This window comes from Apus apus, chromosome 2, assembly GCF_020740795.1.
Source record: "Apus apus isolate bApuApu2 chromosome 2, bApuApu2.pri.cur, whole genome shotgun sequence".
NCBI lineage: Eukaryota > Metazoa > Chordata > Aves > Apodiformes > Apodidae > Apus > Apus apus.
In genome coordinates this window covers 9,444,959-10,598,391 of record NC_067283.1, presented here as the reverse complement: position 1 = coordinate 10,598,391, position 1,153,433 = coordinate 9,444,959, and the positions used below count along the sequence as shown (strand labels likewise).

Genomic DNA, 1,153,433 nt, shown 5'->3' with positions numbered 1-1,153,433 from the left:
ACATAAACCTCAACCCCACCTTATTTAGACAAGCCTACAGCAAATAGGTTAATGAAGAACTGCAGACTCTGTGGCTGGGAAAACAACTCTGAATAAATGTACAAATATAGCATGAGTTTCCAAACTAGACCGATGCATAAATGTCTGAATTGTTTCTGGCACGGGAGCTCATGAATTATATTTCCACATGAAGAAATCTATGAAATAATTTGGAATTCTCCCAATAGAGCTGTCAGGTACCATATATGTATTGGAAAAAACCTACAGGAATATCTGGATACGCCACCATCCTAATCCTCAGAACCAAAGATAACAAATGATATGTGATAAGAAAGCAGATAAAACATAAGAAAGCAAACCTCTGAAAAATAAAAGCCAAAGCTGACCACAATGTACTAAGAGTAGTGTTATTTACTGCAGAATTTCAAACTGAAGTAAATATTTCAATTTAAGCAATGCTTGACTCGTCACAGCACATCAACACTGACAACCTGAAGCCCTTTCTGTGTGACAGTTCCATAAATTCTGGATAGAATACAGTTTCCAGGGAAGCAGTCCTTTAATATGAGTAAATGAGAAAATCAACAAAAGGAAGTCAGCCAAAATAAATGTTTTCAAAATTTTTTTTCAAAACTCCAAGTCCACAGCTCTTCCATGTGAAGCAAAATAATTAAAAATCACGTCAATACAAGCAATATAGAAAAATTCAAGAGGATTTACATTAATATTAAGGAAATCAATACAAATGTTGAAAGGGGTGGTAGTTAATCAAAAGGCCTATTTCATTCATTTATAGTATTTTTAAGCTATAAGGGCTAAATAAATTGTGAAGCTCAACCTGAGAAAAGTTCAGTAACAGAACTAGTAAGTCAAAATGCTACAAAAGCATCTTCATAAAGACAAAGCTTAGCAAGAGCAGAGTAACCAGTATTCAGTCTCATTTTCAGCCATAGAAGACTATCTCAAAGATGCATCAAACAACACAAATACTTAAAATATGCCTCCTCCTTCGAATGCTGCATAAACAACATGAAAATAAATACAATATGATGGTTTTATATCAGGGTAGAGCTTGCACAGATGAAGTAGAGACAGAATGACAGACAATATCAGCATTGATGTCAGAGAGGAACATGATGTTTGGCACTGAATTTACAGGCTTTTAAGATGGAGTGTGACAGATAAAGTGAGAACAGAGTGATCAGACAAGAACATCACTTGAGTTTTGCCAATGACACAGCTCTTAACTATGACACTCAGCTAACAGGCAATTAAACAGAACACTGTAAAAGAATATGGGTTAAGAAGCTGTCATAAAAACAATATGGAGCACCAAATATTTTCCAATTCTGGCATTGTATTAGGAGGCAATGAGTAGCAAGACAATTTGCTTTCATATAAATATGAGATAAAATCAGCTGGAAACTCTGTTATAAATTGGGGAGTCAGTTGTATCATTCATTAAATCAAATTAAATATGGTCACTGCAAATTTAGGAACTCAAATGAAACTAATCTTTGTTCCAAATATCATTTGCAAATTTACATCTGGATGTCTCCAAAATTGTAAAAGCTAGTGCTTTTACAACAAATAGTAAAAATAATAAAAAACAGAAAATATTGAGCAGACATTAATTTATAACAAGTTCGTAGATTTATTCTAAAATTTAATAATTCCAGTATGTGCTAAGAATTAATGTACAGGGTGTATCACTGCCTGACAGGAAAATGTGGAAAAGGGGCTATGAAAGTAACTTGTAGTGTAGCAAGGTTTGGGGAAACTGAGATAATATAAATGGGATAAAGAAATAGGAATAGAAAAGTTTTGGCTTTCCCCCTGACCTCTTTTTAACTGTATCAGAGAATCCAGATTCAGACATAAAATGAACTACTGACACTCAGATCCATGTGCTGTTGACACTTTTCATGCCTTGGGGAAAACTCAGTTTTGGAAGAAGGTGTTACCTCTTGCAGGATCCCTCATCACAGCTCTGAAGTTGCTGCTGAGTTTCAATAATTCAGTTTCCTTTTACTTTTGTAACTGAAAAATATTGACCTTGGGTACCTGCATTTATAAAGCTGATGTTGCTGATGGAATGAATCACACAGGCTTGCATTTCCATTCCTTTCATATGTCTTTTGAATCAGGTCTTTTTTATACATCCTATCCTGAATGTAGACCTTGGAAAAATGCATTGCTAGTTGAATTATAGTGTTAAGTGGCACTTTGGAATACCTAGAGAAAGCTCTTAGTTTTTCTATGTGCCATATGCAGTACTAATATTTGAAAGACATCAGGGTTAGATTATCCTTCTGAAGAACTATTTTTGGAAATTAAGAACTCATCCTCCCTCCCGTCTCCCTGTGTACAGCCCAGAAGAGTTCTTTTCACTGGGGAAGTGATAGATGCTGAGCACAGGAGTGCCTGAGCCCCACAGTGACCCTCAGCTGGTGGACGGGATCAGTTAGGGAACACAGACCAGTTCATTGCAGCACTGGCCTTGCAGGTAACCTACCAGGCAGGGTAATTTTTAGGCACAGGTGAAGCAAGCAGCTCTCTAAACCCTGTGTGGGCCCACAATTTATTTCTTTCACCTCTGAGCCCTGAAAAGCTCCAATCATTGCTGCATTAACAGGAGACTGCAGGGTACATGGCAGGAGGAGGGGGTGCTGGTACCCCGTTCTCCTTCCAGCAGAAGCACCTTCTTCTGCTGTCAGGCAACTCTTTGTGGCTGTTCTTTAGCTCATCTGTGAGCTCTGGCTTGGATTTTATCAGGCTTCCTTCCATTTTTTTTATTTATTTTTTTTTTCTCAGCAGGAATGAGCAGATCTCAGTCCTGGTTCCTCAAACTCAGAGCTGGAAAATGAAAATGAAATTGTGCCTACACTGCTGAGTGACTGTGGGCTGAAAGTATGTCCATGCATGCAATGCAGACAAACCCAGAGCTGGCTTTGGTCAATGTGGGCAAGCCATGTTAAAGGCCTGCTGGAGGATGCTGTCCTAAAGTGATTTCCAGCCTGGAGGAAGTTTATGTCCAGTGAGGCCAGAGCAGCAATAGGGGAGCTCTAGAGACTCCATTTTGTCCATACCAGCAGGCTGCTGTATGATGAAACAGTCACATTGCATTTCTCCCAGAGTAAAATGGATGAGCACAAGCCTGCTTTTAATTACGCTGGAGTTAAATCAAGGTGGTACCACAGCCTCTTCTGAAGCCACTCAAGTGTTATGCCTGGGTTCAGCTGGGACTGAATTACCTGAGCATGCTGACTAGAAAGCTGGAGAGCTTGCTCTCAGTTTTGAGGGTTTTTCTATCTCTATATTACAGCTGCCAGCCCTAAGTGCATCAGTTCTTGCTTTGCTAGTAAAGCAGTCTAATGTTTCACTTAGTACTGAAAGAGTGCATGGAGTATCTATAAATACATATATCCTGTTCCAGGGCTAAGTCCCTTCTGAATGTGATTAGCCCTGAAAAATGTAGAAATTCTCAGTGCTTTTAGACAATAAATCTGTCAGGATATATATATATATAGATATTATTATTTTTTTCCACTTTGTGCTATATATCTTAAAAATGAAAGGATTCTTTTTTTCATTCTGCCTTTTTCCAATCTGGAAAGACATATCTATTTGCTTATTTATTTGAATGAAAATTAATTTTCCCAGTCTTCTTTTATGAATGAGGTCATCATAAAGAACACCTTTGAAAGGCTTTTCTTTCTTGCTGATACCTTTTTTTACTTTTTATCATGTGAAAATATTGCTTTTTACTTGAATTAATTCTGTTATTTCTATTGCCTCTTCTGTTAGTAAGGGAGAAGGAATTGGAAAGAAGAAATGGCAGTTCAGCTGGCACAAGAATTTTCAGCAGCATTGTTGAGCTACCATAACTGTATGTACCATATTCCTATTGTAATCTGTTTATAATTACCTTAATGGCCTGTAAGGTTCTAATGTCCATCATATGGAACTTCCTTTTCAGAAAAAAATCTGCAAAAGGATTTTATTATACAAATTATCATCTGAGGCTTTCTGAAAGTAAAAATAAAATAATTCTAAATCAACTTCAAACAAAAGAAAGTATGTGTGTGCAGATTATTATTTGAACAATATTTTTTTAACATAGACTTCAGCGCACAGGACAAAGGAATCTTGAAGAGATTCTGAACCAATTATTTAGCTCAGGAAATTGTTGAGGTTCCAGCCAACAGAGCAAACCATGCTGGTGGGATCTCCTGAGTTGGTAATAGAGCCTCCCTCTGCAGCTCTCTGAAGGAATGCGATCATATCAATTATATGATGAAGTTCAGGGTAGTTCTCACATCCAAACAAATAACAAACATTCAGGACAATGAAGATCAGTGTATCAAGTCTCTGCTTCCCAAATTGCTGACTCTTCATGCATATCCTCTTATCAGTCTTGTACTTTGATGGGGAAACTAGCCCATCTCCTGTGATTTTTACAATAATAGATGAGACTAAAAAAATGAATAAAGAAACAGGGAAGTCAATATTTTCAATAGTGCCAGCTCTGGAGCCAGCATAGAGCATTTGTTGTGATGAATTAAAGAGGCACAAAAAAGCAACTAAACAAGCTAAAGTTACTAATAGGCAGCTGCAGGCTGAAAGCTTGACCAATTTCTGAAGAGTGGAAAGATCAAAGATAGTCGAAAATTTATTCATGTTCTGTATGTTTGTGTTTCCCTCAAAGAGGGTTATGAAGAGTGTTAAGTGGAAGAATTATATTCATGCATCCTATATTGTCTACAATTCTCTTGGCAGTCTGGACAGCTGGCAGAATTCAAAAGTTTTATGAGTTTCTTCAGTCTATTATGTGTCCCAGGACTCTGACTTTCTGCATTTGCATCAATATGACAAAATATCTTTACTAAAACTTCTTCAAACAAAATTTTGGCTATGTATCTCAAAAAATAGCATCCAAATGATGTTTATTCACTGTTAAGTGCAAGAAAGCTGTGTATATGTTCTCTTTTGTTTATATCAGGGTAATTCAGAGCAAATTTCAACTGGTGTTTTAGATACTTATTTTGCTTATTTTTCCTGCCAGGTACATCACAGTCAGTTTAATTAGTTAAGTCTTCGTAATAGATCTTGCTTCAACCATTTGCTACAGAAGGCTGGTGGTGTTCAGGGATTTGAATATTGCTGGATTTACTAGGAAGCATTAATGGCTTTGTAAATCCAAATGCAAAATGGTTATCCTTCTTCTCCAGTAATGATTGCCAAGAGTTTTAACAGCCTCTTGAAAAGTAATGAAAATCTACTGTAGTAGTCCTTCCCTAATCCCAAAGATCTGAATTGTACCATTGCTTGCCTGGTCAGAGATTTTGTGAGTCCCAGCAGGCTGCTTCTTCTTCTCAAAACAGAGCATAATTAGAAGTATAGTTGTGGTTTGGTGCATGGGCAACAGAGCACTTTGTATTTATGCCATTGTTGGAGGTAATGATTGGAATCCCTTTGCTTCTTTGTCTTTTGTAGATGGTAAATCGTCTTCCTTAAATGCAACAGAATGAGAAAACTAAAACATCCTCTTCCATGCAACTAAGAGTGAAGTCCCAGAATGTCAGTGCTGAGGTCTATGCTAATGGAGAGTTCAGTCCTCGTGCCACTGCAGAAATGCTCAGCTTTACATTAGCATTGTCACTGCAGAAGATTTTGGGGTGGTTAGAAAATCTCTGACTTCTTTTTAACTGCACCAAAATCTTCTCCAGTGAATTGGAGAATGGAATTCTGCTTCATTTACTGAATTTATTTGTCTGCTCCTTCTTGCTGTGTTTTACATTGGTGCTAATCATCCTATGCAGACAAAATACTGCCATGCAGACAAAAAAATTGTTGTTATTCAAAACATCCAGATTTCTGCATAGGCATTTTCACATTTAAAAACAGAGGAACAGAGCACACTATTCTGACAGCTCTGTGAATGGGGATTAAGTGAAATTAATGCCAGAACCAAAACCTAGATAACGACTGCATAGACACTTGTAATTCTTATTATATGTTTGTCTGACTAAATTAAAGTCACTGCATGAAACCATTATTTTCATTAGCTCTGGAGGTAACTGGCTTTTTTCCTTATGTTAAAAGAGTTTTGTTATGAAACTTGAGTTCTCAGATTCAAGATTTATAAAAAAGGGGTGGAATCTTTGTAATCAGAAGCTATATGTGATTGGTCAGAATACTACCTAGAATGTGAAGTATTTTTATGAATTCGTCTCACTTAATAATCATGATTTATGAGGTAGGCATGACATCTAAGCACACTTCACCTCAATGATGGGACAAAGTCACCTTCTGAAGAGTAACAGATATCCCAGACAGCGGGGATGAATCACTTTCTTCCCAACAGCCTATCTCTAGAAGTTGTTGGTAGAAGGTGATCAGTAGTTTTGCTCAAATACTTTCCTCTTAGGTGAAGTGAATCCCACCTAAGATTAATAAATTCAGAGATATATTGGAGGGGGAAAAACCCAAAACAACAAGCCAGACATTCTGCAATACAGGGCACTTGTGTGCCTTCCCACAAGTAAAATTACACTTTGGATAATACATGTGCCTATAAATATCAGGTAGCTATGGGAATTTGTAAAGATTGTGTGTTGCTGGAACGATAAATAGAGACTGGCTGCCAGTGTAAGCAGGATCATAATCTTTCCTTCAGCAAAAAAACTTGCAAGTTGCTATTCACACATGCAATACTGTAGAGGACAACATTTAAGAATCAATGGAAGCTGAATTGCAGTGATATGCTTAACTTTTCACGGGACTGTACAGAGGCACTGCCCTCTACTCAGGTTCTATAGTTCGTAACAGCTCTTTGAAGAGGTAAGCATAGTCTCTTTTCGTGTTTTCAGCCTGAGTAAAACTTTTTCCATCTCAAAACATAAGTACTTCCCCTACTTCTACATCTTTGTACTATAGAGCACATTGCCCTAAGGGAAAGAAATTAAAGTATGTCTTCAGTTTAACAGCTCTGCACCCACCTTCTAGGGAAATGCTCTCACCACAAAGCTACGAGCTGCTCAGGAGCAGGCAAGTGCTGCAAACTGCTCCAGCTGAACCTGTTCCAATGTGCAGAAAGATTATTAGGAAATATGCACTTTTATTTGCTCAAATTATGTACCTGGAAAAAATCACAAACTTTGGGACTCAAGATGGCCTCCTCAAGGATACCAAGACAGGAAAAAAAAAGTGATTGTAGTAAGATTAAATTAAGCACACTTACGTTTCATAGAATGTGTGGGGTTGGAAGGACCCTTTAAAGGTCATCTAGTCCAGCCCCCCTGCAGTGGACAGGGACTTTTTAACTAGATCAGGTTGCTCAGAGCCTGGTTAAGCCTGACCTACAGTGTTTCCAGGGATGTGGCCTCCATCACCTCTCTGGGCAACCTGCTCCAGTGCTTCACCACCCAATATTTCACTTGCTTTGATAGATTTCGATCATCTTGGAATATCTTGCCTTTTTTTGCTACAAGTAAACCTTTTCCCCAAACTTCTCTGTTTTCCCAAATATATTAATGTCTCAAGGAAGACACCTACTTCTACTTCCAAACATAGTCATCGATATATTGAATAGATTCACCAAAAAAAGGAAGGCAAAGGTATTTGAGCTACAAATTGCACAGAAGCAGCTCTGTACCACAGGAGTGATGTGTGTGGTCTGGCCCTCCCTGCCAGGACTGTGTATGCATTAAAAGATAAAGGTAGATAAGATACAGATATATAAGATATTTTACATCAAAAGATATAGGTAAAAGATATTTACATTGACACCTAAATTTATATGTTGTGCTACTATTCTGGAGCCCTGGTGAACTTTGGATCCCATTAAATCAACCTTGCATAAATAATTTGTTACCAGAAGACTGAGAAAATACAATCAAATGTTAAGGAATTTCCTCAACAATTATCTGTTGATATTACTGTTACTGTCCTAACTTTGTCCAGTGTGACTCAGAAGTCCCAGTGCCAAGTGATCTTCTCTTTCCTTACGAGAAAAATTCCATATTTTTGCAGAAGAAAGTAAAGATAAATAGCATTTTCCCTCCCTTTCCTTTGTGAGCCTGAAGCTTATTAAGGGATGAGAGAAACATTAAGAGAAGACTATTGTCCCAGCATTCGCTGTGTGTCATTGGCACTTAAAGGAGGGGAAGAGGAATGAGCAATAAACTTGGGGAAAAAACAACTGTCTGACACTTTGCTCTCTCAAGGAATATGTACAAGAGGATTGCTTCTCTGCAAGGTATATTACAATTTTTCCATTCACATTCCCTGATTCCTAAGAGTTGCTCATGCTAAGGCAACGCTGAGACATCTCTGCCCCTGGAGGCAAGTTCTATGTTTAGTGAGATTTCTTTTCCCCCCTCACTCTGATCTATGACATGAAAGTGCAATACCAAATATATTATTCTAAATTTTCAGTTACATAAAATCAGTCTGCATACCTGCAGCCAAGAATCATCCAATCAGCTCCATGAATGCACCAGGGAGTTTTGGTAGCCAAGATTTAATAGTTTTCCACCATAAGAATATAGTCTTTACTGAGAGGTTAATAAAAGAAAAAAAATATATACCAAATGTAAAACTCAAGTTGTTTTGGAGCAAAGTATCATTTTTTTCCCCCAAATAAATCCTTGTCAAGCACAAATGAAGGATGGACAGTGGCAGAGAAAACCAGGAAACCTTTCCCTAAAAAGTCTGGGAAAACAAAGGTCTCTAATGTTACCTTAAATATAATTAATACCAATAGGTACCCGCTAAAATAAGCTTCTAGTATAATCTGATCAATCACACCAATGATTTGTGCAAATGGCAAATGACATCTGATTAAGGAAAATTTATGTTTCATTTTCTTGAATGAAAATGTGCTCAACTTCAGCTGATATTCACTTGGCTTCTGCCACTCCCTTATCAACATATTATTCCACAGAGTCATGAATGTCAGTATGGTAATGACTATGAAGAACTTACAGTAAAGAAGACTAGTTATATTTCTAGATAGTTATCATATATGCTTTGAACAGATGTTATTGGTGATCTTTGTTTTAGCTTAGAGATTGAGGCTTTGGAGGTCTACTCTCAAATGCCTGCATAAATTAATTTGTGTAGTAGCATTCCGGAGCCCCCAACAAAAAAAGGACATGTAGCTCCTGGAGAAAGTCCAGAGGAGGGTCACGAAGATGATCCAAGGGCTGGAGCACCTCTCCTATGAAGACAGGCTGGGAGAGTTCACCCTGAAGAAGAGAAGGCTCCAGAGAGATCTTAGAAGGGCCTTCCAGTACCTGGGCTACAGGAAAGCTGGGGGGGGGACTTTTTACACAGGCAAGTAGTAAAAGGACAAGGGGTAATGGATCAAATTTGAAAGAGGGGAGATTTAGGTTAGACATTAGAAAGAAATTCTTTAGTGTGAGGGTGGTGAGACACTGGCACAGGTTGCTGAGGAAGTTGTGGAAGCCCCATCCCTGGAAGTGTTCAAGGCCAGGCTGGATGAGGCCCTCAGCAACCTGGTCTAGTGGGAGGTGTCCCTGCCCGTGCAGGGGAGTTGGAACGAGATGATCTTTAAGGTCCCTTCCAACCCAAACCGTTCTATGAGTCTATGATTCGAGTCCGCAACAAACACTGTTGGTTCATGGATTATGAGATGATGAGATCAGATATCTGAATGGAGAAATTTTGTTTCCATATTGTCCCCTTTAAGATGTTCCTTATCCTAGAAATGAGTCCACTGCTTTCTCTGTGGCCTTCTGTGTCACGATTACTTCTGAGCCTGTCATTCCTCTCTGGAGGAACTCTCTGAATGCAGAGCTGGGCCCTGCTCATGTAGCACATAAAAAAAAAGAGAATATCCATTACACCCAGAAAGGAGTGGAATAAATGCAGCCAAAGATCAAAAGGTAGGGTGTTCTTTTTTTATTACAAATTACTAAAATGAGCTGTTGTGCACAAGAAGTGGAAGGATGTCAGACACCACCTGTTTTTCAAAATCCTGGAGCTGGTGACGAGTTTATTTCCCAATCTTTTGCTAGTTGTACACCCACAGTGACAATAGGTGTGACTACTATCCTGAGCTCTTCAGACTCAGACTTTATTGCAGTGTAAACCCATGTATTTGAATATGAATCACTACATTTGGGCAGAATGAGCATGGAAATCAGTTAATTTACATTTTCCAGCCTACACAAAAATCGTCAGACAAGAACACTATTTGTGTAGAGATTCTTGAATTAAATGAATTTGTTAGTCAGCATGTTCCTTAATATGGCATTCGGAATTTATTTCTTAGACTGTCTTCCAGCAGTTGTATAATATTCTGATTTCATTTATTACATGTGCAGTCACACAAATTCTGTTGACATCACTTGTAGCTCACTCCTTATAATTACTGCATAATACTCTTCTTGTGTTTAACACAGGGAAGTGGAGGAACTATTAATTTTTCTAAAATAATTAAACTGTCATAAAAATATAATGAAGATAAGAAAAGTAAACAAACCCTCTTATGAGCCTGAATGAAATTTAAACTGGAAAAAATAGACAGCTATATCTGCATCTGGATTTTTTTTCCAAAAGAAAATAACCTAATTTAAAAAAAGAAAAAAGAAAAAACAAAAAAGAAGCTGGTGCCTTGACAAGTGTGAGCAACCCTCAAGCACTTAAATATATGAATAATTAAGGATATCATCAATCTTTTGCCACCCACATAATTACATCACTTTAGTAATGTATCAGTGCATAAAACAATAGACTTGGAAGAGATTCCTCTGGTGCAGACACTCAGCTTAAAGCTACCTTGGTGGGCATTCTCCTGAGCCCAAAATGAGGAAATCCACACTGAAATAAATGGAAAAACTCTCACTGACACTAAAATGCCTCAAAATAGTGCATATCTCTTCACAGACGAAAGGCAGCCTATTATTCTTATTCATGCCTGTACTAAGCATAAAGTAGTAATTTTAATGTCTTGATTGAAATCGAAAGAAGGATCTAGTGTGCCAAATTGCTATTACAGTAAAACATGAAATTAAGCCTGAAAAAATATGGTATGAAGGGAGTTAATTAGCTAATTCTCAAGAAGGCCAGAAACAGCACAGTCAAGGCATCCCACATCATGCAAAAGCTTCCACTAGTCATTCATTTAAACTTTTTGCTAAACTGCTTTGATTAAACTGTGCTTTAGGAAGAAACTTAAGTGTTAATGCCAAGAATAAACTACAGTTGCTTCTTTTTATTCAAGCCTATTGGAGGGCTGAAAATTACCTGTTTTGCAGATGAGAATCTGAAAAAGTTTTCTTCAAAAAATATTTTTTCCCTGCAATTAAGAAATAAAAAAGACTACTTTTCTTTGTTGTAGAAGACCAAATTTGTATTTTTTGGCATGGCCACAGGGATGGTTACAACTTGCAGATAACATCTCTGAGAGCTGCCAAACCTTGTAAGGACCAATCACTAGAAGTATTATTTGTTTGATTGACTTTGCAGAACTCAATGATCCGTGAGCAGGCAGAAAAAAACCCTCATTTGCAAGGTACAGTCGGGTATTTGGGGCTTCTCTGTGCACGTAGTTTCAGGTCCAGTTAGCCCAGAACATACAGCTGAGAAACTGCAGCCTATTTTCCAGCTTCTAAATAGGGAAAGACATGGGACCTGATCCAAATCTCAGTGAAGTCAATGGGCATCTTTCCACAGAGTCCAATGGACTTTGAACCAGCCTCTTTGTTCCCAACACTGCTAGTAAGCAAAGCTGTGAGAAAGTATTAGGAGTGGTTGCTCTGCTGAGCCTCTTTAGGGAAAAATCTTGTCTGAGAGATGTGCTCAGGCACATGTGAGTCTGTGGGTGTGTATACAAATCACATACAAACAGGAAAAAGACATTTTCATAAGCAAACTGCTTTCCTTACATGACTCCCTCTTATCCCAGCTATTTTTGCCTTAAAGTACTATAAACAGAGCAGGACAGTTATTTGTATCGTTCAGACAAGTATTTCTCTTAGGTCAGCGTAAGAGCAAACAGAATTAAGTCTCCTCTTGAGTGAGGCATGGGGTATGGCTTGGTCTCCTCATACGTGCATGCAATCTAAGCTTTCCATGACCTTCTTGCCCTTGTTGCCATCTTTTTACAACTACTTGACATCACCTACACTGGCCTCACATTCCCTCCCCACCTGCAAATGGCTTGTGACTCCTCGCTGTTCCTCTCTTCTACACCACTGCACCCAACTTGTGCAAACCCTTTGGAAAATCCTGTCTGTATCATGAATAAACTGTTTCTGTCTCTCCAGGGCAGTTCTTAATGACTGGAAAGGAGAAAGAAAGGGGAAGAAAAAAAAAAAGAGAAGTAAAAAGCAAACCAAAAAAGTGCCAATGGGATTTTTCCATTAATTTTCAATGAATTTCCATTGAGTCTGCCCCTGTCTCACCTCTAGGTTCCAATTCACTCTTTTTTAGCTTTGCAAATGAAGACTGAACCTTGCCCAGCCTATTTACTCCTTCTTTAATTACCAGTTTCCCATGATTCTCATCCAGTCTAATTAATATTTGCTCAACATATTCATACCGTGCAAAGGGACAGTTTGAGGACTTCGCATTAACTTAACTCACAAAATAGTTTTGCTATGCCATAAACAAAAAAGAAACACTATCTACACAGGCAACATCAGAAGAGAGCAGATTTGCTGCTGACAAAAGCAGTGCTTAACTCTGCGTGTTACTTTCTGAGCTCATTGGTAGCAACAGAGTTAGCTGCAAAAACTTAAGTTCTGAGTTCCTACTGTCTCAGCTTGGGCAGTAGGAAAAAATGTATCTCCCAAGTATCTTGTGATTCATCCTGAAATCCCCCAAATTCCCCAGCTTCACTGCTGTTTCCCATTCTATCCTTTTGCTGTAGAGCTACAGACTTCTTCCATACTGTTAACTGTCCATTCAGTTCTTCCTCATCACTTGTACATACGTGACTGAGAGCGATGGGTATGACTGCAATGCAGGCTGCTTCTCAGTATGATAAATCTGTCTTTGTGAGGGTCTTCCAAGCCAGATTTAATTCATTGAAGAGTGCCACAACTTTATTGATGCAGCAACCGCCCTACTCAAAACTCAGGAGCAAAAGCTCATTTTTATACAGGATTCAAGGACTTGGGGTTGATTGTCTAGTTGGTGAGGGAGTTTGGACTCTTTATAAACACATCACTGCTCCAAATTTCTGTAATGTAAGTTTTGTTTGTTCTTTAAGGGCAAGTCAGGGAAAAATATCTTTCTTGACAAAATTATCTGAGCGAAACCTGGAACCAGCTGAAGTCAGTGGGAGTTTTGCCACCAAGTTTACTGAGACCAACGCTGCACTGTAGATACCTTAGAACCTTGTTGATTCAGTTCTTGTGACATCTTAACAGAAATTTCTTGATGTGAAAACACAGGAGCTAAAGCACTTACCTGTACTGGATCCCCTCCAGTATCAATTCCCTTTTAGCTTCCAAGCAAGGCATGAAATATTAAAATGAGCACTCTTCTCACCTTCTGGACAGACTCTCAAGCACCTGTCTGAAAAGCCACTATTACAAGCTTGAAAAATGTCTTTCCCCCCTCCTCCATGAGTAGCTTTGCTCACAGCCTGAAAAGCAACTTCCACTTGTTGAGTGGAATCACAGTATTGAGACTTTCCATGGTGTCTTCTCCTGTTTTGGGGCAAGACTTAGGTTACATTGAGATCAAAGGGAATATTCAATACTAAATCTTAGGTATGCTGCAAGTGCCTAAATCAGTGGCCCAAGAACAATGTGATTGCTGATGGCTCTAGAAGAGGTCACAATCTGCACAAGTGAGGCCCCTACCTTCAGTGACTGTAAAATTCACTGTGTTCAAAGAGAAGGATAAAACTTCCTTCCATGCAGTTGATCCAAGCAAGAAACAAATCTTGATCTCCTAACAGTGATATTAAATATAGATAGTGATCAGTGAACTATAAACTGTTGAAAAGGTCAGGACTGAGAATCACTCAAAGGTCTGACTAGTTCTTGAAGCTATTCAGATCCCTTTTATCTGCTAAATTGGGTTGGATGGTCTTGTGAGAACTGGTTTTTTTATGAGTTTTTTTTAGTCCTTTCTGCTTCTGGATAAGCTGTAAATAGCCTGAGAAATGGCCTTCTCATAGTATTTTGACTATTCTGATTCTAGTCCCAAGAGACCTCGGGCAGTGTGAAAACAAAGATGGAAAATCATTTTGAAGGTTGTCTAAAAGCTTGGAGTTGACAGAGGTGAATGATAAGAGGGTTGAGGAGAGCAGACTAAGGTAGATGATGAGGCCAGTTTTTTGATCTGAGATGACTGCCCTGATACGAGAAGTTAGAATGCCAGTTGACAAGACCACAAAAATGTGCTAATGGATCTATTCAGATGAGAGGTTTGTCTGGTTTGGTACTTGACCAGTAGCAGATTTCAAAATAAAAGTACGAGAAAAGGACAAATGTTTATTCATACCTCCCTGGGGCTGCTCCCAGTGGTGTGTGTTTTATGGCCTTCTTGAGCTGGTGGCAGCACCCCAGTGCTCAGCACTGCTTATTCAGGGGACAGGCTATGCAGTCCCTTCCCACAGGGTACAGGAAGATTTGAGTTCCTGCACATCTTCCTTCTACCTGAGAATTCACCAGCAGCACCTTCCCACCTACCAGCAGCTTTCCTCCTAAGGTACAACCAACCCCTGCTGCTCTGAGCTGGTCTTTCCCTGCACAGCAGACAGGTCACAGGGTGTAAGCAATACCAGCCTAGAAAACAATTCAAAACCACTGGGGGACATGAGGGAAGGGTATATGGAAAGATGGGAGATGAACCTTCCTCCCATTAACTGCCACACTCAACAACAGCTAATTTCTCCCTGTATTCAGGTGTGAACAAAAGCAGAGGGAGAGCTCTGTCTCCTGGGAGACAAGCATCAACATGGAGAGGGGAAGCTATGGCAATCAGGAGGCAGAATTGCCTGTCAGGGAAGTATTCATTCTGTCAGGCATGTCTGTGTGCTGTCCCTGCAAACATGCTGGCCCTGTTCCATCCACCAGAGCAGCAGCTCACTCCTGCCCTGCAGCCATCCCTTGCTGCTCCCTGGGTGTGAAGGAACCAGCCTAGGAACAGCAGAGCACCTGTGCCAAGGGCTGAAGGAGACATGGGAAGTGGAAAATGGCACGGAACGTCGTGTTAACAGCGAATCCCAATGTCAGAAGAAGCAATTACAGTCTTTTAAATCAGGATTAAGCTTAATGAGGCAAAGAAGGGAGGAGAGGAGTTGATCTTAATCCAAGTTTTTATTATGGAAATGTTTATTACTATGTAATAGATCTTTATGTTAGAACAGATTATCTTAGTACTATAATAGAAATCACAAAAAGTCATGTCAGTAAAAGGAGGCAACATTTAACTCACTTGTGCTACACATGTACTTTTTATCCTGATATGTCAATTGGTCCTCTCATAAAGAATGGGGTGGGAAAGGAATCCTGTAGTTGCTGTAAGTGTTAAAGTAGATGAAAGAGGACATCCAACCATAAGAGGTACAACTTCCATCCTTGTATTGCTGACTCCAGAAGGTAAGGCTAGCAGTATTAGGAAACAGAAAAAAACCCATGGCATTTATAAAATCCTGCTCAGCAACTCAATGGGGTGTAGGAATAGTCTCCTTACAGACAAATTGTCCTTCCTTTAATGGCTAGGCAGCTGGCCAGCAGGGATTACTAACCTCATTAATATCTCATGCTTAGTTCTAGCTTATAAATAGAGTCACAATTATGCATGTAAAAGGTCTATGCAACTAAATGTTCTTATTGCTGTTTCTCTCCTGTCTTCTGCAGTCTCTCCATTTATTTTATTTATTGTGTCTGAATTTAGACAGTTAGCTCTACAAATCAGAAACAGTTCTTTGTACAGTTAGCATGATAAGATCTTGTTCTGATGGGAGCAGTTGTAATACAAACATACTACAAATGCTGCTAATTTGTTGATGTTCTTAATCTGTGTGCTAAAAATATTTTGAAGGTGTATTCCTAAAAAAGGAATAAGCACTCTGGTGAGCAGTATCTAGATTAGATTACTGCAGACTCAGGACAGGAGCTACAGCATGCCCGCACCTTTTTCACCTTACCTTCCTTAGGTGATTTAAGCTGCAATCTTAGCTGTCCTTGTGACTGTCTCTCAGTTCCTTGTGACCTCAGACCAAATGGAACTGCTTGTTCCCAAAACTAGCTCTCTTAATGATCATGTCCCTGCTGCTGTCTGTTAGGGAACACAACTATATAAATGCTTACTGTGAACATAATCCTTATTTGGTAGATCTGCCAAAACTTAACAATCACTTGGAGAAAAATAATGCAGAAAGTTGTATTTCTTCCTTCTTTAATATGAAAAATGTAAACTAAATGTTTTCAGGTTTCCATCAACAAACGGTTTCATTTGAATATTGTGCATCACCCTCAACCATGAAGAGTGACTTTAACCTCTGTAAAACTGGAGGTGGGTCATTGCACTTGGTTAGAGCTCTTAGGTTAACTTCTCTGCTCTTTTTGAAAGGTTCCCACATTCCCCACAATCTTCATGTTCTGCTCTGTACGAAGTGCAAAATACCAATATTGTCGAAGAAGGACTTTACAGGATGGCTGTTGCCCCCTGTGTGCAGGCATTCTTCAGTGTCTTCATTTCTGTGGTTAGTATTTTATAATTAGTGTTAGACTATCAACAGAGGAGTGAGATGCCTGGGAAGTAGGAGTGGTGGATATAGACCTCTTAAGGATATAAGGGAATTCAATGTATGTTTGCTATTCCTTGGGTAAAAGTCTAACTGCTATATCAAAGATACAATCTCTTCCAGGATTTTGTGAATCTTTCACTTATTTTATTAGTTTAGCTGTAAAATAAATAGAAGATATTAATAGCTTTTCATAATATGTAATAAGTGGGTAATTACTGATAATTTTCACTGAAAACTTTTCTTTGAATTCAACATGTCATTACAGGTTTGGGGTTGTTCAAAAGCATCTTTTCTAGTTAATAAATGGCTCATGTCCAAAAAATCATCCAAAGACAACATTAGCTACAGACAAACATGTTTCTCCCTTGGATAAGATGTTTTCAGATTGTTTATTGGACTCTGTGATTGCTGCAGATGAAACATGATTATGACTGTGCTGCAGAAAAGTAGTTAAACAAATATCTTGTAGCTCTCAATTTACACAGGAGGGTGAAGCTCAGCTGCATTGACTCCTTTGATGGTGCCACAATGCAACCCTGAGATTTTGCAGAAGTTTCTTGATATAGTCCACATTAATATTTCAGAGCATCTGAAAATGTTTTTTACTCTATACAAAATGACAGTCAAGACATTTTATGCAACTAATGCAGCCAATAACCTCTAGCAGTCAGTCTCTTTTTGCTTGCTTGTTTGTTTGTTTTTGAGAAGGATTACTATAGCCTGAAGTTGCAAAAATTACTCTTCCAACAAAACTTTCTTGTATTACTTCAGGATATCTATTTAATTCCCCTTTTGTCAGCTTGTCTTCTTTCTACATACCTTGTTTGGATTTCAGACAGGCTGTGTCAGCTGTATCTTCATATAAACCTTTACTTAGAGAGAAAAAAAAAAGCAAAACATATTGACTGTGTCCATACAAATACTTCAGCTCATTCTTGAACTCCAGAAAGTGCTTTAAAATTACTTGAAGTCACAAAAGTTATCAGTTCACTCAAAACTTGAGTCCACCACTTGACCTCTGCATTTTGGTATTACTGGGCCAGTGATGAAGACTGAAGCCTTGGCTTGCCACCTTGACGTAACAAGCAGGCAGGATGCTGGTTTTCACAGGAAGAATCCACTTCTCACTGACCCTGTATACACTTAGTCCTGCTCCTCTGCATCCTCCTCCTCTCGCACTCTCACACCAGGATGCAGGACTAGGATGAGTAGCAAGAGAAAATGCTTTGAGTCCTGCTGGTTTGCACCTGGAGCCAGAGAAAGTGCTGCTCTGTTGTGCTTATAAATAGCACCATTTCTTATTTGTTACACCTGTGTCCTACCACGACACTGCAACACAGTTTTTTCTTCTGCATATATTTACAAATATCCCATCAGCTTAAAACAAATAATCAGACTCAGGCATATGCATGTACTTGGGGTTAATGGAGAGGTGGAAAGGGGAAAAAACTGGATTACTAACTGTAAAATAGCACTGGCCAGACTTATAGTGACTGATAGGTCAGATATGTATGGCTCCTCCATAGGAATGTGCCTGAAGTCACTCATTCAAGGCCACAGTGTTTTAGGCTTAACTACAGGCTAAAAAGCATTTTTACTTCCCCAAAGTAAAATTTTTAGGAATTTGCACAACAACCTTTCAGAAAAAATTCCATGGACTTTAATTACATTTTTGGAAATGGGAGCAGAAGTCAAATGAATTAAACAGGTTCATAAAATAAATTTCATATTATATAATTTCCAAAGAATTAAATAACTGTGCATAATTTCAAGCTTTTATGAAATTAATTCGATAATCACACCTCTAGAGTTCTTAGGGAAGCTTTAAATAAATATAGGAAGATCATAATTCTCTGTTCACAAAGGATAGAAATATTCAGTATGGATTTTTTACTAACTAAAAATGTTGTCTGTCCAGCAACCTCATTAAGTTCATTGGCCCTGCACCGGTTTGATGACAATGGTTTGAAACCCAGAAATATCAGCTAGAGATTAAAACAGAACAAAGTGATAACAAAGGAGAGCTCTGTGGAATTGAAACAGCACAATGCCTGCTTTCTTGAAAGTTTTAGTGATGTTTGTTTCCCAGGTTCAATACAGAAAACCTTATTTTAATCCTGTTTAGAGCTGTCAGCTAATCTGGATTCACCACTGCAATGTTCCAAAGTTGTTGAACATATTTAATATTTTATGGAATAAAGTTATGCATAACTGTAAAGCTCTTAACATCTGGAGTGCAATGTTTCTGTTTTCCTCAAAAAGGTACTTAACTGTTTCCAGTTGTCTGTAACTCACCAATTTCAAATAAAACAGGAGTACACATTAAATCGATAAAATCCACTTGGTTTGTAAGAAACTCTAAAAAGCAGTTCCAACACTTTCTGTGTCATGCACATCAGCAATTAATTGTTTAATAAAAAGTGGTAGTATATTACAACTGAACTGGTTTGCTTGCTAAAAGCCCATCAGTGTCATGATGAGAAGAAGCATTACTAAACCTTTTTTTCTATATAGCTATTCTGGCAGAACTGAATGTAATCGGTGTTGATTAATGTTGATCAGCATTTTCCATTTAAGACTGAGGTTGGTTACAGTGTTTTTAGAATCAAATTGAATCAAATTGAATCTTTACAGTTAGAAGGGATCTAATCCCAAAAACCTGACCACTTCAGGGCTGCCCAAACGTTAAAGCACTTTGTCATGGAAATTGTCCAGATGCCTCTGAAACACTGGCAGGCATGACAGGGGCAAGGGAGGGTGGCTGGGGGTGTTGCTTGTAGCAACTGCACATTTAAAACAATCATTCCACTGAGAAATTAAGGGAGTCTGTAGTTTGGAGGATTGTCCTGGCTTCATTCCTAAATAAATCTTCCTAAATTTGGGTATGTTGCAATGTTCTGAAAAATCAGTCATCAACAGAAACTTGCTATTATTTAATAGCTAGATAATTCTGAGATTTTATTTGTACTCAGCACACTGCTCTCCACACCTGCCCAGTGTGAGCTGATCTTCCCTTGCAATTGCTCTTTTCTCTCAACAGTGCTGAAAACACTAAGAATGTTTTGCTGTGCTCTCAATTACCTATTGTATGGAAGAACAAGGAATGGCATGGGAGACAGGGGGAGAGATAGCCTGTGTAAAGCACAGAAGATGGAAACAGAAGAAACTGAGCAAAAAATATTCAGGGTACAATATAAAAATAGTGCATAGTTAGCAAATCCTGGAATCCTGAACACATGCCAGAAGAGCAGGCTGAAATCCATGACAAACACTTCAATGATACTAAAAGGATATAAAACTATAGGATATATAGTGAAGCTATTTTAGTGTTTTTGCAAATTGAAATGACATTCAAAATTAACTTCAGTAATAGTTGAAAAATCAAACTTTCCAAAGATAAGAAATACATCAGAAGGTGAATAGCTATCATAGAATCACAGAATTGTTTTTGTTGGAGACGACCTTTAAGTCCATCAAGTCTAACTGTTAAAGTAACACTGGCAAGTCCACCACTAAACCATGTCCCTCAGCCCACATCTGCATGTCTTTTAAATTCCTCAGCGATGGTGACTCAACCGTTTCCCTGGGCAGCCTGTTCCAGTGCCTGACAACCTTTTGGGTGAAGAATTTTTCACTAATATCCAACCTAAACCTCCCGTGGCACAACCCACATGCTTCTGTCATTCTGATCACTTTCTGAAGCTCGCACTTCCCAGACCCTTACATCAGCAGCAAAGGAGCACAGCAAAGCGTGGCCTTCACTGCCCACCCAGACCATCACCCTGCCATGCTGGTCTGGGAGCACTCGCCCGCATGCCTGTGGTGGCTGCAGAGAGACAGGGACACACCAGACAGAGTGAGGATCTCTGCCTTTTCTTTGGCTCTTGTCTCATCAGCCCTTTTCAAACTCTCCACCCACAAACCTCTCTTCTCTTGCTCCTCTTTAAATTATCACCGACAGCTCTGTCTTGGGGTTTCTTGAGCTCACCCTGTTAAAGAGGGAAAGACTCTCTTTACACCAAGATTATGCTGGTTTCTGCTCCATTTCATGACTTACATTCTGATTACAAAACAAGGTCTGCAGATTGCTAAGGGACCCGTTGTTACACTTATCAAAGGAACATTTAGGCCACAGGACCTTTCTAGACCTTCCTTATGCCATCTCTGAAACCAGATCCATATAGGCTGAATGATGAGGACAAAAAAGAGTTCGTGTGGGCAAAGGAAGCCAGCAGTGAAAATGCTGCTGCATGCTGGAGGTGTGGGTATGCTGTAGTTAATTTGGTATTTTCCTATCTGAAGGTGACTTGTCTTGCCTATTTCTACCTGGTTCAGTCTCACAGGAGGAAACAAGGCATTGTTTTCAGCTGAAAGCTGAACTACAAGGAAAGAGAGACTTGAGCTAGAACTTGGTGGTTGTCTGTTTTGTTGTCTTAGCTAACTGAGGAAAGTACCTTCATGGTAGCAGCAAAGCGTCAATAAATATTTAAAGACAGTTATGAGGCCTTATTTTTTTCTACGGTCACCTGTGATTGAGGAGATCAGAAGTGTTCTGCTCTGGCTAGTGTAATAACAGCTCATGTCCTAGATATACCCCTCAAATACACAAAAAAAACTCAAGGAAGGTTGCCTCTGTCACCAAAGGACCATGTGAGGTGCTGCTGTACTTTTTGTTGGCTTTAGCCAGGAATGGAGGCTTCCTGCAGGAGGTGACATCCAGTCCCTAAGGGATGGTTGTACACAGCTCATGTTAGTAGACCTGGCCTGAAGACCTAGGATGTCAGAGAAGTTCTACATATGCTGTCCTTCAAAAGAGCTGAGATCATGAAGGAAAAGACTTGTCTCCCTCTTACTGGTAGTCTGCAGTGTCAGGCAGGCCCTTGGAGGTACAGTGGAAATAGGCAGCATCACAGAGGCTGAAGTTCAGTCTGGCTTCCCTCTCTCTCCCTCCTACAAAAGTCTGGTTGATCAGGCCAAAGGCAGGAGGCTGCCCCTGCTATGCCAGGCTGCATGGCAGGTCACAATGTGGAGATAAGGGGGCAAGCACTGGAAAGGCCTTGCAAGTTGATAGAAAGGTAGTGGGTTAGACACTTTTCTGGAAGCATCCATCTGGTATTTGATGTTGATTTCACTGGGACTGTCTGAAGCACTCTCACCAAAGTTTCTTAAAATTGCAGTTTTCAGGTTGCTAGAAAGTACTGTCAGAAGTCCTAAGCAATTAGACTCCAGGCATTTCAGCTTGGAACACAAAATTAGGTAGTTAGCTTCTGACCTTCATCTCCAGGTCCCTACAAAGGGCTAATAATAATGTAGCACCTCAGCTGGGTGCCGTGAAAATTAATCCATTACATTTGTGAAGTACCCAAATATTCTGAAATTGAGCATATCAGAACAGCTGTTGAGAAAATTGATAAATCTCAGTTCTGAGGAGGGTTTGGACAGCATGAATTGAGATCTCTGAGGTTACATACTGAATACAAATAAAAGGAAATATTATATATCCATGGACTGAACGAGTCAGATACTGGGGGAAAAATACGATCATGAATGAAGGTCTGAATTTCAAGGCACATGCCAGAAGGCCAAAAGAAAGTTACAGGCAACCTTAAGTCTTCTGTTCTGAAACCACCTTTGTGGTTTTGGTGCACAAATTCTATTTACCTCCTCTCCTCTCCTCTCCTCTCCTCTCCTCTCCTCTCCTCTCCTCTCCTCTCCTCTCCTCTCCTCTCCTCTCCTCTCCTCTCCTCTCCTCTCCTCTCCTCTCCTCTCCTCTCCTCTCCTCTTTTTTCCTTCCATTGTGGTTTTACCCCTGCAGGCAGCTCAGCCCCACACAGCCACTCACTCTTCCTCCTCTTCTGCTTTTTAGAGCTTGAAAACAACTAGAAAAAAATCAGAATACTCAGATATTTTTGAACTAACATGCACTGAGCATGTGACTCATATTTACCCTACACGGATCCAGCAGAACTTGTATCCAGGACTGGTTAGCGAAGAACAGACCAAAGTGATAGTTCAAAGTGATAGTTGGTTTATGTTTCTAAAACAAAGTTCCTAAAACAATGAGAGATTTTGGTCTGCAGATCCTTATAGCTATACTAAGTGGCCTCACACAGAGAGCTGGTGAGACCTCAACAGTTCTGAGAATAAGTTCTTTTATTTAAATGATTACATAGCTCTTCTTGTCCTGTCTTCTTCCCATGTGTATTTGTGGGCACTTTAAGAATATTAAAGGTAGGACAATGATACCTAAAAATCAGATTCCTGTTTTAAAACAAAAATAGACAGTTATTTCTATATAGCCTGGCTTCCTATAGAGGTGACTAAAATTCTCTGTGCAATTCTTCACTAAGTCTCAGTTTGTCTGTATAATTTATTAAAAAAACCCCACATCTGATCAGATCAATACCTGTCTTTTTTTGAAGATATCTAACCCATTCTATAAGCTATGTAGTGGATGGTTATTAGCAATGCTCAGAAAATACTTCTGCCTCTGACAAAGGAATTTGAGGATGGGGGTAGGATTCCACTTGGAAAAGTCAACAGAGTTCCTGGGGAAATGGAATTCAAGTAAATTTTGCTTTAATTCTTTTCCATAGGTGAGGTTGCCTGGTTGAATTATAAATCCCAGGTTTCACTGTGATCTTTATCCTTCTTAAAAGAAGCATGTTGTATCATTGGAGAAAAAAAAAGGAAATACTAGTTGCAATGGAATTCCCTTTTCTGGGTAGCAACATGATGACAATTTGAAAGCAAAAATATTTTCCATGTGAATATTTGTATTCAGAATTACGTGAAAAACAGAAACATGGTGAAAAATATAAAAACTAGAGAAAATAGATTATTTTTTACTAATACTATTTTTTTGCAGTTAAAAACCCCAAACAAATATACTCTGTTCAAGGTGATGGAAGACAGTGCTATGACCAACAGCCACAAGGCTTCCAGTTCTGCTCGAATATCAGAGAAATATGTGGTGTTATGGGGAGTTTTTCTGTCTCTGAACAGGTTATCAAGAAAAAGGAGAATGCTTCATGTTGATGCAGATTTTGGGGCATAGATGTTCAATTTCTGTCTTCAGCACAGACTTCCTATATAATTTTGAACATGTCACTGGGGTCTTGGTTGCAGGAGCAGCACTGATAGCCTGATGCTGAGCCTTTCAATGCCTAACTCGGAAGTTGCTGGTAGGAGTCAATAACCCAAAGATAGGTTTGAGATCTCTCTGATGCACAAAGAACACCCAAGCAGGATTATAACTGGCTGCACATGAAGCAGCTGGATGCCTGGAATAGCTAGAGGGAGCCTAGTTTGGATTTTTCCTCATGCTAGGTCCTTGCTTATGGCTGCATAGATGTGCCTTTCTTAAGACAGAAACAGTCTGGCTAGCTCTGACACCCAGTGTGCTGAAACTCTTTAAAAATTGTTTGGGCAAAGCAAATTATTTTTACAGTGGATATCATGGTTATTGCTATTGTTACCTCTGAGATCCAGATTTAGTTCCTTCCTCTGCTGTACCTCTTGCATCTTTGGAAGTTGCCTTAATTAGCAACTAGCAGCTATTTTATGGCCTGGGAAATCAGTGTTGCCCTAGTGAAGCCCTATTGCTTGGCATAAAGCAGGGGTTCATGTGGCAAAAGATGAAGGTCCTAAGTTTTAAATCTGAAATGGCATTTGGAACAACCTTTCCCCTGAGGTGCTTTACCCTCATAAGTTCTGAGATGCTACAGGACATTTGCAAAACCGATTACAAGAAAACATCTTCATTTTCTCAAAATAATGATCCAATGAAACAAGAAGAGAGTTGATATTTATGTTGTTTTTTAAGCTACAGGGGAAGAAAACAACAGAGAAACAACCCCCCCCCAACAAATTTCAATGCAAATCCCCATTTTTTATTTTTTATAAATGGTAGATAGCAGATACATCCCAGCAGTGTGACCACAAAGGGCTCACAGACTTAGGAAACTATATACAATTTTTTGCTGTCTGCCTTTAAAAAATGGCTTCAAATTTGCAGCCAAGTATCTCCAGTAAACCCTTCATCTTCAGTCTTGGTATGGGAGTTCATGAGACATGAGAAGTTTTCTTACATAAAAGGCTGAGACCTCAATTGATATGTGCTTTACAGGCTATAACTGAAGAGATATTTCTCTCCATGTTCAGCAAATGAAAATATTATAAAGCAATGTGTATACAAATACTCGTCTAAAATGAAAATTTCAGAGTAATACTCTAGAAATGGTAACTATGAACTTTTATTACTATTTTGAGGTCAGCTGATGTGAAACTGAAATAACCTTAATAAAAATTATGTTGACACAGTATTTCAACAAATCTATGGCATCTTTTTCATCAAGTTATTTTAATACAGTTTGTTTTCATATCTGTATGCATTTTGGGACAGGAAGTGGTGGAAGGAGGGGCTGGTCACTTGGGAGGAATATAGGAATGTTGTCAGAGAATGTAGGGAGGCAACTAGGAAAGCTAAGGCCTCCTTGGAACTTAACCTTGCAAGTCGAGTTAAGGACAATAGAAAGGGCTTTTTCAAATACATAGCCAACAAAACTAATACCAGAGGCAATATAGGCCCACTGCTGAATGAGGTGGGTGCCCTGGTGACAGAGGATATAAAGAAGGCAGAGGTGCTGAACGCCTTCTTTGCCTCTGTCTTTACTCCTGCAGGCTGTCCCCATGAGCCCCAGATTCATATAGCCCCAGAAGAAGTCAAGATAAAGGAGGAGTTTGCCCAGGTAGATGAGGATTGGGTTAGGGATCAGTTGAGTAATCTGGACATCCATAAATCTATGGGTCCGGATGAAATGCATCCAAGGGTGCTGAGGGAGCTGGCGGAGGTCATTGCTAGTCCACTCTCCATCATCTTCGGTAAGTCATGGGTAACAGGAGAGGTGCCTGAGGACTGGAGGATAGCAAATGTCACTCCAGTCTACAAGAAGGGCAAGAAGGAGGACCTGGGTAACTATAGACCGGTCAGCCTCACCTCCATCCCTGGAAAGGTGATGGAACAACTTGTCCTTGGCACTATCTCTAGACATATCAAGGACATGGGGGTCATCAAGAGCAGTCAACATGGTTTTACCAAGGGTAAGTCATGTTTGACTAACCTCATAGCCTTCTATGAGGAAATTACTAGGTGGATAGATGATGGTAGAACGGTGGATGTGGTTTATCTTGATTTCAGTAAAGCATTTGACACTGTCTCCCACAGCATCCTTGTAGATAAGTTGATTAAGTATGGGTTTGATGATCAGGCAGTGAGGTGGATCAAGAACTGGTTGAAAGGAAGAAGTCAGAGAGTTGTGGTCAATGGGGAAGAATCTAGTTGGAGGCCTGTGACTAGTGGAGTCCCTCAGGGGTCGGTACTGGGACCGGTGTTGTTCAACATCTTCATCAACGACCTGGATGAGGGTACAGAATGTACCCTCAGCAAGTTGCTGATGACACCAAGCTGGGAGAAGTGGCTGACACACCAGAAGGCTGTGCTGCCATTCAGAGAGACCTAGACAGGCTGGAGAGTTGGGCGGGGAGAAACCTGATGAACTTCAACAAGGGCAAGTGTAGAGTTCTGCATTTGGGGAAGAAAAATGTCATGTACCAGTACAGGTTGGGGGCTGACGTGCTGGAGAGCAGTGTAGGAGAGAGGGACCTGGGGGTCCTGGTGGACAGGAGGATGACCATGAGCCAGCAATGTGCCCTTGTGGCTAAGAAGGCCAATGGCATCCTGGGGAGCATTAGAAAGGGTGTGGTTAGTAGGTCAAGAGAGGTTCTCCTCCCCCTCTATTCTGCATTGGTGAGGCCACATCTGGAATATTGTGTCCAGTTCTGGGCCCCTCAGTTCAAGAAGGACAGGGAACTGCTGGAAAGAGTCCAGCACAGAGCCACAAAGATGATTAAGGGAGTGGAACATCTCCCTTATGAGGAAAGGCTGAGAGAGCTGGGTCTCTTTAGTTTGGAGAAAAGGAGACTGAGGGGTGACCTCATCAATGTTTACAAATACGTAAAGGGTGAGTGTCAAGAAAATGGAGTTAAGCTTTTTTCAGTGATGACCAGTGATAGGACAAGGAGTAATGGATACAAATTGGAGCATAGGAGGTTTAAGGTGAATATCAGAAAAAATTTTTTACTGTGAGAGTGACAGAGCACTGGAACAGGCTGCCCAGAGAGGTTGTGGAGTCTTCTTCACTGGAGACATTCAAAACCTGCCTGGACACCTTCCTGTGTGATGTACTCTAGGTGACCCTGCTCTGGCAGGGGGGTTGGACTAGATGATCTTTCGAGGTCCCTTCCAACCTCTATGATTCTATGATTCTAAGGTATTTTACTAGCTGGGGTGGGAAGGGGAGGATAGCTTACACACCAAGTTCACTCATGTGCTGATGCATATGCAATGAAGGAAAGAAACAAAAGGCAGTAAATGAGAGATACTACAATTACATTTTGGAAACTGCTAAAAGAAATTTTACTTTTTGCTTAATTAACAATGGCATATACACAAAAGAGAAGACTGGCACATTTCCTGCCCCAGTAGTTTATTTGGGAATGCAGTTGCAGTTGCTGTTCTTCTGAGATGTGACAATTCCCCATGTTCACTACAGAGAGACTGTTATTACTTCATAATACTACTGATTAATGGACAGGGGCAGGAAAATGCAATACACAAGTGTCTGAGAAACCACCAGAGATATTTGTAATTGTGGACTACGAGAACTGGTGCAACATGTTTTGACCCTGGATGAGGTATTGACTCATTGGAGGTATTTAGAAATAATTACTTGACCAAAACTTTTGGTATGGCATAAGTCTATGCATAGGTACATAGTCTGGAGATATGCCAAGAAGAAAATCAAACAGCTAAAGAGGAGGATCAGAGATCGAAGTGAAAAATGAATTCTCCTGGGACTGCTATCTTCTCTGGTATGCACGCCCTACAGAGTGCTCAGCGTGCTCAGTATCCATTTGAAGGCACTTTTTAAACTGTCTTATGAGACGTATTGCACATGAAAGCACAAAAGAGAACCTGAATTCTGTCACTTTCTAGTCAGACTTACTTTTAGACAAATATTTTAAAGTAGTACCTTTTAATTCGAATTAAATAGTTGGAGCACTATAGAACAAATTGTTAAAATGAAAATTTTGCAATAGCTATTTTGTTGTAACTTTATATGAAGTAGGTGGGTGTAGATCAGGTAAAAATGCCTTAAAGCTATTCAGTGGCCAATATTTGGTCCCAAAATCATGCATTGGTGTCAAAGCCTGCAAATATCTGGGCTATTTCACTTGGTCTGGAATGATGAATTGGAAGCAAATACCTGTGCTAGTATTCAGGAATGTATTTCATTTTCTTTGACCTGACACCCAATTATATGTTTTAAAACCTGAGGGATAAATTCTGCATCTTCATTTTGTGGATGGAACCAGTTTACGGCTGTTTATCTGGTTTGTTTATAATTCAGTAGGAAAGATTTGGAAATTAGATTTATCTTTCAGAGAAAGTTATAGAGGAATGAAGCCATTTGGAACAGAAATAATAAACAAGGATATGTATTCATCTTAGTAATACTGACCTTGAGGAAATGAATTTGTATTTCAGTTTCTGGATAATTCCAGAGAAAACTTTACTAAGTAATCCACAGCTTGTAATTGAAATACATTTTCTAAGTATAAATATTTGGAATTAAGTAAACAGTTTGAGCATTTGTATTGGGACTCAATCCAGCCCTGTGGTGTTAAGGCTGCTTAGTCTTCACCTTGAAGCACGTTTTTAGGATGACATCCTAAAATCTTAGCCAAAGTCTAAAAACACATTGCCTCATGCTTTTAGAGATCATACTCTTCCAGGAACACGAACAGGGGCTGGCAAATCTTCTCATTGGGGTAGTCGGCAAGTACCAGGATTGAGCTCAGAATATTCTGAAATGCAATTTTCTTTTGTCCACCAGCAATTGTTGTTGGGGTTTATCATTCAGTTTGCTTTTAAAACTTTCCTCTTAGATATTCTTTGGCCAATATTTTTTAAACATAGCCCCTGCCAGATTTTTCTTGATTGAAAAAATAAAATTAAGTGTGAGAGAGGTCTGGATAGTCTTTAGAAATAATGCAATCAAAGCCAGTCATCCTGTCATAAAGAAAATTTTTAAATTACCAACATTCTATAACGTGTCTTAAGATGGTCCTGAAACACTTTTTCTAGAGGAATTAGCACCACACTGATACATGCCTAATAAGATTCAAGGAAGTAAATAGCCCTTTCTGTGCGCAGAGGTTTTTTTTCCAAAACCCCATACCTATTTTACTGCAGTGGCCACACCAGCTCAAACTTGTGAGCAACCTAAAGTCTGTGAAGAATCACCCCACTTTCCCACAGCAATACAAAATCAACTGGTTCTTTCTGTCAAGTTCCTGATCACTAGAGAAAACTGTATGTTCCCAAATAATTAATTGGTGTTGCTTATGTTAGTTACTGTTCATTTATTGGTAACAGCAATAAGAAGAAGCTTTCTGAGGATGATGTTCACAGACTATCCATATGAGGGTAGCTCCCCTTCAGGAGACAATCTTTGTGGATGTGTACATATACACACCCATGCTTCACCCACATTTCTCAGTCCTAACAGCATCAGCAAAAGACTTTTCTCCTTTGTGTGCTCTATACTTGAGCTGGGAGGAAGTATGTTTCTCCTGCGTGTTTTTGCCTGTAGCGTTGCACCTTAAGAGTATCATTCTTTTCTTCCTCATATCCCTTTGCAAAGCAATACACTGGTTTTCCTTTAGAGAATTACATTGTCTTTATTCTTTACATTCTGCCTACTTTTTGATCCGTCACTTTGTAATGTTCAGCCCCTGCAAGGGGTTGTGTTAAATGGATGTTCCTCACATTTATTTGGTTTAAGAGAAGATGATATACCACAGAAATATCGTATTTATGGTGCCAAGAGCTAATAGAGAGCACCTTGGAAGATCCTTCAGTTTGACCTCTGATATGGGCGAGCCATGCTGCAGTAACTGACAGCTAATGCAAATTTTGTTTTGGGAGTAGTGAAATACTGTGGGTCATTCCTGATACATAGCAAGTATTTAGAGCTCCTGTTTGGAATATTATTTAAATCTTCAAGGACAAGAGGACTCCTAGACTGTATGAGGTTTGTTGTACCTGATTAATTTATAGAATAAATGGTATAAGAATCAATTTATTTGTCAAATAAAATATCAATCTAAATGGATCTTTCTGTGCTCACTAATGTGGGAACACAGTGTCCCATGGACTTGGGTAGGACTTGAGAGGACAGACGGGGTGATGGGTTGAAGCTGGAAGAGGGGAGATTTGGATTGGACATTTGGAGGGAGTTCTTCACTGTGAGGGCTGCAGGACATTGGGGCAGGTTGCTGAGGGGGGTTGTGGGTGTCCTGTCCCTGGGGGTGTTCAGGGCAGGGTTGGATGGGTCTCTGGGCAGTCTGGTCCGGTGGGAGGTGTCCCTGGTGGTGTGGAGATGTTGAATCTGGATTATCTTTGGGGTCCCTTCCAACTCAAACTATCATATGATTCTTTGCTTCTTCATTACTAGTGGCTGTTTCTGCCCTTTAATAAAATGTTTGAGGTTGTTATGATTTCAGTTTTCTATTTTCTTCTTACAATTTTTAGGTAAAACTGTAGAGGAGTTAAATAAACAGGAGTTATTTCACTCATTTTGTCCATCTCACAGGGAATCACTTCTAATCCCAGATCCTGCACATCTGCACATTACAGAGGATGATTCTGTAGAAGGAATTTGCACTCTTCTGTTAATTACTTGCAGAAGAACCAGCAAAGATACATTTGCTTATTGAAAATGCAGAGGCATCCAAGCTAACATCATCAGGACTTCCACACTATACCAACCCCCTGCCTCTGACAACAGCCAACAGCAGGTATGTAGAGAAGAGTGTAAAATCAAGATGAAGACATTTATTCTTTTCGTAAGTATTTTCCCAGAACCCAGTGATTTGCATTCAAAGTGTTTCCTCAGCCAGTGGTACTATCATTGTCTTTAAACCTCTGTGGGTTTTTCTTCTATTTATCTGTGCAGTGTCTAACTTGTATAAACTTCTAGGAATCTGAGCATCCTCTGGGAAGGTCTATGTACTGTCTGTGCATTGTGTGAAAGAAGTAGCTTGGTAGTTTAATTTCATGTCCTAACTGGTCTTTGTATTGAGAGACGGCACCAGCTATCCTATCTTATTCCTCCTCATGCCACCCACACATGTCCCCTGGAACAACCATTTAAAAATTTGTACCATATTAACTCACTGTTATTCTTCTCCACCAAAGATTTAAGTGAGAAATTGCACATTATTGTTAGCAGTCCAGTTCTTTCACTTATGAATTCCTTTAGGAACCATGGTTTATAAGCAAGTCTCTGCCAAGGTGAGCACTCCAGACTCCTTCACTGTGACCACAGGTGCAAAGAATCTGTTTCTTTTTTTTTTTTTTTCCTATGACTTACCTTTAAAAACTGTTGATGTGCCTTGATCCTCTATTGGTTGTACTGACACTCCAGCAGACCTGTTGCTTCTGATGTGTTTGAGAAAGACTTTACTTTCAGTAGTGGTGCCATTTGGAAGCTCCTCTCCTGTCCTGTTCTGTATTTCATGGGCAAATTAGAGATTCATAATTTTTCTGGTCATCCTCGTTTGGGCACATTTTCAGCTTTTGAAAGGTTCTTCCTTTCTTCTGTTAACCTCCTTTACTCTTCTGTTCAGCCATGCAGCATTTCTTTTCATCCTTCTAAGCCAGGATGCACTTGCCCTGAATTTCTATATGTTGTCTTTGAACAGCCTCTTTGCTGCTTGCTGGAGCTTTGCCCTTTCACTATGCCTTTTACTGAGTTTCCTCCTCTGTATGTAATGCTTCTTTTTGAAAATAAGAATAAGGGAGCTGCATTCTCGCTTCTGTATCTCCTACCACAATTGAAAATGAAAACAATATCTAGGCCTTAACCCAAGACACCACTTATCCTTTAACCCAAGAGACTCAGAGGCATCGCATTGCATAGAAAGTGACAGATGGTTGTGTATCAACCTATAGACTTTTCCATACTTTATCATTCCATGAACACTTACTGTATTTTATCATTCAATGAGCAACCATCCATTTCTTCAACTTTGTGCCACCTCCTTGAATTTGCTTCCTTCCTTATGGATCCTTTCTGCAGCATCATCCCTGTATCATTCTTCCCATCAGCATTAACATAATGAATGCACTCAGCCCTTGGCAGAAAGGCAAGCCCTTTGCATTTCAGAATAGCTACAAGAAAACAGAAAAACACACCATTCATTTTCAGAAACCCATAATTCTTTTTAGAAATAACAGAAAGGCTCTTAGTTTCAGATTCAGTTAGGTAAGTGACCTCTATGAGCAACAAAGTGAAAATGAAATAGTAATGAAGTTGCTGTGGCTACCGCGGTCAAAACCATAGCTGCTGGGTATTTGAAATCCAGATATTGACTAAACATTGCACTCCTCAGGTAAGCCAGCATCATGGTGGCCTGACAACTAGGAGTTGGAAAATGACCTTAAGAAGCTGTTGACGGAAAAATGACTGAAATTACTACTATATGCTATCTAGTGTGCAGCCAGTATGAGGTGGATAGACAGCAGGTCTATCAAAACATCAAAGAGTGGGAACACAAGTAGCTGATACTTTGAATCTGAGCCCTGTAATTCATCATCATACTATGATCAAAATACAAACCAGCAGCAGAAAGTGATGACTACCAGTTCAGGGGCAGAACTACAGTAAAGACTTGTAGATGAGTAGCCTCAACATATAAGTTTAGTATTGCATAAAAGGTGGTGCTAGCATTTGATCTTAGGAACTTTCATGTCTTTCTGTGCCACTATGCCCTGAGATATTTCTAGTGAGTAAATGCAGTTAGTTCAAGTAAAATGTAATTTGGAGCTCATTTACTTTAGAGCAGTACATGCAATCAAAGCTCTGGGATGAAAGCTCTTCTTAAAAAAAAAACCAAAACCAAACAGCATTAAAGGTTTGTTACCAATTGGCACATGCAAATGTATTAGGGGGGAAAAAGGGGACTGACTAGGAAAGGAAAGTGTGTACTGTGTGTACTCTTTAAAGGTCTATTTGGACAGAACTTCAACATTTCAGTCCAGCCTAAAAATAAAATAAACCTTAAAATCTCAGCAGACAATTGTTCATCATCTTCTAGGACATTCTGAGCTTGTTCCTTTGTCTTGTTTTAACTGCTTTATGTCCTGTGTCACTGCTAAGAACTGTGGAAGAAATATGCAAAATACCATCAAATTTAGAAAAATAGGACATTACATCCACTACACTCATTTTGCTCTAAAGTAAAGCACTGCATAAGCTGCAAGGCAATAAAGACTGAGCACCACTGCTATTTCCATAGCCTGACCTTAATATTAAATCCTGTGACTTGTGAGTCAGTTTCTGTCTGGTATTTTGACATTTGCCTTTCACTAATAATTCTGCACAATTCCATTAAAAACAGTATATATTAAAGCAGGGAAATTACATCTCTTAGGATTAATTTCTAAGTTTCCAACTCAAAATAACACTGTAACTGGGGAAAAGTTGAACTGGCATTTCAGTTCAGGACACTTGGTTAACTAACTGCTGGCTTACTTCGTTTGTGCACATCATTCCTCAATATATGAGGTACCCACACTATAGCTCCTATTTTAAAAAGGAGAAGACAGTGCCATCATTTCCCTGATGATCATCAGACCAGACAGCTCTGTGCTCACCTCAAAAAGAGCATTGTGATTTATAGAAATTTTAGGTTAGATTAGTATTTACCTGGTTTCACAGCCAAGCGCTTGTTTGTGTTCCCAGCTCAAGTTGTTATTGATCTCAAGGTGAGCAAGTCTGGGCCAGAAACACAGGATTAAGGCTAACAAGGTGATACTCAGTTTCACTTGAGGGTTCAGTTATTCCAGTTTGAGCTTCCTCAATATCCACTGCAGTTACACAAACCCAAGGACAGTCAACACCTCCCTAGAATCAAAGCACGAGCTTTTGGAGTTAGATTCTCAGGCCTTAGTACTTGTTAGAGAATGATTCAGGAAATATGGGGCAACAACTGACCCACAGACATGCATTCTTCCAGCAAAATGTAAGTATCTAAGGCCTAGAAGCAGTTTATTACAGCTATTCAAAGCCATAGTTGATAACACTCATCTTCTGTGTAATACCACAACAATAAATGCACTTTCCCAGGAAGTGGAAAATGTGGGTTTTCAGGGCCATGGAAGCCTGAGAGGGCTTGAACATATAGCTTCTAGCTGTCTACCAGGATCTCTGCTCAAAGACATCCTCTTGAAGCCTGGCCATTATGCAGCCATTAATCAGGCTGTCATTTTCTATCTGTCTATTTCTAACAACTTTCAAACCACTCAGCACATCTAAACCAAAGAGAATGTAACAAAGGTGTAATTTTCTTCCATATTTCATGAACATGGATTACTGAGCAGACAAGGCTTGTCTGTAACCACAACCAAGAGACAAAGAACAAACTCTATCCTCCTCTGGTCCCAGTGTGGCTCTGGGTTGCTACCTGGGGCACACTCCTGTGCATTCACAACAATGGCCTTGATTCAGGTTGAACTACGGAAGACATGGAAATTAAGTCCTCAACAACCTTGTTGCTACTCTGCCACAAGGGTTCAGGGCTACTTTCTCCTACTTTAATGTAGCTTTTTGGGTTTGGGGTGTTTTTTTTTAAAGGAATTAATTCTACTCCACTGGGCTTTTGTTTTACACAAGGCTTTCTGGATCCTAAATGGACAAAGGTATCTAATCTCTAGAGAAGGACAGAGACACATCTGCTCCAATATTTAATTTTGCAGACAGATGCCTGCTCACCCAAATGCTCATCTTTCTTCACCCCCTAACACTAGTAGCCTGCGTCACCATTGCCCTGCCTTTTCCTGCTCTTCAGACATTTTCTGTTTAACTTGGGCACCTGAAGTGAGTGCTATTGATTTTGTCTATGGAACATTCCTGTGGATTACAAGGGCTTGTTTTGTCAGCATGTGTTTCTTTTACCCTCCTGTTATGTGGGAAAATCCTTCATACAACCTTCAGTAATCCATTCTTGATAAGAGTGTCATTCAGATCATATTAAATACACCGGATATTAGGCTTGATTTTTTTCTCTTAACAGAGACAGTTATTTTAGCATGTTTAAAAATTTTATTACACTAAAGATGAAGTTTCTCCTTTCATATCTCCTGGGTAGATTTAAACTAAGCAATAGAAATTTAATTATTGTTAAGGCCCCTTCCAACCTTAACCGTTTAAATCAAGCCCCATATCAATAACTACACTGAAATCTCATCTCCTTTCTTTCTGAAGATCTTGCTTTATGTACATCACATTAGGTTGACAGTTGCTCAGAGTTTTTGACAGAATGATGTTCTGAATTTCTAAAGTATGCCAAGCTTCAGTCCTCTTCTGGAAGCATCAGAAAAAAACCTCATGGTGTAAAAAATATTCTATTCCAAACGTAGGAAAATTTAAGAATCAAAACAACCTTGAGCTGTAACTTACTCTGACTAAAATTTCAGTATATACTTACTTGGCTCTATTCCAGGACTGAAAATAATGCAAAATTGGCATTCAATCTTTTAATTATAGCAACCAGATTTCTACCCCTCTCTCTTTACCAAGACTACTGGTGGCCTGGATTTTTCATCTCCTTTTTAATCAGCCTTTAGTACAAGTCTTAATGTTTTGTTTTCCTTTGTTTCTGAAGAAGACCCCAGTACGTACTTCTGATACAAATACTCCCCAGATTATCAAAAAATTAAGATCCAGATCCATCTTTTGTAAATTAGCCTAAAATCTGCTTTGTACCAAGAAAAAGTTCCACTGAACAACAAAATCTTCACAAAGTAGAGCCAGGCAGAGACTTTTTTTCCCCTCTAGCAAGATTTATGGTTACTCTGAAAAGCCTCAAATGGAAAAAAAAATATCCAAAAGTTAAATCTCTGTATTTCAGCCAAAAATTATAATATTTTTGATGGAAACCAGAAATTTTCCACAAAGGTGGGCACTTTGTGTAGAAAACTACTTTTTCTGTGTAAAAAGACAAAAAATACAGCAAACTATTTCCTGTAGAAGAGTGATTTTGATGGAAAAGTTTTGAGAGGCACTATTTTACCATGAAGTGGAATAGGGGCTTGGAAAAGACCTTTAGAAAAGCCTGGTCTAATAGCTGCACACAGCTACATTATAGAATCATAGAATGCATTGGGTTGGAAGGGACCTTAAAGATCACCAAGTTCCAACCCCCCTGCATGGGCAGGGGCACCTCCCACTAGACGAGCTTGCTCCAAGCCCCATCCAGCCTGGCCTCAAAAACTTCCACAAATGGGGTCTCCACAACTTCCCCAGGCGACCTGTTCCAGTGCCTCAACACCCTCACAGGAAAGAATTTCTACCTAATATCTAATCTAATCAGCCCTCTCCCAGTTTGAAACTATTCCCCCTTGTCCTATCACTCCATGCCCTTGTAAAAAGTCCCTCCCCAACTATCCTGTAGCCCCTTGAGGTACTGGAAAGCTGCTATAAGGACTTCCCTGAGCCTTCTCTTCTCCATGCTGAACAACCCCAAATTTCCTAGCCTGTTCCCATACGGGAGGTGCTCCAATCTCCTGATCATCTTCGTGGCCCTCCCCTGGACACACGAGAGCTATGTCTTTCTTACGCTGGGGTCCCAAGAGGTGAACAAAGTACTCCAGATAGAGTCTCTTGGGAGAAGTGTAGAAGGGGAGAATCCCCTCCCTCGACCTACTAGCCACACTTCTTTTAAGTCAGGATGTGATTGGCTTTTTAGGCTTTCAGCTCATAGTCAGTTTTTTCATCCACCAATATTGCCCAGTCTTTTTCCACAGGGCTGCTGTCCATGTCTTTATTGCCTTGCCTGTATCTGTGGATTGCCTCAACCCAGTTGCAGGACTATAAAACCCTTTTCACTGGCTGATCAAGTTCTATCTTGAAAAGCAATTTCTTTCTTTGCCCTTACTGTTAAAATATTTGTGCAGAACCACTAACTGGGTATCAATCTATGCATTTAATCTCATCTAGGTTTATTTACCTGTTATTCTGCCAAATTTCCTTTAGTCTACAAAGTTTCTTTCCTGGTGACACATTTAATCTCAGTTTATATTTTATCAGGCTACTGAACTACGCATTCTCTAAAAATCCTTAGGTCTTCATTTATTTTGCTATGCACCTGCTGAATTCATCTTTCTTGACTGTGGAATGCTAATTTTATATGCAACACTCCAGACAAGATTCTACAGCAAGTATCTCTCCCATATGTCCTAAGATCACATTCATTTTTCACAGTTATGTCACATTAATTCTCCTATTTGCCACACACTGACTCTGACTTGTATACACAGGACATCCTGCTGTTGCCCTTTAGTTTCTGGTGTAAACACTTCTTCATTGTGCTTTAGCACATGATCTTCTATTTTGCTCTATTAAATTTCCAGCTTTTTTCTAGTGCTTAGTTTTCAGTTCATCCAGCTCTGTAAGATGCCAAGATGCTGCTTGCTGTTGAAAATACATTAAAACTTAGCAAATTTTGTTTTGCCAAAAATGAAAACAAATACTAAAATTAATAAAATAGGAGTCCAGTCTGATCTCTCAGGAACTTTGTTGTAATTTCATTATTTGTAAGGTTCTTTAAACCACATTTTGGCCAAATGAATTTTTCATTAAGCTCCATCATCGCAATTTCAATTAATACATTCTGTGGCACTGTATCAAATGCTTTGCTGACAGCTATCTAGAATAAACCTAATGTCTTTTCATTGTGTAGAAAATATGTCTTACTAAAGAAAAGTATTGGATTTAGCCAGTACTGACTTCTCTGGATAAATACTACTTTTATTTCATTCTGTTTTTAATGTCTTTCCTTCTGCACTTAGTCCTCTACTTTTCTAAAGCCTTGCCTGCCACTCTATGAGTTCATATTTTTCTGCAGTTTTTGAGTTTTGCCTTGAGAGTTTTGTGGCACGGTATTTACTTTAAATGGCACAAAAAATTATAATAACTAACCGTCACAAAACCCCTAAGACTAATGGGGACTATTTTCCTCTCATTGTATCAGAAAAAAAATACTTCACATTTCCAGAATAAAAAGATTTTATTTCATTGTGTACAGTAGAAGCCTTAAAAATCACTGATCTAACCTGGAGCTTTGTAGTAAATCACAGCTGAATGACATTAGCCAACTGTTTTCCATTATGCCAGATACCCAAATGATTTCTATTTTATGTATACATTTAAAAGATCAGATTCTACTTCATCTATACATGTAAATGTAACAGAATACCTATTAATTTCATGTGTTCAAGAAGTATTAATAAAAGGACCTGAGGACCTGCCTATAATGGAAAGATGAATAATTGAATGCCCTGGCCAAGAAACTGTTCATTATACTGAGGGGACTTCTCTCACTCTTTTGAAACTACAAAAGACCTGGGACCTTTATAAATTCAAGGGAGAGAGAACAAAATTGCACACATTACACTAAGTATTAGAGACTACACTCTGTGTATTTGGTGAACGATGCTCCTGTGGCATATCCTGAAGGAAGACTTCACAGTTACAGACATTTCCTTAATCAGGCCCTTTAAAAATGGGCTTGAGTCCTGAGTCCTGAGTTTAACAAACCAAAAAGAAGTGTCTTTGTTTTCTTAAAATTTCTTCGTGTTTCTAATCTGCAGAAACATATTTTTAAGTAGCCAAGCTATGTGTGCATTGTGGAAAGGACACTCTGAAGACCTCTTCACATCCCCATGGTTAGGAAGATGTGCTGTTGGGAGGCATTTGGCATGCAGGGGACTGCAACACAACAGTTTTTGAGGCAGTTTGAGCATCATCACTAGAAGAGCCTCTCAGCTATAGCATGAAGTTACTCTTCATGCCTAGAGACAGCAGGGCACGGTTGGGGCTGCTGAAAGGGAAGAGAATGAGGTGACACTTAAGGACAGTCTTTCCTTAGAAAACCGCCTCTGCATGGTATTGCTGCTTTGTCTAACAAACAAGCATAGGGTTCAAGAGATGGTGTAGACATAAGATGATCAGTAACAACAGTAAAAGTTCAAAATATTACTGCAGCTACTACCATATTTGGAGCAGAAGGGTCAACTGTTGGGCCATAGCAACACTGTGCTGCTTCCCACAGGATGATGTGATAGACATACATCCTCTGTCCAAGTCCGAATTCCCATTGTCATGAGGACACATATTTTTTGCCCTGCTCAGGCCTGGCACCTTCGCTGTGCTTCCATCTGATCACTAAAAGAGGCTCAATAAGATCACCTATGTTAATATTTACCAATGTTAAATTTTTTGAGAACTTTAATAGTCTCCAATATAAAAGGTCCAAAGAGCACCTACAGTAAAGTCATAATTCTTTTTTCTTGGAAACCCACTCTAATGTCTATTTCCATGGCTGAAAAAATCTTCCCTTTAGTATGCAGAAAAACCCCCAAAAAACTAACTAAATGCAGGATGACAGCAGAGAGTGCCTTTGGGAGATTTAAGAATAAGTGCTGCAGATCTAGTATCTTCGCTAAGTGTGAAGACTTAGGAGGAGCATCTCATTTGCAATGACACTTAATACAGTGCTCTGCACAAAGGAAAAGCAAAAAATTTCTCTGTCTTGAAGGAAGGACTCAAAACGTGAAATGGCTTGAGCAGCTCAAGAGAGAGACACCCTTGAAAAAAACACGTTGTCCAAAATGGCTTGTACACATGCTTTGAGGTAAATCCTTCTAAGTTTTTTATGAACTTGAACAGGTATTTCTGGCAACTGTACGTTATGCATCGTGTAAACAGTAATTGTTAGATGACTGGACAACAGAAAACCTCCTTTTAAAAACTGAAAGCGGTGGGGTTTTAGTCTTTATACAGGATAAGAATGAGATTTGTGGGTAGAATACAAGTTGACAAAACATCTTGAACTTCACAAATAATTTAAAAAAGGATTCAGCTCCAAGGGGACTGATGTCATTGCTTCAGTATGGAAAGCTGTCAGCTTCTTCTCCACGGGCCTGACAAAAATCATATCAGATACTTATTGCCAACACTGTGTATCAGAGGACTGAAGACAGATGCTCAGTCAGAAGGTAATTTTACTTTTAACTCTACTGGCATGTACCTTTGTTTGTTAGGCAGACATTTCCAGCAGTTGGAATTGGAGGAAACCTTTCAGCTCCTGCATGTGTCACAGGAGCTGAGAGCATGCAGTACCTTGGCATTGCTTGCTTCTGTGTCCATTACCTGTGGCTGAACTTTTCATTTCCACTTTTATTGCCTTCTCTGTAACACCCAGGCTCTGCTGATTCCAAATACTACCTATTTCAGTCAAAATGCATTTACTTTTCTATCACCTCTATTGTGAAGAGGGGATGAATTTCTCCCTGTGTTTGTCCTCCACCCTTTTCCTCCATATCTGTACAGTCCTTCTGTGCCACGTGGACACCTTTACAAAATATCTCTCCTTGTTCTCTCCTTTAAATTTGACAGGCTGTTCTTGGAAATAGCATCAAATCTCCACCAACTGTCCACATTTATATGACTCCTTAGTTCCTTCACAATCCTATCTGTTCTTTGCTACATAAGAGCACCGGTCTAATTAGTACATATCTCTACGTATGTATTAACAGCTGTTTTAGTTCCATTCTTGTTCCTTTATTCCCCTCTACATCTGCTATAACAGGGCACTGAACTATGCTATGTTTAAGTGAAAAGAAATTTAATCCCATTTTCCAAGCTCCATGCATCAATATTTTGTATTCTTTTCTAGAAAAAAACAAACAAAACAAAAAACTAACAAACAAATAAAAAAATACCAGACCAAAACAAACAAAAAACCAACCAATAACAACAACCAAACAACACAACCCCCCCATACACCTAGCTGTATAGCTATATCTAAAAAAATATATTCATTTTTTTTGCATCACTTTCATCTGGTGTCTTTTCCATGTCAAACAGTCAGCTGGGAACAGCAACAGAAGAAATAGTTGAGAAATAACTGATTTTTTTTAATTATAACTTTTTTTTTTTTTGTCTTAAAATGCTTATTCATTGAAAAAAAAAATATCACAAAAATCTGATTCTGGACAATCAGAAAAACAGACCAGATACAAGACTTAAAATGCCTTTGCCACTTCTGGGATGGGTGGATTGCCTACTCCCCAAGATACTAGTTTCTGTCGTTCCACAGAAGGAGTAATGATGAGAGTTCCCAAGACTGTTTCTACACAGAATGTTAACAGTAATTTGTTAATTGGTTTTCCGGGCTACTCAGCTTCAACAGCTTAATGAATCATGTGCTCAAAGTATCAAATGCTGGGTTTTGGTGCCTGAAAACTCTGGTGTCCTCAGCTGCTGGGGCAGTCCAGCTGGTGAACAGTCTGCCTGGCAGCTCCTCTGTAAAGAGCCCACTGTTGGACACCTGAAGACCCTTGACACGTATAAATTTCACTCATGAGAGTAACTGGATTTTAAAAGTGTTTTCTTAGTGGGAAGACAATCATCACAAAGTGCAAAAAATAACTTCTAAGGAGAGAGAGGACAGAAAAGATTATTCCACAGCCTTGTGTAATGATAAGACATCAAATTCCTGTAAATCATAGGATTAGAGAAATGGTTTTGAGACTTTTTATTTTTGAAAGGCCTATAGCTCTTAAAAAATTGCCAAGAGCACCTCCAGACTGTATGTGGCAATAACCAGGAGCCTGAAAAGCAACCCTGGGCAGTGGTCTGAGGAGTCAGGGTGCTTGCACTGTGTAATTCTCCATTTCCAAGAGGTTTGACCTAAGAGTCTACCCAGGAATGTCAGAGCTAGCAGAATAACCAGCTTCTCCTCCAAGCCAGCTGTGTTAGAAGTAGGTGCAATTTGGCCTTTTGGTTCACCACACAGAGATCAAAGTCAACCCAAAGGGGTAATATTTTCTGTCACAATGAAAATATTTTCATTACTTGATCATATGCCATCCTACAAGAAAGTTTTTGCTTCACATTAATGTTTCCTCCTGCTCTCAGCATGCAGGTTGTAACACTGCTCATTAGAGTTTGTGCTATTTCTTTGTAATATTATCATGGATTACTGTAATCACATCTTCCTTCTCAATATATGAAAATAATGTGTGTAAATGCATTCAAAATATGAAAATCTCCTCAGCTTTTCCCTATAAGTGTCCTTGGTTTGCTTATAGATGGTTATTTTGGGTGGCAAAAGGCTGCTTAGATGAGTCTTAGGGTTTCCACTCAGTCCCTTTTAATACTTATATTACAGCACATATAAGTCAGTGGAAAGACACTTCTCATTTATTCTCATTCTTACCTAAAAAGCCAGCATATAAACAATGCTTTTTCTATAACAAAAGGGATGTGCTAACGTAAACGTTACTTAATTATACATTTTACATGCCTTGTGAGGCAAACCCAAGACCCACGACTGGTACACACCGCCAGGCAATGATCTGGAGTTGCCTTAAACTGTTGGTCCTCCATGGAGAACCCGAAAACAAAACAGCTTGGGGTGAAGAAAGATTTCGTAATTCACTTGCTGATCTGCCCGGTGATAAGGCTGACCCTGCCAGGGATCATCACTTCATTTACCCCACATCTCTGTGGGGTTTTTTTTTGTGTGTGTCTGGCTTGCAGGGGGTTGATCTTAATGGTTTCAGGGAAGCGGGCCCCCCGGTGCTGGCAGGGGTGCGCTGAGGGGACGGGCACCCCGAGGCAGAGCGGGGTAGATGCCGTTCAGAAGACGGCAGCATCCCGAGATGGCGAGGGAGCACCTGCGGGGCGCCGGGATGGGCGGGGAGCGTCCCGGCTGAGAGGAACGACTCGCACCTCTTATGGGGGGAGCAACGGCGGGGAGAGGGAGGAGGAGAAAAGGCAGCCGAGGAGAGGGGCTGAGGAGAAGCGGGAGGGAAGGGAGCCGGGGTCTAGAGGAGGAGCTGAGCGCAGAGAGGCGGCGGCGGCTGGCAGGGACTCAGTCGGGCCGGGAGCTGAGGCCCCGCCGGAGCGGCGGGCGGGAGGCGGCCGGGGCAGGTGCGGGAGCCGCCGGCAGCCGCAGCGCCCGCGGGCTGGGGGGCTGGGCTCGGCGCCCCGGCAGCGGGGCCCCCGGGCCCTATGGTGCCGCGGCGGGACCCGCCTGCCGCTCGCCGCCTTCCGCAGGGGCCCGCGGAGCGGCGCGGGGCAGCGGAGCCTGCCGGCCCCGGCTCTCGGCTGGCATGAGGAACCTGCCGATCCTTCTCCTCTCCCTCTGCTGCAGCCTGGGGCGGGTAAGTCACTCTGCGTTCTCCCGGGAGAAGGGTCAGTCTCGCCCCTCCAGACCGCAGATGGGGTGACCCTTACGGCTGGGGTGCCTGTGCAGAACCCGCCGGACTGGCGGTTCTCTCAGAGCATCCCCCCCGTTCACCGGAGCTGGGGGCTCGGCGGTACCTGTAGCAGGTGTGGAGACCGGCCCCGCCGCACTCACTTCGGGAGACAAGTGCCTCCCGCCGATCGCGCTTACCGGGTGTCCCCGGGAGGGCATCGATCAGGGGAGGCGGCTCCTGTCCCCGCCGGGACCCGCAGCGCATCTCCCCTCCAGCGCTCCCGGGAACAGGTTCCCTGGCCGCAGAGGCAGCGGCGAGCCGGGCCGGAGGCACCGCGGGTACCGCCCCGCATCCCCGGCAGATCCGCGGGGGCCGGGCCGGCTCCGCCCCGGCAGGGCAGCCGGGTCCCGTCCCCGGCGGAGCGGGGCTGGAGCGGGACGGCGCCGGGCCCTTCGTCCCCGGGACGCTTGATCCCTGCTCTATTCCCGGGCAGCCGGTGGCCTCCGCTAGTTCGTGAAGAGTTTCCACAGGCCACTGCCCGGGTACGGTCCGCAGGGCTGTGAGCAATCATATGATGGGGAAAACAGGCTGCCTGGGGAATACATGCAGCTGGATAACAATGCACAAGGCGTTCAGAGTATCGAAGTCTTTGAATTTAGGGCACGCGTTTAACACCTTTATATTTTTAAGTGTTTCTTCAGTTGTTTGTCAAAGTCTGTAAAGTTGCTGGAAACATAATTTAAGAAAAATAATCTGCCCTCTGTATCCTTCCCTTTTTTTGGTACTGTAAATTTAAAATAACAGATGATTTCCACCAAAAGTCAGGAAACCATGCTGAAGGTAAATGTAAGCTGCTTGTCGGAAGAAACGTTTTTCCAGTCAAACTGCTGTTCTGGCTGCCTTAAAAATTGTTAAGCCACTAAAAATGCAGAGGTTCCCCAGCTGGGTTTCCAGCTCCCTGAGTACCTGCACAGTGTGCAACACAACACACAGAATCCTGTCTTCAGTGGGTACAAAGCATAACCTACCCTAGGTAAAGCAGAGGGAAAGAGGGATGAGCACCAGCCCTGAAAGGTGGTGAGTGCCCTCAAAATCCATCTTGGGGTTCTTGAACAGTTCTGGGATGCGATCAGTGCCACATAGTCTTGGACTCTAAATGTCTTTAGCTTGGTGAAGTACATCTGAATGAAACTGGTCTGTGGATTAGAATAAAGTATATTACAGTTTGGGTTTGAAAAGTAGTGTTTTACCTTTGGGTACTAACAAATTTATGTTCTCAAAGTAACCTTCACTGTTAAATCCCTGATTCTGAAAGACTTGCAGTTCTTTACTAAGTATGAGAGAGAGAAGTCGCTTATTTGTAAGGTTTCTTAACTGCAGTAGCTGCTTTGTTTTACCCCTCATCTGGCTAACCTTTCCATTTACTGGAACCTACCTTTCCAAGATCCAGTAACTATAATACTTTATGATGAATTACCAAATGTTTTCAACTGGAAAAAAAATATTAAAAATCTGTTATGTGAAAGGAAAATGCTGTTAAAAACGTGTATACATGGGATTGATTTAATAAGAGCTATCTGGAAAGCAGATAATACATAATGAAACACAGGTATTTTCAGTGTAACGTTGAACTTCCTGTTATATGTGCTAGAATTTGTGTTAAGGATCTGTACAAATTCACTTCAAACAGAAAAGAAATCTGCCCTGAAAACGTATAATTTCAACAGTTGATATAGATGGGGAAAAGGAAGTAAGGTTCTGTTGAAGGCAGTGAAATGAGGCATTTGGAGAAGAGAGATTTTTGTGAGTTTTCTAACAGTTCCTGCTGTTTGCTTGTGGCTGTTACACTGTCTTTTAAAAAGCTGAGCAAGCGGCTTGCCCACAAGACTATAGAATAGTCAGATTCTCAGTCCTAAATCTGGGTCCTATGTTCTGGGTCCATAATCACAGCTTAATTAATTAAGAATTGCCATAAAAATAAAATAAAATAAAATAGTGTCTCATGAATCAGATAGTATGGCCAGATTCTGCTCTTGAATGTCTTCTGGAAAAAATAAGAGAAAGGGGAGAGAGAAGCTTGGAAAGAGACCACCCTTCTCTTGGTGCTACAAATGTGAGCGTGCCTGAAGCACAGCAGAGTCACGTTTTACTTCATTATGATGCTGTTTCATTTGAGCTCATCTCATGATCCTTTAGTTCCAGTAGTGTTTCCTAATTTCCCATTGTCACCTACCACAGTCATTTCTCCCATGCAGTCTCTTAGGGACTCTGCATGTTTCTCTGGTAGGCTCTCTCTGCCCCTGTGAATCCACCTGACTTCGGTACAACCACCCAGTGTCTTCTTTCTTTCCCCAATACTGCTACATCCCCATCTCTTCCCATGAGCATAAATAACCCTTTCTGAAAACCAAAGAACTGGGGCAGGGCTATGAACAAGTAAAGGCAATAGTGCTTTCATTCCTAAAGGAGTGGATGGGTTTTTCTTCCTGTGTAGCACCTGCGTGAAACAACTAATTATTCTCTGAGGCCTTCAGGAAGTAAAATATGCATGATGGAAAATGGAAGAAATCAAAACTGATGATGTCAAAGAGTATGCACTTCGGTTTTCATGTTCTGTGATTTGTATTAAACTTTCAGCTTCTTGACTTAACCCCAAATGTGCTTACTTTCCTGCTTCAGTTTAACTCACCATTTTTCTGGAGGAAAAAGTTTTATGAAACAATATTGGTGAAGGATTTGAAAGTTAAATATTTTCTTGTAAATGACATTTGGCCATGAAATGCTACAGAAAGGAGCAGTGAATACTCTAGTAGATAATTTAACATGCATATATTTTTTTGTCAGTGCGTGAGAAGCTAAAATGGGCAGTGACTGTGTTTATAATGTGCCTAGTACATACTTGGGCAAAATCAGTGCCAGTCAAAGTTGTGGGTTTCGTTATTGGTAGCTGCATCCTTCATAAAGCATTTTAATTCATGTTTCAAGACCCTGACCTGTTTGTTAATTTGACACAGGTGAACGGTGTCCATCCAGAATGCAGATTTCAGCTGGAGATTCACAAGGAGGAAACAAGGTGCATGGAACTTCTAAAGAATGCGGAGCCAGTGGACTACAAAGGTAAGAAAAGATAAGCTGTAACCTAGAGGCAACTGAAGTATTAAAGATTTTCTCCCTTTGCCTTCTTTGCTGTTGTGGTTGTAGTTGCTTTATTTGTCTGTACTGTGCTTATAATTTTATTAATTTTAGAATTTCTGCAGATTTTATGTTAAAGGTACAGCTGGAACAAGTCTGTTGTGAGAGGTGTGCCAGGCAGAAGGCACACAATGGATGGGACACTAGATGGGAGCAAATGCATTCTCATGTTTTAAGCTGTTGCTGATAGTATTTTCTGACTAGCAGAGAAGCTGCAGGCTGGTGGTGACAGTATCAGCAGAAAGAATAAGTCTGAGGAAAAGCTGAAAGCCTGGGATCCAAGCATCTCCCTCTAGCTATGGTTGAAAGTAAAGCACCAGTGGCAGGAATGGTCTCTGGGTTTCCGAAGCAAAAGATGTTTCAGACAGATCAGAATCACACCTGGAGTACTATGGAGTCATGCAAAGGAAAAACTGGACAGTAGTTTTACATTCAAAAACAAATTTTCACTGTTTTTTATTGGTTTTATTTTCTCTCTACATAGAAAGATGAATACATAGATACAGATGTGGGTAATTGTAACTTAGAAGAAAGAAGGAAGAGATGCAGTTTATTATTGTTTAATTTTAGATTTTACTAGATTTACTTGCTGAATTTCCATGTGAGTAGAACATAAGATTATGAAAAAAATGATATTTCTCTTGTAAGCTGGAGCTTCTGATACAGCCATTTGTTCACAAGCAAAATACGAAGGTGACAGATCAATCCAGACAGCCAAATCAAAAGCAAATCTGTAACACTAAGGTAGCTAGGGTAGAACTTGGTTAAAAGGTTTTGGCTTTTTAGGAAAGTTGGAAGTGTGTATTTTTTAAATTATGTTATGGCAAACATTAATATTTTAAGGTTTCTTATCTTTTGTAAACCATGTGCCGTAGCTGTGAGTAGAAAGCAGTCTCTATGCACCTACTGGTGAAAAGGTAACAGTGCCTCTTGGAGTGCTTCGTTTGCATGCATTACCTGCCCAGCACTCCTCTGGTGACATGAGAAATATTTGGTTTCCAGTGAGACATTGAAAAAGGAGGAAGAAATTTTAGATCTAAAGGACGCTAAATATTTTTCAGTTCAAAACGCAATTTTGATTTTTAAAAAGTAAAGTCACATTTAAAACTAATCACTAAATCTTTGTTGTTAAGTGATCTCTAAGTGTTTCTAAGTATTTAATTTCAAATTTTGAATTAAATTCATATTTTGGATTTAACTTCAATCTTTGATATTTTAGTCCAGGTATGTATAATCTCTAAATAACTGGGCTCCTTGGAATTCTACAGCTCTTGCAGTGCAGGCATTTTCCTTCAGCTGATCTAGGTGATAATAGTGTATTTGTTTTTTTCATATTCAGTCCTTCTTGACTGCACTGTGAAGATGATTATGATCCCTCAGGGTCCTGCCATCTGCAGGATGCCCTTTGAGCATAAACATGTGTCCCAACCCAGTGATGATTTTTCCGCCTCTCTTTTTGATTTAAATGTGTAAATTCCTCAGTGCATTCTGTGTATATATATTGATACTAATATATATACAATAAAATAATTGAGAGTATCACCAACAGTCTGTATTTTACTGTAATTTTCCTTTTGATTAATCCAGATCAGTAATTAGAAAAATTGTAAGAGTGAACAGTTTACATGGATATCTCTTCCAAGCGGAATCTTACTGGAATTAATTGATCTACATCTAGGGTTTTTTTATTTATATGAGTGGTGAAGAGAGTTGACTGTTACATAAACAATATTAGTGTGAAGCCAGATGGAGAAATAATTACTGGTACAGCTTAATGAATTAAATCTTGAATTAATAATTTTGGTGTTAGCTGTTACACAGTTATGAAAGGCTTTCTTCAAGAGCCACTTTTGTGGTCCAGATGCTGGGCTGCTCCAGTGATACACACCAGTTTTATTTTCAGTTCCCTGGGGGAAGAAAGTTTTCTATCAGTATTTTCTTCACAGCTTCTTTTTAGCTGGGCAAGGGGTGCCGCCTGAAGGCAAACTACTGTGTAAGAGCTTCATGTCTTGGAAGGAGACAGTATGTCTGCTGGTGTTGATTCAGCCCTGCAGGCAGTGATAAAACAGCAGTGGAAGGATTTATACATTTCATTGAATGCCTGGCTGAAACTAAGGGAATATTCCAATCTGTACAACACTGGAATAAAGCCCTTGTGGTATTGAACCCTTAAAAACTATGTGTTTAATGTTATAGGAGAATTTATTCTGTGCTTCATGTTACAGATATGTTTACCAAGAACCTGTTCAGATGACCCTGTTAAATATATGCACTGCATTCCAAAAATATCCATTCTCTATCTGTCCTTATTTTCCTAATAAACTCTCCATATTCATCCAGAGATATAAGGAGTACTTTGAACAGAGACTTGCAGATTGTCACAGTGATGCTCTGACTGCTGATAAAGAAGAATTACTAATGAAAATTGGCAAGCTGGAACTAGTCCAAGTCCTAGCTCCACACCTAAAGCTTGTAGTACACTTGAAACGTAAGTCATTACAATAAATTCACAGAACCTGTTTCACTGTTTCCTGAATGGGAAAGATGGTTATATAGCCCTTACCGTGCTTTTCTGACTTTAGTATATGCTGCCCCAAAAAAAGCTTTAATGAAACCTAGTGGAAGGTCCTGTCTAGAATTTGGAAATAATGGTTCACTGGGGCTTTCCACAGGAGGCTTGGGTCTCTGTTATCAGAATCACTGAGATTTTTTTTATTAACATCTTGGACACCTGAGAAGCCTTCACACCTCTGTGTAGTATGCTCCAGAATTCAGCTGGCATACACAGCTACCCAACTTTGAAGGATCCAAATTTTATAGGACAAGAAAGTTTCTCCTTTGTCTAGATGACAACGATACATGGAAAACCTTATCTAGTACTTCTCAGCTCCCAGTTAGGGAGACACTAAGGAAAGATTTAAAGGCATTTGTGGTTGTTTGGGGTTTTTGTGTTGTTTGTTTTTTGATTAATAATGTTATAGTCACCTTAACTGAGCTGCCTCATAATGTGAGCTGAGGAATTTAACTGAGTAATTTTTGTAGTGCACCTAAAGTCATTGACTATGAAGTCCAGGAAGGACTTGTTTACTTCATGGCTTAGTAAAGCACTGCTGTGTTTTGCAAGGAAAAAAAACGTATGTGTAAATATCCACTGAACAATGCTAAGGATATATTAAAATCATAGGACCCAGTTTCTCTAAATTCTGCTCATTTGCCAGCATCAAACTGTTAGACATCCAGACCTTCTGCTTTGCACCCTTTGGGGGATTTTCAGACATTAGCACGTCCTCTTCCATTAGTGGAGAGCATTACACTCCATTTAGGGAAGAAAGTCACTCTTCAAAGGTCTGTGGCAGTGCCTTCCTCTCAGCAAACCTAGTTGTTTATTTTATGAAGACTGCATTAGCTTCCATTTGCGTTTGTTTTCTTCTTCCCTTCTATAATTTGACACCTAAGGTATGGATGCTCCTTAGCTGGAAGCCTAGAAGAGGGTTGTTTTTGTTTGGAGAGCAGATTAATTTCATTCTAAATGGCTCATAATAGCTACAGGTTTTGAGGGCCATATGAGAAAACTCTAATGTAGATTTTACCTACTACCTGTGACTTGTCTTCTTAAAGAAACAGAGAGCTCCCAGTGAAACTGATTGAGAACACATAAAAAATGGCCAACTGCAACTTTCTGTCTTTAATCAGTGTTTAAAATTTTACCTAAAAAGTAATTGATTCATTTCTGTTCACTTTTAAATGAAAATTGCAGTCTTATGGTCAAAAATCGTAAAAATCAGTAGACTTTATAACAGGGTTCTACAACAGAAAGATTAGATTAGATACTAGGAAGAAATTCTTTCCTGTGAGGGTGATGAGACACTAACACAGGTTGTCCAGAGAAGCTGTAGACGCCATCTCCCTGGAAGCGTTCAAGGCCAGGTTGGACGGGGCTTGGAGCAACCTGGTCTGGTGGGAGGTGTCCCTGCCCATGGCAGGGGGTTTTGAACTATAAAGATGATCTCTAGGGTCCCTTCCACCCAAGCTGTTCTATGATTCTGTAAAATATGAGACTTACACAAAGCCGGACAAGGCTTTTCTTTTGCCATGTGAAAAGGAATCTTCTCAAGGTTCCCCTGTTTTTAATCCACCCAATCTTGTCAAGGTCTTTAGTCAGCTTTTGTTTGGTTTTTTTTGTAGCTATTTTCCCTGTAAAATGAGTCAGCAGACTGCAGAGTTGCTTACAGTTATCCAAGGCAACATTAAAGGTAAAATTAAATGAGATAGTGGGATCATGGAAATTCCTTTCATGCAGCACCAGTAGCTCTCTTGAACCTCAGCTATTCTAGCTGTAGTACAGACACGCTGCTACTTTTTGTATGAGGGGATCTGAAGGTTCTGCTTTGAATGTTTGTCTATTTTGTTTTCCATTAATTGAAGTGTGATTGTTAATGATACCACATAAAACTGATCATCCTTAGGTTGTTGACACTGTCTGGGCTTTGTGAAAGCTATGCTTAACTATTTGAGAGCAGAAGGGAGGCAGAACTGTCTCATCTTTTGATGAATCTGGGTGATAGGCAAGAAAGAACCTTGAATTAAAGGGGTTGCCTATTGAAAAATAACCAAGAGGAAATAAATGGTGAAGAGCAAGAACATCCTAATCAGCCTCATTAAAAAATCTCACATAATAAACGTTACTAAGAGTGACAATAACAAACTTTTTTGGGACACAAGAGAGGCAACAAGTAGCTACAGATGCGTTCTACAATTTTGTAAGTCTGAAAGTTTTACCTCCCCAAAATGTAAATAGAGATTCATCAGCAGACATTAATAAATGTCATTTGAAAACCATAAGTGAACTGAATTTTGCACTTGAATCCTGATAAAGACAGCCATGGCCATGGCAGTCTACTCTTCATGACATCCAAAGTTCAAACACCAAAAGGATGCAACCTTGAATACCAAAGGGGTAAAAAAGGTCCAACTAATTAAAAAAATAGCATGTGGGTTAGATGTAATAACAGAAATATATGGTCCCAAGACTTTACAGAGGCTTTAATATTTTGTGCAGGGGGCTATGTGAAAAAGAGACTGAGATTTGATTATATTTTTTAGTAATATACAGCGTGTCTAAAGTGGGACAACAAGAAGATGAAAGTACATATTACAGCTCTGACCATACATCCATTAATATCTTTCCAGTATAAGAGCAAATGGTGTTCTTACGGTAAGACTAGAGTGCTGTCCAGTTATTAAAAAATAAATGCTGTTGTCTGCAAAGAACATGTTGAGCAATTTGAGAAAATTTGGATGGAAATGTGTTTTCTTTTACAGAGGTTTTTTTTAAAGTTTTTAGCTGGCAACTTCTGTATTTCCTTACAGTATCCTAAAAATATGTAAGTTACATTAAAAAGTAAAACGGGCTTATAGATTTTTTATTCTCCGATGGGAAACTCTCCTTCAGAAAGGAAACAGGACATTTCTTCTGAAATGTTTCATTTAGTGAAAAGCCAGTAATCCCCTAGAAATCTAATAACAATATTTTTGCCATTCCTGGTGATAGTACTTGCATTTGAAAACCATTAAACTGCAAACATTTTAGGTAATTATGAGATAAACTCTACTGGTTTCATTATTCTGTCCCACATTACATCCTGGTCTCTAATCATAAAGATACAGATTTTATGGATGGAACACTCAGTGGATATGGAATTGCTTGGAAGGCCACACTCAGAGAGTTGTGGTCAATGGCTTGATGTCCAAATGGAGTCCAGTGACAAGTGGTGTTCCTCAAGGGTCAGTACTGGGACTTGCGCTGTTTAACATCTTTCTGCATCATTGACAGTGGCACTGAGTGCACCCTCAGCAAGTTTGCTGACAACACCAAGCTGTGTGGTGTGATTGACACACTAGAAGGAAAGGATGCCATCCAGAGGGACCTTGACAGGCTTGAGAGGTGGGCCCATGCCAACCTCATGAAGTTCACTAAGGCCAAGTGCAAAGTCCTGCACTTGGGTCAAGACAATCACAATAACATTTACGGGTTTGGAAGAGAATGGATTGAGAGAAGTCCTGAGGAAAAGGACTTAAGATGTTGGTTGATGAGAAGCTCAACATGAGCTGGCAGTGTGTGCTTGCAGCCCAGAAAGCCAACCATGTCCTGGGCTGCATCAAAAGGAGTGTGGCCAGCAGGTCAAAGGTGATTCTATCCCCCTACTCTACTCTCATGAGACCCCACCTGGAGTACTTTGTCCAGTTCTGGAGTCCCCAGCACAGAAAGGACATGAAGCTGTTGGAGTTAGTCCAGAGGAGGACCACAAATATGATCAGAGGTCTTGAGCACCTCTCCTGTCTCCTGTCTCCTGTTGTTCAGCCTTGGGAAGAGAAGGCTCCAGGAAGACTTCATAGCGTTCTTCCATTACCTGAAGGACCTACAGGAAAGCTGCAGAGGGTCTTCTTACAAGGGAGTGTAGTGATAGGACAAGGGAGAATGGTTTTAAACTGGAAGAGGGTAAATTTAGGTTAGAGTTTAGGAAGAAATTATTCATGGTGAGAGTGGTGAGACACTGGAAAAGATCAGGGCCCTGACAGCAGTAGATGGAGAATAACTTCAGTGAAGTTGCTCAGAGCAACAGCATTTTTGCCACTCTCTTCTTCCTGTTACTGCTCTGAGCAGTGCTGTTGTGTGTATTCTGTGCTTCCAGTTTGCTGGAACCACTCGCTGTTTCTCTAGCCCCTCATTTTCCTTTCTTTCTTGTTGTGTGAAAATGCAGAAATAATTTCAGTCTGTGTATGTTCATAAATTCTCATGCTGCCTAAATTACACGCTGGGGCATTCAGACCTATAGTCTAGAAAACATTGCCCGTAAGAGGTGAGATTGCTTCTGCTTTGTCAAGTTAAGAACAGAAATCAAAACACTGCCCTGATGGAAAAATAAACCCTGAACTACCTGACAACTCTCTGGCTCTTTTTCAAAGAACTTTCTCTGTTTCATGTATCATGTACGGCCTAGACAGTTAAAAAAAATTCTAAACCTCTCCTTGAATTGGCAACTTTTAAACTCCAAATGCAAAGTGCCACCTGGTGGTTAATATATGGATAAAATATATGTATAAACATAAATTCTGAATACAAATGCAGTGTTACATGTTTTTATAGATGAAGAAGATCATGTAGGTAAGCAAACTTGTTGCTTAAAGACTGATTCTCAGCAGGATGAGGAATGTGGTGGCAATGCTTATGTAAGCTGAAAGAAAAGAGAAAATTTAGTTTACAGTGTTACGTTTCCTGTCATTATGAAGTATCTGCAAATATATCACAAGCATTAAAACATTCAAATAAAGTGAGTGATCTCATTGAAACTAAGAATAGCATCTGCAATATCATTATGAGTGAAAGGACAAAGCATGTAAGGCTTGAAAATTTATTGAAGCTGAAAGCAAACAGACTCAATCAATGAATGAAAACAAAAGGATACACATGTACATTAAAATATTTTTGGTTACTTAGAATACTTTAAGAATATGATAAAGAAAACTGCAGACGTGTAAATGAATATTGGAGCAATTTAAGTTGTATATAAAATGTGAGATATTTTCTATTATTGGGAGAATTGTTACTGGAACTAATAATTACATAATTTATTATTATCCTTTGAAAATAGTAGGAAACAGGCTTATATATTCAGGAGATGAGTAAAAGTTCTAGAGAATGGGAGCATACATAATGTTTTTATGAAATGCAGCAGTGATGGATGACAGTGCAGAAATCTTGACACTGAATGACTTGATGGACAGACAGTAGTAGAGAGCGAGTAGAAGGTAGAGTATCAAGTTTGATCAAGCTAGATATTCTACATGCAGAAAGAGATATTAACACATCATTTATCACAGTTTTGTTTTCCAACAGCATAGGTGTTTATAGCACTGCAGGCTGCTCTGTAGTCACGGGGGAGAAACAGGCAATTGTTGGGAGCAATTCATCTGCCTATTTTAATGTGTTTCAGCATGAAGTGAATCATGCTCTGTCACCTTCTGACAATATTGCATAAGTTATTGAAAAACTATACTATGGTGGGTAAAGAGCAATATCTACTTGGAGACCTGTGAAACCCACCAAAGTCTCCAGTTGTGCCACATCTTGGATTTCCAAGATCAGCGGGAAATTAATTGCTAGTTTTAGTTGTGCACAGTTAAGTTTGTGCTGTACAACAGAGATATGTTGTTGGGATGGAAGAGACAAATTGATGGAAGTGTAGTAAGAATGGGCTTGCTGACTGTATCCCACCTCTGTGTAAGGGTGTGTTTTGCTAAGAGAAGAAAAAGATGTATGACTGCAACATATCAAAATCTGTGTAGTAATAGGAGGAGGGGGAAATGAGGAACTCTGTGTGTTGAAAGCCCAGAAAAATGTGAATTGTTTAGCAGTTGTACTTCTGACAGCCCCTAGCAGTGCCCCAGTAACACCATCATTTCAGCATTCAGCCTTAGACCAGTGTTCAGAAGCACATTATAATTATTCAGTGACTATAAACGCCTCCAGGACATTGCAGCAGTTTTTTCAGATTTCCTCTGCCATAATAAATCAGCCTGTAAATATACATAAATTAATGCTCAATATTTTTTTGGAATTCTGATGAAAGCCACTGAAGTTTCACTCTCATATTTGCTGATGTGTCTGAATGTAAGAAATACATCTTTCCTGCTATTTCATCTAATTGATTTAAAGGAGTCTGAAAACGTATCATTCTCCACTGTGCCATAGATGCCTGTAAAGTCCTAAAATGCTGAGGAAAAACTGAGATTAAAAAATACATTCCTCAGAAAACAATAGCGAGTTGGAATGTTTTGAATGTCAAAACCTTGAATACTGGTTTCCTCCCCGCAAGCTAGCTTTGAGATCTGATATGAATTGTGTTGATTAATTTTGGTGAGAATAGGACTTGGATCTCTGTTTTTCTGGGTAATATGTCATGTAAATGAGGCTTGAATAACAGTTTTGTGGTTTGGTTTGGTTTGGTTTTTTTTGTGGAAATGGTACTAATGCAGCTTTGAAGTTCACGTCGTTTAGCTGCCTTTTTAGCAAAACCGTAGCCCAATCCATACAGCAGTGTAGCAAAAATTTATAAAGGACTCTGAACTGTTTGCAGATTACTGCAGCAAATCCACCATTTTACAGAGGGTATGCTGAACAAAAGGGGAAAATTGTGAAAGTCATCAGCTTTTAAGGGTGTGCATGAACACTTTCATGACTCATCTGAGCTCTCACTTGTTAGTGGAAATGGGGAGGAACTAAAAAGGTCTGAAGTCGCACAAGATGCTAATTATTCTTGTGTACTCTGGGGCTTGTTTATGCTGGCTCAGGCAGCAAGCCCATCAAAGCCAAAACAGTTGCATTTTGTCACTATAGTTCTGAGTGCTGGCAGATAAAGAAAATAGCTTCTTTGTCTTTCTTGGATGTCACGTTGTTGATGTTGTTTCTGGCTTAAAATCAGTTGGGAAGGAAGCATGACCTGAATTGGCTGAAGTAAATATTCTTTTTGCATAATCCCTGGTGTTACATCATAGGCATGTAGGACTTCATTTTCATCCAGTACTGCAACTCAGGAAGCACCTAAGCATATTTACGTTCCATTGACTTTAAGGGATACAGGATGACTTGCTCAGATGTAAACCTCGTAAATTATACACACATGGGCAAATCAGCAACACCTCAGAGATACTACTAATGTTAAAAGAAAAACCACAAGTGCTGTAGAGTAGAATGTAGTCAGGTGAAGCAGAGCACAGATAAAATTCTTTATTTAATTCTTAAAGAAATGTGTGAATCAGCTGTAGGGGTAGATACACTGCATGATCATCAGGGAAAAGAAGAATTATTGTGGAGTTCAAAGACTATTACATTCCAAGTCAGGTGCTGAAAACACTCATTCTGGATTTAAGGACCAGAAACTTCTAAAGGGTGAAATGTTAATAGGAAGAGGAACTTCTCACAAAACTGTGAAATACAGACAAAAAGAATGCCACTTTCACAGTCCCTCGTCCTAAAATAATCTCCCTTACACTAAGGTAAAGCTAAAAGAGGGAATCCAATATATTTGTCCAGGATTCAAAGTTTCTAAAGGAAATAAAGCAATTCATTCTCTTCAGGTAACTGGAGAACTTGACAAGCTGAGTTAAGTCACACAGTATTAAGCAAATAAGAGTGGGTTAAAGACAGGTACCTACAACCTAGATTCTGCAGCTGAATTAACAACTTCAGGTTCTCGGGAAGATTAAGTTCTTCTGACCCATTTTAGATGTTTGCCTTAGAATTATATTAATTTAAACATGAATCAGCAGTGCACCCTTATGGAGATGAGCTTAAGCCATATACCATGCTACATTAGCAAAGTGGTAGATCAAGAGAAGCAACTGTCTATGTCTTTTTGGCTCTTGTGAGACTGCATCTCACCAGAGTACTGTGTCCCAAAAGGGCTCCTGTGTACAAGAAAGCCATCATTTGGCTCAGCAGAGGGCATGGAGATGACACTAGAATATGCAGCGTATAATGATTGTCTGAAAGCTGTGTTTGTTCAGCTTGGAGAAGACTGGTCTGATTGCTGTCTTCATCTACTTAATGAGCTTATAGAGAAGATGAAGCCAGACTCTTCTCAGATGCAAACAGAAACAAAACACAACACAACAGAACAAAAAAACCCTAACCTTAAAAGACAACAAGAAGCAAGGGAAGCAACCTGCAGCAAGAAAATCCTAATTAGTTATATACCCCCAGGGGTGAATCCAACTGCCAGTTCTGTAACACACTCTTGGGTTCCTTAGTTTGTATGTACTTTGAAAGTAACTTACATTTTGACAGTAAAAACTAGACACTTCAACACTAGCTGTCTAAGTTTAATTGCATTAACATGGTTTAACACAAATATAGAACTTTTAAATGCTCCTTTTCTAGCTTAATTTCAATTGGGTGGCTTGATTTTGGGCATCATAAATGAGTAATGAATTGCTGATACTCTAAATGTTCTGAAGAATAGTATGATACGTGTATGTGAGTAGTTCCTAATGCAAATTTAATCTTCTCTACTTAAGGAAACAAACTATCTCTTATACTTTCTCATAATCTTATGGATATAATAGTGGTAGGATAAAGTTTTGTTTCCCTCTTCAGCATTGATCACAAATTTAAATTTTTTATTGTCAGTTTCCTCATTTGAAGACGTAAATGCACAGAATTTTGCACATGATCTTTTTTTTGAGAGAACTTGAACTGAGATAATGAGTAAGATTTCCTTACTTCTTTGTACTCAAAATTCTTCATAAGGCTTATACTCAGAAACCTTCATAACTTGTCATGTAGCTTAGAAGGCATGCATCATATGTAGTCACCTTTACAAAAATAGAGTATTCTTGATCCAAATGCCCACAGCACTTCATAAGATACTGCTTCTGAGCCTCATTTGTAAAGACAGCAGCATGGACAAAAATACAACAAGTAGTTACTATCTACTAGTAACAAGTTGCCTATAACATTTTATGACCCACCCTTCCTGAAATAAATATACAGAAGCATTCTTTGTTCAAATCTCTGTTACTTAGTTTAGGAGAGATGATTTTGTTAGTCCATGCCCATTGTTCCACAAATTCTCCAGTCATGATGCTCTCCCATTGTATTTGTGATGCAGAGTCCAATGAACGACTTCTAATTTTTTTTAACATGTTCTTATCTTTTCTTAGCATGATCCTTTCAAAATGAAATAGTTTTAATGAGACATTTTGCAAACAATGTATTAACTGACCTAAAACCAAGCTGGTTAATCAACAGGCTTTTACGATTCCCTTAACATTTTCATACAAAATACCATCTTTGCAACCTTCTTGAAAGAGTCTCATCTTTCTTGAACTACTCATCCAAAGTTTGCATCAAGACTTTAAAAGGTAAATACAGCAGGGTGATTCAGACTAGACTGAGCTTTCATGTCTGTTACTGCTGGTTTTGTTTCAGGATGTGCTGGAGTTTGGGATAACATCACCTGTTGGCGTCCTGCGAAGATAGGAGAGACTGTCACTGTCCCTTGTCCAAAAGTATTTAGTCTTTTTTCTGGCAAACCAGGTATTTCATTTTAAGGTGTATTTTTGCTGGTTTCTCTTTGGTATTTTATAGCATAATATACTAAAAATAGGGTCTTTTTTTTTAATTTTAAGGTTTTTATTTTATTTTTAAAGAGTTAAAATAATAGAGTCTTAACAGAGCTGTTCATGATACACCATGACAAGATCAAAGAATTATCTCTATGGTCCATATGGTGTTCTTTGAGTTAGACACATAATGTATATTCTGATATAGTGACACTCATCAAGCCTGAAGGCACTGCTTGCTCTTTTTGACCTATTTATGTTAATTAATAAGACAGCTGGGCCTAACTGACATCTTTAACAGTTGCCAGCAGGTCACATGCAGGTTGCTTCTTTGGTGCTTAGGAGGAGACCTGTGCCTTCCCTTCATGATATTAATGTGCCAACATAAACACACCTAAAAGTTATCAGTGTTGCAATTTATGGTAGTTATTAGGAAACCTTTTATTCTGCTTTTTAATTCAACTTGAAAAGAGCTCATCAGTGTCTCAGCCTGCTGAAACATTTAATTGCTTCAAGTCTACCATCTTCTGCTCCATCTTGTCAATGTATCATACTGTGGTTTAATTTTACACTTTGGCTTATTAATGGGGTTCTAGATAATGCACATATAGAATTTCACATATCTGTCTCAAAATGCAGCAGGAAAAACCCTATCCCCATTACTCAGGTGAGAAACTTCTGTCATAAAGAGCTGGTGAAAGATGCAAAACTTAGCTCAGTGATTTAATTCTGCTTTTGATGTCTCTCTGGAAAGCTTTTTGAGTTTTAAAGTAGAGGCTAACTTGGGATATGACTAAGATACCTTTATTCTCCAAATTGTTGATTAATTCTTGTTCCAGTAAAAAAAAGATAACTACAACAATCCACAGATGAGCAAAGGTTTTCATTCCTGGAGCTGGTGAATCTTGTTTAGTTTATCATGGGTAGTCTAAACAGTTTATGAAGGGGAAAGTATGTGTAATCTTCACTAAATCTTGTGAAATCTATAAAACTATTAAAATTACTCAAACAAAGATATTAAGGTGTTGTCACGAGACAAGGCAAACTAATAAATACCAAAAATTCAGTATCTTAATTAAATCACACTCCTGTCTGTGTGCCAAAAGCTAGAGCATGCACACTGTCTCTGGAGTCTGGATGTCTGATATTTACAACTGTTAGTTTCTCATATTACAATAACATTTTAATTTTCCTGTAAAACAACTGCAATAAATATTTAAGTCTGAAACCTTCACAATGCATTACAACTCTATCTCACTTGGGCCTGGTGTCCTCAAGACTGAAAGATCACTTCCTTTTTATAGCTTGCTCTGATTTTCCCATATACAGCTTTTTTCATAGCTACCTGTTTACTTCTTGCTTGTGGAACTAACGGGGTGGGTTTTTTAGATGTGACAGTTCAGTGAAGAAGATTTTTTAAATCTTTTCTTTCTATAATTTCAGAGAAGGAAACAGCAAATACCTTGCATGGTTGATTCAATTAAGATCTAAGTATCTCAGCCCCTTTATAATTTGATTATGCTCAGGAATATATGATTTATGCACACATATTTCAAATTCACTTGCTTCTTATGGCAGGAAATTATAAAAATATCTTCAAACAAGAAATGTAACAATTTTTATTTCACATTTGTGAGAAGTATGTTTTGTTTTTTCAGGGCTTAAGATCAATTAAAATCCTACTACAAGATGATCTATACTACCTCATTTTTTATGGAGAATTCCAAACAATGAGTAGTCTTTTAAATACCATCAATTGTTTAAATGATTTCTTAAGTTCAATTGTGATTAGAAAGATTAGTTATCATCTTTACAACTTTTGGACAACTGGCTCTTAATTAATTCTGTGATGATCCATAATATAGTTTAAGCATACCACATAATTCTTTATTGAATATTAGTAACTTTATATTAAATGACTTTTACTGTACAAGCAATCATACTATCCTATAATGTTTTGTTTCTGTGTTGTATATAAAGATGTAATATGTGAATATCACAAAGTTATTCTGTTAATTTTTATTCAAATGTATGTGTCAAGTTATAGGTTTTAAATGAGGTTTCCATCTGAAATATTTAATTGCATGGAATGATGGTGTAGAAATAAACAATGTCTTCCACAGACCATTGCCTAACTGACTAGGTTAGAAGGTCTTACAGTACTTATAGTAGAAAATACCTCAGCATCTTAAGTACATGGAGTCTTTTTCTTGCAAAACTAGCTTTGACGTAATTTGTGGTTCTATTAACACATTCCTCTGCTCTGCCTAGCTGAAGAATCTTGATGTGCTTTTAAAGTGAAGACTCTTAAGAGTGTATAAATAGGTTACATTTTCTTTAAAAAATGCCATGTCTATGCCAAATGGCAGAAGTGGTCCTGTTGTTTGTGGAGACACTGTGGTGTTAGGTCAAGCTTGTTACAAGCTCGGAGGATTTGGTTGTTGGTTGGTCAACAATTTGTAAGATATTTACAGCTTTCCACTGAAGATTTTATACAAAGAAGAAATTCCAGTAACCAATGAGCAAGATAAAAATCACAAAGGCTTTCGTTTGGAGTGTATGTAAACACATTTGGTTATTCTGGGCCAAAGCTGATCTGTGACACAGAAGGTTGTTCTTGTGTGGTAAAAACCAGGCATCTTTAAGGGAGCTAAAGGCCACTGCTAAACTCCCAACGAAACCAGCAATTTATTATATATTTGCAGTGTCATGGATACAAAAATCGCTTTAAGAAAGGTGAGGGGAAGTTGATTTAACATTGTAAGAGTGAGTTATAGTAATTTTAATGTCTAGGCTTTATTCTGACATCAGATTCTTCAGTTTTCTCCTGTTGAAGTTGTTCCATATTGTATGAACATTAGTTCATAATAATTAGATTGAAGAGTAGAATCATGGGTCACCCCCATCTTATCTGCATTAATTCATCTGGGAAAAGAGTAAATTTCTCCTCTCAAGACCAAGCAGAAGTCTTGTCTGAAGTTAATAGATGTTAAAAATTTCTTTCCTACCATCCTAGCACATCTCCTGTACGTTCCTTGGACTACATTGTTTCAGGGATTGGTTCAAAGAGGGACAATCAGCATTCACATTTATTTCCTCATTCTTTAACCTGTCACATAACTTGGCCTTTAAAGTGTATGACCAAATCCACCAACATTAGCTATAGCAGTAATTTGCCACCATAATGTCTAAGAGCTTTTATAACTCTTTAGTAAATCCTTTGGTGTTACCTTCCCTGAAAAGCTTAAATAGGAGGTTAGAACAATTCTCACTGTAATTGCTTTTCTATCAAATTACTTTACCTACAAATTAGGCCCTTTACAGAGTGAGCTGAAAGACTCCCTCCAGAATACTTTAGATAAAACAGCAAGGTGTACCAGAAATAGCTGTTAGAGCAAAGTAGAAGCTTGCCATCACAGCTTGGAGTTACTTGAATTTATTCTTTAGTGCAAAAGGGCAACTCAGAACAACAGTAAAAGCCAAACTAAGGTGAATGAAAAGCTCATGAAAGGCAATAGCTGGCTTGCTTTGACAGGGGTGCTAGGAAATACAGCAAGTTAACAGAGAATGGCAAAGTTAGGTTGTCTAAAGATTTATTGATGAGAAGACTTTTGAAACTTTCTGATTTAAACTCTCAAATTTTGCTTTACAGGAAATATTAGTAAAAATTGTACGAGTAATGGATGGTCAGATATTTTCCCTGACATCTTAAGTACTTGTGGATATAATGACTATGAGGATGATTATAAGGTAGGAAAAATATTTTTTCTCTTCATCTAGATGCCAAGGTTCAATACAGCTGCCTGACATGTTCTGTGTCTAAACAATTCATGTTTTAGCTATCAGAATTAATGAAAATAATGAAGTAATTTTTTGGTAGCATTGATTGCCAAATGCTTGGGCTGCAAATGCCATATAAGATAAAATTAGATATACAGAATTCAGCCACTGTTTGAATCTCAAAGCTCTAAACAGTTGGAAATGCAGGAATGCATCTGTGTTTCTAATACTGCAGTGTTGCTGGGCTTATACACAGTATGTTTTTCATTGTGTTGATTCTAGAAGTTTCTATCACGAGAAATCTTAATATTGTAATAATCTGGTAATAATATGTGCACAGCTTGATTGCTGGTATGTGTTTAAGTTATAAGTAAAATAGCATGAATTTAGGTTGTTGGAATTATTCCTCTATTTGACCAGTTCCCTGAAGCATTCACTCTTAGGCGGCTGCCAGAGACACACCCTGGGTGTGCTGCCCACTACCCAGTACACACACACTGCCCAAGACAAGTGGAGTAGGGGCAGTGAGGTCAGGACTGACACCAGCAAGCATTGTCTTGGGTGTCTGTAGCTTCCTTGAGAAAGCAGGTGCTTTAGTACTGTCTGTGAAGTGGATCATTGCATTGGGCTAATGGATCATTTGTATTGAGTCTAAATCCTTCCCTCTCAACAAAATGTAATGCAGGGCAGTCATCTACCTGTGCTTTTTCTCTGTGCCTGGGTCACACTGTATTTATTTACATTACAGTCTGCATTTTTCATTACTGAATTATGTTGCTGTTACTAAGAGATACTTAAGGCAATACTGGTCTCATCCTTTTTGGGCCATGTTTAGACTTCCGATGAATGGAATAAACATGTCAGAAAAAGGCATATCATTATATAATTAATTACTTGCATAAAAATGATTAGATACCATTAGGAATTTCAATTTTTCTGCATATATTTTTAGTAAATTCTATTTTGCTCTGCGCCATTAAGAAAAATGTAGAAGTAGCTGATGAGAAAAATGAAACTGTCCACACCATGCAATTAATCTCTATCTCAGTTTATGTTTATTCTCTTATAAGTAAACCTGACAAGATTTTAGAAAGGGCTACTGTGTTGTTGAAGTTCATTTTGCAAAGGGAAAGAGCACAGGTTCTTGATTCCATTTCTATTTGCATTTGCTTGTTTCACAGTGTTTCTAAAGCACTGAACTCAATTGCCATACCCAGTTCTGATCTTACAGGATTTGTACAGCTTAAGGTTTTCTGATGTGTTCTTCCAGTATGAATATTTGCATATTATAGGAAGCATTCTTACACATGATCATGAATTTGCAAGACCACAAGTTTTAATATACTTGCATGTAACTATATCTGTGGATACTGGGCTCTCTTACAATATTACAGGAACACACTAGCCCAAAGAATTAAAAAAATATTATTTTTTTTTAAAGTAATTTGGGTTTATAATGATTGTAAATACTTTATTAGAGATCAATTATATTTTTGGTTAAATGAATAAAGAGGTGTGGGGGTTTTTTTTACGTTCAAGGTGACACCTGATCAATAGTAAAACTACTTTGGGCAAAGAATCAAGCCTTAAACTTTCTTCAGTTTTTTGACCTTCAGCACTGAATTACCCTGTCACCCCTAGAGGTCCTTCCAAACCAAGGTCGAGGATGAAAGATCCACTTGGTAACCATCAGCTTTGCCTAGGAGGCTTCTGTGCTGTGTCTGTTCTGTAAATAAACAGACTTTTGTCTCCTGAACTAAGTAAAAATAACATGAAACTAAAGGAAACATTAGCTGAAGAAGGTAACTCTTCTAAGAAAGCAGAACACAGGTTCATGCACGAATAGATTTTACCAAGAAGTTTACGGAAGATAACACTAATTACACAAACTCATACTAATTCATTTTATTTTTATAAGGGTGGTTCTTCATACCCTTTTAAAACCTATTAACATTAGGTAGCCACAGAAAAAAAAAAAAAGAAGCATTTTAGGATTAGATCTCTGTTGTCTAGAAAGCAGTTACAGGTTCTCTAAACATTTCCATAAATTTGTTCTGAAAATCACAAGCCACTGATTTTGGTTGTGCCTAAACACCTCTTGAGTTTAGTTTAGTGGTTGTAATTTGAATATTTTTCTCAAGACTTGAAAATTAATTTTTGGATTTCAGTTTTGGAATCAGTATTTCTCAGATAATCCTGTGAATATTTTGCAGAGGCCAGCTCCAGCTGTTCTTACTACCTTTGAAAAAGTACTATTTTTGTTAGACTTGCAGAAAATTTAATGTAATTTCAATTTCATAATGGCATTGCATTTTCTTATGCATTATTCAAATCAGTTTACAGTTACAAAAGCTAAAGGGCTTTTTGATATTTATTTTGTGTAAAAATATTTTTAAAATATTATTATAATTTAAAGTTCTCTTTTGGTCAGCCCATACCTTCTTTGGACTTATTTTACTTCTGCCAATCTTGCAATTTTTTTATTAAGTTCGGAGGTTAAAGCTACAGTTTAATTGAGAACTCACTAATGATGGTTCACAGAGAATAGTAAATAAGAAATAAGATATGACCATCTTACATAAAAGACATTTATTTTTATGTGCTGTGAGACTTGTTATTGCTCTGTTTTTTACAGCAATACAATGTGAAGAGTTTCTTTCTAAGTGGTACTATGTAAAATCTAGAGTAGTGACAAATATTTAATAGCTATAACTAAGTCAATATTAATCTAAAGTAATCTCCTGGTTTTCAACTACCATAGCACAATGCAGAATTCAGTTCTTTGTCTTTATGGGGGTCGTGTGAAATTAATAAACATACAATTTGCCAGTGTTTTTCTTGAGTCACTAGGAGCTATAGAGATCTTATAGGCAAATTAAGACACATCTATTTAGTCTCATGTAGGAAATTTAAGTAGCACTATGATTTCATCCTCAGTGCTGAGTTTGATAAAGTGCTGCATGCTCATCATGAAAAAATTTTGCTTTTTAAAAAATATAATATTGTAACACTTGAATTTTACTTAGCTTTGCAATAGCTTGAGAAGCAGGGTTAACTTTTGATCAACATAAAATTTTAAAACATGTAAGATTTCTGACCATGATAATATTAGACTATTAAAAAAATGGTCTGAAAGAAGGATATGTGCTCATCAGCCACAATTTCAAGTGTAGACTAAAGAAAACATGAACAAATGTTGCATGATAAAATAATTGTAATTATGTAATTATTTATTATTTGCTTGTACTCAGTTTGAAAAAAATTACCATATTCTATATTAAGGTAATATTGAAGTACTCTTGGCTTAGTAGCTTGGATCCTGACTTAAACCTCCATGTAGCTACTTCCTATCCAGCTGTTTGGCAGCTGCATGGCCAGCAGATGGATTCAGGCCTGCTGACACTGACTGCTGTTGTGCTGGCCTTAAACTACACAGGGTTATTGTTCTAATTTTTGTCATACTGTTCACTGTAGGGGTCGTGCATGTGTGCAGGATGCCAGAAACATTATTTTAAATAACATAGTTGGTTTTCTTTTTCTGGAGGAAGACAATCTCTTCTGTTCTCCCCAGTGGGTAGGACTTACTGTCAAGCTGAGAGTATGTAGCTAGAGGCTAAATTAGAGGCACAGTTACATCAGTGTGGCTGATGCTTTGTTAGAAACTTCATGCAGGGTTTCACTTTTTGTCTCCTTCATTTAACCATTCTGAAATCAGATACAGGTAAGACACATCCAAAAGATGCAAAAGATTCTTGCAAAAGATTCAGTCAGTGGAGTTTTACTGTAATCAAATCTAGACAGATTTTTCAGGAAGGTAGGGGATGATAAAAAGAATTAAACAAGTCCAACTTTTTCTTTGGACGTGCTCCAACCAACCCAGTGCTCTTTGAACCACGGTTACAATTTTCATGCCAAAGTACAAAACACTCTCTTCTCTCTACTTCACTATCTTTCTAAATTATTTTAGATGCCTGTCTTAGGATGACATGAGTAGTCCTCTGCTGTTTGAATTCAAACAGAGAATCTCAATACCTAGCTCAGTGGTCTTTACCCTGCAAAATTCAGTGGATTTTAGTACATGTGTTTCTTTACTGTTCTGTCCTGCACTTTATTCTAGCTTGTTTTGAGGAAGCAAACAGGAACTCTGCATTCCTGGGTATGGAAAACATTTACAGGAAGGCAGTTTCTTATAATAAAATCTACTTTATAGAGATCTCAAAAACCTTTTCCACAAAAAAAATGAAAAAAAATCTTTGAATTATGTAAACCAGATAAATTTCAGTGTTGTTACTCTGTGTAAGAGAAGAGGAAGTAATCTAGAGTTGAAATTGTTCCTGACATGAAGCATTACAGAACATATACACAGAATCAAGGCTTTCCCATGGGAACATTGGTCTGACTGCAATTTCCCAATAGTGACTTCTGGTCCAGATTCATCCCTATAAACATCTCAGTGCATGCTATCTAAAGAGTATAGGAACCATAGATCATATGAGTCTGTGGATCAGTTGAATCTGTGTTCTTCATTTATGAAAGTATAGTAGGTGCTGTGCCTAGGACAAGAACTAGGGAAGGAGAAGAATGTAGGAGCAGTACAGTTCATTCTGAAATGATGGGCAAAAATATGGAAAAAGTGAGCAAAGGCAATGCAGACTAAACATGGATATAAATTTGATATACTTGGAACCAAACAATTTACATATTTCCTAAACAAAAACTTCGAAGGCAAGACAAAAATAAAGGAGAATGTACAGTCTCTCTCCAGATCTGGTATGCTTGGGCCTTTCAAAGGATTATTAACATCATAAAAATACAATACATAGTTGAGAGGATTGTTTGATAACACAGTGATGACTGTTTTATAAGCACCAAACTTGTTGAATTGCAAGTAATTGCATCAGAAGTGATCAGAAGACAAAGAGATTTGTTCTTACCCACATGTCAGGATTTGTTAAGCTACTTTGTAGTTCCCAGGATAAGAAAGAGTAGTGTAATGTTGTCCCTGTGTCCACTCTTCCCAGGTGTGTGTGCATGGCTTTAGGATACCTAGAGAGACTCTTATCTCTGCTCTGCAGTAATGCAATGTTGAAAATCACTGTTATTATTAAAAGTGTATCTCTACCAATCAATTTTTTCCATTAAAGTGAACAAGAAGTCTTCCACTCAGTATTTAAACAGCACAGATTTATTGTCATTGCAACTTCTTTTGCAAATGATATTTATCTCTCTCAAATTTACAGTATTTACATGGTGGATGTTAAGAATTTTTGATTTAGAGACCATTCAGGCTTCTGTTTGTTCACTCTGTAGAAATGAGGTCTGCAAATGTCAAAAAGATGATAACAAATAGAACACATTGTGGAACTGCTGTGCATGATTTCTAAGCTCTACACTATATTTACAACTCCTGATGTGCACAAGGTCAGGAAATAAAATTCCTTTTCTTCCAGAGTACTGTTGACTGGGACATGAGGCTGCCAAATTGTTGTCATTTCTCGGACCATCATTTTTCCATAATTTTGCAGAGCAGGTCAGGTTGAATAAATGAAGGAGAGTGCCCAAAGTATTTGCAGTGTTCTTGGTGCCACAGGCTGTTGTAATTGCTGCTGGGAAGCTGTTTATCACTCTATTCCCATAAAATTTCCTGTAGACTGGCTGTTGTTCCTTGTGTTATGACAATAGCCAAATTAAAGAAGCATAGGGGTGCTCTGCAGGGCTCGTCTGTAGGCATAGGGTTAAGGGCTTCCAAAAATGAGCCAAACTGGAGAGTATAATTGTGCCATTCTAGTAGGAAATTGAAGGAACATTCTTCAGAACTGATTTTGTGTGAAATTACATTATTGTTTAAGAAAAAAATTTAGAACTCTATTGGAAAATAATTTTAGAAACCTTGCTCAAGAAACGTTGGACTTAGAGTCCTATTTAGCAAACATAGGATTTGAGTGGAAAAATAGGATCTTTTGAGGGCATTTGTCTAAATGCAAGCACTTGTACACTCTGGATAGCTACACTTGAATTTCAGAATCACAGAATTGTCATGGTTGGAAAGGACCTCTGAGATCACTGAGTCCAGCCACCAACACAATGCAAAACAAAAACACACTTCACCAAAAACACCCATAAAAAACCTCACTCCCTCGGCTCTAGAGCATGCCCTGAAGTGCCACATTTACATGTTTCTTGAGTACTTGCAAGGATGATGACTCAACCACCTCCCTGAGCAGGCTGTTCCAGTGCCTGACCAGTCTTTCAGTATAGAAATTCTTCCTAATATCCAACTGGCCATTTCCTCTGGTCCTGTCATTACCACAGAATCACAGAATATTAGGGGTTGGAAGGGATCTCCGAAGAGCATTGAGTCCAACCTCCCTGCCAGAGCAGGACCAAAAAAATAAAAACAAATCCACCAACCAACCAACCAAACAAACCCCCCCCACACACACACAAAAACAAAACCAAAAAAAAAAATAACAAACAAACAAAAAACACAACAACAACAACAACAACAAAAACACAACAAAAACCAAACAGCAACCAAAAAAAACCACAACAAAACCAAACCAAAACAAAAAACCCAACACACACGGCTAGGGCAGATTACTCAGAAAGGCATCCAGACAGGTCTTGAAAGACTCCAGAGAAGGAGACTCCACAACCTCTCTGGGGAGCCTGTTCCAGTGCTCTGTAACCCTCACAGTAAAGTTCTTCCTCATGTTGACGTGGAACTTCCTGTGCTCGAGTTTGAGTCCTTTGCCCCTCATTCTATCACAGGACACAAGTGAAAGGAGGTTCTCCCTGCCTTCTTGATGCCCAGCCCTCATGTATTTATAGACATTAATTAGGTCCTCCCTCAGTCTTCTCTTCTCTAGACTGAAAAGCCCCAGGTCTCTCAGCCTTTCCTCGTAAGGCAGGTGTTCCAGTCCCTTAATCATCCTTATAGCCTCCATTGGACTCTCAAGTAAATCCCTGTCCCTCTTGAACTGGGCAGCCCAGAACTGGACACAATACTCCAAGTGAGGTCTCACCAGGGCCAAGTAGAACGTCTCTCAATCTGCTGGAGACACTGTTCTTAATTCACCCCAAGATACCATTGGCCTTCTTGGCCACAAGAGCACATTGTTGTCCCATGGATAACTTGTCTACCAGGACTCCGAGGTCCTTCTCCACAGAGCTGTTCTCTAGCAGATCACCTCCTAGCCTGTACTGGTGTGTTCTGTTGTTCTTCTCAGGTGCAGGACTCTGCACTTGCTCTTGTTGAAACTCATTAGGTTCCTCTTTGCCCAGCTTTCCAGCCTGTCCAACACCCACTTCCCTACAACCTCTTTTAAGGTAGCTGTAGAGGGTGATGAGATCTCCCCTCAGCCTCCTTTTCTTCAGACTAAGCCCCCCAGTTTCCTCAGCCACTCCTGGTATGACCTGTTCTCTAGACCCTTCACCAGCCTGGCAGCTTTCCTCTTCCCATGCTTCACCACTTCAATGTCCTTCTTATAGTGAGGAGTCTAGAACTGAACACAGCACTCGAGGTGCTTCCTCACCAGCATGAGTACAGGGGCATGGTCACTTCCCTACTGTGGGTCCTTTTCTTTGTCTGTAGATATAGTCCATGTTGACTGCTTACATAGATACAGGAAGTGCTTCCTAGAAGGCCCAATGAAGAGACTTTCCATTGCCTTAGGTGTTTGTATTTGCAGTGTAGACACCAAATGCTAGGTGAAATGGAGCCTACACTTTATGCCCACAGAGAGTCCCTAGGAACATAGTGGGGCTCTGCAAATATACAGCAGGCTATAGAGAGTGACAAATACTTAGGAAGTCCATATTTTCCTCATCTTTGCAGTAAATTACTGTTATGTAAAGAAAGCAAAACATTAAAATGTCAGGACTGTTGTTGAAAAGGCCATTGCAGTTTACTTCTCTAATTAAAAAAAGAGATTTCTGTTTCCTGTGGCACCTTCTGTGCCACTTTCAGCTCCTGACAAGCATGGCAGTTGCTATGAATACACTTAAGAACTATGGCAGTTGTTTCCTTTTATTTTTCCCCTTTAACCATATGTATGATAGTGCACTTCCAAGAGTCTTCATTTCATGTAGTCATTTCCATATTTATATAATATTTGCTATGTGATGTCCAGCTAATTTCATCGTGAATCAGGATTGCTAAAGTCGCCTTTTTACTTGAACTTTTAAACACTATAAAAATGTGATTTACTTTTCCTTCTGCCTTCTCTGTTGATTTAAAAGTATCACTTCCTTGCTACTTTCAATAAACATTGTTCAAGAAGGTGTGATGTAACCATGTGCACTAAATGCTGAAATTCTGCCTGTTACACATATCACATACTACACTGCTATTAAAAACTTTAATTTCGTGACACAGTAAAAAACTTTACAACTTTAATATTTTATCTAGCTTCATTGGAAAATGTCAGTCAAATGACTTTGTTGGAGACCTAAATGAAGAAGAAGCTTAATTCTGAGAGTATCTAGCATTCTCTTTCTTGAAGTTGTCACTCAGAATAGGAATTAATGTAATATGTGGCTGGTAAATTTACAGACAACTGCAGTTAATCAGCAGACTGTGCACTTCAGTCTGCTTTTCTTCTGTTGAAAAATTTCCTTTCCAAGTTTTGGCAAATAACTTAGCAAAGAAAGGAAGCGTTGTTTGGGTTACAATTTAAACAGTATTTTAACATTTAAATTGGGAAATTAATGAGACTTAAACATGTCTTTAAAATTAAACTCAAATATAAGTGCATTACGAAGTACACTGGAGCAGGACTGAGAGAGATTCTCTCTCTCAGAGATAATCCATTCTTTGAAACTGTGGCTTATTCTTCCCAGTTTGACTGTGTTTATGGAAGTTAATGAATCTGGTACTTTCTTTGACCTCATTGACATGGGATAATCAACTGAAATTGTACCAGCTTGTGTGTCTAAGTTTTCAGTTCCAGAGGCTGAGTTTTCTACTGAGGTCAATTGGCTTGAGATGTTGCATTGCAAAAACATGTTGGAATAAAAATACTGCGTTCTCATCATGTACTGTAGAGCAAAGAGTGAAAATAATGGTATTTATTTAGACTTCAGAGCCATTACATGGAAAATTATATAATTTCATGGTCAATTTTACTTATCAGTAAATGGTTTCTGCACATATATGTTTCTGTGCAGGTCAACTTCTACGTAAGGGTGAAGGCAATTTATACCCTTGGACACAGCGTGTCTCTGATTGCTCTTACAACAGGAAGTATAATTCTTTGCCTTTTCAGGTATGTATTTTTCATCAGTAAATACCAACAATGACAAGACTAATTTAGCTATTGTCTGATTGCTTAGATATTTAGAAAATGCATTTGGTTTAAACTTTTCTCCATTAAACAGCTGAAAATAATGTATTGCTAACTTGATTTTGGCTAGCATTGGTCATATTAAAAAAATCCAAAGCACTTTGAAAATTTATGTACGTTACAGCCCATGTAAGAAAGAATGGTCACTTAGGAACGGATTATATAAAGCATTTTCTATTTGATTATTAAAATCAACACTTTGAATTGCTCTTGATAATTAGTAGGATGTTGATCTCAACACTTTACAAGTGAGCAGCCATATTTTGCAGAAGCTTCTGAGTGGTCTCTGGGGGTACTTTTGTCAAAGGTGATCTTTAAGATGTGCAATTGGAATTTTATAGGTCTGGATAATTGTGCTGTAGCATAGTGCTGAGTGTGCATTGTTTTTGTTAAGTAGCATTAGGGAAGGCTCTGTTGTTTTTGCCTAATTTCTGGGAGTTATCTGAGACTGAAGGCCATCTCCAACTGATACAAGAATTGGCAAAATGATATCAATATCACAGCCTTTCTCAATTGCTGCACCTTCATGCCTTTATGTACCACTTCTAGCTGTCTAATAGAATAGCCTTGATATTCTCCATCCTAAGCTTCGCCCAACTTCTCTGTTCCACTCCACACCAAGAAAAATAAGAAAATGCATCTCTCGGATTTGATAGAAAAGAAGTACACGTAATTTGTAGAGGACAGGATGTTGTTTGTCAGAGTCTCATTCCTCTCATGAACTATTCCTGTGGCAAGTTCTGTAAGCCTTTCATTCCGCCATCAAAATATCTCAGTATTTAAATATTCAGAGACTATTCAGAGCAGATAGATAACCCATAATTAGATTTTGGAATATCTTTGAAAAAATGAATGGAGGCACTCATGCTTATCTTCTCTTTACAAAAAACACTACAGGCAGATCATGCATTTTCAAAATGGCTTAAACCTAATAACAAGTTTAAGACTGTGTTACAGACATCTGAATGTTGTCCATCACTAGAAGTCAGTTATAACAAATAGATCAAGAATTTCAGAGGTGTAATCAAAACCTTAAACTTGGGATTAAATATCCAAGTTGAGAACTCTCCAGTCTCTCTACTGAGTCAGTAGAAATACCCAGGCTGCTTTTTTTTTAAGTCTCCCCCTAAAGAAGCCTGTTTCTCTGTTACTTACAGGGAGTGTAGAGGCCTCCTAAATTAGTCAGTTGAATTAGGAACCCAAAGTAGTTGTAAAAATACCCTGTTCAGTATCTAGTTCCCCAAGCACGTAAGAAGCAGCTTTTTTTGAAAGGTGCAGATGAAGGAATTGTAAATTCTAACATAATAGAAGTGAATCAAATAGCTAGATGTGTATGTTGGTTTGTCTCTCAGACGTGTTGTAGGGCATCCTATACATTTTGATCATTTTTAAGGAATGAGTCTGAAAAATATGAATGTTTCTGTAAGTTTTAACTTTTTGCTGCTCAGGTGGTAACACCTTCTATCCAATAAACATCTTTTGCCCTGAAAGATCCGAGGGTTCTGTACAGACAATGTCAATGTACTGTTTATAAAGATCAGTCACCCCTGAAACACATTTGCCTTTGATTGTAACCAGTAAACTTTTACCTTGCTGTGTTTAAAAAAGGAGAGCAAAGAGCAACTGTCCTAAGGGAAACTATCTAAGGGAGATTCAGTAGCTTAGTGGTGTGTTAAAAATCAGAAGTTGTTGTCAAGGTTCAGATTTCATTCAGCAGGATTAGGATTTGAACTCTGGGGAGTAGTAAAACAAGAGGTTGTTAACATTTGGCATTGCTGGATTTGTATGCATATGCGTCCAGTAACACTGCATTTAATCCTGAATATGTGCAATATTTTTAATGCAAGAAAACACGGAATAATGTGGAGCTTAATTTAACTATAGGTAAATGTGTTCATGACAAGGAAGTGGAAATTCTTTCTAAAGTATTATGACTTGACTTCTGCAGTCCATTACATACTGTTACGTACTGTCTGGCTGAACAGATACAGCCTGAGGGCTTTGCTGTTGTTCACAATATCAGCTGTAAACACATGAAAGGCAGAACTGTTGGATGGGGAGAGGGGATTTATATCTGACAGTTTCAATGTAGTTGTTATATTCTGTTTTGCATTTCTTCCAAAGAACTGGACTTGAATTTAGTCTTTACAGAAGCGTTATATGGGTGTCCATTATTAATACTTGTAAAGGACAGATTTAGAAGCATTGTAAAGGGAAATGATCTTCTAGCTGGCTAATCTTTTAATCTCAAAACAAACACATAAACATGAACGTCTGTAAATACCTTGCCAGACTAAGCTGACAGCATTTTTCAAGTTTTTGTGGTGCCACTCCCCACGTAATACTTGATGTACTTACTGCAATTAAAGCTAATAGGTAGCTTTCCAGCACAATATTTTCCTGTTGGAGGTTGCCAGTTTGTCAGGCACATTCTTTTGCCTGCAATCTTATTTTAGAAACTGCAAAGATAATAATTTTGATTATTCAAAAGAAGTTGCTTTCCCCTTCTTACAATGCAAGTTTCTATTTCTTAATTTTGAATGTCTAAGTTTTAATATATCATAAAGTTTTAAAAAAGTGAAAATCAAAATGACTGAAAATAAATAGTATTTTTCAGATGTTTTTAAAAAGGTTGGTTTGCTCCAACTCAGACTGAAAGTATATTGTAGAACAGCTTATTTCTACATAACATTGACATTCTAGATCTTAACCATAGATCTTATCTATTCTTTCTTCAGGGTTACTCCTGTATAACAGAAAGTTTTAAAAAAAAAAAAATGCAGTTTCTCTGATAGGTATTTCTTACCAAGGAGAAAAATATTATTATAAAAATATGAAATATGGAAAATATTAATAATATAATTTCTATAGGATGTGCTCTCACTTGTATCACTGTCTGCAAATGTTCTTCATATGGTAGTTTTGTACCATGAGGCAGTCCCATCAAAGGTGTGAGAGCTTTTGTTTCATTGCTAAAGAACAGCATTTCTGTGTTACTCCGAATCATCATACACATCCCAAATAAAAATACTGTTTTGCCCACTGCCTCCAAAATATTGGTTTGACAGCCATGTATAAATGCAACTTCTATTTTTTCAGCTACTGAATGGGATGAAGAGCTAATCAACTAAATTAGTTACTGAAGAAAAATATTTTCCTCCAAATTTGCAGCTATTGTGTATTTCTGAATTCCATAGGAACATAACAATGCAGTCCAATGTAATGGTGGTATTTCAGTTTTTCTCAGCAGCTGTTTCAGCAAAGGCCATGCATAGCCACAGAAATCACTGCATTTTTGACAACTGCTGTAAGTTGGTATAATGTCCTCTGCCAAACTAGGGGCTAGCAAGACGGCTCTGTTATTTATTTCCCCACACTCACTCTAACTATCCTTGTTGTCATAGTCACAGAATAGATTCTTTAGTATTCTTTAAAAATAGTGAAGACTATTTGGAAGCTGCCACTGCATACTGCCATAACATCCTATTGCATCTTCGTTCTTTCATTTCTCATACTTGCTAAAATGCCCTGGCTTCTGGCTTATGTCCAGGTGCAGTTCAAGGTGCTGGTTTTGACCAAAAAAAACCTCTTAGCAGCTTGGTTTCTGGGGTTTTGCTTTGAAAAAAGTTCTGATAAGTTGGAAGATCTTGAAGGGAACGTCTTTCAAGTGAAAAGCCCTCAATTTATAACTTTGTTCCCCTGAGCACTCATTCACTTAGATTATTTAATTTGTCAAGGTTTCACATGGCTGCTGGACTGGAGAAGTTTTACATCTCACTGAATAGATAGGCCATCATAGTATTTTGAATGCATTTGTAAATTGTTCCTGCATATGCTCACATCATGGGATGAACAGCCATTATCTAACATATTTCAGGAGTTAAAAAAATAAACCAGAAAATAATAGGTGAGAGCATGTCTGAAATACATCCACAATAATAATTTTTATTTGCAAGAAAAGCACTCGGATGAATGCACACACAGAGGAAATAATTATCTGTGTTTAGTGTCAGCTTATGTTAAAGTGTGGGAGAAATACCACTGGGATCTTTTGGTCTGTGATACTGAAAAGCAGTAAGAGATACTTTATAATTGTATATTTTGGACATCCTCTAATGATGATGAGGAGGAGGATGATAATGATAATAACAGCAAGGCAGCACTTGCAATAAGAGGAGGAAATGTGAGGCTCTTACTCAAAGTTTGTATTACTAAGAAATGACCAGAGAGCAGCAGAAGTCTGTTGAAGAGCTTTCTGTCTTGAAATCTAAAATGCCTTTTTTTAAATCTCTTCTTAGAAAACTGCATTGTACTCGGAATTACATCCACCTGAACCTGTTCCTCTCTTTCATTCTAAGAGCAATCTCTGTTCTAGTCAAGGATGATATTCTCTATTCAAGCTCCAACACAGCTCATTGTCCAGAGGATCAAACCTCATGGGTAATAAACTTCATTTGCTACCTGGTATAATACTCTTGTGTCACTAAATTTTCCTTCCTGATCCTTTAAAAATATTTAGGAATACCAAGCTGTCACTGTAGACAATTCTGTAGAGAATATAATGACTAGCAAAATGGTGTATTAGAAGTCATTGGAAAAAGTAGGTTGCAGCACAAGTAAGAGAAGTTAAATGTGGTTTTGCATCTCCATGAAGGGACAACATGTCATCTACCAAAAACAGTCATAAGTAGCCATGGCTCAGAATATATATGGTCACTGCATTAATGAGCTGGGAGGGTTTAGGACAAGCAGGAGTACCATCAGTTGGTAACATTTAAAGGCAGCTCATCTCAAAATGTTCCAGCAGCTTTGTCAGGGGTCCAGGAATTGGATAGGTATCAATGGAGGAAAAGAAATCAGTCAGGAAATTAAATATTTGCAGGATTTGTCTTTATTAACTCCTCTGTACATTCTGACTATGACAGAAGTGTTTCATTTGCATTCTTGGCAAGCTAATATGTTTGCTGCATTTTCATTCACAAGGGTTAAAAAAATCTCAAGTATTGCTTTTAAAAGATTCACTGCTATATGATATTCTCTGCCTCTGTTGTTTCAATCAAAACTGCTGCAGAAGAACCATAAAAATACTGATGAATGCCTTCTGAATTTAATTTACTACAATTTAAGCTTGTGAGAAAAAAATAGAAGGACAATATTTATATTAATGAAATCATATTGTCCTAAAGCATAAAGTTCTTAGCAGTGAATATCAAGCTATATTCATGTCTGAATTCATAATCTGGAATATTTCTAATGAAGACAAATGGGCTCTGAGTTAGTAGACACAAAGTAGGAAAAACAGTTAGTAGGCAGACTGCCAGGGGTCATCCAAAGTCCTTGAAAGACTAGTCAATGGACTCTCAAAATACTACTTGATTTCTGCAAATTTCTTCTATTCTCTAGTTACTCTTGGCTGCAAAGCCTCATACTTTCCTGTTTGAATATGTTCAGCTTTGTGAACTGTTGGATAGTTTCTGTTGCATTATATGTGGGATGCTCTGACACCAGCTTGGCAAGGCTGCTTGCTCTTGCATTGGCTGGGTGCCACCTCTAGCTCAGAGCATGTGGGCTTTGCCCCTTTTGTCATGTGTGTGATGTTCCACAGTTCTGCTGCACACTCAGATGTCTAAAAGTACACGATTCAAAATGCAACATGAGTAGGTCCTGGAACTGAATGACACAGAGCCATCATTTTGGCTAACTCTTTACTGACAGATACCTTCGCTGTTCAGCATCTGGAAATACACTTGATACAGGATTAGGGAAGGGAAAACATTTTCATGCAGGGTTCTGCTATGTAAATAGAGACTGTAATAGAGGCAAGTATTGGAATCTAAAAGAGATTACAAAAATTTAGACTTTTGCTAATCTGGTTGTAAGTAGTAATAAGTATAACAGCAAATTTCAACTTGGATTTATTTTCTCCATGTTAAGTTTTCTGGCCCATTGCCAACCTGCGATGGATACAAAGCTTCATCCAATACAAAGGCCAGAGGTGACTGAACTAGATTTTTCTCTGGGCTTCTGTCTTTCACACGAGACAGTTTATCTCATCTGCTTTAAGACTTTTCTGTACGTGCCTATCTCTCTTCATGAGCTGTATAAGGAGCTAGTTGGCTAGGAGGTGGCAGCCTACACCAGAAACCTTGCTTATGGGCAGGTCAAATGAGGTGAAGTTAATTCAAGCCTTTGGGGTCTTAATTAGTTGTCCATATAGGCATAAATATAGGCCTGGATGTTACTTGGGATGCACTGAGATATCTGAGACACCACAAGAGGCTGATGGATGCAAAGAAGTATCTCTATGAAGACAGGCTGAGGGAGTTGGGGCTGTTCAGCCTGGAGAAGGCTCCCGCAGACCTTATGGCTGCCTTCCAGTACCTGAAGGGGCTACAGTAAAGCTGGGGAGGGGCTTTTTACAAGGGCTTGTAGTGAGAGGACAAAGGGTAATGGATCAAAGCTGGAAGAGAGGAGAGTTAAGTTAGACGTTAGGAGGAAATTCTTCACCATGAGGTTAGTAAGGCACTGGAACAGGTTGCCTAGGGAGGTTGTGGAAGCCCCCTCCCTGGAGGTGTTCAAGGCCAGGTTGGATGAGGCTTGTGCAGCCTGGTCTGGTGTGAGGTGTCCCTGCTCACAGCAGGGAGGCTGGAACCTGATGATCTTTAAGGTCCCTTCCAACCTTAACCATTCTATGATCTTATGATTCTATACCCTATGCTATATGGCTTAGCAGCTGGTGACTGGGGTCCCTGAGAACATCTCACTTCATGTTAGACACCTATGTTTAGACAGAGGAATCAATTACTAAACGAGTAGGTTACCTACTTGGATTTTTAACAGAAACAGTGGAGGTATGAAGGGTATTTAAAATGGGGAAGGCAGTAAAGCAGGCAGAACCTAGAAGTTTTATTTTGTCCATTTGTTTTGTCTGTTACAATCACCATATCATCACATTTCTCAGCTCAGTCTCAGCAGAAACATTTTCATATTCAATGCTTATATCCCAAATTCCTGCTGTGAAGAACCTAAGTAGCAGCAGCCAGCACTGTGGAATATCAGCAGCACAGACATATGAAAATGAATTCTGAAGAGCAGCACTCAGACTGTATCTTGGGACTTCATTTTATGATACATGCTTATATGTTTTGTTTATTAACACTAAAGCATTTTCTAAAGGAAAAACACAGTTTTTAAAAGTCTATTCAGTTTTATCTTCTATTTCTATTTGAGTATTTGTCATGTAAAGTTATATATTTCACTCAGTTTCTTAGTCAGCCTTGAAAAATTCATAAAGCAGTTTCTCTGTTAAATTTTACTATGATAGGAAACAGGAATTTTAGCTGGGATTTTGATATGTTTATTACTCACCCAGTAGATGAGAATTTATTCTAATAGCCATTCATTGACTATTGCAAATGTGTGCATTTATTGATAGCTACCACCTTTTACAGTATTTGTTACAGAGTTTTCAGATTTTCTGACCAAATTTGCTATGAGATCCATCTAAATACATTTTACAATTAATTTTCTTGATGTATACACAGTAACATTTACAATGTCCCTATTTGCTTAACTGTAGAAAATTGATTTTCTCTGGACCTATGTTACTAGTATTACGTGGGTCGTTACGATCTATTGGATATATTAAAACCAGACTAATACAGCATCTTTCCTGCAACAACTTTGATCCCTATTCTCATATTTCAGGTGGGCTGCAAGGCTATTTTGGTCTTTTTTCAGTATGGTGTTATGGCAAACTTTTACTGGCTCTTAGTTGAAGGACTTTACCTCCACATCCTGCTTGTGCTAATATTCTCCCCCAACAGACACTTCACAATCTACCTGCTGATTGGATGGGGTAAGAACTTAAACATCCTCCAATATTATTTTTTTTTTTCTGTGTGTGTGTTAGGTTAAATATTTCATACCAAGGTAGTCATGCCATTTCTGTGGGATGATTCCACAAACTCACTAGTTCCTCAGTTGAGCACAGGTTACAGCTGCTGTACCATGGGAGAGAGAGGGCAAAGTGCTCAAGCATAACTGCTGACTTGCTCCTTGTTGTGGCTCTGACCTGTGCCAGTCTGCACAATGCCCAGGGGTTCTTCAGGAGATAGAAGGGTACAAGGACTCCCACCACAAAACATCTGATGCAGGCTGTCCTAACTTGGGAGGAAAAAGAAAGTTTAGCTGCACAACCACAGGCTATGCTATTTGCCCTTTTGAAAAGCCCAATAATATTCTTCATATGGTTTTAAATACATGTATTCTTTTCATTTCCAGAAAGTGCAATGATATTTACACAGAGCACGTTAAAGCTTCCAGTTATAGGTGCTCATAAAACATTTAGCTATTGCTGGGAAATGGGAATAAACCAGTGTGTAGGAATGATTCCTTAGAAAGTGATTTACACTTTGGTTTTTTATTGTAGTCCTTGGAAGTGTATCGGGAATGCATAACTTGTATCTGTCTCCTTGTAGGTGATTCTGACAGCTTGAAAGAAACCTAAGAAAGGCATGTTCTTTGACTATTAGTTATTATGGCTGCATTTTTATAAGAAATACACCCACTTCCCTGCAGTCTTTCTTTGTAATACATTGCTTACATCACACAGCTCATCAGATGGGTATCTCCCTCCATTCACTAAACTGTTTACTACATGCTGTATATTTGGGGAATAATTGGTTACTAGCGGGATGAAATTTGTCTCTGTGTGTGGACTTTTTGTGATAATCCTCTAAAATTCTTTGGGATTTTTCAGGAATTCCTACTATATTCATTATTACATGGACAGTGACACGGATCATTTTAGAGGACACTGGGTAAGTGTTCAGAGGAGAGAAAGCTTAAAGATTGTGCCGGTACAGTCCTGGCCTTGGATATAGTGGTGTTCACACAGAGCTAGTTTGGTGTTCTGAAAGGGACGAGCACAGAACTGAAATTTCAGATATGGCAATCAAGGGACAGGTGTTTAGGAGCTCTTCAGCATGCTCTTTATGCTTGATGTTTATTTGAAAAGCTCAAGGGCAGGATTGGGCAGAGTCCTTACACCAAGTGGAACTAAGCTTGGTTTCCCTAAGCACCAACATTCTCCATGATGTCTAATGGTACAGTCTAGTGTGCCTGCTGCTTTAGATGATCTGAATATGCATATTAAAGCCAGGGAACTAAAATTAAAAGCGGAAAAAGATTGAATGCCAAATTCTAAGCTAGAACAAGTGTATTTTTTTGTGTGCCTTGACTTGTATGAAAGAAATACTTCTCTTTATAGGTCTTGCTTGTCAGATGATATTAATGTCAACATCATTTTCCCTCTTTTTTTTTATAGTTGCTGGGATACAAATGAGCATGGTGGTCCCTGGTGGGTTATACGAATACCAATTTTAATTTCTATTATAGTAAGTAAACTCTGAAGCATGAATTATAGATCAGTTCAGCACTGTGCAGTACATACAGCCATTATTCTTTACTGCTGGTTACAGATAGGCGAGAATTCTGTTTTAATGAAAAGAAATTGCACTGTAGCAAAAATGTTAAACAGATGCCAGGGGCATAAAAATTTGTTGCCTTCAAAATTTATCTGCCTCCTATTAAATGAGCAGTGGCTTCTATTTGTATGTTGTTCTTTCTTCACCATCTCTTCTGTTTATGAGCCTGGGGGAAGTAAAAATCTAATTATACTTTTCAATGAATTGCAGATTTGATTTTGCTTGTAAATACATAGCCCTACAATTGAGAACCTGATATTATTGCAGCCATAAAAAACTATGGCTGTGCATATCTTTCTTTAATTGGTAGCCTAGTGAAATATATATTGAACATGGAGTATTTGAAAAAGAATACCATTTAAGAATGTGCACGGGGCTTTTCCTGCATGGAACTCATTAGAATTGCTGGAGTAGAATAATAAAATTTGTTACTGTGATGATTGTGTAATTAACTTTGGGCATGATATACTATGGTCCTGTGTCTGTTTCTGAAAACAATCACGGTGCAAAATAATACATTTTAGGTACACTTGCTTTATTTTTAATATTTTAGTCAGGAAAACGAGGGCAGCATTAGGTTACAGGAGATTTCAAGAGTCCACATTATACATAGGCTTTCAGTCTGTGCCTGCTGAAAATCATTTTGAGAGAACTTCCTATTACCTTCATTGGAGTGAATTCTACAGTGCTTAAAGAGAAAACAGAGTAGGCATTTGTGTGAAATGACATAAGGTAAGGACTGAGAGGAAAAATGTTTCATGATATGAAGAAATGGGCATGCAACAGAATGGCAGCGTTGAAGAGAGTATGTGTACCTCAAAGGAGCTGGAGAATGGGGGATGGTCCACAATGAGGAAGGATAAAACAAACCACCTGCTGTTTACAGAAGGATGAAAGTCTATACTCTGGATGTTCAATTTAAACAGCTATCTGGTAGACAGCTGAGACTTCATGTGCCAGAAAGCAGTTCTTCTCCAAATAAGTCCTAGACCTGGAAACAGAAGTTACCCAATTGCTCATTAGCAGACTTGAATTGCAGCTGGATCTTAACAAAGACTGGAAAATTATTTCTGACTTAAGGAAATTTGATATTAGTCAGTCAGCAAAAGTCCATGATACCAGAAAATAAAAAAATCAGAATCACTGTTTAAGGCAAAGAAATGGTTGTTCTCTTTTTTTTTTTTTTTTTTTCTTCAATGGTTCTGTTACTGATTTGATACAACAGGATTGTAAGACATAGGGAAACATTTTGCAAATGACCTTTTCTGGCTTGCTGGGTGCACATCATTAGGATCTGCTGTTTTCTTCCAGATATGTTTCTTCTCTTAAACAGCATGTTTTAGGGATGAGAGCGACTAAACACAGCCGAGTCACACTGCGGTGTGTGCTGTGTGAAGCCTCTTACTCCTCTGATTAGGTGATTCTTCAGCTGTTTGAACAACTACAGTTTGCATTTAGGAAGTTAAGCTGTGAAAGGGAATTGTAAAAGCAGTGATACTCACCCTTTCCTTCTGAATAAGTAACATATCTTGTTATACAACCAGCATGTTCATTGTGGCAGCTGGGATGCCATGTAATATAACTGCTGTGCAAAGCAGAGGGTTTGTTCATGGAGCAGGATTTTCTAATGAAATGTCACATAAAATTGGTCATTGATTGGTGAAAAACACTACATTCATGGCAACATAATTTTCAATATACATACACCATTATAAGCCTCAGCATTTCCTGTTACCCTCTAGAAAAAAATACATGTTGATGATACAAAACTGGGAGTAAAGGGATCATGCTGCCTGCTGTTCAACACTGAAAAAATTAACTGGAAGTTCTTTGGATAGGTGATGTGAGAGAGTCATGATGTTTCTCAATAAATGTATGATGTATTTTCATCATACTCACCCACACAGTGCCTTCAGTCTGCTCAAGAATGTGGGAAGACTGGAAGACTCACAAAGAATGGTGACAAGGATAACCAGCAGTAACAATGGTTTCAGTAGTAGGGAGGACATCTGTGTAATTAGTCAATGACATGAACACAGAAAAACTCTGAAAGTAGCTGAGTTACAGGAAAATAAAGGAGAGCAGAACACATAAGGTGAGAACTCTCATCAACTGCCTATATAATGCCATGAAAGGAAGCCCAGAGTATGGCTGATATTGAAGTCTTTAAGAGGTGGAAGAAGAGTGAAGCAAAGAATAGAAGAGAGCCTGATTGTGAGGATGGTGCCATGAATAGATTTTCAAAAGATGAAGGAAATCAAGAAAAGGTTGCAAGAATCAATGTTTTAACTGCGTTAGATTTAAAAGGAAGTTTGCTCAGTCTTCATGCCGTATTCACTCTCTTCCATTGATTTCTGTGTTAAGTCCAAACATTTTCATTGCTCACAGGATTGTACTTGCTATAAGGTTATTATCCATCAGTAAACGGTATTGTGAGAGCAAGTTCTGAAGTCACTCCTCATTGTAGGAGTGGCTTCAGTTAATTCAGCATGTCAGGAACCTTTTCTGGCATCTCCTTCTGACAGTTTTGGCTTGAGAAGAGTTATTTGGCAGGCTTCCATGCTTCATGCTGTACACATTTCAGAGTTATTTAATTGGGGGTGACAGTTCCAAACAGTTAATGTGGTGTTACCCATATTCTCCATTTAGAAAATGCCTTCCCAGCTGTCTTCTCCATACTTCCACTTACATAAACTGCTGTCATTTGGGAAGGAGTGGTGTTCAGGAGGAAACAGGACTTCCATCACATTAAAGTAACTGGGAAATGTTTATCTTGTTATGTCACATTGCAGGTAGTATAAGGGACTAAACAGCAAGAAATTATACATGCTCAAGCAATATACTGAGACACAAAAAGTTATTTTCAGAGGTCAACCAGCAGGAAAGGGTACCAGCAGCATCACATTATTTTCTCATTTTCCTGTTCTTAGATTTTCAGTGATGATAATCTTTGAACTTGAAAAGCCTACAAATTGTTAAGACTGGATAAAGAAGAGTTTCAGGAACACACCAAGGCAGAGACTGAAGGTTTCAAACAGTGAGGCAGGCACTGTCTGCTTGGGTATCCAGTCTCCCGATTTGAGGCTTTGGAATTTTTCTCTAAGTTGATTCTTCTAAACTGTGCACTTGGTGCAGCTGTTTATGTAGCTATAGCTGTAGTTTTTAGCTGATGTTGTTGCTGTGAAGGTGTGGATTCCAAGCGTTCCCTCACTTCAGTACAAGGATGCTATAATTAGTGTGCAGTTTTCTAGACCACACCAAATAATCCAGCACTAGAAAAGCTGGTGAACACAAGATGGCAAAAGCCAAGGATAAAGAAATAATGGGAGTGAGACTTAGGATCTACTGAGTTTTACACTTCAATTTTCTAGATTGATCAGGGTCTGATGACAGGTTTTTTTTTATGCAAGTGCCTTTCTATGAAATAAAATATGAAATAAAACAATACTAATGTTCTATCTCAGAGGGCTGTCACGAGAACTAGACTGCAAGGATTTAGTTCCTTCAGTGATAATGTCTTTGTCAGTACCCAAGACAGGGAGATACTTGTGAGGTGCTCTTTTCATGCTTGATTGGAGTGGATAGATCACCTGAGCAGCAATCTTCTCTTCCCCTAATTCACACAGAAAATATTACAAGTCAAGGCAAGCGGCAAGAGAGGGTCAAAACTGCATATGGAACTCACATTTTCCTTTGGGCTTCCAGACATGGATCCACATGACAATTTAGGACAGTGCTTGATTGCACCAAATCACATCCAATGTCCCATCCTGCTAGGAAACCTGTCTTCAGCTGAGATTTTTGGAAGGAGGGCATTTCTGTCAACTAAAGGGTTCAAAGGCTTTTGCCAGCCAGACTAGAACTGGTGGCCATGCAGAGGTGTGCTGGACCTAACAGACCTAGTGAGGCAGAAAATAGACAATAGGTTTGACAAAGTAGGGCTTGATGTGTTCTGGCAGGAGGTGCACAGCCCCCACTGCTGTGTTGATTTGTCTGACTTCCTAAGCATTTTTTTTGTGCTGTATATTGAGTGGGGAGGTCAGAAATCACCTTTTTTTTTTTTTTTCTTTGCAGGTGAATTTTATACTTTTTATTAGTATTATAAGAATCTTACTGCAGAAGTTAAGATCTCCAGATGTTGGAGGAAATGACCAGTCACAATACAAGTGAGTCATATTTTTAGATATTATACACAGAACCAGAACAATCTCTGTAAGATTTCATCTGCTGAAACCTGCTGCCAACAATGCTCTGATACTATAGTTGCTTTTAATTTAGAACTATTTTAAATGTGGTTTAATAAAGTTTTTATCTCTATGCTGAAATATGAAACATTATTTTTTTTGTCAAAACAATAAATGCAATACAAAATACACAATTTCATCAAGACCAATAAGTTATTCTTGAATTTGAGTTTAATCCATGAACTAATATGCTGCTACAAAAATATGAAGTGTTATGTTTTTTTTAATGCATAAATATTTCATTTCAACATAACAAAAGTTTAAAGATCAAAATGTTTCTCTTTAACCTCCTTAAAAGCTTTAAAAAAATTTTCTAAAATACTTTTTGTTGTAATATTTAAATATATTTTAAGAGCTGGAAAGGAATTATGTTGTTCTCAAAAAAGCAAAAAAAAGAAATATAATGGTTTACATTTATGAATACACTATCTTTATTTTTCTAGAGGAAAATAAGTGTTTCTGATTTAAAGCAACTTAATTTCTCTTTAGGCTTTCTTCTTCTGCATTTGGTTTTGAACACAAAATCCATTCTTTCCACAGCTTTAGAATTAAGTGATGTTGGAACGTTGTTGCTTTGCATTTGTTCTTTATTATATTACTATACCAGTTGTTGCTCTTTATCATAAATAGTTGCTGGATACTGTAATCCAGAATCAAGTCTGTTGTAGTAGGTCTTATTTTAAAGCTCAGATATAGTCACTGAGTTTGTCACTTCAGGATGTCACTGTCTTATTTCAATGACAAAACCTAACATGAACACTGAAAATTCAAAACCATTCAAGTGGCCTTTGAAAATGATCTCCTGGATAACATCTTTAATTAATTTTATTAAATCCTCAATTCCTGTCCTAAAAGCAGATGAAACATGGCACGCTGAAGTGAAACATACCTTTAAAGCCAAGAGATCTAGGATCTTATGTGTTTTGTAAACAATATGACACATTGAATGCAAAAAGTGAAGAATCCTGATGTACCACAGAAAAGGTGACAGGACTAGATTGACATAAGGCTTTTTATCACAGAGCTACAAAGGTCTTTTTTTGTTGTTGTTCTGCTCCTTGAATTAACCAAATATGGGAGAACCAAGTCAACCTAGATGAAATGATGCAGTTGCCACAGTATTATTTAGGACAATAACTGACCTGTGGGCAGGAAATCCCTTCAATTTTATTTCTTGTGGCAGGAACTTCTCTTTGTTTCCATGTGGTATTTATGTAATTTATGAAAACGAGGCATTCCCATCCTACCAGTCCCATCTTTTTCCACAATTTACTGTAGCAGTTCATAGTATAAAATGTTCATTAATAGCAACCCTATCTTTTATTATTCAGCCCTCTGAATTCTTTGCTTTTAGCATTTGATTGCCTGATTAATTTTGGATTGGATGGTCTTTAGCCAATACATCTGGGAACAGTAGATTGATCTCCTCAAGAAATACTGCATCTACAGAACAAATTACAGGTCTGGAAGGCTTGTTTTTCAATATGCAAATGCATTTTCTAAAACACCAGTAAAAATAAGGCTATTTTGTCTGTCCCTTTCCTTCAATAATATTTAAGTATAGTATAGAGAATGTAGCATCAGTTAGACAAAAATTACTAAAACAGGAATCAAGGGAAAGTCAAATATGAGTCTAAAATTAATACAACTCAGCCAAGTAGTAGTTTTTTCCCCTCTTCTGTCCCATTTGCTTGCAGCTTCCAACCTTTTTGTTGCTCTTTTTACTTTTGCAGTTGGTAAGGTTAAGTTGAAATAAAATCAGTTTTCCATTTCACTTGAAAAACCACAAAATTTGCTGCCATCATCATTTCTTCCAGTTGTAAATTAATTTCTTCTACCAAGGAAATCCTATTTGTCCCACTTACTGGTATCACCTTTAGATGTGAGGCTTTTACTATTCTTGAGAAACTTTGCTGTCAGTCTTGATTATTTCTACATAAATAGATGCAGGCTCTGGGACATTATGAACAAAGGAAGGCCATGAAGACTGGCACAGAAAATATAAAACTGCTTGAAAAATCTTGACTTTTCTGTTAAAATACGTGAATTCACAGCAGCATCCTTTCATCATTGTATCAAGTGATATTCATCATGACAGTGATGAATTAAGGGACTCAACACTATAACTTCTGAATTTTATCTGATACCAGACATCCATAATCATGCACGACTGGCCTTGTATAATATATGAAACTGATGTTATTGGAGTGAAAGAAGTGATGGGTAAGGGATAATTAGCAATTCATCATTTCAGTGGTTTCATAGGCAGTTTGTCAAAGCTGCTCTGCTTAATAATTCAATGTTCTTCTTTCTTCAGTAGTGTTGTCTTCTAAAGTGTATTATGTAATTGACAACATTAAAAATTAGTTAATTGTATATGCTTAATACCATCAGCATAGTTATGTTAGTATCTTGGGGTCAATCTGAAATTGCTTATGAAAATGTAACAGTTGAGATTTTTCTGGATTACATTTCCCAGGTACTGTTTGCATACTGTGTTTGTGCAATGTACAGGCTAATCATACAGCTGCACATTTAAAGGAAATTAACATTAGTTAATTTCAAGAGAGATTTTGCCTTCCATACAAAAGGATCTGTCAGTATGACTTTGCAAGAAGGCATTAGTCCTTTCCACTCTTAACCCTTTATGCCAGGTTGGAAAAATACCTTGAGAGACCTTGTGATGCTTTGTCAGATGTGATCCTGTGGAATAACGCAGTAAAACCTCACGTCCAAAAATGGTGCCATGACAGCAGGCTGGGAACTGGATTTGTGTCAAAGAGCCAAAGTGGAAGGCAGATGTTACACCCTGCTGCTGTCCAGAGGGCAACTGAAAAGGGACTTTTGGTTTAGAGATGCCCTGTAGCCTTTTGCCAGCTTTTGGAAGAATACAAGATCAGCAAGACCAAGTGTAACATGGAATTGCACACGTTAATGTATAAGGTCACTATGTGGCTAAGCTCAGAGCAAGCCTGAAAGGAAAACAATGTGCAATAAATGACTCTTCCTAAGACTGCTTATAAATCTGAAGTCATACGAGGTTTATGCAAATGATACTGCGTTAGGTTCTTAGTAAAACAAAAGCTTGTCATTAAACTTCAGCTTTTTATCTTTTATTTACCCAGGAGACTAGCAAAATCCACATTGTTGCTTATTCCATTATTTGGAGTCCACTACACAGTGTTTGCTCTGTTTCCTGACCGCAGTTCCAATAACTATAAAATCATCTTTGAGTTGTGTTTGGGATCTTTTCAGGTAAATTTTGAAGTTTTTATTCAAAAGAAGTTTTATTGCCCTAGGTTGGTGCTGCTCACTAACTGAGGGATATTGTCTCTTTCCAGGGGCTGATTGTTGCAGTCCTGTATTGTTTTTTGAACAGTGAAGTAAGTCTCACCTTTCCTACCCAGGTTGTTAAACATTGTTTTCAGTAAATATAAAAGTGCTCCTATAATTCCAATCTTATACAAGAAGCTGTTTTAGAAAATGTTTGCATTCCTATTTGTAGTATATATATGTAGCAGTTTCTATGCAACAGGAGAAGTCATTGCATTTGGGTGAAGAGTGAAGAGCTGTTTGAAATCCAGTTTCTTGCAAACTGAAGTGTTAGTATGTGCATCTACTGTTAGTTAACGCAATGTAGCTCTAGCTCTGTTATAAGCAATGTGGATTGTCCAAATGCAAGAAGTCTAGAACTTTATCCAAAACTTGAAACACCATTTGGTAAGTAGCTAGAGATGATCTTCTGGCAGAAACTGACCCTCAGAACAGCTACAGATTTTCAGAAGTGCTCAGCATGTGGCAGCTTTCCTAATCTCCGCTGAGGAAGATGCAAGGAGCTCCTTTTGATATTAGCTGCTTTTTAAGGTAGATTTACAATAATCGGCATGCAGTGTCTGACTGGAGGAGTCTGTTGGAAGAACACACCTGTTTGCACAGGGAATTGACATTCAGGTCTCCTGAGTGCAAGTCTGATCTTTGATATTTTCAAGATACCTGATTTCAATCTAATCATTTGAGTCTGTGCATGTGATTAATAAGCTAGATACCAAAACCTGGTGTTGGAGCACAGTTGATACAAAAGTGTCCTCCTTACAGACAGTGCAGACAGTCTTCACCTCAGTTTTGTAATCTTTGTAAGATCTGATTTGAAGGGAAACTAGAGGGAAGGGAGGTCATCAAGTGGGGCTTTGAGAGGCTTGTGGAGCAGACCTTTGCAAACCTCATGAATCTTAACAAGGCCAAGTGCAAGGTGCTGTGCATTGGGTTGTGACAATCCCCAGTATCAATACAGACTATGGGATGAATGAACTGAGAGCATTCCTGAAGAGAAGGACTTGGAGATACTGGGGGATGAAAAACTGGACATGAGCTGGCAATGTGCATTTGTAGCTGAGAAAGCCGATAGTATCCTGTATTAAAAGAAGCTTGGCCAGCAGGTTAAGAAGGGTGATTGTCCTCAGTACAAGAATGACGTGGACCTGTTAAAGTGAGTCCAGAGGAGTGCCACAAAAATTATCAGAAGGCTGCAACACCCCTCCTATACAGACAGGCTGAGAGAGTTGGGATTGTTAAGCCTGGAGGCGAGAAGGCTTTGGGGAAACCTTATGGCAGCCTTTCAGTATAAAATGGATAGAATATAAAGAAGATGTAGAAAAACTTTTTAGCAGGGTCTGTAGTGACAGGACAAGACGTAAGAGTTTTAAGATGAAAGAGGGTCTAGTTAGATTGCATCTAAGGAAGGAATTTTTTCTATGAGGGTGGTGGAGACACTGGCACAGATTGCCCAGTGAGGTGGTGGATGTCACATCACTGAACTTGTTCAAGGTCGTACTGGATGGGGCTTTGAGCAACTTGATCTAGTGAAAGATGTCCCTATCCGTGGCAAGGGGTTGGACTAGATGATTTGTAAATGTCCCCACCAACACAAACTGTTCTGTGATTCTATTACTAGAGATCCCCATTTGACAGCAACAAATATGGAAAAGTTCCTAATGTAAAGAACACTTTCAGCTCATTTTGTCTTTTTAACACAGGTGCAAGGGGAGCTGAAAAGAAAGTGGAGGAGTCTGTGTTGGAAGCAGACAGCAGGCAGGGATTACAGACTCCACAGCTCTTCGATTTCTCGAAACGGATCAGAAAGTGTTTCTCAGCTCCACCGAAATTCAAGGGCTCAGTCGTTTATGCAGACAGAGACCACCATGATATAAATCATCTAAGTCCCCCAAAAGATGAAAAACTGTGGGATATATCATTCATTATGCAGCTTAATGTGATATTTTATAAAATGTACAGTTTAGTGCTTTGCTTTTCTACATGTTGGTATTTTGGAAATTGGTTTGTGCAGCCAACCAGGTAATAACAGAGACACCTGTCCCATGGATGCTTTATTTTTTTTTTTTTTTTAGTGGTATTCATACTAATTCTGATGTTTCCTTGCTGCTTACTAGCTGTAACTATTAAAAAATTCATTTACTCTAATGGTACCTTTACCCTTCAACATGTCTTCAAGATAGATGTGTAGTATCCTGCTCAATGCAGACCTCTGTGGTACATGTTGAAAAGGTTAAGATGGGAAGCAAGATGATGTCTTATACTTTATTTATACTTAAGGAAACATTTATTTCCTCAAGGATTAGAAAATTCATTCCTAATGAATGTTTATGGAAAACAACACAAAAATAGAGAAATGTAAGACTATAATTAACTGCACCAGGAATTCAGTGTGCTAATCCAGGAAAACATTAACATTATTTGTACAGAGGGACAAAATGTAGAACTTCTTGACTAGCAGAGTAAATTTCAGAGATTACTTTCTACAGAGTTTGATTCCAATCCTGTTATTCTTTCAAAAGTGCCTGGTTTTATGTTTAGGTGCAGAAAGTGGGGCTACCTTTGCAGTACATACAGAAAAGGCTACTGTGAATAGCTTAGATTAAAACATGAGCATTTTCCAATAGTGCTATTGCAATGACCAGTTGTTCTCTTCTGTTTAAATCAGAGAGATTTCTGTTGATCTTTTATTAAACAATTTTCTGAAGAGGTGCTTTATTGCTAGAGGAATCTGGCATAGAATTAACAGCTTTGGATAGCATATTACCCATTCAAAATATATATTTTTATATAGTTTAATTTAAATAAGCCTCTAGAACTACAGTACTTGGCAGCTAAAACAAGTAATATTGCAATAAATTTAAAACTGCCATTTAAAGAATAAGGTGAATTATTTTAGCTTAATTCTATGCTATGTCTTATCTGAACTAATTGTAGTTTAGTTCTGAACATGACTCCAGAAAAAAAAATTAAACAGAATCCCTAAAAAATACCTTAAGTGGCATAAACAGAAAGAATTCTCAACAACACCAAGCTTCCTATGTAGACACTCCATAAAGAAATAACACAGAACTGACAGATTCTTATACACATGCACAGAACATTCTTTCTTTAAAAGAAATCCAGTGATGTTTACTTCTCATGTCACGTTCAACCATGTCCACTCGAAATAGCAAGTGGGAATAATAAATATTTGCATGAGTACCACTGATCCATAAAAGAAATTGCCCTGATATTTCAGAAAACAGATTGGATGGAGCTAGCAGAATCCAAGGTCCATAATATTTCCAGGGAAAGGGAAGAACAGCATCTAGGGCGTGTCTTGACAGACATACATAAAAATTCTTGAAAATATTAACAGAACTGGGAATATTGTTGGCAGCCATCAAAGGGTCCATACCCTTTCAGTCTGATTTAATGTAGCTATTTATCAGTCAAACACAATTTATTTTAACAGGACTACCCTGGAGTGACACAAAGTTGTGTCAAAGACAGAAAATGCCCCATGGTTCACATGGGTACTGCAAAACAGGTAACTGTGAATGTTACATGACACCAACCTTTACACAAGAGGTATCACTTGGTGAAGTTAACTATGAGAATCTGAAGTGAGGTAGGCTGGCTGCCCGCTGATAGTCCCATGGGGTCTAAAGATGTGCCCCATCACCCGTATTTAAACTATATATTCCCAAAGGCTTTAGACACATAAACCGATGTTAAAGTGTATCTCTGAACAGTCCTATCAACAGACTCTTAACTGCAAATGTATGCAGACACATTGGAGCTTTGGGAGCAGCTCCTCTACCGAAATTAAATATGCCTGTGTGCTTGTGGCTTCTTTGTCTGAAGTGGCTTCAGGACTGCGTAGCTCTCTGAGATTTGACATGTGGAATGTACTTTTTCCCCAGAATTTCTAGGGTAGAAAGGCACACTGACAAGCATTCAAACATTCTCATCTTTCTTTTCAAAGGAGGCTTTTTGAGCTGGTGCAGGGATAGAATGATGGTATAGAAATAGAGATTTCAAGCAGTCAGTTCCATCCGGCTGTTCTGCCTGCTGCATCTCCAATTGTATGTGTTTGCAACTCATTGTATTCTAGAGAAAACTGTATTTGTTCCATTAGGTGAGGATGGAGAAAGTCTGCCTTTTAATGATGATACTTACTTTCTGGATTACAAAACAGTAAAGCTTAAATAAGAAAATACATTTTAAATTGCAGCCAAACAACATGGTTTCCTTTAACAGGATGCAGATGTGTTTGGATTTGATTCTACTTTTAATGTATGGAGTAATGCCATATGAGACAATGAAGTTGCACCACTGGGAGAACATAGATCACTGAGTTTGTAAAGGACTATGTGGCCATGCAAAGAATGACACATGAGAGAGAGGTGCTGCATATAGTTTTCTTTGAAACCAGTGAAAAGTTCAGCACTATGTGGAACCTTATCCCTCTATTAAAAATCATGGAATCTAAAGAAAACATTTTATCTGTAAGACAGTTTAACTTCATAATGCTTTGTGCAAGTATTTTCATGTCAGTAAAGTCCCACAGGGTGCTGTGCTCACTTGTTTTCACTCCCAGAAAATTCTAATTTCTCAATAATTTTATGCAATGTTACAGCATCAAATGTTTGACACTCATCTGCCTTTTCACACAGGGATGCATGTCATATTAAAATGGATGTAAAAGCTGCAAAAAATCTGCACCATTCTCTTACATCCACTTCATGTCCTGATGGACCCCAGACATACTTCCCTCTGCTTTTCAGATGGTGATGAGGAAATTGACAGGCACAGACTCAGCAAACCAGAGTCTATCTGGGGCAGCATTATGAAATAAGGCATTGCCAAATGCAGTCTCTCCATACAGAATGTCTAAGATGAGTCATATGCATTATTTGTCTCCTGTTGTGAGTTCTATGGGTTCTAAAAAACAGCTGTTGACTTTGAATTTATCCATTTCAGCAAAGAGATTGTGAATAAAGTCCAGGTTTGCTTTATACAGAATTTTTTCAGACATCTCTAATGAAAAATCAAGCATTAAGTATGTCTGATAAAAAAGAACTGGCAAGTAATCTGCAGAGGAAGCTGCTACCTATATAAGGGTTATTGTCCAAGCAATTCCTGTCTGTGCATAAGAATGCAGGTTACTAACAAAAGTACCTTCACCTTGCCATGAGTGCCTCTATAAGCTGTGGGCTGTCAGTGCTAGTCTGACATAACCAAATAGCAGAAGTTATTATGCAGTGGTATTCTGCTGATGAAAAACAATATTAAAACAATGTGTTCTAGCATATATGCTACGGGTGTACAACAGGGTAGCATTCTGTGGCACAGTTTAACCACTCTGTGTTGGGCCTGGTTCTGTCCAGTGGTAACAGCATGTAGTTAAATCTAAGTCAGTGACATTTCCATTGTCAGCTAAACCAGTGGCTGGAATGTCCCCAAATCTTTTATTTCCCAAAGCACTGTAATAAATGCATAATAACCTGCAGCTTTTTTTTTTTTTTTTTGCCTTTTTTTTTTTTCCTGGCACATGAGTATTTTTTTGAAATTATCTTCTGTTGTCTTTATCAATAACTTTTTATCTGTCAAGTATGGTAAAAATTAAAGATGATGTAAATGAATGTCATTATTTTTTACAAAATGTACAGAGTACGATGTTGTATAGATTAATGTGTGTAAATAGATTTCCCTTTCATACTGAAATTCCCTATCTGTTCTGGTTCCACTCATTTGTTCTTTTCTGTTTTCAGTTTTTATTGTCACATACCTAAAAGCCTTCTCTGAGATGTGTTATATATAAAGCTGTGAACAAATAAGTGTTTACATCTTTATGCTATTAGAGATAACAGTAGTTAATAACACCATAATGGACTGAAGAGGAATCAAAGAATAAAATTTTAAAGGTTTTGCACAGAACTTATTTATGTGATGTATATATTTACGAGATGCACACACAAACCATATTTTCAAAACTGAAAAGGGTCATCCTGCCCTGGCAGCTTAGGATTCCTCAGCAATGCAATTAAAATTTAATTGTATTGCATGGAAAACAAAAGGCTGGGAATAGGAATGAGCACAGGGAAGAGACACACCAGGGCACAACTGGCAGGGGCACATGACTGGTGGAGCCAGTGAGGGAGGTGAGCACATGGAGGAGGAGGTGGCACCTTTGGGACAGTGTACTTCCCCTGGCAGGAACACCCAGCAGGGACAAAGGGCAGAGTGCCATTTTGCTGTCCCTCACAGACTAGGAAATCTATCCCCTTCTGTGTGTATCTCTAGTTACCACTAAAGCTGCATCACCAGGTGAGGTCTGCTGACCCTTTGAGAGACCTGAGCTCTCATCCTCTCCCACCTTATGTGTGCACCTCTGAGCTGCTGGTCAGTCTGAACCCTTTTACATTCAATTACAGGACTGCAAAGGAATTCTGTGTCCTCACCCACACGTGTGTCCCCTCTCCCTCATTGCTCACTGGGTGGCTTCACAACCAGATCACCCTAACATATGCAATGAGTTGCTTTAGGCCTTATGAGCTTGAACATTCAATGGTAGAGGTGGGTAGGGCAGCTGTCAACTGGATTGATTCCCCTAAGTGCTGGCAACAGCACCTGCAGGTTTTCATGGTGAGTCTGAGTCCTGTCCCATGTAAAGAGTGGATCCCTTTAAACAATTCTGAATTATTTTAACACTTCAATGCTGACAGTCTCCTGTAGCTAGAGAAATGTATGTCTCCAGCATAAAAGCAAAAGCTCATGTACTGGGGAGGAGTGACGGAGCCTGCACTCAAGCAGTAGCTTCAGGAAGCAAACATTTCAGTTACAAGCTGTGACGGTTCTGTGACGTACTACCAGCTGTGGCAGTCCCTGAGCTCTGAACCTGTAACCACTGGTCCTCAGGCAGCCTTGACTAGAGCACAGAGCTCCAGTTTTCTCTGATTGTACCAAGGAACTTATTGGGACTTTTCGAAAGGTGAAGGAAATCAGTGCCTGGGATAGTGAAGCAGTCAGAAAGCCTGGCTGCATTCCCGTCTCCCTCTCCCCATAAGAGAGCTGAGCTAGAGAACTAGAGCAAACAGCAAAAGAAGAGGTATTTAGTCTTATGTGTGGGGAGAAGATGGGCCATTCTCCACAGTTGCAAACTGGACTGTAGATGAGGTTCCTTTTATAGGACATGTTGTTTTCCCTTGGCAGCACATAAGACAAATCCCAATCTAGTTCCCAGCTCCAGTTCTGTTTGCTTGTACCAGAGCAGAGGTTGGCCTTGGGAGGCAGGGTCACAGTCTAAAAGGAGATTTACACAGACCACGAGGAGGAACTGGGTGCTCCATGAGAGGCCTCTGTTCAGGAAAAGCAGCGATCTACAAAGTTCCAAATCATCAGACTCTATGTATTCAACTGGATAAAATAAATAAAATAAAAAATAAAATAAAATAAAATAAAATAAAATAAAATAAAACAAAACAAAACAAAATAAAATGCTTTCTATTAATTTAGTCCTGTTATTTAGAATTTTCTGTATTTGAATTCATCTTCCCTTAACAGCGTAGGCTGGGACATATTGTGAGCTAGCTGCTGTGTACTTTAGGTAGAAGTTTTGTATCAAACCATTTAATATGTAAGGATATGTTGTATTAAATCAGCAATCGATTTTTCACAGAGGAAAAACAAGTCTTTTTCTAGTAATAGCCTACGGAATATAGTCAGTGCTCTAGGATCTTCAATTAAATATGAATATTGGATTTGGAAGACATCAGAAATCAAAATGAAGAGCTGTGTTGAAGCCCTTCTGTATTTCTGAGCTGGTGTTTTTGTAACTGAGACTGCTTCTCAACACAATCCTGTTAAGCTGTGAAATTCTCTGTTCAGAAAGGCTTTATTTAGCAATAGCCCTCAGCCACTGCTTATCCCTGGTTTCCTGCTTACATTCTTTACCTGCTCTTAATTATTGCATTGGGCTTTGCCTGCCTGTCTCTGTAGGATATGAAAAAATACTCTGCAAATAATGAGGGAATCAGTAAGCGACTTTGTAATATAATTAATAATGAATTCTCACTACTAGGAGACATTTTGTTATACAGAGCTGTATTCATGAGAAGAAATTGGAAAATTAAAACATAATCTCAGTAATACAGAAAATTATGCTGTTGAGTATGATTGTGTCTTAGCCAGGTGATGAATCGGACAATTTAATAATTCCTGCAGATTCTAGCTGCTGTTGTTCGGATAAGTACCCAAACCATATGGCTTGTTTTAAAAAACACTGAACTTGACCTTATTACTCAACAATAAAAAAATGAAGAAAAATACTATTTCCCTCTAATACACAACATCTTTAAAGAATCATTTTCCTTTTGCCTACAAAGACCGTAACATTCTGTTTCTTGGATTAGGACAGTACTTGATCAATTTAGACACTTGGAAGTACCATTTTGTCTTGTAACACATGGAATTAATATTGTTAATAAGGTTTTTCCAAAAAAATCCTTTAAAAGCCCAGCATGTATGTTGCTTAGGGTATAGCTCTGGTTACTGATGCCCCAGATATGAGCTGACTCCAGCTTGGAAGATGCTGGCAATATTGGGTTTTTGTCTTGTCTATCTAGCTTTAAACATCTCAGTTAGTGTTAAGATTTATAAATCTGCTTTTTGCCTGAATGTAAAGCCAAAAATTGAGCCTGAGCACTGATCCTGCCTCTGGAAAATCTCATATCCTGCCCCAAGGGAGGACTGCACTGAGGACCTGCCTGAGGCCTGCCAGAGTCTGCAGCAGGGAGACCTGTGTCCCAGCTCTGGGTTCAGCAACCCCTAATAGTGCTGCTGCCCCTCACACATGCATCTCCTTCCCCCTGGCAGTCTGGCAGGGGTGTGCTATACATATGTTGAGGTTTTCCCGTTCTTTCAACTGCTTATGAAAGCTGAAACTGAATTTAAACCAGATCATCACTAGTTCTGTTCTCCCACACCCATGATATTCAGTAAGAAGATACTTTACAACCCTCCCTATCTTCATTGCAGTGAAATACTGAATTTACAGCAATGCTTTGAAACAGGCTGAGGAGGAGGAGGGTTTTGTTTAAAAGGACTAATGTTGAGTAACAGCTGTGTTCGCATGCACAAATGTTAGCAGGAGGTTTTCTTTATGGTTTTGCTACCTATGCAAATTTCCCTACAAAAGTCAAATATTGAGTGGCATCATATAAAATGAGCTTGGAAGATAGAAAGTTATTTGTAATCATCAGAGGAGTGAGGTTTAAAAAAAACATCTTGGCATCTAAAGAAAATTCCACGTTTAGTTTCCTCTTTACACAGCTTAGAGGGAGTAATATGATATGAGTCTAAAACAACAGGGGATTAGACCTCACGACCCGTGCACTTACACTTCCTACATTCCCATAAGGCTATGGGATCTTAACTGTATTAATATGTCCAAAGTTTTGGAAAGAAATAGGAAAAGTTAGAAAAAAATACATAAACTTCTCCAAATCTGGGAGTTTAATGCTTAAATTAATCACAAAGTCATTAGGTTTTGATCTTTTGCCAATTGCTATCATAAAACTCTCTATTAATGCTATTTCAGTCACTTGTTTCAGCTGTAGATTCAGTCTAATATGGCTCCTTTGTTGCTGGATAAACACAAACTGCTGCTGACGTAGATATTTTGGAAGAAAATGTGAGTACTATAAAGACATTTTTAGGCTAAGTTCATCTTCTCCCTCTATTGTGCTCTGCATTCACCCTTAGCCTAGAAAATTTCTTTCAATTACCTATTCATATACTGATCCATGAATAGTACAACTCTACGTCTATATATGTTCTCCAAACGTCTGGGCTGAATAGTTTATTTCCTCTGAGTTGTAATTATTCATCTCAGCAATTAGCAATGTTTTTGAGTGATTTTAACTTTCCTCATGAAATGTGTCAGCAGGTTTAAAAAATAGTTGTTTCTTTGGACAATCTGGATACTGAAGCATTTTGGTGGCTTAGAGGGTGGAAAGTGGCTTCTGACCTGTACAACTAACTTGTAGTCTGCTTTAGTATGTTTTCAAAATTTAGATTAAGTAAAAATGGTAAGTCACAAGAAAAGCATTCAGAAAAAGCATGTGAAGTCAGGGAATAAAATGGGGTCAAAGTTAGAATCTTTCTTTGAGGAAATAAGGTTATACTATGAGAAGATGGTAGAGTGAAGGGAAACTTGGTTTGGGTTTGTTTTGTCTTCCAAAAAACTTTTCATTGTTTATGTATGAAGCTAAACTAGAAACTAAATTTTCAGGAATGTGCACTGTAGCACAAACCTGAGCAGGTTTTCTCCAAGCTTTCATATAGCTTAAAGTATTTCCATGGTATCAGATTTTTTTTCTGAAACCAGCAAGTCTTTCTTCTTCCATTGTCCCAAATAAAAGCACAATGATTTTGGCTTTCAGTAGTGTCCAGCTTGTACCTGTTTAATTACAAATGATTCATCAGTGGTACAATTCCAGCAGCCAGCAGTCTGCTAATCATCAAAGTATAGATCAAAACCAGCCAAGCAGAATGCTAGTTTTTTATAATAACTCATTAATTTGCCTTTCTGTTGACATTTTGTTTCTTTATTAATGCAACAGAAAGTTTGCCATCTACCTTTATAAAGCCATAGATTTCACACCTGCAGAGTCAAATTCCTGCAAGGTAACCTGTTGCCTAGCCCAACCTCAACTATATCTCTGTTATTCCTGACATATTCATTTAATTTGTTCTTCACATCCCTCAGCATCAGGGACTAAACAGCCTTCCCACGGCAGAAATCACAGAATCATGGGAGACCTGGAAGACAAAAGCATGTTAACATGTGACCTAGTTTTCAATCCAGCCAAGTCTCTCTCTTTTTCTCTCTCTCCTTCCCTACCTGGGTGGGGGGGGGAGGGGATCGAGAGCATTGTTGTCGGATCTGAGTCAAACGGTGACAACATGCTGCAGGGAAGAGCCTTGAGCACCAGCACTGCCGTGGGCAGAGGCAAGGAGATGCAACCAGAGTGTCCCACAAAGGGGTCTGAAACCCTTCCTCATTGTCTTAGTGTTGTCATAAATTGACACTCCACTAGAAAAGCATAAGAGAGGGGCTTGGATCAGCTGTGCCAGTGCTAAGGGAGCTCATTAAAGGCTTTACTTGACTTACTCTAGTGACTGATTGTAAGGGACAGCAACCTCATCTGGGGCCATTGGACAGCAGTGCAGACAGCTCCAAACTTGTAGGATGATCTCCTTGTTCTGGATTCTAGTGAGATCTCTGGCTCATACATCAAAAAGTCTCTCTATCATTGCTCAAGATTTCTGTTTGTTATTTCAGATAACTTCTTGTAAATGTTTGTTTGAACTCCTTACATGCTGTTGCAAGTACTGAGGTGGCTGCTAATTATGGATGTGATGTATGGCCTGACAATATGTTGGGAGTTACTTAGATCAAAATGGCTTTTATTACAGCTAATTACTAAAAATTTGAGGTATGTGATGTAGCACTACTTGGAATAGATTCTACCAGGCCTATAACTATGATACAATGGAAGAAGAGAGCTTGAGTATATAAAAAGCAGTTTCAGAGGCACTGTGCTGTACATCAGACATAAAAATGACCAGCCAATATGCAGAGGGTCAGTAAGCCAGATTTTATTTCTCTTTACTTGGTGAATAATAATATGAAGGTAGCTTCTAAATGGATTTCAACTGACATTAAACGAGGAAACACTCATGCAAGTCTATCTAGGTCCCACTAGCATCTACTATTCAGCCATTGCAATGTAGATGAGGAGGAACTCAAACAAGTGCAGAGATGAACCCACTATATTTTCCTTCTAACCTCCAAAGCAATCCTATTTTTGAAACGGTCTGCTTGGATCATAAGAATAGTTGCCTGTATCACTACTTGTAGAGCTGATTAATTCTGAACCACATTTACAGTAATTCCTGCTTCTTCCTACAGCTTTGCTTCTCATACCTAGTTTCTTTCACCTTTTCTCCCCCACACAGCAACACTGTTTGTGATTTATCATATGCTGTATTAGTACCGAATTAACAAACCCCAGAGGTGATGACTGAACACTGGAAAAAATAGGATGCAAATCACTGACACAGGACACTGAATTAGTGCAGAAGTTTCTGTGTAATTAATGATTGTACTTGAGAATGGTACAGCATATTTAAAGCACGTAAGGATCTCCACTAAATCTCACACCACAAAAATGAGTTAATTGTAGTTAAAGTCATGCCTTTAATGGGGAAAAAGTAAAAAGCTAGAACTTGAGACATCTTCCAAGTCAACAGCAGTATCAGTGATTGAAAAACAGAGGTTAGCCTACAGATAAAGCTGGTGTTCCAGGAACAGACAACTACATGGACTTGTAAGTGAGGGCTGACTTTCTATTAGTCTACATAGTGTCAGTGTCTCATAAATTTGACTGGATTCTATGAGATGTCCCTGCAAAGGAAATAATTTAAAAGCAGCTTAAAAGCCTGGGAGACTGCCATTTTGGAGAAGCCACTGAGGCGAGGAACACCAGAGGGAGGGATCCTGCCGGTGGGCCCCTTCTGCAGCTGCTGAACCGCAAGGAAACCCCTGGCAAAACCAAGGAAGAGAAGGCGAGAGAAACAGAGAGAGTGGGAGGGAGTCATTCCCAGTCCCTGTCCCTGAGCAGGGAGTGAGAGCTTCTGGGGAGCCTGACCCCCTCAGGTAGAAGAGCAGCCCCTGGGGATTGCAGCGACCAGGAGCCTCAAACAGGGCCTTGGCACAGGCAGGGCACAGAGCAGGGCAAGGACCCCCCCTTGGCTCAAGGCAAGAACTTGGCTAATGATCATCCCCCCCCGAAAAGGACCTAGCCATGGTATCCACTCGGGCAAGAACCGTTGCCAGGAGGACAGTGGCAACCCAGACAGAGGTGCCTCTCAAGAATGCAGCTGTCCAGGTCTCTGGCTGCACAGAATGTCTCTGCCTGTCAGTCGTACCAGAGGAGAGCAGAGAGAACACCTGCATACGCTGTGACCAGGTAAATGAGACCTGAGAGAGGAGAACTGGAAGAGGGTCCTTGCTCAAGGCAACAGGTGAATCTGCTCCCAGCTTCCCTCACCTTCACGTGTGCCCTTACAGAACAGGAATATGGCCCTGGATCAGGAAAATCAGGTAACTGAGGTTACTGACAAAGGTCTGTCCAAGGAGTTGCCAAGGGGCAACCCTCCCTGAGGGTTGGGTCTGGCCGGCATATTGGGCCCTCGGTTCCCCTCACAAGTGAATCTCCTACAACAGTTACCTTCCTTTTGTTCTTGGCAGAGGCAGTCCTAATGCATGGGGCAGACTGTAATTCTGTAATTGATGTACAATAATGACAAACACTGCATCTGTTCCAAACTCAGTATGGTGTATAGGTCTGCTAGTTTTCAAGAGGGGTTTGCTTGTTTGTTTACCTATTTACAAACATTTCTGAATGCATTGCTATATCATCGATAATGCAGCATGGTATACCAGATCAAATCAATGATCTTACAACCACCTATACCACCTGCTTTAGGAAAAACATTGTAAAAAAACATTTTAACTGTTCTGGAACACCTCCCCAGGACTTGATTTTTGTGCAGTGCCACCCCGCTGTAGACAGTGCCACACTGTAGACTGCCCTCTCTAAAGAGTAACTTTCTTTTCAGCTGTGGTTGTTGAGCTGACCAGTGCATTTTCTAAGTACAATATTTCCATGGTATATAATACAACACTTCCAGTATTCTAAAGTTTCCAAACTAAGACATTGCATTTCCTTATATGTTGCCCAGGGAGGCTGCGGAAGCCCCCTCCCTGGAGGTGTTTAAGACCAGATTGGATGAGGCTTTGTGCAGCCTGGTCTAGTGTGAGGTGTCCCTGCTCATAGCAGGGGTGTTGGAAACTCATGATCTTTAAGGTCCCTTCCAACCTTAACCATTCTATGATTCTGTGATTCTATTGGCTTCTAGCCTCTGAGCTCAAGCATTGCTCCATTGTCTCTGTGCTGCTTTGCTGCACATCAAGAGATTTTCTTGCTACTGCTGGCCACTGGGAGATGTTCCTGCCTCATCCCTTAAGATAGCAAATTCCAGGCTGTTTGCACAGATAAAAAACCTGTGATGTACCAATGTTCTTTTTTCAGGATTTTCGCTCCCAGAGGAATGGAAATCTTAATCACACATCAAATTCCCCAGTCTTCACTGTTTCAGAAGCCTTACAGATTTGCAGGAACAGATAAAATTGCAAAATACCAGTAGACTGTATTTAATAATGAAAACCTGCCTTGGCTGCTTTCATTTCAGTTTCAATGAAGGTGGAATTGACTCTGTGATGTTAAGATGAAGTTTAAAATTGTCAAAGCAGCAGCTTCTTCCTGCCTTCCCTTGATTTTCTCCCTCTATAAGGAGAGGATCCAAACACCAGAATTATGATGTGCTCCTGCGAGCTAAAAAAGCCTTCTTGTGCCTATTTGTCTGTTAGAGAACTTTGCTGCTTTGTTTTTTGCTGTTGGGAACACCTTATGATTCTTCTTTTTCCAATAAGCAAAATTTTCTCCCTGAAATTGTGTAATATTGCCCATTTTCTACTTTTATTCACATATTTCTGCTTTCATCTGTCATGTCCTTTTGAAAATGCATCACCATATGAATAATATTTAAAGCACGTTTTTGCCAGATTCAAAGCTGTTTTGTCCCTGTGAAGTTGTAAAAGTATCTAAAGGTGATATCACAGGTGGTGAAACTGTGCAAAGGTACTGAATCTGAGTAACATCCCTTTTCCTGACACATAGTGTTTAGGACCCTATTCCATTCATATGCTATTCCATTCATTAATAAATCATGGGTATATTGGCAGTATTTGTGGGTTTCAGCTGGCAGTATTTATTTCTGAGGGTGACATCCAGAATTTAAATAATAGAACATATACATATCCCATGTATTGCCAGCTCTGAGGCATTATATGTAAGGAAGTGCAGCTTACTTCTATATGAAGCTGGAAAGAGCAATTGAACTGGTTTTGTTGGAAAGGAGCAAGACTGTGACCAGGCAATTAATTAAGCAATCAAATTGTTTTGTTTCTGATACCGCAGGGGCTGTCAATTCACATTATTTGTTAGATCAGTTTCACTGGAGTGGAGTTGAGAGCTAATGGGTTGGTTTTTCTCTCTCCTGGAAACCAACAGCAATAGCTGGTGCAAAGCAATCTTCAGCTTCCTGGGCCAGCAGGCAAGGGAAGTGAACGATAGTATTTTAGCACAAACACTAGGTGTGCTGCTAATCAATCTGGCCTCTCTCTGATACCTTGGCAAAGGTAGGATTTTGTCTCTGTGCATATGTATCACCCTGCAAAATAGTTATTTTTAGCTTAGAGCAGTTCCTAGCTCTGTTTCACTACACTGTCCAGCAAATGGTTGATTTGGCACATTGAGAGCTCCTGTAGGCAAAGGGATGGGGGTGTGAAAAGGGGGTCAGGGGCTGCTTAAATCAGGAAGAAAGACTTGTCACACTGTGCCCATGTGTGGGGATAGTATAAGATCCTATCTGTGGACTTTCAGAGGATCTGCAAGTTGAGTTTTTTAAAGTAGGAACAATTGTTTAAGTATGAATGTAAGGAAATTTTAGTAGCTCGAAGAGAAGGAACTGAATGAATGATGAAGAGAGGTATCAATGAAAATTAATTTTACCAAGTGAAAAGATAAGATTATACCAATATTTCATGCTTAAAATCTGCAGTGCATAAATAACTTAGACTCCTACTAGGAAACAGAATAAGTTTCAGGTGTGGACACCCTGTAATGCACAGTGATGAAATATAATTTATATTAATCTTTTGCAGCTCTATACTGTCTCAAACAAGTCTGTCAAAGTGCTTGAAGAATATCAGCTAATAAATTCTCCCAGATTATTAACTTGATAGAACTAATCCCTTTTTTTTTTTTTTTTTTTTCTAGGAGGGAAAACGAATAGTTCAGATATGCTTAGTTCATACAGGAAGTATGTGACAGTCTAGGATATAGTCCAGACCTTCTGAATCCTAGCCCTGCTCTTTAGCTATGAAATCAGCTTTCCTTAAACTTGACTTGTTCAGAGTCACATCTTGTGCTCTGAATTAGCCTCCTTTCCCATCAAAGTTTTAATTCAAAACGGATTAAAGATACAATTTTGGGGTGGATTTAGGAACTTCTGGTGAAAATACGCATAGATACAAGCCTCAAATTTATGAGCAGACAGGTTGGTTTGACACTGATAAGGAAGAGAGAACACAGAAACTTCAAGAATATACATTTTTTTAAAGTTTTAAATTGCTATGTTGCAAGGTTGTGTGTAAAGTGTACTAAGATGGAGCACACTGTCATTAACACCATCGACCCTTTGCTGGATGACACGGTCAAACCAGCTATTTATGTGCCAGTTTTCTCTTTTTCAAGAACTATGTACAAGTTTACTAAAACTACTGTAGGCTGCCCTGGGCTATTCTTGTGAAATCATTCTGGAGGCGCGAGAGAGTCTGTGCAATGGGATTTTCTTGAGATCTGAAAATTCTTACTCTCCATTCCCTCCTTACTTCTATCAACTCTATGGAGTTTCAAATCCTACATTATTCAGAACTTTGGAAAACAAGTAAGGCCGTAACATTGCAATGAATCCTACAGTCCAGACTGCAGCCACCCTAGAAACCTTTCTGTATTATGTTTCTTGATCTTTTACTCCTAATTCCATGTTACTTATTTTTTCAGATGTGAATCGAACTAGATTATTTTCCACTAAAGTTTGATTTGTCTTTTTAAAAGCCCACAAATATTTTGTGTTTTATGACACACTTCTTAGGATTAAAAGGTCTAGGCAGATGCATCCCAAATCATGGCTGATTCATAGTCCTATCCTATTCTTTTTGCATCTTTTTAAGTTAAAATTAATTTTTCCTGAGCACGTGTTTCTACAGATGTATTAAGCATTCCACTTGGAAACCTGCATTTTCCCAAGCCACTTATTTCTACAGGAAAAAGCTTAACAAACTCCTTGTGGGACTGCAAGTTCTGCCTCAGAGTAGCAATGAGAGTTCATACTCAATGTGACTAACACACCAGCCTTTCATTCATCTCGTTCTTTCTCACAGAAACATAGAAATGTGGTTGTAAAAGATCACTGTATCTCCCCAGGTCCAGTCCTCCTTTCCAAGGGAAAATGTTGCCACTCTGTATGATGACAGCTTTAGCTTTGCCAAGCTAAGCCTTGGAACCTGCAGGGATGGCACTTTGGTTCACAGCCAAGGTTTATAGCAGCAGCAATTGCTCAGTGGGCTTCCATCTCACATTATGTTTAATCCCATTTCTAACATTTTGATCCTCAAGTGCCACAAAACTCTATTTAGCACAAAAAATCCCTCTAAAATAATGGTTTTTTCTGAACTGTGTCATCAGCAGGTTTCACTAGTAAATTTCCACATTTCTCAACCCAGTCATGAATTTAATTCATGATTACTCTTAAATAAGATTAGTCTCAAGACTGATTCCTGAGGAGTTCCTGTTATTTTAGCTGTTTTTCTACACTGATGATACTAACCCCCATCTTCTCTGCCTAACTCACATTTTTAGACAGTCACATGCCAAAAGTTTTGCAGTAATTCAAGTACATATATCACTCTCTTTGCCAAAGGGATCAGCTGTTATCCAACAAGATGACTGGATTTCCCAGCACAATTAACTATGGCAAACGCCTATTTGATTTCTTCCTATTTCCTGCTTATTGCATTGCATAAGTTGCTTTTTCCTTAAAAGGGAAAAAGTGTTTTAAAGCTTTGCATCTCATTCAAGGCACACTACTCTTTTAGCTCTCTGTCTGATGTCCCTTCCTTCCGTATCTGCAGTTACAACGCCTGCTATTCTCTAGACATATGATACAAGTTTGGTCCTTTGGATAAAGAGCTAGAGGATTTCCAGTTTTTGTGTGCCAGTCAGTGATCTGAATTTGTAGCTAGCATTTTTAATAGCAAGTAACACTCTGACCATGGGCTGACTCCTGTGCTGATGAATTAATTTAATCAATTTATTGCAGATATTCAAATCTGTTTCTCAGAAACATGTACAGCTACATGCTGGTAACTATTTAAATTACTAGAAATGCATTTGTGTTCCTTTCCTTGCAAGAAACGGGCCATTTTTATTTTTATTTTTTTATAGCTCCAAGTTCTTTTTTATAGAAACCAGTGAGGATCTCCCTGAAATGTGTACTATTGTAAATCACTTGGTTTATCTGTTCCCATGCAGCTATGGCAGTGGGAACATTTTGCTGGAATACCTGAAGTGTGGCAAAGCTTCTGACCTTGTGAGCTGCACACCAGATATTTCATGTGGTCAAGAGCCATGAGTAACATTCCACAGGTGCTATATAGCTAAAAAGAAGGGGATATCAAAAATTATGTGAATGAATGAGACACAGGCTGCCCAGGGAGGTAGTGGACTTACCATCCCTGGAAGTGTTTAAAAGAGATATAGATGTAATGCTTAGGAACACAATTTAAGCACTGAATGGGTAGATTAGGTTATGGTTGGTGGATTTAGGTTATGGTTGGACTTGATGATCTCTAAGGTCCTTTCCAACCAGGATGATTCTGTGATTCTGTGATAATAACATCTTCCATGCCTTCCCCTGTTTCCAGTTTGAGGTTTTTCAGGGTCCTATGACAACATCATAATTAGTACCACTGGTTGTCTCTAGATCCCAAAAGCCACTTGGTTTATCTACCAGCCCTCCTGGCAGTCCCATGGGGCTGTCCTGGCACACAACCATGCTTACATGATTTGCTGTCTGAACGCAGCTTGAGAACAGTTATCACCATTTTTGAAAGTCCAGGTTATAATATTAAAAGTTACCTGAAATAATATTTGAATGTCAGCTTGTCCTCCTTTTCTGCTTGCTTCATCTGGAAAATACACAGAGCTCTACCTGCTCCAGAAGGTAGTATACTTGGAAGCAGGCACCTAGCACAATTCTCCATGGCACTACAGCCTTGCGAGGCAGAGTGAGAGAAACTGCAGAACAGCACAACATCAGCTAGTGGCTGAGCTCCTCAGGGACCCTTTGTGCATCTCCCAGAACCTCCTTTGCTTTTCTGGTCTCGGTGCCTTTTCTGTGGTCATCGTAGCTGACCTTCCCAGTTGTGCTGGGCTGGAAACACGGTGCAAAGGTCTTTGCAAGCTGTGTGTGAAAGCAGCTTTCCAGCCTGAGGAAAGCAGGAGGTCATCATTAAAGTCTTGGTTAATAATGACCTGCTCATAAAGAACAAAAATTAAAGTAGAAGAGCTTGGAAACTCACAAGTCTTTTAAAATGGCAGGAGCCATGTTAGCCAGCATCTGAAATACATTGACATTACTATAAATGTTGTGGATCAGTGATCACTAAACTGCATACTGGAAGGAAACTGGTGATATAAAAAGTAATGAGAAAAGCCAGAACTGAACATTAGCAATTTTCTTTGTAAAAAGCAAGTTTCCATGACTCATTCATATACTATCAATTACATGTGTTTAGAAGCTGAATTTTAAGACTGAAATAGTCAACTAAATTTAACTGTGCCATTATCTTTATGTTCTTGCAGAAATGTTTTTTCCTCTGTCAATTGCAGAGAAGAGCAAGTGATTGTGAACATAGCTAATGGTAACATCCACCCATAAACTGCATTTACTGCTTACATAAATGTGTGGATAATGTTACAGGGTTTTTTTCCATTCTTCTAAATATTCGCTTGCCAAGATGACATTGTTTGATTCAGATTTGCAAAGACCTTTCTCTTTTACAGATGCATTTTTAGTCTTTTCCTAAAGGTGTTATTTATGTGCAATGTGAACTGAACTTCCTAATGTCCTGGACCTTGATGTTCAGAGATTGCTGCAGCCATACTGGCTCACATTAGGCATGATGATTTTTAATTCCTCACTCTTTGTGTTCACCTGTGAATAACTTCTTTGAGCATAAGAACACAAATTAAGTACTATATCAATCCAGAGATAAGCCAAGGTAATTAGTCTGTTTCTGACAGGAATTTGTGGTGGATGCAAGGGGAGAAAGTGATGGGAAGAAAACTATAGATAAAATTATTATTTCCTGCATGTGTTCTACCAGTTTGCACCTTATAGTAGCATAGGAAAATCTTGAGTCAAAATAGCATTCAGCAACTGCCTACTACTAAATATTCACTGTTAGCTTTGTCCATGAGCTGGACTGAAAATAATTACATACTTTTGACTGGCACAGCATCCTCAAAGTCTCAATACTACAATTTCACTATGCATTGTCTGAAAAAGTAATTATTTTTATTTTAACACTGTAGCCTAATAATTTAATTGGATGTCCCTTAAGTTTTATATTGTGAGAAGTTTTGAGTAAACCTTCCCTTGTTGCCCCATTTGTGAGCTGATAGGGTACCTCTCTGAGGTCTTCACTCTTCTAAAGCAGGAAGTGCTAGGATATTGTCCTGATTTTGGCTGGGACAGAGTTAATTTTCTTCATAGCAGCCCATAGGGTGCTGTTTTGGAATTGTGACCAAAATAGTCTTGATAACACACTGATGTTTTAGCTATTATTGAGCAGTTCTTGCACAGTGTCAAGGCCCTCTCTGCTTCTTACTGCCCCACCAGAGAGGAAACTGGGGGAGCACATGAGGTTGGGAGCCAAGGCAGTTGACCCCAACTGACAAAAGGGGTATTTCATTCCATATGATGTTATGCAGAGCAATAATAAAAGCTGAGGGAAGAAGGAGGAATGTGATGGCATTTGTCTTCTGAAGTCACCATTACTCATGATGGAGCCCTGCTTTCCTGGAGATCACCAAACACTTTCCTGCTGGTGGGAAGTAGTGAATGAATTGCTTGTTTTGTTTTGCATTTGTTCACAGCTTCGGCTTTACCTGTTTAGCTGTATTTACCTGAACCCATGAGTTTTCTCACTTTTACCTTTCTGTTCCTCTCTTCCTTCCCACTGGCGGACAGTGGGAGAGCAGCTGTGTGGGGCTGAGCTGCCTCTCAGGGTAAAGCCACAACGGCCATTTAATCTGGAATCTGGTGCTGGAATACGTTGCTCAGGGAGGTTGTGAAATCCCCCTCCCTGGAGGTGTTTAAGGCCAGGTTGAATGAGGTCTTGTGCAGCCCTGTCTAGTGTGAGGTGTCCCTGCTCATAGCGCGGAGGTTGGTGATGATCTTTAACGTCTCTTCCAACATTAACCATTCTATGATTCTATGATTCCCTCTTTGTATCATGTTTTATCTTTGCTGAATCCCTTTTCCATTAGAAATCAGAGCTGCAAGCAGTGATAAAGAAGGGGCTGAATCATTGATTTCTACAACTTAGTGATGTTTTCTGTTTGTTAAGAAATAAATATTAAATATCCTAATTCTTAATTAAAGATCCTTACTTAATATCTCTGTGACTTTTGACTACCACTGAGCACCAAGAGACCATTTTCATGAAATTATCTTAAGTCACGTTTCTGAGGGGCTATGGCTCGTGTATATGTGGTTATAGACATCTACAGATGCAGCTAACAATTTTATCTCTCATCTGCAGTCTTTTGTCAGGAGTAGCTTCCAGAATAAAACTGACTTAAAGCAAAATGAACTTCAGAAAAGAATACATCAGAAATTTCTAAACCCTATCCATAATGTATTCAATTTCTTCTTTTCAGAACTACCTACCTTGGAAGCCTTACAGCACTGATGTCCTATGAATTTACATGACATATTTGGGCAAAAAAGAATTGCTGAACACGAATCTGAATCCTTCTATCAGCAGAATATACTTTTATGTAACATTTGGTCTCTCCTTTCATTATATGGCATAGTAGCATATTTTGAGTTGATTGAAAAGGAATTTATAATCAGTGGAAAACAGAACAAAAAAATAATCTGAATTTATTATCCAATTCTTTTCACATCCACCTCCTGATGAGCCTCTCACTTCTTTTCTCACGTGGTTTTGCCCTATCTTAAGTACTGCAATTACAGTCCAGTAAAATCAATGTCCTTAATTAAAATAATTTGATTCCTAAGAAAATGAGGGGGAAGGGAAAAGAAACTTAGTAAGTAAAACCGGTTACTTCAGCTATGGAATTTTGGTATGGTTATATTTGGAGATCTTGTAAACTCTTCCTTAGATAGAAATGGTTTTATCTACAAGAATTAAAAAAAAAAAAAAGAAAAAAAGAAAAAAAAAAGAAGACATTCTAATTCTCAAATAGTAGCAATGAATTTTTTTCACTTACTGTCATGATAGGAAATGATTGAGATGGTGAGAAGAATTTCAGTAAAAGGCAAGTCATTCTTATTAGTTTATCATGGACTATCAGAACAGCTTATGATATAGGAAAATACGAACAGGTGAATTATCTCATGGAATTTGTAATTAAATCAGATTAATAAAAATAATCTAATGAAGGTCTTTTCTAGAAAGACACAGATTAAATGGCTGTTAGGTGTTTTAGACCTAAAAGAAGTCCTGTTATTTTTCTCTTTACAAATATATAGTTATTAATAATAGATTATGAGCTAAGGCTATGTCTTATCTTGAGGAACATCTGAGAGCCTAAACAAGACTCAAAGCCCAAACTAAGTTTAACTGAATGACATGATCAGTCTCAAAAATATTACGGTATATGTGCATCTGTGCTTGCTTACCCTCTCTGCCAAGTCCTGATGTGTCTTGACCAACAGCTTCTTTTGGAGCCACTAGACTGCAAGAGCCAGCACTGATGTGTGTGAGCAGATACCTCTTTAATCACTGTTATTTTGACTAGCCAGGATCCATCTTGCCAAATCCTCCCAAAGTCTGGTTTAATAATGAAAATAGCGGTTCTTTCCATTCTTTTTCTGTCTTTACCCTTTATTCCATGTTCCAGATTCTTTCCTAGCTCTTTGGTTTTCCTCTACTTAATACTGTATTGATGGTCATTCCAAGAGACACTTCTTAGCTGCTCTTAATTTTTGGCATTTTCATTGCAGTGCATGTATGATCATGATACTTAGTAATTTCAAATCTTGTGAAAATAAACCTACAGTGATGGAAAGGCCACTTTTCTGCAGGACCACAGAGGAATACAGATTTTAATTTCACCTTTTTCTGTAGCTGGCATAACAGTTCATACTATTTTCTTTGGGGACACTTCAGCAATATGCTGCTGTTATTTAACTGTTGTCCATTTTGCCATTGCACCTACAATGAGATTTTAATGCCATACACTCAAGTGACTTTAAATTCTCTGACACAAAACATTCTATTCCTTCATCAGTGCTTTTGCAAAAAATATTTCTTTCAAAATCCACATTTTACAGAGGTGATTTTACAGAGGTTCTTTTTCTCTGGAGTATTTCCCAGTTCAGGGCTAAGAAGCGTGGCATTCAGATCAGCATTTCTCAGTGGTAGTGTGTCTTCCCTGCAGCCCCTGAAGGACCTAACTTCATACCACATTATTGCCATAGAAGGGTTTTGCCATTGGGTTCATCTCAGACATAAATGATTTGCTGCTATTGATGAGGTAGGGTTGTGATTTTCCCCACACCAGATGGTATATAATGTCTTTGCCAGTGTGATGAAAATCCTCAAAGCAACTTAAAACTGGCAGTTTTAATTTATTGTTTAGTCACTTGACTCTCTGAGGTACTTATTTTATTTCTGTGGGGTTTAGCAGCAGTTGAGTTATTTATGAAACAAACCTGAAAGCTATGTTGATTTCTTAAATAAAATTCAATTATTTGGAATTTCTCTGGTGCTCTTGGTCTTTTTCATGTTTAGTTCTTCAATAAATTCTTTAAACCTCGAAAACTATCACCAAAAGCCAGTTTCTTTGTACCTGCCCCAGCAGGCCTGATCTGTCGGTCTTTCTGTTTCCTGTGGAGGGTGTTTGGGGGACACAGGGGCCTCTGGGCAGGCAGGACAGGCAGGCAGGAAAGCTGGGGGACAGTGGGGACAGCCCCAGCCGTGGGCATCAGGCACATCCCTGGGAACAGACACAACCAGAAGCTACTCCCCACAGCCCAGAAACAGGGAAACCCACAGTCTCTGGCAGCAACAACAAAACACCTGACAGGGGACCCCTCTCAGAGCTATGACAGCCTGATTTTTGCTGGATTTAGTAAGGATTATTCTTGAATAATATCAGATAATAAATTTCCCTCTTTATAAAAATAACTTGTAGCATTCTTCATTAAGAACCACGCACAGTGTTCAAGTCCCATTCTCAGTTGTCCATTAATCATGTATTATGCACAGAGATAGAGTTCCTTGGTGTGGGTTTGCTTGATGAAGGTTTCCATCAAAATGCAACGTATTTGTGAACCTATTCTCAGCAGACGTTTATCTATGAATATTTGCATGTGGTTACTCCAAAAGAAATCTATGAAATGCCTCATTTGCTAAGTACTTCACTCATCTGAGTCAAGGCATAAACTGTCAAAGTAAATAAATCCATTCAGATAAATCCAAATCTGCCTGCTCTGATAATTTTTAAACAAAGCCTGTGTTTGTGCAGTGCCTTGCAGTCTGCAGTTGTGATTGTGGTGTGCCATTTGTAGAGTAGGTAGTTAAACTGCCTCATGAATAATCTCAAAATTCAGTCAATGAGTTTAAAACCAAGCTTAGTTTTATGATTGTTTCATATTTCAGCATTAATAAGATTATTGTGAGATCAAACATCCAGGGAAGAAAAAGAATATTTTTTCTTTTTATTATTTCATTAGCTGCCCAAGGAAAACAAGTGGAATATATGGATTGTTAATCTGAAATTCAGTAGTTTATACTTAAACTGATGCATTCTCAGCAGTAAAAATCCTAGTAAAACACATCAGTTTGTAAGGACATCAGGCACAAGCAATGATGAAGATCTATGCAACAACAGCTGAGTTGCTGCTGGGTTGATACAAAGCTATTTAAGTTAATTTATTGACACAATATCCCTGTTTATTCAGTGTATTCTGTGAATTAATATTGAATTAGTTCAAGTTACAAGGAAGTACCTCAGAAGCCAAGCAGCATTAGATAATTACCATCATGCGCTGACAGGATAATCTGAGTTTTCTCATAGACCTTGACGTGCCTGCATCCCTGGCAAAACATTTCTACTTGATTAACAATTCGATACACAAGAAGCATGTGCCCAAGGTACAGCATGACCAGGCATCACCTGTTTTTCAAGAGATTTAAATAGACTTTGGATCAAGTCCCAGACTGCAGTGGCCTAGTTCCTTACAGCACTCTTAACTGATAAGAACCTGAAAAGATCCTGACATTTTATTTTATAAGAGCTACATAACTCCACAGAGTGAAGAGAGGGCATAAGACACTCCATAAAGTGAAGTATTAGTGTGCTACATCTTGGTCCTGCAAAATATGTAATAACATATTTCTGAAAATTTCTTCCGTTGCTTCTGTTTTCCAATTCTTTGTGCTCATGGTTTGGGACTAAAAGCAAAATTCAAGGACTGGCTGAAGTGTTCTTTGGGCACAGATGTTCAGTGTACACATCACTCAACCTGGGATTTTTGCAAGCAGACTGGAGAAGTCAGATCATTGTTGTGATGCACACTTCCACGTCTGCTAGTGCACGGTTTACATATGCAAATAGCCACTTGCATAGCTTACATGAGTTAAGGTTGAAGGCCTTTGAAAATGTCACCTTCTTAGAACCTAAAATGAAGAAGAATTAGAGAGTTGCAGAATGACATCCAGAACTTTTCAATAATATTACTGTGGTACTGTATTTCTACCAGAGTCAAATAACAAATACCAGAACTATTTCCTTTGTTATACTTCATATGAGGTACATTGCTAACACAATACTGAGTGTATGTGGGAAACAAATCAAGCCATTTCACACCCAGCAGTCATTTAAGTCCATTTATTTCATCTTGCTAAGAAGTACAACCCACATCCTTATGCTGCTGAATTCAGTTGATTGAATTTGTGTGTTCATCTTGCTGGTTTTATGTGGGAGAATTCTGACATCCACCCAGACAGATGTGTTTAGGCAAGATGCACCCTTTAGTGTTCTGCAATGAAATAGCACTGACCTATATATATGCCAGCAATAGCATAAGGAACACTGTGCAAAGAATGTCAGAAATTCATATCCTCCAAATTTTGTTCAGTGAGTTATTTGGAAATGTTGATATGTATGTGAAATACTCCTTTACTCTGTTCTGGCCTTTTTAATGCACCTTGTGAGGCTGTCTGTCAGCTTTCTTTTGTATGTCTTGGTTTGAAGTTTTAGAATTCACAAGGAAAATGGACCTTTGATGTTTGTTTTCTGTAGAATGGACTATAACTAGACAAGATGGGCAGCATAATTTAATGCAATACAGCTATGCCCAGTATTAAATGCCTTCTAGTTAATATGCTAACAAGCACTCAATGCAGTCTTAGAACAGTGACAGAGATAAGAAACTTGTATCCATAGCAGCAATTCACAGTAACCAGTCCCTATTTCTACTTAATGTCTATTGTAAGAAAACTGCTTAAAATGTTCTGCTCAGCAGGGAGGATAGAAACTGGTATTCCACTTGCTGCTTTTGTTAATAGGGAAGTGAAGTGATTAATCATTAAGGAACAAAATGTAATATATTTTGTGAGAATAAGATGCTATCAGTAAGAGCAACAAAAAAAGGCACCTACAGAAGCATCAAATCCAGGTTGGGGATTATGGTATTTTGGATAAAAACCAAGACTGAATTCCTAACAGTTTTCAAATCTGTGAATTTTTCAATTTTTTCAACTTCTATATGTCTTGATGCACAAAACTCCATCTTCTACCACCTCTGAAACCAAACCATCAAACAGTTTCAGTGATATTTATGCCCTCTTTAAAAGAGTGGGTTTACCCTGCAAAGTGACAATGTTCTAACAATCTTATTCAGCTTGGCACTTTACTCAGCTGTTCAGTCCTAGAAGCATATTCCAATGCCATACTGGTAATGTGTCTTTTGGGGTTGTCTTTTCATTATTTCTTTCAATTAATGAGAGTGTTTTGTGATTATTTCTCCAAAGGCAGACCAAACAGACAAAAACCACAGGCACTTAGAGAACAAGCAGAAGTGTCAACACAGCAGCTTTCACTGCAAGAGCCCTGGTGGTTGAAAGGCTGAGGGAGCTGGGCCTCTTTAGCTTGGAGGAGACTGAGGGGCGACCTCATCAAAGTTTACAAACATGTATGATGGAGCCAGGTGTCAGTGACGTTCCAGTGATAGGACAAGGGGCAATGGGTGCAAACTGGAACACAGGAGGTTCCATGTAAACATCAGAAAAAACTTCTTTACTGTGAGAGTGACAGAGCACTGGAACAGGCTGCACAGAGAGGTTGTGGAGTCTCCTTCACTGCAGACATTCAAAACCTGCCTGGACGCCTTCCTGTGTGATGTAGACTCGGTGACCCTGCCTGGCAGGGAGGTTGGACTAGATCATCTTTTGAGGTCCCTTCCAACCCCTAAGATTCTGTGATTCTGTGGTTAATCTAGTTTTTCAGGTTGGAATAATGAAGATAGCCCAATGCTCCCTTATTCCTTAATTTAAGCTGGAGACTGGGATGTGAATCACCTTCTGAAAAGCTGCTTTCAGTCACCTAGACAGAGGAAGCAGCTTCCTTTCTCATTCTCTGGAAGACAATTTTGTTACTACCATTTGCAAGGCACAAAGGCTAACAGAGAAAATAAGATGGAGACTGATGTTTAAAAGTTATTGGGGCTCCAGTCCTGACTCCCACTGCTGCTCATGTTTTTTGTGCTAAAGATTAAAACTCAGGTGACTGGATGTCACCAATACCCCAAGCCCCTTCTTCCAGAATCATCAACAAGCAGCACTTGGGTTCCCATTTCATGACTCTCCCTTTCCACTTCAGTCTAATGAATTAGCTTCATTAGGAGGTATAAAGGGCTTCCAAATTTTATAATCTATTCTTTCTGTGAGAAAGAATTATAGCACTTACGTATGGGACTAAATTGTCTACATAATTATTTAATTAAAATCAAGCCAGTGCTGTGCAAAATAGGTCCCCAGTGTTAGATTTTCCTCTGTAGTTGGCCAGAGACAGGTTTGATACAAACACTGTGACTGTAGGACTGTCTCCTTTCTGTTGTCCTCATGAAAACAGGAACATCTGGACCATCTTTTCCATCATGGGACATTATAGATCTTCAAAGAAAGACTGGGTTTATAAATATGCATTGGACTCATTTCCACCCTCCAATTTTACTGGGTTCTTTTACACTCAGGACCACTATGACCTTGAGCAATGATATTTGCAGTTGGATAGACTGAGTCACAGGGTCTGCAGCAGGTGCTAGCTTGACATGTTTTCTTTCCAAGAAACCTTTGGCTTTGGAGTCTTCAAAGCACGGGAAGACACTGGGGATACCTCTTCACTGTAATGATCTGGTGCATGCTTAAGGCTTGTTTAAATTCTAGCAGTCTGGGAACTGGCTGTGTTATCTGAAAAGATAGAGTGGTTCCACTAAGTTTACAATGAAACAGACATATCTTAATTGTAATATTCTCTGGGAAAGCACTTCAAAGAGCTGATTCCTGGAAGAAGAGCCTGAAGTAAGAGGCAATAAATCCAGCTAATGTTTATAAAATACACGGAGTTTTGAAACTACTGAATAAAATATACTTAGACAGAAAGAAGACCTTTTGTTCTTGGCATTATAATTTGTTTGGCAGTCCATATGAAATGTGAGGTGAGGGATACTCGAACTGTACCAAGGGAGTCCTGAAGCAGGATATCCCATCCTTTAGCAAGGATGTTGTAGCATATACCCTAAAGTGATCGGACAAAGTCTGTTTCCATCAAGACCATGCAAATTTCTGTGCATTGAAACAAAGTATCAATATATCAAATGTAATTTCAATAAACTGCTACAGAAACACCAGCCTTTAGGATACTAATGCAGAATTCTTTTCTACTTTTACTTATATATACATATATAACTGTACATTCACAATATACAAACATACACTCCCTTTAACAATGGAGAAACATGACATGCATGCAGCAGATGGTTTCTTAATGCTTTTTGTTCTCATCTATTTAAATAAATAGTAAAGCCTCTTGAGTAAGAATTTATTCAAGATAAAAAAATAGTTTGCAATACAGTCTCTATTAATTAATGAAAATATTAATAACATAATTCAGCATCTTTAGTAGCAGAAAAAACACTGAATCTAATAATCAGTTTTAATTAAGTGAAGGGTCATGTAGGAGATTTTGTCTTGGAAATAATTTTTCATAGAAAACAGAATAAGTCAGGAAATCAAAAGAAAGAGAAACTCAGTACAGAGCTCACAATTCAAGAATATTTTCAGCAGTAATCAGTGATATATGTTTCTTCAGAGATATCTATCTCTGCAGGAGGCAAAAACTTCCAATGAAAGGTATGCCGCTGTACAGAAAATTTATGAATGAGTGACTTCATTGGGTAGACAACATGCCACATAAAAAAATGAATCAGAGTACAGATACATCAACACCATGGTATTGGCATTAGCATGCACAAGCAAGAGAAAAAAGATAATTTCTCAGTGATATCCACACTGAGCTTTAAAAAATCCCAGAAAGATTATTAGAAAATTTGCTCAAGTTCTAGAGAATTCTGTCTTGTCATTTCTTTATCTTAATTTGTGATACTTAACATGACCGGTTTTGTAAATAAATCCTAGAACCATGGAACTCCAAACTGTCTGTAAGAAAACTCAAGAAACCATCTGACTTGCAACCTCTGTTCTCAAGGATCAGCTGAATCTAAACCATTACTTCAGCATTGTTGTGACTGAAGGATCTCTCCTGATAAACCTTGCTAGACTGGCCAGGGTGCTCTCAATCCCTTATCACCAGTCCTGGCTGACTGGGGAGGTCCCAGATGCCTGGAGTTTGGCCAGTGTGATGCCCATCCACAAGAAGGGCTGGAAGAAGGATCCGGGAAACTATAGGCCTGTCAGCCTGACCTCAGTGCCTGGCAAGATTATAGAGCAGATCATCCTGAGTGCCATCAAGCAGCATGTAGAAGACAACCAGGGGATCAGGTCCAGCCAACATGGATTTAGGAAAGGAAGGTCCTGCCCGACCAATCTCATCTCCTTCTATGACTGGGTGACCCACCTAGTGGATGAGGGGAAGGCAGTGGACGTGGTCTACCTTGACTTCAGCAAGGCCTTTGACAGTCTCCCACAGCATCCTCCTGGAGAAGCTAGCAATCCTGGGCTTGGACAGGTGCAACCTTCACTGGGTTTAAAACTGGTTGGACGATTGGTCCCAGAGAGTGATGCTGAATGGAGCTGCATCCAGCTGGCATCCGGTGACCAGCAGTGTCCCCCAGGGATCAGTACTGGGCCCAGTCCTATTCAGCATCTTTACTGACAACCTAGATATGGGGATTGAGTCCACCCTCAGTAAGTTTGCAGGTGACACCAAGCTGGAGGGAGTGACGATCTGCCAGAGAGTAGGAAGAAGCTGCAGGAGGACCTGGACAGGCTGGGTCAATGGGCTGAGGCCAATGGCATGAAATTCAACAAGGCCAAGTGCAGGATCCTGCACTTTGGTTATAATAAACTGAGGCAGGGCTACAGGCTGGTGGAAGAGTGGCTGGAGAGCAGCCTGGCAGAGAGGGACCTGGGAGTACCGGTTGGCAACTGGCTGAACACGAGCCAGCAGTGTGCCCAGGTGGCCAGGAAGACCAATGGCATCCTGGCTTGTGTCAGGAATAGTGTGGCCAGCAGGAGCAGGGATGTGATTCTCCCACTGTACACAGCACTGGTGAGGCCTCAACTCGAGTACTGTGTACAATTCTGGGCCTCTCACTTCAAGAAGGATACTGAGGTGCTGGAGCAGGTCCAGAGAAGAGCAACGAGGCTGGTGAAGGGACTAGAGGGAAAGTCCTATGGGGATAGGCTGAAGGAGCTGGGGTTGTTTAGCCTGGAGAAGAGGAGACTCAGGGAGGACCTTCTCCCTCTCTTCAACTACCTGAAGGGAGGTTGTAGCCAGGTGGGGGCTGGGCTCTTTTTCTAGGCAACCAACAACATGACAAGAGGGCATGGCCTCAAGCTTTTTCAAGGGAGGTTTAGGCTGGATATTAGGAAGCACTTCCTCATGGAGAGGGTGATCAGACATTGGAAGGGACTTTCCAGGGAAGTGGTAGAGGAAGCCTCATCTGTACTAAAAAACTTCGATTAACAGAAATTCATAGAGTCACTGGGCAACATGCTTAGCAGCCATTTTATTCTGAAGTGTTCAATATCCTTCAGACTATTAGTCTCCTGATAAACTATTTTCTGCTATAATGGAGGTAGGAGTTTACACTCAGAAATGACTGTTTGCCATTAGATTACATTTAGGGAGTCCAGTGCACAGTTCATTTATACTTCATTCTGATTTTTTTATAGAAATACTGTGTGGCAACTGCAATACAGGAGACGGAAACCCTTTCTTAAATCATGCCATCTTGTCATCCCGTAATATTTCCCAGGACATCATAGTTTAAAATCTCTATAGAAGAGGGGGAAAGGGGACACATTATATAATCTTAAAATTCTCACTGCTTAATTACTTTAACTGACATTTACATGACAATATTTTTCATATATCTCAGTTTCCTAAACACAGAACTGTTTGAGAAAGTCACTTAAATAATAATTAGATCATTATTGCCATTCAAAGAGAAAGCATTAAAAATGTCATTGCACTGCTTATCCCATAAATAAAGCACTCAAATCTGAGTACAGTTTTATGAGGGGCCGAGCAGTATTTTGCAGTTAGTATGCTTTTCTGACAATGAAATATAAAAGGTCAGCACTATTACAGGCAAAGACAGGCTCATGTTTTAGAGGAATATGTTCTGTATCACTGCCATAGCTTGACTGTTCTCCAATTTAAACGAAAGTAGCTGGTGCCTTCTTAAAGACAACTCTTGATTTGTCACACTTTACAGCTTGCGCTTGGATGTAACAAACAGGCCATATATTTCCCAGAGCACATGAAGAAATGCTACACTTCACATGCAGAAGGCAGCTCTGTAGCCACACTCTGTAGCTGAGGACATGTTTTGTCTCTTTGCTTGCTTTGCTTAGTTTTGAGGGTTTCCCTTCAGAGTCAGAGTTCAGCTCCTTGGTACCGCCAAAACACCCACTGGCTTCTCCTCTGCACCAAAGATGCTCCATGTATTTGCTGTCTCATGCCTATGTAGAGATTGTGTTTGCACTTCACACTGATTATCAAGGCAACAGATTATGCTATGAAAAATTGCTCCATTGGGTAGCATTTACTATCATTTCAAGTGATATTAAATGCTAATTTCTGCATTGTGTTCTTCCTCTGTTTTTCTGTCATGTACTTATTTAAAGAGATGGTGCAAGAAATAATGATAATTTGGGGAGATGAAAGCTTCCAACATTTTTCACAGCTGATGGTAGAAAGCAAAGTGAAATTTACATTTGTGTGTTTTGGCTACCAGAGAGAGCACAAAGAAGCATCTGATTTCAGCTGTCCCTGTGTCCGGCCACCGACTGCCCACACTGCTGCTCCCTCTGACACAGGGTCTGGGGTTGGGGTTACCATGCTCCACATTCAGGTTTGCTCTCTGTGGGTGTGGTAAACTCAGCTGAGAGCAGCTCATCTCAGTCTGAGTGCAAATGCCCAAGCTCAACCTGCCAAGTTTAGCACATGTAGAGGTATCCTATGAGTGTCTTGGGGCTCAGACTAAATCTGAACCTGAGTGCATTTGCATGCTCATGGTCTAAATGGTAAATGAGGCTGGGCTTTAAACCAGGTCTGGTCATACATTTAACCCATGGTGCAAGTATACGGGAGAGGAAGAGGAGAAGAAATTCTGGTCTCTGTGAGTTCGAAAATAATGTCCACAAGGTTAGTTCAGTTTGTAATAAGAAAGCATGAAAGAAATCTTTTCCAGGCATGGAGTTACCTTCATTTCCATCATAAGCTTAAAATTTCATTTCCCCTTCATATACAGAAGTGTTAATTACCCGGGCAGGCTACCAGAAGTTGAGCACTGACTTTTTTTTAGGTAGTTCTCCTTTCTCTGGAATGCATCTGCTTCTATCCTAACAGCACACTCCAGTATCATTAAGGACAACCGGCTCAGTGAGAAAGCACCGCTCTGCCTATTAGCAAATCTTCCATTTCCTTTGTTATCCAGACAGCTTCTTTCCACTGTGGCCAAGGACTGTGTGTTCAGCCATGAACACACAGGGCAGGCCTGCAGGAAGGGGAAGATGCATAATTTATGCTGCAAACCAGCCTCACACACGTTAAAACAAACACTTCCTATTTCATAATTCAGCCAACTCTGCAGCTGGAGAGGGCTTCTGTCCCATTCCACATTAGCCTCCTTTGCATATTTCAAACTCTTAGTTCCACAGCAGAATTTCTTTACTTAAAGGGAAATGAAAATTTTCTTCACGCTATCAGCAATCTGAAGCTAAATGTCCTTCTTGACGTGCAGCTGCAGAGAGTAACTGTTAGTCCAGAAAGGGAAGGATATACATCTTGTTCCAGGTACAAATCATCAGAGAAACTATGCCCTCATCTTCAACAGCCATTAATCTTTGGGAGGACATAAACATTTTATTTTCTTTGTTGCTTTGTAATACCAGGTGTCACTTCAGCCCCAGCTGTGCTACATGTAACCCTTTGCTACCCCATGAAGCCAGTACTGATGTGAGCCTGATGACCCCATGGAGACATTCAAATATTAAAAGCAGACTCATTGCATTTCAGTCTGTCTTTGCAATGCTGTGATACCTGAAAGATGCTGACAGTACTTAGGACAGAAAATAAATCAGGATTAAATGGTAGCTAGAATAACTGAAAGACTGGTCCTTTTTCCTGAGCAGGAGCCAAATAGTACCACCCAAACTATGAAAGTTTCTTGCTGGATGGGAACAGTAAGAATACAGACAAAAATCAGGATAATCATTTTATGAATTGTCTTCTAAATAATAATATATTAAGTGGTGCTGTATTACTGGCAGTAGGTCAGTGCATGACAGATTTGCTTTGCTCTATACTGAGTGAGCTTGGTGATAGGAATAGTTAATGGCATTTTGAAATACTTTTATTTTCAGTGCAAGTCGTTCTACATTTTTATTCCCTTTATGCCACTTGATTTATCTAAGGGACATTTGCTGCTGTAGTACAGAATTCTGCTCTGGACGTTGCACTTAAATTTCTAGAAAAATGAGAAACTGTTTAGAAGAGAAATAAAATAAAAACTCTAAAAACTGTCAGCCTCATAGAAAAAATTAAAAGCATTATCTCTACTCATTCTAGAACAGAGAAGTGTCACAGAAACATGATAATCATCCCCATATTCATGCAAGGGTTATTACAGGGTAAAATGATCCATGTCTTTCCATTTCCACCAATGTAGAATCCTAGAACCATAGAATGTCTTGGGTTGGAAGGCACCTTTAAAGGTCATCTAGTCCAACCCCTCTACAATGAGCAGGAACATCTCCAACTACAGCAGATTGCTCAGAGCTCTGTCAAGCCGCATCTTAAATGTCTCCAAGGACAGGGCCTCCACCAGCTTTCTAGGCAACCCATTCCAGTGATCCACCACCCTCATATTAAAGAAAAACAGGATGGAATCAACTTAATTTACAGTCAGAGGAGTCTGGGTTAGGAAAGCATGTGTGCTATAGGAACTGATAAATCCTGCAGTGGATCACCAAGGGAGATGAAAGAATCTCCAACACATTAAAAGATTTATGTATTGGATTATACACTGTGTGTTCATGCCTTCTACATCTGCTAAAGACGGGCTGGTTTTACAGATGCAGAATGGGGTAATTAAATGGCAGGCCTTTTCCAGGCCTCTTTTCCATAATTTATTTGCATTTATAAAATGCAACCTCAGGACAGATTCCAGCCCACTCAGCAGTTAGCAAGGCACATAAATAATAGTCAGTCTTCTAGACAATATTTCTAACTTTCACTCTCCTAAAAGTATCAATGTCTAGACTGAGGCTGAGGGACCAAGAAATCAGCCTGCTGGTTTTTTCAAGCAATATAAAGACATGAAAAGTTGTCTGTGCTGCACCTCCCATAACATTGGCTTTAATCTAATTACTCTAATTAGCACTGATGAAAAAGTTGAGAAGGGCAGGTTGCTTTTCCTAAGCTGAAGGGACAGGCTTCCCAGGTACCAATTGTGACAGCAATGGGCATGTTGTAGAGTAGAAAACCAGCCCTTGAGTAACACCTTCTTTCCAAATTGTACCAGGTTATCTCAGGAAAATTCAAAATGATATTTCACAATCATTGAACCTGATGGGAATTTTTCCACCAGTTTCAGCAGAACCAAGGTTTTCCTCTCATGTCTGGGTTGGATACCTTCCAGAACAGAGGATGTTTAGCTGGGAACTCTCTGAACTAACTGCATCAGTTTTAGCTGTGGGAACACAACATTGCTTTAAACTAAATGAATCTCTGGAGTCTGTAAAAGCTCATCTGACCAGACATGCCAGCTGTGAAGGACTTTCACTGCTTGAGATAGGGAATACTGGGCCTGTACACTGTACCATCAGGTTCTTGTTTTTTAATGTAGCCAAGCTGCCAACTTTTGTAGGCAGTGGCTGCATTTGGAATAACTTCAGAAAGTCAGTGGGAGCTAAACAGCCCTGGAGATCCTCCTTAGCTCCCTTACTGGCCCCTAACACACTCATTAAAATTACACAGCAACTCCATGCAGATTTATATACTTCCTGTTTCTTAGTACCTGCAGCTCTCCACAGTGGGATCACCCATGCCAAATGACCCAGCCTGGATCTCATCCACCCCTGTAAGTGGAAGATGCATCCTCTAAAATAGTAATGTGTTGTACACCTACCACCACCACACACCTCTCTTCCTTGTGTATGTGAACTAGTGATTCATGCAGGAGGCAAAGGTAGTTTCTTTCATCGAATATACATTTGTTTGATGGATCCTCAATGCAAAACATGCTGCCTGGCACTAAGTATGTCACTGGGCTTTAATTCTTTGCCAGGCAGTCTCTTCAAGATTTCATCCAGCATTTTCCTTTCTTCCCTATTCCAAATGTCCTAAGCTTGGAAACAAGTGTGATTTAATCATACTGCTTTTGAGACTGGATAAATCCCATGGTATTCACCTCACTCACTTTCTGACTTTCTTAAACCTTCCAAAGGATCTGACACCAGCAGACATGTATTCCCTTCAGCTGCATTCAGGCAGTCAGCAATCTCTCTCAGATCCAGTAAGTACCTTTCTTCTACAATCCTCCTCAGCGTGGTATAAAAGTGAATATTTGAAAAGATTACTCCTTACTCTAAGACTCCCTAAGATGCTGTGAGGTGCTCAGAACACAGACTAACATTGTAATTTGCTTCCAACATACTCAGAAATATTTTACTGAGTCATTTTCATATTTAAGCTTTCTATGGTCTCTACGTATCATAACCATTATCTCTTGTATGCTGTTTGAGCTTTTGCCTTCTGCATGAACTGGTATGTCTGCATGCAAGTGATGTAAACTGTAATCAGTCTAACCCTCATTTTCCATTGTTTACCATGTAGTAAGATTTTCATAGCCATTGGGTTATTGTTTTGAATAGTTCTCCTTAAAGTCTGCCCCCACTATTATTATTACAGACAATTTAACAATTGTTATATAGATGGAGTTGACGTAAGTTATTTATAAATTGCAGTAATAATAATTTGAGCTACAGACATTGTTTATGAAGCCTGAGATGCTATTTTAATAATTAAATATAATAAATCTTCAAAGGTCAGCTTGGCAAAACAGCATCTTGATGATGAAAATCACTAAAGAGGAATACATTCAACCAAGCGAAGTAAGTTAAGATAAAATTATGAACAGCAGTTTGAGGGATAAAAATAACCATCCAGAGCTCTAGTAGTTATGCCAAAGGTAGAACAAAGTGGGAGGAGCAGAAACTGCTCCAAGTTAATAGGAAAGCATTGCTGCTGATGCTGGTTAGCAACAATAGAGGTAAGAAACCTTGAAAACCTTGATAAGTATTCTGAAAATAGCCAGACACAACAGAACACTATAGAATAGACTTTTCATTTTAAAGGTGGTTAGTGAACTTTTGAATTATTAAAGAATGAAGAAAAGTCCTAAATAAAGGTCTTGCAGGATACATGAGTTATGAGGCTACCTAGCTTTTAATAAAAAAAAGAGAAGCCCAGAAAAAATGCACTCACAAAACAAAATATAAGCTAACTTTCCCATCCCTTTGCTGTAACAATAAAAAATAATTGAACCACCAAGAGGAAAAGTTTTAAAATTTGCACACACTCTGTTTCATATTTCTGTGCCTGACCTTACTGCATTTTCCTCTGGGATGTCCTGTAACCATCAGAAACTGAGCTACTGCTGCTTGGTGCTGCTCCATCTCCACAGAGCTGCTAAGCCAGCACTTGCTTTTTGCTTACCTTTACTGCACAGTGAAATGAGCTCACTTAAGCCACCTGACTTGTCTCAGCACCTTCAAGACAGTTCAAAAGTCAGTGAACAATCGGTTACAGAAGCTGAAATTTGTTTTGCTGCTTGCAGCTGAGGATGTAATATGAAAAGCTCCTCTGATGCAAGGACTGTCCACATGCTCAGCATTTATGACTTCTCATACTTGTTTGAGAAGAGACATATGCTTAGACTATTTTTCATATGTGAACTCCTTTATTTTTAACCCATCTATGAGAGCTGACTGATACTGTTTCTCCTGGGAACAGGTCACACAAACTGCTCATGTTGAGCTTTTTCAGTTCTCCTTTCTCCTTTAGTATCACCATCCTCCAAAGGCAGCTGACGAGATTATGAACTTTGCGTGTGTATTTGGGCTATTTCTGCTGTGCCACAGGAGCACGCAGCATCATGTGCCAGTTACCCACTCCTGGGAGTCTGTGGGCTGGAGGAATAAGATGGACAGGAGCCCAAATGTGCTCTTCAGAGCAAATGTCAAAAGATATTTAAAAGCCTGCTTCATTCCAGTTTGTGCTGCTGGCTGCTGAAAACCACTGAGCTGCAAAGGAAGGGGCTGCAGAGGGAAGAATTTCAGCACTCAGGAGCATACCATGCAGCTGTTCTGAGTGACAGATGGGTGCAGCACAGCTGTGGCCAAGAGGGATGGTGATGACATGAGCAAAATCCTTTCACTTATGACTTCAGACTAACAGCAGGTACTGCGCCCAGACTGAAGAGGTGACATGCTCGGTGGCAGCAAATCATGTACATGCAAGCAGGAGTTACTCACACCACTGACCTCCACTTGCCCAAAGGAAAAATATTTCTGAGTTTCAATAGACCTGAATTCAGAGCCACATGAATAACCTAGGTGACAAGAATTTGGATGTGAGAAGTGGGATTAACTGAGTTAAGCCATCCCATTCTAAAAGTGACCTCCTTTTCAGTGCTGAGCTCTAGAGTTGCACCACCATGACCAGTCACCAAGCTAGGTCCTGCCTCTCACTATCCTCTGTCCCTTGAGCAGAACTTTCAGAGAAATATATCAAATCGCAGTCTCACTGATGCTGATGGAAATCTCTGGAATGGATTTCAAATTGTACCTATGGATTTCAGGTTTCTTTCCAACACTATTTGCCATCACCTGGTTTCCTGCATTTGTAGCAAAACTGAAAAAACCAACCAACCTTTTTTGCTATCTCTCAGAAATATTGTGCCCACATTGGTCTGAATTTGGGGTGGCTCCCACTTATTGGGAACTTTGTGAAATGGAGTGCATGTTAACACCAGTGCAGCAACCATATGCTAGTCCTAATCTTTAATTTCTCTCCATGTTGATGTTCACTCAGTGAGACTATTATCAACCCCATTTTCCAGCCTGTCCAAAACTGTTAAGAACATTCTGGGAATTTAGGACCACATACTCATTCTTCTTTGTGTGAACTTGGCATTTTGATTTTCATGAAAGTATTGGAAAATTAAATAAATATGATTTGTTATTAAAAGGTTGGGATACTTTCTAGACCTTCACAAATGCAATCTGGCCTCTGGAATGAGGACTCTAACTTTAGTCATCTGAAACAGAAGTTAAGCTAGCTTTTCATAGTCAGTAGGGAGACAAAGAATTACAGAATCAGAGAATCACAGGGGTTGGAAAAGACCTCTGAAGATCATGGAGTCCAATGCCCTGCTGCAGAAAGAAATGACAGGACATAAGAGGATGTGAGAGGACATGAGAGGACAGTTTGTTCTGTCTTAAAAGAGGTGTTGAGGATTTATCTTCCTTGCTCCACGTAATAAGATCAGCATTTGTTTGCCAAAGGTCTTTTTTTGCAGTGTTTTGCTCCACCTGAGAGTGAAGCTGCTCCAAGTGGCATGGTTCCACCTACGAGCAAGGAAGAGAAACCAAGGAAATGGTGTGACGTGACTCTAATATTACCAAGAAAAGAGGCTGTCTGCTGACAGATGAGGTTAGATGACAGCAGTTGTCTTTTCTGTAGCTGTATTTTTTAAAGGAGAGATTTATAGAACTTAGAACAATAAATACAATAAATTTTACTGTGTATACATAAATTTACTTCAGTCTTTTGCAAAACTTAGGAAAGCTGAGAGCTGATTTTAGCCTTGCAAGTAGCTAAGGTGGAAGAACAGCAGAATAGCCTACTCCTGTGTGCACCAAGATGAGCTGCAGCATCAGCACATTGCCATGCCCTGGGGACCAGGAGCCTCAGGCTGCTCTCCTGATGACTTACCTTGAAATGAGTTCTTCACCTCCCAAATCCAATAGAGACACCAGACATTTTACAAGGATCAGAAGCTAAAATAGGACTAATTTAGACAATGCAAGTAGAACTGCTACTGGCTTTCACCCTCCAGACCCACCTGGAAATCTGTATGTAGCTGTAAGTAATGCCTCTGCTGCAGGAAAAAGCCAGTGCTGGAGGAGCCACCATGACTCAGGCACAATATGTGGTAGCTCAGCAGCAGTTCAGAGCCTTCATCTGGAACTCATGTGTCACATGAACTGAGAGCAAAACAGTCGTCCAGCTTACACCTGGCAGCATTTGGGTGAACACATTTCTCTTTAGAAACAGCCATTAAGAGACTGGCAGGTTATTGTAAATAAATAAATAAGTAAATAAATTAATTATAGCTAGAGCATTTAATTTTCAAGAAAATTTGAAGTAGCATTTTTCAGACAACTGAAGTTCTCCTCCTATGTCCTGACCCCTTCCTTTTCTACCCTAGATGGCAGAAAATGGTATTTAGTTTGCTTTGTTTGATATTTGAAGGAGCAGTGCATTAGAAAGTGCATTCATTATGAAGTGAACAGAATTTTTTCACTTATTTCAGTATCAGTAACATATATTTTAGAATATTACAATTTTAAAAAATATTACCATTTATGAATTAAGTTTTCCTCTTCTTTATAGTAATGTCTTCAGACACAGATCATATAATAGGCATTAGTCTCTGGGATTGGGCTCACCTTGCCATACAATCTCTCACTTCTAGTTACAATGCTCAGAGGAAGGTCCCGTACACCTCAGTCTTTGACATGTATGTACAAAATGCTGGTGCAGGAATGATGTGGGTAAAGAAAAGAAGATCTCAGAAGTCAGCCTTCCTAGATGATACCATAAATCAAACAGGAGAAGACTGAGGGGGGATCTAATTAATGTCTATAAATACATGAGGGCTGGGCATCAAGAAGGCAGGGACAACCTCTTTTCACTTGTGTCCTGTGATAGGGCCAAAGTGCCTGCAGTCGCTGAGGTTGAGCTGGTACCAGTGGACATCACAATTGCTTCTCTTCACAAACCTACAGCTATGAACTCCTTGTTTCAAATGCTGGAAGGTTTCACTATGAGATAGGTGCAGCCAAGCCATGACACAGCACACTTTAGGTGTAAAAGTTGGTTTAATTAAAAGCTTTGAAAGTGATATTTGAAGAGAAACCAAAGGAAAGGAGTTGCTTAGGTCCAGTAGAAAATATTCTTAGGTGCCTATTGGTACCTTGACAGGTCTGCATACCTGTTGTGATCTTCTAAGCACTGGTGGTACTTTTGAAATGGCACAAGACTCACTGAAATGCTTTTGAAACTCCTACCTGTTTCACCCACCCACTTCTTGTGCTCACCCATGCTCAAAGAAAATGCTTTGTCTGCTCCTTTTCAATTTATCACAATTTTTTTCAGCCCCAAGGTCATTAAATGAAAGCTATTTGTCCTGAATATTGAATTATAAACCTGTTCTGATAGCTCTGCTGTCAGCTGCACTCTCCACTCTTGCTAAAACAGAAACAGATGGCAATAATCCAACCAAAGTAACTGCAGGAGCACCACAGGAGCTGGCATCCATCCACTCCCAGAGTGTGGCTCCTCTGCCAGCAAGCATCACGGTGGCCTCTAGTGCCTCCCTCCCTTCAAAACACCTCCATTCTTGAGCAGTTGAAAGGCATGAAAGAAACACTAATGTGTAAGTACTGCCAACCAGCTCCTCTCTGCCTGAAGACCAGCTTGCATAGTATTGAAAATATTTTGAGGTAGCTTCATCATAACAATGTAGTTAATCAGTTCAGCCACGTTGGTGTGTTCGTTTCAGCAGAATTAATTGCTCTCCATGATTCCAGTTATTCATGACAGTGAGACAATTTTTGGACATAAAAGAGGCTCAATCCATTTATTAGGTAGGTAGGTGCAGTCAAAGAGCAGCTGTCATCAGGAAAAATGAAGCACAAAAGCTGCCTGGCTGGTAATGCAAAAGAAGCAAAAGACACATGTGAAATACTTGCATCATCATATCAGACCATGAAATGGCCCCTTTCCAGCCTGCCTGTTGCTTCTCCCACAGTGCTCAACCCGCAGAGCCTGGGAGGAAGGCACCATTGCAAAGTTTTAATAATGAGAATGATGCAGCAGATGCAAATTCACAGGTGTTAGGCAGGACTTTTTTTATCTGCACTCTTTTATAGAACTAGCCCTTTATCCATGATATCCATGTGATACCCAAAACCTTTATGTGTCCTAAGGCTGTAAGACTCAGCTGGCAACAGCCAGTCTTTTGCATGAGGTACCTACTGCTTCCTACTGCCATTCAACCTCCAAGTGTCACAGCAGGGGCTCTCTTGTGGTAGAGCAGCAGCACATGCCAGCCTTCTCTCAGTGTTGCTAGGCATTATCTAGGAGAAAATGAACTGCAGTATGCTGTGAACTTCAAATAGAAGTCATGTTCAAGCTTTGTCCAATGCCCAGATGCAAAAGGTTACTACATTGCTAGCCCATAGTTAAAGTTGCAGGCATAAGCCACAGCTAAATCATAGCAGATCTGAGGTGGGATGTAGCTCTTGCTTCAGAGCCAAGTGCTTGTGTAAGTGCCTAAAAGTTACATATCTGTAGCCCCAGGGCAAAGCAAAAAGGTACTTAGGGCACTAAGCAGTCAGCAGAAACTATGTGAAATAATCAAACCCCAGGTGTGATGAAAGTGGGACTCACATTCCAAATCTATTTTCCCCCTAACATTTTGTAGGACTGGCTCTGTCTCTGGTTCCCAGTTCACTGCAGAGTAGATCAGTGTCACAGCTAAAACTCAGAGAAATGAAACATGATGTGTGCTCTGCACGGCAAAAAAGCTCCCAGCTTCTGCTCCAACCCGCCTGCCTTCCACTCCAGCTTGTTTCACAAGGATTGCACCTCGTCATTCATCCCTCTGTCAGCACTTACATTGAGATAAACAAGTGTCACTTTGGTGAATGGCACAATCCTTATCTTCATTACTTTTCTAACCATGGCCAACTGACAGTACCAGACTGTTACAGTGCTGTCATTTATGGTACTATTATTCTTCTCTTAAGCTTTTTTTTCAGTGCTTTCAGCGTAAATCTTTGTAGCCAATGCTTTTAGTCAGAGCTCTGATAAAATGCTGGAGACCTCAAGGTTTTGCAAACACTGACTCTGCCAGAGGGTTGGTTTTGTGGTTCTTTTTTTAGGAACTGACTCTCTTTTGAAGTAAAAATGTATTTTATCACCTAATTTCAGGCAGATGTGAGCATCCACCAACCTCTTCTTAGGGGAATAAAGGGCGTTGCATCATAGTGTGCCTTGTAGTAACTCCTAGTGTCTCCATGGCTGGCACGTATTATTAGTTACATTTATCAGTGCTAAGAAGATGGTGAGATAATGTGTTTGGGGATGAGAAAGTGGCAGAAAACTGAAAATCTAAAAAAATTATTAGGTGCCAGCACTCTAATAGCTATATAGTTCTGGGTTTGGTAGTGATTCATAGTTAGACATGGATGTGGTATCTTTATAGTGGGTTACTAAAAAATATTGATCTCCTGTTATGGAATTAAGCAGAAAGCCAAGTCCTCAGCTTTTGATCTGGGTGAAAGAAACCCAGAAATTGTCCATGTAGTCCTTGCAAAGCAGAATGGCAAATTCTGAGAGGGATTGCTTTAATTCTACTTTCTCATATTGTCAAAAAGTATTTAACTCACAAGTGTGGCATCATGCAGATTCTCAGGAACACTTCTACCTCTTCTTGGACAATTGAATTTATTAACCTATTTTTAATTTTTTAAATTTTTTTTTTTAATTGAGGTCAAAGTAATGGGCATTGAAATAACCAAGATCCAAAATAGTGACGGAATAGATAATTGTCACTGTAGATGTACAGAAGAAGAGGACAGGCTATATCCTAGTGAGTTGTTGGCCCCACTTAGGCAGCCTGATGATGAGGATCCTGCAGAAAGGCGACTGCCGGGTTTGGGGCCAGCCTGGCAGTGGGAGGGCAGTACACAGTGTGCTGGTGTGAGGAGGTGGCCAGGAGAGTGAGAGGTGAGGGGAAGCCAAAAAGGAGGCGTAACTATCAGTGTGAACAAAGAAAACCACTGTCCAGTTGAGAGAATAACAGATACCAGCCCATAATGCTACGCTGAAGAATCAGAAGAGCTGAATCCTGCCAAGCCCAGAGCCCAGCTCCTTTCAGAGGTTGTGTCCTTTCAAGGCCACCAACAATAATAGGTCCTGGTCTGCCAGTGCCTCATACCTTGTCTTGTCCGTGGTATTCAGGCAGAACTAGAAGAGAGACTGGTAGGATTTTATGCTTATTTTCTACTGATTTGTCAGTATTCTATGTGTGTTTTCCACAGGTGCAGTACGTACACCTCTGGTGTACATCACTGCAGCAGTACTGCTGTAACTCTTGTAACAAATTGTTTTCACAGGCTGACAACTGGATGGTCATTGTGGAAAACTGCATTTGGTCAGTGGGGTGACTATGGTGTTTATATAAAGTGTTTTAGGGCAGCTCTTTCCATGGTGTTTAAGCATTAAACACAGTAAGAGAGATTCCAACAGCTACTTGCAAGTCTGCTGGGCAATCACTGCAGTTAGGGGTTGAAAACATGAGGTCTTTCATTCAGAGGATGCTCAAAAGTTTATAAGGCAAATGGAAAATAAATGCTAGTAAATCCATGGCATTTTTATGCATGATCCAGCTCTACATTCTGTTTAGTCAATGCGTATGACAAGACACATTTCACTGAACTCCAAAACCTTTCTATAGGCAACTGTTTACATTTGGATATATCTGCCTATCCTTTAAGCAACCTGCATAAAATATTTCTCCTTTCTTTCCTGCCTTCTGCTGATGATTCTATTCTATGTTAGAAGCATTTTATAAACAAAATGTTGTGATATTATTGCAACTACTTCAAATTGATACATGTGCTACAATGCAAACAGCCCGTGGGACAACCACTGATTTTGGCTACTTTTTACAATCACAGTGATTGTTCAGTAGACCATTATGGATGTTAAAGTTTTAAAAATACATTTATTTAAATTATGTATGTTAATGCACCTATTAATATTACAAATGTAGTTTGCAGCAAACTGCTTATAATATATGAATGATAAGCCATAAATAATAACGATGGCTGTAAACTAAATTACTTGATTATGCCACAAAGACAGACTCTAATTTGGGGGGGAAAAATAACTGAAGTGATTTCAGCAGCTTATAAGGCTTTTAGAGTAGCAGAGCCTTATGAGCCATAGTCTTAAGTCAAGCATCAAACGTTCTAATGGATTTTGCCCACTAACATGGTTTGTTGGGAAAGTACTGGAGAGTTTGTGTTTAAGGAGCAGTGACCTTTTCTGTATATCCCAAGTGAAGCATTACTCCTGCCTTAAAATTAGAGAGTAAAAACCCAAGATTATTAAGGCACATGGTACCTGCACAGGGCTTACCCGGAGCTCAGGACAGTGGTGGCACTGCTGTGTGTCCATAAGAAGAGTCCTTCTCGGACCTTCTTGGCCCTAAAGACTTCTAGATACTTGCTGGGGCATCTAGATCCCTTGGGGATTGTTACACAGTGTGACAGTGTTTTCTGTAATTTGTCAGCTTCTCCTTCTGAGTCACCATTAACACACAGTAGGTAAGGGCAAAGCAGCAATGGTTCATTTAAGCTGGATGAGCAATCAGATTTCTAGTTACAAATTGACAAGACAGACACTAATGAACAAAACAGAACCAGTGGCACTTCACAACTAAAACCTGTGGGCATTTCTAGCTGTTTGGTGCATTTATTTTTTTTCTAATCCAGTCTCGTGAAATGTCCCAGCTTCTACAAATGGGGTTCAGGGCCCACCTCTTCCTGCCACTAGATCTAAAATTGTTCATTTGATGCTCTGAAGCCAACTACTAGGCACTTTGGGTGTGGGTTGTTTTTTTTAATCCCCCTCTACTCTAGTAAATGCAAATGTTGGAAGATGGTATGATCGTGCATCACAAGATGTTGAGGCATTCACCAGTGTCTCCAGTAAATGGGACTTGTTTGATCTCTCAGCCTGATATTCTAAGTTATCCAAAAGCAAGATTTGCTTTTTTAATTATACTTCGATTTCTTCCCTACAGGATCTGGTTGGGCAACATTGGTTCTACAAAGGAATGAATGAGAAATTTGGAAAGGTTCATCAGGTTATAAATTGTGGGTTCTAGTTTGGGCAGTTGAGAGCATGTGGGCAAGATGCTGAAATGTCTGGTATGAAAGAGAACATGTATCATGAACATAATCTTTCCATTTAGCACTTACTTGTCTTCCTGCTCCTCACCAGCTTATGGGTGAGCTCCCCAGCTGAAGTGTTTTCCAGAGTGATTCTAATTCAAATGCCCCAAATCTGTACTTATTTTTTATTCTGCTCCTGAGACACAGCAGCACCACTTCCCTTCACTGGCACACCCTGCAGAATCCACCTGTGGGGAATGTTTCTTTTCTTCCCCACAGGTGGAGTCTGTCAGACTAGTGATGGGAGTGAAGAAAAACAAAGATTCCAAATCCCCATTCACACAAAGGAAGACATTTATGAAATGTATGTATCGACTGATCTTGCCTCACCATTTCATAGAATCATGGAACAGTTTGGCTGGAAGGGACCTTACAGATCACCTAGTTCCAATGCCTCTGCATGGGCAAGGACACCCTCCTCTAGACCAGGTAGCTCTAAATCCCATCCAATCTGGCCATGAACACTTCCAGGGACGGGACATCCACAACTTCCCTGTGGAACCTGTTCCAGTGTCTCACCACCCTCACACTAAAAAATTTCCTCCTGATGTCTAATCTAGAAACTACTAAAACAATGTTTCCGAAGCTTGAGCTTCAGCAGCTTTCTGTAATTAATTTTTTTATCATGGAACTGTGGCCTTACCTCTGTTTTCTGAGAGCTGGAAGTAAATGATATTGTTGTAATGAAACTTCTGGTCTGTCAGACTAATGGTGGGTTGAAGAGAGTAAATTTCAGATCAGCATTGACAAAGATTAAGACATTAATGAGATTTACAGTGACTAATATTGCCTCAGTCTTTCTTCATTTCATTTGAATCATGTCAATTGTACAGTGCCACAAAAAGCTCCAAGAAATGTCACAGGGGAACATTTTTCTCCATCTTTCAAACAGATCACCCTAAAGTTGATTATCTTGGCCCATTAGAGGAACCTGCAAGAATTGCTGAGTCCTAAATCTGGCTTGTTTTACTGTTATGCATAAGTGACACCTCTTGCCTGGCAGAAACACAAGCAGTGCCTGTCCCTGGCCCAAGAGTGAGGGCAAGCTTGGCTGTGAGAGGAAGTAATGGCCACACAGTTGGTGGTGCCTACATTTACAAAGCATCATTTTAATCTAAATCTAAGCAGCTTTGTAATCTAAATTAGATCTCTACATTACCTAAATCTACATATTTGGTATCTAAGTTTTAGATTCAGAGAAATGCTTATATATACACATTTATCTTATTTAATTAGCATTTCTATTTAAAACTTCCATTGATTAATTTTTCTCATATTCCCTTTTCATGTCAATATTTTACTAGTGTATTTGAAAGTGTGTTTTAAAACAAAGATTACTATACTTTGTCTTTTGTTCATTCTTAGGGATTGAATGATGTCATTATTCTCCATGACTTTTGAATCCAAAGATCACTGTTGATCAATACTGATCAACAAATTGTGTTTTTTCCTGCTTTCCTACAAACTGGTTAAGAGCCAGTTTAATCCAATAGCTGTCAGCTGCTAATGTGTTACACTTTGATTCATCTTGATAGTCTAATTTCCACCTGAAAAGATTCAAAATGCTAATATTATGGATCAAGTATTATTTACATTAAAAATGCCTACTGAGACATGATTAAGAAAATGAGAATTACTGTGTTCAACAAAGACAAAGATAAACTGTTCCCTTCTAAATAATTACAGCTTTTCCATGGCTTTATGCAGAGGACTCGCCCTTCAAGTACTCTACCAAGCTTCCTATACCTAACAAGCTCAGTCTTTGATATCCAACTGATTTTATCATCTCTCTGGAGACACTGGAAACCAAAACACTCAAAAGACACACACTTACTGTTCTCAAAATGATAAATCTGTGTATGCTCAGTCAAGCAGTCAGCACCTAAGACAAAGACAGTCCATCCTTTCTTAGACGGCACTTATGGGAGACAGCTGCGCCAAAGGAGCGTTAGGAGTCACAGTTCCTGGAGTCTGTCTGTCCCTGAGGTGTGTGCAGTTTAGATTCCGTAACTTAAGAGTTCGCAAGTCCGAAGTCTCTGCTGGATCACAGGGCATTTGTTCTTTGCCAGATTCTTTGCCTAAGGATGGTAACTCCTCCACCCCCATCAGTGGTTACTTGTCCTGCCCCAGCTGCAACATTCCTTCTTTTGTGCTCTGCTCTGAAAATCTTCCATCTCTGAAGAAAACCATTTTTCTAATTTCTTTGGAGGGATCAAAACCAGTTGACCTACCACATCAGTAGCTTTATTGTATGTCAAAATATGAATTCCTTATTATTCCTCACACTTTAAGAGTAATGATGCATTCCATTACTGATCGTTGGCAGAGTCAAACAGGCTACATCTACATTGCTCAAGGCCTGAAGCTCATTTCAACAAGCATCTACTTTCCTTATCTAAATAAGTGTCCTTGGAGTGGGGTTTGACACGATTTACTGATATTCCCAGGTGTGACTATTACAGAAAGCACCTTTGTAGTTGAAAGTGAGACATTTGAGCCTAAAAGATGCTTTAAATGCAACTCACCTCAGAGTAGAGGTGAATGATGAACATTCGGAAGAGCTTCCCTATAAAGAGTCATTAATCATAGAATCACAGAATCATAGAATCATAGAACGACTTGGTTTGGAAAGAACCTCTAGAAGTCATCTAGTCCAACCCCCAAAAATAACAGAGATAGTATGGGAAATAATAATTTCCCTATTTATTTCTCAGCTATATTTTCCCTTTGCAGATAATACAAGATCTAGGACATAGTTAATGAACCTATGAGCCAGTAGGCTTAAGACAGAAGTCTTTATTTACACAGTGTAATGATTAGGTGGAGTAAGCTGCCACAGAATGTTTGGACGCCAACATAAAAATAGCTTTTAAGAGCTATTGCATGAATTAATGGGCAAAAATGTGTCTCTTTCTTTTGAACATCTGCTGCTAGCTGAGTCAGAAAATTCCTGTGCCACAGATTGCCAGAAGCTTGGAAGTATGTCTTCCATACTTGGAAGAAAACTCAGTGCATACTTCCTATTATTCCATAATCTTTTCTTCAGCGTTTGCTGTTGATCCATGTGAATGGGATAAGATTGTCCTGTTGTCTGAATATAGCTATTTTCATGTATGGATAGAGTTTTTAGAAAGACCCTAAACTTCAGGGATCAGTAAAGACATGGTCTTTGTTTTTGAAGATATGGATGCAATGATATGAAATGTAGCATGTTGTGAAGTCCTTCCCCATCTGAAATATGAGAAGAATGCAAATTGAGCTTAAACAAATGTAAACTACTATTAGTATCTTTGAAGATTATGGATAGGTAGTTTTCAGTTTTATCTGTACAGGATGGACCCCATGCAGGCACAACACAATGAACAATGTATTGCTTAATGAATTGACCTTGCTGAACTGCCAAAAGCCTAAACATTGAGTAAGTAAACTAAAAGCCTAAGGAAACTTAGAGAATCTACAGTAATGCACTGTCTTTCTGTAACCTAGGTCCTGCATTCCAATCCCAACAACCCCAGTGAAGGGATTTCATTATACTTATTGTGAATTTCAGCATTTTTTATTAATTAATATTTAAATGAGGCCCTTTGACACTGTCTTATAATGAGAAAAACAGTTGGATATATAAAGTAATCTCAGTAATCATGAATTTTCCAAATTAAGGTTAGAAGAGCAGTTTCAGATCAATTTTTTTATTTATCCCACTTTTCTGGTATTAATCAGTCTGTCCTTTGGCTCAACTGCATGGGCATTAAAAGTATCATGTTACCATTGCAAATAAATGCAGCAATAAAAAAAAAAAAATCTTTTCCACCTACATCATATAAACTCTGTGAGACAAAGACTGTTTTTTTGGTTATTATTTCAACAGTGCAATAGAACTCGACACCCAGCTGGCTGTGAGAGATTATTCTAGATAAGGAAAGTTTATTCAATTTTTCTCTTAATTCCTTGCCCTTAGGTTTCAGCCTTTGAAACCTGCAGTACCAAGTGCTGTCACAGTAATTCAAATCTTTAAGTAATTCATTGTAAGGGTTCACTGTTTGGCTCTGCTATTTAAAAATGATAGCAAATATCTGATTATGGATTATCCATTCTCTAAGCCTCTGAAAGAGTTTCTCCATGTCTCTGAACAATACAGGTACTTTACCCAGCTCCCTCTTCGTCTGTCTTCAAGAAGAACCAAGTGGATTAAAAAATGTGGCTTTTAAAATATGTCTAACCAGCTGCTGTGCTGTGTGTTTTTTCTATAACAGAGATAAAAAACATTGCAGTTGGAGTCAAAGGCAAGTTATGAAATCCCTGATGTGCAACAACTGTGGTGTAGGCGAGTTGAATGGTTTTGCCTGGTCACAGGACAGACAACATAAAAGAGGAATAGCAGTGAAATTATCAGCTAGTGGAGCAGAACTCTTGGCTAAGAGGAAAGACCTCTTAAAGAACACTGTAGCCACATCGAGGCTTGACTAAAATGAGTAATAATATATTCTAATGCTTTTTATTTATTGTATTAAACATATTCAGCAGGAACAGATTGTCTGACCTGTGCACGGGATTGGTTTCTAATGGAGCTGCTATATTTCAGACTCGTAAAAGCAAAAAACCACTTGACATCCAAGAGAAAAGGGCAACAAATATATTACAAGACTTAATGAATTCAATAGACATAAGGGTTCAACTAAAGGTGAAAAATAATCATGCTATAAATGTCAATGGGTAGTATGGGCTATTAAAACACTACTTTACTCCTGCTTTTACTAAGGTATAGCTGCTGTTTTCAATTGGGTTGCACCAGTGTAAAATTGGAAGACAGAGCCCTTAGGCTGCTTTAATTTATAATAAGATATAAATTATTTAGAGCTGAAATTCCATCAGTTTAATGGCACCGTATCAAAAAGACTAAGCTACATCCATGCAAAATTTAGGTTTTTCTATGTACAAGTGTTAGTGATTTTATTCATGTCTGTATTTGACACTATGTCAGTAACTGATAGGAGGAAAAATGTCCAGATACCCTTGTGCTCAAAATCAGTCCCACCAATGCTACCAATCGGACTCTACCTCTGTAAATCTGGTCTGATGCCCTCATGCCAGTCTAACACCAGTTTACCTCAGGACCACATTGCACCAAGCCACTGAGTTTGATAAAGCATATTTTGTGAAGAAAATGTGTTTCTGATTACAAATGGAGAATGTGTACGTGACATAGTTCCTGGCGTGTGCAAACCAGCATTGTCTCAGAGGACAAGAAGGCACAATTAAACCTGTACTTCACATGTTCCCTTCTTGTCCCAAAAGCAGAGTTGATGGAAAGCAGGACCCCCTGAGTGAGCTGGCCTTGTCTTGCTGCCAGCGCTCAGGTGCACCAAGGTCACACGAAATGGCGGCACGCGGTGAGGGAGAGCCAGCCTCCCCCCAGAACATGTGAAACTTTGAGGGATGGAAAATGAATCCAGATCTCATAGACCACTAGACTTCCTCATGCCTCATACTCATCTAAGCATCCTAACAGTACAGGTATGTGACAATTTTCAGGATTTAGCATAATCCATCACTGCATCCCGAAGAGAGACAGATCTCCAAAGGGCAGAGCTGGCACCTCAGCAGGAGGCAGGCGGCCTGGTCTGGTCACTGTTAGCAGCTGGAAATTGATCTCACACACACCTGAATTCTCCTCATTTTGTGCCATTCAGTTCATTCTGAGCATTTTACTGGATTTATAAATTACTCTCTTCAACATTTACCCTGAGAATTTTTTCCACCTGAAGCACCTTAAACTATTGAAAATAGATTGACTGCTTTTACCTCTCTTAAGTCACAGTTGTTGGCATCAATATTAATGTTGATCACCCAAGAGAAAACAAGACAGTTTCTGAAAGAAACTGAGAGAAAAGAGTGTGTGTGGGGTGGGAAGAAACACAGGGGACAGATGGGGGACAATCAGTGCCTGGAAATACCTGTATATAAATATAGGAAAAATAAAGACCTGCAGCAAGAATTTACTTTCTGTTACTTTTCACAACCTGTATAAGATACACATGGAAACATTTCCACTGATTTTGGTCAGCTTCAATTCAGTCTATGAGGTATAAGGAAGTTACTTCATTATGGACTGGTTCACTATTGCACATTGTCAGACAGAGAGAGAGTCTGTGTCACTACTGCCAGTACAGAATCTTCTGTGGAGGTAAAAATCTCCAGCTTCCAGTGCCAGTTATCAAAACACTTTAAAATGTTCAAGATCTCAAGTGATCTAATTAAGGGACATGTTTTGATTCCCAGTATAGTGGGTCTGGTACAAGTGGCTGCAGAACATAGAAAGGAAAAGCTGAATATTTAATGGTGTTTGTAGGGAATGGCTGTGGAAAATACCACAGGGAGGGAAGGAAGCACCTCCTTCCTCCCAGCCACAGTTAACAGCTATTCACGTAATTGCATTTGCTGAGCTCTTTAAAAATAGCTATTGCTGGGTATGGCTGATCTAAATAAAAATTATTTGTTTTACCACTGAGATAATATGTAAACAGTTCTACCTTCATGCTAAGCTTCTGCAAAACATTATCAGAAGTGTAGTTTCAATAATTGATATGTTCGTGTTTTGCTTGGAGTTTGCACTCTATTTCCACCTTTGGGATGTAACCGTTACTGTGTCAAGTGCACTTTGATTTTGTTTTAACAGCTTAAAGAAGGGCAAATGTTGTCAATTACACTGCAATTGCTAAAGCATCAGACACTGACAATGTATTTTTCTTTCCCTTCATACAGAGGACATGGTTGGAAACGCAAGGCTTGAGTGAGGATATCTTTCATATCTCCCCACAGCAGCAAGCAGGTATCCAGTGTATTCAATTTCAGTACAGTCTGGATAACATCCAGTTTGCAGGACTGGGCAGCCCACAACTCTTCTCCACCGTTCATGCCAATGATTAACACATGAGAGGTAAGCAAGAAAACTCTGCAGTGATGCTAAGAAGCTCTGAGTAAAAAAACACTTTGGAATATAATCTCTACTCAAAGAGCTCCCGTGCTCCATGTAGCACTAAAAAAAGAAAAGGATAAATAATTCCACATGCTATTCAGTTTTCACAGAGCAGCACCTAAATCACCACTTCCTGTGTTGCAACATCCAAGACTCAGGCCTTCTTATAGCCATTTGAACAATACATGAAAATTCAGCCTACATCAGGAATTAGGGTAAGAGATTTTCTGTTTATATACTTTCTGAAACCTTTAAGAACTGTGAGTAAAAGAGAAGTTGGCTGATTCTTCTAACGGCAGCTGTAAGTGGAATTGCCACCTTCCTTCTGGCAGCCAAGCAGACTCAGAAATGAGTACTTGTCTATTTGTCTATTTGATTTGAATATTAGTAAGTCTGCCTGGAAATCAAGCTAGCAATTAAAGTGTGGTTCATTAGCCATTTTTCTGTCCCAGCATCTTCATAATTTTTCCCAACTTGCATGCCATTGGTGGCCAAATTCTGGTCACTTCCTAAGTAAATGTTACATAGGCCTGTTCCAACAGGCTGTGTAGTTCAACATCACTTCAGTATTTGCTTGAGTTCAGCCAATTTCTACACCTAGAACAGACCTAGATGGATTTTCCAAATCCTCAGGAAAAATAAAAACTGCCTTTAAAAAGAATAACTATTTTTGTGATTTCATTGTGTTCTGCTAAAAATATTCCAGCTAGTAAAATGTTCCCGCATTGCTATGGAAGCTAAAATGCTTTTGTATCCTTCAACATGTCTTAACTAAATGACAGCTATTGTTAATTAAGGCAGAATTGCACTGGGTAGGATGGTCACCTTCAGTAAAATTACAAAGAAATGTTCTGGTACAAAAGAAGAGTCATGCTATTCCTGTTTTCCCAAGCTGTACTACAAATACAGGCTGACAGGTTAATAAAAGCATTTCTAAACAGTGGCAAGAGATCAGCCATCTGATTCAAGAATTCTGTTCCTCAGTTAACTTATTATTCAGCTACTGAAAACTTCATTTTCCCATCTGTGAGATGACAAAATCAAACAAAAACAGTATTAATATTTATGTTCTAAATGGAAAAGGCTTTCAAAGCATGTTCATAAAGTGGAAAATAAAAGCATAAGCTTTGGAATAACTTTCTGGCATTTTGCATATTCAAAATTTTTCAGCCTTGCTGGCAGGATTTGTTGGCTTAAGAGCAAGAGGTTATATTTTATAGAAGTTATTAATATGGGTGGACAGTGATTTTACTTTTATATAATTTGAATGGTCTCTATTATAAGGGTCAGCTAATTTTAAATACAGTTCATACCATTAAGAATACATACTCCAAAATTCGCCACAGCTCAGAAAAAATATATTTATTTGGGCTATTTAAATGTTTCATGATGGTAGTGTTTACACTGTATATAAAGATCATTCAATAGAATGTGTGTGCATATGTTTGCATATCAAACCTACTGGTAAAACTGATTTGTATATGAAAATATTTTGGAATTAACAGTGAACTTTTTTTGTTCATATACAGGGTCTCATTTTTAAGTAATCATGTTGTTGCTTTCTTATGAAACGTGTAGAATCCAATACCTTACGTTAGCAGTATAAACTTGACCATCATTAGAAGTAGCTAATGGAAAATTAAATACTTCGAAACAATTTTGTGAGTCCTTATGCATGGAATGCTTTCCTTGTATTGATGCTACCAATACTTCCTGCTTTTCTGACCAGATACATGCTAAAAAATGGTTACATCAATACGTGAATCTGCTAAGGTGACATCAAGCATCACTCTAATGGCCTGCATTTACCCAGTGAGAAAACATGCAGAAGAGCTGAGGCTTCTTACACATTGTTTCCTCACATCCTCATAAGAACAATGGTCAGTACAGGATATTTATATTATTGCATTAGTTTGCAGTTCAAGTGAGAACACTGATCTTTTAGGCAAGAAACAGGCCCAGCATAGGAGCTGCCTCACACTCGGCTCTCCTGGCAGTATTTGGATTTTTGAATTCAAGCATAACTATCAACAGCAGCTCACAAGTAGCAACAGGTACTTCTGTGTGAAGGTTGGCACAATGTTTTCTTTTTTGCATATTGTAAAAAACCCCATCATCACTGCATACAGCACAAGGCAGAAAAAACCCAGTTGTTTACAGTTTCCATGTACAGCAGTGGGTGCAGTAAAAAAGTTCAGGATGCTAAGTCCTGAAAGGGATGAAATTTTAAAAAGAAAGATTTCTATTTATTTTCAGAAAAAAAATATAATTTCAAAGGTTAATTTTGATCTTACATTATAAAAATAGAATAACAGAATATGCTGAGTTAGAAGGGACCCATCAGGATCCTCAAGTCCAACTCCTGTCCCTGTGTAGGGCACCCCAAGAATCACACCATGTGCCTGAGAGCATCATCCAAATGCTTCTTGAATTCAGGCAGGCTGGGAGCTGTTACCACTTCCCTGGGGAGCTTGTTCCAGCACTTGACCACCCTCTGGGTGAAAAACCTTTCCCTGATATCCAACCTAAACCTCCCCTGATTCAGTTTCCTGAACATTATGGGGAGGATTATCTCTCTCTTTGAGAGAGAAAGTGTGCAAGACTTGGGTTTGGTTTTTAACTGGATCTCAGTAGTGATGCTCTACTACCTTCCTGTACCTGCCCTTTCTTCTTTACCTGGACTACTAAAGCTATTACTATTGCTGATGACACTAAGCTGGGAGGAGTGGCTGACACACCAGAAGGCTGTGCTGCCATTCAGAGGGACTTAGACAGGCTGGAGAGTTGGGCGGGGAGAAACATGATGAAGTTCAACAAGGGCAAGTGTAGAGTTCTGCATTTGGGGAAGAAAAACACCATGCACCAGTACAGGTTGGGGGCTGACCTGCTGGAGAGCAGTGTAGGAGAAAGGGACCTGGGAATCCTGGTAGACAGGAGGATGACCATGAGCCAGCAATGTGCCCTTGTGGCCAAGAAGGCCAACGGCATCCTGGGGTGCATTAGAAAGGGTGTGGTTAGTAGGTCAAGAGAGGTTCTCCTACCTCTTTATTCTGCATTGGTGAGGCCGCATCTGGAGAATTGTGTCCAGTTCTGGGCCCCTCAGTTCAAGAAGGACAGGGAACTGCTTGAGAGAGTCCAGCGCAGAGCTACAAAGATGATTAAGGGAGTAGAACATCTCCCTTATGAGGAGAGGCTGAGGGAGCTGGGTCTCTTTAGCTTGGAGAAAAGGAGACTGAGGGGTGACCTCATTAATGTTTACAAATACGTAAGGGGTGAGTGTCAGGGAGATGGAGTTAGGCTTTTCTCAGTGATGACCAGTGATAGGACAAGGGATAATGGGTGGAAATTGGAGCATAGGAGGTTCAAGGTGAATATACGAAAAAATGTTTTTACTGTGAGAGTGACAGAGCACTGGAACAGGCTGCCCAGGGAGGTTGTGGAGTCTCCTTCACTGGAGACATTCAAAACCCACCTGGATGCGTTCTTGTGTGATGTGCTCTAGGTGACCCTGCTCTAGCAGGGGGGGTTGGACTAGATGATCTTTCGAGGTCCCTTCCAACCCCTAAGATTCTATGATTCTATGATTCTATGATTCTATTCTAATTTAACTTGTAGTGTATATTATTACTGTATAAACCCAACAATGAAAATGAGCAGAATCACTTGTGTTTACACACATATGGCTGACCAGGGAACTAGGAATGGTCCCCGAAATACACATCTCTCCGACAGTTCATCGGGTTCTCTGGGTTGCAGCCGCTGCTTTTGAGGAAAGGGGAACGCGCAGTGGACAAGAGATTCACTCCTGAAGTGCTGTATGCTGTTAAAACAGGCACTCAGTTTTTACTGCTGTGACTTGGCACCATCATGTGGCCACTTTGAGTTTGCTCAATTTAAGTAATAATTTACACAGAAAAACATGGGCAATGAATTAGTGACAGTTTAAAAATTATTTCAGTCTATTTTAGAAGGAGACGGTATATGTCTTAAAGATACACATTCAGAAACTTCCGAAAACGTTGTCTTCCAATTGTCCTTTTTTCCCTGAGCCTGTGCTTATTTAATCATGGTTTTCATCATGATCTTTAAATCAGAAGTTGTCAGGCTACAAAAGTTAAAGGTATTTTCAGCACTTGGTCTTGGTCCAAACTTTACCAATGATGTACAAAATCCGTATAAAACTGTAGACAGCTACCCTCTTCCTCACTACGAGAGCTTTGGAAATAGTTTGCTGGAATTAATACTGGGTCAGTATTTTCTGTTGTACCTAAAAAATCCCAAAAGATTAAGAATTTCAGTAAGCATATTGTTTACATAGCTTGATCCAAACAGGTAGTGTACATATCAGGACATAGTGAGCTGACCAGCAAAGAAAGATCTCAGGGTGCTGGTTGACAGCAGGATGAACACGAGCCAGCAGCGTGCTCAGGTGGCCAAGGCCAACAGCATCCTGGCCTGCATCAGGAATAATGTGGCCAGCAGGAGCAGGGAAGTGATCCTGCCCGGTTCTCACATTGGTGAGGTGACACCTTGAGTATTGTGTTCAGTTCTGGGCCCCTCACTACCAGAAGGACATTGAGGTGCTGCAGCACGTCCAGAGAGCTACCAAGCTGGTGAAGGGTCTAGAGAACAAGTCATACTAGGAGCGGCTGAGGGAACTGGGGTGGTTTAGTCCAGAGAAGAGAAGGCTGAGGGGAGACCTCATTGCCCTCTACAACTGCCTGAAAGAAGGCTGTAGCAAGGTAGGGGTGGTCTGTTCTCCCACATAACCAGTGATAGGATGAGAGGAAATGGCCTCAAGTTGTGCAAGGGGAGGTTCAGATTTCATATTAGGAAAAATGTCTTTACTGAAGGAGTGGTCAGGCATTGACACTGGTGGTCCAGGGAAGTGGTGAAGTCACCATCCCTGGAGGTGTTCAGAAAATGTGTGGATGTTGCACTTCAGGACATGATTTAGTTGGCATGGTGGTGCTGGGCTGAAAGTTGGACTTGATGATCTTCGAGGTCTTTTCAAACCTTAATGATTGTATGATTTCTGTATGTAACCTGAGTTAGTCAGGTATTCCTTTTGCAGTGTTTCAGGGTCAAAATCAAAAGTAAGGTATCATACGATGAGTATTTATATTCTGATATGTTTGTATATGTTTTCAGGTCGATATAAGAAAGTTTTACTAAGTGTTAGTTTGTAAAAGGTCCAGAGGGAGAAATCCCCATGCATTCAGGTTGCTTATACAGAGGCACAACTATGTGCTTATCAAAGAATTGCTATCATTCACTTCAGAGTAGAATAATAAGAAACAGCAGTGTAATTTATAGGAATATATTTTCAATATTTAAAAAAAAATATATCCATCTAGAGTACTTTCAATAATGAAATACAGTTCATCATCTTCTTGAGTACAATAATGCTAAATTTGGTTCTGCCATTTTAAATACTAAAATACATTGTTTCAGCTGAAATATTGTATTGATGTTCTTTAAAATATTCACAAGTTATATACAAATAAAAAAAAATTACATTACAAATCTTTTAATCGCAGTCAAAAATAATCTAAAGATTTTGCAATAATTTGTACACCCAGATAGGTAATACTGTTTCTAAAAAGACTGCATTAAAATTGAATGTAGTTTTTTACATTCCTCAGGCTGATGTAAGGCCCACTTCTTTTTTACATACTGAATGTCTATCTGTCCAGATCCTTTGGCCAGTGCAATGCCTAATAATCCATTTGGTTTTTCTGGTTCTCCCAGCAGAGCCATAGTTACAACACTGAAATCAAAAGAAGAGAGGACTGGTTTTTAATTTAGACAAAAATAATATAAATTGGTGTCTTCAGACATTTTTTAGCAGGTTTCTTAGAGTTAGCTACATGATTCCTTTTTCTCTGTTCATCACAGTGTACTATTGCTCACTATGCCAAGTCCCAGCATGTTCCTTAGCTTTTCACCAGTTGCAATCATTTAATGTAAATATAAGAGGCAATTATTCCTGTTTTCACAGATTCCATCATCAATTTCCAATCATGACTTAAAAATTATTTCAAGCTTGTAAAAATGAATTTCATTTTATAGTATTTTCCAGTACCTTGTAATAACTTTAAAAATTATATTATTTTCTCCCCAAACTAGCAGCACTTTGCTATACTTTAAAAGATTACACGGAAAACTTCTAGTTAGAGGGATATTCACCAAGACTAACTTAAGTCTAGGGAAGAGAGAGTCTCCCAGTAGGATTCCCATCAGGGAGGAAAGAGAATCCTCAAGATGATAATTCAGAAAGGCTTAATTAAACTGCTTTTCTGCATCAGTCTACAGGATACCCAGGTCTCTACACTGACAACAGAAACAGTACTGTGAGATCACCCTGATTTTAGTCTTCCTGAATAGGTGGTAGCCAAAAATATTCTTGTTTATTTGTGACAATGAGCACAATGTATTTTTTTTTGTATTGGTAACCATACTATATAGAGGCATTTTAAAATGTCAAATATATTGCCTATTTTAGGGGTTGATTCTGATCCAGCAAAGCTATATTTGAGCTTAGAATAGTCCAGTGGGAACACAACTTTTTTCAGCTTCATGTACAGACATATGCCCCAACTGATAACACTACACTTGATTTTGATTTATTCTAACATTATTTCTCCTTTATCAGACTGTATGAAACAATAATAAGGATAAATGAAAACTAAAATTTAACTCGTTACAGTCTTTTTCCACACCTCTAACAGTTTAAAAAATATAGAAAAGCATATTCTAAAAAACCCCATCCAATATTTAAGCAAAATGTAGATGATAATATTGCTATTTTGTTAAAAAGATAGTAATGTGATGTACTTACGTCTCTGATGGAATAGCCTGCTTTGCCACAGGCAACAAATCATTTTCCAGAAGATCCCAAATGTAAATATTAGATGATGCATCCAGGACAAAAAAGACAGAGGGTCTTGTTAAAGCCCACTGTAGGGCAATAACTGGCTGCCCATTTGTGCTGTCATTCCACTGCATGAGGGGATACTCTGATGTCATTTGGTGTAATCTAATGCTTCCATCTGAACAGCCAACCTATATTGTAGTCAAAAAGAAAATACTTCCTGGGAACAAAACAAACTAAGCAAGATAAAAACTGCAGTTCAGTTCTCAAAAATACAGAGCATATAAATAAAAGTAGTTATCTGACTCAAGTGGCACATCTCTCTCATATCTCACTGTATGGACTACCTGGATTTTATCTTTTAATGCCATTTTGAGTTCAAAAGGAGTAGAACTATACTAAGCATACTAGAGTAATCTAATCCATTAATCCTGGGTTGAAGTTCTAATTTTCTACTTAAAAAAAAAGATCTCCATCTCTCAACTTCACTTTTACTGTGAAGCAGCACAACTTGAAGGTAGTCTGAAACAAGGTGAGCCTAGAGAGAAATTCAGGGGGCTACTTAGTGACACACATAATCTGTAAAACCAGTAATAGCTTTCAGTAGGACAGACTGTGGTTAACAACATAATGATATTAAATTGATTAATATTGAAAAACTAAAGCTAAAGTCAAGAAGATTTCACTGCTTACAGATATTTTCTTATAACGTGTATCTTGCCTAGTAAAAGCAACATATACAAATTTGTGCTAATCCATCTACAAAAGAAACTATTCTATGAAAACCAAAGTAACTTATTCCCTGGGCCACCTCTAAATCTGGAAGACTTCCTCCAATTTTCAAATTATGATGATTTTTTAGTGACTCTTCAAATTGTGCTTACTTTTAAAAGGACTCTGCAAACTTGGAGAAGCCATTCCAAACAAACGCAATTGCGTAAAAGGTAAGAACATCTGGTAAGAGAAAGTTCTGGCTGCACAGAGGTGCCACAAAATACATACACTGTAGCTAAACATATGAATTTGATACCTTAGGCAATCCCAATGAAGCCATGCAAATCATGGCAAATTTAGAAAGAAAGCATTTTTAAAGGAGAATCAAGTACAAACAGATGCAAAGATAAGCAGCTAGAAAACCCTACTAAAATTAGATTTAACTTTCATTGAATGAACTTTCACAGGGGAGCCAAATAAAAACAGTGGTGTGTCAATATGAACTGCTGAGGGCAGATTTGAACATGTCTGACCACTCAGTACATGCGAAGGGTATGCCTGCTCTGGAGAGGAACAGAAAGCAGGGAATGAATGTCCAAAGCTGCTCCACAGACCTTTATTTCAGAGCAATACAAATGTTTTGTCTCCAAAATTATTACATCATTAGAGTGAGAAACAGCTGAGGCTTCTTTTAGAGCAGAAGACCTGCTTGCAATGCTGAGTTTCATAAAAACAAAGAAAAAATTATAAGGCTGAAGTGAGACTGCTATTTGTTCCTGTGAGCCAGGTGGTCCACCTTTCACATAAACAAATTTCAAACACCAGGACACAAGATTTGTTGTCACCCTCCATGGCAGATTGGAATTAGTGAGGTAAGTCGCCTATCGGTCCTACTTAAATATAACAACTTAGAAATCCTCCCTCAGCAAGTAATTAAAAAAGGAAACATATATTATATTAAAATGTTTTCATACCAAAAATAGTGGCTTTCCAAAAGGGAAGAAATCAATTGCATTGATGCTTATTGATCTGAGCCCACTCTCCTGGGGTCTGAATAGCTTTGGAAAAACTTTTAAATCATGCCTTGTACCATGGCCTACCAGCCCCTGTGGACAATGCAAAGTAAAATTCAACAAGACAAAATAAAATTTGCTTTATCATTATTACAAGACAAAGTTAAAAATTCACAGAGCTGCTACCTTAAAAGATACTTAATAGCTAATAAATTTTAATAGCTAGCAGGTTTTAATCATAGTCTCATAATAATATATATAATATAAATAATAAATGCATCAGTCTACTGGTAAAATTTCAAGAAAATGGCAGCTTCCAAACCAAAAAAAAAACAAATAATGAAATGAATTTCAGCACATTACTCACAATGTTTGTTCCAACAATGAAATGATTAGGATTAGAAGACAGAAATTTAATAGTCAGTGTCTGGGGCATTCTCTGGCGCACATCCTTTGGGAAAAAGCTAGGAAAAACATAAGGGTAAAATATGATATAAATGTAGGAATTTCTCTGCTAAAGCTAGGCAACTACATACAGAAACTCTTGATCTGAAATGTCTATGACTAGCTCTAGGAAGAAATGTGTATTAAAAAAAAAACAAATACTAATGAAGATATTGTTAACGGCAAATTAATAAAGTATAGCAAAAGAATAGCTCCGTGAGATACACGTCAAATCTAAATGCTCCGATTCTCTTACCTGTTATTTAATTCCATAGTAGAGCTATGTACTAACTTCACTTTCCCTCCAGGTATTAAACCTAAAATGATATGAAATAATTATTTAAACTGATCTAAGCACCTTGCATTAAGAATGTGCTAACATCAAATTAAAACCTGGACTAATTAGCAAAAGGGTATTTCATAAATAAATGGTTTATTGTAGATACAGCTTTTGGTATGTCAAATCTGAACAGTTGTAATCTATCACAGAAAACAAAGAGGACAGAGAAAGGGAAACATGATTATATGCTTATTTTAGTTTGCAGTATGCATGTAACATCCTTGTAATATCACCCTATAAAACCCAGTTCTATCAATGGTGAAAATGCACTTGGATCTCTGACAATGAACTATGGTAATGAGAGACTGTAATCATGCTTCTGTAAGGTTGGTCTAGGTTACTTGTCAGTAGAGAATAACATCAATAATTCTAATGCTTCTAACATCAGAATTTTTTGAAAGGAAAAAAGCTGAATGCTGGTGGTAGTAAAACTGTGTCAACATGCAACCATGGCTTTAAAATGCACTTTTCTACAGACGTAATACCCAGCTTTAGCAGCTTAATATAGCCAGACATTGCAAGTAAGCTTATACATTAGAAAATTGATCCAAAAAAAGTTTGTTAGCAGTACTTAATTATTTATATATACATTTGAAAATGTATCAGGATTGTAATCACAGCCTTCTCCAATAAGGTAAGTATTCAAATCTAATTTTGTTCAAAGAACAAAACATGTAATTTTCTTAATTTACACAACTCAAAAAGGGCTGAATGAATTTTGTTCTTTACTCTTACCATGGAAACTTTTCTTTCACACTAAATAAGTACCTTACCCAAAAGAGAAGTTTCAAGACAATTAGCAAAATGGAGATATAGGCAAGAACAAAAGTATTGTAATAGGTTTTTTTATAAGTAAAGAAAGAACAGGAGGATTGAAAATAACATAAAATGTCATATTCTTTGGAAAAAAAACCCAGCCTGGTCAGAACACAGAAATCTGCTTCGACATCATAAAAAAAAATGTTGGTTGCTGTTGGCAATTACCAATATAGAATTAGCAGACGGGGTTCAGATAGCAGCAAAAAAACCTCTCATGATACCTGACCAATAACCCCAAATATCAAATACATGCCCTATTCAGAATGAATCTTTTCCTCAGTAATTCTGCCTTCTTCTAAAGTACTTTTTGTCAACTTCACAATCTCAAAACTCAAGCGTTTTATGGTATTTCTAATGTGCAGTACTCACCTAAATCAGCTTGTGAACCAGCTAAATCCACTTTTTGTAATTCAACAACCACCTGAAAAGTCAGTATTTAACATTAACAAGCAATAATTATTTACCAGACCTTAAAGTTTTTTAACCAGTTGTCATAATGTATGGCAGAATTTAGATAGGCAGGTCTAACATTACAATGATTTCAGGTAGACTCTCTATCCCCTATCAATGTCTGCAATGCTAAAAATAGCTGCACATGGCTGCTGGATGTTCCCTGCTGGAAAGCAGAACATGAGACGTTCCAATCTACACTTAATCACTAGTTGTCATCTTGTTGGTCAGTCACAAAAAAACGCACTCTAAACCCCAATATAAGGAATTGCAACACATCTCCTGTACTACTATTCATTAATAGAAAGGGTAGATCATTTGGCCTATGTGTGTTGCTACAAAAGTTACCTAGAGCTTTAAGGGACTTAACTAGTGACAGAGAGGGAAATACGTTCATCCCTTATTATTCACTGAGCCATTCTCAAGCAAGATCAATTCAGATGCAAACACCAGGTTCAGCAGCTGGTCCAAAGCTGCATCAGAAAAAGACTGAAAACATCCAATAGAAAGAAGAGTTGTCAGAACAGTAAATAAGAGCAACATACCTGGTGCTTACCCATCTGTTATGTTTTAGGCAGGATAATCTTACCTACAGATCTTCACATTTTGCCTCTTGAACATTTATTTTATATAAATGACGAATATTATTTCTAACATACATTCAATACAGTCTCTGACACCACTGTGATTCAAAAAGAATAAAGCAGGAGGGTGCAAGAGGACCAAGGTATCCTAGTCAGTTAATAGAAATACCTTAACATATTCCTATGAAGCAGAACTACCTGTTTTGCCTGTTTTCATGAATCCATGTGCCTGTTAACAGTTTTGCCTAAGGATAACATTATGGCATTAGAGAGTCAGGTCAAAAACTTTGCAGAGAATTCCAACAGAAGGGCTAGTGTTGCTGTACTTTTCAGGAAGGATAATTCTCATCAGAAATCCTGGGTTTGAGTTGCTATATTTGAAGAAGTATTTTATTATTCCAACTTGCAAAACTCTCTCGTTTCATACATATATTACTCACCCACATATTGAGGATTCCATTTTCATCCATTGAAGCTATCTGAAATGGATGACCTGATATTTCTATGAAAAGAACAGGAATAATTTGTATTCATACATTGACCTTCATCTTGAACAATACAAAAGGCTTCAAAACATTTCCTAGGTTAATATATTATCTGAAACTTTTATGATCATGTCAGCTGTATAAAAAGGGAAAGTGCTGGAATTTTACCAAAGAAAAAGACATGAAACTAGTATGTTCAGTTTGTCCTACGAGGCAGGCAATTACTCTTTGTTATCTTAAAAACGTTGGGATTCTTCAAGGACTTTGGAACAGAACATAAAGTACAACAGAAGAAATCTTGTAAAATTTGCAATATGCCACACATGTATTTGGACTACTATGGATTTCAAAGTGAAAATCTGCAATAGAAGTAATGAAGTCTCCTCTAGCATACTGCCTGAGAATTTGGGGGCATGTGGATTAAAGTTTGTTCACAAAAGCTAGTCATAAAAAAATTAGACAAAAGGCACAGAAAGAACCACCAAGTACAGTCACATATTTTAAGTGTTTTCAGATACAAGCAAGGTGCTCCCCTTTTTTAGACAGGGTTTTTTTTGACATTTTAGGAGCACTAAGACTTCTCTAAAGGCAACTTTTGAGTGGTAACTTGTTTTATAATTTGTTTCATTAGATGCTTAATGAACACGTTGATGCTTTGAACCACAGCTTACATACCCTCCTGGTTGGAGAGGCTTGAAAGTCCATAATTCGGATCAGTGTAGAGAGAGGCTGAGACAGGTTCCACTGCTAGTATAGGAGAGGTGTGGCTTACTGAGTTGAGAATGCCATCTGTAATTAAGGATAATGAAAGGTATAGACTATATTCTTTTCAACACAACCAACAATAAAACCCTCACCACTTCTCAGCTTATTGGAGAATGATGATTGCAAAGAAAAAATAGCAAATAATTACTTTGTAAAGAATTACTTTGTAAAAGTCTCAAAGATAATCTTGCAAAATTAAGAAAATACTACTAGATAAATCAATGTTTCACCACCTCGTGTTTACTTCTCATTTTCCAAATGACTGCTGCACCACTTTTGCCACTGCAACAGACATTTCATTAAAATCTGCTATTTTAGGGTTTCCATTAGAAGAACTACACAAATTTCAAGCTCCACAAATAACAGGGGCAGAAATAAATCACTGCTTACTACAGAAAAGACAAAACTGTAGTAAAATTACTCTGACAGAGCATTATTTAATAGAAGTAACTATGCTGAAACAAACAATTCACCACAAGAAAATATGTATTTACCCTTTAATAACATTTTGAAAGTGCATTTAGAGCAATCTCAACATGCAATCTTTCTCAGATACTGTTAACTTCTGGACTTGCTCTGTGCACTGAACTTAATCTCATTAAAGACCAAAGACATAAATCTTCCTAAGTATGCAGCATTAAAAATGTTTGCTTATATAAGCAACTACATGAACCTGTACATACACATTGTGTAACACAAGACCAAGTATCTTTGATCTACTAAAAAGAAAATAATTCAAGTCTATCAGCAACCAAGTTAACTGTCTTCTGGCTTCCCAATATATATGCAACAGCAATTTAGGTCATATCTAAACAATGCAACAAATGAATTACACCTTTCTTTTTTGTAGCTGTGCTTGTTTGACATTAGGAACCTGGAAAGAGCATGCTGTAGCTCCCAATGGGCCCCAGTGCTAGAAATGTTGCTCATGTGACAATCTGGATGGCAGAAAAATGTTGTATATGTAATGAAAATATGAGAAACTCCTAGATCTTACATTGCTACAACAACTGATAAATTGGCAACAAAAACCCACAATCCTGACTTAACTTTTAGTGTATCTAGATAGAATCCAGAAGTGATACAAGTTATGTGTCATTTTAGAAATGCATAAGGGTGAGATTTAGACACTCAGTAGGGTATCTACATATAAGACAGCTATATAATACCTGTAAGTGACCTAAATCTAATCAGTACTATCAGTCCAGCTAACCATATACAGGCATCCACAACAGCATGAGACAGATCCCACAGAGTGGAGCTGTAATGATTCTAACAGAGGTGATGCATGAATACTCTTGGACACGTACCTTGCATACAAGCTTATAGAAACATCAAGACTTAACATGACAATTTGTACAGATTGTGACCTTTAATTGACATTTGAAAAACTGTGTTTTACAGTCTTAAATTAATTATCTCTTCAGAAAAATACATCTTAATGCGTGTTTAGATGTAGATGTGTTTACATGTAGATAAAAAAGAAATATATTAAGAGAGATAATAGCATGAAAACTGATTAGGCTAATGATTTCAGATGAAACAGTAGTTGAAAAGTAGTCCATCTTAATATTACAATACTCCTTAGGTTTTACATCTGGTCCATCTCTCTCTTCTCACTGCTTGATGCATATTGAGCTGCTTATAACTCTTCACAGCTATCACCGATTGGCGATTTTTACCAGACTAAATATCATCTCTGAACTGTCTAAACTAGGCTAGCAAGAAGAAGTGTTCTGAGAAGAATTACTAGTGGAATGTTTCACTGCCCACAAAATGACTAATCAGAAGGCATAGATACTAACCAGTGGAAAACGTTGGCACTCTAAATGTCCAGCCAGTTTCACTGATCATCATATGAGGGTGCATTCTCGACTCTTCTCGAAGATCCCACACCAACAATGAACCATCTATTGTTCCAGCAAAAACCAAGGTTGCTTTACTGGGACTAAAGCAGCAACATATCACCTGTTAGGCAGCAAAAATACACATGGTTGATATTATGATAAAGGCCAATAATTTGATAAGCCTGAAGTATGTTTTTTCTTCCTATGCATGCAAATCCAGGAAAGACAGATTACAGGTGCTTGCAGCAGGACAATTTATTTAAAAGGGAAGTAAGATACAGGACTTTCAGTAGGCCTTGCCTTTTCAAGACAATTGTTGTGTAATCTGCATCTACTGCCACAAAGCTGAAGAGGGTGATTTGACTGTGTGATAGCAATGGGTACAGGGAAGTCTTGACAACATCTGAACCAGCTATTTTACTTCCTTTCACTCTTCAACCATGAAATGAAGTCAAAATTACAAAAAAAACCCAACAACCCAAACCCCATGACCATCACTACATTCTAGTACTGCAACACAAAACGGAATGAGAATAGTGTTTTGCTCACTAGGCTCAAATGTGTTTCTTAAAAGATGAAATACCTTGCAGCAAGACAAGAAAACAAAATACACATAATATTCAGTATTCAATAAAACATACCTCTGAGTCACATATTAAAACCTTCTGAGGACTGGAGGGCTGCCAGATGTTCCAAACACATATGATGCTCTTTCTGTTCAGTAAACCAACACTTGCCTTTTTAGGTAATCCATGAACAGAAAGTAGTGTCTGCCTCTGAACTTGAGACACATAAAGGCAGGATATTTTTCGGTCTAAACCATAAAAAAAATGGGGAAAAAAGCAATAAATAAAAAGCTCACTGCAGACGAAAAAGCGTATTTAGCTGCTATAGCAACAACCAAACAAGCTAAGATGTAATTATGAATAATATTTCTATTAAAAGTGGTTTGCTTTTCACACTACACAAGAAAACAGGAGGGAACTGGAGAAAGAATCTAAATATCAGAAGTAAGTAGAAATCAAAAAGGCAGAGAGACAGAAAGATAATAGACTAATTATTCTGGGCAAAAGCAAGCCAATCTGATCTGATGTCAGTATATATACTAAAATGCAGCTAAGTCTCAAACAGGGAACAGCACAGGCCAGGCTTTTTCTGGTTCATCTTGTGTTCATGTTAGAATACATATGGTTTTGTGTTATAATAGGTCTTCCTAACATAATTACAGATACTTTATTTTTCATTTTTCTTTTCATCTGAACATCTCCTACTTACATGGGGAAGACATAACTGCAGTTCAAATATATCAGGCTATAATCTCCCCATTTAATAATCTTGCTTTGTTTGCAACTTTGGCCCTACTGTCAGAATAAAGAGCCTAAATGAAATTACATCCCTTGGGATGGCCCTTCAACAAGAAGAACAAGAAATTACATCCAGGCCACCCCTATACCATGCTAATCACTGGCTATATTTCTGGTTTCACAGCAGCTAGGATGCTCTGATGTTTCCTATGTGAAACCAAGCTGCACAGAGTTACAAGCAGCTAGATAAACAGTTGTAAAAAAAGTGGGATTTTCATTATTTCTATATCCTGATATGTGCTGTTTGCACTTCAGTTATGACAAAGAGCATGGTATTTTGCATAAGGAAGAAGAGGTCAGACTGTATACTAAAAAGTATAGAATGAAGTTCCCTTACCATGGAGGAATGGCTGGTTAGTATTTAACTGGAAACAGCTATCACTAATAGACAGACTGGTTTGTCCAGATCTTAGTTTCCACCTGGGTTGTGTTGCAACTTGATCTTCCTCTAGCAAAACAGCAATCACCTTTCAAACATAATTACATTTATAGAAATAAAAGGGTCGTCTTATCTTTCAGCTTTGCTATCTGTAACTTTAATGTATGTGGATTAATTTAATAAACCTTTATGAAATCTCTTGTTAAGTTTGTATCTTTGCAAATACAACTTTACAGACATAAAAGTTGCACACCTCTGGTTCCAATCCTTTGCAGAGAGATGAATGTCACTGATAACAAGCATTATTTAAGTAATTTATTTAAATTAGTCAGAATAAGTGCTCTAAGTGATCTATCACACTGTATACTTAAGCACACAACTCATAAGGGATTTTAAGTACTTATGTGTACCTGACAAGCAGACCGAAGGAAATCTGTTAGCCTCTGTGAATCAATCTGAGGTGTCAGTGCTCCATTCACTGACACATCCTGGCTGCTTATGGGACCTAAGAAAAAAACCAAAGTCAAAACCACACTCGAAGCTTCAAAAGGCAATCAGTTAAGAAAACTGTAAGAACCATGTAATTTTTCAGCAAGAGGAGAGTGTCAGGAATCAAATTCTCTTCAGCAGAAATAGCAGTACTGAAGAACAACATCTGCTGGGGAATCCTATCAGCTGGCAAGAGCAACAGCAATCCAGAAGAAATAGACTATTTCTGCCACTTACTCTCCACACCCCTCCACAAAGGGACTCAAGAGTGCCTATAGTAGTTTGCTATTGATGCAGACTGTCACATTATAAATTCTGACAATTAATGGGTACAAAAGATAAAACTTTACATGCACACATACATAAATGAGTGAGATAAAAATGTTCTTCACCTCCAGATACAAGGGCACTTTCTCCTGGATGCTGCGTCCATTTCTCCAACATCTCAACTTCCTCAGTCTGAATGTCTCTCTCGAGATTGTCCTCATTACATTGAACATATGCCTAAAGTAGAAAACTAAAGGGATCAATATATAGGTGGCACAGCTAAGAAAGACAGCAAATAACTGAATAGAATTTAAACAGCAATTTTAAAGCTGATGTACTCAACCTTTTATGTTTGTAAACTCAGACCTAAGCATACTGACACAGAGTCATTATTTTGTGCAAGCATGTTTTACCACATTTCACAGAAGAGTGCCAGCCCTGCTGCAAAAATACAGAATGGCTTACATTATGTGTAAACACTAAGCCAAACATACTTGGGATAGTGAGGCACAGACATATAGAAGGTTCTTTAGAAAACAGATAAGGAACATGAGAGAGTTCTCTTGTAACACAGAAATTGAAATGTTCTGTTCAGCCAAAAACTTTTAATACCATTGCTTTGTAGTCATTAAGGCTTAGAGATTAAAACTATTAATTTATTACCTTACTATTCTATTAGTTTTAGTAACTTTCTTTTGTAAGGAAAATCCTTTTCCAGAACAAGAATCAGCACTTTCAGAATTTAAATATTACTACACATTTGTTACCCACCTGCTTAGTGTTCATTTTACCAAAGTTCCTGATATACATGTCGTACTCATTTACAGGAGGCAAATCCAATAAAGAAAAACTAACTGAGAAGTCCAGATCAATGAGTGGGAGAAGTTCTGAACTCCGTTTTCTTCAGAATGAATTACAAGAGACAAACACAAAAACGGTTAAGACCAAGCATTTGGTATGCCAAAAGAAAAACAACACCAGAGATCTAACAACCCACTGATCTATGCAATTTGAAGCTGTACCAAGATAAAAATCTATGAATAGAAGTAAATATATTGTTATGAGTTCTCCTTTATTGTTATTCTAAGGTAATTACCATATTTGAAAATGCAATACTGATTGCAAAAGGCAAACTTACGGAATTTATTATTAAACCCAAACTGCCAAAGCCCAGCACTATAAACTTACCACAGTATTAAAAAGCTTTTCTGGGAGGTAACAGATGAATGTCTTTTTCTTCCTATACTTTGGACGGTGGCTAATTCTCCTAAACTCATTCTATTAACTTACATCACCTATATGTGTACAGCTTTATACAGATCATCTATAATATTCTGGTTTTGTTAGACATGCAATTGTATTTTGCATGATCTCCATCGGCAACAGATTGCTGAATTTGTATCCACTAGAGAAACAAATAACAACAGCAGTAATACGAAAACATATTTTAAATATATACATTAAATAAGTGTATTTCTAATCAGTAAGATAGTGTTTGAAAAGGGAAAAGACTAGAGCAACATAAGCTGGAATTTCTCTTCCAATATTTTAGACTGGATTTTTCTTTATAGATGAGAACAATTTTCACATCTTTTCCCTACCTGATGACATCTATTGCATTTTTCTTACCCACATTTTATTTTTATTTCTACTTCCTAACACACCACCTCTTCTCAAACATTATGGGCACAGACTGCTGAAATCTAATGCAACCGGATGAAAGTTGCTTCCTAGTTACAAATCTTAATGATACATTAAGACAAATGCTTAAAATAAACTAATAAGCCTAATGATACTTAAAACTTCGAAGTGCTACAGCTCATTTATGGTATGTTTTCAGTCTGCTTACTGGTAGTGATGTATTATCACAGCATTAAATTCCACAAAACCTTTCTCTTTCCCTGAAAATGCTAGTTATCTTCACAGGCTACAAATGCTGCTTGTACAGTTATATATGTAGTATAATCAGTCAGAGAACATAATGAGCAGAGGCTGACAAACACTTCAGAAGGCAATTCTTCAGAGAGATGCCTTCCTGAATTTCCTTATCAGTCTCCACTGTCTAGAGAGGAAGCCTAAAAAATGAACTTGCATAAAATCTGGGCATATAAATTTAGGCAAGGTGAATTAGCCTAAACAATAAAATCTCCCTTTTGTGAAGATTAGCCACTGATGTGCAGCCATGAAGCAGTACAACCTAGTACTATCAATTAAATGTAATATTCTTGCTTTATACATCCAACAGAAAATGAGAGATAAACACAGTGCTTTAGATAAATCTGGAGCTCCTGGTGAGTTCCACAAGAAACAGGTATCAATTTTTTTCTTTAGTACACAGCTTTATTAGATGTCTCAAATCTAGAGCAATTTTAGATCAGTAATAATATGTTTTTACACCAACTAGTGTAAACTGACTGAACAGGAACGTACTGTTTTGGCAACACTTTGTACCATATAGAATGTTAATTATTTCAAGATATTGCAGAGCCTTGAGAGCAGCTAAAAGGCTTGTGCTTTAGAGCTCTAAATCAATATCAAATTAAGCAACTGAAGAATCACAAAAAGAAATTTAAATCCTGGCAACTTATTCTGTAATAAAATGATACCCATAAATCTGATATATAGGTGAATTTCTGTTCTAAAATCACATTTGCGATGCCTGTAAATTTTATTTACTGAAGAACTAACTACTGTTAGCTTACAAAATAATATTTTACTCTAAAAGCCTCAAGGTTATGAACTTCATGTATTTCAAATATAATAAAAAAATTACATCTCACATAGGGAGCTGCCATTTTGTGAGGTTATTTCAAATACACTTACTTCAGCTTACTAGCAATATTTCGGCTACTTTGTCGTTGGTTTGCCATTTTAAAATCCATGAATATTCCACAATAAGAGTTTCTGACAGCAGGGCATTTCCTTTCTGTGACATTATAAAACATTGTTAGTGTTACAATTCACACTTCACAGTGCATTAAAATGTAAAGCAGTAAGTCTAAAAAGCAGCAGATTACAACACAGCTACTAAAAGTTACTAGTTTGCACATTACACAACATGCTCTAGCACAGTTATCTCTACAATAATCTTCTTCTGTTATGGATCAGAGTTTTTCCCTTATTAAGCTCCTTTACTGATGAATTAAAAATGACTGGCCTTTGCAGTTTTTATTTTAGAAGACAATGATGCAGAAAATACCTCTTTCTCCTGCCATTAGCAGATCCCTTGTTTCTCTGTGTACAGTATAACGAACTCTAAAAACCGTATCAAATTCACACAGACTCCACCATGTACATATGGAAAAAAGATTTCATCACTACAGCTAGTGGAGAACCTCATCAGCAGAAGCTTAATGGATGCCTTTGGATGAAGAAGCAAAACACTGAAAACTGATGCTTTAAAAGTCACAGTTAATGGAACAACTACAATATCTGATGTCATGTTACTCCCTTTTCTGGCTAGGTGGTAGCTAATTGACCTTAATATCCAACTTGCAGTCAGGACCAAAGGTGTTTCACTCCCTCAGAGAAAGACTGCTGTTTCAGATAATATTATAAAATGCTTTTAAACTTCTAAAAATCATTACCAGAATGATCAGCAGCCATTTTAATCAAACCAGATAAAAAAATTAATCAAAAAAGTGTGTTGCATCATTTACAATAAAGCATTAAGAGCTACAATTCAGAGTTTAAAAATCTGATTCTGTATTAGAATTGCATCCTGTTCATGAGATCTATAGCAATAATGGAATTCCTGTATTGAGTCCATATTGTTAGAAAAATAATAAATGAATCAATCTTCTGCAAGAAATTCATATTACAGTATGATGTTTCTGACTTGCAGTGACCGCTTAACTGAAAATCTATTGATACTGTAAAGACTTACAGGAATTCTCTGCTGTTCTTCCATGACTGTATTAACTTTGCACAAACTAGAAAAAAACCTGTTTCAGATTCTTTTGCACACTGATTCTGTACTGCTGTTCACCAGAGTGGAGAGTGCCAAGGGGAACCAGAGTTATACTTAGTTAACTAAGTAGATTTGGCACAGATACCAGATCAACTAACAATTCCTTAGTCACATTTCGGAAAAAAAAATGGCATTTTAAAAGTGATACAGAGCTGTATATTTAAGTAGTATCTGTATTTCTCCTGCCTTCCCACCCAGAGCAGTAGCTTTTTGCTACAAGAAAAAGCCAAATTAATGTCACAAGAAGCCCCAAACTGTTCTAGCTCTCCTCCAGTTTTCAAAATCCAGACTCTCATATCCTCTTCTTACCCAAAATAATGTATATTAAATGTCAGTCTGTACATTTTTATACTTCACATTTTAAATTATTAGTAATGTCTCTGACTCATTCTTTAGCAATATGCAAGCTACAGTTCTTACCCAAAAAAACTAAGTGACTCATCCAGAGCACCAGATTTTTGCCTCTAGGCAGACTTCTAGAAAAAGTGGCCTGTTTACTACTAAGTTGTATGTGTTACTCATACATTTAATAAAAAAGACTGGCATACAGTCACATACCCATAATTGGTTCCTTTTTTTCATTTTCTGTTTCATTTGGCAGTGAAGTGAAAATTCTATCATTTTCTGCACTAATTGCTCTTTGAATTTCTTCAATTTCAGATGTTCTGGAAAATTTAGTCTCTCTAAGGTTTTCTTCTGCATCTCTCTCTTCACCACTTCTGTCTTCATCATCATCATCATCAAAATCATCTTCATAATCCTTTAGAAGTAACAGGACTTTCAATAACTAATAAAAACGGATTCTAAACTTATTTTTCATTATCTTTCTAAAGAAATTTTAAAATGCGGTCAAAATACAATGTAACAATAAAATTTTCATACAGATGGTTATAAATCCTCTGAATGAAAGCCATTTTACACAGAATCACAGAATTGTCATGGTTGAAAAGGACCTCTGAGATTGCAGAGTCCAACCATCAATACAAAAAAACCCCAAACAAACACAACCAACCACATACACTCCACCAAAAAACACCCACAAAAAACCACCCTACAATCTCAGCTACTAGAGTATGCCCTTAAGTGCCACATCTACACGTTTCTTAATACTTCCAAGTGACTCAACCACCTCCCTGTGCGGGCTGTTCCAGGGCCTGACCACTCTTTCAGTAAAGAAATCCTTCCTAATATCAAACCGAAAGCTCCCGTGATGCAACTTTGGGCCATTTCCTTTAGTCCTGTCATTTTTTACTTGGGAGAAGAGGCCAACACTCACCTCTCTACAACCTCATTTCAGGCAGTTGTAGAGGGCAATGAGGTCCCCCCTCAGCCTCCTCTTCTCCAAACTAAACACCTCCAATTCCCTCAGCCATTCCTGGTATGATTTGTTCTCTAGATCCTTCACCAGCTTGGTAGCTCTTCTCTGGACATGCTCCAGAAACTCAGTGTCCTTCCTGAACACAGTACACCAGGCGTGGCCTCACCAGTGCAGAGTACAGGGTCACGATCACTTCCCCACTCCTGCTGGCCAGGATGCTATTGGCCTTCTTGGCCACCTGGAAATGCAGGACCCGACACTTGGCCTTACTGAACCTCATACAATTTGCCTACAACAGCATGTCTTGACTGTGCAGTAATTTTAATCGAGAGAAGACAATCCCACAGTACTGTTTCTATAGTGCCAAAAAGATTTTTTCCCCAAAAATATCCTAAAGTAGGAATTATATGTTCAGGTGAATTATGGGCTCTTTAAAGAAATCATGTGTTCTTTAAAGAAATAAAATTACAGTGTTTGGTGGTTTAAATGCTTCATAGATATACAGAGTTATTTATTTGATAGATTAAATTCAAGCTGCCCTTGGCAGGCTCAAATGTACTAAACTACTATATTATCTGTTTGCAAGTCTATGAATAAGGCTTATGTTTTAATAACTCTCTTAATTAAGACAATTCATCTCATGTTAAAACAATCACCTAATAAATGTGCTCATTTCTCTCCACTGAACAGTAAAGGGCCACTATAGTGGACAGCTCAACAGTGGACATCACGGAGACGAACAACAAAGATGTAGTTGGTTCAGCTAGCAATGAAAGCACATTCAACACACTCTTCTATCTTAATAACTTTAAAATGAACAAAAATAAAGCTAAAAATAAGAGCATTCAATTAAACAAATTAGTGGGCTGCTGTGGGTCAATACTTTTTTCTATAATTATTCTTGCAATGAAAAACAAACAGGCTTTTTTCCTCCTGAAATGGATTATTTGCTCCCATTCCTGTAAAAAAAAAAAAAATCAGCATTTTTCATTCAAAACTATTAAATAATTGAAATCCAGGAAGACAGGAAGAGCATCTTGTGAAGACTTCAACTCAAAAGCAGAAGTTGTTTCCCAATCCCTGATGAAAACTAAGTAAATATTTAGCAGAGAGTTCCTACATAGTATTTTAGATACTTATTATCTACTGTTAGCCAAGCTAGGGTCACTATCACCAAGAAAAGAGTAAGTAAAAACCATGTAACATCCTGTAGTTTTTATTTCTGTGAATAAAGTTAATCATTATTTTGATACTTCAGAGTTGTTTCAAAAGGATAACTGTATGCCTTTACTTACTTCAAAGTCATCTTCATAATTTTCTGAAAAGTTATCAAATCCCTTGTCTGAATTAGAGATGTGTGTATCTTTTATCTCCTAAACAAGAAAAGTAAATCAAACTGTTAGATAATCTTACAAAAAATTAAATATTTTCTGCTAAATCTTAGCATAAAGATAGATAAACAGTTGTTCTTCTCATATATTTCTATATTTCTGAGCCTTAAAGATTAGCATCAGTGCCAGCTGCTACATGGAACCTCAGCTGTCAGAAGCAAGAGAGGAAGAGGACAGTTTGGATATAGTAATTGATCCAGGATGACTGTTGGCCACAGTGATAAGAGCTGTGCAGACTAAATCTAAGAATATGTCAGAAAGGTATTTATTTCAAGAACACAAAGTATTTCTGTCATGTACAGTACTAAAAAAGGCACTGATGAAAATTCACATTCACTACTGTGTTCAACTCTGGTCACCCATACTCAAGAAAAATTAGTGGAAATTGAAACAAAGAGACAGCTGCTAGATTATGAGAGGAATGAAGAATTTGGCTTGTATAGGTCAGCAAAATTAACTCAGAGAAGAAACAAACATGCTTTCTATAAGCTCATTAGGGGAAGAAAACCCTAACAAAGTATTTGACCTAAGTGCTAGCACTAATGTATTGGAAATTAGAAGAATAGAATAACAGAGGTCTTGGAATACCCTTGAAAGAAAACTATTTCTGCTGTGACAACAGCCAGGTTTTAATACAAGTTAGTATGGTTGAAAGATACATTAAAGATACATGGCTGTCCATAACATGAGAATATGGAAAAGGATGTCTTCATTATTGCACTATCTATCACTCTTTCCTACAACATTCCAAAAAAGAATTTAGATTCTGGGGGGATGGTTATGAATGGTTAAGAATATGGCAAAATATTTTAAAAACTTTTTGTGGCAAAGTTAGGCTGTATCAGCACAGACTGGCCCAAATAAACCCAAATCTATACAGTTTGCACTTCAGACTTGCTGAAAACTTGCACCTGTCCCATTGAACATATAAAAATACTTCCCTCTTTCTCATGGCAAGCGTTTTATGAGACTTACATGAAGTGCACTGCTAGCTGTATTTTACTTGGCATACATTACATATTACTTGCCTATGTCAGCTATTTATAGAAAGAAACAATATACTTTAGGTACATGTAGATGATTTGTAGATGGTATGTATTACACATCTAAACTCTTCTCACTTACTGAGAATTATTTTTTCAAGTATGGAAGATACTGAAATACAGTTGAATTGCCTTCAATGCTTAGCAAATTTATACAGAATAAATCAATTTTCTAATTGATTGATCTAATCAGTTCTCTAAACTTTAAAGTTAAGAGATTCCTGAACACAAATATACATAAATCTTATCTTAAAATGTCATTATATTGACAAGGATTTTGTAATTGTTATTAATCCCATGAAAAATGCAGCATTCTAGGTTACAAAGCCTAATAGTCTTACCTCTTGCCTTGTATTCTTGTCCTCTTCTTCAATAAGTTTTCCTCTGTCTTTTACAGTTCTGTTGAAAAAGATAACATCAAATTTCTTTGTTAACTCAGAAGAAAACACTAGTTTTGTTTTGTTTTTGTTTTCTGGATTTAAAAAATTTTCTTAGAAACAGTATGTTGAAAATTTCCAATAAACTGAAATATTCCTACAAATACGTTTCTAGATCTCTATGATATGAAATTATAATGAAACAGCCAAGTGATTAATCAGCTAAGAACTGCAAAAACCCTGTCCAAATTTAATGTCTGTAATTGCATCAAAATGGAAAAAGTAAGGAGGAAAAAACCTATTAAACCCACACACCTATTAGTTGTATTAATATCTGCAACAAAGTGGAAAACAGTCTCAGGTTGGTGTAATGTGTTCTAAAGCTATAAATCATTCGAGTCTAGTCTTTCATTCAGGGACTTTATTTATGAGTAAAATAAAGTCAGGGTAAGAGAGCAGGAGAAAATCGACAACCAGCTCTGCTCCTTAACAATATTTGAGTATTTTATAAGTAGAGTATAAGAGTTCAAGAGGAGAACGTTCTGACTTCTTAAGTAAAAGGTCATTCATACATACTGCTCTTGGGACTGATAAACGTAAGTAAAGGGAACAATAAAAATAAAAATTTGGCTGGATCCTCTCCTAACAAATATGAATGATTCAACGTTGACAGAGCCTGAGGCTGAACCAGGGTTGTGGGACATCCCAGTAAACCATATTGCCTTCCTTACCACATAGAAATGGCTAACTCCGTTTTCCCAGCTACACACAAGCAATGACCCTCCCCCACAAACAACAGCTTCAAAATACAACCTGTGTATTTGGCACTGCTTGACACAGTTGAGTGATGCTGCTAGGAAGCATCCCAACATATGTATTCTGAAAGAATTATTTTTTTTTGTTTTATATAGGAATACACTTCCATAATGGCAAATTCAAAAAGACTAAATTAATCTGTCCCATACATAAAAAATAACAGTAGTATTTAGCGAACAGTGGTAGTTACTTCCTTATCTCTGTCAGTGTTCCCAGAAGCAAGCAGGGCAGTTTTCTCTTGAGAAAGGAAGCTGAACTGGGATTTCAGAATAAGAACAGTGCCTGACAACAATACCTGGAGAGTTATAATTCAGAACGTGGTACAGGAATTTCACGTGGCTGAATTATTAAAGAATGCAAAAAGAACTAGAATATAGAGAGAACTTCTGTAAGATTTTACATTTATTAGTAATAAAATTTAGAAATATTATCCTGAAATTTTACTGATCCTACTGAGGATAACCTGGACCTTTTCCTTTCACGTACAACAGTCAACATACTACACATATATAATGTTTTAGACACCATCCAGAGTAGAAACTAAGTGAAGATATTAAAATTAAAATAAACAACCTAAGACAGTCCTATGTAATCCATCACGAACCTTACATGAGTCCATGGAACTGCCCAGTGAATTTTCAGGTGGTAAAATACAGCATTTCTGCCTCCCAAACTATGTGCCTAGATAAATATATCTGCAATTTGCAAGGACTGTAAAGTAACTCTTGCTATCCTGGGATAGAAAAAAAATTTGAATACAAACACATACATTTTTATACAAATCCTCTCAGAGGCAAAACAGATTTTTAACCTTTCTTTTTAATTGCTATAGTATTGGTCAAAGGGCCTATGAAAAAAAAGATATATATTTGCCCTAGACATCTCAGATCAAGAATTTATTATTTTGTTTTGAAGGTGACCGAATCTTAAGAGACAGCATACAGTATATACTTATTTTAAGTCTCTGAATTTACCTTACAACCTGATGGCTCATTTCTTCTTGAATCCTCTCCTCTCTTTTGTCTTCACTGTTCTGTAAAATAAATCACAATATTCATGTGTCAGAAATGCTGGGAGGAAATATGTATATGAACCTGCATTAGTAGGAGCAATATTACACAGTAAGGAAGGTTTCTAATGAATTATTCCAATGACCCATACTATTTTTTCATCAGTCATTGCTTGTAAGAAGTTCTGTGTCTGAACATCAGAATTTCTGTATCTCCTCCTTACACATTGGGTAAGCAAAGAAAAGAAACACTCATAAAAGATTTGTGATACACCTAGTATGAGCTTCTCCTGAAAATATTAAATACATAAGAGTGAAGCTTGACTACATCCCTTCCTACAATGCATTTCAGAAAGGAAACAAGGCAGGATCTTGAATCTCCTTTGCTTAAAAAACCCTTATAATAATTTATCAGAGTAAAGTCTGACTTTTTATAGGTACCTTTCCATTAGAATATTAGTAACTATGCTTAAAAAATTCTCAAGGCCCACTGCATACTGCTTAAATTCTGAGCCCAGAGCACCTTCCTAAATAACCCCTAGGGGTGGCTGAAAACCTGCTAGGGATGAAGGGCTGACCTCAATAAGGCCTGTGGCCAGTTTGCTTCAAAGAATGAGATTTTAACAGTATGGACTGCAGCAATTCACACCAGCTGGACCCAGATACAGAGAACAGCCTCAGCCTTTTTTTATCCCCAGTATAGGGACTCAGGTTTGCCTAAAGAGGTTGTTTAATACAAAGGTGCTTTTCTCTGTCTGTGAACATCAGAAAAAGAAATCTGAGACAGAAGCATCAGCATCAGTGAGTACATTCTGTTAATAGCTACTTGAGTAAATTTCCAAGGAAGTCAAACCTTGGACAAGCTTCAGACAGACTTGAATTCTACTGCAGAAAGTCAGTTACAGGAATGACTAGTGGTGATGGGTCCCTACTCTGAAGATGCCCAGTACCTTCACTAGAACATGTATTTCTGAATTCTTATTTAAGAAGCTCGTACATCTTCAGTCTTCAGGCAGCAGAAGCAACTACCCTAGACCATCTGAATGGTTCCATGTTCCATAAAACTCACCTGTTTTTTAAAGTTACAAATTACTATATATTTCTTCTCCCATTCCTGTAGAATGAACACTTGTATTATCTCTAGGAGATAACAACCTGCTCTGTATTACAACCGTAGAAGATACCCTATGGCTTCAGAAGTAGAGGCAAAAAACCAAATATAAATGATGCACACTCACATGCCTACTTGTGAGACAGACATCCATGCTCTCTTTATAGGCAACATCAAAAGTAAGTTTCTATTAATTTTTTTTTTTTTTTCCTATAAAGGCAGCCAATATATTTCAATGAATCTCTGGCCTAATATCATCTCTACTTCAAAGCGTTAATAAAAATTTCAGAAGTCATAGCAACACAGAATTTATGAATAAAAGACTTTTCTAGCAAACAGACAAGTTCTAGTTTTAAATTTCATGGAAGGAATCGGCTCTGGGTTAGGATACTTAAATGCAGACGTAGAATTTTAATCTACCACTTTAGCTTCAAATTTCAGAAAATGTTGACTTACAATCCAAATACTTGTATTATTCACCTTACCAATGATGAAATATCAACAATTAAAGTGAGTTATAAGGTAATGTTTTAAAATCTTGCAAAACTAACCCTTCGATCACTCTTCTTTCTTTCATTTTCTCTACTTTTCAGTCTCTCAGTAGCTTCTTCTGGTTGCCCTTCTCTGTGTCCATGGGAAGATCTCTCTTTAGATCTCTTTGATTTATGCCTTTCTTCCTCTTCCTTTTCATAACGTTTATGACTTCTCTCTTTGGAAAGCCTGTCTTTTCCTGGCCTCACAGAATGCTCTTTTTTTTCTCTATGTCTTCTTTCTCTCTCTTTATCTGACTCTTGATCTTTTTGTAACCTGTGTACCCGTCCACCTTCTTGAACTTTGTAGGCTAAAATTTTGTCAATGCTTCTTTTAGTATCATAATCCTGCAAAGAGAGAAAAAAATAAACAACATGAAAGAGTTAGAAAACTCTCAAAAAATTTTATCTTCACAAATCTATCAATTTTTGACCACTAAAATGATGGATTTGTAAGTAACCTAGTATTTTCTGCCATGCGGGTCTTCCAGCTTTTTTATTTTTTTAAATCTCCTATGATGGCAAGTTTCAAAATATTGTATCACTTGAGATTCCCAGATATAAAATATCGCATCACTTGAGATTCCCAGACAATTCTTCTGGGACATTGCATACTTTGCTACAGAAAATTCTATGGATTATGTATTCTTCACAGAAAAAATTAATTCTTTGTTTACTAAGTGGTCTAATATAAAATAGAATAGATATTTACCAATACCCTTGTAAAGAAGGCATAAAGGCATAAATAGCAGATGGAAAATTTTTATGTAACTATAAAATACTATTTGCTATGCAAATTTTATTTTATTTTTACTTAAAAAAAAAAAAAATGAAGAATGGCTCAGAAACATGTTATTGTTTTGTGTTTTGTACAGTTGTGAGGACCTTACTATCTCTGCATCTCCTGGATTTCTTGGGAACTGGACTCTGATCCAGTTTCTTCATTATTCTACACTCTATCTACATTCTATCTCACTCCATTATGAAACACTTAATTCCTTTCCTTCCTTTACCTTCTTTTCTGTATCTCTTCTTTCTCGCTCTTCACTTCTTGTTTTCTCCTCCTCTAGAAAATATATATAAATTAATGAACAAATGTTATTATATCCAAAATCTGTATATAATTAACTCTAGCAGCTAGAAAACAGTATTTCAGTTACATAGGCTTTCTAGAATGCAGTAACTTTCTAAAAATTCCATTAAAATTTTCTATCCAAAGCTGGTTACTCTTTTTTTTTTTTCCTAATGAATCCTTCTGTTCTCAATTGTCTTGTGTAATGCTAAGAGTAATGGCACATATCACTAACTTCAACCATCAGCCTGCAACTTGAGGATTCAAAAGGATCCCTCAGTAGAGAATGTCTAGGCAGGGAGGTATTTACCCTCTTCAAGTCAACCAATCAACAAAACCAGTGACATTCACTCCCCTCTTCAGAGGAAGGGAAACGAGCATCAATATTTTTAAAAGCATCAAAATAAAATGAGGTTACTTCAAGATTCAATAAAGATCTACATTTCAGTAGGTACTCAAACCTGTCCACTTTTATAATCCATGTACAGATAGGGTATGGTTTCAGAGTACTTCCATCTAAATATCAAATATTTCAAAGTACAATAGCAACCCAAAGCAACTTACCCAAACAATGCCTGCTTTCTCTTCTTCTGTGATGTTCTTTATCTCTTCCTTCATATGATTTCAGATTGTTTTGTGTATCTATTTGCTTTACCTCATGTCTCTTATGCTTTTTGTCTCCTTCTCTATCACTCTCCCTGTCTTTATCTTTTGGTACACTGTATTTTTCCTTCTTCAAATTTGACTCTTGAAGCTTATATTTGTATCTTTCTTGGTCTCCTTCTCCTGAGTGCTCTTTCCCCCTCTCTCTCTCTCTCATTTTATCCCTCTCTCTTTCACCAGATTTAAATCTCTCTCTCTCTCTTGTTCTTTCCCTGCTCTTCCCTCTGTCTTTGTGTTCATGTTTATGAGCATCTGTGTCATGAACAGACTTATCTTTTGGCAGTTTCTTTTCTCGGTGCTTTTGGTCTTCATTTTGACTACCTGGTTGTGATGCCTGAAAGAAAAAAAAAAAAAGTCTATTCTTACAATCCAGCAATCAATTTTTATATAGTATATTCATGTGGGAAAAAACAACAACAACAACAACAACAAAACTGTATTAAAATTTCTAACCTTACTTAGTAAAAATACCAAGATTATGTCTGTATTATTGTAAAAAGAAGTAACAGGGGAAATAAATAATAAAATGCATTTTCAACGTATTTGAAAAGAACTTGGTAAAAAAAGAAAATTTACTGTGGAACTGTGCATTGTGTTTACAGGGAGGTTGAAAAATTAACTACACATCTTAAAGCTGCTAGCTCATGCAGACAGATATTAGTTATCCACTGTGGGCTGGAGCATTGGGCTCCAGCAGGGTTTTGAGGCTGGGAGAGATCAGTGACACCCTTCCACAGGGGGGAACTTCCTTCTCTGTTCTTTCAGGATGACCTCTGTGAATCCTGGACACCCAAACGGGGCATTTCTTTATTCCAGTTCTGGACAGAAAGGGGTGCTAGGCGGTAAAGCCACAAAACCAGCCCCCATAACACGGGGTTTTTTATACACAAGAATATGCAAAATTACCTTATCTCTAATTATACCAATATAATTTGTCTACATGATGGGTTAACTAGTTCTTTGCTGCCAATTTAAGTGGTAGCACTTCTACTTTTTACTACATGTGGTCAGAAGGTGGGGGCTTTTGTGAGTAGGGGGTCCTTCCAGCCTGAGGGTATTTTAGTATGTTAATATGGTGAGTTCACCGTAGGTTTAATTAGTCATTGCTTTCTGCTGCCTGTTTGGCTTAGAATTTAAGAATACAGATATCAACAGTTTCTATCTTTCCAGGGAGGCTGTGAATGCCTCATCCCTGGGAGCGTTCAAGACCAGGTTGGATGGGCTTGGAGCAATTTGGTCTAGTTGGGGGATTGGAACTAGGTCATCTTGAAGGTTCCTTCCAAGCCAAACCATCCTGTGACTCCGTGATCCTGTGATTTATCTGAAGTCATAAGAGATATTTTAACCTTTCTGAAGCAAGTAGCACAGCTCTCACTAATTTAACTACATCCATGATTTCAGCTATTTATTCAATGCAGACCAAACAGAAATTGCTTTGATTATAGTCAATGAGTAAAGTAAATTAAACTTCACCCATCTGTTTCACAGAAATTAAAGTCCAACCATACCACTTCTGTTGGAACTACAGCATTTCAACTCAAATTTGTTTGCTTTAGCCCACATGGAAGTAGTGGAAATGTTACCAAATGTCTAAAAAATAAAAAGTACTTATACTGTAGCACTGGCATTGAAATAACGGGAAGCTTTGAAATGCAATTGATAGAAAACTAGGTAATAGATTAATAAGTAGGATGCTATAGTTTATCATAGGACTAATAAAGATCTGCATAGAAAAGAATCACATATCAGAAAAGAGCTTTAAAAAATATATCATAATGCTAATATGAATATCAATGGTGGAACTGACTGAAGCCTGAATGCCTATTTGACCAGCAAATAAAGTAATTAACCAGTTTCAAAGTGCATGGCAAAAATTACAGATTAAGATAACGAATACACTACATAACATACACGTAGGAAAGTGAAAAAGTACACATAAAGCAGAGCTGTAACCCGGATTTGATTGGCCAACAAATCAGACTCTATTGCGTGCTGTGTGAATTCTGTAACTATGGTATTTTTTTCCATTTACCAAACTAAGAAATCTGTACAGTGATTCCATACTACTTCTGTAGCTAGCAACAGCTAAGCGGGCCAGCCTTTGGACACACTTGAACAGATTCCGTAAGTCAGCTGTGTCAAGGAAGTTAGCAGCTATACATTGAAGATCTTCACTGTTTGTATTCAGTGATGCAGATTTAAAGTGTCTGGTGTACCAAAAAGTCTTAGAGAGCTATTAAAGATCCACAAGGCACCATGGCTAATAGAACAGCCAGTCAACCCTTCTATATCCCCAAAGCGGGTGGGTTGGAACTAGATGATCTTTAAGGTCACTTCCAATCCAAACCATTCTATGGTTCTATGATTCTATTAGTTTAGACTTTCAATAAATTCTGCTGCTCTATGGTAACATCAAAACTAGTAGAAATAAAATCACCCTAAGATGTTTCCTCAGTTCTTCTGATTTCCAAGTATCTTCTTTGGTTCTTCTCTAGAATGAAAAAGATAGCAAAGGACTGAGTAATCAATTTGCAGAGAGAAGTAAATAATTTCACAATGAATAGTTTTTCAAATAAAAGGATCAAGGTCTAGATGTCAAGTACTACTGAATTTTGTAATGTAAACATTACAGTGATTTATCCCTCGTGTATACTTGCAGCATACCTGATCTGACTGGACATGAAAGACCTGAGACTCAGACTTTTACTGGGTTATCCAGCTCTGTACACACATGGTAACCCAGTTTTGAAGTCTGTACCTATGGCGGAAAACAGGGCAGCCCCTTCAAGAAAGACTTAAAATTGGTTTTCCAATGATAGACCAAATGGGTCCACATAGTCAGGCCACTTTGGAAAGTTCAACCACTTCCTCCATTACATCTAACTTCAAAGTCCGGGTCACGGATTTATTTAGGTGAGGTTTTAATATTCCTGAGGTTGGAGTTTTTCTGAGCAACCTTAGTTTTGGGTTTGAGCACTCCCAACTAAAAATGTTTTCCTTGTACTGAGTCATAATTTCCCTTGCTGGCAGTTAGGGCCACTACCTTCTGTCCTCTCACTCACTACATATCTCAGAGAAGAATTTGGCTCCACCTTTTCCACAGATTCTCTTCAGGTATTTGAAGACAGCAGCTAGATCCACTCTCACTTTTCTCTAGTCTGAACAGCTCCTTAGCCTCCTTCCCACATCCATCAGGGTTCCAGATCCATAAGCAGCTCAGTGCCTCGCTCTACAATCTCTTTAGTACCAGAGACCTTAAAACCAGACACTGTAGTGCAGGCAGGGCCTCACAAGTACTGAGCAGAGGAGAATAGTTCCCTACACCTGCTAGCTATGGATTTCAGGACAAACGTAACCAGTATGTGAATAACCCTAAGTACCTGAAGAGCACCTTGATGACCTATGTTCAATATGAAATATTTCTGTGTAGCCTTGAAGAAAAAAGTAAAAAGGAAAGTAATTAAAGTATACATGGATATTGTTTCACTAGATTTCTCTCCCCAGTTGAATAGATGGTGTTTCTTCTATCCTCATTTGCAGAGCTGCTGCCCTTACCTGCTTGGCTTCTGCTGAACAAACTAAGAAAAATATTGTTTGGTATTACCAAATGAGGAATTTTGTCATCTAGTGAATATTTTTAAGTACTTAATTGAGATATTACTATATTCAAAGTGACAAGACCAGGCTACACTAATTCTCAAATTCAGACTTGGTAAAAGCTACTAAAAAATAACAATTGCTCACAAATAATTGAATGATGAGCTGTACTGGTGGAAGAAAATAAACACATGGTGCCCATTTTTTGCTAATTTATTATATTAAAATAGCACTTTATCAACGTATTTTTTTAAACCATTCTACAGGAAAAAATTCTAGCCTTTTCAAACTTAGAGTTTATAAAATATTGTAGTGGACTGGTAAGCTTCCTCTGAAGTCAATAAGAAGTATCAAGCAGGCAGCCTTTGAGACAAAAGTGCCCTTTATTTTCTTCTGATCATCAAGAGTACAAATATTTACTACTGTGGAAAGTCAGATGAGAAAGCAAAACCAAAGCTGATAATTTTTTTGAGTGAAGTTTTAACAAAGCCCAAGAAACTCAACAGAACTTGCGTAAGGGAAAGCTGGAAGGAAAAACATACGGGAAGAGAACAGTGAGGTTATGTTACAGTCCCAAATAGTAACCTATTTTAAATCCCTGGTGTATACGATTATGTTTCGGTTTTAGACAACATTTAAGTAGATATCAGCAAGCAAAAAAAAGAATGCCTAATAGTCTAACACCAGTACAACTAATAGACTATATCAGATAATGTAGTTTGAGCTTTATTTCAAAGTTGAGGCAAAAAGCATGCAGCCAACATTCAGAGATGATTCTCTGGTGCTCAGAAAGGTGCATTAACCACTTTTCTGGGGTCTGCAGTTTTCCTCTCACCACCACCACTAGCATCTGTTGCTTATATATGATTTTCCACTTAATTCTCTGCTTGTGCAAGCTTAAGGGAACTTAATACCTTTGAGACCACTGTCCCTCTGTAAGTAGAGCAATCACTGTATAGACAAAAATATTGTTTAAAATAAACTTTAAAAGGAATTACTGAAGTTTCTCACCTGTCTGCTAATTTAGAAGTCCTTATATGCTTGCTTAAATCCAGATTAAGATTAGTTATTTAAACCACACTAGGGTTTAACTTCAGTTATCCACCTCAGAGCATGGGGAGCTCATCAGCTGACATAAAATGACACAGATATACTCACAAAGTGCTATGAAAATTTTTAATATTTACAAATCTGTCCTTTAAACTAAACAAGTATGTTGCCTTATGAAATCAGCAGGACAAGAGAACTTGCTACTTTAGATAAACTATTTAAGAGAGATCAAGGATTTCTTCACTCACAACCTAGAAAGACTGGGTCTTCAGAACTTAATTTTAAGTTAAGAACTCAGCTAACTCTGATTCTAAAGAAAAAAACACAGAACAGTAAAATGTCTGTTGCTTTTAAGCCAAAGTACTTTATTTTTTACATACATTTATTTCTTATTTCCAATAGGAGCTGCGTATTTGAGAGCCCTCACATGGGTAAGCACTGGGTGATAAACTTGATTTGATAGAACAGAAACAGGAAAAGAACACTTTCTCACTCCGTATGGCTGTCAGGAAAACTGTCTCCAGGTCTTTGGCAGACTCATACCAACACGCCTGAAAAATTTCACATGGAAGTTTTAACTTCCCATCACAATTTACTAGCTGACCTCTTCAGTAAGGTACCAGTTACTGAAATGGTACCTGAATTAAAGTGTTTATAGAGTGGTCCTAACATACTACTTCACATATCCGGCTCAGTCACTCTATTTCCTACTCAATTTTCTATTCAGCATAACCCCAAATTAATTAGGTATAAAATCAAGATTCACATTTGACACTTATTCACTTTATAGTGCGTATGTAACACAGTAACTGATGTTAGCCTGTCCATGCGGTTTTGCTTCCTTTTATTTTGGAGCTCTACACATTTTTTATAATTTAATACCATCATGCAAAAGTTACGTGCATTCCTAAAGAACTACAACCCGACAATTAGCAGTCACAGAAGAATCAGTTACTAATTACACTTTTATCTACAATCTGACACACTAACAGCCTTGGGTATTTTCACAAGCCACCCATCGTCTTCACAGAGAGAACTGCGGCTGATGCAGTCTCGTCCTTCCCCTGGGAGAGCAAGGCCTTCCTCACTGCCGCTGCTTGGCCGGGAATGCCGCAAGCGCGCCGGCAACACATGGAATTGTCCCGGGACAGCCATGGGGGGGTCTCAGGGCGGGTCAAACAAACCCTAGGGCTGTTCCCTCCCTTTTCCCCCAGAGACGCCCTGGCTCGCCCAGGGACAGCAGCGGCGCCGGGCAGGCGCCAGGACCCCACAGGGCTCAAAGGGCGCCGAGCAGAACGCGCTGGGCCGGGGGGCGGCCGCGCCGCTGCCCCTGCTCCCGGCACCTCCGGGGAAGGGGAGAACGGGCAAGGCAGCTCGGCCCCTCGCGCAGTACCGGCAGGAGCCGGGCCTGGGCAGCGCCGGCAGCCCGAGCGGCTCCCCGGAGCCCCGACCGCTTCCCAGCGGCCCCTCACCTTGTTCCCCTCCATGCCCGGGGCGAGCGGGGCGAGCGGGGCGCCGCGTCCCGCCGCCACCGGCCCCCTCCGAGCGGGTAGGAAACGGCGGCGGCTGCGCCCGGGCCTGCCTAGCAACGGGCGGCGAGGGGAGAGCAGCCGATGGGCCGAGCGATGGAGGAGCGGCGAGGGGAGAGCAGCCGATGGGCCGAGCGAAGGAGGAGCGGCGCGGCGGGGCCCGCCGGGAGCACCGGAGGCCGCTGCCGCCGCGCGGCCTTGTGGGAGCGGGGAGGCCGCCGGGCGCTGCCGGGCGCGGCTCCAGCGCGGAGCGGCGGCTCCTGGTCGTGCCCAGCCCTGTTCCAGCCACGAGCGGCGGTCGGGGATGCCTCGGCGGCCGCAGGAAGGTTTTCCTCCGCCAGCCCGGCTGCGTTGCCTCAGGTGGCGGGGCGGCCTGCTCGGACGCGGCGGGCACCCTCCCGTGCGGTGCTTCCAGGCACCGCTTTTCTCTTCAGGGCTGAGCTTCCCCGGCCACCGTGAAACCGCGCCGGGCAGCACCCGACTCACCTGATTCGCTTCTTGTGGTTACTGGGGGGGGGAAAGGGGGTGATAAGCTTAACTTCATCTGCCGTTTGCCCCGATGCCAGGTAGAGGCAGGCGTGAAGAACACCTCCAGAAATAAAAACGTTAATAATATGTCCACAGTAACAGCTTGGAGCAAGCTGCAGCTTACCCAACAGACGTGAAACAAATGACTTAAATAATGGTTGCCCGCAGGAAAGGTGTGTGTGCTATTTTCACAGCAAGTATTTGCAACCTATTAAGCGTGGTGTGCGATTTAAAAAAACACCCGGTGAATGTTCCTCAAGGCGCTTTGCATTTCGTTCCCAGATTTCTCTTTTTACCAGTAAAAAAAGTAACTTGTTGCTAATATTATTATTAATGTTTGTAGAAAACTGAATGTTGATGGGAGCAAAAGGAAAAAGCGCAGAGGAAGAACCTTTTTTGCATTTGAGAAACATTCTTGCTGTAGTTTGTCAGGCTGACTTCAAAGAGACAACATTTAACCCTTTATGTAAGTCTTTGTCTTCAATAGTCCATTTACAAATTACTGATACAGTTGATACTGCTGCTTCCTAGTCACGCTTCCGGAATAAACTAAAAAAAGCTGCTAAAGATAGCTCCCTGTCTGCACAATGAAATATTTTCCTTTATCATATAACAGAAAAACAAAGGCAAATTAGGCAAGCAATTAGAAGGGGAAAAAAACCCCTCAATATATCATTTAAAAAAGCAAACAACACACCACCATTAACTATGTGACCTTTAAGGGCTAAATCACATCCACTAAATATAAGCAGCTATGGATACTAAGTTATTTATAAACACTTATTAATTATTTAGCTGTCTTTGGCAGAGGAATAATACTCTATAAGCATTTTATATTATCTGAACAAATAAAAATGCACTTACAAGCCATCTTGGATTAACTCGAAGAGCTCTTCAGCCACGCTGGTGACAGTGTTACAGTAACATAAAAAAAGGCATCTCGTAGTGTGGGGTACCTGACAGAAATACCATCCTTTGTATAGAGGCTGAAGGAGAAAAGCTGCCTTCAAGTACTCTAAATTAATTTTATTTTAACAACGATATAGCAAAGAAATGTAACTAGCAAATGTGTCATTGATACCAAACACTGGTCGAAAAAAAAAAAAATTTTGTTTAAGTTCTGGTCCTACCATCTACTCTTTTCAATATGTATATGTATTTGTAAAAAAAAAACAACAACAAAACAACAAAACAAAACACCAAAAAAAATCCACAACCAAAACAATAATTTTTTTTAAAGTCACCAGTTTCGGTTACCAAAAGCTTGTTCTTGGAGTACAGTAATCAGGCAAGTTTATGGCAAGAGAAAAATAACAGTTGTGGGAAAGCACCACTAGAGGGTTTGGAAAGAACTTTTCAAACCTAAAAGACAAGGATCAAACTAAAGTTTAACTCCTGCAGGAGAACACAAGCTAGAATAACAGAACTAAAATCTGTGCATGTTTAAGTCCCACTTTGTATTAAAATAAACTACAGTTTCTCACTAATGTAGTGGAAAAATCAATACATCAGTAGTTGTACTAGGTTTTGTAAAAATGGGTATTAGAATCATGTGAATATAGGCAATAAAATGGCCCATATCTGTTGTAGTAATAGCATAAAAAGATGCTCTGGGTTTTCTTGGAAAGATGAGTGTGCTGTAAAGAAGGCTTCTGGTAGCCCTGAGGATTCTAATATGATTTGAGCTTCTACATGCTTTTCTCTTGTCTGGCTTGGCACACGTATCTTATTCTTCACCTGCACTAGTATCTGAAAAAGAGGAATATAAAATAAATTAGCTTTTTACATTCCATAGTAATAAGATATTTTTTGTCTTTGGATGTTCCTCTACTCCTAGGATGTGATACTGCTTTTTTCTCCACCTCTGTATGGCATGACACATCACAGCAATACACCAACAATTTACTGGAAGTATCAACCCTCATAGGGACAACATGACAACCCTTCACCATGCTTAAAAATTATTATTCTTTTATTATACAAAAAATAAAATAATGGGGGGTTTGGGTGAAGGAAGAGACATGTTAGGATCTAAACTTTATAGCTATATTTTTCCTTTTTTTTAAAACCAATTTCTGCTGAGGCCTTATGAAGATGAGAAGAAAACTCAAATATTGCTATGAACAAGGTGTATGAATGACCTCTTGCAAAGAGTTTAAAATGCTGTTAGTCAGCTTCATAAACAGAAAGAGCAAAATCTAATGATCTCTGAAGTAAACTATGTGCCTTTAGTTTTGAACTTTAACTTGTAAGAATCCCCTGAGGAGAAAAATATTACTATTATTGTGAAAACTTACTAAAAAACACATTTTAGTGGAAAGTATTTCTGTCTTCAGGAACAACAGATATTTAAGGATCTTATCCTGAGAGTACATTTTATACATATGGTGAAACTGAAGCCAGATTGTTATTCCAGAGATCAGACATGTTTGGTTTTGTTTAAACAACAGAAGCTCTATGCACTGAACAGGTATGGTAGAGTCTCCTGACTCTTCCTTGTGCTCTATAGATTAGATAATTTGAAACAGGCAGAAAATATTTGTGCTACATACTAGATAGTCTGAACCAGGTTGAGACAGCTGGGTAAAATCAAACACAGAAGTAGTGAGTCTCATAATGAGAATTTACTAGGATGAAACTTCATGTTATCTATGTTTCCATCAATAATTCCGATTATTTTTTTTTTTTCAGAAAAAACTCCTGAGTTAACATTCTTAGATTTCTATTCAGTAAAGATTCCTATTCAATAGTTAGAAACCTGTAGAGAGAAGCATCAGATTGAAATAATGCTGTTGGGTGAGATAAGGTATAATATCAAATACTGTTCTTCAGGAGGGTTAACTGTTTCTGATAATGATCAAGAAGCAACAATTAAAATTGTTTCCAAAACATGTTTTCTTGTGCCAAATCCAAAGAATTCAGGGAAACTTAAGATTTTCTTTTTCACCATATAAATCGATTTTTCCTAGTTTCTCTCATCCTCAAAACCCTACATGTATAAATAAGGTCTTTTGGGAAGTTATTCTGAAAGCTAGTGTTGGTATCTACTGGCAAAAAAGCACCATAATAAGGATCAGCATAGGCCAACATTGCTTTGACTCCAATGGAAACTAATGAGCTTAAAAAGCAAAAAAGAAATCCAGTAAAAAGGAGGAACAAACAGATATGGCTAGGAATGGCTATAAAGGAATACTGCAAATAAAAATTATTAATTACAATTCTAAGAAAGCAACAGATCTACACAGTATGGTATGAAAACGACAAATATTATCTAAATTAGACAGATATAATCAGCTCTGTAGCTGATACAATTCACTGCAGGATACTTAAGGAAAGAGTAATCTCTGTAACATAACTGAGTATCTTCAAGAGTTCCTGATGCATTGAAGGCTATTGTAAATATTAAAATTTAGGATCAGGAAATAAGTGAATTACCAAATCAAATGATCTTGAGCAAGTAGAATAAACAAGTAACTTGTGATGCAGAACGTTTAATGAAAAACTTTGTAACAGAGTAACTGACCCTGATTCGTTCCCTGGCAGCAGAGTTTATATGTTGATTTTAATAAGAGTCTTTTGTCCCTATTATAATAGTGGCATGCTAATGTCATACCACTCAGTTTCTTCATTAAAATACCATGAGGGACCAAGTTAGTTATCTATGGAAGTTCTAAAAAGTCAGTTATTATCAGAACTTTCTATTGATGCTACAGATAAATGCTGTTAAATTAATGCTACAAGGTCTTGCTTCTGATTTCCTATTTGATTGGCACAGTAACACCCATCTTCAGTTTTGATTAATCAGACTTCCATATCAACTAATTAATTACTCTGCCCAGGATCAATGATAACCTGTCAGGCCTACAATTATGTGTTTGTCATTCTAAATGCTTCCACAAGACTACTTTTTTTTCTCTGTTGTACTTCACCAGTATGTTAACAATGACTGTACAGGGTACTCCTCTGCAAATTCTATACCCAGCTCATTTGCAGAGTACACACTGAGACATGAAGGAGAGCAGAGTAAGACGCAGCATATGGTAAAGTGTTAGTTGGCAAACGTCACGTCAATTCAATCACTTTTTTTTGGTTTGTTTGGATTTTTCATTTTGGTTCATGGTACAGCTGTATTCTTCTTCAGCTACTCTGAAGCCAGACAGGGAAGAAAAATGGAGCAATGGAGTCTAAGACTGAGAACAAAAGGCTTGAGAAAATATTAATAGTATTGGTTGTAATGGAGGGTGCCAACATACAATATGGCCATTCATACACTAGGTGCTACTGAAGCTCAGGATCAGGCATTCACAAGAAAGTCTATGTAAGCAAACTAAGAAATTAGAAGAGGAATACAATAAATGAAACAAACAAACAACTAAACAAAACAAACCAACAAACACACACATTTATTGTAGCTTGGGATTATTGGCTTCCATAGTGGTCACAGAGTCATGTTTGCTACCCCTAGTTTAAGGTAGCAGGCTTTTATAGGATCTCATGCTGACCTTCACTACCCTCACTGTTATGGACTAGGCGTTTTGAGTTCTCTAGAAGACCCTAAGTAAGTAAGTTTTGGTTCCAAAGCTTGGTTTACCATATAGTTTTAAATCCTTGCTTTTGTTACTCCATTTTTATATCACTTGTTCTGAATTTTCATTCTGATGAACCTCATTAAACAGATGGAGAAAACACACCACCAGTGGTAGAGAGCAACATCGAAACCAGTTTTGCTTAGAGTGGTTGCTTGTGTCCCATTGCAGGCACAGAGGGAATCTGGAAAAATGATACAACGGAACAGCACTCAGTTGTCAAGATACAGATTATTTTTCCAATTCTGCTGTGCAGCACTGAGCAAATAACTTTACCTTCAGTGCCATCAGCTTTCTGAATTTCCATTTCTCTGGATAATTGGGATGATGTTGCTTTCACTTCTTAAAAAATTAAGCTTATGCAGTTTCCCTATTTGTCCATTTTTATGTGTGCTCGTAACTTCTCAGCATATTAGCTAAATTCATTCTTCCCTGTCAGCAAACAGTAGTCTCTTAATATCCTACAAATTTTGTGAAAGTTAGCAGCTGAAGAAAAAGGACCCTCTTTCCCACTGAGTGAAAGGTTGGCTATTTTGAAGCCAAAAGAAAAAACCTCCTGGTAAATGCTGAATTTAACCAGCAAGTGCATACCAGCAAACTGAGCAGCACACAGCTAAGGACAAGGAACAGCTGCCCCATATGAAACTGCTGGATACATTAAAATTACTGAAAATACAAAGGAATGGTAGGAAGAATTACATGGGAATCAGGTGATACTGTGAAAAAGGGATACAGGACATAAACGTGTGAAGAATCAGTTTTTTAGTTTCATAGATCAGAGTTTGTGTCATCCCAAGAGTGTAGGTGCCACCCTGTGTGCTCAGATGACAGAGGAGCAGCTTTATCTGAGGGCGTGTGAGCAAAAGTTCAGGCAACACCTGTTGTCATAAGGGAGGGGAGTGACCGGCCTCCGGTTCCTCTGAGCCACTGAGCAGTCGGTCCTTTAATAATAACCCTCAATAGAGAGCAAAGACAAATACGAAGCTTGTTACTGGGGGGTGTAACAGGCAGAAGCCACACAACCTCACACATGACTGAACAGACTGGGCAGACACTGCGGCTTCCCCGGCCGGGCAGCGCACACCGGCACATTCGCCGTCCGCCAACACCGCGGCAAACTGGCCCTGCTCCGTGCCACCCGGCAGGAGCCCGCTTCCTCGTCAGGGGCCCGTTCCCGCGGCACCCTGCCCACCTCGCTGCTTCCAGGCCAAGCGGCGGCGGCCCTGACGGGCGGGCGGCCGCGCCGGCTTCCCCCCAAGCCGGAGGGTCCGAAGCGACGGGGGCTCCCGGCGGCCGCGAGGGGAGCCCGGCGAGAGGCGGCGAGGATCTCCTCCTGGCCCGGATCCCTTCTCGGGCAGGCCTGGAGAGGACGGAGGAAAGAGAGTGAGACCGGAGCGGGCCCGCCGGGCTCCCGGGCTGCCCGGGGCGGCGGAGGCAGCAGAGCAGCGCGGGCGCTCGCGTGCCGCGCCGAGAGCGGCGGCCGCGGGGCTGGGGCTCCCCCTGGCGGCGGCACCGCCCGCCCCGCCGCGGCGGCACTTTGGGACGGGCCGCCCCGCACCCGGAAGCGGGCGGCGGCTGGTGTCGGTGCGCGGCGAGCGGGGCCGGGCGCAGGATGCGAGACGCCGCCGCCGCCCTGCCCCCCTGCCCGCTCGCAGCCAGCGTCCGAGGAGGAGGAGCAGCAGCGGTCGCGGGAGGAGCGGCAGCAGGAGTAGGAACTGCCGCTGCCGTAGCATGAGCGGGGCCGCGGCTAAGCAGTCCCCCGGCGCGGGGTCCGCCACGGATCCCGCAGCCGCGGATAAAGCGGCTGCAGCGGCTGGGGACTCGGTACCGGAGCCGCCGCCGCCGCTGCTGAGTGTGGACGTGACAGGTTTGGTGTCGCAGTTTGCGAGGAGCTTCGTGCTGATCTTCCCTGTGTATGTGCTGGGCTACCTGGGGCTGAGCTTCAGCTGGGTCCTCATCGCCCTGTGCGGGCTCTTCTGGATCCGCAGGCACCGCGGCGGCAAAACCTCCCGCCTGGGCCGGGCGCTCGCCTTCTTGGAGGACGAGGAGGAGGCGGTGCGGCTCAGCGTCTCCTCCGCAGATCTGCCGGCGTGGGTGAGTGGCCAACACCCTTCGGCGCTTCCGAGGAAGCCCCCGCGGGCAGCGCGGCCGCTGGGCGGGCTGGGGTCTGTCACCTCCCCGGCAGCCCCGTGACGCCCACCCCTCGGGCCGGCCCCCTCCGGCCGCGGGGGAAGAGGGTTGGTACAGGCCGGAGGCCGAAGCCCCAGAACCGGCCTGGTGGGAGGGCGAGGGTGAGGAGACGGCATCTCCCGCGCCCCTGGGCTACTCCTCCCGGTTTGTCAGCCTCTCTGGAGACTTGGCGTCCAGCGGCGGGAGTGGCGGTGCCGGACGTGGGCAGGCAGAGGGACCCTCCCTCTCCCGGGGTGGGCTGTCCCCGCCACGGCGCGGCCACCTGGTCCTTCGGTGCCCGCGGCAGCTCGGGCGGCCCCGCCGCCCCTGCCGTGCGGTGACAGCCCCGCGGCGCTGCCGTGCGGCGCCGGACCGCTCGTGGCCGGGGTTTCCCTCCGAGGAATAAACTTTCCCTCAGGGTTTGGGGTTTCCCCCCCCCCCCCCCCTCCAACTCAGATGCCCGTGATGCTACATCTTGGATGTGGCGAGGGCTCTGCGGCGCACAGAGCTCGCGACTCGGGCAAAAACCTTTCCTCAAAAAGTTGAGATTAGGGGCCGGCAAAATCGGTCTCTTAACGGTTTTCCTGTTTTGTGTAAGACGTTACTTAATAAGGAGCGACAGAAAAATGAGGTGGTGTTTCTTGCCGGTTTCAAGGTTGTGACGCGGGGACCAAGGCAGAGGGATGTTGGTGGCCTTAATTGTGCATCGCTGTGGTTGGTTTTAAAAGGCTTTCTGCGGAAGTGGAGGCTTCCTTTGAAATGTTCAGGCTTTCTAATAAGTCTTTAGAACTAGCGTTATTTATTTCACCTGAGATCTGAAGACTGCTTCTTAAGAATTTTGACTTTGGAGGATTAGCATTTTTTTTAATACGTCTCGACAGCCAGCGCCCAGCAGCCTCGGTGCCCATCCAGGCCCCTCTGTGTCCTGGACAGCCCTGGTGATCTGCTGGGCAGAGCTTGCTGCTCTCTTAGTCTCTATACCTGAAGTTTTGAGGGTTTATGCTAAATCTTTCCATGTGATTTCTTTGCTGACTACTCTCTGCTCCTCAGTAATAGCCATCCCCGTCTCTGCTGGGTACTCTGCAGGGACCGTGCATCGAACGTTGTGATGATAAATAACCAAGTAGCTGTTTACATGTGATCAAATTGCTCTACATGATGTGACCTCTCCCAGCTCTGTTAAGGAAGTTATAGGACTTCTGGACACCTGGAGAGAATATACTGTGTAGGTGTGAGATGGGAGTCTTTTTTTACTCCTGTTTCTTAATGTCTTTTACCCCAGTTTTCTAGTGGAAGCTTATGGTAAAAATGGGGACCGAGTTTAAAAGGGATGAGGGAATTTTACTGCTTGGAGCTGAGATGCGAGTCTTAAATTATGTGGTTAATAGCTCTTACATTAGCTGTGTTGCTTGGTTTTGCTTTTTTTAATCCCTATTGGCATTCAGCCATATAATGGAAGTGTTCTGATTTGGTGCATTTAACATGAATTAATTAAAGCTAGATTTGTTGTGGAGGGTTGTATATAGTAACTATCTGCTGGTAACTAAGCAGTAGATACTCAAGCTTAGTGCTGTGTGTAAATTTTATTTTAAGTCATGATTTGTCACCTTTGATAAAATGGCAGTTAATTCCTGTGTGGAGTTGTCCAAATAACTGAAGCTTTAGAAAGGAGCCTCTTGGCTGAAGTCAGAAGCAAAAAATCAGAGAGGAATGAGTGCTGGCTGCAAACACCTGCATATCCTGTAGCAGTATGAGAAAGCAACTGGTCAATATGCATGTTTTCCCCAAAAGTGTCACCTTCTGATACACCAGTTGGCAGACATATGGTAAATCACTGTTGGGTTTTGGTAGGGTTTTGGTTATTTGTTTTTTTCTCACTCTTTAATAAGGTTCTTAAATTTTAAAGGTCTTGGTTGTTTTTTTTTTCTTTCAACTGACATATCTATTATCTATATTCTGGAAGTACCATGCTTCCAAATAAATGTACCTTCCAGATGAACTGCAATCTGGAAAAGAGAAGTCTTCTGTGAACTGAAGGCCCACTTAAATCAAAAGTAGTCTTCAATGACTGCTGTCATAGTAATTAAGATTTACATGAGTCTTTTTGCTGCCTGTGTAATGTGTCTTGGAAAACTGCTATTTTAAATCCTTCTGCTTTATGTGTGTTGTCTTGGAGATTCATGTACTGCAATAATATTTAAATAAGAGCTACTGGATGGAGCCTGACATCTCTTTAATAGGTATCAAGTTTGTGTGAACTCTGAACTGGAGTATGTTCCCTTGGTTTCTGGTCAGAGGAAAAAAAAATTGAAATTACTTGAGTAGGACAATGCTGTGTTTTAAATATAGGAAACACTTTACTCTTCGGGGACTGAACCTGAGATGCAAGAATTTTTCAACTAAAATTATGTAAAATCCCAGGCATTTTTTTGACATGTGGTATCTTCTTGAGCTCTTGATTAGGAAAGAACTTGAGCAGAGTAGCAAGGTGGGTATTTGCCTCCCTCCCACCTTGGGATTGATTGCTGCTGCTAAGTATCCAGTAATACTGCATTATTACTTTTTAATGAAGTGGTTATTGCAGGAGAAACGAAGTAAGATTTTTCTGCTGTCAATATGCTCAGTTATGATTTGAAAGTGATACTGTTGTGCGATCACACTAGAGTTCGTAATGTTAATTATTAGTTTCCTAAACTAGATTTACTTCTTCCATAAGCAGGTGGTTATACAGTAGGAATATTCTCTACTTTGCATGTAAAATGAGATAATTCAACATGAATACAAGTTACGTTATTTAAAATGTCAACACTGAATTATTTAAAATAAATATGTATGTGCTAAATAATATTTCTTTCACTGTCTTAGAAGAATAAAATCTGTAGTCCCAGTCTTGCTAACATGTAGTTACAACTCTGCTGTGTTTGGAAGATGTCACTGATTATATGGGGTGGGAAGGAGCAGAAGTGGGTGCTTTTCCAAGTCGTTTAAAGCTAGGCAGCAGAATTCACAATCAGAAAGAACTGGAGATCAAAATAGTCTTCAAGTAAAGTAGACATTTCCTCTTTCTTAGCAACATTTTTATACACTAGATGTATTTTAAACTGGAATGAGTGTCATTATGATACAAACATATACAAGGAAGGTCGCAATTTAAGTATCACTACTTAGAGGGCAGCAGGTAGGAAACTAGGACTCTCAGTTTTAAAAGGCCAGGTATCATGTAGCCTTTTATTTTTAAAACAATAATGGAATTTTATGATCTTAAGTGGCATAACAAATTTACTTGTTTTTTTTTCTCAGAGGAAGCAAAAAAAAGTTAATCTAAGTTTGCTTTTGTCAGGGTTTTAGGTGTCTTAATGTGACATTTATAACAAGCCAGCCTATCATGTTCAGCATCTTTCTGGATAAATTAAACTTTGACTCCTGTTTTCTTCAACATAGAGATAAAAAGCCATGTTGATTTTTATTCCCCCCCCGGCCCCGAGATGTAAGTTTGGCTAGGTACCAAGAGCTGTATCACTGTGCAGTCTGTCAGCAGTCAGCAGGGGACCAATATAGGAATAAATCTTGGCATTTTTAAACAATTCATTCTGAAAACAGACCATTATTTTTTTTTTATCCCTAACTGTGTATTACACAGAAACTGAAACACTATACATGACTGCAGTAAAAGTAATGTCATATTAAAATGTTAATTAACAGTCTGCTGTAGTATTTTGGGTCTTACAGCCTCGCTTGAGTTTTTGCTCTAGGTTGGAGTGTTGTTGTTTTTTTAATTGTTTGGGTTTTTTGTTTGTTTGTTTTTTGTTGGTTTGTTTTCTTATCTACTGAAAAGAAAAAACCTGCCTAAAATTAAATAGGTGCCTAGTCACCTATTTAACTAAACTGATTTACAGTTCTGTTGTAAAGAAACCTGGTAGATTTTCTTTCTCTTGGAAAGCTGTATGAAACTATTGCAGACTATGAGTATTGGGAATTACCATATATCACTGCTACACCTGTGGGCAAGAGAGAATGTCAGCATGTAGCCTTTTTACTAGATGCTGATGTATGCTATAATAATCAATAAAATAATTATCAGTCCATGTTTTGTTGAGTGTTTTTGGAATGGTGAAGCATGACTTCAATAGTATTTGCATATTTCTTAATTGAATGTTGTGTTGAATGTTGAACAAGTGTTTAAGGGATGAGGAGCCTTCTGAGTAAACGCAGACTTCGGAACATGTTTGAAAAAGGAAATTGTAATGTATAACTATGAAGTTATTTGTATTCAGTCACATGCTAGAACAAATATACATACACACTTCCATCACCAGCCCCCTGTCCCAAGCCCTTCCCTGAGCTTCTTGTCAAATACTCCAGTTGTGTGGTCAGAGCAACACTTTGGTGCTTACTGATATTAGGAAGGTAGACCCAGTATGTTTGTGGAAGAAAAAACGTCAGGTCACTGCAGGGTCATATCCTGTACCGAGTGACATCTGCAGAGAAGGTTAAAGTGGTTATTGCCTTACGTGTATCTGATTTGGAGACTTCTTAATGAATGTACAATCAAATTTGCTAACTGAATCTTAGATTAATAGTTCAGTACGGGAATCTCCAAATGAGCCCTGCTGATGGGTGCCATGTATGTGCTCAGTAGGCCTGATCACCAAGTGGATTTCTGATACCCAATATTTGGTTTTAATTGCCATAGAACAAAATTATCTTTCTCTTAATGTCTTTGGTTAATGCTGTTATTACTGTAGCTGTAGGAATTGTAGGTGAGTTTTTATACAACATACTAAAACATGAAAAGGAAGGTTGTGAGGCATTGTGTCACATTCTTCTGATCCTTTTTCCAAATATTAGTTGAGCATGTTATAAGAAAAATTGCTTCCATGTACAGCCACTTAATGCTAAGCTGGATCTAATCAGTTTATATGGTTAGTACTGCAGATGGCCATTTACTCTCTGCTGCCAACCTGTGTCTGGGAAGTATGAAAGGGAGTGTGAGTAACAATAGAGTAATGACTTGTGAGTACTTAACAACTGAAGTCTACATCCTACTTCTGCCTGATTATCTTTTCTTAAAGCTGCCTTTGGTTCTAGGTGCCTCATAGTGTATGTATACATACATTTGTGTGTTGTGGGTTGTATTGTTTTCTTGTGGCTATGTTTTCTCTGTGTGTTTTGGGTTTTGTTAGTTTTTGTTTGTTGTTGTTGGTTTTTTTTAAGAAGTTTTGTTTGATTCATTATTACTTCTTGTAGTTAAGAGGGTAACATGGGTGACTTCCTAATGGTACCCTATAGTTCAGAGATGTGAATTTTAGGAATGGAGAACCAGTAGGGAAGAAAAGCATTTATATTGGAAAATAGATCACATCTTACTGTTTCTCAAATTAAGTTTTCAAATTTAGTGTGGTAAAACTGTGCTGAGATGATAAATTGCCATGTGAACACATTCACGCATGTAGTAGTGTGGTAAGCATTGCTATGTGATTCATAAATAAAGATACTTTTTCAGAATGTTTATGGTAGAAAGCCACGTGATGAACTGATGTTTTTGAACACAATATCAAACTACTAAAGAAAAATGTAAACCTGAAAGTACTCGTATGCTTTTTGAACAGTTATTAGGTGCCACAAGCCTTCTAAATACATATGCATAGTAGAATCTTTTTTTTCAAATAGCAAATTGTTATTATGTAAGTTATTACTGATTTTCAGGACTACTGCAATGTGTCCTTTAAATGTGTTGTTTCTCTGAATAGCTAAGGAAGATGTGTTCAAGTCTTCAGGTTTTGGTGTGGGCTTTTTTGGGGTTTTTTGTTTGGTTGTTGTTTTTTTTTAAATTTGCATTTATTTTAGTTTGCTAGTGTTTCCATGCCTAAATAGTTTTGCATATAGCGGCTGGCCCAGCTCTAGCCATATTTGAAAATGTGAGAGTCATAAAGATCTTGTCAGTAAAGACTAAGGTTTTATGGAATAAAAAATGTCTAGAGTAGCAGTCGACCTTTCCCACCTCTTCTACAAGATCCTTCTCACTTTAAATTGGTACTGCTTTTTGAGATTGTTGGCACATCACAGAGTACAGCTGGATATGCATTCTAGGCTTTTTATTATTATTTTATTTTTAGCATATGAGAGCCTGCTGGGAAATAGGAAGATGAATCAGGGTTATTGTCAAAACATTTTCATTGTAGTTTATGGTAATGAGAGCCTGTTCTAGAAATTTTTAAATATTCAAAACAATTCATTGGTGTCCTGTTCTTGTTTTTTAAAATGAAAGGAGAGGCAGCATTTTGTTTCTGGTAAGATAAAAGTCTTTTACTTAAATAATTTGATTTATATTGCAATTTATCTCCCATTTATCAAATCATCACTAATTAAAGCACTGAAAAGGTTCTCGCATTGCTGAAATTGCCTCTAGCGTAACTTCTTTCCAGCTTTGCAGTGATTTTGTGCTGACCATGTGACTGTACTGCCTTTGAGGTGTTGGATTTGTGGAAGCTGTTTTTAAAATATATTTTTAAGTATGAAGTTTTAACTGAATGCTAACTTTAAAATAACCTCTATAGTGTCTGAAAGCCTCTTTGTCAGAGCCTCATAGTAGAATATCAGATTTTGAAAGCAGCAGTTAATGATTATAAATTAATCAATGCCGGTGATTTGGTATGTTTCAATGTGTAGATAAAAGGGAGTCAATAAAATAGTATGATACTTTTGGAAGGATTACAGTAATAAGAAATATTGTATGAGACACTTGCAGTTTAGATACAGAGTTTTTTGACCTGTGAAGTCTCATCTTTCTCTTTGTTTTCCCTTATTGTTGGATAATACAAATTAAATCTGATACTTCCCTTTCCTAAGCAAGTTTAATATGGATGCCCCACCAGCAGCTTTGGAGCTCTCCTGTGGCCTGGCAAGGACTAGCTTTTAAGTTTTATGTACCAAACTTAACAGGCCAGCAGCATTTCAAATGTAGTATGTGAACAACTGCTGTTGTGTGTTCAGGGGAAACACTGAACAACTTCAAATAAATAAATTAAATCCTTATCTTTGGCTGGTGTTTATGTACACTTAATGAAAATAAAAGATGTACAGAGATGGAGTAGTCAACATAGAATCAAATGTGGGGAAACAGTATTTTGATAAGAAGAGGAGAGAGTTTTTATTTTAAACAACTGTTTAAATTAAGTAAATTATGAAACTGAACTATTTAGGGAGGTCTGGCATTTTGTCATTTGTATAACTTTTGGATCATATGACACTTCAATATTTCTGGCTAAGATTTGTTTCAATTGAATGAGGAGAGAGTTCTGTGAAGTTCAGAAATAAAATATTAGATGCAGAATAAGAGGGAAGAATCAAATAAAAGCTGTGCTGGAAGTTGACCGTGTGTGAAATGGTGGAAGGCAGTTTCCAGCTTGATGTGTTTGACAGAATTTGTAGTTGTTCAGGATTGCATGAACTGCAGGCTCCTTCTACAATCCTATCTGCCATGCACTAAATGCTTTTCTCATTTTGCAGCAAGAGAAAGAGGATCTGGACAGCAGTTGTGTTTCTTACACAGTCCTAATACTTTTTTTTGAGGAAGCCTTGACTTCTCTCTGGATAAGACCAGTTTTTGGGGGGCAAGTAGGGGAAGATGATGGTGTAAATAAAGGTGTGTGTGTATTTTTTGAAAATAGAGTCAACTTAAATTTGTTTTCTCTCTGGCTCTTGCCACCTTTTCTGTGTTTTGATTTCACAGATGTTGTTCCTTTTATTATGTTTTTAATGTGAGGTTCAGATTCTATTTCTGTCTTTGGGGACACATTCAAGAAGAATGCTAGCTTTGCTAAGTCTGTTCCATTTACCTCAGCTTCTTAGGGTACTTTGTTTTGATCCTTTGTTCTGTGACATAGTCCTGTATTTCTCTTGAGTCTTTGTCTATATCTCAGGGTTCAGGTGAGGACCTTTGCCCCATGTCCTCTTGAATCACATTATTATGGTGTCTGGGAGGATGAGAGGAGCCCCTCAGTCTTGCAGTCATGCCATCCCCATTCCCAGCCTACTTCTAGTTTTTATTCCAAATAGCTCCTACCAAGCTTCATGTACCAGTCTTTGTTAAACTGGTGGCGGTTGTATTTTCATTGCTGTTTAAATGATGCAGCCTTTTTTGTTTTGTTGTCTCTATGTGCTTCCTGTGATGCTGTTAAAAGAGGAGCAGGGAGAATTTTAAAGCTTCTTCCTTCCAACAGTTCCTTATTAATGAAAGTATGTATAAGCAGTATAGCTAATTTTTATTTGTAGGCTTTGTATCTTTTTCTTTGCATTTAGATACATGTATTGCAGAGAGAAAACAGGAGTTTAGTAGTTAAAGGGATTGATTCTGCAGTTTCAAAACAAAATAAATGTGCACTCCTGATAAAAGTGGTTTGTGCATGCATTTGTATTTTCCCACTGCCCTCTTGTGCCAGCATTAGAATTTACTTGGCCACCGAATTCTAAGTTTTTTGCCAGGTTTCATGTTCGGTTGGATCAGTTCCTTGAGTTACTTTTCTGTGCAGCCACACAAGTGCTAGTGCTTATGAAAAGGAGGTTACGGAAGTCTGTGGTCAGGTTTAAAGTGAAATGGAACAATAGCCAGCATGGAGAGAGAAGTGGCAGATACCACTGCTGAGGTGTCTTTGTCAGGAAGCAAAGTTTGAACATGAACAGTTTATAATGTCACGTTGCACATCCAAGTTGTTTTATAACATTTCAACAAACCTGGTAACATACTTAATAATCAAACATAAACTCTGATTACTTCAGTCCAGCTTAAAAGTTGGCCCAGGTTTTAGTGCGTGGTTGGAAGAGGTTCCTTCCAGCCTCAATTATTCTATGGTTTTTGTTTTAAGCAGTCATTTAAGTTAACGTTCAGTCTCCAGTTGTGGCTTACAAATAGTCAGAAACCTTTTCTATATAAAATAGAGTATTTGCTAAACTGTAAAGTGTACTAGGAAAAAAAAAAGGCTATTTTTAGAGAGGTGTTTTGTGGGAGTTAGTGAGACTTTTAAAGTTGCTTAGATGCTTGTCATCTAGATAGCTGGTATTAAAATTCTGTGCAGCAAATTGCTAAAACATACAATTTTTTCAAATGGAACTCCTGTTATATAAATAGCCCTTGGAAGATGTGTCTTCCCATATAATGAGTCATTGCACAAAGTTTTGTCTGCTACACCCTGATGTGATTGCAGAATTTTCATTAGGAGTTGAAAATCTGAAACAGGGCTAATGGTTTTCAGCTGCAGCAGGCTGGAATATGTACCATAAAGTTGTTACTAGAAATACGAAGCTAGTTTTCCTTGGCTGAAAATAACTGTCATATGACAGACAAGCATTACGTTGTCATTTGGCTGTCCTTATCGTACAGCAGCATGGGTCAAGTTTACGTTAGTTCAATTGGAAGCACTTTCACCAAGATATTTATACTGGTGATATAAATTGCATACCTTTTTTGCACCTGTTTTGATGAAAACTTTGAGAGAGAGTCTAGTACAGACTGTAGCACTGTTGTTTTCATAACCTTTGTTTGCATTCCTTTGGTTAGATACTGACTCACACGAATTATTTAGACTGACTGAAATAGTTTCCTTTGGGAAAATTTTGAAAGATGAGACACAGAATACGGAATTAAATTTATTGGCAATCCATATTCTTTTATTCAGTTGTTGTCTACCTTAAAAGCAGGGTGGGAAGGAAACAGGTGAATCTCTAAAAATGTGTGTGTCTTTCTGTTTAATTTTTAAAAGTAATCAGAAGATATGTTGAAGCATAAGGGTAATTATAAAACCTTAATTATTCTGATTTTAATTAATTGTGCAGTATTATGATCCACATATCTGCTCTCTGAAAAAATGGATTTTGGAGAGGAAAGCATTGGGGGGGAACTCAAGTGGAACTGATTAGCTGAGGAAGTTTGTTTTATATTTAAGCATTATTACTGCTTCTTTGTAATACATGGTTCTTCATGCCTGATTTTAGATCTGCATAGCTTGATGTAGAAGAAATGTGTGTTTTATCAGGTGCCCTTCTTCACATAGCATATTCTGTAGACTGTTAACTTGATCAGCTTTGAAAAACAATAGTGAATAAGTTTACGACTTTATATATCCACAAACTCTTGTGGTGTTCTTCTGCAGGGCAGAGTATTACAAGACATGCTCTGAGGTGTGATTTTTTGTGCAGCCTTATAGAGCAAACTCCCAAGACTTGTTGGCAGTTAGCAAGTTTGATCTGGCTGCATGTTTTAAACAGATTGTTAATGTAGTAAATATATGATGCTTCAAATGTGGAAATGTCTGTTCTTAATTTGTTGATATTTCCTAGTACAGTAAGGTTGCTGGTCCACAAATTTGACAAATTGTGATTTGTGTTGTGGCAAATATCTTCCCTCCTCCCCCCGTATATTGATTCATCTTGTTAATTGTTGAAGTAGAATTCTAAATGCTCTCGTATGTGTGGCTAGGAAGTTGTCTTAGTCTAGTAATCAATGTTATGATGCAGCCTATATTTTAAAATGGTGTGTTCCTCACCAAATGACTTTCTCCTGAAATACCTGAAATAGAAAAAGAACATTTTTCCACCCACCCACCCTCTGCCAGTTAAATGTCATACAGCAGCCAGGAAATGATAAGTGAGTGTTTCATCAGGGAAGAAAAAACACAGTGTTCAGTCATTTGACTTGTATGTGTTACAAGAATATTCAATAGTGTTTGATATATTAGTTCAAATTGTAGTCATTTTTTGTTCCCTATTTGTTCATCATAATCTTTATTTTGGTTTATATTTTAGGAAAAATATTTGGGCTTTTAAAAGTGTGGGGTTTTGTTTTGTTTTTTAGGATATGCTAGGTATGAATACAGTGTTGATGTGAATGTTGCTGAACTATCAATTTTCCTTTAATAAAATCAGTTTTCTTATTTCTGTCTTGTTCATGTAAGTCTTCATAATGAGAATTAATTTTTTACATTTGGCTATGTATAAAGCTTTTTAAAAAGTTGGAAATATGTGCTTGCGTTGTTTTCAGTTCTTAATATAGATATATGGTAACAGAAAACTCATTTTCCAACAATTGTTTTTTTCAATTCCTTTGTGTTTTTTAAAATTTTGCAATTATATTTTCTTCTCTCAAGTTTCTTTCCAGTATGTGTCTTCTCTTTCAGGAATTCTCTAAAGGGAGTAACATAAATGTTACCTCTCTGTTCACTTTGTTATTTTGATTTATGAGAAAAACCCCAGTGAAGTTTGAGGCTTTTTTCTCCCTTTTAGCTCATTAAAATAATCCATTAAACACAGAGCCATAGTAACAGCCTGAAACCAGTTTTGCTTTGGAAAGAACTATTTTTTACAGGTCGGTTTCTCATGTAAGAGTACAAACTTTAATTTTACTATAAGAGAGATGAGGAACTGCAAACATGTTCTTTTAAAACAGTAATTCAGGGCTAAGTGATTTACTTCCAGTACACAGGCTGTTATTAATGTATCTGCTTCCTTTACACTGAATTTTTTGGTTTTCTGACACAGCTAGGAAGGGAGTCTGTTGTACTGGTAACACCGTAACAATACTTCTGACAGAGCTGTCAATGGAAGTATGATTGTATATGCCTGAAATCAGGTATCTTTCCTCTTTTCTATTTTTTTTTTAAAACGTTTTTTTTGCTAGTGCTTAAACCTCTGTTAGTTTTGAGGTGAGTGTCTTCTCAGTGTTGTTATGGTTATTATGAAGGAGTGGTAGGTAATTATAGTTGCTTGTTCTTGTTTGGGAATAAGTGTAGATAGAACCATTAAGACCTAATGGACAATTTTTGAGGTTGTTCAGACACTTACCTGGGAAATGGCTAATAGGAAAACTATAGGATACTGGGGTGTATAGTCTGTGTTGGTTCTGGATGAAGACATCCAAACTTTCATCTACACTTGAAGTGAGTTTGGTATTTGGGATGTGGAATATTTGGTAGATATTTTCTAAAACTTTATATTTAGAGTAAGATGTGGAGACATTCGTGCTTGAAGGGTGTTAGAAATGAAATGTAGTGTTGATTTTGCATTCTAGTGTTAGAAACGTAGTGTTGGGTTTGGTTCACATATATATATTCTAGTGTTAGGAATATATAGTTTGTTTGAGATATATATTTTGGTGTTAGGAATATAATTGTTTGTTTGAGATAAGTGAGATATCTACACATTCCAATGACACCTGGAGTGGTTTACGGGCCAAGAAACTGAGGGACTTAATTGGGCTCCATCTGGGGGATCTGAACATGGAGAAGGATTTATGGCCCAAGATAAGGCCGAACAAAGCTACTTCTATGTTGCTCCTCAGGGCAGGATGACACCAGTAGATTGTTAATTGGGAAGACAGCCAAGGGGGCAAGAAAGGTCAAAATTTTACCTTAAAAGGTAAAAAGTAAACTGCTAGAATGGAATGTGTAAACAGGGGCGGGAAACTTATAGGATAATTTGAAGCGTCGGATAGGCTGTAAACCCTGGAGTAACTCAGCCAGTGGGGAAACAGGGGAGGGAATTTTGCGTCGGGAATAGGGAATATAAACCGTTATTCACCTTGCTATAGGTGTGCCTACTTGCTTAGGTCACCCATTCTTGCAAGGATGTAAGTAAACTGTGCTTCGCTGAAGGATCTGTGTGGGCCTGCTCATTGGCGCGACAGACGTTTCTCACAAAGGGAAACTCTGCTAAAGGGATGGAGGTGATTGTAGCTATTAATTAGAGTTGCATTAAAGCATTTATCCGTGACTTAATAACATTGATTCACATCTGTGGCAAGCTGAAAAACTGTAGAATATAATTTAAGCTTCAGTTTAGTGAAAAGCAGTAGAAATGTAGCTACTTGTCAGAGAGAGGAGATTAATTCATCAGTGTTCCTAAAATTAATGAGTTTTAATCTCTGACAAACCACTTTGGAATTTCCTCTACTGTCATGTTCTGATTGTTGATTCCCATGTAACACATGAGCTTCTAGTTTAGATGTGACATGTAAGACTTTACAAGGTCATTTGCTTTCTTGCAGGAGACTTGCAATGCTTGGAGAAATGTTTTTTCTATTTGTCAGCCTCAGTTGTCTTACGACTTTTCAATTGTTCTACTTTCTTCTTCCCGCAAAGTGATGAACTCCAGCACTCCTTTCTGCTGCAGTGACTGTTTGCATTGCCAGGCACAGGGAAATAACATTCCTGTCTGTCATATTCTAACGAAGAACACAGTGAGTAAGTAAAGCTGTTACATGGTGATCTCCCACCGTGTCAGTAAAATGGAAGAAAACCTCTTGATTTGGAGCAGCTCAGATTAGTCAATGACTTGGGATTTGAGATGTCAGTTTTAACAGAAAATTACTGCATGAGTTCCCACGGATAAAAGAGAACATTGAACATGAGACATTGAAATCCATCTCCCAAAGACTGTTATAATTTTTTCCAACATATTTTACAAGTTACTTTTAATTGCAGACGTTCCCATTGGCAAATAGATCTTTGACTATATAGTTAAAACAAGTCTTCAACTTATTTACTTGTAAATGATTGTTATTCTTGCTGACTATTTGATGTCCTGACAGTTTTTCAAATACATTGAGCAGAGTCAGGACTGTTCCACATTCAGCAGATCATAAATGGCAACAAGAGTGGTGGATTTGATTTCAACATCCCTTTAAAACTGAAAAGAAGTAAAATACTTGCTTTTTTTCTCAGAGGTAGTTGTACAAGGAAAAGCCTTTATCAAATTCTTGAAAAGACTTTTTTTCAGCTGAAATAGTATAGTTGCAAATTAACTGCTCTTTATGCAGATCACTGAAAATAGCTGTGGCATTTTACTCAGGGGGTTTTATTTCATTTTAGCTGTCATCACTGCATTCTTCTAAACTCAAGTTATGTCTTTTGCAAGAAAGCTATTATATGTGATTAAGAGTTGCATACAGATCTTAGACTGCAGAGAATATCTTTCAGTTGTTTTAGACCTGAATCCCAGCCCATTACAACACAATCTCCAGTAAAAGTTATTAAAAAAATAATTCATCACCAATTAGCACACACAATTAAGTTCACTGTAACAAACTGAAATGTAGAATCATCCTGAGGAACCTGAGCACCTCATTTCAGACATGTCTCTTTCTGCCATCTGTCTTTAGTCAGTCCTGATTTTTTTGCAGGATGTCCCTTTTCTCTGTATAAGAAGAACCTGGAGTAATGAGGCCACAACTTCCCTGCTACTTTTTGCGTGCCTAAAATTAGCAAGGAATAATGTGGGGCACAGCTGTTAGATTTTAATTAATACATGTAGTAAATATTCTGTTGTAGAACTTCTAAAAAAATACTAGCCCTGTGAAGCAGCATCTGTTGTAAAACCAGCTGAGAGTTTAGGAGCTAACAGTGACTTGACTGTATGTGTATTACTCCTGCATGTGCACAAACATTAACCTCTCCTTCGAAAGAAGTGTAAGCTTAGGAAGGTTCTGCTCAGGAGCAGTCAAATAAAGTGACATAGTTACTCTGGCATTGCCATGGGCAAGACTTCTTGAAGCTAACTTTTAGGGAACTGATCAACTAGGTGGTTGATTATTCACAGTTTAGTCAGTTATCTTTATTTGACAGGAATTTCTTTTCATTTGTAGCATTAATATTCGGTTTATTTCTAGGCACATGGTGTTGGATTCCCACTTAGACCAAGAATTTGCTGAACCTAAATTTAGACATGCAAATCTGAATGCATTTGATATTTTCTTTATGATCAATACAGCATCTCTGGAGGACTCTATGTGACCACAGGAGAAGTGTTTCAATATGTCAGATTATCTTTCCGAGGTCCTGATTTCTCTCTATTAATGATGCAGAAGATGCAGGGTGACTAGATTATTCTTGGACATGTAATATATAGAATTTTGAAAATCAGAAAATAATTATTTAAAAATTGAAATTATGTACTGATCACTAGTATTTGAATCTTTAAAATTGAAATCTTTGAAATTGCTGTGAAGCCATATATAGTTGAAAAGGTTTGCTGAGATTGCTAAAGAGTCTTCCTGTTGTAAACTGCAACCAGGATCTAGTGAGTATGAGCTCATTACCTTTGTTGCAACTATTCACTGTGAAAATGTCCAAAGTGGGAGAGCAGGTGTGGATTAAAACACAGATACAGTGAGCTTATGTACCAGTTATAAGCAGCTCAGTCTTTAAAGAGTGTCGTGTGCTTGATGTTATGATTCAATTGTAGACAGTATGTTTATAAAGTGACTTACTACTACTGTCATTAATTAAAGTAGTATTGATTTATAATGGTTATTTTTACTGGTAAATTGACAGATGAAAGTATATGAACTGTTCATAGTGGTTGAGTTTGGGGTAAAGAATATTCAAGACATCCCTGAATGCTTGAGTTATCTTCAACATTGATAATGATCAGTAATATGAGAGAAGAGGTGACATCTCGGTGCTGTGTTTATAAAAGGAAAAATTTATACAACTCTTTACTGTGTTGCTACCTCTCCATCCTGTCTATCATATACCCAACAATTCCAGCAGTCTAATGCTGTAACATTCCTCCTCTGTGTCTAAGAAAATACAGAATCTTAATCACTCAGCTGCTTGCTACCCATCCTTTGTTTGAACGGCAGTAACAGCCTTTATACAAGGGTTAGTTTCAGTTGTGGGTAAACATCTTCATGCAAGCACTTGCTGAGCATAAAGCAATGACTGTGTGTATAGAAAGAAGTTTTTGTTGTTCAGGTCAGCAACTGTGCACACTTGATTGGGCATGCTACCTGGAAGTACATTGGTGATATTATTGAAAATCTTTGGTGTATACTCAACATGGTAATTTTTCCACAGTTTACTTTCCACTTACAAGGTGATTTTATAACTGCTTATGTAAAAACTACAGTATATTATTTCAAAAAAATGTAGGAACTCCTTTCTAAACATACCCAAAAAGTGAATTTATGTTAGAAGCAGAGAAATGAAAATGGGCTATCATTTAAGACCTATGTGGCCAAACGTTAAATTTCCCAAACAATGGGGGAAGGCAGATTCATTAGCTTCCAGGATTGTTTTTTTTTAAAAAAAGCTCAGCTTAGAAAGAGGATGTGTGTTTTTTAGAGTTTATGATAACTTTCTTTCCCTGTTTTTTATGATGGAAAAACTCTTTAACTAAAGCTAGGTAATGTTTTGGTGCCAAGCATTGTGTGACAACTGTTTTGCTATCGGTGATAGTTTGCAATCCATAACATGAACAAAAGTGTCTGTGTCTTCAGGAAGCTGGAATCTCAGGGGATGTTTCCTGGAACCAGGCGCCTGCAGGAATTTTGGTAGGGCGAAGGGGAGCATTGCAAGCTGATGACTGGGTTTTTTATTTTATTTAGTCTTTGATTTTTGTATTTAATACTGATCTCTTAAAATATGCCACCTCCTTGAAACCTGATCAGTAATTTAAGGAAAACAAAACCAAAAGTAAAATGTTTGTTTTAAACTCCAGGTCCACTTAGAGTCTACTTAGAGTATTTTTTTTTTGTTGTTCCCTTGGCTTTGTTGATTTGTGAAGACTTGCATGAGAAGGACAAATAACTGAACAAATGTTCTGTGTACACAAATCAAAGGATCCACAGGACTGTCAAATATGTAGGTGTGTTTTATCTAAAATACTGCAATATGTAGTAGTGTTTTGCTCAGTGTGGACTTTTTTATGTTGCAAACTCAGAGGTGCCTGCCAGGCAGTATTCATCTGTTTGCAGGTATTCATAAATCTTGTAGTGCTATCGATGGTATAATCTGGTATTTAATTCACTTTCTGATGAAAGTTACTGTACAGTTCTGGAGAGACATTGCAAGCATACTTTGTCCTCCTACTTGTTCTGTGTGTAGTCTAGAACAGCAGCTTTTCTAAGTGTGAAATCCTGTGTATTTCCATTTTTTACTATAATGAAAATTGAGTTAATCAGTGTCAATGTTAAGTCTCAGGGCTGGGCTCTCAGTCTGTTTTAATGTATTTTTCTGGGGCTCTGTGTCCACATCGCAGGGCAAAACTGTGTATGTTTTGTTCAGCTGCAGAATTCATAGGAGTCTGGCAGGTGACTTTACTTGAACCAAGATTTTACCAACTGTTCTAATTCCAGAATAAAAAAAATAAAGCTTTGCATTTATATGTGAAAATCCACTTCTTCTGACCTTCACACAATGTTTTTGTACTGGTGACTCTGTGGTTGACAAAAAGCATGAGTCTTGTGGGAGATTCACACCTGGCTGGATGTTCTACTGTCCAGGTGCCATATGTTTCAATCCAGTGGCATAAGCATGCATGTTTTCCTCAGAGGATGCAGTTTCAGAAGTATCCTTTCTTCCTGCAGGTTTGATTTAAGTACACTTACTCTGCATTTTCTAAAGTAGCTTCTTGGATAAGAGGTGGTAAGCTTACTCATGGGACAGCTATTCCAGCTGAAAGATAGCCTATTGAAACAGGTCCACAATTTGTACAAGTACAGGAATTACAAGCTGTGTGGGTGTGGACGGAAGACATGCTTGTAAAACCTTTTCAGTAAGTAATGTAAATACCTTTTCTGCTTCAAAACCAAGTGATATTACTGGGTGGGGATTTTTGTGTTGAGCATTATTTCCCGTCAGTTTATGGAGATTTTTTCCTCTAAAGCATCTTTTGATGCTAACACATAGCATCAAAATAGTAAGACTGTTATTTAAGAATGAGGATAACAGTTATTTAGTTGGGTGGCCGTCTGGGTTTTGCTTCCACCGTGTTACTGAAGCACACGATGCAGCATACCTAAGTTTAGAAAGTTGGTTTAACGGGGAGTGCTTCAGTGTCTTTCCTTAGCAACCCAGCCTACCAGAAACACATTAGAGCAGCCCTTCCTGGTTTGTACTGAGGAATGGTAGCAAACTCCATGGTTTTAAGGTGGAGTTTATAAACAGAAATAGGATAATGATGCCTGCAATTGCAGGGGATTGGAATTCAGTGGTCAGAGTGTTTCTGTTATTTATTTCACTGGTCTCTTATTTTTAGAGTGATCCTGCATGGGGATAAGTACTGCCCTAAAAATATAGAGCATCAGTTTTGCTTTAAGGAAACTTACCTGATACAAGGGAATTAGTAAAATAGAATTTTTAACTTTTGCAAGGTGCGGAGTATTTTTGGGGTAGAAGGAGGATGACAACAGCTGTTAAGGGTTATAGGCACCCCTTGCAGAAGCTGAGAGGGTGTTCAGGGAAGGGTAACTCCATAGTACTACTTGGTTTTCTCTTTTTCCTTAGACATCACTTCTGGTTGCTGCGTTAGCTGGACCTTTGATCTCTAGTGCAGAAGTTCTTGTGTTATATTTTGCCAATGAGCTATGTGATACAGTTTGAGTATATTTTTCTATCAAAACCCATTGTATTCTGTGCTGAAATACAGTCCATTAGGGGGGTAAAAATTATTTTAAAGAGGATGGAGAATGAATGTCATACGTCTTAAAAATTTTTGTGTGCACCTGATTATTAGAAATACTGAGCTCTCTATAAAAATCTTAAATGCCTTAATGGAAGAACCAGAAAGAGTTACATAAGCTGTTTGTCAGGATGCTGTCAGGTTAACTAGGACTTTCCTCCCCACGATTTGTTATCACTATGTTAAGTTAAACATTACCACTCTTTTTTTGTTCACATTGTTAGAAGGTTCTGCTTTCTATTACTTTCTCAGCAGAGTTTTATGGTTTCAGAGAGTTTGTCACTGAATATTTACAGGTTCAGCAAAACTCCCAGACATTCTGTCTGGCCTCTTTATACTTCCTTGATTTTATGTAGTAAGTTTCTAGTGTTTCAGCTAGAAATGACATGGGAGGCTTAAAAAACCTGATTCTGATTATGTTTAAAAAAGGTTTTAAAACTAAGAATAATCTTTAGTTGGATAGTACTGGATGCAGTACAGTACATAGAAGTTTACAGACTTTTGCTGATGTTAGGAGTCAGACTCAGTCATGAAGTGTGCATGTATTTCCTTTCCTAGTAATCATGTAAGAGCTAAATAATTAGCATATTCTGCAGACTTGTTTGACTTCTTAGGATGCAGGTGACAGCCTGAATTTGCATTCTCTCATCCTGTATTTTAGCTTGAATACCGTGAAAGAATCAAGTTCTCTCTTTTGCTCTTCCGTATTTTCAAATGCTAATTTGGAGTTTGCTCAACCCCTAACCAATAAAAAAATAAGTGGATGATACTTGTCTTGTTGGTGTTCACATAGATTTGTTTCATGCATATTGTCACATATAGGCTACATTTAAAAAAAAAAAAAAGTTAGCCTATAAAAATCTGTGATTCAGTATATGGAGACGTTTCATGCTATGTTGTGCACGTTGAGTCATAGGAGATCATTTTACTCTCCAGTAATTAGCTATTGGTAAGCCAGTTAAAGACAGGAAAGGACATCTAATCTGCCTGAGGAAAAGGACAGGCAGTCCTGCAGAAGATGGTCAGTAGTTTGTGAACACTTGCCTTTCTTGAAAATTGGTGTCTCGCATGGTTCCTTTGGAGAGGTTACCTATGTCATTTAGCAAGTGTTAACAGGAATAAGATCTCCTTGGAGCCTTAGTCTTAGTGAATCAGAGCTCCTGACTACAGGCATTAGTAAAGGGGGTAGTGGGTCAGTGGAGTGAAAGGAGAAGAAATCTTCAATGTTTTCGTCTAGACAGCAACAAAAAGGGTGGCTGACAATTTGGTGCAGAGCCCAGCACTTCTTTTCATAGCTGTAGACAATTCAAACGATAGTAAGTTGTTCTGAGACACTGGTTGTATAAACTATTTTAAAACCTAATATATAACAGTCCAGAGAGGAAAGTATTTCTTCTGTTGACCATCAAGACAGCAAGAGACCCTGGCATGCGGTGAAGTGGGAACATGCCTGGATTCTCAAGGGAACTGAAAGAGAATTTGCAATACAGGCTTAAAAGTACAAAATATGTTTGAAATGTAGTGAATTAAAAATAAGGTGCTAATGCCTTTATAATTTTTTGAAACCGGAAAGCTCAAATTTCAAGGTATTACAATAATATTTAGGAAAAGAAATGAAATAAAAAGGTAATGTTGGTAACGTCAAAAAGTAGTAGTGTGCATGATTTTTCAAGTGGTAGAAGTCAGTGCATCCTTAGAGCTATGGTTCATGCTATGCTTTTCAGTAGTTTATACATTTAAAATCTGCGTCTATGCTTTCAGTAATGATTGCAGTGCTTGTGGGAAATGAGATATGCTAGTGTGGACTATCATGAAATGTCTTATTTTGTAGAGTGGTCACACTAGGTGTACATAACTTGGTGAGACAGCAAGACTTTAATAGTATAAATCCAGCTCTTAGTATTTTGCTTTTGTAGATAGTTATGCTATTCAGTTTTTAATCTTTTAACTCTCCTTGTCCTGGCCTTTCATTGGACATCAGAATTTAAAATAACGTTGTTCTTGCTTTAAATGCCCACTGAAAATGAGACTGGAAAAGGGCATCTGCTGTCATAAGAGCTGATAATAGAATTCTGGTCTTCTGAGTAAGTAAGTAGTCTAGATAACAGCACTGTTGTAAATCTGGGTAGTAAGTGATCAGAACATTAAACCTAGTTCTTATGTCACCTCACTTTAAGAAGTTCTCAACATCACTTCTGTTCCATCTGACAATTTAGAAAACTGTTAAATGAGTAATGTTTTTGTTCATCATCTTGAAATGTTTTTGTTAAAGTCTTCCACTCTCTGTAAACTTGAAGACTGCTCTTTCAGTGAGCCTTTATTTTTAATGGGTTCAGAATGGTGGATAGGAACTTCAGTTGTGTAATTGAAGGACTGGCTTTTGGTAGGTCTCACAGGCAGCAGGTGCCACTTAGGTGTCAGGAAAATATATATGCGGTTGATTTGTTATGTCTCAGTGAGTCTGCATGCTGAACATAACAATGGTTTCAGTCTACTTTGCTAGTATATCCAGTTATTAAATGACTGCTTTTAGATTTAAATTGCTTTGTATGAAATAGGCTTTTTTTTTAATTAAAGAGATTTTTTAAAATAGAAAGCCTAGACATCAAATTGTGAGAAGTGTAACTTGATTTTCTCAGTCTCTGTATTTGTCATGATGAATTTTTCCTTTATATGAAGATTAAGAGAAGATTATTAATTTTATGTAGTGAAATTCTAAAGGCTCTACTTCTTGTTTGCAATAACTCATTTTGAGTCTTAACATAAACACTCCCTGACAAATTTGACATATGGTGGCACTGCTGCAGTTATTTGTTGGAAATCTCCCACACTGGGAAGCAGGGATTTTGTTTCAGACATGATTGAGCAACCCTCATTACATTCTTGAGAAAAATGCTAGCTAGGTGTAAAAAATTTATTTCTTTCTGTGTCAGGATATCAATGTTATGTCAGAGGTTCTGCATGTGGGTTCTTCAGCAAGTTGAAAGTATTAAAGTTCCTGCAACTTTTTTACTGTCTTAACCCCGTCCAAACTGATCACCAAAAATTTACAATCCTTTTCCAGCTGGAAAGTGGAAAAGAAGTATGAAATGATTCAGGAAAAATTACAAGATCTTGAAGTGCATTGAGAGTAAAGCGGTTTTGTTACAGAATAGACTTCATATCTGTATCCAAGCTACATATACTACCAGTACACTAGTATTTTAAGGTAATGCTGAAAGGCTGCACTGGATGATAAATCTGTTGTAGAGAGCTGAAGGCTTAAAGGTTTCTGTTTAGAGAGAGGTAACAGATGAGCAAAGAAAAGCTGTTTGTCACTCTAGCAGACCTCGTATGCCATGTTTAGGGTAGATTCATGCTTCCAGATATGACAGAAACCCATGCCAATGTATTTCCAGATATTTGGAAGGAAATTGTGTGACCCACCAGTGGTAAAGCAAAGGATTTTTGTTGTATGCGTTACTCTTCAGGCAATTAAGCAAGGCTGCTTCTGGAAGTTAATGATGCTTAGTTTTAATTTCTAGGCTGAATAGCTTTCCTCCAGTTGGGTTGCAGAGGCTGAGTGTCAGTCTAGAAGAAGGATTTCCCAGTTCCCTTACTAGCAGACTACTGTTCTGTCATTCTTCCAGAGCAGCTGCTTCCAATGCCTATCCCAGAGGGTTTTGTTACAGCAAGCTGCTGCGAAGTAGGAGGTGTCTCGGTAACTTTGTCTTGTAGCATGCTTTCTCCATCTCTGCAAAAATAGCAGCACTTAGGCAAATTTCATCTAGCTTTTGTACTGGTGAGTTAAAGTGCTGAAAAGTTATGCAGTTCTTGACAAGCCTCACTGCCAGTAGGAGCGAAGCATATTTATTAGATGTTGAAGTGAAAGATGTGCATGCAGAAGATGAAACTGTTGTGCCTTGTGATGTCTCAGCATGCTTCAGTTCTGAATTTCCTGACTAGCTTCAGGGCTGCCATTTCAGTCCCATCCGATCTCTGGAGTATCTTTTTGACAGGGCTTTTCTTTTGCAAACAGAGCATAGTTTTGCATTGCCAAAGACATTGTTTGTTGTAGAAGTCGGCAATGTCCAGGTGAGAATATGGTGGTGTTATTGCAGGGCTGCAGAGGGATGGATTCTGAATCCACAGTTGCCGCAACTTTAAGCTGATGACAATTTTGCTAGGCTGCTAGCAAAAACAGCAGGCTTGTTAATTTTCTAAATGCCATGCCAGTGAATTCTGTAATGAGGAGGAAAACAGAGGGACAACTTTCTCAATGACAATCTTTTCTATGTATTTTATATATAATATGTATATATTTTAAAATCTGACCAATGGAGCATTTTTATGTTATTTAAATGAGAAACGTAGGTACCTTTATGGTCATTGGTACATTTAAAAAAACAAACAAAACAAAAACAAAAAAAACACAACAAAACAAAAACAAAAAAAAAAAACAACAAAACAATAACATGAAATTTTTAGAATCTAATGTTAATATTTTAATTCTAGCTACTGTTTTTTCCAGGTTTGATCCAGTCAATAAATGAGGCTTTTCTTTAGATCTTAAGAAGAAGGAGAGAGGAACAGAAGTAGCAGAAGGCTGCAGTGAAATAAAACTTTCTATACCATATAAAGAACCTCAGTTTAATTACTTAAGGTATATTAATTTTTAAATAGTAGCTTTCCTGTGTTAGTATTGACACCCGGAGGGGTTGAAAAGCCATTTGTTTCAGACTTTCTACAAGTGCCAACATGTTTTGTGTTTGATTGCTGTGTTATTGAAAGAATTATTTTTCATCTTGGTGCTCATGCTGACTTCGAAGCAAATACCTGGTGAGGCAGTGGAGAATACAGTAGAGATCACACTGGAAAACTTACGCTAAATAGCTATCTGTAATTTGTTGTGGCAGCTCTTGGGACATGCTGAACTGATAGTGGCAGTTCACGTGGGATGACAGGGTTTATGCTGGTAGAATGTTTTAGGAATATTTGGTAGGATACCAAGCATGTGTTTCTAATACCACTCTTGTCTCATAGGTGTAAATCTGAAAAGGCATGTCATTCCTTTTTTTAAAAAGGTTTATTTTGGTTTCTGGTGTGTTGTCCAAGCACTTAAATGGCTTATTTTCCAGTTTATAAATAAATAGAGTCATTAACCTTGCTTGGCATTATAATTGTTTCTTTCATTTGTATGTGTTTCCACTTTTTTCTCTATTTCCATCTTACTTTCAGGTTCTGTAGTGATCAGAGAGCCATGGCAATGACTCCAAGGCCGTTCCCCACCTCTTTTATCTGTGTATCTAAGTTACTCTGTTTGTGTGGTTTTGTTTTTGTTTCTGCCTTCCCCTCATCTTTAATTTTCTGGGGCTTGATTTATTATTTTTTTCAGTGTAAGATTTTCTGTTGGTTTGTTTATGAGCAGTTGCTATCAAGACCTGTACTGCTTATTTTATGAGTTTAATTTTAGGTTAGTCGTACTGATATACACAGGCCCTTCAAGCTACCATTTGATGAAGTAACCCCTGGACTTTAATACTATTTTTATACTATTTCTATATTTAGCCTGCTTCCAGGTCTTCCAGATGTTTCTGTTGAAAGATATTGCATAGGTAACATACCCCTAATGATTCTCAGTGAAGCTGTTTCAAGAATCCCTGCTTAATCCCCATACTGAAAACATACAGCATTTGTATTACTAAGATTTTTGCTGTGCAAAGGTTAATAGTTTTAATATATTTAATACTGTAAACACAAAAATGTCAAAGCTTGCTATACAGAATCAGCTTAGAAAAAAACCTCACAACAAAACAAAACAGCAGTTGTTTGTTAATTTAGTAGTGCCTGTGGTTAATTGCAGCTTTTTTGAGGAACCCTAATTATTAAGAATTTAACCTTCTCGTTTAGGGATACTGACTCCTGCAGTTCTGCAACTGCAAATAATTAGTGTGTTTTTTATTTGTAATTCAGAAGACATGTGAGGCATAGGATTTCTGGGGTTGAAGACATTAGGAGAATTGCTAGGATAACCCTGGAGGTGGATTGTTGGAGTGAAAGGAGACAGTCTGCTGTGCTTTCACTTCCAGCTTCTTTTTTACCTTCTGTTAGAAAGAAACATTTGTCCCCTCAGTCTGTGTTTGAGGATAAACCTCTCCAAGTTGTGTTGAGAAGCAGATTCCTCACTTCATCTACTGCTATTGCTTGTTTGTCTGTAGAGACAGAGAGGATTGCTGTCTGAAATACATAGGATTAGCCCTGCTGATCTCTGTTTTACCTAAAATGTCCTTAGGCTAACCTGCTTTACCGGCTGGAAGACACTGGAGTGAGTAACTGCTAAATTGAGCTTGACTTCCACTGTGTGACACTCATTAATCTGTTCATGCTGGGATTCTTCTTAATTGTTTTACTAAATTTCTCTGGCTGTTTTGAGTTACAACTGCAGTAAATTTACACAAATTATTCTGGCAGTTGTAATTCAGAGGATAATTTAATTTTAGTGTGTTTCTTTTCCACCACACCACCCAGTTTTGGGTTTAGTAGTTAAGTAACTGCTAATGCTGTGAGTTCAGAAGGTGACTTAAAGCACCAAAGCTGGGCTCCTTTTCTGAATTTCCTTCTGTGGGATGCTTTCTCCACTGATGATTCATGAAGAGATTGAAGAGTAATTGTTATACCCTTTTGTATTTTTACATTTAAGCTAGACAAATTTGTTTTTGATAAAGATTTTTGTATGTAATTTTAGCTTTCCAAAGTGAGCAGAAGAGATTGGTATCTACTCTGAGAGATATTTGTCAAATAACTGCAAGACTGTTCTAGTTACATTGCAGCTTTCTCAAGAAACTTGGTTATATTGTGTGACCTTATAATTATTCAAAAAGTTACTGGTATAGTTTCTTCAAGATTTTCATCTGGAGCAACAAGTAATAAAAAAGTGGAAATGGAAGGAAATAGACATAACCTAGGTAATGCTGACTCAAGTATCTGTTAAACATAGCTATTATAGCACATAATTTTTAATGCTAAGAAAGGCTGTGGATATTGGACCTCCAAAAAGCATTTGACACGGTTCCCTCTAGAACTCATAAAAAAACTGGCTGCTCATGGCCTGGATGAGCACACGATCTGTTGGATCAAGCACTGGCTGGACAGTTGGGCCCAAAGAGTGGTGGTCAATGGAGTCAAATCCAGCTGGGGCCAGTCACAAGTGGTGTTCCTCAGGGCTCAGTGTTGGGACCATTTTTGTTTAACATCTTTATTGATGTTCTTGATAAGGACAAGTGTATTATCAGTAAGTTTGCAGATGACACCAAGCTAAGTGAGAGTGTTGATCTGCATGAGGATAGGGAGGCTCTACAGAGACACTTGGATAGATTGGATCATTGGACTAATGTTAATGGTCTGGGCTTCAACAAGGCCAAGTGCCGGGTCCTGCACTTGGGCCACAACAACCCCAGGCAACACTCCAGGCTTGGGGAAGTGTGGCTGGAAAGTGTCTGGCAGAAAAGGACCTGGGGGTTCTAATTGACAAGCGGCAGAATATGAGCCAGCAGTGTGCCCAGGTGGCCAAGAAAGCCAATGGCATCCTGGCTTGTATTAGAAATAGTGTGACCAGCAGAAGTAGAGAGGTGATTGTCCCCCTGTCCTCAGCCCTGGTGAGGCCACACCTGGAGTATTGTGTCCAGTTTTGGGCACCTCAATTCAAGAGAGATATCGAGGTGCTGGAGCGAGTACAGAGGAGGGCAACAAAGCTGGTGAAGGGCCTAGAGAATAAACCTTATGAAGAATGTCTGAAGGAGCTGGGAATGTTTAGTCTGAGGAAGAGGAGGCTGAGGGGAGACCTCATCAGTCTCTACAACTACCTGAAAGGTCATTGTAGAGAGGTTGGTGCTGGTCTCTTCTTCCAGGTAATCAGCAATAGAACAAGAGGGAATGGCTTCAAGCTGCAACAGGGCAGGTTTGGACTGGACATTAGGAACTTTTTTTTCACAGAAAGAGTGGTTAGACACTGGAATAGGCTGCCCAGGGCAGTGGTTGAGTCACCATCCCTGGATGTGTTTAAGGATTGTTAGGATGTGATGTTGGTGGATCTGGTTTAGGGGAGAACTTTGTAGAGTAGGGGTGATGGTTGGACTCGGTGATCCCAAGCGTCTTTTCTAACCTGAATAGTTCTGTGATTCTATGAAAATGGAATTCTTACTTTTAATCCTTGGTGGGTAATAAAAGTGTAAAAAAGCCAATATACGGGGGGCGGGACGACAGGGACGGACTGCAGGGTTTGTTTGGGTCTTTTTGGTTTTTTTTGTTTGCTGTTTTGTTGTTTATTTTTTAAATCTGAACTATGTTTATTGCTTCCTTTTCTTTGCTGTAACACAAAATGAATGACAAAGTGGTTTGTAAACAATTTTCACTTTGTGGAATACCCTGGTCAACAGCAGTAGTTTTTTACTTTCAGTGTATCATCTTGTTTAAGTTCATGTCATTAACACTTAGGTCCTATGTGCTTTATTAATCATAATCATTAAATATAAATTAAATGCAAGAAGCATTGGCTGATAAATAGCTTTAAGGATGGAGAAGGCTACCAAGATAATTGTTAGAAGTGTTTTACAGTGAGTGGATCAGTGAATAATAACAACTACTGTGCCATTTGTATTTTAAAGTAGAGTATTAATACCTCTAATTTGTGCTGAGAATTCACCATTACTTCCAGAAGCGTGTTGTAACTTCATTCTTTCTGATTTTCTTGTCAGTGCTTGCTTGTAGTGACCTTTATGTAGATATGTGAAGGATGATTAAGGGAGTGGAACATCTCCCTTATGAGGAAAGGCTGAGGGAGCTGGGTCTCTTTAGTTTGGAGAAAAGGAGACTGAGGGGTGACCTCATCAATGTTTACAAATATGTAAAGGGTGAGTGTCAAGATGATGGAGTTAAGCTTTTTTCAGTGAAGACCAGTGATAGGACAAGGGGTAATGGATACAAGTTGGAGCATAGGAGGTTTAAGATGAATATCAGGAAAAATTTTTTTACTGTAAGAGTGACAGAGCACTGGAACAGGCTGCCCAGAGAGGTTGTGGAGTCTCCTTCGCTGGAGACATTCAAAACCCGCCTGGACGCCTTCCTGTGTGATGTGCTCTAGGTGACCCTGCTCTGGCAGGGGGGTTGGACTAGATGATCTTTCGAGGTCCCTTCCAACCCCTAGGATTCTATGATTCTATGATTCTATGATATGTGAAACCTCCCTTGTGTGAATGAAGAATTATATTTAAGGCAGCAACATTATTATTTGCACTTTGAAGCTCACTTGCTATAATTTACTGATTACTCTTTGACTTTTTAAAATTCCCCACCAGTCCTTAGTCTCTGGGATTTGAGCCAGTGGTTATTGTTCTTTGTCTAGCCTTGTTGGCTTTCAAAGATGTAGAGGATCATCTGAGCTGAAAACTTGAGTTAGTTTAGCCAATATGAAGAGTGTGTGTAGACACTTTGAATAGTAAAATAATTGTGGGTAAGAAATGTTTCTGCTGTTAAAATGGAAATAAGAGCTTGTTAGTGGTTTTCTTTTGTCCCTGTTTTGTTTCATTATCTTCCAGGACAGAACAAGAAACTGCATTCCTTGAGCTCTTTCTGGTATTTTATTGATTCTTGCAAAAACAATGTGTTCTGAATTGAGTTTTTGACAGCACAGGGTATGTGCACATCAGAAACAGGTAGTAAGCATGAAAGATCCTTAGAGCTGAGCATATGCAAGTGTGTGAGAAAGCTAAATAATGTATTTTTAATGTGTAGAAACACATCTTTTGAGCACTCTCAAGAGTTTTGCAATATAACTTTTACTATTAGAACATTCCTAGAACATGTAATATTGTAATGTTTTCAGTGTTTAACATGGTTGTTGGCGTATTTCTTGCAATAATTCCCTCTAGTTATGCTTTCCTTTGAATAATAAATAACTCTGCCAAGTGGTGAAAATGAGACAGTACTTATCAAACCTGCATGAGCAATTTAGTAACAGAAACCAAGTGGAAAATGCTTTCAGTCTTTGACTGTCTTTGCTGAAATCTTGACTTCTGTCCCTTTCTGTCATGCTTGTCTAATAGATTTTATACAGGAGTTAACAAATTTTGCACATCACTTAGTCTGTTTCCTGCTTCTGTTTCTGGCCATAAAATGTTTGTGCAGTTGTCTTAATGCTCTTGTGTCAGTCCTGACTGCTCTGGAATACCAACTTCCATCCCTCAGGCTTTCCCCAGTTGTCTTTGCATAAGATTGTCTTTGACATCCAGGACTGTTACAGCAAAATATAATGTTGCCATTAATATTGCAGTCTCACATAGCAGGCTAAAAGTATATGGAATTAGTAGATTGATAAACATTTATATCTTGTTTTCACCCTGCATGGTTGTGGAGCATCTAGAGATCAAATAAAGCTCAACTTTTGATTCAGGGTTGGCTGGATTAAAAAGTTCAGAGTCTTGAAGATGGAAGATTGCATTCTCTTATCTCTGCTTTTGATGTCAGAATACAGACTGAATACAACTGAATTATATTAAAAGTGGAGTGAGTAAAAAAGCAAAGGTGGAAAAGGGATGAATAACAGGAATGGGAGATAAAATTAATTATATTACTTGTTGCCTATTGATGCATACAAATTTAAAAACTAGGTTTATATAATTAAGGAGTTAACCTAGTACTAACTCGGATAACGGTAGGAGTGGGATAGGTTTGATAGGCTAAAGGACAAGTAATTAATAGTCTGTGGGAAAACTTGAGAACCATGTCTTGTGAAGCAAGGTCTTAATAAAGACTGTACAGTAGATTCAGTAAATTCAGTAGATACAGTAAATTCAAATTAAATAAACATATCTGTCTAAATATTGGTGTATGTGGCTTCTTACTTGTTTCCCAACCTACCTCAACTAAGTTTGCATAGTTCAGGACTGAATGTGGAGAGTTCTTGATGGGTTCGAGAGAGGCATGCTACCCATTTTATTCCAGTCAGCTGTATTGAATGTCAGCTGTGTGCACAGCACAGGAAATGTGGTCTATGCCTTGGGGAGTTCATACTCTAAATCTGGGAAGCTGGGTCCCCCTATGAAGGAAGATGAATTTCATTTGGGTTGAGGTTATTTTTAGGACAATAAGTCTCTCTCTGTCTAGTGTGACTCTCCTGTTGATGTCAACAGGATACTTGTACAAAAGACTAAAAATGAATTGTGAATGTAACTCTAACTTGCATTACTTAAAGCAGACAGGTTTGCTTTTGCTATTTCCATGAATTTTCCTTTCCTCATCTCTGCATTTCATTTGTTGTTTCTTTTGTTGCTGTTCATTGCAATGGCTGTAGTTCATGTTCTCCCCTATGTGGAACAGCTGTTGAGTTCCCACCTTGTAAATCACTCTCCTAAGCAAATCTAAATGAAATATTCATGTTGATCTAACATCATGCTTAAGATATAAGTAGTTATTGAGAATTGGCATGTTTTCTGTCTGCAGATTCAGAAGGCAAATAAAAAAATCAAAATGTTACTTATCAGCATCAGAGTTAACATAATATTTGTTCTTTTTGTTCCTTTAACTTTTTGATCACTGGAAGCAACTTGAGAACACTGCAAGACAAAAACTGAGTGTAAGCTCTGTTCATCTCTAAATGTACATAAAGTAACTCAATAACTGCTTGTGTTGCAAAAGCAAAAAATATTTTTTAAGAAAGCAAAAAAATCCCACCAAGCCCTCTAACAAACTATTTCTGACGTTCTACTGACCACAATTGTATAGGAAATCAAATCTAAATAAACAAAATACAGTAATATGGTCCCAAAACTGCTATATCCATTATTAATAATTCTGTTCTTTGAACTCACTAAGTAAAATTAATCCTATTAATTTTTTGTTGTTACAGCCAAACAGATAATCAGTCAATCTTGTGTCACTTGTAACAGTTTTGATAGCTATGTGATATACTTGAAAAGACATAATTTGAAAAAGATGCCAAGAGCCTGTCTTTTAACAGTGGAAGTCAGCAGTATTTGAAATTGTGTAAGAGTCTGTAAAACCATATGGCTTACCTTCATTATGGATCTGGGAATACTAAGAAACAGACTGGAGAAATAACTGACAATATTGATTATGCTGTAGAGCCCAATTCTCCAGCATAGCTAAAACATGTATGCTTAGATGACGTTAAGGCCTGCTCTAAGGGTAACCTGAGTATATTCAAAATCGCCACTGATCCCCAAGCACCACATCTAGATGACTTTTAAACACATCCAGGGATGGTGACTCAACCACCTCTCTGGGCAGCATGTTCCAATGTCTGACAACCCTTTCAGAGAAAAAAAAATTATTCATGTCCAGCCTAAACCTCCCCTGGTGTAGGTTTAGGCCGTTCCTTCTTATCCTATCACTATTGCCTTGTGAGAAGAGACCAACACCTACTTCTCTACAGTGTCTTTTCTAATACAAGCCAGGATGCTATTGGCCTTCTTGGCCACCCCGAGCAAACTGCTGGCTCACATTCAGCCATGCATCAATCAGAACCCTGAGGTCTCTTTCTGCCAGGCAGCTTTCCAGCCACTCTTCCCCCAGCCTGTAGCATTGCATGGGGTTGTTGTGACCCAAGTGCAGCACCTGACACTTGGCATTGTTGAAGCTCATAAAATTTACCTCAGTCCATCAATCCAATCTAAGTCCCTCTGTAGAGCCTCCTTACCCTCAAGCAGATCAATGTTCTCACCAAATTTGATGTTGTCTACAAACTTACTGAGGGTACATTCTATCTGAATATGTTAGTCCCGATTGTTAGTGGAAGAATTTATTGAAAAATGAACACAGAAATAATGAATGGTGCTTGCTTTCAAATCCAACTTGTTGAAAATAGAGTTTAATAAGTATGTATTTAATTGACTGTTCACATTTTGGATATATATGTAACAAAAATAACAAGTAGGCACTGCTGTTAAAACCACTGTTACAATCTGCTACGATATGAAGAGATTAAGACTTTGCAATTCAGTTAAGTACAGACATCGCTTCATGAAAGTCAGTATATGTAGGTCACAGTTTTTTAGCGTGTTCAAAGGCTCTTTGTGTTTCAGAAGTGTGATCTGCATCTCATTGTAGAAGCTATTAGTATCTAAAGAAATGTTTAACTCTGCTTCTACTGAACTGCTTCAAGTTTTTATGTTTTTGTGTGTGTAAGATGTAAAGCTACTAACCATGCGCTCCTTCTGCATCCAGAAAATTCTGTTCTTCCAGTGTTCAACTGATGGTTTTCCTGTTGTGATGGGTACTTTCCATCCCAGCTGTGTGTGTGTGTATGTCTTTCATTAATTTCTGCAGTTGTTTAAGAAAATAAATTGTTAAAAATGTCTTTTGGAGGACTTTTGGTGGAGCTTAAATCCCTATTCCTGAGCTTCAGCTTTGCTGATTAAATATTTCTAGCCATGATTTATTGATACTGCAGAAGCTCTGGCATGAATTAAAGGAAGCAGAAGTGCAGCCAGGACTCTGGCTGACTCATGTGTGTCACGTTAAAAACCCTTGAAACATAAGAGGTAGATTTGGTGGACAGTAGCTATGTCAGCTGTGCTTATTTATTTTGTTTGTTTGTTTGTTTATGGTGTTAAAGCAATACTTTATTTCAGATGCCACACTTTAATCTATGTTAGGACTTGTATCTGTGTAGTTCAGAAGAGTTCATATTTTATCTGCTTGAATTCTAGTATTCTTGTCAAGAATGTTATCTGCTTAATACATGGCTTACTGTATACATCGCTCAGAGGGAGGTCCCTAGGCTTTCCTGTATTATACATGACTGGACATGATTAAATAAAAAGTGTTTTGTATTTATATTAATTTTTAAATTTTTTTCTTTTAGGTACATTTTCCAGACACAGAGAGGGCAGAATGGCTCAACAAGGTAAGGGTAGTCATTAGCATTGCTTCCAAATGGGAAGGGGAAGGAAGGAAATCTCAGAGAACAGTGAGGTGGAAATATGAGAACAGGGTAGTTGTAGTTTTCTCTGCTCTTTATACACTTGAAGCTTCTGGTCATTGATCCAATTAGTCATGAGAAAGATTAAATCTATTTTCGTGCTCTTGAAATTGTGAGTTTTGGCGAATGACTTTTAAGTGGCATTAAAATAATGATGGTTATAATTATGTGGAAGTCACAGCAGATGTAAACAGTCTTTTATATTCTCCTTGTCTGGGATACTTTCCAGTAACTGTTGGTTCCTGACCTACAGTCTAAAAATAAATCAGTTTTGTAGTTTTGGTTTGTGTGTGTGATAATCTAAGATACAGATTCGTGGAGCTTGGGTTTTTAAAAAGTATCTTTCATTAGAGAGCATAGAAGAATATAAACTAACTAGAAAATAGTGAAAAAATATAATTTGTATTTTATAATATAAATCTATAAATATAAGTTTTTGGATATGACAGTAAATACTGTATTTTTTACATTTATAAAACCTATGTATGCATTTAAAAAATGCACTCGACCCATTTTTTTTCTTATTCCTCTCTTTACATGCAAATAAACTTAACCCTCTTTACCCTTCTTCCCAACATTCAGCCTCAATGCCAAATGCATGTGTATTTGTGGGATAAAAGAAGAAAAAATTTAGTTCTGTTTTTCTCCTCCAGTGCTTCAGATCTGTGCAAACATATAAAACACACAAATTAAGAATCCCAGAAAGTTTCCCTGTGTGTAAAAAAGGAACTAGTTCTTATGTCTGTAATGACCTGTTTAGGAAATGTATACATTTAAAATTTTGTAAAGAAAATACTTACGTTTGCCTCAATGAGTATTTTTTAGTTATTTGTGATGTTGTGTTCCATTGAGTATTTTACTTTTCTTTCTCCTTAGACTGTAAAACAGATGTGGCCTTTTATTTGCCAATTTATAGAGAAACTCTTCCGGGAGACCATAGAACCAGCAGTAAGAGGAGCAAACAACCACCTCAGTACCTTCAGTTTTACAAAGATTGATATTGGAAATCAGGTCAGTGTCTGAAGTTTTTCTTACATGCTGTTTTCATGTAGCCTGTTTAAATCTACAGAAAGTATTTCTCAGTGATGCTTGATGGTAAGTCTGATTCCAGTTCCTGTTGTAACAGTAAGATAAAAGCCTATATGGCTTTTTTTACAGAGGCTTCATTTTTATTTTTTATTTTCCTGGGATCTCTGCTTCAGAAATTTGCTTGAGAATTAAGAGAAGACTCAAAGTATAGCAACTCCTAGTCATGAGAAGAACTCATAGCAACATGATTTCAATACTGTTCGTGTAATGCTTTACGTTATGTGAGCAGGGACCATTATCCTTGTCTTGCCAGGTAATCCAAGTGCTATTACCTTTCTTGTAACGGATGAACTTTCAATCATTTTCTGTATGGAGTCCAGGCTGCTGGCTCAGCTTTCCAAAGTACTGCATATTACATAGAATCAAGGAGCAGGTAAATGTTTACCTTCTGTTCAGTCCCGTGAAAGTAAGGGTCATAGTATGTAGCTCTTAGCTGCCTGAAGAAGACCCTGTTTGACCAGCACAAGTTAAGAATAAGTTACCTCTGCTTGCAGTAAGTTTGGCACTACTTACTCTTACCTATATCAACCAGAACTTTAGTTCTGTTGAGATGTAGCTTAACAGTGTTTTTGTGCAGTTGTCTTTTGTGTTCTTCTTGCTTGTTATCAATGGGATTTTAAGTAAGGATTTTAATTTATTTTTTTCCCCCCCATCCTCTGAATGTTAGGAAAACTGAAGAGTTTCTGCCGTGATGGATGGGAATTGTTTTTCTCTCTTTGTGACTCTAGTTCATGTATACTACAGTTCATTATACTTTACTGTACCTTTTGTGTAGGTATTTTTGCTTTGTTTTTTAAAAGTTGTAAATCCTTTTACAGGGAGGCTCTATATTACAGGATGTAGAATAGCACTCCTTTTAAGCCATAGTAATTTTAAGTAGGGTTTAAATTAGCTTCCGCACTTCCATATGCTCTTGCAGCTGGAGTGAGTTCTGGACATGAGAAGCATCCTGTGATCTGCACAGTCCTAAACACAGTGGGAATCTGACAGCCATGAGATTTCCATTTTAGTTAAATGACTGAAAAGGTGTAAATAGAAATATGGCAGTTTTTTCGGAGAGGAAGAACTCAAAATGTGACATGAGATGGTCCTAAGTAAGGTCATTGTTCATCCTTTTCCACCTAGCATTTGATAAACGTTTGAGTCTTTGAATGTTTGATTGGTATGTGTTGTTTGTGTAAGAGAGAGAGAGGGAGTTTAGAACCACACAGTGGTTTAGAAAGCACAGAGTGCTTTCTAAGCACACAACTGCTTGTGGAGATTATGGCTAATTTCCATCCATTCTGTCTAATTTCATGTAAGGCAAATAAATTTTTTAAATTAAATTTATCTTGTTGTTTTAGTTGCACAGAAAGGAATGCTTTGTCTGGGAGTGTTAGACATTTACTGGTATAAAGAAATGAGAAGTTTATTGGGGGGAGAGGGGAAGCTTGATCTTAGGTTTTTGGTATATCTTGAAATCTAGTGGTCTAAACCGAGGGTAATTGCCAGAAGGGTTGTGCTGGAGTGGATCCTAGCAAGGTGATTTTTAGCCTTGAAAAAACATCTAGACCTAAAGTGATAGTTTTGCTTCATACCTTTTGATAATTCTTATAGTGAATTCTTAACTTGGATGTGCATATATTCACCTTTATTTTGAAGTTAAGGGTTTAATCTGGTATAGTTCAGTAGAAGGATCCAACTTTTACTTGCTTCATTATTCCAGCCTCTGCGGATAAATGGTGTGAAAGTGTACACTGAAAATGTGGACAAAAGGCAGATCATTCTGGATCTTCAAATCAGGTAAACTTTATGACCATATTACAATGGTGCCCATGCTTTATAATATGTGTTTTATTTGATTTGGCAGTTATGTTGGCCTGAAAGGAGAAGAATTGCTTCATTAGGCAAATGTAGTTATTTCTAGTTATACATTAGTGGAGGAAGGAACTGCATCCTGTAAATAGCATTTATCTGAGGGCAGTAGTATATCAACTCAGTGTGCATCATTAAAGTAATGTAGGTCAATAAAAAATCTACAAAGCTAAAGCACTATCTTAGAAATGTCTTTCTAAAGTATTAAAACTTTGTAATGAAGTTTAGTGTAGTCTAAATTTAGGATGTAAGTTATTTGAGGGTATTTTTACTTTTCTCAGTTACTTAGTTTTTTGTATAAACATGGTATTAGAAAAACAGAATGATAGCTACTGAGGTACTTGTGCCCATACCACTAACTGAAGTAAATCTGTGTATTATGCAATACCAGAATGAACTGTGCTCTGCTGCTTTGGGTTTCTTTGCCCTTTCATCATGACCCCTTTGATATAGGTTTATAAATAGATACCCCAAACATTTGCCAGACTCTTTCTCAACAGAGGCTGAAGTTACAGAGTTTTTTGAAAGTTCAGTCAGTCAACCCAGCAGTGTTTGCATATTTGACCATCATAGATATGTGTTACATTGACTACTTTTACTTGTCTGTAGCTTGTGGAAGGTTTTGTCAGTCACTTATGATCCAGCAAAGAGCAGCCTTCTGGGTTCCTTGCTGTTTCCTGGCAGTAACTAGAAGGGTAATCAGACCTCTCACCTTTTCTTTTTCTGAATCACTTCCAAAGTTTGAACTTGGTTGTTAGTTTTGCATATTTACCTAAATCTCAGCTATGTTGAAGACTTTGCTGCTTTGTCAGAGCTGGGCCTCAGAGTGTTTAGAGATGTTGCTGCATACTTTTCTGGGTTTCAGAGCAGGGTGAGGGCTACATCTATGAGCAGGGCCCAGTCTGTACTGAACTGAATCACTTTATTTCTGTAGGAAAAAAAGACAGCTACCCAAATCAGGGATTGGTCTTGCTGGACAAAATGCATCAAGTTTGACTCTTGAGAGTTTGTTTCACTGAATGGATGCTGTTTGGCCTAATGGATATATTTCCTTCAGTTTTCTCATTGTGACGTCTGATTGCAGCTGCGAGAACAGTCTTACCTTTTCAGACTTAAGTCCTCAGGAGAAGAGACTTGTCTGGCCACTATGGACACAGTGCAAATAAATGAGTTTTGAGAAGCTAATTTTGAGACATTTGAGTGGCCAAGTCTGCCAAGATAATTTTTCCCTTTAAATCAGAATTATTTTCAAAGGAGAAGATGGTAAATCTAGGGGTTTTTTTGTGGGTTTTTTGTTTGTTTGTTTGTTTTTGTTTTCTCTTGCTGATCTTTATTAAGTAGGTTGGGACAGATAAACATGAAAATAACAAGAGGTTTGTACACAGATTTCAGGGATAATGTCCTATTACTTAGACTTGAAGGAAAAAAAAAAGTCCTTTAATATGAGGGTGGTGGATCACTGGAACGGGTTGTCTAGAGAGGTGGTGGAGGCCCCATCCCTGGAGACATTTATGGTCAGGCTTGATGGGGCTCTGAGCTATTTGTTCTAGTTGGAGATGTCCCTGCTTACTGTAGGGGCGTTGGACTAGATGACTTTTAGACGTCCCTTCCAACCCGAGATATTCAATGATTCTATGAAATTTTTACCCGTATGTCTCATTGCATTACATTGCAGCCTAGTTAGGGAAGTGATAACAACTGGAGTATAATGTAGTCTAAAAGGCTAAAATAGATTCCTTCAAGTGGTTTAAATAATAGTGCTGAGTCAGCTAGGTGCCCATGTACCCAAACAGCCTGTCTCTACTGCCAATGGCATAGGCTTCCAGGAAGAAAATGGAAACAGGAGATCTCTGAAGTGCCTATCATAGCTTCTAGCAATTAAGGCTTAGACAGAACGGCCATCAAAGGAAGTCCTGTTTCATATTTAAGACTTGTCCTTGACGCTTTCTCATTGGGAAAGGGCTCTTTTTTCAAAGGCTTTATATTATCCAAGTTTAAGGCAAATGGCACCCTAGTATCAATTGATACCGTTTGAGGGTGTGGCAGGGGGGAGAGAAGGAAATATTTATATTTTTATTTATGTCCATTCATTATTTTAATAATATTCTTTTATCCTGCTGTTTCACCATTGTGGCTTCCTTTAGCCCTTCCTAGTGTCACTTGTTTGTGATGGAAAAGATGCATTTGCTTTGGACATTCCATACAGTACATTTACATTGTTTCAGTGTGTCTCCAACACACTTATTTAGGTTTTGGTTTTTTGTGTTTTGTTTGTTGTGGGTTTTTTGTTTTGGTTTTGGTTTTTTGTTCTTGGGGTTTTTTGCATCTTCTTTTAATTTTTGGGGGGTTTTTGCTTTTAAGTTTAATTGCAGGAGTGTGTTTTGGTTTAGATTTTATTACTTCTGCAAGGGTATCAAGTGCATTATGATTATGACTTCAGACTGTTTTTCAGAACTTTTTGAAACAGGTCCTATTCATCACCCAGGATCCAATTAAGAACTTTACTCTTGTAAGCAGCTTTACTAGCTAATCCACAAAACAATCATTGGAAAATGTATTTAAACACTCAGTTTCAGGACCACAACTGCAAAGGGAACACTTTTCCTTTATCTTACTTACTGTGAGCTTTGTGTTAAAAAAAAAATTGTCAAAACTCAAGTTATGATTTAAAAGTCTAGTTACTGGTAACAAAGATGAGTGAGGAAAAATTTTATTTACTTGAGCAGATGAAGATAAAGTCAAAATAAACTATTAATAGATATAAATCTTATATTTGCTAAACTCTGTGAATGTAGTAAACTCTTGGGGAAAATTAAAGGTTATGGATCAACAGAAAAGATAAACTCTTAAATGAAATGTGAACTGTCATAAAGTTTAAAAAGCTTGAGAGATTGAGGAAATACTTGTTAATACTGTACACTTGAGTTTCCTCTGCTTCTCATGATGCCTAAAAATAGAGGCAATAAAAGTTTTAGGCTGAAAATTTAAACACATGGAATTAGGTTTTTTTTCATGTGCTATTATTGAATGGAGAAACTGACAGTCATTGTACTGGCAGAAGATAGATGTAAAAATGAGGTCTAGAGACCTTCTAAAAAATAATGAAGATAGTACAAAGTACAGAATCACAGATCATTGTAAGCTGGGAAGGATGTTTGTCCTGTCTTTGTTTTTTTGTTATTCTTTTAGTTACCTTCTGTGGGCTACAGTGACCACATACAGCATACTGTGCTTCTCATCTGGTTCAGTACAGCTGCTGTCATACTCTTACAAGATGGTCCTCATTAAACTGTAATTTATCTTAGTGATCTGCACATTACATAGGTCATAAAGATTTCTGGGTATTATGATCTGAATGTATAGAATTTGCTTAATAAATGAGCCTTCAAGTTGTATGTTATGTTACAGTGGTATTCTGTACGGCATCAGCTGCTAATGGACCCAGCCAAATATCCTAGGGGATAAAACCATGTTTAACCTTATAATAAGGTTAAAAGTTGTTGACTTATTACCCTCAAATGCAGTTTGTTACTATTTTTACTTCTTTGTCATCACGTTGTTATGGATTTTCAAAGTAGCATATTGCTTCCCAGCCTTCATAACACAAATAGTTCTGATGCTACAGATAGCCAAGATTGAGGTTTCAGTTGCAGGTTTTAATTGACCTTACTTCTCTGTGTCATGTTGTTATGCAATTATATATGTGTGTGTGAGTGTATTTTTATATATATGTCTGCTACATCTATTTATAGTTAGGTAAGTAAAAATAGAAATTGCATAGTTTCAAATTGTATATTAAGAATAATATACCTATTTTTAAACTGTCCGGTCACACTGCATTCTTTCCAGGGAAAGCTACAGTCACCTTCCATTAACACAGACCCCTGTCATATTGTGGTCTTCCAGATCCCCAAACTGGTCATTGTACCAAAATGATTCTGTGTAGTGTTACCTACTCCAAAATAAATTCCAAAGTTGGATATTTACAAAAATGTCTTGGTACTATTTATTTCTGTTTAAGGGATGATAAAGTTTGCATTTGCTTGAAATCCCTTAGACAGCACCATCACATACAGAGCACAGGAGGTTACAGATGATTCAGATAATAGATATCCTGAATGCAGTAGCCCTCACCTTTATTTTCTTTTGATAGTACCTTGTGACCATCAGCTGTCAGGGGGGACAGGGCAGGATTCCTGCTCTTACCATGAGAGTAATTTATTTTATTTTGTCTTGATCTTAAAATGATCCCACAAGTAGAGCAACTCCATTCATGATTTCCCAGTCGTTTCTATAATAAATTTCCATCAGACTCCTAAACATGACTTAACAGTTTTTAACTGTACAGGCTAGGTCTGGGCAACATAGTGTGGGAAGCCTGGGCTCTACTGCAGAATCTGGAACAAGATGTCCTGTGGAGAAAAAAAATTCCTGTCAACCATCCCACCCCTAGAAATATCTGGATTAAGCTGCCTTACCTCCTCCCCATTTAGTTCCTTTTTCCGTTTTCTTTAACTGGGCAGTCGGCTCAGAAAGCTCTTTAGATTATTTTATTGTCCTTTCATTGTAAGCCAGATCTTCTTAGCCACTTGCCTTGTCCAACCAGTCTCCTCCTAGCTGAGCCTGGGGTTCAATCTGTTGGTTTTTGGTTTTAGCTCATTCTCCAGAATCATTGACCAATTCCCTTGCTAAATTAGTGTCTCAAGCTTTCTTCCTAAATTCCTTGTTGAGTCTCAGAATTAGTTTGTTTTCAGATTCAATACAGTTTACAGCAGCAGCAGTTCTTGGGAAATACCTGCTCAACTCTGGGACATGCTTGACCTGCGTGGAGCTTCAAGAGAAGTAGCTGCTAAAATCTGAGTCAGAGTTGTGTGCAAATGATCTTCTAGCCTTGTGGTGTAGACAAAATAGATGGGACTTTTTTACCATCTTCTACATAACTGTCTCTGAGATACAGAGCAGCATCTGCAAAATTTTAAACCCTTGACTTTGCAACCCCAAAAATGTGATGCAAGAATGTTCAGGGAAAAACTTGCATAATTCTTAGTATATTATTTTCTAATTTGCTTCCTGCCTCCTCTCTCCCTTCAGAAAGGGCTCAGCTGTTTTTGGCTTATACCTTGCTTAGTGGATCATGCAAGGTCAGCATGCCCAGCTCATTGAATTTCTAAATATGACTGTTTGCAAGTCTCATAATATTTCAGACAACTTTTGATTTTTAGCAAAACAACCACCTATATCTAGTGTTTTTCCTGATTATATTTGATGAGTGTGGATTTGGGTACATTTACTATTCATGACACCTATGTAAAACATTCCTGGAATGGAGTGTGAATTCGGTGTCTGGTATTTTCCAAAAGTAAGGTTACTTGCATGTTTTCTCTTAAAGTGTCATCTCCAGAAGCACACATACCTCTGCATTAATTTGAGTGATTTTGATGACAGTGGTGATGTTTTGAAGAGGATGTAATTATTGTAACAATCTTGGCTTTGTTATAAGTTGTAATGATTTAACATGCTTTTTTGTGTATAGACTGATATACAAAAGTATATTGTCATGGTGGTACAAAGCAGAACTGACAGTGTATTGCATTCTAGTCCATAGAAGTGAATTGTGTACTTTCTCTGTTTTAGCTTTGTTGGAAACTGTGAAATTGATTTGGAGATCAAGAGATACTTCTGCAGAGCTGGCGTGAAGAGTATCCAGGTGAAATTTATTTTTTTTTTCTTTTTATTTTGATATTGAGTCATCACTGAATTGTTACTTTCTGATTAAATAGTTTAGAAGAAAGAACCAGTAATTGTGTAGTTTTGTTGCTTAGTATTTTTTCTCAGTAAGAGATAATTTCAGTAAGATAACTAAAGGGTAGATTCCTTTCAGATGTAGAACTGTGTTAAATTTGTAACATTTTCTACTGGACTAAAGGGAGATAATTTCACATCAAGCCAATGTTTATGTGATATGTAAGTTTGTAAAGGGAATGTGGCACTTAACATTTTGCTTTATTTAATATTTCAATGTTAGATGCCATTGCTAGTTTAGAATTATTATTAGTAGCCTTGCCTTCTGATACTACCTGTAAGTATCTTCCTACTTTTGTTTTAGTATCTGTGGATGCCATGATATGGATTTGTGCCACATGTGTTTACACTAACCTGTATAAATAATCTACTTCATATTTTTAGCAAAAAAGACTTATCACTAATGTGACACAGCATCATGTGGATGAATGCAATTCACTTGTAAACCCAACTATTTAGTGCCCGTGTTAATTTTTTTCTATTTGGATGACATGTAAAGTTGTATATTTAAAATTCTTCCATAATCAAACATATAGTGAATTAGAAGTGTGAGCATTGCCAGTTGATAAATCTTATTTAAAACTTCACTAGACTAAATTTCACTGCCTTTTTTTCCTCCTTTTCCACAGATTCATGGCACTATGAGGGTTATCCTGGAACCACTAATTGGAGACATGCCCCTAATTGGAGCATTATCCCTTTTTTTCCTTAGGAAACCTGTAAGTACTTCTGTCTCTGTTTCTAGTCTTTCTAGAGTGCTGCTGACAGTGGTCAGAAAACAATGGTGCAAAAATTAGAGCAGCAAAAAGGAAGAATTTGGGAAATTGCTACCATGTGATTGAACTTTTCCAGAAAAGTAGTGGACAAATTTTATTAATAGTAGATGAAACCCAGATGAAAAATAATTACCTTGAACTTCTGAAGTGTGCCTTGTCAAAGCTGTCATTTTTTTCTTACAAGTCTTCTGGATAAGGGAAGATGAATAGATAAAGTCGAAGTTGTTTGTAAAAAAGCTATCCTATCTGCCATGGATATGCAGAACAGATTTGTGCATTTTTTTTCTGTAAAAGCCTTTCAGATTTTTGAAGAATATCTTCTCCTTTTTCATCTCTAAACTAAACATTTCCCATTCTTTTGGTGTTACCAGAAATTAAGGTCAGAACAGGTGTATTGAAATTACCCACTCCAATCAATGACCGAAGTTTTTATCCTAGATAGCAGGTGAGCAATTTTCATTACACTTGTCAATGACCCAAGTATGAGAATGGGTAAAGCAGAATAAGATGGAATTGGAATTCAAAATGATCAGTAGCAGAGCTTGGAGACAGTGTCATGTATTTCACCTGGAATATGTCCTAGGCCAAGGTGCACATGTGGGCAGGAATCATAGAATCATAGAATCATAGAATCCTAGGGGTTGGAAGGGACCTCGAAAGATCATCTAGTCCAACCCCCCTGCCAGAGCAGGGTCACCTAGAGTACATCACACAGGAAGGCATCCAGGCGGGTTTTGAATGTCTCCAGCGAAGGAGACTCCACAACCTCTCTGGGCAGCCTGTTCCAGTGCTCTGTCACTCTTACAGTAAAAAAATTTTTCCTGATATTCCTCTTAAACCTCCTATGCTCCAACTTGTATCCATTACTCCTTGTCCTATCACTGGTCTTCACTGAAAAAAGCTTAACTCCATCGTCTTGACACTCACCCTTTACATATTTGTAAACATTGATGAGGTCCCCCCTCAGTCTCCTTTTCTCCAAACTAAAGAGACCCAGCTCCCTCAGCCTTTCCTCATAAGGGAGATGTTCCACTCCCTTAATCATCTTTGTGGCTCTGCGCTGGACTCTTTCAAGCACTTCCCTGTCCTTCTTGAACTGAGGGGCCCAGAACTGGACACAATATTCCAGATGTGGCCTCACCAATGCAGAATAGAGGGGGAGGAGAACCTCTCTTGACCTACTAACTAAGGAGTAATACTGAAACACAGATAAGCCAAGAAGGTCTTGCTGGTATGAAAATGATACAGCTAGCCTGACTTGTGTGGACAAGAGTGCAATCCTCAAGATGCTTTCAGTTTTAGGCACAGCACTTCAACAAAGATAGTGACCAGTAGAGAGATAAGAATAAACTTGACGTTTGAGGTCACACCAAAAGAATGGGAAATGTTTAGTTTGGAGAAGAAAAAGGAGAATATATTCTTCAAAAATCTGAAAGGCTTTTACAGAAAAAAAATGCACAAATCTGTTCTGCATATCCATGGCAGATAGGATAACAGATAAAAACAGCAAGGAAATTCAGGCTGGCCAAAGGGGATGAGGGAAGGCTGGAATGATGGTGATGAAGCACTGCAATAGGCTGCCTGGAGACACTGAATATCTATCCCTGATGTCTCTTAAGAGAAGATTGGACCTGCATCTGTAAGGATTGACATGAAGTACAGCTTTTCCAGAGCCAGTCACACAGACAGGCTCTTTAGGTTGTATCCAGCCTAGGGAATCTTGCAGAAGGTGAGGTCCTGGGCATTATAACTGGCATTACTTAGAAAGGTTGACTATGACTTAGTCCTGGTCATTACTTACTAAGAAGTAATCAATTCTTAGTAATTTATTTATCTAAATGAAACTGTGATATACTTTAGAAATGTTTCCTAGGATGCCCTGTTCTGTTTGCTACTCCAACAACAGTGAAAGGATCTGAGGACTTTTTGGCTCAGTGAATATGATTTTGCATCATGGAGTCTGGCACCAAAATGATGAGAGTTCTTGCAGAATTCAATAATGTTGTAGTCATTCCAGATGTATTTAAATGCTCTTGAATTAAGAGAATTAAAGAGAATTATTCTTAGGTCACTGAGAAAGAAGAAAACCTCTGGATCTGAGTCATTCGAAGAAAATAAGGAAAGTTTTTTGAGGCTACCAGCTTCTCTGAATTCTGGCCTGTTCAATATGCTCTTTTTAAAATACAATGAGTGTTAAGTTTGAAACTAACAGTTTTTGAACGCTGGGAATCTGGGTGGTGTAGTCATATAATTTCAGTGCAACAGTTTCTAGTATGTTAAAGGGGTAGATGTATGTCATTGAAGTTCATAGCTGTTTCAAAGTCCATGCAGCAATCTTACTATAGAAAAATATAAAGGAGAATGTAATACATATTGCAGACTTGCTGGTAGAAAATTCTTTGATGTTGGATATGTGTGTGTAACAAATGCAGTTTCAGTGATTTGAAGTTTGATACTGTTTTTAGTAAGTATCAGTAAGACAGCTTAAACAAAAATGTGGACTTGATGGAAATTCTTCTGCTAACATGCTTCTTTAAAGGATTTAATTGTTTTCATCTCTTACTTGGAAGTATGTATTTACATTGGAAGCTTTTGTTTCTTGGGTATGGTCTAATTAAACAGTAAAACTTGTGATGTCAAGATGTAACAATTTCACACTGCTGGGTCATCAATTACCAGGATGTGGGTTTAGGCCCTTTGCAACAGTGTCAGATTGATCATCTTGATTTCACTCTGCAACTCTTAAATAGTTGATCTAATTTTCAAAGCTTGAGGGGTGGGAGTGAATTGTTTACTTCAACAACTGTAGAAGGTATGTTGTTGCTTTCTTAAATGAAATAATATTCCTGTAACAGTTCTTTTGAGCAAATGCTGTATGATAATTTTTTCTAACTTACTGAAAAGTTAGATTTTTATGGGTGTTTATGTATGGCCTAGGAAAAACTTCTGGTGTCACTTGTGTCATTTAAGTGGCTTGTTTCATCTGTCTAGAGAGACCCTGTGTGTTTGCAAAGATGGAACATAGATTCTAGTAAAACATGTAAGAGCTTGGAGGTATTTTGTGGATAATTTAGTGAGCTTTTTTGTAAATGTGAAATAGTTCACACAAAACTGGTAAAACACCATTGGTCTTACTTGGAAAGGGTTGGGGAAGTACACTGGGATGAACCAAATTTAGATTTCCACATGTTTCTTTGAAGTGAGTCTAAACATGAGGAGAGGTCTGCTTAAGTTTTGTCTCATTTTTACTCTCTGGCTGAGCTGTATGAGTGTGAGGCATCTGTTAATGTACATGTTTATACTAACAAACTAAGCATGGCCATGACAAGGATTGAACACTGCCTTATGGTAGTCTGCACTGTGTAATTGTTAGCATACTCTCTGATAGTATTTTGCTATTTACTGCTCTCCCAAACAATATCCAGACAGTACAGTGCCCAGCTCATTACAGGAACCATCTAATAAGCAAGTTAATCGCAAACACTCTTATTTTAGAGGAACAGGGAGAAGAGTTCAGCTGTGTTCATGTTGTAGACGTGGTTTGTGTTGTTTTATATTCACTGAGAAAGAAACTAGTGTACAGCAGAAGCTGTTCTGACACACTGGGTGCCAGAGCCATGACCCAATGCAGTATGTCTGGACTGCTTTCCTGGGCTACCTCCTGCAGCTACTGCTGCTTTGCCCTTTCCTAGGGGAGAGGCAGGAAAGCTGGCAGGGGATACGGGAGGGACAGATCAGCAGGCGGGGTGCTCCTAAGCCATTCCTGACACTTCCTCTGTGTCCCAGCATTGTGCTCTGTTAGCGTTTGTCTGGGTCTTTCATTTCTGGTACTCCTAGATACCTCCCTGGTCAGCTTTCAGCTCCCGTACCTGTGGCCAGTCCTTTCTGTCCCTGATCCACTCTAAGTGCTATGTGTTTGCAAAGGACTTAATTCAGATAACTTGCAACTGAAAAGAAATCAAACGAAGCACCTCTCATTTGTGGTCAGTAGCTTTCTGAACTTTGGGAAATACTTTGTCCACAGTAATTTTGTCTTTACTCCTACCCCCATGCCACTTTATTAGAGATCTGGTTGACTCAGCGCAACAAAAAAGCATGGGAAGTAGACTGGAATAGGAAAAATAAAAAGTCAACCCCTCCCCCAAAATAATTCTGCTTCAAAAACATTCGAAGTGTTTTTCAACATTCTTTCAAGCTAGTGGTCAAGGTCTGAGAAAACTTAAGAGTGGATTGTTCAAAAAAACGTATCTTTGAATCAAATTATGACATAATTTTGATAAACATGGGTGGTTAGTTTTTTCTAAGCAGACTTCTCTCCCTGCTGCTGCCTGTCTTCTGGGTGTTCATTTTTCTAATTTCTGTAGAAAAATCTAAAATGCTTATTGTAGCAGTAACAAAATTCTGTCCTCGTACTAGAGAACAAGTGGCTGCAGCCAAGGAAAGCTTTTCATCAATATTTTTGTTAGAAGAGAAGAGGAATTAGTTGGCAGCTAGCATTAGATTTTGTTCTCATATTTTCCAGCATAAAGTAACTGGCAACAATTCCTCTTGCTCTGTATCATCTGTTTGCTGGCCTTAATGACTATATAAGGCAACGCAGACTAAATTAATAGTTCCAAACATACTTGTTTAATGAGTTTACCAGTCTTGTATTTCTGAGTAATGCATGACATTTGTGATGCTACAAGATTTCTTACTTTAAATGAAACGTTTAAAATACTTTATTTTGCTGTTATTATTGTGAAGAAAGTACTAAAAGTTTAATCAGTTTATAAAATATGTCCAAATATGTAAGAGATTTCGAGAGAAGTATGTGCATTCTAATGTTTTGAGGAATCTGAGCTGAAATGCTAGAGAGAAGTTACAACTGTGTAAATTGTCAAGATTTGTAAGATTTTTCACATTACTTCTCATTATGCTAACATTACATGTATTTGGCCGGTATTCTGCTTCTGTAAGTGTAGTTATCTTTTAAAACAAGACATCACATTGTCAATTATTTATTTTTGGTTCAGTTACAGAAGTGTGTGTGGCTTATAGCTGTACTGCAAACCAGTAATTTTCAAAAGCTTGTTTAGTGACGCACTTAATACTGAAGGCATGTAGTAACCCAGCCCTTTTCTCTTTTTCAAAAAAACCCACAACAAGGCAAACATGAAAATACTAATACTACTGTTTTAAAAAAACAATGGCTGGAAAACAGGATGCCTTCCAGCAAAGTGGGCAACTCTTCTAAAGCTCTCATATTTTTATTTACAGTTTTGCCCTTTGCTTGCCAACTTGATCACTACTCTCCCTCTACTCACTTTACAGATTGGTTCTGTCCTGTAGTTTAGATTCGTTTAATATTGGTTTCGTTTAATGTTGGCTGCCTTTGGAAACTTCTGTGCTGGATGTCACTTTCAAAATTACCAGTCCAGATGAAAATTAGACTCAAAAGGAGTGCTTGCACCAAGAATGACTCTACTGTGGTTCTGGATGACCATTCACAAGTAGCAGAAGATAAATTTCTGAATCACAGAGTGGTTAAGGTTGGAAGGGACTTTAGAGATCATCAGGTTCCAACCTCCCTGCTGTGCGCAGGGATGCCTCACACTAGACCAGGCTGCACAAGCCTCATCCAACCTGAGTGTAAACACCTCCAGGGAGAGGGCTTCCACGACCTCCCTAGGCAACCTATTTCAGCCCCTTACTACCCTCATGGGGTAGAATTTCTTCCTGATGTATAACCTAAATCTTTCTGAGAAGAAACACAACTTATCCTGTGGAATTCTATTCTTGTGCCCTGTAGCAGAGCTTCAATATGTCCTGCAGAAATCTTATTTTTCTGTAACTTGATTACAGGAAGTAGTTCATCAGCATTTTAAAATACTTTGTGGCTTCTCTTCCAACAACTACTAGTGCTTATGGCAGCCAAATCAAGCCACAGGGCTGGCAGTATTCAGAGGCTGTTTGTTTTGCTGCAGTGAACTTAAGTTATGGCCCTGTACATTCTACATTCCAGTACTTTATTCTCCCTTTTGTAAAGGCATCTAGGATATTGAGAACACCAAATACGTAAGAAATAGCCATCAGCTTTTAGCCTGTGTTTACTTATGGGCTGCAACAGAGTTTTGAAACTCTCTCAGTGTATGTGTTGCATTAGTTCTCAGTACAGAGCCTTGGTAAGACAAAAATTTCTTTATTTTCAGGAAGGATACATTCTTTGTTTTCACTGCTCTGAGCAGAGGAGGAATTGAAAGAGCTTTTAGTAACATGACACATGTACTACTTCATTGGAAAGTGTAACTAGTGTCTGAATCCTGCTCCAGGCCAGTGAGCTGGCTGGTAAGAGTCTCTGCAAGGCACATCATCTCTCTCAGTTGCAATGTGTTGTGGAAAGGCACCACATCGTTTCTGGTTCCTGGCAGGGTTTCACTTAGTGACAAATCCTGAACACAATCTTTCCAGTGCCCTGCTAGTTCTGTCTCAGAGAACCAGCTGGCACTCCCTGAGTTTAGCTAAACTAAAAGAATAATGCGTTGCTCAAAAAAGGAAGAAGGAAATTAAATTGTTAAACTATTTGGAAATGTATAGGACAAAACTTTTTTTAAAATCTTTTGCTTTGTTTTTGTTTGTTTTTTTGGTGGTGGGTTTTTTGTTTGTTTGTTTGTTTTAATATTCAGTGCTTCATAACATGATTCATCAGCTGGCAGTCTTTTTCTTGCTCCCTTTTCCTCCACAGGGCTTTCCAGTTAGGGTGGTGATGTTGCTTTAACTTCATGTCAGGATCACAAGTTAGCGGGTTTTCTTCCCCAGCAAGCCATGGTATGGTAATGCCCAAAACATAGAATGAAAATCCTTATTATTTGGCTGCAGTATGGCTGGAAGAGCCTCCCTCTTGCATATCAAGCAATACTGCAGATTTGACTACTGTCTTCCCTCTCTGCTGTGAGTTTGTCTGCTGTCAATGCTATTTCTGTACTACTGCAGGTATAAGCTTTTTTTTTGCCTGAACTTGGTGTTGCTTTTTGCAAAACTCTTCTAACATCACAAAAGGTGTATCTTATGCTGAAGTCTGATTATGTTTGGAAGCCACAAGTGCAGACTTGAAAAAACTTCATTGAGAGAAATGGGGAGGGTGGAGGAGAAGAATACCAAACCCCCAAAAAACATGAAAAGAGCATCAGTCACTAATATATGTAGACTAAGATTAGAGATTGTATGTTACTGCGGTGGTATCAGTGTGCTTCATTACTGCTAGACTCTTCTGGCAGAACTGGAAATAAAGCACTCATGGTGGCAAACATAGCAAATCTTGCCTGCAAGGAGAACTTGCCTTCAAAGCCTGAAGAGTTAAAGATGATTTATGTCAGGAGTTTGAAGGCTCATATTCCTTCCAAAATATTTAATGGCTTAAGATTTATTTGCAAAGCTTTCTAATAATCCTGTAAAGTGCTTAGCCTTAGTAATGTGTTTTAATTTATTAGCTCCAGCTTTGAATGGAAAAGGATTTGTCTGACATTTCTGAAATTGACCTCTGTCTTTGTATTTATTCTGGTACAATAAGTGGAAGAATAGATGTTTCTGATATTATATTTACTAAAATGAAAATCTTTCAGTTCTTAGTGGTATCCCACAGGTTGTTTTTTGGGTTTTTTTGGGGTTGTGGCAGTTAATACAGAAATTATTATGATACTTGTTTCTCAATGCTGAATTTCAACATGTATTGGGATTGCTCAGTTGTTTTAATTCAGTTAAGTCTATTTAGGAAACAGCACAGAACTTTGTGGAAGGAACTGCTGTGTGCAATAAACAAAACAAAGCAGGAAAAAATCAAAAGGAAATGCAATTTTTTTTCTCATTTTCTATTCTGAAAATTGTATGTAAAATATAGTACATGTATGTAACTGCATGTAAAACATAAATATGGGATGCAGATATGAACACATTAGGATAGTTGCTACTTTTTTAGCTATTAGTAGTGTGTGTTTGCCTTCCAATTTGCCTATGAATAATGTAAAAGGGAATAAGTAATGTAATAAACTGGGTTCTTTGTCTTAAAACGGTATAAAATTACATTTTCCAGAGCCTTGGTAGCTTACATAGATTTTTTTGAAGTATGACATAATGTAATGTCAAAACTTGTGTTTAGAACATTATTAGAATATTCTGTTATTCTATTATAACATGAGAACCAGCTTAGAAATATAAGATGTTGTTGTTTTTATCAGCTACTACCAAGCTACTTGTATGTTATGTTACTTAAACAGTTGTGGCTTTGCAGAATTGAGGAAGTAATACAAAGCCAAAGTTATTCATGCTAAGTTGAACTTTTCATCCTGGTTCAGTTCTTTATTTCTTAACTTATTTCACAGTTAAGATGAGCATGAGACTTGAGAATTTGTTCTAATAACTGGCACCATTAATTTTCAAAGAAGAATACATTGACATTACCTTCAGTTTATGTAAATATAAATGTCCTGTGTGTTCCAGCTCATAGTTCATTGTAGAAGTGTACAAGTAAATCTTGCATACCAATGTGAAATAACTTGTTTTACAACAAATTATTTCAAACAGTTTTTCTTTGCATTGGAAAATTAAAAAACTGATAGCTATAAATTGATATTAATGTAGAAAAAAAACCGTAAGACCTTAAAAAAAAGAGGAAGAAGAAGAAAAAGAGTGTTCATTGTGCTGCATGAGTTTTAGTTAAGGTCTCATCCACTTCTGGAAGGTATTGCAGCCACTTAGCCTCGCTAGCATTTAATAGAAGTACCTTAGCAAACTGAGCTTTCTACCTACCTGAAAAGTATCTTTTCCAGTCCAGTTCTTAATTGTGCATTCCCTTGCTGAAAATGTTAATTACAAAACTGTTTTCCTAACATGTTCATCTCTCATGTACAGCTTTGTGTTAAGTGCTTGGCTGACAGCCTGATCTATAGTTGAGAGGCACTGTATGCTAATGAAACATAAATTTGAAGGAAGAAAGCCAGAATGTTTGTGTAAAGACTGGCTCGTTAGCAAACTGGGTGAGTGGTTTGAACCTTCTTGTCTGTTTGAAAATGAGCCTGATAACAGAAGTCTCTCAAAAGCATTTTCTAAAAATCAGTGTTAGATACCTGTATTAGAGGAGTCTATGTTTCTGTTTCTCTCCTGCCTATGCAGAGGCGCAGGAATGTAATACGATAAAAGAAGGAGACTAAGAAAAGTCTTGGATCAACTTTCTTCATGGATATCTGCAGGAAAAGTGCTAAATTTAAAGCTTTTTATTGAAGTTTGTAGGTTTATTTACCCTTCTGAGTGGCACAGTTAGGAAAACACTAATGTGGTTGGGACCTAATGTTTTGCTGTTCCAATATCTTCACAGACTCATAGAACAGTTGAGGTTGGTAGGGACCTCTGGAAGTCACCTACTCCAACCTCCTTGCTCAAGCAGGGCTACCTTGGAACAGGTTGGCCAAGACCGTGTCCAGGCTTTTGAATATCTCCAAAGGTGGAGACTACATATCCTCTCTGGGCAACCAGCACTCAGTCACCCTCACAGTAAAAAAGAGGGAACCTTCTCTGTTTTGGTTTGTGTCCATTGCCTCTGGTCCTGTCACTGGGCACCACTGTCTTCTTTGCACCCTCCCCCTAGGTATTTATGGACATAAATAAGATCTCTCCTGAGCTTTCTCTTCTCTGGGCCAAGCAGCTCAAGTTCTCTCAGCCTTTCCTCATAGGAGAGATGCTCCAGTCCCTTAATCATCCTCATGTCCCTTTGTTGGACTCTCTCCAGTATGTCTGTGTGCTGAGGAGCTCAGAACTGGGCACAGCACTCCAGGTGTGGCCTCACCAGTGCAGAATAGAGGGGAAGGATCTCCCCCCCTCCTCAGCCTGCTGGCCATGCTTTGACTAGCACAGCCTAGGGTAGTGTTAGCCACCTTTGTGACAAGGGCACGTTGCTGGCTTGTGTAGTGAGCACTGCACATTCTTGCAGAGCATCCCGTGATATAACTTCCTTTTGTTTTGGAATATTCAGTTGTTAAATCTTACTGCCTTTTCCATTGAAAGGATGATGATTTTTTCTGCTTAACTGTTTTTTATGGGCAGGCTAGGTGTGTCACAGTTAACTGTGTTGAAATATTTTGCCACCATTACAAGACCATATTAAGTAACCGTGCTCCTTATGTAAGTAAAAGTATTATGTGTTATCTTCAGTCGAAGTATTCACAAAGGAAATAACTAATTAAACTATTAATAGATCACTCATAAAAGAATCATATGTGCTGGGTTTTTTAATAGCAAATGAAATAGGGTGATTATTCTTGCCTGTTTGTAGAAAGATGCAATGTACCTTCTTGTAGAGATTTGTTTTGTTTCAGCATTTAGCTGAAAAATTAGTTTCCTTGCTAAGGAATCTCAAAGTGTTTAACTTTTTTCATGCAGTTATTCTTAGATTGAGTTACTTGGGTTTGGTAGCATGGTGGTAGTTGGGTGGGTTTGGAATTTTTTGTTTCTGTGCACTTAATAGAAAGATTTCAGTGAGGAATAAGGAATAAGGAAACTCAGTTCTATTTTGTTATCTAGAATTAGGAGATTATAGGATTGAAAAGGACATTAGAAATTACTTGTTAATTCCAGCAGGCCTGAGGAAGAGTAAGTACATTTGCAACATTCGTATATCTAATATTCTGTAAAGATTTTCAGTGAAGGAAGACTATGTGATCTGGTAGTGAGTTATCTCAATTTTGAGGATTTTTCTCACTTAGATACTTAATCCCATTCATATATTTCTTCCTTATTATATCAGTGATAGAATGAATTTGTCTCTTTGTCATTGAAAATAGCCTCCTCTGTGTTTGCAGTCAGTTGAGACATACTCCTTCCACCTTCTTGATCCAAATCCTTTATTCTTGGTGTTGGTCATGTCTTCTAGATCTTTTATTTTCATGATCTCAAATGGGATTCTTCATCAGTTTATTATACTTTGCAAATGGATGTTGATTGACTGTTCATCTATAACAGATCCATGGTGAATGTATCTCCAGAAGATAGGACCACATTTCATTATTTGAAATTAGTTGTGTGTAGTAGGTACTGTGTTCATATGGATAGGGAGGTGCACATATATGTATTCATATGTATGCGTGGAAGAGTGGATAAGAGGTTGGTGAGTTGTTTTTATAACTCTGTTTTTAAAACTGTGTCTAAAGTCATTTGGAATGAAAGAGGTTTTGGTTGTCTAAGAAAATCCTGGAAACTGGTTATGGACCTTCCACTCTTCAGAATCTATAGTGAACACGTTTATTTCTTCAGTGTTATGAATTCTAAGATGCTTTTCTTTTTTTTTTTTCTTCTTCTCCCTCCACGCTTTACTCTCCCCTTCCACTCCTCCCTCCTTTCTCTGTATTTCACAGCTTTTGGAAATTAACTGGACTGGGCTGACCAATCTTCTGGATGTTCCGGGACTGAAGTGAGTATATATAAAGCAATGTTTGATATTCTTCCAGCCCAATAAACCCCAGAAGATCTGAACACCGCAAGCTAAGTAATTTTAGGTTAAAAGACTCTGAGCAGTTCTTTCATAATTTAGAATTATATGAGATAGCTCAATATGCAGAAGGTAGTGATTTCACCGCAAGTACATCAAAAGTATATCTAGTAGGCCTTGTTAAAAATATTTTTAATTTGTTTTTTAGTGTTTTCAGCCTTTCCAGATTTCCAGAATTTTGTGAATTTCCTGCCATTTCCTAGAAAATGTCCAGGAAGACAAGAGCCTTATTTTTCACGCCAGTAGGTTTCCAGCATCTTGGTTCATGGCTTTGTATGCTTATATATCTCTGGTTGCTTGTGTAAAGCAACCTAAGTTAGTTAGAAATACCTTCAGACAGTAATAGAATTACATAAGATATCTAGTATTTTCAAGTACTTATTTTTACAGCTTTCAGTTCATTACATGAAGATGAAATGGAGTAGCAAAAATATGGACCATACATAGCTAAAAAAAATGTTGGCTTATTCAGAGCTTTTCAAAATAGTACACCCCAAATTAAAAAGCAGAAGTAGAGGTGGAAGCCAAGCTGCTTTGAGTCTCTGCAATCCTGATAATGTTAAATTAATATATTTATAATTATCAAGTTTTAATAGTTACCCAGGGGCTTCTTATATTGAGACAATGGCTAAGGAGATAATGGTAGGTCTGATACATGCTTGGATTTTGTGCCTAGTATTTTTATTGGATCCCATGCTCACAAGAGTTGGCTGATCCCAAAATTGTTTTTTATTGTTTAAAAACAAGAGTTTTAATTTTAACATTAAATTAATCCTTTAGTGCTCAATTGTATGATTGAAATGATTTTTGCTTTACATAGACATGTGAAGTGGTTGCATGGAATCCCACTTGAACAGTCTGAAATTGGAACTTGCATTAAGTAGGTTAATGGCTGCAAGAATTGTGTGTGTTTCAAGCCTGCTTAGGGCTGCCTCTGAAGAAAGAGATTTTCTTGATGAGTGAGAAAATGGCTTCCGAAATAGAGCTCCTGAGTAACAATTTGCTCTTTTGACATACCCAAGCTTACTAGGCTCCTGAGATTCATATCATACTACATATTTGTCTGACTGCAAACACAAAACCTCAGATGTAAACAAAGTCTCACTAAGTGTATCTCAAGTTTATGGTTTCCAGAGCAACCAAGCTTGGCCACATATGCATATCATGGTGCCATCTAGATGTGGTATAGTTTCTATAGTAACTGTCACTGAGGTGACTCATGCTCTGCTTGCCGAGAGATTTCTTCAGTGCTGTATTTGTTTTTCTTATCTGTATAGATAGATTGTATTTTTTGGTAGGAAGGCTTGACATATTGTAGTTATTATAAACAATGATGAACAAGAGATTTGCTGCCACCAGTTACCTTTTCATCCTACGGCTGTTGGCTGCACACTAAAGTACTTATTCACACTCTGTTTGCAAATGTCTTCTGGTAAATGAATGTCTGCATTTCCTGCTGGAAGCTTCCCTGTTACCTGTTAACTTAAATTGCTCTTTGTATATGACTCCACAAAGAGAAGAAAACAAAATTAATTAATATTCCATCATTAGTATAGCTTACAGAGGAGTGGAATTAAAATCTCTATGTGAGGAGGAGCCAGGCTGTGAGAATATTCAGGTGCTGTCAGGAGGGGATGTGGATGATGGGAAGATGGATTCTGTTACAGTTGCTTGAGATACAGTAAAATGACTCTTTGCAGGCAGAGGTGTGCTGCCTCTGCAGTAGGAAAGATGATGCAGGAAAACTATATAGCTGCTTATTCTGTCACTAAAAGCTAGGTAGAACTAAATAGAGATCCATCCAACAAAGTAAGTGCTGATTATTTTTCTGTAGTGAAATTGAGCTTTTGAAGACATTTACTATAATAAATTGAAGCATTTCACACTTCTCTCAATTGTTTGAACTCAAGAAATAATTGTACTTCAAATCAATGACTTAGACTTTTACATTCTTAAGAAGCTGTTTATTGATGATGCATCAACGTAGGAGTTTAAATTGATACATCTTTCGTGTTGTTTTATCAGCGATTTGTCTCTGTTTTCCATAGATCAGACCTCTTGGCTTAAGTAATAAAAGAATAAAAAAATATTATCATTTTTGCCTTGTATTAATGAAGAATTCTTAGTATCTCAGATCGCTAATATTTGTTTAGGTAAAACTTAAACAGTTTGAAAATGTCACAGTTTTAGAATTCATTTAAATTATTAATTAGTTATAACTTTTGGTATTATTTTGCAGCTCTGTGCTTTTAAAGATGGAATATCTGCTACCTCCTATAAGTCAAATTTCTCTGTGTAAATTTCTGTGAAATTTAATGCTGTTTCATTTTTCATATTAATTAATGAAATGTTTAAGATAAAATTAGACAAAAAAGACTGACCTTTGGAGTCACAGTTGGGATTTGGTCCTATTATAGAGGATTGTGAATCCTCCAAGTGATTGGGCTCTGTTGTGCTTCAGGCTGTTTCTTTTTTTAAGGAGATCTACTGTAGCTCCATTTGAACATTAATCACTCATGCCTAGGATAGGTTTATTTAAGTCTATAGCTTATTCCATAATGTATGTGATCTTAACTAAATACTAGAGAAGAGTATGATAACCTTTCTTCCAAGGCAGCTCTGGTAGCATTACCTCTCTTGCACTGCTCATTTGCTGTCTCTGACCTAGGTCACTTAGTTTTATTTACTAATTGTCTGTTTTTAAGGCATGTGCTTTACTGAGCATAAAGGCAGAGCTTTCTCTTCTAGCCAGGTTAGAGACACTAACGAAAGTATCAACAGAACAAACTTACCTTATCTCTCTACTGGAGATGTATCATCAGAATTGTAGTTTGACATTTTTTTGCATTTTGAAATGTTGATTGTTGCTAATTTGCCGTCACCTCAGCTGTTTGGTGTTTTTTTTTTTTTCTCCTTTTAATGTTAAGACTGTTTGAGATGTTTATGCTAAATTTTTACACAAAAAAACCCAAAACAATGGGTTCCATTTTCTTGGCTCATTTTAGAGGAGGTGTAGTATATGTAAGTTAAGAACTTGATATTTAGCAAAACCGAAATGAAAGTTTGAAAAGCAACATGTTAAAATGATGACTAAAGGGAAGTACTTATTTTCAAGCAACATAATTACCTTCTTGTAGTAGTTGTCTAAGAATTACTGAAACTCGATTTGTAGGGTTTAGTGTTTATGTAGAATGAAAATCTTTCTAAATCTGATTGGATAAACTCTGCAAGAAAGGAAGAAGAGTGAAGACTCTGCTTCAGGACAGAACAGAAGCTAAGAAGAAACTTTTCCTCTGAGCAGTATCTTTATATTGTCCACTGGTGCTTTTTTCAGGAAATAAATGAGGTCTGCACAGACCTGTCCATTCATCTTGATGCAGCCTTGAGTTTCTTCTGTACCTGTTGTACTGCATGCCATTAAAACGTAGCCATGTTCTGTCATGTGTCATAGTTCATCTGGATTTCCAGTGGAAGGGGGCAGCCAAGGGGATGCAGGCTGTACAGGTTTCATGACATGAAGGATCAGTGCGAATTTGAAATGGGCCAGATTGTATTTAATGGCTTAATTCTGTTACCCATCTCTATATATCTCTAATATATTTGCTGTGTGAAATTTTTCATCCCAAATGAAAAAGTAATATATATTACCTTTCAGCGCAGCTTTTGTGCTTTTATAAACATGGTAACTGCTGAGTCAGAGCTACTCCCAGCTGCAGATTCAGTCTTAGAGAAAATGCACAAGGTGAACATAGAAGTGCTTCATCTGAAAAGTGCCCTAAGTAGTGAAACACTGCATGCATCTTAGCTTCACAAATATTGTTAAAGGAGAATCATAAAGTGTATTGAGGAAGAGAAAACATTTTTGCCTGAAGCAGCTCCACAAGCCCTAGTGAGACTGCATGTATTCTTAAAATTGTGTCACTGAATCTTTGTGCATATCCCTGACCTCTTCCTGGATACTTGCTTTCTGTGGTCAACTCAACCACTCCAGTTCTGCAATTTTGCCAGTGTAGGGAATGTGGGTCACCAGTGGTGGTGGTCTGGAAACCCACTCATTTGTTGTATGTTCAGACCCAAACTGGGTGAACTCGTAGCTTAGGAAAACTTTTACTTTTCTGTGTTCGTGGAAGGGGTGTGGAGTTGGGGTTTTTTAAATGATTCATAACCAGTGTGATTATACTGCCACTCCCTTTTTGCCAGAACAAAACCTGTTTTGCTTCCCTAGGCTATATTTTACTCAGCCACAAGCATGTTTTTCTTTGTGTTTCTGTTTTAAATGACGCTCTTCCCAGCACAAGAGGACAACTCCTTCCATAACAATACAGGAATGGTTAGCCAAACTTTCGGAGACAGTTAAATCATTATTGAAATACAAAAGTAGATTAACACTTAACATCTGCTTGATTATATGGAATGCAGGCAAGAAAACTTATGCAATAGCCTTTTACCCTGGGTGGGTTGAAAAGGCGGGGGAGAGGGGGAAGCTTGGCAGGGAAATGAGAGCTTTTTAGTCATCGCTGTGGTTGCTGCTATTCGGTGTCAGATGCTTCCACCTGGTGGCCATTTTGGCAAGAATCTTTCAATTTTTAAGAGTATTTTAAAAACATATATCTCTTCTACCCCTCCACCCCCCAAGGGCAAATATTTTCTCCATTTAGGTTGTTAAGCAGCAAAAGGAGGATATAAGTCCGACATAACGTGTTTAACTGTCATGAAGTAACTGAGGACTATTTTCTCCAACAGTGGCTTATCAGACACAATAATATTGGATATAATATCCAACTACCTGGTCCTTCCAAATAGAATTACAGTCCCCCTTGTCAGTGAAGTGCAGATTGCTCAGCTGCGGTTTCCTATACCAAAGGTAAGCTTGTTTCTATTAATACTAATAATTTGGCATTCTGTTTTTTCTGTGGTAGTAACTATTAACATCTGTGTGAATTTCTAAATACAGTTGCTGCAGTAGTACAAATTACCATGAATCCAGTAATTTAAAATAATGTATTTAGTTTATAAATAATTTCTGTGGAGTCAATGTTTCATAATAATGCTAAGAAGGGGCTTTTTTGTTTTTCTTGCTAGAATCTTAAACATAATACTTGCTAAAATATAGCTCAGGTGTGTAGGCTAAAAATGAAGTATCATGTGTTATATCATCACTATAAATCATTGTTAGTGCTCTCCACTTGAAAGTTGTTACAATTTATTGCTTCTCATTTCTGCTCACATTGCATTTCTTGATATAACTGGTACATTTCTGATGATGACAGCTTTTCTTTTCAGGAATCTCTGGAGTGCTAAGTCTTAGGTGTATATGGATCATCATTGACATCCCTTCATTTACAGGTCCATGTTAAGGAAATTACAATGGAAATTATAAAACCTATTTTGCAAAATTGTGATGACATGGAAGCTTTCAGATTACTACAGGAACTCATATTTTCCTTTTTCAGGGTGTTCTAAGGATACACTTTATTGAAGCTCAGGACCTGGAGGGGAAAGATACTTACCTAAAAGGGATCGTCAAAGGAAAATCAGATCCTTATGGAATCATCCGTGTTGGCAACCAGATTTTCCAAAGCAAGGTTATCAAAGAAAATCTCAATCCAAAATGGAATGAAGTTTATGAGGTATAGCCAATAAAAATGCCTTGTTATGTGTTCTGTAAAGTTTTCTTCTAAAGTTTCTTTTGTTAAAAAAAGTCTGGGAACTTCCTAGAGGAGCTTCTTGATATCTCCCTCTAAAAGTCCAAAGTTCTGTAACAAAACAGAAATTCTCCATTGATGTATATACTTTTTTAATCTAGAGTAAGCATCAGTAATTCTGAAAAAGTCTTGTCTCTTAAAGCCAACATTAGCAAATTGCATCTGTTAAGCTCTACTCATTAAACTACACATTTTTTAAAGCATTTTCTTATTGGGGTGTTTTAATACAGAAAGACACTGCAGTTCAATGTTTTGCTGTTACTATGCCATTTTACAAAGCTGGTTAGTTTTACCATTAACATTACAATCTTACTTTACTTCCAGGCCTTAGTATATGAACACCCAGGGCAGGAGCTAGAGATTGAGCTCTTTGATGAAGATCCAGATAAAGATGACTTCCTGGGAAGGTAAATGTTATAGAGAGTATGTTTGCAAGTACTGAAAAGAGATGAAATATTTTTTTTAGGGCTGTTTTGTTTTTTTTTTTCCTTTAATTGCAGTTGCAGTTCTGCTATATTTCTGCATAATAATATAAACTAATTTTCTTTTCAAAATGTTACTAGTAATTAATTTCCTAATTATTTCATATATGTAAATATATGTATATTAAAATCTATATACACACACCTGTATTTTTTTATTTTTTTTTAATCAAGGGAAGTATTGTGAGTGCCTAGAAAAAAAAAAGGGGTGTTTGTTGGGATTTTTTTTTAAGGAAGTGTACCCTACCTGCTTTAATGCTTATAAGCTAGCACTGAGTCATAATTATTTCTTCAGGCAAAGTTAATATAGCTTTATAACTGTGTATCTGCTTCATCTTCATAGTTTATGAATGGCCAGCTCACAGTTTGTTTTTCTCTAATAGCTGATCTTAACTATTAAATAAAAATTGCTGTAATGCTTTCTCAAACATTACTCACTCTTAGATTCCATAGGTCTACCTTTAGTGTTTACCCATAAACATTTCAGGGTTTTAGTCAGCTTCTTTCTCCAGTAATTTGTCACCTTTATTTCTTGCAGAGTTTTGGAGCTTCCCGTTGTTGCTTTCCATACAGAGTAGAACTCCCTTATCTTTCCAGCTCCTTCTCTCTTAACAGGAGCAACAGTACCTACTTCTCTTCCCATTAAAATAAAGAAGTAGGTAGTATGAAGGCTTCTTTTTTTTTGCACTTCCCTAGTCTTACACTGAAGTGGTGGAGGGGGAAGTGGCATAATGTGTACATCAGTACTAATAAAGTAAATAGCCACGACAGATGTTCATGCACTGGCATGCATTTGTCAGCCCTGTTTAATTTTTAGCAGATTCCCTGGTACATTTTTAGCTTCTGTGAAATAGCACTCCATCAGACAATGCCAAAGCATGAATTCAGTCATAGCCTATGTCCAGGGGCTATTTCCAGTGGGTAGTTTGGATATAGTCACTGTTTTGAGAGTCTGGTCATATGTATGTGAGCCATATTGTACCAGTTGCCCTTGTAGCTATAAAATGGGTGGTTGTATAGGCATATTGTCTGTTATCCTGCATTCATCTTTGTTCGGCCATTTCATTCCCTACTTCTTTCCCTCTTAGGGGCTAAAAGAATAGTATTCTGCTCTTTTGTTCTCAGTGGAAGCCTGGATACTCAGCAATCCAGGGTGGGATTTGAGTTCTGTATTAGAGTTTTTGCTTCTTGGCTATAATACTGATTTTTGTATTCTTTTCTTTTTTCTAGTTTGATGATAGATTTAATTGAAGTTGAAAAGGAGCGTCTTCTAGATGAGGTAAATGTTCAGTAAGCTTTGGTTTTAAAAAACCTGTTTGTTGTATATGTTGTTGTGCTTATATTATTTTTTCCTGGTGGTATTTCCTGTATGTGCACGCATAAACTTAATGGTGCAGAAATAGATTACAGCATAGGGGATTAAGGGAGACCTGAATTGGTGAAATATGAAAAATATTGCTATTCTTTTTCTGCTTTGGGGTTTTAAGATTACCAGTATGTAAATGCAAAACACCAGTAACTTAGGTATTTGGTGAGAGGTTTTTCTTGCTGGAGAATAGTTAATTGCCCTGTTTAAATACTGTTAGACTTGGCAGACTAATATTTGTCCTATATGTATAAGAGGTTTTTTAGTAACTTTATACAGGGGTTGTTTTTCCAGAACATCTTTACAGACATTAAAGAATTCTCTATTTTAAAAATGCTTTTACTATATAACATAGACGTTTGTGTGACTGTTTTTGTTGCTCAGGGCTGTAATATTTAGGATTAAATAGGACATTTTAAACAGTGAATCTGATGTTTTCTGATTATGCAGGCTTCAAGTCTACAAGATTTCTAGTAAAGTTTATAATTTCCTAAATGTCCCAGTTGCAATCATGTCTTTGTTTGGTGTCAGATGATTTCACATTACTTTGCTTAACTTTTAGTGGTTTACTTTGGATGAAGTGTCCAAAGGAAAATTGCATTTAAAACTGGAATGGCTCACATTGATGCCAACTGCTGAAAATCTAGACAAGGTATTAAAGAAACACATCACTTTTATCCTAATATTAATTGTTATGGATTGGTTGTTTGGGTTTTCTTGTTTTTATTTTTAAATATGGAAGTAATTGAATTCTCTAGCTGTTGTGAATTTGGATAAACCTGTAGCTTTATTCCGAACTCTCTTTAGAAATTGTAAACTAGTTATAACAGTCAGTGTACTCTGGTGACAGTGGATTATAAAATGCTTTTGTTGTCCTGTTTTTTTCTGTTACTGATATGGTTTGAGTATATTAGCAACAATTCTTTAGCCTGGGAGATAAAGCTGGATATGATATTATAATCTGTCTAGTCTAAAAAAAAAATCAGGAAATGGAGTGGAAATTTCCACTAAAATTATTTTTAAATATCTATATTAAGTCTTAAGAACTTCTTATGCTTCATAGTGCCTTTGTGAACGTTTGCATTTTGGGAGAGGTTTTTAAAATATATGTTAGGAATAGGACAGAAATAATAATATTGCTTGATTTTTCAGAAAGGCTAACGATGTTTTTGATTTAGGTGCTAACAAGCATTAAAGCTGATAAAGACCAAGCCAATGATGGGCTTTCTTCTGCATTGCTCATTCTCTATTTGGACTCAGCAAGAAACCTGCCCGTAAGTCGTATTCTGAGGGATGCCCTCTTGTCATGGGTATCTCCTGGGTACTTCCAGCATGGCTTGCTTGGTAGTATGGCACACTGCTTTACTAACACACATGATGCCATGTTTTCTGTACTTTCTCTCGTTTCAAAATGTGTAATGTAAGGTCCACATTTCTAGTGGTATAGTATTATAGATATATAGTTAATAAAACATAACTCTTTAATCAGTGTGATTTATCTTTAAAGAATGCTCCTTTCCTGAAAGGCTGCACATTTTTATTACACAGTGTTTTCCATAAATAGTATGGGATTAGCATGAGGAATTTTAAGGAACTAACTGGGAAAAGGCCTGCTTCCTTGAGTTCAGGTAAACTTGCTTGCTTGGGTTTAAGGTATCTGTGGTAGGTTTGAAGATATTGAAGTTCTCATCACCAAGTTAACACTGTGCAGTTGATGTTACAGTGGCAAATTTTCTGTCAGGTTGTTATGTAGAGTCTTGTGTATTTGCTTGCACAAAATGTAAAAACAAAAAAAAATGTGTTTCTCTCGTATGGATTATACTGCAGGACTGTGAAGTTGCTTGCTCATGACAAGCACAGACTGGTTTGTGCTTTGTTTCAGGTTACTCAAATACTGTTCCTGGTTGTAAATGATAGCAGTAATAAAGAAAAACCTACCTTAAATAGATATGTGAAGCAAAATACTGAGTTTTGAAGTTTTTCAGCATTGCTATTAGATGAAAAATTCTGGAAGTGATCTGGAAGTGATGACTAAAATGCTAATCAGAGAATAAGGTTTTCAAGCCTTAGATTTTTTTGCCTGCATTTTGCAAATTTGTCCACTCATCTTAAATTTAAGTTAAAATACTGCATCAGAGTGGTAACAAATGAAACCTTAGTAGCCAAAACAATTTACCTCACTGACTAGTGATTTCATGTCTGTTCGCTTGGAAGTATAGTTATAGTTTATTTGAAAAGCTAAAAAGATGTAGCTCAAATGGAATAGAGTCCTGCATTAACCTCACTATATTGAATTCAGGGGAACTCTGTAACTTAGCAGAAAAAGTGTAGAATTACTCTTGTACAGAGTAAGCAGAAATAGAATAAAATTGAATTCTGGTGTGCTTTAACACCAGTTTCAGAATACTGTAACACAGAAGAAGTCCATCTACCATATGTTTTGTGCACTACATTAAATTGAAGCCATTTATGTATTTTCTTGTTTGACTGCTGGATTTTACTCAAACTGTTATGAGTTTAATATATTTGTTAAAATACGCTAAAGCCTCATACTTAAAATAAATATTTAAAAGTTCTCTCATCCACAATTTCCAATTTGTTTCCATGCAGCTCTGCTTCTCTGTATTAGATTAGCTTCTCCAGCAAATACTCAGAGGCTTTGTCATAAGTTTTTTGGGTTTTTTCCCTTCTGGTTTTAAACAGACATTCTGTAATACTATCTCCCTCCTTCAGAAGGGCTAGTCTACACATCTTGAGTTCTGTCTCCTGTTGGAGACAGTACATTCATTTCAATGTCTTAATCAGTACTTCTAATCAGTAGATTTCTTAACTCCAGGGCACAGATAGGGGAAGTTCCTTTCACAAAACTGACCAGTTAGGAAATCTGGGAACAGGATCCCAAATTTCTTATTTGCTGTGTCTGATGATCTGTCTACAGTACAAGATTGCCTGGGTGGACTGAGGATAAGGATGGTCATAGTGTGGGACGGGTTTAACCCACTTTTTCTTGCTCTACCAGCCCCAAAAAGAAGTTGCTATAAATGGCTCAGTATTTAACTTCAAGTAATTTTCTTTTCAGAAATGTGTTACAAAGACTATGATAGAAAGTAACATTGAACACTTGAAAATTCCATTTACAAGTTTACAACAATAAAATAATAAAATACTGTGTTAAATTCAAGTTGTCCAAAACCAAATACAAACAGGCTTCACAGTTAGGTGGGAGGAGAAACCTCCTGGAAAGATGTATTTATGTGGAAGAGCTGAAGGGATTCCTATAGATTCTATAAAGACAGTGCTTAGATAATGTCATAATGCTGCTAGACAGACTGCAGTGATTGATAGCAAATACAGCTTTTTGTATGTCCATTTTATTTTAACATGGAACAACAGTTACAGGACTAAACATGGAAGTAAGTCTCCTGGCTCCTCATGTTGTTTTCGTGTTCACTGGTAGGGGCCATGCAGTTAATATCAAAATGAATCACTCTTTTGGATTGCTTGTATTCTTGAGAAACAAAAAGTGCAAAGAGAATGTAGTGTGTTAAAATAACACAAACTCTTTATTAGTAGTTTTGAAGACTCTTGTCCCCAGCTATAATGTTACAGCTAAAGTATTTTCTAGATGACTAAGTCCTTTTTATTACCTCCCACATGCGTTTCTTAAGTTAATGCTTATCACTGGTATATTTTAGATGTTTGCATCAGCCTTGTTTAGTTTGAGTTCTAGTGGATGATCCCCAGGAAAGGCATTCCTTTTGCACAGTGTATAATACCTATGGATTTCTGAGACACTGGGATGATTTGTCTGAATATGTTTCCTGCGAAATAGAAACAGTGTGAAAGGCTGGTACCTTAGTTGGATAGAGTTTACTTAGTTGCATCTTCCATATAAATCTGAACCACAAGAAGTAAACTTGGAAAGTGGGTTAATATATTTGAATTATTAATAAAAAACCAAAAAGCTTTTTAGCTTGCTGTGCTACAGAAAGTCATGTAACAGATGGAACTGTTTGTTATGATGAATATTTGCCTTTTGTTACCTGCTGTTTTCTCTGGAATCCTTTGACTGTTTTCCTTAACTTTTTTGTGTAGTAAAGCTGCTTATGCATTCATTCTGCCACAATCCCATCACTCTGCTTTCTCCTTCCATTTCCATCTTCCTAAGAGTATCTACGAGGGAAACTTTGGGTGTGGATACTTAAAAGAGAGGAGAGCATCGGGACTAGTCTTTTGTGAAAACACTACCTCACTCTATAGAGCACTATTTGTGAGTTCTCTGGTATTATTTGTATTGTACCTTTTATCTGCCAGAGTGTGGATTAGTGCTACTAAAGCCACTCACTCTAGTGGAATGAGAGCATGCAATTTGTTTTGCTGCATGATTTCAACAAGTGTGCATTGTTTTTGTCCTATTTTTACTGCATTTTAAAGGCTACTTAAATTTCATTGATCAGCATATCATTGGGTAAGTAATTAACTTTTTAAGATAAAAACCCAAGATAAGTTTGTTGTAAAAGCTCTTACATTTAACTTCAATTGCTGATTCACTGAGAAATAAAATGCATACTGTACTAGCACACTGTGTGCTAGTGAATTGTTTGCTTTATTGCAAAGAAATTAAACTAGAAAACGTTACAACCGACATCCCTGTAATTTCTTTAAAAGGTGATGCACTCAATGTTTGTAAGAACTTGCAGCCTCTCCACACTGGTTCAAGTATTGCTTTAAAAATGGATGTGATTCTTTGTGTTCCCCATACTATAAATTCCCTTGTAAATTCTATTTCACTCCATGATGCTCCTTGTTTTGCAAATCCCTAAGTTCTTTTTCTTTTTTCTTTTTTCTTTTTTTTTTTTCCTATTTAGTCTGTAGTCAGGAAAATCCAGGCTAGAGAGAGCCACCAATTGATATTTTTTGCTTTAATGTTACAAGATGAATACAAATTAATGAGCCTCTGAATATCTTTCACTTAATTCTGTAAACACAACCCTGGTATCTTCAATAAGAATGAGAATATATTCATAATAAGAACTGTTTTGCTAGTGAGAGGTGGGTATGCCATTATAGATTGTGTAGATAAACTTGTTGCTGGCTGGCTATTTTTGGCTTGTATCATACATCTTGATTTAAAAATACCTTCCTCTCTACCCCTACACCAATCCCAACAAAGCCTTTTCTGTGGTTCTTTCAGTTAGTTTCTCTGTAGAATTTAATGTTAAAATTTCAAAAAGTTACATCCATGAGCAAATATTGTTAAAAGAAATCAGTTCATCAGCTATGGTAGTTATCTTGGAATTTAAACTGATAAATAGTTGCTGTCTCTAGTATTTTTACAACTATAAGATACATCCTAATAATAATAACAACAATAATTTAAAAAATATCAAAATGTTTGATAAAGAGCACAGTCCTGATGTTTCTGTTGGCCTTAGGGTCTTTGCATTAGGATGGGTTATCTGCACCTAACAGCTTCTGTTTAGACTTTGGGCAAAAACTTCCCAAATCTCCAAAGCCATTTGTGAGTCCAAGTGCAGCAGCAACCATTTTCAGATAGCCAGCTCTGGATTTCTTTCAACAACACTGTCAACTGTCTTGTTCTGCAGTTGCACAGGGTGCTTAGTCTTGCAGCAACCAAGAGAATGAGATTTATGGCTGCAGGCCAGGAGAGGGGAGAGCATTGTAGTAGGCCTTCAGCTGTCAAAAAAATGCACTTTGTTTTCAGGGCATCTTTAAACATGAGGTGTTATGTGGCCATTCATACCTGCAAGTTCACCTATCTAATTGGCATGCAACATGAGTTACTTGGCAGGGTGTGGGAAGAAGTGTTAAATAGGTAGCCAACTTTATAGAGGGAGGGAAAAACTCAATGCCCTGAGTGCCCTTTGTTCCTTTCTAGACAGTTTTAGTAAGTGCTGGCAACCTAGATTCATTATTAGATTTTACTGCAAATGTCACTGGCTGTTACAGAATGCTAGCCTGAAATTTGATTTATTCCAGAGTGTCAGTTATCAGTATAGCTTTTGGATACCCATCTCCTTCCACAACTGCAGAGACATTCAGAACCATATCAAGACAATTTTCTCACACAAGACAAGACCTTTTATTGGCTATTTATATTGAATACTCCCTCTTCTTCTAGTGTCCTCCCACCCAGCCCTTCAGCCACCATCCTCATGATCTGCAGCTCCTTCCCTTGAAACCTGTGGCTTAAACATATTTGCCCCAGCTAATGTCCCTCTTGGCCTCTCCTTGCTATGATTCCAGAGGAACTCAGACATGTTCAATATGCAGGAAGCATTGGTTGCCTGCCTTTATAATTGATCATATAGGTTTGGTTTTGACATTTAAAATTCTTTGAAATAATATAGGGGGGAAAAAAGATGTTTGCTGAATGTGCAGGTATAAACATGAAGGAAAGCTGAGGTGCAGTTTAGAATCAAAATTACCTTAATGAATTGCAGGTACGCTCTGAAAACAAGGCCCTTTTCCATAGAGGACAGTTACTGTGCCCATATAAATATTGGATGGATATAGTTGTCTGATGGTGAGCCCTGCAGAAATAGATCTGTGGTTGTGCTGTATCATATTGCTATGAAAGACAAACAACATACTGTATATAGAAAAGTGGAATGTGGCTTGTAGGACGTATGGATGAATCCTTCTGTTCTACTTGGCTGTTACTAAGGCCCTGATTCTGACTGCAGCCATTTCAGATTTGGAGGATGGTAATGGTGATAATCAAAAACCCAGGAATCATGACTAATAGAGGAAGGGAGTTCAGAGTTGGAAAGTAAAGATGGGGATGGAAATGATACAAGGTTGCTGCAAAGTAAGTGAGCTCTTTGTGTTTGAAAGAAAACAAGAAACAGTGCTCAAATTCCAGCAAGGAATGTACCTGTTGGGCATTAAAAATTTTCTAATGAAAAGGATAGTTAAACATTAGGATTGATATGTCTAGGGATACGGTGCAGTCTCCATCTTTGAAGGTCTTTAAGTACAATAAATAGTACATCCCTAACATACAAGATAAATAGCTGTAGAAGATTCCTTAATTTTAAGAAAAATAATTATTAAAAAAAATCTAACCAAACCTTATTTCTAGTTTTCTCCAGTTTCACTATAATGTATGTTCATTCTGAAATAGAAATTTTAAAGCTGAGTGACAGGGAACTTGTTGTATATATACTGGATATGACATAAAAAAAAAAAAAAAAAATAGTATTTCTGCAAAAACATTGAATTTCCCTTCAAATTTTAGTCACTTTGGCATTTGAATTTTAGGAAGGCATTTGAATTTTAGGAAGTCATTTCTTTTGGCAGAGCATCAATAATATTGATTCTTTTTCATAAACCAGCACGTTCTGAAAGGCCATTCTGCAGTGTTTTTCTTGCACCACATTACAGATTTAAAGCAGAATTCTTCTTTGAAATAAGAATTTGTGCTTAAAGAAAAAGCCAGCCATAAGTATACTTACTTGAAGTCTGTTTTATTTCCAAATTTCCTGAAATTACTTCTTATGAGTTGAATGCAATTTTTCTGTAACATTTTTGTACTTTACCTGTGTCACTTGAAGAACAGTATATTATTCTTAAAATATTTTAAAATGTTCTTAATTAATGGAAAGTAATCAGAGGTTATGTCCTGTTAAATCAGTTCATATTCCTATTTTAAGTGCATTTGCATGTCTTCATTTAACTCAATGAAGTAGCTATAGTTCATTCTAGTTATTATACAGTGTTTCTATAGTTCATCTGCTGAAGAGGCTCAAGTGACCTGGATTTTTATAATGAATCCTATCAATAATTTTTAATATAGTAATTTATCCCATAAAAGAAGTTCTTCACATAATTACTTGACTTGTCATCAGAGGAGCTTCTGTGTTGTGAAAATGAACTTACTTAACCAAAAGGGTAATTCAGAAGGCAGTCCATAGGCCATCAAGCATTCAATAAAAAATATTTTATGAAGTCTATTTAGTATAATAAAAAAAACTGGTACAGGAAATAAGTGGTCTGAAAGCTAGTATATTGCATTTAAAGCAAAATACAAACATTCAGAAAGGACAAGGGAAAAAAAAGTTGTCAGACTTTTTTTTGTTGTTGTTCTATCATTTGTATGTTTGAAAGATTTTGGTTTTTTTTCTAGGTTGATTTATTTTTCCCCTGCTTTGTCCTATGTGGTTGTGTCATAACTAATTAACCTTGTGAAATTGCTTCATTGCATGACTTATTAACCCTTCCTATGTTCATTCTCTCCTGACTTAAAAGCATAATCCATTAGAATTTAACCCTGATGGCATGAAGAAGGCTGCCGTTCAGAAAGCCCTCAAGGTAAAACTAATACAGTTGTCAATTTAAGGTCACAGAAGTCATTGGGAATGCAGAAATGCCTGCCTCACTTCTCTTCCAACAGTGGATGGAATTTCTGTTACCAAATATATGTTTAGTGCAATTCCGTTTTGCTTTAAATTTGGTTTCAAGAAGTGGTCGAGACATTGATAAAATGCTACAGTCTGTGGTCATTTCAGTTTCAGATCAGTTGAGTAGAGTACAGACTGCTTTAGTAGAAGGGGGAAAAATAGTCATGAGAAGGAGTAGTAACTAAAGAGCAAAGCTGACATGAAAGCTAAGACATCTTTTACATGCTGAGTGAAACTTTATTGGTCAACTCTGAATAACTAACCAATAAAAATCAATCTCTGATGTGTTTTGAAATAACCTTGTTTCTGCTTGACATTTTTAGAAGGCTTTGTATATTATGTAAATACTACATAAATTTAGCCCAGCTTTTTGATATGAAAGTTGAGATACGAGTTGAGAGGCAAACTCGGAAGCTGAGTTCTCAGCTGGAGAAACTTGGACAAGAGGCAGTTTCTAATAGACTGTCAACATCAGATCTGTCAGGGCCAGGTGTTAGATGTGTATTGTGTGTGTGTGTACAGACTGCTGCCTTTTTGCCTGAGTTAAAATTATTTCTTTGAACATATCAGCACAAGCAACAGGGTCTTTTTGTCAACTTCTATAGTTTCATCATTTTATGAAGAAAAGGAAGTTTCAGGCACCTTTTTATGGACAAAGAAAAAATAAAACATATTTAATTTAGCACTTTTAAACACTGTCAGTTGAAGTATAATCTGACTTTTTTTGTTCCTTAAACCTTTGTATTCTGTTGTCTTTGAGAGCTAAATATTTTTTATTAGAAGTCATGAAGAAAGGAAATGTGGCTTTTATCCAAGAAAGGAGTGCTTTCCTAACAGCTTTTTTTCTAAAGGAAAGTAGGGTTATAAACACTGTGTTACATTAAAGTCAAATAGTGTTAGTGGAAGTATGACATCCAAAATGTAAGTTCATATGCAAAAATATATAAAATATGCACATTCTTAATTCAAAATAAAAAATACCTGAATTACTTGCTTGTAATTGTGACCTTACATGCATTAAGTAGATTCAACTAACTTTATGTTTACCTACATGATCTGTACAATTTCCTACATGGTTGAATTCAAAGTATATTATTAACCATGTATACTATATTTTTAAGGCCTTGGAAACTGTGTTAACATCTGTTTGAGATGGTTAACTTTCATGTCTAACTTTTCTTTCTGACTTAAATTTTCATTAGATTAATTTCAAATCTGTGAAAGAAACATGTAGTTGGGAATGTTCTTGTGTGTATACCATTTGTTTCTAAACTGATGTTTATTTTCGCAGTTTGATGTAATGCTATACAGCTGGTGAGCAAGGCTCAGATAAAGCAGATGGTTGAATCTCTAATAAAGAGTATTTGATAAACTGTAGAAATATACATCAGGTACATTACAGTGCATTTTCTTTCTCCCCAGACTGAAAAGTGGAGAATATCATTGTGCTGATATTATATCCAATTTAATAATACTACTGCAATGTAAATAAAGTTATGTTCTGAGTTTGTGCTTTTTCCATATCTCCCATCTGTGTGCAATAGTTGGATGCCTTAATGTTAATCTGTTCACCAGTTACTAGCCAGTCTGCCATTCAAGCCTGTTGAATAAATTACTGAGAATAATAGATAAGCATCTGATTTGTATTTTTAAGATGAAAACATTGAAGTTTCAGTGGAGAGAGGTTTTGCTTTATTCTGAAGGCAAAGTTTTTGCTTTTTCTTTACCAGTCAGGAAAGAAAATAAACAGCAATCCCAACCCACTTGTTTTGCTGTCAGTTGGACACAAGGCACAGGAAAGTAAGGTAAGTTCCTACTCTTTATACTTGGCTCTGTCTACTAACATTTGGTGGCTGTGTACTTGGCATTGGCTATTAAGCCACTGAGCACATCCACTGCACTAGAAGTTACCACAAGAACTGAAATTGCTTACAAGAAGCTAAGGTTGAATGGGTGCTTACTCAGTTTTAACTGCCTGTGAGTAGAGACCAGATTTTTAACTATTTGTAGATGTCCTTCCACACTAGGTTCTTATCTGTAACTGGAATTCCTGCAGTAGTGATTATATAAATAATAGTGTGGGCAAACAGCAGGCTTCAAAATGCTGATGAATATTTGAAAGCTTACAGAATCAGAGTTATAGAAATGCCCAGGTCAAAAGGGACCACTGAAGATCATCTGCTTAAACCTTCTATTTTAAGTAGGGCCTTAGATTAGCCAAAGGCTGTGTAGCTCTCAGGAGCTCGTAATTTAGCCAGGCTACTTTTTCATTATATCTGCTGCTTTTTCTGCTTTGAGGTGTGGACCTCTTCTGTGCATTGAGGAGGCTGTCCTCTAGCACTCCTGAGCTACTTTGCCCTCCAGGGTAGACACTCTTGGAATCTCTTCTGACAGTTCCTAGAGCAAATTGAAATCTGCTATTCTGAAGTCCAAGGCTTTTATTCTGCTATTTGTTTTCCTCATGCCCCTGAGAATTTTAAGCTCTGTGATCTTACAGTCAGCATAGCCAAGGCTGCTGTTGATAGTCACATCTGCAAGCCAATATTCCTCTTTTATATGTAGTAGATTCATAAGAACACCACTCCTAGACTCCACGTCCAATGACTGAGAACAACCATAAAAGGGTGTATGTTTTCCTAGCCAAAACTGTTAAATTGCTTAAGAATCTCTGTGTTGCTTTCCTAGGAAACATTAGAGTAGTTGAAGCTCTCAGTGAGAACCTGGTTCTGTAGCCTGAGACAGCTTTGAGTCATTTGAAGAAAGTGTAATCCATCTATTTTTCCTAGTTGGGTGGTCTGTGACAGATGCCTGTCGTGAGGTTGATCTTGGTGGTGGTCCCTCTGATTTTGACCCAAGGCATTCAACATGCCTGTCATCATGTCTGTAACTAACCCCTGTTTAAAATAAAACAGCAAGGGTGAAGTGATACTAGATAGGTAGATATATGCAATATGACTGAGGGGATTTTTAAAGTATAAGTGTCAGTGAACCAAATGGAGAGGACATATATTTCTGCTGCTCCATATCATGTCAAAAATTGTCCCAAAGCCTTAACCAGATCTTAAATAGTCTTAATTTTTATACTTATTAGAGAATGGAGATAGACATTCAAGTCCAGTTTTCCTGGTGATAGATTTTATGTGCTTTTTATTCTCTTTCCCTCCCTCTCCCCCAATTAATGGGTTGCTGAAAGTAGTGAGATTTGGCACTGAAATCTTCCACGTGGCTACTTGGAAATTAGAAGGAAAAATACTAGTTTCTTGGAGTTTCATTGAGTTACTTCAGTCCTTATAAGAAAGAATGAGAAGAGAGAGAATGTGTCAGTCTGAAGACATCGCAGTTGTTCGTAGACTGGTGTGAAGTAAAGGTTTTATAGCAAGAGTTTTACTTTGCATACAGCAGCTTTAATACAAAACATATTCTATTGCATGTCCTGTTCATAGTTATATGTGATACTATATCTGCCTTGGGTAGATACCACTTGGCCTTTGTTTAAATATGTCAGGTTTCAGACATAAATTCTGCAAAGCCAAAATAAAAAATTGTACTCGGTGATGGACTCTGGCTTTATTAGACAAAAATGTTTTATAATTTGTATGCTTCATGTTCTCTAGATTCGATACAAGACGAATGAACCAGTATGGGAGGAAAATTTCACTTTCTTTGTGCACAATCCCAAAAGACAAGATCTTGAAGTTGAGGTATGTTGTCTCACTCTCTTCAGATACTTTTCTAAGACATTTCAGTAGTAACCTTTAGGCATTACAAGCTGCTGTGAAATGAGACCGAATATAGTGTGAATGCTGTTGTAACTAAAGTGGTTTCTAAGAACAGGCTATGAAATGTCTATTTGCATTTACTACTAAAAGGAAGAAAAACTATAACCAGTCTCTCATCAGACGAACATAGCTGATGGTTGTCTTACTTAAAAAAAAGAAAAGAAAAAAAGGAAAAAAAAAAAAAGGGAAAAAAGTAAGTTTTGATACCTGTTTTGAACCTTAAAAGTCTTTAACTTCTAGCAGAAATTGCTGTTACCTATTACTAATTTGTTTCCTCTCTCATCCCACAGAAGCCTGTGAGAGATTGAAGTATAAATTAGGATTGTTGTAGTTACTGTTCCTTTTACAGTTTTTGGAATTAATTTTCAACACATTGTTTGGAAACTGTGTAGTTGTTTTGATCAAGGGTCAGGCAGATGTAGATATGATGGTTGGTTTTCTGTATTACCTATTCTGTAGAATATAAGGATTAAGAAACTAGGCACAGAGTATTTGCTGCTTCTGTCTTTAATGTGAAGTGACCTTATGATCAGGGAAATTTAGTTTAAGAACAAACTACATTTGATATTGTTTGAATTTTTTGTTTTTTAAATAAAACTGTAATTTCCTTTCCTCTCTCCGCTTTCTTACAAGATTACTTAGCTTCTGTGTTCCTTCAGGTGCGGGACGAGCAGCACCAGTGTTCTTTGGGAAACTTCAAACTGCCTCTAAGCCAGTTACTGGAGAGTGAAGATTTAACTATGCATCAGCGGTTCCACCTGAGCAACTCTGGTCCAAACAGCACTATAAACATGAAGATTGCACTCAGGGTACTCTAAAACTTTTCCCATTATAAATATCTGAAAGCATATTTAGGACTATAGTGACTTCTAGCTTCTATTGTGATCTTCTAGCTTTATGAAGAGGATGGTGCATTTCCTTGGGTGTCACAATGCCAGATGTCCTTAGCTGTCTAAGTGCTATCAAGTACACAAACATAACCTCTAATTTAAATATCTTCTATTTCAAAAACGGAAAACTCTCTGAACAAAAGAGTAATCAGCTGTATTAATTAAGACTGAGGTTTCCCATGGGTTTTAGGTTTGGAAAGAATGTTTGGAATCTGAATTTCTTAAAGTCTATTATGACTCTGCAGGTTACAGATCAATTAAATCAGCTTTATCTTATAGAAATGAAATTAAGGTAATGATGGCTTAAAAGAATAAAGTTTATAGGGAAATAAAGGGCCTTCATAGTACTAGAAAAATTCAGTGCGACTTTCAAGAATGTTAGAGTTTTGAAGATGAAACTTGCATACCTGAAAGTTGGTTTGGCTTTTGCCAAAGCTAAATTATTTGGTTTAATAAAAGCTGTATCTTCTTGCAGGCAGTGTCAAACTTGTCAAACTTCTGTTAACTTCTGTTATCTGTTCTTTATTGCTTACTCTTCATTAATAAATGAAAATCTATCAAAGATAAAGTAAGGACAATAAGTGAGAAGAACTTGTGATGTAGGATGAAATTTCAAAAGATGAGAAGAAAAAAAATAATAGAATAGATTTCCAGGTGGCTGGAGCTGCAAAGTAAATATCACTTGCAACAGAAGTGTGGAGAGTGTGGGAAGGGAATAATTCCAAATGAGTGGAGAATTTCACATGATCTTACAGTTACTGCAGTTGCCACAAAGGAGATAAATCTGTGCTTTGCTGTGCAATTGATTTGTTATTGTAGAGTGAAGGAGTGTAAGTGTGAATATTTTTGGTCCTGCATTAGTATCTGAACTGAACTTGTCACCAACTAGAAACTTCTGTACAAACAAATTTGTTGCTGTTTTCTATGCTGGAAGATAGTAATATTATATGCATTTTTACTGTACCTAGGTCCTTTCTCTTGAAAAGCAAGCAAGATCTCCAGATCATCAACACTCAGCCCAAGTAAAAAGGCCATCTCTTTCCAAAGATGCAAGAAAATCATCTTTTAAGCCTCAGGTTCCTGTCTCACCACCATCTGATTCAAACAAACCTGCTCCAGCTTCCCCGGTGACTGACAGTGATAAAATGAATGATACAGCTGAAAAAAGTCAGCCTCCTAATGCCAGCCCCCAGTGGGCAACAGATCTCAGCCGAAGTTCCTCCAGTCTTCATGCCTCTAACTTCTCTTACTCTCCCAGCCACCTCTCAGTCAAGGAGCCCACTCCTAGCATTGCCTCAGACATCTCTCTGCCCATCGCCACGCAGGAGCTACGGCAAAGACTCCGGCAGCTTGAAAAGTACGGTCTTAATGACGGGGGGTTCCAATACGTCTGAGCTGATGCATTAAAAATGTTGTCACTGCAGCCAAAGAGTGCTTAGTTTGCATTTCAGTAATATTTTTTCCTATTGCAGTTTGAGCCTGGCATTTGAAAACCAGTCCGTGATTTTCTGCTTCCTCCCACTACCTCGGCTAGACAGATTCTGCAGAAAGTTACCTTAGCATGGCAAACATCTGCAAGAGAAAGTTCACCTTGTTCTCATAGCTACAGTGTGTAGTGCTAGGAAGAGTGGGATGGCAAGAAGGAAGGATATCTTTCAATACAACGTTGATCACTGTCATGGCAATAGTTGTCTGTTGCACCACTGAACCCTATTAGCATTACTATTAAGCCAATTAAGCTGAATATAGCTGGTCTTTTTTAATTACTCAGAGAAATAGTTGACTGTAAAGAATTTTAAATGAATAAACAGCTACTATTCAATTAATGAGGATTGCTGCAGCCATGCTTTCCTAAATTCTCTTTTTTTTTTTTTTTTTAACTTGCCTCAGTGGGCAGCTGTACTTGCCAGTAAAGATGTCTGAGCAGCCAGCCTGCTCTGAGTAGGAGAATGGAAGCCATTGATTCCCTGTTCGTGTAGCTTCTCTGTGAATCTAAGTAGGAAGATTTTTATGTTTTAGTTATAAGGAATTGAACCTATTTCTCTTCTTCTCTGTTGGAGTTCATAGAATCAATATAGTAATATAGGTTTTAAGAAGTCTCTGGAGGTGTTCAGCCCTCTGCTCAAAACAAATTCCACTTCCCAGTTAGATCTGGTGTCCAGCGAAGTTTTTAGTATCTTCAGAGATGGGGATTCTTTAAACTTTCTCAGTAATTCTGGTGGTTAACCACTGTGAAACCATTTTTTCTTATTTCTAATTGGAATTTTTGTTACTGCAGCTTGACTGTGGCCTCTTGTTCTTTCACTGTTCACAGCCACATTACTGCTCTAATCCTCATTTTAGAGTAAGCAAATTCTTTACTGATAGTAGTTTTCAAAGCACTAAAGAGCAGTTGATCTCTAAACTGACAAGAACAGCTCATTCCTTTGGGGAGCAGAGCTGTTGGACAAGGAATGAAAGTACAAGAAAGTGATGAAGATGTGCTCATGTGCTAACTTGTGTGTGCTCTTTTTCACATTCATCTAGGGAAAAGTTAAATGGGTAATACATGACTTCTGGAAATACTACTCAGCATGTATTTCAGCCAGTTTTTACTGTCAGTATGCATTTAAAAAAAAAAATAAGTGTAATGTTCTGTTTTTCCCTGCAGTGGAACAACTCTGGGGCAGTCTCCATTAGGACAGATTCAGCTGACAATTCGTCATAGTTCACAAAGAAACAAACTGATTGTGGTTGTGCATTCCTGCAGGTGAGCATCAAATACCAAATCCTAGTTCTGTGCATCTTTCTTCATAAACTTTGTCATAGCTTGACTTCTCCTCTTAAATGGTTTCCTTCTCTGGATGACCCTCATTATTTTTGCAATGCCATACTGATCAGTTATAATTGTGTGGAAATACCAAAACATGCAGAGCTGTCCTCAGAATCAGTAAAAACTTTGTTGAAGTTTTTGCTGTGATTTTGTATTTGCATATTGTGTCTCTGTCAGATTTGAAAGGAAAATGGCATGTAGACTTTAATGAACAGTGTCTGAAAGCTATCTCTAACAGACTGAATTTTTCATGGAATGACAAAAATGTGTGGTTTTTGGGAAGTCATGCCTAAACTTTGAATTGGAATGTAAGAAGCACTGTATTCCCACCTCTGCTGGCTGCTTACCATCTGATCTTGTACAAGTCACTGCTTGGCATTTTTCAGTTTTCTTTTCCACTGCTTTATCTGCACAGCATACTTTGTGCAGGATATCCCTGCAGCTGATTATCGTTATTAAACGATAGTGGTGTAGACATCTATGTTCAGCAATATCTCATTTTGCTTTTCCTTCTTTTTCACTGGTCACAGAAATCTAATAGCATTTTCAGAAGAAGGATCCGATCCATATGTGCGAATGTATTTATTGCCCGATAAGAGACGATCAGGAAGAAGAAAAACACATGTATCAAAGAAGACATTAAACCCAGTGTTTGATCAAATGTATGTTTGAAAGGATGTATAGCAGTTTGTATTGTGTAATTACAAAGCTGTCAAATCAAGGTTTCTCAGCTTACTTGAATTGATATGCTGCTGAAACTCCTATTTGTCACCACTTTTCTCTTCTGCTACATTAGCCCTTCCCATCCTCCTGTTCTCTGTTATCAGTATAGCCCTTCTTACTCTGTTACCAGCCCCCTCTGTTGTCTTCTCTGCCTTCTATGTCAGTTACATCCCCTTTGTGCTGGTCACTAAGAAGCAGTGTGCAGTCTTTGGGTAGATAATCAGAACATGAGTGCCTTTTAGCTGGGCAATGCTCTTGGGGGCCCTTCCTGCCAGGAAACACATAGATGTCCAGTTGCCTGGCTGATAGATGCTGCCTGCTTGGTAGGACTGGCCAGCAAGTGTCTATGAACAAACAAATTGCTCAGTCCATCCACTTGGTGATACTTCTCAGCATTCAAGGAGTCTGGAAGTGTCCTTGTAGGCTGTATCCTGGCCTGTAGGTTGGAAGTTTTGCAAGTTTGTGCTGCCTTTTGTTGCATAAATACCCTTATCTTTGTATACCCTTATCAGGTATTTTATGGTAGTTTCTCTCAAACATGTACCCTTTCCTCCCCCACCCATCACTTTTCAATGAAGACGACCTTTCTATACAGAAAGTTTATTTGGGCAAAATAACACTTGTCCGTTCTGTCCAAGAGAAATCTGTAAATCATTAGAGGCTCTGGTAGGGTTGCCTGGGAGTGCAGCTCTCTCCTGTTTATTCCAGGTAATAGATTTATTTTACTGTGCCTTTCCAAGTAAAATGCAAAAGCAATAAAGCCGTTTAAGAACGGTAGTAACAAATAGATGTAGGTTATGGTATAAACTTCCTCTCACTTCCTGTAAGTTTCAGAACTAGCAAACAAACAGTGTTCTCCCCCAAGGGCTGATAGATTCCCTTGGTTTACCAAGAAAGAAAAAGAGCTCTGATACTAGAGGACTGAGGATCAGCCAGACTGACCATGGTGTCTTACCCTTTTGGATAGTGATACTGAGCTGTCAAGACAGTAGGATTCCTCATTCTCTTCTCTTTAGAGTCAGTGGCTGACATTTTCCTCCTCTGATTTGGTTTTTGTTTGTTTTACCAGTGGCTTTGAGAGACCAAAGGTAACAGAAGTCTCAAGAAATGGATGTTAGTATTGATGAAAAATGTTACGCAAAAGATTGGGATTTTTTTCTTCATTTATGTCAGACCTTATTTTTTGTTTGGGGAGAGGGGTGGTTTGGTGAATTGTTGTTTAGCGTAGAAACTGATCTTGCACTAGAGGTACAAATTTTCTCTAAAGCATCACTTTTCCTCTCAGATTTGATTTCAGTGTTTCCTTGCCTGAAGTACAGAGAAGAACACTAGATGTAGCAGTGAAGAACAGTGGGGGTTTCTTATCCAAAGATAAAGGGCTACTTGGCAAAGTAAGTTGAAAACAAGTAAATTCTGTTAAAACAGCATGCTATTATATAAGGCTAAAATCTTCTTGTGATATGATGATTGTTAGTGTTGACTGAAGCACCTGGTTCAGGTACAAAGTTTTTAAAAATCAGAGATGGCTTAGATATCAAGCTCCAGTAAGGGAAGAAACAAACTGCAGAGACACACATCAAAAGATGAGGCAGTAATCTTTTCTAGGGAATGGTAAATTCTGAAGCTTGCAGTAACAAAAGAAACCTGCATGTCAGACCTCTTAATCATACAATCAGAGAAAAAAATAGCCAGTAGAAAACAGATTGTTATCTCAGAAGATGTTCAGAGAAAACTGGAAAGACAAGCAAGAGAACTCAGAGAAGCACACCAAAAAAAGTGTGCTTAGTAATTACCATTTCAGATTGTAAAATCCATAAGAACTGATACTGGTGATGTTCCCAATGCCAAAACCAGCCACTGTGTTCACAGCTTCACTGTTCTATAGCCACTCATTAAATCACTCTCTCTTTCCTACACATGTGATTTGGAGCCTGCAAAAAGGAACATTAAGTTTTTACACCCTTGCAAATTGCTATGTTTGAGTTCTGTAAAGAGGATGAGAGTTACCAGAATTGGGGCCAGCTCACAGTGAACAGTGTTCTTAGTTTTCCTGTGTACCAGGAAGGCTGTTGGCATCAACACATCAGCTGGCTGCCATTGCCAAGATATGCCATGTTCAGAATTTTAGCCTGTTGGGTGCTCTGGGACTATTATCACTAAAGGACATAGACATGTAAGTCAAAAACAGCAACTTGAAATTTCACTACCAGTTGGGACAGATAGCTGTGATGACAAGGATGTAAAATACATCGTTTATTAGTGGCATTATCTATACTGTAGTTTACAGGATTGTCAAATTTGTTTTTTAAAAGACATAGAATGACAGGCACACATTATGCATTGATTGATTGCTAATTTAACTTTCCACAGTTATTAATACCTCTGGCATCTGAAGAACTTGCTAAAGGCTGGACTCAGTGGTAAGTATATTTCCTTTATTAATAATCGCACTACATACTAATAATTGGTGTGTTAACAATTGTGGTTTGGGCCCAACATGACAACAAAGGAACAGTCCCATGGCCACTCACTCAACTCCACACACACACACTGGGATGCGAAGGACAAAGCCCCTGGGTCAAGACAAAGGACAAGGAGGGTTCTTCACTGATTAAGGTCCTGGGCAAAACAGACTCAACTTGCGGAAAAAATAATAATTTAATTTCACACTAATCAAACACACACAGGACACAGACAACACAAAGAGCAGGGCTTGCATATGTTACCCCACCCCTCCCTTCTTCCTGGGCCCAAATCCCTTTGTTCCTGGTTTCTTTCCCTCCTTTTACCCCCAGCAGCAGAGGGGACAGGGGATGAGGTTTAGAGTCAGTTCACAGGCTGGTGGTTCTTGCCACGCCATCCTCCTCAGGAAGAAGGACTCCTTACAGTCCTTTCCTGCTTCCCCATTGGGTCCCTCCCATGGGAGAGAGTCCTCCAAGAACCCTCCTTTGTGAGTCCTTCCCACGAGGTCTGTAGCTGCTCCAGCCTGGGCTTCCCACAGAGTCACGGGCTGCCTCGGGAACAACTCTCCTGGCACCGGGGTCTTTGAAATCTGTGCAATCAGAGTTCACTGGCAGCAAATCCACTGGCCACAAAATCCAAGTCCACTGGCCAAGCTCACCTCTCCTGGCACCTTCAGGGAATGTTCCACCACATTCCTCCATGAGTGCAGAGGGACAACCTGCCATCTTGCCATGGGTTGCAGGGAGACTTCTGCTTGGGCACCTTCTTCCATTTCTTCCTCACCAACCACCAGCACAGCTCTCCTCCTCCAACACAGCTTTTCTTCCCCTAAGTGCTTCTCTGCTCAGGTGTTACAGCTGTGTTTCCTGTGTTAATCGCTGAGGCGCATTTATTGTCTCTCTAATGGCTCCTTGGCTGGTTTGGGGGCAGGGGGAGCTTCTCAGCTTCTTACCGGAGCCACTCCTGGGGCCCTTCCCCCGCTACCCCATAATACATGCTAAATGTAAAAAACTTTGTTTTTTTCATTTTCAGGTATGATTTAACAGAAGATGGTACAAGGCCACAAGGTGCAAGTTAGGCCCATGGATGCTGGGAATTTCCCACACATAATTTTGCCAACCTTTATATATTTTTAAAGCGCTGTTCTCACAGATGTACCAATATTATTTTTATAGCTTTACTGATTTAGTTCTTAAGACACATCCCCAGTAATTTTATAACACTTTGTCATTTTGTGTAGACATAGCCTTTCTCCGTGTTAAACTTTGTATTTTAATTTGCTCTACAATTTTATGTGTTACTGTAATGTGCAATAGTACAGTAAAGTAACCTTTTGTGTTTAAATTGATCTTTATGATGCCTGTACCTGTTAGAAAGTGAAAATATTATGTTCTGCTGTTTTCCTGCCTTGTTTTATATCCCACCAAGGTATGCTGTACCATGTAAATATATACTATTTTTTAATAATTCTTCCATGCTGGTTTGAATTCAGAAGAAAATTAGATAAAGGATATAGATATTTTCTTCTAAATGCATGGTAATTTCTTCAGATGAATCTCTTTGGTCTTTGCAGCACAATGGTCTTAATGATTTTTGTGATATTCTTCAAAAGCAAACTGCAGAAAAACATTTTTACTTTATTGTGTTTCTGGCCCAGTGTGGCTAGCATAAAATGTACAAAATATTAACATTTTAGTATTTATATATAAATGTATAATTGGAAAATCATTCTATAGAATATTATAAACAAAAATGGTAATTCTATAAATATTGTATAAATAGAAGATGAGGTCCATGAATCACTGTTTCTAAATGTGAGTTTTCATTGAATGGAGTAAACATAAAAACCAGTACAGTTTTATTCTACAGGTTCACTTGGATTTTGTTATTTATTCCTGTACTAGATACGAAACCTTAGAAGGGTATGAGGACATGGATTTTTCTGTATTATAAACAAAATCTCTAAATGCTTAGAACTGTCCTTAATGCCATGTTTCACTGATTGATAAGGTATACAAATCAGCTTGCAATATAAGTTCATGTAGTAGGCATAACCACGAGACACATGTTAATGTTATTCTACAATACTGTGCTAAATAGTGTATTATGCTGTACCTTCTGTAATACTAAAATGGAACACCAGGAGGTAAGAAAGTGTGAAACTGGGTTTCAACTGGCTGTGTTTCCAGTTGCTTCATGGCTACTTAGTATGTTTGGTGCATGAAAAAAAATGCACTTCAGTGGTTCACCCAGGTTTTTTGAGATAAAATGGCATTCTACTGAAGCATTGCCATAGACTGCTGCACGACCAGAGCACTGATAAAATTAGCACAGACTGAAAATGTAGACAGTGAGAGTTGAAGTGAGAGTATCAGCCTAAACAGCTGAGCTCATAACTCTAATTTTATGAATTACGTGGTTTTTCTTTTTCTGTTAAGTTTTCTCAGACTGTTATAAAAATGTGCATTAAGAATCCAAGAGAACAGTTCAGCTCTTTCAGAGCCAATGCCCTCATTCTTGGATAAGTATGCAATTAGACAAAGTATATTATTTAGCTAAGATTCTAGAATGATCTCTCAGCCACGAAAGAATTTTAAAGCAGAATAATAAACTCCTGAAATTAGCTTTATTGTAAGACAGAATCTTAATTCTGGATGTAGAATATGCCTACATTACTAGATGTACCAAAGTGCCTACCATAGATGTAGCTTTTTGTCTTTATGAATTGACCCATTTCAGTTTGTCTAAATTCAGTTTAACATGAACATTTCCCATGGATGTGTGTGACATGCACACATACACCTCTATGCAGTGATGCTCTTCTTATTGCCACATTTTATACAGGACAGTTTTAGCAAAATTTTGCTGCTGTTACTTTCTGATGGACTGGGCAATAGGGGAGACTCTCTGTAAGAAAACATTTCCATTTTAAGTCTTTACTCTATATTGGAATGTATGAGTATCTATCTATATATACACACATGCACTCATCTGTTCATATAAACTGTAATATATCATGAAATACATCTTCTTCTTGCTACTTCTCCATTAAAATGTTAAGAATGGAAAGATAGAGGATTATTGTTAATGCAGTGAAAAATGCAGAAAGTGGAAGCTGATCTAAATAAGGATGATCTAAGTGGAGCAGTAGAGCATAATTATCTTTTGCCTTGGTTCAGTCTGAGGTAGAAGGACTTTTGCTGTACAGCTTGGCCATTGACTCCCCAGAGTTTGATCCATAGCCAACAAATGGGCTGTTAGACTGATTCAGCGTTTCAAATCTTAAGTGGAGCCTGGGGACAGATGTTAGAAGACTGCACTTAAACAAAAAAAGTGCACATTTTGTCTTCTAAAGTCTCAAGGGGGGAAAAATGCTGTGTTTGAGTAAATGTGAGATGATAGCACAAAATGAATACCTGAATAAAGCATATAGGACAGGTTTACAAAACAGCTCACAATCTAAAATTAGGGGTAGATGATTAAGAGAGCCCAGTTCTCACTGAGGAATCTAAAATAAAGGTATTTAATTGTAATTACCTAGCAGTAATTCCCATTGACTAAAATAAATCCTGGATGCCAAACTCTTTAAAAATGTTCTGCTGAGTAAATTTGGATCAGAATATGACTGCCTAGATGAGATTCATTCTTTGATAGTAGTAGCAAACCTCTGAATCATAGTAGATTCTGATTGTTCTGTTTATATGGAAGTAGGAAGGACAAACATAACTTTTTCTCTGGGCAAAAGTTCCACTTCATTATCAAGTCAATGTATTAATATCAACTGATAGCTTTTCATGTACTTGTTTATCCTGTGCCTTAAAATACGAACATATGAAGATGTTTAAGAAATGGCTAAAACTAAGATTTGTTACCTGTATGTACCAACACATGTTCTCTACTCTTGAAACTGTTTTTAGAATTACTCTGCTTCACTGACAAGAAAACCAGCTTTCTTAATTATAGCAGTGGTATAACCCGAACTCAAATCAGCATGCATATCACTTGGATTTCTACTAAAAGACTTTTCATTTTCTGTCGCGAATTCTTTATCGGAGCTGCAGCAAATGGTGAGAGTTGAAATGAGAACAAAGGGTAATCAATTTTGTACAGATTGCCTTTTCTGCTCATGTAATTCTACATTATGATGCATGTATTTATTCAATAAATGGTTCATAAGGAAGTTGGTGTGTTGCTTCCCTCTAAACACACTCCCTTTTCCCCTCTTTTGCATATCCCTGTTCTAACTAGGAATATGATTAGGTGAATTTTAAAATACTAATGTATGCTGACTACTCTAACCTAGGTAGTCTTGCTGTAAGGTGTGTGGGCAGATTTTTTTCTCTAGGCATATCAAGGATGAGGGGGTCATTAAGAGCAATCAACATGGTTTTACCAAGGGGACGTCGTGTTTGACCAACCTTATAGCCTTCTATGAGGAAGTAACTAGGTGGATAGATGATGGCAGGGCGGTAGATGTGGTTTATCTTGATTTCAGTAAAGCATTTGACACTGTCTCCTCGTAGATAAGCTGAGGAAGTGTGGTCTTGATGATCAAGTGGTGAGGTGGATCATGAACTGCTTGAAAGGAAGAAGTCAGAGAGTTGTGGTCAATGGGAAAGAATCTAGTTGGAGGTCTGTGACTAGTGGAGTCCCTCAGGGGTCGGTACTGGGACCGGTGCTGTTCAATGTTTTCATAGACGACCTGGATGAGGGAACAGAGTGTGCCCTCAGCAAGTTTGCTGATGACACCAAACTGGGAGGAGTGGCTGACACACCAGGAGGCTGTGCTGCTATCCAGTGTGACCTGGACAGGCTGGAGAGTTGGGCAGGGAGAAATTTGATGAAATTCAACAAGGGCAAGTGTAGAGTCTTGCATCTGGGGAAGAACAACCCCATGTACTAGTACAGGTTGGGGGTTGACCTGCTGGAGAGCAGTGTAGGTGAAAGGGATCTGGGGGTCCTGGTGGACAGGAGGATGACCATGAGCCAGCAATGTGCCCTTGTGGCCAAGAAGGCCAATGGCTTCCTGGGGTGCATTAGAAAGGGTGTGGTTAGTAGGTCAAGAGAGGTTCTCCTCCCCCTCTATTCTGCCTTGGTGAGGCCGCATCTGGAATATTGTGTCCAGTTCTGGGCCCCACAGCTCAAGAAGGACAGGGAACTGCTTGAAAGAGTCCAGCACAGAGCCACAAAGATAACTGGGGGAGTGGAACATCTCCCTTATGAGGAAAGGCTGAGGGAGCTGGGTCTCTTTAGCTTGGAGGAGACTGAGGGGCGACCTCATCAGTGTTTACAAATATGTTAAGGGCAAGTGTCAGGAGGATGGAGCCAGGCTTTTTTCAGTGATGTCCAGTGATAGGACAAGCGGCAATGGGTGCAAACTGGAGCATAGGAGGTTTCATGTAAATATCAGAAAAAAGTTATTTACTGTGAGAGTGACAGACACTGGAACAGGCTGCCCAGAGAGGTTGTGGAGTCTCCTTCACTTGAGACATTCAAAACCCGCCTGGACACGTTCCTGTGTGATGTGCTCTGGGTGATCCTGCTCTGGCAGGGGGGTTGGACTAGATGATCTTTCAAGGTCCCTTCCAACCCCTAGGATTCTGTGATTCTGTGATTTTGGGGTTTGACATGAGAACAAGTGGAGTACAGGATATTTCACAGGGGAATTCCCTGATTCCCTGTCTGCACTGATTCACACGTAAGAATTAGAAAGTCCTTTGTTCTTTGTGTCTAAATTTTTTTCTCTTCAAATGATCAGTTGAATAAATTGTCACAATTCTAGCACTTTCTCATCGGTTGTCATTATGTTTTCAAAAGGATGTAGAACTGCATGTAATTGTCTTAGATTTAGAACCAGCAGATTGCTGCATGTGGCAGTCTTTCCTGGGCTTCCACCTGTTTCCTAAGGCAGATATTGATAGAAAATACAGTTACGTGCTGCATAAATAAGAAAAGCAGTAGTGGATCCTTTATCTGTTACGGGAAAACAGTCATAGAATTTATGCTGTTTGCATTAAAAGATTAATCATAATACCATAATTAACTATGATACCTCATCCCTCACACAGCTACAACTGGGCTGAATTTCTAATGTCAGTTTTCATCAGCCATAAATACAAGCTGCACAAGTTCATCACCCAACCACTATCACATTTAGAAGGGATTCCACTGCATAATCTTTTTTGATACTACCTACACAATTATGTTTGGGTTTGTTTGTTGTTTGGTTTTTTTTTCCTAGGGGAGATACCTTGCTTATTTAGCTACTCAACAGGAAGGCAGCTAAAGCCAAGTAGCAACATGCCCATCTTCATAGCTCCCTGATGGCAAGGTGTTTCTGGATGGCACACTTCCTGGCACTGCCAGTATTGATCAGGTGTCTGCACTTGCCAGACTTGGATCAAAATCAAACCTTCCATTCCATCCCACAAGACAGGTGGTAACTGGATCAGCAACTGCAAAAAGAATGCTGCCTGGGTATTTGCAAAATCTTATTAGAGAGCAGAAATAATTGTTCAAGACAATCCTCCAGATGGATTTGGTATTAATTTGATGGGCTCAGCCAAGCTTAATGTTCCTCTTAATTCTTCTTAATATTTGCTGTACTGTTTAAACTGTTTTGGGCCATCATTTAGTTAATCCAGTCTCCATCTAAGGGCAGTGTTTGCCAAGGCAGTTACCAATATGGTTATTTCAGGTAATTTGTCAGCAAAGACCTGAATACAACATGTTTCCTATCAAGTTTATGTTTTAATTGGTTAAATTATTTAGACTCTCCCTCAAACAAACTCTGAATGTTGGGTGGGACCTTTGATATTTGGTAGAAAGACCAATACTTGAGATGGTCCCAGACCTTTTTGTGGTTTCTGAAGGAGTCAGGCTATTTAATCACAAGTGGTGTTTTTATAAATCTTAATGAAGTGTCTGACTTTATTATTGTATGCTCTCCTACTGATTTCCAAGGTGAACTGTCAGGCTCTCAAGAATGTTTTCAGCTACCTTCTGAAATACATTATTTGAAAAATACAAAGCAGCTAAAGTAAAAAAAAACACTTGTAATTCTTTCAGGGTGCGTAGAGAATTTAGCTGCCAGATTAGAGAGCAGCTCTGGGAGAGAAGCTCTCTAATCTGTATTCATGTGATAGAGATGATGCTCTGTTCTTACTGTCTGCAAGGAATATTGCTTGCCAGTCACCCACAGTGAAATCCAATTTGAGCAGACTACTGCATAGCTATTTCTGTTGTTTCTTTGAGTCTTCAGCAGCTGTAAACTTCATTGCAAAGGAATTAAGGGCTAATGGTGACCATTCTTTCCTTTAAGATCCATATAGAAACAGGTTCAAGGACAGATTAAGCTAGTCAAGGCTCCAGGCTTTCACACTTGGGCTGTGAAAGGAGTGGCTCTTGGCTTGGGGACAGTGGGGTTGATTCCTGACAGAATTTGATAATCCACCTGCCCTCAGAGATGGGTGTGCAGCACCTCAGCCTGAGTACAAGAAATGACAAATGGAAGAAAGTTGGTAAGTCCCAGCACCCTGGTTGTTCTGAGATTTCATCCATCAGGTGCCTAGTAAGAGTGTGTTGCGTAACTGACAATTTTATCTACTAATTTTTTAAGCATACTAGGTCCTTTTAGCACTAGGTTGGAGTAGATGACCTACTTAGGTCCTTTCCAACACAGATTCTTCTATGACTGGAGTACTTTTTTTTTTTTTTTTTTTTTTTTTAATGTTAAAATAAGATCAGTAAATGTACTGAAGCTCTTCTGCAGTCTTGGGCCTGTGCATTCCTGGGCATTTTGCTGCCCGACCCCAAGCTCTTGGAGATGGGCATGTAGCAACTCTGGTGGAGAAAAAAAAAAAGTGGATACATAGCAAGAAGTCTCAAACTTTCAAGTCAGGATGCAAATATTGTTTAGTAATTAAAAATACAACTTGAGTTGAACATCATTAATTTTACTGGATAACTGGGATGAGATCCCTAAAAACAAAAAATGGTGCACACATTTAATGGTGGTTGTTTCCAGCATGGAATTTCAAATAAGGTTTTTTTTATTCTTCAGCTGGATTTGCAAGCTAATGTGTTATTCTACAAGCTCTCAGAGACTGACAACTGGAGCTTACCAAGCATCTCACAAAGATTAATAGTAAAAAAATGTTCTGCAAGACAGTTCCATGCAGACTTCAACATGGGAGAAAAACTTGAACTGATAGGCTGAAATCCCTGACATATTTTGCATGGGTTTGGGTTTTTTTTTTTTTGGTATCTGGAAGTTTAGCTGAGGTTACCGTGTTGCAGATAAGACCCTTTAAATGTTTTTCCGTGAATTATGAAATGTTTTCTGAAATAAAGTAAGTATGACAACCACTGAATAGGAGCTCCATTGCAATTTCAGCTCAGAGCTCAGGTGGATAAATGCAGCAAACTGTGACAACAGCATCCAAAGATCTCAGGATGTCTCTAGATCTGTCATTCATACAGGTGTTGAAAATGAAATTAAAGGTAATGAAAGTGAGTTAATGGACATGCCTGTTCATGACTTGCAGAATGGTATTTGTATCAGTGCTGGTTCTTTCTTTTTTGTTCAGTAAATCTTTCATCAATTTGCACATAAACTAAGTTGGAGTGGAAGGTTTAAAACACTAAGATGAGCTTCCTGAAAATAAGTATAAATCTTAAGAGTATCAGGCAACTTTGTTCTAGGTCATATTTTTCATTGTATTTAGTATGTTTTTTTCAAGTTCAGATTATTGAAAAAAAAAAAAGGTTGTAAACATTTTTATAAAGTCTCTGAATTTATACTCATTATTGCACAATTTTTGTTGTCTGAAAACGCTGATATTTTCCACTAGATGGTAGTGCAGACCTATTCTGAAAAGCCTTTTTGGCTGCCTGTGGACTTTGTTTCTTGTACAGTAACAAAGTGGTCAGGACCCCAGGCATCTCTGGGAGTTGAGCCTGAAGTCATCAGACCTTAGCAGTGAAAAGCAGCTGTGGTCCCCACTGCACTCTGCTGCCTTTGCTCCGAGGCACAGGTGATACTAAAAGAATTAAGTTTCGTAAGGGGGTTTAATAATATCTGGGATCGATTTGCCAAAATGTTTTAATAAAAGCATTTAGTCATGAGGCACTGGGAAATAAACAACTGGTTTGAGGAAACTCATGAAACTTCTCCAGGAAGATTAGGGCTCTATAAACTGAGCATGGCTCTGCCAGCAGTTGACATAGGTGTGTCGTGCCTTGGACACCCAGCCTAGACAATTAGAGTTGATTATGGAACTCCCTCGAGGAGCTGACACAACCTTAATAAGATGAAGTGCAAAAACTTGAAATTAATCGGAGGCAGGCAGAAGGGAAATTACAGGTTAAGACATGGAAATGGGCCTTGACCCACATATCTGAAACAATCATGCTTTTAAGTATTTATTTATGATGTTGGTTCAAGGATGGCACTAGAAACTCAGGATACCTAACAACAGTGAAAACCATTATGGAGCAGGATAATAAATGCAGAGGGAAGAATGGGGCAAGGACCAAAGTCCACTAGAAAAAAAATATCTTATTAAATATTTTTCCTTTGTTAAAAGATTTAATCAGAAATTACTTGCCACATCCCATTGTCACAAGGTCTTGTGATACTAGAACTGTTGAATGGATGGAACAGGAGCAGGAATACTGACAGGTATGTCTGAACTAGTTCACGTGCGAGCATTTCCAAGTGCCTGACTCCAAATGGAACCCCCAGCCTGATACTGCACTGGGCAAGTATCACACTCAGTTCCATACTTGTTAGTTTTGCATGAAGAAAGCTGGACCTCCAGGCTGTAGGGGAAGCACAGTGGGCTTTGGTTAAGTTCCTGGTCTGGGCCAGGAACATGGGGAACACTCAAATCTCAGCCTTGACAAAGCCAGGGTTGATGTGAGAGACAAATAAATGCTGGTATTTTCATGTTTCATTCTAGATGGAGCAGAAATGGTACCAGATTAGATCATGCATGTCTATCACAATGTAACCTATAAAAGCACTTTTAATGTTAATAGCAGTAGTTTTGTACATCAGAAACAATTTTTGCCTTTATCCATAGAGACTAAAATAGAATGAGAGCTGAAAAGAGACAGAATGCCTGGAAATCTCTCATAATTCAGAATGTTTCATTTAATAGTGTTTAAGTAATCTGGATGTGGCAGATGTAACTGGAGTGTTTTGCATCTGAAACAAATTAACTGACAAACCAGTATTGTACTTTTACTCATTGATCCATAATACTCTGAAAGATGTTAATGACTTTATACTAGAAAATGTTTGCTGTAATTATCAGGAAGAGTGATACTCCCGTATATTTACAGTGGGATGGATTTAGCTATGCAAATATTGTTACTGTAATTTCTTTTTGTGAACACTGCACAGCATTTCAGAAACACTTCCATTTTCATCATCCTAATAGTGAGGAGAGTAAAATTACTGTGATTTATAACACTGCCTGTAAGGAAAGAGCGATAACAGCAAGACCATAATAATAAAGCAAGTAATAAATATTTTATAATCAAGAATAATAATAAAGAAAAATAAATGAAGTTGTACCGTTTTCACGTCTGAAATTCCCCTTTGGTGTGAATAACCCTCAAGACACCCAGCAGTACCGGCCGACCCCTCGGGGCGGCAGCTCAGCACTTCAGTAGCATCCACGGCTGCTCCAGGGAGTGGCTCCTCTTCTCCAGCTCCTGCATTCCCTCTCCGCGTTTATTTCCTAATTTTTGTTCAAGATAACAAAGATATTTTTTTTTTTCTTCTGTAGTGAAAGGTTGGTGGGGTTTTTTGGTTGTTGTTTTTTGTTTGTTTGTTTGTTTTCCCCACTTAAACTCTAAATTAGTTTCGTGCTAATATTAATAACATAAGGGAAATGAGCAGTGTAATTGCACCGCCGTTGAGAGCTGACAGTTGCCCCTGCAGAAAGGATGGCATGATTGGCAGTATGATCCTCAGGCAAGGGGAGATCTGGGAAGGTGGAATAGTGTGAAACTTCATCCCTCTGCCACGCTGTTCAGATTATTTATCAAAGTGTGTGAAGATAAAAATAAATAAATAAATAAATAAAGTGAAATGAACGCACGTAAATTATTACCAGCCTGTCTCAGAGGATGAGCCGATTTTGTGGCTACAGTGTTAACCATAACGAGTTTATTACACATGAAAATAAATAGCAGTAACAATTCTAACATGTTAGCAGATAATGTCTACGATGCTATCATCAGAAAATATTAGCTAGAAAATAACATTGTAAATAAAATAAAAGTATCAAGAAAGCATTTGATGTTCAGGGAATTACTCATTAATTTTTTACAAGGGTTTACATAATGCTGAATCATACAGGTGAAAATAAAACACTTGCTGTAGTCCAAATATTCCTGTGAGAGACATCTGTAATGGAGATATCTTATCCAGGCCACCAACAAGAATAAAGAGTAGTTTATGAAGCAGCAGCACAAAAGCAGATCTTTATTTGCCGTTGCTCAGCAACCATGTGTGGAAGGTCCATTTTTCATTTTTGCCTTAACTTGGCTTGACAGGAAAATGATAATAAATATGAGATTATTATCACAGGGTATAGATTATTTTGAACAGATATGTCACAAGGAAGGATGTAATTTGGTACTCTTGAAAGGGAGAACATTAGAGAAACTGAGAATAGAGCTGTAGCTTCATTACTAGCTTGCAGTTCATGCACAATTCTTGAAAAAACATACAAAACACTATTCTGCCTCTCTGGTTTCTCTTTGTGGTCCTGTAAAAGGAACCATTTGGTGTTACTCAGTCTGTTGTTATCTGTGTCAACTTTCAGTTTCAATACTGTGAAAAAATCGTTCTGTGGTTGCTGCATTCTGTTGCTATGCAACACAAATGATAAGCTGAAATGTTTTAGTTCACTTGCTAAATGGATATGTGCCTGAATAAATAAACAGTAACCAGGTGACTAATGTAGCATCTAATTAAAATACTAATCAAGGTATTAATGACATAGTCCACACGAGACATGATAAATAAATCCATCAGCCTGGATCTAAAATGGCAAAGATTTTTAATAGATACAGAAAGGGAAAACACAATGTATAAAGCCCAGGTTTAATGTATTTTTATTTCTTTTTAATATTTACCAGTATGATGATTGCTCACACTATTTCAAGCAAGCTGTTTCACGAGTTTCTTGCACTTAGCCAAATACCCAACAAGAAATAAAGTCAGGTCTATAGGATCTCAAACAACTATAATTCCTCATCCTTCTTTACTGCAGAGTAGCAAAAGGTTCCCTTCTTTTGGTAGTCTGCTTCTGGAAGTCAGTGCCTGCTGACTGCACAGCATGGGGATTAGAGCTGGAGGACAGATGCTATTTCAAGTGCCTGTCCAGGGATCCATCTCTCCTGGGACCTGTCTCTGTGGTCGCTGGTAGCTGGGTGTTGGCAATTTGCTGGATTGCCCTTTCAACACTTCAAAGGAGAAATGGCCTGTGTAGAGAAGGAAACGTGGTGTGGGGAAGGATATGTTTGGCTTCAGGTAGAGACAAGGAGTGGCAATGAGCCACCAGTGTGCAGTTGTGTTGCTCATTAAGGTGAGACTTGGGCTGCTAATTCCCTCTGCTGTATTGTCCCTGCTTAGGGCACAGGACCATCTGAACTACAACTTCTAAGTAATGATAAAATCATAGAATGGTTTGGGTTGGAAGGGACCTTAAAGATCATCTAGTTCCAACACCCCTGCATGGACAGGGACACCTCCCACTAGATCAGGTTGCTCAGGGCCCCATGCAACCTGGGATGGACACCTCCAGGGATGGGGCAGCCACAACCTCCCTGGGCAACCTGTTTCTGTGTCACATCACCTTCACACTGAAGAATTTCCTCCTAATGCCTAATATGAATCAACCTTCTTCCAGTTTTAAGCCATTACTCCTTGTCCTATCACTACATGCCCCTCAGTTCAAGAAGGACAGGCAACTGCTGGAAAGAGTCCAGCGCAGAGCTACTAAGATGATGAAGGGAGTGGAACATCTCCCTTATGAGGAAAGGTTGAGGGAGCTGGGTCTCTTTAGCTTGGAGAAAAGGAGGCTGAGGGGTGACCTCATCAATGTTTACAAATATGTAAGGGGTGAGTGTCAGGGAGATGGAGTTAGGCTCTTCTCAGTGATGACCAGTGATAGGACAAGGGGTAATGGGTGTAAATTGGAGCATAGGAGGCTCAAGGTGAAGATCCGAAAAAAAAATTTTACTGTAAGAGTGACAGAGCACTGGAACAGGCTGCCCAGGGAGGTTGTGGAGTCTCCTTCACTGGAGACATTCAAAACCCACCTGGATGCGTTCCTATGTGATGTACTCTAGGTGACCCTGCTCTGGCAGGGGGGGTTGGACTAGATGATCTTTCGAGGTCCCTTCCAACCCCTAGGATTCTATGATTCTATGTAAAAAGTTCCTTCCCAGCTTTCCTGTAGACTCTTCAGGTACTGGAAGGCCATCATAAGGTCTCCCTGGAGCCTTCTCTTCTCCTGACTCAACAGCCCCAACCGTCTCAGCCTATCTCCAAAGCAGAGCTGCTCCAGCCCTCAGATCACCTTCATGGCCCTCCTCTGGACTCACTCTAAGAGCTCTATGTCCTTCCTGTGTTCAGGGCACCAAAACAGGACACAGCACTCCAGGTGGGGACTCACAAGAGTGGAGCAGAGGAAGAGAATCCCCTCCCCTCTATCTGCTGGCCACACTTCTTTTGATGCAGCCCAGGATACGGTTGCTTTCTGAGCTGCAAGCACACATTGCCTATTCATGTTGAGCTTTTCATCGACCAGCATCCCCAGGTCTTTGTCCTCAAGGCTGTTCTTAATCCATTCTCAATCCATCCTCCTACACTGCCAACAGTACTTTGTCTGGCATGTATTTATTTTAAAATCCACTTGTTTCAGAAGTTTCACATGCATTCCATTGATGATTCAGGAATTGGAACAGTTTTTATTTTTGTTACTGATAACACTAATTATCATAACATTAGTTTTCTGTTATGTACATTTTTAAGCAATACACAACAGCATTAATTATATGGGATAAGCATACAAAACTATTTTTCATCCTATAGTCTTCAAGCCATAAAAAAACCAGGTAAGTTGTTTACTCAAGAAGTTAAAAAAATAAACCAGGTAAAGCCTGTAAATCAAATATAGATGGCAGAAAATGCTGTAGTCTTAGTTGTGAATATAAATTAATAATGTGAGATGTAGAATGATTAAATAAGATACTGTGTTAAAAATGAAAATATTAAAAGACTTAAATGCTGCTTTTAAAATAGTGAACTTTTGCATATAAAATAAAACCTGAATTACATGTTTTTAAAAATTACACTCCAGAAAATCTAATGTGAGAATTTCTACAGAAATTATTGTTGATGTTCTGATTGTTTGCACAGTAAAGCAGCATCTCCACCTGTAGTAAAGGACTGCTGCAACCACAGACTGAAAGTAAATTATTTCAGTCAAGCATCCACCCTTTTCTGAACAGCCACCAACTCAGAAATGCTGAGAAATACTATGCTACTGCAAATGTAAAATTCAAAGAAATAAATTAAGCCCTTAACAAGAGATAGTGACTGGTTTTGGTTTGTAGAGGAGCTCAGACAAGTGGAACAGAGAATGTTACAGAATTTGAAAGCTGATTATTCAAGGAATTGAGTCCAACTATTTCCGAGCACTCCAAATTATATTTGAGAAGAAACAGAAAGCAGCATTTCCAGATATATTAAAAAACTCCTTAGTTATCACAGTGTAAATATCATCTGGCCTACCTAGTCTCCTAGGAGTTCTGGTGAGTAGCCTGTTTGGCTCTTCATCCTTTTGGATGAAGACTGCATAATGCAGGTACCGTTCAGCATGGCTGAGATTAACTGCTCAGCCATCAACACTAGCAACAAAACCATTCTTAGAGAAAAAAAGTCACCAGTGTAATCAAATGGATGATGCAGGCTTTGTGAGCTAGCAGAGTGTTTTTGTAAGAACAGCATGTTCCTGTTAGCAAAGACCCACAGAAGGCATGCTGTTTCTTAAGCCTATACATGAGTTTAACTAAACACCTCTTACCCTGTTTGAAGGCCTTGAGACTTAACAGAGAGCTACAGGAAGGCACCATTGAGCTGGGATGTAGATTTACTCTCTCAGCCACGCCTGAATAATGGATCAGATGCTCCTCCTTTATTATATGATGGAATCAATTACGAGAATCATTCCAGTGTAGCCAAGTTTGACACCTTTAAGAAGAGCAGCCTGCACCGAGCTCCTTCCTAAGGCCTGGGCCGCCGCGGTCCAGCCGCGCCCCGTCCCGGGCCTGTCCTCTCGGGGGAGACCGGCTGCCCAGCGCCGCTCCTCGGCCCCACCTGCTCGGGTCTTACTCGGAACAAGCAGCAGCCTGTTCTCCGGCTCCCTCCTCCACAGAAGGCGGCCTGGGGCGGGTGGGGACAGCGCTGGCCTCGGCTGGCGGAGGCAGGGAAGCACCAGCGGCCACCCGGCCGTGCAGCCGCCCGCAAACAACTCGCCCCTTCCCTCCCGGACGAGCTCCCCGCGCAGGCAAAGCGCGGGACCGGCAGGAACGGCGGGTTCGGGGCGCGGCGCTGGCCCGGGGGGGGGGGGCGGCCCCGCTCCCGCCGGGGGGGGGGGGGGGGGGGGAGGCAGGGGCCTGGCTCTCGCGAGACGGGAGCGCGGCGGCGCGCGCCCGCGCTCAACGGCCGCCGCGGGAGAATTCGAAAGCGCCGGGAGGGCGCGCGGCGGCCGGGCCGGGCCGGGCCGGGCGGGGCGGGACGGGACGGGACCGGGAGCGGGCCGGGCTGGGCCGGGCCTCAGCGCTGCGTGACCGAGTGCGTGCGTGCGGAGAGCGGGAGCCGCGGGAAGGGCCGCTGGGCGCGCTGCCCCGCCTCTGAGCGGCAGCCGGGGCTCGTTCCGGCGGGGCTGCCGGGGGGGCAGGGCGGGGGAAAGGCGCCGGCCCTGCTGGGTCTCAGTCCCGGCCGTCGCCGGTTTGGTTTCCCTCCTGTGCAGGCAGCTCCGCGTGGCTGGGAACGTAACCCGTAGATGCAGGAAGATTTCTCGCCGAGGCAGCGCCAGGTGAGCGGCCCGTCCGTCATCCCGCTGCCTCTTGGCTCCGTGGGGGCCTGTGGGGCCGTGCCGGGGACCCCCGGGCCGGTCCGGAGCGGTGCCCTGTGTCGGCCTCTCTCCCTCCCTGGTGTGTCTCCAGGCAGCGGGAGGCTGTGCAGGGCAGCCTCCCAGCTGGTAGGGGTGGGAAAAGTAGGCACCTGGGATGGAAGGAATGCTTAGGTGCATAAATTAAGCTCTTGATGTCAAAAAGTGGCCTTTCCCGTTTCCCATGGGCTTCGCTTGACAAGGGAGAAAAGGAAATAATGTTTTTCTGCCCATCAGCACTTTTCATACAAGCAAATGCTATTGTTGGGAAGGATGGGTAGCTAAGTACGGGGTGTCTGCTTGATACGCTGCTCTTTTTAAAAATAAAAGTGCCCATTAAAAAGTCCTGTTTTAAGACTTATTTAATAAAAAAATACTAAAAAGAATGCAGGTGATAGTATTAATCTAAATGCTGATTCAGATAACTGCAAAGTATTTTGGAGGGGGAAATGTCTTTTATTTATAACTGTGTAAAGGAACAACTTAAGTGCGTATATTCTTCATTTGAGACCAAAACTTGTCATCTTTTGAGCTACTGTACTTTCTCTAACATTTTGCGTTGTTTATACAGCAAGCAAAAACAAGACCACAATGAAACGTGAAGCATTTTTACAAGTTGTGTCCAAAGAGTCAATTGATGACTTCTTGCATTACACACAGAAACCTGTAAGTAAGCCACGATACACGTGCACTACTAATGAAGTTTTTTCTGTTATTAGTGCAGAAATTTTGTGACATAGGCACAGAAACTATTTCTTTGGTACCTGTAAGATATGCTAATAGAATTACTGTAGAAAATAAATTCAAATGGCACTCGATGGAACATAGCTGAAAAAGTTACAGAATCTGGATTTTTGATATTTAGAAACCAACTAATTTTTTATTTGTGGGAAACAGTGCCAATGCAGTTTACATTTAAAAAAAAAAACGTTCTGAGTATTGTGATGACAAAAAAGTACTTGGTTTGGTGTTGATCAAGTATTGCTTTTTAAAATTTCTACCTACGAAAGAGTTTATTGCTGTGTAATAAATATGACCTAATATACAAACATAGCAGAGGCACGTTTCACTAATATTTGTCATTCATTTGGTAGTTTAGGCTGTCCACCTATTCCATAGTCTGTGTGTAATTGTACTTGATAGTTATTTTTGTCACTGAGTGTTTTAGATGTGATACGGTGCTGTCCCTAAATGCAGTATGGAGACAAGCTGGAGGAACATCAGAACAAATATACTGAATTCTGCTAAATAAAAGTTCCTGCTCACATTGTGTGTATGGTATTGCATAATAATCAGAAATCATAATTTGCATTGTGGGGTTTGCCACTAAGCTTCAGTTTGTCTGGTCTTAAGATGTACACAATTGGCTTCAAACCAGAACACTCCTAAACATCTTCTAATAAGTGGTATTGTGAGGTTAGTTTCTTGAGCTTTCTAATCAGTATTTTCCTAATGTTACCTGTATCAGGTTAAACTAAGTAGATAAGTTGGCCTCTATGTCCACAGAGGCACGAACTAATTTACTAATATAGTGGATGTATTAGACCTATGATTTCTATAACAGGGATCGTATTCTATGTAATAAGCTTAGAAATGTTTGTCTCCCAAACATCACTGAATCTCTTTATAAAAAAAAATTGCTAATTTTTTTCATCTGCACTCCTGAATGTGTGATTATAGATGGTAACTACTACATAATCCCTTTGCTTCCTATTTTCCCCCAAATCTAAACAATTTAACAAGAAACTATTCTATTTAGAATGAAACACAGTACACGTTTAGAATGAAACACAGTACACGTGTTTAGAATGAAACACAGAAATGTTTAGAATGAAACACGGAAGTTAATTTGGTCGTGTTGTTTCTGCTGTCTTCATCCAGTAATCTCTCTTAACATCTTGGTCTATTAAAAATTGTTTTTTGTTCTTGATTTTTCATCACCAATTCACAAGAGTTGTCTTGCAACAGTTTCTATTTATTGTAAATATCTCTGGAAACTGTATCACCAGATATAGTGGGTATATTGATTAAAACCATCTTTATACCTTCAGAGCATAAGGGAACATGAATATACTTTTTTATAATACTTTTTGATTGTCTAAGAGACCTGAGTTATTTTATTCATTTCCTTTTGAAAGCTTCAGTGATGAAGGGTGTTTGACCATGTCTTAGGATGAGGATTCTTATGTTAGGATCTCCCTTGAATAATTCTTGACTGCTTTTCTGGAGGAGGATGTGGTAGTGTGTTTTGTCCTTTAGAAGTGGATGTAGAAATGTAGAAAGAAGAGGGAAGTGTTAGGGCCCTATTGCTTTCCTTATTTTTGATATTATATTTATGCCCTGCTTTTCATACCTATTTTGTACTCTAGTCTCAGATTTTGCCTTTTTAAAGTTTTTTTAAGGTTCTGTTCTTAGCATCACTACTTCTTTCAATGTTCCTCATTTCTACACCCCTCTCCTTTATTTTTCCTTTTCTCTCCTCTCAATATTTTGTTTCATTCACATTTTCTAACATTTTAGGGGTTTGCTAATTTTCCTTCAATGATTGCCTTAGCTTTTTGACTTGCTTTGTAATCTCTTTAAAATATTACCATATTGTGGTGCTGTTCATTGAAGTCTTTATCAGGTACTCTTTAATTTTTCCTCTAAATCCTGTTCCAGTTCAAGGAAGTGCATTGTATCTTAGACAGGAAAATAGGAATCACAGATATGGCTATCATTCAGTTACATCCTTTTCACTCATAGGTTTTGGAATAATTCTATCTCATATCATCCCAAAGAAAGATCAGAGAACACCCATCTTATTAGAATTTAGTTATTTTATTGTTCAAAGTAGCACCATCTTAGTATCCTGTTTTTTTTGTTTGTTTCAAGTAGAGGGATGCAGAACTCACCACGTGGCCTTTGGTTTGTTGGGTTTTTTTCCAGCTGTAGAATAGGATAGAAACTCTGGTATAAATGTATAACAGTATCTACCTTCACATACCCTTCTGGGAACCTTCTAATACTGCTGCTTCTTTCATTATTTTCTATTTCTTTCTCCTTCAACTTTTTGGTTCCTGATTTTTAGTATATCTGCAAACTCAAAATATTACATTTCAAGATAATGGTCGTTCTTCCTCTTTCCTTCAAAATATTTGTGATCCAATAAACCTTCAGTATTGCAAATTACATCTCAAAAAACTTTCTGTACTTCCTCTTGGCTGTGTCTGCTTTTTCTTCTCATCTTTTGCTCTGCATATTCAATTTCCTAGCAGGTTGTCTACACTTCTTTGATGCTAACAGGCTGTTTCTGTCTCTAAGGTAAATTCTTCTTGCAAGGTTCTTCTGAGTAGCTAGTCCACATCAGTCTCTCAGTGAAGTCTCTTACAGGGACTAATAATGAGCTTCCCACTCAGTTGAGTTTAAGAGGGAAGTGTGGGGTTAATGTGCTCACAAGTGAGGTTTAATGAGGAGGGTGGTGTTTAAAATAGTGCAGTATAAAGAGCACAGTTCTATGCAGGTTGTACTCCAACATCTGTAGTTCTGTCCCTATGGCTGTACTGACTGTTACACTTTTAGTTCTTGCATAAGGATTTTCTTTCAACTGCCATCAACAATCTGTATTTCAGATTAAAAAGATATGATAAGGGACTTCAGTTCTGCACAGTTGTGAGATTCTTAGCTGAGGATATGGAATTGCCTCCATTGGGAATGAAGTACATAGAACCCTGTGAGAGACAGAAACTAATGTTACAGGGAAATTATTTATGTTTAGTAATGTTGCTGTCAAGGGCTAAAGACTTTAGTCTTAAAAAGAAGCACTCATTTCACAATAAGGAGCTAAGCAGCAGGAATTTCTTGTGCTTTTTTTTTTTTTTTTTAAGAAATTCAACTTCTTTAAGGTATTTTATCTCTACAACTGGAATGGAAATTAATCCTTAATATTAAAAAAAAAGCTAATTTTAGGAAATTAAAGCATGATGAAATATAGGCCACTTCACTGATGTGAAATGGTGTGGTATCTTCTGGCCATTCACAGAAAAATACGTTTGATCCTTTTGACTTGAATGAACTACTTCAAGAATTACCAAGGAAGCAAAAAGAAGTACTATGGGAAAGACTGACACAACTATTGACAGAGACTTTGATGGAGAATCCTGTGGAAACATGGCAGAGGGCTGAAGATCATGAATGTAATGATGACATGGAAGTTGAGATAGCTCCAGAAATGGTAAAAATATTGCAAAATATAAATCTGATGTGTATTATTTTCTGTGAAATGAAATGGGATATTTTCATAGCATCTGAGAACATGCAAGGGTTATCAAACAAGGTCAGTTCCAAACATCTCTTTGCTCCATTCTGAACTAACTTCTTGACTATCATGCTCAGGTTGAGCTCAACTGTGATTGGTCTATGCTTTAAAAGATGAAATATGCTGTTAATTTTAGTTAGGAAAGATGGAACTTAATTTTTCACTGGAGTTGAGTGTGCTTTTTGTATGTCTTATTTCAGTAAATAAATGTTCTTTCAGATGTTCCTTAAGTATTTGGCATGCACTAAAAGAAATTCCTTATCTGTTTTATTGTTTTATTTTATTGAATGAAGATGATGAAATCTAGGTTTGAACACCCCTCCCACAAATTTAGCTTATACAGAATTTCTTCAACTCAGACCCTCGCATACTGCCTTCTGCACTGCTGTCCACATAGTCTTGAGAGTATCAGGGAAAAAGTTATTTCATTTTGGAAGAAAAAAAGAAATGCAGTTGGGAAATCATTAGGGAGTGCTAGAGGCTTGTAGAAAATCCATCATACCTACAGAGGCCTGTAGAATCGTGTACCTCCATCTAAATTCACCAGATGTACACATCTGAGTTGCATGAAACCCTGCTCATTATGGTCTTTTTAGCTCTGAAATGGATGTATTTGAGTGGTGTTGTTGCAAGTGAAGTTTTTAGTGGCAGAACTAGATAGACATGAACAGTCACCGAGTTATTTACTAGCTGGAGCTGAAAGCCCTTTTCAAACTTTTAGAATCAGCTGTACTTTAGAAACCATTATTTTGTCTCTTCTTATCTCATAGGTACTTCCATGCTCTTTGTTCAAAATGGAAGCTAAATAACAATTCAGCTTTGCTCTCTGTTCCTAAGCTTTGTTTCTTGTCATAAGTATCTTCTGAGTAAAAAGTTAACTGCAGAATTGTTTCCTCGACATTGCTTTCTTTCAGAAACAAACTGTGGCTGTGATCCAGGGAGTGACAGCTGTAGTTACTGCCTCCATACATGTCATGGAGGAAACTGCAAACTACAAAGCTCTTCTAGAATGTGTTTTTATATTAAATGGTACGTACTTCTCTGTTACAGAATACAGCTTTATACTGTTTTGTGTACTAACAGATTAATGTTTTACAGGAATAACTTGTTTTATTGCAGTAAATAATTACTTTATTACCATTGTAGGTATTCTTCCTGCATTGCCTGAACCTGAAAAAATCCTACAGGGTGCTATCCAACATGTATGTGAAATCTGGTGGGAGAAAGGACTGGAAGGAAAGGAGCAGCTAGGGAAGACCTTATTTGTCATTTTACTAAGAAAAAGCCTGAATAAAGCTGCTATGGTATGCTAAAGCTGTATTGACTCTAGATTACTACTGGATATTCCAAGAAAGATTACCCCTCCAAAACACCTTTTAATCCAAATTAACCTTGTTTTCCGTGTCCTAGTGCTTCTCAATTAGTGAAAGTGTGATACGTATTGGTTACAAAGTGTGGTTTTGGTGTTGCTTATGTCAGCAACATCTTAAAATGATGCCTTCTTTAGAACAAAATTTTTTGCATCAGTTTCACAAGTGGGGTTTTTACATCCTTTTTACATTTCTTCACTAATTTTTAGTCTCCCATGACTAAAGCTAAAATAACAATCAACTCTTTTATTTAATTAATGTTTTAAGCACTGTGTTCAGCATCTCATTTTTCTATTACTCTTATCTCATTACAAACCTATTTTTTTTAGTGTTACTTAGGGTATTGTGGCATGCATGTTTTGTGCTAATCCATTAAATATATCCTTTCCTTTATTTTTGCCTGATCAAAAGTGGGATAATAGAGTTTTCATCTATTTTGTGTGAAATAGTGGCTTTCTTTCTGTATTGAGCATATCTTTATTTGTTGGAAGTCAATATGTCTGCAGTTACACTTATTTTTGTAATTTTTCCCAGTGATGTGGTTAAAGTCAATGTCCATAATTTTGCAACCTGAAAACCTTCTGTCTGTAACAATACACTTCAAATTCATTATTTAAAATCCTTTAAATACTTCATGTTAAAGCTATAGCTATTTCACTATGATGGGTTTTTTTTCCTGTCAGGGTGCAGATATAGTTCGTCTATGGAATCTGCATCAGACATTACTTTGTTTTGATTATGATTCAGAGGAGAGTAATGAAGTCAAGGACTTGCTGCTCCAGTGTTTTATGAGTGTAAAACACATTAAAAAAGAAGAGGTAAGCAAACTTTTCTCTTACTGTGATTTTATGTGAGTGGGTTTTGGTTATTTGGTTACTTTTAGTGGTTTTGCATTAAGTCTTTTTTTACACTACAGTAGGTAGCAATATAAGACAAATCAGTTCTGACACCATGCTACAAACAGCTGAAATTTCTGTTTCATTTTGGAAATCCTTTATTACTATTTCTGACTTAAATGTAGAAGTATATGTCCAAATCATCACTCCAGTTCTTCTATCCTGAGGTAATAACCAAATGCTTTGCTTCCAACGCATGTCCATCAATACTTAAAACCATTCCCTAGGGTAATTCTCTTCTTTTATAGCAGGTTGTTGTTTGTTGTGGGGTTTTTTTGGAGACAGATAACTGTAGCAAAATAATTTCCCTTCAAAATTACACCATTTAGAAGACTGCATTGCAACCTTAGAGCAAAATGAGAAATATTTCATTTAACTACTTCTATTTCTCTAGCAAATAGTTGCTGTATTGTAGTTTTTAGTGTGCACCAAGATAGTAGGATGCAAGCATTTTTTCTGGTTAGGTGATAAAACAACCTGACATAGGCTCCATAGTTCTAACTTGTCCTTGCCTGTCTAAAATAGATAATGTTCCCTTGTATGGAATATATGAACTTCTGCTATAAAATGAGCTCTGAGGTTGCATGTGGCACTATGGGCAAATAGGATTTTAAAAATAGTGGTAGGGGGTGAATTAGGTGAAATGTTTGATAGACTGAGTTTTGGATCCCTGACACTTAAGATTTATATTTTTACTTATACATTGCATTGTTGTAGATCTCTGCCTACTGGAATACCATCTGACTGTGTACAACTGACAGTCACATGTACTATGTCCACAGTCACAGCAGTTATGAGATTCTTGATACTCTCTTATTGCATTAACCCCAAAGATGACATGTTCACAGTCTTTAATCACCAATTACCTATTTACCTCATCATACTGAAATTGCTGATAACAGTAATCATTTAGCATTCACTGATCACAAGTAGCAGATTAAATCAGAGACACTATCATTTTCAGGATAAGGGTCAATCTGTTGAGTCTAAGGCAAAAAATAATTAGTTGAGCTGCTGGAAGCTGTTTTGTGACTTCATCTGTCTTTCTGCCAGGATTGTGTAAGATGAATTTGAGTTTGGCTTCATTTGTGTTGTTGAGGCAGGAGCTATAGGTGAAGACTCCCTTCACCTTTTGGTTTGTCAGGAATGTTGATGGAAGAATACACCACTGGGATTCCAGTATAAGCATTACACCATCAATGTTAGAGATAAGTGATATTTTCCATTCAATTTTTTTTCTTTCTTGGTAGAAGAAACTCTCACTGACAACAGGAAGGATTTGATCAGATCTGTAGACAAGGATCTTGACATTATTTTTAGCCTGTAGGTCTTGCTTTTATGATCTTCTGAATTACTTCTTGGTCTGAAGGTATTTAAGCTATCAGTTCCACTAAAGAGCAGCTTCTGCCTACATGCTTCCTTCCCTCTATTCCTTCTCTATGGTATCCCAGCTCAAATTGTGCCTGGCATTATAAGCCTTATTTTATTTATTTTGTCCTAGGTCTGAACATAACTATTGGTCCTGCATTCGAGGCACATGCTTTTGAATCTCCACTGATTGTTCGTGCGCTTTCTGAACTTCCACCAGTGTGTTCTTTACTATTGTATCTCATTATTTTCCTGATTTACTTTTGGCGAGAAAATCTGACAGGTGCAAAAGACTCTTACAAATGGCTGACTCTCCCTTATGTATAGTCAAACTTTTCAAAGTCTCAGAAGCTGGATGCCTTCACTTCATCTGTATTATGAGCCAGAGTGAGGCTGCCTTTACAGATACTGTGCAAGGCTCATGGGCAGATCTTTCTGATTGTGTAAGAAAAAAGGCTTATTTCCTTAATCCACAGCCTTCCATTGCCTTTTCTAGCAAAAATTCTGTTGCTCATCAGATTTGTCATCACCATTTCTAACTTGCTAAAATAGAAGAAAACTAATTCTGTTTTCATGAATTAAGAAAGCTCCAGGAGGTTTGCAATATTATGTTTCATGAGGTAATAGGAAAGGATTTGTCCTTGGTGATCAGATAATTTTTTGTCCTCAGGGGTCCTGCTGTTCTCTGTGGCTTTGTCCAAAAATGTTTCCATTTCCAGTGCTGGCAGAATTGTCATGCTATTTCATTTGTACTTTCATATTCATTGCAGTGTCATCCTGGAATGACATTGCACTTGACAGAGCTGTGATGTTGAGGGTGGCCTTGATGAGGGTCCTGAGTTGCACAGTCCCTTATCATTAAGGGATACCACTTGAAGTCGCACCAAACCAAAATGGACATTGAAAAAAATGCAGGCAGATGCATAATCCACATGATAATTTGTTTTGTATTTTCCGTACTGTATAAATAACCGTAATGCTTGAATTCTGTTTAAAAATTAAGGCCTTTTTTTTTTCTCTGCAACAATCTGAGCTGTACTTTTTTAAATTAAAGGTGTAATTTCTTTTGATCTTTAGGCTCTATATTTACTGATTTTGTAGGTGGCTCTTAAATTGGGTATTCCTCTGGGGTTTGACTTCCCCTTGTTTTTTGTCCTCTTTTGCCTTCCCAACAGGGAAGAAGATTCTTGAGCTTTCTGTTCAGCTGGAATGTAAACTTCATTAAAATGATTCATGGAACTGTTAAAAACCAATTACAGTTCTTTCCAAGGTAAGCATCACAGAGTTCTTAATGATCATTAAGAGATTGGCTAAAATCCTGTCTCACACTCTAAAATATCTTAGTATAATGATAAAATATATCAGAATCCAGAGACCTGAAAATCTGCTGAATATAACCACTGTGTTGTTTCAGCAACTCCATTTGATAGTTGCTCTGCACATGCCTATGAGTACAATTATAGGTGTAGTAAAATGCTTATTTAGCATTAGCTAAGGAAATGACTTTCATATAAACTGCTGCATTGCTTGCATTGTTTCTGTGAGAACTGCAAGTCTATTTCTGCTTCTGTAAGGTGTTTATTTCCTATGAGCATTATCTTAATTTAATTTGGTAAGATTCTATATACAGACATTCCAATAAGAATTGCCTTGCAGGATCATAGCCTGAGAACTCAACTGATGGAGAAAAGCACATTTTGGTTTTTTTTATTTGATTATTCAGTGATATATTATAGAAGTAATTATTCGTGTTAAAATCAGAGAGACTTTCTAATGCTTTCAGTTGGAATGATGTATCGCTGTACATCTTTATGAAGAATTCAAGGCATTCATTGTGAGATAAGTGATGATATCTGTGCTAAAGTTTTTACTTTCCTACCATAAGAAATATTTCCTGTGTTTTTAAATAGTTTGGGGCTTCATTATTGACAATTAACTTTTTCTGTAGTTATTAGTGTAGACTTTGAAGATATTTGCTTTTTCTAAAAATGTTGCTACACAGAAGAACAATGTTGGTACTTATCAAAAACTTCACCTTTATGAATTGTACATAAATATGGTTAGGATGCTTCCTTGAAAATTTTTCCTATATGTTAATACAGATCCTTAATGGAGTACATTTCAGAAGTTTACTTCAGGGCCTGGAAGAAGGTGTCAGGAGAATTCTTAGAGGTAACAGTATGCTTGAAGTTTTATTTTGGTGGTTTTGAATTTCAAGGTGGAGAAAACACATGACTTTTAAAGCACGAAAAGATTCCTGAGAAAGCCTTGAGGAATTATTTTGCAAAGGAAGGGGCCTCTTCAGCATTGTCAAAGGAAAAGCATGTCATGCTTTGAATGTTTTCCCATTGTCAGCTTGGTTGCATTTAAGCACCTTTATTTCTGCTGCTGAAATACCAGTTCATGCAGCTATGCATATACACAATGGTTTCTGTAAGCACACTAATTATCTGAGTTATTGAAGCTTGTATTCAGTATGTGTAAGCCTGTATATATGATAGCTTAAATATTTGTCTAGTTTTTGTGGATTTCCATGGAGATCATTGAAAGCATAATTACAGCATTTCAACAATGCTACAGCCCAATTTTTGATACCAAAGAATCTTTATTTAGCATGTTGTCCTGGTTTGGCAACTTTTATCCTGGTGTTCTCAAGCTCGGATGCATGTGGAGGTGTTTTTGATTTCCAGACTTAGTTCTGAGAATCGGATTAGTTGTATATTCTGAAATTTTGAAAATCAGTTGAAGCAGAGACCCCCAGCTTTTAAATCCTGGGCCAACCAGTAGTCATGTAAGAAATAATATCAAAGACTATTTGCTTATTTTAGAGAAAAATAGCAGGTGCTGCACAGCCTACAGTACTTATTCTTGTTTTATTGTGTGTTAACAGTAGCATGAATGTGTTTTTACTGTAGATACTTGAATATAACTGCATTCAGGATTTCATGCATCATGGAATTCATCTTCCCAAAAGTTCTTCTGTTCATTCCAAAGTTAGAGAGGTAAGTTCCTGGAAAGCATAACATGAACTAGTAGCATCAAAATCAGATCAGTTTCTATAAAGTGGAAAATTTCCACTTCATACTAAAATAGCATACTAGGTTTGGCTGTAACAGCATTACTTTTCTTCATAGCAGCCTCTATGGTGCCATGATTTTGATTTCTTGACTAAGACAGGACTGGTACCACACCTGTGTTTGAGCTGTTGCTGAGCAGTACTTGTATAGTGTCAAGGCCTTCTCTTCCCCATTTTGTTTCTGTAGCAAGTAGGCTGGGGTTGTGCAAGACGTCAGAAGGGGGTGCAGCTGGGGTGACCCAAACTGACCACAGGGTTATTACATGCAATATAACATGATGCTCAGGAATTAAGAGTGAAGGGAAGTGGATTTTGCAGAGGTAGTCATTGTCTGGACACTGACTGGGCATTGGTCTGGTTGTGGAAGGACCATGGTGAGTGATTGCATTTGCATCACTTGTTTTTGTTTATTTTTGTCCTCTTTTCTTCACTTATTAAACTGTTCTTGTCTTGAACCTGCTTGTAGTTTTGCACCAGATTTGTCTTTGATGCTCAAAAGTAAAATTATAAGGTGATTTTTCAGAGTGCCAGAAATAGTTGGGTTTTTTTCTGGCTGTTGTCTGAATTTTTCTTTACCTAGAAAATTGACCTTTTCATAGCTGATCACAGGGATGAAAAGTCTAAGTTCCTTGAGGCAAATTTAGAAGATGGGTCGGACCTAATTTGTTTTTTGTTTTGGGAGTTTTATGTATGTTTATAGTGACATGCCATGCTTCAGTTACAGACTCTAGTTGTCTTTCTTGCTTTTATTCATGAGCAAAACTCTGGAAGCAGAATGTGCAGTGCACAAAGCTTTTTAAGACAAAGTATTTGTATTTGATCTAGGCCCTATCACCTCCCCCCACAATTATATAGACACTGGCCTGTATAGTATGTGCAAGATTTAACTTGTGTATAACAGTACAGAATCCTATACTGGTTTTCTGTTTGGTTTGGTTTGGGGGGGGGTATTTTTTTTTTTTAATCACATGTAAATAGATTCTTCTATCTATAGTGAATTCCCTTGAAAGAGCTGGGGTGGAGGACGAAGCAATAGGTACAACTCTCCCTTCTGAATTCAGAGTTCTGATTTCAAAACCTATGTCCATTTTGCAAATATCTTGATACTCACTGTTCTAATGAAATCTATTACAAAACAGTACTGATCTGTCATTAATTCTGAGTTAGATCCGTCCTTCTCATGTAGAAATGAGTTACATAGTCTCTTGTAAACGTATGTCTTTGCTTCAATGTATTTATAAGCCAGAGAAAAGGGATTCTTCCACTGTAGCATGTTTGTGTAGATGGTATTCACAAGCTTGAGCTGTAGCTGTGAATGCCTGATGTTGCCAGTAGATGATCAACTTCTTTTCAAACTGTCCATTTTTCTGAGTAGAGGAATTACTTCATATTAAGTTGCATGATGCCTTTTCTCATATTTTGCTCTAATCTTCTACTTTCCTTTTTTGTCTGCATAATTCAGATTAAAAGCTAAAAGGGACTTCAGCTAACAAAGCACAGTTCTGAGTCAAAAGGAGTACTGATACTTGATTTTCATCAATGCATTAAAAAGGTGTTATAGATTTGTATTTGGATAACTCCAGTTACCAAATAATGTTTCTTTGTTCTTAAAGAGAAATGGGTTGTTTATCTGTAGTTGATAATTACGAAGTTTCAAAGTGTTTCTGCTAGTTACTTTAAAAATAATACTTTTTACTGTAATAAAAAATTGTTTGCTGTGAAACTGAGTCTCTAGCCATGACTTTTTCTCAGTTGCAGATCTTTATATAGATATGTTGAATCTGTAAATTTATAAAATGTGACATTTATTAGCTCTATTTTTAAAGACTTTTCAGACTTTACAATATAGTGTCAATTAATATGTCTAGTTTTATTATTTTCTATAGTATGGAAAACTCTTTGGTCTTATATAAATGATGACATGAGACAACTCCTGCACACTTCTTGAATGTAGAAAGTACTATTAAAAATGATGTGTGGGATTTGTTTTTCTCAGATGCTGAGTTATTTTCATAAACAAAGTAAAGTTCGTCAAGGAGTTGAAGAAATGCTCTATAGATTGTATCAACCTATCCTTTGGAGAGCACTGAAGGTAATTATCCTTTTCAGAATACAGGACTATCTTTCTCCAATTACTAAATTTTAAGTCCCTCCCTCATGTTCTGTTTTTTAATAATTGCTTTTAAATAAAATGGCTATGGAAAAAAAGAATCAGTGTCTGTAGCATTGTAACTTTGCAAGCTTGTAATTAGGTTTACACAATGCTGTTCTAATTTGTTAATATAATTTACTTCTATAAAACAGCTTACAGGGACACAGAGTGCTTTCCAGGATTGCAGTAGGCAGTGGGACTAAGTTTGGTCTTCTCATCTTCTCAATTTGGGAATTTTGCGTGATCTTGTGTTCTGTTTACCAAGTTCTTTATGGAATGGTCAGGGGTATATTGCTCAAAGTCAGAAATGTTCAGACGATGATTTAGTCTCATCTTCTGAATAATTACTTCCTTAGAACACATCTCAATTAACTTATTAGAGTATTATTTTAGAAAACCTTTTATTCTAATTTGATTGTATGTACAGACATTTGTTCTATGGAATGACAATTCAGAATGACATGTCTGATTCTAGTACTTTTAAGGTAAGTGTATGTCTTCCTGTGGATTGCATGCACAAGGTGAAGGCTACCCTACTTAGTTACACTCTAAGATTAAGATGACCCAAGCTTCCTTCTTAGTGAACAACTTTTATTTTGTCTGAGGCTATGATATTCTTTCCGTGGGAGCATACACATTCCATTTGTTACAGCTGTTTTTACAGCATTTGTTAAATGCTGTTAAACACTGGGGGTTGGACTAGATGACCTTTAGAGCTCCCTTCCAACCCAAGACGTTCTGTGATTCACTGAAGTTTCATTTACTGATTGGTCATGTAGCATCTTCTCTAGCCATGAGAGAAGTATTTAAAAACTCTTAAAAGTTGAAAGTATTTAAAAACAACTTTTTAGTTTTTGAAAATGGATTTTATGAGTTACAGGAGGGAATTTAAAGGTCTTTGGTTTCAACAGAAGCCTGTGGTAGAAATAGTAAGATGGACAGACTCATCTGTTAATAAAAGGTTAATTATGGATTTGCAGCAAGAAAGAGGGAGAGATTCCTGATTGCAGAAGTGGTTCAACATTTTAATAGCTGCTGTTCATAGTTTTCACATTGCTAAGGGTTCCATTGCTAGAACAAATTGGAATTCTAGGAAGTTTTTTGGGCTGTTTGGTAGTTACTTGGTTGGAGTTTTTTGTTGGTTTGGGGGTTTTTGAGTTTCATTTTTATCTTGACAGTTTCTACATATGTAGTTAAGCAGTTTAAGCTTGGATGTTAATGAGCATATCAAGTAGGTCAAGGAGAATTTTTTTTGAGTAGTCCAACTACTGCAAACATGGATTTCAGAATTGTAAAGAGAGGATTTTGTAAAAAATCAAATGCAGCAATTGTATTAATCATATAATGATTCAGTGCAAGGAAAGATTCTGAAATCTAAATGATTCAGTACCATAGTTGTGATTGGTGAAAGGAAATACATGACTAAAGGTCAAAATCTGGCAGTTTGATATTAGATAGGCAACTCTTGCTGGGTGTCTTCTGTATAGTTAATTTTAATTTTTCATGTAGTACTGCTGAAGCAATTGGCATTTTTACAGTGACTTTAGGTTACTGTGACTTTTTTTTTTAAGGTTGAAGTGACTCAGAATCGCCAGTTGTTTAAGATACGTAACTACAAAGGGAAGCTTGTAATTATCCTTACTGGTATGGATTCTGGTCCAAAGCTTGAAATGTCAGTTTAACTTTATAACCAGTTTGATGCTCCTATTTTAGCCAGTGTAGAAATCTCTAATATCTTACTCACTTGTTTTCATGTCTGTATTATGAAAAGCAAGTCTCATGCAAACATGCATGAGCATGGAACAGTTCAGTGATTCGTTATTAGTGTAAGAAGCTTGTAAATATAAAAATATTATTTTGAGATAAGTAGTGATTAAGCTATTTCAAAAAAGTCAAGAATCACTCCTCCAGAAATTCAAGCTGTTGAGGGAAATAATCCCTTTAAAGTAGTGTGTTTGTTTGTTTGTTTGTTTTTTATCATCCCACACTAACTAAACTAACTTTTACTAGGTAAAACCAGTATTTTCATTGATTGTAAGTGAGTTCCAAGACCTGTAAGATCAGATGAAACTTAAAGCACTGAAAAATAACTGAAGAAAAAGAAATAAAATTTGTTCATGAAGATTCTGAAAGCTCCTCAGGGTAATACAAGGATAAAAGTAAAGAAATGTTATTCATTTAAATAACTGCAGGCTCTTCTTCCATGGAAAAGTCAGTGTGGAATAAAATATATATGAATTTAGTCTTAGATTCTACCTCTGCAAAAGACATTGACTCTACTACAAGCTTGAATATGCAAATACATTTGGCAGAAATTTCAAATAATTAAGGGCAGGAATTTAAACTGTGGATAGTCAGCTCAGAATTAAAGTGAGCTTAGTGGAATTCAATGTACTGCACTTCAGAAGTTATGAAAACTAACTTTCTGGGATGGCCATGGTAGAAAAGGTCTAAATTGTTGCACCAAAACATACCTGAATTAATTTTCACACAGAATATTAGTGCAGAAGAGCTATTCCACCCTGAATTCACATATTAGCTTGTAGGCATTAATTCTTCAGTTTAGACAAGCTTAAAGGATTTGCTAGAGCTTTATAGGATTGAATTAAGAAATACAATGTTTTCACTTTTAGACTGTATTGTCCATGATGAATAAAGTTAAACACAAGTCCATAAATAAAGAATGTATATATGGGCTTTATTTGCTACGTAGTATTAAATTTTGGTTTGCTTGAAGATTTTGGGGTTTTTTGTTCTACTCAGAGATGTGACCTACCATCTGAAGATCTGTCCAGAAGGGAAATACAAAATAAGTTGTAATGTTTCTAATATTTTCTGTGTTTTCCTGTTTTTATTTGCCATTAGCTTATTTAGTTCTAAATATTATATGATTACCCTTGTTTTCTTTTTCCTGCCTTTGATCTGAATGTTTCTTATGACAAGGGAAGAAGAAAACTGGATTATTAGAATAGTGAGGAGGTTCCCTGAACTGTCTCTTACTTTCTGTTAAAATTAAGCTTACTTTCCTTTTTTTTAACTTGGACTCAAAATCTGAACCAAATTCTTCCTTTTCTCTCCAAGGTAAGTGAGCACAGGCTTTAATCACTACACTGGTGTCTTTGATAAAGACATTGTAGTCCTATGGTTAGAGTTCATGTTTTTCCCTGAGATACCTTGAATTTCATCTTCATTTAATTGCCAGCTCTCTTGTTCTAGCCTTTTAGAGTCCACAGGGGCAATAATTTTTCACTAACTATCTAAATACACACTTTTTTTCATTTTTCTTTAGATTTGGGGTTCTACAACCAGCAAAATATATAGTGTAACACACTGGAAACTTTTTACAAGTGGCAAAATATCTGAGGGTTATGAGGCTTCCTTAAATTTCTGATAAGCTGCCTGGAGCTCAGGACATGATCTGACTACTTACATGCATAGATGCTGAGCTGAATATATATTTCTGTTGGATAAGTCACTCTTCAGACTTGGTGATACTTAGTTTCTAAATACTGTGGGTTTTTTTTAAGAAATACACGTGAGCTTTTCAATTAAATTGCCTGCCTATTGACAGACAGTTTAATTAATTCAATCTGCTTGAAATCCAGAGTCTTGTATTCTGAAGGGGAGCTTTAAGGCTTTACAGAGGTGACCAAGAGAAATCCCAAATGCTTTTAATTTATTTGGCATTATAGAAAGCAGAAGAGCTCTGCCTGTAACTTTTCAGGGACATTGAAGCTGACATGCCTTGAAAGCTGTAGTACTAATAATTGAGGTTTTACTGAACAGATAGAAATATAAGCTATAAAAACTTGTAATTATTTTTTTTTACATTTAAAAGTAATTTTTACATTTTTACATTTAAAAGTAATATCTTCCATCTATTTAATTAGAAATACTAATTTTCCAGAAGTGTTTACAGAGCAGTATTTGTCAGGATATGCTTTTTGATATTGCAAGTCTGTACTTACTGAAAAAAAATGTTTTTTCTTTCACTGAAATAGGCCAGAAACTCAGAAGTTCGATCAAATGCAGCATTTTTGTTTATTGATGCTTTTCCTGTTCGTGATCCCAGTTTTAGTACTGAAGAGATGGACAATGAAATTCAGAAACAATTTGAAGAACTTTTTGTAAGTTTTAATGAAACTAAAATGTAAAAAGTTAAACTTTAATGAAAACTAATTAAAAAATAAGCTGTTGGAAAAAATTACAATTTATGAAATTTCAGGATTTCAGATCTGTGTTTTAGAAAATACAAAATAAACTAATATTTTAAACTGAATTTTTACCTTGACAACAGATGACATGCATTTTCATCTCTGAAAACAAAATGCCTGAGATTGCTATTCATTAATTTGTGAATTAAAGATGCTTTTGAAAGACTAGATGCATCCTTACTTAGCCTAGTATTGGTAAAGACAGCTTTACATTTAATATATAAGCATTCAATAGAAGTTTAGTGCTGTATTACTTCTGAAATGAATTACAATGGAGATAAGAACTTAAAATCTCTTTACCAGCCTACACGGATGAGAATACACATAGCATTTTCATCAAGAAAATGTCTGGGAAATCCTTATTATGGTCTTTACAGATGTAAATACCAGATAATTGAATGAATTTTATGGGTTTTATATTGTTGCTTAGGAACACTGGCCAGTGTAAACTTGTATGTAAATGTAAGTCTAAATATTCTTAATTAAATCACAGATGTAAGCCTTAATGTGAGCTTTTTTTTAAAAAAAAAAAACCTATTTCAAAAGTCCAATTAAAAAATTGGCCAATATTTGTCTTAATTTTGCTTCTGATTTAAATTTCCTAGTTTGCTTCATAATAAAATGTCTTTAGGAAATGTTAATATTTTACATTTCTTTCATAGTGTGGCAATTTGCATAATGACTAAGAGATAATGGAATACTATATGATAGGTTAATGTTAAACAGCACTAGAGTCATAATAATGCATATACTCACATTATTATTGTTATGTTTGTTTTAGAGTCTCTTAGAAGATCCTCATCCAGTTGTCCGCTCTACAGGGATACTTGGAGTTACTCAGATAACCTCCAAGTACTGGGAGATGATTCCTCCAACGCTTCTTGCTGATCTTTTGAAAAAGCTAACTGGAGAGCTAGCATGTGATATAACATCTGCTGATGTTCGATGCTCTGTTTTTAAAGTAAGTCTGTTTTTCTAAATTTTAAATCATTACTGTCATTTTTATATTTTACTTGATGCACACGTGTCTAGTAGAGGCTACTTGAAGTCAAGCAAATAACTTATTCTACAAAACAACTTCTACAATGAAGTCCCTAATACATGCAAATTGTGCAGGGGTTTTCTAAAAGCCACATATTTGGAATGAACAAATGCCTTTTAAAGTAGTGTAGTGACTGTTTGGTCTTGTGACTCTTTGCATTTATAGTCTTATATACATTGTCTGGACCTGATAATTCACTTATTTTAGCTATTAGAAGTTATGCTTACCCTTGGAAATGTATGCAGGCAGGTTCCAATGGTTCTTTGTCTCTGGTTTTAACACATCTCTAGACATGCAGAATGATATTTTGGTTTTGTACACCACTTTGTGTTTCTGAGGTTTGGATTAATATAATCACACACTGTTTCTCTGGGAATGCTGGCCTCCCATGTTCGCTTTGTTAGGATTAGTTCTTCTACATCTTTCTGGCATCTGGTAAATAACTACTAGCTTGGACAGTGTAATGAACTCTAACCAATATTTTATTTTAAAAGTTTTGTGTGTGTGTCAATTCAGCCTTAATTTGGAGCTATCTTTATGTTAATCCTCATTTGCTCCATTACAGCTGCATGGGGATCCATGCTGGACAAGAAGAAAGTGCTGATTAAAATTAACTTGGCAAAAAAAGATGTATTTCTAATCTGAAGTCAGGAGAGTTCAGGGAGCTTGTATTGCTGCCACAGAAAGCACTTGACACTGTGCCTTCAGGTAGAAGGCAAGACCAGTGTAGAGCTGAGGCTGCTTCATCTGAATTGAGCTCACTGTTCACTGAAAAATTGAAATAACCATAGCAATTTTTACTAAAGAATATTACAAGAAAAAACACACACAGTGATTGTCCCAAATTATTTAACCATAGAAGTGTCATGGTCCAGTAAAAAAATTTTTGGCTACAACTTTTGGCAAACCTGCTCTTCAAATCTGTTTTTCTTGCAGTGCCTACCAATAATTTTGGACAACAAACTAAGCCATCCATTGCTGGAACAGCTCCTGCCAGCAGTCACACTCAGTCTTCATGACAATTCAGAGAAAGTGCGAGTGGCTTTTGTTGATATGCTGCTGAAAGTTAAAGCTACCAAGGCTGCTAAGGTAGGATAAGCAACGCTTGATAAGTAGCATGAAGGAGATAAAATAAAGGTATTATAATAAAAAATATTCCTAAAAGGAATAAAAAACATGTTTAATGTAGTAATACTCTTAATTTCAGTTTTTCCTCTCTTCATATATTTAAGCATCTAACTGAGTCTGTTTCTAAGACTTGCAGATTCTGTTAGTCACTTCTGTCCATTTTAATGGTGTTGTTCCAAATCTAGGTAGTAGCATACAGAAGTATGTATTTCCAGAGATTTTGTGAGTCTATTAGTAATCATTACTAATGGCATAGATTATATAGACATTCTAGAAGGTCTGGTTTTTAGTTGAGCCAGTATATTCTTGTCCTTTTCCTCTCCCTCACATTTTTTACTACCTTGGGGTGACTGGAAGGTCAGTGGCGTTTGTGCTTGCCTGCCTTTTTTCCAGAGGGTGTTGGCATCACAAGCAGCCAGCAGGCCTTTTCTGCAGGATGTTTGTGTCTTCCCTGCCCTCTGCTGGCCATGCCCGGCCAGAGCAGTGAGTACCACCACACGTCCAGCGCGTTAGCTCAAGCCGGGACTTTTTCACCTTCTAAACGCTTAACGACTACCGAGTTTCCTCTTTACTTTTATTTACCTGTTTTTATAATTTCAATTTGTCTTTTGGGGACGTGTCCTTCGGGATTATGGTATCTTTTTATAGTGATTTTGAACAAAATTTGTTTTCTGCTGTGGACTATTATTTAGGGTGATACTGTCCAGCCTTAAGCATTATGGCATCTTTGGGCTCTTTCTTCATTCTCTGCTGTTAACGGTTTCCTAATTTTAGTTTTATGTTTTATTTTAATAATGGATTTGTCTCTTGCTAAGCCTAATTATTAGGACACGCATATCTTATTCTAGGCACATATGCTCTGTGAAGTCAGAGGTATGTATCTTTGTTGTTCAGGAGAGAACTAGATTTGATCCTTAGTTTGTTAGATTTTTAAGGCATCAAGGAGCACATCTATCCTTAACATGAGAATTATCTACTTGCCAAATGTGTGCATTCTGACTTTGGTGACAGGACCTCAAAGACATTATATTGAGATTAGAACACCTCAGTAGCTTCCAAATTCCCTAAGTATGCTCAGAAGACAAGATAAATGGGAGGCAGTTTTGCAATTGAGGGCTTTTGGCTTCTTGCTCACAGGCTCAGGATAAGGATTACAAAAATGCAACAGTAGGTTTGTTACTTCCAAATTACTCGCCTCAATACATTGATTAGGCAAGGCCACAGAAAATGTGAAATGGAGATAAATGCTACAAGTAAAAGGTATTGTCATTCAGACTGTCAGCACAAGAAGTTTCCAGCAGGGTCCTAGTAATGTCTGCAGATCTCCTGTGATTAACTATGTGCAGCTGTACCTTTACTTAGACAATTGGCTCTGGTTGTTAAGATTATTTGAGATAACTGGAGGAGGCAATTCAGAGTTATAAATAAATGACAGTACTGAAAAGAAAGCATTTTCCCTGAAGTTTCCACTTCAGCAGGTTCTAAAGCCAGACTTTACCAGGTAAATCTGAAGAAGAGTGGCAGAAGTATCAGTGACAGTGGAACTCGCTGATGGTGCCTCCATGTTAGGGGATCTGTCACTTGCTTCACAGCATCAGCAGATCACAGAACTGTTGTTCTGAAACTGTTGGACTCTGAAATCTTAATAATTATTTCTATCATATTCTTCTGTAGTTGTTTATTTCAAAAATACTCAACAAGCATATTTCTGTAATAATTTATTACATGTAATTTTTATAATCTTATATTTTTTAATATTACTTTCTACATTACTCTGTAACCTGAGAGGCACTCATAGCTTCTTGCGCTGCATTTTAACTCCATGACATACAAGTATGATTTGAAGGACTGACACCTTCAGTCATGATTTAATCTGTAAATGCCAGTTATCTGTATAGTAAAATACAAACAAGCTTTTTTTTAAACTTGTATTCAATATCACCAAGGATGCAAAATCAATTTTTAATGCTGTTACTTTGTGTATAGTCTTTTAAAAATAAAGTATTGATACTGGTCTTAAATGTGTAAAAAATTATTATTTGAAAGTTTTTTGTCATTCAGTATGAAAGTTGAAGAAAACAGTCTTTTGTTTTCCTGAATTATTCTGAATTTCCTGCCATTAAAGACAAGGGAAAAGGATAATTCTCAAATTCAGTGAAGTTTTCCTTTTTTTTTTTTTTTTTTTTTTTTTTTTTTTTTGGTGTTAGTTCATTCTTTAAGCATAATGGGTATCTTGCATCAAGTCTGTGTTTTATTTTTTCTGTAGTAAAAGATTCACATTTTCTAACAGAAGGATGAAGTTTGTGTAAGAGAAAAGCAATCTTCTATTGTTAGGTATTCTGTCAGTAACTTCCTGTTTATTTAAAAACTGTATCATGTATCTCTGGTAAGTCCTGGGATCACACCAAGGACCTTTTTTTGGGACTAATTTAGTAGAGATGCCCATAGTTTGAAATCGCAGGGAAATTAGCTGCTGCAAATATTTCTACTCAAAAACAAAACAACATTTTTCAGTGCCAAGAAACCCTATTTTTTGGGTGTTACCTGAAAGCACACAGTAGAATTAAATATCTTCTCACAAAAGTTACAAATGTGAGTAGTATTACTGCTGGCATAACAAGCTATTTATTCTTTCTGCATTTCATAGCCTTTGATTACTGTGTTACAGATAAGCTAGAGCTCTGCTCATGATGGGATGCAGTTGATGGTTTGGGATAGTTTTAGAAATGGTCTTGTTCTGTACAGGATTTTAGGACGTGTACCACACATGTAGGTGGTTTGGTCCTACTTTGTCCTGTGATGAGAGTATGAAACACGGCACATAGTGACAGATCATTTTATTTTGAAGTGATATCCTTGTAGAGTAAATAACTCTTCCTGGTTAGTTCCTGGAATTGCTTAAACCAGAATTTTACTGGTCTATCAGAGATACCAGGAGTTTTAGAGGAATGTCAAAAGTAGGATTTTTGCAGCAATACGTGCCCTCAAGCAAATGCTGGTATTTTGATAAAAAATAAAAATGCTCAGACTTCTCTGGTAAAAGCTGTTTGCATTTGTTGAGACTTGATGTGGACAACACTGCATAAGGTGATTGGTTTTTCCTCTTAACTTTTTTTTTTAACTCTTTTAATATCTTTTTCTCGCTTCAAAAAGTTCTGGAAAATCTGTCCTATGGAGCATCTTCTGAGTCGTCTGGAAGTTGACTCACGGCCTGTGTCACGACGCATAGTGAATCTCTTATTCAACTCTTTCTTTCCCATTAACCAACCTGAGGACGTGTGGTGTGAGCGCTGTGTTACTCTAATCCAGATGAATCCAGCAGCAGCCAGGAAGTTCTATCAATATGCTTATGAATATACTGCCCCCACCAATATAGGTAAAGTGCAAAACATTATGAGTCTTTGGAACTACTAATATCACACCACGTCATTGTTTTTAATTTTTTTCTTTAACAGTGTTGCTAGATCTTTTGGTTTTAGTATAACATGAGTTTGTTGTTTTCTACATTCTTGACACCAGAAATGAACCCTGCTGACAACAATCGTAAGCTGTTTCAGTGATGAAGTGTTCAAAGTTTGTGTTACCTGGTCTCTCTCTTCCCTTAAAACCATCCAAATTGATATGTATTTGTTATGAGGAGATAGTGAAATAAAATACGTTGGTGTCTCAACTACTTTGACATTTTTATGTGGGAGATTCTATAGAAGGTGAAAAATATTTTTCTTATAATCTGGGATTTGTGGATCAGTAGTATTTTCAAATTGCTCAGACAAAATCTAAAATGTCCTGCTTCCTGTTAAAAGCTTCAAAGACTTTCAGTGAAAAGAATATATACTGCCCAGAGGATAGTGCTATTGAACCAAGTAAAACTGGGAGAGTTTTGATTCAGAGGAGTTCTGATACTATAAAAACAAAGTAGTCAGCATGGAGAGACTTGGGTGAAATGCCTAAGCTATTGCCCCTTAACTGATCATATGACCTTGGTAAGGTAGTTTTGAAATAACACATGGTAGTGTATTTCATCTAGTCATTCTTTCCCCAGACTGGACATAACCTTTTTAGTTTTATCTAGAGATGAGCTCCTTATTAAGGAGTGCAATGGTTATGCTACTACATCTTTTTATAAATACTTGGAATTGACATTGGAGGGCATGTATTAGTGGAAATAGTCATTAAATTAATAGCTGTGCCAGATGAATGTAGCTGTGAGAGCATCTTCTGATCCTGATTTGGTAAGGTGGTGGTTGATTGGTTTTATTTGAGTAGACTTTTATTAACAATGAAAGTATAGAACCTGGTGATAATGTTGCCATTTCTTCATACTTGAGAATATAAAACATTTTTGCATTTTTTCGATTTCCTTTTACCAAGAAATGTAATTATTTTTTCTTAGAAATTTCTGATTATGTTGCATGCTTTTCAGACTGACTTTCCAGCATTATACTTGAAAGCATTTACTAGCAACATTCTTAACAAACAGTAAATGTCTAATTAATTCTCGTTATGTTTAAATGTAGCTAAATTGATGCTTACTATTCGACGCTGCTTGAATGCCTGCATCCAGAAAGCAATGAAAGAGAGTCTTCATGATAGTGATGAAAATGAAGATGAAAGTGGAAAGGAGAATACAAGTGTAAGAATGTACACTTAATAATACATTCTGGTAACTCTTTTCCTGTTTAATTTTACAATTAGGCAGTTAGTGATGTGACAGAAATCTGAAGGAAAGCATTTGGGAATCTGTGGAATTGGGAAAGAAGTGCCATGATGGTGTTCTCGTTCCCTGCAATAGATAGAAAGGATATGATGTGTATTTAAAATTAATACTTCCATAATTCCAGTACTAATTATAAATTGCTTTGATTCTGCAATTAAATTATTCAGAAAATTAACATTGCAAGATGACTCAAGTTATATATAGCAAGTCAGAGTGAATCATGGAGTTCATGTTCTTCAACTAACACAGGGCTTTTGTGAAACTAGTAGGATTTTCAGGGTTCTTTAAAACCTTTTTTTAAACAAAATTCATGTTTGAGACTATAATAGGTAATATCATCTGTTTGTATTCCAGGTGTTGGATAATGTGTTGTCAGTAGCTGATGTGGCCAGCATGGCAAGTTTATTGGAGATTACTGTAATTCTGTGGAAAAGTATTCACAAAGCACTAGATCACAATGAAGATGCCAAAGATTATGCCATCAGAAAATTTGCTTCTGTACTTCCTGAATATTTTAAAGTATTTAAGGTAAAGAAAACCTAGGTTTTCCTGTAAGAACATAGAATCATAGAATCATAGGGGTTGGAAGGGACCTCGAAAGATCATCTAACTTAGTATTTTCTTAAGATGCTTTTATGGGTTAAGTCTTATATCTGTTTTCAAGTCATTAACTATTCTTTTTCATTGTTGCTATAAACCAATAATGATAGCAACTTTCTTGCAATTCCACAAATGTGTAGAAGCTCTTCTCCAATTGCAATATCTGGTGAATGAACCAATAGTGACTAACACAGAAATAGTTCTGCAATAAATTGCTCTTCTTATGTTTTTATAGGATTCCATTCTTTTGAATGTTTTCAGAACTTTTGGAAATTGGTAGCTAAAATATGCCATTGCAAAAAAAATACTCAGTGTAGATGAGTCCACATGTATTTCTATCCACTCCCTCCCAAACTCTTAAACCACCACCACTTCTTATGATCCAGCTGCTGGAACAGACAGCTGAAGCAGCTGAGGGTCCTTTTTCACTTTCTTGTGTTTGGTTTCTGCTAATTTGATTCTACTCTCTAATGATCTTTTGATGGACTTATTCATTGTTTGGGTTTGATATAAGCAATTAATTAAAATCAGTCATTCTCATATTTTTAGTCTCCTTGATCTGTTTAATTGTTCTTCTGTTATTCTTCAGGATGCTGTCTTTTGATAGTTATTAATAGTATCTGCTGTGCCCTGCAGTGCATTTGGAAGGATTATCTACTGGATGTCTTTTTTTTGGTTTATGGCTTTTATGTTGAGGTGTACTGACTTATGCTGGCTGTTACACTTACATTCAAGTTTGCTTTAGATAACCAGAGAGTGTAACTCGCTTCATTGCTACATGATATTCTGCAGCACAGATACACCAAATGCTCTCTCTGCCCTGAAAGCATTTGGAAGCTGTCAAAGACATTCCAAATCTTTTTTTGGTAGAGGATGTAACATCCCTCCTGAAAGGTTCTTGTAAGCAGAGAAGATACCCATCTTTAGCAAGCAATCTCTTTGACTTGGATATTCTTAGAGTGATTAAGCTGCTTGGATCTAAAAAAGACCTGTCATCAGAGGCTTGGTTTCTAAAAGACTGCATATCGAAGCAGCATGTCTCTTTCCTGAAAAGCTAGGAATGTATTTTTAAATGTTCTTTTAAAAACCATCTTTAAAAGAGTTTATCTCTTCAGATGTCTAAGTAGCTAATAATTTCATTTGTTTCACATAGATTGGTTTTTATTTAATCCAAGTGAGACTATGTCATGATCTAGACCTTGTACTATGATGTGTTTTAACAACTTCTGGTGCACTACCAGTGTTATATATAGGTTCCCTTCCCTTTAGAGTCCTTTTTATAAATTTCTGATATTAATGAATATTCATTTAAGGCACCACATACTTCAGTGTTACACTTAGATGGTGTCATAGTTGTGCAATTAAATATTAGCCTCTTACTAAAACCAAAAACTGTTACCTAGAGCTGTTACTTCTTTTGCAATGGGTATTAATCTAATGGGGCCATAATTATGGTAGTTCTGACAGTTTGTTAGAAAGCTGAATAAGGTAATTGATAATTGACCTCTGAAAATAGAAATCAGAAATTTCAGATTTGAAGCCACATGTTGTTACAAGCTTCTTTCAGTTCAATTTCTAGTAAAAAAATGGAAAAAATTATTTGATAGAATTTAATCATCCTTTTTCAGTACTCTCTGTAGTTTTGTGTGCATGTGTGTATCTGAACACATACATAATACCATGTACTTTTTTATCCTAGGATGACCGTTGCACGACTCCATTGGTTATTCTGGCATCCTTTATGCCCCCTACTGCTATTCCTACCTTCAGGTACTGAATTTTAAATCCGAAATATGAATGACAAGAAATCTTTTGTTGACTGTATTTGTTAATTTTTCACAACTTGATGTATTAAGTGCCCATGTGGACAAAGTAATCCACTAAACTCAGTAAGTTAGTAAATTCTGAGGTGCAAATATGCCTTTGAGCCATTGGTGAATATTTTTTGATATTATACTGGTTGATTTCCTTAGAATTATTTCTGCACTAATGGATGTAAAGCTAATTAATCTCTTTTGTTGTTTTTTTTTCTTTTCAGCTGTGGTGTGATCTCCAGACTCAGAAATATTGACAGTGGAGCTAACCAAAACAAATACTCTACTCTCATAGACTGCATGTGTCGCTGGGGTCAAGTGGGACATATTCTGGAATTAGCCTGTGATTGGTTGTCTGACACTCTTGCCTCAAAGAAGGTGTGCATATGCATACATCAAAGAATTAAAGAATTGCTAGATTACATAAAGGCATTGGCCTTTTTTTTTTTTTTTTTTTCCCCCCTAATGAAAGAAGCCTCAAAAGGCCATAGTATTCTGATATTCTGCCTTGGAATTAGTTGTAAAGTAAGAGTCTAACAGTATTGTACTGGTTTCATCCTTTCTTCTCATCTAGAGTATTAAAGCATCTAAACGACGAGTTCAAATCCATGTAACACATGAGTCGAAGCCAGAATTAGCACTTGACTACATTGAATATTTATTGACTCATCCAGTTAATCGTGGTTACCTACTGTCAGTTCCTAAAAAGAAACTGAAGAAGCTTTTGAAAATTCTCAGTGCTGCAAAGGTAGGATTCTCTGTACCATAAACAGGGCTTATAAAGAGTGCTTAACAACATATATTGCCTGACTCAAATTAAAGGCCTGCAAGATAAATAAATAAGATTAATTATTTTTTCTTCCCTCCCATAAAAATGTTTTCCTATTCTAAACCACTTATATTCTAAACTAGACTTATAATAATTCAGAGTTGTTTATAGATGGTATATTTAAACTAGCTTGTCAGTTTTTAGGTGTCTCCAAATTTTTGTGATCTAGTGTAGAGCATTTTTAAGGACTTTTGGAATGTACAAGTAAGGCATAGTCTGAAAATCAGCTATTGCAAAATGGAAGTATTTGAAAGTACACCTGTTAAATTTTGGGGTTTTATGTTTGGTTGATTTGTTGGTGGTGGTTCATTCTGTAGGGGTTTTTTTGGGGTGTAGGTTTTCTGTTTCTTAAATCTTTTGTTTAAATATGTTGAAAAAACCCAAAACACTTAAGGATTTTCTGTAAAATATAAATTTAAACCTTGATATTTCAGGATGTTCTTGGCTCATTTCTCAAGGCAACTGATGCAGGCTCTGGTAGCTGCAGTCAAGCAACTGGCCTAAGAGCCTTCAGCCTCTTTTGCAGGTTGAGTATTCATCTTCAGAACAAGGTATGGTTAGGCCTTATTGGAATAGGCTGGCGTTAGAGCTGACATCTTAAAGAAATTCCAGGAGAATTAGAAAGACAATTGGTAAACTTCTATTTATTTATTTTTTTCTAGTTTTCTGAAGAAGGAGAAGATTACCTTTCACTTCTGAAGGAGACAGGCAATTGGATAGAAAGTCAAGTTGTACCTTTTGTACTAGCAAGTGATCAAGAGGACGGCATTTCAAAACACAATAATGTTTCTGAATTAATTATCCAGGTTAGAGGTCTCTTACAACATAAACTGCTGCCAATCTGAAAAGCCATATATGTAGCAATTGTATACTGATAAATATAGTGCACTGCAGTTAATGGAGCCCACCAAGTGAATGAAATATAGTCTTGAGTGCTCTGAGGTTGCAGTTTTGTGCTTTTCCTTTGATTGCTTGAAATCACATGCTTTTTTAATTGGTTTGAAATTGGTTATAACCATTATATATTATAAATATAAAAAATATAATCACGCATACCTTATCAGTTAAATCATGTAATTGGAGTGAATAATGCCTTGTACTCATCTAAATTTCTTTCACCTGCTAGTGCATAATATATATTTTAATCATATTTGTTGAAGTGAGGATGGGAACATGTTTTGTTTCACACTTGTGAAAATGCTCACTCAAGAAATTTATGGCATAGCAGATGATGTAACCTGGGTCTCCCAAACTTTAGGTTTCTAGCAAGTAGTTCTTGTCCTCAATCTCTCGTCTCCCTCATATTAAATAAAGGTAGTGTTTATGCTGTTTTATGTAAAGTGCATTAACTTAAAGTTTGTCACTGAACCTCAGTTCTGAAAAGGAGAGGAAAATGAGTTGATGAAAACAAGTGTCTAGTTACCTGTTATATTATCACCTAATAACCTGTTCTTCTTTAGCCTAGAAGGTCTTGGAAATGACAGAATCATTGCAGCTGGATAGGTTCTGTTGAATAGCATAATAGATGACTTAGAGGACCAGGAAGTTGGTGTGATTATGAGAGAGGATTTAGACCTAATGATGTTTGCTTGCTTGCTTCCTTCCTTTTCTTCCTGCTTCCTCAGAAGAAATAGGTGAAATTATACCATGAGGAACTCATTATGCTTCATTCTCATGCTGAGTCCCATAGAACCTATCTTTGGAACTTCAGCAGAGAGATAGGATGTGAATTACCTGGGAATTTAATAATGAGGTGGTCTCTCTTGTACTAAATCCTGCTGCTGCAGCCAAATGGGTTTTTGAAAAGTATAAAGAGATAGTAAACTCAAACGTAGTTTTTTTTCTGGTACAGGTTTCTTGTGTGTTTTATATGCCGTTGTCTCTTCTCTCTGAATGAAAAATTAAATATGCATATTGTAACTCTTTTGTGGCTTTTTCAAAAGTTTGGAGGCACAGAACTTGGCCTTATAGAAAGACAAGACACAAAATAAGGAATCTACCAGCATTACCACAATGTTTGCAATCAATTTCTGAGGTTTGAATACAAAATGAGAATTAGATGTTATTGATAAGCAGTAAGATAGGCAGTTACCACCTTTAAAACATACCTGACATATTACTTGACTAGCCAGTAATGAAGCACAATGATCTTTACTAGCAGATCTTAAAGTCTATTTGTATCATTATTTCCAGAGAAGAAATTGAGGTTAAAAACTGGTGTGACTTGTCTGGAAGTCAAGAAGAGAATCCACATGCTTGTTAAGCAGCTCCTGTTTGCCTCTCACCTTGTATACTCTCTTTTTTATTAGAATGATGTATTGATTGTTCTTTTTAATTGTTTGGAGTGTATATTTGGTAACAATACTGGCATTAAAATCAGACCTAGTTTGTCTCAAAATAACCATATATTATACAATATTTACAGTTCCTTCTATACAGACGTATATGAAAGGGGCTAGGGTGGCTCCTCTTACTACACTTACATTTCTCCGTCACTGTCCCTGTGACATGTCAGTTTCTCCTTTCCTTCTCTGCTTGGTCTGTTACTCAGTTTTGCACTTGCAGTTCCAGACAGGGATTCACTGGGAGGCTGGTCTCTCTAAGCCACTGATTTGTTGAGTGAGGCTGATAGGCCCTCTTGAGACAAACCCCAACATCGCCACTGGCAGTGTCCCTTACCCCTTACCTTCATCTGTCCTTTTAAAGAAAGTATTTTATTCTATAATGTGGAGGTGATTTTAGCTAGTTTAAAATTATTTTCTGTTACATTGCCATGACATACCACTTAGCACAAGGTGGATTTTACATTTAGGTGTGGGTCCTTTTGGAGTTGGGTCAAGGTAAAGATGGACTAATTCTAGTCACAGTCAGTGTCCTTGAAGAACCCAGCTCACATGTACATAGACTGATTAAAAATTCTGTACTTCACTCTGTCTATACATTAGTATTACAATCTGTTCAGTATGTAACGTGTCTCTAGGGAAGAGCTCTTGTATTCTGTTTTTAATTTTGCTGTTCAAGATAGAGATATCATATTCTGCCTCAGTAAATGTTAAGTATCAGTGCCTCTGATCTGAGCCTGAGTAAAAAAGAGGATGTACTGCCTTTTGTGAAACTATTTGCTGGAGGAAAGGACAATGGAAGCATCTGGAGAACTGTTTGGAACTCCTGCTTTTCAGAGGTTGTGAACTGAGTAACTCCAAGTAAATGCACCAGCTTTCAGGGCAGCTTGGCTAAGATTTACTGAAGTGTTACTTTATATAGATTTTGTTTCTCGTATACTTTTCCATCTCTTTTCTAGGCCTACCTGACGGTATGTAAAGATGTCATTATGGTTGGCCTTGGCAATCTCACATTTCAAGCTCATCTTTTAGAGATGGCTCTTTCAGTTATACAAACAGGTACAGTATTTTGTATTAATATCAACATCTCCATGTATACTTAGCTGACTTTTCTTATATTAGCAGAGCTGTTGCTTTTAGAATTTCAGAGTCTGTTTCTCAGAAACCAGTGTATACAGCTTATGCTAGCTAGTAGCAATAATATAGTCAGAAGTTACAGCAGCTTTTCAGAAAGCTGGAAAAAAGCAGAGCACCAACCCAGAACCATATAGTTATGGCTGTATAGTTCAGGGTTTATAAATAAAGTGCTTTTAATGCATATAAAAAGTGACTTATGTATGCTGAAAAGATATTTATCAGTCTGCCATAGGAGACATTATTGTAGTACTATTTAAATTTGGCTCAGGTTTGGAAAGTTATGTCTATAGTACAGACAGAATTGGAGCTCAGTTCCTGAAGAATCTACAATTTTGATCCTTATACTTCAAGAATTGGAAGGAGAACTGGATTTATACTTACAATATTGATTTAATTGTATGAAAATTTCAGCTAAGTATGCTCAGAAACTAAATATATTGTTTACACTTGTAAACTGAGTTACATTCCAAGCTTGTACCTGAAGAATATCTCATGACAGTTTTTATATAGTGATATTTATCTCTTTCTCTAGACAGAGGTGGCTTTTGTGCTCCGATGTTACTGAATGCTCTAAAAGAAATTATTGAAGTGTCTATAACTCAGAATACTGAGACGGATGAAGTGGCAAATCTTTTCCATGCTGTACAGACTGTCTTCCAGAAAGTTTTAGAATGTGTGGCATGTAGACTCAAGAAACAGCAGGAAGAAGGGATTCAGGTATTATAGGACACTTAAAATTGCTACTTAATGTGTAGATGAATCTGTATTTTTTACGCAAATGTGTTAACATGCTTTGAGGTTATTATTTGAGTCAACAGCTGATTAAATATTCAGTTAAATTTTCTAAATTTCCTTGTTACCATTTTTTTTATCCATTGTTGATCTCATCATGACAGAAAAAGGAGTAAATTAGAGAATAATGCATTCTGTTACCAATGAGCCTGAACTACCCCAGTGCTTATATGTTATTAATTTCAGCTGTAATTATATAAACTTTCTCAACCCAGAGCAAATGTTCAGATTATGTATATAATGATCTTGTGAGGGAGAAGTTGTAGTTAATTTATTTAATTCTTTTCAGCCTGAATTATATCAGCTTCAAAATATGTATGATTTCCTAAAGTTCTTCAAAACCTCCTATCTTCACAGAAAAGTTAGCTTTCTGTATTTTATAGCAGAAACTAGACAGTTGGTCACTCTGGAAAAGGTGCTGGTCTTCTTTTCAGGACTTCTGAAAAATATTCCAGTCCTTCTTTGTTACAAGCATTGATTTGTTTGTTTCTCTCAAATTGATAGCTTCCAAACATGTTGCTGATTCCCTCACTGATCCCAGGTGACTAGAATCCCTCAGTAGCTTTCAAAGTGTGACCTGCACTTCTTCGACTGAGAAGCTTGCTGAAATCTTTCAATTATACTCAAGCAGTCTGAAAAAAAAAAAATTATCTGTTTTCCTTTGTTTTTAGTTGATTCGGTCTATAGAGATGCCTCTTGGAGAATTCATACATGCAGTCCAGTGCTTGAATTCAACTTGCCCAGCAGTTCACCAAGGTGTTCTCTCTACTCTCCTGGCTGCAATAATAGCAGAGATAAATTCCGTGCTACAGAAGGTAAAGTTAGTGCTGACTTTTTTTCTTTTTACACCTACTGCCTTTTCAACATTATGTTGGAACAATACAACTATGCTCAGAAAGTGTGATCTTTGTACTGCAGTTCAAGATTTTGTGGGTACTGGCATGAAACAAACAGGTAATTTTTTATGTCATCATTTCGTCTTACAGTGCATCTCAGATTGATGAATACAGCTGTGTAAGAACAGAGTTGTCCTGATAGCTAGTTCACTGTCTGCCTCTGACAGAAGACTTTAGAGAATAGGCAGTGTTAGAGATTAACAACCTGGTTTTTGAGATGTTCTCTCTGTATTTGTACTGGCTCTGGCTGGGAAGGAGTTAACTTTCCCCACAGTGGTCCCCAGGGTGCTGTGGTTTAAATTTGTGGCTAAAACACAGTTGAGGGCACACCAGTGAGTTTTGGCTGTTGCTGAACAGTGCTTGCACAGTGTCAAGGCTTTCTTCCCTTCACTCTTGCCCTAAAAAAAAAGTAAGCAGACTACAGTTAGGCAAGAGATTGAGAGAATATACTGATACAAAATTTTTTTGTGTTTAGGCTTTCTAATTTAAATGTGTTTATTTGGGCATAATACAATAGCATTAAGGCTACTGAAAGAGCACACAGGAACTTCTATTTAAGAATAGGTCTTGGTTAGTGTGATTATTGAAATATAGATATGTTTTGATGTCTTCTGCATGCATATATTTTTTTATTTACTGTAATTGTTGACTTTTTTCCTTTTTAGGCTTCCAATGAAAAAGACTTAACTCTGCCAAAGACTTTTTCAGATCTTCCTCCTCTTTCAAGCACTTTAATGGCCATAACTATGAAATCAGTTAACGTTGTCAGGTAAATGTTTCAACTTTCATTTGTCCAAGGTTGTTGCTAGGGTAGAACAGTTTATAAGCTATCAATAAAGTTTTAACTTCTAAATTCAAATAAATTGAGGAACTTGCAAAACTTACCTGCACTACTTCATAATTCCTTTCACTTGGCATATTACTTGTAGCTATTGATTGCAGGGGTTGGTTCAATTTACAGCACTGTCCATCTAATTGAGGTCTTTAATCATACATCTTGGCTTCCTTCTTTCATATGATACTTATAAACATTAGTGCCCTCGGTATAGAGGTATTTAGATGAGATAATTTTTAAAATAGAAATAGCATTCTGAAACATGACGATAACTGTACTACAGCTGTATTAAAGTCACAACATTCAAAATAAAGTATCTGAGTCCTAAAAAGCCCCCAAAAGCAGGGTTAGGTAATTTTTTTTTTAAGACTAAACTTAAACTGTTGGGTTTTTTTAATTCACTCTATTTAGCGGGTACGGTGAATATTTTCTAAAATCTTGTTCGTTCTTGACAAATGAAACTGCTACTTTGGACCGGATTGTTTCTATGATCATTTTGATACACATGTATCTCCCTTCAAATATTTATCTTTTTGGTGTAAAGAAAATCTAAGTGAGGAGATAATTTACATTTGGTGCCACTGATGCATTTGGACTGAGACTACTTTTAAGGTTGTTTCCAATTATTAATCTATATCGATAGGCCATAATCAGAGACCAGTAGTAAATCATTCAATATATCAGAAATTACCATCTTTCCACAGCAAAGCAAAAGCTTTCAACATTACAGAATCTGATGTGAACTTCTGTTCTGTAAACACACAAAAATCATCTTGCACCAGGTTCTGCAGCATCTGTTATCAGCTACTAATTAGTCTCTAGCACTGAATTTCAGTCCTTGTTCCAGTGATAACATTGAGTGACTTGGCATTTTTTGACCAATTCTGTATCCTTTCCTTCAGTAGGAAACCAATTACCTGTCTCTTTTATTTATATGTATTTGTAAATAGCTTATTGTTCTGTTCTATTTTGTCTTTGCCTGTAGGCTTGTGAGACCCTTGAGAGGGAGGTGGGGAAAGTCACCTGCATTGTGTCTTACACAGGTCAATAAATTAGTGTTCCTTCATGGAACTAAAGAGTGTGCTTACTGACCTAAACAGTGATAACAACAATATCAAACTCTGATTGGAACACTATTGATTAGCAATTTAAGAGCAGTAAGAAATGGAATTGATAGTTGGTCAGATTAGTCCACATAGAATAAATATACGTAATAAATTATGTAATAAAACTAAGGTAATGAATCAGTGACATCGTAGTACTTATTTTAGAACTTAAGAGGTTTCACCTTGCTCAGCTCTTTGAAGCAATATTTGAGCTTTTACAAAGCTTATTTACTGAATTACTAGTGGAGGCTGGTTCTTTCCTGAGCTTCATACTTCATTTTGATATTCTAGCACAATAAAAGCCTGAAAGGTATTTATGAGGTTCATTTTTGGTAACAGATAATAACACTACTCAAGGTATTTTGAAGTATTTTAGGAATGTTATTGTAACATATACTGCTCTCCATTTCCCCTTTACTTTTTCACAGAGCATTTAGTTTTGTGCTCTAAGGGTAATGGGCACAAGTTGCTCCTGGGGAGATTCTGATTGGACACCAGGTAAATTTTTCACCATGAGGACAGTCAAACATGGGAATAGTTTCCCAAGGGAAGCGGTAGATTCCCCCACATTGGACAGTTTTAAGTCTCAGCTTGACAGGGTGCTGAGCCTCCTCATATAAACTGTAGTAGTACCTAGAAAGATTGCACCAGATGATCTTTGAGGTCCCTTCCATCATGGCTTTCTATGATTCTGTGATTCTATAAGGATTATAGATCTTCTCCACCCCTCTTGTTCTTTTGTCTTCTCCCTTGCTTTTGAGAATTGCTTCCCATTTAAATTTGTTGTTTTTATCATAAACACTATAATGAACCATTAGTGGATTCATTCTGTAGCATAGCCTTATTCCATAGTGCAGCTCAGCTTGATTGCTAGAACTCTTCCTTGACTCCCTTGCCTTGTTTTTAACTTAATACATGTCCCAAAACACCTGTGAAGTCTGCTGGTAATAGTGTCATCTCTTGTTAAAAGTGAGTCTCTTAAGATACATAGAGAGTTAGTATTTATCTCAGAATTTGCAATGAACAGTTGTTTTGATTCTGTTAGTCTGTCCATACTTTCAATATCTAAAATGTAGTTTGGAAGTGTTTGGGAGCTATATTTAGTTATAAACGTTCTTCACTGTTTTGTAATTGGAAACCCATTTATTTTAATTTTTATGAGATCTGCATTTTTAGACCACAGAGTAACTTAAACTCTGATTTTTGATTAGGCTACAAGTAGTAATGGTTTTCTGGGTATGAGCAGTTACTGACAATCCATTGGAGTCACAGAATGTATTTTTTTTAAACCCTGGTAGAAACTGAAGTTAGACATTTCAATGCAAATTACACAAATTCCAGTAGAACCATTCCTTTTTTTTCACAGATTGAATTTCCCAAAATAGTCCACAAGCTCTTCGTTTCTCTTAACAGCTACTTATTCTGTGTACAAACTTTTTTTTATTTTCTTCCCAAGCAATTTACCATTCTTCCAGCTCAGATATCCCCAGTTCCAGAAGCAGCATGTTGTCTTCAGTCATCCAGTAATCACCACTTTGTCCTGCAAGGTATCTCTGAAGCTGTGGTGGCAGAACAGCATAATCACAGACTTGTTGGCTTTAGTTCTGTTTTGAAAGAAACATGTTTTCTAACATATTTTTGCTTGATTTTTTCCTTAGGTCATTTTTAAATGAATTAATGGAATGCATTCTCTCTGAAGAAATCGAAGGGATTTTTAGTCTAACAGCTACTGTCTGCATTCTGATTATAATTAAAGGTCAGTCAAACCATTTTTCTGGTGTTTTTTTCTGTGTCCTCCATTTTGAAAGCTGAGTTCTTACACAATTCAGCAGGTACTTTCCCTCATCCTGTTAAGTTTTCATTTTTCTACAGTATTTAAGGTTATATCTCTTGTAAATTATGTTGTTAAGCTTTGGACTTTCAATCTTTTTGTAGTGAGTTTAAAAATACAACTCCCTGTAACTTGTAGGGTCCATCTATATTCTGATTTGCTGAAATACAATCCAGGACCATGACAATCTAATTTAATATCTAATCCTTCATTAAGCAATCTTTTATATTAAAAAAAAAATCATAATAAAAGCATGCAGGGTTTTTTAATTGAAAAGTCATTATTTTTGTCCAACTTCTCAACATAATCATATTTCAAATAGGCAAGCATAAGGCTTCACTTCTAAAGGATATTGCACCTGCCATTCAAAGGAAGCTGATGACTTGCAAGGATGCTGCCATGGAAGAATCCAGCACCACTGAAAGGTAAATGTGCTGTGGGAAATTAACTCTCTTTGATACCCTCTCTGCAGTAATTGGCTGTGTTTTGTACTTTTGTAAGGCAGAGCATTCTGAATGACTGCAAGGTTTAAAATAGTAGTTAAAACACTGTGAGATATTGAGCCCAGCACAGTATAAAATTTCCTGCCCATATATTTACTGTGATTGCAATCTTTAGATATTTAGATTGGGTTTTTGCATTTAATTTGAACGTGTTACGACTTCATCTTGTACATTGCAGGATCCTGTTCTGTTAGGAGCTGGTGTGGAACAAAGCAATAGTCTATTAACTGTTCCTTATTGCTAGATTTTTCTCCCACATTTTTGGTATTTGGCATTTGAACCGGCACCTCTGCAGGCAGATGGTAAAAATTTAACTGAATGTAATGATGACTTTAAGACCTTTCCACAGGGGAATTTATTTTGCTCTTTTTTGGGATTTTGGTGTCATATATGATTGACTTTTAGATTTTTGGGGGATAAATTTCCTCCACGTGATTAGCTATGTTGTATTTGCAGTCATTTACTTTGGACCTGCCTAAGGCAGGCAATCATGATGAATGCTTTAGCCTTAAGTGTCTCAAACTTGCTTAAATCTAAAAAATTTGTTAACACGTAGACTTCTGCCTAGTTATCGAACTGCCTGTGGAATTAGAAAATATGCAAAGTAGACATTAAAAAGCACAAGTGTAAAATATGAGGGGAAAAAAATGACAGTTATGGACATTCATCCAAAAATACTGAGAAAGTTATTAACGAACCACAGTGGCCTGAGCATGTGGAGGCCCTTGCAGTCTTTTAATTCTTCAAGTTGATGATCCTCACTGTTAAGTCAAATAGTGGATGTAGAGTAGACAGACTTAAAATTAAAATCAAACCCACTTAATTTTACTCAACAGTCTCTTACGTGGCCCTCAGACATAAGCACTCTTCCACAGTATGCTCTTCTGGTGGATCTGTGGCCTGAGGCTTGTTCTCTGGCATTGTAATGACGAGACATGGACCTTTGGTGGCTGTGCTGTCACTGAATTGGTGTCACTGATTTAAAGCCAACACTGAAGTTAAGAGATGCTACTGTATGAAAAGTAAGATAGTTTATCAAAGAGGCTACATGGACTATATCTCTTTCCTGTAATGGTACTTCAAATCCTTAGAGTTTGCACTTGAGTTGTATCAAGAAGCTCAACAGCTACACTGAGTAAGTGTTCTGGCAGTGGTAGAACTTTTAGAGGGCTATGGAATTGGAATTGGTTCAGAAGTGCAGAAGGTATACCAGGACATAACCATAGAGTAGCTCTGTTGTTGCTAAAAATAAAATAAAATACATTCACTCATTCAAGTCTGCTATTTTATCAGAGCCAAAAAAAGTATTAAGTAACTCTCTGTAGAGATGTATAATCTTAAGAACTAGACCAGAAAGTTTTATGGTATATATGAACCACTTCAGTTATGTCCCACCAAAAATAAGATTTACTTTTTAAAAAATAAGATAAAAAGTAATCAAAGCCAGTGCACCCTTTGCTTCAATATCTTGTCTGGCATAAATAAACAGAAAACAGAAACTTTGCTGTCAAGAGTTTGAGAGCTTTCCACATAGGACATTGTGCTGATGTAGCAGAAAATTGATAAAGAAAAAATAAATTAAAAATCACTGCATAATGTGACTTCTAAAACTCTAAAGGACTTTGCTTCCTAGGTAGATTGTTTTAAGTAGTTGCTTGGCTGTGAACAAAATTTATTTTGGTTCAGGAGTAGCTGAAAAACAACATCAAACAAAAATAAACAAAACACACTTTTTTTTTTCCCCATGAATTCATTTTGCTTTGGGTTGCCAAAGGTTCTTTTAGGGTATTTTTAAAAATAATAGTAATTATCTGGAAAATAAAGATGAGCAGCAAAGTATCATGATTCAGTTTGTACTTCCTTTAATCAAGACAGTAGAAAAGGCTGAGAAATTAAAGCAAATCTTAACATGATTAAATAAATAGACACATTAAAATGAATGATTGCTGCCACTTGAGTGCACTACTTACTATAAATTTCAGTAAGAACACAGATAATTGCTTTATGAAACTATATGATCATCCTCTGCCCGGTGAACAGGGACAGATCAACCTAGAAGTTGGGGCAGATGAAGAGAATAAGATGCTAGAGTGTTTTGTTTTTGTGATATCTGAATGGCTACCTTTGTATAGTACAAAACCAAGAGATAGTTGCAGATACAAGGAATATGAATGTAATGGTGGCAAGTATTTTTCACAAGAATAAGATTTGCAATATGAGAACAGAATTTAGAAGCTATCACACAGTTTTGCAGAATTTGGGAGGATTCCTGTTTTTAAGGTATGTTGGGAATTTTTTCTTTTCACAAGGGTAAAAGAATTAATACAGAAAAAAGGCTAGGAGGAGGTTCTTCAATGATTAGGTTTTGCTTGACTAAAGCATGTTTACACTTCTTCAGATAGACGTAGAGTTGGACCAAGCTGGGCCTCTAGTGTCTTCTAACATGCCACTTGTAGTGCTGTGGTTCTAGTGTGCTGATGTGTCATTAAAATGTGGTTATATATAGTGTGAAATGTGCCCCGTTGTTTGTAAACTATTTCATCATCTATTTGTTCATCATCTCTGTTTATCAAGCCCAACAATATTAGTTATGGTGTGCTGCAAGCTAGATCTCTGCTCATTACTTTGAGCACAATCTTATAACCCACAGTGCTGCACTGGTGTGTGCTAAAATATATTACTGTTTATTTTTAACTCATATTTAATAGTATTGTTACCTTTTGCTTTTGAATGTATTATCTTCATAATAACTCCTTCAGGGATTATTTTATTTAATACCCAGGTACACCAGGAAATAGTGACATTCCTTAATTTCCCAAGAGACTTGGCATTCTATGCCAGCATCTTAAATTTAGTCTTAGAAGTAATCTATTACATATTAGCAAAGAAAGAAAAAAGTAAAAATGCTGTCTGGTGTAGTGATTAACGTGCTGTCCTTAAACAAGGAAATGTTGCAGTAATTCAGAAGCAAAACTTTTCATTGTTATTTAGTCATCCTCCTTCAGTTGAGTTAGCAGTTTAAGATGGCCCTGTGGGTATATAATTGTAACATCATATTTTATTATATTTAAATATTTATACAATTCATTACGTATTTGTTATGTTTAAAATAAGTGCTGTTCAGTGCACTTAAAAATACTGGACAACATATTGTATATTGAGAGGATTCCCTCAAGTAATGGCAGACACATTAGTTTAGCTTAAAAAAATGCAAATATTTGTCTATTTAAAAATTGGGAATAAAGTTGTCAGTGCAGTGATTTGGAAGCTAGAGAAAAATGTTTTTTAGATAGAAAACTAGGTTTAATAATTTAAATGCTAATGGCTGTGCTGAAAGGTATTTCTTTAGTATTTTCATTCAGCTAGCTTCCCAAACTCTTATTTGCATTCTTGTTGCATCTGTAAATATTGATTCTTGACTTGTTTTCTAATACAACTTTGTGTGTATGATTTGTCTGCCACTTATCTAAAAGATCACTAGACAGAAGCCTGGTAAAACTGACTAGAATTTGTCTGTCTGGGGAGGCACACAGCTCATGGTGGCTCCTTGTCCTCTGTGCTGCTGGTACGTGGTCCAGCATTACAGATCTATTGTTTTATTAACCTTAAATTCTAACAAACTAAAATCTATTCAAAGTAGCCTTGTGTCTAAAACTACAGTGCTTCTTATACTAATTTCATAGTACATTATACTAGTAACTTATTTGGACAGTTGAGTTTTATCATGGAGTATAGGATATAGCACAAAGAAGAGGAACATGTGAGATACCCATGGCAGTCTGCATTCAGGGAGCACCAAAATCCAATGTGCTGCTGTGAAAATGCAGAGCTGCCTCTTGTACTTCAGGTCTTGGTGTCTCACACTGAATGCTCTAACTCATCATGATTAATGACCTTGCTTATTTGGGCACCAGTCTAGGACTCTAATAAAAATATGAAGAAAACAAAACAAAAACCCACGAGTGAGAAATACAGGTGACATAATCTTTTACAAAAAAAACATGAAGGTAAAGTTGATGGTGGTGAACAGTGAAATAATGTTTTGACAGAAGACTAAAGTGCCCATTTTTGGGTTTTGAGGATACTTAGGGCAGTGTTAGAAGAAGTTGAGAATGCAACTACAAAGGCTAGGTGAGTGACTGTCAGGGAATGCACAAAAAGAGAAAAGGGCTGCCAAATGGGAATGTCAGAGCTGACCTTTGAGATTGGTTAGGGAGTAATGTGAGACAACAGTGAGCCAGAGAAGGACTAAATTGGGTGTATTTACAGCTGAAGGAGGCAGCTGCTAATAAGGTTAAGGTAGAAAGCTCAGGCTTGGAAAAAAATTGCCACAAGTGAGGAGAAAATTTATGAAGACTGGAGAATGAGGGAGAAAGGAAAGAAATAAAAGACTGAAGCGTGGTCTTAGTATGAATTATCAGTAAAGGATTTGACTATTTATATTTGGAAAAAAAAAAAAAAAAGAGTAAAAATGCTGTTAAGAAAATGAATGAGTTCTTTAAATAGGTGATGAAATATTAGAAAATGTGCCTGAACTGACATAGTCATTTAAACTGGCGTGCTGTAGATTACACTATAGCAAGAGATGATCAGCAGAAAAATAGAAAAGTTGAAAGAAAAAACCCCCAAATATTTCAAGAGCAATTTGTAAAGGCATATTTAATACTTAAACTAATACGGAATAACTTGTCAAAGATCATAGGGTAGCTATGCTCTGAGAATCAAATAGTCCAGGATTGATTTAGCACTTAGCATTTCTAATCCTGTTATGCATTGTTTTATGCCATTTCAGAATCCTGTATCAATCATCTCTGAAAGTTTTGGATGAATTTTTGAATCCTTGACCAGGCAGAAGCTTTTGTCATGAAAACTGAAGGAAGGAAGACGTTTTTAAAAATCTATTATTTTGTAAGCTTATAGCTAAAGCTTGTTTTATTTTTCTGTACATTCAAACAGGCAAAATGTATAAAAATGTGTATAGAAATCATGTAACAGTAAAGATTTTTTTCAAACAGTTGTAAAGAGTTTATTCTGTATTAAAGTGTCTTATCTGAGGGGGATGTAAAATCACTAATTTTTATAAAACAAATAATAATTGTATCTTATATATTTTGAGATCGAGGTAGAATTTCTTCAGTCCCTGGAAAACCTGTAGAGCTTATTCCTAGAGGTTATAGAAAATAATTTCATCTTTTGAGACACATGAAGGAGAAAAAAGGAATTGAGAATAGCCATTATGAATTCACCAGGGGCAACCTGATTTCCCTTCCTTTTGAGGAAGAAGAGAGAGCAGAGAATGTCATCTTTCCTGTCCTTAGCAAAGATTTTTACAGGCTTACATAGATTCCTTACAGCCAAATCGGAAAGAGATGGATTGTATGGGTGGGCTTAGAAGGGGATGGGACACTAGTGGCATTCCTTAGGGCAGCTACTGTTGCCAATACTCTGATATTTTTATTAAAAGGCTGGGTGATGGGATGAAGTACAACGTCACTCTATTGTCATATGACAACAATTTAGGAGCAGCGGTTGATACGCTGAGGAGTAGGATTGTCTCATTCAATGGGATCCTGACAAGCTGGACTTAAGTATCAACAAATCTCATGATGTTCAACAAAGGCACATGCTCTTCTACCCATAACAGAGTAATCCTGTGTAACCAGCATAGGCAAGTGCAGAGGGATCATCTTGCTGCTGTCTTCACTGCCTGGATGAGGATTAAGAGAAGACTTTTCTCAGAGGTACAAATGAAGAGAATATGAGGCAACAGGAACCATTTGCAGCAAGAGATTCTTGTTGGGCATAAGAAAAACAAAATCAGTTACGAGACTGAATTGAACATGGAATGGGAACAGGTTGCTCAGAAAGGCTGTGGAACATCCATCCTTGGAGATGTGCAGAACTTGACTGACACGGCCCTGGGCATTGTGTCATAATTTTGAAGTTGGCTCTGCTTAAACTGAGGGTTGCACCAGGTTATCTCTTGAGCCTCCTCCCACCTTGAAGATTTTTCTGGTTCAGTGACAAGTGTACTGGAAGGGAAATTCCTTAGCTATTAAACAAATACTTAATACATAAGTTAAATTGTTCTATATGTAGCTATTTTAATAAATTAATAGTAGTGATGTTGATAATGCAGACGCATAAGCCACTTACTTAATTTTGTTCCTGCAACCAGATGCTCTCCTAACACTAGTAATAGAATGTTGATTGCAGAATGTTAATTTGCCTTAACTGAGATATCTGTAAATTGGATGTTCAAGCTCAGGGTGTGGTTTCACACCATCCAGCAACTCAGCATCACTGAGCTTCTCACTCACTCATTCCCAGCGGCCTGGGGAAAGAATTGTAAGGGTAAAAGTTAGAATGACACTTGTGGGTTGAGATAAGAACAGATGAAGGTGTTTTTTGTTTTGTTTTGTGTTTTGTTTTGTTTTTAATGTAAGGAAAAGAGGAAAAAAAAAATAATAGGAAAGTAAAACCTAAGACTGCCAGTGATGCAAATGAAAACAACTGCTCTCCACCACCTGCCTGCTACCCTGCCAGTCCCTGAGTAGCAACCACCCCCCACGTCCCCCTGCCAACCTCCACCCCACTTGTTCTTGCTGAGTATGATTTCATATGGTGTGGAATAGCCCTTGGTCAGTAGGGGTCAGCTGTCCAGCTGTGTCCCTTCCTAGCTTCTGCACCCCCAGCCTCCTCACTAGTGGGGTAGGGTGAGAGGCAGAGGAGGCCCTGGCTCTGTGTAAGCCCTGCTCAACAGTAACAAAACTATCCCTCTTATCAGCACTGTTTCCAGCGCAAATCCAAAACACAGCCCCATATTAGCTACTCTGAAGAAAATGAACCATCCCAGCCAAACCCAGCACAGCTCATATTGCTGTATTTCTGTCTACTTTAGAAGGAGCTCTAACAGAAATCCTCAGAGATTCAGCCACAGACAAAAGCATTATACAGTGACCAGCTTAGACTTGGGTATCCAGCAGTTCTCTCCAGTCAAGTGAGGTGACGCTCAGTGTCTCTGCAGATGGCCTGTTGAGGCCTCCAGTGCTACTGAGTGTCACTGAAACAGAAATTAACAAATATACTTGACCTTGGTGCATAAAACTTCCTTACTGCATAAAACCTTCTTTAGCTGGAATGTTGATATTTAATAGTGACCATATTCTGAATAAACAACTGCCAGGCTTTGCAATAGGAAAATCAGTATGTGTGGATTCATGAATTCCAGATTTACCTTATCCACAACAGTAGCCTGAGCCAAAAAGACTAGTGCTGCCACAGCAGGTATCCATAGATCTGCCAACTGTTTACCTATCAACATCTTTATAAAAACTATATTCTTTGGCCTTCATTCTTCTACATCTGTTAACAGGCAGGTGTTCCAGTAATGACCTTTTAAATCTTCTGATTATACAAATTACTTAATGAATATGTAAATCACTGGGTGTTTTTCCCTGCTTCTCAGGCTTTCAGTATTTGCTCATATGTTTAGATGAGAAGAGAATCCAAATGTACTGCTTTGTATTTCCTCAGGGTATTTTTCAGTTTTCACTTTTCGTGGAATACCTCTTACAGATCAAATATCCCTGAGCCCAAAGGAAATAAAGCTAATCCCAACATGAGAAGTATGCAGATTTCTTCTTGCTGGGAAGGGTAAGAAAATCTAAAGATAAACCTTTGTCCTCCTGGTGGAGTTCTCACAACTTTTGAAATGGTTTTGCCTTAGTTTTGCAGCTGGCATATAGATTTCAGCTCAGTTTCTAGTCCAGCTCTATGATAAGTGCTCTGACAGGTGTAAAAACATTGGCTTTTTGCAGCACAAGCAAAAATGTTCTCAGGGTTCCTTAAGCCAAGGTCTGTCAGTGCTTTTTCCTTGGGTCTTTGTGGCAAATTTCACAAAAATATGAGTTCTAGGTTTTAGTTGCTGTTCTCATTGCATACCAAGTGTTGCCAAAATGTTAGATCCTTACATTTTCCTTCTGTTTCAAAGATATAAATAAACAGTATGTTCCTTACGCTGAGTTATCTTTTGCAAACCTGTAAAACAGATTTGTTTTCTCTTTTTAATTGAAAGTGCTGTTGAAGTGCTATTAGGGGAGAGGGGTTGGTCTTTGGTTTTTATTATGGAATAGTTTTGATGTTCAGCCAGCTGCACTATCAGAGCAATGTCTGAAAACTTGCCATAATTTAAAGACAGATCCACTGGGATCAATTCAGCTTTTTCAAGAACTTGAATAAAATTACTTGAAATATGAACAAGATCACACCATTCTAAGATATTCCTTTGAGCAATTTGCATTGGCAGCAACTGTTAATGTACAACTGCCTGAATAATAAATTTTCTGGTCGCAGCTGTACCTGTAAGTGACATGCCTGTAGGTCTCCCCTTCATGCATATATATTCAGTATACATATTAATGAAGAAAGCAATAGCTTTGAACTATTTGCAGAAGTCTTCTTCTTTGTTTTATTTTTATTTGTAGGGACTTGGTCCCTTGTTAGATAACTATGTTAATTTGCTCTGTTGTCTGACTAGGAAACTAGCAATCTTCCATCTCTCACATCCATCAGGAATCTTCCTTAGCACATAAATGTCTTCAGGTATGGATCCAAGCACACAGACTTTCAGCCTTGACAGGGAAATGAAAGAATTTGCCTTGCACCTGCTGTTTACTCCCATGATGGCTGCAACAAACTTTGCATTTAAACTCGGATGTGTTGCTGCTGTCAAGTGCTTTGAGGCCTTCTGGCTTACAGAGGGAAATCAGAGAGACTAATTTTGATAAAGCCTTTCACCTCACTTGATAAATGCTTAGTGAAGAATACTCGTGATAATGACTGCAATGTGAAATCACAGGACACACCAGCTACCTTGTAGCATTATTTCCCAGTCTGTCCCAGTGTCTTCTGAACCAAGACCACTGCACAGAGTCCTGCCATGTCTGTGCTGGGAGCTCCTGCAGTGGCAGCTGTCCATTTCAGACAGAAGAGCGTGGCTTAGCACTTAGGTCTGGGTTGTTAGCCCTGTTCAAGGACAGCTTTCAGGAACAGCTGCAAAACTTTACACAGGCAGCCAGCAGTTCTTGACTTTCATTAAGCCATTGCAAATAGGCACAAATCTTGCCTAATCTACTTCAGATAAGACTTCTTAGTCCTGGGCTCTATGTAACTATTGCTGCTTGTCTGAGCATGACCCTAGGCACAGCCCCAAACTCCAAAATGTTATGTAAATTTTAACTTTAATTTACTCAGCAATCTTTGTGATATTTTCACTGGGTTAGGTGGCTCAGCGTAGATGTGTCCTTGGTCTTCTCTAGTAACAGTGGGTCATTTGTTTTTGTTCAGTTCCATGTTATGGTTCTAGAAAAGCTGCAGAAATTATATACATTAGTACTGAGGAACTTTAGCAGTGGAAATTCACTTTCTGTTATGTCTTAGCATTTTTTAAAAACACTATGATGGTAGGAGATCTGTTACCATATTTTCTTACTGCTTATGGCTCTAGGAAATAGGAGCTGTTACCAGCCTTTTTCTCCAGTGTCATTTATTTTTTAACAAAAGCACCAGCTTGTTTTCAGCAAAATAACTTGGTTTTCAAACACATGACTTACACTTTCTTATTTTGTGGTGCTTAAATTACTTCAGACTTCAGGTCACTAAATTCTTCCTACATAAAATTCTAGTTCTTTGATTCATATTGCTGCCAACTTTGTCCCAGTTTCAAATGTATGTTCAAATTTGATTAGTTTATGCTTATTTTTTGTACTGTCATTAATGAAAATATTAAATAAGGTGCCGTTCCAAAACTTCATTAGTAATTTCTTCTCAGCCTAATCTATTTTCCTCTTCCATTCAATTATTTCCTTACCCATCTTACTATTCCTATAATAATCCTTGTCTTGAGTTAATAACTTTTTTATGTGCTGCAGTAACAGATGCTTTGCTGTAAAGCTTTACATTTTAAGTAGGTACATTTTAGCAGTTCTTGCTGGAAAGGTACATGAATCCTGTGCAGCCATATGCCTGCACCAAAGGACATGAAGGATAGAGCCAGCCCAGCCCCCTTTTGGGTGCCTGGCAACGTGTAATGACACATGCTTCCTGCCTTTTGGGGTAATTATTAAACACTTATATAAACTTTTTCCTAGCTCAGCTTTCACATGAAGAAAGAATACTGATTTGACTTTTTTTCCCCCCTGTTGTTTCTTAATATAACAATCCTCAACAATGGTCTAAAGTGGCACCTGAATACCAACTTACTAAGAAGAAATGTAGACTTCATGCACTGACCTTTCTGAAATCTTGCCCTGATTATTAAATAAGGCAAGTATTAGTAAGGATTTTCTCAGCATAGTATCTAAAGGGAAAAATACAGCAGTATTTTCTCAGTTCCACACAAAGAGAAGTTCTAAGGCTTGCCTTTTATTTAAAAGTAGTCTTTTATTAAAAGTGACCATCCTTCATGACAAAACAGTTTCCTTTCTCTCATCTTCTGTCCCAAGATTCCCTCTCCTGGACCACTTCTCTCAATCTGCAGGGTGGCAGTTTCCATGTGGCTGTCCACCCACTGTGTGTAAAACACTTATTTTACAGTGAAAGCTGTTTCTGTCAAGTGCCTTAGTCAGTCACCAGGCTGAGCAGATGAATGTGCCCAAGAGCTGGTAGGGGAATGTGAAGTTTGATGACCACAACAGCCTTTCTTCTTCAGATGTCTCAGTCCACACCAGATTCCTGCAACAATATTCAGACTTGAGGGCAGTAGCAAAAATGTCTGAGGCACTGCCTGGTGTACTATACATCTGTGAGCCAAGAATCTGGTTTTTAAATAAGAAAATTAAAGGTGGGCTTGCTAACTTTTGGTGCTTATCAGGTTTCTTTTAACTTTTTAAGATGTCCACTAGTGTCAGGATTTAAAAAGTTGAGATTATGTTAAGACTGAAAAAAGAAGAAATATAAAGCTAGTCAATCTGCAGTGAAATTAAGAACTGTTTGATTCAAGAAAATGAGATAACTTATCAAGGGATCTGCAGACAGCCTCCTGGTTCCCTGATTTGATGTGCATTGGAATTGACAGCAATATCTGGCTCCTGAGCCATCCATCATGGGTCAGCCAGCCTCTGGGGAATCCTTATCTTCCCAGTTAAGACCACAGAGCCTTAAACTGCCTGAGCAGCACATAGAGATCAGGGAATCTAGATTGCAGTTTTTAATTTATCCATGTATCCAGTGATTGAATGCTCAAAAGCAGACTTGTTTCAATGGGATCTAATATTAGAAAGTGCTCTGTGATACCTCGTGAAAGACTCTCCTATTCAATTAGCACATCTGAACAGGTGTGATGCTTTTGGCTCTGGAAATATGTGGCAAAATTTGTATATGGAAACAGCTTTATTTCTTTGAAATTATGTTGAGGGGAAAGAGGAGAATTCTTTTCTCACTGGAACTTCAGCTCCTTTTGGTGGATTTATTTCAAGCACAGTGGGGTACAGGCTCTAGATACTTACTACTGAAGCACAAAAGGGCTTGTGAGGGAAGGAACTCACCTTGAGAATCCCAGGTCTGATTGCCCTCCCTAGTCCTCACTAGGCTGCTCCTGTGTGGCTGCTATTGCTCAGCCATCCTCATCCCTTTATCCAATGGGTGGAATCCTGGCATATTATTTTTTTGCCTTCCCTCTGTTTCCTTTTTAAAATGTTTTACAGGCTTCCAATCTCACCACAATGTTCTCAGACTAAAAGAGACTAACTGTGGGTTAGGATGGCAGAAGGAGACATAGATTTTTAAATAGTAAGATTTTTGTGACAGTGGCCTGCTTTTTCAAAGTTGGTAGTTGCTCCTTGGCTTCACCACGAGCACCACATCCACACTTAACACTATTGCATAAGAAAAGAATTCTGTGTGAGTCAACTCACTTAGTCATATATAGCAGAAGCTCTATTATATAGAGGAGAAAAGTTCATGGAAAACACTTAGCCTAGGAAGAAGATTCCCTTGAGAAGTCAAGTAAGTGTTTTTGTTTGGTCTTTGATGCTCAGTTGGAACACTCTGAACTGCAAGAGAGCAAAGGGAAGGCTTTTTAAAGGAGTGATTCAGAGCAGAAAAAGAGCATCCTGTCTCTTCTATTATTCAACTTTTAATAGTTTAACCAAATCCTATGACTGTTCTTAACATAATCTTGTACTTTAAAAGACACATAATGCGATTTCATTGTAGTCCAAACAATGTTCCTTTCCCCAACTGTCATTACCATGAACTTTCCCTATTTACTTATTTTTTTCTGGTCACAGTGTACCCTCAGTAACCTTCCTTTAAAAGAAACACATCATAGTAATGGTCCAAGCAGTCTTGTATTCCAAGATATCAGAATGCCTTTAGCAAGATTTTATCATCTTTTACACTAGAAACTATGTATTTAATTTCTTTTGTGTGGTTATTCAAATAACCTCTGTCAATAAGCATTAAGCTATACAATTGAAGTGAAAATGATCAGAACTCAGTTGTTGCTCCATTCTGAGTTGCTATCCAACATGTTGCTCAATTCTAGATTTTCTCCCAGTACATTTGTCAACAATACCCCAAGTTTGCAGTCATACATCAGCTGTAGCAACTATTCTAGCCTCTAGGTCAAAACCAGGTTTGTTCCTGTCTATTACAGAAAACAGGACAACAATGGTTCCTGAATAGAACATAGAGAGATGATGAGCTTAACCCAAAAACATATTATGTCTTTAGCAATAAGCAGCCTAAGTGAGAAAGACGTGCTGGAGAAGAAAATGGAGAGGAGCACAAGGGGCTCCTTGGCTGTGTTCTGTCCCTCACTTCCTCACCACCACAGCAATGAGCTGCAAAACACAAGTATCTGCCCTTTGTCCTTCCTCATGTGTAACACATGAAAGCACAGCTTAAGAATGCTACTAGAACTGAAAAATCAGGCACTCAGAAGTCAGGAGGTATCAAAATGAAGATGTGAACAGCTTTAACCTCAACTTTGATTATGCATCAAATGACATGATATCTTCAAGTACATCAAAACAAGTTGCTTATTCCATAAACTGTTCCTTGCTCAGTGCTAGTCTCTATCTGCTCTAGGGATGATTCAAAAACCTTTGCTGTTGACAACATAGCAAATATTCTTTCTCCACTCCTTGTTGACCATACAGCTCTACATGTAACCTGCTCCACACTATTCAAACACAGCTCTGAGGACAAACCCACTGACTTCCACAATGGCGTTACTATGGCACTATTCACTGCAGCCCCAGGATGTCACACTGATTCATGTATCTTTCCAACTCCCTCTGGGTTTTCTTACTGCCATTTTACAAATGTACAGTGAGACTAAGTTAAAAAAAATCTATGAATGTTGGGAACTCCGTGTGAGATGTCATTTAGCAGTTGCAACTTTAAAGCACTTGTCTCCAGCTGCAGTTGTGGGTGTTTAGCAGCACCCTCAATTAGAATTCAGGTTCCCAAGTCAGACACAGAAAGTGAAGGACATGTAACCAGAGCTCCCCAGTGGCTTTAATCAACTACAGATCTATTCTTTCAGAATGACAAAGTGCAGTAATCTCATTCATCCTTTAATTTAGCACAAGAGGAGGGGATATCTCAGGGGATTAATTATCAGCTGTAAAATCCATTCACCAAGTATCAAATATTACAGATTAGCAAAAATGGATAAAAATATATTTTTTAACTGTTTCTGAACTCTCCCCCATTAAAAGCACTTAATTAATTAAAAAAAATAGTTCCCTATTGACATTTCAAATCAATTTTGATCAATGGCAACCAAGTCTAATTCTTCATTGCACATCTGGGGGTTTCAACCTGGTTTTCAATGAACAAGAACTCATTTGCAAAAAGCATTTACTAATGTCTAATCATTTAAACTGTACATGCCATCTTGGTATGCTCAGATGGTAATTAATTCAGCTTTGCTGAGCACTCTAAACACCCATGAAAATCAGTCGGAATTCAGGTGGGTTTGATTTTGAAATCTCTCTCCAGTGACTTCAAGAGAGGTAAGCCACAGTTTAGCCTCTATATCGATCTGAGCTGATGGTGAGAATCAGCAATAAATCAGTTTGTCAGCTGACAGGGCCAGTCCCTCAGAGTTCAGCTTCATCAGTTATTGTATCTGCACCTTGAGACACTGGAGGTCTGTTCTTCACAGGTTCTGAACATCCATACATTGCTACTCACAGGTTTGCTTCATGCCACATTTTCCTTCTCTTCAGTTTTATATCAAACACAACTTCAGCACCCTACTTAATGTAGGTAACATCACAAGCAGTATTTGAACAAGTCAGCTAGAATTTTAAATGAATGTCAGATGAATTTGGGCTCAATCCAAATCTACAAATGCCTACATTTACAGAAGCTGCTCTCTTCAGCATCCCTAGCAAACCAGCAGAAGTGATTATGGAAATGTTCCTCACAAGCCCAAACTACCATGCACACTGAAGTGGCTGATCTGATACTAAGGGTTCCTACAGCCTCAGAAGTCAGCTGAAAACACACTTCCCTAAGCACTTATATACACAAATGTTTGGGTCTTCAGTTAATGTAAGTCACATTTACAGTTTTCAGTTAATGTAAGTCACAACTCCTGCTATTCTCACAGGTAATTTTCTCTAGCTGCATTTCATCTCTTAGGCCCTGAACACTCTGTTTTAGGCTCCTTTCCAACTGCTTTTTCCAGCAACACATAAAAGCCATTATCATTCAGTTATAGCACAGGGAATAAAAGACCAGTTTACAGCTTACCAATCATAACTAAAATCAACCTACTTTTTTCCTTTCCTTTTTTAAACTCTATCAGTTGCACAGTTCTTAGGGATGTTTCCTTCTGGCTCTGTGTTGAACTTCTGGTCTTCAATGCTGCAGAAATATCTAGAGTAAAACTTTTAGCACACTCCAGAACAAAGACATTCTCTAATGCAACTTCGGAAACTACAAAGCGAAGCTCTAAAATAGCTGAAATCAAAAGTACATTAAAACATTATTCCTAGACACAACTGATCTGCTGTGATATTCATGAAATGAGTCCTACCACACTCTTTCATCAAGCAATCTGATGTCTTCTAGACCCTATAAATATTTATTTTTACGCTAAACTGAATTCAGTATGAATTAATTTGAAAATCTCCAGTTTTATAGATATGAAATAACTAATACTGAATGCTAAAATCCTTTCAAGGACTTTTTGTTGTACTATGAAACATTCAATAATTGAGAAAGAAAGCCCACAATCACTGCTGATACGACCTGGGCCTACAATTTTTCACATCAGTTAAATATTTATCCCTTTAGGAATTCCTTATTCCTTTAAAAAACTTAGTCCCTGAATGTAGAACACCACCACCAAATAGAAATTTTAGTGACTATTTGTACTGCTATGGAGAGAGTTACATGACTTCAACTCTCAGTAATCCAGGCTTCTGTACAGTTCCTCATCCTTCAAATATGCTCAGTGTCTAAGGCTCTGGATGACTTTTTAGATATACTGCCTATCATTACTGTAGGGCAAGTCCTTATTTTTAACTGCTTTAAAATATTAACTATTTTAATTTTTTGTTTTAAAAAATGTGTACATGGAATAAACGATAGTTCTAAGTACATAGTGCAAAAATTCTGGTAACTTTTTGGATAGTTTTTAATCATAAGAGCTACTACAGCCTCCACAATTCAGTTGCAATAACCTCCCCCTGCCAATTTAAAAAAAAAAAATTGTCACTTTAAATTTTTCATCAATAATAATGAATAAAAAAACCAAAACTATTCCAGGATATGAATGTGTGAACAGCTCTGCAGTCACTGTTTGAAGCCTGTCTTTGCCTCCTGAGGAAGGTCCAGTGCTCATCAGCCACCTAAAGCAGAGTTTCTGATTGCTCACACCAGCAACATGCAAAGAGGCAACTGGTTTTGTTCCTCTTGTAACCATAGCACTAAGAGATGGGGCTCTAGAGATGGTTTTTCTAGCCTTATTTTTCACAGCCTTCTGAAATAAGCCCTCAGATCATAAACAAGGTGCAGGAGGATTACTGCTGCTCAACCAGCTCTTTCTGCCCTCAAAAAAAGCATGGCAAAGGCTACATGTGTAGCACTGAGGCTCCAAAAGACTCCTTTTGTGTCTGGATATCAATCTACAGGCTTTGAATATTTTACCTATGTCCTCTAGAGCACATATTATATTTGAATAATAAAATAGCCTAAATTCTGTCTTGTTTGAGCATGGATGGATATAGCACAAACCTCTCTATCTCTTTCTCTCCTCTTTCAACCCTACCCCCCTTTCAATACATCTTAAAGCTCTACCAAGATATCTAGGTTATGAATCTTAGATAAACTACCTGATAGATATTGTTGTTCCCGGTGGATTTTGTACCCATTAACAAGACAAGTTATCTGCAATTAATGTGCTCAGAAGCCTTGATCTGGGGAGGGGGAGGCAGGGGGAACAGGAGAATGAAAGAAAGACAGAAAATTAAGAAGGCAATTTAAGGGCATGTTTGCCTATTCAGGTAGACTGTATTTAGCACAGCTGGAACTGACCTTTTGTTTAGGCTCTTCTTTATACTTGGATCAACTGACAAATAGCCCTGTGATCCTTAGATGAAACATGCAGTTCCATCCTGTACAAATATACCTGTAAAATTTCTACAGCCAAGCAGGTGTTATCTATGCTTGTATATATAATTACCATTTTCAATTAAAAATCAGACCTGCAAAGGCTTAAAACCATGACCTCAGTAACTAATTACACAATAAAACTCAGATGCTACCTTTGGGTTTTATAGTCCTTACACTTAGCCTTTAGCTTTCATGTCTTATTTTAATCCTGTTTACAATATTTTACTCCTATCACTTAATTACTTGTAAGTATTAAGAATATTTTCCCTTTGTGTATTTTTATGCCTAAATTATTGTCTGTTCTGCTTTAAATGAATCCTGTATTTATCTTCTTTTCTACACCCACCCAGTTTTTTGATTAATGTAATTTTGAGCATCTTTTCTTCTTACATATTTAAAAATTCTATCATTAACTCAGTTCCCAGATTATTAATTCATTACTGCTACTATTTCATTCTAAGCAGTAGAAATCAACAAAACAAATCCTGTACTCATCTTCTTCCCTCTTCCATGCTAAACTACCTCTGCCTGCCAATGTCTTTTCTGGCTGGGCTATTTGCTTTTAATATTATCTTGAATGGCTCAATGCAACTGAGAGAGAGAGCAAAGGTGACCTTACTGTGCAATGGTTAGACCATATATTTGAGTAAACCAGAGCAAAAATTTGAACCTTTAAAATCGGGGGCCATGCAGGTGTCCTGGCCACTGGAAATTACCCAGTCTGGGATAATTTCTGAACTTTTGTTCATGTTTTTCTGGCCCTTACTAATGGATTTTTGGTTAAAACATTGATCTTTATAATGAAAAACCTTAGTCAAACAAAACAGCATTTTCAAATGGAAAATGTTTCCTTGGAAAGCTCTTGTTTAGCTGTGGTTACCATGGATAAGAACGTAAATCTTTCATACATAGAAAATGACATAGATTACCCAGCTCTTCTTTCACTTTGCCTAGCATGTTTTTCAGACCTTTAAGGGTATCACATAAAGACTCAGCTCCAGCAGTTAATGACATGCTAAACCTCAATATGTTATTCACTGAAATTTTCAGATCTATTATTTCCAATGTCATTCTTCCATATAGCCTCTCAGTCACCTCCAGACACATTAGCCATGGACAGCTGATACTCTACCCTTTCAGCCACTGCTCACTATCTTTAATAGTTGAGATTTAAATATGCCCTTACAGAAATTAAATTACTGATACCCTCTTCTATTCGTTTTTCAAAACTGTAAAGTCCTAAAGTCAAGAACAGTTTCATTTGTCTAGTCTTTCTAGTAATGTTCACAAATTACTTAAAACATTAGGTTTTCTTTTCCCACAATTCAGAAACTTATTGAAAACAGAATAGAAGCCATAATCAAAACAATGTGACAAAGTTGGTAGACCCAAACATGGAGGCTTAATTTATTACACAAACTATTAAAAACCTTGGCACTGAGAAATGTCTTGAGAAAACAACTGTGAACCAGCAAGTAACCTGCATGTATTGTACCACATTTTTTACACTGTGATTCTGTTATTCATCTAATTTACACACAGACTCAAGTCTTGCAGGTTTTACACATCATTAACAAAACCCATTATACCTAGCATCACTCGCTTCAATCTGCCTGTTCCTGGGACTTTAAGATAAATCTGTGCATCTTCGCTAGGTGCAGCCTACTTTAAAACTGTAAAATACAACCAAGTAGGGAATGCTTTACACTTCCCAGTCCTGAGAACTGCTACTCGAGTTATTTCCCAATGCCCGGTTCACCTACCAATTGACTCCTCACTCTTTCCTTGAAACCTTACTCCTGCTTTTACCAACCTTGTGTATTCAAGGATTTCTTCCTGTCTTTGATTAATGCCCTTTTTCTTTTGATTCTTCATATTGCTGCTCACACATCTGAACAAATGTCAATATTTTGCTAATCCTCTGCATGAAGTGTCTATGAGAGTTTTCATTTCCTTTTAAAATCTGCATAGTATTTGATCATAAATTTGCAGGAGCTATGCAAATCATTCACTGCAGAGCTGCAATGACTTCCAGTAATATCACTGCTAGTTTGTGTTTTGATGAACAACTTGTTCCCTTACTGTGCCTGCCATTTGCTCCTTCCTCACCTTCAGTTGTTTTGCAGTTCTCTGCTAATTCAGATGACCTTTTTCCTTGTTCCTACTACTAGCTTTGAAAGCCAGATGGTTTGCATAACCCATGAGACTATACTAATTTATGTTTCAGCACTTTCATTTCTCATCTTGTCCTTTCCATAGAATGCTTTTCCCTCCTTTTTTATTTCTCCCCTTTCAGTGCTCAGATTTCTTTCAGCATCGTCAAAATTGATTTTCTGAGGTAAAAGGACCTTTTGGGTTAGTGAAACCACTCCCCTGCAAGACGTAAGCAACCATGTAACAGACTTCAAGGACAGAAGTGCTTGAAAAGACTTTTGCAAATTCTGGGCCAGCAAACACCATTCATTATCAAAATAGAGATTTTTAAAATTTCTGTTTTTTTAATTAAATATTGCCTTTTTTTTTTTTCTTTTTTTTTTTTTTTGCATCTGACTCACCAGCCTTAACCATAAAGGAGGTGATTTTGCTCCAGCTCTGGAAGCTGTGACTTTTCGTGTAGCCCAGAGGCTCACACTTTTCCTACAGAGAAAAACAGAGAGGATTAAAGAAGTTTGCAGATGCCTGTCAGGGCACCAGGAGCTGTAAGTGCCTTGTGTGGCCCCCCCAAGCCCTCCTTGGCCCCCCTGCCTGGAGCCTGTGGCAAAGTTCTGACCTGGGCCCCCAGGCTTGGCTGGCCACCCCATGGTGGCCACCCCAGATCCCAGCTGGTCCCAGAGCGGTGGCTGAGCCCCTTGTATCCACCCTGGTCTGGAGTTGCTGGCACTGTATTCTCTGTCACTGGTGAGCAAGGTAAGGGGGGATGAGGAAGGAAGAAGCGCTGTGCTCTGCCAGGATCAGTTTGTTCTGTGGGCTTTTGTGATTTTAGTTTGCTGGTCTATGGTGAAGCCACTTGATGGATTAAAATGTTTAGTCCTTTTAAATACCTTGTATCTGTCATGATTGTACCTGGTTAAAGCCAGGGACGAAACATGTCAGAGGGTAGAGCGAGGGCTGTCTAGCTCAAATATGAAGAAGATCAGGAGAATCTGAAACTTAAGGGAGGAATAGAGCAGATGTTGGGGTGATAGGGGTCTGGGACCAGCCATCCCTTGCCATAGCACGGAGCTGGCTGTCCCAGGAAAAAACACATGCCCTGCCAGCAGGCATGGCAGTGGCACTGTCTCACCTTGGGGACTGTGACTGCTGCCTTAAGGGTTAAACATTATTACACCGAGTTTGTGAGGAAATGAGAGCCTGTGAACACGGTGGGAGTCAACGGGTTTGTGCCTGGGAGCTGAGCACTCCCCTCGGATGGAGCGAACTGGGACAGGAGGTGGATAAACACATCACACAGGCGGATCTCTTCCAGGCAAACATGCACACCTCAGCTGCTGGCAGTGCTTATCTGAGGGCTTATAAAATCCTTCAGGATGGCAAGTGATTTTATATGGAAAAAACGGCAGTAAAGAAACCCCTACTGAGGAGGCCGCAGGGAGAACCCACTCGGCGCGTTCTTCAGGACAAACTTGGACAGGGCCTGAACCGGGTTTGCATACAGGTGTGTGGAACCAGCACATTTAATAGCTCCCTTTCCATTCTCAGCCACCGTTATGGGGGATTCAAGCGAACAGCCTCTCTGGCGGAAAGGATCCCCCCTGCCCCTCAGCCGGGGCCGGGCAGTGCCCAGAGACTCAGGGCCCGCCTGAGGAGCAGCCTCGGTCACGGCCAGCGACGGTTTGGGGCCCGGGGGGGCCATCCCCTGCGCTCACCCCGCCGGAGAGGGGCCCTCCCCGGGGACGCGCGGGCGAGGAGCGCGCAGGGGGGGTCTGGAAGCGGGGCCGCGGGCTGGCGGGGCCGGGGCGAGCTGCCCGCCCCCGGGGCTGCCGGGCGGGCCGGGGCGGGGCGGGGCGGGGCGGGGCCGGCGCGGGGGCGGGCGGTGCTGGTCGCTGTCCTGGGTGTTGAAGGCGCTGCGGCTGCCGCTCGGCGGAAGCGGGGAGCGGCTGCGGGAGGCAAGGAGCGAGCGGGCGGCATGGAGTGAGGGCTGGCGGCGGCGGGCAGGGGAGCGGGCGAGCCGCCTGCGATGGGCCAGGCATGATGGGGGCGCTCGGCTCCGTGCTCCCGCTGCTGCTGCTGCTGCCGCCGCTGCTGCTGCCGCCGCCGCTGCTGCTGCTGCAGGTCTTCGCCGCCGCCCCGCGGGGCCGGCTGCCCCCCGCCGGAGCTGCCGCCCAGGCGCGGATCGGTGAGTGGGGCGAGGGGCGGGAGGCGTGGGGCTGACGGGGAGCGGGGCCGCGCCGTCCCCTCGCTCCTTCAGCTGCTGCCCGAGACCTCTCTCGGAGGCAGCTCGACAGGCCCCCGGCGGCCGCGCCCGCACGGCTGCCGCTGAGGGGCCCGTCCTCCGGCCCCTCGCAGCCGGCCGCCGCTGTGGAGCCCTGTTCTCTGGGTTATTATCACAATCGGCTCCCGCTGAGGGGCTCCATCCGCCGGCCCCTCACGGCCGGCTCACGCTTTGGGGATCCGTCTTCTGGCTCCTTACGGCGCGGCTGCCCGCGGCGGGTCCCGGTCCTCCGGCCCCTCACACCTCCCGGGTCCCACGTCTCCCCGCCGGTCCCCGGTCACCCCGAGGATGTCTCCGGGCCCCGGCTGCCCGAGCGGCGTGTCCCGCGGGGCGCTCTGGGGACACCTGCCAGGAGTCGATCTCGCCAAGTCTCCCCACACGCTGAAAACTTCCGCAGAGACGATCACGAGGCCCCCTGGAGTCGAGGTCCACCCGCGAGGACTCGCCCAAAATGCATCCAGCTCTCACGTATTTAACCCTTCTCCCAGCTAAGTGGATTCAACCCGCTAAATTTGGAAGCCACAAGGAATCCCCAGGTCACAAACCCCCCAGGTGCTGCCCAGCCCTCGCGGGTATCCACCCCTAACTAATTCTGCTGGAGGTGGAAGACAGCACAGGGTCCTGGTTAAGGCTCTTTTAGCAGTGTCTAAAAATACCCAGTGGTGCCCAGTGAAGACCATTAAACACCCTCCTTCTGTTAAGACATTGTCCAACCAGTCCTCTCCTCTTTTAGAAGATACTATCTGCAGTAAACATCCCACCTGCTAAAATTGCCCACATGAAGGGATCCTGAAAACAAACAGTGTTTAAGCTTAATGCTGTTCTCCTGTGCCACTGTCCCTGGCAATCCTCCTAAATGTCCTGAGACATTCCTGGCTGTAGGCTCACCAGAATTTTCTCCAATTATATCTACTGATACAGTTAAGTCTTATTTTATCTTTCCAAAACTCTTCAGAAGGTCATAGCTTGGCGAATTTAATATTTTTCCCAGTTTAATACCTACCTAGAGTGGTTATGGAGATCAGAGAGTGAGAGCTAAACTAGCTGTCCCTAAGAAATATTTTTCTAAGGCAAAAAATAATATTTCTTTAGGAAACAAAAGAAAGCCTTCTGCAGAAGTATCAGTGTAGTCTTCCTCATGTACATTCTGTTTATTAAGAAGGGATTAAAATCAGCTGACCATGTTTTTAATGAGGCTTCAGTCAAGTGCCAAGAAAAATGAGCTATTAAATGCTTGCTATAGAGAAGGTAGTGATGCAAGGTTTTAAGGAGAAATGGTTTGGGCTGGATATATCACTTCCTCCTCTCTCCTGGTTGCTATAGATATAAACTGTTTCTCCTAATCTGCTGAGGAGAAAGCTTGCATAAAAATATTGAATTTTTTACCTTTAATAATGCAGTAGGCAATAGATTGTGCTTTCAAACTAGTCAGATTTTGATTTTCTCTCACTAAACATAAACTGCAAATCAGTCTGGGTCACAACATAATTTTCAGCATGTTGTAGCTACAAAACAATGTGTGTTTGTCACTTCCCTGTAGAGTGCCTCTCCTTTTGCCTTGGCAAGGATGCCTGTCTGACTCTGAAGTCTGTCCTTGTGGGCAAAGGGATGGGGGAAGAGTGGGCTTCCTTCTACACAGTGAATCCAGTGGTCTGGGAGGATAATTCAGAGATATTTCAAGAGCAGTTTAGCAAGTTGAGCCTTCTACTTCTTGCTGGGATAGGGAACGAAATGATGTCTCACGGATCATTATGAAACACGGGCAAGGATTTATTGTGTTTGGCAAGAGGAAGGAAAATATTTGCATTGCTGGAAGTCAAACAGTTTTAGCTGTCTCCTCCTCCTTTAGAGTTTCGTTATTTTTTTAATTGACCAGTGTTTCAGATCTCATTGATTGCATTCAAACTATTTATTATAATAGATTCTGTTCAATTTTAGACTACAATTTTTAGACACAATCAGGAGGTGCAGCTGTAATTTTGAAAGGTATTGGAGTTTTGGGATTATTTGTGGTTATGTGTGGAAAATACTGATTCGATTTCTTCTTGTGAGAAGTCCCATCTTCTTTAATTGAAAATTGAACATGGATGCATTATGAAAACTATAAAATACAATATGAAACCTCTATAATATGTGCTGGAAACTGCCTTAACAGTCATGTAATTATAGAAAGAGTATTTCATTAAGTTTTTCATATTAAATGTTTCAGAAAGTCTTCCTGAAAGCTGGATCAGATGCAGAAGTTCATGGCCTTTGCCATTTCATAGGATGTTTTCACCCTCTTTTTTTTGGTCAACTTCTGTCTATGCTTTCCAATATAGTAATAATCTCCAAATGATGATGTGTTTATTTTTTAATATAGTTAAAAACTTGCTTAAGAAATTGCAAGTTTTAAAGTTACAGTTAAAGAAGATAAAACGTTAAGGTCTGTGTTTCTTCTCCCTATAGAATTAATGAGGCTTTGTAGACTATTACTGTGGGAAGGGTCCTTTTTATAAGGTGCTATTCTCAACAAGAGCATGTATTTTTCCATTTCTTGACATTTATAGTGGCATGAGGAAAAGTGTAGCCTTTCCCCTCTCTCTGTTTATTGCCCGGGTTATACCCAGGAGAAAGATTATTTTCTGCAGAAAAAAAAGTCAGCTGAGTAAATGGTAGTATTCTTTAGTCTTTGATGAAACACTGGGGCTCAGAGTTTAATATTCTAAATAAATTCTTACTTGTTTATAAGATACAGTCCATTTAAGATTATGGAACTTAAGTGTTTTACAAAGTAATCTTTGTGAACAATATATCCTGATAATGTTTGCTAAATTCCACAGATTTGGGTTATTCTGTTCCTGTAGTGATGGTTGTATGTTTTGGTGGGGGTTTTTTTATTATTGTCAAGCAATTATGCTGACAATACATTTAAAATTAAAATGCCTCCCAGTAAACGTGGAACAGTTGCTTCAGTAAAAACTGCAGCTCCAATAATGAAAGTAATTTCGTGCAGTTGTACAGCTTTTTAAGTAGACTCATCTGTTCAGAAAGTTGCAGTGGTATTTTATTTTCATACTAGATAGGATGGGTAAGGAAGAGAACTTGGGAACAAAGTAAACTGTGAACTTTCTTAATCACATTATTTCGTTAGTCCTAAAACACTGATACTTTACAGCAGAAGTAATCTTCATGTGTATTAAAAGAGTATGTGTGCTTGCAATGCCTTCATATTGACCTCTAATGTGTAAAATGAAGCATATAACCTTCAGTGAATACAAGTATAATTTTGCAATATAATTTGGTCTTCTGTGCTGCATGCAAACCCATTTATTGGTCTGCATTTTCTTCTTAAATGACTTCATCAATATACTGTGGAAATTTCTGGAAACAGCTGTTCCATAAACCATGTAGAAGCTCCTTCAAAGTTGTATTCAAATCATCCTGTGCAAAATTTTTGCAAGTCAAATGCCTGTGAATTTAGTTTTTAGCAAACTAACAAGAAGTCGGTCACATTTCAGCTTATAAACATGAAATAATCTTCTAAACCTGTAGCTGTGCATTCCCAACACATGCAGTGAGCAAAGACAGTGTCTTACATTTCACCAGGGTTTAAATATAATTGAGAATAGAAATTTTACCCAAAGACTTTTTCAAAATGTTGCATGTTCATTGTAGGAATTTCACAAAGAACTGTGTGCATGTTTAACAGCTGAAAAAAATATTTCAGATGTGGGCTATGAGTTTCAAGTGATTGAAGTTGAACAGAACTAAGAAATTACAAGAGCAAGGATTTAATTTACCATTGGTGGAAAGCATCTCTCCAGTGTTAATTCTTAAATTACGAGAGCATGAAATACAGAATAGGACAGATGAAAAAATACACAATTTTTGGCATTTCAGCCAGTGCTTCAAATCCAATCCAAATGAAGTAGGGTCAGAGAGTCTTTGTCTATGTTTTTTTTTCCTGGGGAATAGTATAAAAGTGAGTCTTGGTTTAGTCCTCATTGCACAGATGTTACCCTAACAAAATGATCACAAACGTCATTCCCAGCCATCATTGTCAACTATCTTGGTGATCCATGAGGACTGAAATTGTGCTTCTTGCAGCAATTCTAAGCTAAACTTAAGCTCATTGAAATCAATGTCAACCTTCCCATTGACCTCAGTAGCCTTTGGATCAAAATCCTGGTTGAGGCTTGTAGCAGGCTGGCTGAGAAAGTCGGGGAATGACAGTGTTGCCATCTGTTCAGTAGATTCAATTGCCTGACTTTCCAGTTATATTGACTTGGAACTTCTCATAGGCAGTCAGGTATTTTGAGATCATGTTGATTGGATGTAATTATTGATAATGGAATGTAATGTATGATATAATGCTAACAAATAAAAACATCAACAAAATAATTTAATTAAGAAAATGCTATGTGTTCAGAACATGAAGGATTCAGTGTAGGAAGCTGTGTGCTTCCCATCATCATAAGTGTTTTTCTATATTCTAGAAATGTTTCTTAAGTAATCAGTTATTTTAGAAAGGAACTGGAAAGTAACTTGATATCAAGGCATGTCTGTCTGTTTCATTGAACTGAAGGTAAGAATATGCATTAATGTTTTTGGCATCATGCCATGACTGTTCTGTGAGATCTTTTTGCTGTCTAACTTGCTTTTGTTGAAAGTTTTGAAAGGACGGGAAGTGAATTATTTCTCCACCAGTCAAAGATGTCATTGCAGGGTGCTCTAAAGGTTTTTCATAGATGGGATTTCTAGGGAGATTTTTTTCCTTCTTGTTTGATTTACTGATTGAGAGAAAACAGGCAAGATTTTTAAAATACAAGCTCTTTTCTGCTTCCTGCCTGAGTGTACTCCAACATTTCTCTGTATTTGTTGAAATGAAAGAGTATATTTCTACTTGTCTTCCTTCTTTTTTTTGCTACCAGCAAATAATACCAGTCCCAAAAACTTCATCATACCACACCATCATCATACCATGCCATCAGTCAGCCAACTGAGAGGAAATTAGGTTACTCCTAGTCATTAGATCCTGGAATATTTGGGCAGTGTAGCAAAGGGTATTTGATGTTGACACGGTAGTGATAAATAAGCAGTTGCCTGTGCATTTTGTTAGAGTGAACAGCAATACTTACAGACATCAGTGTGGAGAGCCTGCCATTAGTGAGAAAAGGGCAACTTCCTGAAGGAGGTGGAGCCCACTGAGGAGCAGGGGGTTGAGGTCTCCTGCATTGACCAGATTTCTGTTGCTTGGAAAGAGAGCACAGGAACACAAGCTCAGATGTAGGTGTTTACCATCGATTTTATGTATCCAAATCCATAAGAAGACCTGTGGAAGCCAAAAGGCAGAGTATATTCCAACTTCCTGAAAAGGGTACATGTTTTGGCCTCATTCCACTTACACTGTAGTCTGTACTTTATATAAAACCTCTGAAGTTATTCTTACAAATTCAGTCTATATGTGTTGTTATTTAGGACAACCTTCTATAAAGATTGGAGGAAAAATCAATTTGGTTTTGCTGATAAAGTTGGAAAAGGAGGGAGGGTACCCAAAAGGCAAAGTCCACTGCTAGTGTCCATCAAAGACAGGCTGCTGAGCTGGATGTATATTTGATTAGGCTCAGCATGGTCATTATTAATAAAGCTAGGAAGGTAGTAAGTAATATTGTTACTGGTCAAACAGTTTTGTGTTTGCAAATGAAAAATAAGCAGGTGAAGATGCAGATGAACATGTTTGCAGAGAAACAAGCAGAACAGGTGCCAAGGAATAGAGGCATGTTGGGAATGTGAATGTTTTAAAGAGGGACTGAGAAATGAAATATTTAGTAGAAGTAAAATTACTGGAATTGGAGATCTGTAATGGTGATTAGTGAGTGGTATGTGATATATAAAGATGTAAACTTTAGGTGGAGATACTTGTTCTCATGGAAGAGACAGAGCAGCAGAACTGAGATGTTCAATATGCCAGTCTGAGGTAAGAGAAGATGAGGCAAGGTGACAAGAAGGAAAATGGATTCACAAAACAGAAATTCATTTAGACCAAAGCAGTGGCAAAAAAATGAAAATGCATCTAGATTAGGGGAAAATGCCCTGGGAATAGAAAGGATTCCTTTCACTTAATATAGGGAGTTAGGATTCATTAAACTAAATGTAATTATTTGAGCTAATCACTCTAGGTTCCTTTTAACCTATATGTAAGTTATAAATTTCAGTCAGTTTTGCCCAACTCTACGTATCTAGCATAGGTCAGATGAATGTCTTCCTGAATGCAGCTGTTGCTTTCCACTTAATATTATCTTGACATGTTTTCCAGCCTAGGGTAAATGGCTGTAAATACATGGTAGGTGCTGCACTTTAGCTGTTAAAAAATCAGATGCTCAGTTTAAATTCGGGGGAAAGAAAGCACATTTGGAGAGTGATTCACCTGTCTTTCCCCGCTGAGGTGAGACTAATGAAGTAGCTTAAACTAAAGTTAGGTTGGTTGAGGACCTCCTGCTACATTACTTCAAAACCACAGGCATGACTTTGAGATACGTAGGTCTTGCAGGTAAACTGATTAGGAAGGTCTTGTGAGTAGTCAGACTGGTTTGTCACATAAAGGACTGAAAAAAGTAAGTGGCTGAAGGATATTTGGAGTACTGGAAAAAAAAATTGTCTGCAAAAAATGACCCTCTGGTAAATGCAAACAAATGAAAGTGACCTCTGAATAAGACAGTGAAGCAGTGAGCATAATGAAATGAGCGAGCGAAGGTAAAAAAGCAGGTGAATGAACAGGAGTTCTGCAGGTAAGATAGACAAATGGAACAGGAATCTGGTATTGGAGAGCTGAAAGAGAGGGACCACAAAGGCTTAGTCGTGTTGGACGGTCAAGAGAAAGCATGAAGGGCAGGGAGGTTGATGTGTACATAGGATAACTGGGTTTTCTTCTGTGAGTTTTAGGGACTCTATTTGTGAGGGGGGTGAAAGGGCTCTATCTTAAGCATGTCATAGTGTCAATACACTATAGCATTCCCAGTAACAGTATGCCATGTGGGTCAGCTGTGCTCACCAAAAATGTAGGGAACTTTGTTTCTGAACAGATTAGAGGAGCTTAGCTTTATCAAATTTATTCCTTTTGAGAAGGAATTTTTGATAATTAAAGTAGCTTAGTAAATTACTGCACCTTACTGCATTTTTTTTTCCTATAGTTTCTTTCAGTCAAACATATTTAAATACTAAACAGTTTGTTGATGTACAGTCTCCCTAAAGGAGATTTAGCACTTAACATTGCATATCTAAATTGCTTCGAACTAATATGTTGATAAAACAAGCTGTTTAAAGGTGCAAAAATCAGTAACTAGGAGTTTTATGGGAAGTAGAGCTGGTTGTAGTGGGTGTAAAGTCTTCTTTCAGTCATAGCTTAACAGCATGTTACATAAGCTTGAAATCATAGCCAGTGAGTATAAGGTAATGCATGGAGATGTACATGCATCCCAAAATCTAATATGCTTCCAGGTGTTCTCATAGAAAACAATGCAGCTGAGACCAGTCACACACTACATATTAAAATAAACTTATGAAGTTCAAAAAAGTCAGGAAATATCCGGATACATGTAAAACCCCATTTTCACCTCTTCCCCCCAATTAATCTTTGATCTCTCAGGTTCGAACCTCAACAAATTCTACAAAATAGCTTACACAGATCAATCTTGGATGCTGAAAAACTGACAGGTATTTTGGATTTCTGGCACACAGACATCTTCTGCTCTTATTATTCTGTAGGAGATAATTAACTGTCTGTCTGTTGCTGTCCTAAAACCATTCAATATATTACAGCCTCTTCTATTGTTTATAGTCTGCTCTGCACCAAGAAGGCTGTCTTTACAACTTTTTTAGTTGGTTAGTACAATTCAGTTAACCTCAGAGCAGTTGTTTCAGACAGCTGCTTTGCTTCACCTGGAAAGTCATGCCTCCTCTATAGGCCTGAGGAAGAGTTCATGTATTAAGAAATTGTCTGGGTTTCTTCAACGATTATCAGGCTACAGATTTGCACTACAGAATGTTTGGCAATAATGAAAGTTTATGGTATTCCTGCCAGTGACTGCTTGATCTTTCCTTTCTAATTGGTATCAGTTTGGCTGAAACAAACAAACAAAATTGATCTAAATCACAGCCTTGCTCAACAAGCAGTGAGAAGAGTGCAGGTATTAGTGCTGGTATCCATGAAATGGCAAGAGGGAGATGAATGTAGGGAGAGGATTAGTTTATGCCGCTGTTGCCCGTGAACTCTCCATGGCATGTAACTTTGACTTATGTTCTTATAAAAGGTAGTCTCGTATTAACCTGATCTCTCTTACATAATTGATTGGTAAATTAGATATTAAATTCTGTTTACTCTTCAGTGCTGAATTATAAATGTGGCATTGAAGATTATAACCCTTGATTAATCCAGATAAATCACCATCAAAGAATGTGAATGTCTATTCTGTTTCTTAAATAATTTAATTTACATATTATGGTGTATTTCTCTTGTCAAAATTATTTCTTCTAATTTTAGTTTAGATTGTGGAATGCTTTACATATTTGGTGTTTATATTTCAGCTTTACTTGATATCAGATATGATTGATGTTTGGCTATCAAATACCTTCAGTGAGCTATATTTAAAAAATCTTCTTTCCTTTTCTAGATTTTAGCACAGCTCAGTATGCTCAGTATGCAATGCCTTACTTACACCAGCAAAATATTATACCCAGCTTCTTATGTGACCTGGTCTCACCTCTCATCCTAGCTTCTCAGCTAAATGCAGTTTCTTACTTTCATTATATGACCCTATGGATTGTAGCAACTTCTACCATTTGCTGGAGAAGGCTGTAGTCACCAATGACTATCCCACTTCTTACTTACATCCTAAAGGGAGAGAAAAAGGAGGGGAAAAGGGAAATCTGGGGATTACACATCTGTTATGACTTTCTGGAAATAGCTGGATATTAATTAAGATACCAAGGTAAATATCATGAAGCATTTATGTAGGTGAACACATCTTGGAGTTAACAAAACAATTGGCAAAGATAAACCCCCCACCCCCCAAATTCTTCACCACAGAGTATTCCTTTTAGATTTTTGAATTTTGTTCAATGTATTTTTAAGAATTGTCTGGGTGGGTTTTTTCACCCTTGAAATCTGAGATCAGATTCTGCAATTTTCCTTTTCCTCAATTATGAAGTGAAATTGTAGTTGTTAAAATATTTTTGTTAGTACTACCTATCTGGAGTTTTATTTTTATTAAATAGATCAGCTCATAATTACGATTTATCAATATACTTACATGCAGGGGTTCATTTCAAAGGATAAAGGGCATCTATAAAAAATGCACACTCAAAATAAATGCAACAATAATGAAAACAGAAATTTTGAAGGAAAAAACAAAGTTATTAGATGCTATCTGGTGAATTTCCATCCTAAGAGCTGCAGAAAAATAAAACAATCATGTTGTTTGGAAGCAATCACTCACAATTTAAGATAGTATAAAATTTATAATGCTATAATCAAATAGCATGTAAAAAGCAGAATGGGAAGGCTGTTTAGTCCTATATCTGGTTGGTTTTATGCTGCCCAACAAGACAAAGGTCTACAGTTGAGGGCTTTTTTTTTTTTCCTTTCTGTCCATTTGCTTTTGCTGCTCTGAGAAACACCTGCTCTAATGAGTTTATAATCTGAAAGCAAATAACTGAGAAGGGAGGAGGAAATGGACACAGTACACAGGCTTGAGAATAAACAGCTGTCAAATGGCTGACATTTTAGAAAGTAGAATGCACAGCTTTTATGAAGGATCCAATTCAGCTCGAATGAAGGAACCGATCACACCCAGTTGTCAAACTTTCCTTGTTAAAGAAAATTATTTGAGAGAATTTTAGAACAATACTTGATCATATTCAGATTATGGGGCTATTTTCATAGTTTCACAGATAAGCAAGAGCTCTGACCTGATCATGACATGACCCAGTGATGGGTGGCTATGCAAGTTGATAAAAGAAGCACAGTTGTACTTCTGTCTCTTCACTTGCAGTTTAGGAAGGTTCATGCCAGAGAGACTAAATTAAATGATGGTTCATATAAAGGGGGGGATGAGCCTTACCGAAGACAAGAGTATTAGCAAATAAATATTCTAACATTTTCTTTTCAGTCAAATTTCCATTGTCTCTGTTGCAGTCTGGGAGATAACCTTGGCTTGGGAGCTGCCATGTTTTCCTGCTACTTGACAAAGAAACTCTGCTTAACTCTTCTGAGTTGAATGAATTCTTCCTGATGAAGGATGGGCTTTGGTGATTTGGTATTGTTTCATCTTGCGACCCTATTCCTGCAGAACGGGGTGGGAAGGTTACTTTATTTGGGATTGTCACTCTCTGGAAAACAGAGGGTGTAGTGTTCTGTAGTTTGCCGGCCACACCCCAGTCACTCCTCAATGTTAGACAATGTCTGCAATCACATAACGTTCTTATACCTGTAATCCTGGCGTGGCTTCAACAGACTGTCTGATTAACCTAATTATCAGAATGCTTAATGAAGTTTCCCAGAGAGAAACAGATTATTTTTGGTCAGCTTTCATCCTCCAAAATGGGTACTGACTTGAGGAGAAGAATCTACCTTTCTGCTGTGTTTTTTTGTTGAGTGAAGACTCATTTATACCTGGGATCTTTTTCAGCTCCCCGGTCCCTTCAGCTCTTGTCAGCTGTGCTAACAGAACTCTGTTTGACCAGTTTCAGCATTGCCATGCAACCTTTGGAAAGTCCTTCCCAGTTGTGCAGATGTCAAATATATACCAGTTTGTAAAAAAACCAACAAACCCAAACCGTTTACGCACTGCAGATATGACACGTCCTGAATACACATTAGATAAAATACATAGCTTTGTTATAAAGTAAAGCTTCAGAAATTAATTATATGAATTATATGAATGAATACTGAAAAAAAAGGACAGAGATAGTGTTAGGAAGAAATAGATTTTACAGAATCACAGAATAATAGAATGATGGGGGTTGGAAGGGACCTCTAGAGATCCTCTAGTGCAACCCACCTGCTAAAGCAGGATCACCTAAAGCAGGTTGTATAGTATCCCATCCACACAGGTTTTGGATATCTCCAGAGAAGGAGACTCCACAACCTTTCTGGCCAGCCTGTTCCAGTACTCTGACACCCTCAAAGTGAAGAAGGATGATGTGGTAAACTGGAAGTTAGCATACTATAATAATTTCTGTTGTGTTTGAGTTAGGATTAAATATCTGTTTTTCTTTTTCTAAGTAAAAAAATCAGCAAACTGGCAGGTTTGTTGGAAACAGATTAATTTCATTACGTGGTTTCTTAACACTAGTTAATTCCACAGTATTATATGTTGTATTTATTCATAATCTATTTTTAGTCACATTTAATTTGTGAATAACGAATGTCAGATATTATGATTGTTTTTTCATGTCATAAATCACAGGAGAGCTGTTTCTGTAATAGTTTATTACCTGAGAGCTATGATTAAGTCTGTCTGTTTAATTGTGGTTCTGATTACCAATGCAAATACTTAAGCATGTGCCTAACTATAGGTGAGTGGTATTGTCACTTAATAAAGGAGACTGTTCATGCCTTTCAGCATGGGAAAAAATAGGTCACAGCAGCTCTGATTATACCTTGAATTTATGTAGAATCAGGACTTTTATTTCACTAATTTATTTGGTAATTGAGCACTTTAACGACACCAAAAATTCACACACAGAAACACACACACAGAAATCATCAATAAAAAAATAATGATACTGTCACCTGTGTACATTTTTAGGGTTACTTAAAGAATCTGTGGCATTTCCAAATAAGATAATTAGGACAGGGTTTTTAAAATGAAACTTGAGAAGAATTCGTGAAATTGATTTGAATTTGCTATTTGGAGAGCCTTCTGCAATAACAATACTTCATGTGCTTCATGTACTTTTAAAAAACTGATATGGCAAACCACTTCAGGATGAGCTAGAAGCATTGATTTCATTCTCCTCCAATGAGTAGGTATCTGGTGACATCTGGGAAGGACTGTAAAAACATTTGACAAGATGCAAATTAGCTGAACATTTCTATGAAACTGGATTGGTGCCAAAAATCCACTAACTGGTGCTTTATAACTGCATGAAAACTGAAAGAGGTTGTTCCTCCTTTTCCAAAGATGATCCCCAGTATGCATATTGCCAACTATCCCCCAGAAGAATTATTTTAACTTTGGACCTTAAAGATCAGTGAGACAACACCAGGTATCATGTAGTTATTGAGCAAATAAATATAAATTCCTGTTATAATCCCCAGGTGCCTCATGAATGAATTTTGTATTCGCTCTGCAGTTTCTCAGTTCTTATATTATCTGCGTGTAGTTATTCTCCATATGTGACAAATTGGAAATAGATTTTTATTCTTGCTCTTGTTTCAGGAGGTGCAAACATATCTGCACATATATCTTTTTGCAAATCTATCTATCTATCTATCTATCTATCTATCTATCTATCTATCTATCTATCTATCTATCTGTCTGTCTGTCTGTCTGTCTGTCTATCTATCTATCTATCTATTTATTTAAAATGAAGATGGTACAGTGCTACAGGATAAAAAGTTATCAGGAATTTCCCCTTAGAGGCAACTGAGAATTCTTGTCTCAGAAGAGAGACTACTGGCTGGCTACAGGGAAAGAAAGTAGGACAGACCCCAGCAAGTGAGAAATCCTTATGGAAATAGCTTAAAACTTTAGTTCACCTTTTCCATTGCATTCTTACCTATGCTGAATATAAACTTGATTCCTCTGAAGAGCTTGTCTGAGCTTTTTAACTTGACCTAGAACTCTCTTAAGCCAGTGTTTCAATTTAAAGGGCTTATTAGCAAGATGTTACTGTAGCAACAATACTGTAATATTTTTCAGATTTGATTAAAAGCTTTATTGTTCTTCTTGACTGAATTTTTTCCAGATTTTACATGAAGAACCTTTTTGAATGTCATATATGGTATTTGAGGAATCAGTTATCAAAAACAAATCAAACGGTGCAAAGAGGAAAAGAATGATTTCAGTCAGTGACTTTTGTTTCTAAGAAGCTCGCCTACAGTAATATTTTGCCATTCCATTATATAAGGCTTTAAAATATTAATAGATCAAAGATTCCTTTTTTCTATATGTCTGCTGAGGAAAACATCTCTGTTGGTGGACTGGCTCTCCAGGCTGGTGTGAGGACTGGCAGATCTGAGGGTTATCTGACAGTAGTGGATGGTTGGCAAATGGGAAGGTCATACCAAGGTGAGTGTCATGGTTTATTGCCCCATTCTTACCGTCTTTCCCCCAGCAACTGCTACTGATCACTGTCAGGGACGGATTTTATTCTAATCTGATATGGCATTTTGTATGGTTTGCTCTTAAGAAACTTTTGACTGGAGCAAACTGAGTAACCACAAATAGCATCCCCCCTAAATAATGCTTGTGTTCCCTTACAGACCGATGGGGGCAAGAGACTCACAGTCCTGAGGATATTCTGGTTAATGATAGAACAATTCTGAAGCAGACAAATATTCTAGTTGCAGATACATATTTTCCTCAAAAGAAGTGTATAGTCACAGTAATTGTAAAAAATAATGCTAGTCTTTGCTCATTGGGGCCTGAAACCCCAATATTTTATAAGAAACAAAATGAAGTGGGGTTTTGCTAGTAAACTGCCAATACAGTGCTGTTTCTTGCAGCTGTTGGCAGAAAATACTTTAGGCTAAATGTTTTTATTTTAGACTTCTGTTCCAGCCAGAAGTCACTAGTCTATATTAAAGTGCTCCCACTGGGTTCCCATAGCCATGGACAGTCTATAACTAACTTTGGTAGCAGGAAGAAACCATGCCTTTGCATTATACTTAGGATTTCAGTACAGATGAGAAAGTGTGAATAGAAAAATATTACAACAAGACACAAAGCCCATCTCAAGTGTTATGGGCTTTTGAGCTGGATCATTCTACCCGTCTAAGCAATGCCATCAGTTCAGCCTTCTTTCTGCCAGTTGAAGGCAGAAGGCAGCAGTTATTCTTTCTTCTTCTTTCTTTCTTCTTCTTTCTTTCTTCTTCTTTCTGCCAGTGGGCAGCAGTTAAAAGCTGCAAGGCAGCTTTGTATGGTAGCTTGTGAAAGCTGTTGAAATCAAGTTGCATGGACTTTTGGGTAAGCAAATATAAGTGGGATTTGAGTATGTTCTTCAGCTAATTTTTGCTCTAGCATTAGAAAGGAATAGGAGAAGGATTTGATTTACTTCTTGTTTTAAAGACTTGCTTTTCAATAATCAGTTGTCCTTGTCTTATTTTGGAACAATGGGCCAGTACTGTTCTAGAAGGGGTGTGTGCCAATTCACAGATTGATGGTTTCTGCAACACTTGTGTAATGTGGAGGTTTTACATGAGCACTGGTGATAGCTATCCCTAGTCAGTTTATAGGAATTTGTGAGCCACTAATCTTGAGTACTGTATTTTGCACATAGAGAAATAGGTATATATAATTAAGAAAGTGAATTTAATTTTCCTGAAATGGGTGTGAAGAACTAAAAGGGTGCCATCGTTCATGATATCTGTGTGAGATGAAGACTGAACTGCAAGCAAGCTGAATTTAAAGAGCAAATAGATATATAGTGCACTCAGAAAAAAATGTAACTGAATAAAATAGAAAGGGGTGTAGCGGGTGTATGTTTTATGGAATTATCATGATCTTTTACCAGATTGGTGAATATTGTAACCTTAGCTGAACCCATTTTTTCATTGTCTTGGTTTACTTTGACAAATGAACAAAGTCCTTCAAAATAGTCAGGTGTGGAGACAAACAAACAAACAAAAGATGATGATGCTGACAAGAAAGAAAATACAGCTGTAGGAAGGTCTGTTAATATGTTGTGACCTTGCAGTCACTCAGTTTGAAGTAGCTTAAGTTTTGAAGGATTCCTTAGAGGAAGAAAGAGAGACACTTCAACTAAAGTCAAGTGTCTTTGTTTTTTAGTGGTACTTCTAATTATTGGAACATGCAGTGTAAAACAGAACAGTTCCTTGAATCTTCCAGCTATCAAAACAGATTTGTTCCTCTGAAATAAGCCTATAAATATATATTTGTCACTCCCTTTAACAAAAATAATGCAGGAGAGTAAATATATTAAACTCTTAATCAAAAAGTACTACAGTGACAGAAAGTCAGTGTTGTTTTTCTCATCTTTGGCTGTTGAATATAGCTTATTGGAGCAGTGATTGTGAGTTTTTGCTTGGAAAGCAAGAGATCTCAAATTGCTCCTGAGTGCCATGTGGCTATTAAATACCATATAGCTGCTATTTTTAACTTCTTGAACCATTAGTTTTGTGTGATCATTGGATTAAAGCTCTAGATACAGTACAGATACTAAAGTTATGTTTGGTTTTGGTTTGGTTTTTTTGTCATTTTTTTTTTGTTTGGTATTTCTGTTTGTTTGTTCTTTGGCAAGAAAAATCAGCATTATTTTATTGAGAAAACATTTGCAGGATAGTTAGTTGTGGGGTGTGGGATTCATCACACTTCATGGGCTGCAGTTGAGTCAGTCTCTCTGTGGCCCATTTATAGTCATTGAAGAGAAAGAGGCACTTACGGGACATAATTGATCTGACCTATTTTACGTGTCTGCTCCAGGATGAGACAAATGGTACTCCAGGAACATTTGGCTAAACTGGCTAAATTTTCATCTACTGCAGAAGCATCACAGTGGGAACAGAAGGTGCATTACAGGCAGAGAAGTGTAGAAGAGTATACATCCCATCTAAACTTTCTTATGTGTCTACTTGAGATGTGCATCTTACCTTCAAATGGCATGGTTTCCAAATCCTCTCTCTTAAGAGGACTTCTTACTACTGAAGTTTATTTTCTTTGGCAGTGCCTTTGTTGTACCCAGAAAACATATCACATGCAAGTCAAGTATATTCTGTTGCAAAGTTTTTAAACTTAGAAAACCTTTGTAATGGGAACTCTATAGAATGATAACCTGGTCTTCCTTCCTTTGGAAGAACATTTTAACTCTACACCAATGGAATATTATAATATTTGGGATTTTCTGGGGATGTTTGGGATTAAAATATACTTTTGAAAAATCAGTTGTTTTGAATTTTTAAAGTAAACTTCTTGATTTGTTTATAGATTTGTTTGTTTGTTTGAAATGAGCAATTAAAATATAAGAATTTCCCAAGTAAATTCTAGGTAATCATTAGCTCTAAACTGAAAAGATGCTGTTAAATACCAGTTTGTTTATAATCTCAAAAAATTGTCTGCTGTGAAAAATAATCATGTGAATGTACCAGCACAAACACCCTTGACTGAAAATACATTCCTTCCCTCTAGTTCTACAGTGTAACAGACTTTATGATTTTTGATGATTATTTACTTCATGATGCTTTCTTTGCTCATATTCACTGTATTATTGTCTTTTCTCAAAGTACTAAACTTGTTTTAATACTGTGATAAGTGCAGAGATACTTTTTAGGGATTTTTCTTTTACCTGTGTTCATTAGAAGACAAACCTTGTCTTTATATCTAATTTAGACTGCTTTCTATAGAATCATAGAAGCAAAGAATGGTTAGGGTTGGAAAGGACCTCAGAGATCGTCTAGAAATACTGCTGATTTTTTTTAAATGTCTATAATGAAGTATATAGTGCTTATTTATTTTATGTTGCCACCAAGTATGTTGAGATTTTAAAGCCTTTTGAAAAGATGCACTTCCAGCCTGAAGGCATTGATGAATTAGGTAGACAATATAATAAATGCAAGGATTTAACAGTTGCACAAATGAATAGTAATATGAAGATGTTAAACGATAGGCTGTTTACATTAACTGATTTTGGAGTTCTGACATGCTTTTCTGTGATGAGAAAGGTTTTTTATCTCCTTGGAGTAAGAGCAATATGTAGTTATTGTGTGCTGACACCCCAGCTTCACTAGGCTAGAGGGACTGAAAAATCATCTGGAGATACAGGTAAGGACCAAGAGTTGGTTACCGACACATGATGGGCTGTGACAGTCATAAAGGACTGTGTTTTAAGCTGAGCATTACAAAATAAAGAGAATCTGAATCTTGACTCAGAAAGGAAACTCCAAATGTATTAGCAGCACAAAAGTTGACAGTGAACAAGAACACAAGAAGTTGGAGGACTTGGGTTGTTTGAGTGTTGAAAGAGGAGGGGGTGACAGAAGAGGAGAGGAATATTAGGAAGCAGCTTATGAAGGGCTTTGAATGTCAAGTGGTCATAGAACAGGATTGGTTTTGGTTTCCTGCTATGTGACATTACGCAAATGAGGACTGTTCTCTGTATTTTTATGAGCACAAAATGTGGATAATGCTTGCATGCCAAGTAGAGAGCTGTGGTGACGGCTCTGGTCTTGGTGCAATGTAAAGGAGATGTTTGTACAAAGTTTAAAAATCCTCGGATGAACATGGTGATGTAAAAACATTGGATTTACAGCTTCCTTGACCTTACACTTTTTAATCATATTTTATCATATTTTGCTGCAATTAAGATTTCCACAGAGCTTGAATTCTGTATACAAAGCTTTTTATTTATGGAAAACAAGTTTCTGCAAGGTGATTTTCTTTATAATCTGTAGCTGTACTGAGTAGTTAGTGAGGAAGAGTACTTTTTGGACTTCATCATCATAGAGTCACATAATGTGTGGGGTTGGAAGAGACCTTTAAAGATCATCTAGTCCGGCCCCCCTGCAATGCACAGGGACCTTTTTAACTAGATCAGGTTGCTCAGAGCCTGGTCAAGCTTGACCTTGAATATTTCTAGAGATGGAGCCTCCACCACCTCTCTGGGCAACCTGTTTCAGTGCTTTACCATCCTCATTGTAAAGAACTTGTTCCTAATGTCTAATCTAAAGCTCTAGTTTAAGACCATTCTCCTTCATACTGTCACCACAAGCCCTTGTAAAAAGCCTATTCCCAGCTTTCCTGAAGGCTCCCTGTCAGGTACTGGAAGGCTGCTGTGAGGCTCCCCCGAGCCTTCTCCTCTCCAGGCTGAACAATCCCAGCTGTCTCAGCCTGTCTTTGTAGGAGAGGTGCTCCAGCCTTCTGATGATTTTTGTGGCCCTTCTCTGGACTTGTTCCAACAGGTCCATGTCCCTCCTGTGTTGAGGGCTCCAGAGCTAGACACAATACTCCAGGTGGGGTCTTACAAGGGTGGAGTAGAGGGGCAGAATCAGCTCCCTTGACCTGCTGCCCACACTTAGCCCTCTGGGCTGTGTGTACACATTGTTTGCTCAGGTCCAACTTTTCATCCACTAGAACCCCCAAGTCCCTTTCTGCAGGGCTGCTATCACATCATCCACTAGCTTAATTTTAAGCTATTTCTTGAAATGCATAGATAGGAGTTTATACTGTATCACTGTTAAATTTAGTGTCCCTATTCATTACTTAGGAGAAACATGTAAAATAATATTGTCAGCTGTGGAAGCAATCCTTACATCAATTGATGTATTGATTTTATTTTCCAAATAAGATCTTGTCACATAGGATATGCTTATAGTGGTACATTTTGTAAAAGCAAATTACAGCAGAGGAACCACATTGTTTCGTCATTTTTATGTTAAATGAGGAATTTTTAATGAAGCAGGAGAAAATCAACTGCTTTCTTGATAAATTGCATAAAAACAATAGTTTATGTATAGCTGGTCAGCCTCCAGAATACATCATTGAAAGAGGAAAATATTGAAACAGTTTAGAAAAATAGTGAATTCTACTAATGCTCTTCTCTGTTTTCATGTGCCATTTTGCAGTGCACTTAGGTACACTTTTTAAATTTGTCTGGAAGATGTGCTCACAGTTACATGAAATTCCAATTTGCATAACAGACAGCATCCATAAATTGAAGGTGCATTTAGAAGTTTCATCAAGAGATTGATGTTCCTTATGTTGAATGTGAGAAATATAAAAAAATTAAACTTTTTGAGGTTCAGGAATGGTTGTTCGGTCCCTGATGATTTCACACAGTTATATCTCTAAGCATTCCTGTTTATCATGTCCAGCTGGCTGTATCTCATTCTGGTAGGTGATGACCCAGCCTGGATTTTACACACTTTTTCTGCCTCTCATCTTGGACTTCAGTAGGGTAATAAAATGTGGTTCAAAGTGATAGTTTCTTAATAAACATAGGTAATACAGAACATTGCACTGTATGTATTGAGCAACACAGTCAGAGGTAGGTAAGTACCTTTGAGTTGTTTTCTGCTCTGAACTCCAGTTTTCTACAGATCAAGCCCAAAGCCTATGCCCGTGTTTACGAGACACTCACTAGCCAGATTCCTTATCCTCTTATAGTCCAAGATACCTAATGGTTCCACCAGAGATGTAGGTTGAGGACTGCAAATAAAAAAACTCTGCTTCAGAAAGGCAAATTCTGATTGGACAGATAAGGTAAATTTTCACCATGAGGGCAGTCAAACACTGGAATAGTCTCCCAAGGGAAGTGCTAGATTCCCCCGCACTGGACAGATTCAAGTGTCAGCTTGACAGAGTCCTGAGCCTCCTCATATAAACTATAGTATTACTTAAAAAGGTTGTATCAAATTATCCTTGAAGTCCCTTCCAACCTGGTGCTCTGTGACTCTATGATTCTATATCTGAGTGTGTCAATTTGTGAGACTGAAAATATTTTTTCTTCCTGTTCTTATTTTGTTATTCTTGTTTTGTTCTCTCATACATAGTAAAGTACTTGCTGATAACATTCCTAGTATTTTAATGAAAATTATAATTACTATTGATTATGAACTGAACTCTATTTATAAGATCCAATGCAGTAAAAATCCTCTGTGCAAAAAGCAGACTTTGAAACATGGTGGTTTGGACTGAGAATCTGAAGCATTTCCTGGACAGAAGCTTTGGAGTTCTGGGTAAAGAAGAAATTTTGTTAAAATTGTCAACAAAAAAGTCATAATGAGTGGTGGAAAATGAAAGCTGAAGCTGAATAAATTGATGCCAAAAGTTGAGTATATTTTAATCACAGGGATGATAAACCATTAAACTTATTCAAATGGGGCATATGGTGCAATACTGTTACTCAAACACGACTTGTGGATTGTGACCACCTGAGGATACTTGATGACATTCTCTGATGGCTTTAATGTAGATGCCCTCACAGTGGTCTGTGCTGAATTGGAAACTGTCAGTCACACTTCAGTTTACCTGATACGTTAAGAGAGCATTACACTACTGGGAAATGCTTATCAGCTGCAGTTAAATATCTTACTTGATTGCAAAATGTTTTCTTTTAATGTATTTTGTAATGGGTTGACTTGTAGAAAGTTGATATGGATAATTATTTTGTATTAATATTTTTACATTGACTGCTTGTAGTCATATAATTAAGTGTATCTAAATGTCACTTAGTATTTATGTACAAATTGAAGAAGAGAAGGTTGCCCGTGCTCATTCTGTAATAATGAGTGCTAAACAGAAAATAATTTTTCTTTTTTTTTCCCCTTCCTACTATTTTGAAATTGATGTTTCAGGACTTGCTCCTGAAACACTGGAGTCAACAGGAACAAGATCAAATCCTGAAGTAGTACAGTAGAGAAATAATGTCTTAATTGCGCTGCCATCAGACTTCATCCTAGTTCTTGCTTTTTGTCTCGGCAAACTTGGAGAAGAGTGGGTTCTTCCATGGACAGCTTTTCCCTTGAGGACAGTGTTTTTCATCTCCACCAGAACTTTATGTAGTTTGCTAAAATTTTTCATTATTTTTCTGTCTTCGTAAGCTACCAGCATTTCAAGCAGAGTTTCAACAGAACAAATTCAGTGTGAGTTATTTACTGTCAAGATAGTACTAAGATGAAAGCATCTAGTTGTTTTATGTTGAAAAACAGGAAAAATGAGCATTACTCTATAGCGCTGTCCTACATGCCACTCCTAGTTCTCAGTATAAGTTTTGGGATAGGAAGTGGAATTCTCAACGTGTAAGAATTTTCCATGTATGCGTGTGTGTGTATAAATGTGTATCTTATTAACACTGAAATCAAGTGCGGGATTCTCATGCATTCAGGTACTGGTTCAGTAGTGAACACCACCAATATTAGAAAGCATTAAAGCCACTGCTGGATTCTTCTGCACTTGTCTGTTGAGTTCCTTCTGCAGTGATTGTGGTTAGATAATCCAAATACGGCTGCATTATTTTAACTGGGAGTGAAGTTACATGTAGAAAAACCCAACTAATCTGAATTTAAAATATAACAGTAATAGCTTTTGACCCCAGAGCACTGAATGAATTTTTATTTGATGGAAAAGGAATCATTTTTCTTTTGGGCCTGTTATTTTGCTGCACTGCAGCTTTCTAAGCCTTCTTCTGCCTCTTTTTATGGCGTGTTTCTCAGTGAAGAAATAGAGTAAGTCCTGTGACTTCAGGTCAGTACAGAACCATGCCCCAGTGGGCACTGTGTCACTGGCTCATACAGATTTAGTCTTCTTATTCATTGCCAAAATCTACATTAAAGAAAAGGAAGCCAGCAGGTATTCCACATATAGTATGGAGAGAAATCTATTTAAGCTTCTTTTAGCGTTGTGCAACTGCTTCAGAGTTTTTTAGGGATCAAGCAGAGGCTGACATATGGCCATCTTTCAAAAATGAATGGGACGAATATTCAGACACTACTTTGTCCATTATCCCTTTGCTATTATTTATTATTAGACAACAGAATGTTTTTTGTTTTGTTTTGTTTTTAGAAAAGACTCCTAGTGGCTTATCTCCTGCTCTTATGTTTTAAGTTTCATACAAATCATAGGCAAAATAAGTGGTAGACAACACAGTAATAATAAAAAAAAATAATAGCTGTGATCACAGAAACATGAAAGGATTCCATCCACACTTAGTTTGTTTGAATTAAAATCCTATTTGTAACAACAAAAGTATACCTAGAAAAAAGAAAGAAGTGTTTTTTAAGACATTTTTCTTTAAAATATCTGCGCTGTCAAGACCAATGCAAGTCAGTAGGAGGCGTGGTCTAATTTACATGCAACTCATGTCATGTTTTGCAAACATAGATGAAGTGCTTTTCAGTAGCACTAAACTTTTCTTGTTGACAGCAGGAGAAATTGTGGTTTACATAATAAAATTGGCAATATAAAGTAATTTCACCATATTTTGCTTCCATTTTACAATGCAGGATTTTGTGTAACTGAAAATGTCAATAAGGAGATAAATCATCAGCTTTCTCAGTGAAAAAATGATAGTATGGTTTTCTTATGGCAAAAGATGCAGCATGCATCTGGGAAAAAAGGAAGATAGGAACAGCTATTTTTTAAGCAACAGAGGTTTCTTTTGTTCCATATTCTTGCACTTTTTTTTCCTGGCTATTGAAATGTTATAATTTTTTTTTTTCTAGCCGTTGAAGTGATGAAGCTACACAAATATTTCTGTCCTTTTAAAATTATTAAGACAAAGCTGTGATAAAGGTACTTTAAAATAGTGTGCTGTTCTAGCATTTGTTCTAAAGAAAAGCAGGTCCTTATGGACTGAGAGTGTCTTAATGTATGGCCGCCTTCAGCTTGTTTGAGATAATGGTACCTAAGGGTCATGGCTGTTTTGCTTAAATGACAAGAAACATTGCAAGCAAGCCAGAAAATAGACAGTGCAAGCATCAAAGAAATAATATATTCAGTGACCACTCAAGAAGGCTGCTAGCTGGTATCTCTAACTACATGACTGAAGCTACAGAGAATGCTATTAGGTGTCTGGGCACATATATTGTAGCTGTTGGTGATGACCCTCTTCGTAACTGTCATGCAACTGCTGACCTACCTCTATTACTCTTGGTCAGACAACTTGCTTATTGGTTTCTGGGAAGGATTTTTTATTTCAGCTAGTAAGACTGATTCTTTCTTTCCTTTTAAAATATTTATTTTGTTAAATTTTACCAGCAACAAAAGTAATGTCAATATTTAGAAATAGTTACATGCCTTTTAGAAGGTCTTCTGTTTTAAAAAACAGATGGACACACCTCAGTGTGTCACACATCTCAAGGGTACTTTGTGCATACAGACTTATGAAACCAGCTTCACTCACAACAATGTGTTAATTCTGGATTGAGAATTACTCAAATAGTGAGGGAATTGTCTTGCTAGGAGTGAGATGATTCGAGAGTTGGGAGGTTTCCCCTGAGAATCATGAGGGGAAATTTTACTGAAATTTTATCTGACATAGTGTACTGTCACAGCTTGGCAACTGAAGGCTAGAAACATGATGTAGGTAAGTGTAGGAAAAAAAGAGAAAACACAAATGTTGTAAAAACTTGAATTATGGAAAACCTAAATTTTGGAGGATATCTGTATGGTTCTATTGATATAATTATAGACATTTGAAAACTTTCTGTATCTAGTGGTTCTAGTTAACAGCAGTGAATTAAATCCAAATTCTTACAAGGTGTGCTTACCTGTATTCAGAACAGATTTAATCCTGGCCATGCACCTACCTGTGAGGGAAAGCCCATGTTCTTAGCAGGAGTGCCACTTTTTTCTAGAGGAGAGGTTTCTGGTTCTAGTAGTCAAGAATTCAAGTAACTTTACATCGTTCAAGATGAACACAGGTAGAGCACAAGATTAGTGGAGATGTAAAACAAAGATTTAAAGATGGAACATTGTTAGACTAGAATCCTTTACATAAATTGGAGATGGAAAAGGACTCTAACTTAAGCATAATAAAAGGCAGTATGGCCAGAGCAACATAAATTATTCGTGACTGAACTGTGACAAATTTATGTTGGCCTGAAATTAAATTGTTTCATATTTAAAGATGCTTTGTTGGATTCATTTTTAAGAAAAAATGCAACCATTTCATAAATAAGAACAAAAGACAGATGGAAATGAAAAGCTTGATTACCAAGGGGCTTTGGGCATAATTTCCAAACTGGTAGAAGTGGTGCCTTAATCCTCTCTCACGAGGCTACTCATCTGGTCCATCTAAAGTGGCTCTAAAGATACTCAAAGGTGAGTTGATCCTGTTAAAGCTGTTCCATTCTGTATAAAAATAATAAGGTATTAATCAGGCCATAGGAACAGTTGTTGGTTTTGGTTGTCCACAGAAACTGGGGTGCAGGTCTTTTGTCTCAATGAGGCTGCAAGGACGTTTTTTGCTCAAATTTCTCTCATTGTCATTGCTAAGGTGCAGCATAGCAGAAAAGACCAACCACATTTTGCTTTCTCCAACAGGGCCGTTAGCAAAATTCAGCTTAAATTACTGAACTAGAGTGGATTTATGAAGCTGAGATTGCCTTGAAGTTGTATCTTTGGCGGATTATCTTCAGTGAAAGAATTCACTAGACCTAGTGCTTATTAACAAGTTGATTCTGGTTTTGGGTTTTTTTCACTTTTAAATCGAGTAAGAAATCTTTGCTTTTGTGCAGACATTTCTGCCAGGGAACACTAGGATGACATTCTAGGAGTACTGCCTAGGAGTACTACTCACATGGGACAGTAACAGTTCATTTTGTCCAGGAAGGAGAATTACAAGCAGCTATCATTACCAGAGGCAGATATTTCCATTTGTCACAGTAGTAGTAACTATTTTTAATTGCTGACTGTTAACAATTCCCTGGAAAATGGAAATGTCTATAGCCAGTAATTACAGCCTCTTCTCACCCTTCAGCCCTTGAGGATTCTAGCCTCTGCTAACAATTACAAAATCTGGCACTCCTGGACCATGCTGCATATTAGGTTAAACCTAAGTAGCTGTCAGGAAGGGGAGATATCATGCCCAAGACAGATGACCAAAGTAGGTTTACATTTCCAAAAAGTTTGAGAATCGTGGCTGTACATAGTCCTGGAGGCATAGATTGGAATGAGCTGTCAAATACAATTTTTCAAAGACTATTGTTGAGTTTATATAATGAGGTGGAACCTACCTGCAAAACAGGATGAAGAAAGAGAAGATTAAAAGAGACATGGAGTTCCACTGGCTGAACTCTAGGATAGCAGGAAAAAACTTGACTGAGATTTTTCATAAACTTATCTGAAAACTCTGTACCTATTTAATATACAGGCTGGAATAGTAGATGTCTTAGTTTGGGTTTTTTTATTTCCCTTTTTCCAAAGCTTTATATGATAAAGTCAGAAACCTAATAATGGGTTATTTGAGGTGGCCCTTAAAGAAAAAAATCTGCAGGTGCTCACAGTTCACTGATGAGCTGGTAGCATGGACATGTAAATTTGAGTGTGACATCCAAGCTGGATGTTTGAGTAGATTTGGTTTATATTAAAGACCAGGAATTTAAATGTATGAAAGTAGCATATGCATTTTATATCCCAGCAAGTATGGCTCTTTTAGCTTCAGAGAAATACTTTGCTACTGTTACAGATCTACACTTGTCCTTAGTTGCAATGCTAATCGTGGTTTACCGTCCCTGGAAAACAGATGTCAGTTTTCCAAGTGTGAAAAGCACATAAAGAGATACAAATGAATATACAGTGCCTACCTGGATGAATTATATCAGGTTGACTGATCCAAAAACATATACTGAAATTTTTAATATGTGGCAGTCTGAATCTGTGATTTTAAGAGATGACAGATGTAGCCAAAAACACCTTGCTAGCTGAGGACTGAACATAGTGTTTCTGACCATCTGAAAGTGTAGTTAGAAATGTCAACTACAGAGTATGTTTTCCTTCTGTTGCATATCTTTGTTCAGACAGTATGTACTTGTCAATTACTCAGATTTGGGTGAAATTGCAAGTATCCATGTGCAATGTGGTTTACTCTGCCTTCCTCCTCTGACAGTGAACATGCTTTCAATTAAAATATTTCCTGCATTCTTGGAATGAGGAACAGTGATAAGATGGAGAAAACCAAAATAGCAGTTCTGTCTGTTCTCTTTGTTTTACTGCAGGACTTTTTTAGATGGATTTTGATGCACATTATTTTTATTAATAGGAAAAAATGCAAAATACAGTCTGTTGAGGTGTGAGACCTGACACAAAAGCAATATGACACAAACTGTTTTGCATAGATTTTAGGTTCTTACTTGACTGGCTAAAATCCCAAAAAAGTCTCCTGTGATTTAGTTTTAACTAGTTGGCAGATGCTGAATGATCTCTGCAAGTGTCTTTGTTGCTGTTCCATAGTAAATATGTAGCAGACTGACTGTTTATAATCTCTACAATAGGGGATTTGTCAGTCTTTCTTTATTACCTGTAAAATGGATTAGGAGAATAGTAAGATTGCACTGGTTCTCTTAGGAACCTAAGAGAGTTAGATGCTCATCCTTATGGGGTATTTTAATGAAAAATGTCTTCAGTGATTATATTAAAAATATCAAGACTACTGGCTCTGCTTCAGCCTTCTCTATTTTTCTGCATGCAACCAGGTCATGGTACTCTCATAGTTTCCACCCTTTCTAAAATTACTGGGAAATTACGTTCGTCTTTGGACAGAAAATGCTGAGCATCTTACTAGAGCAAATTTATGATTTAGTCTCATGTCAATGATGCAGTAGTAATGAAGATGTGTATCTTTCTGGGCAGATACAGATGTTTGGTTTGTTGTGGGTTTTTTTGTTTTGTTTTTCCCCACAGACGTGTGTTTTTCAAGCTCTTATCTCTACATCTCTTTTCTTTTCAGGCTTTATTAGAAATGAGTTGAAAAGATCAACACTGACACATGTGATGTGTCTGTGATTCCAAACTGGAAACCATTTCTGGCTTCCTTGCTGTGGAAACATATTCAGCTGCAAATACCCTCAAATAAGTCCAGTCAAATATAAAGCAGTTGCATGAGAAAATGTACATTTTAATTAATTGATTTTAAAGCTTCACATGACAGCTGGGGAAAAACACACAACTGAAGAAGGAAAACTGAACAACAAAGCACCATTAGGCATGACTGGTCAGTTAATATGTACATGTTGTGTTGGACCTAATGTGTACACATGCAGAAAAAGTGTATACAGTAAAAATAAAGAACCTTATAGACCAGCCTGCATAAATCACATAGTTAACAGTAAAAGAGATACTCGAGATTCAAGTTTTTATTTAATCAATGTGAACGAATCATCCTGTGGTTCTCCTTTAGAATCCAAACCAGTTTGTCTTCCTTACCTGCTGCTGCAAATAGGAAAAAAAAATGTGTGTATGATTTCATTTATATGGTATATTCAGAGAACAGAAGATAGATAAAATGATTAGAATGAATCTAGTTTATTTTACACAGGAAATTGATAGCTCACAGTGAAACATCAGAGTAAAAATAGTGCTAAAACTGTCGAGCAAGTAACAACACCCTGAATAACTGTTTACCTGAAGAGATATTTGCAGTTTCAGCTCTTCCAAACTAGCAGCTAAATATTATGCCTGATACCTTGGTTCAATGTTGTCTGGGAACATAGAAGATGGCTGACAGCCAATATGAAGTAGAAGGTAAAACTGTTTTATTTACTGAGGTGTTCAGCAAACTTCAGCAATCATTGTTAATGCTTTGGATGACATCCAGAGTAGAAGACAGGAGTCCTGTTGGCTCAGGAGTATAAGGAAGCTGGAAAATAGGAAGGTTAATGAAAAGACTACTTATTGTACATGCTAGTACTAGAGCAAAAAGCTAAAGAATGGATGTTCAGGTGGAAGTTCAAGAGCTTTTTTTCTGAGAAGTTCTGACTTATTTTGGAACAGGACAGCATAGGATCAGGCCCATACTTATATATTTATACTTTAAAAATAGATGAGAACTTTTAAGTATGTTTGAATGGTTGTATAAAAATAAATTCAAAATATACCTGAAAGACAGTTATATCCCCAACCTGGTCAACATTTTAATTATAGTTCAAGGTACATAAGACTTGAGGGAAGGCAGGTAAAGGTTGAATCTCTAATAAAATGTGAGTAACTGGAGGGTTTTTATCAGTAATTTTCCACTTAAAAAGAGCCTTGCAAAAGTAATCAAATTAGTGACCAAAACTCTTGTAAAAATCTTGGAAAACTTATACCTTTTCTGGACAGCCTGGTATGCTTAGAGACTATGATGGAAAATGAAAGATTTGTAGCTTCTATATGTCCTTAAGTTGTATAGGTCATTTAAATGATCTGTGCAAAACATTTATCTGTGAGTGCTGGATGGAATTCATCTCATTAAAACAGTTTTGTTGCTAATTCTCATGATGTACACCTTTCTGAAGTGAAAGGGAGGTCTTATACCACTAATGTAACTTTTAGATGGTTTGAGATGGATGAAATGAGCCCCAGTCCTCTATTAAAAATTAGACTGGTTTAAGGTTTTGTTTGGTTTTACATAGCTGCCACAGGAATCTCTGAAATATATTTAGCTTCTATTTAAATGAGTTGCCATACACTTCAGTAAACAGAGCTCTACAGAGTTCATTTAGCTTACCAATAAAAAAAGCCCCAACCTGACATCAATAAATAGTACATTGTAAATTCTGAGATATTGACAAAATAAATGTATTTGAAGATTCTGCTTGTAAGAATCCTGTAATCCCTAAACTATAAATTTCTAAAGGAACTTTCATCATACTCCTCTATCAGTTTTAAGAACATTTTTGCTTGCTTTCCAGATGTTGTAATTTTGTCGCTTCTATTATATTACATTTGTTTTTCTGTTCAGGATTTTGGCAATGCTGTCAGGTACAGATTTACTTGAAGGGATGAAGGAGTCTACACTCTTTACTAAATCAAACCACTTCCATGTGATACCCTTACACAGATATGCAGCTTTCTCATTCAGATGGGCTGCATTTTTTTCTGAAGCTGAAAGGACTATTATTCTCATATGTTGCTCTATTTCCTTTAAAAAGTTTACACTAAAGGAAAAAGGAAGTTTCTACCTGCATTTTCTTTACTGTGGATATTAACTGTGATTTAGAGTATTCTCCATTTTTGAGATGTTATAAGGTTAACTGGCAACTTTCTGCCACGTTACATGCTATAGTTGCATACTACTGGCAGTTGGACATTGAAAGGTCATTGTTGAACCTTTTCAACTGAAAATTCTATTCTATTCTATTCTATTCTATTCTATTCTATTCTATTCTATTCTATTCTATTCTATTCTATTCTATTCTATCCTATCCTATCCTATCCTATCGTTACCGACTGCTGAATGGCTATTTCCAGACTACTGTAATCAACTAAGTAATGCAAGATATGGAAGGACTGTTCAGAAGATGATGGGACAGGGCAATCTCAGAACAGCAACAGTACAATGAGGAGTGTGAAGGTAGAGGGATAATAGTAGGATTGAGAAAAATCCAGTAAAAGATTGTAACAATATTGAAAACCGAACAGAGTTATTTACAAGTAATGAAGAAGAAAAAGATTTATGCACATCTGATTGAAATGGATAAGGAATATTTTTGCCTATGTGTCACTTCCTGAAAAAAACTTTCCATTCTCTTTTTTAACAGTAACAATATTACTGACACAGCTACATGAGATGCCATTTATTCTCAGCTGGAAGGCATAGTAATTTATTTTCTTTGAGCATACTGCGCTATATGCAAGCTATCTCCTGAGCAAAATGGGCTATTCTCAATCCACTGAAAATTAGCAAGATATTTAATATTAGATATTTAATAGTAAAACAGTTGTGGAGGTGCAGTGGGCATCAAAGGAAGTGCCTTTCTATGACTGCAGTGAGAACAGAGGAGCAGAAAATAATGGGTTAGTGGTAATTATCTGCTAATGAGGAAATCCTGTGCAAAACCTGCCAGCAAATGGAGTTACAGAATCATCAATACCTACAAAAGGTCTTCTATAGCTCATTAAATAAAACACTGAAAAGGAGCCGAGAAAGTGGTTCTAAAATATATGGCAAAACACAGTGATTACAGTCTGCACTAATAAACCAATTGTCTGCCCCATCGTCTGCCCCACGGTGACAGACTATAGACAATTACAACAGAATTTATCAACTGCTGTAATTCACAAAAAACTGCCATTCTCATTTTTACAAGTATCACAGATTGATCACTGCGTTGTGGAACAAATCCAATATAAAATCAAAATCTGAATAATTTATGACAGTGCTTGTAAGCCTATATTAAAAAGCTCCACAAATATGTAAGTCCTCCAAAAGCCAGAGAAAAGTAATGAGTTTATATTTGTCATGTTTCTGCAGCGTAGACAGGTTCTACAGTGTATAGGGAGAGATTACGCATTACTTAAAGTCACAGAAATTACTTTCTAAAATCTGTAGTTGCTAAATCTCTCTGTTTTACAACATTTTTGTGATTTTTTCCCTGATTTTATCATAACAATTGATTAAGAGTGATGGTGTTCCAGGTGGGTACCTATTGTTAAAAAATATTGTTTAAATGGAAACCTTACCAAATCCTCAAAAAAACCCCAAGATAAGCAGAAATACCTCCTCCTACCACTAAATCTAGGGAATTTAGATCTCATTCTAGAGTATAGCTGTATGATAACTTTCTGGTTATCTTGCTGCCCAAATGCAAACAGCATAATGAGAAAAGGACACAATACTAATTGTTCTGATGAGATTAGCAGTACAGTTCTGATTCAGAGTAAATTTCACCAGTCATGCTGCCAGAAATGCACATCTGCCATTATGCTAATGAAATAAAACGATGTGTAGATGGCAGCAGGAGCCATGATTCTCTACATGATTCTCGCCATATGGTTTGCAGGTGACATCCATTGCTATTTAATTAAGACTTATGGAAAATATGAACATTTTAGCAATAGGTTTTGTATTTTTTGCTGCCTTTGGAACAAAATTACTTATGGTTCTTTCTTTGTTTTGTCCCCCACCCTCACCCAGAGTCAGTGTAATTCTCTCATATTTAAAAGCTGGAGAAGCTAATTCATTATAGTGATAAGGCCACTCATTCTCATGATGAACTTGCCTCTGTGCTTTGCAGTGAATTACTGACATTAGGGCAATTTGGGAATGATGCCTAGTTCTGCTCTGCTGGATTCTGAAAAACACAAAAAGCAGTAAGAATTTTAATGGTAACCCTGTTCCACTCCCCCAGGCCTGCTCCTGTTCATGAGACCCTCAACATTTTGCTGTTGGTCTATCAAAATTTCCCTAAGATCTTCCTCCCCTTACAGTATTCAGAGAACAATATATAATTTCTGCTTGAAGCTGAGAAAGATGAGGAAATGCTTTGGGTGGGGCTATTAAGGGTTGCCCTCCCTTGCTTTCCTTTGTTCTGTGTTTAATATGCAGAACCTGGTAGAAAGTTGAAATATGAGAAGAAGGAGGAAGAAGAAGGGTAGAAGATGAAGAGAAGATTTTGCATCCTCTGTTACTTTGGCTCATCAAGAAAACCTCTAATTTATCACCAGGTTTATTCATTGCTCTGAAAAATACATTGAGGCTTTCAATTAACATTCCCTTTGAATGTAATAATAAATCTGGTGTTAAAGATTAGATTTCAATGATTCTAAGACAATTTTTTTCTAAACTGCATCCCAACTGACTTTGGAAACTTGAGAAAACCTTACTTTTCTCATGTGATGTGTCACCTTATTGTTGAGTTGTTTGCTGCACTGCGCACATATATTTAATGTCTGTTTTATGGTAATACATCTTATGAGCTTAAATGTAATCTAGGCTCCTTAAATCTATTATTCAAAACTCACATTTCTGTCACTGCAGTAGATTTGTGGTGAGTAATTCCAGTATTTTGGAAAGTAGCCATCAGCTGAATGACTCAGAGCAAAGGGTTTTACACAAATGCAGATCACGACAATATAAATTCTTTCACAAAAAGATAGAATAATTGACAGTAAATGTTCTCAATAAAGACATATTCCAAGGGACCAATTAACAGGGTGTTTTATTTTTTTTTAATGCAACCTTTGTGTTGTGAAAGAGAGAACTTGTATTAAAAATAAAGTTACATGTACTTTCTAATTTAATCTCATTTTTGCATAAGTATTCTGCTTTCTCCACAATAAAATTATGGAGGAGAATAACATATTACTGTACATGAAAGGACAGGATGGGATTTAGAGAACCACTGGAACTTTCATGGGGACAAAATAATTAGAAGCTTCTATCTAATATTTCTATTTTGATTTGTAATGATTTAAATTTAAAAAATTAGATATCTAAGAGCAACAGAAGGGGATGGCATGGAAATAGCTTTTGCAAAAAAACACATTGGTGACTGTGCAGTCTTTTGAAGTGGTGTTAAAAGGAAACAGGAGATGTTGAAATAGACCTGAAATGGTGAAAATACGGAAAATGTAAAAAGAGATAAAATAATATTTCAGAAAAGCATTAAGACTGAACAGTTCATACCAAGTACTGGTCTGACAGTCCATCTTCATTTGAATCATAAGAGGTGGATAGAAAGTAGCTTTTAATTAGTAGTAAATAAAGACAACTGAAGAAGACTAGGATTTTTCTACTTCATCTTACTGTTAAGTTATTTGTCTGCACAGTCAATTGAACTAAACCAAGAAGTAGCAGTAAAGATACTGGAGAAAAACTGGAAAGATGTTTTCAATTTAAGAACAGAAACTGTAGCTTTGAAAAAGAAAGCCTCTTTAGAAAAGGGATGTGAAAGAAGGAAAGCACTAGGAAGTCCTAAAAAGGAAATTGCTAGACTCTGGGGAGATGCCTGTTAATAAAGTAAGCAATTATAGTATTTCCTAAAGGTGGCTAAGAGAGAGAGAAAAAAAAAATTGATGGTGTGATTACAAAACCCAATCGTAAAACCCCAACTTCTATCGTAAAAGTTAAGATTGGTACACACCATCTAAATATAGTAGTTCAGCCCAGAATAAAAAAAGAGAGAACTTTTTTAATGCATTTGTCTCTCAGATGATAAAAGCCAAATGCTATTTCAGCAGAAGTAAAAGTCTGAATGAAAAATGGCCCAGAAAGAATGTGCCAGGGAACAGCAAAGGCAGGCTGCTCCCTAAAGGAAAGTGAGCCAGAAGCTGAGGATGGTAACGGGGCTGGCAGAGCCAGTAGCCTCAGTGACACAGACCCAGTCTCACTGCACCTGAGGAAGGCAAGCAGGGCAGATCTGGTGGCCTTAGCCAGGTTTAGCTTAGCCTCCAGGTCACTGAGCAAATCCATAGTGTTGAGAAGGACCTGAGGTCAGGCTGGGATATGAGGTCTAAAGGTCTGAGTCAGGGTCTGGATCAATAGGGTTCATGCCCAGGCATTGATAGAAGGGCAACACAGCTGCAGTATGGTTCAGGGTAGGGCCCAGGATCTCAGCTTAACAGCAGCTCCCAAGAGACAGGGTGGGGAGCCCCCACTTCCAGATATTTTTTCATAAGAGCTGTTATCAGTGAGCTGGCCTTGAGCAGCCTTGCTTTTGGGAGGAAGGGAGGGAGCTCAGAGCCCTGAGAGCATTGTAGTAAAATGTTGGTTTGCATAAGGAAAAACTCAAATATAAAATAAGAGATTTGGTTATCTAGAAGAGGATTGGGAGATAAAATCAGAATATAATAAGGCAAGAGGTGATTTTTTAAATGTGTAGCTGAAGAGGAAGATAACAGACCTAAGACAAGGAAAATCTTTTACCCAGAAAAGTTACAGACGAAACAAAAGGGAGGACATGAGATAAGGAAGCATGTTGTTTAAGGAACAACTGCTGTTTTCAAAATAAGAGAGCTGAAACCAGAGTAATATGATGGAACTGAGAATGAGAATTGCATAGGAAAAGTGGAAATGTTATCTGAATTAAGCAAGAAAAAGCAGTCAAAATATTGAGGACAAGATCCGAAGAAGAACTTGGGCACTGTTAGGAATACATGTGCTAGCAATGCATATAAATGTCATTATGTCTTCAGTCTAAGAAAAGATGGAGAATGCTACATCCCCAGGGAAGAGTATGATTGCATTGGGAAAGAAAATCTTCAGTGAAATATAGCCATCAAGAGGTCTCCTCCTCCTTACAGTTTCAGAATAAAAAAATCCAACTGTCACCCAAACTGCACTTTAGGAGCATGAGGTTCTGTCTTTGTTCATAAAGTAATCATGGACAGAATCTGGGCCTGAGCACAGGTATATATGGTCATCCATATTGCTGAATTGCTAGTATGGTCATATCTATGGCAGAGTTTGGAGTGTTAAATAGGGAATTTTCTAGACAATAGCCAGGCAAGGAGTGGGGATATATTATGGGCCACTGCAAAGAGGCAGGTAGGTTGCAGCTGTTCTCTTTTGGAGGGCAAGGGGTTAGGAGTAGAGTGAGAGAAGTCAGCCAAATGGATGTGAGCCACACTGTGCTAATCAATACCAGGGTCAAAGAGCTGTTGCTGGCCCATTTAGTCTATTTTTAGAAGCAGCCTGAAAGAACAAGTACCAGCATCCCAGAGTTATCTTGACATTTGAAGTTATGTGTTAAGGAATCATAAGACTGGCTAGAAAACTTGTAACGGTACAGACATCCACTTTGGTTTTGGTCAGGTAAGTAACTCCTCAATTTAAAAACAGTCCTTTAAACCATGCTTTGTGTCAGTGATTACCTGCTGTCTGTATTGAGTCAGAGTTGCAGAATGTGAAAGCTTACAGGAGTAAGATAAGGAGCTTCAAAGAGTTAAAAGCCCAGTTCCCAGTGACTGCTAATGAGAGCTGAGAAGTCTAATCCTTTAGGTCTCTTTGAAAATGCTATCTGAAAATAAAAATTGGATGAAGTGTGGGATTTACTGGTTCTGACTAAAAGAATAAATAGCAAGTAGCAGCAAGTTTTCAGACAAGCTGCTGACTGAAATAACAGATACGAATTTTCTAACAAGGCTTGTCAGTTTTGCTGTCCTTATTAAGAAGAACAGAACATCTGCAAATGGAGCAGACATGATCTTGAAAATAAACCCTGAATCAATCAATTCAGCAAAGAACAATCTGTACACATGGTTTTGGTTTTGGCAATCATCAAACAGCTATGAACTGGAAAGCTAAATGGGGACAACAGTCAAAGCCTGGCTGGAAGATAATACAATCATTAAAGCATTATATGTGATACTTAAATATGAGTAGCCAAGGCACATTTGAATTATGCCTGGCAGGATTCAGCTATAGTTGTAAGACACCTGTGTTTAGATGTCTCCATGTAGGTGTCTATACATCAATTACTTATCTAAACTCTCATTATAGTCAATATAATCTGTCAAGTCTAGAGATGTTTTCGGTTGCTAAAATGTGGGCAGTTAAGTTGGGGTGCACAGATTAGCTATTGGGTTTTGTGTCTACTGGTTACCTGTCACAGCTACTTCATTCTCTGTGAAGAATATGCCTTTAGTTAGATTCATCACAGGAAACTTCTGCAATGTTTGCACTATAAACAAAGAGTGTAGGATTATTTACAAAACAGCCTGATCACCCTATTGACTGTTTCTTCAAATTAAAATATCTATCCCTTCACTGTCTGTATCCAGCTGAACATCCATAACCATACGCTGCAGAGAAGTATTACCTGGAACTGAGCATCACATGGAACTTCTCTGTCTTTTTGGCTTCTATTTACTTCTGTGTAAGCTTGGTCTTATTTTTAACTGTGGAACATTGCTACCTGCCAGTGAACCTGCTAAGAGCTGTTCTAGGCCACACTCAGGATCCCATCCAGTCTCTTTGACCTATGGCATTTACCTAGAGGAGCACAAAAGAGCAGGGCTAGCATATGCTCACGTTCCCCTATATACTTTGCCAGCCTTCAGAAAGTTTAGGTTCATGAAGCCCTAAATCAAAGATTATGTCACATTCTTTGGCACTAATTTCTAGAGGTTTGTAAGAGGAATTTTTTTAAAAAGTGTGCTTTCCTGTGTTTGAAGGATGGTGAACTTACCTCTTTCTATTTACCATGCTTCTCATGAATTTTTAAGTCTTCTGTCTTACCTACTGCCCTTACTGGGGAAGAAGCTGAAACCTTTCACTGTTTTTTTTCTGAATTTATTTATTTGACTGTAATTGATGCCAGAGATGATGTTTTAATGGAATCTTGTATCATAAGTCTAAGATCTTGTTCCCTAGCCATAACAGTTATTTAGAAGGAGAAATTAGTTCCTATTCATCTAACCTCTACATTGGCAAATACCATTTACATCCTAAGTGTTGTTAATCTAATTATAGTTTGCACTAGTGTCAAACTTAATAGGAAGCAGGTTAATAAAAGCAATTTTCACAATAATTATAGTTCTACCTTTTGTTAGAAATTGAGAAATATTTTGCAATCATGCCTTTTCAAAGGGGAAGAAAATTAAGGATAACATCTTCTGCATCAATAGGAAACAGATGTGGTTCCCTAGAAAACTATTGCATTCAAGCTTCCTTTTTATTTTGTTCATAATGTTAAAGTAAATTGGCTCTAAAATAAAGGAGAGAATAACAGTGAAGTGCCTGACTTTGGAGGGCAGTTCATCCCACATACCACTTTACAGGCATCAAGAGGAGTGGAAAATTTCAACTTGTTTCAATAGTAGCAAGAAACCTGCACTTACTTGTCCTATAGCAATATATACTCCACTATATAGTTTTCTTTTTAAGACTATTTATACAAATTGAGAATGTTACTGTATGGTTTAGTTTTATTTTTTGCTTAATTTCTGTATTAGAGTAAGAACAAAAAAGCAGTTTTTAATGAGATTGAACATAGATACTCATCTTAAACAAAAAGCTATGAATGGGATATACTTTGAAAAATTAAATTAGAAATTAGTGAAATGAGGAGATGCTGTTGCCTGAACTAGTGTGGTTCTAAATCTCCAAATTATGCTGATAATTGGAAAAATTAGGAAACAGTAAGTGGGTGCTATTTGAATAGAATTATGTTAATTGGTGTAGCTTGGAAAAGCCTGACAGACAGAATGGTAAAAGGCAAAAAAGACCATATAACTTGTGAGGATTTTGGATGGAAGCAAATGGGAATATAGCTCTGGCAAAATTTTCATTATAATTAAGCTAACTCTTTAAGTTTAAAGAAACAATATCAGCATGAAAATTATATTTTGCTTTGGACATGCTAATTCTATTTGTTTCATTATTCTTATGATTATACTTATTAATATGAATAATTGTCAATAATAGTAGTTGAAATAATTTTAATTTATAATTTATATTTTAAAATGTGACAAAATCTAAAAATGTTTTAGGCTAAAAATGTCAGACCTTTCCTTTTTTACTTTTCTTTCCCCTGCATGTTAGGCTTAATTAATATCATTTTTTCTTCTTTTTGCCCAAATACCAAATTTGCATATAACCTGGAGCAGGGATGGCAGCTTTGAAAATAAAGGTTTTAGCTGTGATGATAAATTCCAGCTGCTTCTGAAGTGAAGTCATCTGGGATTTTTTACCTCTTATTTTGGGCCCTAGATGAAGCTTGATTACTCCAGAGAGGATCTCTATGGCAGGATACCAGATGCTCTGTGTCCTCCTTACCTGTCCCATCCCAAAGGATTCAGCTTTCTGCCTCTGCACAGTTACTTTTCAGCGTGGCAGGGCCTGAGTGACTACTTCGATTTTCGTTCTGCATAAAGTACATTGTAATAAATTTTGACCAATAATACTTGTTTCCATTGAGCTACAGTAGTAATTCTGCATTAGAGCTTAAGGAAAATACTGTGTAAATATATACATGAATCTTTTTTTTATATATACATTCATAATATAAAAATAAATAAATAAGAAGTATGATAAAATATACATTTAGATATTTTTTTCAAACTGGAGGTATGTCCCAGTGACAAGTAAGAACATCTGAGATGTAGTAGTCTGGAATAACTGTTAATGTGTTGGCAGACAGAGCTGTGATCTACTGGTGAGAAAAATCCCTCCTCTGTTCCTCTGACCATCACCAGTAAATTATTGTGTCTTTTCCCTAACTTTAAATATTTACAAGCCCTCCAGGAGAAAAATGTCTTCTTTATTCTCTCTACATATCTTCTCTGTCTTGTACTATCACTTGCTAAAGGTTTTATATGACACAGGGCTGTTTAGCATCTCTGAATCCACAACTTTAAGACATCTCTGTCTTCTGTTCATCTTTACCACAAATAAGGTGACATGTTTGTGTTTCCTTTTAAATATGTCCCATGGAAGTGTTAAATGTAGTTGCTGAGCTGCTGCCAAAGCAAAGTGCTCCAAACTCCTCACTGATATGAATCAGAATGGACAAAAAGCAATTTCTCTACACCCTGGAATTTTAGAGGTTTATAAATGTGCTAATACTACCAACTGTAACGTGATTACTCAGGTTTCTAGATGTGGACTAATGTTTAATTTTGACAGAAACTATGTGACTGTTTTAAAATTTAGTATAAAATTTCAGTCAAATTCGAGGCCTAGTTTGTAATTAATTCTCCCATTCAATTTCATACAATACTTGTTCCTCTAATCTAAAATTATTTTTATGTTGCTGTAGTTTTTCCATGTCTGGTTGCTTTTCCTGTCAGTCATACATGTTTTAAACTTTTCATTTTAGAATGCCATTCAAATACAGGTTTTAAAGCATTATCTTTTTTTCTTTGAAATAATTTTAAATGTTTTTCTAAATAGAAACAGGGATAGACACAAACCATAATATCCTAGAAAATTAGAAATTTCATTCTAAGAAATACAGAAGTAGAAATGATGTGTTGTTTTAAAATATTTGAATAGTCATACTATAGTTAATAGTGCTGAGGTATTGCAGAACTTGAAAGAATTATTGGATGCTTCCTAAAATCACGATTAATTTTTTATGTACTCAAGATTGTTTCACAGGTTTCTTCCATAATCTTGAGTAGTAGAAGCCTGTTGTCTATTGACAATATTTCCTTTCCTTTTTCCTTTCCGTTTTCCTTTCCTTTTTTTTTTTCATTGCTGGCAATAGGATATGATGGGTTGGTTGCACTTGTAATATTTTTTTTTGTCCTAATTCAACCTGAACCCCTTGGATAGCAATGATTTTTTTTGCTGATTTCTGTGTTTCCAGAAACTGAAAGAAGGCATAGATCACATTCCACAACTTCAGAAAAACAATCAGTCAAACAAACAAACCAAATACCAAAAAATAGGGAGAAACCTTTTCATATTTTGGAATAGATGTCTGGTTTACATCAAATCTGTGCATTCACACAGGAGGCTACCAGTTAGAGTAACTGAGATGATTTTTATCTCTCAAAATGTTTCCAGTTGTGAAACTTTTGACGAGTTACTTTTTGAGCCAGCGAGTGTGCAAAGAGTTCTGGACAATCTTTTTAAGAAACTAGAAGGCAGGTTTGTCCTCAGTTATTTGAACTGTCCCATCCTTTGGGACTGTCACTATCTTGAAAGAGTAGCAATGGCACCCAAATTTATACTAGACAAATATATCTGTTACAAAGAATGACCTTGATTTGGAAACGATATTTCTTTCTTCATTGCTAGCAATAGTTAAGCAAAAGAACTGGCTTGGAATTATGGATCTTTTCATAGGAGCTAAAATCAGCCTGTGGCAAGCAGCAGGAAGGCACAGGACTTTCTGTAGAGGTAATGTGATTTGGACAGGACACAGGTGCTGAGTTGGGTTTCAGTTTAGGTTTGGCCACAAGCTCCAGTCAAGAACTTGGAATGGTACATCTGAGTACTTGGCCTGCAGAATTCCAGGGTTTTCGTAGAGGGTGGACTACAGAACAAAACAGTACTTTTTAGTGCTGGCAGCAATACAATAAGTATCAACAGCATAGTTCCATGCACATTTTAAGCTAGCACAAAGTTATCCTGCTGCCAAACAAGCTGTTCTGCTCATCTGCCTTCCCCTGAGCTGGCAATCATTTCCTGCTCTCACTGCACTGCCCTCCTACTGCCCCTTTCCTCTGCAGGTTAGGAGAACTAATCCCAGCTAGAACTAGCTGGAAGGGAAGGAGGCAGGAATGAAAATCAGGGCTGTGATCATGCCATTCTGTGCTGGTATTAAGTGCTCATGGAATTGTTATTTTTCAGAGTTTCTTTCCTTCTCTCTATCTCTGCTGATAATTATGTCCTCTTCTGCCCGAGACAGAGCCACAGTAAAATCTCCTCAAGGCTACTTGTCATCAATGAGCTACTGTATTCTAGTGTCATAGAAAGATTTGTTCCAGGACAGGTATTTTCTCTTAGAAACTGAAAGTAGCTGGAGCTGGTAATCGGTTGCAAATGACTCAATTAACTTGTCAGGTGTCAGAAGTTCAAGATGGTTGTCAGATCTTGTCACAATGACATTTCTATCAGCTAGGAGGATTTTCTGCTAACAGTGTTTTTGAAATCCTTAATTACATATTCTTATTGTCTAAAACTATCAGTTTTATTTTTATTTTGCCCTCTATCCTTTGATCTCTTTGAGTGCTTTATTCTGGTTAGGTTCCTGTTTCTCACATCTACAAGGCCATTTTCAGTTATTTGTCAGATCAACACATTGTCAAGATTTAAAAAAATTAACTCGTAAAACTAATTCCAATACTGTTTTTGACTACAAGAAGGCAGAATGAAGAAAACAATCTAGCATGCAGTACTAAGATTTTAGCAGAGGCTTATTTTACTTTAGCCCAGTGCCTGTACCTAAGGAGCTGTAAACATGTTACTTGACTTCAGAAGCAGGGATGCAGGGAAAATGACAAGGCTACTCTGGCAAGAGAAACCTAAGAAAACCACTGTTGCAACAACCTCCTAGAGGGAAACATTGAGTCAACAAACTTGGATATCTCCTAAAAGCATTTTTGTGTTGAAAGTGGAGCCATATACTCCTGATGAATGCTGCATCTGTAGTATGTCCATATCCCAATGTGTCACATCAATAGGGGAATCAAAGAGAGCGACAAGTAAAAGCAAGGAGTAACAGTGTGATGGGATGTAAGTAACATTAGAGTGTCTCTTTTTTTTCCACATGCTATTTCAGAGGTCTGTGCTTTGATGTATAATACAAAAGGGCACTAGTGGAGTGAAATGTGAAGGATAGGTAGGCGTCAGTGATGTGCAAAATCATAAGCTTGCTTTTAAATGGGTTGGCAACACTTGGAATCCCCCTTCTCCTTGAGCAGTTGTAAAATGGAAATAGTGATATGCTTTTAGTTATGTGCATTTGCCTTATTATTGAAAATAAGTTAGGAGATTTTTCACAAACTTCTGTAAGGAAAAGGTGAAGGCATGCTTTCAACTTGGAAACTTTTCAAATTTGAATTTAGCTTTAAAATTTCCATTTTTCAGATAGGGAGTATTTACTATGACTTTGTTTTATTCTTGTTGCAACATTTTGTGACAAACCAGGTTATTGTCTTTGCTGATGATCTCTTGCACTTCCAGATGGATGCCTTTCATGCTGCTTTAGCTTAAATTCTTGGATGTAGTTTATAACGTTAGGTAGCAAATATTTTTAAGAAATACGTATGATTGTGTGCTACTTGGTATTTTTAAAATGGAAGCACTCAACTGCTCTGCCACCCCAAGTTGTGAAAGAAAGATTCTGATGTAGTTAGAAATCTAATTAAACTTTTAGACAGAAGGAAATTTTTTGTTATGTTTTGATCTGAAAGTGTTCTTTGCACTTTTATTTCCAAAACGGAATAACACAATGAACCGCCCAAGTGTAACTGCACACCAACTTTGCAGGAATTATAGTCCTTGCAGAGGGAAAGCCTGAAATCTGTTACAGTAGCATGAGGGGAAAGAATGGACTCCTGGAAATGAATTCCCAGCTCAAGGTCAGCTTGATGCAGTGCCAGTCTTGCAATCTACTGCTTTTAGCAAAGGGTATAATCCTGTATGTTATGTGGTAAAGGCAGACAGCTGCTGATGCACAGAATTTGCTACAGTTGCAGATAATTTGATTATTTTTTCCTTTGAAAAAAAAAGAGTAAAAAAAACACATCCCCTAAATAAAAAAATACTGCTTCTTACAGTTTTTCTGCATGTGCACACATAAACAAGACAACCTGTGTTATTAAAAGTGTGAATTTAAAGGAGATTTGTTGTGCCACATTTGTTACACACCCACTCTGTGTGGGCACTTAGAAGTAAAGTGATTTTCTTTGAATTCAGCTTAATTGGTGAGTTAGCTCTTTTCACAGAATCACAGAGTGATTGGGGTTGACAGAGACTTCTGGAGGTGATAATTTCCAACCCACCTACTCAAGCAGGACCACCTGTATCTCAGGACCATGTCCAGACAGCTTTTGAGTACCTCTAAGAGGACAAGATGCCACAGCCTCTCTGGGTAACCTGTCCCAGTGCTGTCGTCCTCACAGTAAAAAAAGTGTTTCCTGAACTTCAGAGGAAACCTTTTGGGTTTGAGTTCAGTTTGTGCCCATTGCCTCTGGTCCCATCACTGGGCACTGCTGAGAAGAGCCTGGATCCATCTTCTTTGCACCTTCCTTCAGATGTTTGTACAGATTAATGAGATCTCCTCTGTGCCTTCTCCTCCAGCCTAAACAGCCCCAGCTCTCTCAGCATTCCTTGTAGTAGAGATGTTCCAGTCCCTGGATCATCCTCAACTCTCTCCAATGTATCCATATGCTGAGGAGCCTGGAACTGGACCCAGCACCCCATGTATGTGGCCAAGTCTTTTTCTGTAGCATTTGACACTTAAAGCTGGAGAATACTTGCTTTAAATTGCTCTCTTTGCACACCTACACTGATATTTTTAAAATTATGTACTTGGAAACCATTTTCCCACAGATTTCTCACAATCCATTTTAATTCAGTGAATGAATCTTTATTTAAGGTTACATGGTCACATCTACCACTCTAGCTTTCAGGAGTTTGATTTAATGAATACCTGGAACTTAAATTTACAGAAATACTAATGTATAATGAAGGTATGTACTCTCGGAGGCATGCTTGGAAGGGGCTTGCTGTTATTGAGTTCTTCTCTCCTACATGTTAGTTTAATGGAAATGATGACATGTTCTTCAAAAAGCTTCCTCATTGTTTTCTGGCTTTGGGATTAGCCATCTGGTCTTCAGACAAGTGCTGACTTCAGCCAGACTGTGAGAACAATAGGGTAACAATATGCCATTCATATCTGAGCTGAAACAATTGCGGTTACCTGCATTGCTGAGAATTCAGTGCAATTTATCTCTCTGCCTTTCCCAGATGGGCATTCAGTAATGTAATGCTGAGGGCTGAGACCTGTGGGCTCCACAGGGCCCACAATAGTCCTTTGGGTTTTTTCTGAGTGGAAGCATAATTTCAGGTACTTCTGTATATGCCTGTAACCGCAAATGTCTGAGGATACCCTTTCTTGTACTGCCCAATGGGATGAGCCTGGGTGCATTTTCCTTGTTAGTGGAGCAGAGGAGGTTTTTTGTCTCAAAACTGCCCTGGCCTAAAGCCACACAATTGTGGCAGCTGGCTAGCAGACAGCACTTTTTTTGTTCATGTCTTAATTACTCTTCTTTTGTAAAAGCATCACTAAAAACTGAGCTGTTGTTCATGAAGTCTTTAATCAATTTTGAAGAAAATTGTCCTTACTACTGACTTGGACATGTTTATAAAACTGTAGATATTAGCTCTCCTAACAGAGGAATGGGTATTCTTTGCAGAAGACATCGGTATACAGTCTAACATCAAGTTGTTGTCAAAGAAATGCAAGTGTAGGAGTTGCAGGTGACTGTTCTGGTTATTTTGAATGGTGCCATGACAACCCTGGGCCTTGCTGGTAAACAACATTTCCTCCCTAAGGCAGCCAGACTGTCTTACAATGTATTCAGTCCATACCTACTCCATTTCTCTTGTGCTCTGTCTTTTGGGGACTTAACCTCCTGTAGTAACTTAAATATTTTGAATATTGTACTCTACTCTTTGCAGTGAGCAGAGTGGGAACGGGAAATTCAGTTCAAGCGTCTGAGGACTCAACAGGCCTCTCAAACTGTTGGGTGCCCTGTGAACTCTTTCAGATGACATGTTGACCCTCCTCTTTATGCATATTGAATGCTATCATTAAGTGCAGATATTGTTGACCAGCTTGGGATCTGGAAGCAGTACACCTACATGCTAACAAAGTGCACTGGCTGGGGTAATTTATTGGAGTTCCAGTATACAATCTAGTACCAAAGAACCTGTAAAGGCATTCCTAGCAAATTAAGATGGTGGTGTTAAATGTACAGACAGATGCACTTGACACTTGCCAATGTCAGCATTTGCTGGGGTGACTAGTGAAGATTTATTTAGGGTGTAAATATTTTAAATAGCCCTGGATCTATTAAGCATTTCTTTCCCTAGCAGAGCAGAGAATTTATCTCTTTATTTAGATATTATTTTTTGCTCTTAGTGTGGAAAAGTAGTTGAATCTATGGTATCTAACTTTTTGGATGCTAAAGAGCTATACACATTAATTAAATCAAGGTGAGTGTTAAACATTTAGCTTACAAAACATTAGTAACATTTTCTTTCAAAAGTCTCCTTTCATGTCAAGATGACTAGAAAATGTATAGTGTAAATTCAATTTAAACATAAAAGCCTATGATAAGATACTCTCTGACTTGTGCTCTATGTATGTGTATAATTTATCATCCTGAGTGTTTTGTTTCTGCTATTCCTACCATGTGGCTATTCAAGTAGTATATTGTCTGGGATGACTATTTAGGAGCAAACTATACAATGTAATGAAAATGTATCCGAATTTTTATTTTAGAAATCAACCGTTGCATGAGAAAATGCATAAGGTACAAGGAATGCTTGCATTATGGATATGTAGGTATGAAGAAAATAATTAATAGAAATATGAGTTCAGGTCGTGTGTTTATGTCTGTATAGATAATGTGTGCCATGAAATGTAGGCTGTATGCAGGTAAGTCTGAAGGTAATATAGCTATAGAATGGAGACAAGATCTTCAATGCAGGTTTTAAACTGATAGTAAACTGAGTTTTGTCTCTATTTTTGAATTTCACTAAGAAGTAAAAGCAAATTCATTTTGTAGGCATTTCTTAAAAGTAATAAAATAATCTTCTGTAGCACTTGGGCTTCTTACACATTGACAGTTTGATCCTTGGTTTCAACTGAGTGCTTGTGCTTTCTTCCAAAGCACTGGATATTACACTTTCTTTAATTTAACACTCCTCCCAGCTCCTTTACTCTAATACAACCTTTTCTACTTTGGCCTCTGATCACTTGTAGGCATTTATTACAGGAAGTTTAATACTAAAAGTTTGTGTTCTGCTCTTTCTGTAAAGCAAGGTTCTCTGACAGTCTGTTTTGTTTTCTGTATTCTGGCTGTCACCTTTAGTTTGCTCACGCTGTGTTTTCTGTTCCATTTTTTGTTTGTCGAGTGTCAGGAACTTGGTCTTGTTACCCTAGTGGGGATCTGTGCTACTGATTAATAGAACAAGTGGCTAAAAATAGATGGAGTTCAAGTAGGCTGCATTTGCTGATAACATATTCTTATGCCTTCTATCCAGTGTTCTCAAACATAATTCTAATGAGGTGACCAAACGATCGCTAATACTCAGAAAATGAATGAACTCTTATATCATTTTCTTACAGCCTTCCTCTGCAGAATGGAAATTTCTTGTGTGTGTAATGGGGAAGGCACAAATACTTTAATCAGTTTAAATGTTATCAACTTTTTTTTCCTGCCATCAGTGAGAGGCTCCTGCTAAGGGAGGCTGTTGTGAGTTTTGTGAAGATCACCAGTTGTGAACATAGAATCATAGAATGGTTAAGGTTGGAAGGGACCTTAAAAATCACCAGGTTCCAACCTCCCTGCTATGAGCAGGGACACCTCACGCTAGACCAGGCTGCACAAAACCTCATCCAACCTGACCTTAAACACCTCCAGGGAGGGGACTTCCACAACCTCCCTGGGCAACCTATTCCGGCACCTTACTACCCTCGTGGGGTAGAATTTCTTCCCAATATCTAAGCTAAATCTCCCCTCTTTCAGTTTTAAACAATTACCCCTCATCCTATCACTGCCCTCTCTGGTGAAAAGCTCCTCCCCAGCTTTCCTGTAGCCCCCTCAGGTACTAGAAGGCCACTATATGATCTCCCTGGACCGTTCTCTTCTCCAAGCTTCTCAGAACATCTTTTATTTCTTCTGAAGTGGGAAACTTGCTTGCTTGTCTAATAAAGTATAATGAGTTTTGGCTTAATTTGCAATTCTGAATTGTATTGAGTGAATATATGAGTAATGAAGACACCAGTCATCATTTTGTTGCTTAGCTGGAAATATACATTCTGATACTTGCTTATGTTTTTTTCTAACTCCATATGTAAGTTGTAATTATTCTTTCAATGCAGTTTACAGTTATGGTTGTCATTAACTATCATGTGGAGAGCCAAATAGAAGCAAATGCAGGCAACTATCATATCCCTTGGTGTTTTTCTTCAGTACTACTACAGTTAGGTGCACTGAGCTGTATTGTGGGATAAATTGTCTTTGCAAGAAGTGATAAACCTCCAGTGCACAATTATAAATATTACATGTTATATTTTAGGTGTAAACTGGCAGTATCAATCCTCAGACGTATTGAAAAGATTCTGCTCGCATAAAACTTGTGAAGCAATGCAGAAGAAAACAGCCTTTTTATAGGAGAGCAGGTGGCACAGATTACATAGTGAGTGTTAAAAAAAGTTTCTGGTTTTGCCCCTTTTTATCACATGCTAATACATTTGGGGGTGTTGGCTGATGAGAAGATCAACATGGGCCGGCAATGTGGGCTTGCAGCCCAGAAAGCCAACCATGTCCTGGGCTTCAACAAAAGAAGTGTGACAAGCAGAGTGAGGGAGGGGTTTCTCCCCTTCTACTCCACTCTCATGAGACTCCTACCTGGAGTGCTGTGTCCAGCTGCGAAGCCCCCAATACAGAAAATTTGCGGAGCTCCTGGAAACAGTTCAGAGGAGGGCCATGAAGATGCTCAGAGGGCTGGAGCACCTCTCCTATGAAGACAGGATGAGAAAGTTGGGGTTGTTCAGCCTGGAAAAGAGAAGAAACTGTGGAGACCTTACAGTGGCCTTCCAGTACTTGAAGAGAGCTACAGGAGAGATTTAAAACTGGAAGAGGGTAGATTTAGGTAAAATATTAGGAAGAAAATCTTCACAGTGAGAGTGGTGAGACACTGGCACAGGTTGTGCAGGGAAGCTGTGGATGCCCCCTCCCTGGAAGTGTTCAAGGCCAGGTCGAATAGGGCTTTGAGCAGCCTGATCTAGTCGGGGTTGGAACTAGATGATCTTTAAGGTCCCTTCCAACCCAAACCATTTGTCGCAAGCCGGTACTGGGAGGAAGAAAAGGACAGTTTCCCACACCATTCTGTGATCTCTAGAGCCTAAACTTTTCCCGGAAGATTCATGTACTTGGGAAAACTGCAGCTAGTCCTTTGAAATGTTTTAATTAGATGTATATGTTCATGTATTTGCCCAGTGGAAATTTTACAGTAGCTCAAAGAGCTGTAAAACTCTGATGGATGGACCATAGATTGTGTTTTCCTTTGGATACACTGCTTACATAAATGAAATAATGAAATTCTTTTTTTTTTTTTTTTTTTAATGCTCAAGTTGAAAATATTGTTTGGTGCATAAAGGAAGAAAATTTCATTAGCATGAAAAATGTTCTTAGTTAAATATAATCTGTGCATGTTTGCAGAACTTTCCTCATGTGAACACAAAATACCTTACCCTACCTAGATCTCCTTGGCATTTAGATCCTAGATGTCTATCTTTGAATTTATTGAAAGTAAAAAATGCTATTCAAAGGTAGAAAGTTTAAATACATTGGGACCCAATTTCCAGCCTAGTCTAAATTCTTGTATTTGCATCTTTTACACCTTGGAACTGATTTTATCAAAACAATACTATCTTCAATTTACTGATTATCTAATTGGACTTTAATGAAGATGGTAATATTTTCTGACCTGTATAGTAGTTTATCTTCTGCTAGTGGCTAAAGAAATGCAATTGTTCAACTCCTGTATTTGGGAAAGGTAATGTCCTGAGAAAAAAAGAGAAAAACAAGGAAGTGTTTTGGCCTAATAGTGTTTTGTAAAATACTAGGAACCAGAAGGTCTAATGTGTTAAAATAGAAGAAGAAAAAAATAATCACCTACTCCTAGAGTTAAAAAAAACAAAACCAACCAACCAGCTTTACCAAGCATCAGGCTAGACACTTACTCTGTTCTGCAGGACTATTTTAAGCCATCTGTCTACACTGTAAGATCTCTAAGGCAAAAAGAGATCCACAAGTGGCACATAAACCACTGCTAGGACTGTTGCTACTTTTCACAACATCTGGCACACGTTGTATAACACATTTTCTTCTGCTTCTTAAAAGTGGATAATATTTACTTGCCTGCCTGTCACTAGGGCTTTGAGGAGTCTCACGGAAGCCAAAAGAATAAATGACTTCTGAAGGGGAAACTGGTATTTCTCAGACACCACAGTCCAGACACAGCCTCTAACTCTAGGTTTTTAACAGTGTATTATTGCCTCTCACTGTAAAGGTTTTCTGATACTCTGTCCCTGAACATCTGCTGATGGCCAATTCCAGAACCGGAATCCAAGTCTGGACAAAGCTCCCTTGGTGCAAATGGCCAACCTAATGTTCTTAAAATTTGCACACTATTGTGGGATGCATTAAGTTTCATGCTGGTGATTTTATTGTGCTATCAGTGCCACTTCAGTTCACCAAATGGCAGCTGTCATAAAAGGGGAAGAAAAACATTCCATCTCTGCTGCTGGTGTTTCCTTCTGCTGAGCTGAGGTGATAAAAGAGCCCTTGAAGTATGGAAATTGAAAAGGTCTCAGCTGGAGATGGTCAACAGTGCTGCTTTCTACAGAGCAGAACAGAAAACAAAAGAGCAAAGAGTTCACAGGACAGGAATAGCATATACAGAGTTAAGCTTGAACTGGGTCACATAACAGAAAATTATTCATTTTTTTCTTTCTCATTATTTCTCTTGGCTTTGAATAATTTCCATTAAAAATGAAATTTCTTCAGTTAGTCATCATAAATTAGTCATCCACCACTGTTTGAGGTATTGGCCCCAAATGAACTAGCCTACTACAATCAAGTAAAATTCAGATCCTGTGTAGCCTTTCTTTGTGAACTGGGCAAATGAGCTTGGATGTGGTCTCTGTTTCTTTGAATTTGGATAAGTTAGTTACTGTATCTAGTTATGGTGGGCTCATTTGTTGCTGTTCTGAATAAGGACCTTGCTGTGGAAAGTAACCTGCTAATGCTGTTCCTTACATCTTTCTGACTGCACGAAACATCCAGATCCTATCTAGCCATATTTATCTGCATGAAGCTACAGAAACTATAAAGTCATCCCATGGTGTTTTAGCATATATTGAAAAATTAAACACTGTCAGACTCCTACAGTGCTTGAAACAGACTTGAAATAGCCTTACATTTTTGCTCCTTCACACTTTTTTTTTTTTTTTTTTTTTTCCAGAGATCATTTGGGGATTCAGATGCAGTGGGGCACAGAAAGAGAATTAATCTCTCATTTGTCAAACTAAAACTTAATCTTCTGAACTAAAATAGTTTTAAATAAGTAGAATCTCTACTTTCATACCTACTTTCTGTGTTGCACGGGGTTGGAGCTTCTCATTATTCTGTACAGAATGTGTAATTCAATAAATGATACTCAAGTTTATGTTCTGAAGAGAAATGTCTAGAAATTTTGTATGAATTAAATATAATAATTTTTAAGCTTGATTACTACCAGCATAGATGATGGTCTAAAAATATGCTATTTGTTATTCTATCATACCTATTTGATGCCTCTAGTGATGAAATTTGATGTTCTTATCAGTAGTATAAATCTTCAAAATAACATCCCTGCAGCCTCTTGCAACAAGTGGGAGTTTGCCATTAATTTTAAGGTGGCAAAATTTCACAGCTATGAGTTCAGTTAGGATAACATTCGAGATGGGAGTATTACTGAATGTTAATGCCTTATAATAAAATATTATTAAGCCAGCCATTCATTTTGTAGTTTAATGATTTTATCTTTTGTGTGTATATTTGTGTGTGTGTGCGTGATGACAGTCTTCTCTACAGGCTGGTTTACTACCACATGATTTTACAGTGATTAAAACAAGCTAAAGTTTCTAAATCATTGCCTTACTTCCACAGATGACATTCATGATAGTTTCTAGAATAAAAAAATGTTCTTCCAGAGGTGCTTGATTCTTAGTTTTCTAAACTGCCTTTTTAATACTGTTCAGGTATACATAACACACACAACAAAAAATATAAACCCAAATACATAGGCTAGAGGGAGACCTGTGAGGAATGTTCTGGATTTTTTCATGTATGCAGTAATTATTTGAAACCATTTCTGGCTGTCTCCAGTGGATGATTTTTGGGCTGCAGCTGTCTTGCTGAATATTCATTACTAAATACTTGTATTTAAAAATAAACCCATTAGATTTGTTTTCCTCACACAAACTTGTCTTTCAAAATGTGCCAGTGACCTGGCATGGTGACTGCATCTCTGAGCCTTATGTCTCCATGGAAAATCTTCATGTTTTAAACTTCTTTTTCTAGGAATATTCAACAATATTTAGATAATTCAGAATGCATCTTAAAAACACAATGCGAAGTTATTTAGCTGTTTGCTGACTTCTCCTTTGAAAGCCAAGGTGGGTCTACTCTCTCTTGTGCCAGGCCTCCATTTCTACCATAATGCTTCTAGGCAAAACTGTGGGCTTTTCAGTGTGGAGATGTTTCTGATGCACAAAGTTGTTTATTAATAACAGAAGATATTCCGTGCTACTAAAGCAAAATATAAGGAAGGAAAAACATTTCTTGTTTCCCAAGTAGAAAGAAAGGTTAATAGTTTTTCTGTTCCTAGTTTAGATGGGCAACAGTATCTCTTATGTAATGCTCAAGAGCACTTTTCCAGTCAGGTTAACAAGAAGACCTCACAGATCAATGCCAGGCTCCAAAACTGGTACTACCAACAGAACTTCAGGTTTTTTGATCATGGTTTGGTTTACAGGACACTGGGCCTGCTGACATTGGATGGGAAGACCCTGTCCCACAGGGGAAAAAGGGTACTAGGGCAGGAATTAGTGGGACTCACTGATAAGGCTTTAAACTAGGTTGGAAGGAGGTGAGAGATAAAGCCAGGCTTACTAGAGATGAGCTTGGGGGTGGTGTGGTGGACAGGTCAGCTAGTCAGGCAACCTTACTGGAGGCCCATCTTAAATGCCTTTATACAAATGCATGCAGCATGGGGAATAAGCAGGAAGAATTAGAGATGAGGGTGAGCCTGCAGGGCTATGATCTCATCACTGAGACCTGGTGAGATGGCTCCTATGACTGGAGCATCAGAATGGAGGGTTATAAACTCTTTAGGAAGGACAGACAGGGGAGATGGGGTGGGGGTGTTGCCCTCTATGTCAAAGACCAGCTGGAGTGCATGGAGCTCTCCCTGGGGACAAATGAGGAGCCAACAGAGAGCGTATGGGTTAAAGTTAAGGGGAAGAAAGGCCAAGGTGACATCACAGTGGGGGTTTGCTACAGGTCACCTGAGCAGGAGGATAATATAGATGAGGCACTATATAGACAGATAGGAGCAGCTTCACATTCACATGCCATGGTCCTCATGGGAGACTTCAGCCACCCTGTCATCTGTTGGAAGAACACCTCTGCAAAACACAAACAATCCAGGAGGTTCCTAGAGTGCAAGGATGATAACTTCCTTTTCCAAGTAATTGAGGAACCAACAAGGAGAGGTGCTATGCTGGATCTTGTCCTCACCAATGAGGAAGGGCTGGTGAGGGCAGCTTAGGTTGTAGTGACCATGAAATGGTGAAGTTCAAGATCCTTAGGGCAGCAAGGAGGGCTCACAGCAAGCTTACTACCCTTGACTTCAGAAGCACAGATTTCAGCCTCTTCAGGGATCTACTCAAGAAAGTGTCTTGGGATAACGTCCTGGAGGGTAGAGGGGCCCATGAAAGCTGGCTGATATTTAAGGATCACATTCTCGAGGCCCAAGAGTGTTGCATCTCAACTAAGAGGAAGTCAAGAAACTCTAAGAGGCTAGCATGTATGAGTAAGCAGCTCCTAGAAAAGCTCAAGCTGAAGAAGGACACATACAGGGGGTGGAAGCTAGGGCAGGTATCCTGGGAGGATTAGAGAGTTTGTCCGAGCAGCCAGGGATCAGGTTAGGAGAGCCAAATCCCAGATGGAATTAAATCTTGCCAGAGATGTTTTTCAACAGCAGAATAAAAATGCAGCCCTCATTCAGTGAACTCCAATTTCTTTTCTATGTGCCCCTCAGTGAAACGTTCCAGGAAATTATATAAAAGGAAGAGAATTGTAGATACAGCGATTGTTGTTCTGGTCCTTGACCTGATATCTTCAACTGTCTGCAGGCAACTGAAGCTGCCTTCTCAAAAAGGCTAGTACTTGATGTGACTTTGCCAGATAAGCTTTGTTCTCAGCAAAGCTGAGTGAAGTAGCTGTGTATTTTTTCCTTGTACAGACTAGTGTGTGGTAACACATCATTCTTCCATGCTTTGCATTTTTTTACATATCTTTAATGAGCTTTCAGATAGTCTTGTTGCAATTCATGTTTATTTGAAAGAACAATTCAAATGAAGTTGCAGTGTAAAAACAAATTCATTTACTCATTTGGGCATAATTTTAATATTCTTGTTCCTGTACTGCTGCATGATTTATAGTTGTAGAACAGAGGATAAAGGTCATAAAGCTTTGTTTTGTTTGGGTGATTTATTTGCTCTTTGTTTGCAGGTTTCTGTAACAGTCTTATAATTAGGATTTTTTGTAAACAGTAAATTGATGTACAAAACATTGTATACACATTATTCTTTGCTGTCTGCAGAGTACTAAATTCAGAAACAACAGAAGATTATATTTTTAAGATACTCATAAAATGGATGTCTCCAAGTAGGCTTTTAAAGATTATGGTTTAGTGCTTTGGCTGAAGTTCAAATCCTGGAGAGACAAAAAATATTTTTTGAATAATACTGGTTCATTAAATAATGTAAGAATTCTTAAGAAGGCTCCCATATGAGGTGCCAGACTGATTCTAAACCTCATTGAATATCATGTCTCACAGAATTATGCAAATGCCAGTCAATTTACAGCCAACTGTAGACTGAAGACATGTCTGGAACTTCATGAAATATTATCATCAAGCATTTTGTAGGGAAAAAAACACAAACCACTCTTGTATTAATGAAACTTTGGACTAGGCTTGCAAACTATCAATGGGATTATTTTAAAACAAATTATGTTCTCAGGATGCCTGCAAGAAATGAGAGAGCTCCCATTCTCTAAACTCCCTGAAATCCCAAGGCAGCACTCCTGTAAAGTCAGTGGAACATGCTATCAGGAAAACTCAGGTCTGTTCTTAGCTCTGCCACTGGCTTATCTCTGTACTTTGGAGTTTTATTACTTTTAGCTCATCATACATCACAGACATTTCTGTAAAGGTTATTCTCCTTCATTTCCTCAGACTCTGTTATTTTCTACTATTTCCTCTTCTACATTCTTTCTCTTCACTTACTGCAGAGTGTTCACTGTTTCCTCTGTTCCTCTGTAAAACCATGGCTCTCTCTCCAATGTTTTATTCTAATTTTTTTTTTTTTTACCTTACTGTTTCTAAGTTTCTGAGTTTCCTCATCCATTATCATTCTCTGTATTTCCCCCACCCCCCCAAAAAAAAAGAAACCTCTGAAGTAAATATTGGTAATCCCTCCATGAAGTTGCCCCATTCTTTTTTCTTAGCTTAGTCTATGTGATAATTATCAGTACTAGCAAGGGGCTGGGTTCAGCAGGCACAGCCAGCTCAGGAGTTCAAAGCAACTTTGTGGGACAGTGGAGGAAGCTGGGAGATACTTTCCATTTGATGAATAGAGACACAAAAATTGACATTCCCTTCTCTTTTCAATGATGTGCCTTCTACCTGGAAACTTTGAGGAGCATAGAACATCCACAATGGGATAGGGAATGAGCAAAGAGGATGCTATCATGATGAGAACAGAGATTGCTGCATAAATTCAGGCAGCAAAAGGTATTTGGCTTTTTTATAAAACATACTGTTATGTTCAGTTGTGTAGAAATTCAGTGAAGTACCTGCATATTTCTGTGGGATGTGCTGTCTTCTGTATGGAATTTATTTTCAGGAAATGTGACTTGAAATGACTCTAAAGAAATGCAAATGTCCTTGACTTCAGCTTTCAGCAAAGTTTAGATGGGTTTTTAAATTATAACGCAACACGAACCTTCAGTTCTCAGAAGTGGATTGTTATCCTCAGGTGGATCACGACACTGTAAACTCCAGTGTGCTACACATAATGTCTGTAGGTTTTATCAATTGTAACTGCAGTGTAATCGTGCTGACTGCAGTTCCTGTTCATCCAAACGGAATATGATAGAAGATGGACGGAAGATTCAGACTTGTTTTTGCCTTATCTTCCCTCTTACTAAAATCAAACTGTTTGATAAGTCAAACTCACAGTAGAAAGAAGCAATCTGACCTGAAACTTGAAGAACAATCCATCAATTCATTAGAAGTAGCTCTGTAATAAGTCAAGAAAGAATGACAGAGTGCTTCTGAAGCCATACAGAAATTTGTACAATGTGTCACCTGAGGCTTGGAGGTCTCCTTGCCTGTCTGATCCTTGGCCACTTCAGGGCGCTAACTAGAATTCTTGTCCCCTGCCATACTTTTCAGTCCTCTGCCACCATCCCACCCCACTTCTTAAAAGCTCGGGCATTGTAGAGTTCGGTGGCAGGCAAGGGGCTGTTTCACAATCTCTGTTGAAATCCCTCCACTTTTTCAGAAGGGAGAGGGCTTGGCATTACTTAAACCACCATTAAAAACATATTCTTCAGGAAATGCTTGTTTGCATTGTACTGAATACTTTCCAGCACCAATCTTTACCAGATCTCTGTTTTGCTGAGCACTTATGAACACATGATAACTATCATAAATTTTAGAATTAACTAGACAAGACACTCAAAATACAGAGGGAAAGTGTTGGTGAAATTATTTGCCCAGGCCGCATAAAAATCTGGACCAAGAGTAGAATTCCAGTCTGCTGGATTGTAGTCTGGTGATCTTGCGAGTAGGTCTGGCTTATAAGCAGCTTGGTATCTCCTATTTAGTATATTGAGATATTCAGGGGACCTGCAACATCAACTGTTTGTTAATATCTTTTTCTTATCTGTTCAATAAAAGTTCTAATTTTTTTCCCCCTATTGCACCTTTCACACAGATGTTGCAGGTTATTATTTACAGAGGAAAAGTAAGATCCAAGATAAAAATGAACAAGGCATTTGGGCCCTAATTCACAAAGCTGCTCAGACACTTCAGTTCCATCAAAATTAATAGGCATTAGGTGCTAAGCTAATGAGAGCTGGTGACTATATGGCTATAATATTTTGTAATGACTTTTGGCTACTCTTAATGATGAAAGGCAACTATATAAACCCCTGAAGGCATCTGGGCTTTGGATTTTTTTTTTCCTAAATACAATAATTTTCTCAAGGGCACATTTTCCTTATTCTTTAAAGGAGTTTAACACATAGATGAACTTCTAGAAAATGGGAGGTTTAGTTTTCTGATGTTTTTCTTTTTCATGAGAGAAAAATTATCTTTTGTCTACTTTTTAAGAAGGAACCAGAATATGAATTCTGGTGCTACTCTGCCTGCATCGTATTTCTCATGTTTCAGAATTATCTCTAATTTTCTTAGCTTCCTCCCTAAATTGCTTTAATCATTAGTCTTTTTCTTAACCACTTCTCTGATATGTGTCATTATGGTGCCTGCTTCTCAACAGCTAGTCTGGGGAAAAAACATCTCACTGGTATCACAGGGTAGGCAGAGCTACTTCACAGAGACAACAACATAATGTATGCTGGGACAGCTGGCTCTAGTGCCAGCCTCAGATACATCAGGGTGAGTCAGGAGTAATTAGAGCACAATTACTGGTCAAAATCAGGACCATTCACTCTCAGTTCCAGATTTTCTTTGAAATCTGTGTAATTTCACAAAGTAAGTAGATAATTTCACTTTGTAATGAATTCAAACTACCGTCTGGAATGAGTTTTGAATCAATACAGGATAGATTTAGTTCTTTATCAGCATAACGAAATATTGTCCTAATCTGCCCCTCAACATCAATCCCAGACCAGAAAGTGGAGCGATGCCCATGTAGGCTGTTTGCTGGAAGTCCAACAGGACTTGAGCAAAGGCACGTGGTGCTGCATATTGATATGTCAAGAGATAATTTGTATTGATTGAGACAGCTGAGTTCTTGTAAGCTTGACAAAAATTTCTAGTACATAAACATTTATAAGATTATTTCATTTTTCTGTGGAAAGGGAAGTGTTTTAGGCATATTCACAAAGTACAGTCCACTTCAATGTACTACCAATATTCTTGCATGACCTATTTCTCATACCTCTGTCCTATACTAGAGGATGCTGCAGCTTCATTGACAGAATCACAGAATTGTCACGGTTGGAAAAGACCTCTTAGATCACCATGTGCAACTGCCAACATCCCCCCTGCAAAAAAAGAAAAAAAAAAAAAAAGGCACCCACTAGAGCATTTAATTTTACCTAATACTGTTCTTTCTCCTTCAAGAACTTTGAGAGTTCAAACATGACAGGTACTAGTCATAATGCTGCTGTTTGTACAAGCACCATCTGTTAAAAGATGCTGCACTGTTTTCTAAATAAAACAAAAAGGTAAATAATTCCAAAGAGATCTGCAAAAACTTGTTCTTACCTCTGAAGTCTGCTTGGGAGAGGCACAAATACCTAAATACTGGGAAATGACTTTTAGGGGCAATATAACTGGATGACAATTGCTGTGAATTCTGTTTGTGTTTTTTTTAAGCACCAAGGAGATACTCATTAAGATTTTCTGACAAATAATGACAAGAAAATTTTGGTGCTCATTAGAGGAAAATGATAAACATACCTCTTTCCTTCCTTTGATTATGTGAATAATGGGAATTTTCCCAAAACATGAGGTACAACTTTAAAGTAATGTTTTTTTAAAAAAACCTTGTAACTGAATGTGGCTTTTGGAGACTGATTAGGTTCAGATGATGGGACATAACCTTCTTTGCCACATAAGCATTTTGGAAAATTGTATCGGAAAGAATTATCTTCCATAGCACACAACACCCAGACATGGTGCCTACTTCCTCTAGCTGATGGTTCATTGCATCTTTGACCCAGGTTGTCTTAACCCTGGCTGGAGGAAGGTTAGAATTATGTTATAATTAGGATTTAGAATTCATTCCCATTCTGTAATTTTGTAAAACAAACATATGGGAATAGGCAGTTACTGATGAGTAAAATGAAGTTGACAGATACCATGATGACAGTGGTTCTTTCACAGAATAAATATGACAGAGGCTGCTGAACTGCACTGCTTGCTGGCCTGTGTGCTATAATATTGAGGAAGGCTTTGCTGGTAACATCATACTCTGCTGTATGTAAACCTTAATGTTACCTTTTTCATATCTTATGGCTGTAGTAACTAGAAGGCTTTGCTGCCCACAGATTTTGTGGGGAAGGATATCCCACAGGCAGGTAAAAACATCAGGCTGCTTGTTGATGTATTTCAACAGCAAAGGGGAATTATTTATCAGAACCAATGGTATTCAGTTCTCAAATTCTCTACTAAGTGCATAAAAAGTTTTGTTCAGTTACAGTTGTGATTTCTGTGTCTGCTGGGTGGCTTCAGTTTACAGTCCAGTAAGGAAATTCATTGTAGCAAATGGTGACCACTTGGAGGTACTGAATTGCAGTTATTGAAAGCCTGGTTTGGATCTTTATGACATTTTGCATACAACTTGTGGGCACTTCAATTAACATTTCCTAATTTTGAAAAAAACAGATTGTCTATTTTATATCAAGAGATGTTAATTTCATCCTCATGTAGGCTACCAACATGACAAAGACATTTTATTTAGGGCTGCATTACTTGAGCAAAATCACATTGGATCCCTCCTGCCACAGTTGACTGGGGTGGGTGAAAGATTTTGGTTTTGATCATATGAAGTAATAATTTTAATGCAAGTTTTTAAATTATGCTCCCTTTGTTCTCCAATAATGGGTTTGTCTGCAAATTTTTTATTTAAATGGAGACTGTGGTGGTGTTCAAAGTAATTAAGTATTAGTGGAGCTACTTATTTGCCAGAAGTATCATTTCTGTGCTCCCAATTTGCTGAAATTAAGCTAGCTGTGGGCTCTGCTAAAGAAACAGAGTTAGGAAATGTGGCATTGAGAGAACTGTAATTTTTCAGGGGAGACAGTGCAAGTAATTTGAATATATACTGTGAAAAAATGACAAAAAGGTACACCAAAACACACATTGCCTGCGTCAGCCACATTCTTTCTGAGCCCTGGGCAAATGCAAATACTGTTCTGGAGCTTTCCCAGTGATCTGTTTCTTCACCTCATGAACTGCATTACTGCTCACATCTTCAATTATTCTTAATAATGAACTTTCCTCAGTGCTCCACAGTAGAAGAGCCCTACGTCATTGCTCCCATGGCATTAGTAATCAGATCAGTTAATTTGTATTTTCTCCACAAGGCAATTCCTTTCTTTATTGATGGACAGACCCCAGACTAATTACATGCAATAGAAAAGATGTAATTTTTTTATTCCTAAAATCAGAAAAGACAAAGTATCCCCCATACATACTGAGAAATAGTATCATACATCACACCATTTATGTACTATTTTACTTATTTAGTGCTTCAATCATACATGTTGAAGGGCAAGTGATATATTGAAGTAACTGGAGCACTAATATAACCTTTCACTGAGGCTTCAGGGGCAAATCTTGGCTATAAGTTTAGTGTTGGCATTTTCCCTTTCTGAATGAAAACTCCATTCCATGGTGAATTATTCTAGGGTCGTATTTCAATATACAAAATCAATGTGTATGAAAAATGATTGAAAGAAGGAGGAATTCTGAGATGAGGAAGTGTTAACACCATATGGTCAAACTTATGGGAAACCTTTCCTTGCTTTACTTTGGAAACTTTTCATGTAAGAGATTGCACAGTCCTTCAGTTAACCACTGCAGGGATTTCTTTTGTTGGCTTTATGGCTGTTAATTTGGATTATAGTAAGGCCTGGATTCCTCACCAGGGATCAGTGCTTGACTGTACTAGGCTTTGTACATGCACACAATTAAAAAAAAAAAAAAAAAGAGAAACTCCTCTCAAGAGTTTACAGCATTACAAAAATGGGCATCTATTAGATTCAAAACACATAAAAAGTGGAGTAGAGGAAGATCAAATCTCAGTAGTTCTTATGCTGCAATATATTTTTCTCATTTTCTCTCTTGGGAGAAAGAGCTCCTTTAGTATTATGTACTCCTTTAATATAATTTTTGACCAAATATATTTACTTTTCTGTTATATTTATACTACTATGCCAGGCAGTTGTTGATAAACCATCAGAGGCTCGTGCTTAGGAGGGGTAGAGAGAGAAAGGGGTGACTGCATTCTCTTGGTGGAACAACTGTTTCTTGGAGAGTAGAAGAGAATGGGTAGGATTTAGAAAAAAATACTTTTTGGAAAAAGAATGAGGGAATTTGGGACAGAAGTTAAAGAGGAACAGGAAAAAAAAGCAAATGAAAAAGGAGTTAAAGAAAATATAACTAGGGCCAGGAAATATAAAAATGTATTATCAAAGTGAATGCCCAAATCAAATTAAAGAAACAGTAGTTGCTTTTTAAATACAATTGAAAATATTTGAGTAATGAATAATACTTAGATTACACATGCATGTACACATTTAGCACCTAGGTTATCACAGGGTAGGGAAAACTGAGAGGAACTTTGCTTAAAACCCGTGATTAGCTTAAAGTACATTTTTCCCCTGTCATGCTTGCAATTCTGTGTAATTCTAGTCTTGGTTAGGCATACATGTATGGCAGACAGATCAGGATGTGTTGAATAGAGCACAGCTTTGGTAGACAGAACAAAATTTTCTGTCACCTTTGTTAATGAGAAGAATGTGACCTTCTCTATTCAGTTTTCTGCATGAAAACTACATTTGACTCTTCCTACCAGTCAGTTTTATTATTGCTCATTGTTGTTATGCTCCATCTTGATTTTTTTCAGTTAGAACTAAACCAGTTATGTGAGCTGAGCATTTAAAAAACTCCATTCTAGGACCATGTTTCTTAATTTTGCTGTAGGAAAATAAACATGTGCTCTCTATTTGGAGTCATCCACAGCTGGTATTAAAGACCCAATTAGGCCCAGCAGGCACTCCCAGTGCTGGCATAACCAGGTGTTTCTGTTTTTTGTTTAGTAGCAAAGTTTAGCAGCACTTACCATCAAGGTCTTCTTAGGGGAAGCAACTAAATCTGAAAGAAGCCAATACATATAGAATGATTAAAAATAATCACAGCTGTATTTTGATTATAGAAATCCATACTGGCTGAAACCTTATGATGAGGTGGGGTTGTTATGGTCTGCAGTTGTGAAGAGGTATTAGTTGGTTGGATGGTAGTTGAATGAAGAGCATGAAAGGAAGAGGCAGAGAACTCCAAAGAACAGAAAGGATTTAGAGGTTTGTGTTTTCTCGATTTCTGATTGATAAATGTAAGCAAGGCTTATCTGTTCCTGCCTATTGTTTGTTCTCTTTTTGAGGATTGTAAAACAATTTTTGATAAACAAGGGCTGTGGCCTGGTTTTTCTTAGCCAATAAAATTTTTTACTGTTTTTGGATGTTCATAGAAGACATGTTTAATGTAAAATGCTTAGGGGTTGGCTAACTGGAGGAAAGGGAAAAGAAATAAACACAAGACAATCTGTCTAACTAGTTGCTTTTTAAAAATTATATTCCTGATAAGTGAATTGCTACAACTTTTTTTTAGATGAAATTCAGGTAGTTTCACCTGGTGCCTGACTATTGTAACCTGCAGAGGCACCTTTTAGAAGTCTAGACAAAACAGTATATTCCAGGGTGGTTTAAAACTTCTTATTCTGTCTTTAGGAAAGCAGGACTGCTGTATACCTGATGAAGGAGGAAGGGAACAGTGTTAGTATCTCATGCAAAGAATATATTGACAAAGAGATTAAAACTTTTAGCTCCTCTAGTGGCAAAAGTATTTTGTGATTATGTTGTGCTGATTGCCTGAGAAACAGTATTGGAGATGTAGGGTAGGGGGGAGGAGAGAGAGGCAGATGATTTTTGCAAAGCCCTGTGTAATCTACTTTCTGGCTAGTTAACGAAAAATACACCATGTAAATGTATAAATGCTACAAAATATAGCATAGATGTCTGCACTCAGTTTAAGCAGTTTTAAATTAAAAAAACCCAAACCAACAAAAACCCAACATATATGTATGAGTGGGTTCAATACAAATGGTCCTTGTACCTGGCACAGAAGAATTGCAGGCTACTGAAGTCTGTGTTTAACTTGAAGGATAAAGTTAGGTTTTTTTAATTTATTGTCCCCTCTCTGAGTGACCTACCTACTTTGTTGCATGGAGGTTCACTGTTTTGGTTTATATTATGCAGTCAGCCTGGGCTTTTCTGACCTGTAGTGAGCTGTACTCATGCAAGTGCTTCTGAAATTCACTGTGGTAAATTATTGAGAAGATAATTTATAAGCACATGGTTTATGTCAGTAGAAGCTGGTGGACACATATCACACCTTTGCAAACCTCACATTTAAGTATGTGAAAAAAAAAATAATTGTGTTTAACCATGTATATGGGATAACCCATGCTGCTCTACTAACTGGATTTAAAATAGCTCCAATATGTGTCAGGGAACTACTCGCCCTAAATTACAAATGCATATATACAGTTGTGTGCCTTGGTTACATGGGGAGAGGGTGATCAGCTGAGCTTTCTGTTGGTGCTGGTGCTCCTGTGCACAACTAACTCATTGCTCAAGCCTTCTTTGTAATCTTTGTAACTACCCGGATGTGGGGTAGTGAAGAGATTAATCCTTAATGCAAGTATAATAAGAAACCTGTGTTTAAATTCTAGATGAAACTGAGTAATATATGTGTAGCTGTTTTATTTTAGTCTCTGCCATCTGGTTGAATGGTTATATGGAGAATCTGTTATCTCGGGGCTGTTGTATGAGTTAAGATTGGGGGTTTGGGTTTTGGGTGTGTTGGGTGTTTTTGTGGGGTTTGAAGGTGTTGCATTTTGTTTTTTGAGAGATGATCTTTGGTAGAGGAATTTTTTATAGAAAGTGAAATGTAATTTTGTTCCCATAAGGCATGAACTAATTGCTTTTGTGGGACAATCCTACTTCACTCATCATTGGTGACTTATTGCTGTTCAGCATTACTGTTAGTAGGTAGATGATATTTAAAATGCAATATGATGTCTCTTAATGTCACAGCAAATAACAAAAGAGAAATTAGTAGTTAAGTTAGCATATTGACCAGTTGGGTGAAATATGCATAAAAATCTACTCTGGCAATAAATAGCTTGAAATAAAATGTTTGAAGGTGTTTTGGAGGTCCTTTTCTATTTTAGAGTAATCATAGATAGGTGTGGTTTGCCATGCATTGATTTGTATTAATTTGGCCTCTAAAACATAACTTTCAAGACTAATTGATTGCCTTGATGCAATAAGCATCAAATAACCAACTATTATTAAAGAAAAACTAGAACATGATAAAATCGCAGTTTTTCTGTTTCTGAGAATATCTGTATATTATAGGATGGCCCACCTCTAGCAGGTGGCTGTGATCCCTGCTCCCAGGTGTTTCAAAATCAGCAGGGTCTGGATAAACGAGTTGCTGTTTTAAGGTGTGTCTCCACTAGAAACATTCCTGGTTAAAGCATCTCATCTGATAACTTTTGGATCTACAGGATGGGAAATCAACTACAAAACTGCTTGTCTTCCCTCTATCATAGTTTCCAGTGACAGAACATGGGGCAGTGGGCACAAGCTGGAACATAGGAGAAAATATGAGGAAAAAAAACTTGTTTACTATGAGGGTGACAAAGCTCTAGAACAGGCCACCCAGGGAGGTTGTGGAGTCCCCTTCTCTGGAGATACTCAAAACCTGCCTGAATGCAGTCCTGAGTAGTGTGCTCTAGGTGGTCATACCTTAGTGGGTGAGTTGGACTAGATGATCTCTAGAGGTCCCCTCCAACTCTGACAATTCTGTGACACCTTCTGCAGCTCTTGATTGGACATACATAGATCAGGCTTCTGACTTTAGCTCTTCTGTGATCTCTCAGGAAAACAAGGCAGAGGGATTTCAGTGGGCATTTTTTTCTAATTGTAAATTATTTTTTTTTTTGAGAAGATTACTCCTGTTTTCAGAAAATTGAAGTTTTGAACTATAATTTGTTTAGCTTGTATTATTACTTGAAGTCTTTTTTTTTACCTTCCCCCCCCCCCCCCCCCCAATAATTCTTTTTTAAGTGATCATTACTATGCTTCTTATTAGAGCTCTCTTTGTGCTGTATATCCTGTGCTGATGGGTTTTGGTCACTGCCTGTCCCCATTCTTGCCTTCTGTTCTTTATGCGTCACTGCACAGTTAAGGAGTCCTGCCTTGCTGGGTCAGTACCAAGGCTGAGATCAGTTCTTCAGTGAGTTTCAGATACTGTTTCAGGTCAATGGTTGTTACAGTACACTTGTCTAGAAAAAAAAATTGTAGTAATTTCAAAAATACATCACAAACCAAATGTTATGGATTGTGTAGATGTGCTGTTCTGCCATACTCTGCTTGAAGAAGTCTTTCCTACTTTGGAACTTCTAAAGCTGCCACATGTGTATCCACAGTTATTGGTGCATAGGAAAAAGGATGAGAGAAGACTTCTATTGTGTTCAGGTTGTAGGTTTTCATTATCTGCTTGTGGTTATGCATAGGTGGCTGTTGCAGCGGGTGTAGGATAGATATAAGAGGCTCTGCTGGTGCTCCAAATGACTTGAATTCATGCAGATGTGCTTGCCTAGCTCAGAGCTAGCTAGCACTGTGCTAATAACTCCTGCTGAGAGACACAGTATATTAGATCAGGATTAATAGTGTGCTTAACAGAGTTACCTGCTGAAAGGCTGTGCAGGCATACATAAGTTGCATTTTTTCTCTGAACTTTTATCAGAGTTGGGATTCAGGTAACTCACAGGCAGAGACTCGAGCTTTTCAGTTTTGGTGTTTTGTTTTTTCTTTGTGTGTTGTTTGTTGGTTGGTTGGGTTGGTTTTTTTTTTTTAATAAAATTTGGCTACTTAATCCATTTGACTTTCTGATTAATAGAGATGCTTGTACTCTGTGCTTCTGAGGAGACAGACAAGGCTGGGGAGAGATAATTTGTTCCTGTGTTTAGTGTGGTGAAGTTCCTGGTGGTTTTTTGGTGCATAGTGTGAAATCCTGCCCACTTCTCTGCTGCCATTGTTAATAGCAGCAGCAGTTAATTTTATTCAAAGGTAAATGGGATAATAACTAGTGTCTTATTACCTGGTTAGGCATTAAGAGCAACAGGAGAAAAGAATACTTCATCCATGAAGATGTGTATAAGTGGATGAGCTGGGATTACCAGCCTGGTTGCAGTTTCTAGGGTGAGATGCAGGGCTTGGCATAGCAGGGGACAATAAAGAAACATGCTTTGGAAAAAATATCTTGCTTTAAATGGAAAAAAAGCCCTAGGATATTTTTCATAGAGCTGTACTGATATATGAGCTGTCTGTGGAGGTATCACAGTGTTGGTATGGATGGCTTCATTTTTAAGTCTTTCTCCAAAAAGTTAGTGCTTCTGAGGATCTAGGCATGATCAATGGATGTAGTTACTAAAGCCAAGCTTAATTTGAGCAATTCATACCTGACTTCTAGGCTTGCCTCTTCAGAGTAGAAACTTCTGGAGGAAACTCCTGATTTCTTGGTGGATATTTTTGTAGTGTATTGTGGTATAATAACATATTTCTCAGTAGAGGAATGAAAGGGAAGAAAAACATCAGAGGTTATTCTGGACACTAGCAGTCAGTAAGATGTGCTGTCTAACCAGTCCTGTTTCCCTGCTCTTCACTCTCTCTACTGCCCAATTTAGACTCCTAAGGCCAACTAAATGTCTAACCCTTGCTGAGCAGTTAATAGTCTCGGAGGTCTCTAGTCTGCAGTAATTATCCACAGTTTGAAACCTGTATTAATTTTTACCTTTCTTTTGTGTTTTTAGGTTGCCTGTTTGAGGATGACCTTTGCAAATCTTTTGAAATCTGTGTAAACGGTAAGTCTTGAATATTTAGTGTGCTGGCTTCTCTGTTCTCTGCTGTGCAATTGCTATTTGGTTGATTCAATAAGCCAAATCTATATATGAATGAACAGGAGAGGAAAGAAAAAAAAGTACCAGATCATAATCTCCTTTTATAAGAAAAGTATTGTGATTAAATTTAACAGACTGAAGTATTCTAACATTTAATTTGTCTTAATACAGAATGAAAATAACTGGTTTATCTTCAGGGTGTTCAGCTTTTTAGAGTATGATGTTGAGCAATTATCAGTCTCCTTTTCTTCAAAAGGTTGTTATTTGGAAGGAAGACTACCTTTATTCTTGACTATATTGCTTCCTTTTTCTGTGACTTTATTTGAACTATGCAGAGGCAGCTTTATTCTGCTCTCCTTCAGAATTTCTTTTCAGTAAATCAAAAAAGCCAACACAAATGTATGAATGAGTAATGGGAGCAGTAGAAAAGACCTTTTCTGACAATAGTTGAAGATTGTTCATGTGTTATATGAAATAATGTAAGTTCTGGTGAAGGATGGACCATGTTTAGAGAGAGACCTCATGAGGCAATTACTGTTATAAAATATGAAGATCAGTAATTAGGTTCAGGGTTTTTAAAATTAAGTATTATATATCAAATTTCTTGTCATGAATGTATGGCATAAAGAAGTAGTGTTGTTTTCCATCAAACATTGGAGCCAATAATATGGGTCTTTAATAGATGAACTTTATTAATATCCTAATTTAGCAAATATGTAAGATGAAATGAGGTTAAATTTCCAGTATTATTGAGTATCAGACAAATGCATGTGGGAGAGGAAAAAAGACACAAATATGGTTGAGAAGATGGGAGGAATTAAAATAGATGGTTAGAAACAGTGCTTCTATTAACATAACTTGTGTAAATGTGTCATTTGAATAATTTGCAAAAATTCTATGTTTATACTTCCTGTGATTGACTTCAGGAAGTGTAGTGGCAGTTTTCTGTAGTGGTGCATTTTGCTGACTACCAATGATCTTCAGTGCCCAGCTGGAGTCTTCCCCAAAGCAAGTATATTTAATTAGGTTTGATGATCGGCCCCCATTTTATCTAGCAGAAAGTGTATATTGGGAATTTATGTAACAGGTAATAGTAAAAAAAAAAAAATGTATATGCTCTTAACTGACATCAAAGAGTCTTCAATAAAGATGTTTCTATAAAGGTTCCTTCATAGCTCCTTGTTTTCTTAATTGAACATGCAGTTTTAAGAAATTCAACATGACTTTCATTAGAATGCAAAATTAAGCTATGGAAATGGTATATTTTAATTCAGAAAGGACCTGTTCTGTAGATCTACTCTTACTTTGGCATAACTTGAAAGGTCAATAATGAATAAACCAGTTGATGAATGATCTTTCCTAATGGCTGATCTTAAGTAAAAAAAACAAAACAAAACATGCAGGGATTCTGTCAATATGTTAAAGGTCATTGCAAAGTATTTTGTGTTCCCCCAACCCCCAACTGGACACATGTTGTCTAGAGTGGATTTTAAACGCTGTCCTTCGTGCAAGTAGAAATATACTATTCTTGAAAATTAACTGACTCTTTGAAAGATCATGCTTTGAGGTACTAAAATACTATCAGAGTTTACTTTTATTTTTACCTGAAAAGAAGAGGGCCACTTGCTTCTGATATGTCCTTCCCATTTCTGATTCAACTTTATCACTGAAGTTCTTCAGAAATTCTGATACAGTAAAATGAAAATGCTTTGCTGGAATGAAAGCTCAGGAACTTAAGTTTGTGGAGGTCACTATGCTCAGGAGCAGAGCTTACTATGTGTATTGCAAGGTCATGGAAAGGTTTATCTCCTTTGTTGTCATACAAGTTTGTATTTCTGAAGCACAGTGTGAATGTGGGTAAGAAACAGCAGCTACTTCTGGGTAACATCTTTGAAGCATGTGTGATCTGCAGATCTGAGTCTGACTCCTGCAGGAAGGCTGAGAATTTTGATCTTTCTCTCAGCCTCCAACAAAGGCAACTGAACTGACCACATTTTCAAATGAAACTGGGTTTGCCTGTTTGAGACTGAAGTCACTCTGTTTGCTGTCTTGTGTCATCAGCTCAAGAATTCAAGTCCTTGTCTTGCATCAGACTTGTAAAGGATAACCAGACCACCAATAGCTGAGCTGTTTTGTAACTTAAAAAAAATATAATTCTTTCCTTCTCATTTATTTTGAAAAAGAGATTAAGTGCCTAGAGATTTGATGAATGTTCATTTGTGTGGCTATAAAAGACATGTTAGAAGAAATATTTTAATTGTTAAAAGCAATATAATCCAGTTATAGGATCTGGTATAAATAGCATAACTGTATCAGTTACAGCACTTAAATCTGTTTAGGTCAGATGCCATTTTTGCAGGGCAAAGAAGCTGCTGTAATAATGATTGTTGACTTTTCTGATGCTTTCCCTCATCGTAGAAAGGTCTCTCTTGGCTTCAGTGATGGGTTCTCACTTATGTTTGTTTAATAGCTCCAGCAGCATTCATGCAATATTAATTTATTTCCACAAGCCTTTTATCAGTTTCCTGAGCTACACTGACTCATCAAGTGGTTAAAAAGTAACATAATGTTTCATGTTTATTTTAATGGCATAGGATAAACCAGGCAAGAAGACCCAGCTAGTTTTCCTGGACTTTTGCTTTGCAAAGCTAGTACTTTGCAGGGTAGAGTGTCTAAGGTGTAATTTATTTCACTTCTGAGACATCATTGCCTCTATTTTACAGTTGAAGGAACTGATCTTTTAACCAGTCTAAAATGCTTGAAGCTTGAAAGCTTGCAGTTAAAAACTGACATGAAAGGTGGTTATGCTTATGAGCTGCAGACCCTAATAGAAAGTAATCTGGCATTCTCTAATCTTGGAAATGCTTGCTTTCCAGAGCAAATGAGTTTTCCTGTGTATGTGTAATTTTATTTTCTTTACTGTGATGGCTAGAATGCATTTGTAGGAAAAGGAAAGAAAAAGAAACATCAAAAGAGTTTTGGATGATCTCAGCAACAGAGATGCTTCACATATCCTTGAACACTTCTTGTATTTATACATTAAGCCTAGTACAGTTGGATAAGGGGGAAAATGTCATGTTCTGTTTTGCATTTTAAGTGATAAGTACAGCAGTTTATGTAAAACATCAGCTCATACAGCTTCCTTGTTGGAAGGTTTAAACAAACTGGCTCCTGAAAGCAGCCAAGCAAAGACTAGTTCTTATCCTTTCTTATGAAATCATGCTATTGAATTCTGGTAGTGCCAGTGGGAAAAATGCCATGTGGTACAGATAAAAATATTAGTTTCAAAATAACCATCCCTTATTTTCCTCATTTCTCCCTTTATTAAACTGTTTGAACTGCTCATTTAGAAGGATGACATTCCTTCCGTTAGGTTTAATTTCCAGATATTTTGCTTCAGAAAGAAGCTTTGTGCTGTGCTTTATCCATGCATGGAGACCATGATATCTTTGCTTCTTATCAACAGAGCCTTTATAAATCAGGGCAGTTTTATTTATGAAAGATGTGGCTGCAAGCCTCCTTCCTGCATGAAATCATAAGTGTTCATGCAGACAAGATCAGATTGTAGAAAACAGCTCTGTGAGGCCAACCAAAAAAATTAATTAAATACGGTCATTGGTGCAGTGTGCATCATTAAGCCAAGCCTCACTGACAACCACTAAACCCCTCCTAGGAAGACACAGTCCAGTGTCTGCAGTGGTGTTTGAAGACGCTGTGCTTCTGAAAGGCTGTGCAAACAGCTCTGCACAGCTGAATCAATATTGCTTTTTGTATGCAAGCTGCACTTGCTAGGAAGGACTTAGGTTAGCATGGTGTGTCAAAAGAGGTGTCCAAGTGTTGCACTATGAAGTTGTGAGCTTTTCCAAGTGTGGATGTCTCCAGATAGTTCAGAATATTAATGTAGTTTCTTCCTCAGCTACAGATTTCCTTGAACATTTGGAATATAAGTGATTGCATGTGCTGGTGATGAGCCATAAATGGTAAACGTGCTACAGATGATAAGGGAGAGCAGTCAGAATCCCTGAAATGGTTTCTGGAACTTAATGTGTTATGCTTTTAGATTTTCCAGATCATTGCATAGTAGGATGGAATTAGAGGGAGATGCACCTCAGCATTGTTTAGCTGACAGATGTCTGCAGCTACATCTGCATTGCAAGGCACTGCTCTTAGAAAAGCTATTAAAATTTTGTCAAATTACACTATAAATCCATGCCTAAGCTTTCTAAACCTTTTTAGTAAGAATCAGTGCTTGTTATAATTAAATTCAGACTTCTGAGGAGCAATGCGAAGTGGAACCTCTGTATACTGTTGCTTTACTGTATGTACAGAAAATTTCTGTGCTCCTCAAGGGTGTGGGAATTCTTCACAAGGAAATAATGTCCTAATATCACCCCATGAGGTAAACCTGCTGTTGTAATGATGTTTCTAACCTGAATTCTGAGGTAAAAGGTAATATATATATGTTTGGAGTAAGAACCTGGCCAATTATTTAAATACAAGTTTTTACTTTCAGTGGTTCTTCCATAACAGTTCAAGAGAAAAACTGTTTTTTTCAGAGACTTAATTTTTCAAAAATATGCTTTGAATAAGTCTGTCAGAATCTGGTATGATACTCAAGAAGGAGGAAATTTTAAAATATTGTTGTAGCATGTTATTCTATAACCCCATATCTTCGAAAGTATTTGCACAGTTTGTTCAAATTAAATCAAGAGAGTTACAACCTAAATATTTTTGAGAATCTGTGGCTGTGAGGATGGGTGCCTTAGCTAATAAGAGTTCATAAAAACCTTTTGAAATAATTCTGTCTTTGCACCTGTGGAAATAAACACCAAGGCTGAAAGTTGCTCACTCTTTTCCCCTCACTTGATGCCCATTAGGTTATGTGACAGTCATGTCATAGGAGCAAATCAGTAATGCAGAGTTTGTTTTTTTGGGAGTCTCTGGTTTCCCATCAGCCTGTATTCTCCCTCTCCCTTAACTTCAGCTCTTGCTTCCCCTTATCTTATGAAACTCTAAAAAAGCTATGGACAGTGTCAGACCTCTTCAGGATTAGTGACTGGAAGAGAATTTGCATTACATAACAAGGAGTAGCAATGGTGGTAAGACAGTGAAAGGGAGTAGGAGATGGTGGCTGTAGGTATTTCAGGGCTCCTCAGCTCTGCTCCACCCAGCCATCCCACTGCTTTGCAAATGAATCATTCTATCTCCATTTATAAACAAGGGGGATCTGATATACTAGTGAGTATACACAGCCCGGTGTTCTCCAGCAGGGACATTTTCATCATTGAGGCTGAATGGTCCTGAACTATTTGAGGTAAAAAACACTGTGGAAAAAATAAGATTCTAGTTTTACAACGAGGTTAAAAATGCCAGGGCAATGATAACTTAATCTGCTTTACCTTGCAATAGTGTGGTGGTTTTCTCATTGAAGAAAAGGCCCACTTATCTTCTAAACTGCCTATTTGTGACTTGTTTTTTGTCTCAGTGTGGTGTTAAAGTAGCTACCTGTCTGATAGTGGTGTAGAAGCATCTAGCACAGCTGGCATTAGAGCTGGAGCAGTGATCAAAGGTGATTTTAAAATCTTTCCCTTAGGAAAAGTCACTTAGTGTGATACCACACCTATAGTTATCCTCCACTCTAGCTGTCACTAAAAGCTTTACTGTGGGGATTTTTGTGTGGAGAACCTCAAGTTGCAGAGCACAAAACCATAATTCAGGCTTCACCGACAGCCTGTTGTTCAGCACCAAGTGAGAGGCAAATATGTGCAGCAATAAATCTACCACCCGTCATAGGTAATCCTTTATATTCCTTTGTCCTGTGCTAGTAAATAAGCCTTGGAGCTGCTGAGTGTTACACAGTGTTTTTGATGTGGACAGACCTTTTCTCTTCCAGCTTGGGCAGGAATGCTGCTGTGCTGTCAAGTGGAAACTTGGATTTGTGTCTTCATGTAGTGACTTACAGTAGTGTATTTCCTTGCCTCAAATATCAGCATTGAGTTTCACAGAACCAGGGCAAACATAGCAAGTAAAATTGTTTAATCAGTGTATGCCCAAGTGATTTTCCAGGTGACTTTAATGTGTGATTCAAGATGTTTGGTTAAAAGTCTCAGCCTCCTCACCCATAGATTGGTGAGGTCAGGGGGTGGGAGGGCTAGGTCATTAAAGAATCAAGTTTATCTAGTATCTTTTTCTCTCATCTAAGTTATGTATTTGTAATGATAATGTGGATGAGTGTCTAAAGTCTAATGTAATCTGATTTTAAGCAGGATTGAAGTTCTAGAATTCCTGGATTTGCTGGATTTTTTTGAAAATGGTGTTTCTCTACTGAATATTTGAATTGATATGAAATCTTCACTCTTACAATATGTGTGTGTATGTTATAAAAAGAACAGGCAAATCCTATTTGCTGCATTTTGAAACTTGTACTAGGTAGGAGACATACATTTTCAGTTACCCAAAATTTTATGTTACACTAAAATATTAAAATTGTACTGAAAATATACTTGGGTATTTGAGAGATTGTCTCTATCATGTATATCATTAGTGTGTGGTGGACCTCTGTTAACTGTTGTTGGGTAAGCTATGTAGCTGCTGTTGGCAAATTTTTGGATGTGTTCAGAGATGTTCCCTATTTCAGTGTTTTAGTACACACACAAAAGTAATTTTAACATTTGGGGGAACATGGAAAAATACAGTCTACTTGAAAAAAGGCATTAGGGAGTCTCAGTAAAATTTGTGCCTGATGAATCATGAAAAACAAGAGCCTGAAAAGGACAGCATGGTCTGTAGAGAAGAAGAGAACACCAAGGGATAATGTTCTGGTAATGAGGTGGAAAGTATCTGAATCCTGGTTTGGAGTGACACTGCAGCAGTGTGGCTCTGCTGAAACTCCTCTTCTGTTGAGGGGCACTTGGAGTTGTTACAGTTTACTTTGTGATTAAGATGTTTGGTTTGTGACTTTTGAAAAAAATACAATAAAAGGCTGGTTTTGTTGTTTTTGTTTTTTTTAATTGTTCACCTCCAGTAAAATCAGAAAAATGAGCAAAACCACAGATACATTTATGAACAAAGAATGGTAAGAAAAATTGTCAAAACAAAGGAGGTGTGAAACTGATGAGTTGGCAGTGACAGCCACACAACCATTCTGCGGTTACTGGGGAACTCCAGATTTGGAGGAGATATTGTTTTCCTGGTGTTAGAAGGATATCTTCTACTTAGCATGGTGATTACTTTAAGAATGTGTAATTCCAAAAATGAGGTCTATACTTTTGGATCTACTTGCTTATTTTTGGTCTTCATCTAATCTCTACTAAATGTGAAACTGTTATATTTGCCTTTGTTCCCCTGAATATCAATAACTGAATACTGCTTCAGTGCAGCAGAGGTCAGCTGGTTCAATCAAATTATTAATTATTAAGGTACTTTGGTACTCTGTAGGGACATTGAGAGGATAGATTATTAGAAAATTGAGCATATTTCCTGCCTGAGAAAGCTGTATGCTTTTTTTACTAATCATGCCACTTGTATATTCTTGAAAACTTCAGTAATCCTATCTGAAAATACATATGCTTAAAATAGGGGATCATTTATCAGACTATATGTTTTCAAAATGTACCACTTTTACAAGGCCATTAATAAATGACACTGACTACTCTCTGCATTTCCTTGTGTGTAGAAAGCAGAGCTATAGAATTCTTAAATGTCTCCTGAATAAGATCCTTTTGGATTTTTCTTTACAGTTACAAGTTTTTCTGTGCTTACATTACCATAAGTGGTGGTGTGTTTTTTTTTTTTTCTGATCAAAACTTAAAAAAACCCTCTCCTTTGCCAACCAGACTGTGCAGTGGTTGACTGCTGTTGCATTACAATAATCATTCAATGAACAACTTTTTGTTGCTGACTTCATAGCATGTGACAAACACTGTCTGCCTTTAGACAGTGAACATAATAGAAAAAAAATTGCCCTGCAAACTATAAATAAAATGTTGTGGTTCTGGCTAAGTAACTTCTCAAAGAATATTAGAGAACTGAGTAACAAAACTGTGACTTGGATCACCTGAAAGAGTATCTGCCTCAGTAGAGCAGAACTCTGATTACAGTTTCTGTAAGATGTAGTGACTCTTTTGTCTGAAGATAGCTTGGTTGTGAAAACATATTAAATGATAAACAATAACCATGATGTTATGTAAGAAGCTAAGGAGGGGGGAATTACTTTAATCTATAATCTAAATGTGAGGTGCAAGTTCATATGCATGTGGAAAACAAAGATATAATATCTATGAAAGTAACTTTCAATGGCTATGGCTGTTTTGAACAGCTAAACTAAACATGTGTTTGCTTTTATTCATTTTTAAATAAAGAATGTAGAAGCTTTATCCCAAGTTGTGTGCCTATTACTCGAAGTCCTTATTTTGGACTGAACTGGGTGCAAAGGGCAGCATTTATGCAAAGAGAGCTAGAAAATATATATCTTTTATTCTAATGCTTAGAATAAATGCTCTATAATAAAGTAGTGACAGGCTTTTTTGTTCTATGTCCTCATTTAATGAATAAGAACAATCTGAAAGTGAACTAATCACAGTACTGTTGATTAACAGGTAGAGACCTGTTAATGAAAAGTCTTTCTCCATTATAAGTGATTCAAAGCCTTTAATTTAAACTGAGTTTGCTTTCATGCCCTACAACCTCCATGGCAACAGCAACAAAAGTGGCTCTAGAGGTAGACAGGACAATAAATATATTTTATGGTCTCAAACTATTTATTGTAATTTAGTCCTTTACTTAAGTTACTTTGGCTGTTTCTCTGCATAAGAAGAGAAATATTTGGTAGCTTTTGCTGCTGTGTCAGCATTTTCATCTATTGGCTCTAGAACAGGAGCAGCACGATTTAAGAAGGTTGGTGACAGCAGTGGATGTTAAGGGACAGTAAGGGAATAGAATATTGAAAGTTTGGACTCTAAACTCTTCAGGGGAAGATGCCAGTTGAAAGGAAAATGGTTTGGTATTTAATGCGATGCATCAACATTTGTGTGAATATCGAATTTGCAATGTTATAAGGTTGAAAGTGTGTACCTAATTTGTTCTATTTACTATTAGTCCTTTTAAGATTGTACTTAGTCCATCTTTAGTGTTATATTACTGAATCTTTCAGAGATTAGGCTATACCACATTGGAAGTAACAGGTCAGGCATAATTGTGAATGGTTGCACATTATGCAATTTTTCTGTGGCAATAATATCTTTTGTTTGCTTTCTCTTATCTTTTATTGAACTGTAATTGATTCTTTCTCTATGGCAAGGTCTATAAGAGATGAGAGTATTATCAAACCAGAAAATACAAAATGTGCTGGTGGGGGGCAGGGGGGGAATAAATTGAGGTTAGAATTGAGAACTAAGGAAGTCTTCCTTCATATGTGTTTGGTGGGGTTTTTTATTTGTTTGTTTGTTGTCCTGCAGTCTTCTCTTGACTCTGTCATACTGCTGTATTTCTATACCTATGAAGTTCAAATAAAATGAGTACCGGAGTAGGTTGACAGTTAGATGGATGGACCTTTGATTGGTATGATTGCCAATAGTTTAACAGTATATTGGACTCTTACAGAAGACCACCTGCAATACCCCATCACAGTGGAAACGTCTTAAATAGTTTGTGGAAATCCTGATTTAATCTTTCTTTTAGGATTTTGTTTCAATTTTTAACTTCCAAGTTTGAGATGTAAAGATTTACTAGACTTCCACAGTAAGTAAGAGTTCCTGTTTCTCTTTACTGACATTTTACAGCCTGCCTTAACTTTTAATGGAATTTTGCTCATAGCTTATGCCAGGTAATTTAATAAAGCAAACTGTTTTTCTGACGGTAGCTATTGGAAAGTTTCCTCTTGAGTTTGTGCTTCTAATTTTGATTGCTTACATATATTTGGTAAGTGATTGTTTTCTAAATATTTGATTCTCTCAAATGAGGTAATTTTTTTAAACCCTTCTACCCCTTATTTTTTCCTTAGTTGGATAAAAATGGGTCCATATTTTCAAGAAAAGATAAGGTGATGCAATGCTGATATACAGGCATAGAATAAGGATTAGAATTTCCTAATTTTTAAAAATTTGCTTCAATTTTGTTCTGGTGAACTTAATTTTAGATGTCAAAATTCCACTCTATGTTTTTGTTAAAAAATAAGTCTAATACTGAAATTTGCTTTAGTTTTAGTAGGTCAGTCACTGTTTTAAATAGTGAATTAACACTGCCTTTGTCTGGAAAGTCCAAGGTAGTCTTTCTGGTTCTCCAGTTAGAGCTCACCCATACAAATGCTTGAAACAGAAATCATTGCAGCTGAAGAAATGAGAACCTCTGAAGGAAGTTTAGGCTGAAGAGAATCCCTTTTGCAGCACTGGTGCACTGGAGAGTGGAGTACTTAGAGGCAAGGGGTTGAGGGGCATGTTTAACATTGAGATACAAATTATAAATCCATTTTCACTGAACAGGTAATCAGCTGGTTAGTGCCCATTTCATGTCCCTAGATCTAATGCATTGCCACTTGGAGTTGCTCCTTGGTGGGTTTCATCTCATATTATCTAAAAGAGGTATTTATAATATCCCCCAAAAGTGTTGTTTTTTTCATAAGGAATTAGGTCATTGGGTAAAATTATTTTATTTCATGAAATATTACCCTCCACAAATGATGTCAAAAAAAGAATTGATGGGCTTCAATGTATTTTGTTGGCATAGCAATTGAAAATGTTACCACAGGCATAGAAGTTAATAGCATATTTCAGAATGGAAGAGATCTGCAGCTTCAAAAAGTTTTTGACCTCAGAAATCTGCAGAAAGAATCAGTCTACCACGAAGAATCCTTTTTCTATCACCAGACATCTCTTGGCCAACACACATTAGCTAAAGCTCAGTTCTGGCCATGCCATGCTTTCTCAGGGCTGCCTTGTGAAGTTAATGAAATGGTTCCTTCCTGCTTTGTTTAATCAAGTAACCCACAAATGCAAATCTTTTTGCTCAAATAATACCTTATGATTTCTCTCCAGTTATGGAGATAATGACTACATTATTTAATCATAGATGGAAGGAAATGATAGTTCAGAATTCTAGGGCAAAAGGTTTTTCATTATACCTTTCATTTACATAGAGTAGTACATGGATAAATATTTCCCTTTATTAATCTGAAAGTGTCTATATTGGAGATAAATGCAAAATAGGTGTTTGTTAATCTGCAGTAAGTGCAAATTTCAGTGCTATTAGAAGCTGCCTTTTTAGAAACCATCACAATGGCATTAAGCATTTGTTAAACAAAATCTGCTCCTGTATGTCATGCAGTTTGCATCCTGTTTACTATTAAGAAGTTGTTGGCACAGGCAGAAGACATTTTGTTGAAAACAATACATAAACAGAATTTTCTTGGTCTGAAATCAGGAGGAGACAGAAATAGATATTTTTTTTTTGCCTACCTGTTCTTGCCTAATTTTTTTTTTTAATGAGCTAGTGTTCTTGTATATCAGCAGTTACTGTTTTATGAAGCTGCAGCTCTATTTGTTATGTGAACCTGCATTTTCAGACAGAGAAATACTTTGTAACACAGAAAAATAGAAATCTGTTCCATCCTCCCCAGGGTGGTTTACAAGGAGCCATTTATAAAGGTCATATGCAGGACCTGGGTGACTATGGTTTTGGGTCTCTGTCTGCCTCATGGAGGAGGAAATGTTAGTTGTTGCTCACAGAAGAGGAACCTGGGATAATCTCTGCCCTCCCCATGGCATCTGGTCACCTTGCAGTAATGTGGGGAGGAATCATGCAGCCAGAAGAGCCAGGAGAGGGTTTAATCCTGTTGCATGGAGTTCGGGATGCACACTTGGGCATCAGTGCATACACTGCAGAGAAAGCTTTTGGATTTAAAAGAAATAAAATCCATGGATTTACCCAATTCCCTGAGACTGCAAAACCATATCTAAGTAAATGGCTATGAACTGCCTCTTGTTTTCAAAGCAATGCAAAACATATCCCCTAGACTGTTCTGTATGTGGTTTCAACTATGCAGGAATTGTTCTGCAGTCTGTCAACCCCAAGCTGAGGTGTTTTTTTTTCTGGAAAAGATCACAAATTATGTCTATATAATCAATGACATAGTCTAAAACCATTCCATTAAAGGAAAAAAAATGCTAACAATGTGAGAAAATTCATCTATCTGGTGCATAGAAAGATGATTATGATGATATGTGAGGTTTTATTGGTGGTAAATACAAATTAATACAGGTCATTGATCTTAAAAAGCATTATCCTTTGCCAGACAAGGAGATTTTGTAGGCAGTCTAACATACTTGCAGAGGAGCAGAGCCATATGTCACTGCAGCAGGTTTGTCCTTTGGCTTGTATGAAATGAGAACGTGAAAGATTTTATTGCTTTGGGTGTTAATACTGGCTGTAATCAAGACGAAACAGGATTATCTACAACATCATTGTGGAAGATTCTGCAGTTCAAGTGGCAACAATTTTATGGGGGAATAGATTGATTTATTTCTCCTTGTTTACTGTCTGTGCCCGTGAGCTGTGCTGGCTGCACGGCTGGATCTGTGCTCTGCAGAGGTCTGTGAGCACTGTGTGCTGAGCAGCTGACTCCCCCCGTGAGCAGCATCTCGGAAATATCTCACAAAATTGCACTTGAAGAAGCTGTGAATAGTATTGATTAGTGGCCATCATTATGGAAGGTGGAAGAGAATCTGATGGGGGCTTTAACAACTCATAATTTTTTCTTTTGATGTTAACAATACCTGAATCAATTTCAAACTTGGCTGAAGAATGCAGTTCTTTCTGGCAAGGCTGAGATGATGATGATGAGATGCTACTCAGCTACTCCTTACAGCAACTTTGGTGTAGGGCACAGGGTCAGCAAACTGGTCACTTCTTGTTCTTTCAGCTGGGCCACAGTAGGCTCTCTTCTCTGGAGCTCCTCAGCTCACAGTTGTTATTCCATGTCCAGTCAAGATGTCCTCACTGTATCAGAGCAGAGTCTGATGGTGACCTGACACCTTTTCTCCTAGCTATAGTCTGGGATGCCCTGTGTGAGCAACATTTGCTGCTTGAGGGAAGGGAAGCTGATATTTTTGCAAATCAAGGGTGGAGATGCTGAAAGGAAGCTGCTTGAAGGGGGGAGAGATGCTTCAGGACTGGGGAGGGAACCTGGAGGCATGTAAGAGAGGGAGGAAGAAGTGAGGGAAACCCAAAGGTGGTCAAAGGCTGGGGACCCCTTGAGTCCCCTCAGCTCTCCTTCCTATACGCACCCTTAATCCTCCTTTCCCAGGATGTCCCCTAAAGTGAAATTCATTTTTTCCTCCATAGATGAGGGGTTTTCTAGGTAATGAAAGGAGCCTCAGTTGGTTGAGAAGACGTGACTTGGGGTTCTCTTCTGAAAAGGACACCTATGGAGAAAGATTGAGGGTGAAAAGATGTGGAGTCAGTGCAAATAACTTTTGGTTTTGCTTTATCGAAATGTATAATTTTGGGAAAAGTAATTTATAGGGTTCCTAATTTTATTCCATGAGTCACTGTTTGCTTATTTGCATAAAGTGTACATGTGTGAGAAAAGGGCTACAAGCCTTGGTTTACTTGAGGAGTGAGTTTGCTTCAGTGCCAGAGATCTGGAAGATCATATCCAAGAGGGAGACAAAGAGAAGAAAGTTTCTTTTCTTGAATCTTCCATATCCTTTTGAGGCTTGGTGACCTTATTCTCAGAGAATATTACACATGAAAAAATTAGGAAATTAAATGCTGTTTGTCTAAAGTGAGAGTTTATTAAAGAATGTGTCAGAAACAGCCCCACAGCACTTGCATGGACATCCTTCTTCTGTAGGTGTTGTGAGATTTTTTTTTGTTGTTGATGATTTTTTTTGGGGGGAAGCAAAAATTATGTAATGGGTTGATGTGCTTGTTTATATTTTTATAACTTTCCCGTATTTTTGTGCGGTTGCGGCTCTATTTGTCAACAGGGCTGAATAAAGCCAGTAGGCAGACATAGGGGGTTGATATGTCTGGCTACCTCTATTAATCACTATGTCTGTTTTAACAGGCTTAGTCTGTTATTGTTGTCTTGCCCTTCCCAGCAGTGGTTCAACAGTAGCTGGATGAATTAACTAATCTCTAAATCCCATTACTGTTTGTTTTGCCTGATACATTTGCTAGGTTGCTAAAGTAGGATGAAAGGTGCTTAGCAGCACAGAGCTGGAAACTGCACAGGTTTGTTTGACAGCCCCACAATGTCAGGGTCATGATTGAAGCTACACCAAAGAGAAGCATAACTGGAGCAGCATAATCTGTGATTCTGCAAAAAATACCATTAATGAAGTACTAATGTGTTCTGTGAGGGGTTGGTGCCAATGGGGTATGTGAAGGTGTGGATGTGTGCTGTAATGGCAGCTCCATCAATGTTACAGGAAATAATGAATGGATAAAGCCAGATGCCAAGTTCTACTCCAGAATAACCTAATAGCCTTCTTTGTGTATCCATCATCCTTTCAGTGGCAGGCAACATGAAGCTGGTAAACAAGAACCGTGCAGAGGTAAATTCACTACTCTGACCAGTTTTAGTCACTTAAAAATACTTTATTATTCTGAGGTGAAGTTGAGTAACAATAACGTGGGTTATAAAGTAGCTTTTAGTACTCAATTCCAAATACTTGTTTTATGTTCTCTTTTTGTTTCAGTGAGAATTTAATTATCAGATGTACTGGCATTATGTATGATAGAAAAGAAATGCAAAGAAATTCTTGCCTGAGTGTAGTCTGGGAGAGCTAGTTAATTTGCTGTATAATTCAGCCAGGTACCTTTTCCTCTTAAAATCCAGATGTCAGTGAGTGTAGGAGAATCAGTGAAACTGGTGTGCAATAACAAGTAGCAATAACATAATGGTGTGGAAAGCTGATGGATTCAGGACAGGTTTTGGTACTAGGCAACAGAGTTAGCAAAGAATTTCATAGCTGCAGAAGATTCAGAGAATTTGATAGAGCTGGCAGATACCAAAGACAAGAAAGAACAAAAATATCATGACTTAGGAAGGGTATTAAAGATGGCAAAGTTTTGCATTATTTCTGTGAACACTTGGAACTTCATAAATCTCTGCTGTTTAGAATAATCTGCCAGAGGCTATGTTGTAGTATCTTACACAGCTGCTGACCTCAAATATGCTAACCTCAAATAGCTGTGAGCACAGTGCAAAGGTTATAATGGAATTTAACCCCAATTTAAGGAGTGTGTCCAGTCCTTGACTCAGCTCCATACCCCACTAGGGATCTCTTCTCCAACAATGAGAAAATCCATAAGCAGAAGCACAATCTTTTTTTTCTTTTTTTTTTTTTTTTTGCTTAAGCTGCAGGGAAGGTCCTGCTCTCTGACCTGGCAGAGGCCCAGGCAGATGTGGCAGACCAGTGCTGGGTAGGGTACTCTGCTTGCTGGGTGGGTCAGATTTTGTTGAGGGTCTTGTGGCTGGAGGCACGAAGCTGGGTGGTGAAGTTCCTCTGGGTTGTTGCTGTGGCTGAGCTGCTGGTGGGAAGCATCTCCCAGCTGTGGATGATCCTTGCCAGGCTGATGATGGGGCTTTGTGAAATCCTCCTGTTGCTGGAGCTGTGCCCACAGCATGAGGCCATTGTAGATACATACATTTCTCTAGGGTTTTTCAGTTAAGAACAGGGTAAGACCGGTGTTTTTCATTTTATTTTATTAAAACCCCAAAATGAAAACCTCCAAAAAAGACTTCTGCTGAATGTGCTTTGGGAACATAATTTGGACCAAAACTCTGCTAAATTACTGTTAGTCGGTCTATCATTCTATGTCTTTGGGACAGTATTGTTCCTTATTCCCTTCTCCGAAACACCCAGGTTTGTTTTGCTGTAATTATCACAGATGCAGAAATAAGGAAAGTTCCATTTTTAGACAGTCCAAGGGGTATGCAGTGATCACATCCAAGAGTATGGATTTAGCTAATTTATTCTTAAAGGAGAAATTACAGCAGTACATGCTATCTGGAAAATGTACAGGTAAAATTACTTATTCTGAAATATATAGCATAACTTTTATCTTGTATGTGATGATAATATTGTCTAGGGAGCAGTTGCAGCAGCAGAGCTACCCTGTTTGCTTTGCAGTTCTCTGCTGACCTGCTTATTAGATGACATTCGTATTAAATGAATTTATGAAAGAGATGTTTAGGGTGGCTGTTGTCGTTAAAGGTCTGTTAGCACTTTATTTTAAATGTTTCAATGAATATATGCAAACTGTATTTTAAACAGCTGCTCATCCTTGGTCAGTAATAGTTAGAACACATCCTTAAATGATCAAAATGTTAATTTCTCCTTGGCATTTTATGTGATCAATAGTTGCAAATGAAAGTAGGGGGAACCTAAAAGTGCTAAACTAGATCAATTTTATTCACAATTAAAAGACTGTACTTTTCAATCATGTAGTTTTACAGTTAGTAATAATTTTCTGAGTAGTAGTAGAGGAGAGATGCAATGTTTCAGCAGAATGCAATGTTATTACAATTATTTAGAGGGTTTTTATTCCATATATTTTTATTATAATAGGACTAATTTTGTTGTAAGGCAATTGGTGTAGTAGTACTGTTGTATTGGAAAAAAAAAGTTTAATTTTGGGAGAAAATTTTTTAAATTAGTGGACAGTCTGTTCTCCCCCAGAATGAATTGCTCTCTCCTCCCGTTTCCTTTCATTAGTCCCTCCTTGAGTTCTGACCTTCTGTTTTCCTGCATTAATGCAGCTCTGTCTCCTGACTCCTCATCAACCTCCAGCTCCTGTGCCCTGCTGAGGCAGGTACCCTTCTGAATCAAGCACAAGAGTGGATCAAACAGAAGCCACAGCTCATTGTCCACGTATGCCCTGTGAATGTCACTGAAGGGGGACAGCAGGCGGGGCTGGTCAGAACGCAGAATTCATGGCCTGGGCCCTTGTGCTAAATCCTGAAATCTCACAAGGAAAGGGGATTTTGAAACTCGGTGAACTAGCCCCATCTCTCCAAAACTAATAGAGAATCTTGGCTCACTTATTCAAGAGAAGACTGACAGCTTTATTTTTTTTTTAATAGCAAAGCAAAGTGTTAGAAGGCCATGGAGCTGAGTTCTTAAAACTAGTATTACTACAGCAAAACAGCAGCTTAACTAGTGTTAGGTGCTACGGTACCTGGAGCAAATGGTAGCTGGTAAATTCTCTCATCATATGATGTACTGGCAGTTACACATGCAGTATAGCTAGGGAAGCCTCTCAGTAATGCTTGTACACCTTAGGAAATCTGTAGATAGTTTCATTTTAGTACTGATGTGTTATTTATTGGCAGGTCAGCGTGAACAGGTGTAAATTACTTTGATGTAACATTGTGCTGATCCTGCCTGTATCACAGATGAGCAGATGGTATGGAAAACATTTTGTACTAATGCCAGAGAAAGGCTACAAGACTGAAAAGTAAACCTTAGGCTGAAAGTCTTGGGTATGATGAGCTCACTGTTGACATCTCTGGAGGAGCTGGCTGGAGAACAGCCCAGGTATTGCTACTCTGCAGCACTTTCCCTCAGGAACAGCAAACCCTGCAGAAGGCATGGGCTTATGGGCATGCAGTGCCTTGGAAAAAGATTTGGAAAAAAGGATGGTGAGCTGTGACTGGTGTGTAGGAGTGCAAGGAGGCTATTAATTACTTCCTCATTGCAGACACAAGTGCAAGAAGAGTGGATTCAGGATGGTTACAGGTCATTTTGAGCTTGCTCTTGTCACCACTAATTTTATGTTTTTTCTGCATACAGTTGGAGTTGGGAAAGTCCGAGAAGGGGCTACTGAGTGAGGAAGATTTGTTATTCTTGATGCTCTCATGTGGTAACTGTGATTTCAGGTTTTGGGGTAAGGGTTCCAGTTGATGCTTTTTCTCAGCAGTGTGCAGTGCTAGACATTAAAACATGATCCTCTGACTTGCAGTCAGCTGCTAGGAGAGCACAGATATAACACAGAAATGTGTAATTCATGCTAGTGCAACTGTGTACTGGGATGTATTTCTGGAGGGCCCATATATGTTTATCAACAAATTGTTCAGGTGTATGTCAGCACAAAGTCACACCAGGCATATGTCATACACATCAGCAGAAATACAGTGTGTATCAAAATCAATAGAGGCCAAACTCAATTGCACAAAGAACTGCAGGAGAATATTTACTGCTGGGACTATGTGAATTGTAACCCTTCCTCATAAATGCTCTTCTCTGACTGTATCTCGGTCTTTCTCACACAAATCCACAAGGAAGTATTTTTTAATTCACCAAAGTTTTTATTGAGCAAGAAAAAGTAGTTCATTCTCTCTACAGCCACAGATTGAGATGTCCAGTGTTGGGCCTTCCACTCTACTATGAATGAACAAAGAGTTCTATGGGGATAAAATATTGTGTCCTCGCATGTAGGTACAAAGGACTGGGTTAAGGAATGTAACCTATGTAAGTTTTATTTTTTTAGGTTTTTGACCTCGCACATAGAATTTTTTTAGCACAATGCTGTGTTTCTGAGAGGTGCTTTGAAAATCAATAGCAGGCATATTTCCACCTATCTAGTAAATGCTTTAATTGCCAAGCTTTCTCTTTTAGCAGAATAGCACTTTTAAACTAACTGTAAATGTCTCACAGGTGCTTCCATCTTAGTTCCTGACTTGCTTCATAAATGACCATACCTCTGAGGATTATAATCAGTTAATCACCTAAGAATGTGGTTTGTGTTTATTGCAGAAGATGGCAAGGGGTGCATTACTAAATGAAAACAGTGCTGTGCAAATCTCAAAATTCCTTCAATTGCTGCTGAAAACACCTGTTGGAAAGGCAGTTGTCACAGCTGCAGTGTGTCTGAAATTGGAGATGTTTTTTAATATTAGCTTTGTAGCTGTTACTGGTTTACAATTGAAAAAGTAACACAGTAGCTTTTGAAGTAAGGCTTTTATGTGTATTATGTTCTATATTTGTGCTATCCAATGCTATTGATTATCTAGTTGAAAAGACTTCTATGTACATATGGGTTCATATGCACAACATGATTTGTTGGATGTGGCACAGACTCCAGCAAATGAACACAGAGTTCTCTATATTAAATGCTTTTGCTTTCATTTGGATCTCTTGGTATTCAGCTAGAGGTGCAATTTCCTTTCTGAAACTTGAATCTCCTTGGCAGTATAATGGCTGTTTTGATTAAGAACAAATCTGCAGTAGCAATTGTAAAAATTAGTCCTCTTCTGTGGTGATTTGGCAATGTTTTTCTTCTAACTGTTCTACCTGTGTGGTAATAAAGATTGCTGAATGTTTCTCTGAATGTTCAGAGAGGCTCACAGTGTGAAGCAAAAACAACTTCCAAAGAGTATCTTGTAAATCTTTTTAAAAGACTGTACATTGTTAGAAGTTGATGTGGCATGGGATTACTGTGGTGCATATGGAGAAGAAAACTGTAGAGCAGAAGTGAATAGGTGGGTTGCACTGCTAGCATGAATAATATACTTCTATGAAGTTTGGTAAGTACCTTAACTGAAGTAATATCTTAAATCAATCAATCTGAATCCATTAATCTTTATTGAAGAAATTAATTGTGCTAAGGATACAGCTACTTCTATGACAAATTTAGATGTTTTTTTTCTTAACAAAACTTAGAGTAATGATTTCCCTAGAAGCATTTAAATTATTAATTCCCAGTCAATTTTTTTATAAGTGGTACAAAAACAGTGAGGAAATTACACACAGTGCACATGTAAGGGGGAAAGTCTATTGTGAAAGAAATTTCAGCAAAGACTCCTATGAAGCACTGTAACAAAACTCTGGGAATAATGTGCTATATCCACTCATTTCAGGCTTTCCTTTAAATTTACTTACTACCTTTGCAATGTAAGCACAACAAATTATGTCTACAGGACACAAACATTTTTATTTTAAGTTGCTTTATAGCAGAATGAAGGTGACCATACAGGTCTTGCATCTGGAACCTTTGCAGCTGTCAGGGTTGTATTTGACCCAAGCAAGTCTTCTCAGAGGTGAATTTTAGGGTGTAGTTTCCTATGGTTAAGCCAATGGGATTACCACTAGGGTGATTCCCTGTCTCTCCTTCCATCCCAGCCACAAGTACCTGCTGCTTTTGTTGTGCCAGATCTGGGGGGTTTATCTGTTTTCCTAGACCTTGTTTCAGATCTGCTTTATTATCTGCTTTTTAAAAAATATTTTATCTGCTTTATTAAAACATATAATAAATCTTCCTGGTGGATAAGAACCATGCCTGCATAAATATGTGAGGAAGGGAGACACATCCACCGCAGACTTGCGGGAGAGGGAACTGCTGTGTTTGTTGTCAGCGATTTTGTCTTACCTACGATGCAAAGCAGCTTCCTTATCAGCTCAGTTCCAGAACTAAATTATTTTTCCACACTTTGTGGGCTCTACAGCTTGTCTGGCCCTCACTATAGGATCTCTGTACTGTAGTCTCTGTTCTTACAATTCTGCAACCTAATTAAAAAATAAAGGACTTCAATGAACTTCCTTGTCACCTGCATCGTGGTTCATGTGTTGCCAGGGGAAAGGTGGTTTTTGAAGTGGGTCTTTTTTTTTCCCCTTTGGAAATGAAATAGTATGAATAGAGGGTCAAAATAAAATTAACTTAATTATGGCTTTTTCAGTGTATGTAATTGAGAGACTTGAGCAACACATGAAATTTTTACTGTTTTTTATTAAATGGGTTTGAGTCAGTAACCTGAGAGACAGTTGTGAATCTGTGGAAGACCACACCCTTTTCTGTACCAATCATGTTTTAATTGGGTCGCCGATTCTTCAGAGTATTCTTGTCCTTTCAATTGTAGCATCAATAATAGTTGTAGTATTAAAACGTAAATCTAGCTATTTCTAATAAAAGATACATTTTTTCTAAAACTGATTTTATAAAGAGAAAAGTAAGCTCTGTTATGCAACAGTTTTACTTTTTGTTTATAAACAAGTTATTGGGTTAAATGTTCTCAGTTTTGAGAGAATATGGGCATTTAATATTTGCTAAAAATAGAGTATTTTAAAAAATGTTTGACTTTATGTACCGAGAGTGAAAGATTCTTGACAGTGTTTTGAAACTCTTTGCCTCTACAGTCTTTTCAGTCCTAGAAGATATCAAAACAATGTGTGCTATTCTATTTTTCCATGTAACAAGTGTTGAATTCATTACACTTATTTATAGGCTTTTTGGGGCTTCCAATCCCTAAAAGCACAACCATGATTTTAAAGAGATTATCCAAAGTTATAATGAAATTACATAATAAGTTTGGTGTGGTTGAATCAGTGTAAGCTGTGCTGTGTAAGAGGTTTGTAGCTACTTAGCTAAATGCTTTCATCTTGCAGTGAATTGCCTTGTGAAGGTGCAAGTTCAAGTTCAGAACTGACCTTGCAGGGAATGCATCTTGTCTGGAGTTTGGGCAAAGAAATGGCCCTGAATCTTTGGCCAAATTTCAAGTGAAACTTCAGTAGTTGGAATAGGTAAATAAATATTTTTAAACTGAATTTCAGCTTTTCGTTTGGATGCATAAAAAAGCTTCTGGGGCAACTCCTCAAAAGAGATTCTGGCTACTTTGTAGACTTGGATTCAACGTAGTGCCTTACATGGGGAATGAAAAGATAAACCTGTCTCCGTCCAGATCTTCATTGATCTCGCTGCTACCCACAACTCTATTCTAGCTGGGATTTTCACATGACATGGGGGTGTGATTGTATCTGTTGGACAGGGCTCATCAGATAATCTTAACACTTCTGGTTTATGGCCAAAGCCCTTAAGGCCTGATACAGTGATATGGTGAAGTTCAGGTGCCCCAGTATGAAAAGTGCCCAACTGTGTAATGTTGTAAACTCTTGATGCCTTCAGTTGACTCTGAATCTCTTCATAAAGTATAGGACACCACTGCCAAAAAAAAAATGTGAAATCTTGGCAAGTATTTACAGTTTTGTAGTTAGGCTTCTTTGGAATTACCTCTGCTTTTCTGAGATGAACTTTACCACAATTTAATAAATAAATCACCATATAAACATATATGTATATAGAAAAAAGTAGAAGTTTTGATTAAGGTATAGAAGATCAAATTAGAAAAAAAACTCCTTAACTTCTTGATTTGTCCTTCCTTTTCCAATTAATTAATCTCCCATATTGTAGCTTTTTTTTCTTCCCGCACATCTGCAGGAATCTGAGCTTTCTGCTATAACTAAAGAGGGCAGGGGGGACACTGAGCCAGAGCTGAGTTCTGCATTATTGATAGTACAGCTGATAGTTAAGAGCAAATCTACAGAATGTAAATTGCAAATCCTTTAACCGAGCAGTGTGCTGAATATCTGCAATGGAATTGGCACCTAAATGAAAGCTAAGAATTAGTTTAATTTCTCAGAAAGCAAATTAGGAAGCTAACTAGATCTGTAATTGCAACAGAGATGTAATGAACACAAAACTGGACTTGGGAATTAATTTAAAAAAAAATAATTAAATAGCAAGCAATTGTAAACATGCTAATTTGCAGGTATGGTATGCATTTATGTAAATGACTAATCAACACATTTTGCATATCTTGTGCACTTGCATATTTCCACTATTTATATAGGTAAAGTAACCAGGAGCCCCAGTAATTTAGTAGGTGCAATACAAGCAGAGGAGAAATCAGCTTCCTTGCTCACTTCCAATGGATGTAGAAAACAAAGGAGACAGAGACTGTGAGGGTGTGGGAAGTATGCACTAAACTAAGCCATAACAATCTAATATCCAGAATACTGAATATACTGGTATGACTATACAGTTATTAAAAACAATGCAGGTCTATAACTGTCAACTGTGATTTTTCTTAATTTCTTCTTCTTTGTTATGTTTAACTTAAAATACTAATTATAATATTTGAATAAATCAATTAATTAATTAAATGTATTTTTCTAGTTGTGAGAATGTAATTATCGTCATGTTCTGTGCTCTCTCTTGCCTTCCAAGATCTCTTGTGAAGCACAAAAAAAAAAGACATCTGTAATGTCACTATTACTATTAAGGGAATAATAAATCCTTAAGAGATTTAAGGGCATAAATCCAGTATAACTATTGGAAAAAATTCTACTCATGATATAAGTTAAATTAACAGATGGATATGTACATCTGTTTTAAAAATAACTGCATGAAGACTTTGAAGTAGACCTAGCAAAGAAGGCAGAAATATGACTTGGTTGATTTGGTCTTGTTCTCAGCCAGACCTGACCGATGTCAGACCAGTTGTGAACTGGATTTTAAAGTAGGGTTCAGCTTTACAAATGATTAGAGAAAAAATATATAATTGCTGTCCTGAAAAAGAATTAATTGGAAATGACAGAAGGTGGGCAGAATGGCTTTTGGTGAGAGCATGGCTACTTTTCTGTGTTTCAGCACAAATAGTTTAGGTGTGCTTCTACATGAGGGAGGGATGCACGCTGTGCAAAATGGGAGGGCTGCCTCCAAGACAGCTCCTCAGTACCACATATAGGTGAAAAACAACCTAACTTGGGTTTTTACTCTGGCATCATGGCAAAAAATGTTAATATAATTCATGATGTGAGAACAAAGAGTAACTTAGGGACATGGAGGTTGACTTTGATTTAACTTTCATCAAGTCTAATGGTAAGGCCACTATGAGACTATTGCATAAAACTGTCATGTTTAAAATAATTGTCAAAAATTGGAACATAGCAGAGAGCAGCTGAAATTATTTTAGGTTTGAGAAAATGTTAAGGCACGTAAGGATCCATTTGTTCAATTTTTAAAAGAATATCATGAGGTTGCATGACTCCAGTGTAATAGTATTTTAATGCTCAGCAAATGCCATGCACTAGGACCTCTTCAAATCAAGAAAACAATCTTAATATGAGCTAGTGGGAAAAACCTGAAGTAGGTAAACAGATGATTTGTCACTTGTCTTCAAAGAAGCCTGATTGTCTTTTAAATGTATTTTTATTTGAATGTGCTTGTTGTATTTTTTTAGCATTGAGTAGTTGATATGAAGAGAAGAATGAAACTGAAGGCTGAGAAGCATGAGCAGTTTGGTTGAATAGCCAGATCTCTTCTGGCCTGAACTCTGGCAGTTCAATTTTTGTAAAGCAATGGAGCAGTTTGGGTCATTTGCTGTATCAGTGCATAGGAGCACACAGACTGCAGTTCAGGAATAAAGGTTTCTGTAAATGCACTAAAGGACATTTGGAGCATAATTCGGGAACTAGACACTTCATGCTTTGCACTGTTGCTGGCCTGTTTCTGGCCTGCATGCTACTTTTGGGTTACAGCTTGTCATGATGGAGTTCAAGCCATCACTAACGTTTTTTACATGGCCTTAATCAGGTCTGACTTCCTCAAGTCTGAACAACCCAATTTCTAGGGCAGGAACTGTTCTATTAATAATAACTTTGCCGTTACTTGCAGAGCTGCACCTTATAGTAATGGGGCTGGAAAGGGTGGTGGTGATATTTTCATTAAAATGTCCTGCCCAGAGAAGATTTGAGAAAAAGCAAATTTGATCCTGGATAGCTTTCTAAATTAATCTTTAGTTCACTGCTTGCTTTGCAGGGATCATTTACTTCGTGGCTAACAGTCTCGTGCCTCATTTTTGATGGTATTCCAGTCAGGTTACTTGAATTAGTCTCTTCTGCCTTAATTTTGTCTCAGAAAAAATTATGGGTTTATTTCAGCTTTCTTAAGCCTTTTGCCATGTATGTTATCTGTGATACCCATTCCTAGCCTAGTCCATCCAATGACACTTCTTGAAAATAAGATGGCCCTGAAGAGCATGTTCTTCCAGAACATCAATGGTATCAGCAAGGTACAATCTGACATTCAAATGTTAAAAACAACTGCTCTGACAGTTAACAAAGTAGGTGTCTATGTGTTTTATTTTCTCTGCAAAACTGGCTTTTAAAATTTTTCATTAATCTGGTAGGTGAGCTGTGCTCCCTCTTTTTTTTTTTTTTTACCTCTCCACCTTCTCTTTGGGTACTATACATGGATTTTAGCTTATGGTTGTACTATAAGTTTGTGAAAAGTTCTAGACTGTTCTGATGATGACAATTGTCTCAATTACCTTAGATACTTGCAGTATGGATGTTGGTCTCTGAGCTGGTTGCCCAAAGTTTTACTTGAGAGTAAAACAGGTGCTTTTAGGTGACTGCTGATCTAACGTGCTTTAGATCTTTTCTGTAAGAGGAGAAAAATTGTTCCCTTGACTTACATCTCTGCAAAAGAAGTGGGTATGATGACTAGGTCTGCTCTGTACTTGAGACCTACATTTAGCCATGTGAATCCCCCCTCCATGCTGTCTTGGATAATGGCCAGTTTCTGGCAAAACAAAAAGAACTGGCAGGTACAAAGGACTGAGTGCAGGCAGCACTCTCCAGGATAACTGCTCTCCCCTTCCTTTGATTGTCTAAAAAGTGAAATTGAAAATCTACCCACTGTGAAGGAAACTTGCTCTAATAAGGTAAAGTAAGTACCATTCATGTTGGGCAGGTCAACAACAAAACACAGTATAGCCTCTTTCAAGGAATCTAACACTACAAGAAGCCAGGTAAGGTAGATCTTTGCTGGCACTGTTAGTTGTCACCTTGCACCCTTCTCAAACTATGGTTGAGTTTAAAAAGTGTCAGCAGAAACACCCAGAAAGTGCAGTCTAAAATCTTATTAACATCTAGGGGCAGCACAGTAATTACTTAGCTACAGACTGCACAGAGTGAAGACAGACTTCCCTTTTTTTGCTAAAGCCATTGTATAGAGAAGACAGGATTTGCAGAGCTGGAAAAAGGGGACAAGAAGGAACAGGATTGTACTCTCATGGTTATGCTGTGATTGAGTTCTGTTCCCAAGATTATGTCAAATTTTCACTAAATAGCTACTTAATGTACAAGGCATTAATGCTCGTGGGAGCAGAAACTGGAAATTATAATTGCACTCTCTCCAGTCAAATATCCTATTAGGGTGCAGAGTCATGTTTTTCCTTTTGCTCTCATTCTCCTTTCACACAGCTTCTCTGTTCACTGGCATGGCTTCAGCAAAAAGATGTGTCCCAGCCCCTCTTAAAGCCTAATAGCTGAGGACTATCCTGTGATACAGCAGATACATGAGAGAACCCTCTTCAGATGGAAGAATTTGGATTTCTCATTTTCTGAGAAGTGCTAGTCAGTAGGCTATATCCACATGTGTATTTTTATATATATATATGCATAAGTTTAACTCTCTCATTGTTCTTACTAGCCAAGGGCTGCTTTTTAGAAAGATACTGAATATACCCTCACTTTGAGTATTTGGATCTGGTCCGTGCTTTCAACACATTGAGTATATTGGACTCAATTGATTATCTTGTTATTCTTATTGAGGTGCACCCTGCCAAGATACAGAAAATAAGTTTTGTGCCTTTTTATGAGCATGTGTGTGGGATGTGACTAGTTTGAGGGTTGCTGGTGCACTGAAAGTACACTGTCATTTGGGGATCTTAAGAATTCTGCAGCCTTTTGAAGGGTTTGGTTTATATCCCAGATTTGGACTGGGGTGATCATTTCAGATCTATAGTGAGATGATTGTAAATAGAGTGAAGGTCTGATGTGTAATGCTGATTTTTATTTTTATTTTGTTGTACCAAATACAAGTTAAGAACAGTTAAAATAGTCCACCCTAAGAAGGCAGGGCTAAGGCTATGTTGTGGTATGCTTTTTTTTTATCCTGAGGTAGTCAATATCTTTTGCAATGGATTTTACTCCTTAACGTAAACTTACCTTTTTTCTCCTCCTACTCTGTCCTGCCTCACACACTAATACACAGTGCACCAGGTGATACTCTTTGAATGAATTATGTAAAGCCAGAAAAAAGAATTTATTTTCCTTTTAGTGACAACACACAATGTGTCTATGATGGAGTTTTATAATTGTTCCTAGGTTACTGTTAATGATCTCAAGTAAGTGAGGGACATCCAGCAGCTGTGCCCAGTGCATGGCCACCAAGGGTGGGGACAGGCCCCTGGGCACAGGGACCAGGGCCAGCACCCCAAAGGCTGTTCTCCAAAGGATGCCAGGCTAAGGGGTGGTGGGCAGGGCTGTGCATGGGTGCCCTGTCACCATGTCACAGTGCCACCACCTGATAGCACAGCAGTTAATGCCCTGGGGCAGTATAAAGGGGGCATTCTCCCATGTCCCCCTGCCAGAGGCAGCCCAAAGACATCCGAGAGGAAGTGCCTGAGGAGCTAGTGGAATTACTTGGAGGGGACTGAGGGAAGAAGACTGGAGGCTGGATGAGGCTTCTGGAGATAAGAACCACCAAATCCTGGAGGTTCCTGAGGCTATCAGGCTTTTTCAGCTGGATAGCAGCTGAAGACCAAGGGAATGCCTTCATGAGTTCTGCTGAGCTCACTGTCCTCTTCTATGGAGTCAGGGTCAGCAGCCGTAAGAAGTGGGATGCAGAGATATTGCAAGGGGTCCCTGTGCTTTGGAGCACCCATTGGTGTCCCGTTAGGTACAAGAAGGGTTCTTGGGGACAAGGTTGGTCAGGCCAGGAACATCTAGTATTCCCAGAAACATCTGAAATGGCTCCAGATTGAGGGAGAATATGGCTTGTGTATCTCCTGGGGGTTGTGACCAGCCTGTGGGATAAGGAGGCGGGTCTTGCTCACATGCTCAGGGAAGAGTTGATTGTGGTGACGAAAGAATTTTTTCCTGGGTAGGTTGGCACTGGTCCCCAGGGTTTTTCTGCCTTTTTCTGCAGCATTGAGCATGAACACTTGTCAGGGTTTCTCTGGTCCATTTTGGCTAGGTGCCTGCTCTCATGTTCCATGAAGGTGGCCCTTGTGCCCCACATCCAGGGAGTGGAAGTTTTCTAGACTTCCAGAGCAGGCCTTGAGCGTTGCTTCTTGTCCTCCAGCATTGAGCACAGCCCCTTGTCAGGGGCTCTTCTGGGCCCTTTCAGCTCAGTTCTTTCCTGCTGCTCTTGCATGTCCAAAGTACTACTTGTTCTGTTGGTCTCTCTTGCTTATCACAAGTTTCAGTCCTGATTCTCATGCTTCATGTTCTCCCTCTTCAGGGAACAGGGACTGCTGGGCCTGTGTTCCTGCTGTTCTGCAGCTCCATGGCTTGCCTTTGCCAGACTGCATCAGCCTGCTCCCAGCTGTGCATGTGCATTGTGTTAGAGCTTGTCAGCATAGGCTGGATCTAATGCTAAGTAATGCAACAATTATCTGTAGAACTTGCTTTAATAACCCTCCATAGGTTTTACCACAGCATTAACCAAAGTTTCTGTTTGTTTTTTATATTTTCCTTCCCTCAGCTACAATCTCCCACCTTTTTCAAAGACTAAATAGTGCTATTTCTAGTACTGTTGCAGTTAATAAAATGCTACTTTCTATAAAGTTGCCTTTGCCTTACCAGCAGTAATTAATAGAATGTCAGACTCCATTAAGTTCTGGGTTTATTGCTTGAAATGAATGAGATCTACTTTGTTTTTTAAGGTGTGACTTTAGTTTCTGTTTGAATTTTTTTTCACAATACTTTGTACATTAGTAGTGCTCTTCCATTAGTGGTCTGAAAACACCTAAGAAACTGTATTACATGAAGTTTCAAATCCTTGCTGGCCACTCTTCTTGAAGTTCAACCAGCTTTCTGAGCTAAGTCCAAGCAGTACAAAATTGAGCTCTGCCACTTGTCTTCTACCAAGAATCTGCTTTTCTGCCACATAAACACAAGAATTTTCTTGCCTATGAAATAGAAAAGTAAAGCAAAAATAGCTTTTACAGAGAGAAAAATATTAACTCTGTTACTGGAACAGCTCTGTTAAAAGTTATTTGGCACTGTCCTGGAATCTGCTCAGGAACCTCTGCCAGGTCACAGGGTTTTTTTGTTTTGTTTTTTTAAATCACTTCCAGTGGGACTTGAGGCATTGTATTTCCTGCTTCATTTGCTCTGGTTGATAATGCTTTGGCTTGTAAATCACATAAGAGTGTGTTTGCTTTGAAGCCGCTGAACACAAAACCACGATCTTGAACTTGGGACTTGAGGTCAAAACCAGGTGAAGCCACCAAAATGGAATTGGACCAGGCCAAGATAGGGCCAGCTCTTGCCTCAGGGATCATAGGTGACCATATCCATACACTCCTTAGGAGTTATATTAATATAACCCATGGGTTATGTTAAACTCGTGATAAAAGATAAATGGCAGCTCAACCACTTGAGGTTCAAGGACAGTTGCCCTCTTAGCCAACACTAGAACTGGGAGCCCCTTGTGTGCCATCCTACAGCTGGGATTGATGGGACAGATGTGTGGCTGGCTGTAATAAGCAAACAAGATTTTGGAGATATTTTACACAAGAAATGAGGGAAATCTTTTAGCTTACTTAAATTACAGTGGGGAATTGAATTATGTGCTTGATGGTAGGTAGTACATAGGGCTCTGTTTCTACATACCATGGGATGTCTCTCAGATCTTGAGCTATATTTATGTATTAATTCTATTTACCTTTAAATTTTACATGAGCTTAATGTACTTACAAATTACTTGAAAATGTATTGCCAAGTCATATGAAGTTACACTGGGGACAGTTAAATTACAAACTGATTGGAGCATCTTTTCTGACACCCTCTCCCCCCAGTATTTTAAAGTAGTGTAGTTATATTCAAATAATCTGTTTTCCATAGAAGGGTGCTCCATTCAAAAAACAACTGGATATGTTGTCAGACAACTGAATAGGTTTAAGTTAAAATGCAGAACTGGGATTTTAATTTAGGCTGCTGCTATTGATTGATATGCTTGTATTCTAAATTTCTGTGTATCATATTTGGTTCTTCTGGTAGAAAAAATATAGTTAGAAGGTGATTCAGTATGGTCTGTTTATGAGAACTTTTATGCAGCTAGTTGAAAAAAAATGAAGAACCAGAAGGAAGAATTAAAACCTTTTAAGCCAACTGATGTATTCTCTCAGACGTGGGGCATTTCTAGAAAAGTTTTAAATTAGCATAATTTGAATTTAGCATCTTGCAGCCAGACTTTGCTTAATCTGGTTGTCATCAGAACAGTAATGGACCACTGCAATTTGGATGCTTCCTGGTTTGAACAGCAGGAGCTTTGCTAAGAGCATTTTTTGCTATCCTTCTTGGCAAGATGAGCTTTTCTGTTTCTGTTTTCATTTATCATGCTCAGCATATTCAGCATTTCACGTGAGGTAGCCCTTTTTGTCAGGAATGGACATCATGGGCACTACCATTCAGGTTCAAAGTAACAGTAATTTGAACATAAGTTGGTGTTTCATTAAGGTATCTTCGAAATTCTGGGTTTTCTTACATATTTAATCTTAAGAATGAGTGGTCTTAAATGTAGTTACGTAAACATTGCTGACCAAGTTACTTCCCTGAGAAAAGGGCTGGTTCCATAGCAGAGTGTGTGATGTACGCTTTATCTAAAGAGCTTTAAGAAACTCCATATGCTTGTTCATAGTGAGCCAAAAACCTGATAATTAACCAGCAACTAACTTGGCTTGAAAAACCTAAACAAGAAATACTAATTGTTTTTCAGATACAAAATTTTTGCACAAAAATTATTTCGTTCATTACTCCTGTTCTGTTGTATGTTTTATTTTATCTTCTATATCAATCTTTCATTTTATGTTCAAGTTCTTATTAAAACTTTTTTGTTCTAATTTTTTTTTTTGCCATAGCTAGAACATCAATAAATGCACAAATGAGTTATTACTTGTTTTACACTTAATATCCCGGAAAGCATTAATTTATCTTTTATGATATTATCAACTTGTCAATTGTGCAGAGACTGCCTGATATAATTACTGTTATTAATAAAGACTGCCATTGCATGGATGTGCATGGTGTTAGCATGGACAATCACACACAGTTTCCAAATGGAAACCATTTAAATTGATGCTGAACATCCAGTGCTTCAGTTACATGACACATCTGGTGATAGGCAGCTTTTATGTATTGATGTACATTTTTATTTAAATTTACCTGGAAATATCAGGAGGAGAGTTCAGGGAAAACAGAAGAGAGATTTTAATTAGTATTGCTCATGGTGGGGCACAAGCATTGTTTCAGTTTCAAATTAGAGGATTGCTCAGTTGGGCATGCACTCTTAATATATTATAATTAAGGACTTGTAGAGCAAGGAAAAATTAATGGACAGCATCTCTAATAATGATGCTGCACTTCACTCCTGAGTTGTGTTACAGCAGAGAGAATCAATAATGCCTCATGGTTCATCTATCATTTGCCTTTGCTTCAGACTGCTCTCCCTGTGTGCCTGGAGGGTTAATATATATATGCGTGTGTATGATTGAAAGTCACCAAAGGTCAAAAGTTATAAAAGATATGGAGATTTCCTGTATATGTATGGTCTTTAAATAATTAAAAGCTGCTTTAAGAAGTCTAGATCTATGCTTGCATTTGATATTTAGCTGTAGTAGAAAATTTAGCACATTTATAAAGCTTTTGTCATCTTATATCCCTAGGCTTAATAACTGACTAAAATATTCCCCACAAAAGCCTTACGCTCGTAAAGAATCCGGTGCAGTATAATTTTATAGGTAGATAGCTGGAAGGAATACTGGTTGTGGAAACTACTGATATGAAGAGGACTAGGTTTATCCTTTTTGCCACTTGCCTTAGAATCATAGAATCACAGAATCACTTGAGTTGGAAAAGACATGCAAGATTATCAAGTCCAACCATTAACCCTGCCCTAGCAAGTCCAGCACTAAGCCATATTCCCAGGCACCACATCTACACAACTTATAAACACATCCAGGGATGGTGACTCAACCACCTCCCTGGGCAGCATGTTCCAATGTCTGACAACCCTTTCAGTGAAAAAGTTCCTCCTAATGTCTAGTCTAAACCTTCCCTGGTGCAGCATGAGGCCATTTCCTCTTCTTCTGTCATCAGTTTCTTGTTCTATCATAAGTAAAAATTAAACGGTTACTTCACAGCTATATGCCTAAAATTGTGGTTGTTAGCTACTTGATAGAAATAATTAAAATATACTCTACAAAAAAGCATTAATGGAAGGGACATTTAATGGAAGTCATGAAAATGTATTTATAAGCATGATAATTGTAACAGCAAGAGGAGTTCCACTTTGACTTGCTTGTCATATAGAAGGTTATTTAATTCTTTGATCTCTTGGGTTTTCCTGAGATGTTAAAAATAGCAGCCAACTGACCAGAAGCATTGCATGTTTAGAAGCTAGATTGTTAAAAAGCAAGAAATATGCTCATGTTGTTTTTGTATGATGGATTTGAGGACAATGGTGCTGCTATGAAGACAGGAAACTAAGTTTTGCATTTGGTTTGAGTTATCAACTGAGTATTTGAAATGGCTGTATCCAGATGGCTGGTAGCTCCTTCTTAATCTACTTGTGAAAGGAGATTGTCATTGTTTCATTCCCGACTGATAGTTTAACATAATTATATAATTCTCTGCCTGACATGAACCTGATATGTTTGTGTTGTGGAATAAACGTGTTTTTAATGAAAAAAAAGTTATAAACTTAGTTTAATTCTCATCCAACATTTTTCAAATTGAAATACATTAAGGCTCATAACAGTATCTCAAAGTAAAAAAACCAAACATATATATATATTGGATAAGATATCTAAAGCTAGGAAGAATCTGATTCAGCCATGCAGACTGAATTTTGAAAACCTGAGTACTTTACAGAAAACATAGCATTAAAAAATCCAACCAAAACACAAAGAAAAAACACTAGAAAACCAATGGGCAAAAACCCCTTGCTATGAAGTGAATTAATAGAACTTTCACTTTTAATTATCTGTTTTATGTATATCCAGAAAAAGTGTGAAAAAGTTGTTTGCCTGGCATCAGAGAGGGAAGATTCCTTCCCGTGCTTATATAGTCTTAATTTTTGTAAATTAAACTAGCTGAGTTCCAAAGACTAGATTGAACTGGCATGTTAGGCCTAAAAGCTGTGATTTGATAGCTCTGTTGAAATAATCTGAGATCCCCATTTAAGCAATGTCAAAGCAGAATGAGTTTCTCACTGCTTGGTGTGTCTTACCCATCGTGTATGGTGGTGACAGAGTCATAGAATGATTTGGGTTGGAAGGGACTGTAAAGATCATCTAGTTCCAACCCCCTGCATGAGCAGGGACACCTTCCACTAGACCAGGTTTTTGTTTGTGTTTTGGTGGTGGTTTTTTTCTTAATATTTTTTTGGGGGCGGAGGCAGTTTTCTAGAAATTGCATAAAGTTATTTCCATTGTAAGGTATGAAGCTCTAAGCTTTTCTGCCATAGTGCAAGCACAATACTGGCACCTGTTGACATATCCTGTTTCTCATCCACTCCACCCTCTAAGAAGGGCACACCATGATATAGCTGCCTCTTCAGAATGTGTGTTATACAGAACTAGTGTTTTGGCAGTAGCTACCAAATCTTAAATGTAGCACAGCTGTGAATCTAGAGTGAAATCCTCAATTTGCTCAATTCCAAACAAGCAGCCTTTACTAAGTATTGGACAACTGGCATCCCTGTTGTGGAAACTCAGTAGTCACCTACAGTTTGAGGCTTCACTTCAAATGTTTAATCTTGCCTTGTAATTGGAGCAAACTTTTAATCTTACTCATTTTGGCTTTCATATTTGCTCAGTTTATTGGTTGTTTTCATTGCTTGCATAAATGTGATGGCATGGGGCTTATAGGAGACATTTCTTCTAAGGATCTTGAGACAATGTAGTGCACCAGAATTCCCTTATGCACCTTGTTTCTCCACATACAGCCTAATTTATGTATTTTTAAATTATCATTTTGTGGTAAGATAACTCAAAGCTGTTTGTATGACTTAATTTTTATAATGCCTATTATATTTTCACTAAAGACAAGGCCTGCTTTTGATGCAAAACTTGAAATCACCCAAGTTTGTTGACAGTTATCTGTAAACATATTCAAAAGCCTACTATGTTATTAAAATTGCTTACCTTGCTGTTAATGTATTCTTCCACGTCATAACTCTAGATGGAATTAAAGTTGCTGTCTTCACTTACTTGACCTGCCCCAGTGGTGTGGCTAGCTTCAAGCTAGTTAGAAAGGATATAGTTGTTCCCTTCACCAGATGAGAAGAGCTGCTACTCTAAGTCCTCTATTATTTTCCTCAGAGAGTCTCTCCAGTGTGCCCTAAGTCTGAGAGCTGTCTCCCAGTTTAGTAACATGTGACTGAGGTGCTTCAGGAATTTGATGCTAGGACCAGCAGAGAGGAAAACTCAGTAAGATTTCCACTCTGCTGTTGAACTGAAATGTGAACTTGCTTTTAGACTCTGTGGAGCCTTAGAAACTGTATATATTATTTTTAGTAAAACTCATATTGTAAGGATATGGTAATGCTGATTCATGTAGCTAACCCATTACAGTTCCAAAATTTCTCATCAGGATGTGTCATCCAAGCCAACTATTCTATATCTTGTACTGCACAGCTATTATTTCTACCTGGGTACAGGTATAGTATCTCACATTTCTCCCTAATGTCCTTTTTTTGATGCCAGTTTCCAATTTGTCAAGATTATTTTTATTCTAAACTTGTTCTCTAGGGGACTGAAAGAAGCTGCAGGCTCTGTGCTATGTGCAGACAAACAAATGCCACATTTAATAAGTATTCACTCTGTTTCATCATCTAAATGATGAATTAAATTACTGAATAAACACTACTAGACCCAGAACAGATCCTCTGCAGAATCCTACTTGATATGTCCTTTTCTGTCATCCTGTTTTGACAGTTATCCATTGATAGGTCTAAATATGGTTTTCAAAACAGTTTTATCCAGTTTAAAGAGGGTTCGTCTAGACTTGCTAATGAAAATGTTATGTGGGACAGTACCAAAAGCCCTGTTTAGGTGGATGTAAGGCATCTCCTGACTTTTCCCTTCGCATAGGGCTTTTATCCTGTCATGGAGAAAATAAACTTGATTCAGTAGTCTGTTCTTTAAAAATCCATGTTGACAGTACTTATGTCATCTGTCTTCTAGGTGCTTCTTATCTGCTCAAATGTTGTTCTGGTACTTCAGTTTAAACCAAGTAGTCCACATGTCTCAAACTTTTCAATTTTCCTCATTCTGTAGATAACCAGTTTTGGTTAACTTTTTCCGCTTTCTTGAGCCACACATCTTTCCCTTGAGTCCTCTTAAATAAGTATTAAGTGCTCTCAATTTCCTCTAGTGTGCTTTCTAAGAGTGAGTTTGAAATTTGAAAAATGTAAAATTTGGTCAAATGCTTGCTTAGCTCATTCTAGCTTCCATTGTCTTTATTTTTCTGGTGCATTGTGATTAATTGCCTGATCACTGTTCTCATTCTAATGAAAAATGAAGTAATTTGAATATTTTTCTCATTATCATCTATTGGTATTTCTCCTGAGTTACATGCAGTTGTTATTTGTACTATGCTTACTTTTGTGGGGGGGGGAAACCCTAGAAAAAACAGAAAAAATACATGCATTGCTTAATTTTAAAACAATCCATGTATTTTTTTAAAAAAGTAAATTCAATGGCTTTTGTTTTTGTGAATGAACTGCATCATTTTTACCTTTTCTTTCCTCATTTTTTTCCCTGCTAAATCCTGCAGAAAAAAATCCAAATATTTTCAAAGTGTATGTTGGTCTTTATTTTTTTGTTACTTTTCTCTACTATTTTATATGAACCACCTTCTGAGGGACCACAGGTGACCTACCAACCATTAACAGAGAAACTGTAGAAGACTGAACCATCTACTTTGTTTTCATGCTATTTTTGGGTCTCTAGGCTCTTCTTACCTGTTCCTTTATGCTGCATGCTATATTTTAATCTTTCTCACTTTTGTCCTACTGTGTTCTTGCTATTTTTAAATTTCTACTTACTAATTTGACTTCCAAAGTGATTTAAGAGCTTGCAATTTATCTACCTACCAGATCTCTAGGCACAGTGAAATTGGTCTTCTCAGTGTCCAGTCTTCACTTCATCCTTCTTCTCTTATGAAGAATGAATGACCTTTGCCATTGCACCATATTTTGCACCTGTAGTTCTTTTGACAGGTCTTGAAAAGCCCTTTTCTGCTGGAATGAGCTGCTGAATGTCTTTCTCTATTGTGTTCACATGCTTTCTTGTAAATAGCCCAGAGTTCTACTGCTTTCTGCTTACAGTGAGCATTTTATAGTTCTACTTTACTTTGTATTTAGTGTTCTTATCTTTTTTTTTTTTGGTGTAGTTGGTAAAATGTATTTTGAAACCTATAAACTGCAGTCTAAGCTAAATGATCTTTAGGAAAGATTTGATTTTGCAGAAATTGTGTGACCTTTCACTTGTACAGTTATTTAAATTTTTTTGTGCCTCAAAGTGCACACCCCAGCAATGCTATCAGCAGTGGGAAAATCACCTGTAGGCACAGGGGCTTTTTGTTAACAGAGGAATTAGCATTTACCATCTAGCAGTGATGAAAAGCTTGTCCTTAAGTAATTTGCTCTTTCAGACAGATTTCTGCCAGGAGATCCTATGTCTCCACAGCAAACACAGCTCAGTGCTTCCTCCCCCCGCCATGTGTCCTTCAGGTGGCAAAAAAAGAGGGATTAAGAGATGTTCCGAGGTTTTCTGGAAGAACTAAAAGGCCTTCTCCAATTTGCTTTCTTCCGGTGACAGGATGACCACCTTTCTCTAGAGACACACCCATTTATCTGCACCTCTTTTAAGGTCTTTCTTCAAAGTAGAATGACTCCCTGTCTCTTCTGTACTGCAGTCATGTAGTGTGATAATGAGAAACCCCACCTATCTGTGTTTCTCCCAAGATATGCAGCAAACGTTGAGGATGCTGAAGCTGCTGAACATTACTGCATTTCTTGTTTTTTCTTCTTTAGGTGAAGAGAAATGCCTTAAGAATTCAGTTTTCTTCCCATCTTCTAGTGATAGAAGAGAAAATGTGAAGGAAAAAAAAAAGTCATTTGAATAAGGATGTCAAGGACAGAGGCTTTCTTTTTCTTTCCATAGATACTGCTTACCTATGGTATTTCTATTCATATAATCCCTGTGTATTAGCATTTGGATTTATGTGTATATCCTCTGCATCAGCTGCCAATTACCCTGTTTGTACAGAATAAATGCATTTTTGCTGCAGCCAAGTCTCTTTTGGCTCCTTCATTTTATTTTCTTGCTGTTTTGAAGTTGAACACGTTTCTGAGGTACCAGATGGCCAGGTATTAAATGCATAAAGTGCATTATTTCCACCTTCCCTCCCCTGCAGCAGTCTGTTTCTGTTTAGCTATGCAAATAGATGTGGTAGAGATTAAAAGCAGGATTTTGCAGCTGATGTAAACCCCAATAAAATCAGGTGGCACTGAGTATGTTTGAAAGTAACCAACTTTTAACGTTCTTAAGCTGCTTAAAATAGTCTTAAAATTTTTGGCCGCAGAGACTATTCATTGTGTGCTTCATGCTGACTACAGGGAGAGAAGAGTTTGGAGGAAGAGCTGCTCTTTAATTGGTAAGAACATCCATTATGAACGAGCTGGGGTGGTTCAAAGTCAGTGTGATAGATTGTGTGATCCAAGCCACTCTCAACTGTTAATGACTTGAGAGGATTTTCAGCACAACAGTGAAGAATGATGTAGGGAGTTCATAGTTAAATGTGCTGTTTTGGGCTTGACGTGGTAAGGCTACAGAAAGAAACTTTTATTCCCTCATGCTGATTTTAAATCCTTGTGAATACTAGATAAAGCTACTAACTCCTCACTGCTCATCTTAACTAATATCCAGAGTTAAGCATTATGTAAATAGGATGTGCTTAAATGGCCAGGGGTAACATAGGTTTCTGGTGTTTTATAACTTAGTTTTCAGAAGTAGTAGAGCTTTTCTTGCAGACATACTTTAAGCTTGTCTCAGGAGGCAAAGTCATATTTCAGCTTTGCCACATAGTCTGTATCCTCAGACCCTTTTGCTTCACTGTATTAAAGTTGTAGATTGCCTTTTAGCTGTTAAGATTTTGCAAGTAAGACCATGTGCTACAGAGAAAAATGAATATATCAACTTTAATTTTTAAGATATCTTGATCTTTCATAAGAAAATATGAAGTATATATTTTATTACTTTATTGGCATATCTGATGCAATTTTCACAGTTATATATAAATTATTACTGTTTCCAGAATATTTTAGTTCATCTCAGAGAACTATTCCTGTAAAATATGAGGATTTCTGTATACAGCTATGGAGGCTGTGATACAGAGGACTACTGAAATTACTTGTGGCCTTGTCTGTCATTAGTTAGTGAATGCAGCAGCAACATTAATCAAAGTGTACTCATTGGAGAATTTTCATCTGTAGCATACTGCTCTCATAACTCTTTCTGTGTTTTTCCTAGTGTCAGCAAGATCTGACATTTTTAGAGCAGATGTGTAATTTCTGTAAATATTTGTAATTCAATCTACAGGACACATATCACATAAGAGATGCTATGATATCATAGAATCTTAGGGGTTGGAAGGGACCTCGAAAGATCATCTAGTCCAACCCCCCCCCCCGCTAGAGCAGGGTCACCTAGAGCACATCACACAAGAACGCATCCAGGTGGGTTTTGAATGTCTCCAGTGAAGGAGACTCCACAACCTCCCTGGGCAGCCTGTTCCAGTGCTCTGTCACTCTCACAGTAAAAAAATTTTTTCGTATATTCACCTTGAACCTCCTATGCTTCAATTTCCACCCATTACCCCTTGTCCTATCACTGGTCATCACTGAGAAAAGCCTAACTCCATCTCCCTGACACTCACCCCTTACATATTTGTAAACATTAATGAGGTCACCCCTCAGTCTCCTTTTCTCCAAGCTAAAGAGACCCAGCTCCCTCAGCCTCTCCTCATAAGGGAGATGTTCTACTCCCTTAATCGTCTTTGTAGCTCTGCGCTGGACTCTCTCAAGCAGATCCCTGTCCTTCTTGAACTGAGGGGCCCAGAAGTGGACACAATACTCCAATTGTGGCCTCACCAAGGCAGAATAGAGGGGGAGGAGAACCTCTCTTGACCTACTAACCACACCCTTTCTAATGCACCCCAGGATGCCGTTGGCCTTCTTGGCCACAAGGGCACATTGCTGGCTCATGGTCATCCTCCTGTCTACCAGGACGCCCAGATCCCTTTCACCTACACTGCTCTCCAGCAGGTCAGCCCCCAACCTTTACTGGTGCATGGTGTTTTTCTTCCCCAAATGCAGAACTCTACACTTGCCCTTGTTGAACTTCATGTTTCTCCCCGCCCAAGTCTCCAGCCTATCTAAGTCCCTCTGAATGGCAGCACAGCCTTCTGGTGTGTCAGCCACTCCTCCCAGCTTAGTGTCATCAGCAAACTTGCTGAGGATACATTCTGTACCCTCATCCAGGTCGTTGATGAAGATGTTGAACAACACCGGTCCCAGTACCGACCCCTGAGGGACTCCACTGGTCACACACCTCCAACCAGATTCTGCCCCATTGACTACAACTCTCTGACTTCTTCCTTTCAACCAGTTCTTGATCCATCTCACTACCTGATCTCCAAACCCATACCTGATCAACTTATATTCAGACATATTCAGACTTATGTACAACTTTTTTATGGTTCTCATGGGCTTGACCTCAATTTATTTGCAAAATAATTTTGTATACCAGCACAGAAGCTTTATAATATAAAGTATTTAAAAGTCTCCCATACAAAGTTAAGTTGGTCATAAAATAGCAAACAATACATTTCAATCAATGAGAATTTCTCTGTCAAATGCTGGACACAACATCTGGAAGCAAATGGACACATAAATGCCACTGATTTGAACACAGTACAAATTTCACCTGTTGTCTCTCTTGCCTTAGTGCCTTTCATGCTTGGCTGTGAGACCTCAAGCATCATTGTCTTTTTGAACCCCAGTTCTGATGATAATGTGACCAGGCTGATAGCTTATTGCATCTGATCCAAGGTGTTTATTCCAGCACCTCTTCTCTGTACACTAAAGTACATGACAGAATTTCATTCTTAATTTCTGATGAAAGTAGATCAAGAGTATCTGTCATCCACAGTTCACACTGATGGAAAGAAATCTCTTAGCATCTCTCTAATACCTTGTTATTCTCACTTTCACCTCTTGCTCTTTGTTTCTTTGCAAAGAATGAAATCTTACATTTCTAATGTAGGGCTGTGTTTAGCTGGAACGTTGACATTTGTTTTTTGGGGAGTTTATTCAGGAAAATGTGTTTGTTACTCCACAAAAAATTCTTGTGAGGATAGCCTTGTAATGAGAACGGTAGGAAATACGAATGGAAAGCCATCTGGTCTGTGCCATTACCCCTGGGGATGTGTCTGTGCACACTGGAACAACTGTAGTGGAAACAGCATTCCTAACAGTCCTGCTGGATTGTTCCTCCACATAGCCTACCTGTTTCTTGACCATAAGCCTGGAGGGGCCTGGTGAGAAAATGTCCTGGGTACATTACATTTTAGTGGTTATACTGCCAGTCAGTTCCTTAGACATGTGAACAAACCAAAGAATAAGTATAATGCTTAGTTTGTTTTCTGAGTTGGGTATCTATGTATTGCACATGACTTGAATCATACATTGTAGAAAGGGGTATTAGATTCAAATATCTTTCACTCTCTTTTATAATCCCAGGCCTCTTCCCACAAGAGGGAGACAAAAAATATGATCAAATCAAAGGAGGAAAGCATCTGGTATGAGGAGACCCTAATTAGCAAGCAACTTTAGCATTCCTGAGGCAATGAAACTCGCAGAACGAGCAAATATCAGTAGTGTGGGAACATTTGGTATGACAGAATGTTTTCTTGTAAAGGAGAGAGAAAGAGACTGTGTAAATGTGATTATAGGTTTTGAAGGAAGGCAAAATGTTTCTCAGCTAGATTCTGGCTGTGTTTATGTTCGCACATAATTTGGAGCAGACCTACTAAGCAAAACACTTGATTTGTAAACCTGACATCCAGGCTTGTGCAGATTTCAGGAGATGCTTTCCCTTGGAAGACCTCTAGTCTGGTCCTGAACTGTGCACCAAAAGTGCTCACTTCTTTCAGAAGGGTGAATGTGCCTGCTCCACTGTGGCAACCCAAGTGTATTCAGTGAGGATCTGCAGAGATTTGCTGCAAAAACATATGACTTGTGAAATTAAACACTACTGTAAATAGACCTTAATCCTTCAATTTTTGTAAGTCTTTATGCCAAAGATTGTGTTTGACGTGAAATTTCATATGGAAACCCTGTCCAAACTCGGGTTTTGTGCGACATGTGTTTTTTGCTATGAAATAAAAGGATTAATTTTTTTCCTAAATAGAAAAGCAGTGCTATGCCAGCACCATCTTCCTTTACTGAGATGCTTACCAAAGTCTGAAATAAATTAATGTAAGACCATTCTGTAGAAAAGGAGATCAGAAGAGACGAAGTCTGGTTTACTTCTTGGTTTGATGTTTGGTTTTGTTTTGGAGTTTTTGTTTGTTTGTTTGTTTTTTTCATGATGCCTGCATAGGGAGCCACATTGACCATCTCCCCTAAAACAGAGCAGCTCTGTCTATCCATTCACCTGCAGAGGGGCTCTCAAAACCAAGTTGTTGTTGATGGGCACTGCTATATTCCTCTGTTTCTGGCTGGTTTGGGTTTTTTGTTGTTACTGATACATTTTTCAAGAGTAGTCTTCCTTCTCAGAATTATTGATTGGTGCCTGCAATCAGAGCTGCACTGCCTTCCACAACACTATCTTCAGCTTCTGATTCTGCCTGCTTTTTTTTTTTTCTTCAGGTTTGTACAGGAACAGCCTGATTTCACTTAAAACTTTATCTTTTGTGGATAGCCTGTGCAGGCACTGCAACAGCAAAGACCTGGGATTCTGGTAGATAATCCAGAGCTTCCCCCCCCCCGCCCCGAGTTTCTCATTCCTCATTAGGACTAAAAGAAAACTAAAGCAAAAAACCCCTTCCAGTGCAATAAAACTGTGAATTATCTGAGAAAGATGAAATTAAAGGAGAATATTTACTTCCTTTACTTATTCCATCCATTGCTGCATGGACTAGTGAGAAAGTTGTTGTGCTACCCATTGGAAGGATTACAAGGGAGATTACTGGAAAGATGAAAGTGTCCTGTGTGCTGTTCTTTCTCCTTCAGTACTATGTCTGCAAGAAAGATTAGCTCTGTGTAGTTGACACAAGCAGCAGAGGAGTAACAACTGCTGGAAAAGGAAAGAAGCAAAAGTCAAACTGTTTGAGAGGATTTGAGATCACCCTGTACCCAGTGAAATGTATTCAATCCAGTCTCAGAGCAGCAATCTTAGAGAAGTGATAGAGTGATCTAGTGTTCCAGGAAAAATAAAAGCTAACTTGGAGAAGGAGGGTGCAAGGCAAGGAGGGGATGCATTCTCAGCTTAACCTAGATTTCAGGGAACAGGCAGGAGTAGGTATACTTGACCTGCCTGTTTATAAACCTCTATCCTATTAAAAAAATAATTTGTAAGTTAGAAGCATAGAACATGGATTTGTCTTAAGAGACAAACCCCAAATGACTTTTGTATCATCTGATTTCATCTTTTGACAGAGCAACAAAACACAGGGCTAAGCATACACAGCAAATGTGATTAAATCGGGACTTTAAGAAGGTTTTTGGCACCTAAATTCTTACAAGCAAGACGCTGTTTGTATGCAAGTTCCTAAGTTGTTGGCTAGGAACCATCACTAATGGAGCAAAACTTACTCTAGGATGGGGCCTGGTGCTAGTGGAGACCCCATGGGCAGCAGCATCAGCTGGTTTTGCCTGGCCTGAGTCCTTTCACCCTGTGACTCCAGTAAATGCCACCATAGGGTCAGTAAGTGACCAGCCACGTCCAGTTGTTTGCAGATGCTTATCTGATGCTTTTCAGTGTTTTCATAATGATTTACATGATACAGCTGAGAGGGTGCTTATGAAATATGCTGGTGATAAATAAGCCAGGAGGGCCTGTCAGTGTTTTCAAGGATAGGCTTGAAACCCATCCTGACTTAGAAAAAAGTGGGAGAAAAGTCTTGAAATAAATGCAGTGCAGTCCAGTAAAGTACTGCACTTGTAGATTACCACACATGGAAGGAGAAGGCTAGCTGAGAAGCAGAAAATGCTCTGGGATATGAAGTGCATTGCAAACTGTTCTTGAGTCAGTCCCATGATATAGCAAAAATATCAAGCATCCTACTGGTAAGCTTAAGGGGGAATGTTAAGTCAAATGTATGGGAGACAATTCTACTCTGGTTAATGTTTTGTGAGGGTTGTTCTGGAGAAATGCACAGGTTTGGTGCTGGAAGGGGTCTGCTCAGAGCAATGTAAGAATGATATGAAGAAAGACCAATGAAAGAATGGGTCTTCTGAAAAAGAAGAGCCTGAGAGGGAGAAAGTCTCCCTGTGTTGAGAATAAAACCTTGTGATTTAAGCTATGTTGTGGTGTAACATGAGAAGGTATCAGGAGAAACGTCCAAACCCTACTGGCAATTCATATGGAAATAGATTCCTAGTGAGATACAGCCTATCAAAATAGGGATTTTTTTGTCCTTTCTGGAGGTGGGTGATGCGTTGCCTGATCTCACGAGGTCTGAATGTACATTCCATTTTTCTTGTAATGCCAGCTTGCCTGGGTGGAGACCTTGGAGAAGTGAGAGCCAAACTGTGTGGAAGAGAGAAAAAAATGGAAGCAAAATATGTTCAGCTTCCCAGGATTGTAATCGAGTAGAGACAGACACAGGTGCAACCAAATGATAGGCAGTAACAAAAATGTGCCAGAATATAAGGATATGCTGTGCTCTGCCATCTGTTATATTAGTTACAATTCTTATTGCAGCATCCTTCAGGCCTTGCTCTTGCGAAGGTTTTTTCCTGCCTACACACTCGTATGCCAGCCTCAAGCTTTAAGTTGTCTTTAAACTTTGAGATATGAAAGTTTTTTGTGCTTTGGTCTTCTATATTGCAAATAATTTTGAGGTATCATATGGCTTGTGGGGAGGTAATTGGATGATGTAATTGGATGATACAGATACCTTTCAGATAAAGTGGTTCTTGTAGGATGTCTGTTCTTGTGCCATGTCTTGTCCATTCTGAACTGAGGTCCCAGGTAAGTACTGTCAATCTGAATTTTTACTCACTGCTGTTTCTATTCACTACTGTTACCACAGGATGCTCCTTCTTTGTGTATGGGATTAATTTTGCCTGATTTTAGCAACTTGGCAGTTAGATACTGAGACTAAATTGCTCTGTTTCTCTTCTGAGCAGTGGAGATCAGTAGGTGTGTTTAGACATGGAGTTTAGTGGTTAATGCTGAAGGAAAGGATTTTGCGTCTGGAAAGAAAGGAAAGTAAAAGCTTTGATTACCAAAGAAGGGGAAAGTATGATTTGTCTTTGATGTGGAAAGTTTTTTTTGTTTGTTTGTTTTTTTACAACTAGCTGTTAGGGTAATAGATTTTTGTGGTGTATTGGTTTGTTAGTTTTGGAATATGTTTTGTTTAAAAGGATGAAGAACAACTGAGGAGCTTTTTAAAATATAATCTGCTTTTGACTTAGTCATAGATATATCTTGAAGTTGTTAGGAATTATTAAGACACAATTAACTAATTATTATTACTGTGATATAAATGCAAATGGAACTGCCTTGAATGGAGGAGTTGGGTGTCTTTTATTGTGGGATCATGTACACAAGTATACCACATATTATTGAGTCATTGCTGTGTAAATAAGCTGGATGGAGGTTAAAGCAGTGTCACAAAATAGCGTTTTAGACTCTCTTTGCCCCAAGCTTATGTATGACATCTGGAGTTTAATCTTTTTCTCTGCTACATGGATGTCTGGAAAAGCTTGTCTGACTTTTGTAGGTAGAAGATAAAACCCATCCATACTATTGTTTTTATTTGCTTGGAAATGGTTTGCATATTGAGGTGAGTAAACTGTACTAGACCTTTGTGAAGTATACAGCACACTTAGAGTAGTCTTGGGTAGTCAGCAATGTTGATGAAGTTTACTAGGAATGTAGTGTGGTCCACCTTTATAATGGAAATCTGGCTTTTAGCTGCTCCTGGACATCACAGTATAGCCATACATGTAAAAAATGTGACAGTTTATGGGAAGAAGCCTTCATTTAATTTCTGTATTCTGCGAATAGTTCTTGGAAAATCCGACATATATGTATTAGTAGTTTTATTTGGTTGTAGAATCCTAATTTGCATTTCTGCCTTTGGAAGTAAAGCCTGTTGAGAAGTCATAGATGGAAATATGCAAAATATTTCCCATACACCACTTTTCATATGGTTTTCTCTTAATGAAATACATCTTATCTAAATGTTTAATTTTTTTGGTTTTGTTTATTATTTCTGTAATATTTTTTTTTAAATCTGTATGAAAAGGATGGTAAAGTTTGAACTCTTGCAGTCCAAGATCCAGTGTCAGTATTGAAAGGTCCATAACTGTTGGAAGTAATTTTGGACAATTTCCTATTCCCTTTTGGAGGCTGCCATCTTGTGTTCTGAAGTCAAAATTTCCATTACCATTATCTCTCACCTGCACTGTAATTGTGAAAATGGCTGGAAGAATGAAGCTGGAGTTGGACTTGTGAAAGTTGATGTGAACAGGTTGTTTTTGGTTTTTTTGCAGACAGCAGAATTGATGTGCATTGTGCTTCTTAATTATAGTAGTATATTTTTGCAATCTCTTTATAGAGTGAGTTAAGCAGAACTTTGCTGAAATATATACTGCCTATCTTTCTGAAATGAATTTCAAAGTGACATTTGGAAATTCAGTGATGTTTTTCCCATGCTCACAATACAGTTATAATTTTAATGTAGCTGCTCCAGTGTATGATGTACTCTTATAAAGCTTTGCTTATTATGTAAAGCCTTTCATGTTTATTTTTGGCACAGATTTACACTAGGCTGACCATGAAAACGTATTTGATATTATAGTCTGTATTCTCAGTCATTAAATAAATCTGCTTGAAGGAATCTATGGCAGGTAACAGAAAAACAAGGCATTTTGATTGTGAAACCAGTAGGAAAGATGTGAGGCTGCTCGAATGCAAATTTAAACAGATTGCTGAATTAGGAATAAAACATAACTAAAAGCAGATAGAAAAGATACTGTTAGTAGGGCTAGTATATAGCCCCTGCAGATGCTTTTGGGGTAATTTGTGCAATTGCTGAGGTTCACTGAAGGAAAGAAAGAGAAAACAGTTCGCAGTGCCCATTTGAGTGCATCTGTAATCCAGAGAAGCAAAGCAGATTATTTTTCTTGAGAAAGTCAAGTAAAATGCACTATGATTTATTAGCAACAACACAAAATAATGATAATAATAAAAAAAAATTCCAAACATGAGAATTAACATCCCACATGGCATGTGTTCTAGAAATTATTCCACCATTGAAGGTCTGTCTGTTCCTGTGCAGCTGCAGATCCCAAAGAGCCAGACAAAATTCAGATTGCATTTGTTTATCCAAACGTAGCAACTTTCAGGCCTAGTTAGATAAGAAAACTAGGTTTTACAGTGCTGAAAAATCAGTAGCTTGTCAATGGTGCTGTGTAAAAGGAAGATGCAATTGTAGACAGAAACATAGAACAGGTTGAAATCTGGTACTTTCCCATCACACCACCAAATATTGCTGTATGCTTTAAAGGTGAAAATCTGTTAGCCTCACAAGTACCAGTAACAACATGTCCCCAGGCTTGCTTTAATGCTGGCAGTCCTAGCAGATAGAAGAAAATTGCAATTGTGTGTCACTCTTAAAGACAATGCCAAAGGAGAAGATGCCACAAAGTGCCACCTTCAGATGTCAGGGAAAGGGACAGATGACATTGTAATTAAAGACTATATTTTGGCTGTTTCAAATGAGTTGAGCTGGTGGCTTATTAAAGCAGAGAGTAACGTGTGGTGGTTTCCCAGGAATGAACAAGAGGAAACAAATAGCAGTTTGGAAAAACAAGAGGCTGTTTGCTTCCTTTAATACTGTTTGGATAAACCCAGAAATGGATTTTTTTCTGGGAAACAGATTCTTATTACAAGCTGAACATATCTAGCAAGTCTGTCACTAAATGACTCAAAATAGGTTATATTACAAACACTACCAAATGGACCAGACCCAGGGGTATTGTCCTGGTTTGAGCCAGGATGAAGAACATTTTCTTTTTACAGATATATTTTTTTCTTCTTTTTCAGTAAGCTCTTTTTTAAGCAGCAACTTTTCCAGCTAGTGGACAGGTAACACTGGAGTGTTTGTTATTGCCAAGAGAGCAAGCACACTTTGCTCTGCTGCCGTTTTGAATGCTAAAGGAGCAGAAGAGTTGTATCTGCAACCCCTCTGTAGGGAGGAGTGGACTAGAGGGAAAGCAGGTTTGGCCAGAGATATTTCATACACGTATGTACATGTAAGATTGTATAAAGTCAGGGATGACAGAAGTCAAGCCCCTTCCTGCTTCTTCTTCCCTTCTGTTCCATTCATGGCTGGCACCTGAGTAGGACTCTGTCTATCCATCTCCTTTGATCCCCAGGCCCATGTGTTCCTGACCCTCATCACTATCTCCTCAGCTCCTGTCTGCCACTCTCTGGCAGCTCTGGCACATTTTGGGACTGCTCACAGCTCAGGAGATGCTCAGGATGGGGGAAGGCAATAAGTTTTTGCACATTCCTGAATATAATTGTATATATTTGTACATATTTTCTGGTTTATTATTCAATCCAGAAAGTGTCTCTCCTTATTCTCTCTCCTTTCTCTACCTGAGTGGGAGGGAGAGAGGATTGAGAACATTATTTATGCTGGGTTAATTGTTGATCCTGAGTCAAATTGTGACAGGTATGGTTAACATTTTTCTCAAGCTCAGTAGTGAAACAGCACTTTCATTTCTTTGAATTAACTTAAATACAAGAATTGTTACATCTCTGAACTTGCTGAATCTTTATCCTCATCCAAAACCTAAAAAAAGCTATTCTTTGTTCTACTTATTGTCCTGAAACTAATGTAAATTCTTTCAGTGAGTAGCAGATTTTTTTTCTCAGCCAAAGCAAAGAGATCTTGTCTGCAGTATCAGTTACTTCTTTGTCTTTTTTCTTTCAGCATGATAGTGATATAGCAATTTTAATGTGAAAAGTCTTCAGTTCTGTAGGTAGAGAACAAGGAACAATGTAGAAATTAAACCTAATTCAGTCTATTACTTGATGCAGCATAAAAGAGAGGAGTTTTTCAACTGACATGCTAAAAATACCTGGCCTAATAAAAAAAACAAGTAGACTGCATGGTTTCAGTTAGGATCAAAAGCATCAAGATGAAATATTTTATCCATACAAGAGCAAATGTGCTATAGGGTCTGTGATGAAGATTTTGTCTCCTCAGCTTGCTACACCAAGAAGATTTAAGTAGGATCCAGTAATCTTTGGTTAAAGAAACAAAGTTGTGGTTACTTTTTCTAAACTGAAAAAGTTCAGAAATTTCCTTCAAGCTTCCTTCCCAAATTTACCCCCTGTAGAGCACTAGGTTGCTGTGGCAGGAGCAAAAGGGATGGTGATACCAGCCACAGTGTCCGGGAGTGCTGTGAACAGAAGTGTGCTATAAGCAGCTGGGGAAACTGGTGAGCAGCTGTTTCTGCTGATCCTGTGACTGCAGGAATAACATCCACACACAAGGTTATGGGATCAAAGAAGGCCCATCCCATGTAACCAAGCTCTTCTTTTAGTACTATGTTGCCTTAGTTCAATGGTTTACCAAGTGACTGTCTCCAGTGACTGCACCTCTTGAATACCTGTTAGTGGTACTGAACAGCTTGAAAAGAAAAATAAAGGACCTCCTGAGATGGCTTTCTGCCTGAAGGCAAGAAGGGTTTTTTGATGTCAGTGCCCTGCTGGCTCATTCTCAGTTGGATCCTGGTCTTGCTTTGCCTTGTGTGCAGACACCTTACTTGAACAAGAGGCCTGAAGATGGGTCTGATGGAGCTTTCCATCAGTGGGATTGCATGCTCAGAGGTGCCGCGCACTTTAATTTTGCCATAAGACTTGCACAAGAGGGTGTGCAAACTTTCTGATTATACAGTTTAAAAACTCAACTGTTGTTTGTTTTTTTTCTTTCAACAAGGTGTAAACTGCAACTATTTTTTGTAGCTCTTAAGAAGTTATAATTGTGTAAATAAGTAGCCCTAAAACTACTTATAATTTTTATAGCGTTTAAGGCTCTTGACAATGCTGTGCAAGCTTCTGCTGATGAGACCCTGCCTGTAATTGGCAGTTGTTCTGCAACTGCAACAGAATGCAGGGAGCAGAGGGTCCGACTGGTTATGGGGCTTTCACCAGCATCTTGGGAATTTGCAAAACCAGTGAAATTATCAGGTGTTCTCTCTGCCATCCTGTGGCAGTACTGACATACTGCAAAGGCCCGATTTCCCCAGGCTTTGCTTAATCATGGACTACAGTGTGATGCTGAGGCTGTTATAAATCATGCCCTGATTCTTGTTTTGAATGGAATTGTTGTTATTCCTGGTGTATATCCTTATGGCACATGTACTCCAAGGCGTGATACGAACAATATGGGCTCTTCTTCCATCTATACAATTTAGCATGCACTGCAACTGTCTGCAATTGTTATTTGTTAGGAAGCAAACAGTGATGTTCATTGTGCTTCCTACGAGAAAATTGCAAGAATTTCTTCTGAATACTTCCCTTGACATGTCTTGATGTGTTTTCAGATAAAAAGGAGTTATAGCAACTATTAATATTAAAATATTAATATTAAAAATTAAAAAAACCCTCACCTGGTTACTACTTAATACTCTTAGGAGTAATTAATATTTAACTTTAAAAAGAATAATTTTAATTGAATTTCTGAAAAGAAATTCTCCTTGGTTTAGTATTCCCAGATAAGACAGCATTAATATTATTAGTGTTTTCATCTTTCTGCCCTGAAATGCCTAATTTCTGTAAATGAACTTCATGATAACTAGATAAAATTTGAATTTTAAATTAATTTTAGTGCATAATGACAATGTGCCTTAAATTAAAACTTAGATTTTTTTAACATCTCTGTGGAATAAACCCAAAACACATAAGGAAAATGAGATGCAGATGATTTTGTTCCTCAATTACTGTTTTCTTAAACACATTTCTTTGCGGATATTGTATGAGTGAAGAGTCTGGGGCTGGGAGAAAATACTACTAATATAAATTAAAGTAGATTAGTTAACTATCTGAATACAAAAAATAAAATAAAAAAAAAATTCTCCACCCTTGAAAACTCTTCCAAACTTTTTAAAAGCCGAAAATTATACCTCTGTTTATGCATAACAGTGTTTTATTCTGTGCCTATGTGTGTACTTTAGTGGTCTCTTAGGAGAAGTGTTCAGCTTTCTTGGGGAGAGGTTGAGCACGCTAAATATTAAAACAGATTTATGATGTAAACTTGGAGAGGTCATGCCATGTTCTTTGGCACAGAGACTCTGTGACATATATGGCATGTGAATAGATGGCCACTCCAGGATTGCAAAAATATGCTATCATTAAGAAGCACATGGATGCCACTCCAGGAGTTCACATACTGCAGGTTTTCACATGGGATGGATGGGTCTTCTTTCTGGTGTTCTTGGCACAACCATTTCAGGTTGTTCCAGTTGTGGTTTCCTGAACACCTTTAGTTTTCTAAATCTTTTTTTATTTGGTTTGCATAATTTATAAATGGAGATTTTATATGGAAATATTTTTCCAGCCCATCAGAAAGGTTAAGGTTTTCAGTCTTGTTAACCACCTTACTATTTACTATAGAGGCTTGATGAAATTGCAGACAGAGCAATTTTGAATGAAGGCAAATTCTGGGATGTGATAGAAGCAGTAAAACACAAAACGAAACTATGGCTGAATTAATTCCTTCATTCTGTATTCCTTATATTTAGATATTTGTATTTTGACATGTTTATGTCTTAACTGGGCATTTGAGCCTTTGTTTTCTAGCATTCACTGTAAATAAAACTAAATAATTAAGGAATGTTACATCTTTGAGGCTTAGGCACCTATATTGCTTTGTACCTTAGTATACAAATCCCGTTTATTAGAACTAAGTCACAAGGAACTTTATATTTGGTGGATACAAATGGTATTTCTATTTTCAGCAAAGTCATTCAGAAAAAAAAATCTGAAAAAGCGAATTGCCTGGTTTATGAAACCTGTGAACTTTCCATAGCTTAAATATGTATATATGTGCATTGGGATTTATGTAACAGTGTCTGTTGTACAGCAGAGGGAGTATTTTGTCAGGAATCGAGGAGGCTATTTGTCACTGCGCCACTGAGTACTTGGCACATCACCAGCTGTAGCAAGATATAGTATATCTTTGTATCAGAAACAAACAGGCACTAGCATGTTAAACAGTATAGAAGGGCAGAGGTTCCATGGGATAAGCTTTGTGTTACTAAAACCTTTCAATTTGTCAGCTTGCGCAGAATATCAGTATTTCTGAAAATGGAGCGGAAAAGGGATATGCATATTAAAGATGAACTGTTTGATTGTTATCAGTATTTCTCTTTTCTACAGACTGGGATTTAAAAATTTTATTTATGAATTTATTAGTTTTTAACAAGATTTCTCCTCCTCATGTTCCCAAAATCTAAGGATTTTCCCATCTAAGGATTTATGCTCTTTATGACTTATATATCTATGTGTAAATTTGCAATAGTGCAATACATAGTGGGCTTCATGCTGTATTTTGGACATTGGCACGGGTCTCAACTGTGCAAGGAGAGAAGATGTGAGCAACTGTGTGAATGTTCTTCCATTCATGGTTTAAAAAAAAGGTTTAAAGTGTACAGGTTGAGTAGCAAGAGGGAGTGGGAGCAAATTAATCCCAATATTCTTATGAGTAATTTTTCTTATGATGTTGCCCAGGATTTCATGTTCTGGGCCTGTATATTTTGTACAAGGCAGGTATTAAGTAAAGCCTTGAAATAACTCCTTTGCTTATGCTATTACAAAAGAAGTGTTAATTTACTGCCTAGTAACCACAAAGGTAAATTGACTTTAAATTGATGTTATCTTTCTGCCTTGTTCCTGTACTCCCCTCATCAAAACTGATTGTTTAATTCTATTGGAATTCCAGGGAATAAGCTGTCATCACACCTTTGTTTTTGTTGTGTTTGTGTTTTGTTTGTTTTGGGTTTTTTGTTTGTTTGCTGTTTTGTTGGGGTTTTTTTGTTGTTTTGTTTTCATTGTTTTTTTACTTCACTGGAAGCTATTATTTATATTTTCAAACCTTTACACTGGTAACAACTACCAGTTAGGAAAAAAAAAAATACAGTATGCTGATGGCTTAAAATGTTAGCTCATATTTCTGTTATTTCACATTACCTATTAGAGTTTTATTTGAAAACTAAATGTATTCTTACCTGGCATCACAACAATAACTGGACAAAAACACTGTCCTTCAGGGAAGGCTCTTGGCAATTAATTCTTATCACAGAAGTGCGTGTGAGCCACATAGGGCTGAAAGCCTAGCCGAGTGTATTAAATCTTTGTTCTTGTACATTAGGCTGTTTGTTAGAGATGTGTTGAAAGAAGATGCATTTGGCTCTGTGGTGATGTGAGGGATCTCAATTTGCCTTTGTATTTCAAGGATTTTTCCATGAGAAGGTGGCTGAGTTAGATAGACACAAAACTTCTCCACTCAGTAAATGGGAAGCTGCCTTGGCTGCCTCACACGTGACAATTTTCTTTCCTCTTCTATGTATATTTTATGTAAAAGCACTAGTTTTCCCTTTTTACTGAATGTCAGCCACTACCTTCTTCCCTGTCTGATGCAGTTGATTCTGCTGCCTGGTTGAATCCTGCTGGTGCACAAGTCGCATCTGCAACTGCATTCAGCCTTGGGACTGAGTGTGCTTCCAAGGGCAGCTGGCTTCAGTCCCAGCTCGCTTGTTTCTAGTTTGGGCTCTGAAAGGTCTGTTGTAGACACAGATCTGCTCTGGTCTTTTGCATCTGCAACAACAAAACAAATTCTCCTAAGCCCTGAAGCTTCTGGTAAGGCATCCTGAGGTTTCTCAGTTCGCTATGCTCAATGGTCCATCACAGTACAGGAGCTCTGATTTACAATTTTGAGACCTGCCTTGCAAACAGGAGAACTTTTATTCAAAGCTGGTCTTTGAAGAAAACCAGCAGAAGTCTGGACCTTCTCCCTAGCTTGTACTTACCTTTTATTGTTTCTTAGGGCCTCCGAAATGTGGCGTGTATCTAGTGAGGTGATTGTCATCACCTTGGACTCCAGTCCTGGCGTATTTATTCCCTTCAGTCAACTTTTCCCGGTAGCCCAGCCGTTGGTATAGTGGTGGAATTTCCCATTTAAATTATGATCTCGGTACATAGACATCTTAATGCCTCATTTTGATGTCCTTAATAGATGGAGACAGTGCAGTGCATCATGCTGCTTTCTCAAAATAATAGTTCAATTTGGTTTACAATTTTGAACGCAGTGTGGGGCGGAGATCCCCAAGCTACTGCTGAATAATCTAGCTCCAGAACCCAGAAGCAGCAGAGCCATATCATTATGGTGCTGTTCTGAGAGTAATTGGCCCATGTGCAATGTTGCTCTAATGAGGTTATATTCTCTGAGACCCCAGCTAATATCCCCACATGGTGCTGTATGAATGTGCTGGTTTGGCTGGCTCTGACATGGTGTTGCATTGCACTGGGTAGATATGCGCTTGAAAGAGTAAATTGGAGTCCAGAAAGAACTTTTTCCTTTTTTTAAAAAATTTGTTTGTTTAGCATTTGCAAGGGTATTGCATGTGTATCTGAGGGGTACTATTCTGTTTTCCTTGCTCACTAGGAGCATCCCCCTGAAATACGTGGAGCTGCTTGCATATAATTTACTCCGAAAAGCTCTGTCATTTAAGATCCTAGAGTTTTAGAATTAGGAAAATGTTACTTCTCAAAGAAATATTTATTAAAATTACTGGCTTTTATGATCATGTAAGTTATCAGATCTGTATTAACAAGTCTCTGTGGTATCAACAGACTTTACTTCTCTTTGTTGATTCTGTCAAAATATTAGACAGATGTGGTTTAGCCAATTAAGAAACTTCCATTAATTTTTCTTCTGCCAAGTTGAGAAGTAGTGCTGATGACCTAGTCTCAGTGCAGTCTGTCTTTCATCATCGTTCTCAGTTTTTAGTCCTGTTCTCCATAACTTTCTGGCAGAGACTTACAGAAAACATGTCTGCTGAAGCCCCTGTTGATTATGGGATTAATTTGTGCTTCTTTTTCAGCACTATCGAGGCCAATTTGGTTTCAACTTTGGTTTTGTAATTTTTTTCCTGCTGTTGCTTATACATGTGTCTAAAATACTGAAAACCAGACCCAAAGCATATGAAATTATGTCCCCTGAAAGATATGATAACCCAAGTAATCCCCAGATATTTACCTTGTGAATTTTTAAAGCTTTATTGGGCAAAGTGAGACACTTGTTTCTGGAGCAGTGCTATGCCCTAAGGCTGAAAGCTTTCCACAGCAAAACAGCAGACGCACAGCACCAGCCTGAGCACTGGGCACCATCCAGGCTGTGGTGGACCAAACTGTCCAGCCATTCTCACTCAGATAACAGAGAATAATGCCAACAAAATTATTTCACAAGGGTAGGGTGGAAGATAATACTTTTGCATACATTTGCCAAGCTCTGGATCCACTTTGTGGACAGTATCATAAAACTTGAGACTTCCACAGTGATGCTGATTGCCTTGGGCCAGTCCAGTCATCTTTCACCAGCACGGAAGTGATACTGCTGCTGGTCCCAGGAGAACCAGGGGTCTCTTTAGACCCCCATAAAAGATGTCTACTGGCCCACATACAAAAAGTAGTTCTATCCATACAAAAGTTCATCTTGTGGAAATAATGAACCTGGGTTTTATGTGAGAAGGGCAGCTAAGCCCATTAAGAAGAGCATGTGCTAGTGCCTTAACATGGCAGTGGATGAGATGTGGGGGCTGATTCTTTGTTGTGTTTGGCACTTCAAGTGCAATTAAGAAGTGTTTGCAATGAAGAATTGAGGAACTATGGGAAAGTAAAGCATAAAGTAGAAGTGGTCATGAAATAAGCCTTGCCCTGACTTTGTGTCTCAGCTGAGGAATTCAGCTTGCTGTCAAATTGAATATTTTTTTCCCCTAATAATTTTTTTTAAGGTCATCTGAGAAGAATTTTATAAACTGAAGTTTTAGACCATAAAATGGAAACTCACTGTTACTGCATATTCCATGAGCAATTACAGATACGGAAGGGAGATGTAATGCTGTGAGAATGTTTCTAAAGAATATATTTCTCCAAAATACAGTCCTATGTATGCGGAAAGATACGATCTCTTGTGGTTTATGAAAATGTTTACCTACTATTATACTACTAGTAAGAAAAATTGATTCCATGTTTTTTACTGTTAATTCTTGCTTTTATGTTGAAGGAATTTCATTTTTTAAGTAGTAAAATCCATTGTGTGTAGATATAATAGGAAGGTATGAAAAAACATCACGTAGTGAGCATAGTTACAGTTTCAGGGTTTCTGTTTTTACATTTATTGCGTATTTTGTGGTTGCTCTTCCAGTGCATTGTTGTATAAATTCTTACTGGTTTCACTGGGGATTGCTGAAGGAAGAACTATGGGTTGCAAAGCACAAAAATACTGCTTCTTTTCATGTTCTGGTTTGGTTTGGTGGGGTTTTTGGTTGCGGGTGAAGAGCCCTAGGATTGGCTCCGGTAAGAAGCTGAGAAGCTCCTTCTGCTCCAAAACCAGCCAAGGAGTCATTAGAGGGGGACAATAGATGCGCCTCAGCGATTAACATACTAAAGAACTGCTATAACACCTCGTCAGAGAAGCACTTGGGGGAGAAGTGTTGTGCTAGGGAGAAGAGCTGTTCTGGATGATTAGAGCGGTGCTGATGGTTGGTGAGGAAGAAATGGAAGAAGGTGCCTGAGCAGAAGTTTCCCTGCAACCCATGGCGAGATGGCAGCTGTCCCCCTGCACTCATGGAGGAACATGGTGGAACATTCCCTGAAGGCGCCAGGAGGGGTGAACTTGGCCAGTGGACTTGGATTTTGTGGCCAGTGGATTTGCTGCCAGTGAACTCTGCACAGATTTGGAAGACTCTGATGCCAGGGGAGTTGACTGTTCCTGAAGGAGCCCATGACTCTGTGAGACGCACTCACTGGAGCAGCTCTGGACCTCATGGGAAGGATTCCTGAAGGAGAGGTTCCTGGAGGACTCTCTTCCATGGGAGGGACCCCGTGGGGAAGCAGGGAAGGACTGTAAGGAGTCCTTCTTCCTGAGGAGGATGGCATGGCAAGAACCACCAGCCTGTAAACTGACTCTAAACCCCATCCCCTGTCACCTCTGCTGCTGGAGGGAAGGAGGGAGAGAAACCAGGAACAAAGTGATCTGGGCCCAGGAAGAAGGGAGGGGTGGGGTAACATATGCAAGCCCTGCTCCTTGTGTTGTCTGTGTCCTGTGTGTGTTTGATTAGTGTGAAATTACTATTTTTTCCTCAAGTTGAGTCTGTTTTGCCCAGGATCTTAATTGGTGAAGAACCCTTCTTGTTCTTTGTCTCAATCCAGGAGCTTTGTCCTTTGCATCCCAGTGTGTGTGTGGGGAGTTGAGTGAGTGGCCATGGGGCTGCTCCTTTGTTGTTGGGTTGGGCCCAAATCACAACAGTTCTATATTTCTCTATTCTTATTCAAGTGTGTTTTTCCCTTCATCCAAAGTAGTTTTATATGTCTGTTATCTGAAATACTTAAACCTTTTTGAGATTTTCTTTCATTCTTTTCTAGGTCTATTTGGTTATGGTTTATGTCAGTTTTCAAGGATAATTTTCATCTAAAAAAAGCCATGATGTCTTAGTATGAAACATGATTTATTTGTTTTATTGCTGATACTATTGTTTGTGAATTCACACACTGAGTGCACTGTGCCAGAATATTAACTTCCTACAAACATGAGAGCAAATTTTGATCACGAGGTTAAGTGAATTCCTTTCACTGCAGAAGGGAATATTTGCTCTACCATTGTAATTTTGTTTCTTCCTGTTGACTGCAATATTTAGATCTAGAAGTAAGCATATTACAGGAAAAAACCTGGAGAAGGTATCTGAGAGAGATTTCAGGGGTGGGGAAAATGGGAATTGCACAGTAGCTTTCTTATGTGGGAACTAAGTGTGTTAAATATTTCAATATTCACTTAAAAAAATTAGATCAAACAAATCACTGTACTTTTGATCTGTTTCAAAGTCCTCAGACTTTTTAATAATAATGTTCTTGGTTGTTTCTGGTGGTGTTGATGCCTCAACTTTCAACACAACAAAACAACCCCAAAACACTTATATTTCTAGGCAGAGTAGAATACATAACTGAAGACTATGGCTGTACTGACACCTGTCTTGTGGAAGAAACACAATTTCAGTTGAAATAAAAGCAACCTTATTGTTCCACAGTATCAATGCATCTGCAGTGTTAAGGTTAATGTGGACTCTCATTCACTGAGTGTCCTGATGTGTATTAATTGTCCAGGTACTAAAGCCTCTAAACTGAGTTTTAAGGTTTTTAAATTTTGAAGTTTAGCCTTGCTGAGGGGGATACAGGCTAGTTTCACACAGAAGGTAAATGAATTATCTTGCTGTGTACAATATGTAGTGAGTCTGCACATAACCACATTCCCACTGTACCTCCCAGCACTTGAAAAGAAGTGTTACATTGCAAATTGTTTTGATGATCTACCAGGTGATGAAAAGGTTGATGCTGGCTTTTTGTGAGAGCTCAGTGAGAACAGTAACTGAGAATGACATAAGTGTGTATCAGTGAACTGGGAGAAGAAATTTACCCAGCAGAGCCCAGTACAATGAGCTGTATTTACTGAGCTGTCAAAATCTGAGGTAGATAAGTTCTAGATAAAAATATAATAACAAACTGCAGATGACCTGATTGTGCTCGTGCATAATTCTGTCACTGAGAAGCAGGAATGGACTCATACAAATCCTTGTAGTTCACTTTGCTCACACAGAAGTTCTTAAGCCACTGCAGGCATTTGTGGTCACACTCCAAAAATTCCAGGCTGTGCGGGGCATTATTCTACAGATCCACTCACCAGGGTACCATGGGTTATTCTTAGCAGAACTGTCCCATTACCAGAGAGGAAAGGAAGGTGTGCTGTTGCCACGTGCTACTTGTGTTTCTAGCCCTAGAGCAGCCTCCTCTTGAAGGAACATTTGTGTTAACTTAGTCTTCCACAAAATATAATAACTTTTGCTAGGGTGCTGAAATTCAGCTGAAAGAAATGTGGGTTACTATGTTTCAAGAGGCTATTTATAGACTATTTTCAGGTAGAACCTGTTAACTGAATTGGTGGCAAAAAATTTTTGAATAGTCATGAAGAAGATGAAACAAGATTTCCAGTAGTCGACTGAGTAATGGAGCTGGTACCAGTAGACTCAAGATAATTCATAGAATCATAGAATACTTGGATTGGAAGGGACCTCTAAAGGTCATCTAGTCCAGCTCCCTATAATAATCAGGGACATTGCTCAGAGCCCCATCAAGCCTGACCTTGAATGTCTCCAGGGATGGGCCCTCCACTACCTCTCTAGCAACCTGTTCCAGTGATCCACCACCCTCATATTAAAGAACATTTTCCTAATGTCCAACCTAAATGTACCCTTTTCTCACTTTAAACCATTAATCAATGGGAATTAATTAGTAGGCTTCCTTGAATTCAGAGAAGCCTTTGCACACTGGACAGGTGGCTGTAGATGTGGAGTGAATATAAGCTGAGTGTAGATGTACATTGCGTGTGCTTTCACCAAGCTCAGATTAAACTGGATGTAGCTCTAAGTTTAGCCCTACACCAAAAGTTCTACTTAGAAAATCATGTAAGAGCTTGGCAAGTAGAAGAGGAAAGGGGAATCGGTCTAGAAAGTGAGCATCATGGAACTAGATTAAGAACTAAGCAATCGACTTTGAAACTCAATTGCATAAGTATAGTTTGATCTCCTCTGCTTTCTCCTTTGTCTTTTCTCATTTTGCTTGTGCTTTTTGCTTTTGGAGCAAACTCAAAGGAACTGTGTCAAACTCATGGCAACAACAATATTTCATCCAGCTGAAGGGAAGCAGTTTGCCAGAAGCTGCACCTTGCTAAACATTTTAAATTTCTTTTGTTCTGGACATAGTAGCAAAACAGCTAGAAGAAAAATACCAACCACATCTTTTGAGTCTTGCCCAGTTGTTACCCTTTGAATTTTGAATTGTGTTAATGACTTCTCCACTGTATGTCACTCTTCTTTTTTGCAAAGAAAACTTTTGGAAATAAGTAGTAAACACAGAAGAATAATTGTATGGAGAAGGTCTGTTGTTCATGTTAGTGTGTGTTGCAATTTTATTTAATAATAAAATTATAGATAGTAATCTTTGGGATCTTCAGTAGTTTTGGTACTAGTCTTAAAGCTCACCAAGAGAAATTGAAAAAAAGCTAGCATAGGTTCTCTCCACAACACTTTTAGCTTTGTATATTCTTGTTTTGATCTTTGGGATTATATTTATAAATCATGAATTACACATATATAAAAATAGACAACTTTTTAAAATATATAGCCAGAAGGGTGGTCTTCTGGTGGGATGAGGGAATGTCTCATAATTCAGCTCAATTTTGTGACCTGTCACATTCCTTAATATCTGAAAAATTTAAAAAATTCCACAGTCTGGTGTTCTTCATTTTTCAACCAGAGAATTAATTGAACTGACAAGGTATGAGGAAAGCATTATAAATCTTTTTTCTAATGAACCTACATGTCTGAAGCTTAGACCAAAAGCTATAGGCAGTTCTAATACAAGATAGGTTTTATTTGATCTTGGCAGTGAAGTCACCAGTATTCTGCTGCAGCCACTTCTTTTAAAGTTGAGATTTTGCATATGTATCTATAGATCACGAGGATAACTTTGCCATGCCAATTTTGGTGCTATATACAAGAGTACATGAACATGCAAGGCAGTAGAGCAAAGCTTTGGCAGAATAGTTAGCTAGTAGAATTAAAAAAAAAAAAAAAAAATTGGTTTCCTATCTTCTTCTAATGGTACACTCAGCAAATATTCAATAGTCAAGACATGTTTTGGAATAAAGGATCCCAGGCAGACATGATTAGTGAGGTTTGTTTGTTTGTTTTCTGTGAATAGCAGGTGCCATAAATTACTGGCCATACTTGAGTCAGCTACTAGCAGTTTAACTAACACTACGTAGTTACAGGAAAATGCTTGCAGCTTCTGAATCAAACCAGCTTACTTTTCTTCCATAAGTATTTTGAGGAAAAATAGAGAAAGATAACTCTAGTGCTAGTGAGCTGTTGGCTTTGCATGGAATTAACTACTGTTTTTTAATTGTAAAATATTGCAGTTTATGCCAAAGCCCTCTGAATGCCAACAGTCAAAAAATTCCACTTATGATTCAAAAACTGTGTTGTCTCACTGCTGATGCCTTCAAATCTACTGGATGATATATCCCCACTTGAATTCAAGTAGCGAAATGGCAAATTTAATTTGTGCAAGAAGGTAGACTCATTAGATTTTAAACCTGTGCTTGCAAAGTTTTTTATGGCAGTATGTGAAACGAATAAAATTAGGCTGAATGTAGTATTTAATGGGGGATAGAGGAGGATGAAAGAAAAGTGATGGAAACCTATTAAATATTAATCAGTCTTATTTAGGTGTATGCTTGATTCCTGGTGGAATCTTTATAGTGGAAGTCTGTAGCTGTACAGCTATATTTGGTTTCAGAAAGTTAGGATTTTTCCTGAACATTTTATCAAGTGTCTACAGAGGAATGAGTTATAACATCCTGATTTCTATCCTGAATCTTAATACAGATTTAGAAATATGAGAGCATATCCTGCTCAGTCCTGCCCATGACCCCCCTGTTTTCCCTCTGTGGAAATACTCTGCAAGTAAAGACTGCATGGGGTTGTCTTCATTAAGTTGTCTGCTCTGAACGGCTGAAGAAATGCAGCTGTGTTATCCTGTATGCTCCACGAAGCCATGAACAGCCAGGAAGCCCCTGATCTACATATATTTTCTAACTAGCAGCTTAAAGAATAGACAGAGGGAGCAGGAGGATTAATTCAAGTGAACACTCATTAATGCAACTGAACACTTGAGACTGCAGAAAATATGGGACTATTTTCAGGAGAAGAAAGTAAATTGCAGTAGTGCTACACCAGTTTACTATCAATAAAGTCAAAAGGAAGCTGCAAGTTTATAGGCAAGAAAAATCAAGGGCAGAAATAGTCAAAATATAAAACTTACGCTCAACTCTCCTCTTTTATTTATCTATCTTTCATACCTCAGAAAAGTTTTCAGATCACAAGTGTGATTTCTTCTTTTCTGTGATTCCTGAGCTGGCTTTTCACAAGGTAGTTTGGCTGATGTGATGATATGTCCTGTTTCTGGTTGGAAATACTTCTTTTGGGAAGGTCTGTGCATATAATTCCTTACTCTTTTTTGTTCTGTTTTTCTTCCCATTCCTTTTTCTCACTCTTACTGCTCAATGGGTAAAAATTGCCATTATGGTATGCTGTGCATTGTTTATTTTCTAGTTTATGGAATTATTTAATCATTGGAAATTCACAGTTGCCCAACATTGCCTATTGGAAAGCAAAGTAATTTAATCACTGACAATGTAGTAAACCCTTCCTGAGCGAGATGAAGAATATACAGGAAAAACAGGGCTTCAGTAGTGTTTGGATTAATTTCCCATGAGTTACAGTACTGACACTTTTCTCCTAATGCCTTTAAGAGCAGTTCAAATTTGCAAAAATGATTCTGATTGTCAGAGAGGTCTCCTAAATACCAGAGCTTAACTCTGATAATTAAGGTCAAACTCATTAAAAAAAAAAAAAGGCGGGGGGGGGGGAGGGGGGGGGGGCGGGGCAGAGAGAGAGAAAAAAAAAAAATGCAACTGAATACTCTGCTGCTTAAAATACAAAATTTAGAATTTCCAAAAGTCTTCTATGTCATACCCATATGCAAAGTCATGGAAGTTGATCGCACTTCCTCTGCGCTTTCTCCCTGATGGTACTGTTCTGTGAACAGAACAATCTCTTTCTTAAACTAACCAAAAAGCAGTCTCTATCAAAGTGACTTTTGTATGCTGTGCTACCATGGCTGAATAGTGTCAAGACCAAAACCCAGAAGCATTTCAGCACTGAGTCATGTTAGACTCTCACTCAGATGCCACAGTCATATCAAATGTGAACACTACTCTGTTGTGAGTTTGGTTTGAGGGCTGGTGCTCTAGCTTCTAGTTGTCAGGGTCTAAAATTCTCGGGAGAGGAAATTGCAGTAAACAATGTGAAGTCAAATAGATGCCCTGGGTGCTTTGCTGTAATGGATATTGAGAGGAAACATAGTTAAGCAGGTCTCAAATCCACTTTATTCGTGGTGACCGGCTTTTTTCCTTGGAGATGTTTACTTACTAGGCATACAACATGGTCTGAATCCATTTCCATGCCAACAAATCTGCAAGGTCTATTTAAATTAAATAGATAACAGTAATGGTAGTTCTTTATTTCAAAACCACAAAGAGTTTTAGAAATGTTTTTCTAATACTGCTGTCTTCCAAACTGGCTTAGTAGATCTATAATCTTAAATTTAAAAACTACTTTTTTTCCTTTCAAGTATTCATATATTGTTGATGAAACCATGGCATTTGCCCTTTTGAAATATGATTAGGTGTGTAACTGTAACTAGCCAACAGAAATGCTAGCAGATATGTATGCTGATACTGGTTGGGCTGCAAAAATTACCTTTCAGAGAGATAATTTTTCTGTTAATATTAGGGTTCTGGTTTTCACATGAAGATGTTTAGTGTATTCTCATAGGTCATATTTGTCCTCCATGTCTATTCACATTCAATATAAATTGCTTCTTACCCTTTAGGATTATGTCACAAGTGATACTTATCTAACATTGAGAAGTGACTTATTTTGGGCATGAGTGGGAGAGAGAACTGCAGTTTTCTGCCATGTGGTTTCATGCCTGAAAGAGGTTGAGAATCAGTAGTCCAGATCCCCAAAAGATCTTATGCATGTGACCAAACCTGTGTTTATGCATGTTCACACTGGAGCAGCTATTTGAATGTCAGCATCTCAAGGTGTCTGTGCTCAAAGAATAGTATTTTTAGTTTCATCAGTCTGTGGATAGTGTGCACCACACTGCTGAATGCATAATTATTCATTTACTCTTTAATGTTTCAAAGTCAATCACTTTGGTACAAACTACATTTTCGACAAGATTAATGAGTTTGGTAAATGGAGAAAAGTGATGTTTCACCAGTTGGGAAATTGGAAACCAGGGAGAATAAGGCTGAAACTATCAACACTGTGAATGTACAAACAGATATTTTTCTTCAGTCCCTGAGGTTTATAGATACGTGTGAGTAGTTTTCCACAAAAAACACTCTTGGAGTTGAGAATGATCATTTACCATATTTTAATCTCTCCCCAAAGTGAGGAATTATTTTATTTGGGTTATTTTTTTTTTAAAGTATTTACATGTTGATGCACAGCTGCTTGTGTGACAGTTTCCCTGGAAGTTACTGTAAATGGACCCAGTAGTACTGTGGAAGATATTGGATTGCACGGTGATGACAGTGATGTGCCCCAGGGCCTGTGCAGCATGTGCTGGACCAGCCACCCTGGCACAATAGAAGGCAGCTCCCTCTTTGTGTGTAACTTGGACCTCTCTTATACCAGATCTTGAAAACAAATTCCACATTTCCTTACTTGTAAACTTTTCAGTTTGAACTATGTGCACTTCCGACACAAAACATGTAACAGAACATTTGAAATGCACGTAACTAACCTCATGACTGAGCTTTGTGTTGAGGTCCTTTCTTTGCCCTGTTGATTGCTTTTTGAGCTATCTTTGAAATATCAAGTGTGTGTTTATCCATTTGCACTGGTGTGCATCATTGTTCTCATCTTTCTTATCTTACTATTGGTGCTTATCTGAAATGCTTTCAGGCAAAATAACAGTTCCAATGCCCTTTATCCTGAAGAATAGGCAATATTTTCTCCAAAGGTTGCATGTATTCACAAAGAATTAGTAACATTGCAGGATCAAGGGGCATCCTCTTAGAAAGTCGTCTGTGGCATGTGACTATTTAATTTTAATTACACATGTGCGCTATCTCAATTTCTTGAAGCTTTGATAATTCCTAGATCCTGAAAACATTGTTTTTCCTTCTGCTTTGTCTTATACATCTGTGTTTTAGCAGTTCTTCTGACATCAATGTTAACTGCAAGCTTGTTTTTCTTTTTTTTTTTTTGTTGAATAAAATGTCTCTGGGTGGTGAATCCATGCTTAATTCATCCTGTATTATAACTTAACAACATTATTATGAACTAGTGTACAGCTCTAAAAGCTTTCTTATTGTGATATTAATCCTTAATTATTTGTTTTTGAGGGCAAACAGTTATACATCTAACCATAAAAACTGCTGCAGTCTGATTGAACTTAACCATTAAACTTTATCTCATTTATTGTATGTCCTGTGTCCAGCAAAATCAGTTTTATTTTGTATAATCACCTGTTGGTAATACTTCAGCATGGCTTCTACTCTTAGTGATATTACCTAGATAACCACAGAGAGGAATGCAAGAGTAAACAGTGTGTGTGAAGAGAAATCCCAAAACTAGTAATGCTAAAGCAGAAATTAAAAATAGTAAAGTTTGCTTAACAAGACTATCAGCTGGTTTAAACGGTAACCAGGGAGTTACCCAGAGACTTAGGGAAGCTTAAAAAATGGAAAGGGAAAAAAAAGATAGCTTTAAAAGAAGTGTGAAAACTTGCTACAGTGGGAAAAGACAAATGGGAACAGAGCAGCATGAAAACAGGGTTTGCCAGTGCTCACCAGCATCATAGCTTGTGTCGAGGAAGGTGCAACCTCCCTGGTGGAGGCTGTGGCATCCAACACTACTGGCACCCACCTTGGGTATTCATACCTGGGTCTGGGAAATCTTGTTGCCTGCTTGCAAATTATTCAACTGAAGAAAGCAGGACAGGTATGTGCAGTGTTGGAGCTCTCACGTCTCCCAAAGGAGGTGCTTGTAAATGGGAGCCTGCACCCCAGAAGAGGTCCTTATATGCTGCCTGAAGAGTAGGTTGTGCTTGTGCAGGCAACTGTGTGAATGTGGACAGGGGGAATAGAAATTTTGAGGGCTAGAATCAGAAGGGTGTTTGGAAAACTGTAAGCATTTGCTATAATTTTCTGAGTGCCTGGTATCGTGGTTTCTCTATTCTTGTGCTGATATTGATCCTGAATGTATAGCTCCCTGATTGCCAGTTAATTATGTACCATTAATAAATCAATAAACCATTTCAACCCTGATTTCATTTAAACCATGTGACTTAGCCAATTTTTTTCCTGGGACAACACCATATGTAAAATTGAGGTAGGGGAAGATGATACCTCCAGAAAAAAAAACAACATAGTGAATGCCTACTTCATTTAGCACATCAGTTTTGGTCACATGTTTTTTTTAGGAGGGTAGCTCAGGCTAGCATGTTGTGAGAAGACTGTGAGCTTTATTCCTCAACTGATCCTGTTGTTTTGGTATATGTAGCTGGCTTCAATAACTACTTCATTGTAGCTGTTTTCATAAAACCAATATAAAAGAGCCATAATTTTTCTTTCCTTCCATTTAGAAGTTTTGCTCTTTAATCACAAGTATAATTTTTCATAGCTTTTTAGCCTTTTTTGCCTCCTTCTTTAACCAAATTTCCATTAAAACTTCAAGTGCCTCTTTGAATCAGAAAGCATACCTGTGAACATGCTAGTCTCATCACTGTTGATAGCCATAATCACTTTCTGCAACATCTCAGTCTAAGCCATAGCCCTGACAATCACTGCCTATGTTTTGCCTGAAAGTCACCTATTAAAAAAAAATAATTAAATCCTATTGGTATTTTTATAGTACTTGGTGATAGACCTTGCCCTTTTACCAGGTGAATTACAGTGCTCCAGACCCATCATGTCTGTCTCTGTATCTTTTTTGCATATCATATGTTCATGAAATCAAGAGATGTTTTGTCAAAGTTGTATCTAAAGGCCAAAGAAACGGGAAGGCATTCAAAAAGTAGTTACTTTCTGCTCATGAATGCCTTTTTCAAATACCCAGGCTTAGAATTACAGAATTGATGGCTATTTTTAATTTTACTGCAGTTAGTGGCTGTATGTTTCAGCTACGTAACTCTAATTACTGCTGGGAACTATTTTTTGTGGTGAGGTGTTGTTCAGAGATCCCTCTGAGACAGAGCTGTGTAGAGAACTGCATTACATTTTTCAGTGCTAGCTCTAAATGAGTGTCTTGAAAATGAGTTTTGCTCTAGGATAAGAAAATGCTTTTAGATACATCGTCCATAAAGACTATTTCTGCAGGTGAGCAAAGCTTAAAGGCATTGACATAAGCATGTTTTGCTGTCTCTAGCTAATAACTTGGAAAGGATGAAAATATGGAAATTCTAAGAGTTTTTGCTAGTCTTAAATTAAACCCATTAAATAATGTCAATGAAATGTCTGAACTTACGTGAAACCTCTCTCAGAAAATACTGCAATGAGCTCTGTTTGATAAAAGACTCTTGTTGGTCATCTGCTGGCTGTGACCTCAAACTAAACTAAAAAGTTAGAGGGACAAGATCTAGAAGGAGAAGCAGAGTTTGCTGTTTTTAGAAATATCTCTGAAAAAAAAAAAAAAATATATACACAGACCTCAGAATGGTTGTTGAAATAGTTTTATAGAACAAAATATTTAGAGTTAAAATATCATTAGGATGTAAGCTGAAATTGTACCAACATAGATGTTGTCATTATGCTTAACATTTGCATTTTAACTAGTGGAAGCTATCTTTTTATCTGTTCAACATCTGTGTTGGAGACATGGACAGTGGGATTGAGTGTATCCTCAGCAAGTTTGCTGATGATACCAAGCTGTGTGGTGTGGTTGACACCCTAGAGAGAAGGGATGCCATCCAGAGGGACCTTGACAGGCTGGAGAGGTGGGCCAGTGCCAACCTCATGAAGTTCAACAAGGCCAAGTGCAGGGTGCTGCACCTGGGTTGGCACAAATACAGGCTGGGGGAAGAATGGCTAGAGAGAAGTCCTGAGGAGAAGGACTTGGGGGTGGCAGTAGGTCAGAAGCCTGACATGAGCTGCCAGTGTGTGCTGGAGCCCAGAGAGCAACTGTGTCCTGGGCTGCATCAAAAGAAGTGTGGCCAGCAGGGCCGGGGAGGTGATTCTGCCCCTCTCCTCTGAGGGGCAGTGATAGAACAAGGGGTAATGGTTTTAAAATGAAAGAGGGGAGGTTTAGGTTAGATATTGGGAAGAAATTCTTCACCATGAGGGCAGTAAGGCACTGGAATAGGTTGCCTAGGGAGGTTGTGGAAGCCCTCTCCCTGGAGGTGTGTAAGGCCAGGTTGGATGAGGCTTGTGCAGCCTGGTCTAGTGTGACATGTCCCTGCTTATAGCAGGGATGATCTTTAAGGTCTTCAACAATTCTATGATCTTCCTAGAAATGCTGCAAGTTGTTTTGAAAATTGAGAACAATATGTGCAGGTGAAAATTTTCTCAGCAGGGTGCTTTTGCCACTGCAAACATTCAGACTTGATTTAATAGCAATCTGCCCAGAAAATCAGTTTCAGTCTGGACAGTGTAGCATTGATGTGTATGAAGATAAAGTCTGTCATGTTTAGTTTTATGACCTCAGCAGGCTATTGCTTGTGCATCAGCAGATTAATCTATAATCAGGAGCACTGAAAAGTTCTTTCCATTATTGGGTGTTTTGTGCCCTTCAGTGACACAGAGAATAAATTCCAGCTCAGGCCAGACTGGTGGATAGTTGTACAAAGAGGGCTTTCTTCAGCTCTGGAGAAAGCTGGAAGTTTGTGTTCAGGTCTGCCCAGTAATTTCTGAAACACTTCAGAGAGTTGCATCTTGTGCACACATAAGACCTTGGAAGACAGTTTCTGGGGACTGCACAGAAAAGTCTGTGCTGATACATGTTGTATTCATCTTGGCAGGAGCTATTCAAACTTAGTTATTGGTATAAACTATGAGCGTTTTCTATCAAGTTAATAAACGGTTGTTATGGCTCGATGCAGATGGCATCAGTACCTGGTTTTGGACTTATGAAATGCATATATGAATTTCCATAGATAAAATTTCTCAGAGTTTAACAAACTATTAGAGCATTATGGAGGATTTGTATGCTGTGTACATATTTCTGAGACCTGAATTCTGCCCTTGGGGAATTGACACTGCTGCAGCTCAAAGGAGAAGCTATCAAGGGGAAAAAAATATTGAAAATCCAAATATGAGCAAATAAGAGATGTTTTATTTTCCCTTCCCCCTTTTCTGTTTGCAAAAGATTGGAAAATAACTGATATTGCAACTGTAGTGGCAGAAGCCACTGAGAAGAAAAAAGGATCTGAGAAAAAGCAAATAATATTAGTGCTTTGCTGCTTTGTATTATATCTTCATCCCAACCTGCCGGAATTACAGCTGTATTGTGGCTCTGACAATGGCAGGGTTGGTTTTGTGGGGTTTTTTTTTGCTAGATCAACACTGTTTTTCTTTCAGTTGTTACAGGCTATAAATGGCATATCTTTGCAAATTTTCTACATGTTACTGCCAGAGCACCTGGGAGTGTATTTTTTATATTGCATTTAATTGCTGTTATTTTTTATTTCCTCACCCTATAACCTGAGTAATTTCTAGGTCCCATATATGAATTTCTCATATTGGAGATTAATTCTTGTCATGTCCCTAGAAGACAGACAAAGAACATACAATAGGAGAATCATTTACTCCACATTCAATTAGGTGAGAACTTTGAATTTGCATGAGAATATTTCTCCCCATTTCTAATATTATATCAGAAGTCCTCAGTTCTGTACAGTTGTCATTTGGTCAATACAGATTATTTCTCATTCTGAATCTTTGCTGAGATCTCATACCTTTGTGTAGTAAAAATGCACTGGCTGTTTCCAATCATAATTACGTGGTCGTTTGCGGTACTAGAGCAGTGTGGTCAGGGTATATGTTTTCCTGAGGTACAGCTCTTGCCGCAAGAGGTGTACAATAAATGGATTTTGTGGCAGGACCTGGGTGTTTGTTGCTGTGTGTAGCAGTATTCCATATTGTCAGCCCTTAGTTACGGTTTGCTGCTCACCAATTCTGAATTAGTCAGCGCCTCGTCAAAAGCCTTGATTCAGCAACTGCAAGTGGGAAACTGGATGATGTTTTCTTGGTTTTAAATGCAAGAGTTTATCAGCACAATCTGAATAGAAGATTTCGGGCATAAGAAAAGTCAGGTGTCTGACACAGAAAGGAAATACCCCAGAAAAGGAGCTATGATTGGGGTAATTTTAAGCACACTTCTTGGAGATTACTTACTTTTTGATGGCAGACTTGTCAGCTTCCCCATTAAACAACCCTCCACTACTCTGTTCCTACTGCACCCTGTAGATTGAAACCCAGTGTGAATAAATAAATGGCACATCAGATGGTATCTGTTTTAATCCAGGGTGCTAGAAATAGAGACATGACTTTTAATGCAGGTGCAGGCACAGCCCTTGGCCATAAAGACTGTATCAGCTCGTGCTGCTTTTTTTCTCCCCATGACTCTCTTTCCCATGAATAGAGCATGATGGAAATTGTGCCACAGCTACATCTTCACTTGGGTGATTTGGCATGTTTTGGCTGCTACTGAGTAATTCTGGGATCCAGACAGAAAGCTCATCCCAAGTGAATGTTGCTAACCTATGTTTTACAGTATAAACTCAGAAAGCGTGTGCTGCCAAGTGTTACTAAAGAATTCACTATTGTTATGGGCCTTAAATTTATTAGAAATATAATGCTAAATATTTAGTTACTGTGTATTTACAATGATGGGCTCAGAATAATTAAAATCTTTAAAAGCAATTCAAATCTATGTTTAAAATTATACAGTGTAAAGATCTAACAACTTTAATCTGTATAGGTCAGTATCTCTTCTCAGTGGTGGATATCTGTAGTATCTAGTTTAGCGGGCCCTCCAAGAAGGTTATTTGAAAGCTTTTAATTTTTATATGTAGATAGTAGTTGCTGATGCTGAACTGGCATTCCCAAAACTGCTGTCATTTGGTAAGGGTGCACAGTATTTGTAGCTGTGCTATTCTCTGTATACGAGATACATAATGAATGCTTGTATACATAGCATCCCATCTCATTGATACATAAAATATTGTATGTGAACAGGACTGTGGCACATTTGTTGGAGAGGTTAAGCCTGCTTATGAGGCTCACATATGAATATTTTGATCCTGAGTATATCCCAGTGTTACAGGGAGAGCATACAGGGATCCAATGAGTGCATGGAGCAAGGTATACAATTGCTTCTTGAGATTTCTGGAACTGAAATAACCAGCCAGTGTTTCTGAATGCCAGACAGCTACACCAGAAACATCCAGAAGGCCAGACATTAAAAAATCCTTTTTATCTGAAAAAGCAACCTTTGCTTCTTATACATCTTAGCTCCCTGGTGTTACTGCTAGTGGAAGCAGATGGAGCTGGACTGCTGTTGAAAAACAGATTCAAAGGTCTCTAACAAGAAGAAAATAAAATGCTCATCTTCCAGGGAGGTGATGTGATTTTTTTTTCTTTTTCTATTGCCCCTTTCCATTTTGTTTGTAGGTATGGAAATTTTTTGGGAATAGGTGGTTTCTGAGGTAAGTGTGTGTGTTACTGTGCAAAACACTATGTCTTTTGCTTGGCCATACTTGCAATCTGGCCTTGAGTCACAGCTGGTTTTCCAAGACTTTTCCTTTCCAAGGGCATCCAAGTCTGAATTCTTCAGAGTGCTGTCTTTCCACTTTCACCAGGCCCTTGGCAACAAAGCTGTGCACACAATGAATTTGGGGTAAAATTGCAAACTCCTTATTAAACTAGACTACGCTGGTTGCATAGCATTGTGAGTAGCTGGCTAGAGAAAAAAGTTTTTATGAGCTCATGCTGTAATATTTTCCTGTCTTGGTATGAGGTCCCAGTCCTCACCCTGAATGCCAGTTTTCAGGTCCGTCTTTCTCTGCATTTTGGGATCTAAGCTGAGGAGCAGATAGAGTGTATTCACATATCTGATGAAAATACATTTTTAACTTAATTAGCAGATGGCTTTTCAGTTCCTCTGGAGTGCCTGATTTAGCAACTTTGCATTCACGTGAGTGATCCCATTGACTTCAGTGGGAGTCGGTATGAAAGGCTGTGTATGCTCAGGAGCTTTTAGCCAGCAGCTGGCAGAACTTCGAAGGGTATTTCCTCCAGTCTTTTCTGTAGATTGGAGAATAAAAAGATATCTGTATCCAAGAGGCAATGTGCTCTATGCTTTCCTAAGCCCGGTGTCTCTGACAGCCTATTGACTGCTGTTAAGAATGAGGCTGCTGGCATTAGAGAAGCACAAAAAAGCAGCCTAACACTTCTGGGCTCTGCCAGCAGCAGACCTGTGAATTAGGGCAGGATGTTGACTCTGCTGTCATCTTTTTCCTCTTCAGAAGCCTCAGACCCCCTTTGGAAGTGCTGCCTATATGCTATTAAGCAGTAAAAGCATATGGTAATGGCATTTACTTTTTGATCCTCTGAGAGATTGACAGGTTCCATCTGGCATAGACAGAAGTGCTATAGCGTGGGAGAAATTTGAAACAGAAAGGTAGGGGGTAGAGAATGACTGGTGTAGAGTTGAAGTCCCTGCCTCCCAGACCTTCCAAAATGGCCATCTTGTTCTTCATGGGCTCTAACTGGAGAAGCATCTGCCTGAACTTACAGAATCACTCCTCTCTTTCAACATCACAGGCACAATGCTGCCTGTGTCAGAGCCAGAGGCAAACTTAACTGTAGATATATAAAGGAACAAAGTGAAGGAGTCTTTTGAAGCCCAGAAACCACTTCAAATAATTTAGGGATCTTCCTTATCATCCTAATGTTTTCTTTGGCAGTTTAGATATACAGATTCAGTGGCTTAGTTTGTCAGAAAGAAGGCAGAGGTTAGTCTAGCTTTTTCTGAGGATTTTAGCTATTTTTGAATTATGAAGAACTCTTAACATAAAGGTTTTTGTTCCCTGAATGTGTTTATTGTAATGATGCTGAGCTCTCAGCAAGTAAGTTTATGACTACAGATTTGCATTTTGCAGTTTCATGCAAATGTATTACTTCTTGCAAAATACCTTTACTTAGAGGGTGTATTTTGTACTTAAAATTAATAATCTGTCTTTTACCAAACAAAGTGAGAAAGCGCTTGGATAAAAGGTGCACAGAGGTTTGAAATATTCATGAAGGTCTAAAAATGACTGACTTTTGTTTACTATAGATTGCATTGGCTTTCTTGGAGATGAGAATTGGCTTTTAAAAGAGAAATCCAAATCCCTCCAAACGCTTCATTTTGGGAAGGAGGGGGAGAACAGACACTGTCTGATGATTTGTTTTCATGAGATGTCTGCATTAGCTCTCAAATTACAGAGCTGATTTGATGGAAAATTGCAAGAGGCTGCTCATTTGTGACTGACCCTGCCATCTAACAAGAAGATAGACCTTAGGCATAATTGGGTTGATGCTGATTTGATCGCACATACACGCAAAAAAAAAAAAAAAGTCTTAGATCTGCAGAAGCAAGGCAAGGCTCCATCCTTAAATTGCCCCTTTTGTTGGTTGTCACAGGATTTTGCTACACTGGATGATTGCTTATTAGAAATCATATGTCTAGCTCAGTTGATTGAGGAAAAAGTTATTTTTGTTCATGCTTTGTATAACTATATTTTGTCTATATTTTTTTGGAAATGATTTGCCAAACATCCTACTGCAGGAAATGCCATGCATCTTACACTGCATAACTTGAGTGGAAGCCATAACTGTAGTGAGATTAGACTCCCTGAGAACTTGTCACTGACACATTTTAAGTTGCCTTGTATTAACAACAGGTAAAATATGAGATTTGGCTAATGATGGTAACATGAATCTTCAATAGTTTATGGGGAACTGATATTATGGGTTTGTTTTCCTTTTCACTGGAAATTCAAGAATGCATAACACCACAAAGAGAGTTTGTCTGAGTAGGAAATACAGTGCTTATTTCACTGTGTATCTGTGTACATCTTGGAAGATAGATCTGGATATTCTGTGCTACCACACATATATGAAGACAATAGAATAATCTAGGGTGCCTGGGAGACTTGTGGGGGCAGAGCTGGTTTTATAAAGCAGAGAATGAGTGAAGCCTGGGAAAGCTGTGAGATGTGTTAATTCGGCACCTCTCCAAGCTGGTCTTCACTGCTCCTGTGGAGTCTGGCCAGCCAATTAAACTGCCTCCACTCAGCCACCAGGTCATGCTCAGACACCCACGTAGATGCAGAGGATTGTAATTTGCAACTGCCTATACAGGTGAAAATTTTATCCAAACACCCTGCTGCTTAAGGGCCTAGATTTCAGGCTTCCGAAAAGGTTCTTAATTATTTGAGAGGCTCACTGCTTGTGCTAATAATGGGCTTGCAGAAAGACATTTTGCATGAGATTGAGAGTATTTTGCTCAGAGATCTGATTAGAAATGTATACAAACAAAACATTCCTGTAAACAGAAGTCAATATTTCAAACAGCTGTTATTCTGGGCATATATTGCAATGGAGATTTTTTTAGGCTCATTCTAGCAATATCCCCAATGATGCTGGAAGAAAGTTTCAACTATATATTAGCACAGTTGCAGCAAGCATTGCAGTGTTGGTAACAGACTCTTCCCTTTGATAAGGGAGCAAATTTGCATGGCTGAGTTGAGCCCTCTGAAAATAAGGGCTTACAATGAATAAAACACCAATCTACTGTACCCCATTAATTACTACAGTTCTAAGACTGCACAGTTTATAACATGTAATTAAATTTCATTGTATAAATGTAACAGGGACTGTGGTAGGCACATCTTTCATCTTTTGATGTGTAATGACATTCAGAATATTCTCTAGTACTCAGTTGATAAACAACTTGAAGAGTCAGGGTCTACAGAGTAGCTTGTTTGATTTTAAATTTGTAAGATTGGCACGTGGTCTCTTGACTATACGGCATTCTGATGTGATCCATTTATCTAATGTCATTAACAGTACATGCTGAATGTACAATTAAGCTTGAAACTGTCAGTGTCAGTGGCTGTTAAAAAAGGGTTGATAAAAATGAGAAGAGGAGCCGCTGTTTTGTAATAAGCATCTGTGTTGCTTTTAAGTCAAGAAAAAAAAAATCAATGAATTTCAATATATTGCTGTCTTCATTGCCAATGTAATTCAATAAATATGTTAATTCACTTTTCTGAACACTGAAGAGAATTGAGAGATTTTTGTGTCATTTATTTTTGTCAGTTCTGTTTTTCATGTTTTAGTTGTGGTTTTTTGGTTGGGTTTTTTATTTTGTTGTGTTTTTTTTTTTTTTACTAGCATAAGTCTAATAATAAAAATGCTATTAAATTGAAGTAGGGAAGAAATATACCTGAGATTTTTTAACAAACTGTGGGGTTTTTTTTCTGTATTTGTTTGTTATCTTTGAAATAGCATGCCAAAAAACCTGAATGTATGCTTTTATAGTTAACAATTTTCTGCCTGCTAGATCAAAAAAGACACCCTTTGAGGTTCAACATACAGTGCAATTTTCAGCCTAGGTGCAAATTTCAGTGCAGAAATTTCTTCCCGACCAGGTTGCTGGTCTTGACCATGAAACATGATAGACTTCACATATTTTAAACCCATTTTGGAATTTACAAGTTCAGTACTTGCATTAATCAAATCTGAAACATGTATTTAAGAACTCTTTTACATAATACAAATTATATAAACTGATGTGATAAATAACAGTATTTACATTTCTCTACAAGTGTTGTCTTGTTTTGTAATAGTTACATCAGTTTTCTAAAGAAAGTATTAAAATAACGTTAAATGCAACCATATAGGAGAGGCACAGAAATCATGCTCATTGCTCTAATAACCTTTGCCCTTGTGTTTTCCACAAAAACTAGGTGTGCAAGTACTGGAAAGGTGATGTCTGCTTGTGGGTGTGCAGAGCTGCAAGCTTCTGTGTGTCTTGCCAACAGCTCAGCTGCTGTACTTTGGAAAAGACCAAGGGGTGATTGCTGAGTGTATAAGTGCAAAATATTTGTAGGAGCATCTACATAATGGACTTTTAGCCTGTGAAATATGTTGTGAGATGCTTTCATTATTGCATCAGACCACTTCTGATTCTTCTCCCTTAATACTTTCCTGATTAATCTTCTAAACAAGAGCAAATAAAACTGAATGTAATTATCAGAATAAAAATATAGATGTATTTATAAATTTGTTTTCCTTTCCCTAGTAACTGCTGTGGCTGCTTAAACCACATGTAACTGAAATATCTGTCTGGAAGTTGTTATTCAAAGCATGGTCTAGTAAATGGACGGGACTTATTCAAACAAAGCTTTAGTTAATAAAATTATTCCTCCAGAGTTAATATTCCAGGTAATAAAGTAACAACAGATTTGCGAGGTGAACTACTTTTGTGCCTATGAAAGTTTTCGAAAGAGACTGTCGTGTGGCTTTACTAATATTTTTCCTCAATTTTTATAAGATTGATGTTAACTGAGATGAGTTATCATTACCAAAACCAGAAATTACTGTAACTAAAGTAAAACTCATTTAAGGAACTTGGTGCTGAATAATCTCCATGGCAGTTTCCTGAAAGAACTGGCACAGCAACTGCTGGGTCTGGCAGCAAGTGTTGTAGATGTAGCAACAGAGAGTGGAGAAACTATAGTACTGCTGGTGTTTGAAAGGCAGAGTGTGAGGAAGGAAAACACAAGCCTGCAAATCTGATCTGAATTAAATGGGAAGACAACAGTATAAATCTACTCAAGATGCATCATGAAAAGGTGTTCTTTGTTTTGTCTTGTTTTCGTTTTGAAGAAGAATTTGCTTTATAGACAAAAAGTTAAGGCAGTGGAGTCAAATGGACTTTCAGTAAAGCACTTGGTCTGCCTAACAAACTTTTCTTTAAATTACAGAGTACAGTGGCTATGAAAGGAATTGTAAAGTGAATACAATGTCTTAACGTAACATTACAAGGGGTAGTATTGATGAGAAAAGTACTTGGACTAAGCTTAGTAAAAGAATTTCTGAAGAACTGATTTCATAAAAGGTCTTGCTTTATATTTTTATTAGTGACTTCAAGAGAAATATTAAGACAGTGCTGACAGAAAGCTGAGCTACTTTTTGATAAAAATAGAAGAGGAATGTTACACTGAAAACCTGTAGCTCGGAGAAATAGAATGATACAGAGTCATGAATATGAATAGGTATATGAATAGTACAAAGTAAAGGATCACACATTCAACGGCTAAGGACTTGACTATTAGAACATTTTCAGTTGGGAATGACAGAGGGAGAGAAGGGTCTGAACGCATTTTTCAGCTGTGGGATGATTGCACATTCTTACCATGGTGTTACCATGAAAGACCATGGACAATTCTAGTATGCATCTATGTAGGCACATGAAGGCAGGGATAAAGAAGTAGCAGGATAAATAGCCTTAATAAATGTATTAACATTTTCTTTCAAGTGTGTTGAAGAAGATTTAGTTGAAATGGGAACATGTGCAGAAAGACAACTGGTAATAAGGTTAGAGAATGAAGTCTCTCATCAGCAAGGAAGCTAGAGGACGACATCCTACTTAGACTTGCATATTGAGCCTGAGAGATTATACTGATGATGCAGCTGATATCTGTGTGTTATTGATAACAGGAAGAGAAAAGGCCTCTTTAAGCTAAAGGCCATTATTAGCATGAGAACAGATAGGTGCCAAAGACTCATGGTTACATTCAGAATTGGACTTAGAGTATCCTTCTAAGGCTTTGGGCTCTGGAGCTGCCTTGCAGGTAGGAACTTTGAAGGAAAAAGTGAGAAATATCTTGAAGGTGAAGTCTGACATATTTTCATCAAAGAAATTGTGTGAGGTACGACACATGTTAGAAATTCCTTTAATTCCTCTTATCCTATACTTGGCTTTAAACTCAGTTGCTATGCTGTCTTTTACACAAAATTGCACTTTTTAAAATGGTTTCGGTCTTGTGAGATGCATAGATTTTGCAAGAAAAAATCTTCAGGGAATCAATATTTACTGCTGTTTATGCTGTGTACTTAAAAATATGTGGCTTCTGTGGGCTACAAAAATGACTAGGGCCTGCTGTCCAGCCCTGCACCTGATCATACAGGGTGGTCCATGTCTGGTCGACAAATGGCCAGATGGGCACTGCTTCCTGCAGGTGTGTCTTGGAATGTCGTAGCTCATGAACTATCCACATGGTTATTGTGGAAGAGAATTAGTTGGGACAAAATCATGCCAAGGACCTCTCTAACATGTTACCAGTGTGGGGCAAATGCCAGCGTCCAGGAGAGTTCTCTAGTTCACCAGTGCATGTGGGCTCTCTCTGACTGGGACTGTGCTTTGATGAGCACATGAAGTATAAGCAATATTACCTTATGTTCTCTCTGATGTAATGCAATAGATCAAATATCAATCTAATGTAGAGTGAAAGAAGAAAAATATTTTAAAAACCCGCAAACTTGGTAAGCTGCTGCTAAGTAATATTTTCTTAGATATCATGGGTTTCTGTAAGGTTTTCACTGTTTGTGCTTGATTACACTGTATTAAATGAAAGCAAATCAATAACATACTGCACAGTAACACTTTGTAACAGGCTGCTAATTTGAAAACTGATTTTTTTTTTTAATTATTATTTGAAATTTGGTAAAATACATAACTAATTTAGAATCTCTGTGTTTAGACACGTAATGTGAGAATTTTTATCATCTTGAATACAGGCTCAGAATGCATGAGTCTCATTTCTTATAAATACTACAGGTTTTAATTCCTTTTTCTGTTTTACTAGTTACCTTAGGCATTATCTTCTTTGTATTCATTTTCAAATAAGCACCTTTGCTCTTCTCCCTTCTATCCTCCATGTTTGACAGAAGCTGTTTGTAACCGTTCATAAGCCAATGTAAAGCTCTTCTTCAGATTCCTTCTTGAAATTCCCCTTTGTGAAGCATACAAAACATGTTCAGGGAATTGGACTGTTTAGTATTGCTTGTCATTCTGGCTGGTATTGCCCAGCTCTTACTTTGGTATCCATATTGGAATACCATAAATACTCATTTATTAATGCAATTTCTGTGGTAGAAAGTTTTAAAGTTATTATGTTATATGTGTGAATAATGTTATATATGCACATATAAAATATAGCTATAAGTAAGTATATACATATACATATTTTTTGTATGTTTCCATTTCTTGAACAATTATTGAGGATACTAGGCACTACTAAAGTATAGAAAATTAATTAAAACTATTGGTATAAAAGAAATCCTGGAACACTTGTGGATCTTATAGCACATGTTCCTTTTCTTTGTTTTTTTGGTGCTATTTAACATATGCCTGTTACGTGCAAGAACAGTACTGTATGCAAATTTTTTACTTTGTTTATGTTATGATCCATCTGTGACATCATCTTTGTTTTTATTTATTTCAATTCTGACTTCAACCACCGTATTATGACATTTGCCCATTCCCTGAAGTGGATGGGCTGATGGCTTTTTATCAAATAAATCTCATGTTAGCAAAACTATGAAGATCATGTTTTTAGCTGTTATTTTTTTTCTATAACAGGTACATAATTTTGTTACAATTTTGTAAAAGTGATATGTTTATTTGAAGGAATGTCCCCGTGTTCAGCATTTCATGTTCACTTATAGTATCAAATGCTCAGACCAATGGACCCTGTTAAATCAAGTATAAACACTTGATACAGAACTATAGTGCATCCAACTGATTCAGCTGTAGCAGGTACTTCTCTCTGAAGTGATTTAGAAATTAATTGTTAGGAATTGACTGTGACAGAAATCACAAAACCAGTTCCAGTTTTCTACGAATAACAATAAGATTTGAAAATGTATTTGAATACACTTAACTATATTTAAGAACATCCCGCTTAATGCTAGGAAATTAACAGTCATTTTATTCATTTGGAATAGAAATGCCGTCAACCTTTTAGGGAAAGCAAGAGCAAATTACAGCCAAATTTTCATTTCACAAGTCATCTTCATCCAGGATAAGCCAGGGCCCCAAGGTCAATTCTTCAATTTGGTATCCTATTTCCATAATGTTATTCTGCAGTGTACTTTCATTATTACTAGAGCAGTGCTCGCTTTCCTATTAGTTTTATAAATGGCTATGTTAATGCCTTTTTGCAGACAAAACCACCTTTTGTTAATATCCCAGTGGATTTCTTAAAGATTAAAATATATTTTTAAGCAGCCATTGGTTCTATTTATATTTTTTCCTTGATGATTACCCCTAGTTACCTATCCAAAAGTGGCATTGTTCAAACAGAGATCAAAGCAGTTTTTAAGATGTGTTGAGTGATTGGTTTGACTGACAAAAGAAATATCTAGAAGCTGAAAATTCTAAGATTCTTTAGTAATAGCAAAAGCAATATAATAGTAGGGGGTGAAGGGTGGGGGAAAAACATCTTCTGGACAGGGGAGTAGCCTTTTGTTAAGACATGCAGTTCTACAGATAAGAATATTTTCTTCATCTTTCCTGTGCTTTTAGTTGTGGTAAGGTACCAGTTCAGCTCAGGTAGGGTACAGCTGTTACCCCTAAAAACTTAGCAGTTTTATTTTAGGTAATTAGATACTGACTTCTACAGTTGTAGTATACACATAATTTATTATATGTAATATCTTGTCCAAGACAAATGTGGATGGAAGATGTCTGCAGTTTTCAACAGTGTATATCCGTGCTAGGAGGATTTGTGTAGCCAAGTATTGAGTAAGAAGTTCTCAGACCTTAGATACAGGGGAAAATACTGATTCTTGGGAGCCATATTTATGAAATTTGTTTTTCAGGAGTGTCTTTTGATGGCAGTATAAGTCATTAATATAAGTAAAATATAAATTTATTCAAGGAATTAGGGTGAAAAACTATTTATCAATATTATTGATTTTTTTCCTTAGTCTACATTGCTTATAAATAAAAACTACACAGACATTTTAGTAAATATAGAACAAAATCCTGCTCATAGTAGCATAACATTATATTGGATTGTGAAGTTGAACCACAGAATAAAATGGTTCAAAGGGACCTACAACGATCATCCAGTCCAACTGCATGATCACTTCAGTGCTGACCATGTTAAAACATGTTAAGAGTATTGTCCAAAAGCCTCTTAACCACTGACAGGCTTGGGGTGTCAACCACTTCTCTATGAAGCCTGTTCCAGTGTTTGACCACCCTCTCGGTAAAGAAATCCTTCCTAATGTCCAGACTAAACCTCCAGTGGTGCAGCTTTGAACCATTCCCACATGTTCCGTCGCTGGATCCCAGAGAGCAGAGTTCAGCACTCTCCATGTCCCCTGCTCAGGAAGCCGTAGAGGGCAATGAGGTCACCCCTCAGCTGCCTTTTCTCCAAACTAGACAAACCCAAAGTCCACAGCCACTCCTCACAGGCCATTCCTTCCAGGCCTTCCACCAGATTTGTTGCCCTCCTCTGGATGCATTCAAGGATCTTCACTTCCTTCTTAAATGTTGGGGCCTGGAACTGCACAAAGTGTTGAAGGTGAGGCTGCACCAACACCAAATATAGTGGGATAATCGCCTCTCTTGGCTGGCTGGTTATGCTGTGTTAGGTCCAAATTAATACGTTTACAAAATTGATTTTTGTAACAGAACATTTGTCTTAACAGGAACTTTATCTCCCTGAGAACAGCTATTCAAAAGACTGTATAATTTCTAAAATCCAACTGATAAATGTTTGATACCTGACCCTGACCTGCTGCAGCTGAACCAGAACAAATGGGCTTAGTACCACCAGGACAGCAAAGCCACCTTTGGCTTTGCTCAGCATCACTCCCTCTCGTGTTTTAATCAGACTTTTAAAAAAGCAAAACCTTTCTCAATGAATTTTTAATATATCCTGGCGTATTTTTACCTCTTGGAGATGTATGGTCTAGTAATTTCTCTTGGAGCCCAAGCACCTCTGACGTATTGTCTCTGACAAAATTTAAGTTGAAATTTTCAAGTACAAATGCTTAAATAGGAGTGTATATGACAACTTCTGCTGAGCATGGTTTGCCGTTGTGTCAATGGCAACTCAGGATACGCAGCCACTTTGAAAAAAAAACACAAGGGCAACATTTTATTTTAGTACCTAATATTAAGTCAGGTTTTCAAGCTTTGCGGTGTTCTGATTTGGACCAAAGGCCAGAGGCTCTTGAAGTGATGGAGACTTGAACTAGCAGCCCACACTGTACAGATGGAGCCAGTTTGGTTCCAAAAAATATTTGCATAGTCTCAGAAAGCCTTATTAAAACAGATGAAAAAGAACGGTATTGTAGTTTAATTGCATCTAGACCTCCTTTTCATGCTCTTAGCAAACTGCAGTGCACCTGCTTTTCTGGCTTTCCCTGAGTGCCTTGTTCTTGACTAGATGCTGGTGTGATTACCTGCTGTTGGGGGTATGCTCTAGGTTCACCTAACCTTGGTTTAGGAACTCTGTGGAGACAAAGTTACAAGCTGACAGTCTGTCCAGATTCAATGTGGAGAGGCACTTCTGCAGAGTGCAATTAATCCTAAATTAAATTTGAAATACCTGCTAAATATACTCCTCTCTCTCTTTTTCTCTTGCAGAGTCTACTCTTAGAGACTCACCCTGTAGTGTTCTTTATTTCTTCTAAAACTCTCTGTGGATCTTATGGCTTCCAGTGTATACATGCTGCCTATTAGTAAAGATACTTTATATTAAAAACTGTCAAAGAAAGGAAAGCAATTTCATACAGTTCCCAAATTAATGACAGTCTGCTTGCACATTGATTGCTTTCTGTGGCATCTGGGTCCTAGTACAGACTGCCATTCTTAATAATATTTTAATTTTTAAATAAATTGCTTTCATTATCCTTTCATTTACAATACCACGTGTGCATTACTGCTCATTAATGTTTGTCATCTACTTTGCTGAGACTGGGTTTTTAAATAGCCATGGTTGCAATGCAGTAATTAAAAATGATCCATGTTGGTTTTGTAGAAATTATTCTGAAGCTTTCTTACAAAAAAAAAATAGAAAAAGAAAAAAAGAACCCCAAACCCAGAGTGCTGTTGAAACCAATTCCTTTAATGTGTGGAAGCAGCTTAGCATAAGTGCTTTGCCTCTAGGTAAAAGGAACACATTTCTAATGGTTCTACTAGAATGATGCCTAATGATGGATCTGTGTGGAAACTGTATTTCTCAGTAATTACTGCCAGGCTTGTTGTTTCTGAGTATAAGATTTTATACTCAATATGAAGTGAGATTTTTTTTTTTTTAATGGCTTTGCAAAATTTTTATTCCAATGTCTGTTTAGCATTGTTGGCTTCTGTTTAGCTGATTCCTTCCCCCTTTTTTCCACTCCAGATAGCAAGTACACAAGGGGACTGAAACACGACAGGAACTTTAAAATTATGGTTTTTGGGAACAAAATCCCTGTGGGACGTAAGTCAAAACAGTAGCATCAAGTTTTGCCCCAATTTTGGCCTAGCCACCTTCCCTAGGTTGTATATCATAATATGCAAATACTTCTTGTATCTGCACTTGCAGTTAGCGTTTGCTTGCCAATTACACAGGCTGTGTGACTGATTTTATGCACACACAAATTTCTGGATCACCATACCTGTGCCTATCTGGTACTTTTATTCCATTGCTCCTCCAGTGTATGTGCTCAGCTTGGAAAATCCAGCCCTTAGGGATCCTGATGTAAATGTTGAAAAGTAATGTCCCTACTGATATGGCACAGGAACAATTATACATTTTTCAAAGAGACTTTTAAATGTATTTTCAAAACATGATACTCTTTCTGAACTGCCACAGAATTAATTTTTCCCTTGAACTAATATTTTAAGAAGCAACTTCAGGTGATGGACGTGTCCTAACATAGCAGTGCTTAGTCCCAAGGGCTGGTGCAATTTTCTTGGTGGGACTGAAACTTGAGTCTTACAATCATCTGCAGCACTTCCATGTCCCACTGTGTGGTCATGGCTGAAGAGGCCTCTTGTTTGTATCAGGCTGCACTTGCTTGTGTGATGAGATGAAATACATTGTGCTCCTTTCAGTCTATGTCATTATTTGCTTTTAATGAACCTTACTACCTCTCCATGAATAATGTCTTAATACTCTCTTCCTGACTCAGAGCAAAAAAGCAGAAGTCTTAAGAAACTAAATTACTTATGTTCCCAGGTTGTTGTTTTGTGGTTTGTTTTTTTTTTGCCCTACAGTTTATGTATTGTTATGGAAATACAGTGAAGGGAAAATATTTGGAAATACCAAAGTGAAAGGAAGGGAATGCATTTGGAATTAAATGAATGATAAATCAAATGATTCAATTTTTACTAAAGTTATAAATTTATTTATTTGGGTGATAGATGAATACATAACACCTCTCTTTAAATCTTCTTTTACGTCAGTATTTTGCTGAAGCAAGTTGGTGTAGATGCAATATCTCCCCCGAGTTGTTTGGTGGCTAAAATGTAAAGCTGGGTGAAAACTGATAGTGGCAACTCAGCTATGGTTGAATCCACAGATTTTTTTACCGTTTGTTCTTTTGTTATGGATAATCCATTCATCAAGACATTGTGACTTTATTCCTATCAAGGCACATTACTGTTCAATTTAACAGTTTAGATTTTTGTGTTGCCAAATCACCCTTCACTGTGTGCCCTTTACTCTTTGTTAGTTCTGGAGGAAACCTGTAGCAACTACACTTCTAATTTACCTGTCCAATCTCTTATGCAAATTTTGCTGGGCTCAATCAGATTTAAAAGCACTTTTTTCTGAAGTTCAGGCCATTTAGTGTGAGAAGAAATATTGCCTTTATTTGCTATTAGAAATAGTTCTTTCTCTTATTTGAAATTTCTCGGTTCTAATAAATGGTGAAAAATAGAAGGAGATAAACAGGTGGAGAAGTCGATAACCCTGCTCTAGGTTATCTAAATACATTGTCTAGATAAAACTGTGGTTTACTAGTGAGAGTGTGGTGAGCCTCGGGAGTGTATTTCAAGGCTTTTTTTCACTGAAAGAGGACTGGAAATTATGCCTTGGTGAAATGAATTCATCAATTCTATTCTAAATGTAAGAGAGCCTGTGGCCACATCACACTGTATCATGATCACATAAGACATTTCAGCCTGAGCCAAATTAGTACTTTGAAATCGTATCTGCATAGGCGACTTCAGTGCCAAAGCATGTTTCTGCTTCAGTAGCTGATATTCATCCTAGGGGCACCGTATCACAGCAAAGCTTTAAGATTTCCTGAAGGGTATGATATGAAACTTGCAGCGTTTTTCAACTGCTTTTAATTTTTTTCAGGTTTTTCTAAATTTTGGAAAAGCAAGACAGCCATGGAACACTGAGACTGCAGTAGAAACAATTGCTTAAGCAAACAGTTGTTTTTTAAGCATTAAAATATTCCCAGTGGCACCTGGGAGAGTTGCATAAATATAAATATAGGCATGTGCTTAACAGTAGCTGAATGCACTGAACTTTGTGCAGACAGGCACTGAGTAACATGATATCCTTCAGAAGTACTTGCAACATTAAATGCTTATAAATATTTACCTTAAATCCAAACCTGAACTTTGTGTGAAAGACAGAATTCCATGAGTGAAAAAATTACTGCAGGATATTCCTTCTGTTTTCTGGGCATGGGTAAATATATTAGAGACAAAATTTTGAGGGGTCATAGCTCTCTGGATATGAAGACTTTCAGATGGTAGTCATTCTTTAGAGAGGGACAAAAGTAAAAGAAAATATTTTCTAATTTGGGAAGTGTATAATTATCTGATACAGTGTATGTGACTAAGCATATTCTCTTTCTTATTTACCACTTTTTCCTGTGGTGAGTAATGATATAATTCTGTATATGCTGATTATAACGTGCAAAAACACTGGCAGCTACAATTCATTGTAATTCTGGAAGGCCCCAGATTTAAATTTGAGTAACTAGATAACCAGAAAAGATGATTATACTAAAAAGTCACAACTGGGGGAGGTGCAATAAAGCTTTTCCACTAGTGATCCAGTACATGAAGAATATCAATATTCAAACAGAAAATCAGAACCTGTCCAGAGTTTATGACAGAGAGAAGCAGTAATCCTGTTAAAGAAATGTAGTGTTGTCCGTTTTGCATAGGTTGTCTTATTCTGGCCATGGTTATCAAGGTTTGAGGGATATCCCACCTACTGTGAGAAGACATCCCTCAATGTATTGAAGCTGCTGCAATAGTTTTAGAATAAGCAGCAAACACTTGCTTTTCCCTAATGTAACAGGGATCTGGGCAACCCCTGTCTCTCTGTTTAAGAGGTATCAGTAATAACAGTGAACTGCTGAGGACCTGCCAACAATGTTTTAAAAAAAAAATAATAATCCTGTTTATGTAGATATATTTTTCTGTTTGTTTTGTGATACTAAAATAAGCAGAGCAGAAAATTATAGATGATTTTAAAATTTTTTTTTGGAGTAACAGTCACTGGCCAGATAAGGTGAGGGCTAAAAGATTTCTCTTCTTCATACCACATAATATGCCATTTTCATTTTGTGCTGCTTATAACCCTGAGTGTCACAGCTTTCTATTCTAGTCTGAATAGTCAATGAAACATTATGAAGCCGATAAGAAAAGCTGGTCCCCGTTACTTGGCAACGGCTGTTAAGCAGAGCTGAGTGCTGTTGATTGAGGAGATTAGCTGCCATAGATAAACCGCTGCTTTTTGCTGCCCTGCTGCTTATCTTTCCACCCATAACAAGTTGCACCAAATATGACAGCAGCCAGTGGTTTAGGCAGAATCTGAACTTTGTGGCAAATTTGTGCAAAAGACTTAGGGTGCTGACTTAAAAATACTGAATTTAAAATTTGCAGGTTGTTTTCTAGACTGTGCTTTCTTAACTTCAGGGCGAACGTTTTTATTTGAAAGGGTGATGCTCCAGATGTGAGAGAAACGGGATGTCTTCTTCCAACATTGTCCATTCATGCATGCTGAAAATATCAGTAAATGTTTTTAACAGTTAACTCTAGCACCTGTTCTTAGTGACAGTGAAGAAATAAACACACTAAAATTACTGCAGTTACTAGGTATGCAGAAGTTGGATTAAAAGAGAAAAAACTGACTATTTTCAAAGGTTGATGCCTTTGGGAGAATGCTATTGTAGATTAAACAAAAACATCTATAGTTTTCAAAAACTGTTTATATCTGTAAATGGCTTGGAAATCTTTCTAGTTTTTGTATATCCAAATTACATTTCACCACAAAATCATTTTATTGACTGGAAAATCGGTGCTGAAATATGACTAGGGATAGAAGGTGGTTGCTTTTTCCTTCCTCAGGATTCGTGTTTCTTTCTCCTGTCAGATTTTTAAAATGTTGGTGTATCCCTTTTCATTTTTGAGTATGCAGTTCTGTTTATGGTTTTGCCTTTGGAAAGGTCTTTGGTGATGTTCATACCACTACCATGGAGCAAAGCTTTCTGCTGGCTGGACTGGTTGAATAATTAGGGAATGGCAAAGCACTGGCTGAAGAGTGAAAGTCTGAGCAGACATGCTTAAGAAATTAGTGGTTGTTCAGAGATCCAGGTGAATAGTCATCCATGTAACAAGAGTAATAAATTCAGCAATATTATTTAAATGTTATTTCTTCTGTAATCCAGCAGAAGCTTCAGAAGAAGTGATTCTGGGAGAGGCATTTTCCTTCACTTAAGATGGCAATCCTTTTTTTCCTTTTTTCATCAAAGCATACTAAAGAAAAGCTATGGTTTCTGCCTGGAAAGGCGTTCAACTGGAGTATAAGAAGAGAAAACAAATAGCTATACTAATTTCTGTGTCATTTTGTTTTCCCAAGCAAGAATCTGGCACTTCATAAGCAACACAGGATGAGGGAGAAATTCAGAAAGATACACTGTGGCACTCCTTAGTAAAATATTATTTCATTGGGATTTTCTACTGATCCTATAGTCCTGGCTTTCAAGTTTGTTTGTTTGTTCATTTTTTTGAACTGTTATTTCCTCCTTTTGAGGCAAGAATATTTTGTTTAAAAATATTATTTATTCTGTCTTCTTTTAAGAAATGTACATGCTGAGTATACAACTTCTGTATTTGACCACTCAAATGGCAGGAGAATCTAAAGCAGCTTAAATGCTGCCCTCAAAACTCCAGTTAAATAATGGCTTTTAATTGTATACAGAATTTTTAAAAGCACATTTAAACTTAGAAGTATGCTCAAATGTTAAGTATTTCCTGTAAGCTGTATCTATGCTGTGAATAAAATAGGAAGTAATTTGAGGTTGCACATTTCATGTGCCTTCTGAAACTTCTCCCAGTCCTGCTCCACATCTGTGTTCCCATATAATTTAATCTGTCTGTGGGTTTGCTTATGGAGACAAAAGATCATACTCTATTCTGAAGGCAACTGCACTGCATAAGGCATCTCACTGCAGGCCTTTTTGCAGCCTGTAGATATTCTCTTATACTTTTCTCAGTATCCTTTCCAAAATTTATCACTGGTTTTAAAACTGGAACACCAGAACTCTGTATTCCCACACTGATCTCATCAATGCAACATACTGAATGATGTCACCTCCTTCTTCCAAATTGTATATCCACAAATCCTATTAATGCTTTTGCCCTAGTATTGTGTCAGACTGAACACTAGGGTCTGAACCAATGAAGAGGACTGTAGTGTCTGTCTCATGCCCTTCACCTCTTGCCATTATCTAAGCTAAGGGAGGTGCTCAGGCTCTGTCAAACAGCAAGGGGACGACTGTGTCCAGACCTCTAATTCATTGCGATAGAGATAAGTTTTCCAAATGCAGCTTCTGATAGGTGCTTCTAGGTATGTAACATCATTTAGCTATTTTAAAGCACAGCTTGCTTGAAAACTGTCAGATTTTTCACACTCTCCAGACTCTTCAGCAGGAACTGTTAGCATCCCTCTGTCAAAGTTTGAGGTGAGGTTCTTGGCTGTCCTAGTGCCCATGCGTGAGCTGCCAGATGCAGCTTGATGTACCATGGCTTCTACAGGTGTGATGAGATTTCACACTTGAGCAAGGTGCAGAGATTTCTGAGATAGCTCAAAACAGTTTTATTCAGTCCACAGGGTGAAGCACTCTCTGAAGCTACCCTAGTTTATCAGGGTTTCCCCTCCATTTCATGAAATAATGCATTTAAATTTTTTTGCTGTCATGTTCTGGTTGGCGTCTCATAATTTTCCATACTTTGCAGCTAAGGAAAAAAGATGGAGAACTTTATTATTACAGTTTCATGCATGTCTGAAATAAATTACATTTAGAAATAAATTCAGTAGCTTAGATTACAAAAGTAATCTGCTGTGTCAATAAATTTTTTTTCCTGCAAAGATCTAGAAAGCTTCAAGTTTGGCAAAGGTCAGAAATAAAGCAAGCTTGTTCTAACTGTAAAATACTGCATCTGATGAGTGAGAATGGAATGGTCAGTAGTCATGTTTTCACAAGAACACTGTCTCCTGCAAACCTGTAAGAACTATTAAAATATAAGCTTTTGGAACTTAGACATCACAAATTAAAACTCTAACTACTGTGTTTTTATTACAATCCATTTTGCTAAACATGTTTCCTTGCAGAGTTATTTTTGCCTTGGGAATACAGATGTAAGAGCGACTACAGTCTGATCACACAGTAAAGACATTGCCAGCACCAAAGTGGTTCTTGGCAGCAACCAAAAATGTAATGGAGATCCTTGAAGTAACTGAAGTACATCTCAGTGATACTTGGAAAATTAGGGTGCATAAATAAGCATTAGTATATTTGCATCTCATTGCTTTCATAAATAAATTCTTAGTCCCTCCAGTAGCCTCTGTTCGTACATGCATATTGAGTAAAACAAAAATAATTGTTGATGTTTCACCATTCCTCATTGCTCTGGCTTAATTTTTAAAAGCGCAAGCAATAGGAGCTCCATTACTTTTCCAGGAGGGTGTTGAACAACTTCAGAATAGTTTCTCCCTGCTTGAAACTTGTTCTGATTCAGGGTATTAATTTTTGTCTTTTCACTCCATTTCTCCCAATAATGTGGTAAATAATTAATCAATCAGGTTGCTTAACCTTTAGTCTTTTCCCATAAAGAATCACATGTTCAGTGCTTAAGGATCTATGTAGCTATCTCCTTTCTTTCCTTTTCCTCTGAACTTCTGTTGTTTATTCATATCTTTCCAGTAATGATGTGGTCAGAATTTGGTGCAGTATTCTGTCTTTCTTCTGGAAAAAAATACCTTTTCCTAGGTGGTGATTCATGGCTCAGATTTCTTACTAATGAGACAGCAATGTAAACCATAAACTCACATATTAATCTTGTAGTCCAATGACTAAATATGCTAAAGAGATAGCTTTATTTTAAACCTACTAATAACTTGATTTATTCTTGAATGTATTTTTTCTCTTGGAGGATGATTTCTATGTTGCTGTTCAGATTATTTGGATTGCAAGCTCTTTTTTTCTTAGAGGTATCAAAGCTGATACTGAATATATAGCTTTGCTTTGGAAAGTCCTCTTAATATATTACAGGTAGATCAACTTGGGTCTTTTCTCAAAGGTTTTCTCAAGTCTGTGTGATCAAAAGTCAGCAGCAGATGGTTTCTGTGGTGTACAGAGTAGTGCTCATCTGGATGTGGAAGGTGTTGATTCAGTTACTGCTTTTTCATTCTTTCTTGTTGTCATCATGGAGCCAAAACCATGGCTTTCATTCCACATAGTTACCTAGGCTGTGGAAAATTCAAATTTGGTTCTCTAAAAAGTACCAAGTTATTCAAGCATTATTCAACGGGAACATTAGCAGCAAAAACTGAAGACTTGCTTTCTTTTCATCTCTACTTTTTCCTTTCCTTATACTCCCTCTTGCCCTTTCCTCTCAAGGCACAGCCATTATTTCTGTGTTTGGGAGGCCTGCATACGACCTGTTAAGACTGAGGTTCATTTCTGTGCTCTGAATCACAGAAAGTAGGCATTGAAATCTGGTCCTCTCATTTTCTTAGCTGAATAACTTAGGGGCTTTTTGGAAGCAGGCAGCACTTCTTTTCACAGTGAGCCTACTCTCCTCTTGCTTTGTTAAACTGTAGCTACCGTTTTACGCCGTCGTCTCCTTCTCTCTTTTTCCTGTAGTTGAGTGAGAGCAGGATTTTTTAGTTACTTTCTCTACAATTTACATATTTCTTTTGTAACTTAAACTTCTTGAATGAAAGTGTCCATAATATTTTGGGACTATACAGTCCCCACTACTTAATTTAGCAGGTTAACACAGAAACATTTCCCGGGCTGATATTTCCCCTCTGATGAAGGTTATGTATAATATTTTTATTATTATTTTGGTGAAGGAAGAATGGAGTGCAACAGACCTTGCTCTCAGAATTACTCCTTGAGACAAGGGGAGTGTAAACCCCTGAGGAGCTACTTGCTCTTAGACGTGCCTTGGGATGATTTGTAGCTATACAAATCCCAGCCCTATCACAATGTGTGCACAACAGCTAACTAATGCTGCTGCTAATGTGAACTTTTATCTTTTAATATGAGCACTTTCCTAATCACCAACATGCCATCTAGTTCTTTCAATCAGCAGAAATATTGTGGGATTTTAGGTTTTTCTGGTTGAGAGCAGGCTGACCATCCTTTTTTTTTTTCTCCTTAAATATCTGTGTCCAAAAAGGTGATGAAAGGCATTAAATCTTGTTAGAGGCCTTTTATAGGACTGTTAGGTGGTCTGGCTTTCAGCAGAATTTACAAAGTTACCTTTGCCTTCTAGGCAGCAGTTTATTTAGTAGCTGAGGAAGAGTTTATTTACTGGGCTGTTAAGAGTTCCCACTGCACTGTATTTTCTTGATGGATAAAAACAATTTTTAAGTTTAGAACACCTTACATTGTTGTTTTCTTCTTCTTATGGTGTTTCTATAAAATCTACAACATAAATCCATGGAAAAATATGCTTGTATTTTATTTACATCTGAAGGTTTACTTTTATTGCATAATATTTTGTGCCTCACACAACATAGAACAGTCTGTGTGCACTTTGCCTGCTGTTCTTAATGATAATGCATGGCTCCTAAAATCAAATATCTTAGGTTGTTGTTTATCTGTTTGGTTGGGTTTTGTTGTGTTTTTTTGTGGGTTTTGTTTTGGGTTTTTCTTTTTTTTTTTTGTATTGTATTCTTAATTTTAAGTTAAACTTCCACATGCCTTTTAGCCTTTAGGATAGGGAGGACTGAGTGAGGCTGTCACTGCATCCATTCTGGATGAAGTCAAATGGGTCTGAAAGTAATACATTTAGGTGGGGAATAGCGTGTGCTCCAGGACTGAGCCCTGATCAGGAAAGTGTCCACTAGATGCCACTGTTACTGCTCCGAAAGGGAAATCACCGAGGGCTGCACAGGGATAGGCAAAACACAATGGTAAAAAGCTTTAAAAAGTTAAACAGGGGAAGAGTGCCTGCCAGGGAGGCTGCATCCTCCGTGGAGCGCTGCGGGTTTGCAGTGCGGTTACCTGGGGTGGCAAGAAGCAGCAGCAGCAGACTTGGAAGTGTTTGCTGTTTGAAAGCATTGGAGTAGTATTTTCAGAAGATTGTGGGAGAAATGACACTGTAGAAGCCACCGTTGCTCTGTCTGTATGATCTCTGCCTCGCTTGTAAAGATAATTTAAAATTAGAGGTGTAAAATCTGGACAAATCTTTTTTTAAATAAATGGAATTTTTAAAATATGCTGTTTGCTGAAGAGATTACTTGTAGATGTTGAATGTGGGTTTGTGGACTATTTCTTCTCAAATAAGCCTCCTGGTATGCAACTTACTGTCCTCCTCAAGGAACGGTAACATTTAATGTTTTATTTGATTTATTTTTTTAAAAGGGTTTTGAAGACAACTTACTGGAGAGAAATAGCAGGGAGAGAAGAGTAAAATAACCATCTCCTCCAGATTCCCTAAAACATTAAGCATCTGTGACCTTGAAGCTGAATATCATGAGACTTTGAGATGCAGATGTTATGATTCCCACTGGAAAATCATTTAATCTTTCCAGTAGGCAACCCATGCTTTAACCTTGAGTTGTAAGACATCAAGCATTGATGTTTTCATTAGTCTTGGACTACTCTTGGACCTTCCAGCTCCCTAAACCAATAGCTGGGGGAAGGAGTGTGAAGCAAGGTCCATATTCAGTAGGAAGAAGGAATACTTTTCCTACAGAAGGTTCAGTTGCTGAAGAGCAATGCTCACTGAAAACTCTGCAGAGACATTGGAGGAAGTTCTCTGTATAACTGTAAGAACATAAAGTCAAGGGTGGCAGCAGATGCTGTTTGACACACCTCTGCTGAAAGTCTGTGGACTGTTGTTTATGTTATGGCTCAGGAACAAAGCACGACACTTATAATATGGTGAAAAAAATACACTTTATGCAAAGCTCTTTATAGTTTTGTAACAGCTGTCAAGTAATTAGGATAAGGAAGCTGAGGCATTGGTTGACCCAGGTACGTGAATACTGTGACTTTCTGGAGAGCTGCCTCTTTTCTGGCTGCTGTAGGAAGTCTGAAGAGCAGAAGAACTGGGTGCTTCAACGCCTCTGCTTGAAGGCTCCTTTGTAAAGGTCACTCGTCAGCACCATGTGAAAATTTCACTGCATGTAGATCTAAATAATTTGCAGAATGCCAGGTTGGAAGGCATCTCAAGGATCATCTGGTCCAACCTTTCTAGGTAGGAACACAGTTTAGATGAGAAAGATAATTAGTTACTGCAGAACACTATCTTTTAATTTGCATCTATCAAGCTTTCATCAGCCTGCAGACAAACTCCAGTGTCTCTACCAGTCCTCATAGCTCTGCTTAATAGCAAAATACACTCAACAAGAACTCATTCTTTTTTTTTTGCTGGTATTATTCAAAACTGTGCCAAGTCTTGTATACATCTTAGTTTCAATTATCAGATTAGCCATACTTGATGCTTCCTGGATGGGTTAAGTTTCTCTCGCCAAGGACAGCTTATCATACACTGTGTTTGGCTGTTGTTTCTCTTTTGTTTATTTCTTTAGTTCGTTGATTTTTTTTGGTAGTTTTTTTTAAAAAAATTTATTTATTTTTTAATGAAACACTAATTGAAATAACTGGGACCACCAGCTGCCCACAAACAGCCTTGCCTTCAATGTCCCTCAGTGCAAGTTTCCAAAGACTTTTTAGTACTTATTAAGCACATGATGCCTGTCTATCTTACCAACTGTTGGCATAATCAGCTTAAAAAGTGTTTCAAGCCTGTTATGTAATTCAGTACCTGGATATCAGTAATTAGTGTAAAGCAGTGCTTCTTTGCCCAGTAGGTAATAGAGGTCATAAATAGCCACTAATTCATCACGATTGAGCAATAATAATGAATTAAGATGGAAGTTTTCCATTTGCTTCTCAAAAATCATCCTTCCAGAGCCTGTGTTTTGTCTTGTTCACTGTTTAATCTATCAGTTGTATTTTTCTCACTACAAGTTGATAACTATTCACTATAAATACATCTCTCATGCGCCAGGGTTTTGTATCTAATGAAAGAGGTTCATCTGCCACTATTTGACATCTTATCGGGCACCTGGTTTATGCTAAATTTGTGTCTTTTCATCTTAGCATCTAACTTTGTGATACATACTTGTCAAAATTCAAGATTTTAAATAGCGGTTTGTAAAAGCTGATGCTTACACTTATTAGGAAAATAGCCAAATCCATAAAGAAGCATCTCACTGTCTCCTTGGGTATATTATTCTTCTGTTTGAGTCTTTTCTTTGGAAACAAATGTAGAAGCTTTCTAAAAGTCAACATTACCATATTGTTAACGCAGATGTTTTCAGGTCTAAGTATAACTTATATTACATTACTATGGAAATTTCAAATACTACTTTTTGCTAACGGTTAGCAAATGATAACACTTTAACAGCAACCATATGTGCATATTGATTGGTTGTCTCAACCTTCCCTCATTCTGGGCACGTGTAAAGAGCAGATGTCTTTTGCGTATTACGTCTCTTCTCGGAACACAATTTTGATCGTAGTTCAGTATGAAGACACTCTCAACAGCTATAGGCAGACAGTGGATGGCAGTTATTAAAGCATCACTCATGCTTTGAACTACTTCTGCCATCTGAGATTTACTGTAATATCTGGGAGCTTTTCCTTTTTGCTTCAGGATGACTTTGGGCAATTTGCTCCTTGGAGGCTTTTAGAGGTCAAATGGGTGCATGATAGGATGCTTGGACACCAGCACACTGCAATAGCCCTACATTGCCCTGTGCCAGAGGGGAGTGCAGCTGGACTGGAAAGATGCTCCAAATACTTACTCATTGTAAAGATCACAGTGGTTTTGGGATATTTCATAGCAGAGCAAGGTGGACATTTTTAAAATATTAGCTGTAATTTAAGTGAAAATTAAGTTTGTGCTGGGTGAAAGCCATTTCTGAATTGAGGCCACACCTGCCAAATAGATTTCTTGGAAGGAAAAAGAGGGGGGAACTTTTACAAGATTTTTTTCCTCACAGTCTGTGTAATTTTAAGAAGGCTTAATTAGAAGGTACCCTGAAAACTGAATGCTCAATATTAATTTTTCAGCTTTTAAGTCTTGCCACAAAAACCTTGCAATGAAATAAATTTAAAAAGAAACCAAAAAAACCCACAACAAACAAATCAATCTGAAAAAACAAAACAAAACAAAAACAAAAAACAAACTCCCAAAGAAATAGAAAAGCCTAGGAAAATTCCTACTTAAAAAAAACCCAAAACAACAACAAACAAAAAACCCAATTATATGAACTATGAAATCTACTATTTGCACAACTCCAGTCCAACTGTAATCCCCCCTGTAAGGACCCTCTGTATGTTAGAGATGGTATTTGCCAACTGCTCCTTGGGGCAAACTGCACCTCCTCCACTCTCCAACTGCTGCATTGAGCAGAGCAGAGCTCCATTTGTGATTGCAGCCTCTTCAAAGCTTATTATGCCCATATTTCAAGTACAAAAGCCAAAGTAACTTGCAGTTTCTCCCCAAGCACTCCCTGTGTTTTTTGGGTAGATTGTATAATGCAGCTCAGAATCGTGTGCTAGTTGTTAATCTTAGAATTTAAATAGGTTTTGTTCTATTGAAAGGCAGTGGGCTACACGAAAACTCGGGTTTTAGAAAAAAGGCTAGGTCTTTCTTTAGAGTTTGTGAGTGAATTAGCTTTTGCATTCATGGAGATATCTTGAAATGATACTTATTTCAAAAAAACATAAAATTAATGCTGAATGTGTGTGCCTGTCTGGATTCTAAAATAAAGTAATGATTATTTTTAGGCTACATTATCTTTTCAAAAGTCATGGAATATTAATGGTTTATGTACAGGTAGAATTTATCTTTATTATTTGTAGCCAGTAATGGTGGTAATCCAAAATAGAGCTGGCTATTTCCCATTGTTTCATATTAAAACTTTTTGTTCCTAAACACTGAAATATCATTCTATTCCTTTCTGAATCAGAACCTTATTTATTCCCATTATCCATCCATTTAGAAGTGACTGGTATTATATACTTTGCTTATTTCCAGCTGCAACAGGTTTTTTAACTGGAGATGAATATTTTAATTTGCTGTTAGGCTGCTTGTATACATTATATGACAGACTAACAAACCAGATCTGTGTACGCAGTTTCTAAATTACAACTAGTTTCCAATAACATAATTAGACTCAGCCGTGGGGTTTTAATTTGGATTAACTTAATTTGGCAGTTGTAAGTGACAGGGTTGGAAAGGCAAAGAAAGCAAAAGTTGGCTAATTTCAATGAGGTATTTGTGTTTAATGCCAAAGGCAAATAATGTCCTTTTTCTGCATCCTAGATTGGTTTATTTTCTTTTATGCCATTATTTGTGTTTAGTGAACAGCTGGGCCAGTAGTTCCCATTTGTAGCCTTTTAGCTCTGTGAAGTAGCAGAGAAAGTAATGGGCATTTACAAATTAATGCTTACTGTTATTTTCTGCTAATCTGATGTAGCTATCCTATTGGAGCATAGATGTAATATCAGAGCTGAAGTAATTACTGTGGTGAAACTAGTACTGGAGTAGAATATTTTGCTAATTAAACTTGTTGCATTTAGATTGCTTCCTTTGGATCACTATATAGAACAGACCCGTTTTGAACAATAAATGAAACCACTTTCTTTCTCAGAGGCCTAGAAATGCAGATGGTCAGATTGCATGTGAAGCACCTAGGCTCTGAATTAATCTTTTGTATGAAAGGGAGAAAGGTAATTTGAATGTTTGAACTCCCTGTTCCTCCCACACATACACAGGAAGCTTGTCTCAAAATGAACAATTCTCTAAATAAAGACTAATAAGAAGCTAAATTAATTAGAAGGTGTGATTTGAAAAGACATTGATGAGAAGAGTCTGTCATTTTAGACAAATGGAATGGAGCTAAATAAATTAGGCCACATTAATATCTCATTGTTCTGTGAGCAGCTTTCTTTTATTGCATTCATTAGAGGGTACTTCTTGAAATGAGCCTTTGCTAGCCATTATGGATTCAGCTCTCATTTACCAATGCCTAACACACAGCTCCTGCATTAAAAATGTTTCAGCAAATCCTTATAGTTTTTGCAAATTAATATTTATATTTCTGGTTGCTGCACTTTTCAGCTACAACATAGTAGGCACCGAACATTAATGGTTTTTTTACTACCAAATTGTCAGTAAAGAAGTCTTACATCAAAAGATTTGGGAGGCAGAAGTCTGAAATTACTTTATAAAATAAACTGTGTGAATAACTTGTACAATAGAATTTTTTTCCAACTGATTTTATTTCCAGTATTTATTTATTTTGATAGAAAAGACCCTGTCTCATGACTTCAATAGTCCTTTGATAGCTTTTTAAAGTGTCTTTTAAAAGGTTTCTTCAGTATATAATAAGGATACATTGGAAATGTGGATGTCATCATGCATTTCTTCCTCTCAGAAAATGAAATGTGTATTTTTTTTATTTGTTTATTTTTTCTCTCTCCTGCAGATGGAATATTTGGGACATGTCAGCGAGTGCCAGTAATAGACATCTATAAATATGACATTTCACCCCCAATTCTTCAGCGCCTAAGGATCATCCTGGAGAAGCTCTCACAGAGAGGTATAGTAAAAACTCTGGAGTAGGGTTAGTGCACTGGGGATTACAATTATGTTGTACTCTCTCTGAGGTGACATCTTCAGAAGTTTTGGAATGCAGTGTGTTCTGGCCTGGTAGTGCAGACTTTATAAAAGTAAAAAGCCTTCTGACTCCTGAATCTTAAAGATCAGTGAAGCAATTTCAGGAGAGGTGTTTCCTCCACACCCTTTGTGGTACGTCTGTGACTGATCCCCTATATAATAAAATTTTAGCATCTATGAATGTTTCTGTCAGCTAAATTAATCAGCAGGGAAGAAAGCTAACTTGCCGTATATCCTTTTGCACCACAGCGTCTATCATGGTGCATGGGCAGAAAACACACAAGTTCTAGGGAGTTAGAAACAATTTTCTTAAATGTCTCATGAATTCAAATGAGTAGAGCTGCTCTGATTTTGTTACAAGCCGCATCTACTGTGTTCCTTTTAATTTTTATTCAGCTTTCTGAAGTTAATCTCTGTGTTCCTTCCAAAGCTGGAAAGACTATTCTAGCTTCTGCGTGGCATAACTTGAACTAGCAAATCAAAACTCAGATAAAGTGAAAGCAAATAGACTGAACAAACTTTTTAGTTACTAATACATGAAATATACCTCTGTTGTAGACAGCCACAGGATGGAGAAATTAATGTAAACTAAGTTGTTCTAAGATGATAGTTGGGATGGCTAATTTTGCATTTGCATCATCTATGTGTGTGTTTTTCCTAAACATTTTCCAGTTACAATCTCAAACTACAAGCCAGTAATATTGCCTTAACATGGTGCTAGTTTAATTGTGAGAAAAAAAATATTTCTTGGAAGTTTATGACTATGTTTAGAGGTTGGGCTTAGAGTTTAGAAACTACTGATTTAGAGGACTCAAAACATTCCCAGTGATTTATTTCCTGTCCAGCAGCCCATCCAAATGGAGCAAACTAGGTAAAACTTGATTGTAGCAACTTCTGGCTGACTAACAGTGACATGTGGTTAGTACTTGTGCCACTTTGTCTTAGCATTTTCTAAAGGCTGCATTGTGCAAGCAAATTTATGAAAATACTATTTAATCAAGGCAACCTTTTATGAGTGAAAAAGCTAGGATTTGCTTAATCTCACCTAAACTAATATCTAAAATGGTCATGCCTGCATGGACAACCAGCAGTAATTTACATTGCCTAAATGTTGGTGATGAGACTTATGTAAAAGCTTTCTCCACAGGAATGTTAGAGATGGGAGTGCTGCAGGAGATCCACACTTCATTTTTTTCAAGTGTTTTGTTAGTTTTGTTTCCTTTATCTATATGATGCCAATTGTTCTTGTTCTTTACACAAGAGTACTGGCTAGCTCCACTTGGTGATGCCCAACTTCCTTGGCAGGGATATGATACAGCATCTGTTCTCTCAATCTTATAAAGAGCAGTACAAATTTCTCTTGAAAGTCTATATATTAGGTCCCACAATAAGGAAAAACTTCTAATAATGTCTATATTGAACACTTTCTATTTTTATTAGATATATATACACACACACAGTTAAGGATTAACTATTTGGGGAGTTATTCACCTGAGTGGTTTTCTAGATTTTTCTAATGTGACTTGGTTTTTCTTCTTTGTTTGGTTCCTGAAGTCTTGCAGCATTTCTCATCCATTTTTCTAGCAATAGTCTCTTCATATCTGGTTACACAGAATTTTAAAAAAACAAATCTATATAAAGCCTTGTAAAATTTGCATCTTTCTTTCCTATTTGCTTGTCACTTCTAAGTTTTGCCTATATTTGAATCAAGGTCCAAATGGAAAACTGTATGATCAGGTGTTATAGAACAAAGAATGGCATGATACAAGTAGCAAATATGATTTGTGGTTCTGCCAGCCCGAACTGTTTGCTACAGTAAGGAAGCATATGACAGAGGCTTAGATGAGTGACACATGTGGCAATAATCCGTTTAATAAAGGACTTTGACTAAAATTGAATTCAGGTTCCATAATGGTAAAGTTTTTGTGTCTTCTTTATCCATTAAGTCTGTCTTTGGCTACGCTATCTCTTAGTAGATTGATGATAGAAATTAATGCCTTGGAATATTAGATCGTTCCCTACAAATAAATGATCTGTTAGCATTTGAATACCTTTGTTCATGGGATTTCCACTCACACTGACCTTGAGTCAGCCAAATCTTTCAAAATACCCGTCATGAATATTTTCTGTAGAATCAGTTTTTGTGACTATCTATATAGGAAAAGCCCTTCTCATAGCTGCAAAAACATGATGAATCGCTTTCTGAAATTGGTAGTGCTATCATTTATAATTTATGAGGAGCTGAAACATTTTTCATTGTCTGATAAACAGAACAATCAAAAAGATGCTGTTTAGATAGGACTAAATCTTTGGAAAAGGGAAATGAAGGAAGTATCAACATAGCGGGGTGAATGAGTAATGCCTGAAGGAAATGGAAATACTTATTGGTTATGGTTGATCTGCATCCTGTTGTCCAACTTGGGAGAAGATGCTTATTGGAATATACCAAGAATGATAAATCTTCCATACACTTACCCTTTTGAGCTAAAATGTACAAAAGAGTTTTTTACTTAAGTGGATTAAATAGACTATAAAATATTTTGTTTTCTCCTTGTCCCAAAAATATTGTGATGAGGGCAAAGTGATTGCATCACTGATGTTCTTAGCAAGATTGTGGAAACATAGCTTCATGCTGATGGGTGACCTATAAGACTAGAAACATGGAAAATGAGATAGGAGGACTAATCACGGTACATTATAACTGAAGCGTGAATGCATAAATAGTACTTGAAATATCATCATAATCAATAATAAAAGACAAAAGTGGTATTTCTCAAGCTGCTTACTCCAAGAGGGATTTACATTTGTTTTATAAAATAGTTTCTAAGCAGTGATTCAGACTAGCTGTTAACATGGTGCTAATTCTGTGCAAGTGCAGCTGCTGTAGCAATGAGCATTACTAGAAGAAAGAGGTCAGAGACGGAGCCTGGAGGACATGCTTTCTTAAAGGAATCAGAACAAGGATATTTGCCCAGGGTCACAGCAAGTGTCCGTAGAGTTCTGCCTCTGGCTGTGGCGACTGTGTGTGTTTAGGGAAAAAAATGTAAGGAAAGCTCAAGCATACAGAAGCATTACACAGTGCTTGTACCTTCTCAGTGTTGTGTGTCTGGTGGTGTGTGGTTCTTCTGAACTACAAGTCAGTCATATTTTTGTTTTTGCTGTGTGCCCAGTGGACATTGCTTTTAGCACAGTTCAAGAGGACACTGTGTATTAGAAATAAATGTGTTGAATGTTAGTAGTTTAGCTTCTGTCTTCCATTTTCCTTTGATTTCAACTAAATTACAGCTGTTGGCCCTTTTCTTCAGTAACCATGCAGCATGCCTATTTGGAAAACAAACCAAATATATGGGGTTTTGCACATGTTTTTTTAATGTAAGTTGGAGTAATTACTAAATTATTCCTGAGTATGTGTTGCTACTTATATTTTTTGTCTAACACCTTCTTGTTCTAAACTCAAGGAAGGCAAATTCTTTTACATTACTATGAAAAAAGTCCTCCTTAATATATGATGTGTCAATTATGTTATTAGGAGAACTAAAAAGAGTAGGATACATTTTTAAATTTGTTTAGCTCAAGTCAGCAAAATATTGTTGAGAGACTCATGCGTTTTGGAAATAGGCAACAGATTTGCAGAGTATTTGAAAAAAAGTAGTACTTTTTTCCTCATTTGTCTTCTTTGCCACCTGGGAAGCTCTTGACAGGGAGAAAAAAATATTTTGTCTAAGTTAATTTTAACCAGTTAAGAGTAAGTTGATTAATATAAGTTTTCTAGAAATTACTTTATACTCTTACAGCAGATTTGTTTTAAAAACTAAAATGATTTACAGTCAGTTAACTTGAAATGAATGTGGCTTGTCACATGCAGCTTGTGAATTACAGAAGGGTTGCTAAATATTTCAGTCAGGGCTATTTTTCAAGGCAAAGTATCATTTGTTACTGCAATGAAGGTAACAGACTTGAAAGCAAACCTTTGTGAGCTCAGTTTTGAAATAAACTTAAAAGGAAGAATGCACTTCTTGCACATATTTGCAAGGTGATTATCACATCATTATGGAGACATATGGAAAGCTGAAAAGGAGAGGTAGGAGGAAGCAGGTTTTTCTTTCAATTCAAGGATTGATATAAAGGAAGGCAAACTCTTCTTTTGGCCTTCAGGAAAGAAAGAAATATAGAGTTTTACTTGAATAGAGCAGTTCTTTTGCATCAAGTTTTCCTGGAATCAGCTTGCTCCAGACATCTGTATACTTACCAAATTCTTCTCCTAGATGGCTGCTTAAGCCAGGAATTGAAGCATAAACCCCATGACATGCTACACTGGAGGAACTCAGCCAGGGCTGGACATATTTACCTTCTCCTGGTATCACTGTCACGCTGCCTTAACTTTTTCCCTCAGTGGACAATAACACCCTGAAAGGCTGCAAAAGATTCCTGCTTTTGTTAAGTGCTAAAGCACCACTTGTTGTTTTTTTTTTTTTGGTCTTCAAAACCTAAATTGAACTTCAGTTTCAATGAATGAGTTTCAGAAAAAGCAAGAAGTTTTATTTTATAAAGCAGCAGGAAGAATACATTTTTTAAATCCCTTTTTGAACACCTGGATTATTTAATGTATGTTGAACAGAACAGATAAAAAATGATATTATTTTTTTATTTTATTTTTTTCTGTTTGGTTCCTTGTATGGCTGTTCTGCTGACCAGACATCACCTGATACAGCATTGACTTACATTTTCCCCTGTGAGATGTTTATGAAAAATGTTCTTTCCAGGAAATTGGTATTTATGAAGAATGTGTGTGCATTACAAACATTGATTACAGGGGCAAAGTAGATTCTATATATTGTAAGAAAGATATTAGAAAGTGCAATAAGAAAATTTCTTAATATACATTTAGTTTAATCTGTGTTCATAACACTGTTGTATAAAGCTTTTTGATTTTGCATAATTTGAATATTGCTTTTTTGGAAGCTATGTATGTCAACCCGAAAACATCATATTCCTTTTGTTTAAAAAGAGTGATCAATTGGAGCTTTTACTTGTGTTTTTGATAACAGATTAACTAACATATTTGACAGACAGGAGAAAAGGTTTGCATGTCTCTGTCGTGTCATGTTTCTGTCAACCACCAGTGACAACTGTCAACTGGGATCAAGATGTATCAAATTCTTTGTGGGCCACGTAACACTACAGCTCTTCTTCTTTAAGAAACATAGGAATTAGTGGTAATATAATGCAAATAACAAAGACTGTCCACACTTTCCTGCGTTCCCTCCTTTGTTTTGAACATCTCTTCAGCACCTCATGGATTTTAATTTCTGCATTAATACTTAGTCTTTTCCATGAAGCTCTCTTTGTTGGCTCTTCCACAGTTTGTTGTCTTTATTTTTCTCTTTGAAACGTGGAGACTGTCTTTGTTTCCTTCTTTTGTGGAAGAAACGAAAGATGTCTCCTCTTCTTCCCACTGAAGTTCACTGGACAAGCTCACCAGGTGTGCTGTGGATGGACTTGTTCTCAGCATTAGGCTAAGCAACATCTGAACAGCAGAAAGTCTTTGATTTATAGAATCATAGAATCACTTAGGTTGCAAAAGACCTTTAGGATCATCTAGTCCAACCATAAACCCTACTCTACCAAATCCAGCACTAAGCCATATTCCCAAGCACCACATCTACACGACTTTTAAACACATCCAGGAATGGTAACTCAACCACTTCCCTGGGCAGCATGTTTCAATGTCTGACAACCCTTTCAGTGAAAAAGTTCTTCCTAATGTCTACTCTAAACCTCCCCTGGTGCAGCTTGAGGCCATTTCCTCTTGTTCTATCACCAGTTACTTGTGAGAAGAGACCAGTGCCTACCTCTTTACAAGGTCCTTTCAGATAGTTGTAGAAGGTGATGAGGTCTCTCCTCAGCTTCCTTTTCTTCAGACTAAATAGCTCCAGTTCCCTCAGCCACTCCTCATAAGATTTGTTCTCAAGGCCCTCACCAGCTTGCCCTTTTTTTGACAAGCACCTCAATGTCCTTCCTGTATTGAGGTGCCCAAAACTGGACACAATATTTGAGGTGTTGCCTCACCAATGCTCAGTATGGGGGGAACAATCACATCCCTGGTCTGGCTGGTCTCACTATTTCTAATACAAGCCAGGATGCTATTGGCCTTCTTTGCCACCTGGGCACACTATTGGCTCATATTCAGCTGCCTATCAGTCAGAACCCCCAGGCTCTCTTTCTGCTTAGTATCTTTCCAGCCACTCTTCCCCAAGCTTGTGGCATTGCATGGGGTTGTTGTTTTAGGTTATTCATTAACATGCTGCCCTGTTAATGATGTCACATGTGTCTTTAAACTTCATTCTTACTCTCTTAGATCATTCTTTAAAAAAATTTACAGCATCCACAGGACCATTGGCCTGGGCATACATGGGCTTGAAGTGATATAGGTAAACAATATGATTTTAAAACCCATTTGTAGTACAGCAATGAAAATGCAATTCATTATCAGTGCTTCCCACACTTGGAATGTCAGCAAATACCAATTCAAGCATGAGATTACTTGTTTAGCTGCTGTATTCTCTAATAACACTACTTCTAGAAACTGTAACAATATAGCAGATCCAAACTAATTATGCCATTTTGTACCATTAATCTAAAATTATAGCACATTTACATATTCAACATAAAACTGTCTTTTATCATGACACTACCAGTGTTTTCTTCCTTATTTGTTTATTACTAGGGAATTAATTTTTCTTCTCAATGTCTATATTCATTGCTTTTCCTGATCCACAGCTTTTATCTCTATATGGCCTCACATTCTTTAGAGGTATAAACTCTTAATGACACCTTTTGGTTGACATATTTTTAGCTTTATAATAGGTACTTTAAATTTTTAAACATTTCGGCTTACTTTTTAAAAATCATGTTTTTAATCTTTTTCATACGAAACTTCAATAGGTAGGCTGAGTCCCCCACAGTACATGATAGTATGATTGAAGTTTTACCTTGGTTTAGTAATCAGGATAAATTCCCACAAAAGTTCTTTTTTTATTTTGCGGTACAGAAATTCTATGTATATATAGACACACATACTTTTTTTCACATAGGATATTTTAATGCTTTATCTTACAGCTTTGGCAGAAAGCTTCTGACAAAGTTAGCAGTTTCCTGCAAAGGCTGGGTGGTATTAAATCTCTTTTTTATTCCACTTGTTTTCTTTCATGCCAATTCTTACCTATACTCACTGTACCTCACAAGCTTCTCCTGTTTTCTTTTGCCTGTACATACATGTCTGGTCATGGATAGACAGTGCAGTTCCCTTCAATACTTCTCCATTGCTCAGTTTCTCTTTTGCAGCTTCTCACAGTCTTACAATTGCAAAAAGGGCTTTCCTCCCATTTTGAGTCTTTTGTCCCTATTGCTCTCTGGTTCCTAATTAAGATTGCACAGACCTGCACTGCATGTTTAACTGAGGTGTCTCCAGTCTTTCAGGAAAGCTTTGAAAGTTGTTTCTCTCTTTGACTTAGCATTTGTCAAACATTTAGCTAATAAATGACTTTATTTTTTATTGTTAACTTATTTTGGGGTTTGTGTGGCATTTTTTTGACTGTAGTATTTTCACATTTTTTTAGCATGGTCAGATGATTGATTTCCCCATCCCCCTTATTTTACCTGCAAACTACCTAGCAATGCAAAATCTCTGCCTTGTAAAGAAAGTGTATGGCTGCTGAGTCTGCAATACTTTAGAATCTCATCTTTTTGATCCTTTTAGGTTTTTTTGAAGCTCCAGTAGCTTTTGTGAAGAGGCAAAAATTCTGCCTGAGCATCCTCTAGTTGTTTGATACATTTCTAGAAATCTGTGTTGAGTCTTTAGATGCTCCTTCAAATTCATTATTCTTATTACTTTCTTTTCCTGATAAAGAAGTGCTGTTAGAGATGGAAGAAGTTTCTGTCCATATATCACTCTCCCTTCTAGGAATTCTTCATCTGTTCCCAATTTAAACTCTATTTGACCAGACTTGAGCTTTCTGTGTGTAATAAATATCATTAAAAGCTTTTCTGGAAAATCACTAGGTATGTAGAGGAGCAAAATGGTGTCAGTGTCACTGCTAGAGTAAAATCAGCTGTTACCCATTTGTTTAGAAGCAGCTGGCTCTCACATACGTATGTTACAGCCAATAAATTATTTGTATCTTTTGGAGATGTTCATACCCAGCCCATGTTTCACCCAGCTGAAAGGCCAAAAAAGCTATCTGGGACAGATGGAGAGGAGCCATAGATGCTGTAGAAAAGTGCAGGGGGTGCAATGTCAGGCACAGGAGAGAGTGTGGGACATGAGAACAGCACAGGACTGAGCTGAGACAATTATACTAGACACATGGGCTCAGGGTGCTTACAAATTTATTTTTATTATTTTTTTTTTTTAACTGAAAAGTTTCTTGGGTGGAGGGAGAGGGACTGTAGATTTTTTCTCTTTCAGGTTCCAGCCAGCTGTCAAGCTGCAAATGAGTCAGAGCATCCTAGTTCTGACCCTTGAGAGGGCTGTTTACCCCATCTAGATAGCATCCATCTTAATTGATGGCACGATTAAAATGCTAATAAAATAAAATGACCTAAAAATGTTAAAGATATGTTAGCCTCAGACAAGAATTGAATTCCATAATCAGTGAGTTTTATTTGATCATGTTTTCTGTTATTTTTTTCTCATAGTGTTGTAAGTACCTGGTTGGTAACATGCTGGAATACCTTTGCTGTACTTGAATGTTAGGACATAACCAATAAAAGTCTGTTTTAATTATGGGAGTAAAGGAACTGTGGGAAGGTCACACAGTTACAGAGGAGAACAGTGCCTTGTTCTGTACAAGCCCACTTGTGCAACATGGTGTCTTGGCTACTCAGGTTTCTGAGTTTTGAGGCATTTTGGGTTTTCTGAGCAATTCAAGCCAATGCAGACTTTGCAAAATAGTATTTTTCCTCTGTCTTCAAGTAGCTGATATGTGGCCATTTACTGCTATAGTAGCAAGGTGAAATCCTTCTGCAGGGTGGTTTTTGCATTAGTTTTCACTGAGAGTTGTTATTTTCTGTCCTTCATATAAATGACCAATATGCAAAAAAAAAAAAAAAGACTGTGTGAGAAATAACTTGGGTATGTTACAGTATAATTTCCTTTGGTGTTGTCCTTATATGAAAGGTTTAACAACTACAAGTCAAATAATTAATGTTAAGTAAATGGAAGTGCTTAGAGGAATCACAGAAGTGCTGGTTAGGAGGACCTCTGGAGGTCCTCCAGGCTGCTTGCACTCCTACAAGCTCTTTTTCCATACAGCATGTTCAATGAGTGCCAGCAACCTCTTGTCTAGGAGAAGGGTTAGTGCAATGTCCTGTGCTAAGTGTGCCCTTGGGCCTCTTCCCCTCCATCTCCTCCCAGTATCTCCTGTAGGTTTCCTTCTAAAAAAGGCAAAATTTTAAAGGTTTGGACTTTTCCTTTTTAAGGAAATAATACTTTGCCTCTGACTTTTCAAACAATACTTTGTATTCATCATCCATACATTTCTAACCTGATAGGCTTCTATGTTTACCCTCATCTCAGAAAAAAACTCTACAGATAGTAACTTTAATGAAAGTCCACCATGCACTGGAAGTATTTGGTAAGGTCAGTTTTATGTGACTTGGGCTGGTCACTCTTACTGTAAAAAGAAACAGCTTTAAAAATTCATTAAATGTAAGATTGTTTACCTAAACACTTCATAAAATATTTATGAATAATGAATAACTCTTACAGAAGTTGGAAATGAATTGGAAACAATTTATATATAGAAGAAGGGTTAAACTCTTCACGTAATGAAATCATAATGAATAAGTCAATCAGCCCTTCATAGGAAGAAAAATGCATTTTCTTATGTTTTGAGTTATTGCTCTGACATTACCACCAATCTTCATTTGAAAATCTCTGCAAGATTGGCCATTAGCATGTGTTTGCATATATGTGGGAGAGATGGTGATAAAATATTCTTCCCTTTCTTTTCCTAGAGGTGAACTTTGTTTGGACACTGTATGCAGTGTATGCACTTGAGCAGACAGCAGTGAACACTTGGAGAGGAATACATGGATTTAAAATTAAAATGTTCATCTACATTGAAAAATTCTTTTTATCGTCTCATTAATGTGTGAGGTAGTTCCACTAGTTAATAAATAAAAATGGAATGTAGCCCTCAGTGTGATTTGCTTAAAATGGGAGTATTTTCTTTAAGCTGAGAATAACATTGGAAAGACTGGATAGCAACTTCAATTCAGAAATGAGAAAAATACACTTGAACCCATCTCAGCTAAACTCAGCTTTGTCTCCCTTGAGGGCAGTGCAAATCCTGTCTGCTTTTAAATTTTAATTAAAACTTAGATTAGTTATGATCATCTAATCTTTCCTTTGCACTGCAGTGTCTGATCACTATGTATAAGTATCCAAAATTTAATCTACTTCAGGTCCTCCTAGATTTGACAGTCTAATTAAGTGCTCAACTTTAGCACTTAGTATATAGGAAATCCCACCTTATATTTTGGTAAGATTTTAGATAAAATTGGTCACTTACCTGTTCTGCTTAAATCTTGCTGAATAATTTGATTGTTTCATCTTTGCTACTTGGCTAATTTGCTACTCCATCAGAGAAGACAGTGGTGGGACAAGGGGTAATGGCTTTAAACTGAGAGAGGGGAGATTTAGGTTAGATATTAGGAAGAAATTCTTCACTATAAGGGTGGTGAGGAACTGGAAGGGGTTGCCCAGGGAGGTTGTTGATGCCCCATCCCTGGAGGTTTTTAAGGCCAGGTTGGATGAGGTTTTGTGCAACCTGGTCTAGTGGCAGGGTTCCCTGCTCGTGGCAGGGGGGTTGGAACTTGATGATCTTGAAGGTCCCTTCCAACCGTAATGATTCTATGATTCTATGATCTGCTTTAGGAACCAACAGATTTCCTTGCTGCATTATGCCAGAAAAATTATTTGAAGGCTCAGCCAAATAGTAATAGTAAAGCATTACTAGCATTGTATTTGGTTGTCTTCAGGACATACTTTCAGTATCTAAATGTGTATATTAAAATATGTGAAAGTAAAAACGTTGGTTCTAAAATTAGTGGCTCATTTATCAAATCTGCTCTGTTTTTCTCCCTAGGGAGAGGTGACCTAACCACATGTGCAAATATCTCTGTTGATTCTCCCCGTTCTCCCTGTTTGCTCTTCAGTTTTCTTCTGTCTAGGATTCTGGTCTTTACCTCATCCCAGGTTCCCTGTGACTAATTTTTCTCCTTTGAACTTTGGAAGGAGGTGGCATTCATCTCTTATTCTTATGCTAGCAGTTTATCATCATAGAAAGCTCTAGCAGAAGTTTACTGTCCCCTCTTAAAGAAGTAGATATTTTGCCACTAGCTAGATATTTGGGTATAGAGGTGGGATGGGGGAGGAAAGGGTATCAGAATCAGAAGGGTAAAAATAAGAAAACTCTTGGGTTGAGATAGGCAGTTTAATAAGTAAAGCAAAAGCTGCTCACGTAAGGAAATCAAAGTGGAATTTATCCACTGCTTCCCATTGGCAGGCAGATGTCCAGCCATCTCCAGGAAAGCTGAGCTCCATTACGTGTGGCAGTTACTTGTAAAGACAAACACTATCACTCCTAATTCCCCTTCCCTCTTTCCCCAGCTTTATATGCTAAGAATGATGTCGTATGGTATGGGATATCCCTTTGGTCAGTTGGGGTCAACTGTCCCAGCTGTTCTTCTCCCGGCTTCTTGTGCACCCCCAGCCTTCTCACTGGTGGGGTAGGATGAGAAGTAGGGAAGGCCTTGACACTATGAACACCCGTGTATTATCAACACGGTTTCCAGCACAAATCCTAAACATAGCCCCATACTGTCTTCTATGAGGAAAACTAACTCTATCCCAGCCAAACCCAGCACACCTTGTACCTCTGTCCCATCCCATTCTTAATGACAGTGAGTCCCAAGATGGTGCTTCAAAGACTCTGCCGCCTGGGTTGACTCTGCTGTTGCTGAACTGAAAATGTGTGCTCCATTTGTGTGGATGGCACCCATCTCACATAGCCATGAGTCTGCTGTCTCTGTCTACTCTGGCTCTTCATAATTAGTGGAGGAACACACACTTCTAGGGTGTGATTAATTTGTGTAATTTCAGACAAGTACAGGATGAAGTGAATCATATCCAAGATCTCACTGCCCGTAGCGCTTAGCTCTGCATTGACTAGGGAGTCCACAGCTGATTACCTGTGACCTTTTGTTTAGCCACATGAATTTTGTCCTTTGTGCCTCACTGAATGCAATATTTAAGTTCAGCCATGGTCCAGGCTGTGTGGAGAGGTGTTTAGAGGAATTGACTTGTACTTTAAGGATAAGTAGCTTCTGGTTCAGCTTTAATAGTCTTATACAGACAGAACAGAATCTGAGAAACAATTTCAAATTCCCAGTGCCAGGGCCACTGAGAAAAAAAAACAAAACAAACTTTGCTGCAGTTTGTCCTGGCCTACGCTCTTGCAGCGCTTTAATTACTTTTCTGAAGTTTTCTGAGTACTCATCAGTTATCCATGTATCAGCATAAATTAATCAGTGCTCAAATTGTGACCTTTGTTGAATAGCAGGTGCTCAGGCAATTTGTAATCCTACTGTGGTTTTTGGCATAAACTTTTTTGTGCAAGTCATGCGAGAATAGATCCTAGTTTTATCTTGAACTTTGGTTACAGGCTCTTTCCTGACAGCTGATGGTATGAATCTTCATTGGGAGGTAGCTGAGCTTTTAGCCTTGATATGGTTCTCATGGTCTTAAAATTTGTTATTTTTTTAATTCACCATTTTTCTTTAAACTAGGGACAAAACAAACCTGTTTACAAGTCTTTTATTTTCTACTCACTCCATCGCACATGGAATTATTGTCCATTTTCCCTAAAACAATGCTATAAAGCTATGCAGCAGATCAGCTTACACCTTTCAGAATATTTAATGTGTGGGGTTTTTTGTGTGTGATAAAAATGAGCTATTGTATCTGTGTAAATTTCACAAATGCTGTAGTAGCACATCTGTTGGAATAGTCAAGCTACAATATTCTCCCTCTTACAGAGAAAGCAAGTCTGAAATATTTTATTTTATACTATTATTTTATTTTTATTTATTTTATTTTTATTTTATTATTTTATACTATTATTTTATTTATTTTATACTATTTCTTTAATTTCAATATATAGCACCTGTCTCTATGTTAGTCACTTTTTGCTGAAGCTACAGGGAACTTAACTTTTTGTAATAAAATCTGCCACTTTAGAGGCTTTCACCTCCCTGCTGTTTTACTGAGCAAGTTGCAGCTGAGGGTGGGTGATACTGAAAGGAAGTGTCATTGATTTTCTACATTTTGTCATGCAGGAGTATTTTGGGATGTTTCTCTTTATTTTCTTTTTTTTTTCCTTTCTTCCTCTCCCCCCCCCCCCCCAAGAATTTGAAAACTTTAGAACAAAAATACTCAGAAATACAAGTCTAGAACTGTGAAATCAAAACATACCTGAAAAAGTCCAAATGTATTTTCTGAAGGATTTGTGCTGATGTATTGAATGGCTGGGTTAACTAGTTTTTCAGCTAGTTCACAGTTTTGCAATGGTACAACCATCTAGGGCTTGACAGATCAAAGGGCAAGAATTAAGAGTTTCTTGGTTTCACATGTGGATGACTGAGCAACAGGCCAACAGTCTCTTCCCTTAAAATGAAACTTCTTGCAGTAGTGTAGCAATATTCGTTCTTGGAAGCAGCATATTATTAAATCATTGTAATAATTTTATATTCACTGATACTATTTTATCTATTTAAAAAGATTTTTAAAAAAACATGACCTCTTTTTTAAATACTTTTGCATATGTACCTAAATAAGGGTCTGATTAGCTGACTGTATGTCCTCTGACAGTATTTTTAGGTGAGTTAGTGAGCTGCTTTTACAGATAATTCTAGATACGAAAATCAGGCATGATGTCAGAAACCAGATGAAACCTTTTAAAAGAGTTAGAGCATTTAAAACCTTTTATAAGAGTTTCCAAAGCATCCATCATCACCCTGCATAGATGCTGCAACTTTATCAGTGCAATAAAGAGTAAGCAGCAGGTGGAACATACATATTGATTTTTGCACTGTGGGACATTGAATCCCACAAAGCAGAATTTAAACAAAATAAAGAACCCTGAGAGTAGTGTCACGAGCCCTGAGATAGGAGAAAATTTCCTGAGGCTATTATGCTCATCATAAATGTGGTATAAGTATGAACTTATAATTTTTGTCCTGGTGGTGCTTACTGTATAACTCAATACTTTGAATAATTAATCTTTTGTTTCCCATGTGCTCTTTCAACTTTTGGAGGATTCATCAGATGTCTGTGTCTACTTTTGAAAGAAAAATTATTAATCTGGGGCTCAATCACAGATATATAGAGAATAATCAACAATCACCTTACCTGCTGTGCTAGGACTCCAATGAACGGGTATTTCCAGTATTTCCAGGTTTAGCTCTCGTGTTAAGCACAGTCCATTGTTGCACAAGTGATAGTTATGTTCTTTGAGATTTTTGAAATGCATACTACATCTCCTATAAATAAGATATTTAAGGAACTAGATAAAATTAAAGTGGATGCTACATCTCCAGGTTGCTGGATTCTCAGCTTTCTTTCACTAAGTGAGTTAGGCAATAAAATGTCAATCATTGTGGAATGTGTGTATGATTACAGACTGCAGTGTTGGAAGGAAGCTAATTTTTATCAGTGGGTTTGCTGTAGTTGAACCACATACAGAGTGAGTTATATGTATTCATTCCATCAGAATAAGTTTTATGCATTATCAGTCAAAGTCACATGGCTCTGTGTGCCAGTAATTTTTTAGTAACTCATCACTTTAGAATTGTGAAAATGACATTATCAACCTCAATAATAATTTTTATTTACCTCTGTATCTGTTTGCTTTATATGCAAGTTAAAGATGAAAGGCCATTGGGACTTTGTTATTTGTTTCAATTGTCCACCACTTATCCGGTGTTTCCAACACTGAGCACTGCAAACTTGTCCTGCAGTAGGAGTATTCGAAGTGAGTCTTTGAATTGCTCGCATGGCTAATTTCTATTTTGCTTCCCTACTTTACACAGGGTGCAGAACAGAACCCAACTTGTTTTCATGTACTGGCAAAGCAAGGTGAAAACTTTGTCAGAAGATACCTAGAAGATGCAAAAAGCACAGTCCCATCATGTAGCTGACATTTTTTGTTACAGTTGAGCTTTGTCTGAAATAAGCTTCTATTTTTATTTTCCTGTGGCAGCAATATTCTGTTTTGAACTTTTACGTTTGTTCCTGCCCTCCCGTTTAAGCAATTATTAGGTCTGCTAAGACATTTCTGCAAACTGAAAGAACAAATCCAGAAGCAGTTGTCTGTTTTAACCACCTAGCAAATCTGGGTAGGTAAAAAACCCCATTGCTCTAGGCTGGTAAATGATAAAGTGCAGTATTAGCTCACTCAGATGATTCAACTAGCTGAACATCCTCCTCTGACAGTGATCAGTAGCAGAAATTTTGGGAAAGAGTGTAAGATACAGAGTACGTATAGAATAAGCCTTTCCCTTGGATGTCTTCTGACACTCAGTGGTTTAGGGCTTTCACAATTCTTATATGTTACTAAGGAAAAACTATTTGTAATACGTAGAAGCAATTAAAATATTAATGTTACAGCAAAGAAGCCATGACCTATGATGAAATGGGAGGAAAGATGAGCACAGACAGTGTCCTTTTGTAAGTCCTTTGTAGATCAGTGAGATTCAGTCTCTCTCTCAAATTCAGTCTATGAATATTAGAAACATTTTTTTGGAATATTGTCTTTCCACAAGATAAAAATCCTTATTATTCATAATGACCCTTGAGTTCTCTCAAGAAAATGATACAGCACATTCCTGGCATAGCTGTTCTGTTTTTCATTAAAATAACTTCTACAGTAGCGAATAGTTTCTTCTTTCATCCAGGGCTTCCAAAGTTCTTTATGAACAACCCTTGGCATCCCTCAGAGGAGCCTGAGATATTCTGAAGCAGAGCCATAGCTGGAAAAGGTTCTGCATTTCCAAGAACAAGCAATGCACCAATGCCAGAGCCCAGGGAGAGCATGCTATGTCCCTGCCCACTCCACCAGAGGACACTTTCTCCTTAATTATAGTTACTGCAGTACAGTGTAAAGAAAACCTGGATCTAGTATTTTATTCTAATCGGGTTTTGCCTATCAGGAGTAGAGTCATAGAATGGTTAAGGTTGGAAGGGTCCTTGAAGGTCATCAGGATTCTTGCTGTCCCATTTGTAACTGATGAGATGCACACTAGTGCTGTGTTTCAGAGGAGGGTTGGTTTAGGTTTTCAGAATAACTGGCACTGGGCCGCTGTCCTACCCTCGCTTTTCGTGGCATCACATAGGCACAGTATCTTCTGTTTTCTTTCTTTGGCTGTATCACCACTGACTCTCATTATGAATTTTTCATACATCACGTTTGGGCTTTTAATGGAAAAGGAAAACATCAGCACCTTCTGGTTTGGGTAGCGAAACAGATGGACTGATTGCACTGAAATGATGACATTGTGGAAAAGTACAAGGAAGTTTAAGAGCAAAAACGAATCTGCCATGGATCCATTTCAAATCCTGTTTTGGCACTCCAAGATTAACTGTGATCCAGCTGTGGAAAGGACCCAATTATTTGCCCCCTAAACTTTTGCAAACTGAGCTCCTGGGAGCTGTGTTCCATCTGCCTTGAAATCTCTGTTTTGGCTTATTTTTCACTAAGAAATGCTGCAGCCCCTGAAGCTGGACAGCTTTGGGACACAGAGTCACTATGCCAGATGATACATCATTTGACTGTTAGATAAGCTGTTTCTATATGGATAGTATACTTAGTAGATAATCTAATAGGCTCATTTCCCCTTTAATTTCTTACATTGCTGCTAATTAGTATCAAATTCTGGCTGCATTGAAACACTGCTGTTGGCCCCATCTCCCATTGCTGCTTCTGGGATCAAGTTTCACTTTTAATGTTCTACAGTGATTTTTTCATTACTATAGAAAAAAAAAAAAAAGATTTTTTTCTCATTAAAAAAAATGGATATTTTTTATTTTCCTACATTTTTTTTTCTTTCTGTATATAGAAGCAGTGTCAAGGCTGGCACTTAGGGAGAAATTTTTTGAAAGTTTAATGTTAGCAGAAAAATGGTGTTGGGGTCTTGCCAGAAAAAAAGCATGCCAGTGTATTCTAGATGCTGCCCCCAAACAGTTTAACAGGATTTGGGCTTGCTAGGTCTTCTTTACCTATATTCTGTTTGTGATCATTGCCATGGACTGTTATTGTGGATAAGATGCCTTTTTAAGACACTTTTGGGTTATCTACCTACCTCCTAGAAAACTGGCTACCTGTTTTATGCTTGAAGTGTAACGGGTGCTTTTCTAAAATTATTTTTATCAGATTTTTTTTCCCCATGAATTTTTGATGAAGCTGAGTCATAGAATAACAGGAGTCACTGCTGGTATGCTCTGCCTCAACTCTGCTAAGCAAAATGATAGAAAGAAAGTGACATCAATTCACTTGATGCTGTCTGCAGAAGAACATATACATCTTGGTGGGAGGCACCTGGATATCTCTTTGGACTAAGAAGAAGTGTTTGGGGTCTCTCTCCTTTATTCACAGAGACCTCAAAAAAACACTCTAGAATCACGTAAAACCAGGTTGCCAGAAAAATAATGCAAAGCTGAATTAGTTTGACTGTTTTGCTTCTGTGTTCCCGTTGAAGAAGCACGTTCATCTAAATGAGGCAGCATAAACATGAAACAGTGGTTGGGCTTAATGTTACAATTTATGTAAAAAATCATAACTGTCAAAGACTTAAAAGGTTCAGCATCTGCTGTATAATATACTGCCTGCCACTGCAGGGGGATTGAGGACAGAGAAGCAGCAATAAAATAAAGGCACTATTGAAGTTAGAATCCTTTGTATTTAGAGAAGGTTTACACCTGCAACTAACTAGCACATCACTGTTTCTATCTATGTTTCTCTCTCCAAGACCCCTGCCCTCCAATTTTAAGCCTTTCTCCCATTTAACATGTTTGGGGATTTTTTTCAGTTTTTCTATTACAGTGGAATCTGAACACGTTTTAATTTTAAGTATTTGTGTTCTTTATCTCTGGCAGATAAAGAATTAATGTTATCCTCATTTTACAGATGGGAAATGGAAGGACTAAAGGGTCAGGTTCACAGAGATATGTAAATGTTTATATTTCCATTGATTTCAGTAGCAATTCTCCTACCTGTATAAGATGCTTAAATATGTTTTTGGTCATGGACGGTAGTGATTAGCTGAGGTTTTACAGGAAATCAGTAGTAGCACAATGATCTGAACCCTTTAGTGTTCTTTGAGTTCATCTTTTTTGTTGTGGGCTTGCTAGGATTATGTGAAGTCTAAGCCTTCCATTCTCACCAGGCTGGTTTTAGCATAATGGGACAGAGGTGGAGAAAGCTGCTTTGATAACTGTTTGCCTTGGGCATTATAAAGTAGAATTGACTTTAAAAAGGCATTTACAAGTGACCTAGTGCTTGCTGGGAGATGGCCACTGCTGTTGAATCAGAAACTAAAGGAGATACAGCTTCAGGACAGAAGTAAAATCTCTCTGTACTGTTAAAAGAGTCAGTATCAGGACTGGAGTGGGGGTGAGGGGAAAGCACAGAGTAGGTAAAAGTGATAGTTTCTGAATATTTATAACCTCTTTTGTGCTATTGCACAATTGAAAACAAAGTGTGTGGAGCCTGTGTTCATAATTAAACTCTAATTCTCCAGGTCAGAGGGTAGGGTGACCTGTCTGCACTATCTGCTTTTCAGGACAACATATGGTGTGATTGATACTGGCTCTAAAGTGTGGTCCTCATGCAGCTGTGATGATGTGAATATAATATCAGTCCTCTTGGGAAAACTATACATTTAACATCAAGGATAAAGTGAATACAGTACCGATAAAAAGATATTGCTGCTATTTTTGTCACTTGTGTGGTGACACTCACAGTATTGGCAATAAAAGACAGGTCAAAACTCCTTCCAAAATGTGATGAAGAACTGTTACTCTCTTCCTCAGTTTCACCAACTGGGAACACAGATCTGATTTTTAAAATACATAAATATGGTCTCTTGCTTCCACTTTGTTGTAAGGGCTGCTGATACGGACACAAAGGTTACTGAAATTAATTCTGGAGAGGAATGTAAATACCAAAATGTAGGATAATTTTACTGATTTTTAAAGCAGGGTATTTTCCTCCCCTGCATGAAAGAAAATAGTATTTTTTCTTTTAAGTATAAAAAGAAAGAATAAAGGAAAGGCTATTTAAAAAATAATATAGAAAAAATAGTGGGGGAAAAAACATATTAAAAGCCACTTACCATCAAATATATGGTCTCTGAGATCAAGAAGGTAACACGATGCAGAGCTACTGATTTAGACTGAGATTGGTTTGCTCCTCAGCATTTTCTTTAGTCTTTTATCTTGAAAGGTAAAGTTAAAGATAATTATTTCTTCAGTAGCTAAAGCTTTATAATACTTCAATTTCTGTGGGGAACACAATTATGAAAAGTGAAGCAGACTTCTTGTGTACATGCAGATTAGATAGATTCTTCTTTTCTTTTAAACTATGAGTGCAAAATAAAATAAATAAATTCCAAAACAGAATTGTGATTCCTTTAACCAAACTCTGCAGTAGTATTATAGTGCTTAGAAGCTCTACTTATGCCCTTTGTTTTTATAACTACAGTAATGAATCAGTACAAACAGCTTCTGGAGAACCTGCAAGTTAAAAGAAAGTAGAAAGACCCTTAAAGACTAACAGATATGGTCAGTATATAGACAGTAACTTTGCTGTGGCAGGAGCCCTACAGAGATGAGGGAAGTGTGATATTTCTTTGCAGGAGTACTATGGATATGAGGAAAAGGTGATATGTCTTTGCATGAGAAATTCACTGTCAAGACTTGAACATACAGCTTTAGGCAAGAATATTAGATGCCTCAAGTCTGATACATACAAAGGCATTTTTCCCAGTTCAATTACTTCTGTGCTTTCCAAATGATTGGTGAAAGGAAATCAGTAGGTTATACCTGGGGTTTCTGACTGATTTTTCTTTCCACTGAAAGTCCAGGAGAAAACTGAGAACTTACCTGGGGATTTTAATGGTGAAAATTCAATACTTCAGCCTCATTACCGTTCTTTTATGGATTCCCTTCATCCAATACCTTGGTATTACCACTTAGAGCAGTAAAATTGTTTCAGTTTATTAAACTAAGTGTTTAATAATGTTTAGTTGGAGAAAATCAAAAGTGCATGCTAATGTCACTGTATTGACAACCCTTCTTCCTCAGTGCTGAACTGCCTGTATTTATGTTACCATTCAAAGGAAGGTTCTTTACACGTTGGAGGCAGAAGCAGTAGCGAAGACATTTCTGTCAGGTTGCTGCTGCTTAATTAGACAGTGTTGCTTTCAACAGTGCTGCCCAATAGTTGTACTCTTTGAATAACAGGCTTTACTGGTGACTTGTGTGCATTATGACTTGCAGAACATGGTATCCAGTCTGAGTTTTTCTAAAAATTCAGCCCAGAGAGTCCTTTGCAGTTAAAAAACTGGCAGCGTGTCACGACTCGACTCAGGATCAGCAAATAAACCAATGACAACAATGCTCTCAATCCCCTCCCCCTTCCACCCTGATAGGGAAAGGAGAGAGAGAATAAGGAGAGAGGCTTTCTGGATTAAAAACTAAAAATTAAAAACTAAACTAGACAGCTTTAATTAAACACTAATGATAAAATAAAGTATGTACAAATATGTACAAATGTACAAGATTGTGCAATACTCCTATAATCTCCCCCCACTTCCAGCAACTCCCCTGGCATCTCCTGAGCTGTGAGCAGTCCCGAAATGTGCTGGAGCTGCTGGAGAGAGCAGCAGAGCAGACAGGAGCTGAGGGGAGAGTGATGAGGGTCAGGAACACACAGGCCTGGGGATCAATGGTGATGGTAGAGGGAGTCATCCCCAGATGCTGGCCATGGATGGAAGAGAAGGGAAGAAGAAGAAGGAGATGACTTCCCTGATTCCTGAATTTATATATGGGATGGAATAATCTTTTTTGGTAAATTTTGCCATCTGTCCAGTCTGTTCCTCCCTACAGGAGGGTTGTAGATATGAGTCTGCTGCTCTTTACTGTCCAAAGCAGCAGATTCAACAAACAGAGCAAAGTGTTCTTGGTTTCTCAGCAGTAACTATAAACATTCCGGTGTTATCAGTCCACTAGCTGGAAAACTTGCTGTTACATTCAGCAAGTGTGCTGCTTAAAAGAGAGTTCACTGAAGAAAATAAAAGCAGTAAAAAGAAAATTGGCTTCATCCTGGCTCAAGTGAGGACACAGTATAAATAAGAGTTTTGGTTTGCCTAATTTTGTAACATGTTTGCACATTTTTTAGAAATAGACCTCTATGTTGCTAACTAATTGGCTGGGGCTTGATTGACAGACAGAAATATTTTTAACTGCAAATTCTAAATCTAATTTAAATCTAATTTCATCTGTTCTAAGGCAGCTTGCCTGATTAAAAGCATTTCATTTCATTGCCACGCAATGGATGTGATCATAGCATCACATTTTTTTATCTGGCTTTTCAAGGCTAGGAGTGGAAATGAAGCCAAAGTCCTGAAGGGAGACAGAACATTACACGGTCTTCAAAGTATGAAACTAGTGTCTTACCCACAAATAGCAATGACAAAATAGGAAGAATAAGACAGCTTATTGCCTGATGTCCTTTAAAAGTACCCCTTGAAACCACCTAAATAAAAGTTATCATCATCCTAAGGGTGTGTCAAGATAACATCTATCAGCAGAACAAATCTTTTAAAACGAGGATGGTAAGAATGCAACTCTTCCACCTCTGGACTAACCAAAGTCACTTACTATCATAGGATTTGGGGAGTGTGAAAGAAGTAAAGTTATTATCAGTTTGAGTGGTGTATGCTTTGGAGGAGGTGGTTATATGATTTTTGTAGTACCTGATATACTTGGAAAAAACCAGACATGACAGCCTTTCCTCTAAAGTACAAAGGGGTACAAAGTACAGGGGTTGAACGGGCATAGGAGCTGAACTGATGTGGCTCTAGATGGAACCATATTGTTAAGGTATTTAAGGAATTATGTTTTGCTGTTTCCCCTGCATTAACTGTGTTTTGGGTGAGATAGCCTCTAATGTTGTAAGTCACATGGGTCTTACTGGGGTAGGAGGAATGGATCTGTGTGTAAAGGCTGGAGAAAAACAAATCTGTATGTGGAATAATAATGGAAATTGCAAATGGATCAAATAATTGACTTGTCTATAAAAATCTGCATACTTTGATAATCCCAGAAAGTAAGAAAATTCCTATTCCTTATTGGGTCATCTAAGTCAGTATCTTATTTCCAGAAGCTCCAGGACAAGATGCATGAAGGAGATTTTGGAGGTACCATAGATTCTGTAATTTGGACATTTTCCCCCTCCTGAATTAACTAGCAGCAGAACAGGGGTGCAGGGTAGCTTTCTCCCACACTACAAAGGAATTTTGTTGCTCTTGACTGATATAACTTTGGATATCTTTGTATTTACTCAAATGTTACTCTCTACTGTGACCTCTGTGTCAGTGAGTTGTGCTCATTTATTTCCCTGATGTGATTTTGTTGGGTTTTTTAAAGACAGTATTGTAAGGATAGGCACTGCCTGCCCATTGCATTAGTTTAGCTCAGTCCTTCAATAATTTTTGAACTTTTATTTGACAGAAAGGCAAGGTCTCAAACACTCAGCATCTGTGAGCTTTGTGGAAGCTGATGGATGGGTCAAAGAGAGACTCCTAAGTGAATAATCCTAATGAGGGAGAGACTAGTCAGTGGTTTGGGTGATGTGTTTGGCTGGGCGACACACAGGTATTTTAAAATCACCCACAAGATTCAGGGAGGCACCTGAAAGAGAATGAACATTTTTAGAAGAATGACAAGAGTAAGTAAAGATGGGAAATGTGTGTTTTATAACATTCCATCTTACCCTCTCCTCTGCCCCAGAATGAGAAGAGTTATTCCAGTCCTTCTCCATAAAGATGCTGTTTCTTTCATCATCGTACTTGGTTGGTCTTGAGCCTGTTCTGCCTTTGTCTTTAGATAAGCAGGGCAAAACTGCTCAGAGTGTTTAGTGGGGGCATTCAGACATTTTAGTGTTCTGGGACTAGTCACAGCCTTCCTGTGCTCCTCAGCATTTTTTTGCTGTCCATAGTTGGAAATGTAGAAGTTTTCCATTTATTGTACAGACACACCTCTCCCCCCAAAAAAGAACAGAATTAGAGTGGTTCACAGCAAAGTATAGACCTAAATTATTCTAATCAATGTATAAAAAATTGTGGTTTTCAGCAGTTAACTGTTTTCTCACATTCCCACACATTGTCAAGAACCTGATTGTTCACAATGTTCTCTGATTTTGCTTACTCTGAGTATATATTTTAAGTTGTGAATATATCCATATCACATGTCAGACGATTGCTAAATAATACAAAGATCATGAGGGACTTTATAGCTAAGCAAGAACACTGAAATAGAGTAATTATTTATATCATTGCAATTGCAGGGAAAAAGGGAAATCTCACTGCTGTTTTTAACTTAAATAACAATTTAAATATTGCAAATGTTTATTGGCAGTAAGTAAAACATTTATTGATGGAAATGCTTACGATAGCAGGCTAGAAATTCTTGCATGTGATTAAATGTTATTAAAATGTTTTGGTCAATCTTTTCTTGAATTTACTTTCTCAAAAATCAGTCATAACTTCCTACAGTCTAAGGACATGTAGCAAGCATATGGCAGTGGTACTCGAGTGCTTGTGAGAGGTGGTTGGTGCTCCTCCCTCTGCCCAAGATACCCAGGTCACTTTTTATTGCCTTTGCTTAAAATGTCCTACATGTGGAAACCTCCCAGAAAAGGATATTGGTAGGAGTTTCCTGACCAGTATGACTGCAGTTGAGATCCACTGTGCCAGAAGGAGAGAAGGATTCAACCCCTATTCATATAGCTCCTTTCTTACTAAATGAAGATGTGCTTTAAGAAATAGAATGCATTTGACACTGTATTTACCATTCATGTCTACTATGAACAGAATTATCTTATAGACAGGCACATTGTTCTCTCACGTATTAATTTTTTAAAATGCATTTCACTTCTGCTGACAAGCCATTAAAATTCAACATTTAAATGTCACACTTTGGCATGTAATTTGCTGTCATGAAAACAACTATGGATTTATTTTCTGGTGAGATTCTTGTTAAGTATTGAGCAATATGTCAAAACCGAAAAGTGTTGTAATTTCTTAAAGGGGGAAAAGGGAGAAATCCCAAATGGGTATGGAATATTAAAAATTGCCTGCACTGATAGGAAGATAATCAAAAGCATTACTTTTTTGTTGTTTTCAACATGGAAAAGGCAATGTAATTTTTCTGCTGGGCTGGAGTTTTGATATAATTCTGAATGGGTCAGACCAGTAAAAATGTAAAAGTTAATTATTGAACCTGAGTTTTGTCATTTCTTGAACGGGAGACCACCAGTGATAGACTGAAGATGCTATAAAAAGCAGTTGTTTCGTTGCTATTCCTTTTATCTTTTTTTTTTTTCCTTCTTTTTGAGTCTGTTTAAACATTAAACCAATAATGCAGCATGGCTTTAAAGAGAAGCATGCTGTGTCAGGCACAGATGCTGCTGTGGAGTATAATGCCTTGATCCCCTCTGGACTTTAAAGATGATAGACATCTTTTGCAAGAAGAAGAACATATATTTCAGTGACTGACACAAACTTAATTTGGACAATTTTCTTTCCTAAATTCCTCCCACACCCGTATAAAATCCATTATACTTATGTAATCGTTGTCTTTATCAGCTGTTCAGTTTTGCTTTATTCTATCAGACAGGCACTGCATTCCAGCCCACACAGGGCAACATACTCACCTCAGCTGAAAAAAATAATAAAAATAAAAAGCTATAATTTTCCAGTACTTTCATATTAAAAGTAGTTGGTAAGAGTCATAAAAATTATTTTATACTTAATACTTTTCGATTTAGTAGTATTTTGAAAATCCAGCCAACAGCTTGTTTTTCATTCCCATGTTATCAATAGAAATTGCTTTATTCCTTTCATTTTATTAACACTATGAAGTGAAACCAAATAGCATCTTTGTAATTATTAAATATTTGTACTGTAAACAATGACAGACAATAACATATTTAATAACAGAGAATATAATTACTTTCTTAGATAAATGTTATATTATCTTCCAGGCCTCTGTAAACTTCCCCCTCAAGTGGTTTCTCATTTTTTCTCTTTTCTCTTTTTTCTTTTTCTTTTTCTCTTTTCATTGTCACTGCAAGCTATTAAGAATGCGTAGATTCGCTGTGACCACGCAACAGATTTTCACATGATAATACTTTGAAAGATTTTTTGCAACATTTTCTTTCTGTCAGGTTACCCTTTCTTTCAAGCAGCCCTTTTAGAAAAATCTCTTAAAATGTGTGTGTCTAGTGTCAAGAGCACCAGATACAGGCAGGGATGGGCAAGCATTCAAAATGACCTGTCATTGCAAGGGGGAAGCGGTGAAGAACAGAATGCTGCTTTGAAAGAAGCTCCTCTAGCTCCTCTATGGAAAAGTGGTGGTGGTGGGGAAATGCACATCTGTAAAATGCTGAAGTGCAGTTGGGATTTTAATTTTTAGGAAAGAATAATTTTTAGAATAATAAAATTAATACTATGGCAATAGCTGTTACAGAAAACTCCCAACCTGGATTTTGTTTTAAAAAGTACTTCCACACTGTGTTACAGGAATTGAATATAAAGCTGAGAACAAAACCTGTCTTGTGTAAGGAAAGATGCCTGCATTAAACAGGCACATCAGCTCTCTGTTGAGATAGGGCCCTGGGATTCAGCACCCAGGGCACTAACTTCGTTGCTGCAGGCAAATCATGTAGTTCTACAAAGAAGCTATAATTGCTGAAGGAGTTGATGAACAAGGCTTCTTCCCAAAGCCTCATTGGCATCCTGGTTGCTTTTACCGCAAAATCGAGTTGCATTTCTAGCAAAGTGTATATTGTTTGAGAGCCAAGACTGGTGCTGGCTGAACACAGACAGATACAGAAACAATAGAAAGTGTCATGCTCTGCTTTTAAGAAGGGAAGGGAAGTATGAACTGAAAATGAGATCTGGAAAGAACCTGATTCCTCTTAATTAAACCTCAGGTTGAGACAGGCTCACCTGGACAGGATGCCCTGCCTGGAGCAGTGACTGGGAAGAGCCTGGTGAGAAGCAGCAGGGGCTCTATGGCACCTCACTGTGACTGTGATAGGCAATTGGGCCATAAGGTTTATGGGATGAATTCTGCTGTTACACTTACTTCTTGTTACCCTGCTCAAAGCAGATTAGGGTGCTGGCTTAGACCTGGGGTACATGATGGAAAACTGACCTGCATGATGGCCTCCATTTAGAGCCTGTCAGAGATCAAACCATGCTATGGCAAGTAGAAACAGCATAGTTAGAAACTACCTAATAGCACAAATAGCAAATAAAACAGCACAATAAAGTAAATAGCTGTCATTAAGAGTATTCCAATTTACCTCCCCTTTTTCATTGAACCTAGTTAAAAGTTTATTTATTTTCCTATTTGCTATTTGTCTGGATTTTGGAAAAGGTGATATTAGTGCAGGAAACAGAAAATTCAGTGCCTTATTGTACTGGTTGAAAACTGTAAATACCATTTAAGCAAGAACATTGTTCAGAACACTCTAAATCAAGTCGCTGTTCTCCAACATCCAGTTCCTGACTTTCCTTCCCCATACTGCCTCAGAAATGAATACACAAATATTTTTATTAACAGCTCACCTGGTTCCACTTTCAGAGTGCTCAGACACTTCAAGTGAATGAATCTGGGTAGAAATTATAATGTTTAAAATAAATGTTAGAAATTCCAAGATGTCTTTGTCTTTCTTGGAGAAATAGAGTATACTTTATGTCTTTGCATACTGGTTAGCACTGAACAAAGTATCTTGAATAAGATTTAATATAACTATTTTGGCATATTTATCTTCCTGAGTTAATGAATCTCACTACGCTCTGCAGTGTTTAGTTTTGTACACATCATGGCTTTGCTAGTGCCAGTTGAAGTGTCTCTTCCTGTTGGTCTGTTTGCTGCTTAGATAACCTATTGGTGAATTTTAGAATCTCACTTTTTTTGGGTTTTTTTTTGAACATCAAAAATGCTAAACCTCAACCTTAAACTTCTTTCAGATTTTTCAGGTATCAGCTTTGTGCTTATCCCCTTTATTATATTTACATAAGTTTTGCTTAATTTTAGTGATTTCATCATATAATGAGAAGTCAGGTGGGTTGTGTATTATTGCTTAAATAGATTTCTGAACAAGTCCTATGTGTACAGACTTCCTGCTATAAACTAGCTTACCACACGAAAGGCTTAGCGAGTTTGCTGTTTTTCTTCCCTTTTCACAGAGGAAGTATTTTGAGTTTATTGATAATTTACCATGGGTATTTAACAACTTAGGGTAAAATTTAGTCCGTATTGCAGAGAACTCTTTCTAGGCCAGTATCTTCAAATTCACCATAAACATCAGTTGTCTGGAACTTCTCCCTGAGGAATTTTTTTGTTTGGTGTGATAGTGAGTTTACATGCTAGACCTTTATTTGATTTTTATTTACTAGCAGTTTTTAAGGCTTAAGATTTGTGATCTAGCTCCGTATGGGCTGTCCAGTTTCCAAAAACCTGCCTACCAAAATCTCTACCTTTGCAGATGGTTTCAGCCAGTGTGTTGAACAGGCGTGAGACTGAATGATTAATTCAGTGTTTTCCAAATTAGTGAATCAATGGGTTTTTTTTATTATTTTGGCTGAACTACATAATCCTCCTTCTCCATCTCCGGTGAGTAGATAATCCAAGGTTTAGATGCCCTTCAAAAAATACCTATTTTGGCCACTCCCAGCTATAAATGAATGGGGCAGCATCAGGTGTTTCCCCATAAATGCCCTTTAAATGAGAAATGAGGGGTAAATTAGCATTATATCACCCTGTGCACAAGAATGAATTTTACCTAGTAGATTTGGGAGAAATTAGACTGAGAGGAAAAGATATAGGTGTTGGGTTTTTTTAGAAGAGTGATGAAAAAGAAGTTTTGCCACTGATAAGTGTTTTTCTGTCCATATCTCCAAGGATTTTAAAGTTATTGCTAGATAATTGATCCAAGTCTTTGCACTGCTCATAGCGGATCTGAAGTGCTCACTGGGGAGGTGCTCTGATTAGAGGCATAACCCTTTTACTTTTCACAGAACGTTCTGCATCCCAAAACACAACCTCTTTCCTCCCATTTACATGGCATAGACTGATAGTGAGTGCCGTCTAAATGCTGCAAATGAGCTTCTTGCTACACTAACAGTTTCTAGGAGTCATAGTTTATATTCCCAGGCCTAAAGCTGTTTACTGCATCCATCATCAATACCATTAAATGGTAGTTCATCTAATCTGCCTTAAGGGACACAAGTGAATTTTTTCAAGGTACTCTCAGACAAATGATTGTACAACATATGATATTTCTCCACAGCTATTTATAAATACATTTTAAAGAAAAAATAGTACTGTGGGAAAACCGATTGGCTTCACAAGAAATGACAAATGCACATCACATTAGCTGCAAAACGTTGCATTAATTCAAGAGCTGTACAAGCAATCAGGCACAGCCAGCAATCAGGCACAGCCAACATGGATATAATGTTCAAATTGTACTTCTACACCCATGTGTGTCTAAATGCATCCATGATCATGTTTCTAACCACATGAACACATATAAAATGTTAGTATTTTACAGTCTTAATTCAGAACTAGACATTTATTTCCTCAGCTGAGAAGTTAATGGCTGATTCAGCTGACTGTGACTGAGCAAGACCTTGTTTCTGAAAGGCACGAGGTAACTCCAGTAATCAGAGCTAAGAACACCAGCTCCCTTCAGAAGCAGGTTGTCATTTTGCAGGAGAGAGCCTCGATGCCTCAGACTGAGTTACAGAATTCTGTGTCAGGAAAAAAGGCTCACTTCTCCCATGTGCATGGCAATAAAGTACGTACATCTAAGCAAGTTATTTGAAACATTCCACAGACTTTTCTTCAAGCTCCTACATTGTTAGATGAAAGAACTGCTCAATGGCAGGTGTTTTTTTTTTTTCAAAGCTTTCCTAGTAAGATCAAATCCAAAACCAAATTGCTTTCAGTACAAGATACTGTGATGGATCATTTTCTGGCTTATTTTCTATTTTCAGACCTTACTTTTTGGCTTTAGTACTGTTCCAAAGGGTGAATCATGCATATAAAAGGAAAGGTGGGATTTTGACTTCCTCTTGAAATGCCAATTAGGGTACTGAAATTGTTTTCAAGAACGAAAAAGGGAATAATCTTAGAATTCCAAACCTAGAAAACATTACTCCAAATGGAATTGGTATCCTGTGAAATGTGGATAGGGTAAAAGTCCAGAAAAAAAAATAAATTACATAAAAGTAATGAGTGTCTGCTGTTCTTTTTCCTACTGACCTTTTTAAATTGAAGCAAATTTTTGAGGGCTAAGCACATGGGAGGGAAGGGAAGAAATCCAGAGAAACATCAGACTCTGATATGGATTTAAGCTTCACATTGGTCGTTGCAGAAGATTGTCTTTGAGAGTATTTTCCCTGAAATGGATTGTGTGACTGTCACATTTAAGTACCCTGTGCATTTACATTGTGACACACTAGAAAGGTAGTTATAATTCCATTAATATGTTTGGCTGTTTTCTTAAATTTTGAGTAATGTAGCAAAATGTGCCACTTTTTTATATTAACTTGGAATAAATGAATTAACAACTGTCATAACAGCAGTACTGAGCCAGAGCAAATGGCAGGACAAAAGTAGAACTAGTCAAATATCAGAATTTCTCATCTGTGATAAATTCTAACATTTGAAAGAAGTTGTCCTGGAGGATGGATTGTTGTATGGAGGGAAATTTTGATCATTCCTAAATAGCTTGTATAGAACTCATTATTTTAGAACTCCCAGAGGCTTGAGAAGCACCATCTACTAGAAGTTCTCAGAGTTTCAGCTCCCATGGTTTGAAGAACTGCCAGGATTGCCTGGCTGTCTGCTGTCAGGCAGGGCTCTCAGGGCTTCTCATATAGCTTTTCTTCTTAGGCGAATGGGTAGAAAAGCAGGATGCTGTGAAATATTTGCAGGAACATTTTCTAAATAGAGCCTCTGTCTCTGAAAAGTCCTAAACTAATGCAAGATTCAAATCACGCTTCCTTTTGAGTAGTCACTGTTGTCTACTCAAAGCTGACAGCAGTACAATAAAGCTATGGGCTTTACTTTTCCAACTTTTTTTTTTCTCCTCAGTATGTGGAATTGCCTTATTAAGCATCTTACAGACCTAAAGCTGAAATATTCTCCAATAGAACTGAGGAATTACCCCAGGTATGTTACACCTCCCTGATAGAAAATCACTGCTTCAAATGAGATGGAAAGAAGAGATTGTTGATTGTTCGAGTGGGGAAAGAAAGCATTCCTGTGAGGGAGCATTAAAGTCTAAATTGCCTTGATATTGGTTAAACTATTTTGTCTGGAAATTGAGCAAAACAGATAATGTCCTATATGGCTTGGGGATGTAATTAAAAAGAATGATCATACTCCAGTATGGCCAGTGATCATCTGGTGATTGCTTTTGTGATTTTCTGGTAAATTTGATGCAGTGCAATTAGATTTTCAGTGACCTGGGTGTGGGTCATGTCTCTCTGGTTATTTGCATAGTCAGAGTTACTCTTAAATGACAGTATTTGATAACAGTTACCCTAGTGCTCTGAACCACTGTGATTACTCTCTGCCTTTGATTAGCAGGAAGAATGTCTTCCTGTGACAATTTTCACATATCTACCTGAAAATTAGCATCTAATGGTGATATTTTTCACCATTAAAAAATTTCACTGAAACAATATTGATTCCAAAGTTTTGTTTCAGAATCTAAGATATTTAAAATGAAAAAATGAAAAATCAGTTGTCATTGTTCATTATGTAAAGTTGTTATGCTGGGACATCAATGGAAAGTATGTGTTTATGAATTTATTATTTTTTGGAAGTCAAGAGAACAACAAGGCTAAATAATATTAAAACCCTCCATTAATTTACAGTGATTCTTACCATTCCTACCTGTTTTCCTGTTGAGATGAATAAAGTTCATAACTTTTCAGAGTAAGATAAAATAAGCTTACTATGTGATAAAGGAAGTGGTAGCTTCTTTTTCATCAGTGGTTTAGCACCTACTGTAAATAATGTTAATTTTTGAATGAAGACAGGACCTCAATGTGTTAAATGTAAAAACTTGTAATGAGAGATTATTCCTCCCTCATTGACTGAGTCTAAGAAAACTATGTTAAAAATAATGGTAGAAGTCATAACAGTGATGTTCTTAAAGTCCCCAGATACTCAGTGGTGCTATTAGATACACTGCACAGGTCACTGTTCACTGAACAGCTGCCTGATGACAATTGTGATTTTTTTTGTAGTTTGTGCAAGGTTATGTTCCCAGTTAATAATAGGATATTGTTTTGATTCACCAAAGAATAATTGTCATGAAGTTCAAGTTGTCAAAACATATTACTAGGAGTCTTGGAGGAAGAACATAAAGCTTTGAATAGTTATTAGATGAAGCTGGCAAAAATATGTACACAGAGACATCTTTTCTAGTGCAGAAGGTGAGAGATGGTGAAGAACAGTAAGGCAGGACAGGAGTAAGGCTGTTGGCTATGAGCCCCTTTCTAATAAGGATGCTGTGAATCATTTTAGCACATGCTGTCCTCAGTTGCTGCTCTGTGCTATTGGTCACTTCAGTGCAATGGAGAGTTAGGCTGGATTACTGTGAGCAACTGAGGTACAAAGGATTTGGGTTAAGAATAGTAAAAACATGGAAGAAAAAAGCTTCTTTACTTGCAAATGGGATGTGGGGAGAAGCACTCTTTTTGAATTTTTCAATGAAAAGAATTAGAATTGTGGTAGGTTGAACTGCTGAGAGTTTACCATTTCATTGGATGAGGTGGGTTGCTTTGTACTGTCAATGTGCAGAAGTTGCTGCTGAACCTGGGGCTGGTCAGGTGGTGTTGGCCAGTTTGCCTCCTTACAGTCACTGGAATCAATGGATGCTTCAGGCACCACTACAGACTTAAGTTTTAGTAAAAATGCTGGTAATTATTACAGCTCTTCTGATTATCAGCAGTTTCCTTCTGTTGTCTGTTTCCTTTTCGAATGAACTGCTTTGTAGCCATTGTACCAATCAATAGTGTGAAGACTTTAAAGAAGGAAAGCAGAACTGAACATAATGCCAGTAATCAGAGGGTTGTTATATACAAAGGGGGTGAAAAATGGGTCTTTCTCCATGATCTGTGTGATAGAATCCTCCTTTGTGTTCCTCTACTTCGATCTTACTATGAACTGGAGAGTTGGAGGTGAGAAGTTAGTGACAAGCATGCTGAGCTACCACCAACGGCCCTTGCCTCAGTGAAGGAAAAGAAAGCCAGAATGGCTTTGACCCCAAAGTAAGATACATTTTAAGACCTACCAGGCTTTTCTATTCTGTATTGTTGGGATAATTTCCCACTGAGACAGATACAGCCAGAGAAAGGAAAATATTTTCAACTATGTTACTGTTGTGGTTTAACCCCAGCCAGCAACTAAGCCCCACACGCCTGCTTGCTCAGTCCTCCTTGGTGGGATGTGGGAGAGAATCAGAAGGGTACAAATGAGGAAACTCATTAGTTGAGATAAAGACAGGTTAATAGGTAAAGCAAAAGCTATGCACACAAACAGGGCAAAATGAGGAAAATGGCAGGAGTTCAGCCATCTCCAGGGAAGCAAGAGGGGCTATGTGTAAGGGTTACTTGGGAAGACAAACACCATGACTCCTAATGTCCCCATTCCTTCTTCTTCCCCCACCTTTATATGCTGATGTATGATGTTGTATGATATGGAATATCCCTTTGGTCAGTTGGGGTCAGTTGTCCTGCCTCTGTTCCCTCCCAGCTTCTTATGCATCCCCAGCCTCCTTGCTGGTGGGGTGAGAGGCAGAAAAGTTCTTGACTGTGTAACCCCTGCTCAGTGGTAATGAAAACATTCCTGTATTATCTACATGGTTTCCAGTGTAAAACCCAAACATAGCCCCACACTGGCTGCTATGAGGAAAATTAACTCTATCCTAGCCCAAACTCACCCAGTTACACTTCCTTTATTGCTTCTTCTATGCATTGAGGTGACCAATTGGAGAAAATTGCTGATAACTTGAGAAATTTTTTTCTGGTCTCTTGCTGGGACACTTAAGGTTCAGTTTCCCTTATCTCTCTACTTCAAGGCAGCCAGGATAATAATACAAATTAATATAGGATGGTGCCAAGACATAGAGGGATAACAACTTCAGAAAAGTAGTGAAAGTGAACAGGACTGTAGCCTACATGTCATAGTATAGACAGTTTAGCATGTTCATATTAGGCAGTTAAATAAAGGCCGTAAGATTTACTTTGCAGGGTAAGCACTGTTCCTCTAGAGAAAATCGGAGCTACTTTGCACAGAAAAGTCATTGAGAATCAGGGAAATGGAGAAACAAAATGGGATCTAAAAGTTGTAACACTGTGATTTGGAGCTGTAGAGTTCTTTTGTACAGTCACACCGTGAGCAGAGAAAAAAGCAGGGTATGAGAACAGCAATCTCTTGCACATCTGTGGGAAGGAACGTGAGAGAGTGAGGGGAATGCAATGAAATTTCCTTTGACATAGGAACTGTGGTGGGCACTTTGGGCTGAAGGTGTTGGGCAAGGGAGGGTAGAGGACTAAAGGTTCTTTCTTGGGAAATGCTGGTAGTTTAGCTGGTAGTTAGATGAGTGCCTTATACAGAACCAGCATCCCTGCCGACCAAATTAAAGGCGATCTGTACCTTAAAGAAGTCAAGAACTCAAGCAGGGGGTAGAGAGAGATAAGATATTTGAAACAGTTTGACAATTACCCAAAAACTAGATTAGAGCAGAATCCAGAGAGAAAGCATTTCTCCTCTGTGGAGCAGTATCAGTAATTCTTGTTTTCATTAAAAGTTTTCATTTTTAAAAATTATGTTACATTTGCTTTTTTGTTCCCCATAAAAGATGAGAGTTGATTAACAGTGCAGTGAGTTTCACTTCCTTCTCCATACCAAAGATTGTTCTGGAAGTTTTATGGTCTTGCCTCCTCTCCAGTCACTTTTGGCTAGTTCAAAGGCCAAGTTACGTGTTTAGATTGAAGGGGAAAATGCTGAAGGTAATTTTGCATCCTTATACTTGTGCTGGCTGAGTATTTAACATCTTTGTTTGCCTGTGGTGTAGTTTAGAGAAGCTTCAGGTCTGCCCCTATTTGTGTTTAGATGACATTTCCCCAAGGGACTGGGTGTGAGCTGAGTACCATCAGGACGCTCCATAAATTGGCTTTGTATGTGTTTTCCTTATTGTGTGCTATCTGAGAAATTTCTGCCAGCTGAAAGGAGTCATAATCAGGAGAGAATTTGTCAGAGAGTCTTACACAGTTTTGCGTCAGATTGGATGAACCATCCAGGCTGTGCTTATGTTGTCTTGTTAGCCCACCATTAATTTACTATCTAGAACATTAAAAGCTAATGCAAGCTGGTAAATAAGAAGGAACCAAGAAGTTTTGATCTCTAGCTTGTTTTCTTTCAACATTTTTGACCCAATAGCAACCATTTGGAGCTTGAGAGCAGTCTGGATAACCTTGCTTGCAGCATTAGCAAAGATATCTGCAAGTTGTTGTGACATTATGTACTTTACTGTCCCTTCAGAAATGAAGTTCAAGTGAAACAAATGTTGGAAAAAGACATATGGCTTATGGGGACAGGTTTACTCTCTAGTGAAAAGTGAAGTTATTAAATGAGCAGTGGCTGTCAGTTGCAGAAGAGTTGCCAGGGATATGTTGGCACTGTATTTTTTTATGTATTATTTAAAAAGTGTCATGCAGAACTTCTGAATATGACCTTAAAATTCTGAGCAGTGTATGAACATACAGAGTCAATGCCCAAATTATGTATTGTGTTATGAGCAGGAAGAATATGATACTAGAAAAAAGTATTGGAAAAATCAATATAAATAGTAATGAAAAGATCTCACATTAATATATTAGAAAACCCTTTTCTAAAGATTAAAACTGTGTACAGGTAAAGAAGTATTTGCCTAAACTTCTCTGAAGTCAAAGTAGATAGCATTCCTTATTTTTCATGGTAGTTGCTGTATAAAGTTTTTGATTAGCAGGAAAAAAAAAAATCAAACACGCAACTTAATTTTTTTATTTTCTTAGGTATAGTAGTAGTCCTAAAAATCGAGAGTAATAAAGTTAATTTTAGAATGGTTTTAAGAATTTTAGATTGGTAAGGAAATTAATTGCAATTCCAAGGTATGATCTAGCTGGTAGTGCAAAGGAATACCCACATACACAGTAGCAGGCACTTCAAATAAGAATACAATGTTCATGATATAATATGTTTAATATTTTTAACATAATGCTTCTCTGCAACTACCGTGTCTTCCTGGAAAGCAATTTTCAAGCAGGCAATAAAAGCATGTGGAGGCAGCTTTGTCTAAGAAAGTAGCAGCTGGTATCCCATGCAGAAACTTCAGGGGTTTGGATCTGCAAAACTACAGTGGATGGTCAGTACCACTGAATGGTCAAAAGCTGTAGTCACCTGCTGGTACATCCAGAATCATTCTGTCTGCATCAGGCCATGGGAGCTGAGGTGGTTAAGTACACTAATCTGAATATGGCTCTTACGCTCAGGAAATGTTGCACTTGGTCTTTTATTTCAATTTGCTCCAAATACTAAAACTTGTATTTTTTCTTCATATTAATTTGACCATATTTTAAACTCTGATAAACTATTCCCTGATATTTTTGTACTTTGTTAAATATTTATTTTATTTATAATATTCTTATGCTGAAATTTTTCCAGGGAAAAAAACCCCAAAACTCTAGTGCTGAGCTTCTGTGTAAAAATAACACAATCTTATGGTTTGTAGTTTACTTTTAAATATGTTGGAAAGGGTTGCCTTTGTACAGGGGGAGCTTCAGCTCTTTTGCAAAGCCAGAGCCTTCACTTTCAGTGGAACAAAATGTATCAACATTGGAAGAAACTGAGTCCTATTTAAAGCTGAAAGCCTACTAGAAGGGACAAAAACCCTGCATTTTTAAAGGGGGAAAAAGGGGGGTGAAAGCCATTCATGAGAAGTATAAAATGTAATTTTGTTTTAAAGCTCACTAAAAGCTATATAGGTCATGAAGACAATCAGTCTTTTATTCTTTGAAATAATTCACATTACAGCCCTATGTATTACCACCCTTATCACAGAAAAGCCTTTAGATTTGTGTTGGCAGATAATTACAAATTGATTTCTGGACCCTCATTTTGACAATGGTTTTGAAAACCTTTTCTTTTTTTTCCCTTTTAAAAGCCTCTTATGATTTCTCCTGCATCATACTGAAGAAGTATTGTCATGATGAGCTGGCCAGGTGTACTAAACCATTTATACAAGAGCACCATAGAGTACAAGACCCAAAATATTCTGGAAGTGAACTGTAAAATGCTGCAGGTAACTGCAGTATTCTTAATTTAAGTCTATCTTAATCTTTCATATCATTCAAACTTGAAATAATTTTATAAATAGATGGTAATTTAACAAATGGGTAACCTAAAATTCTACAGCCTGCGGCTTGCTGTTTTCACTAGCCTACCAAATGCTGGTTTCCTTACATTTTTTTCAGCATTTAACACTGTTAAAGAATCTTCAGGAACCAAAAATCTCAACTGTTTATTGCTCATATCTACCCTTATTGGATCAAGTGTATCTCTGAAGATGTCATTGAGTGATTACCAAAGTCCTAGAATCATAGAATTACTTAGGTTGGAAAAGACCCTTAAGATCATCTAGTCCAACCATTAACCCTCCTCTATCAAATCCAAGCCATATTCCCGAGCACCACATCTAGATGACTTTTAAACACATCCAGGGATGGTGACTCAACCACCTCCCTGGGCAGCATGTTCCAATGTCTGACATCCTTTCAGTGAAAAAGTTCCTCCTAACGTCTACTGTAAACCTCCCCTGGTGCAGCTTGAGGCCATTTCCTCTTGTTCTATCACCATTTACTTGTGAGAAGAGACCAGTGCCTACCTCTTTACAAGGTCCTTTCAGATAGTTGTAGCGAGCGATGAGATCTCTCCTCAGCTTCCTTTTCTTCAGACTAAACAGCCCCAGTTGCCTCAGCTGCGCCTCATAAGACTTGTTCTCAAGGCCCTTCACCATCTTGGTTGCCCGTCTCTGGATACACTCCAGCACCTCAACGTCCTTCCTGTATTGAGGTGCCCAAAACTAGACACAGTACTCAAAGTGCGGCCTCACCAATGCTGAGTACAGAGGAACGATCCCCTCCCTGGTCCTGCTTGCCTCACTTATGGCAAGTCTCTGGCTGAAAATTCAGTTTGCAGTCTAAGACCCATTCTACAAGTGGTAACCAAGTTTAGAGTGGTAATCCCCGCCTTTATGACTCTACAGGTTAACACTCAGCATGTTATAGCTGAAAAACATACTTAGGTAAAGTTGATGAGTAGAAAGGGCGAAGATGAGTAACAAAAATAACTAGATATCTTGGCAGAGATTTGCTGCCTGCACAATCTGCAGTCAGTCGGTGACAGCAAGCCCAGTAATCACTACTCACCATCTGCTTAGCTTTGCTATTTTTAAAGCGTAACTGAATGACAGCAGTAGTGGGTTTTTTCTAATTGTTTATTATTTCAGAGAATTAAAGAGTGTTATCTCAGCATTTGGGATTCATCTAAAGGATCCACAGCACTAAGAATATCCTAGGCACGCAGGTATGTGAAGTAGCCTGTACGACACGCAGCAAACACTGACAGAGTTACTGGAGTCTGAATTGAGAATATTTAGTATTACAGACTTTATCAATTTCGTTTTCAGTTGTTTTCCTTCCTAACTCAGACTTCACATACTATTAAAATGTTTGCAGAACATCAGGTACGATACCATTTTTCTTAGGTTTATTTTTCTTTTTGGGGAAAAAAAAAAATCTTTCAGATATATGGGAATGGTGACTGTTAGCTTTACCTAATTACCCATGTGCATGCCTTTTAAGTAATTTTTTTTCCTACAGCTTCCAGGAGGGTATAATTTGTAAACAGTGTTAAGAAAAGCATATCAGGTGCCACTGTCTTCAGTAATCTGTAGCTCTCAAGGGAAGATATATATTTTGATCATGCTTCTTGTTGAGCTTGAACCTGAATCTGAGTACTACAGCATTTTATTTTCCTGTTCTTTTTTTTTTTTTTTTTGTCATTCCTGAGTATTTATAGGTAATTTCTTCCATTAACTATTTCACCTTCCTTTTACATTTCAGTATTCTATTTCTCTAGTCTCATTTGGTTACAGAAAATGTTCCACTTAAAAAAAAAAATATTTAAAAAAATTATTTAAAATTGCCAATGAAATACGTAAAAATTATATTAAATAAAAATAATAACCCACCTAACTTTTTGTGTAACTAAAATAATTTAGGAAAGCAGGATGTGTTGAAAGGCACTTTACATTTCTCAGGGGCCAATCCTTAGCTGGAATTATCAGAGTTCCATTTATTTCAATGGACAATAATTCACACAGCTTGGAATCAACCTCTTGATTTCCTCCCTTTTTTAAGAGTATCTGTCACTTTTTTCCATCCTCTGTTCTTTCCTGTGCTGGCACATGTGTGTTTCTATGTATGTTTATGTTTATGTATGAATGATACTTGCTATAAACAGTCTTTATTTTTTCTAGACAAGACAGTTGAGGATTCTTCTGGAGTATCACTAATTTGTCTCCATGCAGATGTTGCTGTCCTGTTGCTGACATGAACTGCTGTTAGAGACACTCCAGCAAAAGGCAGGAATTTATACCTGAGTCAAAGTACTTAAAACTAGAGAAAGAAATAGAAGAGAATGATTGAGGAATGGGGGAAAAGGCAATTAGGAATAAGTTATTCCCTTAACCTTCAATGAGATCAGAAAAAAAGATGTCTTAAGTGATATGGCTTTCTTTTAAATGAAAGAATAGCATTTGAAGTGACCAGGATTCGTGTTTTCTGAATTGGTTGTGTGTGTTCTACTGTGGATGTGTATCAATAGAGGAGGGATTGTGTATACTGTCTAATCCTGCTCAAGTCTCACTGTCTCTCAGTCAGAGGGAAGAGAGCAGTATAGCTTGGGCTGTGCAGACTGATAATTCTTTTGGACTAGTTTCTGTGCTCTGGTGATGCAAATGCAAAGAGTCATTTCTTCCCTGTAAAGCCAATGTTCAGACAATATTGCAGAATAAACCTTTCCTTACACAAAGGTTATTTTCTCTCTGGAGCATTCCCTTTTTTACTGAAACGCATTGTGGACTAGAAATTCTCCGAGAGTTCATGACACCCTGAGAGCCTTCCTTTCAGAGACAAGCTGTATAATAATAATGCGGTGACAGAAAAATCGAGGAGAGGTGGCTTTCTCTGATAGAGAATTTGCCTTTAATTCTACCCTGAAGAGATTGCAATGGAGCACCAATCTTTGTTCTTCCTGTAGTGCTTCGCTGCTATACCAACCATTTGTTAAATAGGAAGTAATTGAGGTTGAAAAAGAATTGAATGAATAAAGCTTTTGGCAGGGAAGGGGAGGAGGCAAAGTATGGGTTAAAGGTTATTCCTTGCAGAAATTTCATAAAATGAGAGGTAATGTGGCTTTTGAGCTAGAATTGTTGGGGCCTCTGGAGGGGGCTTGCAGAAGAGAGGGAGGAGAGCAGGGTGGGAGAGGGAGACCAAACCTGCCAAAAACACAATGAGAATAAAAACTAGCATCAAATTTTCTGCTTTGTGGCATCTTATTGATCATGTTACAAATTTCAGCCTGAGATGTACAGGCCTGGGTGTCTCTCTTGGTAAGCAGAGAGCAAAGGAGAAGAAACTGAGGAGGAGTCAGGACTAGTAATGGAGATGCCCCTTAGGAGCTTTCCTGTCCCTGAAATATTTTAGCATTGCTGTAAGTTGCATTTGCTGATTCCAGAGAAAGGAATGGGCTGCAGTTCGGTGCTTTCCTGAATTCTGGTGTTCTGGTTATTTGAAAAATAATGAAGGTGATTTTTTTTCTGTTGTGAATTTAAATCTCTTTTCAGGCTTCCTCCTTCACACTGACCAAACATTTTTTCCTCAACCTTTCTCCTCTCCCCAAAGAAAACAGGTCTGTCATGAAAGCTAATCTTATTTTATTTTGGGTCTGGGGATGGGTAGTAAGGATTTATATCCTTGACAGATAGCTCTGGGGTTTTCTATGAGGACTGGCACAAAGAAGGCTAATGTGGATCTCGGATATATGGAGTAGGATAGTGACTTTGGGAGATGGAAGTGATTTTCTTTATATATATTGCATTATTCAGGGAACTACTGGAATATCTGGATTAGTTTTGTGCAAATATTTGGTTAAATTGTGTTGGCAATTTGAAGAAGGTAAAAGAATGGGGTGGAAAAATGATTTTAATAGAATGCCTTGTAGTTCTACTTTTGTCAAAGAAAGAGACAATTTCTTGCAGTGAAGAAGGGCCTTCATGTGTCAAACACATTGGTCACCAGAAGCTTTTATAACCTAGCAGAGAAAGTCAAGATTTGGCTGAAGCAGGGTGGAAGCTGAATCCAGATGAATTAAAATGGGGAAATAGAAATAAATAAAAAATAATAAAAGAAGCAACCTTACTAACAGAGTAATACTTCATGAAGGATGAAAGTCAAGATACTGATTTTTTCCAGCTGGAGCAAGGTGGCCCTCCACGTAGTATCACTATTGCCAAACTTGCTGAATAGATAAAGAACAGTGCAAAGTATTGTTCTGTGTTGACAGAATATAATCACCAGTAAATTTGGAGATCTGGACTGATATTTTGAATCTCACAGTAATCAGTCATAATACCAGACTAGCAACTGCCACCACTGATAAACATGGTGCTGTATTGTCTTGTACAAGCAGCACTATAACAACCAGAGTGAACAGTTTACTCCACACTATTGGAGCTTTGCTGTTCTCTTAAGCAGGATATGGCCTTTGGGTTTAACTTGGGAAGTTTGGGAAGGCTTATATTCTCCAGGAAAGGCGTGTGTATTTTGGCAATGGGGCTAGTGCTCAGGTTTGTGTCCAGCACTAGAGCTTCATCCAGGTAAACAGGAAAGTAATGGTTACTGAACTGAATATTACCTTAGTGTAACTTGGACAATTTAATAGAGACATTTTCTTAAAGTGTATTGTTCGGGAGTCCTACATCATGTCACAGCCATTAGGTCTGAATGTGAACCTTTGCACGGGTCCAGAAAGCCAGGTATGTTCCTGCTTGAAAAAGCTCTGTGTGGGGGCTTGGGCAGTCAAAGCCTGTCATTGCTTCCTGCTGCTTCTAAGAAGGCTGAACACAGAGGAAACAGTCAGGAATCATTAAAAAAAGTCAGGAATCATTCACAGCTGAAGTAACTCTTAGAACTGGGGTTAGCAGATAGATATAAAAAGTGTTAATTCTATAATTTATGTGTTACAATTAGAAATCCTCATTAATTAAGCACACTCATTTACAGAATGAGGTATTTTCTTTGTGGCATGCCTGGGTGTTCTCTTATATTTATATTAACTGCAATTACAATTTATTATTTTCCATAAAAATGGTAATTTTCAGACATCCTAAGTTAAATGAATGATTCAATAATTTAAAACTGAGTATTTGTTATCTTTGAGGGTTGTGGAAATGGATTGCACATTGTTGAATTTAAAATGCCAGTCTTGTGGATAAATCAGTCCCTGGGGAAGCTGTGAGCAGCACTCTTACAAAGAAAGAAGGGGAGAGGTTGCAAGGTACAGATATTTGCTTCTCTCATATTTATGGCCTGATAGTCAGAGAGGCTGAGCGTTTGAAGATTCGACTGAAGTGAATCGAGTTGAAGATGCTTCCCAAAAATCAAATCTTCATATATATGTTCTCAGTTGACTGGAGGGAAAGAAAAGTTAAAGCAGAGAAATATGGGCAGGGAAAAGACTCAGGCATGAGAGGAGTCTGAATTGTGTGAAGTTAAACATGAGCTGCTCTTTCATATTTTGAGACATCAGAGATTCTTTTTTTGTCCAAGTAAATAATTTTATCTGGGTTTTGGAAAAAATCTGCTGTCCTGGACAAAAATCAGTGCCAGGGACGCTGTGTGACTGGGATGCTTTGAAGAGGACCTCATTCTCTTTGTTTGACTTCCACTCCTTAGGCAGGAGGTTTAGAGGGTTTATCCCCCTCATGGGTGGCAGGCACTATATAAATGTAGGGTACTGTCTTGTTAGCAGCAGTGTCACTTCAGTTACTCAATTGCAGGGATTGCCCTGCCATTCCTGACCACTTAGCTGATAATTTTAGGTTGTGGGTGAAAAGTAGTGCATATGACACATGGAGCATTTTCATTGAATTCAATGGAAACAGGACAGGTTCCCAATTTCTGCAGATTCTTTTTTTTTATCTTAAACATTTGAACTAACCCAAAACATTACAAATCAGATTATTTATCAATATGCTTCATGTAAAAATCAGCAATCATGTATCATATAAGAAATCATGAAGATGTTTTAGTATGGTGATACAAGCTATTAATTTCTAGTGATCCAAACACGTGTGCACACATATGTATTTAATCTCTCATTAGTTCTCAGATCAGAATTGCATATTCAGGATTTTTACTTTGATCTTTAAGAAAAAAGGAAAGCTGAGGATTTTGGCAAGGACTGGGAAGGTAGGGAAACTAATAATCGAGGTGCCTGGATATGAAAAGTAGCTTCATGTCACCACCTTTCTCTAGAAGAGGAAGTGAGAAGATTTTTATCATGTGTAGATACTGTCTTCTCCTTTGTTGAAAACAGAATAAATATCCTGCCTAAATTCTTTTAAAAAAAAGCTCAAACCAGACAAAACCAAACCAAAAACCCAAACAACAAAACTTCAGCTTTATCTGAAATATGTACTTTATCCCCTTTTTAAATTAGTAATTTCTGCTACACATGGCATCTCCTGCCATTCAGTACTTTAACTGAACCTGTAATAATTGATACCACCCTTACATATTTATTTCCTGTAGAAATAGTTTACACAGAGTCACTGATTCAGTAGATGAAAATCGCCCTCTGGTCCTGGGCTTCTCTTCTCGACTCAGTACCATGATAAAAGTGATTTCCTGTTAAACAGGCAGCCCAGGACTACAATCACACGTGCATGAAGCTCCTGATTTACAGGGGTTCTTAGTACCCTGATCTCCAGATTAATTCAGTTGGAGCTTTAGCACCAATAAATTAGAGTCAAGTATGTGTTTGAAAGTATTTTATATACTGTGTGACAGGTTCTGACTGCTTTCATTGTTGAATAAACTGAAACCTGCATTTTTTTCCTCTTCCTACATACTTTTACTTCTGAAGTATTTTCCTCTTTCCAAGTCTAGTGTTTCTTATGTTTATACAAAGTATTTTACAAACCCACAAAAATATTCCCCTTCCCCCAAAGTTTCTGCCCTTCTTATTCTGCACATGGTTTAGCTTTTGATTTAAGACAAACAGTAGCATAAGGTACAAGATACTGTTGAAACTGGTTCAGCAGTGTTTATCGATGATGCAACAGCCTTTGTGAAGTGGCACAGGTTTACTGTGCAGTGACCAACCTCAGAAATTGCTCAGAGAGTTATGCCTATTTTCAACAGTGCAGATCTGGGAGTCACAGCAAATTCTTGAGACATCAGTGTGTATGATGATTAGGTTAAACACTGTATGTGAGGCAATCAAGTGGTCATATGCATGAGTGAGCTGATATAGAGAAGATATAATATCATTAACCACTGGGATTCTGTGTTCAAGTAAGAAAAATACTGGGACAATTAACAAGCAGGAGCTGCACACAAGAGGTCTTATTATTACACAGTACTGTATCATATTCTCTGTGTGCGTTATACACAATAGTTAAGATTAATAATAATAAAAACCCTTCTGAGGACTACAGATCAAGTGCTCAGAAGGTAGACAAATGTAATTCTGGCATTTCCTGCACTGCCTTAATTCAGCATCTTTGTGCTTCTGTGTTACAGTGCAGTGTCTGATTATATGATCATGGGCTATTTTTTTTCCTACATAATCCTTGCATCGTTTAGTGCATGAGGAGAACCTATTCTTTGGATCACCTGGGATCTGAAATAGCTCCATTTGCAAGCTGATAGTTTAAACTCCTAGCAACCCAGACATGCCTACATAACCACCAAGCTTATCTAAGGTCTTCAGTCTCAGGAAATGAATTAACCCATTCAATCCCAGTAGCTAACCATGAAAAAGAAATCCAGTCACACGTTATTTTTATTTAAAAGCATTACAGTTATTTACTGGTTTACTACAATTTGAAGTCTCGTTGATCTCTGAAATATTTAATGGCAGTAAGGTGTGAGCATGAATGAGTGAGATGTTGTCGTTAAGTGGATTGCTTGTCTGTTTTGTTGCCTTTGGAAACTGTAGATTTTTATTTTTTTTGTTATGTCAGACGTCGATTGCTGCATGAAATACAGGAGCACGACTGCCTTTTTAGGGACGTGTTAAATCAAAGCAGGCTATATTCCTGAATTGAGATTTTTAATTGGAAATTTAAGTGCTTTTGAAACCCTAGTTACTGCCAATGCTGGAGGGGAGGAATGTGTTACTGTATCTACTTCTGAGCTACATTTTGAGAGTCTGCCTGTGTCGACAAAGGTGCCTGTGTGAGATGTGACCTTTTCAGTTCGTATTTATTATGTCTTCCCAAATACACACCGTAGCTGTACAGTACCTGTCAACATTAGATTTGGTGAAACTGGTTCTCTGAAGGGAAGAGTTCTCTTTTAATCTTTAAATATTCCCCTTCTGAAGCTGATCCTGAAGAAAGAGAAAAATGCTGTGAAGAAAATTGTAAGAAGGAAAGGAAGAACTATGTTTAAACCTTCTTTCTCCCCTTTATTTTCCAAAATCCTTCCTCCTGTTATCTCATACTTTCACTTTGTTAAAATGTGGACTATTTTAATAAATGGAGTGCAAGTATCCCATCTCAAATGAAACACAGTGCAGTTATACTCTGTTATATCTACAGTGTGTAGTGCATGTCCTTCCCCAGAACTGACTCAGCCCTAGCACCTGGTCATTGTTGCCTCTGCTGATCATGGAAGAAGGTATCAAAATGTTTTCAGCCTTTCCAACGCTTTTGGTGTCTTCTCCTGACTTGTAAGGCTCTAATTATAGCCCTTGAGCTCTTGTTGTGGTTGGGTGTCTACGGCAGGGTGAACAGAGGGGGATCAGAGCCATGAACAAGAAATAATGAAATGTATATTAAACCCATTGAAAACACAGAAAATATTATTTAGTACAACCCTAGCTATCTGATTGGTATGCCACCCTGTGTCAATATTATGGATGAAAACCCTTGTGATATACACTGGTTTGGTAAACACTTGTCACAAAGCTGAATTCAGCAGCTTTGTCTCTTCTGAAATAAATGTTGCGTTCCCCACTCTTTCTGCAACTAAAAAAACCAACAAAAACCAAACAACATAAAGTCTAAATACAGGATATGACGTTCTGTGAAGTACGTAGTTAGGACTGGATTGATTTAGATTCTGAATAAGAATATTTTGGAAACCGACTTTTAACAAATGCTGGTCAGTAGTGTGAAAATGTATTACATTTAACTGAATGCCTGAAAGGGAATGATACCAGATGGTCTGATTTGTGTCATTGCAGTTTCTCAAATCTTTCCATTATATCAGCCTATCAAAGTCCTCAACAACTGTGCAGTTGGTCTTTATAGTTGTATGCCCTTCCTAAATCCCCACTTGAAAACAGTTGTCCTCGGGTGGGCTGGATCTCATCTTGTCTAGAGCAGCCTCATCTATCTTACTGCTTTGCACTGCTGCAGACAGGGTGGGACAGCTCTGAGCACAACTGGACTCTGATCAAGGCCTTTGGGCAATCCCATAATGTTTCCAATAAATCAAAATAAACTGCCCAGCTGCTCTTTTATGTCTTCTTATTGTGCTGTATGTCTTGTTTGAAATGGGAAAAAGTCTTTTATGGATTGAGTATTTTGGCAGGGAAACAAAAATAGTCTCCAGACCCCTCAGGTAGCAAGGCTGGGTGATAGGAAAGCATCTGTCAAGTTTGAAGCTTGTGGTTAGCTGTGGGAGCTACACAAGTGCTGGGGGAAGAAGGAATTGTAGAACACAAGTTCTTGGTCTTATGACTTCACAACGCATCCACTGCTGTGTGGTGCCAGCAGGAGGGCCAGACCTACCTCTTTTTTTTAAGGAACCCTTTTTGCTCTACACAGACATCACCAGAGAATAGTAAAACCAATTTATTGGCTAAGATTTACAACGTGTATGACTTTGGTCTTTATTTATCTTTTATTTGTCCATGAAAGAGGGACGACTGACCATCTGAAACATCCTTCACAGTCCTAGTGGGTGTGCTCCAAATGAGATTTTGGTGCAGATAAGTAATTGGCAACATCTGTACACTAAATGCTCTGTCAGCCTCATTGTTCTTTGCTTTCCATTGTCTTCAAACCATTGTGGCTATATGGAATGGACATCAGACTGCTTGTATCTGCTTACGTATGAATCAGCAGATAGTCCTTATTTTTGTCCATCATTGATCAACTGGGAAAAAAAGAGTAAGGTCAAAAGTAAAAATTCCCAAACTTCTCTTTTGCGTTCTGACTTTCTGCAAAAATTTCTGCAGGTCTAACAGCTGTATAATGTATAAATCATTATAAACAAGGCTTGAAAGGAACTTCACTGTTTATACTACAGCTTCCCTGCCCTTTAGCAGTGATGAAAACTGAAAATACCAGTGCATCTTGAATTCAAAGGAGAAAAAAATAGATGAAAGATCATAAAGGGGTAACACAGTTCAGCTAGACTCAGCGTTTGGAATATTAAGCAGATTTGACCCATGCTGAGAAGAGTCTGAAGAGCAAATTCTTCTCAGCAGCATCTCTTATGTCAGGACCCTGATTAACAAAGACATTTAAATAATGTCACTGCACTTCATACAATTTGAGCCTATTTTCTCTTTTGTATAGCTTATGAATGTAATTTTTTTTTTTTTCTTGCCATATTTGACCTCTGTCTCCTAATAGTGGCAGGCAACGATACTTTGAATTATTATGCTGAATATAAATGTAAGCTTCAAAACTAACAAAGCTTTTGTTCCTTTCCTGATGAAAGCACAATTTTTGGAGTTACTTTGAATATTATAACTCTAAGTCTGCCATTGCTACTTCTACTAAGGATTTCTCAGTGAGTTCATTAGAAGTGTCTGTTTTCATAGCCTGGCTTGTACAAATAAGAAGCAGAGATTTGAAAGTTCAGGGTGTATCTTGCTGTGCTTAAGCTGCAGCAGTGTTACACATACTGAACCTGGTTTTATGTCACTAATGAGGAATAAGGCCAACTGAACTCTGAATTCCCTCATTAGATGTTTAAGTCCCTAAAGCTAAAACTAAGGCTAGGTTTTGATATTTATTAATAGAATCCTATGTGGATTAATATTTTCCAGGGGACACACAAAATTTTGAAAGAACAATTCTAGAAAGATAAAGGTAAGGAGAAGCCACATGTGTTATCCAGGCATGTGAAAATAATTTCAAGGGTCAGTGGCTTCACAGTTGGAATTAACAATGTGATAACAGGATGAGGAAGAGGAGAAGGTGATTGCAGTTCCATTTTTTTGTGTGTGATGCAAAGAACAGTGATGTTTGGACAATGTCCCTAATGAAATAATGATGTTTCTGGCTTTTTCTCTCCATTACTTGGATTTTTTAGTTATTTTTTTAGAAAAAAACCTTCTTAATTGGATCTGTTATTAGATGACGAAGGGATAGAGGAGAAATGAATGGACTAAACCTGTCAGCTGTGTTCCAAGCTATATCTAGAAATTCAAGGGGCAACCAATGATGATAATTTCAGCTTTAAAGTGGTTTTCTACCTTTCTGGCTTTGGAAGAATAAAAAATTGAACTACTGTTAAATTCATTGATATATTTGAAAGGTGATTTTAGTGAGAACCTGTTCTTCACCTGCCAAGTATCTAAATCAGAGTTCACCCAAAGCCTCTGTGCTATGTTTAAAGGTAGTCTGAACTGTAGTGAGTGACTTCCAACTGTCCATATTGAAACTCTAAAACAGGCAGCAGTTGAGTGTGGGGTTGCCTCTGCAAAAAATGGCATTTTTCAATTCTTTTTCAGATTAGGAACCAGTCATACTTCATCTCTGTTTTAGAATCCTAAATATTTTGTAGTGAAATACAGGTAAGGGAGTGAAAAATATGAGATAACCAAACACATTCTTATGTAAGAAGAAATGGTATCAAAGTTAGATTTCGTTGCAATACATAGCAAAACCAGGTTGTTTTTCTTCCCTCAAGCCTTATGCTAACCCCCTAATTCATTGCACTTAGGGATCATTAAAATTTCCCCCCATTTATTCCAAATTCACACTATTAGTTATAGTTGTATGGGATTAGAGCCACAATGATGGGGAAGATACAGAGAATAATTTCTTCCTTCCAGCAGGTTCTCACTTCATTGTCATGTAGCCAAATTGAGTTGGTGAAAAGGCAGCTTTTCAACATTTTTTCATCTGGTTTTGAGTGGTTTTTGAACAGTGGGGCTGGAATTTTTCCTTTTATGAATTGAGATATCTTTGGGCTTAGTATTTGCAATGAAAGATTCTTTGCATTACAAGTTTGGAAATTTTGTGGAACATGTGATACATTTACTGATATTTAGTGGCTGCCATGTAATCCATCTCTCCCACAAAGATCCAAAATATCCTGCTGGTGTTACATTAAAACAACAATTTAACAAAGCATACAGGAATTAGAAAAAAAAAAAAAAAAGTGGTATGTGCTTCAGCATCTTTTATAATTTTAACAAATCACTGCATGTTGGCCTCAAACCCAAATTTAAATTGTAAGAGCAATGGTTTAATCTTTTATTTAGAGTAAAACAATGCAGTAATAGTGTAATAATCACATTTTCTAAAGTCTCATGGAACACAGTAAACCTCTTCATACCAAGTACAACATGCTGTCCCCAGGGATGTTACTAAGTAGAGTAAATTGCTGACTTGGAGTATTCATCCTATTTGTGTGTCTATCAAATATTAGGATAAAGAATGGAAAAGGATTAGAATGACTTTTTTTTTTTTTTTAATTTGGAATTAAACAATAATCAAGCATCTCATAATCTTGTCCTCTGTTTTCATGGGTGTCTCCTTGAGAAGTAATTTTTTGTTCATCATCACCATCTAGGCTGTGTTTTTTTGTTCACTTTTGAACTATTCCCATTTCAAAGCCAGTTTTCTGTTCTGAGGCAATTAGCAGCCTGGCAGCCATCAATAGATGGAGTCTGGTTTGCTGGTCTTTTTCACTGTGATGACTTCTCCTAGCAATAAGCAGGTCTTGATTTGAATCAATTTTTTTTCCACTTCACTTTATATTTTATCAATGAATATCACCCCAAGATTTCATCTACCATTAAAATGTCATTTCTATTACAAGCTCTGACAGTTATTTTTTGTTTAATTAACAAGTTCAACACCATTTGGGAGTGAAAAAAGTGTAGGTTTTGCTAAAAATAAAAGAAATGCTGGCTGTGGTTACCGAGGGAGATACACTGAAGACAGGCAAGCATCAAGGAAGGAGTCCCACACTTCCACTTTCTCCCCTAAAGCAAAGATCCTAATGAAAGGATTGAGCCAGGGCTTCTATGTCTCTTGACTGTCTGGGGCTGGGAGGGTATAAGGTGCTGTGGGGATTATAACTCTGAAAGAGAGGGACTCTGTAGCTCAATCTGCATGGATTCTCTTTATCTGGTGTCTTTCCTTGCCTTGTGCTAACAGCATTTACCCTCGAGGAAATTCCCCTAATTCTGAGAAATCCACCATGGGCAAAAAGATGACAGAGCTGCTGCTCTGCCATAGAAACGTCATTATACTAACCCAGTTGACATGCTCTGAAGGAATACTATTTGCTGTGTAATTCAGAGCCCTGAATAGGCTAACCCACTGTTTTTTAAACCATGGCTGTTACAGAACCAGCTGGAAAATGAGGACATTGCAATGCTTCCCTTGGAAAAGCATTTTGTTTGCACCACATCAGGCATGACCGAAAATCTGGACTGTGCTGCTTAGCTGAGCAGCTCTGCTTGTTGGAGCTGAGCATCCCACTGACACCTTGCTGGCTGTTCCACAGTGGAGAATCCACTGGTGCTATTCAAGAAGTTAGAGGAGATATGAAATAATCAACTGTCCTGCTCAGTTTTTGCAATTCATTTCTCTTTGAACTTGAAGATATAATAAAATTCAGAAGTGTGTTCAGTAAATGAAAGATACATTCATAGGAAAACCAAATAGATATTGCCTGATGTTATGCCAGAATAGTTTCAAAAATTTGTTAGAATTAGGTATCATAACTCTGCTTTTATTTTATATTGATATTTATTTCAAGAGGTGCTTAATGCAATACTGAAGACATATCAAAAGCAACTGATTGCTTTCAGGTGGCAGTTGGAAGACCATTGTAAAAGATTTCATAGCAGAATGGAAGTAAGGTAATGGGCTTTGTAGTGGTAAATTTGATACAGCTTACAGTTTAAGCCTAGGAAAACAATAGGGCAGCTTTCCTGTTTTATTTAACTTTTGCCTTTAGAGTAACTTTTCCTTTCTTTCCTCAGTCCTTCTGGTACATTGCCTGTGTGTTTAAATGGCATATCTTTCTGAACAGGTTTTTAGAATTTGGACTCAGATCCAAACACATGAGTTCTTCAAGGGCAAAGGCAGCATCACTTGTCATTGATTCTGCTGAGCATTTAAGAAGTGACATTTACCAGGGCTTGTTTTGAAGATTTATAAATGCAATAATAGATTTGGCAAGAATAGCTGCTTCAATAAATGTTGTGCTGTAGCATGTAAGCATGGGTTTTACCACCAGTAGATTCACTAGCACTTTGTCATCCAACTAAAAATAAATATTCAATAAACAATTTATTAGGGATGTGAGTTCACTTCTGCTTCATTCCACTTGGAAAGATTTGACATCTGTTGCCTACATAGTGTTATTAAGGACACAATGAAATGAAGACAAATTAATTGTGGAATAGCCAAAACTCTGTCAGGGAAACTTTCCCTGGCTAACAGAAATAGTGCAAAGAATCAGAGGAGAAGGGATTTATCTAGGCTATATGCATGAGGGTGTTTGGTAACATAGCTGAATCATAATATCTGACTAGAAGCTATTTTTCATGGGCCTGACTTTTGTTTTAAGAAAAGTATTCTGCATTCCTCAGGTGGCATTTGAAGGACTTACTCTAGAAGTACATAGGATTGACAAACATTAGGGTCCTCGTTTGGACTACCAGATTTGTGTGACGTGGCATTAATGTGAATGATAACAGGAATAATAATAAAAAAATTATGTACTGCTTCCTGTTCCTGTCAAGGCCAAGTAGTGTGAGGAGAGTGAGAAAGGGAGTATTTTAGCTTTGTCATAGGGTGTTTGTCCACACAGAATAGCACCCACGAAATAACCTGCTCAGTCTCTAGGAGAAAATAAGTGGTCCTGCTTATGTGTGAGCTAGTGCTGGGGGAATCCTTGCTGGCATTCAAGCCCCCGACAGCAGCGTGGGAGGTGCTCAGGCAGTGGGGTTGCCTGGAGAACCTTGCAGCACCAGTGCTCAAGCAGCACCAGTGCTCAAGCAGCTGAAAGCTGGTGTGTTGACACAATCTCATTTAGCCTTGGTTGTAATGTGCGACCACAGATAAATACAAATCATCACACACACACAAAGTATATAAACATCACAGTCAAAGTGACAGATTTTGTTCTAAATGCAGTATGGATGAGGAAAGAGAGACTTAATTGTTTTTGACAGCATATCTATGTGGCATAGGAGTATCTTTGCTGTAACCTTGGAAATCTTGGCCAATTTTAATGTACTTTCAAGCAAACAGGATGATTAAAAGTTATCTTTCTGAGAAACACTGAATATGTTTAGCTTTTAAAAATGGCAGATTCAAGGGAGTACCTTGGTACTGCATATGGAGAGATGAATCAAACCTGACTAACTGCTAAAAATATAGTACAAAAGCTACAGCCTTACATGGCTGTCAGGACAAACTTCTTTAGTTTATAGGTTTGAACCTTTGGCATTTAGTTAAGAAGTAATTGATAGAATGAAAAATTTTCTTTCATACTTCATAGAATGTAATGAAAGTAAAATCTATACCTATAAACATAGGTTATCTTATATACATATATAGAAGTTAGCAGTGATTAAGAATAGCAAGGTAACAGTAAATCTCTGAATTTGCAGTTCCCCATGTTTCTGTTTTATTTGTTGTAATAAATAAAACAAGTTACTCTTGGGTTCTAGTTTACTCCTTGCAAAAGTAGTCCTAGAATGTAAAATAGAAATATTGTTTCTCTCAAAAAACAGAGTATTTTTTTCTGTTTGAAAGTGTTAACACTATGTAAAGTACCATGAATAGGGAATACTAGATGAAGGCCAGATTTATAGCATGCAAATGAGTGAACCAGGACGTTTTTGATAGTTTATTCACTCCTTGCTCTTTCCCTTCCAAGAATTGTGCCATTTGGGGCCATAATAACAAACTTTTTCTAGGTAAATTGCCTTGCTGAGCAACAGATTTAGGAAGCTGAACCATGAATATTCTGGAGTGAGAAAAGGGCAATTCTTTGTTTTCATTCTGATATGAGGAGCAACTGAGAAGGAGTGTGTAGAAGTCTCGGATTCCTTACCTCTCAGATACATTTACAGGGAATTTGCTCATAATTTCATTACTAAGGAGCAGGAATCTGGTTAATGAAACAAATCTTATATTAAATAACAACGTGCTTGTCTGGCCATTTAACTTTGTGTCTTTCGTTGTGAATTAGCTTAAACTACTGTCAAAGCAATCAGATTGATTGCTGTAGGTTTCATCCATCATGACTGTTATAAACAGAGGGGTAATGCTGCTCATAATTATGTTTCCAAGTATTATATATATGTCTGTTGGAGTAGTTTATAGATGACTAGAATAATCAATGTTCCCTTCTTACATTTATGCCTCTCTTAAAAATAATTAATATGCAGGTTTTGTTTTCCTAACATGGGAGAAAAATACATGTGACATTTAACTAGGATACCCTGAGGAAGTGGAAAATAAGGCACATGAATGTTCCACCACATCAAAAGTATGGTAATAAGTACCAGTTGATTATCTAGAAATATATCTCTATTTCTTAAAGCTGCCAACCACTGATCAGAAAACTTATCTTCTTTAACAATACTAAGTGCAAGAGAGAAACATGAGCTATGCTACCAACAATTTTGAACTTATGCTTTAACATTATTGCTGGTTCACCTCAGTGTTTGCTCTAAAGAAGGTTTACTGCTTTGTATGCCATTCAAAGCTGCTGATGGACAAATTTCTGGAGTTAATGGTATTTTTGAAAATATATTCACTTCATTGATTTTAGTTGCTAGTCCTTAATTTATGGAAATACACTGAAGAAAAAAGCACCTACCAGCCACTTAGTGAATGGCATGCTGCAATAGGTCCTGGTGGACTCTATTACTGTTTCTTGTTTATACCAGCCCAGTTCTACAATATTTTAATGCCTTTTAAAATGCAGTACTGCTTTTACTTCTGAAATTGTGTTTTATTATATCACGGAGTTTGTGTCATGTTACAAGTGGAAGGGCAGATTCAAAAGAAGGCAAACGGGCTTTTGGTTCCCCCTCCTGGTGCTGGCTCTCCTGCAGCTCAGCCTGCAGGTCCAGGCTACGTCGCAAACAATGGTCTTTGCCTAGATAAAGTTCTCAGTAGTTCATGTTGAGCACAATGGGTATAGCAGGGCTGTACAGTCACGGTTAGCCCTTGGTGGCATGAAGTTAGTGTGGCTATTTCAGAATATTCAGATTTTAGCTGAGCATAGAAAACAAAGGTAAAATTGCTCCCAAGAATTATAGGAATTTTATGTTCCCTCTGCATGCTTTTTTTCAGTGTTATGTCATCATTGCGTGTTTTGAGGCATTTTGTTAATGTCAGAGTTTTTAGTAAATGGCATTTAAACCTAGCAACTCTAGATGGTTATGATAAAAACTGATGAAGCTTTTTGAATGATGTGTTGAATAGATACCAGCTGCAACTGTGCTCACAAACACTCAGATCTTAGGGGCTTTAAGTTTGTATCTGATTGTTTCAGCTCTTCCAGTATAAATACTTTAATTCATCAACAGTCTTGCTCAAAAACTAATTCAGATATTAAAAAAATAATCATCTGCTTTTTAGTAGCATTGTGATACATTGTGGTAAAACTAAATCACAGCTCATAAAATGGCATATTTTAAGTATTCGGAGGGATCAACCCCAAAAGGCAGTAAAGAAGCTAGAAAGAACTAGAAATCAGACTATGTGCAGCAGACAAGATATCAGTGTGAACCTGTGACTCAGCATTACATGAACAGTCCAGAAATATTAAAGCTTACTGAGGTATTAAGTCCCTGAAACAAGGGCAGGAAAACGAACACTAGGTAGGAAATAATGTCAATCAGAGATTCTCTCTTTAAATCATTTTCATTGTTGGCTAATATAAATAAAATCTAATTTTTGGCAGTGAACACCAGTTAAGTACACAGATAGACACTACACCTTAGCTGACAAGTGGCACAGTAATTTGTTATTTGTAACCAGTTTGTAAATCAGAGTCCAGAGATGAAAAGACTAAAAATGCTTAAATGAAAGAGTTATCTGCCATGCAGTATATGTAAAGTGCTTTGTATCCTCCATTGCAACTGTTGGAAGGTCAAAACTCAAAAAAGTTTATGCACTCAAGAGAATAGAAATAATATAATTCAAGTACTCCTCCAGCTGAAAATGCTACATTGCCTTTCAGGGTTGCACAAATTCACAATGTGTATTTTCTGCACATGGCTTGAATTCAAAATGAAACCAAAGGAGCACTAATCAGGTTTTTGGGGGAGCAGTGAGACCTGCAGATTATTCATGGTTGCTTCAGGCAAACTGACTTGGCTAATGTGCTTACCTGGAAAGTTCCCAGCTTTCAGCCACCAAGATCTTTACAAGGTTCCTAAGGGAACCCTCACTTCTGCAACTGCTGTGTTTTTATTAATAATAATAGCAACAGTAACAGTTATTGTTGTTATTATTGTTGTAGAAAGATGATGTATAAACGCATGCAATATATGGCTTCTTCCTGGAGGAATTTACTGCCCAAGAGAAGTGGCTTAAAAGTGGAAAATGAAGGATATGGTTCCACACAAACTGTACTTATATCTTCTGCCTATCATTTAACATAAAAACAAAATGCTTTAATTCTTCTGCTTTAATTTGGTGTTGATGCAGGACAGAGCATGCGGAGTAGGAGCTGAAAGGCCTTTGCTAGAGAAAGTGTTTACAGTGCATTGGATTTCCCTGTGTGATACACTGTGAATATCCCATGGAAGACTTTGCTTTGACTCTTTCTATCCTTCCCTCCATGCTGTTGGTACACTGGTCTGCTTGTCAGTCTTAAAGACTTCTCTTCGGAATCAAATGTGGAGACATGTTTGCATCTGCAGCCTTTGCTGTATGGCCCAGATTGGCACTCCTGGATGTTGATGTTGCTATCCACAGACTGCCAAAAATCCATTTTCCACAAACATCAGTGAGAGTCCAGCAGCTACATAACGTGGGGGTGAGAACTTTGTGGAGCTGAAAGAGCACTTCTGCTTATAGGCATTTAAAAATACATGAAGAACTGTAGACCTGAGATAAATTTGCTTCAATAAGTGTAACCTGTATATTAATTTAATTTTTGGTACTTATTTAAGTGCCAGAATATTTTTGACTGATTCTGCCTTGTTGTAGGTGATGTTTTAACTCCCAGACAGAAGGCACTTCAAAAGTCCTTTCCCAGGAACTGTATTTTTCATGACAGTAAGGTTGTCATCCTTCTGTTAGCATGAAATGAATGGGATAAAATAAATTGAGAAGGAAGACCTGCTTATTTTATATGCATTGTTAACTACTATTTGGACAATATCTCAAGTGTTAGTATTATGCAGTCTAACATTACAACCAATTTCTACATACTAAAGAGATCCTGCATTATGAGATGCGTGAATGAAAGTTCAGAGTTGTGTAAGACATCTAGAAAAGGAAGAATAAGATAGAAAAGGAAGAAGGGAACAAAAAAATGAAAGATATTTTGACAGAAAAAGAAAGATTTCCACTTCTCATTCTAAAAGGAGATTGCAGAGGATTAATGTAGTAAAGAGAGCTGGTTTGCAGTGTAGAAGTAATGTCAGGCTTTTTGGGTTAAATCTGAAATAGTCACATGCACTTTGATGTGATTGTCAGCTAAGAGAGCTGGGTTCAAAGCTCAGTGAAACAAGAAAAGCAGTCTCATCTTTATTTTAGTGTCAGTATTTTGGGTGCATGTTAATATTTCCTCATGTTCATGAAAACTCCTTGGGCTGACAGCACTGAGGAAATGTCTGTGTATAGTCCAGGGTCAGAAGGAAATGGAGGGATAGAAGCTATACTTTTACTCAACAGGTATTGGATTTGATTGCTTTTTTATAAATATGTTACGGCCTAGACACTGCAGCCAGCCATTCAAGCTAAAGATGTAACTGACCATGAATTAAGTTGATGTTGAACAGTAATATAAAATTTGAACCACACAAGAAGTCCCCTTTTGCATATCTTCCTTTCTAAAAACATTTCTGTGAATGGAACTATCTGATTTTAGGCTGAAGGTCATTGATTTGTGAAAAGGGTTATTTGACATAGTGAATAGCAAAGGATTTATGTAATGAACTCTTTTTCATGTATCCATTCTGTTCTAGTCTTCATAAAGTAGCCTATCCTATTTGGAAGTTAGATGACATATTTTGTATTATCTTTATTTTTTTTTTTAATGACTGTCAGCTCTAGTGGCAGAAAAATCTTATGTAACCCTTAGAAACTTCCTCTTGTATAAACCAGTTACTTGGAACTGTCTACAAGAGCTGAAATAAAGGTAAGGAAACATTGCGTACTAAGTCCTTTGAGAGCTTTTTATAATCTCCTTGGCAAATGAAGCACTAATTTGGCCTTTTTGAATAACAGAATTCCAAAAAACTGAAGAGAAAAGCCTTCCCTCCACCTCCTGAGATAGTCACTTAGAGTAAATTAAAATCAGGGCTGTAAGAAGATCATGATGGTAATTTAATTCTATGGATATTATAACTTTCATGTATAATAAAACAATATATGAAAATTTGAAACTGTAATCCTTAGCCAACCCTTCTATCTGTCCATTCCAATGGAAGCTCTTTGCTTGTGAGTATGAGTGAGTCATTGCTGGATGCAGTGACTGAAATACTTGCATATTATAGAGAAGATCCCACTAAAATCTACAAAAGAGGGCAAAAAACTCACCAATGCCAATCTGGTACTTGGTACTGCTGCTGGGGAATGCAGTGGAAAAAGGAAGGAAACAAAAAACGCTCCTGAGGACTTTAAGGAGAGGATGACAACAGTTTCTGTTGAAATTGATTGAACAAGAGTGGTGATGACTGCTTATATGATGACTGCTTATAACTCCCAGTAGTTTCTTCAAATACAGTCTGTAGCAGATTTGCTTTTCACCTAGAAGATAGTAGAGTGTTTGACCACAGCAAACCAATTTAACTAGAGTAAGCTTTCATGGAAGAGTAGTGCAAAACTGTCTTGGTAGATTTTCTCCTGGTTTTGTAGAAAGCATCTTTAGTCACAACTTTCAGAGTAGTCAAATGTTCTAAACCAAAAATATAGGGGAATTAACATGTTCTGGTGTGCCAGTTCATTAGGAAAAGCTGGTAGTGAGCTTAACTGTGCAGAGGTGGGTTGAACTTCTCTGTTACTTTTTTGTTTTTTTGCCATTAACCTGCCATTGTGAATGGTATTACAAAGCTGCTTTCAGAAGAAGTTGTTTTCTTTGGTTGTAAGAGGAAACATTGGGATTTTATCTTTTGGCTGCATTCCTAGGTAGAAAATATAGCAATTGAAAGAATGAATTTTCTTATACACAGAGCAGTCTCAGGATTAGAGCTGCAGTTTCGCTTTAGCAACTACTGAAACGTGAACGTTACTGGCTGTGTCCTTGAGCTCTGAAAAAGGAGGTCTGGGATGAGGGCAAGCTTAGCTCCTCTAGTGGATGTGGAAAGGCAGCCTGCAGAAAGGCACGTCTATACGTTGACCTGTTTGTTGTGAAAATAGGGAACGGACCAAATTGTTCTCAGTTCTGCAGACATTCTGACAGCTGAAATAGGCATTAACAATTTGCAAGACATGGCATGGGGGATGGAAGTCTCTGAGCGCTACAACTGAGAGTTTTCTGGCTGAAATAAGTAGCAGCTGAAGGTAACTCAGAGAAGATCCTATTTTATCAAACACCGTGGAGGAACAAAATGGATAGCATTACCAAAAACTGGGCAAAAAATAATGACACAACTCAAAAATAGTAACGTGTTCTGGCTTCAAATCTGAATACTTCTGAGGAGTTTGGGCCTTTATACAGGGATTTTCCTGACAAAGAAGGATCAGGTTTTAGTATATAGGTTTCCAACAGTATAGAATAATTTCCTGTTGCTCTAATGGTCTTGGTAGGTAAAAATGATTTTGTTGCCAATATATCAATGCAGACTGGCCCAAGATCTGAAAGAGTCTCAGGGCATTACCCTGTCAGACAGAAGTTTTGCTGGAGTTGCCTGCTGCCTCAGCCTCAGCCAGGCTGGTCAGAAAAAGGGTTGGGAGCATGAACGGGAAGATTGGCACAGCCAAACACTGGGCAGTGTGAACTGTTCTTACTTTAAAAGACTTAAATTGGAAGCTACTGATTTACACTGGAATGCCTTTGCAGAGTTAAAAGGATATATTTCTTGCCAGGGCCTTGAGAGGGGGTGAAGATTATTTTTATGAATAATTCTCAATTACAGTAAGTTGAGACAGAGAAGTAGCACATTATTTTTTTTCAACAGTTGCTAATGTAATTTACATGTATTAAAGATGTGGTCAGGTGTATTTGGAGAGGCATTGAGTTTCTCTAAGATGACAGAGTCAGAAACACAGGAAAGGATGCCATGACTTAGAAAAATTGAACAGCCAAGAGGAGAAAAGATGTTTGAATTTTGATTGTTCTTCAATAATTCTGTGTGACTAGTATAGCAACAAAGCCAATTAAGCAGATTAAAAGTGAAATTATATGGTAAATGTGAAAACAACTTCAGCTTTACTTTGGGACAGAAGCTAATCTTATCTTCACCAACGCAGATCTGTGAAAACTGTTTTCTTCACTGTTTACATTCTTTGCCTCTTTATTTAATTTCCATTAATAAATAATTCTTAGACGTATACTCTCTGTTGACATAGTAATTGCTAAGTGTTGAACATAATGGAGACCTGTACAATAATAATTTCATTATTAATTTTGTAGTTGTGTGTAATAATATTAATTAATAATCCTGTGGAAAGAAAAGATCCAGGGAGATACCTGATCAGAATAAGAAATACCAATTTTATCTGGAGAAACTGCATTGGTTTTGATGTGCAGTCTGGGTTTATTGAAGGTAGTAATGTCTTGTTTCACTGTCTCTACACTAGCATTCACTTTTCATATGCATTTAGATTATGGAGTTTCAATTAAAAAATAAAATTAAAAATTCAACCTTGGCCTATTACAGCAGCGCAAAGTACTCCTTTTTGTGGGGAAAATTTGCACCAACTGCTATTTTTCATAGGGTCTTGCTACAATCAGTGCTCTTCAACTGAGAACAATTTTATATCTTCTGCTGCTGCTGTTGTCGTAGCATTTGCATCACGCCGGTGCCTGCCAGACTCCTTTCTCTCTTTCATTGCCATTGTCCATCTGTGGGAATTCACGGTTGGGATAGACAGGTCCTGGGCAGACCTGCAGCAGGGGGGATGGTTAATCAGGGGTTGGGCGTCCCCCAGTACCGTTCCCCGCTAGTGACATGGAAGTAATGTGTGTACAAGAGCACAACTGTGATCCCGCTCAGCCAGTGGAGATAAATTGTAATAATTGGGTGGTGAGGCAGGAGCTGGCACTAGGTGTGACGGCAGAGACAAAGGGACAGGAAATCACCATACGGCGTCATATGCTCCTACTCAACCTTAAAATTGATTGCAGCTGTCAGCATGGCATTATGGTTCTTGAATTGACCTCAGGGTGTGGGAGAGATTTTTTTTGGAAAGTGAAGCAATGCTGGAAAATGACTGGCATAAGGTTAGCTTTAGACATGTTGCAGTTCCTGAGATGGCTGCATAAGAAACAGCAATATTAACTTATTGATGAGGGTATTTTTGAATTAGTTAAAATTTGCATTTTTCATCCATGTCTTGTTTTAACTCTTCTGTGAGTTGGAAAGACTAGGAGATACAGCTGAGAAGGCACATTCCCTTAGTTCTAGTTTCTTAAGCTCTATAACAAGTATTCTGGTTTTATTTCATCTATGTACTCTCCTTTAATGCCACAATTGTGTTCTTTTACAGTATAATGTTGGTATATTTGTACTGGTTTGGAGTACTTTACAAGCAAATGTTAAAATAGTGCTCCAAGAGAGAGAAAATATACTAAAGTTAACATTAGATTTACGGTTATTATGAACAGTAAGATCCGCAACTGCAATGGTTTCTTGTATTCTTTTACCAAAACCATTGTTTTATGGAGGCATAAAAACATGCCAAATGTTGACACCTCTGTCAGCAGCCACATATACTCCTCGGGACTGAGAGAGATGAATTTCTTGTCTGCGTGCAGCTTCCACAGATGAACTCTTCATGGTTTAATTTGAAAAAACCCCTGAGAGTAATTTGGTGTGTTTTTCATCAAAGTTTATGTTGTGTAATCCTTGGCCCTTTACTAGGGCTAGTATTGGCTAAAAGTGAAAAAGTGAAACTGTAGTGATTTTGAACACATAGTTAAAAAATTAGCAGGTAAATAAGTAGGCTAAAGATTTTAATATATATGTACTTTAACTGAACTTTTTTGTTGCACATTCTTCTAAACTTAAATGTTATCTTAGCGTCTTTTTTTCTCACTCATGAATTTATAAAACAAATAAAATTGTGTAGTGCTAGGCAACAGAAAAGTAAACTAGAACATGCACATATATATATGTATAAACTTTCCAGTAAAAATCATTGTAATATCACTGCACCAAAATAATCACAGGTGCATGGTGACTCGTGTTTGTGTATTCACATAAGAACATGTTCTGAGCAGCCTTAGGTTGAGGTTTAATGACTGATTTGAATTAATCTTCTAACATGCCACATTTGAAAAGAGGAGGTTTGCATTTGAAAAGGATGAATCAGATCTAAAATTATCTTACAGATTCTTTCCCCTCCCAAAGGTCTGGAGTAATTTGCTGTAGCCATTAACATGTCATGTGATTTCAGGTGAAGTGTTGCTTTCATAAACTTGAGAAACATTTTTATTTAAGAAAAGAAAGAAGCAAAAGTAGAGTGGAACCAAGAGTTATCAAACAGATTTTATTTGTTAAAGCCTTTGTGCATAATCATATTGGTTCTAGATTGTTTATTATTACTTTCATCAATGAAAGAAAATGAAGTTTTGGATGCAGTCCACCTAAATCTTGCCTAAACAGGAACTTTATTTCCTAAAGCTTGTCTAAATCCCAGAAAACAGAACAGTTTAAGTACTTCCTAGGCCTGTCTAATCTTATATGAGACTTCATTAAGTATTTCCTGCTTAGGCTGAAAATTTGATAAATATTAACTTTTACTTCATGCTCAGAGCTGTCTGCTTTGGCAGAATTGACAAATCTTTTAGACTTTCTTTTAATTCTGGCTTTAAGTAAAAAGACAATTAGTACCACCTCAATAGAGTGGCCAAATCTGAAGGAGTCAGCCTTTTTTTAAATACCCCACTGGATAAAGCCCTCATCCAAAGAGTGAGGTGTAAAAGTTCAGGGTTTTGCTAAGACTGATGATGCCTTAGCTGCATCCTAAGAGACAGCCTATACCAACGAATCTGGTGTTGACTACAGATAGTGATAAAGTTTATAACATGAGTATGAAATAGGGAGTGAACCAGAAATCCCCATTCCAAGGCTGAGTCTAACAACCAGATGTGTCCCCTTCCATCAGGTGCTAGGGAGGATTTTTCTTTAAGTGGTTTCTTAGAGGCAAAATAAACAAATAGCAAAATAAACATATCTGGAACTTTTTGCCATGTTCCTTCGAGGGTTTTGTGGTGTCTTATTGTGCATGGCGTAAAAGCAGAAATTCTCTTCAATTATGTGATATTTAGTTATTAGATAATTACAGATAATTGCATGGGCAAGTTCTATGATCTAAAGTGTTACCATAACATCTAAAATCTACAAATTGGGTAACAATTATGTTTGGAGTTATATCATTATTTCAAGTATAATTACCATGAGATTGGCAGTGCATGTAATTAATGTGTAATCACTGGAATTGCCTTCATGTTTGCACTTGTCCCTTGTTGTAAAGTTCTTTGTCACAACATTTAAATATAAAGATAAGATAAATTGACCTCCACATGTGTTATAACAAAAACTTAAAATACTTATTTCCAATGCAGTGTTATCTCCATGTTCTAAACCCATAATTTCATGAAGAAAGCAGAGAAAGGACATTGTGCTGGGAATGGGGAAGAAGTGAAGCAACCTATCAATAGATACCAGTTACTGAGATAATACTTTTCCATAGCTGTCCAAAGTAACCCTTTTATGATGTATTAAAGCTAGTTTGTAACTAGCTAAAATTCTGCTACAAGTGATGTCTTTCAAAATGACCTCACATCATCTACTGTCTTCTTTCCCTTGTAAGGTCAGTTTGATTAACAAAATTTCATACAGAAGAGAAGAATTTCTAGTTCAGTCTTGGGTTCCTATTGAACAAAGATTTTTTAATTTATTTTTTTAAATGTTGTTTATATAGAACACATTTAAGTTATTAAATAGTGATTTTGCTTCTTTTTTGTTTGTTTGTTTCATTTTTATCAGGTTTTACCTGGCAAGATGATTATACGCAGCATGTTATTGGTCAGGAACTCTCAACCATTCATAAAATCCACAGCAGGCACCCTGATACATTTGCATCTGAAGGATTTGACACAAAAAGGTAAGTCTTCAATGGTTTTGCCTGGTAGGTTTTTTGGAAGGGTTTGCAAATGATGAGAAATAGGTTAGCACTGAAACTGAATTAAACATCAGCTAGACTACTGTAATTTTTGATAAAGGGAAACCAGTCATAAAAAAGCAAAGAAAACACCAGTAGGAAAGCAGCAGACAAAATTAATTATACCCTCAACACTGTTTTTTCATATTATCATAAAGTTAAGAAAATATGCCTTCTTTTGTTAATTTAGGTGTCAGAATACAAAAAATCAAGTCTTCTATCCAGTTTATGCAGGGTCTACTCTCAGTTCAGCCAGATTACTTGTGACTAGATTAAAAAGGCTGACTTATACAGTAGCTCATCTACAGGAGATGTTTTATTCTGGAATAAGGAAACAATCCCCCAAAACAGGCATTGAATTACATTCCGACCAACTAATTATATTTTCAAACTCATATTCTTCCAAAACATACATGTAATTGATTGAAAGTCCCTTGATTCTCAGCTTTAATTGTGAAATTGCCTGGTCTAGTCTCACCTAAAGGCTTTTAAGCACAACGCAACCACATAAACCTCAGGAAAAATTTTAAAAGGCATAAAATTTTGGAATGTACAAAATGGTAAATTTTTGCTTTCTCCTACATGAGTTTAAGAAATGCAGTCTCAAAAGGGGTGCAATTGAAAGGAAGTGCTTTTTGTTAGAAAACTTACTTCATAGTGGGACAAAGCTTGAACTTCTAACCTTGATGGGCAAGATATTGAATGTTGGGCTTTATATTTTCATATACTGCAGTATGGTTTTGGGTATACTGCAAAACCATTTCTTTTCTAGAAAGCTCTTTTATGGAAATAAAAATGCTGTGTAATTGATACTGCCCAGTGGCTTCAGATGTATTTGCCTCAGTTTGTTTTAATTTAATTCATAACATGTGACCCTATATTTCAGATATTTGCTGATTTGAAAGCATTTCTTACAATCACAGCACCATACATTTCAGGACTGAAGGTAGCAACATAATTTCTAAAGAAGATACTGATCTATAGATTTTTTATAAAGGTGATAACAACACATGTTTGAATCCATAAACATGTTTTCACTGCTGTGATAATCAAAATGCCTTTACTGTATGGATTATTCTCTGTACATGGTATCAGAAATTATTTTGAGTATCTTCTGGGGAATTTTTTTTTTTTAGAATGAACGTAGCTAAAACATTTATTCATGACAGTTGGATAAAATAGGCCAGATTTCCATGTGATCAAGACTATAGTCTGCAGTGTTCCAGACTGATAGTTATATAAAAATAACATGTGTAAGAAGATATAAAAAATAATTTATTTTTTAGACTGAGAACAGATGATCCCTTTTAGGAGTCCCTGTTGTGATCAGGTTTGAGCTGTTTTGCATTTTTAACTAGAAATATGCTTCAAAAAAATAAGCCAGTTTTGTATATTGACACTTCAGGAACATCAGAATTTCAAATGTGTTCCACTTATAGCAGTTCCTATTGTGGATAGATTTTCTGAAGTTACCAAGCTGTGCTTCTGAAAGCGTTGTCTTATATGCCAACAGTTTAAAACATTGATTGATTTTTCTGGTTGTCCATTTGCAACATATTCTGTAGGTCAGAGAACAGTAGGAACTTTTTCTCTTGCTTCTTGTAGCTTGTAATAAAGTTTGCTATATGCTCAGTGTGCTCAGTGCATTTGCTAAAAACTTAACAGGTAATATTAAGTAATTTAAAAAAAACAACTTAGTGTAGGTATCTAATTATCAAAGAAACATTATGGCAAGAAGACCTTTTATTAAGGCTAAAGTCTGTAATAAGACAATATGAAGTCATACTAATGAGTCATTAATCCCCACAGAGCAAGAGAGAGCCAGAAAATAGACTCAGACACTTGAAAGGTAAATTGACTTAGGTTAAATTAGTGCATATGAAATCTGATGGAACAGAAGACATGGATTTCATCTTTAAAAAAAATGCTGATACTGTGAGCTTGGTTTCAAGATGAAAGTTCTTTCTTTGGTGGCTAACTGGAGTGTACATGGTATTTCCTGGGCCCTTATTAAATTTCAAAAAAACCACCACTCTTGAAAGAGGATCCAAGATAAAGGAAAAAAATCCATTCTGCACACAGGGAATAAATGTCAGTTGTGTTCATTGGTGCAATTAGGCAAAACCACAAACGTTTCCAGCAAACTTCAATGTATGAAATGGGGTATAGCATTATTTCTATAATAAAACCATCATTAAGACAGTAATAAGATACAGCATTTAAAAGGGAGAAAATTTGTTCTAAAAATGTGATATTTATTAATTGAGAACATTCTAGAAAGTGTAGTATCTGAGGTGCAGTGATTTAGATATTTCCACACAAAAGCCCCTAAAGGGCTGTTTTTTAGAAATTATTAAATGTTTTCTGTGGATAAATAATTACATATGTTATTGTCTTTATACCCTGAAGTTCATTGTATGCAAAGTGCTTTTTCAGAACAAATTAAATATGAAAATATTTAAAAATAAATAAAAAATAACTGAGCAATAAGTAGCCATTTCTCCTCCTCACCAGATGCTTTTGAATGGATTTTTAATCCATTTTCCGATAACACTTTGTTCAATTTAAAACAAATATTTTAATACTGTTACAATAATAGCTGATGGAATGCATTTTACATTCTCTGTCAACAAGATGAACAACAGTGTTATACTGGTGGTTATACAAAAGGTTTAAAAAATCTTTCAGGTGTAATAATAAGTTTTCATTAAAGTTGTCATCAAATGAAATGTAAAGCTTAGTTAGACTCGCATTTTAATTGTTTAGAAGTTTATATCATAAAATATTACATCTAATGTGGAATTTAAACACAACTGGAGCACAGTTACTCTCTCCATAAGAAATATGATTAATCTTAGACTCCAGATTTTGCTTCTACCACCAGTGCAAGTGATTATATACTGTAAATAATGCCTTGGCAAGCTAACCTAAATACTGTCTTTTATCTGTGCATTCAGTTCCCATTAGCTCCAATGGAAATCCTTTGGGCAGAATTTGGTTTGGTATTTCCATTTTCCCTTTCTTTTCAAAGTTAGTGAAGAAAGGAGAAAGATAGGTGTTGGAATTAATTGATGAATGAAAGATGAGTGTTTGAAAGTGGGATACCTTCTATGATGAGAGCCTCTTTGGATTAGTTCATCTCTATTGAAGCAGAAAGCTTACTGCCCAGCTCTTTCTAAAACTGCAGAGCAGTTGAAAAGTTGACTGCTTTAAGTTCAAAAGTAGATGGATAACGTTACCTGCCCATCCATCCTCCATCATAAGATGGAATTTAGAACTCTGGAACAAGAGGAAAAATAGGAACAGCATGAGAAGGAAGCAAAACTTATGGTGAATTCTATCAGGATTCCTGTCATGCTCTGTGCAGTAAAGCTTTGTTTAGTTTAATAATCTTTCTGGGCAGTAAAACTTCATGGAGGGTTTTTCTGGTACTTCAGAGTGAGCAACCCTGTGAACACTATTGGTTTCAACACCACCACAGCAAATTAGGTTATTAATTACATTTATTGGCATTAAATTAGTCAGGACATGCATTTGATACAACTGTGAATATGGAAGGAAGTCTGTTACTTTGTGCATGAGGTAATGTAATTAAAGACAAGATTTGGAAAATGAGATAATGGTATTCTCTCAAGCAGTGCCGACAAACAAGCACCATGACAAGGGCTGGTAGGATAAAATTTTGCTTACAGTGACACAGAGGTGTTGAAAAATCAAATGATGCCTCATCTCCCTGAGTTGCAGAGCTCTTCCACCTGGAGTTGTTATTCACTGAAGAAGTGTGTGGGCAAGTGGGTAGGAAATGGTGACACCAAAAATGATGATTTCCCTTGAAACAATGTGTCACTCACAGGGAAGGAGGCAGACTGGGAACCCATTCTCTGCTTTCTTACATGAAGAATGAAATAGTTACTGGTGCTGGCATTTAAATTATCATCATCATGGACATGTTGTTGACATAGATGAGGAGAACCTGTAACGCTTCAGATAGATTGCATGCAGCAATCTGAATCCCATATAAACACCTCTACACCACTATTGTTTAATCACATTTTTTGTTTTTCTTTCAAATGTCACCAAGATCTGTCTAAACCAGTCCAGTCAGCAAACACCTCTATTCTGTGAATCCCAGGCACCTGGGAAAATCAGAAGAGAAACTTTTTCCATTTTATTATTCCCTTTTTAAGCCTTTTGCTGGAGCTGACTTGCTCAGTTTTGTCTGTGCATCCAGCAGTCTCACTCTGTTCTGCAGATTGGTGCAGGGCCAAATTGATGTTGAATCTCATAATCATCCAGCAATTTTTTTAAATCGTAGATCCCTCTCATATTTCTTTGGGGTGCAATTTAATCATGCATATTTTCTTTTTACAAACATTTTCTTTTCTTCTGAAGATGACTTTACCTTCATGTAGGCATTTTATTTGATTTACCGTTGGATCGTTAACTTTGATTCATGCCATAAATTGTTAATAGTGCAGGATTTTTTCGCTGCTTTTGCTGAAACACTGAATTTTCTATACTTATGTGGTTGCTAAGCTTTTGAGTGACTTTTTGTTATATGTGGAACTAACTTCAGTGGTTTGCAGTATAAAACAGTGCCTTTTTAGTTGACCACTTTGTACATTGTACAGGCTGGAAACTTTCTTTTCCTTGCTTTTGCTGTGCAGGACTTTGGGACAGAATGCAGATAATGAAAGAAATTATGATCTGGAAAATGATGTGAACTTGGCCAAGTCTCTTCAGCAATATCTTGAATATCTCAGTATTCTCTCACAGTCTGCAGCTACAAATTTGTATCCAAGGAAGACAAATGAAAAAGCTTCTGTCAAGGTAGTGTTTTTAATCTGGTTCTTACATTTTGTGATTTTGGCTTCCTTCTTCTCTGAAATCTTATTTTGCAATTTTCCCTCCCAAGACCAAACATTGTTTCTTACTGCCTCCTTCACTTGATTGTCATAACTGCACTAAGTAAGTTCTCTCCAGAAGAGTTGGGTCAGTGTCAGCACTGTAAATGACAGAGCTCTTCTAATCTGGAGCCTTTTACCTTAATTAGGGATGGATTGTATGTGAAGGAGGAAGAAGAGTGGGATAAAGGTGGTAACATCTGCACTGTGAATTCTTGCGGGTGTTTATGGTGCTCAGAGTACAATTAATACATGCTTTGAGCAGATTTTGATAATGGAGCTGGTTAATTATGCCTCAAAATTTCCTACATCTTTTTTATCAGAATGGGAGCCTATAATGGTCAATTAAGGTTCATATATATATATAATTATGTAGATCACACCCATTAAATTTTGGGTATTGGCTATGTTAAAAAAAAAACCAAAACATAGAAATGTCTGAGAACTAAAACCTTTTTTTCTTTCCAAGAGAAATTGCTTTAAGATGGAGCTTGATACATTTATAAAAATGATTGGATTAAGGGGTTGCATATGCCATGCCCTTACAGCCCTACATTTTTCACTTGGAAAAGATGTCTATCCAAAGTAATCTATTCTTTTAAAGAAATAGGCTGCTATTATAGTGATCCTTTAAAATAATTTTATGTGCAGTTTGCATGAATACAGTGTAAGTTTTTACAATGTAAATGCAACAAGCTTAGTTAAAAATATACTGAAGCTTTAGGAATAAAACAGGTGAAGAAAATACAGTGTCAGAGCCAAACTGATGTTTTTCTTTCTAGGAACAAATTCAGTGTATCTGCAACAGCAGCTCCCAACAACAGTATCAGTTGTATCAACAGTTTTGTCATGGTGTAACTGAAATGTTATTATTCTTGTCAGCAGCCACAAGTTTCCAGTTTCACTCATTGGCATATATAACATTCATGATTTATGGTGTGTGTCATTAGGAGTTCATCAGGGGTAAGAGAAATTTTCAGGCAGTGGCAAGGCAGCTTTGGGGATGGGTGAGTGACCACCTTCATGGTACTTTTCCTCCACTCTGTGCTCATGAGCACTGACTGCAGTGAAGATGCCCTGCTTTGAATCACTGGCTTTCAGAGACAAGAAAACTTGCTCAAGAAGTATTTCAGTGGGTCTGGTGCTGTCATGCAAGTTCATAAATAATCCATATGGCTGAGAACTTCTGTGGGGAAGCCTGCTGTGATAACACCACTCACCAACCTTATCGAGTGTTGCCATGGAGATGGGTACTCTGAAGCCTGGGGGAGTGGGATAAAGAGGAAAAAATCTGGAAATGAAGCATGTATAGGAGAAAACTGTACACTTGTATTTACTAAGGAGCATTTTAAACCCACAGACATTGAGTCAGACGTGCTACCTGTAATTTATTATTTTTTTAAAGGAAAATTGTGTTAAAAATTAGTAATCAGTAATGAGTTTTAAATTATCCTGAATCCTTATATCCTCTGCAAATCAAATGTAACTGCAATCTTTAAAAAGAAAGAGGTACACTGTGTTTGTACCTTGATTCATTGGGTCATTAATTTAAACAAACAACAAACGTAATTTAAACAAAAAAGAAACGGATTTTTCCTACTCCAGGAAGCAGAAAAAAAGTGACATTTAATGATTTGAAAACAGTAGGAAGGAAAGTAACTTCAGGAGCTGCATTTGATATGGTCATACCACTTGACATTGAAAAGCTATCTTATGCACTTTAATTGTATGCTTTAACAAAATCTTAGTGCCTTTTTAAATTTATTTCATGTATGGATAAATTATGAACCTGCATGAATAATTGTAGCAAGATCTTATGTTTTTAACTTTTTTTGCACTTTTCTGATTAAAAATGAGGGTAAGACAGAGCTTCTGTATGCAACTTAAACTTAGAATTGCAGATTTTGGGTCTTTGACCTCCTGAAAAATAAATTTATTTCAAGTATACATTTAACTTCATCACTTCATTCTTGCTGTTGGGGAATAGGAGATGTAACACTACTCTGGTTGCTTTGATACCTTACCTGCTATGAAGTACAGCTGAATCTTGCAGAAATTTAGTGCTTCTAGGCAGACTTCCTGAGTGAGTTCTGATTTGTTCCAAAACTGTCATCAGTAAAAAAAAACTGGCAAAGACTAAAAGAAAGGAAGAAAAAAGACAAAGATTATTTAAAATATTTGTTATACTCCTCAAGTCTTATTTAGTATCTTAAATATTTTAATCAAAGAGCTTTTTGGTGTTTGGTTTTCCTACTGTCTTCCATGTATATTACCAGAATAAAACTACAGAGCTTCCACATTAGAAAGTAGAATGCATAGATACACTTATGGATAAAGTTGTAAAATAAGATACAGCAAAACCTAAAAGAGGTAACTCTTTTCCTATTTCCCTTGTTCAAACAACTGTTAGCTTGAGGCTTGATCCAACAGTGACAGAAATAACACTGTTAAATCATGTGATTGACCAAAATTCATATAACATCTACCATTTATTGCAAGAGCTTCTTTTAGTGATTTTTGAAGCACTTGAAGTTCATCACTAACTTAGAATTTTTTCTCACTATTTAGACAGTATCTGCTGCAGGCTATAATCTAGCCAGCTGATAATGACTCTGCCAGCAGATAAAGAGCAGTAAATTAGAAGATTTGGTAGGTCTGTTTCCTGAGCATTGCAGTTGAAAAGAACATTTCACTGTAGTTCAGCGGAAAAGAGTTGTTCAGAAAATGAGCACTTGGTGGCATTTGTTACCTAAGCATTAGCTAGTGTTTTTTTAAATTTTGTTTCACACACACATTTGGGCTTAAGAAAGGTTTTACCATTCACAAAATGCTTTATTATCAATATTTGTGATTCCTCTCTGCCAAACCTGGATTTAGTTTGGAAATAAAATATAGCCAGACACAGACACAAAATGAGAAACCTTTGTTTATCTTACCTACTGAGGGAAGAAATGCAGAGGCTGCGAATCATTTGTGAATCACAGAATATTAGGGGTTGGAAGGGACCTCCGAAGATCATCAAGTCCAACCCCCCTGCCAGAGCAGGACCAAAAAAACACACACAACTAGGGCAGATCACTCAGAAAGGCATCCAGACGGGTCTTGAAAGTCTCCAGAGAAGGAGACACCACAACCTCTCTGGGGAGCCTGTTCCAGTGCTCTGTAACCCTCACAGTAAAGAAGTTCTTTCTCCCTTGCTCTTCTCCAGTTAGAGCGAACCCCTTTCTTCCAGAAAAAAAATCAAACCTAGAAACTTTGAAAAAACCACTGTTGACAGTCCTACAGACACTGAGAGGGTGAGTTTTGTTGGGTTCGAAGGGACAGCACATATCTGGCCATAGTCAAGCTTGTCAGCTGGAAAAGGAGAGCTTGCTTTGCTGCTGACAGCAGTCCTGTGTGACTGTTTGCATTTGGGAAGCCTGGAGGAAATCTATAAAAAAGGGAGGTGGGGAAAAAAACAAACCAAACCAAAACAAAAAGCTATGTCCACAGCTGCTGTTAAAGCAAAAAAGAGAGGCAGCAAAAACTACCTAGTATGGAAGCACATACTCCTGTTGTCTACTTTTCACCTTAACCAAGGCAGAAATGAATGACTTCACATTATAGCTTTTTTAAAATTCCACATGCCTGTAGCTGAATAGTTACTTGAGATTTCAATTATACTCCTTTCACATGACCAAGAATATTTTTTTTGTTATTACTGAAAGAGAAAAGATACAAAAAGTGATCCACATTACTTATAAGTCTCAAGATAAGAAAACAAAAATGACTCACCTGGAATGACTTGTTTTTTCCTTGAACTAGTGATCATTTTTAGCTTGAACTGCTTGCTTTTTTTCTTGAACTAGCTATCATTTTTATATATTCTTTTGCCCTCTGGCAGCCCAACTCGTGAATTTTTTAATTCCTCAGGCTGGGAAAAGTGCTCTGCTTTGGTAACACAGCACTACACTGAGCTCATTTCAGGCACAGTGACTGCAGCACACAGTAATTGTGGCCACCACATAGCTGGACACCCCCTTCCTCATTCTTCTGATCCCTCAGCTTCATTCTGAGGCTGAACAGTCCATCAGCTCCTCTGGGAAACCTTCCAGGCTGTAGGAATAAGGAAGGTGCCTGCTACACTTATGTTAGTGCTGCATATCTTGTTACAGTGCTCTCTGGTTTATGATTTAGGGTTTTAGGGCTAGCAGATGCATGCTATTGCTCTTATTCTAACCTGATTTGGCCTCTGAGGTCTTCAGGCATGGGTCCTACTTGCTGCTAAGGTGTTCTTCAGACTGGTGTGCCATTCAAGCCTTAGTATGTAGTGTAGGCAGGAAGAGAGAAAATGTATTATCTCAGAGTTTTCAGGGAGTTTCATCCATTTTATGCCTTTTCTGTTTCTTTGGTTTTTATTTACTTCCATTCATTTTCAAGGTAGACTTTAAGTATGAATATTGTTATTGCAGAAATCTCAGCATCTCAGGTATTCTTAGAAGTTTTAAAGCAAAAGAGTTTGGAAAAAAAACCCAGAATCTTTAAAGTCAAAGAAGTCACTAATAAAGTTAAAGGTCTTTGCAGAATCATGAAGGGAAAAAGAAACAGATAAAGTGAAAGGTTAGTGGCAGAGGGGTATGGCTGGTTGTTACATCAGCAGTAAAATGGTGCTGAGAGGTGAAAAGATGCGGATAAATCTTGCAGCAGAGTCAGTTTGCTGGAATCTAGAAGGGTATGAAGTTTAGGCAGGGGATTTGGTAAAGCTTGTACTAGAGTCCTTGATACTAGAGGGAGCCTTCCACCTATTTTCCCCCTTCACTTTCAGGGAAGAGTACAAATAGCTTTGCTGGGTTGAAAATCAGTTGCTTGGTGCCTTGTAATTGATCTGCTGAACAAACTGGGATGTGTGGTAATTGTTAGAAAAGATTATTATTTATTCTAGAAAATCTGAGTACACAAGTGCTGAAAGATGTGCTCTGACTTTATCTGCAAATAATAATTGCTGTGATTAACTAGTAAGAAATTATGCAGTCATTGCTCATTTTAATACGGAACTTTAATTCAAAAAAGCAGGACCCTTGTTTATCTAACACTGATTAAAATACAGAACTGAATGAAGATCATCAGAAATTGTTTTGATGCCTGACTGCTGAGAAGTCAATAAACATTCTGCGATGCATACATTTAAACTCTACTTATACTAATGTAAAATTTAATATTTTATATATATAGAATTATGTACAAGTAAGAAAAAAATAAATTCGCTCTCTGCATAAACACTTTTATAAAAATATCAGGAATAATTGATATAGGAATGTCTCCCAGAAACTGCAGAACTGACCATTTGTTGGCATATCTATGCAAAGCCCATTAGAGTGGATGTCTCACAAGCACTGATGTATTTATTTACCTTATGATGTTACAATGTAGGGAAGGACCAAGACCCCTGTTTCACAGTCAGATTAGATAGCTTTTCTGAGGTTGTGCAAGAAGTTTTTGGTAGAGTGTAGACTGGAAGTTAAGCCTCAAATCCCAGGTAAGTATTTAATCTTTTGGATAATTTTCCCTTCTATGGCTCTTTTCAGTAAAATAGAAACATTAAAGACCTCTTAAAAATGGCTCCAAAAACCAAAACCAACAAACCAAAAAACAACCCCAAAACCCAACGAGGAAACAAAATCCCATAAGCACTGGAGCAGAATTAATTTGAGCAAATGCAGATGTTTCTATTGGTACAAGTCAGTCTCAACTAATTTTATGATCAGTGGAGGGGAAGAAAGAATCTCCAAAGTGTGATCTGTCCCTTCTATTTTAAATATTTAAAAGTAAACTTGGTAAATTCTGTCCTGTTGGCCATTCCACATGAATGTGGATGGCTTTTTTTGTTTGTTTGTTTGTTTATTTGTGTTTTTTTTTTTTTCTGGGAGAACTGGTGCTCATACATTTGACCATCTAACAGAATCATGGCTACAAAGCCCTACAGAATTACAGTGAGGTTGTCTGTAGCATAAATACACAGTTTGGCAGTCTAATGTAAATAGTGGTTTAACTTTTTATTTTAATACACTGGCAAGTGAAGATCCTAGTGGCAGCATCATGCTCTTCAAGCCTGAGAACTGACACCTACTTTTATCCACAACCTATCAGTCTATGTATGATGTAGTGACAGAAGTTCCACATCTTAACGTAGAAATCATAATTTCCTTTATCACACAGCTTGTAAAGTTTTGCAATCTTGTAAAGATTAATTATTTGTATAATGACTTGAATATACAAGTGCTGTAAAAATTGTATTATAAATGATCTGTGTAGGCCTGGAGGCTTATTTGAAAGACCAATTAATTAATTTCTAGTAATTTCCAGATGAAACATTGTTGATAGTTTTGAAACCTCAAATGCTGACTGGGCAATGAGATTCGCTTCTTTTTCAGATCCCTCCCCGCCCCTTCAAAACCAGCTCTTTTTTGTCAAATACCATGTGTTTGGAGTTTTTGTTTCTGTCTTTTCTCCTACAAGCTTGCTATTTGTCTTGCAAATATTTAGTCACTGCATTTCAGTACACATTTCAGGAAACAGAAGGTGGTGGGGCTGGTACAAATTTTAGAGTGTATTCTATAGGGTTTTTTTAGATCTTAATTATCAAATGAGAGGGTAGAGTTCACAAAAAAAAAAAATTCTTAACTTAAGCCTCTGGGTGAGTGTAAAAGTTTATATATTTAAGGACAGTACAAGAACAATTTTTTTTTTTAATTTTTTTTTTTTTTTGGTGAAGAGCAAAAACCCCTCACCACACGTCTAGTAGTTGTCCAAGTAGTGGTTGGTTGCTTTCATTGGGGTTGTAAAGTAATGTTTCAGACGTGGATCCTGCAGATCTCTATCCTTCTCCATTTCTTTGGGTAAAAGTAGTCTCTAGATTCATATGTTAGAGTTATAAATATATTGAATTGGTGCTAATGTGTTCAAGTTTTGGCAGATGAAGATCTTCATGTTTTTATGTAAATCATCTTCAGATAATGAGTTAGCTCAATATACCAGCATATGCCTACAGAAAATGTGTTTAAACATCATTCACTGAAGCCTGAAGTAACAGACTTATTGACATATGAACAAACTGTTCTCAGACAAGGGGAGCTGAGAAATCCTCATGTATCTATCCGCACTGATGGCCATGCTGCACAATTTCTACCATCCACTGTGGGTTAACTGTTACTTTTTTGTTCCTATCTGTAATGTTAGGGAGCTGCTGAACCCAGTAGCCTGATGGAGGTGGAGCTGCTTGAATTCCATGTCCTCACATGTAGCCAGTAGCCAAGTGGAGCAGGTACTGCCAGGACACCTGGTCTGACTCAGGTCACTGGCACTCAGACCACCACACACACACACATGTGCACAGAACACAGAGCTGCTCACCCAGAAGAACACAAATGGAGTTTCTTGAGAAGATAGGACAGACTGTTGTGATCAGATGCAAAGCATGGTTAGAAAACTATGCTGGCCAGCCTGCTTACATGCTACAGACCTCTTTTGCTCCCTTTTCCTGCTGTTTACTGCAGCTGTTTCCTAATCCACCTTGATCCATCCCTTCCTCTAAACATCCCATCATATACCTTGTACAATGATAAGATACTCATCTTGGTATCCCAAAAGAAGGCCCACACACCTGCGGGGTGATCCAGAGAGCTTCTTCCATTGACCCATCTGGTGGGTGGCACTTCTGGACATCATGGCTGATGGCTCACTGTGATGGCCTGGGTAGGAGCTGGGGCAGGGCCTCCTTGGCTTTGTTCAGGTTATTGGATTTCATCCACCTGTCATCTTTCTCTCCATGCGTTTCATCCTTTATGTGTGGAGACAAGCCACGTTACCATGTAACACAATGTGAAAAACTGACTTTTTTTGTATATGATGACCTAAGGTTGAATGCAAGGAAAGACAATGTAGCACTCCTTCTGCACCAAAGGAAACTTTGTTTTAACCTGTAGGATGAAGATTTGTCAGAAACAGAAAGCACAACCAGCAGTTACTAATGAAGACTAAAGCTAGCAAGTTCCTCAGCAGAAAAAGAAATGGCAACTAATGAGAAAATCTATTCATGCAGGAGGGTCTGTTGGAGGAGGCTGAAGCACAGGCAGGCAGCTAAGAACATCCCAAAGGAGACCAAGTACAGCTGGGAAAATTTGAGACTTAGAAGCTAATTTCTTAAATAATAACTTACACATAAAAAACCACAACTAATGTGTTTATCTGCTCCCTCTTTTGTTTTGGAGGGTTGTTTTGTTGAAAAGTGGTAGAATATGCTGTGCACAACCAAATCGTTGTCAGCTGAAATGAGAGCAGTGTGAATTATCGAATGGTACACGGTCAGATACGCTGCACTTTCAGAACCAGAATTAGGAAGCAAAGTCATTGCTAGTTTTGATCAAAAGAGACTCTGAGGACCCCTTTTGCTTGATCAGGCTTTTGACACTGCAAACTACAGGGTGTTAATTAACAGTCTTTGCCATCTTTACTTTCCGGATGTAGTTCTTAAATGGTTTCAAAGCTTTCGTAATTCTCAGAAAGAAAATAGGAGATAGTTACAGAAAATTATTAGTGAAATAATAGGTCAAATGAGATGACTGTAATGGTGCCTGTTGCCTTGAGCCTGGGAATCTGTCAAAAGATGATGACCTGATGCCATCCCACTGCTGCAGGAGGCATTAGTTTCTTTACCAACTTCTGTGTTCTGAATTTGTTTTCTAAGTTGTTTTTTATGGAGTGATTTCTCACCTGGCTTAATATTGTTACCTACAGTATATGAAAAGGTCATTACAAGTTGGTAGAAAAGGCTTTTGCTCCACCATTGCTCAGAAAATGGAATTTTTTTCATTGGCTTTACCTGTTATTTTTAGACACACCAAACACTGGTTTTGGTGCAGTGTGTTAAGATCATGTCTACAGCACAGAGAGGCTTGTAAAGCAGGGTTCCTCCCTTTCTGCTAGCTTGAAGCTAGCTGGAAGCCTGCTTAGATGTCCTCCTGACAGTGCAGCACTGTAGGGGACCAATAGCTTACCAGCTGAAAGAATCACAGAATCTTAGGGGTTGGAAGGGACCTCGAAAGATCATCCAGTCCAACCCCCCTGCCAGAGCAGGATCACCCAGAGCACATCACACAGGAACATGTCCAGGTGGGTTTTGAATGTCTACAGTGAAGAAGACTCCACAACCTCTCTGGGCAGCCTGTTCCAGTGCTCTGTTGCTCTCACAGTAAAGAAGTTTTTTCTCCTATGCTCCAGTTTGCACCCATTGCCCCTTGTCCTATCACTGGACATCACTGAAAAATGAATGAAGGCTTTGTTAGTATGAGTCTTGCTGCTTTAGCTGAGATGCTCTAAGGGCACAGCATTACTGCTTACTCAGCTCCATCCCAGGGACTTTTGCATTGAAATCCACTCCACAACACCCATTTGACCCTCAGGTTTCATTGTTGGCTGGATTTCTCTCCTGAGTAAATCGAGGTGTACAAATTCACATCCCACATTCCCATCTAGCAGTCAGGCAGTGCCACTTGTTCTCCTCTTTAGACAGGACTTCACACGAGCACATGTATTTCCCATGTAGTTAGTTTACATAAAGCAAGTGTGTGTGATTTGCAAAGGATCTAGACTGCTTCTGGTAATAAAAAGTAAATTTCTTTCACTCCACACAGTAAATGTGGGATAATTTAATTTTTGGTAGCCTTTGGAAACTTTTGTTTTATCCCACCGTTGGCAAGGGAGGGCCTGGTTCCAGGGTTTGTTTTGTTTTTCTTTTCTAATTTTAGAGACATTACTGCTACTATCTCAAATGGGCACAGTAAATTAAGTGTTGTAGGTGAAATCATGGTCTAACCATGTTTAGGTGGTAGCAAACATGAATTAATGTCTGAAAATGCATCCAATAGAGCTAAATAAAATTGAGGAAGAAAGATTTCTTCTTTATGCATTCCTAAGGGATTTTTTTGTTAGCTCTAAATGCCTTCAAGATTTAGCAAATGCCTATTCAAGAAAGGAAGTATTTTGTCATGAATTTAATTCCATTGTTTCTGCACTTTGGTGAAATATTCAAATCAATCTAATCCTTGGTGGTTACGTTGATCAGCCGTGGGTTGCATGTATCTCATCCTGCCCCCTTTTTTATTATTATTTTTTTTAATTTATTTTTTTGTTTAGAGAAAATGTGTAGTCTATAGACTGTTGCACAGTGCATCTGCAGGGTGTAATTTAATGTGCCCTTCTGTGAACTTTCATGCAGAAAATGTCAGTTACTTACATACCTTAACCATACACTGCCCTAACAATTCCGTCTTCAGAAAGGTTAGTGTGTGGGGATTTTTGATAATGTGTGAATTATTGAGAAGGCTTATTTGAAAGGTGGTGAAGAAGAGGAAAATCTTGTGCAGACAGAGAAATAAGATTTATTTTTTTTTTAATCTCAGGTTTTTAGCAATTCAGAGTACTTTTTAAAGATGCTGTATAAATGACAGAAGATAATCACTATCTTATTTGTTAAAAAAAATTATTCCTGGTAGTAATAGAGTTCTGCATTCTAACATTATTCGGTATAACACAGTTATATAGTAACTAGAATATTCTTTATTAGTTTTGCATGTTTCATTTAATATTGGTTTGTTGTTTGTTTTTTTCCTTCCTTTTCCTTTTTTTTTTTTTTTTTTTTTTTTTTTTTTGCTATTGCTGGAAGTACTTAATGTAAATCTAGTTTAATAATTTTATAATAATTTTTTAATTTTTTTTTAATGTTACCTGCTCTGTGTTTACCTCTGTGTGTCCATACTGTTGGTGGCTTCTCCAAAGGCAACTACAAAGGAATTTACAGGTTCTTCTTTTCACTGGTCATAAAATATGCCATTTAGCTTTGAAGTATGGCTAACTAGTAATGTCTATGTTTGAGAGATCATATTGCAAAAACACTTCAAAGAAGGTTAGCACAGTGCTCTGCGATTGTTATTAATAACCTAAGATATAAATTGTCACTGGATTCTAAGCTATGCGTAACAGATGCTTTTCTCCTCTCTTTTTCTGTTAAAAACGTGGTTTTCCCATAGGACTTAGCACAAACTTATAATCTAAGGTTGTGTTTATCTGTGCTGCAATTTTACTTGGATTTCATCTTGCATATTTCAGTTGGCATGTATGTTTTTGGTTGTTTGAGGTGGGGCTGGGGGTCAAGGAAGGGGCCCCAGGTCTGTAGCTGTGAGACCCCTTTAATTAAGTCAGACTAAGCCACATCAGATGGGCTGGTATCTGAGTGCACTGTGAAGACTGCTGAGCTGTCAGTGCTGCACTTTAATTAGAACTTTTCATATTTCATCCCTCACTACCTGAAGTGTGACCTGTCAAGCTGCTGAGAGGCTGCCCCTTCTTGATAGAGGTGCAGCTCTGAGCCCAGGACTGGCACTTACTTCTATCCAATTTGTGTACAATCACTTGGTGGTTTTGTGTTTTCTTTCCTGATGTGCTTGTTGTATGCAAGAGCAGGAAGTCACAGATCTGTTAATGTTAAAAGATTTTTGGACTTGTTAAACAGCTCATCAAAAGCCAGCCCACGTCTCCTGACCCTAATCTTTCACAAGTGGATTGAGAGTGTCTAGCAGTTTTGTTCCCCATAAGACTTGATTTATTAGCAAACCTTTAGAGGCACAAGAGACAGATGGGTGTGGGACAGAGGTTTGAATCAGGGTATAGTTGCACAAGCTGGACTGATGAGCTGATATAATGTCTTTCCATGGCTGAACAGGGAATATCCTCTTCCCCCCATCATGTTTCTCCCTTTCTCAGCTCCCAGTTCTTCCTATGTTTGCCCTCAGAAGGTCCTTCAAAAGGTGACAAGGTAGGGAGTACAGGGGCTGGAAAGGGAGATGGCAGTTTATGTGAATTCTCTGTAAACTACTTGCTGTGTCTGGGACTGCTGTGTGTCATCCTCTGCAGTTCCTTCTGGGGAGTGAGTATCGTTATGTGTTAATTACCCCATGCGAAGACCCGTTGAAATGGAGAGATAAATAGATATGACTAGTAGTTTTTCACATCTAGGATTTGCTATTAAGTAAGTAAACAGCCTTCAACTTGTATTTTGACAACTGGCTCCCCTCTTGGTGTTGATCAAAGCAGTGCATACCCTGCAGCTGGTGCACTGAACCAGAGCTATGTTGCTGTTGTTTGATACAGTTCTCAGGGGACATAAAAATATTTCATACACAAAGCTGCTCGATCTATATTCTATATATCTCTGTCTTACTCTAGCCCGATTTCTTGGCATTGACAAGACATGTTTCTAGGTTAAAGACCACCTGCAGAAGTCAGAAAGCCTTCTGCTGGTGGATCACAAGCCACAGAAAGCAAAACGACTTTTTTTTTTTTTCTGTAATAAAGTTGCATAAGCCATAAATCTACAAATTGAGATATGGAATCATGGATTGAAGCTCTTCAGTCATTCCTCAGGGGGAGGATAACCATCTTGGAAAGTGAGGGTTATGAATGTGTGTTATAAAATCAAGTGACTTACCAGATGATATCAAATTGTTCAGATGGAGAGCAAAAATATTGTCCATAAATTAAGATTTAGATAAAATCTAAAAGGTGGGATTTTTTACATATCTGGAATAGCTTATCAGCCTTACTTATTTTGTCTTTACAAAGTCTATTAGGAAGTATATAAATAATGATTTTTCTGGCCAATTCAACTGCTCTGGGGAGTATGTCTCTGCACTCTATGTGTATTTTGCAGCTCTTTCTGTCATAACCCATTATGCTATCAGTGCAAAAGGACACCAGTGGCCCACTATAATTTATAGTGTGAAAGTCGAAATTAACCATGTCCTAAGTTTTCCACCTTGTAAAGCAGTTTGTGTGACAGTTCAACTCAGAAACCCCAGCTGAGAAACAAGACCCATTCTTCATCATACAGCATGGGATGCAACTTCAGCAAAGTGTCCTGGAGGAATGATAAACAAATAATCCAATTGGAATAATTCTAAATATAAGCAAACCTCTCCATTTTAATTCATATTTAGCTGGGGGTGAAGGAAAAGACCTTTTTGAAATTATGTGGGAGGATGTAACTGCTGTGTTAAAAACAAAAAATCCTGCCTTAGGGTTGTGATCCTAACAAAAAATGTTCCTGGGATTGAATTATAATAAATGTAATGCTAATGAATTAGTTTACTTTTTAATATGGTGGATAGAGGTTTAAAGTACTTAAGGGAACGTAGAATTTTTCCTCAAAACTAAATTTCATGATAAAAAAAAAAAAATCAATGAAAACAGATGTTGTTTTGCAATGCAAGATTCTCAATTGATGCATCCTTGAAAATCTGAAACTACAATGAGAAATACATACTCCTAGCCCAAGTTTTCCAGTTGTTTTTTTCCCAGCAGTTTTTCAATGAAAGCATGGGTTTAGCATGATTTATACATTTTATACATTCTTGTCTAATTAGCTGAGCTGTTTTACTTAAAAAGTAATTGAGGAATTCAAAACCAATCTAGTGTTTATTTTTGTATTTCTTTACACAGTTGAAGGAAATATTAATTAGGGATTTACTATAGTGAAGAAATCAAAGATTAAGGAAATAATTAATTTTTTTAAAAATTAAAATAAGTATTTTATATATACAAAATAATTGCTTAGTTTTCTCAGTGTTCTTTAAAAAAATCACATTTTTGTTTTGACTTTCTATCTTATGGAACATAATGTGAAAAAAAACCTGAATGTTTTTTTTAAGAAGTCTAGTAAAAAACAAAGGGAAAGTGGCTTTACTAAGTTTTCTGTATCCAGCTGAATACAAATAGTGCATACATAGTTAACATCAACTTTGGATTTTATCATTCTCTCTCTAATCTCTTTCTGTTTAATATTCTAATAAGCTGTTTCACAAAGTTATTAAAAAGCAAACTTAGCAGTTTGAGGTTTGCAATGTACCTACACATTACAGATAGTAATTAGTGTTTTCCTGATTGATAAAACCCTGAGGGTTCTGCCTGTGCTTCCTGCTTAACAAAAACTACAAAGCAGTAATGACCCAGTAATTTTTTCCTCCTTCTCCTCTCTCTAGAGCTACATCTATAATGACCCTATCAGGTACTATTTGATGCAGAAACCTAAAGAAGGAGCACCTCCTGTGGCCCGTGCGATGAAATCCCACCAAGAGCATGCTGAAAATCTCCGTGGGAGGACCTTCAGCCAGCCTCAGCTAGACAAGTTTTCACCAGAGTCAGAACTGGGACTTGACCAAAAAACTCTGATGGCAGCACTGCATACGTACATCACTCAGAACCTGTCAGCACAAAGCAATGATAAAAGCTCTCACAGCAGGACTAAAGAGTCTCACAGTTATGCTGATAGATTCCACTCTTCACCAGTCAGTCCTTTTGATGGAACTTTTGCCAAAGGCAAAGCTGAAGATTTTAAAATGAAGAAGCTGTTCCAGCCAAGACCTGCATCTGCAGTGCTGGGGCCAACCCCTGAGATGCTGAATCATAAATCACCTTCCCAGGATGATGCAAAGGACCCGCTGAGTGTAGTGGATGGTAAAGTTTATATTTACTTATTTTAACTTAGCTGAAGTTTCCCTCATGTTCACTGAGCATTTTTGAGAAAAAACAAAAATAAGATGTATCTCCTATTATTGGCATATTTATATCTTTCTACCATAATGCTCACAGTAATGTTCACCATTCTACCTACTCTTTCCCTGCAAACATCTACCCACATCCTTCAACCCACCTTCCATATGCATGCAGAAATATATGGCACTCAGTAAGATTTAGCATTTATGTAGCTTGTTATATTTTCAAAGGATTTTGCAAACAACATGTAATTATGGGTGTATCTTTGCTGTCAAATCTGTTTTTATGCATGCATCCATGCTATATATAGGTAACACAGAAATGCCAGGTTTTGTTCCATTTCTCTTTGTATTTAACTGGAATTTCAAAGTCCGTGGGTAAAATTAAAAGTTAGACACAGAACTTACCCCTGAGGTAAATCCTGGCACAAAAGACAGAGAGAAGAGGAGTCTGACAATGATGTGGATAGATGGACAGAGTAATACAAGAACTTTGTGTTACAGCTACTTTTGGCTTGACATTCAATAACAAGCAACCCATTTGCTGGGTTTTCATCTTATGCTAATATGGCTTAACTAGGAGACCAGATCCTGTGTTTTTTTTGAACATGACAGTTTGACAATATTTAAATGAAGATGTAATGTAACATCTCAGGATATACTGTGATAGATTTTAGGTGCTGCTTAGTAAAACAAGGTGAGTCTTCATGTCATGGCTGGGGATCAGGTAGAGTTTAGAAAATAACTCTCATTCACTCGATTTTTTCTATAAACTAATCTATTGATGTTATTCCAGTGGTCCAGAATGCCTCAAAAATGAAATAATTGATCCTCAGCCATTGCCAAGCAGTTACATCTGTTAAATCTGATAGTCACCTCTATCCCAGTGGATTCTGGTGATATGTAAGAGGGTTCCTTTGAGTTCTTTCTGTAGTTATTGTCATCCATACAGCTTAACATTCTTTGATTTGTTTTGTGGTTTTATTTGGTTTTGTTTTTGTTGTGTTGTTGTTGTTTTAAAAAACAAAATACACAGAAATGTCAAAGTTGCAGCAGAGGAAAGATAATACTTACAATCTAAAGGGTGCTCAGAAGTGAAAGCATTCTTGGTATTGTGCCCAGAGATAATAGGTTTTGAGGAACAAACTATCATGTAAAATCAAATCCAGGTGGCACTGTAAGGCTCTTGCACAGGTTAGACAATTTTGTTGCTAGACTCAAAACAAACTAGGCACATGCTGGTTTCATTATCCTCCAGCTGTTCTACTTCACCTTTCCTGGTAGGAGCCAACAGGGAAAAAAATGCTTAACACTTGGAAGGAATAACATATTTCACAATTCATTGGGTTGTACTGCTTTTGACTTCACATACATAATGTGCTCTGTAGGATCTTCTTCCATTGCATTAGCTTTTAAATGTTGCATAGACATAAAATTATAAATAATTTGAGTAGGAAATAATATATTTCCTTTGCATTTTTAATCCACTTAATAGTCTTATAAGGAACACTAGCATATTCATTGTTTAAAATGCTGTCCACTGGAGTGATGATGGTTTGGATTCAGATTTCCCAGGCTGACTGTGCCATCTCTTGATGATTTCAACCTTTCTCCATTCTCTCTGGTGCTTCAAGATTTTTGTGTGCTTGTGAGTCATTTCTCTCTCAAACTCTCTAAAACACAGAACTGTTCAAGAACTGGAAAGCATGAGGTGCAGTCAAGTGAGCTCCATTCTCTGCTGCATCTGATACAGGTTTAGACAGTGGAACTTGACTGGGAGAGCAATCCAGAAGGTACTGGGCAGATTAGCACTGAGAATTGCTGCAAAACAGTGGCAGGTATATTAGCTAACGAGGCACCCTGAGGGAGAAATACAGGAGAAGGAAATGAGGAGCTACTTTTCTATCAGATTTGGAAACTATTACCTCTAGGAGTAGCATGATGTGCATGGGTACTGCCTTTGTAGTCACTGTGCAATAGTGGAATCATTAATCTGTCTTCTGCACCAGCTGTATTTAGGATTTGGCTCATTTTTAAGTGATTTGTTCCAGTCTACCTATTTTTGGTGCATTAAATATTACAGAATACATCCCGAAATTGCTTTAGAAAGGTTACAACATCAGTAATTCAGATGTCTTTTTTTTAAAAAAAATAGCAAACTTCCACATTTTTACACCAAAGATATTTTGGTATGTTTTCTGATTTGCAAAGCTGTGGCCATCAATTTGCATGGTAAACAGAACTGAGTCCAGCTAATATGTGGTCACTGGGGTGATGGGGTAGAAGAAGACAGACCACTCTGTGGAACTGTCAGCCAAGTTACTGCTGCCATACCGTTTGGTTGTCAGGTAAACTGTGTTTGGCAGTTGTGTCAATGGAGCATGGAACATGATTTATATGCTATACCATAAAAAGCTGTTTCCCCTTGGTAAAATGCTATTGTTACCTTCTAGGGAAATTCTGCTGGTGAAGCAGATATTAAAAATTACATCACGTAAGATGTATTTGCCTTTACTGTCTCCATACCATACACTAGTAGCTATGAAAGGCAACTTGAGTTCAGAAGCTGGAGCTAAGGGAGAAATCAGGTTTCAAAAATGTTGTGGGAAAGTGAGCAAGTGTTCCTAAATAAATCAATATGATTTAATAGTTAGGAAACTAAACTGGATTGCAGGAAACTATTTTTTATGACAGTTGGGCATGCTCTCTTTGCCTAAAGTTGAATTTTGATGAATTATGTTTGTGTGACTTAGAAACCTTTCTTCGTTAGCATAGATGTTTTCTAAGACCACTCCACATAAGAATTTCAGAAATACAAAGGTGGATTATTTATCTGTACTAAAAAATATTATGGACGTTTGTAAATATTATTCAAGATCATTGCAAAAACATTTAAAATCTCATTCATAGAATGTTATCTGCTGCACATCATGGTTATTCATGTCAGTGGATGAATGGCAAAAACTTAAAAAAGAAGGTCAGACAATTCATCACAGTTTTAATTCTTTTATAGTTTCACTAATGTCAGGTAATCAAACAGTGTTCCAAGAACACTTTTTTTCCTACTGTGGTGTGCCTTGCAATGTGTCTTCATACATTTAGTTGAAAAATTTTAGTTTTGATTTACGACTGACCTGTATTCTGTCTTGTCTTTGCTGACTTTATTAGCTCTGCTGCAATAACTTAGGTCTTTCTGCCAGGTTATTGTCCAGTAGTTCTATAAAAGACAAGAGTAGAAATTATACCTAAGCAGACACAAGGCTTCTCTGCTAATCTGGAATGCGGGTATTTCCTACAGCTTAATTTCCTGCATTGATGCTGTGTGTATCATACTCTTCTAACAACCATCTTCCAGGCAGCTGTTCTGTTTCTTGAAAAAGTTTCTTGAATTCCATGTGATTGAGTCTACTAAAAACTTATATTGCAGTTTGCATCAATTTGCTTTTGTAGATTACCTTCCTGAACAAAAGCATTTAGTCATTATGTTTTCCCTATATTATCAAATTCATAACATAGGATGGTTACAATGCAATGAAATGGGGAAAGGAAAGCATTCAACATTTTCTGTGAGGTGTTACTCAGCTTCCATCAAACTTCAGCCCTAATTTTACTACCTTGAAATATCTTGGCCCAAAACGTTTGCCACAGGTACTGTCATTAAGTCTTTGACTCTTGTTGCTGAACACTTGCTTTCCTGGACAAAGAATTCTGCTATTTCAGTATGATTCCGTAATCTTTGTTGGCTGCCATAGCTTAAAACAGCATCATAGATTTAACCTTTTTTATTGATAGTTGCACCTAAGTATGTTTAAAACTATGCTTATTTAGTAAATTTCAAAAGTTCACACCATGAAACCTCAGCTGAATTTTATAAATAAGCAAGTAGAATTTGTTATTATCGTAGCGGTGGATTATTGGAAATACGTATCCTTTTACCCTGGAAAAGAAACTACATCAATGAGCCACTTTCCCCACGTCCTCCTCTTTGGCTCACAGTACTACTATTTAAACTGCTTAATTTATCTTGGTTTATATTGACTAATTAGTTTAGGGAAAATGGCAACCCTGGCATTTAGTAGGTGAATTATGGGCAGGTTGGAGGAAATTAGTCTCTGCCTTGAGATGACACTGAGAAGCTGATGGTCAGCTGCAGGCTCTAACTTGTTCAGCTAACACTGCAGCTGCAAAAAATGACAGTCGTCTAAGGTTTTGGCCTCTTTTTCCAGTGACAAATCATCCTTAATTCTTGTCTCCCTGCAAAGTCACAGATGTTCTGCTGCCCCTTTGCTGGAGCAGAAGAGTCTCTACCTAATTTTTCTTCCTTTGCTGTGAGAAAAAAAAACCCCAACACTTCCCTTTAGTCCTTTTTTCTGGTAGTGTTTTACCCTTTGCACAACTACTTTTTAATTCACCTTTATATAAGCCTGCAAGCTGACAGTGTTGTCGCAAAGTCTTGTTTACAGATGATGATGAACATGTCCAGTCACAGGGCTTCACATGGAGAATGTTACTATAACTAAAAAGGTTGGATGCTGCATTCAAACTTCTTAAATATAAATTCATACTTTCAACAGATTTTAAAGCAATTCAGACCTTTCTCTTTTTACACAATGCTACCTATGTGAAAGAGTTTTCTTGCCTGCATGCATATGCATATTTATGCTGAATTCCTGATCAGCCTGAATACACAGAACAGAGACATGGCTGAAAATAGTTTTGGTACTCTGGAGTAAGCCCTGCATTGAGTATCTCACGCTCCAGGGGACATCAGGCTGAGTTTTGCAGAAAGGCACTGAAGGAAAGTGTCTTCCCAGTGGAGCTGTTATGCTACATCTTCTAACTCACCTTTAGTATCCATTGTCCTTGAGTTTTCTCATCTTCAATACTTTTTTTCACATCAAGGTTGTTTTTGTTGTTTGTTTATTTGTTTTTTTGTTTGTGTTTTTTTGGGGTTTCCCCCCCAAAAAAAATATAAGCCCTTTTGCTTTTCCTGGCCTGGAATGTCATCTTTACATTTCTTTCCTCAGTGTGACTCATAAAACATCCATGGCTGACAAACCAAAGCAGTAAAGTTCATTTCTGAAAAAAATATATGTTTTCCAAGGTAAATATAGTTTAGAAGGTTTGTCCATTAGATATCTATGTATGTAATGAACATATATCCATATCTGCTGTAACTGAAGAGGAGCTTTTTGTTTGAAAAACAAAATATTTGACTCTTCCCGCCAGAATTCTATAAAGCTATTTACCTTGTAAAACACAAATCACCAAAGAAACCTGATCTCTGATAAACAGTATTATTGTTTATTTTATCTTAGTGCAGCTAAAAGAAGTTAAACTACCTTAATACTTGTCTTCTGTATTTTGAGTTGGTTTAAACTAGGAAACAATGCTCTTGTGATGAAAAAGTGACAGTTTTGTACCCCAAGGACAACTTGCTGGATTGTAGGGGGCATGCAACCCTCAGTGCCTGGCACAGATTCACCTTGTCATAAACTCTAACATCCATTTATGATACTTTGTTTTCTGTAAAGCTGGCAGCACGAATGTGTGTGCACTTTTTGGGAAAGCAGATGCTCTCCATGAAGGAAAAGCTATTTTTAGGGAACAAGAGAGATACTAGCTGAATAAAAGCACACATGCTTCATATATGCACCTGAATCTTGTGCTTATGTTGTTTTGTGATCCAGAGACACTTATTAAAGATGTATTGAAGGACCTAGAGAAACACCAGGTGAATGTGGAGAATCTCAGCTCAAGAGAACTGGATGAGATTGCTGATACTATCGCCAATGCAATTCAGACAGTTGGCATTCCGGAAGAAATGGAGAAGGATGCTGGAAAAACTGGAGAAGAAAAAACAGAAGCACAAAGGAAAAGTGAAGGTTCTCAAGGCAGGGCAGAGATTCAGACTGGATTGGTGGAAACCAGTGTTAACATACCAGGTATTAATCCAAAGAGTTAAGTACAAGAGAAGATAGCCACCCTAGTTTAGCTTTATTGCTTCACAATAATGCTAGACTTTTAAAAATCAGTTTTTAAGAGGGCAGGAGGGAAAGTTTATTTATTTTTCCCTGAAAGCTGAGCAATTTTAGCTTTGTTGTTTTCTTTTTACAGCAGGTACTTTATTTATTGAAAATGCATCTTTTTGTGAACCCTTTGTCTTCAAACTTTACAACCAAGATAAACCTACACACCCACTTATATTGAAATACAAATGGTTTTATGCTGTGTTGTCTAGTTTCCCTTTCTTGAAAATGAGATGTTTAAGCAAAATGGTAATGAAAAATTATTATGTTCAAAGAATGTATTTCAAAATATGTGGGGAAAAATGTGTTCTACAGACAATAATTCTTTAATGTACCACAATTACTTGCAGAAGAAATTCTTCAACAGGTACAAGTAGAAAGCTACTCATTCCCTTTACTTCTTAGGAAAAGAAAAGTGTTTTCATTGCTATTTGCTTCTTACTGGACACATTTTTCTCATGATACAGATTCAGGAGTTATTGTAATTGCCATTAGTGAGTTGATAACACAGTGGGAAATAGGTTACCACTTAGCAATTCTCTGTTTTGTGAATGTTGCTATATCAAGGATACCAAGAACATGCTATAAGTGATAAGCAGTGATTTTAACCTACTGTCTTTTTTCCTGGTGATTTACTGGAATCCTTACTAGTTGGGGATATTCTGGTTATTTTAATTGCCAGTTCTTTTTGTAGATTAAAATAAATCGGACTTGAGGGTTTGCCTGGAATCATACTGGGAGAGATTAATATAACTCGGTTCATAAACCAGAAAGCCATGTTTCCTTTTTCTTAAATGTAGTTTTCTATTCAGCTAGCTATTGCCATTTTATTGTTTTTTGGTTTTTTGGGGGGGTTTTGTGGGTTTTTTCTTAGATATTGATAAACTGATATGAAGATTGGACACTTAATTAGCAAAATAACACTATTATATTGGCTCTTGAAGTACTCTGTCTATTGATCTTGCATTAATTTACTATTGACGTGGGGTTAGAATAACAATAATGAATTATACAGTGCTCTTTACTCTGCCCTTTTAGCTTTGATGTCTTAATGTTTACATAGCATGAAAAGGCCAGCACTAAGAAGCAGCTTATAAGTGGTGTTTGTTTCATATATGAAGTTTTCCCTTCATAACTATGAATTTGTGTTTTTTATATTCTACAGACAATGGAGAGCCTGAAGCCAGTGTGAGAAATGAAAAAGAGGTAGAGTACCAGTATTCTAACAAAACAAGTATTCCATCTCAGAATATCAGGTTTATACGCAGTGAAGGTCAAAAACACACTTCTGAAACATAAGACTTGTTGTGTATCTTGTATGGATATATTTAAGTATCACAGCATAGGCATATTGTTGCTCTGCATTAAAATATTAATGAAAATTTATTTAAACCTTAACCAAAGAGAATTTTGCAGTTCAGAAAACCAAAATCAAGTCCTCTTTTGCCTTTCCTTCATTTATATATGTAGATAGAATTCTTAACAGGTCACAAAGTTCAGACAAATTCAGACTTTTCCTCAGATTATTTTAAATATAGAGATGTTGTTCAAAACACCCTTCTTTCACTCGTCTTTGGCTCTTAGTTCACGGGAATGTAAACATCCTTGTTCAGATAACCTCTCTAGTTTTCAGAAGCAGATGAATAAACATATTCCCTCTCAGGGTATGTGTTTGTGGGAGGGTTCAAAATTCCCTCTCCTTTTAAGGGATTGACCAGTTTTTTCCAGTTTACCACTAATTCTTCCAAATCATTGAATATCAGGGATATTTGAAAAGCTCTAGGCATTTCATCTCGTACCCTAGGTGGTAACATCAATTTTTGGATTTTAATCCAGATCACTTTTACAATATTCCTCAGGAGTGTTGAATCACAACCTACAGACTTATGTCCAATATTCAACCATTTTTAGATAGATTCATCTTCCTTTTTCTGAGTTGCATGGAGCAGAAAAATCTCAAAGAAATGTTTTTTAAAACTGCTGTGAAACTTCTCATACTGTATACTCTACCAAAAGCTAACACTGCAAGACTCATAAATGGGCAAAGTCTCTTGTGTCCACAGTTAAATCTCTTCAGTAGCTGGCCTTCTGCCAAGCAAGGAAAGCCCATTAAGGGGACAATGTGGCAGGAGCTTTAACCATCCACATAAAGTTCTTCAGGAAATGAGGTGCTGCATTCACAGTAGACTTAAAGAAGGTCTAATGTATAGATTTTTTAGTGACACTTTAAATAGAGATCATGATAGAAAAAGAACCTCTGAGTTCCTGCCTTGCCTTTTTTTTTTTTTTTTTTTTTTTTCCCCCTGGGATCGTATGTTTAGCTTAGTGGATCACTCACAGTTTGCCACAATTTCTAGAGCTGAGTAAGTGAAATTATAATTCGTCACATAATATCTTTTCCCTTTCCTGTGTTATGACTTGTGAGACCCAAGAAATATGAACATTTCCAGTCCCAACACTTAGGCATATTGATGGATATTTCTATTGTTTCTCTTTTTTTATTAACTTATTGATAACAAAGTTTTTATTTAATTAAACACACAGACATAAGAAAATAAACAGTGAAAATGCCATCCACATTTTCTTTTAGCTGTTTAAGACAGCTAGAAAACCTAGATTTTGTGATATTTGTAGAAGAAATTAACTGTAGAATTTGCCTTTATTAAAACTACTGAAAAATAAAGTGGCATAGTTTAGTAGTCTTTTATTATTACTGAATAATCATGATGTTCTTACCTAGTCTGTCAGCATATAGAAATTAAAAAAATTACCATGTGACATTTGTACAAACAGACTCTACCATATCAATAAGAGTTTGAAAGGTTATATCCAGGTTTGGTTCAGCATAACATTCCTGTGGTTACATTTAAAAATAATAATATTCTTTTAATACAGGAGAACACTGCAAAACTAGTTAAATTCTTGAATGAGAATACGTTACCTGAAAATACACCTAAAGACCTTATACCTGAAGAATCGCTTAAGACGGAAAGCAAGAAATCTGAAGACACTGACTCTTCCTCCTCAGAAGAAAGAAATGCTGGTGTGGAAAATGTAAAAAGTGAGACTTTCTCAAGGGAACTGACAGCTGCAAAAAACAGTGAATCTGACTCCAAAGACACGAGTGAGACCCGCTACTGGATTAAGAACGCTTTAATGCAGGATGGAAGCTCCTATGAAGAGCCTCAGAAAAACATGGGACAAGGCTTACAGCTTGAAGTGAAATCTTCTGAGGAGAAAGAATATGGCTATATTGTGACAGTGAAAGAGTAAGTACAGCAGCCAATTTGAATGGCATTTTTAAATGGAGAAAAGATAAAGTCATTGCTCCTAATGAAATATTAATGTACAAGAGGAAAATGCCACAGGCCTGAGTTTTAATACATCTGAAACTGTTTGGAACCTGTTCAGTGCTTTGATGAAAATAATAAAAAAAACCAGTTCTATTTTCTCATAGTTGCTATTCCTCCAGTGTGGAAGATATTTAGATTGTAGGTCTTTTACTTAGACCTCTCTCTATCTTATGTTCCATTGACCTTCGGATATGTCAGTAACTGTGCTTATGGTTTGGATGTGGGCTTTAAATATTTGACTTGAAAGTAGCCTAAATACCAATGCCTAAGTCATTCTTTCAAAAAAAAAAAAAAAAAAAAAGACACACAAAAATAAAACACAGTATTTTCTCAGTGGTTTCATTTTGATCTGAAAATATCACAAATAGGAATCCAGACACCACATATGCAGCTAGTTTAGAAAGAAAGACCTAATGATTTCAGGTCATGTCACTAATGAATTTGACATTTAATACTATATTTTCAAAAGACAGTTGTCCCCCAGTGATACACAGTTTATTATAGGAACACTTCTGAGTTTAGAACCATATCGACAATTTCACATCCTTTCCCCCCTATGAGAACAATCTTACATTTGATTAGCAATCCCGACTCATCTTCTGTGAGAAAGTAGGAGTTTCTATGATGGGCTTAGAAACCCCTGCATAGCATTACAGAGAAACTGAGACTGAAATTTATGTGGCACGGATTAGTGCTTTTGACTGTCTCAACCTTATTAATGGCATCAAAGGCAATTAGGATTGTGGAGGATTCTTGGTTTTAGCACACTGTGTTGCTTTGAAATGCATGTGGCTGGGTATCAGAGGACAGCTGCTTGTTTGCCTTCTCCCAGGGGCTACTCTTGAGAAAGATGGGATCATGAAGAAAGGATGCCATCTGGGGGAAGAGATTTTATATGGTGCATAGAGGGACAGGCAGAAGAGAGGAGAGTGAAAGCTGAGGCTTGGCAGCCTGCAAACATCAGAGACAGAGGCTTCTCGAAAAGCAGGGAACAAACACCACTTCTCAGAGATAATGGAAGGAATCTATTTCATAAGGACTCAGAGGTTACCCTGAAGAAAATAAAAATAAGTTAGTTACTGCAAAGGGAGATGTTGAAGGAAAGACCTTGCCTTGTGAGGACGTAGTGGGCTGAGAGCTGTGTTCACAGATCCTTGCATTGCTGTCTTCTCTCATTCTGAGTTTTCATTTTACCATTTTAATGTTAAATTTTATTCACTTTCTAAAGAAACTCAGCTCTGGACTTTAAAAAAAGATGTTTTGGGAGTTTTGGAGTACTTCCTTTAAGGAAAGTCCCAAATTATTTGAGATCCTCATGTGTCAGTGTGTCAATAATCACTGTTGATCATTATCTAATGATCAAATGTTTTGGATTTAATTAACCAGTTTTAAAATGCTTTTGCGATTACATTTTTCAGCTGATTTCCTAGAATGTTTATATTCATTGACTGGTTCCTGTAGCAGGCTCACTATTCTCAAGAACCTACTCCAGGAGAAAGCTAGTTAGAGTATTCTTCCAGTTTTTTGTCTTGGTAGTGCCTTTGTCCTTCAGGGAGGTGACATTTATGTTTACTTTTTTGCCAAGGAGCACTCAATAGTCTTCTGGGCTTTTGAAACCAGTCTACCATAAATCGATGGCATACCCTAGTTTAACCACACCTCTTGGTTCCTGCCTGTGAATGCAATGTATAGCAGTAGAACCTATTTTTTCCCCAGCTCAGTACTACTCCCCCCCGGGCCTTTTTACTAACATCAGTCTGCAAGGCACCTTTATATCCAACATGAACTTAGTGACACCATCTCCCTTGACCATCCAGAATTATTTGGCTCATAAGTTATTCAAAAGCTTTGAGCTTTCACAGCTGTATGTAATGGGAGACTTTCTGACTTCCAGTCTTCACAACACATAGATTCTTCACTGTGTCATCTTATCTGGTTTTCTTCCTAGCTAGTCTCCTGCTACTGAGCTTTCCCTGAATTATGTCTATTATTATTCAATGCAACTTGCTGAAGAGTTTCACTTGTCCAAAGGTTATTGATACCAGAAAGACAAAAAGTACTTTTCTTTAATACTAGATTATTGCAAGGTGCTTTAGAAAAACACTGAAATATTGTTAAAAGTGGTCAGAAACCATGAGAAAACAATTTACAATGAGTTAGAAGAAACTACTTCAATGTTTATTAAAAAAACCCTTAGGTTTTAATGTTAACCAGCTCAATACACAAAGCACATAATATCTGTGTTCAGGAAACTTAACTAATAACTCCTCACTACATTCTTAGTACTTTGAGTATAACTAGATGACTTCTCCAAAGTCACTGTAGAGAAAAAGAGAATTAGCTTCCATGGTTGTTTTTTTTGCCAGTTCCTAATCTAGAATGAGTTAACTGTTAAACAGAATCAGCTGATTGAGTGAAACTAAAGAAAATTTCATTTTGTACCAGCACTGTGTTGTATTCAATCCGTAGCAAACTGATTTTGGTTCAGGGTTTTTTGCCACTGACTTATAACTTTTCAGTGGTTTGACCCTCCTCTGCATTTGAACTCCATAATATGCTGGTTTACTTTTTTTTGTTGTTATTGTTAAACTTGTTTGTTTTGAATAGGTCTATCTGAAATGTAACTTTAACATGAAAACACCATATTTTGCAAAACAAAAATTATATATTCTGAAAGTTGTAAGAATAACAAGTCCTAACATTGGACTTGTTCACTCTGCAGGAATACTTTCTGCAGTAGTTGAGGGATCTATTACATACTAGCATGTCCCAAAACCATTTCTTTAATACATAAAGTAGCCCTAGAGAGCAATTGGATTGGTGTAGGCGAGAGTTTCAATAAGAACTTGTTTTCCTGAATGTTGCTGTAATTGTATTTTTTCTTAGGGGAGAGAGAGGATAGAGAAAGAGAAGTTTTGTTAACTATAAATACACAGAAGAAAAGTTTTAATGTCTATTTAAGGAACACTTCTTTAGTAAGATTCCCATGTAATTAAGTTTTTGTACCAAAAATCTCACTGGGTCTTTGCAACAAATAAACAGTATTAATAAATGTCCTAGGTGTAGGACACCTATGCTTCACATCTACATATGACTATATACATGTTATATTCTTACAATGAAATAAAGGGCAGGAAGTATTCCTAGTCAGTTATTTAATGCATGTCAGCCTAAAGTCACCCACTTGTGAGGTGCTTGTAGTCTGTAATTATTCAGGAAATTGATTTCACAACTGATCTTTGATATTTAACAGTTGGACTTAATGATCTTGAAGATCTTTTCCAACCTAAATGATTCTATGATTCTCTGTTCTTATGTTTAGATCTTTCTGTTTTTTTTAAAAGTTCTCTATTTTAAATAGAGAAGAAGCTAGAGCTAAAGGTATGTATGAAATACATCATTCTAGCAGCCTGAGTGTTAGACAAACTTGTATGTGAAGTATCTTTCAGCAATTAACACATTTAAGATTATAAAACTAAAATTATGATGGGTTTTTTCAATCTACTCTCAACTTGGGCACACAAAATGAAATGCCAAAGTACAACATGAGAGGTACTTACTTATTTTCCAATACTACTACCTTTGTATGTTTTTCTTCTTCCTCCATATATCAATACATCATAATTTCAATCCATCAGTTTTTATTGGCCACGATTTTTTGGAGCAGCAAAGCTTCATTTTTTACAGCTGAAACCATGGTCTTTTGCTGAGAAAGTGAATTAGTCCAGAATATTTGTACTCTGAGGATAATAGCTTGAGTTCTTTTCACCTTCTGATCTGAAAATGGAACTGAAAAGATTATTCTCAGTGGTATAGTTGACAGATGTCAGGGGTGATCCATTCACTATTAGATTCTCAGGCTTCCATGGCTTTGCAAGTGTGACCCACAGAGATATTAAGACTGCTTCAGTGAACTCCTAAGATGCCAGCTTTTAATTGTACCACAAAGTGAAGATAAACATTTCCATGTAATACTTGAAGAAAAGATTTGTGATAGTTTAAAGACTTGTCAAAACGGCAGTCTGATTGTCAGTGGCAAGAACAATAGGTCACTCCTGCTGTGTTTGTTGAGTGACCTTTCAGATGGTTGGAGCAGTGCAATCCATACCAATCCATAATATCCATCAGTGCTAAGCTTCAGAATGAATTGACAGTTTCAGTGTAGAAAATTGTCCACCAAATCCTCTACTGTGCTGCTTCAGCACTTTATTATGCGGAGAAACCAATCAAATTGGGTGATTTATTTTGTTTACTCTTTTCTCTTTCAAAAAATTTGTATTCTACCACTGTAGGATTTATGTGAAAGAGGTTTGTTTCTTAGTGTAACTGCTTTGACCTGTTTCTACTAATTTTAACTCTGAAATGCTAATCTATAAGATGTTATTTTCATTTGTATGCTACTTTGGCCGTAGTTATAAAATACCGTTACAGTGGTGATACATCAATGTGAGCTCTCAAATCGGAGAAGTCTTTGCTTTTGGACCAAAGAACTATTCCCATTTTCTGAGCTTGTAGTTCTGCAGTGTGAAAATGTTTTTGTTGTTGGAAATATTGCCAACACTCTCATTTGTCTGGCAGGGTATGTTCTCCGCTGAGGGCCAAGATCCCACAATCAAAAGATTTAAACAATATTTAGCCTCCTGAGGCCCTCATGAGGAAACCCAAAGCCTGACTTTTCAGAACAGGTAGTTCTTACCACCTCCAATAAAACTAAATGCAAGCTGCTGCATTTCAGCAGCTTACATAGTCAAGCTGGTGTGCAATTTCTTAAAGATGAAATTTAGTAGTTAGGCTTAAATGCACTAAGAAGAACCCTCGTTTGAGAGTATGAAGGTCCCCCCCCCTTTTCAGTGCTTATCGTAGTCTTTTGAGCATCAGAGCCAAGTCATGTTTTTTCTGAAGCCATGCTTGGACACCCGGTGCTTAGAGAGGCACCTGACCTGTTCTGTGATTTATCAGAACCCATGTTGTTGCAGTTTGTCATACAAATACAAGATCATAGACAGTTAGCTCATGGCAGCTCTGTTAGCTTGTGAGCCAACTTCTGGCATTGTTGTATTAGTAGTTCCTGGATATTTAGTGTTTTGTCATATGTTAACTCTCAATTCCAGACTGTCTATGTAAAATTATACAGGCTGCAAATCTGTTCACAACATGTTAATTGGATCCTGTGTACATTTCTAGGCATTTCCTTTAAGGTAGCTGGTATTCTGCTCAGATGCTGTGAAAAAAGCTGAAAATGGATCTTGTGTTCATAGTATAAAATCGCTGTGGAATATGATTAGCCTGACCCATTTAACGTGCTGAAGGATTAGGTTCATTCCATATGCTTGATATTCTTTCTCCACTTTTACAAAGGTGATAAATGGTGATGCTGCATATCATGATTACTTTCCACAGGATGGTGTTTGGGTTAGGACCCTGAAGCTGGGTTGTACAGAACTCTTGGTTTATTCCTCAAGTTTTCTATTTTCCTGGGCAAGCCATTGAATAATTGTATTTTTATGATCTTCATTATTTGTTTCCCCTATCAGGTTAAAATATTTAGCACATTTTAATAGCATTTAAAATGAAATTTAAAATAAATAAGAGAAAATTAATCACAATATCTACAGCAACAAAACAGACCTTATAGGTTTTATTGTTGTCTTGATGTTTCTTGGAAGGTGAGCTTTTCTATTGCATGAGGCTTTTCAGCTATTATTTGGAAAATAATAACAAAATGTTGTTGCCCTTTAATACTTATATACAAATAGAAAGACTGACTTGACCTTCTCTGCACATCTCAATGTCCTCTTTGAAATTGTTTTTCTACCTGCAAGTGCACTTATCGAGGGAAAAATATTTGTGCATATTCTTCACTTAACTTCTACAACTAGCTTTAAAATTGAAAATAAATTATAAACATACATAAAACAGAAAAGCTCCTTGCTGTTAATGTCTGTTCAAATCCGCAAGGGTCAGCATTGCTTACATAACAAAAAAAAAGTCAAATGTAAAATTTGTATCCCTCACTTTGTGTATTTCCCTAGCAGTTCCTACCCATGTATAAATAAATTCCATGAATGTCCATCATGGATTTTAAAACACAAAGTTTTGCTTCTGATAGCATAGTTTGACCCCCTGCCTAAATGATATAGATGGAAAACAGTTGCCTATAAATTTATCCATTAGAGACAATTCTGCACAATAACTGGTGAAGAGACATAAATCTAGAAATGTCCTTGGATGATTCTTCACATGTAATTATTCACACTCCCTAGAGTTTTTCCCTCTTTAATCCTCTAGTTTCCTTGTGAATCTTGGCAAGTGACAGAGATCATATCTCCCACATTACTGCTTCAATGCCTCACTTCTGGTATTATATATTCCCATAGGAAAATAATGCTTCATGCTACTTATTCATGCACAAAAACATAATCACAAACAGTGGTTACTGTAGCTTTGCCACAGACAGCAATAAATAAAGGCAGGGGTTTTTCATACTAGAGTTCTACTTTTGTTGCCCATAGCTTTTGTGCTTCCACAATCCGTTGAAATATATTATCCCTGAACATGATTCTCACCTGCTGATGTAGATAATTTTACAAGAGAAGTCTTTCCAAAGTTCCATCTTATCTTCCTCTTAAGGCTTCATTTCCCCAGATGTTTTCTTCTGCTTTCTATAGGGACCAGCTCTGCATTTTTGCCTTTAGAGGAAAATCCAGAGCAAAAATTTTACTTGATATATCTGATGTCCAGCCAGTCTGTCGCACTAGCAACAGTAATGGCAAGGAATCACTCTGGTCACTTGAGTCAATGAAAGGCAACAGATAATCTTAGGAGTGCTCCTGGAGTCCCACAAGTACTCGCTCACATTTGTGTTTTTCCACTTAGCTAAAGAGATACAGCTGTTGGCCTGGTTTCCCAGAACAGACATTCCCAGACATTGCCATTTCTATCTTTCCAGGCCTCTGTGCCATATTAGCACATCCCTCGTTTGGGTATCACACACTAGCTCTTTTGGGAGAGCAGCTGGTGCAGGTACTCCACAACCTGTCTGTGTGCAGGTACTCCACAACCTGTCTGTGTGCAGGTTCAGGTTACTCTGCTGTCTCCAGTCTATAGACCTCCAGGCTGCTCAGGCTGCATGTTACTTATCTATGTAACATAGTTGGCATGGGGCTGTGAGCTGGGCTGTTTTTATAAACAGTAGTAGTCATTAAAACCCTGAGATGCTGCAAAATCTCACAATACCATATGGTCAATACTTTTAGTGTATCACAGTGTTTTGGGGGTAATTACCATGGAGTTCATTATAAAAGAGTGATGACTTTCAAGCTTTTGAAATTAGTGAGAAGGAGAAAGCCAAAGATCAGGATTCCTGGGAATGCAGCAAACTGAATCATAATGCAGTCTATTATCTACCAGGGCTTTCTCATCAGTGAGGTTCTGCCAATCCTCAGAAGCTCAGATATAAAAACTGCTATAATTTAATTTTCATGCCTGGATATTCTTTGGACTTTCTTACTTCAGATAATGTGTACACAATGTAAACACCTGCCACAAAAAATGAGAATTAAGTAATTTTATTCTCAGTCTAAATCATTCGGGTTTCACACAAAATAAATTTTGTAAGTAGAAAATCAGTGAGAACTAATTCAGAACACAGAGAATAAACCAGGACAGAGAAAATATTTTGAATTTTCTTTCAAGCAGATATGCTGGCATTCAGTTTCTGTACTTGTTTCAAGAAAGTGCACAGCCACAACCTAAATACTAGGTATATCTGCTACAGAAATATATTTAGTTTCTTAAAACTGTGGAAAATTATTTTTCTAAAATGTCAGTTTTAAAATCTTTTATTTTTTTATCTCTTACAGACTTTCTGTGTGTTTCTTTAACTTCCTTTAACACAGGATTGTTTGATATTCTTTGTGATTTTTAATTTAAACCATTTGCATTATAAATTTTTCTGGGCTTTAAGCTGCCTTGAAGGAAGAGGGAAGATATGAAAGAGGGGAAAGAATAAAAATTGAGAAGTGCATCCGTTCTTCTCATTCTGATTTATTAATTTTTTGTATGAAGGAATAATTTGATACAGAAGAATAATTTTGCGTTTTCAAGGCTTTTTTGCATCAGAAGTTCAAGGTTCATGAGAACTGCTCTAGCATACAGCTTAAAATGCATTAGGGAGTACTTTGATGGGCTCCATTTCAGCCTCAGAAAGGAGGATATCACAATCATGGCACAGATTATTCCCATTATTTCCATGCTTCTGCTAGCAGCAGAGCATCTGTATGAATTTGTTGCTGTTAACACAGCTGGAGGTAGTTCATGTTTGAAGTGATGCAAGTACAGGCTGGCACGGTGTCACACTTCCATTATAACTCTAGAGAGTTGATCCTTCTCAACTTCTCTGTCATTCTCATGTTTCTATGATGCCGTTATCTCCTCTGACCTTCATAGCCTGACCACTGCCATTGATTTTTACCAGGTGTCATCTGTGCTACAAATTGGTCTGAATTTGAATCTCTCTGTATTAAGAGGTTTAAATTCACACTTACTCGTGGTGGGAAAAGAGGGAAAAAAATTTGGAAAGTGGGAATTTGCTGAGGTTTCAAAACAGTTGTAAGCTTAAAAAGGTTTTATGGCTAATAAAGCCTTTGATGAAACAAGCATAGAAAAATGAAACTGCAGCCTGATGCAAGGAAATGGCAGTGTCCTTAAAATGATTACGATAACAATGCTGTGAAGTCAGACAGCTCTCAAACAATCCACAAGTAGCTCTGTGCTCAGAAGTTATTTGGTTGCTTTTGTGAATCCTGAAAAAAATGTGAACTATTTACAAAATTAATAATTTTTAAACTAAATTTAAGGCACAAACCGCTTTCAAACCAAATTAAATCCATTCAGTGCTGAAATGCACACGCCTTTACTGGGGCGTACGAAACCCCACTGAAACATGGACAAAAGTCTCAAGCTCAGCCAGACAAGACTGTTGTGATGCCATGGATGTGAAGCATCAGTGCCCAGGACTTTCATTTTAGATTACCGGATGAGTTACTCTGAGGGGCACTTCCAGAAAATAGAAATAAATACAATTTTGGTGTCTAAATGTTTTTTCAGGCTTGGTAGTCTCAGAAGGAATTTAATGGCAACACTATGAATTTGATGTTAAAATGTTCCCAATAGTCCTTCCTATGCCACTTACCTCCTCTGTGACCTTGAGCAAACCATTTCATGTCTCCATTTCTTCTCCATTGTGTGGATAATATGCATTTCTTCAGTGATGAGTGAGACTTTGTGTCTAAAAAAAGAGAAGCAGGAGTTGAAGGGGCTGGATTCAATAGCTATCTACTGGTAGTTGCCAACCTGATGAGAATGGGAGAGTCATGCAGCTGTGTTGCCATGTCTTCCCTGATATGCCATGTGCTGCCTAAGGTGGAAGGAGCATCCTTCCATGAGGGGTGTGTAGTTGACTGCATACAACTTGTATTCCCTCCTAAGGGAAATACAACATCTTTCCTCTGGATTGCAGGGTGCATGGCTCAAATGTTTGTAGCTAGCAACTAAATCAGCCAGGTTTAGTAAGTTACCTTTCAGGTCAGAGAATAGTCATGTTGGTGTGCTACAAAGTGCCATGAACCAACTCCAAGGAGGCAGGAGTCAGTGGGAAGAGGGGGGTGAAAATCTCTTGAGGAACCTTGGTAAAATTGTTGTGACATCAGCAGCTCTTCCATAATTCAGTTACTATTGAAATTTGCACACAAAGAGATTGATATCCATTTCATACTTCAGTAATTGAGTTTCCCATTATGTTGCTTGTTAAAATATGTACTAATCTTAGCAGGAAAACAAAACAAAACAGGTGAAAAGGAAAAAAATTAAATTGTGTCCTTAAAATGAACCTTTCTTAGTATTGTTTTCAGCTTTTCTGAGACTGACTCAGAGACCTGATTAATGATAAGCTACTATTGACATTTGAAACCTTGGATATTTACATCTGAAGGCCACTAAGCCTTGGCCTCCAGGATGCAGTGCCAGGGATCCTCTCTTCTCCTTCGTGGCAGCACTGCACCTGGAAGACCCTCAGGAGTGAAGCACCTTTTGATGAGATACATCAGACTCTCCCAGGAGAAAAGCTGCTGTTGGAGCAAAACCATGAATTGTACCTCCCCTTCAAATCAACAGGAGATAAATGGGATGCTCTTCATACTGACTTTAAGGAGAGTGAGTCACAGAGCGAGGGCCAGGGTGTCACTGTGGATTAAGAACTGGTTATGAGACAGGAGAGGAAGATTCATCATGAGCTGCTGCTTCTCAGCATGTAGAGAGATTAGTGGTACCCCATGGGCAAATTGTCTCTGTTAGGAAGAGCTGTGGAGGATTTAGCAAAATTCCAGGTGGATTTAAATACATAGAAGGATTAAGGAGCATAATGGTAGATGAAATTCAGCTGGAATAAGTGTGGCAAAACAATAGACATTAAGAAAAATAGACCTCTGAAAAAATAAATGGAAAAAGAAGTATTCTTAAAACTCCTGATAATCTGGGCTCAGAGGCTGCCGAAGTTCTTGAAGAAGAGATTTGCTGTGTTTAGACAGATGAATCCTACCCTTGGTATAGTGGCAAATGTTTTCAGACTTAAAAATTTAAAAGAAGACATGCAAATCCTGAAGTATGTGACCCATTTCCCTGCTAATGCATTTTTAAAACTCGAACTAGTCACTCATCAGACAAACATATCACTGAGGTCAAGAGTTCAGCAGATTATTTTTTTTACACATATTTTTGTGAGCAATGAGCATATACATAATCACATTAACTCATTTTTTAAATTTTATTATTTTTTTTTTTTAGAATTATACCATAAGCTTACATGTTTATTTTTAGAAGGAATACTCTTGATGCAGGGTATATGGCAAGAGAGACTGATTTCTGATCTCTGTTCTTTGCCTGGGCTGCAGTTCACTGGGTGTGCATGGAAATAGAGTGCTTGGCTGACGTTATCATCCCAGTCTGGAAACATGAGGTTCACGTGTTTCTTGAGGTTCGTGTAAGGATGAAATGGCAATATTCTTGTATCTGGCCACTGGAATCAGACAGTGAATCAGTCAGAATTATGTTTTTTGTGTCTCAAACTCTCATTTATCTGGTGAGGTGTCCCTAGTATTCCTGGAATAGAATATAGATTTTTGCTACTTTTCAACTGGGCTTTGGGCAACTGCCTGAATACTAGCAATTTCATAGCAACCCTCACATCATTTAAGTTTTTCCTCAGGGAATTGAGGCCAATTTTGAATACTGTTACTGGATAACTTTTTAAATGTCTTTCTTTTGTGATTTTTAGCTGTATGAATACACAGTACCCAAGATAAATACATGTAAAAAAGTAGTGGTTTATGTCTGTCATTGTTGTGTGCTTCTTAGGTAGACCTTACAGAGATATATCACAGCTGACTGCTTCTCTCACCCTCCTTCAGAACTTTCCCAGAATTACCTTGAATTTTATTTTATTTCTTGGGTCTTGTTTTTGGACTCGCCTGTATTTACTGCTCATTTAAGAAAATCAAGCAGCAGCATTTCTGAGGTGGTTTAAAATAACCTCCAGGTAGCTGCTACTGAGAACTGACTCAAGGTCTGGGGTTAGTAGGTACTGTCCGGGCTGGGCTCCCTTCAGCAATTGCTCTTCTCACTCTTTCTTGATCCCAGCAGCAGGACCTGGAAATTGGGGAACCCCTCTTAACTCTTTTTTCTTGCATGCTTTTAGCCAACAGAGCAGTCACAGCTGGTATCAACAACCCCTTGCCCATCGAGAGATGGAGCTCAAGTCCTGGCATTCTGTCTCCTATGCTTCTCCTTGCCAAGCAATGCGCTGAGAGTGGAGATGCAGTGTGGAATGCATGGGGCCTGATACTGGTCCGTGAAGGCAGGTAGCTAAAAGTGCTGAAGCATTTTTTAAACCAAATAATAAGCAGACATTTCCTAATGTATCTGCACGAGTTAGAAAGTGAAACAGAAGATGGAAGAGATCTTACTGAAGTTAGTCCCAGCAATTTTAACTCCCATATCCAAGGAGAGTGCTCTGTGTACCAGCCCTGAGCGACAGCAATGTCCATTACCTGCTTGATGGCCCAAAGATGCATAAAAGCAACAGAGGAAGATAGCCAACATGCAAGAGGGAACATGGCTCAGCTTGCAGGGCTTAGGAGGAAGGAAAACTGCTGGTTCAAAATTATTTTTTTAGCACGTCTGCGTTTTACATAAGTAAACATTGAAAGCATTTTTAAAGTTAATATTAGACTGAATAAAAAATGTCTCCCACCCAGAAGTCCTAGGATTAGAGAGAGGCTGTGTGTGACAGTGGCACTTACTTCCCAACCAAATCCACTTTCTGATACTACAAGGAGAACTGTAGTTAAGCACTCAGGCAATTTTCAGGATATAGAGAAATGCCTTGTAATTTTAATGCAGTACTCAGCACTCTTAAAAATGGGCAAACAAGCTTTCATTGCCTGTGTCCCGATTTAAGCAAATTTTCCATAGATTGAACCCTACCTTACTTAAGATTTCACTGGGGATTAGACTGACATTTGGGTCTAAGGAGTGCAATTCTCAGTGTCAGGCCTATTTCTGTACAGTAGATTATTCTTCATTTTTGCAGAAAATGATTCAATTGAACTAATCTGACAGGGCTGACTGGATGTCCATTATAGTGCTGCATTACAATTGCTAAACAGAGTATTGGAAGGGCACTAGGTACAGTCTGGCAAAGACAATACATAATTTGAATGATGGCACTAAGGGAGCATTTCAGAACTCAGTAAGTGGGTTTCCGAGTTTAGTAAGTGGGTTTCTGAGAACACTTGGCAATTGAGAGGAGGAAAAGCAAATGAGAGTAACCAATTGTGAGAATGACACAACCTCAGTGTAACACTGAGCTACATGTTGCTCCCCTTGGGCTGGGAGCAGGCTTGGCAAATGCTAGCAGTCAAGCCATCTGTATAACTGGATCAGACTTTTCACAGCCAAAATGGATCCATTTATGGAATTCTTTTGATGGGCATATTGGAAAATACAGAATATATAGTTTTCATTATTGTTTTCTTCTGTTTTGCCTCTTGTTCCCTTTGACGTTGCCCACTGACTTCCATTAGAGTTTGAGCTCCATTTAGCTAAGCATGCAGACCTGGCCTTGTTGCCAGTGTTGCTCCCTGCAGTTCTCCTCCTGTTCCTTCATTTACATGTTTCCTTGTTTTTGTTTAAGCAGAAGGGGAAGCTTCAAGCCTTGAATGCATTAATCATTAGCTTCCAGTCAAAAACAGACAATCCCTTATTCAAAGTGGATGTTCTCATCAAATTTGTAGTATGTCTTGGGAATTTCTAGGAAATGTAGCATTAATTTGTAGCATTGTTTGGATAATTGCAGCAGAAAGCTGATCTGGTCTTTTAGGTCAGAATCCAATACTCAGCTCCAGTCTTTTCCTGGAGTTGTCTAACTGGCCATTCGTGATGCCTGTCTGGTGCACAAGACTCTTACCTCTTACACCATTTGCCTGCAGCAGGCATTTAGTAAAGCTACTGACTCACCAGTGAGTGAGAAGTTTTCTTCACCTGGATTCAGGTGCTCTAAAGATGCTCTAAAATGAGTCAGATGTGCTCTAAAACCAGACAGATCTCCTGAACTGAAAAAGTTTGGAACTAAATTTTAGTAGGGGAATGAGGGAGGTTTTTATTATAATAATGAAAAGTTAATTTTCAGTTCATTTGGTCTTTACTGCTACATCTTTTTCTCCATATTTGGTACGGGAAAGATACATATCAGCTTTAGGGACTGCCAATAGTGTTGCTCTTTGTATTCTTAGATCCAGAAGGAATGCAAGTCAAATAGTAGTGGTCTTTTATAGAGAAATGGTAGGCATCTGATGAAGAAAGTTGGTATTGTCTTCATTTAATGGATGGTAAAAATTAAGGTCATGATAAGACTCTTCCAGATGAAAACCTATGCTGTTTCTTATTCATAATTCGTTCAGCAACAAATATTCTATCACTTATGCATAAAACCACTGAATACAGTTGGATTGTTTAGACAGATTTGAAAAAAATGATGAGTAAATTTGATACATTTTGTAGCAGTGACTGAGAAGAAAATTACTTCATGTGGTTGTTCTAAGTTGTGCCAACTTTCTCGAACAAGATTTTAGAAATGACTTTTCATTGCTGTATTTTTCTTTTCAATTGAGCAAATGAAAATGGAAGTCTTTAATAGACAGTACCAGAGGAATATTATAATCTAGTCTTCTATTATTTACTTTACCTTTGTAAGTGGATTGTTTTTAAAAATATTTCTGTTTCCAGCTCCCTCACTGGGAGGGATGTAGATATTGGAAGATACAGAATAATATTTTCACCAGGCAATCTAATTTTCCTATATTCAATGCCCACTACACTCTGTGAAGACATTTTAACAAACAATTATGTAAAGCTGGGCTCACAAATTGGCTCCTGAGCATTTAAATGGATTACACTAATTTTCAGAAATGCTCAGCAGCTCACATTAAATTTAAGAGGTATTTATTCCTGTACATTCTTTTAAAATTTATGGATAAATAAAATAGCTTTATAGCCTAGATCTGCATTTATTTATTTATTTATTGGTAGACAAAACTCTTGAAGAAGTTACAGGGAGCTGATTGCTTGTGATTATTTTAGTTCAGAGAAGGAGGTATGGATTGGAGTATTTATTTTTCACATTGTTAAAATGGGGAAGGAATTTTTCATGGTTATATCATGATGTTGAATCATGACAGAGTCTTGCACTGAACTGGGGAGTAATTTTATCTAAAGGGATAATGTAGTACTACCATGTAACACAGGCTATTTTTAGCAGAGATATAAGCCATATACTTCAGCAGATAAAACTACTTTAGTCAAAGACCCCTGAAAAGAGAGATTAAACAAAAGCAGCAGTGAAATATTTTGCAGATGACACTCTGCCTACATAAAACCCAAAGGAAATGTTTATACTTTATTCCCCATTTATTTTGTCATTGTCATTAACCTGTTAAACAAAGAGTATTCTAAAGATAACAGAAGATTGAGACTGGCATCTGGTTGAACCAGCATACTGGCCACTGGCTCAGTAAAGTCTGAATCTGTCAACTGAAAAATAATATTGAGGCTAGCACTCACAGATAGAGATGACATTAGAAGATAAAGCAATGGAAGAAAGTTATATATGGATTTTCTGTACTTTCTGACTTTTTAATCTTCCAAGCTGTAGGGAAGTGTAGCTGGAAACCTAAAAAGAACTCAAAATTATTATCATAAACTGTGAGATGTATCACATTTTGGTTTAGCTGCTTTTATCATATCTTAGCACAATTAACTTGATGGGAGATGCTAAAAGAAATCTACAGCAAGATAAATGAGAGCAAATATAGGAAAACCAAAGTAAGCACTATTTCAATATCTCAGCTGGCCAGAGATAGGACATCTGCAAAAATGTGCTATGCCATCCAGCAGTTATTCTTCCTAAGACCAAATTCTAGATCAAAGGTGATCAGAAACACTCAAAGAAATCATAAAACAGAGTGGTAAAAACGAGAAGGACTGGTAGAGGCACTGCAGGAGCCGTTGGTTCTCTTTGACAGGAAAAGGGTTAGTCCCTCAAGAGAGCCTTGCAAAGTGTAAATAGCATCCGGGGTACGTCTTTGGTTGCTTTTGGTTTTTTTTTCAGTACATGCTTTGTATAGCTGAGGCCTATGTAATTGTGATTTCTCTTTTAAGGGTTCACCACTACTGATGTACTGAAATGTCTTATCACAGGCTTCTGAAAAAACAGGTATATGGGTTGGACCTGTGTTGTAGCATGTCTGAAAACTGAGGGACCATAGCCCAGACACTCACTCTGTGCTGTGCTGCTCCAAGTGAATCAGAGCCAGCAAGAATGGTCACCAAAAAGGGGGGGGCCCTCTCTCTTCCTCCACTGTAAGGAGCTGAAATTACTATTTCACCAGTTCAAATAAAGCAGTGAGAACCCTATCCCCACCTTTAGCTTTTCTCCAAATCTTTGGCCTCAATAAAATAGTTTCATCATTAGGGTTGAGTCTAAAGTGTTTTCTTTGTACTGTTCCATTTTCTGCTTGGAGTATCTCACTATTTGTTCCTAATCTGAACAACTGTTTTTTGTCTTTCCTTCTTGTTTTTTGTAAATCTTCCCTTGGGATTAATTTCATAGGATTTGAACCCCCCAAAACAACAAAACAAACAAACAAACAAACACCCCATAAAAAACTACTCCATAATACAGCAACTTCTTCCCGTATAGGACTGAATCAGGCAAGCAGAAAACCAAGCATAGCACATAGAAGTTCACAAATAGCAGCTCTTCCACGAGTGCTGTGTGCTTGCCCTGGGGACATATGGGAGGACCATGGGCAGGAGGATGGGTGATGTGGGGGCACAGTGCTGTTGCATGCCTTGCTTAACGCTGTGCTGGTGGGAATAACATGTTCTCTCTGTGTAAACAAAGCTAAAGGCAGTCACTGTGCAAACCATGCAAGACTGAGCAAAATGCAACACTAAACAAAAGCAAAGCAGAAACAGAGTGTGGAGAATGATGTTCTGACACTTTTAGCAAAAGCTTTTGAATATTCAGCCCTCCTACAGTACAACTGTCCCAGAACTGTAATAAACAGTACCAGTATCTACCAGGGTTAAGAATTTGGAAAAATTGTACTGGAAAATATCGTTCTAGAAACTAATAATTCTTAATGTAAATCCTCAAATGTGATAGAGTGATCATTAATATTACTGCTACCAAAGAGGAAAATAGACAGCACTGTACCTTTGTACACAGGCAGTAGTTCTGCAGATTTCCTGCGCTGTTAGGAACAGCAATTTCTTACCCTAACAAACTGTAGGTGAGTTTGTGAAGATGTGTGCTTTAGTTTGGTATTCGATAAGGGTTACTAAGACTACTTCTGGATGCTCAGGCTTGTAAAAGAATATTCTTCAAGCACATTTTCTCTCCAGCATTCTTACTGGACTGTAGAATTGAAATGCTCTGATTACTTCCTCATTACTGGCATGTAGAAGCACACCTTGGTTTTGACGTCAGAGGTTGCTTTTTCAGGGGAGGAGGGGTAAGGAGGCAGTAGAAAGCTGTGCTTTTACAGATGGGATTCTTGGTAAGAAAATTACACCAGTGTATGGCAGCAGACTCTGCCTGCACTGCTGCCCAGACTTGATGTTTCAGTAAAAGCCCATTGGCTGTCACCAATCATTTCCATAAAATTTAAGCCAGCATCTTTGGGACAAAAGATTTAATTAACACATAAGCCCCTGAGTCACTATGACAACTTGCTTTCATAGTAATGGGAATAATCACATTTCTACCCACTATCAATGCTTGAAATATGGGGGGGTTTATGAATAATCTATAATACATTCTTTTCCTTACAGAAACAATCAGATTCTTTTGTTGCTTTCACACAAGAACATTTCTGTCTTGGACATCTAGAAAAACTCTAAATTTATCTGGTGCCTTGAGGGGCTACCTCTGCTTGTGTGACAGGAGGTCTCTTGAGCATTTTGGGTTTGCAGCATGAAGGGAGGCTGAGCAATTCCATCCTAACTGAGATCCACATGAGAAGTCACATTATTTAAATAGATGTGCCCTTAGGGCAGTGCATGCAGAACCCAGTGCAATAAATAAATAAATAAACAGTGCTCATAGCAGACAATAAATAAAATTGTGGCAATGATTACTGTGACATAAAATTAGATTAAAAAACTTTCAACTTGAAGCAGAAATAATAACCTAGGTACAGAGCTCTGAAAAATCTTTTTTTTTTTTTTTTCCCCTTAGTCCAGTTGAAAGACCATGTCTAACAATACACACTCTTTTGACACTTCCTTCTGCTACTTGTTATAAATCCTTGAAGGAGAAAATACAGAACCTTTTTTCCCTAGGTTAGTCTCATCAACATTGTTTCTGATTTAGCATGGTATAAGTTAGATAACCACCAAGCTCCTAAGGCTTAATTTTATGATCTTTGGGGCTTTAGTAATGTTGAGAATAATTCTATAATCACAATTTATACAAAAAATGTATCTGTTATTCTCACTGGATATTGCTGTATAATTTTCTTTTTACTTTCTTAATGCTTTTGTATTTGGTTTCCCAGCACTGAACAACTAAACAAAGTATGATCTATATATGAGGGACAGAATGATCTTAATGCATCTTTAGAGGTGTAACAACTCTAATAACCTGAATTTTTTGCAATAATAAGTTTTGCATCTGGATAAGTGCATTTTTAAATTATAGCAGTCCTTTGTGTTAGGCTTGATTGCAACCTGTTTTCTAAATTAAAAAAGATAAATATGGTATTGACAAAGGTTGAAAAGATTTAAAGTGGGTTCTGTCAGGAGTGCACACAGATACCAAACTAAATCCAATGTATGTAATCAGTGTCCTCTGGACTGTGTGCCTTGCTTCATTGTTTACTCTCAAATCCATAATAATTTTGAATCCTTTCACTTGGTGAAGATTCATTTTAAAAAGTAATGAATTTAAAAATATGCTTTTCCCTTTTCCATTTGATACTGAGCCTGCAATTTGACTTTCATTGTTTGTTTCCCTCCTTTTTCTCGTCAATCCTTTTCTTTCTTTCTGTCCTTTTACTTTATTACATTTTTTATTGAGGACTGAGATGAACTGGTTGCTGCATCATGGGCCCATTACACTTCCTAACAATTCCATTTACACCTTATTGTTTGTCTTATTGCTGGAAAATTCAGGTGATTCATCATGCCTGAAGAAGCACCTGATCCCAATTCCCTTGATATCACAACCACTATGTGACAGGAATACGGTTAGTGGTGGCTTTCAGACTCTAAGAGGCCAAGGTGATAACTCTTTTGGGACTTTTAGCCTCTCAAGTATTGATGGGTTCCATTTTCGTAATGCCCTGTTTTCTTGCTCCCTTTCAACAGCCCCCTGAGTGTGGAGAAGGGCTTGGAGTTAATAAAGGACGTGGCAGATCTCCTGAAACTGCAGATGAGTGCCTTCGATGATGTCAAGTACGTACATGGAATTAGTCCCTTTTTATTTTATTGGATATCTCATTATTTTTGAATAGTTTGTCTTACAAGGAAATGTCTGTTCTTTAATGCAAAAATTAATGAGACCATGTGGAAGAGAAAAAAAGAGTACTTCATAACATCCCTTACACACAGAAACAAATTGTTTCAAACAGTTACAAAGACTGAAAAAATTTGCAAAAAATTGTAAAGACTCCTGTGCCTCCATAGAGCAAAAAGTAGTCTGTTCAAAGTGCTGTAAAAATATTACCAATCTGATTTAACAGTTTCTGGGTAAGGAAGGTCTTGTGAAGGGTCGTTATACCCAGTATGGCTGAGGGGGAAAGTGGCATCAGAGATGGATAAGAACTGCAGTGCCCGAATTAGGTCTGGCACATGGCACACTAGGTCGTGCCACTTGATCAGCTACTCATCAAACAAGTCACAGGGAGTGCAGCTATGTTGAGCTACTGTTTTTCTTCATAAGATTCATACTGATGCGTGCTAACCTCCTAGCTCAGGAGATCATAGCATCATAAAATCATAGAATGGCTGGGGTTGGAAGGGACCTTAAAGATCGTCTAGTTCCAACCCCCCTGCATGGGCAGGGACACCTCCCACTAGACCAGGTTGCTCAAAGCCCCGTCCAACTCCCAGGGAGGTGGCATCCACAACCTCCCTGGTCCTGTAAGAATTTTTAGATTGGAGATTTTCTGAAATCTTTTTGATAGGGACATTTACTTTGACAAACCTAATTCTTCCTTTGTAAAACAGAAACCAAAAATAGTTTCATAGAGAAGTAATGAAAAAGAAGGGTCAGCTGTGGGAGGTTTTTGACAGCTTGCTGGAAAGACGTCACATCCTGATGCAGAGAAAATAGCTGTTGTCTGGGTAGCATCCAGTTCCTGCCTGTGTTTCAGAGGAGTTGGGACTGCTTGTTTTGGCCCATGAGTCAGATTGCTGAAGTGCAGGATCTTTTTCAGCCTTCCTTGTGCTGCCATCAGTTTTTGTTTAATCTCCAATTCCAGTGAATGTAATTCATTGTTTAGTGCTGTGTTTTAAGCCACTGTCTGAAGATGTTTCATCTTTAGTGGAAGTGTTCATAATTCTATTCCTTCCATTACTGTATATGTAGGGAGAAATGGACTGCTGCTGAGAAAATGTTTTTAGAAAATAAAACAGGAATATTTGCTTTTGTTGTTTAGAAGGAAAATATTCCTATATTTTATTAGCTAGAACAATTCTTTGTATTGCTGAAAGTCTTTTTGCTGGAATTTTATGAAATATATTTTTATTAAAACTGATTTTTAAAGTTACAAAAAAATACTATATTATACAGTCTTCCTTGTAAAGAGAATTTCCAACCTTGATTTTGAATACTAGCAGATAAAGTCTGCTGGACTTCTAAAGGGGAAATCCCATGGAACATTTTCTGTGCTGGAATCAACGGGTTCTGCTTAATTAACTTCATTCATTTACAGTACAGGAGCACTTTCACCTACCTTTCTAATTGTTAGCATAAAGCCTTTTGGTTATTTTTTAACATTCATAAATCACAACAACATTGCAATTGGCAGGTTTTAGCTTCATTCTCTAATGAAAAATATTCCCTCCAGTCAAATAGCTAGCTATGAACAACCTTTTTTTTTTTTTTCAGTGTGTGACATTAGGGAAACTGGTTACTTGGTGTCCATTATTATGCAGTTGCATTGCTATGCTGAAAGTATTTGTATTGTATGGTCATTATTTTAAAGTGTTTTTTTGAATCATAGTAACTCTAAACAGGACCAAGTATTCTATCATTACAAACAGTCTTTACCTGTGAATGGTTATCTCAAATCTAAAGTTAGTGAGAAATTCACCCATAATAAATTTTCTTTACTCAAGAAAATTAGATGCTTTGACTCAGGTTAAACCCATGAAGTGCTCAAGAACTTTGGAGCTAGCCAGGAGATACAGCAGTGGTAGAGGCTTCAGAAAAAGGCCTCAGCAAGCAATGAACTAATGTTTTTTGGATTGTTGGAAAACTATATGAGTTTAAAGGCTCTAGTTAGATTCTGAGTGGCATAATGGAGAGGGATTTCAGGATAGACTTAATGTCATGCTCATTCCTAATCTACCTTTGGCTTATCAATGTATGAGAATGAAGCCTCTCAGGAAATACCCTTTTTACTTGGGCCTAAGGCATCATGGGCAATTTAAATTATTTGATTTTACTGGCATCTAGAAGTACTCTTTTTCTTAGGGATTCAGTTTTTCATAGATTCAGTTTTGGAGCTCTGACCTGAGTATTAGCTTGGTGTAAAGTTCTCAGTTCTCTTTTTTCCCAGCAAGGTTTCTGAATGGTGAGAAAGTAACAGTATAGGCCTGAATTTTTTAGACCATTGCAAAGATTTTGGAGTAAGGAAATATTAATGTGAATCACAGGGGTAATTTGAGAGTATAGACAATTAATTTAATAGGAATAGTGGAAGAAGAACTGTGGGGCTGGACTAGATGATCTTCAGAGGTTCCTTGCAATGCTGACAACAACTCTCTAGCTGAGGTGAGAGGGTGAGTGATGAGTTATTCTGAAGTTCTTTAAATTCTCAGTTAAGGGACTGCTTCACAAACATATTACAACCATTAGTCAGTTTCATCTGCAAATATATTTTGTTCTTCCCTATATTTTCAGCTTTTTCCTGTGCTTTGGAGTTTGGTAAGTGAACAGTTGCTTTTGCTAGGGATTCCTACTGATTTCCGAGTTAGTTCTTGATTAGCTGATGCATGGTAGTAATCAGCCTGTCTTATCTTCTCTCCTTCACAATCCTGCCAGCTTTAACCAATGGCCTGTAATTCCCAGAGTAGCCCCAGGCTTGGCTCCCAGAGCACTCCGCTTCTGCAGTTGGTTTGTTGTCAAGTCTGCGTTGACATAAACTTTGCTCACCCTGTGAAGCAGATGAGTGGGAATAGATTTGGGGAATTAATAATTAGAAATACTTCAGTGTTGAAGAAACGATCCAACATGTTAGCTGTCACTTTTGGATTCAGTTTGAATCTTTATGGAAGTAATAGTTATGCTTAATATGTTTTGTTAATGGTTATGTAACTGTCAAATAAATTCCATTATTTCTTATTACATCATTAGAGACCATTAAAAGGATATTAGCATGCTGATGTAATTATGCAAGCAGACGTAAAATTACTACAGTTATGATTTTATAATCTAATTATGGGTGTCCAATGTCCTTGGTGATTGATTGTTGGACTGGTATGCATTGAAGTCAAGTGGGCAGTAGTGCTAGTGGGGTTTGTATTTATTAAAAAAAAAAAAAACACACACAAAAAAACCAAACCAGAAAAACCCAACACTCTGCAATCTGCAACAATGACCTTCTTCCTTCTGCTATAATTACAGTTCTTCTCACATTCTAGACTAAACTTATAAATATAAGAAATTATAAAGAAGCATCCAAATATAATAAAAATATTAAAATCTGTACGTTAAATTCTGAGGGTAGTAGAAAGTACACACAGAATCTATAGTTGAATCCACTGAATTATAACATGGACAACTTGGTTTCTGATGAGAAAAGTAATTATTTCTGTATTTTTTAATTAATGTACTCATACTTGGGGTATTTACTGAGAATATTGCTAAGGCAGGTTCTCTGAGCTTAGCTGAATACCTTTGTATGGAAGGAAAACAGACGATTTTGATTTCATATTATTCAGACCCCATATCCTACCATTCTCAGCCTCCAGTTAAGGGTGACATTTTCAGCTGAATATTGCATTTGCTGATGGATGCTGCAGTCGCACTGATTTTTTTTTTCTTGTCCTTCTTATTTCTCTCTTTAGCCTTATAAGATTTTCCTTATTGCAGCTGAAGATCTCTCACTCTGGGTGTCTGTTTTTTTCCCATTGCTTTCTACTGCTTTGGCTTCCTCCATCCGTTCATCTTGATAGACATCTTTGTCATTTTTGCCTTCTGCTATACCTAAACGAAGTACTCAACTGTTATTTCAGGAGATGTGATAACTGGACCAAAAAGCATGACCATTTCCATATCTAATGTTTCAGTGGAAAACCTGGACCAAAAGCACTATATTCATTCCATAAAATGACATTAATCTCTATCTGCTGCTTTTGTTTTGAAGTATAACTGTAATTGCCTATATAAACATATAATAGGTATAAATTGTTGGGAATTAATTAACGGGATACTTATGCTAAGTTTCAAATGCTGGTAAAATAGATTTTTCAAGTTGAAAAAGTTGATTCTGAATTCAGTGTTTTACTTGGATAGTTTGCTACATGAAAATGAAAATTCAGGTTAGCTGAAGGTGTGTATGGAAACTGTACAGAGACTTGAGCTGAAAAATAGCTTTCAAAATGTGTAACAGCCACAGTAGTGTGGGTTGGCATTTTAAAAATAAAATACTCTAATTTTTAAAACCAAAGTAATGGCTAGTTTAAAAATTTATATAAGTTTTACTTATAAGGAAGATGCTTTTATTTTGGTGATAAGAATAAACATAAAATTGATTCTGGACTGAATTAAAGTAATTATGTCCATATGTATTTTTGTTTGTTCAGCTGACCAAAAATATCAGTATTTTGTTAAAGACTAATTATGATATAGTTTTGAATATTTTATCATACTGTGTATTTTTCTACAGCCCTCTCTCTTATTCCATATGCAGGAAACAAAATTATCAGTTAACGAGCAGCTCTTGATGTTTCATTTTATTCTTCTTGTTCAATGTGTGGCTTCAGGCTTTATTTATTGCACATTATTCAAATCTTGCTTTGAGGTCAGAAAACCCATTTCCTCTTGGGTTTTTTTGGTTTGGTGTTGGTTTGTTGTTTTTTTTTCCTGTGGTGCTTTTCACTACACTATCAAAATGCTTGACAAACGTGAATTGATATACTTAACTCGCATGAGATATGAGATATTATTAGGACCATTCAGAGTTGGAGTTATTCACAAAGAGATTAACATCAAAGCATTTGCTGGTATGTTCACCAGTCCGATGTCTCAGAGTACAGCTTATTCAGCCTCTTCTGTAAAGAGTTTCACATATTGAGACAGAGATCACATTGGCTTCAATTGCCACTCTGAGTGTGTGGCAGTCCCAGAAATCAGCTCTTAGTTTAGACAGACCAACCTGCTTCTTAAATAAAATTAAAATAATAAAAAAATAATTACCTGCAATGACTTGGCTTCAAATAAATTGAGTCTGAATCTGAATCTGGGGTGAAACTGAATGGTACCACCAGAATTCAACAGCAGGACCTTTACATCCTTATTGTTCCATACCTTATTTACAACGTACTTCCTGAAGTCTGATAAAAATGAAGTTGAAGCCCCCCCAAATATTTGTCTTCTCTACTACTTGACCACCTTTCATCCTTGTATGTCAGGGATCCTGTTGGAAAAACAGTTTGAAAAGAAAGTCTGCATAGATACAAAGTAAGTCAAGATTGTTTTTTCCTATTATACTGTAGTATGTCCTTAGTGTCAACCATGATTTTTGCATACTTTGTGTAAATGGTGGTCTGAAATAGCTTGAATTTGGAAGGCTTATCATGAGGAAGGCTCAAGCACATTCTTGCCGTGCTTCAAATCTCAGTTTTCAAGCAGCTGGGTTAGAGACACTTTCCATCTTGTTTTCAAAGGAAAAACATCACACAACCAAACAATACCTATCATTATCCTTGTTCTTAGGAAGGGCTGAAATGGTTGGGCTGGAATAAATACAATTTGAGTGCCCAGCCAACCAACCTAGTGAAAAGAACTTGAACTGAGGAAGATATCTGAAAATCAAGCCAAGTGGTAAAAGTTTGGAGAAGCTTTACAGGTGTTCACATCGGAAGTGCTGGGCAGACAGACTGATGAGTGGGGCTCCCAGCCTCACCTATTATGAACATGTGCATTGGCTGTAGTGTCCTAATCATGCTCTATAGGTTTTGTTCACTGTTTGTCTAGTTCTTTTTCTAACACCTGAAACACTCAATCAGCCAGTTAATCATATTCAGTCATCCAGAACCTAAACACTGGAATGGTACTTGGTATTTTCACTTCATCATGCTGATGGATTATGACATGTGGTATATGTATGCTCTAAATGTGAACATCTCAGGAAATTATTGGTAACTTGAGAGGCAGGATAGTGAGAGGGAGAATTATTTAACCACTGAGCAGCTGTGGGACAGGTAGCACAGTGTCTTTTTAGATTTGTATCTGCAAGCTTCCCTCTACTGTATGAATTCCTCCATTATTATGTTTTTCTCCTTGGTTTGGTGTGATTAATCTTTTCCTGTGCTGCATGTTGAGCACATTGGTGGATTAATATTCTTGTAAAGTTTTTCTAGATTGGCAGATTCTGGATTCTGCCATTTATGCCATTTAGATTTACTGAGAGCAATGTTCTAATATCATACTTATGAAAAAACATTGTTCATCTTGCTCTTCTTAAAATGCTGTAATATAAATAAGCAATAGATGGAACTTTTTTTTTTTTTCCATTTACTATCCAGAAATGAAGCAACTTGGTCTCAATAAAAAGCTATACCTTTTGAAACAGTTGAGCACTATTTGTCATCTGTTCTTTGGTTTTAAATAGCAAACCAACAGACTGAGGCTATTTGGCATAATCTTGTTACAAAAGCATAGCTCAGGAATAATGAAGCCACTTTTACTCAAACTTGACTTCTTCCACAGATTTCATGAGTCTGGAAAACAAATTATCTGAAAACTGTACTGCTGTAACTTACTGCATGCAGGGCTTTATAGGAAATTCTAAGAAATTACAGTGTTTCCTGATACATATTGTCATGTATGACAACTAATTTATAATATCAAGATATGTCAGTTTTTAAAGGAATGAGGATAAACATACAAAAATAATTTGGAAGTTGCAACTATGGATTCCTTTACTTAAAAATGAGTGATTTCTCAACCTTAGTGATACTTGAGTCTTGTGGCTTTTTCCCCTGAGGTATGGTATATTTTGTGTGCTTTTCTTTAATAAATGTGCATATAACCAAGATCTTTTTGCCCTCTCCACTGTAACTCTCCTGCTAGAAAAATATAAAAATATATTAAAATAACAAGAAGGATTTTGGCCTACAGCGTTTTATGAATTCTAGGTGACAAAACAGAAAGACCAGAAAAATCTAAGGAGACAAAATCCAAAGGTATGAAGTTGAGCTTTCCATTGCAGTTTATCTCAGTAAGTCACAGGATTTGCATCTTTGTAATCAGAAGCTGAATGAAATCCAGTGTTATAGATACATTTCCATGTACTCACAGAGTATTACTCAGGAGGAGGTTTTTACAGATAAGTGAGCTTCTGAAGTTTATCTGTTTTTAATTTCATATTTATCTACTACTTATCCCCCTGTGTGACTAAGAATGCCCTCATATTCCTTTTTAAATAAAATTAAAGTTCATAACATTATAGATAGGCAAGATAGATTCCTTTGTTTCAAGCATTTACCTGAATATGTGCCATGACATTTAATTAATATAGCATTTCACATAATAACAGGTAATCATTCCCATTCTACAGATGGGTAAACTGAAACTCGGGACAGTTTGTTTGATTTTCCCTAAGATGGTAGAGAACTTGGTGACAGATCTGAGTAGAAACAGAGAACTGTGATTCTTACTCTTGAACTAAAGCTTGGTCCACAAATAGATTATTAGAGATAGAAATTTGTTTAAAATAATAGTCCCTTATAAGGAATATAAAAAATTAATCTTGTGTCTCTGTCTTTCTTGATCCTCCTGCCCTTGTCTACCTGATTTTCCTTATATACGCAAACACGTTTTTTCTCTCTGTCACCTGGATGGATTGCATGAATATTACAGATCTAAAAAATCAAATTCTTCTGTACATTTTTTTTTTACACCTTAGCCACAAAATATGGATATCCAAGCCTGTGAGTTGCATTGTGACCTGTCTGTGGAAGTGTTCATATTCCTTAGGAGACATAAAGACAGTTGGAGCAGTTGTGTAGGTTGCACTGTAGGTGCAATCAAAAGAGCCCAATAAATTCTGCTTGCAGTGCCTCCTTTGCAAAGCAAAAATCTCTCCCTCGCAACTGGCAGGTCAAGCACAAGAACAAATCTTTTAGTCGGTCTCCTTAGAGCTGAAGGAGAACCCAACAAGTTCTTAGTAGGGCAAACAGGAGGGCTCTGGTTGTAGCACTCATAGTTTTGTAGCTTTTTGAATTGAGGCTGTAGCAAAGTTTGGTTTATTTGGTTTTTGGTTGTCTTCAGCTCCTCATCAAAGAAATTTGTGTCCTGTCTGGCTCCTGTCAAAGTTACGAACATGCTGAACCTTTATCTCTGCAAAAGTCCTAACGCACAAGTCATGCTCCCATTAATTATTTAAAGTCACTTGTGCAAACTGAGCAAAAGGTGACAGTCATCCCAACAGAAAAGTGTTGCATGTGATTGCAACAGACTGCATGAACTGGAATAAAAGATATAAAGAAAAATAATGGAAATATGAATAGAATACAATTATTTCTATTTATTTATTTATTTATTTAATGACATAACTTTTATATCCTTTAGCCTGATCTTTGGGGAGTGAAAGAAAAATCAGTGCAGAGTTAAGCAGCATTTTGAGACCATTTTCCATTCTCTGAGGGTCCAATCACTCTTTTGCTGTAAAAAATTATGGTACTTGTATCGCTGTTTCTTTTCGATACTGTAATTCAGAACCTTATCTGCATGGCAGGCAAAGCTGGCAACTTTCATGTACTCAGCATGGTGGAAATGTCAAGTTTCATGGCTTGTGACAGATTAATAGAAAAATTATTTTAGAGCTGCAAATTATTCACGGGTATTGAATAATCATCAGAAGTTGCATTTTGTGAAGAATAAAAATAGGACAAACTGAGGGTAGCATCAATCTCTAAATTGAATGTTGTCCAATTTAAAAAATAATTTAAATTGTAGGCTTAGCAAAATAATCTTCACCTGAGATGAAGTGAGTTGTAAAATCTTTAAAATATTCTTTCAATGTCTTTTGCATTGTAAATTAGTATCAGTGTACTTAGCACAAATTTTATGCACCTAGATTAAATTATTAATAGAAAATTAATGATTAATGCCAGATAATTAAAAGTCCATCATTTAATAGTGGTTGGTATCAGCAACCACCAAACATGGACTGCTACTGTTGGAAGCATCCCTCTATAGACCAGTCATCCCTTTTCTGTGACTTTACTCTTGTAATTATTTTGAAAACACCAGTGTGTCCGTCAGGATACATTTAATTATTTGGACACCTCGTACTGCCCTCTTCTCTCACCCTGAAATGGTGCTCCATGAAGTCATTCCACAGCACTGATAGTTTCAGGGATAGAGAAGAGGGCAGTACAAAGTGTCCAAATAATTGACTGATTTATGGAGGTTGTAGGTATAGCTTGCAAAGGTGAATCTGAGCTGCAGCCATGACATCCAGGCTTAAGTTTTCTTTCCATGTAGTTACATTTGTGAGATGTGATTGCTCTGAAACTTCCAATCTATCTAATCTTTGTGGTGCACCTCACCCAGCTACATGGTCTAAACCATGCTAATGAAATGCAAGTGGTGCTGGAAAATCAACCACTAACTGCTGAGCACTGCAGTTAGTATCTTTCCCTTAGCAGGGATTTTGCTTTTTCATCTTTAGTACTTGGTCATTTTCAGACATAAAGCATGATATTAGAACAACAAATATTTCTCTCTCTGTGCTGGCTGTATGTTTCATACAGGACCAGTTTTCTGTAGACAGTGTTTCAAACAAACATTTCATCTTAGGGTATATAAAGGATATGAATAGATAATATGTTTTCATTGGTATTGCAGCATATTGTGGAACACTGTGTGTCATACTGCAGGTTAAGGAGCATGTTAAGAGTTCCCAGAGAAGGGCTCAAGAAGCATAATTTTCTAAAACAGAAAAAGATTTTTTAATTGATCACTTGCTGTAAGCACATACATGTCAATAGAAATGTGAGAACACATACAGCTGGACATTGACATTTGTTCTGTTCAGGTGCAAAATGAAGCAAATCTTTGAACAGAGAAGATATTAAAGGGTGAAAGATGTGTGCCTTTTCAGTATTAAGTCTGGGTGATGATCAATATTCTCTGCTCAACAGTTCAGGGAATATATTTTTAGTAGGTTATCACAATACGTCCTTCACAGATTGCCTGAATCTTTGAAGTTTAGTCAGGTATCTGTTTTTGTAATATAAATAGTGTATGATGCAATGCTTCACAAAGTCAATATTGGTCAACATTTCTGGTAAAAAATGCTGGTGAAACCTGAATCAAGTGTTCACTGGATTTACAGCTGGACAACAAAATAGCCACTGTACACACTTCTCAATCCATTTATGCATTATATGACAATGACCAGCTGCAATTTCCTGCCTTTCTTTGCTCTGTAAATAGTTCTATAAACTGACCGTGTTACAAAAATGCCAGTGTTGATCACATGCTATTTCCCGTTAGTTTTATTTGACATGAAAATGTTTATATACATATATATGTATAAAAATAGATGACACATTTACAGCACTATGAGCATTTAATTTTTGCGAAGGTGAAAAGGAGGCTTCAGTGAAATATAAACAATGGATGTAAGCTTCAAATTCCTAAACACAGTAAAACCAGAAATGTGTACACATTGTGAGTCATTAGTTCAAGCCCACCAAACAATTCCTGAGACAATTACCTTCACTGCTATAAAATTTACTTTTCACAATCCTCTAGAGCGTTACTAATTGCTTTTCTTAACCTCCAGAGATTAAAGGATTTTGAATGAACATATAGACAAGTAGCGACTCTAATTTCAAATCTAAGCTTTATTAAGGCAAGCCCTATTTTACAAAATAGGGTCATTAAGAGAGTGTTTAATGTTGAAAATATCCAATCCTAATCTCCTCATCTTCCTCCAATCTTAAGAAATTGCACTCTGCCTGTATTTTTTAAACAAGTGCAGTGCAACCTCAACTCATTTCCGTCTGGCGTCAGCTCTATGTCTGATCTTCAAGAATACACACAACCATGTTGGCACTTGTTTCTCAAATCCTTTTCCACTAGGGGGTATGATAGACTGTGACTGTATTTCACAGTAAACCTTCTGTATGATATTGTAATACTGAAGTATACACACATGAGGGAGAAGAACAGACATGCAAAGCTTAGTAATTTATGGATATTTAAATTCTGTCATTCATAAATATAATTATAACCTACGGCTTGGAAGTGATATGGACCTTACCATATTGATCATGCTCCAGCTTTGTTTATTCAGATCATTCATTTGTTGTCAGGCAAAATATAATAAGAATGTTGTTAGTAAAACAATTAATGAAAGGAAATACTCTATTTTATACGAAGCGTATTGTTTGGTTCTGTACATGTTGTGCACCCTCCCACCTTCAGATGGGAAATATAAACCCAAGGGAAGGGGATATGATTAAATCAGCAATCAACCTTCAAGTCATTTTCTTATAAATGCTGTAATTATTTCATCTCTAGTAAACAGAATATAAGACAACAGCACATAAGGGTGACAGTTTGCAATATGTTTTGAATGTCTTTGTTAAAAAAAACTGTTATGGCTGAAGGCAACATTATTGAAATTAAAAAAAAACACAGAAGTTTTGACAGCCAACAGAGGGGGTAATTAGTCAGTAAATTTCAAGTAATAAATTTGGCAGGGTATTGCAACAGACATTACATTTTGCATGGGGAGAAGTCACTGTTTATTGGCCTTGAAGCCAGACCTGCTTACCTTTATTCAAAAACCTATCATAACAAAGTGTTGGGGAAAAATGTTAAGTGATTAGAATAGCATAATACAGGCGCCTTCTAAAACTCTCAATATTCTCTTATTTAGGTGAGTGTAAATTCACTTAGAAGAGTCAACTATATATGTACAGAGGTGTAATTTTAGTAGCATACAACGGGGGGAGGGGAAGAATAGACAAAAGATGTGACGTAAAATATTGTCTTTCCAGATTAAAAGTGCTACTATATAACATTTTTAATCTCAGTCCCAACAGATGCCTGCCTTAGGTGTAGGTTATGTTTCAGCCTGAGCATTGTGGTTTGCATTTCTGAGTGCTTTCCCCTTGGCAGCAGGGGTAGGTGCTGGCTGGGGGATCCTGCCAGGCAGGAGGGGATGCCTCTGCTCACTGCCAGCACCCTCCACAGCTGTGGGAATGGTTTGTTTGCAATTCATCAGGTCATAAACAATCATGTGCACTTCAGTGAGTCTCCATATTTAAAGTGATGTAAAGACAATTGCCATTAATATTACCCAGACTTCAGAGGACTTGACAGCCACACAACAAAGCCGCCTCCTCTATCTAATTTCAAGTTTCTGGTTAGAAAGTACTAGGGGTGCATTTTATACATGTTAGAACCTTTTCTCAGGCTGGTTGCCCTCTTGTTAAAAAGTCTTTTAAAAGATATTTTGCAGTCAAATAATTACTGCTTTTGTTTAAGTGTTCTCTCCAACACATAATGAACAGCAAGGAATTCCCCAAAGGGCATCTATTGTTATAGAAATGCTTATTTATGGAGTGCTTTTGCCAGAAGCCCCCCATGAGAAAAATCTCATTTTATGAGCTCCTGAAGCAGTCAGTTCTCAAAATATTGACCAGAAATGCAATTTTGACCAAGTAATCTCAAGGTCTTTTGTTTGTTTTTAAATAAACAGCAGAATACTGGTGTACAAAAAGTTGTGACAAGAGCTGTTATATATTCTGTATTTTGTAAATATTCCTAGGGAAGCTGCACTCATGTGCTGTTCAGGTAATTCCTTACATTTGAGCAGTCAGTTGGTACAGTAGAGAAAAACAGTATCCCACATGGCAATATACGAGTGAGTAATTTAAATGATTCTGAGATTACTTCTTTTCTGCAAAAGAATGGTGTTAACCCAACATCATCCCACTTGCATAAGGAATTTTTTCCCCACCCTGTTTTTTCCTCTCTATTTCCTTACATTTTCTCATCTATAGCAAGGAGAAATGACAGTGCTCATGGCAATGAATTCATGGTCACAACTGGGATCCTGTCATGTACCAGGATTATCCAGGTGGAGTCACTAGAGAATAGAGGCTTCCCTCCCCTGAAATCCCCAACTCCCACCGCTGAGGCTGGATTACTGAAATGATCCAGTTTTAATGTAAATTATTTTAATGATGCCCTGAAGTGCATAGCTGCAGTGAGTGGGGCAGGAGTACAACTGAAGGTGGAGTGAGCTCTGGGCTGGAGACAGAAGCCAGAAACTCAGGCACGGGGAGGAAACTTTTAATGTCTTTGCTGATAAAGCCAAAGTGTAACTACGCTGTGCTTGAAAGTTTGCCTTGGTCCCAGGTTCTCAGCTGTAATGGACCATGCAGTGTAGACTTGGAGAGAATATCTAAAGTCATTTTTTTTCACTTTATCTTTGTCATGGGACATCTATGTACCAGGCTGGTGCCTGCTTTTTTTAAAGCAGACTGCTAATTACACTGTAAATGTCTAAGCAGCCACATCATTTCTCTGAGACTGTCAATGAAGAAGGAAGGACTGTGCAACATAAGTTTTAGTCAGTGCATTGTATCATGAAACTCCCAGGTGCCTTTTATGCCTGATTATCTTAGAGTTAGTGACAGATTTGGGGAATGGCTGGAATTTTGGTAAAGCAGTTATCTCAGATAGAATATCCTTTGCAATTGTTGAGTATTGTAACATAAAATATTATTTAAACTATGCTGATAAATGTTTTAGAATTATCTAACATTATTAAAATACATTTATTGTTCATTAATGACTTTGCATCTGGAGTTTCCTTTAGGTATAAAATCTCTGTTTACTTTTTCTCCCCACTCCTCCTCTGAAGAGTAGGTAGAGAAAAATAATTGATTAATGACAGTTTCTGTTAACTCCAGAGTAAAATGTGCACAATGCATGCTTTGCTAGTAAAAAGTTGAAAGGATGCTTTTTAGTCATATTCTGATTCCCTTTGTGACCTCAAAGCAAAGTCTTATGGCTAGTAATAGGGATTTTTTTCTTCCTGAAATGGAAAAAATTGTATTTCTGCCTAGGATATATGTGACGCAATTAAACATACTTCATTAAGTGCTGTCCGTTATACGAATGCAAAATACTAACATGTTAGTAAAGGAGTAATTTAATACTTCATTTCAAGCCCAGCATCACAAATATTTTTCAAGTTATTTCTTTTATGGAGGAATTTTTCAGACTTCATTTTGTTGTAAGTCATAGCTATAGGAGATCAAAGCATTTTACATGTGTGGTTCCAGCCAATGTACTTCTTATTTACTTATTCATAGTGTAAATGTAATTCTCAGTGTTTGTATGAATAATAAAAACTTGGGAACTCACATGCTACATGGTATGTAAGTTAACTTTTATAATAATGCCAATTTTAATCTTTGTTGAGACCATTTGCTCTTCTCCTCTGTAAATTATTATGTTACAGTTTCTGCAGTCTCCTTTTACCTGGACATTTTCTTAAAAAGTACTTTTTCTATATTTGTGTGTGTGTTTTTCTTACATTTTTTGCAATAGTTTTGAGGATATTAGAACGGAAATGTCTTTGTTCCTTTCATTAGATACACATGTCAGTTGGGTATTACTGGGTTAGGTGAAGAATGGATGCAGTGTTATATACATGGATTTATTTTGCTTTAAAAACACACAGTGATAATTTTTTTGTGAAACCCTGAACACTTTTCTTCATCTGTCTAATCAGTACCTTCCTCTGTAAATGTTTCATACATTTTAATGCCATAAAGGACCACCAGGCTATGCCCAAAATGATCACCACAGAGTCAATAATTTCCCTCCGTAAGATTTTTGAAGAGATGATTACTTCTGTTGTTAAAAGATAGATGCATTCTGGTCAAAATCAGTCATTGCATCAGATATGCTCAAATTCTTTTCCTCACAAGTGTTCTTGCAGAGTTATGATCAAGATAAATATTCTTAATGTCTGTATCATCCCTTTGACTTACACTCCTGGCATCAGGACTAAGCTTGTATCATTAGACATATAACATTTGGAACTACATATAATCTTCTTTGGATGCTGGTTTCCAGTGATGGTTTATGCTGTACTTGGGAAAATAACAATCTCAGTGCCTCCATTTTGCCATTTTCATAATAGGAATATTATTTACAGGAGTGTTCTGAAGTTTAGTTAATGTCATTGAAATTCTTTCAGATCGGCACAAGATACAAGAAACCACAAGAGGTATAAAAATGTATGCAAATGTAGCTAATGAAGCAAAAGCAAGAGGGCTAAATGGTGTCTTAATAGTTTCTCCTTAAAAACCTATTTTGATAAGCAATATTATGCCATGTCTCTTGATTATGAATCTTAAGTTTTTTAATAATATCTTTCAGCGTGCTGGGACCAGCTGTGACCTTCAGAGTGCACTCAAACCTCCAAAACATTTCAACTGAAGATGTTGCCAAAGCAGCAGGTAAGAGTCCTTGTCCTCCATTCCCAAACTGTGACCTTCCAAGTGTCTGTTTAGCGGGCAGGCACACGACAAACAGCACAGAGACATCCCATTCTCCCAGGAAGACTGACGTTTAAAGAGGGAGACCATCAAGAGGTGAGTGGCACACATGGGAAATTGAAGTGTAACATTTCTGAGTCAATTAAAACTGCCTCAGAATTCCTTGTTTGTCGAGGAAATGGGTTAAATAGAGACTTGTGGTCAAGGTATAGCACGGTGAAAAAATCTTCAGTGTTTGCAGGAACTCCTAAGGACAGATTGGTTATTTGTAAAAGAGGATGTAATCCCTTTGCTTTTCCAATCCTTTTTTGCAGGAAACAAACATTTTGTTAGGAGCCTTAATTTCTGGATCAAAGGTGGTCGAAATATACCTTTGTTAGTGTGCTGTATAGACTATTTCAATGACAAGTTAATCTTGGGAATCAACATTGTATTTCTGGAGCTAAGCTGCTTCTGAATGAGTACCACTGTTCCAAGGACTCCTGTTAGTTTTGCATTGACGTGGCTACTAACTGTAGTATGGAGTTGTTGACTACTAGAAATAATTTTGGTAAAGTGAATGAGTTGCTAATTGTTTTGCTTCCCAGTTCATAGGTTTTAAAAATTATGAATGGACAAGTCACAATTTTGCTTGAAAACAGAAACAAAAGTAAATTTAGATAAATGTTGATAGCCCAAACCTCTCCATTCTTCTTTGCTTCACCATGTATGAAGCAAAGCTTCATAGCTATAGAGGCAACTGGGGTAGTTCATATGCCAGAACTTTGCAGGACTTATTGGAGGATTTATCTCAAAGTGTCTGTAAAAGAGATTACGAAAATCGTCATATGAACACTTAGCAGTCACCAACACCACATTGGATCTACTCTGAGTTTTAAGGAGCTTAAGAAGAAAAAGGTTAAGCACTACCAGTGGTGTGAAAGCTTTCAAAGTAATTATTGAATTATGGGACACTTGAAAATTAATGATTTACTCTGGAAACATTAATAAGGTTTTAGAGCAATGCCTTGGCTTGTAAACCTGTTAAATATCTCTGAAGGGATCAACAAACATGATGCAGCTGGTAGACCCTGCCTGGGTTGCCAAAGATTTTTAACAAGTTATTTCACTAGAAGTTTCAAAGGTAACTGTTTATTAGAATGCTGAATACAGAATGTAAAAAAGATGGACCTGCAAGAAGCAAGAAAAATATATTAGGATAAAATTATTAGTTTTTCAAAGGCTAAAGATAGCAGAAAAGTGCAAGGATCTCTGCTGGGACTGTGGCATTCAACATACTTATAAATGAGCTGGAAAAGAGGGCGAGCAGTGTGATGAGAAAGCCTGTTAATAGTACTACATCATTGACAGTATTAAAGGTGAGATTTGATCTTAGAAATGTATAAAAACCTTATCAAACTGAGTGACTGGACTCAATATGGCAGAGGAAATTCACTGTAGATTAGTGTAAAAATGCAAATAGAGAAAAATAGCTTTACATATGAAGTTGTAGATCTAAATAGACCATTACTGGTCTGGACTGAGAACTTAGTGTAGTAGTAGGTAATTTAATGAAAATAACAATTCAGTTTCCATTGTCAATTGAACAAGGAAAGTGTTTTTAAGAATTATTTGCAAAGGAATAGAAAACAGAACAATATCATTTGTTCTTACATAAATCTGTTTCTTGGCTATATTTAAATTTCTGCTTCTCATACTTCAAAGAGGCCAGAAACTACAGGTGAAATGGAAAGATCTTGTTTACAGAAAATGAATAGAGCAAACTGACAGATGAATTTCACTGTCCATCACATCCTTAGAAATTATTTTAGAAACTGAGGTAATCAGCTGCCATAGTAATTATGGGAATGTAAATTTTCCAGATTTGCAAAAGGCATCTACTTCTACAGCTGTTATGTACATGCACATCTCACTGATATCCACAGGTACAGTTTCTGTGCAAAAGTTTGATCTCATTATTCTTGTATATATTTTTGTAACCAAAATGGATAAACTTTCCATACATTATTTAGTTTTAAATATAGGTAACAATATTTAAAGTTTTCCATCCTTGCCTGTGGAGTCTGACAAATGTGTGGGTTAAAGAAGGCATGGGACTCTAGCAGCTATGCAAACAGATAAATGACTTAGAAGATCTACTAAAAAATGGAGATACAGGAGTATGATAATAAAAATTGTTCCCTACATTTTACTGGAGTTTGAGATCCATTAATCCATTCTTCTCGGTGTGCATGAGACCCAGCTTGAGGAGAGATAAAGCTCTCTAAAATCCTTCAGCCACATTCTTGCTGATAAAACTCGTTTTCTGGTAATCCAGTTATGATTCTGTGTAAATGTTTTGATTACCTTTTTTTTAATTATTTTTATTTCAGTTTCTAGGGCTACATAATCAGATTGGAAATCTGACAACAAAGTAATTTAAAATTGTCTATAGCTTGCTTTCTCACATTAACGATACCTTTATTTGCTCTTTGACTACAGAGCAGAACGACAGCCAATGTTTTGCCAGCATTGCATACTTTGACATTTATAATATAGAACATATCTTGCATCAAGTAGCTGTCCTCTGGCCTATTTCTGTTTAATAAGTCAGGCTCAATGGTGCAGTGTAATTTCATCTCAACCTTTTGAAGAAATAAACTTTCTCTAGACATAGATGACCTGTTCTAGAAGTAATTACATTTGGCACATGACATCGTTTAGACTAATGAATGTGGATTTCATTTCTCTTCAGTTTAAAGGTTAGGATAAATCTAACAGAGAACAATTATCAGTACTATAACTCTATTTATATAAAATTTCAATATAGTCAGTATAGTAATGAACAATGGGTTGCATTTCATACAGCTTTATAGGTAGTCTAGAATTCTACAATTTATACAAAGACGAAGTAACAGTGATGGTTAGAAGAGAGGAATCTTTATGATGTTCCCAAACATAGAATTTTAGCATTAGGTGGCTGTAATGATCATATACAACCCACACACATGAAAATGATGTAGAAGAGACTTGTGCACAGACAGTCAGCATTGCTGAAATTAAATAAGAGCATTTGCTTATATGTAGCTGCAGCCTTTCACTGGTTAGAATCATGCTTGTATTTTGGGAGTATTGTATTAAAACACAGGAGTTTAGGTGTTTTAAAATATGGAGACAGAAGAGCAAAGAGATATACACTGAATGTAGGCATGTTAGTGATGGGAGACTGATAGCACAGCAAAGAGCAATCCATAAACACATACAAGAATTCATAGGTCCTGTGTGCAGATTCTTGTAACTAAGTTGTAATGGGGTAGATACCACTATGGCAAGTTAGAAATCTTTATTTCATTTTTTTTTAATATTAATTTTAAAGATATGTTAGAATATAAATAAAATATTGGGTTTTGTGTAGGGAGGGTTGTTTTGTTTTGGTTTTTTTGTTTGTTTATTTTGTTTTGTGGTTTGTTTTGGTTTGGTGGGTTTTGGTTGGTATTTTTGGGGGGGACTTTTAAAAAATATTAATTGCCCTAACTTTTAACTATGCTATTTGTTTGGTTTGGGTTTTTTGCTTGTTTGTTTTGTTTTACTTTTCTGTTGCCTTGTTAGTGCAACCTGCATTTTCACAATATGTGTGGTTTGATAGGGGCCATTAATCATGACTTAGAGAGTAGGGTGTTGAATCCTGTAGCCTTCCTCTCTAAAAAATATTTCTCTGCCAGCAATCTAATTCTGCAAGAAATGCATTGCAAAATTAATTCTGCTCAAAACAAAAACCAGAAGTGCACAATTGTTGTCAATAAAATGTACCTGCATAACAAACTAGTAAAGATACTGCCTCAAAAGTATTTGAATAGCTAAAAAAATGCCTATAGTGTTCCTTAGCAGTTTTAAACAACCACAAGTGATTACATTTGCAAATTAGAGATCTTGAGATTCAATACCTACATATTTTGGGCATGTCTAAACTATCCATGGCAGCAAATATTGCAACAGAACTTTTAAACGTGGAAACTGAATACTTTTGCTAAGATGGGCAACTCTAAACAAATAAAACACAATCCTTAGCTTTTGGAATTAAACAGGCCCTTTGAGATGAAAAGGGTGTTTCAAAACCCTTAGAATTAAGTTATCCCTGTCTAGTGATTTAAGGTGATGGTGTCATTGGTTTGGAGTGATCCAAGTTCTAATCTAAATAAAGACAACTGAATGGCTGGCCACATTAGTGATCCTGGATTCAGTTGGTGAAGAAGGTATTTATGCCTTATTTTGCCTCAGATAGGTTTCATTTGCTCAGCAGTTCTGAGCTGTATTTATAGGCGTTAAAGCTTACTCTACTAATTATAAAAGCTTAGGCATCTAAATCAGTGGCCCAATACCAAAGGTTTCTAGTTCCCAACACACCCTACCAGTCTGTAGTGAACTTGGATAGTTAGCAGGCTTGAAATACAGAATTTTCTGAAGAATGACCAAGAAACATTTTAAAGCTGTGTCAGACAGTGAAACACCCCACCTGCATTAGAAAAAAATTATTCCAGGTTCTTCTTCAGTTTTGGATATTCTGGTGAGGAACCTGCCTTACACAGTCACTGTGGAAATCTGTTTGTCTCCCTTGTTTCTTAAGCACCTTTGGTACAATTACAGTTTTGTCAGACATCCAATCTTGGCCCTGATAAAAAGGGCTGAGACTTTGACACAGGTATATTTTGATTTCTTTATAAATTCAGTGCTAAAAATATCATAGCACTGAATATTGTATGAATATGATTTAAAAGACCTAACTATGAAAGTAGAAATGATTGGTTAAAGCTATGATGCTTAGATGCAAATTTTAGCTGTTAGCAACAATTGTTTCTATTAGCCTTCAGTATAACTGAAATACACCTTTCAACTTTAATAAATCAGATGTGAGTCTAAAATATTGCAGATTATATATATGACTATTCTCTTGTATTTGTTTTGGTCATTAAATGTAGTCCTCTATTTATTGGTCACAGAGGGTTATCTTTCCAGCTTACTGCGTAATTGAAATACATATAATAAAACCCACATTTATGGAATACCTCTATAAAGCTTGCACACCTCTTAATTTAATGGTTTTAAATTTGGCAAAATGAGGCACAGAAGGAAGATAGTTTACTCAACATTAGAGAATCAGTTGATGAGGATCTGGTACACAAACTGACTCTTCATTCCTAGGAACACTGCAGAAGCTCACCCTGCTCTCTAGCCAATAAGTATTGACCACACCAACAGTGTTGACAGAAACATGGGAACTCTATATTATTGCCCTGTATTAGCAAGAAAAGCTTTCTATGAGGTTCTCAGGAGAAAAAAAAAAAGTAGTAAACTGTATTATCTTGATATAATATAACTCTATCTTCATGTAATAAAGCTACATGTTATGTGTATATGTTAAGAATGTAATAATGCAGAGAAGGGAGACTAGGAGAAAGAAGAACAGAACAATGACAAATAAATCATCAACTGCAAGAATAAGATTATGCAAAGTTTTATTTAGCTATCCATTTATTTAGTTAAAAGCATATTTAGAACAATTTATGTTACCGACTCATGTCGTAGGAGCATTATGGTCTTGAGGAGGAATTTGAACAAAACCTGGGAAAAGTTATTTTATGTAGTGAGTTTGGAATAGTGTTCTTTTCCCTCTGGTTGTTTCAGCTTGTGAACAAACACTGTCTGGCCTTTGTTGCTTATTAGACCATTGTTACAACTTTGCATAATATATTTCACTGAACTAAATGTAATCTAGGAATTTATTATTCCTTGTGCTGCTTCTCCTGCTGATACACTGAAATTGACAATCTATGTTTTGTTCTTTTGTTAATGGCAGGAGGCATCTTCTTTTTCAAGATGACTGTCAGTGCAGGAGATGTGAGTTCTATATAATAAGAAGCAGGAAACTTCGATTTCTGGATACAGTGTCATCTTGTCTAAGAAGTTCTTGTTCTTTCTAAATGGCTATAACTGGCCTTGATTGTCTTGTTGATTTTTAGTATAAGCTTTGCATGTCTTGTGGGAAGTCTCAGAAAGGTGAATTCTGTTGCTTTAGTTCCAAGCACATCCAAGGCATCCTCTCTTAATTTCCTTTTTCTACCCCAAAATCACAAGCAAAAATGGTTGTTTTGAAAGCATTCATTGGCCAGTCAATGTCAGAATCATAATTCAGCTGTGATGAAGCGAACAGAACAAGATGAAAGTCTACGGCTGAGTTCCTGCTCTCTCTCTAGACTTTAGTAGACCATGCAATTAGACGTCTTTCTCTCTGAGATGATAACAGAATGTGTCTGTGAATAAGTTGAAGTTCATCTTTGAAGTGAACTGACAGCTTCTGTGTCAGAAACTTTGAACAACGTAGCCAGGAGGCTGTGAGGTCCATCTGATTTCACTTGCTGTTGCCCTGGTTTAAGGAGAATTACAATTTTTTAGTCTATACTGTGAAATGTACAAGTTTGACAGCTCTTTTTTTTTGTCGCTAGTTCTCTTATGTCTTTTGGTGCAAATCCTGATTTCTTCTACTCAAGCCTCCTTAGTTCACATTGTCCTTTTTCACCTCTTCATCCCTCTGTAGTACATCAATTCCCTTTCACCTACTGTATCATCAAATCTGTCAGAAGTATTTTCCTCAATTCCTTCCAATCCTGAATAAACAATGTCATTATATTTTTGAAGTATTATTCTAAATCTGAACTGTCTCTTGCACTACCGCATGTCTGATAAAGTAATTAATGAATTTTTGAGATGGCATTTCCTTCCTACCTTGTTCTTCTGTTGAAAAATTAAATGAGTTAGCAGTTGTGATGGGTGCTGCCTGTCAGTAAATTTGCCTCAATCATGAAGAATCGCAAGGATCTTTGGTTATCTTCCGTGACTTCTTCTCATTATGATATTCATTACTGTAATTAGTAAGGATGGATTTTTTTTTTTTTAACATTCACCTCTGTCCTCTAAGAATAACTGTGTGGTATCTAGTTTTAGAAAGAAATCTTTTTACTTTAAAACCACTTTCTGTTGAAACACGAAACTTCAGAACTTCCTTCTGTTCACCTCATAAAGTGATGAAATCTATTCCAGCATAAACACCTAAATAAATGTCAACTGTTGGGAATTCTAAAGCTATTTAATAAAATTATTGAACTGAGGACAAAACCAAGAGCTAACTAGTTGATATGTAGCCAGTGTTATTTAATTAAAGCAATGATGGTTCACATAATTGCATTCTGGTGTCTCTTATTAAACACCTATTAATAGAAAACCATCAGGTTGATATTAAACTAAAATAAAGCTAAGCATACCATTGGGGTACTACGTATTTTAGAATACAGTAGTTGATACCTGAACCAGACAGTTCTATGAAAGGGTCAATAGAAAGACCAGAACTGATGCTTGGAAATATATATAGCTTCAAAGATTAATTTGTAGCTACTCATATTTTCTGTTAGTTGCTTTTTCTGAAATCCATAGAGAAGCCTATGAAGACAGGTAAAAATAAGACCTCTATTAAAGTAATTTATGTCATGGTTTAAAGGTTAATAGTGATTTTAAAGTTGACTTTTTTTAAGAGCCCTCTGGTAATATAACTAAATGCCTTGTAATAGTGAGGGTAGAATTCCTTGAACCCTGTTGTAGCTGTCTAAAGGTTACACATTTATTCAAAACTAGTTGTGTAGGTTGCCTCTGCATTCAAAGAAATAAGATAGATTTTTTGAATTTACTCTTAGGTGGCTAAAGGTAGGTGAGAGAAAGCCATCACTAATATCCATAGAAATGTATAGATACTGTTGATGATAAGACCACCATACATATAAACTGCAAATAAATGTAGGGAGATTGAATTAAGTCAGATTTTTAGAATTTAGTGCAGTGGAAATCTTTCAGGATCTTCCTGTAGTCCCTGCTTGGTAACATATTCAAAAGTATCTTTTCTGTTACTAGTTCTCTTAAAATCTTTGGTGTAGATCCAGATTTGTTCTACTTAGGCCTCTTTCATTCACGTTAACCTTTGGTAACATATTCAAAGCTCTTTGAGAATTCAAAACATTTCAAGTTTGATAAATACTGCTATGTGTGATAATATTAAACAACCAAATTCCTGCAGTCAGCTAGTTCACATGTACAGCCATACAAGATGAAACTGTCTTGTAGTTGAAGTGCAAAGTGGTTTTCTTTTGAGTCCAAGAAATTTCCCAAATCCTTTATGACTATGGAAGTGAAATCTTTTTCTGTATTAAACTTGCTACTTTTTTCCTTTTGTAGATATTGCAAACTGACCTGCACAGTTTAGGCCTGTTTTCATCTCACGTAAATCAACAAATAGCTTCACCAAAGTCCATAGCACTGAGAATGTGTGAATGGAGCACAACAGTATTATTTTTTGCATAGCAGCAGTGCTGTGGATCCCACTGTGAACACAGTATCAAAAAGTTTCTATACTAAAATATTTGAGAACTAAATTTCATTTTAATTTAAAGCAAAGCAAGCAGAAATCCCAAACTCAAGAGAAGCTTTTATTATTTAGCAGATTTGCCATTATTTAGCATTTTTATGCTAAGGAACAGATTTTGCAGGAAAATGGATATGTATATGCAAAATGGCATATACAATCAGAATACTTACAATTCCAGATTACTTTAAATGTTATAGTCCTTTAATAAAGTTTTATATATTTTTGTGCAGTGCACTTCAGAGGCTGTTTCTGTTCACAGCAGATTTTAAGCATATTAAAACAAATTATTTAGGAATGCTACAGTAAGAAGAAATGTGGTGAGTCAGGTACAAAATAGGCTGTATTTATGTAAAGGGTAAGTAAGCTGATCTAATATTTTTTGGTGAATATGTACCTTTTTAGGTAAGCATAAGTAGAGGAATTTAAGAAACCCTAATATAGGTCAGACAAGTCCTTTACCTGGAAAAGAACATTGAGTACATTTTTTTCCTCCCATTAGACAGATTCATTCTAACTTGGAACAACAAGATAAACCTCAAAATTTTAAACTGTGCATGCAAATAAACACTAGGCACCTTGTAGAACAGGGGGTAATGTTCTGCTTTAGTTGATCCAAACAGGAAAATGTTCTTTATCTGATATAACTAAATATCCTATTCTGAATATATGAAATTGGATTATTAGCAGTCTTGTGACTGTAAGTGATAGCTTTCATGTCAGCCAAATAATAACAAATTGTGCAGGACAGTGGAGATATGAGAAATAGCTGTTATTTGATATTTATCCCTTTTTGCTGGAGAAAAGTAATAATATAAAAAGGCACTTCTCTACGAGCACAGTAGTTTGGTAACAGCATGTAGGGGCCACTGACCCAATCCTGGTAGCAATATGTTCTCTCAGGAGAACAGGATTTATGGAATGACATCTTGGGAAGGAGGCACAAACATGAGCTGAGATGAAAGGGCAGGTGTGGAGGAGTTCTGGCTGACAAAAGCTCAGTTAGGAGATCCAGAGGATTCACATATCATCCATCTTGAAAATAGCCACTTGCTTGACCTTCTGTTGCTGATAGCTCATGGAGGCATGTATCTGAGAGGGGAAATAATGAGCTCTTGACAGTGGGACAAGGAGTTGGCCGTACTCACGAGAGCACACTTGTCAGCAGTATTCAGTAATGTATTTTAACATTATCTTCATTTTGAGCAGTCTTTCTCCTGTGGATTGAGAGTTCAGCAGCTGCTGCTGCTCCCTAATAGTCTGCACAATTGTTAGGGAATGTTGTGACTACAAGGCAAGTGATTTGATATTACTGAATTTTGTTTTCTGGGATATCTATGGCCATAGAAAGGGTTTTTTTCCTGAGCTTTTCTGAACTTCAGATACCAATTCTGACATGTAAGGTAAGATGTAGTTGGGTTTATAGACGTTTGATCTTGTTTTTATTTGGAGATTATGTTTTCCATTGTCTCACAAAAATTGTATGCAGGATTTAAAGATTAATGAGATTGTAATAATCTGCAACACTTAATCTTCCAGAATTATCTAGTCTCCAGGAAAACATATTAAATCCCTTTGTTCTCTTTGGAAAATATTTTCTATGAATATGAACATTCCTGATTAAGACAGATTGTGTGGCTTTCTGCTGGCTGAAGTCAAAAGATGTGCTAGATTGAATCTAGCCATAGATTTTCAAGAAGTACCTGTAAATGCCATGTGCCTCTGTTTCCTTAATTGTTAATCTGACATATTAGTAGGAAAAAGAGGTTTTTTGAAAATAAGAAAAAGCTATAACATAGGGATTTCTAAAGATAATTCAGAGGATAGAGAGTATGGTCTTCTGCAGCATAATAATGACAATGTGTTCCTGTGTTGCTCCTGCTGCTTTTTTAATATTTTTTTTTCCTGGTTGCATCAGTGCAACAAAATCAGGATGACAGCAGTAGTCAAATATTTTTGGTTGAAAGATCCATCTAGTGGGTTATTTAGGCTGTCCCCCAGAATTGTGATGGGATTGGCTTGCAGGAAATCATATAGCTTATATTTGATAGTTTATTAAAAAAAAGAAAGACAGATGAGAAAAAAAAGTGTATGCCAAAATCCAGAGGAGGCCTTTTGGCAAAGTTTTATAGACATTTTAGATCAGTAACAAGAAAAGGTGGGTAGCTACACCCCATTACTCCTTCCTAAACAGCCAGGTAATTACTTTTGGCATTTTGACAAGTGTTTGCTGGAATGAAGGTCAGAGCTGTCAGCAGAGAAGATCTATGCTAATCTGCTCAGCTGGAGAAGACTCAGGTAGCTAATGTTTTGTAATTAGAAGTTGTGGAAACCAGTCTTCACTCTAGATTTGTGCTGAGCATAAGTGAACTAATAATACAGAATAATTTCATTTATAATTTACAAAATTGGCTCAATGGATGCTTAGGATTAAGCGTATAATGTGAAACTAGAGAAATATGTGAAAACTGACACTGTGCTACAAATGAACTATGTATTTATATGCACACATATGTATGTGTGGTATTATCTATACACAGATACACATTATATGTGTATATTATCTCTGTGTATTTGGCTATACACATCACAGGAAGAATAATGCTAATAATTTTAATTTACATTGGAAAAATATTGATCATAAAAATAATATCAAGGGAAAAGAGAAGAAGAAATGTATTTATTTTACTCATTGATGCTGTAAAATTTTGCTGGAGATTTCACTTGCGAAAATTCAGTGGAACCCACTTTTCTTGTGGAAATGATCAATACCAGTTCATCCAGCAACACTCTGTGAATAGATATCTATAATGGATTTTAAACTTATAAAGTAATTTAACAAAATATAAGAAAATGAGTAACACCTCCCAAAGAAATATATTAAACCAATTAATAATATGTTAGTAATTATATATTAATTTATTTAATTTATTAATAAATATATTAAACCAGAGCTTTACTGAAGTCAAGATAAACCACGTGTATTGCTCTACCATCACCTATCCACCTGGTTATGTCCTCATAAAATGCTATGAGGTTGGTTAAACGTGACTTCCTCTTGATAAAAACATATTGACTGCTCCTAGTGACCCTCTTATCCTTGATATTCCTAGAGACAGTGCTGGAGATAAGTTGTTCCATCACTTTTCCAGGGATGGAGGTGAGGCTGATTGGTCTGTAGTTAACTGGGGCCTCCTTCTTCATTATAGACCTAAACCTAATAAGATGAAGTTGCAGAGTTTCAGTGGTTGCAGTTGGAGATGACTGGAACCTGAGATTAGCAACAGCTAAAAAAGGACCATTTTTTTGTTTGGTTGTTTTTAACCTTGACCAGCTCTGCCAGATAAACTGTTGCATTGTCACCAATAAAGACCAAAGTGATGCAGCAGGGATAAAAATATTCCTCCAATTATTTTTTGATTTACAGGTAATCCAGAGCATGTAGATATATAAATAAAATAAAATAAAATCTTTCAATCTAGGTCTGCAGTTGTATTGGGTCTATCTGAAACATAGACTTTAATGGAGAAAAAGATGTATTTTTCATCTGGATTTCTTGACTGTGCTCTTATAGGAGGCTGTTAAGTCTTTTTCAGTTATTTCCTTGCAAGAACCCAGAACACAACTGATTTTGGAAAGAGACCAGAAGGTGCTTGCTTTTCCTCTTTCCTTGCTTTTCCATCCTTCCCTAAATGGATTTTGTGTATTATATTATTCTTTCTGACATTTCTTTCCTTGCCATTTTTGCTCTTCAGGGGTATCTCTACATATTCATTCTCTTTTTTCATTGCCATTTAGCAACTTGTGCAGCAATATAGCTGTGAAACTCACATTAACATTAATGGGAAATGTGCAGCTTAAATCAGCCACACTGGGTGTAGTTAGTACCCTTGGCTGTAAAATGAATTGGCGTGTTCAAACAAGAATTATTTCCACTTAAGAACTGAGAATTCAACCGAGTTAATTACATTATTTTATGCTAAATTAAAAGTATTTAACATTAATTTTTTAATGTGTTTCAAATTGTGAAATCTGTTATTTTATGTTACAACGTAATGTTTTCAAAGTTAGGTGAGGTTTTCAGCAAGTAAGCTTTCATTTGGCAGCTCCCAGTACTCTGATTTCTGTAAGCCTTAGGAAAAGATGTTTTTAGCAACTTCTTTAGCAACTATTATTTGATGGTAAGTTAATATTTTGTTCACTGTAAAGAATCAGATGCCCCTTTTAGGTTTTCTGATTCTACTTTTCCATTCTGGTCCCTTTTCCTCTCATATTCTGTCCACAGCTCTTTTTTCAATTGGCAGCAGAGCTCTCACAGTATAACTAAATATCTGAAATCAGCAGAGTGGACAAAAATGAGCTGAAAGCTGGGAGATGTGGAAAGCTGAGAATATCAAAGGTAACAGTAGCTGTTTTCAGAAGTGACATGGATAAGTATGGATAAGAAATCTGTTCCTCTTCTGTTTTTATTAAACAAGCAATAAAGCAGAGTTTGCATATTTATCACTTTTTTTTTTTTTTCTTTTAATGTATTGCTTCAGTTTTTCCAACTCTTTCCCAGAGTGAAGGATTGCATCCTTTTTTACCTTGTATTGGTTTCTTGGTGTGTTGCTTGTAGGTAGAGTAACAGAGAGTTTAAGAACTCTAATTTTGTGTCTATTGTTGTACTGTTATCTGTTATATACTGATATCTGTTACATGCTGATATCTGTTACACTGCAAGCAATCATAACTGTTTGAATTGGCATATTTTTATATGTAAAGGCAAATGTATCAAAATGAATTATAACTTGCCCTTCAGAGTTAGTGGAATATTACCATAGAGTTAAATAAATCTTTGCTTTAGACAGAAGGCAGTAAGTATCTAAGACTCCTCATTCTGAAAGATGTTTATATCTCAGATTTCTTCACTAAGAAAAAGGAAAAAAATGTGAATGGAAGCTATCAAGACAGAATGATTGGTAACAGAGCAGACAGTCCACAGCATGTTTTCACTATCACTTCTATACTTTCAAATTCAAATTAAGGTACCAATAGAATTAAGTTCAATTTGTTTCTTTTATCTATATTGGTTATCACATTTTCACAGAATGTTCTGTTACTGCTTCATCCCCCTAGCTCCTCTTTCATATAAGAAAAAAAATCCACACATGTTCATTAAACCACTGTTAGTGGTTGGTATCACAAGAGGTAAAACTGAGTTTGAGGTAGATCCCTGTAGACATGTGAGTGACATTGCTGGGGAAGCCTTACCCTCATGTGGGCAGTTACATGGGAGAGTTTGTCTGTGTTGATAGGTACACACATTTAAGTGAGATAGCACATTTATACCTTTTGTATTTAAAGATACTCTGCACTCTTTCAACACTTTTATCTCATTAAAGAGGTAGTACCTCGAAGGCAATGTATATATTAAAAAAAAGAAAAATAAAACCAGTTATATCTGCTTTCTGTAGTCTTTTCCTCTTGAAGACTGTTGGAGATACATACATTGCTGAAGGAAACAGATGCAGTCCTTCATAGAGAAACCAACTGCAGCAATACCTAACTTTTTACAGATTTTGAATGTACTATGTCTTTCCTGTATAGTTCTCACATCCTTTTTTTCATATCTGAACTTCAGTCATACAAAAGTACAAAAAAGGCCATCAGGTTTCCATTCTTCACTCTTTCATTCAGAAGCAGTTACTGTATCTGATAGAAATGCAAAAAAGGCACTTTGAAATTATATGATCTTGAATGTTTTTGTAGCAACTTTGTGCATTCTGCACTTTTAATGCATCATCTATTCATGGATCTTAGAGAGTTCTTGAACGTCTTCCCAAAGGCCCAGACAGATTCTGTCCTTATGCTAAGGGAGGTGAGAGCCTGAGGTCTCCACTGGTGTGCCACTGAGCCTAAGCTATTGTAGTGTTTCTTTCAGCATCACTTTTTAGAGTCAGACATTTATCATGATAAATCAAAGCATCTGACAATTCTGAAAATTGTCCAAATTGCCTAAAATATTGGCATACAGAAACTCTATCTACAAATATGGTAGCATGCAGAGGTAGATCATACCTGCTTAAAATACCTTCCATGTTTTATTTCTAAGAATGTTCAGACTCAAAACGCTATGTATCTATGGGGCTGAGAGTTATCTTTTCTCTAGGTAGATTTTTGGAAAAGATTTTATGAACAAAAAGTCACTTTAATGCTTTAGGTTTCTGATGTATCCTGAGTGGGGATTGCCATATTTAGGTATGACATTTATTTTGATTGTTAGCTTAATTGCTATGACTGGATTTTTGCGTATAGAAATGAAGGAGTTTCTCTGCACTTAGCATGTCATAAACCAATCAAACATTTCATAAGTATGGTTGGCTACTTCATCTTTTATCCTAAACCTGAAATATTTATTTTGAAAACATTTCAAGTGAAAACGTGACATTCTAATTTCCTTTTCTATTAATTTTATTATTTTACTTTATGAACATTCTTTGCTGCTTTCCAACATCTGCTCAATTTTTAATTTTTTAGGGCATAATTTCCCACATTATAATAGAAGACATTTCTTTTTATCTGTAATTAAATCTGTAACTTGTTATTCTCAGAAGGTTATTATGGATTGTGACTTGACTGCTACGAAAAATTAACGACTTAAAGAGGCTCCTAATATCAATTTAGTATAAGGATTTAATTTATTATTCATTAATTTTGTATTCATTGTAATAGCAGTAATCATTATGAACTCATTGGTTAGGTATGAGAATGTCATGCACACTATATTTCCGTAGGAATTCAGTTTGTTAGTCATCTTTAGCAAAATATAAAATGTCATTTATACATTAATGCTGTCACTTGTTTCTTTTTATAGTTCTATGCCTGTTATTTTACATAAACAACTTCATATGTATAAGCTGTACTGGAATTTAAAAGTTTCTATACATGTGTAAACTCCCTTGTCTGTCCTTATGGTGACAGAAATTTTGCTGGTTTAGATCAAGGTAGCTTCTTTTAACTTATGACAGTATACAGCCTAATTTCACATTTTATTTTAAAGAAAAACCTTTCAAATATTGTTGGTTTACAGTGCCAAAATGTGTCAATTCATGCAGTCCCACTAAACATTCAATTTACCAATGCAGAATTCTAATTTTTATTTCAACACTAATCAATGTGTTAATGAGAACATATGCAATTCCCTTTTTAAAATGGAAAATAATATTTTCTATTTATAAAAATTGTATCTTCTAGAGTGTCCAGAATAGAACTACTTTTTTTTTTCCCCCATAAATTCTTCAGATACAAAATTCTTAACCGTCCCATATTTCTGAGACTTCAGATCTTGCCTGGGAATCATTTCCACTCCTGTTAAAAATGAGTTGACTGAATGCCTTAGAAAAAAGCAAGTTGTGTTTAGCATCATGTTGACTAATTATAGCAGCTGCCTTGCAGCTCAGTGTTGAATTGGAGTTGTCCTTCTGTGCATGAATGCAATCAGTCATGGTCAGTATTATGTCAGCTAACTCAATTCTTTGTAATCAAATTTAAACCTAAGAGTGGATTTAATCTCCTCTAACTCAGGTGTGTGCCTTCTAGTTACTTTAAGTGTAAGCTAGTCAACCTTGGCTCCTGTTACAATCAGTTGAACGTAATAAGTGCTTCCAGAGGGTAATTAATTTTCCCCCATGAGAGGTGTCTGCCTCATCTGTATCTCCTGTATCTCATCTATCTCATACATGTCTATCGCACTTATGATTGGTGTCTAAGATAGGTCGAGTATATATCAGGATCCTGTTATTCTCCATTAACTGCAACAGAAGTCTTGCTTAGACTTATGGCCAACCAAGATCTCCCAATGAAAACAAATCCCTTAGATGTCTCTCAAGCATGTTTAGAGCGCATTTCAGAGTTACTATGGGCAGAGAAATCTGTTGCTGAGGGACAGGCAGCATTTTTTTGAGCATTTTTTAAGGCATTTTTTGCCTTCCCTTGTGCAAAGAAGATGGGATGCAGATCCCTACACAACGTGGTGTGGTAGCAGTTCAGGCACAGAGCAGTGCCCTGTGTGGCTTCCAAATGCTGCTCCAGAAAAGTCCTGGTTTCTCATGGCCAGCCCCTTGCTGATACCTCAGGTGCTTGAGTCACCTGAAAGGACATGTGCTGATGTATTTAGTCAACAGAACAAATAAGGGCTGGAAGGAGGAAAGGATAACATTTTGTGGGCCATGGCTTTTTCATTTATACCTGCTTTACCTGTACTTCTGTCTCTGCACAGGATATAAAGTTGAGGATGACTATGAGGCAGTGAAAAAAGTTCTTCAGTAGCTGTGTAGCCCTATTTATGATGTTACATATGAAAGAGCTTGATCTCAGCTCGCTTGAATCTCAAGAGACTTCTAGCCTTACATAGCTGAACTGTGGCTCTTTCCTTTCAACTATGATGTTATTGAATTCTTAAAGCTCATAATTGCAAATTTCTTGGAAGACATGGACCTTCTGAGTCCCACAATTGTGACATATCTTTTTATTTTTAATCTTAGGTTTTATTTATGGAAGTCCATACTCTTTATTAAGGAAATGTGAGATTATTTCGGTCCTTAAAAAAATTAAAGAAAACATTCTGAGGGTAGAAATTACAAACATAAGTACATACCTGGAGATGACTGTTGGTGGTTAAGGTAGGTCCTGGTGTTCACCTGCATACATTTGCTTTTATGTTACCTCATTACAGTATTTCTCTGTTTCAATGGATCTTTAAATCCTGAGCACCCTGGACATTCAACAGGTGATGCAAGTAATTTTGTAATGGTTTATTCTACTTCAGGGCACATCTAGCTTCTGCTAAGATCAAACTCCATTCACTTAAAAGGGTAGTACCCTTAATAACATTCTTCCTTTCAAATTCTAAGAAAAACCCAAACAAAAACTGATCTCTCCTTACAGAAATTACTGTTGCAGTTTCAATGCTTCTGTAGCAGTCATTGGCTTTCACTCTACTCCAAGGAGGCTGTCGTTTTTGGCAGGAAGTGACAGTATGTGATGGAAATTGAGTCACCAGTTTGCACATCAATGCATGAGAGGAGAGCAGCAGCCCTTTTTGAAAGATGTTTTCTGGTAGGTTGCAATTGACATTGAAATAAATTTCATCTAAAGGCTAGCGTGGTTCTAATATAAACTGTCTTCACTTTTCTTCCTCACCCTGTCTTCCTCTCCACCTCTGTAGCAACTCTTTGCATTATTGTTGCCTGGAGCATTTCTGAGTGTTCTTCCAGAAGCCACTAGTTTTATAAAATTGTCTAATACGGATAAATAATGCTATTTCCTGCACAAACTGCTCATGTATAACTAAGTCTCTGTCTAACTTGCTGACAAGAACAGGAAAACAAGACAAGTCCTATAAGGAGAGTCTAAGAGAACTGGGCTTCTTTAGTTTGGAGAACAGGAAGCTGAGGGGAGACCTTATTGCTCTCTATACCAAGAAGGAATTTGTACTGAGGTGGGTGCTGGCTTCTTCTCCCAAGTGAATAATGAATAAAACTAGAGGAAGTGGCCTGAAGTTGTGCCAGGGGAGGTTTAGACTAGATATTAAGAAGAATTTCTTTACTGAAAGAGTAGTCAGGCACTGAAAAAGCCTGCCCAGGGAAGTGCTGGAGTCACTGGAGGTATTAAAAAAACATGTAGATATGGCATTCAAGGCATGTTCTCGTGGGCATAGTGGGTTTTTTCTCCATTGATGCTTGAACTCGATGATCTTAGAGGCCTTTTCCAGCCATGATGATTCTGTGAAAAAACAGCAGTAAAACTTGAAATCCAAAATACTCCTAAAATTCTTCTCTCAACCTGCTCCTTATTGCTGGTAAAGGATCTTGTGGTTTTTAAACAGAAACAATATTAATTTTGTCCTTTTCTGACAATATCTGTAACAATAAAGCAAGGATATTCTTTCTGGGATTAACTAGACTGTAGTATGAGACTCTGCTTGTCATCACACTGTAGCCTTCCCATCATGTTTATTTGTCCTTTTAGGAGAAACTTTGCTTTGCCTATCTCCTTTCCGGGATGTTGAAGACAAGTTGGGCACAAGGGATGCTGTTGAAGAAAACTTTTCTTGCTTCATTATGAACTTGCTGGAGGAGTGTGTCTAGGCCAGCCTGTGTTAGGGAGACCTTCTGTAGGCACATGAGGCACATGAGGGCTGAAAAAACTTTGGAGGTATAATCTTGCACACAACCCTGTCCATTTCACCTTTTGTTATTAGATATATGGTCAAATGTGTTTTGGCATAAACTGAGGTGACTCATTTGTTTAGATACAGTGGAAAATTCCCGCATGTGTATTAATGGATTTCTCGTCTTGCTATTGCAAGATACAGTCAGGATGCGTAGCAGTGGTGCCGCTTGAAACAGTCAGCACTACTACTTTCTAATTAATTAATTATTCCTTGTGAGGTCTATATCCCTCATATGTTCATCTCTGCTAGAGGACTACCTACCTGTTTCCACCTTCCCCTGCCTTTTGTTGAAACCATTACTTCACTGCAATTGGACTGCAAAAAAATTAAATCATTAAATTTGGGGAGTGAGGGAAAGTGATGCTCCACTTGGAAGAGAATATTTCAGCATGCATAATTCTCTCAGCCATTACTGCTATCCTCCTCAAGCATGAATCAATGTCTTCTCATTTTTACTTGTGCCACTTCCTAATAAAATAATCTTCTATGTTTTTAAACAATCTTTTTTCATTATCTTGAGAATAATTTCTATTTTAGTTACATTATGAAAAAGAACTTCAAGAAGTCCCAGTTTGGACATATCTTTAAATGAATAAGGAAAAAGCCATATGCTCTAAAATCACAGATGTGGTTTTTGTCACTTTTAATCACCATGATTTTTTAATTTTCAGTATTTTCTTGTATTTTTTCTCAGCCTTATTAGGGAGACTATTACGTTCATTGTTGCTTGAATTGTGACTGAATCATTTCCCTTTAACAGACAAACAGAGTCTAAAAATCATTGGCTGAAAAACTTATATATTTTTTGAAATGTGAACAGTATGAATTTTATGGCTCTGCTTGTTAAATGAAAATAAACATACAGCTTTATTAACAAGTAAAAGATTTTTTTCTCCAATGAAGGTTTGTTTGTTTTATTACTTTCTCTTTTATATACAGTGAGCTAAATCTTGACTGTAGATAAAATGAAATATTTTTAAGCCACAGGATAAGCAATTTCCCAGTGCTTTCAAAAAAAAAAATTCCCTCTAGAAAATTGTCTATGTCAGTTTCTTTTTCACATCATATGTTTGTATTCTTTTATTCAGTATAATAGTGGATTTTTTATCTCAACACACCAAAGCAAAATATTTTTTTCATAAAGAGTAATTGCTGATAAATTCCACCATTTTTACAATACCTGATGATACAGTCTAAAAGAAGATTAAAAACCTACTTTCTCTCAAACAACTTGCATGGGACAAGTTACTTCATGTTCTCAGAATTTTCCATGTAATCACATCTTCTCTAGTTGATAATGTATGTGAATGGTCTCTGGAGCACTGTTTAGCTATCATTAGATGAAGGAAGTATTTAGATCTTACAAATGTTTTTTGTTGTGTGATATATATTCTGAATAATTAGTTGTACTCAAAGCAACTTTCAACCAAAATGCTAATGATTTGAGAATGTTATCCTGTCTTTAGACTTCTCTGTCTTCTTTTCATGGGCTTGGTCCTAAAGTGTCTCATGGGAAGAGAGAAGGAAGCATTTCGTTCTGTATGCATATAAGTGTCTACATTTGATCCAGGTGTCTAAGCACTCATTCTAGTGATGGTGGGATTCATTTGCTTGATGGTGACATCTGGGGCCACTGGAAGTGCTGTAGCTGTCTAAGATACATACTAGGACTTCACTTATGGGGGGGCCACACCTTTCTGGAAGCCAGATGGGGTAACCAACAGCACTGACAAGGGCACTGGACATTGAGGTATCTAAATCTTGCTCTGGGTTTTCCCATTAGTCTGCAGTCAGCAGAGCCAAGATTGCTATTCAGCTGGATGAGAGTAGGTGGCTGATTCAGGGAGATCTGAATAGCTCTCCTAACGTTATTAGCTTCGGCCTTTATTAACTACATTGGGAGCTTAGGCAACCAACTGATGTGTAGGTATGTCTGTGCAGGCATTTAGGTTTAAATGTCTTCATTTAAGAGCTGAATTCTGCCCATAGCTTCCACTTAATTTGATGGCCTGGCACTCTCAATACTTCTCTTTTCTAAGCACCAAAAGAGCTGACAATGTTTATTAAGTGCAGGTCTCACTAGATTTCTGTGCAGAAACCGTGTGAGACGCCCTTCAGATTGCAAGTTAGCCTTGAGCAAAACTTGGAGAAATAAAGTGATTATTTTTGTTAAAATATGGACTTCTCTATAGCGTTCAGTTAATAATTAAAGCATCTGTAGTTGCTTGGGAACTAGTGATAAATTTTCATAAAGGGATGTGCTTCATTTCTAGGGAGTAAAAAATAAGTAAAAATTTTGCTACAGTTCATTTTTTTCTGTGATTGTCCAGTCAATTTTTTTTTGTACTTTTAGTAAGAATCTGTACCTGGAGTCCAGCAAAGATAGAGTAAATGGGTAGGCAGTCAGTTTGAATTAACTAAAATAACATTTTTCTCCGTGCTGTAGCATTTGATAATTTTACATCACTTATCAATGTCAGTATTATAACATCATGCCTTTGACAGCAGTTACAGCTATAACAATCAATTTCTGTTTTCAATTTCTTTTAGAACATTCACTATTCAGATTGCTATTAAAATAGAACGAAGGTTGTGATGTAGATTCGAACTTGTTAAAAACATTTCTTCACTTTGGGGATAAAAATTAAACTGCATTTAATTCTGCCAATATTAAATCTGGCAAAGAAGTATTCTAAATTGCTGATTTTAAATACTGGAAAATGCATAAATCTGTTCTGCGTTTTTAATATATTAAATGAAGTAATAGAAGCACTATATGGATTTAATAACAGCCACTGATACATATAAATTATTTTAGGTTAAATGAGACCTGTGCTTTTTGTAATATCAATAACAAGATGTCATTTCATTACCCTGATATTTCTATTATTTCACTATTTCAATATCTTAAATTTATTCTGAATTGCCCCTCAATCAAATTTCTTATCTCAGACTCCTGCTCGAGTTACGTAATTTATCTTTCTATACTAGAATATATAGAAGATTGAGGCACTGCAATGGTAATAAGCATATGCAATTTCATAGATTATCTCACCTTTAGGAGACCCACCATTGCTCTGCAGAAAATATCTCAATGTTACATATGATTTTCCCAATGCTCTTCTGTTTTGTATTAAATCAGAAGCAGATGATATGGACCACATTAACCGCGGGTTTATTTACCAGTGGCCCATTTTTTTCTGCCATGCTCAGTGGTAACCTTTCCATTTTTCCATTGAAGTCATCAAAGAGTCTTGACCAAACCTGGAATTGTTTGTAAATGTTAAATATATCTAGTCATATGCATGGGGGGTTTGTCTTTTGCCCTACAACAACTTGTTACTTTCCTGATGTGTTCATTCCCTCTACTTTGTACTACAAACCACAATGCAAATCCATATAACCAGTCTTCCTGACTGATTTCTGTAGATGAAATTTCAGTCTTCTCTCAGAAGTGCACTTGGTCAGGATGAAGGCACAAATTCACTGCTTTCCTCTGCCTTGGAGAGTTTGAACCCCTCTCCTTCATCACAATGCTAGTATAGTATTTGGAGGAGATTCTCAGCTTTTCCTCTATACACTGTTAGACTTCGCATGGGATAATTGAATGTTCACTGCTCTGATGTGCAGAGGGGAACACTGCACAGCAGCCTGGCATGCGGGCACTTCCCAGGAGTTTGGTGACTTGTCTCCAGGTCCTTCCTTCATTGCATATTTAATGTAAATTAGTGAGCTATTCATTGCAGAAAGAACTGAAACTGGGGTCTTCCCTTTGCTGGTTAAGAACAGTAACTACAATATCCACTTTGTGTATTCTGTCCCTTATCATTGACCTCAATAATTTTTCCACTCTTGGGGGATTAACTTGATATATCTGATCAGTCTTTCATAACATGTACTAGCAAGGATGTGTCTTTAGAGGTTTTGGTTGGAACTGTCTCATCCATGCTTCTTGGGGGGTGCACTTCACTTGTTTGTTTTTCACTTGCAAGGAAGGTCAAAAAGTAATGAATAAATGTCAAGAAAGATCACTTATGAGAAGTGGATGCTCTGCATAATAAACATTAGCACATGTTTAAAGAAAAATTTCCTCCAGTAGAAGTCATTCCCATATTAATTTAATCCTGCTGTCTAAGATAATACAATCTCTTTGAAACAGTCTTGATTCTTAGTGCATAGGGACCTTTTCTGGATCAGAGGCCAAATTTCCATTACCTGATGAGCTAATCTGACGTGACAGCCTCATATGCAGATGGGGAATCTCTTGTCAATAGTTTTCTTCAGAGACAAAGAGAGACAAATGTCTATATTCATTCTCTCACTTCATGCATGAGTAACATTACCTTTCTGTCTCCCTTTCACTCTCTCTTTATTCAGGTAGTCATTGAGAATTGAAATATAAGCTTTTGTGTTTCTGACTTAGCTTATGCATGCAAAGCTGTTTACAGAAGACTGGCATCCTTGTCTGTTTGTTTAAGTACAGTATGTATTTTGACATGTAAATTTACGTGAGGCATATTTAATCAGTCACAATGATATGCTAATTGGATTCCTGTATGAACTGCATAAAAACAGCACTTGAAAAAAAAAATTATGAAGGGAACTTATTACCAGCTGAGACACTTTCTAAGCAGTATTATGTGTCATCAAACTGCACAAAGATAAAAGTGATAGATTTTTCAAGACTTTTTTAACCACTAAAGAAAGTATGAGCTAAAGAAAATGTGAACTAAAAAAAAATATCTCCAAAGGAGCAGCCTGAAAGTTAGAAAACAGCAACTGAAATCCATAAATTGGAATGCCAAAAATCTCTTAAATGTCTCTGCAGGTTTTGGATGTTGTTCACTGACATAATTTGTGTTCTGATAAGGTTATAGGTTGATCTTGTCTCCAAAAGAGCAGTGACATTTAGGCTTCAGCTCTATCCACCCTGGGGATTTGCTCAAGTATTTTGAATATAGTTGTTGTTTGGTTTTTTTAAATATGTATTTTTATAAGCAAATTGCTCACTTGCTCAGGTGAAAGTGTTTCACTCCCAAGCAATAGCAAACCATGCCAGGGTAAACCAGCTACTATAAATGTATATGTGTAAACCTGCAACACTCTCCCGTTCCTGTTCGGTTCATATACCACTGATACCTGAATTTCCTTGGTAATGAAAGCTTTAAAAATGATAGTCTTATCCATTTTTTTTTCACAATGTACTTGAGGATCTGTTCTCTGGTGATCACATTGAACTACTTCTTGTTCTAATTTCTCTTCTGTGGATGGGTATACTTATGTATTTTCTGGCATACCACAATATATGAGTAACTTTAGCACACTTAGGTTCCTTGACTGGTTCACTACTCTGTTTGGGCTTTCTTGAAAATAGTTTTAGTTTCTAATATTTTACTAAGAGTCAGACAATGGATGGATGATCTCTAGAGGTCCCTTCCAACTCTGACAGTTCTGTGATTCTGTCATTCTATAAGCCTTTTCTCTGAATATATTCAAAGCAGGGAGTGAGGCAGCAGTGAAAGTGATGGTGAACCTCTGAATGACAAGCTGGAAGCTGCCTGTAGTTAGCCAATGTGAAAAAAGACTACCAATAGAGTAGCTCAGACTCAATAGAATTTAGCTAACTGGATTGAGTTGAAAATAAGGTTTACTGAAGGTCCAGGGAAGAGAGCTCTTTCTGAGGGTAAACAGAAATAACAGAAAACCTGAAACAGAAAGGAAGTTCCCTGAGGGTAAACAGAAATAACAGAAAACCTGAAACAGAAAGGAAGTTTCCTGAGCTTTGCTGAAGTTTGCAAAGAGCTTTGCAATCCTCAGGGGATTAGAGTTCTGAAACAGAAACTGTGTAGCATGTGGGGTGATGGAAATACATCTCTGGTTGCACAGCTGCTTAACATCCAGCAGTAATTGGCTTTTATTTCATATTCCTCACTGCATGTGAGCAATGCTAGTAAATAGTTACATTTCTTTACTCACAGTAGTCTGTATGGTGCTCCTGTACACTGTGTACCAGCCTTCTTAGGAGGCAGGAAAGTACACACTTGTGCATGTCACAGAGTGTGGGGAAGGTTGACTGCATAATGTAATATTTTTGGGTTGAATATTCTGGATCTCCTTCAGCATAGGCAAAAGCAGAACATGTGTGCATTTTTTCCTTTGAAGTGTGAGGATGCTTAAGGTATAGAAAATTGCACATCATATGTGCATGCATAATGTGTGGAAAATATATTTTACCATTTTGATCGTACTGAGATTTCCACAGCTTGATAATAGCACCAAATTGTTCAGTCTTCTACGTATTCAACACCCACAGTTCAGCTTCTGCATATTAATTACCTGCCTGCAATCTCATTAAAATCTCTGTATGTCGCATGCTTAAAGTTTTCTGAACTGTAAGCAGTATTTTAAATGTTTCCATTGGTGGATTTTGTCTAGATAAATGGCACTGATAGGCAATGTAATCTTTTAATGATGTTTGATGTTCTTATTATTCCGTAAATCAATTACTATGTTTTCCATAAATGTTTCTCTGTAGAGTCTGCACTGTTCTTGCACCAAAGATAATGATTCCCAATAGTTATACCTCCATGCTAAATCATGGAGTGCACATCAAATGCTTTGAATTGCTGGCTGCTCCAAAAATACATCACCAGTTCCCTTCCCTGTGCCTGTAGAAGGTCTGTAGTTGGCTTGTGTCCAGACTCCTTGCACTTTGTGTTTGACCAAATGAGAAGCTGGCCTTAGCAGGAAAGCTTTGGGTTATGTAGTCTGGGCTATCTGCAAGAGCAGTGGAGGCAGATGGAATCCCAAGGTTCATCCACAATTCAAGTGCAAGCCAGAATACCTGACTATTGACATAAAGTATATGCATTCCAAATTTGGAAGAGAAGCTGTATCAGGTGCAAAATGTGCAAAGGACAGTGTGAGTCTTACAGTTTTAATTTTTTTTTTTTTTTTTAAGAAAAATTAAAAAAAGCTGACCATCAAGTCAGATTAGCACATCAGGCAAAGCCATGTCAGTGAATTCTCATAGAAATTCCAGTTCTACTTAGGAAAAGCAATACAGAATACAGAATAAAAACAAAAAAAAATTATATTTACAATTTATAAAATATGCAGTACTGTGGGGAAAATATGATAGACTTAGAGACAAAAAAGTCTGTGTCCTGTCTGGATAAATTGCTACATCTATGCTTTTTTTATGCTATTAACAGATGTTTGGTGGAACCAGGTTGTCAGGGAACCTCTGAGAAGTAGTAGCTTTGTCCTGAGAACTGGTTAAAGACTTGATGGAAAATGTTTCTCTCAGTGAACTGCTCTGTAACAGAAATCATTTTTTTACTGAGATTCAATGTGCCAGCAAATGCACAGAAATCTACTGTTCCTGAGCTTAGTATTAAAACCAGAAAATACATTAAGTGGTAAGAAGTAGAGTAAGATATACTTAAGGGGCAGTGAAAAATGTTATATATGTTCAGGTTCTGTGGAGATTATTCAAAGACATCATAACAGGAAATCAAGCCAAATTCATGCCACATAGTAAAAAAAATCTTGAGAAAGACCAAAATGAAGCCAACATGGTAAAACAGAATGAGGAAGTGGGAAAGATATGTCAGGAAACCAGAAATGAGCTTAGGAGATGTCTATATTAAATTAGTATAAATTATTCTAAGTAGTAAATCCGTGGACACATTGGTGTGTTTGGCATATTAGGAATGGCTCAGCTTTTGAAAAGGAAAGTCCTGCTTTCCAGCTCCAGGCCCTTGAATTGAGTCACGAGTGTGCATAGGAGTGAGATAGCATTGATATGGTTCCCATGGAATTTCCAAAGACTTTACACAATATCATTCAACAAAGCAGTTCAGTTGCTCTGGGATAGCAGGGAGGTCTTCACATGGATAAATAACCAGTAAAAAGAGAGGCAGAAGAGGGTAAGAATAAATGTTCCATTTTCACAATGCAGAGATGTCACCAGCTGAATTCCACAGAGGTTTGTGCTCTTTGACAGATTCATAAATGATCTGTAAAAAGACAGAATAGCTTGCTGAGGATTTTGAGATATTCAAGATATTCAAGACAAGGACTGACTGTGTAACATTGAAGAAGGACGTATGAGTGACTGAGCAATAAATTAGCAGATGAAATTCCATTTTTATAAATGTTATGTGATACTTAAGGTTGAAAAAAAAATTCAGTCCTAATGTTACATACACAGTGATGGACACTGAGCTAGCTGTAAGTACTCAGGAATGTCATTATATATATAGTTATATATAGTTCTGTGGAAATCCCAGTTGAGTGTTCAATAGCAGCAATGAAAGCAAATTAGATGTTAGGGAAGCAAAGAGAAAAAAACAGAAAACCTCATTATGTCATTGTTCCAAAACCATCTTGTTCCTGCATCCCTAAACACATGAAGCTCTGCTCCCTTCCTCTCCAAAAGGTATATTATTATGGGCAAAGACAGAGAGTCGTGACAAGGAAGATCAAAGGTATGGGACATCTGGTATACAGGGGAAGATTAAATAGAATAGGAATCTGTTTAAAGTGCTATGACTGACAGTAAGACATGATAGAGGTCTGAAAAATCATGACTGGCAGGGAGAAGTTGTGTAGGATTTGACTGTTTCTTCTGTCTTCAGAACAGAATGTAGGGGCCATCAATTTTGTTACATTTTGTATAACAAACAATCCTTCTAACACTGTGTGTACCATGTCCTGCGTGCTGACTACTGGGAAACAAGCTGACAACAAGCAGAAAGAAGGGGCATTGGAAACAATGCAGAATCCAGCCTTGCCAAAGTTTGTTGTGAATACTAAAATTTATATGGATTAAAAAAATCTGATGCACAAATCAATGCAAGAAGGAAGCATTATTTGCTAAAACACAAACCACCCCCTCTGGCTCAGAAATGCCTGGACTGATTTTGCAGTGCTGTTCTGGAAAATATTTCTACCAGCCTTTTTTTCTGTATAGGCTTCCCTAAGTATTCAGGATTAGTAATTGTTGGAGACAGGGTTTTATAGGCATATTATTTGTGCCATAAATTGTGTCATCAACTGTCAGACTTACTGTATCTGCCTTTTTTTAGCTTTTTACTGCTTTATTAATGCATTAGGGGCTCTGTATTTAAGAGGTGTTTGCGTTTGCAGCTTGGTATCATAATAAAAATTTGGACAAATAAGTAAGTTCTTAAGTGCTTCTAACAGAATAATGTTATCTTGAATATTATTGGTCCAGATTTATTTCTATTTGAATTTGTCTGAAATCAATGATGTAACGCTAATAATAAAGTCTGCTTTAGGACTTTTTTTTTCCTTCATGGGTTTCAAAGACTAAGATGTTTCAGAGAGGTGAAAGTCAAAGCTACATCAAACAGAGTAGCCACAAGGCAGTTATATATTTCCAAATCATCTGACAAGCATATGTGGCAGAGAAAGAGGATGTGCAGATAACACATTGGAGGATAAACACCAGTGAGAATTGGAAAGGAAGGAATTTTGGAACCTTTCAGTTTATGCTGGCAGATGGGGCAGAACATTTGTCTTAGGAGATTTAATTCAAAAATAGACATTAAAATTATGCTGCTTTTCCTACTTTAAGACAAATCATATGCTACCTTTTTTGCAGGGAAAGATTCATGTTTTGAAGGAAAAATAGAACAAGTTAGTATTTGGATATATGTTCTTTCCGTGTTTCCTGGGTGTGAAAATTTCATTTATTCTTCTTTAAAAGCCTGATAAAGCTTCCTGAGTGCACCAGCCCCAGCCTTCTTAAGTCAAAACTTCTTTTGGGCCATATGAAGTGTTCTCTCTAATTGGATCATCAACCAAGATAGTCAGAGAGAAGTGAGACAACAACTGAAAGCAATTGCATACTAGTAAAAGGGAGTAATAAAAATCCCAAGGTCTGGGGTTCTGTGACTCAAAACTGTGAGTATTAATTGCTGTGATCTTATTTACAAATAATATTTAGATTTATAAAATATTTATAATTTTTTGAGGTAGATATTATAGTTTTGTAGAGTATAATACTTGATCTAGTCTGTTATAAAAGTGTCAGAATTCTTGTTTGGTGCATATAGCTACTACAAATGAGAGAGTATGTGTTAAAAGCATTTTTTCTAAGATCTTTCCTAATTTAAAAACTATAGAATGACCACTGAAGGTCCTTTTACACTGGAAATGAGAGGTTTATCCTGAAATCATTGTCAGAGCACTCACTTCTTCCGGACTGTGCTCTCTTGTCTGAGTGGTGGACAAAGAGATCACATCTCTCTTTGACATTAAAAAGTACAACCTAAAAAAAAAAATCTGTTCCTTGGCACTGGCATAAGGGTGCAGAACACAGTTGTCACAGGCAGTGGAGGGGTTACCCTAAAGCTGCTGAAGAAAAGCCACAAGTGGCTTCAAGGTAATGTGAAGTTACATGCTATTTAAACTTCACTAAGTCACAAATACACAGAAAATCTTCCATAAAATCAGGAGTGCCAGAGCTCGTGTCTTGGGACTTTTCCTAATGAAAACTGACTACTTTAGACTCTAGAGATATGTGACTTGTGTTGGCATAAATCAGTGTACCTGCCATAATTATTATTATTTAGTATTCAGGCTTGAAGTGGGGTATACATGGATGTAAGACAGAGTTTAATTAAGTATGATAAATATTCATTTTGTGGAGAGAAGATAACAGTGAGCATTCTTGTATAGTAAATACTTTTAATCTGTTAAGTTTCTGTTTTTAAATGCAGAACATTTGGGTTTTATTAAGCTACAGCTGGCTGATTTTATTTTTTCTTATCTTGGTGAAATACGAACAAAATACCCAAGTTAGGTGTTTTAGTCACACACCTGTGGAAAATGTCGCTCTGGGAGAGACAGGAGGAGCAAAGCATCATCCCTCCATGGTCACATCCATACAAGAAGGAACAGCTCCTGGGTGCTAACTAATGCAGAAGACCATGTCCTGACTCCCTTATTCTCAGAAGGGTCAAGCTAAGTCTTTCAGGTTTCATTTTTCAGGTTTACCACAAGCAGAATTGTCCTTTCTAACCTGGCCTTCATGATTATTTCCTCTGTTCATTTTGTAAGTTAGTTCCTGTCTGGACATGGATTACTGGGCTCTTGGGAAGGTGTTCAAGGCACCAGAATTCAGGTCACCTAGTTCAAAGGGCTAAACTAGGAGCTCAGTGTCCCTATGTAGATCTTGGACTGAGGGAAGATTCCCTAGAGGACAAGTCGGAGCATCTAAGATACAACTCTGAATCACCCTGTGTAGGAGATTCTTTCTTTCCATCTCTTATACAGGTCTTTGGAAAATTAACCTCTTCATATAGGCAATGTAAGTTAGATACCTGAAATTAATGTTTTCCAGTGGTGAAATGCAGGTTGGTGAGACACTGAATAGCAGTTACATACTTCTTTTAAACCTGTTTTTTTCTCATACACACTCAAAGCTGTTAGCATCTGCTGACTAATATTATACAAGAAAATTTGAGGTCTTCCTATTCTTTCAAAGAGATGTGACCATATCCCTGCAATCCTCAATACAATGCTGGCTCTACCAGCCAAGTCAGAGCAGTTAACCTGAGTGTGCTCTTTCTAGTCCATGCAGGAGGTTTACAGACACATTTTCACAAGGCAACACAGAACTTTGTACAGCTCCTGCCTGGACTTCACCTCTTCTGTGGTATTTAATCCCTAAGTTTTTGTAAAAGCAGTCAATGAATAGACTTGTAAAGCTTTTTTTAAAAAAAAAATCTTTTTTTTTTCTTTCTTAACATAAAACTACTCTGACCCCATTAATGCAGTATTTCCTGAGTGCTAAAACTGCACATTCCCAGTGGTATTGTGTTGTGGCTGGGAACCTGATGTTCCTTCCTTTCATTTAGTTCTAAATGAGAGGCAATGTGAGCCAGTTTATGTAAAAATGTTTTAATTAACAGGACCCAGATGCAGCATCAAATTCTAGAAGAATAAAAAAAACCCCACAAAACCCTAGGATTTAGTCCTCTACATAGTAGATGGTTTAGAGCTCTCTAAATTCCTTTAGTGAAATGCAGGCTAGTCCTGTAGCTGCTGCCTTGCTGCCTTCATTTATTTATTTATTTATTATTTTATATTAAGTTATGCTGGGCCATGATAATAGGATGCCAGAGTTTCAATTTGAAACCATGGCAACTAGAAGTAGTGATTTGCATGTTTGCATGACAATGCGATCGTGTTATCTCTGGATGCACATAATGCACATAAAATACATAGTGGAACTGCTCTACCTAAAGTGGAATGGAGGAAGGAGAGGGTGATCACCTCTGTTGCTGCAGGGATTATGTGTATGAAAGGAAGTTGTTTTTTCCCCTTGGGTGAATTTGAAGGTCAAGAAACCTATACATGTCTGTGTGTTCACCTTTTGATTCAATATATTCAGATACTGAACTCAACAATGGCTTCCAGAGACATCATCAGGAAGTAAAAAACTCCTCAAACTCTTCCTTTTCTCTGGCTACCTCTGTCCTCCTATATGAAGAAGGCACCGCTAGAAAATGTTTCCTTCTGTTGATATAGCTTTCTGCTAAAATGATTACCAGAGAGAAAATCAAGTGATCAAATGTGAAACTGAAATGCTTATTTTCAGTTTTAAGAGCAAGTTTGTAACCAGCCCTGGCTCTAGCATTGATAACTTTGCCTCAATAGTATAACAGAAGCTGTACTAAGAGCCTGCTTTGATTAATTTATGCTCAAGTCTGACATATATTTGGCAAAACTGACTGCAGAGTAACCTTCAGTAGATTAAATCAGCCTTCCCGAATAGGAACCAGAAACTCACAGCAACAGTGAATCTCTCTGCCGTGAATTCTAAAGACAAATAGCAAGAGCAGGGTGTATATATTTTTTTTTCCCATTAATGGCGGAACAAACAGAAAAAGGTCCCTTGAAAGTTAAAGCTTAGCTACTGCAGAATGTCCTCATGTATTATGAGTGAGAAACAAAGGAAACTGAGAAACTTCAAAGCTTCCTGTGGCATTCAGAGCTTTCCATCTTCAAAGCACCTCTCTCTTTTGTAGTTCTGCTCTGGGTTTAATTAATACATTTTAAATATTGTTACTGTAAACAGCGTCATCTTTGTTTTCTACCCAGTTCTTTTCAGAGTAATTTAAATTATTTCATGAAGCTATCTGTCATCTTTATTTAGTGCCTCTTAACCTCTTTTCTTTTACAAATGAGTAGTCACCTCCAGTTGAGATTAAAACAACACTCGAAAGGGGTTTATGTGCATATGAAGCAGTCCAGAAAAAAAAAATTAAAAAAAATTGCTTTGCCTTCCTTTTATCCACATTCTCTAAAGTAAAAATAGACATAACCCTCTCAGTTCATGTGTTAGCAATTTTTAATATTTTAAGATGGAAAAGAGAGATTTAGAAGTTATAATGTATTTTTTTTTTCTTTAGAAAGCTAATTTTAGACAACTGCATGAGAAAAAAAAATGTGTCAAAATTACACATCTGAATAGTTCGAGTGTTACTTTTTTATTAATTCTGCCATTAAAATTTTTCACATGCATTTTGGGAATTTGGAGATGGGGGACTAGAGAAAGATTTTGCATTTTATTAAGATTTTTTTCAGTGAAAACTTGAGACATCTTATCTGTTAAAATTATGTATTTCTTCCCTTGCAATGTCTTTTTAGTTCTTTATTTAAAATATTCATTTATGAGAAAAGGTAGAATGTAACATTGAGGAAATGTCATCTTGCCAATTAGTTGAAATACCACCTTGTAGTTAACATTACTTAGTTATGAGTCTAAACGGAGTGATTGTTTTATAGAAATATCACAATACTAGGCATTTTAATATTTTTTTCTGTGCTTAGTTCACTAACAGTAGAAAGAAGAGGGGAAAATAGCTAGCAAGGTAACTTGAAGAAAAACAAAAATATCACTGTTATCATGCTCTCATGACCAGGAGTCTCAGTTTCCAGTCTTATTCCTGCCCCCAGCCACAGGATTGAGATCCTGCCACACTTGAGGCAGAAAATTGGCATTTTTAATGCCTGTGTAGCATGATTTCAATCTCTCAGCTTTCCAAAACATAATCCTTCCTGCCCTCCAGAATGTTAAAGAACTCGAGTCAGAGAGCACTGAAGCTAATGAAAGCTTTCCTTTTGACATCCCTGGGCCTCAGTTCAGGCTTAAAGCACACAATGATTGCTGCTACCTTTAATTCCTTTTAAAAGTCCTCTTTTTTTTTTCTAATCATGACTCATCTCTTCCTTCTTCTATGTGAATATTCACCATTATGGTTTAATCCTGCCCCAGTGCATGTAAATGGCAGGTTCTTCAGTTCCTGGAAAGAAGCAGAATCAAATTTTAAATGCAGTTGAAGGGTCAGTAGCAATTCTATTGCTGACACAGTCTTGTTGTCTTCCCATGGCAATAATTTATATAATATTAATATTTGTAAAGGTTTTTTATGTGTTGTTAAAAAAGAAAGCAAACATTTTTTGCATCGTGACTGTCTGTGTTTGTCTGTAGACAGTGAATTTTAAGTTTCTGTCAACATTACTGCAAAGAATGAAAGAAACACATACTGAAAATGTAATGTATAAGTATACAAAAATCAATCATTGTTTACCAGACTTGTGTCAGGCAAGTTCTTATTAGTCCTACCTCCTTCTGCAATGTTTCAGGGAAGATATAAATGGATACTGCAAACTCAACACATGCTTCTATTACAGTGGAAAATAAAATAACAAATGTATTCTAAGCTGAGCTTGCTTTGTGAATGTCATTTATTTACAATTTGATTATTCTGTCTTTCTAGTTACACAACATCTGTTTTGTATTCAACTCTTGCATCTTACTGCAAGTTTCATGCAGGCCTTATTCAGCCCGTCCATGTTAATTCTTCTTCTAAGATGTGTTTTGGTTTTCATTTTTTGTGGGTTTGTTTTGGGTTTTTTTTATGTATTTCACATTTGTGATGGATATTCTGTTTTTATTTTTCCTTTCTCTTATCTTAGAAACTTCTTTCCTGTAAATGTTTTCCACCTCATTTCTATTTTTGTCTAATTTTCTGGTTCCCTAGCTCCCTTTCTTTGCAGGTGTTTTCTGATCCTTCCTTTTTTGTAATCCATTTTTCCTTATTTTTATTCCTACTTGCTTATCTCTTTACATCCACTATCCCACTCTTTCCTCTCTTTGGATCTTGTTCTTGTTGTTTTTGCTGGCTGACTGTCATTCAAAATACTGCAGTAACATAACAAGGGGATCCCCTGAGACTATGAAAATTCCTGTGAAAGCATCTGTTCTTGTGATGTTTTCAGCAGGAAAAGTGCACAGAAAAGACCAGCTTGATGTATGCCCCACATTATGATGCTGGTGATGTGTCCCTTGCCATTGTTAATCCAAGGTCTAAGGATAGGAATGGATGGTCTTCCAGTCCTGACTTGCCCATCTCCCTAACTATTATCTATAGCAAAATATTCAGGAATTTGGCTTGCTATCAGAAATTTTCTCCCAGTAAATTTTTTGGGGTTATTTGTTTGTGTGGTTTGTTTGGTATCTTTTTAGCAAAAAAGTGATTTAAATAATATTTAAATAATAAAATAGAGCTTCTTACATATGTTACATACCATTTTGAAGTTTTGCTTGATATCAAGTCATTCATTTACCTAAGGCCTTCAAGCATTTTCTAAATTAAAAAATGGATAATAAAAAATAAACCACTGTAGAAACACTTTTTGCGTGCAATTCCACAGCAAAATATGTGCTTTCTATCTTTTTCACTTCTGTGTTAGGTTATAAATAAAAACATCTATAATAAAGAGAGAATCCTAACTTTAAAGGAACAAATTTAAACGTGCCCAGAGGGATGTCATTTTTCTAAGGAATCAACTAAATTATAGAATGTAATGGTTAGTATTAATTATAACTGGAATCTTTGGGGTTTTTATTTAGATGATGCTTATGTCATATATAACTGGGGTACTGTATCCAGTAGAAAGTAATAATAATTCATATTGCTATCGAATTTACAAATAAATAAGTATCAGTGAACAAACACCTGCATTATATACATTTTTGGGGCAATTAGTATTGGGCTGTGCTTTTTTAACATTCTGCTAAACACATATAATCTTTACGGTTTTATACAAATGTATGTTATACAGTTGGTGATGATGCTTGTGATAGGTATAGTTCACTTATTTCTTCTTAAAAAATGATTTTACATGTCAGGTCAATCATAACCTCATTTCTTGTCTACTGAATCCTTACCTAATGTTTTGGTAAAAAGATACAAGGGGAAGCATTTAATTTTCTTTATTTGAAAATGGCTTATCATGATTATTGGTAGAAAGTTTCAGCACTCATAGGCTAGTGTGTTAGAATCACTTGCTCATGCGCGTTTGACTGGAAGACAGAGTTGCTGTGCTACCAAGTCAAAGAAATGACTGTTTCCATATGAATATATATATTTGTCATCTTGTTATTGGAGATTGTGCAGCCTTTCAGTTTGGTCTGCAAGCTCTTGTTCACACAATAATCCTTTTGATACTAATAGTGTTAATTAAGAACGTTTCTGAACAAACAGTTAGTAGATCAGGATCACAGTGAACAGATGAAAACAAGGATAATGGCCATCATCTGAAACTGGCATTTGTCAGTCATTTCCACATGACCCTGTCATAGTGCACAAGTTTTGTAAGAATTGCAAAATATGGTACTCTAAACTTAAAACTGTATTCAAAATATTTTTCAGTGGCATCTGAGGGTCTCAGCTTTTTCTCATGTTCATTTCTGCACATGTAAAGTCACATATAAAATATTGCATAAATTACTGTTATTTCTTTTTCACGTACAAGACCTGGCCCAAAAAAGAGCATTATCTTCATGATTTATGTTAGTTTTCCAAGGAAGCAGCACATACAGAACAAATACATCAAATACATTAATTTCAGTTGTTAAGTTTTGAGTCTAAGAACTACCCTTCGTATATCTCAGTTAAAGAAATGTTAGGAAAAGAAAGATGGAAAAAAAAAAAAAAAAAAAAAAGCAAAAGCTTGGGACTTTAGTCCAAGCTACTAATGAAAATGTTATGCTCTTTTGTGACCTTTCCATTCTTTCCTACTTTTGTTAGTGAATACATCTTTGCATTCTTCCTTTGTCTTTGCAACCCTTCCTCAGTATGTTTCAGTATTGGAGAAATTCACAATCAGGTGTCTCAAATCAATGATATGACATTCCTTGGTATTAGGATCAGTGGAATTTGCATGATAGATTTCTTCTGTGTACCTGATTGGGAATCAAGCAGGAAAGGCTAATTTTCAATATTTTATTCACACCATATTTTTTCACAATATGGCACTTTTTCTAGGTCTATTTTTCAAGCAGGAAAAAAGTAGATCATCACTAAAAGCCATTTTCTTGGTAGCTTCAAGAACAAATAAGTCTCATTGTCTATATCTCTTTGGCTCAGAAGTGATTTGATGTACCTGTATTGAAAGCAGTGATACGGATTCTATAGTTTTTATCTAAATAGGCACTAACTTCAGATGAAACTATGGAAGCTAAATAATGCATACACATCAGAAAGCACACCGTGCCCTTTCTATCTTCCCCAGCTCTCTGGTTTCTATCTAAATCAATATCTGTGTACTGCTGTGATGGCTCACAGCACGACGTGCATTTGACATACTGAAACTGTTACATGCTTTAAAGCAACATAGGAGCTTTTGGAAAGGCACTTTTCCGCTCAAAATGCTACTGCCAATGAAGCCCCATATGAATGGTCAATAACGACCAATTGCCTCCATTACAGAAGCCACTGAAATGGAAAAGTAACCAATACAACAGAAAATAAACTGAAAGGAAATTTTTCTTTTGGTCTATAAGAGGTTTTCTGTTTCACTAATCCAGAAAGTTTAACTTCGGTAATATATGCTTCTCTCTCTTTATTTGCATTTCTTTCTGGTCTTTATCTCTGGTATAATGTTTTATTTTTATTTTTTTTTCACAACATCCTGCATCCCTTCTAGAAATAACTGGATTTGGTCTGCTGAATTATTTTAGTCCTTGGCTTTTGCTTTTTTTTTTTTTTTGGCTGTGTTTGTTGGGTTTTTTGTTAGGTTGGTTGTTTTTTTGGTAGTTTGTTTTTCTTTTATTCCTTTTTTTTTTTTTTTGGTGGGGGTGATACATTGCAGAAATATCCATATCCACAGTGGCAGTTTAATTTTGAGCCATCATTTTTAAAGGTACAGTTACAGATTCATTCTTTTACCCAGCAGCACTTCTGGAAATATAAGGAAGAAAAATTTGAATTAGTATATTCCTTACCAGAAATGAAAATAGGGAAACAAAATGTAATGACTGGTGACATGTCTTATGAGATGCTGCAATAGAAACACTAGCCAGTGCCTGAAATTCAGGGATTGATGAGGGCTTCCTAATTGATATGTCATTATGTTTATTTCTGTCAGGGCTGAAAATGTATAGGACACAGAACAAGCCTGAAAATGGCTCCTCTGGCAAAATATGATGGTTATATCACCAGGAGATGAAATGCCCCCCAGGTAGCATCTTTTTAAAAGGTGAAATAGGTTTGTTTCCTTCTTTTTAAGTCTTTCTGGGGTGGGTTGGCAGGTAGTTATTAAATCTCAGTATTTCTAAAATAATGACTCAATAGTTACAATATTTCTTTACTTTTATGGGACATGTTTTTTGTATATAACTTCAGGTTCCAGGCACAATCTTGTGAATTAAAAGAACCAGTTTTCTGTGATTCCAATTTTGAATAGCCTGTCCTGGCTATTTACAAAGTACCCTTCTCTGACTGTGTCTCAAAGAGGACAAGTTTCATCTTTCAACCTTGGCCACAGCTGATGTGCAGCTCCAGCCCTCTGGGAATTTTCTTCTGCTTTAATTTCCCTGGGGAGGTCTGTGATCCCCACTTCTACCCGAGCTGGGATATAGTGGAACATGTGCGAGGTGATAACGCTTCTGTCAGTCTGTGCTTCTTCCCAAATTCTGGGAAGCCCTAGGAAACATCCAACTTCAGACAATTTGTGCTTACACTAGGGTGGTGGAACTGTAGGTTACTCTTTATTATAGTCTTGAAAAGAAAATTGAGGTGTGTGAGTCCAAGGGTAGAAATGTTGCCTTAAACTTTCTTCTTGTAATTTGTGCTCACAAAGTGGAGGTATATTTTTGTCCTATAGAAAGGTCAATCAATACACTAAATGTACCGTACATCTCTTTTGTTTCTCTTTCCAAAATCTCAGGACCATTGTTAGAAAATACATTTGCAACTCTTGAGCAACCACTCTAGTAATCATGACTGAACACGGTGCTGTTATTTCAGAAGGTATCTTTAAAAAGAATGAGAAAAAAAGGAAAGAAAATGGTCAAAGGGAATTATTCGTCCTTTGGCTTTCTTTTTAGTTTCTACATCTATTTCTAGAATGTTATTTAGGCATTATGTATTTTCATTCTTTAATTCCAATGACATTATTAATCTTTCATTCATAACTTTGAGGAGACTAGAATGTGTGTATAAATATCATTACAGATTGCTAACTAGAGTAGCTCTGAATCTACACTAAGAATTCCCAGTTTATACACATACATTTTATTTTTCTAAGTCCAAAAGATGTTACGTGATGTTACAGAAGATATGTGCAGATTCAATAGCTACTATTATATGTAACTAATGTAGTTTAACTGAATCTGTTATAAATTAGATTAAAATATCTAAAGATACCTTCTTAAATTAGGTCAAAGCTTTTCAGTGCAAATGTAAACTTTCAATAGTAGCACCTGAACAAATATCTTTCCAACTTAATTATTGAATTTATTTATGGCCCTTGTTACAAAAGCCTGGTTTATTTTGCCTTTGTTGTCTAATTGTTTTGGCCAAGTGAATTAATGTCTGCCATAAATCTACCCAACCAAATCATCAAGCTTGTCACCTGCTGGCAGACCCCTGGAATAACCCTCAGGTTGGGCTTGGTGTGTCCTCTGCTGCTAACAGTTGGTTTGCTTCTAAATCTTCATGTTGGCTGGGATGTCTGAACTGACTGCCCCTCTCCCCTCAGTCATCTCATAACTGCAGGTCAGAGCTGGATCACTTTGCATAGCCTTATGCAGTAGGATGGGAAACTAATGCCACACTCTAAAATATTTCTGCATTTTGGTATCTTGGTAAATGACATGATCTTCATCTATCCTGTTTATCAGCATACTTTTGACCTGATAACCTTACTATTTGGAGTATTTAAAGGCACAGTAGTAATTCAGGTCTAGGAACACAGATTAAGGAATGTTTTTGCATCCCCTCTTTTCACAAGTGAAAATGTTCCTCTTTCCTCTAATTTCTGAGAGAAACAAAGCTTTTCTAGCCAGTGGGTGGATGTTACAAACTCTACTTGTGGAAGCCTTGAAGCAATAACCAGGACTTAATTTTCCTGTATTACCTTACATCAGTATAGAAGATTATTTTGGAAAGCTAAGGAATACTTTAATGCTTTGTATTGTAAATGATATTACTCAGACTGATCCTGGACTTACTTTCTGTGGAGGTCTCAAAGACCTGTATTGGAAGAACTGTTCTTATTTATAGGAGGATTATAAGAACTTTTTAGAGATGCAAGTAGTACACACATATATGCAATAACATGGCTCAGATTAAAAATCCAAATACTTCCTGATTCAAAAGGTATAAAGTCTTCAGCTCTTCTTTACAATTTTGTGTCCAGTAGCTTTTTGAAGGAGTGACATAAGTATCAAATTAATTTCTCTGACCTATATTGGACATAATTTTATCATTCAGGAAACACAAATTTTACTCTGTGTAATTCAGAATTTGGGAAAAACAGAGGCAGCACAGCAATGGGAACCATCTTGGGCCAGCAGAGCGACAAGGTATTTTACCTGCCAGGTTTATCATTATTATATTGGGCTAAATTTTGTAACCGTAACAGACTACAAACCCTAGAGTTACCATAGCATCTGGACTTGGAGTCAAGAGCAATTATGTCAACTGTGTATAGAAGTCTTCTGGAACTGTTTTGGTTAGTAGAAGGGCAGGTAGGATACTACTGACTCATGCTGATGTGGCTCCAGCTCTCTGATACTTGCATTTCAAATGCTTGTTGGCAAAACGACAGTGAGTTTTCTTCCCATATTATTTCCATCCAAATTTCAGTGATATTATTGGCTGTGGCTTCCAGAATGCCACATTCATATCTTCATTCATCTCTTCTGTAGACAGTGGTTATTTTTAGCGCTGCAGTCGCCATGGTGCCTGGGAGGGAGAAAACATTTCTGTATAATAATAACTTGGAGAAGTTCCCTGTTAACATTGTAAAGATAGTCATCTGTGAGACCATATCTTAAAAGTAGCAACATTGAGTAGAAAATAATAAAAAATCAACAATCCAGATTTCTATTATACTCAGAATGCATTTCTACTACCAGTTGTGTATATGTTGGGATTGCAAGCTGTGGAACAAGATGAATCATCAATCACGGTTCCAGGAATATAAAACAATAGTGTTATTTGATTTTTCAATGTCCTAGATATTATTGCAGCTACACCTTTATCAGACTTCTTTAGGAGAATGAGATGTCGCTTCCTAAATTCAGTCATTAAGCTGAATTATTTTCTGGGTTTGAACCCTTTCTATGAAACCTGGAAAAGCCTGGGTAACTCATACAAAGAAATAGGAGTGGTCTATCCCCAGGCAGGTGGAAAAGCCAAGCGTGTTCAAGGATAATCAGTAGCATCAAAAAAACCTAGCCTAGTTATCATTGTAATTATTTTCATGTTTTCATTCTCACCCTCTTCCTTGTTTCTTGTGTTTTTACTACCAGTCTTCAAGGAAGAGATCATCATCCTTCTGTGTGTCAATAAACACAAGTATATACTAAATGTGGCAGAAACGGTTTATTTCTACATTATGATATTTAATGGCTGGATTTCTGTGGGTCTTGTGTGGTGTGCAAAGCAGTAGTTTCATATTTGAAAAACAAAATAACAAAAAGCAAAAAGCAAAAAAAGCCCCATGTCTGGAAAAAGGATCTTTTTGAAATATTTCAGTTTTAATCTCAGTGATCTTCTGGACTAAATTTTCCCCTTGAATTTATTAGCCTGAGTATACCAGTTCTTCCCAGCTGGTCAATTAAAATTTCCTGCATCTCACTTACAGCTGTAAAGTGATACTTTGTAATACTTGCTTTATGTTCTGAACCTCACAGTTGCCTTCTCTTGCCAGGTAGTCATATTCCAAAGTGGTGAGTTTCTTTATGCCATGCTCCTGGACTGCTGTTCATGAAATAATTTTAAAATGCTGTTTCTTTCTCAAGAACCAGAAGATTTGTTGCTCATTTGTCTACAACTTCAGAGATACAAGGCAGATTATGATTTTGTCATTCATTGCAAAGCTTTTTTCTAATTGACTTCACACTTCGAGCAATTTCTAGCAGTCTGATAGCTTGTTTGCAGAGATAATCAGTTGGATTTTTCAGTGCTTTGTAATCTTCAGTAACAGTTGTATTTTGTTATCCTTTGATCATTATCCCAATTACTTCAATTTTTCTCTTTCTCTTTAAGCCCAAAATCCAAGGTCGTAAATTTCTACATTGCAACAATTGAAATAAAAAATGAACTGTGGCCACTTCTGAATAGCTGCTAAGTACTTGAGAAAACAACAACAACAACAACAACCAACCAAACAAACCAACAACAAAACCCCCCCAAAACAACAAACATATCTGTATCTTTTAATATTATGGAGAGCAGAAGTCAACAGACCTGCAGTAAATTCCTTATTAGAAGAAAAGTGAAGAGAATTAAAATCTTTAGCTATCAGAAATGCATATGCCAGTGGTAGTGGATGTCTTCAGCATCCTATGAATCAACCCAGGAATATGAAAAGCTCAAGTAAATAAATACACAAAAGAACAGAGAGAATCATGTCGATTAGATGCAGTTCATTTCTGACATGACCCATCTGTCTTCCAAAGCACATAAAAACTCATCCCTTCTATAACCATTTTATCAAGTCTGACAGAGTTTCTCTTGCTGTCTTAATGCTGTACCGATCTGGGCTAAGCACACTCTGGCAGCAGTTGTGACTCAAATTTGTATTTTGTCTTTTGCTGGAAAATAGATGATTGATTGCCAGTGCAGTTCAGAAACACATGGGCCATTCATTCCTGGCTAGTTTTCTTCATGCACTTTCTACAATTGTCACTGTTTCTCTCAGTTCTTATTATAGAGCAAATCATCCCCTTGCCCCTCATCCTGCTGTGCATTCAAGGTTCCCAGCTGTCCTCATTTTCTCTATTCTTTTAGGAAAATCTCTTCAAGAATCTGCTCTTCTATGCCTTTTCCTAATTTTCTGTGATTTTAGGGTCTCTTGTAGTGCAAACCCACATGGGATATGGTCATTTGCATTATTCAGCCCTATTATCTTGTTACTTTGAGCCATGCCACTTCCAATTGAAGTTGTCTAGTGTATTACTCTAGTTGTGGTTATTCTTTGATCCTCTTCTCTGAATGTAAAGGTTGAAAACCCTCTCTGCCTGTTGTTTTTTTTTTCTTTTTCTAAGTGTCATGTACATCTGATTGCTGACCACAAAATACATTAGTTTAACAAATATTTGGGCTCTACAAATGTTTGTTGTGCTTGCATGCTTTGTGTTCTAAAAGGCAAAGTTACAGGCACAGAGATAATTTCATGACAGGCTAATTGATGACAGGAGATTTTGTATCTGTTTCTAATTCTACGTGACTGACACAATTAAGGAAAGAGAGACACAGAAATTATCTACGGAGTGGGAAAATCATATTTCTTTTTCTCATTTAGATTCAGTGAATAAATTATTAAAGTTTCTAGAGCATTCTAGGACTCTGGGTCCCAAAAGTACTTTGGGCCTTTATGGCACCTGAAGACAACTGAACCTGCTTACTGAAATGTCCTTAGGACTTTGTTTTATTTGTCATCACTGTTTAATTTAATTTGTCGTAGGAAACAACTAGCTAAGTATACTCAAAGTACTTTGTACTTCCAAGTGGATGAGACAGTGGTACTGTTAGTGGCGGTGTCTGTGGTTTAGTGTAGTTAGTGGCAACATTTTTCATGTTCTTTCTATTTAAATACTCATGAGGTGCATATCAGAAAAATAATCTTGAAGTTTTAGCTAATGATGAAACTTCAGTGTCTCATTTACAGGAGAAGAGGTAGAAATTTAATTTATTTTGTCTTTTTCCATACCAAAACATCTTTGAGGAAAAAATAAAATTCAAATAAAATTTGAGTGTTTGTAGGTGGGACCATGTCATCAAAAATGTTATTGAAGTATTTAACTAATTTTTCTAAATATTTCTCATCAAAGGCTCCCCTAAAGGAGGTGACTTTTACCCTTGGAGAAATAGGGTTAACTTACAGGGTGATCTAGATACAAAATCCATTTGCCTGTATAAGGAATTATAGTACTTGAAAATAAATAATATTTAAATTATTTAAAAAAAAAAATACTACACACTTGGACTGGTTTGACATAAGGTCCTCTTCATAAGCTTCTCTTCAGGCTAGGGTATTCCCAAATCCTCTCAGCAATCTCAGGTCATATATATTGGCCTCTTCTGTTTGCAAAGTATGTAGTAAACCTCTCCATAAATATACATTATTCAGGACTTTTGGTCCAAACATTTTCCATCCTTGTATCCAATTTTCCTTTGGTCTGATTCACACAGAAAACTTCCTACTCATTGACATCTTTACCAGTCTCTTTTCCCAGCAGGATTTTCATTTGAGTTGAATAGATTAAACTTCTCTTTGTTTTGTAACAAACCTATATTTTCTAAAAAAAAAAAAAAAGAAAAAAGAAAAAGGAAAAAAGTCACTGTTTGCTTTCATTATTACCCGTATCTAATTTCCCTGATTCCTTATGTCCCCCCAAATTCAGAAGGGTGTACTAAGGTCTGCATTTTCTTTCATTGTAAAAATTTATGGGGTATTTTAATACAGATTAGTGAAAGTGCAATACCAAAGCACTGTAGGTGGTAAAACCCAGTTATCATTTGTATGATTAGTTTCACCTTGTAGCCGTGTCTCTGAAAAATGCAATTAACAGTTTCATATTCAGCATAGCTGGCTTTTATTCCTGCTGCATGGTGTGCAACATTTGCATCATAAAAAAAATCCTAATTGGTAAACACAGCCTTGCCAGATTCTCTGCAATTCACCCAATTCTCGTAACGTTAATTGGCTCAGCTTCAACACACATTGGATGGGTTTTCAAAGGCAGCCGCAGATTAGAGAGCTTGCAAGCACTTGTGTTTCACAGTCCTGACTCCAAGGAGACTGAGGGAGGAAAAAAAAATATTTTAAATTAATGCTGAATGCAGGCAAGCTCTCTTGTCCAATGGTTGCTATGGAAACTGTTTTGTCTGCTAATCTGATAGCAGAGTGTATGTTTATTGGTACACATCTCTAATGACCTTCAGAGACTAAACTCAGCTGGAAAGTAGTATTCTAGCACTGTGGTCAGAGACAGCAGCTAAGTGATTACATCCTAAACTCTATTATTGTAGCTTATACTGTGGTGGGTTTTCTTTCCCTTCGTTATTGTTGTTCCCTGCTATGCATTGCCCCAAAAATGACAATTTGCAGTGCTTAGATGCCTATCTTTGGTAACAGATACACTGTGTCAGATATAGTATGTAAAGTTTTTAAGGTGAGGTCTTTAAACTGCAAATTCTTGTATTGCTGATCTGAGGGAATTTGTCACTTTTCTGTCTCTAATAATAGGTTGATTCAAAATAGCGGTGATTAAAAAAAAAAATAAAAAAAAACCAGAGATATTTAATATCATGTGTTACCCTGGAAAAATACAAGGAAACCTGATATTCCAGGGCGAAACCTAATATTCCAGGGGGAAACCCAATATTCTGCTTCCTGATTAACAAACCCACTTAAATGCAGTCTTTTAAGCCCGAACCATGTTGGTTCTCATACCATTAAAAAAGGTAATTATCAAAATTCAAGTATTATGCCTTTAAGTCAGAAACATTAATTATAGCTGCTTTGCTGACAGTTTTTAATTTTGTAATAATAGTACACAAACTTATTATAAGAACAATTTATAGAAGCATACAAAAACCAAATTGTATCCTAATTAACCAAGCAATCTTTCTTTAAATCTGGGGGTGTATGAGTGTTGACTCTGCCTTAATTACCAGCCCTGCATGCATGGATGCTGTATGATAGCCAATTAATACAGTCACTGTCAGACTCATACAGAGAAGGATTGTGGGTTTGTCTGCAAATCCTACAGACCAAATGGCACCTCAGCCTGGTGCAGAGTGTTTGTATCAACCTCCACTAGGTATAATTCTGGCCTCAATGAATTAAGTGTTAACTGGTGAAAATCCTTGGCTTTGAGGTCTGGTCAACAGGAAGATGCTGCGGGGGTATTGCCAAGGCACAGGGCAGAGCATGAGTGGCAGGAGAGGGGCTGGCTGCTGCCTCCAGCCATTGCCAGTCCCTGAGCTTTACTGCCTTTTTGCCTAGAGGAGATGTGGGGAAGCTGCTGCTGGACTTGTCTTCCTGTCCTGCAAGCAGTCCATAGGCAGCAGCTGCTCTGAGCAGCTGGGCTTTCCTGCTCCTGGTGTTCCCATGGTGGGAAATGGAGAGTCCAAAGTAGAGAGACCCACCAGAGAAACACTTGAGGAGAAAAGAGAAAATAAAGTGGAAGAGTTAGGGGGCAGTAGAGAAGTTAAAAAGCAAGGAAGGAAAAGAAGCTGAGCTTGGAAATAAAAAAAATGACTCTATGATAAAACAAGGATTTAACTACCTCTGCCATTTGAGTGAGTGTGAACGGTGAAGGCCACTAAAAATAATGAAGGATAGGTCTTGAAAAAGAGGAAAGCATATAGGTGAGACTAAAATGGAGCTGTTATAAAATAAGAAAGTATCTGAATTATTTAGCCAATTGGGACGCTCAAACTATGATTTCCTCACTTAAAAATATTTTATGTGAAAGTTTTGATCCTTCTCGTTCTTGAGAAATCAGATCATTATTATGCTGGATCAGTGTCCCTGCTGTTGTGAATCCATCTGTTCTTTTATTATTATTGTCAGAGCTTAAGACCCATTGGAAACACCACAGATCTGAAAACCTTCCTAGAGGTCAAATCTTAAAATCTTCTGCAAATTCTACCAAGAGGCACCAGCCTAACCCTGTGGTCCTGTGGGCACTCATCTCCTGCTCTACCTCTCCCTGGGGCTTCCTGCTGAAAAGGCATGAAACCTGCCTCTGTTATATCAAGTGTTTCATTAGCTGAGCTGCAGACATGTTTATGTCAGATCTTCAAACTGATTTAGTGCAGAGAATTTATTTTTAAACCTTTCTGGGAAGGAGCTTTCAATCCCTCCTTGTCATTCCCCTACTATTCTCCCCTTGCCAAATTTGGTCGTTCAGTTTGGGATCAAATCACCTTGTCCTCAAAGTGTGTAATTTCCGGGCTTGACCCTCTCCTAATTTCAAGTTTCATTCTTTAAAATGAAATAAATTGGAGATTAATATAAACCCTTTTTAATTTTATTTTTTCATCTATATTAGCTGTTACTTTCTTTTGAAAATAACAATCCCTGCATTTTATTAATTTGGTTTGAACTGTTGGCGCAGCTGCCTCAGCCTAACAGAGAGGTGTGCTAACTTAGCAGTGGATGCAATTCAAAGCTGTTTATTTGTGCAAGAGCTTCAGAAGAGACCCTGCTATGTGCTACTGGAACAAAACAGGTATTTTCATGCAGGAGTTTGATTCTTCTCTCAATGAGATAGAAAAATGCATAAAGTGAAGGCTAGGCTGATTCTCTTTTTTTATCCTTTTGAAGTTCTCCTGACCTCCTTTACAAGAGTTGACTTACATTCTCAAAAACGAAAATCTCGCATTCACTGTTGGGTACTTCTCTTTCACCAATTATGGTATTTCTTTTCATATATGTATTTCAAAAATAATAACAATATTTTCTGTTCTCCTGTGTGAAGCATATCTGAGACCCTCAGTCTATTCAAAAATTGATTTTTTACTTTATTTTTTTTATGTGAAGAAAGGCAGTTGCAATTTTCTTCTTTCCTTTCTGTCATTATTCCTCCAGTCTGGTTCTGAAAGGTGCTTGAGAATCCTGATTTTTTCCCCTAAATTACCAGCTTATTAATGATCAGCTTTGTATCGAAGTAAGGAGTGCAGATAGGGCTACTTACTTAGTAGGCTCTTCAAACGTTAATTTCTACATCTACTTTAGGGTCCCAATGGAAGCAACATCAATTGAAAAACTTCAGTGTGGAAGGACAAAGCTCTAAATTATCTCATTTCTCTTTGTTATGGTTTGTTCTGAAAAGACTCCTTTTTAGAAATACAATCCATTGGCTGTTTTCTGTGTGAAAAGCATGGTTATAGGAAGTGTATTATTTGCACTTTAAAAGAGATAAGGGAGCAGAGATGGAAAAGCTGAGTTTTGTCCCCTGCATTAGGAAAGGATATATGTATACTGCTATTTACATTTTGCAGAACTGTAGATTATGTCTATGTAACAAAGTCTTTTCTAAGTAACTCTAAAATATGTGTGTGTACTGTGTCTGTATTGTTGTACATATTTATACTGACGCTAATTGAACAAGCAACAGTTGAACCATTTTTTTAAGTGTAAAGATGCTTGCATCAAGATATACTGAAAACATACTAAGTTCCATCCTGATACTTTTATAGGAGAGAAATAAAGTAGATCACCATGGACACATAATTAACTCTTTCATTTGATACAAAACATTTAATTAGAGTAGCTTTTTCAGAGCATTCCAAACATTTTCAGGTTTCAGGCTGATTAGAAAAACAAAACAAAAACAAGCACTATTTTAAAGTTCAGATTTATTTTTTTTTCCTTTCTCGTGTCTGATATACAAATATGAACAAACACTTCTGTCAAATTTGTTATTTATTCTTACTCTTGTGCTAGTATGTGTTGACACACTTGGTTTCCCTCTTCCAGCAGCTGTTTCTTTATAGATTCTATATTATCTGGGAAGGGAAAGAAAAAAAATCTCATGAGACCTCACCTGGTCTCATGGGATGCCACTTGATCTTGTGAGACCCCACCTTGAGTACTGTGTCCAGTTCTGGAGCCCCCAGCACAAAAAGGGCATAGAGATCTTGGAACAAGTCCAGAGGAGGACCACAAAAATGATCCGAGGGCTGGAGCACCTCTCATATGTAAACAGGCTGAGAGAGTTGGGGCTGTTCAGCATGGACATGAGAAGGATCCAGAGTGACCTTATAGCAGCCTTCCAGTACCTGAAGGGGCTACAGAAAAGCTGGGGAGGGACTTTTTACCAGGTTGTGTAGTGACAGGTCAAGGCATAATGGTTTTAAACTGGAAGAGGGTAGATTTAGGTTAGACGTTAGAAAGAAATTCTATAGAGCGAAGATGGTGAGACACCAGACGTTGCCTAGGGAGGTTGTGGATGCCTCATCGTTGGAATTGTTCAAAGCCAGGTAGGACAGGGCTTTGAGCAATCTGATCTAATGGGAGGTGTCCTTGGCCATGGCAGAGGGTTGGTACTAGATGATCTTTAAGCTCCCTTCCAACTCCTGATCATAGAATCATAGAATCATAGAATCCTAGGGGTTGGAAGGGACCTCGAAAGATCATCTAGTCCAACCCCCCTGCCAGAGCAGGGTCACCTAGAGTACATCACACAGGAAGGCGTCCAGGCGGGTTTTGAATGTCTCCAGCGAAGGAGACTCCACAACCTCTCTGGGCAGCCTGTTCCAGTGCTCTGTCACTCTTACAGTAAAAAAATTTTTCCTGATATTCATCTTAAACCTCCTATGCTCCAACTTGTATCCATTACTCCTTGTCCTATCACTGGTCTTCACTGAAAAAAGCTTAACTCCATCGTCTTGACACTCACCCTTTACATATTTGTAAAAATTGATGAGGTCCCCCCTCAGTCTCCTTTTCTCCAAACTAAAGAGACCCAGCTCCCTCAGCCTTTCCTCATAAGGGAGATGCTCAACTCCCTTAATCATCCTTGTGGCTCTGCGCTGGACTCTTTCAAACCATTCTATGATTCTAGGGAATAATCTGGTTTTCACTTATGTTTGATAGATTGATAGTGGTCAGTGAAACTGAGTCACCTGTTTGATTTGTCATTTACTTGTGTTAGTGATGGTAACTATTTCTAATTATTGTAAAATTTCTGTATCTATCTTTCAACACAGTTTATATAGACACAAAAAAAAATCTGTAAAAGGGCATTAGGTCTTATTTATATATATATATATACACACACACACATATATATATAATATATATATAATGTGTTGTTGTTTTTTCCACACATAAGACCAAAATTAACATCCCTTTTTATTTTACCCATATTGAGTGAAAAGACAGAGTGACAGTCTACTTCCATGAGGGCTTGAGTAGATTTTTGTTCCTCAATTCCTAATAACTCTGTGGTACTGAATCACTGTTGAGTCATTATCATCAGTTATAGAATGATTTACTGATTTTTTTCCAACTAATGCATGGGTTTTCTGCTGCCTCTTTGTGCAAGGGTGAGTTAGCTAATCATCACAGCACCCTCAGAGGAGGTAAATACCACAGGTACCAACCTCATAACTGTTTCCAGGAAAAGAGAAATATCTTTTAATAATTTGAGAGAAATGCAGAAGTTAAACTGAAGAAAATCTGTCTTAAGAATGTGTCTGACCTTCAGCTGGGTTCTAATATGTCTGTTTAGTCTTCTACTTAGGCAAATGTTTGCAAATGCCTCGCAAAAAAAGAAAAAGGCTTGTGAAATAATATATGAATAAATAATGCGTAATGGACTCCAGTGTTTTAGGCTACTTTTTAATAGTATGGAGGGCTGAATTTCTCCAAGATCTTATTTTAAAGCATGTGACTAATTTTAGACCGTTGAAGTAAATCTTGCATATCCACTGCTAAGTACACACGGACTTTTGGGTGATCCCATTACATAGAAAACAGACAAATACTTCTCGTTTCACTTTTCTCATGCAGTGCTGCTGCGCTCATTGCCTTCTCCATTGCTCTGTAACAGTTTGTGTCAACTGTGTCATGTTCTCCAGTTCGTGCTGATTCATCTGTGCAATAGAAAGGAGTAGTTAAAGTTATATCAGTGGAGGACACATCTCCCAACTATTAAACTGTATTTTCAGGACTTGAATTGGCTTCTTTAGTTAATTTCAAAAATAGCTCATCATCAAATCATTCCATCTACATTTTCCTTGCTTTAAAAAAACTCTTCAGCAGAAAATTTTTGTGTTTTCTTGACCTTTATCTAAGCCAGGCAGTGCTTTTGACATGTACAATGACAAGAAATTGCAGATGAAACCTGAAATTCTTTTCTTGTCTCTACAGTCCATCTGGACATAACGTCATGTGTGGTTTCAACATAAAATTTTCTTGAGAAGGAAATTCAGACTCCAACCTTTGCCTATATATACATACATACACAAAAGAATAAGCTCAGCATGATAAAATGATCCTACCGTTTAAAAATTCTATTTAAATTTTGTCTTGTTAAAGATGTCATTCTCTGTAAGAGAAAATGGATAAATTAGTGGTGCTTATTTTCAGCGCAACATGGGTAATTATGTCCCTTAATTCTTTAATCTCTATGTTTAAACTTGGAACAAATGATCACATAAGTCCAGCAGCACCAGCCATTACATAGAAAACTTCCTTTGATTTATGAGTTCAAAATTTCTAAAATAGATTAACCTATCCCCCAACAGTGAAAGGGCTGGTTCATGAAAATACTTACATGTTCTCCTTCATTCAAACTTACTTTACCAAACGGCTCAATTCAACGATGTCACTGTTCGCACAGTTATCTTCAAAGCTGATCCTTCACTCAAACAAGAAACCTATTTTGAATTTAAAGTATAAAATATTCCCATTAAAATTCATGGAATTTGGCTTATCTATATTGTTCTGAACATTTGGCATTTTAAATAATACAGTAACCTCCACAAAAGGCAAGATAGATGAAGAGTAATGCCAAAATGTCAAGATTATACTGCTTCTTCCACTCTGTCATCATACTGCACAAATACTATAGACAAGTTACTGCAAAGCTAAAGGGGCCACAGAACGTAAGTACAAATACATGCAATAATTCAGAGTCTATGACATGCATATTCTGCTGACATGTATATGAAAATATCCATGTAGAAACACAATTAGCTTCTTACTGATTTTTCTTAGTAAAATTTCAGCTTTTATTCATGCTGTTCAGACAGCCCTGGAAGTGTACCTAGCATGGATTTCTGGTTCTCTATCCCCAGCTCTGTGTATTGCATTGAAAATATAATTTTCTCCTCTCAGATCATTTCCTTACCTTACAGCTCCTAGATGTCACCAGGCATTTCCACAGGAGACCTGATTTGCTTGCAACCCCTCTAATTGGAGACACTGGTAACACCCAATGATTTGAAAGCCATTTATCATTTTTTTGGGCAACAGCATGTCAGAGGTAGGAGTTTTAAACTTAGACTGCATCTAAGTTTTCCCCAACCTGGACCCAAGAATAAGCAGTGACTTTTGACATGCTTGGCAGCATCCAAGCTGTCTCTTTGCCAACCTGCCACTCCAGACTGCCAGCAATAAGGCTTCTCCACTCATCTCCAAGTTTCTCTAATTGAAATGCTTCACTATCGAAGCTTGGGAGTGCAGGTTGCTTGGTGTGTAGAATCTCTCAGTTGGTAATTTAGCACGTCCCCTCTTGCCACTGCACTGTCACCCACCTTGCTTTTTCCGTCACTTCCAGTGTAAGCTTGATCTACAAAGCTCAATATGCAGTAACTTCTGTCACTGATCTGGACAAGTACCATTTTGCCCAAAATTGTTGCATCTTGCATTCATTATGGCGCTGGATGTCAGCTCCACTGTCACAGATGTATTCCTCCGTGACGTGCTCCAGCCTTGTAGGTTAAAAAGCTTTATTCGGTTTGTAAATATTTATTTAGTGATCAAAGTCTGAAACTAGCTTTCCTTTCTGATTTTGGGGTTATTTTTTCTCTGGCTAAAGGAGGTTTCACAGTGAAATGCCACCTCTAATCTGATTTTCTGTGTCTAGAGTATATTTTATTAACCCTTTTTTTTTATTTTCTTCAGTGATAGATTAGTAAATTCCAAAGTAGCTTAGAAACATTGCTTAGTGACCTTTTTGTTCTTTGCATTTTTTGAGGAGAAATCAACAAAAGACAACAATAGTAACCTTTCCATATTCATTACCATAAGCTGCACTGACCTTAAGAAACAGTCTTATGATTCCACACTTGTATACAGGGTACGGCTGCTGTGCTGATTTCAAGAACCTGACAATTTTTCTCTTCTTAGGGCTGTGAGGGACAAATAAATTAGATACATTATAATACCTGTAGGTTTGCACAGGAGGAATAAATCTCCCAAACCTTGTATTGTAAGAGTAACCTTTTGTGAATATTTCTCCAAAAATCAACTTCTTTGTGATATTAAGCATAAAGATTTAAAGGTATCTTAGAAATCTGGTAAGAACCATGTCATTTTCATTATTGGTTTGATATTTGTTTAAAAATAGGCTTATTGTTGTTTGCATTTAATTTTTTAAGAGAATGAAAATTAATTTCAAAAATTTTTTTTTTTCTCTTTTCTGGAGAGGAGATTAGGCCAGATAGGGAGTATTAGTGTTAAAAGGGCAAAGTAAAAAATAGAAACTCTGTGTAAGCTCAGCACTGGTAAACATGCATTATTGGACTAAAGTTATTTTTAGAGTTTCTTGGTGTTTGATCTTGATAATTTAATTAGTGTTGCTGCTAAACTCTGCATTGTTTTTGGGGAGATTTTCTGAAAGAAAAAAATAAAACAGAAAATGAAAAATGAAATTAATATTAATAACTTGCAAGCTTACCTGGTGAAATCAAAATGATTTCTAATTCATAAATAGTGAAGAGATTATAAAACTATTGTATTCTATATTGATCCATCCTGTGGTTTTAAGCATATTTTAGCTGGTGAAAACTTAAGACAAAATTGTCAAGATATAGACAAACCTATATCCTGGAAAAACTCTGAACTTGCTGTCCCCTCTGTCCTGAATAAACTGAAAAATTACTGCATGCCTGTTTTGCTCTCCACATACATGCCATCCCCTTCTAGATTATTAATGAATCTATTAACTAGCCAGGGACCTAGAGATTAACCATGAGATGCCCTGTCATTACCCTTTCACCACAAGAAAAGCACACCATTTAATCATATTCTTTGGTTTTTTTCTCTTCTGGCCATTTGATGGTCTGGGACAATCTTTTCCTCTTTATAGCTCCTTACCTATCTTCGTCTCTTGTAAGGAACCTTGAAAAATTGTTTTTGCAATCTGAATAAAGTAGGTCAGAAGGTTCTTCTTTATTCACTATTTTATCAACGTATCACAAGGTTTCTGAGATGGTAGCTCCACGCCATCTTTTCTTCAGCACTAAACCAAACTTAAAGAACATCTTACTTGTTTTTTTTCTGTTATGCCCCTATTGCTGCCTCTTCTGTAGTAAGCACAACTGTTTGTGGAGCTGGGTTATATGCTCTGATTTTAAATATATCATGTAGTAGAATTGTTATGGATTTTATCTTATGTGCAATCTATTATCGAACAATTAGAGTGACAGTTTTTGTAAAGACATTTCAAAATATGTGAGAGGAGTGGAAAGCAGGGGCAGGGGGCATTGAAAGTGGCTTTTCTAGAAAATAAAACGTATAAGAGACAAGACACGTTTTTTCTTCACAGAAGCAGGACTGATTAACCCCTTTATTATCATCATCTTCCAAGTGTTTTGTTTTTCTGATTTGAACTGTCATTTACATCCACAGGTTAGTAATTCCCTGGAGTGATTCTATAGCTTTGGATTGATTTTGAAGACATCTGCAGTGTGCTGCATGCCTCAGAAGCAGCAGAGTGTATTTTATAAACAGTTCACTTTACTTGTAGATTAGATTTTCCAGAATCTTTGGATGCTTGCTATTTGTTCCAGAATGCCTAGCACCTCCATTTTTATTATATTTCATCTTAATTACTGGAAAGGAGCAAGGGTCTTCTGTTCCACTGAAGCAAAGGATTGTTTGGCTTCACAGATGGACCTTTCTCTTCCCAACTGCTCCAATAATCTTTCCAGGTCTTGATATCCTCCTTCTGATATCCTCAACGTATCTCTTGTTTGGTTTTCATTTCAAAATAATGTTAGACTTGAATTTCCCTCTTTCAAAGTGCTGGCTGTGGCTTATAATTCCGTTGTGGCTCTACCAAACACTTCTGTTCAAATTTTAATCAATTTCTCTCTAACTTAACTGGCCTCATGGATCTTGACATTTAGAATTTATTCTTGTCTACCTGCTTTCTTCATCATGCATTTGGATACTCTTAGTTTTTCTCTGAGAAGCACTAATCCTTCCTCGGGATTTTATTTAATTTCTGCTATTCAAATTCTTATTAGCCATTGGACTACCATTTCTTCTTTAAAAGTTTAGTAACACTTTTGACACTTTTTTGGGAAAAACATCCTGTAGACTATATTCAGAATGGGATTGTCTCTGGTAGGACAGTAGGAGCAGCACCAAACTATCAATAGCAGTGCTACATCTTTAATTCCTCAGACTTTGTGAAATGAATTCTCACTTGCTTTTGTATATTTTATAATGGGAGAAAACAAAAAACTGTCAAAGAAGTAATTCCAGTTTTACAAGTTTATTTCCCATTAAGAAGCAAAAGTGCAGAAAATAATGCTAAGCCTTGGGTTCTGTTTGATGCATCCTACACCAATTCCACTAAAATGTGATCTCTCCTGTGTACTGGAGCAGTATAAACAGCCCCCTGTCACCAGAGGCTGTAATAATAGTGTCATCCCTTGAGGTACAGTTCATCTGAGTGAACTCCAGTTAGAAATTAGTAGTCCCTTGGTAGTCAAAGCAATGGAAGCGCCTCTGAAAACAATTCATATATTCCATTTTACAATTCATATATTCTGCCTTAGACATTTATATTAAACTCCACTTCTGGAGCTGCCTGCCTGCCTCCAGCAACTATAGAGAGAGCTTAAATAACAGACAAGTAGGTGGCAAAGTTAGGTGTAATCAATCCCACAGTTACTGTCATTTTTAGGATTCAGTAAAAGCTGCACCTCTCGGTTCCACCACCAGCCCCTCAGGCAGTTCCTGCTGTGTCTGTGGCTTCTGTGGCAGACAGGAAGAGGGGCAAGATTTTCCCTTCAGATGTTTTATGCTGTGTATCTAAAAAGGTCATGATGTTGTATCTGTTTCTTAAATGGTTTTTTTGCTAGCGATCTATAAAGGTCACGTTTCACCACGGCCTGAGGTGTCTGTCCTAACCAGGGAACTGTGTTAACCTGTTTCTACTCCCAGTCTGTCATAAAATACATGCTAAAGCATAAGTTGTGTACTTAGTTGTTTAAATGCAAATTCCGCTGTTCTGAAAACTGAATTACGTCCAATCGTGTCCAAAATGTTGATGGATGTTCTGCTTTCATAAAGCATGGTTGGTGGCTTTCACTTTTTTGGATTTTCTCAAACTCTTGTGACTATGTGATATTTTCAGGTTTTGTTGTAGTCTGTGTTGTGTTTGTTTATTTCCAGAAAAATGTCTCCAGTTATTGAGGCTCCTTTCAAAAAAACACTTGAACCATTTTGCATCACATGAATTTTAGATGCTGAGCCACCAGCTATGCCAAGATTTTTTCTGGTGTTAGAATGGATAAACCCAAAATCTCTATCTTGGGACTGGTTTCATTTTTCTGCCCTTGAAAAAACCTTTAATGAATTCCTGTTAGTGGCACTTTTGGAAAGTAATCTGTAAGGCCTCATGACTGATCACGTTCTGGTTCTTGAGAGGTCGCCTCTTGGTACATCTGCAGGAGATGTGAGAAAACTGCTGTTTTCTTGTTATCATTGCCATCACGGAGAATGTTAGCTTTTGCCACATTGAATTTCAAACTCCACTTTTGTTTGGGTTTGTATGCATGGTGGGAATGGGAATGTAACCATAATATCTCAGTTACAAAACTTAGCTTCAACGTGAGAGGAAAAAAAATATTCTAATTACCTCCTATTAACAATTCTATCATATTTTGTGGCATCGACAAGGTACTTTAAATGCCCAATGAATTCTCACTATAAAAAGTCAGTTCTGTAGTTGCACTAGCTGAATTTTCTCCAATGCAAGGAGGAGCAGCAGCAAGATCTGAGAGAGTAATTGCAAACAGGAGATCTTTCCCTTGATTTCATAGTATGGATTGGATAATTTTCCAAGTCACTAATTCCTCAGTGCAGCATACAGCACAGGTGGCTGCTGATAACTTAAGCCTGCAAAGAGTCACAAAGATGACTAGTTGGTGGCATTGCTGCTGCTGCATATGTTGGTATAAAGAACACAACAATGCTCCTAAGGAGGAGAAAGAATGAGAAATGATAACATTAAATCAATAATCTTTACTTGACTCCTTTTATCTTTGTTCAGCTCAGTAGCACAAAAAAATGAAAGCAATGGTTTTTTGTGAGAAATCTGGATAGCAGAGAGAGCTCAGCCACCATGAAAGTAATTTCATATCTGGAGATGAGCTGTGAAAGCAGCTTTTCTGTTTATTTGAAGGATACAGCAGAAAGGCCCAATATGACCAGGAGCAGTTTGAAAACACCATAAAGAAGTAGCTACAGGTTTCTCTCTAAGTATCCTAAATCTCTTTCAGATTAGGAAACTGATCTCACGAGGAGGCATTAAATATGGCACACATCTTCAACCTGCTAAATGTTGGTAGTGCTGCCATCATTAGCTACAAGTTTATTTTGGTTGCATGCAGAGATCAGATTGTCTAATTATTGCACTAGCTCTTGCAATATGTTATTCGCTCAAACCTTGGCAGAAACAGTAGCTGAGCAGACTGATCAGGTTCAGCCCCACATAGTCTGATTTTTCAGGATATGTAAGCCATATGAAGCATAAAAACCAAGGATTTTAAAACTTCTGGCAAATATGGGATAAAAAAGAAAGATACAGACCTGTTGGAGAGGGTCCTGAGAAGGGCCATGAAGATGATCAAAGGGCTGGAGCACCCCTTCTGCAAAGGCTGAGACAGTTGGGGCTGTTCAGCCTGGAGAAGGGAAGGCTCCAGGGAGACCTTATAGTGGCCTACAGGAAAGCTGCGGAGGGGCTTTTTACCAGAGAGGGCAGTGATAGGGCAAAGGGTAATGGTTTTAAACTGAAAGAGGCGAGATTTACGTTAGACATTAGGAAGAAATTCTTCACCATGAGCCTAGTAAGGCACTGGAACATATTGCCCAGGGAGGTTGTGGAAGCCCCCACTTTGGAGGTGTTCAAGGGCAGTTTGGATGAGGCTTTGTGCAGCCTGGTCTAGTATGAGTTGTCCCTGGTCATAGCAGAGAGGTTGGAACCTGATGATCTTTAAGGTCCTTTCCAACCTTAACCATTCTATGAATGTATGATTCTACAAAAGGAAACATCTTTCTTTTTTGCTCTCTCTCCTCCCACAGCACACGTCTCTTCTTGTTCATTGTAGACCAAATACTACTCCCAGAGCAAGCATTTTTTTTAAACAGAACTTGAAGCTCACTGTCCAGCTGCATTGTTATTGGTACCAAAACGGTGGATGAGAGCAGTTTATGGACTGGATGAGGAAATATTTGTATGTGGATAAGAAATATCTGTTGTACTCTTTGACCGCTACTTAAAATCTTCCCATCACAATGTGGGCGTGTATTAATCTAAAGAGAAGCAGAAAAAGCCAAAGCAAAAACTCCTACCAGCTGGGGCTATTTAACCTACCATCTGTTTCTGAACTGCTGACTAGCCTCTAGTTACTGAGGAGGCTGCCACCCAGTTAACCTTACTGATGGTTATGGAGCAGTGTGTTTCTGGACTTAGACTAATCGTGGCAGAGCTGGAAGAAAAGCTCAGATTTTAACTTCTCTGCTTCTTTTAAATGAGAGCTTGTATTTCTGAGGTTTTCTCCTGTTGCAGCGTCTTGTGGATTCTGTGCAGGTATAAATGTGCTGTTTGACAATGTCAAGCACATGGGAAGACTGTACATCCAAAGAAGGCTTGTTCTAAGACAGTAAGATTATTTCTTTTGGCTGTAGTGTTAGCAATTTTTTCAAACATCTCTTTTGTTTAGCAGCTTTACTCTTAGGTTACATTGCTTTCCAGTTAGTTTATTGGTTCTGGGAGCAGAGTAGCTTGGATTTGATCTCATCAGACTGTGCTAACCAAACATCATCATAGATGGTCTGCAAACAGTAAGGGGACCTAAAGATTTGAAGAACATGTTCCTAGTAGTTCTGTAGGTGGCACTCTTGGATTTGCATCAGTCTTCAATCCAAGCCTTGATACGCTGCTGGTTGTTTTCTATACAAGATGCCAGGACCTGTCTCTTTGTTTGCATCCAATTTCAGTAGGCAGAGTCTCTGCAAATGATACTTTGAGAGTCAGCTATATCATCTCTACTTGCTGTCCTAGATTATCACATTGTATTGCTGTGTGCTTCTAAACTCATGTGGTGGTGATATTCATTACTGCATTATTTCTTTGTGCTAATGGGTACACACACAGTTTAACTGAACATGAAAATTGGTGGGTTAATTATTACTGTTATGATTATTAACAGGAGCTCTTGGTTGAGTTCTGCTATTTGGCTCACACTGACTGGTACCTGCAACTGAAATAATCTTGTTGATTTTAGTGAGGTAAATAAGACAGTTCAGACTGGTGGGGCGCTAGGATGCCTGACTCTGCTCCAGTGCTGGGAGCCTGTCAGCTTTGAGAAGTTAAATCGAACTGTTTTCACAGACTTGAGCACTTTCCCAGACTAAGTGGGGAGTGGGGTGTCTGCCCTCTCAACTGAGTATTGTCAGACCAAACCTGACACAGTAACAACTGCATTGTGCTTTCCAAGAAAGAATAATCTGAAAAAGTATTTTCTTTTTCTCATCTTCTTGCTCAGATTATGGGTAGAAAGATGCTGGAGGTGGCATTTCCTTTATTAAGAATAATAATAATAATAATAAAAGCAAGTTGAGAATGAGACAATTTCCCCCCCTCTAATGGTTCAGTCCTCTTTGCAACACAAAAGACATGTTTGTGAAGTTCCTCAGGACTGAATTCTGACATGTCAGCCCACTTACCACATCTGAAATACAGGTCCTTGACTATCTTAGTTGAAGGGAGTGCCTGAAAGGAGAAACAATGGGTGCATGCCTTCTTGGACTAGTAACAATTTGTCAACTCACAGATGTGGAGAGATGTGAGAAGCTGATGCCACCTCAAAGGCTTCCACCTTATTAGCCTTTTCCAGTCCTATTAGGATGCTCCTAGTCTAGCTCATTGGATAAATTCAGTAATTGTCTATGAGATGTATAAAAATCTCAAAGGTGGCTGTCATCAGAACCTTAGAAGCTGCAGGCTTCCAAGAGCAGGAGCAGACGGAAGCTGAACAAAGTGAAACCTTTATCTGCAACCACAAACTGCAGTTAAACTCCTTCCCTGCTTTGGGCAGCTTTTAAAGTATTTACTGTCATAAGTATGTATACTGTCATAAGTATGTATACATACTAATGTAAAAGAGCTTTCAGAATAGCTATTTCAACCATAGATGCAACAGACATCTTTAGGTAAAAATGTGGTAACTACAATTAGATTTTATATTTCTGGAAACAGATGGGAAGACATTAAGGGCACAAAACACTGGTCCAAGTTATACCTCTGTAGAACTGTGTTGTGGAGAGAAATAGTCTTATCAAGGGCCTCTGACTCCTGAGGTCAATCAGACTGAGAAGAAAGTAAAGGGCGAAAAAAACCTTTGTTTAAAATTACCATGAACAAATCTAGAAATTCAGAATGGAGGTGTAGAAGATACTGGGAGAATACACAGATCTGCTTGGGGAAAATGTGACTTTTTGGAAGACTTCAGAAGATAGAAATTCCCTTTTTATCTTAAGTTTTCTGCAAAGGTGAAAATTAATGTATTGAAGACTCTTCTTCATGTTATATCTTATAGTTTACTGCTTTGGAACTTTCCTGCAATTTTTACAGTCTTTTATTATATTTAAAATATAATAAAAGCAGAAAGCTCAGATTAAATTTTACATAATTGATTTTCTCTTTCTCAAAGAAAGATAATCATAATAGGCATAATGATCCAAAAGGAAACACCTGTTATTTTGGGGGTTTTGCCTAATACTGCCTACTGTCCTGATTCAGCTGGTTCCTTCCTCCCTTGTTGATATTATGTAGTATTTTCCTCCTTAAAAAACTGTACTGAAATAACTTCTTCTTACAGAACTGTTCCTGGAGAGGCAAGTTTTGGCTCAAAGTATTCTCAGCTAACCAAGGGCACAGACATTAATTACTGTCTATATAACATCATTTGTTTGATCGTCAATCATAGGTTGAATAAGACAAATTCAAATTCAATGAGCCTGAATAAGAAGGATGAAATGCAAGCTCCTGAATATATGCACTGAGATCATTGACTCTCCTACTCGTCACAAATGTGCATCCACTTTTTGCATGGTTTCGTCCTGCCTTTAATGTATCATGAGGTATCTGTATTTGCAGTGCCGAGAAAACAATACATGGGTATAATGCTGGGTGCCTCTGCTGAGCCTAGAGGTAATTTAAGAAAATTCCTCCTAGGGGCCTGTAGTGTCTAGCCTATCTTTTAATCACAGGATTGCAGAACAACAAGATTAGAGTTAAATAAGAACTAATGCAGAAGGTTTGGCTTGATATTGCTGGGTGATCTCCTTGCCTTCTGGTCCCTCTGGATGCCTGCAGGAAAAGTGGAATGTGTGTGATCTTGTCCTCATCTGTCACCACCCTCCTTTATGCCAGACTTTGGAGGAAAAGTGGTCAGGATGTTTTTCTTCCAGGAGATGATGCATCCACATAGCACCTGGGGAGTTACTGTCAGCTTTGCAGCTATGTGAGCCACAGGCAACTTTTTTTCTTGGAGTGGCTTTCATTTTCCCTCCTCAGTGCTTGGGAGCCAAGCTGCATGCCAGCCAAGATCCATCTGTCTGGGGTTTTGACTCCCCTGTTTGCCACTCAGCTAAACTGGTTGAAGTTCAAGCTCATGGCAAAAATTCATGCAATCCTCTTCATGCTGACTTCATACCATGACTAGGCATAAAACCTGGTCCCTTGAGGCTGTCAGCTGATACTGGGTATTACACCAGCGTCAGTCATTCTGTTTCCTCAATAAATCACAATGTGATTACTAGAAGTATTTTGGCATGGGTGGAGAGGCAGAAGTTTGCTGGTCTGTTCTACTTTGGTCAAACATGGAAATGATCTAACACATGCATCTTGTTTACAGGAGGAGTTTACAAAACACTTTTGAGCCTAAAGAAAGACTTATTAAAGCTTGGCTGTCAACAATCAGACCCTTAGTGTACTCAAATTAATTTGCTCATCTGGAAAAAGACATCTGCTAGAACTTGTGCACTGAGAACATGTGAGTTTATCAAGCATCAAAAATAATATATAGTTGGAAGGAGGACCAGACCTGTGAAGCTGATAGGTTTTGTTTACCAAACTACTGTGCGATGTACAAAGAATTTTTTTTAACTTGGTTCTGTATGCTGTGTAATATAATCTGACATTTCTGCATATGACAGCAGAAGATTCAGCATTCAGAATTCTCACAGCATGACTCAACACCTTCTGACAACTCAGCAAATAACAACAAGAACAACAACAGCAACAACCAAATCTTTAATCCATTCCTTTACTCAACAATCTCAGTTGCGATCATATGAAATTACCCATTAGTCTCAACTGGGATCATACAAAATCACTCTGAGTCTTTCATGATTTCATATCCAGCCTTTTCCACCAGAAGAAAAACACATGCAGCTAATGGAAAGATAAACTCCCTGTGTACACACTGACATAAATGTCAAATTTTAATGATTGCCCCCTTTGAACTTCAGGCAACTCATACATATGTGGGATCCTGCATAGGAAACAGTAAATGTCATCAAGACAGTTACTGGGATGTAATATATTATAATAAAAGGCCAAATGACTTGAAAGTCAGGTATTCTTGCATTTTTTATGAAAGCAAAATTGACCTATTTTTGTGAAAGATGTCACTAAGTCATAGTATAATTTTTGTTGCAAAATTGAAGTCAATGACCAAGAGACTTGTGTTCCAAGAGACAACTAGACACTTGTGGAAATGCTTCTCCTAATTAAAGATAATGGCCAATTCAACCAAAAATGCTTTCATCTTTCATCCTGTAGAAACTGGTACATGGCCATGAAAATGGATCTTTTTTTTCCCTCTTTCTCTCTGAGCTTTTGCAGATTTCAGCTGCAGAGGAAACAGACTGTATTTTTGGCTTAGCAGAGACCCTTCTGTTGAAAATAGCTCTGATGTCTAGGAAAGGATAGTGGATGCATCTCTGTATTTGACATGTTTCTTGAAATTAAATCAAAGGAAATCTTTATTTTACTCACTGTAATTTTTACATATATATGTGTGTTTATGTATTTGGCAAATGATTAAGAACTAAAAGACAAAGAGATTCCTTTTAATTTTAACTTTCGTGATTATCATTAAGGCTCCCTTCCAAAGTAGCTCTCTCTGAGAAAATACGTGGTAATACTTAGGGTACCAAGCAGCTAATCTAACATCTCAATAATTTTACATTGCCAAAAAGATTCAAAAGTAAAAATGGGAACTAAACATAAATAAATCTAAATTCTGTGTTAGATCAATCCCTGGACATGGCTAAATACATAAATTGGTGTTTCTGCTGTAGTAGCATCATTTATCCTCCTAAAATTGTGTTTTATTTTTTTATCCTTGAAGTCAGCATTACAGTAGGATTAATTTAGTTCATGTAAAAATGCATTAGCAGTAAGATTTTGGAATTTAAAGACACCACCCTCTTCCCCACCCCCTTTTTTTCTACATACTGTGAGTAAAAAAACATCTGTGGGTACAGGGGAAAAAGGAGGAGGGATCAAATGCAATATTAATACTTTCTGAGTTCCTTGTCATGACATTCACAGCAGAATGCAGCAAATTGGCCGTGAACATTGGAAAATTGTGTGCAGGATGCTCATTTTTGGAGTTTGCCCTCTGTTTTAGAATGTAATATATATGAAATTGCTGGAAAGAATGTGACACAGAACAGCAGGGAGCCTGTTTACAAACACAGTTCAAGCTTCCTACAGTGGTACAGTTTAGTTGTGCAGGGAGAGGAAGCAGTCCTAGAGCCTTTCCTCGTGAATCCAAGCAACAGAAAGGGCACGACAGAAGCACAGGCTTGATTGCAGTGCCGAGGGCTCAGCAGGGGCAGATCTCTTGGCTTGGCACCCTTCTCCTTGACAGGAGCAAATCGAGTTATCCTGACTTCCCTGCGGGGGAGACAAGTGCCAGAACTCTACAGGCTGGTCTTGCAGCAGCAGCTGAGCACTTGGAGCAAATTAGGATGTCGAGTCATACCAGTGACTTCCCATCACTCCGCCAGCCCTGCTGGGAGAGAGCCCAAAGGCAGGATGCTGGAAGAGGGATGTTGGGGATGGAGCTTTTGAGGATCGAGCGGGCGTGAAAGCAAAGTAGGCAAGCCAAGATCTCCACAAGGATATCTTGATGTGTTATGATTTTCTTCCATCTATTGCCCCATTCCTTAAACGTAATTATTCTTCATCTGCCACTCTTTGATGGTTATTTGCTGCTCTTGGTAGCATATGTGGAACTTGCAGCATGTGTGGGACTGGACATGCAGGCACACCAGAGATAGCTGTGCAGTGTATACAATTCTCATAGGTATACACTGATACCTGGTATCGTAGGCTCTGCTAATGCACAAGCCAAACTTCACACTAAATAATGTCAAATGATTTTGACAGGAGTGGGAAAACAGATGCTGGATTCAGAACCAACCCCTACAACTTGTTTCTTTATCACTTCATATTGCTGAAAACTTTGCCAGCGAATGAACACCTGTGGAAAGTAATTTTTGCAAACTTAAGAGAATTCTTCTTAATTATTGTTCATAATATTTTTCTGGTAATAATTTTCTGTCCATGCTATCTGGAAGTAAATTAGCTACCACGAGGCTTAACAAAGTGCTGTGGAATATCTGTGGGTTCATTCTGTTCATGTTGCTGTTCAGGGTCAGTTCAGTTCAGATATTGTATACAGATGGTACTGTTTATTTTTTAAGAAACAGCCAACACAAAAGGAGAATGTTAAACAGATTCCAGAATTAAAATAATCGCACACATATTGTCATATGAGACTACACTGTTCATATTTGGTTTGATGGTCTCACAGTTCTATAACTGAATTTATAAGCTTACATTTTTAATACTTTTGTTTCAAAATAGCCCTTCCTTCCCAAAATGCAGGAAATATAATTAATCAAACACAGGTTTTGTAGGCAGAGAATTTCAAAAGTTCCTATGGTGGAGGTTGATAGGTGTTTGGGAAGACACAGTTAGCACAGCAGAATAGTTTAGTATCTTAGGGGAGGAATTAGCTGTGCATAATGCAATTGAACCAGATTGGTTCAGCAGGAATTCAGGGGCCAAGGTCTCTAGTATTAGCAAAAAATAGCCAGGGTCACTCATGACTACACAGCAGTTAGGAGCTCTCATATGTTGTAGGAAAGATGGCACTTACACTGTGCACATTAGCATCTTCCTGAGACATTGACTTCAGGGACAGTTACCTGTTATTTTTGGCAACATTTTATGTTTGTCTTCAAGTTACACCCTTCAAGTCCCACTTCAGCACTTCCTTATCTGAAGAAATCCATTTTCAGTCTTTTATAGGGAAGTAAAATACTCACCAAGGTCTTAATTTCATAGTTCTAATAGTTACTGTACATTTAAGATAAATGGCAAATTAAATCATTCTGCAGTTATATTAAAGTTCCATGGTAGGAACTGCTATTTTTTCTTAATATTTTACCACTTTAATTGCAGGTAAGTGGCTTGGCCTAATGTATCTTGGTAAAGTATAGCCCTGTTTTCAAACAATTTGGTTAATTATTAATGACTACAAAATCTAGTACACAAAATCTATTACAAAACAGTGAATTAAAAATTCTTCCTTCAACTCCACTTTGTAATACTGAGCTTTAAAAATATTTCAATACCTTCACACCGTCCTCCTCATTGAGAACTGCTGCTTGATGGTCCTATGTAGACTCCACACAAGAAAGGAAATCTGCTGTAATTTTGTACTGAGTATCAGCTTTAGTATTAAAAAATGTGAAGGGCTGAACTTTCTGATTGTCATGAAGGCTTAATTCATGCATGAAATGACTGCGCTTGCTCATATTGTAGGACCATATGCATATTGAGATCCTCCTAATGTTGTCCACACGTGCACTGCTTTTTGTACTCCAGAGGACCAGGGCTGCAGGCATGATGGAGCCAAGAGGTGCAGGTATATGGGATGATGGTAGTACTTGAATTCAGGAGCTTTTGTATTTAACTAGAAAAGAAAAACAAGTGTGCAAACACCAGAAACATGTCCTCGCTGTGCTGCTGGAAAGCAGAATTATGTAGAGGTTGTGTCCAGACTTCAAAGTAGTGCAGGCTGCTCCTGTCCTCCAGTTTTCCAGTTTTGAGTCATAACCTGAATATGCAATAGCTATTTCCTGCTCCAGATTTGTGGGTTTCCTTTGTGGGTTGTAAGGCATTCCTTATGGACTGATGAATGCCCATGGCTTATTTTATCAAATGAAGTCAGATGCCCCTACTGCAGTGTTTTCTCTTCACATGTATCTAAAATAATGTGATGGCTTGTGTCAAGGAGCTTGGACATTTGCACATCAGGACTTTCTGAATCTCACTCCAAACATTTATCAGATTGTGGCACTAATCTTGGAAACATATCTTAAGAAATTGCTTTAGTGAAAACAAAAATTAATTTCTTTACTGAGATGGGTTGATGATTTGCTGTGTCTGTGAGAACCTCTGCCTGGTTTCACAAGAAGTTGCCTGAAGGAATGGTTCACAGTTTGTCTAATTTAAGACTGATGTCTGTATACTGGAATTTCGTATTTGCTTATTGCACATACTACCTCATTCTTTGTTGACTGAAATGGAAGTTTTCCAAAATCTCTCCATCCAGCTGGTGATGAGACTAAAGTCAGAGACAAGTGTGAAAGCCAGCTCACCATTGTAAACCACAATTTCTCCTCTTTAGTCCTCAAGAATAAGAGGCTCCCATTGAAAGCACTGGTAAAGGAGCAGGAAGAGGACCTCTGGCTCTTCCTGTGTTATCTACTTGTGTTACTTTATCTGTGATAGACCCATACAAAACTATTCATCTGCATTAAAGATGCTCTTACTGTATATTTACTACCACAAGTGATTGTATAGTTTCTCAGATTATCCTCTGCTTTTTCCTTTTCTTCCTTGCATTTTATTAAAATGTTTTTGCTGTGTCATGTGTTTTGTAAGGTGCTTACCAAATCATCATCACTGTTCCTCTTCTGCTTTATCAAGAGCATCAGGAAGAATATTGACAGTATTGTGCAAAGAAATCTTGTGGTTTTCTGTATTCCTACAATAATTCCGGTTCACTGGGGACTGTAGTCATTAAAATAATACAAGTAGGTAACAGAAAACAAACAAAAATATTTAAATAAGTGAGTCTTTTTGGTCTAGTGAAAGAAAAAAACCCAACAAACAGGTATTAGAATTTTTGTATCTAAATATATTTATAGTCTGTCCATGAGTTTAAAATTATTGTGTTCTATTTCCAGACAAAAAGTTTTGGAGGAAAGAAACTTCCTGGTGCTTAGATCAAAAATCTGTTTATCTGGATCTGACTCTGCCAGTTAAGTGGCTAGTTCAGCTCCTCCAAGGAATTATATCTCTTGTTCATGGATCATTAATTGCTTGCAAGGTGATTGGCCAAATTAAAAATAGCCCATGTACTTCTGATTTGCTGTCACTCAAATGGAATTGGGTAAGCAGGCTCTTTTATATGTTTCATCTGTGATCAAAAATTTGGAATGAGCAGTTTGCACCCCTGCTTGGTCCTAAGGTCCAGGTTGCAATTTTTATTCTACAATTATCAGGGAAACTTAGAATGGAGGAGTGAAAGATTGGGAATGTTTCATTTATTCAGATGTAGATTTAGTGGTAGTAATTTTTATGAATAAATTCTTAAATATTGTTTCCTCTTCTTTAGGCCAAACACTGGAATTCATCAAGAGAGGATACTTTTAATCTCTTGTTTGCTTTTCTTTTCTTCTCATGCTTTAAGTAAAAGTTACTTTTATTTCCCTTAGTGATTGAAATAATTTTCTTTGCTGTACTAAATTGGTTTTGTATTTCATAATTTGCATGCAAATCTGGTGGAAATACTTTGACAAATTATAAGCCTCGAGAATGAAACTGCTTTAAGCTTTAGAAAGCAGGCATGTTGTCCTGAAATTTTGAAGTTACATATTTGCATTCTTGCAGGCAATGAAATTTAAAACACACCTTAAAGCCTATCTTCTCTTCCACTGTAAGGCCTGAACTTGATACTGAAATGAGCTGCCTCAGTTCATTATAGGAAACTTGCATTTTAACTTGATTCCATTATTTGCTGATACATGATCTTCTGTGTGCCCTCTACTATATTTTGGCAAAGTGACTGTCAGCTCTAGCAAGTATCAGAAAACAGAAGGCTGCTAACCAGGATGAACAGTAAAACAAGACATTCAAAAGCAAAAAATATGCAGGTTTTATAAGCAAAGTTATGACCCCATCACCATATTAATTTCTTCCATGGCTTTTAAATAATAGGAAAGTTAGTAGCAAGATAAGACTTCCCTGCACTGTGGTTTCCTTATCCTAACTTTCTTCCTCCAGCTAATTCCGTTGGTAGTTCTCCCCCTGTTTTTCAATGCATGTGAATACAGGTATGTGGCCTCAATGCAGGTACAACAGTCAGCCAGATCATACCTCAAGTTTACGTGGTCACACATCCTGTCCTGGATTGGGTAGACACAGTGATGGAGCTGCCCATCTCAGATAAGCAGTGAGTTAAAAGCCAAGCTCCATTGTAGACTCAGACTGCCCAGCCCATCTGATGGACCAGCTAATGTTTAACACCCTCTGGGCTCATGAACTGAGAGGTGGATGTCTTTTGGTGACCTTGGGCATTGGCTGCTCAGCCATCCTCTTCCTCAGTGAATGAGTGAGACAATGAGGTCCTGTCCAGTTACTAAGGGGGTATCTTCTCCCTGCAGGAACACCTAGTTTTTATCAAGTGAGGTGAGACAGGTGGGGCAGACCCGTTTCTGAGAACAAGCTTGGGTACAGCCTTTCAGACAGTGGAGCCACATTCAAGTGGATGTGCATTCCAAGCCACATCAATATGGATGTTCCTTCTCAAATCCAGGACATTAACCTTTATCAGATTTCATCTCTTCTACAACTGTATGAAACATGGATTTACATTCAAACTCCCTTTCTTCTGTGGTCTAGGTTAGAAATGGGAGAAGTGGCATGCACCTGGATCTTCTTTCTTCACATAAATCCTCAAATACACATTTGAATGCTTCTTAGAAGCAGACAAGACATCTCAAAATCTACATGAAAAGGACAAAATCAAGCTCACACAGAAACTATATAATGCCAGGACTAGGGTTGCTTCTGTAAAGCTTAATTTGGCCTCTTTGGGTGTAGGCACTCTGAGGTTATTTTAAAAATGAATACTGTTTTTTTCACATGGCACAGCTCCATCAACAGTTGGCTTGTGTTTCTTTCCATCCTCTTTATGTCCTATGTGGCTCCAGGGCTTTCCTTACAACAAATCATTCAAAACCTGCATTGAATATAAAATTGGTTGCTTCATTGTTCTCACAGCTATCATACCTGAATGCTTCACACACAGAAATTACCTGCATAATACTCTGGCCATTCATGGGTTTGTTATCCTTACTTTACAGGTGATGGACAGAGGCATGGAGAGAAGAACAAAATAGCTGATGATGTATCAGCTAATTTCCAAATAATATTTTTTATAGACTCAATAATTTTAATCAGTCTTTATGTATATATACAGTTTTAATCTACATCAATTGCAGCTATAAGTGTTCAATAGCTCAGCTCAATTGTCTTGTATAGACGCCAGAAAATGAGGAACATCAAATAAATGGTCATCTCTGGGAAATGGGAAGTGATTTGTCCAACATCACATAGGAGCTCTGTGGCAGATCCAGAAATGGAATTTAGTTCTTCAGTCGCAGCTGCATTGACCATTAAATCTTATTTTCCCATTCTGTAGTCCCTTGCTGGTTCATTATATACCTTCCAGTTCCTGAAACAAATGAGGCAGAGAGAAATGAAAGCCTCATTCACTACATAAACCTGATTCATTCCCAGAATACCATTTCTCAGAATACCATCCACAGTGCACACAAAAAGAGCCGCAGCTATACCATGGAAAAATAGTCTGTGATCATATAATGGAAGATGGTTTCATAGCAGATATGTTCAAGAGGTCCAAATTGAGTTGCATAAGCAATTTTAATCTGGCATTTCCTACCTTTTGAATACTTGAATTTGAATGGAGTCCTTAATAATTCTTTCCAATACTTTGAAAAGAAATAGTAGAACAGAATTTCTGCTCGGTTGAACAATACTTACCTTAAGCTTAGATGATCAGAATTTGTATCTTAATCTTGACAGTAGAGACAACTAGTGCCTGAGCTCTTACAGTAAATGTTATTCATAGATGGCTACTTAACTCTTATGAAGTGCACCTTTTCTCTCAAAAAAAAGTATTAAGTACTAAGTCTCTACCTTCACATAGACCTCTAGGTAGGACTTTGGTGTATACAGTGAAGATCTATCAATTGCTGTTTGTCTTGGCTCTCTTCCTCTTCTTGTGTACCTGTTTGTCCTTGCGCATATTCACATATTCTGCACCTTCTCCATTGATCTCTTGCCATCACATACTTTGGAACCAGGTATTTCTCTGTGGTGTATTTATTGGGTAGCAGGTAGAAAGGCCTCATAAACAGAGAGAAGGTTAAAGGAGCATCGGCACCAAAAATCAGGAAGTCATCATCCCACTCTACTCAGTGTTTATCAGTCCATACCTGGAATACTGTGTTCAGTTCTGGTCCTTGCTATACAAAAAAAGACATGCACAGGCTGGAGAAGGTCCAGAGAAGATGGTCAAAGGACTGGGAAGGCTGAGAGAGCTAGGTTTGTTCAGCCTGGAGAAAAGAAGGCTTAGAGGAGACCTTATTGCTATGTTCCTGTACCTAAAGGGTTGCTTCCAGGGAGATAGAGATTCCTTTTTTACAAGGAGTCACATGGAAAAGATGAGGGGTATCGGGTGCAAGTTACCCCTGGGGAAATGCTGACTGGATATCAGAAGAAAATTTTTCACTATGAGAACACTCAGTGATTGAAATACTCTCTCCAGGGAAGTGGTGGATTCCCCAATGTTTTTAAGACTTAGCTTGACAAGGCGCTGGGCCATCTCATCTAAACCATATTCCTACCTAGAAAGGCTGGACCAGATGATCCTTGAGGTCCCTTCCAGCCTTGCATTCTATGATTCTATTATTCTGTTATCTGAACACTACAAATGATAACCATGTTTGGAGAATGGGAAGAACACTGAATAGAGCTGAAGTGGTTTTAGGTTGTTGAGGACCTTCTGAAAGCTGGAATGGAGCTGAGAGCAGAGAGAATTGGGCAAACAGGTGTTGGTTCTTACTATTATTCTTGCCAAAGGGATCCAGGTTCTCTATTTCTTGACCAGAAAATCAGAGATACTCACTGGGCAAATGTCCCACGCTACGTATTTTGAAGTTCAACTCAAGGCAGTAACTCCAGGTGATGTATGCAGCAGCCCACTGAGAGCTTGTACTCCCAGCAGCACAGTGCTTCCTTCCATGCTTTGAGTCTTGGGGTTTTGGGGTCAGACAACGTTTACATTGGCAATTTTTTACTAGTGGGACAGAGTATACTGGTGGGTAAAATTTCTCTGTGATTTTGTTGTTAAAGCCAATCTTGGCTGGGTGACAAAGCAGAGCAGATCCAGATTTGCCTGCCACTTTCCACAGTGCTATGTGAGTGGTTCTAATGCTGCCATGTGGAGGCTAAAAGTCAATGAGGAGACAGGCTTGGGCATGGATAAATCTATTACCCTCCTGCAGAATTTTGGCTTAGCTTTCTCACTTTGTTTGTTGGTACATTTTTCAGTTTCTGTTTTCTTGTTGGGCAGCCAAAATTTCCCCTCCTGTTAAATGCTGCTATAGGGGAAGGGTAATCCCTGTGGCTTTGGCAGGTGCCGATAACTTCTGAAGGGAAGTAGCTCCTACGAAGGCATATTGTGACAGGGAGCATTGCTCCATCATTCATTCCTATCCCATTTGCCTATCATAATTCAGCTGTGCAGGACCAGCTCCTTGGAAATAGCCTCTCATTTGTGAGCTATTAGTGCATGTCAGATCACAAAAGAAGCTGTAGCTTGTTTGCATATTGTATATTTTTCCTCAAATATAACCAGATTCCTCAGTTTGACTACTGCAGCTGTAGCTCACATGCAGTGAGGATTTCTTTTACATTTTCTGGTAACTCCTAATGATCTTATTGGCTTATTTAAATAGAGTTTCTCCCAATTTATACTCAAGGATTAAAACCACATTGATCTTGATTTCCGCTCTGCTTTTGGCACCTGTTTGTTTCATTGTAATCCACCCCCATAAATTTTTAGAATGGAAAATAAAATTAGGGAAAATTTATTTTAAAGTTCACTTTTCAAATATACCATAGCTTCAAGCATCTTTTAGAGCTTTGTTCTGGTCTGATTTGAATATTTTAATTTTTTTATTTTTTTTTTACTTTAGGATATATACTATAAATTGTTTATAAATCACAAGGAAAATGAATGGTTTTCATAGGAATTAATTCTGTCTCCAGGGAAGAGGTAACACAGAAATGAGAATAAGCCCCTGGCACAGCCCCCAATGTTTGTGTCCACTCAAATCTTGTTTTGAGGATGCTGTGCAAAGAAGATGATGCAGTTGACTTTTCAGGAATAAAATCAACCATAGGTTAGTAGGGTTTATTGATCTGAGATTACAAAAAAATAAGGAAAAGAAAGCACACTTTTTCTCATTTGTAAGTAAATTAAAAGTAAGGATAACTACAGTCAAAGTTTAGCCTAATTTTTTATTTGTTTGTAAATGAAAACCACTGTAATGATTCTGTACAGGGTGAAACAAGATTCTTTTTTTAGAGATTCTTTGAATTATTTCTAAAGATATTTAATTACATTTTAATTTCAAAAGATTATGAAATACAAGACTAGGGACAGCAGTTGGCCAGGCAGGCCATGCAGGCATGTTATCATTAGATCTGCATGAGCCCATGCCACTGACAAAAGAAGCTTGTTCCCTTGAGATCAGAATCTGGCCCTGAAAGGTCAAAAACAAAAATTGCATTCATCAGCTCCAAAATAATGAGTTTTCTCCTGCTTTTATTATTCTACCTTTGTCTGGCTGGTATCCATGGTAAAACCTTTACAGTATCGGTCACCTCAGAGCCTCGTTCTTCCAGAAACTTTGTGCTAGTTTACCATACTATATTTATAAATCCTTTAATCCTTCCTGTTGGATTATTGCAGGTTCTAGTCATTGGTTCTCTGGAGATTTGGTTGGTTTAGTCTGGCAGCATGTTCAAAACTGTGGGGAGCACACTGTTGTGCAGAAGGTATATTGCTCAAGGCCAAATGCAAATATTCTGGTTTGCATACACTCCCAACGGTTTTAATTGCTGGAGCAAGGCCTCACACTTAATAAACAAGTTTTGGCAAAGCTCACATCTGGAATAACTAGTTACATTACTCTTTGTGAAGAAAAAAAATCCAACACAAACAAACAACAAAACACACTGTCATTTTGGTTTTATTTTCAAACTTTGTAAGAATTCCTTTGGTTGTATGGAGCTATATTCCTATTTATTCAGTCCCAAAAGCAATCATAGCTGTTCTCTGTTGTATGTCACACATCTTGAAAGATTTTACAAATGTTTTATCTACCATTTAAAAACTGTGGGAAACATCTCTCATGCACTGTTTCTGAAATAATTCAATATTCATAATGCGGAAGAGAGTAAGAAATGGTTTAGTTAAATTAGCAGAATTCTAGGCTTTTCAAGGCTCTATGCAAATCCAGGCTTGATGCCATCGCCACTTTTCTTGAGCTTGTGGTCTCAAGAGACTAAAGATGGGAATTATTATTATTCAACATCGCAAGCAGAGATACTGAGCTGTTAGCTCAAGGTTATGTGGTTCAATCTGGGGCAGAGAAGGGAATGAGACTCCTGAGAGCTTCTGAATCCAGGTCCACATTTTAACCACCACAGCTCCTCAATATGCAACCACGATTGTCTGATATATTTTGTCTTGCAATCAAAATTAACTAATAATTACACATTTAAAGTCTGTTTTCTATAGCGATGAACTGAACGAAATCAAAGAGGTGACATGCAAAAATCCTTAATCCAGGTCTTGGGTTTGAGCAACTCCTTACTCAAGCAACCATGAGTTATGAAAATTAATTGGAAAGCTAATGATAATTATTATTTTTATTTGAAAAGGCCAGAAGTAGATTTTGAATGTAACTTAGATGTGGTATCCTGTTTATAGCCCTGGAAATTTCTTACCAATTAAAGGTGAGCCCAGAAGTGCACAGAGAAGCAAGACCTTCATTCTCAGCGTTCCATTAGGTTGTTAATTAGCCATAATGTTTATGACTTTCTAAAGCAAGTGTCTGGAGCAGGCATAGGGTAACATTCAAATTCTTTTGTGCCCTGGCAGTTTATAAATTGCAGCTTGCTGTAAAGTATATCAAACTGTAAGATTTCACAGAAGAATGTAATAGATATAATTTGTTAAGGAAAAAATCAGATTATAGCCTATGTCTTTCTCTGTTAAATATACATGTGCCAAATACATTTTTCTGCTTGCAGTTGAGTGGGAAAGGACAGGTTTCTGGTTAAATCTATTCAGAGATAAATTCAGTTTGTTACTGCTGTTTATGAAATGGGGTGTTTTTTTGTCTCAGCTAATGCAGCATGTTGGGGTATATTTTTTTAATTTCTCTTATTTCCATATTTCTTAAATAACCCATTTTTCTAGTTCAAGAAACACATGTAAGGAGTGGGGAGAGTGTGTGACTTTTTTATGAAGAGCAGATGTTTGAAAGTAATTTAAAAAATAAATAAATATACATTTATTTATTTTTACATAGGTTGCTGAAAAATCTAACTTCTAAACATTGTTAGAAGTATCTGGTTTAGTTTTTTGCAATGTAAGACTTGGAAAAAAAACTCTATAGCACTAATTTTATTTAATAAATAAAGCAGGAGCTCCCAGGACAGCTGTGTGGCTATTTTTGGTGATGTTTAGTGAAAAGGTGACAGCACTGACCTTTAGAGTGTTTGTCGAGTACGAGCGAAGTGCTTGAACCATTCACTCTAGTGATGTAAAGCTGCCAAGAATATAACCTATGAGAATAGGTGCAAGTACAGTAATAATTCTTTATAAACCTAAGGTTTTGTTCTAGCATTTTTAATAGTGTGTGTTTATCCTTTTCCTGTCACATGTCTACTGATGGTAGAGTTCATGTGTGAGCTGCATTGTAGTATTTCAAAATAAAAGCTGAACTGCATGGCACTACACTCATCTACAGCATAGAGTTGGGCTCATGTAATTTAAATTATGGCCAGAGGTAATAAAAATTCCTATTTCTAGTTTATAAGGGAACAACATGAACCCTAACAGCTGTAGAACAGTTCACAAGAGACAATTTACCCACAGTTGTGCTGAGGCTGGTTTATAATGTATGATGAGCTGTCACAGACTGGACTTCTCATTTTTAGATTGTCCTATATTTTATTGGTAAAGTTAATAGTAGAATAGAACTGTCACTTTTCCAGATAGGACTAATAAATGTATAAGGTAAAAATCTTAAGATATATGGATAAAAAGTATACATCTTGAGTAAAAAATAACCTATCAATATTATAGTTGAATGGAATATATATTTTTTACATTCTGCAGTACTGTTAGCACTGAAAGAAATGTTACAGAAAGTGGAAATTTCTGAAATATGAGACGCTTAATAGAGGGGTTTTTTTATATTTGACTGAAAATTAAATAGTGGACCTTCTGAATGCAGTGATCAAAGCTGTTATTTTTGGTTTCAGAGAGAAGGAGTTAACCATAAATACATATTTTTTTTTCAAGAAAACATGCAGCTGGGACAGATGTCTGAGTGGCAAAAAGGAGAATAAAAATACTTTCAAGAGAGGATGAATAGGCTGGGTTGAAAAAATCATTTATATTGATCTTAGTTAAGTCAAGCATTTTAACTACTATAAGGAGATAGGTAACTCAAACTCATATGGACCTGCTTCAGCATAGAGCAAGCAATATGCATTGGAAAGAAACTAAGAATTCAAAAAGACATGAATGGGCAGCATAATAGAAAATAATTAAATATAGATTTGGGATATAAAAGATCAAACTTTTTAAAGTGACTCTTATATTTGAGTAATTGAGAAGAAAGGTTTTTTGTTTGTTTGTTTCCTGGTTGGTCTCATCTATATTTTAAACATTCCACAAAATGCTTTTAAGATCCCCTCTTCCCCCTTGCAAATCTAGGTCAGTTTAAACAGGAAGAATTTTCAGCAGCAAACCAGCTGCAACAGTTTGTAAAGAAAAAAGGAACAATAACTTCTTGTTTTCATGTAACACCTTTAATCCCGTAGACTCTCCAAGTCTTTTTATATTAAGATAAACCATTCTGTGATTCTATGATTCTGAGATGTCCTTTGACTCATCAGTTCTCAGGTGGAAAGTTACTGTGTTAAAGTGCATGGTAACAACTGTCCAAAAGTTCAGGCCAAAGCCAGAAAGCAAATCCCCCTCCTTTTGCTTAACAATGGGAATTTTAGTAAGCAGAAAGTAATCAGTCAAACTGGAATTTGGCCATAACATTTGGGATGATGCCCAGTAATTCTGCCCTTATTCTGGGACACAGTTGAAAAAGCATCTTGAGGTCTTTGATAATAAATGTTGAGCACCTGGCTTTAAGGACCTTTTCTTCAGTCAAGGTAAATAAGCTAAACCTTAGCATCTGGCACTAAATCTCATTGAAATTATTGTAGTTCAGGAGGTGTATCCTAAAACTACCAGGGGACTTTGTGGAGACTCACAGCAGGTGGATATTTATCAGGGATGGAAGTGCATACTTTGGACAGGAAGTCCTAAAGGCTGGATTGACCCAGAGCTTTGATTACTAAGGTGGGAAAAGCTGGAAGTGGGAACTTATATTTGGCTGGGCAGTTTAATTCCTTTCGCTAGCCATGCTTTGCTTCTGGCTAGAAAGGTGCCATCTTGTGAATTGTTGCCATCATTCCTTGTGGCCAAAACTTGGCCTGATCTAACCATAACTTATAATTGTGAAGAATGAAACCATGTTTACAGTTAGGCAGTTATAAGAGTCTGCACTAATAAAAACACAAAGAAGCAATTGTCCAAGTTGGCCTGCTGCAACTGCAGTAAATATCTTTACACAACATGTGGGAGTCACTACCAAAAATTCAGCAATCTTTTATGCAAGGTGGCTGGGCAGTGAGTATTGTCCTCTGAAATAGTCTTCAAGAAAAGGTGTTGTCCCTTGTGAAGGAGAATTAACAAGTAGAAAAAGAATAAAGCCATAAAGGCAGTAGTGACAGATCAGGGGGGTGAATGAATCTTAACACTATGTACACTATCTACATATTTCTTTTCCACCGTGGGATTCTTATGGTGTAACAGTATTTTTCATCTCTAATCACTGGTGCTGCATGTCAGTATCTCTTATTCCTTTCCCGATTTGAGTGACACAGTGTGATATGTCTAATGACAACTAGAACAAATTTCAGTAATGAGGTCACCTTGGGCCTGTATTACTGTCTGACTGCTGTTTTCCACAGAAATTATTTGTGAAAGCAGACCACATGCTCTGCATAACTTCCTCTGCTTTGCTGAGGGTGACGACAGGGAGATATGTTAAAACTTGCAAGGTGCAGATGGTTTGCATTGATCTATTCCTGATTTTGAGCTGTAAATTGATATGTAATGAGAAAGCTGCCACTTTGGTCTCTAGAAGAAAAGTTTATGGGTTTGGTTGAATTGCTTAACTTTTCTTTATAAATGTAAAATCATGCAGATTCTAACTGATGATGGGCAAACATATGCCAGCAAGGAAAATAATAAGTGTTTGAAAGATGAGCTGAAATGAAAATCTAAAGTCAAAAACCTGACTTTGCCTCCAGCTTAAGTTGAACTGAGGTTTTGGAAAATAGGGCAGAAAAGTAATGATCCTGAGAGACTCAGAAGAAGCAAGAATCAAGTAAGAACTTCTCTAATTACAGCAAAGTTCTGCAGTTTGCTACTATACAATATGAAGCTTATTTTTGAAAGGAAGTGTTTCTGCTTCTAGTATGTCACAGGAAAGAGAAAAGTGGTTGTTTAGAAATATTGCTGAGTTCCCAACAGAGAGGAAAGAACTGCTGTCAAATCTGCAGAGACTGGTGGTCTCAGGACATCTTTCTCTTGTACACCATGCAGAAGTAAATATCATATAATCTAATTTAGACTGGATTAATTCCAAAGACTACAAAGGATTTGAATTACAGTGATGTAAGGAAGATCAGAATACATGTGCTGGGTATGCACTAGGCTCATCCTAGAAATATCAGCTGAGTAACTTAATTCAGCCTAAGAACAGGATTTCTATGGGACTACTAAAAAATACTCTCCTGTGCACAAGGTCAGGATTTAATTAGATTCACAAGAATGTAAGGAATCATGAGTGGATAGGAATACGGATTCAGTGCTTCAAAATACCACTTTATTTAGGAAATATATTTGAAAATATTTTTCTACTAGTATAATATTTTGGTACCTTGAGTTCAGTACAAAAGTGCAATTTCAGCTCTCCTTTTGCCTTTGACAGGAATCTCCTGCACTGTATTTTCATGGAGAGGTAATGATAAATAGCAAAATCCTGACCTTTACAAAGCCACTGTTCTCTCATTATTAAGTACGAGGGTGCTGAAGGAACAGCCTGTGTAATGTTTGTGCAAAAATCCCCTCCAGAAAACTAGCCATTCATCTTGAAAATCTGCACAATTTCTCATGAATTGACTGATCATTGTTTTATTAGTGAATGGATTTCTTTACATATTTGTGTGCATTTTGGATTCACAATACACTTACAGAGCTACATAAAGATGATCACCAGGCCAGGAATCAAATTATAACTAAATCAATAGATCGATCCGAAAGAACATCTCTAAATTAGTTCAGTTAAGGTGTTTTTTTCTAATACATGGGATTATAAAAATCCATGCAAAGCTTACAAAGACTGCTCAGTGCCTACCACAGAGAGGCATAAAATATTCCCTGGGTTGAAAGCTTTTTCCTGACAAGTAATACTGAGAGTTTTGCTGACTCCTTGCAACCCACATGCTCAGTGAGGCTAATTGGTCCTGATTCTGTTCTCTGATTTATAGTTAGTCAGAAGTTAAATCAATTGAAATCAATAGAGCTATACCAGTATGAGATGTTCTGGTCTCATATTAAATGATATGAAGTTAAAATCGAGTCCAGTGTTATCTGTAATTTCATTGATTTAGAAAATCAGTGTTCTTTGAAATTTGTAACTGTTTTTACGAACAATAAGATATTGAAGGGAAAAGAACTGCTTTTTTTTACATTCCATGCATTGTCACTGACCTCTTTCATTTTCTGTTTTCGGATTTTTGTATTTTAATGTCAATTGCTGCTTCAGTTTGGAAATATCATCTGTCAGATCTATTAATTCAGAGCCTCACCTGGTGTAAACAGACAGCGTCCTGCTGGCAGTTGGTATGGCCTTATACTTCACTTGAGGTATTTTACTCACTTTTTCCAATATATGACCCCTTGGACCCAAATATTTGCTGGAAAACTTCTGACTCAATCATCATATTTAATGTACACAAACTGTATCCCAGAGTTGAGTTAAAAATTGAACAGCAAAATTGAATATATTGAACAACTTATCTTGAATGTTGGCCTGTGACTTCTAGAGAGCAGATACATGTAGCTAAGGCATACAGCTGGTGACAACATCTTCCCCATCTACTTTGATTTATTTTTCAGTTCTTTTCCCTTGTTCTTTCTTCATCTATGGGCTGTGCATAAATTTTGCTGACTCTCCAACAATTTCTCCTTGAATCTACTCTCAGTTCTGGCCAACTCAAACTTAACTGTGACACGTACCAAGTGTAGCTGTTAGTTTTATTATTGTAGCTTGTGATTTGACCATTTCACTCCTCACTTTAAGTATCTCTACAAGTTTCCTTTATTCCAGTACAGATTTATAATTCTTGGTCATGTCTTCCCTATTTACTTGATTGTATTATTTTTTGTCTCATGTGGTAATGCTATGTTGTATTCCTTACAATGTTCCTGATCTGGCTTTCTCTGGACTGTAACCAGTCATGCTTCTTACTTCTTTAGTAATCTTCCAAGTAAGATTTCTAGCATTTTAAGTGTAAAGTTAAATGCCTATAATTAAGCTTCCAAATCCACATTTAGATCCACAACTAAAAAAACCCTCTTTTTCTTCTGGAGAGCTGTCTGTAGCTCTCAAGGAAATGAGGACTACAGAAGGCAGGTGAACAATTTGCTCCTGGTTCTTGCTAATTAGAAATAAAATATTTCATTGTGGTAAAATTTACTTTCTTGAGAGTTGTGTAGCATAATGCTAGATTAAGGATTGTTGGCAATATGTAAACAGTGATTTGACTGCAGCATTCTCAAAATCCCAAACATTTTATGCTGTATAATCTACATTATGATGGTGTAATCGTTCTTTCCAGGGTCTAGTTTGTGGGAGAGGGAATTGGTGCCAACTAAGACATTTCAGTTAAAACTCTTAGGCTGTTGAAATCATCATGTATCAATATCTTTAACTTCAGTGGCATTAAACTGGATTTCAGATTGCAGGAGTGATTGAATTGCTCTCCGAAAGAGTCAGTCTTCCCCACTGACAGAGTCCAAACAGCTCAGACTTCATTTCTCTGCCCACCCGTAGCTGTCTGATACCTTTTGAAATGGTGCTTGATACTTGAACATGAATTGTCAGGTATGACACAGGACATACAGCAGATCTGTGCTTTTCTGCAGTGCCTGCAGGAGGCCAGACAGAGTACCCAAAGGCGTCTCAGATAGCACTAGAGATCAGTGAGTAAGCAGTCTAAACTGTAGTTTAGATGGGGTTCAGCCTAGGTGTATTAGAAAGGGTGTGGTTAGTAGGTCAAGAGAGGTTCTCCTCCCCCTCTATTCTGCATTGGTGAGGCCACATCTGGAATATTGTGTCCAGTTCTGGGCCCCTCAGTTCAAGAAGGACAGGGAAGTGCTTGAAAGAGTCCAGCGCAGAGCCACAAGGATGATTAAGGGAGTGGAACATCTCCCTTATGAGGAAAGGCTGAGGGAGCTGGGTCTCTTTAGTTTGGAGAAAAGGAGACTGAGGGGGGACCTCATCAATGTTTACAAATATGTAAAGGGTGAGTGTCAAGAAGATGGAGTTAAGCTTTTTTCAGTGAAGACCAGTGATAGGACAAGGGGTAATGGATACAAGTTGGAGCATAGGAGGTTTAAGATGAATATCAGGAAAAATTTTTTTACTGTGAGAGTGACAGAGCACTGGAACAGGCTGCCCAGAAAGGTTGTGGAGTCTCCTTCGCTGGAGACATTCAAAACCCGCCTGGACGCCTTCCTGTGTGATGTACTCTAGGTGACCCTGCTCTGGCAGGGGGGTTGGACTAGATGATCTTTCGAGGTCCCTTCCAACCCCTATGATTCTATGATTCTATGATTCTATGATTCTATGATATGCCTACATGTGCGATTGTTATTTGCATTCCTGCTACAGTCAGTACGGTCAATTGTATCAGCTGAACTTGGTGTAGGCATCTGCTTTCTATAAATGGAATAGCTCTTTTGACTTCCTTGGTCTTGTTTGCTGAGTCAGAAAACAAGTCAGATACGCAGGTCCCAGACAAACACTTATTTTTGGTTGTCTTACTCCGATAATTGTCTACCATATTGGAAGTAAACTTTTAGGTTCCATCCTTGATGTTAAGTTACTTGAATAATTAAATATTTTATTATGAGTTTAAATCCTCTATAGATTATCTAATTTTCTAGTTGCCTTTCCCACACATGAAACAAATATTTGTCTGGTGCACATTTTTTATACTTCTACATAAGACATGGACAGAGAGCAGACTTGACCAATGGATCACTGGCTGTTGGGATCATTTGCTTATCTGCTAACAAGTAGCAAGCAATAAGACCTTGAGACCAGTAAATGGCTTCAAGTTGCATCAGGGAAGGTTTAGATTAGATATTAGGAGAAATTTCTTCACTGAGAGGATTATCAAGCACTGGAATTAGCTGCCCAGGGAATTGGTTGAGTCACCATCCCTGGAGATATTTAGAACACACATAGATGTGGTGCCTGGGGATATGGTTTAGTGGTGGACTTGGCAGCGTGCTGGGTTATTGGTTGGACTTGATTAACCTAAAGGTCTTTTGACTCTAGAACGATTCTATGATCCGATGATCCAGAGCATAGTTCTGGCTTGTCCCAACTAGGAATTTTCCCCAATCTCTGAGTACGGCTCAAGGAACAGCACACTCCAAGGTCTATTACTTGTAGATAATAAGACTGCACCAGATTCTGGTTTCTTTACAACCCTCCAGCACTTCCCATGAAGGCTTTATGGCATCAAATACCCTGTATATGCACTCATAGTGTAGTCCAGGGAAATCAGCATGCTCTTTTTTCATGTGGAGGAATATTTCTCTGGTGAGCTTCAACACAGCCGTTACTTCAGACATCTTGAACCCCTCCCTGCAAACGTTAAATGATTATGCCTTATGGTCACAGAGTAGTGTGAGGGCCCAGAGGAGGCCCATGGCCAAGTGTGGAGTAGAACAGAAGGGGCCTCAAGACCAGAGATCCATCACTGGTCATGTTTTATTTAGCACTATCGGAGTAGCCATAGTTACGAGAAGTGAAGGCATTCCTAAGATATGTAAGAGTATCCTTGTTTGAAAAGAGATTTGATGGACAAGAGGTGGTAAAGAATAACTGAGTTGTAAATAGAACATAGCTGTTAAAATGCTGGATGATACTGGGTGGAGAGCTGGTAAAGTGAGCCACTTAATGTAAAAATTGGATGATGTATTGACTGCAGAATAAAAGAAAAACAGGCAAGGGAGATTTTGTTGACAGTAGAGGATTGGAATAGAAAGCTTTACTTTGTGAAGAAAAGGTTGGGAAGTTATTCACTGTTTCCTGATATGGTGAGGCAGGTTGGAACAGTGGCAAGTATTGGCTGTTTTTACATTGTAGTCTTGATGGAAGTGGAAGAGTTGGGGTCTCAGGAGGTCCATGTTAATTCTGAATAGTCCCCGTAAAAATCAGAAGACTAAAGATTCATTAAAACCCCAAAGTTGACTTCCCTTGGAAATGTCTCAACTACCAAATGATTCTTAAGCTTTCCCCTGATCAGTGAATACAAGCAAGGAGCATATGTGGGGCAGTATCTTTGAATTTTGTTCTAAAGCACTAAAAATAAAACTTTTTGTCCTGTATGTGAAGAAAGCAAGCAGACAAGCATAGGTCTCTCTATTGGAATACAGTTCCTATTTTGAAAAGCTTATGAAAATTCAGTGTCATTAAGCTATTCCTAGACCATTAAAGAAAATAATATTATACATTTGTAGAGGAATTTGCTGACAGACACCAAAACCATGAATAATTAAACCCTGAGTAAAAGTAATGTTATGGACAGTTTGAATGGCCATGAATATTAATAATTTATTTTAATATTAAGGGGAATTACAAACACTAACATATAATACTATACTGTATTCCCAATGATCCTGAAATATACTGCTCTTAGGCTCAGCAGGAGCAGGACTTTGAGCTGCTCTGCTCACAAGGGCTTGTATTTTTATGAAACGATTAAGTAATCTTTGCTTGAAATTCAGGGTTGGTTTGAACTTATTTTTTTCCAGTGTGGTTCAAAATATTTCTTGAGTTTCTGACTGTTCCTGCACACAGGGAATAACGGAGGCCACAATATCAGAACCAGCAGCACCCATACTATATTTTGTCCTTTGTTTTACAATTCACTAATCAACAGTGAAAGTCTAAGCTCCTTAGCACACTGATCAGGAGCAGGGGCTGCATGACATGTCCACATCTCATATCTTTCAAACCTAAAAAGGAATGGTCAGGGAGATCTAATTATAAATGTGTCATTCTGTATTTACTTTAAAAGAAAAGCTCATTGAAGGACTCTTAATGTAGATGACAAGTGAACAAACTGAAGTGTACCCCAAGCTGGTTACTACCAGAGAGATTACAGGATTAAAGGAGCTGTGTTGCATTTCTCATTGTCTCATAAGAAAAAATTCTTTTAGAAAATCCACCACATAATATTTCTTTAGCCTTTCACATTGTATTTCTAATGATAGAAAGGCATTTAATATTTAAGATAAGCATTATAGTTTGGGTTAATGAAGACAGATAATGCAAATTCCTCCTTTATTATCTCACTATTGTTACAGTGTTAGCGTTAGTCATTTTGAGGCAAGTAGGATACGTGTTCCCAAATGCAGAGCTTCTCCCCTGAATAGTTCAGTCTGGTGTGAGGAAGTCATTTTCATCCAGTTACTCTGCAATGCAGCTCTCCTTTTATTTTCTTAACGTAGGTCCTGGCTTTCTCGCAGGGGGAGAATTCTGAATTTTGCACAAAAAACGATAAGGTTTCATGAAAGACACCATCTTCTTTTTAGGTCCTGGCACTGGCTTGGATTCTGACTGGAGCCAGGATAAACTATTTCTGAGCTGTCTGAAAGAAGCGCTGCGGATGAACGGGTGGCAATTGCCCGCTGCTCCAGGGCTTTGCTGCTATTTGTACATCACCTCCCTTCTGCAGGTTAAACACTCTGGAGGGCCTGGGTTCCTTCGCCATGGTTTCCTTCTTTCCATACTGCCCCTCAGCTGCACGGTGTCCCTGTGGGAATACTCCAGCTCTATTTATTTGCATTTTCATGTCCTTGAATACCGGTCAGCAATGCAGTGTATCGCGTGTTGATTCTGCCTTTCATCTTCTCGAGTGTGGGTATTATTTGTTATATTTCAGGTGCCAGTATGAGTGATTGTCATCCACAGACAGATGTGCTTTTGAGCTAGCAAAAAAAAAAAAAAAAAGATTGACGTGACTTTTGACGTGATTTTTGTCAAGACTTTAGCATGCCATTTGCTGGAATACCTAATCTAATGAATACCTTTTACTCCTCTGAGATGTGCAATCTAATGTTATGCTATCTTTTTTCCTCTTTGATATCTAAATGTCAATCATCGGTGGGAAAATTATGTTAGTGAATAGGTAGCATGCAATTTATCCCATAGAAATTAAATATCTATCTGGGTTAGTGAAAAGAGTCTTTTCCATGTTCGACTGTAGTTTCTGCATAGAATTTTGTGCTTGCCAAAATCTCATTTGAACATGTGGAACATTGTTTTCATAAGTCATCTTGGAGTGTTTAATACATGTGGTGTTATTTTAAAAATAATTTTGTACATGTGCTGCTGACAAAAGGAAAGTTACTGCCAGCAGTACAATTAAGGCTTCTTGTTTCCCCAGGGAGTACTCTGACCATTGAGTTAAACTAGTAGCTATTGCAGCCTGAGGCAAGAAAAGCCTTGTTTCACAATAGACTTTATTACAACAATGCAATACTTCTTTTTTTTTTTTTTTTTTTAATTCATTTGGGGGTTGTGTCTTAATGCAGATGTGAAATGTTCTGTCTCTCAGCTGATGCTAAAAATTCTGATGCTTCACAGTCACTTAATGCTGAATTATAGGGGAAATACTATGGAGGTATTAATAAGGAACTCATCATTTACCATAAATTATTTCATCATGACCAGTGCTATCATAAGAAATTCCAGAAAGCTCATAACGATTTTCATAAATTCAAAGTGCTATAAATAAAATAAATCTTTATTCCTTACTATATATGCTTGGAATTATCAAAACAAATGTTTGTTCTACGTTCTGCAGTATTTTGTCTGTTGTGCAAAAGAATTAGTGAAGCTTTACAAATTAAATTTCTGCTCGGTTTGGAGAGTGCGAATAGTCACTGCTTTATCTGGTGTCAGAAGTGTCAGAAAGATAAACTTTTTAAATTCATGGCTAGAGAAATGTTTGGGCTGACTGATTTTTTATTATTTTTTTTAATTTAATTCCTCTTAATTTAAATCTCTTCTCCCTGATACCTAGTGATAGATTGTGTGTTCAAAGCTGCCTCAGTGAAGATTTAGTCTGGATCTTAGAAAGCATTTATTTACTGAGAGAGTGGTCAAACACTGGAACAGGTTTCCTAGAGAGGTGGCCAATGGCCCAGGCCACTCAGCAGTTAAGAGGCATTTGGACAATGCCCTTAATAACAGGTTTTAACATGGTCAGCCCTGAATTGGTCTGGCAGCTGGACTAGATGATCCTTGTAGGTCCCTTCCAATTGAAATAGTCGATTCTATTCTAATTCCTAAGGATAAGCAACATGAATTTTTGGTGAATAAAGGCAGAAGAAAAATTGCCCTTCTGAAGGAGAGGAGGGTTTGGCTTTACATCTGTGGATTTTTATGTTTCAAAGGCCAAGTAAAGGAGGTGACAGTGCTGTCTCTGTTTATGTTGTACAAACTGAGCAAGGAATCTGGACAACAACATGGTCAGTGGGTGTCTCAACTTTGGCAAAATCATGTGTGAAATGCATAGCTGTCTCCAAACATTATTGTTGTTTGCTTCCTAAGATAAAAAAACCAATCTGCTTAGGGATTTAGTATTTCCAGGCAAATAGTGAGGTCTCATCCATTCATCATCTTGCTTACTCGACAACTTTTCACCTCTTCTGACCAGGGAATCAATCATGTTATAATTAGGCTATTTGACACTGTTATTGCAATATAAGCAGTGCCTGAGACTACCATAAAATTGCATATTAATGCAGAAATCACAAGAGACAAACTGCCCTTGTGATTCAGTAAGTGCAGCTGCTTTGGCTATAGCAGATCGATAACACTGGAAGAAATTTGGCTTCAGCTTCTAAAATATCACTTAGAGAGTCAAAGTAGGAGGCTTTCTAACAAGGCATTTCCCTCATGTTCTCTTAAGTCATTGCAGTTCACAACTCATTATATGAGGTATAAAACTGGGACGGAAACATTTACTCTAGCAAGTAAATGTATAGTGAAAACCTCTTTTAACACTGGTGCTTGGGAAAAGTGTGAATACATATACAGAGATGTACACACAAATGAAAATAATACTACAATCAGATAAAAATAATTTTGTTTAAAATTACTTCTTTAAGCAAGAAAACCAATAATGTGTATAGACTGCAGGTAATTAATCTCTGAACATCTACATGAACTTGCCTACTTATTAGAGGCATTATTAGACATTTGATTTAAAAAAAAAAAAAAATCAGTGAAATACCAGTATTTTAACTGCCTTTCAATCTGCATTGAATTTAAAATTCGCAACTTAAAAAAATTCAAGAAGAAATTTTGAAGTAAATATATTTCTAAACATCTAAACCACTGTTACTGAAAATTTCATTTCAGTAAAGTCAAAATAGTTCAGCCTGACAATCTCGGTGCATTAGGATAGAATATTGAGTTAAAGGAAACAATATTGAATTATTTAGAAATTAATTTTTAAGACAAGCAGAAATAGAAATAGAACAAGGTTGTACCATCAAGGCAAAATCAAGTAAGAAAGACCAATGTCCCATTTGTATCTGAAGCATTTGAATTTTCTGTCAAATACTATAAAAACATGTTCACTTAGAACTTTCCATTTCAATAAAACAGCATTTCCTGATGGAGGATGGTTCTTTGGAAAAATGTTACCAGCTCTGTCAGATAAATGCTTTGAGATAGGCACTCTTCTCTGAAAAGGACCATTAATTTTAAAGGTGACAATTTCTGCAGTAAAGGAATAAGGTAGACAAGGATTGACATTACTTCATCAAGAGGGAATCCAGATAACTTCTTCCTTTTAAAAGAGAAAGAGACCATACATTTGTTTGCTTCAATAAGTTGGCTGCAGCTTCATTTTGGGCTGGAGAGAAGAGAAAATTGGTTGGAGTGAATGCATGTGAGGGATGGTGGGTATGTTTGTGTGCCTCGGCGTGTGTGTCTCTCAGCGGCCACAATATTTTAAGGGCAAGTGGGGGCCGGTTTGTTTTTCCACTGCTGTGCTATTGTGGTAGTATTGTAGCAAAACAGGGCAGAAGGTTTTGAATAACTCATTCTCAGAGATGCACCTGCCTGGCAAACCCAAAAACCTGGTGTTTCTGTACGCAGTTCCTCTCGGAAGGAAAGTGATCTTCTGCATATAAATTTTCCATTTCCTATCCCATCCTGATGATATAATTTCCATAAATTTTTCCTGAACCTATGAAAGAGAAATGCTCAGCATCTTTGTCATTTTCCCCAGTGACAAGAGGCAAAAATTGCACTGTTTCTCCATTCATAAAAACCTGTACCCCTGTAGGTGGACAAATCTTTTCATCCATGGACACGTGGAACAGGGAAAGTACTTTGAAGAGAAGAGCTAATATACACAAAAGGGATCTCCAGAGTATATTTCTGAACAAGTGCTGAAATTCACACACAACTTCGGTTAATGGAATTTCTGCACCTATCCCCCCGGAGGGCTTTCAAAATGTCGGCTGATTATGAGTAGCTAATTAAATGTGCTTTCTGACATGCAGGTAATTAGTTGTTTTTAACAATTATTCAGGTGTTGTAAGTAAAAGGTAACGAAGAATTTTAATTTTCAAATGTTGATTTTTGCCCACACTGAAATGCACATGCTGTGTACTAAAAGGCAGCTGCCACCAACTTTCAAGTTTGGCAGTCAAATGATCAAAAAAAGAAAAATGCAATGCTATTTTTTGGAAGTGTCAACCTTTAGGCTGTAATCTATAACCCAGTGGTTTCAGCAGACCTAGGTTTTGGATCAGAACTCGAATTATTATTGTAGCTCATCTATTTTTAAAATATACATCTTTACATGTAGGCATGTGCACACACGTGCACACTCTCTCAGCTTGGACTTAATCAAGAAAAATGTTCTTTGGTTTATGAGGTCAGATTAGATGATCATAGTGGTCCCATCTGGCTTTACAATCCATGAGGTTAATTTATTGATACAACTGAAAAATAATGTATAACTGTGCAAAATTAAATTTGATATATGAAGACTGATAGCTGCTAAATAGAAAAGGTAAATGAAATTTCATTAATAGTGACAGGAAGTCAGAGTTATTTGTTTTCTTAAATTTTATTTTCCTTATCACCAGAAAGGGTACATTCTCATGGTGGTAATATGAGGGGGTTTTTAAAACCTTGTATTTGCTTCATTTTCATAATGTTGTAGCTCTTGTTACATCAGCAAAGCAATCCTTCATATTTTTCAGTCTTTACAAAGTCAGCATGTGCTCCAATAATTGTGAAGAATCTTGACAAATATAGAAAAAAAATCGTTTTAATTTTTGTTTTCAACTCATATATCTCTGAAAAAGACTGAGTACTATCTAAGCTGTGTAAATTAACATTTATGTAAAATAAATATTTGTCTTTCTATCAGGGTTGCTGCATCATACTGTTCTGCAGAAGGCAAAGGCAAACTCATTTTACCTTGTGGCTTAAATGGCACCGATGGATGTTTTGCTTCACCCTCACAGTGCAAAGTAATCAGAATTTCTTGGTGATTCTATCCTATTACTAGTTCTTTTTGTCCTATAATCACTCTCTATTTAAAATAATATTATTTAAGCCTATCTGGTATGAAATGCTGTTCTAATTCTCAGAGAGCACTATAGTATCTTCCAATTCTGTTTCAGACCTAGTAAATCAAAATAGTCGAGCCTAGAGGTGGCTGACACAAATGGCTCATACTTGTGACTAATGCCTTGTCTTGGATGAAGTGACAATCCTTGAAAGCTATAAATGATTTCAAAAGATATGTTTAATGCAGTACAAAATTGTGCTTTGGAGACAGATGAGGTAACACGCAAAGTTTCGCACAGCCCGGGGAAATGGAAGGTCTGCCTTCAAGGGAGTGGAGCCAAACACATCCGTAGCTCTTCAGAGCTGCCCTCAAATCCAAAACCTGATTTTTCTTACTGATTCTTGTTGATTTTATGGTATTATTATGTTGATAGTCAGTGAAGAACAAAATTAGGAATTGGTACCAATTGCAGCTAGTTATTGTATGTACCTTTTTCCTATGGTGGGGGTAGAAAAAAACAAAAGAATTACTTCAAACAGATGAGGACTTTTGGTGAAGGAAAAGCAGTCCTGGAAAGCTCTTTCACTTCTGGTGGAAAGGAAAGATTGGAGCCACTGCAGCTTTGAGCCACTAACAGTTATATTGGGAAGTATTTTGAATCTAACCTCATAAAAGACTTTATTAGGAGCATTGCTGTTTAACTTGACATATTGTCAGAGTTCTCCAATACTAGTACTCATGAAAGGAAAAAGAGAAATAGGATTTTGTTTCAGAATGAAATGTAATTTTGTGCAATAACATCGTACCGCTGACTTCTATATATGTGGGTTTGGTTTGGGGTTTTTTTGTTGTTGTTTTGTTTTGTTTTTCTACACTCATGCACTGAAGCAAGACTTCTTCCTACAGCGTCTCACAGATGCTGAAAGCTGAAGGTATATCATGACTAATGATTTGAAAATTACTATAATTTCTGAGCATGTTGTCTTTTCTGGTAATACTGCATTTAAAAGGAAGAAATAAATTTTTTGCACATCCACAGACCTATTTATTTCATTGTAGAAGGCAGTAAGGTTGGTCAGGCATGTTTTAGCTTTGGTGAATTAATCCTGACTGTTCCTGGTTACCTTCTTCTCCATCATATGCTTACAAATCTGTTCCAAGAATACTTTTAAAATTACAGTGCAATACTTGTCATACTTGAAGACTAAATCCTCTTTAGTTAATAGAAATGTTTGGAGTATTTTTAGCTTCAGAAGACAATATAAACATTTTTACATTGTACTTACAAGTGAGAAATAATGTCCTCAACCGTAGAACTTTTCACTCTGACATTGCTGAGTCTGAACCTTTCTTTCCTATTCTCTCCATCTTTCCTTACCTCAATCTATTAGATCACAAATATATTTTTAATTGTTCTCATTACATAAAACCAAAACCAAACCAAAACAAAAAATGACAAAAAACCCAAACATATTTCCCAGTTTAGGTTTTCAGATTTGTTTATTTTCTTTGTGTTGATGGCTGTTACTATAATGTCTGTAACTTCTGTTTTTGTGGCATAGTTTGCATAACGACTGAGTCCTCTGATGATCAAATATTTTATATAGCCATTTGCAAACAGCCAGAAGCTCCTATGCACTGTTGGTTAACCAAGCCAAAGATTTATGGGGAGGAGAGCATCCCTGTGAAGGTTTTGCAAGTTATTGTAGAAATGACATATCATGTTTAATCTGGGAGGTCAGCTGAGCCTTGATGCCTCACACATTTTCAAATGGATCCTAAGTAGGTGTAAGTAGATCTGTAAACCTATTCCTTTGAAGTATATTGCCATGAGAAAGAGCTGTCTTACTGTGACTTTGGGAGTGCCTTTACTCCCACTGCAGTGCAAAGGATATCCACATGAATACTTAAGTGGGAGGTTGAAATTGGAATTGTATGGTTCACAGCATTTCACTTTAGAGGGACTAAAAACCATCCTTCTCTCTGTACAGATTTTTTTTTTTATTTATTTTCTTCTGCTGAGTATCACTTGGCCTCTTGTTAACTGAAGGCTTTTTAGGCTGCTGGAAATAAAATATCAAATTAGGTTCAAATAGCTGCCTTTTTATCCTGGCAGCTGCAGCTTTCTTTCTCTCACCTGGAACCTCTTTTAACTTGACACTAGTGGTTGAAAACTCTTCCCCCAAACCTTCTATAATAACAACTTTTTCCACATTTGTCTGCTTTTGTGTTCTGTGAGGGATGTCATGCCTAGGATGTGAGGTCAGGGGATGAAGCATGAAAATTTACAACCCACTGGAGGGCACACAAAGTGCTGCTCCTCAGCATTACTCAGTGCAAGCTGCTGAAAAAGAGGTAGGTGGCAGCCAGGTGTTGGTGATAGGGGAAGCAATTCCCATACCATTCCTGATGACTGCTCTGCCAGGTTGCTGACAGAGGAAATGCTGAGGAACCTCTTTGTTGTCCTTTCCATTTTCCACAAACATCTTTCTGTTCTCAAGCAGATGAAATTATCTTCTGTATTTTCTTCAGTTTCCACTGGGAGCCAAAAAACCTCACAACCCAGTATCTTCCATTTAAAGCAGGTTCAGAGACTTTGCTCTGAATGTCACTATTTTTAGTTCTATGCTCCTGTTTTCCTTACATATTAGATTTCTCACCAAAGTCCCAGCTGTTTTCCCTTATCCTTTCTCAATGGTTTTACAATAAAGAAGCTGAAGCACGATCCTATCAGACATGTGGCAATCAGCTCCCAAGAACAGAAGTGCTGGTTCTCCAGTGTGCTTTACTGGCAAAGCCATTTCTTTCACTTTAATCAGCATTTTTATTGGCTTTTTCATCTGCACCGAAGCTTATTGGACTCTGCAGTTCTAAGAAATGCAGGTTGTTACAAGGGCACAAAGAAGTGCATTGTTTTACAGGTCCCATAGGAAGAAATACTGAAGGGATTGCTCGGTTGATTGCACAGATAGGAAAGTGGTGCATGACTATTCAGAGTGGATGTTATGATTTGTCGGGTTAACTCTGATGCCAGTTGAGATTGCCATGATGACTAGAGATGCAGCTCCCAGAAAGTCAACCTTCACTTGAGCCATTCCTGTAATGGACTTACAATATATTTTTGTGTTAAGACTTGGTTCGGTTTGAACTCTGCACTGATTCAATTACTTGATGAGAACCAGCAAACACAATGATTCCTCACAGGAATTTGAGTTTGACAGCACCCCAATCTCTAAGTTACTGTGTACATGTGCTAGGATGCAGACTATTCTCACAGGGTTGTATAATCAGAGTTTATCCTGACCTGTTAATTGAATAATTATGCTATGTAATGACTCTGATTTTATAATTTTCTATTTTTTTATGAAAATAGTAACTCTTTTCCTTAGCTAAAATGAGAGTTGGGGCTCCTAAAACTGCTTTGATAGCCAGTATTTTCTTCTTCACATGACTTTTTAAAACCTATCTTTGCCATCACACTTCTCTGTGTGGTAATATTCTTATAGTTCTGATCCTTAAGGATGTGAGAGAAGGAAGGACTCTAATGATGAGAAAACCTCTTTGTGGCTCAGTCAAAGCTGGAAAAAGCAAGTAAACTCTGTAATGCATTGAATAAAATGCTGTTGCTTTCTTTTACAAATTTTTTCTCATAGTATATGCCAACATAAATCACTTACCAGTGGGCAGGTTGGGGACAGATGAATATAGATGGTGTTTACAATTCTTCTTTTATAATAATAAAAAATGATGTGTATATTTGATTGTACTCCGCTCCATCCTTCTAAGTCACTTTTTTCTTTCACACTATACAGCACAGTTATCTGCCATACTCTAAATATCAAAAGTTAGACATGTAAGCCTGGGTTAGTCACTTGTTATTGCCTTGTAGTCATTAAAGAGACATAGATACGTCTGCTTGCCTTATTTTCAGATAGGTATCCAGGTTCTGTCAGAGCATTTCCATCTAGCTCTACCTGTGTCTTTACGCAGAGGATAAAGTGTGGACTTGAACCTCTAACTTTTGAAAAATGGTTTATCATGAATCCATGATGCAGTTTTTCTACTTAGGGATTTATTTCTTTTTTTTCTGTCTATCGCTGAGCACAACAGGACATTACATTTGCATGCAATTAAATATAGATGGTGATGGCAATATCTTTTCTGTAAGAAAGAAGTGAAACAGTCACTAGAAATCATGCAAGTCTAAAATGTTAGCCAGGTAATTGTTAGCTAGGGCCAGGCTTCATGTGTGGTCTCTTTACCTCCTGCTCCTTGGCATGAAACTTGCAATGCAAATAAACATGCTTGCCTTGATCACTGCTAGCTTTCTCCCTCTGCCAGTCCTTACATCCTCTGTTCCATGCCAGGGTAGTGCCAAACATAACTCATGCAAGAGCTTGGATTAAAGGTGGTCCATGGAAAGCAGAGAGAAAGAGTCCTAAGCTCTGACAATTCAGTTTTCTTTGCATCTTTTTCTGAGCTTGGAAAACACAATACATTGGTATTAAAGTGTGCATGCATGCTAATGCAACTTTATCCTTTGAGATGTAAAGCCTGGTCTTTGGGGAAGCATTGAGAAATCCATAGCATTTATGTTTTGATACTGGAATGTTCTTTGAAGCAAAGAATTAAATACTCTGACAGATAGGGGATTAAATACTGCTCCAAGCAATGTTGCATTTGGAGTTGAAGTAGCAGCAGCAAAATTACGGAAGCATTTAGGAAGTGTTACATGACCTGTGAAAGATATGTTCCATCCACACAACTGGACAAGGAAGCAGAATAGTGGGATTTCTGAAATCATTAACAGATACCAGTAATAACCAATAAGAAATAAGTCCAAAATGTGTCATGGAGTAAGGCAACTTGTTCTGACGAAGTGCTCAGCAACCTATGGGTTTGAGTTGGTGATCTGTTACTGTGGAAGTAGTTAACATTGATTTAATTCATAGACTCTTACTATCTCCAACATTTTGTTAAAGGAATTCATAGTGATTATAGCAAATGCAGAAGGAAAGAATAGAAGTTCTGGGCTAATGTAACATAAGATCAGAACAAGACAACTTGACTTTTCACAGGTATCTCCAGTACCTTGCATTTCTCTCCCAGCAGTGTTGGACAGGATGCTCACATTTTGCAAGACTGAAGTTGTGTCCTAGAAACATAATTTTAGTGTCCCTTATTTTCTTCTGCATTTTTAGAATTAGAATTTACTTTATTAACTGTATTTTTTAGATTTAAAGTGGAATTATTGAGAGTGATATACTATTGCTTATGTATGTTTATAATTTACTGTGACTTCAAAATCATTTATGTCCAGCCTCTTCTCTTATGACGTAATTAAATCACACAGCAAGAGGTGAATTAACTAAAATATATTTGAGATTTTTATTGTGTTTCTACAATATTTTTCTCCATTTGTTGGCCAGCTTTCTCTGTAAATTTGGTAAATCATAAACAAAAAAACCTATCAGTGGTGCTAAGGCCAGAATGATGTACCTGTACCATGAAAATACAGGGCCTATGAATATTTTTAGAATAGATCTAGAGATTTTCTGGGATAAATACTTTACATGAAATGTATTCATGGAACTTCTTGCACTACTTTGCCTTCATATAACCCCAAGATGCGAAAACAGGTTTGTCGTATCAAGTTCATCCCAGTTATATATTTTGAAGATAATTATGTTTTAGAGAGACTAAACACAACAGAAAAATAGTTTTTACTTCTTTCTGCACATTCCCATTTGCTCACTTCCTGTTCTTCTGGTCTGTATGCTGATTACTTGTGATACATTATTAATAATTACCCACAACTGCAGCACCCTGAACAGATACCTAAGAGAGCATTTAGTGAGCCAGCTCAGGTTCAAGAAGCAGGTTGGTTACATTATGGTGTTTTAGCTATTTACTCATCATCTCTGTAGGGCTAATTAACCCAGGAGACGTGCCAGATTAAATGGTTCTGCTGTATCCTGTTTTAAAAGCTACCTGACGTATTTCTGCTTGCTGCCAAATTTCCTATGAGAAGTCATCTGGGCTACCAGCTACCAACAAAGTCCTGTGGGGGCCCTTGAGCAGCCATGGAGATCCAGGCTTGCAGAGCAAGCTGAGCTACCCTGAGATGCTCAGCTATAGCATACTTATGGTTGATCAAAAGCTTCTCAACTGCATCAGGGCTGCATCCTGCGTAATGTTACATTCCCTGTTCAAACACATACATGTTTTAAAACACCTGCTGATTTTCAGCCAAATTTTGTATGAAGTATCCTTTTGTTTATTCATGTCAACTTTTTTCCCCTTTGAAGTTGTGCTACTGAAGTGCATAACTGGAGTGCATATTATGCAACAAAGATAAATATCCGTGTTTCTATATTTGGATATTTTTGTTGAATAAAAATTGTGTGTATGGAATATCCTTCTGGTTAGTAAAGGATATAAAGTGTTTGAAAAACTAGTGTAGCAAAATGGCCATATCAAGGCTAGACATGGCAGATTCTTGTGGCAAATGTGTAATTTCTGTTGTCATTAGTGGCAGTACATATCTGCCATAAGAGGAGAATAGCTCCCTGAGAAATATATTCCCTGCAATGTAACGTTGCATATTCTGCCCAAATTACACCTCAATGCTTCAGGTGTTCTTCCATTAAGGAAAAATAAAACATTCAAATTGCTGAAGACAATTTCATTCTGATCTTTGCTCTCTGAAGGAATAAAAAAAACCAAAACAACTCCAAACCTCTATAACATTATAAACACTGTGCATTTTCCAATTCTTCTCTTTGCCACTGGTACAACAACAACAACAACAACAAAAGCAATAAAACTGTTCCCACTGGTAAGCAAAATAAGAGGAAACACAGGATGAGTGATAAAGAGATTATTATCTTTTGCTTTTCTAAACCTAGACTGCTTGACATGTGTATATAACAGCAATTTTTTTTAATGGAAATGCTTGCTGTTGACTGTGAATATAGTTCCATGTGAAGCATTTGTATGATATAACCCAAACCATTCTGCTTTCACCATTTCCATCAGGAGACAGTTCCACAATCTAATAGGTCTCACCTTCAGGATTTTTTTTTTTTTTCTTGAACTTATCTTAATGTTTCTTATCTGAATTCTGCCCCAGGACTGTGTAGAAATCTCTATAGACTTCCTCAGATAATTCCTCTTCTTAGTTATTTATATCCTTCAAATCAACAGCAAAGGTTCTCCTTTCCCAAGCCTGCCTCATGTTACCTACATGTGCTGCCTGAGATAGAACCTTTTGCTTCTTTCCCCCTGGCTTACCCATTCAGGCACAGATTCAGCAGTCAGGAGGACTATGGCATGTAAGCAAGATCTGAAGGGGACTGGAGTTTAGAAAGTAAAGGCAAAGCAGAAAATCAGCATGGAACAAATTCCTGCTTGATCCACAAGAAGGGCTCCATATTGTTTCCCCTAGAACCAGCAATGCTTTGAATTTTGAAGAGATACAGAATTCCCAACTCTTTATTTTCCAGGCTTGTTTTGTTTTGTTTTGATTTTTAATAATAAATAAATAAGCAACAAAAAAAAAAGGAAGAAAAAAAGGAAGTTATCTTTTCTTACAGGTCACTTACCTCTCCTCTTTAAGCAGCTCCTTATACAACCGTTCTCATTCTTTAGTCTTGACTGTGTAATGAAAAGGCTGTGAAAACCACTAGAGCATCAAGGGTCTAACTTTAATGATACATTCATTTCTCAGAAATGCTTTCATGACCTCTTGGAAAACTTCAAGTAGAGAAAGACCAAAGGATTAATACTTTTGCAGTTACTTGATGTCCTTAGAAGAAAAAAATTAGTAGTTGTAATAAATAAATAAACAGAGTTTTTTGAAATGAGAAACAGTCATCTCAGTCTGACCCTGCATGTTCTCATCATAAGGTCTATCAGCAGAGAAGGAGTTATGAAATCTAAAGCCTTTAAGATTAAGGAAAGACTTAAAGAGTTGAGATAAAAAACCCTGGAGTTTTGGTTCCTGAGGACTGAAAGATTTTTTAGATGGACAGGATACTTGTTTGAAAGCTTTGAAATGTTAGGAGATGAGATAATGCTGTAAGACCATAAGAGCTCTGAGGCCTCAGACATCATGCCTTTGCATTTTGGGGTCACTTTTCTGGACTAATGTAAAGTGTAAGCTGTACTTAAAAAAAATATCAAAATCCTCCCAATAAGTACTTTTAGTTAGGAAGACTAAAGTTGATGATGCTTAAAAGATGGTGAACTGCAAAAAATTATTTAGAGCTCCTTGGAAATGCAAGATGGGAAAATGCTGTGATGCAGTGAAATTTAGGGTGCAATTCTAAGTGCACCCAGACTCACCAGAATGAAACAGGTTTCCCAAAATTCAAACAGCAGTCATGATAGCATGGCATTTCATTGATTTGATGCTCACCTGCCTCACATCTAACTTACAGCTGTGCAGTGGGTGTGATTTAGAAACAAATACCTTGCAGAAAATGTAAATTACATCATATGATGCCCAGGTGTGGAATATTGCAATTTATGAGACAGAACATTGAACCAAAGAGGGACTGCAGTCAGAATTAAGGAATATGTTCACAAGGAAACTGGCTTTAAAGAAACTGGCTTTTAAGAAATCTTGACACAGGGAAGTCTATGGGTCAAGGTGGATGCCTACGAAGATGCTTGGAAAGGTAGCTGATAGCACAGAAAGGCCAGTATATCTTCTTGGAAAGTTGCGAAGATCGTGGGTCAAGGCTGGAGAGAAGCCAGTGTAGCACTCATCTTCAGAAAGAACAAGGAGTGTTCCAGGAAACTTCTCTTGGATACCTGAGAAAATTAAGAAGTGTGTTCTCTTGGTAGATGATGACTGGGACTAGCCAAAGTAGATTAATCAAAGTCTAATAATACCTGACCAACCTTACTGCCTTCTACAATGACATGACAAGCTCTGTGGATAAGTGGAGAACAGTGGTGGTTATCTACTTTGACCTAAACAAGGCTTTTGACATGGTCTCCTGCAGCATCCATGAATTCAAGTTCAGACATTTCAGTCTCAAATGAGTGGGTTAGTACAAGGGTTAAGAACTGCCTAAATTCTTGTAATCTAAAGGAACTGATTAATGGTTTGTACTCTGCCTGGAAGCCTGTTATGAGTGGAGTAACATGGAAGTGGCAACATTTGCTAGAACAGCAGAAAATATGACAGCCAGACAGTGCTGGAATTCCTGACCAAGATGTACCCCTGTGCCAGCACATTGCCTGGCTCTCCAGATGCTTGCTCATGTTTTAGATGACAAATCTGCTTCCTTTAAGAAAGAAATAGGAAATGAAGGTGGGAGACTTCCTGCTACATTCAATTATTTGCATCATGCAGAGAGAGAAGAAGGGAGGTCTTAAACCTGCAGGTGCCCAGAGACTCTTGGCATAGTGGCTCTGACAGGAGACTTCAAGACTGTCCTGTGAGGGTTCCTTAGGGAGCATATTAGGTAAGGATGACAAGGGAGATACATTTCATGGATAGGAGCAAAGTAGGAGGTGATGTGAGGACTCTAGGTAGTGCTCCAAGAAATAGGCATCCTGGAGGAGGCTGAGGCATAGGAAAGCCCTCAGATCACTGTAGAGTTTCCTAATATTTCATGGTTCCTAGAGGACTTTAAAAGGAAAAGACACAAATCTGATGCAGCAGCATCCTATGTTTTTCCTTTTAGTAATGCACTAAGACTCACTTTAAGATAAATCTTTTAAATATACATGAATTTCCTGTAAGAAATCTAAGCATTTTCTCTCCCAACACTCAACTCCCCATAATGTCCTGTGGTATATTGGCTTTCATTATACTATTATCACCTTTCTTTTTCCACCAGTGCCCAATTTGGAGTTTGTTGTAATAGGTTGTATTTCAGACAGCAAATGGTTCACAACATTCATCCAAAACCTGTCATTATTTAAAGGAAAGATGTATCTCAGTGTGATGTTCCTACTGACATTTCTGACCTCAGACCTAATAATAATAATAATTTTTAAATAATAATAATAATAATTAATAATAATAATAATAAATGCTCAAGTTTTGATCTCTGTGAAGTCCATGGAAAAAATTCTGCTTAGTGTAATGATGGATATAATTTCATATCTAGAAAAAGAAGGAAAAAAAAAAAAGGATCATGAGGATGTCAATGTTTGTAAGGGTTTAAACTACTGGGGGTGCTGCTACGTTTCGCTGTGGCACCTGGGGCCAGTGCCTGACATTGGCCTTCACACTGTTGTGGTGACACAGCAGAGCTGCCTGACTGCACAGGTCACACCTGGCTTGGCTGGGTTTACTCCACACTCCAGTTTTTACACTGTCTCTGAAGTCACCATGCCCACAAAGGAATATAAATATTGCATATATAATAGAGTTTTGCTTTTGCAAAGGAGTGTTACTGACAATCTATAAAGAAAATAAAAAGAATGAAGAAAATAGGCAGAAAAGATACTGGTGAGATATTAGTATGAAGCTATTTCCCTTGCTACAAGGGTCTTCCTTCTGCCTGCTGTGGCAGGGCAAGTTGAGAACCTGTAATTGTGCTTACTGACAGGCTGTCTTGAGAAACAAGCATTTGATTGTGATCATCCTTGACAAAGATATAGGGCACAAGCACCCATGGCCGCCTAATTTATGGATTTTTATCTTGTTTTATAAACTGTCTGTGAGGTTAAATTGCCGAATAGGACATGCAAAGTGAGCTAGAGACAAGACATTTGAAAAGCAGAACTCAAGGAAGACTAATAACAATAGACTGAGAAGATCAGAGAGGTAAAAGACTACTGCAGCTAAATAAAAAAGGAAGCCTTTGACCTCTCTGAAATTCAGTAAGCTGGTGATCAGTCTAAGAAATAATGTTGCTTTATCAGCTCATTTTTAAATGGGCCTGAAGTACCAAGTACAATGAATTGTTAGATGTATTTATAATAAAGAACCTTTCAGTTAATCTGTGATTTTATTGTTGTGTACTGATTGCTGCTGGTTTCTCAAACTTCTCCTTTTCCCTGGAGAATATCCTTTACCTTTTTTCAGAAAAAGGAAGTTAGCTGAGAGTAAAAAAAGAAAAGAGGGTATTTGGTTCAGCTGATTTCTTTAGCTCTATAATTTGATTTTACTTTTCCTTTTTTTATTTTTATCCTGAACACCTATCCCCAACCTCCCCTCATGATAGTGTTTGATTACAAATTCCAGGCTGGGGTGAACACATTAAACTATCAGTATTTATAGAGATATCATATTTTTCACTGCTGAACCATGGGATGAAATGTAGTGCCACTGAGTTTGGCTTCAGGACAGTGAGGGATTTCCATTTCTGGCAGTAAGCTGGTGGGTGATTCGCAGCAAATCACTTTTATCTCTCTGTTTCACAACTTTCCCATCTTTTATGGAAGACAAAGACTTCTACTGACTCAGGTATTGCTGCATAAAGGGGATGTGACATTATGCAGTCTCTTTCCAATCACGAAACAGAAGCAGCTCAGTGTGACTTTTATGTCTAACTTAAATTGATGCACAGCAGTTATATTTTGAGTGAATTGAATTGAATGCCTATGAAAATGTGACCCTATAAAATCAACAGGGTAAGGTTCCCATTTGACAGTGTCCATATGGAGCACAACAGTGAAATCAGTGAGGCACAAAACAATTATGACCTCACACCAAGATCCAGCCCTGAATCAAATTTTGAATTATGACCTAAGATTTATGTACAGAAAACCATTCTTCAAATTAGATCTAACAAAGCCACAACACCAAGCTGTTTGGAGACAACTTACAATCATGTAAAATAATTTAATATTAATTAATTTTTATATTTGTATACTATTATTATATCTACAAATTATTCAGACACCTTTATTCTCATCAGCCAGGTAGCCAACACTGTGCCTAGTTAGTAAATGCTCAAACAAAACAGCAAAACAGGAAAAATTGCAAGCTCAGTAGGGAAAATAGCCTTTTTTCAGACTTGAATTCTTCATAAAGTGAGATTAATTGGGCTGTATTTAAATGCAGGGATGGCTTCAGCTATGGGACTCAGGCAGACATGCTCTGATAGCTTTAACTGCAAAATGTAAAATGTTATGTATGGTTCCTACTCATTCATTCTGCCAGGGGGTATCATTGCCATGGCAGATGAACAGACTGGGGCATGTGTCCAGCCATCCCCTGTCACTGCCAGGCCCAGGGAGGGCAGAGCGTGCCAAGATGCAGCATTTCACCTTGGCAGCTCAGACACAAGCACATATTTTGCTCTACAGCAGTGATTTCTGTGAAAGCAGTACCAGCTGAACTATTACGAGCAACATCTTAGTTTCCTCCAAGTATGTACTCGAGAATTTGCCGGGGAGCTTGCCTGCTACTTACATGAACAATGGCAAGAGTTGTATCAATTAGAAAAAGATGTTTTAAAACATATTTGAAGCAAAAGCTAATAAGGGAAGCAAAAGGTAGTTGTGTATTTGTTTTGTTCTTACTTTTCATGAAAACCCTTTCTCTGATTCTCCAAAAAAAATATGTTGAACACATGTGCAGTGTTTCCTCCCATACTGGGACATCTTTAGTTCATGTGACAGAATACAGTTTTTTATGGTGTCTCAATTCCAGATAAAGACTACTTGAAACAGATCCAGTGCAATCACCAAATCACATTGTATTCCATTATTAGGATCTTAAATATACTTTGGAGTTTTGGAAAGACTCCTGTAAAGAATTGAGCGGCTGTTGTGTTTTGAGGGTTTTTTTGCTAACCAAAACAAAACAGGCCTATTTCATTTGGTTTGGGTAAATACCTAAAGAACAATTTCCTGTTTTCCTACATCTCCTTGAATTATTTCTACTTAAACTAATTGTTTGGTTTCAATTGTGCTTTAAGCCCTGTTCCGGCCTTTTCAGCAATTATTTCTCAAAAATGATAGTTGAAGTAAAAACAGAAAAAAATAGACACATTTTTTTGTGTGTGGTGTTTTTGGGGTTTTTTTGTTTGGTTGGTTGGTTGGTTTTTTGGGGTGCTGGTGTTTTTTTCACTGTAACCAAAATTGCTAGGTGGACTCAATCTGAAGCACTTAACCCAACTGTACTCTGGAACCAGAAGGCTCAGTGATATAGCTGCTACTTGGCTTGTGTAGAAGTGTAGGTCACTGCAGAATTGTAGTTTAGTAACTATCCCAGATGATCGGCTGTCCCTCTTCTTTGGATCTGTTATGGAGAGTGTTTATCACTGGAAAACTGTTAATGGAAAACGTTTTTAAACTGTGCATGTTGACAAATATGTCTAGCCCCACTTAATTTCCTCAGGGTTCATGGTTTTAGCTTTGTTGAGTCTTGCTTCGTTTTGCCTTAACTAGATAGAACATTGGAAATATAAATTTTCATGAAAAGTACTGGCTTAATTGCCACACATCCAAAGGTGATTTGGAGGAAGAAATCCAAATACCTCCTAGCACATAGTGAATATTCTTGTTTTTTCTTTTCATCATCTTCACGTATATTATTATCTAGCACCTAGGTTTAAAATGGGATAAGCATCTTGAATGTGACAAGAAACCCTGGATTTTACTACAAGTAAAGACCATGGCCTTTCTGAAAGTCAATATTAATTATTAATTAAACCAAAATATGAAAAAAATTAAAACCTTCAAGTGTGAAAGCAAGACCTGATGCTAAAGTTAAATCCAATAGTCAATTGAATTGCTTTGTGACTTGTCTAAGGCTGCAAATATGTTGTATAATATTAACCAGTAGAAGAAAATAGGTTAAGTATTTGAAGTTAAATGATGTTTAAAAAGCAACCTCTACTTACTCTATATAAGGTATTTCAAAGTAATTTCTTTTTCATAGTTTCTTGAGGATTGTAAACACAATATTTGTATTATTTATAATCTCTCTGATCCAAAAGCCCAGTGTGTCATATATCTGCTGAATTGCTACCTTGTTTGCTGATAATCAGCATAATGGTAGAATAACTTGCATGTCCTTCTCAAATATTACCTTTTAGTTAAAGTAGGATTTAAAGTCACAGGGGTCAGCTCAGACTTTCATTGGATCTGCTAAATATTCAATATAAAGGAAGCCTTTCAAAATAAGAAATCAATACATGCATTTTGTGGCATCAGATGGTTGGTCGTCCTTTGATGCTGCTCTGCTCTTCTATCCCAAGTGCTTCATCTTCCACACCAAAGGCGACACTTCACTTTGAACAACTGGAGTTCAAACTGTGCATAGAAAACATATCTCAATACTCTGAGTGCTTTTCCCTTCAGATGTATTAGGCTTTCTAAAAACACTGTTTTCCTTTAACTCTAAAGCTACTGCTGCTGAAACGATCATTTTAAATGTGGCACAGTGTGTTTTATGCACATAGTAAAATTGCACAAGTAACAATATGGCAGCTTAAAAGAATGAGTTAGATGCAACACTGATTGATGTGATAATGGAAATGTATTTATAAGTTGCAATTACCAAATAAGTGGTATATTTTTATTCCTTTTAATGAATTGCCAACAGTGCCTGCAGCTTGATTTAGAAAGGCTTATGTCCTTAAAGTATTCTAACTGCTAATATAATTTCCACAAATTATTACAGTGCTATATTTGAAAGTTAATTTTATATTAATCATTATTTACTTATTAATATATTTTGATTTAATTTAAAGATTGTAATTGAATGTGAGGCTATAATGCATTATTAATTCCTATTATTTAATTTTATTTATAGTATCAGGCATCTTGTTGATATTTTTAAATAAGAAAATAGATGGGTAGATCACTATACACTGTGAAATTAGGAAAATGAGAGAGATGCATCTTCTCCCTGTTATCTCTGTTTCTATTCCTTCCTTTATTGCATTTTGTTTCACAAGATATTGAAGGTCTAATGAATATTCAAATATATGCAAATCCTGTTCCAGCACCATACATCATACACACAAACACATACACTTTACATATAATTACATACCACATAAATCTCTATTTTACAAGACCCTGACGCTTTTATCCATTATAGATGAGTTTTTGTAGGAATTGCATTGACCCAAGGAATTGTCCAGATACAAAATTACAGAACATCTAATTAAATTGGCTATCAAAAAAAAGAGATGCAGCAACCTGTTAATTATCTTACATTAATCTCCTCACCCATCCTACACATGAAAAAACAAGCCTCCTTTCTCCTTCATAACCTCACTTTCCAGACAACAGGACATTCAGATTCCCATTCAACCTTTGGTGAAACTAATTGCTCAAAATTGCTCATTTTTTATATGTGGCACAATGTTACCTGAAGGAGCATCAACTCTTCCTGCTAGGTGACAGTGTAATATAGAGAACTGTGCTCTTTTTGCTGGTGCCTCCATTTTTATGAATTCCCACAACAACCAAATCCTTTCAGGATAACCCTGGAGGCACTTGTTCCTCCTGATAATTTGTCAGCTTTGTCTGTTCAGTACATTTTTTTGGGGAAGGAATTTTTTTGTAGTCCTTATCAGAAATTAATCAAAATTTATCCTTACAGTAGACAAAATTCTGCTATTTTTTTTCCCCCCAATGACAATATAAAACCCGTAACATTCCATCATTCTGACAACAGGCTGCTGAGTACTGAATGAAACAATTCATCAGAGTATTTAATATAATATAATTGCAGCACAAAAAAAGCAATTTAATGATTCAGGGAAAAAATGCTATGGTCTGTACCTAGTGAAAAAATGCCCTTGATGTTTTAAAATTTATGAACTATTTTACAACTATTGGTCAAACTCGTGTATTCTCATGCTAGATTGAGTCAATTTTATCACTCTGTCAGTATTACTCACTACTGCATTATGTCCTAGATTATATAAAATAACACAAATATATGGATGGAGAAATAATACTGTTATTACTTTTTTTTAGGAGAAAGCCAAAATTAATTTTGAGTTTCAAGCTACAGTCTCAGGATTATGGGGAAACACCACTGTAGAATTTTGCTCATTGTGTTAATCTCTGGGTGACTAAGACTGTAGTCAGCAGAGACATCCCCTTCTTTCCATCTTGATTTTCCACTCATTAATTTGGTATCCCCCTTCCTCATGACATCACCTACTTATTTCCACATCACGCAAATCAGCTCCTTGAACCTTTGCTGCAAAACCCCAGCTCCTTTTGGCGTATCGTGGCTGCACATCAAATGGATGGTGACATTCTATATACATGTGATTGATGTCTTCTGAGAGAGGTTGAAGTGATCTCTGGAAGTGCCTTTTTCTGCATTAGCTAGAGGGAAAGTGGGCAAGAAGCTTTTCACAGAATCACAGAATGTTAGAGGTTGGAAGGGACCTCATCATTGAGTCCAATGCCCCTGCCAGACCAGGACCACCTAGGGCAGGTCACACAGGAATCCATCTACATGGGTCTTGAAAGTCTCCAACCTCTCTGGGCAGCCTGGTCCAGCGCTCTGTAAATCTTACGGTACACTAGGGCTAAATGCCTAATTTTCCGTCTAAAACTGCATTATGAAACCACCTTTGGAAAACAGATTGTAAAATACAGGGAGTAGGCAAACCTAATATGAGGTCCTGAGTAATTTTTACTTTACCCTCATCCCTCTTTGTTTCCATGGGTCCATCTCTCTTCCTCCTCTACCTGTGTGTCTATCTGCCTCGTGCTTTGGCAGCAATAAAACTCACTTGTGTCCTTTTGTGTGCCATTTATGCACTGACATTATGCTGCTTCAGGAAGAGGCATTTCTTCATACTTGAACAACATTGCTATTATTCCTTTTCTTCTGTTTATTTTCTGCCAGTTCTAATACTATTGTTTTCCCCCCCAAAAAAAATACTATTTTTTTTATTAGTCACATAGTGTTCAATTTTTTCATCTTTTCAATCTCTCCAGTTTCACTGTCATAACCTGGTTCAGTTCTCTTGTGATGACTGTGCAGATTTGGGTGCCACAAAAACTAAGCAATAAAGCCCAAATGTTAGTTTGTTTTGAATTTCCCAAATTTCTGTTTCTCTTCTTCACTCCACTCCAGTGCTTTTGGGCCATGATTCATCAACTGAGTATGTCTTAAAGTGCTTTGCTGCAAAAGAACAAACTGAACCAGAAATAAAAATGCTTTTCTGAACACAGGTCTTAAAGATGATGGTACTCTTGAGGACAGCAGCCTTTACTCATGAAAACATGGAGTACCTATTCAATGAAAGTTTTATCACTATTTCAGAAATGTAAGATGGAATTATACTGCCTCTCGTGAAGAATCACTGCCTTTAAAGTTGTTATGTATACATATTTATAATCATAGAAAACTTATATTGGAAGGGACCTCTGGAGGTCATTTGGTCCGGCAACCTGTGTAATGCAGTGGCAAATCTGCACTTTGGCTTCTTGAGGCCTTGCTCCACCTGAATTACGTAAATCTCAAGGAATGAAGATTCTACAGTCTCGCAGAGCAGCCTGTTCCAATGCTCAACCAACACTTACTAAGTAAAGTTTTCTCCTTCTGTCCAACCAGAATTTCCTTTGTAGCAGTTTGTGATGTGACCACTGCCTTGAGCCCTGTTGCTCTGAGTCTCTGCAAAAGTCTGGCACCATCTTTTTCATAATCTTGCCCAAGTAGCAGGCAGCAGCAGTTAAATTGCCATTTAGATTTTTCTTCCCCAGGCTGAGCAAACCCCATCAGTTTCAGACTCTCTTTGAATTCGTGCTCCTCTGGTCCTTCTCTGATTTCTCTCCAGTTTGCTGATGTTGTTGTTGTGCTGGAGAGTCAAAACCAGACATGAAGAGCCCGAAACTATTACATGAGTCAGTCACCAAGTAAATCAGGAGCTGTAAAACACTGCAAATGGCTAAATAAAGCAAAATGCTGACAAAGTTCTGCAAAGAGGAAGCAGAACAAGACAGAAATGCCCTCCATCCCTGCAATGTACAGCAAAGCAACTGAAGGGCACCAGGGAAATTCAAATTATGAAACATTCTTGATGAAATATTAATAAAACCATACTATGGTCTTAATTGCTATAATTTAACACCCTGTATGGTATAAATATTTTAGAAACATGGTAAAATGGAACATTAAGAAGGGGTCAAGGGATAATAATATACATTAATCTTGATTGGTGGAGATGTATACCTCATACTTAATTTATGTTTATACTACTGTTCTATATTCATTTTTGAAGAGCAGTGGGTGGAATAAGCTATATGTATATATCCTATATGGAGACATACTATTACGTATGTGTGTGTAGGTTATTATCAGTATTTATAAAGCAAAGGGCTCTGGTGTACTTTTATATACACACATATATAAATATAAAGGAATTTTAAAATGCTTTCACAAGTGCATCCTCTCCTTTAGAAATCAGTCACGGATCCAGCAATCTACAAAAGCAAAGGAGTTAGGAAATATGCAAACCACTTTCTCACAAAATTCTTCCCTGAGGAAGTGATCTGTACTGCCCTTGTAATAGCCACCTTTCTTTTTCAGTAGCAAATACTTCTTTTTAAGTCTGGTTTCCCTGTATTTGCATCAAGGGGAAGCTCTGGAAACAAGCCTGCACTGAGGCCACCCTGGCAGGGAGGGGAGAGGGCTGCAAGGACAGCTCCGTGCACAGCCCTGGGTGTACTCTACTGCCTGCCTTGGTAGAAGAAAGTCAGCTGCCAAATGGAGCAGAGAGAAGTCAGAAAACATTTTACTGAGCTTTTAACTCTCCTATAGATTTTCACCCCATAAGGAAGCTATTGTGCTATTTTTTGCAGAAAATAGCATGCAGAAATTGCTTGAAATTGCTGGCACTCTAATAGTGACCTCTGCCCATGTATGCATAAAGCAGATAGGCATTTCATTTACATTTATCATAAATTGTATGCAGTAATGATTTCTATGTGTTAAATTGCATAATCCATACAAGTCTGACAGTCTCATAAAGGCTGTGGGCCAATGTCCTCTTTTGAATGCATCAGTGCCAATGAAAGAGGTTGTCATACCCTTGACAGAGGTTACCGCCGTCTTGTATCTGCTGGTGGAGCTGCTTCTTTGATCACACTCTAAACTATGCTAGTCAAAATTTACCAGGTAAACTCAAATAGTTCATATAGCAGATTTTTTTTGCTAATGGTGCACATTTTGCCAAAAAAGGATGCTACTCATAAGAATGGCTGGCATTTTGAGGGACAGTAAACTCTGTTACCAGGAGGGCTAGCTCCTGATGGGCAGTATTAGTCCACAGCCTCACACTCTGTCAGTTCATGTCTTCTTCAGTTCTAATATTTCTATATTTGCTTATGTTTTCTTTCAAAAAAAAACCCAGCAGGGCAGAAATCCTTCTCATTCTGAATGTAGGATTCTCCCACAAAATGCACACAGATCTGAGATACAGAGCAACAGTTTGTCCAATGACAGTTTTCTATTCTGATTTATAATCCAGAACTGAAACCACAGGGAGTGGGACAGTCCGGGTATCCTTTTTCACACTTTGTAGGGATTTCCTAAAAAAAAAAAAGTTTTCATAGCATTGTTAGAGGAGAGGTGGTGTTAGCAGAAACTTATGCCAATAAGTACTGGGTTAAGCCACTGGAAAAGAGAGAGCTCCCTGTCGTGCCAATTACAGAAAGGGAAAGCTTTGCCTTTGCTTCCAGCAGTTCTGGGAGAGCTGATCACATTCCTGCAGTTTCTCCTTATTTTAAACCCTGCCAATAAGTCTCTTCTGCTTCTCTAAGCAGTGAAATGCTGGAAGTGCTGCAGCTTTTAAAGGATTCATAAGGCTTAGCTGATCACATCCCTTCCTGCACCTAAAAATAAAGTGAGGTTGTGTGGATGGAAGTTGCTTTGTTATGCTGCTATCTTGTTGCCTAATACCACTTCCTCATTCATAATATCAGCTCCACTCTCTGTAACCACTTGCTGTCTCCAGTTGTTCAGTAGATATAAGCTCTTATGCACAGGAGCCATCTTTCAGTTATATGTTGGTACAATGCCTTACCCATGAGGATCCTGGCCACTAGAAGTATTTGTAGGTGTTGTAGTAATGATAAGAATAATAATATTTTGAGTATGACTTCAGCAGTCCTGGCTGCCTAAAGTAAGGGTGACTCTGGGGAGGGGAGAAAAAACATGTGGAAGCACTTGTTGGGGTTTGGAATTTCTGGTCCCTACTGAAAAGCTCTGAAGAAAGGTGTTTAGAGACTGACTATAAGGAAATTAACCTTTCCCTGTAAAGCTGTCCCCAGGATCTGTAAAGTAGCCATTCTTCACACATAGACCTTTTCTGTCACATTCTTCTTCTCTTCTTTCCCATCAAGTGTGCACACCTGCACACACACATGCACATGCAAATCTTGTCAATGCATTTAGGACCCAGACATCATTGCAGGACAAGCACTTATCTCCTTATTTTGCACTGCATCCATCTGAGGATAAATGTAAGTTATTTTTAATGTTATGATGAAAATTTATATTGTTTGAAAAGTATTTGGGCTATATTTTTTAACTGTAAGCAGGCTTCACTAAATCTTCCTCTTTTTGTTGATTTAAAAATATTATTTTAAAGGTAGCAAAATAGCCTTCAGTTTTCATTAAGGCAGAATTATAAAAAATTTTTGTGAGTAATGGTGGGCAAGTTAACATTGTCCCTATTCACTGTCTGCTGAAAGCTTTATTGTGGCTCCTGTTACTAGTGACATCCTTGGTAATAAATATTTTCATTTTATTCTGAGGGCACAGCAAATAGATTTTGTTAGTGAATGACCTTGTGCATTAGCTGTGTTATTCATGATTTAGTGAGCCAGTCCATTGAAATATTACTAATATTTTCGCAACTCAGTCTTGTTACATTTGTGCCATGAGGATGACATTAAGTGTAGTTGTAGATGAATAAAAAATAACATGGCTTGTAGTTGTGTTTTAGATCATTAAGGAAATGAACCTGCAGGGTACTGTTTTATTAACTGAGGAAATGACGGGGGGAAAAAATGACAGTTCTTGAATGTGTATTTATTAAAAATAACAACAGTTTGGCATGCTGAGAATTAGCAATAGTGCCTTTTAAATTTTTCATACACCAGAGCAAACACACCTCAGTGTCCATCCAGAGATCGTCATGGATTTCAAATAAGAGTAAGAATAATTCATACATTTCAGGTTGTTTAAATGAGAAGACCCAAAGTGGTGCAAGCAGGAGAATGCTAAAAAAACACAGCATAGCAAAGATGAGGATTAATAATTAGAGGTCAATATGTATATTTTTAAACATTATATATTATAATAACAAGGACGTTCCGTGTACTTCCCAGGGAGACCCTCAGGAGGGGTGGAACACTTCTTTAAAAGAGCAACAACTGTTCTTGGGTTTGTGTTAAAAAATAGAAGTTACAGGAAAAGTAGCTGGTAGGCTCCTAGAGAGATGGTCTAGTCCTTTCCCTTGCCTCAGTTACACATCATCTATTCTAAAGAAGTCACACAGGGCCAGTTAAATTCCAAATGACTGGATTTCTTGAATTTCTACAAAGCTACAACCATAAGTAGCAACTTCTGGATCACTTCACTCTTTCTGGATGTTTATGAACCACCCCAGTTAATATTGCTAGAAAAGTGAGTAAAATCTGTATTTTAGATACTACCACTCCATCAGATGGAGGTGGCCATAGAAGCTTATATTTTTCAACATTTTCTAAAGCATTAAAAAGACAAGGAAGTTATCTTTCTTAGACGTTTTTAAAGAGGACAGCCCGTTCTTATTTTAAAATAATGAAACACAAAAAAGCATATCCTAAGCAGATATCCTAAGGGATTTAAATTCATTATATGGAAGAAGAGAATATTCAAATAGAAGCAAAAAGCAAATGCAAATCTCTAGAACATGTAGCTACCCTTGAAAATCTGAGTAACTGCTATTATCTGTTTGATTTTTTTGGTAGTATTTTTATCACAAGAAAATTAAAGCAATCTGTTGAATTCTTGACTATAAATAAAAGAAAGCAGCAAAACTGTTTTTTTATAAGCTATTCCAAACCCCTGTATATTTAAAAGGAAAGAAAAGAAGCTATGGCCTTAAGCTCCTTCTGTGGAGTGTTACTTTCCACAGTGTTTTAAAGGTGAGAAGGCAAAGACTTCCTTGCACTAAGAGCTGAGAGAGATCCAGATGGTTCTTCTTACCTGCCCATCCCCTGGGACCATGAATCTTGCCTTCTAATTTGTAAATGTTAAGATTGAACATATGACAGTGAACTCTAATGTTAAGCTGAGTGGAACTTTAAAAACTACAATTAAAATTTGATCTAGATGTTAGCAATCAGCCCAGAAAGAAGCTTGCTGAGGAAAATTGCACTTGCACTGGTAGTCATGCCACTTTGATGTACTTGAATGTATTCTGCTCTAGCCTCAGCTCAACATACTGCAGGTTGTTTCATCTGAGTTTTCTGTACAGAGATGAAACTTGTCAAAGAATATTTATGTGAACAAATTTTGATGTGAAACGTGGAATGACACTCCTTTTTTCCTTTTCTGCTAACACTGGCTGAATCAGTACACCTTTAGCTATAAATAATGGAGTAACTGCTTTAAGTATGCAAGCAAATTGTTACACATACATGCACTGCACTCCATCAAGTAATGTGCAGCACTGTCACTGTTAAAATGGTCAATAGTATTAAATATTGGCAATTTATTCTGTATTGTTAAAACATACCTAGCCAAAGCATGGTTATTTTTGTTATCAGTACTCAAAACTCCTCTATTGATGGACATCAACTTCCTTATATTATTTAGGAGAATATTTTTAATAATGAGTTTCTCAACCTCTGGAAGAAAGCATTTAGAATACCTATACATTTTTCATTTCTACAGTTCTAATTCATATGAGCTCATTTTGATCATAGTTCAAAAGCAGAATCATCACATTGACACCACACCTTGAAAATTCCTCTCTGTAACCATAGGATTGTCTGTAGGACTGTTTTACTGCTGAAGTATTTTTGAGCTTGTATTTGTGTGCTTTTTACAAGGGTTTGCCTGTGGAAAAGAAAAAAAAATGCAATTGGTTGATCCAACAGGCCTTTTGAGGCCTGTATTTATATGTGATGAATAAATTATACCTGTCTCCAGATGGGATAAGTCAATCTCTAGCAATACCTATTTACTTCTCTTGACTAGTGAAGGAACCTTGACTGATTTCTTAGTTGAGGCAATGAAGTTAGTGGAGATGGATCCCACCATTAACTTAAAAGCTCCAAAGAAATTTAAAACATATTCTGTCATATATGTCAAACTACAATTTAAATATCACATTATAGAGTAGCAGTGTGGTCATTTTAAAGGACAGTTAAGTAAAAACATACAATTGAACGGCCAAATATTGTGTAAGTAAAAATAAACTAATCTATGCAAACAGCCAGCTACATGAGGTCCTGGTGTATCAGGTTTTTGCTGCTCTGTCCTGTTATCCAACCATGGGACTTCAGGGATGAGGAAGGCAGATAGTTTAGAGAGGGGAAACTGACACTGTTTCAGGGAATGAGTTTAAAATATATACAGCTTTTGTCATCTACTCAAGTATGGGCCAGTTTTTCTCCTATGATAACATGCAGTGCTGCTCTTTACCTGACATAGATTTTGTGTGTCATTTTTTGAATAGAATTAAAGACAGAGATGTAAAATTCCTTGATTGTGTGCATGGAGATTTGTCTGTCTTGTAACAAAAGTTGTGAGAATGCAGAGGTGTTCTGGGAGTGGTAAACATGGCCTGAACTTCCATCTGCTGCTTTTATTGGCTAGAGCAGGTTGTAAAGGGTGTGTACCCTCAAAATTGCTGGAGATGCAAATGATATTTTAAATTACTCCAGACAGCAAGGTACTGCATCTGAATAGATTGAAAGCTGGAATGTTGATAACGGAAATTAAATTAATGCATGGGAGACTGAAACAATATCTAATTAAAATAATTTGAAAAATGACTCAAAAATTGAATATGACATAATATTTAGCAGCCTGTCTCTAGTACAACTATCAGGCTTTGACTTTTCTGCAACCATTTTCATTCCAGTCTTGTCTGTCAGTTAACTAGAAATTACACATGAAACAACTATCTCACACGATCACCCTGTAAAGATTGGAAGACAAAATACCTTTTTCCCACAGCCTGTGTGCTTGCCTTTCACTAATTGAATTGTAAAATTTAGTCAATTGTAGAACGGTTTGGGTTGGAGAGGACCTTAAATATCATCTAGTTCTAACTCCCCTGCATGGGCAGGGACACCTCCCACTAGACCAGGTTTCTCAGAAACCGAGTTACTCATTATTGTTTCAAGATTTTTGAAGCATTTTGAGCATTTTGAATGCTCATGTGTGTTTTTTACTTACTCACTTGCAGGCTGATTCTACTCCTGCCCAGGGAGGGGATTTATAGGTTCCCAGGCTGTAGCTCCTGGCAGGAATGCCCAGGCTGTGGGCAGCCTCACACAGGGTCTCCACTCACCACCCTGCAGACATACACCAAAGTCAGGGAGAGTTTATCTTGTTTTCCAGGAAGTCCATTCTTCTGAATATGGTGGTACCTAAGCATCTAATTCAAAGTTCATTACAGTACTTTTTAATTACTTCCAGCAAAGGAAAGTGAATGAGGTTGTTTGTACCTCTGTAACATCAGGTTTTCTGAAGGGACAGGACTTGGTGCTGAACACCAGTGTGGTTTTCATCTATCCCATTCTCACTTAGTGGTGTGAGTGCCTCAGCATTTTCAGGAGGTGCATTGACTGCACAGAGGCTGATTGACTCTGGATTGTGTTCTTCTCAAGATGTAGAGAGCCCAAATAGTATGGGAGTCCATTTTCACTGAATTGCAAGGGACAAAGGTTTTAGTATCTGCTGTGTTGTCACAGTATGTATCACAGTGTATGTCACAGTGCCTGCCAAACCTAAGGGCAGCCTTTTGAGTCCATCCTGGGTAGAAGTTTTCCATATAATCAGGGGATTATATGGAATCCCCTGGATCAATGGAATTATGTGGAATTTATAGGGGAGGAGAAAGCAAACGATAACTTGATTTAAGGAAATACAATCATTGCTTCTCTTAGATTTGGGAAACTTGTTAAAAAGTTAAAGCCTGTAATAATCACTATCTCTCTGGATTTCCTTCACTCCTTTTACCTTTCCTTTCCTCAAAGAATAAAAGAAATTCTTCAGAATGTGACTCTACGAAAGGAGCTTTGCAACAAGCTGATGGGAAGAGGACAGTTTTTGTAGAATTCATCTGACAGCCTACAGTAAATCTGAATTAATTGCCCTCCATCACTTTATTGACTGGAGGTTCCAGTCAATATAGTTAGTGAGTCTAGGGCATGAATTGACTCATTCTAAAATGGGCATGTAATAGAGGTCAGGTGAATCATATGTCTGTAAGTACTTTTCCCCCTACGTTTAATTAAATACAGCACACCCTCAAAGTTAGATTCACAGCAGAAAAATAAGGTTTCCTTGTAAGTGACACCATCATCCCGCAAATGCTTTTCATATTTAAGGATGGTTTCTTCCCTGGAGCAAGTAAATCCTGCAGCAGCACAGAAGAGAGACCAAAGAGGGCTCCTGGAGAAACCCTGCCCTCATCCTGCTTGTGCCAGCGTGCACTCCCACGAGTAAGCCAGGGGGTGTGGTTGTGCACGGCAACCTGCTTTGTAGCAAACCTTTGTAAACTGCTGCTTTTTCCAGGCTTCCTTCTTCCAGAAGTGCTATAATGAGACTGGAGGTCTGCTTGAAGACCCGTGAAACTTGCTTCTCATAATAACTGATGGACTCTAAGGTTAAACCTGCCTACTGCAAAACTAGGCACTCCAGTTCCTAATTATGCCACTGACAGACAACTTTGCTAACAGAAATAAACTTTAGTCCTCAGAAAACACATCAGACCTCCCTCAGGTTAGTGAAGACTAAGAACAGTGACAATCCCTGCCCTTAAACACTCAGCAACACCCTCATCGTGCTCTCTAATAGAGCAAAGACATTAAGTTGTCCCCATTGTAATTTAGATCAGAGAAGAGACTTCCACAGATTCTTTCAGGTTAAAATAACTGGTATACAGAGAGTAGACAAAATTATTCCACTGTAGCTACGTGCTTAATTATATGGAATACTGCATAAATTGTCAAGTGCAAAGAATTATTCTGATAAATTAAAATACTAATTAAATAGGGTATTGCAGAATTTTGAGAACATTATAGGGCTCCGCTTCTTCAGGTAATTTGCATATCCTTCATCTAGTGAATTTAATTTAAAGGCCTCCTTTTTTGTGTGTTTGGAAGACCTTTTTGTTTCAGAGGAAGATTAAAAAAGGGATTTATATGTTGCTAACTGGGCTGGGTGATTTGGGTTTCTTTTTTGCATTTTTTTGAATAGCTGTTTTTATTATGCCTCTTTGCTGATGAGTTTGTCAGTTCTCCATTAGTATTTCATGATGTTAAACTGTGGCCATAAAAAATCAACTCTGATTGAATATGCAATATACCATGTTACCCAGAATCACCATTTCCAGTTCATTAAATTTGCAACAGAAACATCATCTGCTGTATTTTTTTATTGGAATAAAAGCTAGCAGGTATTAAGCTAAAATCCTTTTTAAAAATTTAGGCCAGTTTTTAAGGGATTAATAGCTCATTCCTGATACCTGAATTTATTTTCCTACCACTTCTTCCTCATCTATCTGTAGGCTATGGGCTATGTTTTATTGTCTTAAATTCTCAATTATGTTTATGCATAGAAAAAGTTAAGTAGTTATATTCACCCTTCAGCACCTTCAAGCAGCTACTTGATAAGTGGTTGCTGCTTCAGCTTCAGCACCTCTGTTTTTGACAGAATTTCTTGACCTTCCTGAACTGCTTATGGAGTTCAAGGTTAGCTGAAATATGCTCACATATACACCTGGAGTGAACATGCTGGAGACTGTCTGCTGTGTCTCTGACAATGCCTGACAATGCCTGAGCTTGACCATCTTCAGGTTATGATTTAATTAGTAACACATCGTGCCTTTATGCATCCAAAATTTGTCAGGGTTTATGTTAGCATGGCTGTCAGAGCTGTCCTTTGTGTTTTAGCCAATACCGAAATGGAAAGGGGGGTTTTAAGTAAACTTTTTTGTTTGCTTTTTAATAGCAAAGCCTCAATAATAAAAGTCTGCAGGAAACCTGTAAAAAGGAGGTCAAATATGTCGTAAATATAAAATTCAGCAATTCATCAGACCAAATATTTTCTGTTAACTGTTCATGTGGTAGAAAATTACACACTAGGATTTCACAGAATCACAGAATTACTTAGGTTGGAAAAGACCTTCAAGATCATCAAGTCCAATGATTAACCCTACTCTACCAAGTCCAGCATTAAACCATATTCCCAAGCACCACATCTAGACAACTTTTAAACACATCTAGGGATGGTGACTCAACCACCTCCCTGGGCAGCATGTTCCAATGTCTGACAACCCTTTCAGTGAAAAAGTTCTTTTTAATCATAGAATCATAGAATGGTTAAGGTTGGAAGGGACCTTAAATTTCATAAGCTTCCAATCTTCCTGCTATGAGCAGGGACACCTCACACTAGACCAGGCTGTACAAGCCTCATCCAACCTGGCCTTAAACTCCTCCAGGGAGGGGACTTCCACAACCCCTGTGGGCAACCTATTCCAGCACCTTACTACCCTCATGGTGAAGAATTTCTTCCTGATGTCTAACCTAAATCTACCCTCTTTCAGTTTAAAAACATTTCCCCTTGTCCTATCGCTATGTCCTTGGTTGAAAAGTCCCTCCCCAGCTTTCCTGTAGCCCTTTCAGATACTCAAAGGCCGCTATGAGGTCTCCCCGGAGCCTTCTCTTCTCCAGGCTAACAGCCCCAACTCTCTCAGCCTGTCTTCATAGCAGAGGTGCTCCAGCCCTTTGATCATTTTCATGGCCCTTCTCTGGACCCTCTCCAATAGCTCCATATGTTTCCTGTGCTGAGGGCACCAGAACTGTACACAGTATTCCAGGTGGGGTCTCACCAGAGCAGAGCAGAGGGGCAGAATCCCCTCCCTGGCCCTGCTGGCCACACTTCTTTTGATGCAGCCCAGGTTGCAGTTGCTCTCTGGGCTCCAGCGCACACTGGCAGCTCATATCGAGCTTCTCATCATCTACCACCCCAAGTCCTTCTCCTCAGGACTGCTCTCCAGCCGTTCTTCCCCCAGCCTGTATTTGTGCCTGGGATTGTGTCAACTTAGGTGCAGGATCTTGCACTTGGCCTTGCTGAACTTCATGAGGTTGGTATTGAGGGGAGGCACCTCTCTTGGAAAAAAAAACAAAACTTTTTTGCCAATTTTCTACCCCAATGTAGAATGTGGACGTGTCTGCACCGGAGCTGTTCACGTCTGCGACTGACATTTAACCCATGATGTTACTTATGCCCATTTTTCTTGCAGCCTCTCTGCTGTCCAGTTTTCTTTATCCTATGCTACAAAAGAATCATTTGTTTAACCATTCCACTTCTTTGAAGGAGGTCATGGAACTTTCTGGTTTTATAAATCTTCTAAATTTTTGCATTAGGTACAAATCTACCTTTACGTGTATGCTGGGTGTGATTCAGTCAGTGCGATAGCATGGCACACCTTTGCAGCAAAATGGCACATCCAAAAGGGAGAAGGTTGTTATGAGACATGGCAGGTCATCAGCCACCAGTGAAGTCCATCTCAAGGCTGAAAATCAGCTTGCTGGCAAAGTTTTGCTTTTTGGAAATTCATACTGCAGAACATATACAACACAGTGAAAATGAAGCCTCAAATCTCCTGGGCTAGGCAACTGTCCTTGTGATGTCCCTGTGACTCTGTGTGGAATAAATATCACATGGATGGTTTAGGTTGGAAATAACCTTAAAGATCTTCTAGTTCCAACACCCCTGCAGGGGCAGGGACATCTTTCACTGGACCGGTTTGCTCCAAGCCCCATCCAACCTTGCCTTGAACACTTCCAGCAAGGGAGCATCTATAACTTCTCTGGACAACCTGTTCCTGCATCTTACCACCCTCAGTGTAAAGATTTTCTTCCTAATATGTATTATAAATCTACCCTTTTTCAGCTTCAAACCATTACCCCTTGTCCTATCACTCCATGCCTATGTAAAAAGTCCCTCTCCAGCTTTTCTGTAGCTCCTGGGGGTACTGGAAGGCTGCTCTAAGGTCTCCCAGAGCCTTCTCTTCTCCAGGCTGAACAACTCCAACTTTCTCAGCCTGTCTTTGTAGGAGAGTTGCTCCAGCCCTCTGACCATCTTTGTGGCCCTTCGCTGGACTTGCTCCAACATCTCCATGTCCTTCTTGTGTTTGGACTCCAGAACTGGACATGCTACTCTAGGTGTGGTCTCATAAGATCAGAGTAGACAGGGGGAGAATCACCTCCCTCTCCCTGCTGGCCACACTTCTTTTGATGCAGCGCAGGATATGGCTGGTTTTTTGAGCTGAGGGTGTGCATTGCCAGCTCATGTTGAGCTTTTCATTGACCAACACCCCCATGTCCTCCTCTCAGGAGAGAGGTTCCTAACTATGTGAGTATTATATGTGGGTTTAGGCTGTCATCCAGCAAAACATGCATTTAAGCTTTTTTAGCTTGGGCCCCCATGTTCTACCTGCTTATCCAGTAGTATATTAAGAAGAAGGAAGAACAAAGCTGTGTGAGTATAAGAGGTGGACAGAGCTTTCCTCTCCATTTATATTATGGGCATTATCCAGCCCTTGCTGAAGGTAGTCAGAAAAGCTTCTCTGTATTAGAATTATTCTAGTTTTTACTTCTTGAGTCTTTGCACATACAAAATCTCACAAAATCTTTCCACATTTTGGAGATACGATGTGAGATTGAGCCCTAATAATACAACTCGCCTCTGGAGTGTGAGTCATTTGTGTTGCACTTTGAACAAACTAAATAAAGTATCAGTTCACAATAATACTGCTGAGAACTGTCTGCTGCAATGTGAACTGTTTTGAATGTCTCAAACAGCAGCAATTAAAGGGTATTTTTCACAAATGAAAGAAAAACATATGAAATCCTGTCAGTATTTTTATGTAAATTCACTGTGTACACTATGTTCCATCACATTTCTTGTCCTTTCTGCTAGGAATATTTCCTTTAGGCAACTTAAACAGAGAAGCTGAGTCTATCTAAATTGTCTCTGTAATCAAAGGAAAAAGATAGGTGCCCTGCAGATGTGTGTGAGATATGTGGGATGACTCATCGTCTGAAATGTCCTTCCCTTTGCATTGACTGCAGAGGGAACCTAGATGACTCACTTGGATTAGATAGTCAATGACGAGACAGCTAAAGGCAGGAGAGTTTAATAAGGCTGCAAGGCTTCATTTCTACTCATAAATAAATCAAACCAGGTGCCTGTTTTTGGCTGAGTTCAGCTGACACAGTCTGCATCTAGAAGGTTAAATTCTTCCCATCCAAACCTAGATCACAGAATCTCAGAATCACAGAATCTTAGGGCTTCGAAGGGACCTCAAAAGATCATCTAGTCCAACCCCCCTGCCAGAACAGGATCACCCAGAGCACATCACACAGGCGGGTTTTGAATGTCTCCAGCAAAGGAGATTCCACAACCTCTCTGGGCAGCCTGTTCCAGGGCTCTGTCACTCTCACAGTAAAGAAGTTTTTTCTAATGTTTACATGGAACCCCCTATGTTCCAATTTGCACCCATTGCCCCTTGTCCTATCAGTGAACATCACTGAAAAAAGCCTGGCTCCATCCTCCTGACACTGCCCTTAACGTATTTGTAGACATTGATGAGGTCGCCCCTCAGTCTCCTCCAAGCTAAAGAGACCCAGCTCCCTCAGCCTTTCCTCATAAGGGAGATGTCCCACTCCCTTAATCATCTTTGTGGCTCTGTGCTGGACTCTTTCAAGCAGTTCCCTGTCCTTCTTGGCAGAATAGAGGGGAGGAGAACCTCCCTTGACCTTCTAACCACACCCTTTCTAATACACCCCAAGATGCCATTGGCCTTCTTGGCCACAAGGGCAGATTGCTGGCTCATGGTCATCCTCCTGTCCACCAGGACTCCCAGGTCCCTTTCTCTTACACTGCTCTCCAGCAGCTCAGCCCCCAACCTGTACATGGGGTACCTGGGGTTGTTCTTCCCCAGATGCAAGACTCTACACTTGCCCCTGTTGAATTTCATCAAGTTTCTCCCCACCCAATTCTCCAGCCTGTTTAGGTATTGCTGAATGGCAGCACAGCACAGATGATCTTACCCATATCCCCAGCTGGGAATAATCTGATCTTTGTGCTGCATCCAGAACTGTGGTTGGGCATTGTTTTGTGAGAATACTAGTGGGCAAAGGTCCAGATCATGTGAAGACCATAGTAATGATTTAAAATGATAAGACAGTGCTCAGGTTCATACCCTGGACATGCGTGGGTTGCAAGTATAGATGAAGTCTTAGTTATTGCTACCTCTGTTTTGCATTTAGCTGTTTTATGCTGTAGATTACTTTTTTTTTTTAATGGTGTAGATGCTGATAAATATGAAAAGCCCTAAATTTTAAAAACTAAACCATTATGCGTTTCAGTCCAATGCTGTGAAAGAAACTATTTATCTTAATTGCTAGGTAAGAGTCTGTATTTGTTGTGAAGTGTCCTAGGCAGTGACAGTGCTGTGGTAATTGCTAAGCTCTGCTGTGCTGTTCCCTGCAAGGGAGACAGGGGGAAGGTGCCACTGAAGAGAGTTTTCCAAACATACTGTTTATATGTGTTAAATGTTTGTGATACTGTATGTACAAGGAAACTAGAATTAATTTGACTTTCTTTTTCACATAATAAACAATTAATGATGTGCCTGTATATTCAACAAACAGACTAAGAGAGTTGGTATTAGGGAAAGCTATTCACAAATCATAGATTCATAGAATCATTGGATTTTTGGGTTTTGGTTGGAAAGGACCTTCAAGATCATCTGTCCATAGATGGCATAGGTAGGAGCTGTCATGAATTTACTGATGGAGGGAAGAAGATTGGTTATATTGTAAATGCTGCAAAATCATGCCTGTTCCAGCTTTCCTGTAACTTTCAATCTTAATTTTCCTTACAGCCACAAACAAAGAGAAGATTGAAAAAACAACTGGACTGAAAATTCTGCAGACAGGTGTGGGGGAGGTAAGTGGCTTGAGGGCATTTTACACTCCCAAAAACATTTTAATTGTTCTTTTTTGTTTAAGAAATGATAGAGCTCATGAATGTTTGTGAGCTACCAGTCTGATAGTGCTAAGGGCCTTTTTATGATACAGTTGCATCTGTCAAAATACAATCTGCTGCACTGTATCCCACTGAGAAAAAAATACCATCCTTATGAGAAAAATGCAGCAGGCTTTGAGGAATGCAGTTTTTGCTTTGTTGTATCACAGGAACAAAATCCACAAAGATGAGCACAGCAACTGAAGTCGGCATATTATTCCCCTTGGTTTTGATGGAATGCTATCTCGTGTAGATCAATGGAAGTTTAAATTTAGGGTAAAGAGTATTCAGATGTGAGAGAGAATCTGACAGTGAATGACTTATTTTGGATGTAACTTGAAACATAAATAAAACCTGTGTCTGTTATTAAGGTGATAATCACTAAGCAAAAACTCCACTAAGCAGTTCATCATTTATTAATAAAGATGATGCTATCTGCTAAGAATCTTGGATGAACTACAGTTGATTGCTAATTCTTGTGCTAATTTTGTGTGCACAGTTATCTTCTTATTTTCGTTTTCATTTAAGTAGTGTTGCTGGTGGTGAGTGCTCACAGGGCTAGACAAATGCCTTTTTCTTGTGATTACATTATTCTCAGTATTAAGATAAATGAATTACTAACTTGTGATATATTGAAGGATATTTTTCTTTTTTTCTTTTTTTACTGATTTTCATTTTTTACATTGCTACTTTTTATCAGTTCACACCTAAGAACTTACCTTGCCAGGATTTCTGAGGTGCTTTGTTTAACTTTAATCATGCTATTGAAAGACTTGGTCCTGAGGAGGCCAACACTTAGACATGCCCCTATGCTTAGTGTCAAACCTGTAAAAAGTAGAACTTGAAGCGAACATAGGTGAAATAATCAGAAAAGGAAACACAGCATCTCTCCTTATCTGGAGCTGGTTTAACTAGTTGGGGTTCTCAAAGGTGCGTAGCCTCAAAAGCTTGGAAGTGCATTATGGATTGTGGCTGTTCCCCTCAGACCATGTCTTGGCTTCAAGCCAGAGTCAAGTTGTGTATGTGTTATCGCCAATCCCTGGTTTCCGCTAATTAACAGGAGAATCAGGACTGTGGCACCAACTATGGAAGCCACATTTGGTAAAATTTTTCCTCCATGGGAATCCTTATGCTAATTATGTATCTCATGTATTTTGTCTGATTCGTCATTGAATGAATTTCAGTTAGCTTCAAAGTCAGCTGGAAAATGAAAGCCCACTTCATTTCAGATGCTTACTATTAAGTTAATTGTTATTTTACATGTGGCCAATGAAGAAAGAAAGCATTTTTGGATATTTGACATGCAAGAAGTTGTAATCTGTTAAATGCATCATTGATCCCCGTTGTAGTAACAGTGGTTTTGTAACCATGGTAGCCTAAGGATATACTGGAGATATAGCCTCAAGGATTTCCTAGATTTTTAAAGCCAGCTAAAACAACTGGAAAAAATTAACAAGTTATTAGGCTAGAGATCTCTGCAGTCTGTTTCTTGTTTAGTAAAGGTCACTGCTGAACTCACCTCCCATATATTTAGACTATCATAGCAATTTAAAAAACTGATGATACTATTTGGGTTAGTAAAGACTTTGATAGAGGTTGTGTTATACACTGTGTCAAATACCTATTTTTAGAAGGCAAAATGTGAAAATTAATTTACTAAAGGGAAGCAAATGTAGTGGCCTAAATAAATTCCAGGCTACATCTGAGCTATGATGATCAGCAGTGAAAGAACTAAGTGGTTTGGAATACTAAGGTGATGGAAGATCATTTATTCAGCTGCTTATATGTTTTGTTGAATGTGAATTCTCCCAGCTGTGTACGTTCCTCTTTCTAAGTCTTATCAAATAAGATTGTGTACATAATGAATACATTTCTGAAGTCTCACCTCCCTGAAAAAGAATGGAGTGCTGTAACAAAGCTGTTTCTTTGTCAATAGGGTATCAGATTCAGGCTATTTCAGGTTAAATCTAACTATGTAAATCCAGTTTTCCAGTTTGTGTTTTATTCACTCTGGTGTTTAACATTGTTACAATAATAGAAAGTACATATTTTAACATAACGAAGGAGCCTTTCTTTGAATAAGGATTTCTTTTCCTTCACACTGTAGGAATGTAATTATATATCATGGTAATTGTAAATTAAAGTCAAGATGCTCAAATCAAAAGTACTTAGGAAAAACTCTTCAGTTTCAGAATGAGAAATAGCCTTTTTGTTTGGACAGTAGGTCAGATTCATGACAAAGCTAGTGAATATATAATTTTCACTTGCAGGACTGTAAAATAAAAAGGATTGATTTTGTATGGCAAGTTTTGTATCTGAAAGAGCTCAAGAAAAAATAGTTGAGATGCTAGAGGCAAATGGAGCAGCTGTATAAACAAATGCAGGAAGTGTTCTCAGCTCAGCAGTGATTCATGTGTGGTTCTAGACAGTGGAATCTGTTTTTGGTGCTGATCTGTGATAACCAGATTTGTGCCTCAGTGAGAAATGTGTAGGCACCAATGACTACCCAGACCTTGGGTGCTGTAGAAGGAAACTGTCTCTAAAAGGAGAAGTACTCAAGCTGTCTCTCTCTCTCAAGAAAAACATTTCAAAAGCAACAACAGATTATAAAATTCACACCAAGCTTACTGAGCCATTCAGTCAAGTCCAGGGAGGGCTGATGAATTCTTTTTATGTCACTGAATAAACATGTGCTACGTAGTCATTAACAACATGGATCTGGAGTTTACCACAGCTACAATACAGTTCATCGTCTTTATGTCATGTAAAAGATTTCCACAGCTTCATTGAGTTTTTTGGATACAGACGATGTCAGCTTCGTTGTGTCAACTTAGGTAAGGGTCTACTTTAGCATGATTGAGAATTAGCTGCAATGTCATAGGCTGTTTATGTGTCAGGATGTGAACTTAAAAATTCTATACATTTAATGGGAAGTTTTGGATGATAAAGTGCAAAGCATTGTCTGGACTGTGAGTAAGCAGAACTTCTTGCAAGTTATTGTGGAACAGCAGACCCTTATCGGTACTTTCACAGTGAATTGTCTTCAGCAACTAAAATTTTCCAGCAGAATATTCAGTGGTTTGGGGAGCTAGAGAGCAGGATTAGAGTTCAACGTGCTGAGTATCATCCATGAAGTACTCATTTTTTGACACCTATCTTGTTTGTAAGAACGCTGTAATACCAGAAAACCAATGCTGACATTGAAATCTTGAGGATGTGCTAATTGTTGTAGTACTGACTCCCTCTGGAATTATATTTCCTAAGATGTTTATTTTCTATTTGGAGTTCTCCAAACCCTATAATGGCTCTAAAATTCCTGTATGGTTGGAGCAGCCCTCCAAGATGTGAGTTTTCATCATGCATCATGATCTGTACCACGCAAATTCATCATGAGCTTTTCAGACCTTGGTTATTCAGATACAATGAAGCTACTGTTATCTTTGAGGTATTTTCTTTTGACCTTCCACTCATGAAATAAATCTCTGAAGCCCTAAGGTCAACTTCAGAAGTTTAGAAACTCCCTTTAGTTGAGTGTATGTGACGGTATGAATGTAAATGTTGTGATATCTTTGTGTATACTTGCTTAATACCATGAGAGGCATAGTACTGGTAAAAAGCTAAAGAGCATTTAAGCAAGACCTGTATCTCCATTCTTCTGTCTCCAACTTGCTATGGACCATTGCATTTTGCAGAAATAGGAGTTTAACTTGTTCCTCTGTATGGCTGAGCTTTGCTGCAAGACCTTGAAAGCAGCTTTTGGTCCCACATGAAGGGCAAGCCTCCTAAGCAGCAGGGCCGCATCTAACTCCTGCGTAGTTCAGGATCCAGTCCCACCCAAATGTTAGTCCAACTAACATGTGCCCAGGAGCCACTTTCCAGCCCAAGGGAGCTCAGTAGGCACCAGGAACTACGCCCCCACACAGAGGTCACCTGGAATTCCTTCCACATCCTTTACCACTTATTTCTCTTGATGTAGGCACTTTTGAATTATTATAAAAGTGCAGTATTTTCCAGTTCAATTCCACCCTGAGCTTGGCTGTGACTGGAAATTGTTTCAAGTCCAACTCAGGTTTGAGAAAACTTCAGATAATTGGTCAAATGCAGTTACTATGGCATGGAAAAATAACTGTTTATCCAGCTTTTGGCTGAAATTTGTTTTCAACAACAATTTCTGTATAACACAACAGGCTCTCCAGTGGCTTAACAAAATATAATTATATAAATCACATTTTTGAGGGTAAGAGTCTGTGATTGCAATAAGAAATTCTATTAATCAAGTCCTGAAACAAATGGAGGGAATGTGATGGTTTCTTTCTCCAACTGGTGAAAAAGCACCCACCCTGGAATACACTATTTTAAATTAACTCTTCTAATTTACTAGTGGGGCTGCACAAAATATACTCATCACTGGAACTTTGACTTTATTTGTAGGATTTGAATCATGGTTCTCATATGGCAGACACAAGCATTAGAACAGTTTTCTAAACCAAATGGAAATAACCCAAAATGTATGTGAAACAAACACTTTGCTGTACCTCTAGATGTTCTAAAATAAAGCAGCGATATTTTGACATGTTTCAGGATATTCTCATTTAGAGATGTTTTGATAGGTGTAGAATTATGTTGATGTTGCATGAAGTTACTATAATAAAGAAAAGAAATCTACATTTAAAATTTCTAGTGAAGCTAGAGCACATGATACGACAGATTTCCCAGTGATGTGCAAGCCTCTGCACAGGAGTCAGATTTCTAGCTCGTCTTCCTTAATGTTGCCAAATTTTGTTCTTAATGTCTGTGCATCCAGATTTAACCCAGAATACTATAAATCCATAAAGAATTGGAGTGCAAAACTTGACAAACCATTTGCTGTTGTTGAACAATAATGTGTCGGCTTTATTCTCATATTCTCTGAATACTGGGTAGAATGGTAAGGGTTGGCTTTTGGCTTGTAATGACCAAATTAGCCTGAGGTCTACTCCTGCTGCATTTCTTGCAGTGACACCTGGGCAATCAGCAAATGCTCCTGATTGAAGGCAGCTATTGCACTCAGAAGTACACTGAGACAGAAAGGGATGCTGTACCTAAGGTCACTTATCTAAGAGAGCTCTCATACTGACCATGGTGTAGGAACCATGTGCATGCATAAATAATCAAGTTTTAGCCCAAATAACAGGTAAGTTTTCCAGCTTCCATTGAAACCCACCCTCCTCTTCCTAGAACTAATTTGACTGAAGCCAAGCACTGGTGCAGCTGAGGGAAGACACCTCTCCATTACAGTGTAAGCATTCTGAGGTGTAAGCCTGCTTTCAGCATCTTTTCCTACAAACCCCATGGCTTAGAGATCAACAGTTTTTCCTGTTACTTGAGATCTGGGATTAGAGATCCTGCAGACAGCTCTCACTGTTGGCTGTTCCTGATCACTGTGGCTGTGTTGCTTAACAGCTGAACTCCTCCTGGAGATTTCCAGGAGGACAGTGTGTTGGAACAACATACATTGCCACGGGCTAGTCAGGTAACAGATGGGCTCTTTGCTTTAAGACATGTGACTTTAAGTCTATATATACAAATAAGAAAAACAATACTCAGATGAAGAACTTTAAGGAATACAATCCTAGAAATATTCTTGGTGAAAGCACAATGAGGAAGATTTACTTTATCCCACAGACAAAAAAGTATAGATTCTAAAGCTGTATATTCCTTAAAAATTCCAATACTATATTTCACTTAGAATGCTACTAGTGATATACTACTTTTATAGAGTTTTACTGACAGTGAATAGTATCTGACTATTACATTTTTGTGAGCATACAAGTATAATAAATAGTGATGCTAATCAGAAGTTAGTCATGGAGTAGCATTTAGAAGTAATGCTTCAAGAGCTTTAAGGAATAAAGCTAAACAGAACATTAAATTTCTCCACAGAGAATGATGGAGCTCTATGGTTCATTTATTTAAGATCTTGTATGTTTTTTTCAAGCTGCATTTTAGCTAATATTTAGAGATAATGTTAATGCTATTTATTAGCTATTCATTATGGTACATAGCCCACTAGAGGGCTGCTATTCAAATAAATTGCATTCAGAGTGTTAATAAACGGCAAAATAAAAACCAAAAAATATGCAACATGAATATGTATTTTATTTTGCTACATATACCTTCTGTGACTTTGTTTTATATACAGAACATACTAAAATAGTACAAACCACAGCCCCAACTCTGCAAACATTTAGAATATGCTTAGCTTTAAGCATATAGTTAGACTTCCCTTTTTAAGCTACTGGTAAGTTTAAAGAGATGCCTGGATGCTACCAAGACTATCTTCTGTCACGTATCACACCATCTCTGGTTGTGGAGGGGCAAAGTTGCAACGTGTATCCCCTGTATTTGATATGAATATTGCATAGCAGAGGTATTTTGACATCTGAATGACAGGTCACAGCTTCAGTTTGGAAATCAGGTGTCAGTAGTAATTTCTTGTCTTGTGCTCTGATTGTAACAACACCCTCCATCTTCTTTACAAATTTGTAAAAAACATGACAAGAAAATTAGGAAATTATGTTAAGAAAAATAACAACAAACCTGATTTTCAGAGACAACTATCAGTGTATATTGATTTATGTTTTCCTCCTGAAATAGTGTAAAAAGCACAAGTATTCAAGTGTCATGTTGGTTCATGAATTCCTTTACAGTAGCACTGCATGATTTAAAGGAGCAGAAGTGCCAAGTGATGTAGCAGTTGCCATGGCAACCACAGCAATTCAATTTTTATTCAGTATCATGTAAAATGAAACAAGATACGGTTTGCCTTGTGGCTTCAGGAGCTTATGCATCCTACCAGTGTTTTTCCTTTTTGTCTTTTTTTAACATTGTTCCATTGCAAAAGTAGCATATGTTTGTTTTAAGAGTTTGTTTTGGTTTTGGGCCATGTCACACCATTGCTATTGAAGCAGAGCTTCCCTTACAAACCATTATAGATGTGTAAAGAAAAGAGATTTGGATACTAGCACCCACTAAATGAAGCAAACTACAGGGTAGGTCTGCTTTAAAATCAATGTTGTTATCTACCATATGATTTAGCAGCCTGCTTTTGATATATTCATGAAGAAGATATGTAGGAACTTTACATAGGAGAACAGGATTGTTTGTACTAGGTATCTCACTGGTTCATGAAATTCAGCATCCTGTTCATTGTGACTCAAAGGAAAACAAAATCTTCAGTGGTGTAATTATTTGGGTAAGGAATCTGTAGATAAAATTTTAATCCTGTTTTACAGTTTGAAGTTTGGGGGATAGAGCTAGTCAGAAATTTTGAGGAGGGAGATTCTCCCACCTGCAGAGGCAAGAACTTGATCCTGGCAGGAACATCTGGATTTCAAACAATATTGAATACAGATTTAATTTAGAAGAGGCAGCAGATTCCAGACCCTCAGCCCTCTCCCTAGCAGTCCCTGGGCAGCTAATGTTCTCCTCCAGGTCAACATTGAAAGCCACTCTCCTGGACCTCTGTTCTGTAGGCTTAGAGAGTAAGTGTCTTGGGCTAAGATTCAAGCTACAAGACATCCAGCCTCTCTATATGAATCCCGGGCATCAGGGGCCTTACAGCTACACCACTGTTAGTAGGATAAACACGACCAGGCCACAGAGCCTGTCACGGTCCCACATTTTTCCATGCTGTTAAATTGTTGGCATGATCACTTACATTGTGTCCTGTGCTAACTAATGCTCTTCTAGGCTGTTTTTCTTCTAAGTCTAGGCAAGGTCCAGGCCTGGGACCATTTGTAGCAGGCAGTTTCTGTGTGACCTGAGCATTAGGCACAAGCATTGAGAAGGTAACTGAGCCTTTAGAGCTGCATACTGAAGCTCCAGCAAAATACCCATTTCAGTGAAGAATTAAGTGTATCTATGTGCTGCAAAGCAGGACCTGGTTAGGGCATGAGCCCAGCACTTCAGCAGGCATGAAAACAACTCCTGGGTTACTGTGACTGCTTTTAGTGCTATGGATAGATCTATCATAGGGCAATTTTCAATGCGAGCTGAAGATACCAAGTGTTCTGAAGTATCACAGCCTGGAACAAGGAAAAGGGATGCAATTTTGTGACCTACTCCATTAATGCCCGAGGACCATTTTGGCTGACAACAGTTCACTGTGCACTTTGCTCTTGCAAAAGGATGTTATTTTGCAAACTATTTACCTCTCTGGCTCTTTACCTTTAACAGGTTGAGTAAAGACTTCATTTTACAAATATCAGTGCTGGTTTTATGATATGGATTTCACTTGATTGTTAAACTGTTAATTTACAGATCTTTACTAAGTGAATGCAAAGAAATTCTGATCCTCAAAGCTCTGCTAATACACAATGTTCGAATTTTAATTTCCAGTCCATCTTAGATTACGGTGATGAAAAACAATATTTAATCCCTCGTTAACACATGAATAAGTGGAAACTGTCATTTCCCACCAAACAATAACGGGATTATCTCAAGAACTGTCAGTTTATGTGAAAACATTATGTTGCCCAAATTTTCATAAAAATTAGCAGTGGGTAATATTCGAGATCAGAGCAATGGAAAGAGGGAAATCTACATTCATGGTAATAAATATTCATATTTGTCTGCTCAGGAGATGAAAATCTAATCAAGGGGCTATTGATGCGCTGGCTTTTTTTTTTTGGCTTTTTTTTTTTTTTTTTAAACCAAGATGTTTCATCTAAATTGGGTTTGATATGGAAATTAGTCTCACTCCAAGTCCTCCAGGCCATGAGCATGCTGGGATAACACTGGAGGTGTCCGGTACGTCAGATGTTGCTGCTGGCATCTGCTTCTACAGACAACAAACACAATAAAATAAAATAAAATAAAAAATTGATAACATCTCAAGGGTCAACCTCCCAGTGGCTTAGGGTGTTGGAGTTTTTTTCCCCCCTCCAAACATTTTAATTTTATCCCAGTTAAATCCTCAGTACTGCAGTGTTAAAATTGTCGGCATTTTTTGCTTTTGTTGACAATTACCATAAATCAGAAGACACCCTGTGTGAAGCTTAATGAAATATGTATGATCTAAAAATGGGAAGAAGATAAGTGCACTATGTTGCTTTAGGGTTTTGTGTGTGTATCTATGTATCTGTGCACGCATATGCACAACCTGAAGAGCTAATTTCTTTTTTGTGTGCTGTGCACTAGATGGAAGTCTTAGGCAGTCACCAACTGGAGTAAAAATAGTTCTTTACAATTCAAAATGTATCACATTAAGAAAATGTATCACCGTTTCTCCTGAAAGTGAGAGCAGTCTGTTTTCAAAATCAGTGAGTCTGTTCAATCAATATACTTGTCTGTTAAAATAGTCTTGATACTGATTTCTCTACACTCGTAGGAAAATCTGGTCCTCTAGCATTGCCTCCAAAAAGAAGTGTTTGCCTTGGCATGCTTTTTTAATTTGTTTTACTGTTATTGACCTAATTACTTGTACATTATCTCTTGCTCATCCTTGTACTTCTTGGGAGTTTCATGACCTTTTTTTAATGGAATACATCACAAAGATTCTAATCTTGCAAAAAAAGTATGTGTATATGGGCCCATATTTTTGCAGGAGAGTGCTGTGTTTTCAGAGATATACCAAGCAGAGCTTTGGGTGCTGCTGGACTCTAGACAGTTTCATTTAGTTACTGATCACTGCAAACACAAGCAATGGGCATCTCAGTCCTTTTAAAACTAAAAGAAACCATCAGTGAGTTTATTTAATTCCTGGAGAAATTGTGGTACAAAAGGTATCATTTTTTAGATTTGGGACTGGATGAAAGTCATATCAGCAGCATTCAGCTATATTGCCTGTAGCAAGAGAGAAAGATAAGCACAGACTGCTCTGAAAGAAAGGACCAAGAAAAGAGAATAGCTAGAATAGAAATATTGCTTGTTGAGGAGGTTGCACCCTTTCATTATTAAATCTATACCAAATAGACATATTGGAGATATGGCTTGTACTATTTCAGAATTCCAGTAATTTGTGCAATAAATCATCGAGAGGCAATTATAAGCAGCCTGCAGAGTGTGGTGTGCATCTATTGGCAGACCTGATATCTTTTACTGTACAATCTGTGCTGGCATCTCTGTCCAAAATGTTTTTCAGAGACTTTTTCTTCCTAATCAACCCTTTTACTAAGCTTAAAAAAAAAAAAAAAAAAGAAAAAAAATAAAGAAAGAAATGCATGTGGCGTATATAGCAGATGGTTGTTCAGCAATGTACAGGTGACTGGCACACAAGTGCCAGATAATCTAAGGTAGGTAGATATTTTCTGGGAAATCCCACTATTGATTCCATTCTTCTAGCCCTACCTGCACTAGCAAGATATATACCTGAGAGTATTAATGGTTCTTCTTAACTGTTACCCATTGGACCAGAGACATCCTTAGACCAGAGCTGCCTTTTTTCTCTTTTCCTTCTCCAAGAGACTAAATTGACTCCGTGAAATTCATCTTGTTCTGCAGTAGAACAGCAGCAGTTTGTGCTGAGGTTAGCCAGTACTACTTGATCCTAGTTCTTCTTTATTCACTTCACATTCTTACATGTTTCGCTGTTAGTTTTAGTCTAAATAATAATGGTTTCATCATGGAGAGAATTGAGAATTCTTCATATATAACAAGAAACTTTAGCTGCAATAGATGAATATTTAGGAAAAAAGATGAGAACAGTTATAGTTGCTCCACTGAAATGCTGATTTGATTATTATGATGATGATGATCTATTGATTAGAGAAGCATTAAGGCATAATTCATCTCAAGGCAGTATCTGGAGAAAAGCAGTGCAGTGCTACTTGTAGGCAATACACCGAGTACGGTGTGAGCACTCACACCACCAACTCTGCAAACCATTCTAGCTACTTAAGATACTCGGTATTAAGTAATGTCCTTGGGTTGTCACTACAAGTAAAGAAGATACTTCAGGTGCTTCATGGCTGTGAGCTGAGGTCTTGGGTCCCTTTTCCAGTCACCTTCTTGCAGGCTGACTTCACAGTCTTGAAGTATCACAGGCAGCTTCAGGTTGTGTGCTCTGATTTTGACCATGAAAGTACCATGTGTACACCTAGCAGTGCACAACAGGATGCAATTCGCTGTCCTGCAGAATTTCTTGGCACAGTGAAGCATTCCTGGTTTCCCGTTTGGATGAAATAAAGTCTTTCCTTAATTTTTCATTATAGAAACACAGTAACAGAGAGCCAGGTCCTCATGCAGGAGGGAGACCTTGATTTTATGCACTGCTCTTCTATGTGGGCTGAAACTCACCAGCTACACTGGGTAGTAGGCTGCTGGAATTGTTCCATTTTATATAAATATGTTTATATTCCAGATGTTTTATAACAACCTGGAAAAGTGAGGTGTTCAATGTAGTTCATAGTTCATACCAAGATCCTTGTTTGAAGGCTTTTACTTCAGTTTCCCATAAGAGTGCTTTGGCACTGAACTGCAAATGGCCATAAAGCTTTCTGTCACCTGAACCAAAAATCATGTCTTCGACATGAAAAAAATCCCTGTTCAAAGTTTCCCTAAAACTTATGTGGATCTATGAAAAAAATCATTCTGTAGCAAATTGATATTTCTTTGCATTAGTCATTTAATTGAAAAAAAAAGGCTGAGTAGTTTTGATTAACAGGGGCATTACAGTAATGCTTTCTAGACAGGACTGGGATCTCACCGAGTATCTGCCCACACACAGAGTGAAAGGAAAACAGTGCCTTTGAGTGATTACAGATAATCACTCAAAAAGACAAGATCACAAAAGAAAGGGAATAAAAATTATCATCTTTCTTATTTTATAAATAAGGACATGAATTATAAATATATTAAGTTAAATCGCCCAAATTTGAAAACAAGCCTGTGAGAAATTTGGGACTGGAGGCAAAGCCCAGTCTGGTGTCTGAACCAGACACTCACCTTTCCTGCACATTAGTATGCAATTCCAGGAGCATCAGGATGAAAGCTTATCTTCAGACTTGACTTAACAAAATGTTTTAATAATCCTAGCTATGAAATGCTTGAAGCTGATCTTGGATTTTACAATAAGAGACAAAGTGGTTGTGATACTGTATGTATGTAAATTATATGCAAAGCATATTGGCATGCAAATTTAAATACTAAAAATAAAATAATTCTTTTCTAAAGAAGAGAATGGTGTTTTTCAGCCATAGAAGCCAGAATCTGCCAATAAATTTTTTTAAACAAATTGACAGGATTTCAGAACATTTTAAAACAGATTTGTCTTTTCATGCAAATTGATTTTGTCTCTTTTTTAACAAGTTCAATTTCTTTACTTTGGTGATACCAAGTAGGCAAAAATGCTAACTAAGGTCTTATGAGAATGCCATAATAGAAACAAACAATTATTAGTGCGTGACATTCTGAATTGTCATTTTAAGACTTTGGTTCTTTGGTTTCAGCAGTAGAAGCTTGGAGCAGATCCAGGTGTTGTCTGTGACCTTGTTGGTCAGTAACATCCACAGTGGCTAATACTATGTTGTTATTGCTGTTTTGTATCCATTAGACATGGAAATATTCCTCTGTCTATTGCCATGGTGAACTTTGGAAACACTAATGGGCGGATATAGCATATTTCAGGAATAGATAATATTCATAGGGCATGACAAGATATACCTGCTTGTCTCTCGGGCTTACCAAGAACACAATGGTGCTATTAAGCATATTTTGTTAGCGGTGACAAGAGAAAGCAGTGCAATAGTAGCTGTGTCTGCTGTCTTTTCTCTGGTTTATCTTTTTCATTTTGAGCTTGGGTTTTGTGCCAGACTAATAGCCAGTGGCAATGGGTTGGGGAAATGAAACTTGCACTAAGATTAGGGAATGTGCAGAAAACAGTGCGTGAAATCCTGATTTCACAAGGATGAACAGACTGGTGAGGGCACAGAGATATTTTGTGAAGTGAAACTGTATGGGTACTCAACGTGTCTAGACAAAACCTGTAACAACTGAGGTGGCAGAAGTTCCCACCAGGAGACAATAGAATGACATCCTCATTATACCCGTTAGAGAATAAGGGAGGTGTGGAGTTTATTCAGCCCTTTTTAGTTACTGGCAGCTTATATTAATTTATGGTAGTAGAGGAATATGTGTTGTTGTGCTATGGGGTGATTATCCTTGTGAGACTGTAGGTTCTACAGTTGCCATGCAATTTGGAGTTGCAGACTGGCAATTTTCATAATTAAATCTCAGGAAATAAACAAAATATGGCAACTTGATACATTTCAAGCAATTACATTTCTGCTGAAAATTCAACTTCATCTTGAGGACACCCAGATTTGCTCAGTCAGGTTCTGTCTCTGATTAGAAATGCAAATAATATCCAAGAAATGGAACTAGGCAGTCACCTTTATTATATACAGTGGCACAACTATATATTGTATTGGCACGTGCCCTTAATTTAAAAGATGGTCTTAGAAACCTGCCATCATGCCACAAGGCGGGATGAAAAATCATATCAGCTGTGGTTTTCTGGCTCAGTAGAGGTGGAACCACAGAATTTCTGTGTTGTAAAACTTACTTGCAGAATATTATTTCAGTACTCCTACCCAGCCCATTCAGGCTTTAAAGTTTGCAAAGCAACATCTCTTTCTTGCTGTGTTCCCAATGTCCAATACCTTTACTATTAATTACCGTGAGGTAGCAGGTAGAGGGAACCACCAGGCTGGATTCCCTCACCCTAAATACCTGACAGGTTTGCTGGGTCATTTTCCTGAGAAGATGAATAATTAATGAAGTTATTTCCATTTGTGCAGTCCTGTTCATTTGCAGAAATTGTATTCCAGCTCTGTTTCATGGGATGCTGTGCCAGCAGGCAATTGCAGACCCGCAGTTTCCAGGCTCCCAGTTCACAAGACCAGCACTGGGTTTATTCCAGAGCCTTGAAAGACTGGCTCAGTTTCCACATCTTGCCTGTACCTTTACCTGCTCCAGTGAGATGTGTGCCCACTGATTAGAAAAGTCTATTAGTAGGTAATATTATCCACCCCTAACTTACTTGTACAGACACTTCACTGAAATAATCTATGATAGCAGTGTAGTCAACTGAGTTCTATAATCAGCAGGGTCCAGCTACAATTGGAGCTGTCTTCTATTTCCTGCTGCTGATCACAGGGAAAGCCAAGGGCTAAGGCTGCATAGCTAAATGGGATTCAGTTTAAAATCTGAGACTGAATAGGTTGGATCTCCACTAGAGGTGTCAAGAAGATTCTGTCATATAAATATGACAATGTATCACAATGTATAGTGTTGCATGAAGATGCAAATGGTGCAATTAACCTTCACTGAAGTCCATGTTGGTCTGATAAGTCTGTTGTAGGGATTTCCAAATGTGATCTTCAACCATTTGTGGCCATCCTTGACTGTCTGATCACTGAGGCTGTATTCATGGAGTGTGTGAGCACACTAACCCTGAGCAGTCAGATAATCATGGCCCAGCAGGTCCCCCTGCCCTTGTACACTTCTAAGAGGCCATGGAAGGCCATTATTAGGCCTGTCCTACACTCTGTATCTCTGACTAGGTTGAGGTAATTTCTTGAAATGGGGATACAAAGGCTCCTGCTGTTGTAACAATTTCCTTGGAAAGCAGAGGGAGACTGAGTATGAGTGGAGAGGAAAGCTCGTATCAGGCTGAAAAATTATTTTCTGGGCCAGGCTCCATCTTGTTGGCCCAGTGGTTATCTTACCTTCCAGGACAACTCTTTAAGACCTGCTGATCTATGCAGCAAATAGTCTGAAGTCTACATTAGTTTCATAGCTTATCCCACTGGAGAAAGAGTCTCTTCTACAAGCCTAAAGCCATATCTTTACAGACAATGAATTTCCTAATATTCTGAGCACAATGAGACAATAAAGATTTCATTCTTCTTCAGCTGATGTTGAAAAGTAGCATGAGAGTGGCCATGCTGACAGGGAACTTTGCAAGGAAAGAGGAGCATGTCTGCTGTAACTAAAGGTTGTTTCCTTCTTTTGGTTTTTACTTTGTGTTAAAGATGCATGACTTCCCACTCAGCGCAGCTTGCAGCATGCCTTTGTTTTCCAAATTAGAAAAACAAAACAAGCTGCTTCTCAATATAGTTGTTGGGCAGTTTGTTGCATCAAGCTGTGAACAATGTATGCCATGGAAAGAGCCCTGGCTGATGCCAGCAGAGGAGATGTGTGATTTGGGTACAAAAAGAGTCATGCCACTTGGAGTGTGTGCAAACAATTGTGTTTCTCTTCTGGTAGTGTAGAAACCCCCGGTGTGTCCCCTAACCTCAAAACTAACTCAGAAGAAAACTATAATGATGTTGTCATCTCTTATTTGGTTCTTTCTTTCTTTCTTTGCATGCCCCCCTTCCTAGGGGATGATAGGTACCCTCAAGGTAGAGGACAGTGTGCTTACCACGTAGGAAACATCCAGCTGCAAATCTGCATCTGTAGGTAGATGCTACAGTCTCCATATAAACTCACACACAGGAGAGGAGCTGTCTGGGCCATGGCCACACCAAGCATGGAGCCTCAGATTTTGGAACAGGAAGAACTGCAGGTCCCTTGGTTTGTGTGGATCAGCCAGAAGAGGGAGACAATTCACACACACTGTAAAAATCTAAGTTTAGAAGGGTGAAATAACTTTGAATTTATCCTAATTCCTTTTAAATAATTTGCTTGAGAGTGCCTGATTTTTCAGGACAAGGAATAATATTAAGACTCACTATTAGATACATAGCAAGTATTTTGATAAAATAATTTACAGAGTATAAATACTATACTGAATGCTAGGCAGTTGGGAAAAAAATATATCAAACCTATTATTTTCTGCCATCAGTTTCCATGTGACTCTTCATGTTGGGGAAGTGTTTTTCTTCTCTGATTTTTTTTTTTTTACTTGTTCTTGTTTTAATTTTATTCAGAATAAATGAGCCAGTATAATGTTTCCTCAAGAACTGTTTACTGAATTGGCTTAGTATTCATTTTTATTTAATATTAACTTGGTGAACCAAAATGAAGAAAAAGAATGCTCAAATAGAATTGATTTTCAGGTTTCTATCAGGCACATAACAGTGATAGGGTGAAATAGACAGTAAAAATTATTTTTAAAATTGTAAAAGCACAACAGTGCTCATATATGCCAGTATGTATCTCTTCCACATTGATTTTCAGAGTCAGTTTCCAGTCATCTGACTCCTCACATCTTATGAAATATAATGCAGTATATAAAAATAAATCAGTTGGATAACTCAGGATTCCAGCATGCAGCATCATGATGTCAAGGGTAAATGAACCCATTGAAAAAGCAGCAAATGCACTTCAATGATTGCATTTTTTTAGGTTTTATCAACTAGTGTGACGATTTCAACTGTCTAAATGCAATGTAGTCAGCATTTATCTTGAATAAAATCAGTCAAAACAGAAACTCCTATGTAATCAGTTTGAATCATAGATGGTTTCACTGCTGGTGGTGGCAGCGAAGGGAATCACTTTTCTCTAGTAATTCCCAAGCAGCCAATGCACACATCTTATCAGGGGTTACCTAGCAACTGTATGCTGCCATTAGTTGAAGTATAGTGATTAGTTAATAGCCCATGACTTCACAGGTTGCTTTTTTTTTTACAATTATATACAAGTATTTAGCATTTGATTTCTTCTGAAAACCACTTCTCATGCAGAAATTTGTATCAAGTCAGATCATGACTGAGCTTATCTCTCCACTATATAGTTAGCAGTAGGTACTTCTTTTCCCCACATCACCTATCACATGTTATATATTCCAGGCAATTGCTCCAACTTAAACATGTTACCAAGAGAAAATTATGAAGTGTCAAAAAGAGATCAATGCAATTCTCTGGAGCTTTGTTTATATTTTCAGTTTTACCTGGGAATTGCAAAAAAACTGACTGTTCACATCTTCCATGTAATACTAAGACCAGGCAAAAGGACAGACCTTCCAGATGGCAGTGGTGTCATTGGGGCATTTTTTGAGATTTTACAACATAGTATAAATGGGAGACTATTGCCAGACAGTTAGCTTAAGTATTCAGCAGCACTGGACTGTTTTCATGCAAGCCTTCATGTATTTTTCCTGAGGCTTTTTTAAAAACTTTTTTCTTACCCTTGTAACTTTGTGCTAAAACATTACTTTCTTTTTTTCCTGACCATAAGTACTCTTGTTTGCAAAGGTCTGCTACCTTTGAGCACAAGGTTTCCATCTAATACATAACAAGTCCTTCCTCTCTGCTGTATGATGGCTTTCTGAAATTTAAAGGTGTACATTCCCTAGCCCAGCAGGAAAAGCAGGTGGTTGTACTGCTAAGGTGAACCAGACATCCATCAGATGAACAGCATTTGGTTCTGTATGAGGCCAGTAGCCCAAAAGGAACAAACTGTCACTTATGTCTTATTCTCTGTGCAGCCCAAATAACCATGACTGTAATGCCCATTCCTGGTGCCCAGCAAGGTTTGTTTCTGAGAAGTATGTTCAGATTTCCACATATTGCTTTCATATTTCAAAGCCTCTTGGCTCCTGGAAGCATCTGGAGAATCAACCACAAAATCACGAAAATGTTGGCTGAAGGGACCTGGGAGTCACCTGGTGCAGTGTCCAGCTCAAAGCAGTGTAGTTGCCAACACTGTGTCAGACAAATTTCTTTTCTGTACTGGCCGTTCCAGCTCCAGTGTTGGAAAATAAGGACTAATTTTTGAAGGCAGAAGGAAAAGGGTAGAACCTTATCTGTAAGAAAATTTCATCCTTTGGATGCTCCCAGTACTGTCTTGTTTGTGCAATCCAACATCATGCCTTTTCCAAGTATTTGTTTTCAATGCTCTTGATCTTTTTGCTGACTGCTGGTGATCTTGATGTGTCCCTAAGACAACCATCCTGAGCCTGGCACTGCTACCATCTATCACATGGTAAATAATAATGAGTTATCTTTGTCTTTCTTCACCTGCTTAAAGCCCATGCTCAAAGCCATACAATCAAAGACTCTGCATGTAATAAATCTATCTGCTGCAGATCTCTTTGGGGTGATGACCACCAATGATCATATAGAGTATTTTCCATTTCTACCAAGTCAGGGTGGTGGCATTCCCATACCCTCACACAAGGTGAGGAATACAGCCATTTTTATGGCTATCTCTAGATCTTGGGTACTTGTGAGCTAGCCTTGACAAACTTGAAGTTCCTTGCCAGTATTTTCCTCCTATGAATTAACAGACACTTTGGATGAGTGTGCTGCAGTCATATTTGGCCCAAGATAAACTTTTATAATTTACTGGAATTGTTCTGGGCATAATAAGCTGGAGAACTTATTCTCCTGTGCCTGCTTCCAGTTCTGAAGAAGCTCAGAACTTCTGCCTACAATGCAGTGAAGTCAATTGAAGGATTGTCTTCAATTAGAATCATAGAATCATAGAATGTATGGGGTTGGAAGGGACCTCTAGAGATCATCTAGTCAAACCCCCCTGCCAGAGCAGGACCACCTAGGGCAAGCCACACAGGAACGCATCCAGGTGGGTTTTGAAAGTCTCCAGAGAAGGAAACTTCACAACCTCTCTGGGCAGCCTGTTCCAGTGTTCCTTCACTCTCACAGTAAAGAAGTCTCTCTTCATGTTGAAGTGGAACTTCCTATGTTCCAACATATACCCATTGTTCCTTGTTCTATTACTGGGCACCACTGAAAAGAGACTGGCCCCTTCCTCTTGACACCCACCCCTCAGATATTTATAGACATTTGTAAGATCCCCTCTCAGTCTTCCCTTCTTAAGAGTAAACAGCCCCAGTTCTTTCAGTCTTTCTTCCTAGGAGAGATGGTCAAGTCCCTTAATCATCCTAGTAGCTCTCCTCTGGACTCCCTCCAGTAGATCCCTTCCACTCTTGAACTGGGGAGCCCAAAACTGGATACAGTATTCCAGTCAGAATAGAAGGGGGGGAGAATCTCCCTTAACCTGCTTGGCATACTTTTCTTAATGCACCCCAGGATACCATTGACCCTCTTGGCCACAAAGGCACATTGCTGTCCTGTAAATAACTTACTGTCCACTAGGACTCCAAGGTCTTTCTCCATGGAGCAAAGGCCCCAGACAAATGCGTTAGGATCGTTAGGATACAAGATAAAGCATAGATACTAGAAAGTCTACTACACCCAACTGTCCCTGTACAAGGGAAAGACAAGAAAAATAAGGATATTTTCCAGAGTGTCCCAGTCTCTTGGGTTTACTTTCCTGTCCTAGTTCCAAGCCATAAACACCACCAGGCAAATTTCCCTAAAGGAGTAGCCCAGCCTTGCTCAAGCTGGCACAGCTGGCGTCTGTGGAAGGTGGTGGTATTACTCTCCATTGTATTGCCATGATCTCTCCAGGGATTCCTCCTGGCATTTTTCTACTGTGGACTCATTGAATACAACCTTTGTCTGACTTGGAAATACCCACCACATAGCCTTTGCTAATCTTAAAAACATGGATTATGTTTCCTATAACTTGCTTCAGATTCAGGATTTCTGGAAACTAGAAGTGGTAGGTAGTATCTGCAGACCTTTGCAAGCTGTTCTTACAGGCACAGGGAAGATAAGGCAGACCTTTGTTCTTTTTGTCTCTTTTAGTGGGACTTGCTCTGCTACCGAGGGTGATGAGGACAATGCAAATTCATATGAACACACAAAAAATATTTCTACTTTGAACTCAGGATAAAAATAAAAGTTTTATATAAACTTTATGTTCCTACTGTAATTCCTGTTCCATGCACTAGTCACATCTATGCACCATGTAAGCCCAATCGACACATATAAGTTAGTTAAAGAAAATCCATTTATAGTTTAGTAAAATTTGAAGTGCTTCATGGGTGCAAGGGTTGAATTTTGGTAATTGTAACAAAACGATAATTACCATTGACTAGAATCTAGTCATTTGAAGCTTTGATCTCATTAATAGGGTCAGATTTTGTTACTGTTGGGAAGGACACTTTAAAAGACAGCTGCTGTGATTTCTGAATAGAGATCATAGAGGTTGGATTAGAATGTCACAATGATTTATGTGACTTCTGAGATATTTTATTGTACTGTATTAAATATAAACTGCAGGTACAACAGATGAATTTTGCCATACAATCCATTTATGCTTCATTCTGTAATGTGTATTTATCACTGCACGTGTACAAGTTGTTTTGTCTTGCAGAAAAAAAGTTTTTATAAAAGATTGCAGCAGGGTTTGTGCTGTTATTTATTAAACAGCAACCCCAGACAGAGCAGTGCTACACCATGGCAGCTGCTGTTCTTCACAAAAAGAGCATTTTTCATGTGGCTGACTCTTTCTCTCAGTCAGCTCCACAGCAGCTTTAAATCATTCATCTCTTTCTTTGTGTTTTGAGAAGGAAATGTAGCTGGAGATTGACTTGAAGACCATTTTAGCATGCTTGGGTCTCTCTTAAAGAAGTACCATGTTCATTTGTAAAGGGGTTGATCAGTCTAGTGAAAGGAGCTGTTGCTACATCCCTGCCTCATTAGCTTTTTAACTGACTGTATTGGATGTGAGCCCTGCTTGAAAGTACAGGGAGGTGGTTTGCTTCTGGTCTCATCCGAAGCAGCTTTGAAGCAGCAGCATGAAGTTATGGGAATTTATTTGTTAAATCAAGCTGATAAGAAGGAGACCAAAAATGGGATGGAAGACTCCTGTCCCTCATTCCCATGTTCAGATATCCTTTTTTATTCTTTCCTAATATATGGTATTGAAATGCTAACAAGCAGATTTAGATTTACTAATGACATTTTTAATTGAGCCCTCCTGTTGTCCTTAGGGGAATGCACACAACCCTGGGCCATGTGCTGGAGAAGCCCTGCCTTGTTACTTAAGTGACAACTTCACAGGCATGACTTTTTTGGCATTGGTCATATTATTTTTTAATTTGATACGAGTACATTATTTAACACTGACTGTACTAAGGTTTTTCAGCTCCCAGAAGGGTATTTTACTGCATGTTTGATTCTCTTTTATTGCCACACTTCACAGTCAACAAAAGCTTTGAACTGAGTCTCCGTATCCATCGGCACAGCAGCAGGTTTCACACCTTTCTTTTTGACACCTGTTTTACCAACCGGTGTGTCTAAGTGGATAATTTTGAGAACAGAGCCTACATATCCAAATCCCTCCAAAACCCAAGCCTTCCTAGATACAAATGACCGATACATAATGAGTAGTTTATCTGAAGTCTGTGTCATGCACTCTGACTCGGATGCTTTTCTAGCCGATGTGAGCAGCATCTGCCCCTGACAAGTACATCTTGCATCCACTGGTGAGATCTCTGTGGTCTCCCATTTGAAAACTGTATTCCCTGTGAAAGGACTTGTCTGATATTAAATTAACTGTGAGATCACCAACTCTTTCTCCATCCTAGTGTAAATTCCTAACCATTTCTGTCAACCCTCAATATGCTTAATGAACTGCATCATCTTGGCATGGGTGATGATGAGTCAGAAGACAGCCCTGGATCATACCATTAATGTATGAAGTACAAAATTCCTACTGGAGACATCCCAAGTTATAGTTTTTACTTATGCTTTCTCTTTATTTTTAATCCAAAGGAGAAAACTTTGGGATTTGTCCAAATGGTATTCCTGATGAAGTGAAAGATAAATGAGTTTGCATCCAAGTTTGGAGCTAATTTCTTACAGAGTTCTTACAGGCATCTTAAGGCATTTTAAATTAGGCTTACATCAATAATTAGTCTTATTTTGCGCTTCACAGTGCAAAGATTTTTCCTCCTGTGGCATTTATTCTCACTGATAGTTTCATTCTGTTCTTGTGTAATAAATCCATCATTTACACATGCCCAACATGAAAAAGACAACTAGCTGCAACCAGTGTATTACAAAATATTTTGTTTGACTACAGGGAAAGTGAACGAACCTTCAAAAGTTCAAAATATACACCAGGAAATCAGGAAACAGCATCCCACAGCATCCTTGTAGATAAGTTGATCATGTATGGGTTTGGTGATCAGGTAGTGAGATGGATCAGGAACTGGTTGAAAGGAAGGAGTCAGAGAGTTGTAGTCAATGGGGCAGAATCTGGTTGGAGGCCTGTGACCAGTGGAGTCCCTCAGGGGTCGGTACTGGGACCGGTGTTGTTCAACATCTTCATCAACGACCTGGATGAGGGTATAGAATGTACCATCAGCAAGTTTGCTGATGACACCAAGCTGGGAGGAGTGGCTGACACACCAGAAGGCTGTGCTGCCATTCAGAGGGACTTAGACAGGCTGGAGAGTTGGGCGGGGAGAAACATGATGAAGTTTAATAAGGGCAAGTGTAGAGTTTTGCATTTGGGGAAGAAAAACACCATGCACCAGTACAGGTTGGGGGCTGACCTGCTGGAGAGCAGTGTAGGAGAAAGGGACCTGGGAATCCTGGTAGACAGGAGGATGACCATGAGCCAGCAATGTGCCCTTGTGGCCAAGAAGGCCAACGGCATCCTGGGGTGCATTAGAAAGGGTGTGATTAGTAGGTCAAGAGAGGTTCTCCTACCTCTTTATTCTGCATTGGTGAGGCCGCATCTGGAGTATTGTGTCCAGTTCTGGGCCCCTCAGTTCAAGAAGGACAGGGATCTGCTTGAGAGAGTCCAGCGCAGAGCTACAAAGATGATTAAGGGAGTAGAACATCTCCCTTATGAGGAGAGGCTGAGGGAGCTGGGTCTCTTTAGCTTGGAGAAAAGGAGACTGAGGGGTGACCTCATTAATGTTTACAAATACGTAAGGGGTGAGTGTCAGGGAGATGGAGTTAGGCTTTTCTCAGTGATGACCAGTGATAGGACAAGGGGTAATGGGTGGAAATTGGAGCATAGGAGGTTCAAGGTGAATATACGAAAAAATTTTTTTACTGTGAGAGTGACAGAGCACTGGAACAGGCTGCCCAGGGAGGTTGTGGAGTCTCCTTCACTGGAGACATTCAAAACCCACCTGGATGCGTTCTTGTGTGATGTGCTCTAGGTGACCCTGCTCTAGCAGGGGGGGTTGGACTAGATGATCTTTCGAGGTCCCTTCCAACCCCTAAGATTCTATGATTCTATGATTCTATGAAACAAACTTTTATGAGTAAATGGCCTTTGTTATAAATTTAATAATTTATGAAGACATGACAGGTTATTCTATGTGCTGTCTTTTAGGTATGTTTTCAGCCTTGCTCCGCAGTGTGTATTTAAATATTACATTTTCACCATCAAAGTGCAAAAAAACAGTGCAAAACTGTACATAGCCCAGCAAAAGAGAGAGCATCTCTATTATCTACTCCATGAATGTAATAGAATGGAAGCTACTGGCTTATGACAAAGTTACTCCCCAGAAACTATTATTGGATTCTGTTCTGTGGTGCAGGTCAGGTCTCAGTGTTTCTGCCTTGAAGGGTGATGAGCAGCTGGCAAGCTATGCACAAGGGCTTCATGGTGCAGGTCTGTGAGCACAAAAGAGCAAAATAAAAACTGTAAATGACCATTGCAAAATAGAGTTAAACAAAACTGCTTGTGGTCTCTGCAGTGAGCCTCTGATGATGAGGCACTTCAGTGTGCATTGACTCAGCCTCTGTTTCACCCAAGCTGCTCATGGACAGAGCCTGACTGGAGAATTAGATATTTGCCCTGCTTCCTGCAGTTTGGTAGTTAATGTTTAAAAACACACCATTTTAAAAATAAAAAAAATATTTTTCTTAAAAAAAAAAAAAAAAGGTATGCACTGAGAATAAACATTATCCCTTAATTTCTAAAAATAATTATAATATGCATCTTAAAATTCAGAAGAGTGTGGCTCATGAATAAGAATGTAATTTCATTATTTAAATGCTGTTGGTACAGCTAGAAAGCAACTGAAGTACATTATACACAGCCCTAAGATTCTCATCTTTTCTGCAATATCAATTCAGCATTAGCAATGCTAAGCCACCTGCTCTTTCCTTAATAGAGCATGAGTTATTAAGACCAATGTTTTAAATTATGTTTATGCTCTAATAGAAAGGATCTAGTTCCTTAATTTAAGAATTGATTTAGTTTACCAGCTTTACTTGGCATGTTAATTATTAAGTCACTGTCTGAGTGTCATTTAAGATTAAATCAAGCTGAATTGCTTTGAAAAATACAAACAATCAGGAAAGATGGATTTAAAGATGAAAGAAATTAGCATAAACTAAAGGAGATCATGACTTCACAGGTTAAGAATAGTTTGAGCATTTGTAGTTTGGAGACTCAGAGGGTCTTCTGCACTGTGCTGAAAACCTTTTTTTCATCTCTTATGAAGTTTCTTACAACTAGAGTTTCAAAAGTACTTTTTCATTTTGAATTGTTTAGTTTGAGGGCTTCGACTTTATCGTGCGTCACTGTGATTGGATTTTCAAAGCTAGTGAACACTTAAAGCTACAATTTGAATCAAGTGAGACCGACCCAGAATATCAAGCATTTTTTAAAATGAGCCTTTATTTTTGAAAGTTTACAGCCTAAGTTACTGGCTCTGATTTTCGATATTTCTTTATACAGTAAGCTGTGTGTTTAGGGTGGAAAACTGAGCATTTTATTTTTCTATCTCATGCAGTACCTCGTCATATTAATCAACACATTAATCTCCATGTTTGCCATTTAAGAATGAATTCACTGAAGTTAATTTGAACTTTGTTTTGAGAAATTACATCAAGCTGGAATGGTACATTTTCTGATTATAAAATATAAAATTGGAAATTTTGATCGTGTAATAAATTTTCTTAAAAGGAAAATTAAGTGACCTGACTATTTCTGAATGTTGTCAATGGCTCTGATGCCTAGAAAGGACTTGTGCTGAGAAATTTTTTGTTAGTTCTAGAAGTAGAATCTTCTTGATGTTTCATGTTTGCCAAGGCAAATTCATCAAGATTCCCAGAGACATCTCCATGAAAACCAACTTACACTATCTTTACCAAGTTATTTATCATAGCCAGCAATACAGATACCACAGCAGGAGTAACCTTAGTTTTGATAGTCCTGGTGCACTACTGAGTCATCCTCTATTCCTGGATTACTTCAGTTTACAAGCAAATCTAAACATTTTAATATTTCTTTATAAAAGTTACCTGTGAAAGATACAAGGATGGTATTTTGTTCTGAGCCTTTCCAACCAGCCCTCTCCTCCAAAATGAGGCAACCCCCAGCATCTGCAGAACAGTGCCACTCTTTTGAACTGCTGATTTAATCCTTTTTTTTCGGCATAAAACTCAGACATGCTTTCTTCCAACAGCTAATCACGCCAGTGCTGTGTTTCATAGGTATTCGCTTAAACTTATGCAAAGTAGGACTAGACAGAGGGAATATCCCAATTGTGGATTGTGATACTGAACATCTGTTTTTCATAACTACTAACAGTAGCAAATGGTGCAAGAAATCATGTATCTGTGCATGGTCCATTGCATCAGTTTTTCATTTTTAAGTCATCTGATTTAGACCTGTCCAGTCAAGTAAGTTTGTATCTTTTGTTCAACTGCATTCTTTTTTGCAATGTTGCAGCTGGTTTTGATAGAAATTGGAATGTCATCTTTGCTTATCCCACTTGCTTGTACAACATAAAGCTATTCCTCTTTTCAAACTATGGAAAAACATTTCTATATTGATACAATGAATTAAGGAAACTTTCCATCTATACCTTATGCCAATTTGATGCAGATGCTGCTGGAAAAAATCCTCTATGTCTGAGCTGATTTTATATCCTATGTCTTTCTTGTCTCCAAGTATCAGTTCTGTCTGTGTCCAGCAGAGACAGCAACAATAAATCTTATTTACCTGAGCCAAAGGACTGCAGAAGTTCAACTCTATGCAAAATCAGACAAGGTCACACATTTGCTGTCAGTGGTGAAGTTGAATCAAGCTGTTACTGTGCCAAATCAAAGTATGATCCTGTCCAGCCTTCCCAGCAGCATTGTGCCACTGACTTTGCTGGGATGACAGGGCAGTTGCTGCTTCACACAGTGGGTCACAGACCTCCAGCAACATCAAAATAGAAAATAAGTGATCTAGAAATATCCAAATTACTGTAAGACTCTCCACCTTCCGCCAAAACCAGTCCCAAACAACAGGAAGAAAGTGCCCTGCAAAAAATCACAGTCCTTCCTCTTCTGAAAATATTTTGGATTCTCTCTGGGGCAAGTGGCAGCCTTTGGGCCTCAAACCCTGGGTGTGATGATCCTGTGCGGGCTGGTGCCACCCTGTCAATACATGAGAATGAGGCAGCAGCAATCAGCTGCTGAATCAGGCTGGATTTAAGGACTTCAGAACTTATCAGATCTAAGGAGCTATTTGATACAAAGTGGCTCTTGTTACCCTGCCTTGCTCCAGTCCATAACATGCAGCTATCTGCAAACACCATTTTCACGTGTGATACTAATTCTGCCTGTCTTATAGCCACCATCACAGCCACGGTGTGAGTGCTCCCAGCCATTAATGAAGGGATGCTGGGTGCACCTCAGAGGTGCAGCCAAGTATTATAATCACTCTTAAAGCTGGGAGCTGGAGCGTAGAAATGAACTGTGAGCATCTCAGCCCACAAGGAGAGTAAGAAACAGACTTGAGAATTGGTGTCACTTCTTCTCTGTCTCTTTTCTGTACCTTCTTTTCTTTGTTCTATCTTGTTCTTTTTCCTGACTTTTCCTCAACTGCGACCATGATCTGGGGGCTAAGGGAGGAGTTGCACTGAGAGCTAAACTACCTGTGAGCAGCTCGAGTCCCAGAACACCATAGCTCATAGACCTTGAGGAATCACAGCCTCTGTCAGACCTCTCATAGAAAGGACCTACGTTTCTAACAGTGGCACATTTTACAAGGAGTCATTCATTTTTTTAGTTTGAAAATCTCTGATTTGTTAGCCCTACAATTTTTAGAGCTTCTACTTGTACTACTCACCTGTCTGCTCTTACTATAGACCTGATAATCTCGAACGCATTTGCTTTCCTGGGCATCCATCAAAGTAGGGAAGTAATATGTATTCTTCAATTACAAATGGAGAATTGAGTCATGGAGAGGCTGTGTTAGCTCTGAGGATGCATTTGGTAGCCCAGGTCTACCCAGTCCTAAATCAGCTCCCTCACCACTGGGCCATCCTCTCAGCCCTTCCTTGAAGGTTGTTGAATTACAGGACTCTGCTGTCACAAGCAGAGCCAATGCTTTCATCCAGCCTTCCACCCACCATGCATTGCTATCACATCCAGCAGCAGATGCACACATTTGAACCATATGAGAAAAAAAAAAAAAAAAAAAAGGAACAAAGACCAATGTTTGCCATAGGATGGTTTGAAATATTTGTAGCTGGCAACTAAATCAAAGGAATGCTTATGTTTTGATGTAGAGCAGTCTTAAATCACTTGTAATTTTCTATCACCTCCTTTTATGAACAAATTAACATCTTGATATATAAGATCATCAGTAAATTAGTAATCAGCACCAGAGCACAAATTTATTTTCGAATGTGTGTACAAAACAAAGGACAATTCATAATATGAGTTGTACCACTTTACATTTTAAAGATAAAACAAAAATATTTATGCATGTTAATGCATTTATTAATTTATTCTTGCACCTGCAATTGGAAAATTTCTCTAGGCTTTGTTTCATTTTGAGCTGTCCAAACTCTTTCCTTTGCAATGAGCTCTGCTTTCATGAGCAAGAGAGAGGAAGGGGAGCTGTATGAACAAAAAAGGATCTGTGTCTCTCTCAAGGAAAACATTTTAAACTTAATATTAAAAAGTCACTCATTTCAAAGATAAATTCTATGTGCAAGGTGAGGGCATGTCCTGTAAACAAAGCAAATAGTTTAGCATGGATTTAAAGCTAACATATAAAATTGCAGATCAAATCATCCTCCCCCCAACAATCATTAATTCATTAATCCTTGAAACCGTCACTGCATTGTTTTCTGGTAATTATATACACCTCATATGCTGTCTTTTTAAGACATTAATTGCATGATTAGTTTTATTATTTCTTCTGATTACCAATTAAGTTACCTTTTTCTCCCTTTTTTGTATTTCATACATACCATTAGACTTTATAGTGCTTCTTTTTTAATTTCTCACCTAGCAGGGGTTCTCACACATTCGAAGACTGCATTATCCACTCAATAAACAGAGAGAGAGTTTAATTTTCTGTGTAAAGTATTGGTGTGGATTTGGAAGGATGATGTTTCAGATATTATGCTATCAAGAGTGACATTTAATTTTACAGGGGAAAAAAAATCTTGTTTTTCCCTGTCATAACAATGTTCACAGAGCATGATTTTAAAGATGTGCAGAGACGAAATCAAGTGATTCTGTCTGTTGGCTTAGCTGAAGTTGTCACATCTCCCTTTTTTGCCCAACATGTATTGCCAGCTGGTCTTCTATTCTATTAGTGTAATTTCTTTTATAGAATTCTCTGGGTCTATGCATACATCTAAAAGTACCATCCCATAGATCATAAATCAGATACATATGCACAATGCTCTCAAAGACTTAGAAAAAAAAAATTGATCGGTGGGACTACAAGTTTGAATAGAGCTGAATTTACAGCTCCCCAGTATAACTGCATCTCAATTATCTTGTAGCCTGTATCCTCCACATGCTGAGAAATCTCAACTTTTTAATACACATTTGAATTTCAGCAAATGAGACTCCTGTCAACTGCAATGGCAATATGCTAATGCCTGTACACATTAGGTGAAGCTTGTGTGGTTGTTTTTAGAGATTTACAGAGGAGAATATTGTACAAAACACAGAAACAAAACTAGATGCAAAAAACATTTTTTACCCTCTATTGCTCATACTTGGACAAAGGCTGTTTTTTTCAGTATGCATTTCTTTTTGTGTATGTCTTTGTACGCTTGGTACATCAAATATTTACATAGGATTCATAGACATATTCTTCATCATCTTTATAGTGTAAGAGCAGTTACATTTGATAATCAACACCAAACAAGATGTTTAAATGGAAATTAATTGAGAAAGGCCTTTATGTAAAGGAAATATGGAACCGACTCATAGACCTCTTGAAGAGAATAATGCAGTCTATAGTATATTGTGTGTGTGTTTTGAGACAATCTGGTATGAATTTACATGAGTATGCCCTTCCAATTTCTGACTGCGGTCAGTTCAAAGAACAGAAAGACTTAGGGAGTTGCTCTCATTGGACCACCATAGAAAATAAACTCCCAACTTTTCTGTTGATCCTTAAAATGCTTGCATGCCAAAGCTGTACTGTGGTTCTCTAGTAGGGAAAAAATGCCCAGGGTGTGCCATATGCTGTTCTACAAGCACCCCATTGACAGCAAGTCAGCATGGAGAAATGTGCAAAATTGAAAGTGTTCCTGTAATAATAAGTAAGAACACCTCCAGCTCTTTGAAAGCTGCACAATTTTTTATATATATTGTAGGACAAAAATACTAGGTTCTCCAATAAACTTTTATTTTTCTGTTGTAGTTTTCTTTTTTAAGAGATCTTTAAAATATATTTCATTTGATCTTGCTTTATATTGAATGATACATGAGGCAGCAGCAAAGATGGTCAGTACAGGAAAGAAGGAGACTCCAGGAGTTTGGGTACTGGTTGTCACTGGCCTGAGAAAGTCAGGAATGATTAGGAGTGCCCAGAACTTGCCACTGCCTTTAGTTACAACTAATAGTAATTTAAACATTTCACTCACCAGCTGCATTTATCTTTGATCACTTTAGAAGTATTTCTAGGCATGATCTGCATATTTTACTCATCTTTTATATTGAATAACCAGTGTGAATTATCTGAAAGATTTTTCCAGCCCCTCCCCCTCACCCCCCAAAGGTGAATGTGTTTTTTAGGCTCTGTCAAACTAAATATTCTCATCAAAGCAGAAATATTTCCTTTTAATACCTGCATTTCCTTCCTTCCTTCCTTCCTTCCTTCCTTCCTTCCTTCCTTCCTTCCTTCCTTCCTTCCTTCCTTCCTTCCTTCCTTCCTTCCTTCCTTCCTTCCTTCCTTCCTTCCTTCCTTCCTTCCTTCCTTCCTTCCTTCCTTCCTTCCTTCCTTCCTTCCTTCCTTCCTTCCTTCCTTCCTTCCTTCCTTCCTTCCTTCCTTCCTTCCTTCCTTCCTTCCTTCCTTCCTCCCTCTTCCTTCCTTCCTTCCTTCCTTCCTTCCTTCCTTCCTTCCTTCCTTCCTTCCTTCCTTCCTTCCTTCCTTCCTTCCTTCCTTCCTTCCTTCCTTCCTTCCTTCCTTCCTTCCTTCCTTCCTTCCTTCCTTCCTTCCTTCCTTCCTTCCTTCCTTCCTTCCTTCCTTCCTTCCTTCCTTCCTTCCTTCCTTCCTTCCTTCCTTCCTTCCTTTTCTGCTTTTGGCCATTCATAAGAAGTTATATATACAGGAAGTAATGAGGTAAGACCAAATGTTGTGGCTAACTTGAAAAGGAAAAGAAGAAATGAAGTAGCAGAGATTTTCCTTTTTCTTTCTCTTTCACAAAAATTGCTCAGTAGCTGTTTTTGAAGAAGGAAAATTTTTGAGAGATTTGCAGGAAAGGCAGTGTGGTGGGGGAAAGATATAATTATTGCTTCCTCTTATGTAAGGCTTTTATTAGCAACAAGGTAAACAGAATTCTGTTGAAGACACAAAGTTTTTCCCAAAAGATATTTCAGAATTATTTTTTTAAATTCTGTTTCTTCTTTCCAAAAGTGTCCAAATCATCCTTTGTCTTTCAGAAGGCTGAGGCCATAACAAATACAATTTTACTGTATGGAGATAGTGCCTGCAGGCTATCCCTCCTTCTCGTCTGGCACTGAGAGAAACTTATGCCTTCATTCCTAATTTAAGGTGTTTAGAAGTCAACAGATTCACATTATTTATAGCATCTCATGGCTTAAGGCACATAATATTATAAAATCAAATGAGAATTCCTCTTACATCTTTACAGTGCCATGGGCAAATATATTGCTAGACATCAAGGATCATCTCCAAAAAAAACCCCAAACAACAAAAAGAACCAATAAATACATCAATAAAATAAATAAAATAAATAGCCAGTTCAATTAATATAAAAACAGATATATTCTACATCCTTCCTTTGACAACCACTATCCGCAGTGGTTTAGAAACTAGACGAATAGTCCATTTCAGAAAGAACAATAATTAAAAAGCAAATTATTGTGCATGGTACCTAATGCCAAGTAGGTGATGCTGGGAGTTGAGGACTGCTCAAAAACCTGTAACCCATGAAACATCTTTGTCTGCAGCCACATATTTCCAGTTTTTGCAGCAAAGAAACCTCAGAGGAGATGTAACACAAAGTGCTGCCCCACGGTGTGGCTGGACCACTGTGGCAGCACAGGAGTTTACACTGCGCTTCTCTTCTTCAGAGCTGCTACAACCCCACCAGTCTCTGCTTTCTCCCTCCCTGACTCTGTTTCCCAGTTCACATGTGCCTGCCAGCCTCCTGAGCAAATTCCTGTCTGCTACTGACCTGATGTTTACTCTTGGGTAGGTTGCTTAGTACCTCTTCCTCAGTAAACCCACTGTATATGTGGACATTATCAGGAGGATGATATAGACTAGGCAATAATAATAGTACTGTGCTGAATGTGTTTAGTGCTGAGAAAACCAGTTACCAACTTTGGAGAATACTATAAGTTTTAGAAGTTTCATTTGTATATCAGAGAAAGTGCTTTCAGAAAGGTATGGCAGATCCTTGACACTAGAAGGTACAGACAAGCAGCATAGGAATAATGTCAACATAGTCTCCGATAGACTCCAGCCTTATTTTAATAGAAGTATGAACAAATGCACCAGTATCAATTGCAGATGTTCCTTCATGTTGCAGACCAACTTAACCCAAACTTTAGCAGAAGTTTAATAATATTCCAACAGTCATGTGCACAATGTGTTTTCATCCTCTTGCACTTCCTGCATCTGTAGATTTAGTTTTTACTGGACACATGAAGTGCTGAAAGTGTCATGAGAGGCTTTTGTTTTCCAAAGATGATTTGCAATTGCGTGTTCTGTAAGCAGAGGTTTGGATAATCAAATGTTTGTGTGGGTCCTTTTCAAACTGAACTGCACCTCTTGAATTTAATTTTGCCCATCACTAATGTTCATTCAAATCCATGTTTGAACTGGGAACAAAACTATCTCCAGTTTACAGAAATGTAGCCATCCACTACAGCCCAGATGGATAAGGATCACTGCATCAGAGAAGTCTTCTAGTGTAGGGTGAAGTGCAGCTACAGTATAAGCCATTTCAAAAAGTACAGCTGCCTCTGATCAACCTAAAAAAAAATCCTGTGACTTCTGAAAACACAACATAAAAATGTACATCCGGCTACAGGACAGATATGTCAAGTAATCTTTTAAAAGTGTAGTTTAACCCATAAGAGTCATCATTCACTATGAAATTTCTGTCATTCTGCTATTCTTGATAGCAGCAAAATTTAAATGGGTGCTGTAGGCCACAATGGATGGCTCATCTTCTCTTCATTGAAGCTTCCAGGGAACTTGATGCATTTTGCTGGCCTCATGTATCTTGTCCCTATCTCCTGTCAGTGAATCACACAGAAGCATGTCATGCAGCAGGCATCAAATGACAGGAACCAAAAACGATACAATCCTGGAGTATATTAAACAATAGTGATAGTGGAGGACATCAGAATTAGAATACCAGTATGAAATTTCTCAGTTGATCACCAAAAGGGGCAAACTAGCAAGCCTGCAAAAAGCTAATTTCTTTTTTAGGTGCAACATACTTACTTTTGTGGCAAGGTACAAGACCGTGAGGAAGCCACCCCAGCCTGAGTCACATGGGTTTGCCAAGAAGGGCTCATTTTCTCCAATGTTTTTTCTCCATTTTTTGCAATCACCAGATCCTAAGCAGTGCTGAGGAGTAGAGGGGTTGATGGGCAGGATCTAAGGCAGATAAGCAGTAGCACCTGCTTTCCTTCTGCATCAGCATCCAAACCTAAAACCCATGGTCCATGCCTGATTGTTCAAGCATAAATAAAGATGGTTTTGTTGGTGTCAGTCAGAATGGAAGGATATAATTGAATTACGTAAACCAGTGTATCCTACAGTGTCCTAGAAAGTTGTGAACCCAAGTACATTTCCCATCATGTACTCTGAAGCTGAAAGCAAAGTGGTTCACTTTTGAAAAATAAAGGGTCAGCTTTCAAAGTGACAGGACAGAAATGCCACATTAAGCTGCTCTAGTTGGGCATCTCATTTGAAATCCTTTGTCTCCTACCTGAGTTTTTAATAAAGTCATCTTGAAAACTTCTTTGTCAAGAAAGGATGTCTATTTATGGGGAAAGTTGTTGTTTTTTACATTTTGCAGGAGCAATCTTTCCTATAAACATTTGTTTGATATGGAAATATTGTATACTTGCTGCTTTTAAGCCCACCTACATGCACACCAAGTTTCTGAAATACCAGTAAAAATCTATAGGCTTTTCTGCACAAACTCAGCTTTTTAGCATTCACCTGTGTAAGAAATTTCTTTGAAAACAGCATACTTGGATTTTTTTGGTTTTTGCCTATAAATAGCCTTGCTTTGTGGAATTCAGTTTATTACAGGCTCCTTTAAATACATTTCTAAGGGGAAATATGTAGTTGTCCTTATTAAAAACAAATTATATACATAAAAATTAAAGTTTTTTGCAATAACACAACTTTCTTCTGCATCAGCACAATCAGGGGAAAACATAAAAGGAGATATCCCATATACATTTGAAATTACAATTACCATGTTAGAGGAGGGGATCATTTAAGTTCAAGGGTTTTTTTCTGATAACAAGGCTGATTTTCTTAAAGATTGGTGTTTCCCACAGACATGTGGCTCCAGCACATACCTCCGAATCAGCTTTGGTGCAGAAGACAGCAGGAGGAATTCCTGCCCTATTGGGAGATAGCATGGGGCTGCCTAAAATTGGAAGACACACTACAAAGTATAACCAACAGCAAAAAAATCTGTTAAATAATAATTATATCATTATCTTTGTATCACTTTTGAGACACAAAATACCTTTTCCTACTGGCATTACCTTTTGTAGCTTTTTTTCAAGTGTTTTGCCTTTAGAACTGACTCCTGGGGCTATTAAAATAACTCTTTGTGAATATGGTTCATGTTTTGCTGCAGTCAAACAGGAATACATGTTCCAGGAGACTTTGATAAACACATGGAACTTTTTTAATTTATCACAAAAATAGTTTAGTTGTTTGTTGCTTGGATAAGATCTGAAAGAGTTTAGCTATGTGATAATTAGGTTGTGTCTTCATAATCTAGCAATTGTCTAGTACTCTGCTGATCTTGTAGCAAAGATTCAGAATTTTGGACTATTAGTCATTCAATCCATGTTGTGTTCATGATACAAATAGTAGGCAATAGCTGACAGAATACTTAGCAGCACTGATGTTTAAGGTTCATCTCTGTCTTTGAATGGGTATTTGAGGTGTACACCGGCATCTCAGAAGAAGGCTTTTATGTAATGTTATCTTATTGGGACCTTGGTAATTTTTTTTTCCTTTAATGTTTTTCTCATTTCTAGACTGTCATTGAAATATTTCAGCTTCCCAGCAGTACTGGATAAGTAAGCCTATGATCTGGTGTTGATAGACACATCAAAGTTAATCACAGCAGTAATTTAAAAGAGATAACCCAGAAAGCAAAACCAGTAAATAGAAAGGAAGGTTTGTACCTCTTTTGAATCAAAAATCATAAATCCTTTATGATATTCATAGTAAAGACCTGCCTGATGACAGAGCCCCACAAAACTCACGAAGTTTCCTTTTTTATTTTGGGACTGGTATAAGTACTTACACACAGTCTCATCTTCCTTTAAGCTAATGGTCTCTGCCAGCCCTGAGAGCTGAGGAGAAAATTATGAAAACTGTACTCCCTAAATGAATTCACTTGAATAGGAAACAATGCAGCATATGAGCTCAAAACTTAAGCCTATTCATTTAGATTGAGTATTTGCTCATTTTTTGAAGTTGGTTTTTTAGTTTTTTCTGCTTTTGGAAGTAGAACAGAAAATACATTTGTATGCTGTGTGCTTTCTCTTTGAAAGATAAAAGGCACTTTTGATCGAGGTACAAACTGTTTTCATTCATGGTAACATCCAAGGTATGGTAAAAAGATGGCACATATAGGCATATTGAAATTTTTTTCTTGGGTATTTTGTTTATAGCTTATACCTAGAGTCAGGTTGGACAGCATTACCAACCATTAAATTATCCTTGGCAATTGATGTTATAAATTTCAGCTGCAAACTTTAATAATTTGAAAATTTCTAGCATCTGCTTTCTGCCTCTGGCTGAATTTTCTTAGGAAAATTACAAGACACACAACTCAGTCATTTCTGACACTGCACTGAAGAAAACAAACCTTAAACCAATGTCAAAGAGTTATGGTTCTTTTTTCTTGCAGCTCTCTCACTGATCCATCCCTGATATCTTTGCTTGGTGCTAATGGGCCACGTGACAAGGATTTGCCTCTTGCTCTTTTTTTTATAGAAATCCAGGAAATCTTTTCAAAAGTAGTTATAAATCTGTGTATATGTGTCATTTGCACCTGCCCTGAAGAAACTTGCAGAATTCACTGGAGAATCCATCTCCATAGGTAGTCAGATGGGACAGTACAGGATGGACAAAGAGCTGGTTAAGAGCTTGTGGATCATGATATGGGGAGTTTGGTACAGACTGCACAATCAGGGTGAGAAGGAAAAGAGATCTTTTCTAAATGTTCTAAGGAAACATCTGTAACACAGACCTGGTTCATAGAGTGGGCTTTAACCTCCCTGGCATTTGCTGCATAAGCAATGTCACTGGACACAAGCAGTCAAGAATATTTTGAGAGACTGTCAGGGATGACTTCTTGGTACAAATACTGTCCCCTCTAGGGCCAACCAGAGGTAATACTCACCTGGATCTGCAGAAGAAATGGCTGGGTAAGCTACAGTCAAGATAACTATGAAGAGAAACTTCCTAGCAGAGATTTCTAGGAGGGAGTAGGCAAAAAACAAGGGGCCGTGAAAAAAATGTGTTCAAATTTGGAAGACACTAGTCACAAAAGCTTTGTGCAGAGTACCTTCCTTCCCAGTGTGGTCTGGGGACACTCTTTTTGTCTCAGCATTCCCCTACATCAGCACAGGGATCTGAAAGCAATGGGAGCACTTCCTCTCTCTTTCACTATTCTTTATTCCAGTAACTCAAATGGTAGAGGTCTGGAAGATGGATATGAATTATATTGGCGTCAATATGAAAACAAACCAAAATTACACTGGGGAAGGCTATTTCTTTTTTTTAATCAAAATCTTGTGCATGCCATTTTTTGTTCTGAAAAAAATTATTTCTTTGCAAAAAATTGCAAAGTCCTCAAAATTTAACACCTGATTTATATTGTTTATGCATCCTTAATTTGCCTCACTTTTCCACAGCATTAAGGGAGAATCTTTAATTAGAGAATCCTGCTTCATTCATATGCAAAAAGGATCAGGTCTGGCAATGAACTAGGACTTTGAAATAAAGCAAATAATTAAGAGGCCCCTACCTTATTTGTTAAGTCAGAAAGTATGGAGTGAATGAGACAGAATAGTCTCTTGGTTAAAATAGCACTATTTATTTATTTATTTATTATCTAAGAGTCTTTATATATAGTTGGGTAATTTTCTTACAGCAGTTCTGTCAGTTACTTTTATTTCTTTTTCTAGATATACAAGACTCTCTGTGTAGGGCTTGGCCCATAGGTTTGGTGAGCTCTTATGCAACGAATGTTTGGAGAGAGTAAATATATTAAATACTACAAAATACAGGGATAGCTCAGAATGGGTACCCAAAATTAAGGAGTTCCTTTTGACATAAACCTCTCTCTGCCTCAAATCCACTTTTTTGAGAAAGAACAATACCCACTCATGTCCTAGGCAGGATATGAAATTCATTAAAATTTTGGAGTGTTTGCATACTGGAGTAATGAGTACCAAAGAAGGAAATGAAAATGTTGAAAATTACTAATCTACCCTTGCACCTGACATCTGTCATCACAAAAGGCTTTGTGTAATGTGAGGTAAATAGAGCCAGTGGCCAAATGTGAGAAGGGACAGAAAAAACACTGGCCACTCCGTGCCCTGAGTGAGGGAGAGTCTTCTAGGAAAGCATAAATTCAAAATACATGTACAGGGCAAGACTGAGTTCAGTATGCAACCTTAATCCTGTCTTTTTCTGACTTCTGAGTGCTTGGTTTTACAGCCTCAGTCCAGTAGTTAAAAAAGGCTTCCCAGGAACACTTTGCTCCAACAGAGAGCATCAGTTAAATCCCATGAGACACTAAAAAGACTCTTTCATTGGGGCACCAAGTTGATTTACCCTGCACCCCAGACACAGGATGCAAAGTCAAGTCCCTCCTCCCCATTGCAGCATTTGACCCACCTGTTTGGCCCCCCTGAGCTGTGTGCAGAACTGCACACTGTCATGTCTTTGTTCCAGTAAATACTTCATAGAAGATACCTCAGCATTCCTCAGAGCAGAGATGGGAATCTCTCCCTGGGGACTGGCTCACTCTCTGGCCCAATGAATATTTAATTGGGCCATGCAAAGAGGAAGAGTTTCAACAGAATGGAGTGAGAGGGGCCTCAGTGGGACATCTCCAGCACTGGTGGCTTCAACTGTCCAGCAGGAGGGATGAGTTCTGATCCCTTTGGTGGAAGAGCTGTTTGATCAAGGTAGGGGCCCACATCATACAGACAGCTGCTCTAATTACTGAGCTACTTGATGAAAAGGGGCACTATCATCCAACCCTCATCCTTTGAAAAGACCAGATCTCCTTTGCTTATCTAAGGAAAGGGTTTAGGTATGTGAAACCTAAAGGCAAATAACTGCATCTGTGCAAATGAGTCCCCGAATGAGGCAGAGCTGAAGTCGTATCCAAGTACTTGACATCATCTGCTTACTAGGCTGGGCAGATCCAGTGAGGTGGTTGCTGTGATCCCTTCAGTCTGGCCTTTTTTGTACCCCAAAATGCCTAATTCAGATTTGGGAAAAGTCCTCAGCAGCTGCATGTTTAAGAGATAGTTGTTGCAGTGACACTATCAAACTCCTTAGGATACTCTAGCCTCAGGAAAAAAAAAAAAAAAAAAAAAAAAATGAAGAGGGAGTGGCAAGATGTAGTCCACATGTTGTTAGGTAGCATCTGCAGGGAAATCTGCACAATCTCAGAGGAGAGCTTTTCGTTAATGTGAAATACAAGGTTGTTCCTGAGAAACCTTTTCTGTAGTGTGTTTAAACTCTGCACTTCAAAGCATGCTGGTTCTTCTGTAAGCCCCAGCTTCACAAGAAACTTTCCCATAAATACAAAGGAGGAGAAAAATCTCCAAAGTAATATATGGAAGTAAGAGAAAAGGCTGTTTGCTCCTGTTGCATGAATGCACCTGACTTTGAGACTAGAAAGGAAACACTAGATATAAGAAGCTCAAAGCTGTCAGTTGCAGCACTTTTATAGCAGTAATAAGATATGGGTTTTAGCCAAAATTAGTTTCCCCATCAATTCAGTCAGCTATTTTCTTGCTCACAACCTGTCCAACTTGTATCCCAGAGCATCACGTGTCAGTGCTTTAAAATGCCATCAATGTACCCTTCTCAAGATAACTGAGTGCTAACGGTAGGTGGAGATACAATCCAATTGTTCTGTGGTGTTTCCAAACAATCTAAAGCCAGTCTGACTTGCTATTAATTTTAATTAAGCCCTGCAATAAAAACCAACAGAATAGTGAAAAGCATGAGTAAAAATAAATGTATAAGTCATGCTTTTAGTTCCCTTTATGCAGTAATTTGATAGCTTGTTTTGGCATCAGAGGTGGAATACACAGACCTAAGTTTAATCTCTGTTTGTTTTTCTCTCAAAAATCATGCCTTCTGCTTTTTGTTTGACTCAGTGGAAGAAGATTGTAATAAAATGAAGATGGTTCTGAGACCTGTTCAAGCACTAGAGTACAAGCTGATGTAAAAACTGTGTCAGCTTATTCAAGGTTCCTAGTTTGTGAGTCTTACTTTTTAAGGGAAATAGGAAATGCTGAAATTCTTTTAATTAAACATTTACCACAGCTGGATTTGAAAGGGTTTATCTGATCTGTGCTTCATCAAAGTTGAAACGCAATGGTGACTGTCTTTCTTTGTGGGCCTAAGTTTTAGAAAATGATGGGCACAACCAGTTTCTTGCTCATGCAGCTGCACGAGCAGTAGGCAGTGAGTGTTGATGGGCACTAGCAAGAACTTTAAATCATGTTTTTAACATGCTCCCATACGTGTGAATCTGTGGATAGAGCAAAATGCCACCCTTGGGAATGGCACCCCTAAAGACTTTATGTCTCTCCCTTTTGATTGCACCTGCTGCCCAGGTTTTCAGATCTTTGCAAGCTTAGTTTTAAAAATCACTTTCAGTTTACATGCTCTTCACTCACAATCAGTCTAATCCAGCTGGGTATCAGGGAACAATAGTTGTTTCTTTTCTTTTAAAATCATAACAATAGCCTATTTGTGCTATGGAACTGCCTCTCCTTCTGAAAGCCTCCAGAAAACAGAAATACAAGACCAGGAAATCCAGCCAACACCAGAGTGAGGGGTGGCAGAAAGATTGATGTGGATTAAGGTGCAGGGAAGCCCTTCTCTAGCAGCAATTCTGTTTTCTGAAGGTTGCAGCCATTTTGTGTTGTGCTTTTATGCAGTTTGTTGTAAATAACATTTATCCTGTCGTCTTTTTCATGCTTACCATTAAATTCATCATCAAATATTTGATGATAAGTACAGCTTGATTTATCCCCAGATCTCCATCAGTTTCATAAAGAATCTGTAATTAGAAGCAAAGAGATGACTTTACCAGGCACACAGGGGACCGGGGAATATCATGGGACAGTACCTTTATGTCCGGCCAATTTTTTGCTTCTCTCAGTAGCCTTTCCCAATTCACAATTTCTTATAACCATGGCAAAATGATCAGATACATTGCAAAAGATTATACTAAGATGACAAAAATTATAGTTAATGGGAAAAAGGGTCTGTCTTTCATAGTGTTACTTTGATGAACTTGCTTTTCAGAAGAAAACACCAGAACACCATAAATTCACAGTGAACTTTAGGGAAGATGCTATTACCTCCCATATAAAAAGTAAGTCACATATATTTCACTGGTATTTTTAAAATCTCACGTCAGATAATTGCTACTACTGGAAAATATCAGCCTTTAAGTGCTGCATATCATGTTCCTCTTACCAATAGGACTTTTTACATTCATAATTGCATTAAAATAACACCCCACTCATGTTCTGAAGCAGCACTCGAAACTTAGCAAATACAGAATTTTTAATTATGTGATTTTGCTGTTTCTTCACTCTCTTTAGGTTCTTTGCTTATGCCCATTAAAACTAAGGGAAAAAGAGCTGAACAGTAAATGAGAGCTCATGGAGCCTGTGTGTAGGTATTCGGTGTGTCTGCCTTTCATATGAGAAATTTAATCCTAAATTAACAAAAAGGAAAATGTGATTACACAGCCACACCTTGTCCAGAGCAGGCTTCTAGAAATTTAATGGTATGGTTGCTGTAACCCAAAATGCTCATAATAAGATATATTACTTACAGCAACTGAGTATTTTGCATTGCATGATGTGGTAGCACATTTTGATAGCAGAACCTCACACTTACACAAACTGCCAGAGGCCCTTATTGCCCCCACAAAGCAAAAGGAACCTGTTTTCAAGTGAAATCAATTGATCCTTGCTGTCTTACATCATTACTCATTTTCTAGTCTTGTGTATATTACTGCAATTTAACAAATAATAATAATTCATAGTACTTCTCTCACATCAGTGAAAGCTCAGCTTACCTCAGGCTTTATCTCCATAGGAAAGTACCTTTACAGTCACATCGATCTTTTATATCCGTATGTTCAAAACAGCATGAGCCATTTCAGGATACTTGAGTTCAATTTTACAGGTTCTCAATTTGCACAGAGGCAAATTTAGCTAAACCAGGAGACATTTAGAAGAGCAAAAGTGTGTTAAATACGCAGATTTTGTTAGCTTAAGTTCCTCAGTCTAGGCCTATGCATTAGGCCACAGAGGTTCAACTTTCATTTGTAGACAATGCCTTACAAAACAGTCGGTGACTCTGCCGGGGGGGTCTGAGCCCATGGTCTGGTGCAGAGAGTAGTGAGCACCCAACCTATGTTTGCCACTTTGAAAAGTTGTTTTCAGGCCTTAGTTTATTTTTCTGATAACCATCAAAAAGAGCTTCGGTATACTCTGCCACTGTATAATCTACCTGTGCCCTGAGCTGCAGGTGTGTCTATAAAGTGAAAGATTTCTGTCATGATAGATGGTATTTTAACAGTAATTAGAGCACATGGTGACATTGAAACTTAATGGAAACAACTCTATTGCAAAGATTTCAGGCTGCCAGCAATGGAAATCTGACATTTATGCAGTCTTTGTGTTGTTGGAAGCTACTGGCCATTATAGCTGAATTGCTTTGCTGCTCTGCTCAGTCATTCTGTTTCCCAGAGGTGTTTCAAGAGCATGAAGCCATTTCTTTTCCTCTTTTTGTTTGTTTGTAAAGGGCCTAGTGAGTTATGTAGCTTTCCCTGGGAAATAAAAAGACTTGAAAACATAACACTTTTATTCCTCCCTGACATTTCAAATCTATGTGTTGGTGGTTAAACATTTAGTTACATGGCTATTTTTCTAATGAACTACCTTGTGTGAAAATGAACTCTAAAATGCCAGTCTGCCTTAACAGCTATATTATAGTCAAATTCCCTGGTGAAGTATGTGTAACTTGCTGACTTCAGTGGGAGCAACATACATCTGAGAGCAAAATTTGCCTCTAACGGATTGACTGTCAGATGTTTGGTACTATGTGCCAGATATTCAAAGGCATTTAGCTCCCAGCAACTCCTGTAATGAGACCTCTGGCTGAATTTTCATGGTCATCTTATGAATCTCACATAAAATGTGTAAATAAAAATGGGTCTGAGTCCTTCTATTCAATGGGAAGTAATTTATTCTCAGGAACAGTCCCAAAGTGTATCTAGAGCCTATTGAGATGATTAAGTACTTATTAACATGAGTAAGGGTTACAGATTACAGCATTCTGGTGGACTGTGTAAAAAAATCACAAGGCATGATTTATACTGAAGTCAATGGGCAGAGACAGGAGGAGCAGGCACGTCCGTTAGAGATGTGGACTGTACGAGGTCCCCAGGAGCCTGTGTTTGTCAAGCTTGAGGTGTGATTTGTCAATTGTGTCTTTGGTTTTGTAGGTCACACTTCACATTTGCAATAAATTGTGCCCACCATTTTGAACTGACAAGGTTTCCCTCTTTCTCTGAGCTTTTTCTTGTGGGCGGTAAATCTCACCCATAGAATCAGAATGCAATTTAAGAGTAAATTTAAGAGAGAATATTGTTTTCCAAGCAGATTATATTGTCAAAACTGATTTTCTCTCTGGACTTGCCCATCATATTTGAAAAGTCATAGCAGTCTGGTGAAATTCCCACTGACTGGAAAAGGGGAAACATAACTCCTGATTTAAAAAATGGAAGGAAAGAAGACCCAGGGAACTACAGGCAAATCAGTCTCACCTCTGTGCTCAGCAAGTTCGTGGAGCAGATTCTCCTGAAGGCTCTGCTAAGGCACATGAAAAACATGGAGGTGGTTGGTAGCAACCAACATGGCTTCACCAAGGGCAAATCATGCCTGACAAATTTGATGGCCTTTTATGGTGGGGTCACAGCATCAATGGACACGGGAAGAGCAGCTGATGTAATCTACCTGGACTTGTGCAAAGCCTTTGACTCTGTCCCGCATGACAAAATTGGAAGGATATGCATTTGATGGATGGACTACTCAGTGGATAAGGAATTGGCCGGATGGTCGCACTCAGAGAGTAGTGATCAATGGCTCGAAGTCCAGATGGAGACTAGTGGTGAGTGGTGTTCCTCAGGGGTCAGTACTGGGACTGGTGCATTTTAATATCTTTGTCAGTGACTCGGACAGTGGGATTGAATGCACCCTCAGCGTGTTTGGTGACGACACCAAGCTGCGTGGTGTGGTTGACATACTGAAGGGAAGGGATGCCATCCAGAGGGACCTTGACAGGCTTGAGAGGTGGGCCCATGCCAGAGGTAAATCTCGTGAAGTTCAGCAAGCCAAGAGCAAGGTCCTGCACCTAGGCTGGGACAACCCCAAGCACAAATGCAGGTTGGGCAGAGAATGAATTGACAACAGCCTTGAGGAGAAGGACCTGGGGGTGCTGGTCGATGAGAAACTCAACATGAGTTGGCAATGTGCACTTGCAGCCCAGAAAGCCAACCATGTCCTGGACTGCATCAAAAGAAGTGCTGCCGGCAGGTTAAGGGAGGTGATTCTGGCGCTCTATTCTGCACTCCTGAGACCCCACCTGGAGTACTGTGTCCAGTTCTGGAACCCTCAACACAGGAAGGACATAGATCTCTTGGAACGAGACCAGAGGCAGGCCACGAAGATGATGAGAGGCACCTCTGCTTTGGAGATGGGCTGAGAGAGTTGGGGCTGTTCAGCCTGGAGAAGAGAAGGCTCTGGGGAAATCTTATAGCAGCCTTCCAGTACCCAAAGGGGCTACAGGAAATCAGGGGGGAACTTTTTACCAGAGTGTGTAGTGATAGGACAAGGGGTAATGGTTTTAGGCTGGAAGAGGGGATATTTAGGTTAGACATTAGGAAGAAATTCTTTAGAGTGAGGGTGGTGAGACACTGGCACAGATTGCCCAGGGTGGTTGTGGATGCCCCTCTCTGGAAGTGTTCAAGGTCAGGCTGGATGGGACTTTGAGTAACCTGGTCTAGTAGGAGGTTCCAACACCCCATGCAGGGAGTTTGGAAGTAGATGATCTTTAAGGTCACTTCCAACTCAAACCATTCTGTGATTCTGTGATTACCTGCAAGATACTTACATTTCCCTTCTTCAGGTTTAGTTTGGGGGATGAACCCCAGGATACATAGTACTGCTTTTCAGCTGCTTTTTGGAGGCACAGTTTCTGCCACATTTCATGAGGGATCTGAGGAGTGAGAAAACCCATGGCAGGAAAGCAGGGTTGTGATCTACCACCAAGTGCTGGTGATGCTCTACAAGGATGAGCCCCAAGTCTAAGCTGTATGCTTCAGATTTAGCCTAAGAAGACTACTCAGGGTCTGAGGTGTGAGCTGCATTTTGAAAATGTTATGGTATATATTGAACACGTTTAACAGTTTCTTTAAAATTACCTATTAGACCTACCACCGAAACTGAATAGCAAGGCATTTTTGACATTTTTGGCTTGTAAATTAACTTTCTTGCTTGATGGTGAACATTTATTATTTTTGTTGATGGAAAACCAGCACACATTGATCGTTAGTTTCATTTTGAGTCTAGTCATCACCCATTTATCAAATGAGGTGTCACTTGTCTGTTGGTTGATGGAATTGTGCAGATTTGTGAGCCAGACAGTCTTACACTGGAAGTAACTTACACAGGAGGGAGGTTTTTTCCCACAGTAGACATCATTCACACACTGTTATGAACAATCTCATAGATCATCTAAGAAAAAACATATGGTTCCTTATCTTGAACTATCTAGTGATAATGTAATCCAAGCTTGCTGAACATAAGATTTTGGAGCTCAAAAAGTTTGGTTTTCTGTTAAGAATGTGTTTATGCACACATAATTATACAAGAGTACATTACATGCCATGAATTTAAGCTAAATACTTTGAATTGAGAAGACATCTGACAGTTGTGTATGTTTTTATCATGGCATATGTGTATATATATATGTTGTGAGGAAATTCATAGAGCGACAAATCTCATGTCACACCATCACAGATCATATTGTATCAGTCTCTTGTGAGTATGACTCAGTTTATACTGGACAAAAAGGCTAGGTCTTTTGAAAACCAAGAGAGTATCATGGGGTTGTTAAAGTCTTAAATTAGCCCGTTCTAGACATATGGTCAGAGAGAAGAATGCCTAGATCTAGGCAACAGCTGAGCATATTCAGAGTTTAAGCATAACAAAAGAGACCATCATGAAACCTTAGAGACCTAACTTCAAAACAGAATTATTAATAGCTAAGAGGGTAAAAGCTTTAGTGAAATTTGGAATCCAGTTCTAAATAGGATCTCCACTTCAAGAATGAATAATAGATGGAGTCCAACTGTTCTATGGTTGAGCACAAATTAGTGATTCATTGATTGTAATCAAAAGCAGCTGCTTGTAATCAAAGCATAGGTTTTGATAGGTCATTATCAAATGATATGCTAATTTTCTATATATAAAGAGTAGAGATGGAGCTTGTCAAAAAAGGTCTTGATGATGCAAAACACTGATTTTGTGAGTTTACCTTGATGCTTTCTTTCTCATCTGTCCTTTTTCCCAGTTAGTATTTTCTTCATAATTAGTTTGAGTTTTGTGGCAGTTTATTGGAAATGTCATCATCATCTGGGTTGGTGCACACAGGAAAATAATGCATTAGTAGAAGAAAAGCAGGTCTTAGCCCTTAATTTGAGAGTTATCACTACTAACAATGAATACCCCTTTCTATGGGTATAAATTTGTGAGTCTCAATTTTGGTAAATGCATAGCAAGTATCTTCAAATTCATCTGTTTTAACTTAAAGATCTAAGTAAATGGAAATAGTTATCCAGTAAAAGCTAGTGAATGAGAACTACAGCTATTCAGAAACTAAAAATCACATCTCTGTTTAAGTGCTTAAACTTATACGCATTTGGAAATACCTTGTCCTTAAGTCTTATAGTCTTGAAGTTATCAGGGACAAAGCTCTATGCAAAATTAGTTCCTCTATTGGTATGAAAGATCCCATATTTAAGCACAAAACATTTTTAAAATCCAAAATCTTCATTATGTATTTCCACTCTTTGGGGAAAGAGGTATTATTTTGCCTGTTCATCACTGGGAAGCAGCTGTTAGTGTCATTCCATGGTAGGGCATATCTCGCTATCTCCTTGCTAACTCACATCAGCCCTATGAGCCAGAAGGTCATTCTCTGGGTTTGAGCCTAGGCAGTGAAACTGAAGCACAGAAGGTTGGAAGGCCAAAAAGGACAGCTCTGATCACCTAGTCTGACTTCATAACACAGTAGCCAATTCAGTGGAAATTAGGCCAAGCTGAGCGTATTTCAAAAGGAGACTCTATCTCTTTTCCACCACACGTTTCTTTTGCCATTGATGCTGGTGTTTGAAATCTGTCATTACTGTTCACTACCTAGTTGCTTTTAGGTGCTCAAGAAGAGCTTTTTGTACCAATACAACAAGGTTTTTCCAGTTCAATATAGATAGGAAAGGAACTTTTAACTTCAAAGCTTGCTTCTCTAAACCATTCCCTGTGTCATTGTTAGACAGTCTTGGTATTTAAACTGATTTGGAAACTGATTTGGAAACTAAAACTGCTACACCTCTGAAACAAAACTGTCAAGTTGAGCTAGTGACCCCTGGATAAATATTAGAATAATATGAATATGGTGGTAAATAGGCAGCTCTCAAACATGCTGTTGCCTCTCAATCCAGCTCATAAGTGTGTTGTTCGTAGAAGCACTGGCAACTTGGCCTATTAGGTTTGGCTTCTACCTCTGTACCATGATTTTTTGTAACTGTCTTGATTTTTCTTTGGGAAAGCTTTCATTTAAGTGTTTCTTAAGACATGACTGCAGTGTGGTGCCTGCTGTGAAGAGGAAATCCCAGCACCTTTGTTCTTACACATGGTTACATGATGCACACATCTGGACTCTGAGAAAAAAAATTGGTTGAAAGGCTTAAGAGGGAAGTTCTGTCCTTCCAGTTTGCCACCAGGTTGGCGAAAGACCTGTCCCATAGGTCCCCCAAAGGGTCTCAGGCATTGGTACTGTCATATGAGGACTGTGCCAGCATTCCCCCCTTACCTACAGTAACTACTGCTCCTTTCCAGCCCCTCTGTCACAGACCATGATCACAGCTGGTCTTCAGCATCTTCCTAGTAGGTAAACACTTATCTATTTCTGTAATTAGCCCAAATAGTGTCATGAGCTCTTCTAGCTTATCCTGAGCTTTTCCCCTGAAAACATCCCAGATCTTGCAACCATTCTCACCCATCAACACATGCTTACAAAGCAAGCACAGTCCAGAATACGCCAGTTTCTGAATGTAAAAACACAGGAAAACAGAAGATTCTTTGCTCATTAATCATGGGTATTGTCAAAAACAAAACAAAATAAACAAAAAAAAAAGGAAAAAAAAAAACACGAAAACAGCAAAAGTGGACAGAAACATTGAAAGCTGTTGCCACAGGCTAGGTGGGATTCTTCCATTTTCTCTTTTGGGGAACAGAGAATAGTTTTATGGAGTGAGGCAATTTTAGGGCACTCTGTTGCTAAATTGTGAAAGTATTAAAATAATCCCTTCACTTATATCAAGTTTGAATTTGGCCCACTATTTATAAACTTAGATCAACAAACAATATGGATATCACAAAAATAAGTGAAATCTCAAAGAGCTACTTGTCTGCTCTTTGCTCAGTGTACTGCCTGACTTCATCAGAAATATGGCATGATCTACAGGCCAGCTAACTATTTGCATTGTTTCTGTGAGCCTAGAATATCAATATACAATTAATATTGCATTTTTAGAATGGCTGTTGTTTGAGGTTTTCCTCTTTAAAAGTATGACTGTGGATAGTCTTGGGTTAATTCAATATTTTATTTCCAAAATGAACCAATAAATTAACTTCTTTTTTTTTCATTAAAATGTTTCAAAGTAGAAAAATAAGGTTGCTGTAGGTATTCACTTCTCTCACATTCAGCTCTCCACTAAGTATTTCTGGGTTTATACTCTTACAGAAAGTTAGGAGGCTGATTGTCTAATTCTGTGAAAATTAGAGTCACATCCTAAATATGTCCCTTTGGACAGCCAGCCTGGATGTTCAGTGCTTTTGTATGGGCAAAGTGGGCAAAGAAACTAAAAGACTTCTGTTACCTCTAGCAGTGTTTGACTTTGCCATCTTTGCCTACATGTAAGACAAAATTGAATACTCCCATAAAGAATAATTAAGAATCATTAAAAAAATTTAAAAATACATTACCTTTCTTTCTTACAAAGGTTTTCTTTGAAAAAAAGAATAGATAAATGATGCCATCTCTATTTTTTTTCCAGTCTCAGCCTTAAGCCATTATAATTGCTTGAGCAAAGGTGAACAGCGAGCCAAACCAATCCATGCATTTTGGCTTCATGTTCTGCTGACTGATGTATTATTATTTGAAGTGGTGAATACCTCATTATGTGCAGTTAATAAAGTAGCATTGTGGGCAGATGTGCAGTGCCCTCAGATCTATGGAGTAGGTTAAAAAGTGAACCAGCACTTAAAGGTTGTGAAGCAGAGAACATTATCCACAAAATTCACAGTGAGTAACAATGCGTGCCTTCCATCACTATGTTGCCACCCTGTTTTCTGCTCTTAACCACAGCCAAAACAGCCCATTCTCAATTTTTTTCTCCATACATATTCACCTTGGTGCATTTCTTCATCTATTTGTGGACTTGTATTAAAATATTCGCACTGGGACCACATAGCTAAAATGTCATTTTCATTCTCTATGGGAAAATGTCTTGATAATAAACAAGGAAATTTAAAATGTATGCCTAACTTCAAAGAGGGAGCAAAATATTTTCTATCAAACTGGAATTTGATAAAAAGTATGCTACATTTCTAGAACACAGCATTCCTTTAGTTGTTAGAGAGGTTGTGAGTGGAAAAAGAAATAGAAACTTTAACAATTTTCACACAAGACTTCAAATAGAGTGATGTCATGTAAAAGTTGCAACAGAAAAATCCAAGCTTTCTACATTCTAAAAAGAAATGCTATAAGAAAGTAGAATAAACAAATAAGTCCAAGACAATTGTAGCTGATAGGACCCCATGTCTCATGCTGTTGTGGACACGCAGGTTATCGGAAGATAAGCAGCATGGACAGGGTGTGCTGGAAGATGGTGATTTTGCCTCCTTGGCCTTTCATCTCTGTGTGTAACATGCTTTTACACCTTCTGCATATGCAACAAGGTGCAGAAGGGGACAGGAACACTTGCAGGTGATCTCAGAAGCACTCAGATGCTCACAACCTCTCTGTCCCCACATGCCACAGTGACCCTAACTGTAGGCTTTGGCATCCTCTGCCAGTGGGAACCACAAGCTCTCAACAGTTCTAATTAGTATGGCAAACAACCTGGAGCTTTGCCTCTGTTTTTCCTGCTGTCCAAATGTGTATATTTGCCCTTCCTACACATACTGCACACTAACTAAGCAGCAAAGTTGGTTCAGCAGATGCAGACATTTTCAGGCTTGGGACCACCAAACAAGTCTGAAAGGACCAAGTTCATGCAAGCTGTGAGCAATCCAAGTCTTTGAAACTTCAAAGGGTTTGTAGTTCACTGAAAATGTTTTAGAGATCCAGGTTGAAAAGTTTGAAGCTACCAGTTGTATCCAGAAACCAAAAATGGGAAAAGTGATACTGAAAGAAAAAAGGAGGAGTTGTGAAACATGTATGTAAAAAAGGTCTCAGCCACTGCTTTACAGGAAAATGAGCCTTACCTACTGACTTTTCTTCTTATTTGTCCTACAGGCCTCCTTTATAGAGGAAAAAATGGGTAACGCATAGGCAATCAGCTTAACAGAACTAAATTAAAGTTGTTGACAAATAATCATAATGTGCATTTGATTATTCAGCTTCAATGAAACAAATAGTTTGGCCATCATTCCAGGTTTCATTGTTTTTATGACCAGTATATTTGCTGCCATTAATTCAATTACAGCACAACAGGAGGTGAGACTAAATGATTTGACACATAAGAAGTAATCATGATAAAAGAATTGACACTCTAAGCAGTGCAGGGCCTGTTACGTTTTTAGATACAAAATTAATTTCAAGATTGATTGAAGTCTTCTCCATTTCTTCTAGCAATGGACTCAGCATATTATTGTGGGCCATCTGCAGCTCTATGTCTAGTGTATGGCATCTGCAGAGTTCAGCGGTGTTTGAAAATGCATTTAGATTTGAGCTTTAGAATAACCTTTACAAGTACTTTTCCCCCTTGAAACTTTGCAATGAATTTGATACAGGAGATGGAGGAGGAAAAGGAGGAGTTGGCATTAGAGCTGCAGAGATGCTGAAGGATTCTGTTTATCCAGAGCACAGGTAAATTGCTGGTGATTTAGCACACAGCTCATGCCATTAGTCTGCACCTGACCTTGAGAGGACACCTCCTTTCTCGTTTGAGGGGGGTAATTTTGTTTCAACCGCTTGTCAGTCTTGTGCCTGCTTCTCCCAAAGCAAGCAAATACGCTGAAGGCAAGGTGTGACAGGGCTGAGAGGTGGCCTGCAAAAGTGCAAGGCTTGATTATTAATTAAGCTGAGGCTGCATCCAAAACTGCAGTGCTATGGTGCAAAATTGTTTCTGGGTTTGTGGTGGTTTTTTGGGGGGGAGGTCTGTTTGCTGGGCTAGCACAGACAGGATCTTACACACAAACAAAATCAATCATCTATACATGGCAGTACACACTTTTTTTGCAAATCTTCTTGGTAAAGGCTCTGATGAATCCACACTTGCTGGAGGCCTGTGTTAGAACAGATCTGTGTTAAACAAGATGATATTTTGGCTCATGGATATTCCTGTGGTCTGAACTAAATAAGAGTTGTGGGGCACTCCTAATTGCTTCACTGGCTTCAATATGCAGCCCCAAAGGAAAATGGTCTGCCCTAATTCCTAGTTTGAGTTATCAACAAGTTGTGAAGTGTTTGCATGTGAGAGAGGGAGCTGGCATTATCTGGATGGTCAGTGCTGGCAGATTAGCTTCAGGCTGCAGGCATGTGGAAAAAACACAGAAAAAATACATTTCCTCAGTGTTATCTTTGGTGTGCTAATGCTCTCATTCGTTACATTAACTCAGAAGAAAGAGAATAGCAGTAAATAGTGCAGTGTTTAAAATACTGAGATCTAATACATTCTAACTCTGCTAAAACATAGCAGTGAAAGCTCAGATTAGCCAAAATATGCTAACGTTTACTCATGCTGGAGAACAGTGTCTCTGAATTTCAATTATTTTCCCAAATTGGATATATTTCTTTTTACTTCAGTTGGACTGTAACAGGGCTAGATGGAGAAGAATTTACCACTTCAATTATACAATATATAGAAGTTACTCTTTAAGATCTGTCTAGTTTAGTTTTACCACAAGTCCCAAGAAATGAGCCCTGGGAATATGAGAAATGTAGGAAACACCAGGTCCCTCTCACCTCCTTCTAACACAGGGTGCAACCCCCCGAGTTACTGGCAGGAGACATGCACTGACATCTCCCCAGTGCAAAGCCAGAGGGTTAACATGAACCACTGCTCCTGGGCCATTAAAGCTTTGGATTTAGCACTGATGCAGCTGAGTGCAGACTTACTTCTTTTTGCCACTTGTGTCATAGTCGGGTAATCTCAGCAGGAGGCCAGAAGAGAGCCCTGGGGACAGTTACATCTTCACCCCTGGAACCAAATTTCCCCTCACTTTTCATATCACACAGTTTAGAAGTGAGAAACATGACTGCCAGGAGCAATACCCTTATTGCAAGGAGTACTTCTTTTTGGTCGTTTCGATTCCTGTATGGGTGATGCACAGACAGGTGTGACTTCTTCTGGTGATTTCCCATTTACCAGAAGACAGGACATGGATACAGAGGTGCTTACTGCAGAGCCAGTGTGTGGCAACTTGGCACACTGGGAAGTGAGCAGAGGTCCAAGCCAGGCACTTCTGGATGTTTTACCCAAAATACATAATAATAAAAATAACATTAAATAAATCTGGTTATAAAACAGTCAAATATTTCCCCCTGAACAGGTCAGGCGTTTGGACTAGATGAACATTGTAGGTCCCTTTGAACTATTCTATTCTATTCTATTCTATTCTATTCTATTCTATTCTATTCTATTCTGCTTTGTTCTGTTCTATTTCTATTCTTATTCTTATTCTTACGCTTACTCTTACTCTTACGCTTACTCTTACTCTTATTCTTACTCTTACTCTTATTCTTATTCTAAATTTATTTTTAAGTTCAGTAGAAACCTAGAATTAATACCTATGTTTAAGCACCATATGTGGTATACTTTATGGGTTTAGTAAAAAAATTTCCTTTTAGATTGCAATACAAATACTATGCTGCTTTTAAAAGTTTTGTAATGGCAAACAGTCAGCTTCAAATAATTGTTTGACTTCAAGTTTAAAAAAAATCAGCTATGAAATGTTGAGATACATACTGGGGCATGTTTTCATGACAGCATTAACTTTTTTTCTGAAATTTTTGTGTCTGTTTTAGAACTTAAAATTTGTCAAAAGGCAATAAATCATTGTAAAATATTCAAATTATTTAAATAAAGTGTTTTCATTGTTTTAAATAATTTCTTATTAACATTTGCTGTGTGGCAAAATTCAACTTGTTGTGTTTGATCCAAGAAGTACAATTCAATTTTTGAAACCTCTTAATTTTTCACAAGGCCAAAAAGACTGTTTCCAGCTCAGTTCTGCTGTTTTGTGTTTAATATAGCAAAGAATCAAGTACTGAAAAGATTTAAAGCCATTTAGGACATTTTCTGCTTTCTTGCTAATGGGATCTTCGCTGCCAATCATGTCTGAACTCCGTGCTAGACCCCGTACTCAGAAATTTTCTTTAGCAATCCAGTAATGCTGAAGTGAAATCTATACCTTTCTAACCACTTGAATGGGAGCAGTATTTTACCTCAATTAATTGGGCCAATGAGGCACTGACATAATCGGTAGCTTATGCTTAGTTCAGCAATAATAATTTCAATTAAATATGGATAATTCTTTAGTATTCATAAAGACAGCCCTAAGCCTTCAAAATCAGACAATCTGTATTTCTTAGTTTGAAGCTATTTCAATATTATCTCTTACTTTTGCATTATTTTTGTACAATTATCTCTCCCTGTGAACATTCTTTTGTGTTCATTGAACATTGAGGAGCAATATGTTTCCATTTTAAAAGTCTTAGTGTTCCAGATGAAAATAAATCCATTAGTAACTAGGGTTTTTTCCCAAATTAATTTCATCTAACTGTGTGTATATGTCTCTGCCTGTATTGTACCACTTTGATTTAATTGTAGGGAATAAATAAAAACAAAAGGTGCAAGGCAAATGCATTTTCATGCACAGGGAGAAATGGCAGCACCATCTAATACTGTGGTCTCTTAAAACTCTCAAAATAAGATCATCTTTGCAGTTTTCTATAAATAAACAATCATTAATTCTTCAACCTGAACTCTTTCCTACAAAGAATTTTTCAGATTGAATTTAATCGATAGTTAGTGAATCTATTTGGGTGAAAATAGAATCATAGAGCAGCCCAGGCTGGAAGTGACCTCAAAAGGTCACCTGGTCTAACCTTTCATGAGAAGGGGAGCCTAGGTGAGATTATCTGGCACCCTGTCCAATCACATATTGAAAACCTCCAGTGGTGGGGACTCGACCACATCCCTGTGAAGGTTGCTCCAGTAAATGTTTGTTCTTACTATAAAAAGTTTCTTTCATAGATAAAGATGAAACTTCTCCTGCTGCAACATGTACCCATTGCCACATACCTTCTCCATGTGGCCCCTTATGAAGAGAGAGCCTCTGTCCTCTTTGTAACCACCCTGTAAGTTCTGGAATACCTTGATGAGCCTTCTTTTCCTCAGGGAGAAAAGACCCATCATCTCCTTCAGTCTTTCTTCATGAGGCAGGTTCTCCAGCTCTTTGATCCTATTTGTGGCCCTTCTTTGGACACACTACGGTCTGTCCACATCTTTCTTGTATTGTGGGAACTACAACTGGACACTGTACTCCAGCTCCAGCCTGACAATGCTGAGTAGAGTGAGACGATTATGTCTCAAGCTCTGTTAAAAATGTATCTGCAGATGCAGCCCAGGATCCAATTGGGCTTTGTTGCTGCAGTGGTGCACTGCTAACTCATCTTTAGCTTGTTGTCCACCAGGACTTCCAGGTCCCCTTCAGAAGGATACTTCCCTAGTCACGCAAATCCTGGTCTGTGCTGAGCTCCTAGGTTAGTTTTTGTCCCAAGAGCAGGATTTTACACTTGGCCGTGTTAAACTTCATATTGGTCATGCTTGCCCACTCTTCCAGCCTGCCCAGGTCTCTTTATAAGATGGCTCCCCCTTCTGATGTGTTCTTCTCAGCACCTGGTTTGGTTGTCCTTCAGAAACTGTCTGTGCAGCCTCTAATTTCTAGGGCAAAGGTTTGATGTCTGATGCTTGAAGTGAAGTTTGAAACTGAAGCAAAACCTGGCTCCTGTGGAGAAGAAAATGTGTTGAGAAAGTTTGTCCTTTTAAATCAGAACACCTAAGAAAATGTGTTAGACCTAAACTGCATTAGTTTTGTCATAACAAGCTTCTACAAAAATCCAAGTCAAATAAATGGGTCTGTGCTTTTTTTAGTAATATTTATATTGGAAAATAAGATTTTAGAGGACTGTTTTTCAGTGCTACCAGCTGAGACAGAACAGTAAAGGAACCAGGAAGCCAAGATGGCTTAGGTTTGACTAAGTAAAAAACATGATAGATTAACTTTTTAGCTGAGGATGAGAAAAACATAAAGACAATATGTACCAAAATAATTATTTTTAAAGTATTCTTATAAAAATATTTTATTAAACAGTTTCATTACATTTTACTTAGAGACAGAGCCTGCCCTAGTTTGTGTGATTGTTTGCCTCACTGTTTTTGACATCTCCATCTCTCTATAGGAAGAAAAATTTCCAGAAAAAAATTCAGTAATTCCTAGAGGCAAATCTCCAAACAGAGCACCCACCATGAAGCTGTTGTTGTATCATTGGCTTGTTATCTTGAAATAGACATTTCAAGGGCTTTTTCATTGGATTAAATGTTCTGAAGAAATTAGTATTTCAAGGTCTTCAGTATCTTCTAATGTATATTAGGGCCTTCCCATATGTGTGTTTGCGTGTAAATACATATCTAAAATCTTCTAAGAAGACAGCATTTCATTAATGCTCTTAAATCCTAGAGAGATGAGCACATGCCAGTACTACAGATGGATCTAAAAGAAGAGAATTTACAGTATTGTACCAAACTCTGCAGAAAAAAGGCTTACAATCGGGGTGGCAGACGTGGAAGTAAAGGTGAACCTTTCAATCAGATTCACTAAATGTCAGCTATGGCTGTTCTGAAGAAAGTATTATGTATTGATTGTATCATTTGAAAAAAATTTGGTACAGGGTGACATCATAGAGAAACATAAAAAAAAGGAAATCATTCTTACCTGTATATGAAATTTCTCTCTAAGTCTGTGAGCTTCCTTGAACTCATGGCTGCTGAGAGTTAGTAATTTTGTCAGCAGTTTCTTTATTTGATGCTTAAGGTTGGCAATTACATTTTGTATTTGAGTTTAAAATATAGTCTAAAAATCAAGTTATTTCTTTAAGTGCTTTGTTGTGAACTCAGCCCAATTTCTGTTACTCATGCTGGAATACATTGGCTAGCATTCTTAAAAAGTTTGTCACTGAATTTTTAGACATATGCAAACATATATTTTGATGTGCTCAGGTTTTGTGTTCCTGCTTCTTCTAATAGGTACTCAAACATCACATACAACCTTTTGTCCATCTCCCTCTCCGCAGGACAATATTTATAAACGGCTTTATCTTTAATATGACCCTGCTTTCCTATTTTAGAGAACAGAAATGACTTATCAGCCTGGTAGCAGATCCTTATTTTGTCTGCCTCCCACAATCCATCAGGAGAGGGTTAAGAAAAGGACCAGTTATCTCATAGCAGTCAAATTCTTTGTACATCATTGAGTTTTACATTGAACATCTCTGTGTGCTGTCAGCTGCAGAGAAAGAAGATTACACTGTGTGTCTGCTACATGAATACCCTGTAAATACCGTTTCAGTGCAAAAGGCAGATTTCTAATCAGCTATGAAGTAAACAGAAACTGCTAGTTATTTTAGCAGTCAAGTAGTCCAATTCAGTTGCTTTAATGCACAACAACAATTTACTTAATATATTGAGACATCTAATAGCACAACAGCCAAAATACCCAAAGGCGTAAAACAAATCCCACAAACGAGAGAAGTTTTGAAAATATTTAACACGAGTAATACTACAGATTGGGCTGCTCACCAGCATTTATAGTGGAAACTGTTATTTTTCAAGCTATACATTATTTTAAATCACTGATGCCTGAGTTGGTGAAGGAGGGGGATAGTAGGGATAGGGAGATGCAAGGCTGTTTGAGTTTTTATGTTTGTTTTCCCCCAAGACAGTCTGAAACACCATCTTCCCAGACACCATGGAATACAGCTGAAACAAAAGCTTTTACCTAGTTTGCTGTGAAAGAGCAGCATAAAGGGGAAAGTGCAGATACAATTTAGATTTTATATTTTTTAAACATCAGGCTGCATCTTTGTAAGCAGACACATGTTGTAAGTCAGCTGTTTATGGAAAAGGGAGTGCGGGGTGCAACCAGTAACCAGTCTTGAACTTATCATGTTGTCTAAAACATGTTGGTATACAAGAATTCATAAGGTTCTAGTAAATTCTAGAGGAGAAAAAACTGAGCTCTGAATTAGAGCAGTAAGGGTTTCTTGTTGGATGCTCTTTTATCTTTTGAGAAATGCAAGGATCTTTATGAAGTGATGCAACACTTGTGAAATCCCAGCAAATGTGCAGATTGCTCATTTTGCTGCTGGTGGGGATCATAATAGTATAGCCTGCATGGGGCTTTGTTTTCACAGTTAGACACAGAAACAAATCTAAACTTTATAATTAGGGCATAACCCAAATCCCAGGCTTTTAAAAACCTCTATTTAACTGCTGTTCATGATGTTTCCCTAAGGACTCAATACTGACCAAGAGCTGAAATTTGACTGCTGGCCATAGGGGGCTTTTCCAAATAATGGCCCTTGTAATGTCCATAGCACAATGAGCAGCCTTGCTGCTACAGATTTACTGCTTTGGAGATTCCTGTTTCTAGAAGCCCCTTTCTAGGGGCTCATGTAAACATTATTGTTTAAAAATAAGTGTAGACCCTTAATAAGGTTCTGTAAATAGATTGTTTTAAACTTCGCAGAGAAAATACCAGCTTCTATATAAACTGATCAGGTTTTGCAAGTGATATGGCACAGCAGAGAGATACAGCCATCATGATGGTTTTATGTCACTTTGGTTGAATAAAAAGAAAATTCTGCACATCAGCAGCTATTTCTTGATAGGGGCGCTTTTTTGTTGTTGTTTCTTCAATTTTTCATGTCAATACAGGGGGAGTCTTTAAACATTTTAGATATTTTCGTTGCCCCCATTTTATGTGTAACACTGGAAGCATTAAAAGGGTCTGCCTGCAAACAGGAGTGTTGTCCTGCCTATGGAATGCGATGTTCTTTTGGGGCATAGGAATTTTCTTTCACGTCCCACCTCTGTTACTGGCCTGCTCATGACCAGAGGTGAGCTGCACAGTGGCTGCATCCTTGGTGCAAACGCTAGGTCCAGGTCAGTGTCTTTAAATTAAATGGATGGGAAATGCAACTTAGTTATAGTAGTTCAATTTTTGATCCACATTCTTTAAAAAATGCAAACTTGAAAATGCCAAGGACCCTGAAAAAAAAAAATGCTATTTTTCTTACGTATCCACTTCCTCCTACTGTCGCCAATTTGAATTTTACATGTACTCTAAAAATTGTACTTCAAATCTTGGGCATGACATTTTATTCCAGCCTAGCCTATAAGGAAAAAAAGTGCTTTGAACTCTTAACCGGGACATTCTAAGAAGGAAAGAGGGAAAAAAATTATTTTATTCTTGAAATCTGGCATCCTTTCTTTTTTGTCTGAGCTTTGAATTACTGTTGGGGTTTGGGGTTTTTTTTATTTCTCTTTTGATGAAAGTGTTGGGGGGGGTGAGGGGAGAAAAAGAGAGTCCTTTCTAGTATGTGACATAAAAACTAATAAGTGAAACTGAAAATAGCTGGAAGAAATAAAAACTCTTTTGGTCTTAGCTTTCTTTTGCTTCAGATTTCCATCAGTGTGACTCTCTAGCCTAGCCTGGGCAATGGCACTCGCATTGGAATTAGCTTTAGCTAAATCAGTTTGTGAAAGCACTTGTTTCCTCAACTAGTATAGAATTCAACTACACAATTTTCTTCTACACCTATTCGTTCATTTTCTTCTAGACCCATTTGTTAGAGTGTGAGCTCCTAGATTTTCTAATCAACCCTTCTCTCAGTTGCAGGTATAGACTGACTGGTCAGGGTTTACATGTGAAATGAATTTACAATTTGGAAATATTTACTTTTTTTTTTTTAATATCAGGGTAATAAAACTATATATTTTAAATAATAGATAACTTCTGACCATGCAACTGAATTTGCAACATATACTGGCTTGAGGCTTGGTGACATCTGCACATCTGGAGCCTTGTTTTGTATTTTCAAAACACTAAGCATCCCATTTCCCACAGTAGCATATAGGAACACTGAGTCCTCTGCTTTGGTCTGTTAAGGTACAGATAAGCAAGTCATTCCAACTTTAAACTAATGAAAACTGGAATTGTTGCCAAAAGATGTGTTAAAAGTACAATAGCAAGTCTAAAAATCAAAATATACCCTCTGGAATGGATTCCTGATGCTCAAAGGCTTCATTTCAATCGCAAAGTAAATGTGAGCTACTTTGAATAGCTGTGTACCATCTTTTGAAGTTATTTTCACTAAAAAAAAAAAAAAAAGGGAAGAAAACTTTTCTTACTATGCTGTATCCTCAAATCTTATTAATCAATAAAGCCTTCAAGTGGCAAGTCAGTCACATCCTCCTGCTAGGGTAAATGATGGTTTAAACCCTTTCTAAAAATTGCTTCCTTTTTTCCTCTCTTCTCCATCATAGCGTTTGTTTTGTTACAGGCTGAAAATGTGCTTTTCTGACTGCACTTTGTCACCCACAGATTCCGCTGCACAGTGGGTGGAGAGCTGGGGATTTGTGTTCTGTTTTCATGCAGAGCTCTGCATTAAAAAATGTGCTTCTGCTGTTGTATTGTGAGTGAAATATCTTACCAAAACAGATTAATGATAGTCTTTCCAATCTAAATAAAGCTAAATAACCAACTTGATTATTTTCTATTCAGAAAATAAGAACACAAAGGAGAGGGAGGGGGGGGAAGCAAAGAGCTTAAATCTCTGATGATTCCTATGCATGTATATTTAGTTGTGGTTCCATTTATAATAAACTAAAGTCTAGTCCTTTAATGAGGAGACAAGAGGCATCAATGCTGTGCCTTGTTATTAGTTCAACTTTTCATTATGAGTAATTCTGACCTGTATAAGGAAATCAGATTATGTGTGAAAAATGAAGCATTGCTATACTGAAATGCACTGTGAAGGTCAAACGTGGATTTTGTAGCTGTGGGAGAGTAAGAGACGACTCATTTTTTAATAGATCAAGCAAAACATTTCTGGTTCAGGAGGGAAATGAAAGGAGCAAGAGAAGAGAGGTATGGCTCAAACACCTGAAAAGAAAACAAGGAACTGGAAAATAAAATTTCCTAGGACAAACCCTGACACAGAGCTTGATTCCAGTCACTGACTCTGCTTCTGTTTTGTTTTGTGTAGACAGGGAATTACGATACTCATCAAGGGTCTGGGTCAGGCCCCTGGAGTTGTGAATGAAAACATATCCACTGCCTCTAGTAGTAGCTCAACATTCAGTGCTTCCAGAGATTCATGCTTATTTATAAGTGCGTTGCTCCTGGATTAATTTTTATTATTTAGAGGTGAAAAATGTCATACTGATGCTCAGGAAGTGAAATTATATGACAACATTGGCCCTGCATTTAAAGGTTTAAATTCTCTGCAGCACACTTTAAGTGAAACATAGATATTCTGAGAATTATTATGGCATTAATCACATCCATCGGTGTGATTAGTATGGATTTAATAAATTCAAATCACAGTTTTTTGCGTTTCTTTCTTTCTTTTTTTGCAAAACTTGAATTTTGCAAAAGTGAAAGAAACTTTGAAAACCTCTGACTTTAATATTGTTGAATGTAGTTGAAAAAAAACAAAGCTGCTAAAGTATAAAACATATTTCTTAATAAATATTTCAGGATGGAAATGGTTAAAATATGCAAATGTTGCCATGAATTATCTAGCTTTCTGTAGCAAATATTCACCCTCTGTGAAGTTGATGCTTCTACCAAAACAAACAAACAAAAAAACCCCAAAACCACACAATCCAAAAGCACTTACAATAAAGGCTGTAGATCTGTTTAAATTTAGATAAAATAATTAGGCAGTTCAGAAATATTTCCAAAGGATAACACAAGCTAAAATGCAAACTGGAAACTCTGGGTCTGGGAACCTGCAAGCTCTGGGCTGCGAGGAGCAAGCTTTCTAATACAAACCTGTGTTCTGGACTGTCCATTGTTCCTAAACCCCAGGAAAGGCCGATCCCCATTTTGATTTCTGAAAGATGAAAATAAGCCATATTCCTCTGCCAGCCCAGGCTTTGCTTCTGTTCCCCCTCTGGCCACAGCTCTCTTCGCGTTAGAAAGGTTGGTAGGGCTAAAATTCTTCTTCAAAGTCCTCACCCTGACAGGCATGTTGGGATATTGCACTCTCAGTGGGAGAATCCAGCCTCCACATGCAGTCCACAAAAAGTTGAAATTTCATCTATTTTCCATCTAAGTCAGAATAATATGACTTTTATGAAGGGATGTAAATTCTGGTAAGGCATCGATGACTGGATTATTTACTTTTTGCTGGTATTGATGTCTCAATTTATTTCATATTTTTCAACAGACTTCCTTAAATGCTTGCCTTGTGCTCCAACAAGCTCATCTTCTTTTCATTAGTACTTTATTACCTTTTGTAGAAGTAGGTAGGAGAGAACAAGATGATTTCATATTTAATATTGTATGTAGTTAAAACAACACTGTCTTTCAGTGAGGAATTAGTGTTTGTCTCTCTAGTTTACATATTAGTTTAAGTTTGAGTGGGACTTTGAGATCTTTTAGGTGACAGGGGATATATAAAAGTGAGTTTTATTATGCAGATAAGTAGAATAGATCCTAAAAATGCTTTCACACAATCTCACACTATTTCATGTGTTAATATGAAGAACTTGCAAGTTGTCAGCACTAACAAAACAATTTGCTGAGCTACCTTTAGGAGAGCTATGTATTACTGGGAGACTCATTTTTACTTTATAAATGTCTATGTAAAGAAACATCTATTTCACTAGGTATCACTGCCGAACTGACATTTCTCTGTTGAAGTTCTCAGTTTAAGAATGTGTTCCAGTTTTTAATCTTAAATAAGATCAAAATAAATTAAAAAAAAAAACCACAATAGAGAAATTACTACTACTGTTGATTGTATTTCAATCCCCAAAGTAAACCAAAATGTAGTGGTATTGGGAGCTTTGCCAACTGTTAATCAAAGAATGGGGTGTCACATGCAAAGATTCAGGAAAAAGTGGGAGAAGAGGGGTGTAGGCTGCTCCATCTCACACAGTTTACACTTCTCTGTGGGGGAACACTTCATCTATGCAAAAGCTTATCTTTCCTTGGCCTGAGCTGGTCATCTTGGTCTGAAATGGAAGACTCTGTCAGAATGTCTGCTTAATTGTATGTCATTATGTCTGATGCAGATGTTGGCTTTAGTTAAATGTCACTTATCCAAGTTTCTCCAAAACTGAGTAGCAACTTCTCCAGCATTTAATCCTTTAATATATTAGCTCAAAATGAAACACTGCTAAAGACAAGAGTCTCACTCTGGCAAAGGTATAATTAGCTAGGTAACTTGTTTGCAGGCTTTATGTGTTGTGTTGTGTACTTTATTAAACAGAGCCAAATTGCAAGCCAGAGCACTTTCTCTTGGCTCTAATCTCTCCAAGGAATAAGGCAATTTCCCTTTCCCTTGGCAAAACTGAGGACACTGAGCCTCGGAAAACCTTTGATTGAATTATGCAGAGGTCAGGGACTGCAAATAGAAGCCCACACAGGAAGGGCAGAGAAGGAGAGAAGCTTGGGAAGAGCAGGGAAACTGCCCGTCATGGGTTCTGTCAGCTTACAGTAACTTTTCCATATGACCAGAGATGAGAGTCAAGGTTTGTTTGACCCAGTAGGGGATTGAAATCATCTATTCCAAAAAGCCTCCTTTCAATATTGCAGGGTTTTCACTACATAATGAGTAGTTATTACGTTCAGGTTTAGTATTTTGTGCCGTCATAGAAATTAGTCTTGAAAAATGAGAACCTTTTGGTCTGCTCATCTCAAAGAAATGATGATTCTTTTCCTCAGAAGGTTGTTGCTGCCTGGGGGCCCCATCACACTTAGTTTCAGTGTAAAGTTGTGATTCATAGAATCACTTAGGTTGGAAAAAATCTTTAAGATCAAGTCCAACTGCAAACCTAATGCTGCCAAGTCCACCAATAAACCATGTCCCTGAGTGCCACATCTATGCATCTTTTAAATATCTCCAGGGATGGTGACTCAACCGCTTCCCTGGGCAGCCTGTTCCAATGCTTTATAACCTTTTTAGTGAAGAAATTTTTCCTAATATCCACTCTAAACCTCTCCTGGTGGAATTTCAAGCAATTTCCAAAGCCTACCTAGCTCAGAGACACAAAAGTCTTCCTTTTGCAGCAAAGGTAACAAGTGAGCTCTAGGCAGCCTCATTCACATATTGTCTTGTTGACCTTACTTCTGCTTCCATGTACCAGGTTGGGCTGGTTGTGTGAATGGTTACGTGAGGGAGGTTCCAAGCCTCAATGGGCACAGGGATGTCACTGGGCTTTGAAGTCCTAGACACTAGTTTAGGAACAGCAGATACAGCATGTTAGAGGTTGATGCCTTGTCATGGAGTACGAGGCGGTCCACAGTGAAGGTAACTCTGGACTTAATATCATTACACTAGGCTTCCTCAAGTGTAGTGGAATGTAAATATATTTAGCACTGGGAATATTTATTTTACAACAAATTCAGAACCCATGAAGACGGGTCCAGTTTCTCTAGAAAGTAGCGCAGATGTCTCAATTTTCTTGATTCATACTCTAAAGTGCAAAACCAACAGTTGTCAAGTTGGCAGCACTTGAAAAGACTGGCCCATACTGGCATTTCCATAGCCCTGGCTATCCTAATGGGCAAGGTTTGTATGGTCCATCTAATCCTGCATTTTTGCGATTACTGAACTTCAGAACCACAGCTTTCTGAAGGCTTCTGTGACTGAAAATTGCTAATCTTGCATGACACACTAGAGGATAATAGCTCTTTGTGAAGTCCTAATCTAGTGCTTCTTGTACAATGATCATGATAGAGCAGTGTTGGAGGGGGAAGAGGGCTGTAGATTGAAGGGGCTCTGTTCTAGCAAACGCAGAATCCTTATCTCTCAGAATTGATCCATTTCCCGAAGACAGAAACCAGCAAAACGTTTCTCTGAGTTTTTTGTCAGGCATCAGTTGGTGTTTAAATGATTATAAGCATGTTATGAAAATTGATCTGTGCTCAACTTGCTTTATAGTTGGAACTAAATTTTTATTGATTTTATATTTTTGTATTAAATTATATATCACAGGTTTAAAGTGCCAAATGCATGAATAAATAGAACCTGTTTTTAAAGCAGGTTGTTACAAGTATTCTCCCAGAAGGTGGCAGTTGGGGAGCTCACATTACTACATAGTATACTCAGGCTGCTACACTATGAATACTTTGTGGAGGGGAAACAAGATTATGGCAGAGCAGAAAGGTGGAACTACACTTCCACACAAGACCATTCACAACATTTAGCTGGAGCTGGGAGTTGCATCAGAATGTTGTCCTGAACATTTTTAATGGTATTAACATCTTTTTCCACAAGAAAGAGATAAAATCACAATTTTTAATATATCGATATATGTACATATACATGGATACAACTATGCATGTACACGTGTATAATTAATATCTATGAAGGATGCAAAAGTTATCTGAAGAGGGGAGAGATGGGAAGCCAAGGCAAAGTACATTGGGGTGGCTCCAGGTGGCAGAAATCTACAGAGGACTCTACTGTGGCTATTGGCTCAGGGTTGAAGGCTCAATGTCATCGACCTGTGTTACTGGGCAGAAGGGCACTTGGGGATCCAAAATGATGCAAACAAACTGAGAAATAGATGTGGGGAAGGTAGGAGCCTGTGATGGTTGGAGATGCAAATTTCTGCAGAATTTTTACAATGAGAGGGTTTTTTGGACAGGCTCTCAAAACTAAAGGAAAGGTTGCTGGAAGTGGTACATGTGAGAAAATGGGAGGCAGCACCCAAAGTCTAAAAAGCTGAGGTCAGAAAGAAGAATTTTGCAACTGTTGATACTGCAGGCAGCTTAGTGATTATACAGCAGGGTAGTCTGGCTTTTCCTTCTTCTGTGTATACTTTGAGTCAGCCACGAAATGCCTGCAGCTTTATAGGAGTGGCTGACCTTTCCTGAAGTAACACCTGGTCACATTTTCTTAGTAATGCCTTCTAAAAAATTGAAAATACAGTTTTCAATGTTTGTGGAAAAAAGTATTTATACATAATAAGGTTATTTTTTAATTAAAAATAAAAATGAAAAGGTGGTTTCTTTTTTATAAAAATGTTAGCTACGTATTTAGCAAATTAGGTTAAACTTTATGTTAGATGATTTACTGAAACATTTGTAACTGTGAGCAATAGAAAGTGTACCTGTTTCAGAAATAATTACAAAAGGTCCAGCAGAACAGTCTTTACTTTGCATCAAAATAAGAAAAATACATTTCAGTGGCCATTTCTAGCCCTTGCATATATTAGCTGGAGATATGAAATACCAAGTTTTGACAGGAATTTTGTAGCTTAATAAAAATAATGAGGTTTTGTGCACTGAAAATAATAATAATAAAAAAATCCTTGTTTGTGAAGAGCACTTTTGGTGTTGCTGGAATATTACAGTGAGTTTTGAGACCCGTTTTTTATAAACAAATCTTTATTAAAAGATTTACCAAATCAGCAACAACAGTTTCAAATTCTGGTTTCATTTGTGCTCCCTCTTTATTAAGAACCATTATAATTAACGTTTTCTGTTGGAGACTTTCAATTTTAGCTTTAAATCTTCACAGGAATCTCCAGAAGAGCACAACTGTTCCCTGTTCTATGAAATTTAATTGGCTTTAACACAGTTCCTGCTAATAAAATAGAAAAGTAATGTATCAGTAGGCGTCCTCCCTTGTTGCTTTCTCCTATTACAGCAATCCCACCTTGGACTGTGAGTGCAATTTGATTCACAAGTAAATGAGGAACAGTTTCTTAAAGGGCCATTTGTGAGGCATACCCCTGCTGCAGAAAGTAGCTTTGATTAGTGAGTGGTTGACATCCTTTCCTGGAAAACTTCATGTTACAGGGAGCATTTTGCAGTGCTTCAGGTAGAGAAATTAAAAGGCTATTGATCTCTTGTTCATTAACAATCTTATTACACTTTTGCTAGACTGGCTGCCTAATGCACTGTCAAAATTCACACTTAGCTGCCTGTCATACATCTGTATATTTTCCAGCATCAGCCCTGTAGGATAATATGACATTTTTTACTTTCTGTCTCAAACTGTTGTGCAATCTTGTCCTGTGATATCTACACTTACCTAGAAGCAGTTGCATATCAGCACTTAGTGAGAGACTCCCTAGACACACTTGAGTTGTACAAATGTTAAGGCCCCACACTTACAATAAATATTCTAACACTCATACAGTATTAATAATACAAATTCATAATATTTATAATACATCCCAGGGGAGAGGAAGGAGGGTTCGCTGAGTGTATTATGCATCATTTCAAAAAGATTTAGAAACAGCTGCTTTCTTTCCTAGCTCATGGCAGCTGACGGATGCTGCTGCCATTGGAGACGGTGCTGTCTGACATCAGGTAATATATGTGCTGCAGAGTAGCTACAGAATCCCTTGGGATGCAGGGAGCCTCATAGCATGGTCGTTCAGTGTGATCCAAGGCAAGTGCAAGTCATTAGTGCTGTAAGAATAGCAGTTGTAGGAAAGCCAGTACACCCGTTGCCAAATCTGATTATAATTACACTTCTAAAGTTCATTGGAATAAAACAGTTAGTGAGTCACACCTGTTGAAAAATACTGTGTCATTCTTATTTCCCCAAGGAAATAAGAATACAAATACAACTGAATACAAATAAGAAACATCCGTCACTTCTGAGAGCAAAATCTTTGTGACCAGATGCCATATTTTTTCCAAGTTCTATTAGATGAACCCAAACCTTGGATCTGCTGCCTTTATATTTTAAAAAATAGTAAAGATACAGTAACCAGTGAAATGTCCCATTGAGTAATTAGGATTATGGTTTATGCAAAGATCCTAAATGGAGTTAGGCTTCCATTCTTTGAAAATCCTAAGTCATGAGGTTTCAGCTTCTAAAGGATGATATGATTCCTAAGCATTCAGAGCATCTTCTAGGTGATCCAGGAGAAGGTAGTGATCTGTATAAGCACAAGTAGTGAAAAAAAATTATTTCCATTAATTTTTCATTTCACCATTTCAAAATACCTGCCCTTTCAGTTTATAGTCAGGATAGCAATATTTATTCTGGCCTTCCCTAATTTAGGACTAAACAACCTAATTAAAATTGCTTTCTCAGGTTCAAAAAGTATTTTAAAATAAAAGATGTTCTGCTAACTCCACTCAGATTGACTGCATGTTCTTGTCCCCAAGTCAGGCTATAGCTCAAGGATGTCTTATTAAGTCCACCTGCAGGTAGTTTTAGACCTTTTAGATTTTTTTTTTCGTGTTGACCACCTGATGGTCCTCCTAATGCCCCCATTATGCATTACTGTGTGCTTTTTAAGTAGGAAAGGTTGGTGCTGCCTTAGCTTTAGCTAAACTAGCAGGGTCCAGGTTAGGATTTTATTTCACAATGGTTAGGATGCAGCAGCTGAGTGACTTTCAGGGTCAAAATTCAGTCTGTGATATTTAATTACTTGTAAAAATTTCTTAACTATAGGGGACACAGCAAAAATAGCTATAGCTCCTGGGATATCAATGAAATTGCAATCTAATTAATAGATTGTTGTGTAAAATCATGGCAGGTAAGAATTAAAACAGTGCCTTTATAGTGTCTTGTGAACGACCTCATGTGAGTTGCTCACATAGGTTTCATCACAGAGTTGCAATGGCTCAGTCTTCTGTGTTGAAACTGTGGTTGCATTTTGGTGGGGCTTTAACATGTATAAAATGAATTTCTATATAACTCAACTATGTGTAGCTATTTGTCTGTAAGCAGCAGCTAACTCTGAAGCAGAGTAGATTAATTTAACTGTTGCAGTCATGGAGGGGCTGGATTTTTTAGAAGCCATGATATGCAGCAGTCTTCCCAAAATACTGATGAATTTGCAGCTGACCAACTGAATTGAGTCTGGTGCAAAGGTTCTGCAAAGCTCTGTTTGCCCTCCCTCCTCAATGGGTATAAGCATATATAAATGTTTATAAAGTGTGCATAAATACTTAAAAGAAGATAAAGCATATAAATGTGGTCATTTTCCATTTTGTTGTGAAGAGGTGAGGGCTGAGTCACTCATCCAGGTAGTTTTTCAGAGACACTTTGGACAGGGAGAAAATAGCTTCCATTGTTGAAGAAGGGGAAGTTGATTCTTCTTTTGCTGTTTTTACTGTATTGTGGGAATTACTTAGCTAGGAACAATCAAAACACCGAGATAATGATGTCTTAATGCAAAATGCATTAAAAATAATCCCCATTCTGCTGTGTTTTAAGGGCAGGTTCCAGAGAAAGTGTCTGAGCATTCTTTTCACCCAGACACAGTGCTCCACCACTGTGGGGGCTGGAAGCCTCCCATGCAATTCCACTGCCCAAATCCCAGAAGCAAGAGTGCAGCAGATGCTCCCCCTGCAATCATCAACTTGAATGTTCTCTTCTGTGCTGGCAGAGGATGAGAGGATAAAGGTGATGAGTTCATTAAAAAATATATGTGGTTTATTGGTTTTGTTTTGTTTTTTTTACCAAACTGAATAAGTGCAGAAAGGTGATATTTGTGGCACCTGTTGTAACTGTATGTGTATGAGTTGTCATCTCAGTGATGCAGTGTAGGTGAAAGAGATCTGGGGGTCCTGGTAGACAGGAGGATGACCATGAGCCAGCAATGTGCCCTTGTGGCTAAGAAGGCCAATGGCATCCTGGGGTGTATTAGAAAGGGTGTGGTTAGTAGGTCAAGAGAGGTTCTCCTCCCCCTCTATTCTGCATTGGTGAGGTCGCATCTGGAGTATTGTGTCCAGTTCTGGGCCCCTCAGTTCAAGAAGGACAGGGAACTGCTTGAAAGAGTCCAGCGCAGAGCCACAAAGATGATTAAGGGAGTGGAACATCTCCCTTATGAGGAAAGGCTGAGGGAGCTGGGTCTCTTTAGTTTGGAGAAAAGGAGACTGAGGGGTGACCTCATCAGTGTTTACAAATACGTAAGGGGTGAGTGTCAAGAAGATGGAGTTAAGCTTTTTTTCAGTGATGACCAGTGATAGGACAAGGAGTAATGGATACAAATTGGAGCATAGGAGGTTTAAGGTGAATATCAGAAAAAATTTTTTTACTGTGAGAGTGACAGAGCACTGGAACAGGCTGCCCAGAGAGGTTGTGGAGTGTCCTTCTCTGGAGACATTCAAAACCCACCTGGATGCCTTCCTGTGTGATGTACTCTAGGTGACCCTGCTCTGGCGGGGGGGTTGGGCTAGATGATCTTTCGAGGTCCCTTCCAACCCCTATGATTCTATGATTCTATGATCATAAGTCACCTAAAAGATTACTTAATCAGACAGGGGAAAAGGGAATTCCCATACCTGGCTTTCAGCATAATGATGGTCCTGGAAATGCCTTTGTATCTCCTCAGATTTATCACTGGGAAAGTCCTCTTTCTCTCATTTTGTGCTCCTCTCAGCGCTCAGTTCTTAATGCAGCCCTATAAAAACACCAACCTGTAATACGTGCCTGATTTCAGCTGTAAAAGGCTTTTGTTCCTGTAGTGGCCTTCCTTTGCTGAAAATCTGCTCTGTGTGAGGTTTCTAAGTGTGCAATTACTTGAGGATCTATGGGTAAGACTTTTCAGGATTTAAATAACTAGTATATGAAAACTCCATGGTGAGGCCTTTCATAAATCAGAGGAAACTGGTGCAATTGATTTGATGATGCAGTTCCTTCCAGGGGCTGTGGATGGTGGAGTCTAATGAAGAATATTGAAAAGGTTACAGAACTTTCTCTTGCTCTATATGCTTTCTTGCCTTCAGGCTGACACCTGAATGGTAGAAACAGTCATCTTTTCAAAACCCACATATTTCAATCCTATTTAAAAACAAATCTCTCTAATTTTATTTCAAACCACACATTTGTCCACTTTTCTGTTGGCAGCGCATAAATGATTACTTCTGGCTAACCATTACTGGTTTCTGTTTCTCAGACTAGCTAATGGTTTTTCTCATGCACTTACTGCAAAAATAGGCACAAATTCAATTTAGACCTGCACTGTAATGAAGGTGTACATTAAATATGATGATGGAGTCCAAAGTTTTCCAGCAAATACTGGGGTCCAAGGGGTCATATCTTGGAAAAACTGAATAAAATAGCTCAAGTGAAATATAAGGCCACACCAACTGCCAGCAGGACTCTCTCTGTTTATACCAGGTGAGGCTCTGAATTAATAGATCTGACAGATGATATTTCCAAACTGAAGCAACAATTGACATGGACATACAAAAATCTGAAAACAGAAAATGAAAGAGGTCGGTGACAATGTATGGAATGTTTTCCTCCCATCTTCCCTCCCTTGCAAGGAGTTACCATAGCTTGCCTGGGCTCTGCATTGCATTGTAAGGGAAACATTTAAGCCCTGGCAAGGGTGCATTGCAGCTACATGGGTAACAATAAACCATTTTCAAGATGGCATTTGAGTATGCGGTTCTCTGAAGGTCTCTGTTCTTTCTCTGCTGAGAGAGCAAGCACAGTGTTATTCTAGACCAGGCCAGTGTTCCCACAAAATATCAGTGGAGCCCTTTCTGTGAAGGACAGGGCATGTAACTCGTCAGCCTGGAAGCAGCAAAGCTTTCCTCTAGTGCATGCATGCCTGTTGTTTTTTCCTGTGTGTTAGTCTTCCTGGAATTCTCTGTTTGGAATTCAGTAAAGTATACAGTAATACTACTTTTCATTTCTCATTTTGGTAAAAAAGGTTCATTTTTCCTTCAGTCCTTCCTTTGTTGTTGGGGTGGGGTTTTTTTTGGTTGGTTTTTTGTTCAAGATAGCAGGAAAAACTGAGGTTGTCGTATTCTTATCTGGTTAAAGAAATCTTTAAATAGCAGTGTTAGGCTTATGGCACGAAGGCAAATGCCATTGCACTCCTACTGCTTTTATGTAGCAATCACATTGTACCAGAAATAATAACCTCTTGGTAAGCTAATTTCAAAATTATGATAATGACATTGATCTCCTTTCTAAAGTGCTTTGAGATTTACTGATGAATGTCTCGATGCAAGAAATGGATAGACATTATCATCAGAATCATTCATGTACGGAAATTAAAAGAAAATTTAGGTTCCAAAGTTTAGCACTGCTATGGAAGTTCTGTGCTCTGCCATTACCATCGGTAAAGAGTGAAAATTAACATGAAAACATGCAAGGCCGTTAAAGCAACCCTGTGTGTGAGCCCCCTCTGCTGCCTCTGACTGCCAGTGCCTGGCGAGCCTTTTCCCAAGATCACTGCAGAGCCTATTTATGAGGTTCCAGGAGAAGCAAAGAAGTTGTGAGAAACGTAGTGGTTGGGATGAGGATTAAATTTGCACAAGGGAGTTTTAAAACTGGGAAGAGATAATTTATTTTTTTTTCATTTTCATCCCAAACTTTCAAATATGTTTCTAAGAAAGGAAGTATTTGACAAACTTTATTAAAGCTAATAATATTGGTTGCTTTCAAAGTTGTAACTATTATTTGCAGAATTTCATGAAACAATATTCAAAATATATAGGGCTCTTTGCATTTATGTGATCTTAACAGAAATTTTTAATTTCACTGTCTTTAAAAATAATATCTTCTCTGCTAAGATTTTAAATGCTACATTTCCAATAGCAAAGATTTTTGTAATGAAAGTGCAAGTGTAAGGATTTGTACTCTGCAGCATTGCAGCTTTTTTGCTCATTTTCACCTGCTCAGCAGGAGAGGAGAGTGGGAGTTAGTGCTACAACAAGAACTATAGCACATTATACCTTTTGTGCAAAAGTATTGATATCTAGGTAAGGCAGTGAAGGATCAAGTCCCTGGGGAGGCTTCCAGGAACACAGACATGTGCCAAAATCTGTGCTCCTTCAGCTAAAATGGGAGGAGGATTGCTCATGAAAATTATATTTCAGACTAGATATAAAATTTAGTACCTATGGCTAGAAATAAGACTGTGACACATTTTGCAGCTCTTGGACATGCTGTTTTACAACTGAGGTCAATATGAGCTACGGTACAAGCACAAAGTCTCTGGTTTGATAATTCTGCAGAATTACTATTTGTTTGTATTTTTGCTTTCCTTTTCTTAATTCCTAACACATGCTGAAAAAAATAATTTGTCATTTTGATGAAGATATAAATGAGATTGGAAGGAAGCCCATATATTAGTAAACCTGTGTGTGTGTCTGTCTGCTCTGATATTTAACAACTCTTCTCTCATTTGGTATGGATGAACTACTGCAGAAGAGCTACAAATTAGTAGACATAGTGGTTTATAATTTCTTCGCCCATCTTTCTTTATTTAAACAATGGAAAGAGGAAAATACAGAGCCAGGTTGTCCCCTACTGCAAATAATGAGCTGTGGTGCTAACAACGTAGGGATAATGATGCCAGATTTAGGGTAGGAAGATGAAGCTGGGGAGGCCATAGGAACTGGAGCAGTGTTGTTGCATGTCAGCTGACTGAAAGTGCTCTTCCTGGGAAGCCTGTCCTGAATTGCTGCGTCATTCCCTCAAGACTAGAGACCTTACTTGGAGTTTAGAGACTTTGGGATTCATGGAGAGCATTGTGGAAGAACACAGTAAAGCTTGTTCAGGGATGAGCTTTACAATACTTAAAAAAATAGGGCACATAAGTTTATGTACTCAGGGGGACTATATAGACACTCAGAGCAAAGCATACACTGTTGAGTTGTGAAAGTGATTACGTTGTACCTACCTGGGACTAACCTACCTGAATAATCCTGGAAATGCTGGTTTAGACTTCACATTTTCTTCCAAATAATTATGTAGGTTTAATCTAAATTGTTAAATAGTTGTTCTATATCATTTTGAAGGCTGCTGAACTTTGACAATGCATTAATATAATGGATGCTTATGTAGCTTTCAAGACGAAGAGGACACTTTGGGTTTTATCTGAAAGCCGATGGTAACAGTCACCAAGACTTCTTTTGGCTTTGGCTTAGTCTAAGCTGTTGTTTATAAATAGTCAAAATAAGGAAATTAGTGCCAATGCATGGCAAAATGTTGCAGTCCTGTATGTCTTGGGAACCCCTTCATGACATAACAAACATAAGTAGCAAAAATGAGGTCAAGATTCCTTTATTTCCTTTGGATGTGTCTGCTGTTAGCTGCAAGCCTTGACAATTTTATGCTGTGAAACTTGTGGCAATGAAGTGTCAAGCTGTTTTACTTAAAACTTTCAGCAAATTGGGAATCTATCACAACTGCTTAAGAAAACTCTTTGAGAGCTACTGTTGACCTTGGATTTATAACTGTCATGTTTTTGACATTCCCTTTCTTATTTAAGGTGTATATTCACTTTGCACTGTCTTCATCACAAATACAAGCTGAGATTGATGAGACCCATCTAATTATTCCAGCTTTTTTTTCGTGACATGTCTTAGGCATCTCCTGTCCCAACTCCAGCCTGTGCTTTTCATACTAAGTAATAGCCTGAACTTGTAAAAAAGCACTTGATTTGCAGAGTTACAAGAGGAACTGAACTTGGTCTTTTTAAATAATACAGCTTAACCTCTTGATTTTTAAATGTTATTTCTTTCAGGGATTTCTATTTACTTGCTATAAGTGACTGGAACTTGTGCTAAATTTAAGGAGTACCTAAACCCTTTGAAGGGTTGGGATCAAGGTCCTCATTATCTTGCCAATGACTTGACTCCCACTCTGGTTTGCATCTAGATAATAGTATTGAGTTCAGAATTGCTATTCCTCTTCTAAACTCTTGTCTGGGCATCTATCCTGAAGCCTTAGTAATTAGATAAGGTAACTGAACTGAAGCAGGGGTCCTGCTTTCGTTATACCTGCTGCAGGATGCACTGTGGTGTGTGCCCATAAGGAAAATCTGGTTACTCCTGAATCTGGAAACAACAAAAACAGGGGACACAATGCAAAAATCATAAAGAAAATAAGATAGCAGTCAAAAGGGAAAGGTATCAATTTTTTATTTTAGCCAGATCCTGACATAAAAGCCATAATTTTCTGACACCCTCACTTTAATCACACTGCAGAATCTGAAGAACACTTCTGAGATATGTTTAGTAAAGGATTATGGGTGCAGTTGCCCTAGTACAGTGAATCTGCCATTTTTACTTTCTGACCTGTCAATAAATACTTTTTTGTAAAAGCTGATGGGAAGCAAGCATTGTGCTCTTCATGAGATAGACGTGCTAATAGTGGCACAACCTGCCAGGCTGATGGACATATAAAGTGCTGGTCTTAGGAATGCCTTCTTCACCTTTAAGTGAAAGAAGGAGACCCTGGCTGACCAGAGCACAAAGAAGGTGAGTGTAGCAGAATTGCTTTTGTGTCACCTCAGCTCACCTATTTGATATTTTTCTGACAAAAAAAAAAAAAAAAAAAAAAAAAAAAAAAAAAAAAGTTAAACAAGGCCTTTAGAGGAGGGAAAGGGGAAATAGAACAAGGGAAATCAAGCACAGCCTGGAAAGGGTCGCTGATGATAACAACAGGGTTGCTATTAATCGGGAAAGCCCTCTGGCCTGGCTCTGTCTAGGCTGGCAAATTGTACCCTTTCCAGTGTGAACCTATAATTGCATAAAGACTAAACCACATAAATGTTTGGGTAATGGCATGAGGCTGGAGGAGCTGCCAGAAGTGGCCAGTCCTTAGTGAAAGAGACTGAAAGCATATTGCAGCTTCGCATCTTGCAGATAGAAAACTCTGGAGAAACACGGTTGTGAGAAACATGCATATACACTTTTATTGTATTTATCCCCTTGACGTGTTGTGCACTGTGGATAAGTAAATATTGCTTTTTTTACTCATCAAAGAGGTTTTTACAATGCCATGTAGAGTGGTGAGCCATACTAACGTAACATGGAGAGCTGGTAGCTGCTGCTCTGATACGCAGACTCGCCACTTACTGTTTAAACCAGGCTGGTAAATGAGGACAAGCAGAAGAGGAGATAACTATGAAATAGGACAGTTTAGGTGGCTTTTTTTTTCCTAGGCATGGTCTTATGGTCACTTAAATTATATTTACTTTTACAGAACTTGGCAACAATTTATATTTTTTGTTCTAAAAATGGGAATTGTCCTCCCTCTGCCTCAGTTGCTAAGTAAACAAAACAAAAGATGCTTTACTTGTCAAAGGAGTGCTTTTATAGATGCAATTAATTTTGGTTCTTAAAGTACGTTTTCCAGAGGCTTTTGGCATCCTTAGGTAGTTTAAAAGGAAGGAAAGGAGAGATGTGTGGTTCAGTAAAAGGGAGAATTAAAAGGGAAGTGTATATTTGTTAAGCATGGAATACCTTGGTGCTACTTCTGCCTCTGGATATTTGTGCAGGACCCAGGGTTTGTGCCTGTTCAGAACCACAGGATAATAGTCAAAAGGTATTGTGTTTTGTTGTGTTTGTAGACTGCACCTGAGAGATACTTTTTTTTTCTCTCCCCCTGATGTGGACTCTTTGTCTCAGGGCTATTGGCTTTGGTGAGCCAGCCAAGCTCTGCCTGAGCTGAATGCTGGGTGTTGCATGTGTGCATAAGCACGCAGCAAAAGCTTAGTTATTGTCTATATTATCTCTGTGCACTGGGCTGTGATTTTTCATTTCGTAGCTCTGTCACAAATTGGTGTGCTTGAACAGGTGACACAAAGGAAAGGATTTGGACACATATTGGAGTGGGTTTCATTAGCCACTGCACTGCCCTAGTCTGAGCTGCTTTTGCAGATAAATCTTGTATTCTTACCCCAGAAGTAAGCAACAGGATAATTATTTAGGGGTGTATTTTGTGCAATTTCCATATGGGAACAGTCACATCTTATTTTGTTTTACAACAGATTATTTGTTCTGCTAAATGCTTTCCTTTCCAGGCAGGTGGGAAGGGGAAAATAGCTCTTTTTTTTGGTTTTTAACCTGTGCTACATGTCTATGTCAAGATACAGAATCACTAAATAGATTTTTAACCCACAAACACTGCTTTGGTTTCACTTCAACTTCACTGGGTGTTGTTTTGATGCCTTTCAACATCCATAATTTTAGTGAAAGAGGAGGACTCCTCATACCTTGTACAATTTTGGAGGATGGGCCAAGAGAAAGGTTGACGTCACAAAAGGAGTTTGTCACAAAAGGTTTTCCAGTGTGAGGCAGGTCAGGGAAGTTGAACGTCCTGATAGGAGAACAACACAGAAAAGGCATCATGAAATTGTTGAGCTGCCTGCCCAGAATCTGAAGTGCTTTGGATGTTCGTCACATCCCATCCCTCAGCTATTTTTATTCTCTCTGGTCATTATAATTTTTTTTAGCACCAAGGCCATATTTACTGTGTTGGTGCGGATATTAACACACTTCCAGAGACAGCACAAACTGGGAACTCTAAGGCTGTGTTTCTGCAGTCACTCTTGGCATCAAAGGCAGTGTGAGCTCTTCCCGCTCTTCTCCTCTTCAACTCCATCTGTTTATTCCATTTATCTCCTACTGTTCCCTCCAGGGGTGGCTCCTCAGTTGTGCCGTTGCCACTTTTTGCAGAGCTATAGATGAACTGGTTGACCTCAGCTGAATTAAAAATACACTCAGTCCTTTTTATTTGATTCTTTGAGAGGATCAGTTGTGAGTTGAGTTTCTAACTCTAGTTCACCACAAGGCCTCACAGACAAATGGACAAGCGGGACTGAGGGAGAAAAGCAGGAAGAAAGAACCAAGTGGGCCCATTTTGCCTCCCAGAAATGTGTCCTGAGACTGTGACCTGAAGCACAGCCAAGTGTCAGGACCAAGACAGTCATTATGAGCCTTGTGCCCAAGCCCTTCACTTCACCTATCAGGATAATCAGAGATAAATATGGGACCAAACTGTTCTTTCCAATGCATCCTTACACCTTGCCAGAACTGCCAAGAAGGTGAATAGGTATTTAAGGATGGAGCTTGGCTTATTGTTAAGTTCAGCTTTTAAACTTCCTTCTACCCTTCTGTGCAATATATTCTAATTTCTCTTTATTTATATCCAGTAGTTTGTGAGGTTGTCTTTATCACCTGATTGTTATCCCTTTCCCAGCCATGCAGGAACCAATTTTTGGCTTTCTTTGCTGGCTCACCTTTTAACTTCTCTTGTTCCTGTGATGTTTGTCTTTTTCACACTGAATGCTGATGAGGGACTATTTGGTCTGTCTTCAGCAGTCATTTTCTGGGTAATTTCTTTAAGCAGCAAACACTAATTCCTCCCACTCTTTAAAATGCCATATGGGATCAGATTACCAGATTAAACATGAATCCATTTTTGGACAGCATTTCTGTCCCATGCTACTTCTATTAAAATCATTGACTATCTGGCTGAAAAGTCTGTCTTCTAAAGACTGACATGCAACTATATTCAGGCCAGAACAAGAGAGGCAAAGGCAAATTTTCAAATGTTGTTTCTAACATCTTTATGGCAAAGTTTGCACTTAGGCAAACATATTGCCAACTGGATTGCATTTGTTCATGTTAGCAGGCACTGCTAGAAATGCAGGAAAAAATAAAAGAAAACTGTTTTTAGCAGTGTTCCTCCTAGAAAGTATTTCTGATCCCAGCTGACACATGCAATAATTTTGAAAGATCTTGTGGGGGTTCTTAGCAAGGGAATATGGCCCTAGAGGTTATTGTCATCATTCAGACAGTAAAGTTGCATGCATTTTAGGAGCAGATGATAGTCCACAGGCTGGCATTTCTTTATAGCCTTAACAGAGCTGGATGTTTCTTAAAATAACTGCTATGATGAACATGTTTAAAGGAATAACTCTGTTCTCCTGGTTGAATATTTATGTTAAATTAGTACACAGTGGGTAGACTGGGTTTGATACTTGGGGAGGAGAAGCCCTGCAGTAACTGGGTACTTTGTTTTATTCTCTTTTGCCAGTTTTATGTTTATTTGGTGAGGCTGAATAATGTATGGCTCAATGGCATGGTTCCTGCTCTGGAGAGAAAGAGTGTACTATAGCCTGTGGATGGAAGGCAGTTGCCCGTTTTCCATACTAAACCATTGTCTCTCCCCTCCTCTTCCCAGTAGGTGTTATGGTGTGCTGTATGGGAATTCCTTCACACTGGAAGCTTGTAGGAGATAAGGTACTACTCCATCAGCCAAAAACAGTATAAATGAGATTTAAAATCCTTAGCATGACTTCTGCCATTATGCTCTCAGCAGATACTGTAAACTTGCAGGATTTGATTCATCATTTGCATTGGTGCAAAATTGGCCGTGACTGCCAAAAAACAATTGACTGTTCCTTCACAGCTGTTTTCCAATTACATTAGAATATTGTAGTATCTAATGCAGCCGCTCAGCCATGATGTGGACCTGCCTTCTCCCAGAGGCACCTTTCCAGAACAACTAGATTGCTTTGAGATTAAACCCTATAGCAGGGGTGGCTTCTACACAAGTAGCAGTGACTCTTCAGTCATGGCCAATTCATTTCTTTCCTGGGAAGCCATCCTGCAGGACAGCCAACTGCAGAGAAGTCAGGGTTTAGAAAAACAATACTGAAAATGTCAAGTCATCTCACATCATGCTGGCACAGAAGCTTGTAAGAATGCAACTTCATCAAACAAAAAGAGTTACCTGATAAGAAACAGCAGAAAAGAAAATGCCTTCTTGACTCTAACTTATGACATTCTTGTGTTCTGTACACTATGTGCAGCACTTGTTACCCTGTCTCCAGGGTGGGATGTGATGGAACTGGTAGCGCTGTAGAGAGGGTGAAGCCTGCAGGGAGGAACTGTAGAGTTTCTCTACAAGCCGAGACTGAATGCACCAAATCGCTAGACCCTGGGGAGGAAGAGGTCTCACAGTGCTGATAATACTGTGAAAACCAAAAATTTTAAAAGGTGTACAAGATTATGCATGATTCAGAGGATGCAGAGAGGAGATGATCATCCTCTGTTACCACAGACCAAGAATTAGGGGCACCCTGAAATTGCCAGGCAGCAGAAGAGCACTTTTTCTTCATAATGCAAAATCAATTCAGGATTTCATCATTACAAGATTTTTTGAATACCCCATGTTTAAAGAGGTTTAAGAAATGATTAGACAAATTAAAGATAGAAAGGTGCATCAAAGGTTAATAGATGCAACAGTCTGGGTACAACTTCCAGTTTAGGAAAATACAAAGTCTTCAACTGATGGAAACTGACAGCCTTGGGCTAAATGAGGATAAATTAGTAAAAGGCTCATTTTTCAGCTTTCTTCAGTTCTCTGGCTATTTTACATTGACAATGGACCACTGAGAATTGAGCTGGGAAAACTGTATTATTGTTATTTGAATACCTTTCCCAGCTTTCTGAAGTGAAGAGGTTACCCCCACCCACACTCTGATTCAGTGTCTGTTTTGCTCGTAAACCTAAAGAAACACAAACTCTCCAACTTTCTGGCTTCCCAGACATGCTGGGTTAGGTTTTCCTTCTATGATGCTCCCTCGGACTCTCTCTGTTAAGATGTCTTGGAAGATGACTTGAGGCAGGGATAGGCATGTCCATAAGCAAGAGCTAAAAAACAGTTAAACTGGCTTCAAGTAGCTAACAACAAGAGGGACAGCTCTAGAGGGGTCATCTCTAAGGGAAGACTGACTTTGCTCTGTAGCCCAGGTGCCTTTGCTCTAGGACAAAGGAGAAATGTCCACACAGTGTGGTCTGGCTTCGCCCCACTCTGCCCAGGGAAAGACAGAATAAAACCATCTTAACCTACAGAGCTTTTTGTCTGCAGGGAGTGTTTTGTTATGTTCCAAGTTTCTGTTTAGATAACAAGGAAGTTATCTTTTTAAGGCTGAAAAGATAATGAGGAGGCAATTTAAGTGTAAACAGACAAGATGAGACTGACTGAGTCAGAAGATGGTCTGACACGAGCAAGAAGCAAATTGCCTTCACCATGGGATGAGTTACTTGATGAACAGTTAGGATGATATTGCCTCTTTTACTGCTGTGGAAGGGTTTAAGGGAGAAAGGTAGATTGTATTAATATATCATATCTTATATATATAGCATAACATAATGAACGTAACAGAGATGCCTGCTACCCTCCACTGCCGTTGTTTTAGCAGAGATAGGAAAGAGCAAAGCACAAACATCCCTACAAAAAAAAAATAATTCTCTGGCATCACTAAAGCTGTTTTAAAACATGTATGTGTTGCATCTCTTGCTATTTACTGAATCGTATGAAGATACTAAAGATTACTTGTGCATATTTCTTCTTTTTTCTTTCTGTGAATAACATACATAAGGAGTATCTGATCTTGTTTGAGGAACGTGGTTAAGAAACTTAACAATATTTTTAAAAATAAATTTAAAAAAAAATTGACAGAGCATGATTTCTAGACATGCTTAATGATGTGATGGGAAGAGTAACCCGAGTTATTTTTTCTAAAGTTTTTCAATATCCTCTGGGTTATGTTGACAAAGATGATTCATATACCCAACTAAAAATAATTTGAAATGAAAGGTGGGTGTTTGTTTTTCTTCCTGTCCTACAGAGATTATTGTAGAGGATGGCACGGTAGCTGTGAGAGAACACAGGGTAGCTAAAATTGCTTGACTTGTTCTATCACTTCAACTGAAGTGATTAAACTGTTCAGGATTAGGGATTTTTTTTATTATTTTTTTTTTCCATTTTTCCATTTACATGTATGTATCTACATCTTTATGCAAACCTGAATTTTGGGACTTCACAAATAAGGTGAGCTGTAGCTACTGACACCCCAAAAAGTGCCTCAATGTGAATACTGACTATTGCTATGGGGATGGGAGGAAGACTGCTGGCATCTTTTTAAAGAGGCCCTGTTTGCTACAGAAAGGTAAAAGAGAGAAGTGCTATGCACAAGGGCTTTGGATAATACAAAACAATTTGCAACTGGGCTTCTCAGTGCCATATTTCCAACTCAGCACAGGTCCTGTACATGCGTTTTGAGCTGTTACCACTGCTAATGATGATGACCCTATTTCTCTCTAGAGATCGAAGGTCCTTTGATGTTTTTCCTGCTCATTGATGAAACTCGAAGTGATGTCCTGATTCTGGAATTTTACCTGGTGAGGTAGAATTGGGCAACAGACACTTCTGCCAACTTTGACTGAATCTCAAGAGGACCACGTGGTTCAAATATCTGAACTGATAGTAAAACAATGTCACTTATGCATATGGGCTAGTAAAATGCTCTAACTCTTTGAAGAAATAAAATTATTATTTCCAGAGACAGCAAGTGGGACAGATTGTCAAGATCTGGCATTTTTATAACACTTATAAATTTTTATATGTTTTTCAGACCACCACTTTTGTATTCACTGTACGTATGAATTGCACCCGAATTTTCCTGCCCAGACATTTAATTACTTAAAATTAGACCAGAACCTCAGTGGTAAATTAATACTACAAGTTTTGTTTATTTTTTTAACTGAGGGCACTACACATGTAAGTAGGTTATCCTGCTTTCTGGAGACATTATTCAGTGGAAACAGCAGGTGTACACCTAACATTTTTTCTAAAATTATTTAAACTATCAAACAAGAGAAAACTAAAATTCAGATATGTTGGTGATCTTGTGTTAGAGATAAATAGTAGATTTGTTTCCTTGTAATTTCAGGACGATAAGGGAAAACTTACAAGCGGTATTTGTTCTTTAATTATTATTATAGAGTATTTTTACTTTTAGAGTTTCACAGACATATCACAACCCTTGTACAACAGGTTAAAAAGTTAGTTTCTTGCCCCAGTCACAGCTAAGTGAGTACAACACAGAAACTGGGACTCACAGAGGACATTGAGGGGGAGATGCATGTATATATCCAGATGACCATGACATTTTTAAACCTCTTTGCTTTCTGTTGTTTCTTGGTGATGAGATAGACAACATCATCCTTTGGAGAAAATTGCTATAATAAGGAAAGTGTCTAGGAGCAGAAGTAGGATGTTGTGCAGATACTGTGGAAGGGACCTGTGGGAAAACAGAGCAAAGGCAAAGATGCTGGTATCAGCAGCAGACTAAAGATGATGGAAGCAGACACAAAGCAGTCAAAGGTCCATGATAGGAACAGGCACTGATGGAATTAATTTCCCTTTATTGTGATTCAGAGTTATCTCTTTCAACAGCAAGATTCTGGAGGGTGGGGGAAGGGAGGTGGTTCTCTGAATCTGGAAGATGATTCACTGAAAATCTTCTGTGTTGATAAATTCTCCTCATTATCCTGCATGCTCTTCCTAAGTTTACACACAGCATAAGACACAGTAACAGCGCGACCCCAGGGTCTACTGAATAGTGGCAACTAAAAGTTGAAACATTAAACCTCATACAGTACTGTAAGAAAACCAAAGGCAGATATTATAAAATCATAATCTTTAAGAAGTGGTAATATAATCTTAAAATGAAAACATGTTACCAAAAAAAAAAAAAAAAAAAAAAAAAAAAGGATCTTTGTCATCTTTAAATCCTAGATTCAAAATGCAAGCATTAATCTGAGAAGCACTTATTTACAGAATTCATTATTTGATGAGTTTTAAGTGAACAATGAATGTTTTGTCCCTATATATGACCCTGTGCATATAAGTAACAGCTAGAATTCACACTGAGACCCAGATCTCTTCTGAAGATACCTTTCAGGCCTCTTTGTAGTGTTTAGGTGGTATTATCCATTAAGCTGGTTTTCAGTAGCAGTGAATATGCTTATCTTCCAGGGCTGTTTCAATAGATATTTAGATTTCTATTCATTACTAGGGATATTCAAATATGCAAATCAATCGATCACACATCATCATTTAAAGAGGCACATGGTTTGGGGTACATCTGGCTTTTCACCCTCAAATGGCATGCTATCAAGGGCACTTGTTGTTAGAAGGTGCTTAATCCAACATATGAAAATCTGTACCTTTTGTAGTATTTTTTCTTTTATTTTCTTTCTTTATTTTCTTTATAAGCACACAGAAGTAATTATTCTGAAGAACAGTTTTGAAGACAAGGCTGAAAGATTATCCTTCGAATGTTAAAGCAATTAAAATCCATGAATATGCTTGCTTTTGTTTCCTGTAGTAAGTTTTCAGCTTACCAGAGGAACTGTATGAATACTGAATGCTTCCATTTATGTTCAAGGCTGCTAAAAGTATATATGGCTCTACAGAGCAATGTTTGGTATCAATATTGTATGCCTTTTCACTTTCTGTTAGAGGATGGATAATTTAGGTCTAACTTGAAAGAGCACTTGGCTCCAATGATTCTGATAATTGAAATGTATGAGAATTCTGCTTAAATACAAATCTAATCAGGATATCGCTGGTTGCCCAAGTGGAATTCATAGGGCTCTAATACTTTGATCTATGAAGGTCTTTTCTAACAGGAAGGGAAATTAGTCTTCATCACTAAACAAACCAAGTTTGCTTTCTTTTCTTTTGCCTCTGACGTTTGTTTCTGTTTGAAGATCTCTCCAATTTTATTCATTTTGTTTTTCTCTCTTTGTGTTCACTTCAAATGCTCTGTCTTCTAATTCTTCTGTGCGATTCCTCAGATCCCTTTTTTCTACAACAGTGACCTGCTACTACTGTCTCCTGTCTTGGAAAAGAAATTCAGCAGCAGCATTATTTTAGAGTAATAGAAGCCAGTTGCTTTAGTGTAACTTAAAAACTGATCCAGATCAAACTGTGCAAGAAGTGCAGTCTCAGCAGTGTTGGGTCTGGCCACTTGGTAGATTATTATCTGAGAAATTCCTTTTTTGGGGGAGACTGCCAGAATGCCAGATCCACAGTTAACCAAAACTGATAACCTCCAAATTTGCTGCATCCAGAAGGAAATCGGCTCAGGTTTCTTGACAGTGTATTCTTTAGTTTGCATTGCTTCTGTGTGACTGATGTGTCCCTGCTTTATATTTTGTAAGTCTTTGCTCATTATTGTGTTTCTTTTGTCACAGGGTCCATCACACCACCCTTCACTAAAATACCCTACATTTGTTAATGACATTTCTTACTTGATTCCTGTATCACTTCAGTGTCAAAAAGGCTTTACACTTGTGCTAGGAGTTCCCATTTATGGGAAGCGAGGGATAATTTGATGGCTGTGATACTTTCCATTATTCAGAATGACATAAAATTAGTTCCCTGCTTTATTGCAGCTTTTCTGTGCAACTTGCTCTCTTTGACCTGATTTTACAAGGCTTCAGTTTTGTCAGAGTCCCTATGCCTACTACGTGCTCTTGACTGACAACTTTTTCTCAACCTAGACTTTCTGATCGATATTCGATAAAAGGGGGAAACCAAGTCAGAACTACAAATGAGAGTGGATATTTCCTTTCCATGTTGAGGTGCATCTACATGGACAACCCACTGCTATTTTAGACATAATCAGATTAGTTTAAAATTAAGCAAATATAGAAGCTTAAGTGGAGTTCAGGTCATTTGATTAACATCTTCCATTTTATATGTATTACTACTACTACCATCATTCTTTTTTATTATTATTATTATTATTATTATTATTATTATTATTATTATTATTATTATTATTATTATTATTATTATTATTATTATTACCACTGTGTAAATAAGTACTGTGCCACCTTCCTTCCCTCTGTTCTGCCTGCTGTACCGATACAATCTGTGGAGTTTTCCAGTGAACCAAATCAGGGAATTCAGCCTTATGTGGAAATGTCAGTTTTATTTACAGGGTTTCAGATCTTCTGTGTAGCTATACCATATCGGTCTGGTGGCACCAGATTACATTCTTGCCATGTATACACATTCTAATTTAGAAGATAAGGGAATTGTAGCTCTTTCATACACAGTCTGAATTTTGCAGTTCCCTGCTCTAGGTATTTTTTTGAACTTTACACCAAGATTTCCCAGTTCCTCAGCCAGCTAAGGCAGATGAATATCAAGCAGGTGTACTAATGGAAACAAGTGAGATCTTAAACGTAATTTTTTCTTATTCTTTTCCTTGTTATCACTGTGCCCCATAGTTATGTCATATTACTATAATTACTGGCAGACTTACAGTTCCGTTTACCTGAGCTATTGTGGACAGGGTTTTGGGTTTTTTTTTTTTTGTGTAAGGTTTATGGCATAGTTTGGGTAGCACCGTTTTAATGTCTGTGTCAAAAGGGCCTTAATCACACTAAAATCTCTGTATCTCTTAGATTTACCAGGAGTTCTCCAAGGAAATCAGAATTGCAAAGGCTGGAGAAAGCCCCAGAGGCTTTCCTACTTAATTAGGAGTGAACTCCTTCCCTGTAAATTAAGTGGTTCTTTAAAATAACTTGGAGTCTCCATTGACATCTTCTGATAGTGCTATGATGAACTACAAAATAATATTAGAGTGATATTCTCCTCTTGTGACACTCTCCCTCACATATATCTTATGGAAATAGCCATATTTTGTGAATATCCATAGCATTATTTTTATTGTACTGAGACAGTTAAAAAAACAAACAAGCAAACAAAAAAAACAAACACATAACAGATCTCTGTAGTATTACAGTCTGGATTTTTCTATTTTTAAATATGATGTTGTGAATGTGAAACAATCATTGAGAGAACAGCTCTTTAATGAATGGATGAGATAAAATTATTTATATTAGACTAAATCCTATAAAGCGTCAGTGTCTTGCTAAATTACACGTTTAAATGACACTGCTGTAAAAAGCAAATGGTAGATTCTAATATTTATTGGTTTATTAAACACCTTTATCTGCAAAGAAGATGTGATTTTCCACTCTGGTCAGATATTCCTTGTTGCTCACAAAATTCTTAAAAAGGTATTTTCATTCAGGTTAATGGAGCAGCACCAAATTTGAAGTAGTGACAGATAAACTTGAGACAAACACAAGACAAGCAGTTCACATTCTTCACAATTTGCTTTAAAATCTCCTATTTATGGCTGATTTCTCTATTATTCTTCCTCCCGTGTCATTTAAGAAGCAAAATATTGCCTAACCTTCTATTTACATGTCATAAATTACACACTGAAACACAGTTTTTCTGCTTAATTCAAGATGGGCCAGGACCTGCTTGTGTCTCACCAGAGTGAGCATGAAAGTAGCTGTGTAAAGTTGCAGAAGTAGCTGTATAATATTGCTGAAATAGCTAGGTTTCATACTGATGTTGCAGCCCTTGCTTCCAGTCCGTGTTTGAAGAAACATTAAAATGTAACAGGTTCTGTACATTAATCAAATCATCACAGTAATGTTTGGTAAATATTTTAGAGAGAGGTTCTCCTTGAGGAAGAAAAAGGCCAAGGAAAATGTGTCTGAAGGAACTCGTGATGCAGAGAATGGATGTATGGAAAGATAGATAGGAGGCCTAAATATTTTTATTTTCCCAGAGTTACTGCTGTTGTTTGTACTAGTGTGATTGAGAGAAATCAGTCCCAAAGTTGTTGGGGTTTTTTTTTCTGTGCTTTTCGCCGTTTATTTCAACAATAGGAGAAAAGCTTAAGAAAAGGGAGAATGTGGAAGTTGCTGCCATTGAGTGGTGTTAACTGGGAGCCCTTTCTGAATATTCCAGGTTCTCTCTAGCAATGCCCAGCTGCTTCCATCCCAAACTTGGCCCCAGTGTGTCACCATGGATGTTCTGCAGTCAAGCTAGTGATCTCCTAACTGAAAACAGGTGTTTAAGTGCAAAATATAAAGGAATCTTACAGTCTGCTTTTGAAATAGCACCAAATTGTTCTCTATTCTCTCGAAGCAGTTGTGCAGAGAAGGAGAAATTACTTGCTTATTTCAGGGCAGGGGCGTTTTAATAAAAAGAGAAGAATGAAACAGGGTGAGTTTAGCCATTATTGCTTTGATTGCTGCTGGCTCATTAGCATTGGCCACGCTCCTTCAGATTAGCAGTAATTAAACTGTGAAATCAGACCGATTGCCTTAAGCTGAGACACCATACCAGGCTGTCAGGAGAAATCACAGGGGATAAATCAAGGGCCCTGTGCATCTTGGATCACCCTTGGCATGGGTGAGAGTGTGAGAAGCGGAATAATGAGGACATTCAGTTTTTTGTATCTGGTGAACTCTCGGCAGACAAGCTTTGGAAGCGTTGTCATGACGATGACAACAGCAAGGATAAACTCTTACTCCCACTAGCTGTGGTTAATGAAGACGATAATGAAAAATTATGCCAACATTACTGCAATTTTTTTATTCCGACTGGCACTTGTAACCTTACGCCTAATGACACAACACAATAGTGACAGTAATTGTGCATTGATAAATGGGGTAAAGATGCTGAAAAAATGCCTGACTTGAAGATATACAAGTTTAGTTAGCTGAGTAATTTCTTCCAATAAGCATTTGCTTTGTTCTTTGAACTCTCACTAGGTGGTTTTGGACTGTGCATGCCAAAAAACATCTCTAATCACTTTTCATTGTTTACTAAAGAATAGGCCCAGCAATTAGAGCAAAGAGCGCTTGTGTTTTATTCCTTCTAAGCAGAACAAATGCGATCAAGATAAATAACAGTAATAAAACAACAATACTTTTTACAAATTCTGAATGGGTTTACAAATTCAGTGTTTGTTTAACTGCTGGTTTCTGGGACATCCAGTTTGTCCCGCTCAAAATGTAAAGCTTTGGTAGATAAATCTCCAATTACATTATGTAATGGCTGTCTCACCCCATCCCCCCCCTTGCCCCTGCCTAAATGCCACCATTTATTCAGATTGCATGAGCACTTACATAAGTGTCTTTTTCAACCACAGCTCTTAAAGCATTGCACATGGAGATGGATGGATGGATGGATGGATGGATCAATGGATGGATGAATGGATGGATGAAGGCTGTAAAAACTTTCTTCTTTTGTTTTTTTTTTCATTTCCTTTCTTGAGACAATGTGATTAATCATGGTGGACCAGTTCAGGGTGCTAAAAGGGCAAAAAACCATTCACTTAATATTGTTATAGTCTTTTGCCAGGTCATAAACTCAGAATGGTTAAGGTTGGGATGGACCTTAAAGATCAACAGGTTCCAACCTCCCTGTATCAGCAGAGACACCTCACACTAGACCCAGCTGCACAAAGCCTCATCCAGCCTGACCTTAAACACCTTCTGGGACAGGGCATCCACAACTTCCCTAGGCAACCTATTGCAGCTCCTTTCCAGCTTTCCTGTAAGCCCCCTTCAGGTACTGGAGAGCTGCTATAAGGTCTCCCCGGAGCCTTCTCTTCTCCAGGCTGAACAGCCCCAACTGTCTCAGCCCGTCTTGATAGCAGAGGTGCTCCAGCCCTTTGATCATCTTGGTGACCCTGCTCTGGACCGTCTTCAACAGGTCTATGTTTTTCCTGTGATGAGGGCTCCAGAGCTGTACGCAGTATTACAGGTGCAGTCTCACCAGAGCAGAGTAGAGGGGCAGAATCACCTCCCTGGCCCTGCTGGCCACACTCCTTTTGATGCAGCTCAGGATACAGTTGGCTCTCTAAGCTCCAGTGCACACTGGCAACTCACAAGCTTCTCATCTACTACCATCCCCAAGTCCTTTTCCTCAGGACTGCTCTCTAGCCATTCTCCCCCCAGCCTGTATTTACGCCTGGGGTTGCACTGACCCAGGTGCAGGACCCTGCACTTGGCCTTGTTGAACCCACCCTCTGGATGGCATCCCTTCCCTTTAGGGTGTCAACTACTCCACACAGCTTGGTATCATCAGCAAACTTGCTGAGGATACACTCAATCCCATTGTCCATGTCTCCAACAAAGATATTAAACAGCACTTATCCCAGTACTGACCCAAGGGACACAAGTCGTCACCTGCCTCCATTTGGACACTGAACCATTGACCACAACTCTCTGGGTGCAGCCATCCAGCTCTTATCCACTGAGTGGTCCATCTGTCAAATCCATGCCTCGTCAGTCTGGAGACCAGGATGTCATGTGGGACAGTGTCAAATGCCTTGCACAAATCCAGGTAGATTACCCCCATTGCACTGCCATTATCCATCATCTCTGGAGCCTTGTCATAGGCCACCAAATTGGTCAGGCATGATTTGCCCTTAGTAAAGCCATGTTGGCTGTCACCAATCACCTTCTTATTTCCCAGGTGCCTTAGCAAATTTTCCAGGAGGATCTGTTCCACAGAGATGAGACTGACTGGCCAGTAGTTTCCCAGATCTTCATTTTTTCCCTTTGGAAAAGTAGGGGCTATGTTCCCTTTTTTCCAATCAGCAGGAACATCGCCAGACCACCATGACCTCTCAAATATGATGGACAGAGGCTTAGCAACTGCATCCACCATCTCCCTCAGGAATGGACTCCATTAGGTTCCATAGACTTGTGCACCTTCAGGTTCTTCAGATAGTCACGAACCTGTTCTTCTCCTACAGTGGGGGGTGCTTCATTCTCCCAGTCCCTGCTTTCACCTGCTGTGGCCTTTGCAGTGAGGCTGGAGCACTTGCACTGATGCAAAGAAGTAATTGAGAACCTCAGCCTTCTTAATATCCTGCATAGCTAGGTCTCCCATTTCCTTCAGGAGAGGGTCTACATTTTCCTTGATTGTCCTTTTATCCCCAACACACCTTTTTAAGAAGCTTTTCTTATTGGTCTTTACATTCCTGGCAATATTTAATTCCATCTGGGAATCCTTACCTGATCCCTAGCTGCTTGGGCAACCTCCTCTCAGGGTACCTGCCCTAGCTTCCACCCTCTTCCCACTTCCTCCTTAAGTTTGAGCTTTTCTAGGAGCTGCTTGCTGATCCACATTGGCCTCCTGGAGTTCTTACCTGACTTTCTCCTGGTTGGGATGCATTGCTCTTGGGCCTGGAAAAGGTAATCCTTAAATATAATCTCCCTGACCTAGATGAGGGCCAGTGATGGGGCAAGAGCATGTAGGCAAAAGTGGTGGTGACAGCCAACCTAACCAAAAACTCAAGCCCACCTTGAAGCACGAAGGGCGTGCATGACTTTGAGGAGGGATCTGCCTTTGAAACTCTCACTGCCTTCCTGTTAAGCACCACAGGACCGTAATCCTGAAGAGGCTTATGGAAGCTGTTCAAAAAGTGCTCACAGCAAGACAGTGGCAGCCACCAGTGCTTTTGCAAACATCTCACAGTGATTCCCAAAGGGCCACACGGCTCGTCAGGAATGCCTCCTGTCCCCGGGGCCACTCACTTCCCACTGCTGAAAGGTTGATGTTGTTTCAACAAGCAAGTGTGATACGGACAATACAAAATAGCAAACTCTTTCAATTTATCTAGTGGATTTCCAGCTCTGCTGAAATCCAGTATCCACGCTCCCACTTTAGAAGCCACAGCACTTGGCTTTAAAGAATAGCCCGATTGAATGTGTGAGTATGTTGCAGCACAATAACCTCTCTGGGATTAGACAAATAAATGCAAATGAATCATTTAATACAAACAAATCACTTAGAGGAGTAAGTGTTGTTTTATTTACTCCAAAACTACCTAAAACAATAGTCTTTTGATAGCTTTCCTAAAGTGTTTGGGGGTTTTTTCTGCTGTTGCTCACCAATGGCCTCATTCCATCAAAGCTTTAGAAACCTAGATTGTCAGATGTGGGATTTTTTGTTCAACCAGTGTTTGTTTTGTTTGTTTGTAAGAAAAAAGATTAATCGCCGAGCATTTGGAGGTGTATCAGATATATGAGAGTTTCTCCTTGTCTAAGTGGTATTTGTCTTTTCGGTTCTTGAAAGGCAGTATTAAGACAGCACAGTAGCGTTTGTGATTCATGGTTGCAATTCTCTTTTTATTGCTGAACACCAGCAGTGAATAGGAGCTGCAGGAGGACACATTTCCAATTACTCTATCTCAGAGTTCTCCTTTACTTCTTAACAGAGACTTCTCTATCTCTGAAAGTGAGTGTAATGCAAAAGTTTATTACCAAAAAAAGATACACACGCACATACACAAGAGAAAGATTCCTTTGCTCTTTCAGCTACATTCTGTCTTTGAGTTGACTCAATCCCTGCCACCTCATTGCCTCTTTTCTCAGTAGATGAATAAAGACAATTTAACCATTAGAGAAAGGTATTACATGAAGCAGTCTCCAAAGAATGTTGAATGTTGTTTGGGAAGAGATTATACTACTCCAGAATCTTAAATGGTGGTTTCCTTGCACGGCACGACAGAAGTGGCTTATCAAAGCAAGATCATCATTCCCTCAGCATGCAATATGAGGGACTGGGGGAAAGAGTCCAAGTAGGAAATGGAGAAATTGATTTCTGCTTCCTGAAGAGGAACTTTTTCCTAAACTATGTCCTTTAGTCCTTGGTGAGTTTGGGCCCTTATTCTGTAGTAGGATGAACCAAAGTCTGTTACTTGTGCAGTTGCAGAGCTTGATGCAACTTAAATGGAATTTGTGACCCATCAACATTTACATGGCTGTTTCTTCAAGTAATAGTTCAGGGGTGGAGAGGAAGAACAAAAGCCTCAACTACGTTGTCCTTAGCATCTTTAAACTTTATCAGCAACAGTTTTAAGAGAGATATTTTTTAAAAGCATAACAGGAAAAAGACCAAAATATGCCGTCTAAACATAACACTGGGCACAGCTCCGAAATTGACTGATAAATCAGTGCTGGGGAGAAGTCTGGAATAAAGGATCAAAAGCAAACACACTCTCTGAAGAAAGGAGGATAACAGTACAGAATGCCATACACTGAATGATTTTGATTCAAAGCATTTCAAAAGAAAACTCCATTTACTTTAGAGACTGACAAAAGTTTATACATTCATGAATGAGTTCTTTATGTATTTAAGAAGGATGGCAACAGACAAAGGGAATATTTGATGAATGTTCAGGCAAGACTCTGAAAGTCAGAGATCATGGAGAGAGGACAGAAGGTTTTGGCTTTTTCTTACAAATATATGCATCTGTTTCACACTTTGCATTTCCATTCTGCATGCTGGAATTGTGATAGAACCAGAAAAGGTATTTGGGAGCTGACTGAGGAACTTAAAAAATATAAAAGGTTTAGGAAAGCTATCACTCACATCCTTTCATAATTTCCTTTTCATCTTGCCCTGTAATGGAGAACTGGCTAAAATCAGCAGCTTGTAGAGACAGAATAGCTGTAGAGAAACAAGGCTGTTACTTGAATTCACTGGGAGAACAATTGGGAGAGAAAACTGAGGTAGTTCTGATACAATTTTGTTTTCCAATCTTTTGATTTAAGCCCTTTGATAGAGATATTTCTTTCAACTCAGTCCTGTATCAAGGTCAACAAAAACAGACTGGACACCTGAACTTCAAGGGCATCACTTTGCAGACTGATACTTCAGCAGTTTGAAGGGGCTGTGTGAGATGAAGCCCCACATTTTAGTTTCCCCTTCTGTCCAGGATCAGTAACTTTGGCAGAAGGATGGGAAAAATAACTAAGAGCACTAACATCTAAACCACCTCAGCAAAATTTGCTGGAGTTCATCTGTTATAACCCATCTTTTCTGCCAAATCAACACATTCTGAGGTTTCTGTGAAAGTTCTTAATTATTTGTGATGGAGTTTAGCTTGCAGAAGAATAGGAGACCATACAACAAATAGCACAGGTAGGTCTTTAAAGTTATGACAAATATTACAAGGTATTCAGATCATCTCTTGGTGGGTAAACTGAGTATTTCTTGGTTTAAAACAATCCTGATGGCTTCAAATACACTGAAGGCAGAGTTGCTGGTAAGTGGTGTATGTTACTGAAGCATCATGGCACTGATGAGAGCAGGTTGCCAGAGGTAGCAGGTGTAGAGACATCAAGGTCTCTACAGTAGCCTAAGAACCAAAGGATATAGCTGGACAGTAGCAAGGGGATTCTTGGTGCTTTGCTGAAAAATGAGCAACCGGGTGACACGCACCAGTGATTACACAGCACTGCACCAGTTCAGAATCGCCAGCAAGCAAATAGGTAATATTCCTGGCTGAGCTAATGTCAGCTGACCTTATGCCAGATTAAGTAACATTTGCCCATGCCAGAATTTTATTGCATCTGCTTCAGTTTCCACTCCAGCCTTTTCTTCTGACCCACTTTCTGTTCTTGCAATATAATCACTGGAGTCACTGCATGAGGGTGTTCTTGCCCCTCTTTCAATGCAAGTTCAATGCAAGTCACTGTATGTAGAGCTGCAGCATCCCCTGAATGTCACACTGCCTTTTTTACGAACCTGGATGGGTGGTTATTCTACCCAGTGCAGCAAAGCATGAGTCTCTCTTTGGCTTTTTCTGTCTTGGGCCAGCAAATGTAGTTCTGCAATGAGGAAGATATCATGGCCTTCTGCTTTGGCTTCTACTTTCTGTGGTGTGGACCAGTGCTATTAACAGGGCAGATAGTCCTTGTATTCCTTCATGAGTCAGGACAGTAAACACCAGGCAGAAGTCAGAGTGCAGGAGAGGCACTGAGGTTGTAAAAGGCTTCACACAGGCTGTATGTGGAGGAGGAACCACATCAGAAAGCTTCTACCAGTAACGAACTGGAAATAAGAAATACACAAACATCCCGTACCTTAGACCTCAGCTGAGAGAAGGATAGAACCCTAAGCCCCTCGGTGCTTGTCCATGGTATGTCAAGGGGAAAGATGGCAGCAGAGTAGGACATGTGTCCTGTGCACACTGTTTTAGGGCTTGAAAAATCGCTCTGATCCTCATTATCTTTATCAGTCAGAAATCACAGGGGTGAGGAACCTCCCCCATGGCTGCTGTAACCTCCCCAGCTACAGTGAATGTTGCATTGGCAAGCAGAGACCTGTGCTCCCACTGTTGCAAATGGGGCAGTTCAGGGCTGCTGTGACAGTGCTAAGATGCTGTTGCCAACACAGCAACGTGGTGTCTCAGGCACAGAGGGCAGAAGGAGCTGGGAGCCTCTCCGAGAAGCTCACGGCTGGCACGGGGGAGCCGCAGGGAAGGCCGGCAGCCGCCAAGCTGGCAGCAGCCCGGGATGTCAGCACCATTCCTGAGGCTTGTGCCACTGTGTAAAACCCTCCTGCAGATTTGCACACTTGGCACTGGCCTTGTGGAACATCACTGTGTCACCAGAGCCATGAGCTGTCTCTGGCCTTGTGCCCTGTCAGGCTGCTGGCCCTGCTGTCCACCCTGACTTTGGGTGTAGGAGAACAAACAAAACAGTAACTATCAGTGAGACTTAAGCCTTGCTTACATTTCAAAGTTTTTCATCTTAGAATAAAAAGGCAGCTCCACAGGGCTTAGATGCATCTGTTTTGCTAGAAAGGTTTGGACAGGAATTGCTTATTCCTTCCCTTGTGATTCCAGGCTGCTTACTCTCAATTTCTTTCATCCGTATCTCTCACTCCACATTATACCTAGCATTTAGAAATCTAACTCAATGCTTTTCTGATTTTTTAGTTGTTATAAATGCTGAAAGATTGAAATTGGGAATCAATTTAAGTCAGTAATGGCTTTGCCATTAACTTTGCACATATAAATATATTCTCTAGCTGTGCCTAATACATTGGAGTCAGATTTTCTGTATTATTTAAGCTGTTACATAGTTAGGAATACCACCAGAGGAAAGGAAAATTAAGTCATAACTTAACCTTGAGAAGGAAGTATACCAATATAAAAAGCATGTCTTGTCTTCTCTGTTTTGTTTTCCCCTATTAAAACTGCCCCTTCCCTTGCACAGGACTCACCTCGTTTAGTGGAGTTTTCCAGCCAGTCCATTGTACTACAGCATACAGGTCTTTGCCCACTAATAGCCAACAACTGGTTTAAAAGATCATCTAGATCTGCCCTGTAGGACTATTTGTACAGCTAGAATCAAGCAGGTGTACAAATGCTTGGAAGGTTAGGGCCATTGGGACAGTTTTGCTCCATTGTATGTGTTTTGATTGCTGTAATGTCTTCCCAGACTTCAGGCCCAGAGCTGAAATCACAGACTTGGAGTTTCTTTTGGCAAGGGTTTAACTACTTTTTACAGTGGGCAGCAGGTGGCATAAAAATAACCATTTTCTAACACTGTTAGTAGTTACTTATCAGGTGTCAGTGAACAAAAATACAGATTGATATAGATATAGATTATATATAGATATGTAGATATATAGATACATAGATATATAATTGGAGCATTGGTCAGTTGATCCTGTTGTCAGAAAATGATCAAAACTGCACATTGCCTTGTAGCTTTCTGCCTTTGAATTAACCACTTCTGGCTTCCTTTACAGTCAGTGATGAGGAAAAGGCACTTTTCAGACGGAATCCTTCTGGCCTAGTTTAGATATCTAGTTTAGGACAAGATGAACTGCAGCCTAGAAGTGTCTGTTTCTCATTGCTGATTATAAAAGGAGTCTAGACATCTCCCAGAGAAGTAGGCAGCCAGATTGCAGATGTTTTTGTTTGGCATTGTGGGTCTTCATGTGGCCTGTGTGACTAAAAAAGCTTCTAAGCTCTATTTTGTTAGAATTATTCCAGTACAGTAAATTTAAGCCTCACTACTCAAAATTAAAGATCTTTTTATGGGTTATTATTTTGTAGATAGCAATTAACCACTCAGAAGGACTGCTAGTTTTGCTGCGCACACACTCAGCCACTTCATGCTTTAATGTTAAATTATATTTGACATTTAATTTGAGCTCATATTGCTTTCATTCAAAAATAAACCCTGCTGCATTAGTAGTGAGAAGGTGGAGAGATAATTTTTCTCCCCAAATTCACACTCAGTGAAATCTAAACTGATGCTTCATGCTTAGTTTTTCAAGTATATTATGTACATTCTTCTGAATATGTCTGTGCAATTGCTTCTCAGATGTGAGGGAAATAAATCAATGTACCTATTTTAGTAATCAGTTACAACATAAAAATGTACTTTGAATATGTGCTTTGCTGGCTGTACATACTGTGAGGTTTGTTGCCTCCTTGAACAGCTTGTAATCAGAAGCAACATACACCATTATTTTTTTGGGCAAAGCAGCACTGATTTTGTGGTTTTACTGGTGTGTAATGTGATCTCTTCAGCTTTCATAAATTAGGCAGAATGAGGACTTAGCTGACTGGCACACATGTAATAGCAGGGTATGAGAGGAGGTCCTGCCTGGTGTCTTGACAGTGATGCTTATGCTACCTAAGTGGGAACAGAGATCTGTCCCACCAGGTCTGTGCTACAAGGCTGGACCTGAAAGGAGGCCAAAGGGAGATTGCTTCTTCTTCAGTATGGTCTCACTGGTGTAAGCCATAACTTAGGCCTTTCCTTTGCATGCTCTGTTTCAGTTCTTGGGTGCATCCCTCTCACTCTTAAAAGAGCCAGGCCACTCTTTACATTTACCTTTTACTTCATAGCTCTGTGTACCCAAAAAAATATTGCCATCCCAGGCAAAGAAGCAGAATCTCTTCCCTCTGGGGCACTGCAGTGAAGTTTGGAGTTGGTATCCTGAATGCTGGCTCCTCTGAAAGACCACATGGCTCACTTAGGAGCACAGTTTATAGTCAAATTAGAACTAGGCCAACTGCGTTCTTTTCATCATTTAACCCTTCAGTCCATCTTACCTGTTGCAGGCTTGCTGTGCACACCATGCCCAAGACCTGGTGAGAAAATTGAGGTCTTCAGCAACAGTGGAACTATTACCAGCAAGGTTTGCAGTCCTGGGAAGTGGGTGGTGATTTTTGAGGGAGCTAGTCATTCCTGAGTGTGGCTTACCTTGAAAATTTCAGCAATGATCATGAGTCTCTGGGTCTTCTAGATAGAAATAAAACCAAAAAACCCAACAAAATTAGAACCTCCCAACATCAAACAAACCAGTGCAACTACAGCTTCCCTGAACATCCATCTTTGTGGTTAAATTGAGTGATTTATCCACCTTGCCAAAGCCATTAGCATTAAGGGACATAGTCTTTCTCAGGTGTAATTCATTATTAATCTTAATGGGATTATGCTTCAAAGACCACTAAATGCACATCTTCAAAGTCCTTAAATTACTCCCTATTATTACTTCTGACAATAAAATAAGTAAAGATTAGTTAAATTCTACGTGTTAAACACAGATTATTTTTTCTTTTCACTGTGCCAACCAAAGCAAAATAAACCATTAAAAAAAAAAGTCCAACAAAAAAATCCCAAACTCTCCACTCAAAACCTTAAGTTTTTAATGGATTGTGATTAACAAATAATCATAAAACCAGACTGAAGACATTTGAAAATGCATTTTTTGTGGTAAATGTATGTAGCATCAAAAGTATGATTACAGCGAGGGAAGAATAAATATTTAACATCAAACAAATGCCTTTATTAATATAATTACATGGTGGAAAATGCATTTCCTAATACTGCTTTAAAATAAAATTTAAAAATTCATATTACGAAGCTAGCTTTATCAACAACATAATCTAGATAATAGGTAAATAGCTCATTGGGTGACATTTGCTTTTAAAACAGCAGTGAAAGCCAAAATTTCCATTTGTCTCTGTTTTCTAATGCAAATTCTTCACAAGCTTTGCACAAAATAAACATGTTCAAGCTGTGCCCTGGCTATATGGAGTTGTGTGACAGGGAGACATTTTCTGATGTTTGTGCTAATTGCATTGGATCTGGACTCTTCCTAAGGGTATACTAGGTTGCTGCTTGGATTCACAAGGAGGGAGAAAAGGGACTATCTTGGACAAATGGTGTAGAACATTGCTGCAGACAGACTTGCCAGATGCTCAGGCTATGCCCAGACAGCCCTGGGCTGGGGTGTGTCTCAGTCGCCCATGCTGTGGTGCCGCCTCACCTGCAGCCAACACCTCCTGTCCATGTGTCTCAATCCCTTGGCATGCTTCCTTCCTCTTTATCTGGGACCTGAAAGGAGGAGCAAGTACATTCAGTGCATAAAAGAAACACATTTACTTTCAGAAATGACAGGATTAGGGCTCAGGCTTTTTGCTACCCTAGTTTGAATCCTGTTCAATCTCATTCTTCACTACAAGTTGAAACAGGCTTCCCTGCTCCATCAGTGGACAGTCCAACTCTGTATTTCAGAGGTTCTTCAGAAAAGGAGCGATCTTCTAGAGCCTTTTAGCAACTCTGCACAGCACATAATTTAATTCTGCAACCCCCAGATTGGGGAAGCTTTCAAGGAGTCAGCCCTGACATCAGGGATACCATCTATCAGGAGGTTCGTCTCTGTTGTGGCTTCTGTCATCCAAGGTCACGGCTCAGCTCAGGAACTGTTCTTTGTGGTCTTCTGTGGTTACAAAGGCCTTAAAACTTCAGCTTTCCCTCCATGCCTGGGGCACTGCTTGCTCGGTGGTTTCTCTAACCCGTACAAGACACATATGCTGCTGGCTGGGAGTGGGGGTTGTTTCAATCTGAAAATCCCCTTTTCTCCTGGCTTCAGTCACCCCAGTGGGCTCTGTGGGTGCCCTGTTGCCTTCCCTCTCACAGAGTGATTTGGGCTTACATCTCTCTTCCCACCACCACAATCTTTTCTCTGTCTAGGAGGCAGTTCATCTGGAAAGACACTACCTTAAACTTTATGGGGAGACACTCATGCAGGGATTGCTGTTTTGGAAGATGTCCATTGGTGCCATCAGTCAGTTCACATTCAGGCAATTGCAGAGGTACTTAAACTAGTGGCTCTAGTAAGCAGATCGTGGGAGTCCTGCCTTCAGTTTTCCTGTTCCTCTCCCAATAAATATAGTTGATTATAAATGTTGTCGATGCTTTTCCCCTGGCTACCTGAGAACATAAAAAAAAAAAATCTTTCTTGGACCTTGTAAGGCTGAATCTAACTGCTGGCAACAGCAGGATGGAGTAGGGCCAGCATGTAGTGACACTTTGCTGATGTATTTCCCCAGCTTTCAGTGATTTGCAGTCCAGGGACTTCCTGAACCACAGATGATATCTTTGTGTTTAATAGCCTTTGATACATTCTTCTTCTTTCAACTTGCCTCTAATATTCCCCTTGAAATTGTGGAGGAGAGCAGACATGCCATTCCCAAAATTCATCATGTTACATTCAATAAAAAAATTACACCGAGCAGTGTGTGGAGTCTCCCTGTCTCAACAAGTTTCTTTCATTATATGTTTACAGAAGTCAGGGCTCTCAAACTTGCTGGAAGCAGATGCAGCAAGCTGCAGTCTGATTCAGTTTGTCACTACTGGGTCCTGCCTGTTGGTTAAGCTCAGTTGAATCAGAGTGAAAGAAGAAGTCAAGACAAATTTTGACAAATAAGACCAAGAAGTGGAGAAGTCATGAGTCAAACCAAAGGGCAAGACAGGTGCCTGGAATGAGGTTAGGATTTCAGATACTGGTAAGATAGGATGAGACGTCGGAACAAATGCAGTCAATGCAGGAACAAAAATGAGATGACATCACAGAAGACAGGACAAGATGCAAAAACCAAAGGCAGATGAAGAGGGCTACCCACAAGAAGTATTAGGGTCTGAAGCAAGCAGTTGAGATGTCATCAGATTTCAAAAGCAGGACACAATTTCCTAGGGTGATCTTCGCATAGATACATCTTTCCCATTTGTCTGCTAGTTAAAAATTGTGTTTGGGTGGCATTCACTCTACCTAATTTGGTGGACAGTGACTGGCCACCTGGAAAGACATATCAGCCCCAGCTGGGCAATAGCTTGTTGCACACCATCCCCACATGCAGCCTGTATGCTTAAATTAATCCCTGTTGATCCAGAGTGCAGTTTTGTCTTTAGGGCTCTGGCTTTGCCAGGCCTGGCCAATGGGCAATCAAGTTAGGCAGCAAAGCTTGTATTTAAGTGTTAAGACAGGTATAATTCTCCAAGTGCTCATTACCCCGTGCCTCAAGATGAGTTGTGTGTACAGCAGCTCTTTAAATCAGGATAGTGCGTTTTGGTGCTGAGATCAGACTGCCGAGATTGAACAGTCTAAGTACTGCACATGAGACTTGTCTCTGTTTACACAGATTTTATCTCAACCAAGTGGCTTAAAAACGTTTTAGCAAATGTATTAAACCATCCATTAGGAGCTGCTGTGGAAGTAGGGAAGTATTTAAAATTTTCATGGATGCCTGTGCAGACTTTGGAAGACAGTTGCAGTGGCTGAAGTTGATGTAAAACAGCGGATGTCAAAGTGTGCCTGGTGTAGTGGACATTTAGAGGTTTTTAAAAACACCCTACATTTCTACTTTGTAAACTTTAAGAAAAATGTATTTCTATTGTACATTTATTTTTTTTATTTTGCCACATCTTATTTCCACTATGAAAAAAATAAAAAAAAATAAAAAAATTGGTCTGCTTTACCAGCTTTGGCTTTACACTATAAGTGATCCCTGGGAAGGAACCAGGTCCCCATGCAAACATCAAAACTGGACTATTTTGTGTTAGATCATCAAAGAATTTTCATTTTACAACAGAGAGAGAGTATGACTGAGGTGGCAAAATTACAGAGGGAAAAATTGTTGTTAAGGAGCTTCAGGAAAAGTTTTGCATTTATTTTAGGCAAATGGAAATGTGCACAATGACTGCACAGAGCTGAACAGCTCTTGGACACAGGATTGTTAACAAGGTTGAAAAAAACTGCATCATTAGGGAGGCAAGAAGGAGGAAAGCAGGATCTGGCTTTCTTATTTCTGGATATTTGTGGCTTATATATATGTCAGAGGCCAGATAACTGACTTTTATTGGTAATAACCTGAACTGTATTACAATGTGTATACGTAGTTGTTATGGCAATATATCAGCAAGCTGCCACACTAGGTCAGACCTGGTTATATGCATTATAATGGGGTAATATGCAGGCTCAGGAGTTCTCTTCAGGTAGGACCCTTCATGTCCTTTTCTTATAAAACATTTATATATATATAGCCAACTGCTGTAATGAGGGACCATAAAACATCTGAAGCAGCAAGACACTTAGCATCTTCAGTGCAAATGCAATCAGTATTCAACAAATAGAAATTGAAAAAGAGACTTTTCTCCAACAAAAAATTTCTTTTCTACTCATCTAGAGTAAGCAATGGTGAGCCAACAGTGCAAGAATTTTATGCAGCTTGTTTAAAAACATGCCACATTGTGGTGTATTCTGTAGTTTTGATGTTATTTCAAGGGTCAGAAAAATTAAGATTGCTTCCCCCTGTGTTTACAGATTGCTTCTCTCCACTGTTAAAGACAGCCTACTCCAGTAAAGCCATCCATTCGCTGAGGGTTTTCTGTGCTGATTCCACATAAATATTTTCAGTACACGCTTAAACATTTCTGATGAAAAAGTCCACATATCCTTCTTAGTGCTTCAAAACCTATGGTTCTGGTGTAGTTATTAGTTATTTAGCACTGCATAAATTCTTTGATTTGTGACTTCTAAGTCTTCCCCTGGTTAATGGCAGGAAGCCTTACCTGCAGGAATTTACTGTCTTTTCTTAGAAAATGCTTTAAGAAACACAGACTCTCTCTTTGCACCTTTGGGTTTCATACTTACAGGGTATAGGAGTGGGATACTTTCATTTTTAAAATACTTAGATCTAAATGAGCAAGCTCTCATATAAAGTCAGTATGGAAAGCTCTGTGATCAGAAACGGTATCTAGGGAAGCAGAAGGAATTCCACAGATTAATGGGAGGAGCAGGACTCTGCATTGGGCCTATGGCTACAGTCACGAGTACCCTCTTCGACCTAGAGTTCAATACCACATTCTATGCAGGAGGAAAAGCTGAGAGAAAAGACTAGAGGCTGTTAAAGGAGGAGAATTTCTCCATTTCTGTTTGTCTTAATATCTATAGTGTTTAGGTTAGATTCAGCAGACCCAACTGATAGATGCTTTTACCTGAAAGAGAGGCAAGCCATTTAGTTAGAAAGAAATATTTTGTTTCTGATGGTAAGCCACACTCAGTGCAACTGTCAGGCTTAAGGAAAATTTTACAGCTCCTGATCTAGAGCAATCTAAACTGTTCATTTCTAATTATATATGTTCTAAGTACACTGTATCTATACAGTTTAAAATTAAGATAGATTTTAAGTCTAAAAATAAAGATGAGGTTTTGAATAGTCTCAGAAAAGAAGAAGTTATTTCCAGAGCTCATTCAACTTTTATGATCACTTCCACGTAATAAATGAAAGTTCTCCTAAAAATACTGATGTACCATTACCTAATTAAACTATTCCATGCAGTACAACCTCAGAAGCCTGGATGTTTCCAGATTTAATCTCTAGTAAATGTACCTTCCAACAGATAGAGCAGGGAGTTAGGAAAATACCTGATTTTTAAAAGAGCTACAACTGAAATTATACTGTTTCTCATGCTAATTCAGACCAGTCAGTATGAATGAAAATAGAAAAGATCCGTTAAAAGAGGGAATTTGTCTTCTTGTCACAGGTCTTCATTTGTGTTCCAGTTAACCTGTTTTGGAGATTTTTTTGTTCATCTAGTGAATTCTTGTATGGACCTGTGTAGTGGTGTGAATTTCAGAAATGTCTGGAGAGATCAGTGAAATTACAGGATTCAACCTTTCTCAAGGACTAGACAGAGGAGACTCAGTATCTGGTTATGTGGCACAAACCCCCATGTTTAACTTTCACTTTGCATGAGGTTACCTCTGTGATCCTATGGGCTGTTCACAGAAAGGATGTGTATGGGGCAAAAATTCTCCCAAAAAAGGAGCTGTACCTTGATATAAGGGTTACCTGGCCAATTTCTACTAAACTTTGCACTCTTAGCCACAGACCCTTGAGAGGAGGTGTGAAGGCATCTAAGAAAAGCATCAAAGACATCACTGTTACCACCAAGCTGGCAAGGTGCTCTCTAACACAGCCCTGCACCCCAGGTGGGACACCAGCCACACATCCAGCCACACCATCTGGTCCCTCCAGCTTCTCATGCACGGATGAAGAGAAAGCAGGTCTGGCCCTTGGCACCTGCACACCTGAAAGAGAGGATGTGCCTCCTTATCACAAGCTGCAAGGATATTGCTACAATTCTTTTAATTTTAATTTATATTGTCTTTATAAGTAGTCAATGGCAGGCAAGGATTAATGCTCAAAACAGCATATGCTGGTTGATTGTTAGGAGTAATGCTATTAAAAAGTGATGGTACTCAAGCTATAAACAGATGCAATTTAATGGATAGTATAAGTACCAGAGTTGTTCAGCTGAAGCCATGGCTAAAGGGATTCTGGTTTAATAACTCTCTAATTACATCTATATAAGCTGGGTCACTTAGCAGTAACTGACAGCTTTACATTTCCTTATATACTAGGTGTTGCTCTGTGTATTAGCCCTACACGAGAATTGCAAATAGAAAATAATTGGATTGCTTTTTAGCCTCCCCAAAAGGTTTAAATTAATGGCAGTCCAGATCAACACAAAGCCTTCATGTGTGTGATTTTAACCTTCATTGATTTTCTCAGTTCCAGGGCAGCATGACATTGGCTAGAACACCACGCTGATCTGGCGGCTGGAAAGCCAAGCAGTGAAAAGTGGTTTGTGCAACATTAGATTAGTTCCTGGTATTCAGGAGCACACATTAGAAAAAAACCTGAAGGTTCCATTCTCCAAATCATAAGTGTTAGGCATTATTCCTCAGGGCAAAGAAATTTAGTATCATTCCGCTTATGAACAGCCAGCAGTGGCTCTGCACAAAAGTTTGAAAGCTCTGAAGAAAATCTGATGCCCGGCTGAGATGCATCAGGTGAGTAAGCAGGAATGGCCTTAAACAAGAAAGCTCCTGGAGATTCCTACCTAACATCTTCCACATATAGCACACTTTAAATTTTATTAATTGCAGTCGTGCCTGTTACCATGACAGCTAGGTGCTGCAATTACTTACACCTCAGGGAATTTCATGCTTTGTACAGCATTCGGCGTCTGCTTCCTTATATTTTGTTTTTATTTTGCAACATTTTCATGCTTTGGGGAAGTGTGTAGGAAGCAGAGATGCACGATGAGAGAGAAATGCTTCTTTACAGTCCCAAGGCACCACAAGGCCCTGTTTAGCCATAGCCTTAGGAAAAAGTAAAAGGTAATGATCTCTGTGGGGATCAAATGCAGTGACTGCAGCTGGTTTCTTTCCTTTACAACTGCCTAGGATGGCCAGGACTGGCTAAGAGCTGCTTGGTGAGAGGAACATGCTACACTGTAAAATGACTTTGACAACAAGCTTCACCTGGTGAAAGCCACAACACCCTCATCCAGGGGGATTAGCCTGGGGTCTAGCCATGAGCTTCTGTGTAATATAGGCATTCCAGCCTTGGGGAAAGGCCATAGGAAAAAAAATACTGTATTTATAAAGAATGTCCTTTTCCATTGGGATGCCTCTAAACTGGAGATCTGGTTGCCATAAACAGGTGTGCTGGGCACAGGGGGTATCAGAGCAGGGCAGGAACCACAGTCCTGCAAATCCTGAGACAGAAGTGAAGGATGGAGAAGGAGGCTCACACACAGTGCTTGAGAAAATACATCTGTTAATCCCTTCCTTAAGATGTTAAGGAGGCTCAGCTGTCATGCAAACCTTGTGTTGGTGATCCCCTAGAGGAACTTTTTCTAGAAGTAGCTGATATGAAGCTCACTTAAGGTACAATGTTAGTTTGAAGAGTATTGTAAACAAAGGGATATAGGCCAGGTGACATCCTATGGGCAAACTTGAACCCTTTAGACTGAAGCTGTGGATTCAGGCATTTGCATCCAACCAGTAGTAGTTCATGGATCAAGTTTCCCACCTGAGGTAGCAGCAGTGCCATTTTATTTGAGTCTGTCAGCATTTTCACATCATAAACCTCAATGTTGCAGTATATCTCAGCTGTTTCTAATCCTTGAGAGCTGAAATTTGGCATATAAATTGCTAACCCATATATTAATTAGAATAGAAGAGGATAAAGCTATGGTTAAGTTATGCAACAAATTGTATTGATTTTTATTTCTGTTACAGATCTGTTCTCTGCCAAACTCTTGTAAAATAGTTTTTTTACAACAACGAATTGCATGCTCATCAAGTTTTACATCTTTCATATGGTTTTTAAATGCTTTTGAAATAGCTATTATGTTTACACCAAGTAAGCTTTAGCTAATATTTTTTTATTGGTATGTTGTTACTCCCTAATATTAGAATGGTATCTGTGAACCAAATGCAAGTCCTTTGGCTTTGATCTTGTTCTTAATTTATGTAATGGTTTGCTTGAACTTTGTTTTGATCTTAAAGCCATGTATTGCAGTCTTTGCTGACGAAAATACACATCTCTGTGAGAGGCAGAAAGATTATTATTGTTCAAATGTCACAGCATTCAAATGTTGGAGAGATTTCAAACAACAGTAATAAAAATACTTCTATTTTAATCTTGGGTATTTACAGAAGAATTTTGGTTATGTTTTTGACCTTAATCCTGTTGCTGGTACAAATTTGTTTACCTGTGTGCTGAGATGAGGCTCGATTGATTCATTCTTCAAAAAGGGGGGAAAAAATTGGCAAATAAAAAATAATCCCCAGCAAACAGAAATAAAGTACCTAGGATATGTAAAATATAAGTGCCTTCCATTCTCTCTATAATACTGCACTCACTTGATACCTTGACAAAATGAAATTTACTCCACCTGCCTTCTAATGAATTGTGAGCATTCTAAGGAGATAGTGCTACCGTAGCTGCAGTGAATAATGTTTGGCATATTATTAGTATATACTGGTCCAGAAGTCAATGAGTTTTCTCATGACTAGGGAGTTTTTACTGAGATTAATTCAAACTTCAGAATTGTGAGACAAGTCAGGCTCTCCACTGATTTAAATCAACTCAGTGCTTTCTCTTCCACCCTCAACCTCGGCTGCCCAAATAGACTATCAACAAATAGTGATGTTCAGCCAATAAAACACAAGTCTTTGGAGATGAGCTGTCGAGTAATTAGTGATCCTGAGCTCAGGGTACTGTTACTTAGCAACTTCTGAGAATGGATTAACCTTCTGTGGACATCCCTTGCACTGCATTTATAACGAGACTGCTTCTTATGCTTGTTCCTATAGTCAGATGTGTCCCCTACAAATCAATCAGAGATTTCCCTGAAATAAATACATGCATTGCATTGCATGTGCAGGGAGCTGGATGCATTTGGGATAAATGGAGAAGCAGTATCAGAATAGCATAGTTGATCTGTCTGTGTGCAGTAGTGCAGATGTGCATCAAACACCTTTTTCAGGGATTACAATCCAGGGTTTCACTAATATAATAATTCATAATTCAATGTGTTAAAATATATGTGGTAATATATTTCTTACAGCATATAAAACTGAATCATTCAGCACACATGTGGCAGCTTTTTCTCTGAGATTTCCAGGCAATGGTTTGGTCAGTCTCACAGCTCTTTAAAAGTCATCAACAATAAATCAAATTCCCCTTTCTTCTGCACAAAAGACAGTAAACTGTAGAAAGTCTAAATACTGTCTAACTTTCTTAGGTAGTAGAGTGCAGTTTGGAGACTTATTTTGAAACGAGACTCACCTGCAGGTGAGCATTGTCTATCATTTTGTCATCTGTTCTTCTGATGTTAATATAAAATCCCCATGAATATTAATGGCAGGTTCCTGTGAATTGTCTAAACAGGAAAGAACAGACACTATAAAAAACAATTCATTTGACATAATTGGTAAAAGACCTTATGCTGTAGTAAATTGTCAGAACCATTCTTTATCCCTATGAACAAAATTACTGCTTTCACAATTGCTATATTTTTTATTATCTTTTGTGTAAATAGATACATTCACCATGTCAGCTTTCATACTTAACATTATACAGAAACACAGAAATGGTTATTTTAAAGGATATGTGCAGGTCTAGGCCAACCTTCAGCTCAAATGGCAGCTATTGCCAACACAGTCTCAGGTCAGCAATGGTATGGTCCTCCTGAGTCTTGAAGATTGCATAGCCTCTTTGGTCTATCTTTGCCTCCCAAGCCACAGCAGAAGATCATTGTCCTCAGTATGTCATCTAACTGTGCTGCAAAGAGTTTGGCCCTGCCACCTTTGTAACTAGCCCTTAGGTACCTGTAGGCTGCTATAGATTGCTCTTTCAACTCCTTTTCACCAGATGTACAATTAACTTGGAGGATGAGCATTTGCCAAATATGCTTTTTGTTCAAGTGTTATTTCTAGTCTGACTGTCCAATTGCTGTGTGTGCACTACTCAAAACACTAAGAGATAATTATCTTTTAGTATGCCTTGTTGCCACCATATCCTATACTGCATCTTTTCTGCTGCATGTGGGGAGCAGGAGGCTAAAAGCATCTGTACTATGACAAGGTTCCTCCACCCTCTGATGGCTGTTTTCAGTAGGTGGGGATGAAGATTTCAGCGATAGCAAAGGGCAAGATTGGGCCCAGGCTGTAAATGATCTGCAAGTTAAGAAGACAACCACAGTAATATTGTGCTCATCTCTTTTGGCACAGAAACAGTCAAGAAAGATTAGGCTCAAAGGATTCATGCATTTATTTCTTTCCCCACTTTCATTAACCTGGGGTGGCCGGCAGGTGATAGCAATTTATGCAAATCCCTCTCTCTATGAGATATTTTACCTTTTGACAACAGGCAACCAAGCAGATGACATAGTTACAGGCAAGAGGGTTTTGAAGATGCAATTTAAAATCTGAGCTACCTTTTTTTCCCCACCCCCCCCCTCAAAAGCTTCTCTAAGGATAAGAGTGTAATCCCTTAGTTTGGTGCAAATGTTTTAAGACTTTGTGTTTCTACAATCTAATTTGAATTAGCCTTGAACTTTAAAGCTGTTTATGTCTACTGAACCAAAAGACACTGTGTGATGCATATAACAGAAAGTATTATACAGTCTCTCTTCTTCTCCTCCCCTACTGAAACTGGTCTACAGTATTTGTCCAGAAAATATCCAAAGGCAAAATATCATAACTGTAGACAAAGGAAATGCTAGTCCCTTTGCAGCAAAGGACTTACAAAGCCTTCTTTTCCTTAGGCTTCTCTAGCCTTATAATTTATTAGGAACTCTTGCCATCAAATATACTTAGGATGAACTTGACATAGTGTGTGAATTTTTTTCCAATAATGTGTTGTATAAAATGTTTCCTGATACTTTTAACATCTTGGACAAGTCTGCTGCATCTTTGGGAATCAGCACTTTGGGAATCTGCATGGTGATGTTGCTTGTGCGAGCAGGTTACATCAGATAATGAGATGTTGACTTGCTCTCAATTCAAATCATGCATTATTTAAGAAATGAGAGGAAGAGGTTGGGCAAACTATTATGAATTCTTTTGCTCCCAACATAAGCCTGCCTATACTTCTACCCAAAATAGTCATCTTTACCAATGTTTCCATATTTTTAAAAGTTATTATCCATTCTTTTCAAATGTCCTGGTCCTTTGACTCTTTGAGTATGTTACCTATTTGTGACTTAGATTATTTGTTTAGATAAAACATGGATTTAATGAGGTATATCCTGTTTTAGCCTTAATTTACCAATGTGATAGACTAATAGGACATGATTCATAAGCACTATTTCTGAAAGCAACTTTCTTCTACTCATTATTAGTTTAAAAACTCACTGTTATACCAAGTTATTAACCAAGCCTGTATGCATTGCTACAGAGTTTCCAAAAGACAGGGATGAATAATCCTTTGATTATGACAATAGCACAGTAATCACAAGGCTGAGATTCAAATGCTGCTCTGACTCAGGGAAGCCAGTTAAGGCTAACCCAATAAAATGGCATAAACCTCCCATTCTGATTGATTTAATACCTGTACTTCTGGATGTAGTGTTTGGGTGTCCACTTTCTCAGAGAAGTGCAAAATTAGGGTTACCAATTCAGTGAGTAGGAGGGTTTGAATGTATAGTAGGTCTTCCATAAAAACAGCATGCTGAGCAGGGAACTGCCTTGGGGGGCCAAAGAGGATTAAGCCACGTATCTATGAGGAAATATAAAAAAACAGGAGATCTGATTTGAATTAAATCAGGTTGCACAAATCCCCATGCAACCTGCCCTTGAACACTTCCAGGGAGAGGACATGCACAGTTTCTCCAGATGACCTGTTCCAATGTCTCAGCACCCTCTTCATAAATCATTTCATCCTTTTATCAAATATCAATCTACTCTCTTTTGGTTTAAAACCAGTTCCCCTTTTGCTATCACTACAAGCCCTGCTAAAAAGTAATTCTCTGTCTTTCTCAGATGTTCCCTTTAAGTATTGAAAGGCCACAGTAAAGTCTTCCCAAAGCTTTCTATCCTCCAGGCTAAACAAACCAATCTCTCAGCCTGTCTTCATAGGAGAGATGTTCCAGCCCCCTGATCTTTGTGTCCCTTGCTAAACAGGTATACATATTACTAGACCAGTAATAAGGTATAAGGAAACTGGCAGCAGTGCCTTTGACAGCCTCTATAGTAGGATCTCCCTGACTATTTTCAAAGCAAATGTAATTTATTTTAGCATTGGTGACAATGTAGTCCCTACCCTAGGTTGCACCAAATCCCTTTTAAAAGGTGCAAAGATCCTCATGGCAGAACAAAATGAACACACCTGCCCTCTGCTCCCTACAACTATAGATGATGTTTATATTCAAGGGCTTAGTACCTGTTACAGCTATTTTGGATTAATCTGCAGAGATGCCCTAAAAATGGTGATTTAACAAAGAGACACTTAAAGCAAATAGATAATCGACAAAGCTTTATTTACAGGGTATTAGGCCATTATATTAATGTTTTAAATATGTGGCTTTTTGTCTCATTCATCTGTGCCTGAGTGGAAAAAAATCCATAAGTGTAGCTTCCTAATGAAAATAATATGAAAGAGAAAAATCTTTAATATTAAAAAGCTTTAATAGTAAATGTCACAATATATGTAAAAGTTAGTCTTTTGATACTGTTTGTGAGATCAACATCTTATTGAATTACCTTTGTGCTACTTTTCCACTCTCTAAACCCCACTCTTCAAAGCTTTATGGCTGCCTATTGCTGTGTGAATAGGCTTATGGATGCTCTGAACTCTTAACAAAAAATCCATTATAATGATACTTTTCTGTCTCAGGGATATTCACTGTGTAACAATCCTAATGGTTCTGGTGAAGCAATAGGCATGGAAATTCTGGGTGGAAGATTGCTTCTCCCTACTTGAGTTGCTATATGAAAGGTTCTGGCTCTAGCTATCGACAATCTAACCACCTGCAGCACTTTAACTTGCTTTTTATGTTTTGTCCCCAGCAGTAGTCTCATTGCATTCAATAGCACTGCATACATGATTAATCTGATCAAGGTCTAATTAGAGAAAGAAGTGCAGCCATCAGTGCTGTAGACAGTAGGCTATGCCCTGAGCCTGTCTTCCAGTCCCATTTTTAGCTCCTGTAACCTCACCCATGCACCAACACAGGCATGAGCTTGGATGTGTCTGCATGCAGAATGTTGTTCTGAACAAGCATTTAAATCCAGATGTAAATTACTTTTGTATTCTGAGTCATCTGGACCCAGACTAAAACTATCCATATTGATTCTAGACTATTTCGGAGACTTAATCAGGAGCAGTTGGTGAATGTGGTGATCCCTTTCAAGGGGAAAAGTGTTAACTGAATATTTATTTGTCCTGCTTTTAAAACAACAGGAACATCTTCAGTCAGCAGTTAAGGGCACGATTGCTCCATGAAGTGATTGAAGAGCAAAGCTGTCCTGGGCCTGTGTGTAGTCACTGGAGAAAGAGCAAGATGTGTCTCCTCAAAATATTTCGGCCCACAGCCAGAATTGCCCCATAGAGCAGACTCGTTACTTTTTGTCACCCCAATACCCTACAGAAACTAATTACCTGATTCAACCAGCCAAGGAAGGTGCCTCAGGTTGCATAATCTCAGTCTTCTGGGTCTTTTGCTGCAAAGCTCCATTACAAATGCACACTGATGGTAATGATTATTTGCAATATTTAGTGATACATGTTTTGCAGAATAAAAAGCAATTATTGTGCTTTGGGATCTTTTTTTGTAAAGACAGCCACAGTCTGGTGTGTCAAACAGAGTTTTGTGACTTTTTTTAATGTGACAGGGTTATAAAAGGCATTTAAGTACTTGGGGAATTATTGAGTGACTACTTTCAAGATATATTTTTCTGTAAATTCTGGTATTGTTTAAAAAGTATCCCACCCAAATTTTGGTCATCAAATTCCAAATAATCATGTGGATATTAATTAGCTGAAGTAGGTTAGTACTCAGAGTAAACTGGAGAAATGGCTAATGGAACAACTGGGTAGTTGGCATGTTGGCAGGTGAAATCAAATAGTATGAGTGTATGTAACATGAATAAACGCCTTGAGACTGACTCCTCAAATCATGCTGTTCCTGAAAATGCTGGAGTGTCCTCAAAGCACCAGGAATTTTTGTGGGCACTGAGAACTCACACTAAGCAAATATTCATTATTCGGTTTTGACAGTGACTTTCTTTCCAACATTTGAAAAATTTCACACATTCAGTCAGGATAAAGAAAATAATTCTGCATTAATTAAATGCCAAAGTAAATGACACAAATAAGTGAGTATGTAATAATTAAAAGGAAAAGTTCACATAATAGGTTAGAGAAAAAATTTCTGATTCAGAATATTTGCCAAATATTTATGAATTATAAATGAACAGCTAGAAAATTAATTATTGACCTGTGAATTATTTACTAACCAGAACAGATGTTAAAGTTCTGCATTATTTATTATGATGCGTTTATTTCAGTGCTGAATATAATCTATGAAGATAATAGTGATATTATAACTGTATTATTTAAACAGGTTGATCCGTTGTTATTATTATCCCTATTGAACAGAGAAGTCAACTAAAAAACATAGGAAGGGAGATTTTCAAAGGACCCAGGAGGTGGAGTTGCACAAGACTAATGAAAATTAATGAGTCTTGCATTTCTGAATCCCTCTGGTGCTCATGAAAAATCTTTCACAGGGAGGTTAAATTGCATGCCCAAGAGAAGCAAGGAGCTGGCAATATAGCCTGGAAGTTCTGGTCTCTGCTTAGATTTGCTAGTGATTGTTTGCAATGTCTCCTCTGTTTTTGGGGTGGGATTTTTTCTGTGATACTGAAATGTAAGAATCTCATTAGATACCAGGCCATCCTAGCTAGAGCAAGCAGTTCATCCCTCTGACCAGCCTGCAGGTAACAAATTTTTTGCCCATATATTCATATATTTGGAGTTTGCCAACCAATTCATATCACTATTTTTTCTTCTTTCTCCCAAAGACTACACTGAAACAAGAGGTTGTTCATGTTGTTATTTAATGAAACCAGCTGTCCCTTAGCAGTCGCCTCATTAAACCCTATATTTTTCATATCTTATGGGTAGAGCCGAGATAGACTGCCTGACTTCCCATACACATGGCATATTATATGATCCTAGGAAGATCATGAAATTGTAGCATTGACATGCCAATGATATGAGTGAACTATGAACCATTTTGAAGTCCAGTTAGAATATTTTTTATTATTCTTCTTTTTCCACCCACAAAACCAGGTATATTTTTATCTCCCTTACCATTCTGGTTCTGGCATTTTTCACAAAGCCACCTTTGTTTACTCCTGCTTTATGGCACTCGTTACAGGAATCTGTCTGAACATCTGTCTGTCAGCTGTGATATTTAAATTAGCTGCATTATGTCCCTCTTGCTTATTTTTAAGCCAGAGTAAAAATACCTGGACATCTTGTTTACTTTTATTTTCTCGGTGCCTGGTCTGATTTTCAGCTTCTTGTTAGCAGTGTTGTAGCAAAACCTTGCAGCAAGCTCAGACATCTGACCCTATAGTCAGTGAGTTCATGCTTCTTCTGTTAACTAGAAATCCACACATTTTGGAAGCAGCTCTCTTTTGGTGGTCCCAAAAGGGTGTCACACCTTATTCAAACAGGATGTACCACTTGTGAATACCTTCCTATAACTTTCCAGCTTGGGCAATAAAGAAAATTATAGGAAATGGCTACAGTAGCTCAAGGAAATCAAGTGTACATGACTTTTTTTTTTCTTTTCTGCTTTGTATTCAGCTCTGTAGAGAAACAGATGTTACAAGCTTTGCAATTGATACAGCAACTTTTGGCTAAAAATTCAAATACATCTTATAAATTTTAATGAATTGGACTCTCCAACAGCCTTGTGAGGATCTGGATTTCTGCTATGTCTGCTTTACAAAAAAGAAAATTTAGGAACTGGTAAATGTAATGACTTGCAAAACATTATACCAAGCTTCAATGATAGACGTGAAAAGAAAACTGGAAACTGTATGCCCACTTATCATTTCACCTTCCCAAGGTCCAAAAATGATTAGAAATCTGTAGAGCAAAATGCTTTGCTGTCACTGTTAGCTCAGGAAGGCTTTGTATGCTGCTCTGATGAGATCTGGCATGAGCCTGAAGATGGAGATCATCCTCTCCTCTCTTCACCCATCCTCTTATCTCTGTCTGCCCCTTTGTTTAAAAAAAAATACTGTAGTTTGAAAAGGAGATTGTGATATGTTGAAAATACATTGTTTTAATTTGGGGATGGACTTATTGGAGGATTCAGAGAGGGATTATAAACCCTGTGGGTAGCACTAGGAATTTGCTATTGAGGATGTTTTCGGCTGTTCCCCTCACCTGGAGTAGGCTCACTGATATCAACCTCAGTTATGGATTTATTGATCCAGCTTGTGAGATGGTTTTATGCCAATGTGATTTTCCTTGTGTGACCAGGCCATGGGAGGATGAACGGGGCTTTCCATGAAAGTGTCTAGACCTGTCCTCAGGTGAGCATCTTGATTTCTCTTTCCAGTGGCCACATCAGCCTATAAAATCCATAGTCCACCTCTCATCTGCCCAAAACCTCCCAGCCAGCAGCTCTAGCCTATACCTACCATTAAAAGCCTTAGGTACTGTGTTAAAAATCCTTCAGCCTTTAAAATAAATATTTTGCTGCTGTTGCTGTGGTGCTGACAATCTTATTAGGCAGATGTAAGAAAATATATAAAATGTTTGCACCTTTTTCCAGAGGTCTCTGTAATCCTCTTTTACTTCAGTTGTTAAAAAAAAAAAAACAAAAAAAAAAAACAATAAAAATCCCATCTTTCCTTTAAACTCAAATGGAGGTCTATTCTTGTTGAAATAAGATGCATAATTTTGCCAGGACAAGTTTTTCAGATATGATAATCACAATAATAATAATAATAATCTGGTATATAGAAATTAGTGTGAGCACACCTTTTCTACTGTGAGGGGCAAGAAGTGATCTGTAACAAGATAAAATACTCTGCTGGGATCCTTTTTAATAAAGGAAAGCAGCAAGCTGCTGGAGAGGTGTTAAAGCCAAAGCACATCTTAGTCACAGAGTTTACAGCTGAATTCCAACAAAAGAGATGTTAAGATACGATTTGGTCTTCCTGGAAGTACAATCTGCTGCACCTCACATACTTCATAACCATTTTTTCTGACAAATAGATTCATATTAATATTTTAAATGAATATGTAAGAATGCTTTATTTTCTTCAGTAATAAATAATCCAGCAATTCCGTAGATTATGAATTATCCTGCTCTTAGAGGCTTGAGAACTGACACTGAGGAAAAATGCATAACACAGCTACTGCCCCTGAAATCTGGGCCTCAGTTCAGTGCAGGCTTTAGGAGCCTGCAGTGAGAAGGGCCAATCCAAAATTGCAGTCCAGCTGCCCTCATATCTCTTTCTCTCAGTTATTGCCTGTTGTTACATGCATTTCTGGGTGATTTTGAAGGTCTTGTAGAACTTGGCTTTGGTTTCTCCTGTGGTCATGCCAGGGGAGAGTGGCTAGGTGCCTTGCTCCAGCCAGCACCCAGGTACCTGGGCATTGCTCCAGGACACACTGTGCTTTGGGAAAGCTTGTCTGCAGCAGCTGAGAACACAGCACCCTCTCTGAAGCTGTGCATTTATAATAAAAGACCAACTGTTATAACTCCACCAGCTGTGGTGATTTGTGTCATCCACATCAGGTCTCTCTGCAATTAAGTCTGGCTGGCCTACTTGCCCCGTCGTGGTCATGCAATGTTTCTGCATAGAGGTGGTGATGGCCTGCAGTGCTCAGCACTTCCTTGTGTGAGAGTCTGGACCTGTGCTAAGGCACAGGCTGGCTACCAGCTGGTGCCAGGCTCTCCCCACTCCACCCTTACACAGTTTTCCAGCACTCAGCATTCAATAAAAAGTCAGTTCTAGGTCTGAGCGTGAGCTGAGAGCTTCTTTCAGAGGCATGAAGGGTAGCACCAAGGCAATCCTTTGCTTCTCTCCTCCAAGTGCCTGGGTGTGCAGGGAGAAGAAAAAATGGCCCTGCCTTCAGATCTGCTGCCTCCCCTGCTCAGTGCCATGATAATCCCATGTTAATCCCAGGAGAAGTCATGATCCCCTACCAGCATCACATCTGCTTCCAGCAGCCTTCTCCCTTTCCTGCAAAAAGGCTCAGCTTGAGTATCTAAAGGAGCCTTCCCCTGGACAGAAATGGTCAGGGAGTGGGAAGGAAGGAGTGGCCCCCAGCTGTCCACACCCAGGAGGGGAGGCATAGCATCGCCCTGCAGACCTGCAGTTGGCAGTGACCTGACGATGTAGGGGAGTGACGGCAGCTGAGGTGCCAATGCTGTCAGGCTGGGCACATTTATCTAACATGCAGCTGAGGGACACAGTGGAAAATGGATGTTTTCTCCATTTGGGGAGCTAACCCTCAAAAAATTTGTTTTGTAATTGAAGCCCTCAACCATACACTGTAACTGCGAAATAGTACAGTCACCTGAGTTCTTCTCCCATAAGAAGGACTTTGGATTTATTTCCTTTCTCAGTCACTGGAAAGCAATTTATAGCACTCTTGTTGTCTAGCTATTTATTACAATGAGGTCCAGTTCTCTGGCCAAATGTAGAGTTAATTTTGTTTAACATCTAGTTTGTTAAACGTGTTAACAAATTGCAATCAAAACTGCATTTCGTTAATACAGTCATAAGAAATTCTCTTCCCCTTCTTACAGCAAATTATCAGTGACACACAACCTGGACTAGAGCCAAACTTTTGAATCTCCTAATTTAGTGTTGTAATGGGGTGTAAAGCACCAGAGCCTTCTTAGTCTCATATCTATGGTCTTCTCCTTCAACTCTGTTCTACACATCAACAGAGAGAAAGAGCTGGGGCTCTGTGGGAAACCCACAGAGAAGAAGCAGCTTAAAAATAAATAATCATCTTCATGATCTGTTTGTTTGGTTTTCTGCTCATTATCCTTCAGGCAGATTAATTGCCTTTTAAAATCCAAAGTGGTATGGAGAGTTTGTTTCAAAGGTGAGACAGAATAGAGACTGCAAAGAGAAATTAGAAACTGGTCTGATCATAGGACAAGGAGACAGAATTTGTTCCTGAGCATCTCCCCTCCATTGCTCCTTTAACTGAAAGAATCTGGGTTACAGAGTAAACAATTTGACAGAACCAAGGTGCTAGAAAAGAATCTGGGTAATATACTGAGTTTTAGCCCAACTGTGCGTTTATTGAAGGCAACCAAGTGCCATGGGAAAATATCTTGCAAAACAGCCCAGTTTTAATGAGGAGTCCTATTGAAAAAAAGTTCCAGATCAAATGGCTGCAATGAGAAGTGATTTGCAACCTTATTCCATCTCTCATTTCCATGCAGATGAATGGTCAAATGTGTGGAGAGTGTGCAGGACTCATAGGTGGTCCCACATGGACAAGACAGGAGAGCTTGGTCGTCTTTCTGAGACACTTCCCCTTTTGAGGAACCACTCACCTAGCATCACCCTAATTGAAAGTGAAAGGGAGCTCTCTAAAAAGAAGCTTGATGTTCTTGTTTTAATGCACTCGTGTTGTATTCCTGCCCTGAAGGAGCAGCCTTTCTGTAGAGGCTGGAGGAAAACAGCCACTCTTCTGCCTCTTTGATGCAGGACTGTGCTTGGGGACCTGCCCACCCCAGCCCTGCAGTGGCCTGAAAACTGCAGGGTGTCACGAAGCAACAATAGTGGGTCAAGATCCAACCTTCATCCATGCATGAAATAAGCTAATGTAGAAAGATACCAGTTTTCTTTGTCATATGTCTGATAGTCATGTTTCCAAACCCTGCAATTTCACAATTGTTTAATTTTCATATAATGTTAATCATAGTTATTACACTACTCTATTTTATGTCTGGGGGGAAAAATGAGTGGGAAATTTTTTCTTCATGAAACTACCAGACTGAAGTATAGTGCAGACACATGAGCTTGGTCTACATTAATTTATCCACTGACTGCATCTTAAATTTCATATCTCTTCTATCATACTCTTAATTAAGCGCTAAGTAATTTAAAGCTTTGAGGTAGACTACTCTTTTATTTCTAGCTGTGGTACATGAAAGTGTGATTCACATGTGAATAAAAATAGATGAGGACAGACCTTCCCCAGTGTAAACTGTTCCAGCTCCAGTGACTTCTCTTTTGTAGATAAGACCAGAGAAGTGGCAAAGAGATTTTTGTCATGATTTTAGGGCAAGCAGTGTCACTCGTATATGGCAGAGCTACAGGACAGTGTAGAAGGGGCTTCAGGGCTGAACATTAGGCTTTGGTGTTGGTCGCATTTCGTGTTTGTTCCTATCTAAACAGGGATGAATGATGAGATGAACATGGAGAAATTCTCACAATAGAGTAAGTAAATACATCCTGGTGAAGAAGCAAAGTCAGGGTGTCTGCTGAAGACATTAGCACCTCCCTTTAGCAAAGCTCACATTTCACATAAAAACAGCCCATGTTCAAATGTGTGGTCAGCAGAGAGCTCTCTACCAGGCCAAATTCAGCACATTAATCACCTACCTTTGATATCCAGATACAAAGTCCAGCTCTCATGGGCACTATGTGATTTTATTGCACCGAGTCCATAGACCAATAATTGTGTTTTGCTGGTCCAGACAACAATGAGTAACTCAGTTTTGAAACAAACAGACCTGTTTTTACATGAAACTCCTTCTTTGGACTGAATACAAACTACCAAAGATTTAAAATCAGCTTCCAGGTGAAGACTTGCCATCATGTGCTTGTGTTTCACACCTAAACCTTTCCCTGCACTCCTTGCTGGCAATGGTATCCTTCGGCCTCCTGCTAGGTGCCTATTGAGCAAAGCCTTTTGTCAGTGTAACTGGGGCACAATTCAGGCTAAATGTGGGAATATGATTTTTCATGAGTTCAGTGCTGCTGAAAAACGATATCTAAATATTTCCAAAACCTGCTCGTTCTTTTTAGAAACAGTAAGAAATTAAATGAGAAACAAGTTATCGAAGATACCTCAGTTACAGCTATACTATGCACTGCCCTTCCTGGGTTTAGGAGGAAAAATGCTACCACTGTTTATCTTTGTGATTGGCGATAAATTTATAATCAAAATCTAAAAGTTAATTTAAAACTTGGAGTCACTTCCAGAATAGGTTTTTCTGTTGCTGTCTCCTACATACATCTGTCCTGATGACCAAAGCTCTCCTCACCTTACATAATCTCAGTTTCATTCCTTGGGTTCACTCCTCTTCTACCATGTCATTCAGTTGAAGTAGGAACAGAAAACACGATTCTGACAGCAAAAAACTAAAAGTATATTGCAAATATCAGAGTATGATGATTATATAAATGCATGAGTGGCTAAAAATTTAATAACATTTTTATTTGAGATTTTAATATGGGAAATATTTGGGGCATTTTTGACAAATTTTAAATACTCAACAGAAATTGAGTATTGGAGGGAAGAAAAATAATTTTGTTTTGCTTTTTTAAAAACTGGATTTATTATTTTTCTTGTATCTGTCCTTCAGTGTTGATTCCTCTCTCTGAGTCAGTGACAAACAGCAGAAGAAAATGTAGAAGGATACAAAAAAGGAAGAAATAGGTCTAAGCAGGAATGGGATGACTTCTCCCACTAAGAACTTAGAAGCGGATTTCTAGGATGCCTTGCCTTAGGAAAATGAAAGAAAACATTTCTAGAAGAGCCTGCAGAACAAAAATCAGTTCAGTTTTGCTGGTTTTCCTCATTTTCAGGTTGGCTCTACTACAAAGAAAATGAGAAAACTGTCTTTATTATCATTCATCTGGTTCCATTCAGCCATACTGTTTATCTACAGCAGAGCCAGTAAGGCAACGAAAAGGCACAATGCCTTTTTATTATCATCTCCTCTAAACATGCAAGAATTTATGAATAAACTATTTATCGGCTTTCTTTGTGACCAGTTCTGAATTTTCTCTATATTTCTATTGTTATGACTTGGGGAGCACCTTCTACTTTGATTCCAGCATGTTTTCTGCTGCATATGATCACAGTGTCTTACACAGATGGACCATCTTCTACACTGACAAAACCTGTTAGAGTTTGCGAGTGATTCCACAGAAGGAAGATGGACTAGATTAATGTTATATTACAGATTGGCACAAAGAAATAGAAATTAACTGATAACAGCACAGTACCATAGCCTCAATTAGTTTAAATTAGGCAATTTCTTGATTTTAAAAATTTCCTATTTTAAGATACAACATGAGAATTCTCTCTGTGTGTGGAGAATGTCTGCAAGGTGTCTCATTTCAGAGATTTTTCATTCCATTTGTCATGCCTACTACCATGTAAATACATATTCAAAGTTATTCTCCCTCTCTGACTAGCTTTTTCTGGCATTTGTCACATTCTGTGTGTTTTGTCACTCTAGATATTTGTTCTCTCCTTCCTCAATCAGGTGTTTGAACAAGAGACGAGTGTTCAGGTTTTCTCTGGGGATGCAAAAGAGAACAAGATAAAATCAAAGCTTGGGTCATATCGTGATACATATTTCCCAAGACTAAACATCTGTATTTGAAAGAGTGTATATTTGTGGATATATTTTTAAACTAATGACTCACTGGCTATGCTTCAGTTTTTAATGGTGCGTGAGTAATGCCTGGGAGTCTGTATTTAAATGTGAGGGAAATCTTGACATTTTTAAAGGGAATTCTCTGATGTTGTTTCTATGGTAACTTCTAAAGAGATTATATTTGTTTCAGTTGATTTTTAATTGTGATCAACAGTAGAGTAATGAATATAGTGAACAAAAAGAAAAGTAATTATATTTGCTACAAGCCCTTTCAGACCAGTGGGAGACCAAGAAACTAATTGCCCCTCACTTAAGCCCCCAACTAGGGAGCTGGAGGACTTTCTGTGGTTCACAGATTTGACTTGGGTTTTGGGAAGCAAGGAAGCAAGGTAGAAGGCACAAACATACATCAAGGAACTACAGCAAAATAGTCCCCAATAGTGCCAGGTCAAATACTTGGCTTAGTGAAATGATCAATCCCAGATTTTAATTTGGCTAAAGGTACAAAACTCTTAAAAATATTTGAGATAATGATGTAGGAAAATGAAGACCTTAACGAATGCCTTTGCATGTCCTTTGCTCAACACTATCTGCTCCATTAGCTGGAAGAACTGAACAGCAGAATGTTTCTATTAATGAATATTAGTACTCTAAAAACTTTTGGTGCGTTTCTGTTTTAAACAATGCCATACTTTGAGGCATAGTTTTCTTTTTCATGTGAAGTCAGGCCCTAGTGTATTTTTGTCCTACAAGGAAGGCTAGGTAGTGGAAAAAGTGTAAGCTTTGATAGTGGTGCTCATTTCCTGGCCTCTGAGGCGCTCAAGGGAGAGTTACACTTTGATGCACAAAGCAATTGATCCAAACACCAAACTTCCCTGGATGTGCTTAAAGTCCATCCTGAGATCTCTACGGTGCCTTCAGGAGCTCTGAGGACAGGACCAGAGGGAGGCCCGAAGAACTTCCAAAGGAATTTTTTCCATAAGTATTGTTTCTCAATAAATTCCTTGAATTCACAAGGAAGGATAACTTTTAAAACTTTGGATATGTATCTAATTCGTTGTGGAAAACTACATTCTGTATGTAGTTTGGGAAGGTGAACTGCTAAATTTTGCTGAGCTCTGCATTTGAAAGGGTTGTATCTTTAGTAATACTGACAATTTAATATTTAATATCAAATTATATAAATCTTTGAGATTTATTGGAAAACTTTTTGAACAAAGTTACCATGCACGGAGTGAGTAACTAAGATGGCAGAAGAGCCAAGAGGTCTTTTCTTTCAAAGCTTGAGCAAATAAAAAAAAAAAAAAGAGAGAAAAATGATAAACAGAAGATTATTTGAGAAGCTCTGACTTTGCCTTTGTGATTAGCTTTGCATGAGAAGCTTCTCAGTACACATCTTAGCAAGGTCTGGCATGACGCCTTCATTCTTTGCCCTTCCAAAACTCTGATGCAGTTATGGAAACCCAGTGATAGACATGTGGGCATAGCTTTCAGTGCCGTTTCTAAGACCACTGTTTAAGGGTGAAAGCTTCTGGTCATATAAATCATCACTGTTGTTCTTCTTTTTCCATTAAAAAAAAATTATTCCAATGATAGTTGCTTCAAACACCAAGCATCTGAGTACAGATAAAAGTTCATGGACCATACCTATCTAGTAATTCAGTGTTAATTGACATACCTGTGTTGACAGGTATGTCAATTAGCAAAGCTGTGACTCTGAAGCTTAACTGGTTTAAATGGATTTTAAATCTATATTTAGAAAATCTTTGTTTTCAAATTAATTAAAAAATATCTAATGAGTGCCTATACACATACTTAATTAAATGCAAAATGCAAAACCTAGGATAAGTACTTTTTCAACAATCTTTCTGATTTCATCTGTAATCTGAAGGCATAAATGTAAAGCACGTATTTTTAAAATGACTGTGTGATACATTCATTTTCGCATGCTGTCACACATAATTATTTATCTACACTTCATAGCTTGTGGTTGCATAAACCACTGTAGTCACCTTCCTATTTCTGTAGCCAGAAAAGGCAAAATTTTCCAATGTTCTTGAATGCTAGAATGAGTTACAGAAGAAAAGGGACTTTCTGAACATTATCTAGTCTCTGTCCTCCTTCATGTAAGTATTGGGGTCTTCTTTCTCTTTTTGATAAGCATTCATGCTTTCAGGAATTTAGTAATATTAAAAACTCCTATTTGCCTTACTGACCAAGTGCCTACTTCTAATCAAGGGGCATTTTATCATTTCTTCAGTAGGAGGAGAAAAAGAAGAGGAAAAGCCTGGCAAATTGCTTTATAAAATGAAGAACTGTGGTGGGGGTAGGGTTGGTGTCTTTATTAGATACAGTGAAAGTATAAGAAGGATTTTCCTGGGTATCTGGCGTCTTTGCCAAATTACCAGTTAAAATCCAGCTCCAGGACCGATATCACTGGTGATGTTGCTAATGCTGCTCAGATTTCAACTGGTCCCACGTGTCACAATGTAAAAGCAAGACCCTTATCAGGAACCCTAAAGCAATGGCAGCACTAACTAGAAATCTTAAATAAGGTGGAGTACTACTGGGGCATGAGCTCTGGGTGGTCTAACAGCACTCTGTAGTTCTGACAGTTGTTAAAACTTCACGTACCAATTAAAATGCTCTCTTAATATGTTGTCGTAAGAGACACTGCTGTGGCTTCCACAAAGATGATCTTTCTCTGCAGTCAGACATGGATGATCAGTGTTAAAAGAAACTCAGTGGAACTGTACGAAGCACATAAGAACTTTGTAAACCATCTGCCATAGCACTTTATTTATAAAAGCATGTTGTTATTTTGGATTTATAATGAAAGCAATTTGAAACTAATAAAAATATTCTAGCATAAGGTTCAGGTAGGTTGGAAGTGAATCTTGATCAATGTGATGAAGGACAATTTTCTAACATAATCTATGTTTGTCCTGAGGCCATCAGTATTAGAAGATAAGATAGAAAGAGCAACATTTGTGTCAAAGGCAGAAAAAACACATCTTGATCTTGGATCTCATACAGATTTGCAGCAGTGGCTACTATTCTGGAAATACTTTTTCATGTGAACTATACGAGTTTAGTTGTGAAACCATACAGGAAAGAAGAAATAAATACCTTTTTCACAACAGTACTAAACAGCACTTTAACAAAATTAATCTGTTGATGTTTCAGTAGAAAAAACTGATACCTAACAGCTCTCTGAGTTCTTGGCATGTACAATACTGATGCATAAAATAACTTCAGCATTGCTATGATAGCCACGTTTTGTTATAACAAGATCACAGTGTAAAATCGTGCATTTCTCATGTTTTACCATTAAACAAGTTTTGAGTTGGCATTTTTATGGAAGCTTCTTAATCAGGCTTTCATAATAACAGTATTTAGTCTCGTTACAAATTCAATTAGTATTTTGTCTATATTCTGTGAATATAGACCTAATCACAATGCAATTAAGGTTTCAATATTGCAATTCTTTTTTGTGAAATATTGATTTACATAAAGCCTGACCCTGAAAACATTTACTGTTGTGTTCTGGTTGCTGTCCTGATTAGCTCTGTTGTTTTCTAATGAATTTCTCAGATTAAGGTGGGCAGAATTGGGGCCTGAATTACAAGGGGACTCAAGCTGTTCTGAAATGTATAAAGAACATGTTTCAAAACACATGCTTTGACTCCTGAGATATTTTGAAACTTTTCCTTCAATATTTAGTTTTCCTTCAGCTGATGCTGCTGCTCAAATATTTGAAGGATAGAATCATTATTGAATTAGGTAGAATGACACTTTTTTTTTTTTACATAACTGCTAACAAGACTGCCTCTATCTTGTCCTGTGGTTTATCTTGAGAAAGAGATTCAACTGCAAATCTAGAACATGTCGGCTTTAATTCAAGTGAATATTAAAAGCACAATTCATCTACTTCTTTTGTAATACTTTGTCTGTGTGTCAGCAAGCATCACAGGAAAGTGGATCAGTGAGATCCAAAAGGTTTCTTGAATTTACCTGGGAAAACGTAATAAAAGGAAATCTTCATTTGTTTAAAAATGTCTATAAAGGCATCACTGATCACCTTTATAAGCAATATGGTATCAGAATGTCACTTTTAGAGGGCTGTATCAGCCTCCTAGAAGGCTCAACTGACCTTTTCAGACAGTTGGACCTCATTTCACTAATGGGAACACCCAAACATTTCTGCATCTCTTTCCGATTTAAAAATAAACAGTCATAAGGGCCAATGTGAACAGAGAACCAATCAATAGAAACATTTGCATTCAAGTTTGTTTGATTTGATGAAGCATAGAACTATTTTATTTATTGAAACTGTATTAATGTAATTAAAATAAATGGAAAATGCACTCTTTACTTAATTAATATTTTAAGCAGTCTCTGAAGAATAGTATGCAGCTTGAATTTAGTTATCGCTTTAAAAATGCAAGACAGATTAATTAGATTCAAATCTTAGCCAGAATGAAATCATTCTCCTAATAAAGCTAAGAGCTCTAGAATTTGCTTGGAAGTAGAAAGTGTCTAGTGTTGATCTTCACAGATGAGCTTAAAAAGATAAGGCACAAAACTAAATGAAGTTTAGCAGTTAAAATACTGCTGAATCCATTTTCAAATTATGGTCCTAGGTGTTGGTTTTATTTATAAGAAATATGTGGTGTTTTCAAGATATGGAGGCTCTTTGTCTTTCTTCATACATGTATTCCTAAAGTTAAGGTAATTTGAAAAAATAAGTGTAGGAAGTTAATATTTGGAAAATTCCTCTTGTTCAAAGGAGTGAAGGAAATACAGCTTTGATCTTAAGATCTTCACAGAGAGAAACTCTGTAGAAAATCCTCTGCAACACACTTGGATTTGTGTTTCAGGAGCAAGATTCCAAAAGATGTTAGAGGAAACTTTTAAACAAAACAACAACTGCAATTAAATGGCATTTTAGCTTTCTCCTACGTGCCTTAAAAGAATGACAATTTATTTCATGCTAGACCTTGTGTATGCGTTTGCAGCAAGAAATGACTACGCTTAAAATTGAAGACAAATCTGTAGTCAGAAATCAAGGCAAAAAGGTCACTATGGTTCTCAGCCTCCAGTTATGAAGATCAGATTTTTAGGGGCTCCTGACAAACATTGCTGCTTCTAAGACGAGAGGTTTGTTCTGTGCAAACTGGAAATATGTTTCAGCATTATTCACATTGAAGTTGCAGGATCCAGAATATTTTGAGTTCAGGCATAATTCAGATAGAGCTCTTGAATTCAGATGAACGTTAATGCAAATTTTCAAAATACTGGCATTTTCAAGGCACTAAAAAGAGAGAAACCATTTCAGGAATTTTTACTTTCAATTTCAAGTGTTTTCCAAGAAAAAGACATGAAGCTGCCTAGAAATTTTATACTGAAATGGTGCTGTAGTCACAGTTTCTTGTTTTCCCATTTACTAGTGCTTTAAATCATATAAGAAAATGTATTTAGATCATGCAAATGTAAGTCGCTCAATTGAAAATGAAATGTTACCAAGTATCAGTAAGTCAATTCACAGATAAGGATTGTTAGGACTACGAAAACTTTAAAACCATTTTTCAAGTTTTTAATTAGTAAACTGTTGAAAATTATGTCTTCTATCTGGCAATTCATCCTACTTTTTAAACAAAGAGCATGTTAAATCATCCGTGTTTAATTAATTTCTTCCCTGTGACATAACTCTCAGAGATATTTACCCTCCCTTCAAAGGCTGTATTTATCACGCAACAAAAGCAGTGAAAATTACATTAAAATGAAAAGCATTTTAAATTTCACTGTAAATTTTTCGCAATTTGACTGTTAAAAAAATATATATTAAATAGCATTTTGGTGTCACTTGACACTTATGGGCAGCCAATTTAGTGTTCACCAACTAACAGTTCTGAAATTATGCAACATTTGCACAGGAAATAGCAATTAATATATTTGTAAATAAGATACACAAACTACAATGCTAATGGAAGTATTTACCAGTTTCAGACAGTTCATTGCAGGGATCAGTATGCAAACACACATGTCCTTTTAATGAAATCTCTTGGCGCGTTCATTTATCTTGCAACTTAAGTAATAAAGGGTAGTGAACAAATTAGGTATGCTATGGCTCTTAGCGGGACAGGGTAATGTTAGAGGAAGAAGGATGCTATCAAGCTGACAGACTGACAAAGTACTAAATTGATACCGTGTACTAAAAATGTAGCTGATTAGATGTTTGGAGAAGACAAGTTTCTCTTAATCTGTAGAAACGTGAAGGGTTTTCCTTGAGCAGAAGCCAGGTGGGAGCGTGAGGAGTACTTCTCCTCCCTGGAAGCCTTATTATCAAAAATGGTGTTGATGTAACCAGCATCTTCCTCGGGCTGAAACGGGAAGGGTCGGTGTGGGTGCGTGGGACAGAGGGGTAACAAGTCCTGTGCGCTTTCTGGACATGGCAGGACGTCCCTGAGCAGTAGGTGGTCAGCAGATGGTGATGACACTTTCGTCCCTGACCTATAGGTTTAAATGAAGTGTCGCTCTGGGGCGGGGGGTGCTCTAAGGATACAGCCTGCCCTTTCCTCGGCTTCCCAGGCAGGTCCTTAGCAAGGCGCGGGCTTCAGAGGGGCGATGGGAGGAGAAATACTGTGAAAAATAGGCGGGGGAAATACTTGGGGCGGGGGGGGGGGGGGAAGGAAAAGCTATACGGGATTGCAGCAGCGTCACCGGGAAAGCCGCGGGAAGCCCGAGCCGCCCGCTCCAGCCGGGAAGGCAAAGACCAGGCTGCAGCGGGCCGTGCCCCCGACAGCTGCCGGTGCGGCGGGGGTGTGGGGAGGGGGCGGCCCGCCCCGCCCCGTCCATCCTATCCTTTCCCAACCCTTCCTATCCCACCCCCGCACGCCGCCCCTTTGCACCGTCCTGCCGCAGCCGGGGCCACCCCGCGGCTGGGGAGCGAAGCAGGAGGGTCCCCTCGGGGGGAAGCAGCTCCCCCTCCCTGATTTGGGTCTCTCGGCACAGGAGGGAGGGGGGGACGGAGGGCAGGGGCTGCCATCACCCAAGCCGGGAGAGGCTGGGGCACAGCGGCGGAGGCGGGAGGGATGCTAAGGGGCAGGGGGAGAGGAAGGCAGGGTGGTCCCTCGGGTACCCCCTCCGCCTCGTCCTCCGAGGCCAGAGGAGGGCTAGCTCTGCCCTGCCTGACATCCCGAGCCGGAGGGGCAATGGGAGACAATGGGGAGAAGGAAGCGGGAGGTTTCTTCATGGAAGGGAGAGAGGTCTGAAGTGGCCTCCCAAAGACCCTCACCTGCCCCCGGCAGCCCCCCACCCACCCCCGCTCGTTCTCGTCCCGCTCCTGCAGCCGGGGCACTCCGCGGGGAGATGCTTCGGGGGTGCCCCCGCAGCGTGTTTGTCGGCGGCCTGCTGTAATTTGGGGAGAGGGGGGAAGACTGCGGGGTCCGTTTCGTTATAAGGGTCGGCTCTGCCCCGGGCACCTGCGCGGAAAAGCGGCTTTAACTCGGAGTTCGGGCTGTGCAGCGCCGGGTACAGCGCGGCCCCGCTCCCCCGCACCGGCACCGCACCCCCTCTCAGCAGGCCCTGCCGTGATTTGTTTCAGCGGGCTCCGCCACCGTCCCGCAGCACATTGCTTCTTCCTAATTTCGTGTGTTATTTGGAAAAACAGGACGGGAGGGGGAAAAGTTTGGACCTTCTTTGCTTGGCACTGTGTGATGGTTTGGCTTGGGTTGCTTGTTTGTTTGTTGTTAGAATCTTTTCAGAAAGAAACGTTGCAGGGCTTCTTTGCTGTATTGTCATGCAAATGATCTTTAGGTTTTCCTTGTTGTCCTTGTTTGATTTTATTTTTGGCTTTTCGTCATTGTTCTACCCTCCGCTTCCATCTTACAAGAGTGGCACAAAAAAAAAATAAAAAATAAAAAATACATATATATATATTTTAAAAATGGGGGATGCTTACAAAAAATCAGCCAAAAAAAAACCCAGACCCGAGCAACCCCTTCAGCCCCCCCATCCACAACAGAAACCCCAAACAGCTTTTCCGAATGAGTGACACAGCCCGTGTCCATTCATCGCCTCACTCCGGCGAAGGGTTTCGGAACAGCCCAGACCTCCTTAGCCAATTGCTGCCAGCAACATGTGGAGGGGAGGCATCGCTATAGCAACCGGTGGATGGGCCATGTGCGGCAGCCGGCAGGGGCTGCGAGCGGCCCGATATAAGGAGGGCAGCACCGGGGCGCTCCGGCATCCTCCGCCCGCGCCCGCGCCCCGCCGGGACCACCCGGGGCCGCCCGGACTCGCTGCTCCCCCCGGCTCCCCCCGCCGCGCCGGGAGGCGGCTGCGGGCTGCGAGGAGCGCCTGTGCCTGCCGCCGCCTTTGTCTCCGCTGAGGAGGGGAGTGGGGAACGGGGATGGGAGGGGGGAAGTTTTGGCACCGGAGGAGGATTGGTAGAGACCGCCGAAGTGCGCTGAGCCCTCCCAGGGAGGAGCCCGTCCCGGCACGCCAGCTGCGAGGCCATGGCAGCAGGTAAATGCGGCGGAGCACCGGGGGGATGGGGGGGAGGAGGGGAAGGGGGGAGCGGCGTCTTCCGAGGCGGCCCGGGCAGGGCTGGCGTGGGAGCAGTTGTGCGCGGCGTGAGGCGGAGGAGCGGGGTATGGGGGCGGGCGGGATGGGGGGCAGCCGCTGCCGCCGCCCGCCCCGTCGGTCCAGGCCGGGCAGGATCTTCGGGACGCAGCGTGGGCAGCGGGGGGGCCGCTTCGCCTCCTCTGCTCCCGCGGTCGCGGCTCCGGCCGAGCGGTGCCCCAGGGATGCCCCTGGACTCCGGATCGTCGAACAGGACGGGAGGGGGAAGCGGGCCCGGCGGGGCGAGAACGTGCCCTTCCCGCTCCCCTCGGCCCGCTCGCGGGCTCCGAAGACCAGCCCCCCCCCCCGGAGGCGGCAGCCGGAGCCCCATTCCCGGGCGGGGGAGCCGCGGGGCGGCCCGGCTCCCTGCGAGACGGGGCGGCTGCTCCGCTGACGAGGCCTCGGGCTCTGCCAGCGTGTTACCCAGAGGCGGCTCGCTTGTTGGCACTCGGTTTGAAGGGCGCTTTATCTAATCCCTAAATTATGTGCATTCAGCATCAGCATTAGATCAGCGCTGGCACTACGGCTTGTGTTTCTCTTGCTTGCTGAAGATACTTGATTAAGCTCGGCTATGACTGACCGTCTTCTTGGCTCAGGTTCTGACACTGTGTGACTTGGACCTGCAAAGTCCCTCTAGTTATCTGTTTCGCTCTGTCTTACAAAGCCTGGGCTGAGGAGGAAACCTGCTTCCTGGTGCTCCCATTCTTCTGCTTTCCTCTCATTGCTCCTGAGTCCATACAGATGGGAATAGAAGTTTCTTCATCCTGGTGTCCCTGCACCCTCCTCTTCTTGCTGCCACCCCAGAGCCACGCTGTGCAGCTTCAGGCAGGATGGGATGTGCTTCTCGGTCTTTGGCTCCCCTACCTACTCCACAGGCATGGATGTTGCTGCTCGGTTTCCAAAGTCGTGTGTTATCCCTACAGCTTCTCAGTGATGCTGTAGGCTTTTGTGCCACACTCTTTTAAGCAAATGCTGACTTAAAAAAAAAATCCTCTGGAATATCTTTAAGCTTCTTAAATTTCTGCTTTCACAACCTTATTCCTTCCATGCCACAAACTTCTTTGGGGTTCTTGGACATTTTGGCATTTCAGCATCACCTTGTAGTGGGATTCAGGATAATAGCTATAATTTCTTGTAACTCTAACCAGAAACTTCACTTCTGTTTGTCTTTAGGAAGCCAGAGGAAAATATCTACCATTGATCAAGGGATCTTTGAACTCACTGAATTCTTGATTGTATTCAGTCATTGTTCGTGGTATTAATCCTACTAAAAGGTATAGAGACACTCCAGAGTGCTTTGTGGTGTTGAAGGTTGTGGAAAGATCATTGTACCCCTACAGATGAATAGATCTGTGGCTGTTGCAGTGACCTTTCTCAGTGATTTGAATAAGCTGCAGTTCCCAGAAATCCATCTGCCTTTTGTGTTTGTCGATTTGTCTAATCTTTCCGACCCCTAAAAGAAGCAAAAAGTACCTTCCCATCCGATTTCATCCTCCCGGGTAAAAGCATTAAATTGACCTCACTTCAGGTGATGAACTGGCATCTGCTGAAAGTAATCTTGGCATCAGGCAAGCTTTCCGGGGCGTGAGGGGAGGGCAGGAAGGCAGAGGACAGCGTCCCCAGAAACCTCTTACTAACTAAAGATAGTACCTTAAAACACCAACAACTATCCTGGACCATAAGGCTCAGGAGCAGGGTGCTGAAAACAAGAAACATGGTATACACTGAAGGTGAAAATCCCCAGGCCCTGCTGCCCCCGTCTAACCTGACTGGGGGAGCCAAGTAGGGGAGGAGAAGCAGGAACCAAAACCATGGGAGATGCTGCTTTCCCTTTCTGTTTGCTTTCTATTTTACTAATGGAAGAAAAGTCTTATCTGTACGTTTCCTGGTGACAGATGAGGATAGCCAGGCTCCTCCTGATGTAAGGTGTTTCTCTACTTTTCTAAGTAATCTATCAAAACTTAACCAGCATAGTATGTATCCACCTGTGTCTCAGATAACCTTACAGAGGGAAATTACTGGAAGTGAATTTAAGTTTAGGTTTATGTAAGAGAGCAGACATACACAGATGTGACTATATATATACATGAATACATATTTGATATATATCTATCTACATACACACCCACACACATCCCTTTCTTCATGCTTTCTATAATAACGAAATAATGCACTTATCCTTTATGGTTTGTTTTAATGTCAGTGCCTGCAAATATTAGGAAAGGATCTTCCTAAAAACAAAAGAAACAAGCAAACAAAAAACCCCGATGAACTAAAACTTATTTTAGTTAAGTTTATTTTTAAGAATAATGATTTTCTTGTAGAATTCTTTTATTCTGCCTAGGCACTTTTTCACCTCCTTGAATGGCAGATTTGCAAGTACAATTTCATCTGCACAGAGGAACAATAGCTTTCACTTGCACAAAGGATTTCTCCCACCCTGAATCCAAACCACAATGCCTCTTGCTCTGATAATAGCTTCTGAAAAGATTTTGTAATGCACAGAATTAATACATGATTATTTCCGCCTCACTTCTCTCATTTATTAGATTCTATAGTGAATTCCAAATTACAAACAGTACCTCTTGAGTTTTTTAACATTCTAATATTTTTAAACAAATTATATTCTGAACTTCATCTTTTTGCCTATGTTTACTAAGTAATATGCTTTTTTAATTATTATTATTGCTCAGAAGCAGAACTGTCTCATACAAGGGTAAAAATGAAGGCATGCAAAAATTGGGAAAAAAAAGAAAAAGAAAATAAAAGAAAAAAGTAATGTTGTTTTAATAGGAATCATAGTAATTTTTCCTTTGCAAACTGGGAGAGAGGTCAGGTGCAGTGACTGGCAAACTGGATTGTAAATCAGGAGTATCTTTTTTTAATTTACGAAGCAAAACAAAACCTCAGCTTCACTGAGAGTTTTGCTTCAGCAAGCACCAGAATAAGACCCTGTGTCTTAAAGGAAATAATGAAGTCTAATTCTATTGAGGCATCTGGAAGGTGAGATTCACATCACTGCATGGGGAGATCCTCTCTCCTCTTAAAAAAACAAAACAAAACAAAACTTTCTCCCACACTTCCAACATAGGTGTGAGAACTTATTTACATTAAAGAGTACATTAAATATTTACTGACATTTGCCTGGAATTCGTTTGAAATGTCGAGTGTTCTGCTGCATCATGGGATGACACCATGGAACGGGACACTGCTCTTTGATTTAGAACAGTGATTTGTGACTCCAGCGTTACAGCTGCTCTAGTTACTGACTCATTTTTGGGTGTACATAGAATACGTTCTGTCGAGGGACTGGAAAAGCCTGCATGAGATCAGATCCTTTAGTATGTTTTCCTCTCTCTTACAAAACAAAAAAATACAACCACCACAAACCCTGATGGAAGAGGTGTACTTCAAGCAAACACTGCAGGGTCTAACTGGTGGGTGTAATGTTCTTCTCTTCTTTCTTTGCCTAGCATTTAAGCTCAGGCCGAGGGGTTTCAAAGTAAGGAAAGACTGACTGAACCTCTCTTGAAGCCTCTGTATTTAGAGTCACTTCCAAAGCCATCCATTTAGAAATTACTTCTTTTTCCTTCACTGGAACTCAAATACTACACAGTTTTCCATGGAGAAAATCATTCAGAGGAATGTCAATATATTGTTACATAAAGTTTAAAAAATGCATAGTTACATGTAGCTGAGTTTAATATTTAATTATGTGTAATTTATGTGGTCTATTTATTTGTTAAGCCTTGGGGGGGCAGGGGAGGAAAGGTGATTTGTTTTTCTTGTTATGCAACAGCTATTGTTCCCCTTCCACCCCAGGCAAACGCACCATGGCAGCCCCAACCAGCACAGGGAGAGGTGTTCTGCTTTAAAAGACATCCGACTGTAAATGTCAAATTCATAAATATTTAAACATTTTTCTTTCAATTTCAAGTCAAGTCTGACAGGACGCCTCTAATTAACCCTGGGCTCCGTTTCAGGCTGAGGCCTTATTGCAGGGAAGAATCAGGGTTTTAGGTGAGGTGGGGAAATCAGTGCTCCTGGCTGGAGGGAGCAGGGGGGCAAGAGAAGGGAGGGAGCTGGTAAATAACTCATCGGATTAATTTTTGCCCGTTCATAATTTGATGTTTGGTCAGATATCAAGCAGGATTAAATAGCAGAGGAGGTATATCTGAGTTGGGGGTAGTGGGGACTGTTTTCTGATGGGGTGTGCCCTGGGAGACCGGACCCCGCTGCCCCCTGCGGTGCCCGGTATCCCCAGCCCGGGGCCGGGGAGAGCCGCCGGTGCGAGACCCTGAGCCGGGCAACGGGGCTTCGCCGTCGGCTTTACCCGGCGGTTTAACCGGGGTCGGGGAGCCGGCAGTATTCCCCAGTGCCAGGCTGCTTCCCCCGGGGCTAGCTTAGGTGGCCCTAAGCAACAGCCCCCCCTCCCCTCGAAGGCGGGGAGGGGAGAGGGGAACCCTCCGGCTCCCGACGCCAGCGGCTCCGGAGGTGCTCCCCGGAGGTGCTCCGGAGGAAGGAGTGGGGAGGAAGATCGGCGGCCCCACGGCAGAGCCCGTCTCCCTTCCCCGCCAGTCGCTCCAACGCGGTCGGGCACAGCCGGGGCCGCGCAGGCGGGGAGCGGCGGGCAGCGGCCGTGCCTCTCCGCCCCTTCCCTCCCGTGGCGGGGCCGCCATCCCCTCCCCGGACACGTTGGGACGGGATAGGCCTTGTCGCCCGTCCCCCAGACGTTCAAGCGTTTTGCATGCCCTCGCCTGCCTGGAGCCCATCACTAGGGACACGGCTACACCGGCTGCCCCCGGAAGATGCTAACCGAGGTGTAAACCGTTCTGAACCTGGACGGTTTCAAACTCTGCCCTGAGTTTCACGTTCCCGGGTGCAGCGCTGGGGACGTGCGGGTTATCTCGGCAAGCACTTCTTTTGATAAGGGCAGGCAGCTCCGGGGGCGACAACCCCCGCTCTGAGTGGAAAACTGCCTGGCAAAGTTGGAAGCAACATCTACAATCGTTATAACTACAAGGGGAGAAAGGCGAGCGCGCTCTTTCTTTCCCCCGTGTTCACTCGGGGCATTTGACAGCACTTTACGCCAATCATTTTCATTGTTTCCCTCGCATAGCCCTTTACCCGAATGCTTGTGCGGCTCTTTCACACGGCAACCGGAGAAGGAATATCGTTTAAAACTGTGGTTACGCAAGCAAAGGGAGACGAGGTTCAGTAGCAGTGCCCGAAACTGCCCGCCAGCCTCTTTCTTACCGGTCGCGGGGATGTCCCTGCGCGCAGGGAAGCACCCAGGGAGCGGGCCCGTTCCGCGGGGGGCCCGGGGATGCCTTGTCCCCGCCTGGCTGATGGGAGGCCAAACCCCGCGGAGAGCCGGATTAACGTCCCGGGCCGCAGCGCTGGCGGAGGGGGCGGCAGGAGCTGCCTATTTAGATGCAGATTGTGACCCCTGGCCCCGAGGGGAGGCGGCCTTTCACGGAGATGCTAATGGCAAAGCGCAGCAGCCCCTTTACCCCCGGGGCCGCCTCGGCGGGAGCTGCGAGCAGGCGGCGGCTGCCGTCGGTGCTGCCCCTCCCGGTCTCCTTTGCAACCCCCTCCCGTCCATCCCCCTCCCGGTGCGCAGGGCGGGCAGCGCTGCGGCCCCAGGGCGCGCCCTCCCCACTGCGGCCGGGGCAGGTGCCGGTCGGGGCGGGGGGTCCGGAGAGGCGGCCCCGCAGCCCCCTCCGGGGCGGGGGCCGGGCGTGGGGGGAGGGCTGGCAGCCCGGTCTTCCTGGTGGCTGTTGGGATTTGGAGGAGGGGCCGGCTGCGGTTTAGGGGAGGGGAGGCGGCGGGTCCGGCGGTGGCTGCGCGGGCGCGGAGGCGGTGGCGGGAGGCACATGCCTGGCCCCGCCGAGCTCCGCGCCCGCCCCCCGCCGCCCGGGGTTTACAAACCCGGCAATCCTCCGCTCTGCGCATCCAGGCAAGAAAATCCGGGAGTCTTATTGAACCTGCATTTCCATTAACTCAGCCTCAGCCCCGGCTAATCCACAGCACTGAAGGCAAGGAGGCTAATTAATGACAAGCTTTTACAGTCAAGACCAGCGATAATTGCTTTGGTGGCCTTTATGATTACAAGATAAAAATGGACCGGGCCTGACATAAGAGCCACTGTGTACACTGCAAGACAGGAGGAAATTAAGAGCTGGCTAGCTGAATACGGAGCAGAAAATTACTAATAGAGGAGAGATAATGAATAGGCCGGCTAGGCATTCATGGGGAAAAATCCATTTTGTTACCACGCGAAATTAGGTGGTGGAAAGGAGTTTGCTAATTGTTCTCATCTTGTAGCAACCAGGACTGAGGCAGGGGCGTGCTTTTCAATTCATTTCCCTGGTAATTGTGAAAGGGGGAATGCAGGCCAAATGAGTCTTGCTGCAATTTGCTCGCCTGGTCTTTTCATTTTCATGTTGCGTTTTTAATTGTTGCTAATATAGCTTATAATGAAGCTAATGAGGGGAAATTATTGTACAACTTTTTAGCACATGGAGACAAGTGAAATGCACTAGAAGGATTCTCTCCTATTGCTGCGAAAATAATGGTAATCCGGAGGAGTTTGGAACTATCTGGCTTTTTTAATCTTTTTCCTTTTACAACAGACAAAAGGAAGGACCTACTTCCCCCCCCCCCCCCCCCTATGTTGTTCGGTGGGGCTTTTTCACCCCGAGGAAAAAAAATTATATATCGGATTTTCCCTTGCTGCTCTCCTCGCAGCCCCTAGCCCTGCATGCGGTCCTGCGGGACGGTGTGAGGGGCCGCGGGGGTGGCGCGGAGCTGCGGGGCGTGCCGCGGTGCTTGCGCGCAGCCAGCGCGCCCGCCTCCGCCTTTCGGTAGTTAAATGCCAGCCGGCGGTGGGGCGGGCATGGAGGGGGGGGCTGCCAGCGGGGCTGTCCCTGCCCGTCCCTTTGCCTCCATCCTTGGCTGAAAGTTAGTGCTGCCGGGTGTTTCCCTCGACGGGGCTCTGCCCCCGCTCCGCGTTGCTCCGCGACCGCGCAACTCAGGCGCTGCCTCTCTCTCCTCCCCTGCAGAAGAACAGCGTCCCGCCGCTCCCGCAGCGCGGGGAAGAGGCCGAGTCCGCCAAATTCCTCCTCCTCACCCTCCTCTCCCTCGCCTGCATCACCGGGGTCCTGGTGGCGTCGGGGGTCGTCTACTGCCTCCGCCACCGTGCCCACCACCGCCTCAAGGAGAAACTCTCGGCTCTGGGGTCCGACGCCGGGTCCGACGCCCCCGCAGCTTATCAGGTAAGGACCAAGCTTTCTTCTCCTGGCCGGTCCCCCCGGGGTGCCCGGCGGACCCCAGAGGGGCCCTTCTGGGGTTAAAAGCCGAGGGGGTGGGTTTGTTTCCGACACTGCACCCTGCTTCGTTCCTATTCCCGCGGATTCACTGTAACAGCTTTTTACTGCTGGGTGCTAGTCTTGGCTATTCTGGTAGTTGCTGTAAATTCGCGCTCAATTAGAAACATTAAAAAGAAAAAAAAAAAAAAAAAGATCAAAGAAGCTCTTGCCATTGCAATTCTCTGAAAAATAACATTAATATCCATAATCTGTCACCCCTGCCACTATTAATAACGAAAAATCTTTAACATTTATGAGGAATGGATTGCACGGTTATCTGAAGATGTCTCTCTTTTTGAGTAATCGACTTCTTCAGGGTCTGATATGAAAAGAGCCTTTGACCCGATCTGTTGCCACCTTCAGCCATTATTCAGATAAAATGAAATCTAATGCTGATAGATGGGGAGGTAAACCGGGACTGGTTCTGGGAGAACAATGGTAGCAGATGTGTACCCAGTAATACAGGAGGACTGCACTCAGATTTCCTGAAATAAATCAGAAACCTCCGGCTTTCTCTTTCGGTTTCAAAAGTACTGGTTGGAGAGACACGCTGCCTCTTCCTGAATTTTGTTTTAGATCATGGCACTTCTTTTTTGGAGTGTTACTGATGTGTTAATGCATGTGTTTGGGTCACATACCTCACAGCCTTGGGCTGCTATCCCAAAATACTTGGAGTGTGACCAGGAAAAAGAATTCCAGAATGTGTAAACATTGTTGCTGTAGTATCCGTGTCTGCAGTGCATCCATAGGGTCTCACTAGTGGCATTCTTCTGTCAAGTTTTATTTTACCTTCTTGTTCTGCTTAGGACTAGACATCATGGACTTTCTGTATTGTGGAGCTTAGATAGATTCAAATTGGCAGCTGGGAATCATACAGGAATAAACTCATATTTCCTCACAAAGTTTGGGTCAGCCTGTACCTCTTATTTGTCAAAGATGTGATGTGTTAAGCACTTCTCCACAGGCTAGGTCCAGGGAAATTTTAGTACAGAATGAGAAATATGACTGTTTCTGCAACAGTTAGTACATTCAGGAATTATTTCCAGTTTAAATACAGTGTTTACTGGGAAAAAAAAAAAATCTCTAAATTACTTCACACCTTTAAAGTTGATGACTTCCAAATCAAGAAAGAAGGAGAGCACAGCATTTCCAGAAAAAAAAAAAAGAGTGTCCTCCAAGATAAAGTGTAAACAAAACAGCAGTTTGTCAGATCAGTCTTGTTGGCCAGAGAGACTGTGACTGTGAATAGGTAACTTGCTGTTATCTTATTTAAACCACAGAAGCAATAGGTGTTTGTTTGTTTGTTTGTGGTGATGGGTTTTTTTCCATTAAATGTGAATACAAAAATTCTTAATTTTTAAAAAAGCCCTCCAGGTTCCAAAATCACATTTGAAACTGAATTTGTGATAATTAACAGGACAGTCTTCCTACTGACAACTCTAATTAATAGTATCTGTAATTAAAATCTTGCCCTTCCAGCAGGAAAATTGTTTGAATTTCTTGGAGTGACCTTTTTTGCCATTTCTCCTGGGAGTATAGTGGTTAAGTTGATATTGATTTTATAATGAGCTCTGGTTTGTTTAATAAGAATCTGTAATCCAGACACTAAATGAATTGTGTGCTTCATTTCTTCTTCGCAGATTCATATGTATTTTTAAATATTCCTAGTTAGATCTGAGACTGTAATTTCTGTTTAAAAACAACAACAATGCTTTAAGGATGCTGCTCAGTTTTTCAGTAGCAAGACTGTATTAATATTCTTTGTTCCTGACCTCTGGGCCCAGTCATAACCACCTGACTTCTTAAACAGTTCCATTGGTTTTCAGGGGAACTGTACTCATGAGTGGGAGGAAATTTATTTTTTTTCCCCTAAATACAAAGGTTTCTAAGGGCTTGGCTCTCCTCCTGTGGAAGTAAAACGGGAATTTTGCCATTTGTTTCAATGGCAACAGTAGGAGGCCCCAGTACAGGCAGACAAAATATTCAGGCAGTTTTCATGCTGCTAAGTTATGTTTTATCAAAATTAATCACTGAGCCTGATTCTGTGTATAATAAACTATTCACGTGGATTTGAAGAGAAATAGGATTGAACCTTATTTGCATTGTCAAAATCACCTTATGTTGAGCTGTGTTAAATGTAATGGATATCTGGTGTGATGCATGTTTTGGATTACCTCAGTTAGGTCTCAGAAAAGCATCAATTATCATTTTCCTCATCTTCTCTGATACTTATAGGGGAACAATGTAGCACATATTAATAGAAGGGAAGAAAAAAGCAGATAGCTTTGAAAATGGTACCTGTGTTGTTCTCTTCTGTTAAATGTTTCCCAAGTATCTACTTGGTTAACTCAGTGTATTTTAGAAATATGAAGTATTCCAGCTGCTGCTGCCACTAGACTTTAAAGCATGATGCTCCAATATGTTGCTGCTTACTACTTAAGTGATTTTTTTTTAAGTTGGGTTTTTTTTTTTAATTTGAAAGGGAAAAAAATTGATCCATATAAAAAGGCCTGGTGGCCCAATGTGATTCAGAGAGAACACTGAAACATCACTTTGATTCACATGCTTCTCAAAATGTCAGTGGTTTATATCTTCACATAAACAAGACTGACATGAATTTTCAAGATTGAGCAGCAGCATTTTTCATCCTAAGCCAGTTCAGCCTGGAGAGTTCATTCAGGGTTTTACTTCTTCCTTACTCACCCTGTGAACTTATATGAGGTTTTTTCCCACAGTTGCTTTTTTTTTTTTTTACCCCCCCCCCTTTTTGCTTTTTAGTTTGCACAGTGAAATACCAGCTTGAGAAGGGGAAATCAGACAAACTGTATTGTCAGGGAAGTAGCAGGTTGGCTGCTAACTGCCTCGCGCCGAGGTGTAGCACTTGCCATGGCATGTCACTCTCCCTCTGGCACTCGCCACAGGCAGTTCTTGTGAGCACACTTACCTACTAGCAGGACTATTCCTTGCAAGTAGAAGTGACCACTCTTAGGCAGGACAACCAATACTGTTTAAAAGTTGTAGCAGGCAAATAAAAATCTTTCCGGTGCCTTTGATAAAACTGCCAAAGGGGCCGATACCACTTGAAGAGGCTGCTGGGTGAGCCTGGTTCTGCAGGTGTTTGGTGAGGCAGGCAGCTGGTCTGCACAGCCTTAACCTAGGGAGACCAAACCCTGTTGAAAGACTAACACTAGGAAGGGTAGCTACAAAATTGCAACTTCTTTTATCTTTGAGTCACTAAGCAACAAAATTATAGGCTGGTTTAATTAGACAGTGGCTACAGAGCTTTTAAAAAATAATGGAAGAAAGGTATCTCGGAAGATGTTGCACGTGCATAAAGCACATTTTATACACAAAGGCAGAGAAATTTTGCATACCTTTTAGACAGGTCTCCTGTCCTTTCAAATCACATGTGTAATGATTAGATAAGTCAATGTTAGCTCTCAGGGATGACTAAAAAGAGGTTCTCACTGCCTCCGCCGTGCCCTGTGCATGCTCACACCCGCACCGGTATTTTTAATTGTTGCTCGTGTTGCTTTGATCTTCTTTGAAAAGCAAGTTGAGCATTCTGCAAGCTCCCTCTCTGGTCTGGGAGATTAGGGCTGAAGCATTTTAGGAATTTTCAGCAGACGTTCTTTGATTTATTTCACAATACTGAGCAGATTTTCTTCATGCGCTTTGAAGCCTTTAGAAGGTAACCCAGAGAAAAACGGGCATTCAGACACCAGGGGCAGGCTGCAAACAGGGCCACTAAGTGCACGTCTTACTTGTCACTGCTCCCATTAGTGAGCAATTTATTAATGTAATGAGTGTGAGTTGGTGACTGCTGCTATTTAGGGATGCTCTGTTTGATTCAGGGTGATGTATTTGTGAGTCCAGTCAAACCCTGGCTTTTGACCCCCATGTGGGGAACGCTGGGTTGTGCGAGGTGTTAAATCATCAGCATATTTTATACTTCAGGCTGCAGAACTTTACTGTGAGCATAGTCTTCTGTGTCACTGATAATGCTCCAAAAAACTTTGGCCATAATGGAACTTAAAGGCAAAAGTTAACATGCACTGAAGCTGGCTTCAGAAGACCTGCTTTGTCATCTTTTAAATATTTTACGTCAATAATGTTCTTTTTAATTTTCCTTCATCTTAATCAAAGGAACTTCCTTTAAAAAAGCAAGGGAGCAAAGACCAAACAGTTTACAATGAAGTTCCTTCTTAAACTGCCTTAAGTATTCAAGGTTATGTGAGCCACGCACTGTCAGTGCAGCTGGATTACATCATCAGCTGTTTGAAAAACTTGTTCAAATAACTTGGCTTGGCAGGCTTATAGTTGCAAATTATATGTTAAATTCTACATTATTCTGTGTATTATATTATATATAAATTATATATTCCTTTGTCAAATGCAGTCTTATTAATTGCATGATCCTTCTGGATTCAAAGCCACTAAGAACTTCCGTGGGCTTTAAAAGATTTGTTCCTGCTGGCATTTTTGATTAGAGATGTTAAGAACACAATATTTACAACAATTACAATAAATATTTTACTGAAAATATTTCAAAAAGACTCCAACTGAAAATCCACTGGAAACATTCTCTACTTAACCATCATGCCTATTTTGTGTGTTTAAATACAGATAATTCATTACCTCTAATGTGGCTTCATATTTTACACTCTAGACTGTTTCCATATGCAAACATGTTATTATGGTATTAGACCTTAACGTATTAATACTGTATATCAAGCTCCTTAGAAAATGGACTTTTGTGAGCTAAATGAAAAGGGGAAAAAAAGAGGAATTTTTCACTGTTTTTATTTATCAAATTCTCAGCAATATTCACATTACTGTCAGGATTGGGACCAAAGTAAGCTGGCAAATGAGATAATCAGTGCCATGAAATATTACCTCATACACAGCTACATAAAACCCTCTCATTTTCAACATCTCTCACTACATTTAAGAAAAAAATATATATCACTGAGGACGAAGTGTATTCAGTATATGAGTATTTAGTAAACATTTTGGTAAGGAATACATTTAGTAAGGATTTTGGATAGATGAAAATTCTGCCTTAAGGCTGAATGCTAGGAAGGGCTTGCTTGTATTTTCTTCTGGGAAAACAAAGGACATTTTTAATCTTTTCTTTTCCTGTGTCCTTATTATAAGAGGAAAGAAAAGGTCTTCTCATGTGACTATGCAAAGCAACAGGACAAACTGTAATTGTTTGTAATAAGACCTGCATGGGGTGGTGTGTGTATGGGAAGAGTTGTTATTGTACATTGAAGTCTGCATATTGTATACTATGTAACAGTTTTCTCTAGTTTTAAAATAGAACTTTGTCTCAGGAACCTTCAGATACATTGTAAATAACATTGTTACATAAACAAATTTACATTAAGATGAGGCAGTTTTCACAATGCACAAAATATTTATTCTACACAATAGTCACATACAGCAATTATGGGAGAGAAGAAAGAAGTGGGGAGAGTTTTAGGGTGAGTAGCAGAGAGTTTACCTGATGTTAAACACTTCATTGAAGTCAGACAGCGGATGGCTAAAGCAGAATGAGGCAAAACAGGAGGTGTACCAATATGGATTTAACTTTTAATCTGTTTTTTATCTGATTAGTGTTCAGAACAATCCACAATTCCTGTGGTGCAGTGGACTATGTAATTCCCTAACCGTGCTTCCTATGGCAGCCATAAAATTGAGCTCAATGGTAGTAATGTTCAAAATAGCATTTCAAAATGCTGTATGAATTTATACATCAACAGAAATTTATCAGACATGCCTGTTTTATAAATTGGGCTATAAATAATTAAATAAACAGGGGTATGTTGTCAATCATAACCCTAGCATTTAAAATCAACTTCAAAACGGTGCTTAATGAGAAGTGCCCGTTTTAAGTGCTGAAGCTCAATGGCAGAGATTTCAGAGGGCACTTCGGGAAATCTGTATTTAAGCTTGCCTGGTCTGTCTGTGAGAAGCAGGGCTCTCCCCTGGCAGCCTCCCCTGCTCTGCCCCAGCAGACTGGGCTGCCCTGGGGAGACCACACTGGCTGCGGGAGGTTCACTGGGCATGTTACAAATAGCTCTCCTCCAGGATTTTCTTTGTTATGAAAATAACTTTTGTAAGTTACCCAGTGTTGGAGAAATTGGCTTGCCCTGAGCAGAGGAAGGTTTTGTCCTGACAGCCCAGGTCCTGGGCTGCTGCAGCAGTGGCAGTGCAGCAATGCTTTTGAGTAAAACACTCTTTAAGTTAGAGGAGGCAGGTGGAGGGAGAAAGGTTTACAGGTATGGAAGGACGATGAGTATACACTCGAGTCGTGGAGTGCTTGGATGAGATGGTGCCATGTGGGTTTAGATTTGAATAATATAAACCATCTCTTTGAAGCATTTGGGTTTTTTTATCTACTAGGAGTAGTGCAAAGTGGCAGAAAGAAGGTGATGGTGACCCTTTCCCCTTGCCCAAACTTTTTTTTTCCTGTCTAAAGAATACAGTGTTTGAGCTTGGTGTTTTGTGAAATAAGGACAAATGTGCTCCAAGCATCTTGCAGTATAAGTTCTGTGTATTTAGGGTGTAAGAAAATGCTAAGAAAAAAATAGTAGGGAAGGAAATTAAGTTAGTGACTCATTTTTAATTACTGGCAAATCCAGAGTCCTTACCCAAACAGGCATTTCTTAGAAATGTGCTGGAGGTGCTCTGGATTTGCAGGCTACATCTCGCCTGGTAAATTAAACCAGTAAATTGTTCAAATGGCCCTGGCACTGTTTCAGGCCAAGCCACCCAACTTCCTCCCAAACAATTTTTCAGCACAGTTAATGCAGGCCAAGGAAAAGACATATACTGATTCACTGGGCAGTTTTCTTAATAATTTGGTAGTGGCCACCTGGTTTTAGAGGTTAAGAAGTACTGTTGCTTTACCTGCCCTAGCTCCTCATCCTGGACCACCAAGAACTCCCACTCCTGAGCATCCTGCTCCTGCCTCAGAGCCCCTTCCACCCATCCCTGCTGTGCCTCTGGCTGTTTGCCAGCTGAGCGTGGGCTGGTTCTGGATAAGTACAATGGATTGTCTCCCTCTGGTAAATTGATTATGTCCCAGAGCCTGTATGTTATAAAGAAGCCAAAGATAACCACAGCCTTGCCTAATGGGCTGGAGAGTATTTGATCTGCAGTCCCAAGCAGTACATCATCTCAAGTGTCCCGATTTCTTTCTGGAATAACTATGCTGTCTTCAGTGGCATTTTAGTTCTGACGTAACGTGGAAGATAATCAGCCCTGTCTTTCCTACACATTTCTGCCCTTTTTTCAATTTTAGGTTTTTCCTTTTTCTTTTGGAGCAGCTCTGTTACTATGCTTCAGTTTTGACACATTCTTCTATTGTATGTTCTCTGAATGCTCAGCAGCTAACACTGTGATCTGGCTTGCTGAGGCTTTCATATTCCCTCAGATTGCTGCACTAGAAGAAAAAAAAAGATATACTTTTACAAGTTTTTAGCTGCAAAGGTTTTGTGTTTTGTTTGATGGCTGCTGTTGTTGTTTTTGTTGGGGTTTGTTTTTATTTGCAAAACAAGTCTTGTAGCAGGGTTATGTTCTCTGGAAGACAGTAGAAGTTTATGTACCCTCAATTAAGATCCGTTGTAGACAGTTTTTGTCAGTTCTTGTAGGACCATGTTGCCTGCAAGAAGAAACAGGTTGCAGTTTATTCTCTGAAGTCTGTAAGGTACATAAATAGCATGCTTCTTGTTGCTTTCTTCTGGGTACATCTGTTCATCCTGCACAGTGGTCTCACCTGGTGGGCAGTGAAAGGGACGAGGAGCAGGGGATGCAGTTGCTTCCTTTCTCTTCTTCCATGCAGACAAGGAAGATGTGCTGCACTGGGCAGTGTGCTGGCAGAGCAGGTCTGTGTCCTGCTCAAAGCCAGTGAGTGCTCAGTTTCAGGGATCTCTTGTCCTTCCTGCACTGTATGTTTGGGCTTAGCCTCAGTAAAGGATTTGAGGCTGACCAAAACCGCTGTAAGGTTTTACCCTGGTAAACCCTTGTGGACTTGGCTGATTTGAGGGGCAGGTGAACAAAAGTAGGTTTTGAACCCTCAGCTTTCCTCTGCCTGTAGCCCTGTTGTGCAGCTCTTGCGGGAATTTTACAAAATTGAATATTGTAGGGAGGATGATGTTGGTTTTGCTCTTTTCATTGTGGTATAAACTATAAGAGAAACTTTGGGGAAAGCAGACTGAAGCTCTACTGGGGTCATGCTAATCAACTGCTCCAATCTTCCCAAAGGCACGAAGGAGAGGTGGTATCTTGGGCAGCCTTGGAAGTGTGTGTGACACGTGAGGGTGGGGGGGGCCATGGGTGGCTTGTGTGCAGAGATACAAAGAGTCAAGGGTGTGGTTTGTGTTGGCTGGACAAGAGGCCTCATTTAATTTCTCTCGACAGTGACAAATCTACAGCTCCAGAGAGTACCTCCTGTCCTAGATATTTTGCTTTTCATATATTTATATGCACAGCAGTGATGCAAATGCTTTTTAGCAGTCTGAAGAACAGAAGAAGAAAATTTGAGTGATTTAATGTACACCAGCAACGTACAGTAAGGGACTGAGACAACTCAGCTGACTTCTTTGTATGGGTTTTTCTGCTGTTAAGTGCACTCCTGGCACCAGTGTATGTCACTGCATTCTAAATCAGGGACATTCCTGCAGCTCTTCATCTTCTAGTTGAGGTTCTAAGCTTTCAGCATGCAGATCCAGTTTTCATCCCTTGGGTTTCTACAAAGCAACTAAACCAAGACTTAAGGACCATAAATGAGCACTCCTAGAAGTTAAGTCCTCCAAAGAACCGAAATTAATTTTGGGGGAATGGGAGAGAATAGCCTTTGAGTTGGAGGAAATAGAATTCAACGTAGGTGGCTTATCCAAAGGAGAAAATGCATGAGGTTTTCTCTAAGCTTTGCCGACCAATTTCTAGACTTTTTGCCAAAGACCAATGAGTGATGCTTTACTGATGTTTGCTTGGGATGACTGCACTCTGAACAAGCAAAGATTTTGATCAGGGAAATAGTTTGCTATTTTTTTTTTTTGTATTTCAGACTGATGAAATCCTATTCATTTTATTTCTCTCTTTCCTTTCTAGCTAACATGGTTGCAGGCTGCTTGAACATTCCTGCTTTTTGCTTCTGCACAGGACTTCTGCTGCTTTGTAGAATGGTGTTCTGGCAGCATTTCAGGATTTCAGAAGGGGCTGATCTTGCTCATAATTGGAGCAGCTCAGCATTATCATGATAAAAGTCACATTTTGGTATAGAGTTTACATACTTACCTTGGTTGATTAAGGTTTCCGCTTTCCCCTCATCAAATGTTACCTAACTTGAAGATACATGCATTCCATGTAGGTGGGAAGGCTTTTCCTTGGTCATGCTATCTGGCAACACCAGGGGTGTATGGTTTGAAGTGGGCTGTAGCAAAGCTGTAACTACCAACCCTACCCATTTTCTAGGACTGCTGGTCTGAACATCCCCATAATCTTCAAATATGTATCAGGCAGAGTATTTACATGTTGGAGAGATACTGACCTTTCCCACTAACTACTAGTAGAAGAACAAGAGAAAGATGAAAAGGAAAAATTCACTATGCTGCTGCTTTCCTGACAGTATGGGGGAAAGAAACTTGGATTTTACCTTTTTCAAACTTGTGAAGTTTATCCTGGGTTCCTGTGAAAGAAATATGCCTCATGTGGAGTGAGAAGGTGTGATTTGCTGGAAGAGGTTTTGCTGCAGTGGATCGCAGCAAAAGGTGCCAGCAGCTGGCTATCCACCTAAGATTGGAAGAGAAGTATGATGGAGCTGAACGTAGTTCTGGGAGCAAGAACAATCTACATATCCAAATTCATGTTATATAGTGAAATTATGTCATACAGCTTCTCCCTTTGTACTCTGGAAAAATAACCTGTACAGCAAAATGGGAATGTGAGCATGTAAATTCCATATACCATCACCCACAGGAGTGAAATAAAGTGCTGCAATTCCTAATTAACCTCACTGGAAAACTCTTGGGTGTGAAGTTAAAACACACAAAAAGGTTGCCTAGGAAGCTGTTCCAAATTTCAGCTTGTTTTTGAAGGTCTGTGTGAATCCAATGGCTTTTCAGGCATTGTTGACTAATAATTTTGTTGGCTTGTTTGAGGGCCTTAGAAGTGAATTAATTATAAATCAATGCTTGAGGCTTCTGTGAGTGCCGGTCACTCCATCTCTGAAAGAATGCTGCAGAAATGAAGGGAGTGAGGAAAAGGTGACAAGAATGATTAAGGGCATGAAAAACTTGCATGAAGAGAAATTGAAAAGACAGATTGTTTCTTCTAGAACAGTAACAAGTGACAGCATGGAAAAGAAAAAAGTATATAGAATGAGGAACTGAAGAAAGAGAGAGACTTATTCTCTCCTCTGCCTAGCACTAGGGCAAAGACATTCAGTTATATTAAATACGTAAAATTAAAGAGTAATAGAGGAAAAACTATCTGTGTGACTCAACAGCAATGTTCTGTTGCAGAAACATGCTGTTTCTGCAGAATGTTGTTGATGAAATTGCTAGCAAGAATCTTAAGCAAGTGAGAAAAAAAAATCCAGGTAATTCATAATAATAAATAGCTAATGATTTTTTAGAAGATGTCTGTAACCTCATGTCCCAGGTCTTACAGTAATCCAAAATTAAGATGTGACTGTTTTAGGAATGTGTCTACCTTCTATGTCACCTGCACTGTCCCTGGGGTGCTTCTTGCAGATGAAGTGATGCCTGGTGGAAAGGTCCATGGTAGTGGAACAGCCCCTGTGCTTGCATGAGCTGGCAAAGGGAAACCCAGGAGCTCCAGTAATGGCCAAGGAAGTTCTTTTCATTGAAAGCAAGCCTGCACTTTAATTCCTGGCTGCTGTTGCTCCAGGGTATTTGTTGTAAGTGGTGCCATGGGGCAGGTGAGGGGTGGCAGGGAGGGCTGGAGTGTTGTTGTGGTCTGGCTAGTAATGTGGGGGTGTGGAGAGGCCGGGGAAGAGCAAACAGAAATGTGCTTTTTTGCTGCTGTTGCTGTTTCCTCCAAAATGTGAGGTTTTCCTGTATCTCTGACTGTCAGTACTAATATCTGAGTGTAAAATCCCTCTCATTTTTTCCAATATCTCTGGTAACACTTAAGAAGTGAATGTGTAGAAATATTGACCATCTTTTTTAACCCTTGAAGACTTTTGTGTGTGTGTCTGTTCTCAGAGACATGATGGGACTCATATACACTATTTTTTCGTAGTTTAGGAAAGTTTCTCTGTATTACCAAGGGGTTGTTTTTTTGTTGTGTTTTTGTTTTTGTTTTTCTCATAATAACCTGTTTTGACTTGCTTACAGCTTTGTGCTTTATAGATTTTTTTTTTTACAGTGTTTCCTTGTTCACAATATTTGCATCTCTTCTTCCAAGCAGATTTAGAAGAGTGCTTTCATTTTTATTTTCAGTGGAGAATAGGTGGAAAGCATTGACTTTAGTTTGCAAAGCAGGAGAGGGTAATGACTGACAATTTCAACTGTCATGACAGATGATGTTATGGAAAAAAATTTGTTGCTGATGGCCATCCTTGATAAATGCTTCCTTATCCCAGCACCACCTCTTATCTGCATAGCCACTTTCTGTGGAAAAAAAAAAAAAAAGTATCTGAGGTTTTAGAAGTTTTTTAGGACTTCTTTTTGTATCCCTCTGCCTGATTTCAGTACCTCTGTTACCACAAATGCAGTTACACAGACTTAAGGAGAAGCAATAATAATCTTTGCAGTGTGGTAAAATAACATTTTTAGACATAAACTATATGGCTATATGTTTGTTTCTTTCTGAGGTAGAACTGTATGTTGAGTCTTGGAGGCCAGCTGGGAATTCTTATTTCTAGCAGAAATTATCTGCCATTTTTAGTCCTGCAGGGCAATAAAATAGTGGACTACACAGCTTTCCTGAGAAACTACAGCTGCCTTGGGACTGCATCTTTTGCCTGCCCTGGGCCCCAGGCGACTGTAAACGCTGGGAGTGGAAAAGGAAACATTTGTGGCAGTTTTCTTTTAGAGCGCGGCATCTGCTGGTTGAGCTTGGGGTGGGTTAGACAAAGTCAAAATACATGATGAATTTGCAAACGGTTCTGCAAGGCTTTTCAGGTTAATTCAATTGTTACTACAGTTTATTTGTAACCCATACTGTGCTGTATAGCTCTTGCTGTGCTAGCAGTGAATTCACTGTGCAAATTCATATTAAGAAGCAGCTGTGCCCTCATGCGCGTGTATTGGAGTTAGTTAACATGAATGAAATACGGAAAGGTGACATTTGTTTTACACATGGTTTTTCTGTTCTAGTTACTCCTTAAGAAATCTTTCATCTCCCAGCTTCATATTTACCATATATTTGTCAAACACTGTTTACAACCACAGCTGAAGTGTGTGAAATGCAATTTAGAAACTAGCTTTGGTTGAAACCACCAAAAATATGATCCATTCTTTTTTTTCCCTTTTTTCTTGTCCCCCTTTTTTCTTGTCCCCCTTTTTTCTTGTCCCCCTTTTTTCTTGTCCCCCTTTTTTCTTGTCCCCCTTTTTTCTTGTCCCCCTTTTTTCTTGTCCCCCTTTTTTCTTGTCCCCCTTTTTTCTTGTCCCCCTTTTTTCTTGTCCCCCTTTTTTCTTGTCCCCCTTTTTTCTTGTCCCCCTTTTTTCTTGTCCCCCTTTTTTCTTGTCCCCCTTTTTTCTTGTCCCCCTTCCTCTTTCTTTCTTTCCCCCCCCTTCCTCTTTCTTTCTTTCCCCCCCCTTCCTCTTTCTTTCTTTCCCCCCCCTTCCTCTTTCTTTCTTTCCCCCCCCTTCCTCTTTCTTTCTTTCCCCCCCCTTCCTCTTTCTTTCTTTCCCCCCCCTTCCTCTTTCTTTCTTTCCCCCCCCTTCCTCTTTCTTTCTTTCCCCCCCCTTCCTCTTTCTTTCTTTCCCCCCCCTTCCTCTTTCTTTCTTTCCCCCCCCTTCCTCTTTCTTTCTTTCCCCCCCCTTCCTCTTTCTTTCTTTCCCCCCCCTTCCTCTTTCTTTCTTTCCCCCCCCTTCCTCTTTCTTTCTTTCCCCCCCCTTCCTCTTTCTTTCTTTCCCCCCCCTTCCTCTTTCTTTCTTTCCCCCCCCTTCCTCTTTCTTTCTTTCCCCCCCCTTCCTCTTTCTTTTTTTTCTCTTCTCTTTTATTCTTTTCTGCAGCAGGCAGGTAAATCTCATATCCTACTGCTTCCAGAATTAAAGCTGCCTGAATTGCATGACCAATAATGCTCAGATATTGTCAGGAACATCCTGAGAAATACCTGGGTGCTTTTACACCAGTAGATCTCAGGTCACTTCAGGTCTATGGTTAGCAGGTCTTTCCTATTGGAGATAGTCCCTGGTTTCCTTGGAAGTGTCCAGATAGTGTCTTTAATCCTGAGGGAATGCACCATGATGTTGTTATGATGACATGTTGCAGGGAAAATACCAGTTCAACTCAGTTTAAAGAAACGTGAACTTTTTTTTTTTAAATATGTATCTTCCATCTGTGAAGTCCAGTGTACTGCAGTCATGTCAAGTCTGTTTCATAAACTCTTCCCTCTTTTAGAAATCAAGGATATAAACTGTCATACTCACTCTGTCCTTTTTAGGTGGTCTCTTGCATATTGTATGCAAGCATTGTATGGGAAAAAAATCCCCAGTAGAGAAACTTAAACATGGTCTTCAAATTTCACTAGTTCTCCTGAAAGCAGCATTGCCCCAAAGGTGCCTGTGCTTTCCTGGCACAGACAGCAGGGAAAACACACTACTGTTGTTTCAGGGAAATCTCACTGGATCTATGGTGTCATGTCTTCCTTGGCAACAAGAGCCATGTAAAAGACCTCTTCCCTCCTTCAGGAGCTCCTGGGCTATTTAGATGTCAGTTGCACTGAGAAGAGGTTGCTGAAAGAATTAAAAATGTTTCCCTCAGCTGTACTGGATAGTCAGTGTCTTTGGCTCTGCACAAGCCAGAAATTTTCATATCTACTGGACTTCTGGAGATGTGTGCAAGAGCAGGATGGCTTGTTTGTTCGGCTTGGTAGGGTAAGGCTGTATAAATGCTTGGACTTAAGGAGCGGGAGTAAAACAAATAAATACAAATAGAAGAAGAGTAATTGTCCAAGTAAGATGGCTGTGTTTTCTGTGCCTTTCACCTCCTGCAAGGCCTCCACTTTCTTTGTGTACTTGAAGAAAGGGGAATCACGATTACACAAGTCACCACCAGGAGACACTCACAATGCTAAAATAATTGCAATTTTTAATTTCACAGAACATAATAAAAATTGGGCTTTTGTTTGGAAAACAAATCTCAAGCCTGTGTTTGACTGCCCTGCTCTCCAGGAGAAACAGCAGCCCTGCCTTTTAGGCCGTTTAAAAAGCAAACGAAGCAAAACTCCTACACTGAGACTTTGTTACATACAGAGAGTGGTGCAGTGCAAGAGGGCAGATGGTAAACTGAACTGGACAGGCTAAGATTACATTGACAAGCAAATAAATGCAGTTTGCTTGTTTGGGTGGGTTTTTGTTTTGTTTTGTTGGTTGGGTTTTTTTCACCCAGATCTATTGCATCCAAATTTAGATAAATATGAATTGTACAGAGTATGGATATGTAATGATAACGTTGGATGCTGTGGCAGAAGTGGGGTCTCTGAAAATGTTACTCTCAGGCATTTTTCAATATCTCCCTTTGTTCCTTTGCTGGAGACACACTGATCTCAGCAGTTGCCTTTTCTGACAAGGACAGAAAATATATGTACAAATGTTCAACAGACATAAACAGCTCTTTTACTTCTGGAGAAAAAGTATGTTAAAATGAAACTAAAGCTTGAAAGTACATTTCAATAACTCAGAAATAAATGGTAGTAAAGCTGTAATTATCCCCAAAGCTACAAACACATTAAATAAGTTAAAGTTAAATTTATAACACCTGCAAATATATTAAGTATGAAAAAGCAAAACAAAGCCAAATGACTTTAGCTTCACCCTGTAGTAACACTAAGCAAATTTGGTTAGAGAGTAATGATGTTTGTAGTCCTAGATTCATTTGTTTAAAAAAAAATGAGCTTACCTTATTCTTTCATTTTTCAAATCTCACTGGGTTGTGACTGCATCCACAACAGAACAGTTAAATCCGTGCTGTAACGTGCAGACCTCAGCTCATCCTGTGAATAATGCCTCCTTGATTTGAAGGAAAGTGAGGCTACTATTTAATTAAATGTATTAATGCTGAGAAGAAAAGCATTTTAAAATATCTTATTTTTCCATATCTCACAGGTTACATATACTTCTAGTTTTCATTATGTATTTTTTTTTATAAAGTGTAGCCTTGATCCTTTAGATTTAGTAGTCAGTCAGCATTTTTAATTTCAGATTTCTGCAAAACAATTTTATGTCACATGTAAACAGAATAGCAGTGTTATCATGATCATGCCTGCTTAAGGAGATTTGTTCCTGATAAAATACTAGGCAGGTCAGGTTGAAAGGGCTTGGTGTACACTCAGCTATCACTTTTAATAAACAAAGTGATTTCTTTGTCTAATATCTCTGCATTTTTGTCATAATTGTACCATGGACAGATTTATTCCCTCTTACATTTTGTTAATTATGAAAATAATTGTGCCATGCTTGTTTCTGGAGTAGCTCAGGTGCTTTCCATTTGAATTTGTTAAACAAAAGATTTTTAAAAGCATGGTAATATCAGTCTTATTTCCTGGACTTTATTTTTGAAATTATGTAAATTTGGACTTCAGTTACAGAATATATTATTTTCATTAATGTAAATTAATAAAATTTTATTTCTTTTTCTAAATAAGCTGGAAAGTTGGAATTTCCCTCAAATCCCAGGATCCTATTAAGCCTTTTTGAGATGAATGTGACCGGGGAAGAAGAGCAGTACTTTAGATATTAATCTATTTTCATTTACTTTGGACTGAACAATTTAATCTACAGATGCCTGGTGCCAGCTAGATGAGAATGATTCACATGTCACAGTCAGTGGCTGGACTCCATCTACCTGAAGATATTGCACAGTGTATTCACATTTAGTAGCTGTAATTTAATAAACAGCAGTGTCCTCACTGGAGGTGGCTTTGAGGAGGAGTGGCTTACCTTTAAGAGTAATGGGTGGAAAGCCAAGGTGCACATTGGCCATCTCTTATCTGGGATGCCCAGGTCAGGTTTCCTGCATGTAACAAGCTACTGTGAGGTTTTCTAATTCCATTTTTGCAACTAAAACAAGGGTAAAGATTTAATATTGACTATTCAGCCCTCAGTTCCAGCTGGTTTTAGTTCCATGCTTGCCTATACTTTTAGTCCTTATCAGGGTGTATACATAAGTTTATCTCCAAAACCAAACATTTTTGTATACTATGTGGTCTTAGTTTTTCCAGATACCTTCTGTATTAGCTGAACTTGATGGAGATAAACATTTCTCCAAATTATCTTTTTCTGACTTGCCCTTCTGTGATACTGCCATGCATCATGAAGCCAAGTGGCAGCAAATGCTGCTGGTGTCACTGACAGATGTCCAGAAGAAGTGGCCTTACACTTCTGGTGGTAAGCAGGTTACATCTCTAAGCCAGACCTGGAGAGGTGTCTGTGGGGTTCACTCTTGAACACTCAATGCTGCCTTGGTTGAGAGGAGAGTTTCTTATTCATCTCTTCAAGTTCAGATACCCATCTAAAAAGACATAGTGGTAAGGTTGTCTCTCCATCCCTGTGGGTTGTCCATTATGCACAGCAAGTCTCTTAATGACCTTCCTGTAATACATTTATAATGCAATGTGGCTTGTTCACAAGTGGACTATATGGTTTTTAAAAAATATTTTTTGTACCTATGGAAATAATTGTTATTTCATGCTTCTTTTTGTCTCTGTGAGGACAACCAAGTATTAGGAACACTTTAAAACTGCACTGGAAGAGGTCTAGAGGTTTTCTGAGGATACTGTTTATGGTTTGCTTAAGGTTATCAATTATGTCTCAAATAAAAAGCTCTCTACAGATGATCATTGTGCTGTACTTTGAACTCATTTAATTGGACATTATTTACAGAATATTTATCTTGGTTATGGCAGTTTTTGTCACATAGCGATATTACTTTTCCATTATATACTGCATGTGACCACCACATAAGTTTGATAATAAATGCTGGGAAATAAAAAACAGAGTAAGTGCCTGAGTATGATAGCAATTCCCATGTGATGGGAAATAATGTCATAAACTTCAAATTACCTTTTAAATAAATGTTTGTGTCTTACCCATCCATTAGATCATAGCCTGAAGGGTCAGGAGGATCATTTCTTCATATTTCACTGTATGCATTATGATTGCTTTTTTAGGTATAAATGATGCTTTTAAATGAAGAATGGCACTCGAAGTATACACAAACAACAGCCAGACATTACTGAGTCGCAGTATGGCAGAAATAGCCTGAGCCACTCAGCTAAATATAGAAGTGCAGCAGTAAATTGAATTCATTCGTAGAAAATATGTTTAATGGTGTACGTGCTGAGACACTGCAGAAATGCAGCTCGTGTCATTCTCGCAGTTTGTGGCTTTGACATTTCAGTCAGGTTTAAATTCTGGTTGTGTTTTGGTAGATGGCTGCTTTGCTGAATCCTTACGGGAGTTAAGATATTGGAGAGCAGAGAAGAGCGTACCTGAGCATGCAGAGAAGTGTACAGGTGCTAGGTACCTTATGAGTGAGCATCTTCACTATTTAGGGCCTGGTGTGCTTGTGAAGTGATGCCACTTCTGTCAGGGCCCAGGGATGGTGTTCTCCTGAGAGCACCTGGCATGGAACACCCCACACGTTGACACCCCACCATTCCCAGCGCCTTTCATAGGAATGGGACCGAGCTGCCCATCTCAAGGATGAAACAAACCCATATCCCACATTAAGACATTTCCCTGCTCTGCTCCCTCTTTAGTCCATAAGTTCCTGATAAACATGTTTGGCTCCCCAAAATATCCCATGCATCAAAGGATTTATAAGTGGTGGTGTTAACTGTGTTATCCCTGCAACACTGTGCTAAAAACCCAAGTGGGAAATGGAATATTTGAACTGAGAGAGGCTGCTTTGAACAAGCAGAAACTGTTGGTGTCCTGAGACTGGAGCCGAGCGTGTGGGGATGGGGCAGGTTCCTTAGCCTGGGCTGGAATGGCTGGAAGTCAGGGAAGGAAGAGCTGTCAAGAGCTGTTAGGCCAATTTGGAAATAAATTTTAAAAACCCTTTCTGTTTATAGGCAGGGGAAAACCCATTGTCCTGGAGATTTAAAACACCAATCAAGAAATTCAGTGATGTTTTTGCTGAAACTATGATGTGACCTTCCTGTTTACACTAAACATTTTTTATGGCCATGTACAGTGACGTGGTTGCTTTGTTTGAGGTATTTGACAGTTACAACAGTTCTGGGAATAATTGTTTTGATTCTATATATGTCACGAAATAAATATGTTAATATTAGAAATCAGGTTAATTTTTTTTTCCCAGCTTATTTATGTTTTTTTTCTCAACCTTCCTCATGAGAACCATGAACATGATAAACTTTAAAACAACAGTAACCTTATGTGCAAAACATTTTTATTTTCATTTGGAGGTAAATCTGCTCTCGATCAGTTGGCTATAATATTGCTTCTTTTATCATTATAATTTTCATTAAAATGGTATATTATCTTCTTAAGAGTTTACTTGGTCCTGATTCTCTTTTCTGAGCAGAGGTCCATAATCCTTTCCACAGCAACCACTTGTAAAAGCAGAGGATTATGACTTGAGACAGGACATGAGCAGCAGGAACAGATCAACTTAAAAACAAAGATCCTGTTTGAGTACAAATGCTATTGTTAGCACAGAGTTGGGGTGAGTCAAGTGACAGGATGTGTATTAGAATGTAATAAATTCATATCTACACCACATGGCATGCTAGCCAGAAGACACATCCTTTTAGCAGTTATAAGATAGGCTACATATTTTTATACCTTCACTTTTTACACTTTTGCTTAGTCCAATATACCATTCCCTCATAGAACAGCTGATATCTAAACATCTGAACAGCTTTTTTGTTTTCTGTAGATTTATTTTTCTGTCTGAAGAGTTTCTACACTGTTATACTTCTTCCAAAATCTGCTAAAAGCAGGGATTTTAAATTATACTACTGCAAGGTCATTTCAAGGTCAGTAATAGCCAATTTGGTCTAGTGCTATCATTTCTTATGATGTGTCTGATCCTTCAGAGAAGAGGAGAGGGTTTTTTTGTCCCTATATTAAAAAAAAAGGTAATAACATTTTTTCCTATATTAAAAAGTCTTGGGTTTAATACTGATAGTTTAACTGATCTATCAATCAGAAATATATGCAACTCAATTTCTAAGTATTTTTGAAGTTTTTTCCCTAATATTTTTCCTGTTAAGGTCAGTAGGAAGTAACAAAAATACCAAGTGACTTAAAACATTTTAATCAATTGTGGAAAACTCCTACTTTAAAAAAAAAAAAAAAAAAAATTAAAAATACTTACATGGCATGGACAATATTAATAAAGATACAAAATGCAGTGATGGGGTCAAGTAGCAGTTTCACTTGAATGGTCTGCATAGTTATTCAATAATTGAGAGCACATACATAACCTGTGCTTCCCAAACTTCTGGTGACTGTGTTTTTGTAATAGACAACAAAGTATATCCTGTTTATATATGATACAAGGTTTGTCTCAAGGTGTCTTAATTTGTACATAGTTTGTTTTCTGTTTTTTTGTGGGTTTTCTTGTTCCACACCATAAAATAGTAAAGTGTCACATAAGCATCTCTAATGGTGAGTCAATCAAAAGCTTTAATAGAAGAAAATGTTTAGTTGGGTCTGTAATCATTGCTATGTGGAGGCAAGAGGAGCCTCAATGTAGTGATTTCAGTGAGTTTGAATACTTGTTACTGCATGGCTGAGGATCCCTCTTCAGTGTCCTAAAGTCTGCAAGGTTAAAAAAGCCCAACATAGTCTTAAAGTCATTTTTTTTAAGCTGTTTGAAAATAAGATTTTATTGCAGATGATATATGGAGGTTTTCAGATCATCCTACTGATGTCATTTGGGCGGCAACTATATTATCAATGAATAAGAAAACAGGAGCCATGGCATTTCAACAGTATGAATTCTCCAGACTGTATTATTTGGTTAGCCTGAGGCGAGAGACTGTGCTCTTAGTACTCTGTGCAGAATATGTAATCTGAGACAAATATGTAACCACACCATGTGTGCAATATGTCCAGATACTATGGACTAGTTGGGCTCGCTGTGCGCCGCAGGCAGCCAAGTACCTCCCGTGGACAGTAGACATATGTTTAAAAATGGTAATTTTATTATGCTGTCTGGGATTTCACCACACATAACTGATTATCAAAGCATTATAACAATGACGGTGTAACTGTGTGTCTGTGTATCCCACTAGAGTAAGAATTTTATACTGCAAGAAGTTAGTTTTACCAGCAGGATTTTCTGTTGCCTAACCAGAATTCTGTATTTCTGCATGGAAGCAACTGAAAATGCATATTCCCAGTGCAAACTATTCCAGTGCTTTAACATGACTTGTCTTAGTGTGTGATAGCTTGAATTTTCTTTCTTTGCCAAAGCTGCTGTAACAATACAATGATAGATTTCTGCTTTTATTCTTCATTAATGTCATTCTTCATCCTCTCTGCCCCACATCACGGAGGAAGTGTTATGAGTTTGCTGTTTTAATGAAGAGAAATGAGGCATCTATCACCTAGGATTTCTGCTGGAGAGCACATCAATTCAGTTGCCTTGAGCTTGCTGAGTTTGCATATCCAGGGCCAAGTAGTGCTTTCAATTATTCCCGTGCAACCCCATTAACTTCAGGAGGTTGCGCAGTTCAACAGTGACTTCGCAGAATGCAGGGTCATATTAGGAGGAAAAAAGGATATCTGATAGAGGAGTCAAGCTTCCAAATATTCTTTTTGGTTATCTAAAAAGGAGATGAGCATACAGTCATAATTATACTTTTGAAAGGGTAGTGTAGTCATTGTATAGTAATTGCATTGAGTATCTCTTTGTAGCTGTGCCTAACAGAACAGACAGCCTCCCAAAAATCACTGCAGTGAGGGGGAAAACACTTCCAGCTGGGAAACATATTGTAAATCATATGTCTTTAGTAGACTGTATCCTGTAATTACTCTTAACTGTAGGTTGTTTCTTCCCCTTTCTCTCTCTAGGAGCTATGCCGTCAGCGCATGGCAGTGAAAACATCTGATCGCCCGGAGCCCCTGCACGCATCTCGAATAAATAGTGTTTCTTCACAATTTAGTGATGGGCCCATTCCCAGCCCCTCGGCCCGGAGCAGCACGTCGTCCTGGTGTGAGGAGCCAGTCCAGTCCAACATGGACATCTCCACCGGTCACATGATCTTGGTAAGGTAGTTTTATCTTCACGGCAGGAGAAATGTCAGGATTTAAAGTACCTGCTCAGCATTTGGAAAGAGATAACTTTTAAAGAAAGGAAAGCTGTCCTTTTGCAGGTTAAAAATATTCCTGAGCTTTGTTGGTAATCTTGGCTTTGTATAATTAAAACTAAAGGGATTTTAATTTCCATTTCTTCTTCGTTATATTGTGGCTTTTTTTCCTCTCCGGTGAGCATTGTTTTATCTTGGATGTAGGAGCTGTTTGTGTGCTTGCCTTAAAAAAGATAAGCCTTGTGTTATCTTTTTTTCCTGTTTATTTTATATTTACCTCAGCTGGGACAACGGAAGAAAACTGCTGAATTTCTCATTAGCTTGCTGCTTTTCCTCGTGTACCTTTAGTGAGCCGAGGTATCTGAGCTGGGAAAGCAGCAGACTATTAGTGATATGGAGCAATTTATTTTTCATTACCCTTAGAAAAGAAAAGGGATTTGAATTTTGAGGCTAGCCTGATTTTTTTGTCCTTGGCTGGACTTCACTCCAAGCTGGATCATTTCTATGTTCGAAATTACTCAAATATGTTCTGTTAATGGAGTCTGCATTGGTTACTTCCAAACATGACTTGTGACCAATATCAGTGTGGAAGATGGATACGTGAAGCAGCCCAAGACCAACAGAGTCCAGTTGTGACAGGCTGCAGCTTGTTTCTGTCTTTCTGTTAGTGTCCTGCTGAGAGAGCTGTAGAGTAATACCCCTTTCTTTGTGCTTTGTTTTCTTCCTCCTTTAAATATTTACTGTCTTGGTAGAGTGCATTTAAGTTAGCTGAGAAGAAGTTAGGTGATGGTGAAGATGATGAGCCAGGCTTTATTTTGCTTTCTGTATTTGATTTCTGCTATTTATTAGTATGGTTGATCTAAAGTAAACACCCTTTTCAGTTGGTAGCATTGCCATGCTTTGGGAAACTTCCCTGTTGATTTATTTATGCTCTGCTGAGATGACTCACCAGTGGGGTCTCTCAGAAGAAAAACTTCTCTTCACCATGCTATGCTTTAGGGACATAATTTTTCAATTTCTTTCTCTCTCTCTTTTTCTGGACTTAAATTGGAAAGTAGTACCTTCTCAGGTATTTTTCAAGTTCTCACAAGGCACCTCGCCCAACGGAAAATGGTATGAAGTTGGGCAAAACCCAAAGAGCTAATTTGACCTCAGCCAAGTTACTGACCTTCTTCAGCCTTGATCAGGTCAGCTATAAAACTGAGCGAAAGCAGGGCAGTTTTGTAAACCAAATGCTGCATCAGAGTATGTCATCCTGAGTAAATATTTCTTCTCCTGACCCTGCCTATTCTCACCCTCCCCCCTTGAAAAGGAGTTACTTAAGTATTATGTTAAAATCTGGTATACAAGTGCAATTTGGAAGGATTGCTCCTATGACAGAAAGTGTGTGTTATATTTTTTACTGTCCCACTTTTGCCTAACCAGAATTAAAATTCACTTTATTTCCTTTCATAGTTAACAGAAATGCTTGGGTAAAAAAGAATTACTTCAATTGCCTAGCCTCAAAATTACTACAAACTCCTGAGGTAAAGTATTAGGCAATATATTTTTATGGAGACAAGAGCAAAATTTCCGATGTAGTTGGAAATTTACCTTTATTATTTGCAAACAGTTTCAACTACTTTAAATTGAACAAAATTGTTTTCAAATATATTATTGGGAAAAATAAATAATCACAAAATCAATACTAAAGAAGAGAAATTTTCATACGGGAACCACTTGTTTTGGCTCTGGGAGTCTCTGCAAAATTGCAAGAAAGAATTGTCTTGATAGGGTAATAAACTTTTTTAAATGGTCTGATTTTCAAGATCGCTGGTGTTCAGTGTCCTTAGTTCAGTCAATCCTGTTTAACCCTGAATGAATTCATGCATATGTTAGCCATCTAACAGCATGTGTTACATCTTAGGTGTTGAGTGTTCAAGGAAGGGTAAAAGAAATGCTGTAGTGTTGTGAGAGTACAAACCACACAGAGAGAGTAAAAATAGTTAATTTGTTTAGTCTAAACTGAACAAACAAAGATCAGTGATTCAGGGGAGTGTGTGTATGTTCTTTGAAATACAGGATGGGAAAGAATTGTCCTTAACAGACGCAGATGCGACAATTAGGAAGAAAATATGAGTTAGAATCAAAAGGATACATTTAGCCTGGATATCAGGGCAAGCCTAGTAGGAGGGTCAGGCAGGCAGTGGGGATGTTTACTTAAGGGAAGTAGTTAAACCATAAATTCACAATGTGCTAAAGGAGAAGCAAGGTTTGGTTTACATGGGAGGATCAGCATTGCTCAGCTACAGCACTGAAGCAGATGATTGGACTTGATCAGAAATGTTCATGTTCTCTGTCACTGTGGGTCACACTGAGCCCAGAGAGCTGACCTGATTTATGTTTTGCTCAAACATAAATGCACATATCTGTAATACTTTATTTGCCTGAATGTATGCGGTGGCTTGTTGGATTTCAGCAGTAGAAGAGGCTCACCAGCAGTGAGCTTTTCTGCCCCTTGCCCTGCAGCTACAAGTGGAGGAGAGCAAGGGGCCACTTTGCAACTTTTATACCATTCAGCACCAGAAGTTTTCCAGTTCTTCCCATTCCCTGCTGCCAAGATCGTCTTTTCTTTTAAATTTTGTAGATGTTTTCCATGAAAAATATCTCAGTGCCTAAAAAAGCAACAAGAAATATTAGCAAGGGGACTAGTAAGAATGGCAAATACCATCTGCTTGGCAGGGTAAATGCACTTACAGCTTTGTAAATATGTTTTTCAGCTCCATAGTGTGCAGAGAAGTAGCAGTTAGCTGAGCTTGGGCTCCTCAGCTGTTATTGTTCATAGGTGCCAGCACCTCCCCAGAGAAAGTAAAACAATGACTTACTATATAAAGTGGCAGCAGGAAATATTTTACTGTGATTTATAAACAGAATCAATCTTTAATGAAAGTAGCAGAGGAGAAATCTCTGTGACTGCTGAATGACTCCATGTAATCTTACTCAAAGGTAGCGTTGGTCAGAAACATTTCTGTAAAGCTGTTTAATTGGCTGGAAAATGCTAGCAGGTCATACTTGAAGTGATGTCCAAGCCTCTGCAGCTTTGGGTTTATTGGAGCCTGTCATTGGCCATAGGTACTGTTTTCTTGGAGAATGTACTGCTTGTAGTTAGTCCATCATTTATAGGACTTGAGGTTTGGAGAAACCAGGAATCTTCCAAACCCATGTGGCTGTGGGGCAGTCTCCTCACTTAGTCTGAAACTGCTCTTTCAAAGAGAAAAATCCTGCGTTTCTGCCACATTCCTGAACAGCAATGACAATGTCGCTGCACTGCTGACAGTAGCATGAGGTAGTTTGTGCTGTTGGCAGGAGAAAGCAGGGAGGACTCAGGAAGCCCAGGAGGACAGTGATAACAGCATTCAGAGGGTTTTTTTCCTTTTTCACATTCTTTTTCCTCACATTCATAGCAGGAGGATGGCCCATATGGCACTTTTTGATTCTGTCTTTCTAGAAGATCCAAGCAGTTTGGAAACTGTAATTAGAGGAGCGTGTTTTGTGCAGTGGTGTTTGTGGCACTGACTGGCTGGTTTCAGCATGAGCAACAACAACCAAGTGCCCTCATTTCGGTCACCACTGGTTTTGCAAGAAAACAGTTGTTTTTTCGAAGGTCATAGCAAGGGAGAGAGTAGGAACTCAGAAGCAGATTTTCATCCACTTCATTCACATATGTACACCTATATTTTAAGTACCAAGAGAAGTCCTAATAAAGTGCAACGCTTCCTTTTGCAGTCAAGCAAGAGAGCCAGGGAAGTGTTGAAGGTGTCCATAAGAGGTTTATTCTCCCTGACTTGGGCTCCTAACTTGTACCTACATTTTAGGCACTTAATGAGATAATGTTCTCAACTTGAGTCCACAAATTCCCCTTCTTGTTGAAATGCGTGAGTGGTTATGAGGTTCTCCAGAGAATCAGGCCTCTTGGGAGATCTGTTGTGCCTGCACCATCACATTGACATCTGCAGCTTAGATGAAGGCGTCTCTTTGGTTAGTGCTGAAGCACAGATTTGGCATGTAAGTTAGGTAGATTTGATCCCACATCTGCTTCGTATATTGCCACGCTTGTTTGGCTAAAATAATTACAATCTTTTATGAGTTTTTAAATGAAGAGCAGTACTGCAAGAAGGGAGCGTATGCTTTTGCTGATAACATTTTGAGGTTGTTATCTGAATACCATAGATGAGAGGGAATTTGCAGAAGCAGAAGTGATTTTCTGTGGTTTGGGGTGGGTTGGTTTTTTTCTTTGTAAAGACAGAAGTGCAAAATTTGGAACAGTGTATATAAATTAGAATTTCAGAAAGTGAATTTCCGAAAGATCCTCTTTGGTACTTGTTTAAGCTAGAAGTCTTAGGAATCTTCTTGCTAAAGGTGTGAAACTGCTGTATGTATTGGAAATAATAATAGTCTGTGGCAGTTTGTGCATACAATACTTGGAAGTTTTCTAACTGGCCTGGATGACACAGTGGGAGAAAATAAACTAGAGGCCAAAATTTAGGGCCTTCTATGTAAAAGTTGGAAGTCAACTTAATACCCTTGTTCCACTTGATCCCCTTGTTTTTGGCAATGCCTCCAAAACCACAAGCACTTTCCCCAAAGAGAAGTGAAGGGTGGCTTCATGAGAGAACTTCGTGTCAAAAGAAAGTTCTGGGACAGGTTGTGTCTCAGAAGGTGAGCACCTGAGAGCACTTTCTGAGATGTAACCTGAACTAGAGGCACATGGGGTGGACACCTGCTGCTGGGGAGCCAGTCAATCCCAAGATGTTGAATTTTGCATCTAATTCAGTTTTGATGCTGAATCAATGGCAGGATTGTTGTGGGACTGAGGCAGCAAGGAAGGAATAGTTTCCAAAGTTGAACTTCAGGGTTTTGGATAACACTGGTGTCCTTTAAGCTCTGCATAATAACTTCTTGATGGTTTCTAAGCAGTTTTCTCTCACTTCATTTTTTTAAAATAAACTCTGCTTGAAGTGGACTATATGGGTTAGCTGCTATAGATTTTCTTTTAGTAGAATATAGAAGAGTGTAGAACTGAGCGATAGAAAACCCATTCCAACAAGAAAAAATATTTCTTAAATCCTCCACCACAGTTTGCAGGAGCTCCTTGATATTATTCTTAAAGCTACAACAAAAGCATGAGCAAAAGGCATCTAAACACACTTTTCTAAATAAAGAAACCCCAGCATGTGAGGGCTGATAGCATTGTGCTAGATGCGGGCGTGCTTTCCACCTTGAGCTTAATCCATATAAACATAAACATTTCCTGAGCAAAGGAGCATGGTGCCTGGTGCATGAGTGCAGGGCACTGTCTGGGGACACATGCTGCAGCAGTAATTAATGCTAGCAGGGACAGTGGTGAGGACTGCACATATGGAAAACAAGGTCTTTGTCACAGTTATTGTGTGTTAGAGTATTTGGTGGGTGGTTTAATTTTTTTTTTTTCTCCACCACTTCCTTCTACCTTTAGCTTTAGCCATCTATAAATTTCAAGAATAGAAATACTCTGTTAAAAAAAAAATTACAGCTGAGAAAAAGAAGAAAAAAAAATCCTCCCAAACATGGGAAGGGAAGCAAGTCGGTGGCAAAGTTTAGCTAAAAGCATAAACTCCTTACACGTGTGCCAAGTTGATCTAAATCCCAATTTATCTTTTAACTGCGCCAGTATAAATAACTGTAGGAGTCTCACGAAATGTGAGTCCCAAGAAGGCTTTGGACCTAAAGGCCATTTCATCATGGACAGTCAGATGAGAGGAGTCACAAGGGAAAAGGCTGTTGTGTGTTACATCACTCAGTGACAAGATAGTCAGTATCCCAAAAAGAGATAAATACTCTGGTGGGAAAATCCTTACCCCTCTTTCCCTGAGTTGCCTTGCTTTTAGTGGAGCTGGTTGCCTCCTGAAAGATCTTCTGCTGATGAAATGGTGTCTATTCCTTCATTTTAGTTTTCTTTTGCTCTCTAAATGTTTAAGTTATTTTTAAACATTTGTCTCTGTTTAAAACCAGGACTCGAGATATAGGAATAAAGAAAAGCAGCAAAGAGAAGTGCAAAAAATCCCATTGCATATGAAAAGATATCTACCAACAGAGTCATAAATCCAACAAATTGGTGTATGTACTACATAGATTTAATCAGTAAAACTCAGAAAAACTATTCTTAAACAGGTTTCTTTTTGATTCTTCCATTTTTATTTGTCATGTTCAGTTGCCTCTCTTTTTCTCTATTAGTCTTGTTGAATGGGCCTTAGAAAGTAACAATTACAAGAGTCAGTGCTGAATAAAGAAAAACATTCATCTTGAACACTAACATGAAATTAATTTCAAAATCTTCTTGTTTTGTTTTTTGCTTGTTTTTTTGTTTCTTTTCCTAAATTCTTCCCTGTCAGTTGATTTCCCCAAATGTATTTGTGATTAGAAATACCTTGCCAAATTTCTGAGACTTCATCTTGCTCTGTCATTTGATGGTGAGGTGGTTATTCCAACTTTATTTAAGCTGCCTTGGTCAAACACTTTTAGCCACATTATATCATTCTCTAAGGCTTTTAGTAGAAAGACGAAGAAAACATTTCTATTAATATTCTAGAGTGCTAATTTAAAAAGTGTTACATTGGGAGAAATATTTGTCACAAAACTAGCTTATGTAACTATGTGCACAAAATGAAAAGAAAGGATCATTGCCACGGCTGAAACAAAACCTTGTGGCTATCTGAACTTTTTTCTGTTTCTCCCAGATTTTTTCCATTTCTAGAGAATATCTGGGTAGTGTCAAGGCCAGATAAGCACCAGTTGTAGCAAGTGGCAAGAGATGTTAGGAGGTAATGTAATGAAAAAGATCTGGTTTTTGGTACTTCAGGTTGAAGTCAAGGGATGTTACTGCGTCCTCAGCTGCTTCTGAGAGCCTCATTGGTGGCAGAAATCAGAGATGAACTCTTGTCCAGGAGGTTACTGGTTTTGTCTTTTGGCTCCAAATCCATCCTAAGTAATGAAGTGCTCTTCTCTGTCCTATTGTGCGTACTCACAGAATCACAGAATCACCTTGGCTGGAAAAGACCTTAAAAATCACAAAGTCCAACTGTCAACTTCATGCCTTAAGCTGTGGATAACTCATTGTAGCAGTTAATCATATTTTGGATCTAACAGGTGGAACTGCCTGTTAGTGCAAGTGCTAGAAGGGCACTAGAAAGTGCATGGTTCAGAAGGACTTCTCAGGCCAGAGGCCAAGATGATAATACCTGTTACATCTGGGTTGCTGGTAAAGTCCAGACGTGGGAAGGAAGTGAGCTTTGACTCACTGTGAAATAAAGAAATGGCTCATGAAGGCTGCAAGACATGATGCACCACTAAGTTCAAAGAGTGTGGGGTAAATGGGACTACAGCTTCCCAGCTTCTGAAAATACATACAGTATTTCTGAAAAATCAGTTCAGGATGAAATTGAGACTTGCTTCATGGTACTTTCAAAGAAGGGGCATCCCACTGGCACTGTGTTTTGGGAGTGTTAAGCCAGTTGCAGTTTAAGTTACCTAGGAGAACTGGCATTTTGGAGAGCTCCTCCTCTTCCTGTGGGCTACACCAGCAGAAATTACTGGAAGTGCTCTGGTTAAGATGCTACTGGCAATGAAGGCAGCTTAATCCCTCCATTGATTCAAAAAAGTCTGTTTGTTCTTCAAGACAAAATAAAAAATAAAATAAAATTATGCTTTGCCTTCTGCAACCATTTCTGGGATTAGGCCTTAATTTGGCAGTGCTTTGTGAGTAAAGTATTTGAATTTGATTGGCATATGGGACATCTAAGGTGTAGGATATAGAGAAAATTATCCTGTGATGATCACATTTTGCATATGCATTCACAATGCAGCTGTGGAAACAGTTTTTTTTAAAGGCAATAAACATTAATCTGTGATGTTCACTTGTGAATAACATAGTGTTTGCCATTGCATAAAGGAGGACTGTGTTACCTTTAGTCAAAACTAAGTAAAGCTAGTGTCTACTACCCTCAAATATTCCAATACCACTTCCCCAGCATGTCTTTGCAAATTACTTCTGCTATTATTTTCTGTCTTTTCTATAGTTCTTCCTTTGTTTCAGACTAGAGTAATATGTTTTCATTTTTTCTAGCTGGTAACTCTCCTTCAGTGCTGTCATGCCTCCCTCATCCTCTTGTCCTAAACTCGTGTCCTAATGCTGCATTAGGTTGCCCAGCTGGCCAAGAAAACCCTGTTCATAGCAGGGCAGAATTATGAGTTGCCTCTTATTTCTGAGTGCTTGCTGTACCACTGTGTTGAAGTTAGCATAGAAGGGAGGGGTTACAAACTGCTCACAAGCATCACCTCCTTCAAGCATGACCTGTTACTGCTCTGGGAATTATCCTCTGCCCTTTTCTTTTTGGAATGACTATGGAGGCTGGTGTCCAGGCCCTAAAATGTTTCTGTCCTCAGTCTGGTTAGTAGTAAATCCATTAATGTCTGTTGGAGATGGTTGGTTTCTGTCTCCAAAAGATATTTCTCTGACTATATGTCACAACTGCATTATTTTTAGGATTAATTATGTGAAGGTTTGCCTCCTTCTGACCTGGCTGTTTGCATTATCTAAAATATTCCCATGAACATCCAGTAACCCTGGCTGCACATAGCAACTAAGCTCTAGTAGCTGTCAGAGTGTAGTGAATTGAAGCATGGTTTTATACTTCTTTTATTAAATTTGTGTACACACATTTCTTGAAAGAAAATGAACAGAAAATTACAATGTCTCATTACTGGATACATTATATTTATACTCTGAGCATTGAAGAGAGTTTGCTAATCATAAGTTGTTTAAGCATTTTTGGTTTAAAATTAAAAAGATATTGAACTTGAGAAAACAAATACAGTCAGTTATGTAGTACTGACTAGTTCTTACATTCTTGTCATATTTAATTTAAATAGACTTTAACAGGTTGCAAATAAAAATACTACAGAACTGGCAATGCACACCATGATTTGCGTTCTTGCTGTCATGCAAATTCACAGAAAGAAGGAAACATATTAAATAAATTTGATAAGACCAGGTGGTCTGAGTGAGTAATTTCCCTTTTGTTAACATATTCCCCTTATTAACTCTGTAATTAATTGTACCTAGCTAAGGAAAGCTATGGAAATTGCATTTTGAGATGTATCAAAGCTGACTTTATGCTTCAGACTTCCATGCAATTTACTATTAATGAAGCAAGAGATGGAGGCCCCAAATCTGTAATTATTACTTACTATTTGAATGACAAGTAAAGAATTTTATCAGTACAGTTTCAAATGAAAGGGGATTAGCAGCTAATGTTGAAATTGTTAATCTTTCTTATTAAAATAATTTTGATGAGAGTGTTTAGCCTGAAAGAGGTTTCTGGAACATCGTTTACCATTAAAACATCTATTTTCTGAAGCTCAGTATGATTTTGTCTAAGTTTGACAGCAGGGTGCAAATATTTTTTAAATGAATGAATATTTTATGGGAGTTAGGGCTGTTCATGTGTGAGCTGATGCTGAGCTGCTTGCTGTGTGCATATTCCTGGAATGTGTATCAGGATGGTAGTTCAGTATCTGTCTTACCAAAATGAAGATGTCTACAGAGATAGCAGCAGAAAAAAGCTACAGCAGAAAAATCTGAGAACTGAAATTACCCCAAGGCTGTATCTGCAAATGACTGATTAGCAGGTGAGAGCCCAGCCAGAACTGTGCTCTAGATCTTGGTGATATTTTTATGTCACAGAAAAAGCCTATAATTAGGTTTGGTAGCAATGTTATTTTGTGTTTAGACAGGCCTTCTTACCCCTTTAAATGGTGGTATATTTTCAGTTCTCATGTATTTTTATTAGCGTCATGTACCTTGAGATGAGTATTCAGCAGTGGGTGCCCACGTGCAGCAACAGTGTCCTCTGATAACTATTTGTGATCAGAGATAATATACACATCGTTTAAATGTTAATGAAAACTACTTAGTGTTTCAAGTTTTAAAACTTTTTCTTGCAATAATTGCAATTCTCATCTTTTATAGGAGTGTACAAATGAAGCTGACAAGGCTGGTTTTGCTCCTCAGGATGAGGAAAATGTGAATATATAGTGACAGAAATGGTGAAAAGCAAAGGAGTGAAAATTTGCAAAATTTAATTTGCTGTGTTCTCAGCCACATAATTACTGGAGTTGTATGCTAAAGAATACTATGAGTGTCCCATTATAGGCAAGATATGTCTCATGTCTTTGCTCGTGACAAATATTACCAGTAGAATAGAGGTAAGTTAAAGGCTCTGATTAAGACATGATTTACATGAGTAGATAGACTTTGTGTAACAAAGATACCATCAATGTAACAAATCTCCATGTACCTGCTTTGCCATGAAATGACTTCAAGTTTTACTTCTATGTGGACCTGTGGGAACTTGATTGGGTTCACAAAGGAAATTATAGGTTACAGAACTAACCTTTTTATCTGTAGTCCTACAAGTGTTCCTTTGCAATCGTCTTGCAGACAGGATGATATTGTAGCAGAAAGTGCCATAGACAGTATATTTGCTTCATCCATCAGGCAAAATCAGGGTTTTTCACTTGCAGGTGTTAAATAGCATACCTGAAGAAGCAGTTTCAGTATAAAAGCATGTTTTGTGTGTTATAATTATGTGTCAAGTCAAAGACATCAAGGGTTCTTTTTAATCTGTAAGAATCATAGCAAACCATGAAGACCACAACAGTAAGAGACAATCGCTGGTCCAGGCTGGTAGGCTGGTGTTAGTTAAGAGGCGGAGTTTGTTAAGGATGAAGCTAATACAGAATACAAATCCAAAGCTTCTTTAAATGCAGGAATATTTCTGATGCAGATATTTATCTACTGCTTTAGCAGGAAGGCACCCAGAAGAGTTGGTTTAATTAACCACAGCAACCATACAGAAACAGGAACATAAAAACCCTGAAGTGGTGCTGGCTTCTAGAGGGAGGGGTGTCCTCCTACTACTCAGGTGGACATGTGTGATACCTGCCTGTGAGAAGTGCTTTTTTCTTTCCTCATTGCTTCCTTTCACCTCTTGGTGTCTGTTTGCATTAGACCAGTTTGACTGAAAGCATTATAATGATGTCTAGTTACCATTAATTTAGTGAATATATTAATGTTGCCTAGTAAGTTATTCTTGAATAAGAAAAGTCATTTCAGAAAGTATTTTTATGTCATTTAAAGTTCTGCTCGAGTCAAGAAAACTCTGCAGTATCTGAGAGTATGCACCAGATTTTTGGTCTTACCATATGTATATCCTCACAAATGAATTTTGAGCAACTTTGTCCTACAGGTAGGATTCTGGGGCCTGATATAAGAAATTTTTATTAAAGTCAGTGGGAGCCTTTCAACTCACTTCAGTAACTAAAATAATAATAATAAGCCAACTCTTACACAGCACTTTTGATCAGTAGGCTCAAAGCTCTTTTTAAAGGGCAATATCATTATCCTGTCTTTTTAGTCCAGGATGCTCAGACACAGACGGGGAGCTGTCTTGACCAAGACTAACCTTAAGGTCCCAAGCAGAGCCAGGAGTAGACCTCCATTTTCTGGTGCCACTCTCTGCTCTCAGAACTGATCATATTTGCTTTAATGGAAGAAGGATTGTATAGACGGGTAATACTTCTGCCCTTTTGTGTCCCTCATTAGTCTTTTTTAAGAAAGTACAACATGAAAATATAAAGGGGTTCTGCACCTGGGTTTATCAGATTTGGTTCTGTGAGTTTAGTTTTGCCCTCATTATCTAAGAGCAAACTACTCCTTATTTGAAGAGCTGGCTGTAAGGTATTAAATACACATTGGAAAAGCTTGTCAAAACCATACTGAGAATGTACAGTCTATAGTTAGCTACCTGTATGGTGGAAAAGGCTGCCATCTACTCATTTTTTGCGTCTCTTCTGAATTGATAGATTTCTTCATGAATATATTCCCAATCTGCTCAAACCTTAGCCATTGCACACATGCACATGCACACATGCACTGAATTTTAGGTTCTTTATTTTGCTTTTTCCTTCTGTTTAGCAGTAAGCTGTACTTGTACTGTCTGCTCAAAACTACTACTGTCACTCTCTCAATGTTCTCTCCTTGATTCGGCATGTGAAGGGAAGTGTTCCAAGGAAAAGAAACAGCACACAAGGAAATGTTGACAGTTATCAGTTATGACAAAAAATTTGCTCTTCCCATATAATTTTCTTCATTTGCTGTGTTCTGGTTTTTGTTTCTCTGATTTTCTTTCTTTGCAGTACAGTGTCTTCTTTCATAATTTCACTTCTTAGTTGATCTCTACAGTCTGATCTTGGCTTCGTTTTCTGTCCTCTTGAACATTCTTATTTTGTCCTCTGTCACTTCAAATATTCTTGTCTTGGTATTAGAGCAGTGTTCCTCAAACTTTGTTAAAGTGTTATCCTTTACTGGCTTTCATGGAAACTCAAGAATCCCAGCAGTAGGTGGGGTGCTGTCAGCTTACAGCTTCTAAAGCTTTCTTACCATCACTTCACAATCCTTTTTGAATGCTTTAATGAGAAAAATATTTGAGAATCACTGAGCTAGGCCAGACTCATCTGAAAATCCTATGGAGCACAGATAAAAGGTTACCTACAAATGAGTCATTTCCTCTAGATTTGGGAGCTGCGTATATCATCTTTCTCATGGCCAGCATTGCTCTGTCTTCTACTCCATGTTGATTCAGTGTGGCTGAGGGTGTGACATGGAAAGAATAGGGCAGAAGTCAGGCATGTCTTCTCCTACAGTCATGTCCAGTAAGTCCTGAAAGTACTTTTGTGGAAAAGGGGTTTCTTCACTGCTTACTGTCCTCCCTGGCAGTTAGTCTAACCAAGTTGCTTCTCTGCAGTTTGCAGTCTACAAACATGGAGCTTCCTAGGTCAAAGATGTAGTTCCAAAATGGCCTTCAGTGCGAGGATTTGACCATTGAAGATGTTTCTACACTTTGAAGTTTTCTGTCTCTTACTGTTACAGGAGTTTTCTTTCCCTTCTTTTTCTCACAGGTGACCATATTTTCACAGGTGTCATTAGGCTGTGGGTATAGTGTGGATAGCAAGTCTTCTTGGATTTCATACTACATATTCTCAATTTTCACACAAAATTGTGTGTGTGTTTATGTACAAACTCTCCCTACCAATTTTGATACTCCTTCCCATCCCGCCCCCCCTTTTTTTTTCCCCAAAGCCATTGAACAGTAAAGGGGTTTTCCTCTCTGAGTCATATTTTGCTCCTGAAGAAGCACCTTTTCACTTTTATTCACATATTAAAGAGTAGTAAGAGTATTAGAGCTTTTATCTCTTTGCTCTAGCAGGGATGCTTTGTCTGTAGAGATGATATTTTCCTTTCTACCCTCAAGATGGCCACTGTCTAGTGGAGGCATAATTTACCACACTATCCATCACTTCATGTTCTGTATCACTTTGATGTACTTCATCATGGTTGCCTGGGTTTTCCTAAGTTTTATTCTTCTCTCTGAAGAACTTGACCACGCTTGAAGAGAATTTTTTTAACATGACTTTTTTCAGAATTCCGTATTCATCTCTTGGTAATTTTTATATAAAGTAAATGAAGATGAGTCCACAAGTGCTCTGAAAAGAAACACAGACTTTAATTCATTAAAATCTGAATTTGCAAATACAGTACCCAACTGGGAACCTAAATTTAGATGCTTAATTGAGTTAGCAGGGTTTGGAGAAGAAGGCAGGGAATTTGGTTTTGTGTTTTCAGCTAGGTAATTAGTGTGTAGTAATATCTTTTTAAAGTTCAGACATACAACATCATTAGCAGGCCTATAAATGAATCACAAATATGTCTTGGATTGTGGTGTGATGTTCAAACCATTATTAAAATAATGAAGTGAGAAAAAGGGATCATCTGAAAAACAGGTTTAATGTATAAGAAGAAAGTAGCAGTTCCTGTGAGGATAAAATTGGGCATCAGTATTTATCACAAAGAATCAAAGGACTTGATTTGTATATTTTTTGCAGGTTCTCTGCTACTTTTTATTTGGCTGTGTAGCTTGTGCTTTTGCTTTTTAACAGAGCTACCAGAAACTCTTCCCAAAATGTCTCTGTTGAGTAATACAGCTGACACTATCCTTGGCATCAGTTCCTATACTGCAGAGTTGTCTTTAATGGGGACATTTGGGATTTTATTTTGGTTTGGGTTTATTTGTTTATTTATTTATTTAAGAAATGCCACAAATTATTCCATGCTATTAAATAGCAGTATTTGACTAAGAGGTCTAGCCCCTCGTTTTTTTTGAAATAACGTGCTTCCTTTATTTAAAGGCTTTTGATTATTTAACATTTTTTGTGAAATCTATCATAAGAAGTACAGAAAGCCTGGAAACTGATTTTGGCTAATTAATCTTCAATATTTAGTTTGATATATCTCGTATAAACAGAATCTAACTCAGATAAATTGAATTCCTCTGCTCATCAACCACTTGAATCCTGTACTTCTAAACAAACCCCCAAACCAAAACCTGTTCTGATTTCATTGGAGTCAGAACATTTGGTGTGCTTGAATTACAGAAATACTATCAGATACGGTTTCATGAAGATTGCACAACATTTATCTCTTTCTATAAAGATGATCATGAGAAGAGGAAAAAAACAGTGGTCAAGAAGAATGAGCTCTGGATTTCCCTGAAAAATAAGTGTTTTAGGAGCATATCCTGTGGCCTTGGGAAATTCACTTCAATGTTTCTGCCCTTTTATTTCCCATCTGTGAGACAGCAGTGGTACTTGCCTTCCCTGCAGAAGTAATGTGAGCATTTTCAGACAGTTGGACAGAAGGAGCTATAAAAATACAGAGATTGCAAGGGAGCAAATTATATTCCTTTTATGGTAATCATCTTCTCCTTTTTGTTGAGGTTTATTTAAAGCAAAGTAATTGCAGGGGTGAAACTTCATAGGCATAATTTAGATTTCAAGCAAGGGGGTAGGGAGGAGGAGATGGGGGTGGTTGTATTTTAAGACTTAGAAGACACCATTAAGTAGCTGATAATCCTCGAGAAGGGATTCTTTCTAGAGTGAATTTCTTTATCTTCTGCTATATTTAGAGAGCTTGGTAGACTAAATATTTCATAATTAAGCATTCTAATTTTTAAATGTTTAATTTCCTAGCTACTTTTCCTTTCAAAAGCATACCTGTCTCGATCATTCCCGATTCAAGCAATGCTTAGCATCTCATGTATTTTCCAAGATTTCCTCCAGAGCTGAAAACCTGAGTCAGTCCACACCAGGTTGTATCCAGCCACTTCACTGGGATTTCACTGAGCACCTCTGGCAGCTGGGAGCTGTAAGAAAAGGGATTAGCGAGTGTTTGTCTGACACACACTGATCCCAACACCTGCTGATTGGATTGAAGTAATCCTTTTACAAGTTACAAAACTCTATTATCAGAGCATTAAGAGAGGGGGAGTCAATGATATACACTACATCAAGGATATATTAATGTAGGTAAACAGAACATAGGTTGCCACTGAATGTGCTTGTGAATTACAGTCATTCTTGCCAAAGTTGCACAAAAGTGTTGTTTGATAGATAATGTCATACACTGCTCATGCAAAGGTGCTGCTGCTCTAGAAACCCAAGGACAATAACCTAAAATTATTTTAGATGGCACAACTGTGCTCTCTGTCTACATGCTTCATTGTTTACAAGAATCTTTACGTCTACAAATATAAAATTGAAACTATGGAATGTCATTTTTTATTGTTGGCCCACATCACCATGGAAGTTAATTTATTTCCAAATAATACAACCCATTTGAAGCAATCTAGGGATATTATTCTCAACCAGACTGAATAGTTGCTTTGTCAGAGAATTGCCTCCCTCTATTTTGTTTCAGTTTTCCTTCATCACCTACCGTATTATGAATGATACTAGTAACCTTTTATGCCAAATTACTAATAAAGCTTCATAGTAGTTTTCAATACTTAATTAAATAGGCTTCAAAACTGCCCTTTTCACTGGTGTAATCAGGTACTGCGAAATATGAGAAAAATTAGATCAGAATGCTTTATAGTAGTTATATGGCTCCAAACACTGAGAAGAGAAAATAATTTCTCAATATATTTTAAAAAGACATAATATAAATTCCCATATTTTTATATCCTAGATTTTTCCATTTGTGGTTACCTTAGACAGTCTTCTCTGGTAAGATCAGGACATCTGGGATGGCACAGGACAAATTAGAAAAATGAAAGGAGCCTTCAGCTTGAAATGGCTGTAATCAAATGATGAAATCCTGGCTCCAGTGAAGTCAGGAGTATTGGCATTGACAATAGTGGAGCCAGAATGCTTCCCAGCAGTGACAGTATGTGAGATTTTATAGCCAGATGTTAATTTATTGAGCTTTCTTCCAGATACAGGTTCTGTGAGATATTGATGATGCACTGCCACAGTAGAATTTCTGTTTTTATATATTTTTATATATATAAGCTCAATGTAATTAGCCTAACAAAGTCACACTTCTTTACAGTTAACATAGAAAACTTGATTTGCCATGTTAGGGCTAGAGCTAGTTAGTGCTTTTACCAACAGTTATGGAGTGACTGGTCTTGGTAACAGCTATAGGCTCTGCATTCTCCTGAGTTGGTTGGATCAGAGTGTCAGAAACATCTATGGTGCTTCCACAGAACTCTATCTATTGGAGAAAACAATTTTTTCTTAATGTGTTATTTGACTGAAAGACTTAAATCTGTTGAAATAGTGCATCCTCTCTTTAAGGTTTTCTTTTTTAAGGAAGTAAGGTAGGAAAGCTATGGGCATAGTTTGCCTCTGCTTCCATGTTTTCCTTTACATGGGACACTGAGAGCATTCTTCATGGAAACGTGTGTGGTGAGTTCCCAGCCCTCGGTCTCTGCAAGAGCACCACTGCAGCTCAGAGAGACCAAACTTCTGTAAACAAGGAAGAACCCAAAGTAACTTCGGTACCACTATGAAATTGTGTAAGATGATGTGGGAAATGCTTAGAAAATGTGGTCTGAATATGGCTCAGGATTCTAATAGTGACACTTATCTCAGGGAGCTTTATTTGAGCTGATCTGGACAAGGGAGGGTGGGTGCACCAAAGTAGAAGAATAAAGGAATCATGAATTTATAGGAGAGGAGTGGGGAAAAGGAAAGAGAAAAGAAATGAACCTTGCTATTGCTGTTCCCTGAGTCCAGACTCCAGCCCCAGAAAATAACACAGCACATATTTAAAAATAAATTGCTGCTCTTCTAGCAAGAGATTTTTCAGGGGCTTAAAAGGGAGATAAGTGTGAGGGCCTCATTTAAGAGGATGGAGAAGGCTGGAGTCTTTCCTTTGTGTGTTTACTAATCTCCTCCATCCTTTCCACTGGATAGCTGCACAATGAGCAAGGATGTGCATAACTTTATAAAAAAAGATCTTGCCTAGAAAAACTTGATTGCTTTTTACTTAACTAAAACTATAAACCCAGTAGATTAAGTGAAAACAACAGATAGAGAATATCCAAATTTTAATAAAGTCTTGAAACTGTCTCATTAATTGAAAAATTAGTGTCAGTTTTGGATTGAAATGTGGCTAAAGGATGATATACAAAAAGTAATGATCAAAAGCTGTGGATGGGAGTGTCTGGCAGAGTACAGGACTTATTGTTAGATCCAGTTATGTTTAACTTTTTAAATAACGATCTGGAAGTGGTGGAAGAGACTTAATGACTTTCACAAGTGGTATCACAGTGTAAAATTCTGCACAGAAGTGATGACAGAGGAGTAATTCCAAAGTTTGAAAAGCTTAGACCTGAAAATGCATTCAACAAATAAAGTTAAATTATCTTTGAAGAAAAAAAAATCACAGGAAGAAATGTCCGTAGTTTGCACAGATCCATTAGTGATCTGCGAAGAAATATATACAAGCAGAAATGATACAGAACAGTGATATTCTATGTAACCAGATGAGGGTTGCAATAGAAAAGCAATACTGCTGGCACTTCTATGAAAAAGTCCTCTCAGATGAGGACTACTATTCCTTATTGAAATACTTGAGTAGTTCTAGAATAAAATATATAGTTCAGAACAGTTTTTGTCCCAATAAATAGTTATGAACTGTGTTTTAGGCTTCTACTTTAGATACAGAGCACCTAAATGTTAGTAAAGTTTCTTGGTGAAGTACGAGGCATCTGAAGGCCTGGAAATGTGTCATCAGGTAGGCTGCTTTTGTCTTTCACAGAATCACAGAATTGTCAGAGTTGGAAGGGACCTCCAGAGATCATCCAGTCCAACTCCCCTGCTAAAGCAGGATCCCCTAGAGCACATTACTCAGGACTGCATCCAGGAGGGTCTTGAATATCTCTAGAGAAGGGGACTCTACAACCTCCCTGGGCAGCCTGTCCCAGTGCTCTGTCATCCTCACCATAAACAATTTTTTCCTCATATCTAAATGGAAGTTCCCGTGTTCCAGCTTGTGCCCATTGCCCCTCGTCCTGTCACTGGGAACTACTGAACAGAGTCTGTCTCCATCCCCCTTGCACCCATCCTTTAGATGCTTGTAGGTATTAATAAGGTCTCCCCTCAGCCTTCTCTTCTCCAGGCTAAAGAGTCCCAGCTCTCTCAGCCTTTCCTCATAAGGGAGATGCTCCAGTCCTCCAGTCATCTTTGTTGCCCTCCCCTGGGCTCTCTCTAGTAGTTCTCTGTCTCTCTTGAACTGGGGAACCCAGAACTGGACACAGTATTCCAAATGTGGCCTCACCAGGGCAGAGTAGAGGGGGAGAACAACCTTCCTTGACCTACTGGTCACACTCTTCCTTATGCACCCCAGGATTCTATTGTCCCTCTTGGCAACAAGGGCATGTTGCTGGCTTGTGGATAGTTTACTGTCTACCAAGACTTGGAGATCCTTCTCCTCAGAACTGCTTTCCAGCAGGTTCACTCCTAACCTATGTTGGTGTATGGTGTTCTTCCTCCCCAGGTGCAGGACCCTACACTTGCCCTTGCTGAACCTCATTAGGTTCCTCTCTGCCCAGCTCACCCACCTGTCCAGGTCACACTGGGTGGCAGCACAGCCCTCTGGAAGGTCATCCACCCCTCCCAGTTTGGGAGTGAACTTGCTGAGGATACACTGTGTGCCCTTGTCCACATCATTGATGAACATGTTGAACAACACCAGACTGAGTATTGACCCCTGGGGAACACCACTGGTTACAGGCCTCCAACTTGACCCTGCTCTATTTGATCACAACCCTCTAAGTTCAGTCACACTGCCAGCTCTCAATCCACCTCACTCATCTAGCCCACCCTTCCACTGCTCTCCCCTCATCTAGCCAGCCAGTTATGACATCATAGAAGGCAATCAGGTTGCTCAAGCATGATTTCCCTTTGGTGAATCTATGCTGACTTCTCTCAATGACTTTCTTTGCTTTCACAAGTTTTGTGAGGTCATCCAGAATGACTTCTGTAGAGCTTTGAGTAATATGAATGGAACAGATAAATTTACTGTGAAGCCACTAATGATAAGGTGTTAAGCCAGAAAAAGGAAGGAGAAAATCTTGTGCTGTGTTGAAAGTAAATTGGATTTACACAGAAAAGCTTTCCTCTTACATACAGTCAATGCAATACATACTGAAGATAAAGAAGTTTAAGCAGAATAGCAAAAATGCTGGGGTGTCCTGTGCCAGAATGTAGCCTACAAGTTAGCATGGAACAAAGACCAAAAAAACTTTCCTTAAATCGGTTGGAGAGAATGACAAAACAAATTGTTTCAAGTCTGGTCGTTTAGTGCACAATTTGCTCTATAAAAGCTGAGGCAAATTCTCTCCTCTCCAAATTCCTCCTGAGGAACCCAGTGAAGCACCAGAAAACTGCAGGACCCTCTGCATCTCTGGAAGAAGTGATTGCAGTTTGAAAGCTGGCAGCTCTCACACTGTTGGTTGAAAGATGTGGATTGGAGTGGTCAGTGTTCACAGGGGTTAAGATAATGTCCCATCCACTTCTTCAGCTGACATTTGAGATTCTATTAGACCTGTCAAGGTCTGTTGATTTAACATTTGTCCATCTTTTCATTAAAAGAGACATCTTTGGTCATGAAAAGAGTGTCTAATCAAGTAGTATATTGGAAGTATATTGTTAAAAATTACTGCTTTTTGTAATAGCTACACATCAGCTAATAAAATAGATATTTTTAAAACAAATATCTTGACAGATGCAAACAATGTTATCTCTGAAGAAAGTGTTTGGAGATAGATCAAACAATTAGAATTTCATTGTTGTATTTGTTAACCTGAATTTAGTCACAGAGTAAGCACTGGATGCTACTCCTAGTGTAAAGAAAAAAGTAAAGAAGACAAAGGTGGTTTGGCACCATATTGCACTCAGGAAGCTTTACCAAAGCCATCCAGGCCATTGAGCTCTGTCTTTATGCCTCTATTTAGGCATGTTGATGCTGTCTCATTGTTTGCCACTGGCACTGGTTCTCTTGGCCAGAGATTCATTCTCCCTTGGACAGTTTTTCATCCTCTGGCTGAAAGCTCATCTTTTGCCTTATGACTGGCATGTCTCACACAATAATAATAGGTTTTGCAATGCATCCTTCTCTCCACATAACATTGATGCATGCTCTATATCCCCACAGCATGTTTGGTAACAAGAGTATCTCATCTGTGCATAAGAGAGAATGTATGAACTGGGCGACTAATTTCCTTCCTGTGGAAGGAAAATTAAGACTTAATTAAATTTAAGGTATATCAGGAGGTTCTGGTGAAGCAGTCAGTGTTTAAATAATACCATGTATTTGGGATTACAAAACTTGTCTTGATGTGGACATACTGTTGAGACCAGACATCTACCTTTTCCAGCAGACTGAGGAGCATGACAGTAACAGTGGTGGCAACCTCTATTTATTTTACCTGCTGCTCTGGGATAAGGGAAGTCATATGCGTGTTTGACATGTTGGTAATGAATTTCTTTGGTACCAGGCAAACACTGCAGAATGTCTCATGAAAACATCCTAGTTAAGGAGTGGATTTGAGTAGACATGCAATCTCTAAAATATCGGAAGTTCCACTCAATTTAACTTACTTCCAGCAGGTCCCAAGAGAGTGTTTCAAAACCACTAAGCTTCTGTTTAGCAAAGTGAGGATGAGCATGGGGGCTCTGAAGGACTGTAAAAGAAATATTACTCAACTCTGAGGGAATTGTCTGACTTCTGAATATTTTAAAGCAAGCTTGTTTCTTAGTAGCTTTTTTAAATGTTTGTAAAGCAGATGTTCATATTGCACAGAGCTTTCCTCGGGTCTGTTCAAATAGTCAAATACTTTTTCAAGATCTGTCAGTAAATGCCCTGTGACTGATCCATATGATGCAGGTGTTGAGACTACGTGAAAAGTGATTGTCTGGTTAAAGATTTCAGCGTGTTTTTATTTGAACATTCCTTTCTCTATATACTCAGGATCCCCTGAAAAAGAAAAGTAAAAAGAATATTCCGTTTTAAAGAGAGATGCATTATTTAAAAATTCATGTGCACTTAAAGCAATCAAATTAACTGTGTTGTATTTGATTATTTAAAAAGAAAATGAAAATTATTTTAAAAATACAGTCCTTGGAATCATCCAATAGACAAGTTGGAGCCAACAGGAAGCTCCTTGCTACATACAGACCTGCCTAAGGAGTCAAATGTTCATGGCCCTTTTACCACAGTTTTGTGGATCTCACAGTATTTTGGAGAGATTCAGTGTTGGCAGATGTGTATATCTGCACAAAATGTCCCTAAAGTCTATGAGATGTTGGTGATGGGCATGTCAAAATGAATCAGACTATAAAACTGTGGTTTAAAATAGGAGGATGCTACAAGCTGGTCCTTGACTGCCTGATCTCTGCCTTCTCTGAAGGAGTCTTGGCTCAGTGGTATTGTAAGATTTTGCTTCTTTTTCCCTTTGCATCATAAAAATTCTTACATGCCAACAATTCTCTGCTTAGGAGGGATTATCTTTTTTTATATATTATGTTCAATATACTTGTCCAGGTACAGATTTACTAAGAGAAAAGAAAGGGATCTTTAGCCTCCCTCCTTTCCCCATTAGTAACGGCCTTTCATCAAGGACAAGCAAACTATCAGAGGATGGTTTCCTCCCATTAACTTGCAGGTTAAGGCTGGGAACATGTTAGCTGACCCCTCCACTGGGGGCTCTCCCACCTCCCCATCCATCAGGTCACAGCTCTGTACACTGTGATGCTTTTTCCTTCATTATAGAAGATAAGCTATCACACAGTAGGTGTTTTTGTATCTAGGCCACCACTGTTTTTTACCTCTTTTAGAAACCTTTGTTCTAACATGATATATTCTTATGTCCTTACAGATAGCCTTTCTGGAAGCATCACTTCTCAAATTGCTTTTCAGTAACAGGTTCGATTTACAAAGCTCATGTAAAGACACATGCACACACACCAAACACTCCTCATAACAAAGCTGAGTGACAGGGGCTCTTTTGTAACCCAAAAACCTGTTCAAGCTGCAAGAGGGAGCAGTCTCCTGCCTTGCTGGTCAGTGGGAAGCACTGTGGAGTGACAGCTTTAGCAGAACTCCCATTTGGTGGAGGCCAAGCTGCAAGATTTTTGGCACCTTCTGTTGAACCTGCTGAGAAGGCACGAGCCTTTCTTCTTTAAAGTGCTTTTGGGAAGAACTATTCCATGTAATGGAGATTGTCTGTAGAAGAGGTTTCCTAGGGGATTCAACTGCTTTTTATAATTTTCAGTGAATGCTTTCCAGGAGCCTTTTTTAGGCAAGTGTTGCTGCAGATTGGCCTGTACTAGTGAATGCTGCAGCAGGAGGTGCTTTGAGTGATGATTGGGTGAGAAGCACCCACAACTCTGTTACTGACCGCTGTCCAGCCCTTGAGCTTGTCCCCTAAACAGTCTGTCCCTTTTTTTATCAGTTTAAGGACATTAACTTCAACCTACCTGTACAGTTAGAATGGAGTTTAATTTAGAAATACCAACTGGGTGCAATGTGACAGGCTCTGAAAGGTAATGTGGCTGTATAGGAAGGTTTACAGTACCAGGTGATAGATTCTTTAATGCTCATGTTAAAAGTAGGGGAAGATATTTGTTCTTTCCCACCCTTCCTCCTTTCTACTCTCTCACCTTCACCTACTTGGATGATTTTCAAGTCCATGGGCTGAAGGAGTAGGGTTTTGCTTCACTTTTGACAGGCCTTTGGAACTTGAATTCCTGATCTAGTGCTGTACTGGATCTCTAGCCTTGGGAGATCTGCAAAAAACTTAAGACCTGCACCAATATACTCAGATCAGCCATCATTCCTGCCACAGCCACTTAATTTTTCTTTGGTGATGCTTCCCCTAACATTTCACTGAATGCCAGTACAGTCTTTAACAACATATATTTTAATATTGATTAACACCACCTTCTTAGTTCAAGGCCCTCTCTGTGCCAGTCCATGTGCAGCATGAGCTCCTAATGACTCAGTACTTGAGCCATGACACTTCAGCCTGCCAATATTTTTATTCTCCTCAACAGCTGTATCCTTGTTGTGGCTTGCATATTGTGCTTGAAGTTCAGTTTTAAGAGCCTTTGGTTTGATGTGAGCTGTTGTTATAGTAAGTAATTTTTATCAATGGACTTCTGTTTCTTTTACATTGCCTGATGAAAGGGACATTTGTGCTTACATCTTCTAGGTACAGAAGAAGAAATAGCTTTCTCCTGAAGCTCAGTAGCTGGGGGTTTCAGGCATTTCTTTTCTGTTAGCACTGGTACATGTTAGTATTCTCATTTTGTATAGCACAAATAAACTTGGTTAACTCTCTTCAGTAAATGAATTAGGCATAAGACTGAGTGTGTTTTGTCTCTAAAGTTCAGGAGTGTCATGCTCTGATTTTTTGTTTCTTCCCTTCCTTCAGGATAAAGTCAATATATCTGAGCTTTTGACAGTCTGGAAAGCTGGAAACAAGTTCTGAGCGAGTATTTCTTTGGAAAAACCCTGAATTATGCCTTAGGTCTTCCCATTCTGCTTTCCATCCTGAGATACATCCTTTCAGCTTAGCTTTGAGCCTGGCTAAGTCAATGCTTAATGTGGTCTTCTTTTAATTCCAGTCCTACATGGAAGATCATCTGAAAAACAAGAATCGTCTGGAGAAAGAGTGGGAAGCTCTGTGTGCTTATCAGGCTGAGCCCAACGCCACCACCATTGCACAGCAGGAGGAAAATATCCCGAAGAATCGCTCGTGGGCTGTAGTACCGTGTATGTACACTTCAGTTTGGATTATTGCATTTCAAGTTCTTGATACTTTTCTCAATATTCTTTGCACGGGGGTTTGAAAGCTACAGATGAGAGGCAAACTGAATACAGAGTAGCTTAGATGTATACTAAAAAACTGTGGCTGCATCTGTGGGCTGGGTGCACATCCTGTTGTCATATCAGACACTTTATCTCTTTTTAAGTAGTATATATGTTGCAAAAATGCACGACTATGTCACATAGCACTGCTGCTGCAGCTGTGCTGCCTCATGAAATTCAATAGCCAGAGTGCTTTTCAGTGCTGGAATATATTTCCTGTACAAAAGTGGCATCTGTAGCCATTCAACAGAAAGAAGTTTGGCTTGTGTTTAGACAAGTTGGTATCGTGTCCATCCAACAGTAATACCAGCAGTCTATAATCAGAGCTAGATGATCTGTTGATCAGATATCAGCTGTACTGAATGAGCCCCTTTAGGCTTCAGTGGATAAGCTTGCAAACTGGCTTCTTTCTACTAGACTTAGGATAAAAAAAGAAAAATAAAAAAATCAACCAGCATTTATATTCCTAGAATCTGCTCTTTCCTGTAAGCAGCCACCTTTCTGAGCTTGAAATCTGAGCAACATATTTTTCCCGTGCAAATATATGTATCTCATAGATTACATTGGTAATATATGGTCACACATTTTGTTAAGCAACCAATGAAACAAAGCTAAAACTAAGAATATATGCACAGGCCACAGCAACAAAAATGCGCTCAGTAAGTGTGCCCACAATCCAGCTGGGTAGCTTGGCAAACACATACAGCTATTTTAATTTTTAAAGTGCCCTGAAAACATTAATTTTCCCTATGAAAGTCTTGAGTAAGTACTATTCCTCTTTTAGAAATGGGGAAATGACAGGTAACACATTAAGTAAATGTCAGAGCCAGATTTAGAGTGAAGATTCTTTGGAAGTATATGGTAATTTTAACTGAGCCCATCAGCCCTTGCATATATGCTTCAGCAGGATTTGGCTCTCTTGTTTATGTAGAGGTTCTTCTTGCAGCACTTTGTTGCTTAGGAGAGGAGTACAGTAGTTTGGCAATATAACTTCTCCTGAGTAAATATGGTGCTGGTTGAAAGCCTTCTGGGGCAACAGCAGCAGTTTGCTGACTTCCATGTGTTTTAGGATCAGGTCTGAAAAATTCCGAAGAAGCCACCATGAAAGTTAAAGGAGTGCAAGACTTCTGTGATCTTTCCTATACTGAAAAAGATAGCATTTAACCCACATGATAGGCAGTGAAAATTGCTCCATGATAATGTGTATTGATCCAAATTGATCTTCTTGCTTGAAGTATTTTGTTCAATGTGGACTTATAGTCAGACCATTTTAAGCTGTTCCAATTCCCTGCTCGTTAACTAAGCCAGGTTGTTTCTGGTCGCTGTTTGGAGATAGCACAGGAGCTCCAGGTGTTGCCAGAGATTGATGATGATTATTCAGCTGATATAGGAAACATGTCTGTGTGATGCAATGAGCAGTAAAACAGAGACCCTCAGACTAGACCGTTCTACCTCTGAATCCAGAAGTAACATCGCTGCAGCAGTGCTAAAGAGCAGAGATATTTAGCTTGAGTCTTGTGCTACACTAGAGAGCTGAACTATTTTCAAAACTGAGATAGTCTGTCTCTTTTCACCATATGTACCATGTGGATGAATCAGCCTACACTAGTCAGCCTTCAGTGGACAAGTGTTTGCCCCTTGCTTCTTCCATGGCACGTTGTTATGCCTGTTCTTTCTATTGCCGAGTCCAGACTGAATCATTGCTACCTGGGAAGGTATTTGGACATGGACAGGGTGGCTGCAATTTATTTGAAGCTTTAGTTAGAAGTATTTTAGCACATCTAAAATCACTTAGTACTTTTACAGGAGTAAAATGCTATTTTTTGGCTTTGTTTCAATGTGGAAACATCTATTATAGCTATTAGAACACTTCATTTTTTTGACTGAATTCACAAAATTACTTGATCTCACTTTCTGAGATGGCTGTACACTGGTAAACAGCTGTCATGTTGTACCCTTAAAAATACTTTTATGGTGGGTGGAAAGTGTGATATAGAGTTTAAACAATAGAAAATGTTTATCTGGGGAGGGACTTTTTATATTGGGGAAGGACTTCTTATAAGGGCATGTAGTGAGAGGACATGGGGAAATGGCTTTAAAGTGGAAGTGTGTAGATTTAGGTTAGACATTAAGAAGAAATTCTTCACTATGAAGTTGGTGAGAGACTGAACAGGTTGCCCAGGGAAGTGTTCAAGGGTTGGATGGGGCTTTGAGCAATCTGGTCTCATGGGATGTGTCCTTGCCCATGCAGGGGAGTTGGAAATTGATGATCTTTAAGGTCCCTTCCGACCCAAACCATTCTGTGATTCTGTCATTCTATGATAAGGTGCTCATTATCGTAGACTTTAAATTAGACTGAGATGAGAAAGATTACAGTTTGCCCAGGTTTGTTTTGGTTTTTTTTACCACATTTGACATAAAAACTATAGCAAAAAGTCACAGATTTGCTTCATAATGGGACGCAAAGCTGATATGGTTTGATATGCTACAAAGTTGTTATACTACATTCAAAGTATTCTTGCAGAGTAATGCCTTGGTAGCATTTCCTTATCCTTTTCATATCACCTTGACAAGGCAGAATGAGATGACCAATTCATGTCAAAGATTTCATCTTAGTAAGGCTTCAAAGAGGATTTAATATAATGTGTTTACTTTGAATTTTCCTTTCTTAACCAGTCTTAAAATAATATAATGGGTTTTTTTTTACTGATTACAAAACTGATGTCATTTCTAAGATAACATTATCTGCCTATCTTCATTATTTACAAACAGCCTTTAAAAAACTTGGTAGCCAAATTCATCTAATTAATTACTACCTAAAAAACTCTAACCATTTGAAACAATCTTCTCAATTAAAAAAAAGCCATCATTTTATCCAAACAACAAGCAGATTGCAATAGTTTAGGGCAATGAGATACCTTGTCTTCTGCGTGAACACACAAGCAGCTCAAATTGTTAATGTCCAGATAAAGCTTTCCAAACTTTCTCTTCTTGCATCTCTGCAAAATAAAGCTATCAGGTGGCTGAACTGAGGGAGGAGGTAGAAAGGTTAAGAAGCATCAGAGAATATGAAAGCGAAATAGATTGATGGAGCCATACCCTAAGGCAAGGGGAGAAGGAAGAAGTTCTTGAATAAGTGATGGATCCCCTCCCCTCCTATCATCAGACAGAAGGAGGGAACCCACGGGACAGGGAATCTTAGTAACAAAGGATGAGGAAAAGGCTGAGGTGCTCAACACCTACTTTGCCTCAGTCTTTAGCAGTGGAACTAGCTGTTCCATGGATATACAGCCACATGAGCTAGGAGACAGGGAGGGGATGCAGAATGAGGTCATCACAATTAAAGAGGAAGAGGTCAGAGACCTTCTACACCACTTAGATGCACACAAGTCTATGGGACCGGATGGGTTACATCCAAGGGTGCTGAAAGAGTTGGCAGATGTGATCAACAGGCCACTTTCCATTATTTACCTGAAGTCCTGGCTAACTGGGGAGGTCCCAATGGACTGGAGGGTAGAAAATGTAACACCCATCTATAAGAAAGGCAGAAAGGAGGATCTGGGAAACTATAGACCTGTCAGTCTGACCTCGGCACCAGGGAAGGTCATGGAGTAGATCATCTTGAGTGTTATTAGAAGACATATAGAGGATAACCAGGGGATCAGGCCCAGTCAGCATGGGTTTATGAAAGGCAGGTCCTGCCTGAAGAACCTGATCTCCTTCTATGACCTGATGACCCGACTATTGGACAAAGGAAAGACTGTGAATACTGTCTATCTGGACCTCCAAAAAGCATTTGACATGGTTGCCCACAGAACTCTCATAAAAAAACTGGCTGCTCATGGCCTGGATGAGCACACGATCTGTTGGATCAAGCACTGGCTGGACAGTTGGGCCCAAAGAGTGGTGGTCAATGGAGTCAAATCCAGCTGGGGCCAGTCACAAGTGGTGTTCCTCACGGCTCAGTGTTGGGACCGTTTCTGTTTGACATCTTTATTGATGATCTTGATTAGGACATAGAGTGTATTATCAGTAAGTCTGCAGATGGCACCAAGCTGGGTGAGAGTGTTGATCTGCATGAGGATAGAGAAGCTCTACAGAAAGACTTGGATAGATTGGATCATTCGGCTAATGTTAATGGTCTGGGCTTCAACAAGGCCACGTGCTGGGTCCTGCACTTGGGCCACAACAACCCCAGGCAACACGCCAGGCTGGGGGAAGTGTGGCTGGAAAGTGTCTGGCAGAAAAGGACCTGGGGGTTCTCATTGACAAGCGGCTGAATATGAGCCAGCAGTGTGCCCAGGTGGCCAAGAAAGCCAATGGCATCCTGGCTTGGATTAGAAATAGTGTGACCAGCAGAAGTAGAGAGGTGATTGTCCCCCTGTCCTCAGCCCTGGTGAGGCCACACCTGGAGTGTTGTGTCCAGTTCTGGGCACCTCAGTTCAAGAGAGATATCGAGGTGCTGGAGTGAGGATAGAGGAGGGCAACGAAGCTGGTGAAAGGCCTAGAGAATAAACCTTATGAAGAACGTTTGAAGGAGCTGGGAATGTTTAGTCTGAAAAAGAGGAGGCTGAGGGGAGACCCCATCAGTCTCTACGACTACCTGAAAGGTCATTGTAGAGAGGTTGGTGCTGGTCTCTTCTCACAGGTGATCAGCAATGGAACAAGAGGGAATGGCTTCAAGCTGCAACAGGGCAGGTTTAGACTGGACATTAGGAAAAATGTTTTCATAGGAAGAGTGGTTAGACACTGGAATAGGCTGCCCAGGGAGGTGGTGGAGTCACCATCACTGGATGTGTTTAAGGGTTGTTTGGATGTGGTATTGGTGGATCTGGTTTAGGGGAGAACTTTGTAGAGTAGGGGTGATGGTTGGACTCGATGATCCCAAGGGTCTTTTCCAGCCTGGATAGCTCTATGGTTCTATGTGAAGCTTGTGTGCAGAGCCCAGCCAGGGGATGTGCACCAAGGATGGGAACACCTGAGCTGGCTGTGGGTGTGTGCATTATCTGTATCAGTAATGCATGTGCAAATAATGCTCTGGAGAAAATGGACTTAATTTCAGTCCATATCTAAAAAGAGTTCAGTTTTGTACCTATGCTTCTTGTGTCCAGCCTTTGTTTGTTGGTTCTGTTTCTTCAGAAGTATCTGACTGAAACAAAACAGAAGACAGAGGGAATTAGGTAAAAAGTGAGTTTTATTTTTCCAAGCTCTCAAACCCTGTGATTGAGAGCTTGGATCTGTGAGCTTCAGATGCTGGGACAATAAGATAGTCTTTATGTCTTCTGTCATATCTATTACTCTTATGCAATGTCCCATCTACAGTTTCTCAAATGGTGTGACATGTTCTTGTTGAGCCAAGTAAATCAAGTCCCATTAGCTGTAACCTAGTGCACATGAAGATACCTGTAAGTGGACTCCAAAACTTAGGTTTCTCAGTCCATAAACTGAGTTTTTAAATACTGCAAACTCACGTGTGTGTTTTATATTTCATGCTTAATCCTCTCTCCTTGCTACATTATTATATATATTTTGTATGTAAATGAAATACAACACTGCTGTATTTTTCCTTAGGTATAGGTTAGTACTAGCCTTGTTCAGGAAGCCTGTCTGCTACACATATCCGTTTATACATTTTGCTTTTCTTTCAGCTGTGGCTTGGCTGGAGCAAGAGCAAAGGCAAAGTAGTTCAGCATTCAGCAGTAGCCATTGCAGATATTTGAAATGATGACTAGTTGTAGCTTGGTCAGATTGCAGTAGCTATTAGCAAGATTTGTCTTTTCTCTCACTTCCTTGTTACTGTCTCTTTCCTCTCCTGTTTCTTCATTCATTTCTTATGCCTCTTCCTTTTCTGTAATCCACTTCCTTCCTTCTATTCCCTGTTTCTCCTTTTTCTCTTTCCTTGCTTCTAAAATAATCAGTATGCAGTTTAAAAAAAATAAATAGATAAATAAATCTTGTACATTCAGCATTTTCCCATAGTTGCATATTGTAAACATAACAAACTGGTGTCTGTGGAATTCTTTTTTCTTCTTTTTTATTCTTTTTTTTTCTTTCTCCTTTTTTTTTTTTTTTTCCTTCTTTTTCTGCTTGTTTCTGGAGAGCTATTATGCCAGTTCCTAGAAGCTTTAAGGTGATAACAGACATAGACAAGCACAATCTGTTCATGGTCAGTATGGATGCTTGGTGCTGCATTTGAAGCACACATGGGTTCAAACTCGTGATATATGCAGAAAACACGAGTACAACCTGGTTTGAACACCTTTTTTTCATTATTATTATTATAAGCACAAATATAAAGTCTCACCACCTTTTCACTGCTAAAGCCTGAACATGTCTCACTGTCTGTAAACCCTCCAAGACAGCAGATAATTATATGGTACACTGAATTGGAGGGACTGGATAAAACATTATGTGTTTAAGAAAAAGATTCCTGAAGTTACTGCTCTGACCCTTGGCCCTTTCTTGGAGACTCATCCTGATATCTGTTTGCTAAATACTGATGAATCACTGCTGTCTCTCCCTCATCCATTTGAAAACATTTCACACATTTTCTGTGGTGATTAGTTCAAACACTCTTGCTATCCAGTGAATAGGGCTTATCCTGAGTGCTTCTTAAAATATGTGAGAGACCACAGAGCATGAAATTTTCATATCTCCTGCATAGCCAAAAGATTTCAGAGTTGTAGTTTTTCAAGCATGCTGTGACAATGCTACTTGTAAAGCTTTCTGTACAAAATCTTGAGTAGCCCCAAGATCTCAGATCTTACAAGTTCATTTTTATGCCTCAGATTTTTTGTGCAGTGGTGCCAGAGTAAGGTGGCAGCAAATAATGTACATGAACATGTTCCCTTTTTCATCATCTTTCATCTTCCTATTGTGTTGAAACCTTACCAGAGGAAATAGTTTCATGTTAATAGTAAAGAATGGGTCTTCATTCTTTGATATGACTTGTTCACATCTAACTCTATTCCAGGAGAAAGTTGCTCACATTGATGGGTTAAATTTTGCTGATGAGACTGAGTGACTATAAACAACTCACATACAAGCTCACATGCTGAAGTGCCACGACATTACTGGTGAATAAACCTAAGCAGAGCCCAAAAACTCTGTCTCTACTTTTCTCTGTGGTACTTAAATGTTCCTTATCATTAAAATAGTGATTGGTACTTAATAGTTTTAAAAGCCAGCTTGTAATTCTGCTGTTAAGGATGGTGTCATGGGCAAGATACAGAGGGGGACAGGGTGTATTCATGTACTCTTATTTTGTCTATTTGAATAACTGGTGGAAAGGTCTTCTCAAAACAGCAGTATCCATGTGTTGGCTGTAGATGGTTAGAGAAAGAGCAGCTCCACGACCTCTCACCACAATATATTGTGTGAAGCAGGTTTGCTGGGAAGTATAAATTGTCCTGGTTATGTGTCAGGCACAAGTTTGATATTCATATGTAAAGACTTAGACATCTCTTGCATAAAATATCTGAGTGTGGTCTGGTTTTCTTTCTTTAGTCAATGAAAAGAAACGCGCATTTCTCAAGTGCAATTTGGCCTGTTTGATACAGCTAAATCAGGATGAGATGAATCATGCCTTAGAAATATTTATTTTCTCTTAGCAGAAAGTGAGTCTAGATGGCTGGAACAGATGCAGACATCTGCATTGTCACTGTCTAAATACAAACAAATAAAATCCATCCATTATATATGTCCTGGAGTAAAAAAAAACAGCAACAACAAAAAAAAAGACTGGAGTTTTGGGTGTACCAGCTCTAAACATAACTGAACTGGCACCAGTAAAAATACAAGTAAAAAAAAAGATTAAAGAATCTTGACAATGGGCAAACAATGTAAGTTTCCTATGTTCAGAGTTTACTACTGCTGTCTGAAGTAGCTACATTACCAACAGTGTAAGATGTCTACATGTTTACCAGTTTTACTTTTAGATGCAGCTGTTACCTGCATTTATCTCTCCAGTTATAATCTCCAAGTCGTATCGTGTCCCAGCATCCCTAATGTAGAACCACGCAGCACTGGTCTTTGATCAGGACAGATTAATTTACTGTTCAGCTCTAAACTGTACTTTGGCATTCCTGCTTTTCGTTTTGTAGAGAGGGCAGATGGACAATGTCCATCAGGTAACTTCTTCCACAACCCTTCCAACACAGGAGTGTTTTCTATGATACTGGTTTTTCTAGTGGTTTGCATGGTTTAAATCTTTAAATCCCTGAGCAGCAGAGATTCCCTTTCTTCCTATGAGAGGTTGTAATACATTCTGGCACATCTTCTGAAGACATGCTTTCCAATACTCAGCCTCTGAAATATCCTAGTGATTCATTCCTGAATCAGGCTGTGATTCTGTGGCTGTATCAAGGTTGAGAGTCAGAAGGAAAGATACTTCCTGATATTTACCCTGTTTGTCTGCCTTGAAATGAACTGACTTTGAATTGTTTGATTTCGAATGGATAGAACACTTGAATAGAAACTTTCTTCTCTTATTTCTCCTTTGCAGATGATCATTCCAGGATATGTCTGAAAGTGGAAAATAGCCATGACAATTCAGACTACATCAATGCTAGCCCCATTGTAAGTATGGTAACCTATAAGAAATAACCCATATATCCTGTCTTGCCTTGTTAAAAGATGCTAACTTGAGGCACCTCACTGCTCAGCTTCTGCAGCCTCAGGTTGTAAGCACCTCACAAAAGTGATGTCTCAGGCTGTCCTTTCAAACTGAAGAGAAAAAAATATTTTACATGTGCATGCAATACCCTTGAAGTTTATGTACTAAGAAAACAAAGTCACTAGATAGTTGTTGATCTACCTTAATACTGTCAGGTTTTCTGTACTTTATGGTTTATAAGTTTAATCATAGAATCATAGAATGGTTTGGGTTGGAAGGGACCTTAAAGATACCTATTTCCAGCCCCTCTGCATAGGCAGGGACATGTCCCACTAGACCAGGTTGCTCAAAGCCCCATCCAACCTGGTCTTGAACACTTCCAGGGATGAGGCATTGACAGGTTCTCTGAGCAACCTGTTCCAGTCCCTCACCACCTTCATAGTGAAGAATTTCTTCCTAATGTCTAACCTAAATCTACCCACTTTAAAGCCATTACCCCTTGTCCTATCACTGCATGCCCTTGTAATAAGTCCCCTCTCCTAAAAAAAAAACTGTAATGATGCACTCTTAATGAAGCTTTTCCTTCTCTGAGAAAGTAAAACTTGCTCATTCTTTTTTACTTTGTCTTACTAGATACTATCATAGGAGGAATGGTTTCTGTAAGGGTGGAGGCTTCTGAACTTTTGCAACATGAAGGGGCATTTCCTCTTACCTCTCTTCCTCTGTTGCCCTACAGTTGCATAGCTTTTTGTTTCTCTAGTTCATCCAGTTCTTCTCTGAACTTGCTCTTTTGAGAGAAGGAATGAGATCCCTTACCACTTGTGTATTCATTCAAACTGCAAAATGGGTCAATCCAATTTATGCCTCTAAATACTCCAGCTCATCCCAGATGCCCTTTCTCACCCTACGTAATCTGAGTATGAATCCTTTCTTGTCTGTGTAAGATGATAGGGAGAAAAGGTCTCCATTTTTAGCTGCAAACCAGGTATGATAGAGCCAGTAGCATTGCCCTGCCACAGCATCTCAGTGGAAGTGTCACGATATCCATTTGAAGGGGGAAGAAGGCCCCTTGACCTCTGCCATCCTGCTAGTGTTGGAGTAACTTTTGCTCATGGTTCTTCACATTAATTAGGTACTAAAAAGTTATTATAGTGAAACTATGAGAAAGAACTTAGGATGGAGAATTAGATCTCACTGCAGTGGGTTGTGTATGCCATTACTGGCTCATTTTCCTGGGGAGTATTGCTCCCCCAATTAGATCACTTTGTGTGGGCAAGGCAGCTGACAATTTGCAACAGCATGAAATTGCAGGCTGCTTCCTTCCAATGTTGTTGACAATATGTTTTTCTTTTAAAAAAACCCCACAACTACATAGAAACTGTTCGCTAGCTTTGTTTTTGTGATTTTCAGCAGAGTTCAAAAGATTCATTTCTGTGAACAGTGTTTTATTCAAAGCTATAAGATACACAGAATCCAACAATCACCTTCAGGATCCTTCTGTCTTTGGCTTAGAGTAGAGGGTAAACCAAAGCACCTGCATACATCAGGGATTGCCCAGTGCCATTTTAGAGAAAAGTGGTAGCTGTACACAGGTCAGAGCAGGGTTTGGGCTAATTTTAAGTATGCCTCTGATTAGACCAAGCTCTAGCTGGCCCCAGGATCAGGGGACCAGAGTAACTTGGCTCTCCAAGGAATATGTGTCCTGCTTGTAAAATCATGCACAGAGGTCCAGCTCCAGGGCTTCAGTGCTCTGTTTGCCTGTCTTCAGGGCAGTTGTGTTTGGTCAAGCCTTAATTTGATAGTAGAAGCTGAGAGGTTTTGTGGCAAGCACAGGAGTGGGAGGTGTTAACTGGAAGTGAGATACTGTGTTCTTGTAAGAGCTTGACTGTAATTCACATGACTATAAAATGGTGCAGAAGTGAAATTACAGCATCTGCAGACAGTGCTAAGCCAGGTTCAGTGTCTGCAGAAGCACAGATGCATGTTTTTACCAAATAACCAAGATGGGCTTCTGCAACATGCCCAAAAGTCTGTGCAGACATGGGTTAACTGGTTTTAGTACAGAAATTTGATGGGGGTCAGATAAATTATTGCACTTTGTATATGCCTATTGTAGTTGTAATTCTGGTAACTAATTACACGGATAGGAAAAGTATTAGATTAAGTACTGTTGGGTGTGGAGAGGCAGTTCCAAGATACCCCATTGGCATAACCTGGAAGAGATTTGCTTTGTAAGGATGCCCAGAGCTAATGCAGGCAGAGTCTCTGCTTCCACAGCTTTAACTCTCATGGTTTTACAGGAGTTGTAATGTCACTTGTCCATCCAGCATTTAGGGGTGTTTTCTTCCATAAAGTCAGAAGATATTTCTTTTTTGTAGCTTTCCCATACTCAAAGAGTTATGTCCAATAAAACAAGTCACACCGATGAAGCAAAATTCTTACGGTTGTCTCTATATCTCTTACAGAAATGCTTCTATGCCCAGAGATAAGTGGGTTTCATTGCACTGTGACAGGCTCCCAATATCTTGCACAGCCATGAAGAACTGTCAAGAGAAACTCTTGAGTTCTTCTTTATCGTAGGATAGGGACCCTACTGTGTGGGAAAGAGTGCTACATTTTTGTAGATTACCTGTTATTCCAAGGGAGGAGATGCTCCAGGTGGTTTTGTGAGTTTGTTTGACTAAGTGAATAGTCATTTTTCTGTATTGAAAGCAATAGATTAAATGTATGTTTCCTGAAGGTGATTCAGTAGGAGGTTGGTAGGAGAAGAGCTCTACTTGTGAGCTCTTAGTTCAGAAAGATTCCCTGCAAACAGTTTCATTTCAATACAAATGAAATATATTCAGGTTAGCATAAAATTATTTGTTAATCTGGTATCATTTTTGTGTAATGAGGTAGACTACAGGGGCAAGAAAGGCTTTCAGTCTTGCTTCCTTCCTCAGAAGCCTATTGGAATGTTATATTGGGCACTTGACTCTGCAGTATGTATTGTGGCCGCAGCCTGAGCTAGACATACATGCTATTACTGTTGCTGTTTCTTTGAGGCATTTAACCAATTTCTGTGTGAGTGTACAGTGGATGTGAAATACCAGCAAGTCTGCCTTCACTCTTGCCTTCAGTCGTGCAAAAAATCCAACCATTTCTTTCCTTAGGACTGCTATGTTTCAGCTTAAGTAACCTCAGTAATTATCATATCAATACAGTGATGTTTCTGGTGCATTTGCACCTTGCAGCTCTTGGGCTGGCAGTGAGCATAGTAGTGAGCTGTAACATGGGCATTAATAGCACAGGAACAGTACTGTCTGAACTGACTAGAAGAGGATTTTTCCTTCCTGCACATGTGAGATGTTTAGTGAGGGAAGAGTGTAAAATAAAGTAATTATGTTTGAGCTTTGGAAAAGGAGGCTTCCAGTTGTGTACATGTCACTGGGTACCTCCAGCTTCTGGGTCAGTGGTCCAGTCTCCAGCTGGGGCTCATTCAACCTTAAGTCTAAATGAGTGCAGCAGTACACTATAAAAAAAAAACCCTCACTACACAATGAGCTGGCCACCTGCCCACGTTTCTTCCTTTTTTCTAAATGCTACCTACCTCAAGACCTCCTTTCCATCCAGTATGTTGCAAAAACCGGGGTTAGATTGATGGCCTCACTGGGGCTGGAATTGGGTGAGGAGAATCAGCAGAGATTTACTCCCAAATTCATCCCGTAGGTCTTTAATTTCACTGTAGCAGAAGGCCAGGCAAAATGAGTCCTTAGGAGAAATTTTCAGAGCAAAAGTGAGGTTGAAATCTCTTTCCCTTCTCCCTGAAATAACAAAAAGTACTATGATAATAACTCTGCTATCGGCAGCTCAATGAAAGGCTTGCAATTACAGCACAAGGAGACCCTGACTGTGCAGAATAAAACTGTGATAATTGCATCTGTCATATTTGTACTTAGTCCTCATTAAATTTCAGGAAAATCATCCAGTAGTAAATAATGTGCAATCTTTGCTTTTAAATCAGAGGTCATGAAAGTAAATGGGAATTCTGTTTTTCCTCATAGGGTGTCTGAGAGAGAAAAAAACCCATCAACTACATTTTAAAACTCAGTTTGCTTATTATTGAAGACACCAGACTGAGGAATGTCATTAGCATGACAGTTTGTTCAAACACAGCATACAAATTTCATCACCAAGAATAGACTCTGAAATTCATAATGACATTCACAACCAGATTTACTTATTTCAATCCATTAGAGGTTTTAAAGGAAGGATTTTTAAATTGTTTAAAATTTTAATTCAAACATGAAGATGAGGGCTAGTCTACCTTTTTAATTTTAATGCTGAGATGACTGTGATTACAAAGTTCATCTGCATTTGCTGGGTATGCTTTCTTTTGCAAAAACAAATATACTTTATTTTTGAAGACTGTCTATACTCTGTGTAATAAACACATGCATGAAAGTAGATTCTATTGTTATTATAAACACATAAAAATCTGGCAACTGCACAGTAGCTTGAATCCACACAAATTTTAAGGTGTTAATCAGCATTCAACTTTCTTTACATCATGTTTAGTCTACCCTGGATCTCATTCCAGTCTCATATGATTTAAGGGTATTCAGCTGGATTCAAAGTATTTAGATAAAGGTAAATATGGTGTGACTGAGATTACATCTTACCCAGCATCTTTCTGTGTGGAAAGGATCTGATAAGCTGAGGGGAAAGGTAAAGGGCAGGAGCAAATCAGTGTATCATGAGATTTATATGAGATTTCAAAATGGTCACTGATGGTTATTGACACTTTTACTTCAGTTTACAGTTTTGGAAGACTGTTTAACAAGTGTCTTTATGTACTACTCTCAAGTCCAAATACAATAAATTTGAGGGTTTACTCTCAGAATGCATTGATTTTGCTATATTTCATCAACATTATCAGTGAAATCGTGCAGCAACACTGTATCTATCTAAAAACTCAATAAGATGCAGCGTTCTTCAGGGAAACCTTACAAATTCCTAGGATTTGGCAGCTGGATAGTAGAACTCTTGCAGGAAAAACTAAAGGAGTAGCTTTTGTTCTCTAGTAAAGCAAAGGTAGAATTGTGGTCTGATACTAGTTTAACAATGGTGCAACTAATTGTGTTGCTGTCTTCTTTACCTGTTTTCCTACTTTAAGACGCTGTAAATCAACCTATATTACAAAGCCATGTAGAAAAACACATTGTGCCACTGAAGTGTTCTGTCTTATTTCTTCTCCAACAGTAAATCTGAAATTTCTTCGCTTACTTCCATTTTCTTTTGACAGTGGTAGTGACAAAAATCATCACAGTCAATTGCACGGTCAGTTATAGTATCCTTGATCCTTTTCTTTCCCTCATATAAAATCATGGAAAAAACAGATTGAAACGTTATCACCAGCCTTGCCTTTGTTGTACTGCAAAGTACAACAGGAGAAAATAAGAATTCCACCATAGCAGAACTATTGTAATAATTGCAGCTTTTTCTTTCAAAAAATGGCTGTTCAATCCAGTTCTGATGTAAGCCTGGTGAACTTCATGCTTTGACAGGGACATAGAGGAAAAAATATTGTTCTTTTTGAACAATTACTATTAGGGTAATTTCTGAAGGTTGTTCTGATGTAAAACGTTAGTAAACAGTCAATTTTTGTTATAATACTTGACAGTATGGAGCCTGCTGTTCTCTGTTCTTCTCTGGAGAATACACTCTGTTTTATTTTCATGAAGTGAGAAATCTGAGGCATCCTTGAAAGAAGATAATGACTACTGACATAAAACAAACAAACAAAAAAAGAGCCTTTTACTGGATCCTTGATTAGTTAGTTTAAAACCCATTACTTACTTTATTTCTTTATTCAAACCTCTGTTAACTTTGATAGATTAAGATGCCCTTGGTGTTCTTGGTGACCTTGAGAGAATAAAAAAGAACATAACAAAAATATTCATGAGTTTTCCCTTGGAGTCACCTACTCACGTTAAATCCAGTGTGCCTAGAGTAGGGATTTTTCACATTTTTCTTGAAATATGTGGCTTTTAAAACAGTACATATATTAGAAAACTGATGAAACCAGGAATTTCATATAATTAGTTTAATCTTTGCTCTTATTTTTGTTCAGTAATAGATCATTTCATAGTGTGATAGGGCTTTCTGCCATCTTCTGCTTGCTCCAAGCAAGAAGAGTTTCTGCTTATAATTGTTTTCTGTGCAACACAATGTGCATGGAATATATTAATTGTAATTGTCTTTTGAATTATTGTTAAACTGCTGATACACTTCACCACTCTGTGCTTATTGTAATGTTTGCCACGTTCCAACAGCACCTTTGTGACAGAGGTTGATTAATGCTGAAATGCCAAGATTGGCCTATTCCTGTTTTATCAGCTGAATGTTGAGAATTATTTTGTCTGTGACAGAGCTATTTGCATCATCCTGGGCTTCTTCTGCCTCTGTTTTCTGGCATGTATCCATACAAAAGGATTTCGTTTAAGAAGAAATTCAAAGTAAATTATTATACTTCTAAAGTTTGGTGTATTTGCTGTCAGTTACATTTCCAAGTCAGGCTCTTGCCTTTTAAACAAGTGACATCATTCTGAAGTAGATACAGCCCACAGCAGTTTCCACTGGGAGTAGCAAGTCCTCTGCAGTGCAGGTCAATTTTTCCTAGGAAAACATTTGAGCATATGATTAAATCATATAGTTCTCTGTGGGATTCAAAACAAAACAACAGAAATTATTTCAAGCATAATGGAAAAAAAAAGCCGACAACACAACCCTTTAAGCCTGACTTTTCTTAATCACATTTGCTGTTCTTTTCAGCTGTTTTTCATTCAGTGTCTCGGTTATTGTAAAAACAAAAAATGTTGCTTATTTTGACATGACTCCTAAGGTTGTTTTGCCAATGCTGCTCTCTGAAGAAAGCTAGTTTTTTCCCCATCTCAAACCACCAACAGCAGTAAATGTCCTGCTATCAGAATTGCTTTTGTCAAAAGGCAAAGAAAGCAAGGTTGAAATTTGCTGTGAGCAATTGCTTGTTGTGAAGAGGTATTTGCTGATAAGAGAAGCATCTCCATCAAGCTCAAAATCAAATAATGGTATTATAGACATCCTGGTCAAGGCTTTTTATAACCATGGATGCTGAATTAGATGTAAGCTTTTATTTTAAATGGATACAGTGACTTCATTCTACCTGTATTGTGTTGCCATGGAGAATTTTAATATTAAGTCCAGCTTAATTATACATCAGAAAATTAGAAACATAAAAGCGTTCTCTTCCTTTTTGCAACATCCATCATATTGTTGTTCTGTTAGAATAACTTACATCTGTTCTTTTATGGTTCTTCCCTCTTTTATGTTGCACATAATTATGAGGTGCCTTCTTTTACGCTGACATGTACCATCACTGAAAATTTTGATAGGCTATGAATAAATTCAGAAGATGTCTCCTAATGCAAATGTGAGTCACATTCATTCTTATTCAGATCTTTACTTACAGAACAGAATTGTGTGTTGAGACAAATTCTGCCTTCAGCTACATGGGTATAAGTTAACTCTCACCAACTTCAGTGTCACTGAGTTACACCCACACATCTGAGAGCTGAACTGGGTCTCTTTTCTTTATGTTCAAAGTTTTGTCTCGCCCAGTTCGGGGTTAGAAGGAGTTTGTTTGGGTTTTAATCCCATCAGCAGATCTTCTTTTTCAGCAGAAAGGGCCCTAAGATTTAGAACCAAGAAAACCACCGATCAGTTCAAAAACATTCATTGTAACACACTAATCCTATTTACTCTTGATGGCTTTGTTTCTTAGATTCCTTTTTTTTTTTGATCAGTGAATTTTCTGCTCCTTGAGTTAACTGTAATAATTAAGGTCTTTAAGCATAAGTTCCTCCATTGAGGCCAAATCCATGCATTGAGATAAATCAGCTAACTAGAAAAAGCCAGAAACTGCATTTGTTCCCCATTTTTGCTGTTTTTTAGCTACATGTGCCCTTGACTGTAACGGTGGAAATGGAGAACATATTTAGATGCGTGGAGCATTCTTAGTTAACACTTAGTGTAGAAAAATGTTTCAAATAGCTTCTATGTTGCTATGAAACAATGAGTACTGATGTCAAATAAATGCCTTTGTCACCCAGCATAAATGATCTTATGCTGCATATTGAGGACATAGGATGTTGCTCATCATGTGTGCTGGCATTCACCTGGTAGCATCAGTCTTGTGGAAAAAGGTCCTCTCTGAGCTTATAAATAGAAATAAAATTCTTTGCTTGCCAATAAAGGATGGAGGGACACGACAGTCCTTTAGGAAGTCCCTTGTTTCTGCCCTCACATATTTTCTGTCTCTAAAGCAGCACGGAATTTTCTTTTAAATAACACCAGTTTGTGTTCTCTCTTCTTATTCCAGATGGACCATGACCCCCGAAACCCAGCATATATTGCCACCCAGGGCCCTCTCACTGCTACTGTTGCTGACTTCTGGCAGGTGAGTTAAACATCTCTTTGAAAACTGAATTTATGTTAGAAGTCAAATGTTTTCCTGTGCTTCTACAAATGTAAGGTGGTTAAGAATCTGTTGCGCTTGAGTCACAGTAGGTGGAAAAACCTTAGTTCAAATGTCTTAAAAGTCTAATACATGGATATTAAAGAAGTTTCTGTATTTGACAAGCCCTGCTAAAAACTAGTTGAAATTACATTGAATAATGGAAATTTTATTGAAATCCTCAGGCTAAAGTGTTCATATTTTAGTTCCAAACTTTAGACCAGGTCTCTAATTAGCTGCTGCCAGGGACTGCATGACTTTCAGAGGGCCTGACCTTCTTACAAGTGTAGCCAGAATTCATTGTCATTCTTCAGATCAAAAAGGACCTAACACTATGTGCCATAAATTTTTCTCTTGAAACCTACTTCTCAGGTGCCCTGGTTCCCCAAAATGCTTTAATTCTTATGCATTTTCCCTACCACAGGTAGCTGAGTTAAGACTCTGCTGCATAAAGTTAGTTGACTAGGTGCATAATTTTTTGCAGGTCTGAGGATAAAGGCAGTACTCACTAATGCACAAATATGAGCTCAGTTTGCATGCAGATTTTTACGTGCTCGTGTAACTCTCAGATTGGGACAAACACACACCAGGGTTTGTGTGATCATGTGACAAACATGCTGCGTTAGGTATTGCTTTAAGTAGAAAAGTTTGCCTGAAAGCTTATTGAAGCTGTGAAGAAGGTCACCTGGGGCTTATTGTCGGCATGAACATATATTTTTATTTTTTGTTTTGCATTATTAATTTAAAAACTTTTGTTCTAAAGATAAAGAATATCTACATAAAAATTTCACAAGTGCCATTGTATTTTAGGAGCTTGCATAATTTGAAATCATCTTCTGTCTTCATCTGCATCACTTGATCTATGATTAGACCCCTATTGAAGACAATTTTCATGTCACAATTTCCTACTGTCTCTGATGAGGAATCAAGACAAAATTTTTTTTGCATTTGGGTGCCTGGATATTCAAATGATCAGTGTATGGTACTTTGGACCTGGTTGTTAGAAGTCCAGAGCAAATTCTTTCTGCTTGAAGTCAGTTGAGCTGTTGTTCTGGCTTAAATTTTCAACTAATTTGTGATTTTTCTCTTCAATATCTCTTTTCCTTTGGTGAGTGGATGCCTTATATCAGGCATGATATTGAACATCAGTTTCTTAAGTTAAACATGCAAAATCAAATATTATGTTAGCTATTCTGTAATGGAATTCTGTGATTCCTAAGGCCCAGGATTTTTAATTGAATATTTTAACACATTTTCGTATTTATGTTTTGTATGTTTGTACCTGTAACTGCACCTTTACATATTGAAAAAAATGTGTTCTCATTTTCTAAGGTGTTTAAATATCAAACTTTGTATAAGCACAACTGCTAACAGAAATCAGATTAATCATGCCAACATAGTATGAACAATAAATTTTGTTCTTCTCCCTTTCTAATTTGAACAGTTAGGCAAGCTGCTTGCACAAACATAGAGTGACTAGAAGGGAAACAGTTTTTCTTTTTTCTGTGATCCAGCCTTCTTAATTCCAACTTTGTACTCAGAAGGTCTCTTTCTTGACTTTTTTTTCTTCATGCTATTTGTGAGTGGAGAGTCCTCCCTTTCCTTCTGCTCTTTTTAGCTGTTTCTCCTCCCAGTTATCCATCAGCTTAAGTCCACTCCATCTCCCCACCAGATTTGCTGTAAATCTCCACAGAAACCATTTGACAACCATGGTTCAGGTTCTACTCAAGTATGGCGGCTGTATGCCCATTTTTGATGAGAGATTCTTTTATTGTTTCATCTAATAGATTTCATAGAAAAATTTGTTTCTTGCATTCATTTTGATGATGTCTTCAGCATATCTCACTTTTCTTAAACTTCCTACAGATCACTGTCAATGCCGGTTCCTGTCCCAGGTTTTTACATGGCCCAAGGTATCAACCAGGTGTAATAAGCAAAGCAGAAGAGATTAATTCCTTACAGAACACTGCATCCATAACCACTGAAATGTAGTATGTTTATTGTACAAGTCAAAAGCTATGGCTTGAAGTTGTTGTGGCTTATGTCCAGATGCAGGAGCAAAGTTTACAACCATTTTTCACCTAATAGTACCTATTTTAAGTTAAAGCGGGGAAGCCTGAACTTGCTATGGAAAAACAGTGTTTGTTAACTCTGGTCAGTGCAGAATCCTTTGATGTTTACTTGAAAACTGTTTTCTGTAGTTCATACAGAGCATAATGCTGCCACCAGGGATTGTTTAAAGATTCAGTTATTCATTCCTGATACATCTTCTCAGTGGTTCTCCTCCCTCTCCCTCCTCCACTTAGTACCAGCTGTTGCTGGGCTGTGTTTCCTTTTTCCCCTCTTGTGTGCTCAGTGAAGCAGTTTTCTGTGTGATAGTGAGAAGAGTGACTGACTCCAGAGAGACTTGGGACTGTTCTGCTGTTCCTTGTCTAAATGCACAATGTCATGCTTTAGCAAGCCCAACAAAACCTCTTGGAGCTTGGTATCACCTTCTGTGACAATATTTACTAGATGTGTTGCTTCCTATTTTTTTGCAGAGTCTTAGCTGCTAAGATTCCCAGGAGCCTACTTGCATGGTGGGCACCAGCCACTGTTTTATTTTGGCTGAAAGGCTACCCCAGCAAGAAGCTGTTACAATTGTTTCCACTCCTGTAGGCATTTCAAGCCGATTTCTAGAAAACACTTGTCTACAAAGCATTTGTTTTACTTGAAGACAACTTTCTTGGCGCTTACAACACAGCTGATATCCATAATGAAATCCAAACTGCTCCTGATTTGTCCTGGTTGTCTAAATTTTACACCCAAATTTCAGAGACACAATTTCTAAAGCTAGTTTCCCTTAAACTTGTGTTAGACTCTTCCACCTATCAGTGACAATGTCTACAATGTCTCGTGGTCCACTAGGAATAGATCGATAGAGTGTCACAGTATTTCATTTGTACTTTTTACTTTAGACCAACTATTCAGGGGAGAATGCTACAGATGTATCTGGAGGAAGCTTCTTCCAAAAGGAGCCCAGTTCCTGACCTCTAACACTGCTCTGCAGTGTCTACAGCTCTTCATGTCTGCCATCTACATGATCATGTGGTCACATCCATGATCTCTATTTAAGACCAAGCAGATTATTAAGTTTGGGATAATCTTTTTTCCTAGTTTTATCGGCAGGCCCCTCTAAAACCTGTTGGGTTGATCCAGTGCCCAGTATTTTGTACAAGTGCTATTAGGCACTCAGCAATCAAATTCTCATTTATTGTTTTCATGTTGCCCAAATCTGAACAAAGGTCATGGTCAACTGAGTTTCTTCTTTTTCCCAAACTGGGCGAAGCTTTTTCATAAAACATGGATGATGTTTTGTCCAGGTTCATCTTGTTTAGCATTCTTAGTACTGGTGAGCAGATCCATGCCTAATACCACTGTGGGACTGGAGGGGGACCAGCTTCAATCATGTCGCTAGTGACCACTTCTTGGAAGATTTTGTCTTTTTTGGTAAGGTGAGGAAGAAGGGCAGGTATTGTTCTTCAGTATTATCTAAATTAATCCGCTAGAGCTGGCCATTAGACTTTGTGTTTTCTGTACACCTTCCTATTTATTTGGGTTTTCATGTTGACCTGAGAGAGTTTAGTTTGATGGATTTTTTTTCTTTCAACAGACTCAGTTTTTTGACCTGGAGATAGTCCAAACTAGTCATTTTCAAATTGTATTCAAACAGCTTCTGTATATGTTCTAAAATGATATTGATAATAATACTCAGACTTTTCTAATGGTGTAAGGCCACTTCCAGGCATCAACCTTCAGTGGATGTCTGTGTCCCTTTTCTCCAGCTCCTTACATTCCTGATGTAGCTTCTCTAAGTCAGCAAGTGCCAAGTTACTTCCAACTTTCCTGGCTTACCTATTTCTTTGGAAACTTTGTAGCCTGCAGGAGTTGTATTGTCAGTCATCTCATTGATCTGTTTTGCCACAGGGCCTCCTAATCTGTCTGGATACTCTGGGTTTGCAGCTCAAGCAGAGATTTCATCTCTGCCTGTGTGCCATCTCTTAGACCACTCTGGAAATTTTCCAGCTACTACTTTAATTAATTTTGAAAAGCCTCCAGCTGATTTATGTCTCCTTTTAATTTCATCTGGTCTTGTTTTCATCTCTTTTTACCAATTACTATTTCTGAGAGATACCTCCTTCAATGATTCTGTTTTGGGTCAGTGGGAATTCCGCCTCGCCATTCCCTTTCTTCAAAACTGGATTCCTTTCCTCACGTGGTATTAATCCATTTTTACCTGAGTGGTTAAACAATTTGCCAGGTCTATGGGTTGTTTTCTTCTCAGCTGGAAAGATAATTCATCCTCAGGATAGAGTTTTGCTTTGGTATAGTTCCATTTTATTTACAAAGAAAGTACAGAGATTTATTTCCGTGAACAAAGGCAGAATCAAATAACAGGCAATAACTTCTTTTTTCCAAACTTCATTCACCCAGTGTTTTACCCCCAACCTCTCTTTCAGCTTTTCTTCTGAGAATCACAATGCTAGTTTGTCGAGCTGTGCTGGTGGTTTCTTTATTCCTTTTACATATTTTTGCTACCTATCTGGATTAATCATCTTGCCTTGATTAATGCCTCTCTCCCTGCATTAAGCGTATCAGTTTCTAGAGAAACTCATGGGTCCATATGCTTCACGTTTCTCTTGTTTTTGATGATAACTTCTGTAATTTCAGTTATCAGGCTCCGTAAGAGAGTTTGCTTGTTTCTTACAGTTATCTTGAATGAAAGGTGATGATTTTGTCCAGCAGCTTCAGTGAGATTTCACTCAGCTCTTTCACATAACACTATTAAAATTCAACATCCCTTTGAACATAATTCAAAAGAAAGAGGATGTAGAACATTTCTGATCTATAACAAGTTTTCGCAGCAGGAGTTCCATGTTGTGAATAATTCTGGAGGCATAAAATTTTATTATTTTCCGTATGTGCTGGGTTGTAATTCCATGAAGTATTTGATGTGAAGTGCATGTCTTAACTTGCAAAGTATTCTAAGAAGCAAAGGATGATGATATGCAAGAAACTATTCCTAGGAGTTAGGGTATTTAGAACTAACTGTCCTTGCAGTGAAAAAAATGTTCTTAATTATGCTAGTTTTATAAATTGCATGTTCATCGTCTCCAAATGGAGATTTCTGTAGGAGGCTGTAATTTTTCCCTTTGGAAAACACCCCACATTATGCCTTCCTTTCATAAATCTACCCACATTTGCCCTTCTTTCCCCTCCCTCTTTTTAGAGGAAAGTGCATTTTCATGTTGTTTTTATTTATTTTTTTTTCCATATTGAGTGAAATAGAGGGAGGGATCAGGCAGTTCCTGCCAAGTGGCTTAAGAGGATATGCTTCTTAGTTGCCTTGGAAAATCAAATCCCATGTGATACGAATTTATGTAAATATTTGTTGTCTTTCTGTGATGTCCCCTCTCCATGACCAACATAATTAATCAGCATATGAACATTTTATAACTTCTACAGAAGGAATAGAGAAATGTGATTTTCCTCATTTTGTAGACATTCAGTGAGGTTCAAAGCACGTAAAAAGGCCTTTGCCTGAATAAATCTGTAGCTCAGGCTGATAAATTTCCCATACGCCTTAGTCCCTGGAGGTCTGCAGTCTGGCAGGAGGGACAGAGCAGGTACCACTCATGAAAAGCACTGAATCAGACACAGGACAAGGAAGGCAGACTTCAGGTGGTGCCCCAATGTGGTTCGGATGCTCCTTCAGGAAGCAAGAAAGAGCTTCATCCTACACGTTCTAAATCAAACCCATCGTCCCTCTACTATTTGACGATACATTAAATAGTCTTGAAATATTCTTCATCCTTTTTGCTAAAGCTGGGCATCTATTGCCAACAAACAAAAAGAAAGCTCACTGGAGTGGACATTGATACTTTGTGATTATAGGGAATGGGGAGATGTCATCTCTGCTCCTTTGATTGTTTTCTAGTTTTATTCAACGCTATTAAACGTAAAGCGCAGAAGGAGCCCCGAGAAAAAGACTGGAGCCCTAATCTGAGACAGGGAGTTCAGTTGCCATCTGCTTTTTGTTGCCCTCAATCCTGCATTTCTTAATCTAAAACTATTTTTAGAATATTTTCTCTCTACCTATATTCAGGAGTATATTGTCAGAGTCAGTTCAAAAAGTGACTGTTGTTTTCCTCCCAAATAACACCAGCATGTTAAGAACCCAATTCCTGAATTGCAGGCTTGGGAGCGTGATAAATCTTTTCATGTCTGTTTGGCAACACCTTCTTTTCTCTTCCAGTTTTTTTAATTCAGCAGAAGAGATACAAAATACTGTCAGTTGATTGTTTCCTCTGAAAACGGGATTAGTCATCAGTGGTCTCCAAGGGCAAATCCCAGTGGGCAGAAGACCATGTCCCTGTAGCTGAATGAGTCTCCCTGCAAAACTGGTGTTTCAAACCCAGGGGCTGAATAAGAACAACTGTACCAAACCTTCCTCTGCTCTAATTGCTGCTTTCTGTGATCCCACTTCAGCATGTTTTGTGAGTGCTGAAATTAATTTACAGACTAAATTATTTTTCTACGTTTTGTTCTTCTGTGCATAACACTGTGCTTTCAAGCAGCCTGGATTCCCATGGTTTTTTTTCCTTGCCTGGAATGGGACTTCCTGCATGTCTAATCAGTTCTCACCTTCAGAAAGAAGAGCAGATGAAAAGTGACACAAAGAAATTCAATGTGTAAAATATGCATATTTTAATTTAATAAAAGAAAAACAGCAAGGGAGATAGGCACAGAACTGTAGCCCCTAGAGCTCTAGTAGCTTGTCAAGCCATGTGAAATAAATACAGCATTAGGAATTCCATAGACGTTCAGGAAAGGAGTGTGCATTTACTATGCTCACTTCTAATTATGATTCTGCTTGAAGGTACATGGAGGTGGTCCTTTTAAAATGTTTATCCCTTTATTGTTTAGGTTTCACTATTCCAATACTAAAGTTAAAAGCTAATTACTGGCAGGCTTGGTGGACTTTCCCTCCTTAATGTAGTTTTCTCAGCACTACAACACTAAATAGCTCCCATATTTAAATTATTTAATAATAAGGCTTGAGTTAGGAGTCTACTGAGAAGAATAAGAGCAGTTTATGTCTCTCTGAGAAAGCAGAAGTTATTGCAACACATAGTCATCTTGAGTTTGCTTTTCCCATTGATTTCCAAGTAAGTGTTGCTGTAACAGCAGGAACATAACATGTGGAGCCAGCCTCACTACCACATATTTATAGATGGTTCCCTCAGAAGCCATCTTTTCAGCTGCAAGAGTCAGATAATTTGTTTTAATTAAACATAGATAGTTGATGGTTAATTTTTCAGCCTACAGAATTGCTTAGCTGTCTGGCACAGCTATGATTTTTTTTTAGTGGCAACTCTGACTTTGCCATATTTGATCCCCTTCATATCAAAATGATCATTTTCAAACAAAACATTTAGCAAAAAAATGTTGCTTTTTGACTGGCGTATATTGTGAAGTTCTAGTTGATAACAAAAAAATCACCCCCCAGTTCTGCTTGTTGGGGTTTTTTTCCAGTTAAAAGCTCTGACTCTTTTTTTTAATCCACTATGTGAACATTGGCTGTGGGTTTTAAAACATTCCAGCATGTTCCATTTTCTGATTGTCTCCATTCAATACAGTTTTTCCCATTTCTAATGGAGAACTTGAAAGAAGTCACAGTTAATTACTTTGAAGATATCTGATGGGATGAATAATACCTGATCCAGCAAGGGTTAGTACCTTGCTTTGTTGTTGTTTTAGGAGTTTATTCATGCTGAGTTTTTATTATCATTAGATATTATTTGGGTTTTGTTTGCTTGTTTGTCTACTTTTCCAAATAGTTCCATTTACCAACTATTTGGGAAGTCTAAAAGACCCAAAAGATGGATTCTTTACTTTGCAGAAGATCTCTTCCAGAAGGCACCTGATGTGATTAACCTGATTTTTTTAGTGAACAGGCTTTCTGCTTACAAGTCATCACATTTTAGAAACTTCTCCACTGGTCCCCATCAAAACAAGTGTCTGATTGGAGCACATATCTTGTAATTTCCACATCAATAAAATGCAAAAAGAAAATTACTGAAATGGGGGATTGAGGTAGATCATCTGTTGTAAAAAGAAGCTTCAAAATTATGAAGTGTCTGGAAAAAAAAAAAAAAAAAAAAAAAGGATTCATATTAACTATTTCCTTTACAAGCAAGTAAACAACAACATTTTAAAATGTAAGCCTTCCAAAATGTGTTTTACCAGATTTGTGACAGTTTTGTAATACTGATTCTCCTATTTGTGACTTTATTTTTCTCCTTGAAAACCAATTTTGTGCTTTTTTGCAAGTAATTCGTGCGAAATATAATTCATCCCAATGTGGAAGTCCTTTGTGTGGGACTGACATGCTGGATAGCCACAGCATGAGGTCTCTACACATGGTGGATTTCATCAACAAGGAATCCTGTGGATGTCAAATGCACTGCTCATCTTTGGGTTACAGAATTCAGCCTTTAATTTGCAATAAATGGAAAGGGATGGTGTTATTCTTATCTAATAAATGTTTTGAGCATACAACAGAACCTCATTAAAGATCATTAAGATGTTACTCTCTAGGCAGATAGACTGAAGGTAGACATGTCACAGGGAACTGTACACTATCTTCTTCCCTTTTCAGCAAAGAATACATTGCAAAGCTCTGCAGTCAGCTCCTGTATGTAACTCAGACTTTATCACTTCCATTCAGAAGGCTCCATTCAACATTTCTTCTTCTCTTGGATGTATTACTGTAAATTAGATCTCTTAGGAAGTTTCATATTTGTAAATAAGTTTGGGTTTAGATGGTCATTTCCATAATAGTAGTTAACACTCAGAGTCTAAGGCTTGATTTTGTTGGGTTGTACCTAAAAAGCCCTATAGACCTTATATACTCTTTATTCTTTATAACCTACATTTAGTTACTTTCTATTGCAAGCATAGAAAGTTCAGAAATACGTGAATTACTGTGCATTTGCAACTGAATCTCTTCCTTTGGTGTCTGAGCCCAGCTAAAATGTCTCTTTGGTGACTAGAGGTGTTTCTCTGAAGTCTGCACACTGGGACTGTGCAGACCATGTCTGTGCTACCTGCTTCTTCATTACACAGACACTTCTTGGGGGTGCTTTCTAGTGTGTGACCATGTCTGGACACAGAGCACAGTGAAGTGTTACGTGTTGGGAGATGCAGCTTCTGAAAAACCCATCACCAACTTAAAGATGGGCTGGTTAACAGGCAACAATATAAACCTCTGTGAACTACCTTTGACTTGTCCAACTTCTGCTTAATTTGGAAAAAAGAAATATATCCAGATAACAGCCTGATTGTCTAATATTTAAGTTATTAAGGAAACAAAGGAAATGCTGAAGTCTCCCATCAGAAGCTGTGAGTCTTAGTGAAAAATCCCTTCTTGATGGTAGGCACAGGAGATGCAGTGACAATTGCTTGTACCAGGGATGCTGGCACTAGATGGTATTGCCTTATTGATTTAGAAGATTTGACTTGTACATTTGCACGCAATGACCTAAAAGAAATATTATACCCCAGAGTAACTTTGAAATTGTTTGTTTAAATTAACTTTCATTTGGATTTATGCTTAATGAAATCTTCAGAGACGCAGACAGCCCCTCTCTAATGAAATGTTGTATTGTTGAACCAATGAGCAGGGTTGCCAAACTGTGAGGATTCCTCTCTAAACGAGTGGGCTTTTATAATGTTACACTTGGGTGGCACAAGCAGAGTGCTAGATGATTAGTTTATGGTCTAGATCATTGTATTTTTATTACACTCATAAAAACTGTGTTTCTCCTCATTTTCGTAATGGCTTCGATGAGCTCCTATACCTTCTAGAGGCACATTAAATCGTTATGTGATGAGAGTGCTGGTTTAGTGGGGCTAGTTTTCAAGTAAGATGCATGTTTTGAATTCTTATCCTAGCCTGATTGCTGACTAAAAAAGGTGAAACTATGCTAGAATGAATGAAATCTGTGTCATCTTCCTTACATACAGAGAAGGTTCTCAGCTGTGGCCTAAAACGCAATATGAAAAAAAGGTACAAATGATAAATCTACATCAGTCTATAAAATAATCAAAGTATTTGTGCCAGTTTTTCTGGCATTGTGAGTTTTTAATGGGAGGATGAGTGAATTACAGATATTTTTACTTAGAAAATATTTTTGAGGGGAAAAAAAGATGATAAAGATTATTTTTATTCATTGCATTCAACTGTAATTTTTTTTCCCCACTTCTGTTCAAAATTATAAATAACCCTATTATGTGTAAACACTAGATTCCTTTCTCTAAATCATTCTAAGCTGGTTTTAAAAGTTGTTCCAATTATGTTGCAAAATGAGAGGGAAAAAAAGGGAATAAAAACGTTATTTGTTTCTCTATATGCCAGCTATTCTTAAAAGAGAAGACAACATCATTACCCATGAATGGGAAACCTTTTTATTTGATATGTAATTAAAAAAAAAAATAATCCTTGAATCAAATGTATCATCTCATCTTTGCACAGTTTAGACAAAGGCCTTTTTTGTTTACAAAATTTACATGTCAATACAGTTGCTTATAAATATTGCTGTGAAATAAACATAACCCTTCACAAAAAAGAGCAGTTTATTCTTCATTCAGTAATTTTATATGCTAGCAAAAAGACAATGAAAGTTGTATGCAAATATAACATCAATGTACAGCATAATAATAACAGTTTTTAGTGATTATGCTGCTTGGTATTAATTCATAGGAGCCTTTTTGTTCAGCCACGGGCTGTGTTTGGAAAAAGAGATGCGCTAGACCAGAGCATCTCTGCTTGTTCTGCTGTTTCTGAGAGACATTCACAGAACCTTTAGTTGAGGATGCACTGGATTTCTGTATCATGCTCTGGAGCTGGTCTAAATTATTAAGCCATTATGGGGCTGGTAGTGAAGATACACTGTTTTCCTCTGGCCCTGCAGTATCTGTGCTCTGTGAGTGCATGGTCTGCAGCAGGAGTGGGACTTGCCTTCTGCCCCCAGAGGAAAGAAAAGCTGAACTTGAAAGGGGAAAAGGGAGATACAAGAGGGGGGAGTGAAGGGGGTAGGGAGAAAGACCCAAAAAATAAGGAAAGAAAAATAAAACAGAGAAGGAGAAGGGGGGAAAAAGGGAGGGAGGGAGGGAGGGAGGGAGGGAGGGAGGGAGGGAGGGAGGGAGGAAGGAAGGAAGGAAGGAAGGAAGGAAGGAAGGAAGGAAGGAAGGAAGGAAGGAAGGAAGGAAGGAAGGAAGGAAGGAAGGAAGGAAGGAAGGAAGGAAGGAAGGAAGGAAGGAAGGAAGGAAGGAAGGAAGGAAGGAAGGAAGGAAGGAAGGAAGGAAGGAAGGAAGGAAGGAAGGAAGGAAGGAAGGAAGGAAGGAAATGCACTTCTGCAACAAATCTTTTATAAATGTCCTTTTGGGGGGATGACTTATCTATATGAAATGTTTCTGGAAGAACAGATTTGGTTTGGGTTTTTCCTGCCTTTTCCTCATTTCTGTTGTTTATATGCAATTTCTATTATTGTCTCGGCAATGCAGCACTTTAATAGCTTTTGCTACATGGCAAACTGTAAAAACGACACAGGGTTGAGGACACGAACAGGTTTCAGTACATGTGCCTTTAGTAGGTCCATACTGTAAAGGATTAAATGTCAAATCCCAAATAGTTATGTGTTCTGCAAGCATCATGCAGTGATCCCTTTTGTGGATCTAAAAGTTTGACAGTAAAGCACAGTACCAGGAATGAGGAGAGATTTTGTGGAAGACCTGAATTGAAATCACTGGAAATTCTTTAATATTTCATGGATGCCTGCAAGATACAGTGCCAGTTTATTCAGGGCTTTGAAAGCAGCTGCAGAGTAAAAGTGTCTAATGAAAATGAAATAAATTTCCTCTGAATGGAATAAATTTTGATTGTGTGTCTGAGTGCAGTAATTATACATGTCACGCAGTAATTAGGCAGTCACAATGTGGCCACGGTGTCTTTCTTTGTCTGCAGATGGTCTGGGAGAACGGCTGTGTCGTTATTGTCATGCTGACACCCCTCACAGAAAACGGAGTCAAACAGTGCTACCACTATTGGCCAGATGAAGGGTCAAACCTCTACCACATCTATGAGGTACCTAAACAAAATATCTGGTTATATATGTGACAGTAAGTCTATGGGTTGATTTCCTACAGGGCAAAACGCTGTTTCAGCCAATCTAACCTGAAGGTTGAGCTGAGGGCTCTTAAGTACTCTTCCTGTGCCTTCCAGTAGTTTTTTTGATTTGTGAAAAATTCAAGCACAATTTTAATAGCAAGGTGGGTTTCAGCTGAATAAAATCTAGTAAAGAATGAGCCAAGTACTACAATGAAATAAGGACAACAGTTTTGTTTTTCAAACAGTTTTATAAGTGGTTGAAATGTGAAACCATGTGTTTTATATTTTATAGGAAAAGAGTAATTTTAGAACTAGTGAATTTTGCCTTAGGAAAACCGTATGTATATCCTTGTAGAAAAGCCTCTATATAGCTTTAGTAACTAATCCTATCTATTTTTACCTCTTATTTCAGTCACAACAACAAATATACATTTTTATTTTCTGCTTTACATTTCCAGCCCAAAATAGCCTATCACCAGTGTTGTTGCAGTGTGATGTTGATAATGGCTGTCAGATGTCAGTTTTTTCCAGTTGTCCAGCTGAGTAGAAGAAGAAAATAGTACCACAGTGCCAAATACCAAGAACAGGAAATCATGAAGATATACTTACTTAAACCAAAACATGAATAAACTTCTTTCTGAAAATGTGAAGTCTGCAAATCAGTTGTGATTTTATGCTTATTTTTCTACATAGCAGAAGATACTGGCTTTTCACTTCTCAGTGAATTTAACTCTGAGATTTTTAAGACCTCTGAGAGTGTCCTGGGCATACATTTGAGGCATTTCCAAGTAGAAAACAACTGGCAGTTTAACATATTTTCAGGCAGTGGCTTTTATGCTCATGTAGCAATATAAAGTTTCGACTTAGTGATTTTTCCTTTTGCATGAAAACTCTTGAGAGTTTTTTTGTTTGTTTTCAATAAATCAGTGGTGTCAGGTCACCCCTTCCTGACAACTACACTGATAGTTACATTTAAAAAAATATTTTTTTTTTCCCCAGCACTGGCCAATTTGTTGATAAAAGTAAAGCTTTCATGCAGCTCATCCAAGATTTCTTACACCTGCAGTCCTGAAGAGGTGACTTGCAACCGAAATGGCTGATCTCTCTTTGTTCTTTCCTGTGGGGTGTAGGTAAACCTTGTCTCCGAGCACATCTGGTGTGAGGATTTCCTTGTGAGGAGCTTCTACCTGAAGAACCTGCAGACGAACGAGACACGCACAGTGACACAGTTCCACTTTCTCAGCTGGAACGATCAGAGGGTTCCTGCTTCCACAAGATCACTTCTGGATTTCCGCAGGTAAAGCACAAAGTATGACAGTTTGTTTAAGATTATGGAGATCTGAGGAACTAAAGTAGCCCTTTTAACTGTTTCTTTTTAAATATTTCTGGTTTGAAAGTGTGTTCCTCAGTCTGTGGTGCCACAATGCTACACTAACACAAAGATCTGCAGTAGGTTGATGTTTAGTGTCTCACATACAGATGCTGCCTGATTTTAAGACATACTTATTTCCCAGTTAGAGATCTTCTTCCCTTTGCACAGCTCTTCAGTGCTTCTGTATTACTTTGTTTTCCAAGTACTTATCTGTTCTGCAACTTCCAGGCTTTTTGTGTGGTTCTCATATGATCCTTATTACAGGAATCTCACAAATATATTAAATAGCATGAGCATAGTTGAAAAAATATCATTATGTAGTCATATGGCAATAACGGCATTCCCATGGGAACATTTGCTCATAAGGATCAAACAGTGAGGTCTCTAGACTTTATTTGGCTGCAGGAAGGTGGAAATTTAAGAAAGCAGATGAAAGTGTTGACAAAGCACACTCTCTGGAATTTTAAAGAAAGCCAGCGTGGCTTTAAAATACAAATATACAAAGGCAAAACCTGTGAAAGTCCTTGCTGCATTCTCTAATGCTTGCTGTGTCTGTCTAAATTTTAATTTGAAAATTAAAGCCATGCATGATAAATGCTGGGGCGAAATAATCTTCATTTGATTGCAAACCGTGCTCAGTGCATGGTGTGTAGGTGTTAGTCTGCAGCAGCTAATCCACAGCGATGCGCTCCCGGCTAATGAAAAGAATCTCCGGGAGGTTTGGGGAGTTGGTTCTCAATCCGCAAGCGGCCCATGTGGGATCACATGTTTTCTTCCCTGTATTGCAATATTATCTACAAGCCCCCAAAGTGATTACAAGGGGCTCAGTGCTCAAAAGGTCCAAACTTGTTTTTTTTTTTTTCAATAAGTGCTGGGAGCTCTGACTGGCGCCATTCGGAGTTGTGCATCAGCACCTGAGAGGAGAAGCTGGAGTATATCCAACGGGAGCTGGATGCCCAGTTGTCTGTTGGCAAAATTTTACCCTTAAAAATTTAGAACTAAATTGCATCCTTCAGTATCAGTATTCTTGGATGTACTGCGAGGCTGTTTAGTGCAGAGAGTCATCTCACAGGGTGCAGATCAGGTAAAGGAGGACAGCTGCACCAAGTGACTAGGAGCTAGGACCAGGTATGAGTATAAGGATATACTTCAGTCCCAATGCAAAGAAATATTGGAAGAAGGAAGCATGGTGTAGGATGGAGCTGAAATTGTAATTTAATTTTCAAGATTTGCTGCACTGGATTTAAACTTCAGTGGGATTCCTTGGTTTGTGGTACTGAGGAAGTTGCCTATGGTGAATATCTGTAGTGAAAATTCTGAGTTGGTTCCATTAAGCCACATGAGGCTGCAGCACAGGGCTAGCACAAAGTCTGATTGTGCTCAGTTTGAAGTCAGAGGGAAGCCTGCTAGCAATTCTAACTAGACTATGAATGAGCCTGTACAGCCAGGGCACCTGAAGTTTGGAGTACTTTGACTTGCTTCAGAATTGAGGCGCCTGCATGAGTTGCAGGGTTAGGTCTGCAGTAAGTCACAGTTCAAATCACCAAGAAAGCAGAACTGCTTAGGGTGACCTCGTGTAAGGGTTAAATGCTGAAGAAGTGTTGTGCAGTACTTTGAAAAAGAGAAATTGTCATTAGATGAGAAAAGCAGTGGAGCTGCTATTCTTTGTATTTAAAGCCAGTCTAGGAATGAACCTGTTAAGATTTAATTGAATTCTGAGTGTTCATTTAATAAGTATTCACAGTCCAGGGTGGGGTACTGTAATCATTTGCTACGTGCAGATTTTGTACAATGAACTCATAATACTGAATGCATCGTAAAATTCCTCCTGAAAAGGAATTTTGGCATGCACAACAGCTGGTCTATGAATCTCAGTTTTCTTGGTCATCTGATGTTGCTGGTTTTTTAATGGCAAAAAACTAATGCACTACAGATAAAATAATGTGTTTGGAATTCATTTATACAATACATGCTTTGTACCTGAAGCTTCCTATTTAAAGTAAAAACTCTGCTGGATTATGACAGCTGAGTCATAAAGCCCCCAGAATAAACATCTGACAGCACTACCGTACTTGTAGTAGGGTAGTGCTAGGAAGGGGCTGCTCTCATTTCTTTTAACCTATTTGTTTTTATGTGCATTCAGTGTGTTTGTATATATATATGGATATGTGTGTATATTTATATATTCACATACATATATGAAATTAAGCATATACATAACCAACCCTCTATTTTTTATAATTCATCACCAAGAAAAATTGGATTCCCAAAATTACCTTGCCCAGAGTCTGTGGAAATGTAGACCTTAAAATTTTTATTCGAGTAAATTTTGCAAGTCTCTTTGAAAACTGAAAGCTTACATTTTTCTTACTGTATATCAGACAGTGTTTTAGATGATTTTGCATTTAGCAGATACATTAAACCTTGCGGAATAATCTATCATACTTTCATAATGTAGGTATAAAATGCCAAAAAGATATTATCCTTTATATTTTAAAAATCTGTGCAAAAGACAGTCCCTGAGAGGTGAGGCTACTACAGAAACCACTGGTCAGTTTTAAATGCTTCTGGAGTCCTAATTTCATTTTGAACAATAGACCAATCATTATTGCTCTGGACTAGCTTGTTAGTCATGCACTGATATGTGTAATTAAATATTTCTTGAGCCCAGAGGGAGCACATTTACACTTTAAAGAGGGACTGCTAAGCTAAAAGATAATTAGCATCACATGTGAGGGCTTTGCTTAAAATATATATCTATTATGCTATCACTTCTCGCTGTGTGCAATGGCATTTACTAACACTGCTCACTTTAAAAATGGACAAATTCTTATTTTGCCAGCTAATTAGCGGTTGCCAGTGTCATTTTTGTGATGTTGCAGCTAGTAATATGAGCCCAGTTGCATAGTCACAAAAGTGATCATTGGAAACTGTGACTCTGCTGCAGGGACAATGTGGGAAACCCCTTTTCTGAGCCTCTAACGACCTCTGACCTTTGCTTGCTGATGGTTTGCATGATGATTTCTTTTTCACTCAATGAGCCAAGGGTTGGTTTGTATTACTAATCATTCTTTCTAAGTTAATTCTTCCTGTATATGTATATATATAAAATATATATTTTCTTCAACATTCAAGAACTTTGCTTACTGATGAATTTTCAGCTCACTCTCATTAGCCAGAACTAAGAACGAAATGAGATGTTGCTGCACTTCTAAATATTTTCATAAACTATATATAGACAAAGCTATGAACTAGTTGGATTGAAACTCTTTGCTTTAATGTGTTTTCCGAAATGTGTCATAATGAAAATGTTTGAAACGCCTTCAATAAAACTGAGAAACATGAGGTGTCTTTCCCTAACACGTGTCTCTGGCTGTCTGATTTACTGAGGGGTCTGATCTACCGATAGGTTTAGATCAAGTTTGCCATTGAAATTATATTAGGACTTTGGTAGATGGCCAGTCACAACATGCAGATATCCTTAGTGGTGCCATACAAGGAACAAAAGAACCACACAGGCCTCTGTAGTTATTAGCTTTTATTTAATACTTTAAATGCAGAAATGACACTTTACTAATGTGCATGATGGAGGATGGGGGGAGGATGAGCAGCTGCACGTAGTGGAATGCAAACTGACTATCAGATGTTATTACAGACATTGCAAATAGAATTTATTGTACAATATAAAAAAAATAAATACCAGGCTTTGTATTGTATAGGAGGAGTTGATCCTCAGATATGGCCATCAAGAATTGAATCACAGAATCACAGAATCCTAGGGGTTGGAAGGGACCTCAAAAGATCATCTAGTCCAACCCCCCTGCCAGAGCAGGATCACCCAGAGCACATCACACAGGAACGTGTCCAGGCGGGTTTTGAATGTCTCCAGTGAAGGAGACTCCACAGCCTCTCTGAGCAGCCTGTTCCAGGGCTTTGCCACTCTCACAGTAAAGAAGTGTTTTTCTGTTGGTTATGTGGAATCTCCTATGCTCCAGTTTGCACCCATTGCCCCTTGTCCTATCACTAGACACAACTGAAAAAAGCCTGGCTCCATCCTCCTGACACTCGCCCTTAACATATTTGTAAACATTGATGAGGTCACCCCTCAGTCTCCTCTTCTCCAAGCTAAAGAGACCCAGATCCCTCAGCCTTTACTCATAAGGGAGATGTCCCACTCCCCCAGTCATCTTTGTGGCTCTGCACTGGACTCTTTCAAGCAGTTCCCTGTCCTTCTTGAGCTGTGGGGCCCAGAACTGGACACAATATTCCAGATGTGGCCTCAACCAAGGCAGAATAGAGAGGGAGGAGAACCTCCCTTGACCTACTAACCAGACACTTTCTAATGCACCCCAGGAAGCCATTGGCCTTCTTGGCCACAAGGGCACATTGCTGGCTCATGGTCATCCTCCTGTCCACCAGGACCCCCAGGTGCCTTTCTCCTACACTGCTCTCCAGCGGCTCAGCCCCCAACCTGTACTGGTACATGGGGTTGTTCTTCCCCAGATGCAAGACTCTACACTTGCCCTTGTTGAATTTCAAGTTTCTCCCTGCCCAACTCTCCAGCCTGTCCAGGTCACACTGGATGGCAGCACAGCCTCCTGGTGTGTCAGCCACTCCTCCCAGTTTAGTGCTGAGGGCACACTCTGTTCCCTCATCCAGGTCTTTGATGAAAACATTGAACAGCACTGGTCCCGGTACCAACCCCTGAGGGACTCCACTAGTCACAGACCTCCAACTAGATTCTTTCCCATTGACCACAACTCTCTGACTTCTTCCTTTCAACCAGTTCACTAGATTCATTCATGTGTAACTCTGCTGCAGCTTAAGTCACTGAAGTTTTGCTTGGTAGTGCCTGCATATACATGCATTTATGGGCCTATAAATGGTCCATTTAACTTCTAATGTCACGTGCTTCTCAATGACTTACCACTTATATCATGAATGTTGTTTTACTGCATTACTTACATCCAAGGAATATAAATAGAGACAGAATGTCACTGCAAATATGATTTACATCCCTAAGCAAAAGAGTAAGAATTGTGAAAAATTTCTGATTTTTTAAGTTTAAAGAGAATCATTGTAAGAACTTAATATAATTCTTGAATTTGGTTAGAATTTTAAATAATATAAAGCAGAATATGAAAACACAGTTTCATGAGACATCACCAAGATCTCCACAGCCTGTCTGCGTTGAGTACCAGGTACCCTGACTCCCTGTCAGATTTAGAAGTTTAGGCATCTCCAGGCTATCCTGTAAGCAATGTTTAAAGATATATGCATGTTTTCACAGCACAGATGTTAGTGAATAGATGAACAGCCAAGAATTAAATGATTCAGTAGGTTAGCTCTGCTTTAAAATTCATAATAACATCATACCCCAGTTGCCAAATTTCAGCAGCTGACTTCAGTGTAGCAGTCAGCATCCTGTGTAACACTTGGGCTGAGCTGGGGACTGTCAGAGCACCTGGGCAACCTTTGGAGGCTGTGCTGTGAAATGGTTTAGTATGAGACCTTCTAGCTCCAGTAAACTCAAACATCTCTTAAACGAAACTGAACGAAAGGTTTTGATTTCTTGAAGAAACACTTTCCTATTTTAGCCTTTATGCAGCTTGCTTTGTTAACATATGTGTGCATATTTTATGGGGTTTTGGGGGCCTGTAACACATGTGACATGCAAAAAATATCCTATAGCAGAAGAGAGGGTTTGGAATTTTGATTTTGTAAGGCAATTTGAATAGATTGAAGCCAATGTTGTGGGTTCTGTTCTTAGACTGAGTATCTTGCTTTGCTTCAGCACTAGTTAAATCCTTTGTTGAGTTTACACCTCAGCACACCTGTTCTATAGCTGTACTTCTATTGTTTGACTTCAGATATATTCTCTTGCCTCTGAGAATGTTTAGCCAGGAAGCTGTGGAAGAAAATAATGTGTAAATATTAAATATATAAGACTTCTGCACTAGAACAAAAGCCGTAAAGCTTATTAATGGTTTCAGTGTTTTTCACCACCATAGATACACATTTTAGAATTTTGTGAGAAGCTTTTCTGGATATTTGGTATTTGCCTTCCTGGGGAGAACTGATTTTTTTCCAGTCAGCACAAGTTGTACAAAGTATTTTTCATTTTGGATTCAGTTTGATGCTCCTCAATATTTCTTTGAGCAAGCTCATGAACTCAAAGTTGGCTTTAAAAATAAAGCATCTCAAGGTAGTTTTAGTTTTGGAGCTAAGTTATGAAACTTTTGAGAAAAGAGATTTTTTTATTTTTTTTTTTGCTAACAGCAATAATGGAATGTTGTCTGGGATTTCTACAGCACCAAAGCAGAAGCAAACCTTAAACAAGATTATGTATGTAATAACTGCTTGTTATATTAGGACATTATCAACCTGTTTCTTTAAAGACTGCAGTATTTGCATTTTCTTATTGCTTATTTTTGACAGTTGGCTGAAGAAACAGTATGTAATATGCTTAATTAATTTTTTGTGTCTGTTTTATTTCAGAAAAGTAAACAAGTGCTACAGGGGTCGCTCTTGTCCGGTAGTTGTTCATTGCAGGCAAGTACAATTTCTAAAATAGCTTTAGAAAGATTTGTATGTATAAGAATTTAATATAGATATAAAGAAAACGGGCAAATTAAAGATTTAGATGAATTATTAAAAAGATAGTGAGTTAGGCCAAAGGTATTATATATCATTCATCTGATTTTTTAATTCTGATTAATGCTTAAGATCTGTTTTCATAATAAAATTATCCTTCCCTGTGTTTTTGTTGCTGCCATGCCATGACTTTACGATGTATGGCCTCCCTTTCAAATACAAGTAGCAATTAAATTTCATAGATCTCCTTGAAAAGGATAGTGGTTCCTTGCATTCATTCCCAATTTAGTCTTATTTTATTTAGACTCAATTATGTTCTATTTCTTCTTCGCTTGCTTTTAGTGATCATGGTAAGAAGAGGGCAATGTCAGGGAGTGGAAAACTACTCAGAGACTGAGTAATCCTTTAAAGTCAGATTACCTTTAGGCCTGACAGTCTGAACACAGCACACGAACACTGTTGGGCAGGTCAATGGAAGACTTAACCATAATGAAGTTAATGTTTGGTTTTGCCATTGGAGATTCCGAGTTGTAAGGAGAATATTGCACTTATTTATTGAAGTTATTCATGTAGATGAGGAAGATAGAAAACCAGCCCTGTGAAGAGGCAGGTTGTTTGACATGTGGCACTCCCATGTTTGACATGTGGAATTGCCTTCAGGAAGCCCAAAAAAAGAAACATTGGATGCAGAATGAAAAGCCTTCAAGTTTCTTGCTCTTTCCTTACTGTGATGGATGCAAATGTCTACCATCCACTCAGTAGGTTTTGTTTTATTAGGCCTGGTCGCTGCCTTGTGTCTCATTATTCAACTTAACTAATAAGATTGTGTCTTTGTTCCCTTCATAGGAATAGAAAGAAAAAAAATACCTCCTTTTTTCTAAGCAGTGATCTAGTTACTACAAGAAAAAAACTCTGTCTTCACAGACTTAACAAAAATAAAGTTTCACAGTCTGCCTATAAACTGAATGTAGTAACGTGCTTCACACTGTTCTATTATTTTTTCTTTCATTAATTCTTGCACACAAATTGAGCTATCGATAAAAATAATGGTTTAATTAATAGAAGTATATACGAGTCTAACTGGTCACACATGCACCTTTGTAAAAATTTTGGGGAGGGAAAGACAAAAAGCTTTTACTTAAAGTCTTAATTATATTTGCTAACAGCAGCTCTAAAAGAGCATCACACTGGCAATTACACGTTGCTCTCTGAAAGGGACATAAGCTGCATTCAGATTAGGGAGCTTTCACCATCCAAAGGCTTGGTCTCACATCTCTGAGGAAGGGCTGATGATACACACAAGTTAAAGCTGCTTCTTAGGAATTACATGGTACTATTTTTTTCTGATGGTTGCAGCTAAGGAAGAAGTAGGAAAGGTAAAAAGAAAAAACTAATCACTTGTGATGTATAGTGAAGAAAGATTGCAGTCCCTCAGTATTCAAATATTTGATTCTTGTGCAGGTCCCTGTGTGCATTCCCTCTGACCACTGTGTTTCAATGCAATCTGCAAGATCTGGGGACTCTTCTGGATAATGTTATGCTCTAGTTTATTCCATGGTTCTTGGTTTCATATACAAGTGACTACAAAATAATTTGATATACACTTTTTGAACAGAAATAGTATCCTGTTTTAGGATTACTGCTTTTTCCACTATTGTTCAAAACACTTTCATTGCATAAACACAGGTTGGCTTAAAAAATCAAAACAAAGCCCTGTTAGCCTTGCTGGCTAATAGTTAATCTTCTACAAACAGCTTGTGTTAATTCAGAGCAAGTTTTCTCTCCCCTTCTCAGTACCCTGCTTTTGCCCCTCATTCTGTCTTCTCCCCCCAGCATGTAACAGTATAATATTAAGGGCAGGTAGCTTCATGTCGAGTGTAGATGCGCATTGATAGGCTTTATTTTTTTCTTTTTCCCTTTCTGTTGGCAGTGATGGTGCAGGACGAAGTGGAACCTACATTCTAATTGACATGGTTCTCAATAAAATGGCCAAAGGTGAGAATCAAAAGGCTTGTTACTTCCTCATTGCTGAAGGATGTGTTGTGTTGCCATGACAATGCACAGAGCAGTATTCACAGAAAATGTGAGAATAAATTAGACGCAAATCCTACTCTTTCCTGAACATTCTTAAGTTTTATTTTCATAGTGATTTAAAACAACAAACTCAAATGCAAATGCTTTGTGAATGAGCAGGTGGTTTTGTGCTCCTAAGAAGTATTTGAATTTTTAAATTTATCATTTAAAATAGTTAGTAGAGTTTTTAGAAGCAGCTACCTTAGGGCTGTACAATCCTTATTTAGTGGTTACCTGAGTTAGGTACTGGGATGCTTCATGACCGTTTGCCCAGTCCTCTGTCACCTACTCAGCCACAGTGGTCAAACACAATTACTTTTCTTTTTGTAACTGACCATTGACACCAAAGCACCTAAAACAGCTGGTACCTCATGTGCTGCACAAATTTCTCTCTTAGGAGGAAAGCGACGGTAGTGAACAGGTCTGAAGATTAAAATAAGGTCTGAAAATTAACCAGCTAATGGTGTTTCCAGCTCTGCCACTGTTTGATACTGAACAATTTATTTGACTTTTCTGTTCCTTAGTTTCCTCATCTGTGATTTGCAGCTTTATGAAGTGAGAACACCTGTCAAAATAAATATATACTGTTGTTTATTTAAAATGAAGTCTATAAATTGTGTAGACATTTGGATCATTCCTGTTACTTTTTATTGATTGGTAAATTGTTCATGGTGGGAAGTACGTGAGATACCCTGAAATAACCCTTTTATGTTAGAACAAAACCAAATGGTTAATGCTGATACAGTCTTCAAAAGGAGGGAGGGTGAAGTGGGCATGTAAACCTGACCATATGTTAAAAAGACATAATGTATATTGTATCCCTTCCTCATCCCTTTGGCCATGTGTGTATCACAGTTTCTTAGAAATGCATTTAAAGAGGAAGAGAAATCTTGTGAGGTTGAAAAATAAGCCAAAAATAATTATTTGCCTTTCTTAAACTGAGTACTTAAACTACCTTAATCTGGCATTAAGCACATGTGTATTTAACAAAAAGGGATTAATAGTAAAAACATACATTAATTTATACACAGAAACACTAATTAGTTCTTTGAGTTCTAATAGCTTTAAAGTTGTTTAAAATCTTCTAACATAGACATATTTTTGTATGTGATATAAAAATACACTCCATGTTTTGTAGTCATCTATTGCATCCTGTGTGTCCCAGTCCTGTGGGACATCCTGGCATCCTGTCCCTGTAGAAAAAAGAGTTTAGCATTTTTTCCTCTGTATTCTGACTGTTAACGTGTCTCATCAAACATGACTTCATTTTCTGCCCACAAGCATCCTGTGGAACTTGCTGCTGATGTTAAAATAAGTTGTGAGTTTGCCTTCTTCTTAGCATTGTACTGAAAATAATTTTTCCAGTGGGATTAGTTTTTCATGCTCCTTGGAAAATAGGTTTTCACTCCATGAAGGAATAGGGAAATATTTCCAATGTTTGCTACGTGCCACATGACAACTTAGTCTTTAAAAATAGAAGCAATGACACGTTGTAAAATTAATGTAGACCTTTTTTAGGTATTTCTTCAGTTGATTTCAGTCATCACCAATGAGAAGCCACAAGGAAAACTAGATTTAAAGTATACACAATTTACTCGCATGAAGAAGTAAATGAGAAGTATTTTCTAGCTTGGGGCTTTCAGCCACTTAAGGGAAGTTTGACTTTGTTGTAAAAGCACTGAAGAATGCCATTTATTGACTCCATTGTACCATGTAATGTCAAATTCCATTTTAAGTGTGGGCTTAGCACTTCACAATACCAGACAAGTCATGTGAAACTGGCCAGAGAAAGGCGTCACAGGGCTTTTTGGAGATCGGTCACCCCCATTTTGTTCTTGACCTGCTCCCCTCTGTCCATGGGGGTGTGCGACGTGAAATCCCCTGACCTGGTGCTTTGGCTGGGGTTTAAATGAAAGATCAAAGGGCAGAGCGGGCATCTCAGCCCTGCTGAGGTGGGCCTTTCCCAGGCTGTCACACTGTGCGGCCGCCAAAGGTTTTGTTCGGGCGGGAACCGAGGCCCAGCCTGTGCGGCCGGGGCCCTCTTTGTCTGGCCTGAGAAGCTGGAGGCCCAGGTTGAGGATCCAATGTTCATCAAATGATCAAAGGCCTGAAGCCCTGGACATGAAATCTTTCTTTCCATTTCCTTTTCTTAGAGAATGAATTGCACTAGTGGCAAAGAATGCCCTTTCCAAAGCTTTTATGTGGAGTGCGAGGGCTAACTTCAGAGTCCTTCAGCGCTAAACATAAAAATGTAAGTGCACTTTCAATCTGGGCCCAGCTGCAAGGCCAGCATCTCGTAACATTTCTTTCAAAAAGGCTTTTAAGGATTAAGGCCTTCAGCCTTTAAAAAAAAAAAAAAAAAAAAAAGGCAAAAAACCCCAAAAAAAACCAACAACAACAACAAAAAAAACCCACCAAAAAACCAACAAAACAACAAAAAAAACAGACTTCTAAGAATACAGTTTGAATAATTTGAGTTTCTTGTTCCACTGTCTGGTTTGTTAGAAGGTAGACAATAATGCATTTTTTAATCAAAGCAAATAGGGGAGTACTTAGTTTCACCAGTGGGAAAGTAGAAAGCAATTAATAAATGCCTTGGCTCTTTAGTGGGATTTTTAATAGGGTTGGTTGAAAAAAGGAGCTCCTTTTTCATGTAATGATTTACTTCCCTGCATTCTCTTAGACAGTTAACTGTAAATGCCTTTGTCATTTACAACTTCTTCTCCTACTGCTCATTGAATTAGTGCTAATACTTAGTCTATTAAACACTTTGCAAATTCGTATCTTCTACTATCTTGCCTGTTGCCATCCCTTGTATTATTTTAGATGCTGAAAACCACCAGCAAGGGACCTGTTTCTGAGCCTTAAAGCAGGGAAAAAGAAATCAAGCTAGGGAGGGTTTTGTGCTTGGAACCCGCCACATCAGCTTGACAGCCCCAACCCCTTTCAGAAAGCAGGAGTGAAATTTAAAAAAAAAAACAAAGCACCCTCTTCTAATGCATTTGCAAGACTGAAAAGTTGGTGCTGAGGATAGAAATGGCCCCTTGATGTCCTTCAGAGGGTTGAGCTGGCAGGAGGGCATGGGAGAGCTCTCATGGAGCTGGCAGAAGCCCTTGCTCAGCAAACACCTTCCCAGCCAAGCTGCTTTTGGGAGCTGCAGAGCACCAGCCTGCCCCCAGCTCTGCACAGCACCAAGAAGGGTTTCCTGTTGGGTTGGATTTTTTCATGTCCTCTGTGCAGTAAATGTAAAGGCTGCATCTGGGCTTTCACTCTGAACAGTCACATTAAATAATCTTATTGGATACAGAACAGTCAGAGAACAACGGTGTCTATCAGTGCTATCATTCCTGTGTCGTGTCAGCAGAAAGTTTTAAATGCAAGTGTGTCCTTTTCTCTAGTTGTTTCAGTAACCCTGTGCTGCTATATATCATGTAGTTTATTACAGTAATTATTTTTCTGCCTAGATTTATTTGCAGAGTGGTTAGAAGACCCTGAGCCTGTACCCACTGAAGTAACAACAAAAATTAAATGGTGTTGAGTCTGGCCTTACAGTAACATGCTTAAATTATATTTAACGTTATTTAACTAATATACTATTTTTACCTGGGTGTTAAAATTTGAAGACAGTTACCAAGTCACCTCTCATTTCACTGACAGACAGCTTAGGACAAGATTTGGTTTTGAGGGAGAAGTTGAAAAGTACTTTGTTTCAAGTCCATGTTCACTTCCATGATTTATACAAATACAGAAAATTATAATGGATTGCTTTTTTTAGATAACAATGCGTGTTGGATTTTTGACAGAGACTGTTTTTCTAAGGTTGATTTCTGCTGAGGATTTCAACATCCTCGATGTATTTACAAGTTTATCCTTCGTTACTAGGGAAGATAAACTGATTTAGGTTTAGTCTACTTGATATTCCTCCTTCACCCTAAACTCACAGTAAGTCTGAGCTGATCAGTTTTTTTTCTTCTTGTGTGCTCTAGAGAAAGGTTGAGAATTTTCTCATTTCTTGTCTTTCCTGCAGGCTTATTGTAATGACTAAAAGTCTGATATATTTCAGGACATTTTTATTGAGTGTTTCTGGCATGGAAAAGAAAAAAATTAAATTATGACTCTTCCCACTTTTATTTTTCTGCACCGAGAGGCTTGGATAGTGTAGATAATAGTCTGATTTTTTAGATATTAATCCGGCCAGCAGCTGCTTGTGGTTTGCTGACAATCCATTTTCTTGTGTTTGAACTAGCTGGAACGAGATGAGTCAAAGGGAAGGCGAATATGAATTTTAAAATCCTTTTAAAGTATTGATTTCTGAATTCTTAAACCCAGCAAAAAGATTTGATTTAGCAAAGCCAAACCAACGGTTTATTCTCTCGCATTCAAAAGCTTGGATTATAATTGATGAGCACACCCACTCTGGCCTGGGCTGGTTGCGGAGGTTATCTCCCCAAGTCCTTTCCTTGCCCCCACTACCCTATTGTCTGAGGGTCTTGTGAGTCAGCTCCTGAGCAGATGCACTTTATACCATGACATTTTAAGGCAAAACAAAAGATTCCTTAATTCGCCTTCTGACTCATCGTGATCAAATGATTTTGGCTAATCTGAACCCTTGCTGAGGTTTTGCTTAGCTGCTGTGTGGATTTATCATAATCAAGTTGTGGGGTTAGCTCCTCTCTGAAAGGATTTTATGAAAGAAAACGCTTGCCCATATTTGTGTTAAAATGGATTCAATCTGCTTATTTTTGAGACTTTATGCAGAGTCTGAGAAAATTCTATTGTTTGGTTGTGCTGATACAAGTCTAGAGCCAGACTCCTTCTGACATGCTCTTGGTGAACAAGGGAATATTTCTTTAGCCCAGAATCCAGCCTCTCCCAGGAAAATAAAACTTAACATACTACCTGTCATCCAGTGGTTGAGAAAATATATAGTGTAGAAGAGAGATTACTCTTCTGTAGTGGTATTTAATGGTAAGGGGGCAAGAAGTGTGAATAGAAAATGTGGTATTCTGGAGAAAACTTACAGCCCTAAAATTCAGGACTTAAAAATGTAATTATTCTCCCATTCTAAGTTTTGAATCAATCACATTGCTGGTCTTTGAGATTTGGGTGAGATAGATTATTATCTCTGGGAAAAAGGAAAACAATGAAGGCTGGTATAGCCAAAAAAATAGGTTTTCTTTGTGCATTGCTGTGCATGAGCCTGCCTCAGTCCTCAGCAGCAATAATGCTAACCGTGTAAATCTGAAAAGTTGCTGTTTCAGTTTCTGAAGGAAGCTCTTAGTGTCCATGTAAACATATCATAAGTTGTAAGGCCAGTTTCTCAAATTAGCTGCATTTATGTATTGTAACTTTTATTTAATGAGTTACCCTGGAAACACAATTAGGCGAATAGTTCTTGTTCTTGCAGCTTTTCCCAGCAGATAATTAATCACAATGAGAACTGGGCCCCCGGCTACATGCAGAAATGTATAGAGAATGTATAGAATGGTTTTTCATGGTCCAGCCCATGATGCTCAGGGAGCTCTCACTATTTACAAAAAGCTCTTTAAAACACTGTTCATTTCATTTGCAAAACACATGTGGATGCATAAAGCTTTAAAGCTTTTTTGACATAATATTGACACTATAGAGTCATTGATTAATAGTTCATGAAATGAAGATTAAAAAGCAGCATGTTCTACAAGCTTTTCTTGTGAAATGATTTTGTGAGTACAGGAAAAGTGCTGGTTGAGATTTCCTAGTGTATGTTGTATACACTGCAGTTTTAGGTGGTTTTCTTTATGGCGTATGGAGACTTCAAACAAAAAGCAAACATTGATGTAATTTCTCTTTTTTTTTTCCCTCTTTTAAAATAGTTTAGTGGTCATGGATTACTCTAAAAGAACCATATTTCTGGAGTTATTTGGTGTTCTGGGGGTTTTACTGGAAAAAAAAGCTAGGACTTGGAAAGTGTGGTAGAAAGCAATCCTAATTATTCAGGGTTTGGGGCAAATGAATTGTGAAGAAAGACTGATCAGACATGGGCTATTCCTTGGGAAAGGGAGGAGGAAGGGAGGTCCCCATAGAGCATCAGAAGACCCTGAAAGGAATGTATTGATGTCAGTAAGCAGCTTGAGATAGTGACTAATTTGAAAACAAGAGGTCATTGACTGAAACTAAGGAGGAGACAAGCAGATAAGGAATTTGGGCAGCATTTTTTCACACAATGGGTAGGTCAGAATATGGAAAAGTGAGAAAGCTGGTCAAAGAAGTAGTGTCATATTGGTTTGAGAAGCAGCTGGGCAAATGTTCAGAAAAGGAGGTTTATATAAGGAATGAAAAAGTTATTTCTTTTTTTGTTTAGCTAAACTCCTGCAGCAGTTCATAGAAGGATTTGAAGAGAAGTGTTTAATTGACCAGATGGTAGTCTTCTGGCTTTAAAGAGCACAATGTATATTACCTAACTAAACTGTAATTATTCCACATTGTCTATAGCTGGACAAGTTTTGTCACTTTTAAGGATAAACTTTTTTAAAAATTAATCTATAAGAGCTGGATCTTGTACTCAGGTCACTCCATGTGCTGTCCTGTGAAAGCATTGCCACCTACATGTGACATAAAATTTAAGTAATATAAAACACAGTTCTTATAATTTAATAGATGAATGTGGGTGAGTTACTTCTGTTACCCTGTAAAGAAAATTCACTTTTTCCAAAGGGGACTCCAGGATTTTTAGGGCCAACTGAGACACATTTTCAGAAATGTCATTTTTGCAATGAGCATCCTTACTTTGTTCAGGTTTGATTCAGCATGTGGAGATGAGCTGCCTTTCAGTTAACTCACTGGCAGTTCCTGGAAGAGGTACTAAAAGAAGCAAATTGTGTAGAGCTCTATGGGAGCTGATACTGGGGAACACCTGTAAGCAGGCAGTAGCAGCACATCCACCTTTCTTGCAATCACTGCCCTTTGCATGTGTGTGTGTGTAAGTTGAATTTAGATGTGTGCACTGGTATTTACTAGAGTGACCATAGGTGACTGTGGGGTAACTTACCCCATATGGAATATAAATAATTAATTTCTAATTCTTGCATATTTAGGCATATTTCTCGTATTTTTAAATTCTAGGGAGGTAGGGACATATCTGTATGTAAAAGAGAAACATTTCCTATATGGTGTAGAATGTGACATGACATGTTCTTATGCACAGTGGAAGTGAGAAAGGATTGGGCCTCAAATCAGCAAGTTTGCATTCAGTTACAGTGAGTGTTTCCTGCATATTTTTTCTGCATAGTCAAAGGATATTTGCTTAAAAATTGACATGTCAGTAGTGAATTTCTATCTCTGCAAGACTTCATATCAGTGCAAGCTTAGAAGCATTATTTTCCTGAAGCAGTTTTTAAACCATTAGGCTGCTCCTAGGTGTTCCATCTTTAGTATCACTTTCCTTTGGATTGTGTACTGACAAAGCCATATAACTTACATTTATATAGTAATAATGTGCAGTTCTCAAATATTAATATAAAATGTGTAACAGTAACACATTATGTAGTGTGGACTTTATCTGTGTATGACTGTCACAGTAATTTTCAGTGCTTCACTTTTATTACTTAAAGTAATCCCTCCTCCTTTTATATGCTTGCTTTGCCCATTGGGGTTTTTTTTTTGTACTTGTTTTGTTGTGGGTTGGGTTTTTTTTGTTGTTTAGTTCGGTTTTTTTTAACAAAGGTAGTGACATTTTAATTTGGGTCATTGTGAGGTGTATAGAAGCACTTATATGTTTTTCCTGAAATTACAGACAGTTCACAGATTTAGGTCTACATTTGGTCCATCCCTAGCCACATAGACACATGCACACAGATTTTGTTCATCTCAGAGAGAGAATAAGCTTTTAATGAAAACACCAGCCTGAATACATTTATCTTTTTTGTTATCTTTAAAAGTGTGTCCCTCATGAGGTTTTGCTGATGCTCTTCTCTTTCCATGAAAAGCATCAAATGATCCTCCTGGCCGATAGCAGAACTCCAGCAGCTACAGCACAAGACATCTGGATAACTACAAATGAAAATTGCTTTTATTTTTGTAGTTTGTAGATGCTATTCAGCTCCCTTTTTTAACTGTAATGTTTACAAGTGGTTTTATTTAATGGGCTCTCAGACAATACAAGTTGAAGGAAGAAAAGACTTGTTTCTTTGCAGCAGAGCACTGTACAAACAGCAGTTGCTCTTACAACACGTTTTTCACTTTTATGGCCTTCCCTTCACTGTATTGCAACTGGTTTATCTTTTCATTGTGGTTCCATTTTGCTTTTTCTTTTATAATTTCCACCAAGATTGCCAGCCTGTGGAGTGACTGGGGAGCGGAAGGCAACAGACACAAAACACAGATCCCAAACACTGTTAGATTTGGCTGATTCTAGCACGTGTGAATCTGAAACTGCAAAGCAGAAACTCAGCTCTTTTCAACCCAGGTTGATTTCAGCTAACTTTAGCCATATAAGCATCTAGCATTAAGCATCTCACCTAACCTAGTTGTCTAGGTCTCCTCAGTCATCAATGGAGAATGACATGCACCTCTAGAGAGTAATTCTCAGGCAAATGAATTGCCCATCTGAGCTTCCTCTTTCCCTCTTAGCTGTTGGGAGATGAGATGACTAACTCGGATTCAAACTTTAAGGATGGCTGGTGTAGATGAGATGAGGTTGGGCCTTTGAGACTCAGCTAGTTAGTAAATATTACCGGTACGCCATTAAAACTAATGGTCAGTGAAGAAGTGGTGTTACACTCCCCTCAGTTATGACCCATTCTTCTTTAATCAGATTGAGTTTGCCCCTCATATGGTGTGATTAAATGTTTCACTGCAACATTAGGTACTCGATGGGGCAAACACTTGCTGGAGCAGCTACACAAGCAGTCCTTTAGAAGTTGTCAGTGGGAACCTGGAGGCATCTAAAGCTTTGGAGGCATTGCAAATCTGTAGCATATCTGTGCTACGTCCAGCTGGCATGGGCGTTGAGGAACAGCACAGCTGTGACAGTGTAATAGTCCCTGGGTACATATATACCCTCCTAACTCCCTGGAGAGCCCACTGCTGTTCCTATATACTGTCACAGCCAGCAATATAGGTGGGCCCGTTCGTGTATTAGGCTCCAGGCAGACCTGGCTCTAGTTAGTGTCTGTCCTTCTTAAGGAGGTTTCTGTTCTTGGGTGTCCATTGTCCTTAGCCTAGTTCACTGTTTGCCTCCTTCCTGTGGCAAAGCTGAATGCAGAACAGACCAGAAAATGTTGCACTAAACCCAAGAAAGCAAATTTGTCAGTCCTCACACAAGGAGGGAAGGAGCTGGTGCGCATGAGTTCACTTTGACCATGAAGCATCACTTTTAGGCATGAGTCATGGAGTCATCACCCAAACATAAAAAACACTTGTAGCCTCCCTAAACACAGATGATGCTGTGATGAGACAGCTCATTGTCCTTGCTGATGCTGTATTTTTGCCCTTATTTTACATCTCACGTGTATTTTTTGCTGCTTCATAATATTACAAGTGATTATTCCACAGTGGTCCCAGCTGCCTGCGCATCCTGCGTAGCGCCCAACTCCAAGGCTAAAAAGCTGCAGGTCTTGCATCTTGCAAATACTAATTGGATCTTTTTCAGCTTCTAGCAACAGCAGCAGAAAGAACTGTATTAGGGACTCTTCCTTTGAGATTTTAACAAGGCAGTTTTTAATCTGACCCAACAGGTCCCTTTGCCCTTCAAGGCCTAATTCAAAATCTATACAAGATAATAAATATAAAAAAGATGCATTAAGCAGGTAATAGCTGACTAGAATTAAATCAAACACTTACTGCTGCAAAAAGAAAGGTGCTTGACAGGTCATTTCTGTATTCTCCTTAGTACTCCATTTTTTTCTGTTGGGATAATGTTTATTCCCACACAGATCACCATCATCTCCTGAAGAAGAAATGGTAACAGTGCTAATAATCCCACATTTACAACTGCTTAGCATGACTCCTACATCATATATTCAGCTTTGTGACCACTTTATGATCAAGGGGAACAGAAAGAGGGCTGAGAAAGTTGCAAAGGGCATTTGAAAAAATATCTAGGTCCTCACCTCTCTGTTGTCCAATTCCTTGTAACCATTAATGGATATGTTTTCATAACAACTTATTCGCTAAGAAAAAAGATGGGTTCATGTTCTAAATGATGGTGTGAAAAAAAAGGGTGAATTTCATTATTTAACCAAAATGGTGCAGCAAGTAGGAGTCTCGTTCTGGAAGAGTATTCAAATATATCTAAACATAGCAACCTAAAGACCAAGCCATCTTTTAGGGCTCACAGTAACACATTTATAGCCACTGTGCAGAGCTGTAATCATATCTTTTTGAGGATATATGCTGATAGGTCTGAAAGTTGTTCCTAGCTAGGAAAATTCTTTTTAATTTAATATTTATGAGTGATATGTGCTTCTGGAACATCACAAAGAAAACTCTGCAGTTTGGGTTATTTGAACAGAACCCCCCCATAAATAACTGCTTTGATGAAGTATTTAAGGATCGTTTTATTTTTATAAATACACAGAAAATTCAGAGCATCTAGAATCTAAAATATTCCTTTTAATACAGTCCTTTAATATAGAATTCTATCAGTCCCACAGAATCTTCACTGCACTTTTCATTAGTAATGAATAAAATAGAACTTCTGACTTTACTTTTGGTGCAAGTATGTTCAAGTCTATTACTTAAAAATAGAATCTCAAAACTTGCCTTAATTAAGCCAGTTTTTTCACACATTTATATAACAAATGCTGATTGTTCCTCTAACTAAAAAAAAAAAAATCTCCATGTTTTAAGGTGCACAAGCTCTGTAGTGTGCTGAACCTGAAAACCACTTTTAATGATAAACCTTTTTTTTTTTTTTTTCTTCTCATATATTAAAAAGTGTTACTGCTCTTGACAAACTTTGTCTGTCTTGGTCCTGTACCATCACAGTGACAGCAATGCTGTTACAATGTGGACGGGATTATCCTCCATAGGGTGTTTCTCATGTGTCTTGTGCTTATCAAAATGTGTCCCCCGGCATGTTTTTTGGGGGGAGAGGGAAGATTTCATTATTATAATAATAAAACTAACATTAGGTAACTCGTGGTGATTTAAAATATTGCGAGCTGCTGCTTGTCACCTTGTGGAGCCCATTGCAGCAGAATTTGACTAGCTCATTATTTATTGCAGGGGGAAAAGGGAATTCAACTTTTACCCATGTTTTTATGACATGCTGGATATTCCACTTACACAACTATCTAAGGTCAAACACTTTAACCCCTTGAGATCTGCTAATCAGGAGCACCAGCTGCTAAGTGCCAGCTAGCATCCTGCATTGGTGCCTGGGGAGGAGGGAGGGTTGCAACGGATATGACCCTAAACTTCAGAAACCGCTTCTCTCCTTGGGGGCAAAATATCGTTCAGCTTGCATCTTCTCTTGTTTTCTTTTGGTTTATCCAGTTAATTTTCCTGATGTGGGTCATTGTGCACTCACTGGGAATGCTTCAAGCCTTTAGGAAAATGATAGTTAATTATTGAAGTTAAAATCTGGCTTGCTCTGGTGTGGAAGTGCTTTCAGAGGTATTTACTCAGCTAGCTCACTGAGCTGCCGAGGGCAGAGGGAAGGCTGGTAGTATCTGGCTAACAGTGAATTACTGCAAATCCATGTTCAGGGTTGTTTTTTTTAAAAAAAAAAAAAAACACATTGCACAGTCATTTTTCGCAATAGAGCTGGTACAACATTAGCTCAGTCTAACACTAAGCTAGATTCTTACATTTTTTAAAACAAGTAATGAAATCCATTGTGAAAAAGGAACCTGCCACAAAGACGAACCGAATTTATTCCCTGCAGACTAAAATACATTCAAAAAGTGGAAAGGAAGTTCTTTATTCTTTAAATGCTTCTTCTTTTATGCCCCTCTTTATTTTCCGAACCCAGTAGTGCTTTTAAGTGGACAGATATGTATTGGTGGGGAGGAATTATTGAAAACATTGCCTTTTTGACACATTCTGTGCTCTCTTTTCCAATTGTCAGTGCTCTCCAGCCGTCCATTTTTAATCCTTCCTCTAGATCATTTTTTTTGTATGACAATAAATTGACATCTTCATCTATTACTGGACTTCATAGTTTAGTACCCTGAGCAAAACACTTCCAGTAGTGGGATATCATTGGAATCAGAGGGTCAGGTTCTTCCAGCTTGGACTCTAAACCAGTACATCAAATTTAGTTTGCATGTGGGATTTCCAGATAAGCAATGTTTAAGATACCTTGGCAATGTGTGGCTATTTTGCAGCCACCTCAGTAAAAGCATGATTTGACCCTAATGTCCTTAGATGCAATATCCTTCCCGCCCAATGTCATGTAAAATATGCTGTATTTTTTGTTATCTAAAATGGCTCAAAAGCATAAATAAAGTGTTATGTCATTCTCTTGTACTCTCAGATTAAAGACAGCCTCAGTGTGGCAAAGAAGATGTTGAAATTGTGTCAGATTACAACAAATAATTCCAAAGAGAGTTGAAAGCTCACACTGCAGTTAAACACTGAGCTGCTCTCACCTTTGAAGGCAGGTGGGGTTCAGACCTTCCTTGGTGACTTGAAAATCTCTTCCTTTGTCCATCCTTGTCACCACAGAACTTTCTACAGATTATCTTCACACACATCACTGGAAGTGAGCTGAATTTGCATCACTTCAGCAACCTAGCATAAGTTTAAATAGGAAAAAAAAAAAATAGCCCTCATCACAAAATGAGCTTTAATAGTGGACGAGCAATATATATTTAAAGTCATTTGGTTTAGGCACAATAAGCAAATAGATGCAGAGCATGTAGCAGTGTACATGGGGGAGGAAGAGAGGTTCACTCAAACCAGGCTGGCTTTATTCTACACCATTGATTTAATCCTTTTTCATGTGGATTTTCTTCTTCCAATATATTTTTCTTGTCCATCTTTGCAACATGAAGTTCTGTTGATCAGTCTCTCAAGGCACTTAGGGGGTTTCCAACACCATAATATCAGAGGTATTGAGAAATGGAAAAAAGGAGGTAGCAAACCAATCTCTGTGTCTGCTTCGCCTTGCCTCTAGCCCCCTGGCCTCTAAACAAGAAATGTGCTTTGGGGAAATCATGTTTTGCTCTCCTTTTGCTTTTAATTACCTATGGCTGAGGACATCAGAAGTGCGTGTGGTGATGGGCTCATGGGCTGGAGAATACTGATCAGTAAAAACTGATGTTTCAGGGACTTCTACTGACAAAACGCTTCAAAACAAGCTTCTCATTAAACACACTGGCCCAGTAGGACTGTTCTAATGTTCCAGTGCAAGCATATGCTTTGGTGTTTTGCTAAGTCAGGATTTTATAGTCAGGTGTTGTTCATACTATTAGACATGTCATTCTATTAATGATGATATAAAAGCCAGCATCATGTCAGTAGTAAATGCCTGCAATCTGCACCACAGAAATGGAGGAATTAACTCTTTCAAAGGTAAGTTCAGAAGCCAGTCTGGTATTTAAAGAGAGTTATTTGGTCTTGTCATGAACCTTTTCCCTTTTTGTCCTGAGGCTTAAATATTTTCAAATAAAGACCATCCCTTACTGAAGGGGTGATATACACGTCTGCAGCCACAGGGAAACCCACATGGCACTCCAGCCTGCCAGCTCCAGCAGGAGGATCTCTGGGTTCATCCTTGCAGCACATCTCAGAGGCTGGCTCAGGACTGTGGTTAACCTCATTCATGTCAGTGTCTTAAATTATTCTCACATCTTAATTTCTTGAAAGAGAAAATTGCTCTTATGTTGAGCCAAGTTGCTACTAGGATGTTTTAATTCCTGGTAATCTAATGAAGGCCACAAGTCAGCCTGTAAAGCATATGTGGTACTTGCAGGACTCTGCTTGACTCACAGACATCTGTGGTGGAACAGAAAAATCCCATGTGCATGTGTGAGACTAAACAGTAAAATGAGCTACTGTGTTACACCACTGTGAGGGTTTCCCAAAGAGTGTGACTTTACTGATGCTTTCCAGATGAACTGCCACTGCAAAACCTGCAACAGACTTTAGGTGTAATTACCGTCACTGTTATCAGACTTTACAGCACCTGTGACTGGTCCATTGTAAGGAAGCTTTGTATGGGGGAGTGATATTTTAAAATAAAACTTTGTATTCTTTCAAAGCTCATGCCTGTAAATTCCTATACAATGTGGGACAGTGTCGGGGTGGGGGGGAGAAGAAAAACCCATACAATACCCCAACCCATGGTAATCAGCAAAAATATCTGTCACATACCTAATATAAGTTGTCGCTGTTATGTTTACTGAATTGAGTAATTCGATTTCTGACACAGCCAAAGAACATATTTTGGTCAATATGAAGAATGTATTGCAAATTAATTGCTCTTCTAGAGTTGATGTTATTTTTAAATATCTTCTCATGTCTTTTAAGGAAGACATGAAGGAAACCAAATTAAATCAGCTACTTTTAGTAACTTTTCTGAATTTTCAAAAAGATGGTATTGAGTTGTAAAGCTGAGTTGGGTAAATGAGGAGGTGCGTAGTGTTTGCACTGGCATGAACCTAATTGCAGTTACCCTTACGCCCTTAAATTGCAAGAGCTGTAGAAATAGTGGTAAGCATTGGCCCAATCCTGCAAATCCAGTCCTGGGAACTAAGCAAGTGTATGTTCTGGATGCCTCTATGTGAGCCATTGCAGCAGCAGCCTTTTAGGAGCATGACCTCCAGGCACGGTTTGGCACTGATCCTTGATAAGCCATCTAACGATGAACTTGTATGTACAAGAGGGGAAGGACCTGAAGTCTCGGTGTCCTCCTAAGCTTCAGAAGCTACAGACCCACATCTGCCCTAGGAGAATGCATGGACACCCAGGGCAGAAGGGAATAGGGGAGCAGAGATGGGGCACTTACAGTTGGGCTAGGGTTACCCTTTGCCCATCTGCCTGGTACTTTGGTGCTGTGTGATGCTCCTGTACGATGCAAAAGGGGACAGATGCAGGAGACCCAAATTCTGTTGCTGAACTTCTCAGCTCAAAGGATACTTCTAATCTTGGTTTTCAAACCAGAGGGACCAAAATCCTGGTTTTCTCTTGGCGCTCTCAAAAAGCATGTATCTGGTTAGGCACCTAAGGAAAATGAGGAGGGTGGTCTTGGGGAACTGAGCATCGCCCTGTCCCCTTTGGCTCTCCAGGCCCTGGATTGTTATAAGAAAGATGAGAGGCACAAAGGCTTGCTTTGCTCTCCATAGATCACTTTTGAAAAGGAAGGACCTCCATTTGCAGTGCAGAGGGAGCCAGTCCCCACTGCAGGGAGGCTCCATGAGCCTGTTTTCTGCATTCTGGTGCTGCAGATCTCTACACAGCAGTGGTGTCTAGACACCCAAAGTATGACCTAAAGGAAATGCTGAATAATTGTGTGCTCAAACAGTGATCACACAGCAATATTGTATTGCAGGTCCTGAATTAGGAAGCCACAAACAAGTTTTCTGCCAGTGACAAGAGTTCACCTAAATCTTGTTTTACCAGCATAAATCTTTGTGTGGTTTGGGCCTTAATTCAGTGCATACTCTTAGAAATTTTGAAGGTACATTTGGTGGCATTGCCATGACAGACCCTTAGGTTCTACCGAATATATTCTGCTCTAGGTGCAGAAGTATTTTAAGAATTTGTTTTTCTCTGGCTTTTTTTTTTTTAATTAATGTTAATAAAGGCTGCCCCAACCTCTTATTTTTCTATATGAACACAAAAATTGCAGCTGCCTGCCAAGTCTGCTGAGAGATGGATGTAATAATTTTCAATTGGACTGTTAGCCCAAAGGGAACCCGATAGCAAGAGATTGACAGATGCAGCATGGATTATCTTGTGCTCTGAACTCAGCCCAATTTGTGGTTTGTTGCAGGTGCTAAAGAGATTGATATTGCTGCTACCCTGGAGCACTTGAGGGACCAGAGACCAGGCATGGTCCAGACAAAGGTACTGTCGATAAATCCACTGGGATTTTAAATACATTAAAGGTCTTTCACAGTAGTTGTTTTCATGACAGAAGAGAGAGGCTATGACCTAATTTAACGCAGGTCGCTTGCTGATTACTCTGTTTGGCTCCCTACCAACTGAGGTTTATTTATGGTGAAGATTTATCTAGGCTACTTTCTTTGGTGTTTACTGCTCTTTCTTGTAACATCTCCAGCATCTATCTTGATTACCATATATGAAGGGCAGTCAAGACAACAATCTATAGTCTACTAAAGAAAGTGTGCATTTGAAAGAATGTTCTTGCTTTCATCCTGAAATATGGAGTATTTTTTAGAGTATCTGTGCTTAACTGTGCATGTAATATTTTTTAAAAGCATTTGATTTTTTTTCTGGGGAAAAAAAAAAAAAAAGGTTTTTTTAGTTAGAGGAAATAGAGTTTTGTAGGTAATCAAGTCATTTTTAGCATCTTTGAAAATAAAAGCTTGCATCATGCCTAAAGCCATATCCTTTGTAGCTGTAGCACAGTGACTATATTTCTACCCTTTGGTGCAGTGAACATCTTACTCTGTAATTCCTGTCAGTTTTAATACTTTTGACATTTTTCCACCATGTGAAACTTTTAAAGATAGCTGATGGTGTGATTGTAGTGCCTTAAATTAGAAATGCAACTTTCTTTTATTAACAATTTCAGTGATGTATGGAGTGATATTTTGGGGTATTTGGTGCAAATTAAGAGCTGCAAATATGACAAAAAAGAAATTTGTTCATGACATGGAGACCGAACAGATCTGTATTGGTTCATAACTTTTCTTTAATCTCTTCCTAATAATTTTTATCTTCCCACTAATAGTAGGAGAAGTGGTGCTAGAGAAAGTTGGGGGGATGTTAATTATTATTTACCAATTAAGTAAGTGCACGAAAAATAAAAATGAGCCAGTCAAAGCTAACTAATCTTTATCTGCAAATAAGATAAAAAATTGCACAGATCTTCCTTCTGCTTTGATTATTCAGAATGTGAAAAAAATGCATATAGCACACCGTATCTAACGTGATATATATTTACTCTGAGGGAAGATGGAAGTCCTGAGCTGCTCTGTAAATACATCCAAAATATATGGCAACTCCATAGAGATACAGAGCTCTGATTCCAGTTTTCCTCTCAAAGCTGAGAATTACAGCTTGCTGCCTTCAACAAAATAAAAAAAAAAAAAAAAAAACAAAAAAAAACAACCTAACAAAACATAGCTCCAGAGCCAAAGAATGAGGTTATACTTCTCTTAGTTAGCCCAAATCCCATGAAAATCTTACTCAAGACATGCTTTTCCCCTCCAAACATTCATCTGGGAGAGCTCCAGAAAAGGAATATATCCTGTGTTTTCATCCAGGATGAAAATTTTTCTCAGGATATTGCTTATCTCTCGTCTTGCTCCTTCTTCCATGATTGTCATTTGCTCAAAACCACCCAAATCACTTACTCAAACTGTTGTCTTGCAAATTATAAATCTCTGGTTACATGCTAGCAACGCACAATCCCCAGAGAATTTTTCTGATGGATTTAAACAAACCTCTGTGCTTTCCCAACTGAATACAAATGAGGAATATTAGACTTTTGGAGTAATTTAAAACAATGGATTAAAAGTCAGGTTAGAAATGCCAATTACAGAATATCCCTAGGCAAAATAAACACCAACTTACTTCAGCAATGTTGTTGTGTTTCCAGCAGGCAGCGCTCCGCATTTTCAGTAATCATGTAAAAGATCTGTTTGCAACATTTTGTCATCTGGAAGGAATCTTTAATTCAAAAGTACTGTATATAATAAATGGTAATGAAATTATCATAACAGCATTCTGGATTTCTGAGAAGCCTAATAAAGGGTTTGTGGTTTTGTTACGGGTTTGTTGGGGTTTTTTGCAGAAGAATCATAAAATTGATACGCTACATGTGAGAGGAAAAAGTAATGAAGGAAGAAGCATAGTATCTATGATGGGAAAAAAATCTATATTTCTTTTTTTTCTCTCTCCTTCTTGTCACTTCTGCATTATGGGTGGACTGACACCACAAAATGCATGTCCAGCTCTGTTTTCTGTGCAAAGCTAGATGTTAAAATTAATCTCCAGTCAATCTTGCATATGCAAATAATGTGTGACTGACAGTGTAGCTGTACAAAACAACAAACTGAGCTTCTTTAAAAATTACTGAAATTAATTTGATCTAACAATGGTTTTTCTCATGGAAAGGTGTGGAAGGTGTGTAAAGGCTTTTCTTTGGAGGATGGTGGTACACATCAATGGAAGCTGCATTATCTGCATTTCTCCTGTGTGTCTTACGCAAAAGGAAGGAGGGAGAAGATGTCAGGTGCACCATCCCAGAAAGACCAAGTCCTCTCACATGTCAAGTGTCTGCTCTGCTGTCCCCTTCACTGCAGTGTGTCAGTTTTGAGCTCTGCCTGTAAAGATTATACTTTAGAAGTCATTTTGCCTCAGTAATTTAGGGTTAGCTGGAAGTTTCCTAATGTGAGCTGGAAGTCTGCACTGAACTTGTCTCAAAAATCTGCATCTAAACTTTGGGATGTCATGTTCATAGAATTGTATCATAGAATGCATTGGTTTGGAAGGGACCTTTAAGATCATCTAGTTCCATCCCCCTCCATGGGCAGGGACACCTCCCACTAGACCAGGTTGTTCAGAGCCCCATCCAACCTGGCCTTGAACACTTCTAGGGATAGGGCATCCACAACCACCCTGGGCAGCCTGTTCCAGTGTCTCACCACCCTCACACTAAAGAATTTCTTTCTAATGTCTAACCTAAATCTACCCTCTTCCAGCTTAATGTTGTTCAGTTCATGGTCCTTGGGTGAAACAGACGCTTTTCCTCAGGTAGTGCAGTGGTGCCCTGTGTTCATGTGAGGGGTACCCTCCATGAGGGGTAAAGACACCTGCAGGTCAGATGGTCTTCAGCCTGACAGATCTTCACAAGAAGGTGAACAAGGTTAAAGGACAGATTTGCTTACTGAATAACTTTAGAGTAATATAAGTTACTTTTAGCAATGGGACTGATATTAAACTAGTGTCGTCCCTGAGCTTTTCCTGACTCTATACTCACATGAAGAGCACATTGGGTAGCCTCATTACCATGGGCAGCTTCCTTTCTTCTGAACTGACACCCACATCTTGGAAGAGGCATCTGCACATCTCTGGAACTTGGCTGCATCACTGTGTCAACCCTTATCGTGCTCAGATCAACCTCCTCTCTTGTTGTGTTCCCTGTGGTCCGGGGACTGGCAGCAATGGGGACCAGCTGTCCCACTCACATCTGAGCACTGGCATCCTGGGACCACCCATTTTGTCCCTCTTCTGCCAGCCCTGGTGCCAGCCCTGCCTGTCCAGGCTGCTCTCTCTGCAGGTCTCTCACCTCACAGGGCTGCATCGATGGGGCCCAGCAGCTGCCAGCTCCTCCCGCCAAGGCTCTTTTTCCCAGAGGCAGGCACTTCTCATGCATCAGCCCAAATTTCCTGAAGCTTTTTGAGCCAGGACGATCACCCAGTTTGGTTCTGGCACAGCATGTCCGGATGAATACCCTCCCTGCTTCCGCTGCCCTCCAGCTCCTCTCAGGCATTCAGTGTGCTCCTGTTAAAATATAACTGCTTCTCCTGGGTGGCCACCAGCATTTCCAGTCTCTGCTTTAATTGCAGAGACCTTGGGAAGTGAGGAGAGGCATAGGCAGGCATATGCATCATTTTCTGTTCCTAATGAGGATGAGTTCTACTCTTTAGGGTGAATTGATCTCTGATCAAAAATTCTTGGCTGCAGTCCAGAAAAGTACAAGAATGCCACTTTGACAGTACCTAGAAGACAGCAAAATTCTTGAATGTCAGTGTCTCTGAGAAATTATTCTGAGTTTTGTTCTTCTTTTTCTGATCTGGAACTGTGCCCATCATTACTTGTCTCTGAGGCATCTCCACATGGGAGATGACTCTGCAATGGGCTAAGACCAGGCAGAGAAGACTGGCACTGAATTGCAGGAATTAAAAGTCAGCTGTCTTTCTGAACTAGGAGTTACACTTCTGTAGTTTGTTCTTTCATCCCTCTTGCAGATCTATTCAGCAAAGTGAAACACTGTGGAAAATGAATGCTTTAGTCCAGTAAGTACTTTCCAGGGTTGGCTGTGCCCTGCAGCCATCCACCACTGCTGCATGCATACCTGCAGCCCTGCCACACAGCCCCAGGCAGCACAAAGTGTGGGGCTGGAGGTACATTTCAGACCACCAGTTTCCTAGCTGGCAGCACAGATAGTATCCCAGCAGTGATCTCGGGATATTTTGCAGGATGCATGTCAAACTTCTGTTCTCAAAGTTGGTTCTTCAGCAGCTGTTGACCCTGGCTGGCTTAAACCATTGCAGTGCTTCTAGAAAATCCAGAAACTTCTCCACAGCCCTTGTCTGATGTCCTCAGTTTTTCTATATTCTAAGTAAACTGCTCACGTTGCTTTTTCATCTGAAAAATTGCAGACACCAAATAATCTTGTCAGGTATTTCAAGAAGATAAAATTTCTGAGAAAAATCTACTTGCTTATAAAATATAACACCTGTTAACCTTGAGGAAGTAAAGCTCCTTTGTCCTCCTGTAGGACGCGACAGTTCAGGAGTGTGTTAGGATTGCACTTAGATGAGGTGGCCATTCATGGCTGTGTCCTTCACACCTCTGCCAACCCAGTGCTGAAACCTGTTAGTAATTTTGGTTTTATGCTTACAGAAAATTAATAGCAGAGAAGGGCCTTCCCAAGTATTTCTTAAACGTGAGTGTTCTAAACATCATAAGGTAATTTGTGGGTGCAGGAAAGTGATTAAAAAGGGAGGCTGAAAAAAGAACAATAACAGGTAAACCAAAAAGCAGGTATTGTTTTATATCGTAGGTATAAGGTGAGGTGGTATTTATTCTGGCTGATTTCAACTAGAAACAGTCCTGACAAAAGCCAAAGGCTCTGTGTTACTGCATCTCACCTATTTCATATCTCAATTATGTTAACAAGTTTCCATCTCTGTGTCAGAAAGGAATGGCTGGTGATCAACTACTCCCAAGCCCCTCTGACCATGCAATTGCAATGCATCATTGTGTCCCAATAGCTTAGTTTCTGCTACCAACATTTTTCTCCATTAGAATGATTTCAGCTTCAAGATGCTGTCAAACATGTTATATGGCATCAATAATCCCAGAACATTTTGTTCCTTCCCGGTGCAGTGTACAGTTCTTCCTGCATATTCATATTTTTAAGAATGTCTTGAGGATACTCGGCTGCAGAACAGTGCACCAGGCTTTTGGAAGGTGTTGTGTTTTATTATTCAGAGTATGTGTTTGTTCTCTCCACAGGAGCAGTTTGAGTTTGCTTTGACAGCAGTGGCAGAGGAAGTGAATGCAATACTCAAGGCACTTCCCCAGTGAGCAGCTCGGTCTCCTGAAGGCTCCCCCAGGACCTGTCCCTCATTTTCCTCATCCTCAGTCCCTGTGAATGTTCTTGGAAACCGTGACCTGACTTAGCTGTGTATCTTCTGTTGTAACCACATAGTAATAGGGTCCTTACAAACTCCTTTAGCTGTAAAAGTTCAACAGTTAAAATGTGTATTCTGGTTTCTGGGTTTTTAAACACATTTTTTAAAGTACATTGAAGCCTCGGATTAAGTGACTCAACAATCCATCTAATGCCTTTCACATCCTCAAAGCCCTGAATGTCACACTTTGAAAGCACACATTCATGTTCTTAATAGCAAATATACAGTATTGTGGGTAATTAGTGCAGTCAATATAGTCTCAGAAAACAGTGTGCTGTTATATTTTGTAACTTCTCAAAGGCCAAATGAGAGTGGGGGGCCTGAAGAGGATGTTGATTGTTGCTACACAATGCCAAGCAAGAGCATGAAACAGTGCTGAGAGTGTGAGTAAACACAGGTCCAGGCTCTGGCAAAGAGATCTTGCACCTTCTCATGCTGGGCTTTGGCAAGCAAATGTTTTCTTAACTGTTGTTTACTTTTCAGCTTTGTGCCATGAATGGAAGAAAATCTGAGCTATAAGTAAATAGACCTGCACAGTTGTTGCAACTGGGGAGAACAAGTTGGTCACATTAATGGGAAGCTGGGGAAAAACGAGCAGAGCAACTCTGACCGTGTACCTACCACTGACAGCATGGAAAAGGAGAGTATAGACTCACCTCAGGTGATGGGCAAAGGCCCTGTCAGCAGTCAGGAAAATGTCCAAAGCTGTTATGGAAACAGGTGGTTAATTTTATGGGATTACTGAGGAAGAAAATGGGACTCTCCTCTTTATATTTTTGTGTTTCCCTCTGTAAAACTGTGCTCTGCCATCCTTTTTAGCCAGGAAAATATATTTCTGTAAAAGTCTGGCTGAAGGAGAAATCTCCAATCTGCATTTTATGATTCTCATCGAGTTTGTCAGATCCAGATGTTTGTTGCACCTTTCTGCAGAGGCTCTGCTTGCTCCTTGTTCCCAATGATAACTATTTTAACTAAACATCAAGGGATGAAGAAGCACAGGGGTTGAATTTCAGAGGTTCTTGTGTTCTCAAAAATCCTAATACCTGCTGTTGCAAAGTATTGCTAAAATATGTCTGTAAATGGTTTGGTTATGCAATTTTGCCTCTGTGAATTTGCAGGTCTAGTAGTGCTGCTCTTCTGAAAGAATTTAAATTACTGATAGAAAGTACTCCAATATGTTTGAAGGAAGGCCTGAGAGTGAAATTGTCAAAGGTATCTAAGTGATTTAGGCTCTTGATTTCATTTTCAAAAGTGAACACTTGGATGCTTTTTCATATGTTATCCTACATTTCTGTGATTTAAGAATTTTGGGGTGCTTTTTTCCAAAATCTTAACAATGTTGTATGGTTGAAAACCTATTAGGCTAATTGTATCACTTCAGGACTGAAAAGTTTATCACTGAATTTAATTTGGGAAGGGAAATTTTTATAAACTTCTAATCAGTGAAATGTTAAAGATATAATATTGCATAGTTTTGCTGGCACAGAGGTAACAGGCATCTGTTGAAATCAACCACGTTGCAATGTTGTGTTGTAGGTGTGGATATTGGTGATTTCTTCTTTTTAGCAATTAAAGAGTTATTTAAAAAAAAAGTAAAAAAGCAGAAGGCTTGTTACTTTTCGCCATACATTTTTGTATGCTTTACTTGATATGTGCTGTTGCTTAATTTGTGCATCCCATTACTGTGGCAGTACAGAGCAGTTACTGCAGATGCCATCATCCTCTTAAGTACACATACTGTACATTAAGCCACATGTTTATTTTATGGCCTAAGCATTTTAGAGCTTTCCTAGCAATAACTAAAAAAACTAATGGAGTATGAATGAGAAAATTGCCTTTTTCATTTGATAATTTAGGTTTAACAGGATTCTTTTATTACTTTAGCTAACACAAAATTCCAGATCAGGGCAGATGAGATCAGTTTAAGCAGTATCAGCAAGTGTTTGAATTAGATTTACTGTGAGCCACGTACTGCAGCTTTCTGAAAATACAGGTAGTTATATCCAAGCAAACTTGGATATTCCAAAGAATCCAAATTAGGGCATCCTAAGCCATGCCCTCTGATTATTGGGTAGAATTATTTCCCAGTGCAAGATGTGCATTACCAGTGCATTACCTACCACCAGTGGAATAATGGGTTTTTAGCATAGATTTCTGCCCTGGGATTCATTAGCGTTCACCTTCTGACTGTCCCCGTGCATACCACAAACATGGCTGACGAGCCTTTCGTTTGCACTTCAGGAATATTTTTAATTGTTCTTTTGCAAATATTTGCGTTTCGTAATAGCAGTTTCAGGGTGATACCCATTAATTCCCAAGCAGCTGAGTGTAGGACTTAAATATTGGTCTTCATGCTTCTGAGTTTATTTAGCGTAGATTAGAGGGCATTAATCTTCCCCAAGGCTAATGAGGCAGGGATGTATTGTTTTATTCATACTCATAGACCAGTTTACACAACAGAAAGATGCAGTCTTACTCAGAGGGTTAGAGTCTCTCCTGCTGAATGTCATTGACAATCCTGTTATTTCAGCCGTGTTTTGTTCAGTTCTTCCACAAAGAGGTGCCAGGCTTATTCTGTTGACCGTAAACTATCACACAGAGTATTTCATCTGTGCAGGTAGCATATTGTTCACACCTCTCAATAAATGCCCTGCTTCTGGGAGTGAAAATCTGCTGCAGGGCCTGTTATTGTGAAATGCAGCTTTCAGCTGCACCTGGGAAATCTGAAGGAGTTTGACAATCCATTTCCCAGGAAGATGCCAAAGCCATGGATGAAGCCACAGAGATAGATTTCTCATGCAGTGCAGGTTTTTCTTTACCCTTTTCACTGCAGTTAATTTAATCCTTGTGATTTGGCAAAGGTTGTTGTTCAGGCAGCCCCAGCCACTTGCACTGGACATGGGACCTGCCTCATGTTCGCTGACAGGTTGATTTGAGCTTCTTCCTGGAAGCCTGGATCACCTGAGAGCCCAGAGTCAAATGAGACCCACAGTCCTTCCCTCTTCAATGTTCTGCTTGATCTTTACTAAACAGATTGTGATTGAAGCCTGGGCTGGTGCCTGATGTGTAGCTATAAACAGCATGTGCTTAATATTGACCATCCTTGTGTTCTTGATAAAGACAAATTGAATCTACAGGTGCTGGTTTTGTGGTTGAATCTTTAAAGTGCATTTAAGGGGGGGGAGCTGCAGGAGGGCAGTTTAACCTCAGTGCTCACAGTTTCCTTCCTCACTGATCAAAGCCTGTGGCAGAGGGACAAAACCCTGGTTTCCCACAGGCACAGCAGCAAGCACAGCTGCTGGCCCCAAACAAGGCAGCAGTGACCAGACCAGACTCCACACTTACGTGGTCCCAGTGGGTGCAGACATGAGGCATGGAGACACAGTTGTCACCAGCATTGGTGGTTCATAAGAGTAACAGCACAGTCACCCTTCCCATGACACGGGCTCGGATTTGGAGGGCTGGATGGGCCAGACAGCACCATTCCCCAAGGCCCAGATCCTTGAGGTTCAGCCCTAGCCACAGGGAAAAGTGTCAGATTTGCTGTTGGCTTCACATCTTTCAGGTGTGAACTCCAACTATTGCTCTTGACTGTCATCTGTGGGAGTTGGTGCAGCTGAAGGAATATCCAGTGGAAGTCCTTGGCAATTGCAGGGCCAAGAAAGAGTATCAGCAGAAAATCCCATTTCCAAATCTCAATCCAGTAGCAAAGCAAGCAAGATTATTTTTATATGTGCTACTAAACATTTAAAACATTTAAAAATATTTTTTTAAAATCTACACCAATGACTAAATCTTGTTCCTGTCCTTAGATCTCCATCCTTCCCCAGAGGAACGACAGCTATTGTACCTGAAAGGAGTTCATGCTTTACTAATCGAGTGGAACGTTAATAAAACCCAGCCCACTTCATAATTCCCAGAATAGTCATTAATTAAAAAGACCTGTTTATTGGAATCAAAAACAAGTATTTGATTAGCTTCGTTACAGAACAATAGCTCTCCTAATTTTTGTTCTGCATATTTTATTCTTTGTTTAGAAAATTCTCTTCAGCAGCAGTTGAGATAATTCGCTTTTTAAAACTGTACAGTTTCTATGGATTTGCTTTTTAAATAAGAGTATACTTTGTAGATTTGATTATTATATTTTTCTGTTAAGATTACACTGGGCATTACAAAAGCCTTCCCCACTGAAGTAAAAAACAGAAAGCTATCCTGTTCATTGATTGCAAAAGTAAAAAAAAAAATAATTAAAACAAAATTGCAGAGCTGTGGCATTCTCAGTCCTATTAGAGCATGACTCTTTACTACTCCTCATTTACCACATTAGAAATAAAATAAAGTTACACCAGCAAGATTTCATTTGAAGCTGTTCTTGCATGCTCTTTGTACTGTATTTGATGGCATAATATTGTTTTGTTTACAACCTTTTCTTTCTTGTCATTCTATTATATTCTTTATATGTATATAGTCTAAAAAAAAATAATAAGATTATACAAAGTATTTTGTTCTACCTCTGTAAAAATCATATTTGTGAATAAAGTCACGTTGTCTGTGGAGTACAGTATTGTGAATACAGCATTACCAGCTGGTGCTTTGCTTTTATTTAGGGTGGTGGGAGTGGTGTCTCTATCCTTTCTGAAGAGATGGATTCTGAATATTTGAGATGGGCACACCGGGCTGGCAAAGAGGGACACAAACATCCTGCTGGTGGCCTGGATGTTCATGTTTAATCTTCTCTGAGCAGAAGAGATTGCAGCCACCTCTGTCCTAGGTCTGTGGCCTGTAATATTGCAGCTTCCAGCATTTTGATGGAGACAGATTCCTGTGTTCAGACCAGAAAGTAATGCACGAAAAGAAGTAAACTGCAGCAACCTTCCTTCTACAACAAGGAAATGAAAAAAATTGACGTATAGTGTGTGTCCTGGAGTGTAGAAGTTAACAAATGGAATGAACAATACCTTCTTTCAACAAAATTAATGGCAAGAAAATATTTCTGGGAAAGGAAGGCTGGTGGATCAGTGCCTTACATAATGGGTGGTATGGGCTGTCCAAGGATTTATAGTTTTTAGAATAGTAGCAAGATTCACAGAAGGATTTCACAGAATCAAAGTCACACAATATTAGGGGTTTGAAGGGACCTCCAAAAATCATCAAGTCCAACCTCCCTGCCAGAGCAGGACCAAAAAAAACCAACAACAACTGGGGCAGATCACTCAGAAAGGCACCTAGACAGGTCCTGAAAGTCTCCAGAGAAGATCTGAACAGGTAATGGAAAATACTCACTGTTATATTAAATAAGGTTATGAGGAACAAAAGTCTAAGATTCCCGAGTAAGCACAGAGTAAGATAACCAGTCTTTTCCCTGTGGGATAGAAAGCAATTTTCCCATAAGCACTGTCTATTATATGAAGGTTTGTGTCTTTCCATGAAATACCTATTGTTAGCTGTAAATAAGAGGCAGTATTTCGGATGAGACAGCCCTGGTGTGGCAATTTTCATGGTCTTGTGTTTTGTGTTAAAATTTCATTTGTGTTTTGAAGAAGACAAAATAGTTTGCCACTTACCTGGAAATAACTAGAAACGTAATAGAAAGATGGAAAACATCCTCATCAAACTCAATCCCTTCCCATCAGAAGAATCACATTTTGCATTCTTTAACCTTGTTTATGTAGTTGCATGTTTTAATATCTATGCTTTTCTCAGTGTAAGAAGGTGACTTTCATCTTGGAAGCAAAATATATGCACCATTATAGCTATTATCCTGGTGGTGTAATTTAAGAGGTCTTTCATCTCCAAGATAGCTTTCTGAAGCCTCTGGTAATATCAGATGGAGGACAAAAAGAGAAATACACTTAACTGTGTAACTACTGGAGCATTACTTATCTTCTAGGCAAACATGAAAGCCATCAGTTATGCATATCCTGGGTTCCTGCAGCCAGTGCTTTGCTTTTGCTTCACTTTACACAGGTACAGGCAGCCTTGCTCTCTCTGCTGTTCTCAGACTGTAGGGGCATTACTTGTTAGTCTTGCTCTTGGTTTTGTATTTATGGCTCTGGCTCATTATCAGTACAGCAGACTGGGTGTTGGCTTCTGGTAGGGCTCAGAAAGGATCGGGGTTTGAGTATCAGTGTCCTGGTTTCAGCTGGGATAGAGCTAATTTTTCTTCTTAAGGGCTAGAATAGTGCAGTGTTTTGGATCCAGTAAGGGACTTGGCATTTGATAATATACTGATGTTTTTAGCTGTTGCTAAGAAATCAAAGACTTTTCAACTTCCCATGTCTTGCTAGTGCAGGTGCACAAGAAGCTGGCAGGGACCATAGCCAGAGCAATGGACCCAAATTGGCCAACAGAATATTCCACATGATACAATATCATGCTCAGTATATAGATGAGGGTTGGCCAGGAAGTTCTCACTCTCTTCTGGAATTGCAACTTTGGGATTTTCTGTCCTCCAGATCACTTAGTCAGGAATGGGCAAGGCATTGCTTGGAGAGTGGTGAGCAATTGCATTGTGCATCACATCAATATATTCTATTATTCTATTATTATAGTCATTATTTTATTGCCATTATTAAATAAATTGAATAAAAATTACCCCTCTGATTTTCTCCCCCAACCCCTGGGCCAAGGGACAGTGTCTGGTGTTTGGCTGCCAGCCTGGTTAAAACCACAACAACCAGCTAGCAACGTTGTGAGGGTGAATCCCAGCAGCAGCGCACAGGAGCATGACACTCTCCTGCTCCTGATAGCAGCCTGCCCTGCCGCAGCACTGGTGGCCACTGCACCTGGAACGTCTGTCCCCAGCACACCTGGATGTGCTGCTTGCACAGCCCATGCTGTGGTAACACAACCCCTCTGATCCCGAGCTGGTCACACTTTTGGGGAAGCAGGGGGACAGCTCTCGGCAAACTAGGGCAGAAGAGGAAAGAGCTGCCCTGCTCAGTGACAGCACAAAAGGGAGATATTTGCTTCTGCTCCCAGCTGAACTACTGCAGTCCCTCATACTGTTTGAAAACCAGGAACTTTTCAAGTTGTCCAAAGTTCTCAGGGTTTAATATTTAGGACTTCTAAAATATCAGTGCTGATGGGATTGGTGTTTCCATTTTGCACACTGACCAAATCCAAAGAACTACACACCCACAGGGAAGGTTGACTAGTAGGCTGTGTTTATTCTTTGTTTAGTGGTAGGACCAGTACATTGTCTGCTTGAAACGACTGAATCCTTGGGGAAATTCTTCTTCCTGTGGTGGGGTTAAGCCACAAATTAATTTCTCCCCTTGGGAGTGCACCAGTTATACCCCATGTGCAGGTAAATCAGCAATACAGCAAAGACTACATGGATGACCACCCTGGAGAAACAGACTTTAACTAGGTTTTGGGCTATACAACTGACAGAGTTGACTTCCACCAGATTTTTTCCTGCAGAAGCTTTGGCCACAGTTCTCAAAGATACAGGAATGTGTTACTCCATTTCCAGCAGAGGTTACAGGTGGGATTCCTGTCACGATCCGGTATTCGGATACGTGGCAATTTTTTACGACCTTGCCAGGACAAAACAAAGATAACACAACATCGGGTGCACAAAGAGGCACCAGGGCTGGCGTGCAGTCTTACGAGAGATGGGGCAGAACCCCCTTGCTTTCCAACACTCCTCACCGCAGTGGGAGGCTGGGGTGGCTGGATTTTGCCTTCCCTCTCCTGGTATAGGCCGCACGGCAGCTGCACCCTTAGTTGCCCAGCAGGACCTGAGAAGAAGTTTAAAGGTGATCCCAAATGGTGAATTAAGAAGCAAACGAGGTCAGATGTCACGCACACAACAAACTTTTATTAGAGTAATGGAGCAAAGTCCCTAGAGTGGATAGGACAGGGAGGAAAACAGAGACAGAAAGGAAAGGAGAAAGCAGAGATACAGAGGACAGCAAGCAAGAGCATAGTTACCACCACGGTCCAGCGACGTCGTCGGTGGGGAAGTGGTTCCTGGTGGGGAAGTGCTTCAAATGCACCCATAGTGTCCCAGATTTTTATACAGTTCTTGCTTCTCCGTGCTCCTCCGAGATAGGAGAGGGGTAGCTATGGCTCCAGGGCTATGTCCTGCAGATAGTCTTTGTTTGGCTAAGTGTTAAGACCAGCCATTTCAAAGAGGAGGTTGAGACAACTGGCACCACAGGATTAGTTTATTGCAGTGGAGTTTCGGTCCTAGGAAGTGGCTTGAGACCGGCACTCTGTCTTGTCCTGCTAAGTCAGTGGTTTTCATGAGATATCAGGGCCTGATTATCACTGGATATTCTGCTCCCAGCGCCAGCTGTAGAACTCCTTTGTCTCCGATCTCAGCATGTCCCACACTAAACTCATCACAGGTACCTGAGTACTAAGCTCAGGTAGTCGTCGCAGGAGGGGAAGAAAAGCGGTTGGGTGGGTTGCTGAGACATCTCTTTAGTCCATCAACAAATGTTGTTTAACTCTCAGATGCCACAAGACAGACAACAGATAACCTGAGTGCCAAAGTCCATCACTTATCTCTTGGATTGTTCGAGACAAGCACTATACATCCTGAATGCCACAATTCCTCTTAACCAACTTCTGAGTAGTTTTGCATGGAATTCTACAGACGAGCTACTCGTAACTCATCATACCTTTGTAGTCAACGAAGGAAAATAAGCAGTTTTATGGTGTGATTTATCGCATCTGGTTTGGATGCCTACTTTAACTTAAGGTGAATCATCCTATTCACCCAATACCCTGAAACATGGAGGTCCAAAGCTTAACTACGCATTAGGTAGAAAAGCATTTACTTTCACTGTTGTAAACCTATTCCCTCATAACTGCATTAAATTACTTGTGAGAAAAAGGGAAATTATTTCTGATTGTGTAGCCTATGCATTTATAGACATCTTTATCCTACTCAACTTCAGTTTTCCTGTTCCACACCTCAGACTCATTTCTCCACTTACAGAAGTTGTCTCATGCCTATGATCACCTTTACCTTGATTTTTACCTAACCTTACCCAATCCATTTCTGTTTCTACTAGGTTTGTTCTCAGTCAGGTGCATGGAGCCCCAGCTGCACACTGTTGCTCACTTCCATGGCTGAGCACCCGAGGTAGTGCTCACAGACCACCCTCATTGACAGCAATATCAAACTTTTCTTCAGGGCAATCACTCGCCCAGTATTCATAAGTAGGTCTTTATTGTTAGGAATGTATTTCATTATATACATTACTTTATGTTTATCATTAGTTATTTCATCTGTCATCTTCACACAGACACAAATTATCACTAGGTACCTCCATGCCACTTCACAGTCTAGGGTTATTTTCTAGGGTTTGTACAACCCTAGATAATATGTGTCATTCATATTCTGCTACGTCCTCCTGTTTCACATTGTATACCCTGGGAAATCAGCACCACTGCAAAAACTCTCCCTTTTTTCTCAACCTGTTTTTTATCTTTTAACCACTCATTAACCCACAGAAGATGTACTGCTTAGGAATATGGTTTAGCACTGGACTCAATAGAGTTCAGTTAATGGTGGGATTCAATGGTCTTAAAGGTCTTTTTTTCAACCAGAACAATTTTGTGATTCTGTGAAAAGAACTTCCCCCTATTCCCACAGCAGCTCAGTTTCTGTAACAACTTTTCATGGGACAGCCTTTGCCAGATGCTTTTAGGAAAATTATATACACAGCATCAGGTAAACCACCTGCATCAGCACACTCACTGATTCTTCCAAAGCCTCTCAGTAGGCTTTTGAGAGAGGACTTCCCCCTGCAAAGGCCACGTGGCATCTTCCTCCCTTTACGCTCTCAGTTATGCAGGATCTTGACACGAGGTTGTGGATGCAGCTTATAGAATGACACACCTACTCAAATAGCTTTGGTATCCTTTTGGATTCAGTGGAGTGCTACTTAATGGACTTCAAAACGGCGCTCTGAAGCTCAGCTATTGCAACCTCCCACTCAGAGCAGCACTTGGGGCACTTTGCTCAGGGTCACTTGCATATGAGTTTTGAGTATCTCTAGAGATGCAGGATCCTCTGGGTCCTCTTTGTGAAAAATGTCTTTTCAAGACCTGATTGAAATTTCCCTTGATGCAGACTGCTTGTTAATCAGCTCCCCCAAAAGGAGTTGCCTGCACTTGGACAGCCAAATCGCTCTCTAGGTTCCACCAACAAGGCTCCACTTACTGTAGTGAACACTCAGGCATGTAGCACACATGGAGGCATTTATGTTCAAGTGTCTTAACCCATGATCTGAATCCCACACTCTGGGCAGGATTCAGTGGTTGTTTGTAAGTGTTTGATGTCACTGCAGGTGCTGTGGGTATCCTGCTGAGCCTCCAGCACTCATGTCAAATGGCTGAGGGTCTGAAGTCTTGTGTTTTGTTGGCCAGCTCTGTGTCGGCAGCTTAAATCTCCTGAGGTGCTACAAATGGCATTGGATACCTAAATCTAGGGAACTGAATCCCACATCGTGTATCTACCAGTTGCATTCTGTAGCTTCTACCAAAATTCAAGGTATGGGAGGAAATTTCACAGGGTAGTAGTTTCTCAGATATAACCCATAGCTCCCAAACTGGCAGCACCTTTTGAAAACCCTCATGATGCCTGTTTGAACATCATCAATACTGGGTTCAAGGCAGGGCTCTGATCTCAGCAGCAAGCAGCATTGCTTGAGCACAAGCCAAGCCCAGGCACGAGGTGCTGCCATGACTGCAGCAGGGCACAGCTGGAGAGTAGCCTTTATGCTGGGTAGCACTTAATGGCTTTGTGTACCTCTCAGCCGGTGGCAGTGTTGTGTGGGAGCATAAACACTGTTGCTTTCCAGCCCAAGAGGGGAAAAAATGGAAAAGTGGCCAAAAACATGGTATTTAGACTTTCAAGTTCATGTAAAAAAAACCCTAGTGAACAGCAGTGTTCTAGTAGCACTTGTTTCTAAATGTGGCATCCATTTCCTTCACACAGGAAATCTGCTCCATTTTCCAGCAGATTTCATTTGTGTTGTCCAAGTTAGAAATGTTTGTTCCTGCACATGGGTATTAGGGTAGAGAGCAAGCACAAGCAAGACCAGTTCTATACAGAATTACTGATGCTACACCTAATCTGTTGGGCAGGAGCCAAAGTGACCCACAGCCTTGTGATCCTAATAAAAGCATTGCCTGGGCTGAAAGGAAATCAGTGCTCTTGTGAGTGGATGAAGGGGAAAAACAAACCACCGTTTTTTCCAGATTTACCTTTTGATTATTTATAGATGTTTCCATGAGCAGGAATACACATATCTTTTTTAAAAGAGAGAATAATTTAACATCTGGTGTGTCTAGCCAGGCATGGTTGAAGATGCTGGGCAAGTGACCTGACTCAATGAGATGTTCCTTGCAGAGCAGAAGATCTTTAGAACTGACTTTTCAATCTGTCCTACTGTTCATTCTAAGTAGAGCCTGTGATTTTATTTTATGAGACTTTTTTTTTAGAAGTGTTCTGGTTTTATTTGGCATCAAGTTAATTTTCTTCAGAATAGCCAGTATGGGACTGTTTTGGATTTCTGCTGAAAACAGTGATGATAATACCAAGGTGTTTTAGCTACTGCTGATCTGTGCTTACGCAGTGTCAAAGTCTCTTCAGCTTCTCACCCCATCCTGCCAGCAAGGAGGCTGGGGTTGCACAAGAAGTTGGGAGGGACATAGCTTGGACAGCTGACCCAAATGGACTAAAGGGGTATTCTGTACCGTATGATGTCATGCACACCAATAAAACTAAGGGGGAGGTTGATGGGGGTGGCTGCTCAGGGACTGGCAAGGCATCAGTCAGCTGGTGCTGACCAGTTGTTTTCATTTGCTTCACTTGCCTTTCTTAGATTTTATTTCTCTGTTACTTTCCTTTTCCTTTTTTTTTTTTTTCTTTTTTCCCAATTATTAAACTGTTCTCTCAACCCATGAGTTTCCTCATTTTTACACACCCGATTCTCTCCCCCACCCAACCAGGGAGGGTGGGGAGTGAGCAGGTGCCTGTGGGCTTAGTTGCTGGCTGGGGTTAACCATTACAAGAAGATGAAGTAACATGGTGGGATCCATCAGGATTCATCTGAAACGAATTATAGTCCTGCTCATCCCATATACTTCCATTGCAAAGAGCCACAGGACATGCAACCAAACCAAACTGTCTTCCTAGGCAGTTAGGTAGGACTCAGCCTTCCTTGCAGGTTTAGCACTAAATGCTGAGTGTTTTGGAGAAACTCTTAAGTCTGTTATGTTAAATCACCTTATTTATCTTCCTCTGAAGTTGAGTGATTATAGACACTATAACAGCATGATGAGATAACAAGACAACTTGGGAAAGAAAACATTTTTTTATGCACTGATGGCTCATACACATTCAACTAATTTGTTTTGAAAGTTTTTGTTATGGCTGTGTTTGCTGAACCAGACTCTATACGATGTCATGCTTGGAATCTCAGTTGTGCCAAATTTCTGCCCTGAACAGCTTCCTTCTCCCTTATCCCCCGTGGCCAAGATGCCAAATGGAGCTGGACATGGTTTGTAGGCTGATGTGTAAAACAGAAGGAAATGTTGAAGATAAGACTGCTGTTAACATGCTCTCTGCAGGAAACGTGAGTGTCCTTGCTCTACAGCAGAGAAGTTAGAGCAGCAGCTCCATATCACACTGGCCAAAGAACAGTAGGGATGGACACCTCTCTAGTGATCTGCCAGTATTGTCATCTCACTGCCTGGGCCTGTTCTAGTCTCTAATAATCTTGCTCTTCTCAGTAAGAAAAATAATTCATTTTTTTGTCGGTGTTGTAGGTGTTTACCCTGGGAGACCTTTCCAGCTCTTCATTTTCTGTGTCCGCCTAAACTTGCTTTTTTGTGTGTTGCCAACAAAACATCTAAGCTTGGAAAAGCTTTTCCTTGATGAATTCCAGTCCTGTAAAGGCAGGACTTAAGTAAATGGCAGGCACAAACAGCCCTGCCATATGTAGCCAATGCTATTGCCCCATCTGGGCACACTGGGACCGGTGTTGTTCAATATCTTCATCAACGTCCTGGATGAGGGCACAGAATGTACCCTCAGCAAGTTTGCTGATGACACCAAGCTGGGAGGAGTGGCTGACACACCAGAAGGCTGTGCTGCCATTCAGAGAGACTTAGACAGGCTGGAGACTTGGGCGGGGAAAAACCTGATGAAGTTTAACAAGAGCAAGTGTAGAGTTTTGCATTTGGGGAAGAAAAACGCCATGCACCAGTACAGGTTGGGGGCTGACCTGCTGGAGAGCAGTGTAGGAGAAAGGGACCTGGGGGTCATGGTAGACAGGAGGATGACCATGAGTCAGCAGTGTGCCCTTGTGGCTAAGAAGGCCAATGGCATCCTGGGGTGTATTAGAAAGGGTGTGGTTAGTAGGTCAAGAGAGGTTCTCCTCCCCCTCTATTCTGCATTGGTGAGGCCACATCTGGAATATTGTGTCCAGTTCTGGGCCCCTCAGTTCAAGAAGGACAGGGAAGTGCTTGAAAGAGTCCAGCGCAGAGCCACAAGGATGATTAAGGGAGTGGAACAGCTCCCTTATGAGGAAAGGCTGAGGGAGCTGGGTCTCTTTAGTTTGGAGAAAAGGAGACTGAGGGGGGACCTCATCAATGTTTACAAATATGTAAAGGGTGAGTGTCAAGACGATGGAGTTAAGCTTTTTTCAGTGAAGACCAGTGATAGGACAAGGAGTAATGGATACAAGTTGGAGCATAGGAGGTTTAAGATGAATATCAGGAAAAATTTTTTTACTGTGAGAGTGACAGAGCACTGGAACAGGCTGCCCAGAAAGGTTGTGGAGTCTCCTTCGCTGGAGACATTCAAAACCCGCCTGGACGCCTTCCTGTGTGATGTGCTCTAGGTGACCCTGCTCTGGCAGGGGGGTTGGACTAGATGATCTTTCGAGGTCCCTTCCAACCCCTATGATTCTATGATTCTATGATCCTAAAGCAGACTCCTGCTGCTATATATATGTCTAACTGGGTTTGACCAGCATGAGTCACTGAGTCCACCCCATTCTGAAAGTTTGTTCTGAATAGATGGCTGATGCTGCATGTGTTACATGATTTCTAATGTATGTCAATTAATTGACAATGTAATGCTGGCTGAAAATGCCATTATAGCTTTTACTTTTGGCATCCGTGAAAGCTCATTTAATACTGTTAAGGTTTTTAAGTCAGGGAAAAGTAATTTAATTAGTTGTTTGAATTCCCCTTTAATGTGCAGTGAGATACAGAGGGTTGGGCAAGAGGGAAGGAAGCATCGGGATTTAATAAGCTCCTCTTGGCTGTTCCCAGGATCAGAGAATGTCTGGTGCCTCAGTGCAGGTTAGAGCTTCCAGGAGCAACAGGTAACAGCACAGCAGTGTACCCCAAACAGGCATCTTTATAAACCCTCTAATAAGTATTTGCTTACACACACATTTTATTTCCCCATCCCACCTGTGACTCAGCCCTTCAGTCTGTAATGTAGGCATAGAGGGTGGGATTTGCTTCCCCTAACTCAACCAGCTAAAAATTAAGTGGTAGTCCCAGCTACTCCTTTCAGCTTCCCCCCTAAACTGCAGAGAGAGACAAGCAATGACAAATTATTTATCCCAGAATTGTTTGGAGGCTGAAAGTGGAAAAATACTGTTCCAACTGGGAACTAGGCATGGGCATCAGGTAGGCAGGACACTACTGAAACAGCCTCTCTTGCAGAAAGCAAGTATCACAAGGTGTGGAAGGGCTGTCATCCGGCTATGGGCTTTAGGTCTCTCTGAAAACTGCCATTCCTGAGTGTGTCTGGGGCTCTGGTCAGGGAAACTGCATCCCTTTTGGGATCATTGCACTGCCAACAGGCCACTGCCAGACCCAGCTCCTACAAACCCTCCCTGATGTGCCAGGAGGGCTGCAGCACAAAGCTGAGAGAGGGGACTGCCCATGTATAAAGTAAATTTGTGTGAGGATAATAGATATTTTGAAGTTGCATAGAAAAAAAAAAAGCATTACTTTTGTTTTTATTTTCTAGCCTGAGACTGTAGAAACAATATCAGGAGGGTGTTCCACCTCTTAGGGTTGTCCCATATGCTGTGACACAGGTTTGCTTTTCTGCGATCTTCAAACTGAAGTTTGCCAGATATTAATGATGGGAGTGCAAGTTGTGGGGTCCTGAACCAGAGCTGAGAAGCTGCCCTGGCAAGGTGTGAAATGGCTCAGAAATAGATGTGGATGGAAGACACCCTGTCTTCAACAAAGTTCAAAGTCACCTGAGTGATGCTGCAGCCATATGGGTTAGTATCCTGTTCACACCAGAGACACAGAATCACCTCATGGTCCAGCAGCAATGAAAGTCCAGCCTTCTTTTGACCATGTTTCTGACAAAATTTCACCCTCGTTCAACCTTGAGGTGCAAAATGGGAAAGCCTATTCCACTTGATTTGCACCTAAGTGAAATCAATGACGGAGTTTTTCGCACTGTTACAGATGAAGCTGCTCCCTGATCTGAGAAAGAACAAAGGAGTGGAGGCTTTTCATAGCACACCATGGTCCCAGCTGACCTCAAAGTCTCTGTAACAGGTCAGCAGCTTTGAGCAGAGAAGCATCAGAGCTAAGCAATGACCTGCCCTCTTACAGCACCGAGCACAGGAGGAAGGAGAGACCAACATCAGTGGAGCTGAGCAGGGATTTTCTTCACCTGCCTCTCCTCAGTGAGATGTGCTCATAGTGGCATCATTTTGTGAATGACAAGGTCTTCTGCCTCCAGAGAGAGGGACATAAATTCATTAGCCAAATGAGGTGAATCATGACAGGCCTGGTAATCTGATAAAAAAGGAATCTTTCCTATTAAAATACAAATGGAAAGCTTTATTATTGTTATTTTAAAACCCTGCCTCCTCCACTGAAAGGCCAGCAGATAAGGAATGTGGTACAGATAATTATGTTGGCTCTGGGAAAAAGCAAGCTATGGAAAGAAGGGGACAAGACAAGTTTGCACTTTTCACATGGCTGGCCTGGAGGCTTTATTGCTCCTATTCCTTGAAGGAACACCTCCAAGGAGGTATGGAGGCTTTCCTTCTGCATTTGGCTTAACATAAATAGCTGTGCTGTCTCTAAACATCTTCTGTCACATGACGGGCAACAAAATGAGTCTGTAATGCCTTGTTAACTTTATTCCTGATATTTTATTTTTTCAAACTTTCCTCATTTTTGAAAATGCATTTTGTTGGACAGTTGCAACTAATAGGGGCTGTGCTTGAGACCTTTGATTGCAAGTTTATGTTAACTTCCCTGCTGATATGGTGGGTTTTTTCCCACTGTGGATCATACTTTGCCTACAGATGTGTATCTGTGCTCTTCAGCTAGAGCTGTGATATATATATCACAGATCTGTATACACATAAACAACAAAAACAGAAGGGGAAAAAAAAAAAAAAACAACCAACAAAAAACAGAAGAGCACAGCTATGTGGATAGCCAACAGATGGATAACTGTACCTCCAGACATTTGTGCTGGATAAAATAGCGTCACAGCACTCCTACCAGGCACATGTTCACTTACTCATGGTTGGGCATCTATAGCTTTTGGTGTAGGAGATGTCCACCCCTTCGCTACCATCTTGGCTCTGCAAGGAGCTGGGAGATATTTTGCCTGTATTGATGTCCCTGCACCTGCTTGGCAGCACTCCCCACACTGACTCCACCAACACAAGATGGTTCTACTTGGTACAAAACTGCAAACCTGGTAGCTTCCCAGTAAGTTCTCTCTCATTGTAGCATTGATTTTGTTGGTGTGTTTAAATTCATCAAAGAGAGGTAGTTAGGGACAAAGCTCTAAAGAGGAAGCCAGTAAATTCGGTTTCCTAATGGAACTTCAAGGATAAACAGATACTTGTCTTGTGCCACATATAAAATAGGGATGGTGATGTTGATTTTTGGTTAGGACTGGGATATGCAGGTAAACAGTAGCACAATCTGTAGTTGATTCTTCTCCCATCTTTGTGTGGCTACATAGAGGAAGGGGGTAAGGGTGCAAAATATAAAGCCAAGGTACCTGAGTTGCTGTAAGGATTTCCAGAGCAAATTTAATTAAGAAATAATTGAAAAATTTTATTATTATTTTTTTTTTAATTAATGTACACCTTCCCACTAGCTTGAAAATCAGCTGCAAAACTGACAGATTAAAAAATCCAAAATTTGGTGGAAAAAAAATATGGGAAAAAATCTAACTGAAAATTTATTCAGGACCCTCTGCTCCAACACTCCTTCCTGAGGCTTGGCTACCCCAGACTGAGACTATAGCCCAGTTCCTACAGTTTCTGGTTTGAGTAAGAAACTTTCCATTTTTGTCTTTCATTGCACAAAAATTCAGGTTGGATTCTGTGCATTTGCCACCTGCTGGGTTCTGAGGGGAAAAAAATTACCACCTACCATGCCCAGAAACTTTTAATCACAAAATCACCTCAGCCTTTGAGGAGCTTCATGGCTGCAGAGTTAGTCACAAATAGTTTGCCTACCATTAGACAAATCTAGAAGGTAATTCAGAACCCAAATGAGTGTTCAAAAGGTTGTGACAGATGTCATTTTAAGCATCCTTATCCTTGGGTATTCAGCACTAACGGTTGCATGTCTAGGGGTTGCTATATGTCCCCTGGTTTCCTGTCCCACATGTGAGAATCTTGTGTCACCTATCATGTCCCAACAGGACAGGCCAGCAGTGAACATGAAACACACCAACAAGTTGCTCATGTTTGCGGATGACTGCAAGGAGGATGATAGCCAGAGCATGGCCTGTGTGAGTTTTTCTCATTGCACCCTCTCCAGGAAAGTCCAGGAGATGTTGACCCCATCAACAGACACAACAGGGCAGACACAGCACTTCCAGATGAGGCCAGGGTTATGTCTGCCCCTCTGAACATCCCCTTCTGAAGGGGATTGTGCACCCCAGTGCTGCTGCTGTGCTAATGCTTCACCATGAACACCACACACACCATCCTCTCTTTCACACACAGCTTGTCAGATACATTTAGTGTTTATTTCCTTCCTTTTCTGAATGATTAAAAGAAGGTTTAGGGTTCACTACAGCACTCACTGTCTTCAGAGAAGGTAGCGTGAAGAGCTTTATCACTCCAGATCCAGTCCCGAAACCCCCTAGTCCCTCAGATGTGTCCTATTCCCACCCAGCCATCCTTCCCAAGAGGGCTGGTCTCTGCCCCCACACAGGTTTGGGATATTGAGGTCATCTTTCTCTCCAGCTTCTGCCTGACCCAGCTTCCTGACAAAAGCCCACATCCTCAAGCCCTGCCTATGTATGTAAGGAAATCCTTCCCTGTGCTCATCAGGACAGCCTGTACTTGCACATGCTCATTCCTTGGCAGGCAATGCTTGAAAAGTCACCCTCACCGGCCTTGGGAACTGAAGTTCTTCATCTGCAGCACAGGGAGGGGAGCACTTTTAGTAAAGCTAAATGTAGACTGCCTTGCCTCTGAAGGAAATCCACCCTCCTTCAGCCCTCACCCAGGCCTTCCTGATGGCTAATGATGCAGGCACGGTGGGAGGTATTTGCACCAGGCTCTTCAGATGTCTGAATTACAGGCCTAAATTAGTAGCCTGAAGTTATTAGCTCATCAGTGGTTAGAGCTAACTGCTCTGGCTGGACCCTGAGGCTCAGCAAACGTGCTCCCATCGTGCAGAGGGAGCTGAAATCTCACCTGCAACATTTAACTGCCATGTTGAATTTTTTGTGAACGGCGTTCTTCTCTCAGAGGGAGGTGAGCCTTGGCATGGCCCTGCCAGTCCCCTGACCAGGTCACATTGGCTTCACCAGCCTCAGTTCCTCCCCAGGGAGCATGGGGGCAAGGCAAGATGCACCACTGGATTATTAGAGTGGGAGAATGAATAATTCTCACAGATTGAGTGAAGAGCTTTCAAATTCCTAAGATATTTCAAATGTACATGATGGAAGACTAGAAGGTGAAACTCTAAAAGTATAAATTAGTCTTGCTTTTTAGCTCCCCTGGGCCTTATCCAGCAAATGCTTGACTTGGCTTTTCCATATAGCGCTACTCGTTTCAGGAACAATGTTCACAGCGTGCTGTATAGAAGTGGGTCCTTAGTTTATCCATCTGCATTTCTCCTCTAATTTATTGACTTCTCCAGTTCTGATGATTAGGTCAGGCAGTGTCACATGCTTCAAGTACTGAGGCCAATTAACACTCTTTCTGGGTGACCAGGATTGCTGATCGATTAAGCTGCTCTGTCCCACTGAGATTCCTTGCTGTTGCAAAGGCAGACACGCAGTTACATAAAATATATTGAAATAGAATTAATGAAAAGGCAGGCCTGAGTGACAGCAGAAATGTTGTAATTTCTGGAAAGAATCCAAGAAAGAGTTTATTGGACTTCTCTTCCCAGCGCTTGGAAAGAAATAACAGCTATTATTAAAAGGAAGACTTTTGGGTAGAAGGGAGGAATTCAGCTCAGCAAAAAAGTGGCAATTTACAGCAATAATAAAACTGAGGCCTATTCTAAAAGGTATCCACATTTTACATACTTCCATCTACTCAGGAAATATGCATTTTTAATAAGTATTCCAAAGATGTACAGCTCACACTCCTCAATTTTTCAGCACTCAAATGAAATCAACTGAATTTAGGTGTGTACATGGCCCTGAAGAGTTGCACTGGCAAAATTTCTTTCTGGAAATCCAACCTACATTCCAGATTGCATGATGCTACCAGGGCCAGTCTGACCTAGCACCAGAGACATCCCTTGTGAACTGATTCAAGTTTTCTCATTCCCAGTGACAGTAACTAAAAACCAACACAAATCATTGCATAAAAGGCAAACTCAGAGCATTTCCCTGACTAAATGAATCTTCAAAAGAGCATTGAGCAGTTGAAAAGTCAACAAACACTTCAACACAAATGAGACATGCACAAATAGTCCTGCTCATTTCCAGTTTGCATCAGAAACAGTGTTCATGTCTGTTGAGTTGCCCATGCAGAGCAGGGCCTAGGCCATAGTACAGAGGCGAGCTGAATCACCAGATGACAGCAGCTTTTATCAGCTTTTTCAGGTAGCTGGAGCCTCAGGTCTCTCAGAGAAGCTCAGCATAGGCACTCTACCACGTTTCACATTAAATAATGCTCAACTTTCCATTTTCTCTTTTATAAACTACCAAGAGATACTTCTCTGACACTAATGCGAGCTGAGCTGACACTGAGGTTTACAGCCTCTGAAAAAACATAATCGGTGAGAGTGCAGTCAGAAGTGGGGCTTGGGAAAGGCAGAGGAAAGCTGGAGCATAAGGCAGGCAGAGGGTCCTTCTTCCAGAGCAGAGGGCTTGGGAACACCAAGGTGGGAGAAATGACACGATACATTTGCATTTTTCTTTCAGTCAAAAACTGTGATTTACCCAAGGGCAGCCATAGTGTCCCCATCTCTCTCTGCATCAGGCACAAACCCAACACAAGGGTGTGATCCAAAGGTTGAAGCCTAATGGGACAAACGTCAAGGATGGAAGGAACCCGATTATTGACTGACTGTAAAAACCCTGAAGAGGTTCTCAGTCTGATAGGCTTGGCTTGTTTGGTGGGACATCTTTCTGTGGGACAAGGCTCTGTTCCTAGTCTTGACTCCTCATCCTGGGATTTGCACGCACAGCACATCCAGTCTCAGCCTGGCTGAAGATCTGACAGGGCTCTGTCTGTGCGAAGTGCCCTATTAGAACCACTAAAGACTTGGATATAATAGACCCACCCAGACCATTGTGAAAATGGGCTTGCATTGTCTCCAAACTTTCCCTTTGGTATGCAGACGATTTCCCTGGTGATCTACACCTTCTGGCTCCTCCTTGGTTTGGATGGTCTCTAATGCCAGTCAATTCATCAGCTTTCTGCAAAAAAGAGAGTAATTTTAGAAAGCTGCTGAAACATGGTCTTAATTAACATGCTATTGTGGTTAATCTGTTTTACCAATCCCTTAATACAGAGAATCAATAGTTACAGACATCAAAGTTGATGAGTTCTCTCATAGGAAAAGAAAAATCTATAAAACATAGATGGTTACACTTCTCAAAGCTGCAAATTAAAAACAATGAGTTCCACTAAATCTTAACCCAAGGTGAAAATTGCTGGTGTATTAACCCAGCATTCAGTGGCTCCTGAGCAAGAATTCTTACACAGACCTGTGAGCAGCAGGAGGATTGTGACAACTGTCTTCATAATCAGTGCATAAGTTGGTGAATTTGCAAAAGGAATAATATTTTTCTTAGTACAGACCATCCAATTGTAGATGTCTGTGGCTGTTACCTAAATACAATAGCAGAAACATTTAGCCTTGCAGACTTGTGGAGAAAATTTACCAGGCACAGTATTAACTGGCCTCACCTGACTTTTACTGTGATTGATGGAAGTAAAATGAGAACCATAAGGTACTTAACTGTCAAAAAAAATCTCTGCCATGAAGTATAATATTTTTCAATGCCAAAGCATGCAAGGAAGATTTAAGCCTGCAATAATTTGGTGACTTCTTTTAAATTCTACAGACCACAAAAATTGAGACCTGGCAAACTTCTGCCTGCCCTGGTGGAGTGGAAACCCAGCCACTGAGGTTAAGTGCTTCATCCATCTTTGGAGCTGGTTGTTATAGTGATAAGTTAAGTAGCTCTTAAGTTGGTTATCTGTGTAGGGGTTGCTCCTTTTCCTCTGATGGACATGAGAAAATCGTCACACCATTCAGTAAAATAACCAAAATGTTTTCTCAGAGGAGATGATATGCATGGCTACTCCTGATGCTGCCTAGTGGGTAGGGTAACTTCAGGAGAGCTAACTCACACACCATAAATACATAGAAATGTTAGATAAAGTGGAGTGGCCAACTCCTTAGGGAAGGTCCTTTCAGATATGGAATCTAAAACAAATCTTCACTGATACCTCCTTAGATGTTGATGCAAGAGGTTCACATTAGCCTCAAAATAGCATTCTAACAAATGTCATATTTTGTCATGAGCTGTCTTTGCATCAGATAAATTATTACCTTGTTCTTGTGTGGAGAGCACTATAATGTGACACACACAAGGAGTTAAGTTGACCTGCTAAAACTCATGAGCTCAAGCCACATGTCCTTCAGCTCCTGCAGGGAGCAGCTGTACATGTGTCAGTGAATCACACAGATGCCTAGAGCCAACAGGACAGCTCTGAGGTGTAAGGGAGGAAAAGGACTTCTCCCAGCCTGCAGGCAGTATGCAGGAATTGAGGCTTACTGCCTGTGCCTAATCACATTTACTTTTACACTTGCAATTTACTTTATTATCCTTTTTTCTACAGGTCTGCAGCAAAAGGTTATAAAAATACTTTTACTTTGAAGACAATCTGGATATTGGACCATTTACTGTGGAGGTGAGTTGTAGCTCTGGCTCTGGGAAGACAAACAGCCATTGACCAGCAACTTGCAGTTTTTATGCCAAAGTCTTACTTCATCCCTCATAACCTCCCTATGCTAAAAGTGACTTCCATCAGGTACTTAGAGTTCACAGAAAAGGGGATTTGATTGGGCAAGTTCAATTATGGGCCATCCATAAGACACAAGGAATTTGATGGTACCTTTCCTTGGACACTGGCATTGGCATGATCCCTTTGGGTGTGAAATGGCCAGATCAGAGCACAATTTCCCATAGAGGTCTAGTTTGTAGCAAGCACACACAGATTCTTCCTTATGCTTGATACTTCTCATATGGAATATTGCAATTTTCTAGTCTTTCAGGCTCTTATACTTTCCTTGGAGAACAAATTTTAAAGATATGCCCGGAAGCCAGTCAAGAATACAGTAAGGAACATTGGGTCAGCGTAGTAGCCAATTGCTGCTGAGAAGAGCTTTTAGAATCCCAAATACCACTGTTTAAGATTTATTTACAGCTATAGCTGTCTGCATGTGGCTTTCAGTCAGGAAGCTGAGCAAACCAGTACCTCCTAGGCAAAGAATAAGCAGGCTTTGGGGTCTCAGGGCCTCTGAGCAAATAGCTGAGGTTGGGATTTGGGTTGGGATTCTTGCTGCTGCACATGAGGCACCCAAGTGCTGTAGCTTTTGCTGCACTTTTGCCTGACACGTGGGGTGGGTAAGGTGCACCACCGTGAACCCAGTTATCAGAGTGGACCCTTTGCTGTACATCTCCTGTTATCTGTGTCAGAAACGTTCTCTCCCAATTTTCTGATTAATCCAGCTGCCGTTGGCCTGGGTTACTGATGTGACTTTTCACCTTTTGAGTAGGTGCCTCCCGAAGTGGTCTGGTTTACTGGACTTGTGTAAAGGTCCTGGTTTAACTGGAACTTCAGCGCTGTGTGCCTTGATCCACAATGTTAGTTCCAGTGCTTCCACAAAGACTGATATCATTATGGCAGAGTCTGAACAGGGAGTCCCAACTAGTCTAGCTCATGGGACTGCGTTGTCACTGGGGGAATCACAGATGTGGAGAGACAGAGAGAGAGAGAGAGAGAGAGAGAGAGAGAGAGAAAGGGAGGAAGGGAGGGAGGAAGGGAAAGTAATGCACTTTTGCAACCAATCTTTTATAAATGTCCTTTTTGAGGGATGATTTCTCTATATGAAATGTTTCTGGAAGAATAGAAGGAAGGAAGGTTAATTAAATAAAGTTAAGTTCCTGGCACAAAGCAACCCAAATCCCAATGGATTTTTGTAAAGGATCCCCCTGAACATGTTTCTCTGTCAGATTAAAATCTCTTCTTTATTTAAAAGTAAGTCTCCAATTCTTGCTGTTTTCTAAAAATACTCACACTTCTAGCTGTGATCCTGCTAATTGGTGACATCTTTGTATTCTGAGTCTTACTCATTCCTCATCAAAAAGAAGAGTCAGGCTTCACTGATTTTTTGTGTTGGTGTTAAAATCTTTACACCCTGGACGTACCTTCCCTGTCCTAGGGAAACAGAGTTTGTGGTTTTTTTCCCTGGTTATTTCCTGGTAGGACTCCTGACCTGCCTTATTACTGTTCTCATGTTTCTGTTTTTGTTCTATGGCATCCTTGTTACAACTGAAAGAAGCAGCTGTGTATTTTCAAGGTCTGCTGGTGAAACAAAGTCACATCCATGAATAACTGGGCCCCAAACCAGTAATTAGGCTGTGATCTATGTGGGCAGGATGAAGGTCCATTAGGAGTCCGTGGGTAGGACAATCCTGTGAATAAACCCAGGGAAATCAATCACTTCTGGTGAGTTAAATTCGTTGACAGTAACAAGGCTTGCATATGGCATGAGAATGACAGCACATATAGGATGAAATCCTGGCCCTGTCCATGTCAGGGATGGGAATTTCGAGTCAGTAGTTTAGATTCTACTCATGATTTGTCGTTTTCCTCCCTCCAAGTTATAAAGACATGCAATTATGTGCATGACCAGAACAGGACTGGCAAATTCAATAAGGCAAGTTTTTTATAAAGGTCTTTTGCTAATTTAGTACCAGACTTTGAAATAAATATAGATAGCCTTAGCTTGTTGAGATTAATGAAGTGCATTTTGGAGGTGTCCTGAACTGGATGCATTAGCAAGTGTATCTAAGCCAAGAAAGCACCAGCAGACAGATCAAGCAAGATGCTTGACTCAGGGACTCCAGCAACTGAAGAGAACACTGAGGAGCCAGAAGTAAATAAATCCACATTGCAATAGGGATGCAATGGGCTGCTAATTGCTGTGGGTTGAGCAGATACAGAGCACCCTACATGGAGAGGGAAAGAAAATGGGAAATCCCTCCAGAAGGTGCCGGGCTGACATTGCCTCTGTACAGCTGGAGCATGGATGAGCAAGCCACCTCTCATTATCACTTCCATCTCTCATGCTGGGTTTTGTAGTGTGATAAAGAATTAGGTCTAGCAAATTAGGTAAGGGAAAGGGAATTTGGAAATGACACCCCTGATGATTGATGATACTAATAAGTATTGTGCCAAGGAGATCCCCTTCCCTCATCAAACAGGGCACATGCACTCACAGCCTTGTACACTGTCTGAACATAAACATCACTGTATGCAATATAGACTGAGGTATTTAGAGAGCAGCAATTAAAATGTACACAGTAACCTTTACTCATGCAATATCTGTACAATGCTGCTAAATATATACACACTATTCATTGAAGTAGAAGCTTGCAAAGAAGTACACAGTTTATATGCACAGAAATATGTATATTTTTAAAATCCACTTGCATTCATAGCTACCTTTACAAAAAGAAAACAGCCAAACCATGACAGATGATTGTTAATCTTGTGCAGCAGGAAACTCTGGCCCTGTTTTTACTTCATTTGAGGCAAAATTCAAAACTTTTCCCTGGGTGGGAAGTGTTCTGCAGAGGAAATCTTTTTGCTTCAGCCTGTTCATTCAAACAGGGAGAACTGGAAGTAGGGTTATGATAGGTTATGCTTCAAATGATTCAGAGAAAAATTTGAATCTGTCTGTCACACATCAGTGCTTTAACCACCAAGCTGTATGGGGCTGCTAGGATGGCAAGACTTGCAGGTATAGAAGTTAATATATTTGGGCACACCTGTCCCTAGGCTGTCCATTGAGTGAGCCACAGCTCATTTAACCCTCTTCCCAGGGTGGTGCCAAGGCACTGGAGAATCAAGTAGGGAAATTTTCACTTTGAGGATCTATCTTCAGGTCCTGTTTTGGCTTGAGCTGGAGCTTTCTGCAGCTTCTCAGGTATGGGCAGCACCTGTACTCAGGCACCTTGGACACACACAAGAGTGTGTGGAAGCTTAATACATTTTTTTTTTACTGTGATTGCACCCAGCTGGTAGATTTGGGTGCTGAGGGATAACTAACTATCCTTTGAAGAGCTGGACCTCTGTTGCTATGGTGATGAGAACTGTATAAAAAGCTGCATGGAATGAAATAAGCTATTGTATTTAAATAGACCTGTGGAGACCTACAGGTTTATTTCTTTTTTCACGTTCATGCACATGCAGACTGATGTCTGCCTGCCACTGCTTCAATCTGCTTCTTTAGTTTGACACTCAGGATTAGGTGAAATGGCAGTGCACTACTTGCCCTCCATGCAGCAGCCAGCCCATATGGTCCAAGTCTTGTCATACAGTGAGAACTGGAAATTACACTGTTGTTCACTCATCAGGAATGTGTTCATCACATAGGAAGTAATTGGTGAGTCGTGCTAGAAGGTATTTGAAAGATGGTGTAGACGTGTGTCTGTGTGTGTGTGTTTGTTGACAGCAGACTTGTGTTGCAGACTGAATTGGGGGCTATTGCTACATGGATGACTGCAAGCCTGAGACTTCAGTTTTATTCACTCCCAAACCCCAGTAAGAGTAAAATTAATGCTGACTTCTTTTCTCAGTGTATTTCTTTACCTCTTCCTCATGTTTTAATCCAGAGTTGGATGGGGCTTCCCACACACAATAGCTCCTTGGTCTCTATACAAATAATTTAGAGTATGAAAAGACTTTGTTATTCTGTCAGCTGAGAGGCAGCTTTTCACCACCTTAGCATGCCTAGTCTCCTTCCAGCAGGTTCCTTCTGAAGTTATCCTCAGCTCTTTGTACCATGACAGAAGAATCACAGTCAGTCCATTCATATGTAATGGTGAACACACAGCTCTTCATCTTATACCAGTACACGGATAAAATTCTTCCAGTCTTCTGCTGCATTTTTTTTTGAGCAAAACTTTTGCTCTCACACTTTTTTATTCTAGTCTCCCACTATGACTCAGTCTCATTTCAGAAGCCTAGAATTGCATTTGTGGTACAGATAACAGCTACAAAAATGCCCAGAATTGTCCAAATCACAGACATGTTGGTTGGAATGAACATCTAAAAGTTTTAGTCTCCATCTTCCTACTCAGCTGGACTATCACCCACACAGGACCAGGTCCATAGCTTTGTGTAGCTGAGACTTGCAAACTTCAAGAGATGGAGGTTGCACAGTCTTGCTGGTGAGCTCTTCCACACCACAACTAAACCTTGTTAAGGCTTAAGAGCCAAAAAAAAAGGTGGTACTCCCAAACCATTCCTTCATGAAACCTAGTGGCACCTAAAAATCTGTGGGCATCACAGCCTTGAGCACCAGTGCTCTGGGGTAACCAACATTATATTTTCAGATATGCCCACAAGTTTCTCAGTTTTAACAGGTCTGAGCAGATCTACATCTATTTTGGACATAACTCCTGTTGGTACCCACAAATTAGGCATCTGTCTTGCATATGGGGGAGCCTAAGCTAGTAATTCTGGGGCAAAAGACCAGATGATACACAGAGAGAAAGGCAGCAAATGACCAGTGAAGTCTACTGTGACAACTCACTGCCAGTCCCCCATCAGTATCCCTGCAGATCTCTTTTTCAGGATATTGGCTGCCCGTGCTACTTTTCCTTCATCCAACATTCAAATTAGAGTGATCAGAGGCTGACCTGCAGAGTCTAGTTCATCACAAATTTTTTCCTACTGATTACATAAATAATCACAGGAAGGAAAGTGCCTTTCACATTAATACACAATTGCACAAGCTTTTGTAAGAACATAAGGAGAAGTATGTTGAGTGGTAAAGCCATGCTTGAATTGTCTTATCTTGTGAGTCTAAAGCCCTGTCATCTGCAAAGTGGCAAAGCTGCCTGTTAAACCTAAACTCCTCTCCATTTTGTAACCTATTAATGCACTTGGAGTGCATGGGTAAACAACAGTACTTAGCACTGATGTTCCCTGTGATACTCATTTCTCTGGGTTCTAGGAGAGTCTGTACATTTTGTACCTTTCTCTTTTCTTCAGGATTAACGGCAGGATCATGGGCAAATTTAAGGGATTAGGATAGGATTCTTTTTGTTCAACAAAAGAAATGTGCAAAAGCAAAGGAACAGGCAACCTGCCATGCAAATCAAAACTATGGGGTCAAGGAGAAAGTAGATCTGGAATTGCCTAGAGGAATATGATGACAAGAGGCCCAGACTTATGAAAACTTGACAGGGGTTAGGTTATCAGCTTCCTGCAATCAAGAAAATATGGAGACTGTACTGTAAGGTCAGAATGATGGAAAAATCTGTCTTTCAGGTGACCCACCTCATCTTCAGTGTTGAAGGAGAGATGGGTAAATGCAGCTCAGAAGTTTCTTCATCTCAGTTATTGGAATTTCTGAAATAAACTCTCCAATTTCATCCTAATGAAGTGACTTTCCAGCAGATGATTGAAGGTCATAGGAAAGAAGATTGGAGCCTCTGTGTTCCGTTGTGCAGTTGGGGTAGCAAATACAGAAGATGAGTCACAAGCTCAAATATTAAACGTAGGTGTCTTTACATTTCCCAGAAATTAGTCTCTATACCTAGGCTCTGCAACCACTCAGCCAGTTGGCACAAGAGTCCAAGACACCTTCTGAGCACTCTTTCATGTCACCGTGGCAGAAGCTTCCTCTGTTCCCATCTCTTCTGGCAGAGTTAGGGAGCCTGCTTGTGGCTGGCCAGAGTTTCTCCAAGCCTCAGATCTGTGTTCAGCGCCACAGCTGGGTCCTGCTGCTACCAGAGCTAATTAGAGTCCTGCAGGTCACTGCCTTCATGAAGATGTTTTTGTTGTTCTGCTACTGAGTACCCTGTTTCTTTGCTACTGGCACATATCCTGCTTTCAGCACAGAGCCCTAAAACTCCAAGACACCAGCAAAGACAGACTCAGTACAATAATTAGACTCTAACACAGAAGGAAAGCAGTCCATTTTCTCCTGCCACAGCCAGCATCACTTCTTAGGTCCTCTCTCTCCCCCATCCCAGATTGCTTTCTGGTAATGGTAGTACACTCTAATTAAGGCTTTTGGGTCTAGTTTGATGCATCCATGCTAGACAGAGAGCTCTGCTGGAAGGGTTGTGGGGTGAGCCACACAGAGGAATGACACCTATTCACCTCTAAGCATGAAGTTTCACAGGCAGATGGGGTAAGCTCCCAGCTCTGGGGTGGGGGCACAGTCTCCATCCCTGCACACCCCCCCGCTGCAGGCAGCACTGCCCCATCCCGTCCCTCACAAGGGCACAGCTTGTAAGAGTGAGGCTGATCCACTCACTAACCTAAAACTCCATTTCTTTTCTTTCTCCACACTGATCTTTTGTCTCTGCTTGCTAGGAAGTCCAAAGAGCTGGGTGAATGCAAGGGGAACAGTTAGACCACAGGACGCATAGTAGGGAGACTGTGCTTTTGCAGACTGGGGCTATAAGGCTGAGCTGTCTCGTTGAAGCCTTATCCTAAGAAGCACCTGGGCTGTCACTTGTGGGGGACTTGAAAAGGAAAATGGACTCTGGTCTTAAAATCTTCTTGAGAACACTTAACTGCAAAAACCTGCATACACTAAGCAAAGATCCAGCCCAAAAGGGAAAGGTTGTATCCTTCCATACAGTGTTTGTGGTATTCTTTTAAGGATGTTACACTTATTTGCTCTATCTTATGCCAAGAAAATGAACACTGACTATTGCATCCTGAGCACAGGTAAAATCAACCAGACTACCAGGAAAGGGAAGCTCTCTATTTTCTGTGTAATTTGTGGAGCCTTTATATATGAAATGAATGTCCAAAAAGGAAAGGTTACAGCAATGGCAGGAGATGAGAGAATCTTTTTTTTTTAGGTGCAACTTCCCATTTAAAAGCCATGATCCTCATGGAGAATTTTAATCACCTCGACATCTGCCGGAGGGACAACACAGCAAGGCACCAGCTATCCCAGAATTTCCTGGAAAGCTTTGATGACAACTTCCTTTTCCCAGTGGTAGAGGAGCCAACAAGAAAAGATGTTATGCTGGACCTCGTTTTCACCAACAAGAATGACCTGATGAACAACATGAAGCTTAAGAGCAGCCTTGGCTGCAGTGACCATGAAATAGTGCAATTCAGGATCCCTAGGCCAACAAGGAGGGTCTGCAGCAAGCTCACTACCCTGAACTTCAGGAGAGCAGATTTCAGCCTCTTCAGGGATCTGCTTGGTAGGGTATAATGGGATAAAATCCTGGACTGGAGAGGAGCCCAAGAAAGCTGGTCAATATTCAAAGATTACCTCCTCCAAGCCCAGGAGCAATGCATCACAAGAGGAAACAGGAAGGCAGGAAAGAATGTCAGGAGACCTGCATGAATTAACAAAGAGCTTCTGAACACTCTAAGATGAGAAAAAAAGAAAGTCTTCAGAAGGTGTAAGCAGGGACAGGTAGCCTGGGAGAAATTCAAATAAGTTGTCCGAGAAGCCAGGGATCAGGTTAGGAAAGATAACGCCCAGATGGAGTTAAACCTGTCCAGGGACATCAGGAGTAATAAGAAGGGTTTTCTACAAGTATATCAGTGATAAGAGGCAGAACAGGGAACATGTGGGCCCCCTGCAGAAAGAAACAGGAGACCTCGTCACACAGGATATGGAGAAGGCTGAAGTACTGATCGACTCTTGCCTCAGTCTTCACCAGTAAGGGCTCTGGCCACACCAGCCAAGTCACAGAATGGAAAGGCAGAGAATGGGAAAAGGAAGATCCACCCACTGCAAAGAGCTGGTTTGAGACCATCTAAATGAAAGTGCACAAGTCCATGGGACCTGACAAGATCCATCTGCAGCTCCTAAGGGAGCTGGCAGCTGAAGTTGCAATGCTGCCTTCCATCATATTTGAAAAATCATGGCAGGCTGGTGAAGTTCCCTCTGACTGGAAGAGGGGAAACATAACCCCCATTTTTGAAAAGGGAAGAAAAGACCCCGGGGAACTACAGGCAAATCAGTCTCACCTCTGTGCCCAGCAAGATCATGGAACAGATCCTCCTGAAGGCTCTGCTAAGGTACATGTAAAATATGGAGGTGTTTGGTGGCAACAAACAGAGTTTCACCAAAGGCAAATCATGCCTGAAAAATTTTGAGGCCTTTTATGATGGGGTCACAGAGTTGGTGCACAAAGGAAGAGCAATTGCATTAATCTACTTGGACTTGTGCAAACCTTTCAACAGTGTCCCGCATGCCATCCTGGTCTCAAAATTGGAAGGATAAGGGCTGGACAGATGAACCACTCAGTGGACAAGGAATTGGCTGGATGGTCACACTCAGAGAGTAGTGATCAATGGCTCGAAGTCCAGATGGATACAGGTGATGAGTGATGTTCTTCAGGGGTTGGTACTGGGACAAGTGTTGTTTAACATCTTTGTCAGTGACACAGACAGCGGGATTGAGTGCACCCTCAGCAGGTTTGCTGCCAATGCCAAGCTGTGTGGTGTGGCTGACACCCTGGAGCACCTCTCCTACAAAGACAGGCTGAGAGAGTTGGGGCTGTTCAGCCTGGAGAAGAGAAGGTTCTGAGTAGACCTTATAGCACCTTCCAGTGCCTGAAGGTTCTGCAGGAAAGCTGAGGAGGGGCTTTTTACCAGGTTGTGCAGCAATAAGATGAGGGGTAATGGTTTTAAGCTGGGAGAGGGGAGATTTAGGTTAGACATTAGGAAGAAATTCTTTAGTGTAAGGGTGGTGAGGCACTGGAACAAGTTACCCAGGGAGGTTGTGGATGTCCCCTCCCTGGAAGTGTTCAAGGCCAGGTTGGATGGCCTGGTCTAGTGGAAGGTGTCCCTGCCCATACAGGGGGGTTGGGACTAGATGATCTTTAATGTCCTTTCCAACCCAAACCACTCTATGATTCTATCGTTGTTCTGCAGGCATATGGATTAGTCTAATGACAACACTATTATCTGGTTAGGTAAAGACCAAATCCCATCCTCCAAGACACAAACATGAAATGCTGTTTCACTGATCAGCTTAAGTCATACTTCTCAAGAGTTACATCACTGCAACACCAGGAATTAGGTCCTTTGTGTTTCATTTTCAGGGAAGGTAAAAACCTTTTTTAATAATATAAATATGTGAATTGCACATGGTGCTGGAACCTCAAGAACTAGATTCACTGGGGTGCTAGAGGTGACTAAATGCTGTTCTCTGTGCTAACTTCCAAAACAGCTATCCTCCAGACCTCCTTGGTGCCTAAATCACACAGATATTAGGGCTCTCCCCTCCTTTACAGAAATCCCCATGGCACCTGAATGTCAGCTACTGCTGCTCCCTATCTCAGGCTCACAAATCAAACATTCCCCTGCTTGCTGTGCTCATGGGACCTGAGCTATTCCATGCTGCAATAAAGACATAAATATTCATTAAGTCACAGGGAATAAGAAGCTGTAAAGAGTTGATCCTGCAGCCTGGGGGGCTGTATCCTTACCTGCACTTGGGAAGAGGCAGGGCTGGGTTTCTTAGTCTGTGAATGCTGAATTGCAAAGGAACTTGGAAATAACTGTTACAGGATTTAAGGAGTCAACTACATCCTATCTCACTCAGTGCCCCACTGCTAGGAAGTCTCCAGAAAGCGGGGGGGATACAGCTGTGAGTTTCTTCCCTGAAACAGGCAGAGCTGGGATTTGATCTCAAGGATTATCAGAACTGGTAAAAGGCTGTGTAGTGAGGAGAAGCATTTGGCTGTGTTTTATGGTAAGATGCAGGGAGGTAGGGGGAAAGCAGATTCCAAGTGTGGCTGCAGGATCCCCACCTCTAGAAAAAAAGTAAAAAATTATCAGTGAAACAGATATTAAGCTGAGTCATCAAATTGCAGCTGAAAGTCTACCTGTGCAAGCTCAGTGCCATGGTACCTGGAAAACCTTACCAGTGGAAACTTTGGTACTTAGGGAATAAAATGTTTCTTGTGAGGGGAGAGGAAAGAGTTAGAAAATCTACATTTGGACTTAGATCATAAAAAGGCTGTTAGTATCCTGAGCTGTCCTTGTAAATCCAGTCCCAAGGCCATCACTCATTTTTTATTCCAAGTTAGTGTTTCTAAGCTCTTGCGCCTTCTCTTCAGAATTGGCTAAAAATAGTAAGAATAATAATACAGGGGGGAAAAACTGCAAGATCCAAACACCTTATGGTGCCGACCCAGCAGCACATAAATGATCACTCTCTCTTTGGAATTGTGTGGCAGGCAGTTATCAATGTCAGTCTAATTTCCCATCTCTGCTTTTGTGATATCAGCTAAACAAAAGGGGCCAAGCAGATCCCTGGTGTCACTCCAAGAAGTTGTTTCAGCTACCTCAGGCATGGGTTTGCCCAGCACATTTACCAATGCAGTCTGTTCTAATGGGTAGTCACCTCCCTGGTTGGATCTGCACCTGGTCTGTGGTGTAGACCACGTATCTATCTGTCACTGCATTTCTCTGTGTGTCTTGCAGGTCCCTGTGAAATATATTCTTGCCTCTTTTGTTTAACCTTTGTCTTCTAGTTTTTGTCTGCCTGGTGAATTCTGCCTAATTAGGAACCTTTCAAATTCCCTTGTGGCCTCGAGTTTTCTCGTGCAGAATTTGGAATTAGTGCATTTTTGTGGCTAGTTTTCAGGGCCAGGTTCATGCTTTTAAAGTGCTGAAATAACAATTAACAATACTTTGCACTTCCATATTTTATTTTTTTTTTCCTCTGGGGATCTCAAATCACTTTATAAGTGCTGATTAATTAAGATGCAACATTGTGAGAGGAGGAATACACAGGGGAAACATTTATTTTCCACTGTAGGAAGGCAGCCAGCACTGGGGTAGAAAGTAATAACTGGTTTAAGAGAGTTACAACAACATATTGAATACCAGACGGCAGTTTTTAGGCTGGAAAGTAAAAACAACACAATAACCAGTTGAATGTGTGAAAGAGATTTATAGAATCAGAATGAAATCACACAAATGCATTTGAACCTCGATGCCAAGGTCAGGTTTCCACCCACCCGAGGCCAGAAGCACAGCTTCACATCTTCTTCAGATAACGGATATCTTGCCTGGATAACAGACTTAAACAGGGCACTTCAGCCCTACGACTCCGCACACGTCGTGCTAGGACTGGGTTTGGTACTAAATCAAGAGGAAATGGTGCCACCTACTGAACCATCAGCCCCACCAACGACCAGTGCTCAGGGGCGATTTCCCAGCCAGATGCAGCAGTGATACCCACACCCAGCTTGTAAAATCCAGCATGTTTTTTACGTGGTGTATATACAACTCATATACAGAAAGCAAGACAGACAACAAAATAGTCAGTCTGCCAGGAAAAAAATGCAAATTTGGCCTTTTTTTTATGATACCACTGTCATATTATGGTGATGAGAAAAGACCTGAGCGTGGACCAAAGCAGTAGCTGGAAGCTGTGTATTTCAAGGCCCCACAGTAGCTAGCAGTCAGGTCTTGCCTTTGCTCCCATAGTCTTCAGAATACTAATGAAAGAAAGAGTGTTTATTATTTTCCACACTCCTTCTCCCTACAAGGATAGTATTAATGATGTAAGGAAGCAAACAATTCACTGAGCCACAGAGCTCTAACAGTTATTAATTTCTAAGGAGCTATCCTCACACCAAATCTAGGAACTGGAACTTTGGAGAATGGTGTGAATAAATATTAACATAGACACATTCTGATCTACAAATAGCAGACATTGGTCCAATTTGTCAAAACATCTCCTTTTCAACTACAGTGTATTTGGACACTGACAGCTAAATCCACTAGCATTTAGCCTGAATGTTGCTCAGGCTCTGTGCTGCAGTCATTACTGCAGGTGGCATGGTTGGGGCTACAGATCCTAAAGCAACCCAAATGCAGGCAAACAGGTACATACACCCTGCCTCATTTTCCAGGAGATGAGTCAGGACTTCTGATACCACCAAAGTGGTACAATTGTTTTCCCATGGCTCTTATGGCTTCAGCATGTAGGGGCCCCTCTGCTGTTATAATTCAGCCATTGCTGGTTTAAAAAACCGAACAGGCAAAAGCCACAGCAAATCCCAGTACTGCTCTTGCATGCTCCATGAGTGCATGGCTGCTTTTCTCCTGCTTGCTGTCTCTTCCACGTGGCTTGAAGAGTTGGCAACAGCTCTTGTCCAGGATACAGGGTGGTTTGCTGATCAGAGCACTGTGGAGACTGTGAAATGGGAGAACATTACTACCTCCATTGGAGGAAAGCCGAGAGCTAGATATTCCCCATCCTAAGGCAGTGCTCTAACTACTGTCACATAGTTCAAGACATAGGAAATGGCACCATCCAGTACTAGATTCCTGCCTGTAGGAAAGAGTGATGAAGCAGATTTCAAGGGCATCAAGACAACTAGCATTTCTAGTGGCCCCTTCTACTTCCCTTACACTTCACAATTAAAGGAGACAGGAACAACATCTGCAAGTCTTTGTAGTTGCTTTTCCCTTTGCATTGATTGGCAAAGGGATTTAGGTAACTGTATCCATCTCTTTTTCCTTCTTCCCAGGCCCCTAATATTTCAGCTATGCATGCAAATTAGACCAACTAGTTTCAGGCCACTGGCAGTAGGCCTGGTTACCCCTTTGTGGTAACCCATCAGGTCTTTTTGTGCAGTTCCAGGAGGACCAGACCTGACAAAACTCAAAATCCAGGCAGAAAGATGCATTTTGACATCCACTCTCAGCAGAACTGAAGAGCTCATCACCAGCTTGAGACATCCGTACTACAGGTAAAATTCAAGTCTGCAAAAGCAAAGAAGAGATTTAGAGGAAGAGTGGAGGAAAAGTTGGGAAACACCAGTTTGGGGGAAGATTGCTTTTCTAATTTCTCTCTTGGCTGCTGGATCATATGCCCAAATGCTTCATGAGTGAGGAATGGGAGACGCTAGACTAAGTGAGAGAGGGGACAGGCCTGGAAGAAGAGCTGGATTTGCTTCTTCAGTTGTTGTTGAGGAGACAGCAAAGGGGGACCTAACCTGCAGAATAGTAATCATTGTCTGCTACCATCTCTGCCAGCAGCTGTGCAGAGAGAGACTGGCCAGACTGGGAACTGGGGCAGTGCTATGCCACGTACCTCGCCCAGGCACGGCAGCCTGCCAGCCCCTGCTACTGGAGGGAACCACCAGCTGTGCCTGTCTGTAAAGGCAGCCCTGGAGGAATGAAGACAGAGGGGTAAGTTTCCATCTTTGAGCATGATTTTTACCTGAGAGGTCCATCTTGGTGCAAAGGTTCATCTTGCTGTAGCCTTATGGAGATACGGGACTTCCAAAGGGAGCTCCGTGGCGCTCCATGGCAGGTGTCCTTTCAACCAGCACTGTCTGAGCTCATCTTATCGACCTGTTGGAAGGGAATTCAATTTTTCTGAAAGAGAATGGCTGGTTTCATTTTCTTATATATGAATCCACGTTCGATTGCAAGCTGTTTGTACATGGTACTGAGCACAGAGGTCCTAATCCTCACCAAAGCCCCTGGGTGTGCCTTCACTACAGGAACAAATAAAAATAGTGATTGCATTAGGTATCCACTCATCAAACCCCAGTGCTGCCTAAGGATGATGCTTCTTATTGTCCCTCTGTAGTGCATTATCTTCCAAAACAGAAATAATTTCAAATAATAATTTAAGTTTCAGGTTGCTCAAAGCCAGGCACTCATAAGGGGAGGCCGTCAACTTTCTAGCAGCAATTAATGCGTTGATAAAGCTTCTAGAGTAGTGACATTAACAGCATCTTCATACAAAGATACCTGCAGGTAATATCAACCCAATTAGGATTGAATCTGAGGTGGGGGAACGGGTGAGCCTGCCTTAACAGGATTACCAAGATACATTGAATTATTTCTACCGATATGGAAACTTATATAAGAGAGAAGCACTGAGTGAGACACATTTGTCTTTGTTGAGCAAAGCTGAAACACAGATGTTCCCCAGGCCATTCTGACCCACGTTAATGATATATTCAGAGCTCTGGATGTTTCAAGGGAATACATCCTTAGCCACACTCACTCTGCTCTCCCTGCTGATTCTGATTAAAGGAACAGACCCTTGAAGCAGAGATTCCCACCAACAGGAAGGTGATTTATACCTGAGACACCACAGCCAGGGAGGAGGCTTAGCACCAAGGTGGGACATCAAAAGAAGATACTTTTACCAAGGTATGGATTGACACCAGCCACTCATTCACTTGCACTCCTGTAGCAAAACCCGGTGGCCAAAACAGTGTTTAACATCTTTTGGACTTACTCCAGTCAATTCAGAGACAGTAGCTTCAGGGTGAAGAGAGTGGGGAATGTGATCAGACAGGAATAGTCACAAGGCATTTCAGTCTAAACAAAATGAAAGGATGCTGGATGAGAGAAAGCTGGGATGTGTCCATCTTGGCCCTGTGTGGCAAATGTTTCTACTCTCAAAATTAGAGTGTACCCTTTAAACAGAGCTTTAAAATCCTAGTGTGCCCCACTGTGCCTATCACTTTTTCACTTAATCCCTCTGTATATATGCACACACATATGTATGTATGCATGTATATACATCTATAAATACATATAATTTTTATTATTAAGTGACCCATTCAAGAAACAAATGAGCAAACAACACACAGGGTGAGCAATCCTACACAGAGACATTGCTTTCACTGTTTCACTTGCTTTGGTAGATTATTTTATTGTGCAGTGATATCCTCTCACTGGTTTCTCTTAATTATCCTTAATTCTATTAAAAAGACAAACATCAACTGCAAATAATGCATGCTTAATCATGCAGTGCTGGAGGTTGATACTGTATTAGTATCAGCTTTTCTTTTAATATTTTGGCTGCACACAAATGAAACTTCTACAATATGTTTCAATAGCCTCTATCAAAGTAATGGTCATGAAACCATCACATGCACAGGTGCTTCACCTCTGCCCATAGAAGGGCAGCAAGGACGGTGAAAGGGAGCATCTCCTATCCCAAATGAGCTCCCAGATAACCTTGCTAGGTATGGATCTGATGGCAGGAGGCTAACAAATGGTTGCCAGGTGACCCTGGAGTTAGGCAGGAAGCACCCTCATGCAACACAAAACAATCATTTTCCAAAAAAAAAGCAAAAATTCTCTGGGTTTTGTCACCATTATTATTTGTAATCATTTCTGAGGATGGAGAAGGCTTGTCAGACCAGATGAGACCAGAATATATAATGAGTTACACAGTACATTGCACAGGAACCAGAAGTAGCTGAGAGCAATAGGGCCTCAGGACTGTCACTATTGTGTTAGTGACAAGCAGACCCACAGGGAAGCCAGTAAAAGATGCAGCCATTTTCACCTAGGCGTTGCAAAGATGCCATACGGTGCACAGCATTTTTCACCAGTGAATATAAAAAATCTGGTCCAGCAATCACTGGAGCCACTCTTTACAGGTGTCATGTCACTCTACCTAGGTTATCCTGGGCCTAGGGTCATCTTGAGTTTGGCTTTGTGTGGCATATTTGCCACAGCTGTAATTAAAACCAGAATCTTGTTTTATGTTGAACATTTCCAGGAACAGATCTGGGTGTAAAAACTTGGTGAGAAAGGATTTATTTTGCTAGGCCCTTTACTTCAGTTTATTATTTTTATTGCCTTTTCCATCTACATACTGCCTATGCAGAAATGGTACATTTTCCTGCCTGTTACACAACAGCTAAAACAGATCCAAGAGCCACATCCCCATTTCAGAGGCCACAAAATGCCTCAGGATGGACCTGTGCTTCAGCCTTTCCCTTGGCAACCTCCCAACGTTTGCCAGCATCCAGGCAATAAAAAGCACTGAACCAATTCCTAAACTGGATGGCAGTGGGCCTAGAGGGTGATTGGGAAGTAACTAAATAGGACAGGACTTCTACAGTGAATTGGTCACAGTTCCAAGCAGATTTGTCCTTGTGCTGATTTGCATGAGTAAATACTGCTTGAAGACCTCACATTTGCTCAGAATGAGATTATGAAGAGGATTTGGCCCTTAACCCATGGGCATATACCATACCAAATATAACATGCCAGATGCAGTTCTCCTTCCAGATCCGTCCAAAATCCTTTAAATGAGCTAGGCAAAATAAGTCTCAAGCCAGGGCTGGTCCTTCTTTGAGTAGGGGTTTGGACTAGGTGGTCTCCAAAGGCCCTTTTTGGTGTGAATGATCCTGGAGCAGTGCAGTGATGAAGGAGCCCATTCCAGAGGTCTTGAAGCATCCTAAAGCTCATATTGCCAAAAGTGCCAGGAGTAGAGACACCCTACTTTGCCATCTTCATACAGTGGCCACTAACTGAACTGGTTAAGGGCTTAAAACAGCTCCAGGGTGGAGCAGCAGCTCCCTGCATTAACATGGCTGCATCACAGAGGCCAGGGAGAGCCTTCCGCTGCCGGCACAAAAGCTGAGTAATGAAGAGAAGCTGCTGCTGCCTTTGCTCTGGGACTTGTTTTATTCTTGCAGGCTCTCAGGCAGTCACCATTCACACACAGGTGCAACCACAAAGGGGCCAAATGTGGAAGGCAGGGTGTGACTAAGCCCAGAAATGAGCGACACAAATGCATTATTCATGCAGAAAGCTTACAATGCTCTGCGATGCCTTTCTTCGGAGCAGATCACTCCGCTATCAACATCAGCCACACGATTCTTTGTTTCTGACACCTGCCTTTGTTTCTTTTCTACCTCAGAAGTGAGATGACCTCGGTATTCACATGAAATGTTTGCTCAGGCCAAATTTCCCAGCAATGTCGGGTAACTCCCTGGGACTGTAAGGTAGTAACAGTGGCACAAGTGGAAACAGGGTCCAGCCATCTTATGTTGTCTGCCCCTCCAAGCACAGGAGTCCATGCATTGCCAAGAACTTTGCTAGAGAAATATATTCCAGAAAAAGAAAGGGAGAAAAAAGAGGAAGAAAGAGGAGACCAGCATGGGAATCAACATTAAAAAAGCTGGAAGCTTGACTTCGTTGTTGAAAATAATAGGGGTTTTAATAGTTAAAAGGTTTTAAAAGGTCATTATGCATTTAGCAGCAAAAGAGCAATATGAATTTCTAAGCAGCAACATCTGGAAGATCAAAAGAAATCATACTTCAATCAACATGAAAATCTCTGCTCATTACACGCAATCATATTTAGTTATTAATAGACACTGGCTAGACACTGACATTTTATACATTTCATCCTATGATGCGCCAGGGACACTTCTGGCATTTAGTTTATCATTTTCATCAGTGTCATGGAAAGAGTGACCGATGTGACCCCAAAAAATCTCACACTGTCAGTCATCGTAAGTGAATTTATCAACACATACGAAATCGGAATCCACATGAGAGATTTAACTGTTTGCATACTAAATTACTTCATTCTTCACGCTTCAAAAAGAATTCTGTTTTGCATAATAAATAATGATAAGGGCCAGCAGACAATTATATAGGTGGAAACAGTATGCAAAATACTTAGAATTCAAATTTGGTGTGTGAATATATCCAGAAGTTGCTTAAGTAATCAGCTCGGCAGCTGTATTACCTATTGTTAGAGCTTAATACAAAAGCTCTTCAGTTTATATTAAAAGCAGCCCAACTTAAACTGCAGTTGGCACATGTCCTATTAGTATTTCCCTTTTGTTACACAGCTTCCAAATGATTCAGATGCACAATTAGGTCAATATTAAAATTAAATGGCCTGTTGTTTTAATTCAGAAAATGAAGAGGTCTTTGGGAGGAAGGAATCTGTCCAAAAGTGTTGTTGACTCCAACATGAGCACGAAAAGAGAGGGTTGTAAGCCAGCAGCCCGAGCCTAAACCTCGATGTTGTGGTGTGAGAGGGAAGGTTCTCAGCCGAGAATGGTCTGCTAAACTGGCATATTCGATTTCATGACTGATTTTTGTGTGTAATAATTACATTAAAAAAATAATGAGAGTGGGTTTCTTTCTAGTTTTACCAATCACTGTGGCAAATACGCTGATACACTTCAGACAGAAATGTGATTTTACTTCTAATGACAATTATTTTTGGACTGAATTGTAATTCAGTTCGTTAATTAGGTCTGTCACTGCATTTTCTAACTCGGTTATTGCAGCCTTTGATGATTTTACCAGAATTACACTTCTATTTCTGCCACTTTGCATTCTATGCTTTAATAATTCTTCAGACAAATACGCTAGGCAGTTGATTACATTTTGTGGCAGCAGTAATGTAAACTCTCTCCTGTGTTGCATTGATTTAAAAATCATGCTGACCACTGAACCAACCAGTTAGGCCAATACAGCTCGCAAGGAGTGAGCTATTCGGAGGAATTCAGCCAAGGACAGATTGTGTACATGCTTTTTTGGTCATTAAATGGACATAAACAGTTACAAGGAATCATAAATTAAAACAAGATTTAAAAAAAAGAAAAACACAAAACCAATAACAAACAAAACAAAACAAAAAAGCCACAGAAAACACCTTGAATGTTTTAAAATTCATGTAGTTATCAATAAAATTTCAAGGCAAGTTGGCATGGAATTAGTATGTATTAATGAGCTAACAGATTTTTAAATCTCTTGCCATTTTGACAAGTTTAAAAATAAGATTGTTTTCAAGTGAGTTATGGCTTTTTGATGACCCAAAACTGTGGGTGCAGTTAGAAATTCACAAATTCACTTCTGGAATAAAGAAAATAGGATCAAAATAGTCATGTCAAAATAATCTCCTGTGCTTGCAAGCTACCAAGTCCTCCAAGCCTCACTGTGTATCCAGACATCTGCCAGTCAGGTGCTGTGTGACGTGGATTACAACACAAAATCCTGATTCTGAAAATACCCACCACTAAACATAGGTCTCATGGCAGTGAGCAAACCCACTAGACTATGCTGGGCTGTAATTTCACTGCCTGGCCTGAACAGCAGCAGGGCCAGACCAGGGAATGATCAGTTTCCCTCCTCTCTTTGCTTGCTCGAAGGAGAAACATTTGCTGTGCTTCTTTTCCTGGAATTAAAATGTTTCTTTTCTCTCTCTTCTGTAAAAGATGGTCATGGAGCCAGGACCCCACACATTACCTAATTCTGCCTGCCATCTTCTTATCCAGTTCAGTCCCATCCCTAAGAAAATGCATTTGATGTAAGATTTTTATTAACAATATTAAGTGAGATTTTTAAAGAGCATTTTCATGTTATTGTAGTGTTGGACTTCTTTTTCAAAATAACTGTGCAGTGTCCTAAGAAGATATCCAGTGATCCAGCATTTGGCCATTTACCTCTGGGATGTTATGAATTTCCTAGTAGTGCACAGGACTTCCAGGACACAGGGCCTGCTAATCACTTCCCAATAGCCTTCCTCCTGCATTATATTTAATGCATCCAAGTGGGCTCAATTTTCAATCCACTAAACAACAGCACAGGGTAAAAAATATTTGTAATTACAATAGTTCTGCTCAGATATGTAATTATTTCTTAACCTCCAAGGATTTCCTTTCTGTAAGTGGATGATTTCTTGAAATGCTGGGTTGCAAAACAGAAATGGATACTGCTTTAAAAGGCTCTGAAAGACCTGGAAATGGAGCGATGCTAATGTGCCAGACCAGTGCTCAGAAAGGTCTGGATGGGGTAGGAAGGAAACACTGAACGGGCACAGCCCCATGAGGAGGCTGTTTATTACATATAATCCAGGCACCCAAGTTGAACACTAATTACATTAGCTAAAATCCTCCCCGATATGTTTTTCAATCATCAAAGTGCATTTCCAATTAACTAGGCATTCTAATAATAGATTTTAACCTGAATTGTTGATACTTCCAAAGATCTGATTGAAAATAGCCCAGAATTCCTTGTAATAGTGCTTTCCAGACTGAGGCATGCACCCCAAGCAGGAAATGTTGGTCAGGATGAGCTCACGAGCTTGGAAGGGGAGCTGCAAGAGAGGATGTCTGGGAATTTCTGCCTTATCGTCTCCAAGGATTTTTGTAATATTGCCATGGTTTAATTTTGGTGGTTTACCTCCTCTACTATAAATGTAGTTAAAAAGCTAAGAGTGTTCTGTCGTGGCCTTTTGAACCATGGGATTTTTTTCCAACCTTGGTAAACATGCCATGTAAAATACTGATCTTTTAATGTATACTGTGCTCTGTGAAGAGGGAGAGAGAGGTAAAAAGAGTAGTTAAAGCAGAGAAACTTAAAGCACATGGACATGAGATAAAGGTGGGGCATTTGGCCAGTTATTGCAAAATTAAACACTTTGAACAAAAACTGCTACAAGTATGAAACTGTAGGAGCACCATATGAGCAGGGCAGAATGGGGATGGGTTTGAAGGGAAACAGCAAAAAAAAGAAACAAAACTTAAGGTAGAGAGAGCAGTAAGAAAGCACCCCTATATTGCAGTAGTGCCAGCAGTATTCCTTGGATGTAATAGGGTGTTGGCCCTTGTGCCAACAAGCGCTTTCCTATCATATGCTCTGCCCCAGACACTGGCAGATGATGGCAAAGCACTAATTCAGTGAGGACTGGAAATGCTTTTCTTCTGTGAGAGAAAAAAACCCAGAGAAATCTTGGGGCACGGCATCCCAGCTGGGTCAGTAATTGAGTGGAAGAGGGAAGAGGGGGGGAGGAGCAAGAGAGGTGTCAGGCAAGCAGAACAGCAAAGGAGCAAAAGCAATTGCCTCTTAACACATAAACTGGCCTGCAACATCTGGGCAGATGCTTTTAAAGGAGTAGGGTTCATGCAGGTAACAAAAAAACCCAGACTGATGGAGGCCTGAAGCAAAGCAAGGTGGGCCAGCTGTGGGAGGACTGTCAGAAGGGATGAAGTCACTCTGACAAAGAGATGCCTCTGCACAAAACTGGTACCAGTGCAACTCATTCCAAAACAGTCATGCTATTTCCAAAGTGGTTTAATTAAAGCAGAATCAAAATGTCAGCTTAAAAAAGTAAAAGAAAAAGCGAAGAATAGAACTTTTGTATGAGGACACAAGGCAGCTGATGCAAAAAAAAACCCCACAAAAGTTACAGGGGAGAGGAGAAAAAAACCCAGCATTTCCATGTTGCCAAAGACCTTTCTCACTGGAGGGAATTTCAGCTGAATAGTTGCTCCTGCCTGCAGCTGGAGTTGCAAACTGAGCAGGGGAGCAGCAGGATTCTCATTCTCTCGCCTTGCTGACCAAGGGCACTGACAATCCATCTCATTATTTTCAGAGGCGCAGCTCAAAGCAGTAGACCCAGTGCTTGCTGGGCCCACATTAGTCCATTTACAGCATTTGTACCAGGCAGTGACTGGGATTCTGGCAGGAATCAAGATAAAAAACATCTTGGATAGGAGGTCTGGCCAACAGCAGTGCTGAAAAACACTTCTGTTTTCACCATGCAGGGGAAATTCGATGAGAAATCCAGCACAAGGCTTTGATTATCTAGCACAAGCTGTGGTGATGGGGAGGCAGTGCAAGGGGTAGAAAGAAAGAGTTTTGCCATAGCAGGAGAATCCATAGCTGCTCTTCTTTCACTGATAGTGGCAGGTTTAAGGACAGCCATGTGCACTTTGGCAGGGGGACTGAGGACAGAACTTGTGATTGCTGCCTTTGGCCCAGACAGGCTTGGGCATCTGAGCAGTTTCTCAGCTGCAAATCAGCATCTGCCTTTCCTTCACCCTCATGCACATCACAGACCAGCTCCAGCTAGGAGCTCAGGAGCTAGTTTTGGAAATGGCACCACAGTGTGCTGAGTCAACTCATGACAAGAAGAAACTCGAAAATCTGCAACAATAGCATTCGTTTTTGTTAGACATTGTTACAGCTTTTCTAATCTAAAAACAACAGTAAATAAAATCCAGGAAAATTTCCTCTGAGAAATTTTACCATGGAGCAAATGTTCATACCTGAGTTATAAATTCAATGAATTCACAATGTTACAATGGAAATTACAGCAAAACCCATATTACAATAATGCTATTGGGAATCTCTAATTGTGGTAGATGTTCTTCCCTTTGTCTTGTTGTGGTTCCCTTCTTCCCAAGCTAGAAATAAATATATAAGTTAAGTGGAATAAAAATGCCCACCTAATTGTGCAGATGTGTAGTTAATTAATCACTTAATTTAACCCACTTAGCTTCAATAGGAAAGAAATATAATCTGACAGCCAAGACAGCAATATTTTCCCATTCACTCTAGTGTTTGAAAACATCTATTTTTTTTAAATAGCACCTGCATTCAATGGATTGATGCAAATGTTTTTGCTTAATCTGTTTTTTTAAAAGGTAAAGCAAGCACCCTGGGTAAAAATTACACTGCCATTTTGTGTCTGTCAAATATTAACCAATTTTATTAAAAACAAATATATTGATATATTTGCAGATAGGTAGATCAGAGAGCTACTTAGCTGAGAAAATTTGCTTTGGGCTGAAATTTGACAAAAAAATTATGTGTTCATGAGCTGGTACAAAATACTGAATTGTCTGTTTGGTTACATTTTAAATCTAAGATTCCCATGTTAATGGCTCTTCCATATGCATTAACATAATGCAGCATTAAACAAGCTATGCTACACTGCCTCCACAGTGTGTTCGTGTACATCAGCGGGGAGCTGGGCACCCAGGACACTGTGTAGCTCTCTCTGCAGCCAAAGGCTGCTCTGCTTTTTTCCACTTGCTTCCCATTCACCTCCGGAACGAGGTGGCACCTGCTCCCCAGCAGAACACTCATGTCAAGCACTGTTGAGCAGGTCGTGCTGCTCTTGCAGCACCTCTTGCTCCACATACGCTATCCATAGAGTGGCAAAGGCAGCTCAGTGTGATTCAGGGGGAAAGCAAAACTGAGACTTGGCCTTGAGGATGAAGGACGAGGGCCAGGTTGCTCAATCCATGCCCACTGTAGAAGGCTTGAAGCTGAATCTACCAACCGAAATACTGCCAGAGAGAGCAGCGAGCACACTTCCAAGTGCTGTCTTTCTCTCACACCAAATAGTAGTTGCTGACCTCAACACCTTATACACCATCTGCAGCAGTGGCAGATCTCCTCTCCAAGGCAGCTGGACCGTGACTCTTGTACAGCTCTGCTTGTTTGGTCTGCTCTTGGAAGTGGCCCTGTCTGAGGAAACCAAAGAAAAGCTGGGATCCAGATACTTAGCACATAGAGCCCACAAGTCTAAGCCGCATACACAGGCATCATGTGGTGGTGGTTTCCAAAAGAGAAGAAAATGAGGGATATTGGGGACTATTAAATAGGTTAGTAACGAAATCCCACAGTGTATATTCAAGGAAGACTTGGGAAAGACTTCAGAAATACTTTCATGCAAAGCTCAGGGCAATTATTGATACACTCAAACATAAGCATGTGCTTAAATCTTGGACTGGGTGCAAAGTTTTAGAGAAAAAATGATCATAATAATGCTGATTGCATGCCTCTCTGTAACCTATATTGAGCTACTATATTAAAAGGCAAAACTGCTATGGTACAATGATACAATGTATTTGTTGTTTACAGACATACACTCATATATGTGTGTGTGTATATATAAACACACATACATATATATACACTGTACATATATATAGATAAGTGCACAGCATCTACCATCTAAAGATCACAAAATGCTTTCACCATAACATTCATGACTTAAACTCTCTACTCGGAGCTTCACAGGTAACGGATTTTTGTCTCACTAGTAGCTCTGGAAAAATGTTATTGAAATAACTGTTTCTGATTCCAAACTGGCTTGTTAGTTATCAGCAAACAGAGAAATATTTTTTAAACCATTGTGCCAGGTAAAACAAAATGCTTCATGTACCAAAAGAATTCATTTTCTTTTTAAAGTTACAAATTGAAAACTTTTTTTGAAATAATTTTTCATGTCATTTTGGCTGAAAAGTATTTTCCAATTTAAAAAAAATTGAATATATCACCCTGACAGTATTAAAAAGAAGTATACTTTCTATGAAACTAGGAAAAAAAAAAATCTCAGTTATATAAATTCTTCAAAAATATTTACGATCATAGAATCTTTCTGGCTCACCAGAAATTTTACATAAAAATGGTTCATCCAGTTCTGTTTTTTGGGCCCAGCATCTGGCTCCTGTTGTAATTTTGCAGTTGTAGACAGATTGGGTGAAGTTTAAGATATGTCTCTAGTCCCCTGGTCTTTTTTGTGCAATTGCATATTTTGTGCTGTTGGGGTAGGAAACCATAGGGGAAGGAATCACATGTAATAAATGGTATTTGGGCTGCATTAGACCTGGGAAATTAAATATTTACTTTGGCAATGAATATATCAACGGCAGGAAAAAAGTGAAAGGAGGGTCATTACTTGCCCAGAGCACCGCAAGCCATTTTGCTGAATGTGCTTCTGACATGCACCACGGCCAACAAGTGCCTGCACATTTTCTCCATCCAGCTTCCTTTTGTCCAGAAGACAACACAGCTGGTGAGCACGTCCTCCAGCTTCTGTCCACAGCACTGGCAAAAAGAGTGTTATCTGCACACTGCCACACCCAGTGCAGGGAGAGAAGGGATAACCAGATGTGGCCCAGCTCTCCCTGGGATGCTGCCCCTGCATCTGGCACTTCTCCTCGCACATTCACTGAGCAGCTAGTGAAAAGGGAAGGGTAGAAAAGAAAGAAGCTCAAAACCCAGATCTAGTGCTGGGGCTACGGTGACCTACAAAAAGCTGTTCACCTCCTGCCTCACACATAACAATGTTATGTTTGTCAGAGGCATCCTTCTCCCAGGAAAAAAATAGGATCCATTGTTAGTCCTGACACTGTTGGGGTCTCCAGCAGCTGCAGATGGAGTCTGACAGTTCCCTGTTCAGGGAGCTGAGCTGGAAACCAGTTTCAGGAGCTGGAGATAGGTGGAGGAAATCAAAGAAAGCCTAAAAATTGCTATTGCTTAAATGCATAGAAATAGAATTTAATTAATATCCATCTGAAATGATAAGCATGAGCATGTGGAATAAACCCTGAGTAGTAAATAACAAGAGGAGAAAGGCCAGGCTGTGCTATGATTTGTTTAACCAGAAATATAATGAGTGATGGTGAAGGAAAAGGTCTTGCCAGTAATGCAGTATAGCTGGATCCTTAGTGAGGCATAAGCTTTACTCTCAGAAAGTCTTCCTTGAAAAATAAATTCATATTGGCTTGAATGCAGGCATTGTCACACAGAGTGACAACTGGCTGAGTGGCTGTAAACAAAAGGTAATGATAAATGTCACTGCATCAGGCCGGTGTGTCTGTGTGGAAGTGACGGCCAACGAGATACCGTGGAGAAGAGGCTGGAGCTGTCACAGAGCTAGCCCAGTTTTATTTAACATCCTTGCTAATGGTCTGGAAAGGAAGGAGAAATGCAGAATATTTGCTTCACTTGATTTTCAAGAAAAGAGGCAAGACTCTCACCTGCTCTTGGGAGACCCCTAATATCAAAGCACTGTTCTCCTACTGTCTGCAGAGAGATGGATTGCTCTGAGGCTGCGCAGGCGGTTGTTTGAGAAGGCACCCGATGGTGGAGGTGGTGGCAGCAATACAAAAGAATATGTAGCAATTATCTGCCTGGCGAGGGGGCTGGACAGGAGCAATCCAGCTCTTGACGTAAGCAAAATGCAGTAAAGCAGATAAATAAATCTCTGTGTGTCAAGGTGTGTGGGGGGGTGTTTTCAATAAACCTGCAGGCATTTTTGCTCCAAATTATTTTAAGTAGCCATGATGTTTCCGTGGGGGATTTCTTATCTCCTCCTTCCATTGTCAGTGGGTTCATTTACCTGACAGAAATAGAATAAAGAGAAAGAGGTGAGATGGCATTCTTTACCTGAATGTTGAGGTTTCTATATGTCAAGGGAGGAAAGGAGTAGCAAGAGGAATGTTTGAGTGGGCAGAACAAAGGAGGAGAAAAAGTGGAGAAAAGGAAGGGTGTGGGTCAAACAGAGATCCCACAGAATATGCTAAAGGCAAAGGGAAAAGGACTGTTTTCTTTCTTCCTTTTAAATGAAGGCAGGCCTGGCTCTGCTGTGTCCTGCACACCCTGAGAGAGAGGAAGCCTCAAGACAGGGAAAACAGAGTAAATTGCAGACAAAAAGAAGAAATCACAAATAACCATTCATGCTGGAGGAAGGAATGGCAGGCCCCTTCCACACCATGACAGGCCCAGGGGATTAAGACTGCTTCAGTCCACTTCTGTGGCTAGAGGAAAGGTGAGGAAAAAAGCACAGAATCATAGAATAGTTCTGGTTGGAAAAGACCTTCAAGATCACAGAGTTCAACTGTTAACCTAACACTGACAAGTGCTTAACTGAACCATATCCCTAAATACTATGTCTATATAACTCTTAAATACCTCCAGGCATGGTGACTCCACCATTGCCCTGGGCAGCCTGTTCCAAGCCTGATAACCCTTTCAGTGAAGAAATTCTTCCTAACATCCAATCTAAACTTCCTCTGGGCAACTTGAGGCCATTACCTCTTGACCAATCACTTGTGACTTCATTGATTCAATCCCCACCTCTTTACAACCTCCTTTTAGGTAGTTGTAGAGTGCAATAAGGTCTCCTCTCAGCCTGCTTTTCTCTAGGCTAAATAACCCCAGCTCTCTCAGCTGCTCCTTGTAAGAGACATGCTCCAAACCCTTCACCAGCTTCATTCCCTTCTTTGGACATGCTGTTTTAGCTCAATGTCCTTTCTGTAGTGAGGGGCCCAAAACTGCACACAGGACTCAAGGTGTGGACTCCCTAGTGCCAACTACAGGGCTAAGATCCTCTCCTGGTCTTGCTGGCCACACTATTCCTTACACAAGCCAGTATGACATTGTCCCTCTTGGTCACCTGAGCACACTGCTGGCTCATGTTCAGCTGGCTGTAAACCAGCACCCCCAGGTCCCTCTCTGCTGGGCAGCTCTCCAGCCATTCCTCCCCAAGCCTGTAACACTGCTGGGGCATGTTGTGGCCAAAGTGCAAACCCCAACATTTGGCCTTATTGAAACTCAAGCAATTTGCCTTGGCCTGTCTAGATCCCTCTGTAGAGTCTCCCTACCCTCAGGCAGATCAACACTTCCACCCATCTTAGTGTCATCTGCAAATTTACTAAGGGTGCACTCTGTCCCATCATGTAGGTCATTGATAAAGATGTAAAGCAAGCGAGCTGTTGGATTTCTCCTACGCTGCATCTGACTTCTTTCATTCATACAGAGGATGGCTCTTAGCAGGCTGCTCAAGAAGCAGATCATCAAACCACTCCCCTTATTTTTTGATCATTTCTGCTGTACTGCGTAGGTGGTGCTGTTGTCAGATTCTGAAAGTCATCAGGATTTGAGGAAAAAAGAGACAAAGTAACACAATGAAAACAAAAACGAATTATTAGCAATTTCTTCAGGAATTCAGCAAGTGATTCTAGAAAACAGCGCAGGTCTGCACTTTAGTCCAGGTTTTGGCAAACTGAGCATACTGTTGCTTCTCAATTTTGCCTTATTTCCTAACAGTATTTTTAACAGTGTTATTCCCTTTACTGATGTGCTACAAGCCAGGGAATAATATCCCCATACACAGAGAAGTCCTGTCATTTCATTGTAATGTGCAGGAAAGGCTGCAGATCAGTACTCTTGCAACAGAATATGGAAGCTGAAAAGTGGGAGGATGTTCCAAATATCCTGAGTCACATCCTAAGGTTATACAAGTAGAGCAACAGCTGAGCTGAATTGACACTGCTTCATGGAAGTCAGTCTTCTTGTTTCTAAATCTGCCCTGCTGGAAATTATGGACATCCAATGTCACTCTATATAATTGGACAAGATACATGAATTCATAGGTGCTGATGGAGTACAATTAATTAATGAAGATGACCAAGAGTGTGTCTAGCAACTGCTTCAGCCAAGGAACATCAAGCATCAGTATGCAATGGCCTTATAAACAAATCTTTTCACATCACCATCATAAAACAAAACTGGCCCTTGACTCTTTAAAAGGTTATTCCCCTCAGCTCTGAGAGGTATAAATACAACATGATTTCATTACATTAGGCATGTGGTACTGTCCAGAGCAGGCTGTTCTGTATCACCGAGATGCCAAAATTTGGCTAGCAGAAGTAGAATCACAGCAGGTAACAAGCCAGCAGAGGCAGGCTGATGAAAATCTCCTATTCTGTTTTGCACTGTGACCCTTGTTACATCAGAAAAATGTATCAGATTGTTGTTCTCTGCTTGTGAGCCAAAAGAAAGGGAGAGCTGTCGTGCCTTCCTGAGACACAGCCAATGACCCCAGGTTAAGAATTGCTGACACAACGTTCTAATAAAACTCTTCTCTTTGACTATGGCAATCAGATCACACTGGGAAACTTCCCCCTCTCTTGTCATAAGAGATTCAACACTCAGAATTCAATCGTATTCAAGGGCAAAGATGCCACTGGCATCAACAGGAGCAGCACTGGTATGAAAGAGTTCAAATGTCAAGTGTGTATTTGCAGAAACAGATTCCACTGAAGACTATGCAGATATTATTATGCTGCTCTCTTCTCCATTGCTCTCCTTTTATATTATCTAAGGCAAAGTGCCCACTGAGGACACAGATGCACTCTATTAGATGTAGAGTAAGTATTGTTAAAAATATCCTCTCTAATACCAACTACAAATTTACTGCTTTGTAACCTCATCAACCATGACACTATATAATTACAGATTGTTCAAGAGTCTTGTCTGCCCACTCAGTGCCATAATGTAAAACTACTAAATAAAACATAAAAAGCAAAACAGTCAACTGAGCATGAGCCCTCCACCATGTTTCCAAGAGGCTCTGTTACACTCCGTGTCTCTAGGGAGAAGGTGCCCATTTCCAGCATTCTTCTCCTTGATGAGACACTTTAACTACACTAAAGTTGAAATCAGAAGAAAACAGCAACATGTGGGAAAGCAAAGGTTAGATAGAATCAACACAGATAAGTCACTTTTAAAACAGCAACATGTGGGAAAGCAAAGGTTAGATAGAATCAACACAGTTAAGTCACTTTTAATGTCTTATTTCTGTTGCACAAGCTTTCAAAAAACTCTGTGTTTTTTTCTGAGTAATGAGCTCTTCCCTCATGTTGTGTTGCTATGCTAGGACTCTGACTAAATGCCCGGAGAAGTGCTGTTACTGCTGCACAAACCTCAGTCCTTGTCCTGTCATCAGCCCTGCATGGGCAAAGCATCAGTACATGCAGAGTTCTGCTGATTTTTGGGAGCTCTGCATAGATGAGGCAATCTACCCACACAGATCACAGATCAAGAGTGGGGTTTAAGAGACAAAACAGCAAACAAAAGGATAAAGCCTGCTGTGAAATCTGGGCAATTTTTTTAAAAAAGCAATTTAGCAAGTGTTTAGTTATTACCCTGAAAATAAGGCACAAACATTTTCATGACTCATATTTGTGCTTTAGTTAGATTTTCTTTCCATTATATAGCTGTAATTTAATACCTTTGCTTCACCCTGAGAGAAAAAAAACGAAGATGTTAGAAATAAATCACTGCTGCAGGACTTACCCCCATAGGGTATGTACAGAAACTACACCACTGACAAATGTCGAATTCTGACCAACACTCCTCCCTGGGGAAGAGCTGTACTCACCTTCTTATTTTGGATCCCTCATTCCTTCTACACTAAATGCTTTGATCTAGTCAGCTATAAATAGCTTATGTTACAGTCCCACAAGCTTGCTGGGATGGGAACTGCATTACATTTTGGTCCTAATCTAATGACATCATAGACTGGCAGGTCTATCTTGGTGTTTTCATAACGCAAAATTGAAGTGCTAATTAAATATGTGAATAACTGGATGGGCAGGGTGAAAATCTAGACTTCTCAATAGAGGCTGGTAGTGAAATTTTTACTGTTCCTTCTTATTTAACACAGACTTCCTAAATTAAGTGGTTGGGGTTTTCTGTGATTTCGCTGTGACTCTGCTCCCCATCCACCTTTGGAGGGCCCTGTATTTTTACTGAAGGTAGAAAAAATAAGGACACAAAGCACCACACAGGATGTTACAGGTTAACCCTGCTTTAGCCAACGTTCCCTGACATCCACATGCCTCTTTGTAAAGCGCTTTCTATGTCCTCAAATGATATAAAGCACAATAGCTTCACTAGCAGGGTTTGACCTCACTGGAGCTTAGCAGATTTATGCCAGGTGTGGTCCAGCACAGGACATCGCTCTGCAAACATTTAGCATCAGTATTGTAGGAATTATCTGATAGCCTGTTTGGGGGCAAGCTGGGAATGTTTAGCAAAGATTTGCTTTTCAAGAGAAAATGCTTCTTCCAAACTGTGATCAATCACCAAGCAATTCCTTTTGAACCTCTCCTCTTTCTTCCTTAGATAATTTCTTCCTCTTTCCTCATCATTTGCTAGAAGACAAGTGATAAAGTGTTGGATTCTGACCATGCAGCATAGAGAGCAAACAAGCTCTGTCAGGGAGATGTGGGGAGAGCAAGTGTTGGGAAGTGTTTTTAGAGGCAGCATTTCGGGTACTTTGTAGAATTACTGTATCAGTTTATAGAAGCATTTACTGGTGGAAAAGTGGAAAAGATACCTAATAAAGGGCTTTCAATCTTGTTGACAAAAGCCTGAACAAGATTGAATGGCTGAAAGTTGAAGTTAGACAAATTCAACCTTGAAACAAGATGTAATTTTATTTCAGACAAGGTAATTAAACACTCAAAGATTATCAGCAATGGTGGGGGTCTCACTATTGGCTGGAAGTTTCAAGGAAAAACCAGATACTTTCCTAAAAGATGAGGCTTAATACGACCTCAGAGAAAGAGAGGGTATAAAAATATGTTTGTGTTTCTGGTTTACATGCACAGAATCATAGTGACTGGCAGATTAAAGATTGGAAATAATTTCTCTGGTCAAATTAGAAAGAAATTCGTTAAAAGATGGGAGAAGGTATTACTTTCACTTATTGCAACCAATCAGGCATGTCCCATTTAATGAACTCTCCATCACCCCTTAGCTCCCATACATACTTGGCTCTACAGCTTGTTCTTTCTGTTCCCTGCCTGTAGCATGCAACTGGTACCCCTGAGAACATAAATGAAGACATAAAATCATCATATTGGAAATACATGTGAATTGCATGAAACTGAATAGGCTGAGCTATACAGGAGAACAAACCAGATGAACTTATGGGGTTTTCTTACTTTAGTGAAAATTACCCATAAGAAACCAAGGTTCAATGTTGTTTCCACTGATCACAATATGAATTTTGATATTATTGTCCATGATATTTGTATCAATTCAAAGCTAAGATAGGCATGATTGACACATGCCAACTTTGCTAGCAGCTGTGAGTTCAAGACCTTCTTGAAAAGCTCAAACAAAGCAACAGCCCACTGAGTTACACAGAATTTGCTGAAGGGGAAATGGAGCTTTTGCCTCCAAATAAGCTGAGTAATGTTAACTATTACACACTAATTAACTATGAAACATTTATTCACACAACAAGCTATCATATAAACATTTCTGCAACATGGGCACTTACTCTTTACAAAAATCCATAATTCTGGTATCATGGTCCTTTCTCCAGGAAGATCCTACCCATCATGGTACTTTTTCTTCCCAGGCCATAGATAATAGAAGCTATTTGTAATCCAGTAGAATTATTGCATATGAGATCCACATCCAAAGTCCCATTATTCCTCTTATGTCATTGTTTTATCTCCGTTTTGGATAAATGGCAACATTTTGACCTATTCAATTCAACCACAGAACATGGACAAAACAGTATGCTGTGTCACTATGGTAATCACCGCACATACACAGCGGTTTCTGGGATGTATTAGACATCTCACTGCCAGCTGGCTTCAGCTTCCTAAGTCAGCTGCCAGCTGACTTGGAAAGCTGAAGCAGCTACCAAGCTGCTCTTAAGGCAATTTCCATGTCTACATTTGCAGTGATCCTACCTAAAGCTGCAGTATAAGTAGTAGGAAAGGAAGGCCAGTAACCAGTTGCTTTGGACTAACTGTTCTTGACTCCACCATAAAAAGACTCTTTTCAGGCTCAGAAACAAGCCATGTGTGGAAGAGGATTGTGTGGCTGACAGCAAAGATCAGTGTGCCTGAGACATTTCAGCACCATACAGAGCTTTTTTGAAGGAGATATAAAGTGAGTTTCCTAAAGAGCCTGGATCACCACAACCCAACATGACGGCATATTGTTTGGGCCTTGTGATCCCAACATGTCGTCCCAGCGCTTGTCTCAACCTAAGGAAGACAGAACTACACAGAGCAAACTAATTACATGCAAAAAGGGCCTATTTATCTCCAATGTCTCAGCTCACTAGATCTGCTGTAGATGTCTCTTCTGTAAACATCTAACATATGATAACATAAATCCCTTCTCTCTGAAGATGAAGGTTTGGATCCTTAATAGATGGCATCATATTGGCTGTTCTTTCAAACAATGGTTACTCAGCAAACAGGACCAAAACTGAAACACTATGTTGGTCTAAACAGCAAAAAACTCTGTGACACCAGCAGGGTCTGAGTCATGCATCTCTCGCTTCCCAACCTATAGCTCCAAATATCCACCATTCAAGCAATAAAACTGTGACAACCTATTTATATATTATGACAACTTTTTAATAAGTAAGCCTCACCAGTTTGACCAACTGAGCTTACAGATCTTGTACTAAAGAAGTTTGTTTCCTAGTGCTGTATCATAAAAATTTATAAGCCATATCCCACTGCAAGTTACCAGCATGCTTGTTAGGAAGTAGACTGAGTGCTGTTTTACTAGGAATTTTCTCTGGTAAAAAGCATAGCATTCAAGGACTAAAGATGCATTTAGAGGATTCATGAAAATTCACAGAAATGGTACAACCATCCAAAAGGAAAGAGTCCAATCATACTGTAAGCTTGCAAAATTCTGAACAATTATTGCAAAATTCCTTGTATTTCACAGCAGATTTGGTGCACATCTATGGGACATCTACAGGAAATACAGGAAAGTGCCTATTATGGCTCTAAAGTTAAAGGGCCAAGTTGTTTTGCTGTTCATTCCAGCGTGTATGTCAACATTCTTTTAATTTTGCAGAACCTTACTGGCAACATTTTCCCAAGCAGTATCAATGTGTGTCATGTTCTCCTAAACCAGATCCTCTGCTTCCTAGTCACATGAAATGTGCCCGATCCGCCATGAATTGGCTACCTACAGAAAGGTTCATCAAGCTATCAACCTGCCCACACTCTGGTCCTATTTCTTCAGAAGTTTCACCTGCCAATTCAGTGTTGTAGCAAGAGGTACAACTCGCTTAACTGGAGATAAACAAGGTACACTCACCATTCACCTTCTAAATGCTCCAGAATAGCACACGGAAGTGCTCAAAGGCAAAGGCATACAAGATGGAAACAAGCCTGAGACAGGGACGACTAAATGTTGTGGCAGAAAAACAAGGGGTGAAGAAAGATCCTTGCTGTCATGGAAAGTTTAAAAAGTGCAGTTACCCACTATTTACTGCACCTTCAAGGCCTGGCACTGAGCCCACATGTCTCCTAGGAGCAGGATTTTCACTGAAATCCTGGCCTTTAGCAAACCCAATGGGGAGCATTAGAAAGACCAAAGAGGGTACGTTCTGAAAAACTCCTAGCAATCCCACAGAGGTGAAGCCAAATGGGACAGATTAATGTCTGGGAAGCTAGAAGGAGGCCTGGGGATAGATTAAAAAGGACTCACCATATCCTTGTTCATACTAATAACAAGAGCTGCCTGTCTTAGGGTTTGCTAACAGAGTGTTCCCAGTGCCCTTGACCTGAAACTCACTTTACTTCTGACATTTCCTGAGCAGCTGGCATTAAACAGTGGGTTTCTTTATCTGGGCTGTGATACTCTACTTTATCCTTTGTTGATTCTCATCAGTTTCATCCACACTATACAATGTTTGTGGATTAACATAAACTCCGTGAAGATTACTGATAGTATAAACCAGTGCAAATTACTTCAGCAGAAAATGTTTCAAATTATAGAAGGATCTTTGTTTGTGTTAAACCACTATTTAAAAACTACTATTGTTACAAATGCAAAGCTTTTTTGTTTATAAAATCCTTAATAGAAAAGTAGCCTTGGAAAGTTTGCATTATTTTTAAGTAAATTGAAAGAAGCCCTTTGTTTCTAAAAGAAGCTTCTACTGCAACATTTTGTGACATTGAAAATTTGGAAATAGAAAAACATAACTTTGATATTTTCTGTGAAAAAATATTTGATTTTTGTTTGTTTCAATCAGATGCTACAGATATAGAGAAAAAAAAAACAATACCATTTACTTCCTCTCCCTCCTGTCCCATAATCACTCCTGCTTTCTGAAGATTGCCTCCTGCTCCACCTTGGCCACACACCAACTTCCCACTAACTGTGCACCAAAAAGTTTCCTTTCCTCATTCAGCCCTTTTCTTAAGAGCTGCTTCTTTTGTGAAAGCTTCCTGCATCAGTTTTCTCCCCATTGATGGCTCCAGACCTCCTCGCACTTTTGTTCAGTATCGACTATTGTTCAGTATGCATTGTATCCGTTTAGTCAGGTTGTTAGGTCCATACCATAAAGGTCTCCAGCCCCTCCTTCACCCCTCAGCACACAAACACAGCCAAGGGAATTACAAAATCTTAATCAGGAAAATCCAGCAAGGTTCTGTCTGAGAAGTTGCCTACAAAATGTCCTGAGGGAGTTGCAGGGCTTGCTGGATTTGAGGTCTCTCTGCTCTGCAGGTCCAAGCACTTCAAGCCAGGATCAACACATGAAGGCAAAAGCCATGCTGCAAACATCATGGTGATGCTCAGATCTGCTAAGACTTTTCCACAATCTGACAGCATAGCCACAGGTATTGCTTGGCTGCTGCTGGTTGAATTTCTTGTTCCTCCTCAATAGAAAGCATTGAGAGATACTAAGGCCGTTTATAGCTCTGGGAATAAGTATTTGTTTAAATTGCTTATGTGCTTAAGAAGTCATTTACTGCCTCTTTGCCGACTATCTCAGCTATTCCAAATCTCATGCTGCATGCTGCATTTATATAGGTGCGGGAATAATCATCTTCCAATGGCTTTGGCATAGAGTATTACATATAAAAATAAAGATCACTAAATTAAAAGTTTAAAAGACAACTATTTGGTTCACAAAAACATGACCTACATTTCCTGCAAGTACAAACTGTTAACATTTTTTTTTTATTTCAATGTGTGTTGAACAGAACCACTGCCACAAAAAAAAACCCAAAACAAAATACCCAAAGGAAAAAAACCTAAATTTAACATGTCCATATACACAAATGTTAATACTGTGTTTTCAGCTAACTGCATCTCAGGCACTTCCAAGCTTTAAGCATCATTGGGTTTCTAATGACACATCTATAGCCTAGATATATTTTTTTTAATGGAGGTTGATGAATGCTCTGTCAGGAATGGGTGGGATAGGCAGTGCAGATTTGCCTTAACCATTTTCTTCTATAGAAAACATTTTAATAACAGAAAATAATAAAACATAAGGGCCATTGCAGCTGGAGTTCTTAGGGACTGCTTGATGGCCAGAGCTGAGCATGTTTTCTACTACTCCATGCAGCATTTCATAGATTTTCTTCATGATTTATTTAGTGCTCATTGGTTTTTACACAATAGAACATTTTGTTTAATAATCCTAGAAATAAGGTGTCATTCTACTCTGAATCACAGGAGGGTCAGATATATTTCGTCTTTATCTCAGAGCTCTTGCTTAAGTAATTTACTTCTCATTGAGGAAGCGCCATGAGCCAGTCAGGATTTGAGGTGCAAAAAGCATAAATTACTCTATACAAAATCTGTAGACATTAATCTAATTGATCAGTTATTTCCTTGCTGAGTAAATTTCTTTGTGTGCAATTGTCTTACAAACAGGGCTGCCTTGTCCCTTACATTGGTCATGAACCTTCAAGGTACCAAGAGACCTCTGCTGCAGTCAATATTTGGATAGTTGAGGATGCACTCAGTTGGTTTGAGTCTGGCCAAAATTACACTAGCTGAAATCCGACTCAAAATAAGGATCAGGGTCGTTATTTTCTCTAAAATTAATAATTTTTCAGTTTGCATTTTTCCACACAGGCTTGACACAGAAAGGATTGTAATAATTTGTCACCAGTATGAAAAGAAAAGAAAAAAAAAACAACCACTAAGCTCAGCATGAGCACAAGAGAGGTGTTTCTTCTGACATCAGTGTTCATTAGGCATAGGAAAATATTTAATTTCCGTAACATAACATCAACTGTACTTCTTAATAGATGAAGATTAGGGAAATTAGATGAATTCTAGCAATCTGTTCGTTCACTAAGAAGCATCGGAAGCTTTGTTCATGTGGGAGGTTTCAGCTGGGCAGTTATCTCTGGGTAACAACACCCAGGGTTGCACTTGTGCGAAGTGGGCGAGTTACAGATGTGGCTGTCACCGGGAACCCCTCTTCAGCTATTCAAACCATTAACCAAGGCCTCAGCCAGGCGAATTATGCCAACAGAAGGTCTTAGGTCACATTTGGGCAAAGACATCTTCTACCCATCAAGAAAAACCAGTGTGCTGGCCAGCCCGGCTGCCGGATTCCTCCAGCTCCATCCTGCTCCGCAGGGACAATTTCCTCTCCAACTGTTAGAAAATACCACTTCTGGTGTTTGTATCCTATTTTGCCTCAGAACTATAGAGCAGGGGGTGGGGGTGGAAATAATACCCCAAGGGGTCACAGAGTTCAGTGAAAATCCTACAAGCTTTTCCTGAACAAATAACAGACAGTGACCTCTGGCCCTGTCTTTGCATAAGAATTAACATCAGAAGTCAGGAGTCGCTGCGGTGACTGGGGATGCCGCAAATGCCAGATTCTGATTGAAAACTCAGATTATATTTTTCTTCTTTCTTTTTTTTTTTAATTTTTTTTTTTTTTATAAGAACCCAGAAGAAAAGGGTGGAGGGGGCGGGGGGGGGGTGGGGGGAGCGCTGGCAGCTCATCTGCATTACAGATCAGGCCGCTTTGAGGAGCAGACCAACCATCCATAATGCATGACACGTCTCCTGCAGGGCCTGGAGACGGCCGAGGCCCTAGCAACGGGGTCCTAGCAACGAGCAGCCGGCCCCAGCCAATCGGCGGCCACCTTTCTGACGCCGCCTGGCCAATCCGGAGGGGCGGCAGAGGCGGGCGGCGCGGCCCGGGCCGCGGGCCTGCGCGAGGCGGCGGCGGTTAACGGCCGCTCGGCGGGAGGGCGGCGGGGCCGGGGGGGGGTGCGGGGATGAGGTGGTTTCTGAGCGTCTGTCCCTCCCAATCCTGGCGATATGTGTTCGTGGAACGTGCGGTGGTTTCCTCGGAAGCAACACGTGGAATTTTATTTATTTTTTTTTTTCCTGATATCTTTTCGTATATCTTTTAAAACGCTTCGTGGCAAGGACTTTGTGAAAAAAAAAAAAATACCAACAAAAACAAAAAAGGCCTCGCACAGTAACTACGTAAATCTCTTTTCTGAGTTAAGATTCATAAAGATCTTTCTGAATGAAGGTGTTGCTGCAGGTAGCTGCGTGATTCGAAAAGGACCGTGTTGTGTTCTGTTTGTCTTTAGGAAGCAGGAATGCTCTGCCACACCTCGCTGGAACAGCATATAACTGATAGACTACATTGAAAGAATCACCTGAAATCAGGTTATTTTGTTCATCAAATGCACCCCGCAACAGTAATTACCGTTCTGTGACTACGCCCTTCCATGCCAATAGTTCTGTCTTGCCTCGTGGCAGGGTTACCGTTCTCAAGTGACATACGGGAGAACAAAGCAAAAATACAGGGAGTAAGAAACAGAACAGTTGTGAAAACAACCAAAAAAAATCTAGCGTAGTAGAAGCTGTGCTGGGAAACAAAAGCGCAGAAAGCGTTGAGCCTTCCCACATGCAATTCTTCTGTAAAGTTTTGTTAAATAAAGTCATAGTACTGCTACACGCACAGAAATGTGTAATTTTCTTTCTTTCAGGGGGAGGAAAGGTGTTGAGGTTTGTTTAGATTAAATAAGAACAGTGAAGGCGGAAAAACTCATTGATTATGAAAGGTACGTGATGGGGGCTTACTGCAGCCATCATGCTCTGCAAAATAATATCATTTTTCTCAGAATGGCATAAGGAAAATACTTGGTTTTGCAATATTTGTATGTAACGTAAATTGTAAAAGAAGTACTTGATGCCCGTGTATCTGTGGGTGTAGAGGTCTGTAAGTCCTAGTATAAAACCATATCACTTATCTTTGGGGAAAATGAAAAGCAATCATTTATCCAAGCCTGAACATTAAACTCTTGGTTATCTAAGTCAGCGTTTCACCTCTCAACCTAAACGCCGATCCCAAATTCCGCTCTGATGCATATGTTGCTCATGAAGTGGAAGCAGAGATGAGAAGATTTGCTAGGGATGCTTCAAAGTACATTTATTTTGGGACCCGGTGCCCTGTACTGAACTTTAACAGATGATGCATAAATTGACTAAAGCCATGAAGGCTGCCAGGGGAAGATTGAAAAACACAGTCTCCCCTCATGTATTTTATAAAATGTTGCAAACAACCTGCTTTTCCAAGGCCGGGCCTTCTGAGATTCCACAGATGAAAAAATACCATATAACTGACTTTTTTGATCTGACAAATGGCTGAGAACTCTCCTGCTTCTTTCATTTCTTTCAATAAATTAGTGGGACTAGTTACTATGTTTTCTGTTTAGAAGTGGCAGTTCTTGTTTGAAGAGAAACAATGTTAAGATTTTTACAGTGGTGTTTTGCAGCAGTTAAACCTGAAATAAAAATGTTAATTTCACTTTAAAAAAACCACAAACAACAGTAAAAATAAATCTTAAAACTTAATTACTGACCGTAAATTAAAATGTGTGTGTTTTTTCTTGGCAAGAAAGATCAATTTAGCATTTTCATATTTTGTTCACAATTAGACACAAATGCAGATTTGAATGTCAGGCCTGTGACTGTTCATTAAAATCATTTAATGAAGCCTGTGGTCTGCATAGTTAAAAATAAGAAATTGCCTTCTAGGATGGTTAAGTTGTCCCATACCTTTATTCTTAACTTTGACAGATTCAATGCAGGGCTGGAGGCATGCTCACTCTGAAAGGCACAGTGCTCTCTAATGAGCTGTTACAATCACACAACTTAAGCTAATGAATTCCTTATCCTCTTACATGGATAAAAGTTTCTGTTAGAAGTCAAAAGATCTCTGCTTTTTAAGTGGATTTGTACTTTGCATTTGGGAAGGGAGGGTAGGAAAGGGTACTGCAATGACTGAAATTCATTACGTTCTTCTTTACCAGCGTCACTGTGTGGCAATAAGGAAATCATCACCATTAATAAAGAATCCTCGCATGCTCAGTTTGAAGTGTGGAACAGTCCGAGGCAGAACCAGAGATCCACGGGCACGGGTGGAAATTGGAGCTCACGCTTGATTGAGTCCCGCCAATCTGTGTGGGAGAGCGGATCCTGTTCCCTCTCACAGCTTGAATGACTCTGGGTGTGGGGAGAAAGGCTCAGCACTGTGCAGAGGACAAGCGTCCCACCTGCATGCAACCCTGTATGTAGAACAGTGTGTCACTTCTCTTTGCAAAGGCTAAATCCCTTGTTTGTAAGGAAGGTCATCTGAGGAACTGATGAATGACATTAGTCCTGAACTCCGCAGTGGTTTGGTCCTGCGGAATAACACCATTGCACACTTACACGGGGACCTCAAAGTGTTTTGTAGCCATTTACTGCCCGAGCCTCACAGCATCAGAGAGATATATTTCACCTAGGGCATTAAAACGATGTTTTTCCACATCCAAGTGCTACTGCTTCTATAGAAACAATGTGTTATTTCCAGAGCTGGAGGGGAAAGTGCTGAATTATTTCAGTGTACTGAAATGTGCAGGCTGCAACCACAGTACCAGGGGTCAACATCTGCAAGGAAAGGAAAGGAAAGGAAAGGAAAGGAAAGGAAAGGAAAGGAAAGGAAAGGAAAGGAAAGGAAAGGAAGAAAGGAAGTAAGGAAGAAAGAAGAAAGAAAGAAAGAGAAAGAAAGAAAGAAAGAAAGAAAGAAAGAAAGAAAGAAAGAAAGAAAGAAAGAAAGAAAGAAAGAAAGAAAGAAAGAAAGAAAGAAAGAAAGAAAGAAAGAAAGAAAGAAAGAAAGAAAGAAAGAAAGAAAGAAAGAAAGAAAGAAAGAAAGAAAGAAAGAAAGAAAGAAAGAAAGAAAGAAAGAAAGAAAGAAAGAAAGAAAGAAAGAAAGAAAGAAAAGAAAGAAAGAAAGAAAGAAAGAAAGAAAGAAAGAAAGAAAGAAAGAAAGAAAGAAAGAAAGAAAGAAAGAAAGAAAGAAAGAAAGAAAGAAAGAAAAGAAAGAAAAGAAAGAAAGAAAGAAAGAAAGAAAGAAAGAAAGAAAGAAAGAAAGAAAGAAAGAAAGAAAGAAAGAAAAGAAAGAAAAGAAAGAAAGAAAGAAAGAAAGAAAGAAAGAAAGAAAGAAAGAAAGAAAGAAAGAAAGAAAGAAAGAAAGAAAGAAAGAAAGAAAGAAAGAAAGAAAGAAAGAAAGAAAGAAAGAAAGAAAGAAAGAAAGAAAGAAAGAAAGAAAGAAAGAAAGAAAGAAAGAAAGAAAGAAAGAAAGAAAGAAAGAAAGAAAGAAAGAAAAAGTCTTGACTACAATTTGTTCTCCTCCAGGTGGTCTTGGAGTGTGTCAAAAGGAGCTTGGAATCTTGCTAAGCAGTTCACGTGGAGGTTCTGGGTACACATTAATTTATGCTGCTGAATCAGTTTCTCTACTCAGCCAGTCTTAGGAGTATGCAGAAGGTCTGTGCACCTTTTTTGAGCAACTTGCTGTTCTTGTCATTTAAAATAGCAAAGGCTGAAATTATAGGATGCCTTACAATGTAAAATTGTGTTTTCTACTTCAATCTTAGGGCCGAATTCTTGTTCCAAGGTCAGCAGCTGCACAATGCTTGTTTCCATTTGCTCGGCTTTGGAAGTGGCAATGACTAGCTTGTTTGCTTCACTGAGACTTGCAAGCCCCTGTCTTGAAGCAAAATTTGGCTGCAAGACTTGAAAGAATCAGAAGATTCTCTGTGAAAAGGTAGCTCTTGAAAAGGACTCCTAATTCCACATTAGCTCCTTAGAGAACTTCCGTGAGTCTAATGTAAGGAAGGAAGATTAGTCGTGGCCTGACCCAGATTACGTTAAATTCAGCCAGAACACTTGACTTATTTTGAAGGATTCAGATCAGGCTCTAAAGGAATCACCTGCAACAGTTCAAATCCCAAACAACAAGCAGGATAGGTGTTGTACTTTATTGTTTCCTGTCTGACAACAGAACCTGGGTTTTCCACTGTGTCTCGTATGATTCCTGCTTTCTTGCAGTGCTTCACAGGAGCTTAGTGTTCCCCAAATTTGGACCTGGTGTGTACCCAGAGGTCAGTGGAAATTTTGCCATGGATTTGCAGCTGCATTGGGCAGTGTCACCAAAACCTCCAAGTGGCTGAAAACCTGTATTTCAGCATTTCACTTTTATTGGATTTTAAGGCTTTGCTCAGCTAATTCTAACATGTCCCAGCAGCCTGAAAAATCCTCAGAAGAAAAACCCCAAGGAACTACCCTTTTATTACTGTCTCTTTCTGAAATGGGCTCAGGTAGTGACTTGTGAGTTCCCTCTAGACAAAGCAGAGAGAGGAAAAAAGAACTAATTCCCCTGCCCCCCGCGTGCGAGAGAAAGCAAGTGCAGAGGAGACTGTGTGCATCTGCAGCGAGAGCCGGGCTGGGGCAGGGGATGACCTCCAGCTGCCTATCCACCACAAAGAGACCGTGGCATTGACACAGCCTAACTGCTCTCCTTCAGAGGGGACAGATTGAGAGGAAGTGACCCTTGGTGCCCCCCTTCTGCAGGGGACCTTACAAAATTACTGTTGCTCTCTTCTCTTCCTTCCTTCCTCGGGTGGGTCAAAGAAATTAACGATGAGAAATCTCTCTCTCTTGCTTCATCATTTGGAGAGCAAAAAAACAAGGACTTTTTCCTTGAAAGACATGAAGAGGCAGTGTAGAAGTGCTAACCTTCACTATTTACTTCTTTCTTGGGAAATGCAGAGGGGCTTTAAAACCGAACCACAGGGTTCATGGATGACAGGACAGCAGCAGCAGCTCACGGTGAGGCTGTGTGAGTCTACCTGGGTTTGTTTTCAAAGGGGATTCATAAAATGATCACTGCAGCTCTTTTCCCAAGAACCAGGAACATCAGGAGATTCAGAGCTGTTCAACACCACTCTGTAATGGCATCTGGTTAATTCCTAGTGAAACCCAGACTGGGAGGAGAAGGAGGATCCTGGGGACTGTGAGAAGGAGATGGCTGAGTTTGGGGAATAGATAATGAAGCAGAAGCAGTTATACCTACTTCCCCACTGTGTGAGCAATCTCTGCCTATCCCTGCTTGAAGTTCACGAAGTGCCAAACCTTGAACCAAGGCCAAGCCTGAGTAGGTTTGAGAGTCAAGGTAAACAATTCATGCACAGTCCTGGTTCATGTCTCATGGCTGCTGAGGGGCAGTAGGTAAAGCACATGGACTCAGTCTCTCCCCTCTCTCTTCCAAGGAGTTTTAAATGTCTCTCGGATGCACTTGGGGTGAGCTGGGGAGGGAGGGAATGACCTTTGGATTCTCCCTCCAGAGGAAACCTGAGAAAATGACCTTTTGGCCCTTAGCTCCACAGGGGCTCGGGAGAGGTCGGGAGGAATGACTCGTGGTCCAGTCTTGCTCTCCACAGGGGCTGGAGGGGGGTTGGGGGGAAGAGAAAGAACTCCAGGAATATGCAGTCACAGGAATTTTTGTCTCCTTCTGAAAAGGGGCATGTTTACTTCATAGATCCTGTAAGAAAAATAACCTGCCACTGAGAAACAAGCAAGTCCATTTAAAGCAAGAAAGAGCCTCAACTCGGTGACCTAGAAATCCAGGCAGAAAGTAAAAAGCTAATAAATAAATAAATAAGTAAATAAAATAATCAGGGATGTTGCGCAAAATCAAGGGGTGCCCTCTGAAGAGGTGTAATCAAGGCTCTGAGCCATCAGTTATAATGGTTTTGATTAAAGAAAGCTGTGCAGAAGTAATCTATTTTATTTTTAAATGGCCTGATTTTCCCTCGCTACTCTCTTGGAGGCTGAACCTAGAACAACTTAAAGGAGGACATGAAATGTTCAGTGAATAAAAGGCAAGTGAAATGCCATGCATTTAATAAAAAAGAAAACCCACATCTTTTTAAGTTCCTTCAGGGTTTTGATGGCACACGTTAAAATTGGCTGAAAATAGCAATGCTTTAGTAAAATAAAAACATGAAAGACCTTCCAAATCCTGGCTGATCAAGCCACACAGTTCTGCACTCCTTCCACAAAGCCTGCAGTATAATTATAGGAGCAGTTGTGACACTGAGCTGGGGATGGGGCTCGTCATACACCATGTACCTAGAAACACAAGGGGTTTTATTTATTCTTCACAGTGTAAAAAACTTAGAACTTCTTTCCTACAGACTTCATATATATTCACAATTTTGAACTTCTTCACTTGTTTCCATTATGGCTGAAAGCTTCTTTAACTCTGAAAGTCTCCTGTTTTTATATAGGGTCAAACATATTGTCTTTGCTTTGATAAATAAAGACAAATAGTCGAAAAGAACCTCAAAAGAATCTCAGCTGGGGTGGGAGGGGGGTTTACGTTTTCTTCCTTGAGAAGGTCAGATGTTTATTCAAGTCTATCTAAGCCTTTTGAACAGCGCATGGGCTGTGCTGAAAATCTCATGAGAACAGTGTTTCCTGGAAAATGGAAGGGATTTCTGTCTTCAGAACAGCCAGCTGCAGAGTGCTCTGCTCGTTTTAGAGTCTGACAATGCCAAAGGTGCACTGAAATACAAGGTCCACAAACGCAGCCTACTTCCAAAACAGTTATTTGAATAAAGTGAGCTGAGCTCACATAATAATCTGTATGGTGGCAGCAGGAATAAATTGTTTGTTATTTCCTGGCAGTTCTGCTCTGCCCAGCTCTGAGAGTTCCTCCCAGATCACTTACATGTTGGGAGTGGGGAGGCTGTGCCCTTACCTAGAGTTCTGCAAGTCAACATTTTTAGCCCACAGTGTTTCTAGGAGAATTTTGAAGCATTATTACCAATGCTCATCTCTTTCTCTTTTTTCTCCCCATTGTTTAAAATAAGCTGCATAAAATATTGGAGCTTGGAAAAGCAAAGGGAAGCCAAGACTTAGCTATTAAATGTGCAACTTTGGTTTGGTAAATGATGTATTTAGGTGGATCCAGTCGCTGCTGAAAACAAGGACTCATCTTGCCTCTGGTCACATTTTTGGGAGGATAAGATAACTGCTGTTGGTTTTATTTTGACATCTCGTGATGCTTCAGGCTCATGACTTTTTTTTCATATTCCAAGTTTGACAAACAAACATTGAAAGAGGCGTGTTTTTGTTAAAAAAAAACAAACAAACAAAAAAAAAAACAACCAAAAACACATTGTGTAATTTGGCCCATAAAAGCATAAACAGCACATTCACAACATGGCAGAGCTGTTGAAAGCTGAACATCTGAACACATTCTTGGAGGATGGATATGAACACAAGCACCAGCAAGATGCTGATGTCCTCTATGCAAAGGTAGGCAACAGCACCAGACACTGCCTGCAGCCTGCAGCTTCCCTGGGGACGACTGAGAGCTGGAAGTACAGCTGTCCTGATAAAATACAAGAATCCAAACAAACCTGCAAAGTAGGATTTTTGTAGAGGCTCAGAAATTATCTTTGGCCACAACAAACGGGCAAAAGCTGATTGTGGCCTCCAGTCCCCACTCACAATTAACATTGGATTTCTAAAAGCATGGCCATCTCGTATGTTCCTTTCAGTAACAGCATGTGTTCTCTATTTGTAGCAAATCAAAGTTCTGTGATGTTTACATTTCAGCTGCGTGCTTCCGAGGACAAATTTAGCCATTCAAAGCAGAGCTACTTCTAAGTAATGTTAAAATTACAAGAAAGTCATGGAACAGAGGACCAAGTGAAGTCAGATTCCTCACCTGCTAGAATTACTTTCGTAATAAGCCATCTGTTGCCTTAGCTTCTAGTGTCTAGAGGTAAAATAAGCAATGGTCTAAAATAAAGCCACTTAAGCCATTTGTGAGGAATAATGTGATGGCACTCATGGCCTTGCCGGTATCTGATCCACCCCTTTCCCAAAATGAGACTCACCTTCACAGCTATCTGGAACTTCCGGCCCAGCAGCCATATGGCACATTTTCTGCTGGGAGAAAACTGTATGTCTTTTCAAAAAACATTTTAGAAGATACTTAAGCACTGATATGCTGCCTGTTCTGAGTAATATTTACAGTAAAGCACCACAGGGGTCATTAATAAGGCCTGTAGTATCCTAAGGTGCCATGGTTATCTCTGGATAATGTGAACCGTGCTGTGCAGGTGCACCTTTGTGTTGCTTTTCTGGAGAAAGATCTACTCTTAGCCATGAGGAGAAGCTGGACAAAATTTGTTTTATCCAGAAATATCTTCTTTTGTCCTCTTCATATAGCAGTTGTTTACAGACCCACAAAATCATTCTGAGCAATGTATGTTTGCTGGGTAAAAGACTTTTAATTAAGATCATCAAGTCCAGCCATAACCTAACTCTACCAGCCATTAACCTAACTACCAAGTCAAATAATTTGTAATTAGGAACATGGTTTAAGCATTGGACTTGGAAGGTAGTAGCACGAGCCCTCTGTTGCAAAGTGTACAAAGAAGGAAAAAAACAGTGAACTCTTAAGGATGGAGATGTTAACCCCTTGGTTTGTGACCCAGCCCTGGTTGGTTTGTATGAACTCTTCACAAGTTATGTAGGGATCCCTGGAGTTCACGTTCCATATAGATTAAATGTAAATCCACTGAGTTTTTGCCAGTGGTGACTGAAAAATGTGTTTAGTGTGTAATTTTTAAGTGAGAAAAGGCAAAGCTGACTGAAATTCATGCCTTGGAAATCAGTGAAGTTCTTTCTGTTAATATTGGTGAGCTGTGGTTGTAAGTATGTGTGCATTTGTGTGAACAAGATGGGAAATAACCAGAAAGACAATGAATCACAGTAGTGAGGGATGCAAATACAACCACAGCTGTTGCACAAGGATTGGTTGCTGTGCCCCTGGCATGTGCTTTTTGTCAAAGTACCACTGAGCAATTCATGTTTGCTGGGTACATATTATAGCACATACTACTGCAAAAAGAGGAGGAGGCATTCAGTGACACATTCTGATTAATTTGTTAACAGGAGCTTCCTCATGCTCATTACAGCTATTCAGCCATATCACTTTCTAAATCTGAAGACACAATTTTATCTGAGAGTCCATATGGCTTATCAGGAAACTGTGCATATAGAAAACTACCACAATCCTGAACCAAGATAATATTTATCTAATAGACCGTAACAGCTTGGAAAGAGTCAATATGGCCTCTCATTTGAGCACGCATTTTGTTATGCATTCTACCTATCCAAACACAAGTAATTTACATTGCAAGCTATCTGCCTAATAAATCCATGTTTAGGTAATTCTTGTAATGGTGGATTTTTTCTTACAACAGAGATTATAAAGATCACTTGAATGTATTGTAGTCTATGGACTAATTTGGAAATTAGTGAGTATTTGCCTGATAGATTGTAAAGGACTCTGATGGAGCAGTTGGCTTTTATCAGCTAAACCCATATTTTGATATGCAAGCAAATTTGAAAAAGCAAAATATTTGCAGAATAATCAACCAGGCTGCTCTGTCTGACTTGCAGCATCCTGCCTGCTTTGAGTCACCAGGTTGATGAGAGAGAGGAGCAGACTGTCTGCTACCAGGGCCCAGATCAGGCAGCAGTGAGCCATTACCATAAACTCTGTCTTATCCCTTCAACTCAGAGAAGCCCAGGAGTATCAAGAGCAGATTGCTGAGAGTTAATGACTGAGTAGAAAGTGGAGAGGTAACCTACTCACCTAATCCAAATCAGTTAGCCATACTTGCCCTGAGAGTGGGTCCCTGGCTCTATGTTCAGAGAGCCTTTAGCACTGTATTTAAATAAGCTTAATACTCCTCTCTCTGCATTTTCTTTTCTCTTTCCTCTGCTGGAAAAGCAAAGGAGAATAAAGACAAAAACTGAGAGAAAGCAGGGAACATTGGAATATGGAAAAAAAAAATAGCAACTAGACATTGTTTATATTTTATTTCAGTGTTTGGATGCTGTTCAAAGTGAAAAATCAGAACATTTTTAAACACAGTTTTTTATGAAAAAGTTACCTAAAGAGAATATTTTTTTGTTTTGCTGGGGTTTTTTTAGGCAACATTTTTGGCAAACCACAGTCAAGGAAAAGTAAGTCTTCCTGAGGAGCGACTGTCCAAAATCAGAATGGCCCCTCGACATAAGCTCTGAGAAAGCACAGCAAGAGGGATGAAGGTGTCTCTCCACTGAATGTAGAGGGACCCCACGTGGCTGGTGCAGACTATGTGCCTGTGTCCTAAGTGACTCAAGTTAGAGGAGACAAAACCTACTGAAATTCTGCTTTTTCACTAAATCCTCTCATTGAAGAAAAATAGACAAGCAGTACCAGCCTTTCCAGCAATTTCCTCTGAGTTATCAAAGCAAATCTCCCTATGTATCAAGCTTCACAATCCTGTTAAGTAAATTATTTCATCGATGTGTTTATACCATCTCCAGGTCGTTTAGTGGCATTTCTAGAAGTGGCAGAAGCTGCTGACACTGAGTGGAATAGAGAGAGAGTTACTCTGTGTCAGAACCACACAAAGAGCAAGTGACTTTGTGTGCTAGAATTTTGGTAAGGTCTTAATGCAACTGTGCATAGTTATTATCCTTATGAGACATTTATGAAGTCAGCCACAGAATACTAAAATTCTGATCAATAATGTAAACTAAAATGCAAACTTTTATCAGACCTTACTTTTCTGGAGGAGTATCAGTAAAATGGCACTTGACAGGGTGTCAATAAGATAACGTAATAAAAGGTAGTATTTGATTCCCTTGAAAATGCATTTATATTTGATTATTGAGGATCTGTTGTCAGCTGCTAAGCCTCTAGAACAGGCATCAAGACCTAATAGAATGGCTACATTACCAAAGTGCTTCCTACTAGCTAAATAAATAAATCCATATTCCACTGAAGCTATTGAAGAAGCAAGTGGTAGGAAGAAATGGAAGATTCTGACCGTAGAGTTTGCATGAATCACTGCAGCTTTGTGTTAGTTTTTAAGAGGATAAGAAAGAAATATACTTTAAAAACAATGGGTGGGTTTCTGCCCTTCCATATCTTGCCTATCTTGCACGGTGAATGAGGGGAGAAAATGAGCCTTTTCCCAGTATTCCCCATCTGTGTTCATGTTGCATAAGGGTCTCTAGGAAGCCACAGGCTTGTTGTTGTATATTCTTCATCGTAAGCTAGTGTGCTACATTTCATTTCCATTGGAAAAGCAACACACGTTCAACAGTGCATCTTTCTGAGGCTTCCTACATAGCTTTGTATCTTGTTCATCACCTGCTAGCCTCAGTCCTTCCTCACTCCCTACTGCCACCAAACCAGTGGTAGTTGTGCCTGATGTTCCCAACAGCTCTCCTATCCCAAGCCCCTCTCTGGCCATCCCATTGTGGTCTTCAGCCATACATGTAGCCTTTGCCTCAACAAAGTAAACATACATGTATTTCTAACCATAGACTAAGTGTAGCCATCACATCATCCTTGTTTTAAAGAGGAGGGATTAGAGACAAGCATTTACTAAGTCCAGGAAAGCAGTGTTTGCCATCAGTGAGAGTCACCCATGTGTGAAGCATATATTTAAGTGTTTTGCAGAGTCTGAGTCCCAGTCACCAACGTGCCTCAGTTTCCCCATTGTCCCTGGAGGAAATGCCATTTACTCGCACCACTGTTGTGAGGCCAGCTCCCACAGATGTGTGCTCATGAAGTGCTTGGAAAAATGCCCTTAGCTTTTCCAAAGGTCTGAATTGCCTGTCTTTTAACAGGTTTTGGTTTTTAGCTGTTTTTGTTCATAACCTCCAATGTTCTTTCCCTGTAGGCTGCTTCTGCACATGATTTCTTTATTGGTAAATTTAAAATGCATCAGGAAAGTTCCTGAATAACAGAATGCAGCACTCCAGCCTCCTGTAGTTTAATTATATTTGTCTGCCCACTCCTGCTTCAGTGACTCTTTCAGAGGTTCCCACTCACAGCTGCAGCTAAGTGGCATGTCTTAAGGTGACAGATTGAGAATATATGTTCAAGTACATATATAAGTGTATATATAGGTTTCCATTCCTCCTTTGTTTCTCCCTCCTGCTCACTGATTTTAAAATCACACACTTGCAGTTTAAACCCCCAACATACATAGTTACTAAAAAAACACAACCCAGAACTATTGCTCACCTTCATCCCTCACCTTTCACAGAATTTCACACATTATTTCCCTGCTTGCTCACCCTCATTCCTGGTTTGACAAGGCACTCTCACAAAGCCAGCCATCCTCTTCTTTGACCATCTCCTTGTCATCCCAGCAGAGGTATTTCCCGCACCACAGCATTCCCATCAAGGTCTAAGCTGACAGTTGACTATGAAAGCTTCAGATCCAAATAAAACTTTGTGACACAACAGAGACGTTCCTTATAAGACTCTACAGAGCCTCATGGCTTGTCTCACATTATATTTACCTGAAGAATTCAAAGCAGGCTCAATACTGCAAAGCTCTCCAAGTTGAAGGCACTCACCCTGGCGGGGCAGGGGAAAGCCACGATTCTGTGCTTACGTTTTTTAAATCAGGTTGCTTCAGCCACACTTGTGCTGCTTTTGTGCTCACTTTCCTTGAATATTCATGTGATTGAATTCTGTGTCCATTAACATTCACAGAAAGTGAACCTCAGAGCTGCACAGCTATTTGCAAAAGCAGTGGTTTACATTTGCACACTTCAGTATTCATAGCTAAAAGCACTCACTCGAGGAACAAAATCACTACCATTTAGCCAGCCAGCCCCATGCAAAACTGTTTATTACCCACAAAGAACTGAGTTTTGATCTTGCTATAAAGATTTTTTTTTACTTTTCCGTAGAATAAAATTGTGTATTTAAATAATCCAAGTAAATCACTACTTTCTGTAGATTTGTGCAAGTGAAAGAAAAGCTTAGGCAGATATTATAAAGGATTTGTTCAGAATTTGGATTCTGCTGCCTCAAAAGCGTGACCTCTTGTAGATGTTAGTGGTATAGAAACTATGACACACAGCTGAGCAGATAGAGGCTTTTCAGCAGAGATGTTACACATCCACCTGACACAGTTAATTAAAATGTCACTTCTATAGGAGTAAAGGGAGATGAATGTGAGCCAAACAGCTGAGCAGAGAATTTTGTTTTGCCTTTGAGCAATTCACTGTAATTTTGTTTAAACACAGGGTGGTTTTTTCCCATTGTATTGATCAGTATAAAGCTACAAAATTTACCCTAAAAAACCACTGGCATATTCAAACCATTTTCTTCACAACTTGCCACTTATTATTGAACTTTTCAGCCTATTCAGTGTGTTGGCCTGGCACACTAACGTCAGTGCAAAGACCCCTTTTGATTTCAGTGGGAGTTACAACAATCTTGCCAGGAGGGTATTAACATCAAATGTACCAAGTGACAACGTGGGGTTAAGTCATCTTCCATCAGGGTATACAAAGTAGCATGTGGTTTGTTGAAAATGTAGCCTAAATGCAAATGCTAAATTGGCACAAATGTCAGGAGCATGTCGATGATGTGTGTTGATGGCACAAAGCTGGGAGGTGTTCTCAAGCAGAGAAGAGCTGGTGTGTTGTACAGAAGGATCCCATGGTGCTTTGCACTGAAATAATGGAAACAGGGTTAAATTCATTCAAGGTGCAAAATACTAACTGATAGGTTTGGAACTGGCACCTGCTACACCTCCTGTAAGATGGGAGCTCATCATCAGGAAATGACTGAGAGGGCATGAGTTGATCGTAGGGCAGCTGTGCACCAGCAGCCTGGGGCACTTGTGAGGAGGCTGCTTTCAGGAGTCTAATTCTAGGAGAGCTAAGGGTGTATTGAGCCAAGTGTCATGATCAGGTGGGATGGCTCACTACTTCCTTAAAAAGGGAGACACAAATCTTGTGCCCTTTCCCTACACTCAGATACATGCTCCCACTGTCTCCTGTGCACCATCTCTGGTTTCCTTAGACCCTTCTCGTGGCCTCCTGCTGCCTGTCAGTCCAGTCTCCTGTAATTATTGGTAACCAAGAAAAAAAAAAGTGGGGTTTGCTGAGTTAATGAGCTGCATCCATTTACAGAGGGATCCAGAGGCAGAGCTGCCACATGGTAAATGAGAAGATTACGCAGCAGGGATCAGAGATAGGGGACAGGAAAGGGAATAGGTCCTTCTTCTTCTGGGAAGGGGCTGTTAGGTCACTGCATCCAATTTTGGGAAAACTGCTGCTATCATGTCTTTGAGTAAGGCTTTGTCTGAGTAGGAGCTCGTCTGAACCTGTCATGGTCACACAGGGGTGGATCTTTTGGTGGTGTCTTTGCAGGGCAGCCAGAGAAAGAGCATTCCAACTGCCTCACTGCCCTCCAAAGATGCTCCTGTGGAATTCAGAGGCCGGGACTTGCTTGCCAGTTGAAAAATATATGCTGCCAGGTGGCAGCTCCTGTGAAAGACATATTCCTAGATTACTGGTCTGTGATAGCAGCTCATCAACAAGAAGCAGGCAGTGCCCAACCTCCAGGAAGGTCTCACACCCCCTGGAGTTTGGCATGGCAGTAAGTCCTGCAAACCCCATTAAATGTGCCTTTTTTTTGTAAACCTATTGAGGGGTTTTTGTCCTCTAGTGAAAACTTGGTCCAGAATCTGATTCCTCTACTCAGTCAGATTTTAAGTTCAGTGTATTTAAGATGAGTGTACACAGGGGACCAAATAAACTCAGTGGTAAAACAAGAGGAGCACCTAGACTCCCCATGAGCCTTTTCAGCTGCCAGACCTGGGAATCAAGAGCTCCTTGAGACAGACACGTTGCCTTCTAGATGACTCTCCCATTTCCACTTCTACTTGTATTCTTCCTTTTGTACCAACTTCAGGAGCTGGTGACCTGGTTTTACTCCAATAACCCCTCCCTGGGCATCCCTTCAGCATCAGGATCTTTTACTCTACAGCCATTTACCCATCTATGTCAGAGGGGCTTTGGCAGATGTTACACAGATGTAACCAAGCTTGATGACTCTCCCAGGACTTAAATCCAGAGTAGTGACAGGGATCTTTTCATCCTTTCCCAGGTAATCACTTTCCAGTAGCCACACCACGCTGCGCTCTCTCCCCCCAGCAATGCTCCCTTACTGCTGGGCCCAGGTCTCAGCATCCTTTGAGTGATGCCTGAAAGGACAGAGCACGATGATGAAGAGTGCAAGGGACCATGTCCAACCCCTGCAGTGCTGCTGAAGAGAGCCAGGAGCATGAGGAGGCAAAATGTGAAGGACAAGCCGGTTTCTGGCTTTCAGGAAGAGAATGGGGAAATAGGTCTGGAAATTAGAGCTGGAGGTGTAAGAGGAGGGGTGTGAGAAGGGGATGATTTATGTGGATGTACACATGGGAGAATGAGAAGCAAAGTTGCAAACTGGTAATTGGTTTGGGTTTTTTATTGATTATAAATTGAAACTCCAAGCTATAATTAATAACCTGAGCCTGAACTGTACCTGTTATACACAGTTGCTAGCAAATCTCTATAAAACATCTTGCAAGGCAGCAGCTAGACATAAATTCTGTGACACTTATGATTTCCAGCATGTTGCCAACTTTCTATAAAGACGACCCATCGTTATAAAACATGGCAGCAGACATGGCCATGAAATGCTGCTTGGAAACATCTTTTCAAGCAACTGTTTTCACTCTTTGTGTAACCTTTTCCAGGTTCCTGTGGCCCATTTCCCCCACCTTCCCCTTTATTTTTGAATAAAATAAATGCAATAGCCATATGTGAACGAATGTTCAAAGACCACTAATGCTATTTTCATTTCTATGTTTATGTCATAATTCTCTCTTTTTGCTTTGGAGTCAGTGAATTACACCCGTGGCTGAAAATTCAGATTTGGGCTTGGGCTGGTGTGATTCCAGCTGAGTTGGCTTTGCTGTGTTTTGACTTTGTGGGTGGGAGTTTTTATATAAATTTCTTTTGACTTGACAGGCCTAAAAAGGGGGCAAAAGCCCCCAGATGGTTTTATCTCTTCTCTTACACCTGACTCCAACAATAATATAATAATTTTCACTTTAAAGTGCACTAATGCCTTTTTAATCATTTGTTGAGCAACTAATATAATACAAAGGAAAGGACGAAATGGAATATTTGTGGCTGCAGAGACAGATATCATTATTCAAGGGTAGAAGCATGTGAAAGGGTAAAGGGGGTTTAAAGAGATACTCTTTTGTTGTACTTAACACTGATAAATGACATACAAGTCAGGATAACAGGGCAGAGCTCCTGTCAGGGAGACAGTGATAAATGTGGAGGCTGAGACAGAAAGGTCCCCTAAACAGAAATCTGTATATGACACATTGTACATTTGATAGACTTGTCTGCATGGTCTGACTAATCCACCAAGTGTTCCTTTTGGCTCCAGTTGTGGCCCTCGAGCGTATCTTGTGTGATCACTGAGCTCATGTTTGTTTTGCCATTTTCCTGTGGCAGCAAAGATCAATTCCTCTTAATCAGTGCAACACACAGGGTGAAAAGCAGTGAGGGAAAAAGTGTTCTAATACAAATATAACTGATATCTCTTTAGGCTAATTGTTGTATAATAGGAAACAAAAAGCAGACAGACCTTTTTATTATTACTGCAGTCTCAAAAAAAAAAAAATACATCTTGTAAAAAAATGCCTAACATCAGCCTCAAATCAAATCAAAAGATCTGTTTAAGAGAAAACAAAAATCCCCAATTATTTCTTCTTTATGAATAAACAGAATAATTGTGATTTGTGCATTGTGCTTCCTATATCCCATACTCTCATGCAACATGATCCGTGCTTCTCAAATGTCCTCAGTGTCAAAGACAAAGACAGAAGAGTAGAGACAGCCAGAAAAGGCATTCAAGTCCTCAAGAATCAATTTTAACAGTTCACAAAGGAAGAAAGAAAGAAAATCCAAAAATACACTCATGTAACATTCACTGCACCCTCTTAACAGATGACTAAGGCTTGCTCTTTCAATAGGAGGAACGTGCATGAGGGGATAAGTGTGATATCAGGTAAGAACACAAAGGAAGACAGAATGAAAGTAATTCAGGAAGATTGGTGGAAGATTAGAGGCTGATGGTCAGTCCCTTTTGGATCCCTTTAAGCACACAGACATTTTTACCAGCATGTACTGCCAGTCTCACTGAACACTGCAAGTCTGATGGCGTAGTGGAGAACTGTCAAGTTCTAGGGTGAAATACTTTCTTCCTTACAACAGGTTATGAACATAATATCATCTCATACCTTGGGTGAAGCTGCTGCACATATGCATGTGGGCACCAATATGTGCTGACAGTCCAACAAAGGTCAGTCATGAGGGCAGCACTGAAACCTGGATTCCAAAGCTATCCAGATGCACATCTACAAGTGCTGGTGCCTGAGCATCAGTTCAGAGACACCTGTGGTACACCAGCAGCTTCAGTCCCTTCCCATTTCTGGTAGAGTCCCAGGGAGTGATGTACCATGTGCTGCTCTCCATGCCATGATTGCTTCACGCTTGGTGAATTTAGGACTGGGAAAGTGGATGGGGCAGACTCTAGTCTCCCTCTTCCAACACTGTGCATATGAAGTGTGTGGCAGCAACACAAGAATTGATGTTCACTCCTCTGCTGAAAACTCCCTTCTTCCAAAGTCTACCAGGATCATGGGAGAGACCAGCAATAGCACTATCAAAAATGTTTTATAGAAAAAAAAAATGTTGGAGGGCTTCCTTAGAGGTTGCTTTGCTTTCCTTACTCACTAATTTTAGGAATGGGTTCTCCAAACTGTTCTGCAGAGGAGAGCAGGTAGAAACCACCACTGTGACCACACAACTGAGGAGAAGTCCCAGGGAAGAGTCCCTGAAAGGGTGGCCAACTCCAAGCCCCTCTTACCAGCCACCAGTGTGGGAAGTTAAGAGCCACAGATTTTAACACAAGTGAGGCCAGACAGCTGGGTGCCCACAGAAAAGCAGCAGATTTTGAGGGAATCTTGAGATATGCCCCCTAAATAAACTCTGCCATGTTTGTGACCACTGCTTTCTAGAAGCTACATTTAATGTTAGTATAATACAACCTGAGCACTGGGCTGACATACCTACTGCTCTGTCCATTCTTGTCCTTTGCCTCTGGATTGGATGTTCTCCATACACTGGAAGCAGTGGGAGGAAAGAGTGTGCTTGTTTTTAATGGGACTTTCCTCCTCACCGCAGCTCAGTTCCTCTGGCTCTTGTAGTGAGACGTGCTTGTTTACTTGCCTGTGTTTGCACATGTACCCAGTGTCAGTGTTGCAAAGTCAGTACACAACAAGGGTCTGTACGTCCCCAAAATGGCCTAGAAAATACCCTGACAAATGGATGGGAGCCCCTTCAAAGCATCCCTTTTCATAACATGTTCCCTTGACACTGCAGCTAAAAACTGGTTCAGTCTAAACAGACTGATTTGAGGAGCAAAGAGGGGGAAGGGAGGAAAATAATATCCCACATGCTGCTTTCTGTCTTAATTTGTTAACTTCTGCAACTAACAGCATCCTGATAGAGACATTTCCTGTGAGACCCTGGAATCAGTGCATCAAAATAACATACCTCACATTTGTTTATTTTGAAAGTATATTGCAAGAGTTCCTCCAACTAAAATTCATTTCTTCTTCTGAGTAGTAGAAATACTGGTTTCATGCTAGAAAGTTGACACTTTAGGATAAAAGAAGTGAAAAAAATACTGCATTTTCCTTTTTTTTTTTTTTTTTTCATTTTTACAGTACCTTTTCTGGTATTAAAATAATACAAAGAGAATAATAATTTATTAAATGGTAGCTGTTTGTTATGTATACCTTGTTTTTTTCTCCTATATTCCTATATAATTTTGACAAGAAAAGAACTGAAACTCTAGGGGGATTATTTGAAGAAGAGTCTATTCAATAGCAATGTAAAATGCAAATTAAATATTTGGTCAGTGTTTAGTCCTTCCACAGAGACTAAAATAAATTCTTCATCATGACTTCTATGCCGACCTTCACATCAAATTAGAAAGTTTTAGTGTTTATGTGGAACCATATACATTGTCTCTACAAGCGACTGTAAAGAAATGAATATTTTACAACCATTGCAATTTATTTCAAGGATCATTTTGTGAGATACCTGCTCACTGAAGACTACAATTTACCTTTTTACAATTTGTTTTAATGATCTGACATTTGAGACACTTCCTAATTAATTCTGTCTCTGCCTAAACCAACTGTGATAAATATAACCTGTGCATACAGGGTTACGTTGTCATTTTTAGAAAACACATCCAATGAGAAAAGGTGAAGCTTCCATGACAGGACATTAATATCAACAGTATTTTAAGTGATGATACTCTTAGTGTTAATCTTAAGCAGCTACTCTACTAAATACCTGGTTGGCACTCCAAGTTCAATCTTTTTCCCTGTATCTTTACTTCCAAGTAAATATTCCAAGGTTTTTTTTTCTCTTTTTGTTCAGTAAATTAAAGCAGAGATGTGAAAGGGCAGTTTCAGATGCCACAAGAGTTGGAGTGTTTTTCCATCCAAGAGCAAAAATCTCTAGAATAAGATTAAAGGAGATCTTAGGCTGTTCATTATTTGCTGTATAACAGATCATGCTGTGGAGGAAATAGTAATTGTAACAACTGGAGTAAGTAAATACTTCTAAATTTCTATTTCTATGGAGACTTTAATAAATATTCTTTTCAAGATAAATTTAGATTCTCAGGAGCATAAATGTTTCCTGCCTTCTGCTTCAGACAAAAATAGAATTGTATTTGCACAGAGATACGTTTCTAACACATTTGGCACGTCTTCCCTAGATTGTCTCTTTCTCAGTGGCTATTATTTTTTATGGAAAAATAGTGGGTGGCCATAAATATTAGTTTATTTAGCTTAGAAAAAAAGTGTGGTTTGGCAAGAGTCAGCTTGCAATAACAGTAGAGTTGATATGGAAAAGGGAAATTCTGTGGCTCCCAGGGACCCACTGGGAGATGATTTCAGCTTTGCTATGGCCATCACTCCTGGAAACCTGCAGCAGCAAGAGGAATAGCCTGGCCATCAGAGACGACTTGATTGCCTAAATGTGTCTGGTGGCTGCAGATTTGTGCTGTGGATGTTCCTGGCCCAGTCTTGCAGCCTTTGCACAGGGTGCTCTGCAAGTCGGGCTCGTACCAGAGCAGTCCTGATGGCCCCCCGAGATGTTTTGAGCTTTAATCCTGGTCCAACTCATCATGAGCTTTTCCTTTGCTTCTTTTCCTTCTATGTCTGTAGGACTAATAACTTTAGGTGATGCTGGGACTTTGATTTTTAACCAGAAATAATTTGTAAATGAATATTGTAAATAAACAAAATAACGCCTGCGTTTGGAATCTTCCACCCGAGAGGGAGCAGGTGCAGACGAGGCTGGAAGCGCTGGAGCAGATCGCAGCTGGTTTTAGTTTTGTAGTGGAGGTGTCCCTCCAGTGGCTTCTCCAAAAAATGCAGCATTGGAGAAGCAGCTGGTGTTTTATACTGCGGACTGAAATGAGGTGCTCTCACGTCTCCCAAAGCTAACAACACGTCTTATTACCTTAGAAAAAATGACAATTAATTAACCGAACTGATGTCATTCAGCTCCTAGTGGAGTTCACAGCATCCGATTGCCAGGAAGTTTAGGCATGTCCTTCTCTTGGATAAAAAAGTTATTATCCCCCTTTATTTATCCTTATATTTCTCTAATAACAACCCCCTGAATGCAATTCTTATCCCTAAGATAGGAAATAATGAACAAAGATATTCTTTAGTATCATACGCTCTTGTAGTTTGTGTAATTTCAAAGGTGTGGGGTTTTTTTCTTAAGTCTTATGGCAAAGGAGAATTTAAATAAGAGTTTTGAAGGCAGGTAATAATGTAGCTTTGCAGCCGTTTGCCAGATGTCTTTCCCAAGCCTGAGGGCCTGATGGAAGAAAGAATACAGGTTCTTGTTGGGGATGATGGCACTTCAGCAGGGAGTAACCACCTTAATAGACAATGAAAGGTGATGCAGAAGGTAGGGAATGGGCCAAGCTGTGGCCAGAGAGCCAAGGCAAGAAGCTTATGTTCAGTGTATTTGAGAAAAAGGTGTCAGTGTGGAAAAAGGAGGGTGAGAAGCAAACCAGGCTAGAGATAGCCTGAGGGCAGCAACAGGGTGGGACTGGATTTCTAAAGGAGGCAATGGAAAGGAACCTGCAAGGATTTAAGCATGAAACAGTCTGTGTTGGGAAGAGAGATTTACCTGTGTGCATTGCTGGGAAGGATTGGCTGTTGGAGAAGCTGGAAACCAAGAAGCACTAAGATTTCAGTAATCACAGTTCAGCTAATTCCCAGCTAATATGATGACCAGGTTGGGAGCCTGAGTGACAGGCAGAATAGCATTATCACCTGCCATGATTAGGAAAGGATGTAGAAAGGAGGAAACACCATGAGGAAAGATTTAAAACTGAAACAAAACTAACTAGGCACTCACAAAAATGTGCCAGGATTTTAGTCTGGAGAGCAAAGGTAGGATTCAGTTCCTGTGTAGGACACAGAAGTCAGGGGTGGCTGGTGTGTAGGGCTTCACTCAGTCTGACCACTGGAGCCCAGAGGACAAGTCAGCTGGCCAAAGGCAGGTCAGTACTTTAGAAAGAGGTCAAATATTCCTGAAAGTCAATGGATTGCATTGACTAGAGCTCCACTGGCTGCAGTAGGTGCTTAAAAAGCAGGGTCCATGGAGACAGCTCCCTACGGGTGCTTGCCACCCAAGGAATCCAGTAATTCAGAGAATTGGCAGCACTGAGAGAAAACTGAACCTTGGGATCGAGGCCAGTGGAGCCCCAGAGAGGGGTGGAAAGAGAGCTGAGAAAGGAGCAAGTGGGCATGAAAGAGGAGAATCAGTAGAGGACAATGTCTCGTATGGAGCAGGGCCAATTTCATATTCAAACACTTGGGTTTAGGTCAGCAGAGCTGTGGCTATCAGAGATACTGAGTATTTGTTTACTTTTCTAATTTTATGTAGCCTGAGTGAGGATTTTTGGAGTCCTAGGTGGACTTCTTTGAAAGGTAGCTTTTTTTCTTTGTTTATCTATGTATTGGATTTCAAACAGACACTTTAAGCCAGAGACACCATGTTCTCACCACTGGCAATGTCATCCACAGTTTAGCAAAGCATATTTTATGTAACTTAAAGATTAGTCCCTCCTAACACCGGGAGACAATTCACACACTAAAATGCATCTAAACACTTTGTTTTTTAACCAGAATGACAGAAAATTACTCATTTAAATACTACTAAGGAATCTAAGTCTCTTACCCAGTCTCACTGACTTTTGCAGCACTCGAAATTTTAGCATTTAACCTTAAAATACAAGTGTTATGATCTTTATTTTTGGATGTGGATTTACTTTGCTCTAGAGCTGCTTAATTCTCTGCCATATCTGGAATGACATTTGCCATGGATGTCAGCCAGTAAGTTTGTGAAAGTTTTTCTGGTTCCCTGGAAACCTTCCCCTAACATCCCACCCTGCCCAAAGTTTACACAATGACACGTCTCAGCAGTACATACTTCCCATGCCTCAGTTCTGAAAGGATTTTTCCCTTTTGCATATGAAGAAGAGCTGACATAGCCTAGACCGGCTTTCGAGACATTCTTGGAATAGTCAAGATGCTCCATGTTTAACAGAAATATTTATTTTACAGTTCACAGCCAAGGGCAGCTGGCCTGGCTCAGAACCCATTGACTCCTTTGGGAATTGGCTCAGGCTGATAGGGGCTGCTCTCAGCCAGCCAACACATACATGACCGACCAAAAGTGTAAACCTGAGAACTGGAGGAATTTGTGCTACCAGCTTAAAAAAAACCAAACCAACAACAACAACCAAAAAAAAAAAAAAAAAAAGCTTATATACATAACACAAAGTGAATGATGTTCAGTCTGCAGTTTGAAGAGGACTTACCTTTCCCCAAGCCTGAAACGGTTTAGAGAGCCACTGAAAGGCAGATCTGGGCCCCAGTCCAGCACTCCTTGGGAACAGAAGAAGAGACACTTATCAGTATCATCAGGGACCAGACCCCAGCCTAAGATACCCAAGCAGTGGATAAGCAGCCCCTGTGGTGACACTTCCAAAGGGAGAGCATACCAAAGGAGAGCAAGTAAAATCAGAACACATTCTTTTTACTGAAAACAAACAAACAAACAAAAACAACCACCAGCAACAAAACCCAAACAGTATATATCATATTATATATAATATATTATGTAACATATAATAATATTATTAAGGTTCTATCTCTATATAGACAAGTCTTATAGTGCTTCCTCAGGCTACCAGATTTCCAGCAGATTTCCCAGTTTCCAGGCTTTTTGCACTGTCTCCTGTTTGTGGAGCATCTGTTTCTTCCAAAATAAGCAGGGTTTACTCCCGCTGGCATTATCCTTTTTGCAGATAAAAAAACATGGGTAGAACAATAACAAACAGATGTGATATACGATATATCATAAACTCTAACAGCAACATCTCTCTCCAGCCCAGGAGGGTTATTTAATTCATCAGGTTTAAGGAGTCTTCAAGCAGTTTATGGCACGTAGTGATTCATGCAATCTAAATGTAGCTATGTTGTTAATATCAGATAAATCTTTCTAAGCAAGAATCTATGCTTCCATACACAAAAAAAATGGTATCCCTGTTACACCAAGGGCATGGTTCAGCAAATAAAATCAATTGGGATTTAGGCTAGTGGTTTTAAATAAGATTATCCTACACTGGAAGCAAATTTAATGCTTTCCAATATTAGTTCTTCTCCTGTGCTGGGTCAGTAGAAGGTGCTAAGATTGTGCAAAGAGTAACTAGCTCCCAGGAGAGACCTCGCAGGCAGGTTTGGTGTTTGGGGGTGCCATGCTAACTCTTTGATTTTATTCCCAGTTGGTGAAATCTGTAACCCACACTTCGTAATAAAGCCTACACAGAACACATATTACAAGTAAAGAGGAGACACAACATGAGACCTGAATTAATAATATAATGGTTTGCAGCCAAGGGTCAAGGTCAAAGTGCATTTTGATAGTGAAATCAGCAGCTGTTATTTGCACGTGCCTCTGTCTTGTCCACAGCCAGAGGTTGTGCTGAAAGAGCCATGGATGGGTCACGAGCAGACTGAGGAGAGCTCTGGCTACACTCCAGAAGTAGGCTATAAGGAGCAAGTGACAGTTGGGAACTGGCAAGTTTCTGGGTTTCTTCTAAGTTGTTGGTTTTTTAATAGGAATGGATTTTCCAGGGGGTGAGGGAGGGAGCAGTAAAATATTTCCCTGGCGTAAGAATTATTCATCTGAAATACTTCAAGGAAGGCACTACTGGTCGGGAAAAAACCCGGTTAGAAGAATTTTTAACACAAGAAAGGTAGGCAGAGTAGGGATTGTGGTCACTTTACTAACCATAGAGAACAATACATGTTTATTTTGAAAGCTTACCATTAGCCCCAGTCATAATAAAATACTGAAGATAAATGTGTAAACTAATGTAAAAAATATAGAATCCATTTTAACAACATATTGAGCGATTAATTTGTTACTACAGCTGGCCTGGATGCAGCCATATGTAGACTGACAGCATCCTTGAATACTGTTCCATAACATAATATGTGTACATTGAGGCAATTGTATTTAGAAGTCTTGAGGTTAAAAAGTGGTGATATAAATTCAAACTGGATTGATATCTTAGCTTCAGAATAAACTACCTATTTTAATTTGGGTGAGTGAATTAAAATTAGATTTATAAGCAGAACTTGGGCACTTTTAATACCTAAAAAGAGCACTGTTCCTGCAAAGAGGACTCCACTGATGTTAAACATTAAGGTCGTCAACTCTGCTGTTTTTTACAAAATATGGCATCTAAGAGGCAAAGTTACTGCTGCAGACCTATGGGGTCCATTACATGATGCTCAGAGTGCTCCTGGGCTGGGAGTGTCTTGTTCACCAGGTCTGGCATTGTGTATATTCTTGCCCTGAAGCTTTCCCATGATATATTAAATCCTTGAATAGCTGTTTTAAAGATGTTCAGTTATTCTCCTCCCTCCAAGAGAAGAACTTTGTGGGCAGAACATAATGGTGGGAAGCCTTCAGGCAGCTGAGGGCTGTGAACCCACAACTACTCTGTCCCAGCAGAAGTTTTAATTTGCTGAGTGTAAACTGAGACCATCTTTATGCACGTGGCCCTTTGCAGGGTAGGCTCTGAAGGTGTTAAAATGGGCACAGAGCACCTTGTTGGTGACCACCAGCAGGAACACAGGTTGCTGCATGGACTTGGTGGCTGTATGTGTCTCTGAATGCAGAACATGTAGGGATATTTAGGGAAATGTCCAAGGAAAACCTGAGGAGGTTCCAGGCTTAAGAGACTGTCAGGTTTAGCCAAGGAAGGGTGGTGGCTGAAGGCTGGGCAGATAAACTTTGAGGTTTGGCACTGGAATTGCTTTTTTATCTCTTTGTGCCCTGCCTGTAGGAAGGAGATAACAGTTTTTCTCCAGCTGGCAATACAGTGGTAAGGAAATTTTTCAAAACTAGAAAAAGAAAGGGAGATAGATAGATAGAGATACATTACCTCAACAGCACCAGAATCTGAGGCTGAAAGAGGGAGAGAAAATTGTGTCTGTCCTGGAATTAATAACTTTTAGAAGAGTGAGTTGAAAACCCAGAAGTAGTCTCCAAATTAAAACCGTATCTGTTCTATCTTTAGCAGAAAACTGGTTACAGTGACGGAGCAGATGGTGGGAGCAGGGCTGAATCACAGTGTGACACTGAAGGACCAGTCATTGAGCACACAGTGCACCAGCAGGTCTGAAGATGGACAAGTGAACAGGCCCAGTTTTGCTGCCCTGACATAGTTTAATATCAAATGGCTGCAGGAGCCAGGTAATGAGAAGGGGAAGGGATGCACCGAACGGAGTGGAGCTTGTCTGTGCCCTCGGAAAGTTGCCACCAGCCCAACCTGAGAAGCTGCAGGAATGAAGAAGAGAGGGCTGGAGCTGGACTGTGCCTAGAAGAGAGGAGACCTGGAAGGACCTCATAAAGAAGAGGACCAGAGGAGGGTCCACAGGGAGACAGCACAGCAAGTGAGCACAGCACTCCTAACATGAAGCAAACAAGCTTGTACCACGCCCACACAGTGGATGCTGTGCTAATGTGAGTATGCTCAGGGCATGCCTGGTATTTTTGGAAGGCTGAGCAAATTCAAAATAGCTGAGTGCTGATGTGTCTGGGATCAGGAGCCCAGGTCAGAGGGGATTAGGAGGCGGGATTCAGGGTAGGGTAGCTGCTTCCAGATATCCTGCTCAGCAGCATCCAGAAGCCTTTGTCTCCAAATATTTCCTTTCCTTCTCACAGCCAGGCCCTGTCCCTCTCCTGTTCAGCACTGTGGAACAAAGGTAGAAATAACCAAAGGTATAAATGCCTTTAGGGTCACTGTGCAAAGCCCAGCAGTTTTATAATTGTTCTAGTTGATGGACCTAGAAGGAGGATGTAGGCACTGGTCTCACTGGAAAGACATTACCTTAGGGACTGTACTGTGTATATTTTTTCTTCCAGTCCTTGCCACAGCTGAAAATGGAAACAAAACAAACTCAAAACCCCACCACTTTCTGTTTCAGTTTGCTGTAAAAATCCAGTCCATGTGTGCTTTGATAGGAGACAGCCTAATCCTCTTCTTGCCTGAGTGGTCTCTCCAATTTCTGCCGTAGAGCTGACAAGTCCCTTTGGGTTTCCGGTGAGGGAATATTTTTTTTAGGATTTTTTTTTTTTTAAATTTTTCTCCATTGATTTTACCCCAGGGGAAATCACTGAGATTATCTTCTGCAAGCAATAACTTTTTATTTATTTAGCTGAGCTATCTAATTCCATTAGAGGTAGCTGTTTTAAGGGCCTTTTTAAACGCTCCTCCTTTTGCTGAGGATTCTTGAGATCTTACAGCATCTTTTTACCACAGTAGCTGGCTTGGATAGTTGGGGTTACATTAGGTTTGTCTAACAAGCAGGAAATACATTTAAACCTCTCACAGAGGACACTTACAAGGTTTGTTCCACTCCAGTGGGTCTCCTGTGGGCAGAGCTGAAGGAAAGCCAGATGAGAATCGGTCACGTTGCTTCTGCACTAACCAAAAATGTGAGTATGTACAAAAAAATGTATGGTACAAATGCTGAAGATGAAGTTTAATAACTGAAGGAGTTTACTAACTTGTCCTGTGATGGATGTGCTGAAGTTTTCCTCTAAATCAAGAAGGGATTTTCCTCTGTGATATGGCCCAGAGCAGAGGACATCATAGCACAGGAACAGCTGGATGAAGAGTTATAGCCTGAATTATGCCAAAGGGCAGGAATGTGTTGTTCCTCCAAATACCATTCAAGCTGTTCAGTTTTGTTTTCTCTTGACAAACATGGGATCAACTAATTACATTATTTTGCAGATTGCTGTGGATGGAAGTGGGGAAAAAAAATACAAACCTTATCTCTGGGAAAGCCCTCAGATGTGGCTGTGGTTGTTCATATTCTTGCACTGCAAACACAACTAGGCAGAACAAGGGGGAATGCAGTAAGACCTGCCCATGGAACAGGGCACTTAGCAGACCTCACCCATCTCCATCTCTGGTGTGTCTAGATTTAAGGGAGAGGGAGAAATGTGTTCTCTCAGTATTGCTAGTAAGGAGGAATATTCTGAAGGGTTGAATTTCATTTTTATAAGCTACAAGGCTGTTTAATCTGTATTGCTCCACATTATTTCTCTGTGTGCTTGCCTTGTGAAACAGCAGGATCGAGTCCCTGGTCTGAAGAATTAATGAGCTAAGTGGATTGAATGAAGTGCAAGAGAAAGGGATTAAATTACCTTATTTTTTATATGGGGAACAGAGAGGTGGGCTGACTGGTAACCATTGTAAGATTGACTCAGGAAGGCTGCAGCACAGTCAAGAACTGCATGCAGATCCTCTGAGTCCCAGACTACTCCCTTATCCATGAGGCAGCCTTCTCAGGTACAGCTATGTTTGTAACGTGGCCATGCATCACATATCAAACCACTTTCTGTCTCTAGCCCACCCTCACTCCAGCAAATTTCCAACTTTGAACTCCAGAGAAATTGTGTTTCCATATGAATATGCTTTGCAGCCCCAAATGCTGAAGAATTGCATAACACTGGAAGGACTCTAAAGAAGAAAACATAACATACTTTTTACAAAGCTGATAAATTAGGCTAATGTGCCAGGAAATTCAGCTCTATCAGAAATGAGGATGAGGAATCTTACAAAGTAGAAAGCTCTTGCCTGATGCCCAAAAGCTGCTTTAGCAATGGTTTCAATTTGACTAGAGTCAGGTACACAAAAACCTCTTCCTAGGGGGACAGCTGAGCACTGCTTTATTTATGAAATCAGGAACTTGACAGGAGTACATTAAGCTTTGTGGAGCAAAGCTCCTTCTAGGCTCATGGTAGCAGGTTGGGGGGGTTTACTGTGTAAGTATTGGAGTTATCAAAGTGAAGTGCCCCATGTTTGGAGCAATACAAATTAGTTGGTGAAGCTGCTTTTAGTTAATGTACATCAATGGGATTTCTTCACCACTGCACTTGGGAGGATGCATCATGATACAATTCACTGAATATCAGTGTGTAGTAGTGCAAATAGCAACTGCCAGGGCTAAATGAAGGAGTGGTTAGTTCCATTCAGAAAAGCACTGTGCACTCCACAAGGTTTAGTTTAAATAGGAAGACCTTTTCAAGAACTTTTATAGAGGATACATCCTGATAATGTCATCAAATTATGACCAGATTTTGATGTAGCATCTTTTGATGGTACATCTCTTACTTGGCTAGTCTGTTTCCTGATCAAAGCAAAATATCCTTTAAGCGTGAGGTTCAGTGTAATGATACACATGGCAATATCTTGTTTATGGTACTTATGTGAAGCCTTAAATGAGTCCAGAATTTCAGACATCCCCTCCAAAGTGGGAGGAGAAAAGCTGCACCTGCAATAAGTTCATCCACATGACAAAAATCCCAGACAGAAGGGAAGAGGCTGATAGAAAAAGGATGTTATTTAATTTAAATTAATCTTCAAAGTACAAGAATGTAGCTGTGTCCTGGGGCTCTAATTTCAGATAAGGAAACAAAACTGTGGACTCCCTTTGACAGCTCTCTATATGAATCTTGCAAGTTGAAGAAATAAACTACACCAAAGTCCCTTTAAAAACAGTGTAATTATATTTAGCAAAGTCTGTATAATTATAGCTACCCTAGCAGCTGTATTTATGCTATTTTACCCACTGAAACCCATTCCTTGTAGCTAACTCAGCACAAACCCTATGTTTAATCCTAACCACAGACAGTTCTAGCCGTGTGAAGACATTGCAGCTGGACAGGCAGTTGCATGGAACAGGAACCTGCCTGAGGAACTGAGAAAACTGAAGTACCTTCTGTAGGAGATGATGCCTAAAGGAGGTAAGTATTCCAGTTGACGCTCAGTGTTTCTGTATGAGATACACTCTGGATTTGCCATGAGATCATAACTTCATTAAGTGACATTTATATGGCCTCATGTAATGTAGCAGATCAGATTTTCATAATTTTCCCCTCTTGACCATAAAACAAAGAAGCTCCATTGAGGAGACTCAGATCAAGGTTAGATCACCCCAGTACTTCACACTACCTGAATATAAAATCAAAGGCCTGAAAAAGAAAGGCTCGGTACGAAGATATTCAGAAAACTGCTATTTCCACTGTTTTAAGGAAGATAATGGCAATTCCAGATTGTTTCAACTTCCTAGCTGCTAGTACAGTATCCATCCTCTTAGCCCAAGAAAAGTAGCTGAAAATAATCCAGAAGAGTGCTTAAGGTACACATACATATGTATATGTATGCATGCATAATTATTTCTGTGGAGAAAGAAACAACATTCAGGTGTTCCCCTCAGCGTGACCTGAAACCAGCCCCAAAGCTGAGCAAGAAGGTTAGCAGGGAGGGATAGCAAAACATCTCCAAAATAAAACTTTAACAACAGAAAATTCATTTTTTAAAATGAATGGTCAACCTCTTCCCATCTGGTGTTCCTGCTTCCTAAGGAAACATTCATCCTTGCCAAAATACCTTAAGGAAAATCTCTTGGTGAACTATTTTTCTGAGCAACTCAGTTCTACACAGAGAAATAATTTGGGCCCTGTGTCTTTGGACCATTTTGCAGCAGCACTGGGTGTCTGTTCAGTGTTCACCCTTTCCTCTGCAAACGTGCAGATGTGCCTTTTTGGACACAGAGCTTCTTTCACCAGTAATTTTGCAAAAGGCCTGTAGGACACAATCACTTGTTGAGTTTAAATTTGATTCCTAGGAGGTGACTATTTCCACCCTGGACTGGGATTGCTTGGGTGGCTCTCCATCATCTGAGGGTTTGGGGCATTGCAGTTCTCCCACAGCATCCATCCTTGGAGGTGTCGGGTCCCTGTGCCCAGCTGAGGTCACCTGCAGCTCTTCTGCTCTGGGGACTGTCCGCTCTTCCTTGGCATGGGAGATGTAGTTCCAGGGGAGATCTCAGGGTTTGGCTTCAACTGTAATTGCTTGCATAGGTGCTGATGTATGCACTCAGTTCAAATCACAGTTAAGCCTGGAATAAGCCAAAGAGTTGAGGGGACTTGGAGGCCATGTCTCTTTTGAATTAGAAAAAAAATCCAAATTAGCAATAAGGCACTGCCTTAGTTCCTTTGCCCTAGGAGAGGCACAAAAACCGTCCCCAAATTGTTAGGCTCTTTACTTACTTGTTCTTCAAGAAGGACATTTTCAGCACGGGCATGAGAGGAAGAGGCCCCACATTTGCACTGTCTGGGAGCAGAGCTGGCCCACAATAGCTAAGGCCAGCTAGCAGGCAGCAGAGAGGTTGCTGCAAAAGGGCAACAAGGAGCAGAAAAACACAGGAACAGCCTCCAGCCTCCCACACATCTCTAGGTTGTGCCTTGCACAGCTGTCAGGTGAACTGGTTCTGCTTCCCTGCAGCTAAATTGGTCCATTTTTTGCTATCAGTACTCTGAGATTTTTCTCCAGGGAGTGAAGGGAAGTGACAGCAGGTGCTCAATGGGCAGGTTTCCCTTCCTCCTCCTCCCTTCATCCTCTCCAGCATGCACACAACTCCTTCCCTGCCAGTGGGTGTAACTGCACACTTACACAACTGCTCTCCACATAGGCATCAAATCCTTAAAAAAGCAGATGTTTTCTTTATTATTACCTTTTAAAAAAATTCTTAATACAAGCTGAGATTAAATAAAATTAATATATTTTATTTAAATATATACCTTTTATTTTATTATATGTTTTTTAAATATCTATTAAAATATATATAATAAAAATAATTGCTCTGCAGCACTAGACAAACAGCTTTCACACTCCAAAGGAGAGCCTTATTTCAAGAAAGCCAGCACTCTGACAGCAAGATGCAGACCACTATCAATTGCTGCTCCCATAAATCACATTTATTTTCTTAATAATAGGAAGATTCATTGTTTTCTGCCAAGCAGTGTGACCTGGTAATAGGAGCCAGTCAAAGCAACAGTAATTTTCACACCATAAAAACAGTATCAAACCTGTTCACTGAGTAGGATTAATACTATTGATCAGGGGAAAAATAACCTATAAAAACAGGAGACAAAAGCAAATAAATTAAATAATGATGTACCGGGTGTGTAATGAAAGCTCTGTTAACATTTCCACTATTCAGCTTCCCTCCTCAGATGCCTCCTCTGAAGCATTTACAACCCTGCTAGGAAACCACGTCCTCCTCAAACCAGAGTTGCAAGGGGTTAATGGTGCAAGACCAGCACTTAGAGAAGGGGAGCTCAAACCCTAGTATAAAACAGAAGGGAAAGGCCCTGCCCTGGTCTCTGTTCATTGACAGAACAAAAGCCCCAGAGCACATCATTGAATTGAGACTTGCTCTGCTGCAGAGAGAGACAGGGTTGAAGGGACAGGGCCTGCCCAAGAGTCACAGTCAGGAGTAGCCCTAGAGCTGTGGGACAGGAGGCACATGTACCTGCCCCAAATCTGTCCCTGCCCCCTGCTGAGTCCACTCACATTCAAAACAAATCAAATGGCAAGAGAAGTTGAACATAAAAATCCTTATTCTCCAAATTCAGCTAAACTGTAGAAGTAATCCATCCCCACAGCAGATCAGGTACACCAGGCTCTTCCAGGCTGCCCAGCTGGTGGCAGTTTGCTTGGGCAGCTGATGTGGTTTAACCCCAGCTGGCAATTGAACCCCAGGCAGCCACTCCCTCCCTCCTCCCCCACCTCTGTGGGATGGGGAGGGAGTCAGGGGAAAAAACTTGTGGGTTGAGAAAAAAACAGTTTAATAATTGGAATAAAATAAAATAAAGCAGTAGTAGTAGCATTACTATAAGGAAGATAACAAAAAGGGAGAGAAATAAAACCCAAGAAGAGAACAAGTGTTGCACAATGCAGTTGCTCACCTCTCCCTGGCCGATGCCCAGCCAGTCTCCAAGCAGTGACCAGCCCCTCCCAGCCACCTCCCCCCAGTTTATATACTGAGCATGACATCCTGTGGTGTGGAATATCCTCTTGGTTAGTTGGAGTCAGCTGTCCTGGCCATGCTCATTCCCAGCTTCTTGTGCACCTGCTCACTCACAGAGCATGGGAAACTGAAAAACCCTTGACTTAGGATAAGCAGAACTTAGCAACAATTAAAAACCATCAGTGTGTTATTGACATTTTTCTCATGCTAAATCCAAAATACAGCACTGAACTGGCTACTAGGAAGAAAATTAGCTCTGTCCCAGCCCAAACTAGGACTACAGACCTGGCAAATCCATGGTCATTTCAGCAGGAGGTAAAGCAGTTGCCTGAAGGTCTCACCAGACCAGTGGTGGCAAAGGACTGATACATGTTGACCTTCACCAGACACCATTTCATACGCAGAGCTGGTGAGATGTTCTGAAGGGTCTTGCATGCTTCTACTTAATGTCCTCTAGCAATGCAGTGAGCAGTCATGGAAATGAAAAGCCTATTTTGAAAACCCTTGGGTTTTTCTGCCCGTGTCTAGGCATCTGTCACTCTCTTGATTAAATTCAAAAGTAAAAGGCCAGTCTGTAACATCCTGAGTTTCCAAATCATGCCTTCATATTCTCACTTCTACAGAAGAAATGAGTGATGGCATCATCACCCTCTTATAGTCAATGCCATCAGAAAATAGCTCCCAAAAAAAGACAATTTCACAAACTTTCCCCTCTGCCAAGAGATACAGTGTCCTCCTGAGGAGTGGAATTTTTGAGCAAGGTTAACCCTTGCTAACAGGAGACTGATGACTTTTCTGGGTGGAAAACAGATTCTGAGGCAGCTCCCTGTCAGCAACTTAAACAAAACATTGCTAAACCACAGACCTATACCCAGCTGCTAACCAGCCTAGGAAAAACTTGGTAATCTCTGCATGAACCAGTGGTTGTTTCATACTTGGGCTGGTAGAAACACCTCTGGCTTTCTCAGCTGACACATCACAATAAAACATGATATGAGGTGACTCATTACCATCTTGTTCTATCACATCCCATCTCCTAATGCAACCTGAGACTTGCATTACACATGGGCTGTATAATATTTTCCTAAGTATTCATGATAGAAAAACTGTGGTTCCACGGGAAGTCATTTTGTTGATCACAAAACCACCACCACCAAACCCAAAAGCTGCTGGGAAAGAAGAGACCGTGGGCTCAGGTGCACCCAAAAAACCCCCACCTTCCTGCAAACCACAGCAGGGCTGTCTGCTGGAGCAGAGGCATGATGAGCAGAGGGTACCTGTCACTTGAGCCTGTGTCTGCACTCCTCAGATGGAAAACCTATTTGGGCAAAATTGTATTGAATTAGAGCAGAACTGCAGAGCCAGACACACTCTGAGCTTCGACAGATCCTGGCGCAACCTTTTGGGGGGTTGAATCAATGGGTCAATTTTGACTTTGCACTTTAAGATCCAGTGCTTGATGTTGTGCACCCTCCCACCTCTCTGGATCCTCCCTACCCTCACTGGTGTTTCCTCATCACTAACTCTCCAGTCATTTCAGATTTCCCAAATGACGTCAGTGACCCAAAAACCTAGTGTGCTAACACTTGCACACAGCTGTCCCTGCACAAAAGATGCCATGGGGAAGAGAGCAAGCCACAACCCAGATTTCTAGAGATGGGAAACACCATCTGCATATTGGATGAGAAGGGGTGGGAAGTGGAAAAGCTGTTGTGCTGCAGAAATCAGGGACGCATGGCGTCACCCTGCCCACGTCTCCAGGCTCTGCCTGCAGGGACGTGCCACACCAGGAGCAAGGTGTCTTCCCAAGGTTACTGGACCTGTCTCCCTGGCTGGCAGGGATCATAAAGCCCGTGCCAGCTTTCTGTGGGAGCAGGCAAACCAGCAGTGCCAACACCAGGCACTTCTGACAATGAAGCCCTTCCTCCATAGCCCGTGTGGTGCCAGCCAGGCTGAGTTACAGGTAATTAATGCTTCCAGCCTGAGGAACAAGGAGTGGGGTAGGAGCTGCTCCTGAGTCAGGAGGTGCACGTCCCGTCAGCCCCCAAGGAATGCCCCATGACAAGATTTCAGCTGAGGGGGTGGGAAGGAGGGTGAAGGCGTGTGGGACCACACTCTGGAGATACCATCACTGCCATGAGCTCATGTGTTCTCATTCCAGAGCCCGTGAGAGCCTGGTGAGACTGAGGGCATCAGAGCCAGGTCTCAAGTGTTGGTCTGCTCTTCCTGCTTCCTGGGCTTTGCGTGGCCTTCTTCTCTTTCTGTAAGGCTGATACCAGGGTATTAACAAGTTGCTAAAATGCTAGTCATGCTCCTCCAGGTGGTCATCACAATTTATGGAGCTGAGCAACAGCTGCTGTTTAACGAGCTTTCCTAACCTGAGAGAGGGATCAAAGGAAGGAAGAGGTTTCTCTGCAAGGAATGGTTCAATGTGCTGAAACTCTTGAGCCACAGAAGAGATACCCAAAGGCATGAGGAAAATGGGTAAACTCATGAGTGGCATGGAAAAGGTGAATGAGGACGCAGTGTTCAGTGTCTCTTCCAATGTCAAGATGGAGAAGGGAAGGAAACCAAAAGAAGCTGTAGGAGAGAGGTTTAAAACAGAGGGGCTATCTCATTACCCAGGAGAGTCAGATGAGGAATCCTCTGCCACAGGATACTGAGTATTGAGTAATTTTCTAGGTTAAGAGGCAATTGAACAAGTAAATGGAAAAAAAAAAAAAAAAAGAAAAAAAAACGGAAAAAAAAACGAACAACCACCATTTCTGGATCCAGGAGCCTCTGACCCACAAAGTGCTGCAGCTGGGAAAACATTTTTGCGAGGTATAATTACATGCTTATCCTCCCCTGGGCATCCACCATTAGTCACTATCAAAGACAGGACAGTGGGCCAGGTAGCTGACAGATCATTTTTATGGGTATGAAGCATGAGTCACAGCACTGGGAGGGCTCTAGTGCTGGTTACCTCCTTGCCTTCAGCCCCAGAGCAGTAGAACCCATGTTGTCACAGCCCTACCAGTATGGCAGGCTGTGGCTTGCATCTGCTGCCAGGATCAAATCATGCACCTTTGGTGAGTGTCCCTTCCAGGTACCGTGGGAAGTGTTTGCTTAGGGCTCCTTAATGTCTCATTAGAGCTCTGAGCATGCAGTCTATTAAAGAAACTTCAAACTATCTCTTGATCTCACATAGCAATACGCAACCACCACTGCTCAGCTTGACGTACTAAACCAGCTAAAGATGTCACACCTTGGGACTTCAAAAACAGGCAGAAACATATATTTAGTAAGTTTTAACCTAATACATCTAAGAGATGTATTTGTCTGCTGGCTTTGGTATGATCTACCATTTTGCATTGTTAGTTTCATCTTAAAAACCTGGAAGTAAATTTTGGGTTTTTTTAAGTTAAAGACATTTTCCCAACTGCAACTCTCTGATATTGAGATCATGCAAAAATAACACCTGCTTTATCACAAGGCTGCCTTAAATTGCAACCACTGGCAGCCTAAAGAACAAGCAAGAAGCTTGTGCACTTCCCAAAGAAGGGATGGAAAATACTATATATGCTATTTAAGTAGAAAGGTGCATGGGCATGCCAATGGAAATGGGCATTGAAGAGATGCAATTAAACACTCAGCCTTTGCAGTAAGGTCCCATTCCCTCTTTGGAGACATCCTAGAAAATTTGTGATCACCCTCAGGCAGACACAGAGCTGCTTTCCTGAAATCAAAGCATTCAGATTCATTAGGACATGTGTTGTTGCTTTTTGGGCTGGTTTTGCAGTGACAACATGAGGACTTCTGGAAGTGGCAGAAGGAAAGTCTGGGATACTCGACGCTGTAGTTTAAGATGTGCCAAATGACATGAGCAGTCTCTCCATCTTGTGATGAGAGCAGCAAGGTAACCTACCCCACACTTGGAAATGTCATCTTGGGTCAGCTCAGCCACTTCAGAAGTGCTTCTCCCACTGGTGGCCAAGAAGGCACCAACAAGGTACTTCACAAACCTGACACTTCCCAACATGCCACCTGATCCTTTTTGGCTAGAAAAACTTTGGAGAAGTTCAAGTGTGCTGACCCAGAGCAGCTGAACCAATCATAGTTTCAAATATGAGCATTTGTTAAAATTAAGCACCTGTGGTTTTAAGTGCCCTGTTTTAATTCTTATCAATGGAGAGGAAAAAATGCCTTGCCTTGCCCAGAGTTTTCAGTGCTACAGGTAACAATGAGCAATGTTTCGTAAGGAGTGATAAGATGTCTTTTAAGACCAGATTCCAACTTGCTCCTTGGGAAGAGAAGAATTAAATATTCATGGGTAATTGTACCACACACTCCCTCATCAATGGGTGAGTTTCAGGGCAGTAAGGTGCTCCCCAGGCAAGACAATGTGAGAGAGCACTAAAACGTGAGCTAAGTTTGGATTTACAGGAGCAGGATTGTACACAAAGAAAGGCAACTGAAACCTGAAATGCAGGAAGGACTTTACCTGTGCATCCCAGGAATAAACAGTCCTGTGCAAGTGGCACACAAAACAAAGGGGGGAAAAAAGGAAATTAATACACTTCTTTACAGGCAGGATACAACAATGATATTCAATACAGGAACAAGCTAATCCCATCATTCCATAGGCACCAGTTTGGTGGCACGTCTAGGAATGTTCCTGAATAACATGTGGGTACAAGTCACACATTTTTTATGTGGTTGAGAAAACAGGCAGTTTAGTGCTTCCCTAATGATTATTGCACATTTTCTGGGTATCTGACTCTCTTCTTTTCAAAAAAAAGCATCTTCTCAGTGTGTTATTTCAACAAACACATACAAAGGCACATGAGATGGTTCTGAAACTTGGGGGAAAAGCCAGTCTCTGTAAAGGCAGCCAAGCCAGCAGAGAACAACACAAGAGTTTTGTGTTACCTCTGGAACTAGGATTTACAGGTCTGCAATCTGCCCACAGAGGTCTGAGATCATTTATTTAAGACCAAAGTCTTGCCAAGCCTTAGTTCAAAAATCAGACTGTGCTCATCTCTAAAAGGTGTGGGAAAACAACTGAATTTAAACAATTTTCATAGTGGCAGCTGCCAAGTGAGGAGCAGGAATCCTTAGCTGTCATTATTTTCTGATTGTGTCCTCCTATCTTTATCTAAAATTGTTTTGTTTTCAGTGTATCATTTTCATTATGCTGTTACTCAGCTGTTCTATACACCATTAATTTTATTTTCTCATGGGATACATTTTGGGCCACTGAGCCCAGGTTTCTGCTCTGTAAAGAATCTTTTTGCAATACATTTTTTAAATCACATCAGGTCTGCATTTAAACTAGCTGTTTCTGTCCTTAGCTCTTCCACAGAAGTGTTGTAGGATGGTCAAGAATCTTTTCTCAACTTTCACAACACATTTATTCCCAGCCACTCTTGGGCCAGCATCACCTGTTATCAGTTGTGGTGTCTCACACCCAACTGCATTTTTCCTATCCCAACACAACCATATCATCATGCAGCCTTCACCCTTGGCAGATGGATGGGGTCAGATACAAGACCTCACATATGTGGCTGCTCATACAGATGTGGCAGCACATCCAGACTGTCCTGCAGGTAGCCCTGCTTCAAGGGTACAATTGAGCAGTTTCCCTTCGGGTAAAAATCCAGGAAAAATTAATAATTAAAAAGTCAGGCTGAAGGAAGGAATTATGCTCAATGCCCATGGACCCACATTTCTTAATTTCTGGGCAAGCTTGGGCAGATTCGAGGTAGCTATAGGAAAGATCATGTCTGTGTTTGCCTCCTCTGGGGACTGTGTGTTTCCCAGGAGCTTCTCCCCATGGGAGGTGCAGGGTGTCAGAGCCCAGCTGTAAACACACCAGCACCTTTCCAGTGGGATGAGGATGCCCCTGGTGAGACAGGCTTCCTAACTAATGGAGAGCCTACAAGTCTCCTTACTAATTAGTGCTCTATCCTCCTACAAGCCTAAGGCAGGGATCTAAGTTGGAAAGATATTTATGTACCAAATCCTGGTCTGCTCTAAGTCTTCAAGGCACATTCCTGATCTGGAGCCACTCTGCCCTATGACACAAGGCTGCTCACAGCACAGGGACAGCCTGGAGGAGACCAGCCCTATGCTGTGTCACCTCTCTCTTCCTCCACTTCTTCTGCTTTTCCAAAGCATGCCCCGTTTTCCCAGCAAATAAGGAGCCCTAATAGCTTAAAATCAGCACTTATGTTGGGGGAGGAGGGGAAATTTTTCCCAGAGTATGGAAAGCAAATGGAATGGAATTCAAAGTGTCGTGGGATGCGTGTTCCTTGCATGGCAAATGTGCAAGCTCCGTTTGAGGTGTAAGCTCCTTATAGTGATGTTTCCAGCCAGAACAAAGCCTCTTTTTCCACTGTCAGCCACATGACACACAGACTGAATAGATGTGTTTATTTAGCAAACAGAATAACTTGGGATTTTTGTGGACGTTTCCTGAATACAGACTGTCCCCCCATCCTTACAGCCCAAACTTTGATTGAAACTAAACATGAACAATGGATGCCAGCTGTAGTCTGCAGTACAGTGCAAGAGGACAAAGTATAAAGGAGAATTTTCTTTATTTTTAAATATTAGTAACACTGCACAAAACAAAAAAAAAAAAAAGTGGTACTTAAGTGACAGAAAACTGGTACTCAGCCTTTCATATTAACCCTAATTTAAATACCTGAAGACAGTTCATGTAGGTTTATACGTTTGCATGGGGTTACATTGGGTAATGTCAGCATTTGAAGTTAAACCATTCAGATACCAGAATTTGTTATATCAAACCATGCTAGAATGCAGACTTGATCTTTCTGTTTAGCTTCTTCCTTACACCATTATGTGCATTCCTTCATCTTTTAAATGTTAGAATAGGTGAGTTTCTCCAGGAACTGCAGACTTTGATATTGCCAGGTTTAAGTCTGTTACATCAACAACGTATTGGCAGGAGGGAGACAAAAGAAACAAAACAAAACCATAAGCTGCTAACTCCTACCTGGAGGTTAAAAAGAGGCAACATACTGACAAGGAACATGCAGGTAAATGCTTAAGGCAACGGAAGGGCTCTGTACAAACTAAAATGTTAAAAGAAGCAATGGTGTCATGCACATGAGACAAGTATGGGAAGCAAGGAAGTAATCTTGCCAGAAAACATGTATTTCTTTTAAATTGAAGACATATTTTCAAGCTAAAAAAATATTATTCCTGTAATGAACCAATGCAAAATGTTTTCATACATAAAGGTTCTTTGCAGAAACAACTTGACAAAATCTTATATGGATGCTGAAAAAATACTTGGTATCTAAAACCTGCTCAGCAGAAACAAGGAGCAGTTGTAAAGTAGCACTTAGATCATTTGTCTCTAGGTTCTGAAAATAAACTTTTAAAATAAGGAATGATTTCACTAAATGATTCATCAGGAGTCAACTATGCTTAAGGATATCAGTAGAGTGCTTACAGGAGACCATCATTACACTAAGTTTCTTAAAATCAGAGGATATAACTTCATGATACAATTTAAAATGAAGGAACATTTTAATAGCAGGGACAAACCTGTGCTGCCTAGCTTGAGGGGAAAAAAAACCCACCATAAAAGTCACTTATTAAGCTTGCATAAATTACCCTAAAAGAGCTCACGTCTCAATCCCATTCCCAGTAACATGAGGCTTGATGTAGATGCCAGATTGACCAAACAAACAGGCATTTGGACAACCCTTTACATCCTACAAGACAAATAAACAAACACTAGAGTCGTTTTAGTCCCAGGGAAAGAAGAGGTAAGAAATTCTGTAACGCTTTCCAATCTTCAGACATAAGACACTTCTAACCAAGATCAGCCTCGTTTGAATTCCCTAACCTGACTGGCAAGACAGCCACTCCGTGAAACTAAAAAGAATAACATAGTGCAATTTGAGTACAGTTTTAAACATGAGTCACTTCCTTGCTAGCAGTGTGAACAATCAAAAGATATACACAGAAGAGGTGTGCTCAAATATAACATAAAGTTGTCATTATTATAAAGGTATTGGCATAGCAGAGAAGTCCATTTTAGTAACTCCCTTTGGTTGACTTCTTCTTCTTCTGTTCCTCTCTCTGCTTCTGCTTCCTCCTCTTGCTGCCTTCTTTGTATCCTGAGGAAACATGGCTTGTAAAACACTATTCACAGCATTCATGGACTTTTCCCTCTAGCAAAAGCACATGTTCTCTGAATGGTTTAAGGAATCTTAAAGAAAAGGTCTGGCTTTCTAATTATTATTTTTTTTAAAATTATCATTTCCACTATACCCCCAGTTCTACTCTATCCCTTACGTAGGATAGAAAGAAAAAGCTATCCATCTTTGAAGTCTGAAAAGATCTGGAGAACTTTCAAAGGACTTCAAAGCCATTCAGGAAAAGCTTCAAAATTAGAGCACATGCAAAACTAGAATAATTTTCAAAATGAAAGCAATAAATAAGACCTATACAGCAGGACCTATTTAAGTACTGGCATTTCCTGCCCACAGTAGTCAGAGTTACCAGGGCATTTGCATTTCCATTTTAAGACTAGGGAATGCCAAGAATCCTGAGTAAATAAGAAGGTGCTCAGTGTTTACCAATATGCTTTTTATATGCAGGTCATCAGCCTGCTCATGCTTAACTATGCACCGTAGGTTATATTCTACTGCAGCTTCAGTGGTGCATGGAAGCATTAAGTTCAAGCAACAATTATTTGCTACAGGTTCAGTAGGCACAAGCTTCCAGCCATGTGATCATCATCCTGATGGTTTCCCTCCCCCTCCCCTCAAAGACATGTGGGAAAATAGTTCTTGCTCTGCATCAGGCCCTTCCCTCCAGACTTGCAGTAGAATGCAACTCGCCAGCACACTTGCACGGGCAGTGGACTGTGCAGAACCGACACCACAGCTACCCAAGTGCACTCGTGATTCTAAACTCGAAGCTAGCCAACATTTCCTTCAGATAAATCATTCTGTGATGCCTTGAAGCTGGATAGCTGGATCACTGGAAGGATCCCTTAGCTCTGCCACTGGGAATCAGCGGAGTCCACAGCAGAGTGGAGAAGCCCCTGCAAGGCAGCCGAGAGGCAGGGCTGGGAATCTGGGGAATGGCCCAGGAAGGGCTCAGCTCTACCAGTCTGGAAATCTCTTCCTTTCCCACATTCTGTCTGCAGATGACCCCGAGGAAGCCATGTCACCACTGCACCTGATTCTCCATCAATTTAGCACCAATAGCTAAATTACCATGGAAAAGGAAGAGGTGGGAGGTCAGAGGAGTTGGAAGCCACTCTGTGGCTGAGGTTTGCTCCTCATCAGTGCTCCTCCCAAGCACAATTAGGCTTGTGCCCACAGCAGAACTGCAGTTCTTCAGTTTAAGACTTGGGGAGAACCACGAGATAGTCTTTGGGCTATAATCACTGAAGACATTATCAAAAGTGTGCGTGTTAAGAGGAAACACTCCCTTGCAGCAAAGGCAAACTGTTCCCAGGTTATCACACTAGCTCCTACGCTGTATCAACAACATGACTTCATCTTTTGCAATCATCTGAGTCAAGAAGCAGGGTATTTATTTAGAAACTCTGCCATGAGCGATTAGCCTGCACAAAGTTAAGAGTGGAAACCAGTTTTATTGTTTAAGGATGAGAGAATCTGGTCTGGCAGTGCTCTGCAGAATTGCAGATGACGCTGTGTTTTCCCTGCACCCTGCCCCCCTCCTGAGCTACAGCCTTGTCCCCAGGGACACTGCATGAACATCTCCTCACTAGGAACTCCATCCATACAGTTCACTTCAATGTCAGCCCCTCGGTCACCTATACGTTGTCAAAAGTAGGATCCGCTGGCATTTAATTTACTGCTGTAAGACACATCCCAGAAGGGCTCAAGCATCTCTCTGCTCTCCCACAGAGGCCAAAGGAGGCAGAAGAGACACACTGACTCCTGAGAATCAGTCATCCCAGGGGTGTTACTCAAAGAGTTCTTCCCTTTACTGGAGGGAAAAACAGCATCACATCAGCTGATCAGAACTAGTTCATGTAATAACTATGAAACATTAACACAGATATTTGGGAAAGGATCATTAAACCCTAACAGGTTATTAGCTTCATTTTTATTTTTTCTTTCATTTTCCATTCTCAAAACACTGTCAGTATTTCTAAAAGGCTTCCACATCCAAGTATGATTGCATTTGATGCTGCTATTTTATATCAAGCTCCCTTTTTTTTTTTTGCAACAGTCTATTTTCTTTAACTGTTTGAGATTTTTCAAAGCAATTCTAATAACTCTTCCTTAGAAATACTGAGTCAATGTAAATTATCGCTTGAAATAAATGCCACATAATTCATTGTCTTATAAATGAAACAACTGAAACGTTAAAATCATGTGGTATGAAGATATTTAGGCATTTGACAACACAGTCTCCTACCAGCCTCTGGAATGATAAGGTTGCAAAGTCAAAATCTTTCAAGTGTTATCACTGACACACAGAATCAGATTGGCCAAAGTAGGAGATAACACACAAATACGAAGCATGCCTCAAGAGAAAACTGCCAGGTCTTTTCTGTTTTGAGCCTGCTGTGATAAATAATTTTACTCTCAACCATTTCCTTTTCTACCACCACCTAAGAAGAAAGAACAGGTCAAACTTTGCCAGTCTTTTCGCTCCAGTGATGCTCTGCTGGGGGTAACAGCCAAAAACTTGATCCAAACATGTGAAGCAGCTCTTAACAAAAATAAATTTCATACTGCAGGTGTAACCCTTTGGTGCTTCTTTTACTTGAATACTTCAACCAGCAGTAATTAAAAGCATATTTAGCTGTCTTGGTTACAAGACTAGCCCCAAAGTAATGCCAGAACAAAATCTGCATTAGAAAGCAGCAGCCCCAGCACCATGTGATGAATTTGCAGTGAACCCGTGTCCTGGTGAGTCGCCAGCTTCACAGAGTGGCCACAGAAACTTCCCATAGTTAATGTCTGGCTGAACGAGCGTCAGCCAAACAGTTCTGGCCTTGGAGAAAGGCTTGGCAAATTTCCACCCTTCAAAGCAACTGTTTGCCACCCAAAGTCTAGAAATCCATGACAGGGTGGAGGAAGTATAGGTTGCCGAGAGCTTCCCCAACCTTCAACATTTGGAAACCAGATCCACTTAAATGCAGATAGATAATCACCCTAACTTGCTATGTTCCTGCTTTTGTCAGGAGCAGCAACGGATGAAACAAGAATCTACACCATTTGGAATTACATCTGTTTTACAACCTGGATAATTGTTGTCTAAAACAGCATCTTCTAACCTGCTCCTCTTCTGCCTTCAGAAGAACAATAAAGAGCACAGAAGCTATTCCAGCTTTCATAAAGCTGCTGAAGGCTGAAACCAACTTCCAACAATGCTTAGTAGGAACTCCCTTAACTACTCAGCAAGGACTGAAAAAAAAAAAAAATGGGAAGCCTCCCTGCTGTGTCCCAGATTGACTTTCCTTCTGGCTTTCTGTTTCTCTGCCATCTGCACCTCTCAAAGTCACAGGTTTGTTCAGTGACTGATTATGAAACACATCACATTCTTGGGTGGCAACTGCAAGGGAGGTGAATCAAGCGATTGATCCAAAGGGACAAGTGTCCTCGGGAAAACACTCCTACCCAAACCACTTCTGGTATCCTACTTCTTTCTGCCCTGCCTGACATCCGCCTGTTCTACCAGGATGCAAAGATAAGCGATGAGTCTGCTTCACCTTCCTTCTGCCAGCACAGGAGAGCTTAGGAGTCAGCAGAAGGTAACAAGGTGTTCAGTCACAACCGACAATGAACTTGCAGCATTGCTGCTTCTCGACCCACATCAGTCAGTAATAAAGGCCATGGCCTGATTTTTACAGAAGATCCCCTGCAAAGGTGAAACCTCTTAAGGAGCCTCCTTCCACTTTTAGGGTCTGAAGCACTGAGGTTGGAGGTGGGAGGGATTCATGCTTTCTACGCAAGTCCCAGAAAAAATGTTTTTTTGAGATCCAACATTTTGCTAAGATCATGGCCATTCTTTTGCCCTCCTTCAAAGGGAGGCAGTCACGGCTCCAGCATGCACACAGAGCTTTAACAGGGCAGTGGGGCACGTGCAAGTTGGGTTCTGTGGTGTGCTTTCTAACTTTCTGCTCTTAGAAACACCTTTCTAGTTCAAATACTAAATTGCTATTTCAAAGGTAGCTTAGCTTACTTCTGAGATGCAGCCACCATCTGTTATTTCAGCCTGGCTACACTTGCATATGGCATTATAAAATTCACCTGAGATCACAGCTTCAGTATAATTTCATGTGTGTGACTCAATTTACAATTACAGCTTTAAACTACACTTTCACATCCCCTCCTTTCAGCCCGAGCCACTGCCCAACACACATCACAATCTGACCTACTAATTCTCTCTCCTCATCCTCAGCTCCTGCCTGTGCCACAGAGCATGGGAAGGAGAGCATAAAGACCTGAGGTGACAAAACATCCCACCCTGTCTAGGTATGCTGCTCTCCTATTTAATTATCCACACTGCTAAATCCAAGGGGCGAGTTCTCCAGTTTCACTGGCCAGCCCAGTGATGTAATCCCAGCTTTGATGTTTTAGGGGACCGAATAGCTGTAGCAACTTACTGGGGCCTTCCTTCATCCTTGCTCACAATACTGCTTTCATTACCAATTCTGCCTAGAATTGCTACAAGAACATAACATACAACCTGCTTGCCTGCTATTAAGGTAATACTATTACTAAATAGCGTCCCACGTTTTACTCCCACAAGGCAAGCAAAAGCTTGCAAGGCTCTGCAGCCTTGGAAGCCTTTCCATGTGGAACCCAGCCACTTCCTATGGGAAGCAAATGGGTAACGGGATGCTCTCGTACTAACAGCCAAAAAACCATGTGTGAGGGCAGCTCTGGCTAAGCCAAGGAGCAACCAGCCAGTCTCCAAATCCACCAGCCAATCTGCCCACAGGAGAGTTTGGCTGTCACCCTGTCCCACCACACACACTAACAGCCAGGGGATGTGCAGCAAAGGGAGAGTGAACTCCCTCCCATCCCCACACTTCCAGCATTCCTTATGGATTAGATTTCCACCAAAAACAGTGGCTTTGCTCTCCTTTCTCTTTCCATGGCATGTCCAAATACAAGTATGTGAGAGAATTATAAGGTAATTAGTGTGGATAACCAAGCACATGGATTGTACTCGTTAGTGATGTGCAATTCAGGAAAGCTTATGTCGGAAAGAGGAACAGAGACCGTGTTAAAGATGTAATAACGTACAAATAGCTCCACTTTCCAGCAGAGGAATCCATGCCAGGAAAGGATCAAGATTAGTTAAGCTTATTCTTCTAAAGTGGTTTCCTTTTCAGGGATGCCAGTGGGTCAAAATGGAGCAAAAATGAATTATTAATATTGGATTTTTTAGGTTCATGCAAGCGATTTCATTCAAAAGCAAGAGCAAACCTTGCAATATTATCTTCCAAGTAACGATCTTTTCTATCATTTATTTTTCAGTATTTTAACAATCAAACATTTCAACCATTCTTGCTAGATAAAAGTCAAGACTCTCAAATCCAAATAAGTCAGTTTTCAGGGGTAGTTACCACTACCTCTGCTGTTAACAGCGGCATCCCCTGGGTCTCTGCTGGCATTAATATCACTTTGACACAGCTTGGATACCACCAGTCAGCCACACATCACACAACCAGGGAGCACATTACTTGCAGTATCTGAATTCTTATTTAAAAATTGTTTGGAGCTAGCAAGCTTTTTAAGGTAAGAGCACAAGAGGTGAAGTTTCCTTCTAAAAGGCCATTACAAAACCAGGAACAGTATGAAACCCAGAGCAACTTCTACTAAAACAGCAAAGTGTCAATGTTAGATGGAGAATCAAATTAAAAACTATTTTTTTTATTAAATACTCACTGTAGTGACTGGAAATCCTGACTAAGGAGAGGATTCATCTCACCTCTGGATATAGCTGCCAGTCTAAATTAATTGGCCAGCCTCTCTCCTTGGGTGCTAGAGAGAGATGACCACTTCCAGAGGGATCCCTACCACCTGGTCAAGAAGAAACCCATTCCCTTTTCCTTCATATAAATTTGCTACAGACTTAAAAATTGAAACTCAAACATTCCCACTCTTAGAGCTGGGAAAAGAAAACCATTTCACTGCAGGTGAATCATTAATGACTGAGGATTTGCTTGAGGTGCTCTAAGTGGGACAACGCCTAAAACTGCCGTGCAGTCTCACTGCCAAGGGCCACGCACCAGTGGTGGCAAAACCATCTGATTCGAGGTGGAACAGTGCTTGGTTTGAGGCCATTGAACTTAACTAGTTTCCACTGAATCAGGTGGGCTTTGGACCAAGGCAGAGAAAGATGCTATTCTTTCCCAACGCTGGCCCGTGTAAGCACGGCCGCTCTTGCAGTGATCGATGAGAAGCCAAGCAGAGGCAAGGAAGTGGTCTATGTAATTCCAGAGCTGCGCTGGTGAAGCCTGCTTGCTGGTGAACACCCATGAAGGAGAAGGGTGTTATTGGCCAGGGCTTGTGCACAAACTTCCCGGGGAGGGATTAAGACACTCACGTAGGTTTTTATGACTGACTCGGCCAGTCCTTCAGCAGCCCTGTCCATCAGAGGACAAAATATTTAAAGCAAAAGTAAAATCTTAGTCTTACTGCAATCAAGTTTTCATCCTGAATCTTTTATGGCAACTCACAATCTACTGGCAGAAGAGAAGATTTTGTGATGGCACAAGTACTTCTGAAAATTCCTTTTCACTGCAAACTTGTGCGTCTTGGAGCATAAATAGATTCACAGCAAAAAGTCCTAAGTAACCTTAAAAATTGCTCTGAAAACTGCAAGGTGCATGTCAAACTCAGATGCTCTTTGGAAACCATTACAAAGCAGTGTTATGATTGCTGAGAACCACAAGTTTCCAAATGCAGTGCCAAGGTTTTGTTGTGCTGGCAAGACACATGGGAGACAAAACCTGTAACCCTTGTGTGGGAGATGTCAGGACATCAGCCCAGAGGTTACATTCAGGCTTCTGTAGAGAAGTTTTAATTTCTTAATTTGTTTTTTTTTAAAGAATAGTTTCTACTCAGCCATCCCTGGAGAGACAAAACTTCCAGGAACTGATCAGAAAGACACTGATCTGAATGTTTCTATTTTTTCAAGCTGCCATCCCATATGGCATATTTAAATCTTCCATACAGAAAGCAGCATTAGATTTAAAGGCTCATAAACACAGAAGTTGGTACAGCACTGGGAGTATGTAAGCACATGTTTTGGGGTACAACATGTGTTTTTCATGGGCTGTGTTTACCCTGAGAAGCCTCACATGCTCAAGCTTCCCAGCAGTTCACCTAATTCAGCACTACTGAGAAGGGCCCTTGGCTTGGGCATCCAAGTAGAAAGTCATCTTCATGTTTCAGAAAAACCTGCCCTGGCAGTCCTGGATGATCTTTGACCACAGCTTCAAATTAAATCAAGTACTTATGAAGACTTCATTGTCCAAGATAGCCTCTGGACTATATTGTCAAAACATTAGAGAGCAAGTATATCAAAGAACTAATTATTTCTAAAAATAACAGAATCCCCACCCTTCCACATTCACCTGAATTCTCAGCCTTCTCTATTAGTATTTAGGTGCCTAAAACTGCAGCTTCCAAAAATAGTATCGAGTTGCTGAACTTCTTCAACAAGGAAGCCGAGCACAGTTTAAGTAAATTAATGTGCAAAATACTGTGATTAAACTCTAAAAGGCCTTATCTTTTAAGAACAAAGAGCAGAGGCACTTCAGCAACATAACAATATTTGCCCTAGATACCAGAATATCCCATTTGTGAATCTAGACTAAAGTGAAGAGCAGAACTAAGGCAGGATGAAGACACACAGGCTGTGTTTATTATCTACGAGGGACCTAACATTAAGTCAAGACACAGCAACTGCTTCTTCCTTTTTCTTTCCTTTTTGGTTTTGGCTTTTGACTAGCTGATGGACCCTTTTCTGCAGATTTCTCATCAACATGCTTGTGCACACCTGATAAATAAAAAGGGGTCTCCAAGCTGCTTGTAACCCGGCTTCTATCTTGATCTTCCACCTCATCACTATTATAATGAAAGGCATATTTGGGAGAACTGGCAGGCTTGTGGGACTTCAGCAGGCGAGGGTTGGTCGGCTGGAAAGGCAGGGCGTGTTGTCCTCTCCGTCTGCACTCTTCAGCAAAGGCTTCTTCATTTGCCTCACCTGAAAAAGCAAAGAGCACAAGAAAAGTGAGTGGCCTGAAAGAAAAGTTTAGCCTGAAAAAAAACCCCTCAAAAGGCTGGAAACTGGGTGTAAAAAAACTACTGCCTTGGTTGTGGTTAGCTCACAGATAGTCCTGCCTGTCTGCTGACTGGGGACTGTCCAGAGCAGAAAGCTCCATCAATGACCTCTCACCACACTGAAGCCACCTAAGGAAGTCAGCTAGGTAAGACAACTCTAGGGCCACTGTTGCCTTACCCCAAAAGCAAAGGTGAGCAAACCGAGCATATGGCCCTGGATGAAGTTTCTGTCCTCTGCAGAGCACATCACTTCATCCCACCTCATCTGGACTTGTCTGCCTAGAAAGGGCTGGCCCTAATCAAGGAAAAGCTATAGGGAAAGAGGGAGAAATACCCAAGCTGGCTACAGGGATGGTGGGAGATAAAGCCAGCACGGGTTAGGAGGGGCTGGATGTTGGACACCCACAACTCAAAGGAATGGTAGAGAAGCATGAGGGATGACAGGAAGATGGGAAAATAGGTTGAAGATGTCAGAGGTTGAGATGTAAGCACAGTGCAGGGGGCAACGCAGGCAGGCACAGCAAAGGTGAGTGAACACAATGGAAATTAAAACCAATGTTTGCAAAGATTAATATGAAAGATGAGCTACTCCAGTCATACTCATGCTGTTCTGCATATGATACTTTCCTTTGCTGTAGAAGTACCAAGGCTGCAAAGTAGAGAAATCAGCTACCGTAACACAAAAAACCCAGCAAAACCACACATCGAAAAGCAAACAGTAAGATAACTAAAAACCAACCACAAACATTCAACAGGGAAAGTAAGATTTTAAAAAAAGAGAAGAAAGGTGTGTACCATATTTGTCTCTTAAAGGCTTTTTAAAGTTTCATTAATCCAATTACTTAAGTGCTTTTAATAGAGCTGATGAAATACAGCGTCATTTTATTTGCATCAAGTGGTGTGTCACATTCTGGAGGTTTTTCCTGGGTTGTGCCCAGCATCAGCTGCTTGGGGAGGGGCATGTACTCTCAGCTAATGCGTGGGCTCTTAGTTCATGGCTGGAAAATGCTTTGAAGATGGAAAAAGCCCCACGTATGCAGTAATGAACAAGAGCAGTAATACCCACTTTGTTGTGTGCACCAAATCACTGACACTTTCCAGCAAGCCAGGTTGCATTGTCTTTACCTTGTAATCGTACATGGGGAGATGCTTCTGAGGGCATGAAGAAAAGGAGGCAAGGGATGTTTAAAAAGTAATTTCACAGTGCAACACGGCACCCGATGCTTTGCAGGAGGACTCCAAGACCTGCCTCACATCACCCTACTCTGCGTTTGAGCACCTGATGTGAATGGATATTATGCAGAGGATCCTTTTTCCCAGGTGATTAAATGCCCACTTCCCCCCACAAACCTTCAACGCTCACACTTTTTTACCCTGGAGTGTCCTGCACTTCCAAAGGCACAAGTGATGACAACACCAAGGATTTCCACCTTTAGACACCACCTGCCTGCATCAGACCAAAGTAAAATTCCAGATGTGTGGTTGTCCTTGCAGTAGGAGAGGGCTGGAGGGCTGGCTTTTTCCCCCTCCCATGGGCCACAGTGCTTCAGCTACTAGAACCACAAAAAGCTCAGAAAACACCAGCTGCAGCACTGCCAGCATTTCCTGTAAGAAGCTGCAGGGTTTTACACACTCTACAAGCAGCACTGAACCATGTATCAGTCTGATCATACTAGCTCTATGAAGATGAAACCTATGAAATGCCATTGGTTTGTTGTTTTTTTTTAAAAAAAAAGCCTAAGAAACCTGTGTACACCAGTTGCACATGCAGAACACAGTCAAGAATTCACTTCCTAACAAATTACAATGCAGCAGAAACAGGAGACCCTTCCCCTCTCCTGGATATGCAAACCGCATGGTTTTCTTTTTTATCTGCCAGGTCTCACTTGATGCATGTTGAAATGTATATTGGCAAACAGATGCAGGAATGAGGAATGTGCCATTCTCGAGGCTCTGTGCACGCGTCACAGAAACATCCCGATCAGACACACTAACACTTCACGTAGTTAAGTATTAAACCAGATTCTCCACACACCTCCCAATAAATAAATAACTACACTAGAGATCAATCTCAACACCTTCAGTCCAGCTCAGCTGCTGTGAAAGGCACGGTTTAGCACTGGAAGAATTCAAAACCATCTTGCTCCTCCCTGGTGATGCGCCCACAGCATCATTGCCTGCTGGCCCTCTTGCAGCCCGACACATCCTTGATCTGATGCTTGCAGTGAAGGCACCTGCAGGGCTTCCCTGCTCTGGGAGCTGAGCTGTGCCACCAGCCCCACACCACCGACACCTAATGAAGTCGTAGAAAGATCTTCCAGCAAGCACTCACTGTTTGAGTCCAACTTACAACAGAAAAATGCAAAGGCCATTCCATACTGCCAAGTCTTCCGTTAAATCAACTGCAATCTAGAGAAGAGACAGGAGAGCTTATCCTGCTTTAGCAAATCCCATGAAAGCTGCTCTTCAGAGCAGGAGCCTTCAGCTCCTGAGGGTATGAGCGTGGCTTTGACTTTGGAAAACTACAGTACCTGCCTGTTACACATTTCCTGTGGTTTTTGGGACAAGTCCTTACAACTGTGCCACTTTTTGTCTGTGAAAAGTCACAGTATGTCTCTCCAAGGCATCTTGACATGCCCTCCAACAGCAGCTTTATTGCAAGTGGTCCAGAGCAAAGACCACATACCTTCCTCCAGCAGGTTTCATAGTTCAATTGCTCCACAAAAGATGATGTACCAAGCAAAAAACCATACAATTCTTGTAATGCATAAGTTTTTTTCTTCCAAAACTAACCCCAAAGCTGGACTTTGCACCGCAGTATCATATCAGCTGGACATGCTGCACCAGCCCAAGGAGCCCAGGAGAGCCCTGGCTGTGCTTGGTGTTGCTGGCACACTGCCTGTCCTGCCAGCACCAGTCTGAGACACAGGACTGGCCAGCTCCTGCTTGGGGTTTATCTGTGCAAAGCAGCTGCAACTGCAGCACAAGGAAAGGGGCTGTGGCTGAGCGTGGGAATCGGTATGAAATGCTTAGAGAACATCTACCAAAATATAAACGGTGACGGGGCCATTTCAAAACTTGTTCAAACCCACTGCTTGCCCCAAGCAAGGCAACCTATGCTAAAACCACGAGCACAACTCCTCAGTATTGAACTGAGGGAACCAACATCCCTTTGGAAGTTTGTGTTAACCCTTTCCTCACAAGCTCCTTAAACATTCTGGTTTTGCTAAGCTGAGCTGACCTGTGTTACACTGAGAAAAAATTCCGTCTTAAGCAGCTGTTGGCATTATTCTGCTGTGGGGTATGCTGTGAAAGCAGACTACAAAGTCAACCAGTTTTCCTCCAGGAGAATAATTTGTGCTTCCTATTTCTAGGCTGCCTGTACCTGCCCTTACCCATCCTTCACTCCCCTGGCAGAGCCCTGAGGGGATGCAGAGCTTCTCCCCACCACTGTGGAGGCAGCACATTTTGCAGCTAAATCATAAAATCATGGAATTGTTTGGGTTGGAAGGGACCTTCAAAGGTCATCTAGTTCAAACCCCCTGCAGTGAGCAGGGACATCTTCAAATAGATCAGGTTGCTCAGAGCCCTGTCCAGCCTGGCCTTGAATGTCACCAGGGGCATCTAACACCTCTCGGGGCAACCTGTTCCAGTGTTTTACCACCCTCATGGTAAAAAATGTCTCCTTTATACCTGGTCTGACTCTACCCTCTTTTAGTTTGAAACCACTACCACTTGTCCTATGGCTACAGGCCCTACTAAAAAGTCTGTCTCCATCCCTTTAAGTACTGAAAAGATTAAAGCCATCTTAATAATCCAGAGTAATTCAGTTTTCCATCTCCCCAAGTAAATGCCAAGTTTAAGTCCAACAAAGAAACTCCAAAAAATTGCCAAACTTTTTCCCCTTTATGAGTTGCAGAAGAGCAGGCACCACAAATTAGTTAAATACTGTAACATCACATCTGCTGCCATTCAAATATTGAATTGAGCTGTGCACGGCATGAGCCATCAGATCTTTCCTCTGATCATCTATCTTTAGCACACCTTGCAAAATCAAAATTAAGGTGTAATTGGCATCCACTATTTTCTCTGATTCTACGTATTTAAATATATTTGAAACATCCAAGCCAGACTCTGAATAAAGCTAGCTCTACCAATTGCAAATATGAGACTTGAAATAATTTACTCCAGGCAAGGTCAGCCACACAGGTCATCACCACCAAGAAGTGTATAAATGTTTCTGGAGTTGTGTCAACAGTGATGTTTGCCCTGGAAAAATCTTTTAGGAAGACAAGTTGGAGGGAGGACTCCATAGTTGAGAGCTGGAAAAACCACTTGAGAAGCAGCTTTCAGGGTGCTTCAGGTTTAAACATCCCTCAATCCCCCTACAGTTCCTTCTTGCTGAGTCCCACGTCTCCAAGCCAGCACCCACGTGAGAGCCCGAGCAGCCACGCCATCAACCTGAGCAGGGACCGACCCAGGTTAAAAATAACACTCTTTTTGCAAGCTTATTTTTAACCCAGCTCAGCACCTGCCTCCAGCTCATCGTGCAGCCAACCCAGCTGGGGCAGGGAAGGGGGCAATTATCGGGGGCTGCTGGAGTCACCATTCAGATTACAGCCTTAAGCCAAAGGTCTTACTGTAGTAACGCAAATAATAATTAAAAACCTTGCAGTTATTTCACTCACCAAACCAGTTTGGAGAAGTTACTTTTCTAAGGGTTAATTCTGAAAATGAGTGATTCAGCATTACTGCTAGCATTTAAAAAAACAATAATTAAAGTTCAGTGTTCAGGCACACCAGGTCCTCCCAAATGAAAAGCAGGTTCTGGGAAAGATAAATCAAACATGAGCTGTAGCATCCTAAAAAGCTGCATTAGGACCCAAATCCGCCTTCTGCTCCAAGCAAGAAGAGCAGAAAAATAACTTCTCATAGCAAAGTGCTACCGTATTAAAGGGGAAAATACGGATCCTTTCACCTGTAATTAGCCAGTAGAGGGCAATATTGCCTATCGTGAGGGGCAACGTTATCAGAAAAGTCACTGCCAATTTGTATTTTTTCAGTACTGCATCGATTTTATGTGTCAAAAACAAACTGTGAGTACAGTTCTTGGACTAGATGGGTGCTCTGGGGAGGGGTCCGTGTGTGCTCCTGGCAGACGGAGATAAGGCACAGATATAAAAATGCTACGGCAGAGGATATTCCAGGTGAGATGGAAATGGTAAATGAGGGAGCACTTCACAAAAGAGCTGCCCAGTATGAGCTAGCATTATTATTTTGTGTTACATTTCAGCAATATCCGTGTATGTCCAGGAAATGAACTGAAATCCTACCAGGAATTGGCAGCAATTAATGGCAAGATAGCAATTAACAGAAATACGCTGAGTAAACTGGGGTAAACATCCTGAGAGTATAAACCCACTGATTTACATTTACCATGCCACTTCCCACACAAGAGGAAGCCAAGCCTTCATGGTTCCCACAAACAGCCCTATTTTCTTACACACCTAGCCAAAAAAATATATATAATCAGGATTTCCCCCTGTATTAAGAAACAAGAAGTAGGCACACCGGTTTGCTCAGCCCAGAGGAAATCTCCCCGAGGCTGTGAACAACACAAAACCTTCCCTGCATCCAGCATCAGGAGAAGATGCAGCTGGTGAGGGATGCTTGACTTATCTAACACCACGAGACAGGTCTGAGCTGAAGCTCCAGCAAGCTGGATGTGCAAGGAGGGCTTGCAGGAAACTTACTGCATTCAAACTTTTCTTGAATGATGGCCAGAAAAGTGTCTTTCTAATACTTTAAGACTTCAAAGTTAAGAGGTCGTGTACTTTTCAAAAGCTCAGAGCAGGACACCAAATTGCTGCCTCTGGAAAGGACTCAACTGCAAGTCTTGATGTTAGTCTGAGCTGCTACTGGTGCTGACTGACACCAAAACAAGAGTGTAAAAGAAAAAAGCTTCACTTGACTTTTTTTCCTCTCTTATTACAAGGGCTTGGAATTTACCCTGCGCCCACGGCGGGCACTGGAGTTTCTGATGACTCAACTACATCTGCTGCTGCTGGGGAGACCTGAGCTGCAACTGAAGGAGCAACAAAGTCAGATGGAAAGACAGATGGAGGAGAGGAGAGGAGAGGAGAGGAGAGGAGAGGAGAGGAGAGGAGAGGAGAGGAGAGGAGAGGAGAGGAGAGGAGAGGAGAGGAGAGGAGAGGAGAGGAGAGGAGAGGAGAGGAGAGGAGAGGAGAGGAGAGGAGAGGAGAGGAGAGGAGAGGAGAGGAGAGGAGAGAGGAGGGGATGGGAGGAGAGGAGAGGAGAGGAGAGGAGAGGAGAGGAGAGGAGAGGAGAGGAGAGGAGAGGAGAGGAGAGGAGAGGAGGGGAGAGGAGAGGAGAGGAGAGGAGAGGAGAGGAGAGGAGAGGAGAGGAGAGGAGAGGAGAGGAGAGGAGAGGAGAGGAGAGGAGAGGAGAGGAGAGGAGAGGAGAGGAGAGGAGAGGAGAGGAGAGGAGAGGAGAGGAGAGCAGAGGAGAGGAGAGGAGAGGAGAGGAGAGGAGAGGAGAGGAGAGGAGAGGAGAGGAGAGGAGAGGAGAGGAGAGGAGAGGAGAGGAGAGGAGAGGAGAGGAGAGGAGAGGAGAGGGGACCATTTAAATTCATCTATCCGAAGATTACAGCACTGCAGTCTTTGTACTCTGTTGGTAAGGTTTCTGTACTGACAAACTTTTCTGCAGTTACAGCAGCTCCGGTATCAATATACCTTAGCAGAATATACCAAGGTTCTTCCAACACGCTGGAAAACCTCATACTTTAGAGAAGCCAAATGAAACTGAGAGCTTATTTAATGGACAAGACCTGTCTACAGGCCTGGATTACTCTGGGCTGAACAATTCCTGAAGACTTAACTGGTTCTTTTGTTTCTTCTCTTAATAGCTCTGTATCCAATATATAATAGTACAGAGAAAACATCAGGAGACCAAGTAACTACAGGAACAGGGAAGAACTGGTCTAATCAGGAGGACCAAACTTAAAAGCTGTTTTCAGAAAGTTGCCAAATCACCACAGATTCTTTTAATTTCTGTTGTGAGTGAGGGATGCTATTAAGATACCAAGCCTGGGGTATTTTCCAAAACCACATGTGCACACACACACCCCCACCCTGCTCCTCAAATTGTAGGCAACACGCACAGTTGAGAAAATACTCCCACACCATTACTGGAGGCTATGTTGAGCAAGTTCTTCTGATTAATTGTTCTTAAACTTGTTTCTAAATGCCAGGAAACACTAATACTGCAACGCTTAGCAGCAGGAGTTATAAAAGCCATTTCAGGCTGTGCTCTCTCAGGTTTCTCAGACAAGACAGAAACTAAAGTGTTCATCAAATCCTCTTTGAAAATGTCACAGAGTTTGACAGTGACAGCCTTTTAAAATCTCCCTCGTGTTATTTGATGTGATACTTATTAGAAAAAGCAGCCATTTTAAAACCTACTGATAAAAATAAGCAAGCAGACTCGAAAGCTGAAAGAGCCTGAAATCACTCAGAAACCATCCGGGGAATGCGGGAGCAGCTGCCCCATCTGCACGGCTGCTGCGAGGGGCAGAGCTTTCCTAAACCACAAAGGCAGTTTAGTTCAACACTGAAGTTTATCAGCTAAAGCACAGGATGAAGGACGACATTTTGAGTTGTGAGCCACTCATCTCTGGCTTTCACCAGTTATAGGCTTATATATGATTTTTCTTCTGAAGCAAATTCCTCAGTGCTGCTATTAAGAGCACAAGGGGAGTCGGGGTTTGCTGTGGTGACTGACGTCCTTCCCACACAATGCTAGGAAACACTTAGCAAAGCAGTGCCAGGAGCACTCAGCTGGTCAGAAACTGAAGACTTGAAGACTTGGTCAGCTCTCAATCCACACCCTTTGCAAAAACCTGCTGCCCTGTCCACCTCCTCCTCCCCCCATCCCACCCTCTGCACTGGCTGTTACCACTGCTCTGCCACCACCATTGTCACCACACAGACATGCACTGTGTGTCTCCCTGCTGCAACTCAAAACCTCAGATTCAGTTTATAACCTGGGGGATTCGGGCTGGGCTGTCCCAGCCCAGGACAAGCACAACTATCACTTCTGCCATGAAAGCTGTGCATTTCCTGCGAGGAGGAAAAACAAGTTCACAAGTGGCCAGAGACAGCAGGAGAGATGGTGGTGAAGTCCCTAGAAAGATATGGAAAAAAAGGGGATGGGATTTGGGAAAAAGGACAGACTGCTGGAGCGACTCTTGCAGTGCTATTTCTGTCCCAGGAGAGCCAGGGCTGCAGCACATCCAGTATCGGGAAAGGGCAGGGCTAATAGTTTTTGCTCAACACACATAGCAATTCTCTGCCCTTCTGGCTTTAAAACCTGGCAAAGGACTTGTTCCTTTTATTTTTGCCCTCGGATGCAGCTGCTCCAGTGCCAGCTCACACTGTTCCTACCCAGCCCGTGCCCCTGCGGCGCAGGGAAAGCCCCACGCCAGGTCCGCTCACCCTCCCTGCCCCACAGCAGTTCCTTAGGAAGCTCAGCCTTCACGTCTTTTTTTGCCATCGGTATTTTACATACCACCCCCGTGCACACTTCAGTACCCCAGTATACTCAGCCCAGCATGTATCAACATGAATCCTGCATTCCCAGCACATCAAGCTACTCAAGACACAACGGTCTCCACAACGATCCCCGGGTCTGCAACAAGCCGGGAAAATCCAGCGAGGACACACCACACGCTAACTGCAGCAGCCTTGCAGGAGTGCTTTGACAGGAGATGTCCTCATGCTGTTGCCCTGAGCTGCTACACAGGGATCAATGACTGAAGCCACTCCTCTTTGACCCCACTGTGTGACACCAAGCTCTGCAGCCTGATGTATAGATAGGGAAGTTGCTAGGAGAGCCTGGGTTCACCTCCCCAGTGTCCAAACTTGTATCACAGAATGGTTTGGGTTGGGAAAGGACCTTGAAGATAACCTAGTTCCAACCCCCCTGCCATGGGCAGGGACACTTCCCACTAAACCAAGTTGCTCCAAGCCCCAAACTAACTAATCAGAAGATATTTTAAAGCCCAATGAATGGTCCTAGTTTAATTTTGAGACCAGAGAGAAGTACAGGCTGAGCACATCCAGGTTTCTGCAGTTACTTTGCTTCTGTTGAAGCCTGTACAGATTTACCCCAATTGCTCTCATTTTAAAGATTTGGAATGTGGGAAATGCAAATGGCAGGAGGTAACATGAATCCTCACATTTCCAGCAAGCAGAGAGATGACCCCATTTGCATTCTGCTGCTTAAAGTGAATGTTATTAAATTTAAAAGACTTTTATAACACAGGGGTCTTTTATTCATTGCTGCATGAATTTTGAAAGGAAGCAAAGAGCGTGGAATGAGCTTCGCAGCGTGACATATATAAATACAAATTAGCAAGATTTCAAGCTCAAGGTTTGCATAAATGGACCTGATTTTTAAACAGCAAGTGGTATTACTTAGAAGGTGATGCTTTTTACACTTTTCAGGGTGTGTCAGATCTCTACCACAGTTTCCTGAAAGTCACATTGTATGCCACTACAAAAAGTTGTAGCAGGGACTCCTATTTTGGGGGCTTCTTTCCCAACAGACTCTTTACACAACCTGAAGGTGAGATGGGGCTCAGATCACCAAAACAGTCTCCCTCGCTTATATGGCTCCTCTTCACCCTGAACTGGTATCACTGACATCTAAATACTTCATTGGGTTCAATATTCAGAGCTTTTTTTCATCTCATCTATATTTCAAACTCAGGCAACAATCCCTGCAGGTTTCCTCTCTACCACGAGGAAGCCTCACAGCTCACGTTTCACTTAGAAATTGGATTTTGAAGTGCAAAGCAAAATCCTATTGAGAAGAAAAAAGAAAATAAAAAAATCCATGGCACGACTAGATGCAACCCAGCCTGGTCCTCCATCACATAACCAGACACAAAGCACCTTCCACAGACATTGCCTCTCTCCTTGTGCCTGACAGAGCCCCATGGACATTCATACCTCTCACATTTGTGCCCTAGAACCTCCCAGCACCAGACAAAATGGCCCCTTCACTGCACTGAAGACAACACTGCTTCTTGCCTCCAGCTAGGAATCACTGCTTCCAGGTCCTTCAAAATCGGCTTCTAATTAGAAAACTTAGACAGCAAGCAGAGGAAAAGTGCTCTTCTATTTTCACAACAAACAGATCTTCATAACACTTAAAAACAGAGTTGAAGTACCAAGATGTCATCTTACGTTTACATCGTCTTGCATTACATGTGGCCCTCACAAAAAGAAGCATCTCCAGAGCAGTTCTGAGCAAGCCCCAATTTGCAAATTATAGTTTTGTTACACATTTTTCCATTATTAGCTTTAAACCAGTCTTCAAAACCTTAATGTACAGAAAATCCGATTACCATAGGAGAAAAAATATATATATAAAGCAAAAAGCCACGCTGTTAAGATTTAAAAAGAATCTCATGAGTGACTTCAGAAAAATGTGACGAATGACTTCCCCAGCTGTTTTGTCAACACTTCCATAGTAATTTGGCAAAAGCACAAAATCACCAAGTTTATATTTTCAGCAAATGGCTGTTAGTGCTGTTGAAATCTCACAGACACGAAACTGTAAGAGCAAGCTCCATGCTTTATATTGCACTGTCTGTGCTCAGTTTGTGAGCTCTCATCTTTTCTGGTTAATAATTTGAAAAAATACTCTCTCTCTTACCCTGAGCCCTAAACATGACACTAGGGGTTTCACATATTATTAATTATAAAAAAGATATATCTGCCTCTCTAATTATACTCCCAAAATACGTTGTTCATTCCTCATCCATTCCTAAATTACTAGGACAAGCAAATCAAAGCTCCCAGTGCCTGCACACATCCTTGCTTTACAGAGTTCCATGTACAAAGACCATCTTTAAATTGATCCTGAAAAAGACACGTGCTCCAAAGAACAGGAGGACTCTTCTGACAGCTCAGTAGTTTATGCCTTTACCACAAAACCCAATCCTATTTTTGACATCTTCCTAACAACAAGAGCACTAAGACGATACTTGGTCTTCTGCTCAGTAACACTGACATGCTAATGAGGAGTCTGAATTTGAAAAAACAGCATTTCATATAGATGTTCAGTACTAATTAAGACTAAACACTGTATTTCCTGAGGAACATATCCCTCCCAAGCTGTACTGCTTTTTATCGTTTGGCATCTCCAATCCATCAGGGAACTCTCAAAGTTGTCAAGCAATATTTTTTCCCCCACTCACAGTCAAGCTCAGCCTCTGCCTTAAAACCCACCATAGTTTAGGAATACAAGTAATTTTTCAAATCCAAGACCTATCAGTAACTAAATGTTCACACTCACAGATGTGCACACATACCTATATACACATAAAATGAAATTGTTCTGTGTTTACTGCTCAAACTGAAATTCTGACCAAAACAAACAATAAATGGGAGAGCACAGAAATTAAAATTTTCTCAATTAAAAAACCAAACCAAACACACCAAAGCAGAAACATGACTAAGATCCAACCATAACAATACTTGCAATTGTCTTTTGTGCCTGGGAACAGTATCATGTCAGTTTACAGGCTCCATCTGCAGAGACCCAGTGGGAACGGGGAACATTTTAACAAGAGAACTTTGCAAGTTTTGGAAACAGAAAGAGGGTTCAAACAGATACATTAATACCCACTTGGTGTATTCAGTGTGGTCACACAACTCCTGGGAAGACCACCCCAGAGCTGCCCATGCCTGGAGCTATGGCTGCTCCCATCCTATGTTGCTGCAGCAGCACCATCCCACCATCTTTTTTTTTAACACACCTGAGACCCATGGGACGAAGCACCAAGGGCAATAACAACCATTTCCAACCACCAACTTTGGGCCAAAGCAAGTAAGAAGGGAACCAGCATTTAAAAGCTATCACAAAGGCAGAGAAATTGGAGCACTACGTATTCCAGAAGGGAGCAAAGAGCCCCTGAGTGTCCAACAACTCTCAGAGGAGAGGTGGATGTGCCCACTGAAGGGACTCATCCATCAAAACTGCAAGACAGGACAATTCAACACCTGAGGCTGCTGTAATGAGGTTCTGCTCAACACCAGCCAGCATACAGACAAGCCTACATCTCCTGTAATTCTGTAATGGCAAAGAAAGCTTTTCCAAAAATTTAAGTGACTATTTGTCAGTAGACTCATTAAAACACAGTACAAATGTTTGAAAAACTTTAAAAACACTTCATCAAAACTGCAGAGGTTTGAACTGTTCAACAATGACAAATTTGTACTCCTAGCAACCCAAAGTGCAGCATCCAGCAAAGCTAAACCGCCTCCTTCTTCAACACAAGCCAACTCAAAATCTTCTCAGAAACACTTGCCAAGAGTTTTACTAAGTTTGAAGATGTCAAATCTCACTTATGCTACAGCATTTCTCCTTGGCCTTGAGATCATTACTGCCCCTTCCATGGGGCTGAAAATGTCCTGCAGTCAGCACTGTGCTACTGAAAGGAAACCTAGGACAGATGCACGACAGGTAAGACTGACCTCCACCTACATATACTGTCATGCAAGTCAACAACTGGTCAAAAAGTCCCAGACTTTGCACTTTTGAGGACATTACTTGCCAATTAAAATTCTGACTTTGCCTGAAGTCCCAGTATTGGATATAGCCTGGCAGCTCTGCAGAAGCAATCTCCTTTTACAGTAATTTTTAAAAATACTAAAGAGAACTAGCACCTGTTTTTCTAAAGGAAAAAGTTGCTTATGCAAAACTGAGTAATAGACTGGAGACGAAGTTTCACCTTCCGGGAGACAGTATTTCCTTGCAGAAGCCTTCAAAGCACTGAATGTCTATTGCGAAGATAAAGCAATAAATAAAACAAATTTGCTGTAACATTAACATAATCCTGGACAAGTCACTGATGACTGTTAAGCTGGGACCTCAGAGTGTCCGTGTCTGTCACAATTTCATCTGAAAATATATAGGGACTGTATTTTAAGGGAAGACTAGCCAGAACTGTCACAAAAATAGAAAAACAAGAGGCTTTGACCTGTGTCATCTAACCCACATTAAAACTGCCCTTCAAGTTGCTGGGTTGGCTCTGTGCCACTTACAGGTCCATACTCAATCCCTGAGACACCGATAACTTGGGGGATTTTGCTACCACATCCAGGAAACGAGAGTGAGCTGAATCTGGAGCCCAGCATGAACAAAGGGCTGGCTTTTTGTTTCAGGAGAAGGTGGGAGGCATAAAGCAAAATCCCCCCTAAACAGCTCCCATAAAAAAAGGCTTTTCACTGCTGGAAACTATTCTGTCCAGGGCAACGAGCACCTCCCCTGCAACAGAGCACACAGTGTGGGCAGGCACTTGGCTTCCTGATTTCTTCTACGAAAAGGGTTACCAGGGACAGAGTCATCTCCTTCTATAAACATGCCCGAAGCAAAGCGCACACGTGATCTCAGAGCAAATGCTAGAGGAAAGGGAAGAGTGGAAACGACCTAAGAGCAATCAATTTATCTTTTGTTCTTAATTTTGTTCATCAAGAAGATCAAGGGAGGCTCAAACACCTGTGTCTTCTCAGAAAAAATACTATTTCCCCGAGTTGAGCTTCTTGTGTTAAGGAGTGACTGATTACAAGAAGCATCTTCTCAATTATTCACTGCATTAGAAAGCACTTATCATTCACCTCCTGTTCTATGACACTTTCCAGGACAGTTATATTTGTTAATAAAGGTACTCTAAATGGCTACAAAACTGCTGTGGGAAGGATTCAGGACAAAGTCACTCAACTTTCTTTTGACCTTTCAAACAGGACTGTCTTCCAATTTTTTCGGGCTAATATTTTCAAGATGGACCAAAAGTCCATACCCATTTTTCAGAAACAATTTGGAAATTATTTAGACAGCCCCCCCTGTGCAATAGATACTGCAAGTTAGAGACTGTATAGTAGCAGCTGGCATTGCTGTAACACCTCAAAAATAAGAATATGCATAATAAATTAAACACAATTTTCTTTTTACTTCAATTTACTTTTTAGCAGTGGTAAAAACTATCATCTACTTTGTCATTTTCTCTCTGATCCTCTAGAGAAATCGCTGTTTGACCTAACAACACCTGGTGACACCTCTTCCAGCAATGTAAGAGGGGACTTGAGTTGTACAAGAGAACAGAATTGCATTTCCTAACCCTGAAATAGGCTCCACGAGGGATGCGACTCAAAAAAATCTGAAGCTCCCTGGAAAGTAGGGATAAAATTGATATAATTATTTTGCTTTGAGAAATTACACTTTGATACATTTAAAAATAACTAGTTTTGAAGTGGTTTTCTGCTAACAGTCAACACATACAAGGTGTAGCCTGACTATATACTTTGCCAACTACAGAAGGATTTCTCAGAGACTTCTTTTAAGCCAGAAAAGGGCAGAGTCATGTGGCACTTACACACTTGCTTTTCCATGAACAAGTTTTCCTTGTCTCTTCAGCTGGGTCTGTATCAACACAGCTGTGCTGCTTTGACTCTGCTGCAAGGTGAAAACCTTACCATTTTTACCATTTGCAGAGAGAAGATTGCACAAAAGCTATTTTAACGGGTGACTAGATTTCAAAGTATGATTAATCTGACCACAGAAGAACTAAGACTTTTCAAGCAAGGTACCTTCCCCAGAAAATCAGGAAGAACCTAGAAATACTAGATGTTTTGGTTTTGTTCCAAGTTAAGGTTATGTAACTCCACAGTATTTGGGTCATAATTCCAGGAATTCGCGTGTCCACAAGCTTCTCTTAGAAATAAATTTGGATTAACAACTGCAGCTCCAGGTGCACACAAAACCCCCATCAGCATCTACAGGTTTTCACACACATAAGACCTGTAGGAGACATCTCTAGCTGTTCCCTGAAGAAATATTTTTCTGACATATTGCAATCTTAGGCATTTAGCACACTACCAAAGATGACCCAATTAACAAAAAGCCAGCTTTTTTCATCATACTCAAAATTCAAACCATGCATTTTGCTATCCACGTAAGACTTAACACACACTAAAAATAAAAACTTTACATTATTAAAACATTGCCCACGTGTTAGAAAATGAAGAGTTCATTTAAACTTCATATCAGGAGGCAAAATTAGGCTCTCTCAAACTCTGCAATCTGTTGCTGGTGAGAAGACAAGAGATCCACAAGGGCTCATTATAATGCAAATTCCAAGTCAAATTCCCTGGGACAGCCACCACACCCTCCCCCTTGTTCCTCCTGATCACTAAACACCCAATTTGTCCACTACAAAAGCAACTACTTACCTTAATATATCCAGAATGTCTTCTCCCACATGAAGTCCGCTCTTGGCACCTACACATTCCAAACTGGAAGCTTTAGGGCAAGTCATCAGGGAGTAATATCCGTGCCCTAGATGCACGCGTTGCCTCCTCTCTTGCCAGCTATCCTGCTTCCCCAGCTCCTCCCGACAGACAAGGCAGCCTCCACATGTAGCCCCAACTGTCCCTCAAATGCCTTCATCACGAAAGCGTCCCCCAGAGTCAAAAACACGGGAGGAGAATGTGTCATGTGCATTAATGTTAACATTATGGAGAGGGAGGGAAGAAGCTAAGACACAGGCAATGAAGAAAGGCATGAAGGGACACTGCCCTACACTGCACCTCCACCTGTGCCCCAGGCTCCTGGGTTCTTCTCTGTAGAGCCGAAACAGTCACTTCTCAATAAAACATATTTTTCAGAAAGCTGGTCTTTTAAGAAGCTAAAAGCTGGAGAAAACCACTTCTCTTGGCAGGTTCTTCCAACAGTTAATCACCCATGTGTTTAAAATGTATGTTTGTCTTCCCATTTGGATTTGTCTAGCCTTATACAAATGTTTATACCCTTCTTGCAAACAAAGTGACCTTCAGTATGCACAGTTTTATCTTATTGGTGTACAATTTTTTCATAATCAAACTGGAACTTGGCACACCACCCTCAAGCTGCAGAAGCATCTACTTGCAGCCTCTGCAGCAACACAAGAGCTTGGGCCTGCAGAAGACGGGCAATGCCCCCTGCTTCTGTGTTCAATGCAGTTAACTCATGATCAGGTTCTCCTGACGAGAAAGGTAAAGGCCAAATGAAGAAAAAAGTCCTTGAAATTTATGCCAACCGCACAAAAAAACAGGCTGTGTTGGTTTCCTGCTGCTCTCTTACTCATTTCATGCCCTGCAAGTTTACATTGAGAAGCGGCCTTGTGCCTATCAAGGATGTGAAGATTTGCCTTTCTTCTTAGTGCTAAAACACAACTCCAGAAAAGATGGAAGTAGCACTAGAGGTACTTAATGAAACACTTTGGTGATTGTCCTAACTCAGAAGGTGCACCTCCCCAAGAGAAAAATCTTCCACCTCTTTGCACTCACAGAAGAGGTCAGTCAAAGAATGAGGGCAGGAGGTTTGTGAACATTACTCACAGTTACAGCAACACTAGATGCATCTGAAACAGCTTTAAGTGAACTTTTAGTTCTCTACTGTTCTCCTGAACATCCAGCTCACAGTTTGTATAGAAGAGATGAATAACACCCTTTCGTTACTGAAGTGCAAAACACTTGATGATAAGGACCTGACTGTACTTGTAATAAGAAATGCAGATGTTAAGATTAGCAGACTAATTTTGGGAGGTGTCTGAGTGACTACTTCACAGAGCATGCCCAAATAAATCAAAGTACTGAAGTGCCTTCTGAGGAGAAGTGGTATCAGTATGGAAAGCCAGGCCAAAGTCCCCTAAGACAAAAGGCTTAGTCTTCTGACTGGCTAAGAGAGATTGGAAAGGCTGTGCCTTGGCCATGTGCATTTTCTCTGTTTTCCTCCAGGAATACTTTCATAGAGGAGGCCAAAACCATATTAAAACATCCATGGTCTACCACCCTTTGGAAAAAGAATGATGATAGTACAGAACATGGTACTCTGCTGCTGAGTACAACAAATACCACAACAGGAGGACAAATTCAGGTTTAGTTTCTGTACAGGGTTTTGTGCTGCTCATGCCAAAAGGCAGCCCCAACATGCCTAGGAAAAAACTTTGCCCAATGTGACTACACTGACAGTTAGGCAAATGCGTGATAAATAAGTTAACCTTACTCTATGTATAAATTACAACAAATTAACACAGACACGGCATGCATTTCCGGAGAGAAACCAAGACTGCTGGATCTGCCCAGCTTCTCCACCAGATGTGTCAAAGCCTCTGCAAGCTTGATTTTTTTTTTCCATGTAAACCCCCCTTCTGGATCACATTTCAATCAAGCTTGTGACTGCAACCAAGACAGGATAATCCTATTCAAGGGCTGCCATTTTGCATCTGTAGCTCCTTTGGTAACAGCTTCAAGCAACTCCATTACACAAAGAGCCAAAATAAATCTCTCCCCTGGCCATCAGAAATGTGTGTTCCACAACCTGAATTCTAAGACCAGTCACTCAGGCTAGATTCCTCTCCCATACTAGTAACTCACTCATATAAATTAGTAAACAATGCAGAAGACTTCCTATTTGATTTTTAACAGCCAATGAAAGGAGGAACTGAAGAAGCCCTCTCAACATACCCTGTATACCTCAAGTATAACATGTGAAAGACAAGCATCCTCACTATAGTTTTTAGAAACTAGGTATTAATATTTAATCTCTCCCAGAACTAACATTCACATGTATGAAAGGATTCAGCTTTAGTCTGAGCACTGGTAAAGAAGCAGCTGGTTTTACGAAGATGATTCAAAGTTGGCTGCACTGGAAAGAATAGCTGAAAGAGCACTCACTAATGATTCAGTATAAAGGGTAAGTCATAGGGCAAAGCTAAGTTTTAAGAGCTATTACTGTAGGCCCCTAAAAATCTGTTTTCTTGATTGCAAATTTTCAGTCACACTCAAAAATTATGCTTTTAGTGATTTTAAAATGAACCCACTATGTCGCAAAAACTAACATTTCTTAAAACACCAGAGAACAAGAGACTATTCTACATAACAGCATCCTTTTAATAAATCTTTTCACTTATCTTCTGAATTAAATATACTTTAATCCTCACCGTTACAGTTTGAAGCTGACATCTCAGGCAGGAAGTTTTTCACTTCCTGTATTTGGAAGATAATTAGCACTCAGGCGACCACTGCAATCTACCTCACACCAAGACTTCAGAGCTTTCAGATTTGGGTAGCATCACATCCAAACTACTGCATGTCTTTTAGACATGGGAAGCATGACAGGGGATACAGCACTCGTGTGGGTTTTCAATTAACTTTCTACCAGCTGTTTTAAGGAAGATAACAGCTAACCCAGTGCTAAATCTACCAAAAACATCATTTTCAGACAGGTTTCAATGAGCCTAAATCAGCAGTCAGCTTTGCCTAGGTTCAGGGCTACAGCTCAGATGGCCACAGCACTTTAATTTTAATATTTTGTTTAATCTGACAGCAGTATCTCAAAAGTGAGGCTTACTGTTTTGTGAAGGCATGACCTGTGTAGCAAGAGTATAAACCAATAATATTCTGCTCTAACTTTTCCAGGTTCACTTATCAACCAACCCTAGTCCAGGCATTTCTTCCAAAAACAAAGCAGACCAAGCAGTAAACCCACTATAAGGATGAATTCAAAAGGCACAGTTTGTAACACTAACAAAGCAAATTAGCTTCATTCCAACACTACTGCAACATAAGGACCATTTCAGCATTTTAGGTGGAAGATAAAAGCCTTTTTACTTAAGACAATCACTTGAAGACAAGCAATAGCAACAAGGAAGCCTCAACTGTCTACGTAGAGCAAGTCTGTGATCACGATTCAGTCTCAAAGTAAAACAGAACAGATGGAGCTGACAGTGCAAACAAGCCTCCTTTTTTACATTAAAAAGTTTCAAAGTCCAAGTTACTGGCAAATGGCAGAGTGTGATGGCTGTATTGCAACTACCTTGTGAGAACACAACAACTTAAAAAATAAGCTTCAATACTAAGACATCCAAAAATCATGACCAAAACCAGAGGTTTTCCAAAAGCACTTTTGAAATCCTTCATGAAAAGGTCAACAAGAATTCTAATACTAAGTTAAAGTATTGCATTAGCTTTTGAGTGCTTTAGAAAAGTTCCCTAATCGTGAGCATCATATCACTGTAACATTCATTTTGCAATACAACCATCTCAGAGGTAACACTGTCCTGTTACAATCACAGTAAGAAAAAAGAAAGTAAAGTAAGAAAAAAGCTCACATTTCAAACAGAAGAGAAACGAATTCAGGAACATAACTCACATTTCCAAAAACAAGATCTAACTTTCTTTATCACTGGACCATCCCAGAGATGGTCTAAAACACAAAAGCACAGCTACACAGGAAAAACAAACATCCACTCACACCTAACACCAATACACTGAAGGAGGCAAGCAAACAGGACAGCTGAACACCAACACTGACAGATATACAACCCTTGAGCTTGTTCATAGATTATTTTTTTTGCCTTTCATAAGCCTTGTTTTCAGCATTCTAAGACTCAGTTCATCAATTCATCACAAGCTGATGCAGTATACACCTTACAGATGCTACAGACACTTAATCTGCCGAGCAGCTTTGTCACTTGTACCACAAAATAATGCCTGTGATGCTCAACAGAGAGGGTATCTTAAGAACGAAGAACAAGAATAGATGCAGCAATTTTAAAGTGTGAAGCTTTCTAAGGCAAAATCCCAAAGTTCTTCAGCAAAGCCAAGTGAAAGGGGTAGGTGACATGCAATCCAAAGAGAAACTCGTGTTACAGGGTATTGCATCAAAATTACTGCCATGCACAAGAGACCAAAAAGAGGTTGCACCAAGAAAAAGCATTGCAAAGTTATTGTGTGCTACCAATTAACTTTGAGGCAGAGCATGAAAGAGTAAGTGACTCAGCAGGTTCAAGAAGTCCATCTTAGTTTTTTCCAAACCACTGGAGGAAGTTTAATTTAAACTGGATGGTGACCCTAAACATTCAAAATTAATCTCATATGAAGAAATGGCACTTTTAAACAAACAGCACCTGTTTCTGAAAGCTACCTAAGCCCACTGCACATTTTATGCCTAGCATTTGCTAGAATTAAGTATCTTTTCTGTTTTTTGTGCTATTTTGGCCCAAATTGAAGTTTAAGAAAATCTGCTGCCTTTGACGATCCATTACTTCTAGTGAGTATGTACATGCAAATTACATATTAGTAAGGAATGATATGAGAATTATTTCAGCAGCACATTTAAGAAAGTCTAAATATGTAATACATAATGGGAATAAATTACATCAGTATACAGAGTGGGGATTCATTTTGTGTAAAAATGAAGTTGGATGTAAGAATGAGCAATAGTGTTATTTTAGAAAAATTGTGTTCTACATATTGAAACAGTTAGAAACTATTAGGCTTAGGTCAAGTGTAAGAAAGTGACAATTATTTACATCTGGAACTGGAACTGCCAATCCAGTTGTATACTTGGCCCAAGCCCATGTATCCATCCAGTTCAACCACTAGCCTACTCCAGTGCTGGTTTAGGGGTATCTGCTGATTACTGTAGAAATCTTTACTGATTAATTCTACCTTCTGCTGTCTCATTTCTTTGCATCTGTTTTTGTGTTTTGACAGTTTCTCTTTCTACCAAGGAAGTGCAGCACTGCCATTTAATGTTGTATTTTGTCCTGCTCTGACAATAATCAGCTGAGGGATCTGAAGGCAGAAAGAAGCCTGACTATCCAAAACACTGGATTTTCAGCAAATTTACAGTGTTTAGAGATTTCATTGTAGAATCTTGGACCATATGGCTTGTATCTAATACTGTAAGACCACACTTTTCTGGGTAAGATGATCTAAGGCAAGCAGGTTGGGTACAGATTTGTCACTAGCAGCAATGCTATCATAATTGTGTTCTTAACCTGAGCCAGGTAATTTAAATGTTAAAGAAGATTACCTAGGACTAAAATAGGACATGAAGTTTGGCAGCTAAAGATAAAACCTATGGGTAACCACAGGAAGGAATTCAAACTCAACTCCAGATTGTCCTAATTTTATTTGAGTTGGTTAACCAATTTTGAAGCACTTTTTACAGTTTACATAACATAAAGGAGCACACTGTGTCCTATAAATAAAAATTAACATTTTTAATAACTCAAGAAATCACAACAAAGTCAGATTTTGAAATAAATTGTCTGTTCAGTTATTCAGATCAAGAAGGAACATACATGGGGAAGGAAAAACCAGTATCAACAAGGAAACAGTTTAGTTCTAAACTGAGTTTGTGCTTCTACACCAAAAACAACACTGAAGTAACAAGAACTCTGCAAAGTACTCAAAAAGGTACATAACTTCTGTAGTCCCAAAACCAAAGTACATCTTTATTTCTTCTTTTACCTGTTATTTTGTTTGGTTCTATGAAATTAGCATTAATGGTAGAGGGACAAATTTAAGATATACTAACTTTGCTGCATAGCAGTTTGTTAAGATTGTTGGTTTGGCTTAAGTTGACTTGGTTTTCCTACATAATAAACAAAAGCAATTTTATTATTTTTTTTAACAACCTATTTGTTAGCACAAAGCAGATGGTGTTCAGCAAGAAGGCATTAAGCGATCATTTGAAAACACCATGCTTTTTTTTTTTAAACACTAAGCCACCCTAAAGAAGGCCAGATGTTCAAAGCAGAGAAAAGCTGCACGCCCATGATTTATGCATTAAACTACCCAGAGCCTGGCAGGTGTTAACATATGCCAATACTTATTTGCATGCTTTCTCTATGACACAGAGAAATCAAGTCATCTCCCACTAAACTTTGAAAATCCAGTCTTAACTACAAATTAACGCTTCACTCCATTAATTTAACAAAAGGCATTAATGTATAGTTCCATTTTTGGTTGATGAGTAAAAATAAGAGATATTTTACCCCTAATAATTTTGTACTAATCTTCTCCAAAGTAATTATGTTACTTCCCAAAACAAGCAAAAAATCTTATTGTTCAGAAACTTAAAATTATTAAATGCCTTCCTGTATATTTATGTTCTCTACAGAGAATTAATTTGGATTAATTTTGGAAACTTACAGCTTCATAACAATTTTACTTTTAAAAAGAGGGAGTTACTTCAAGCCTAGACAAGAAATTTATGCATTAGGGCAAAAGATGGAGTTATAGAGTCAGCCTCTGAATGCTTTTTAAAAATAGGTGATCAGATACAGATTTAGAAAAGAAATTAAATATGTTTTCAGTCACATTGAAGAAAACATCTGCCAAGAAAAAAGGCCCTCATCCTTAAGACTGAAGAAAAAGGTGGTAGAAAAAAAAAAAAGCACACTGTTTTCCCAAGTTGCCCAAATCACACACAGACACAAGGTTACAAATGCCATTCATGAAAGAATGCACCACAAACATCAGCATTTATTCATTTTGAATTTTTTTTTTTTTGTAGCAAATGACAAAAGACCCAGCTCACTGGCTTCACTTTTGTTTACCTTTTGCTTACAATACACATTTAAACATTTGTCAAAACTTACTAAGATGTCTGCATTCATGCACAACTAGAAAACATCCTTAATTTATTTAAACCAGAAATGCATTACCAGAAATGTATTAACATTGTTCACTACTAAACATTAAAAAAAAAAAGTTGAAATTATTAAAAAGGTTATCCTGGAAATGTTAACTTCACAGCAGACTTAAACTACTAATTGGCTCACATTTCAAACAAATTGTAAAAAGCAAGATTCATGCTAGTGTTAGTGTACATCTTGCCCTAGCACTACTGAAGGATCATGGTTCACCTTGATCATATATAATAAAAAGAAAAGTGCATACAGAAATTTACAACAATTTTAAGGACAAAAAATGGTCCAATTGATGTGGTCCCAACAATTAACTCAAAAGTCTATGACAAATACGAGCTTCGGTGAGCTATTTATACTACTTAAGATTAAGTACGGATATACAGAAAGTTGAGTTCGTTTGAAATCTTCAAAAAATGTTCCTGTCAATCCTCAAATGGTGGCTGTTATAGCTTAAAATTTCTGTTAAATGCGTGCGTTGAATTACTTGTTATCCAAGCGTAGCAGCTGCTCCTTACCATTTATTGTTAGCGACCTTAACTGGCCATCTTCTTCAACTTCTACTCTCTCTTGTCCATTCTCACAAATTCTGTAGGACAAAAACACAGTTAGCCTTTGTAAAGCAGTGTAAGCAGTTTGAGAACACACACCAGACCTAGGTTTTTAGACAGATAACTATAATGCAGCCTGCTTAATGCCACTGCAGTTGGTAAGCTTTTGTATTTAACAGCACAGAAGATGTACCTAGTAACCACGTGCATCCCCCCCACTGATACTGCTTATTTATAGCAGGAAAACTGCTTTCTAAAAGTTTGAATCCTCCAGTTTGTAGGATTCACAGTTACAGCTGTCACCTCATACATTGTCACAGTTGTACTGACACTACACACTATTATCTAGAACCAAATGTCTTTTGACAGATCAACTGTACAATCTTGATGTTACATTCAGTACCTACCCATTTGTTAAGTATATAATATTCTAGATCCAATCACAATTTTCCATAATGTAAGGCATGCAAGACAGTCTTCAATCCACTTTTGATTTTATCAGAGCAACTCATTTGGAGACTTAATGTACACCAAGTTTATGACCAGCACTTATGTTGCAAATTTTAAGCATCCCTGACTGGAAGGCAGAATTATTGAAGAGCTCTGTGTGTTTGGGTTTTTTTGTTTGCTTGCTTTAGAAATGGGAAGATAAGGAATGTTTACGTTATTTTTAGAACATTATATTATGGCTAAATTTTAAGCTATCTGGGAATTTTTCCCTGATGATTCAAATGAGAAACCACATGGATGATGGAGATCAGACTTACTGAAGGGAATACACCCATATTAAAAACAAAGGAAACAGTTCCTTGCCTGAAGCAAAATATTACTCAGATTTTCATTGGGTATGAATCTTCTGTAGTCTTAGATACCTTGTAGGCAGACATTCTACAAAGTAATAGGACTTCTCAGAGACAGTGTGTTTTCCTAGATGTGGCTTACCATCCCCCCACCCTCCCCTTCTAAATATTGTAACAGAAGATACAACAGCAGAATACCAAATTTACCCTACTTTCAATGTTAAAACAAACATGGTGTCTTCTCTTTTGCATAAAGATTTTCTTTGGTGTCTCTCACCTGGTGCAATTCCCTCAAAAGTGGGTAGCTTTCAAATTTTTCTAGAATACATTCACAGAAAAATATCATGACCACACCAGAGCATGATGACAACAGCTGCATTTACGTTGCCAAACTGACAGGATCTCTCCAGTACAACAGGACACAGAAAAAATCTTGCACTTTGAACTACGGGACACAATTTACCCAACCAAGAACATTGGTTCTTCCTTGCTTTTCTATAGATTTACTTGTACTGAAATGACATTTAACTATACTAACTGTATTATTCTGTATACTAACTTATTAATAATAATATTTCGTGTAGGTTACTCTACAGCAAATATTTACATTTCCAAATGCAGTGATTTCCCCATCACAAGCAAGAAATAGTGAGAAGGTGCATTGTGTATAATACTTGAAAATTCACTTCCCAAGAAGCAGGAAGTTTCCTCCACAGCAGGCTTCAGTTGCTTATTTCACATAACAGATAAAATTCCTTTTTACACAAAAACCTCACTCAAACACTGCCTAGGAAAGCAAACTAGAGCAGATGTTAGAAAAAACTGTTTCATGTTTCATAATGTCTACAAAATTTAAGGACATTATTTAAAGGACATATTTAACTGGTAGGTCCCCAGTTAAAAGCTTCACAATCATCAGAAACCAAGTACATTTTTTTCCCCTCCAGAATCTCAAGCTGACCTGGCAGACCACAGTCAAGGACCATAATAAAAGATGCATCACCAATAGCAGAGATTTTGAAGGCCTGGAAGAACTCCACTGGCAGGTCCATTTTAAATAGCGAACAAGTTGCAACCTTCATTTTTCATCACAGCAGTTCTGAAAGCACGTCCTACACATCTAAACCCTCCTTGACTGTCAAGAATTTAGACAAGAACACCATCTTCCCCATTTTCACATGCTACAGCTTTAAGTAACTCAGCAATGCCAAGAAAGTGAAGAACCCAAAAAAAATTTCAAATTTTTTTTTAACCATTCAGAGAAACTCAAGTAATGAGATGACCACAAAAGTACATACACATAAATATAGTGATGCACGTATGTATATATATAGAATTTTTATACGCATATATTTATAGCTATGTATGCCTTTATATAGTTTCATACAAATACAGTTATATCGCTTACCTCTTTGTAGTAATTTTTCTGCCATTAACTATTTTAGTTGAGGTTGATACTGATTTGAAGTTACCCATCCCACTGCCACCAAATGACGTAGAGGAGAACGAAGTAAGGCCTCCATGTCCCAATGAGCCAAACGAAGCAAAACCTATTAGAAAAGAAGGCATTTGACTAAAAATGTATTTCTGCATGGCCGTAGGATCTACATTTATCATCCACTAAGACTACACCTCAGCTTCAGGATACCCTTAGTCAGTTGCATCAACACAACACGAGTGACTAGATGGTATAGAACACCCGTATGAGAATAAATCCATGGCTCCTGCCCCATCCACTCTCCCACATGGACACACAGTTCATATTCCAAATGCAGAACATTGTCAAAAAAACATTTGTCATCTTGTCCCCTGAAGAAAAGGTATTCAAACCTGTCTGCTGAACTCAACCACTGTATCACTCGAGGTAAAGCTAGCGACTTTAATTAATCTGATTTTTTGCCTTAATGTAGATGTTGGAATGCCCTTTGTTAGCAGATGGAACAAGTTTTGTATCACCAACATGCAAACATCTTAACACTTGAAAGGATGCTGACTGCCAGCAACTCTCAGCAAACTCTGAGATACAGACATCAGCTGTCAAATTGCCTACCCCACAACAGATTCTAAGCAGTACGATGGGCACACATTTTTCCAGTGTGTTTTCAGAGCCTTAAGTAAAAGCCATCACACCCCCAACACCTAGAAGCAACCAGAACAAAAACAATTCTCAAGCTACAAAGGAACTGTAGCATCAAAATTAAGAGCAAAAAGTTTTGCCTCTTAAAAGTCTGTTCACTTTCCATGAACTTTCCAGGTAGACTAAGTATTTTAACTACAGCTTTATTTACATTCAGACTTCACACAGAGCAGCTTTATTTTAAAAAGGCAGCATCAGAATTTCCTGAATTAAGGTAGCTTTTTAAAAAGTGTGTATTATATTGAGATTCTTTGTGAACCACAATTACATTCTTTATTAAATGTTGTGATATTTACTTGTGTCAAATGAAGAAAAACCACTTCCAAAAGCAGGGAATCCACCAAAGGCAGAGAAAAATGATCCACCACCTCTGCTTCTGCTTCCCCTTGGACCCCGCCTGTTCCCGAAGAAGTCTTCAAAAGGGTCTTCTGCAAAACAGAGACAATATGTAAGAGGTCAATATTACTGAGAGATTCTGTATCAAATATTTAAGTTCCTTCATTAAAAAAAGAGATTTCCTGTTACAGATAAAATACTTCCTTTGAAATTCTGTATGCTACTGAACTGAACAGTCCACCAAAAAGGCAATTCCTATGCTCCTTCTGGACTAAATTCTGTCCCACTTTTGGACAACTGCATACAAATATTATTATAAAAATTAGTTGATTTATTTTAGCCATTTAATATTAAAACCCACTAAACCTAATGTAAATGCTCCTACATTTTTCAGTATAATAGAAATGATGAGCTAGAGAAATAGTATTATTTCCACCACATGCTCATGTAGCAAAACAGGTATGATAAAAAATGAAATCAGTCTTGATTTGAAGCTGACCTGCCAGTGAATTAGCATTTGACAGATTTAACACTCTTCAGATGTGTAATCATGATCTCTACACAAAAAACTACCATAAGGCAAATCCTATTGTTGGACTAAGGCCTTCCTAGGTGTAGAACAGAGTAGCACTACAGATTAAACTCTTAGAATTTTAATTTAACAAATCTTAAAATATTACACATGCGTATCTGAACTTTCTAGCTAGTCAAGATTTATTGTGGATCACTACGATGAGGTCTCTGAAAAGTGACTTCCAGACAGGTTATATCCATTATTGAAATATAAAAACAGCAGCCAGGGATTGATGACTCATAATCTTAAAGAGTTCAAAGTGTTTATTTTAGCACTTGCCACATGAGGTACTTCAAACATGTATTCTGATGCACGTTTAGGCAACAAAGTATGGAGGTTTACAAAGTGTCCCAAAGGGGTATTTTTGTCCCCATCAAACAGCAGGAAGAGGGGAGAAATAGAGAACAGAGAAAGGAGGTCATGGCTAAATGCTATTTCAAATTCAAGTACAACTATTATGTCATTCAGAAAAGCTACTGTTCCATCAGCATCAGGAAGACAATAGTCTCTTTTAAAAAAAACAACAACAACAAAAAGAAGAGGGGGAAGGGAACCAGGCACCTATACAAACAATTCTGATTTATCACATTTTCATCAAAAACAGTAACTACAGTTATCAAAAACCTGCTTTTTACTAGTGCTCTTAAAACATACAACAACATAAAATTTCAATAATGTAACAGATGCTCAATAAACACAATACTTGCATTAAAATTAGAACAGTCCAGGAACTTAATTACTCCCTCCACCAATCACAACTCTCCAAGATTGAGTGTTGCACAGTACCAACAATTACATGAAGTTTTACAAGTGGGGACTCAATATTACAACTCTGAAACACTGTTCGTAATAAACTCTTGCTGAAAAATGCAGAAAGTGGTGATAGCAGCAATAGCACTATGAAAGCCAGGAGAGACTCCTAAAACTGCATGACTGTTCATAACTACAAACTGACAAAAGTGAAGGTCAGAAATGCTGTGTTTATTTCACCTCTGGTACCACCACAAAAACCCAAGCTGATGATAAATCACCAAGTTAATGCAACAGTGACAGTACTAAACCAATCGATCTGATAATAAAAAGGTATTAGTTACCATCTGGTTTATGTGCAATTACTTAAGAAAAGCAAAACATCACAATGTATTTATGCTGAACAGAGGCAGCCACTGAGGTCCAGGCATACCCTATTGTTCCCCTCGCTGCCACAGTTATTGAACACAACAAAGCAAGACTGAACTTTTGTCTTACATACACTAGACAACCAAGAGATAAGATTTTCTTTCTTCCTCGGGTGTTTTCTTTGTTTTGTGCCTTTTTTTTAATGTAGAGCAAATTTTCTTCAACATAAAGGTGACCTGTTATTACTTTTAGATCAACCGAAATTGAACCAACACTTGAGCATGTAAATACGGGAACCTACCACCAAACTTACTATTTCCAAAACAAGCACCCTTTTAAAAAAGGGTTGCTTTTAGCATATCATCTAGCAAGTAAAACCACTGCAGTTAATTGTTTCGTAGTCCAATTTATTCTTACCAGAGTGACTCATAAGTTAGTTATGAAGGTCATTCACTCACGTGTACAAATGATCCATATTATATTACTCCCACTGTTAAGCTTTCTATTTATAGTCCAATTTTCTTGTTACCTGGAGTTCGAATAAAAACAAAACAACCTACCATGTAAGCTTTTGAGGTTTTTAATCCCCCACAGTGTATCAATCAGCCTATTCCACAAGTGAATCTCTCCTCCTCAGCACAATAGCAGAAACGCAAAGGTTTTTAAGAAATGATCACACAATCTCCCAGACACCCCTGCTACCAACTCCACTTCTAAAAGGATTATTGCCTACTAGCCACACAAAAACTTAATGGAGACTTGGACATGCCCTATTAGCCTTTAGCAACCCTACACATCAAAGAGTTAAGCACTCTGTATAAGCAAATGTTCTAGCCTTCGGTGATTTCTATTAGCAGCCCTGCTAGTAATTCTCCAGTGCTCTTCCAGTAACTCTCTCCAGTAAGCAAGATACTTGGACCACTCTTCTGCAGCGAGCAGAATGCTCAGCAAAATGGGATTATGTAGGACAGGAAAACGGGTAGGACTTTCCTGAGTTTTTCTTACTATCCTGAGAGCCATCCAGGTGCAGCATGCAGTAAAGAAAAAAAAAAGAAGCCAAAAACATTGAGAAGGCAGAGTGAGGCTTCTGCATTGTCATTTATTGTATCCACCACCAAATGCCCCTCACACCCTGCTTATGCTTTTTATCCCTAAATCAGCATGATTAGTAGTACCACTCAGGAAAACAGTAACATTTCAGCCTGGTAGGTCTATTTTTGTGATTTAGCAGAACCTTTCCAAGTATTATAACCTTTTCACATAGATGGCGTTTTCCAAACAGTTCAAATACAATTAATATCACAACACCAGGTTACTGGGGTTTTTTAATTAATCTTATGATGGTCATTTTGGTGCTTACAACCCACATCATTTTCTTCCTGAACATTAGAAATCTAACAAATCAATAAACTTATGCAGTAAAAAAAACAAAACAAAACCACAAGGTCTTTCTAAAAACGGAAAATATTATATATACACACTAAATAACAGTTTCAGAAAACAGAAATGCTGGACTACTGTCACCTGAGAGTATTACTAAATACTGTTTGGAGATAAATTCGGTTTATTCTAATCTGGGTACTACCAGAAGCTTATGGGAGGACAGAGTATCAGTTTCAACAAAAATGTTGGAGTACACTTCTGACACAGGATTTTTGGTCTTGGCTGCTTTTACAGCACTGTGAAAGAGCAAAAGGTGAGAAATTTCAAGGAAGCCAGTGAGACTTCTATTAACAACAGCAGACAACATGAAGAACTGATAGCAGCCTGATACCAAAAAAAGAGACAAAATGTTGGGACTTCAAGGCTTACCATTACTGGGTAGGAAGACTGCAGTTACAGAATGCAAAAAGTTAATACAAAGGTTGGAACATAAAAGCCCCAGCAACACAAAAGACTATAGACTAACAAACTCTAGTGAAAAATAATTACATCAGAGATAACGTTTCCAAAAGAATTTACTTTATTTAGAAAAACCTTTACTAATTCAGATGCAGTAACAGTCTTGTTGCCCTGGGTAAACATTAAACCTGATCACTGCAAACCACAGAATCCTACCTTGTTTTTCTGTAATCACAGGAAAAGAATTTAACCTCTAAAGAAGTCAAATAACAACTATAATAAGCATCATGCAGCAGCTCAAAATAAGGTAGGTCATGATCTTCTCCCCCACCCTCCAGAGTCCTCAGCTGCAACACAGAAACAGATTTCCTCCCTTTCAGCAGTGTAAGCCAATAGCAGAACACTACTTAAAAGATGTGATTACTCTCCTTTCCTGCCTTGTGATCCTGAAACCAAATGACAAGTTGCATTAATTCAGTGATCCAAAAGAAAACACTAAGCGTTTGTATTGTTAGCTTTCTGTTGCATTCACGAGCTTATTCAGTATTGGCAAGATTGGTGTATATGGAAGAAAACAGGCAGGAAAGCACCACACAATCGGGGAAGGGAGGAAAGGAGAAAAAAAACAGAGTATCTACATTTGAGGCAGTCCACAATTCCGTTAAACTTAATGAAATTCATTAACTCAATCTAAGCCACTAGCTGAAATCACAATACATTAAGAACTAGAAGTGCCACATTTCCTATGGCAGTCACTTCTGCCTTGACACTTATACCCTGGCAGGCACCTGGGGAACCAGACCAGGTAATGATTAGCTGAAAAGAGCATCTCCAGATGAAAGAAGTTCAGTCACACCAGTTCTCTGCTAAAGTTCAGTGTGACTGTAAAAACAACTGTGCTGATTACAAGGAAGACAGTAGGAAGAAGCGTCCATGGCTCATAAACAGTGCAGGAATGTGCATTCAACCATGGAACAAGGAATTGTTGATGCGTTGAGCGTTGATGAAAGCGTTGAGCACATTCCACTGCAATGCCATCATTCACCTCCAGAAAATCAAGTGCTGTGCACTATCAGCAAACCTTCTCGCATCCATGCACAGCTGGAGATGCTGATAATCCTACAGGGACAGTATGCGACAGAACATTACCCTGTAAAAACAGGATCCCTGCTGAGTCACCACTCGCGGGACTACTTCCCCAACTAGTGAACTTTCTTTCCCTTATTCTTTTAAATGTGGGCCATGCTATTGCCTCTGTCAAAACACAACACCAAGGAAAACCTGAAAAACAGCTATATTGCAGGTGCTCAAGGATGACACAGCTGCAGCACACTGGAGACAATAATGTTGCAAGGCTGCTCAGCCCCTGTGAGAGGAGGCAGCCAGACTCAACAGCACTGGGGATCAGTCTGCATTGTTTCCGTAAGCAAAGGCAGCACAGGCTGCCTGCCCTTTCTTTATATCAGAAGCACACTTTACAGATCATGCCAGAAAAGAGTCTGAAATGCAGGTCTGAATAATGTGTCTACCCAAAGAGCTATAAATATGATACATCCAATAAAAAGAGAATTCTTGGAGTGGGTGTTTCTATCTTGTCTTCTATCAGAAAAAAGTTTAAAGATGCAGATTTGCAGTAAATACACACAGAACCTCAGGCTAAACCTCTGGAGTGCACCCAGGCACAAAAGCCCCATACCATCAGAAGTGGACATACCACAGAAACCTGTAAGCACTTTTGCAGAGGAATATTTTCTTCCTTAACAACAAAGTAAGCATACTGCTGATGCCACTTACTTAGAAGAGACATTAAGATGCTGCTGCAAGTACTACTGATTCACCTGCCTTGAGAGGTTCAGCATGTCTTTTTATAATTGCTCACTTCCATAAATTGGATGTCAAAAAGATGCTTGCCTCACTTACCTAACAAAGTTTCCCAGCAGAAGCATTTGAAAGTCTTTCTAATGATATATAGCAGAGATTCTGGGATTAGTAATTTTCTAGAAAAAGGAGACTTAAAACATTACCTTTGAATGCCATCTACACCATAATCACAAAGACCCTAGAGTCCAGTTACTCCAACTATAATCACCATTTCATATTTATCAAACTAATGCCCAAATGTTCAGGCATACCTTAAAAATGGAGGAATCCTCCCCTACCACTGTATGACATGCTCTCCTTGTGCTATGTTCAGCATTTGTACTCTGACCCATTTAATCAGCTAGCCATCCAAGAAAACAAAACAGGAAAAACTATTTTCTTAAGGACTAACAACCTGAACTGACATGGGATGCCCGGACAAACTTCCTCTTTGGCCAGCGTGCTACCAAACAGCTTCTCAATGTATCTAATGGGACATTAGACAGACGTGAGAATTTGGAGCAAAGCCCTCTCTCCCTTCCAGCAGCAAAAGCTATACATTAGTTTAGCTACCCATGGAGCTACAGCATTACCTGTTCCTGGTTGATAATGCTGTCTGATTAGACAATTCCTGCGTTCCAAAAACCTTCTTCAAACCCATAAAGTTATTTCTGAAAAATTCATAGCAGTGAGATTTGGACCATTCAGTGGATAATTAAGATCTAAGACTGGTGCTTACGAAATACAACTGGCATATGCATACCAAAGCACTGAATGCACATGCAAATCTCTGAGTACTTACAGCACACTAAAAGCTGCAACAAAATGATTAACTACAAAGAAGACCATGTTGTGCAAGATGACTTTTTGAAAGCCACCTCTGTTTCCGTATTAAGAACCCACCTGACTAACAAATACATTTTGCATTGGAACACCTAAACATCGTTAATTATCCGAACTGGCATTACATGTGGATTAAAACCTCGATCTGACTCTTAATGCAAACCTTTGTCCCAGCAAGATACTTTTCTATCCTTGAGACAAAAAGGTTGATGAAAGTATCCCATTCCTTAACAACATCCTAAAACACCAAACATGTAAAACAGATTTTGTAAATTATTATCAGGTGAAGACCCTTTAGCCTGGATGCTTAAAGTAACTTAAACTTTTCCAGAATGCTCATACTTCATTTTATGCAATTGATAGTAGTCAATCCGTAGTAATTCTGTTGTTTGATGGAACCAAACCATATACCACATAACTAGCTAGCTAACATTCTCCATGACAAATATTCATAGGTAGCTAGCCATATAAAGATGTTAAGTTTAATTTTACCTTTTGTTTCCAGGAGTACAGATTCTTAAATACCCCTTAAACCAGGTAACCAGAATTCCCAAGGGAAACTCTCAGAAGGTATATGGGTTTTTACACATCATCTGGTATTGAATTCTACTTTGCAAACTAAGAGGAACATTTAAGACATTTATTAAGTACCATCTCAAAACGTACATTGAGAATACTAAAGTATTTAGGAACTACAGCAAAACTGTCAATATTATAATCTATGTGTAAATAGACTTTACAAACAGACTCCTCTTGAACATCAAGGTCTAGAGAGGACATCTACCTGGAGCAACTTACCACGTCCTTATTAGCACACTCTGCTACAGAGAAAAGCATGGTTCCCTATGGGATTCATTTAAGTAGACATAGAAGCATCCAAAACTGTCTGAAATGCCCTGAAACATCCTGTGAAGCTTCCTCTGCTTCTGGAGGATACTGGTCTGATGTAGGTCATGAGTTGCATTTTCTAGCCCATACAGGAATTACTCAGGCATCTCAGAGCCTCTAAACCATCACAAATGTCTCCAGATGTGTATGTGAAGCTCAATGTACATACAAGAAGACTTAACTACTAAAAGAGATGTTTGAACTTCTAAATTACTTTTGGGTAATGTTACGCTCCTGTGATACCCACTCTACCTTTCAACACAGTTCCTCACTGATAATCCCTTCCCACACACAACCCATTCCTGAAGTGAGAATATGAAAAGCGTCTAGACCACAACCAAGTCAATTCTTTAACAGCCCAGAATCAGTCAAGCATTTTTACCTACACCAAAACACACCAGTTTTTGTCCCTCACAATGCTTGAAGCAGCTTGTCTTCAAAATAATGAATGCACTTCCATTGCCAGTGGTAACACTGAGACTTTCCCTATCAGCTGTTAAAATACAGAAGAGTGTCCTTTAAAAGTTCACACGTAAAACACGAACAAAACAAAACACAAACTGCATAGAACACAAAAAGCCAAAAACAAGGCAACTGCCATATCTAAATTGAGTAGGGTATTTTAAGTAGAACAAACTTACTGAAATGATAAATTAATCCCTATATTTAGAGTAAATAGTTGTAATGTCAAAGGACATTGAAAGAATAGAAGTACATGGTACAGAGTGCTGAATGCCAGTTATCCAGATCTTGACATTCCAAGGCAGTATTTGCAATATAAAGCTTAGCACTGCACAGCAAGCATCACCTTTTTGTTTCTTCCTGTTATCAGGATTACCAACCTGCTATGTATGTCAAAGAGAAAGAAAACTATCACTGGAAGAGCTCACCAGGAAAAAGGAGATTCTGCTGTAACCAGCCACATTCTGTAACAGAATGCATGCCCATGTCTCAAAAGCTAGGAGTTAATTGTCTATCATATTATCTGATAAAGGTTTTAAAAGTACTATGTTTCATACATCCTTATTTTTACAAAGAACGTGCCTGAAAACCAGACTCTAAAACTCTGGCTGAGTTGAGTCCAGTGCAACACACAGCACACAACATTAACCTTGCTCCATTTGGAAGCATTGAGAGTTGTCTGCAGCAGAATTCTAAAATTTAATTTGAAAAGTCTGAAGGGACTTATTAGTTAAAAATCACCAGAGAAGTATTATTTTCCTCTTTTCTAGAGACTAATCTAGAGATTTTCCTCTTTTCTAGATTAATAAAGATGCCTCTGTTTATAAAGAACATTTTCTGCAACTGTAACAGTGCAACATACCTCAGGGAAATTTAACAGACTCAATTCACAGCACAATTGTAGAAATTCTTCACATCCGTACATTTATAGGAATTATGCATCTGAATGCTAGTCTTTACATATTCATTGGCAATCAGGATATAGAGTCCCACCTGCATCCTGTGGGCTTCACAATATGCCACTTCAAACTGTGTAAAAGGTGCAAACATTTCAAAGTATTTATTCCATTTCATCCTTGATTCCATCAATGTACATTTTTAGAAAGCATTAACTCAGTCCTTATTCAGTTGCTTATAAAACCAATTATAACCTGAGCAGCTCTTTAAGTCACTAGTTCCACAGAAAATTAATCAACAAGTTGAAAACTACTCATTAGAACATAAATTTCCTTATTCTTCCGGACAGAACTGTCCCACCAGTGTTTCAACACAGCACAAGGTACAAGGGCTCCAGTTCACCAATAGAAATAGTAATGCTGTACACACAATTCTACTCCTTGCTTTTGGCATTATTAAATGCACGATATTCAGCCGAAAGCATCTGTATTTTCATGTTGTACTACCTTAAATATCATATAAATACAGAGATTGCTGCAAACAATAGTTATCAGAAAGCTGTGGAAAACCTGCTTTTGAGTTACATTTTCCCATATTGGAGAGTATCTTATGAATCTTGGAAGCCAAAAAATTTTCAAAAAAATAAAGAGGTGCTCATCACTTTGAAGCCTTTTGACAAGAAAAATTACAAGAGCTTTTACTCAGAATCCAAAGGTCATTACAGGCTTTAGGATTCTGATCACTGACACTGCAACTATCCACTTAAAGTGGAGGCATCTTTGAAACAATTGGCTTTCATCAACTGGAGTATCCATAATGCTGCTGACAGTGCCAGAACCTTACTCTGCAAGAAGTGAAGCCTGTGCCCCATTACTCATATCTTAAATTGACAATTACAGTGATCAATACATGAAGTAGATAACCAGCTTTTGAATAAGTAAGTTTGGGTGTTAAGCAGGGGAAAAACATTTTTTGAAGTATGCCCTGATGTCACCAGAACAGAGGTATGTTGTTAGGCCCACTGTTCCCACAGCACAAAATCTATCACTATTTCATTACAGGAGAGGCAAAAAGCAGTTGCAATATCCCAGGGAAACTTCGGCAGTAAGCTAGATAGTTCTGTACAGTCTTCCTTCTATGGAATCCAAAAGGTAAGTCCTCAGCTTCTTTTTAAGCACATGACTACTTAACACACAAAACACAACCTCACAGCTTTAACCTGACATTTTGAGATACAGCAAGTTAAATCTTTTGCTAACACTGGTGAAGTAAATATAATACAAGTAAAACAGAGCCTATGCCAGTCTCCTGGGAGCTAGAAGACACCTCACCTATACAATTTACTATACAGATATTTGATTGAGAACCAACTATTTTATTTAAAGTATCCTTGATTTAAAAACTAAAGTAAGAGCTAAACACTCTCCTCCCAACATCTAGCTCAGATTTCTCTGGGTTTTCTACCACTCAGTCACAAAATGGTTGAAGTTGGCAGGGACCTTTGGAGGTCTTCTAGTCCAATCCTCTGCTCAAGCAGGGCCACCTAAAATGGATTGCCCAGGACCATGTCCAGATGGCTTCTGAGTGTCTCCAAACAAAGATTCCACAATGTCTCCAGGCAACTGCTCCAAAGCTCAGTCACCCTCACAGCAGTAAAGTATTCCCTTAAGTTCAGGCAGAACCTCCTGTGCTTCCCACTGGATCTAATTGCTCAAGTTCTGCTGCTTATTTACTACCAGATTCTTCCTCTAGCTGCTAAACTAATTCATGAACTAACGTTCAACTGAATTCAACCTCTAGCCCTTCAACCTCTTTTCTAATCCATCAATAGGATGTCATTCAACAACTGATGATCCCTGAATAGCAAACCAAAGAAAAATTAAAATCTGAGCTGAATTAGCCCCTTAATGCTGCCAGCAAAGATTAAAAATTACCTCTAAAAGTATTAATCTATATTAAGGCACTGAATAGGAAGAGACCCTTGATTTTCACATGCACTTCTTTGAATTTTCAATACAGCACTTTTTACTTTCTCTAAGTAAATACTGAACTTAGGATCAGTTCTGCCTTATAGGTCAGTATTTCATGCAGTAGAACACTCACAGAGAGACTGAGTAAGAACTCCAGCACCTCTGAAAAGGCCTTAATGACACTTGAGCAAGGAACATCACTAGCCAAAAGATCATCAGCACTACAGTAAAAAGATTACTTTGGCAACTTTATCACATATTGCTTCCTTTAACTAAATGAAGCAACCAGGTCTCAAGAACTACTTCAGTTATCATAGAATGGTTTGAGTTCAAAAGGACCTTAAAGATCACGTAGTTCAAACCCCCCTGCATGGGGCAAGGAAACCTCCCACTAGGTCAGGTTGCTCAGAGACCCATCCAACCCAGCCTTAGTCTGAGCCCTCAGGGGCTCCATCCCCCCAAGCAAACATGAATTTGGGTGAGTGTCTAGACTGGGAATATAGCTGTTCTTATTTTGATACAAGAAAATTATTTCTGCTATGATAGAAATTCACACTGAGAGCTATGTTGTAACAGTTACAGTTAACCTGTCCAGTTCAGAAGCTCTCAAAGCTACATTAAATATTTACAGATCAAAAGAGATCAAATTCAACCAACTAAGTTTGCCCAGTAAAATTCCTGAGAGGGAATTCCAGTGTGTACTTTTTCTGTTGAATGTTAGTTCCTTCTGACCTACAGAGTCATAGCATCTATGACTTTGAGTTTTTAAACCAGGCATTTCAACAAAACATCAATTGGCAGGCATATCTGTTCTGTATTATCAAATGAACCAAGAAGAAACAGGTAGGAAACAAACATTTTAAATATAATACAAAATACCAATGTTTACCTCTAGTTTTAAGAGGTATTTCTAATAAAGCTGCATTAGAGATGTCTGTTTTGCAAGAGTAAATTTTTAGATACAAGTAACTAAAACCAGTGGATTACTTACCAAAGAAGTCAAATGAAAACGGGTCCCTTCCACCAAAAAACTCCCTAAATACATCTTCTGGGTTCCGGAATGTAAATCCAAATTCAAATGGATTATCATGATGATTTCCACCTGCAAAAAGAAGTTAAATTATTCAAAAACTGTATAAACCTGAACTTTTCTATCAGTAAGAACATGTGACAGTGATTGAAATTTAAGAATATAAACACATTTGTAAAACTTCTCTTTCCCTTACAGGTACCACTCAAGCTAAGTACACACAATACTTTTTATAATTAATCCTCTCTTCTCTGTTTCCAGACACCAGTAATACCTTCTACAACAACTAGAAAAATTGTAAAAATAATTTTCATTTCTGTTTTCAGAAGATTACATTTTAGGCCTTATTATAGGCATTTCCAGGTTTCCATCTTACAAAGAAATCTGCAGAAAGTCTCCCCAATAGCACAAAAAAAGTAAAGAACTGCTAGTTGTCAACATACCTCCGCCTCCATTTATTAAGCCTTCTTTTCCATATCTGTCATAGATGTCCCGTTTTCTAGCTACAAGAAGTTGTACATCATGTCAGTAAGTAGGCACGTTGAATTTGGAAAAAACAAAAACACGTAACTGGTATTCTCCACTAAACGTCTTGTCAAGAAAGCAATTCTTAAAGATCAACCCACCCACCATGACCAAAGCAGTCAGGTAAACAAGCTGTCAGTTATCAGGAAAGAGGAAGACCTGGGGGTTGACAACACCCACAAGTCCACCTTGAAAAACATTGTGTTCTTGAAACCACAAGGGAAGTGTGCTCTAAGATCACCCAATTTCAATAGACCTTGCTTATGTAACCCCTCACAAAACTATTCTTCTCACAAAATCTGTCTTCATTCAAGCCTGAAATGGTGTCAGAAAATGTCATTTAAGCCTACAGGACAGCTAAACAACTCTCACTGATGGGGCTCAGGATTCAGATACCTCTACTGTATAAATTATTGTTAAGACACCAGCAACTTAGGATTTGGTCTAGATCCAAAAACATGCAGCATTTTTAGAAGATGTTCTAAAATTCTAGCAGCGTACTGTTTCTGAAGAACTTAATGATCTGTCTTAACAACTAGACCAGTATCCTATCTTTATCTTGCTCCTCCAATATGTGCTTGTGAAGGTTAAATTACTCTAGCAAACAAGTATACAATGAACTGCCCATACATTAAGTTCTGCTTCTCTCAAGTCATCAATTAAGTACCAAAACCAAAGAAAAAGGGTGTTACAAGATTGCAGCTTGATAAACCAGGCCAAATTCTGAAAGGTAATCTAGATGCTGCTAGTGCTTTAAATATAGCTTTCCCATGCTCACTGGTCTCAGGTGAAATCAAGGACACTTCAGAAATAGCATATAGACAGCTGCAGTCAATTACAGGGGAAAATAATCAAATCACTTTATGATTCAGACAGCTTTTGCCAGAACACTAACTAAAGTTAATGATACTTCTCATACAAAAAGAAACAGGTGACCTGCAAGCTGAATTCCTGCACCACATGGGTCAGGCTAGGGAACCATTTTGAAACAGTTCAAAATGAACACTCTCCTCAGTATCACAGTTGACTGAATGTACAGAATTCACCCAAATGCAATCCCAATTTTCAGGAAGGCTTGGGCTTTGTCAAGACTAGTTTCCTATTACAAGAACTAGAAGCAGAAGGCACAGTAGTACACACTTGAGAGTTTATCTAGCCTGATTTTTATTGGATAAGCACAGTAATTCCCCTATACTGATGGGGACATGGGCTTTACCTCACAAGATAAAACGAATATTAGTATTTACAGATATTTCTTCCTAGACTTCTAGAAAGGGCCTGGCAAACATAAGATACCAATTTCTAGAAGGAAACGGGTTTGGTTACTCATCTAGAGAGAAGCTGATTTTTTTTTTTTTTTCCAAAATTCCTGCATATTCTGTCTTATCTGCAATCTTCTTTTTCTCTCCTTTCTTTTGAAAAGGAAGTAGTTGAGTTGGATGATAAACCCAAATTACAATATCCGTTTAAAGCATCACACATCAGCATTTGCGGTCTGACACTCCAACTAGAGACCTGAAGTTCAAGAGCCCTTTTAAAACACCTACCATCTGACAAAACTTCGTAGGCCTCAGCTACTTGTTTAAATTGTCTTTCTGCCTCCTCTTTGTTGTCTGGATTTTTATCAGGGTGCCATTTTAATGCCAGTTTGCGGTACCTAAATGGAAGGAAAACAAAGGATATTTTACTCTGAAGTGGAGGAATATACTATACAGATAAGCATGTTTCAAACAAGTAGTCAGAGATTAAAGTATTTAAAAATTCGCCAGCACTTTGTATCTTGCATCTAAACCAGAACCAAGAGATTCTGCAGGTACACAAAGAACCATCTAATCCGACCTGCTTTAAAACAAAGAGTCTGGGTTCTTTAGTTATTTTGAGATTATTCCTGTGTTTCTGATTATGAACATCTGTCAGACTAAACAACACATTCCATAACATTTCTGTTACGGCTTCTCCTTAGAGCTCCATCATTATTCAATACAACAAACCCTGGGAAGCATCAAGAGTACTCTGCTGATACAGACAAAGATGACAGAGCTCCAAGACCACTTTGATACCAAATTGTGGCAGCATCCTAACATCTGTGGCTTCTTTGACTGCTACACCTGCACACAATTCCTGTTGCCAAATGAAACACTTTAGGCAAAGTGTTCAAAACTACTGAGAGGGGAAAGCAAAGCTTGCACTCACGTTGATTTAGTGTGTTTTACACAGAGCGATACAAGATCACAGTTCAAACATCTGAGCTGACAAAGCAGTATGTACACAAATTTGCAAAAGAACAAGGGAGAAAAAAACATAAACGTCTGTGCACTAGTGCAATTTGATTAATTAAGTTCAGGAGCCTAGGAGAAGGCAAGGGAGAAACATACTATTTCCAGATCACTTGAAACTGCAATTTATTGACAGTTTTGGCATAACAGAAAGGTATACTACAGAAACGTTTCCTCCCAATTGTTTGTTGAAAAGTAAATGGTATATCTTGGAAATGTTACACACACACGCTGTACAACAGTACTTAAGAGTAAATCTAAACAAAGAACTATAGTTAATTCCTTTGAAAGCTTCTAATTTAAACTATGGGGTATTTTTTTAATAGTGACAGATGTTCAGTCCATCAAAACCTAAGCCCAGAAACCAGACCACATGTTAAGGAAGAGCTAGTATCCAACAAAGCAGCATGTCAACTAATAACTCTGAAAAAGCACCTCTGCAAATGGAGGCAGTTACTGCAAATCAGTGACAGAGCAAGGAGCTGTCACTGCCTGTACCATATCAAGTTCGGAGGCACACTTGTACAGAAATGTGTTTAACAGTGATCAAAAACCAGTGACTGACAGCATTTTCCCTCCACCGGTACTCAGGATTCTTTTCTCAGCTGAATAAAAATGAGTAAATGCTTTTTCTTCAGAGCACTGAATACTCCTGTTAGTGAAGGTATTACCTCAGTTGACTTCTACTCATCCTAGTATTGACAACAAAATGAAAAACCCAGAATATGTGATTATATCTGTTCCTTAAAACACATAATATATATATCCACCAGTGATACATACGCTTTTTTAATATCTTCTGCTGAGGCATGCTTTTGCACTCCCAGAACTTCATAGTAATCCACCATGTTTCAGTACTTGTCTTGTTCACAACAGCCGAGTCTTGTGGGTCCTGAAACAACAAGAACTTGTAAGTTAAGCTTGTCCAGTAAATGCTACTTCATGGCAGCCAGGCAGGACCCTAATATCTTCCAGTACCAAACCCAATCTGAGAGCACTGCTTGTTTTTAAAAATTTGAATGTTCTGCACACCAAAAACCAAAAGCACCTACTTTTAGGTCAATAGATGAAATTATTTTAATTCTGATTTATGCTTGTTTTTTAATCCCACTGAAACACAGTGCAGACACAGGTATACAGCAAGTTCCTGAAACAAATTAGACTGAAAAGCCAGCTTTAATCAGTATATTAAGAAGAGTATGTAAAGCATGTCACCATTTTCATATATATACATTAATAACACTGAATGCAAAAGAAACCACCTATCATGTTCACTTTGTCACCTCTGACACCTATGTGATGTCTTAAGCACATATAAGCATAAACTAAGAGCCAAATCTTCCACATCTACTGTTCAGAACATTACTTCCACTGAGATGCTCCCTTCAATAAAGCAATGTATGGGCAGGTCTTAGAAATCTCTAATTCCACCTATAGTTGCCAATAAGCCTTTCTTGTACTCAGAAGTTGCCATAAGACTCACATACTGCCAAAGCTACTGAATTCCATTTACTTATCTTGTGTTTTTCAACATAAAGTACATAGCCAGGCAAGATGGCTCAAACTGCAAGGTTAACTAACCAACTCAAGGACAGAGGCAACTTGTGTTTCTTAGTATAAGAGAATAAAGTTTCCACCAGAGTCTTAAGAAACCTACAAGTTAAAAAACCAAACCAAAACAAAAATCATTTGCCCTACTCAATTTAAATACTGACAGTTTCTTGTTGATATTGCAGAAGAGTTACAAGGAACAGAGTTATACTAGTATTTCAACTAAATGACCACGTCTTCATGTAAAGGCTGCTTCTCCCCACCTCTGTATAAGCCTCCATTCTGGCAAAACTTCCAACCACCTTTTCAACCAACCACTGCTGCTGGTTCTTTCAAGTTTTATTAACAAGGCAACACTGACCTTTTTAATGAGTTATCAACTCCTTACAGGCAAAGTCACTCAAATATACTTAGAATGTAACAATACAGCAATATATCAGCTACACTGCCTTACCTCACATATCAAGAACAAAAAATTCATTGAAATCACTCCCCCCTCCCCAGGTCATTCCACATTTTTCATTTCAGCTCATGCCAAGTCTCATATTCATGTTCTTTCACAGAAATGCTGAAAGAATCAAGCATGATATAGTCCAGTGAAATATACCAAAATTTATTGTACTAGTATTACACGTGTCTTTCAACAAGATCTTTTTGGGATACAAATATTTGAGACTTCCTTTGAAAATAAACTGGTACATCTTCAAAATAGGTTGCTGTTGTAGGTTAAAGCTGAATTAATTTTAATTAGGGGTGTGGTTACACATTTCCTCAAATGGCAAAACCAGTTTAAGGGACACCCTGCCACAACACCTGCCCCCTACATACTACTTACAGAGAAAAATGTACTGGAGGAGCTCTGTGTTTTTAAAACTTGGCTGGTTTTAGCAATCTAGTTAACCAGACAGTTCCACAAACACTTCCAAAATTATAGGGTAGCAGTTAAACAGACCTCTAATTGACTTTGTCCTTTGAAGAAACCTCAACACTGAAAAAAATAGTAATGGTATAGTTAATATTGTGACCAATACCAAGGGAAGTTCACAGACTCGTATTAAAGTTAACATTAAGAATGCCAATACTAATATAGTAATGCCAGGGTTCAATATATAAGCATATATATTACCAAAAATATCCCAGAATACTTTTAATCAACTAGCCTCACTGGTTTTGCCATTTCCCAAACAATTATTAGGAGGATAACTCTGAATACACAGATGAGAAGCACGGTTAGCATGTGTTAAGTATGTTCTCAAACGCTGTAGGCAATCCTAATTAGTAATACCATATACAGAACATACAGTTTACAGAAAGAAATCGGGTGGGGAAAGAAAAAAAATCTAGTAGGAGTCAAGCTTAAGGCTAGAGGTCAGAGCCACTCCTAACAAGAAACACTGGCCCAAAACAACACTTTTTACAATCTCCTTTCTCCTTAAACACAAGGCTTGCATTAGCACTCCTCTCAATTTAGGTAGATAACTTAAAGTGAAAATTCAAAACTCAAGCTTCTACCTGGAATAAGCAGGTAAGAAAAGCAACTTGTTTAAAAACAGTGCTGCTGTGTTTCAAGTTCAGATTCAACACACATTATCAATATAACCTAAACATCAGAAGCCTGAAGTTGGGACCAAAACCAAGTGCTGAGGCAACATGACTACCACTTAGTAGATTACTCTGACCCTAAAAAGCAATTCCTCCAAGAACAGAGGAATTATTTGTTTCAACAGACTGACTGCAGCTTGTATATTCTATCTTTTGCAAGTGTGTTCTTCTGCAGTTTTTCCTTGCCACTAACATGAAGTCTGGAATTAAAATAAGCCAGAAGCTCTCTTAAAAAAAAAAAAAAAGGGGGGGGGGGGGGAAGTAGAGCAAAACCCAAAAAACCTCTTACAAACTAGAAAATACTTTTGTATCCAATCTTTTCAGGACAAAAATAAATAAATAAATATTCACACACAAAAAACACCACCATCAACTTACAACAGAATGGAAAACAGATGATGAAACTACAATTTTATTAAAGGGTAGTAGGAATCTGCATGGGGAAAATGCCTAGATGTTTCAAAGGAGTAAACCATATACCTTCTTGCAAAACAAAATGCAAAAACACTCAAGTTTCCTAACCAAAATGGCAAGAATCTTCTTCCAAAACCAAATCTGTCAAACAATTTGTCTCCAAATACACAAGCAAGTCTCATTAACTAGGCACTCAAGAGGCCAGACCACGTTAGCTAATTTCTCACCAACCACAGAAAATCTTTAAAGTCTCAGAAGAAAAAAACAAGAAAAAAAACTCTAGATCAAAGAACTTTTTTCACGGCCTTCATGTTTGCTTTCAAAAAATCTACAGTTACTCATGTTCATAACTGCTCTATGTTTATAGGACACTATGAGCTACTCTAAATCCTCCTTTGGAGCATGAAAACATCAAACATCCAAATGTTCAGGTGGATTAAAAGTTTCCATAGCTTCTAGATTTCTCAGTCATCTCAGGGTAGTCAGCTTTGTTCTGGCTTATGAAGCATAAGCCCAGAATGCTGGTATTGATAGGAATACATGAGCAGCCTTGGGACCTCCCTTTTACAGCACAGCCCAAAGCAAGAACAGTTTAAGTTATCCTGAAACCCAGCTCGTAAACCCTGTTTAGAGCAAAGTCCTCAGCTACATAAAAGGCATGAGAAGAATTACAAAAGATAGCTAAGTAGAGAGTTATAAACTTTTATAAGATCAGATGACAAAAAAAGTAATCAGATGCACAACCTGCACGGATGACAAAGCAGCATCCCTAACTAAACACAGAAGGGAGGAAGATACCCAAACAAGAAATTCTTAAATCAGTCAGGAGGGAATTCTGACATCAACTTTTGCCATCAGCCCAGTCAGAAAAAGTTATCTATTTCTGGCCATGAAGCAAAAGGGCAGCACAGAAAGTCCTGAAAGATGCCAGAATAGCTCAAGCTCAGTGACTCAGTCACCTGGTAGAGGGAGATGGAGTTTCAAATTCCTGATTCATGCAATTCACAGAAGCAGCCAGTCATCAACATCCTGCGCAAGCTGTACAGCCACCCAATTCCTAGTACTTGCCTGCTTTCAATGAACAGATCTAAAGCATTGCGTCCTCCTGGTAACACAGGAAGAATTCCCTGTTCTGAATCTCAGTTCAGCCCCAGCTTGTGTCTGACCTACTCAACAGCAACTTAGCAACTTGGAGATGTCTCTGGTATGCTAAGAGATGACGTGCACACTCAAGGTTCTTTGGGAATTGCAACCTATGATTAAAAAAAAATACTATTTTGCACATTCCAAGAGTTTTTTTAGAAAGCAGTATGTCCGGGATTTCAAACGCAATCCATGAATTATAATTACTTGCCTGGATCTCTCCAAGTGACCTGTCTTACAGAAGGGTAAATAAAGCACTATTTGCCATTTGTACCAGTGGTTCTAGGAGTCCTTACTGGCTTACAGTTCACTTTTACACAAATACTGGTCACAGAAACTGCCTTCTGGTGTCACCCTACACCCTAACAACAAAAAAACAAAAGGCCAATCTCACACCACTACTCTTCAGAGCAGGAAACCACTCCAGCAACAATCAAACGCATTTTACCTCGTACAACTCAGCAACAGAGGAAGCCACACGAGTCCCAAAACCTTGGCCAAATCCCAAATAAAATGTAGAGATCTTAAGTTAGTTCTAGCAACAACACCTGTGATGTGGCATATGTATCTGAGCTGGGACCATGAGCAGTCTCCTGGCTGTACCAAAGGTCTGAGCACTGTTAAAGTGCTAACATACAAACACCCACACTGCATACTAGAAAACCTTCATGAGAGGAAGCTAAGAATGCTGAGGATCTCAAAGACAGTCACTTTACTTGGTAAGAGCAATAATACAGGGAAAGAAAACCTTTATAAAGTTTGTGATTAGTCAATCTGACAAATACATTTAAACCAACACCGAATTTTTCTTGCCAATGATATATGCCCAGAGTGGTACAGACCACTGAGGTATACTGAAACCTCAGTACTTCCAACTTCTACTTATCTCAGCTGTCACATTTAAAGAAAAGATACAGTTAAGAAAAGCTGTCACAGTTTAATTTCAAAGCTTCTAAAATTGTTGTTTTGTGGAAAAACTTAAATTTACTATATAATAAAGTTAATAAAATGGCCTTGAATAGCAATGTTTATACTCATTGCAGCATTACTACCACAGCATCCCCATGAGATGAATCTAATAAAATGAACATTCCAAAAAGCTTAGTTTAATCTCATGTTAACCAAACATCCTGTTTCAGTTAGAAAACAGAGTGGATTTGAACAGTAATTACTATATGAGAGGATGCAGATCACACTGCAGGGAAAAGGTAGCTAGGCTGACTACTTTACCTTGCAGTTCAAATTCTATTAAACAAAAATCAATCCTCAAAACCAAAAATAAACAAGCCAAGTGTACAGGGGTCACTCAGTTCCCAAAGGCAAGAAGTTACAAAGAACCCTGTCCATTCCTCTCCTCCCTGAGAAGAGCAAGAAACAACTACAGCAAAAACTACAGGACTCTCTTGTCCATGTTACTGTCTGGCACACAGAAAGCCTGCAGAGGGCAACGAGAAACCCTTAAAAAACAATGAATCTACCAAAAATGGAAATAGAAGAAATTGAAAATCTTCATCTGTGAAAGAAACGCAACCTAGTTAACAAAAACTGGAAATGGTAGTATCTCAGTGAACAGGTACCCTACCCTCACACTGTTGGCTGATACTCTGCTGCTTATCTATCTGATCTATGAGCAGCCCTCAAACCAAGGAGCAGTTATCCATGATCTCTCCTTAAAGCAAAGGGGCATTTTTCCAAAACACAACACAAAGGTGTCCAAATTTGGAATTGGTTCATACAAATATCTGGCACCCTCTTAAAACTAACCATAAAAAGGTATTTTATACAAAGTAAAAATATCCCTAACTCAATTTAAAAAATGTATGATCTGTGTTTGATTAAGTGATTAAATAACAGTGAAAGCCTCAGCTGGTAAAGATTCGGTTCCAAAAGTTTCAGCCAAATAATCACATGCAAACAGATGATCCCTCAAGGAAAACAAAGTAGTTTAAAGTTTCTCAACACTTCCCCTGAAGTAGTTTTTGCAGTCAAAATAATTTTCAGAACAATGACAAACTGTTACAGGTTCAGACTACATCTAAGACAGAAAATAAATTGTTGTAATCAAATTAATTAGCAAAGTACCTATAAATGGCTTCAGACTTAGTAGATGAGCTGTAAGATCCTTGTTAAGTGCTGGGTCCCCTCTAATATCAGTGGGATTTCAGTACTTACTCAGAACAAAGAGAAAACAAGTGAAACCTATAACTAGGAACAGTAGGAGTGAAATTCATATGCATGAATTATTTATTGCCTAGCAGTTAAGTAAACAGAAGCAGAATTATGTTTTCATTAAATCTAAACTGAAGAAAAATCTAATATCCACTGAAATGCAGTATTTCTATCAAAAGCAAAAAAAAACAACAGTAATTTAAACCTACTAATATAATGGAACTACAGTTTTAATTTAAACCTATCTTGGAATAAATAATCGTCATATATAAGACCCAACAAGTTTTGACAAAGCTAAGTCATTTCTCACTAATCCTTCCACTCCTTAACTAAACCAAGACAAAGGAAAAGCTGTTGACAGAAAATGTTTTCAGGACAGAACTGCGGAGTTTTTTTACAAATGCTATTAGAAAAATGGAGCACTTCCTAGTTGAGGATCAAAACACTAGAATATTAAACCTCACACAATTAAACTGAAAATTAAGACAATACATTCCCTTCAAAACTTGTCTTTTTGCAGGGTAAGAAACTAATGGTCCACTCAAGTCTGGAAGTCCAGTGCATTGACCTGCTGCAGATGAACTATCCCCTGTAGCCAGCACCACAAGAGCAGAATGTAACAATATGGGTGGCTGCACCCACTCTCTCCAACCTGGTGTGACATTTCAGTCAATCCCAGGCTAGAACTTCGATGCCTCTGCACTCACGGGAAAACCGTCATCATCCTGCACCAGCTCACCTCTAAGATCTAACTGTGCCAATGCATTAAGCAGAAAAGTACAGGTGCAGGAGTCCCAGAAGTTGTACAGTTCAAAACCAAAAAAGCAAAACACAGGTTTTTCTTTCCTCAGTACAGTCCAAATACTATTAGGATCTCATATACCCTTGTTACTGAGATGATGATTTAACCTAAGTTTTGCCTCCCTCCACGTACTTTCCAAAACTTCTAGTGAATGAAAGAAAAAAATAGGTAAAAAAAATCTATGCCTCTACTAAAAAAATAAATAGCAGAACACTTCATTCCTCCAATTAAGAATTGTGTTACACAAAGGTGAAGCCCTGCATGTTTTCTCCTAAAGTCCAGCCAAGATAAATTAGCAAACTGCAACAATCTAGGAAAGACAGAAAATACCAGAGAGAAAAGCTGTTTTGGTAAGAATGTGCTACAGTCAGAAAGCACAACTTCTAAAATGACAAATCTGATGTAGTATGAGGGGAACTTTGCAGTTTACAGATAGAGGTGTTATTATTATCACTGCAGTTTAAATCATTAAAACCAGTAAAAGCAGCCATTTCAATTTCTCCCCCAATGTCCGAGATTATAGAAGAAAACTTAATCCCAAATTAATTTATGTTTCCAACAGTCTTCTGTTATCCACTGAAAAGACAGCATGAGCAAAGAGGAGGAAACAAAGTTAGACCGGTACTGTGCACTAGTTAGCATTTTGGTGAAGATTAAATTAAAGAAAAAAACAAACAACACACGCAAAAAAAAGTAATCACAGAGGCAAGATCTGTAACTACATTTACGCACTGGTCCAAACAAATCTTCTTTGACAACATAATCCAGCAAACTAAGTGGTACTTTAACCACCAGGCTCTTGATCATCAGCTGAACAGAAAATCTCTCCTCACTAGAGTACAAGGATCTCCACAGAGTAAACAAAAATTAAGGTCAACAGGCAGTAGTAACCAGCCCCAGAGGACGAGAGGTAGAGCCCAGATCCATTCCGGCTGTTCCCTGTGTGTCAACACCTTGTTCTTATCACTTTTTGACACTTTGTATCCTGAAAACTCGGCGCTTGATCACTGACCGACTATGCAACGTCACAAGCTCGAGCATTTGCACATTAGCTTTGTTATAAATTTAGCTTCTATGATGTTACTGTCTCCAAATGAGAACGAAACAAGCAATTTATTATTACCAGAATTCAAAACAAATTGGCTCAGTATTTATAATCACCTTTTCTAACGCCTTCATTAGAACGGCTCAAGCCTGAATTCCAGCAGCCAACAAGACCTCCGAAAGCCAAACTGTCACAAAGCATAAAAAGCCCGGCTACAAACAGGAACTCTGGTAACAAATAATCTCACTTTCCAACTTGTCACCCTTCTCAGAAGTCCAGCAATTATGAGAACAAACTACGTTCGTTACCTGCCAGTAACTTGGAACGAGCAAGCTCCTAACACCTGACCACTACTACCTTCACCGCCAACAAACCATACTGCTTGCCCTACTCTGAATTAACTAGCACAGAGCAGAATTGAACTAAAACTCTTCTACCGGGGAAGGGGGAGAAAAAAAAAGAAAAAAAAAAAAAAAAAAGGCACGTTTAGTTTATAAGCATGCCCAAAAAAGCAGGCTGCGCAGGAAAGGGCTACAAGCGGGAGGTGACTACAAGCAAGAGGTCCGCAAACACATTTAAGAGCAAAAGGCGAACTGAGACTCTCCCTCACCTTTTTGTCACTGAAACCGCTGCAAGGGCGCGTGGAAACGCGGATCGTTTTCCCTAGGCCTTCCCTGTTTGCGGCGCGCAGGGAACAAGACCGCCCGGGGACCGCACGGCCCAGGGAAAGCAAACTGTGCCGCCTCCTCCGCTCCGAGCCGGGCGATACACCCGAGGCAGCCTCCGCGCCCGGGGGCGGCTTTCCTCACCGCCGTCCCGGGGACGCCGCCCCGCACCTCCCGGGGGCTGGGACGGAGCCTGCGAGGACGGCAGCACCCCCTCCCCCCCCCCCCCCCCCAGCTCCCCACGGGGGCAGCTCCCCCGCCGCTCCCCGGCCTGGCGGCGCCGGGCCCAGGCCCCGCCACCAGCAACGCAGCCGCCCAGCCCCGCGGCCTGGCCCACAGGCCCGCGCCCCCTCCCCTCGCACGGCGGAAAGCGGCCAGACCCGTCCCAGGGCAGCCCCTTTCCCACCCCCAGCACTCACCCTCCCCGGTGCCGCCGCCGCCACCCTCCGCCGGGACAACGGCGCAGGCTGCAGCTGCCCTCGCCGCCAGCAGGAAGCTCCGTCACGCCGAACGCCACTTCCGCCAGGGCCGCTTCCGGAAGTTTCTGGAAGGGCGGGTTGCTCCCCCCCCGTTCCCGTCCCTCCCCGCCCTGCCCGCGCACGGGCGGAGGCCGCCCCCTGCCGGCGGCCGGCGGGAGCGCGGCGGGGATGCCCGGCGGGCGGGAGGTTCCCCGCGCTGGGAAAGCCGGCCCTGCGGCTGTGAGGCGGGGCGGAGGGGTGACATCCCGCTGCCCGGCTGTGCTCGCGGAGGGAGAGGGAGGAGGAGAGTAAGGGTAGGTTTTGAAAACAGGCGCTCGTGGAGTGGGTGAGTGAAACACGAGTCGGGAGCTTCCAAAGCCCCTCGCTTCCCAAAGCCCCTCGCTTCCCAAGGCCCCTCGCCCAAGCGGGAGGCCGCCAGGGACGTTGTGGCGCCCAGGGACAGGCCCAAGCGGATCGACCCTCCAGCCAAGCGCGGTTTATTGGCGCTCGCAGGCACGGGCGGCCTGGACAAGCAGGCGCACCCACAGCCAGGTGGGTAGGGGGTTGTGTTCCCTGTTCCCAACGCCAAGTTCCCTCCCCCGTTTCCCCACTGGGTACTCCCGGGTTTACAGCCTCTCCGACGCTTCTGAGGATCCTATCAGTTTCCCGCCCCTGTTTACACATCTCTTGCAGTTTCCTTTTTACCTTTTAAGGTGTAATTTTTACCTTTCTTGCCCCCTTGGCTGTCTTCCCAATCACCAAAATGGTCTATACCTACTGGTCTCATCCTGCCCCGAGGAGCAAGACAGACGTGGCTTTGTTCAGTCTTACCTTGGCCATAAATCCTGCTCCATGTTCGGATCCCCCAGATGGAGCCCAGTTCACTCCCTCAGTTTCTTGGACTGTAAACCGCTCCAGGTGTCATTGGAATGTGCAGATACTTCTCTTCAACAAACTATTATATTCCTAACACTAGGGTATATATATAAAAAAAAACCCAACAATGTGCTTCTAACACTAGGATGTGAAAACAACACTAAACCCAAGGCTATGCTTCTAACTCTAGGATGCAAAAACAACACTACACTTCATTTCTAACAGGCTGGTGTGGCTGGGTGAGGATTCCGAGATCAAGACCCAATAACAACAAACAAGCTGTTACTGAGCAGGCATGCATATTCAGTTCCATGTCAACGAGTTCCCAGAATTCTTTTACATAGTCATTTTATTTCCTGGAATTGGCTGTCTTTGTAATTATGCACGCTCGAGGGTCTCCTGTGGGGGTCTTTGTTGATTCTAGTCCTTTGTCCTGTCTCCTCCTGGTCCTGTCTCCAGTTTCCCTCTGGTAGATTTCCCAGGTGGGTCAGAATCCACATGAATGTTGTCTGTAGTCGCCACAGGTTCTTAGAAGACTCGATGTTATGACAACCTGCAGGATGCTTGGCATCACTGACTGACAGTTTCACAAAGCACATCGTTTTAAAAGTAACCCTTAGTATAGCAAATTCATTATTTTAGTACATTTTTATTAGGCTATATTTCTATTGGATTTACTAATGAATATCCTATGACTACCATGAGATTGGCAGCTAGAAGTGAGAGGACAAAAAAAATTTACCCCCATCTGTGTACATCTTTAGGTTAGGCTCAAAAACTGAAACCCTCACACGTAATTCTTTTCAGGCCAGATTCATTGTTTCCCAGCTGGCACATGGGCTGTTTGAATATTTTTTTTAAGTATCATCTGGGTTATATTTGAGTATGTGGTTTTCCGAGTGTCATAGCTGAGAGCAAAGCATAAGCAGCCAAGTTTTTACTCTATTTTTAAAAACTGGACTTGATCCATTCTTTAAATTGCTGTAAAATTATATTTCTTGTCCTTTATTTAAGAAGTTGGAGGAGGCATTTATTTATAGATCAACAAGGTGAAATTAGAGAGCTTCCACACCTAAAATGTGTGCTTCCTAAATAAAGTAAATTAAGAGGCTAGTCGTTATTTCAAAGGTGTTTATGTTGGAGTAGGATCAGTTCAAAAAGAGAGGGAAAATAAATAAATAAATAAATAGATAGATAGATAGATAGATAAATGTGGAATAAGAGAGAGGAAAACCTACTGTAATTAGCAAGACAAGTAGTAGGACAAACTTATGAAAGGTTGGGCTTGGTGCTTTGGGGGAAATACAAGCTTCAAAAGAAATATTGTTCCATAATGTTTGATGCTAATCGTGGTCATGG

General features: G+C 38.7%; 6 protein-coding genes and 2 long non-coding RNA genes across 17 annotated transcripts; 5 read left to right on the top strand and 3 right to left on the bottom strand.

Annotated features, from left to right (window-relative positions):
* The first annotated feature begins 42,778 nt into the window (after positions 1-42,778).
* Positions 42,779-94,562, top strand: VIPR2 (vasoactive intestinal peptide receptor 2). 2 transcript variants are annotated; one of them, XM_051612397.1, is made up of 13 exons: positions 42,779-43,100; positions 46,151-46,253; positions 58,318-58,425; positions 62,104-62,201; positions 71,400-71,497; positions 75,874-76,015; positions 79,283-79,433; positions 80,337-80,397; positions 80,904-80,973; positions 85,138-85,229; positions 88,433-88,562; positions 88,649-88,690; positions 90,341-94,562. In XM_051612397.1, exons 1-13 carry the CDS (start codon positions 43,050-43,052, stop codon positions 90,512-90,514), a joined length of 1,320 nt encoding a protein of 439 aa, XP_051468357.1. In that variant the 5' UTR covers positions 42,779-43,049; the 3' UTR covers positions 90,515-94,562. The 2 variants fall into 2 exon arrangements, with proteins under 2 accessions (XP_051468357.1, XP_051468358.1); XM_051612398.1 differs by having other exon boundaries at positions 42,800-43,100; positions 75,934-76,015.
* Positions 94,563-146,983: 52,421 nt separating this feature from the next.
* On the bottom strand, positions 146,984-179,374 carry DYNC2I1 (dynein 2 intermediate chain 1). 2 transcript variants are annotated; one of them, XM_051612391.1, is made up of 24 exons: positions 177,933-179,374; positions 174,251-174,304; positions 171,715-172,147; positions 171,092-171,144; positions 170,100-170,426; positions 168,403-168,461; positions 166,577-166,634; positions 165,097-165,174; positions 163,042-163,243; positions 161,337-161,439; positions 159,285-159,414; positions 158,639-158,750; positions 158,168-158,262; positions 157,716-157,845; positions 156,656-156,828; positions 155,973-156,135; positions 154,078-154,191; positions 153,358-153,419; positions 152,253-152,304; positions 150,981-151,041; positions 150,648-150,744; positions 150,242-150,373; positions 148,521-148,744; positions 146,984-147,449 (listed from the first exon to the last, which is right to left on the bottom strand). In XM_051612391.1, exons 1-24 carry the CDS (start codon positions 177,945-177,947, stop codon positions 147,278-147,280), a joined length of 3,099 nt encoding a protein of 1,032 aa, XP_051468351.1. In that variant the 5' UTR covers positions 177,948-179,374; the 3' UTR covers positions 146,984-147,277. The 2 variants fall into 2 exon arrangements, with proteins under 2 accessions (XP_051468351.1, XP_051468352.1); XM_051612392.1 differs by lacking the exon at positions 174,251-174,304.
* A 5,300-nt stretch (positions 179,375-184,674) lies between these two features.
* Positions 184,675-269,556, top strand: ESYT2 (extended synaptotagmin 2). Of its 4 annotated transcripts, XM_051612393.1 has the most exons (24): positions 184,675-185,197; positions 217,581-217,622; positions 218,574-218,708; positions 220,492-220,568; positions 226,275-226,347; positions 227,072-227,161; positions 238,600-238,655; positions 243,477-243,597; positions 244,187-244,363; positions 244,763-244,845; positions 246,151-246,199; positions 246,849-246,938; positions 247,465-247,560; positions 250,455-250,556; positions 254,558-254,620; positions 256,440-256,514; positions 258,324-258,410; positions 259,148-259,297; positions 260,347-260,735; positions 262,029-262,127; positions 262,721-262,852; positions 264,199-264,304; positions 265,284-265,333; positions 266,409-269,556. In XM_051612393.1, the coding sequence occupies exons 1-24, from the start codon at positions 184,835-184,837 to the stop codon at positions 266,452-266,454; spliced, it is 2,751 nt and encodes a 916-aa protein (XP_051468353.1). In that variant the 5' UTR covers positions 184,675-184,834; the 3' UTR covers positions 266,455-269,556. The 4 variants fall into 4 exon arrangements, with proteins under 4 accessions (XP_051468353.1, XP_051468355.1, XP_051468354.1 ...); XM_051612395.1 differs by lacking the exon at positions 250,455-250,556; XM_051612394.1 differs by lacking the exon at positions 254,558-254,620.
* An 11,877-nt stretch (positions 269,557-281,433) lies between these two features.
* On the top strand, positions 281,434-323,676 carry NCAPG2 (non-SMC condensin II complex subunit G2). The gene is made up of 28 exons (XM_051610565.1): positions 281,434-281,500; positions 282,147-282,241; positions 285,597-285,788; positions 286,787-286,901; positions 287,019-287,176; positions 287,926-288,060; positions 290,682-290,776; positions 291,609-291,678; positions 292,422-292,508; positions 294,579-294,674; positions 298,736-298,861; positions 299,730-299,909; positions 300,927-301,079; positions 304,272-304,494; positions 305,636-305,751; positions 306,190-306,363; positions 308,135-308,205; positions 308,474-308,627; positions 308,824-308,997; positions 309,513-309,629; positions 309,741-309,884; positions 312,380-312,479; positions 313,090-313,274; positions 314,021-314,164; positions 314,911-315,014; positions 317,845-317,942; positions 318,340-318,442; positions 323,313-323,676. Exons 2-28 carry the CDS (start codon positions 282,167-282,169, stop codon positions 323,362-323,364), a joined length of 3,441 nt encoding a protein of 1,146 aa, XP_051466525.1. The 5' UTR covers positions 281,434-281,500; positions 282,147-282,166; the 3' UTR covers positions 323,365-323,676.
* Positions 323,677-339,216: 15,540 nt separating this feature from the next.
* Positions 339,217-996,481, top strand: PTPRN2 (protein tyrosine phosphatase receptor type N2). 3 transcript variants are annotated; one of them, XM_051609992.1, is made up of 23 exons: positions 339,218-339,491; positions 404,605-404,655; positions 501,872-501,985; positions 565,442-565,559; positions 570,284-570,446; positions 584,590-585,064; positions 590,793-591,047; positions 592,297-592,337; positions 594,027-594,400; positions 613,469-613,555; positions 628,974-629,053; positions 749,890-749,954; positions 884,842-885,054; positions 906,396-906,590; positions 930,740-930,887; positions 939,487-939,560; positions 947,996-948,073; positions 960,198-960,317; positions 961,472-961,638; positions 968,212-968,265; positions 970,238-970,302; positions 986,303-986,376; positions 991,744-996,481. In XM_051609992.1, exons 1-23 carry the CDS (start codon positions 339,344-339,346, stop codon positions 991,813-991,815), a joined length of 3,231 nt encoding a protein of 1,076 aa, XP_051465952.1. In that variant the 5' UTR covers positions 339,218-339,343; the 3' UTR covers positions 991,816-996,481. The 3 variants fall into 3 exon arrangements, with proteins under 3 accessions (XP_051465953.1, XP_051465952.1, XP_051465954.1); XM_051609993.1 differs by lacking the exon at positions 986,303-986,376 and having other exon boundaries at positions 339,217-339,491; XM_051609994.1 differs by lacking the exon at positions 884,842-885,054 and having other exon boundaries at positions 339,219-339,491.
* LOC127380660 (uncharacterized) lies at positions 678,213-680,321 on the bottom strand. 2 transcript variants are annotated; one of them, XR_007888550.1, is made up of 4 exons: positions 680,183-680,321; positions 679,607-679,709; positions 679,332-679,378; positions 678,213-678,923 (listed from the first exon to the last, which is right to left on the bottom strand). It is a non-coding gene; the product is annotated as an uncharacterized LOC127380660 (long non-coding RNA). The 2 variants fall into 2 exon arrangements; XR_007888551.1 differs by having other exon boundaries at positions 679,631-679,709.
* Positions 996,482-1,077,446: 80,965 nt separating the features above from the next.
* Positions 1,077,447-1,081,514, top strand: LOC127381929 (uncharacterized). Its single transcript, XR_007888828.1, has 3 exons — positions 1,077,447-1,077,997; positions 1,078,899-1,078,972; positions 1,081,176-1,081,514. It is a non-coding gene; the product is annotated as an uncharacterized LOC127381929 (long non-coding RNA).
* Positions 1,081,515-1,090,926: 9,412 nt separating this feature from the next.
* DNAJB6 (DnaJ heat shock protein family (Hsp40) member B6) lies at positions 1,090,927-1,151,253 on the bottom strand. 2 transcript variants are annotated; one of them, XM_051612934.1, is made up of 10 exons: positions 1,151,160-1,151,253; positions 1,142,133-1,142,241; positions 1,140,621-1,140,730; positions 1,138,992-1,139,051; positions 1,138,510-1,138,620; positions 1,127,024-1,127,155; positions 1,125,999-1,126,140; positions 1,123,758-1,123,828; positions 1,100,389-1,100,595; positions 1,090,927-1,092,497 (listed from the first exon to the last, which is right to left on the bottom strand). In XM_051612934.1, the coding sequence occupies exons 2-10, from the start codon at positions 1,142,195-1,142,197 to the stop codon at positions 1,092,415-1,092,417; spliced, it is 981 nt and encodes a 326-aa protein (XP_051468894.1). In that variant the 5' UTR covers positions 1,142,198-1,142,241; positions 1,151,160-1,151,253; the 3' UTR covers positions 1,090,927-1,092,414. The 2 variants fall into 2 exon arrangements, with proteins under 2 accessions (XP_051468894.1, XP_051468893.1); XM_051612933.1 differs by lacking the exon at positions 1,090,927-1,092,497 and having other exon boundaries at positions 1,092,505-1,100,595.
* Positions 1,151,254-1,153,433: the final 2,180 nt, after the last annotated feature.

Excerpts from the sequence above, each read along its gene's own strand:
- VIPR2 (XM_051612397.1), top strand. The coding sequence starts at position 43,050 with ATGAGGAACCTGCCGATCCTTCTCCTCTCCCTCTGCTGCAGCCTGGGG. Across the intron at positions 58,426-62,103 it reads TCTTTTTTCTGGCAAACCAG|GAAATATTAGTAAAAATTGT; the intron begins GTATTTCATTTT and ends TTTGCTTTACAG. Across the intron at positions 80,398-80,903 it reads ATCATTTTAGAGGACACTGG|TTGCTGGGATACAAATGAGC; the intron begins GTAAGTGTTCAG and ends TTTTTTTTATAG.
- DYNC2I1 (XM_051612391.1), bottom strand. Across the intron at positions 170,427-171,091 it reads GAAGAGATACAGAAAAGAAG|GATTATGATACTAAAAGAAG; the intron begins GTAAAGGAAGGA and ends CTCTCTTTGCAG. Across the intron at positions 158,751-159,284 it reads GTAAAATGAACACTAAGCAG|GCATATGTTCAATGTAATGA; the intron begins GTGGGTAACAAA and ends TTTCTACTTTAG.
- ESYT2 (XM_051612393.1), top strand. The coding sequence starts at position 184,835 with ATGAGCGGGGCCGCGGCTAAGCAGTCCCCCGGCGCGGGGTCCGCCACG. Across the intron at positions 217,623-218,573 it reads GGGCAGAATGGCTCAACAAG|ACTGTAAAACAGATGTGGCC; the intron begins GTAAGGGTAGTC and ends CTTTCTCCTTAG. Across the intron at positions 220,569-226,274 it reads ATTCTGGATCTTCAAATCAG|CTTTGTTGGAAACTGTGAAA; the intron begins GTAAACTTTATG and ends TCTCTGTTTTAG.
- NCAPG2 (XM_051610565.1), top strand. The coding sequence starts at position 282,167 with ATGAAACGTGAAGCATTTTTACAAGTTGTGTCCAAAGAGTCAATTGAT. Across the intron at positions 292,509-294,578 it reads TTCATTCCAAAGTTAGAGAG|ATGCTGAGTTATTTTCATAA; the intron begins GTAAGTTCCTGG and ends TGTTTTTCTCAG. Across the intron at positions 299,910-300,926 it reads TTCGATGCTCTGTTTTTAAA|TGCCTACCAATAATTTTGGA; the intron begins GTAAGTCTGTTT and ends TTTTTCTTGCAG.
- PTPRN2 (XM_051609992.1), top strand. The coding sequence starts at position 339,344 with ATGATGGGGGCGCTCGGCTCCGTGCTCCCGCTGCTGCTGCTGCTGCCG. Across the intron at positions 930,888-939,486 it reads CTCGTGGGCTGTAGTACCGT|ATGATCATTCCAGGATATGT; the intron begins GTATGTACACTT and ends TCTCCTTTGCAG. Across the intron at positions 986,377-991,743 it reads CAGGCATGGTCCAGACAAAG|GAGCAGTTTGAGTTTGCTTT; the intron begins GTACTGTCGATA and ends TTCTCTCCACAG.
- DNAJB6 (XM_051612933.1), bottom strand. The coding sequence starts at position 1,142,197 with ATGGTGGATTACTATGAAGTTCTGGGAGTGCAAAAGCATGCCTCAGCA. Across the intron at positions 1,139,052-1,140,620 it reads CTACGAAGTTTTGTCAGATG|CTAGAAAACGGGACATCTAT; the intron begins GTAGGTGTTTTA and ends AACTTCTTGTAG. Across the intron at positions 1,126,141-1,127,023 it reads TTTTTCTTCATTTGACACAA|GTTTTGCTTCGTTTGGCTCA; the intron begins GTAAATATCACA and ends CTTTTCTAATAG.